At 37.2% G+C, this 1,115,574-nt stretch overlaps 15 protein-coding genes, 2 long non-coding RNA genes and 1 other non-coding gene across 60 annotated transcripts; 9 read left to right on the forward strand and 9 right to left on the reverse strand.

The window, feature by feature from the left end:
• Positions 1 to 16,094: 16,094 nt before the first annotated feature.
• Positions 16,095 to 18,525, reverse strand: tth (toothrin). Its single transcript, XM_067785426.1, has 2 exons — positions 17,731 to 18,525; positions 16,095 to 17,675 (listed from the first exon to the last, which is right to left on the reverse strand). Exons 1-2 carry the CDS (start codon positions 18,033 to 18,035, stop codon positions 16,790 to 16,792), a joined length of 1,191 nt encoding a protein of 396 aa, XP_067641527.1. The 5' UTR covers positions 18,036 to 18,525; the 3' UTR covers positions 16,095 to 16,789.
• Positions 18,526 to 45,716: 27,191 nt separating this feature from the next.
• Positions 45,717 to 100,415, reverse strand: AP-1gamma (adaptor protein complex 1, gamma subunit). 12 transcript variants are annotated; one of them, XM_067785435.1, is made up of 17 exons: positions 92,696 to 92,964; positions 84,640 to 85,056; positions 80,130 to 80,191; positions 75,995 to 76,136; positions 72,417 to 72,605; positions 70,099 to 70,337; positions 69,710 to 69,786; positions 64,863 to 64,880; positions 61,603 to 61,859; positions 61,151 to 61,535; positions 58,320 to 58,530; positions 54,900 to 55,038; positions 54,537 to 54,819; positions 54,043 to 54,480; positions 49,471 to 49,611; positions 46,529 to 46,636; positions 45,717 to 46,459 (listed from the first exon to the last, which is right to left on the reverse strand). In XM_067785435.1, the coding sequence occupies exons 2-17, from the start codon at positions 84,654 to 84,656 to the stop codon at positions 46,358 to 46,360; spliced, it is 2,808 nt and encodes a 935-aa protein (XP_067641536.1). In that variant the 5' UTR covers positions 84,657 to 85,056; positions 92,696 to 92,964; the 3' UTR covers positions 45,717 to 46,357. The 12 variants fall into 12 exon arrangements, with proteins under 12 accessions (XP_067641536.1, XP_067641531.1, XP_067641533.1 ...); XM_067785430.1 differs by having other exon boundaries at positions 84,640 to 85,066; XM_067785432.1 differs by having other exon boundaries at positions 84,640 to 85,066; positions 92,602 to 92,964.
• A 6,103-nt stretch (positions 100,416 to 106,518) lies between these two features.
• Positions 106,519 to 108,886, reverse strand: Arfrp1 (ADP-ribosylation factor related protein 1). Its single transcript, XM_067785446.1, has 4 exons — positions 108,682 to 108,886; positions 108,365 to 108,617; positions 108,138 to 108,309; positions 106,519 to 106,865 (listed from the first exon to the last, which is right to left on the reverse strand). Exons 1-4 carry the CDS (start codon positions 108,772 to 108,774, stop codon positions 106,781 to 106,783), a joined length of 603 nt encoding a protein of 200 aa, XP_067641547.1. The 5' UTR covers positions 108,775 to 108,886; the 3' UTR covers positions 106,519 to 106,780.
• A 1,212-nt stretch (positions 108,887 to 110,098) lies between these two features.
• On the reverse strand, positions 110,099 to 120,506 carry LOC137251218 (NECAP-like protein CG9132). The gene is made up of 5 exons (XM_067785427.1): positions 120,307 to 120,506; positions 114,225 to 114,430; positions 113,969 to 114,159; positions 113,569 to 113,783; positions 110,099 to 113,500 (listed from the first exon to the last, which is right to left on the reverse strand). The coding sequence occupies exons 1-5, from the start codon at positions 120,387 to 120,389 to the stop codon at positions 113,443 to 113,445; spliced, it is 753 nt and encodes a 250-aa protein (XP_067641528.1). The 5' UTR covers positions 120,390 to 120,506; the 3' UTR covers positions 110,099 to 113,442.
• Positions 120,507 to 121,665: 1,159 nt separating this feature from the next.
• On the forward strand, positions 121,666 to 123,880 carry LOC137251220 (transcription factor IIIA). The gene is made up of 3 exons (XM_067785441.1): positions 121,666 to 121,993; positions 122,052 to 122,347; positions 122,418 to 123,880. Exons 1-3 carry the CDS (start codon positions 121,811 to 121,813, stop codon positions 123,187 to 123,189), a joined length of 1,251 nt encoding a protein of 416 aa, XP_067641542.1. The 5' UTR covers positions 121,666 to 121,810; the 3' UTR covers positions 123,190 to 123,880.
• mRpL22 (mitochondrial ribosomal protein L22) lies at positions 123,720 to 124,815 on the reverse strand. 3 transcript variants are annotated; one of them, XM_067785444.1, is made up of 4 exons: positions 124,675 to 124,815; positions 124,395 to 124,618; positions 124,114 to 124,327; positions 123,720 to 124,050 (listed from the first exon to the last, which is right to left on the reverse strand). In XM_067785444.1, exons 2-4 carry the CDS (start codon positions 124,611 to 124,613, stop codon positions 123,830 to 123,832), a joined length of 654 nt encoding a protein of 217 aa, XP_067641545.1. In that variant the 5' UTR covers positions 124,614 to 124,618; positions 124,675 to 124,815; the 3' UTR covers positions 123,720 to 123,829. The 3 variants fall into 3 exon arrangements, with proteins under 3 accessions (XP_067641545.1, XP_067641546.1, XP_067641544.1); XM_067785445.1 differs by having other exon boundaries at positions 124,678 to 124,695; XM_067785443.1 differs by having other exon boundaries at positions 124,395 to 124,716.
• Positions 124,816 to 132,543: 7,728 nt separating this feature from the next.
• LOC137251221 (post-GPI attachment to proteins factor 2-like) lies at positions 132,544 to 147,171 on the forward strand. The gene is made up of 5 exons (XM_067785442.1): positions 132,544 to 133,331; positions 144,022 to 144,291; positions 144,439 to 144,712; positions 146,142 to 146,363; positions 146,441 to 147,171. Exons 1-5 carry the CDS (start codon positions 133,182 to 133,184, stop codon positions 146,602 to 146,604), a joined length of 1,080 nt encoding a protein of 359 aa, XP_067641543.1. The 5' UTR covers positions 132,544 to 133,181; the 3' UTR covers positions 146,605 to 147,171.
• A 101,619-nt stretch (positions 147,172 to 248,790) lies between these two features.
• Positions 248,791 to 734,883, forward strand: sd (TEA domain transcription factor 1 homolog scalloped). 23 transcript variants are annotated; one of them, XM_067785456.1, is made up of 13 exons: positions 248,791 to 249,099; positions 258,199 to 260,677; positions 270,408 to 270,684; positions 273,200 to 273,456; positions 648,032 to 648,168; positions 662,884 to 663,022; positions 713,218 to 713,348; positions 732,203 to 732,243; positions 732,305 to 732,497; positions 732,570 to 732,632; positions 734,169 to 734,338; positions 734,431 to 734,665; positions 734,745 to 734,883. In XM_067785456.1, the coding sequence occupies exons 4-13, from the start codon at positions 273,423 to 273,425 to the stop codon at positions 734,856 to 734,858; spliced, it is 1,257 nt and encodes a 418-aa protein (XP_067641557.1). In that variant the 5' UTR covers positions 248,791 to 249,099; positions 258,199 to 260,677; positions 270,408 to 270,684; positions 273,200 to 273,422; the 3' UTR covers positions 734,859 to 734,883. The 23 variants fall into 23 exon arrangements, with proteins under 23 accessions (XP_067641557.1, XP_067641572.1, XP_067641565.1 ...); XM_067785471.1 differs by lacking the exon at positions 270,408 to 270,684 and adding an exon at positions 476,507 to 476,606; XM_067785464.1 differs by lacking the exon at positions 270,408 to 270,684 and having other exon boundaries at positions 258,199 to 259,164; positions 260,465 to 260,677.
• Positions 734,884 to 753,735: 18,852 nt separating this feature from the next.
• Rala (Ras-like protein A) lies at positions 753,736 to 829,318 on the reverse strand. Of its 2 annotated transcripts, XR_010953187.1 has the most exons (6): positions 828,818 to 829,318; positions 774,409 to 774,720; positions 774,172 to 774,332; positions 764,297 to 764,471; positions 759,850 to 760,069; positions 753,736 to 754,596 (listed from the first exon to the last, which is right to left on the reverse strand). XR_010953187.1 is itself a non-coding variant. In XM_067785473.1 (5 exons), exons 2-5 carry the CDS (start codon positions 774,559 to 774,561, stop codon positions 754,492 to 754,494), a joined length of 594 nt encoding a protein of 197 aa, XP_067641574.1. In that variant the 5' UTR covers positions 774,562 to 774,720; positions 828,818 to 829,318; the 3' UTR covers positions 753,736 to 754,491. The 2 variants fall into 2 exon arrangements, 1 of the variants encoding a protein (XP_067641574.1); XM_067785473.1 differs by lacking the exon at positions 759,850 to 760,069.
• TRNAR-UCG (transfer RNA arginine (anticodon UCG)) lies at positions 796,748 to 796,820 on the forward strand. The gene has a single exon. It is a non-coding gene; the product is annotated as a tRNA-Arg (tRNA).
• Positions 829,319 to 878,685: 49,367 nt separating the features above from the next.
• LOC137251227 (uncharacterized) lies at positions 878,686 to 882,692 on the forward strand. The gene is made up of 6 exons (XM_067785475.1): positions 878,686 to 878,949; positions 879,205 to 879,546; positions 880,231 to 880,513; positions 881,468 to 881,706; positions 881,771 to 882,289; positions 882,394 to 882,692. Exons 1-6 carry the CDS (start codon positions 878,807 to 878,809, stop codon positions 882,494 to 882,496), a joined length of 1,629 nt encoding a protein of 542 aa, XP_067641576.1. The 5' UTR covers positions 878,686 to 878,806; the 3' UTR covers positions 882,497 to 882,692.
• sicily (NADH dehydrogenase (ubiquinone) complex I, assembly factor 6 homolog sicily) lies at positions 882,324 to 886,211 on the reverse strand. The gene is made up of 6 exons (XM_067785474.1): positions 885,981 to 886,211; positions 885,771 to 885,882; positions 885,582 to 885,701; positions 884,909 to 885,304; positions 882,665 to 882,768; positions 882,324 to 882,595 (listed from the first exon to the last, which is right to left on the reverse strand). Exons 1-6 carry the CDS (start codon positions 886,118 to 886,120, stop codon positions 882,514 to 882,516), a joined length of 954 nt encoding a protein of 317 aa, XP_067641575.1. The 5' UTR covers positions 886,121 to 886,211; the 3' UTR covers positions 882,324 to 882,513.
• A 4,369-nt stretch (positions 886,212 to 890,580) lies between these two features.
• Positions 890,581 to 909,967, reverse strand: Tat (Tyrosine aminotransferase). Of its 2 annotated transcripts, XM_067785477.1 has the most exons (5): positions 909,711 to 909,967; positions 909,032 to 909,280; positions 894,517 to 895,028; positions 894,147 to 894,440; positions 890,581 to 891,290 (listed from the first exon to the last, which is right to left on the reverse strand). In XM_067785477.1, the coding sequence occupies exons 2-5, from the start codon at positions 909,264 to 909,266 to the stop codon at positions 890,958 to 890,960; spliced, it is 1,374 nt and encodes a 457-aa protein (XP_067641578.1). In that variant the 5' UTR covers positions 909,267 to 909,280; positions 909,711 to 909,967; the 3' UTR covers positions 890,581 to 890,957. The 2 variants fall into 2 exon arrangements, with proteins under 2 accessions (XP_067641578.1, XP_067641577.1); XM_067785476.1 differs by having other exon boundaries at positions 909,032 to 909,967.
• An 18,231-nt stretch (positions 909,968 to 928,198) lies between these two features.
• On the reverse strand, positions 928,199 to 983,169 carry mud (mushroom body defect). Of its 4 annotated transcripts, none has more exons than XM_067785482.1 (13): positions 982,610 to 983,168; positions 982,357 to 982,498; positions 981,827 to 982,293; positions 981,405 to 981,486; positions 981,224 to 981,327; positions 979,298 to 979,405; positions 979,144 to 979,233; positions 974,399 to 979,075; positions 955,181 to 955,276; positions 952,574 to 952,893; positions 951,453 to 951,552; positions 950,484 to 950,753; positions 928,199 to 929,164 (listed from the first exon to the last, which is right to left on the reverse strand). In XM_067785482.1, exons 1-13 carry the CDS (start codon positions 982,646 to 982,648, stop codon positions 929,117 to 929,119), a joined length of 6,543 nt encoding a protein of 2,180 aa, XP_067641583.1. In that variant the 5' UTR covers positions 982,649 to 983,168; the 3' UTR covers positions 928,199 to 929,116. The 4 variants fall into 4 exon arrangements, with proteins under 4 accessions (XP_067641583.1, XP_067641580.1, XP_067641582.1 ...); XM_067785479.1 differs by lacking the exon at positions 928,199 to 929,164 and adding an exon at positions 941,406 to 943,652 and having other exon boundaries at positions 982,610 to 983,169; XM_067785481.1 differs by lacking the exons at positions 928,199 to 929,164; positions 981,827 to 982,293; positions 982,357 to 982,498; positions 982,610 to 983,168 and adding exons at positions 941,406 to 943,652; positions 981,541 to 981,661.
• Positions 983,170 to 984,414: 1,245 nt separating this feature from the next.
• LOC137249327 (uncharacterized) lies at positions 984,415 to 987,099 on the forward strand. Its single transcript, XR_010952346.1, has 2 exons — positions 984,415 to 984,580; positions 984,645 to 987,099. It is a non-coding gene; the product is annotated as an uncharacterized lncRNA (long non-coding RNA).
• Positions 987,100 to 989,682: 2,583 nt separating this feature from the next.
• LOC137251230 (uncharacterized) lies at positions 989,683 to 997,033 on the forward strand. 3 transcript variants are annotated; one of them, XR_010953189.1, is made up of 5 exons: positions 989,683 to 989,995; positions 990,390 to 990,563; positions 990,636 to 990,866; positions 995,971 to 996,151; positions 996,222 to 997,033. It is a non-coding gene; the product is annotated as an uncharacterized lncRNA (long non-coding RNA). The 3 variants fall into 3 exon arrangements; XR_010953190.1 differs by lacking the exon at positions 989,683 to 989,995 and adding an exon at positions 990,323 to 990,341; XR_010953188.1 differs by lacking the exon at positions 989,683 to 989,995 and having other exon boundaries at positions 990,213 to 990,563.
• Positions 997,034 to 999,885: 2,852 nt separating this feature from the next.
• On the forward strand, positions 999,886 to 1,001,129 carry LOC137249328 (tRNA methyltransferase 10 homolog A). Its single transcript, XM_067780690.1, has 2 exons — positions 999,886 to 1,000,855; positions 1,000,921 to 1,001,129. Exons 1-2 carry the CDS (start codon positions 1,000,006 to 1,000,008, stop codon positions 1,001,097 to 1,001,099), a joined length of 1,029 nt encoding a protein of 342 aa, XP_067636791.1. The 5' UTR covers positions 999,886 to 1,000,005; the 3' UTR covers positions 1,001,100 to 1,001,129.
• Positions 1,001,130 to 1,002,671: 1,542 nt separating this feature from the next.
• On the forward strand, positions 1,002,672 to 1,103,722 carry LOC137251234 (uncharacterized). The gene is made up of 4 exons (XM_067785494.1): positions 1,002,672 to 1,002,804; positions 1,017,184 to 1,017,642; positions 1,093,663 to 1,093,964; positions 1,094,618 to 1,103,722. The coding sequence occupies exons 2-4, from the start codon at positions 1,017,533 to 1,017,535 to the stop codon at positions 1,095,325 to 1,095,327; spliced, it is 1,122 nt and encodes a 373-aa protein (XP_067641595.1). The 5' UTR covers positions 1,002,672 to 1,002,804; positions 1,017,184 to 1,017,532; the 3' UTR covers positions 1,095,328 to 1,103,722.
• Positions 1,103,723 to 1,115,574: the final 11,852 nt, after the last annotated feature.

The raw sequence follows: 1,115,574 nt of genomic DNA on the forward strand, positions 1-1,115,574 counted from the left end.
TTTAAAATCAACGTACTTCTTTGCATATGCCGAATGCCGCACGCACACACAGAGATGTATACGTTGCACACTCGTTCATTACCGTTGTTGCACTAACAATATTCGAATTCTCGAACAGAAAATATTTTGTAAATTTAAAATTAGTACAAAATTGCTCAATTATTGCACGAATGTTTACATATCTCAATTGCGGTGGATTTTATTAGTTGGATTTTGCTTACGTTATGGAGGCAACATTTTCATCTTACTGCAAGATAGCAAGGGACATGATCCCGATACCACAAACCACATTCCTTCGGATTATGAAATAGTTAGAATAGCAACATCCCGGCTAAAAACGAAGGTGAATATTTGATAAAGAGCATGCGTCAACTTTATGGAAAATACGGGGTCGGACAAGCACATGCCTCCAGATTTTAATTTATTTACCGCAGACTCAGTAAGATTAATATTGCGTGTAAGTTTCTATCTAAAGTATTGTCCGAAAGCTTGAAGCCTATAGTCGACGAAATGATTAAACCTGATCAATACGATTTCAGACCTGGTAAATCTACTAGATCTTCACGATACGGCAAATCCTAGAAAATACACACCATAAGAAAATCGGCGGCCACCGTGGTGTGATGGTAGCGTGCTCCGCCTATCACACCGTATGCCCTGGGTTCAACTCCCGGGCAAAGCAACATCAAAGTTTTAGAAATAAGGTTTTTCAATTAGAAGAAAATTTTTCTAAGCGAAGTCGCCCCTCGGCAGTGTCTGGCAAGCGCTCCGAGTGTATTTCTGCCATGAAAAGCTCTCAGTGAAAACTCATCTGCCTTGCAAATGCCGTTCGGAGTCGGCATAAAACAAGTAGGTCCCGTCCCGCCGATTTATAGGGAAAAATCAAGAGGAGCACGACGCAAATTGGAAGAGAAGCTCGGCCTTAGATCTCTTCGGAGGTTATCGCGCCTTACATTTATTTTTTTTTTTTAAGAAAATCGGCCCGCACCATCTTTTTGTCGACTTCAAAGCAGCCTTTGACAACGCGAAGTTACTTGAATGCAAAGCTTATAGGAACTTGCAAAAACACGTTGAGCAATACCACCATCTCCATAAGAAATGTAAGGAACCTCTTCGAGCCATTCGAAACCAAACGGTGCTGCCAGATGCTGCAAAAGATAATTCTAGCAGAAAATTTAACTCCTCATACACAATCTATTAAGAAAGCGCACTCAACTGGTGCCGTCCACCCACCTCCAACTGCTGCTTACTACGATCCTTTGTCGCCAGTTGTTCGGCTGCCCTCTAGGTCGTTGATCCGATCATCCCACTGCCCGTATAATTTCCAAAACAGCCCACAACTACTCCTAGACTCTCGCTGCTGTTTTCCTAATATCTAAATCTAAACACTTAAACATTTTGTTTATAATCATTGGAGGATTGTGGGACCTCTTATTCAATACGTGACCGTAAATTGACTGAGTACTACCTCAGTCTTCGACAAAACTCACATCTTCACCGGATTGAGGCCCAGTGTTTAAGTATTTCGCAGATGCACTGATATTGTGGGACATGGTCATTATCACTAAAGAAAAAAAATTGGTTATCCCTTTGCCTTTAAGTTGAATATCCCAAATGGAACTTAGTACTTGTAGTAGTGTATTTTTCTTTTTAAGAAATCTTTAGAACGCAAGTCTTGGCAAATTTTCAAGTTTAAAAGATCACATATGTATGTGCTTTCCTTGGTTAACCTCTACCAATATCTTCCGCAGTAAAAGCGTATCTAAGGAATTATTGTCCCACTGCCAAATACCGACTAGTTTGTTGCACCGCTGCGAGCCGCTACGGGAGGCGCAACTGCAGTGGTGCTTCAGAAGCTGCAACTGCAGCACTTCTCGCAATTGCATTTCTAATTTACGATTAGCTTTTTAGATAATATTTTTGAAAAAAAAAACACACGCAATGACACCGAATTCCTCTGTACTGCCAACGTCCTCAGCTTTGGCGTCGACGCACCTCCTCTAAAAATAAGTCCAACGCCAAATGGTTTTACTTTGGCAATGTTGATCCAAAAACGCCACACGTACACAGCCAACAACAACAACGACGCACGGCAATTCTTTTGCGGCTCTGCCATACAAATGCATTTGTTGTTGATAATTTCGAGCATCTAATCGCGGTAGATGAAGTGCAGGAATGCAACAAATGCCGTGTACGCAATTCTTTCGAATGTTTAGGCGCCTTAAAATAGACACATTTTCTTCAAGTTTATTTATTTATTTTTTTTCAACCCAAAACAACAACGGTAAATGAGTGTCATCAGCTTTAATACCACCACCTCCGTTGTCGTGCCACTAATGCGGAATTCGTCATCTGCTGCCGACAATAACTCTTAAGAGGTGGCGTCGTCGCCATCGCCAAATATTGGGAACATCATAAATGTCGACAGTGCGACGACAGTGGAATTTACGTTCTAATTAAGTACCAATTTGGTAAAGTTCCCTAATAGCTGGAGTTTTAGAGCTGAGTGATACAGCTGTCAGATCTAGAAGCACGAAGTGGCTGAAGTCCTAGGAAGCTTCTAGTATTTGCCAAGAGGACGGAGTTATTTTATAACATAGGTTCTGCTTTTTGATAGGGTTTTTTCAATTTGGTCGTTGAAACAAACTTCTGGTAACACTACGGACTCATTCAGTCTATGTGAGGTTCTCATGGAACGGCCAGTGCAACCTAACCTTGGTAAAGTTTTTTTCTACTACTTCCATCAGGCAACGTATAAATGGATTAATTCTCTTATAGGGGGCTCATACGGGCCTTACTCTGGTCTCTACCAGACCCTACCATTCAATAGCTTCTTATAAATGAGCATGAACTACTCTTCATTTTTCGTTCACACTGTTACTGTTTCAACAAGCCTCCTATAAGATCTCTTTTTGATGACGATCACAGCAAATATTTTCAGGGCTATCAAAATCATGCGTGGAGATTTTATCTCCACAGTGAGATTTGATGGGGTTTTTCGTGCTGAGTCGGAAAATTCAGAGCCACCATGATAGAGTATCTCCAAACCTATTGAGGTTGATTGACTTCCCCGCAGCTCGAGGTTTCAACATAGAACAATACACCCAACAACTTTGTTCTTTTCTGAAACCAATCCAGTCGAATATAAGCTCGAGCGATTACCCTGCAACAGCCGAACATATGCACACGGATCTGTGCTGCAAAGAAATTGCATGCAGGGAAGATTTCCAAAAAGGAGCAGCTCACGAAACGTACTGCTGATGATTAATCTACTCAGCCCTGCTCAGTGACATCAGTATTTGACCTGACAATGTAACCAATTCTTGAATTAATAGTTCTCACTGACTACGTACCGCCGACGTAGACAGCAAAGATTTCGTTGTCCAGTCTCGGAAAATAAACACGCTGCCACTAAGACCACTCTGCGTATGAGCGCTGTATGAGAGGGAAGAGAGACACCTTCTAAGAAGAAAGAGTCAGACCGAATTCGGTGAATGTCAGGAGCTTTGGGTGGTGGCTCATAGGAACGAACAATGCCGAAATTCTATCGGAACTCTACCGGATCACGAATTTTTTTTTTACGCAGATTCCTACAGGAATAATAATGAAACATGAAATTCCGCTTATTTGAAACCTGCTGCTAATGTTCGAATCGCTAAACTGCTGAATAAATCACTCCAATGTTCATTCTTGCAAACTGTCTTTATTTAGATTACTTTGGGTGTAGTACTTCGCAATTATACTTCACAACCAATAGTGTGTTTAAATTAAAACTGATTACTTCTTACTCAGCTTGCGCTGCTTTTATACTCTCGGTTTCCTCGTTCACTCATTTCTCCTAAGGTATAGTAATTTCGCGAACTTCATGCTTGGTTACCAGCCATATACATGTATATTTGTAGTTTGTAGCCATAGGCGTGTGTATGTGTGAGTAACTACTGCGGCTGATGACTACATATTTGTATGTGTGAGATGATATCTCTTCATCGCCTTCTACATAAGAGTGGCTGCTTTATTGTTGTTGTGCATTTATTTAGTAGCAGCTTAGTGATGCTAATATTCGTCACAATAATAAAGAGCAATAAAGACATAACCCCCAAAGGTTTCGGGGAGTGTCTCGAAAACGAGCAGCTTCGTGGTACTAGGGCGACTATTTCGGATTCGATTTCATATCACCACGCCGAACCTTCCAGGTCATTCCCCTACTTTTGGTATGGAACTTGGTTTCCCAGAGTCTTATCTTCTTAATCTATTTGTATAGGTATGAGTAACCTGGCACTAATTAAGATAACGTTTTCTTCAGCAATTTATGTTTTCATGGTATTGTGTATGCTTAATAATCCCATAACATGTAAGTCTACCTAATGAAAACACGACAGTAGAAATATGTACTAAATACATGTATTTATGGATCGTGAGGACCATTTAATGGCGTCTAAGTTATTTTGCAATCTTATTTACATGAAAATGTTTTATTATTGTAAATATCTAATGCGATTCGAATGCTTTGAAAAAATTTGCAAGCGCATGCTTGAATTTGGGGTATTTTTCTTGACGATTTTTAAAAACGCATTTGAACGGATTTATGTATGTGAATGCATTTGATAATTTTGTCGGCACATTTTTGTATTTTATTTAGAACAAAGTCCCTTGGGGCATGCAATAGGCAATTAATGCATATTTGATCTAAATATTTGGTGATTTGGACGGCCGCCAGAGTGTATAGGTAGCGTGCTCCGTAAAGACCCTGGGTTCGATCCATGGGCATAGCAACATCAAAAATTTAGAAACAAGTTTTTTCAATTAGAAAAAGTTTTTCTCAGCGGGGTCGCCCCTCGTTAGATTCGAATTTATTTCTGCCATAAAAAGCTTCTCAGTGAAAACTCATCTGCCTTGCAGATGTTCGGAGTAGGCATAAAGGATGTAGGTCCCGTCCCGTCAATATGTAGGAAAAATTAAGAGGAGCACTACGGATATTAGAAGTGAAGCTCGGCCTAAAACCTCTATGGAGGTTATCGTGCTTTGTATTTATATTATTTTTTATGAACAAATTTTAGAGATGGCGATTTTTTTCCTAAACTAAGGCAAGGTGCAAACGAGGCTACGCGTCATAGACGCGTATTAGACGCTGCAGGCGAAATCTGTACGCTTTGACGCCGAACACATATACTTGAATGGAGAGCTGCACACGAGGCGTAAGCTGCATGAAAGCTTCATGTAGCAAAGCGTACAGCAATGTTGATCGCTGAGCGTACGTAGGTACGCTTGAAAAGGGAGGAAGAACAAGATGTTTGTTACATTTTTTTGTATGCAAATTTGTGTAATTAATAAGAAAATGTTGTTTGTGCGTGAAAGGTATATTACCAAAGCGAAAAAGAGTATTCAACACCACAAAAGCTTGGTTAGACATTGTTGAAACGATTAAAAGGTTAAAAAGTATTGCAAACTATAAATCAATTTTTTCTCTAGTCCGCGGTGGTGTAAAGTTGCCTTTCATAATGTACAAAGGCGCGGGGAGGCGAACAACTTTGAATACCTATTTTCCTTTGGGGACGCATACATATACATGAAGAAATTTAATATCTTTTTTTTTAATAATTGTTTGCTTGCGACGCTCGAAAGTAGCTTCGTGTGCAGATCTTGAGGCGTAGAGGAATCGTAGCTACATGTCAAATCTTGTACGCGTCTATGAAGCTACGCCTCGTGTGCATCTTGCCTAAGACCACGTTTACAAATGTACTAAGCTACATTAAATCGGTAATAGTTAATCTACACGTTCAAATATGTCCCATCCCTAGGAAATATTACTATCAAATTTTCACGTTCCTCTATTATTTTGTGCTTCCATTTTGAGACGACACCCTAGAGGTGGCTCTCTAAATCTCTAAAATTTGGTCATAATTAGGGATTATCGAAGGGGAATATTTAATTAATGATTAGGAGTTAAGTACGAAAATGAGGATAATCTCGTTATATAAAGCACAAAATAATAGAGAAACTAGAAAATTTTACAGCTAATAATCTAGTTCCAAGGGATGGGACATATATAAGCGCGTAGATTGGTTATAGATTAGTGTGGGTGTAAACGTGGTCTAAGCGTATTTTTATGAGCACGATACGTGTACGAGGCATGTGGGGTTCTTAATTTAAGAACATATGTGAGAAACAGAAGCGTATGCTATCTGACATTTTTTACAAGTACGATATAATGACGGGCCGGGTTGTCCTGGGAGTTTTTTTATGTGTTGTATATTCTTTAATTTATTTTAACTGGAAGATAATTCGAACTTTTAACAATTTGTTTGTTTCCGTATACAAAAACAGAAACTTTGTCCTGCCCGCATAATTCGAAAATATTTCATTTTCTTTCTATTTTCCGAGCCATGGTAAAACATATATGACAATACTTTATTTTTGCTTGGATTCGAACCTAAAAAAAACTGACGAAACTTTATCGGAACCTCAAAACATAAAAACAATTTCTATCATGAAAAAGCGAGACCACTATTCCCCAAAATTAGTGAGTTTGAAATGTTTTTGTTTATGTTTTACATTTTACTTTTAAATTAACACTTTTAACAATAAAAACAATGCAAATAAGACGCGAAAATTATTTCGGGCTCCAATGGTTAACTTTTTTCACAAGAAAGTTGATTTTAATTGTGTTTTTATGCATCAAATTTTCAAACTAAAAACAAAATTTTCATGTGTCAAAAAAAAATAACGGTCGAATGTCAAAAAAACCTATCGAAATACAAACTGGCTCGTTTGTTTTTAATGAAATAGATTGTATTTTCCTTGTATTTCGTTAGTTTTTTGAAATATAGTTTACACACTTACACCAGTACTAAAGCCGAATTAGGAGGAAGTGCGACAAAAAATTTAAGATAAAATACAACGAATACACGAAAATAAGGTAGTGTCATATAGGTATTAGTGTTTTATTGTATTTTGCGAAACCAACAAAATATTTTGATCTCGGGCCAGCAATACTGAGAGATAAAATAAATTTTATATAAAATAAATATAGCACAATTATATATGTATATAATGGAATGAAAGGAAAGTAAAAAAATATAAAAAGGAAAGATTTGAAAAATGTGGGTATAAACTGAAGTTAAATTAAAAAACATAACACAGCCAGTAGATACAAATTCCGGTCTTTGGCATTGGAGTAAACCACTATATGCTGTTAAAGCTACGCTCACTCGTAACTGTTGTGATCAGCTATGACCACCATATGTCACATGAACTTTTTTATTTTTTATTTTTGGTTTGTAACGGATTTTTAATAAAACACATATTAATATTTTATAAATTTTTTGTTTATATTCTACATACAATTTTGAAAACCAAAAATGTGCACTTCTTGTGTAGATTAGAAATTTGTGTACAATCTTAATACAAAATTTTACAATATTACAATTCTTGTTTGGTATAATTTTCATAAAAGCACATTTATTTGTATATATGTACATGTTTTTTGCTGATACAATTCTTTTTTTGACACTAAAAATACTTAATTAGCAATTTGTTTTTGTGAACTGACAGCCAGTTATTAAAAATTGTATATATGTGTGTAAGTTTTGCATTCCAAAATTCAGACAATTTCATATGAAGTGTAATTGATTTTGTATAACGTGAAAGTTTTGAAAAAATGAATTAATTAACAACATTGAAATGCCTCAGAGACGAGCATCAAGAGGCTTATTAACAGTTATTCAATAATTAAATAAAACTAATGGCTATTTTTTTTTATTTGTTTCCTTAAATAAATATGTTTTCAGAGCAACGAGTTTCACATTACATATGTATGTCTTTACTATCACTGTGAGTATGTTTTGCATTTTATTAAGCTATTATAAATGTGAATATTTTATATAAGCAATAAAATTGTTAAAATTGTGTCCACATATACAATGTCTCCATACTGTATGTACTTTGTCTATAGATTTGTACATACGAAAGTTAGTTGATGAATTAGAGACAAGGGGTTAAAATTTTCAGTTTAGTAATATTTCGTATTATTTTCTTATGTACATTGGAAATTTACAATTTTTTGGTCTTGTACTCATTTTAGTAAAAAAAGGAAAAATTGAACTGATTTTTGACGATGAATTATTCGAATATATCAAATTCTGTATACGCGGATAAAATTCGGATAATACGGATAAAACTCGGATAACTAATAGTATTCATTCATTGCCTTATCTGAACGATTTTAATATATTTTGGGTTGGAAATTTGTATATATGTCGGTGTATTTTGTAAAATCAATTTACTTTAACAAATTAAAAATTTGCTATGTACCTTGTTAAATATTTATATAAAATTGTGTGTTGATTTGTGTATATTGGAAATTAATTTTTTTGGCGGTATTGCGTCAAACCGCTGGCCCTCGGTTAATCCAAAATTGTTCAGTTAAGTACTAAAAATGAATCAGCAATCAAATAAAAAAAGTATTCAACTCAAATAAATAAAGAACTGAATAGAAATATGTATACTCCTTTTTTATTGATGAGCCAATCGGGTATAGCAATTCTCAAGTTTTCGGATAAAGTTCGGATACTTGAATAAAACCATTTTTGTATACACAGGTAAAATTCGGATATCTGGTAGTATTCCTTCATTGACTTATCCAAATGATTTTAATATATTTTAGGTTGAAAATATGTATAGATATCGGTGTATTTTGTAAAATCCGTGTATATGCTAACTACTTTGATAAATATGTAAAATTTCGTGTTAATTTAGACGTCGGTCTATCCAAATAATTCAATTAAGTATGTATTAAAAATTAATCATCAATGAAATCAATAAGTATTCAACTCAAATCAATTTAGTATTAAAGCAGAAATATATATAAAAAAATAAATAAATATAAGGCATCATAACCTGCGAAGAGATTTTAGACCGAGCTTCTCTTCCAATTTTCGTCGTGCTTCTTTTAATTTTTCTTACAAATTGGCGGGAGAGGACCTACTTGTTTTATTTATTTATAGGTATTATAATTGAGATCTTTTTATGGCCGAAATACACTCGGAGTGCTTGCCAAACACTGCCGAGGGGCGACCCCGCTTAGTAAAATTTAAAAACCTTGTTTCAAAAATTTTGATGTTGCATTGCTCGGGGAGTGAGCCCAGGATCCTCGGTGTGGTAGGCGGAGCACGCTACCATCACACAACGGCGGCCGCCATAAACTTCTTTTTAATTGGTGAGTGAAAGCCCCGTCACATAAGCGGGTTTTGATATAGATGCGTTTAACTCAATCTTATGCATTACGAGTAGATTCAGGGCCGGGCTAACAGGTAGGCAGAATAGGTAGTTGCCTAGGGCCCCCGATTTTAGGGGGCCCCGAAAAATGAAAAAGACTTCTAAAATTTTCTTACAAACATAAAATTCGAGAGAGTGAAAGAAAAATATAATCAGAACTGAAAATAAATTTTACTGAAATAAATAAAACTCAATTGCCTGCATTCAAAAGGCGACGACCGACAAACTGAGAATGCGATCTATGTTCCCTGTTCCGCGCATTGCCTTAATTTGGTTGGAGAGCATGCTGTGAAGTGCTGTTTTTATGCAGTAGATTTTTTCGCCATTATGCAGACTTTATAAAATTTTTTTTCGCTTCCACCTGTCGTTGTGGCGTATTAAAAAATAAAATAAACAATGAGAAAACTTTGAAGACATTGTCAATTACACGCTAGGAAGCACATACGAATGCGACGAATGCAGTTAACGATTCATTTGATATCATCTTAGAGGCTCTAGAAATAATTTCTGATGATGAATCACAAAATACTGATACTCGTTATGAGGCGACGTGTATCACGAATAAAATGCAACTCTATGGAACTCTATTTTGACTGCTATGCGTTTAGTGAGTTAGTCATTGCAAAGTGAAAAAGCAGATTTGCAAACGTGTGGTTTTTTGTACGGATTGTCAGAAGAGAGTTTAGTTTCTTTCCGTGAAAAGTTCAATAATTTCGAGGAAAAAACAAAACAATTATTACCTAGTGTAGGTTATACAGAAATCGTAAAACGTACTCGTTGTAGAATTTTCGCCTCGCGATGATTTTAGGACAAAAGGTTTCCTCGAAATCATGGACAATCTTCACAGTGAAATCAAACGACGTGCGAAGGTGTATATGGAAGTTTCAGAGAGATTTGCATTTCTCGTCAACTTTTCTCTAAGTGATGGTGTGACAAATTGGCGCCGGTTGGCAGAGAGAAGGAGCGACTGGCGCGCCTTGTTGGACGGCCATAACCGTTTAAACGGTTAAGCGCCAATTAAGTAAGTAAGAGGGAGACCTCCACGAAGCTATAAATAACTTAGTTCGTTTTTGTTCTAGAGATTTGGAAGGATTTTTCGTTGAAATGAAACAATTCCAAATTTACGTGAACTCCCGATACCTTGATGCACAAAAAACTCATAGTCATTTGTATAAGATTCTAACGAAAGATCAATTAGCCGATGTATTTCCTAGCACTAAAATAGCTCGTCGGATTTTTTTTACATTAACATTACATTCCTTCTCGCAATTAAAAAGAATCAAAGCTGCTGAAAGGGCTACAACGCGACTAGAGCGACTCGAGATGTTAGGTATACTCTGCACTGAGTCAGATTTATTGAACAAAATCGATACTGATGATATATTTGATGAATTTGCCGAACACAAATGTAGAAAACGGCATCTTTAAAATGTAGATAGTAATTTTATTGATATTATTACATTGTGACAATAAAATTTTTATGAAAGATATAAGTTTGTATTTTTTAATCGAAAAAAGAAGGGAACAGACGTGAAAAAGGGCCCCCCCAAAATTGATGGTTGCCCTGGGCCCCGTTGAGGATTAAGCGGGCCCTGAGTAGATTGCACGTATTGTTATGGAGAACGGTATATTGAGCGACACTGACGCCATCTGACATGAAAAAGTAGCCAACTTGCAAATTTTGTTGCAAGCAAAGCATAAGAAGAAGAATTTGAAATTTACTTTGGCTAAAAGTTTTGGCACACTTTGCAAAATTTTATTGTGCCGCGGCCTTTATTCATACATAGCAATTTTTATGTACCCGGATAAAATTAGGATAATTTAAAGTATTCATTCATTGACTTGTCTGAACGTTTTTAATACATTTTAGGTTTGAATTTTTGTACATATGTATTTGTCGGTGTATTTTGTAATTGATTTTCACTCGGTCAATCCAACAAATTCAATTAGGTAATAAAAACTAATTGGGTATTAAACTCAAATCAATTAAGTATCGAATTGGACACGTAAACTGCTCTTTGATTAATAAGTTATTCATATATAACAATTTTCATGTACCCAGATAAACTTCGTATAGTACGGATAATATGTGACCCGGTCTATGAAAAGGTGGCTTATGACTCAAAAAAGAAATTGCGAGAAACAAGTGTTAAAGATATACAATACATTTCTTCAGTTTCTTAGTAGTTTTTCTTTTGCATTATGAACAGTCATGCCCAAAAGGCAAAGCACAAACCAGTTTCTGACCGATATTTTGGCTCCATTGCCATCGAAAAAAATGCTATCAAAAAAATTTGAGGATGCTTCACCAGCCACCAAAGTGGCATCGAAGGAACCAAAGACTTCATCGTCTTTCATTTGTGCTCTTTTTTCTCTACATTTTTAGTACACTTCTAAGCAAGGACTTTCTAGTTTTCACCGCGTGAAAGAGCGTCTCAAAAACTATCGAAACCAGAAAAAAAGTGGAAAAATTTTTTGGAGTCATAAGCCACCTTTTCATAGACCGGGTCACATATTAGGATAAGAAGAAAAACTGATCAATATCCATTAATTCGATTATTTGAATGATGTGTTTTGTATATTTAAAAACAGTGCAGTTTTTAACAAATACATATCTGTTAAATTTGGATCAAAAAATGATGTGCTCTTGTTATTAACCACCGGGCTATGTACATAATAAATTTGTATGATTGATTAGTTTTATACAGCATAAGTATTTTTTTTTTTTTTTGTTTAATTCATGTTACTGTATACATGTAGATACTTATGATAAAAATTCTATAACAATAAAGGATAGATCATATTTATGTATGTATGTCCATACAACAAGATTTTTACAATACAACCGTATTGATTTGCATGTACAAAACAAAATACATTTACAAGTGTATGTATGTATAATATACTATTTTAATATATGTACATATGTAAGTCACGCACACTTATTTAAATATTCAACACTTAAGTATATGCATTAGTTGAAAAAAAAATCCAGTATTTTAAAATAAGCATTTTACAAAACAAAAAACCGGGTTACAAGAAACGAATGTAACTAATAACAAACTAAATGTCTTCTTCTTTCGATTATCTGCTATCAGAGTGCGTACGGATAACTCCCGGATAACATGAATACCTAACCTCTACCTATTGGATTACTATTACATACTCATAAACTCACTATATGGGACATTATACATACATTCGTATACCTCTTGGATAGAATACGGACATTAATAACTAAAAAAATTTACATGTTGATATACTGGTGAACAGCGGAACATTGCAAATTGATAAAAATCCAGTGGTACTAATCAGTTCTGTTGAACGCGCCTAAAAAAAAATATTTCACACCATTTGGATAATGAACATATAGTATTCATATGTACCTAATTGTGTATAAAAGAAATAGCAACGAAAAGGCAATACTGAGAGACTAATTACAAAAGCGTGCAGCAGGCAATCCATATAGCTGACTGGATTGAGGCATCTGCCTTTACACTAGTACGAAGTATGAATGTTAGAAATTTCGAGCTCAAATCTCAACTCCATAAAATCTAGCTGACAAAGACGAGAAATTCAGAAACATGTCCTAGTAGCCATCGCCATGTGCATGTTTTGTAATTTTTCTCTAATATCAATTAAAAAGATTTACTTACTTTGATTTTAACATTTTTTAAATCATGGATTGCTCAGCTGTCTTGCAAATTGGAAAATTCTTTTTCGAAATTAAAATTAGCATCATAGTATTCAAGGTGATAAAAAAACCTTAGTCAAAGTGTAAATGTACAAAGCAAGAACTAAGAAAGCAAATTCTTCACAGTGCATTTGATTAAATTGATTTTTACATATTTGGATAAATGCCGGATAAATGAAAGCTGTATCCCGATCATTTTTGCGGTGTTGAAAAGAAGAAAAAAAAAAACACATTTGTAGCTAAACATACATACATATGTATATCTACAAATTATATTTTTAAGAACTCACCATGCAAATGAATATTTGTAAAATATTTTTATACTTGAACGAAATTCATATAGCATACATGTATGTATGTATGTATGTCAGTATAGCTGTACATTCAGTTACTAACATCATTTTCAAACGCGTTTTTAAAAGATTGTTACAAATTTCATGTTTTAATCAAATAATTACAGTACATTTGTAAAAAGGAAAATAATAGTTTCAAATTAATTATTAAAAACTAAAACGAAAACAGAGATTTTTTACTGAAACTATTCACGTGTACGCGGATAAAACTCGGATAATACGGATAAAATTCGGATAATATGTATAAAACTCGGAAAACACGAATATCTGGTATAATCGATTAATTTGATTATCTAAATGGTTTAAAGATATTATTTTATGTTGGAAATATATGTCTATACGTATCCGTGTATTTTTAAATATCAAATTAATGTAGTTCTATAAAAAATCTGCTAAGCACTGCTCAATGGGTAAAAAAAAAATAACTCAATTTCTAAAACTTTGGCTGCTATAAGATATAAGGGCTGGGTCTCTGGTCTCTGTATTTCAACGGATCAAATTACGACAGTATGCGAAAATATAGATAATGCGTATAAGTGGCTAATATAAGTTTTTTTTTGAATTATTTATCTTTTTAATCGATTTGATTAAAAACAGCACCATGCACGTGAATTCGATATTGAAAATAAAATGTTTAAGGAAAACAAACATAATTTCCTTCAAGACGTGAACTAATTATATATTCGACTATCTTGCTGAGGGCCGATGAAGTACTTAGAATACGGATAAAGCACGACAGATATGGATTGGCGATAGATATTTATTAAGTTTGTTATCAGGACGATTTAGGGATAAAGAACGGATAACACGAATAATACAGCTATTTGCTTGATATTGATTCAGTTTCTTTTTATCTGGTTCATATGTGTTCGCTCTTCATAGTTTTTACGTTAAGAATTTGGTTTTATGCTTCTATCCGCATATCTTATATCCGGATAAAACGGATAATTAACGATGTTTTCGGTTAGCCGAACATATTTTACTATTATTATTCAGTTTGGAAATATTTTTAATTTCAAATTTTAACCCGTTAAATTTTTAATGTTCCAACAGCAAATTTTCCACAGTATTTTTTTCTGGGCGCTCCGTACAAAAATGTTCGGATATTTTTTTATATTGATATTGCCTTGTCTTTTTTTCATTCGGGACAAAAAAAATGATTTCCAGGCAGAAGGTTTTAACAAAAAAAAAATCTAGTTTATACGATTGCACTATACTGCAATATAAATTTTTTTCTGGGTATTAGACCAAACCATTCTTTAAGAGATCGGGTGAAAGTAAAATAGTTGAAGTTAAAGTTTGTCCCAAAATATATATGTCACCTGGAATCATGAAACGACCCTATTGTGCGAAAACAAGTTTTCGGGAAAAACGCGTTAAAGTTTTTGTTCAGCTTCATTCTGTGTAGCGGCTGGCCGTTGTGAACGATAAGCTACAAGCTTGAAACTTGGAATATAGTTCAGAATCCGATGACAATACAATAAGAAAAAAACTCCGATAGGTGGCGCATGGATCAAAAAATCGTATTTGTGGTCTATTTGACTTTCAATGCGATTATTTGTGAAAAAACAACGAAAGATAGAATCACTCAAAAAGTGGAGAACGGTATTTTCGCACAATATGGTAGTTTTATGATTCCGTGTCACATATATATATATATATACTAGAAGAGTACCCGACGTCGTTCGGGTATAAATAAAAGCCGTACTATATAGACTAATATATTAGACTAATCCCAACCCCCATTTGTATGGGAGATGCCACGCCCCTTTTTCGCTATCGCCAATTTTTCCCGAGGGGGTAGGGATTATTCTTATATACCTCCTCACCTAATTTCAGCTTTAATACTTTCAGATATATTGACAACGAAAAATTCCAGTTGTATGGGAGGTGCCACGTCCCCTTTTTCGTTATACCTAGTTTTTCTGGAGGGGGTAGGGATTGGTCTCATATAACCACTCACCTAATTTCAGTTGTCTAGCCTTAATACTTTCAGATATATTGACTACGAAAAATTCCAGTTGTATGGGAGGTGCCACGCCCCCTTGTCGAAAACTTTTTTTTATATAGCCTACCATAGATTGACGCACTCAAGGTATGCCATGGCAAAATTTCGTTCGATTCCATTCTGCGGTTTAGGCTGCAAGTCCAAACATACATACAGACATACTTTCACAAAGATATAGTAGATATATACACTTGCAAGGCGTAAGAAATAGATTCGCATGAAGCCTTATCGGTGAAGTCGCCGGTTTTAAACAAGTTCAATCTTTTAGATTTTCGAATTTTACTATTTATTCCAAAATTCACAGAAAATAGGATAAGGGCTACTAAGCGTACTAAAATAAAAGGTTCTAACTGAAGTCCAACAGACACTTTCCAAAATTAAAATTCAGAATTTACGAAATCGAATCAAATTTTTCGAAATTGAAAATACAAAAAAAATATTGCGCCCAAAAGAATTGAGAATGGTTGTTACCGGAACGTACCACCAACATCGATAACACTCTCCAAAATCTTCTAGGAGTGTATTTGTCGTTAATACAACAACAACAGAATAGTATTGGAACTTATATGTATAACGATAATTACTAAAAAATTATTTTTATCTGACCAACGTTTTAATTCTATCAAAAAGCGGCAAACGTTTATTTATAACAAATGGATTTTTTATATGTTCAAATCATAATATTTGAATGTCCTTATGTAGCGATTTTTTTATCCTGGCTGAGTTTCGAATTACGCATGGACCTTTCCAGCTTTTTAATATGCAGTATGTATGTTCACTACAACTACTGGTTCTTGGCCTACAACTCTCTATGGAGAAGACATTTCAGGCATGCATTTAATATTAATAAGATAATGATAAGAATTTTAATATTGCAAGTTGTAACCTTCATATAAAGAAATTATAGAATTCATATAAATTTAAACATTTGTGAAACGCTTACATTTTCTATTCGTTCTTACATAATAACCTACACGGTTATGGTATACATCATTTTAAAATTGATTTCAAATCGGTCTGTTCTTGCTCAAAATTTAAAATTTATGCTTTGGTATACATTTTAAATGCATGTGTCTGTCAAAAAAAAAAAGAACCTAATATATCCATACTAGTGTTTTAAAAACAAAAAAATTATTCATTTCATGCATCGTCCAACATTTTCGCGTAGAGCACTGAACTATACATATATTAACTATAGAAAGAGGGTTTTGTAGTACTACATATACTAAAATTATACTAGATACTTAGAGGAAAAACAATATAAAAGTGAATGTTTAAAACATTGTGTGCGAAATTGATTTGCTATGGAGCTTAAATAACCCAAAAACATAGTATATACTACTACATAAATCAATCGTCAATTCTTTATATATCCAACAATAAACAATTAGTAGATTTCCTTTTCGCTTTTACGCACAGCGTCCTTTGCTTCTTTAAGTTGTCAACTTCTTTACCTTTTTGTTAAAGGAACTTGCGATAGTTTCTTAAATCATCTTGATCATCATTCACACCACCCACACCCGAAAAATCACCGAATGCACCAACTAAAGCCGCAGCACTCTCAAAGGACGGTGGCTCATTATTCAAACTCGGACTGGGCGGATCACATACATTTGAATTATTCCCTTTGGTACGACGTCGTCCACGCTTAGCACCAGTTCCACGCGGCCGTCGTCCAGTAGCTGTGCTTGTTGTTGATGGTGTGGTTACTGTAGCTGTGCCTGCTGCAATATCACCAGCTAAGCTCGTAGTACTACCATCATTCATACCAAACGCGGACATCGATGCATCAGAGGTAATAGCAGCAGTAATTGCAGCTGCAGCGACAGCAACAGTAACTTTTGAGTTGCGTCCACGTCCACTACCACGACGTCGACCCGGACGTGATGGTGCATTTGTGCCAGCTTCTGTTTCAGCTCCTGCGGTGCTACGTTTATTAGCACGTCGTTTTCGTCGCTTTTTAGTACCATATCGTGGATCATAATCGAATTCATCATCAGCAGGTGATTTAGGATCTTCTAAGGCATCTAATTCGTGCATCTCAATATCATCGTAAAACCATTCTTTAGAGAGGTCTTCTTTGACAGTTTGTTGCGAGTGCGTTGGCTGCTGTTGTTGTTGCTGCTGTTGTACAACTAGTTGTTGACTATCTTTGCTGTCGGATGTGTCACCACCAACAGCGCCTAATGAGAGTGATTCCTCTAGTAGAGTACCATTGAAATCGGCATCAAGTAATGAGGTAGAACTAACGCCAATTAAAGGTGATGCTGTGCCGCCGGCATTTGAACTCATTGCGCCACTGGTCTCATAATCTTTGCGCAAAGCTTGAAATGGTCGATCAGGAAAACTACAAATATAAATAGGTGAACTTAATGTAACTGCCTAACTGATAATTGTCTTACCGATACATTTTATTCAAATATTGACGACGACTCTTACGCCAACGTTGTGCGGGATATGTATAAATTTGGCCTTGTCGAAAGCCTGGCATCCGTTGTTTTTTGTCAATGAACAAGTGTGAGTGGTTTTGCGCCACGCGCGTTTGTGGATCAAAAAATGGCAATCGGTGACGACGTTCCACGCACAAGCGTGTATTAAAATTAGCGCTGAACTCAATTGTTTCCTGATATGAAGCATCTTTGAAAAAATTTTCGATTTTGTCCAAATTTGGTGCCGAAACGATTTGTATATCTACGGCTGAGGACATGATTGCGGGATTGGGTGCGGTTTGTACCGTAAACAACCACCTTCAAGCTTCTAATAGCTTAACAATTTATCAAACATATACAGCCAAATTTAATTTGTCGGCATACGTTTTCCAAAGCCGCTCAGGTTGCAGTGGTGGCTACAGCCAATGGCAGCAACTGTTGATGTGTGAGCTGGCTGTTGCCGTGTCGTTGGTCTAAGCATTCGTTCTTATCTCTATAATTTTACTTAGTTTGCTGCATTCTTACCGTGCCGAATCACCGTATGCCTTTAATTTTGCTTATATTTATATTTTCCGAAACAACTTTATTTCCGCAAACATCTAATGGAGCTATTTGTTTAATTTCAAATTTTATTTATTTATAAAATAACTAATTTCGTAAAACAATTAATTTTATAATTTTTTTCAGCACTACTTTCTTCACTTCTAACCATTCTATTACCCGTTTTCCGTAAAATTTCCCCATTTATCTTTTGCTATGACATTTCTAATTATTATGTGACAACCCTTCAATAAACGCGAGTACTCCATAAATAGTGTAAGGAATATTCTTTGGGAGTATAGGAGTGTTCCAAAACTAATCTGTATTCATACAAAAAATGTGCTCCAATTAACATTGCAATGTCCTAGGAGAGGAGTAGGTGATCCCACTCTCGCTTTGTTTGTGAGTATTCCATAGAGTACATACCATTGTAAATTTTACCAAGTAGCGCAGCTAACAGCTGATCGGTGAAAATTCGCACATTCACACGCACAGTTCTCGACTCAGTTTCAAAAAAAAACTTTAGATTATTTAACTCAAATTTTAAAGTGAGATAATCATTACGAATTTATGTATATGGAATATATAAGGCGTTTTTGTTGTTATTAAAACAATAGTTTTATTTATATTAAAGCTTTTATCAGTTTTTTTTTTTAACTTTGAAAAAACTCCGAACACCATTCCTTCATTATATGACATTCGACTGCCTAGTCCACTGCCTTCCACTCTATTCGCAACATAACCTCTACTTAAGCTGCCAAACTATATAGTAAACAATGGTACATACGTGAGAGTACTTTCCAAAGTACTTTCACTGTAGTACTTAGTGATGGACGATATGGCGATTTTGAGCTATCAGCGAAAATAGATATGGCTATTTTTGAATATCGGCTATTTTTTATAGCTATAGCGATCGATTTATTTCAACAAGCGATTCCATACAGAAGAGCGATTTTGAGCTATCAGTGAATATAGGTATGGCTATTTTTTACAGCTATGGCTATTTTTTACAGCTATGGCGATCGCTTTAATTTATCTTTAATAAGCGAATCTGCAATTATTTGTATACTTGTATATAAAAAATGAATGTTTAACTCTTTTTACCAGAGTAGATTGAATGTTATACATTAATTTATACTAAATTAAATTTTATTAGAATATATGAACCAAAATTGGAATAAAAAGAAAAAAGTATGTACCTTTAATTGTAAACTAATATAATGTGAAATTCTAATTTTCTGAGATGTTATGATATATATTATTAACTGGCTGACGGCAATATGTTCAGACTCGTATTACACTCAATGAGATGAAACTAGCTGAAATAAATGTATATGCATCTTTGTTTTATAATTTTGTTAATTGAAAATGCTTTGATTTTTAAATGTAAGATGAATCAACCCGAAATAAATCTGTATATGTAACACCATAAAATCATGATTTATTTACTATATTATACTACACCGATGTATTCAGAAATACTCCGTATGAATTTATTCTGAAAGTTGTATTTGGCTGCAAAAATTTGTACTGTAAAGTGAATCAATTTTTAATTAAAAATACAGAGGAAAAATATAGCAAATTCTTCAAACTATTATAAAAATATTCTTTAGCAGAAAATTAGCCACCCACTGCAGTGCCCTAGAAATTAGCCGGAGAATTCAACCATATACAAACCATATGAGAAATCTTGAATTGCATTCTCCCAAAAACCTTAAATTTTGAGTTAATCTGTTTACAATAAGACGAGTGATATATGTTTCTATAATTCTTTTATTTTACCATCAAAAACACAAATTTTATAAAACTGTTAACGGCTACTGCCTAGAAGTATGAACTTACGAATAACACAGGCAATCAATCTTAGGCCAAGTCTAAAGACCCATGTCTATTTGGCGTCACATAGTGTAATTAAAAACAAAAAAATTCAGTCATTCCATTTCTTTTATACATTTCATGAAATTAAAGTTTAAACTTATATTGCTTGTTTAATATTTTGACAAATATTAATTATTTTATTATAAATACTTAAATATAAAATCAAAATATAACGAATTTTATATTTTATGATTGGCGTTTAAAAAGATAAGGATTTTAGGCTTTTCATCATCTAAGCGCATTCTTCTCTCGCTTAAAATAAGGCCGGCTTGAGAAAAAAGTCTTTCACAGGGAACCGATGTTCCTAAACACCCCAACTTTTCGCGAGCTATAGGAGATAGATTGGGATACTTGTAATTGTTTTTCTGCCACCATAAAAAAGGATCAACTTTTCGTGCAATTACAGTTTCTTCTATATACCTCTGCACTTCGATAATTGCTTTTGAATGAGTTGTGCCTTGCGGTCTCTTTGATCTTTGCGTTGATTATTTTTGAGTTCGATCTTTCGCTTGTCTGTAAAAATTACCCAAACCACGTGGCTGCTTTTCTAGCCGACTTCACAATGTCGTCGTTCTAGTTGTTGCACAAGTTTGCTTTGTTCCGTTCGCTGTTTCGGAAAGTAAAGCACACAGATGAGCAATGATGAACGATATCTCCCTATCGATGATTGCATCGCTGCTATTAGTATTAGAATTTCATGCTGAAGGAAAATCGCCAATCGCTATAATCGCTATTGGCGATATTCTGCCAGAGGTGATTGTCATTCAAAAGAATCGAATGAAGGAAAATAGCCAATCACTGATATATTTGGATTGCAATAGCTATAGCTATTAGCGATTTGTCAATAGCGGCGATGCAATCACCAATAGCGAAATATCGAGCCATCACTAGTAGTACTGCATAGAGCACCCACAGAGGATCATACGCCAAAGTACTAAAGAGGAATTGTGTTGTCGGAAAGAATTATCGGAGTGAATTTAATTTAAAATGAAAGTAAATGAAGAGGGGCAATACAACTTTTATATTTTATACTACGAATATTCTTATGTTATTTAGCATTTGCGTGAATAAAGAAACTAATATTTCTCTATGCTATAGTACGTATACATAAGACCAGTGCGCTGTTGCATTTTATCAGAGTTGCCATAGTAAAATTTTATCATCAGTTATTTGTATGCAATATTTTAATTTTGGCAACCCTGTTCGATCGTTATCGTGTTGTGATCACGGTCGTTAAAAAACGAGCGATGATCGGCTGATGGTGGTCCGCAAACGCATTGCAAAGGAGTATTGCATGGTTCAATTATGTACAGGTTGGCTCATCTCATCAGCTGTTTTTATTTATGTCATTGCATGGTCGAAGGGATTGTCAAAAGGAGATGGCAAACTCAAAATGAAACCAACACATTGGCAACATTTTACTTACACATACAAAAACTGCTAAGTTTTATGTTTCCATTCCATACCATTCGCAACAACACCAATACACAGATTTTGACAATTTGAACAGACATATTTTGCTGCTTTACAGATGAGCCAACCTGTATATAGTTGAACCATGGGAGTATTGTTAGCGTACTCCAACATGAAGAAAATGGAACACGAAATCCAACAATTTTTGCGGGGAAGTTGCATGAACCGATATACCGATAGATATGGATAATTTTGAATTTTGATTGTTTTTGCGTGAGTGATTTTCGATTCGAGAAATCTAGGTCCAATTTTTCAGTCCGAGTTAAACTACAGTTACAGTTAACTAGAGTTTACAAATGCATATTTTTTACGTTCACTATAGCAAATTTTTGTTTTGGTGTTGCTGTGTGTAAATGGAGTGTGCAACTCTCCACATACAATTTTTTGATTTTTTTTTAATTTTTTTATTCATTCAGAAATTTAAAAAAAGGCACGAAATATTCATTATTTTGTGTAAAAATCGAAAAACAATTATTAAAATGCAAAACAAATAGTAATTTTAAAATATATATTGCAGAGAAAAGAGTTTGTGGAAAGAAGAAAGACAACGCAAAGCGAGTTGCCGAGCACAAGCGACTCGGTGCCTGTCCACTTTTCTCTTCACCACCTCTTCTTCAAGTAATGACTTCCAGCAACAAAAGTATTTGTTTGTAAACAGCGACTTATTAGTTATTTAGTTAACATTGTGGAAGTTAAGATAACGTTTACATATGCCCTAATTTACAATAAATCCTCAATAGATAATGTATGCGTTTACATATGTTCCATACCTTGGAACTAGATTACGATTTGAAGTTTTATCGTTTCTCTTTTGTTTTTGCTTCCAATTATAATTGTATTGACTACTCTCTAGAGGTGGAACTTTTTCTATGGAAAAAAACCCATCTCTAAAATTTCATCATAATTACCGATTATCGAATTGGCAATTTATATGGGTAATCTAGTTAAATAATTAACGATTAGGAATTAAGTACGAAAATGAAGTAAACCCCTATATATGTAAACAGGGTGTAAGTATTAAAATGAATATAATCCCTTAAGATGTAAACTATGTCTAAGACCACGTTTGCATCTGTCTCAGAAATCACACTGACAAGATTGCGCATTGCGCATGTAAACAAAAGATCAGCTGTTTTTATAGAGAATTTTTACGTATTTTCCTTTAGCTCTTGTTTTTTTCTCTCTTTCTTTCATTCGCTCAAGCAGTCAAGCGTGACGTAGATGCGCAGAACGAACCCATTTTGAACTCGTAAATGCGCAATCTTCTGGGTGTGATTTGTGCATCTGTCTTAATAAACAATAAATCCACAATTGATAACCTAGGTGTTCACATATGTATGTCCCATTCCTAAGAACAAGATTATTAGCTTTAGAGTTTTCAAGTTTCTCATTTATTTCATGCTTCTATTCAAAAATTACACTCTGGAGGTGGTTCTTTGTATATGAGGAAAAGCCGTCCTCTCTAAAATTTCTTCATAGTTACCGATTTAATAAAATAAATAAAAGACCTAGTTTACGTATCAAGAGATTAACTTAATTTTTGTACTTAACTCCTACGCCCCGATTTTAGTGTGGTAACAACATTCTTCACCACGGTAACGAAATCATGTAGCAACTTTTACACCCTTTTGGTATTCTACCCGCTAAAGTAGCCGGATAATTTTTTACCCACAAAAGCAGGTGGTTACATCGAAACAACCACACAACAGCTGTTGTTTAGAAAAGGAAGAACTGAAAAATAAAGAATTGTAAGCGCAAATAAGTAAAGATAATAGTAAAAAAGTGTTGCCTCTTGCTATACAAATTTGTTTACATTATGTACTTTCAGCAATGTCAACCTAACGATCAGCGCCTCATACAAACTTTCTATCACAAACTTAAGGGGCTTGCGCAAATGTGATGTAAACAAATGTGTACGTGTGAGTTTTTGTCTCCTTCTTATACACCAACATGGCCTACTGATTAACTATATAGCCGTACTGCTCACTCTCATTCCTTTTCCTGGATCAGTGCTGACACTCTAACTATCAAAAAGTGTCATAAATGATAGTTTACTGTAGATATCAGGTTTGACTCTTATACTATCATAAATAACCATTGTTATATTCCGCCAAAAATGAAACAATGCTTTTTGCTTTTCATTTACTTTATTTCATTACGTTTTTAATTTTGTACGTGATAAAAGCATACGTGTTTCTTATTTGTTTAAAATAAATAGTTTTATAAGAATTCGAGTTCAGAATGTTCAATTTAAATTCAGAAAATAGCAAAACAGCAGAAGAGCGCTTTCCTCACGCGGAAACACATTTAAAAATGAATCATCACTAACCACTATTATTTTTCGCGTATCAATTTTTTGAGTGCGCCCCATACATTCCGACAGCTTTTGTATTTTTTAATATTATTTTCGATTTTTTTCTTTCAGCATGGAGCTTTGAAATGCTCTCTTTTTCATTTTTTAAACTTATTTTTTATATGGTTTTCGTCGGTTGAAAGTGGCGGAATTTAAAAAATAACAAAACAACCGTGATAATCATTTGATTGTCATATGACAGTCAGTAGTGACAACATGATTAAATCGGATAAACTGTTCTCGCATACATAAAATTCCATTGAGAATTATGTATCTGTCTCTCATGCATAATGGTATCTGCTGTATGTTCTTTTGTTCTGTACCAGGTGTCCGAAGCTTTCCCAGTTTGAGTCCTTTTTCATGATTATAGGCTGTCGTTGGGAACATGCGGACATGCGTGAGCGAACAAAGGAACATACATAAATTTGAGTATCAATGTTTACGTCATCGCAGGATCAGCATTGTCAATTACAAGTGTGAGTGTATTAGTAAAACTATCAGCGTTTCTTGTAGGGTAACCTCGTATCTACAAGTGAGACATTTTTGGTAAAGCAAACACGGTTGCCACAGCATGTATTCTTTTGGGCCCAAAATTCATCGAAAAAAGGACCAAATTTTTGTCTTATTTTTTAGTATAAAATACAAAATTTTAGGATGTTTCCATATAAAATTTTACTGAACATAGTGAAGATTTTCCTTTAATTCAAGCTGAACAAACGAAAATATGTGGATGCAACTAAAAATGGTACTATATTTTGACATATGATAAGTCTATGTCTTTCACCAACCAAACGTTGTGAACCAAGTTTTGATCACAAAGCTCTTGGTTCTAGCATTATGTTTGATTGCAATGCAATAATATGTATAGTGCAGTTAGGTTTTAGTAAGAAATTGTTCGAAATTTGCGTTCTGGTGTTGCCGAACTATGTATGTGGAAAACTCAGTAAATCATAAATGAAACTAGGCAATTTTGTTAGTGCTATTTTTATAGATGCTTTCTTTTTCCTTTAACGTTTAAACTTCATATCAGAGCCTAGATTCAGTAAGTGTGAGTTTTGATCCCGGGTCTCATGGTTCTGCTAGCACCTACGGGAATAATTTTTTACAAAACATTTCTTCCGAAATCAAATCACCTTTGTATTTGCTTCCTTCTGTCTTCGAGTTAAAATTTTCTTGTGCCAAGATACTTAGTTTTCAATTACCTTGCGTGGCTTAACACCACAATAGTCCTGGAATTCCTTGAACTCATTGAGCTGGGTGAGAAAGGTTTAAATATCAACGTGCCAAACCAGAAGTAATGCATAGAATTTACTTGTATAAGTTTTGAAAGTGTTAGTCTCACGGCAGAGTGCTCGCTATAAGCTATGCTAGGCGAGAAGCAATTTTTATTTTCATATATTTACATAGTGCTTGATAACAGATCGAAATATCTAGCCGTTATTAATATTATTATGAAACAAGAGTTTTTTTGATTAGTCGGTTATTTTATCAACAATTAACCGCAATGTGTTTGCCAACACTTTTCTTTTTAATGCCTGGCATAAATTATATCCTAGGTGAAATGTTATTGTTCTGGTACATTTTATTGACTGAGCAATTTTTTATGGTGAGAGTTCCATTGAAGTAAATTCAAAATTATATGGGAGCTAACGAAAGTGTGGCGAATTTTTTGGCAATATTGTGAATTTTTACCTGAGTGAAAAAGAAAGAAAAGTACCAATCGTGGCTACTGCCTAAAAAGGATAAAAAATTTAAGAAAAGGGACTAGCGGACCAAATGGGGATGGAAGGGACCATTTTTGGTCCAAATGGACCAAAATGGCAACAGTGGATGCGAAGAAAACTACCCTTCAAATTTCTCCACAGGCACTGGTGAGTTTTTCGGTGATGACCATAGTGTACAAGTACAAGTGTGTTGACTTATCTGTCAAGCATTCTGACAGGCACTCGCTGGATTCGGGATGACAGCGAATTCAAAATGGATACCATTACCGAATGCGCCGAATGATTGAAAAATTGAAAAGTCGAGACGATTGGTAGTCAAAAATGTTGTCGTTTAGACCAAAAATGCGACTCTAGACCTGAGATTTCCATCAGGTGAGCGAGGCTGTTTGTAGTTTTGACGTTTATCGCTTAGTGAACACACTTGTATAGGTACACTATGGTGATGACAGCGTTACCACTTGGGCCAGAATCGCGGATAAAAGAACTGTTAACGATATTCGGTTACATAATGTTCTGGGAACTATTTTACCGATAACTCTCAGAATCGAGGCGCTAATCGTTAATTGTATAACTAGATTTCCCATATAAATTTTTCCCCTCGATAATCGGTAATTATGAACAAATTTTAGAGATGCGACCTGTTTTCATAGAAAAAGTTCCACCTCTAATGACCGCGGTACATTGAAACTTTTCATACAGATGCGTTTAACACAAGCTTATGCATTCCAGTAATATCGCCACAATCAACCAAGATGTTGCGTTTATAAATATGAAGAAACTTCAGACTTGGCAATTGGAAGTTTATTTCCTCTTGCCCATTCACATACAAAGGACTGTTATAAACATTCTCCCTATATAACAAAAATACTTGCTAACATATTTTGTGTCGTATTCATTTGTTACATTGCAGTTTGCGAAAATGTTAGAAAAGTTACCACCGAGTGGGGCTGTGCCACCACCCTTAGCCAAGGCAAATGTCAAATTCTTATGCTTTGCTGGCAACAAAAGTTGCAAGTTGGCAACATTTTCATGTCAGATGGCGCCAGTGTCGCCCAATCTACCTTTCTGGCGTCCTGCTACATGGCCCATGCTGCGGAGGTCCCACCGATGGAGTGCAAAAGGCTAGTACAGGAGGAAGGGCGCAAACGGCGGTTGGTCATAGGCGCAGATGCAAATGCGCACCACAATGCGTGGGGAAGAGCAGATACGAACGAGAGAGGCGAATCTCTGTTTTGTTACATCCTGCAAACCAATTTGCAGATAGCCAACAGGGGAAATGTCCCTACATACATTGGTCCAACATCCAGCAATGTTCTGGATATTACATTGAGCTCCGAGCGTGATATATCAAGGTATGATTGGATGGTTCTTGATAGACCATCCTTCTCCGACCATGCGTATATCAGCTTCAACATCCCCCTAAAGAGGGTAGAGAAGGGAAAAACCTTTAAAAACCCTAGGTCAACGAACTGGACTAAATTTCAGAAACATGTGGAAACAAAACTGGGACAACCCAAAGAGGTTGCTAATGTAGAGGAACTGGAGGAGTCGAATGAATTCCTAACAAGGACGCTTATGACTGCGTATAACAAAGCTTGCCCTCTAAGAAGATTCAGAGGAAAAGCAAAGCCGCCATGGTGGAGCAATGAGCTGAGTCTTCTAAGAAGACAGTTAAAAGAAATGTTTAAGCTCGCAAAGACTGCGGAAAGCGATGCGTGTCGGGACGAGTACAGGGATCTACTGAGGATCTACAAGCGTGAAATTACCAGGGCGAAGAGAAACTCATGGAAAAGTTTCTGTACGGACATAGAGTGCTCCAGCGAAACAGCACGGTTGAAAAAAGTCCTAGCAAAGGGAAACATAGTCCAGGGACTAATAAAGAAAGAGAACGGGGAATGGTCACGTAATAGTGAGGAATCCCTTGAGGTGCTTCTCGACACACATTTCCCATCGGGAGACGGTTTAGAGGAGCCAGCAGACATCACTCACACTTCGATCACGGAGCTAGTAGTGCCGGGCTTGGTGACCGATACCAAGATCGAGTGGGCAGTGAAGACGTTTTCTAAGTTTAAATCGCCGGGCCCAGATGGTATATTCCCGGCCATGCTACAAGTCTCAAGTAGGGCGGTCGTAGAATGGCTTAAAATAATATTCGATGGGTGCATACGACTGAATCATGTACCGCACTCTTGGAGAACAGCTCGTGTAGCTTTTCTACCAAAGGCGGGGAAGATCGGTCACGTGTATCCCAAAGACTATAGACCCATTAGCTTAACATCATGTCTGCTCAAAACCTTTGAGAGGCTGATAGATGTGTACATAAAGTCCAACGTGGATGAAAAGCTGCTCTCCACAACACAGCATGCGTACACCAAAGGCAAGTCGGTAGACACCGCATTACATAGGGTGGTAATAAGCATAGAGAAATCCCTGGAATATAAGGAGTATGCTCTAGGAGTCTTCTTGGACATTGCCGGGGCTTTCAATAATGTTGCAAAATGGGCGATTATGGATGGTCTTAATTACATTAAAGTACATCCTGCCTTAATCAGATGGATCGGCTGCATGTTAAATTGCAGAAAGATTACATCACAATGGGGATTGTACTAGGCCACGAAATCAGTGGACAGGGGCACGCCGCAGGTAGGGGTGCTATAACCTCTGCTGTGGACGCTGGTCATCAACCAACTGCTCAGGCAATTCGATGAGGGACCCGTAAAACTTACGGCTTACGCAGATGACGTTGCAATTGTCATAAGTGGAAAGTGCCTTCCAACGATTAGTTCTTTGATGAATCGGGCGCTTCGCGATATTCATACCAGGGCATCTAATGTCGGATTGAAAGTCAATGCGGAGAAGACGGATATGGTCTTGTTTACAAAGAGGTACAATGTCCCAAATTGGACCAGGCCTAAGTTAGGAGGGGTGACCTTACAGGAGAAACCTTGCACAAAATATTTAGGAATCATCCTAGACAGTAAGCTGTCATGGAAGCTCAACGTGGAGGAGAGGGTCAAGAAGGCCTCAACGGCACTCTATGCATGTAAAAGAATGCTGGGGTGTACGTGGAGCCTATCGCGCTCTCTTTCTCATTGGGTTTTTACAGCGATTGTAAGCCCTATTCTATACTATGGAGTTCTTGTTTGGTGGAAAGCCATACAAAAAACAACATACCTCAAAAAATTAGAGGGGGTATGCAGACTATCGATGCTTAGCATTACGGGAGCCCTGAAAACAACCCCGACGGCTGCACTGTATGCCATTTTGCACATCCCACCTGTAGACCTGGCAGCAAAGAACAAAGCGTTAACGACCGCAACCAGGCTCGGTGCTTCGGGGCAGCTTGAGCGCCGACCATATGGCCATAGTAGTATAGCGTCATCAATCACAAGACGAACAGACTACATGATTCCCTATCTGCGCTTCGAGGGAGATCTTAAGGCCACAATAGAGGTGGACGGTTGGCGCAAGGGTGCGCAAATGGCGGACGAGGCGATACATGTGTACACCGATGGTTCCAAAGTAGTGGAAGAAGTAGGGTCTGCGGTATACTGCGCTGATCCGGAAATAAGCAGATCCTACAGGCTGCCGGATTACTGTGGCGTTTTCCAAGCGGAATTATTAGCCGTAACCAAAGCAGTATAAACCCTGGAAGAGAATAGCTTAAGCTGCAACCGTGTTAACTTTTATATTGACAGTCAAGCAGCAATTAAGGCAATAATCTCGCATAGCACAGCATCTAAATGCGTGTTAGAGTGTAAGCAGTCTCTGGAGAGAATCGGGACAGGAAGAAGCATACATCTATAATGGGTCCCAGGGCATATGGGAATAGATGGGAATGAAAAAGCGGACGAACTAGCTAAAAAGGGCGCATCCCTTGAAGCTTGCTCCGTAGATGTCCCAATTAGATTGGGCGAGATTAAGCGAAGTCGAGAGGTGCACATGATCGACCAAGCGGGAAAGGCGTGGGTTCAAGCGCGGGGCTGTAAAGTGTCGAAGATTATGTGTAGGTCTTACAACCTTATACTAACACAGTTGCTCCTATCATTAAAAATAGAGGACTGTAGACTCATGACGGGTATTCTGACTGGACACTGCCTGCTGGCGTCACATGCCTTTAAACTAGGCTTGGTCAGTGATAGCAGATGTAGGAAGTGCGGGTTGGAGGAGGAAACGATCGATCACGTTCTGTGCTCGTGCCCTGCACTTTTCAGGCTAAGACTCCAGCTATTAGGAGTGATACAGCTGTCAGATCTAGAAGCAGCAAGTGGCTTAAGTCCTAGGAAGCTTCTAGTATTTGCCAAGAGGACGGAGTTATTTTATAACTTATGTCCTGGTTTTTGATAGTGTTTTTCAGTTTGGTCGTTAAAACAAACTTCTGGTAACACTATGGACTCAATCAGTCTATGTGAGGTCCTCATGGACCGGCCAGTTCAATCTACCTACCTACCTTTCTCCATAAAAATACATGCAATCTACTCATAATGCATAAGATTGAGTTAAACGCATCTGTATGAAAAACTGCTTATGCGACGAAGCTTTAATTGGAAGCACAAAACAAAAGAGAAACGCTAAAACTTGCGTCTGTTTTCCAGGGATGGCACATATGTAAATGCGTGGATTATCTATTGACGATTAATTGTAGATTAAAGCATGTGCAAACGTGGTCTTACACATTAATCGACTTTTTTGAAACTTTTTTCAAGGAATACAACGTGAGTTTGTTTACTTATAACAAGTTTATCTTTTCACTTGAGTATTTAGCTACTAAAGGGCCCATTACTCATACTTAGCATAGACTTGACTTGACTTGAGAACTGTCACTTACAGTTCTGTTAAATGAACATTGCATGTTACCGATTACTCAAAACTTAGCAACACTTAACTTGACTTAGAAGTCTGTTGAATTTTGATTTTCTATTTTGATTGTTTCCATTTCTTTTTGACATTTTGTCATACAAATTGACATTTAAGTCAATAAGTGGAGTATAATCCTGGCTAAGTTGCCAAGTTTACGCCAAGTCAAGTCAAGTCTATGCTAAAGCTGCAGACATTGGTGCTTTATCGGTAACCGTATCGGTAACCTTATAACAGCTGATTCGACCAACCTTATGGGAATCAATGCAATCGATTATTGGTGCCGCTAAGGTCGTAACCGTATCGTAGCCAACCAATTGGTTTTTGGTTAACCGTCGTAACGATAAACAGCTGATTACGTTAGGGATACGACTACAGCGATACGACATACGGCACCAATGACTCCCGCTTAAGTATCAGTAATGGGCCCTTAATACTAATATTTTTCGCTTTGATAATCGGTAATTATCCTCGTGTTCCAATGAAACATAAACCAGATACGGGTAGAGATTTAACATTTTAACATATTTAAATCTCTATCCGTATCTGGTTAACGTTTCATTGGAACACGACGTATGAAAAAATTTTAGGGATGGCGACTTTTTGCCTAGTCCATGAACCATCTCCAGAGTGTCATCTCTTAATGGAAGCACGAAATAAAAGCGAAACGTAAAAATTTGAGGTGACACCCATGGCGGAACGATACAAGGTGGCAGCATTGTGACATACCTACAAATATAAATAAAAATTCCATGTACTTTGTTTTTGTAAATTCGATGGACAAACGTCAAAATCGTACTGCGCCGGAAGTTGATGTATCAAATCAAATAAAAAAGGTATATAATCAGCTGTCCCGTGCTGCCACTTTGTATCGTTCCGCCATGGTGACACCTTATGCGGCAGTTACCCACCGACGTGTGCCGTACGTACGGACGTTTGTCGTACGAAGTACGTTTGGCCGAACTCTCAAGCCCGTAGGAATCAATGTGTGTGTCTGTGTACATGTACACAACATATTTGTGTGTGTATTGTTTACAGATAAGCACTGTTGCCATTGACCATTTTGCATGTATGCTTATGGAAACATCAACTTTTTCCAATATAATTTTCGATATTGTAAAAGGCCGGAATACATATTAAATAATTATAAATAGATTACGTATTTATAAGCACTTTTACATAATTATTTCGAATTATTTTCACAATTTTTCAAACTTTAATTAGGTGTTTTTGCATAAAATTGCAAACGGTCAAAAATTAGCGCACAAAAGTTTACTAGGCAACTCTGTCTAGTGAGAGAGCGATCAGCTGACACGTTCTTACGGAAAAAATCAAAATTGTTTTGATTTCTACGTTCCGGGCTACGTACGTACGGGCGTTGCACGTCGGTGAGTTTTCGTTTACATTGCACACTCATAAGATAGGTCGTGTCAGCTGACACATTTTTGGTACGTACGTTCGTGAGTAACTGGCGCATTAGAGATGGTTAAAGGCATTGCAAATCTTACCAAGTGGCGCAACTAACAGCTGATCGGTGAAAATTCGCACGTTCACACGCACAGTTCTCGACTCAGTTTAAAAAAAAAACTTTAGATTATTTAGCTCAAATTTTAAAGTGAGATAATCCTTACGAATTTAGAACATATAAGGCGTTTTTGTTGTTATTAAAACAATATTTTTATTTATATTAAAGCTTTTATCATTTTTTTTTTAACTTTGAAAAAACTCCGAACACGATTCCTTCATTATATGTCATTCGACTGCCTATTTCACTGCCTTCCACTCTATTCGCAACATAACCTCAATTTAAGCTGCCAAACTATATAGTAAACAATGGTTATAGGTCTAGCAAAAAAAAATTGGCATCTATAAATTTTTTTCCTAAATACCGATTATCGAAGGGAAAAGTTTATTATAGGAATCCAGTTATTTACTCACCGATTAGGAGAAAAATTTGAGCTGTATTTCGATTCCATTTCCAATCGACTCAATCGTGCTTTTTTAAAGAAATGCGATTATTTTCTACTTAGTTTTCCTAAAGATAGCCTTAGCAAGAGGCCATTGCGAAGAAGAATGTCAAGTCAAAAAAATATTTTCATTGATTTCGATTAATGCGGCAGTTACCCACCGACGTGTGCCGTACGTACGGGCGTTTGTCGTACGAAGCACGTTTGACCGAACTCTCAAGCCCGTAGGAATCAATGTGTGCATCTGTGTACATGTACATAACATATTTGTGTGTGTATTGTTTACAACAAAGCACTGTTGCCATTGGCCAGTTTGCATGCATGCTTATGTAAACATCAACTTTTTCCAATTTAATTTTTGATATTGTAAAATGCCGGAATACATATTAAATAAGTATAAATAGATTACATATTTATAATCAGCACTTTTACATAATTATTTCGAATTGTTTTACAATTTTTCAAACTTTAATTAGGTGTTTTTGCATAAAATTGCAAACGGTCAAAAATTAGCGTACAAAAGTTTACTAGGCAACTCTGTCTAGTGAGAGAGCGATCAGCTGACACGTTCCTACGGAAAAAATCAAAATTGTTTTGATTTCTACGTTCCGGGCTACGTATGTACGGGCGTTGCACGTCGGTGAGTTTTCGTTTACATTGCACACTCATAAGATAGGTCGTGTCAGCTGACACGTTTTTGGTACGTACGTTCGTAACTGCCGCATAACTGACATATTTTTGTACAAGAACAATCAGCTGTTGGGATAACAACACCTGGTACTGAACTCCCTTTCTATTCCCATATATGTATATTTAAATTCAGCATCGCAAAACCGATATTTTGACTTCATTAAAAACAAATTTTTTTTGGAACTTGTTTTACTTCAAATATTATATCAACTAACGCCAGGTTTTTCAGAGCGAGTTTAAACTCTAGTTAAAGTTGACTAGAGTTTAACTTTGCCACTTTGTTCGATAACATAAAATTTTATTGCTCATCTCAGTTTAAGCGGCCTAAGGGCATAGTGTACCTATACAATTGTCAGCTAAGCGATAAACGTTAAAACTACAAACAGCATCGCTCACCTGATGCACATCTCAGGTCTAGAGTTGCATTTTTGGTACGCAAGAGTACTTCAAGCTGAGTTGCATTTGATAGTTTAATAAAACTTTGTAGTATTTACAGATGAAATAGCCTGCAACAATGCGGAAACATACGGAAAGCAGAATCTATTTAAATTAGAGTCAAAATATAAAGCGCCACAGGTGTAACATGGAAACATTTCACTTCTAAGGCTGTTTACACAAATGCATAAGGGCAAAAGCTGGAGACATTGGTGTTTTATCGGTAACCGTATCGGTAACCTTTTAACAGCTGATTCGACCAACCTTATGAGAATCAATGCAATCGATTATTGGTGCCGCTAAGGTCGTAACCGTATCGTAGCCAACCAATTGGGTTTTGGTTTACCGTCGTAACGATAAACAGCTGATTACTTTAGGGATACGGATACAGCGATACGACATACGGCAGCAATGACTCCGGCTAAAATTATATAAACGCTTTGGTCGCTTCAAAGCAAAGATAACGTACGGCGTTTCATTGTTTTTCGTCTGGCGTTGTCAAAGCGTAGGCATGCAACCAAAGCATTTATGTAAATTTTTCGATACTTCGCCCGACAGATGAATTAATGAATGTAACACAACCAAAGCGTCTGTGTGCAAACAAATCAAACTTCTATATGACACTACTTTATTTTCTATTCTTGTATTTTCTCTTATACTTTTTGTCGAGGGATCCAATAAGATTTCAGTACTGGTATAAGTGTGTGAATTATATTTAAAAAACTAACGAAATACAAGAAAAATACAACGTAGTTCATTAAAAACAAACAAGCCAGTTTGTATTTCGATAAGGTTTTTTGACATTAGGCTGTTTTTATTAATTTTTTCTGACAAATGAAAATTTTGTTTTTAGTTTCAAAATTTTGTGCATAAAAACATAACTAACTACTTCGTTTTTTAACGTCGTCGCGTCAAGTTCGTTTCCCCACAGCTCAACCGCGTGTTATAAAAGGACGTTATTCATGCGGTTGAGAACAAATTGGCGGATTGTGAGGGAATCGACATGACAAAAAATTAATTAAAACAGTTGAAAAACTTAAAATTTATCGTACTTGGAGTAAACCATTAAATCATTTAATCTGAATATAATTTATCTAAGAGGAAATACCTGGCGTGTGGAGACAAGTTCTCTGGCCAACAAACCCCAAACTTAAAAAAAAAAAAAAAACATAACTAAATTCAAAGTGTAAATTGTGTGTGCACATGAATTTTCAATAAGTGTACATTTTCAGTTTTTCATAGTTAAGGAATTGACCTCCAGATTCTTGTGTTACACAAATATAGTGAACTTGGGTACAGAAATTCAAATTAAAAAGTTTTTGACAATAATTTGAAAAACTCTACGTTTTCTCTGCTTTTTACACTTAAAGGAGTAACCCTCCACAATGAACTAAACTTTTAATGAAAATCAATAACTCTGAACTGAACACTTTTCGCCATGATATAAAATTAAAATGCTGTGGAACAGGAGCAACACTTTTGTGACTACATAAACCCTGTTTCAATCTTTTACGTCTCTGCACAGAACCCTAATTGACCGTTTTCAACCGAAACAGCAATGGCAACCCAGATTTTCCCGTTATGCTCACTTAAGCGAGTGCCTCTCAGAAAGAAGTCAACACACTTGTACTTGTACACTATGCCTAAGGGGCGTGTCGTTGGTCTGAGCATCCCTTCAAAAAACGCGAGTACTCCATAAATAATGTAAGGAATACTCCTTTGTGAGTATAGGAGTATTCCAAAACTAATCTGTATTCATACAAAAAATGTGCTCCAATTAACATTGCGATGTCCTAGGAGAGGAGTAGGTGATCCCACTCTCGCTTTGTTTGTGAGTATCCATAGAGTACATACGTGAGAGTACTTTCCAAAGTACTTTCACTGTAGTACTCCATGGAGCACCCACAGAGGATCATATGCCAAAGTACTAAAGAGGAATTGTGTCGGAAAGAATTATCGGAGTGAATTTAATTTAAAATGAAGGTAAATGAAGAGGGGCAATACAACTTTTATATTTTTTACTACGAATATTCTTATGTTATTTAGCATTTGCGTGAATAAAGAAACTAATACCCTGCAAAAATCGTTGGACCATGTGGTCCACTGGAGTACTTACCATTATACTCCACTGTAATGCAGCAATGGACCAACTCATGTTTCTATACGAGCACATTGTAAGCCGATCATTGCTCGTTTTTAACGATTGTAATCACTACACGATGTTTATTGGACTGTGGGTACTCCATGGATTACTCTGATGTAATGTGGAGCTGGAGTATATGGTCCAGTCCTAGGACATCGCAATGTTAATTGGACCATATTTTTTGTATGAATTGTGGTTAATTTTGGAGTACTCGGTTGGTCCATAGCGAGTACTCCATACATGCATGCATGGAGTGCTCGCGATTTTTCATGGTATTTCTCTATACTATAGTATGTATACATAAAACCACCCTTCAAAAACGCGAGTACTCCATAAATAATGTAAGGAATACTCCTTTGTGAGTATAGGAGTGTTCCAAAACTAATCTGTATTCATACAAAAAATGTGCTCCTGTTCCGTTCAGAAATTACTACGATTATGAGCTATTTCGCCATACACGCACGAACAGTTCGCGCAAATGTTCGCCAAAATTTAAAATATTTTGATTTTTGGCGAACATTTGCGCGAACTGGCAAACACCACCATACACGACAGAAAAGGTCGCAGAAACATGACATAACGGGAATGTTCGCGGAAATGTTCGTGTCGTGTATTTGGCGCTTAATTAAAAATCTTTCTTAATGTGGGTTTCTAAATATTTATAGTGTATATGTAACTGCATACTATCGCACAAACAAAGAGGCTTTTCAAATGATATTGGACACCTTTGAAGGACGCTTAACTCGCTCGAAAGTTCTGCCAGTCCTGCAACTAGCAGCTGCGTTACGATTTTTAGCTGAAAGACCCTATCAAAGATCAGTTAGCAAGGATTCTAGCATGAGTGTAGGTAGAAGCACGGTGTCAACGATTTTAGATGATGTGCTTCGTGAAGCCTTTCGCAATATCTGGATGTTTCTCCATAAATTCAGTCAAAATACTGTTTTGCATTGAATTGTTATGTTTTCCCCTATTAAGAATGAAAACATATGTAAATTTACATTTATATTTATAAAATAAACCTTTATTTACTTACATTTTTAGAAAATACTCAACTGCAAGAGAAATACGCCTAGAAAAAAATGAAATCCAACAGAATTTAACTGATTGGATTGTTTCCGATAGCAAAGTCGATATTATCGGATTCTGTGACACCTAAAACCATACATGTTAAATTTCAATTAGAATTAGCAATTGATGCAATTGGTTTATATTCTCTAATTCATTAAAAATTGTTAGAAATAGAATCAATTATTTATATTTATTTATATCATTATTCGTTCACTTCAATTATTCTTTGAAAAAAATTTATTTTTATCAAAGTAATTGATTCTAATTCAAGCTAATTAAATATCTAATTGCATTAGCAGAAGTCAATTAGATTTCTAATTGTAAAGGTAAACCAATTTTTTTTTGCTAATGGCAACTAATTGCAATTAGATTTACCATTAGAATAAAAATTTCAATTATCTAATGGGAATTAGGTGAACCTTTCTAATTGTTTAATGAATTAGAGAATTTCGCAAATGAAGGTTAATAAGCAATCATTAGCATTATCTAATCATTACTTAACATCTATGCCTAAAACCGACACTAATTCCAATTCGAACATTAAACCGATAACATTGGATTTCATGACACCAAAGTAATTTTTGTGTCGTTTTTAAATCCGATTCCGACAACAATTGGATTCCATGACAGCCCTGAGTGTTTAAAAACCACAACACAATTCCCTGTTCAGAAGAATGCAAGGCGAATTCAGTAGAGGTGGTGTTATCCCAACAGCTGATTGCTGCTGCTTGATAATTTTCCATACAAAGCCTTGTACAACAATATGTTAATCGAAATCAATGAAAATTTTCTTTTGACTTGACATTCTTCTGAACGGCGAATTGGTTGAATTCGCTTTGCCACCACCTGGTATGGATTCGCCTTGGAAGAATGTCAAGTCGAAAGAAAATTACCAATGATTTCGATTTACGAACATTTTGTTGTACAAAAGCGTTGCTTGTAAATTATCAAGAAGAAGAAATCAGCTAAGGTGATAACACTACCTCTAAATTCGCCTTGAGAAAAATCAATTAGTTGATGGGATAACACCACCTGGTACTGAATTCGCCTTGTCTAATTTCTCATTGATTTTGAAATATTTTACTTAAGGCGAATCCATACCAATTGGTGGCAAAGCGAATTCAACCAATTCGCCGTGTAGAAGAATGTCAAGTCAAAAGAAAATGTTAATTGATTCCGATTGACCAAGGCGAATTCAGTACCAGGTGCTGTTATCCCAACAGCTGATTGCTTCTTCTTGATTATTTTCCATACAACGTCTTCTACAACAACATGTCAGTTAATCGAAATCAACAACCATTTTCTTTTGACTTGACATTCTTCTGTACGGCGAATTGGTTGAATTCGCTTTGACACCACCTGGTATGGATTCGCCTTGCGATTAACATTTAAAGTGCAAGGCATTGTATTGAAAATAATCAAGAAGAAACAATCAGCTGTTAGGATAACAACACCTGGTACTGAATTCTCCTAGATTTTACTACTGGTTTTTGACAACTGAAATTTAAAGACACATTTTTTATTAAACTATTATTTCACGCATGACGCACAAAAATCAGACAGGTGAAGTCAGTAATACAACAACAAAAATTTCACGGCCCTCATAATACGGACATGAATTTTAGAGTAGTAGCTAGGGAAAATTAATGGTATGTACTATTTAGCAAATTTTTACAACCTTTGAAATGTTATGTAAGGAAAAAAGCCAAACTCGATAAATCTCCATATTGGAAAAGGGAGCATAAAAGAAAGAGGAGGATAAAACAGAGGAAAAGGGAAGAAAAAGAAGGAAGTTCGAGGGAAGTCGGGTTAGTCAAAGCTCTGATAATCCAACGTTTTTTTCTTGACATCAGCTAAATCTATAAGCTCTATTTTTATACCAGCCACCTCTTTATGCTCAATGAGCCTACATCAACGCTTGGTTTATAATAATAATAATAATAATAAACCCAACGGATTAATACTCTCCAAAGCCCGCGTTAAGCGTCGAGATCTAAAACTGCTCAGCTACAGAATAAAAATCATCAGCTGAGTATTATATACATAACAGTTGAAAATTATATATATTATATATATATAGTAAATTATTAAATAAGTTAACGATTTAGCATATAAAGATTTTAATTTTTTTATTTTTTATTTGTTACGAGTTAAGGTAGGATAGGACAGTTTTCCTTATAGTAAAAAGCGAATCCGTTATATCAAATGAATTCGAACATAGATAAATGTTGGGTCTTGGGACCGTTTACCGTCAATCCCGAGTTTTCGTATTACAAGCCTGCCAGATACTCATCCGCAACTTCATATTGTTCCAGATCGTAAATCAGCTCATTGACGTCAGAAATATATTTCTATATTCCTTGGTTGTGGACAATGTGGTAGTCTGAAAATCCAGCCATTCAATTGCGTTGCCTAAAACTGTTCCATTCCTTCCACAAAAGGAAAAACAAACCGCAGTCCTTATAATACTGCGTGTTACTTCTTATTTCAGAAAGGCATTAATGCAATGTTTGTTTATGATACTAAAAATATCAATGCTGCAAATAAGTCAAGAAGCAACACTTAAATTTATGATGGCGAGTATTGTCAAATACGAATCCATTGACTTCACCTGTCTGGTTTATTGCATCATGACGTTAACCCATAATTATATTAGTGGCCATGATTTCCATATATACCTTCAAAGTTCACCACTGTGTGATGTTATGTAAATTATACAATTGGCGGTCTTTATTAAAACAAAACTTTTATTGTGTTTTATATAAACTTAGAAGTGAAATGATAAAACATTTCGTTTCCATGTCATGATAATAATGTTTTTTTTTTTTTTAATAAAAGTAATAATAATAATGTTTATGTCTGTTGTATAATATTTTTCTTTGATGCATATATTATTTATTACATCTTTATGAAGTGTTATATTTATATAGCTATATATATTTTAAAGTATCTTACATACTTATTTGTATGTATGTATATACACATGTATGTAGTATGTATGTTTATGTGTATGTATACTAGACCGGGTCAAATTTTTTTCCATCAGGAGTATAGTAAAAACGTAATATCTAGTGTTTTTGAATTTTAGTAGAGATATCACGCTTAAATTATGAGAAATTAGCCTAAATAAACTTTTAGCTACTATATTATCATTTTTAACAAATTTCTTATGGGAAAATTTTTTTTCTTTACAGCTTTTTGTATTTAAATTTAAAAAGGATGAACCAAATCCTTCTACATCATCTGAATCTACTTTATCACATATACTTGAACACGATATTATTGTATTTGGTTTATCAAGTGAATTAAATAATCTGCATTTACCGTCTAGTCGTGACATTTTAAGATTAAATTTTTTTCAAGTGATCATGCTAAAATTCAAAGTAAAATGTTCTCGAATAAAAATTTAACTCCTCATGTAATTGATATATTGGTTTAAATTTGAAATAAATTGAATATTCAACTAATTGATAGAAGTAGTATTCTAAGAAAACTAAATGTTTTAATTGAAAAATATCACGAAAACATTAAACACAGAAAAAAGTTGAGGAATTTCAGCATTCGTACTATCAACAAATGAATTATTTTATATTGGAAAATGTAAATACAAGTTAAAAACAACGGAATGCTCGTGTGGTTTAATACCAAGCCATTTAAAAGAATTTATGATGGACCAACATAATGATAGAAAATTCACAATACCTGAATATATGGATGACATTGTAGAAGAAATACCTACAACAATACCAACAGTTAGTGATGATCCAACATACGAACCACTTGGAACAGATATGGAAACAGGTGAAGCACAAATTGCAAATGAAGCAGTTGCAGAAGTATTTCTTACAATGAAAGGAGGAAATTATACTCAACGATACGATGCTATATATTTTGCTATGATGTGTGACAGATTCGGTGTTTCAGATAGTTGCTTCATGTTTAGCAACAGCCTTTTTCGAAGATATAAATTTTCGAGATGTTCGTGGTGAACTTGTCATAATGGATAAATCTTAAGTTGCAGGAGAAAAAATTAAAGCTAGAGATGAAGTGCTTCGTAGACGATACATAGATTCCAACATTTCGATGGCAGAAAAAATGATTCATTAACTAGAGAGAAAATTAATGAGAAATTTCATACAAATATGGTAAAAGAACCCCATTTAGTTGTTCTAAAAGAGCCTAATGCTGATTTACTTGGATGTGTTAATTTGGGTGAAGAAGAAAACGCAAAACACAAATTAAAAAAATTATATGCAGCGATGGAGAACCAGCTAATACTGGAATAGAAAATGGTGTTATAAGACTTTTTGAATAGCATTTAAATAGACCACTGCGATGGTGTACATGTTTGCTTCATTTCAATGAATTACCATTTGGTCATTCACTCAGAGCATTAGATAAAACAGTCACGAGTGGACCAAGAGCAGCAAGTGGAAAAATATACAAGACATTCAAGACTGTCAGGTATGCATTTGTTAAAATTATTTTATAATATTTTTTCAACCAAATTAAAATAGGAAAATTATACTAATTTTAATTAAACTAAAAAATTTATTTTTGAGGTTGTAAGTGATTTTGAACCAATAGCATTGGAAAATATGCCTTGTATGATCAGTGATGAACAAGAACGAGAATTATCTACAGATGTTAAATATTTATATCAAATGGCCAAAGCAATTTCAAATGGTGCTGTTTAGTTGATTTAGCTAACATAAAACCAGGACTAGTTGTACATTCTCAATGGCTAACCAAAGCAAGCATGGTATTACGTCCTATTTACAACAACTAATACACCATCGGAAAATTTGAAAACTCTAGCAGTTTATATTGTTAGAATTTGTGTCAATGTATTTCAATGTAAAATACTATAATTCTGTTGTATACGGAAGTGTACTTTTATCAAAGTTTATTTGTTGGACACGATACCTACCACGTAATTTACTTAATATTGTAGATGGTGTAATCCAAAATAATTCATATTACGCTCATCTAGAAAAAATTTTTTTAACAATGTTATTTGATGATAGAAAAGCCATACGTGATAGAGCTATCAAGAAAATTATTCCTATCGAGAAAAATACTTGATCCAACTAAACTCAGAGTTTACAAAAAATATAATATCAATTTTAATGCTTCAGATTATACTGATATGATTGATCTGAATGACGATAATTTACTATCTGAACCGGCATTCACAAGAAATATTCCATACGATCACTTGGTACAATTCTTAGATTATGATGAGCCAACACTAGATGATCCTAATATTCCAATGCATATACAAGGAACAGAAAGATATGTACAGTTGCTAACATCTGTTTCCAAACGTGTTATAGAAAAAAAAACGTGACGGTGTTATGGTTGTTACAACAGAAAGTCGTGAAAACAACCACGAATGGAGAGCAAAACAGATTTTAAAAATAATAACATGACATTAGTTTTATTTTGAAAAATACGTTAAAATGGTCAATTTTAAGTAAAAAAATATTTTTGAAATAAATTAAATTAAAATTATAAACTTTGTTTTTTTGCTTATTACTTGAAAATACAGTTTTTTTTTGAAAATTTGTTTCTACTAAAACGAATTTGAAAAAAGAAAAACTGTCTGAATGAAAGTTGTTGGAAATGTTCTGAACTGACGTACGTACTTAAAATACATTTAAAGTAAGCCCAATATGATATTTTTCCTATAATTCTATCAGAAGCTATGACGGTTTTTTGGCCAAACCCTACATTCATATGGCAAAATATCTATTTTGCAAAAGTGGGGGACTCGAAATCGGACTTAGAGCTATGGTGTCTTCAGCAATTTTTCTTAGAATCATCTGTAGATTATGTTTTTCCTATACTCCTAATAAAAAAAAATCCATCCATACAATTTGACCCGCTCTAATGTATATGTATATTATCTAAATTTTCTCAACGTAAAGTTTTTATGCATTTTGCTCTTAATTGATTTTCGAAATTTATATCCCACACTGGAAGTCTATGCAGCAACTCGATTCGAAAATGAAATGGTTGATTTCGAATTTTTTTGTTCGCTTTATTCTTCCATTTGAAAACCAACTTTCGAATATTAAAAGTAGGCCAAGCCTTTTGTAATGAAAATCTTATATTCGATTTTTAAATTCATATGAAATCCAAGTGAGCTACCAGTTAAAGAATAGGGTCACTGCTGTTACATTTAAAACGCAATAATTTGATTTATACGTCCTTTTTTAAGTACATTATCGTTTTATTATTGTTGTAAGAACTTAAATGAGAAAATATAAACAATAATAAAATATTTAAAATAAGCGCAGTGGCTAAATATTGATTAAAATAATGACAAAATAAATTTAAGGGACGAAAGTGATATATCGACGGCTGTGTGGAATATCACCCCATCTCGGCGGTCAGTTCGAAAACGTGCTGTCTTTAAATTTGTTCGAAAAACATCCTATCTCAGAATTTTTTGATAACGCTTTGTCTGAGCTCAAACTTTATTAAAATACTGCCGAGATGGGGAGATTTTGAAACATTTTTGAAATGGCAGCCGAGATAGGGTGATATTCCACTCAGCAGTCTATAGGAATTTTATTAACAATACACAGTTTTGTATTCAAAATACAATCTTGAATAATTATTTTAAAAAATATTATAAATTTTTAGTTAGTTGTTAAGGTTCTCATATATAATTTTTTCATTGTAAAAGGTTTAATAAAAACAATTGCTGTTAAATATTTTTTAACAGATTTTTTTTTTTCAAAATTAAATTTTTTTAAATTTGTATCTTATAAAAACCAAATTTTGAACATATATCTACATAAATACGCTAAATAACAATAACACAACAGGCTTGCACATACAACAGTAATAGATACATTTCGCTTTCTCCTCTTTCTCTCTGATAGTTACCTGCTTTTTTTTTACTCAATTCACCACACAATAAATTCTGAAAAATAAGCTGAACACATTTAAACTAAAAAAGGAATACGAAAAAAAGCGCTAAGCCGACATAAATACAAAACACACAATTCATAGCCCTCGGAAAAACTCAAGTGCTTTAAAAGTTGATTCTGGTCGTTTTGTGTCGAATCCACATTCGAATTCGAAAAATTGTCTTCCTCGAAAAGTTATTCTCATGTTTTCGAAGTGTTCTCAGAGATTTTAGGAAAGGCTTTTTAATTAGAATCAAATTTTAGGTATTTATTAATAAAAAAAAATCCAAAACATATTTTGAAAAAAGGAATATCTATTTTCGAAAGTTTTCTGGACCTGCTTTTGAGTTTTAGATGCATAATATGCATAAAGTATTGAACGCACAAAAATCAGAGTACTTAATCTCTTATGGCTATGAAAGAAATTTTATAACAATCAAAAATTGACTGAATTTCAAAAACTTACATATCGACGGCTGGGTGAATATAATCAATCTTAGCTGCGATTTCAAAAACACTCTTTATCAGTATTCGTTTGAAAAAAGCCCTATATCAGCTTCTTATTATAATCAATAACACTGTGCAACAGCCGGCTGGGTATTGGACGAAACCCACTTTTTTGTAGAGATTGAGGCTTAAGTAGACAAAGTACTATCTCCGTTTTTCGAAGTTAGCCTCCAAAAAATAGATATCGGGTTTCGAAGTTCGAAATTCTACATTTCGAAATTTTATTATTTTTCTGACGCGTTCAGTAAGTCAAAAAAGTAAAAATGTGGTCGTGGTCCGCCTTTTTCTTTTATTTGAAACTTTTCGCTATGTTGTGTTAACAGTACAGTTTTGTAGTCCAATAAACATTATTGAATGTTTTTTTTTTTTGTTATTTATGGAGAAGTATTTTCGAAAATGTTTTTGATAATCCAAAAAAAGGGGCCAAAAAATCATTGTAAATATAGAGATTTCATCTGAACTAAAATTCATTCGGCTACAAAACTGGAAACCCAAAAAATTTCTAAAAATTCTAAGTACACCTTTTTATGAAGAAGCCTTTACGGAAAAATTCTAGTGTAATTTTCGAATTCTTTCGAAAACGCTTGCGAAATCGGCTTTTATAACTTCCGTTTAATTTAATCAGAAACTTCTTAAGTGTTCAGTTTCATAGAACAACGAAGAAAATCTGAAACACACTCAGCAAAAATTCAAAAAAATCAGTCCGAATTTTAAGTGAAAGTGTAAATTCAAGAAGTCTCTTGAAATTCAAACTAAAAATTTCGATTTCTTTATGAAGACTTAAAAACTTATCTGTTACATGTTTGAGTTTTTCCGATAACTGTTTGAAATTGCTTTTCGTTAATTTTGCTTCGAGTTTTGAAAAACATTTTGAGTTTACACTTTTGTAGCCCAGTACAAGTTACGAAGTTTGTGTTAAGATTTTTAAATGTTTGTCGAATTTTCCAATATTTTCGAAATTCGGTTTGCATAAATTTGTTTGCATAGCTTACGATTATCCGACTTTGACTCTTTTTGAGAACATGTTTGGGTATACCTTTCGAATTTTTTATGTGGAAGATAATCTGAACAGTGTTGGAAAAAAATGTCAAAAAGCATTGTGCATTCTGTGAAACTTCAAATCTGTACCTTGTTGAAAGCTGAGCTTGATTAAACCACATACTTAAATATTTATGTATGTTTATGAAGATTTTAAAACGTTTATGAAATTTTCAAACTCTTTTGAAATGAGGTTCATAGTTTTTGTTATGCAGTTACCTAAAAATGTTTCCAAAATTGCTTAAAATAAATAAAATAAAAAAAACTGCTTGACACATCCTACGCATGTTACATTTCAGTTTTCTCTCACGCTTTGTGTTTATGCTATGAACATGAATTTACACTTCAAATATATTACTAACATAATTTATTGTTTTAATCTTCCTTTTATATTTGCATATTTTGTTGTTCTTTGCCATACGCTAATAATTACATAATACAAGTTGCATATGCCTGTATGTATGTGATACTACGATGTATGTATGTATATATTTTACAAATTGTTTTTATGCAATGTGATTCGACATTTTTTCAACCTACAAAAGGAAATTGTATGTAATGTGTATTTATGTATGCATATCCTAAGCAAAACATTAGGAATTCAATTGCGTTGAGGGTGTGGCCGTGTGTGTAATTGAGTATATGAAAATATTTCAATAACACAGTGTTTTCTGATTGCTTCATTAATTTATGTATATTGCAAAATATAAATACTATTTATATATGTAATATATATTTGCATGTATTTGTGTATGTATATAATTTGTGTAATTTACGTAAGAACACATTATGCACACAGAAATAAAAAGGAGTCGAGTGTAGCGAACACAGGGAGGGTTATATGTATGTAATAGGCTGTCGCTCATTTACTCAATGAATTTTAAGTTAGGTAAAATTTTTGTTGTATTTTTTTTCATCTTAAACGCTCTATTAACATTTTACATGCCTATATACTGCAAATTTCATAATTTTTTCGTTACTCTTTTTTTTCATATTTTGATTTAATTTTATTCTGCTGAAGCATCAGGGAATCCAGTAACTTCTGTTTGCTCCACCACTGGTCGCCCATCGACAACATATGATATGCGTAACCTCATACGGAGGGTAGCCTGTAATTTGATCAAAATAACGTTTATATATGTCCATTTTTTATTTATTTTATTAAAATTATTACATACCCTGGACGTACTAACAACACGCATTTCTTGTGTTATAACACCATTTGGCGGCAAAAGCGATCCCGATGGTGATAGCATTTGTAGTGTAAATACTTTAGGAACTGCGGCCTGCGAGTTAAAAAAAATAAAAAGGTAATGAGTGAGAGAGCTAGGCATGGGGTTGGAGGTAGGATAGGGATACGGAAAGATAGTGATAAAAACTTCTTGAAAGTTTCTACGAACCTGAAACTGAAAGCGAGCTAAAACCGACATTCACGCCGAAACTGATACGGCAAGCATCAGAACCAAACTTTAACCCGATATCGATCAAAGAACCGATACTAGCCCGACAACAGCGAACAACAGTTAGTTGCCTGGGGCCTTCGTGCTCTGTCAACTGGCTTATAGGTTATTGAAAAGCTGTTTGGACTTAAAAGTGCCATAATAAAAGGTGAAACAATCGGCCAACAATCTGCGCATCACTTTCTTCGTAGCCCCGAATGATTCCGAATTCCACCCCTAAATGATTGGTTATACCCAGACCCCGAAATTAACAAAAAAAAAAAAAAAACTAAAATCGTCCCGAAAAACACCCGATATGGACCTTTATGTATCCACAAGCGATTTATAAGTAGTCCGAAAAAATAATCAAAATAGTCCCAAATTATTTGCAAAAAAATGCCGGACTGTTCCAAGATAGTTTAAAAATAGTCCCGAAGTAGCCTCGAACTTATCCCAAAATAGTCCCGAAAATATTCTGAAAATCTTCAGAACTCCCGAAATGTTGTTAAACCAATCCCAAATAGACCGCAGCTGATAACGAAAAGGTAACATCACACATAAACAATCCTGAAAACAATCTCGATATGATCCGGAAATACCCTCGAAATTATTCCTGAAGACCCGAAATAACCGTGAAATGAATCGGAAATAGAGCCAAATAGAGCTGAAAAGTATTTTGAAACGATAATTATAATTAAGTACAGATAGTCCCAAAATTATGAAAGAAGTTCCGATATGCTCCTTAAAACCAGACTTGTTAAATTTGAATTAGCATTAGTAATCAATTAATTAGATGCCTCTTTTAATGGCCAATGATTATTTCAATTGTTTTCCGAAAAAAGCAATTACTAATTGATTACCATTAGATAAAAATTAGTTTTGATTTTTTCGATTATTTTTGATTTTTTTTATTATTTTTCCGGTTTATTGAAAGAAAAATTTTCGTTTATTGCATGCACGGGATAATTTCTACATACAAGTACATTTTAGGATGCAATAGTAAAATCGTAAGCGCTTATTGAGGCGAATATATACAGCAACATATAGGGCGAATAGTATATGAGCGTTGATTCAAACATATTCTCCGGTAAGTATACACACATCTGCATATTTTACTGCACTCATTTTATAAAATAATGTGGATCGAAAACGGCGGTTTTCTAATTACCCAGACATTATGTAAAAAAATGTTGGATTCATCGGTTGGCGTCCAAAAGCTTTCATTTAGCAACGATCCTTTATGTTTTCATCCTTAAGACTAGCCAATTTTGTATATCCAAAATATATACATCCACTATTTTGGATTACGTTATGGCTATGCACTGATTATTTTGTACATACAAGTACATCGGTGGATGTAACGGTATATCGTGAGAGCTTATCTAGGCATATGGGTACATACATACCCACCTACAAATTATCTTGTCTATAGATATAACCACGTATGGTTTTACGACAAAAAAATATTCTCAAACAATATGTATAAGTAATTCTACTTAGGTTGATAGCTTCACTTCCAACTGGAGCAATCCTCTAAGTTGTCATTCATCATGATCAGTTGTCTAACCAAAAGTTGTTATATCCCAGATAAATTTATTAACATATGTCCATGTACATTAGATTGAAACTTGTTTTTTAATTTCTTATGATTACGGCTAGAATCTATAAAATATTATGGTTTGCAAAGTGAGCCATATTTTTAGTACTAACAATTAAAATTCCAAACACATTTGTTTGTCTATCATACAATATTTTTTTCGACATGGTTAGATATTTTCCAAGAATATATATACATTTTAAAAGTCTATAACAGCGGTCGGCTGTTAATACATGTCCTAAAAGACTTATCTTGACCTCAGTATTAATAATACGAAGGCGGAAAACAAAAGTTTTGAGTCGTTGAAAATATATTGACGAAGAAAAATGCTTATTTATGATATAGCTCTCTAAATGGGACGAAGAACACTCACATAGTGGCGATGATATATATGAAACGAATATTACTAAAATAAAGCGAACAATATGATAAACTTTGATTACAAAATAATCAGTGCATATCCATAACTTAATCTAAAATAGCGGATGTATTAATTTTGGATACAAAACAAAATTAGCTTGACTTAAGGATGAAACCATATATACTTATCTGAGGATATGTTTGAATCAACGCTCATATACTAATCACCCTATATATTGCATGTATATATTCGCCTCGGTAAGCGCTTTCGATTTACTATTGCATCCTAAAATGTATTTGTATGCATGAAACAGACGAGAATTTTTCTTTCAACAAAGCGGAAAAATAATAAAAAAAAATAAAAAACAATCATTACTTTTGATTATTTTTGATTTTTTTCTGATTTTTGATATTTTTTGATTATTTTTTTAATCAATTGAAAAGTAATCATTAAAAATAGAAAATAATCATTTAATGGCGTTTAAAGAAAATAATCAATGGAACGGCTAATCATTACCATTAATAGACATTATTTAACAGGTCTGCTTAAAACAAACCCGAAATGTCACGAAGTAAACTCACAATGATTCTGAGAAGATCCCCGAAAAAATCCGAAATGATACAGATAATACCAACATAGTTCCTTAAAAACGATCCCGAAACATCCCGAAGTTATAAAAACATTTCTGGGGAGATTTAATGCTATTTTCAATTTTCAACTCACTTGAAAGACGTATTGCTCCAATGTATTGGATGAATTATTTGTTGTTGTCATGTATATTTGCAAACAATCATTATTTCTAACCGGCACCAATTGCACCAGCAAGTCATTTTTATCCAACACTGTTAATGTGGGACCCTGAGGCTGGAAAGAGAAAAAATTAATTTCTTGCATTCACAATACGTCAAAATAATTTTTTTTTGGTATTGGACCATGATTCAATTACTAGATGTTTGGTCTGCAATGATGACAGATCTTTGACACTCCCAAATTGAAAAATCTGGACGGGTTGCTTTTACGAAGTAAGGAAAACGGGGTATATTTCAATCCCCTTCAGTGAAATTGTAGTAGACAAGTATTTTTGGTAGAATATTAGTAGTGATAATAAATTTGTAAATGCCAAAAGTTTTTGGGGAAATAATTCATTTTCTACGAAATATTTAGTGAATTGATAAAGTTATGTTGGTTGGAAATTACTTGAAAAATGCCGTACGTTAGAATTTTATTCAAAAATGCACTAACTCAAAATTTGTTTCCAAAACTCCCTACATGAGCATAAGTTCAATGCATTTTGTCATAAGAGGGAGTTAATGAGAAGCATTCTGAGATGAAGCGTTCTTCAATCTAACTCTAATATAGGGCAGTTTTGTGACAAATCCTGAATTGGGAAATTTTTGAAAAATATTTTTTTTTTAAATATTATTATTCATGCCACTGCTTTTATTTAGTCCTACCTCGTGCAGAGATCTCAGGCTGTGTATGTTGGTGGCAATAGGTCTAATTTTGTACCTGTACTCAGGGGTGTTCCGCAAGGTTCAATCCTGGGCCTTTTGTTGTTTCTGTTGTATGTTAATGACTTACCTAATGCGCTAAGGTATTGTAATGTTCATATTTATGCTGATGATGTTCAACTATATTGTAACGATTTTACTGTAATTCTGCTTATTTGCAAGCTTCTACTAACGTTCGTATCGCTAAACTATTGAATAAATAACTCTAATATTCAATAATGCAAAATGGCCTTATTTATATATTTCACTAACAGACGAGGCTCTGGCGACCCCAAGCTCCTCATGGAACTTGGGGTGGGGATGGAGGGGATGGTCTGAAGGTTTAATGTGGCCACATAAATCGTTCCCGAGATGGTCGGGCTAGCACCTTAATGGTGCTGTGGTACCGGAGCGTACCGGATCTGTATCCGGCAAAGGACCATCACATCGATAACACTCCCCAAAGTCTTCGGGGAGCAACCTTATCGCTACAACAACAACAACAACAACAACAACACTGATACTTCACAACCAATAGATTGATTAATTCAAACTGATTCTCGCGCCTCTACTGTTGCTGCTTTTATACTGTGCGGTTTCCTCGTTGACATATTTCTAGGCGCTTCCATTTCCAGAATTTACTAGTTAGTTATCAGCTATAAAATTACTCAGCTGTAACTACAGATGCATGATTTTACAGCTTCTCTCATACCCCATGCGCGTGTATTTGTGACCGACACTTGCACAACCATTGCATACTTTCGGGAGTATCTTAGATATATGCATGTGGTTGTGCGTTGCTTCTCCGCTGCGTGTACGTACATATGTGTAGACATAATGATTGAATTATTGATGTGCATACAAGTTACTGCTTAGCATCGGGTTAGAGATGATAGTATCCCTTATTGCTTCTAATATTCGTTACAATGTGTGCTGTCCTCTTGATCGTGTTGGCATGTGTATTAATGATACTAACTCTGGATTGACGAATGTAAGTGCATGGGGATCTGCGAATGGTTTACCACTTAATCCTGTCAAATTTAAATGTATTGTCATTCTCAGAAAAGCCTTCGATACACGAAACTTAGACAAGGTAATGCTAGACGGTGCAGTTATTGAATATGTTGATACCAAACCTTGGTTTGGCGGCCACCGTGGTGTGATGGTAGCGTGCTCCGCCTATCACACCGTATGCCCTGGGTTCAACTCCCGGGCAAAGCAACATCAAAATTTTAGAAATAAGATTTTTCAATTAGAAGAAAATTTTTCTAAGCGGGGTCGCCCCTCGGCAGTGTCTGGCAAGCGCTCCGATTGTATTTCTGCCATGAAAAGCTCTCAGTGAAAACTCATCTGCCTTGCAGATGCCGTTCGGAGTCGGCATAAAACATGTAGGTCCCGTCCGGCCAATTTGTAGGGAAAAATCAAGAGGAGCACGACGCAAATTGGAAGAGAAGCTCGGCCTTAGATCTCTTCGGAGGTTATCGCGCCTTACATTTATTTTTTTTTTTAAACCTTGGTTTGGTATTTAATCAAACTCTGACGTGGAATAATCATATCATTAGTACAGTAGGTAAAGTGTATGGAATGCTTCGTACACTATGGCTAACACATTATTTCACTCCTTTACACGTTAGACTTCGTCTTGCAAAAGCGTACTTAATACCTACGCTACTGTATGGCTGTAAGATTAATGCTAATTGTGACTCTGTATGTAAAACCAAGCTTAATTTTGTTTATAACAACATTGCCAGATACGTATTTAGGCTAAAACGACTTGACCATGTGTCTGTGTATGCCGTAAAGTTGTTAAATATTTCTTTTGAAAATTTGTTAAAATTCAGAACAGTGTTTTTCATACATAAGGTTATTCATACGAAGGAACCAAACTATTTATAACAGAGGCTTCAGTTTCTTCAATCGTCAAGGTCGGTACTGCTTATTTACACTAGACACAAAACTCTGACATCTAAACGTAAATTTTTATCAACGCGGCACGTCTTTGGAACTCACTTCCAGTTAGTTTAAGGCTTAATACTAATACACTGCAATTTAGAAATAAAGTGTTTAGTTTTTATAATGATTGTTAACCACTACAACTCTATTTTAATACCTTCTACATTATTGAATGAGAACTTTTATATATATATATATATTTTTTTTTTTCAAAATATCTGTACCTCATTTTCTTTCTCCTCTTTGTGTTCCATTTTATAATGTATCCCTATTTCTCATTTTCTTACTTCTCCCCTTTATTATGTTAAGTATTTTTAATTGTCAGAATACCTTATTGTATCATACGTGACTGGCACTGTTATATAATTTGTTTGAAAATTGTTGTGTTAGGATGAATATATTATGTTAATAAATAAATAAATAAAATAAATACATGATTTTGAACAGGCAGCCGACATGGGGTGATACGATACTCAGCAGCCGCAATGAATTGACAAAAACAAAAATAAAAGAAAATGGCTTATTGTCTTAGAACTTTATATTCCTACCTTGACTTTGACAGAAGAGTTAAGCTTTCGTGCGGTGCTGCTACACAAAGAGTATTCACCTTTTTATTCTGAAATCTCTTTTCCGTTAAGTATTCATGGAAGCATTCTGCATAAACCATTAATTTAGAATAATCGGAATAGGTTCATTTCCCAATATGCATAATATTCCAAATATAAACCGAATCTCCAAATTCTTAAATGGAGACGAATATTCCGAACATACGGAATTAATAGAACAGAAGGTCGACTTTTAATACGCGCCCAAAAATATCGAGAGAAGTGTCAAAAGACGCGTATGACCTCGATAACAATAATTCGAAGGCGGAAATAAAAATTTTAGCTCGTTCAAAAGATATTGACGAACAACCGAAAAATGACCCGGGTTGCGTTGGCGGCCTTCAACCGATCTTATAAAAAATTACCCTGGACCAATGAGATGGGATCAAAATTAAATGCGTGCAAAATCCCTTTGTACACAAAATCTATTTCAGTGCACAAAAGCATTACAACAACCACATGAAAATTGCCAACTTCAACTGCAAATATCTCCTGACAGAGATACAATTTTTCTTTTCCGCCTTAGGATTATTGTTCTCGAGGTCACCTCTCTCGATATTTTTGGACGCGTATTAGCAATAGTCTCCTGTTCTAGACTTTTACCTGAATAAGTTAACATGCCCAATGAGTACATTTCGTTATGGCATCTCCATTATTTACTAATCGACATTTTTACGTGAATCGATTTAATAGTCCAGGTTTTGACGTTGAACGATGAATTTTTAATTGGTTTCAGTTTCGTATGTTCATAGGTTTACGAAAGTGTACGATTCCTTGGTGTCCGTACTTTTCATAAAACCTATGTTCAACCACATTAATAGATCATGGCATAGTTAATAAATTCATCATAAAATTAAAATAAATGTTCTAAGGAATTATGCAGTTAAGTACTTATCGGGTATTTGTAAACTGACTGCCTCACACCACAGTTAACGGATGTCAATTCGATTTGGGAGCAAATGGCTGCAATTGTCAAAAAATGTGTCTGTCGAGCAAACCTCTTGTGCTTTAATCATGGTATTGGACCAAATCATTTTTTTAAGAAATGTAGCTAAGTGTAAAAAAGCAAATTCTTCCGTTTTTCGAAGTTGACATCCAAAGCATAGGTATTTGCTTTCGAAGCCAAATTTTTTGAAGAAAATTGGTTTGCTTTGGCATCTTTCTCAGAAGGTTTTGACTACACACTATTTTCAACATTAACCGTCCCGAAGTAATTGCGACATTTACTATTTCACATATATACTAACCACAGCAATATTATTTGGTGACGACGCTAAATCTAATGGATTAGCTACAGGCAACGCGCCAATTTGTGGTAAACTATTCGAACTCATCAATCCAGCAGCAATACCAATACCGCCACCAGTACCACTGCTACCACTTAACGACATTATGCTCGACAAATCATTGCCATTTGTCGCCGCTGTTGTTGGTAAAGCTGTCGTTGTGATAGCGCCACCACTCAAATCCAAACCAAGTACATTATTAATATTTGTTGTTGTATTGTTGGTGTTGGTGCTGGCTGCGGATATATCCAAGTCGAGTAAATCAAGTATGGCTTGATTTGACGACGTATCATTAGCATTTTTCGAATTTTTCTTTTGCACAGCCATTGAATTTGATAAATCGGTGGCTATTGGTGGCGAATTAAAATCGCTCCCACCAAGCAGATCGAGTAAAATATTCTTAAAGAAAATAATGTTAGTGTATTTTCTAATTATTTTAAATGCCATGTATTTACCGTGTTATCACCTAATGCACTTATATTGCTTTCTTTGCCGCCTAATTGTTCATCACCAATGCCTATACCATTCTCTATCAGATGCGGGCTATTGTCATCATATGAGCCACTACTTTCGCCATTTTGTGATGAAATGCGACTTATTTGCATTGGTGGCATTTTTTCTAATAAAGGTGGACGTAAATTTTTATAAGTTCCAAATAATTGTGTAAATTCAACGCCACGCTGCTGCAAATCCACATTCAAATGACTGCCGAAAGAGGTAATCAATGCTTGAATTTCTCTAAAACGTTATAAGTAAAATGGAAAAATATTAGATTTACTTAGTTCAGTTTAGCAATTTTTTTTTGATATTGCACTTACTCAACACAATTTTGTAGACGTGTGCTTAATTTAGCGAGTGATACTAAGGCGTATTGCTTACTGCATATTGATACTTGAGCAGAGGTTAAAAACTTATGATACATGGCGATTAGATCGCTTTCTGATGGACGTTCAAATTCTGTGAAGATTAAAAGGAAAACGATATACATTCATAACTGTAAACGTCAGTATCGAATTTTTATCTGGGTACTAAATCAAACCAATTATTGGGAAAAGATTGATTCATAAGAAAACAACTAATTTCACCTTTATTCGAAGTTAGACTTCGAAACAAAAACTTTGGCTTTCGATGTTCGAAATTGGACCCTACGTAATATATTTATTATATTTGTTGTATTTAAAAAATCTTTTTTCATTTGAAATGTATGATTTTTTTTGCTTTTTAAGCTTATGTAGCAGGTCTTCGAAAGAACTTAAAGCTAAACAAAAATGTGTCGGCGGATTTGGTAATGCAGCGTATGTCTTCCTATGCCTTTTGATGCGCTGATTTCGGATCCGTAAAAGAATTGACCTAACGGATCGAGGTTCGGCTTTAGCTTTGAAAAATGTCAAATATTTCACTGGTTACACATCAAATTCTTTGGGAAATTATCACACACACATTACTGGATCCACCATATTTTTGTTTGTGTGACTGTGTAATTAACACTTTTAACTTTATCTAAGATATACTTTTAGGCCCTTTATAATACCTGTTTTGTAAGCTTAAAAAAAAAAATTATAATAATCCAAGTCAAATAATAAAAGAAGGCAGACCACGCTTACACACATTTTAAACATTTTTTTTAAAACAATATTAGTATAAGGAAAGCTGCAATTTCGAACTTCGAAAGCTTATACTTTTATTAGAGGCTAACATCGAAAAATGGAAAAATTACCATTTTTCTAGAGGATCGTTCTCTTCAAAAATTGGTTTGGTCCGATACCTTTCCAAGTGCTGTACACTATTTTATTATTACAATGCCAGAAATCGCTATTTTTCGTTTCTATATATTTCAAGCACCATAAGGAAATTGAAGAAAGCAACTCCCTATCATGTGATATATTTTACCTGAGTGTAAATGAGAAAGCGTCATTTGGAAATGAGAATAGTGACTTTAAAAGGAGAAAGCGTAATTTGAAAATGCGAATAGTTAATTGAAAATGAGAAGTGTAATTTGAAAATAAGATTTGTAAATTGTAAATGAGATTAGTCAGTTGTAAATTAGAATGTGTCAAATGCAAATGCGAAAGTGTTATATGGAATTAAGAATAGTCAATTGTAAATGCGAAAGCGCCATTTGTAATTGAGAATAGTTAGTTGTAATTGAGAATAGTGAATTGCAAATGCGAAAGCGTAATCTGAAAATGAGATTAGTCAATTGTAAATGCGAAAGCGTCATATAGAAATGAGAACAGTCACTTGTAAATGAGCAAGCGTCATTTGAAAATTAGAAAGCGTCAATTGTAATTGAGAATAGTCACTTGTAAATGAGAACAGTCAATCGTAAATGCGAAAGCATTATATGTAAATGATAATAGTCATTTGTAAATGAGAAAGCATCAAATGGAAATGCGAAACCGTAATTTGTAATTGAGAATACGTAGTCAATTATAAATAGTAAGAATAAAATTTGTCAATTTTATGTAAACGTATAATGTAATGGTTCCCTTTCATTACCCATTTCCCAGTCAACCTCACCTATCCGTGGCGAATACTGTTTCATTAACAGCCGAGGCTCTGGTCTGATGAATCTAGGGGGTGCGAGGGCGGTAATGGCCTAGAAGGTTGGTCATACCAAGAATAGCGCTTGTTACTAGAACGTACCGCATCTGCATCCTGCAAAGGACCATCCATATCGATAACACTCCCCAAGACCTTCGCGGAGTGTCCTTATCGCTACAACAACAACAACTTGGACTTCTTTTAAAGAATTCATAAGTAGTCCGAAGTCCGAGGGACACAATGGGAATAATCAACAAAGCCGTACTAATACCTAGTGTTATTTTAGTGAAGTAAATAGTGGTTAAATACCATCCAAAAAGCTAACCACGTTTTTAAGTTATTTAAGCAATAAGTTTGGATCTGCTTTCTCATTTACAAGTGACTATTCTCATTTCCATATGACGCGTTCGCATTTTCAATTACAAATGACGCTCATTTGATGCTTTCTCATTTACAACTGACGTTTTCGAAATTACATCTGACGCTTTCTAATTTTCCAACGACGCTTTCTCATTTACAAGTGACTATTCGCATTTCCATGTGACGCTTTCGCATTTACAATTGACTAATCTCATTTCCAAATGACGCTTTCGCATTTACAATTCACTATTCTCATTTACAACTGACTATTCTCATTTACAAGTGACTATTCGCATTTCCATGTGACGCTTTCGCATTTACAATTGACTATTCTCATTTCCAAATTACGCTTTCGCATTTACAATTCACTATTCTCAATTATAACTCATTACTCTCAATTACAAATGACGCTTTCGCATTTACAATTGACTATTCTCATTTCTATATGACGCTTTCGCATTTATATCTGCTGCTTTCTCATTTACAACTGGAAATGGTGTAAACTTCAAGTCTTGTCTGAATATGGGTTAAAATAGAGGATCCTGCGGTGAACGACGACAAAACGAAGTACAGGCTGACATTACTGTTAACAAGTATGTATTCGAAACTGTGTACGACTTTCTACGTTGGCTAATTAGCCTTATCTGTTAAAATAATGTCAGCCTATAAATGACTCAGGGAGAGAGAGATAGAGAGAGAAGAAAAGATGATAGGGAGAGGGAGGAAAGAAAGAGGGGAGAAAAAACTAGAGGCAGAGAGAAAAGGGATAGAGACAGAAGAGCGATGGAAATACAGAGAAGGTGGGTAGAGAGAGAGAGAGAGAATGAGACACAGGAGAAATTAATTCATAAAAGAGCGAGAGAGGGCCAGAAGAGAGAAAAGGAGAAGCAAATGTTAACAACAGAAACAAAAATCTTATATTTATGGAAATTCTAAGAAAGAAAGAAATATTCTTAGGAGCCTCCTCTTTCACTTCATTGTTATTTGAAAATGATTCCAGGCAAGGAGTCCAAACTTTGACACAAAGGTAAGGTATTAGAGGTTGGTGACATGTAAAGTGCCTACATGAGGAAACAATCTTTCATGAGACAGAGAATAGAGGAAAAACCATCACTTGCTCGGCAAATTTATGGTTTTGGAAAATAACTTGTTACTGTTAGAAAATACGCTATTTTTAAGAGGTCGGTGACGGAAATCTATATAGCCTCTAATATTTTTCCATAACAACGGTTTTTTAGTCTTTTAGTTTAAATATATAGATATCAACCTCAATATACAAACAAAAACCTTAACTAAACCTCAGTATAATATATAATATATACTTTTTAACATACCATCTTCGTTGGGGCCGTACATAAAGAGATCACCATATTCACCGATGGCCCATACGGCTACTTGCAATAATGGCTGTTTATCTTCACAATGATTTGCAACTTGTAATGATTCCCAAAAACGATTTGTTATATATGTTTGCTCGGCAACAGGACTGCTCGACACCAGTTGAATGGTAGAGGACACAACATCATCGCGTACATAGTTACCAGCCTGTTAGATAAAAAAACTTGATAAAATTAAGTTGCAAATAATATTACGATAAAACTGTTATTCTTGAATGATATGCAAAGGTGCCAATTGAGATAAAAATCAAGCAGATAAATATTTTGGCTATGTATTTGGAAATTCTTGGCTGGACGTTCCTATCAAAATTAGTTTTTCTTATATTATGGGCGCACCGTCATATGGGTCAGTCTATGGGTCAGTCTTCTTCCGAGTTATGACTGCCAAAACGCTGGAACGACACTGTGCAACAGCTTTTTGGGAGCGCAATAATTCCAACTCTGTATAAAAGGCCGAGAGAAATATAGTACCCTCAAAATCGATTTGAATTATTTGGTTGAATTTCTTTGCTACGTCCATTTGAAACTGTCAATACTTTGCCTGAGTGATTTTAAAATAAGTGGAAAATAATGTTTAAATAATATCGGTTAAAATACGCAGCTCATTTTTATACCCAGCTGTACTTGTACACAAAAAAAATTATACTAGCTGCAGAACTTAACCGCACTGGAACAATATACTATAAAAACGTGCAATTACTGGCATATGCTGATGACATTGATATCATCGGCCTAAACACCCGCGCTGTTAGTTCTGCTTACTTCAAACTGGAAAAAGAAGCGGTAAAGATGGGTTTGATGGTGAATGAGGACAAAACGAAGTACCTGCTGTCATCGAGCAAAGAGTCAGCGCATACACGCCTTGGCAACCACGCTACTGTTGGCAGCCATAATTTCGAAATAGTAAAAGACTTCGTTTATTTGGGAACCAGCATCAACACTAGCAACAACATCAGCACTGAAATCCAGCGAAGAATCAAGCTTGCCAATAAATTCTACTTTGGACTAGGTAGGCAATTGAAAAGTAAAGTCCTCTCTCGGCGAACGAAAGTCATACTCTACAAGTCACTTATCGTACCGGTGTTCGAGAGAAAAGTTCTTCGAAAGATTTATGGACCTCTACGCGTTGGCGATAGCGAGTACCGAAGAAGATTTAATGATGAGCTGTACGAGCTATACGCAGACATCAACATAGTCCAGCGAATTAAAACGCAGCGGCTGCGCTGGCTAGGCCATGTTATGCGAATGAATAATGATGCTCCGGCCAAGAAAGTGTTTCTATCGGAACCCGCTTATGGAAGCAGAGGTAGAGGGCGGCCCCCACTCCGTTGGAAGGACCAGGTGGAAAACGATTTAAACTCCCTTGGTGTGACCAATTGGCGCCGGTTGGCGGAGCGAAGGAGCGACTGGCGCGCCTTGTTGGACGGCCATAACCGTTTAGACGGTTAAGCGCCAATTAAGTAAGTAAGTAAGTACTTGTACACAAGGTATTATAGCTTAGAGTGGATAACGGTTGGTTGTACAGGTATAAAGGAATGGAAATAGATATAGACTTCCATATATCAAAATCATCAGTATCGAAAAAAAAAATTGATTGAGCCATGTCCGTCCGTCTGTACGTTGAGTAAATATTGAGATATCTTCACCAAATTTGCTACACGTGCTTATATGGACCCAGAATATATTGGTATTGAAAATGAGCGAAATCGGATGATAACCACGCCCATTTTTATATATATAACATTTTGAAAAACACAAAAAAGGTGATTATGTTTCGAAAGCCATAGCTCGAAGAAAAATTAACGGATTGTAATAAAATTGGGTACACAAATTTTCCCTATAGCAGGAAATATTTCTAGAAAAAATGGACGACTTCGGTTAAAGACCACGCCCACTTTTATATAAACGATTTTTAAAAGGGTCGTAGACGAGATAATCAGCTATATCTTAGCGAAAAAGAGCTTTGTATCACTGAATTTTACTTTCTAAATTGAATTATAACATTAAACACATAAAACAAACAAAAACAGCATTTCAAGTGTACAGCTGGGAATGTAAAGTTCGGTTTCACCCGAACTTTGACTTCCTTACTTGTTATAAAGTAAAATTTTACAGGCAATAATTTTTTGAATATTTAATGCATCACCCGCCAATCTTAAGTATTTAAATAGCTCTTCTCCTAAATTCTCTTAAAACTGCATTTAAAGGTAGTTTGGGTAGGCAATTAATTGGCAGAAAATTTTGCTAGGGGTAGTCTCAAGAGATAATCTTTGTACAAATAACGTGGTTGTCCAGAGATTTCCTCTGTCGCCTAGAAGTATGCAACAGTTTTTCATATTTCATATAATGAAAATTCTTTTTGGTCAAACGCACATTTTTGTTAGCTGAAATCATCATATATAATAACTAATGCAATTTGTTAGGAAACAAAGGGTCAATACGAGAATTATTAAAAAATATGTTGCCTATTTCAATTTCTTGTTTTATCATGTTCATTGTTTCATTCTTACAGACATTTTTTGGGACATATTTTTTTTTTAAGATTTTAGTCCTCTATCAACCTCTTTCATATGTATCATTATGCCAAATTCAATACATGTAATACGTTCACGTATGTTACGCTTCGACCCTTATTTAATCAACAGTTCAAAAATTTCAAAATCCCTGCCTGATGAATTATCTGCTTTCAATTCCGATACAAATATCAAGAGGTCTGCAGAACAACCTCTGTTATTACAGTTTCAAATACTACAACTACAACTACTTACCGCGATTAGAACACTCAATTGTGTATCTAAATGCCATCGCGCATTCGGTGAATAACGTTCAGCTGCCAATATCATACCCGAACTACATTGCGCTTTAAATTCAGCATCCGCTTTCTCGAGGAACAACAGCAACTCTTTTGTCATTGTACGAATATTTTGTGCATTGATGAGAGCAAATGACAATTCCATAGCGCGACGTCTTATCGATACATCCGGATCTTTCAGGCACTCCAAAATTGTGGTACGATGACGTTGTACGGCTGAAGTATCAGCATGTACCGTACGCAGTAATGTATTCAATGCTACATAACGTATATTCTTATCAGAGTTAAGTAAAAAACGGCCGAGAATATTGACAGCCAACACACGAAGGCCGCCCTCCGAACTATGAAAAGAAATAAAAGAATGTAATAAAGAAAAATTAAAATGTTTATTTAAAAAAAAATAGATACCGTATATCCATAATGGAGAGTACAGTCTCGTAGAGTATAGTGTTGCCAACATTTTTACTTGTTTCTGTATTTGTGGCAACTTGCGCTAAAATATCGTTCATTGCTTCCGAAGCATCGACATCATTGTGACCGAGTATGCGCAGTAATCTTAGAATTTTTACTTGCAAAAATGGATCGCTTACACCGCTAACATCGTGCTCTGGCGAATAGCCGCCCAATATAAGATTTTTCAGTATGCGTACCAAATTTGGTACAATCTAAATGAAATGTGATGTAAAATTATTTTTTATAAGAATAATACTTTGATGTTTTATTATATTTATAACTTTTTTACATTTAACAGTGAAACGAAGAGTATATATAGATGGTGGAGAGAGAAAGAGAGAAGCGCGCAATAGGAAAGTTTTGCTAGATGTGAGAAGCGATGTATGTATGTGTGTATGAGTGTCGGATAGTAAAAAAGTGGGGTGTAATTTAAATGTTTGTGAGGTTGAGTGAGTGTCAAAACTGGCATTTTATGTTCTGGTGGAAAAACTTCAAATATCTTTATTTTTTGTGTTATAATGCAAAAATTAATATCACAGATTTAATAAAATATTTTCATAAATATATAGTAAAGTTTTTTTCAAAAATGGGGTATAGTACAGAAGTATCAACAGAGTCTACGCCAGACAAAAGTAAGACAATACTATTTATAAAAAGCACGATACGACAGCTTCAAACAATGCCTGATTCGCAACATTAAGCAAATAATTTAAAAATGGAAATAGTTTAATAACATAAAATAAAGAAATGTGATTGCATAAAAAAATATTTAACAAGCCTTTTGAAACAGTTGGCGTATTCACATAGGACTGGTTATCTGGTTAACAGGATAGTGGTTAAATTTTTTTTAAACCTATTATCATCATTATTAGGCGCTTAACCGCTTAGCCGATTTTGCGTGTTGCGTAGACAGCATGCCAATCATTCCTTTTAAGAGCTAACTGGCGCCGATTGGCAAACATCAAACGTGAATAACTTTTGCTCCACCTGCCGAATTCAGGTGTCCATGGAAATACTTGAGCTTTTTAATCCAGCCTTTAGCATTTTTCGTTGCACTACGTTCGTGTCCCTGCTCGGACGCCAGCTGACCGTCTTGGTATAAAAGTAGTGTTCTAGCCAGCGATACCGAAGGTTTCATGTTTAAGACGCCAATTAGAAACATAAAACGAGATTAAGTTTTGCTCCACCTGTTTCTCGCAAACTGAGTTCAGGTTTCATCTTCATATGCTGCTAAATTGGGATGTTGATAGGAATACTTTATGAGCTTTTTTATCCAGCCATTAACCTTTTTTCCTTGCCCTACGTTCATATAATTTTCATTGAAACATTAACCTTTCATGTCCCTGCTCGGACGTCAGTGTACTAGCCAGCCATGCTGGAGGTTCTATGTTCAAGCCACTGGAAAGGTAGCATAAAAAAAGTGTTCTAACAGATGTGTCCCTTTGCAGTGATATGGCAGACCTTTTAGTGTATTCTGCTTAAGCAGATACCGTTTGGAGTAGAAATAAAATATAACTGGACACCACAAATTAGAAAAGGAGCTAGGCCTTAGAGCTATTCAACGCTCGAAGATGTATGCAGTAGGCATTACGGGAAGGACCATACATCTTCCCGTAAACTTTTCTCTGTATTACTACAAGGACCGGTCCATGTACTTAAGAGATCTCATTCGAGCCACTAAAGTCATGCTATGACGCACATATACATGGCTTAGAAGGTTTAATGTGGACATATAAATAGTTCCCGAGATGGTCGGGCTAGTACTTTAATGGTGCTTTGTTACCGCAACGTAACGGATCTATATCCGGCAAAAGGCCGTCAACATCGATAACACTCCCCAAAATCTTCGGAGAGTGTCTTTGTCGTTAATACAACAACAAAAATGTTCTTTCATGGCGCGAACGACATTCCTCTCTCTCGCATCACAAAATCAACAGCTTGGTTCCTGGTTTTCTTGCCTTGCTCAGCTCGGCTACTCCTTTGAAACCAGTAACTATGTATTCTAAAATTGGTAACTTTTTTTGGAATCGGCTACTTTTTGGAATCAGTTCTTCTTTGGAGCCGTTTACTCTTTTGAAACAGCTTCCCGTTTTTGAAACCATTTGCTCTTTTAGAACCAGTCACAATTCTGAAATTGGCTACTTTTTTGGAATCGGCTAGTTTCATGGAACCGGTTATTTTTTTACCAGTTACTCTTGGAACCAATTCCGAAATTGGTTAATTTTTTTAATCTTCTTTGGAACCGGTTACTTCTTTAAAAACGGTTTCTTTTTGTAATCGGTTAGTTTATTGGAACGGGTTGGTCTTTTGGAACCAATTGAATTGAATTGAGCCAGTTACTATTCTGGATTCAGTTACTATTCTGAAACCAGTTATTTTTTTTTGAGTCGATTAGTTCTTTGGAACCGGTTACACTTTTGAAACCAGTTACTAGTCTGAAACTAGTTACTTCTTAGCAACCGGTTACACTTTTGGAAACAAGTTACTATTTTGAAACCAGTTATTTTTTGGGATCGGTTAGTTCTTTGAAAACGGTAACTTTTTTGGATCAGGCAACTTTTTTGTCAAACCCAAACAAATCGCATCCAACAAGCGATAAGTTCATTGTGTTATAGACTAAAAAATAAATTAAAAAAAAAAAAATATAAATTACATTAACAAGTGTTAGCGGTCGAATTATCGCCAAGCGGGTGAGTTTTACTAAGATTAATTAAGTAGTAACGAAAAAAAATTCGAATATTTTTAAACAAAAAACAAATGTACATACATATGTAACTTGTAACAACAAAACAATTAATGTGTAACACCAAATGCTTTTGGTTTCTAAGCTACCCAAAACTTAACTAAAGTGAGAGCCGACTGTTAATCATATCAGTGCAAAGGCAGAAACATGTCCTAGTAACCATCGCCGTTTGTAAACTTACAATTTTTCTCTAATATCAATAACAAAAACCATTGTATAAGCAATATGAGTAAAGCTCGCTAATTAAATACAAAAACATGTTTAGTTTGCTTAATTAACAGCCAACGCTAATATACCCAAAAAGTTTAAAACAATTTTATTAATTAATTAAAATTTGTATTTGTGGTTTTGTTGTTGTGCTAAGCAGGTGTTCTATGTTTATGTGGTTATATGTACTGTGTGTATATTTGTACTACATTCAATACAGTTGTGGTATAAATAAGTGTCTTACAACTTTTGTCAAAGTTTTTACCTCTCGATTTCCGCTATCCTGGCAAGCAAATTACAAAAAATTCGGTTTGGGTTTGTATTGTATGCGGGGTTTTTTTCAAAAAAGTTAGGAATAAAATATTACAAAAAAGGTTTAAATGATGTAGTTATGTTTGAAAATATGTGTTATATGCATGTATGTATATGTGTATATTTTATTTGCAAAAATAAAACAAGACAACTAGTGTTAAAAATATATATATATATATGTATGTATAAAGCGTAAATACAATTGGGCAATTCCCAGGAGTATCGTATTCATGTAAAATTTTAAGATTTGAGTTGTTTCCATTTCCATGGTTTCCGATATAAAATTTGATTAAAGCATAGCACATACGGCGAATAGGAGACATTGTGAATTGCCTAAATGTCAAGGCTGTGTAAATGCTTGGTTTTTATTACTTAAAAACATTACAGCTTTTATTTTTTTTTGGGGTTTTTCAAAAGTTAAAAATTTCATTTTCGACCCAATATTTAAGCACAGCCGTGACGCGCACACATCGAACAATAAAAGCAATTTCGGTGTAACCAACAAGAATAAAACTTTAAAAAAAAAAATACAAATAAATAAATATCACGCTTTTCGAGCTATATAAAAGTTTTTGAAAAATTTTATTTTTTCACATTGTGAATAACTCCAAAAAAGTTGACATGAGAGAACGTACTACAATCCTTTGCACGCGGCTTCATCCGCAAAAATAAATTTAAAAATTTATTTATGAGTTGTGCGTTGTCCCTTTTCAAAAACTTCAAGAATTTTTAAATTGAAAAGATCGCGGAAAAATCTCTTAAAAAAATTCAAAAATAATCTAGTTGTAGTCACTTAAGGTACAGAAAACGATTTCGAATTAGGCTCGAAAGGATCGCGAGAACAGTTTCCAAATGATCCGGTGATAGTTTCGAAATAATCCTAAAATAGTTTCGAAAAGATCACGAAATGGTTGCCAAACCATCTCGATATCGTATACTATTCCGAAGTGATCCCAAATGGTTCCGAATTCATCCAGACAACTTTCCAAAATTATCACGAATTGATCTCCAATGAAATAGTCCAGAATTGACCTCGAAACCAATGCCTAAACAATCTGAATATTATTATTATTATTATTATTAATAGGTCTGGAAGCACTGCGACCTTTGTGCAGATCTATTGTGCAAGACCTTTCAGCCTAATTTTGTATCTGGAGGCTCTTGATGTATCTAAGTACCTCTTCAGGCTTTTTACTCCATATCACATAGGGATTAAGAGTCCCACCACCTAGATGGGATAGTCTCTGCCTAGCTAGAGCGACGCATTCGCAGAGAATGTGAACCGGCGTTTTATCATCACAGAAACAACAATCTGAAGATAGTCATCGAATTAATTCTAAAACAATCCCGGATTGGGCGGAAAAAATCCAGAAACTGTTCCGAAATGCCCCGGAACACAATTTGGAGATGATATCGAAATTATTCTGAAATATTCCCGGGATGATTACGAAAGGATTTCGAACTAATCCGACAACGAATCCGAAATGATACCAAAATGACCCCGAACAAAATAACGAAATGGTCCCCAATGAAATAGCCCAGAATTGACCTCAAAATCAATGCCTAAACAATCTTGAAATAGTCCCGCAATTATTTTGAACACAGTCCCGAATTGGTCAGGAAAATTCCGATATGGTACCGAACTGATCCCGATAGAAATCCAGAAATGATATCAAAATTATCCCGATCAAAATCACTTAATGGTTTCCAATAATAGTCCTCGAAATAAATGTGTAAACAAGTGTCAGAATTATTTGCAAGTCCCGAATCGATCAAAAAAAAACCCCAAACGGTTTCGAAATGATCCCGAATACAATTTAGAAATGATTCCGCAAGGGTGCACGAATAATCGCAAATTAATATCGAAATGAGTCGGCACAAGTTCCCGATATGGACCCCAAATTACACCGACATGATCCGAAAAGAGTGGCAAAATGATTTTAAGAGGGTTCTAAAATGATATATTGTGATATTTTCAAGGAATCAGTTTTTTCGATTATTCAAAAACCTTACTAATTGTTTGTTGATTACGCCAAAATTACTGTTACGGCTGGAAATGTACGCACATATGTAGACTTGTTGTATTTACAATGGAATGTTGAAAATTTAATAAATGTTGAAATAAATAAACGCATATATGTAATACTCCTATATTGCTATGTATATTAGAAAATGCTCGCCATGAGTTTTGAATTCAAAATCAAAACAAGAAAGCCTACAAAATTGTATTATTACATATATGAATAAAAGCGAAATTAATAGCAAATGTGATTAGTTTTCGATGTTGATATTTGCAAAATAATTTTCGAAAATTATTATTATATTTTTTTTAGATTAAATAAAATGGTGTATGTTTCAATGCGGTGGGTATAGTTAAGGAATATTTCAAGAGTTAAAGCTTATTTCGCTATTTATGGTAGAAGTGGTTTTTCTTTTTCGTTTTATTTATATTCTTCATATAGCATGTCTATGTAGTATATGTATGAATTTGTATATGTATATATGTACATACAAATTTCATTATAGTACATAACATCGGCTATACTGCAACAAAACTTTCTCTCTTACTATTGTCCCTAGTGCATTTCACTGAACGCGCGTTTCTCTTGTCGGATTTTATAATACTAAAACGATGAGTTTAGATATTGATTGACCAATTGAAAATGCATTCAAATATCGTTAATCGATCGGTTTAAGACAAAAACTTAAAATTGAAAAGGCACCTTTTGCTGCATCACCGACGATATGTACGTAAACATTTCATTAAACATTTCAGATTTGATTGGTATGTATGTACATATGTATGAATATACTATCAGCACAAAAATTGTGTAACCCATGATTTAGTTTATTCTAATCAATGATAAATTAATAAAAATTAGAGTTACACCACTTTTGAGCGCGTAGCATCTTATTTTAGTATAACTGCTTAACAAATTTTTGACGTCCTATTTAATTTTTAATTTCAAAAAAATTTGGTAAAATTTGTCTCATGAAAAAAATGTATCTTCGAGTTAACTACGAATAAAATATGTATGTATGTAAGTTTTTTGAGCATACTTAGACCAATACTGACGAAATGTGAAAAAATTTAGGACCAGATACTTTTCGATGCTTTTTTAAAGTTCTTCGGGCCTCTTAATCTAATTTGGTTCTGGTTTTCGAGATATTCTTACATACGCCTCTACATAAGAGACTTCAAATTTGTAAAAAACTTGCTGTAGCAAACATTATTTGACAGACGTGCCTAAAAGTAGACTTCTAATTTGTTAAAAAAAAACTTGCTTGGAGAAAATATCGCAAACCTTATACACTTTAAAGAACAATATCTCAAGTCTCAAATAAAGTATGTATTTTTTGTAATAAAATTGAGTTTTTTGCGTTTTTGAATGTTTCAGGTATGAATACGTTTTGATGACATACAACTGGTTAAACCTACAAAATGCTACTGGGATATGTGCTACTACCAGCCCGAGTTGTTTATAAAATCAAGAATGTTTGGAGTCCCTATTTCCGATAATCTACACAGATTTATTATTTCGCGAATATCGCTGCATATAGGGCCAAACCCTTTTTACACAATTTGGGTGTCAAAACGAAAAACGCGGGTGAGCTCTACAGTGAACTTTTTCTTTTATTGGAGCATCAGAGCCGGTTTCGGAGGTATCGACCAAGTTGTGGACCCAGGTAAATCATAAATCTGTGTAAACAATACGGGTGTCAAACAAAATGCAGTGTATTTAATTGGATATCTTAATCGGTTTCGGAGATATCCCCGGAAATGGGACCAAGATAGATCCAAAATATAGATATCAAACAAAAATATCACTTGGTCGTCGCAACTGATTTCCGGAGATATGGCTTAAAATTTGGAACTAGATAGACCCTAAACCTGTTTTTACTATATTGCAATCAAACGAAATGTGCTAATATGAAAAACAGTGTTGGAAAGCTTATGCTTCACTATATTTAATTTTTAGAATTTCATCTCATATGTAGATCAGTGGTGTACTAGAAAGCTTCGGAAAAGTGTTTGACGTTCACCTACATATCGTACAAGTGCAGCGACAGTAATGCAGTAAAGCAAACAGTCAATCAGTTTTAGCTTGTACCTCGAGCAATAAACATCTCAAGCGTGAATTCTATGCTCAAACATTCTCCATGTAAACGCGTAACACTACAAAAATTGCATTTGTACTCCAAGCTCTGCCAGCATGATGTAGATCAATTTAAACCTAGGATCTGTCAATCTTTGTATAAAATGACAAGGTTAACTAAAACCTGTTTTTATAAAATATGTTGGTATCGAGTAAAGGTGCTAGTAAAGACTAAGCGGGATCTCATTTCGAAACCTCAATCAGATTTGCCGAGCAAAGTGTAGGAGTGTGCAAAGAATCTGTTTAGAAAGTAAGGCAGCAAGGCTTTCATAATGAAGTCTCAAACGTTCTTGGAGATACCAAATGTGAACTCAGGTAGAACCAAAATCTGCTTACAGAATATAGCTTTAAAATGGTATGTTCTAATTATGTCTAAATGTAACGACGTTCCCAGTGATGTCACATTGGCTTTAGTTTTTGAGATAAAAGTATTTGAAAATATGCTAAAGTATAGAAATTTTGTCAATAACTCCCTAAAATTTAAAGTTATGTTGCAAAAATTTACGAATAACATGATTATATAAACTATTTTCAAAAATACAAATCGGTTAATATAATTGTACCGCAATTTTTTCATAAGACAATTATTTTAAAAAAATATAAAATTCTGAACAGATAACTCTGTAATTATAAATTTGCTCACCTTCTTGAAATGCATTAAAGTATCGGCGCTATTTTCACACATTTCAGTGATAAGCGTTACGCCGGTAATTAATATGCCTATGAAATTTAAAATGAGAAAATTTAATACAAAATGATTTGGCAAATAAGAAGGCATTATACATATATGTACATATGCATGTGTGTAGGTATTTACTGAAACGGCAAATTTAACATTCTTTTAGCTTTGAAAAACTCATTAATTATTCGAAAGTTGGGTATAGCATGTCATTGCATGACTCAAAGTGAAGCCGAAAAGCCTTTACATTTGTTGGTTTGGCATACAATTTGCAATGCACTGAATACATACATACACACATTAAAGTACATATCGACAAATGCGTGTTAGCAATAGCTTGAGAAATAATATACCATGATTTTTCTCGCTTAGCAATGAACGTGTGGCCGGTAAGAAGATTTCCATCAGTTCTGGTACTCGTCGTATAACACGAAAGGCGCATAATGTTGCCTTCTTGCGTATGTAAGTATTGGGTGACTTCATTAGACGTTCAACTTCGCTAGCTAAATCACGTGCCATTTCGGGTGATGCTATGGCGCCCAGTGTGCACAGTGCCAAACCCACCACAAATTGTGTTGAGCTATTTAAGTCACTGACGAAGAAGAGAAGAAAAACACAAATATTAATATATAGTTATACAAACAGACAAAAGCAGTAATCATTTGTAACCGAGTTGTAAAAACCCTGTGATCGAAATACATAGTTGTTATGGAAGCTTAATATGGAGGAAAAGCCTCAGAAGGCTTCGCTTGTGTTGCACTGCTGTTAAGAGGCAATTGGCAAACCTTGATTGTATGATATGGTTGTCAAACCGATTCTCTGTTAGGGCGTTACTAGCCCGATGGACAGCACTAGACACCACTTGCACCGTCAAGAGTATGGAACCGCTGCAGCGTACAACACCTACACTGAAACTAAACTCGAAACCTGTAACTTTAAAATGGCCGCAGGTCGGGCGACAATTAAGCTTTGTTGGACATTTAATAAGTACCTAGACACACAGGTGGCTATGAAATCGCTTGACCTTACTCGTAGTGTAATCGAACTCCTTTTTGATTGAAACAATATCTATATCTCAGTTCCAGAGCATACGGATTATCTGGTAAGTGCGACGCTGATCTCACACTTGCGAACGGTGGAAAGGTGGTCGTTAAGCGAGCTTACAAAGGATTTTGGCTACTCGTTTCATATAGATTGCAACTTTGTGTTTAATTATATTTAAAATACAGTAAAAGCATAAAAACTCTATAAGTGCGAAACGGATTATAATATACCCAGCTTTGGGTTTTCATATCATCTAACATTTGAAAAATGTATTTGGCCAAATTACTCAGCAGTTAGGTAAATAAATCTCTAACTACTAACTAGGGGTACCTTGTTGATGGTGTGAGGGATTCACCGAACTCCATAAGGCCCGACAATGTGGTTACCTCTTTCCGCTTCATAGATGTGTGGAGGTATGGATGACCAAACCCAGTTTTGCAAACCGTGCTTTTGGATGATTATCAATCATCAAGTAAATATATTCCGTATTTTTAATATATCTGTCTTGTCGTATGATCAAGATTAATCACTGAAAAGTTTACGAAAAAAATGAGGGAGGAATACCAAAAACAGGGTCGCAATTCAGACAACATGAGATCGCTATAAGCGATGAGTGAAACTTTGAGAGCCCCAGCGTTTTAAGGGGCGCGGAAAATCTTGTCTGTCGTAAGAAGCGACTACAATTCACAGGTGAACCAGATTTAACCGCAAATCAACGTTAGGTGTGAATGTAGTGCGAAGTCAATGAGCTTGGTGAAGCAGCGGAAGATGTAGCCCCAAGAATAATAAGAAGTGGGAGAGTAAGATAGTCCTCTCTGAGTAGGGGTTAGCACTAGTAATGGTCCACGCTGGGGGCCGAGGTGATAAGTTGACCAGGAAAGTTGTGCTTTTCATGATTCAGTGGTAAAAGCTTTGGCCCGACAACCCCTACACACCACAATTGGTATAAGGAGTAAGAGGCTTAGGTCGGAATGAAGCAACAGCGATCGGCTGAAGGCCATTAGCTTGCAGAAGGGACCAAGATTCGTAAGACAGGAGAGCCGCGCCAACAATACATTTTTTCGAAAGCTGTAGAACACAGGGACCCCAATGACCAGAAAGCAACTCACTCGAAATCCGAGTCAGAATGAGGGGGGAAAATGGCGTACCAATGAAAGACAGCATCTATGTGGAAATGGATAATAAGCCAAAGGAGGTAACGTCAAGGTCTAGATTTTGTTAAAAAGGCCAAAGGGAGATAAGATTTTGAGTTCGGCTGAAAGTTATGTCTTATGCACTCAGCACATCAAAGTATAAAAATCCTACCTCAAAGCCTAATACCAACAAAAGGCGCCGCCAAACGCTGTAGACATCAAAAACGGTAACAAATAAAACAAAACAAAAAAAGTGGCACAAATACAAAAATATCGACCGCCAGCAAGCAGTTCAGCCAAGCAACAGCTGCCAACAAATCAAATCAAAAACTTTTACAGTCTTTTTTGTTGCTGATGGCAATGACTTTGCTAAACTATGCTGAATTCGCGTGTGAAGAAAAGTTCATTTCCGTCCCAAAAAAAAAAATTAAATAAAACAAGACAAAAAACTGAATTACGGGATACGATCATCTCTTCTCATATCTGCTACTTACTTTTTGAGGCAATTCGTTATCAGCAAATGCACATCTTGACGTTCGTCCAGCAATAGCATGGCACCCAGATAACCAATGCGTTTGTCAGTAAATCGTGTACTGGCTGTGAGCTTTAGGCATTCAAGTTGTCCAAAATGCGCTGGATAACCCAGCATGTGAATGTAAAGGAGCTTGGCTATGTTGCGGCATCTAAATAAACGGAAAATCAAACGAATAAATGTGTTTGTGTGTAGCAAATAAGATTTTTTGGTAAAATCTAGTTTACAGGGTTATTAAGAAAATATGTAATGTAAAGGGATTATTCTATTTTGAATTATTTATTTCCCTCGGAATATAATAGTTATTTTTTTACACTAATGATTTTGTATGGGGTATTTAACAAATATTATTTCTAAGTCGGGTTGCCACCTTAGTAATCCTATTATGTTTATGTGTTCGCAAGAATTATGGTAGACAGAAATTGTGACGCATTATAAAACTTTCTATATAGGTGTTTCTATTGGCGGTGTTTTACAATGTTGCCACCTATTTGAATTATTATTATTATTATATAAATATATATATTTTTTTCAATTGAAATAATAATATTTGATACCCGTTCCGAAGGTCTTTTGCACTGAATTCAAACAAAATAACTTTTATTCATTATATACATATCTATAACTTTCTCGGAATGGCTTTAGCCGATATTTTGTACATAGAGAGTGTTCTAAATTATAAAACTTGATTCGCAATTAAATTTTATATTCGAAAACATGAGAACAACTAAAAAATGTAAACTTTACAATGAATAACGACACTCTTCTGAATTACCAAAATGTTGCCACCTATTTGAAGTTTTTTAAAACTTAAATCAGATAGTGCAATATGACTGTCCAAACAAGTGCATTTTACGCGACATCTCTATAGGACCGAGATGAGCAATCTATTACACGCGTGTGAGAACTTTATTGAGCTTTCTCATATACAGCGTCCCACATACATTATAAAAGCTCGTTTACACGAAAACAACATTTCACTTGCCCAAACAATATTTTGGTCGAAGTCTGAACCAAAAGGTTGGTTGCTACTGTTTTAATCGCTGAACAGCTGTATATGTGTGAGCGTAGGGGTGTTTTCGTTCCATTTGTTTCCAACTTATGTATTTGGTCTAAAATTATAAGATGATTTTGTTTTATTTGATTGCAAAATAGTATTACTTATCGTATATTTTTACCAAAATAATCAATGTTCTTTAAGTGCTGGATTCACTGGGCAATTCCTGGCATAAAGGTTCGACGCCTGTTTGTGGAGTTCACTGAGGATCTGCTTGTGTTTTTTGGCTTCATACGGCTGAGTTCTCAGGTGCCGTATTTCCTCATAATGCTTACGGAGATGACTCCTTAAGCCCCTAGGCGGTGTTGGCTCATCAATTAGATACCTGTTGGGATGGCCAGGTTTCTGGGTATTCAACAGGAACTGTTTGGTTAGCATCTCATTTCTCTCTCTTATGGGGAGTATTCGCGCCTCATTATGTAGATGGTGCTCTGGGGACATAAGAAGACAGCCCGTTGCGATTCTGAGAGCAGTATTTTGGCAGGCCTGTAGCTTCTTCCAGTGAGTAGTTTTAAGGCTTGGCGACCATATAGGGGACGCGTAGCATTCAATCGGCTGGCCAATTGCTTTGTAATGCCAAAATAATATTTTTTTGAATGCTATTGTGTTCCTCAATATCTATAGTTATATTTAAAAACCCAAAGCTTTTTGGTATTAGACATTCTAAGCTTTTTCGGGTGTACCGAAGGTTTTACCACATTCGCATGCAATAGAAAAAATTTTGGATAGGGTGCCACCTAGGGTTGCCAGCTAATTTTATTATACTCATTTCTTTTCAGTACTACATATGACGAGCACAGCTTAACAAATAATTTTGATTATATATTGTATAAAGTTAATTCGCTACATACAAGGCTTTTTTCACTTACAGCAGCGAACAGAAAAATAGCTGTGACAATTTTTTTTTAAACTGGCAAATGAAATTCTTTTATTTTCGATAAAAGAAGGCTTCCATGAATTTTTTAACTAAAAACCATGCCAACCAATCTCGAAGACGTTTTCGGAAAAATTCAAAAAAACTTTTATGAAAATTTCTTACTTTTTATTTGAAGATCTCTGAATTTTTTTATATAATGCCCAATAAAATTTAGTCTAACAAAGTACAAGTTCTTTCAAAATTTTTATTGATTTTTGACACACATATGTACTTTCCCGAAGGGGAGTTTAAATTTTTTTTCCATATAATTTTTTTTTATAAGGTTGCCACCTGTTTGAAATTAAAAATATATAAAATATAGGTATCAAATGGACGGTGTTTTCAACAGTTTTCCAATAAAAATATTTCTGAATATGGTTGCCACGTAACTTTTACTTCTGACCAGACCAACTTAAATTTTAAAAATAATTTCGGAATAATATTTTTCGAACACTTTTCAGATTGACATCCGCATTAAAAAATTGTATTGAAAGTATTACATCAATGCAATACTTATTTAGTGGCTTTTAATTGTTCTCAATAACCCTGTATATTATGTATCCACATTAGGAATGCCAATTTTCTCGATTTTTATAATCCCGGGATTTTCGGTATATCGGTATTGCAGTCCCGGGATTCCGGGTTTAGTCCCGAAATTTAGCTGTTCTTTATTTTCTCATATTAACTTTAAAAAGGTGAATTAAGACTGCTTATGAAACTCCCCAGCTGCAGAATAGGTAATAAATAACAAGATTTTTAAAATAATTGTTTTTGTTTTATCGGCCTATTGATGAATTATTCCATGTTTTTATGATAGTTATTGTTTTTTTTTTAATTTTCTATAGTTGAAAAATTTGTTTTTTAATTTGGAATAGATATTTTCTATTATCTCGAATCCGAACCTGGGATTTTTAAAATATTTAATACGAATTCATTGAATTATTGTAAATTTTGAAAAAAGAATAATGCATTAAGTAATAATAATACTAAAAGCTAGAAAATAAGTAGGTACGCCCTAGGTACTAGTCATCACACTCCTCATCAATCTAGGGCGTTGATCAGACAATTAAATAAAAGCGTTGGGCGCGTGGTCTTATATATGCTATCAATAGAAATTTGACGCGTCCAACGCTTTTAATTGTCTGATCAACGCCCTAGATTGATGAGGAGTGTGATGATTAGTACCTAGGACCTACCTAATTATTTTCTAGCTTTTAGTATTATTATTTTTAGTTGCAGTTTTTTTGACAGATAGCTCATAGAAAATTATGTCAAAAAGCTGCAACTAAATTTAAAATCTATTTTATTTTGACTATGACTATGCGCCATAGAGTTTAAAACTGCATGTACGCGGAGTCGCGAAAACTCTTCAAAGCTCAAAAAAATTGCATAAAACATTTCATTCAGAATTTTCAGGAGGTTTCAAGTATGCTGGTCCTCTGAACCTCAAACTCCTGAAAATTCTAGATAGCGAGATTTTCGGGATTTTAAAGCGGCCCGAATCCCGGGATTGACATCCCCAATTCACATATATTTCTCTGAATGCATACATGTAAATTTAACTTACCGCCACACAGAATCCTCTTCGCGAAAAGTGCTGCGGATGTAGGCACATTCTTTGTTAACTACAGCTCGTTCCTCTGCCGCTGTCCTGGCGGCGCGTATTTGCCGTATGAGATCGCGCAGACGTGTGGGTGTCGGCATTCTTACTGCATTTGTGCATACGATAAAAGTAAAAAAATAAAAAAAAAAAAACAAAAATAAAAAATTTACCTTAAATAATATGTGTAAAAAGAATTCAAAAAAAGTCGTTCAATGTTCAACAAATACTTTCCAACTGTAGACCATTGAGTCCCTGTATTGTCGTTGTTGTCATATCTATTTGTGGGCGGTTAAGTACGAGTAGGTGGTAAATAGCGAGATCTAGTTATCAGGTCTTTCTTGGCCTCATTTGTATGCTCATATGCATTAATTTGTCTATTGTATGTTTGTGTGCATTGTAATATGTGGCTGTGGATGCGCCTTAAGTACGCTTCAGTCGGGTGGTAATGATTTATGAAATTCGCTTAACGTCTGAGAATGTGTTAATTGAAAACATTGTTGAAATTTCTATGCTATTTAAGATGTCATTCAATTAGATTTATATATAGACAAACATACAAATATAAATATACTGCAAAGTACATACATACATATTTGCATATGCCTTTTTGAAGAATCCAAGAAGTAGAAATATTGCATTGAGCACGAGGGTTAACGTGTATTTAGCACAAAAGCTTTATATACATACAATCTGAGCTTAATGGTGTGCCTTAATCAACCTGCATACATGTTAGCAAAGAGTTTGCAGCTTGTTTCTATCTTGACAGAGGTATATCCTCAAAATGTAACTGATCTTAACCCATTCACCCCTGAGTTTTTTTCGAAATCGGGCGGTGTTTTCATCACTACGACAGCTAATCCTGTAATATGACTAAAATATAAGATGTTTGGCATACCTGAATCCTTACCGTTATCCTGGGATATATAATCCCAATAACATTTATTAACATTTATGGGTGGGACGAATAAGTCCCAATAATACCAAAAGGGCCAAAATTTTTTACACATCTAAAGGTATAAACCAGTATTGGGATATTATTATCCCACACAAATGCATTATTGGGTTTATATGTCCCAATGCAGTTATAAATATAAAAAACTTACTTTTTTTATTATAATTTCTTTCCAATTTCGAAGGAATAATATTTATTCATACCTAAACTTTACAGCAAGCGGTATATTACGAATAAAAACGGTACCAGATAGACGTTTCACACTGAAATACAACGCGTTACTGATGAAATTTCCCGACATGTCTGTGCAAAATATTGCGTAACGGGAAATTTGATGTCAATAATGACGGAATGCGGTTACTGATCATCAAAGAAGGCTACAAGGTTTTTTTGGGCTTATTTCAATGCGTAATTGGATAAAAATTAAAAGTTATACACATATTTGAAGTTTGCTGGGACGTATTGTCCCAGTAGGGGCGAAAGGGTTAAGTTTGTCTAAATACATTAAAATATTTCCCAGTCGGACAAGTTTGCTGACAGCGTTTCAATGCCACGCCCACATTAGGAAATGTTTAAATTCGCTATATCTTCACAATTATTTGAAGGAGGTATCAAATATTTGGTATAGGGATTTTTGATCTGCAGCGGATAGTAGGAGTTTGAGTAAGAGTGGGAGGGTGAGAAGTAGGGCAAGAAACAAAGAGGGAATAACGGATGGACGGTAATAGAAAATGAAACGACTCAAGTATTTAAGAAAAAAAATGAGAAATTATTCCATCTACTCGATTTTTTGGAAAGAAACCAGGGGCCAGTTTCACAAAGAACAAGTCTTAGAATGCAAGTGAATTTGTACTGAGAAATTTGTTTCTGATGCAAAACATTAAGTTTTGTGAAAAGGGCCTAGAGCGGTCTTGATTCTAGAGGCCAGCAAAAGTCTTTCATTGCTTGGTTTAAATTTTTTCGAAGGATTACTAGACGTCCATATACGAAGTAGGTTGTATGCCTAGAGATGCTTACACCCCAACATGCTTATATCCACGTTCGCTCAACGGAGACAGCTAAATGAAATTGTCAATGGGGAAAAACAGTTTGCTTTGGCTGCATTCTTGAACATTGAAGGAGCTTTAGGGTGAAAATCCAAATTTTAGTTTGTCTCTTCTTATTGATCAGGGTATTTTTATCAAGGAAGCGGCATCCTAGGCTACTAATGGGCTTCCGAGAGTTGCGTGTTTGAAATGAGCGTTCATACATATTGGTACTTGCTCAATGTTAATCACTCCTATATTACAACAAAAAATGGAATAGATACAGTGACAGTCTTAGATAAAAACTATAGGACCTCTAGGATTGATAAGAGGGCTGGAAAGATCAGGGGCCCACTCAGGGATTTGAATGGCGTGTGCCCTGTCTTGGGAGGCCACTTAAATACGCAACCTCGAACATTCGAGGGCCCTAAGAAGCTATCAAGGACCATTATCATATTTGTAACACTCTCTAGACCTTTGGAGAGTGCTTTTGCGGTTAAAACAACAACAACAAATAGTACCGTTTGGTTGGTAACCTTTTTTCCGATAGCCAAGTGGCAGTTCGACCCCGCGGGTCTGCGGCTAATATCAAGTCTAATTGGTAAGTATAGGGAGTGGGCTATAAGTCTGGTGGTTCGACAGAGCGTTTTTTTGCTTTGAGAAAAATGAGACTCATGATTAGGGTGGAGGGTAGCTGCGAACTTCCAAGGGCGGAAGAAACGGTGGAGCATTTACTGTGCGATTGTTCAGCTCATTGGCGAAGTAAAATAAAGTTTCACGGAAAACCCTTTTTTGTTAGTCTCCTAGAAGTATGGGATGTTATAGTTTCTGAATTATTGAAACGGAACGTGATGGGTATGGGAACGGGACTCTTAAGAGCCATGTTAATGTTAATTCACGAGCTTTGGTATTAAAACGACGCATTGGCGCTAAATGGAGATAGACGTGCCTCGCCACTTCAACAAACCAACCAGCTCCTTGTTTTCTTAAAAAAATATTATATACTTAGTCCGAGCACCCTGTAACCCTTAACGAATATAGCACCTCAGTTTTTATTGTTAGTATTGTGACGAATATCAGCATCACGCAACAACAAAAACATGAAGCAGCCACTCTTATGTACAAGGCAACCAAGAGATACCTCACACACACAGATGTAGTCATCAGCCGAAGTAGTTACTCACACATACACACGCATATGGCTATGGGAGAGTCGTGGACTACACATATACATGTATAAAGCTGGTAACTAACCAAGCATGAGCTACAACTGTTCGCGAAATTAGTAGACCTTGGGAGGAATGGGTCAACGAGGAAACCGAGAGTATAAAAGCAGCTCAAGCTGAGTAATAACTAATCAGTTTTGATTAAAACATGCTGTTGGTTGTGAAGTATAATTGTGAAGTACTACTCCCAAAGTAATCTAAATAAAGACCAGTTTGCAATACTTAATATTGGAGTGATTTATTCAACAGTTTGCCAATTCGAACGTTGCAGAAGGTTTCAAATAAGCGGAATTCCCCAAAATACGTTACAGTATAAATAACTCAGATACATGAAACATACTAGAATTCTGATCGGGAAGTGACTTTCTCGCTACAACAACAACAATATAGACAAATCTTGGTTTGGTACATATCCATGCCTTACTAGTACATATCCATGTTTTATGATGGGTACTGAAATTACTTAAGCTTTGTACATTTTCTTTCGTTTCTTTCATTAGCCTATAAATGCCCAGTTATTCCTAAACGAATGAAGACATATTTCTCAGGGTTGCATTTTAAACTCTAAGTTATGGAAAATTCCTAACCTTTTCCCGGTACAAAAATCCGATGTTTAGTTGTTTCTATTTTGCAATAATTTGGGAAGTATTTATGCGATTTTTTGTTAACTTTAGTACAAGATCAAAGTTCTGGAAAGACGGGATGGGATGTTCGTGAGTGAATATTTAGTTCTCCCAGATCCCTAAGCACTTCTCCTTTCAACATCACTCAAATATCATACGATATAAGGCCCACCCTAATACACAATTTGCATTCGTTTTTTGTAGTATTGCATAGCACACTATTTGCTCTTTTTGTTAGTGTTATATATTTAGTGTGTTTTTTTCTACACCTACCTCGTTCGACGGCCTCTGTGAATGCTTGGCGTATTGTCGCCATATTAAAGGCTGGATTAAATCTGCAAATGTACAAGAAAATGGAGACAAGCGGAGCAGGCAAGCACCACAAAAAAAAACAAGATTATTATTAATTGTAACATGCAATGATGTGTGTCAAGAGTAGATAAAGAATGATTGATGATTGTTAAAGGGTTTAGTACTTAACTAAATAAATGTAATGATTTTCAAATTAAAATTCAATTCAATTTTAATAAAACGTAAACAACAATAACGAAAAATATGCAAAATAGCTATTTAACACTTGACTTACTACACTAAATGTAAGCTTGTTTTTGATTAGGTTAAGAAAATATATTTCATGCATATTGGAACAACTTTTCTTCATCCATTCATCGGCTTGGAAACCGGTTTCGAGAACGAGAGAACAAAAAAGGGCACTGAAGATAGCACAGCGCTGAAAACGTTTTTTCCAAATCAAATTTTACAAGGAGTGACGGAAAATCGTTCCAATACACAACGGTTAGTAAACTATTATTTTGAAACCGATTATTCTGGAGTAGGGCTGCTTATATCGATGTAATCAGATGCCCGAGTATTTAATCACCTTGGCGAGTAATATCGCAAAAATTAAACTGGTTCAAAGAATTTGATGTACGTTACGTTAGATGGAACTGACCGATCCGTGAGACCTCACATAGACTGAATGAGTCCGTATATGGTGTGACCAGAAGCTTCGATCAACGACGAAACTGAAATACCTATCAAAATTCCACACCTACTTATGTTGTAAAAGAACTCCGTCCTCTTGCAAATAAGTACTAAACGCTTTGTAGGACCTTTGATACTTGCTGCTTCTAAACCTGGCAGCTATGTCACTCTTCACAGCTAAATAGCCAATTAATGGTGACTTATAACCATAAAACCATAACCAGATAAAACAGCTGATCGAACCTACCTTATGGAAATCAATGTAATCGATTAATGGTGCCATACCATAACGCTAACGCCATAACCATACCATAACCAACCAATTGGTTTTTAGGTTTTCGCCATATCCATAACCTTAAAATATTTAAAATGGTGAATTTAATAACTTTTTGCAGATTTTATTCATTGTTTTGGATACGTTTTGACTAAGAGACTTATTTTTTGTGCAATATTTTTGTAATTTTTTGCGTTTTCTTCATTTTTATGAAATTTTCACGATTTTTAGGTTAAGGCACCATTAATCGATCACATTGGAGATGGATATGGATATGGGTATGGTTACGACTATGGCGTTAGGGTTAAGGAAGTTTAATTTGGCCTTAAAGTTTTAGCCTGGCGAGTGCAGAACAGGAGCACATTACGTGCTTGATCGCTTGCTCCTGCAACTGGCACTTCCTTATTTAAAAGACTGTGCCGCCAGAAGGCATTGTCCAGTCAGAATGCCCACCGAAAGTTATCGATATGGTACCAAAGGGTATTGATTTGTTATCAAAAAGTTATTGATTTATTATCGATTATTTATTTTAAAGTTACAAATTTTTTCGACGAGATATGGATTTGATATTGAAAAGTTATCGATTTATTATCGAATATTCACCGTAAACTTATCGATATTTTACAAAAAAAATTTACAAGTAATAGATTTGCTATTCAAAAAGTTATATGTTGTCGAAAAAGCTATAGAAAAGGTTATCGACATTTTATCGAAAAGGTATCGATTATTTACCGAAAAAGTATAGATATGGTATCAAAAAGTTATGACAAATTAATTATTTTGTGATCAAAGAGTTGCCGTTGTTTTCGATATGTTATCGGAAAAGTTATCGATTTGTTATCGAAATTTTATCGATTTGCTATCGACTTGTTATAAAAAGGCATCGATTTTTTATCTGAGTGTTACCAATTTGTTATGGGCGTGCTCCGATTTATTTTGAAGACTCGTCAGTTTGTTATGAAACTGATACCGATAAAACTTCACTATTAAATCGATTACACATCTGTAACCCGGCGTTTAAAAGCCGATAACTAACCGATAACTAGACCATCATAATTCGCTGTCGTTATTAAGGCGATAATAAAACAATAACTTGTTTTTTGTTACAGATAAGAAACTAACGAAGCTGTTCTTAAAAGGTCGGAATCATTTGCTTCTGTTAAAGTTGCCTCAATTTTAGTTTAACTTCACCTCCTTGGAAAATTCTAGTTAACTTAAAAACATCAGTTTCCGAGAGGTACACCTGTTTGTTTACTCGTAGAACTTCACGAGTACTTGGCACTTATGTCCTTTTTATTTCTCATACAGTTTTCCTACAGGAAAGGATTATGGGGCGTATGAGTAACTTTCCATTAAAGGTTTATGAACTTGAAATAAAATTTCCTACTTCAATTTTAATTGCAACTTTCTTTAAAAAAAATAAAAAACGTGTAGTTGTTTTTAAAAAAGATGTTCCGTTTTTTTTAAGTTTTCGGAATTAACTTCTTGGCGGAAGTTCAAAAACAAAATAAAGTAAATAAAGTCGATGGAAACAAGACCTGCTTTCGAGACACTTTATTGTAAATACAGATGGAAAATCATACAAAAACAAGTAAAAAAGTCTAAGTTCGGGTGAAACCGAATATTACATACTCAGCTGTGCTCTTGACCCACTGTTGTTGTTTGCTTTGTGTGGTTAATAGTGTTATAAGGCTGCACAATAATACATATATGCTTTTATTCTGAACTCATTTTCGTTCAAAAGAAGCAAAAAGGATACAGAGGCTACCACTAACGAACTTTAGCGCGTAAAAATGCAATTTAACAGTTGTAGCTATGAAAAAAATGTTTATGTCACATTTAGTTAGGATAGGATAGGATAGGTTAGGTGGTAGCTGCCCTGATAAGGATAGCTCACTTGGACAACACGAAGGTCCGTTGTGATACCACATACACCAAAAATAACGGTGACCTAGATCCAGCTACTTAGAGAATCGTTGGGTAGCAACGATAAAGCTCCGAATGATACCGATCTCAACTTTGGATATATCCTCGGGAGATCCAAGTGAGTCGCGACCGAAGTACTTTCGCCTAATTCTGGCAAAAGCTGGACAATCAAGCATAAAGTGATTTGGTGATTCCACCTCATCATCCTCCATACAGCTGCAGCAGGATGGAGTTTCCAGTATATTGAGACGTACCGCATGGATACCCATGGGACAGTGCCCTGTCAAAACCCCAATGACCATTGATAGGTGAGCCTTAGTGAACCCGATTATTTCAGCAGACCTCCTGCCATCCACTTTCGGCCAGAAAGATCTTGCTACCCTGCAAGACGTGGTATCCGCCCAACGTTTGCTGAGCTGATTCGAGGCCCAGCTATGGAGGAGCAATCCACAGGTGGCCAGCGGGATCCCGAAGTCCCTACAGCCATCTTCATCCGGTTCAGTTGTACCGATGCGGGCTAAGAGATCCGCTTGACAGTTACCCGGGATATCACTATGGCCCGGGACCCAGATAATCTTAATTGTAAAATAATTCGATGCAATCGCAAGCGAGGTCAGGCACTCCCAGACCACCCTCGATCGCACTGTAGTTGAGCTCAAGGCCTTGATAGCCGATTGGCTATCAGAGTAGATGTTAAATTCCCTAACCGTGGTAGCACTGGATAGCATTCCATCCACCGCATCCTTAATCGCATTTAGTTCAGATTGGGAGATTTTTGTTCAACTTTGGTATTAAAAGTATTTTGGAAAGAATAACAAAAAATGGGAGGGTCACAACCTTTTTAAAAATTTATTTAAGTTTTACTCTTACCTCAACGATACAACTACTGAGGTAGAATATCAGCCAAATGAAGCTAAATACCATATAGTTAGTGCAAACTTTGTTAAGATTAGACCTTTAGGAAAAATGGGCGTGGTCTTTAATCGATTTTGATTATCTTCACTCAGTCTATATAGTATGGCAAGGACGTCTTGTTAAACTTCCATATTTTCTTCTAAATGTGCGTGGTGCCACGCCCATATTCCCTATATTTTTGGAATTTATGTTTTGCGTCATGAAACCAATTCACCTTCCAAATTTCATTAGCTTAACGGTATTTGTTCTTGAATTATCTCGTTTTTTCTATTTTTCTAAATTTTCAATATCGAAAAAGTGGGCGTGGTTATCGTCCAATTTCGCTCATCAATACCAATCTAATCTTGGTCCAGGTGAGCCCGTATACTGTGAAGATATCTCAATATTTTGCTCAAGTTATCGTGTTAACGGACGGACATGGCTTAATCAAATTTTTTTTCGATACTGATGATTTTGACACATGGAAGCCTATATCTATCTCATTCTTTTATACCTGCACAACCAACCGTTATCCAATCAAATTTATAATACCCTGTGTACGAGTACAGCTGGGTATAAAAAAGCAATTAAATAAATGCATTAATCCAAAGTTCAGTTTTTAAAATGTTAGTAGTAGGAAAAGATAGATATTTAAAAGTGCAATAACTATATGCAAAAAAAAAAAAAACAAACAACAAAAATTACCCGTGCTCGGAATTCATTTTGAGCTGTGATTCACTGTTGCAGTTGATATTGTTTAATTGTTGTTTTAGTTTCTGTTTCTGTTTATATTACACTAGGTTATATGTATGTTTGTATGTAGTTGTTATTATTATTATAGCAGCCGTTTTGTTGTTGTTGCTCTTATTAATTATTTTCAGCCATAGGCACGCGCTAAGATCTGTCACTGCTATCCACTCCACAATCTTACTTTTACACACCACACAATACAACTCACCTCTCTAATACTCTGTTGCTCACAGTATCTCTCTTTGCGTGATGCAGAGATAGCGTTTGAGCTTTAATTGAACACACAGGCAAAGTTATTTACAGGCTTTTTTTATTTCAATTGATAATTGATATTCTCACTGTCTATTTCTGTTTTTTTTTATTTTACCATACCTACAAATATCTAGTAAACGTTGTTGCTGTTATTATAGTAGGTTGTCAACTGAATCTCAGTAGCAACTACATACAAACCAATGCGTAAGAACACACCTGGATTGCCAGTGCCACTATTGGAATTTTATTTATTCATATAACACAATAGGAGGGTTGCTGACAAAGAAATAAATCAGAAGTACAGATGTTTGCGTTCAAGCCCATGTAGATGGTATAAAGAGGGACGCCGTAGCTGTTTCCCAAAAAGGAGCCAGTTCCAATTAAATCGAACTGCAATATATCCCGAGCAGTCACTTGTCTCACTTGTTTTTTTCTTTTATATCGTCAGCTGAGTGGAAGATCAGATATAACTGTTTAAATATGGTCGGTCTTTAAATTTGTTCGAAGAACATGCTATTTTAGTTTTTTTAAGCTCCGAATTCATTTAAAAAATTCACATTTTTTTCAAAACCGCTCTCGGTAAAGTGGTAATTTTTGAATTAAATTTCAAAGCCCTAGCTACGTTCCAAGCTTTGTTCATATTGTGACGAATATTCACATCACTAAGTGATACTAGCATCCCTAATCCGATGCTAAGCAGCCACTTATATATGCGTAAACAAATCAATCATCATTTACACATGTACATAGAGGGCAGCAGAGAGATACTCACCATCAGCCGAAGTAGTACTCACATATACACACGCATATGCGAGACTATAAAATATAAATATGGGGTATTCCATCCCATTTCGACCAATTTTGAACCCGACCCCTTTAGAATTGGCTGAAAGTTTTTCTTTTTCTACCTTACGAAAGACGTTTTCCAAGCATGAAGTTCGCGAAGTTACTAGACCTTAGGAGAAATGGATGGACGAGGCAACAGAGTATAAAAGCAGCGAAAGCTGAGTTATCAGTTTTGATTTAAGCACGCTATTGGTTGTGAAGTATAAGTATTATTTTGAAATAGTAGTAGTCTAATAAAAACAATTTTGCATTATTGAATATTGGAGTTATTTATTCGACAATTTAGCGACTCGAACGTTTGCAGAAGGTTGGAAATAAGCGGAATTTCTCTAAATTCGTTACAACATCTTTTAAGAATTTAGCTGAGAAGCTTTTCAAAACAAAAAAAAACTCTCGCTTCCGGGAACCGCCTACGCTTAGAATTTTGTTTCTAATTGAAAATACTGTTTTCTAAAGATTTTTGATGTTTCTCGGACCTTTAACCGAGGGCCTTCAGTGTGGTAGGCGTAGGACGCTACCACCACATCGCGGCGGCCGCATCTGACTCACATACCAAACATTAATTAATGGTTATATCGAAATATAATTCTTAAAACAAACGCGAAACGATCTCACAATAAACGCAAACAGATAACGCAAAACAATCCCAAAAGTTGACTTTGACTGTTAAATCTTTCGGAAAAGGCCTCACCGCATTTCTGACCATGAGACAATCCACATCGAAGTGCCAACAACAAAGCTTTGTAAAATGAGAAGATATGCTACTGTTACATGTTGAGAATACTATAGTGCTGAAAATCTTTTAACTTTGCTACGAACATGCGATTTCAGCTTTATGTCAATTTCCGGAGTAGAAACTAAAACTAAAGCCCTGAACGAAGTTTTAACTGAGGCTATGCAAGCACTGACTTATATAAAGAGGACCCAAATACAGATAAGAAATAAGTGGTACGACCGAGAATTAACAAACCTGCATAAAAGAAAAATAGAATCTTATAAAACTGCTCGAAATACTGAATTTTGGGACGAATATAACGTCATTAAGAAAATATATAAAAGAACCATAATTTATAAAAAAAAAAGAAATACATGGAAGATAGAGTAAATAATAACAATAGCGATATGAAACGTATGTGGAAGTGTCTAAAAGACCTCGTCGAGCTTAATGATGTTAAAAACATATCACTAAAATTGTAATTAATATGATACGGCTAATGCCCTAAATAACTTTTTTATACAAAGTATTGTTGAAATTAATGATAGCATCGAAGAAATTGTAAATGGGGATGAAATAAGCGCAAATCACAGTAATCCATTTGAAACATTTAAATTTACTGACATTGTAGTGGACGATATTATTATTATTACAAAATCACTTAAAAACAAATATGGCGGCGACAAGCTTTTATCGGAGGGTGTCTTTAAAGATGCCATGATATATACTGCTAATTTCTACAAAGATATAATTAACGAGTCCTTAAGCAGCGGTATTGTACCTAGTTACTGGAAAATTTCTGCAATAATACCTGTGGAAAAAGTAAAAAATACAATGAAACCTGAGGAAGTACTTCCAATTAACACGTTACCTACAGATGAAAAGATTATGGAGACAGTGGTGAAGAATCAACTTGTGGCATACTTAGAGAAGCACAATGTGATTATCCCAGAACAATTGGGATTCAGGAAGAGCCATTCTTGTGAAACAGCGTTTAATATGGTAATTGCAGATTGGAAAGAAAACATAGCGGACAAAAAATTTACGGTGTCTGTCTTCTTGGACTTAAAACGGGCGTTTGTTTAAAATTGGTATAAGAGGAAAGGCGTTGGAATGGTTCCAGAGTTATTTGAGGGACAGAAAACAGAGAACGATAATTGGAAAGGAAGTTTCATCAGTGGTGGATGTTAACATTGGTTTACCACAAGGCTCGGTGCTTAAAATACGTATTTTTGCTGATGATGCATTAAGTGAAAAATATGCAGAATGAGCCATGCTGAAAGTACAAGAAGACCTGGATTCGCTATACAAATGGTTATGCCTTAGAAAACTGAACTTAAATGTCGAAAAAACTAAGTTCATGATATTTTGTAAAAACACTAATATCATAGGTAAAAATAGTTTAAATAATAATACGCTGAAGGTAAAAAAACAAATTTGTAGACAAAATTAAGTATTTAGGAGTTTTGATTGATGATAATCTAAATTTTGGAGAGCATATAACTTATCTGGAAAGGAAAATTGCACAGAAAATAGGCTTCACGTATAGAATATGTAAACACATCAGTCAAAGTCATAAAATATTGGTTTATCGTTCAATTATTGAACCACACTTAATTTATTGTCCTACTATTCTGCTATTAAGTAATGATATATATATTAAGAAACTTGAAGTACAGCAAAACAAGGCATGCCATTTATTTAAAATGTACTCCAAGAACGCCAAAAATTGTAGTGCCCAATAGATTAAACTGGCTTAGTATTGAACAGTCAGTCAGTTATTTCACATTGAAATTTTTACACCAACTTAGGTTAGGATTGTTACCGAATTACCTGAGTAGTAAAATACATTATAATCATGAAATGCACAATTATGGAACTAGAAATTGAAATAATATAAGATTGCCTAGAATAAGAACTGAGTTCGCCAAAAGGTCTCTAGAATATTTAGGGTATAAAATGTACAATGAGTTACCTTCTGAGTTAAAAGACTGTGAAAATATTAGTAAGTTCAAAGAAAAACTGTTTTTATATTGTACGTCCCTAAATGTGACATGAGTATTTATGTTAACCTTTTAATTTTAACCTAAACTAGGTCTTAAAGACCGTAATAATAAATAAAAAAAAAAAATTCTGCTTTATCTGGATCGGAAAGAAGATCTTGCTGTGAACGACGACAAAACGAAGTACCGACTCTAACCGAAGGATCGGCGTATTTTGTTTACCGGCTCAAAAACTAAAAGTCTGAGTTATGATAATCTTTAAAGAAATTCTTAGATAGGAAGTCTTAGAAAAAGAAAAAAAAACTTTTGAGTAGGGGCATTCAAACAGTGCAATAGGGAGTTCTCCGCAATTTATTGAGATATTCTTCTCCGAGTCGATTTGTAAATTCAAAACTTCAGCAGCAACCCTCGTACATGTAGGCACATATTGATAGGTAACTGGCATTTAAACTGGAGAGGTAGGAGACTTATTGGATTGACTGGGTGTGTGAGTGCATTCACTTAACTCCATTTCCATGATTCAATTACTTTGTAATCGTGTTGAATATATTGATTACATCGATGAATGTGGTAAGTTTGGAGCTAAGCTTGAACTGCTCAACAATCTGAACTATTATCTTTGGTCAAGTTGTGATTGTTAGTGATGGGGTTACAGACATTTTATGATTAATAAATATGCCGGCATTGATTGTTGCATGTACTATTTAAGGTCCAAGATCATGTATTAATTTGGATGAATACTAGAAAGCCTTGAATGAGAGTTAATGTTGGCGATTAATTTAATTACTTATGGCTATATCGGTATGTACCAGATACTCGAAAAGACCGTTCCTCGTTTCAGGCACAGTAGATATGACCCTAAATGATATATCAACGGGGGTATAATTTTTATTGTTTTTATAACTAGTAGAATGAACTGTTGCCACAACTTTTGGACCGTGTGATAGTTCAGATGCGTTGTAACTTTCTCTAATCATATGATATTAATTTTTAATAACATGAACTGATGATAGGCGAATAAAAATTGTTTGCACAACCTTATTAAGCTTATTTTTATTTTGGCCGAATTTTGTCATCCATTTTACTGAAAACTGTAATTGTTATAGAATTGTCCACTCAAATTTTCTTTTGTACTAACATAAAAAATGTACCCACTTTACCACCAACAACAAAAAGCGTCTACTTCTAGTTGTCATTGTTACCTGAGCAGCAGTTTTTAAAGCACAATTTAATATCTAATGTGTGGGCTGGTGGTAGTTTGCCCCGCACAATGAAGAAACTGGAATGATGGCATACAAATGCTCAGCAAACAGAAAACAACAGCAAAAAAAATGTTCATTAAATCGCTGTTCCTTCCCGAGTTGATTTTTTCCGTTTTGTTTGTATATTTCCTTTTTTTTTCTCATATGGCCAACATTAATGACTACAGACTTGGCCAAAACTAAAAAGACGAAATACACATTACAGCACAAGGCAAATGACAGCTTTGTAAACTGTGGTGGCTTGATAGATATTGACATGGTGAAACTTGCAGTGGGCGAAATGGGAGGAGCACCTAAGCGGTTGTAACCTCGGTGTAGGTAAACCGTAAAGTCCACCGTAAAGTCCCTATCGAATCCGTCTAGGCACAATGACAAAGTTTCCATCGCCTTTGGCGATAAAGTGCTGTCGGATGCGAAAAAATGCGCGAGCGCTTTCTGCCGAAAATATATAGTGCATTCTACGGTCGACAAAGATAGACGGAGGGCCAACAGACACGCACATAAACATAAATTCAGCGCGTCACCAATTACCATCACCGCCAAAGAGGTTGAGGATGCCATCAGTCATGCTAAACCATCCAAAGCAGTGGGCCCAGACGGCATAGCTATGCCGATACTTACTACTAGCCTAGGGAAAGAGGGTTTCAAATATTTAGCAAATGTCTTCAACTTGTCTCTTTCCACCTTTGTCATATCCGGAAAATAGAAAATGACGCGCTACTAAAGCCTGGGAAACCACCTAACATAGGAGAGTCATATCGCCCGATATCTCTCCTATCGCCAGTAGCCAAGACGCTTGAAGCCATTTTGCTCCCCTACTTCAAAGCAAATTTGCAGCTAGCCTGCCTTCAGCATGGCTTCAGAAAACTCCATAGACCACCACCGCGCTAATGCCATCAGCGCCCAGATAAATTGCGGTTTAAATCCAAACCCCCACCATAGAACAGTACCCGTTACGCTAGACCTATCAAAAGCTTTTGATACGGTCAACCATGGCACGTTACTGCAAGACCTGGAAGGGTCTACCCTTCCCCCATGTCTTAAAAGGTGGACCGCAAATTATCTGGGTGGTCGGCAGGCATCGGTGCAATTTAGAAATGAAACATCAAAACCAAGAAGAATTAAACAGGGGGTGCCACAGGGTGGTGTCCTACCCCACTTTTGTTTAATTTCTAATATCTAAGCTACCTCCGCCACCAGAAGGAGTTACTATCGTTTCCTACGCCGATGACTGCACAATAATGGCCACAGGCCCAGGAACAAAGATCGATGAGCTTTGCAACAGAATAAACGGCTACCTCCCTGATCTCTCCAGTTTTTTCGCCTCGCGAAACCTGGCATTATCACCGACTAAATCCTCCGCGACCTTATTTACAACATGGACGTCCCAAATGTCGACCATTTTGTACATCCACGTCGATGGCAATACGCTACCGACTGTCCTACACCCAAAATCTTGGGTGTGACGTTTGATCAGGATCTACATCTTGGTGACCACGCAGCCGCAATTGTCCAGAAAATCCACATCCGTAATAAAATCCTGTTGTTGTTGTAGCGATAAGGTTGCTCCCCGAAGGCTTTGGGGGGGTGTTATCGATGGGATGGTCCTTTGCGGGATACAGATCCGGTCCGCTCCGGTAACGCAGCACCATTAAGGTGCTAGCCCGACCATCTCGGGAACGATTTATATGGCCACATTAAACTTTCAGGCCATCCCTCCCTCCCCACCCCCCAGGTTCCATGAGGAGCTTGGGGTCGTAAGAGCATCATCTGTTAGTGAAATAGGATTCGCCACGGATAGGTGAGGTTGACAATTGGGTTTGGAGAAGCTATATATTACGCTGGCAATCTGAAAGGGTTGCGCTACACAACCCCTTGAATCTGGTATTTTAGTCGCCTCTTACGACAGGCATACCTACCCCTCTGACCCCATAACCCACTGGGGGTGCTTGGCCTGCTTGCGCTGCACAACCCATTGAATCACCTCCTTAGTTGGTAAAACCGGGATTGTTATTGTTGTTAGGGTGGGTTACGAATATTGACTATCCTTTGGCAGATATGGCGCGCCTATACTACACCCTCCTCTTACGAGGCCCACTGCCACGGGAAATCCCTTTTGGTTTACTTGAACCAGCGCGTCTGGGGATTTGTCTTAGGCCCGGTATGAGCGTCATATCTTTGAATACCATTTAACTGCTCCTGGCGGCGCCTACATGTACATATGTACATATATGAGCTCTGTACTCGCCTGTTATCTAGATACGCTCCTGCATTAACTTAATGAGAAAAATTCTTCTTGACTTAGTAGACATTTTTATGAACATTGATAAGATTCTGGGAAGACTGATAACTACAATTAGACAACTATCTCTGTAGCTTCACATATATTTATGCATTATATTTACATAATGCTACCATTAGTTAGGAGGCATATTGAAAACAAGTTAAGTGTTATGTGTCTTTATTTGAATTTAAAAGACAGTCTTGATGCAATAATTGTCTTTCTATGAGCAGTGCAAAAGCAATCCACCGTCCTTCCGGTGCAAGCGCAAAACCCAGAAAACTTAACGAGTAGGTGGTGGCTAACAATATTCATTAATCAGATTCCAGCCGCCAGCTAATCAAACGTCCCTGGCTAGTTATGCACTCAGTGCGCTAGCACACAATTGGATGAATAGCGGTAACGTTTTTCAAGACGGTACGCCACCTAATTTTTATCAAAAATTATCCAAAATCACACTGACAACTTTATAATATATGCAACACTTTTGCCTTACATATTTTTAGTTATATTGCACTTTTTATCCAAAATTCAAGTTTCAACTACGATTATTTTGACATCAAGGTTCTCGCAGCTGGATATAAACACGCACAAACACAAATCCAAACAAACGAAGCCGTGCAGTCAACGCGGAACTCCCCTTCTTTCTAACCTGTCTTCGTCTTCTCTACGCGTTTTTTACAACGCATCAATTTGCATTTCCTTCCTTGTCTTCACTGCGTTTTTTCCACACTTATTTTTACGACTGGAATGTAAGGTTTTTTGATAGTTTTCTGATTAATATAAAGTTGCAACGATTTTTCAACAAATTTGCACACAAAGAAGTGTGGGAAAAAAATAAAAATCAAACAAATAAATTGGATTTTCACAAAATAAAATCACTTTTTCGCAAAACCGATGAAAAAAGACCAACACAACTGACAGAACTTGTCAAGTGGAAAAGAACGAGGTTAAAAGGAAAGAATTAGCGATGACAGCAGAAAGGTGAAATGGTGGATTTCGGTTCAGGCAGGGTTGCAAAGTTTTTTTATTAAACCGCGGGATAAATATGAACCTCCAGGCTGAGGAGTGCTAAAAGGGATATTTTCATAAACGCTTTGATCACTTTATAGGGTAGAGCATGACAAGGCGACTTAACGAGGTGATCCATATGAATCAATTCGCTGTTACAATTGCATGTTAAATTTTTTATCGGGATCTGCACACTGACTATTGGAACGCTTTCTTTGTCCAAGGGCCAATTAATGGTGACCTATAACCATAAAACCATAATCAGATAAAACAGCTGATCGAACCTATCTTATGAAAATCAATGTAATCGATTAATGGTGCCAAACCATAACGCTAACGCCATAACCATATCATAGCCAACCAATTGGTTTTTGGTTTCTCACCATATCCATAACCTAAAAATATTTGAGTTGGTGAATTTAATAACTGTTTGTAAATTTTCTTCATTGTTTTTGGTACGTTATGACTAGGAGACTTATTTTTTGTGAAATATATTTGTAATTTTTTAATTATTTAAAAGAGTTTAATTGGCCCTTTAAGTGCAAATTAAACTTCCTTAACCCTAACGCCATAGTCGTAACCATACCCATATCCATAACCATCTCCAATGTCATCGATTAATGGTGCTTTAACCTAAAAATCGTGAAAATTTCATAAAAATGAAGAAAACGCCAAAAATTACAAACATATTCCACAAAAAATAAGTCTCTTAGTCATAACGTATCCAAAAGAACGATTAAAATATACAAAAAGTTATTAAATTCCCCAACTCAAATATTTTTAGGTTATGGACATGGCGAGAAACCAAAAACCAATTGGTTGGCTATATGGTTAGGGCGTAATCATTATGGTACGGCACTATTAATCGATTACATTGATTTCCATAAGGTAGGTTCGACCAGCTGTTTTATCTGGCTATGGTTTTATGGTTATAAGTCACCATTAATTGGACCTTTATGTAAGTCCATCTATGGCTAGAGCTGGGTAGTAATGATTACTTTAGGTAATCAATACCCGTCGATTCCCCATCACATGTACTTGAGGAAAGTGATCAATTCCTTTCCTCCACAGCAAATGAATTGATTACATTTCAATTCCTCAAAAAAAATACCAAAAGTAATTTTGTTTTTTGAGGCTCAAGTACAAACATTTTTTTGTTTGTAATTGAGGAAAAAAATACTTTGCTCAAATGTTATTTCTGCCCAAGTACTTTCGAAAGAAATTGCAAATGTAATTGAAATTATTCCAATTACATTACAAGGATTGTAAAAAGTACTTTCGAATTTCCCATTCCTCAAAGGAATTGCAGAAGTTATTGAAAAATTCTTAGTGTAAAAAATATTTTTGCGATTCAAACCGTGATTTTATGAGGCCATAGTAACTTCTTGGACCATAAGAAAATGTTTTTAAAACACCAGCACTGCCTTCAATGACTTGCAATTCATTTCTTCTCGGCCTATATGAGGAAGGTTATGGTAAGATTGTATAATCGTAGTTTGGATTTGCTGTTGAGGCCAATTGCTTTGTACGTGGCTAGCAACGTTTCTTCATCTTTTCCCCAAGTGCTACTGGCAAGCGACTTGAGGATTTTGGTACGGATTTGTACTTTAGATACAATTTCGATGGCATACGTCTTGAAGGTGAGAGTGTGATCAAATGTTACTCCTAAGATACTTTAATGGCTGACAATCGGTAGCGCAACACCATCGACGTGAACGTCCAATATTCCACGTCGCAAAACAGTGACCATGGATTTGGTCGGCCAGGTTCAGATAATTTGCAGTTTATCTTTTTATACAAAGGGGAAAGGGTTATTCTTCTATATCTTGGAGTATAGTACCGTGGTTGACTGTGTCAAAAGCTTTTGACAGTGCTGGTAGTGCTATGTATTTTGCGGAAGCCATGCTGATGAGTAGCTAGGCGAAGATTCGCACTAAACTGACGGAGCAGGAAGGTTTCCAATGTCTTCGCTATTGGCGAACGGAGAGATACCGGTCTTTATAACTCACCTTCGTTAGCCGGTTTCCCAGGCTTGAAACCGTGCGTCAGGTAGTTTTCTCCCTCAGCGCCAGGATGTTTTAGCATTTGCATGACTACTTCATTTGGACCTATTGATTTAGAAGGTTTGGCTTTTTTCATGGCTTCTTCAACCTCTGTAGGGTGATGGTAACGGGTCACACGTCGTGTTTGTGTCTATGTTCCCCTCATCCGGGGAATTAAAAATTCCGGGCATTAAAAATTGCCGGCAAAAACCGCTCACGCATGTCTTCGAGTCACCAGAGTTGTATCGCCAAAGGCGATGGGTAAATTACACAGTCCGACAACATTTAACCAACATTCAACCCAGATACCGGACTATGTATTTTCGTAGGATTGTGACGCTATGAATCGAAATCTGGCCTCAGGCCTCAGAGTTGCTCTATCAGCTCTGGTTTTCGAGATACCCTAACCTAAAAGTGCAAAAAACACCGGTTTTGCCCATATTTGAGGTTATGTAGTCTTGCAGATGTTTTCTTTCACCAAAATTAAAGGATGGCATCTTTAAGTACAAGTCTTCCTCTTTCAAATGGTGTTGTGTTTGCTCAAATATTTTTTCGCTGAGATATCGCATTTTGAAATTTTGTGGTGTGGTGGTGGTTTCCAGGGGTTAGACACTTTTAGGTTAGGATATCTCGAAAAACCAGTGCTGATAGAGAAATTTTGAGGCCAGATTTCGATTCATAGCATCAAAATTCTTCGAAAATATATCGTCCGGTTTCTGGCTCTGAGATGCTGTCGGCCTGTGTTATCATTGAGTTTTTTTTGGGTTAGATAAGGACTTTACAGATTTTTTTTTTTTAATTAATAAACATATATCAGTTGAGCTCCAATCATAGCGCTGAGCCTGGTGATATTGCAGCACAATGGGAATCAATGTATAGATCCCAATGTCCAATCCTTTGTCGGCATATTCGGATTCTGATTCTGCAGAAGCCGCAGTGTATCCTTCGACTTCATCACGCATGGTATCCATACTTTAACTTTTGGTACCGTGGGAATTTGCGCTTTATCCACCACTTCGAACTTCGCGTTCGTACCTTGGCTTTGGAGGTTTGGAACGAAAGTAATGGGGCAGAAATTACATTTGAGCAAAGTATTTTTTTTTTTTTTCAATTACAAAAAAAAATTTTTTGTACTTGAGCCCTAAAAAAACGAAATTACTTTTGGTATTTTTATTTTTTTGAGGAATTGAAATGTAATCAGTTCCTTTGCTGTGGAGGAAAGGAATTGATTACTTTTTCCAATTACTGAGGAATGTAATGGGTAATGTAATGGAATTGAATTTACCCAGCTCTGCTTATGGCGGAACCATACAAGGTAGCAGCACGGTGACATACATAAATACAAGTTCCATGTACTTTGTTTTTGTAAATTCGATGGACTAATGTCAAAATCGTACTGCGCCGGAAGTTGATGTATCAAATCAAATAAAAAAGTTTATAATCAGCTGTCCCATGCTACCACCTTGTATAGTTCCGCCATGAGTCCACCTTAAAAGCCCCGTCACATAAGAGTTTTTCATATAGATGCGTTTAACTCAATCTTATGCATTATGCGTAAATTGTACGTATTTTTATGGAGAACGGTAGATTGAGCGACATTGGCGATTCTGATTCCCAGAATCAGAGAATTTAAAGGCCCAGAACCAAGAAAACTAATTTATTTAATTTTTTAAAATATTACTTCTCAAGATTGGGGGAAAGTATTTTTAAGTCGAAAAGTCGCCTTTTACGACAGACTTTCCCTCCACGTTAGTAGTCTAGGTTATTAACCCACTGAGGATAGCCAAACCTTAAATCATTGCCACGTTTGCCGTGATCGTCATCAGAAAAAATAGTTTTCTGTGGCTTCTTACCTAGTTTACTCATTGGTATATCCTCAATAGATAGCCTGCGCGATTACATATGTGCCATCCCAAGGAACTAGATTATAAGTTTTCACGTTTATCTTTTATTTCGGGCTTCCAATTAGAAATGGCACCCAAGCGATGGTTCTAAGACTAGAAAACAAAATCTTCTCTAAAACTTGTTCATATTTACCGATTACCGAACTGAAAAACTTATATGGGAAATCTAATTAATTACCAATTAGAAGTTAATTACAATAATAAAGATAATCTCCTTATATACTAGGTCTAAGGCGTTACATAAATCCTGCAACCAAGCGAATGCCCTAACTCGCACATATGAATGTTGTTGGAAATTGCCAGCCTTGATTTTACTTGAAAATAAAGTGAGAAAGAAGCGGAATAGATGGGTGTGATGGTGAATGAGCACAAAACGAAGTACCTGCTGTCATCAAGCAAACAATCAGCACATTTTCGCCTTGGCAGCCACATCACTGTGTGCAGCCATAATTTCAAAATAGTTAAATAATTCGTTTATATGGGAACCAGCATTAACACAATTAACATCAGCTCTGAACTCCAGCTAAGAAACTCTTACCAATAAATGTTACTTTGGACTAGATATGCAATTAAAAAGTAAAGTCCTCTCTGAGCAAACGGAAATCATGCTCGTTCCCGTCCTGCTATATGAAACAGAAGCATGGAGTGTTCGAGGTAAAAAATCTGCGAAAGATTTATGGACCTCTGCGCGTTGGCGCAGCTAATTAAACACAGGGACTACGCTGTCTAGACCATGTTATGCGAATGGACGACGATGCTCTATTTTTTTATCGGAACTCGCCTATGGAAGGAGAGGAAGAGTGCGGCCCCCACTTCGCTGGAGGGACCAGGTAAACAACGATTTCAATTCCCATGCTGTGATCAATTGGCGCCAGTTAACCCATAGAAGAAACGAATGGCGCGCTTTGTTGGACGGCCATAATCGTAAAACAATTAGGTACGTAAGTAAGTCAAAAAGTGAAACATACACACAAGCATTTGTATCCAGTCGAAACAGGTGTAATCGGTTGAAAAGTGCGGAGTACCTCTTGTGAGGATTGGACTGCCCGTTCTTAAAATATATACATATCAACTCATTCAGAAAGTTATGAAAACATTACTTATTAAAATTTTTATTTTTTTTTATTTGGAAATTTAAAATAAGTTTAAACACAGATAATTGTTTATATTACTTATATTACTTAAACGAATTTTCAAAAATACAACTTCCAAAATAAAGTTTTTGCCTATATTTTTTTATAACTTTGTGAAAAGTTTTCCATCGTTCGTAATTTATTGAATGATGAAATCACTAAATTTTATAATAAATTTCAGCTGCATAGCAATTGATGCACGCGTTTTCGCGGAAATAGAAAAATGTTTAAATAAAATATAAAAAAAAAAAATTCGTACACAAATGTTTTCAACTACAGCAATTTATCAAAATCGTTTTACTACCGTAGTCCATTGTGAATTCACGATGCCCTAGTCAGATATCCCATAAACAAACTTTTTTGCGAGCTTCTTCGGAATCAAATAAAATGTTTTTTTTTTATGATTACCCAATGTAAACAAACGCAATTATGCAATTCACAAGGTATTTTATTGTGTTATAGAGTATATTTTTAAACACTACCTCTGTGAACACTGCAATGAGTTATATGTTGAATTTCAATACATTCGTAAGAACAGCCAGCAGAAAGAACCATTAAAAAATCTAACTTTATGCAGCCCCTAATACTTTTTTTGATATACATATATCCGTTTTTTAGTTGTTTTTTTATATTTTCGAAAATTTAAAAAATAATAGACTTATTTTGTTTTGTTGATTTTCCGACAGGGTGGGCGGAAAATCGTTCCAATAAACATCAAAAATTAATAATTTTTGTTTGATAATAACTTAGCTCATCCGATATACATAGGATGCCGGATTGTATTTTTTTTTTAATTTTATATGGAAATCAACAACAAAACACGCATGACAGGTTTAATATCATAGCACATATTTTGGATAGGATATGTGATGTATATTGGAACGATTTTCCGTCATCCCTTGCCAAATTTGGTTTCGGGACAAACCGGTCTCGGCGCTGTGCCATCATCAGTGTCGATTTTCGTTCTCTTGTACGGAAAATCGTTCCAATATACATCATTTATCCACCCTGTCGGAAAATCAACAAAACAAAATAAGTTGGATAGGATACCTTCTGAATTGCCTAAGTGTTTTAAATGAATTGAGTTTTCCTAAAATTTATCAGGCACAACCAAATAATTAAAAAAAAAAAACATTACAGCTTTACCTTGTACATGAAATGCAATAAAATATTTAAACAAACGAACAACAACAATATTAATGTACCTGCGATTATTTTCAGCCGGCAAGACACTCCAATCCGGCTCGTAATATGGATACATCGTTGTTCAACTAGTGCACTAAACTATGCAATTTTTTTTTTATTTATTTTTTTTTTGGATTCAATTACTTTCTTCGCTCTTATTCATAAGTACACAAATTTATTTATACACTTCACACCATTTACCAAAAAAATATGTCAGGTAAAAAGCCACGAGTTTATAATTCAATATCGCACAAACCGTTACTGATAAGCAGTTAAAACAATGATGACACGATAGTCCAATTTCTTATCTTTATACATATGTGAGGGTATTTCAATGTACATACATAGGCAAGTACATATGATTAAGGGTATGGAAGGTATGTCAATGCTACAGATTTTAAGACCCCTTCAGCAAAGTAAAAATTTATTGATGATTATATACAGATGCATACGCAGTTGTTGTAAACATTATAAGAAAATAACATTACAAAAAACAGTTAACGGTATCTAGTAAATAAAACGTATATTAAAGATGTGCGTTAATTAATATTACAAATATTTATCACTAATTTACTAGCTATATTTAAAAAATCGTTTTGGTCGTTTAAAATTGTATAGCACAGCTGTCGATTCATACCGTAAGCTATAGTGTCTAGTTTATACTGAAATAACGATAGACATATGTAACTCTCAAAATAAACTCCATAGCGTTTGAGTGTTGTGTGTATGTATTTATTTAAAAAACAAAAATGGTTTCTCCAATCTACTCAATAGGACATTACAGAAACTAGAGAGCTAATTCGTTAGACTATACCACGATAACATACAGCTCAGATAAAAAATAAAACATCGAAATCCAAAATGTTATTGTTTTCCCGACGTCTGCTAAAATGTATGCATCTCTCTTTTAAACCTAATTTCATTTTCTGTAATGACCGTTATATTTATCCTGTCGACAAATTAAACATGAACTCAATCCATCCGTTAAAATTACAGCGCCATCTGTAGTGTTCACAACCAAGTAACAGTTGGTTTTGACGTGCAATTTTTTATTTCCTGTTTCCCGTCACTGCATCGGTCTATATATATATATATTAAGTATATATATATTAAGTTCTTAAATTCTTCGACCAACCTTTCAAGTACTTTCTATGTTTTAAGCTTTTGCCTCTTGTTTCCATTTGCACAAAACTCATAATTTTTTAAACAAACTATCTTTTGATGTATATTGGAAGATTTTCCGTCATCCCTTGTCAAATTTGGTTTTGAGACAAACCGGTTTCGGCGTTGTGCCATCATCAGTGTCGATTTTCGTTCTGATCTGTTGTTGTCGTTTGTCTTGTATTTATAGTTCGTAGGTACATGAGCAGGTATTGTCAAAATTGATGCTTGTTTATATTTAGTTATGTGGGTTTATGCAAATGACGATTCCTATATACTTTAATATTAATTACTTTATTGATTATAATTGAGTTAGCATAAGAAATGTAAAGAATGATATTTCAAAATTTTCCTTGTAAAGAAGTCAGACGATTTTCAATAGACGAATTACACACAACGGTTTTCATTTTCTGTGAATAATTTGGATTTATACATTGGTAAAATCCTTACTCATAAATATTATCTCACATTTGGGGGCTCGTCCAACGTTGTGTGTTTTACTAAAGACGTATAAAGACGTAGAGAACGAATCACGTATCGTAGTTCCAAAAGTAATGCAGATGCAGATTATTCGAGGAGCACATGAAAGAAGTAATTTTTCAGTTGGGAAAACCTTGACATTGCTTGAAAATTCTTATTGGATCCCTGACTTGCGGAAAAAAGTAGAGAAGGTAATCGAAAGTTGTGTACCATGCCTTTTAGCTGAGAGAAAGATGGGGAAACCAGAAGGATTTTTGCATCCAATTGACAAAGGAAGTTCTCCCTTTCACACATATCATATTGACCACTTAGGACCACTGCCGTCAACAAAAAAATCCTACTGTTTTTGCAGTAATTGTTGCTTTTCCAGTATATGTCATAGTCGTCCAGGTGTTATTATTTTCCTTCTCGTTATTTCTTTTTGGTTCTCCATGCGTCCTTCTGAGCTTATCTACTAGTGCTTTTTTATATCCGTTGTTTGCAGCGATATTATATATGACCTCAAGTTCTCTCTTATATGCCTCTTGTGTAAGAGGTGTTGTTGTTGTTGCAGCGATAAGGTTACTCTCCGAAGGCTTTGGGAAGTGTTATTGTAAGGTAACCCTTATGTTTAAGTGTTATGTGATCCACGTATCTAGCATAAAATGACACGCCTAATTTGGACTTCATCTCCTGTATGTACTTTTCTTCCAGATTTGGCATGAACACTTCCATAAGAATTGCTGATGCGGGGCTTCCCATTGCAAGACCGTTTGTTTATATATTTTATTGTTGAATTGAAAATAGTTTTGACGTAAAGTAATTCTTAGCGTATTTGTGATTTGCATACTTTTCACTTTGTTTTTTTGTATTATGAACTATTTTTTTTTTTAGCATCCAATATATTTTGCCAACTGTATACATAGAACACATCTAACAAATTTTTGTTTTTTTAAAGTAATCCATAATTAATTAAACTTAATAAACTTGATAGGCATGGATGGATTGCTCTCAGAAGTGCATCCATTTTTTAAGAATTTATTAACACCACTTAATAAACTTGGTGGGCATGGATGGATTGCTCTAGTACTGCAACCATTTTTGTAAAGAATTAATCAGTGTTGAAGATCTGTGATTGACTTTCTTTTCAGGCGCGTGAAATTAGTTGGTCTTGCTGACAGGGCTAGAATGAATGGTTTGGGGTGAGTTAGAAGCCTCGTGTTGTATGAAACAGCATACTTTTTGTTTTCTTCAGCTATTGTTGGAACCCTTAGATCCCGGTGTAACTGGTTGTTAGTCACATAGTAGAGTGCGTTTACAATCATTCTAAGGGTTTTCGATTAGAATCTTTGGAGAATTTCTATGTTTGAGTTTGCTGCAGTTCCCCACAGTTGTATTCCATATGTCCAAATGAGTTTTATGATGGCTGAGTAAAGCAGGACATTCTTATCAACTGATAATTGTGAATTTTATGTTAATAAGCCAGTACAGATTTCTTGTTTGATACCAAGGGCTCTTCTTTTGTTGAATATGTGGGTCCTCCAAGTTAATTTTCTGTCGAGGTGCATACCAAGGTACTTTGTTTCGTCGCTTTGTGGTATATTAATATCGTTGAGTTTAACGGGTGGGTAAGTTTTACGTCTGGTACTAAACGTCACTTGCACAGATTTTGATTCATTGGATTTGATTCTCCATTCTTTCTGCCAATGGGTAATTTTATTTAAACTTCCTTGGAGCTTGAGTGAAGCCACGCTAGGGTTAGGATCAGCGGCCAGCGCTGCAGTATCATCAGCAAACGTGCCTATAGTGACGCTTTCTGTTATTGGGAGGTCATACGTGTAAAGTAGATAAAGTATTGGGCCCATTACACTGCCTTGCGGGACGCCTGCTTAGCACTCATAAAGGGCAGTCTGCTCCACACCTTGTTTAACGGAGAAATAACGATCTTTTAGATATGATTGTATAAATAAGATGTAGTTTATAGGGAGGGTTTATTTTGCTTTATAGAGAAGTCCGTCATGCCATACGCGATCAAAAGCTTGTGAAATATCTAGAAAAGCAGCTGTGCAGTATTTTTGCTTTTCAAAAGCGTCGTATATTTGCTCGGTGAGTTTTTGGACCTGCTCAATTGTTCTGTGCCCTCTTCTGAAGCCAAACTGGTGATTGGGTATGATTTTACGCTCTTCTATTATGGACAAGAGTCTTTTAAGGAAGAGAACTTCCATGACTTTTGAGACGATAGGCAGCAGACTAATAGGTCTGTAAGATGCAACTGTATCAGCTGGCTTTCCGGGTTTCAGAATCATTTTCATCTGCGAAACTTTCCACTGTGGGTGTATGAATTGAGTTTTTAGTACTGCATTAAACAATTGTGTCAAGAATTGTATGCCTTCGAGGGGTAAATTTTTTAGAATAGTGCCACTGATAAGGTCGTAGCCCGGAGCTTTTTTTGGCTTGAGTTTTGCAATTACGGGGTTTACCTCCGATATTGAGAATTTGTTTATGGGTGGGTCCATTTGGTATGGATGACCTAAGGTAGTTTCCACTTCCTTAGTTATTCTTAATGGGGGTTCAATATCATGCGGCGTGAATACTAGTTTTAGGTAGCGTGCGAAAGTATTTGCTTTTTCAACATCACTTTTTGGCCATTCGTTATTCTCCAAGCGTATAGGTGCATTTGAGATAATTGGCCTCTTAAGCTTGCTAGTCGCTTTCCAAAGGGAGTAATCAGTTGCAGTTGTTGCATCAATACTACTGAGGTATTGTTGAATTTCTCTGTTGCGCTCCATACTAAGGATGGATTTAAGATCATTAGTCAACCGTTTCTTGTCATCGGGATGCCGAGTTTGCTGCCACCTTTTCCGTGCGATGCGCTCTTCTTTAAGCTTGGCTTTTACTTCGTGGGTAACGCCCATGGTCTTTTGCCTGCTGAGGGTGGGAGTTGAGTTCCATGCAGCTTGTTGGATACACCTGTTAAAGTGTTCGACTGCTTCAGCCATATCTCTTCGTCGGTTTTCAGCGATAGTTTTAAGTCAATATTAGACGAGATCATAGATCGGATCCCAATTAGTCTTCCGATTATAGAGGCTACAATGATTAGTTGTGGGTGTGAGATTTTTATCAATTGTTACCAATATTGAGGAGTGGTCAGAAGACAATTCAAAGCACGATTTGCAAGTTATTTCTGAAGACGATATGCCTTTTACCACACAGAAATCGATCAAGTCGGGTAGTTTATTTTTATCTGAGGGCCAATATGTGGGTGTTCCAGTAGAGAATGGAGTTAGTTTGAGGCGGCTAATAGCCTGATATAGTTGCCTTCCTTTAGGGGTGATAAGGCGGGAGCCCCAGAAGGTGTATTTTGCGTTGTAATCACCGCCAACTAAGAATCGATTTCCAAGAGTTTTAAAGAAATATTCATACTCTTCCGCAGTGATAGCGTGTCTGGGTGGGCTATAGAGAGCTGAGAGCGTAATTGGGTCATTCGAGTCTTCGACAATAACATTAGTGGCTTGAATAGCATTCGTGCGATACGAGTTTGTATTACAATGCTTAATACTGCTCCTTATTAGAATACCTGATCCAGCATGTGCTTTGTTATCTGGGTGTTTTGTGTGATAAAACTTATATCTGGGGACTTCAAAGTAGCTTTTATCAGTGAAGTGGGTTTCAGATATGAGAAGTATGTCTATATTGTGGGTCTGGAGTAATGCCTTTACTTCAAGTAAATGCTTGGAAAGGCCATTGGCATTCCAGATAATGCTCTTTAAGGGGCCGGGGGTGAACAGTTTTTAGTAGTGAGGGTGATTATGAACTATTGTTGAGCTAACTATGTCCAACGTCTCCGATAGTGGTATTGATGGGTATAAATCTTTTATGTCAAAAGATACCAATTTGCTGTTCTGTGTTAGCTCTACGGTCTCAAGTTTTTCTATTAGTTCTGTTGTGTTAGCTATTGCATATTCGTTCCTTAGCTCCAGAGTATCTTTCAATATCGTTTTTAAATATTTGGACAGTTTGTAACATGGTACCGATTTAAAATTAATGATGGCCCTCATTGGCGTGTACGGCTTGTGAATTTTTGGTAGCGCAAGCAGTGGAGGAGCCGAAGGGTTCATTTGGACCAATCTATGTGCCATGTTAGAATCTACTATATTTGTTGCATTTTTTATAGCAACTTTGATTTGTTTTGGTGATGATGGCACAACGCCAAAACTGCTTTGTCTCAAACCCAAATTTCACAAGGAATGACGGAAAATCGTTCCAATATACATCATTTATCCACCCTGTCGGAAAATCATGAAACCAAAATAAGTCAAACTATCTTTTGTTCACAATTGATTTTGACAATCTCTCCTTTAAATCCATGCGCAACGCTCCCACGCTTCCATAACAAATTAACATATATTTAACAATGCGTTGAGAAAATGAAATCCAATTTATTATGTTGACAAATAAATCTGCCAGTTGCATAGTCCCCACATTGAGTTGAGATGAGCATTATGATCTTATGTTATCGACCAAAGTAGCAAAGTTAATATCTAGACAACTTTAACTGGAGTTTAAACTCGCACTGAAAACCCGGGCATAACAGGCAGACGAAAAAATGGCAATTAGATTATTGTAAGTAAGTAAGATTATTGTCTTCAGTTTGGACATATGTACTTCCTTTAATATACCGATTTTATCAAAAGTAGATTTCGCTGCTTGACCGTTAGCCTTATGCATACAACAATTATAAGGAACTCTCTCAATGAACCAAAACGTTCCAGTGATAATTGAGTGGGATACTAGAACTCACTGGATGATAGCATTAGCTATTTATTGATGGTCAGTTGCTGATACTGAAGTTGTAAACGTTCTGCATTTGCGTAGTGAATTTTTTTGTGTCGTTTAATTTGCCACCTGCTTATATGATTGTTAACATTTTCTTCAACGAACTGGCCACGTTGTCACTGTTGCCTAAATTTTCCACAGAACGTGATGCTCTGCGATAAAAAGCAACACTGCTGCAATAACTGTAGCTCGAACATACCAAGATTTTTTTTGTGCTATTTTTTTGGCCGACACTGTAACTACACACCTCTAGTGGCTCTACTTTGATATCAAAAGTGGTTTTTTAATTCTTATCAGAAATGTTCGAATATAGCTGAGTGAGTATGCACTTTTAGTTATATGTTCAAAAAACAACAAAAATTTTTTGATAGCGCTGAGTGGTAAGAAATACATATAGTTGCCTTATATTGTTTTGTTGATTTTCCGACGGTGGATAAATGTTGTATATTTTCGTTCGACACTGATGATGGCACAGCGTCGAAACCGGTTTGTCACAAAACCAAACTTGACAAGGGATGACGGAAAATCGTGCCAATATACAACCTATAGTTGCGTTCCAATGAAGCGTCATCAAGATACGGATAGAAATTTAACATGCAAATGCAACAACAACGCTGTAATCCTGATATCTATTTGGATAATGTGTCCAAATTTTTATTTTTTATAACCAAACTTATCTTTTGAGGAAGAAAATATTGCCATTTTTTTCTTGGTCTAATGTACACATAATAGAGCCATTCCGTGTCGATTCAAACTTTTTTATTCATAACATAGATAGAAATACTTATGTATGCACATTTTTTCTTATAAATTGTAAGGGTATAACAAAATTAAACCTGCAATTGTTAAAGAATGACCTTACATTTATGTATCTATATCACTTAAAAATATTACACCTTATTTTTATATAATTCTTCATATAGAAATTTTGTACATATAAAACTTACAATAATTACGCTTTCCTATTGCATGCAAAACTAATGAGAACCAATCATTATGCTTGCAATCAATCGTTCTCTCGAGGCGGACGTACCATAGAATGACGTTTGATTGCTTCAACCAACCATTTAATGCCCTCATCAACTCCTTCACTGCAAAAAACAGAAAAATAGAAAAATTTAGGCAAGAAAATTCGACTCCCTTAAGAGAAAGAACCGAATTCGCAGAATTTAAAATATTTAATTAAGAGTAAATGACACATTCCGTGCATACACAAACTACTATTTCAGGGGCGATTAAGATATTCCCCACGGTTTTAAGGAGTGGTATTTATGTTCAAAACCTTTTCCGCATATGGATTCAGTAAGATCCGGAAAACTTTTAAAATTAACCCGCCGATCTCGGGAACGGTTTAATATGACACCGTTCCACCATATAGGCCAATGCACCCACACAACCACCTTCTATAAGGAACTTGAGGTCCCTAGACCCTCGCCTGCTAATTATTTGTACGGATAAGTTCATTTTGTCACATCATTCCCCTCGTGAAGCTAAGGCTGACAATAGGATTGGATAAGCTGATCAGCTATATATAAGCTTGTATGAACTATAAATCAGTGAGCTGCAATTATTCATGTTTTAAGATTATTAGTGGACTAACCAAAAAATTAGTATTAGTGCGTACACAAACAAAGAATATCAAGCACTTATATCCACTAAAACACATTTACATAGTCATGCTTCGTAAAATGAATAACCGCTCATAAGCCACGAAGCAGTTCAGTACTCAATTGTCTTATTGAGCAAGAAAGTCAACTGTGTTATACGAAAACACTAATTTGAATCAGTATGACTAACAGTACAATAAAATGAATATAGTCATATCAGTCTTCTGACGCTAGCAACATAACGATGTACACGAAACTAAACTCAATACAGCGCTAAAGAAAACCCGACAATAAACGAAGTATACAGTGTATTACACACGAAACCAACATGCTACTGAGTTAAAGCGACTATGATTTCAGTTTATACTCAACAATGTCATATACATATGTATGGGACATATGTGTTGCGGGGCACTCGTATGTATTTTCTATTTTATGTGCTAGTCACTCATAGTATTTGTCTGTACTTCACTAAGTACACATTTAGACACAATTTTTTGGCTCATGACTAAGTGCACTAATTTTATTAGTACTCAAAGCAGACCTCTGGTATAAATATATATTTTCGTTCAAAGTACCCAAATCAATTGCATTTTCTAAGCAGTCGAAAATAATGTATCAACGTATCACCTTCCTCGCACTACTCTCTTGCCAGGCTCTTGAATGAGCCAAATCCTGTCCCAAAACTGTTGGGAGATGTCTTTATTGCTAATAAAACTTATTCTATCTGCTACACCACTTAATAATAATAAATACCCCGTTAGTGCCGATACTGGAATTGTTAGGCAATCGCGACGTCCTATAAGCGCCCCAGACTGTTGAAACACGGGCTTAATATCGCGTACACCCATAACATCTGGTAAATCCTGTTTATTGGCCAGAATAAGTAGTGGCACTCCTGAGAGTAATTCGTTTTTAATCATTTTATCTGCAAAAAAAACATGCATTATTAACATTTAGTTAAATTATTTAAACAAACCTACCAAAAATTTCCTTGGACTCATCCATTCGCTCACGGTCATTCGAGTCGATCACATAAATCACACCATGTGATTCTTGATAATATTTATCCCATAGGGATTGTAATTCTTGTTGGCCACCTAAATCCCAAAAATTCAAATGTACACCCGCCACATCGATTGTGCCAATATTTAGTCCCACTGTAGTTGTAATCTTTGCTGGATTCATGCCTTTGTAGTTTTTTGTAAATTTTGTTTTAGCCGCTTCTAAGTAAGTCTGTTATTGCAACGGAAGAAATTGTTGTTAAAGCATAAATATAAAACGATGAATGCAACTCAACTGTTTTTCCAGCATTGTCCAATCCTAATATGACCACACAATATTCCTCTTTTTGAGTGAGATATTTGTAGAATCCATGAAGAAGTGTATACATTGTTAGTGTTGGTAGCAGTATAAATTTCGTCAAATTGTGCAAACAAAGTGGAGTGAATTAAATTAATTAAAAATAAATAAAACAAAATATGCCAACCATTGCGATAACAGCTGATGCCACAGTTAAGGCCACGGCATAAGACATATTTCATATAGAAGCGTTTAAAGGGGTAATTAAACTTCCTTAAAACCCTAACGCCATAGTCGTAACCATACCCATATCCATAACCATCTCCAATGTGATCGATTAATGGTGCCTTAACCTAAAAATCGTGAAAATTTCATAAAAAAAAAGAAAACGCAAAAAGTTACAAACATATTCCACAAAGAATAAGTCTCTTAGTCATAACGTATCCATAACAATGAATAACGTATCCATAACTCAAATATTTTTAGGTTATGGATATGGCGAGAAACCAAAAACCAATTGGTTGGCTATGGTATGGTTATAGCGTTAGCATTATGATATCGCACCATTAATCGATTACATTGATTTCCATAAGGTAGGTTCAACTAGCTGTTTTCAAAATTTCGCGAAGCACTGTTATAAACATTCTCCCTATACAGCAAAAATACTTGCTAACATATTTTGTGTCGTATTCCATTGTTATATTGCAATTTTTAATTGCGAAAAATGTAAAAAAAATGACCAACCAGTGGGAAAAATAATTTCACTTGCAAAGTGTGCCAACACCTTTAACCAAAGCTAATTTTAAATTCTTCTTCTTATGCTTTGCTTGTAACAAAATTTGGGAGTTGGCTAGTTTTCAATATCAGATGGCACCAGTGTCGCTCATTGTACCGTTCTCCATAAAAATACGAGCAATCTACTAATAATGCATAAGCTGGGGCTTTTAACCAGCAAGAAGACTCATAGTGGTGAACTGTTCATATTCACTCCCATTGACCAATCTGCCAGGAACTAAAATACCAAATAAATTCAAGGGGTTGTGTAGCACAACCCTTTCAAGTTGCCAGCGCAATACAAAGCTTCTCCAAACCCAATTGTCAACCTCACCTATCCGTAGCGAATCCTGTTTCATTAACACCCAAGGCTCTGGCGACTACCCATGGCCCTCGGGGAGTGTCCTTATCGGTACCACAACAACATACCGAAATGGAATACTTAACTAAAACCGGATCAAACCCGGGATCGAAGTCGACCAAAATAAGAATCAAACCAGAAACGAAAGAAGGAAATAACCGAAACCGTAAAAAAAACGAAAACGAAGCGTAAACGTTAACTGGAATGGAAATTAGCTTATTTCAAAATCGATCGTAAGCTGTCCTTCATTTTCTATAAAATCGTATTAGAAAACTACAAATATGCGTTTGGAAAAGCATTTCCTTTTTTATTCAGTTAATTATGTAAATAAAAATAATAGATTTTTTATTCAATTTTATAATTAGTCTAAGCCGCTTTCCAATACATATATACATATATGCATTTAAAAATTCAATTAAAACAAGAAAGTTAATTTACATAATTATCAATTTCATAGAGTTCGAAATTTAATAATTCAAGCATTTCGAACTTGAACAATACAAGAAAAATTATACAATTTAAATTTAATTTTTTAATTATTTTTAAAACGAGTTTTACAAATATAACTATGAATTTATATAAACTATATTAATATCATTTGCAACACTTCGATTAGCTGTAATTAGCTAAAGTAGTTTGCTTTAATTTCATGTATGTATATATGTATGAAAAAGAAATATATATAAATATATACATTAATAAAATCTATAAAATATGCACTACACTAAGTAATTGCAAAAAACATTGAACAGTTTGTATATATATGTATGTATTAGGGCTGTAAACAGCATCCAGATTTTTTAACAATCCGGATTAACCGGATATTCGAGAAACCGGATAGCTAAGCAAAAAATCCGGCTATCCGATTCGGAAATGGGAAATCCGGATATCCGTATGTCCGGATACTGGAATATAATAGTTGAATATCTGCATATCAGAATTGAACGAAGCAAACATCGAAAAATTATTCACAAAATATGTTTGTAGATTATTGAATTAACGTTAAAAATTAAAAAGCTACAATTTTACATCATATTACATATTTCTCAATACGAGCCTTTTTTGTATTCACTGTTAATTGATTTAATTCCCCCAGAGTTTATTGTTATTAATGTTAAATAAACATATATGGTACTGGATATCCAAAAATACGGTTATTAACCGGATCGCCATAAATACGGATATCCGGAGTTGCACAAACGAATATTAACCGGATATCCATGGGTCCGGATTTTATCCGTGTTATCGGATATCCGGATATTCGAATATGCAGATAGTCTCAGCCCTAGATGTATAGATGTGTTCAATGAATGAATTTGAAAACAATTTACATAAATATTTCTGCTATGCTTGAAAAGTTTCACAAATTTAAGGGTTTTATAGTTTTTTCACCTTTCTTGAATAACAATTATAATTGAGAGTATCAAACAAACAAACAGCACAATGTTTTTATGAACATTAGCTGTGATATATGCATGTGCGCAAATATGAATGAGTTAAAATCAAAGTAACATAATTTCATAATTTCATTTGGTGTTTTTTTTTTTTTGCAAACAGAAAAAACACAAACCTTTTAATTTGCAAATACATATTAATATAATAACAAATATTTATGCAAAAGACAATGAGCGCTGGATAAAAAAAAAAAGAAAGAAAAACCAACAAAACAATACAATAATGGAATGTGTATTAGACTGGGTCGATTTATTAACCCATATCGCGCCATCGATTTTTCGATAGGATTTGAGCTCAGGAAAAAAAGTTCCACTACGCATACTCTAAAAAATCATTTTCGAGCTCGAAATTTAATTTTTTTTGACTTTTTTTCGACTTTGATTTTTAAGGTTTTTTTCATAACCTACTAAAAATGTTTCACTTGATTGTAAAATTTTCATGTATACCCTGTCCGAGCCAAAAATGTCCGCTAAAAACGTTGGCGATAACAGTTTTTTGAAAAAATATTTTGCTTTAATTAGCATGACCTACTTAAAAAAATTTTCATATGTATACCCTGCCCGCCCAAAAATGTTCGCTAAAAACGTTGTCGATAACAGTTTTTGAAAAAAAAAAAAAATATATATTTTTTGAAAAAAATTAAAGCAAGGTATACATGAAAATTTTACAATCAAATGAAAATTTTTTAGTAGGTCATGAAAAAAAACCTTAAAAATCAAAGTCGAAAAAAGTCAAAAAAAAGAAATTTCGCAGGCTCGAAAATGATTTTTTTGAGTATGCGTAGCGGAACTTTTTTTCCTGAGCCCAAATCCTATCGAAAAATCGATGGCACGATGTCGGTTAACTTTCGTCCATACAAATCGACCCACCCTAATGTGTATGAAATTTTTAGATATATGAAAAAATATATGAAAAAAGCTAAATACATACAAGAGTAATTGATGCAAATGATGTATGTATGTATGTGCACATCTATGTTAATCGGTACTCCCACAAGCTGTGTAGAAAAAAGCAACGCACATTAGTTTTCAACAGCAAAGTCTAATTTGTTGGCGCTCAAGTATTGCGTTCACGAAAAAGCTCGTCGTTTTTGCACGCAATTGTTTAATACGACATTTTTTCCAGCTATACAAATGTGTCTATGTCAATTGGTTTTATATCTCAATTCTACGTTGGAGTTGTTTTTATCTTCACAATTCGCAAGAGTCTTCTTTTTAGTTTGACGTGCTTGTAAGTACATTTCATTGTATTAATGCTGTTTAATTATGTAAAGAGTTAATGCTCGTATACATACGAAACTATTATTCAATTTTAATAAATTTATAAAAACGGGGTATGGGTCATACCGCTTCAGTTCAGACCCTATTTTTTCGAATGACTTTTGTCTTAGGACTTTCCGATTTCTTATACTTTATGAAAGGAATTATATTCGTAAATGTTTAATTCTTCAACGTAAAGAAGAAAATACATATATCTAAAATATTTCATATCCCTTTAACTTTGTATAAACAATTTTTCGTAACACAAAGAGAGAAGCAAAGATCTAATAAATAATATTGATACTTTTTCCTGCTGTATTAGGATATCAAATAAGTTGAGAAATTTAACCTTTATGTATTTCATATTTTTTCAAATTTTGATTGTAGTAAATGGTAGTTAAGATATTATAATTTTACTAATAAATTAAAACTTGTTCAATACATAGTTATTTTTCTTTTTACTTATGTATGTATATTACAACAAACAAGATTTACAAACACATTTTCCGTATTTTTGTTTTTTACTTTTACATTTCGCTACATATATATGTGACCATTATTTGATTTTTTATAGTTTTTTTTTTTTTAATTTCATAAATTTCGTTAAATTGTCATTTCTTCTGTATTTGTATGAATATTTATTTTTATATATATATTTTTATGTATTTATGCATTAAGTATGTAAATTCGCCCAAAATACTACTTATATATGTGTGTGAATGCAACAAATCATACGTAAGTCCTAATGCAATGCTGGCCGAAAGCTGTCTATTGTTTAATTTGCTATTCCTATAACTCTTTATTTGTTGTTATTGCAGAATTTTTCTGATTAGTTAAATGTTTTTTGCATGAATAAGTGTGTGTATGTCCTATGTGTATATGCATGTATATGTAATATGTTTAAACCTAATTAGAATTGCACCCAATTTGCATTTGTTGCATTCTGTTGTTGCTGCTGCTGTTGGCCGCTGAAATAAATACATTTTATTAAATTATATATATGTATATAGATGTAATGATATATAAAATTTAGTACCCGGCTGAAGCATAATCTGTCCATTCGGTACCTGTACCACCAACCGACGCCCTATGTGCAGGCGATGTACCCGGACTTTGTCGAACAGAACCACCACCGGCTCCTGAAGCTGGGGGTGGCGCGATTTTACCAATACCACCAGGTGGTGGTGGTAAAATACCAGTTGATGGTTTGGTTTTACCAGTGCGTGCAGTGCCTTCTGAACCGTCCTTTTTCTTAAATACACAAATGGTAAACATATATTAGTTTAATGAGGCATACAGAGCCTTTTATTTAGACACTAAAACAACTTCTTATTTTTAGTTGTTTCCCTAGTTTAGATATATAAAGCCTGAAGTGATGCACTGGGACCTGTTTCTACGAATTCGAATACATAATTTATTTTACATTTAATACATACTGTGATTCGCATATTGATTTTGATAGTTTCGCCATCCTTGAAACCCAAATCCAGTTGCTGCTTAGGTTCTGTTTTTTCTTTTTCGATTTGTTCTTGATTTTTCACCCATTTGAAGTGATCTTGCAACGCCACATTCAAATCAAATGAATCTGAACGATCGCCGAAGCCTAGGCCTAAAAAGGCGGACCGACCTAAAAGGAAAATATTATTTTAATAACTTTTTGGGTTCTCTCAAAATTATCTTTGCCCTAATTACCATTATCATCTTGCACACGTATTACGAAATATCGTGAACTGTCTGATACCGCTTCTATAGCCACACCAGGATATGTATCAATCGGACAATTGGCGAATAGCGCTCCAGAAGTCTTATCTTCAAGCTTTAGATTTACAGCTGTACCTTTGGCTACCAACCGCATACGCCCAGTCCATGTTGGTTCACCCAAATTCCAGTCAGCAGCTCTGAAATAATAATAAAAAATTCAAATATATTTTGAACATTTGAGAAGCAAATTGAATGATCTCCCATATATGCTGGTCAAACCAAATGGGGGATTCTTAATTTCGTATAACGATTTGAACTAAAAGCACGAATTGAAATGACTCATAAAAACGCTAACATGAGTGTAAGAGTTACATAGAGTTTCGTTATCTCGACCCCAAAAGGTAAATAAAATCGGAGACCAAACAGCTAGTTGATGAACCCTGCGCCTCAAAATTTGCAAAGTCTCTGTTGTAGATGAAATTGCAGGCCTGTCAAAACACAGCGCTCAGAACTGCCACGGGGTGTCTTATTATGTCACCTGAAAATCATCTACACAGCTAGGTGAGAATACTTCCGTAAAATGAGAGAAATGAAATGCTGAACAAACAATTTCAGTTAAATACCCAGAAACCTGGCATGCCAACTGGCATCTCATTGAGAAGGCCATGACTACCAGGAACTTAAAGAGTCGTCATCTCCGTAAGCACTTTGAATATCTGACATAACGCCAACAATGTTTTCAATTGCAATGTGGAGCCAACGCCTTCCATATCTCTTGGGTCACACCCTGTTTTAACTCAGGCACTCGTTAGAGGATATTGATAACAATCTGTTCCAGAGATGGTCGGGCTTGGTACCGGATCTGCATCCGGCAAAGAACCATCAACATCGATAACACCACCGTTCCCAAGGCAGTCGGCGTTCCCAAGGCAGTCGGTTCTATGTACCGGAGCGACTCGGGATTTTTCCCGACCAAGGACTGTCATTTCAGTGTGACCCCATTTAATTTGTTTCGTCCCTCACACAAATTGTCATCCTCCCAGCAGCTCCTTGCAGCAGGACTGCTACATATTCTCTTACTTCGGGAAGGTATCGAACCCAATCCGGGTCCGTATCCTGACCCCGGTCCTGAGAAATGGTTTTGCTGCATTTGCCAGAAAAGAATCTTTTTAGGACGGTCATACTCTGTTCAGTGTGTCTCGTGCAAGGGATGGTTGCATCGGACAGGTTGTTCTGGGCTTGATCCCAAAACCCGACGTCCACGTAACTTTTATAAATCTTTTGTGGCTCCTTGCTGCTCACGCCCAAGGGCGTCCCGTAGTTTACGCCTAAGCGCCCCCCCCCCCCCCCCCCCCCCACTACCTTCCAGCAGCCTCGCTGCTCAGCAAGCCACAACAAGTACCCGCTGCTGCTCGCGCCCCACGGCGCCAACAACTCAAACAGCTGATACCACTCATAACTACTACCTTCGTAGTAGAGCTAGTAGCAATGCTGAGCATCAGCCCCTGCTCCCGTCTTCTTCTCCCCCCCTCTTTTCTGGCAGCAATCGTGCAGGTCAGGGAAACATACTCTTAGTCCCTACCTCCGTTTGCACCGTCTGCCAGCACAGAATATATAGGATTGCGACATCCGCTCAATGCAGCTCCTGCCTTGGGTGGTGCCACTTTCCTAGATGTTCTGGTCTCCGCGACGGGTTTCATCGCGCCATGTTGCCAGGTCACAAACCCAAATCATCCGGGTACCCCAATGCTTGCCCAAGGGCGCCCAGTCTCAAGGCCACAACAGCAATTGCGTCCTGCCCTTCCACAACCTAAGCGTAGTCACCCGTCACTTACCCCTAGAGTGGCGGCGTCACCCCTCATGCACTTCAGAATTCTGCAGTTAAACTGTAATGGAATAACTGGGAAGATTACGGAGATAGTCGATTTCATGAAGCGGCACAACATCCGCATTGCTGCGATTCAAGAGACAAAACTCACACCAAGATCTGCATTGCAGACCTGCTCTGGGTATAATGTCCACAGGAAAGACCGCGAGAGCGGAAATGGAGACGGCCTCGCGTCTACTAAACACCACTCTGTGCAATATTATATATTTGATCCTGGCATCGACCGCAGGGACAATGTCTTAGAACGTTAAGGCCTATCTGTCCGGTCAGGCGATGCAAATCTAGAAATCATCAACATCTACATCCCTCCTGTCACCTGTTGCCCCAGTGGATACCGCCCTAATATCGAGGCCTTACTCACTGGCAACAATCGCATTATCTTAGGCGATTTCAAGGCCCATCACGACCTATGGCATTCAAACTTGCGGGCGGACAGTAGGGGTGAGATGTTGGCGGATCAAATAGAAGAAACGACGTTCTGCACAATAAACGGAGACGCCCCCACACGTATGGTAGGAAGCTGTCAATCGTGAGCGCAGAACTCGTAAACTGCGTCAACTGGCAGCCGATGGTAACATTGGCATCCGACCACCTGCCCATACCTATTTCGTTCGAGCGTACCGCCGACTTCATCGTCACCGAAAAACGCACTTTCATAAACTTCAAAAAAGGAAAGTGGGAAGAATATAAATCTGCAACAGACAGCAGCTTTGCTGCCCTCCCTATCCCGACTGATGCCCGCCAAGGGGAGCGTGCCTTCCGTAAGGTCATTGAATCCGCCTCGGCACATTTCATTCCCGCCGGGAGAATTCCCGAAATCCGGACCCACTTCCGGGCGGAGGCCGCGAGCTTAGCGAGGGAACGCGACCTTATAAGACAGCTTGATCCAGGCGACCCCCATATAAGGGATATAAACCAACGCATCAGATTGCTTGTGGACGAACACAAGCGGGCGAAATGGGAAGAGCACCTAAGAGGTTGTAACCTCTCTACCGGTGTAGGTAAACTTTGGTCCACCGTAAAGTCCCTATCGAATCCGACTAAGCACAAAGACAAAGTTTCCATCGCCTTTGGCGATAAGGTGCTGTCGGATGCGAAAAAATGCGCGAGCGCTTTCTGCCGGCAATATATAATGCATCCTACGGTCGACAAAGATAGACGGAGAGCCAATAGACACGCACATAAACACAAATTCAGCGCGTCACCAATCACCATCACCGCTAGAGAGGTTGAGGACGCCATTGGTCGCGCTAAACCATCCAAAGCAGTGGGCCCAGACGGCATAGCCATGCCGATGCTTAAAAACCTAGGGAAAGAGGGTTTCAAATATTTAGCGCATGTCTTCAACCTGTCTCTTTCCACCTTTGTCATACCCGAGAAATGGAAAATGGCCAAGGTGGTCCCGCTACTAAAGCCTGGGAAACCAGCTAACGTAGGTGAGTCATATCGTCCGATATCTCTCCTATCGCCAGTGGCAAAGACGCTTGAAGCCATTTTGCTCCCTTATTTCCAAGCACATTTGCAGCTAGCCCCTCATCAGCATGGCTTCAGAAAACTCCATAGCACTACCTCCGCGCTAAATGTCATTAGCACCCAGATAAATTGCGGTTTGAATCAATACCCCCACCACAGAACAGTACTCGTAGCGCTAGACCTATCAAAAGCCTTTGATACGGTCAACCATGGCTCGTTACTGCAAGACCTGGAAGGGTCTACCCTTCCCCCATGTCTTAAAAGGTGGACCGCAAATTATCTGGGTGGTCGGCAGGCATCGGTGCAATTCAGAAACGAAACATCAAAACCAAGGAGAATTAAACAAGGGGTGCCACAGGGTGGTGTCCTATCCCCACTTTTGTTTAATTTCTACATATCTAAGCTACCTTCACCACGGGAAGGAGTCACAATCGTTTCCTACGCCGATGACTGCACAATAATCGCCACAGGCCCAGAGATCGATGAGCTATGCAATAAAATAAACGGCTCTCTCCCTGATCTCTCCAGTTTTTTCGCCTCGCGAAACCTGGCATTGTCACCGACTAAATCTTCCGCGACCTTATTTACAACATGGACGCCCCAAATGTCGACCATATTGAACATCCACGTCGATGGCACTACTCTACCGACTGTCCTACACCCCAAAATCTTGAGTGTGACGTTTGATCAGGATCTACATTTTGGTGCGCACGCAACCGCAATTGTTCCGAGAATTCAGAGCCGTAATAAAATCCTCAAATCCCTTGCTGGCAGTACCTGGGGAAAAGATAGAGAAACGCTCATGACCACATACAAAGCAATTAGCCAGCCGATTACGTGCTACGCGTCGCCCATATGGTCGCCTAGCCTAAAAACTACCCAGTGGAAGAAACTACAGGCCTGCCAAAATACTGCTCTCAGAATCGCCACGGGCTGTCTTCTTATGTCCCCAGAACACCATCTGCATAATGAGGCGAGAATACTCCCCATCAGGGAGAGAAATGAGATGCTGACCAAACAGTTTCTGTTGAATACCCAGAAACCTGGGCATTCCAACAGACATCTGATTGACGAACCAGCACCGCCTAGGGGCCTAAGGAGTCATCTCCGTAAGCATTTTGAGGAAATACGGCACCTAAGAACCCAGCCGTATGAAGCGAAAAAACACAAGCAGGTCCTTGGTGAACTCCATAGACAGGCGTCGGACCTTTATGTCGGGAATTGCCCGGTGAATCCAGTACTTGAAGAAAAATATCCAGAACTCGCGGAAGAGTAACGCATACTCCCCAGGGAAACGTGTGTCACTCTTGCTCAACTTCGTTCTGGATACTGTAACAGGTTAAACTCTTACCTATCCAGAATCAACCCCGACATACAAAATGTATGCCCCGCTTGCAATGTGTCCCCACATGACACCAACCATCTCTTTAATTGTAATGTGGAACCAACGCCTCTAACACCCCTTTCCTTATGGTCCACCCCTGTTGAAACGGCAAGTTTCCTTGGACTCCCGTTAGAGGATATTGATGACAATTTGTGATCGGTCGCGGCTATTAGGTGGGGCGATCATTGCTACAACAACAACAACAACATAACACCACCAAGGCCTTCGGGGAGTGTCCTGATCGCTACAACAACAGCAAGAAAAACTGATCTATTGGGTGTGGAAGTATTGCTACAACAGCAAAATATTGATTTAGATGACAAAGATAACTACTAAAACGAGAGGTTTTTTTCCCCGTAGTTTTAAGACATCCTTTGGTTCAAATGGTCAGACGGTTAGCCATAAGACGGCCGCACGAAGGAAAAATATTTGATGGGTTGACAGCGCAATTTATAGCTTCTCCAACCCAACTTTTTACCTCACTTACCACTGGCGATTCTGATATATTTAGCAGGCGACGCTCTAGTGCCCACAAGTTCATCAACATGTCGGTGTCCTACTTTGTGTTTCTTGAAAATTGGAATAGCAACAGTACAGAACAACGGAACAAATTTGCTGATGTTTTTTTCGAAACATGAGAATAGCTCTGAAGGGGATGTCAGCTCAATTTATAGCTTCTCCAACCCAATTGTCATCCTCACTTACCTGTGGCAACTGTAACCCTCTTCGTGGGGGTGTGGAGAGGGTGTATGACCTACAAGGTTTAATGTGGCCATATAAATCGTTCCCGAGATGGTCTTGCTAGCACCTTAATGGTGCTGTGTTACCGGAGCGTACCGGATCTGTATCCGGCAAAGGGCCATCTCATCGATAACACTCCCCAAAGCCTTCGGGGAGCAACCTTATCGCTACAACAACAACACTACCAATTGCCCCGCTAATTAATTTGCCTATAGTAAAAGCCAATTGCTTTGAACTTGAAGCATGCAATTGCCGTTTAACCTTGTAACAAATGCCGTGCGCGTCTAAGGACACAATCAATGTGCAATGAAGACGCTTAATTGAATTACTTCACTTCACAGCAGCCATTCATTACACATAATTGTCAGCGATATGGTAGTTGGTGTATGATGGATTTCGTTGACGTGGTCCATTGTTGTATGTTGGTTGCAATTTTACCCAATTGTTTTATTTATCTATGTATGTCATCAAACTATGACAGTGGCAATGAAAAAATGAAATAATAGCAGTGAAGTATAGGATAGAAGAAACGAACAAATTTTCCACGAATACACTTTCCCACAATTGCCGCTTGATTTATTGCTTACCTGTAACCTCTGTTGCTGGCACGTGGTGGAATCTTGTAAATAAATACTTCTGGTTTAACAATCAGCACACTTTCGTATTCCATTTTTTCAAAAATTGACTAATAAATTTTGTCCAAATCACTTTTTCGACCAATTTTTCTGATTTTTTCTCTTTTAGTAAACTCCCCCTTTTTCCTCAGCCATCATTTGTTGGTTTTCTGTCAGATTTCATCGGGTGACGGTTGCAGTGTTGTATAGCGACAGTAACGGTGTTGATATGACATGATATTTAGTACAGTTTGTTGTCTTTTTGTCTTTGGTAAGTTTTTGAATTGTATAGCTTGATTGGAATGCTTAAATTTCAGAGAATACAGGCCAGGCCCCAAATTCCAACTTTCGCTAACGCGAAAACTCCATCACCAAAAATATCTAAAACAGTCTCAAGTGCGGAGAAATATACTATAGTATACATAATATGGTCTTAAGGAATAACCGCCTAAGTTCTATGTATAAGTATTGGAGTTAGGCTGTTATTCCTTGTAACCATATGGCAGCATGTATATATTATATATATTTTTATATATTTTTTGCGATGGGGTTTTAGCCTTAGCGAAGGTTGGAATTCGGGGGCAAGCTTTGCTCAGTGCTTCGGTTTGATATATGGATTTAACCCTTAGGCAAGTTGCACACGAGGTTACGCGTCATAGACGCGTACAAGATATTTCATATAGCTACAATTTCTCTACGCCTCAAGATCTGCACACGAAGCTACTTTCGAGCGTCGCTACAAAAAGCAGACAATTATTGAAAAAATTAAATTTCTTCAGCTATATCCGTCCCCGAAACCAAAGGAAAATGGGTATTAAACGTTGTTTGCATCCCCGTGCCTTTGTAAATTATGAAAGGCAATTTTAAACCACCGCGGACTAGAGAAAAGGGTGATTTCTAGTTTCCAACACTTTTTAGCCTTTTAAACGCTTCAACAATGTATAACCAAGCTGTTGTGGTGTTTAATACTCTTTTTCGCTTTGGTAATATATCTTTCACCTACTTTTATTAACTAAAGAAATATTTTTTAACTAATTACACAAATTTGCATACAAAAAAATGTAAAAAAACAACTTGTTCTTCCTTTTTTTCAAGCGTACGAACGCTCAGCGACCAACATTGTTGTACGCGTAGCTACATGAAACTTTCATGCTTTGTCGCTTTCATTCAGCTTACCCCTCGTATGCAGCTCTCCATTCAAATACATGTGTTCGGAATCAACGCTTACAAATTTCGCCTGCAGCTTCTATGACGCGTAGCTTTGTGTGCACCTTGCCTAAGTCCACCTTATCTCTTACTTTGGTATTCATTGTTCTGTTCACAGCACTGGTTTTATCTGTCAACATAGAAGGATCACTGCTGTCAATAATTTATTGACATTTCGCTTTCCCACGTGAAATCGTACTTTTATAGCGAGAAATTCCAATTTGTAAACAAAAAACTATGCGGACCAAATAGAAGGGCACTTTTACCAAGGATGACTCCTGGCCATAATGCCAACTCCGACAGCGATCTGGAAAGTGTCATTTCATTCAAAGATACAGTTAAGCCACGACGAAACAGCACAGGTCCTAAGTACTTTTGCAGCATTCAAGGTTGTGGGCAAAGCTTCAAACGCCTCGATCATTTGGATCGGCATGAATATCATCACACTGGAGTCGTAAATGAATAAGAAGGGCACAGAATATACTTGTTAATACTTGTTACTCCTTTTATAGAAAAAGCACATATGCATCTACGATGGTTGCGATAAAAACTATTCCATATTGACACATTTAAAGCGTCACTTCCGCACAACGCACGAACGTGTGGCAAAGCCGGAGAAAAATGTTACATGCCAAATACCAGGTTGTTTGAAAATGTTTCAAACAGAAACCAATATGCTGCGTCACATACGCCAAGTGCATGAGAAACCAAAAATCTATGCATGCACTTCCTGTGAAGAGAAATTTACGCAGAAATTAAAATTGCGCAGACATGAAATACAAAGGCACACAGGCGATTATCCTTATACGTAAGAGAAGCTAATGCATTTTATGTATAATATTTTCGAAATAATAGTTAATTTCCTTTTATTCATGCAGTTGCGATAAATGCTCCAGAGGTTTTTATCAACAATGGCAACACGATCGTCATGTACGAAGTTGTAAAGTATACATTTGTGCGGTGTGTACATTGCAGTTCGATAAATGGACAAATTATCAAAAACACTGTAAGGAGCAACAACACTTACGCAAGTATTACCAGTGTGAACATTGCGAGCGAGTGTATAGCAAGCCGAGTGATTTGAAAAAGCATATTGCTGCCAAGCATATGACAGAGGAAATGCAAATGGTTTACAAATGCGCTGTGTGTGAACGTTGTTATGCATATGAGCGAAATTTGAAACAACATATGCGCGTGGCACACGATGGTAAAAGATTTCAATGTAGTATGGAACAGTGCGAGCGTATATTTAGTAGCGCGCAAAATTTAAATAAGCATTTAAAGCGCGAACACCATGATGACAGCACAAAATGCGAGGTACCCAGCAACACACAAAAGAAGAAAAATGAGAAGAGTTCTGGGCGGCGTAAGAAACGTAAAGATGCTGGAAAATCAATTATGTCAAATTTAACAAAATTTAGTGGCTTAGTAGTAGATCGCGAATTTGACAAATTACTGAGGGAACGTGAGGACGTTGCAATAGAAATGGCTGGCAATGCGCTGGTGGAGGATCAAAGTGGTGAAAGTGACGATGGCGAAGCTGATACACCGTTGGCGAAATTTTTCAGAGTGGATGGAATTGCAGGTGATATAACGTCCACAACTGACGGAGTGGAGCCGCTGTTGACAGCAGTGTTGGTAGATATTTAATGGATTACATAAGACTTAAGTGTTGTTCATGTGGCTGCAAAATACCGCTGAACTATTGTTGTGGAAACCACTTTATTTTTTTTAGTTTAGCTTAGTTTATTCAGACTAGATACAAAGGCATTAAAAGATATTTAAACTATATAATAAACTTATAAACGTAATTAGATGCTATGGATGAGTCGCTATGAAAAAAGGCCCCATTTACTTATCAACGGACTTCGATAGTGCTAAGTGTTGGTGATGAGTGAGCGACGAAATACGATTTTCCTACCTATGGCATTTCAAACCATCATCTATTGCAAAATAATGACATTCCCCATTAAAGATATTGTGGAGTGATATCTTTACACAGGGGTTAAAGGGCTGAGATCCGACGGTTTGAGCGGTCAAACAATTTTACATGCAGCAGTGGGTCTAGTATCGGATACATACCCGGCAGAGGTCCCCCCTATCCGAAACACGTCCTAAATTTTCCGAGTGTTTTGGAGACTATAACAACAATAACAACGCCACAACGCTAAACAACATCATTTGCTAGGTTACGAAAACATATTTCTTTAATTGAAATTTTATTTATATTCTAATAATAAATACACTTTCTTTGAAAAATTGTTAACAACAAATCATACAAAGGTGTCTTTTAAAGTGAACTAGTGATTTTACGATTGCGCATTTGTTGGAACCATTTTTCCAGCTGCTGGTCAGGTGTTTGTGGTACGGGTAAGTAATAATTTTTAGGTGGCTCACCTTCTTCCAGGCGCACGAAATAGTGACAATGCTTGTATTCAACTTTACCCTGACGTCCACGGGCGTGACGACGTATGCCACGAAAATAACGTCCTTTTCCGACATTCGATTCAGCTAAAAGATATAAAAACAAGTTACTGCTGCTGCTCTTCAAACTTTTAAAACTGTATTATTTACCAATCCATAAATTGCTTTTATATTCGACATTATGATTACGCACAGCCATTTCTTGGGCTTCCAATATCACTTCCTTCACGTGTGTGGCACCTTTTTTCAATACGAAACTTAATTGCTTTACTGCTTCATCAACCGTCATGCCACGTACAAATGACGCTATATACCACATTTTATCTGGACTATATTTTATGTTACAGCGCATATGGCAAACATACTAAGAGCATACACATATAGATCTTATTCAGTTTCCTATTTGAATGATGGCTCATCTAACAACTTACCCCCTTTCTGGGCTCCTCATCTGGCGCTTGTGGTGGATGTACTACTTTATTATATTGTAGCCACTTCTGCGGTCCATGATGTCCTTGATTCCATTTGGAGTTTAGTGCATCCGATGTGTGAAAGTTATTACAAGCGGGTGGCAGCAGCTTAGACGATGTACGCAACAAATTACGTGGGGCTATGCTGAGACGCGCAAATTGGAGTGTCAATGAGCTCATGTTTTCTGATGAAGTAAAAGTTTTTAAGTTAAAAGTTTAAAAAATATCAAGTAAATATTACAACTTAACCACGCGAGTTCAATTTCCTAACAGCTGTCAAAATGAACAGCTGATGGGGCAGCAGTGCTAGTGCTGCAATTCGATGCTCTGATACAGGGTGAAGGCTTTCATTTATAAAGGCCAAAACAGAAGAGCGAAGTTTTACATTAGCGCCGCTAGCTTTGCTGGTGATTTTTATACTCAGCGTGCTTTACACACAGAGTATATTAACCTTGATTGGATAACGGTTGGTTGCACAGGTATAAAGGAATCGAGATAGATATAGACTTCCATATATCAAAATCATCATTATTGAAAAAAAATTTGATTGAGCCATGTCCGTCCGTCTGTTCGTTAACACGATATCTTGAGTAAATTTTGAGGTATCTTGATGAAATTTGGTATGTAGGTTCCTGGGCACTCATTTCAGATCTCTATTTAAAAAGAACGAAATCGGACTATAACCATGCCCACTTTTTCGATATCCAAAAATTCGAAAAACCGAAAAAGTGCGATAATTCATTACCAGAGACGTATAAAGCGATGAAACTCGGTAGGTGGGTTGACCTTATGACGCAGAATGGAAAATTAGTAAAACTTTGGACAATTAAAAGAAGGTAATTTAAGAGTTTTACAAGCTGTAATTTGGCAGTCGTTGAAGATATCATGATGAAATTTGACAGCAACGTTACTCTTATTACTATATATGTGCTTAATAAAAATTAGCAAAATCGGATGACGAACACGCCCACTTTAAAAAAATTTTTTTTTTAAGTCAAATTTTAACAAAAAATTTTATATCTTTACAGTATATCAGTAAATTATGTCAACATTCAACTCCATGGTGCAACAAAATACAAAATAAAAAAAAATTTCAAAATGGGCGTGGCTCCACCCTTTTTCATTTAATTTGTCTAGAATACTTTAATGCCATAACTCGAACAAAAATTTACCAATCCTTGTGAAATTTGGTAGGGGCATAGATTCTATGACGATAACTGTTTTTTGTCAAAATGGGCAAAATCGGTTGAAGCAACGCCCAGTTTTTATACACAGTCGACCGTCTGTCCTTCCGCTCGGCCGTTAACACGATAACTTGGGCAAAAATCGAGATATCTTTACTAAACTTAGTTCACGTACTTATCTGAACTACATTTATCTTGGTATTAAAAATGGGCGAAATCCGACTATGACCACCCCCACTTTTTCGATATCGAAAATTTCGAAAAATGAAAAAAATGCCATAATTTTATACCAAATACGAAAAAAGGGATGAAAAACGGTGATTGGATTGGTTTTTTGACGCAAAATATAACTCTAGAAAAAACTTTGTAAAATGGGTGTGAGACCTACCATATTAAGTAGAAGAAAATGAAAAAGTTCTGCAGGGCGAAATCAAAAGCCTTTGAAATCATGGCAGAAATACTGTTCGTGGTACTACATGTATAAATAAATTAGCGGTACCCGACAGATGATGTTCTGGGTCAACCTGGTCCACATTTCGGTCGATATCTCGAAAACGCCTTCACATATACAACTAAGGGCCACTCCCTTTTAAGACCCTCATTAATACCTTTAATTTGATACCACATTCTAGAGTCACCCCTGGTCCACCTTTATGGCGATATCCTGAAATTGCATTCACCTATAGAACAATGGCGCACTTTCTTTAAAATACTCTTTAATACCTTCCATTTAAAACCTATGTCATACAAACACATTCCAGGGTTACCCTATGTTCATTTTGCTAAATTGTGATTTTCCCTTATTTTGTCTCCAAAGCTCTCAGCTGAGTATGTAATGTTCGGTTAACCCCGAACTTAGCCTTCTTTACTTGTTTTTCTTGTGTTGGTACATGTGCACCTTTATCCATCTTGCAGCTGTTATTGTGGTTATAGCGGTGCCTCGCATCTTCCAATAGGTGCGATCACTCACAAATAGCCATCAATTTCCTTTAACGTCTTTGCCTCTAACGAGATTGCTTTCATCAACTGCGAGCTTAGGGTATTTGTCATTGACTCGTTCTCACCGTGCAATTAGTGGTATAGCAACTTGCCGACTTTTTGTTGATGTCCCTGATGGTCTTTTTATGCTTTTTTATTTTCAATAGGAGATGCGTAGCATGCAAGCGGCTAGTCAACTGCTTTATAAGTAGCTATGAGCATTTCTTTGCCCCAAGTGCTGCCAGCGAGGGACTTGAGAATTTCGTTACGGCTCTGAACCTTAGGTACGTTTTGATCGAACGTCACGCCCAGTATTTATGGTGGTAGGACAGTCGGTAGCATTATTCCATCGACATGGATGTTCCCATATAGGATTTGGGCGGCGACAGTGCAAAATTTTGCGATGAGAAAAAAACTGGAAATACTATGGAGATAGTCGTTATAGCAAAGCTCATCAATGGATTGGCCGGGACCTGTTGCCATTATAGTGCAGTCATTGGTAAGATACAATGGCAACTACTTCTGGTGGGGAAAGTAGCTTCGATATGTGAAAACTAAACAAAAGGGGAAGAACACCGCCCTGTCGCACCCCTGTTTAGTTTTTCTGGGTTTTGATGTTACGTTTCTGAGCTGCACCGATGCTTGCCAACCACACAAATAAATTGCAGTCCACCTTTCGAGGCTGGGAGAAAGGGTTGACCCTTTAAAGCCTTGCAGTTACTTATGTTAGCTGGTTTCGCAGAAACTAGAAAATACACACCCGCCATGCTAGGCGACTTTCAAGACAAATTGGGCAGTGGTAAGGGGTTGTTGTTGTTGTAGCGATAAGGACACTCACCGTAGGCCCTGGGGAGTGTTATAGATGTTGATGATCCTTTGCCGGATGCAGATCCGGCACGTTCCGGTAACAAGTACCAATAAGGTATTAGCCCAACCATCTCGGGAACCATTTGGTATGCCCACATGAAACCTTCTGGGCCATCCCGCCCTCCCGCCAGAGCTCTGACTGTTAAGGAAACAGGATTCGCAGCGGGTAGGTGAGGTTGAAAATTGGGTTGGAGAAGCTATATATTGCGCTGGCAATCCCTTGAAAGGGTACCGCTACACAACACCTTCAGTCAATTTGGTATTTTAGTCGCCTTTTACGACAGGCATACATGCCGCGGGTATATTCTAGGTAGGTACGCCTACCAGCATCGATAACACTCCCCAAAACTTTCGGGGCAAAATACGCTGGGAAATCGAGGCTTCAATCTAGCGAAGAATAACTCTTGCTAATAAATGCTAGTTTGGACTAAGTAGGAAGTTGAAAAGTAAAATCCTCTATCGGCATATAAAAATCATGCTCTACAAGTCACTTATCGTATCCGTTACAATATATGGTGCAGAAGCATGAACACTGACAACATCTAATGAGGCGACTCCGGAAGTGTTTGAGAGAAATTTTCTTCAAAAGATTTACAAGCCTCTACGCGTTGGCGAGTACCAAATACGATGTAATGATAAGCTATACGAGCTTTACGCAGACATCAAAATGTCCAACGGCTACGCTGGCTGGGCTATGCGAATGATATGTAATGTTCCGGCCAAGGAGGTATTCTTTTCGGAACGCGCCTACCGAAGCAGTGGAAGAGGGCGGTCCACAGTCTGCTGGAAGTACCAGGTGGAAAACGATTTAAATTCCCTTGCTGTTACCACTTGGTTATCCAGTTAGCCCAACGAATAAGCGACTTGTGTGCCTTGTTGGACGGCCAAATCCGTGTAAACGGTTAAGCGCCAGTTAAGGAAGAAAGTAAATGAGAATTGGCTTTAAAAATCTCAAATGTGAGAGCGTTAAAAGTTGGGAATTTCGCTACAGAGCTCTTAAAAAGAAGCGAATTGAGAAACAACTAATAACTATCCTTGGAGCGAAATAAAATGATCAAAAACAAAATTTTTTTTCGAGCGACATAAAAGACTTAAAAAATCACTTTATGAATGTTCTGGCCGGTAAGAAAACGAAAATTTTGTTTTCAAAATGAAATAAATAATTAAAAATAAATGTTATTTTCCGATCAAAACAAAAAACTTCAAAAATAATTATTATATTCTAAGCTATATAAAAAACTCAAAAAATAACTATTATTTTGCGATCGAAAAATAAAACTTAAAACATAATTAATTGTTTTTGTTTTATCGGCCTATTGATAAATTATTCAAGGTTCGATTCGAGTCAAGGCCAGAACAATATTTTTTTTTAATTATAATTATCGTTTTTATTTTTTTTATTTTTCTATAATTGAAAAATTGTATTTTGTTTTTGGAATAATAAGTAAAAAAATTTTCAGGGTGCTAAGCCTTCGAAATGAATCTATCTGCGCAGCTATAGCAGCTTGTCTGAAAAATTTTCTACTTACTATTCAAAAACAAAATACAATATTTCAATTATAGAAAAATTAAAAAAAAAAAAAACAAGTAAAGGTGTCTAAGTTCGGGTGTAACCGAACATTATATACTCAGCGTGAACTTCAATTGTACATTTGATTTCAGACAAATTACTTTTCTACATAACACGTGGCACCGCCCGTTTAAAAAAAAATGTCTCCCCATTTCCTCTTACAATAAAACTTGATAAGTGAAAGATCATTGATGCAAAACTATTTTTGCTAAGTTATAGCTTATTATTTCAGTCTACGACCCTTTCAAATTTGTTTTATATCTAAGTGGGCGTGGTCTTTAACCGATCCCGTCCATTTTTACTTGAAAGATTTTCTGTTATAAGCAAAATATGTCTACACAATTTCCTTACGATCCGGTAATTCTTCTTCCAATTATGGCTCACGAAATATAGAAAATTGCTTAGTCATAAAAGGGGCGGTGTCACGCCCATTTTTTAAAACTTGAAGTTTTTGTTATTTATTCTTTTAAATCCACTTGGGAAATGAAATACCATTGATATAAAGCTCTTTTGTGCAAAGATAGAGCTTATGTTATTCGTCCACGACCCATTTAAAAATCTTTTATATAAAAGTGGGCGTGGTCCTTAACCGATTTCGTAAATTTTTCTTCAAAACATTCCTTATAGTAAAGGCAACCTCTCTGCCAAATTTTTTTTTTCTTTTTTTTTCTCGGACGTTGTGGCAGCGCACTGCCCTCAAGTGGCCCGATGAAACCAGGCCAATCCTGTTTTTGTTTTTTTTTAATTCATACATACTTTATTTTTGTTTTTTGTATCCTAATTCCCATTTATGTGTTATTTATAATTTTTTTGTTACCGAGTCTTTGAGAGGCAGTGGCTTCTTAAGCGCCGAGATCTAAAACCGCTCAGTTACAGAGAAACTCATCAGCTGAGAAATATAGATTCACAAAATACAATAGATTAAAAGTATAAATATAACTTTTTAATTATTAAGAGAAGATAGAACCGTCTTTTTTTATGGCAAAGAACGAGTCCGAAACATAAATTATTCTCGAGTGAGAGTTATAATCTTCACACAAACATAGAAAAGGTTCGTGTAGTTGGAAATTGCTTCTGGATTGTTTAAGTATTATAGGTTTATAATGCCTTGAAACTCGGCATTGAACATTCAAGTTTACTTCGTTCAAAAGAAATGGGCTTGAAATCGAATTATTTAAAAGTCTGGCCATAAATAGTACACCTAGCATTTCTCTACGACTTGCAAGAGTAGGAAGATTTATTAGTTTTAATCGATTAGTGTAAGGAGGAAGATTATACGGAGAGTCCCATTGAAGATTTTTCAAGGCGAAAAGTAAAAACTGTTTTTGAATTGATTCTAGTCTATCCACATGAACTTGATAACGCGGATTCCAAATTATCGATCCATATTCTAATACCGGCCTCACCAATGATGTAAAAAAGGTTTTTGTAACGTAAGGATCACTAAACTCTTTTGCCCATCTTTTCACAAATGCTAAAACTCCTCTCGCTTTATTGACTGTGGCATTAATATGAGGGTTGAAACTATGTTTGCAACATCAACGCTTTCCAGAGTTTGACCATTAATTGTGTAGGAAGCCGGCTGTATGTTCCCACGTGAAAAACACATGGATTTACATTTTTCTATGTTGAGAGGCATAAAATTCGCATTACACCAAGTAACTAAACGATTTAAATCCACCTGGAGTACAGAACGTTCTTCAACCGACGCGTATGACTTAAAAAGTTTTACGTCGTCGGCATACATTAAAATTTTAGAATATTTTATAGTTGTGGAAACATCGTTTATAAAGATCAAAAACAGAATAGGACCGAGATGGCTGCCCTGAGGCACAACGGAGGGAACATCGATGACATTCGAACAAATGTTTTTAAAAATGACTCTTTGAGTTCTACCGCAAAGATAGGAGGAGATCCAGCGAGTTAGGCCAGATTGAAAACCAAGCAAATCGAGTTTATAAACAAGTAATGAGTGGCGTACTTTGTCGAATGATTTGCTGAAATCAGTGTATTATATAACGTCGGTATGATGATTGTTTCTAAACTTAACTAAGTGAGTTGTAAATTCAAGCAAATTGGTTGTGGTTGATTTAGCTCTACAAAAGCCATACTGAGAACTATCTATCAATGTAGAAATCGAAAATGTAAGGTGATTAGTAACGATTGCTTCGAAAAGCTTAGGGATAGCGGAGAGCTTTGCTATTCCACGATAGTTTTCAATAGACGACTTGCTTCCGTTTTTATAGAGTGGGATAAGAAAAGATTCCTTCCAAGCCGTCGGGAAAATGCCATTTTTTAAAGCGAGATTAAACAGATCAGTAAAGGGGCTGGTAAATGTATTCCGCACATTTTTTAAGAAAACATGTTGGGATCAAATTGGGACCATATTTGAAGGATTCTTTTAGGGTCTTTAGATGTAGTAGAACATCTTCAGGCAACAAATGTGGGGCATATATTGAGTTACTAGAATGGAGCTCATACGGATAATTTGTGGGTGATGAATCAACCACAGCAGAGTAATTAGAGTGAAAGAATTGAGCGAAGAAGTTTGCAATCTCCTGATCGTCGATGGATGACGGAAAATAGCGTACTGTGCATAATCAGAATGTAAACCGGTTCTCTTATATAATTTGAATAAACGTGATTTCTTATTTTTTAAAGCTTTTAAATCTTTAGTAAACCATACTTGCACTAGTTCAATGTACGAGCATGTGCGTTTGGGCACATGTTTTTCAAATAAAGTATAAATTGTTTTATTAAAATGTAAAACGTTTTGCTCTACATCCTCTTTATATCGAGGCCACGTTATCTCAGAAAGCTCTTTATTTAAATTGTTGAAATTAGTTTTGGAAAAATCAAAGCATCTGGTAGAGGCACGGGTTTTGTTAGTGCAGCCGACTTCGTTGCTTATGATTTCGTAAGTTATGATTAATATTTGTAAAATTGATTTTATCACAAGTGGGCGGTGTCACGCCCATTTAAAAATTTTTTTTTCTCAATATCAGTCCACATGTCAAATTTCAACAATCTAGGTGCATTATTTACTAAATAATTAGTTTTTTTGTGTTTTCCAAAATGTTATATATATAAAAAGTGGGCGTGGTTATCAGCCGATTTCGCTCATTTTCAATACCAATCTATTATGGGTCCAGATAAGCTCGTGTACTAAATTTGGTGAACATATCTCAATATTTACTCAAGTTATCGCGTTAACCGACGGACATGGCTCAATCAATTTTTTTTCGATATTGATGATTTTGATATATGGAAGTCTATATCTATCTCGATTCCTTTATACCTGTACAACCAACCGTTATCCAATCATAGTTAATATAATAATTAATTAATAATATGTATTTCTAAATAATTTTTAAATACTTTTTTGCGTGCACTGTCCATCACATGCTCGTCTCCAAATCAGCGCACAAATACAACGATATTATTTGCTTGTCAAAAATGGCGAAGAAAGTCATAAAAGGAATATCCTTAAATGACATAACAGCAGTTTTAGACATCCACAAAGCAACACGTTTTCCGCATATTGTGTAATACTGAAGCGGAGAGAAGTAATTCTAAGAAGAAATCGAATTAAAAAAAAAAATAAACATTAATTAAGCAAAGTATTTGAAGAAAATAAAATTGAAATGAAATGAAATAAAATAATAATACCTATAAAACATTATAAAATAAAGGTACAAAAGTGAAAGAGAAGCAAAAAGCTAACGGTATATGAGAATACTGAGTTCACACATACCAAAATTTCTTGGTGGTCGCCACCCACGCATTGATGAGTTGACAGTGAAACGACTAAACGACGGCTTTCCAATTTTGCTGGTGGCAACGTGTTTTTTGTGCGAAAAAATCGATATTGACGCAAATTATAAATAACTAGCAAAAATAAAAAAAAAATTGGAAAGGGCAAGGAAACGTGAAATTTTAGCATCAAGTTAAAGGCTAACGAATAATTTCGTGGTGGCAAAGAAAATAATTCAGAAATTGGGAGGGCAGTGAAGACATAGTGAAGCTGTGCTAATTATAAAGCAACATATGTACATACATACACACAAAATTACATATGTGCATTTGTATATAAAGGCTGTGTAAACTCTTTATTTTGCTTTTGATTATGAAATCCCTTAAAAACAAAAAATGACGGAATTTGTAAATTATGAGTCAAACGATGTGCAGGATTCAGGTGCGTTTGGCGAAAACAGTGGTGCCATCTTACGTAACACAATTAAATTACCAACATTACCGTTAGACGAGCAACCTAGGGAAACAACAAAGGATGAGCTGCTGGTGAGTATTTACTGCTATTTCGAAGGAAGACTTCATGTGATTGTAAGCCAGGGATATATGAATGCGAGAAAAATGTGCTTTTGGGAGGTAAACAAATTTAATTTTTCTTCTTTTGCTAATAAAAAAAATAATAATTCCGATATTAACTTGAAATTTTTTTTACATACATATACGTATATTGTAACGAATTTTGGTGAGCTCTTAATTATCCTGCACTTTTTGTAATCGTTCGAATCGCTGAACTCTCGAATAATTAATCAAATATTGAGTATGTATAACAAAATTTTCTTTTTTCTACAACACTTCTAAGGTACTAGTAATTCACTATTAAATGATTCGCGTACTTCACTTACAACGTTTTAAAATCAACTGATTGACTATTACTCAGCTTGCGCTGCTTTCTTACTCACAGTTGCCTCGTTCGCTTATTTCTCCTTGGGTCTCGACTTTTCACAAACAGCCATATCGAATAGTTGTTTATATATTTCTCGTTTTTGTATCTCATAATTGCTTATTTAGCTAATTACATGCATATGTATGAGTAATGTCATCTTCGCTCTCATTCGATGATTACATATGTGTGTGACTTTCTCTTTCTTCTTCTCTCTTAGCTGCTGATTACATGTATGTGAAATATTCTCTATGCTCTTAGCTTTGCTGTTTACATGTATGTGCGGCTGCTTGCCTTGCTGTTGTTGCACATTTATTTACTAACATGGAAATAAAATGGAATTGATCTCGTTAGGAAACTAGGCTTAAATTTTGGGTAGGGCCAGAGATGGGATTGCACTGGGTATTTACCATTTTTATGAGTAAATACCAGGAAAATACCCGGAATATTCCTCTTTTGTATTTATTTTGGGATATTTAAAAATCATTTGAATCTGTGAACAGCCTGGTAAAATAAACTTTAAAACACACACATCTACCATTTGAATGGAAGAAAAACATTCAATAAAATTTGTTCGATGGATACGCAAAGATGTCCTGATTAGAGGTAAACGCGATCAATTTATCGGCGGACACGGCGTCGGATCCGTAGTATACCGGCAGCGGCTGCGACGCTGACGTATTTACCACAAATAATTTGCTTAAATTTAAAACACTAATATTCAGAAAAGGTTTTTGTTTTGTTCTGGGCCAACACTTTTAAACTCGTCTTTGATGCGACTTCGTTAGAATATTTGTCGCTGCTTACTGTTAACGCCCAAAGGCTGCTTACGGTCGCATTTAAGAGCACCTCCGCTCTTTGAACGTCTTTTAATAGTCATGACTCTGGTGGCACAGCACCAATGCTGGCGTCTTCAGTGTTTACGACTGTCTTTAAGAGCTGAACTCCGAAGTTATAATAGGAACAATCCCTGCCGAGACTCTCCCCTTTTTTCCGCCAGAAGAATTCATGTGAGACATGATAGTAAGCTTCTGATCCCACACACCCTGTGCACCGTATGCCATTACAAAACTTATAGGACTGCGACGTCGACATCATTTTGTCGTGCCAAGCTATCGAGCTACGTAGCCTACAACTACTCGCCAAGACTACGCGAATCACCTAAGAAACTCCTTGAAACATCAGCTAATAATTGTTCGACCAAAGATGCCGCCTTCGAGATCATAATCTGTGTCTGAGTGGATATCATTGTGCGTGAAAATAGTATAATTCTCGGCGTCTCTAATTTCAATGCTTTTGCTAAAATTAAATGGAACCCGGAATATATACATTTTTCAAAATGTAGGACAAAATTTGCTTATCTGTGTTCGAAACATTGATTACAATGGCCTTCGTTAAACCAAAACGATATTTTTAAATGGAAGTAGGCAAACATTGCTCAGTTCCGAATGTTTTCCTTGGCATTATAGCATGAGTTCATTACGGATGACCGCGTAACTTTTGTTTTCCTACTAGTCCAACTATCCGCTAGGTTAGGGTAGTAGCAGACGCGGCCATTTGCTCGACTGTTTTGGAAAAGCTTAGGTTTAACTACTTTGAATCTTCTTTGGGGGTAGCCACGGCGTCACCTGGTAAATATATGTGCCTACATATTCATTTGTAACAGGGTTCCCAACATTTCGGTGATACATACACTTGGTTTTGGGCATACTTTAATCATGGGGACTCACTACAAGGAATTAGAAAAAAGCCGGAAGAGCATTAGGAGCAAGTTGCTTTTGAAAATAAAATTAATGGCTCCCAATGTTGGGCTTCATAGCTTGAAGTTGGTTTAGATTTTAATATCCTATAGAGATAAATTGCTTGGAGTCATTTTAGATAAAAAATTTTCCACTAAGCTTAGTTTGTTCTTTTAAAAAGGCTACCAGTGTTGGGCTACTTTCATGGAAGCAGTTTTTGATTATATTTTCATCGACATCATTAATTTATGACCAGTCATCTTTGTGGGCTACTTTGGCTATTTTGCCCATTGTGTAGCAAGTAACCCCTCTCATACATACATGCTTCGTAAAACTGCCCCCAACTGGTTGTACCAAGGGAGATAAAGTATTTCTTCACAACATTCTTTCTCATCTGTATTCTACAACCTAGTGGAGGTATGATGAGAGAATTGTAGAGCAGGATTTTTGTTTGTTCTGATGAACTAAACAAGTTTCGATTCACCGTTTTTTGCATCTCTCTATCCAATCTAGAGAAGGCAGAACATACGACGAAGCCAATAATATTCACCTCATCAGCATATGTCAGGATTTTTACGCTCTTATGAAAGATTGCACCATTCCGGCTTAGATATGCAAGTTTGAATCATTTACTTCACTGCAAGCTCAAAGAAATTGCTCCATAGGGATATACCTCGTCTGAAGCCACATCTGGTTCGAGGGCTAGAGGAGGTCATTCGCAATACTGACACAGCGGTTAGTGTGCTCAAAGTCATTTGGTATTTACCTATATAAGCGAACGGAGAGCTGCTGAAAGCTACTTTGAAGTCGATAAAGCAATAATGCCTATTTATATGAGCCTATTCTCAAGGTCTTGGTTTCTAGTTAAAATCTGGCCAATAAAGGACTTATCAGTCCAAATAATATTCAGTTTTAGATACAAAAATCTAACTCTTTAATTCGTTATTAACATATCAATCCCTTCAAGGCGCTTTACTATTCTTCAGGCTGGATATTGCCACTGCCACTTCGCCAAAAACGAGGGGAGGAACATATATTTACATCGTCAGGCGCGCTCAAGCTCGCATTATATCCGGAATGTGTCATAAAATAAATATAAATCATTTATTACTTACTTTTTATTGATTTGCCAGTTTTTTTTATTTTCATTATTTTTTGCACATTTTAATGGCGGCGGTTAAACTCAGGGCAACCATTGCGTATGAGTAACATTAACACAGCCAACTACAGATACACATACTATGTACTAGGGATGGAATGAATGTTCTCGAATGCGAATATATGACATGCAATTTACCGTAAATACCCAAAGAGGAAGTGTGAACGATAGGCTCCACGTGCATCCTAGTATCCTTTTGCATGCCTACAGGCGCCACGGAGGCTACCTTCGCCCTCTCTTCCGCTTGGAGTTTTTACGGAAATTTACTATTTCTAGGATTTTGAGTAGAAAAGTTGTCGAGCTGATAGGGCTATGGTTTTTCGAGTCTTTCTTCACCAGAATGTGGCAACCCTCAAAGATTGTCTTAAGCCGTTCTACAATCTTTCCACCTACCATTTGTAACATAGCAGGGAATATTCCATTTGGACCCGGCCGGATTTGTACGTAGCAAAAGTTTTTACTGCCTATTCAATTTTGGTATTTGTCACCAATCCTGATAATGCTCACTCCGTTTTTGGAGTGTAGATTTTGTTACACAATTATTCAGCATCATCTTCCGATGGCAACTGCTTGTTAAGAGCGTCTCAAGCGACCATTCAGTACTGTGTGACCCTTCCCCCTAGTCTGGAATGTAGCTCCCTTCGATAGGACTTACACGTATTGTGGCTTAGTTTTCCCATTGAATCTTCTCACAGGTCAAGATTTGCTATGCGCAGTTGTCAGAAACTTTGATAAAAAGTTGTCGGTTTCCTTCAGCTTCTTAGGTTACCCAAGCTTTCCTGCTGCACACTTGCGGATTTCGTACCAATCCGTTGCCTTAGGGGTTCTAATCTATCGGTTTTACCCCTTCCACATCCTTTTGAAAAGTATAGTGAAGCTAATATATACATGGTCTGACAAGGATGGCCTGTCAATGTGATACAAAGCACATTACCCGACTTTTGCGCAATATACGTAGGAACTTACTTACTTACTTAATTGGCGCTTAACCGTCTAAACGGTTATAGCCGTCCAACAAAGCGCGCCAGTTGCTCCGCCAACCGCCGCCAATTGGTCACACCAAGGGAGTTTAAATCGTTTTCCACCTGGTCCTTCCAACGGAGTGGGGGCCGCCCTCTACCTCTGCTTCCATAAGCGAGCTCCGATAGAAACACTTTCTTGGCGGGAGCATCATCTTTCATTCGCATAACATGGCCTAGCCAGCGCAGCCGTTGCGTTTTAATTCGCTGGACTATGTGGATGTCTGCGTATAGCTCGTACAGCTTTCGAAGAACTTTTCTCTCGAACACTCCCAAAGCCGCTTCATCTGCTGTTGTCATGGTCCATGTTTGTGCTCCATATAGCAGGACGGGTACGATAAGTGACTTGTAGAGTATGAGTTTCGTTCGCCGAGAGAGGACTTCACTTATCAATTGCCTACCTAGTCCAAAGTAGAATTTATTGGCAAGATTGATTGATTCTTCGCTGGATTTCAGTGCTGATGTTGTTGCTAGTGTTGATCCTGGTTCCCAAATAAACGAAGTCTTTTACTATTTCGAAATTAAGGCTGCCAGCAGTAGCGTGGTTGCCAAGGCGCGTATGCGCTGACTCTTTGCTCGATGACAGCAGGTACTTCGTTTTGTCATCATTCACCATCAAACCCATATTTACCGCTTCTTTTTCCAGTCTGGAGTAAGCAGAGATAACAGCGCGGGTGTTTAGGCCGATGATATCAATGTCATCAGCATATGCCAGTAATTGCACGCTTTTATAGAATATTTTCCAGTGCCGTTAAGTTCTGCAGCTAGTATAATATTCTCCAGCATCAAATTAAAGAAATCGCACGATAGGAGGTCACCCTGTCTGAAACCTCGTTTAGTTTCGAACGGCTCGGAGAATTCCTTCCCAATTCTGAGTGAGCTGATGGTGTTGCTCAACGTCGTTTTGCACAGCCGTATAAGATTTGCGGAGAAACCAAATTCAGACATAGCGGCATATAGGCAGATCCTTTTCGTGCTGTCGAAGGCTGCTTTAAAATCGACGAAGAGGTGATGTGTATCGGTTCTCTTTTCACGGGTTTTTTCCAAGATTTGGCGCATTGTGAGAATCGATTTACCAGGTATGAAGCCGCACTGATAAGGTCCAATCAGCCGGTTCACGGTGGGCTTCAATCTTTCGCACAATACACTTGAAAGGCCCTTATATGCGATATTAAGAAGGCTGATTCCACAATAGTTGGTGCATTTTGCAGTATCCCCCTTCTTGTGGACTGGGCAAAGAACACTTAGATTCCAATCGTCGGGCATGCGCTCGTCCGCCCATATTTTGCGAAGAAGCTGCTGCATGCGCCTTACCAACTCCTCGCCGCCGTACTTGAATAGCTCCGCAGCAATCCATCAGCGCCCACGGCCTTGTTGTTTTTCAATCTGGTTATTGCTATTCTAACTTCGTCATAATCGGGCGGGGGGACTTATATTCCATCATCATCGATTGCGGGATCGGGTTCGTCATCTCTGCGCGGTGAATCGCTGCCTGTATTTAGGAGAGCATAGAAGTGTTCCCTCCATAATCTAAGCACTCTCTGGACATCAGTCACAAGGTCTCCGTTTTCGTTCCTACAGGAGTTTGCCCCGGTTTTAAAACATTCCGTCTGTCGCCGTATTTTTTAGTAAAATTTTCGGGCGTTTTTCCTGGTGGCTAGCAGCTCAAGCTCTTCGCACTCACGCCATTCTGCTTCTGCTTTTTTCTTCCTGAAAAGGCGTCTCGATTCCCTTTTCAACTCACGATAGCGTACACACATCCCTCTTGTTGCGTTCGCTTTTAACGTAGCCCTGTAGACATCGTCTTTTCTTTCGGTTGCAACGCGGCATTCTTCATCGTACCAGTTGTTTTTTCGTGGCCGCCGGTAACCAATTTTTTCCTCGGCGGCAGTACGAAGTGCTTTGGAGATATGCTCCCACTGCTCCTGTATTCATTCAGGCTGAGTTGTGCTCTCAGAGAGCAGGTGTGAGGGTCGAGTTCCGAAATCATTGGCAGTCTGTTGTGATTGAAGCTTTTCGACGTCTAACTTTCCTTGTGTTTTTTGTTCCTTGGTTTTAGCCGCGCTGAGGTGGGTGCGTATTTTGGCTGCAACGAGATAATGGTCCGAGTCGATGTTAGGTCCTCGGATCGTGAGCACGACTTTTATATCATGACGAGGGCAGCGCTCGTATGTGCGTTCTAATTGTTCATAAAAGTGTCTTTCACATCATCGTCTTTCTCCTCTGTCGGCGCATGGGTGCAGATGAATGATATATTAAAAAAAATTTGCTTTTATTCGGATAGCGGCGAGATGCTCGGCTCGTCCACAGGAGTGAACGCCAGGATTTGGCGACAAAGTCTCTCTTCCACCACGAATCCGACGCCGAAACTGCGCTTATTCGTATGGCCACTCCAATAGATGTCACAATTTTTGATCTTCTTTCTTTATATTGCTTCGTCCAACGCATTTCTTGGATGGCGGTGATGTCAGATTTTGCTTCGACGAGGCCATCAACCAGCCGGGCATCTGCACCAATCCCATTCAGGGAGCGGACGTTCCAGGTGCATGCCCTCAATTCATTGTCCTTCAAACGTTTGCCATGGTCGTCATCAAGAGAGAGTGTATTTATCCGAGGCTTGTTGGTATATTTCATTGGAGTATGGTTTTACGTGGCGGGGGTGAAAATATTACTTGCACGTTTATATAGCGAGCCGCTTGCTCCAAGACAGACGCCCGCTTGCAGCCGCACCTAGAGGTGTACAGACGCTGCCGATGAGATTTCCCCGGCTAGCCCTTAAACTGGCTAAACGGATGTTTAGCGGCTACCCAGAGGATACTTGGCCGCAAGCGACCGGCAGTAGTGAGCTGCTTGAACCGCATGCAAAAGAATCGCTCTGGCCATTCCCAGGTAAATAGCGGTCAGAAGCTTTCCCCACTTTCGTGGACTTCTGCACACGGCTCCACCCTCCGTAGGAACGCTACCCATGTAATCCACCTATATCTTTCTATATATATATAAAGAAGTGTACATTTTGATTGTCACTCCATAACTCGAGAACGGCTCGACAGATTGCCATGAAATTTTTAGGAAAGATACAGGAAGGAGAGATGATGGTCAGTTGATTTTAAAATCCCAAGTCGGTTTAGCCATATATATATATAAATCAAATTCTGTGTGTGTATGTTCTATATGGAAACGTGTTTCCCACACATCAATCATCACAAAATTTTGGTTATGGGTTCCTTCGATCAACGGGAAGGTTTTAGGAGAAAAATAATTTCGATATATGAAAGTGCCGTGGCACCTCCCATACAAATGGAATCTTTGGTACTGCATACGTTTGAAGGTATACATGCCAGAACATTGAAATTCAATGAGGAGTTATATGAGGTCAATCCCTAACACCACCATGAAAAGGAGGAATTGGGAAAAAGGGGGCGTGGAACCTCCCATTCAAATGGAATCTTTGGTACTGAATAACTTTGAAGGTATACATGCCAGAGCATTGAAATTCAGTAAGGAGTTATTTGAGGTCAATTCTTAACACCACCAAGAAGATATGGAATTGGGAAGAAGGAGGCGTGGCACCTCCCATACAAATGGAATATATTATACTGCATATATCTGGATGTCGTAATGGTAGGATAATTAAAATTGGTAAGGAGCTATGTGACGTTAAGTCGTAAAACCTCCAGTAAAATGTGGAATGGGGAAAAACTATGGCTGCCGTACAAACTTAAGTTATTTTAACACCTGAAATTTGACTGCATTGTTGAGTTTAGCTGTTATGCCTTTCGGACGTTTAGTAATCTGCCGCTGTTAAAAAAATTGTTTAGCTTCAGTCTATCTACATCTTCTATAAAAATCAAATTCTGTGTGTGTGTTCCCTATGAAAACGTGTTTGATATACTTCGATCATCACCAAATTTTGGCCCGAGGTTCCTTCGATCAAGACGAAAGTTTTTCATATATCAGAATTAAGAATTTTAGATTTAAATGTTTTTGTTTTTTGGCTTTGCGAAAGAACTATCTTAGCTCCCAAAAATGATCATGTTAACAAAATCAATGATCGCTTTAAAATCAATTTCCTGGTGAAGTGACGAAATATAAATCGATCGACACAGTTACAGATGAAGATAAAATTGTGAATTATCCAAATGAATTTCTATACTCTTTAGAACCAAAAGGAATGCCTGCGCATATATCAACTTTGAAAATTGGCTCACCAGTCATGCTTCTTCGGAATGTAATCAAAGCAACAATCATCAGCGGTAAAAGCAATACAATAATATAAAATAAGATACAAGAATAAAATGTTTTAACAGAAAATTTCACCAAATATGCGTACAAAATTCACTTCAATTTACAGAACAACAAATTAAATTATAAACAAACAAAACAGAAAAAATAACGCAACATCCATTCGATCTCGGGCGTTACAACTTGCGCCTGGTAAAGCTAGTCTGAGTATAAAAATGAATGTTTGTATGTATGTCATCGAGTAACTCAAGAACTACTGGATTATTATCAAAATTGGTATATATATGTATTTTTCCACGGGGAAGGTTTGTATAATGAGTACTTTGATACCGGGTGACTATGGTCTCGAGATATAGGCCAAAACATGGACCCGGGTAACTCGAGGAAGTGTTTGTACAATATGAGTATCAAATGGAGCTGTTTATGAGTACTTTGACACTGGGTATTATTTGTACCCCTGGGTGACTAGGGTCTCGAGATATAGGCCAAAACGTGGACCCGGCACCCCTAGAATGTGTTTATACAATATGGATATCAAATGAAAGCTGCTGATGAGTGCTTTAGTACAGGGTAGTCTTCATACTTATTGGTGACTAGGGTCTCGAGATATACGCCAACAAGTGGACCCGGGCACCCCTAGAATGTGTGTGTATTCTGGATATGAAATGAAAGCTGTTGCTGAGAGCTCTAAAGTAATTTTCATTGTGATATTCGAATTAGTCGCGTCAACATAGCAAAACTGATAAATATGCATGCGAATTCGAAATAGAGACATGAATGAATAATACGCACATGCCCATTTACATACGTCCTACTCAATTTGCCTGAAATTTGGTATATAAATTTGCCTATATTCGTATTTACGATCCTTTTTTCCGGGAAGTTAACCAGAGACGGATTGGGATTAGAACTAGGACTGGGACAGAGACTCGGAGGGGGACTGGGATTGGGACTGGAACAAAATACATACCACCCTCTGGGACAAGCAATAAGGGATGAAGAAGAATGAGAAGAAGGTGAGAGAAGAGAAAAGAGAGAAGTAGAAGGATACTGCGAAAGAAATAGAATGAGACGAATATGGAGATAGATGAAGCGAAAAAGACGGAAGGAGGAGTGAATAAAAGGATCAGGAAAAAGTGAAGAGGGGTGGGGGAGGGCAGAGTTAGACGGAAAAAGCTTATTAAAGAATGCAGATAGGCCAAATTTAGGGCAGAACAACGTCTGCCAGGTCTGCTAGTTGTATATAACAAAAAAGGACTCACGTATACTGTTGGTATCGTCCCCTCCCAATATACTGTGATGAGCATTCGCATCCCTGCCTATAGTAAGCCCTTCCTGATCCTTTTGAGCTTCAATGGTGCGGCTATCAAGATATGGGCCATGTAGCAGGTTGTTAGAATAGGGGACGGTTCCTTTATCAGGGCATTTCGACCACCGCTAAGTCTAAAGTGCAGAGTTTAGATAATATACGGGAGTATAGGTATTTCATTACCATGACTGCAACCCTGCTTTCCGTCTTTGCGTAATAAACGTCGAATCCGCTTACGATGAGTCCGAAAACCTTTCTTCCAGATGAAAGGCCCCTGTATCAGCGCCACACCAAACGAAAAGCCCTGAAAAGTCTGAAACAGCTCGCTCGACACGAGGACAAGAGTTGTCATAAAAATTTACCAAGTTTGTGCGAATATGAAAGCAGGATGTCGTCATAATTCCTACATTCATTATAATATCGATGTATCCTAATAGAAAGGTCATAACCGAAGAGATTTGTTAAAAAGGACGTATCTCAGACATTTTGTTAATAAAGGCGTATCTCAGCAAAGCCACTAATGAAGTTTTAAGTAGGTAAAGATCGATTAAAAATGTTGTAGCTGAAAAAATAAATGTAGCTGTTATAAAGTTTCCAGAGAAAACACAACTTTAACCAGTGTGTCAAACCGTTCAAGCGTCTCCAATACACAAGTGGTACTTCTGATCTAGCTTTACCGTTTGGAGGCGGAAGACTGGAAAAAATCGTTTATTTGCTTTGTTAGGTCCGCCCTAATGTACATATAAGAATTAAGCACAACTTAACTTGCTTTTATTCTTATTTATTTCATTTCGTTAATGTCCCTTTTTTGCTTCCTTCCGCTGGTTACAGTATTGTACAACAAACATTACAACGACAACAAATACATCAATAACAACAACATCGACAGAGGCCACTGCCATAGAAAAGTCTTTAGCGTCATTGCCCTTAACGACGCCCTCATTGACGCCCGAAGCAGCGCTCCCAATAGCCGTACACTATTTTGCTAGCTTCCATAAGATTTGTGTGGTGACAGCACTCCTTCCATTGGTGACATTATTCACATGCTTTGTTACCGCATACGTCTTCCAATATGATGATGTGCACGAAACTCATTGCCGTGTAAGTATAAGTATTTTTTCTAGATCTTTTTACGAGTACCCATAAGTATTCTACATATATGTATAATGTGATTTATCATTAGTTAGCTAATGAGTTTTCAATTGTTTGTAATGTTTTGTTGTATTATTTTTTCATTCCACCCGACAGGTGTACAACATTGTACCTTCGATAAGTGCCATTACTGGCGTCAGTCCACAACGTTATTTCTGGCGTTTGAGTATTGCCTTACACATCGGCCCACGTTTGCCTATTGCATTTGTTTATAAGAATTTCTATCGTAGCATGGTGGTGAATTTGCAGCAGCGTCGACCGCATTTGGTGCCAAAGGCCGATTTAATGATAACCGTTATTTTGGTATTGAACATTATCGAGATATCATCATTGGGCGGCGTTACCTACATTTCGAATCGAGAGAATTATCGTAAGTGAAAGTAAATTAATTGAAAAAATTGAATTGGTAGTTAATTGCTTACCTTTGTATGGGGACGTATGTCGGCATATCGTTAGAAATAGTCCCGACAGTAACGTAATACAATCGCGAAGTGGTACCGTAGATAATCCCGTTATCGTAGCGAAATCACGGACGGATTATTACGATAAAAATGATATTGCAAATAATCTCGATATTAATATTTTCGGTTTAAGTTCCGAAATTATCTTGATATGGTACCGAAATAATTCCAAAAGCGATCCCGAAATAGTTTTGATATGGGGCTTAAAACAATATTGATTCTCAAATGATACCGAAATAATCTCGATACGAACCGTAGACAGTTTCGAAATGATCTCAAGCTTATACGAAGTTAGTTGCAAAATGCCGCCGAAAATAGTCCTCGAAAGAAGCCCCGAAAGCTATCCCATAATTATATAAAAGGAGTCCAGGTATGTTTCGAAGATAGTCCCAAAATTAACAGAATTTCTATAGTTTACGAAGGTAGTCCATAAATTATCCGAAAATGGTTCCGAAATAATACCCGAAGCAAATGCGTTGATAGTCTAGATCTAGAGATTATTATTTTCTTTAATTGGCGCTTAACCGCCTTGCCGTGCTGACACCATTTAGAAGCACCAAGGAAAGTCAAGTCTTCCCCCACCTTTCTCTTTCAACTAAGTGGAGCTCTCCTCATCCTCTGCTTTCAAACGTGGGCGTATTTGGGCTTGAACCGTTGTTCTATCCCTATATCTTAATATCGGATCTAAAGGTAGTCTCGAAATAATCTGAAACATTGGAAATTTTTCTCAAATTTGTTGACTCTCGATCTACTATACATAGCATATTGTTTGTTCTTTTTTTATGCAATTAGCATTGGTCTAGATTTAATAAACTAAGATTTGATTTAAAAAAATTTGTCATGAAGATTGGGAGGGTATCACCGATCATTTTTCCACAATTGCTTAGACCTCTATCTGCATGACTCAGATACATACATTGTGCACGTCAGGATATAGTCTGAGCGAATAGCCTAAATTTGCGGCTTACATTGAGCTCCTAAAAGAAAAACCCCCCTAAACCTTGCCGAATTCGAAATATCTGTGAACCAGTTAACCGCTCCACTGTACGAGATGAGTCCCTTTCCCAGTCATCTCTTAAGGGAATGCCTAAGGAGAAGCTTACATAGAACCGATAGTCATAGTGGCAGTGAGTGTGGGATTGGGGGTGTAAGAGATAGGTAGCGTTAGTGAGAGTTGGTGTGGAAGTGGAAGTAAGGGTGAGTCTACCCTATTTACAGGCTCCCCTTTTGGTTGTCTTGAAAAATATTTTCATCTATAATAAAAGAAAAAAGAAAAACTTGTTTTTTACCCATTCTTAGACATACACATGCTTATTTCTGTTTTCCATTTCTATTTAGCAATTCACGAGAAAATCTTTATAACATTTATGATTTGCTCACTCTGCTATATGTTGGCCACAATCAAATTACATGGAATTCTCTTCGATGATGAAAGCAAACTTTTGCCAACACAACGTCAATCAATTAAATGGAAGAAAATACTTTTTGTTACCTCAATTGTGAGCACCGTAGGTTTGTTGGTGTTCTTTGCCAAACATCGTTTCTACTGTCATGATTTGGGTGAGTTGATGATGTGGTGTGTGAAAAAAATACCAAAAATTTAAAATTTCCTTCCTTTTCTTACATCTTTTACATAGCTTTCAGTTGGTTTGCTTTCTTCGAATATGTGATCGCCATTGCGAATATGCTTTTCCATTTTACAATCATTTGGGATTTTCCATCACAATTTATGCTCATCGTACAGGGATCGCGTGATAAAATTGAAGAATTATTTAAGAGGCCGAATGTCAAAATGGATTAAAAACAAATTAATGGAATTAGCTTAGAAGTTAAATTAAAAGTAGTAATCGCATTTTCGCGTATTTGTTGTGATTTGCATGACAAACGGTAACATTGGTATTGGTTGTTGTTGGTGTTGCGTAGAAAAATCAATCGAATCTCAATTTAATTTAGTTGTGAAAGACGTTGGAGTAAACTCGAAACGCGCTTCCATTGTGACTTTCTTACTAACAAAACAGTTTATTTTTTATTAAATCGGAAAAAAAATTTTGTGATTTTTTTTATTTTCATTCAAGTTTTACTAAAAAAATAATTTTTTTTAAATTTTTTTCCCAAACAAAAATTTAACAGAAACAATTTTTTATTTCAAAATTTTACTAGAAATATAATTTTTTTTGTTTTTTTTATTAAAATTCAAATTTTATTAGACAAAAAATACTTGTATATTTTGTATTCAAAACTTTTTTTGTTGATTCCCATTTAAATCTTACTAGAAAAATTTTTTTTACACAGGTTCAAGCTTTTTAGAAAAAAATTTAAATTTTTTTATTCCTTTTGGATCATAAATTCCTTTTTAAACACTTCTTTATTTAACATCAAATTTCAAAGTATAACAACATTTTGATAAAATAACTTTTTTTCATTTCAATTAAAACTTGATTAGAAAATAATTTATTATTTAATTTTTTACTTAAATTTATATTTTATTGGAAAAAAGTTTATTCTTTTATTTAAATTCAAATTACTACACAACAAAAAAAAAATGTTGATAAATTGATAAATTCTTTTTATTCAAACTCACTTTTCTGGTAGTAAAATATTTTTGGTTTTAGTTTTTTTATTTCAATTACAATATTATTACAAAAATAACTTATTATTCAATTTTTTACTTAAACTTCAGTTTTATTAGAAAAAAGTTTTTTTTTTATTTAAATTCAAATTTTAATAGAATAAAAAAGTTTTGATAAAATTTTTCTTATTCAAACTCACATTACTGCTAGAAAAATATTTTTTTTTATTTTTTTGTTCATTTCAATTAAAATTTTATTGGTAGAATAATGTCTTATTAAATTTGTTTAATTCAAATTTAGTTTATTTTTTTATTTAAATTAAAGTTTTACTAGAAAGATATATGTTTTTAGTTGTCTTTCTTTAATAAAAATTTATCTAAAATATAATTTGTTTGATTACCAATAAAATTTGACTATAAAAATTATTTCATAAAATTTTGTCATCCAAATAATTTTTTTTAGAAAAAAATGTATGTTATTTTTATTCAAATACGAATTTTTTTTAGAAAAAAAATTTAAAAAAAATATTTTTTTTTTTTAAATTAAAATTTCACTAGTATACAAAACAACTTATAAATCTTTTTTCTATTCGAATTCTTATTTCTATTAAACTGATAATTACATATTTTTTTAAAATTTGTTTTGACAGTTTAAGTTAGTTTTTGTTTAGTTTGTACTTTAACCAAAAGTTCTTTTCCTTTTTTAATTAAAAATAATTTTTTTTACATGTTTCTTTTTTTTAAATATTATTTTTCTTGTTTTTGCTAAAAATTACAGTTTCTACACGTACAATACATACAAATTTAATGTGAAGGTGAAAGTCTCCTAAAAAGCGGACTGCGCAGGCAAATAGCAGCTAACCCATTTTAAAAATAAAAAAAATATTTATAAGAAATATTCTAAAAAAAAAACTTACTCTTTTAACATTTTATTTGTAATAAATATTTGTTTGTATGCTTAAAGCAGTTATTATTATTATTATTATTATTATTATTATCATACTCAGAAAAATGCATACCTTAAGCCACTGCCTTAAACACATTTGTTTTCATATGTTAGGTTAAGTTAAAGAGAACGGCCCGAGGGAATCTCACGTAAAAAAATGGACCCATAGTGTAATGGGACGATAACTCTGTCGTCTTCACAAATACTTGACTTTTTCTAGAACATACTCTACTTGCTGCTACTCCTAATAGCTCAGGGAACGATTACAATATATAATGCCTAATCGTTCCCTCCTGCAACTCGCACTTTCTGCATCTGCTATCACTAATTAGACCTAATTCATATGACGCTAAAAAGCTGTGCCCAATAAGAACATCCAATATGAGCCTAGATCCCTCTTTTTTGTTTGCTCATTTACAAATCTTCCCTCCGCTTTATTTCCACCAATTTGAGCTTTTGAGTTACAACCTTACCGTTAAGAGCATTATCCCCGATGCCCAGGGCATCAAGTTGCAGGTTATAGCAGGCTTTAGATCCATCTAATGATATGTTTGGTGCATCTTCATGACTTAAGCGCAATACGCTACTTTACCAACTTGCTTGAATTGACTTCTGTCACAAGTTCCAATAGCTTTGACGGTAAGGGTTACTGGCCTTAGGAAGAGCTGGGTCCTTTTTCAGGTGAGGGAAACAATGTTCGGGTTTATTACTTATGTGACACACACTGATACACCATTCCTTTTTAAATTTGATGCCCTTTGCATAATGTCACGAAGGATGTTGTCCAATTTGGGCCTTGCAATTATGACTAAGTCGCCAGCGGTTCGGCTGCGGACTAATGCGTTTCTTGGTATTTTTTTATTGCGTTCTGTAGAAAATGTATTCGATTCAATTAATTGTTTCAAATAACTTTGTTCAAAAGAAGTAATCTTTTCTATATTGGGTATAAATATACATTTGGCCTCCTCCACACTAGAGGTGGGTAGGCCAGTGCTAGACTGTCTTTCATAATCCTGGCAAGATGTGGGATTAGCAGGCTCCAGCGCTGGGTAGATGTAGTTCGCTCCCGGATGATTATAATTTTCTAAGGAGTTCATTGCACATTTCACTACCTTCTCCAAAAAGCGCTTGTTAGCCATATGTCAGTTCGATGAACTTCGTCTCACCTTGAATCGAATGGGTTCCTATGTTTGCGTGGGAAATGCACTGCCAGCATTTTGCTCTCTCTTGCATTCAGCTTGTGTAAGTTTTCGTCTCCGTTTTAAGTATATATCAGAGGTGCACAACTTTGAGTACAAACATTTTTTGAAGTAGTATGTGTGCGCAGTGAGAATTGTGAAAGAAAATTTGATCATAGATATTACTCATGGCATGTTTCGTGCCTGAAGTATAAGCGAACACTGATTCGCTGATAGCTCTGCTGAGTCTTAGTACTTGAGTTCACTCGGCATGTATAAGAAGGCCGAATAGATTTCCGGCGTTCGACGAGGCTTTTATGGACACCCCTGAAACCTCATGTTTACAGAAATAAATATAAATTTACCCTGCACAAAATGCGATTAGTCTAGGATGAATCCGGGATGAGTCGCAAAGGAATATGCGACTATAGCCAGTTCTGATCTCTTTATATGGGTTGGAGAGATACCTTTTGTTTGAGCATGTCCTATGGAGATACCAATCTTACCTGTTTGTGCCTGAACGGGTAGTGTCGGACTGGTCCCCTTTATACCTTTACGGGTACAGTCGAACATATCCTTTTTGTACTTTTGCACTTCCTCTTTGTACTCTTTTGGGTACTGTTCGACACTCCCTCTTTGTAACCCTACGGCTCTTGTCGGACAGATCCTTCTTCCACTCTCCGTTATTCCTTTACGGGTACTGTTCATCGCGTCCTCTTTGTACCCATGACTCACAAATGTATATGGTTGGCTCATCTCATCAGCTGATTTTATTTTTATCATTGCATGGTCGATGGGATTGCCAAAAGGAAATGGAAAACTCAAAATGAAACCAACACATTGACAGCATTTTCTTACCACACACAAAAACTGCTATGTTTTATGTTTTAATTTCATTCCATTCGCCTAATACCAATGCACAGATTTTGACAATTTCAACAGACATAATTTGTTGCTGTACAGATGAGCCAACCATATAGTTGAACCATGTTTGTACCCCTGCGGATACTGTCTTTGTTTTTACGGATTTTATAATTTTTTAAACTCTAATTCAATATTATTTGCTGTTTTTTTTTTCAATTGGCTACAAACATACACTTCAAACTGACTGATGCCAAATATACCCAAAAGGGAATAGAGGGGATCAATTATAGCCCAATGTGGACAAAAGATCAATCGCAGACCGCTCTCCTTAGGGATTAATCGCACGATTTTTTGCAGGGTAGTTTTTAAATATCATGAAAAATTAAACCAAATAAAACATAACGTTTTGGTAAAAATTAGTAAAACTTTAGCAGAGTCATAAGCAAAAACTATTTTATTTTAAACTCCTGAGTTTGAGGCAGAGTGCCTTATGCCGATCAAACCTATATTTCAGATGTAGTTTAGTAATTCGGTCGAAGTCTAAATGTTGAGATATTTGAGATTTGATCTTTTAGGGTCCTTATGTAAGGGATCTCAAACTTGAAGGGGTTAAAATTGTGCTGATCTCAATCGATGATTGGATTTCTTTTTAAAAATAGGAACGAGCAAAAATGTTGTTTGTTATTCTAACAGATGATCTCAATATTGATATTATATAAAAGAATTGCCGAAGTCTGAAATCAAAAACTGTTTTTTTATACTAAAAATTTTGATTTTAATTAATTTTAAGTTTGATTTAATTTAGTTGATTTTTTTTTAACGAAAAAAGGAATAAAGAGTAGTAAGTTAAACTTATTAATTATTTATTTTATATTTTACTAACGAAATTAATTCATTAGTCTGTAGATTTTGTTTTCATAAACTCTAATTCGAAAATTTTACAAAAACCAAGTACACGTAAAAGAACTACCGACTTACGCATAAACGAGGCCAGTGCGAATGCCACTGTACTTGTTCCATTTTATATCTTAAAAAAACTATGTTTTAAGATTTTTTTTTAGCAAATTGTATTAAAAGTTCTCACCTCAGATCATGTTCAACAAACTAAAAAGGTATTCATCTTCATCTGCCCAGAACCTAAAAACAATATTTTTAACGCACTTATATTATCTTAACTTGTATGTTTGTATGTATGTAACTCTCTTCTATACCAAATAGTAAAAAAAAAATGTTACTTATACGCATAGGTACCCGTACCCGTATCCGTTGTACGAATAAGTTTGCGTGTAATTAATTTGTTTTTATTAAAACAACATACTTATTTAATCAAAATTTTAACTACTAAAGCGATCGTTTCTACACGCTGTATAACAGCTGCATATATATATTTTTAATTTTAACTAAACTGAAAAAGAAAAAAAATATTTTTGAAGTACAACTTTTTAGCAACTCAATCTGTAAACTCGATAATTACCACTAATTAAATGTACTCAAACGAAAAAAAAAAAAATTTAAATAGATACATACATAAATAAGCCAAAAATACACATAAAGGTTAAACAAATAGTTGTTAAATAAGCAAAAATATGGCAAAATTAATATTAAAAAGGAAAATATGAAAAAATTAAATCTATAAAAAACCAAGGAGGATAAAGAAATATATAAAAATTAGTCAACATATCGTACAAGTTCTACAAACGAAAAATAATAGGCAGTAGAATGTATGTAGCGCCAGATTTAAGTCAAAACAAAAATAAATAAACAAAGAAAAGTAAATTAAAAAATTAGTTTCACACAGAGATTTAATGAAATAATTAGCCATATTTTCCATACTAAAGCGTTTATTGAACTCAATCCCCTCTACAAAATAAAAATTCTTACTTATTTCATTTCAAAAATCTTGTCAGTTTTGCTTACTTCTTAGGATCATATTGTCCCTGTCAAGAATGGTAATTTTTTTAACTTACAATTTTTTTTATATAAAAACCAACATATTTCTTAAAGGCAGCTAACAGACCCGTGAAAAGAGAATCGACACACATCACCTCTTCGTCGACTTGAAAGCCGCCTTCGACAGCACGAAAAGGAGCTGCCTATATGCCGCTATGTCTGAATTTGGTTTCCCCGCAAAACTTATACGGCTGTGCAAAATGACGTTGAGCAACACCATCAACTCAGTCAGAATTGGGAAGGACCTTTTCGAGCCGTTCGAAACTAAACGAGGTTTCAGACAGGGTGACCCCCTATCGTGGGATTTCTTTAATTTGATGCTCGAGAAATTTATACTAGCTGCAGAACTTAACCGCACTGGAACAATATTCTATAAAAGCGTGCAATTACTGGCATATGCTGATGACATTGGTATCATCGGCCTGAACACCCGCGCTGTTAGTTCTGCTTACTCCAAACTGGAAAAAGAAGCGGTAAAGATGGTGAATGAGGACAAAACGAAGTACCTGCTGTAATCGAGCAAAGAGTCAGCGCATACGCGCCTTGGCATCCACGCTAGTGTTGGCAGCCTTAATTTCGAAAGACTTCGTTTATTTGGGAACCAGCATCAACATTAGCAACAACATCAGCACTGAGATCCAGCGAAGAATCAATCTTGCTAATAGATGCTACTTTTGACTAGGTAGGCAATTGAAAAGTAAAGTCCTCTCTGGGCGAACGAAAATCATACTCTACAAGTTACTTATCGTACCCATCCTGCTATATGGGGAAGAAACATGGACCATGACAACAGCAGATGAAGTGGCTTTGGCAGTATTCGAGAGAAAAGTTCTTCGAAAGATTTATGGACCTCTACGCGTTGGCGATGGGGAGTACCGAAGAAGATTTAATGATGAGCTGTACGAGCTACATGCAGACATCACATAGTCCAGCGAATTAAAACGCAGTGGCTGCGCTGGCTAGGCCATGTTATGCGAATGAAAAATGATGCTCCGGCGAAGAAAGTGTTTCTATCGGAAACCGCCTATGGAAGCAGAGGTAGAGGGCGGCCCCCACTCCGTTGGAAGGACCAGTTGGAAAGCGATTTAAACTCCCTTGGTGGAACCAATTGGCGCCGGTTTGCGGAGCGAAGGAGCGACTGGCGCGCCTTGTTGGACGGCCATAACCGTTTAGACGGTTAAGCGCCAATTAAGTAAGTAAGTAAGCTAACAGATACGCGTTAGTGAAGCAAGGGGGAAAGGCACGTTTTTATTATTTCATTCAAAGTTTCAATGACTTCATAAAGCTTCTATGTGAACTTAGTATAAAAATGCAAACAAAGTACGTAGAAATCGTACAGTAGGAAATAGTCGTATTATTCCGTTACGCCTGTCAGGATCTGAGACATAATGGATTGGCCGTTTTTGTGAACATTTTTTCTTTTCTTAGTTTTATTAAATTTATTTGATATCTTGTTTTAATATCCGTTTTCACCATCTCTAGTTAACTTAGAAATAAACTGGAGTAAGGAAATCTTCCACTCGGCCCTCATAACTGCTCACCGATAGCAATCTTCGACCTGACGATGTGACAGCTGTTTATAGGGCCTCGCAGCGTACGAACGCGGCAACGTGCGGTATGTAAGAGCGTTATCCTGAGGCGAAGAAGGATGAGAGACTCGTATTCACAAGGAAAAAAGCCTGAGGCAGAACGGTGTGAGTGCGAGAAGCTTCAGATGCTGGTTGATAGGAATAATGCTCAAAAATTGTACCAAACAATCCGGCGGATGACAGAAGGTTCCAAGACCGGGGAAGATTCCTGCAGGAACGATAATGGCGACCTGATAACTGACGTATAGATCGTGCTTAAATTGTTGAGGGAGCACTTCTCCTCATTGCTATGTAGAGAGGGAGAAGACGAAACTTAAACCGATGATGGACAATATGTTCTGGCACCCGGCTATGACAAACTGAGAATGACAGTATCCCGGCTACATAATTACAAGGCTCCAGGTAATGACGGAATATCCTCCGAGCTATTTAAAAACAATATTTGGTCGTATGAGCGCATGCCTCCAGATTAGAACTTAAGTATATTCTGTCCAATCCACACGATTTGGGAACCAGAATTAACAGCAAAAACAATGTCAGCTTAGAAATCAAACGGATAATGACTTTTGACAACAAGTGTTACTTTGGACTCAGTAGGCAATTGAAAAGTAAGGTCCTCTCTCGACGAACAAAAATCAAACTCTACAAGCACGCTCAACATACCTGCCTTAATGTATGGCTCGGAATCATGGACGATGTCCAGAGAAGATGTCATGGATCTTGGATTGCTCGGGGGAAAATTTTTCCGTAAGATTTATCGCAGGAGGTATAATGATGAGCTGTATGCTTTACCGGATATGACGATAGTGTAGCGAATAAAAACCAAAAGGCTTGGCTGGCAAGGTCATGTTATGCGAATGGACGAAGGCGCTCCGGCCAAGGAAGTATTTTCGTCGACACCGCAGTTTGGAAGCAGAGGAAGGAGGTAATCTCCACTGACTTGGGAGAGGCAGTTGGACGAAGGCTTGAACCTCCTTGGTGCTCCCAATTAGCGTCAGTTATCGTGAAACAGGGATAGCTGGCGTGACTTGTTACGAAACGGTCAAATTGCTTAGACGGTTAGGCGCCAATTAATAATGATGATGATGAAAGCAACCCTGCGTTTGACATTTTTGTTTCCACCTACGCAGAGTGACCAACCCCCAGTTAAAACGATAATTCTTGTAGAAATCACAAAAATCTATTTTGAATACACGTACCGCATCAGTTAGCATGGGAGAAACGAGAATTTCGATAACATATAGACAAGTGACTAACTCTCCTGTCCATAGCAAAAAGGCAGTAAAGTCTAAATAGTGAAATCAGGGAAATATTTAGTGCGAATTTTACATAGATCTATGTTTCAAATAAATAAATAGTTCAATTTGGTAAACAACAAATATTCATGAATATGACCCATTAAATGACTTTGTGGAGAGCCATGTGATTCTGGTTCATAACTCTTTTCGGAGTGGGAAATTAGACATCATTCTTACAGAAAAATTTTATTATAATGTACATAACATTTCTATACATAACTTATTTTCAGCGATTAAAAGCAGTAATATTTATTTTATACTACTTTCTTGCCTTGGAAAATTGATTTACTGCTTTTTTGGTTAGGCATTTTTAATGATCACTTCTCAAATTAAGGCGTAAATTGGTGTCACAGAAATATATTGGCATCAAAATTCCTAAATTCCTATGGACGACAAAACTGAAGATGGTGAAAACGGCCCTAAGTCGGGATGGGGCATACATACAAACCTCAGAGTCTCTCAAGCGCATGGTATACCTTTAGGCATTTTCGTATATGAGTTCAGGTAAAACATAACCCAACTTTTTTCATATATTTAACTTAACTTTTAAACTCACTTAAAACTACAAAATGTGAAGACGAAAGCTAGAGTAATTTCGTTACTAATAAAATAAACTAGCATATTTATTAAAAATAGGCAAACAAAACTTGTGAAGCTGTATTAAGTATGCATACACTGGGAAAAATTTAACAAAATTGGAAATTATTATAAAGAAATCAGTGAAGTCAGACAAATCACAATTTATAAAGATATATATAATCTAATAAGTAATCCAACTAAATTAAGACCGCAAATTGCTGAATGAAAAAACAAATTTATGAAACGATTACACACTTAAATAAAGGGAAGTACCAAACAGTGAAAAATATTAAAAAGAAAAATAAGTATGCGCACGTTGTTAAGTTTAAAGGTAAAAAATAAAAGATGATTTCGATATTTATTGACTATTCAATTTTAGAAATGTAAAATTTTAGCAGCACCCATTTTATTCCTAAAGCGTATAAAGAGTGGTCTTGAAAAAGCATAATTTATTGTTAATTTACTATTAAATCAAATTAAAATCTAGTAAAACCTGAAACCAAAAACTACATCTCAAAAACACGTGATCAATTGACGCACTTTAAATTGAAGACACGTTTTAATTCAAAAACACTGTGCAACAGCCGGCTTGGTATTGGACCAAACCCACTTTTTTCTCTCTCTCTCCGTTTTTCGAAGTTAGCCTCCAAAAAATAGATATCGGCTTTCGAAGTTCGAAATTCTACATTTCGAAATTTTATTTTTTGGTAACGCGTTTAGTACGAGCAATTCCAGTGGAGAGTATGTGCAGACATGAAAGTAGTAGCCACTATCAGGGGACTATCCGACTTTTAACCTCGTAAAACAGCTCTTATACTAAATTTCGCCAAAAAAGAGTTCATTCCTTCAAATAAGGGAAAATAGCCGACCACGACCATATTTTTATTTTTTTAATTTGCTGAGCGCGTTAACAACAAAAATAAATAAAATTTCGAAATGTAGAATTTCGACCATCGAACGCCGGTATCTATTTTTGGAGGCCAACTTCGAAAAAGCAGATAGAACTTTGTCTACTTAAGCCTCAATCTCTACAAAAAAATGGGTTTGGACCCAGAAAAAAAGTGGATTTTGTCGCATAGTGTAATTGATATGTTTGAGTATGACGACCGTATGTTCTAAAATTAATACCAGTTTTTTTCAGTAGTTCTGTAGGCCATAGCGTATCAGCTTCGAATATTTACTTATTGAAGATTTAAAAATGTAATATTTTTTCCATCACCCTGTACAATTAGCAAAATTGGTTTCCTTTTTAAGCCTCCATCAGTTCCACTTTGTTGTAAAGGTATTAATTCCTGAATGGGTTATCATCGAATTAGTTTACATATAATCGTTAATTAAATAACTTGATTTTCCATATAAATGTTTCGTTTCGATAAAAACTAATTATGAACAAATTTTAGAAATGCCGTTTGCTTTTCATAGGAAAAACCACCTATAGAGTGTAATCTCTAATTGGCAGTACGAAGTAAAAGAGAAACGCGAAAATTTGACAGAAAATAATCTAGTTCTTGGAACATATGTAAACGCGCAGATTATCTATTGGAGATTTATTGTAGATTAGTGCATGTGTAAGCGTCGTCTAAGGCATCTTCATTTTAGCTTGTTCACAGCCGGTTCCATTTCATACAACTGATTTTAGATAAGTGACTTTTCGTAACGCTGTTTTTAAACTTACTAGATATATCTCTTTGGTCAACGTCTGCACCAGTTGAAAGATATATCTCTTTCACTTGAGTTGTTAATCGATCGACCAGGTAAAATCACACCACAAAATAATACTGAAATATAACTGAGAAGAACACCAAAAGTTCTTAAAAACTTTACCGGATGAGATTCTAATAGATCCTCGGAAAGCTCTAAAAACAGATCCTTAAATATATCGAAAAATTTCTGAAAGCATTTCTGAAAACATCGCGAAAAAATCTTAAAAAATCCAAAACAATCCCGAATTCGCTACGACATTGTTCTTTAAATAATTCGCAAATCACTTCAACAAGTTTTTGAAAACAATGCAGAAAGCAAACCGGAAAAATCCTGGAAATAATGTTGAGAATATCTCGAAAAATTCCAAAACAATATACGCGAAAGATCCTGAAAACATCCTTAAATAATTCTGAAAACATCTTGAAAAAGCTTCAAGAACAATAAAAAAAGCTTCCCGAAAAAATCTTGGAAATAAAATTAATCTCCATAAACAATACTGAAAAGTTCCTGAAGGTTATGCTAACAACGTTCTCTAGAAACTCTACCTCAAAAATCTCGAAAAATTTCATAAGAAAACTTCAAAAACAATACCGAAATTTATTCAGATATGGTTTCCAATGTTTTTATAAAACTGATATCCTATATTTGAACTATATTTTAAAAAATAAAATAAAATTAGGAACGAACTCACAATGCTTGAGTTCAAACAAGTGGAATATATTTGCATTGCAACTACCTGTAAAATAAGTTGACACTATTGTGAATTCCTACAAGTGAAGAATCTTTTTATTCCTCCATTGCTATACCTACCTGTCAAATAAGTTTGACAGGGAGAATTAACTGTCACGAATGGCCAGAGAATGGAAGAAAGGTTTGTTCGTTTACTCGCGGTAAAAAAACCGAATCGCCCTAAATCGCACATTTGTGTTTCAAACAACTTAAATTTGTCTATAGAAAATCAGGCTGCATATTAATATTTGTTTATAGAATAATAATAGAGAATATATGTGCAGCCAAATATGCAAACATTTTAAAATATGTAGACATATGTATATTGCACAAACATTTTTGAAAAAAAGTATAGAGCAAATGATTTAAGTAAACGAAGAGCGATTTAACAGGTGATCGTGGTTGCTGTGAACGTTTCTTTAAATATTCGCCACTTGCATTGTGAATTCACGATGGAAATGCCCAATTTCGATCTTTTTACAGGGTGCCGAATACATTTTTAGTTTTATTTTTTTAACTACTCAAAAGGTAAATGTTCAAACCTTTTCTTTTTTACGCCATACACTGTGATACGCTCTAATGTACACTCAGAAAAAAAATTTATTTTTTTAGTGCATGTATTTATTATTATCTATTTATATTTATAGAGTTAAACTATATCGAACTGTTTATTACTAACGTAATCACTCTCTCAAGTGATTCAGAAATGTGACTTAAGCGATAATTTATAATTATTAAATAAATTATAAAATTAAAAATTGCTTGAAATAAATGTTCATACATTTAAAGCAATACGGGCAATTCCCGATTAATTCATATAAAGAGACAACATTTGGTTAATTCGTTGTAGTTCTATAAATAGAACAAAAACAACAACAAATACCAAGTTTCTCTAAAAACCGCCTTACAAACAGGCATACCTTCAACACATAACTACATGTTAATTATGTGATGTGTGGAAGATAATATATGCGAAAGAAGGCAATTGGGAAAAACTTTACAACAATTAAGGCATGACGTAGCTGAATGCGTTTGTAACCATTTCAACTATCGCAGGAGTGCGGGTTCGACTCCCACTCCCGGGAGAAAAGGCTTTGAAGAGATTTACAAGGTATAATCGAAACAGCTGTCGCCTTGTCCGTCCTGATGTCGCGTTGTTTAAATTTTTCCCAAATTATTAAATAGATAATTTATAACACTGGCCGTGAAAAATGGAAAACTTTAAAGGAACGACTTATGCCTAGATTCACCTATCGTAGGGAAATTCTGTAACTTTTATATGAATTTGAATTAAAAATTATCTACTCAATGTAATTCGTTGGATCTAGCTTTTATCAATCGCTAAAATGTTAGAGAACATCACCAGAAGCATCGTTAATCTGAGATTATAAAGAGCCATAGCCGCCACATTGATGTAAGCGATAGAACTTCCAATTTTTGTAGTGGATTGCTAATCTTCAAATGTAAGAGCTGAAAAAATTTCAAAGCTCTGTCATAACTACCTTAAGTAGTTTTGACTAAAATAATAGGGGCGTGACTACATCTTTTTATAAGCAAAACTTGTTCTCTCTGTAAATTGGTTTATCACTTACGGCAAATTGGCGCCTATGGCTTGATAAATTGAGGACGAAATGTGCAATCGACAAGTAGCCATTCAAAATGATTTATTATATTGAGAATCCAAATTTGTATATAAATATATATTGTTTGTGTTTTTATAAATAATGTATAGAAAAATGGAGATGCGGTAATTAAATAAATAAAATAATAACTAACTTGTTAGAGCTAATATTTTCTCCACTTCCAAAAAAATACTCTTGTAATCAATATAATTAATTTCCATTTAATTCAATAAAATATTATTAAAATACATCATAAAACTGATTTATTTTGAATTATTTTTATTTCGATGAGACCTTATTAAGGGGCAAATTATGTATTTTTCTTGGGTGAACGAAAAATCATATGTAAGTATGAGTGACTTCTACGCAAAGTGTCACGGCGTTATCCATAATATGGCCATAAGTGATCAACTCGACATTCGAAACTAGTAAATTTTTACACGACTGGACTTTTCGTAACTATTTAACACTTGAGCGTGAGTGATTAAGAGCAAAAAAAAATTGGAGCAACATTATGGATAAAAATCACGTTGACTGAAAAGTTATAGTTATAAAGCACGTCACTCCTCAAAAATGGCAGCATCTAGCAACTGAAGTCCGGCATACTTTTTATCGCAGAGATTTCTGGTACATTCGGGCGCACAGCATGGATTTGTGTCGTACAAAAGCAGCCGAAGGTAGTCATTGGGCCGCTGTGAGTGTTACCTGGCGCCTCGTTAAGCACATGTGTAGACATAATTTCTTCTTTCCGATAGTATTTCGAACGAGAGTGAATCAGGCATTCGCAGACCACCTACAAAATGAGCATTGTTGAGCTCAGAGTTTGAGACACCGACAATAGTACAACTCCCATGAAACTACAGTTGCGCCTAAAATCACACTTTAATACCGCGAAACGGCAAATACATATAAACCAGCTGGCTGGGCAAAATACGATGAAAAACAATTAATAGCAATTCACTGAAGACGAAACTCTTCTCTCGATTGCTAGCTGAGTGTAAGGGGTTGCTACCATGACCGAAATCGCCCTCAGCTTGCAAGGCCGACGGGGTGCAACCATTTCTGGCTCTGGCCAGATGTGTGCGAACGCTGTTCATTAATGCCACACTTTCCTTTCAGGCCATAGATCGACAAATGATGTTCGGACGGATAAAACTCCGCCTTCCATCCTTTTATATAGCGTGCAGTTATATTGGCGTGCAGGCACTGAGCTGAGTTCTTACAGTTAATTTGAAGATGACCACCCCACTGAACAAAGCATCTACGGTCACGACTGACCCTGGAAGACTAACCATTACTAAAAGATTAACACCGATATCCGCAACTAAACACAACTGAGTATTTAAAAGAAATTGTTTGTTAAGCATTCAGTTTCCCTCCTTTATGCGGACTCCATATATAGATGATGTTCAGGTGACATAAGAAGACAACCCTTGGCAGTTATGAGCACGGCGTTTGACAGCGTCTCAGTGAAAACTCATCTGTGTCTCAGGTGGCGCTCGGAGTCGGGGTAAAACATGCGGGTCCCGTACCGCAAATTTGTAGGAAACATTAAAAACGATCACAATGCAGACTGGAGGAGAAGCTCGGCCTGAATTCTCTTCGGAGGTGTATCGCTCTTGCATTTATTTTTCATATCACTTTTTTAAGACTTCATGCCAAAAATACCTTTTCTTGTATTGAGAAAAGACAGTTGCTAGACTAGTTAAGATTGGTATTGATACTAGTTAAGTGGTAGCAGACAATTAGTCGGTTTGCTTGCTGAGTATTTACGTGCCTATAGAAACAAATATACATACGGATCCGTCTTCACATTCACATCATTTTTGCTAAGAGCTGATAAGTCGGTCCCCTTTTCCTTTTTGGTTTTGTATTATTCTCATTTCGTCTTATTCTTGCGATCTTGGCTTCCAATTAAATTATTCGAATCATCTGTGGAACTCCAGCGATCCATTCGCATCATCTGTTTTGTATGTTTGTATATTTTTTTTGCTATTTTTCCAATCTCTTTAAATGTATGTATCGCAAGCTATTTGGTGGGACCGTTCTTTGCCGGTCTCTATTGATGCTGCCGCGTCTGTTACGTACGTCGGTCGGTGACTGTTATGTTCGCGTCCACATGGTTTGCGACGACGCGATAACTTTGTTGAGGCTCCAAAATGCCGCCAATAAAGCGATAACCTATAAGTGTCTTTGTTGTTGCTCTCGCGCTTCGTTGACCTCTGCGTTGAGGCAGTGACTTCATTGTTTTCTTTTGCTCTTTTTTCTCACTTTTTTTAATACTAAACTTTTTCCTGGTTGTTGTTCTTCTTGCCTGTTTGTTAGCATTTCGCAAAAATAGTTCCCCTTTTCTTGATTTCTGTGCTAAAATTCTTGAAATGTTTGCGCGTCTTCGTTTCGAAATACCAAAGCTCTCTTCAATCCATGTTTCATGTTCATTTTCGAGTATTCGCAAATTGGAGGGATCTTTGGTTGGAGTTTGCCTGATCGGATTGGGGTTTGTTGTATAACTGGTTGAATCACTCGAATTTATGTATGAGAAAGGAAACTTACAAAGAAATATAAGAAAATATCTGAAATTTTTCAGTTAAGGATTCATCTGAAAATGAAATACTTGCGGGTACTTCATGTGTCTGGGTTATCGCAAAAAAGCTGCTTGTGAAGTTACCAGATTGAGAGATTATAAAGAACCTGAAGTACAAAGACAGGCTCCGAGTAAGCGGAGGAAAAGAACTTGAAGAGTTCGACACGGTCGACCAGGTTCGAAAGCCTAGAGAGGGGAGGCAAACTGTAAGTAGGCGGAGAAAACGAAACGAATAAGTTCGAAACGGTGAAGTCATTCTGAAATACGAATGAGAGGACGACTGGGAGAGCAAACATAACAGAGATTGTCAATTTAAGTATATGAAGTATTAAGGTTTATTCAGGGCGAACTAAACGCATAAAGCCTCTGGAATTGAGATATGCTGTTTAATACGGCGGAGTACGGATATCCACAAAGATGCTGTAATATCCTTTGTAGGACGTGATTCACTAATAAAGACCCGCATTACTACAGGGCAATTTCGACTTGGATTCTGTAGCAGATTATTTTGCTTATTACGTGGCCGAGGGAACACTCAGTAAGGACAACGACCAATAGAGGTTGCACAGTAGCTTTCCGCACTAAAAAAGGAGTTGAGGCCGGCCGATGTCGCAGAGTATTCCTATAGGGAAAATATTGGTGAGCGGCAGCAGTTGGGTGAAAGATCGCGGCAATAACTGAACAGCTGAGACGAACAAGGACCGTCATAGGCAGCGGGTAGGATAAGGACAGCTACAGTTGGACGTTGGTATGATAGCGGCTAGATAATTGTAGTCGAAACAACGAGGAGTGTCGGGACGATATGAGTTAGGCATCGTTTTGATAGCGAGCGGCACAAATTGAGTAGCGTCAATAAGGCGATGAAGCGCACGCATTATCGGCTAAGAAGGAATGGGTGCGTCGGATATAATGAAGTGATTGCGGAGATCAGTGTTTACCTTGTTGTTGTTGTTGTTGTTGTAGCAATGCTCGCCCCACCTAATAGCCGCGACCGATCACAAATTGTCATCAATATCCTCTAACGGGAGTCCAAGGAAACTTGCCGTTTCAACAGGGGTGGACCATAAGGAAAGGGGTGTTAGAGGCGTTGGTTCCACATTACAATTAAAGAGATGGTTGGTGTCATGTGGGGACACATTGCAAGCAGGGCATACATTTTGTATGTCGGGGTTGATTCTGGATAGGTAAGAGTTTAACCTGTTACAGTATCCAGAACGAAGTTGAGCAAGAGTGACACGCGTTTCCCTGGGGAGTATGCGTTCCTCTTCTGCGAGTTCTGGATATTTTTCTTCAAGTACTGGATTCACCGGGCAATTCCCGATATAAAGGTCCGACGCCTGTCTATGAAGTTCATCAAGGACCTGCTTGTGTTTTTCGCTTCATACGGCTGGGTTCTCAGGTGCCGTATTTCCTCAAAATGCTTACGGAGATGACACCATAGGCCCCTAGGCGGTGCTGGTTCGTCAATCAGATGTCTGTTGGGATGCCCAGGTTTCTGGGTATTCAACAGAAACTGTTTGGTCAGCATCTCATTTCTCTCCCTGATGGGGAGTTTCTCGCCTCATTATGCAGATGGTGTTCTGGGGACATAAGAAGACAGCCCGTGGCGATTCTGAGAGCAGTATTTTGGCAGGCCTGTAGTTTCTTCCAGTGGGTGGTTTTTAGGCTTGGCGACCATATGGGTGACGCGTAGCACGTAATCGGCTGGCTAATTGCTTTGTATGTGGTCAAGAGCGTTTCTTTATCTTTTCCCCAGGTACTGCCAGCAAGAGATTTAAGGATTTTATTACGGCTCTGAATTCTTGGAACAATTGCGGTTGCGTGCGCACCAAAATGTAGATCCTGATCAAACGTCACACCCAAGATTTTGGGGTGTAGGACAGTCGGTAGCGTAGTGCCATCGACGTGGATGTTCAATATGGTCGACATTTGGGGCGTCCATGTTGTAAATAAGGTCGCGGAAGATTTAGTCGGTGACAATGCCAGGTTTCGCCAGGCGAAAAAACTGGAGAGATCAGGGAGATAGCCGTTTATTTTATTGCATAGCTCATCGATCTTTGGGCCTGGGCCTGTGGCCATTATTGTGCAGTCATCGGCGTAGGAAACGATTGTGACTCCTTCCGGTGGTGAAGGTAGCTTAGATATGTAGAAATTAAACAAAAGCGGGGATAGGACACCACCCTGTGGCACCCCTTGTTTAATTCTCCTTTGTTTTGATGTTTCGTTTCTGAATTGCACCGATGCCTGCCGACCACCCAGATAATTTGCGGTCCACCTTTTAAGACATGGGGGAAGGGTAGACCCTTCCAGGTCTTGCAGTAACGAGTCATGGTACTGTTCTATGGTGGGGATATTGATTCAAACCGCAATTTATCTGGGTGCTAATGACATTTAGCGCGGAGGTAGTGCTATGGAGTTTTCTGAAGCCATGCTGATGAGGGGCTAGCTGCAAATGTGCTTGGAAATAAGGGAGCAAAATGGCTTCAAGCGTCTTTGCCACTGGCGATAGGAGAGATATCGGACGATATGACTCACCTACGTTAGCTGGTTTCCCAGGCTTTAGTAGCGGGACCACCTTGGCCATTTTCCATTTCTCGGGTATGACAAAGGTGGAAAGAGACAGGTTGAAGACATGCGCTAAATATTTGAAACCCTCTTTCCCTAGGTTTTTAAGCATCGGCATGGCTATGCCGTCTGGGCCCACTGCTTTGGATGGTTTAGCGCGACCAATGGCGTCCTCAACCTCTCTAGCGGTGATTGTAATTGGTGACGCGCTGAGTTTGTGTTTATGTGCGTGTCTATTGGCTCTCCGTCTATCTTTGTCGACCGTAGGATGCATTATATATTGTCGGCAGAAAGCGCTCGCGCATTTTTTCGCACCTGACAGCACCTTATCGCCAAAGGCGATGGAAACTTTGTCTTTGTGCTTAGTCGGATTCGATAGGGACTTTACGGTGGACCAAAGTTTACCTACACCGGTAGAGAGGTTACAACCTCTTAGGTGCTCTTCCCATTTCGCCCGCTTGTGTTCGTCCACAAGCAATCTGATGCGTTGGTTTATATCCCATATTTGGGGGTCGCCTGGATCAAGCTGTCTTATAAGGTCGCGTTCCCTTGCTAAGCTCGCGGCCTCCGCCGGGAAGTGGGGCCGGATTTCGGGAATTCTCCCGGCGGGAATGAAATGTGCCGAGGCGGATTCAATGACCTTACGGAAGGCACGCTCCCCTTGGCGGGCATCAGTCGGGATAGGGAGGGCCGCAAAGCTGCTGTCTGTTGCAGATTTATATTCTTCCCACTGGGGCAACAGGTGACAGGAGGGATGTAGATGTTGATGATTTCTAGATTTGCATCGCCTGACCGGACAGATAGGCCTTGACGTTCTAAGACATTGTCACTGCGGTCGATGCCAGGATCAAATATATGATATTGCACAGAGTGGTGTATAATAAACGCGAGGCCGCCTCCATTTCCGCTCTCGCGGTCTTTCCTGTGGACATTATAACCAGAGAAGGTCTGCAATGCAGATCTTGCTGTGAGTTTAGTCTCTTGAATCGCAGCAATGCGGATGTTGTGCCGCTTCATGAAATCGACTATCTCCGTAATCTTCCCAGTTAGTCCATTACAGTTGAACTGCAGAATTCTGAAGTGCATGTGGGGTGACGCCGCCACTCTAGGGGTAAGTGAGGGGTGACTACGCCTAGGTTGTGGAAGGCCAGGACGCAATTGCTGTTGTGGCCTTGGGACTGGGCGCCTTTGGGCAAGCATTGGGGTACCCGGATGATTTGGGTTTGCGACCTGGCAACATGGCGCGATAAAACCCGTCGAGGAGTTGCCGTCGCGGAGACCAGAACATCTAGGAAAGTGGCACCACCCAAGGCAGGAGCTGCATTGAGCGGATGTCGCAAACCTATATATTCTGTGCTGGCAGACGGTGCAAACGGAGGCAGGGACTAAGAGTCTGTTTCCCTGACCTGCACGATTGCTGCAAGAAAAGAGGGGGGGGAGAAGAAGACGGGGGCAGGGGCTGATGCTCAGCATTGCTACCAGCTCTACTACGAAGGTAGTAGTTATGAGTGGTATCAGCTGTTTGAGTTGTTGGCGCCGTGGGGCGCGAGCAGCAGCGGTTACTTGTTGTGGCTTGCTGAGCAGCGAAGCTGCTGGAAGGTAGTGGGGATACTCTTAGGCGTAGACTACGGGACGCCCTTGGGCGTGAGCAGCAAGGAGCCACAAAAGATTTATAAAAGTTACGTGGACGTCGGGTTTTGGGATCAAGCCCAGAACAACCTGTCCGATGCAACCATCCCTTGCACGAGACACACTGAACAGAGTATGACCGTCCTAAATAGATTCTTTTCTGGCAAATGCAGCAAAACCATTTCTCAGGACCGGTGTCAGGAGACGGACCCGGATTGGGTTCGATACCTTCCCGGAGTAAGAGAATATGTAGCAGTCCTGCTGCAAGGAGCTGCTGGGAGGATGACAATTTGTGGGAGGGACGAAACAAATTAAATGGGGTCACACTGAAATGACAGTCCTTGGTCGGGAAAAATCCCGAGTCGCTCCGGTACATAGAACCGACTGCCTTGGGAAGTGTTTACCTTCTAGTAGGGCTGTTCTGAAAAGAGGTCTTCGTCGATGATAGAGGCACGTTCGGCTAGGTGGTCTTCTACAAAGGGAACTCCGAAGAATAAAGTGCCAACAGCGAGTTAGTTATTTTTGTAAGCCGATCTTTGCAACACTTGGAAAGGGAAGCATTATCTTTCTGTTGCTGATGTATGAAAGTGTTGCTTTAGGCTCTGGTGAAGCAAAAGTGGGGCTTCCCAACAACCAAACAATAGGATATGCCTGGTAAAGGTCCTCGGGCACCATAGGTAAGAGCACTAGCTGCGAATCGTAAAATTAAAAATCAGAGATTAAATCGAAAACTTGTATACACTGCCGGGCTCAAACGTCAGAACAATCCGAATTTACATACAACCATCAGTGATTTTATCCCTCAGACAGTGAAACTGACACCAACAACAATAGCGAAAAGCTATTTCACTGCACTTGCATTCTTGGCGCGCTTGGCGCTCGGTTGAACTAGAAGAAACGTTTTTACTGAGTAGCTTTTCGAACTTTTATCAGCCCCTTAAAACCCATATTTGCCTGCCTAACGACGCGCTTTGCCCTCCATTAAATTCGCACGGTCACATTTATAGGAAGTTTTTTCGAGTTGTCTTTTTACAGTCTTTGGTAAGACGTTTATACCAACATGGGATAAATCTAATTTTGTGGTTTTGGGGAGTTTGAGGATTAGCAAGGAAACTCATTCACTTCATACATTTGCAAATCGGCCACCTTTTCATTTCTCAGTCCATTCGTATTTCTATATTCTCATTCAAACATTAAGCGGCCTATCTATAATCCTTTCAGTCCTCGATCCGTTGACCCATGCATTTACTTGCTCGTGCACCATATCATATACCATGATTCATAGCCCATCCTCCGCCCATATTCCGCTTACCGTTATTTAGCAACGTTGTCTGTCCATCCACCCTGCCTTCCCTTTGTTTCCATTTTAGTCCGTAAATTCGTCTGTATGTTCATCAGTATGCCTATCCCTACGTCAGACAAACCATACCGCCCACTTGTCTGTAAGGCCGTTCATTCTTACGTTAATTTATTATCCCATAGTCGGATCTTTCCCACCTTCGATGAGCCATCCCCAATAACTGCATGAAAGCCAAAAAAGGACTGTGTCGCAGGAAAGGTAGGACAAATTAGTAGGTTGGAAGGTAGGTAATTGTTAATAGTGAAAGTTTTATAGACACTAACCTCATCAACGTTTGAAATATAATTTCGGATATCTTTAACCCTCCGTACTTTCCTGAATGCCTATCGCACCTTACGTCATCATCACCATTAATTGGCACTTAACCGCCTGAGCGATTTTTTCCGCATGTTTCGCGATAGCTAACGCTAATTGGGAGCACCAAGGAAAGTCAAGTCTGCCTCCATAAGCCTTAATGGAGATTTTCCCTTCCTCTCCTTCCAAACTGCGCCCATTTGCATAACATGATTCCTTTCGTTCTCGGTAAATTGCAGCTGTGTTCTTGTTCCATTCGCTTTACCCCGCTGCGCTAGAGTTGAGTAATTTTGCTCTTAGTAAGCCTCAAGAGCGCTAGAACGTGTAGAGCGTGTGGCATAAGGGCCAACCTGTGCCTGGATATCTCGTCCAAGATATTTTGAGTCGGTAAGTCCATGATCATATCTACAATGTTCTACTGCAGAGTCCCGTGACAATCTCATGCCGGCTTCGGCATACCTCATAATCTTCGGATAGAAATATGCTCGCTGAATTTCGAAGATGTATGAATTTGCTCACGAAACAAGCAGGCCCGGCAGATAAAGATCAGCCCGAAAACTTACTTGCCTTCATTTTAAAGGCGCTCCTCCTCTTCTACACCTTTTTCAAATCAATAAATTGGAAAGTGTGGACTGAGTCCGCAGTGCTCGGGAGAGACCTGTAGACTAGTCCCATGGTTAATGTTACCTCCATTGTAAAGGCAGGGAGACGATGCTGCGTTTCTTCACAAAGACTTTAGATTAATCATATAGTATGGTTTCTTTAAAAATGGTGGAATGGCTGATTGCATTTTATTTAAAAATCAGGATTCCTCGAGTGCAATTATCGACATCGAAGCACGCCAGGAAGGTTTTCAGAACGCCTCTTTATTCGGTTGCCAAACTAATATACAAACCACCTATGTTGGGTGATCGTTTTTATCTGGAAGAAGCCTTCAGAGAAGAGCATACCCTCTGGATCGACGTGGTAAATGACCTGCTTTAGAACCTAAAGGGTAGACGCTGCTACCCATTCGAGCTAAGAGGTTTACGTTCCAAACAATTCTAATCAGGTAATCCCACCGCATTGTTGATCGCACCACAGTCGAACTTAGAGTAATAATTGCAGCTTAGCTATCCGAGTAGATGTTGAATACTCTAATCGTAGTAGCATTGTATATCATCCCATACACGGCATTCTTAATCGCGCCGTGCAAGGTACTTTAGTGATTGGGGAGAATGGACATGCGTCTTAGATCGTAATTTCAAAACAACAACCCGCCACTAATCGTTTCTTCCAGCTTGAACCTTTCTGTGAACTATTTAACCGATCCATGGCCAGTTAGCTCCTTCGCATTGCTCTCTCCTAGGAATTAAGTTGCTAAAGACCACATGGGGCAGTCGTCTGCCCACGTTCCTCTGTCTTACTTGAGGTAAAGTAGAAGTTGGAAAGGAGGTTGTTTTTATTTCAAACTGATGGCAAGCTTGGAGAAATATGTTGAAAGAGCAGTACCTAAATAAGCGAGCTTCAAATTATATCTTGCTACCTTTACACAAAGGATTATCTAAATAGCTGGTTTTGACATAGTAGCGGATATACCAGGGGATAAATATTTATGAAGTTTAGGTGGCAGTGTTTTACAAGAATATATTTTTTAGTACACGGCGCTAAATACGATAGGTTTCATACCCATAATAGCATATGTAATTTGAATAGCTTTTAATTCCTAATAGGTGGCAACCTTGCAATAACATCTGTTGTTGCTACTTCGACGTCAAAGATCTAGAAGTGTACTGTGTTACTTACAAACAAATATTCATTATAATGGCTTAAGTTAGTGGGATGTATACAGATAGATAATAATAAAAGGCGGCAACCCCGCAAGTATATTCCTGTTAAAATGCGAAATCAAATAAATTTCTTTTGATGCTCATACATACACATTTTATATTAATTATATTAAAAAAGTTGCAGGCGTTAAGCTAAGATACTGTGGCAAATATTAGCATCACTATGCTGTTAGTAAATAATCACAACAACAAAATCAGCCAGTAGCCACACTTGTTGACAAGTACACATTAAAGCAAGCAGCCACACTTATGTACAAGGCAACGAATAATATTCGATATTCATAACCAGCAGCTTGAAGCAGAGAGATTATCTAGCCGGCAGCTAAGAGCAGAAGTTGTTACTCACACATACACATGTTTGAGGAGAAATACGCGAACGAGGTAACAGCGAGTATAAAAGCAGCAAAAGCTGAGGAATAACTATTCAGTTTTGATTTAAATACGCTATTAGTTGTGAAGTACTACTCCCAAAGTAGTCTAAATAAAGACCACTTTGCAATACTGAATATTGGAGTTATTTATTCGACAGTTTAGCGATTCGAACGTTAGCAGAAGGTTTAAAATAAGCGGAAATTGCCAAAATTCGTAACAATATATATAAATTACTTTAAAACCCTCAGCTGTGTATATAATAACCACTTGTAATCGAACTTTAACATGTTTGCGTAACAAGTTGACTCATGAATTCCCTCAATTGTTTTGTTTTGCGGCAAACTAGAAACTCCACCTTGATATCCATTCCGCTCTCTATCATCTTTGGTGCTTAGTCTAATTGTTGTTATTATTTTGCTTTGATGAGTTCAATGAGAACATATTATTATTTTTTTGCTGATTTTTATGCCAAACCTATCAACAAGTTGGCGCTGTTATGCGTAAAAGAAAATAAAACAAACCCCGGTACAAGTACAAAAAGTTCACAACAAACGATGAATGCGAATAGCTTTTTATTGTTTGGAACTGGTTCTATGCTGTGCTTGCTGCGCGTCCCAAAATCGTGGTCGGGACGAAGAGGGTCGGATATCGGTTTCAATGCGGTGTACTGCATATGTTGATGCTGCTACTTACCGTACACGACGTAACGAGTAGCCTGATTAGGTTTTTATATCTTAAAACCCAGACGGGCGCTGATGGTACAGTAGTTCCATTCATTGGCGTCGTCCGATTCGTATTGCATCCACTCTAATGGTGATTGTTGTTGCGGCAGCCTCATGAATCACGCATCAAAACAAATTTCGTATGCATTGCATGCAACTGTTGCCAATGTGCGATTGCGTTGTGCTGTCTCTTGTATGTGGTGTGCTACTACATCAACCGCATCGTTGAGATTCTTTTGTGCCATTCCCCAGATTCCAAAACAGCAAACCGGCAAAGTAAGAGCTAAGAGCCTTGTAGTTATCAGCAGATTTCTGCAGACTTTCAATTCGCTTGAAAAAAATGTTGCAAGAAGGAGAAGTTGCAACAACATTTATACACACACGCACATGCACACTTGTTCTCGCGCATATGCCGCATTTGTGCACGACAACGTGAAATACCAACCAACGAGCAATACAAGCTCTTGCTGGGAGTGCTGAGTGTTGTTGGTGGCGGAGGCAGCGGTTGGTATCTGAGAAATTCTTTTTGCTGCGCGCCAAAAACTTGTTGGTTCGTTGTTTGTGGTGCGGAGTGGTGCGGTGCATTGAGTTTGCGAGCGAAGAATGTTACGAAGAAAACCGAAAGCCCAATGGCTGGAGGAGCAAAAAACTAGAGTGCAAAATGCGCAAACAAGCGAAGTAATTAAGGAAACGCTACTGAAAGGGGTGGAGTTTATGTGTACATAAACAGCGGCAGTTAGCACCAAGCGAATATTCAGACAGCGATAGGGTTGCCGCTTACTTCTATTTAGAGTTATTATTTTATTGATACTCAAACATGACATCAGAAGACTGAGCAAGCGTGATTCGGAGGCATCTATGCTGATTGTTCAATTGAAAAACCAATGGAAGGATGGCTAAATAGTACGAGGAACACTTCCAAGTTCTTCGAGACACAGGGAGAAACTGCATTACAGATGAATATGTACGGTAAGGTGCAGCCTATTACCTCTTATCATATCTTTCCATGATATAACTAAACACACACGACAGCGGATGCCGAAATCTTTCGAGTGGACCCATCGCTCGTTTGAAGTTTCCGAAAATACTAGAAGCGGGCGATTACGCTCTCAAAATTATAATTTCCGTGCTCCTTTTTGCTCACGAACTTTTAAGCTAGAGTTTCTCTCCCGTTTCGATGGGCCAGCGAAAGATAATTCTACCTCATTTGCTGGCTTCAAAATGCCCAGCAAATGGATAAAAGAGTGCTCCCCCCTCTGAATTTTTTCGAAAAATGCTCTAACGCTGCATTCATTAGAATTGAAAAAGAAAAGTTGAAATACCTATTATATTTAATAGTATTTGAGCCTAAGTAAAATTTTTTTTGTATGAGGTTTACTCGTATTTTACGGAACCTATACGGGTTTATAATTCCTTGATGAGGTTTCAATGGTATCTACCTCGACAAGGGAAGCTCACTTGGACAAAATGAAAGCCAGTTAAGATCACGTCACGTAGGCTACAGTTATTTAAATAATAGTTTTTATGATATAGGTTCGAATAATCGAATTCTTCAGAGATGCAAATAATCTGAGACCGCCATATTTTTTCCCAGTTCTGGCGAAAGCTGAAACGTGAAGCACTTCATCGATAGCCCTCCATGCAGCTGGAACAGTTGTTCAATATATTAAGATATGCTATATGACATACTATTAATTTGTGACCCGCTAAAACCTCGACCATCATTAGTGAACCCTATAACTTTGGAAGACCTGCCTTCTATCCAATTTTGGCCATAAGCGTCTTGTTACCATGAAAAATGAGGAGAGCGGCCGCCGTGGTGTGATGGTAGCGTGCTCCGCCCACCACACCGAAGATCCTGGGGTCACGGCCCGGGAAAAGCAACATCAAAATTTTAGAAACAAGGTTTTTCAATTAGAAGAAAATGTTTCTAAGCGGGATCGCCCCTCGGCAGCTTTGGCAAGCACTCCGAGTATATTTCTGCCATGAAAAGCTCTGAGTGAAAGCTTATCTGCCTGCAGATGCCGTTTGAAGTCGGCATAAAACAAGTAGGTCCTGTCCCGCCTATTTGTAGGAAAAATTAAAAGGAGCACGACGCAAATTGGTAGAGAAGTTCGGCCTAAAATCTCTTCGTAGGCTATCGCGCCTTACATATATTTTTTTTTATTTAAAATGAGGGTTCTGGTCCGCGACTCGAGGCCCATCTATACAGAAGCAGGACGCAGTTTACTAGCGGAACTTAGAATTATCTACAGCCATTTATATACGATTCAGTCATTTTTGCAGACTAATATTCTGGCATGAAAGTTTCCCGGAATATTGCCATGATACGGTACTAAAATGTTACCTTAATCTTAAAATAGTTTGACACAAATGCAAGCGAGGTCCGGTACTATTAAGCAGGCAGCGTGTATGGGGCTTCTGATAGATTACTCCTTTACCAACGTTCCGGTCAAACCTCAATCCATCAGTGTAAAAGTTGACTACTCCCTGCTAACTTTCTTTGCAAAGGAGTTCTCGAAGAAATGGCTGAGGTGAAACTTGACAACAAGAAGCTCTTTTACCACTACGAGCCAGATAAGAGAAGACAGTGGGACTTCCCTTATGTATTCATCGGAAAGCACTGTCGAAAGGCGCTTTTGTTTGCTGAGATAAAGAGGTTTAACAGAGCGTTTTAATCCTCCAATATCCTACTTAAGGGTCCCAAATTTCGCTACGTGATGCCCAGTTGATTAAGTGCCAATTTATGATGGTATAGATAGCCGACTATAACGGGTATCAAGTCATCTAAAGCCTTGATTACTGTTTCTCCCAAAGAAAGTGAAGTTCAAAAATTTTTTGTCTGAATTGCTTGTTAAAATTTGTCTGAAATGGCAACCCTGAAAAGTAGGCGGCTAATCTCATCGAATTCATTATTTTTGCTGGAAAACGTTGTCTACACTCTTCCACCCCCTACATCCACTAACAATTTTGTTTTTACCTTTGCTAGTGATGTAGCACAAAAAAAAAACAATGAAAAAACTTGAACACGTAACGTCAGGTGTAGTACGCGCGCGGTTGCTTCGCTGCCTACTACGCTGCTTGGCAATTCGCCGCAAAGCGTCGAACAGCTGAACTTTAGTGACGCTGCGTTATCAATGCAATCGCCTGAAACAGAGTTGCATGTGTGTGTTGGTGTATGTTTCTGTGTTTCATTTTGAGTCGCGTACTCGTGAATTCCTTGCCTCGTTACGGAATTTTGTTTGTGTTTTGCGGTTGCAAGAATTTTTCATTTTTCCATTTGACTTGGCCTTTGAAGCGCTTCAAGTCGCAACGCGTGGTTCATACATACTAACACATATGTACATATACACCTTAATTGGCAATGAAAATTCCAAGTGCGCTTTTGTCTTTCTCTTTGTGCAACAACAAAAAAAGATGGTTGCTTCATGCCGCGTTGGTAGCGTTCGTCAACGTTTTTAGCGTTCGTTCGTGTTTGTGCGCTTTGAGTTTCGTGAGTGTTTGAAGCAAGAAATAACAGAAGACTAAAAAAAAACGTTTATACATTAACAAGCAAATAAATAGCCAAATAATTATAATATAACAAAAGCAATAGTTGGTATATGAGGACCGCCTTTGTCCGTTCGCTCGCCTATTCGCTCGTTTTTTTTTTTTTTTAAGTGTTGGGGCGGCGCGTTTTTTGTTTCATTTCATACTCATTTTCTTTATTTTATTCTTTGTTGTTAATATAAACGCTATTTGAAACAAAAAGAAAAAAAGAAAAAAGGCAATTGAGTTGTGGTATTGGCGCGCATTTATTGTACCCTGCAGTGCAACAACAAAGTAGTCAGGAAGGAACTACTTTTCAACTAGTATTTTCTAAAGGAATGCGAACTATTCCGAAAAACAAACAATTTGATCATCTCAAAGCTGTGGATAGTTAGTTTTTCTTTAAGGAATTTTCATTGGGACTCTGCGTATAATCTTCCACTTTCTGCTAGTCGGTTAAAGCTCATCAATCTTCCAACTCTCGCTAGTCGTGAGAAATGCTAGGCATATTATTTATGGGTAAACTATTGAATGGACTAATTTTTAGCCCCTTTCTTTTGAACGAAGTAAACTTCAATGTCCTATCACGAGCGTCAAGACATTACAAACCTCTTCTTTTGAGGCAGTGCAGAACTAATTTCGAATTAAATGAACCTTTTCGGCGTTTGTGTCATGATTTTAACCCTTATTCGAATTTATTTGATATAACGGATTCACTTTTTAATATAAGGAAAACTGTCATATCTTATCTTAACTCGTAGCAAAAAAAAATTTAAATAAATCTTTATATGCTAAACGCGTTAACTTATTTAACACTTTACTATATGTATAATTTTCAACTCTCATGTATATAATACTCAGCTGATGATTTTTATTCTGTAGCTGAGTAGTTTTAGATCTCAACGCTTAACAAACCTCCGCCTATCAACAACTCGGCAAAAACAAAATCCGTGCGTCATGCGGATGCACCCCTCGTGTCAGTTGGGTGGCCTTTGGAGGGTATTAATTCGTTGGCTTTATTATTATTATTATAAAAACAAAATTTACTGTGAGTAATTTCGAAATTCTTCAAAAGAAATTAGGAAAAAAATCCCAAAAAATGTTTTTATCAATTACAAAATGCGTATTTCAAATGTTTTTTAAATAAAGCGCCCATGGTACGGAAGAAGTCTCAAAGTAGTACCAAAATGGTACTCAAATGACTCCTAAAAAACATCGAAATGGTCATAAATTTTTCCGACATGGTGAACGAAAATGTTCTAAAATAGTTCAAAAATGGTTCCGAAATGATTCTTCAATCGTTCCCGAAATAACTCCTTAAAAGTTCCTAAATAACCAAAAACGCTCTCCGAGCGAAATGGAACCTGGTCTATTTCGGGACCTTTCGATGCTATTTCCTGATTGATTTCAGGATTATTTGGAACGCTTTTGAAATTATTTTGAGACTCGCGTCATTACGGAATTATTTTTCGTTTCATAATCCGAAAAATAATTCCGTAATGACACCACTCTCAAAATAATTTCAAAACCGTTCCAAAATAATCCTGAAATGAATCAGGAAATAGCATCGAAAAGGTCCCGAAGTAGACCCAAGACCCAGATATCCGAATGAAAAGCTTCCGTTTATGTCGCAGAGTGGTGATAATATTATTCCAAGATGATGCCAAACTAATCCCAAAAGTGTCTCCCTTCACTTCACATCATCATTTAAATATCCGAACATCATGCTGAAAAATTTACAGGGCTATTCGTGCTCTGCTTACGAGGGTGTAAGGATGTGAGTGGGGTTAGGTTAGGAAAAGAGAAAACTTTTCAAAATAGAGGGCAACGAAAAGACCAAGGAAAAGGCTGAGAAATGAGAGAAATAGGCAAGGCGAAAGGGCGAGGCAGAAAGATAGAGAGAGAAGTATTAGAACAGAAAGGAGAACAGTTAAGGCTTTAGCATCTCGAACAAGTAGGATAGATCTTGAAAAAACATTTAATATTTTACAGCAGAACTAAGATATTTTATAAGATAGGTTCTGGTTTTTACGGTACAGTCCGATCGACCCACTAGTCTCAAATATCTCAACGCCACTGATTTATAAGTTGCATGGACATCGACTAAACCAACCCAGCGGGTAGTGACAATATTTTTTTTTTAGCATCCAATATATTTTGCTAACTGTATACATAGAATACATCTAACAAATTTTTGGTTTTTTAAAAGTGATTCATAATTAATTAAACTTAATAAACTTGATGGGCATGGATGGATTGCTCTTGTACTGCAACCATTTTTTTTTTTAAGAATTAATCAGTGTTGAATATCTGTGATTGACTTTCTTTTCAGGCGCGTGAAATATAATATGACAATATAATGTACGCCTTGTACGCCTTTTACAAAGCAAACTCAATTCGACGAGAGGGGGTTGCGCAGAGCATTTTGTTTTCAGTTTGATATTTCCGTCATCAGGGATCGAGTACTATACCTTTCGAATACACGCCAAAGATTTAACCAATATCCTTCATTGAATTATGTGCCCTGTTCCTTGTAAATACATTAGCTGGTTGTCTTAAATATTGGGTGAATATTAGGACTTGGCAGCTGTAAAAGAAGCTAGCTACGAGCTAATTCCAAGCTGGTTTCCAGCAAACCAACGTGCGCTTACTTACTTACTTAATTGGCGCTTAACCGTTTAAATGGTTATGGCCGAACCAACGTGCATTGCAATCTGTTTAGTTTCTTTGAAAAAATCTCGCTAATTGTAATGTGTTTAAAAGTAGAACCTTATGACTCCATATCAACATTCGGGGACAAGGATCGATACGTATTGGTGCTCGTCATAGCCTACCTATTAACTCTTAATTTCTACCAATCTATAGAGATCAATCTGCTATTTACGGCACTAATGTATACAAGAACAGCCTCTTGCTTCTCTGCGATAAGGGCTCAAATTTGCAGACGAATGGTGACCCTTCAAGGCATTTTTGTATGGTTATCAGTGTCTCTTTAATCCTATTTCTCAATTCGAATATCGGACGAGCAACTAATATATTTTTCTAGTATCTATAGGGAGATACTGCATAGACCAATATAGACTGTTTCCAGTCATCGGCGGTGATCTTTCCATTGATATCCCATTTATTCGACATTAGAAAAGTTACGTGGTCACTATACATATCATTATATGGTTCGGAAATCTTGAGACCACAGTAAACGCCTCTTAGATCCACTTTGCAGGCCCTTAGATTATTTCCTCTGATACCGATGGCTTATTGGCAGAGAAGTCATTCTTTCATCCTAACTAGTTCCCAAAACCTTGTTTAGCACGCAAGAGAGGCGCATTGCTCTTCCACTAAGTCGATGTAAGATATAATCACTTATATTTTGTGATTCTGCCTCGTAGCCAAAACCTTGTTTACCATGCTGCAGAGATCTGCTGGCCTTCCCCAAAGTCGACTAGTTGGACCACGGTTAACGGTCTTGCTGATACTGAAAGCCTCCCTTTGTGGCTTATAGTTAGCCTCGGGATCAATTCAAAGTTATATAATCAGCCTTTATGTGCACGCAGGGACTCGAATTAGTATACCTGGTCTGCTTAGCAGCGCGGGTCTGGGGAGGCTAGTCATATATATGTCTTTACCTTCCGCAGGTTCACCGTTATAGCTTTGTGAGAGAGTGGCTATCTCTGCCTCTTGTCATTATTTTCTACTTTGTGCACATGCTCGTCCTAAAAATCCTCCTTGTTGCACTAGCGGAACCTGTTGATCCTCTGCCACGTAGATGGGAGATTTAATCTCTAATTTCGGTTTAGGTTAATTGCGGTTCCTGGTCACACTGGGACATGACGGATGGTGTGATTTTTGGATCCTAGTTAGTCGGGGCTTAAACATTCCTAGAGGGAGTTATGAGGTAGCCTCTTCCTTTTGTGCAGTGATTAGTACCAGTATAGCCGATCTGTTTATTTACATTGTCCAAATTGGGGTTGTCTTGACTGTTTTCCTGTCTACGGTACGAAGTTAAGGGGTGCGATTGTTTCGGTTGCATATTGTTAGCTTTTCCTCTAGGTGTTTAGCCTAGGTACTGTTTCAGGCGGCTAAAAAAGTTTTTAGTTGGCTTTGGATTATAGATATACGCCGCCGATAAACGCAGCCGCCGCCGCCGATTTTGATCGTTTTTCGCACGCCGCCGCCGAATGTCAAAAATACCGACGTGGCGGCGCGGCGTCCGGCGCGTTACTATATTTTCTACTCGTTTAAGACTGTTTAGGCCATTTATTGTTCATGTCGAAAATTGTTCGGATATGGTCGAAAGTGGCATCAACGGATGCCCATCACTGCCAGTTATAAGAAACTAATTGCGAAATTTAACTCTTTATAACTATTCAAAAGTTATTTAAAATAACAGGCGCTTTCGATGTCAGCTTAACACGGACTTTCCATCATCCAATTCACCAAGTTATTAAAACAAAATACTAAAAGAAAAGTTATATAATAAATTTATATGCTCACTTTGCATTTTTGAAAAAATTAGTAATGAACAATTAATTCAAATAAAATGACCTAAGGCGAACATGTTTTTAAACTGTCCTCAAGAATAAGCGAAATCAGTGGCACAACACTCCTTTGAAATTATTTTTACCTCATACTTAAGTTGAGGATATATGTACTTATGAGAAGGGTTTGAAAAATTACTTGGGCTTACATTCAAAAATCTGTTGTTTATTTGCGAAACTATACAATAGCGTCTGAAATGTTAATTTTGATTTTCACACTTCATCCTTCAACACCCAAGTCTCCCGGTTTGACATTTCCTAAAGTTGGCGGCCCTATCCAAAACTAGTCTCTTGGAGTGAATCACATTGATTATAGCCTATCAACCAAGTTTAAATATCACCTGCACGTTACGGCTCCTTTTACAATTGTGAATACGTAGGCACATATACTATTTACCTGGTGAGGCTTTGTCCTACGCAAGAACACTCAAAGTGGTGAAGCAAAATCCCAAGACAGTGGAACTAATGACCCTGTGTGATATTACCCTAACGTAACGGACTTGTCTGAAAACTGAAGCTACGCGGTCATCCATAATGAGCTCCTATATCGTAAGGCCGGAAAACAGTAGTTAACAACTTTCAACTTAAAATCCGTCGACTTTCATTCTAAATTTGATTGAACGAAGACTATTGAAATCAATGTTGTGAACACAAACGTCTGCAATCTTTGGTCTACATTTTAAAAATTTTATCCAGGGTCCTTGTAAAATTTTAATTAGGTAGATGCGCCGAGGATTATACGGATTTTCACCCATGACGCAATGACAACCACTTAGACTGCTTATGCTTTCGAGGGCGGCATCTTTGGTCGAATAGTCACTCCCTAACGTTTCAAAGCTCGGCAGCATAGCGCGACAAAAGCATCCGTTGGAAAGTCTTTGGAGCTACACCTAGAGCTTCTAGGAAAGTGACGTCGACGTAGGTATGAGTTCGAAATCGCAGTCCTATAGCTTCTGTACTGACATATGGTGTGAGGCTCAGGAGGCGTGGTAGCGACTGGTGGTAGGGATTCCTACTCTTCGCACACTGGAAATTTTAGCTCTTAAAAACAGCCGAAAAAACTAGAGGCGCCCTGTGCCACGATAGTCATGAGTATTAATAGACCATTTATAGCAACCCTAAGTCGCCTTTATGCGTGACCGCCAAGGAGCGACAAATGATTTAAAGATATTGTGTTCGTGACGATTATTAGGAGTTAACCCTAGGTGAAACTACGCTTTGCACGAGATATACAGGCAAAAGTGTGACTATTTTATGTATCTCTATTTCTTTTCAGCAGACGCAGCAGTAGCAATTCCAAAGACCGGGGTTAGGTTCGAAGCCTCTCTGGAGCATGCGAACTAGGGACAATCCCTTCGCAAGGAGCTACTCCTGAAAATTTTTGAACGGTCTGCGAGATTTTGATACAAAAACCCCGGATCTTTCCGAAATTGCCAACACGTTGATTTCCTTCAATACATATAAACAAAAGCTTTCCTAAATATTATTTTTTTAAATAGAAAAATCAAGCTTTTGAAGTAAGAACACCGCCTACGCTGCCGCCGCCGATAAAGTGATCGGCGTAAACCTCTACTTCGGATACATCACTCAGAGCCTATGGGAATGTTTTTGTTAACCGAAGTTAAAATAATTTTGTTGAGCAGGGGTTGGCAGCTTAGTTTTAGTTTAGGTTTACAAATTTTTATTTTCAGACATCACGTGGTATTATGACATTCCCGCCAGACTGTATCTATACTTCAACAGATGCAGCTGTGCATGCAAGGAGCCACATGCCTAATTCCAATAGTTCCAGTGCTACATTGTAAACAAATTGGTTGTTAAAATTTTTGGCTAAACAAAATTTATTGCAGCGAATGTTGGTGCACTCTTGACTTCTGTGCCTCGGTGGTAACTTTTTCGCATGTTGTGACAATGCATTGGTGATAAAATTGTATTCGAAATGTTAGAATTTCTCACATAAAAACTGGATTAACCAAAGAACAAAGTGAATACGTATTCATATTCGTGCATGTGTGTATAAATTTACGTGTGTATGTGTGCATGTGCGCATAGAGAATTTGTTTTTGTGTGGCCATGCTAATGGCATTAACAATATTGCAACAGTTGTTGAATTCGCCGTAATTTTTCGATTTGTTTTGACTTGCTTTACGAATCACGCTGACGTTTATTGAAATGTCGAATACGCGCACACAAAGCCCATCGTTGATGTAAACAAACATTCATTCAAATTTTAAGCTCCGCTAGATTTGTCGATGATATTAGTTGACACAGTGGGCTACGTTGAGAGAGTTTAATTTTTGAGGTAAGTCTCTAGATATTTTACAAACTGCAATTTTGTTTAATATTACGTTTTAAAACTCATATGTTTATAAACTTAATTATGATAGAAGAAAAAATTAAAAATCGATAAAATAATAGTAGTAAGAACGAGTGGCACTACTAGGCGTATGAGTGATATTTATAATGAGCTGTACCTACCAGAGATCTGCTTTGAGTACTAATAAAATTAGTGCACTTAGTCATGAACCAAAAAATTGTGTCTAACAGCCTGATTCTAATGTGGTAACAACTTTCTTCACCACGGCAACTTTTTTCATGTGACAACTTTTGCACCCTTTTGGTATTCTGCCCACGAAAGTACCCGGATAATTGTTTACCCACTAAAATAGGTGGTAACATCGATGTAAGCACACAAAAGCTGTTGTTTAGAAAAAGGCAATACTTAAAAAATAAAAAAACAGAAATGTAGGCGCAAATAAGTAAACATAATAGTAAAAAAGTGTTGCCTCTTGCTATACATATTTGTTTATATTATGTACTTTCACAGTATATATTACAATATAGCTATGTGAAAACTTATGCATGTATGTACATATATACACATCGTCTCGTTTATTTGTTAACCTCGTATCTACGAGTGACACATTTTCGGTAAAGCCATGGCGGAACCATACAATGTGGCAGCATGGTGACATACCTACACACATAAATAAAAATTCCATGTAGTTTATTTTTGTAAATTCGATGGACAAATATCAAAATCGTACTGCACCGGAATTTGATGTATCAAATCAAATAAAAAAGTTTATATTCAGCTGTCCCATGCTGCCACTTTGTATCGTTCCGCCATGGGTAAAACGAAGAAAACAAACTTTTAAATTTCACCACACCCACTGCTGAGTTTTTCTGTGATGACAGCGTTACCACTTTGGCCAGAATCGCGAATAAAAGAACTGGTAACGATTTTCGGTTACATAATGTTCTGGGTACTATTTTACCGGTAACGCTCAGAATCGGAAATATGTACTTAGTCAAGTACAGACAAATACTATGAGTGATTAGCACATAAAATAGAAAATACATACGAGTGCCCCGCAACAAATATGTCTCATACATATATGACATTATTGAGTATAAATTGATGTCATAGTCGCTTTAACTCAGTAGTACGTTGATTTCGTGTGTAATACATTGTATACTCCGTATATCATCGGTTTTACTTTGGCGCTGTATTCAGTTTAGTTTCGTGTACATCGTTGTGTTACTAGCGTCAAAAGACTGTCATGACTTTACTCATTTTATTGCACTGTTAGTCTTACTTATTCCAAATAGTGTTTTCGTATACACATTTGCCTTTCTTGCTCAATAAGACAATTGAGTATTGAACTGCTTCGTGGCTTATGAGTGGTTATTCATTTTACGAAGCTTGACTATGTAAATGTGTGTTAGTGGATATAAGTGTTTGATATTCTTTGTTTGCATACGCACTAATACTCATTTTTTGGTTAGTCCACTAATAACCTTAAAAGATGAATAATTGCAGCTCAATGGTACCTACCATCAGGGAAAAGATGCTAACTACAAAATGTAGTGTGTGTATTATTAGCCTTGTTTTTTTTTTTTACATTTATATATATGTTCACTTAAGCTTTATATGGAGTGAGTAGCTTTATCTACACTTATAAAATTATTGAGCATAATATATCAGTGCGGCTTCAGACCTGGTAAATCTACCATCGACCAGATTTTCACAATGCGCCAAATCTTGGAAAAAACCCGTGAAAAGAGAATCGACACACATCACCTCTTCGTCGACTTTAAAGCCGCCTTCGACAGCACGAAAAGGAGCTGCCTATATGCCGCTATGTCTGAATTTGGTTTCCCCGCAAAACTTATACGGCTGTGCAAAATGACGTTGAGCAACACCATCAGCTCAGTCAGAATTGGGAAGGACCTCTCCGAGCCGTTCGAAACTAAACGAGGTTTCAGACAGGGTGACCCCCTATCGTGCGATTTCTTTAATTTGATGCTGGAGAAAATTATACTAGCTGCAGAACTTAACCGCACTGGAACAATATACTATAAAAGCGTGCAATTACTGGCATATGCTGATGACATTGATATCATCGGCCTAAACACCCGCGCTGTTAGTTCTGCTTACTCCAATCTGGAAAAAGAAGCGGTAAAGATGGGTTTGATGGTGAATGAGGACAAAACGAAGTACCTGCTGTCATCGAGCAAAGAGTCAGCGCATATGCGCCTTGGCCACCACGCTACTGTTGGCAGCCATAATTTCGAAATAGTAAAAGACTTCGTTTATTTGGGAACCAGCATCAACATTAGCAACAACATCAGCACTGAAATCCAGCGAAGAATCAATCTTGCCAATAAATGCTACTTTGGACTAGGTAGGCAATTGAAAAGTAAAGTCCTCTCTCGGCGAACGAAAATCATACTCTACAAGTCACTTATCGTACCCGTCCTGCTATATGGGGCAGAAGCATGGACCATGACAACAGCAGATGAAGCGGCTTTGGGAGTGTTCGAGAGAAAAGTTCTTCGAAAGATTTATGGACCTCTACGCGTTGGCGATGGCGAGTACAGAAGAAGATTTAATGATGAGCTGTACGAGCTATACGCAGACATCAACATAGTCCAGCGAATTAAAACGCAGCGGCTGCGCTGGCTAGGCCATGTTATGCGAATGAAAGATGATGCTCCGGCCAAGAAAGTGTTTCTATCGGAACCCGCCTATGGAAGTAGAGGTAGAGGGCGGCCCCCACTCCGTTGGAAGGACCAGGTGGAAAACGATTTAAACTCCCTTGGTGTGACCAATTGGCGCCGGTTGGCGGAGCGAAGGAGCGACTGGCGCGCCTTGTTGGACGGCCATAACCGTTTAGACGGTTAAGCGCCAATTAAGTAAGTAAGTAAGTAATATAAGTACCACTAAATTTCAGTACGCATTATACTCAGTGCGTTTGTCTCTCCATTATCTCTCTACACTATTCTCCACTTCTATGACCGAATATGGTGTGTGTCCACTACTCATAGCAACACACTCAGCGTGCCTAAAGCGTACTGATGATGAGGCTTAGCACCCTTCGAAATGGATCTATCTGCGCAGCTATGGCAGGTTGTCTGAAAAATTTTCTACTTACTATTCCAAAAACAAAATACAATTTTTCAAGTTTAGAAAAATTAAAAAATAACAATAATTATCATTAAAAAAAAATTATTGTTCTGGCCTTGAGCTGGATTCGAACCTTGAATGATTTATCAATAGGCCGATAAAAACAAAAACAATTGTCATACAATTTTTCTTTAAGGAAGCTTTATTTCTGCCCACAGCCCATTGTTTCAATCGCATAAATATATTTATGTATTCCACTGTCAGTTCTAGGCAACAGAATTCACTTGTTGTACTTCTGCTTACATATGTACGTTACAAACAAGCAAAGGTGATAACATACAAATGTGACTACCAGCCCCCTTTTATTTACATATACCAATAAAAAAAACCAAGAGAAGTCAACAATTCGCCGCAGTTGCGCACTTTAACTCATAATTCAGCTGAATAGCTTTATACCTTCTTAAATAGATGCCTTCTCGCTCACACCATAACTGTTTTAGTTGCTTTTTTGTACCGTTGCAGAACAAACACACATTTGTATGTAGCAATTGCTGCAAGCAAACTTTGTTTTCATTCGCACAGTTCACAATAGCTGACAACAATACTGAAATAATATAGCTATCTCATTCACACCGCACAAAAAAATTATGAATACATACTAAGAAAAAATATTTTAGTTATTTTCGCCGCGCATTCTTCAGCGCATTTTTCCGGCACATTTCTCTAAACATTCCACAAATATTTGTAGTAGAAATTTTGTGTGTATACAAGAATATGCCGTTAGACTAGTTGTAAATATTTTGAGCTAGATGTCGCTCTAAGACAAAAACAAAAATTTATTATGGTGGATGAGAATTTAGAGAGTGAGTGACAAAGAGAGAAGTTTATGTATAGGAATGAGAAGAGTGAGCGAGAGACTTTGTTTTGAGCATTTAAAATGAGTACAAGAGCATAAGTAAGTGGGTGGTTGAGTGAGTTGGCCAGCGTTTGAGTGTGTGAACTGTTGAGCTGAGCATGACTTAAGCAGTGAGTGCAAAACTAATGATATATGAGGGACGTGACTATTTCATATATTTCTATGCCGTTGTTGGTGTATTAGAAATTTATTAGCAAATCAAGCTCATTGTAGTAAATTAATTCAAGTAATTTGCTCATCACTTTTATGAGCTTTTGATTTTTATTTCTATTTATTTCTTCTTTGAGGGCTTTGGTAAATAATCATTATGTAGAGATACAATTTTTAGATACTCCTTAAAAAACCGCCTAACTTGAGCGCACACATATGTAAGTATGTATGAATGTTTTTAACGATATTTAAAAATAGTTAAACTTCAATAAATTTGTTTCTTCAACGCTGGGCTAGCTTATTGATGTGACATCATAACTTGCAGTTGAGATTTGTTGCAGCCACAATGTTCATTCCAATTTGTGTCTATAGGCCAGTTTGTGGTTAGTGCACTTAATTTTTCAAAACAAGAAACCACATTTCATATTTCAATATACATATACAGTTAAAACTCAGAAATTTTATTTCATAATCAAAAGTTTTTAATTTAAATTTTGAAATATTTTAAGTTTTAAAATAAAAATTTGTATTCTAAGTTAAGAAATTTCTTAAAAAATGTGGAAAAAGAGACTGGAATGCAGAAATTCCTGTTGAAATTCATATAATTGAATTTTTAATTTATACATTTTTTTAAACTCAGATGTTTAAATTTTAATGCAGAAATTTCAATATTTAAGTTGAAAATTTTATTTTAAATTTAAAAATTGTTCTTTTTTATTCAAAAAATGTAATTGCAAATTCAGGAATTTTAAATTCGAAAATTTTTATGTTTAGTTCAGAAAATTTATTTCAATTTCAGAAATTTGAGCTTTAAATTCAGAAATATTTAATTTGAATTCAAAAATTTTGATTTTTCATCACAAGATTTCAGAATTTTTTTCATGTTAAGTAAATGGAACTCAGAATTCACAGTACAAAATGCTAAAATTTAAGTTCACATTTAAAAATTTCAGTTTTAAATCCAGAAATTTTCATTTTTAATTCTAAATTAAAATTCAAAATTCAGAAACTTCAAAATTTTACTCAGAAATTTTAATTCTTAACGAAGGAATTTCAATTCTCAAGCCAAACGTGTTACTTTGTATTTAAATATTTTCTTTTTAAATTCAAAACTTTTCATTCCGAAACTTTCTTTTCAAATTTCAGTTATAAAATTAGAAATTTTAAATTCAAACTCAAAAATGTTCAATTTACAAATTAGAAATTTCAGAATTTCTTGTTAACAATTGTAAATTTAACTATAAATTCAGAGATCTGAATTCCAAAATCAGAAAATTTTGATGATTTCGAAAACAAGAACAAAACTAATTACTCAAACAAGAACTAAATCTAAAACATCGAAAAAAAAAATGTACAAAAAATGAACTTAAAGAGAAGTAAACATTTAATTAAAGTTAAACTTAAATTGAATCTAAAAATATATCTAAAGCTTGAAATAAAACTAACTCCAAAACTAAAACAGAAATATTTAAACTTAAATTAAGCCTTAACCTAAAACTAAAAAAACTAACTTTAAGCTAAAATAAAAAAAACTTTAATTTAATCTCAAACTAAAACTAAACCTAAATCTAAAAACAAACTTAAACTAAAATTAAAACTAAGGCTAAAACTCAACTTCAAACTAAATACAAAACTTAAATTCAAACTTAAAGTGAAACAAAATCTTAAACTAAATATTAGACTAAAACTAAGACTGAAACAAAACCTTAAAGTAAAACTAAAACTTAAACTAAAACCAAAACAAAAAATGCACCAAACTTTAAACTAAAACTAAAAATTACTTAAACTAAAGCTAACCTTAATTAAACTAAAAAAAAAACTAAAACTAAAACCAAAACCAAACTTTAAACTAAAACTTAAACTAAAACCAGAGCTAAAGCTTAAATTTAAACTGAAACTAAAATCAAAAATAAAATAAAATCAAATGAAATTGAAACTAAAACTTAAACCAAATTTTAAACTAAAAAAAACTTAAACTTAAACTTAAACTAAAAAAACTCAGATTTAAACTTAAACTAAAAATAAAACTAGAGTTAAAACTAAAATTTAAACTGGAACTAAAACTAAAAACAAAACCAAAATTAAATTTAAACTAAAAAAACAAAAACAAAAACTGAAACTAAAGCTAGAAATTGAAACTAAAACTAAAACTGTAACTTAAAACAAAAATAAAACTAAAATTTAAACTAAAATGAAAACTTAAACTAAAAAAAATTAAAACGAAAAAAAAGAAGAACAAAGATAAAAAACCAAAACCAAAGAGAAACCGAAAGAGTAATAACAACCAGTAAGGAAACCCAAGTTCGGGTGTAACCGAACATTACATACTCAGCTGCCAAATTACAGCTTGCAAAACTTTTAACTTACCTTCTTTTAAAAGTGGGCGGTGCCACGCCCATTGTCCAAATTTTTACTAAATTTCTCTTTTGCGTCATAAGCTCAACCCACCTACCAAGTTTCATCGCTTTATTCGTCTTTGATAATGAATTATCGCACTTTTTCGGTTTTTCGAAATTTTCAATATGGAAAAAGTGGGCGTGGTTATAGTCCTGTTTCGTTTATTTGAAATAGCGATCTGAGATACGTGCCCAGGAACTTACATACCAAATTTCTTTAAGATACCTCAAAATTTATACAATTTATCGGGTTCTTGGACAGACGGGCGGACGGACATGGCTAAATGAATTTCTTTCTTCGTCCAGATCATTTTGATATATAGAATATCTATCTCGATTAGTTTATGCCGTTGCGTGGTACCGTTATGCGAACAAAATTAATATACTTTGTGAGCTCTACTCAGCTGAGTATAAAAACAAAAAGAAGAGCAAAACTAAAACAATAAACTAAAATAATGGGCAAATATTCGTTGAGTTAAAAAACATTCACTTTTTCGAAAAATCGAAAGTCAAGGATCTTCTAAAAATCTACCTAAAAATATTTTCTAAGTTTTCATAAATACAAGTGGAGTAGTTTATTTTTTAAACTCGGTAATAGTAACACTTACAAGTAAAATGACTAGCAGCAAAAATGATTTCCAAAATTGCATCACTTTTTCTCCAAACACTTATGAATTATAAGAGAAAAACTATGGAAACGGAAAAAATTTAGAAAACTTAAAAAATTTTATTGGCAGTTTTGTGCAACTCTGAATCCTGTAAAAAATCGCATTTGTAAGTATGCATGTAACTAGTTCACAATATCAATAACTTATTCTGAATATAATTGATTCCTAATTGATACTTCTTGGAAGCGCAGTTGCATTACATAAATACGTTTGTATGTATGTATGTACTATTGCACTTAAGTTATGTGAGTTAGCTCCCCATTCATCACCTTCAACACCTGAGGAGGCGAAGACAGCAACACCAACTTCGATACTTATTTAGCTATATTGTTAAACACTTTACTGTAATTACTTACATAAAAACATGCAGACACACCTATATGAATAAACATATATACTATAGTATATGCATAAACACTTGCATCAATATTTTTCTTTCTTGGTCTACAGAAGAAGCATTGCTAAGATTTCTTCTTACACCTTTAATGTTTTGATGAGGTTTTGTGGTTGCTATTATTGTTGTTATTTTGTTGTTGTCGCTGCTGTCAATTCTTAGAATAGAACAAACAACTGCTATTGCTACCACTTTTTGTAGATTGCTAAAGTTGTCTGAAAACTGTTTCTGTTGCAGTTGTTTTTATTGTTGTTGGGCTTGGCCTTGCGTCAAGTGTGCCTTCCATCCATGCAATTTGTTGGCCAGGCCAATGGTCTGAGCCAAGCTCGATCAATCGCTTCATATGGAACAGCTGCACCCGCTTCTAAGCTCTTTATGACCCATTCTTGGTATTATGGCAAGGAAGTGTATAATGAATATACTGAGGTATCTACATATTTAGCAGCTTTACAACAACGACAACCACAACAACGAAAAAATAAGACTCGTGAAAACAAGAAAACATTTGTACGGTCCTCTTCTTTGCTCTTCGTCGTGTGAGGTTTGATTTCGTTTTTCATTGTTCAACATGGCAATCAATTGTTATTATTGTTATGCTCGTTGGTTGAATGTTACAATTGTTGTTGGTATTGATACAAATTTTCAATAAATACTGCATTATAGAGGCTTCATTTTATTGCTGCTGCTGAACTTACGGTGGCACTTTTCGTGGTAAAAGGCGAGGCAATATTATTACCATATTTGCCTAAATGAGCTTTGTCATAACGGAAACAGGTAGGCAAGATCTGAAAATAATAACTGAACCCACAATTTTCAAGAGAGCGAACAAGTGTGGGCATGAATGCGGAGACCCGTTGTATCAGTGGCAGAAGATAGTCGGACCCATAACCTTTAATCTTTATTTTTTTATATTTAATATTTATCTTTAAACTTCAATCTTTAATCTTTAAACTTAAATCTTTAATCCTAAATCTTTAGTCTTTAGTCTTTAATCCTAGGTAGGTAGGTAGGTGAAATGGCTGCGACCCTGGTCGCCCAAGTAGCTATTTAAAGCCGTTTTGATGCCATGTAACTCGTCTAAAAATGAATGAAAAAAAATGTTACGGTCAATGTATTACAACCAGCCAGAGTTGTTGATAAAATTAAGAATATTCAGGATTGCTATCACAGATAACCCTCTGAGGTCTTTTAGAAACGGGGTTCCAAGGAACCTTAGCCGGGCTCTAGCTAGAGCCGGGCATTTACACATAAAGTGTTCTACTGTCTCCCTGGCATTTGGATCTTTGCAGCTTCTGCAGGAGTCGTTATACGGAATGCCCATCCTTTTCGCATGCGTACCTACTGCCCAATGACCGGTGCAGACTCCTATCAATTTGCTTGTGTTAGCCTTGGATTTGTTCAGAACACTTCTCATCCTCTTTCCATCATAGTTTGCCCAAATGGATTTTGATATTGCACAGGTGGTGATGTTGTTCCACTTTGTTTGTGCTTTCTTCAACTAGAAGCTTTGGATATTCCCCTTGGCAACTGCTAAGGGTATGCCTACTTCGACGCTGGTTATTTCCTCGTTCATCTCCGATGATCCCCTGCGTGCTAGCTCGTCGGCCTTCTCGATACCCTCTATCCCCCTATGACCCGGGACCCAGATAACACGTAGTTCTAGATTGGTGGATAACTGGGATATGAGTCGCTTACAAGCCCGCACTAATTTTGAGTTAATGTGTGGCGAGGAAAGCGCTTTTATCGCTGCTCGGCTATCCGACAGGATGCAAACTTTACCAGCCACATTCAAGCCCTCCTTTGATTTGCAGGCTTGCCAAATCGCGAGGATTTCTGCTTGAAACACGCTGCAGTGCGATGGGAGTCTGAATGATGCAGACAAATCGAGGGACTCAGAAAAGACTCCATCACCCACTCCCGATTCCATCTTGGAGCCGTCAGTGTAGATTTCGATGTCGTCGACCCTTATGCCCGGGTTTCTCTTCCACGCGTTCCTGCTTGGAATGGCGGTATTACAACCGTACTCAAACTTCAGTTTGCGAGGGTAGTAATCTATCTCGGTACTACATGTACCATCCGGAAGTTTCTTTAGGATACTAATATGCCCTTGCTTAGTATCCTTCCAACACCCAGACTCCCTGAGTCTCAGTGCGGTTTGTGACGTTGTACAAAGTATATGCAAGTCGATCAGAAGCAGGTGCAAAATGGGGTCTAAATCAGCTGTGGGGCAAGTGCGTCCGGCCCCTATGGCACCAACGCACGCAGTGCGCTGGACCTTTTGCAGGCTGGTGAGATGGTAGCTCTTACTTAGAGCTTCCCACCAGACTATGGAACCATAGGTAAGCACCGGTCGCACCACCGCCTCGTACATCCATGCATGGTTTGAGTCCCCATTTCTTACCAAACATTGATTTGCAGGCATAGAAGGCGGTGCACGCCTTCCGTACCCGCTCTTCGATGCATACTTTCCAATTCAACTTGCAGTCAATTGTTAGTCCCAGATACTTAGTACTCGATGACAGGGTACAGGTGGCTTGTATTTCCTCGTGAAGAGAGGCATGTCCGTCTTGTTGGGATTTAACATAAGGTGGGATTTAACCTAGGGCCTGTGCCCACCTGCTGAGCTTAGCCAAGGCCATTCCCACGATTGCGCTCATTACGGAGGGGAAAGGACCAGAGACCAAGATCGCCAAGTCGTCGGCATACGCCACGATCGCTTCGGCTCTTACATTGTTAAACGCGCCTTCCACATCAACAAGCGCAGCCAGAGTGAACTGCTTGTGATGAAGAGACTTTTCCACCGTTCGAACTACCTCATGTAGCGCGGTTTCTGTGGATTTCCCTCTCAGGTACGCGTGCTGTGCCGTGGAAAGTTGAGCCTCGCCTAGAAGCTCCCGTATATGTATATCTAGTAGCCTTTCGAACGTTTTCAGAACAAAGGAAGTGAGACTGATTGGCCGAAAGTCTTTAGCTACTTCATGCCCCCTTCTGCCGGCCTTAGGGATGAAAACCACCCTTGTTTTCCTCCACAAGACCGGAATGTGATTGAGACGAATGCATGCCTCGAAGATCTCCTTTAGTTCCTTAACCTAAGATTTCTGAGTCTTCTGCAGCATAATAGGTAGAATTCCATCCACGCCCTGTGATTTATATGGAGAGAAGCTATCTATTGCCCACGCAATTTTCTTCCCCGCTTAAAGGTTGTCTATGAGGTCAACAGATACTTCCTGATTGCCATCTCTGTATCGCGTACTCCCTCCCCCGATCCATCCGGGAAGTGAGCATCAGAAGGATGTTTAGAGTCTCAGCCGCCGATCCTGCCCATGTTCCATCGGCGCGCTTGACAAATGTCTTGTTTGAATGACTCTTGGTGGGAATCTTTCCCAGCCTGGCTGAATCCTTCGTGGACTCAATCGACTCGCAGTGTTCTCGCCAGGAGCTTGATTTTGCTGTCTTTATGGCTTTCTTATACTCCCTCAGAACCGCCCTGTACTCCTGGAAATCGTTCCTGAAGTGACAATCGTTGAAGACCCTCCTCAGCTTTGACCTCAAGTCCCTCAGATTTTTGTCCCACCAAGGGGGGAAGGTCTTTTTTCTCCTCGAAATTGGACAGGCGACTTGAAAACTTTTCTCCAGAAACCGGACTCGGTCGTCAAGACTGTCTGTAGATTGAATAGGCGTCCTACTCCTATGGAGCCTATCACTGACTATCTTGTCAAATAGGCTTCTGAACGTCGGTTTAAGGTTTCTGTGCGGCTGACTTATTTCTTTTTCCCAGTCTATGTTGAAAAGGATCAACCGGTGATCCGACAGGGAGAGTTTTTCGACACCTCGCAGTTTCTAACCGTAAGCTCCCGGGAGTTAGATGTTAGTGTTATATCAAGGACTTCCTTCCACCCCGGGCAGTTCGTCGTACTCGGAAAACTAAAGGTGATAGAGTTGCCCTTGTTACATACGTAAAGGTTGTTAGCTATTATAAATTCAAACAGAGACCCACCCCGTTCGTTTATCTCGCTGCTCCCCCAAACCACGTGCCTTGCGTTGGCGTCGCAACCCATCACGACCGTCTCCTACCATGTGCGATACCTCCTCTGGAGGAGCGGGCCGATCGTGGGCCATATAAGCCGAGGCGACCATCATGCTTCGGCCGCTTCTTGACTCGACCTTGACCACAGCAACGTCGTAACTACTGAAATTAGGTAAAAAGAAAGCATTAATAGTATTCCTAACGAGGATACAAGCCCTCGGTTTACCTTATCCATGTGTGTAAAAAAGGTTATAGTTTCGGGTCTTTAGGTCCATAACCTTTGACCGCAAGACCCATGGTTCCTGTACTAGGCAGGCATCAATGTCCTCCTCCCTGAGGAGGACCAGCAGGTTATCCGAGGCGACTTTTGAGTGCTGCAGGTTAATTTGAGCCACCCTGATCATTGAGCTGAGACTCGCTGGTCGCCTTCCGGGGATTGATGACCCATCCTCACCCAGCTCCGCCAGGTATCTTCCCCCAGGAGTTTGGTGGCGTCGCCAGAAGATCGTCTTGAGAGAGAGTTCCCAGAACGCTCCCTTTCTCCCCCACCTTTTTATTATTTTTATTTACTTTGGGCATACAGTTCCCACGAGTTTGCATGGAATGGTTAGTCAGCCCCCGGTAGAGCCAGCATACCGGAGGTAAGGCACTTATACAACCGAACTTGCCCGGGCATCGGAGGGGAGCGTTCGCGATCAGCCTTTCAATATACACCCGCTGACCACACAGCCATCGGCACGGGTACCTCAACAGCTGGGTTTGGGTGTTGTTGGTGCCGCAATCCTCACATCTTCTGAACACGCCATCGACGCTGTAGGATATTGGGATCCCTCCGCAGAGGAGATTCCAACATGATACTTAAGCCCCTTCTCCACGACATGGCGACCAACATTGAAGGACCTTTAATCCTAAATCTTTAAATTTTATTTGGTTTTTAACTTAGATATTTAATCTTTATTCTTTAAGCTGTAAACTTTAACCTTTGGCATTTTAACTTTTGCTTTTAATCTTTATACTTTTGTCTTTAATCTGTTATCATTAATCTCCAATCTTTAATTTATATTTTATTTTTAGTCTTAAGGTTTTAATCTTTTATACTTAATTTTTAATTTTTAATATTTTATCTTTAATCTTTAATCTTCAATTACCCATTAGTCTTTTATCTTCAGTAAGAAATATTTAATCTTTAATTTTTATTCTTCGATCTTTCTTTTATCTCTATAAACCCAAATTTTTAATATGTAATCTTTAGTCTTTATTCTTTAACATTTTATCTTTGATTTTTAGTCTTTAGTATTTTATATTTAATCTATAATCTTCAATCTTTAGCCTCTAATCTTTATTTTTTAATCTTTAATCTTTTACCTTAAATCTTTAATCTTTCGTCTGTAATCTTCAATCTCTAATCTTTAATCTTCAATCCTTTAGTTTTAATAAAATAATTGAAATTTTGGATGTTGGAATGTCGACACGTTTGTGGGTATGCTATTTTTTATACGTCTTTGTAACTCAATCAGCCCAGACGGTTTTTTTTTGGCATGTAAGCCATTAACCTGAAGAGATCATCATCATAATTAATTTCCTTTTAGCCGCCTAAGCACCAAGGCGGTCAAGTCATAGTCCAACTGCCTTTCCCAGTTTAGTAAAGGGCTCCTACTTCCTCTTTTTCGAAAAGGCGATGTCGATTGAAATACTTTTAAAATCGGAGCATCTCTACCCATTCGCATAACTTGACCTGCCCTACGGTTTTATACGCTGCACTGTCTTCATATCTGCGTAAAGCTCCCTCATCATCCAAATACATTTTTCGATATTCGCCGTCGGCATCTTGGATCGGAGCATAAATCTACGGGAGAAATTTACTCCCGAGCACTCCAAGAGCTATCTCATCTTCTCTCGATACCGTCCATGATTACGAGTCTTACATCAAGGCAAGTATGATGAGGATTTGTAGAGTCTGAAGAGATCTTCTAGCTAAATATTTTTCCAAAATGGGAAAGGGGCGGGGTCCTCACTCCGAAATACTTCTGTACTATTTGGGGATATTGTCGGGACTATTTTGGCGTCGTTCGGCTTTATTTTGGCACCGTTTTGTAATTGCGTTTGGGACCATTTCGGCAGTGAATAGAGCTGTACTTCTATTCATGATGGTTTTTTTGGAATTTAAGGATTAATTCGGGATTGTTTTAGGGATGTTTTCGAGGATACTTTGAGGTTTTCTGTATTCATTGGCAATATTTTAAGGCAGTTGCGGGATCCTTTTTGGTACTCTTTCGCGATTGTTTCAAGATGATATCAGAACCTTTTTAAGATCATTTGGGGGCGATTACAGGACGATATTAGGATTATTTCGAGATAAGTTTAGCATAGTTTTCCAATTATTAGGTATTCTTTCGGGATAATTTGGGACCTTTTCTTAATTTCAACTTTTATTTTAGGTATAATTTTATGATTACTCCTAGATAGTTTCGGGATCGATACCAGTATCATTTTGAGATTATTCCATCGAAGTTCTTCAGGAGCCCGACTGAGTTTTATAAAGTGACATATCTTGATTTTTTTCTATTGGAGTATGAAGAAAGTGGGACTTCTAATTGCTAACTTAACTTTTATTCTAACCTAACCCTAAAATCTGATCATCTGAAGCATTTGCATATCTGGTATCTTTAGAGCAGTGTTTTGTAAAAAAAAAATTTAAATGATAAATGGAAAATATAATTTAGTTTTTTCTTGCCTTTCACTTTTACTGTTGTTGTTGTTGTAGCGATTAGTTTACTCCCCGAAGGCTTTGGGGAGTGTTATCGATGTGATGGTCCTTTGTCGGATACAGATCCGATACGCTCCGGTAACACAGCACCATTAAGGTGCTGGCCCGACCATCTCGGGAACGATTTATATGGCCACATTAAACCTTCAGGCCATCCCTCCCTCCCCACCCCCAAGTTCCATGAGGAGCTTGGGGTCGCCAGAGCCTCGTCTGTTAGTGAAACGGGATTCGCCGCTCGAAGGTGAGGTTGACAATTGGGTTCGAGAAGCTATATATTGCGCTACACAACCCCTTGAATCCCTTTCAGGGGATTTCACAAGTCTCCACCGAGTTTTTGGTGAAAGAGCAAATAAAAAGTATCGCTTGGACAGTGAGCGAGTATCCTAATGCCTGTATGGAGATGGTACGCTCGCCTATCAACTCGGAAGTTCTGTTTCAACTTTTACTCATTCCCTTTTGTAAGCGCTTGAAAGCCAAATTGTGGAAAATACCATTACTCACTGGCCCTAAAAATTAACGAAGGCGTTTATTGCAAAATGAACTCAAAATTACACCTAATCAATGAGCACTTCAAACTTATTTCTGCATAAGTATAAAAAGGTCAGTTTATGAAGACAAAAATGCGTTTGGCTGCTTTGGTGTGGCTGCTTGAGTTGAGCAATTGAGCGACAAAGACAATGTGCTCACTTTGCCACTCAAAAATAAACTACTCAATTGTTGACCTAAATGTGCATGAAAAATTTCTCACATGAGCCTGAGTAATTTTTTACAAATTAAGTCTCCTTTGCACGAGACTTTGAGTTTGCGCAACACAGCATTTCTTCTCTTTCACTCAAACGCTACTCAAAAATATCTCTTTCCGTTGAGTGACTTTGCAGAAAATTTTAATGAAAAACAATTACAACCTCTTAAACCTGTCCCATTGCTATCGACTCCATCCAACCCAGAATAAACTCACACTCCTACCCATATTAATTTCAAATCAAATTGACGACGGCACTTCGGTAATTTATGTATGCGCTTTCTTGTTGTAATTTGCCTTTTGGCTCATACAAGCGTGTGAACCGTGAGTAAACGTAAACTGCAGTGTTTGTGTAAGTATGTGTGCATGTGCTTGATTTTGTATGTATGTTAGTTGGCGCGTGAGGATATCCGCTCAAAGGACCTTTCAACGCCACGTCTTTATAAAATACGATAGCATTTATCACCTACTCACAAATTGCCGCCGCCCTCTTCTTCGCACAGTTTGCAGTGATACAGCTTAGAGAAAATTTCTTGTTTGTTATGTCCTTTGGATGGTGGGTCGGTCTTTGCTGTAGCTGTTGCTCTATGTTCTCGTGGAGTTTATATCTTGCTTGCGGGATGTTTTAGCTCGTTCGCTTGATTGTTTCGCTGTACGTGTGAGCTTTATTGAATTCAAGTCAGCTTTGTTATAACTGGTAGTGATTACACAGAGCGACTTTTAAATTATTTGAAAGGCATTTGACAAGGAATGTGATTTCCTAGCTAAGAAGTTTTCCATGTTAGAATTATACTCGACCGAGAAGCAACCACTATAGGGCGAATACCAACTTTTCTGAACCCACATAGCAAATTCGGCAGGGTCGGTATTAAACTGGGTCCACCTGCTAGCTTAGCGCCCCCACCTGTGCTCGTCTCAAAACTTCCCATTGCTATTAAAACCATTGACTACTCACCATCATACCGCCGTCCTTTCAGTTAATGCCTAACCCTGATACTGACCTCTGCTTTATTTTGTCTTTCGCAACCTCAGTTGTCCCACTACTTACGCAATCGCTAGGCTTAGCGGAGCCTACCAAAAAGCCAGACTACCTCCATCTCACTCTCTTTGTATGGAAAACTGCTGTCCTCCTCACAACTTAAGCCGTGTTTGTGTGAGTTTTTAGCACCTAAGCATTGTGTTTTTATTCTGTGGAGGCTTGAGAGACCTCTACCTGATCCTGTACTGAACAAGTGTTACCTCACCCTTCGAAAAAGAGTATGACAAAGAAAAGAATGTCTGATGTGCACAGAGTAAGACTACCAAGCCCAGCTTTAAATCATTTGATGCTACTAAAGTTCACTACTGGGTATATAAAGTTTACATCCAGTCGTACTTACTTTCTTACTTTTTTAGTTTTGTTGCTTTCATTTCTCTTGTTGCTTTAAGTCCACGCGCCGTCACTTCGGTCTTCACGTGCTATTCGTCCTGCGATGGCTTCCTCGCTTATTTATATTCACTTGGCTGTGCCTCTTCTTAGCCCACATTTATATGTGCGAACGTGACACAAACACTAGATTAATTTTTAAATGGTTTTTTATTGGTGTTCTTCGGGGAGAGCTTTTTTGTGTGTGACCGAGCGTGCGAGCAGAAGCAGTCGTGCAGAAGATGATGACTTTGGGTGTTGATGTTGATGTGAGGGCTGAAGGGACGTAAAGCGTCATACAAATGTAGCGCTGGCTAGTGGAATATATATTTGGCGTTATTTTACCTTCTGACTTTAAAGCATGCGAGGACGTCTGCAGAGGGTAACAGCTCAGAGATGGCAGGCATTTGTTTTCTACCAAAATCGTGATGTTGTCTGTGAGCATGAAACGGAGGCGTTTAAGCTCCTCTCGCCTGTTTCCTCTTTTGCCATTCACTGTCATCACTGGTGTATATTTGTTGTTGTTTCTCGTTGTCGACATCATTGTTGCTTGTAATTGTATGTAAGCGTGTGCTTTAAGTGCTCAAAGGCAACGGAAGTGTGCGGACTATGAGTGTAATTTGGAGCGGAAGTGAGAGTGCAAAAGTGGCATTAGTGAATATTTTGTGTGATGTGTTTTGGGACTGTAGACGCTTCGAGAGCATGAGTTAGATGATAAGTAATCATTTGTGCGAATGGCTAATAGCTTGTAGATAGCGTGTGTGATTTCTTGCGGGTTTGTGAAGAAGTAACCAACTTTTAAGACGTGGGAGAGGAGAATGGTGCTGATGTTAGCTTGCTGTGCGAGTGTGCTTAACTCTGAATTAGAGAAGCTCAAAATATTTTGGATACATGAGCTGAAGGAAACGTTTATAGAGATGATGACGCTGATGAGACTAAAGAGTAGTTTTGCTAGTTTGTTATAGATTTGTCACATAGAATTTGGGTTTAAACCTCACTGTGGGAATGTACGTGCCTTTTTTTATAATTTTAGAGACGAGTTGGAATAAACTTAGAACCAACTTTTAAGTCGCTTGGTTCTCGTTGGTTATTTCACAAGTCTCCACCGAGTTATTGCTGAAAGAGCCAATAAAAAGTATCGCTTGGACAATGAGCGAGTATTCCAAAGTCAGTATGGAGATGGTACGCTCGCCTATCAACTTGGAAGTTCTGTTTCAATTACAGAAATTTGTTTGCACCTTACCTAGTCGATTGTCGTCTTACCGCTGTTTCATTTAGCTTGCAACCCTGGGAGACGTAAACACACCTCAAGAGGTTTGTATACTTCTTCTGCGATTGCTATGTGAGTGTGAATAGTCTGCTGGTGTGGTCATCTTATCCAAGGGATGAGGTATCCGCGCCGAAGGATGAATGGCTAGCCGGTGGTTATTAAATTCCTGATCGCGGAAGGCCTTCTTCTTCTTTTTGCGATAAACAACTCCTCGAAGGTTCTGGGGAGTATTATCGATGTTGATGGTACTTTGCCTGATTTAGACCTGAAACGTTCCGGAACGGGTCAACAGTTCAGACAGAAGTACTTGCTCGCATCCCACCGAATCGGTCCAGTTCTGCGGCCTGTTTCACAAAACAAACAATTCTTGTAATACAAGTAAACTTCTTCAGAAAATATAAAAATCCTCAGAACAAAGGCACTTATATTACGAGACTTGTATTTTTGATAAACGGGCCCCTGATAGAAAACTGCAAAGTTCGTGGCAGGGCCTCCTTATCAGATTACTGTCTGATCTTCTTCGGTATGGAATGTGGTTCTGGTGGTTATCTTCGCTACAGCAGCTCGATAAGAACTTAATGCGACCAATTCGTTTGACTTGCAGCGCAAAAATGTAAGCCCTCTCCCGATCTCGGGATCTATGAGCATACCAATCCAGATATTTGGCTTACAAATGTGGACGGTGTCGGGAAGATGAATGGCTTTTGGAGTGTTCGAGAAAAAAAAAAAAGCTTCAGCGCCAAAATCGCCTAAGCGGGCGAGCTTAGGAAGATGGAGATGTGGGAGAAGGAATGGAAAAAGAATACGAAGAGAATTAGGAGAAGTAGAACATACGGTTTCTCCGGTTTTATATAAACTGACGCTCTTCCTGGACTATTTCAGGACTGTTTCGTGAACGTTTCGGGAATATTCATGATGATTAAACAATTTTGGTGAAATTTTGGAACAATTTCAGGACCACTTCTAGATTATTTTAGATATCATTTTGGGACAACTTCAGGATCGATTCGAGTCTATTCCGAAGTCATTCGGGGAGTTATAGAGCTATTCCGGAACCAATTAGGAACGACTTCAGGATCATCTCGGAATCAACTAAGGACAACTTCGAAATTATTTTGAGACTATTCCAATAATTTTGAAACCATTTTTGGACTGTCACAGGGTAACTTCGGAATTATTTTAGGTATCATTTCGGGACGTTTGGAGCAATTTAGAACAATTTCAGGATCCCATCGGTATAACTTTAGGTATCACTTTGGCACAAATTCAGGATCAATTTGAGTCTATTTTTAAACCATTACGGAAGGATTAGATAGCTATTTTGGGATCACGATACCATTTTTGGAACTATTTCGAGACGTTACCGGAACCAATTTGGAGTAATTTCAGGATCACTTCGGTGGTGTTACTTTAGGTATCACTTTAGAACAACCCTGGGATCGACTCGAAACTATTTCCAAACAACTTCGGGAAAGTCCTTTTAGGCTCACTCCGGGACTATTTTCGGAATTGCTTTTAAACTATTCCTGAACCAATTTGGATCGATTTTGGGATCACTTCGGGATTGGTTTGGTCAATATTTTGGCACAACTTTTTAAGCATTTTGAAACTTTTTTCGAAACAATTTTAGTACTGTAAAAGGATTTCCTGGGGACTATTTTAGGTCTCATTTCGGGACAACTTCTGAGTCACTGAAAGGTTAATGAACCGGTCTTAACGAAATTTTGACGGTAGGTGCTTTTAAAGCTATATGCGATTTTTTAAGAATAAGCAGAGCCATGCCTCTAAGTAATATGAATTAAATTTTTCCCAGACTTCGAGCCTCATTGAACAAGTTTATGAAATTTTGAGTATTTGGATATTTAGGATTTACTGTAAGTTCCGTTGTTTTAAAATGGAAGCAAGTTTTACAGATTCGGTGTGGGTTTTAAAAAGTTGGTTTGGTCTCCAACGATAACATTGTTTCCTCTTCAACCTTCTAGTTATACACATTTCCTACTGGGTATCCACTATAACCTACTGCACGACTAAAGAAACGGAACAACAACAACACAATCGCCAAAACTTGCTCAAAAGCAATAAAAATCGTTATTGGTGTTGTTTTTGTTGCTATTGCCATTGCAGCAGATAATCATACAAAACCCGAATGAGTAAAAGGGATTTTCTGGTATGCAGTTCAGCTTTGCTTAGCTTGAGTTGGCTTTAATGGCGGCATTGGTGGCAGAGCTTGGAAGGTGGATTACCGTTTTGTTTGTTACAACTTTACGGTTTTTATTGTTTTTGGCTTTGCTATGGTTTTCAGTACTGTTGTATGCTTTTTTCGTGTATTTCGTTTTGTTGTCTGTACATGATTTGGCTCAAATTTGTTTTGTTCTGTTGTTGTTGTGCTGTTGTCGTAACTTTACCGCCTTTCCGGTACAACAGAAGCATCGGCGTGTAAGGCTCGTACGGACATTTTGCCCGTAGAGCAGTCGGTTGCTGTTTATTCTTTGTGTGACTGTGTGTGTGTGTGTGAGTGTGCGTATATATTTTGTGTGTGTCGTCTAGTCTGCAGTGAGTAACCTTTAGCTGGTATTTATGCAAATCGCTTTGGTTGGTTGATATGTAATTTTCGGGTAGTAGGATTAAGTGGTAAGTCGAGCGGTTTGTGTCTTTTACTGGCCTAAATTAAAACGAAATTTTCACTTGATTTCAATGGATTGTGCAACTGTTAATATGTTTGTATGTTTCTGGCTTTTGTTTTAGCGAATTTGTGGTATTTTTGTGCGTCTTACATTGACTGTATTCATTGCAAAGTGTGAAGGAGCTCGATATGTTTTTCGAGTGTCTCGAGTGTTCTAGTCAGAATGGAGGTGTTTTTCAATTTGTTCAATGTTTAAACAGTTTTTGGTAAATGGCAACAAGTGCAAAATTGTTTTGAGGTTACTGATTTCTTGAGAATAAACTGATACGAAAATTGTTAAAGATCATTTTAAGTCACTTTAAATGAACTTCATCGATGTTGGAAAGAACAGATAAGGACATCCGAAGAAGTAGTTTTTTGAGGAGTTACATCTCATCGTACTAAGGTTCGGTGGGAGAGCTCTGGAAGAGACCAAGTAAACTACTCTTCCTGGCTTCTCTTCGCTCCTTCCTCGTTGACTCTTAAAGGATCGAAAAAAGAGAGTTCCGAGAGTTCGTACTCAGCCTCCTGCGATTATGTGGAAGTGGTCTAGAAGATACCTTGGAGTCTTCTTGCCCTTGGTTAGGTTAGGTTGAACTGGCCGGTCAATAAAGACCTCACATAGACTGAATATGTCCATAGTGTTATCAGAATTCCTGCTCTAACTCCTCCTACACTTTTCTAGATAACCCTAAATGTCCAAAAAAGTTGAATTTGAAGGGTTGGCATTCCATTCTCATAAGTTTGGGTGAAAGATCTCTGTAAGGCGACTTAGGAAACTATCCCGCCTGGCTCCTCTTGCTCCTCCCTCGATTACTCTTAAAAGACCGAAAAAATGATATTCCGAGGGGTTGCATCTCCTCCTTCGTTTATGTGGAAATATTCTGGCAAAATACCTAGGAACCTTTCCGAACTGTCTCCTTTTCGCATTATTCTCGGTGACTCTTAAAAAGGCCCCCATCGGGTTAGGGGGTTAGAATATACCCGCGGTCGGTATGCCTGTCAGGGGTTTTGTAGCGCAGCCCTTTCAGGTTGCCAGCGCAATACATAGCTTCTCCAAACTCAATTGTCAACCTAACTTATTCGTGGCGACCCCGAATTCCTCATGGATGTAGGGGGTGGGAGGGCGGTATGGCCTAGAAGGTCGCATGTGGTAATAACATATCGTTCCCGAGATCGGTCGGATCTGCATCCGGCAAAGGACCATCAACTCGATAACTTACTTACTTACTTAATTGGCGCTTAACCGTCTAAACGGTTATCGCCGCCCAACAAGGCGCGCCAGTCGCTCCTTCGCTCCGCCAACCGGCGCCAATTGGTCACACCAAGGGAGTTTAAATCGTTTTCCACCTGGTCCTTCCAACGGAGTGGGGGCCGCCCTCTACCTCTGCTTCCATAGGCGGGTTCCGATAGAAACACTTTCTTGGCCGGAGCATCATCTTTCATTCGCATAACATGGCCTAGCCAGCGCAGCCGCTGCGTTTTAATTCGCTGGACTATGTTGATGTCTGCGTATAGCTCGTACAGCTCATCATTAAATCTTCTTCGGTACTCGCCATCGCCAACGCGTAGAGGTCCATAAATCTTTCGAAGAACTTTTCTCTCGAACACTCCCAAAGCCGCTTCATCTGCTGTTGTCATGGTCCATGCTTCTGCCCCATATAGCAGGACGGGTACGATAAGTGACTTGTAGAGTATGATTTTCGTTCGCCGAGAGAGGACTTTACTTTTCAATTGCCTACCTAGTCCAAAGTAGCATTTATTGGCAAGATTGATTCTTCGCTGGATTTCAGTGCTGATGTTGTTGCTAATGTTGATGCTGGTTCCCAAATAAACGAAGTCTTTTACTATTTCGAAATTATGGCTGCCAACAGTAGCGTGGTTGTCAAGGCGCATATGCGCTGACTCTTTGCTCGATGACAGCAGGTACTTCGTTTTGTCCTCATTCACCATCAAACCCATCTTTACCGCTTCTTTTTCCAGCTTGGAGTAAGCAGAACTAACAGCGCGGGTGTTTAGGCCGATGATATCAATGTCATCAGCATATGCCAGTAATTGCACGCTTTTATAGTATATTGTTCCAGTGCGGTTAAGTTCTGCAGCTAGTATAATTTTCTCCAGCATCAAATTAAAGAAATCGCACGATAGGGGGTCACCCTGTCTGAAACCTCGTTTAGTTTCGAACGGCTCGGAGAGGTCCTTCCCAATTCTGACTGAGCTGATGGTGTTGCTCAACGTCATTTTGCACAGCCGTATAAGTTTTGCGGGGAAACCAAATTCAGACATAGCGGCATATAGGCAGCTCCTTTTCGTGCTGTCGAAGGCGGCTTTAAAGTCGACGAAGAGGTGATGTGTGTCGATTCTCTTTCCACGGGTTTTTTCCAAGACTTGGCGCATTGTGAAAATCTGGTCGATGGTAGATTTACCAGGTCTGAAGCCGCACTGATAAGGTCCAATCAGCCGGTTCACGGTGGGCTTCAATCTTTCGCACAATACACTTGAAAGGACCTTATATGCGATATTAAGAAGGCTGATTCCACGATAGTTGGTGCATTTTGCAGTATCCCCCTTCTTGTGGACTGGGCAAAGAACACTTAGATTCCAACCGTCGGGCATGCTTTCGTCCGCCCATATTTTGCTAAGAAGCTGCTGCATGCGCCTTACCAACTCCTCGCCGCCGAACTTGAATAGCTCCGCAGGCAATCCATCAGCGCCCACGGCCTTGTTGTTTTTCAATCTGGTTATTGCTATTCTAACTTCGTCATAATCGGGCGGGGGGACATATATTCCATCATCATCGATTGCGGGATCGGGTTCTTCATCTCTGCGCGGTGAATTGCTGCCTCCATTTAGGAGAGCAGAGAAGTGTTCCCTCCATAATCTAAGCACTCTCTGGACATCAGTTACAAGGTCGCCGTTTTCATTCCTACAGGAGTTTGCCCCGGTCTTAAAACCTTCCGTCTGTCGCCGTATTTTTTGGTAGAATTTTCGGGCGTTATTCCTGGTGGCTAGCAGCTCAAGCTCCTCGCACTCACGCCTTTCTGCTTCTGCTTTTTTCTTCCTGAAAAGGCGTCTCGCTTCCCTTTTCAACTCACGATAGCGTTCACACACTCCTCTTGTCGCGCTCGCTTTTAACGTAGCCCTATAGGCAGCGTCTTTTCTTTCGGTTGCAACGCGGCATTCTTCATCATACCAGCTGTTTTTTCGTGGCCGCCGGTAACCAATTTTTTCCTCGGCGGCAGTATGAAGTGCTTTGGAGATATGCTCCCACTGCTCCTGTATTCCTTCAGGATGAGTTGTGCCCTCAGAGAGCAGGTGTGAGAGTCGAGTTGCGAAATCATTGACAGTCTGTTGTGATTGAAGCTTTTCGACGTCTAGCTTTCCTTGTGTTTTTTGTTCCTTGTTTTTAGCCGCGTTGAGGCGGGTGCGTATTTTGGCTGCAACGAGATAATGGTCCGAATCGATGTTAGGTCCTCGGATCGTTCGCACATCTAAAACACTGGAGGCATGCCGTCCGTCTATCACAACGTGATCGATCTGATTGCGAGTATTTCGATCAGGAGACAGCCATGTAGCTTGATGTATCTTTTTATGCATGAACCTCGTGCTTGATATGACCATGTTTCGAGCACCGGCAAAGTCAATCAGCCTCAGTCCGTTAGGAGAAGTTTCATTGTGTAGGCTGAACTTTCCGACTGTAGGGCCAAAAACACCTTCTTTGCCCACCCTGGCGTTAAAGTCGCCAAGCACGACTTTTATATCATGACGGGGGCAGCGCTCGTATGTGCGTTCTAATTGTTCATAAAAAGTGTCTTTCACCTCATCGTCTTTCTCCTCTGTCGGCGCATGGGCGCAGATGAATGATATATTAAAAAATTTTGCTTTTATTCGAATAGCGGCGAGACGCTCGTCCACAGGCGTGAACGCCAGGACTTGGCGACAAAGTCTCTCTCCCACCACGAATCCGACGCCGAAATTGCGCTTATTCGCATGGCCACTCCAATATATGTCACAATTTTTGATCTTCTTTCTTCCTTGCTTCGTCCAAAGCATTTCTTGGATGGCGGTGATGTCAGATTTTGCTTTGACGAGGACATCAACCAGCCGGGCATCTGCACCAATCCCATTCAGGGAGCGGACGTTCCAGGTGCATGCCCTCAATTCATTGTCCTTCAAACGTTTGCCATGGTCGTCATCCATAGAGAGTGTATTTATCCGAGGCTTGTTGTTATATTTCATTGGAGTATGGTTTTACGTGGCGGGTCCCAAGCCCAGCGCACAACCCGCTCAGCGGGGGTGAAAATATTACTTGGCACGTTTATATAGCGAGCCGCTTGCTCCAAGACAGACGCCCGCTTGCAGCCGCACCTAGAGGTGTACAGACGCTGCCGATGAAATCTCCCCCGGCTAGCCCTTAAACCGATTATGTCAGAGTGGCCTAGCCAGGTTGTCGCCTTCTCACATTAGCTCACCGCTAAACGGGTGTTTAGCGGCTACCCAGAGGATACTTGGCCGCAAGCGACCGGCAGTAGTGAGCTGCTTGAACCGCATGCAAAAGAATCGCTCTGGCCATTCCCAGGTGAATGGCGGTCAGAAGCTTTCCCCACTTTCGTGGACTTCTACACACGGCCCCACCTTCAACTCGATAACATCGCTACATAATATCGCTACAATAACAACAACAACTCTTAAGAAGGTTATATGGAGGTGGTCCAGAGGAGACCTAAGAACCTAATCCTCCTGGATTACATATCTTTGCACATTCCTATATGGCTCTTAAAATACATTAAAAGTATTATTTGAAGGATTGCCATCTCAGCTTCCCGAGGTAATGTGGAACTCTTAAAGCATAGAAATAGTCGCAATTCGAGGCTTGGAATCTCATTCTCGCGAGGTTAAATGTAAGTGAACAAACCTAGGAACCACGTCCTCCTTCTTTTTATCACACCTTCCTGTCCGAGTTTCCGGTCGCACTGTTCACTTGCCTTTCTGAGTTTGAAATGATGTTAGTTGGAGAACTAATTTCTTTTTTATTTTAATTTGGGCAATGTTGGTTTCAGTTAAGTGAATATGCCATAGTGGTGTAGTCAGGTTGTCGCCTTCAGACATTAACTCACCAGACAATGCATTTTCGGTGGCTACTCAGCGGATAATTGGAAATCCTCAAACTGGACTTTAACGCGATTATCTCGGCGTGATCTTATCAGAATGCTTGCTACACACGTTAGATGATAACCGCACCGAAGTATTGTGGTAACCAGGAGGATATTTCGGACCAAACGGTTGGAATGGATGAGTGAGATTTGGAAACTCCTGCAAAATAATCACCCTATCTATCTACCCCGGTGAATGGCTTTCAAAAGTTTACCACACATGCGTTGACTTTTACACGCTGCGCCATCCTTAAATGCAAATAAAGGATGATGCTCCAGTCCAGAAGGTATTCTCATCGGCGCTCGCCTATGAAGGAATAAGAAGCAATAGGTGAAAAGTTTGGGTTCCCTTGCCCGTTTTCAATTGTTGCCAGGATAGCACAACATGGAAGAAAGTGGTAAAGTATCCATACAGTTTTCGATTTAAAATTTCCATTTTGATTTAAGACCCGTAAAGATTAGCTTAGATCGATGTGGTCAATAAGAGACATCATATAAACTAAACATTTTCACGCTAGCACCCTGCAGCATATTTGGCTCGTCCCACATCATTCGACAAATTTCCATCTTTCGGTGAACGTCGGTCCATAGGAACAGGTTTGATATATTAGAGCCACAGTCAGGTACTGTTTCGTCAGTTATTTTATGTTCTAAAAGGGAAACTGGGGCCGCAACCTTTAAGATTATCAACACCTCCATCAATTTTTGGCATTCTATCACGACATCATCTGAATAGGGTTTAGAACAGGAGAATGTGGCTAGAATTAAGACGAGGAAGTAATAAGGAAAGTTGTTGCATGTTTAATACAATAGTCAGACTAAAACCTGGTTACAGAGAGGACCTGTATACTCCTGCAGGAGGACTCTGTAATAGGGCGGTAGGTATGTATTTACCCAGATAACCAAGCAGTGCTCATAACGCTTAGCTCCCCATCATTTCGTCTTAGACCGTCATCAGCTTTCAACGGCACTCCAACCTGCATATGATTTCGTAAACATAACTCTTACAAGGATTCCTTGTCGCAAAAAAACTGAGCCCAACGAGAAGGCAGACGAAGTTCCAAAGGTAGGTACTGGTAGATTTTGCGGAGGCGGTCGAGATGCATCATCCACTCACATCAATGAAAGGTAACATTCAGAGAGTTTCCAGGAGATAGCGGTCTCCAATAGCGGTAGCGCGTCCTGAGAACATTAATATTATTCAGCTATTGAATGCTTTATTGCCAATTGAACCCAGTTTTATCGACGAACTTTGAACGGACGGTACTAAATATCATCAAGCACTCTTTTATATGTTAAATTTCTTGAATGCCATTTTAATATTTCCTTTGACACCCTGTATATATGTAAAGTATGTACGATAGCAACTTTTGTCTCTGTTATTTGGCACATATCCAAAGCAGCTCGATAAGGTCATGTCGTCATGATTTCTAATGATAGTTCACACCGTCATTGTTTCACTTAAATGCGCCGTTGAAAGCTTGGCTAGCTTACAAGATGGCAGGCCTGAAGGGCCTAAAGGGGATCACACACATAGTAAGTTAAAAAACAGTAGCGCACCGCCCAAACTACTAACAACAATTATAATAGTGCAAAGCGCTGAAGATATGCAAGGAGTTATGAAACTACTTGTAGATGTACGTGTGAGTTAGGTCATAGTGTGTAATATGTAATCGACGATTTTCCTCACTTCTTCTATTTGCTATGGAAAACGACAAAAAGCGCTATAACTTATGTCGTTCGAATAGCAAATAGTGAATTGAAGAATTGCAGCAAGAACTTTGCATAATAAAGAGAATACCACTAAGAAAAAGAAACTAAGGGCAATATTCATTGACTGGAAGTTTGTATTGTAACGAATTTACTGTAAATCCTCTTATTTGCAACCTTCTGCTAAGTTCGAATCACTAAACTGTTGAATAAATAACTCCACTTTTCACTAATGCAAAATGGCCTTTATTAAAGTTCTTCACAATATAACATATTTCACAATAACACTACTACTATTGACGCCAGGTGGTTTCTTAAATCAAACTGATTCTCGCCCCTCTACTGATGTCGCCTTTTATACTGTCTGGTTTCCTCGTTGCATACTTCTAGCCTTTTCCATTCCAGAACTTACTAGTTAGTTATCAGCTACAAAATCACCAGCCACAACTACGTTTATAGCTTCTCATATGCGCATGAGTAATACTTGCACAAATTATTGCCCTCTCTTGTGAGCACCTCAGATAAGATATATGCATGTGTTTGTGCGTTGCTTCTCCGCTGCGTGTACGTACATATGTGTAGACATAATGATTGAATTATTGATGTGCATCAAGTCACTGCTTAGCATCGGCTTTGAGATGATAGTATCCCTTAGTGCTACTAATATTCGTTACAGTATGTATCTCAGCAGTGTTCGGAGTTAATCATGATTTGGAGAATGAACTTAATTTCCACCACTTGTAACTTGAAGTTGTTGTTGCTGTAGAAGCAGTAGCTAATCGTGTTCAGTCCGTTTTTTAGGTTAGGTTGACTTTGCCGGTGCTCGAAACATGGTCATATCCAGCACGAGGTTCATGCATAAAAAGATACATCAAGCTACATGGCTGTCTCCTTATCGAAATACTCGCAATCAGATCGATCACGTTGTGATAGACGGACGGCATGCCTCCAGTGGTTTAGATGTGCGCACGATCCGAGGACCTAACATCGGCTCGGACCATTATCTCGTTGCACTGGAACAATATTCTATAAAAGCGTGCAATTACTGGCATATGCTGATGACATTGATATCATCGGCCTAAACACCCGCGCTTTTAGTTCTGCTTACTCCAAATTGGAAAAAGAAGCGATAAAGATGGGTTTGATGGTGAATGAGGACAAAACGAAGTACCTGCTGTCATCGAGCAAAGAGTTAGCGCATAAGCGCCTTGGCAACCACGCTACTGTTGGCAGCCATAATTTCAAAATAGTAAAAGACTTCGTTTATTTGGGAACCAGCATCAAACTAGCAACAACATCAGCACTGAAATCCAGCGAAGAATCAATCTTGCCAATAAATGCTACTTTGGACTAGGTAGGCAATTGAAAAGTAAAGTCCTCTCTCGGCGAAAGAAAATCATACTCTACAAGTCACTTATCGTACCCGTCCTGCTATATGGGGCAGAAGCATGGACCATGACAACAGCAGATGAAGCGGCTTTGGGAGTGTTCGAGAGAAAAGTTCTTCGAAAGATTTATGGACCTCTACGCGTTGGCGATGGCGAGTACCGAAGAAGATTTAATGATGAGCTGTACGAGCTATACGCCGACATCAACATAGTCCATCGACTTAAAATGCAGCGGCTGCGCTGGCTAGGCCATATTATACGAATGAAAGATGATGCTCCGGCCAAGAAAGTGTTTCTATCGGAACCCGGCTATGGAAGCAGAGGTAGAGGGCGGCCCCACTCCGTTGGAAGGACCAGGTGGAAAACGATTTAAACTCCCTTGATGTGACCAATTGGCGCCGGTTGGCGAAGGAGCGACTGGTGCGCCTTGTTGGACGGCCATAATGGTTTAGACGTTTAAGCGCCAATTAAGTAAGTTGGACTGACCGGTCGACATTGTTCATACCCGAACATGGGTCCATGCGTTTTCTGCTTGGTCGATCATGTGTCACAATGATTTGACATCAGTTGTCGCGAAAGGGGAACCACTTTTCTATCAAACGTCTAGGATCGCCTCGGTGGCTCAGCACCGATAAAATTTCAATGATAATGAGTTGCCCGAATAGCGTAAAGGCAGTGTTTGGGCCTTACTAACTGAAGGTCCCCATTCAATGTGACCGGACAATTAGCATATTAATACATTGGAAACGTTTTCACTAATGGGCTCGCCTTTGGCGGTATAAAAGCAACATAAATCCGAGGAGCATCACGGCCTCAAACTCCGCGGGATATATCGCTTGCTTTTAAATTTAAATTGGCGGCCACCGTGGTGTGATGGTAGTGTGCTCCGCCTACCACACCGTATGCCCTGGGTTCACACCCCGGGCAAAGCAACATCAAAATTTTAGAAATAAGGTTTTTCAATTAGAAGAAAATTTTTCTAACGGGGTCGCCCCTCGGCAGTGTTTGGCAAGCGCTCCGGGTGTATTTTTGCCATGAAAAGCTCTCAGTGAAAACTCATCTGCCTTGCAGATGCCGTTCGGAGTCGGCATAAAACATGTAGGTCACGTCCGGCCAATTTGTAGGGAAAAGCAAGAGGAGCACGACGCAAATTGGAAGAGAAGCTCGGCCTTAGATCTCTTCGGAGGTTATCGCGCCTTACATTTATTTTTTTTTTTTTTTAATTTACCACACTTTCACACAGTGCACCACACCCAATAATATTCAACACCACAAAAGATATTTCATAGTTCGAATAAAGCTCCAACCTATACATAAAGATGATCCGATGACAGTAAAGTCGCGCAAGGCGGCGGAGGTTGAAAAGGTTTGAAAGGCGCGCAATTTCAGCAGAAGTGAAATATATGAGGAGACGGAAGACAAAATAGCGCTACATCTATTAAAAACGCCATAAGCTACATTCTAGGCCATGCAAACGGATCTATGAATGACGTTGAGTGTTGAATAAAGTGTGGAAAGACGAAGGAAGTAAAGTTGCTACATTTTGAAGGCGAAGTAAAAAAAGAAAAAGACTAACAAAGTGGATTTTTATAACCGTTTCTGCTGCCAACACCGCTGCCCGCACGCCCACTGCTAGTATAGTCAGAACAGACTCATAAGAAGACCGAATCACAAAAACTAACTGACGGATAAACGTTTAAGATGACAACCTGAGCGGCAGTGGATAAAAGAAGGCACAAAGGATGAGCTGAGCATGTTAAGTGAGAGGGCTGAGAAAGATCTTAGCAGTGGATGAGACAGAGTGTGAAAGGGAGGGGAAAGAAAACTTTGGTTGGGCTGCGGCGCGCATTGTAGGTTGGCAGTGCTTTATGTGCTTCTTATCATTTATTGGTTTTGCAAGGCGACAAAAAAAAAAAGAAGAGCAATAACAAGTAAATGCCTTGAGTTAACGCCAAGTGAAAAAAATTAAATGAAAAGACAAATAAAAAGCAGACAATCAGACTTGAAGTTAGAAGCAAGCGTTATGAGGTTGCAGGAGTTGTGCGACTTGCAACTAAAGCGATGGATGCTCAAACCAGAATGGAGTATTTGCTATGCTCTGCACACACAAAGTGTGAAAGTCGCGATAAAGCAAGTCACAGAATGAACCTAGCAAGGGACGGAGATGGCGAAGTCAGGGGTAGACATTGGCTCTTGGTACGACAACGGAAGCGCTGATGGCGTTGTTTACATATCCACATATCAATGTTTGGTTGCCGCCTTTGGTTTTGTTTTTGCTGTTGGTGTTGTATTACAAATTATCATTTTGTTGTGGATATTAAGTTAATGGGTCGCATTTAGCACCATTTTCATGGGCGCGTTGTTTCTGGCATTGATCCAAGGCGTTATACCCGCTTTGTACAGTGTCGCAGTTTATTTGAGCTGCTTCGAAAAGGTTGGAAAGCTGGAAAAATATAACAATCGAAAGAATATATGGGTACCTGCCACTGTGTTTGATCCACTGTGGGATATTTCTGATACTATTTCGGTATCATTTGGGGAAAAACTTGGGACCATTTCCGGATTAAAGAGGCTTTATTACCGGCATAATTTCGGAACTTTTTCGATACCCCTTTTGTTTCATTTTGGTACTATTTCGGGGCCGTTTCGGGCTCACTTCAGGAATATGTCGGAATTTCTTAGAGATCATTTCGGAACTTATTCAACAAATTGTGAAAAAAATTACGGGATAGTGATTTCGGGGTTGTTTTCGGCATAATTTAAGAAATATTTCGGGATTGTTCTCGAAGTCAATTGTGCATTGTTTGGAGACCCTATTTTAATAATCTAGATAATCAGGTATTTCTTTCGGGAAAAATTCGGGACTATCTGCTTATCGTATCTTCATAACTTTTGCGCGGTACCGGCAAATTTTTTCTTCACGAGGACGTCGGGTCGATACCTGTGGGGGTATACGATGCCCTCCACGCAGAAAGTAATCTCATTTCGGCGGAGCAGTAATGCGTAATAACTAGGGACTAACTCTGTGACCGTCGCCGTGGTGTGGTGGTAGCGTGCTCCGCCTACCATACCGAAGATCCTGGTACAAACCCCGGACAAAGCAATATCAAAAATTTAGAATCAAATTTTTGAATTACATAAAAGTTTTCTAAGCGGGGTCGCCCCTCGGCAGTGATTTGGCAAACACTCTGAATGTATTTCTGCCATGAAAAGCTGCTCAGTGGAAAATCATCTGCCTTGCAGATGCCGTTCGGAGTCGGCTTAAAACAAGTAGGCCCCGTCCCGCCAATTTGTAGAAAAAATTAAAAGGAGCACTATGCAAATTACAAGAGAAACTCGGTCTAAAAACTCTTCGGAGGCTATCGCGCTTTCCATTTATTTATTTTAGCTCTATGTCGAAAGATTGTCTTTCCCCTAAGGCTGAGGGTCGGACGGGCTGCATCGGCAAAATGAAACAAAACGTCACTGATAGACTCGTACGTGACACCTCCCTGCAACTATTGTTCTCTCGTTTTGCTGTTCATCCCCTAACCTCTTTCATCGTATCTTAATTTCTAAATACTCTTACTCTTATTCTTACTCTTACTCTTACTCTTACTCTTACTCTTACTCTTACTCTTACTCTTACTCTTACTATTACTCTTACTCTTACTCTTACCCTTACTCTTACTATTACTCTTACTCTTACTCTTATTCTTACTCATATTCTTACTCTTACTCTTACTCTTAGTCTTACTTGTATTCTTACTCATATTCTTACTCTTACACTTAGTCTTACTTGTACTCTTACTCGTACTCTTACTATATCTCCTATTTTTACTCTTAATCTTACTCATATTCTTACTCTTACTCTTACTCTTACTCTTACTCGTTTTCTTACTATTATTCCTACTCTTACTCTTACGCTTATTCTTATGCTTTCTCTTACTCCTACTCTTGCTCTTACTCCTACTCTTACTCTCACTCTTACTCTCACTTTTACTCTTACTCTTAGTCTTACTATTATTCCTAATCTTAGTCTTTCTCTACCTCTTCCTCTTACTATTACTCTAACTCTTACACGTACTATTACTCGTACTTTTGCTATTACTCTTACTATTAATTTTACTCTTGCTCTTACTCTCTCTCCTCCCTCCGACGAAAGACATGAGCAATATGTTAGCCCTGTAAGTAACCCAGGACTGCATACAAACCTGCTCAGACTTCTGACTCACTAAGCGCATTCTTAATGGACAAAACTGTGTCTCCCAAAGACATCCCTTTAATACAAGTTAACCTAATTAAAAAAAGAAGAAATCAAATCTGCTAGCGTTGTTGCACAAAAAGGATTACTGTTATGCCAGATCAACCGTAGCGTGAAATGAACGCGAGTGTAGACGTATGTGCCCGAGTACACATACATACACACAGATCCCAGGCTAGGGTAAACTATAAAATTACGTGAATTGTATATGTTTGAGCCATTTCACGCTTGCTATTTATTACCTAAGTACCTTTTCATGATTCGACTGGATGTTATCGCTTTCGTTGAGCTTTCTTGCAATTAAGGGTATAATGAGTAAACAAGTATGTATGTAAGGACTCAAAGGATATGAAGAAGATAATAAAAGCTATTCAACATGTGAAGGAAAATGTATTTGTGAGCTTCGTGTGCGCTGAAAATGAGCAGGATTATTTAACAAATAAATATATGCACATATACGGAAATATGTATGTATGTGTAAATATGTAAATTTTTCCGTAAACTGATGAGCATAAATTGTGTAAATTCGCCAGGCGTTTAAAATCATCAATCAAGTCGAAGAAACTCGGCTATTATATAATGTGGAAAGTTTGTAATTGGTGTGTGGGTAGCGGGTTGACTTTCTTTTTGAAATTCTTTTCAATGTCAAATCGAAATATTCGTGAATTCTATATGAGCTCTTCTTTTTCATTTTCTCTTATAAATTCTGAAGGATACTTCTTTTATTTGATTAATTTTTTTTGCTTTTTCATTGCTTCGAATTTCAGTTTGTCTGCGGTATGTGACATACATTTTTATGTAAAGAAAGAGGGCTGCAACGATATGATTGATATGTGTCCAAATTGAAGACACTATTGATCCACTTCGACGTTATGGAGTCGAAATGAATAGAAGTTTGAATATAACTTAAAATAAGAATATGACGTCTACGACTGATATGTTCAAGTATAATTATGAGTATCTCCCCCACGCTGTGTAAATGATGTTTTGGCTACATAAGAAGACATCCCGTGGCAGTCCTGGGTCGGTGTTTTGACAAGCCTGTAGCTTCATCAAAAGTGTTTCTTTTAAGCTCGATAGCTATGAGTGTTACTGTGACTTTGCACCAAGTGCTGTCAGCGAGGGTCTTGAAGATTTTGTTACGGCTCTGAACTTTAGACACGATTGCGCTCGCAAAATGCAGGTTGTTTTCGACCGCCACAACCAGTCTTTTTTGGAGCCGGACAGTCCGTGTGGTAATGCCGTGGATGTCCAATATTGCCGACATTGGTAACGCCCACGTCGTTAATAATTTCGGTTATAGTGTCAAGTAACGCAAGGCGAAAAAACAGGGAAGACTAGGGAGATAGTTGTTAAGTTTACAGCATAGCTCATCAGTTGAAAGGCCCGAGCCTGTTCCCATAATTGTGCAGTCATCGGTGTAGGAAACAATGGTAACACCTTTAGATGGGAAGTGGAGTTTTGATATGTAAAAATTGAGCAAAAGTGTTGATAAGACATCAGTCTGCTGTATCCATTTTTTAATTATTTGTGTTTTTGGTGCCCCAGCGGGTTAGGGGATCAGAATATATCCGCTGCGACTAAAATACCAGATTCAAAGGGCTGAGTAGGGCAACCCTTTCTGGTTGCCAGGGTAATATATAGCTTCTCCAAACCCAATTGTCAACCTCACCTATCCGCGGCGAATCCTGTTTCACTAACATACGATGCTCTGGCGACACCAAGCTACTCATGGAACTTGTGGGTGGGGTGGGAGGGATGGCCTGAAGGTTTTATGTGGCCATATAAATCGTTTCCGTGGTGGTCGGGCTAGCAACTTAATGGTGCCGTGTTACCGGAGCGTACGGGATATGTAATCGGCAAAGGACCATCACATCGATAACGCTCCCCAAAGCCTTCGGGGAGAACCCTTATCGCTACAACAACAACAACAACATGACACCTTCAGGAACTGGAACCGGACCGATGCCTGCCGAGCGCACAAATAATTTGCAGTTCTGAGGTATGCGTTAACATGTGAATGATAACGAGATACGAATCTCCTCTGAAGCATCAACTTCTAGGTGTGTTTGTGGCCATTCTCCATCGAAAACTTTTTTGGGCTCCCTAGATGGGATTGTGAATATTGGCTTCAAAGACATTGCCAATATGCTTGGTTGCCTGAGGGGACAGTGACACTTTGAGAAATACCGACCTAGCCTCGGAAAAGAGTACCACCGAGAAGTCGGTCTTTGATGATTGGGGCAGCAAGGGGCAAACCTCTCGGTAAGGATAGACGGAGTATGGCTGTGGTTGACGTCCGCAATGCTTACGGTATACATGGATGCCGCTAGAAAGTACGAGAATCTCATCCAGGTTATATGCTAAACGTTTGTAGCCAGAAAGTATCCTTGAGCTTATAAGGTGCTCAAAATTGAGGGGCCCTCAGGGTAGATCCATCTGCTGATCCACGTTTTCAAGTGATATATTTTTTTTTAATGCAGTGTCCGGCTGTTCGATCTCTGACGTAGAAGGTGCTAAAGCCTCTTATCGTCTCTAACAAGTGGTTAAATCGATGCTAGGAGGAATTACAGCTCGTCCCAGAGAGGGACCGTATTAAAGCAGGTCTTTGGCGGTGAAAGTATCCATAAACATAGACGCTTCCCGCACCAATGTGGATGGTAAAACAAGTGTTGGCATCTCATCTTCGGATCGCTAAGGAGTGATGGCTTCGTCCCCGGTAGGACTGAGGAGGAGAGACTTTTAATCTCTAAAGCCAAAAACGTTCGCTTAGCTGTGCTGGAGATAATGTTCATTCGTCCTTTGCTCTGATCTGATCAATGCGGAGTAGTTATACTACTGATTCGGAGCCGTGAGTAAAGGGCAAGGGCAACAAAGTTTCTGCTTTAAGGACACCAAAATACATACATGGAATGCGGGTAGGTCGAAGTTCAGTGTATGTATCGGGACCACCGCCTGCGATTGTCAGCAAAATCGGCGCTGAGGTAAGCCGGCTTGGAGAACCATTACATCAGACATCAATGATAGAGGTTAGTGACCTTTTTATTTCCAACGACTATTTATTTTTCAGATGTCCCTCGTTTGTTCATGCAATTAGGAAGAAGGTTTTTGACCCGGCGCTTTTCTTAAGAACTGGATTCTCGGGTAACGGGCTAGAGTGTTCCTCCTGAACGCTCTCTTTTCCATCGCTCGCTTAAACTTTCGGAGAGTAGCGAAAGCCCGTGGTAGACACTTTGTGACCTTAGACTTTACAGTACGCGGCTCTTCAATAAGGCCTCTACATGGTAAGGTTAGGTGGATTTTTTCAAATTAGATTAGTAGAGCCAAGCCGGGCTCCTCGGTAAGCTTCTGTTTCTGTACGGTTTAGCCTCGAGTAAGCCAGCAAGGATTGGGCTGGGAGGCCTAGTGCATAAAAAGCGAGCATTTTCTCAGACCCGAGTTGCTCAGAAAAGATATTCATCTCTTGTTTATTTGTGTAGCAAATACAAACAAGCCATTTTTTAACTCAGAAATTTGAGGCTTGCCGGGTATCGAGGTCTTTCTGACCAGTTGTTGATTCGGAGCCGTTAGGGCTTATTAAAGTTCATATAATATAACTGGACAATCGGAGTCCATGCGTTGTGCCTTAATATCGTGAACAGCCCAAGATGTGTTAGCTAAAGGACGGCGTGGCGTAATATGCAGTCACTTTATGCTCGGCTATACAGTCTTTGCTTAACTTGCCTGTAATTTTATGGTTTAGCCCGCACCGGATTTTTGTAAAAACGGTCTAAGAGCCTATGCAAGTGAGCTGTTCCTTAGCTGGCAGCTGCCATTCAGCTTAACCCAAACTGGTATGGTGAACCAAAAGACTATCAGAAGTCATGGTGGCCATCGATCGATATGTATAATTGTTTGCATATCTTTGTGTGCAAGGACTTTTCTAATCGCGTCAATCGCTTGCTTACTTCGTTATCACTACATATTAATTTCCTTATAATTTATTAGGCTTTTGCTTATTGCGTGACATTTATCACAAAAGTTGCGTATACGCCACCGTCGCTATCAAATTCCTTCGCCAAAGCGCAGCCAAGTTTATGTGTGTCTGTATTAGTGTTAGTCGATTGCTGCTTCAATGTTAATTTCCCCATAAATATGTGTGCGTATCTATGTATGTTAATCGACCTTTAAATTTTATTGTGCATATTATCAATTTACTGTTATTTGTATGAGCTGCGACTGTGCTTTTACCAAACATTCATTGATTGTCTAATATTCGCGTGAGACCGAAAGATTTGTCAGCGACAAATGAAATGCGCTTAATTCAAAAGTTGAGTAATAAATTTTCTTAAATTATTAATTATCTAAAGTTAAACCTTATGCATGTTTTGAAACTAAGAAAACTAAGTGAAACGAGCTTAGAAGCTGAACAACTTTTTTATTTAATTTCTTTGTTAATAAAAAGTGGGGCCTCTTTTTTTTATTTTTTTCTTGTAAACCAAGCCATTTCTTGAGTTGTGCAAAAATTTCTTCTTAAAATATGCTAAAATTAGCAAACTGTTTATTGGACTGCAATAACAATAACTTGAAAATAATACTGTAACGAATTTAGTGCAATTCCTCTTATTTGCAACCTTCTACTAACGTTCGTATCGCTAAACTGTTAAATAAATAACTCCACTATTCAATAATGCAAAATGGCCTTTATTTAAGTACTTCACAATAACACTGATACTTCACGACCAATAGCTTGCTTAAACCAAACTGATTGTCGTGCTTCTACTATGGCTGCCTTTTATACTGTCTGGTTTCCTCGTTGCATACTTCTAGGCTTTTCTATTCCAGAACTTACTAGTTAGTTATCAGCTACAAAATCACCAGCCACAACTACGTTTATAGCTTCTCATATGCGCGTGTGTATGTGAGTAATACTTGCACAAATTATTGCCTTCTTTTGTGAGAATCTCAGATAAGATATATGCATGTGTTTGTGCGTCTCTTCTCCGCTGCTCATATGGACATATTTATTCATTTATTCATATTGAAGTCTAGGACAATCAGAACCTCCTTACATACTGTTTACACATGTATCTTAACTAATAAATATCAAATATTCAAATTATTTCATTCAATAGCAGTTTAAACCTAAATTTATTTAATAAAAAATCAATATCTACAGAATACAGCAAATTATACTCCCTCATTGCCCTAGCAATTGGAGAATTGGAAGCATAAGTCGTTCTAAATCTATCTAACCAGAAAAAATCGTGACATCGAAGGGTTCGCGATGGTACATTGAACCGTACACGTTCTAAAAGATAGGGCGAGTCAACCGTCCCATTGATGATATCATATAAAAATGTCAATGAAAGCATTGATCTCGTACTCACTAAAGATTTCAGGTTAATTAAAAGACACCTAGAAATGTATGTTGGAACAGGATCGTGAAAACGCAAACACCGGAGGGCAAATCGCAAAAATATTTTTTGAATACGCTCAAGTCGGTCTACATGGCAGGCATGGTACGGCCTCCAAATGAAAATAGGATATTCTAGTTTAGACCGCACTAGGGTTGTAAATAACAGTTTAAAGTATAAGGATCACTAAAATCCATACTGAAACGGCGAATAAACGCGAGTGTGGAATAAGACTACGCAATGACATAATTAATCTGACTGTGAAATAGAAACTTCGCATCAAAGACTACACCAAGATCTGATATTTCATCAACAACCCTCAGCGTAGAGTCCCCAATATGATAAGAACCAGGAAGAACATTTCGAGCTTTAGCAAAGGTATTACTAAAACATTTACTTATATTTAAAAGCAGACGATTCCGTCTACACCAGTCCATTACGTTATCAAGATCAGCTTGGAGCATAGTGGACTCAGATTTATTCGTGATTGATGCAAAAATCTTCAAGTCATCAGCATACAATAAGAATTCAGCATAACTGAAACAATGACGTATGCCATTAATAAAGATAACAAATAATAAGGGACCCAACAAACTCCCTTGGGGTACACCAGAAGTGGCAGTAAACGACCGCGAACAAATACCATCTACCACAACAACACAGCTACGATCTGCCAAGTAAGACCTCACCCAGGATAGCATACTAGAATGGAAGACCAAGCCAGCAAGTTTATATATTAGTAATGAATGGTTGACTTTGTCAAAAGCCTTCGAAAAATCGGTATAGATAGTATCAACTTGTGCCCTCCTATTAAATGAAGAAATACAAAATTCAGAAAATACTGCTAGATTAGTTACAGTTGATCTGCCAGGTATGAAACCATGCTGATTAGGTGAAATCAAGGTCTTTACTGCGAATAATATTTTATCTTTAACTACAATTTCAAACAATTTCGAAACAGTGGAAAGTTTAGAAATACGACGGTAGTTGGCAACATTGCTTTTATTACCACTCTTGAATATCGGGGTAATAGATGTTACTTTCAAGCGTTTATGAAGTCTCCATTCGTGAGAGATTTATTAAAAATTAATAAGATTGGATACGCAACTGTTGCAATATTTTTAAACAAAAAAGAACAGAACCCATCTACATCCATTTGCACTGACGACTTCATCACCGAAATGCCACAAATGACATCATCAAGAGTCAGGGACAATTGACCATTGACCATATGGGTAAACATAATGATTGATTTAATGATGCGCATACAAGTCACTGCTTAGCATCGACTTAGAGATGATAGTACCCCTTAGTGTTGCTAGTATTCGTCACAATACTTACCCTTGAAGGAAGGATAGGCAGTAACGTTGTTTCAAAGTTAGGGGCGTGGCAAGCTAATTCCTCCGAAACTAACTTTCCTCCTTACTTGAAATCTAGAGCTTGGGTATCCCATTACGTGGTTATGGGACAACCATTTTCCGTGTAAAAGACAACTGGCCAGGCTCCTTGAAAAAGCACCGCGGATAAAAACTAACAGAGCGTCGAGAAACAAGAGTTTACCGTACGAACATGAGCTAACTCGTATGCAAAATATAAACGGAAAAGCGTAGGACAAATAACGCGATATCAGCTTGTTTAATATCGATAAGGTCCTATTAGCCATACTATTCTGAAATCGAAATTGGTTCTTAACAACGCGGCTTCATATTAAATTTTTCTAAATATGCCATGTAACGAAGACCCACAATAAGATAATCGGTATATACGCTTCACCACTTTGTCGTCCTCGAAACACTTTTTCACAGCATCTAATGGCTTCTCTGAGCCATTTCTTCAACCTGGTGAAAATATGTATTTGAGTGAACTAGGGTAAGATAAAGAATTTGCAGCCATCAAAGAAGAAATCAGCGCACTTCAAGAGTGCTACATTTTGGCAACCTTTTGGCCATGCGTGATTCGCGTAAGAAATGCTTTCGAAGTCATTTCGGGATCGCTTCAATTTAAATTTGTTATTGTTCCGAGCAGGTACGCAAGTTTTTCGATATTATTTCAGAATTGCATACTTTCGGGATTTCTTCAGGATAGTAAAACAAATACTAGACTAGCTTATCTTCCTACTCCTTTTCTAATTGAAAAAAGTGCTTCGTTATAATTTCGTCACTTTAGAAGCATTACGAAACCGTCTTAGGTCCGTTTCAGTACTGTGTTAAGAAAACTTTCCAAAATTTTTCAGAGCAATTTTGGAGCTGTTTTGGGGATAATTCTCGGACTATTTGCGGATTTGTTTCGGAATATTTTCAAGAATGATCTTCGTGCTATTTCGGAAGTGTGTTTTGAACCATTTTGGGGATAGTTTCGGAAAAGTCGCAAAGATAATTTCGCTACCGATTCGGTATTGTTTCATAGATCGTTTCGGGACTGGTATAGTATTATTTTTAAGATATTTTAAGGACCTAAGAAACTATTTCGGAACCATTCGGTAATGCTTGCACCTTTGTTCGGAAGTATTTCGAGATAAACTTGGAATTATTTTTATACACAGCTGTACCTGCACACAGGGTATTATAACTTTAATTGGATAACGGTTGGTTGTACATGTATAAAGAAATCGAGATAGATATAGATATATATCAAAATCATCAGTATCGAAAAAAAATTTGATTAAGCCATGTCCGTCCGTTAATAAGATAGCTTGAGCAAATATTGAGATATCTTCACCAAATTATTGGGATGCGGACTTATCTGGACCCAAAATAGATTGGCATTAAAAATGAGCGAAATCGGACGAAACCACGCCCAATTTTTCAATATTGAAAATTTAGAAAACTGGAAAAAATGACATAATTCAAAAATGAGCGAAATCGGACGAAACCACGCCCAATTTTTCAATATTGAAAATTTAGAAAACTGGAAAAAATGACATAATTCAAAAAGAATACCGCTAAGCTAATAAAATTGGTTTTATGACGCAAAACATAAATTCCAAAAAATTTTGTAATATGGGCGTGGCACCACCCACATTTAGAAGAAGAAAAATTTGAAGTTTATATTGAAATTTGACAGAGACAGTGTAATTGCCAAATTATATAGACTGGGTGAAAATAATCAAAATCGGTTAAAGACTACGCCCAATTTTCTTAAAGGTCTAACGCCGTGGTGTGACGGTAGCGTACTCCTCCTACCACACCGAAGATTCTGTGTACACGTCCTAGTCAAAGCAACATCAAAATTTAGGAGCACGTTTTTTCTAAGCGGGGTCGCTCCTCGGCAGTATTTGACAAGCACTCCCAGTATATTTCTGCCATAAAAAGCTTCTCAGTGATTACAGTGATTTGTTTAACATGACATGGCAAAGACTCTTGTGACGGTTTTGAAGGTTTAGTGAAATATTTTGCCATATTCTGAAGAATAATAACAAATGAATGTTTTCAATAATAAATGTGATATTTTAATTAATTTTAAGCATTCGGCATTGATCGCCTTGTATGCTCATATGTATTGCATCAATATATGGCGAAAAAAAGTTTAATATTCCAAAATTCATATTTCGAAAACAACGAGTTTTCGCTAATAGGCATTTGGCCAAGTTGAAATATGAACTGTTCACTCAATATAGAAAAAGTTTAAACAAAAAAAAAAAAATTACTTTTTTGAGAAATAAATTTTTGAAAAAAGTCATAAATTTTTACTAACTACACAGGTTTACAGCCATAACGCACCAGATACGCCATTATGAAATCCCTATGAAAAATCACACCTGATTTCGAAAATCAAGGTTATTTTTATTTCTATGGTAACAAAAAAAAAAAAAAAAAAAATTTAGAGCGCGATAACCTCCGAAGAGATCTAAGGCCGAGCTTCTCTTCCAATTTGCGTCGTGCTCCTACTGATTTTACCTACAAAGTGGCCGAACGGGACCTACATGTTTTATGCCGACTCCGAACGGCATCTGCAAGGCAGATGAGTTTTCACTGAGAGCTTTTCATGGCAGAAATGCACCCGAAGCGCTTGCCAACCACTGCCGAGGGGCGACCCCGCTTAGAAAAATTTTCTTCTAATTGAAAAACCTTATTTCTAAAATTTCTTCGGTGTTGCTTTGCGCGGGGTGTGACCCCAGAGCACACGGTGTGGTAGGCGTCACCAGTAGGGTACTTAAGTATTAAATGGATATGTTTACTTGAATGCTTAAAACTTTTGTATTAGTCCATCGATTTTGTTGAATGGAAGCTTATTTTTTTTTTTTCTAATAAAACAGAGCTTTCAGAAAAAAAAAGCAAATCTGCCAAAAAATAAAAGTTTTCGAGATCCTTCCTCGCAAAATACAAATTTTTTTATATTTTTACAAAAAAAATGGAAAAAATCTGTAATTATTGTTCGTCATCTTTGATTCCGCAGAGTATGCACAGTTTATAGAAAATTGTATTACCTTTTAAAAGCTTCAAACCGTTTTGGATTGGTCAATTCGTTCTTCAGATATATATGATTAAGTGTACCCAATTTTTTTTTTTTTTTGGAAAAAATCGTTATTCGTAAATATATCAAAAACGTTACCATAGAATTAAAAATAACCTTGATTTTCGAAACCAGGGAGTGATTTTACATAGGAATTTCATAATGGCGTCTCTGGTGCAGAAAAAAATTGGAATTTGTGATCCAGTGCTACTAAAAAAAATTTTTTTTAAACTATATGCTATTGTTTATAAATTTATATAAAAGTAAAAGTAATAACCATCCCAAAGCAGGAAAACTTAACCAATCGGAAACCAAAGACTATAGACCAATAAGCCTCTCCTCCTTTATCCTTAAAACACTGGAGGGACTTATCGATCTACACATTACAAACAATGCCAATCTCTGGCAGATAGATGCAGCACAGCATGCATACCAAAAAGCAAATCAGTTGAAACTGCCTTTCATGAGCCAGTCAGTGGCATCGAGAACTCACTAAGCTGCAAGGAATACACGTTGGCAGCTTTCCTCGACATTGAGGGCGCTTTCAACAACGTGCAGACGGAGGCCATCTGCAAGGCTCTTACACGATATGGAACCCAAAGCTCTATAGTTGCATGGATCGATTATATGCTTAGGAGTAGAGTTGTCAACGCGACTTTAGGGACTGGTTCTATTGGCAAAATGACCACCAGAGGCACCCCCCAAGGCGGGGTGCTATCGCCACTTCTCTGGATACTGGTGGTCAACAAAATTCTTGAAATCTGTACGAGAAAGGGATGAAAGGTAGTTGCATACGCCGATGACTTAGTGATTCTGATGACATGCAAATTCTTACCAACCATCAGCGAACTCATGGAATCGGCGCTTTGCGACATTTCGCGATGGGCAGGGCAAAATGGGCTTGGGGTAAACCCAACAAAAACCGAACTTGCTCTGTTCACGACAAAGACAAAGATAACCTCCTTTAACTTACCGAGGCTAAACGGCACAATATTAAACCTATTTTCGGAAGCGAAATATCTTGGAATTATACTCGATTCCAAGTTAAGCTGGAGAAGCAACGTTGAGATGAGATCAAAGAAAGCTCTAGCAGCATACTACGCCTGCAAAAGGGTTTTTGGGCGGAACTGGGGACTGGCACCACATGCCATTCATGGCATGTACAGCACAGTCATTCGACCGATACTAACATATGGAGCTCTAGTCTGGTGGAAGGCGCTAGACAAAAAGAGTAATCAACAGAGGATCGGGAAGGTACAAGGGCTGGCATGCCTGGTAATGTCAGGCGCCGTGAGCAGTGCACCTCAGGAAGCGCTAAATGTCATCTATCACTTGACGCCTCTACAAGTGTTCGTGCAGGCATTAGCCGCTAGAGGAGCTCTACGACTAAAAGAATCCAACATGTGGAAAATAGCTAAGCACGGACACGCGACGATTCTGGACGATATGACGAAGGGGCAACTAAACGGAATAATAACCGACCTAACATGCAAAACAGACCACATCACAGGTGTTTTGGACTTCCAGGCTAAAAACATACGATATCCTTCAAGGGAGGAATTTGAAGTAGGCCTAGACAACGCCAGGAGCATCACAATATATACCGACGGCTCGAAATTGGAAAAGGGAACTGGAGCTGGGATGTACTCGACACATCTACAGCTAAACCAATCATTCCGACTTCCTGACGCATGCAGTGCGTTCCAAGCCGAGGTATATGCCATAGACAGAGCGGCAAAGCTGCTCCAAGATAGCGCGGTCTCCAACACCGACGTAACAATCTTTGTTGACAGCCCAGCCGCCTTAAGGGCATTAGAGTCCAATATGATAAAATCGGACATCGTGCGGAGGTGTAGAGCCTCTCTGGCTTCTATAAGTGATCTCAATGTCTCCCTTTGCTGGGTCCCTGGCCACAGCGGCATTGAAGGGAATGAACTCGCGGATGAGATGACTAGGAAAGGTTCCGACTTAGACATAAGTGAGGTGGACAGCTCCGTCCGACCGCCGATGAGTTGTCTCCTAGGGAGAATCGACGAATATGAGAACAGGGCAACGGACTTTCTATGGACCAACAGGGTTGACTGCGAAGTCCCAATGTCCATATGGGCATGACTGGATAGGAAGGGCACCAGCTTCCTTCTCAAACTGAACAAATCTGCGGTGAGGGCACTTACGGGTGTCATCACAGGTCATTGTGCTAACGCACCAATGCTCCGACGGTGGCGAATACCAACAAGCTCCCTCTGCAGAAGCTGTCAGGATGAGGAGGAAGAGGAGTCGATGTCCGGCGCTTCAAAGAAGAAGGCTCAGATTTCTGGGCTCACGCTTCTTCGATAGCCTGACAGAGGTTGGGAAGGTGGACGTCTCGCTTCTTCTTGGGTTCATCAGGGAAAGCAAGTGGTTCGTTGAGGGCATCTAGGAGGTAATGGGGCTAAACGAATTTGGCGCACCCTGTACTTACTGAGTGCACTCACAATGGACAAAAATGTCTCCGAGTGGAAGTGTGGGTATCGACCACGCACGTCCTCTTACTCTTACCTAACCTAAAAGTAATAACGAACATTTCAAAGAAAAAATCATGAGAATCGGTTAAAATTTGACAAAGTTATTGACAGTTGAAGAAATAGGTGAATAAAATATCGATTGCATCTTATCGAATTCAATTGCCGATAAATCCGAAAAAAAAATTTTTTTTGAGGCAAAAAAAAAAAACACGGTTTTCATTATTTTGACCAGCGAACAACATATTAAAATTTCATCGAAATCAAAAATCATGTCCTGCGCGGACCGGGTGTCTTGAAATGGAATGAGCCTATGGTATTTAACTACATTTGACTGATATGCTACCTCAGTAGTGGTATGGTTGAGCAAAGAACAAAACTTAAATAAATTTTGCAAATGGGTGTGACCCGCCCCTGAGTCGAACAAAAATCTCCAAATTTCCCCTTAACCGATTCCAATCGTGACCAGATTTTATATCGTCTTTTGAGTCCTCATAAATGAGTCTCAACTTTGACCCCTGTGCTACACCTTTCAGTCGTCTCCAATCAGGACCAAAACTTATGTGTGACGTTTTTGTCCTAGGCCTTACCATTTGAAGGGGTGAGACTGGAAAAAATCGGAAATGTTCGTTATAAAAAGCACCCTAATGTATACTATATACCTACCTATATTCTAGCAAGAATTATTTTGAGTTGAATTTGAAAAAAATAAAAAATGTTTTTTAATTGGATTGCCATTCAATTACACTATGCAACAAAATCAACTTTTTTCTGTGTATTGGACCAAACTCACTTTTTTGTAGAGATTGAGGCTTAAGTAGAAAAAGTACTATCTCCGTTTTTCGAAGTTAGCATCCAAAAAATATCGGATTTCGAAGTTCGAAATTCTACATTTCGAAATTTTATTTTTTTGTTAACGCGTTCAGCAAATTAAAAAAGTAAAAATGTGGTCGTGGTCCGCTCTTTTCCTTTATTTGAAGGACTGAATTCCTTTTTTTAAAAAATTTAGTATAACAGCTGTTATACGCGATGAAAGTCAGATAGTTCCGTGATAGTGGCTACTACTTCCATGTCTACACATACTCTCCACTGGAATTGCTCGTAATGTAATTTTTCAAAAAAAGAATTCAGCAATTCAAATACAAGGAAAAGGCGGACCACGACCACATTTTTACTTTTTTAATTTGCTGAACGCGTTAGCAAAGAAAATAAAATTTCGAAATGTAGAATTTCGACTTCGAAAGCCGATATTTATTTTTTGGAGACTGGCTTGAAAAACGGAGATAGTACTTTGTGTACTTAACCCCCAATCTCTACAAAAAAGTGGGTTTGGTCCAATACCCAGCCGGCTGTTGCACAGTGTTATTATTATATCACTTACTCTATTTATTTCTTTTTATATCCGCTTATATCCCGAAAAACCGCGAATGAAATTTTGTATATGGCTAATGTGCTACTTTCAGATATCTTTTACACATGTTCAGTTTTAGAACAATTTCTGAACCATTTGTATTTCTATTTACCTCTACATCAAATCCGGTTTGGTTTTTGGGACTCTTCCAGAACAGGAGCGGTATTGTTTTCGGGATCATTTCAGAGCTAATTTAGGGCACATTTCGGTACTATTTCATGATCATTTCGATATTTTTTCAGGACTTACCAAGGATCATTCCAGGAAGGTTTTCAGTACTATTTAAGAATAACTTTTAAATATTTCAGAAATGTTTTCAGAATTAGCCATAACTTAAGGACCCTTTTGTGATTTTGCTCAACATCATTTCAGAATTTTCTTGGGCAATTTTTTAGAATTTTTTGGGACCGTTTTGGGCCGCTACGTGATTACGTTCGGTAAGATTTTGAAACTATATCGAAATTATTCCGGGACCACTACGGACCATTTTCGGAGTGCATTTTGCGGACTAGTTCGGCATTATTTTGGGATTGTTTTTGGGATGGTTTCGGATGCATTTCTGAATAATTAATGATCATTTCGAGACCATTTCCATATTTTTCAAGTATCACTCTTGAGACTATATCAAAGTAACTTACTTTATGATTGCTTTCGAAATAATTTGAAACCCCTTTCGGTATTGTTAAAGGGATCATAACGGGACTATTTCGGAAAAATTCGAGACTGGTTTAAAGTTTGTTACGGGACTTTTTAAGGGATTATTTGGGATGGTTATAAGGAATTTTTCAGTACTATTACAGGATATGTTCACATAATTTCGGGATTGATTTTAGAATCAATCCAGTTCAATTTTAAGACCGTTTCGGGACTGTGTTCGAAAAATTTTCGAAACTTTTGGGGACAATTCCAAATTTTTCTGGATAAAATTATTATGGGGCTTTTTCAGGATAATTTGGGACTTTCTCAGGATAGATTCGGAGGAGTTTTTGGAACCAATTCGATACAATCTCGGTGTTGTTTTATGTATCCTATTGGGACTGTTTCAGCATAATTTTAGGATCGCATTCAAAATTATTTAAGAACCATTTCGGTAGTCTGAACTTTTCAAATAAACTTTCGGAATATGTTGTTGATTATTTCGGGACTGTTACTGGATCATTCCGGGGGTTACTACAGATTATGACTCTATAGAGATTATTTTTGTAATGTTAATAATGTTGTGGTAAATTTGTACAGTTTTTGTATCGAGGTTCAGGAAATTCTATGTTCTATTTTTCCTCCTGCGGACCGAGCGTCGCTCGGTGGGGTATTTGCTCAATCAGCTGCCAAAATTAAAACAGCAGTTATTTCTTAATTTATTTAATAATTTGGGAAAAATTTAAACAACGTGACATCAGGATGGACAAGGCGACAGCTGTTTCGCCTTGTCCGTCCTGATGTCACGTTGTTTAAATTTTTCCCAAATTATTAAATAAATTATAAAATTAAAAAATTGCTTCAAATAAATGTTTTCATACATTTAAAAAAAAAAGCAATATGGGCAATCCCCGATTATTAAAATCATACAAAGCAGTTATTTCTGTTCAAAGAGTAGTTTTCTCACTTCATTGCTATGAAAGGAAATATTTGACTGTAAATTCACAGTGTTCCGCGCAGAATAACTATTGATTGGGCCCCCGGTTTCGGATGGACCTGGGGTAATTTTTTAGCATTACATGAGATATGTAAATAAGGGTATCAAACGAAAAGTACTCAGCATTTCTATTGACATTTTTAAGAAGGGTTGCCACCTCACCTTCTTTTTTATATTTCTTTGTATATCCACTACCATCTCGGAAACGGCTTAACCGACTTGAATCATGAATTTGGTACATCGATATAGTATTGCATTTTAAGATTTTTCACCTAGGTGTTGCCACTGAGGATGTTTTAACAAGGTTGCCACATTTTTTAAGTTAAAATAATTACATGAGATATGCCAATATGAGGTATCAGTCTCTTACAAAATTGATCAACACCCAAAAAATCGCGGGTATGCGCAGCCGTTTTTATACTCAGTTGAGCAGAGCTCACAGAGTATATTAACTTTGATTGCATAGCGGTTGGTTGTACAGGTATAAAGGAATCGAGATTGATATAGACTTCCATATATCAAAATCATCAGTATCGAAAAAAAATTCGATTGATGATTTTCCGTCCGTCCGTCCGTCCGTCTGTCCGTTAACACGATAACTTGAGTAAATTTTGAGTTATCTTGATGAAATTTGGTATGTAGGTTCCTGGGCACTCATCTCAGATCGCTATTTAAAATGAACGATGTCGGACAATAACCACGCCCACTTTTTCGGTATCGAAAATTTCGAAAAATTGAAAAAGTGCGATAATTCATTACCAAATAGGCATTAAGCGATGAAACTTGGTAGGTGAGTTGAGCTTATGACGCAGAATAGAAAACTAGTAAAATTTTGGACAATGGGCGTGACACCGCCCACTTTTAAATGAAGGTAATTTAGAAGTTTTGCAAGCTGTAATTTGGCAGTCGTTGAAGATATCATGATGAAATTTGACAGGAACGTTACCCTTATTACTTTATGTCTGCTTAATAAAAATTAGCAAAATCGGAGAACGAACACGCCCACTTTTGAAAATTTTTTTTTTTAATTCAAATTTTAAAAGAAAAGTTAATATCTTTACAGCATATAAGTAAATTATGCCAACATTCAACTCCAGTAAGGATATGGTGCAACAAAATACAAAAAAAAAGAAAATTTCAAAATGGGCGTGGCTCCGCCCTTTTTCATTTAATTTGTCTAGGATGCTTTTAATGCCATAAGTCGAACAAAAATTAACCAATCCTTGTGAAATTTGGTAGAGGCTTAGCTCCTAGGACGATAACTGTTTTCTGTGAAAAAGGGCGAAATCGGTTGAAGCCACGCCCAGTTTTTATACACAGTCGACCGTCTGTCCTTCCGCTCGGCCGTTAACACGATAACTTGAGAAAAAATCGATATATCTTTACTAAACTCAGTTCACGTACTTATCTGAACTCACTTTGTATTGGTGTAAAAAATGGCCAAAATCCGACTATGACCACGCCCATTTTTTCGATATCGAAAATTACGAAAAATGAAAAAAAAAAAATGCCATAATTATATACCAAATACGAAAAAAGGAATGAAACATGGTAATTGTATTGTTCTATTGACGCAAAATATAACTTTAGAAAAAAACTTGGTAAAATGGGTGTGACACCTACCATATTAAGTAGAAGAAAATGAAAAATTTTGCAGGGCGAAATCAAAAGCCCTTGGAATCTTGGAATGAATACTGTACGTGATATTACACATATAAATGAATTAGCGGTACCCGACAGATGATGTTCTGGATCACCCTGGTCCACATTTTGGTTGATATCTCGAAAACGCCTTCACATATACAACAAAGGGCCACTCCCTTTTAAAATCCTCATTAATACCTTTAATTTGATACCCATATCGTACAAACTCATTCTAGAGTCACCCCTGGTCCACCTTTATGGCGATATCTCGAAAAGGCGTCCACCTATAGAACTAAGGTCCACGCCCTTTTAAAATACTCATTAACACCTTTCATTTGATACCCATATCGTACAAAAAAATTTTAGAGTCACCCCTGGCCCACCTTTATGGCGATATTTCGAAAAGGCATCCACCTATAGAACTAAGGCCCACTCCCTTTTAAAATACTCATTAACACCTTTCATTTGATACCCACATCGTATAAACAAATTCTAGAGTCACCCCTGGTCCACCTTTATGTCGATATCTCGAAAAGGCGTCCACCTATAGAACTAAGGCCCACGCCCTTTTAAAATACTCATTAACACCTTTCATTTGATACCCATATCGTACAAACAACTTCTAGAGTCACCCCTGTTCTACCTTTATGGAGATATCTCGAAAAGGCGTCCACCTATAGAACTAAGACCCACGCCCTTTTAAAATACTCATTAGCACCTTTCATTTGATACCCATATAGTACAAACGCATTCTAGAGTCACCCCAGGGCCACGTTTATGGCGATATCCCGAAAAGGCGTTCACCCATAGAACAAAGGCCCACTCCCTTTTAAAACACTTATTACACTTTTCGTTTGACACCCATATTGTACAAACGCATTCTAGAGTCACCCCTGGTCCACGTTTATGGCGATATCCCGAAAAGGCGTCCACCCATAGAACAAAGGCCCAATCCCTTTTAAAACACTTATTACACTTTTTGTTTGACACCCATATTGTACAAACGCATTCTAGAGTCAACCCAGGTCCACTTTTATAACGATATTCCGAAATGCGTCCACCTATAGAACTTAGGCCCACTCCCTTTTAAAATACTCATTAACACCTTTCATTTGATACCCATATAGTACAAACAAATTCTAGAGTCACCCCTGGTCAACGTTTATGGCGATATCTCGAAAAGGCGTCCACATATAGATCTAAGGCCCACGCCCTCTTAAAATACTCATTAACACCTTTCATTTGATACTCATATCGTACAAACAAATTCTAGAGTCACCCCTGGTCCATCTTTATGGCGATATCTCGAAAAGGCGTACATCTATAGAACTTAGGCCCACGCTCTTTTAAAATACTCATTAATACCTTTTATTTGATACCCATATCGTACAAAATAAATTCTAGAGTCACCCGTGGTCCACCTTTATGGCGATATCTCGAAAAGGCGTCCACCTATAGAACTTAGGCCCACTCCCTTTTAAAATTATCATTAACACATTTCATTTGATACCCATATCGTACAAACAAATTCTCGAGTCAGGCCTGGTCCACCTTTATGGCGATATCCCTAAATGGCGTCCATCTATAGATCTATGGCCCACTTCCTCTTAAAATACTCTTTAATACCTTCCATTTGATACACATGTCATACAAACACATTCCAGGGCTACCCTAGGTTCCTTTTACAACGTGGTAATTTCCCTTACTTTGTCTCCACAGCTCTCAACTGAGTATGTAATGTTCGGTTACACCCGAATTTAGCCTTCCTTACTTTTTGTTATTAAACTTTGAAACAAACACAAGCTTATGTATTGCCAAAAATTTACTAAAAAAATAAAAGATATATAGTTTTTGTTTGCAAGCTTTTTAAAAAATTTAATATTGAAAAGTAGTAGTATTACAAGTAGAATAAATCAGTTAAAACACGCGATATAAAAAATCTAACATATGAATTAAAAACACATTTACCTGTCCTAACAGAAAATGTAACTAGATTAAGGCTGCTCACTTAGCAAGTATTTAGGTTAGAAGGCTGTACATATTGCTTTTTAATCCAAAAATACATCGAACTGCACACAATTTTTATACAACTTTAGATGTGCGTATACTATTCAGTGGACATTTAGGAACGCCAGGGAGTATATTCGAAAAAATTGGAATATTATGAAAAATCGACTTTTGGCCAGCTAGATTGATCAAATACCCCACCGTGCGTCGTTTGATGTTACATATATTTCAACTCCTCATCTTTCAAATTCGTTGTTTTTTTTCTCATTTCAGTTTATTTTATTTGACTGTTTACTATCGCTAGGTTGAGTGCCAATTTTCACGGTGACTTCTGGCTTAACTTTTTAACTTAGACATAGTTTTGTATTCATACATATTTACATTTTACATAAATACATAACAATATGTACACACATAGAGTTTTTATTTTCTATGTAATGTACTTTTTATTAAAACAGGTTTTTACCTAATTTCTAACTTTAGTTGTTTTCTCTTCTCCTTTTTATTTGCACAAATGTTCTCGGGTGCTTCTTACACCGCTTTCAATATTTGACAGGTAAACTCTTCTCAAGCTGTGAAGCGAATATGTAAATACGTTCGCATCTCAACTTGTGAGCTTACTTCTCGGCTTTTTTAAGGCTTCACACATCTTCTTCAACCATTAATCAATCCATCTGCTAGTTTACTTTGTAATTATTTTGTATACATACTACTTCTGTTTTCATTTGTTCATTTCGCGGCTGCAGAATCGTCAAGGTCTAAACGCGGCTGTGGCTTAGAAACATCAACTGCGCGATATATAAAAGTTCTAAGCTCAATCGACAATCAATAGCCCTATGAAATATACCACGCTGTTGCGTTTATAATTTGAATTTGCAATATAATTTTCTACTGCTTCACCCGAATAACAATAAATTATACAAGAAACACTAAAACCAATTTGTTCCATTCTGTCTTCCACACGAATTCTTTGTTTGTTAAGCTAATCAAGTTGTTTTAATTTCTTATATAATTAATTTTTTTCTGCTGTTTCTGTGTGTATATGTTGTTGTTGCGCAAAACTACCTGTTTTTGCATATCTGCTTATTTGTTTAAACTAATCTGTATATTATTTTTTTCTGTCTTTTTATTTAACTTAACAGTCATTTGGTAGACTTCATGTCGTCTTGGAACATTGTTTATGTCAGTGACGTTGTCAGATTGAGACATAATTGAAATTCTATCGTACTTGTACTGAATATTGAACGATATGCGGTATTTAATACACAAAAACTGTATTCAGGAAGCATATGCATCAGGGTGTTTAAGTTTTGGATTTACAAACGTGCCTCGTTACGCACGAACAGATTTGGACAAAATATAGCACTCAGATAGCTGATAGTCTGGAAATATTTATTGTGGTCCGACGCCCCCTGGGAACAGTTACATCTTAATTTTTTTAATCAGTATAACTTTAAGAATATGGATCATTTCCGGACTATATGCGAATAGTTTCAGGGTTGTTTTCGGGATAGTATCAAGTACAATTTCCAAATCATTCAGAGATCTTTTCTGATAACTTCGGAATTATCTTTCGATAAATGCGGTTCTATTTCAGGAGAATTTCGGAATTATTTCGGGAACTTTGCGGGATATTTATGGGATTATTTTCAGCCTCTATCAGCATCACTACGCGACTGCTTTTAAATCATTTCGGTATTGTTTTTTGAATTATGGCGGATATAATTTGCAATGATTTCTTGACTTTTTTGGGATAGTTTTTGAATTGTTTCAGAACTATTTTGTAAATGACTCGATATCGTTTCCCACAATCTTGGGATGATTTCGGCCAGAATTTTCCTTCGTAATAGTTGTGGAACTACATATATCACGATAATTTGAGGTTGCCTCCATTACGGAACTGTTTCCCGCACATTTGTTCGGCTTGTTTTCAAGACTATTTCAGAACAGTTTCGGGATATTTTTCGGTATAACTTTGCAATTCTTTTAAGTTCAAACCGATACTATTTCGATATCGTTTCAGACCTATATCCAGATGGTTTCGAAATTAATTTGGAAAGTTTTCGTGACTATCGGGATATTGTTTCGGATTTATTTTGTAAATATCTCGGGGTAATTTCGGTGGAAGTTTTCTTTCGGGATAGTTTTGGAGCTACATATATTAGGATTATTTGGTTGTCTTCATGCCAGGACTGTTTCCGGAAAATTTGTTCGGGATTTTTGTTACAGAATAGTATCGGCATTGTTTTTGGTATGGATTTGGAATTATTTTAAGCATAGTTTCGGAATTTCTTTGAAATCCTTTTCTTTTTGTACTATGTGCAGATAATTTATAAACCATTTCCGCGTTGTTTCGGGGCTAATTTCGTGTCTATTTGGAAATGGTTTACGGGATATTTACAGCACTACTTCGGAATTGTGCTCGGGATCCTTTCAGTTTTTTTGGAGCACTTAAAAAGTTTTTTCGATTCTCTTTCGAATCGTTTCGGGATTGAGTTTCGGATTATTTCCCAAACATTTTGAAAATGTTTAAAAGATGGTGTTGAGATTATTTCGGAATAGTTTCGGAACATATTTTTTTTACTATTGATTTTCCGACGGGATCTATAACTGTTGCATATTGGAACAATTTTCCTCTATCCTTTTAACATATTCGTTTTGAAAACAAACCGGTCTGGGCACTTACAAAAGTGTTGAACAAATCCTAATGATTTGAGCTCACATTCTAACATCACGATACATTCGTTTTATAACGCATTTTTTAGGAATTTCTGGTTTCTGAGCATGGTGCCAAATCTGAAGTCTCAAACTCTTCGCGAAAGTTTTATGCATAATCTGTAAGCTCAGTAGGAGCGTCATCTAGTGTTTTTTAAAATTAATTATAAAAAACTTGTAAGCTAGAAACGGCCACTCTAATGCTCAGTTACACTTTAAGTAAGTGCTTTATGTGTATGCAAGTGTTTGCACTTCTATTTTACATATGTGACAAACATAACATACAAACATTTGGAAAAATTTCTTTGCGGCGTTATGTCATTAGTAAGTACCTTTTTATTTGTTATTCTTAACATCGGCACTATCGATGAATAATTCAGGAACTGCCTTGTAAATTAATCATTACCAGTTGTTATGCGTTTTTTTAATCTTTATAAAGGCACTGCCTTAAAATGCGTCCAGGCTGTTAGAACTTTATGGCGCGCTGTTTGCAAATATTTCCACATATATACCATGTATGCCATATACTTAAGTTTAACTTTAAAACCATATCACTTAAAACCCCAATCAAGAGGCGTGCGTTTTTTGTTCCAATATACTTTGTATCTCTTGCATGTTTAATTGCTGCACTGAGTTGAAATATGGCTATTGTGACTTCCTCATACTTCGCTGATTTAACGTAGGCTCACTCGCCAGCGATTGAGGCACCGGGACATCATCTTTCTTTCGCCTTTCTTCAAATTTACTGGGGAAACTTTAAAATATATATTTAATATAATATTATTCCGTCAACCAGCATGTCAAGCTCTTCAAACTCACGCTTTTCGGTCTCACGTTTTGTTTTCCCATGTACATGTTTCTCTCCATTCTATGATGCTTCTTTTAACAGCGCTGTGCGCCCCTAAGATGCGTACTACCGTCCTCGTTCGAACCTTATAATGTCCTCAACAACGATATCTAATGAAAAAATATGGTCGCACTGCTCTATTACTTTCTTCGGTCAGTGTTTGTCTCAAGGAACAGGTCTAACAGCCGTTAAATAAGACGCAGCGAATTCGGTTTCGGGTTTTTTATCACTCCCTGGAAAGAATCTCTATAATGGGTCCCAGGGCATATGTCAATAGATGGGAAAGAATAAGCGGATGAGCTAGCTAAAAAGAGGGCATTCCCCGAAGCTTGCTCCTTAATCGTCCCAATTAGATTGGGCGAAATTAAGAGAAAGCGAGAGCTGCACATGATCGACCAACCGGTAAAGGAGTGTACCCAAGCTCGGGGCTGTAAAGTGTGACTGTCTTGCAACGTTAGACTAACAAAGTTACTCCTATCATTAAAAAGGGAGGACTGTAGACTTATGAAGTGTATTCCGACTGGACACTGCCCTCGTGCATCACATGCCTTTCAATAAGTTTTGGTCAGTGATAGCAGATGTAGGAAGTGTATGTTAAATGAGAAAAGGATCGAACACGTTTTGTGCTTGCCAGGCTAAGACTCCCGCTATTAGTAGTGATACAGCTGTCGAGTGGCATAGGTCCTAGAAAGCTTTTAGTATTTCCCAAGAGTACGGAGTAATTTTATAACATAGGTCCTGGTTTTTGATATGATTATTCAGTTTGCTCTTTAAACAAACTTCTGGTAATGCTACGGAGTCATTCAGTCTATATGGGTGGTCCTCACGCACCGGCCAGTTCAACTTAATCTCATTTAAGGGTTTTATCGGTTTGTCTTACTTAGATCTGCCACAATCAGTAAAAGCAGCAGCATATTTTTCATGATGTGATAACTCATTACTATAGGTTTTCTAGGGCTACCACACTGAGAACCTTAACACCTCTTGCTTCCTAGAACCTTCTTCCATCTTCATCATGGAATATATCCCTTAGAAATCCCTCCTCAACTTAATATCAAGTTCCAAAGTACTTAATCAAAATAATATTAGAACTTTTGTCGAACATAAAGCTTCGTAATCGATTTGTTTAAGTATTCCTAAATTGTTCCATTCCACTTACAAGTCTCTAAGTGTACGAGAAGTGAACAAAACCATGCACCCAAGACAGCGAGTAATTGAGTCAGCGACTTCTTATTTTACATATGTACATACATAAATATTGTGAAGTGTGCCAAATGCGTTGCACGTAGCGCACAAGAAATTGCCCGCAACTTTTCAAGTTTGTTGTTGTTTTATTATTATTATTGTTCCACGTAATATTACGACGCTTAGCTCATTTTGCTTGATATTGCAACTCAGCAACATACGTATTTGATAATGTTGTAGTTGTTATTGCTATTTCTATTTTTCTATGCGGCAATAAATCGAGAGCAACACGTAAAGGCGATTGTGTGTACACAAATTGCAAAATCGTGCTCGAGACACAACATTGGCGCTGGCGCTACTGCACGTACACTGAGGAATGAATGAGTGGGTCGGCGAAGAGCGAATTGAGCACAGTGGTATCAGATCGGAATTTAGGTGCTTAATCCAATACAGATTTAATTATACTCAGTTGAGCAGAGCTCACAGCGTATATTAAGTTTGATTGGATAACGGTTGGTTGTACATATATAAAGGAATCGAGATAGATATAGACTTCCATATATCAAAATAATCAGGATAGAAAAAAAATTTGATTGAGCCATGTCCGTCCGTCCGTTAACACGATAACTTGAGTAAATTTTGAGGTATCTTGATGAATTTTGGTATGTAGGTTCCTGAGCACTCATCTCAGATCGCTATTAAAAATGAACGATATCGGAATATAACCACGCCCACTTTTTCGATATCGCAAATTTCGAAAAACCGAAAAAGTGCAATAATTCATTACAAAAGACAGATAAAGCGACGAAACTTGGTAGATGAGTTGAACTTATGACGCAGAATAGAAAATTAGTAAAATTTTGGACAATGGGCGTGGCACCGCCCACTTTTAAAAGAAGGTAATTTAAAATTTTGCAAGCTGTAATTTGGCAGTCGTTGAAGATGTCATGATGAAATTTGGCAGGAACGTTACTGCTATTACTATATATGTGCTAAATAAAAATTAGTAAAATTGGATGAAGAACACGCCCACTTTTTAAAAAAAGTTTTTTTTAAATTCAAATTTTAACAAAAAATTTAATATCTTTACAGTATATACATAAGTAAATTATGTCAACATTCAACTTCAGTAATGATATGGTGCAACAAAATACAAAAATAAAAGAAAATTTCAAAATGGGCGTGGCTCCCCCCTTTTTCATTTAATTTGTCTATGATACTTTTAACGCCATAAGTCGAACAAAAATTAACCAATCCTTTTGAAATTTGGTATGGGCATAGATTTTATGACGTTAACAGTTTTCTGTGAAAATGGGCGAAATCGGTTGATGCCACGCCCAGTGTTTATACACAGTCGTCCGTCTATCCTTCCGCATGGCCGTTAACACGATAACTTGAGCAAAAATCGACATATATTTAATGAACTTAGTTCACGTGCTTACTTGAACTCACTTTATCTTGGTATGAAAAATGAACACAATCCGACTATGACCACGCCCACTTTTTCGATATCGAAAATTACGAAAAATTATAAAAATGCCATAATTCTATACCAAATACGAAATAAGGGATGAAACATGGTAAGGTAATTGGATTGTTTTATTGACGCGAAATATAACTTTAGAAAAAACTTTATAAAATGGTTGTGACACCTACCATATTAAGTAGAAGAAAATGAAAAAGTTCTGCAGGGCGAAATAAAAAACCCTTAAAATCTTGGCAGGTATTACATACAATATAAATAAATTAGCGGTATCCAACAGATGATGTTCTGGGTCACCCTGGTCCACATTTTGGTCGATATCTGGAAAACGCCTTCCAATATACAACTTCCATCACTCCCTTTTAAAACTCTCATTAATAACTTTAATATGATACCCATATCGTACAAACTCATTCTAGAGTCACCCCTGGTCCACCTTTATGGCGATATCTCGAAAAGGCGTCCACCTATAGAACTAAGCCCCACGCCCTTTTAAAATACTCATTAACACCTTTCATTTGATGCGCATATTGTACAAACATATTCTAAAGTCACCCCTGGTCCACCTTTATGGCGATATCTCGAAACGGCGTCCACCTATGGAATTAAGGATTACTCCCTTTTAAAATACTCATTAACACCTCTCATTTGATACCCATATCGTACAAACGCATTCTAGAGTCAACCCTGGTCCACCTTTATGGCGATATTTCGAAACGGCATCCACCTATAGAACTAAGGCCCACTCCCTTTTAAACTACTCATTAACACCATTCGTTTGATGCCCATATTGTAAAAACAAATTCTAGGGTCACCCCTGGTCCACCTTTGTGGCGATATCTCGAAACGGCGTCCACCTATGGAATTAAGGATTACTCCCTTTTAAAATACTCATTAACGCCTCTCATTTGATACCCATATCGTACAAACACATTCTAGAGTCAACCCTGGTCCACCTTTATGCCGATATCTCGAAACGGCGTCCACCTATGGAACCAAGGCCCACTCCCTTTTAAAGTACTCATTAACCCCTTTCGTTTGATGCAACAAATTCTGCAAACAAATTCTAGGGTCACCCCTGGTCCACCTTTATGGCGATATCTCGAAACGGCGTCCACCTATGGAATTAAGGATTACTCCCTTTTAAAATACTCATTAACACCTCTCATTTGATACCCATACCGTACAAACACATTCTAGAGTAACCCCTGGTCCACCTTTGTGGCGATATCTCGAAACGGCGTCCACCTATGGAATTAAGGATTACTCCCTTTTAAAATACTCATTAACGCCTCTCATTTGATACCCATATCGTACAAACACATTCTAGAGTCAACCCTGGTCCACCTTTATGCCGATATCTCGAAACGGCGTCCACCTATAGAACCAAGGCCCACTCCCTTTTAAAGTACTCATTAACACCATTCGTTTGATGCCCATATTGTACAAACAAATTCTAGGGTCACCCCTGGTCCACCTTTGTGGCGATATCTCGAAACGGCGTCCACCTATGGAATTAAGGATTACTCCCTTTTAAAATACTCATTAAACCTCTCATTTGATACCCATACCGTACAAACACATTCTAGAGTAACCCCTGGTCCACCTTTATGGCGATATTTCGAAACGGCATCCACCTATAGAACTAAGGCCCACTCCCTTTTAGAACACTCATTAACCCCTTTCGTTTGATGCAACAAATTCTGCAAACAAATTCTAGGGTCACCCCTGGTCCACCTTTATGGCGATATCTCGAAACGGCGTCCACCTATGGAATTAAGGATTACTCCCTTTTAAAATACTCATTAACACCTCTCATTTGATACCCATACCGTACAAACACATTCTAGAGTAACCCCTGGTCCACCCTTATGGCGATATTTCGAAACGGCATCCACCTATAGAACTAAAGCCCACTCCCTTTTAAAATACTCATTAACCCCTTTCGTTTGATGCCCATATTGTGCAAACAAATTCTAGGGTCACCCCTGGTCCACCTTTATGGCGATATCTCGAAACGGCGTCCACCTATGGAACCAAGGATTACTCCCTTTTAAAATACTCATTAACACCTTTCTTTTGATACCCATATTGTATAAACAAATTCTAGAGTCACCCCTGGTCCACCTTTATGGCAATATCTCGAAACGGCGTCCACCTATGTAACTAAGGATTACTCCATTTTAAAATACTCATTAACACCTTTCATTTGATACCCATATCGAACAAACGTATTCTAGAGTCACCCCTGGTCCACCTTTATGGCGATATCTCGAAAAGGCGACCACCTATACAACAACCACCACTCCCTTTTAAAACCCTCATTAATACCTTTAATTTGATACCCATACCGTACAAACACATTCTAGAGTAACCCCTGATCCACCTTTATGGCGATATTTCGAAACGGCATCCATCTATAGAACTTAGGCCCACTCCCTTTTAAAATACTCATTAACACCATTCGTTTGATGCCCATATTGTACAAACAAATTCTAGGGTCACCCCTTGTCCACCTTTGTGGCGATATCTCGAAACGGCGTCCACCTATGGAATTAAGGATTACTCCCTTTTAAAATACTCATTAACACCTTTCATTTGATACCCATATCGTACAAACGCATTCTAGAGTCAACCCTGTTCCACCTTTATGGCGATATTTCGAAACGGCATCCACCTATAGAACTAAGGCCCAATCCCTTTTAAAACACTCATTAACCCCTTTCGTTTGATGCCCATATTGTGCAAACAAATTCTATGGTCACCCCTGGTCCACCTTTATGGCGATATCTCGAAACGGCGTCCACCTATGGAACCAAGGATTACTCCCTTTTAAAATACTCATTAACACCTTTCTTTTGATACCCATATTGTATAAACAAATTCTAGAGTCACCCCTGGCCCACCTTTATGGCAATATCTCGAAACGGCGTCCACCTATGTAACTAAGGATTACTCCATTTTAAAATACTCATTAACACCTTTCATTTGATACCCATATCGTACAAACGCATTCTAGAGTCACCCCTGGTCCACCTTTATGGCGATATCTCGAAAAGGCGACCACCTATACAACAACCACCACTCCCTTTTAAAACCCTTATTAATACCTTTAAGTTGATACCCATACCGTACAAACACATTCTAGAGTAACCCCTGGTCCACCTTTATGGCGATATTTCGAAACGGCATCCACCTATAGAACTAAGGCCCACTCCCTTTTAAAATACTCATTAACACCATTCGTTTGATGCCCATATTGTACAAACAAATTCTAGGGTCACCCCTGGTCCACCTTTGTGGCGATATCTCGAAACGGCGTCCACCTATGGAATTAAGGATTACTCCATTTTAAAATACTCATTAACACCTTTCAATTGATACCCATATCGTACAAACGCATTCTATAGTCAACCCTTATCCACCTTTAGGGCTATATCCCTAAATGGCGTCCATCTATAGAACTATGGCCCACTCCCTGATAAAATACTCTTTAATGCCTTTCATTTGATACACATGTCATAGAAACACATTCCAGGGTTTCCCTCGGTTCATTTTCTTACATGGTTATTTTCCCTTATGTTGTCACCATAGCTCTCAACTTAGTATGTAATGTTCGGTTACACCCGAACTTAACCTTCCTTATTTGTTTTTAGTTCGATTTGAATTTTTTAAGGTAAAGATTTTGGAAAACTTGTTTAAAAAATTTTGTGTTTATTTTGAAAGAAAAACAAGTAAGGAAGGCTAAGTTCGGGTGTAACCGAACATTACATACTCAGTTGAGCGCTTTAGAGACAAGATAATACTGTTTTCACACAGACGGCTTATTGAATAATAAAGGCAGCTTTCTACATTAAGACGCTTATTGAGCTCAATCTTCCCTACAAAATTCAAATCTATAATTATTTCATTAGTAGCTAATCGAATGCCTAATGAAGTCAAAAGCACAATGCAACTCTGTTGGCAGCGTTCCGCTTCTTAGTTTTTGGTGTGTTCAGTGCTTAAAAATGTCATTTGTCAAAGTAAATGTCATTGTCTGCATGGCGGAACGATACAAGGTGGCCGCATCGAACAGCTGATTATAACCTTTTTTATTTGATTTGATACATCAACTACCGGCGCAGTACGATTTTGACATTTGTCCATCGAATTTACAAGTACATGGAATTTTGTTTGTTTGTAGGTATGTCACCATGCTGCCACCTTGTATCGTTCCGCCATGATTGTCTCTCATATAGCTTTGTCATTTTATTCGCTTGACATTTCATCCTTCATACTAATCGAGCAGTTACTTCTGTGTGAAAGCAAAAAATTTACTATTTCATTAGAAGGTGAAATGATATCATTAAGTTTCTGTGTGAAAACAGTATAAGGGAAAATCACCATGTAGGAAAATTAGCCTAGGGTAACCCTGGAATGTGTTTGTATGACATGGGTATTTTAAAAGGGATTGGGCCGTTGTTCTATAGGTGGACGCCTTTTCAAGATATCGCCATAAACGGTGACCAGGGGTGACTCTAGAATGTGTTTGTACGATATGGGTACCAAATGAAAGGTGTTAATGAGTATTTTAAAAGGGAGTGGGCCTTAGTTCTATAGGTGAACGCCTTTTCGAGATATCGCCATAAAGGTGGACCAGGGGTGACTCTATAATGTGTTTGTACGATATGGGTATCAAATTAAAGGTTTTAATGGGGGTTTTTACAGGGAGTGGCCCTTAGTTGTATATGTGAAGGCGTTTTCGAGATATCGACCAAAATGTGGACCAGGGTAACCCAGATCATCATCTGTTGGGTACCGATAATTTATTTATATATGTAATACCACGATTCCAAGTGCTTTTGATTTCGCCCGGCAGAAGTTTTTCATTTTATTCTAATTAATATGGACACCTACCTACCACACACACCCATTTTACAAAGTTTTTTCTAAAGTTATATTTTGCGTCAAAACCCTAATCCAATCACCATGTTTCATCCCTTTTTCGTATTTGATATAGAATTATGACATTAGTTTCATTTTTCGAAATTTACGATATCGAAAAAGTTGGCGTGGTTATAGTTGCCCATTTTTAATACCAAGATAAAGTGAGTTCAAATAACTATGTGAACTAAGTTTAGTAAAGATATATCGATTTTTGGTCAAGTTGCCGTGTTAGTGGCCGAGCGGAAGGACATACTGTCGACTGTGTATAAAAACTGGGCGTGGCTTCAACCGATTTCGCCCATTTTCACAGAAACTGTAATCGTCATAGAAGCTATGCCCTTACCAAATTTCACAAGGAGTGGTAAATTTTTGTTCTACTTATGGCATTAAAAGTATTTTAGACAAATGAAATGAAAAAGGGCGGAGCCAGGCCCATTTTGAAATTGTCTTTTATTTTTGTATTTGTTTGCACTATATGATTACTGGAGTTGAATGTTGACATAATTTACTTATATACTGTAAAGAATTAAATTTTTTGTTAAAAATTTGACTTAAAAAAATGTTTTTTTTTTTTAAATTGGGTGTGTTCGTCATCCGATTTTGCTAATTTTTATTAAGCGTACATATAGTAATAGGAGTAACGTTCCTGCCAAATTTCATCATGATATCTAAAACGACTGCCAAATTACAGCTTGCAAAACTTTTAAATTACCTTCTTTTAAAAGTGGGCGATGTCACGCCCATTGTCCAAACCTTTACTAATTTTCTATTTTGCGTCATAAGGTCAACCCACCTACCAAGTTTCATCGCTTTAGCTGTCTCTGGTAATGAATATTCGCAATTTTTCGGTTTTTCAAAATTTTCCATATCGAAAAAGTGGGCGTGGTTATAATTCGATTTCGTTCATTTTAAATAGCGATCTCAGATGAGTGCCCAAGAACTTACATACCAAATTTCATTAAGGTACCTCAAAATTTACTCAAGTTATCGTGTTTACAGACAGACGGACGGACGGACGAACGGACATAGCTAAATGAATTTCTTTTTTCGCCCAGAACATTTTTATATATAGAAGTCTATATCTATCTCGATTAGCTTATGCCGTTACGGATTACCGTTATGCGAACAAAATTAATATACTCTAATTATAAAAAAATAAATAAATAAAAAAATTGTTTCACTGTTATATTTATTATTTTAGTTGTATACAATTTGAATAGAATTTAATTTAATTAAAATTTCTATTCAGAAGCTTTTTCTGACTTCTAACATTTTTGTGTGTACCGATTTTTTGTGGAAAGTGTGAAGAAATGAAAAAATTTGAGTCAATTGATCTACTGATGTTTTAAAATTTCTTTTTCCAAATACAAAAAAAAAAAAAACAGAATTTTAAAATAAAACAAAATAAATATTTTTCTCAGACTTCACAACAGGCATGACGTAGCTGAATGCGTTTACAACCATTTCAACTATTGTAGGGGTGCGAGTTCGACTCCCACTCCCGGGAGAAAAGGCTTTGAAGAGATTTACAAGGTATAATCGAAACAGCTGTCGCCTTGTCCGTCCTGATGTCACGTTGTTTAAATTTTTCCCAAATTATTAAATAAATTATAAAATTAAAAAATTGCTTCAAATAAATGTTTTCATACATTTAAAAAAAGCAATATGGGCAATCCCCGATTATTAAAAATCATATTTTTCTCAGCTTTATTTTTTTGCTTTCGGGTATGAGTTTTTATAAATCATAGAATTATAATTTAAGTAATTTTTTGAAAAATTCGGTTGGATGTTATTTCTCAAAATTTACAAATTAAATATTAATATTTCAAAAAAAAAAAAAAAAAAAAAAATTATATCTTTTTCACCAAATTTTATTCTTTTATTTTCTAAGTTGTATAGGTTTAAGTATTTTAGGTTTGGTTTTATATTCGAAAATTCAGTTCAATTTTTCAATTCTTGTTTGCTAAACAGTTTTTTTTTGCCCAAAGTGCGAAGAAATGTGAAATATTGAAATTAATTTGCAAAAACAACTTTTTCAAAAAAAAAAAAAAAAAAATTAAGAAGTATGGTGTGAAACATTTGTGAGTTTGTATTGAAAAACAAAAAAAAAATCATAACAAAAATTTTAAGTATGGTATGACCTTAAAAGGCCTCAAAAAATAAAACTAAACATTTTTTCTCTTATTTTAAAACTTCGGTTGCAGCTTTATTAAAAATCCACCTTAACCTCAAGGCACTGATGGGTTTACATTGAAAAACCAAAAAATCTCAATAAAAATTTTAAAATGTAAAAGTAAAAAAATTTCTTAATTTTTTTTATGATTTTGGGTGTTTTTTTATAATTTGGGGTATTAAAAATCAACGTTAACTATAATGCATTATATGGCACTAAAATTCTATGTTCTATAAAATTAAATACCAAAAGGAAAAAAGATGTTTTAAAAATTTTAAATTTTCTTGAGATTTTTTTATTTCAGTTTTAGAATTTTTTTAAACTTCAATATGTTTTTTAATATTGATTAATATTAATTAACAAGATGAGGAGAGTGAATAAATTAAGATTTTACTTTCTTTACAAAAAAAAAAAAAAAATTCAGCCCGATCAAATGCTTTTCTAAATGCAAACCTCTTCATTTCAGGAGCAAGTTAATGTTAATTTTATTAATAAACAAAAAAAAAAAAACATATACAATTTTTCTTGCAATTTTTTATTTCAGAATAAACTTATAGTTTTACATTTTTTTTTATTTTCTTATTTAAATATCGTTTTTAATATTGAAATTATTCTCATAATTTTTTCCATCTTAGGTGAAACATAAAACTGGGTTTACTTTACTTTTATTAGAAAAAGGAAAAAATTATAAATTATACAAGATGAGAAAAGTGAGTAAATGAAGATTTTTTTAATTCTTTCCATCAAAAAACAAAAAAAACTTAAACGAACGGAACATTTTAAATCGGGAACAAATGCTTTTCTACCTTGCAAAACCTTTCATCTCAGGAGCATTTTGATTACTACACAAAATAAAAAATTCTTTATTGTTTTTTAATAAAATAAGCGTTAACTGGCAAACAAAAAAATTAAGTTAAGTTGATTGAAAAACGAAATTATCAAAATAAATTTCATTTCGTTAGTTATCAATAAACTTTCGAAATGGTAATATGGCCAGAAAAAAATATGCCCGCTATGATTTTTTTTGTTAATCAACAAGACGAAATATTTTATGATAATTATTTTTTTCATAGTCAACGAAACGAAATATTTTTGTTTATATCGTTATGCAGGCCTGCTTCATCTAAAAAGGCAACTCGGATAAATGATGGATGTTATTATTGTTAAATTAAATTGACTTACAATTTCACACCACTGTGCAGCGTTTACAGAGCTACGTGAGCGGCAAATGTGGAGCTCAACAATGTGCCACGCTATTCTGGGTGCTTTGGGTAGCTCGATTGTTGGTAATGCTACTGTGTTGTGCTCCACGTTCATTGCATTATGCAGCTGTTGCTTTCGAATAACAACAATGTGTTGTATGAAATAAGCAAAGTGATTGTGGAGAAGATGACGTTTGTGTCAACACAAAAAAACTAGTCGAGAAATATGCTGAGTTCTAGAGGAAACAACTGAGTGAGTTTAATCAGCAAATCAGCTGATTAACAAATAAAACTGTTCATAAAATACACTCTCACTCAAAAATGAGCGCGCGCACTCTTGAGCACCACTCATTCACTTACCGTTATGGAGAGCAACTCCATTCGCGCCCCACACGTGGCTCCACAATTTTGTTCAATGGCGCGCTCGAACACAAACCAGTAAACTAAACAGAGAGCAATGCCGGTGTTGGATGAATGTGAGTGAGTGACTGAACAAGCATTCACAACTAAATAAATGTGTGCATATGTGCCCCCCACATCCAACATAACCACACACATACTTACTTGCGCATGTGTTGATTTTGGCGTTTGTGGCGCTGTGACGGTGTTTTGTGAATATTTTTGCTAAATGCCATTTGAGCCAATTTTGTGTTGGCAGTTTTGTTTATGCCGTCGTCATTAATGTCGCGTACCCGCCCGCAAACTCGTACGAAAGTGCTAAATTAATAGAAGTGTAGTAGCAGCAAATGGCAATAACAATAGACGATAGTGACAAATTGTGGCTAAGAATTGAAAATTTCCGTCGGTTTGTGAAAAAAAGTAACAATGATGATTACTGAAAAATAGGATATATGATTTTTGCACGCAGCGAAGACGCTAACATTGTTGAATAAAAAAAATTATGCAAAAGATAAAAAAAATGTATTCAAAATTGTTATTGAAACTATGAAATGCAAAATTTTAATTTGAAGGTTTGAAAAACTTTTTTTAGCAAAACCTTAAAATTTTATTTTATATTTTAAAATTATTTTAAAATACATTTTTTGAACATAAGAAAATTGTTAAAAAAGTGCTTTCTCCAATAATGTGCAATTTTGTGTAAGTGTTCTTCTGTATATTTCTTAAAAAAATTTTGCGTATTAAAAAAAAAAAAAAACTGTTGCCTTCTTCTTCATTTTTACACACCTTTCATAGCGGTAGCAACTGTTGCTCACTTTGGTCGTTATCTAAATGTTTGTTATTGGTGACGCGCGCGCTTTTTTGTGAATCGCAAACCGATTTCCGATAGGCAAGTAAAAATGTACAAAAAATAAAGTGATAATAAAAAAAATTTGAATAAAAAAAGAAAAAAAAACACATTTCAAATAAGAAATAGTTTGAAGTGTGCGACTCAAGTGCGAAAGTAAACAACAAAGCAGTTAAGACAAAAAAAAAAACAAATATAAGAAAAAAAGAGAGAAAAAACTAAATAAGTTATCACGCATAAAATGTGAATTTGAATTGACTAAAACGAATGTTATTACTAAAACAAACAAAGTACAGAACAAAATCTAAATACATATAGAAACACGAATAAGTGAAATTATTCTAAACAACAGTTTCAATTTAATCGACTTAAAATAATTATAATTTATCTATGTAACTTAAAAACACGTGTGTTTAACTTATTTTATTTTTAACATTTATTAACAAATAATTTTAGAAAAATTTTTAACTTGAAAATTATTTCCGTGATTTGTTTTTCTTTTTTAGGTAAAAAATACTTGAAAAATAATAATAAATAAAATTTAAGAATGTTAAAAATAATATTAAAAAAAAAAAAATTATTAAAAAGTTTGTTTCTATTTTCGAAAGTTAAAATTTTTTTTTCAACCAAACTTTAACTCAAGAAATTAAAAACAGAGTTTCAGTTTTAGTCAAATTTTTGTCATCTGGAGTTTTTAGACTTATTTCCGGCCGAGTTTTTGTCCAATTACTGGCCTCGTTGATGATAGCAGATGTAGGAAGAGCTAACTTCAGGAAGAAATGGTTGAGCAGGTATTGTTATCGTGTTCTGCGCTTGCGAGGTCAAGGCTTCAGCTACTAGGGGCGTCAGAGTTGCTAGACCTGAAGGCAGCTATTGAGCTTGGTTCTAGGAAACTTCTAGTATTTGCAAATGGGGACGTTGTTATTTTATAACATGAGTCCTGGTACCTAATTTGAGTTTTTTCTTTTTGGACGTCAAAAAAGCTCTGGTAACACTATAGACAAATATTCAGTCTGTGTGAGAATTGTTTGACGACCAAACGGAAGAATGCCAATCAGTTGCCAGGACTTATGTTGTGGAATAACTCCGTCCTCATAGCAAATACTAGAAGTTTTTCTAGGACTTTGCGTAATTGCTGCCTTGAGATCTGGCAACTCTGCCGCCCATAACAGATGGAGCCTTGACCTGGCGAGCGCAGGACACGAACATAGAGCGTGCTCAACCGTTTCTTCTTGCAACTTGCACTTCCTGCACCTGCTGTTACTGACGTAGCCTCACTTATAAGCATGCGACGCCAGAAGAAAGTGTTCAGTTGTATGCTCATCGTGAGCCTTAAATCTTCTGAGATATTAAACACTTTGTGAGTGTAATATTTAGGCTTTTCACATGATCTTAGAAATTTTGCAGCCTCGCGCTTCCTCCTTCCACGCCTTTCCTGCTTGATGGATAATATGCAATTCATGTCTCCTTTTAATCTCTCTCTAACGTATTGGGACGTCTATCGTCGATTTAGCTAGTGTTGCACCCTCCTTGCCAACTCATAGGCCTTTTCGCTACCTTCTATTCTTTTATGACCGGGAACCCAGTATATATGTATGATCTGGCCAGAGCGAAGTTTTTCCAGCGCTTCTTTGCTTTCCAGAACACTTTTGATGAAATATTGTGTGAGATTATTGGCTGAATCGCCGTTTGATTACACTGGTCGACGGCCAAAATTTACCAGAGACGCCGTTATGAAATTCGTATGTAAAACCACCCCCTGATTTCGAAAATCGAGTTAATTTTTGATTCTATGGTACCGTTTTTGAGATATTTGCAATTTACCGTTATTCGAAAAAACCAAAAAGATGGCTCTCTTTAATTACGTATATCTTACGAACGGATCAAGCAATTGCAAAAAATTTCTCAGAATCGGAAAGATAATAAAATTTGCTATAAGCGCATTATACATTATTTTTTGCTGAACCAGATAGTTTTCGAGATATTAGCTTATAATTTCAGATTTTTGTTTTTTTTATGAAAAAATATGAAAAAAATTACTTTTGCGAGGGCAGCATTCCAAAACCACAACTTTTTGTCCAGATATTTTTCCTTTACGTAAAGCTCTGTTTAATTAGAAAAAAGATAAGCTACCATCGAAGAAAAGCGATGAAAAACTGCGTAAGTTATAAGCGATCAAATAAAAATACCCAGGTTGCGCAATTTCAACGTATACCTCAAAACGTATGTATGGTATAAAGAAGAGTGAAATATCTAGCTATGTTCTGTTTCTATTTAGTTAAAAGTTCAATGTATGAACGAAATTACCCATATTTTTAACTTTTTTTAAATTTATTTTGTTTATACTATATTCTAACAATCTTTATTTGATTTTGCTATGTAGTCGAAATAATTATATGTTCTACTTTGACGCTTATTCAGTTTCGGATCGGTTTCTCTATTATAAGAAACCAGTAGTAATCACCCATCATTGCGACGTCCCAGAATCCTTGGTATCGATTCTCAATTAATTTCATTTGCTGATTAAACCTTTCGCCATGTTCGTCACTTTCGTCGCCAAGATTTGCCGGAAAAAAGCTCAAATGTGAGTGCAGAAAGTGAATTTTTAAGGACATATTTACGCCTGGAAAGAAAATATTAGTTGGGTAAATAAGTTATAGAATTTTGGGAAACTAATTTTAATAAGCCTTTAAGCCATTTTCGCATAATTTTTGATTAAGTCGTTCACTATCTGCTCGTAGTTAGGGCTTATGTGTCTACCGAGAAAAGAAGCAACGACCTTTTCAAAGGTTTCCCACGCTGCTGCCTCAACTGATGAGAGTAGTCTTTTGAATTGATTATTGTTGATCAACTTTTTTATTTGTGGTCCAACAAAAATACCTTCCTTTATCTTGGCTTGAGAAATATCTGGAAAAATTGTTTTCAAATAGTCGAATGCTCCGCCTTCTTTGTCCAAAGCCTTAACAAAGTTTTTAATGAGACCGAGCTTGATGTGTAAGGGTGGAAGATTGATTTTCTCTTTCTTGACAAGAGGGGTGTATTTGATGTTATCCGCACCAACGGTAAACTCGACTCTTTCCGGCCAATCCTTTCTGACGTAGTGGTCCTTACGAGCTCGGCTATCCCACTTGCAAAGGAAGCAGCAGTGCTTGGTGTAGCCACTTTGTAGACCGCATAGCATTGCAACGACTTTGAGATCAGAACATATTTTCCAATCATGCTCTTCATATTTGATGAATTTGAGTAGTTTTTGCATTTCCTCGTAGGTTTCCTTTGTATTTACTGCATGTACGGTCGGGATAGAAGGCTCTTTGTTACCAATATGCAATAATACAGCCTTCGAACTCAGTTTATTGCTGTCTATGAACAATGGCCAGACTTTTGAATCATATGTTTGACCAAACTCTTTGAATATACCAGGAATGTCGTTGCAGTAGCATATACTGTCTTTCTTGGTATAGTGTTTGGAAAATGGTTCGTGACGAGTTCTACAATATATCACCTTAACATCGGATGACACAAATTTAAATTGTTGCATACGAGAAGTGTGGATCTCGGCCTTTTCCTTGGATAGTTCCAAATCTCTTATCCAATCATTAAGTTGTGCTTGTGACAGAACGTTTCTCTCGTTTCCCATGCGAAATTCAGTACAACTTGATTCCCCGCACTCAGATATTACTGTTGACAATGGAACTGGATCCGCAACTGCCGTTGAATGTAGTACTGGTAATGTCACTGTAGGTACGCTGGCATAGGTTACTCTTCTTGATCTTCCAACGCCAAGTACTTTTGTTTGACAAATATAACACTCTATTGAATGGCAAGTAGGTTCTCTCCATATCATTGCTGTATCAAATTTTATTTGTTGTCCTGATTCCGACTGAATCAGTTCTACTGAACACGATGTACACAAAGTGTTCGGTGTCCATGGTTTTTCAGCGTTTTTAGGCTTTATGCAAACATCCCATTCTGTTTAAACACTGCAGCTACACCAAGACCAAGTAACCAGGGAAGCAGAGGAAGAGGTGAAAACGACTTAAATTCTCAATCTCATTTTCATACGAGTGCTGCGTACAGTATGGATTGCTAAAGTCTGTTATTCCTGTGGTTACATCTGTGTTGCGCTTCAATATCGGGGTGATATCCTGCCAAACAAAAAACTCTGGTAGTCCGTTGGAGCATCGCTGCAGTCAATCTTATATTTTTGCAACGTACTAGTGCCATATTCTCAACTTAGATTCTGCTGAAAATCTCCCTAGGCAGTCTTGTTAACCCTTTTAAAACTTGCACAAAGTCTGCATGATAAAGGTAGGAATCTCTTAGTCATATGAATACGGAATACTTCTTGAAATGAGTAAAGAGTCATTTGGATTTAGGGACGCTTAACTGCTTTCTTCCCCAACTTGTTTTACAACGGTTTCTTTCGTCGGGCTGCAATGCATTCGCTTTTCCGGATATTCGAATATTTGTTTGTTCAGAAAAATGTGACAATTTATGGAAAATTTATTCTCCTGGTTCTGTTAATACATATTTCATAACGACAACCAAGCTAAGATAATGGTGGGTACCTACATGCCAAAATTTAAAATAAATTAAAAAAGTTTTAATTGCCCTCATCAAAAAAAAAAAAAAAAAAAAATTTAATTACTTTCTTACGTTATTGGCGCTTAACCGTTTAAATAGTTATGGCCGTCCAACAAGGCGCGCCAATCGCTTCTTTTCTCTGTCAACCGGCGCCAATTGGTCACACCAAGGGAGTTTAAATCGTTTTCCACCTGGTCCTTCCAGCGGAGTGGGGGCCGCCATCTAGCTCTGCTTCCATAGGCGGGTTCCGATAGAAACACTTTCTTGGCCGGAGCGTCATCTTTCATTCGCATAACGTGGCCTAGCCAGCGCAGCCGCTGCATTTTAGTTCGCTGGCAAAATTAAATTAATAAATAAATAAAAAAATAGTTTAAAAAAGAATTATTTCCTTAAATTTTTACAAAAAATTTATCAATGCAGCTCTGCAACCCATAAAATTGTAGTAATATAAAGTGCAAGTTTCTAGTGTCTTAAAAATAATATAAACAAATGAAAACTCGAATATCGGGTACGACAGTTCTCTTCTAAATTTCAAAATCTTTCTATAAAAATAAAAAAAATTCAAAATCGCTTAAAAATGTTGCCCAGCGATTCAAAAACTGTCAAATCACATGCATTTATTTTTCAAATACGTGTGTTATTTCTTTCGAATCGAAATATATTGTAACGAATTTCGGGAAACTCCGCTTATTTTGCACTTTCTACTAACGTTCGTATCGCTAAATTGTTAAATAAATAACTCTAATATTCAATAATGTAAAATGGTCTTTATTAGACTACTTATTAAGTACTTCACAATAACACTTATACTTCGCAACCAATAGCGCGCTTAAATCAAACTGATTCTGCTTACTCAGCTTTTGCCCCTTTTATACTCTCCGCCGTGTCGCTCGCATATTTCTAGGCGTTTCTTCTTCCAGAATTTACTACTTGTTTGCCAGCTATAAACTCAGCAGCTATAAACTACAGATGCACGTTTATAGCTTCTCATATGCGCGTGTATATGTGAGTGACACCTCCACAGATGATTACATACTTTTGTGAGTATCTCTCTGCTGCTGCATGTACATATGTGTAGACATAATGATTTCTTTATGTAGATACAAGTGACTGCTTAGTATCGGCTTAGAGATGATAGTATCCCTTAGTGTTGTTAATATTCGTCACAATATAATAAAACCACTATACATTGGTCCCAATTCCATTTTTTTATAAACTATAAAATTAAACTAATGCAGCTAAGTAGTTGAAAGTTGACAAATCGATTGTTTCCATTTTAATTAAAATTTAAATAGATTCCACATCCAAATCAAATGAATATTCATTAACACTTTGCAAGTCGTCCTCATCTGAAACGTCATCGTTGTCATTGAAAGATATATTAGCGCAATCTTCATTAGAAATATGACTTGCTGGTTCTAACAGACTTATTACATCAGGTGGGAGAGCCTTATGTAGATTTTGAGATCTTCTCTTAGTAAGACAAAGGGTAGATAGCAATGGATGCGAAGGGTCCATAGCTCTATGGAAATCATCAAATATATTGTTAGTTCGACTGTTTTTTCGAGCGTGTGATAGCCTATCGTGCTTATAAAATTTATTTCGAGCTTCCGAAGCATTTTCTCCAAGACAGCCAACCGGAAGTGCAGAAGCGGAAATAATCTGAGAAACGTGCGCTAAAATTTTGTGAACGGTCGGAGACATTGGATACCATGGATACTTTTCCAAATACAGAAGCGCAGCTTTTCACAGAATAGTTAAAATTTTGAGGCACTAATATTATATTCACAGGAAATTGTTATTAAAATTGTATGAAAATGTTTAAGGAATTCTTTATCAAAGTCTAATATTGACGCAAACAAGTCACAATTCGAGAACGCTCTCCTACCCATGTTACCATCATTGGAACTTACACTTCCGTTTTGTTTCGGCTTGTCCACGTGCAGTCCCATTTCTTCCCATAATCTCTTTTGAGTTTTTGTTTGACGTTCTTTCACCATAGCGTTATCATTTGATTCTCTTACTTGCCATTTATTTACCCCGATCCTATAAGATGTTTTCAGCACAAAGTCCAGAAAACGGATCCACGCATGAAGGGGCTCACGCCATACTGCAGACTTCCAGGCCTTGGTTTGAAACATTCGGAATTCAGGTCAGTAGTTTTTATAAATTCCATGGGCTTTGCTCCACATATCGGACATGATTGACAGGAATTAGTCCCCGTCAATATATTCAAGACTTTTCTATCAATTAAAGTCGTATGCATTTCAAACTCGGCAGTAATAGTTCTTTTTATAAAGCACACAAATGGTTGCAAGTCTTCAATTTGTGTATCCAAATTAGCCTTTTCCTTTAAAATATGTTCCGTTGTTTCTTTGGCAAATTCTATTTTAAGGGGCCTGCAAAAGCTGATAGATTGCGGAGAACGGTTAATCCAAATTATTCGGCCAGTAGGATCGAGTAACTGTAATGGTATTACCGTTGTGACGAACAAAGATTGATCAAGCGATTTCGGTTCTTCTTCTAAGAAGCTCTGTTTATATATGCTTTGTCCAGTCGAACCGTCAAAACCAAAGCTGGCTATTAGTCTCACATTCCTAATGTCAGGAAATTGATCAAAAATGTCCTGTTGCATTGTAATTATGCGCTCAACAGTATGATTCAACAGACTGTAATGATACATAAGCGACAGTTTCCGAGACATGAATTCCAGAAGGTCTGCATTTTACTTTAGCCTCAATCAACTGCTTATAACTCGGATATATATCGCAATTTTTACTTTTATTTAGAAGTCTCGTGTTGTTATATGTTGTTTTGGTTAAACCATTTTCAAAGCTTCATTAGGAGTTATGGGAATGGGCTCTTGATACTCAAGCTTCTTTCTAACCTCACTAAATTTGCTAGGTGTAGTCAATGTCTCCTTTAACACAAGTGCCACGTCGTTACGTTTTGATTTCCTAGCTCCCATGCAGTTGCTTGGGTAAGCAGATCTGTATTATGCTCATGTTTTGCCAAAAGCTCAGCAGCTAATTTTCTTTTTAATCTAGTACCATCTTCAAGGAGGGCCGTCCCACCTTACTAGACTTCACACAATCTTTTTCTCCAATTTTTATTACCATATGCCGATAATGCCACTTCTGATGTTTACTCTTGAATCGTTCAATATCTCCCTTGAATTTTTAAAAAAATCTCTTAATATAGGTGTCAAAATTTGCAATTTGTTTGTTAATTTCTTGAATTTTCCGTTTTGTGAGACTTGCACTTATTTTTCCGAACACCCACTTTGAGATTGATTCTTTCTTTTTTCCATTTAATACCCAAATGTCGAACAATTCGGAATTGCTGAGATAGAAGTTCGCTGGGAAAATATCGAATTTTTTAAAAACGGCTATAATATTTTTGCACGGCTTTATTAAATACACTTTACTAAATAATATAGCGTCTTTACTTTTGTGAGGTATTGTGTAGTTATATAACTTTTTGTCTACGAAACAAAAAAATTACAAAATTTTTTTAACATAAAATACATTTCGCAAAGCACTTCAAAGCTACCCTAATACACTTAGAAACATGAAAAAACTTGTTAAAAGTAAATTCAACTTGCTTTTTCCTACGTCATCCACAAAAAGTACACTTTTTTCAATCAAGCTTAGGTTTTCCACTAATAAATAGTTTACAACAAAAAAAAAATGTGCAAAACTTAAATATTATTGTGTCGATACAGCTGATTTTGATGGCTTGTCAGAAACTAATGGTTGCCAGATGTATTGAATAAAACTGGGTTTTAGGTGCAATAGTATATGAACTATTGGAAACTACATGCCTTTTTTGAACACTTCAAAGTTTAAAAATTGAGTTTATGCCACAAAATTTTGGATTTGGGACCAATGTGTAATGAAGAAAAAAAAAATGTAAAATTTGTTCCCAATGTTTTAGAGCAACAAAACAATATTAATTTTATAATATATCACTATTTTATAATGTTTTTTAAGTTTTACAAATTTCATTTATAAAAAGTTAAAATATACAATTTAAAAATTAAAAATTAATAACCAAAATAAAAATTAAAAAAACCAAAAAAATTACGGCACAAGAACTAACAATTCAAAAGATAAAATAATACCAAAATATAAATACCAAATAATACAACAAAAAAAAAAAAATTATTTTTAAGAATGCTTAAGTTGCACGGATTGCCAAACAAATAGATTATCATTTATTAAACAAATATTTTTTCCAGGCATAAACACAAAAGACGCAGCTGAATAGAAAACTTATTTATGAGAAAACAATTATTTACTTAATAACAATAAAATAAACAAAGTACTATAAGCAAGGTACATGCGTAAGAGAAACAAATATTTGGTATGCAAAAAAAGAAAACATATTAAACGCGTGAAAAAATAAATCAACAAGTTGAAATAAGGCAATTATGCAAAATAAATAAAAAAATGTTGATCTTAAGGAAATATTGAAAAATTAAATAATGCAAAACAAACCACACTTTAGCATATGAATGATACAAAAATCCTGTATAAAAAAATGTGAACTAACAACGCGTAGTTAAAAAAAAAAAGATTCTTGGGAAAGAAGAGATAAAAGCAATGTGGCTGAAATTTACGTAACAGCTCAATTAATTGTGCAAAATGCATAAAAATTTGAAAGCGAACTGCTAGGAATAAAATGGCGCCTATATTTAAATAATAATTATGCGCGAAGAAAAAATAGAAAAAAAAATATATATATATATACATATAAAATTTATAAAATATTTATCTGTGAAGAAGGCGATTTAGCGACGGAGAATGCTTAAAGAAGATAATTGCCGTTTGTTGATGTAGTGATAATTTTAACAAAGTTCAAAAACAATAAAAGCAAAAAATAAAAAATATAATAAAAAGAAAATCTAAGAAAATGTATATAATAACAAGTAAGGAAGGCTAAGTTCGGGTGTAACCGAACATTACATACTCAGCTGAGAGCTTTGGAGACAAAATAAGGGAAAATCACCATTTAGCAAAATGAACCTAGGGTAACCCTGGAATGTGTTTGTATGACATGGGTTTTAAATGGAAGGTATTAAAGAGCATTTTAAAGGGAGTGCGTCATAGTTCTATAGGTGAACGAAATTTCTGGATATCGCCATAAAGGTGGACCAGGGGTGACTCTAGAATGTGTGTTGTACGATATGGGCATCAAATTAAAGGTATTAATGAGTGTTTTAAAAGGGAGTAGCCCTTAGTTGTATATGTGAAGGCGTTTTCGAGATATCGACCAAAATGTGGACCAGGGTGACCCAGAGCATCTTCTGTCGGGTACCGCTAATTTATTTATATATCTCATACCACGAACAGTATTCCTGCCAAGATTCCAAGGGATTTTGATTTCGCCCTGCAGAACTTTTTCATTTTCTTCTAATTAATATGGACACCTACCACACACACCCATTTTACAAAGTTTTTTCTAAAGTTATATTTTGCGTCAAAACCCCAATCCAATCACCATGTTTCATCCCTTTTTCGTATTTGATATAAAATTATGACATTAGTTTCATTTTTCGAAATTTACGATATCGAAAAAGTCAGCGTGGTCATAGTTGCCCATTTTTAATACCAAGATAAAGTGAGTTCAAATAACTATGTGAACTAAGTTTAGTGAAGATATATCGACTTTTTGGTCAAGTTATCGTGTTAGTGGCCGAGCGGAAGGACAGACGGTCTACTGTGTATAACAACTGGGCGTGGCTTCAACCGATTTCGCCCATTTTCACAGAAAACAGTTATCGTCGTAAAATCTATGCACCTACCAAATTTCACAGGGATTGGTCATTTTTTGTTCGACATATGGCCTTAAAAGTATTCTAGACGAATTAAATGAAAAAGGGCGGAGCCATGTCCGTTTTGAAATTTTCTTTTATTTTTGTATTTTGTTGCACCATATCATTAGTGGAGTTGAATGTTGGCATAATTTACTTATATACTGTAAAGATATTAAATTTTTTGTTAAAATTTGAGTTAAAAAAAGCACATTTAGCACACATGCAGTAATAGGAGTAACGTGCCTGCCAAATTTCATGATGACATCATCAACGACTGCGAAATTACAGTTTGCAAAACTTTTAAATTACCTTCTTTTAAAAGTGAGCGGTGCCACGCCCGTTGTCCAAAAATTTACTAATTTTCTATTTTGCGTCATAAGGTCAAAGCACCTACCAAGTTTCATCGCTTTATCCGTGTTTGGTAATGAATTATCCCACTTTTTCGGTTTTTCGAAATTTTCGATATCGAAAAAGTAGGCGTGGTTGTAGTCCGATTTCGTTCAAATTAAATAGCGATCTGAGATGAGCGTCCAGGAAGCTACACACCAAATTTCATCAAGATACCTTAAAATTTACTCAAGTTATCGTGTTTACGGACGGACGGACAGACGGACGGACATGGCTAAATGAATTTCTTTTTTCGCCCAGATCATTTTTATATATAGAAGTCTATATCTATCTCGATTAGTTTGTGCCGTTACGGATTACCATTATGCGAACATAGTTAATATACTCTTGTGAGCTCTGCTCAGCTGAGTATAAAAACAAAACAAAATGCCAAAAAAATTTACATAGTTAAGTAACGAAAACTTATTACAATTTATTTTAAATGAAAGAGTAAAAACGAAATTTCATTGAAGTGTCAAAAAGTGGTGCGCCAAATGTCCACAATTGTGAAAAAGTAAGTTAAAAAAAAACACAACAAAAAATATTGTTTGTGACAATTGGATGAGTTTTTATTTTTGTCAAGTGTTGTAAAAGCAAGGATTATAAAACTTTTTGCGGTAACCAGAAAATTATTCCGCTATAAATAGCAAATTAGTGTAAGTGCTTGATACACCTTTAAAAGCTTGGGCCTAAAATGAAATTTTTTCGTCCCGCCACGGTGTGGTGGTAGCGCGTTCGCTGAAAAACCTGGAGTCGAGTTCTGAGAAAAGCAATATTAAACAATTTAGAAAAAGTTTTGGTTTTGCAAACACTCCGAGTGTATTTCTGCCAATAGATGCTTCTCAGCGAAAATCCATCAGCCTTGAAGATTCCGTTCGTAATAGGCATAAAACATGTACTTCTCGTCCGTCTAGTCCTAGGCGAAGGTATTATCATCAGATCCCGACTTTGGAGGGATAGAACGTACGATTTGAATTCCCCTGGTGTAAGCAATTGACGCCAGTCATGTTGTTGTTGTAGCAATGCTTCGCCAATCCAATAGGTGAGACCGATCACAAATTGTCATCAATATCCTCTAACGGGAGTCCAAGGAAACTTGCTGTTTTAACGGGGGTGGACCATAATGAGAGGGGTGTTAGAGGCGTTGGTTCCACATTACAATTAAAGAGATGGTTGGTGTCATGTGGGGACAGACCCTTTCAGGTTTTGCAGTAACGTGCCATGGTTTACCGCATCAAAAGCTTTTGATAGATCTAGCGCAACAAGTACTGTTCTAAGGTGGGGGTTTTGATTTAAACGGCAATTTATCTGGCTGCTAATGGCATTTAGCGCGGTGGTGGTTCTATGAAGTTTTATAAAGCCATGCTGATGACAGGCTAGCTGCAAATTTGCTTTGAAGTAGTGGAGTAATATGGCTTCAAGTCATCCCAGCGGATTCTGAATCATTTTCCAACTGCTACTTCCACCGGAGTTGGGGCTACCCTTTCGGCCGGAGCGTCGTATTTCATTAGCATAACATGACCTACCCAGGGTAGCCGCTGTATTTTAAATCGGTGCACTATCTTGATGACTGCATTAAGCTCGTAGAGCTCATCCTTAAACCTACTTCAATACTCGCCCATGTACAGGACTATAAATCTTCCGGACAACTTTTTGTCCAACACTCCTAGAGACACCTCATTTTCTGTCAAAATTGTCCTTGATTCCGGATCATACATCAGAACAGGTTTGATAAGCAAGTTATTGAGCTTTATTTTTGTTTGTCCAGTAAGACTTTAGTTTTCAATCGCCTGCTAAGCCCATATTGGCACTTCTGGCAAGTGTTATCCTCTGCTTGATTTCTAAGCTGGCATTTTTTCGCTATTAACGCTGGTACCCAAGTAGACAAAGTCGAATTTATATCCGTGAACATTGACCTTGCTGCCAAGGCGCGAATGCACCAATTTTCTCTTCGATTACAGGAAGTGCTTCGACTTGTCCTCATTTATCTACTGCAAGACCCACTTTTTTGCCTCTTTTTCTAGTCCAAAAAGGGACGAAATTCACAGCGCGTTTGCTAAGGTTAATCATATCAATCCTTACGAAGGAGGTGGTATTGCTCAACTTCCTTTGGCAGATCCATCATAACTTTACAGAGAACTTAAATACAGACATAGCAGCATACAAGCACCTTTTTTTCGTGCTATCTAAATGCTGAGTTGATTCCTTTATCTTTAGTTTTCTCCAGGATTTGGCGCATTTTAAAGACTTGATCAATGCAGGATTAACCAGGTCTGAAGCCACACTGATAAGATCAAATCACTTCGTTGACTTTAGGCTTCAGTGTTTCGCACAGTACGCTAGATAGAACTTTATACGCTCTAATAGACTGGCTGGTTCCGGGAGCAAGCGGTTTGTGGAATTGGGTTCCTCGTGGATTGGGCAAAGTGCAACTAAATTCAAACCTGGAATTGGTGCATATTTTTTTGTCAGCTTTTTGCGTCCATGTTTAAAAACCTCGATGGGTAGTCTGTCGGTGTTAGTCGGAGCTTTCTTATCCTACACGCGGCATATTGCCATCCACACTTCGTCATTGTCAGGTGGCCGAACATGTCATCCATCATCTGCGATTGAGGTATTCACCCTCGACATCTAGAAATTATCGGAAGTGCTTCCTGGAAGAATCTGCCCCGATCTTGAAACTTACCGTAAAATTTTCGGGAATTGTTTCTACGTATCAGAATCTGAAACCTGTTGCACTCACTCTATTCTGGCTCCAGTTTGTTCTTCTAAATAGGCGTTTTTCTTTCTTCGTGTGATGCCACGCCGCAGTGGTACCAACAGTGGCGGTTTATAATGAGAAAGAAATATACTAATTTTCTTTTTGTCAGCGCGCGCACTTTTTTCGCTACCCAAACGCGTGCCCGTATCTTGGCTGCCACAAGGTAGTGATCAGAGTGAATATTTGGACCTCGTAGAATGTGCAGGACACTGGAACTATGTCTGCCGTTGATCACGACGCGGTCGACTTAGTTTCGTGTTTTGCGATCAGGTGACTTGATATCCTTTTTATGGATCCCTCTCCTGCAGCCTTAACCCGTTGGTAGATATTACTCCGTGCTTATCCACACTGGCGTTAAAGTCGCCCAACATGACTTCAACACCATGGCAGGGGGGAGGCATTGTAAGTTTCTAGTTTCCTATAAAATGAGTCCTCATCATTTTCGTCCGCATCGTCTTTTGTTGCAAACGCGCATATAGCGAAAGACCACGTCTTGATGCGAACAGCTCATTCACGGCAGCGAACGACAATACTTGGTGGCGAATTTTCTTTTTCATCACAAAACCAAAAACTTGGCTCCGAATAGCGCGTTTGTTCATATGACCATTTTACGAGTAGCAGACGCCGCAAGAGCCTATCGTCCTTCTATCTTACCCTGTTAATCTTACAGCCTGTGATGCGATGGTGTCGGTTTTTGCCTTGACGAGGACACCAACCAACAGCAACCAAGTTGGGACATTCCTGGTACATGCCCTCAAATCATGGTCCCTAAACTCATAGGCCGTTAAACGTTTGCTATGGTCTTCATCAGAATTAAGAGCCAAATTATGTATGACGCCGTAACACTTTGCGTTGCAGTCACACACACCATGTAGTTCAGGCATATCAGCGCCTTCGTGTTAAGCTCATCTTATTTATAGACTTCTTAGTTCAGTATTTGACTTTATCTTTAGCACAGTCCTCCCTCTTGTCCCTTATAAAATACTTTTTATAGTGCACAGAAAAGTAATATGGGAACAAATTCAAGGAAACTGTGATTTCCAGTTTGGAGTACCTTAAGGATATCCGCAGTCTATGTAATTCAAACTATGTGCACAATAACAACAACATTCGTAAGATACTTGAGCTTACGCCTAGGCAATCAAGTAGGTACACTGAGAATGTTGTTGAGGGACGTCAAATAAACTAATGAAGCAGAACAATAGCAATAAAATCAAGTATTTCAACTGCAAAACAAACATAAATATGTGACTTGAGAAAAAAATTAAATAAAACAAACAAATAAGTAAAAATTTACCTTTTTAACACGCTTATATTAGCTTCACTTGTGTGTATGCTTGTTTGTAACTCTCTAAACCAGGCGCATAAGGGGAGAGTTAGACCCACCTAACGGCAGTTATTGAAGACCCGTGGCAGTGCTTAAATAACTCGCTACAAAACGAGTTGTGCTTAATAGTGGAGACGCGAACCTCTGTGCTACGGTGCTATCAACATCAAATTTCTAAATGGATTGTAAATATTAAAACGGCATCATATTTGAGTGTTTCTTAGTTTTTTAAACAATATTTATTTTACTCAAAATCAATGCAATCGACATCATGAGGAATTGCGATTTTTTCCAATTTCATGTCTCAACATCAAACGATAGACAAATGCAAAAACCAATGAGTGATTACAACAAAAACAGAAAATAAAAAAAAAAAACAATTAAAATCTGTAACGCACGTGGGTGTACAGGTGCACGGTGGGGTATTTGATAAATCTAGCTGGCCAAAAGTCGATTTTTCAAAATATTCAATTTTTTAAATATACTTCCCGGCGTTCCTAGATGTCCAGTGAATAGTATACATACCCCAAAACCCATCTGCAACGTCAACGGAGCTAACCGCGCACATCTAAAGTTGTATAAAAATTGTGTGCAGTTCGATGTATTTTTGGATTAAAACGAAATATGTACACCCTTCTAACCTAAATACTTGCTCACTTGTTTAGCCATAATCAAATCTTGTTACATTTTCTTTTAGGACAGGTAAATGTGTTTTTAATTCATATGTTAGATTTTTTATACCGCGTGTTTTAACTGAGTTATTCTACTTGTAATACTACTACTTTTCAATATTAAATTTTTTAAAAAGCTTGCAAACAAAAACTATATATCTTTTGCTTTTTTAGTAATTTTTTGGCAATACATAAGTTTGTGCTTGTTTCAAAGTTTAATAACAAAAACGGCTGCACTTACCCGCGATTTTTTGAGTGGTGATCAATTTTGTAAGAGACTGATACCCCATATTGGCATATCTCATGTAATTCTTTTAACTTAAAAAAGGTGGCAACCTTGTGAAAACATCCTCAGTGGCAACAACTAGGTGGAAAGTCTTAAAATATAATACTATATCGATGTACTAAATTTGATTCAAATCGGTTAAGCGGTTTCCGAGATGATGGTGGATATAGAAAGAAATATAAAAAAGGTGAGGTGGCAACCTTAAGTGGCAACCCTTCTTGAAAATGTCAATAGAAATGCTTTTCGTTTGATACCCATATTGACATATCTCATGTAATGCCAAAAAATTACCCCGGATCCATCCGAAACCGGGGGCCTGATCCATAGTAATTCTGCGCGGAACACTGTGAATTTACTGTAAAATATTTCTTTTCATAACAATGAAGTGAGACAACAACTTTTTGAACAGAAATAACTGCTGTTTTAATTTTGGCCAGCTAGATTGATCAAATACCCCACCGTGAGGCGTTGAACATTTATGCAAACATACATACATAATTATTAGCTGGCGACATACAAATCACAAATGTATGTATGTTTGTTAGTTGGTTTGTCTGTCTGTATGAAAAATATTTTATGACAATTGTGTTCGGCGCTGACTTTTGTCATAATTGAATGCGACGTCTGTCATACTAAGTTGTGGGCGAGATAAGCGCCAACTAAATATATATGGGGCATTCCATGTCAATTTATCGTACCGGTGAATTTTAGGTCATCGATTTTTCTGAAACTTGTACTTCTTGAAGAAGGTATTATCATTATTTTTAAGTTCAGCCCTCGGGAAATCCAAAAATATATATATATTTGAAAAAGTTATAATTTCCTTGTTCAATAATTGTTATATTCTGCGTGCTTTGCACCCAGAATATATAAACTTTGATTGTATAACGGTAGGTTGTACAGGTATAAAGGAATCAACACAGGTATGGACTTCCGTATATCAAAATCATCAGTATCGAAATAACACGATAACTTGAGCGGGCTTATCTGGACCCAGAACCGATTGGTATTAAAAATGAGCGAAATCGGACGATAACCACGCCCAATTTTTCGATATCGAAAAGTTAGAAAAATGGAAAAATAAGATAATTCAAAAATGATTACCGCTAAGCTAATGAAATTTGGTGGGTTGATTGCTTTTATGACGCAAAATGTAAATTCGTGGCACCACCCACATTTAGAAGAAGAAAATTTGGAAGTTTAACAAGCCGTTAAAAGATATTACATTTAATTTTTTTCAGAGACGCTCTCCTTGCAAAATTATATGGACTGAGTGAAGATAACCAAAATTGGTTAACAACCATGCCCACTTTTAAATAAACAATTTTTTAATGGGTCGTGAATGAATAAAATAAGATATATCCTTGGAAAAAAGAGCTTTATATCAATGGTATTTAATTTCCCAAGTGGAATTGTAACAAGAAAAAGCAAAAAATTAGTTTTTTTGAAAATGGGCGTGGCACCGCCCTTTTTTGACCAAGCAATAGCTCGAAGAAAAATTAACGGATCGTAATAAGATTGGGTGCACATATTTTCCTTATAGCAGGAAATACTTTTAGTAAAAATGGACGGGATCGGTTAAGGACCACGCCCAATTTATATATAAAAGATTGTTTAAAACGGTCGTATACTAGAATAATATGCTATATCCTAGCGAAAAATAGTTTTGTATCAATGATATTTTACTTACAAGGTTTATTGTATGAGGAAATTGGGAAACATTGTTTATAATGGCCGCCCCCCACGCCCCTATTCCGATCAAGCATTACACAAATAAATGTCTTGTAACAAAATTCGAAAAAAGTAGTTTATCTGAAATGAATTGTACAATTGAAACTCACGCTGAGTATATAATGTTCTGTTATACCCGAACTTAGACACCCTTGTTTTTCATTAATTTTACAAAAATTCGATTGCAAATATAAATTTTATAAGTATGTAGGTATATTGAAAAATAAAAAGTTAAAAACAGATTTCAAAATTTGTATATGGGGTATTCCATCCCATTTCGACCCATTTTGAACCCGACCCCTTTAGAATTGACTTTTTCTAGCTTACGAAAGACGTTTTTCAGAATTTTTTCAAATTTTTTCATCCAACTCAAAAAAAGTTATGAATTTAAAAAAAAACACCGTTTTTGTTTTCAAAATGCTATTTGTTTTTAAATGTACTTTTCGGGAAAAATACAAACAAATTTTTAAAGTTTTTTTTTTAATTTTTGAGTTTTCCAGTTTTTCGAGATTTTTTGAATTTCGCCATTTATTTTTTTTCTCATAAAAAACTTCAATCAATTCTGCAATCATCCCCACTAATCCCGGAGTGGGCCGATTTTTTTTTATATTTTTTTTTATTTTTTTGAAAAATATTTTCAAAAATAAAAATTTTTTTTTTATCAATTTTATTTATATAACAAAAAAATGTAAGAAAATGATTTTTAAGTATTCTTTTCTTCATATATGTTACATTATTTTTAGAAAACTTACATGTTTACTGTGTCAGTCATTAATGCTGGTTATTTTAATCGTAGATTACCATAATATATAAAGAAAAGAATACTTAAAAATCATTTTCTTACATTTTTTTGTTATATAAATAAAACTGATAAAAAAAATTTTTATTTTTGAAAATTTTTTTTCAATTAAATAAAAAAAAATAAAAAAAAAAAATCGGCCTACTCCGGGATTAGTGGGGATGATTGCAGAATTGATTGAAGTTTTTTATAAAAAAAAAAAAAAGATGGCGAAATTCGAAAAATCTGGAAAACTGGAAAATTAAAAAAAAAAACTTAAAAAATTTTTTTATTTTTTCCGAAAAGTACATTTAAAAACAAATTAAAAAAAAAAAATCCCAAACGGTCAATTTTTGAAAAAGTTATAGCATTTTGAAAACAAAAACGGTGTTTTTTTTTAAATTCATAACTTTTTTTGAGTTGGATGAAAAAATTTGAAAAAATTCTGAAAAACGTTTTTCGTAAGCTAGAAAAAGAAGAAAAACTTTCAGCCAATTCTAAAGGGGTCGGGTTCAAAATTGGTCGAAATGGGATGGAATACCCCATATACATATATTTTAAGTTTTATATTTATTAATATTTTAAAAAATCCTAATACGATAATGTTAGGCATTATTTTGTTTTTTTTTTTTTTTTTGAATTTCTTAGTGTTTTATGCCATATAATCAGGAAAATTGTGAAATTTTTTTCAATTAATTTTTCATTTTTCAATTTTTTTTTTTTTGAGTTTTCATAGGCTATGTTAGGTTAGGTTCAAGTGGCTTCCGCCCACATTGGAGCGGCACACTTAGGCCTTTATAGGCCCATTAAACCACACGGATTTGTTCATACTCTCCTAATCATACCACTTCGCTGAGTTTATGAGCTAACTAAGCGTCGTGTATTGACCTCAGCTATATCAGTCAGATCTACGAGAAACATTTTGCCCATAAAACGTTGCCTTCTTCTACCGAGCGCTGGACATTCACAGAGTAGATTTATAACAGTTTCAGGCTCTTCTTCGTTGCCGCAGCTTCTACAATAATCATTAAATTGAGCGCCAATCCTTTTCGCATGCGGTCCAATACAAACATGACCCGTGAGAAGACCTACAACTAAGGAAAGCTCCCTCTTACGGAGGGTGAGAAGCTCTCGCGATCTCTTCTCATTCCATTCCAGCCATGTGAGTTTTGCCGTGTGGCATTTATCATGATGCTTCCACCTGGCTTCCGCTTCCATCAGTAGAGCCTCCTTTATCTTGAGCTTGCAGGTGGAGAGCGGCATGCCCAACCTCTTCCAGGATGGCGAAAGTGGAATGGAGGTACCCTTTCTTGCAAGCTCATCCGCCATCTCATTACCTGGTATACCCTTATGTCCCGGAACCCATACCAGATGCAGAGTAAACTGTTCAGCCATCACGTTAAGTGATCTGCGACAGCCTACTACAGTTTCAGAATTAGCTGTGACAGAGTCAAGGGCTTTCAGTGCTGCTTGACTGTCTGAGAAAATATAAATGTGCTTCTGAGAGACTGCCTTCTCCCTAAGGCAGACCACAGCGTCTTGTATGGTCGCAAGCTCTGCCTGAAATACGCTACAGTGATCCGGAAGGCGAAACGATCTTTGTATCTCCAATCGTTCCGAATAGACACCCCCTCCGACCCTATTATCCAGCTTAGATCCATCTGTGTAGATCTCAATGCTGTTAGTGGGCCAATCAGGGTGATTCACCCACTGTACCCTCTCAGGGAAACACCAGCTCTAGCTCCGTTTTATTTGGGTTCACGCCCAGACCATTATCAACGGTTCATGCTTCGACCCTTCTTAATTCCACCTGCATCATATCGCAGAGAGTTTGTGTTGAGTTTTCTTAAAAACTTTGGAAAATTTTCAGCGGGTTCTTGTATTCAATGAAGGGACTTGAATTTAAAAAATTTCTGTTTTTTGGAATATTTTTTTTCCAAATTTTTGTTGTTGAATTTTCTCAAAAATGCCTTACAAATGGGAGTTTTACGAAATTGGAGTTTTGAAGTCTTTTCTTGCAACCAACCGGTATATGAAAAAGGCTAGATATTTAAAAAAAACTATACATTTTTTATGAATTTTGAATACTTTATCATTTTATTCCGGTCAATCGAAATATATGTGGTTGGGAAAATTTTGGGATTTTTTTTGATAATATATTTTTTAAATATTTTTTTTTTTTGATAAGTTCTTCGAAGAATGAAAATAAAACTCCAAAATATTTAAATTTTTTTCTAGTAAATCGGTATATTCTGAAATCTCCCGATTTAGAAAAAATTATTAAAAAAATGATAAAAAAAAACTTATTCATTTATTTACTATGAAATTGGGCTTACAATTCATTATTCAGATCTAATATTTTGGGAATTAAAATAAATAATAATTTAGGAATATAAACAAATTTAAAGTCAATGTTTTAACTTTCCTTCAAATTGTATATAAAAAGGAATAAGTTAAACTCTTAATAAATTATTTTTTGTTTAATTTTTCCAATAAATTCAACAAAAAGTTCTTCGAAAAAATCCAAAATTTTCGGAAAATTAAAAAAAAAAGTTATAGAATTTTTTTTCAAAGTTTACAAAAAATTTGCAAATTTCAGGAAAATCCGTGATATAAAATCCATCAGTAGAATATGTCATGACATAGAATGCCTCATATGCACATGTATGTGTATGTACGTATGTTGACAGATATGTCGCATTGCCGAAGCTCATTGACGCACAGTCTGACAACAGTGAACGCCAAAACGTCAAAAGACCAGAGATGCAGCGCTAAAAGCGATAAGAGTCGAGTTGCGTTAGATATGAAAATATAAACAACACAACAACAAATAGAAAATAACCTGTTGTTACTGATTTGCGGTGATGATAGTGATGACAAAGAGCCCGATAAAAGCTGCGACCGATAGGCGGTGAAGATAAATAAATAAACATAAATACATACATACATATGTATGTTTTGGAATGGGTGAGTAATTCGCAGTAACCACCGAGTAAAAGAAATAAAATTATTCTGTTTTGGCCCAATTTTTTTTTGTTTGAAAAGGTTATTTTATACCCAGTTGCGCGCTAGTTGATTATAGAAAGCATGATAAACTAGCGCCACATTGGCATACTGCAAAAGTGTAGCTTAAAATGAACGAATTTTACTATTCCTGGCTTAATTGTTATCTCTCTGTTTCAAAGACTTGTCACCTAACATTTAATAGATACTTTTACTATTAAAAATGATGGCACAATTGCATAGTTAAGATTACTTCATCACAGTTTATTCAAAATGAGTTGAAATCAAACTGGTTCCATCTCTAGCTTTTAGCCGCCTCTTAGAAGGCTGGCTCATCTCCAGATTGGTTGCTAATAACAATCGCAAGATTTGTGTCATCTACACTGAAAGAAATGGTGCTAGTAAAATCAACAAACCGGTTCTGTTGTTCTTGACTTAACGGAGATTCGGTGAAATTGATCGAATTATGGTTAATTCGACCGAGTTCTTTGTCAAGCGAACAAATTAGTTTAGTCATTTCAACAGAAGAGAAATTGTCGTTCTTAAGTTAACAAAATTCTGTAAAATTGACAGATTCCTAATCAATCTAAATGTTTTTTTTTGTTAACACAACTGATCTCTCTGGTCATTTCAACAGCGAACAACAGTCAATACATGAGCAAATTTCCAAGAGAATTTTACGCTCACTGCGCTCTCTACTTTGTACTTATGTAGGCTGTGTACTATATGTATGCATATATTTATGTATGTTTATGGCGGTCGCCGTGGTGTGATGGTAGCGTGCTCCGCCTACCACTCCAAAGACCCAGGGTTCACACCCCAGGCAAAGCAACATAAAAATTTTAGAAATAAGGTTTTTCAATTAGAAGAAAATTATCTAAGCGGTGTCGCACCTCGGCACTGTCCGGCAAACACTCCGAGTGTATTTCTGCCATGAAAAGATCACACTGAAAACTCATCTGTCTTGCAAATGCCCCAACATAGGTACTTTCGTACAAAGCTGTCGCAACTACTTTTTTTGTTCATTTTTACTACTAAAACGGTCAATTACGAATCAACGATTTGTGCGCAGTTGATTCAACATTTTGTTGCGATGGATAAAAATTGACAGAAATTTCGATTGAATTGACCCGTATTTCGGATGATTTTACCAGTATTTTTCTTTCAGTGTAATTGTCAATAGTTTCTCTTTTTTATGTTGTACTGTTGGAGATGAAAGAGAGAGGAAGAGCTTCAGCTACTCCAGCACGCTTGATGTTTGCAGAGCCTGAGCACTAAGTGGGGCTACTGCATCTATTTCAAAGCCAGCAGCTCACTTGTAGATATCTCTCCAAATTCTGGTTATTTTCTTAGCTTGAGGACCGTTGAGCTTTAGACATACTAATTTAACTTTTTTCCTCTTAATGGAAGAAAACTACACTCGTAAGACTGTCCAAACCACAGACGAAGGCTGACCTTGCTTATAAAAACATTTGTAACTTTATTTTTCATGTAATTTGTACCCTAACCTAAACCCAGGACCTTTTGTATGAAAGGCCAGCATACTACGTTTATTCAATGGGTGCGACCACTCACAACCTATCATCAAAATCCTCTAACGGGAGTCTAAGGAAACAGGCAATTTGAAGGCAAGAGGTTGGTGTAATAGGCATAGGTCACTCTGGGGTAAAGAGACGCGTGGACATGCCTTAAAGAATTTAGGCTTTGTCGTGTGTGCGGTCCGATTGCCGCTGGAGTACCTGGTGTTGATGGGCTGGTATTTGCAACGAATGCGCCAGCCGCTTCTAAACCGTGAACTGCCGTCGGATAGTGAATTATTAGTGCTTCTCTAACTTTTCAATTCAATTAAAACCGATTTGAAACTAACAGCTGGCAAAAAATCAAAAGGAAATTTTCTGAAAATTTATTCTATTAAAAAGTACCAGATTTCCATCAGCCATAAGGCAAAGCAAAAAGCCGTCGGTTTCGGCAAGCTAAAATTTGAAATTTTAGTAAATTTTTTTTAACAGTTTTTTATTGATTGTAAGTTTGAGTGACGAGTAGGAGTAATATTTTGTAGTTATTAGTTTTATAGTTTTGACCAATTAAAATAGATCTCCTTGAAGAAGGCGCGATACCGTCGAAACGCCTATTTTTTGCATTATACATATTTATGGCCTAAAAACTCGCAACCCAACAAAAAACAATTTAAAAATTGAAGCAAGTGAAAAACAAACATTTAATTTTTTTACAAAAAAAAAATTTTTTTTTGAAATTATGTTTCAATTGTTTTTTTTTTTTGAAATTTTAAGGGAAAAAAGCGTGCAAGCTATAAAAATCTACAAAAAAAAATTGAACGTATATATATGAAAAAAATGTGAACATTTCAGAAGAAGCAGTTAATATATATAGAAGGAGTAGTTAATATATATATAAAATATATCGATCCCTGTTTTTAAAACCCACACAACTTGTAAGATTAAATTTTTTTTTGCAACAGGTATTAGAGTAAACTAAAATGATTGTAAAAAGTGGCATGAAAATGTTTTTTAAGTGCAAAAACTACAACAAAATAGAAATTTTCACATTTTCTTAATAAAGAAAAAAAAAAAAATTATATATAAACTCAAAATTGTTCGTTGAAAATAATCATAGAAGTGAGTGTGACAATATCATCCTTTCCTTATTACAACAACAACACATACAGCAGGCAGAGCAGCATCATGGATTGTGATTACTCGAAATTTCTTTATAAACGTAAGTGTACAAAAATAATAACAAATTTAAATAAAATATTGAAAAACACCATACGATTTTATGTATACATTTTTCAAGTTTTACAATTTTTCCAGTTCCGGAAAATTGTTAATATATACGAAATTTGCAGAACTTTTTCATCCTCCTCCCGAATACGAAAAAAATTAAGGTACCTTGTGTTTAATTAGCGAGCTTTGCTCATATTGCTTTATACAATGGTTTTTGTTATTGATAGTAGAGAAAAATTGTAAGCTTACAAACGGCGATGGTTACTAGAACATGTTTCTGAATTTCACTTCTTCATCAGCTAGCTTTTCGGGAGCTGAGCATTGAACTCGAATCTCCAACATTCATATCAGTGCAAAGGCAGATGCCTTTAGCTGCTCAGCAATATGAATGTCCCGTTGTTCGCTGTACAATTGGTCTCTAAGAGTCACTATACATGGTGATCAAAAGAAATAGAAAAAAGGTAACCCTTAGAGCAACTGTACAGCGAACAACGGGACATTCATCTGTCTTTGCACTGATATGAATGTTGGAGATTCGAGTTCAATGCTCAGCTCCCGAAAAGCTAGCTGATGAAGAAGTGAAATTCAGAAACATGTCCTAGTAACCATCGCCGTTTGTATACTTACAATTTTTCTCTAATATCAGCTAAGGTACCTTATTTACACTGGCTAGAAACCAAGGAAAATGGTCGAAAATTGTTTTATTTTAGAAGTTTTCTACTCGCAACATCAATATATATTTGGAAAAACTTTGCATTTTCTATACTCAAAACTCTGATTCAATCACAAAAGGTTAGCTCAGTTGACAAAATTGTTAACAACTGCCGCCTCCTTGCTCCCAAATCGAATTGAATTCCATTAGCTTTTTTGCCTTTGTGAGTGTGACGTGGAAGGAGGAAATGCTGTATACACTGACCGGGATATTAAGCCTCACTGCGAGACTCTCCTTCCAAGGAGGGCTACCCACTAAAACCTAACCTCGTACGGCAGCAAATAACCGTACCTGGCGTTTATCATTACTTCGGGTACGTGTGCGCACTACGTGAGCTCCATGGCTACTCTCACGCTAATGGGCTAGGCATCAGTCTTCTCGTTTACTGATAAGTATATGCCTCATATATGTGGTGACCGTATCCCATCTGTCTCTTCGGCAGGTCATGTTATTGATGACACTGCCCGGGGATAGGAGGCTAAGTACCTCTTCTACCTTCCTTCGCTGATGGGAGAAGTGCCCGCATTCGAAGAAGGTGTGGCGTACATTGTTTATTTTTCCACAGTACAGGCAGCTCGCGTTACCAACCTTGCCCATTCTCTGCAGGTATTTTCGGAAGTAACCATGTGCGGTTAGAAACTGGGTCAGTCTACCTCTCCGTGTGGTCGTTTCAACCATGGATTCAGTTCAGGGATTAGTTCTCTAGTCCACTCTCCTACAATGCTGTTGCTCCACAGTTCTTGCCAGCGTCGAATCGATTCTTCTCACGCCTGCTTGACAACAGCAGCTCTACTCGATAGCGATCTGTTGTCGTATATGGCTTTTCTTTCCTCGGCGAGAAAATATATCGGAATGGTTCCCGCAACGACCAGGACAGCTTCAGCCGAGATCGTGCGTTAAGCCGAAGCTATTCGCAGCGCCTTTCGGACGGAAGACAGCCATTAGCTACGTCGTTTCTTTATAAACTTATGAAAAATATTAGCAGTAGAAATTGGAGGCAAACAATTTACAATTGCCAAATAAGTATTGAATTGAATAGTTCCTTAGTATTTGTTATACCTTTCATGAAAATGAAATGTTATATCAACTTCGTCACGAATCTCAAAATTGTAAGTCCTCAAAGGAAAATAGATAGACCCACCAATAAGTATACCGAAATGATCAGGACGAAGAACTGAGTTGATTTAGCCATGTACGTCTGTCAGTGTGTCTGTTTGTATGCAAACTAGTCCCTCAATTTTTGCGATATCTTGATAAAATTTGGTGAGCGGATATACATAGGTGCCCGATTAGACATTTGTCGGAACCGGCCGGATCGGATCACATGGGCATGTATGTGTTACCTCTTCACATACTACATAAATTTACTTTACATAGTACCCATCGCACCGTGTATTTTAAATAAAAAATTAAGTAAATATTTATACAAATTATTGCCCTAATTTTTCCTGCTTTCAAAGAGCACTCGTGAAGGTAAGCAAAGCACAAAAACAGTTTTTTTTTTTAATAAATTACGAGAAAATTGCATCATTTCTTTAAAGAATAAAAAAATCAAGAAACAAAGTTTGAACTTAAATACATTTGAATGTGCGCCTTCCGCTATATATTTGAACTGGACGCTTTTGCTAACACCACTCATAGAACACATTACGCTATATTGGCGCCTTTTTGGTACAACTCTTACAAAAAAAGAAAAATAGTTTAAAAAATAAAAACCGGCAAGTTTTGTTTATGTTTTATGTTTTAAGAAAAAAGGTACAAGAATAATGTGCATGTGTGCTGCATAAATTTGAAAAATATATAAAAATGTATATTTATGGGGCATTCCGTGTCAAATTATGCTTATAAAGAGTTATGCATCGCTAATTTCGCTGAAATATTAACAATATTTCGTGAAAGGTTTCTATGTTTTTTTGTTATTATTTCCTTTCAGCCAATCAGGAGATAGGTAGTTAGGTAGGTGAAATGGCTGCGACCCTGGTCGCCGAAGTAGCTATTTAAAGGCGTTTTGATGCCATGTAACTCGTCTAAAACCCTACGGAATGTTACGGTCAATATATTACAACCAGCCAGAGTTGTTGATAAAATTAAGAATATTCGGGATTGCTATCACAGATAACCCTCTGAGGTCTTTTAGAAACGGGGTTCCAAGGAACCTTAGCCGGGCTCTGGCTAGAGCCGGGCATTTACACAAAAAGTGTGCTACTTACTCCCTGGAATTTGGATCTTTGTAGCTTCTGCAGTAGTCGTTATACGGAATGCCCATCTTTTCCGCATGCGTACCTACTGCCCAATGACCGGTGCAGACTGCTATCAGTTTGCGTGTGTTAGCCCTGGATTTGTTCAGAAGACTTCTCGTCCTCTTTCCATCATAGTTTGGCCAAATGGATTTTAATATTGCACAGGTAGTGATGTTATTCCACTTTGTTTGTGCTTTCTTCAAGTAAAAGCTTTGAATATTCCCCTTGGCTACTGCTAAGGGTATGCCTATTTCGACACTGGTTATTTCCGTGCTCGCTCGTCGGCCTTCTCGTTACCCTCTATCCCCTATGACCCGGGACCCAGATAACGCGTAGTTCTAGATTGGTGGATAACTGTGATATGAGTCGCTTATAAGCCCACACTAATTTTGAGTTAATGTGTGGCGAGGAAAGCGCCTTTATCGCTGCTTGGCTATCCGACAGGCTACCCCTCCAGTGATTTGCAGGCTTGCCAAACCGCGAGGATTTCTGCTTGAAACACGCTGCAGTGCGATGGGAGTCTGAATGATGCAGACAAATCTAGGGACTCAGAGAAGACTCCGGCCCCCACTCCCGATTCCATCTTGGAGCCGCCGGTGTAGATTTGGATGTCGTCGACCCTTATGCCCGGGTTTCTCTTCCACTCGTTCCTGCTTGGAATGGCCGTATTACAACCGTACTCAAACTTCAGTTTTCGAGGGTAGTAATCTGTCTCGGTACTACATGTACCATCCGGAAGTTTCTTTATGATACTACTATGCCCTTTCTGAGTATCCTCCCAACACCCAGACTACCTGAGTCTCAGTGTGGTTTGTGACGATGTACAAAGTATATGCAAGTCGATCTGAAGCAGGTGCTAAATAAGGTCTAAAGCAGCTGTGGGGCAAGTGCGTCCGGCCGCTATGGCACCAATTGGACGTTTTGCAGGCTGGTGAGATTGTAGCTCTTACTTAGAGCTTCCCACCAGACTATAGAATCATAGGTAAGCACCGGTCGCACCACCGCATCGGACATCCAAAGTACCATGCTTGGCTTGAGTCCCCATTTCTTACCAAACATTGATTTGCAGGCATAGAAGGCGATGCAGGCCTTCCATACCCGCTCTTCGATGCATACTTTCCAATTCAACTTGCATCAGGAGATAAGAATGTTTACATTTTTTTGTAGCCATCGAAAAAGTTCATATTTGTTTTTAAAGCTACTTTTTCCGGCATTTTAAAAAATTTTGGGATTTCTCTAATGACTTTTTTGTTTTGATCACGTTGTTTAATAAAATTGTTTGATTTTGGTATTCTTGAAATTTATTTATTTTTAATGAAATTTTCTAAAAAACAATATTCTAAACTTTTTCAAAAAATTATGGATTAAAAATTTGTTTTATAAAAAAGTCTAAACATATTTACAAAATAAAAAAAACGGCAAAAGTATTTGACTAAAAATTCGATTTTTTTTAAAGGAAGTCAAAACAATGACTTTTAGCATAATTAGATTTTGGCAAGATAATTTTTGTTAAAAAAAACGAACGCAAAACAGTAGAAGATGATTTGATTTAAAACTTTTTGCTTCTTAATTAAAACATTGATTTTAAGATTGTAAGTATCCTTGGATTTTTTTCGGTTAAATAATTTTTTGGGAAACTAAAAACAGGAAAACAGATCAAAAACAGTATACAGATTTTTTTTTAATTATTAAAACAAATACAACAAATTTTTTAAAATTCATTTCTCTCAATTGGCAGCAAAAAAATTTACAAGAAATCATTGAAAACTTAATAATACAGAGGTATCTAAAAATTTTGTTAACTTTATTGTCTTTTTATGAGGTTTTTAAAAAAATTAAGCAGATATTTTCTATTTAAAATTTTATAGTTTTTTTTATTGCAAATTGTTTTGCATTCATCGATTTAAACATTTGTGCATTTTTTTTCAAAACACCAATTAATTTCCACAAAAAAAAAAGGTCAACCACATACCGATTAAACCAAATTTAATAAAAAACAAATTCGAGAATTATTTATTCTTCTCTTATCTTTTTTTGGAAACAGATTGAAAAAAAAAAAACATGAAACACTTTTTCGAAGGGTATAAAAACATCATATATTATAAATAACGCTATGTTTTTATTAAACTTTAAAAGTTAAAAATAGTAAAATCAAATTTATAAAAAACAATAATTTTTTAATGTTTTTCAAAACCTGTATAAAATATATATATATATATATATATATTATATATATATATATATATATTTAGGAACAAAAATACCAGGACCAAGTTATTAAAGATACTTAAAAAAAAATAAAAAAAATTGTCAATTCATATCTATGAATTGGCGGGAAAAAATTACAAAAAAAAATCATTGCAAGCTTTTCTGCATAATACAAAAAGATGTCAAAATTTTGTTTGTTTTATGGTTTTTATGAGTTTTTTTTGCATCCCTCGATTTTAACAATAAAATTTAAAAAAAAAAAAAATATTTGTGCAATTTTTATCCGATTTTTTTTCAGAAGGCCAATTAATTTACCAAAAAAATAATACCTCAAGTCGGCCAATTTAATCACGCATTGATTAAGCCAAATTAAATGAAAAAGAAATTCAATTTTTTTTTTTTAAAAATTCATATCTTAAATAACTTTTCTGAAGGGTATCTATAACATGTCAATCTGTTTTTTGATGAATTTTCTAAAAAAAAATAATGAAAAAATTATTAAAAATATTATGTTTTATTTTTTATTTTAAAAGTTAAAAATAGTAAAATAAATATTATAAAGAAAAATTGTTTGTATGATTTTCTCTAAAACTGTATAAAAAATATATACTAAGCTTGTGGCCAGTACTGAGACAAATTTTACCGAGTTATTAAAGATAAAAATAATTTTTTTTTTGGAAGAAACAAATTATTAAAAAATATTTTTTTTCCTAAATCTCGAAATTTCTGAATTTGCAATTGATGGGAAAATTTTTGGAAAAATCATATAAACCTTATCTGTAGCTGGCGTATATTGGAACGATTTTCCGTCATACCTTGTCAAACTTGGTTTCGAGACAAACCGGTTTCGGCGTTGTGCCATCATCAGAGTCGATTTTCGATCTGTAGCCTTCGCTTTTTGCAATAAACGTTATTAAGACTAATTATGTGTATATGTTTTTTTAGAAAGATTATCAAAAACATTTACTTTCAAAAAAATTCAGGAGCCAAACGAATTTTACCAAGTTATTAAAGAAAATTTAATAAAAAAAATTTTATTTTTATTTTTGATTTAAAGGTGTGCCATTTTCACTTATTCAAAAAAAAAAAAAAAAAAAAAAAACAATAAAAAAGCCTTGTTTTTTTTTTTAAATAACAAAAAAACAAATCATTTTTTTAGTCCCAAAGATTCTGAGAAGTCCTCCTTTCCAACTGGTGGAAAAAATCATAGCAACCTGTTTCGAAGTGTATAATTCGATCGAAATCGATAATGCAAAGTCCAGCGTTAGTATGAGTTGCCATGGAATGCCCCTTATCTGCGTATAAGCAATCTTATTTAGATGCATGCGAGCACATTTGTTCCGTGGGCTCACACCTTTTTCTTAATATTTACGATTGCCACTAAATGGACCTCCTCTGCGCTACACCACGGTCAAACGTATATAAAATACAAATAAATTTATTCATCCCACATGCAGTCCTAATGTGTCTATGTGTATGTATGTATGTTATACATACAAAAAAATTTAATTCAACTGCGTGTCTCCGCCAGCGGCCGGCACAAATGTCTTAATAGCTCGCTTTTTGAGCAATTTTTTTTTTTTTGTTTTTTTTTTTTTTTGGCAAAACTTTTCTATATTACGAGCGTGTCGCGTCATTTATTCTTGTTACCTTTGTTGTTATATATTTTGACAAAAATGATGAATTTGCTGCCTTTGACGTGAATTTTGGTTGTGATTTTTTTTTGCTTTGTGTCATTTTACTGCTCAAACATCATCTTTCTTCCTTATTTCTTCTCACCTTTTTGGTTAATTTCGCGTGCAACTTGAGCACATACATGGATGCACATACATACATACAGATGCAGATATACATTCATATGTACATACATATTTGTTTATTTTTGTACGCCCACATTCTATGCACCTTTGAGTTATTTATATTTAGTGATTACCCTGAAAATATTTCTTTTCTTGTGTTCTAATTGAAAATTTTGTGGTGATCATATACAGTTGCATGGATATATGAATGCACATTAGACTGGGTAGATTTATTAACCGATATCTCGCCATCGATTTTTTGCTAGGATTTGGGCTCAGGAAAAAAAGTTCCACTACGCATACCCAAAAAAATAATTTTCCTAATCCTATCGAAAAATCGATGGCGCGAGGGGTTGTGTAGCGCAGCCTTTCAAGGGCTTGCCAGCGCAATATATGGCTTCTCCAACCCAATTGCCAACCTCACCTATCCGTGGCGAATCCTGTTTCATTAACAGCCGAAGCTCTGGCGACCCCGAACTCCTCATCGATCTAAGGAGCGGGAGGGCAGGATGACCTAGAAGGTCGCATGTGGTAATACCAAATCGTTCCTGAGGTGGTCGGGCTTGGTACCGGAACGTATCGGATCTGCATTCGGCAAAGGACCATCAACATCGATAACACTCCACAAGGCCTTCGGAGAGTGCCCCTATCGCTACAACAACAACAGCAGCAACAACAACAACCACAACAACACGAAATCCGCAGCAAAAGGCTGATCGGGTAACAGATTTTCTTTTTTTCGAAAGGAGTAAAGTGACCAGAAGTTTTTATTTCGAAACCATTTTCGAAAGGATTTGATGGCACAACGACAAATACAGAGAAAATTATTATTAAGGGACCTGGATTTTCATTTATTCATTTTTAATTTCGAAAGAAATTTGTATTTAGTTTGCAACGTATTTCATATTTTTATTTTGATACCATCTAATGCTATTAGACATAATAAGGCATATACCTATAGACGTTGTAAATTAAAACTGGAAAACAAGAAAATGATTTCCAATACATGAATTTGGTTTCTCTGAATTATTTTTACACAAAACATTTTGTTGTTGGATTCTCGTAGCAATAATTGTTGAAAACAGCATAAGCCGTTTTACAAATGTATGTAATATTAGATTGAGTCGAAAACATATGCAATATTAGACTGAGTCGAAAACATAATTAGCTAGATACCACCCGAAAATTAGAAGTTTAAATTAAGAGGACCTCGAAAATATAGCTGAAGTTATTTTTTTATTGTTTCTTCATATTTACTCATATTTACATATTTAGCGAATCCTGTTTACTAACCGGTTGTTGAACGTATGCATATCACATCGTTCACGCGACTAGTACCTTAATTATGTTATTTTCCGGAACGTATTTTAAAAATCGTATGCCAAGTTAAAGTAAAAAAAAAAAAACCTTAGAAAATTTATACGGAACCTCTCAAGATAAATTTCAAATAGTGCGGTCATTTGCGATTTTTTTTATTTTCTATAGAAAACAGACTCAGTCTAATGTATGCACACCCATCATTTCATGTACCTTTGTCATTTGTCTTAAATTTGTCAAATTAACAAATAAATCATGAAACATTTTCTTATGTTAAAAATCTTAGATCTTCGAAAATTGGTTTCGAAATTTTTATAGTGCTCGCTAGCAGGAATGAGACATGTATTATCTCGAAGATAAGCCATCTGAAGTGAGTTGGGAGGTTTAATTCGCTGGCTGAGGAAGCGCTAGAAAAATCCACAGTGAAGTAGAGGATCGTTCCATTTCAGCCGATGCGCTCACACATATGTACATTTATATACAACGAAGGTAGCGTTCTCAGGAGCTTGGGTAACTTCGAGGTATAAATTAAGAGCCATACGGCTCCTCGAAATAAGAAATTCATACTTAGATCCGTTTTCTTGCAGGGACAAAGAAAACAAAATAAAATTAGAAAAAAACAACGAGCTACTGAAAGGTTTAGTGGTCCTCTCATTCGTTCACTGTCGCAACAAGCTTCGAAAAATTAGCTGATAGTGTTTACGTAATATCACTAAATTACACTAGAGACTATCTTAGTCCCCTTAATAAAGTTAATCCAACAGAACGCAGAGTGCGTTAAGTTAGGTTTTCGTGGCTGCTCATTCCAACCGTAGCAAAAAGGTACAACTGAGTCAATTGCTTTACCCCCGATATGGGCTAAGTTGATTCCTTTTTAAGATGCGCAAGAAGTATAAAAAATTAGTTTGCTGGATGCTTCACATAGATCTTGCATTAAATTTCTCAGTCAAATTAGACCCAACCAACAAGTGCGCTATAACATTTCTCAACTACTTTAAAACAACCTGTTCAGTGGTCTCACTCGCTAGCCACCGGTAGCGCAGTTACAGGGGTACACCGTCGTCACCTGGAGCCCACAACATTTCTATGCTGCAGTGCTGAGCCAGTTCCTATAACAACTGTTTTTATTCGATTGCCACCTTTGATGCAGTATAAGTGCTAGGAAAGCTTAGATTGCAGCTTGACTGTGAAAGTAAATCGATATGGATGTAAGATTTTTAGACAGTGACTTCCTCATGTTTTCCCCCTGGGATATTATTTTAGCCCAAAAACGCTGCAATGGCTCAACAACTTATACTTATACTTTAGGAAAGCTTTTGATATTCGGAGTAGGTGCCACTGCCGACTTAGCAATTTAGTTTTGAGGCATCTCATGTAATTATCTCGGTTTGGTCTTCCAAACACTAGATCGCCTAAATGTAATGTGTTTCCAGGACAGAACATTGCTCATTCAATCCGCAGAAAAATTTACTGACTGTTGAATTCTAAAAATTTCGCAAATAGTTCGGGATTTGGTTGGGTTCTTTAAAATAATTTAAGATGGCACTTTGGGTCTAATAGTATGCTGTTGCGACCATTGCGGAGCTATTACACCAAAATATTTGGAGATAAACTTGAGGGATCACTTCGCGGTTGTTTTCGGGATCGGACCGGAATTTTACCAAGACTCTGAAATGTGCCAACATTTATGCGGAAAACAATCCCAAATACAATCCCGAGATGTGCCTAGAACAGTGTAGAAGTAATTCTTTAAATAGTACTGAAATACTAATTCAGTCAGCCTGAAGTGATTCCGACGTGATTTTTGACTTGTGTTTAAGTTAGGTTAGGTTGAGTTGGGGCTGCCCCGGTATGAATGAACTCGAACTTTAATAAATTCTACTTAAATCCGAGTAAACATAGGCCCAACTCATTTCTATTATTTCTCGAAAAGACGATACAGCCAACCATGAAGTGGCTCGAACTTCTGCAATTTTGGTACCGCATATACTTTCAATGGAATACCGACCCGTCAAAAACTCAAAGACTGAAGCTAAATGAGCCTTAGTATACTTCGGCAGATCGCCTGCTATCCATTTCCGGCGAGAATGGTTGAAGTTTCAGAAGCATACCAGATCAATATCCGGCAAGAAACCATCTTCTTTGATTATAATCTCCATTATTTTTGGCAGTCTCTTTAACGCTACACGAGAAAAAAACAAGGAGAAGCGTTCGCTTAGATTTTTGCATGTCTATATGTACAAAGTCGCACTATGGTAAGTAGAGGAACTTCAACCAAGCTAAGTGCTCCTCAGTAGAATTGTCTGATATATTGCTATGCCCCAGAACTTAGATGATCTAACAATATGAGGAAATCGCAAGCAAGTTCAGAGCTTTGATTGCAGCTTGGCTATACGAGTTGACTTTAAAATCTTTAACGGTAGTAGCACTAAATAACTTCCCACACAACGCATACCTAATCGGACAGATTGAAATTGCGGCTTACATCGAGCTCTTGATTGAAAAATAAAGCCGCGAACCTTGCTTTTCAACGTCGAGCTATCCATGCACTAGTAAACTGGTCCACTGCCCCACTTGACGCCCTCATCTCAATACTTTCAGAGGGACTGAAGGTGAAGCCCGCATATGCAGTAGATGTAGGCAAAAACTGCTAAATCTCTTTGCCCACCGGCACCATGTCTACAATGCTCTTTCCATTTCCAAATGTGACATTGTTATTAAAAATATTACAAAAATTACTTAAAAGTGAACATTCTGCGGGCCAGCATAGTCGCAATGCACACAGAACTTATCTTTTGAAAAAATAAAAAAAGTTGAATAAACAGAAAACGAATCGCAAGAAACAATCGAAGCAAAGTATTAAAGTTTTTAATGCCCAGCAAATACTACCTTAATGACTAGGCACACTTAGAGCCTTGCGAATAGATGGCACATTTCGGTTGAATCTTTCAACACCACCAGCGCGCGGGCCACCAAACCATCTCCATTGATTTGAATTTGCCTACTTTCCGATGCACACGTGCTACTTACTTACTTACACAGTATTTTCTCGATGGACAATTATCTTGGATTGCTGTTTTCTTTCAGAACCCGAGAAAGTTAATTAAATTTAGCGCTCAGTCAAGCAGTCAAGTAGTGAAACGTCAGCAAAGCGTCAAACATCGAACTATTGGAAAATATAAGAAAAGAAGCTGAAAATGCATCCAAAGACGCTTTAGACAAAACATTGCTGGCCACACAAGTTCTACAAATAAGTAAGCAGCAACAACAAGCAATCAATGCGGCGTGTAAGTTTCGATTTGGTTGATATTATGTAAGGCATTACTATGAGTCTTAAACATTTGGTTGTCTAGCTTGTCGAGAGTGTCCGACTACTTAGCTGTCTGACTGCCCTTACTTGCCTACTTACACTGACGACTTGTTAATGGCTGAAGGCTGGCGATTGATTGGCTAGGAGGCAAATGAGGCCATTGTGGCCCTAACGCTGCCGACGGCTTAACGATTATTTATTTGTCTCGATGTTTGTGTTGCCCGAACAGCGGGATGTTGTAGATATGAATGTGTTTGTGCCTTTGCTTATGTATGAGTGTATGGATATTAACTGTACTGGTAGTAGGTCAAGAGGTCGTCGCTGTCAATTGCTACAACTGCCGATTTGGAGCTCGAATGCGCTCTCGTGTAAAATACTTAACTTTTGTGTGTGTCGTATGTGAAATTCTAAATATCCACACTGTCCACTTTTTATACTCAGTTGAGCAGAGCTCACATATTATATTAACTTTGATTGGATAACGATTGGTTGTACAGGTATAGAGGAATCGAGATAGATATAGACTTCCATATATAAAAATCATCAGGATCGAAAAAAAATTTGATTGAGCCATGTCCGTCCGTCCGTCTGTCCATTAACACGATAACTTGAGTAAATTTTGAGGTGTCTTGATGAAATTTGGTATGCAGGTTCCTGAGCACTCGTCTCAGATCGCTATTTAAAATGAACAATATCGGACTATAACCACGCCCACTTTTTCGATATCGAAAATTTCGAAAAACCGAAAAAGTGCGATAATTCATTACCAAAGACGAATAAAGCGATGAAACTTGGTAGGTGAGTTGAACTTATGACACAGAATAGAAAATTAGTAAAATTTTGGACAATGGGCGTGGCACCGCCTACTTTTAAAAGAAGGTAATTTAAAAGTTTTACAAGCTGTAATTTGGTAGTCGTTGAAGATATCATGATGAAATTTGGAACGTTACAGCTATTACTATATGTATGCTTAATAAAAATTAGCAAAATCCGAGAACGATCACGGCCACTTTAAACAAATTTTTTTTTTTAAGTCAAATTTTAACAAAAAATTAAAATCTTTACAGTATATAAGTAAATTATGTCAACATTCAACTCCAGTAATGATATGGTGAAACAAAATGCAAAAATAAAAGAAAATTTCATAATGGGCGTGGCTCCGCCCTTTTTCATTTAATTTGTCTAGGATACTTTTAATGCCATAAGTCGAAGAAAAATTTACCAATCCTTGTGAAATTTGATAGGGGCTTAGATTTTGGGACGATAACTTATTCCTGTGAAAAAGGGCGAAATCGGTTGAAGCCACGCCCAGTTTTTATACACAGTCGACCGTCTGTCCTTCCGCTCGGCCGTTAACACGATAACTTGAGCAAAAATCGATATATCTTAACTACACTCAGTTCACGTACTGAACTCACTTTATATTGGTATAAAAAATGGCCGAAATCGGACTATGACCACGCCCACTTTTTTGATATCGAAAATTACGAAAAACGAAAAAATGCCATAATTCTATACCAAATACGAAAAAAGGGATGAAATATGGTAAGGTAATTGGATTGTTTTATTGACGCGAAATATAACTTTAGAAAAGACTTTATAAAATGGTTGTGACACCTACCATATTAAGTAGAATGAAATGAAAACTTCTGCAAGGCGAAATAAAAAACCCTTGAAATCTTGGCAGGAATACTGTTTGTGTTATTATATATATAAATAAATTGGCGGTATCCAACAGATGATGTTCTGGGTGCCCCCCTGGTCCACATTTTGGTCGATATCTGGAAAACGCCTTCACATATACAACTACCACCACTCCCTTTTAAAAACCTCATTAATACATTTAATTTGATACCCATATCGTACAAACACATTCTAGAGTCACCCCTGGTCCACCTTTATGGCGATATCTCGAAAAGGCGTCCACCTATAGAACTAAGCCGCACGTCCTTTCAAAATACTTATTAACACCTTTCATTTGATACCCATATCGTAGAAACATATTCTAGAGTCACCCCTGGTCCACCTTTATGGCAATATTTCGAAAAGGCGATCACCTATAGAACTAAGGCCCACTCCCTTTTAAAATACTTATTAATACCTTTCGTTTGATACCCATATTGTACAAACGCATTCTAGAGTCACCCCCGGTTCACCTTTATGGCGATATCTCGAAAAGGCGACCACCTATACAACTACCACCACTCCCTTTTAAAACCTTCATTAATACCTTTAATTTGATACCCATATCGTACAAACACATTCTAGAGTCACCCCTGGTCCACCTTTATGGCGCTATCTCGAAAAGGCGTCCACCTGTAGAACTAAACCCCACGCCCTTTTGAAATACTCATTAACACCTTTCGTTTGATACCCATATTGTACAAACGCATTCTAGAGTCACCCCTGTTCCACCTTTATGGCGATATCTCGGAAAGGCGTCCACCTATAGAACTAAGGCCCACTCCCTTTTAAAATGTTCATTAACCCTTTTCATTTGATACCCATATCGTACAAACAAATTCTAGGGTCACCCCTGGTCCACCTTTATGGCGATATCTCGAAACGGCGTACACCTGTGGAAATAAGGATCACTCCCTTTTAAAATACTCATTAACACCTTTCATTTGATACCCATATCGTACAAACAAATTCTAGAATCAACCCTGATCCACCTTTATGGCGATATCCCTAAATGGCGTCCACCTATAGAACTATGCCCCACTCCCTCCTAAAATACTCTTTAATACCTTTCATTTGATACACATGTCATACAAACACATTCCAGGCTTACCCTCGGTTCATTTTCCTACATGGTTATTTTCGCTTATGTTGCCACTATAGCTCTCAACTGAGTATGTAATGTTCGGTTACACCCGAACTTAACCTTCCTTACTTGTTTTCGTTAAATTATAAATATTTATTAACTTTTTGAAAGTATATAAATGTGTCTTCGGGCTGTGCTGAAGCTTTGTCGGCTCCTTATCGGTAACAACCGATAGTTATTGTTTTATTATCGGCTTATTATCGATAGCAAACTGCTTTCGTCGAATTATCCGTTTTGTTTTCAACTTACTGTCGGTCTCTTATCGGCTTTTTTAAGAACAGGTTGCAGCTGTGTGATCGATTCTTAAAGAAATCGATAACTTTGCGAAACGTTTTCGAAATTTTTATATAACAAATCTATAACTTATCGATGTTTTTGTGATAACACTTTAACACACATAAATTTTCGATAAATAATCAATAACTATCAATAATAAATATATAACTTTGCAAAAACACATCGATAAATAACCGATAAATATCGCTAGTTAATCGATAGCTTTTTGTTATCAAACCGATAACTTTTTGATAACAGATCCATAAAAAATCGAAAACTTTTCTATAATAAACCGATTATTCGTCACTAAAAAATCGATTAAATTAATTCTAGGACTAGTGTTATGTAATTTCCTTTATTCCAGCAACGCTCCCACAAGCCAACGGATACTGTAGAGCCTGTCTTAACTACTTGCAACACCGTCCACGATTCTGACCCATATCCTGGCTTTAGAGCGTAATGTTTGCTCGTTGCATGAAGATCCGTTAAAAAAACGTTGTGTTTCAACAAAATAGTACCACATAAGACTGCAGATCAAGTACAAAACGACTCTCTTACTAAAGCTCGCCTTCTTCGATGTGGTTCCAGTAGGACGAAAAGCAACGCGAATTGGACAGTGTCCTGTCGTAATTCTAATCGCCAAATATTAATGAACCTTAATATAAACAAAAACTTCACAAATCGCCAGCCATCCACCGCTGGTTCTAAAAATCTCGGTACACTCCTCACCTGCCATGAGATTCATTTCTCCAAAATCACACCACAAATTGACAGTGGTCCCTAAAATTCTACGTAGCCTGCCACGTATAGTTCACAAGCACATTTTTGGGCCTAGAGATCAACTTGATATACGTCCTTTGATCTATGTTGCTGGGCGAAGAGAAACGCGTAATAGTTGCCCGCGTTATTGCAATGGTGCGGGATCCAGGTCATCTTCAAATTAAAAGCGTTGAAAGCAATCGAAATCCCGGTACACTCGATCCCACCACTGTTAGTCTAACCGTTCAAACACTGGATGACATCCCAAATGCCGCATCCTCAACTGAAACGATTTCAACTTGAAAAACACTTCAGTGATCGGGTTCTTTGAACTTAAGGACTACAACGGGATGCTGAAAAAAGCAACCATCCAACTTCCATTCCAACTTCGACACATTTGTCAAGCAATTCAGCATTTGACCGGACCACTGCTCCAGATGCATTTGTATAGTTGTGTTGCAGCTCTTATAGGGACCAGTTGCCGAAACGCAGTAATTTGCTCTGATAGTAAAGTACCCCATAGAGAATTCCATTACAAAACTATTGCCGATTTCTGACGTAAGGTCCTAGTTCTAGTCGTTTCACCGCTATAGCGATACAAGGCCGCTGAGGTCTCACTCTGTCTTCTATGTTCAGTTTCCAGGACAGCTTTCTGTTCACTTAAATCTATAGATATTGAAATCTACCAGATAGTATGAGGGCTTTGCTTGGGTGTGCTCACTTGATCTTGACTGTGTTCGGACAACTCTGTATTTTTCCACAAACTTACATTTGACTAAGATTACCAGACCATCTGCGTATTTAACAGATCGGCAGCCACTGGCGTCACTAGAAGTTTGTTTACTACTACGTCACAGAGTTGAGGAAACAGTACAGGCCTTTTAATGTCTTAAAGTTATTGTCAAAAGACTCAAACGACATTAGGTTGACTTCGGAATGGAGCACGTGGTAAGAATTTTGTATTCGTGCAGTATGCTAATTGCATACCGGGACTTAAAGGGCTTGGAAGAGTTAACATACCACACAAGCTATTTCCCGCAAGGGAAAGGCATTCCTATATAGCCAACATCCGCTGACAGTACATGGAGAGTGCCCAGCGCAACTGGGACAACAGAAAATCGATTTTTAATGATTACGCTTCATGAAATAATCTGTTATTTACATGTTAATTATTGAGTATTTGTCTTTCGATATATTAAGGACAATACTGGAAAAAGCTACCTGCTCGATATTGTCCCATATGAGAGGAACATAAGGCTTGTAGCGGCTGTTAACAAATTCGTTTCTTTTTTAAAATAAAAACTCTGTACTCCCTGCAGCAGGAACGAAACGTCGAAACGCGTAGGAGCTTTTGACTTTCGCTGTCATGCCTATGAGTACGCACATGATTTGCAGTTGAAGTTAGCATGAAACCGGAACCAAAACTTGGACGTAAAATAGTGTGACGAATATTAGTGACACTAAGTGATACTCACATCAATAGTCCGATGCTAAGTAAATGAAGCCACAACAACAATAAAGCAGGCAGTCACTTGTATCTACATAAACGAATCAATCATTACGTCTACACATATGTACGTAAACGCAGCGGAGAAGAGACTCACAGACACATGCATATATCTTATCTGAGATGCTCCCAAAAGTAGGTAATTATCTGTGGAAGTGTCACTCACATATACACGCGGAAATGAGAAGCTATACACGTGTATCTGTAGTTATAATTTTATAGCAGTAACTAAGTAAATTCTGGAAACGCCTAGAAGTATGGAACGAGGAAATCGAAGAGTATAAAAAGCAGCAACAGTAGAGGCACGACAATCATTTTGATTTAAGCACGCTATCTGTCGAGCAATAGAAGTGTTATTGTAAAGTACTTTAATAAAGTCCGTTTTGCATTATTGAATACTGGAGTTATTTATTCAGCAGTGTAGTGATTCGAACGTTAGTAGAAGGTTGCAAATAAGAGGAATTGCACTAAATTCGTTACAATAGATTGAAACTAAGGTGGAAACCGGAACCGAAAACGAAAGGAGAAACTCCAATTTTATTAGATCTCAAATTTTGCTTGTTTATTTGTTTTAATTCCCTTTGTCGACCAGTACCAAATTACTCGCCCAATTTTTTGCTGTTTTGCATAAAAAGAAGTTTAATGAAATAAAAATATGGAATACAGCGAATTTATTGGCAGCAGCAAGTACCTGCAAAAGAAAAACCCGACTATAAGTAAACAATTAAAGCTGATCAAGCAAAAGCGCATGCGCATAAGATTGACAATGAGTGGCGCCAAAGTAAACATTTCTAGCTAAGCGCCAGTTTGTAACAAAAATTTGTATATCAATACATATCTGGGCATCAGTCAACACATCAATCCAACTAAGTAGTACGTATGCGGCTAATTAACTTTTCGAAAGCATATTCCATGAAGCAATGTCACAAAAAAGAAATCTAAGTGAATGGCGTAAATTTTGCGCAGAGAATTGGCAAAGAAATGCTAAAAGTGGATTGAAGACATAAATAAGTTATGTCGAAAATGAAATATGGCAATTCTTTGTAGCTCGCGCTCAAAAGATTTCATCAATCAGTTAGCGCACTCAATGCTGATTTTCATTTCCGACGAATTTCAAATGTGTTTTTGTTAATTTGAAAGTCAGCATTTCTATGAAGCATCTGTCATCATAATGATCTAATATTTTGGCGCCAGCAAATCTGCTGAATAATTTTTTGTTTTCAGTGAAATTCAACATAGAAAATACATTAATGAAGCACTATAAGGTTTTGGCTGAATTGCAATTGGGAGCATTTGATTAAATAACCCATGAATTCAAAGAAATTTCAGATCAACTTTGGTTATTGATTATGTTTTTTGTGTCAATGATATTTTGAAATGATGAGTTGATTACGCTATATGTGTAGGGAGGTATTAAGCTTTTGGTGACATTATACGAACTTATGGAGCTCCAAATCGCCGATCTGAGGGGACGTACTTATTTCATTAAAATGGAACATCCATATGTTTAGGCAAGACGGGCACGTACCGACAGCCTTTAGGAGCATTCGAACGACTATCAGTTTCAGTTTTGATTTTTTCTTTCTTTTTTCTCTTTGTTTTTACCTTTCTTTTCCTTTTTCTTCTCCCTTTTTATCCTTTTCTTTTCATCTTTCTCTTCATCAAAATCTCTTCGTAAGTTATCGCGGATTACATTTATTTATTTATTTATTTTTTTTAATTCGATCTTCCTTTTTTAATATTTTATTTTTATATTTATATTTCATTTTCGTTTTATTTTCCTTTTTCTGTGTGTTTCTGTTTCTTTTTCTTAAAATTTTTTTTATTTTTGTTTTCCTATTAACTTTATTTTTTTGTATTTATTTTTTATTTCCTTTTTCATTCTACTTTGTTTTTTCTTTATCTATATTCTTCTTTTTTTTCCCATTTTATTTATTTTTTTTCTTTTAATTTTCTTTTTTTTTAACATTTCCTTCTTTTCCCCTATTAGTTTTCATTTTCCACTTCCTTTCTCTTTCCCATTCCTTTTGCTGTTTCTTCTTATTTTCCTTTTTTCTTTCTATTTTCCTTTTATTTTTCCCTTTTCACTTCCTTTCTCCTTTCTGGCACCAAATGGGCGCACCAAGGGAGATCAAGTCTTCCTCCATCCGCCTTTCCCAAGTCAGTGGAGTTATTTTCCTTTCACTGCTTCCAAAGCAAGGCATTGCTTTGAAATACTTTTTTGGCGGGAGCGGCTCCCTCCATTCGCGTACCAAAACCTAGCCAGCAAAGCTTTTGGGTTTTTATTGGCTGCACTGTCTGCATGTCTACGTTAAGCTCATAAAGTTCATCATTATACCACCTTCGATATTCGCCATCGGCATAACGAACAGGACCATAAATCTTCCGGAGAATCAGTTCCAACTTTAAAAAGAGACGGAAATTTGCTTGAGAATTTTAAACATCTAAGAACGAAAATCAACACTTACTTGCCATTTAACTTTTTTGTATATTTGTTGTTGTTTAAAAGTTAATTAAATTTGTTTATGCGTTATCGATGCGTTGCCCACTTCCGCTTTGTTAGCCAAATAACACTTTTTTCCTATGGAAACTAGAAGAGAGAGAGAGAGAGTTTTGACCCGCAGTCACCGAGCAAATTGTAACAAATTTCATTGAAAAGGCGACAACAACAAATTTCCGTGTTTAATTCGCAATGGAATTTAGTTGCGTTCTCATCGATTTTAGACGCACTTTGCCCTCACATAAGTGCATAGATCGAGTGCATCCCAATTTTATTACACTCTTTGTATATTGTTAAGCGCTTTTGAGTGTACTTTTTTGTGTTGGTTATAGAAAAAAGAGAGCGTAAGCGGTGAATGAATAAGAATGTTGATTTTGCATGATATTGCGGTGCACGGACATAGTAAATGCTTGCGTACCAAACATCGTCTCGTACAAACCCGCCACTGTCGCGAATGATTTATTCTACACCACATCCGATCGGGCAGCCGGGGCTTGAATCCAGGTTCTTCGGTGCGACAGGTAGTAGCTTGCTACCACCACGTCTCGCGGCCCCGGATAAGGGTAGTGTTTCTAAGTTCCGTACATCTCACGTTTTGCCTGGCGGTGGTGTCAACTTTTAATTTCCCCGTCCAACTCGCCATTACGGGCGATATATTCGTAGACCAAAACCTAAGTGGAGCCCACGTACTCTCTTACACTAACATTTTTACGTTTGTATGTAGGTGTGACTTGATTTGAATTCAGTTTTAATTGAGTTTTATTGCAATTTTATTTACTTTTCGACATATCATGAGCATACAAAGAGTCATTTGATTAGCCTCACACCATACACTGACATCGGTTAGGGGCACATCGTGGGACTGCGGTAAAAGTTGATGATGATGGTCTTACGTAGATTTGCGCCTTGCTAAGCCAATGCTAATCTAATCCAATAATAAGCTTTTTTCATAGCTTTTGGCCAACATTAGCATAATATTTCTTTGTTTGCTTGTATATATTCTAGTATTTGGTAGATTTGTTGTATTTGCTTGCTGTTTTGGCACCTTTTAGACTTTTAACCATTTGTTGGCGTTTGGGATTTGCTATTTTCGTTTGACCGAGTGTGGCTTAGTTGATGGAGCTTTAGTGAATGACGGAATGATTGGATAATCATTGGTCAGGTACTTACATATATATATATATATATATATATATGTGAGTGTGTGGATGTTGAATCTACTCCAAGACCCTTTTCTCGTAAGTTCAATGAAAACCAATAGCAAAAAAAAAAATAAAATAAAGTTTGTAAATAAAAAAAAAAAAAAAATTCAATCGAAATTAGTCAGTACAAATACAAAGTATTTAATGCTAAATGATACAAAGAGCAGACAAGCCTCAAGTTAAATAATTGCTATTTGGTTAGAAATAAATTTTCGCCTCCAAATGGAATTTCCCAAGAGAAATCATGCGATCGATGTTCGTCCGTCAATATTTACTATTTAAATTAAATATTTATTCAACTTAGTACGGAGGGAGGACAAAGAAATGTATTCTCTAAATGAAAATTGCAGTTCTTTATGACCTTGTTGAAAGGAATTTACTGGAATTTTTTGCTGGTTCTTGGACTGCCTGTTTCCACGTTTACCAATGGATTATACCTTGAAGTCTTCACGACAGACATTTTATTGGCGTAACTGCTTAGCAACCATTTCTGGATCAGCACTATATCCACTCCCCTTCTGCATCTGACGGACGATCATAACCAAATATTAGATCCATCCATCACTTCGTCAGCGTTTTCTCTCCACAAAGTCAACAAGCTCTTTTCCTCTAACCCAACACTGAATATACGCCCAACTGTATGCAGGAGCTATCATGTGAAAGGGTGCGGATATCTACCAGTAGTTTCGTCCAGCTCTGGGGCCAGCTTTTGAGGAAACTCTCCCGATCGATATTGTGAAAAATCGCAAGGGCTCTGCATTAAGCGGAATTGGTGCCTTTCGTTAGTGATCCATTGATTCTTCTTTTCCTTGCATTTTCCATATGCGAACCGCAAGTATTTGTTTGCAGTACAGTACCATCTAAATATTATCTCTGGTCGCGGTGATGGCTCAATAGGTTAGTCATATTCTCTGCTTCTATTAATCACCCTCGGGTAATCCATCTATGTCGCTAAACGTTTTCTACGGAGCCTCACCACCCAGGTCCTTATTTTTCTGGAATTCAGACTCCTCTTTTTAACACTATTGGCATTCCGCGAATCAGTATGCCACCGCCCATTCTGCACAGAGTTACTAGAGAATTAAGGAAATTCGAGTTAACTCTGGAAGCTTATGACGCCGAAATTCAGCTTACTCGAATAAATGTTGTCCTAAGGACAGAAAATCGTACAATTTTTGGCGTACGCTCATGGTGCGTCTTGCGGTGAAGGGAGACAGAACAAAGTATTTGCTATAATCAAGGAAATAATTGGTGCATTCTCACCTTTGTAGCCACATCAGCGTTGACGAATAAAAATTCGAGAGCTTGAAGGACTTCTTTTATCTGGGAACCAGGATCAACAGCAAAAAAATATTACTCTAGAAATCGAACGGAGAATCCGTCTTGCCTAGAAGTGCTACTTTGGACATGTCGAAGAAAAACAACATTTTGTAAGTCGCTTATAACACCTGTCCTGATGTATGACTCGGACAAGTCTACGCTGCCAGGGGAAGATGTGAGGATCCTTAATCTTATCGAGAGAATAACCCTACGAAAGATTAAAGGCCCTTCCATAATCCCAACAACGATATAGAAGGAAATATATTGGCTGGCAGTCCACAGATATAAACATAGAGCAATGAATAAATGCCCAAAGACTATGCTGGCTGGTCTATCGGCACCAGTACTTAGAATCGGAGGAGTGGGGAGACGTCGACTGAGCTGGGAGAGGCAGGTGGAGAAGGATTTCATCTATCCTCGGTGCTTCCAATTGTTGTCAATTGTCGCGATCAAGGATTTGATGATGTGATTTTGTAAGAGTGACTTCAAGACTGCAGTAAAACACAGCGACGGCTACAAAGAAACCCTGACTGTCTGTAACATCATCAGCGTTTAGACCATAATCTCTCTTCGTAATATGCGCAATCATAGAGTCGATCACAGTTCTTGTCACAGGAACATTTAGCTGCCACAAAGTGTACCAATAAACCTGTGATGTTTAGTGCTATTAAACGCCCTATCCCGCAGTTATTTGCGCTATCTACTCATACTTGGGTCACACTTGCCGGTCACTAGATATCAGATAGATATTATATCACTGATATTGCTTTATATTGCCGCTGTTAATATTATGCTGTGATAAATGTTGTAACTCGATATGTGATTGTGATAATTGTCAACCGTGATTATAAAAAGCGATTTAGATCATATTGCTCTTCTATTACCGTTCACATCAAAGTCACTGATAAAAGCCGCTGCGATTGATAAATCACTGCAACAAATCACATACTCAAAAAACAGAAGTTTGCTATAACAAAAAACATTTTGGTTGTGTGAAGAGTCTAAGGAATTCTTTTTTGTACGACCCAGTCTAATATACATATGAAAGAAGTACATAAATCACGTGGCGACTTGAGCAAACGAATTGGGCCGTAAACACTTGTAGGTAATATTTTAAGCACTTGATAGAATTATTATTGTTAGAAACAAAATGTTTTTGTACTGTTAGTCAACTACTAGAAAAGCAACAAAGCTATAACAGGGAACAACAAAGAAAATAAAAACAAGTAAGGACGGGACTGTCTTCGGCTGTGCCGAAGACTTCATACCTTTCATGTATGGGGCTGAACAATAATCTTATCCCGTTCGTAATCTCCAAATAATTGGATGTATAAGATAAGAAATATATAGTTAACAGATGTACATGCCTAACGATTTTTAAGATAAATATAAACAAGTAAGGAAGGTTAAGTTCGGGTGTAACCGAACATTACATACTCAGTTGAGAGCTATGGTGAGAACATAAGGGAAAATAACCATGTAGGAAAATGAACCGAGGGAAACCCTGGAATGTGTTTGTATGACATGTGTATCAAATGAAAGGCATTAAAGAGTATTTTACGAGGGAGTGGGCCATAGTTCTATAGGTGGACGCCATTTAGGGATATAGCCATAAAGGTGGATCAGGGTTGACTCTGGAATGCGTTTGTACGATATTGGTATCAAATGAAAGGTGTTAATGAGTATTTTAAAAGGGAGTAATCCTTAGTTCCATAGGTGGACGCCGTTTCGAGATATCGCCACAAAGGTGGACCAGGGGTGACCCTAAAATTTTTTGTACAATATGGGCATCAAAAGAAAGGTGTTAATGAGTATTTTAAAAGGGAGTAATCCTTAGTTCCATAGGTGGACGCAGTTTCGAGATATCGCCATAAAGGTGGACCAGGGGAGAATTTGTTTGTACAATATGGATATCAAAAGAAAGGTGTTAATGAGTATTTTAAAAGGGAGTAATCCTTAGTTCCATAGGTGGACGCGGTTTCGAGATATCGCCATAAAGGTGGACCAGGGGTGACCCTAGAATTTTTTGTACAATATGGGCATCAAAAGAAAGGTGTTAATGAGTATTTTAAAAGGGAGTAATCCTTAGTTCCATAGGTGGACGCAGTTTCGAGATATCGCCATAAAGGTGGACCAGGGGAGAATTTGTTTGTACAATATGGATATCAAAAGAAAGGTGTTAATGAGTATTTTAAAAGGGAGTAATCCTTAGTTCCATAGGTGGACGCGGTTTCGAGATATCGCCATAAAGGTGGACCAGGGGTGACCCTAGAATTTTTTGTACAATATGGGCATCAAAAGAAAGGTGTTAATGAGTATTTTAAAAGGGAGTAATCCTTAGTTCCATAGGTGGACGCCGTTTCGAGATATCGCCACAAAGGTGGACCAGGGGTGACCCTAGAATTTGTTTGTACAATATGGGCATCAAACGAATGATGTTAATGAGTATTTTAAAAGGGAGTGGGCCTTAGTTCTATATGTGGATGGCGTTTCGAAATATCGCCATAAAGGTGGACCAGGGGTTACTCTAGAATGTGTTTGTACGATATGGGTATCAAATTAAAGGTATTAATGAGGGTTTTAAAAGGGAGTGGTGGTTGTTGTATAGGTGGTCGCCTTTTCGAGATATCGCCATAAAGGTGGGCCAGGAGTGACTCTAGAATGCGTTTGTACGATAGGGATATCAAAAGAAAGGTGTTAATGAGTATTTTAAAAGGGAGTAATCCTTAGTTCCATAGGTGGACGCCGTTTCGAGATATCGCCACAAAGGTGGACCAGGGGTGACCCTAGAATTTGTTTGTACAATATGGGCATCAAACGAATGATGTTAATGAGTATTTTAAAAGGGAGTGGGCCTTAGTTCTATATGTGGATGGCGTTTCGAAATATCGCCATAAAGGTGGACCAGGGGTTACTCTAGAATGTGTTTGTACGATATGGGTATCAAATTAAAGGTATTAATGAGGGTTTTAAAAGGGGGTGGTGGTTGTTGTATAGGTGGTCGCCTTTTCGAGATATCGCCATAAAGGTGGGCCAGGAGTGACTCTAGAATGCGTTTGTACGATATGGATATCAAAAGAAAGGTGTTAATGAGTATTTTAAAAGGGAGTAATCCTTAGTTCCATAGGTGGACGCAGTTTCGAGATATCGCCATAAAGGTGGACCAGGGGAGAATTTGTTTGTACAATATGGATATCAAAAGAAAGGTGTTAATGAGTATTTTAAAAGGGAGTAATCCTTAGTTCCATAGGTGGACGCCGTTTCGAGATATCGCCACAAAGGTGGACCAGGGGTGACCCTAGAATTTGTTTGTACAATATGGGCATCAAACGAATGATGTTAATGAGTATTTTAAAAGGGAGTGGGCCTTAGTTCTATATGTGGATGGCGTTTCGAAATATCGCCATAAAGGTGGACCAGGGGTTACTCTAGAATGTGTTTGTACGATATGGGTATCAAATTAAAGGTATTAATGAGGGTTTTAAAAGGGAGTGGTGGTTGTTGTATAGGTGGTCGCCTTTTCGAGATATCGCCATAAAGGTGGGCCAGGAGTGACTCTAGAATGCGTTTGTACGATATGGATATCAAAAGAAAGGTGTTAATGAGTATTTTAAAAGGGAGTAATCCTTAGTTCCATAGGTGGACGCCGTTTCGAGATATCGCCACAAAGGTGGACCAGGGGTGACCCTAGAATTTGTTTGTACAATATGGGCATCAAACGAATGATGTTAATGAGTATTTTAAAAGGGAGTGGGCCTTAGTTCTATATGTGGATGCCGTTTCGAAATATCGCCATAAAGGTGGACCAGGGGTTACTCTAGAATGTGTTTGTACGATATGGGTATCAAATTAAAGGTATTAATGAGGGTTTTAAAAGGGAGTGGTGGTTGTTGTATAGGTGGTCGGCTTTTCGAGATATCGCCATAAAGGTGGGCCAGGAGTGACTCTAGAATGCGTTTGTACGATATGGATATCAAAAGAAAGGTGTTAATGAGTATTTTAAAAGGGAGTAATCCTTAGTTCCATAGGTGGACGCGGTTTCGAGATATCGCTATAAAGGTGGACCAGGGGTGACCCTAGAATTTGTTTGTACAATACGGGCATCAAGCGAAAGGTGTTAATGAGTATTTTAAAAGGGAGTGGGCCTTAGTTCCATAGGTGGACGCCGTTTCGAAATATCGCCATAAAGGTGGACTAGGGGTGACTCTAGAATGTGTTTGTACGATATGGGCATCAAATTAGTGGTATTAATGAGGGTTTTAAAAGGGAGTGGTTGTTGTTGTATAGGTGGTCGCATTTTCGAGATATCGCCATAAAGGTGGACCAGGGGTGACCCTAGAATTTGTTTGTACAATATGGGTATCAAAGGAAAGGTATTAATGGGAGTTTTAAAAGGGAGTGGTGGTAGTTGTATATGTAAAGTCGTTTTCCAGATATCGACCAAACTGTGGACCAGGGTGACCCAGAACATCATCTGTTGGATACCGCTAATTTATTTATATATGTAGTACCTGCCAAGATTTTAAGGGTTTTTTATTTCGCCCTGCAGAACTTTTTCATTTGCTTCTACTTAATATGTTAGGTGTCACAACTATTTTATAAAGTTTTTTCTAAAGTTATATTTTGCGTCAATAGACCAATACAATTACCATGCTTCATCCCTTTTTTCGATATCGAAAATGTGGGCGTGGTCATAGTCGGATTTCGTTCATTTTTCATACCAAGACAAAGTGAGTTCAAGTAAGCACGTGAACTAAGTTCATTAAAGATATGTCGATTTTTGCTCAAGTTATCGTGTTAACGGCCATGCGGAAGGACAGACGGACGACTGTGTATAAAAACTAGGCGTGGCATCAACCGATTTCGCCCATTTTCACAGAAAACAGTTAGCGTCATAAAATCTATGCCCCTACCAAATTTCAAAAGGATTGGGTAGTTTTTGTTCGACTTATGGCGTTAAAAGTATCCTAGACATATTAAATGAAAAAGGGCGGAGCCACGCCCATTTTGATATTTTCTTTTATTTTTGTATTTTGTTGCACCATATCATTACTGGAGTTGATTGTTGACATAATTTACTTATATACTGTAAAGATATTAAATTTTTTGTTAAAATTTTACTTTAAAAAATTTTTTTTTTTTAAAGTGGGCGTGGTCCTTCTCCGATTTTGCTAATTTTTATTAAGCGTACATATAGTAATAGCAGCAACGTTCCTTCCAAATTTCATCAAGATATCTTCAACGACTGCCAAATTACAGCTTGCAAAAGTTTTAAATTACCTTCTTTTAAAAGTGGGCGGTGCCACGCCCATTGTCCAAAATTTTACTAGTTTTCTATTCTGCGTCATAAGGTCAACTCATCTACCAAGTTTCGTCGCTTTATCTGTCTTTTGTAATGAATTATCCGACTTTTTCGGTTTTTCGAAATTTTCGATATCGAAAAAATGGGCGTGGTTATAGTCCGATATCGTTCATTTTAAATAGCGATCTGAGATGAATGCGCAGGAACCTACATACCAAATTTCATCAAGATTCCTCAAAATTTACTGATCCTGATTATTTTGATATATGGAAGTCTATATCTATCTCGATTCCTTTATATATGTACAACCAACCGTTATCCAATCAAACTTAATATACTCTGTGAGCTCTGCTCAACTGGGTATAAAAATGGCAAAAAACCCCCTTGTCTGAACGATCGGTTGTATGGGATATATATTATATATAGCTCCGATCAAAGTGATTTTTTCAGGATATATTCTATGATATATAAGATTGCATATCACCGAGTTTCACGTTTATACTTTCTAAATTGCGGCAGGAATGACCAAAATTGTCTTAGCTGAACAATCGGTTGTATGGGAGATATATGATATAGTGGTCCGATCCTACCGGCTCCGACAAATGTCTAATATAATACAAAAATACATACTTGTACCAAATTTCATTGAGATATCTCAAAATTTGAGGGATTAGTTTGCGTTCAAACAGACAGACGGACATGGCTATATCAACTCAGTTCGTCGCCCTGATCAATTCGGTATACTTAATGGTGAGTCTATCTTCTATATTTCTCAACGTTACAAACATCGGACCAAAGTTAATATACCATTTCATGTTCATGAAAGGTATAATAAAAAAATGCTGATCCCCAGAAAGTGATTGCAAATTTAGAATAAATTTGAAAAATTATTAAGTTATATCAATTGAAAATACAAAAGTAACTGCCGACTGTTGATAATTGCGTCATTATTTCAGGAAAGAAAAACCACAAAGCACGCTTACTGACAAAAATAACAAAAACATACAAACAAAAACAATTGCCAAATTACTAACCGAAATGTTAAAAATTTTCGATAAGAACAATATTTTGCATTATTTTATGTTCAAACATTTTGTAGTAGATCGACTTTGTGTGATAAGCGTGAAACGTTAAGCAATTCACAACAAAAATAACAACAAAAAATGCAATAAAGAATTGGCGCGAAATAAAATCTGAATCACGTTTTCTAAAGCAAAATGCTGGCGCACAAAAAAATAATATTTTAAAGAAAAAGTAAGAAAACAGCAAAAAACTGTGTACAAATAAATGAATGGAAGTATTAGGTACATTTTGTTGTTGTTAGGCAGTCAACAATTGAATTTCCATACAATGCAGCATAACTCCATTGGTGTCAGAGTTTTGTTGTTGCAATGTGTTGAATGAACCGCTGGGATATCAAAGAAATATAACTCCGTGCACGTTTTTGGATGAAATCAGACTGTCAAACATAAAACCAAAAATAGAGAAAAAAAAGTTGTTGAGTTATTCAACCGAATAAGCTAAAATTAAGACAAAAATATTAAATGTGCTGATATTATAAAGACAGTTGTTAGGGAGAATATCTGATAGATTCTGATTGCGTTGAATATGGAGACTTTAGGAGACGATTACGTTGAATTGAATATGATTATGCTGAAATTCTTTACTGAAGAGAGCAATACTACTTCGTGAGTTGTAATTAAAAGGTCTAAATAGGATTTAACCGCCTTAAGTTTTCTGAAAGTGCTTTATACAACTGTAAACTGGTGATCTCAATTGGCTTCGGTTACCGCGAAACACTGACTGACTTCTTACGAAACGACCAATGTCGCTTACGCAGTTAATTGCCTATCAATGATGATGATGTGGAAGTGGATTTTTTTTAATGAAAAACTAATACCGACCATAGCTGAGTTATCTAAATTGCAGCAACCCCAGTGGGTTAGGGGGCTTAAAATATACCCGTGGCAGGTATGCTTGTCGTAAAAGGCGATTAAAATACCAAATTGAACCCTTTCAAGCGGTTTCCAGCGCAATATATAGCTTTTCCAATAAAACTGCCAACCTCACCTACCCGTGGTGAATCCTGTTTCTTTAACAGCCGAGGCACTGGCGTCCGCAAGTTCCTCATGGCGAGTGTTGCATCCTCCTTTGCCAACGCATAGGCATTTACGTTACCTTCTATCCCTTTATGACCGGCAACCCAGTATAGATGTATGGCCCGGCCTGAGCGAAGTTTTTCCAATGCTTCATTGCATTCCAGCACACTTCTTGATGAAGTACTGTGTGAGATTATTGCCTTAATCGCGCCTGACTATCATTTTATATATTGACCCGACTGCAGTTTAAGCACGCTTCCTCCTGAATTTCTGCTACATTCTTCACGAATGTAATTTCCGCCTAAAAGACCTCGCAGTAATCTGGCCACCTGTAGGATGTACTTATTTCTGGATCAACATAGTACACAGCAAACTCTACCCCTTCCATTAATTTGGAACCATCCATATACATGTGTATTGTATGTTCTAACAAATCTGCACACGGGAAACAACCCTCGGGCATAATTGTGGCCCCAAGATCCCTTTCGAAGCTCAGGCACGGGACCATATATACCGTTTGCACGATATTAGTTGGCGCTATACTGCTATGACCATAAGGCCTGCACTCAAGCTACCCCGAGGCCTTAAGCCTTGTTGCAGTTGCTAACGCGATGTTTTGGCGTCTGCAGGCGGGATGTGTAGAACGGCATGCAATGCTGCTGTCGGTTTAATTTTCAGGGCTCCCGTTATGTTAATCATAAATATATTAAAAAAGTTTGGATGAATGCAAGACAAACAAGTAAGGAAGGCTAAGTTCAGGTGTACTCGAACATTACATAGTCAGCTGCCAAATTACAGCTTGCAAAACTTTTAAATTAACTTCTTTTAAAAGTGGGCAGTGCCACGCCCATTGTCCAAAATATTACTAATTTTCTATTCTTTGTCATAAGGCCAACCCACCTACCAAGTTTCATCGCTTTATTCGTCTTTGATAATGAATTATCGAACTTTTTCTGTTTTTCGAAATTTTCGATATAGAAAAAGTGGGCGTTGTTATAGTCCGATTTCGTTTATTTTAAATAGCGATCTGAGATGAGTGCCCAGGAACTTACATACCAAATTTCATTAGATTTCATTAGAACAGTTTAGATTACCACAATTAAGGGATGTGGCCAACCTTTTCAAATGGGCGGTGACAGACCGCCAAGATACCTTAAAATTTACTCAAGTTATTGTGTTAACGGACAGACGGACGGACGGACGTTATGCGAACAAAATTAATATACTCTGTGAGATCTGTTCAGCTGAGTATAAAAATATAAGTAAAAACCGAAAATATAAAGATGTGGTTTTATCAGCCTATTGCAAAAGGATAATCAAGAAAAACGGTTTGCTAAGATGAAATAATTTTTTTGTGTGCAAATTAAGCCCCACCTTCAACGGCAATTCTCTGTGATGAGAATGGGGCGACATTTCAAAAACACATAAACTGAATTATTATTGCAATGTACACAGCTGGCTGCAGCCATCAACAATAGCAATGACAACAACAACAATAGCAATGACAACAACAACTTCGTAATATTCGACAGCTGTTACATAAGTGGCAAAACACTTGAAAATTAACAACATAAATTAATGAATTGCGAAAAAGATTTAAAGGCAAAAGAAAAATAGATTTGACTTGGCAGTTTTTGCGCGTAGCAAAAACAAAAAAAAATTGCAAAATAACTGATTTAATATGAAAAATTATAGCAAAGATTGTGACAAAAGTAAAGCGAAAAATCAAAAAAAGCTTACAACAGAAAAAAGTTTTGCTTATAACAACAACAACACAAACTAAAGCAATCCACCAATGATTTAACAGCAAATTGTGCAAAGTAATCATTAAAATCACATCAGACACAAAAACAAACAATGATGCCAACGAATCGCAACGCATGCTGTGTTTGTATTTAAACTTTAGGTGATACAACAACAACAAGTCATTGCAGCAAAGTTGGTTAATTATATATGAATTTCTAAGCTTTTTAACAAAGTGGTAGCCAATGGATCAGAAGACGTAATTTCTAAATATATTAGAAGGATGTCCATATGTTTATGTGCAGCTTATGGATTCCGAACCACTACGCCGATCTTATTAAAATTTGCAGGGTTGCTTCAAAGCATTCCGAAGAGTGTGTTCCTGTGAAGTTTATTCCCGGAAAGTGGACCAGGTACCGATCTATACGAACATATTCTATTCACGGGTTGATTTGCTTGAAATGTGGTATATTGGTAACTCGTTGACTAGATTAGTTCTTTCGATACTTTTTTTCCCAGACTGGGACTGAGATTGCGACTGGGACTGGGACTGGGGCTTGGACTGGGACTAGGACTTGAACTGTGACTGGCACTGATACTGGGACTGAGAATAACGGATGGAGTAGAATAAGATGAACTAGAAAGAAGGGAAAGGACAGAAGGAGAAAGAGACTCAGACAAAGATGAAGTTGGACGAATATAGGGAAATGGGGAAAGATGGCGTGGAAAAGAAGAGAGGGAAAATAATGAGAGGAAGAAAGACGCGCAAATAAAGAGAAAGGTAGAGGGAGGAGTGAATAAAGGGATAAGGGAAAGGGGGAGGGAGAGTAAAAGGTAAAAACCTCTTAAAATTTATGCAGATATACCAAAGTTAGAGCAGAGCAACGTCTGCTGGGTCTGCTGGTTACAGATAAAAGTGGAGGCGTCACAACCAATATGATTAAAAAAAAAACTAAATAATCATTTTTGTTGACCCATAGAATAATGGCGTTTTCTTTTCTGCAGAAAATGTTGCCCTCATGTTGCACTCTCAAATTCTAACTTTTGAACTAAGTCACCTGCCGCTATGCAAAATGGCTCTATTTGTAGGTTATTACACTCTTTTTCTTCTTCAGTGGATAATATTTTGTGAAAGGAACAAACAAACTTACGAGAGATCTGGGAAAGCGAGCAGGGCGGCACTATTTTCAGAAAAGAAAACGCTATAAGTGTTGTGCTAATTGAGGCTCGAAATAATTCAGTTCATAATTCGTGAATACCCTTTTTTATACGTAATTCAATTCGTAATTTATACGCCATCAAATTTGGCATCAGTAATCCAGAAAATGCTGCCGATAAATTTTCGATAAAAGTTTGAAAAGAATCAATTCTAGTTCTATTTCACAACATAATTTAGAGTAAACTACCCTCCAATAGGATTTTGAACTTAGAAAATATTATATGAGACTTGACACACATCAAAATGGAATTACGAATTACGAATGTGAAACTGAATTAAGGATTAGCATTGTCGTGTGGACATTGTGTCATTATTCAAAAAAAATCCATTAAACTAGAGGTATTTGCGTCCTTAGTGGTGTTAAAAGATAGGCTTGTATGATTTATTCACCTCTTAGAGAATCGCAATCTTAGCAGCAACTATAAACATCCTCGTGGAGAATATCTTTGTCGCTACTTCAATGGCGTAATGTTCTCTTTGGTGCACGAATGAAATCTGCGATATATGAAGAAACTTTTGCAGTGTGAGAGCGATGCGATCAGTGTTGACCAAGAAGGTCCAACGTAGTCATGTCAATCGTACCCGAGTTGGTCCGGATATTGTCCGGAACGTACCAGGTCTCTAACCGGCAAAAGTATATCAACATCTATAACACTCCCGAAAAATCAAATGGGGAGTATTTTTATTGCCAATAAAACAACAACAAACACCTGTGCTAGGCAGGGTTAGGATGGATAATCACTGCTTCAAATACTAGCTTCAAGTTGTTTAGCGGATCGGTGCCGTAGCAACGGCAGATATTGTAACGGGTACCTAAGGCAGGATGATGAGGTGCAATCACCAAATCAATTTATGCTTGATTGGCCAGCTTTTGCCAGAACTAGGCGAAAGTACTTCGGTCGCGACTCACTTGGATCTCCCGAGGATTTATCCAAAGTTGAGATCGGTATCATTCGGAGCTTTATCGTTGCTACCCAACAATTCTCGAAGTAGCTATATCTCCAAGTAGTTATATCTACGTCACCATTATTTTATTGTATGTGTTAACACAACGTACCTTCATGTTGTCGAAGTGAGCTTCCCTTATCAGTGCAGCTACCACCTAACCTAACCTAACCAACCTAAGGCAGATATAGGATATTTTCTCCGAAGAGTCGTATTTGTGCTAAACGAGATATTTACCTCTTGTCCTCGTGAAAGCTGGGCAGTTAAGTGTAGTAACATATCTGCGGTGCATTTGCAATATATCGGACCTCGCCACACATTTGCTTAGCTGAGTCAAGCCACACTTATTCATAGGCAGAACACAAGTGGACAACGGAACTTCGAGAAGTCCACGCATTCATTGCCAGGCATGTGATTATGCCCTGGCAACCAGATAATTTTTATCCCATCTCCCTTAAACCGATGAAGCTTGAATGCAAATGTAAACAAGTTCACCGTACGACTGTCCCAGCCGAAATAGAAGACGGCGCATAGTAGCGTGTATTGCTAGATATGAAGTCGAAGATGGATACGATGCTGATGTACCCATGACTCACAGAGAAATAAAAACGTGTACAAAGCCTGTAATATTAATCAACAGGGGCAAGCGGTTCTTTCTCTATTAGCGCGTATTTTCGCAACTCAACTACAAAAGATTATAGCTTTGAAGACAATAAATTTCTGTACTAATCCCTAAGATAACAAATCAACCAAAATACGACGAATAGTGTTTCTTTTTTGAACATGAAATAGGGATTAATATTCAAAAGCTATAAAAACGAAAAAAACATTCAAATTAACTAAAAATAAAAGCGTAAACAGCCTGTGTTAGACATCTTCAATGGAAATCAGTGTACGAGATACAAGAATGCTTCTTTTAAGTGAAATGAATGAAAGAATAATTGTATGACTGAATGAAAAAGGCGTGGGCGTCAGAGAATTGCAAACAAAAATATGAAAAGAGTTATTGTTGAATGAAGTAAACCAACTGTTGAATCAACCTTCAAACTAGAAAAAAATCAAGATTTGCTTATGTTCTGATTGCATAAAATAAATAAATGTAAGGCGCGATAACCTCCGAAGAGATCTAAGGCCGAGCTTCTATTCCAATTTGCGTCGTGCTCCTCTTGATTTTCCCTACAAATTGGCCGGACGGGACCTACATGTTTTATGCCGACTCCGAACGGCATCTGCAAGGCAGATGAGTTTTCACTGAGAGCTTTTCATGGCAGAAATACACCCGGAGCGCTTGCCAGACACTGCCGAGGGGCGACCCCGTTTAGAAAAATTTTCTTCTAATTGAAAAACCTTATTTCTAAAATTTTGATGTTGCTTTGCCCGGGGTTTGAACCCAAGGCATACGGTGTGGTAGGCGGAGCACATTACCATCACACCACGGCGGACGCCGCCTTATAACTAACAAATTAAAAACAATTAAATAGCTGACTTTAAAATATTTATAAAAGCGTCCCTACACATCGAAAAATCAAGCTCAATAGAAGATGAAGTCTTATTTAATTCGTTCAGGGCGCGTACAATTGGCGCATTCCTTCCATAATTGGTTCTAATATTGATACCATAAAACGGACAAACATTACGAAGATCCCTCCTTGGAACATTAACAAATTAATTTCCACAAGAAGGGCAGCGCAGTCTACATCTCCGTGGATAATGCCAAACAAGAAAATCAAGGAGAGAATAGATCTCCTGGCTTCCAGGGATTTAAAATTCAAAAGTAAGTAAACGGGCAGTATATGGAGGAAGAGGGTATGTAAACCTTAATGACCGTGAAGCATACTTAAGTAAAACTTTTTGAACTCGCTCAAGCCTGTTGATTGAGAATTGTTTTTTAAAGTATACGGGTCAGAAAACTCCGAACTATTACGCCGAATGAAGCCTAGAATGGCATAGGCCTTGGCAATTATGAATTCAATATGGTTCACGAACATAAATTTTGTATCAAAGACAACTCCAAGATATTTGATTTTATCAACAGTCTGCAACGTACTGTTAGCGATGCTATACGAACTGTTGAGATTTGAACCAGATTTCGAGTAGGTTACGTGGAAGCATTTATTTATATTTAATGAAAGATTAGATCTAATGCACCGGGAGTAAAATTCAACTTGAAGAGTAATCATATCGTTTGCGGAATTTACAACAGAGTAAAATTTGAGATCATCGGCGTACAACAGAAATCTAGCGTAAGAGAAGCATGAGCTAATGTCATTGATGAATAAGATAAAAAGTAATGTTCCTAAAATAGTAAATATCAAGTACATGCCTTCTGGAACAGTTGTATCTCATACTTGGTTATTTAGCTATATACATGTATATCTGTATTTTATGGTTTTCTTCTAGCTATTTAAGTGTGGCTGCTTGCATTAATGTGTACATGTACATAAGTGTGTTTGCTTCCTTTTTTGTTGTTGTGATTATTTACTAACATCATAGTGATGCTAATACTCGCCACAATATGAATAATTTCGCATATATTTCATCTCGCACAGTTTTTTAATTTCTGTCTCTTTTCTTTTATTTGCAGGTACGTAACCAATGCCATGTTTCTCAGGTATAGCTGTACTGTATGTATGTTCTGCATAAATATTTATATGAACGCTGATTGTTTTTAAATTGATGATTTTAATTAACAAAGCTAGGGGTGTTGGAACCTCTTGTATATGAGGGGAACCCTGTAACAAATGTGATGGCGTCACCATAATCATCGTTAGTCAATTTTGGCGGATGCGTAACAAGTCGCACCACCTATCCTTGTTCCGTCAAAACTGACGCCAAATGGAGGGCACCTAGGGATGTAAAGTATACCTTAAACTATCCCTCCCAAGTAAATGTAGATCGCCTCATCACTTTGCTTTCGAAGACGGGTGTCTGTAGAAAAACTCTCTGCCCGGGACACCTTCATTGTAATATGTTTTTGTTTGAACTTGGTTTAATTTCAGTCCTTCAGAGAATGCAAATTGTCCACCTGGTAGTGCGAAAATTTAAAAAGGACGATAAAACAATTAAGGATGTTTAAGTGCGGATCTAACTGAACATTATATACTCAGCGTGAGTTTTAATTGTACAGTTCATTTCAGATAAATTACTTTTTCGAATTCTGTTACAGGGAATTAATTTTTTATGAGGCTCTAGAAATGTCGTGCAATGCTTTATTAGAATAGGTGCGTGGCACCGCCGATTAAAAAAAAGAATTTCTCAATTTCTTTTTACAATAAAACTTGGTAAGTGAAATATCATTGATACAAAACTATTTTTAGCTAGGATATAGCATATTTTTCTAGTCTACGACCCTTTTAAACACCCTTTATACATAAAAGTGGGCGTGATCTTTAACCGATCCCGTATATTTTTACTAGAAATATTTCCTGCTATAAGAAAATATGTGCACCCGATCTTATCACGATCCGCTAATTTTTCTTTGAGTTATGGCTTCCGAAACAGAAAATTGTTTAGTAAAAAGAAGGGCGGTGGGAAGATTATTTTCAAAAACAATAATTTTTTGCTTTTTCTTGTTACAATTCCACTTGGGAAATGAAACATCATTGATATTAAGTTCTATTTTGCAAATATATCGTTTAGTTTCTTTAAAAATCTTTTATATAAAAGCGCGCGTGGTTTAATTTTTCTTCGAAGCATTCTTTATAGTAAAGGCAACCACTCTGTCGAATTTTTTTATGATAGCATATATCCTAGTACCTTTCACCCGGAGAATGAAAGCATCCATCCCAGAACCATCCCTGGGTGGACCTAAAATACAAATCTCAATGGAGGCAAAATATCTAGGGGTCACATTAGATAGAACCCTCACGTGAAATGCTCATTTGGATGCTATTCTAAACAAAGCAACAAGAGCTTTCTTCGCCTGTACGCGACTCTACAACAAAACATGGGGGATATCTCCAAAAATGGTATACTGGACATTTAATACTGTTGTAAGCCCAATAGTCACCAATGCTTCCCTAGTTTGGTGGAAGAAGGCCACGACAATAACAGCAACAGCAAAACTAAGCAAACTGCATCGACTAGTTTGCAGTGGCATAACGGGTGCGATGAGAATGTCCCCTGCTGCTGATGCACTTAATGCTTTAGTGGGAATACCTGCCTTCCCTATTCCGATAGAGAAAGAGGCAGCACTAGGCCCACTAAGCCTTCAAAATATTTCGGAGTTGAAGCCAGGAAACATTATAGGGCATACGAAAGCAATAAGAAAATTCATAGGAAATCCTACATTACAACTGCGTGATGTTATTCCCCTAGGCTCAGAATATCACGGAACTTTGAAGTGTCCATTGTGGACAGGACGCACTGCGAATAAGGGAATCTTTATAATGACCCTGACTCAGAGGTCTGATTCACTGATGAATCGAAATTCGATGACGAATAAATAATGTCTGCGGAGAGAATCATCCTCGAAGAGCATCTCCATTATGTCGAACAGCCAGGCGGTCCAGCGCGCCTTGCAATCCTACACAGTTACATCTAAGTTAGTGGATGACTGCATTGAAATCCTTAATGACTTGGGAGCCAAAAACAAGATTTTGTTAGGATGGGTTCCCTGATATCAGGGATTTGAAGTTAATGAACATGCAGATTACCTAGCATAGCAGGGTGCTATACCACCATCCTATGGTCCAGAGCTATTTTGTGGACTCACAAAATTACACACCAGGGAAACAATAAGTAACTGGGAAACTAACCAATTCATATGTCACGGGACAAGACAGACCAAACTTTTTATACTTCCGGCAACGCAAGTATCAGCCAAGCTCATTAATAATAATATGATAGGTTTAACGGTTTTTGATTAATGATTAATCATATTTGTAAAATTGATTTTATCACAAGTGGGCGGTGCCACGCCCATTTTCAAAAAGTTTTTCAAAATTTTATCAATAGTCTCAATATCAGTCCAACCGTTAAATTTCAATATCTAGGTGAATTATTTACTTAATAATCATTTTAAATAGCATTGGGAGATGAGTGCCAAGGAACCCACATACCGAATTTCAAAAATATATCTCAATATTTAGCTGAAGTTATCGTGTTAACGAACGGACAGACGGACGGACATGGCTAAATCAAATTTTTTTTCGTTACTGATGATTTTGATATATGGAAGTCTATATCTATCGCGATTCCTTTATACCTGTACAACCAACCGTTATCCAATCAAAGTTAATATACTCTGGGTGCAAAGCAGGTTGAGTATAAAAACATGTTACATATATATAGACAAACAGGAGTTAAAGAACCAACTCCATCATCTCAACGTTCAGCACCGCTTAAGAGCTTCCTTTATCGCATTTCTCAAGCTTTTAGCCAAACTTGAGACTTTTTTTAATGCAATTACATATAATTCTTTCCAGGAGGAAATTAATTTCAATACAGTTTCTAGTTATTTCTCTTTTATATTTTATTTTTACTTTGATTTAAAGTTTAGCTCATTTTACTTCTGCTTTCACAAATTTTGTGGTTATTTCGCGTTCGTATCTTATTTTGCTGTAATGAAACACTTGTTTTCCGCTGTTTGCGATAAGATAAAAATATTCAATTAGCAAAAGAAAAATGTGGAAAAAATGAAAAGATTACGTGGAAAATGAGTTAATTTTCGAGGCAGAGAAGAAGCAGAAAAAAAAAACAGAAATTTAAACCGGGTTTAAAATACGCACAATTTGTTGAATTGAAAATGTATAAACAGTGGTAAATATAAAATATTTTTACCTATAATCTGACTAAAGTTCTTGGGAAGTGTTGCTGTTGTTAGCAGAGATTGCTTTTAGGTTTTGGGAATGGGAAATCTCTCGTTTGATATGTTAGGTTAGGCTGGCCGGTCAATAAAGATCTCACATAGACTGAATGTGTCCACAGTCTTACCAGAATTTTCTTGTTGACCAAACGTAAGAACCCCAATCAGATGCCGGGACTTATGTTTGAGAATAACTCCGTCCTCTTGGCAAATACTAGAAGTTTTCAAGAAGCTCATAGCTTAATTGCGGCTTCGAGATCTAGCAACCATAACGCTCCTAATAGCTGAAGCGTTGACCTGGCGAGCGCAGGATATGAACACAGTACGTGCTCTATCGTTTCTTCTTGCAGCTCGCACTTTCTTCATGTGCTGTGACAAGGCCTAACTTATAAGCATGTGACGCCAAAAGGCAGAGTCCAGTTGGTATGCCCATCGTGAGTCTTAAGTCTTCTCTATTCAGAGATGTGCGCTGCTTTGTGAGTTTAATATCGCAGGATTTGAACATCATCTTACAAATTTTGAAGCCCCGTGCTTCTGTCCATGCTTTGCCTACTTCATAGATCATATACAACTCCTGTATTCTTTTGATTTTTACCAAACGTATTGGGACATCTATCGTCGATTCAGCGAATACTGCACCCTCGTTTGTCAACTCATCGGCCTTTCCTTAACTTCTAACACTTTATGATCGGGAACGCAGTAAAGATATATGTTCTGGCCTAAGCGCAGTTTTTCCAATGCTTCTTTGCATTCCGGGACACTTCTTGATGAAGTACTGTGTGATATTATTGACTTAATCGCCGCGTGACTATCAGCATATATATTTAAGCGTCTGCAGCTTAACCACGATTCCTCCAGAACGTTTCTGGACTGTTTGGGGATAATTTCGGTATAACTTTAAAATTTTTTTTTGATGATTCCGGCGGGATAGTTTGGGGATGTATTCTTTAGAATTATTTGCACCACTATTTGGGGATCGTTTCGGTATCATTTCGGCACTATTTCAGAACTGTTTAATATCTGTATGATGTAATTTTTTTTAGAGCCATTTCAAGATAATTTCGGAGTTATATTAGCGCATATTTCGACTGCTGGGTATCCTTTCAAAAACGCCTTATCTCAGGAAACTTTGTATAGCACCCTATTTCAGAATTTGTTTGAATAACGCCTTATCTCAGAAATCAGCTATCTCCTAACTTATTTCAAAAACTCTCTTTCTAAGCTGATATATAAATATATATAGATATTAGTTGGGGCGTTTACAGAAAAATTCTGAGATAGACCATTTTAGAACTGACCGTCCATTTCGGGATGCCTTCGGGAATATTTTGAAATCATTCTGGCAAAGTTTGGAAAAATTTTTTTATGAATAAGAAAAATAATCGGGCTTTTATAATAATCGGATTGTTATCGGTATGTTGTTGGTTTGTTACACAGGTTTTTTAACTTGTTATCGATTGCAACTATTTTCGAAGTGTAATCGGTTTATTAACGAAAATTTATCGATGAGTTAGCGCTAAATGGTGCTGTGACTCACACAGAGGAACACCCTGCACAACAGTCACGAGAGGCTGAAGGGGGCCTCGAATACTCTAAACCAAAAGGGCAAGGGGAGGACGACGACGTCAAGACGAAGGTGCTGGAGGGGGACAAACAGCCCAATGGTGCTGCGAGTCCTACAGATAAACCTCCAACACAGTAAAGTGGCGTCGAGCGAACTCCTCCTAACCCTTGAGGAGGGTTCGTTTGACGTGGCGCTGATCCAGGAGCCGTGGCTCTCATCGGGAGGAAAGGTTTCTGCACTTAGCGCGCGCGGGTTTGGCGTTTACTACGCGCAAACGGAAGGACGTATGCGAGCTGTAGTAATGGTAAGGAAATAGCTGCATTCATATATGCTGCCTAATTACACCACTGAGGATCTCGTAACGGTGGCCGTTGAGCAAAAGAATAAGCAGGCATTTATCCTGGCGTCCTGCTACATGGCCCATGCTGCGGAGGTCCCACCGATGGAGTGTAAAAGGCTAGTACAGGAGGAAGGGCGCAAAGGGCGGTTGGTCATAGGCGCAGATGCAAATGCGCACCACAATGCGTGGGGAAGAGCAGATTCGAACGAGAGAGGCGAATCTCTGTTTTGTTACATCCTGCAAACCAATTTGCAGATAGCCAACAGGGGAAATGTCCCTTAATACATTGGTCCAACATCCAGCAATGTTCTGGATATTACATTGAGCTCCGAGCGTGATATATCAAGGTATGATTGGATGGTTCTTGATAGACCATCCTTCTCCGACGATGCGTATATCAGCTTCAACATCCCCCTAAAGAGGGTAGAGAAGGGAGGAACCTTTAGAAACCCTAGGTCAACGAACTGGACTAAATTCCAGAAACATGTAGAAACAAAACTGGGACAACCCAAAGAGGTTGCTAATGTAGAGGAACTGGAGGAGTCGAATGAATTCCTAACAAGGACGCTTATGACTGCATATAACAAAGCTTGCCCTCTAAGATGATTCAGAGGAAAAGCAAAGCCGCCATGGTGGAGCAATGAGCTGAGTCTTCTAAGAAGACAGGTTAAAGAAATGTTTAAGCTCGCAAAGACCGCGGAAAGCGAAGCGTGTCGGGACGAGTACAGGGATCTACTGAGGATCTACAAGCGTGAAATTACCAGGGCGAAGAGAAACTCATGGAAAAGTTTCTGTACGGACATAGAGTGCTCCAGCGAAACAGCACGGTTGAAAAAAGTCCTAGGGAAACATAGTCCAGGGACTAATAAAGAAAGAGAACGGGGAATGGTCACGTAATAGTGAGGAATCCCTTGAGGTGCTTCTCCATACACATTTCCCATCGGGAGACGGTTTAGAGGAGCCAGCAGACATCACTCACACTCCGATCACGGAGCTAGTAGTGCCGGGCTTGGTGACCGATACCAAGATCGAGTGGGCAGTGAAGACGTTTTCTAAGTTTAAATCGCCGGGCCCAGATGGTATATTCCCGGCCATGCTACAAGTCTCAAGTAGGGCGGTCGTGGAATGGCTTAAAATAATATTCGATGGGTGCATACGACTAAATCATGTAAGGCGGGGAAGATCGGTCACATGTATTCCAAAGACTATAGACCCATTAGCTTAACATCATTTCTGCTCAAAACATTTGAGAGGCTGATAGATGTGTACATAAAGTCCAACGTGGATGAAAAGCTGCTCTCCACAACACAGCATGCGTACACCAAAGGCAAGTCCGTAGACACCGCATTGCATAGGGTGGTAATAAGCATATAGAAATCCCTGGAATATAAGGAGTATGCTCTAGGAGTCTTCTTGGACATTGCCGGGGCTTTCAATAATGTTACAAAATGGGCGATTATGGATGGTCTTAATTACATTAAAGTACATCCTGCCTTAATGAGATGGATCGGCTGCATGTTAAATTGCAGAAAGATTACATCACAATGGGGATTGTACGAGGCCACGAAATCAGTGGACAGGGGCACGCCGCAGGGAGGGGTGCTATCACCTCTGCTGTGGACGCTGGTCATCAACCAACTGCTCAGGCAATTCGATGAGGGACCCGTAAAACTTACGGCTTACGCAGATGACGTTGCAATTGTTATAAGTGGAAAGTGTCTTCCAACGATTAGTTCTTTGATGGATCGGTCGCTTCGCGATATTCATACCTGGGCATCTAATGTCGGGTTGAAATTCAATGCGGAGAAGACGGATATGGTCTTGGTTACAAAGAAGTACAAGGTCCCAAATTGGACCAGGCCTAAGTTAGGAGGGGTGACCTTACAGGAGAAACCTTGCACAAAATATTTAGGAATCATCCTAGACAGTAAGCTGTCATGGAAGCTCAACTTGGAGGAGCGGGTCAAGAAGGCCTCAACGGCACTCTACGCATGTAAAAGAATGCTGGGGTGTACGTGGGGCCTATCGCCCTCTCTTCCTCATTGGGTTTTACAGCGATTGTAAGCTCTATTCTATACTATGGAGTTCTTGTTTGGTGGAAAGCCACACAAAAAACAACATACCTCAAAAAATTAGAAGGGGTATGCAGACTACACTGTATGCCATTTTGTACATCCCACCTGTAGAGCTGGTAGCAAAGAACAAAGCGTTAACGACCGCAACCAGGTTCGGTGCTTCGGGGCAGCTTGAGCGCCGACCATATGGCCATAGTAGTATAGCGTCATCAATCACAAGAGGAACAGACTACATGATTCCCTATCTGCGCTTCGAGGGAGATCTTAAGGCCACAATAGAGGTGGACGGTTGGCGCAAGGGTGCGCAAATGGCGGACGAGGCGATACATGTGCACACCGATGGTTCCAAAGTAGTGGAAGGAGTAGGGTCTGCGGTATACTGCGCTGATCCTGAAATAAGCGGATCCTACAGGCTGCCGGATTACTGTAGCATTTTCCAAGCGGAAATATTAGCCGTAACCAAAGCAGTAGAAACCCTGGAAGAGAATAGCTTAAGCTGAAACCGTGTTAACTTTTATATTGACAGTCAAGCAGCAATTAAGGCAATAATCTCGCATAGCACAGCATCTAAATGCGTGTTAGAGTGTAAGCAGTCTCTGGAGAGAATCGGGACAGGGAGAAGCATACATCTATATTGGGTCCCAGGGCATATGGGAATAGATGGGAATGAAAAAGCGGACGAACTAGCTAAAAAGGGCGCATCCCTTGAAGCTTGCTCCGTAGATGTCCCAATTAGATTGGGCGAGATTAAGCGAAGGCGAGAGGTGCACTTGATCGACCAAGCGGGAAAGGCGTGGGTTCAAGCGCGGGGCTGTAAAGTGACGAATATTATGTGTAGGTCTTACAACCTTTGACTAACACAGTTGCTCCTATAATTAAAAAGAGAGGACTGTAGACTCATGACGGGTATTCTGACTGGACACTGCCTTCTGGCGTCACATGCCTTTAAACTAGGCTTGGTCAGTGATGGCAGATGTAGGAAGTGCGATCGAGCACGTTCTGTGCTCGTGCCCTGCACTTGCCAGGCTAAGACTCCAGCTATTAGGAGTGATACAGCTGTCAGATCTAGAAGCAGCAAGTGGCTTAAGTCCTAGGAAGCTTCTAGTATTTGCCAAGAGGACGGAGTTATTTTGTAACATAGGTCCAGGTTTTTGATAGGGTTTTTCAGTTTGGTCGTTAAAACAAACTTCTGGTAATACTACGGACTCAGTCAGTCTATGTGAGGTCCTCATGGACCGGCCAGTTCAACCTACCTACCTGCCTAGCGTTTTTTATCGAAAAATTTTGGATAAGTCAATGATTTGTTAAAGAACATTTATCGTATTTTATGGGAGAAAAAATCGATTTGTTATAGATTTGTTATGAGAAAGTTATTCATTTATTTTCGAAAGTTGTCGATATGTTATAGAAAAAAATAAATTTGTTATCGAAAAGTTATCGTATTGTTACTATAATCGATAACAAGTCGATAGGAAAGCGATAATTTTTCGATTGAACATCGACATTTTTTCAATAATCATCGAAGACATATTTATAGCCCTTCGATATCCCGTGTATACATTGTCGATAACCTGCATATGAAAACCGATTACAAATGGATAACTATTGATAACTCATCCGTAATGGTTGTAATCGATAAATAACCGTTAACAGTTCGACAAGAAAACCAGGCGAAGCCGTGTGGTTGCGATTTAGGTTTCTAATCATTATTTTCCTCTTCCCTACTTCGAATTTTCCTAGCCGCTCCGTTCCTTTTCTTTCCTTTCTTTCAAGTGCACGCACATACATAAATAATTCACAGTTATGTTATTCGTTTATAGCAACTCTATAGGCCAACATACTACATATGTACGTCTTAACAGAACGTGATTTATATATTTTCGGTAATCGATTGTGCTCGTTCACCGACCAATCCCTTTATTTTGCATGCAAAACGGTTGTTCTATGTGAGAAACCGAAACTAGCAGCACTGGTATTAAACAGTTATATGAAGACTGACCAGTAAATATGTGACTATATAATTTAAGATATCGATTGTGGGAACTGTTATATACCATCTCTGGTTGTTATATGTTTTCTCGTAAAAAGTAACGCCACATAAACCAAACCTGCATATCAGGCTGTTCAGGAGTTTCAGATATTAACGGAATACTTTACCGATATTTCACTAAGAAAAGTACAAAAATTCTGGAACGTCCAGCGAGCGGTGAAATGAAATGAGTATGGGCAGCTCGGAATCATTTTGTTTGGCTGGTTTGGATTCGATTGAACTGGCAATGAGATATTTTTATTTCTTGAAAGTGGATACGGATTTGTAAACTCAGTTAACATCTCCAATAATAGATCAACACATGTTCTTAAACGAAAATAAATTATTCAAATGAAATAAAAATTAACACAAATCGTTAAGTCAACGACTCAGGTCATATTTATTCAACCCAACCCGTAGAATTTCCGGATCATATAAAAATTGAACCACACCACACACATTATTTTAATTCATTTCAACTATGTAAGTGAAATCATAATTTTTGCACTGCATATGAATAACGAAGTGGCAGCTGAGCGCCCGGTTTGTAGCAACAAAGAGTAGGCGAGAAATGCAGCACACAAGCCACAGTTAAACTTACCAAGCGAAAGGGTCAAACTAACCGAGCAAAGAAGTGATGAAGGCGTGCATTGATTAAGACAAATAAATTTATATACAGCAAATTGGATGCTACCGAAGGAGGCGTTCTATGCATTTATTTGATAAAATATAGAAAATGAAGATATACAATACTAAATGAAGACACTTATTAATAATTACATATATATAAAGCACTATGGCGCAGAAAATTGCAATGGCCTGTAGGAATGCGAAATATTTTCAACTTGTACTGAATTTTTTGTTCGTTCGAAAATCGTACACTTAATTTTTTTTTCAAACGCGTGGTAAAAAAGGCGCGAAAACTAATATTTTTTTACTAGAGCTCGCCCTGCTATTGAAGTTAAACCACAATAGAAGAAACTTACCAGAAACAAATAATTTCATCCTTTGCCGAACTTTTATAAATAAATTTCTATAAATAATCGATAACTTTTTTAGTAAATCGATATCTTAAAAATAATCGATAACACGCCGATAACGATAACACTCCGACAACAAAAAATTATAACTTTTCGATAACAGATCGATATATTCTAGATAACAAAAAGAAGACTTGTCGATAAAAAACGGCAACTCGAAATATCGAGTCTATAATACGATAAAAAATCGTTAGCTCGTCTAACCACATCGACAACGCACTGAAAACTCGTCGATAATAAATGGATTCCTCCTTTCTCTCCCCTTCGTTTTTCTTTTCATTTTCCATCTGCTCTTTCCTTTCCTATTTATTTCTTTTTTCCTTTCTTTAACACTATGGACACATTCAGCCCGTGTGAGGTCTTCAGTGACCGGCCAGTTCAACCTTTCCTTTCCCTTATTTTCCTTTTTTCTTTCCCTTCCTTTCCTTGCTTGCAATCGTGGCGTTAACCATAAGCACGTTTTTATCATCCTCATTGTTCTTAAACTGTTCTTTTTTTTCTCTCCATCTTCTGTATAATGTTCTTTTGTTTCGAATTCTCTTTAATATATCATCGATTTGCTTTTCTGCCTTCCTTAATTTCCATTAACTGATTTGCTGTATAATTTCGCTCATATCAACTCTATCCCGTCCATTGTTCCCACATTATGCTACAGGATAGAGACCGCATCTCACATACCCGTACAAACCTCCATTTGTTGGGTAAAGTCCACAGATCTGGTATGATCAGCAAAAGTGGTGCTCTAAGAACAACGCATATCGTCTAACCATTCTTGACATACATCCATTGCATCTAGCTGGTTATCGAGCAGCGATAACGTCAGTTCTACGCTTAAGGGAGTTATCCTGTTGGAACAACAAGGCCACAGAACACTCTAGTATACTAAACAAATACAGTTTTCATCCTCCAGCAACTTTATGATAAACATTCCCACTATGGATGATTAAGAGGAGACCTATAGGTAACTTGGAGTAGGATTGGAGGTGTAGGACACTCAAAGGACCTTCAACTCTCCTTCAGACTACCCGATCGTAGTAGTGTCTTCCAGACAGAATTTTCAGACATCATGTAAGCCGCAGTTAGAACAGTTAGACAGCCAGGCTGCCATCAAATCTCATGGCTCCTACTCGTTCAATTCTGAACTAATACTAAACTGTCGCCGATACCTTAAAGAGATGGCCAATAGAACCATGTACACCTCACATGAGTCCCAGGACACAGGGACATCGAGGGGACCTACATTGCACACGAACTCGATATGCAGGGTACGATGAGGCAGATTCTTCCTGACCAAGAACGCTTAGGTATACCTGTTGGCATATGCAAGCTAATGCTGAAAGAGCACCTCTACCGTCAAGCCGACTAAAGACGGGTATAAATACCGGGGTGTCGGACATCGAAAAAAACTTGGCCAAAATGGAATCTTAGAAGATCCCTTCGCGTGTACAACCTAAGTAGGGATAAAATGTCCACACTTGTAGGGGAAGTAACTGACAATGCCTTTTAGGAAGGCATACAGAAGGGCTAGGGGCACCTTATGGTCATTGCTGCAGGAGTTGTTAAGAGGACGAAAGGAAGGAAATGGTGGTTCACCTCATCTTCAACTGCCCGGCGCTAAGAGGCCCAAGGCATTTGTAGATAATCTGAGCTAGGCTGTGGGTCACTACGTCAAGGACTTGGTAGCTTTGATCAAGATCCAAGAGCCAAGATAATTGTGTATTTTATTGGTATCACAACGGGCCCAATGTCATTGGCCTAAGTGTGTCCTCCGGCAGCCATCTGAAGCTAACCTTACATTCTTTATTACCCCATACTGTGAGAATATATTTTGAAATAGCGAAAAAATCTAAAAATCTAAGTAAGGTAGCCGAGTCAGGCAGTTTTGTCTCTCTAAGAACATACATATGTGCATACTTTGCTTCTTCCCAGTGTGTCTGCCAAAATGAATCAAACTGACCCTTTCTCTCTGACGATGAAATCTTTTGCAGCTCAAAGAAAACTATTTATCCAACGTCATAGTTCATGTTGAATCCATAGATGTAAAGCCCATTTTGTCTCCCTTCCGGAAGTTTGCCAACGCAACTTTACTTTAAACTAGCCCGGAAGACAATCGCGGACATCACTGCGAGGATAGTTTCAACAGGCAGACTTACGAAGTCTTATTGCCGAAATAGCTCGAATTTTGGTGAAGTCGGTGATTACGGTCAAGCAGAGTCACATAGCGAGTGTCAGTTACTTGCGAGTATTATTTTATATGGTTTTTAACTTATTTTCGAAAGCTTTCTTGAAAAGCTTATGGACGCTTTTAAATGATCTTAGAGATATTCTTATGGGGCGCCAAGGCTGTGTGTCTGACCTTATGGTAACTTGATTCCTCAACTCGCATAAATTTAACACAGCTCGCATTGTCACAAAGCTCCTCCGTAAAAGGAATTCTTTTGATAGTCACGTCCAAGACTTCAAAAGCGATAGCGGGATATGCCGTGGTTATCTTTAACAGTTAGGCTGAGCGCTAAGCATCAAAAATTCGATAGGAAAATATCGATGAAGTCCAGCACATACTTGGCCAGGAGCAGACTGAAAGTAGACAAGAGAGTTTAAAAGTCCCCTTCGGTGCAGATAAAACCACAAAATAGATCTTTGATTCGTCGCTATGTCTTATGTCCTAGCGCGCAGATGATGCTGATACTAAAGCCTTTGACCGCCGTTTACTCTGACTCTCCCATCTTGCTTTGAGGAATTCTTATATAAAAGAAAAGAAAAACTTAAAAGCTCCTGGATGTGTGTCGTCTGTGCCAATCCAAGTGAAAATTCTGCATCCATTTTCGATTGCTAAAATGCAAAAAGTTCTGAAAAATTTTCGACACCTGCTTCCGGACTATGAGTAAAAATCAAAATTCGCTTATTTTAACAGAAGTTGGTTGGGAAATAGCTAATCTCGGTGACAGCTTTAAGTCTCAATAATAATCATCAAATTTTGAGTCGAGAGCACTTTGTTCAAAAGGTTCTCCACTTACGGTTTATCTCCCAAAGTCGGAATGTTCTTCTCCCTTTAGCTCTCACTTAGTCTGTATTTACTTAACGTTGATGTTATGGGGTCTGTTAATTTCATAGCTTTGGAAATTTGTATCTTAAAAGTTATATTGGTCTCATTATTAAGTTTCCAGCACTACATCCAGTGAAATACAATTTTGTGTACTTATTATTAAGAATTCATGATCTTAACACGGGCTTATAATAATCGAGTATTCAATTATTATATTTTTCTACGAGAAAACTGAAAAGAAAGAAACATTTACTGCCATATTGCGATGGTACCATTTCGAAAACCGCCACCGTAACCAAAGGTTTCACCGAGATTCGAACCGCGAATCACACGGTGAAACTACAGTTGCCTTAACCACTCGGCTATCCTTCTGGTATTTGTGTGCATGCTTATTTCAGTTTATCTCATTTCTACACTAACAACACAATTGAGACATTCTGGCTCTATTAATTTGTGTGTTGTGGAGACAAACATAAATTTTGCAACTTTGTTTTCCATTGATAATCAGCATATATGTTTCCTACAGGGTTATACTACACATTTGTTAAGACGAATGTGAAAAATTCTTTATGAGAATAAATGTGACAAAACAATAACAAAAATTCTCTGGTGCATTGGATATTCAAGTTAATTTTTCATAATGATAGTCATACATCTTTTGCACAAACATACAAACTTATATATTCATGCAAAAATTAAATGACAATTTTCACAGCATTTAACGGCAGTCAAAGTGACCAGCTGTAAAAGAGAAAGAACACAGTTAAAATTAAACGGCTGAAATTATGAAAAATTATTTTGCAAACTAACGCGTACCAGAAATGATAATTAACTGTTAACTGTAGTAGTAGTAAGTGTAATAGTAGTAGTACTATGCATCACCCTGCAAAAAATTCGATTAGTCCAGGGTAAATCGGGCATGAGTCGCAAAGGAGTATGCGACCAATGCCAGTTTCGATCTTCTTTTTTTGAGTTGAACTGTTCCCTTTTGTTTGAGCATGTCCTATGAAGAGACTAATTGTTCCCATTTATGCCCGAAAGGGATCAATAGGACCAACCCTTTTGTAACCATATGGAACATAAGAAGAGTAGTACCTCTTCGGTTCTATAAGGACTCGAATAGGGCTTAGTCACATTTTTCATGGCAGAAACACAATCGAGGGGTTTGCCAAGCCACAAAATCTATTTGATGTAAGTTGTTCCGCCCGCTTTTAAAAATGGAATAAAAAAATATTCTCCGAAAATTTAACCCTAATTCCAGCGTAGTCGTTAAGTCCTAGTAATTTAGGTTCGGTATACGGCTCCGCATTTTTATAAATAATACGATTCAATCACCTGCAATCTTTTTATACTCAGCGTGCTTTGCACACAGAGTATATTAACTTTGATTGGATAACGGTTGGCTGTACAGGTGTGAAGGAATCGAGATAGATATAAACTTCCATATATACGCCCACTTTTTATATATATAAAATTTTGGAAAACACAAAAAACCTGATAATTTAGTAAATAATACACCGAGATTGTTGAAATTTGACATGTGGACTGATATTGAGATTCTTGAAAAAATTTGGAAACATTTTTTAAAATGGGCGTGGAATGCCCACTTTTGATAAAATCAATTTTACAAATATTATTTATTATAAATCCAACCTATCGTAACAAAATTCGGCAGAGAGGTTGCCTTTACTATAATGAATGCTTTGAAGAAAAATTAACGAAATCGGTTGAGGACCACGCCCACTTTTATATAAAAGATTTTTAAAAGGGTCGTGGACGAATAAAATAAGCTATATCTTTGCAAAAAAGAGCTTTATATCAATGGTTTTTCATTTCCCAAATGGATTTATAACAATAAATAGGTGGCACCGCCCCTTTTATGACTAAGCAAATTTCTGTGTTTCGGGAGCCATAACTCGAAGGAAAATTAACGGATCATAATAAAATTGGGTACACAAATTTTCCCTATAGCTTGAAATATTTCTAGGAAAAATGGACGAGAACGGTTAAAGACCACGCCCTGTTTTATATAAAAGATTTTTAAAAGGGTCGTAGACGAATAGAATAAGCTATATCTTAGCGAAAAAGACTTCGTGTAAAAAGAATTTTACTTTCTAAATTGAATTATAACATTAAATTGGAAAACACCAACATTTTTTATAACGGGTGTGGCACCGCCCACCGTTTTTTTTTAAACGGGCGGTGCCACGTGTTATGTAGAAAAGTAATTTATCTGAAATGAAATGTACAATTGAAGCTCACGCTGAGTATATAATGTTCGGTTACACCCAAACTTAGACACCTTTATTTGTTTATTTTACTTATTTTATTGCCGTTTTTTTAATATTTCTTAAAATGGGCTACTAGATATCAATCTGACTAATCACAATTGTACCCGAAAGGTTCTCAAGAGGATCAATTAAGTCCAAATGTAGACAAAAGAGATCAATCGGACACCAATCTCTTTAGGGATTTATCGCACGATTTTTTGCAGGGCAGTTATTGTGAAGCGATGGCGCTAAATCATTTGTATGGAAAAGTGACAGCTGAAGTTGGTGTGGTTAACGCGACTGGGAAAGTGCCATGTGTGTCTAATTAATCGCAATCATTATTATCATCGCTGTTTTGTTGTATTGGTCATAAATTCATTTTTAACACACTCCTTTTGCAGAAACTTATGCTTAATTTTATATGACGCTTTTTTATTATTAACAGAATGATCACCTGAACAATCTCCTACTGCGTATACCACGTCGTAAATTTTTGACTACAGATTCAACGGCGAGCGAAAATACACACTTTCATCGAGTCATTAACTTTATTAGAACTTTATATTCGATATTCAATAGGCTGATTCGGCTTTAATTAGAACGGTTCACAAAAACGCCATTCTAGAGGATTGGGCAGAGCGCACTTAAATTCCAATATGGATGCATGTGCTTGTGGGGCCATATTTGACATAGGATGCAAACAGCTCGACGATCTATTGTCGTTCTCATTTCATCGTATTTGAGTGGCGAAACGTCTATTCCGTAGTCAGAGTTTGGGGTATCGGGTATTGCATAGCTTAAACACGCTCTGTCCTTTGGTTACCAGATCGCTATTATCATTCCTGCAATGATTAACCCAGTCAAGGGGTTTTTCGTAATCTTCCGACTTTTCTAGTAATTTATGGACAATATTTCCATCGGCTAGCATCTGAATCACCTCTCTCTCACAACGTTTCTCCTTACGTTTACTTCTTCTAAGTAGGCGTCCTTCCATTGCACGAACATTTATAAATGTTCTCTCAGGTTTCTCATCATAGAGGTAAAAGTTACTGATTACACACAGAAGTAGTAGACGATTAATACTATGTAGAGTTTTTTCTTCCTGTTAGAGCTTCTTTGTAAATTTATTATAAAAATTGGAAAGTTTAGACACGCTCTTGTAAGGATGTATGCATGGTTTTCATATTGCCAGGTCTTAAGACTGACTGTTAGTTATTCCCGTTATGATGCGATATGCATCCAAGTTTTGATCTAACTGCTCGAAAGTGATGTTTTATGCGAGCAAATGAGATTATATCTCTTCACGTCATATGATACCACGCCATACGATAAAGTCACATGACAGCATATCGAATCAAATTTTGTGAAATTGGACTTTAAAAATTCTTTATAAGTCAAAGAGCACTTTCTAGATAAGATCGCAGGATTTTTCAGAACGGATTTGATCAAATTTCCCGAAGTTGGTATCTTACGCGAACTGATCAGATCATACTTCTTTATGTCATATGATACTTCATCAAATCATAGAGTTACATCACATCATATAGAATCACACCAAGTAAAATTAGATTGAATCAATTTACAATATGTCATAGATCATTTTATAGTTATCGCTGTATGATTTTACAAAATTGAGTTGACGTGATCAGGGAAGACAATTACACATCAACCACCGTGGTGTGATGGTAGCGTGCTCCGCCTACCACACCGTATGCCTTGGGTTCACACCCCGGGCAAAGCAACATCAAAATTTTAGAAATAAGGTTTTCAATTAGAAGAAAATTTTTCAAAGCGGGGTCGCCGGTATACCTTGTCATATACAGCATTTCAAATCAAATCATATCAAACTAGATTAAAACAATTCACAATAAATCTAGTTAGCGCCGCATGATTTAGCAAAACGGAGATGACGTGATCAGGTCATACCATAATACGTCAATTCAATTAGAATAAGGTCAGATCAAATGATGATTTAACAGCAGACGTTTGATATAATTGCATGAAAGTTACGTTTTAAACGAGTAGATCCGAACACACCTCTACATGTCATATAATATTATGTCGTATGATTAAGTCATATACCAGCATATCGAATCAGGTCAAGTCCACTTGTAACAATCTACAATAAATCAGAGTGCACTATACAGAGTGTGTAGCTTCAAATATAGGGACGAATGTGATGGAAGTGTTCTGTTGGAAACGTCTCTTGCAACTCCACACACATTTTTAATTTTCTGATCATTCCACTAAGGCATGTATTTTGCCTAACAAAATATTTTATCAGGTAATACCACACGCCTAACAAAAAATTATCACATTTCAATTGACGCACGTTTCTTTGGGGTTTTTTGTAAACATTTTCCAGAATACACGTAGTGCTTGAAAACGTAATCGTTGTCGCCTTAAAGGGCAATTCATTATTATCGTGAAACAACAAAGTAGCTATTTCTCTAACTTTTATCCATTTTCTGGAAATACCTGTGAGGTAAACATACTTTGTTTTACGTAAATAGGTAGAAAGAAAAAGTACTAGAAAAAAAAAGATTTTAACTGTCACGTACTGGAATTCTATCAACAAACAAGACTTCACTCGTTGTAACAATTTAAAATGCAAATATTTGTAATAACTTCTTTCTTAATTTTTTTTATTAATGGCATTGCACGCTTGAAGTATTTACAAACACACTCACTTACATATTTTATGACAGAAACATGCTAAGAAAATAATATTGCAATGGCGCAAAAAAAGTAAAATAAAGTAAAAGTTCATTTATATAAATAAAACTTAAAAAATGTAAACATTGTTATTGAAAAAAAAATAAGTATATAAGGTTTAATTGTTATCTAAAAAAGATTTAAAAAACAAACACAAGTAAGGAAGGCTAAGTTCGGGTGTAACCGAACATTACATACTCAGCTGAGAGCTTTGGAGACAAAATAAGGGAAAATTACCATTTAGCAAAATGAACCTAAGGTAACCCTGCAATGTGTTTTTATGACATGGGTTTCAAATGAAAGTTATTGAAAATTATTTTAAAAGGGTGTGGACCATAGTCCTATAGGTGGACGCCATTTCGAGATATCGTCATTAAGGTGGATCAGGTGTCACACTCATTTAACAAAGTTTTTCTAAAGTTATATTTTGCGTCAATAAACCAATCCAATTACCATGTTTCATCTCTTTTTTGTATTTGGTACAGAATTATGGCCTTTTTTCATTTTTCGTAATTTTCGATATCGAAAAAGTGGGCGAGGTCATAGTCGGATTTCTGCCATTTTTTATACCAAGATAAAGTGAGTACAGATAAGTACGTGAACTAAGTTTAGTAAAGATATATTTATTTTTGCTCACGTTATCGTGTTAACGGCCAAGAGGAAGAACAGAAGGTCGACTGTGTATAAAAACTGGGCGTGGCTACAACCGATTTCGACCTTTTTCACAGGAATAAGTTATCGTCCCAGAAACTAAGCCCTTACCAAATTTCACAAGGATTGGTAAATTTTTGTTCGACTTATGGCATTAAAAGTATTCTAGATGAATTAAATGAAAAAGGGCGGAGCCACCCCCATTTTGAAATTTTCTTTTATTTTTGTATTTTGTTGCACCATATCATTACTGGAGTTGAATGTTGACATAATTTACTTATATACTGTAAAGATATTAAATTTTTTGTTAAAATTTTACTCTAAAAAAAAATTTTTTTTAAAAGTGGACGTGTTCGTCATCCCATTTTGCTAATTTTTATTTAGCACACATATAGTAATAGGAGTAACGTGCCTGCCAAATTTCTTCGTGGTATCTTCAACGACTGCCAAATTACAGCTTGCAAAACTTTTAAATTACCTTCTTTTAAAAGTGGGCGGTGCCACGCCCATTGTCAAAAATTTTACTAGTTTTATTTTCTGCGTCATAAGGTCAACCCACCAACCAAGTTTCATCGCTTTATCCGTCTTTGGTAATGAATTATCGCACTTTTTCGGTTTTTCGAAATTTTCGATATCGAAAAAGTGGGCGTGTTTGTAGTCCGATTTCGTTCATTTTAAATAGCGATCTGAGATGAGCGCCCGGGAACCTACATACCAAATTTCATCAAGATACCTCAAAATTTACTCAAGTTATCGTGTTTACGGACGGACGGACATGGCTAAATGAATTTCTTTTTTCGCCCAGATCATTTTGTTATATAGAAGTCTATATCTATCTAGATTAGTTTATGCCGTTATGGATTACCGTTATGCGAACAAAGTTAATATACTCTGTGAGCTCTGCTCAGCTGAGTATAAAAATAAGTTTATAAGCTTTAATTGTTATCTAAAAAAAAATTTAAAGAAAAAACATACAAAAACAGGAAAAATATAAAAGAAATTGTAGAATACAACTTTTCCAGCCCACGCCGATATAAATTCTGAAAAACAGACGTATTTCAATAATTTTTCACAAAATATGTAAAAGCGTAAAAATCTGTTTTTGTATGCCAATTACGTAAGGAATTTTCAATTATTTCAATTCACATTTAACTGCTGTTTTTCTTTCTTTTACTTACGCAAATCTTTCGCACTTGACAATGAAATTGAATTACAGTTTGTTATTTGTTGCAAAAAAGTTATTCATTTATTTATAAATAAAATTATTTAATTACGAAGTACTCAACTAAGTATGTGTGTATGTTTGTATGCAAGTTTTAAATTTCTGGCAAGGTCGTGCGGTTGATTATGAGTTTTAAGTAGAATTTGTTGTTTAACGTTGACTCAACAGCTGATAACGAAAAGTGACTACAAAACTGATAAGTTTTGTATGAGTGGGAGGTGCCGTTTTTTGTTGGGCACCAAGTTCAATTTGAGATATTACAAGCAGTGGAATCATTTGGTAGACTTTGATTAAAATTATGTGGAATTGGTTTGCAAATAATTGAAAACAATACAAATAAATAAATGCATGCATACACATAAACTTAGAGGGACATTCCATGTCAACTCAGTCTTTTTTTTTGTAATAACTTTTTTAAGCGCATTGCGCCCTTTTTATTGTAACATTTTGTGATTAATTTTCTGAAGCTAAGAAATGCAAAATATACATTTAACAAATTGTAATTTCAAGTAATAAAAAAGCACGGATTTTAAGATTGTTCGTATATTCGAGTTTTTTTTTATAAAAATTAAAAAAAATTTAAATTTAGTATTCAAGGTTCGAAACGACCTCAAGGCCACAACAATAATTTTTTGTAATGAAAAACAATTTAAATTTAGAAAAAAATTTATATTTTTTTTTCAACTTTTTTCAACTTAAAACAATAAAATTTAATTGCTTTTTTGTTAATTTTTTTTCTCAGAAAAATCTAAAAAAAAAACTAAAAATTATATTTCACTAAAAGGCGGCCTTCATGTTTCTAAGTTCACGTAAAAAAATTAAGCTGGGATTTTAAGATTTGTTGGTATATTGAGTTTTTTTTAAAGATTTACAAAAAATTTAAATTGCTTTTTTTTCAGAATTTCATGTTAACTCCATATCTTAACTTAAAAAAAATTAATTGCTTATTGCGTTATTTATTTTTTCAGAAAATTTATAAAAAAAAACTTGTGGAAATAATATTTCGTTAACAGGTGGCTTAGAATTTCAACTAAAAAAAAGTACGCACGGCTTTTAAAGTTTGTTCGTATATACGAGTTTTTTTTATACCAATTTTCTTTTTAAGGATTTTCATTTTAAATCCATATTTGATCACATTTTAACTTAAAACAAGTAAGGAAAGCTAAGTTCGGGTGTAACCGAACATTACATACTCAGCTGAGAGCTTTGGAAACTTATGGCATCAAAAGTATTCTAGAACAATTAAATTAAAAAGGGCGGAGCCACGCCCAATTTGAAATTTTCTTTTATTTTTGTATTTTGTTGCACCATATCATTATTGGAGTTGAATGTTGGCATAATTTACTTATATACTGTAAAGATTTTAAATTTTTTGTTAGAATTTGACTTGAAAAAAAATTTTTTTTTTAAAGTGGGCGTGTTCGTCATCCGATTTTGCTAATTTTTGTTTGGCACACATATAGTAATAGGAGTAACGTGCCTACCGAATTTCATCATGATATCTTGAACGACTGACAAATTAAAGCTTGCAAAACTTTTAAACTATCTTCTTTTAAAAGTGGGCGGTGCCACACCCATTGTCCAAATGTTTACTAATTTTCTATTTTGCGTCATAAACTCAACGCACCTACCAAGTTTCATCGCTTTATCCGTCTTTGGTAATGAATTATCGAACTTTTTCGGTTTTTAGAAATTTTCGTGGGCGTGGTTGCAGTCCGATTTCGTTAATTTTAAACAGCGATCTGAGATGAGTGCCCAGGAAGCTGCATACCAAATTTCATCAAGATACCTCAAAATTTACTCAAGTTATCGTGTTTACAGGCGGACGGACAGACGGACGGACGGACGGACATGGCTAAATGAATTTCTTTTTTCACCCAGATCATTTTGATATATAGAAGTCTATATATATCTCGTTAGTTTATGCCGTTACGGATTACCGTTATGCGAACAAAGTTAATATACTCTGTGAGCTCTGCTCAGTTGAGTATTAAAATTGAATTGCTTGTTTCGTAATGTCTTCTTTTTTCCAGCAAACTCATAAAAAAAAACAAATAAAAATAGTATTTCGCTAAAAGTTTAGAATTTTTTAAATTTCACATTTTATAAAGAGCTAAAACATGATTTTTTCCTCAACGAATTTTTATTTTTTTTAAATGATAATTTGGTAGAAGTTTCAAATGTTTTTATAAATTTAAAACAGCTTTTAAAAAAATTCTTTTCAATTTTTGAATGATATAAAATTTAGATTTTGTTTAGTACTATAAATTTTAATCTATATTGTATTTTTTTTTAAGTTTTAGTCAATATATAAAAAAAAAATATATATATAAATACTCGATGCAAATTTAAAAAAAAAAAAATGGTAACTTTTAATATTTATAAAATTTAACGAATTTTGAAATATATTCTCCGAAATCACAAGTGCTAATCTTTTACTCGTATGGGGAAAAATTTAGTAAAAATAAAAAAATATTTTTTTTTTATATTTAAAAAAATTTTTTTTTTTTTTATATTTAACAATTCTTAAGACTATATTTCAATTGTGGACCAACAATTTTTAATACATTATTGTTGGCTTAATTTTTTTCCAGAAAACTTCTCAAACAAATAATTTTTTCAAAGAGCGGTTGTTCAATGTTTTTATTTTATAATTATTTTTCATTTCGGACGAAAAATATACCCAAAAGCTCATCAGAAAACGACAGAGCTAAAAAGTACCCATGACGGAACCATACAAGGCGGCAGTACGGTGACATACCTACAAATATAAATAAAAGTTCCATGTACTTTGTTTTTGTAAATTCGATGGACCAATGTCAAAATCGTCGGAAGTTGATGTATCAAATCAAATAAAAAAGTTCAAATCAGCTGTCCCATGTTGCCACTTTATATAGTTACGCCATGAAAGTGCCAGAGTCGATTGTCTACAAAAAAGTTTTATACATTTTTTTTTATTTAATATCGGAAATATTTTTCGAGGAGTACTTAATTAAAAAAAATTTTAAATTTTAATTTAAAAAAGATGTTCAAATTTTAGCTAAATCGGTAATGCAAAAGTTGATTTGACACAGAATGCCCCATAGGTGCACACTTACATGTGTACATATCAGTAAGACTATTATGAGGTACACGGAATATTTTTATTAACCTGATGATTTCATAAATTTATATTGATATAATAACAGTAATTTGAAGAGAATGTATCTATGGTAAGTTTCAGGCCGAGCTTCTTAAGTAGGGGATGTATTAAATTAAAATATTTCTCTCTATCAGCTCTTCTGAAAGACTTTCAATACGAATATTTATACTTACAAATATTAATTTGGTTACAATATATTACTTTAGCAAAATGGCACATCGCCGAAACCGATGCGTTTTCAAACAAAATTTACTAGGGACGAACAATTTTTGTTAAACGTAAGCTCGCTTAGCTGGACTGATTAGTTGGCCCTTGTTGGATATCTGTGATGTCTCCTGGAATATCACGTGGAATGATTGTACGACCGTAGGATGGAATGCGACCACACTATACACCATATTGTTCCAAATTTTATATGATAAGCTTACTTGAAAGGCTTAGCTAACTTGTGTTGTTGTTGCAACCGCAAAGACACTCTCAGAAGCTTTAGGGAAGGGTTACGGCTACAAACATTCCTTACTGTATATAAATCCAGTATGCGCCCGTAGTAACACCTTCATCGAATCTACGGGTCTATGGATTTTATTTTTCTCTGTCGACAGGTATGCCTCAACGCGGAAGTGTTTTAAGTCCCTCAACCCCTGGGCCGATGAGTTTTAGTTCTGTCATAGCTAATAAGGTCAGATAAGGCGGCAAGATTATCCATTTAGGAAAGCACTTCTTTCCATTTTAAGAGCTGTTATTGCAGATTATAACAATAAAAATTAATATTTTGAAGAAAATTAGATTAAACAGTTATCTTATTTTAAGTGGGCGCTAACCAATTAAAACGAGTTAGGTCGCATCAAAACAAAACGCGCCAGTCGCTTATCTCAACATTAACTGTATCCAATTAGAAACAACAACAGAAGATAAGTCTTTATCTGAGTTTGAGTTTTACATGGAAAGGTAGGGAGGGCTTGCCCCTGCTGTCACCGGTATATGGTTCCTTCGGTCTCGATTGTATCCTACAGTGTCCACATCAACAGAACAAAAGGTGGCTGCCGTCGATCTCGACGTGGTCTAATTGGTTTCGTGTGTTTTGATCGGGAAATAGCCAGCTAGCTTGATGGATATTTTTATATGGAAAACGTTACTGCCGACTGTCAATTTCGGGTCAGTCTGTGAAGCTTTGAGTTATCTGTGTCGAGGACCAACTACGTTTTCCTTGTGTACCACGGCAATAAGTGCACTATTTTGATGGTGTGGCGGGGGCAGTTCTCGTATGCTCTTTTAAATCGCTCAGAGAAGAAAATATGTATCAGCAGTTGTAGGTATAGATGAATGCTATGTGATTAAGATCGGGCGTAGGTGATGCGGTTCGTTTGCCGCCACAAATCCAACAAAACTGCTGTGCTCGTCTAGCTTTACCAGAGATATTTAGTCGACGCTTCAAGATTCGCACAGAGGCGTTTATCATAGGTAAGTAGCCCAAGACGATATTTGGACCTCGTAGTGGGCCCAGGTTCAGGCCACTCTGCTACGCTAGCCGTCAGTCACGACGAGATCTATTTGGTTTCTTGTTCTACGATCAAGACACAGCCAAGTAGCTTCATCTAACTATCTTTTTATGCTGAAGCTTGGTACTGTATGGTAATCTATACTCCGTCGCCGAGTGCCTTTCCCATCACAAAACCAGCACCCTCTCTTCAAACTGAAAACAGCCAAGTAGCCGAAATAGTACATTCCTCCAAATCGTTGCTCTGGTGTCATCACAAAAAGATCTTATACGAGGCTCGTTACACAGTTTCCCCATTTTTAACCTGGCGGTTCTAAGCTCAGTGGACATCCCGGTATTATAACACCCCTTACTAGAAGCAAGTCTTACCGCGAACATATTCTAAGCCTTGTAACCCTTAAACCGGCTGAGGACCGGCCGGACATAAATATCCCCGAGCCTAAGGTTGTATGACTAATGCAAGATGACATTAAGTTGATACACTCTATCTCTTTTGAGCTTTGAATATTGCTGAAACGCCCTACTAAAAACGTGACTAATCCTTTTATATTAATGTTTCCTACATCAAGAGTCATACTCTCTTATGGCGGCCGCCATTTTGCGGCGTCCGGCAAGATCGACGCGTTGACAATATTTTGCTGATTTTCCTGAAAGATTCTAGCTTTGATCGCTTCGTCTTCCTTTGAAACGCCTTTCAATTCTAAGCTCATAATTCATATAAGAGGTCACGTAAAACTCGATAGTCCACAGTTTATCCTTCACGAGCTTAATCACCAGCATGTTTTGAAGATTAAACCCAATTTGTAAATTATTTATCTAATAACAATCGGCTCCATCAAAAGTTCCGTTCGCAAAAAAGATTTACTCACATTTATTTTTCATTTGTTGGTATTATAAAAAACAAGTAAGTAAGCCTAAATTCGGTTGAAACCGAACATTGCATACCCAGCTCTTGTTGTTGTTTTGTGTGCTTAATAGTGTCACAAGGCTGCGCAATAATACATATACATATGGTTCTATCCTGAACTAATTTTTCTTCGAGTTATGGCTCTCGAAACATGGAAAAGTGCTTAGTCTTAAAAGGGGCGGTGCCATGCCCCTGTTTTAAATTTGAAGTTTTTCCTATTAATTGTTATAAATCCACTTGGGAAATGAAATACCATTGATATAAAGCTCTTTTTTGCAAAGATATAGCTTACTTTATTCGTCCACGACCCTTTTAAAAATCTTTTATATAAAAGTGGGCGTGGTCCTTAACCGATTTCGTTAATTTTTCTTCAAATCATTCCTCATAGTAAAGGCAACCTCGCTGCCGAATTTTGTTACGATAGGTTTAACGGTTTTTGATTTATGATTAATAATATTTGTAAAATTGATTTTCTCACAAGTGGGCGGTGCCACGCCCATATTAAAAAATTTTCAATTTTTTATCAAGTCTCAATATCAGTCCACACGTCAAACTTCAACCTTTTAGGTGTATTATTTACTAAATAATTAGGTTTTTTGTGTTTTCCAAAATGTTGGTTAATTACTGTTTCAAAAATTGCAACTTTAATGCCATTAGCGATAGAATCAATTTGCATGATTGGGATACTATATTTTCTGGGAAGAGTGTAAATGAATGCTTTGATCTTTTCAAAGTTAAAGTCAATGAAATTTGCTCCACTTTAATTCCTCGAGTGAAAAGGAAATGTTACAAAATACCTTGGTATACAAGAAAGTTGAAAAGACTTAAAAATTTAAGGAATAAGTTTTTTAAAAGGTATAAATTATCGAAGATGCGTCTTCATAAGGATAAATATTTATTATACTCAAGTAAGTTTAAATCTTTGAGTAAGAAACTTCATAAAGAGTATGTTGCTAAATTTGAAAGGAATATTAAGTTAAACCCTAAATCTTTTTGGCGTTACGTTAAGGCTAAAAAGTCGTGTGCAAGTATCCCATCTAAAGTTTCTTACAATGGAAAATCTGCGTATTCCCTCGGCGAAGCTGTCAACCTCTTTGCTGATTTTTTCGGGGCGAATTTTGAGACTGGGACGTTTCTCACCGAGGAACTAGATACGGAAAATGACACCCCTATTAATTTTGGTCAATTGTCCCTGACTCTTGAAGATGTCATTTGTGGCATCTCGGTGATCAAGTCGTCAGTGCAAATGGATGTAGATGGGTTCTGTTCTTTTTTGTTTAAAAATATTGCAGCAGTTGCGTATCCAATCTTATTAATTTTTAATAAATCTCTCATGAATGGAGATTTCATAAACGCTTGGAAGGTAACGTCTATTACCCCGATATTCAAGAGTGGTAATAAAAGTAATGTTGCCAACTACCGTCCTATTTCTAAACTTTCCACTGTCTCGAAATTGTTTGAAATTGTAGTTAAGGATAAAATATTCTTCGCAGTAAAGACCTTGATTTCACCTAATCAGCATGGATTTATGCCTGGCAGATCAACTGTAACTAATCTAGCAGTATTTTCTGAATACTGTATTTCTTCATTTAATAGGAGGGCGCAAGTTGATACTATCTATACCGATTTTTCGAAGGCTTTTGACAAAGTCAACCATTCATTACTAATATCTAAACTTGCTGGCTTCGGCTTCCATTCTAGTATGCTATCTTGGGTGAGATCTTACTTGGCAGATCGTAGCTGTGTTGTTGTGGTAGATGGTATTTCTTCGCGGTCGTTTACTGCCAATTCTGGTGTACCCCAAGGGAGCGTGTTGGGTCCCTTATTATTTGTTATCTTTATTAATGACATACGTCATTGTTTCAGTTATGCTGAATTCTTATTGTTTGCTGATGACTTGAAAATTTTTGCATCAATCACGACTCAATCTGAGTCCACTATGCTCCAAGCTGATCTTGATAACGTAATGGACTGGTGTAAACGGAATCGTCTGCTTTTAAATATAAGTAAATGTTTTAGTATTACCTTTGCTAAAACTCGAAATGTTCTTCCTGTTTCGTATCATATTGGGGACTCTACGCTGAGGGTTGTTGATGAAATATCAGATCTTGGTGTAGTCTTTGATGCGAAGTTTCTATTCCACAGTCAGATTAATTATGTCATTGCGAAGTCTTATTCCACACTTGCGTTCATTCGCCGTTTCAGTATGGATTTTAGTGATCCTTATACTCTAAAACTTTTATTTACAACCCTAGTGCGGTCTAAACTAGAATATGCTGTTTTCATTTGGAGGCCGTACCATGCCTGCCATATAGACCGACTTGAGCGTATTCAAAAAATATTTTTGCGATTTGCCCTCCGGTGTTTGCGTTTTCACGATCCTGTTCCAACATACATTTCTAGGTGTCTTTTAATTAACCTTAAATCTTTAGTGAGTAGAAGATCAATGCTTTCATTGACATTTTTATATGATATCATCAATGGGACGGTTGACTCGCCCTATCTTTTAGAACGTATACGGTTCAATGTACCATCGCGAACCCTTCGATGTCACGATTTTTTCTGGTTAGATAGATTTAGAACGACTTATGCTTCCAACTCTCCAATTGCTAGGGCAATGAGGGAGTTTAATTTGCTGTATTCTATAGATATTGATTTTGCATTAAATAAATTTAGGTTTAAACTGCTATTGAATGAAATTATTTGAATATTTTATATTTATTAGTTAAGATATATTAGTAAATAGTCTGTAAGGAGGTTCTGATTGTCCTAGACTATAATATGAATAAATAAATAAATAAATAAATAAATAAATAAATATAAAAAGTGGGCGTGGTTATCATCCGATTTCGCTCATTTTCAATACCAAACTTTTCTGGGTCCAGATAAGCACGTGTACCAAATATGGTGAAGATATCTCAATATTTACTCAAGTTATCGTGTTAACGAGTAGACGGACAGACGGAAGGACGGACGGACATGGCTCAATCAAATTTTTTTTTCGATACTGATGATTTTTATATATGGAAGTCTACATCTATCTGAATTCCCTTATACCTGTACAACCAACCCTAATCCAATCAAAATTATAATACCCTGTGTACAAGTACAGCTGGGTATAAAAAGAGTTTCTATAAGACTATTTTGCCCCATCAAACCGCGCTACCGATTGCCGCCTTAGATTTGTTTATTTGTTATTCTTTTTATTATTTTTTTGTCCGCCATTGAAAATAGTATTTTATGTTGAATGTTTCAGTTTTCGAATTCCGTCGAAAACATTTTTGCTGCATTTGCGACGCAGCTGTTGTTGTCTGTTTGTTGTTATTTGTTGCCTGCTGACTGGTTGGTTGTTTAGTTTTTAGTCGTCACAATGCCGCCATTTCTGCTACTTTTGGTTGACGGTCGCGCTTGCTTTTGTTTTGCCGCTTTCGTTGAGTTTTGAGTCCGCGCCCGCGTCGCATGATTGTCGTCTAAATGATAGCGCGAATAGCTGCCTGGCTGCTTATCGACCCTTGGCTCTAGTCGTTTGTGTGTTGGAGCTGTTGGAGCGGCAGTTGCTGTCGCTGTCGCGCACATTTTTCAACGTAGTGGAATTTGAAATATTTTTTACTTTAAAACAGAAAACATTCCATGCAACATCCGCCGCGTTAAGCTAAACGCGGTCTCGTTAAGCAGAACATATAGGAGTTGTTATTTTTGCGCGGGTGCACAGTGGGAAAAAGTGAAGGTAGAATGGCTCAATGTAAATTTATTTTACATATAATTCTCGTGTTGTTGTTGTTGTTGTTGTAGCGATAAGGTTGCTCCCCGAAGGCTTTGGGGAGTGTTATCGATGTGATGGTCCTTTGCCGGATACAGATGCGGTACGCTCCGGTAACACAGCACCATTAAGGTGCCGGCCCGACCATCTCGGGAACGATCTACGTGGCCCCCTTCAGGTCATCCCTCCCTCCACACCCCCAAGTTTCGTGAGGAGCTTGGGGTCGCCAGAGCCTCGTCTGTTAGTGAAACAGAATTCGCCGCGGATAATTCTCGTGTCACTTTGTTATCTGCAATGGAGTTCGAAACTGAGATGTGATTAGCATTTCGTACGTGGGTAGCCTTAGTCACAGGATAGGATACTTCTTTTTCTCGGCGATGGACCAGTGACCGATCGATAGAGAAAGATGGTATATGGGATTTGGCTGGCAGATGGAGATATTGTGATTATTAGAAGGCGCTTAGGGGGGGGGGGGGGGGGAGGGAGGGCGACAGAAAGAACGAAATAATGAGAAGAGAAGGAAAAAGTGCGAAGAACTCTCTACTTCACCATTGTATTGAAGGATTTCCTTTTTAGAATTGTTTTGAATCTAAGATGGGACAGGGTGTTTTTGAAACAAATTCCGAGACATTGCATAGCTCGACTCGTCAAGTGTGATCTCTTTGCTGGTGCAACTATCAGCGCAATCGATTGCCAGATTTTTAGTTACGAATCGTCAGCTCTTAAGATCTATGAGTAAAGTAGTCGTGAGAATTTTTCCCTGTGAGTTTCAAATGAAATGTGCTCTTATTATATTATTACCTGGGTGTCTCCCAAGAACTCCGTTCTCTGCCCTTTAACGACTAGTATTAATATAACATTTAAACATCACTGTCATATCGATACTCAGATCATCGATTTTAAAGAGTATGGAACTATGCTCACGAAGTATTTACTCTCATCGTGGAGATACCACCAAGCAGCAACTTGAAGGGAAGCGTCTTCTTGATGTGAGATATTTCTATGATGGGAGCATTAATGGTCTGCATTATACTAAACTGCCGTTTGTTTTACTTGTGTAGCAATGGCTCTGAAAGACATTTTATTTCTTTGTCAAATCTCCTGTGACGAATGCTTTGCCTAAAAATCTAATCGAATAAATGATAACTAACAAATCGAATTAATCAACTAACTATGTCGGCGATTAACTAACTAATCAACAAACTAAATTATCTAATCAAAAATACAAGGGACTAATAGGGTTACTACTGGACGCTAATTAGCCAACTTGCTAACTAACACAATAAATATCTAACTGATTAACTGATTTTCTAAATAATCTAACTATCTTTCTAAGTCACTCATTAACTAATCCATTGAATAATTTAACTGGATGCTTAAGTATATAACCTAACCCACAATTTAACTAGTCTAACTAATTAAATATTTATCTAATTGACTAGACAGGTGATTTACCACCTTACTAACCAATCAACCAACTAAATAACAAAAGACTAGGCAAATAACTCAACTAGCGAACTAAATAATTTCCCGACTAAGTTACTTAATAACTAAAACTGAATATCTAACTGACATACTAAGCTTAATAATAGCCTTGCTTACGAACTAATTAATTAATTGACTGCGTAATTCACTACCAAATCCACTGAACAATTTAACTGGGCCACTTACTAACTAATCATTCAAATAAATAGCTAACGACTAGCTACGTAAGTGAACTAACGAACTAAATAACTAAAATAACAAACTTATCAACTAATTTATACACTAAATATCAAACTAACTTACTGACTACATAAGTTACTAACTAACATCATTAGTAACTAAACATTAATGAATTAACTAACTTAACTAACTAACGCACGAACGAATTAAGTAATGCAACTTATTAACTCTTTGATTAACTAGTTAACTGACTAACTAACTAACCACCTTACTAACAAATCAAACGATTGATTAATTAACTAACTTAATAACCCAGGTAAGAACTAACGAACTAAATAATTAATAATAATAACTAACTAGCAGACTAATCAGACATCTTTCCAACTTACTCAATTAACTCATCAGACAACTAGCTAGCATATGTATCTAATTAAATAATGAATAATCTTACTAATTATGAGCCTATACCTTAACTAAGGCCAAGCTCTCGCCCAAAGGCATATCTCTTTTCGAGGGCTATATGTGTGTGTTGAGGGCTTTAGAATATTCCCGCGGCAAGGAGTGGCTCTCGTTAGAGGCAACTAAAATCGGTATACCCGAAGGTTTGATGCTATTACCAAAACGTATCGGGTTTTACGGTTACAATAACTGCAGCAACAAGGCCTCTAGCTGGTTAATATCACTCAAATCTGGAAAATTATCTATAATTGTATTTGTCATACCAGAACGAAAAATTGCACTGAAGAAGGCACAACGCCGAAGCCCTCCAACATCAATTCAAAATTGATATTAATTGTTTTTGAGCTCTTAATATTTTTATTTTCACTAAAAATTCGTACCTTCTTCCCCACTGTACAACTTCAGTTAAGCTCATTTGGATTGGTTGGATTTTGTCACACGGATTGTACGTTTCAATGGTGTTGTTAAGGTGCCAATTGTTGGATTGTGTGCTTCTGATGTTGAGGGCCCTACGAAGTTGCATTCACAGTGCTTTTAGAACTCCGATTCCCACAGCCTTCAGTGTTGCAACTTATTTATTTTTCGTATTTTTATATAAATTTCTGTTTCTTTAGTGTGAAAAAAGAAGTCGAAGTCATATATATGCTTGCTGGGCAAATAAGTTATTCACGGTTCATCGTCCCCTTAAAGTTTTCACCAAGAGTTAGATACAAGAACCAGGTTTATATTATCCAGATATATTCAAACAAATCTGCAGTTATGCATTAGAAGTTTGTCAAATGAAAGGCACCGGTATCTTACCCTTGAAAAACCCTTGGAAGACGGCCGTTGCCTAATTTAGGTTGAAAAGGTTAATTAACGTTTGAGTTCATCTAACGAAAGGTTACTCAGCTGGCTCACACGCTTTGGGAATGGATTTGGAATTCCCAATGACTAGACTTTAGAGTATCATTGCCCAAACTGATTGCCACTCCGCTATTATACTTTTTCATTCATAACACAGCTCGCTGCCTGTAGGGATAACTTGGAACCAAAGAGTAAGAGAAAACCAGATAATTTTAATTTTATGTTTTCGAGAAAACTAATTATTTAAGGAATGCCGCGTTGCATCGAGCAAATACTATGGCAGTATTGACTGAGTTGAGAGCAACGGACATGCAACTGCTGAAGGGGCGCCACGGGAAACAAGAAACGTGGTTAGTTTGAAAACGGCAGCCATTTTTCTACTGAAAGCACGCAAACCTCGTCAATGTTAATGCTTTTTGATGAGACAGCGTTAAAGAGGATCGCATGCTTTTCGCTGAAACCTTATTCGTCAAACAAACATATTTGTTGTAAGATGCCGATATATTTATGTAGCTTTGGTTGGCAACATTTGTCGATACTTTAGATTCACACCAGAGCTGTTGTTAGTATTAAGAGTACATTGCCAAATTTCAACTGATTTTAAAGAAAAACAGATTCCTAAGCTAGCCATTATTGCCAGCATGAAGTCAACTTGGGAATAAGATAAACTTGGGTGTCACTGTGATACGGTGGCATCCCGTCACTTTAGTCGTGTAACGTTCTAGGATGCTTACTGCAGTCCATTTTTTACTGAACTATCTGTTTTGTGTGATTTTCCCTTGAATATACTTCGTACGTCCTAAAAGTAGACAGGTCACCTGGCTGCTCCCTTTGGGCAATTACAAGTAATTATACCTTTGTCGCTGTGCTGCTTCAGCAGCATAACAAACACCAATCACACCTCTAAGTAGTTACCACCACATACGCTGTCAGTGTAAACGCAATCTGAATGAGAATGGTATGCACGGCACATTGCAATTGAAAGCTTGGAGACAATTCATTCGCGAAATAGTTCTTTCAGGTAGTAAGAGACTTCTCAAATAGTTAATCATGTCTGATGCTAGAGTACAAATTAGTTTCACTTAACAAAAAGGTGGCAAACTCTGATTTCATCAAGGAAAGCCTATAACTAAAAGCCACTTGTGGATAGTTCACTTACACCATCAATCAAAAGCCCTTCACAAAACCATTGCTGTTGGTGGCTTCGGCAATATGGTTTAGCAGCGGACTTGAAGTGAATGCAACCTACGTACCTTATTTATCGACAAGAGTCTTGTGTCCGCCGCCACCGTACCTTCGTGGAAATCACCTCGGGTTGTAAAATTAACAGTTTCAACTAAAATTTGTATATACATTTATATTTGTTGATATGCATCTCTATATGTATATAAATGGGAAAGTCTGTATGGGGTGTAGCACTACGCCTAAACTACACACCCGAATAAAGCGAAAATGTACACTGGTATTAGAGAAAATTGCAAAGTTTGCAAACGGCGATTACTACTAGGACATGTTTCTGAATTTCACTTCTTCATTAGCTAGCTTCTCGGGAGCTGAGTATTGAACTCGAAATCTCCAACATTCATATTTTAAACTAGTGTAAAGGCAGATGCCTTTAACCACTCAGCCATACGAAAGACCCGCAGCTCGCTTTGCCATTAGCTTTTTGTTCACATTCCTTTTATTCACCATTTAGGTACTTACTATTTCTATATTCTTTTTAATCCTAATTGTGTGGAATATTCATAGGCGCGCTCTTAAGCGCTCTTAAGCATGTCTCCCTAATTAAACACAGATAACGAAAATGTATAAAGTTATATATTTTACTCGCAGAATGGTAATATGCATGGGTTTTTCACAAAAAATGTCGGGAAGTGGACCAGGGGCCAATAAATAAAATAGTTTACTGTGCGATTTACTTGAAATTGTGTAAATTCCGTGCACATTATTTAAGAAATTTTTCTTTAAGAATGGAGAAAGTGCATGGGGGAAATAGAAAACTGTGGAAGCAAGAGAAGGGAGAGAGATGAAGAAAAACAAGTCGAGTTTGAGGAAAGAAAGTGGGAAAGAGGAGAGAAAAATCGAGAAAGTCAAAGGGAGCAAATAGGAAGGAAATACAAAGAAAAAACATGGGGAGAGGAGGAAGCTAAAAAATGCCTTTGTTACCTGGGTAGATTAGATACATCGCTGGAGCAAAATCTGCTAAGTATTTGCGTTTAATATAAAATGTTGTAATGCGCATTATCCTATTTTCTATTCTATTCATTGGTCTTTAATTTTTTGTTGCTATCAAAAACAGTGCTTACAAATCGTGTTTGAATATTTATGTACGTAAGCATTTAACAAAAAATTTCTGTTCGCCTCCATACCGTTAATTTTTACATTGTTTATTAATGCTTTGATTTATATTTTGAATGAAAAAATTTGTTATTCTTCACTTTGGCAAATTTTTTGATTAACTTTTTTAGTTGGGTTTGAATTTTTTTTTAAGATTAAAGTTTCTTGAAACTTATTAAAAAAAGATCTCCCTAAAGAAAGCGCGGTAGCGTCGTAACTCGTAGGAGGATAGGGGAAAATGTAATATTTTTGCTTTATATTTATCGCCGGAAAACCTTCTAACTGAAAACACAAAAAAAAAATATATTCAGAAGTTTAATTTGATACCGAACTATTTGTATGGTTTCTGGCTCGGACTTCAACGTCAACAGATTCAGATAGCAGTGACGCTAGCTAAGTTATGTTAGATTGAACTGGGCGGTTCATAAGAACCTCATGATCGAAGTGAACTACGAGACCGAAATAGTTTCGCTTTATTCGTGGAAATACTAGCCAGTAAAGCTTGCAGTGGCCCGGCGATTTCATTACATTATCCTTTATGCAACTACAGGAGGAGGGGGTTACCTGTATGCTAAGACATACCGTATGTAGTTTGATTGGAGAGTGGTACGTCTGAACTCCATTGATAGATGAACCCTTGATGAATCAAATAATATCAGCTAATCGCCTGCCATTTATTTCCGATCAGAATAATCTCGCTACCCTGTAAGTTATCCGCCCAGAGTGTGCTTAGTTCTCGAGACCCATTTGTTTAAGACCACACCACAGGCTGCCAGCGCAATTCCCATCCGTTTTTTTTTTTTATCCAAAGAGATGTTAAATTCTCAAATAGTACTAGTACTCTATAGATTTCTTTCCACCGCGCTCTGCAACGTCCGCAGAGAAGACGCTATTGTTACCGGGAAGCTTGTATTTGCGGGCTAACTTATAGTCCTGGTAAGAAACTCCAAATCAACCTTCGTTCCCGTCGCCCCACCCGTAAATCGGCAACTAGTCTACTGTCAACTGAACGGGGTGAACGCAGTCGCTCTGTCGACGCTGTGTCCAGCCGGGTGTTTAATGCCAACGTGAGTGTTGTTCCAAGAGCGGCTCTAAAATCAAACGTCATATCAGTTGTACTATCAAAGTGGTGATGGTTGTCGTGTCCAGTCTTTTTCAGCAGACCACATTAAGGAGATACGACTTGACTACAATCTTATAAAACCAGTGTACAAACCTTCGCGAAAGTCGCTTACTCATGCCTGTAATACACTTTTTTGGTCTATAAACTCAATAGCTATTCAAACAATCAGAAAGTTCTAGCGGTTCTCCCCCAACAGACAGGATCCTGACAACTCAATCTTATATCGCATAAGAAGCGGATTCCTTTTACCAGAATATTTTATCTTTTATAGAATATTTACTGCCAGAAGAGGTATACCTACCCAACCTTCGAGGTATCAGGAAAACACGTTCCCGCGGTAGTCGTGGTAGCAGCAAAACGTGCTAGTAAAGAAGCGTATCGAACTCAATCCGGCAAATGACTGTGAATATTTTTAATACTACATAAGCCTCTGAGGAGTTTTTTTTCGTTTAAAGGAATAACAATAACTAGACTCCTCCTTTACTAAATAAGATATTTCGATGGCCTAGGCAAGACACTGTTAAACGCCCCTTCGAACAGGCACCCAAAGCCATTTCCTCAATCTCATTTTCTTCTTCTCAAAAAATTTAAGCGAAATTAAAAAAAAAAATTTGCTGCTAAAGTCGTAACCGTTACGGTCCCTGTGACATACAAACAAAAAAAAAAAAACAAAAACATTGCGCGAATACTTAATCGTGGTTGCGAATGCGCTATAAACATTTGTATGTGTGTAACTTTACTTCTGTGTGCGAATGCATGAACGGCATACACTTTTTGCAACATATGCAACACTGCAACATTTTAACAACAACAAGAAGTATGCCAGCAACACTAACTGTAACTGCAACAGCTGCAATAGTTCGCATTGTAAATTTTTACTTGTTTTTGTTTTAGACTTTTTTGCTAGTCAATTTTTTTTCATAGTCCTTTGTTGCTATCTTTGTTGGTGTTTTTTTTTATTATCGTGTTTTGGTCGTTTGTTTATTGCACTATTTGCTTTTAGTTCATATGAATTAATTGTGCAAATTACAGTCAATTAAAATTGTTAGAGAGGGCCTTTAAGGCGGCAAATATCAAATTCTGGGCTTGTTAAATTGTTAAACTAATATATTATTTTATATTTATGTATGTGTACTTATGTATGTGGTCGTATCCTTTCAAATAAGTGTAACTACTTTACTTACATTTGTACATACATACATATATGAATGAATTCTAACCCTGCAAAAAATGCGATTAGTCTAGGCTGAGTCCGGGATGAGTCGCAAAGGAGTATGTGACTAATTCCAGTTTTGATCTCTTTGTATGCATTGAACTGTTCCCTTTTATTTGAGCATGTCCTATGAAGAGACTAGTTGTACCCACTTATACCCGAATGGGAACGATAGCATCAATCCCCCGTGTACCCATATGGGAACGAATGAAGACTAATCTCTTTTCTCATCAAAAAGTTTTAGTTTTGGTATGGTACGCGGTTGTGTACATTTTAAACGCAATAATTCAAATAAATCATAATCATTTTTATTTAACTCACTTCGTTGCCGCTTTTTATGTTTCTTAAAATGGGCTACATAGATTTTAACCTAACTACCAAATGTACCCAAAAGGCACTAGAGGGGATCAATTATGCCTCGATGTAGACAAAAGAGATCAATCGGAGACTGTTCTCTTTAGGCATTAGTCGCACTATTTTTTGCAGGGAAGTTTAAGCCACAAATGTAGGTATGTGCAGTTTACTTTTTTGAAAAATGCCTTATTGACTCATAATTATGGAACGCTTGAACTGACCTTTCCCAACGTGGTGTTATTGGCTATAATTCAAATTCAAAGTTTAGCGCTCGCAAGCATATTCTCAAAACAATAACTGGTGGAGGAACTAAGTTTCAGTATTCATTAGATCGAAACGTCTACACATACTCTATTTCTTATTACATTATCAGAAGAAGAGTCGCTGTAAGCTCCTACCATCCGCTAAGCGAACAGCAGTTCCAGCCTAAAATATCGTATTAGGACCCGCCGATTACGTAGATATTTGACAACGTGAAACAGCACAACATCCGCATAGCTGCGATACAAGAGACAAAGTTACTGGAAAATAGTCCAAAGATGTCCATAGAAAAGATCGTGCGAGAGGAAGTGAAGACAGCCTAGCATTTATCACACATCTTTCTGTGACCTACAGTCTATTTGTCCCTGCCATCTACCGCAGGGACAGCGTGCTGAAGCGTCAAGTAATATCTTTCCGATTAAATATGGAAATCATAAATATTTACATTTTCCTTGTCCCTTGCTGCCATAGTGGATACTGCTGTGATATCAGTGCTCGCACTGGCGACAATCTCATCGGTGAATTTAATACCCAGCACAATCTGTGGCATTCCAACCTGCAAGCTGGCAGCAGGGGTGAGATATTAAGGGGAAAAATAGTCGTCACAGCTGCGTATTGCACGGAAACGCTTCCCCATATGGAGATTGTTATATCTTGCCAGATATTATCATCGTCTCACTGTTGTGATCAGCCGAATTCAACACGTCGGAGTGCCGCACTTTCATCACCTTCAAAAAAGCAAAGTGGGCCAAATTTCTGACTACCCAATCCCGGCTGATATCCATCAAAGGGGAATGCCGGCTTGCTTAGATTTCACTGAAAGAATTTTGAAAATCCAGCCTTTCCTAAGGGGGCCGAAACCTTGCGAAGGAGCGTGACCTTGTCAGACAGAAAGATCACGGCGGCCTCCAAATCAGGAACATAAACTTTGGAGGAGATTGCCATGCCGATGATAAAAAAAAAACCTTGGGATTTAGTTACCTGGCGCTTGTCTTCGGCTTGTGTACTTGGCAAATTTGGGCAATATTGGACATTCACATCAATCTAATTACGCTACCAACTGTTTTGCACCGAAAATCACGGGTAGTGACATTCGATAATAATTTCATGTTGGCAAGCATGCAGGGTTATCTTCATTCCGAAGGCCGGCAGAAGCTCTCATGTATCACCTAAGGATTTCAGGCCAATCAGTATCTCGTCCTTTCTTCTTAAGACGTTTGAGCGGTAGATTGACCTGTACCTACGGGAAAGGATACCTCGGGGGTTATTGTCGGCTTCACAGCATGCGTACTGCAAGGGCAGATCGACGGAAACGGTTCTCCATTCGATTGTAAAGCAAATATAGGGGCCCCTAGAACGCAAAGAGTATGCTCTGGGTGCCTTTCTAGACATCGAGGGGGCTTTTAACAATGTCTTACCGGGGGCAATCGAAAGAGCTCTGGTGGGTTTAGGAGTCGAGGCAGCTCTGGTTTATTTATTATTTATTAGCAAACTTCTATGCGGCAGAATTGTCGCAGCGGAGTGGGGAGGGACCATAATTAAGACAAAGGTGTGCAGGGGCACGCCACAGGGGGGTGTCCTATCTCTTCTGCTCTGGGTTGTGGTAGTCAATGAGCTTCTTGTGGAGCTGAAAGCCAATGGTTGCCTATGCAGATGTCCTCGCTATCCTAGTCAGAGGCAAATTTCTCGGCACCCTGCGCTATGTTCTGCAGGGCTACCTGGATACTGTGGCTAGGTGGGCTGAATCACGTGGATTGGCGGTCAACCCGGGAAAACGGAATTGGTTCTTTTTACAAAGAGATACTAAATCGCCGATTTCAGAACTCCCTCGATTGGAGGGGTACCGTTGGTACTTTCTGATTGGGTTAAATATTTGGGAATTATTTTGGACAAGAAACTGTCCTGGAGACCCAATGTGGAAGATCGGGCCAGGAAGGCCGCCGTTGCCTTGTACTGCTGCAGAGGGGCTATCGGAAAGAGATGGGGACTCTCGCCAGGAGTAGTAAACTTTATGAGATGGTGGTCAAACCGATTCTGCTATATGGGGTGCTGGTCTGGTGGAATGCACTGGACACGGCGAGCACCTCCAAAATGTTAATGTCAGTGCAACGGATGGCGCTGATCGGTATCAGTGGCGCTCTCAGAACAACACCTACCTTGATACTGAACGTCATGCTGAACATATATCCAGTAGATATTGCAGGAAAGGAGGCCGCGGTCGTTGGTCAGGCTTCGTGATATGGGCTATGGGCTTTCTGACTTCGGACACTCTAGCCTTCTTACCAGTTTCGTCTTTATCCCGGACAGAACGGATTATTGTATGACGATAACTGCTCCTTGACCCCAGTCATTCCACCGAGAGAGGAGTGGGGAAGAGGAATTATCTGGGGCATGGGACCGGTTAACTTGTTAACGGATGGGTTGAAGCTGGACGGAAAGGTTGGTGGGGGGGGGGGGGGGGGGGTCTTTTGTCAAGAGTTAAATGATCACTGCATTGTATTCCAAGCGGAAGTTGCTGCGATTAAGGATGCGGTGGATGAAATGCTAGCCAGTGCTACTACGGTTAGGGAATTTAACATCTACTCTGATAGCCAAGCGGCTATCAAGGCTTTGAGCTCAACTACAGTGCTATCGAGGGTGGTCTGGGAGTGCCTGACCTCGCTTGCGATTGCATGGAATTATTTTACAATTAGGATTATCTGGATCCTGGGGCATAGTGATATCCCGGGTAACTGTCAAGCGGATCTCTTAGCCCGCATCGGTACAACTGAACCGGATGAAGATGGCTGTAGAGATTTCGAGATTCCGCTGCCACCTGTGCATTGTTCCTCCATAGCTGGGCCTCGAGTCATATCAGCAAACGTTGGGCGGACACCACGTCTTGCAGGGTAGCAAAATCTTTCTGGCCGAAAGTGGATGACAGGATGTCTGCTGAAATAATTGGGTTCACTAAGGCTCACCTACAAATGGTCATTGGGGTATTGACAGGGCACTGTCCCATGGGTATCCATGCGGTACGTCTTAATATACTGGAAACTCCATCCTGCCGCAGCTGTATGGAGGATGATGAGGTGGACTCACCAAATCACTTTATGCTTGATTGCCCAGCTTTTGCCAGAACTAGGCGAAAGTAATTCGGTCGCGACTCACTTGGATCTCCCGAGGATTTATCCAGAGTTGAGATCGATATCATTCGGAGCTTTATCGTTGCTACCCAACGATTCTCTAAGTAGCTAGATCTAAGTCGCCGTTATTTTTGGTGAATGTGGTGTCACAACGGACCTTCGTGTTGTCCAAGTGAGCTATCCTTATCAGGGCAGCTACCACCTAACCTAACCTAACCTAAGCATGCAGCCGGATATTACACCGGAAGTTCAGAGCAGTAAAAAATCCGCTAGTTCCCAGCTGTCAGCAACTCGGGAAAATACAAAGAAACGCTAATAGTTACCTATAAAGAAATTGGCCAGCCGCTTGTGTGATATACGCCTTCGCCGAACATAAAAGAAACACACTAGAAAAGCTGCAAGCCTGTCAAAGCACCGCAGTAAGAACTGCCATTGTGCCATCTACACAGTGTGGCGGAAAATCTCCCCATAAAGGAGAGAAAGGAAATGCTGTACAAACACTTTATGTTAATTACTCAGAAACCTGGACACCCGAATAAACATGCGATTGAGGAGACCCTGCTTTCCAAGGAAATAAGGAGGCAAAGACTTATGCCGATAAATGCCCCACAAACCCTGTCCTCAGGAAGAAGCACATCCTTCTGGTATAGCTTCGACAATGTCGTCATAAGCAATGTATTTTCTGCATGTAGTACGCCTCCACACGATACCCACCCTCTCTGAAATTGTAATGGGGAACTACTACTCGTACCCGCTGAATTCAACCCTGTTGAATCTGCAAGTTTCCTTAGATTGGACTTCTCTTAGGGGATATTGATGCCAATTTGTGAGTGACCGCACCTATTGAAGGTACGGCTTCACCAACAACAACAACCTATTTGTCCTGGGACGAAGAAGGCTACCGAAGGAAAAAAACGCGGGGGGATCAAGAGCGCATGGAAAACGTCAACTAAGAAAACAGTAAAGAAGTGTTAAGGCTGTGGCGGAACGATTGGAAAATGAACCACGAGGCAGATGGACAGCAAAACTTATCACAGATATCAAATAATGACACACTAAAAGTTGTACCGATATAACTACTACGTTACCCAAATACTTTAAGAACGCGGATACGGGCGCACCTACGGGCGACCTTCGACGTACTGTCTAAAGTGCGCTTACGGCGATGCAAAAGACTTGCGCTAAAGCTAGAGCACACTTAGAGCAAAATGTCGGGACTAGGTCGCAGGGAGTTCAGAAGTCGTGAAGTTTAATTTTGATTTCTATTTTTCGGCTCCAGTTCTGGTTTTGGTCCCGTATTGGAACCAGATTTCAGGCCCAGTCCGACAAGTTTCGGTTTCGCTTTCAGTTTCGACTTAGTTTTCGATTCCGGTTTCCTTCTGGTCAGTTTCGCTTTCATGTTTGGTCTCACTTTCTGCGTTTGGGTTGTGGATTTGGTTCAGGATCCGGTTTCTGTTTTGAAGGCTAATCCAACCTTGTTTTGTTTCGGTTCCGGTATCGATTAGGGTTCGCTTCTGTATCCTGTTACGTTCCCAGCTGAGGTTATGGTATAAGGTCCGTATTCTGTGCCGAGTGAAATTTCGGTTTCGGTTCCGGATTCTGCTCCGGATCTGGTTTTGGCTTCGGTTGGTTTGCTCCCTGTCTTGTCCTTTCATTCCTTTCTTTCCGTGCCGTCCATAGTGGTGACATTAAACAGAGGCATCGTAATCATCATCCACATCATTATTATTTTCCGAGCAAATTTGTTTACACATCAAAACTGGAAATATGGAATGCCGACGTTAAGAAATATGAAAGCGGTCCCAGAAAGGAAAACCATTCGAAAAGGGGGATGTTGAGATTCTAACCCGCAAAAGCAATTAGGAGAGACTCCTCCTTAACTAATGTTGCATACGTTTAGGAAAACTATAATTTTAAGAAATTGCTAGAGATGGTATATAGAGATTGCTTAGGATGCTGCAAATTGGCTTCAAATAAAAATTTCTCATCCAGAATATGAAAAATAACAGTACCAGATCCAAATAAAATCACTTTCATGTGGAATGTTAAAAATATAAATTAATTTCTATGGAGAGAAAAAATAAAAATCAAACCAAGGTGCATCCTATCCCCTTGGACACATACTATACCGGAAGCTTTTGATTTTCTGCCAACAAAGTGCCAAACCAATAAAAAGAAACAACAAATTGCAATAACAGCGACCATTTCGTTGATAATGTCCATTTGCTTTTGTGTGTGTGTGTGTTTGTTCTTGCTTCTGTGATGTTGTGTCTGTATTACCAATTGCAATTTCGAATTTCCTTTGTAGACAAAATGCGATTTCCCGCAGACGCAGCCTAAAATGCACAACAAACGCGACGTGTGGCGCTTATATTGGACCAAATGCACACATACATACATACACAATAATATAAATATATATATTTTTTGGGCACTTGCTGTGTTGTTCAATATGTATGTATGTAATTGCCCCCACTGGGGATATTCGTTGCTGTTCTTTGTTGCCTCTTTAGTCCCTGCTACTGCCACAACGAGCGATTGCAGGCACAGAGCAGCAGGCAATAGACTACAGAAAGCTGGGTCTATTTTTGGTTGATCATTTGAATCGGGCTATGTATGCAACAAAGCAAGCGCAATGGTGAATACAATGAAGCAACAACAAAAATAGATGAAGCGAGTGATTTGTAGCAAGTAGAGATGGCAAGCAGCAACGTTCAACGGCAGGAGGCTTTACAAAGTATAAATGGCCTGCGAATGTAGAAATCAAAAGAGTAGCATATGTATATTATGCTATCATTTAAATAAAGGGTGTCGTAATATGGAAAACGAATTTTCTAGCAACTGCAAATTTGAATATTCAAAGATTTTGTGGCAAACCTGAATTCAAAAGGTACCTGCCGATTATTCTGATGGTTGGCGACCAGCCTCTTAAGTTTCGACGATACTATGATTTCTGGTGGTTGTGCTTTGGTTGACTCTATCCAAAACTTTATCGTTAGTGCGCGGGCTTTGCTGAACTCTATAATCGCCAACTATGATGGTTGCTAATTACTTGCACCTATTTTTTTTTGCCAACCTCTTAACCCAGGACTATTTTCAGCCGATTTTATTCGCTAGCATTTTAACGAGGCCTTCCGGATGCCGGGACTACTCAGGCAGTAGACCACAGTTACACAACAAGGGGCAACAAGGGGCGATATTTAAAGTAGATAGTTGACCCTACTTTATCAGGCAGATGGTCGTACGATCAAGGCTTATCATTCAAAAGTTAACAATGATAAGGAGGGGTAAAGATGAATAATAAAAATAAAATACAATAGCATAAAATAAAATAAAATAAAATAAAATAAAATAAAATAAAACAAAATAAAATAAAATAAAATAAAATAAAGTAAAATAAAATAAAATAAAACAAAATAAAATAAAATAGAAATAAAATGAAAAAAAAAACACTAAAATAAAAAAATAAACAAAAAACAAAAAAATAAAACAATCTAAAGCAAAACATAAAATAAAATAAAATAAAAGAAAAATTAAAAAATTAAAAAAAATTAAGGAAAAAAATAATAAAATAAAATTATATAAAATAAAAAAAAAAACAAACGAAAAAAAAATAAAACAAACAAAAATAAAATAAAAAAATAAAATAAACTAAAATGAATGTAAATAAAATAAAATAAAAAAAATTTTATAAAATCAATTAAAATAAAATAAATAAAAATAAAAATAAACAAAATAACATAAAATAAAAAGAATGAAACAAAACAAAAGAAAAATAAAATAAAAAATAAAATAAAATAATATAAAAAAATTATGAAAAAAATAAAATAAAACAAGCTAAAACAAACGTAAATAAAGTGAAATAAAATAAAATAAAACAAACCGAAGTAAAAAAAATAAATATAAATAAAATAGAATAAAAAAAAAAAATAAAATAAAACAAACTAAAATAAACGTAAATATAGTAAAATAAAATCAAATAAACACAAATAAAATAAAATAAAATCAAATAAAAACAAAAATTTAAAAAATGTAAACAAAAATAAAAAGTTAAAAATAATAATAATAATATTAATAATAATATTAATAATAATAATAATAACAATAATAATAATAATAAATCATTCAAGGTTCGAATCGAGCTCAAGGCCAGAACAATAATTTTTTTTAATGATAATTATTGTTATTTTTTAATTTTTCTAAATTTGAAAAATTGTATTTTGTTTTTGGAATAGTAAGTAGAAAATTTTTCAGACAACCTGCCATAGCTGCGCAGATAGATCCATTTCGAAGGGTGCTAGGCCTTCATCATCAGTACGCAGGTTGTCTGAAAAATTTTCTACTTACTATTCCAAAAACAAAATGCAATTTTTCAAATTTAGAAAAATTAAAAAATAACAATAATTATCATTAAAAAAATTATTGTTCTGGCCTTGAGCTCGATTCGAACCTTGAATGATTTATCAATAGGCCGATAAAAACAAAAACAATTGTTAATAATAATAAATTTAATAAAACACAAAAGCGTTAAAGAAATTGAAATAAAAGAAACAAAAATAATATAAGATAAATAAAAATAAAAGAAGTAATAATAAAGTAAGATAAAATTAAAAAATTAAAAAGATTTCAACATAATAAAAATATAAGAAAATCAAATAAAATAATAATTATAACAAACAAATTATTCACCCAATTTTCAAGAAACAAACATATTTCGTAAGACAATTCTGAATTCAAACCCATCAGGTAAATTTGAAAAAAAAAAACAGAAACATTCAACACACACACGCGAACCATTGAAAATCAATGATTCAGAAATACCCACCGATTAATATCGCCAATATTGAGCTCGTAAATCAGCTAACACCCGTGCACTTTGCACAATTTTCCTCCACTCAAACGCTTTATTGGCTATTTTTATAACGTGATGCGCCGCTTCCTGCTTAACACAGCCGACGGACAAATAGCCAGCAGTACACTGCATATGAACTTTCCTATATACATATATGATTGTACATAGAACAGCGTTTATACACATAACATATTTACATACCCCCATATATTCATGAAAAAAGAGATTTCCTAACCAGAAACTGTGGATGAGCATGAAAAGTTGGCAAGTAAAAATTTAAAAGCAAGGAAAATGAATGGAAATTTGGTGTTTATGAGTATTTTTATGTTTATTTGCCTTTGAGTTTATGTGCGTATGTGTATGTGCGTGCATATAGAAACTCAGCAGAATTCGATAGAACGAAAGCGTTAAAGTGGTGTAAATTCAGAGAACGGATGAAGTGAGCTGCTGCGGCGGTTGCTGAAGGTGGAGAGTGCGAGCCGGTAAGTGGCTCAGGCTCTGGCGAGTGGTCAATTATACAACTACACTGCACATACACGAGTATGTGCATATATACGTACACACGAAACATATCTACGCACTCCACGTTGGTCGCTGCTGATCATTGTTTTCTTTATTATTGACTTTTCACCATTTGTTTTTATTACTTAAACGCAACGGTTTTTAACCTCAACCCGCTTTTTTGTTTGCGTGTAAATGTATATTGTTGTTATTGTTGTTGTGGCTAGTTGCGTTGCGGTCGGTCAGCCGACGAACTTTTGTTTTGGTGTTAAGCTTACAAAAACCGCACAGCTGCAACACAATTACAGTTGTAGACACTTAACCTCAAAAGCAACGCAGTGCAGTTGATTGTTGTTTTAGTTGTTGTTCTTGTTCTTAGTCGCTCCACTGTGTTCATTTATATAAGGGACGATGGCTAGTTGTTCTGTTTGTACATTTTGACCCACCAAATTTTAACACTTGAGAAAGCTTATTGATAGTTTCGAGATGATCCCGATGCAGTTCCGATATATTTCCTATATGATCTCGAATTGGTCCCTAAATAGTTCCGAAACTTTTACGAAATATTTCCAAACTGATAAACTATCAAGAAGTACCGGAAAAGCTTAAAAGTTATCTAGAAATGTATTTATAGTCCCAAAACGGTGACCAATACCGAGCTGTCCGTTCCAGTTTACCAATCCCGAAATGACAAACTAGATATGACAATCTCGATATGGTGTTGACACTATCCTGAACAGATTCCGAAAATGTACTGAAATAATCTTGAAAAAATGTACAAATGGTGCCAGGGTAATGAAGAGATAGTTCCGATATATTTCCGATATAATCTCGAAATGGTTCCTAAAAGAATTCCGAAAAACCAATTCCGAAATTTCCTATCCCGAAATGACCAGTATCGAAATTGCTTTAAAGTACCAAAATAATCCAAAAAAAAAAAAAAACTTTAAATGATCCCAGGATAATGGAGAAACAGTTCTGAAATCAGCCCGAAACTGTTACAAGTAACTGACCTCTATTGATTATTTATTAAAACGAGAAAATGTTCCTTATTGACTAAAAAATTATTTTTTCAAATAAAAAACAACTCGTTTTAATAAATTATCATGAACATATTTCGAAACAGTCCGAAAAAGTACCAAAGTAATCCAGAAAATACCTCGAAAAGATCCCCGGGTTATGAATAAATAGCGCCGAAATGGTTACATGCAACTAACTTCGGTGGGGATAAAATCATCGTGGTCCTAAAATGATTTATCAGAAACTCTCTAATCCCTAATCACCAATACCTTAATGACTTTCTCGAAATATTTTTGAAACTATTCTGAACGTATTCCGAAACTGTCCGAAAAAGTACCGAAATAATTCAGAAACAACCTCGAAATGTTCCCAGAGTAAAGAAGGATTGGTCTCGAATTCAGCCCGTAAAAGTTACAAGTTATTGTTCTCTGGGGAGTGTAGAACCTTATTCTCCCCTCTCCCTTTGAGAAAAGTATAGCCAGCAGATCCTTCTAGACTATTGTCTCTCTGTTTGTCAACATTTTTGTAAGTAAGTACAGCCGTTCTGGAGTGATTGAGTTACAAAGGTGATTAAGGAATAATTAAAAACTAACTGCAAGTTTTATGCACAATAGATCTACACAAAGGTCGCAGTGCTTCCAGGCATAATAATAACCGCAAGTTTTATTAGGCACTCTCTTGTCCTAAGAAATACAAAAATTAATATTAATCAAATATTTATTTATCACTCAGCACGGCTTTGTGCTGAGCTTGAGATCCATCTCGTGCAATTCATGCCCAATGGAAAGCATAGCAGTACCTTGAATCAAAACTCTCTACTCAGGGCACGGTTGCGTCTAAAGTTTCTATGACTGCGATTTAAGAGCAGGTATTTGGAATACCAAGCCTATTTAAGAAAATGTTCTGTAAAATTGTTTAATATCTTCGTGAATACAATGGCTGTCATCACCACCCAAAGAAGGTAGGAGCAAAAACGCGATATATGCTTTCATTTTGTTGGGGAAAAGTGACTGCGGCGACAAATTCAATGTTCATCCATCTTCCCGTTTATCTACGTGTATGAGACGACGATAGATGACACGGGTGCCATGAGAAAGGATGCCTCTCCATAATGACTTTAAATATTACCAGGAGCCGCCGGCTCAACACCTTTGCCTACCAATGGGCCTGTGGAGACAGGGCGTCCGTTCGCTACTCGCGTAGCTACCTCTTTCCTTGAGCGGTTTGTTTTTTTCGAGTTTGCGTGATGTCGTCTTTTGCTCTAGTCACTTAGGAAGACTACTAATTGCAGACTTCCGATTTGTTTATAGCCGTGTTTCAGTAGAGGCATTGTCGAGAGACCGTCGACGCGGCTTTCGATTGTACAGAAACTCTTGAAGCTGATTAAATGCCTAATATGGCGTGTTTATTCCTGCACAGGGTTTGCATCGTTCACATCCTGAGCTCGACCCTATTTGGTCCACCACCATTAAGGTATTTTGGAACTTTTTTTCGAATTCTTAATACAATTCGTATTATTTTCGCTCTCGGTCTCTCTCTTTCTCTCCATATTTATCACCATCACCATCGCTATTTTTTGCAACAACACAAAAAAACAACAATTAATTTGGCAAATGCAGCAAGCAGAGCTACTGACGAGAAGCTATCAGCTATTAAATGCTACTGTTCAGTAGTAGTTCCAAGTTAAAAGCACATACATACATGCATACATAGCTAATAAGCATTGAAAGGTGTTTGACTGATGTCCCGTAGGATTGTTGTAAACGGATTCAATCGAATCTATAATTGTCAAATTTACATCCATCAAATGAATTACGAGCCTTTTGTATGACATTCATTAATTATTTTGTTTTCCATTGGACACGAAGCTTTTAATATGGGAATATACAGGGTGGCTCATTTGGAATTTTTCCAGCATGATATGATATTTTGCAAGTGCGAGAGAAAGATAGTAGGCCAAAATGCTCCTGAAATGTTTAATTGTGACTGAATAGGCAAGAGTGTAGCCTTTTGTATAACTCAAATCAAAATCTTTCCTAAGTAGGTCGCATCCATTTCTTGATATATGTAAGTAGTTTGCATCAAGCAGTTCACTGTTGGGGTGTCCAGCGCGTAACAATGTCAAATTATTGGAGACAAAAAGCTGGCATGGCTTCGAATGTAATCACTTGTTGTTTTTGTGCTCAGGAACTTTAGCATCGCTTTGGCCGTGCCCGTGTCTGAAATGGAAATTAAGTTGGAAAAGGATAATGAGAATGGATTAAGGAAAATGTAGCAGCGTAATATACCCTTAATAGGGCCCTCAGAAAGAAGTGTGGACTGAGACCGTATATCAGCCATGGTATGTTCAACCAAGGTATTCTCTTGATACTAATGGTTATGATTTAGTCTGGAAAAAGACGGTAGACGAAAAGAACAATCAACTTAATTGTAATGTGGAACCAACGCCTCTAACACCCCTTTCCTTATGGTCCACCCCTGTTGAAACGGCAAGTTTCCTTGGACTCCCGTTAGAGGATATTGATGACAATTTGTGATCGGTCGCGGCTATTAGGTGGGGCGAGCATTGCTACAACAACAACAACAATCAACTTAAACCCCGAAGCTTTTACGGTGTGTTATCGATATTGAGGGTCCTTTTTCTGATATAGCCCAGGTATTTTATGGTTGCAAGCACCATTAAGGTACAAGCCTGACCAGTTTGAACCTTCTGGGCCAACCCGCCCCCACATTCTACTTCCATTAGGAACATGGGATCGATAGAGCCTCGGCTGCTAAAGAAACATAACTCACTATGGATAGGTGACGTGGACAATTGAAGTAGCTATAAATTGCGCTGGTAAACTTTTGAATCTTATGCGGGTATATTCTTAGCCACTTGACCCGCTGGGGGAGTTAAATGTCAACTTTCACTGAGGTGGTTCGCAGAAAGAGTCCGATATTTTAAATCAGCCGATATATATACGGTAATGAGCACGCAATGGACATAAGAAAATATATAGACGTAAATTAAGTGGTATAAAACTGGCCTTATGTCCTGTATGCACTTCGTTAGGCAGCTGTTGACTTCTGGGTGCAGAACAAAAGATAACCTGTTAGAGGTGAATAACAGGAGGCCTTAAAGAGGAGCAAGAATGTATTCGAAACTTTTCACTTTGAGGATTCCAATTTGGAATTCTTGCAGTATCTTACAGGAGAAAGTTTTTTCAAAAGAGAGTGATAGACGACAAATAGACAGGACAGTATAGTCTCAGAGACTAATCAAACGATTTTCATTGGCAACCACCGTTGGCAACTGCCAGGTAGGAGGAGTTAGGCTACGCTGGTATCTATAGCTCATCAAAGATGCCCTGTGTTGGGTCCCAAGACAGGAAAGGTTCCGAAACGGCTGTCTTTCGATCTTTTCCGCATACTCAAGTGCAAATGGGAAAGCAAGCGGTGTTTTTTGTTTAAAGTCTACCATTACAGACTTAAGGCGCATATCAACGTTTTTCTTTCTTGGGTTTCTGCACACCACAGTATTGAATTAAATACATTTTCTCATGGCTAGGAAAGGTTACGACATGCATGCCAGCTAGGCCCCATACGATCACCACCGAGTAATCTCCTGAGAAAAATTTAGGAGAATGCTATTAGGGCAACGAACTTGGGCAAACTTTAATGATTTTGCAATCCGAAGCACCTTAAGGCCTCGTTAAAAGAACGAGCTTCATTCTCAAGCTATACAAAGCGGCGATTAATTTGAATATCGAGAAGATCTCGTGCCTTAAGAGTATTTCAAGTTTGGAGCAAATTCCAGAAGTCGTAGGCTCTAATTTGTAGGCATAATTATACGACTCATCATTTCTGTGCCGATATTACATCACTGATGCCTTATCCTTGGATTCTTTTTATATAGGTAATTTTGTTGCTTCTCTCCTGTTTTCAGCGTAGAGCACCCTAATTTTGTTAGCGCTGCTGCTTCGGTGGAAAATACTTACATTCTATCCGCCGGAATAAAGCGAGTTGAACATGATTTGCGGTCGCTTTCACATTATAGTTTGGTTCAATTCGGTAAAAAAGGGAGCATAGCTTAAGGGGCTATGATTAGTTTGGCCAACAGAACTATGAGAAAATGACCGCAAAAGGACTTAAAATGGAATTATAGAGTTTCTTAGCAACAAAAAAATTACATAAATAAGCGAATGCCAAATAACGAACTGACTTTTGAGAACAATTCCGGCGGCATTAAGAAATAAAAAGAGAATTTATGACATCCCCTTAAAACAAGCTTCAAATTTAGGGGCGTACTTTTGAAAGTGTTTTTTAAACCAATCTAATATACATACAACACACTAACAAACAATAAGCGATTACGATTTGCTATACATCATAAATGCCAGTCTCTCGATAAGGCTGGATCCAACTCAACTTTAAAGGCATTGCGACTGTACACGCACGCTAAACAGAAGAAGAAGAATGAGTTAAAGAAGAATGAAATTAAAAAAGATATTAATAATAAATGACAGTGGACAGTGCAAGCAGACAGCAAGTGCAATGCTGGTGTTGCTGATGCAGTGAATTCGATGTGTCACCGCTATCGCCGCTGGTTGGTGTATATGAATATGCGAAAACAACAACAACGCTGCAAATGAATTGGAAATAAAAATCCAAGGGACGACAGTAGCTGCTGCGACAAGCGATGATCACTGAACATCGAGAAAATTAATTCCACAGGGCAAATTAAGCGTTTCGCGCTACTCATCAGCCGGCAGGTTTTTATACCTTTCATGAATATTTGTAACGTTGAGAAATATAGAAGATAGACTCACCATTAAGTATACCGAATTGATCAGGGCGACGAACTGAGTTGATATAGCTATGTCCGTCTGTCCGTCCGTCTGTCTGTTTGAACGCAAACTCGTCCCTCAAATTTTGATATATTTCAATGAAATTTTGCACAAGGATGTATTTTTGTATTATATTAGACATTTGTCGGATCCGGTAGGATCGGACCACTATGACATATATGTATCTCCCATACAACCGATCGTTCAGATAAGACGATTTTGGTTATTCCTGCCACAATTTAGAAAGTATAAACGTACAACTCGGTGATATATATTCTAATATATCATAGAAGATATCCTGAAAAAATCACTTTGATACGAGCTATATATAGTTATATCCCATACAACCGATCGTTCAGATAGAAAGATTTTTGGCCATTTCTCCCTTAATTTAGAAAGTATAAACGTGAAACTCGGTGATATATATTTTAATATATCATAGAAGATTTCCTGTAAAAATCATGTCGATCGGAGCTATATATAATATATATCCCATACAACCGATCGTTCAGATAAGGGGGTTTTTTGCCATTTTTTATATTTATCTTAAAATTGTTTAGGTATGTACATCTGTTCACTATATATTTCTTGTCTTATACAGCGCATTATTTGGAGATTACGAATGGGATGAGATTATTGTTCAGCTCCATTCATGAAAGGTAGGAAGTCTTCGGCACAGCCGGAGACAGTCCCGTCCTTACTTGTTTTTGTTTGTTTTTGCTGTTACTGCGGCCGGTGGCTACTAATTGTTTGGTGGGTTGGAGCTGGTGTCTATGGTTAAATGTGTGCGGGCTACTGGCTGTCAATTGTCGCCACTGTTGCAGCTACTCAAGTGGCAATTTAGTATAAGTGTACATTAGACTGTGTCGAAAAAATGTGCAGAAGGCCGTCCCTAAATTTGAAGATTTTTATCCTTGCACATATAGCCGAAATTATTAATATTTTTTATTGTAAATTGGTTGTTTATAGGTTGTTTTTAAAATTGATATATAATTTTTTGTGCAGTAATGACGCCTCCCCGCTGCCTTATCGGGCTACACTCATAAATTTATGAAATTGTCGTGTTATTATCGACCCTTGAATGGTTAAATGAAATTAAACTTAAAAGTATAAAGCAATGGCGGGAGGGGGTGGGGTGCAATATCCACTTCCATTCATCTTGTATCCTCCTAGCTACGCCCTTGGACTTATCAAGATATTGAACTGTAACCGATCTTTCAAATTCCGCCAATATTTTCATCAAATCTTACACTTTAAATTAGGAATTCCTCTGCTTACCCTCCAAGCTACGCCCTTGAACTTATTCAATTATTGTATTGTAATCGATTATTATAGCACAAAATGAAAAATCTCCCATTCATCTCTTCACCGCATATCTACGTGCCCAAGCAAAAAACATGTCTTTTGCTGGGAGATATGTTTATTTTTGAACTTTTCAATCTTTACTACGTCCTAACGGTATCAGTAGGCGCGCCCCTATTTGGGACGTTAGTAGTCGCGCGCTCTACTTATGTAGAACATCTTTAATAGAAGGTTTTCAAAGGAAATCTTTATAAGTGGAAAAATATTTTTCGGTAATAATAAAAAAGATTTTATTTTAAAACTAAAACAAATAAAACATAACCAATTTAGACACATTAGGAACCAAAAATCAGACTTCTTGTACATGACTAAAAAACACAAAATTTTACCTTATAATAATAAAAGACTCTTTTTTTTTATTCGGTCATGTATTCCACCTCCGATTCTTCATATTTAGCGCAGTCCGGACACAGGAGAACCTGATGATCAGGACAAATCTATTTGTTACATGTATAACATAATTTTTTTACATATTTATATATTGAGTGCTAAACGACTTATGTACATTTTAATATATAAAAAACATGTGTCACACAATTGAGGCCCATGGACTCCTAAACTACTGAACCGATTTTGAATTTGTTTTGCACCCCGTGTGTAGTTTGATCTAACTTGAAATATAGGATAGGTGACTGGGTGACTAGGGTCTCGAGATATAGGCCAAAACGTGGACCCGGGTACCCCTATAGTGTGTTTTTAGAATATGGATGTCAAATGAAAGCTGTGATGAGTGCTTTAGTAGAGGGTAATTTTCATACCCCTGGGTGACTAGGGTCTCGAGATATAGGCCAAAACGTGGACCCAGGTACCCCTAGAGTGTGTTTATATAATATGGACATCAAATGAAAGCTGTTGACGAGTGCTTTAGTAGAAGGTAATTTTCATACCCCTGGGTGACTAGGGTCTCGAGATGTAGGCCAAAACATGGGCCAGTGAATGCTTAGACAGTGTTTATACAATATGGATATCAAATGAAAGCTGTTGATTAGTGCTTTAGTACAGAGTAATATATTATCCAGAGACGGACTGGGACTGGGATTAGGACTAGGACTGGGACTGAGACTCGGAATGGGACTGGGACCTGGACTGGAATAAAATACATACCACCTTCTGGGACAGGCAATAAGGGATGCAGAAGAATGAGAAGAAATTGAGAGAAGAGAAAAGAGAAAAGAGAGAAGGATTAGGAGATTGAGAAAGAGATAGAATGAGACGAAGATGGAGATAGATGAAGCGAAAAATACGGAGGGAGGAGTGAATAAAAGGATTAGGAAAAAGTGAAGAGGGGGGGAGGGCAGAGTCAGACGGAAAAAGCTTATTAAAATGTATGCAGATTGGCCAAATTTAGGGCAGGACAACGTCTGCCGGGTCTTATAGTACATGTATAAAAAAATGTCAAACGAGCGTTCTATAATTGTAGAAATTAACTTTTCCCGTCAAATTTCTCCAAGATGCGCACGCATCGGTCGCCGCAATGACACTGAATAAGTTTATTGTCTAGTAATATAAGAGTAATACGACTGTGTGCGTGAGTGACATAAGGTAAGCGAGAATATTCAACGAAATGCACTAGCGGTCTACTATTGTAGAACGCGCACCTACTGGTGTGTTAAATAGTGCAAGATAAAACTTCACTTATAAACCCGACGTTTCGCCAAACTCCTTGGTATCCTCAGGGGCGGACATCTTTATTTAAAAACAATAACAATAACAAAGACAAATTTGTAAAAACAAGTTGGAACATAAACATTGTAAGATCATTTTTTGGGTCATGCAAGGACTGTTAAGGCCATTTAGAAATAATTGCTGAACTGTTCTGGGATAATTTCGGGACGCTTTGTAATAATATTTGGATCATTTCGAGACTATTTTGAAATCTTTTGGGATAATTTTTGATTTATTTTTGGGTTGTTTTAGGTACTTATATGAGATCATTTTGAGAAGGAGAACATTTCTGGACTATTTGCAAGTCTATTTCAGGATCGTCTTGGAACTATTGAGGGATTTTGACGAGAGCTTCTAAAAATCGTTATGTGATCTTTGGAGTCATTCCGAGGGCATTTGGAGATAGTTTTGGTATCATGTTAGCGAATATGTCGCAATCATTTCTGTAAAAATTTTCCAGAGTACGAAAATTTATGAGGCTGTTATTGTTATCGAACTTTTATATTAGGGTTATCGGTATGTTATTGAAAAGTTATTCCAATTTAATAATTTGGGGAAAATTTAAACAACGTGACATCAGGACGGACAATGCGACAGCTGTTTCGATTATACCTTGTAAATCTCTTCAAAGCCTTTTCTTTTATTGAAAAAATATCGATCGAAATAGTTATGGCAAAATTGTCGATTTGCTATTGATTTTTTCGAAAAATTATATACATGTTATCGAAAATATATTCCTACCCTCCAAACCACGCGTTTACTCTTATCAAATCATTGGATTGTTATATGTATTGGTCCGGAAAAGGTTTGCAGTAGTAAATTGTTTCCACCCATCCTAATATACATACATACATATTATTTTCTGTAAATGCATCTTTTCAAATGAATGCAGATTCATCTCAAATTTTTATTTTTTAATTTCATATAGCTCAGTCGTTTGTTCAGTTTCTTTTTGTTTTGCAGCCTTCGCTTTGGTAAAGTCACAGCGCCACTTTAACGTCCTCCTTGACAGTTTTTCCTGTGCATAAAGCTACTCAATTTGTTTGGCTCTCACCAGCCCAAGCAACGACCAGCAACGTCCAACTGTCTGCCAACCTCGGCAGGGGAGCATTCTTCTTGCTTCATCTTCATCTGTGCTTGTTGCAATTATTCTTATTTTTTCTCTTTGTTTCGTTTTTGTTTATAGTCTTTAGTTTGAATGTCTGATACATTTTCACTTTTAATTTTTATTTTCTTTTCTTTATTTTATTTAGACTAATTTAGTTTTGTTCTGATTAATTGGTTTTATTGTTGTGCATTAAACGCAATTCTTGTTATTTTCATTTTTATGGAAAAAATTTTTTTTGTTTCACGCAAATGTCACGATTGTCTTGTTTTCAATTAATTTTTCGAAAATATTTCTATCTTTGCGCGTCCAACGCCAATTTAGCGCTTGTCTGTATTTTCTTAAAAACTTTTGGCTTCTGTTGCAATCAAATTGTTTTTTTTAGTGTTGGTATCTCGTTTTAATATTTAATGTAACTTTAATATTTTATGTAAATATATATATATATACATGTATGTATGTATATATAAGAATAAATTATAAAGCAAATACGTATTTATGTTCAACAATAACTGCATATGGCAAAATTTTCATATAAAATACCATTAAATTAGTGTCATGTTGTGTAAATTGTTATACACCGAAAGAAACGAAGTTAGTAAAATTAACAAATCCGGCTTGTTATGCTTGAATTAACAGTAAAACTGATTATGGGCAATTCAACGGAGCTTTTTGTCAAGAGGATAAACTTCCATGGTCATTTCAACAGAAGTAAAACTATTGGTCCCAAGTTAACAACATTCTGTTAAAATGACAGATTCTCAAGCAATCTAACAGATTTTTCTGTTAAAAGAGAAATCTCTGTAATATCAACAGTCACTAATACATATCACACTCGTGGACAAAATTATTATTATTCCATACTCCATTAGGGGCTTAAGGATTCAACAAAAGTTTTCCAATTATCTCTATTTCGTGCTATTTGCCTTAATTCGTTAAACGATTTGCCAGTTTCCTAAAGAACCGTTCTCCTCCAAGTCATCTTTGGTCGGCCCCTGCATCGTGTCCCTTGAATTACTGGTTAAGGCAGCATGTGCAACGTCATCCTATGGATTTCGTAATGTGTAGCCTATCCAGCCATATTTACGCTTTCGTATTTCAATATGTACACTGGTTTGCTTGGTCAGCCTCCATAACTCTTTGTTCGATATCGTTCTAGGCCACCTTATCTGCATTATATTTCTCAAGCAGCGGTTAATGAAGGACTGTAGCTTGGCTTTAGTTTCAGCAGTTACGAGCCAAGTTTCCGAGCCGTTCAACAAAACAGACTTCACACATGCGTTAAAAACTTTTATTTTTCTTTCAGTTCGAAGGTTGTTGCGCGCCATACACCATGAAGTCTGGCAAAAGCTCCCCGGGCTTTTTGGATTCGAGAGTTTATATCTCTTTTTGCATCACCATCTACGGCGAGAATACTTCCCAAGTATGTAAAGCTTTCGGTATCTGCAACAGTTTGGCCATCAATTGTGAATTTTGCTGAGTTGTTACCTTTAATGCGCATATATTCGGTTTTTCTCATATTTATTTTCAACCCAAACTTTGACGACTGGTGATGCAGGTGGTCGAGTTTTGTCTGCATGTGCTGGTGTGTGTGTGATAGCACGACAATGTCATCTGCGTAATCCAAATCCTCAAGACTGGAGTTAAGTGCCCAGTTTATGCCCCTATTTCGCGAGTCGAATATTTCAAGCACCCAGTTCAGGACCACAATAAACAACAGTGGTGATAATATACATCCCTGTTTGACACCTGTAGTCGATTCAAATGCATTGCTTAGTTTCTCATTATGTAACACTCTGCATTTTGAATTTTCATAACTTTTCCTTATAATGTTAATAATTTTTTGAGGAACTCCAATTCTCTGCAAGCAAAGCCAGTTGCAGTCCTTTTTAATAGAATCAAAAGCTTTCTCATAGTCTACGAAAATTGCATACAACGTGCTGTTGTACTCAATGCATTGTTCTATGATTGCTCGCATAGCGTTAATGTTGTCAATAAAGGAGCGGTTAGGACGAAAACCAGACTGTTGCTTTCGTAGACGTTCGTTTAGAGGCTGAACAATGCGCTCCAATATAATCTTGTTGAAGACTTTGCTCACCACAGGGGCAAGCACAATGCCTCTCCAATTGTTGCAGTCAGTTAAATCACCTTTCTTTGGTATTTTTACGACTATGGACTCATTCCATTCTTCCGTGGACAAAATAATTAATAATAATTCATTCATTTAAAAAAAAAACTGTTTTATAATAAACAAAATGTTTCGTTGGTCAAAATAATAGGTGTATGAAACTTTTCCTAGAAATGAAAGTACACTGTTCAATTATAATTCCTTACTGCGCTGCTTTCTAAATCATTAGTATCTCCTCCATGTTTTGTATAGCTTTCCCTATTCTATTGGGCACGACTTTAGTTAATTTTTTGGCAGATTTCCAACGGAGTGCTATCCCATCCCAATCCTTCGTCTTCTGCGAAAATTAACCCTTGTTTTGAAATTAAAAGGATGACAATCTTATCCTAAGGCCTTTCTACAATCACTCAATTGGCTTGAGGTTAGGGGATTGACTTGGCCATTACATACATGTGACAATCACATTTCTGAACCACTCAGTTACCAACCGAAAAGTATGTTTTGTACTGTTATTTTGGTGATAACCTAATTTTAGTGGCATGTTTTTCCTCTCATATGTCAGCTAATATTTCGCAAAATATTCCTGTACTCCTCAGTAGCCATTGCGGCCTTTATTCAAAATAAAGGACCCACACCTTACCAAGAGAAACATCTCTCGACCAATATGTTTCCTCCTACATGCCTAATTGTCCTTTTGGTTTATTAAGAAGAAAAAGCTTTGCACTTCTGACCATGTACTGTGTTTTTGGAGTCGTTTCCACACAAATTAGTCTTCACTTCAACACTGAATAAAATGTTCCGCCATTTTTTCTTCAATGGGACCGCACCAATGCTGATTTTCAGTGGCAAAAGCTTGTTTCTTCCATATGTGTACCGTGGAGTACGGGGACAAACGGGAAAATACCCCACTCAGATTGATTTATCACCAATATAACGATACTTTTCGGTTGGTATATGAATGGTTCAGAAAAGGAATTATCACATGTATGCAATGGCCAGGTAAATCCCCTGACATCAACCCGATTGCGAACTTATGGAGTGACGTTTTCATTTCAAAAAAAGCGAGTTATTTAGGCAGAAGCCGAAGGATTAGGATGGCATAGCACTCCATTGGAAACTTGCCAAAAATTATATAAAGCCATCCCCAATATAAATGGCAAAGTTATACAAATCATGGATGAGATATCGGTAATTAAGAAAAGAGTGGAGTAAGGAATTATATTTCAATGCTGTACTTTGATTTCTAAGAACAGTTCCAAAAACCTATTATTTTAACCAACGCAATTTTTTTTATGAGACAGTTTTCTTTTAAATGGATGAATCATTTCCATATATTTGATATAAGTAACTAAAGCTATTAACATTAAAAACACAATGTGTTTTCATTTGGAAAATCATTTACTAATGGAGAACCAAAGCTGGGTACTCCTATTTCTTTGTCCATGAGTGTATATTAAGAATTTTCATTGATATTTGTAGTTAGTAAGCATACCAGGGCCACCGTGGTGTAATGGTAGCGTGCTACGCCTACCGCACCGAAAATTCTGGGATCAACATCTGGAAAAAGCAACATCGGAATACTTACAAAAAAGTTGTTTTCTTAACAGAGATGTTGATGTAATTTTGTTTGTTGATTTGGCTGTTAAAATGGTTAATTCAGCATTAACAATTTGTACGAAGTTGATTCAACCGCTAATTGTGATGGATAAATATTGATAGAAATAACGGTTAAAATAAACCGTAATTCGGTTGATTTTACTAGTTCTTTTCTTTCAGTATACTTATATTTTTATTATGATATTTCTTATCTTTAACCAACCGTATCTTCTTTCAAGTGAACTAATTTTGTCTTTTCTTCCTTTGTAGGTAAGTTCCTGAACATTTTCCTCAGCACTACCCATATAATCTCATGTATGTATGCATATTTAACGACCAATTGCTAAGATATCCTCCGTATCAAAATAATTTGAGATTATTGTAAAAAATAAGATTTGCTTTGCAGTAAATAGGTTTACCTCCATTGAACAGCATGGTTTCGTAAAAGGTCGTTCAGCGGAGTCAAACCTTGCAGTGTTTTCGGAATATTGCATCTCCGCGTTTCAAAACTGACGTCAAGTTGATACTGTATACACAGAATTTTCAAAGGCTTTTGACAAAGTAAGTCACAAAATTTTATTATCGAAACTTAGAAATCTAGGGTTTCACTCTACACTTTTTTAATTGGTTCGAATACTATCTCCCGGGTCGTAAGTATAAGGTCGTTTTTGATGGGTTCTCATCGGATTCGTTCATTTCGACGTCTGGAGTTCCTCAGGGTAGCATATTGGGTCCACCTCTTTTCATTGCCTTCATAAATGATATATCTAGTTGTTTCAAGTACAATAATTTTCTTTTATATGCTAATGATTTAAAGTTATATTCGTCAATTACAAGTTAAGGAGGACGTGTCCAATCTCCAATCTGATTTAGATAATGTCGCGATTTGGTGTAAACGGAATAAATTAAATTTAAATATTAAAAAAAGGCTCACATGTCTCCTACTCTAAGTCTCACTGTCTTCTGCCTACATCTTACAATATTGATGGGCTTCCGTTATCCACTTTAAGTGAAATTATCGATCTTGGTGTTGTATTCGACTCCAAATTTCTGTTTCAAAGCCATTTCAGTTACGTAATTGCATAGGCATATTCAGCACTTGCATTCATTAAACGTTTTGGATCTGATTTTTCTGATCCCTGCACTTTAAAATTGCTGTACACCTCGCATGTATGTTCCAAATTAGAATACGCTGTTTTTATCTGGAGACCACACTATGATTGTCGTATTAAGAGGCTTGAGCGAGTTCAAAAAGTTTTTGTTCGCTTTGCTTTGCGGTCCTTAAGCTTCAGAGACCCGATTCCTCCTTATAGGAGTCGTTGTTTGTTTATTATCTTAAAGTCCGTAGATACTAGACGGTTCATTCTGTCGCAACTAGTGCTCCGATTTTTAGAGCTTTGAAAGAATTTAATTCGCTTATGAATCCTGGAATCTTGATTTTTCCTCTACGAAAGATGTATTGCAACAAAGATTAAATGAATTTTTTTTTAGATAATTAGTTGTTAAGTTACAATAATAATGGTTGATATTTTTTTTTAGGTGCTCTTTCTTCTTGTAATCTATATGACATTTTTTTATATTTTCTAGATTAATAATACTAAAATAAATAAATAAATATTTAGTAGTTTACATAAGATTAAGTAAATGCACGTCAGGGATGTTTCGAAGCTTCGGTTCCGTTTCCAAAATGCCTGTGCTTCTGACTCATTTAGATATCTGATACCGATTTCGATGCCGATTGTTTGCGATCGCATCTTCAATGAATGTCAATTAGAAGAAAGGTTCTCTGAGGAAAAGTTTAATTTGATTCATCATAGAGTTTGCGCAACAAATTTATAGACACAGCGTTCTACAGGGTGAATATATATGCCCTCACATTGCGTTAATTGATAGTCAATGCCTACCCTAGTATCCTAGGTGATCTACCGAAATTATTTCAATTGAACGTCGCACATACATACATAAACTTCAAAGATACGAAGTGGGCTACTTTGAAGCATACAATCTCTTCCCATCTCGACTAAAAGGGACAAGGGGATTGGACCCTTTGCAGGATCATTGATTCGGTGTCGGCTTGTTTTACCTCCGCTAGAAGATTTCCAAATGTTCGATCAAATATTCCAGCGGATGAGGCACCATTTGAAAGAGAACATTTTCTCTTGAGACAATCGGCTCACGGCAACCCATATATCAGTGACATAAACATGCGCAACAAACAGCTTATCGATAAACACAAGCGGGCGAAATGGGAGGAAAATCTAAAGATCTGTAAGTGCTATGCGAATTTTGGTAAGTTATGGGCTACCGTAAAGCCCCTGCAAATCCGACGAAGTGTAACGACAAAATATCTATAGTCTTTTTTTGAAAAGGTGCCGCCGGAAGCGAAGAAATGTGTAATGCGTTCCTTAGTTGAAAATCTAAACGCAGACAATCGGGCGCACACATAAGCACCTCTTGCTGCGCTTGTCAAGGATTGCCAGCCACCAGTACGGCTGACGAATGTGTCAAAGGTCTTTGACAAGTCTAGCGCAACGAGTACTGTTCTGTGGTTGAGTTCTTTATTTAGTTTTTGGAAGCCGACACAGTCAACCGTGACACGTTATTGCCCCCTACATAGTGAGGCCAAAGAGTTCAAAATTAAAGAGCATAACTAAATGCGGAATAGACAGTTTTTGCTTAACTGTCACAAACCTCAAACGGGCCATAACCGTTTAAACGGTTAAGCGGCGATTAAATGAGTAAGTAAGTCACAAACCTCAAAACCCTAGCAAACAACTGCTTGATCTAGCTCCGCCTCCAAGAGGTTTAAGGGAGCATCTCCATAAGCACTTTGATAAGATTCGGCAACTACTAAAACAGCCGTCTGATGCAGAAGAGCATAAGGACATCCTGGGCAAAATCCATATAGAATCGGTAAACGATTTTTCAGGGCGCGCCCGGTTTACTCCCGTTGTCAATATACACTATCCTACTTTTGCAGAAGAAGAAATCAGACTAAGGAGGGAGTTACGAGTCACCCTGGCTCAACTTGGTTTTGGTTCCTATAACAGGTTAAAATCTTTCTTTTCCAGAATTAACCTTCATATACATAATGTATGTCTTGCGTGCGTTGTGTCCGCACCTGACACTAACTATCTTTTTCAATTGTAATGTGGAACCTTCGCCTTCCCTATAGTCCACCGCTGTTGAAACTGCTAGCTTCCTTGAACTTCCGTTGGGGTAATTTGATGACAATTTGTGAGTGGTCGGGTGCGGCTGGGCAAAAACAGCCATAACAACAACAACAACACGTTACTGCAAGACATAGAAGGGCCTGCTTTTCTGCTTGTCTTAAGTGGTAGACCGGAAATATTTTCGTATCGTCAGCAGCAGGGACGGAAAATAATAATAATTTTTTTTTCGGAGTCGAAAAAGTCCGGGTCAAAAAATTGCCCTAGGTGAAAATGTTTCAGTTCTCAGGTATCCCTATAGCAATTTCATGTCGAATCATGCATCCTTTTTATTTTTTCGAACTTTTTCCATAAAAGTCCACATAAAAAGTAAAATCTGTATTTTTATTTTTTGAGTCCGATAGAACTAGTTAAACTCGGACTTTTAACTTTCTAACTACTTCTATTGGACTCAGGTAATAAAAATCCGAAATTAATTTTTATCTTGATGCAAATATATTAAAAGTCCAAAATTAATAATTTTGTAAGGAATTACATATATTATAAAAAGAATAACAATTTCCGCCCCTGGTCAGCAGGCATCGATACATCAGGCATCGGAAACAAAAATCTAAACCAAGAAGAACTAAACAAGGGGTGGTGTGCTATATCGCAATTTTGTTTGATTTTAGGCATAGAAACGCTGCCAACCACCTATAAACCAATTGGCCAGCCGCTTATATGCTATACGTCCCCAGTATGGTCACCCAGCTTAAAAATAAAAACAAATTAGAGGAGGCTACAGACCTGTCAAAACACAGCGCTCAGAACTGCCACGGAATGACTCCATGAACATCATCTACACCTTGAAGCCGAGAAGTTCCCTCTAAAGGAGAGAAATGAATTTGAGAACAAGCAATTTCTGTTGTATTTAAGGAAGCCTGCGCATGCTTACAGACAACTAGTTGATGCTGATCCACCTTCCGGGATAATAAGGGAACATCTCCGTTAGGACTAAAAGATATCAGGCACGCGAGACTTAAGCCTTTTTTTTTACAGATTTGAAAGCGATTTATGTTAATTCACCCAAAAAATGTTTCAACTACTCCGAAAAATAATGGATTCGATTTCGACGAAGCCCTTAGACAGGGTGGATGTTTGATTAAGCGATCTCCAACACCATTTTGTACTGTTTTCTTTTTTAATACATTTAAAAGTTTATTTTTTTCTCTCAATAATTAAATTTAAATTTTGTTTTGTTTTTTTTTTTTTTTAAATAATTAATTTATTATTTTCATTCATTCTGTAAATTAGCGGTTAATCACGTAGACAATTTTGGGAGACGGTTTTATTTAGCTTGACTTGACAGGCTGGTTGGTTGACTGGCTGGTAATAATTTTGTAATTGAAATTTAAGTAACTTCCCGATAAGCTACAAGCCTGAAACTTGGAATATAGTTCACAAACCCTATGACAATGCAATAAGGATCGAGATATTCACAAAAATCGTATTTGTGGTCCGATTTGACTCATATTTGGAACACATACTACATACATGAAGAGAAACCGACATACGTAAAAAATCGCCGCTAGGTGGCGCAAAGATCGAGATATTCACAAAAATCGTATTTGTGGTACGATTTGACTCATATTTGGAACACATACTACATACATGAAGAGAAAGCGACATATGTAAAAAATCGCCGCTAGGTGGCGCAAAGATCGAGATATTCACAAAAATCGTATTTGTGGTCCGATTTGACTCATATTTGGAACACATACTACATACATGAAGAGAAAGCGACATATGAAAAAATCGCCGCTAGGTGGCGCAAAGATCGAGATATTCACAAAAATCGTATTTGTGGTCCGATTTGACTCATATTTGGAACACATACTACATACATGAAGAGAAAGCGACATATGAAAAAAATCGCCGCTAGGTGGCGCAAAGATCGAGATATTCAAAAAAATCGTATTTGTGATCCGATTTGGTCCATATTTGGATCACATAATACATACATGAATAGAAAGCGACCTATGATATCCGATTTGGCTCATATTTGGAACAAATATTACATACAGCCCGTAGAAGTGACATAAAAATATTTTGGAGTTGGAGGAGGGACAAGCATACGTGACACAGAGTCGAGTAAGGTCTTTGGAAGGATTATGTATTGAGGACTTAGATTGTAACAAATTGTCAGGAAAGAGTCCTTGTAATAATGAGTCACTAAATGAACTAAATAGAGAATTAATAGCCAATTAAATAACGACTAAAAACTTGAAAATAAAATATTAAAAAAAAAAAATTATTTAAGTTAAACAGTTTTATTGAAAACAATATTTACATGAAGTAATAATAATACTAAAAGCTAGAAAATAATTAGGTAGGTCCTAGGTACTAGTCCCCTCACTAGGGTAGGCACCTTGTCGTTGGTGTGAGGGCTTAGCCGAACTCCATAGCGCCCGACTATGAGGCGGAGCTGTTTAGGACTAACATCTACGCCGTTTCGCCTCATAGGAGGGCGGCGGGATGTCGGTGACCAAGAACTGCCAACCCCCTAATCCAGGGTGTTATGCGGACCGTGCCTATTGGACGATTTGCAGCCAGGGGATAAATTCGGCTGTATTCGAACGGAGCCTTCCCGATACCGGGCCATCTCGGGAAGTAGTTATGGCCTTACCGCAGTAAGGGGCGCTGCTGTGGCGGACGGTTCTTTCCCCATATATAATACTGGACCGCTGAGCCCGCCTTGTCGGGCAGGTGGTCGTACGACCAAGATGAACAACTCATTACCTGAATGTAATAAGGAGGATGTAAAGAGGAGGACTGAGTCGCAATCCAAGGACGACAAATACGAATTAAGCGATGCGTCGGACTCGGGGAGCGAGAGTAGTGCTGATTCAATGAACTCCGTGTTGGAGAAGCACACAAATGAAAACGGAGTAGAAGAGTGGAGAAGGGTACGGAGCAGAGGAAGTAAAAGAGCTCTCTCGCAGTACCGTGCAGCACTAAGAATTGTACAACGCTTGGGAGCAGTGGTCGACCCAACAGAAGTGGAGATCGAGCGCTTGGAATGGGCCCATGAAGCTGTAGAAGTAGGTCGAAGGCAGTTCAAAAGGTTTGCTGCGAGAAACCCTCGGTTCTGCAACCGGTACGAGGAGGAAGAAGCGTCGAATGGCAGAATGAAGGGGCAACGTTCGGCAGAAGGCGACAAGCCTGCTTTCAAGAGGCAGAAAGGACCCAGTCCTAGAGCCGCGAGGCAGGGCAGTCGCATAGACAAGACAAGTAGGCCCAAAGCTGTAAGACAGATGGGTTCCAATAGCGAGGTAGCAACTACCTCGAAAGCTGCCAGTCAGAGGGAAGTTCCAACTACGGAAGTAGGAGATAAGCCAAAGGGAGATAACGCTAAGACTCCGGCTTTCTCGGAGGCGCTAAAGGGAGTTAACGCGAAGACTCCGGTGTTCTCGGAGGTTCCAAAGGGAGATAACACTAAGAATCCTGCTTTTCCCGAGAAGATGAGTGATGTGGCAAAGCAGTCACTGACTGTGGCGCTGGTTGATCGTAGCAGTCCGTTCGGACAAATGACTACTGAAAGGTGGAGATCTGTGGAAAGGGAGCTTATTAGCTTAATGCTTAAGATGATGCGGGAACAACCAAGTAAGCCCCTTCCAACCTTTGATTCGAGGGGATGGTATAATGGTGTGAAGATGATAGCGTGCGACAACATCGCGAGCTTGCGGTGGCTGGAGGAAGTCGTTCCAAACCTCCAAAGGCAAGGCACGAACGCGCGGTTTGAGGTGGTGGATAAAGCGCAAATCCCCACGGTACCAAAAGTTAAGGTATGGATACCATGCGTGATGAAGTCGGAGGATACACTGCGACTTCTGCAGAAACAGAATCCGAACATACCGACACAGGATTGGAAGGTACTTACTGTATCTCGGCCTACCGAGGATGGTCAGTTCTACATCTTCCAAATAAACAAGCAGGCGGAGGATATTTTGTACACGCAGCTTGGCAAAATGTCCTTTGGCACTGGCAAAATTTACATGCGACTCAGGAAAAGAAGTCCCGAGGATAAAAATCCTAACACGCTGGAAGTGGGCGAAGTCGAAAAGGACCTCAGAAGCCTAAGGGAAAAAAGACAGGTGGAGGTCCCCGACGTCACCACGAGCGTGCTAGAAGAGGACCAACCGCTAAATGGTGCTGTGACTCGCACAGAGGAACACACGGCACAACATTCACGAGGGGCTGAAGGGGGCCTCGAATACTCTAAACCAAAAGGGCAAGAGGAGGACGACGACGTCAAGACGAAGGTGCTGGAGGGGGACAAACAGCCCAATGGTGCTGCGAGTCCTACAGATAAACCTCCAACACAGTAAAGTGGCGTCGAGCGAACTCCTCCTAACCCTTGAGGAGGGTTCGTTTGACGTGGCGCTGATCCAGGAGCCGTGGCTCTCATCGGGAGGAAAGGTTTCTGGACTTAGCGCGCGCGGGTTTGGCGTTTACTACGCACAAACGGAAGGACGGGTGCGAGCTGTAGTAATGGTAAGGAAACAGCTGCATTCATATATGCTGCCTAATTACACCACCGAGGATCTCGTAGCGGTGGCCGTTGAGCAAAAGAATAAGCAGGCATTTATCCTGGCGTCCTGCTACATGGCCCATGCTGCGGAGGTTCCACCGATGGAGTGCAAAAGGCTAGTACAGGAGGAAGGGCGCAAAGGGCGGTTGGTCATAGGCGCAGATGCAAATGCGCACCACAATGCGTGGGGAGGAGCAGATACGAACGAGAGAGGCGAATCTCTATTTTGTTACATCCTGCAAACCAATTTGCAGATAGCCAACAGGGGAAATGTTCCTACATACATTGGTCCAACATCCAGCAATGTTCTGGATATTACATTGAGCTCCGAGCGTGATATATCAAGGTATGATTGGATGGTTCTCGATAGACCATCCTTCTCCGACCATGCGTATATAAGCTTCAGCATCCCACTAAAGAGGGTAGAGAAGGGAGGAACCTTTAGAAACCCTAGGGCAACGAATTGGACTAAATTCCAGAAACATGTAGAAACGAAACTGGGACAACCCAAAGAGGTTGCTAATGTAGAGGAACTGGAGGAGTCGAATGAATTCCTAACAAGGACGCTTATGACTGCGTATAACAAAGCTTGCCCTCTAAGAAGATTCAGAGGAAAAGCAAAGCCGCCATGGTGGAGCAATGAGCTGAGTCTTCTAAGAAGACAGGTAAAAGAAATGTTTAAACTCGCAAAGACCGCGGAAAGCGAAGCGTGTCGGGACGAGTACAGGGATCTACTGAGGATCTACAAGCGTGAAATTACCAGGGCGAAGAGAAACTCATGGAGAAGTTTCTGTACGGACATAGAGTGCTCCAGTGAAACAGCACGGTTGAAAAAAGTCCTAGCAAAGGGAAACATAGTCCAGGGACTAATAAAGAAAGAGAACGGGGAATGGTCACGTGATAGTGAGGAATCCCTTGAGGTGCTTCTCGATACACATTTCCCATCGGGAGACGGTTTAGAAGAACCAGCAGACATCACTCACACTTCGATCACGGAGCTAGTGGTGCCGGGCTTGGTGACCGATACCAAGATCGAGTGGGCAGTGAAGACGTTTTCTAAGTTTAAATCGCCGGGCCCAGATGGTATATTCCCGGCCATGCTACAAGTCTCAAGTAGGGCGGTCGTGGAATGGCTTAAAATAATATTCGATGGGTGCATAAGACTAAATCATGTACCGCACTCTTGGAGAACTGCTCGTGTAGCTTTTCTACCAAAGGCGGGAAAGATCGGTCACGTGTATCCCAAAGACTATAGACCCATTAGCTTAACATCATTTCTGCTCAAAACCTTTGAGAGGCTGATAGATGTGTACATAAAGTCCAACGTGGATGAAAAGCTGCTCTCCACAACACAGCATGCGTACACCAAAGGCAAGTCGGTAGACACCGCATTGCATAGGGTGGTAATAAGCATAGAGAAATCCCTGGAATATAAGGAGTATACTCTAGGAGTCTTCTTGGACATTGCCGGGGCTTTCAATAATGTTGCAAAATGGGCGATTATGGATGGTCTTAATTACATTAAAGTACATCCTGCCTTAATCAGATGGATCGGCTGCATGTTAAATTGCAGAAAGATTACATCACAATGGGGATTGTACGAGGCCACGAAATCAGTGGACAGGGGCACGCCGCAGGGAGGGGTGCTATCACCTCTGCTGTGGACACTGGTCATCAACCAACTGCTCAGGCAATTCGATGAGGGACCCGTAAAACTTACGGCTTACGCAGATGACGTTGCAATTGTCATAAGTGGAAAATGCCTTCCAACGACTAGTTCTTTGATGGATCGGGCGCTTCGGGATATTCATACCTGGGCATCTAATGTCGGGCTGAAAGTCAATGCGGAGAAGACGGATATGGTCTTGTTTACAAAGAGGTACAAGGTCCCAAATTGGACCAGGCCTAAGTTAGGAGCGGTGACCTTACAGGAGAAACCTTGCACAAAATATCTAGGAATCATCCTAGACAGTAAGCTGTCATGGAAGCTCAACTTGGAGGAGAGGGTCAAGAAGGCCTCAACGGCACTCTATGCATGTAAAAGAATGCTGGGGTGTACGTGGGGCCTATCGCCCTCTCTTTCTCATTGGGTTTTTACAGCGATTGTAAGCCCTATTCTATACTATGGAGTTCTTGTTTGGTGGAAAGCCACACAAAAAACAACATACCTCAAAAAATTAGAGGGGGTATGCAGACTATCGATGCTTTGCATTACGGGAGCCCTGAAAACAACCCCGACGGCTGCACGGTATGCCATTCTGCACATTCCACCTGTAGACCTGGTAGCAAAGAACAAAGCGTTAACGACCGCAACCAGGCTCGATGCTTCGGGGCAGCTTGAGCGCCGACCATATGGCCATAGTAGTATAGCGTCCTCAGTCACAAGACAAACAGACTACATGATTCCCTACCTGCTCTTTGAGGGAGATCTTAAGGCCACAATAGAGGTGGACGGTTGGCGCAAGGGTGCGCAAATGGCGGACGAGGCGATACATGTGTACACCGATGGTTCCAAAATAGTGGAAGGAGTAGGGTCTGCGGTATACTGCGCTGATCCGGAATTAAGCAGATCCTACAGGCTGCCGGATTACTGTAGCGTTTTCCAAGCGGAAATATTAGCCGTAACCAAAGCAGTAGAAACCCTGGAAGAGAATAGCATAAGCTGCAACCGTGTTAACTTTTATATTGACAGTCAAGCAGCAATTAAGGCAATAATCTCGCATAGCACATCATCTAAATGCGTGTTAGAGTGTAAGCAGTCTCTGGAGAGAATCGGGACAGGGAGAAGCATACATCTATATTGGGTCCCAGGGCATATGGGAATAGATGGGAATGAAAAAGCGGACGAATTAGCTAAAAAGGGCGCATCCCTTGAAGCTTGCTCCGTAGACGTCCCAATTAGATTGGGCGAGATTAAGCGAATGCGAGAGGTGCACATGATCGACCAAGCAGAAAAGGCGTGGGTTCAAGCGCGGGGCTGTAAAGTGGCGAAGATTATGTGTAGGTCTTACAACCTTAGACTAACACAGTTGTTTCTATCATTAAAAAGAGAGGACTGTAGACTCATGACGGGTATTCTGACTGGACACTGCCTTCTGGCGTCACATGCCTTTAAATTAGGCTTGGTCAGTGATAGCAGGTGTAGGAAGTGCGGGTTGGAGGAGGAAACGATCGAGCACGTTCTGTGCTCGTGCCCTGCACTTGCCAGGCTAAGACTCCAGCTATTAGGAGTGATACAGCTGTCAGATCTAGAAGCAGCAAGTGGCTTAAGTCCTAGGAAGCTTCTAGTATTTTCCAAGAGGACGGAGTTATTTTGTAACATAGGTCCAGGTTTTTGATAGGGTTTTTCAGTTTGGTCGTTAAAACAAACTTCTGGTAATACTACGGACTCAATCAGTCTATGTGAGGTCCTCATGGACCGGCCAGTTCAACCTACCTACCTAGGTACTAGTCATCACACTCCTCATCAATCTAGGGCGTTGATCAGACAATTAAATAAAAGCGTTGGACGTATCAAATTTCTATTGATAGTCATATATAAGACCAACTGAACCTTAATCAGGTTATGCTATGCCTCACATTTTTAGAAATTTCACGCGCACAACGCTTTTATTTAATTGTCTGATCAACGCCCTAGATTGATAAGGTGTGTGATGAAAAGTACCTAGGACCTACCTAATTATTTTCTAGCTTTTAGTATTATTATTACTTCATGTAAGTATTGTTTTCAATAAAACTGTTTAACTTAAATAATTTTTTTTTTAAATTTTTTTTCACAATAACTGACGCCCATTGGGCGAATCAAGCTAATCTTTAAGACTTTTCTAACACTTCAGTGGTCACCCTTTACCTCTGCTACTACCAGACGGGCGTTGACAGGAATCATGGCGCAACGATAGAGTTGGCGTTCAGAGTGAAGCCGATTGCTAGTTTCTTTCATTTGATTTGACATTAAACTAGGTCAACTCATTCACAGCCAAGTTAGCTGCGTACAGGCTCAGCTTAAATCTTCTTGATAATAGAAAAGTTATAATAAATATTATGTGAATATAATTTAACCATGTATGTGGGGTGATATTGCCGTTGAATAGCGCGCAATCTAATCAATTCATTCATTTATTTTGCATTTTGTGCAATCCAATTTACTGCGCTTTGATTTACGCGAATACACGTAGGTGTGAATGTGTTAGCGCATGTGAGTGTATTCGTAGTTTCACGTGATTGTCAACAACTCAGCGGTGGGTCGCTTTTTGTCGCTTCAATTTTTATGCTACGCTGCAATAATATTTTTTTCATGCCGTTTGACTTTTTCCCACTTTCGTCACACATATATTTACATTTACATACATAGCTACTTGATTTGTTATAGTTTTACCATTCTTATTGCTGCTGTAAATAGAGACATGAGTACATGTAATAATACCTTGTAGGAAAAACTACCATATTTCTTTCGTTATAGGTGTATTCTCGACGAGGTATAGACGAGTTATTGATTTGTTATCGAAGTGTTGCAAATTTGCGATAACAAAAATTATCAACGAGTAACTGATTTTTTATCGACAAATTATAGTAGGTTTGTTATATATTTATTATCGAAGAGCTATCGCATTGTTCAAAAAGTTAGCGATGTTATCAAAAGTTACCGAAACCTACGAACAAGTTATCGAGTTGCTACTACAAAGATAAGATATCCATTTATAATCGAAAAGTTATCGAATATTTATCGAAAATTTATCGATATGCCAACAAAAAATTATCAACTTGTATTCAGAGAGTTGCACATTTGTTATCGGCGTGTTATTAATTTATTATTGAAAAATCGCCAAGTTGTTATCGAAAATATATCTATTTGTTATCTAAAATGTATCGATTTTTTATTTGTTATCGGAGTGTTACTAATTAGGTTAGGTTAGGTTGAACTGGCCTGTCCATGAGGACCTCACATAGACTGAAGGAGTCCGTAGTGTTACCAGAAGTTTGTTTTAACGACCAAACTGAAAAACTCTATCAAAAAACATTTGCCTCTTGGCAAATACTGGAAGCTTTCTAAGACCTATGCCACTTGATGCTTCTTGATCGGACAGCTGTATCACTGCTAATAGCTGGTGTCTTAGCTTGGTTAATGCAGGCCACGAGCACAAACCATGCTCGATCGTTTCCTCCTCCAACCCTCACTTCCTACGTCTGCTATCACTGACCAAGCCTAAATTAAAGGCATGTGATGCCAGAAGGCAGTGTCCAGTCAGAATACCCGTCATCAGTCTACAGTCTTCCCTTCTCAATGATAGAAGCAACTTCGTTAGTCTCAGGTTGTAAGACCTACACATAATCTACAACATTTTACAGCCCCGCACTTGAACCCACGCCTTTCCCGCTTGGTCGATCAGGTGCACCTCTCGCCTTCGCTTAATCTTGCCCAGTCTAATTGGGACATCTACGGGGTAAGCTTCAAAGGGATGCGCCCTTTTTAGCTAGTTCATCCACTTTTTAACCCCATTCCATTCCGATATGCCCTGGGATCCAATATAGATGTATGCTTCTCCCTGTCCCAATTCTTTACAGAGAATGCTTACACTCTTTCACACTTTTAGATGCTATGCGAGATTACTGCGAGATAACACGTTTGCAGTTTAATCAGTTCGTTAGCAGCGTGTCATCGATATGTGGTATGACCCATAAAACTTCAATATTAAATCGATGACACATTTGTACCTCGTCGATAACAATCCTATGAGAAAGCAATAAAAAGCCCATTACTCGGCGACAGCAAGCCGATAACAAACCGACAACTCGTTGATGATTTGGCTTTCCATACCAAGCCAGCGGTCGCCATGGTGTGGTAGCAACGTGTTCCGCCTACCATACTGAAGGACCCGGGTTCAAGCCCCAGATTAAGCAACATCAAAGAAAAAAGCTTTTTCAATAAGAAAAATGTTTTTATAAGCGGGGTCGCCCTTTGGCAGTGCAAGATACAAATTGGAGGAAAAGCTCGGCCTAAGTCTCTTTGGTGGTTAATCACGCCAAGTAGTTATTTTTTTTGTTTAATATAGGCATTGATTCCAAAAATAAACTGTCCAACTTTTCCACAAAAACTTGTTGAGACTTCGGATAAACGTCATAATTTTCCTATTGGGTATTCATCAATATACGAACTTCCCATATATTCCCATGTAGTGAATAATGCAGGTTGAAAATACCTTTTGACATGCCGCCACATTACCAATTTCAATTTTATTACTGTTATGCTTTTTATTTACTGCACCTTCCTATTCTGCTCAGGTTTATGTTTGTTGTACTTTTATCAAAGTCAGCAAAGCTTTAATGTTGAAATGGCGCTAATTTTAATAACTTTAATTTTACGGTAAGGACGAAGACTCCCGTGCAGTGCTTTGCATAATAAAATGACAAATTATTGCACGACAATAAAGATCTCACATATACTGCTTGTGCGCCCATACTCCTCACTTTTGTTTCGATCTATGGAAGATAGATTGATCAATGCTTACGTGCTTTTCTGCATCCGAGATGCCATACACATACAAGAAATTTGACATGTGCGAAGTAGGCGGAAGGGAATGGAAGTGGGGTGGGAGTTTGAATGGGACTGTGAGTAAGATTGGAAGTGCGAGTTAGAGTTTGAGTGAGGCTGAGAGTGGGAGTTTGAGTGAGGTTGGAAGTGGGAGTGAGAGTTTGAATATGAGAGGCAGGAGTGGGTGTGTCAGAGGAACTGGGAGTGGACGTCTGAGTGAGAGTTTGCGTGTGCGAAGGAGTAGGATAAGGAGGGGCAGTGGGAGTTGGAACGGGCGTGGGAGTGAGAAGTAAGAGGAGCTTAAGGAGATAAGGGGAATAAGCGAAGGGCAAGAATTTGAAAAAGAAATAAAAAATAGAAGAGATGAGTATGGGATAGAGAGTAGTAGCGAGAAGGGAAGGCCAATATTTTAATGCAGGCACACCGATTTTTGGTTAGGAAAACGTCTGTAGGGTACGCTACTACTTAATATACTTACACTTTCTATTTGAGGTATTCTCGCGACTTCGTCATATTCCTTGGGCTGTGAATTTTAGAGGCGATCAAAGTAAACTGAGGTCTTACTATGGGACAATCACATCAGCGATAAGATTTTGCCCTGCAGCGGGGTCTCTGGACACAACTTACGAATTGGGCACGGCCGTACACTGCTCAATGTTATTGGCTTCTATGTCACAACAACTTATACTATCCTCTTTCCTTTTTCACTCACAGAACTAAAATGGCTTGCAGTGTGAAATCAGTAGTCTTTGTAACACTGCCGGCCACGTTCATATCTATGAGTCTTCGAGCTTATCTACGGTGTTTTAATATGAGACATTCATTATGCAGGATGCATGTAAGGTATAACTGTATACAAATAGCATCCAAAGCGGGGCATTTTCCGATAGCAAGGAGGCTCGGTCCAATCGGTCACTATATAAAATGGGCCATACATTTGACGAGTCGATGTAGCGTTTATCTGATTTGGGTGCCGGGGCAGTGCCGCCGACTTAGCACGACGTGAATCGGCTCCTGATGTCGTAGGAGAGAAGGAGGTCTTTGCACCTCTGGGACTTGTCAATGGTCTTATGCCATCTTGGTCTTATCTCATCTCAATCTCTTAGCAAAGCTAACAAAAAGTGGAAGCAACTGCAGTTCGCTAGAGTTTAAAAGGGCATTTGGAAATAATAAGTAAGTTGAAAAGCTACCTTTAGCCTCTTTTAAGATAAATAAAAGACTTGTATTCAAATTACGCAGTTGAGTTACCCACCGTCTACTAGATGATTAGGGCGCACGCAGCACGGATGTGATTAGAACACAATACCTCATGTCGCGATTTCATTCTTCCAGGAGTGGAGCAGCTCCCCACTGTAGCCACCCGTGCGACTGTCCAGCGCATTATCGAAGTAGAATAAAGGTTATTAGAAAACTTTTTTGAGATCCTCTCAGAACTCAAATATGCTATACCTGATAATCTTTTTAACTGTAGGAGCTCAACAAGATGAGTATACATAGTGCGACAAGATTCCCGCCGCTGATTTTGAATACTCTTTGATCTTCTTACAAGAGTTTTTCATTACATAACCCACAAGCTGTAGTATCGAGCGCTATTAGCGCTATTTGGAGTCAAACAAGATTCATCACACCGACCAATCGAGTAGATTACAAATTTAAAAATTTCATAGATCTAGGCCGAGGAGTCATCTCTCTGCTGCTGAGATTGTAGTCGCTCTGCTTTTAAAGCTGTCATCTTTGTCCTCTCACACACTTTTAAAGCCACTGTATTAACATTTGACATAAATTTAGTTTACCCCACGAGCTCACTAGACCTTTGAACAGCTACATGAACCAACTTACATCTATCATCTGCTGCGTGTAGCATATTTACAAGCGTGAACAGTGATGGAAACTTTGATCATCCGCCACCTTCACCTGGTCGCTGTGGTTACGCATTCAACCATTGAATAATTTCTTTATTATTCCTTTTTTGCATATTTTCTTATTTTATTTTATGTAACTTTGATGGACAACAAATAATAAAGCAGGTAGAAAATTGTAAAAGAATTGCAACAAAAAAAAATTATAATAAATAAAAAAAAAAAAAGCGAAAAGAATTTACAATAAAATGAATGGATGAGTGACCATGTAAACCATGAGGCGGCTTGTATAGAGGGGAGGGGGAGCATGCATGATATACAAAGTGTGTATGTAGGTAAGTAGGATTTTGCCATTATACAAGCACTTGCTGGACATTTGCATATTTATGACTACACACAACTACTTATAAACATATTTAACGTGATTATTAGGGTGGGTCAAATAACAGGAAGATTTAAAAAAATTAGGTTTGTAATTCTATGTTCCAAAGTTTGTTCAAAACTTTCAAGGGTTCAAAGAAGTTCTGAAAATTTTTAAAAATTTGTTTCGAAAAGTCTAATCTAAATAGCACAGTTCTGTGCTTCATACCATTTTTGGAAATCCTTTTTCGAAAACCCTAATTTAAGCAGGTAAAAATGTGCTAACACCTTTCAAGAGTTTAAAATTTTTAGCATATTTCTGACTTAACATTATAAATCTACGCTCCAAATTGTATTAGTCTCTTTTAAAAGTTTAAAAAAGTTTCAAATTAAAATTTTTTTTTTTGTTTTGTTTTGAAAATTTAAAGTTTTCTTTATATTTTTTAAAATTTCAAATAAAATTCCTAAATTTTTCACACATTATTTTAATTAAACTTCTAATCTGCATTTCAAACTGAGTTCATATGTTTTAGAATTTCAAAAAATTTCAATTTTTTTTCAAAATTGTAATGTAAGCTGTATTATTTCATATGTTCCAAATCTCATTAATATTCTTAAAAGTAAAAAAATAGTAATTTTTCGAAAAGTTTTTGTCTAGGTTGAATTAATGTGCGTTCAAAACATTATTTATATCTTTTGAGAGTTCAAAAAAGTTTCGAAAATTAAAAAAAAAGTTTGGAAATTTTGGCTTCGAAAATTCAAGTTTAAGCAGCAAAAATTCGCGTTCAAAAATATACTGATACTTGAAAGATCTGCCATCCCAATTTTGTAAGTTTCCTTTAAGAGAGTTAAATAAAGCAAGTTTTCAAAATTCTCCAAATTGTGTTGTTTTAAAAATTTAAATTTTTGTTTATATATAATTATAATAATATAATTTTAAATTCAAAAAAATGCTCGAAAGTTGCGCTAAATAATTTTTTTTTTCGAAAATTCTAATCCGCGTTCCAATTTTTGTTCTATATTTTGAGAATTCAAAAAAGCTTGGGATATTTTTTTTGGCTTTTCAAAAAAAAAAAAATTCTAATGTAAGCAATAAACGTAAAAACTGTCCTTATATTAATAGTCAGACAATTTTTGCCTTCAAAAATTTCAAAATTTTTTTAAAATTATTTTTATTAAATTTGAGAGTTTAAAAACTTTTTGAAAATCAAATTTTTTTTTCAAAATTCTTATTTGTGGAGTGTAAATATAGATTCTAAATTTTGTTAAATTTTTTAAAAAAAGTTGCGAAATAAAAAAAAAAAAAAATTAAATATTATTTTCTAATCTAGTCTAAGCAGTATAGGTCTATGTTCCATACTGTGTTCATATCTTGCAAGAGTTGAAAAATTTAAAAAATTTTTAATTATAAATCAAAAACACAAAAAAGTTTTGTGGCCGACTAATTTCTAGCCCAACTATATGTAGCTTAGGAAAATTTTATATCATTAAACCGAAAAAAAATTAGGCAGCTCACAAGGTCTCCTATTTGTCGTATGTTTTATGCTTACATCAAATTTTAAATTGGACACCATAGAAACAATACAAATACAAATTTTCCCAATTGTGGCCCGCCTTAGTGTGATATAAATATTCCATTCTTATGTTCGTTCATTCTCATTCAGTATATTTGAGTGTATGAATTATTTGTACTTTGGCCAAGTCTTCAATACGGTTGCATTCCTACCATTTCTCTTAACATTTTTTCGACTCCAGAATTCCTTTTTAAAAATTTTTTTTAAATACCCGTTTTATTTGAACAATTTCAGTTCTGCTTTACATTTGCATTGCCCCCACATACATAAGTTTCTTTGACTACGTTTTCGTAGGGCTCTTTCTCTTTTACATACATATGTATATAATAATGTTGATTTATTTTGTGTCTCTAACTCTTGACCAACAGCAACATTGTTGTTATACTATTTATACCCAGCTGCAACCACTACTTAGTGCATAGGATGTGCGGCGCAAGCATTAAAGGATTGAGATAGACTTACGCTTCAATATATCAAAATTGTTAGTATCAGTGCTCTTCAAGAGGTGATTATGTTGTCATGGAGGCGTGCTGTTGCCTCTTCTATGAATAGTCGTGGTAAACATATCTCTCGAAACCTTCAGAGCAAAATAAAAGAGGGCAACCTTTCATTCTACGATCCCTTCCTAAAAGGTTAACATACCTTTTATAGATTCAATTGAGATCTAGTGCATCCATATCCAGCCAGTCTGCGTCCATATGTACTCAGTTGTTTTCTACATTCATTCTGGATCTAGTATTTTGGTCTAACTTCAGCTTTTGTACTTGCATATAGTTGCTAATTTATTGAATAACCCTTGTGCACCTTCCGTTGTCTTGGCTGCCTTAACCCACCTCATTTATTCATACATTCTGCAGAAGCTGTCAGGATGAGGATGAAGACGAGTCGATCTTCCGCTTTCTCTGCCGATGTCCGACGCTTCATAGAAGAAGGCACAGATTTTTGGGCTTATGGTTCTTCGATAGCCAGAGGCAGGGAAAGCAAGTGGTTCATTGAGGACGCACGCCCTCTTAACATAACCTAACCTACGTACTCTATTCCTTATTTACAGAACAGACAGCGCAGGAGTCTCATACCCGAGGAGTGTACCTCTGAACAGATTCAATACGAGCTTCCGCTCTATTTTGCGTCGTGCTCCTTTTAGTTTTCTATACAAATTGGCGGGCCGGTACCACCCTTTTATGCCGACTCTGAATGGCAGAAATAACTGCCAAGGGGCGACCCCTTTTTTGTAATTGAAAAAGTTTTTTTTTTAATTTTTGATGAAACTTTGCCCGGAGTTCAACTACTCAGCAGCCTCGGTGTGGTTAGTGGAGCACGCTACCATCACACCGCAAACTAACATGGGTCTGATGACAGTGGTGTACAACTCTAGCTTAATGTGTGACCTTAAATCCCACGTTTTGTCCGCGGCTGCTGTACAGGTGTAGAGAGCAGCTTTTCTGGATCTGTCCTCGACATGCATGATGAAGTACAATTTACTGTCTTAAATAACTCCGAAGTTAACTTCTTGTGATAGTTCAAGCCCTACCGCTATTTTGAGGCCGCTTCGACGGCACCAGCCTTCTACGAAGTTTAATTTACATTAACTATAGTGTCATATGGAATAGCCATCTTTCATACCATGAGTAATAGTACAGGCGATCCGGTATACGGAAAACTGTGCGTATCTTGATAGGTTAGATCTTAGCGGGTAGCCAATGGAAAAAAGAGGGAAGCCCTGCCGTCGAGAGTCTCACTGTGAGGCTTGCATATCCCGATCGATGCATAAAACATTTCTTCCTTCCACGAAACTAAAAAAAATAGCAGAACCGCTTACATACAAAGAATGTGTTTTCTGTAGTATACATATTCCAAGAGAATATAAAGGATTCTGTCTACATAAACTCCCCATAAGTTATCACATTTACCGTTCACACTAGCGTGCGTTACCAAGTCGTTTTGAAGACGCATATTTTACTGGCGTCGATGTTGTTGCTATAAGACGTTTTAAAAAACTAACCAGTACTTATGTTGCAGCTTATTTACAAAAGATTGCGGATCTTTTCGCTTATGCTATTAAGGCTTTATGATTTTATGTTATTTTTGTTGTTGTTGCAATTACTTCCATTTTATTGTCGTCGTTGGATAGCGCAGCCACTGCATTTTCTGGAAAATTTTGTAATTTATGCAAGACACCTCCGTCACACAAGCGCTTAGGCACCGTAGCAAATGTGCAACAAAAACAACAACAAATATGTGACAAACCACAAAAAATTGCACTAACAGAAACAACTACAACTATAACACTAACATCAGCTTGCCAACAAACGTTTTCTATCTCCTCTGCAGTCACTGACTTCACCAAAATAATGAAAGGCGCGACAAGTTTTTCATTAAAATCCACCGCCTTTTCAGTCTCCACATTCGGCGTCGCCATTGCTAGTGTTTTATTTCAACTTCAACTTCTTATTTTACTAACGTGCTCGTATTCATCGAGTGTTTACTTAGATACAGGACGTAGTGGGGTGGCCTTATTATAAAGATGGTACACCCTTCGTCTTTTATATTAAAGCATTATCTTTAACAGCTAACTGGGTACACCGCCTCGAACTAAAGCTCACAGCGATGAGCTGAGAGTCATGCTTCCCTCATGCGACGCTCTTAGAACAACACCTGCCTTGGCATCGAATGTAATGCTGAACATACATCCAGTACATATTGTGGGAAAGGCGACCGCGGCCCGGTCGTTGGTCTGGCCTCTAGCCTTCTGACCAGGTTCGATTTTATCCCTGAGAGGACGGACTATTATGTGCCGATAACTGCTTCCTGTGCAACCTTCACCCCAGTCATTCTGCCGAGAAAGGAATGAGGAAGGGAAATCATCTGAGGTGGGGGAGCAGTTAACTTAAGAATGGGTCGCAGTTGGACGGTAAGTTTGGTGGGGGAGTCTTTTTTCAAGAGCTAAATGTAAGCCGTAAATTTAAATTGGCTAATTACGGCAAAGTATTCCAAGCGAATTAAGGCTGCGGTGGATGAAATGCTATTCGGTGCTACTACGGTTAGGGAACTTAAGATCTACACTGATAGCCAAGTAGCTATTAAGGCCTTCAGTTCAACTGTAGTGCGATCTAGGGTGATCTGCGAGTGCCTGATTTCGCTTGCGATTGCATCGAATTATTTTATGATAAAGCCATAGCCGAGCCATAGTGATGTTCCGGCCGACTGTCAGCGGATCTCTTAGCCCACATCGGTACAATTGAATCAATGGTCATTGGGGTTTTGACAGGGCAATCCATGCGGTACATACCAATATACAGGAAATTTCAAACTGCTGCAGCTGTATGAAGGATGATGAGATGGAATCATAGAGTCACTTTAAGCTTCATTGCCCAGCTTTTGCCAGAAATAGGCGAACATATTTCGGTCGCTGCTTACTTGGATCTTCAGAGATTTACACAAGGTTGAGATCAGTCTCATTAGAAACTATATCGTTGCTTCACAACAATTCTCTAAGTAGCTACGGCTACGTCACTGTTATTTTATGTGGTATCACAATGGGCCTTCATGTTATCCAAGTGAGCTTTCCCCTACCAGGGCAGCTATCACCTATCCTAACCCAACCTAACATAGGAGTAGGATTTATAAACATATCGGTTTGCGGCAAAAAGACGGCGGTAAAAACGGAACTTAACTTTTTTCCCTTAAAACAAGGACTCAACGATTTAAGCAATAAAACAGGGACTCATCTTTTATTCCCATTAGAAGAAGACATACATTCAGATCATTTAATTAAAAGTGGACACATCATGCTATTCAACTAAGGGGGAGGGAGGATGCGCGTGCATATTAACTTTTATTGAGTGCCACCTTTTTCCATGCGTAAAGGATTACGATAAAGTTTTGAAGGATATGGAAGTGTATATTTTTAAACCATTTTGGGGCTACTTCGGCACCATTTCGTGAACATTTCGAGATGACTTCAGAATCATTTCGAGACTATATCGAAACCAGTTTGGAACAATTTCTCTAGAACTTCCGGTTTATTTTAGTTATCATTTCGGGACTATTTCAAACCCAATTCGGCACAGTTAAAGGCTTTCTTCAGAATCATTTGGAGACTAATTCGAGGGCAATTCGGAACAAATTTTAGGAACGCTTCGGGATTATTTAAGGTATCATATCACAAAAAGTTCAAAATCATTTCGAGATTATTTCGCCACAATTTGGTATAGTTCAAGCATCCTTCTGGGTACACTGTGGGACTATATTTGGAGTAATTTCGAAACTATTTCAGCACCAATTCGGTGGAATTTCAATTTTGGTACCGATATAGTCACGAAATAATCTTGAAGTCTTCCCGAAACTTTGACGAAACCGTGCCGAAGTAGTCTCAAAATAGTTTAAGAATATACGATATAGTTACATTGCCTTCAAAATTTTATCGAAGTCCGTTCATATGGATTGAAAAACTTAAAAAACAGCATTCTGAAATAGGGCGTTATTTTAAATTTTTCTGGGATGGGGCGTTTTCAAAAAGGCAGCCGAGATAGGATGAAATTTCAGCAGTCAATTTATAGAATTTTTAAACATTTTGGTTTTGTTACAAAACAATTTTAAGATCAAAATGAAAACGAAAAAAAAAAAATAAAAAACGGTATGGAAAATTGAGATGTTTCCAACTTAATGCAAGAAAGTTGAAAAATTGCTTAAAGCGAAGCATGGTTTAAAATTGAGCAACAGATTTTTTATCGTGTAAAAAATATTTGCTGTGAAGTTAAAGGAGCGAGGGGCATAAATTGCACTTGCGTTGACGTAGACGTCCATTTAAAAAAAAAAATATCGGCCCAGACAGGCCATTGTTTGCATTCTTCGCTTTCATAATTTTTTAAATATTTTATAAATACTAATACTAATGTAAATATGATGTTTTTATTGCGCGCTTGTATGTGTTGGTGCCTTTTAAACGCAGACATAAAGAAAATGGGCGAAAAGGATATGCAAAAAGCGTTGGTTTGACACATTCATAATGATATTTTGTTAGTGCAGGATTATTATTTACTTATTTTATTATTACATCTGTTTTTCACTTTATTCCGTTCACAAATTTGTTTCTCATTTTAATTTACGGAGTGTAAAATCCGCGTAATTAAGAAATGCCAAAGCGAAAGCGCCAAGTATGAAAGGATGATAAAAGAATTATATTAAATTTATTGAATATTCACTTTTTGCTGTATTTTAATGATTTATGTATATAATTTCGAAGAGATTTCTATTGTGACTAACAATCCTTAAATACACGGAGAGCTGCTTATCAAAGAGGATGAAATAGAGTAGAGTTAGATCTTGGAAGGTTATGATTGAAACAGAATCAATTCGAATTGAAGACATTAGCTGTGTTGGTTTTACACGTATATACATTAGGGTGTCCCTTATTTTCCAAAGTGTTCCGATTCTCGATCTCACCCCCAGAAGTATGCGAATAGCCTAAAAACTAGAATATACAAAGTTTTAGGTCAATCAAAAAAGGGTTAGAGGTGGCGCAAAGAGTTTAAAGTCCCGAAAAATTACGAATTTTTACAATTTCTTAAATTTGGTCAACCATACTTCATTTGTTATGGGCAAAAGGTAATTTACCGTTTTATTAGTAAGTTCTAGAGATATTTGACTTTCAAATAAATCTAAAACAAAAAAATTGGTCAAATAATAATAAAGTTATAAAATAAATTATGCCTTAAACACGGTGTCATTACTTCAAGAATATGTATATAATGAGTATATGTAAATGAGTTAGTTTAAATTTTTTTTATTATAAATTTGTTTGAAAATACATTTTTAAAACGTATACATTTATCTTGTGAAACTTTAGCTGACACGCACATATATAATATAATATTATTTCCTAGGATCTAATTAATGATGATTTATTATGTGATTCAAATTGATTTTTGTAATCAGTTACAACTTGTAAAAAATATTGTTTTTCTTGTTCGTCATTTGTAAGTATTATATTATATTCTTCCATAAGCTTTACTCCCCGTTATGCTGTGTCGTTAACTACTTTTATATTTATAACAATACCCGTAGCTTTTTTTAGGTTCCTGCATCCCCCCAGTATAGTGGATCTACCTCCAGAAATTGAGATGATGTCCCAAGGCCACCAAAAAAATCAATTGTATTTCCTGTTACAAAATCGTGTAGTTCTTTTTCTATGAATTTATTGATTTCACTGGGCCTTAGGTGTAACCTCTTTAAATTTTCTGTTTTCTTGTCGCAGTTGTCTATGCTTTTGGTTTTTTTCACAATCTTTTTCTTCATGGTACAAGAGACGTCATCATCGAACAATGCCAATGCAATACATTCTTCAGACATGTACCAAAGGTGGTTACAAAACTTTTTTATTGCAATGTCAGATATTTTTTTATTAACATTTCTGTATTTATAAATTTATTTAATAAAAGATAAGTCTTGAAGAGGTGCGCTATGAGGATTGGTACAGTAAAACCAAAGCTTAACATAGAATTGCTCCTTCTAAACAAGAGAATCATTACCTCTGAGCTGGGCAGCTCATCGTTAATAAGGTATACCAACAGAGGAACTCCCCAGGGGGGGGGGCGTTCTTTCTCCTCTACGGAACCTGACGGTGAACGCTCTGTTATCTATACTACAGCTCACCGGATGCCAAGTCATTGCATATGCCGACGACATAGCCTTGATAGTTACCGGCAAACACCTTCCGGTGCTTGGCGAACTCTTGCAAAATGCTCTTAATCTAACAAACACTTGGCCTATGCAATGCGGACTCAGCATCAGCAGTGAAAAAAGATGGTGCTTTTTACCCGCAAACGCAGTATACCGGAATTTACCCTCCCGTCCCTAAACGGGAAGGAAATCAAACTCTCTACCGAGGTTAAATATCTCGGAGTTATTCTAGACAGGAAGCTTGTCTGGAAGCGAAATGTGGGGGAACGATACAGGAAAGCCACAATGGCTCTCTACGCTTGTAAGTTGGCAGGCAATCGGAAAAAGGTGGGGTCTCCAGCCACGCATAGTCCATTGGATCTATACGGCAGTGGTGAGACCCATACTCTTCTAAGCCATCACCGTATGGTGGACGGCACTCGATATCGAATCTAACAAGAGTAAAGTAACGAGAGTGCAGAGGATGGCGGCAATGCTCGCCAGCGGTGCCTTTCCCTCCACTCCCACCAAAGCTCTTGAAACCATATTATTCCTTCTCCCAACTGATCTTTATGGTAGATACTGTGCCTCCTGCAACGCGGCAAGGCTCAACGCTATCGAACCATGGAGGGACTGCAGGTTCGGTCACACCGGGATACTGAAGCAAGTCCCCGAAACCTTCTTGAAATTGGACCATACAACATCGACCCCTTGCTGGGACAACAAATTTTCCACAAGAATCCCAGAGAGGAACGAGTGGGCAAACGGCGTGGAGCCGGCATCACACGAAATCTCGGTTTTTACAGATGGCTCTAAACTAAACAACAGAGTCGGCAGCGGAATATTCTCGGAGAAGCTCAACACTTGCAAATACCACCTGCGATCTCTTTTCACGGATCAGGCAAACGCCAGGTGGGCGAGGGAACCTACATGTAGTATATCCAAGCAAATCTGGCCTAAGCTGGATGAAAAGAGATCGCGATCGGTGATATTGTTAAACCGTATCTCTATAAGCCCACTAGTGGGCCTTCTTACAGGTCACTGTCTCATGGGCACTCACGGCGCCTATATGGGCCTGCAGAAAAATGTCTTCTGCCGCAGCTGTAGGGACGAGGAGGAGATAGAAAGCGTTGAGCACTATCTGTGCCACTGTCCCGCACTGTCAAAAACCAGGCACCAATGCCTCCACAGACACTCTTTTGGGTGCCTTGCGGAGCTTGAATCTATAAACCCAAACGACATCTTGCGTTTCGTTAGGCAAACGCGCTGGGGTCTAAACTTTCTTCTTCTTCGAAGGTAGGGTAACAGGAAATAGGGGCCCCCCGCGTGGTAGCACAACGGGCCACAACGGCCTACGTGAGTCTCCGCTCGGCCAGCGGAGGCAGCCACTCTTAACCTAACCTAACCTAACATAGAATTGTATAATAAACGCGCATATACTTGCTATCGAATTCTCTTCATACTCCGTTAGTTTAAACTGTTCACGAAATAAATAGATTTTTAAGCAATACAATGCCATAGACATCCACCGAGCATGATGAGTGGGCTTTGGTACACGAAACTTTATGCCATCACTTGCTCCTAGACATAAAGACGTTAATTCCAATAATTCCCTATAGTCATTTCTTACTATTTTCTTTTTCAACTATTCCTTAGAGGGTTTTTTAAAATACTATCTTTGCTATCGCTTAAAAGTAATTTCAATTCGTTATTTTGTAGCAAATCTTTAAAACTATTTTTGTCGATGTTTTTGCAATTTTCTCCTTTTATAATGCCTGTTTTAAACAGTTCATACAACGTATCAGCTACTTCCGAGCCTGTTGCAGCATATAATTTTGGAGCTCCTATTAACTGTTCGCCATTCCTGTAAGTAACAACAACTGGAAGTCGTTTCACCTTTTCACGACCTCTTACTTCTGGAAGTGGTTTTCGAACCCAATGCAAAGTGCCGCAATTTATCTATTTAAAAAAAAACTACTATTCAAAATTTTGTTCATTCAAGAGCAGTATAGTTTTAATAAGAAAACGTCAAAGAAATTTTATGTAGTTTTTTGCAAGTTTAAAATGTATATTTTCATTTCTTCATACTTTTTTTTTGACATATTTGTTGCAAGAACAAGTTGCAGTGCAGGCTTAAATTTATTGTGGCATCACGCATTTCGAAAGAAAATTTATAAAAAAATATATGTGTATACTTTTTTAAATAAATAAACTTCAAGTTTGGCTTCAAGGGATATATGTATTTGTGTATAAAAAAGTTTATTTGAGCGGTTTTTACATGAATACAACGATTCATTGATAAACACATTTGCACAGACTTAATTTACTTTTCATATTTGTTTGTCAAAAGCAATATATATTTTGCCCTGTAAATCTGTTATTGATCGACCGATTTTGAAGATTGTGGCCATTTTAGAAAAGTAAGAAAATACAGATCTTATTACGGTATGGAAAAGCAGTATGGAATATGGAAGCCTGAAACACGAAATTGTAAAAATTCGTAATTTTTCAGGATTTCAAGCTCTTTGCGCCACCTCAAATCTTTGTTGATTGGCGTAAAACTTTGTATATATTCATCTTTGAGCTATCCGCATATTTTTAGGGGGTGAGATCAAGAATCCAAACACCTTTTTTTTCCCCTCCATACAACGAAGGGCCACCCTAATATACATATGCACTTAAACTTTATGTGGACTGCTTAATGTGTAACTTTATCTAAACTTATGGAATTGTTGTGCAGATAGTTAGTACTGCAGTATGCATTATACTTAGTTGCGCCTGAAATGTAACTTGATTAGAAGTATACTAAAAATGTAGAGAAAAAGAGCACAAATGAAAGACGATGAAGCCTTTGGTTCCTTCGATGCCACTTTGGTGGCTGGTGAAGCATCCTTAGATTTTTTTCATAGCATTTTTTTCGATGGCAATGAAGCCAAAATATCTGTGAGAAACTAGTTTGTGCTTTGCCTTTTGGGCATGACTGTTCATAATGCATAAGAAAAACTACTAAGAAACTGAAGAAATGCATTGTTTATCTTTAACAGCTGTTTCTCGCAATTTCTTTTTTGAGTCATAAGCCACCTTTTCATAGACCAGGTCACATATATGTAGGAAAAAACACGGCTATTAAACGAATGTAGAGCGATTTATTTGAATGTTTGTACACATGCAGCTTTTTGCTACTAAAATTTTGATTTTTTTGTTAAGCGGGGAGTACCCTTTATTACAAATCACAAAAGAGGTAATCAGAAGCAAAAAAAATGATCCTAGTTGATATGCATATCGTTTAAAAGGTGGTCGTAATCTATTCTTATTAGATATGCAACTGACAACTGGTTTGAAACCAACAAAGTTATAGGCTCGTAATAGTCCAGAAGAAGGAATAACCGGGTTTTTACCCGTAACTCACGATTTTGGAGGTATTCCGTCTTGTATGAAGTAATTTTAAGATCTTCACGATCTACTAGGAAAATGGTATCACTTCAAGGTATTTTTTTGTGTCACATAGTGTTATCGGCTTATAATCGATATCGAAATTTTATCGTCGAGTTATCGAATTGGCATCGGCTAACTATCGACAACTCATCGGCTGCGTGGTTTATTATCGGCTTGCTAGTCTGTGGACAACAAATGTGTTTTCGATTTTACTGTAAAGTTTATACGATATCTGTTTCATAAAAAACGGATGAGTCCTCGTTGACAAATCGGTAACGAACCTTGATACTTCAATAATTGGAAACTTTCCGATGGGAATTAATTTTCGATAGCAAATCGATAACTTTTCTATAGTTTTCCGCTAACAAATGGATAACATGCTGTTAACAAATAAGTATCACTCCGATAACAGCCCAATAACTGTTTGATAATGAGTCAATAAATTTTGGTGCGCAAATCGATAGCTTTTAGATAAATAATATATAACACATCGACAACACTTCAGTAATCAGTATCTAGGTGCTTCTTCTGGCTTTGTACTACATATCACAAGGAGTTTAAGAGTCACGTCACCTAGGAAGGACAGTCTTGCCTTGTAAGAGCGATGTATTTGAAGGTAATGTGAACCGGAATTTCATCCTACAGCTTAAAAAAGATTTTTGTATCGGAGAGATTTAACCTACTGAGCTGATACCGTATACTGTAGTGTTCCGCAAAGTACCCAGTTAGAGTTCGCAGACCCTCTCTGTTTAAATTAGTAGGTTTAACTGATATTCATGTTGTTGTTGTTATAGCGATATCAAAATTATAACAACTCCTTTTCTTTCCTAATCTTGAATTGCCTTGCCTCGTCTTGCCTTGATTTGCTGTCTGATTTCGCTCAACTGCATCACCTATATTGTTCCCACATTGTACTTCACTCTTCACATTCTATATTCCCTCATACAGAACTCCAATCTCACACGCTAAGCCTACATTTACCCTGTAGCACATCATTTCCAAACATTTCGCTTGCGCTTACACTTACATACATTATAAATTCCCCCATACCCTGAGCAAAAAAAAAAAAATGTTACTCAGGGTGCGATGTACCTAATTTCATCCTCTGGTCCTATTTTTCTGATGTACTGGCCTCACATAGACCACACTGCGAAATAATATTTCTGCCGTTTAGCATGCAACCACCAACCAACTGTTTAGACGATTCAATGTGAGATCAATCAAACGCACGGCGTATGCCAATGATATTTCAGTCATTATAAGTGGCAAAAACATGCTAACGATCGACTCTCTGACGTATCAAGCGCAGCGGGACATAAATGTCTGCGAATATGACGTTGGTTTAACGGCCAACGCGAAAAAGATGGACTACCAAAATAATTAAAAATTCGCTGACCCTCAAAAAATCTCAGGGTACTCAGTCCAAGCACTACCGAGTATTCAAGGTTCGGTTCCAAGGCAACTAAGGGGTCTGCTAGTGTCTAAATCTGTTTTCGAATCCATTTTCGTAGCTTACCACTTTTATATTTTTAGTGAACCACAATAGCATCCCAGACACCCTGTAGACGCGCATACCACCATACGTAAAGTACAACAAGTGCATTTATTTTATATAAATATTTTTGGCATTCATATGCAACAAGCTGTGGCAGTTATTGCTGATTGTTATGAAGAGAAAAGATTGCAGTAATAAGAAAAAAATATTCAGCATACTTTATTTGAATTAAATGTGTAAAAAAAAAGAGGCAACTGCATACAGAACACACCCCACGGGCAGGCAAACACATACAAACATATTTTAGCCATAAGAGTGGGGTTGAAGTAAAAAATATATCTGCAATATGCATGAAATTGTTGAGTAGCCTTGCTTGCCTACCTACACACATACATACATACAGGTATATGCATATGTATTGGGCAGTCGGTTGGTTGGTTGCAACAAATCAAGTTAATTAAGATTTTTCACATTTCACTGCGAACGCAATGTAACGCATTCCAATCTGCAAAATCAAACTCGCCACTATCAGCCAAACGGTATGAGGATGCGCGCTGCTCTCCGCCATGATGCAGGATGACCAAATCTGCCGAACAACAGACCAAACGAGCAGTCGTAATGAAAAACTGAATAACTGCACGCATCAATTACGGGAATACAAATGCAAATATGTAACAGAAAAGCTTCAATCGCGTGAAAAATTCTCGCACGCCTGTATGGTCAGTATGTAAATATGTTAACAACACGCTCATATCCTAGCAATGCCACAATGCACAAAATGGATATTAATACCATTTACAGAAATATTTGCATTCTTTTCATATATATTTTTTTTTATAATAATTTTTCAGCTTTTATATGATTTTACATTCAACAATTCGACGTTCGCTTATAATAGTACAATACTCACACACTCATGCATACTTACAAAATACTCGCAAATTTTGCAAATTTTTTTGTCTTGATTAATAAATTAACTCTTGTAAATTTTTTTCATTACATTTATCATTTAAAATATGCATTCAGTTGAGTATTTGTTAATAAAGTTGCGCGTTTTCTGGCCATAATCAAAGAAGTAAGCCAACATTAACTGAGCTTACTTCAGTGGCCACAAGCAATAACAGCCCCAGTCCTATAATTTTTTAATGTGACTTAAGAGTTTATTACTTACGATGACAGAATAAAATTAAAAAAAAAACGCTTCTGTATGGTTTTATAATTTTGGATAAAAGTTAAAAAATATCTAAAAATAAATCCGAAAAATAAAATTAAAATGCGCCATCTCCAATTGTAAATGAGAAAGCGTCATTTGGAAATGAGAATAGTACTTTAAAATGAGAAAGCGTCATTTGAAAATGAGAATAGTTACTTGAAAATGAGAAAGTGTAATTTGAAAATAAGATTTGTAAATTCTAAATGAGATTAGTCAGTTGTAAATTAGAAGGCGTCAAATTTAAATACGAAAGCTTTATATGGAATTGAGAACGGTCAATTGCGAAATGCGAAAGCATCACTTCGATATGAGAATAGTCATTTACATATAACGATTTTGCATTTACAATTGACTATTCTCATTTACAAGTGACTATTCTCAATTACAATTTACGCCTTTGAACTTTCATTTAAAAGTGATTTTTCTCATTTCCATATGACGCATTCCCTTTTACAATTGACTAGTATTATTTCCAAAAGACGCTTTCGCATTTACAATTCACTGTTCTTATTTGCAACTCACTATTCTCAATTACAAATGAAGAATTCGCATTTTCGCTTGATGCTTTCTCATTTAACGGCGACTATTCTCATTTCAATATGATAATTTCGCATTTACATTTGACTATTCACATTTATATTTGACGCCTTCGAAATTACATCTGACGCTTTCTAATTTTCAAATGGCGTATTCTCATTTACAAGAGACTATTCAAATTTCCATGTGACGCTTTCGCATTTGCAATTGACTCATCTCATTTCCAAATGACGATTTCGCATTTACAACTCACTATTCTCATTTACAACTGACTATTCTCATTTAAAAGTGGCTATTCGAATTTCCATGTTACGCTTTCTCATTTACAACTGACCATTCTCAATTACAATTGACGCTTTCGAAATTTCATTTACAGTTTTCTCATTTATTTACAAGTGACTATTCTAATATCGAAGAGACGCTTTCGCATTTGCAATTGACTATTCCCATTTCCATATGAGGCGTTCGCATTTATATCTGACGCTTTCTCATTTACAACTGGAAATGGTGTAGATTTTTTGTTGTTCAACAAAACATTTTCCGTCATCCCTTGTCAAATCGCCGTGGCTCCTGCAAATGCTGCTAAAAGGGATCCCTATTCGCTCAGGGTGCAGGCCAAATGGCCAGTAGCCCGTGATTGTGGGATTGATCATAAAGATTTCTTTCCTTGATTTATTTAGTAGGTCCTCTGTTCTCCTACTGTCGTAAATCGGTCAGGTTTGCTTGTTTATATTGCAGGTGTCCGAAGAGAACCAGTTGGAGACTGCTAACTCCTTGAATCTGCTACATATATTCCTTTTGATTGGTGTAAGTGGGTGATGCATCCCGACCGTCTCTAAAGCCTCCATCAGCGCACCGCCCTTGCAAGTTCTTCTACCTTCTCGTTGCGCCCTCTATATTCCTGTGATCAGGTACCCATATAAGGATTATGTTTGACGGCATTAGACGAAGTTAAGCGCCATGAGCGCTGCTTAGCTATCTGAGTAAATGCCACCCCACGCCCTCAACCAAGTGCTCCGAAAGGAGCGTAGACGCCCTCTCTATACAGAGAGCTTGGAAGATACTAGCAAAATTAGGTAGACGGACTGACAGCGACACCTTAAGATGTTCGCAGAATACACCCGCTCCCACCACGCAGTCTATTTTGGAACCGTGGGTGTATATTGAAATTGCATGCTTGCTTTACAGCCTGTCGACCGTCCAGCCTCTTTTTGGTGGGAATTTAACCTTTCAAAGCTTAGTGATGACGTATGATAAACAGATGACAGAACCACACCGAGAAACCTCCCGAAGATGCTACTGTAGCCATACTGCCTCCAATTCCAACAATTAGACTCACCAAGTATAACTGCCGAATTTGCTGTAGATTCTCGTATGTGAAGGTCCAGACGTAGCTGACCTAGGCACACGTTTAGTGCGTCAATTGTACACGACCTTAGTGCACCTGCTACCTTCCGAGAAGTTAAGACAAATTCGGACTTATTATCGTTTATCAAATATATTTAAAGATCTAAATTTGACTAAATTAAAAAAAAAATTTAGATATTATAAAGTTTAATAAAATAAAATTTATTTACTTCGTATGTCAGTAAACCATTCCAAGTTTGATTTTTTTATCTTAGTCAAAAGTTAAAACTGCCTTTTAAACTTTAAATTGGGCATACATTTTAATAACATGCCATGCATACGGTACCTACTGCAACCATAATGCTCGAGAGCTAAGGTCACATCCATGGCGCGGAGCTGATCCGCAATGCTAAGAGCATAATTAATCCGTTGGATATTATTATTATTATTATCATCATTTTCTTCTTATAGTTATTAGGAGGCTCCCAGTAAGTTTTGGAGAGTTTTATTGCTGTTGATGGTCTTCTGTTGGACATTGATCAACTATGTTCCGGAAAACAGCACCATTAAGGTTTTAGCGAGACCACTTCGGGAGCGATTGGACATTTCCAATATCCTCTTTTGGTGAAGACCTTGTGGTCGCCAGAGCTCCGCCTGCTTAATAAACAGGATTTGCTTACCCAAAGTGTAGAGTGTAGGAGACAGGACATATAAGCGTCCATGCTCAACCCAACTCTTCCATATGTCCTGTTTCCTACTGTCTGGGTAACACTATCTGCTCATTAAGCTTCCAGGTGTATGAAGCCTTGCCTTATGCCTAAAAGATGTGAGCTTTCGTTGGGCTCCCTTCGAGGTCATATATACGTGCGAGGATGGAAACTGACGAGATCTGAAGATGGACAAATTTGTTTAAGGATATAAAGGAAGTAAGTAATCGGAACTAAAGATTTTTCAAATAAAGAGCATTAAAGAATATTTTATGAGGGAGTGGGCCATAGTTCTATAGGTGGACGCCATTTAGGGATATAGCCATAAACGTGGATCAGGGTTGACTCTAGAATGTGTTTGTACGATATGGGTGTCAAATTAAAGGTATTAATGAGGGTTTTAAAAGGGAGTGGTGGTTGTTGTATAGGTGGTCGCCTCTTCGAGATATCGCCATAAAGGTGGACCAGGGGTGACTCTAGACTTTATTAGTACGATATGGGTATCAAACGAAAGGAGTTAATGAGTATTTTAAAAGGGAGTGGGCCTTAGTTCTATAGGTGTTCGCCTTTTCGAGATATCGCCATAAAGATGGACCAGGGGTGACTCTAGACTTTGTTAGTACGATATGGGTATCAAATCAAAGGTGGTAATGAGTATTTTTAAAAGGGAGTGGGCCTTCGTTCAATAGGTGTTCGCCTTTTCGAGATATCGCCATAAAGGTGGACCAGGGGTGACTTTAGAATTTGTTTGTACAATATGGGCATCAAACGAATGGTGTTAATGAGTATTTTAAAAGGGAGTAATCCTTAGTTCGAGATATCGCCACAAAGGTGGAACAGGGGTGAACCTAGAATTTGTTTGTACAATATGGGCATCAAACGAATGGTGTTAATGAGTATTTTAAAAGGGAGTAATCCTTAGTTCGAGATATCGCCACAAAGGTGGAACAGGGGTGAACCTAGAATTTGTTTGTACAATATGGGCATCAAACGAATGGTGTTAATGAGTATTTTAAAAGGGAGTGGGCCTTAGTTCTAAAGGTGGATACCGTTTCGAAATATCGCAATAAAGGTGGACCAGGGTTGACTCTAGAATGTGTTTTTACGATATGGGTATCAAATTAAAGGTATTAATGAGGGTTTTAAAAGGGAGTGGTGGTTGTTGTATAGGTGGTCGCCTCTTCGAGATATCGCCATAAAAGTGGACCAGGGGTGACTCTAGAATGCGTGTGTACGATATGGGTATCAAATGAAAGGTGTTAATGAGTATTTTAAAAGGGAGTAATCCTTAGTTCTATAGGTGGACGCCGTTTCGAGATATCGCCATAAATGTGGGCCAGGGGTGACTCTAGAATTCGTTTGTGCAATATGGGTGTCAAACGAAAGGAGTTAATGAGTATTTTAAAAGGGAGTGGGCCTTCGTTCTATAGGTGTTCGCCTTTTCGAGATATCGCCATAAAGGTGGACCAGGGGTGAATCTAGACTTTGTGAGTACGATATGGGTATCAAATGAAAGGTGTTAATGAGTATTTTTAAAAGGGAGTGGGCCTTAGTTCTATAGGTGTTCGCCTTTTCGAGATATCGCCATAAAGGTGGACCAGGGGTGACTCTAGACTTTGTTAGTACGATATGGGTATCAAATGAAAGGTGTTAATGAGTATTTTTAAAAGGGAGTGGGCCTTCGTTCTATAGGTGTTCGCCTTTTCGAGATATCGCCATAAAGGTGGACCAGGGGTGAATCTAGACTTTGTTAGTACGATATGGGTATCAAATGAAAGGTGTTAATGAGTATTTTTAAAAGGGAGTGGGCCTTAGTTCTATAGGTGTTCGCCTTTTCGAGATATCGCCATAAAGGTGGACCAGGGGTGACTTTAGAATATGTTTGTACGATATGGGTATCAAATGAAAGGTGCTAATGAGTTTTTAAAAGGGAGAGGGCCTTAGTTCTATAGGTGGACGCCGTTTCGAAATATCGCCATAAAGGTGGACCAGGGGTGACTCTAGAATGTGTTTATACGATATGGGTATCAAATTAAAGGTATTAACGAGGGTTTTAAAAGGGAGTGGTGGTTGTTGTATAGGTGGTCGCATTTTCGAAATATCGCCATAAAGGTGGACCAGGGGTGACTCTAGAATTTGTTTGTACAATATGGGTATCAAAAGAAAGGTGTTAATGAGTATTTTAAAAGGGAGTAATCCTTAGTTCCATAGGAGGACGCCGTTTCGAGATATCGCCATAAGGGTGGGCCAGGGGTGACTCTAGAATTCGTTTGTGCAATATGGGTATCAAACGAAAGGAGTTAATGAGTATTTTAAAAGGGAGTGGGCCTTAGTTCCTTACGTGGACGCCTTTTCGAGATATCGCCATAAAGGTGGACCACGGGTGACTATAGAATGAGTTTGTACGATATGGGTATCAAATTAAAGGTATTAATGAGAGTTTTAAAAGGGAGTGGTGGTAGTTGTATATGTGAAGGCGTTTTCCAGATATCGACCAAAATGTGGACCAGGGTGACCCAGAACATCATCTGTTGGATACCGCAAATTTATTTATATATGTAATACCTGCCAAGATTTTAAGGGTTTTTTATTTCGCCCTGCAGAACTTTTTCATTTTCTTCTACTTAATATGGTAGGTGTCACAACCATTTTATAAAGTTTTTTCTAAAGTTATATTTCGCTTCAATAAAACAATCCAATTACCTTACCATGTTTCATCCCTTTTTTCGTATTTGGTATAGAATTATGGTATTTTTTTCATTTTTCGTAATTTTTGATATCGAAAAAGTGGGCGTGGTCATAGTCGGATTTCGTTCATTTTTCATACCAAGATAAAGTGAGTTCAAGTAAGCACGTGACCTAAGTTCATTAAAGATATGTCGATTTTTGCTCAAGTTATCGTGTTAACGGCCATACGGAAGGACAGACGGACGACTGTGTATAAAAACTGGGCGTGGCATCAACCGATTTTGCCCACTTTCACAGAAAAGAGTTAACGTCATAAAATCTATGCCCCTACCAAATTTCAAAAGGATTGGTTAATTTTGTTCGACTTATGGCGTTAAAAGTATCCTAGACAAATTAAATGAAAAAGGGCGGAGCCACGCCCATTTTGAAATTTTCTTTTATTTTTGTATTTTTGTTGCACTATAGCATTACTGGAGTTGAATGTTGACATAATTTACTTATATACTGTAAAGATATTAAATTTTTTGTGAAAATTTTACTTTAAAAAAAAATTTTTTTTAAAAGTGGGCGTGGTCCTTCTCCGATTTTGCTAATTTTTATTAAGCGTACATATAGTAATAGGAGTAACGTTCCTGCCAAATTTCATCATGATATCTTGAACGACTGCGAAATTACAGCTTGCAAAAATTTTAAATTACCTTCTTTTAAAAGTGGGCGGTGCCACGCCCATTGTCCAAAATTTTACTAATTTTCTATTCTGCGTCATAAGTTCAACTCATCTACCAAGTTTCGTCGCTTTATCTCTCTTTTGTAATGAATTATCGCAATTTTTCGGTTTTTCGAAATTTTCGATATCGAAAAAGTGGGCGTGCTTATAGTCCGATATCGTTCGTTTTAAATAGCGATCTGAGATGAGTGCTCAGGAACCTACATACCAAATTTCATCAAGATACCTCAAAATTTACTCAAGTTATCGTGTTAACGGACGGACGGACGGACGGACGGACATGGCTCAATCAAATTTTTTTTCGATCCTGATTATTTTGATATATGGAAGTCTATATCTATCTCGATTCCTTTAGATATGTACAACCAACCGTTATCCAATCAAACTTAATATACTCTGTGAGCTCTGCTCAACTGAGTATAAAAAAAATAAATTAATAAGGATAAAGAGATTCGCAGGATACTGCCTTTCCAACAGAGGAATGACAATAAAGAAGAATAAAAATGACAGTGAAGCAAGAATATGAAATACTGATAAATGAACAAACATAGTGATCTACTGAAAAGAAATAAACAACGAAGAGACTAGACAAAAAAAGCAGTATTTTAAATCCAGCAGCGTAATAAAGGGAAAATCAGCATAAAAGCAATGCAACCCGATGAAATAAAGCGAAATTCCACGCAGTCGATTTGTTTCAATCAATGCACAAAGTTGAAATGTTCACATCTGACACCGAATATGTATGTGTGTGTGTAATAGTTGCATGTGCATTTACCTATGTGTATTTGAGGCAACAAAGAAAAGAGAGAAGGATTTTGATTAAGGGAGGCAGTAAACAGATAGGCAATAGAACCTTTGTTTTGGGCCTTGATATACAAAAGCTCACCGTCGCAACTGAACATTATGTTCACATGTATGTAAGCTACATAAATGTAAGAGACAGCATATGTGAATAACGACAAGCAGGCATTGAGTAGCTTTAGCAATTACACTGGCGGCAACATCTCAATGCCAATTCAATGCAAATAAAATTGTAAATATTCAGCACTCACTTAAGTGAAATAGTAAAAATGTAACAGCTTAAATTGAGAGTAAAATGGCAAGCTACAGCGGCTGTACATGGCGTATGAGCAACGGAAAATATGTTTATCATAGATGTAAAGTGTGTTACCTCAATAGTAACGGTGTCTTACAAGATATGAAAGGAATGAAGCCTGCAAGGTCGTACGACTTTTACTACAGTGCCAATGTTAAGAAAGAGAAGGGCAGCTGCTACTTTGGAATTGTGGTTGGAAGAAGACTTTGCATCAAGTGGCGTCTTTCGCAAGCGTCTCATTCGTTGAAGGGTTTTCGACAGCACTTTAATACCGCCCATGTATTAATGCAGGAAAAGAACTACTTCTAGGCAACTTAGAAATAACATCGAACGTGCGCTGAAATCAAAGTATGCGTGGTAAATTGAAATTTTCGATATGCAAGGAAGGAGTTTTTGTTCCCGCTTTCGAAAATTGTAGTCTCCATGATTTAGCTTTCTTCAGTTGTAAGATCTAGCAAGCTATCCGGCAGGCAGTTTGAGCCTTAAGATGTAACCAAGCACTGTTGAGGTTTTAATCAGACTTTCCGCTGCCTACGGGGAAACTAAGCGACATCGTAAAGTGCATTTGAATGTAAATGTTACCAAAGGGAAAACGCACGCTTTCAATACATGCTCAACTGCAGATGATGAATCCGATACAGCGCTCCGTGGCAAGCAAATTGTTTTAACTATGACAAAGTAAGAATGGGAATAACCTATTGGAATGTACAGGGACTGACTTGGTAAAGGCATACAACCTACAATAGTCGGACGAGTACGTACCTATAGATTTGAAATTTCTACAGAAACAGTGCGATCCCGAAAAACGAGAAACGTGAAGGCCAATATCAAGACTATAGAGATGAGAGTGGGAAAGAGAGAGAGAGATAGAGATAAATAGAGAGAGACAAAGAGAGGGAGAGGAAGGTAAAGGGGAGATAGGAGACAGATTGAAAAGGTGTGTGTGAGATGGAGATGGATACTAAGCGGTTGTAATCCAGCTATATATGGAATTGGTAAAGGAAATGGATAGGGGGGCAGAGATTGAGGTGGGGATGGAGATGGAAATGGAGGTAGAAATAAACCAATTGCATGAAGGTCTAGATGGAGATAGAAATGGAGAGCCGGATGTAGGTGGAGGTAAAAATCGTGATCGAGAAGATGTAAACAAAAAAGTAGTTGGTGATGAAAGCGGAAGGGGAGGGGAATGTAGAAATTAGAATAGAGGTGTGAATAAATGTGTAGATAGAAACGAAGGCGAGGACTTGGATGTTGGAGCGGCAGTTGGTGACGGTAATAAATTGTTTTTGTTTTACTTAATGGCTGCCACAGAATCTCTTAAGTCTGCCAGCGATGCCCAAGCTTATGTTGTAATTGAGACCGAACATGGGCACACGTTGCAAACCAATCCCTTCCTTCATTCTTATATATTTCAAGCACTTAGTTACTTGATTGGCGCTTATCCGTTTAAAAGATTATGAACGTCCAACAAGGTGCGCCCATCGCTTCTTCTCTGGGTTAACTGGTGTGTCAATTGGTCACACCAAGGAAGTTTAAATCGTTTTTCACCTTGCGCTTCAAGCGGAATGGAGGCCGTCTCCTTCCTCTTCTTCCATAGGCGGGTTCCGATAAAATGCTTTCTTAGGCGGAGCGTCATCTTTTATTTTCATAACATGGCCTAGCCTGCGTAGCCTCTATGTTCTAATTCGCTGGACTGTGTTGATGTCTGCGTAGAGCTCGTATAGCTCATCATTAAACATTCTTCACGTCACCAGTCTGTCACATGTAATAATTAATTAAGCTAACATAGGTTGGGGTTGAGCGGTAGCTTCTCATGTAGGAGAAGCTTATCAGTACATAAAATAATCGCGACATCAGCTATAATTATTTGGAAATTTGCTTCGCTGCAATTTTAAATATGGCTGATAAAGACTCTGGAGAAACTCGAGTATGCAGTGACCGAAGTCCCTTTCTCCTAGTTATGGAAAATGCTGGCTAATCAAGCATGAATTGAATCGTCATCTCCCATGAAGCTTATGAATGGATTTTCCCATATATTTAGATACTCCATTGGACAGTTACCTATATGAAGCCTTATCTCAACACGCGGTAACAAACAACCACACAGCTGACTTTGCAAATACAAGAATATTGGACAAAGAGAAAAGAGAAAAAACGAGATACACCATAGAGAGCCTTCGAATACTTCAAAAAAGAGAACATACGATTAATAGAAGAGAAGACACTGACAATATTGCCGCTTCATATTTATTATGTTTATAACATTTATAGTGACAAGTTTACCACAAAAAACGATGGTATCGGTTTTTGATTTTGTTTTAATAGTTTAATGGTTTTCACATATTTTAATAAGCAAATCAACACATTTTTATGTAAGTAAGTGCAAAATTAACATTATTGTCAAGTGTGATTTTTGTTTTATGTGTAATCATGTTCACCGTCTCCTTACATATCTATATATATATGTATGTAAAAAATACACAAAACTTATTCATGATTTGTAATGTTCGCTTTCTTTTATTAAATAAATAGAGATATCTTAACTCCTGATGATGCCAAGGAAATTTGGCGAAACGTTGAGTTAAAAGGAGGAATAAGTCTCTTTTATTCGCACTATCAACAACTAGATCAGAAAAGCTTATACAAATTAAAAATTTGCATGCTTATCGCCAAGGTTAAATGAGCCTTAGTGAACCCAGCATTTCACCTGCCAACCACTTCTGGATAAAAAGATCAGGCCGCAAGTGGATGAGCCCACGAAGCGTTTGTTTAGCTTACTTGAGGTCATGGAATATTTTATTCTGCCTTCAACCTGCAATATCCTTATTATAATCTAGCACATAAATGTAAAAATAAAATTCACTAATTGTAAGCATTCTAACAAGGAATCTGATGCTAATATTTTATAATTATTTTCAAAAAATTTCAAAATATATTTTTGCAAATAGAATTTTTACACTCATTCCAAAACTGGAAAAATTTCAAATAATAATTTTTGCATTAGAGTAGTAAATTCCATGAATGTCATACCAGTGCATATATATATATATATACATATTAGGGCGGGTCGTTTTAAAAATCGCTCATTGCTCTGTGAAAATCATATTCTAGGGATCAAAATAAGAAACTTTGCCGAAGGAACCATACCTCTTAAACGAAATCTTATTTTGATCCCTAGAATATGATTTTCACAGAGCAATGGGCGATTTTTTTGCCTCCCCACAAATCGCCCCGCCCTAATACATATACATATTTGTGTGTATGAACAGTAAACGAACAACACTGACTTACGCGTACATACAGCGGCGAACATAAAAACAGGTATGACAATTTTCATAAAGTTTCGTTAAATTAAATTCTTCTTTTTTCATTTTCGATAATTAAAGTAAAAGCTTCTATGAATTTTGAAGCTAAAACTGTACAAAAAAGAAGTTTCCAAAAATATTCGGAAACACGAAAAAGCTAAAAAAAATTCAAATTTTTTATTTTGAGTTTCCTGAATAAATTTGAGCAAGCAGTTTCGTAGCCCCATCATTTTTCACTAACAGAGTATGAGTAAGAAGTCTCTTAAGACTTGCATTGATTTTTGGTAATTTTTTTCGGGTTGGATTTTATATAAGGTGCCACGATTTTCAAACTTTTGTTGATTTGTAGGGGTAGAGGGGGTCCTAAAAATCACCAAAATGGAATCCGCAGCTCTAGGAAACGAATTTTAAGTGCAGGACTTAAGTTGCAATTTTACTAAATTTGGAAATTAAAAAGCTTATATTTCATAAATTAAGAGTTTCCTAGAGTTGCGGATGATAATTTTGTGATTTTTGGGACCCCCTCCACCCCTCGAAAAAAAAGTTGGAAAATCAAAATATTCCCCGCAAACTCAAAAAAAGTGTTTGAAACTTTCGTTAATTATTTTTCAAATTTCTGATTTTTTTCGAAAACTTTTTGGAACTTTTTTGCATAGTACTAAAATTTATTGGGCTGCAAAACTACATACTAAAATCAAAAAATAAAAAAATTCTGAAACTCAAAATAAAATGTTCGAATTTTTCGTTTCTGTTTTTTGAAAATTTTAGAATCTTTTTCTAAAATCTTTTGGAGTTTGGTTTCATAGTTTTATTTATAAAATTCTTGGCAATCTTTTCATTAAATTATTGAAAATAAAAAAAGTAGAATTTAAATTTTAAGAAATTGCCACACCTATTTTCATGTTCGTTGCTGTATTTTAGTTGAAGCTTATCTATGCAAATCCGCAGCTGAGTTAGTCATTCTGCTGAAACAAAATCACTCATACGTCATGTTGCCAATTTACAGTTTCATTTCCACAGTCAACAAAAAACTAAATCACTGAAAACTATGTTTCGCTTGTAAAAAAAAAAATAAAAGAAAAACGCAAAAATTTGTTTAAGAATTTCACAGCAATATTTTGCAACACTAATTTACTATGCATTCCCGTAACGAGATATTTTGAAAACAAGGCATTTCACAACTCAACGCCAACACGAACAACAATAAAGGCGTCGTTTGTTGATGAAATACAGAATACTTTTATTTGTGTATGTATATATGTATGATGAGTGCTTATTTATTTTTGTTGGACATTTTTATAATTTTTTTTTTTTACTGTTACGCTTTCAAAAGTAACAACATCATTTTAACAAAATGCATTTCAAAGTTGAAAAAAGAAAGAACAAAAAACTGAAACTGCAAAAAGTGCAAGGGTGTTTTGCGATGAAGTCACCCTCATCCCCTAGTCACTTGTAAAAATGTAAAAAAAAGAAAGAACGACACAATTTTTACAGCTCCATTTTGCAGTTGTGGTGAATGAGTGAGTATGTGAAGGCGTAAGTGAATATGTTTGGCATTTAGTTGGGGCAGAACAGATACTAAAACAAAAACAAACGTTAATTACGGTTTAAAGCCAGCACTATATAACCAGATGCCAGCTTTAACAAAGTAAATTTATACTATTTTAAATGAATATAGCTGCAAATCTAGCCTTAATGGGATTTCACCGCCTACTTGCGGTGTGCCCAGTGCAACTCGAGTCAATTCAGAAGGAGCTGAGGTAATACCGTCTTTTACAGGGTGGGCGATCTTTCAGTTAATTCATGTTTAGCAGACCATATTACGGAAAAACGAAGAGAATTTATCTCGGTTTGCATGTCATTTAAACTCCAAAAAGCACATTCTGCCTCTGCTGGTTTTATTTTTTACAAATCGCCGATGAGTTAAATATTTGGGAGATTGATACCCAACTGCCACTTAAAAAATCCTTACATAGTAGTCATTATAGAGGCATAGGATAGATCCTCCACCTCGCTCCATTCAGTATTGTTTTGCGTCAGGATCATAACAGTGCTCAGTATGATTAGCAGAAACCAGCGGGCCGCTTCAAAAACAAATTTGCCTCTGTTGTTAGTCAGGGCAGTTCCCAAAACTACAGCTGTTACATTTAAATTTCCAGTGACGACCAGATTACCGGCTTGGTTATGCATAGCGTCTTCAAGTAATTTTAAATTTTATCCTGACCCTTAAATAAAACCATTTGTTACTCATACGTAGCCGTTTCGGTCAGCATAGCTTGCCACGTACATTTACAATCCAGATTCCGGTAGTGCCTATTTTCTCTGAATGCTAGTTACTCCTGACGTTGAAAGGTTCGTTTCGGCCGGAGCTGGACATGAATTTATTTTACGACCACGATCTAATTTTTGTGTTGTTTCCATCATTATTTACCTCTTCCTTTTTCCCTTCAAGATCGATTGAACATTTTTCTTATTAAGGTTCGTAGTATGAGTGGCCTTTTTGGTTACATGGTCTAAGCTTGACCTGCCGGTGTCTTCATGCTTACCTCAACAAACTTATTCTTTGCTTCCTGGGTCACTTTTATGTTTGTTGCAAAACATATTTTCCTGTTCGCCGCAGCAGTTGGAATACGGTTAAGCTCCATCTTCGCATATTTGTCAAGATTGTCCTGACTACTTATCATCATCGCTGCATCCGTCCCTTTTTTCCATCAACTGGCTATAAAGATAGAGTGGCACCTAGTGTTATATGGCGGCCGCCAGTTCAGGCTATTTGCACCTTTTCCGCCAATTTTGTTCTTGCGCATTTCGATCAGTGTAATATACATAAGTCAGTTCTTACGAGGGCATTTCGCTTACTTCACGTGAACTTAGCGAAGAACCCCAAAAAAGCCCTTAGAAAAGCGCTACAAACTTTTTCTCTTCGCACCTAATTAGCGCATAATTTGCGACAAAATAGCTATCTTTTAATTTTTTTATCCTCCTTTAAAACTTCATGTTTATGTCTTGAGCGCAACTGGTTATACAAATGCATAGAAATCAAGAAAAACATACAAAGCTACAAATAAGCGCAGTCGACTACTGCGTCCCAATCTTTGAACAATGTAAAATGTATGGCTGCAGGACCAAAATGAAAACGAAAATGGACAGTATTTGCAACATTAATTTCGACACTGCATATCAATTGCTGGTTTTGGTTGCGCGCCCCCAATTGGGTCTCTGTGATTGCTATATCTCTGCATGTCCCTTACGACGATAAACTGACTGCAAATGCAATGGAGCCCACTGACGACCCTTATGGACAACTGGCATGCATACACCGAAACAGAAAAAAAAAAATGTCTGTTGTTAGCAAAGCATTTGTAGATAGTACATACGTTTGTAGTTATGTTAGTATGTGTAAGTAAGTGAGTTCGTGAATGCTCATGTCGTAGCTGACAGCTGACGGTTGACTGAGGTCTACTTGTTTGAAGGATGTACGGCGTGACGGTTTGACTGCCAGCAGCATATCAATGTATATTCACATTGCCATGCCGCCGTTTTTCGCCTGCAGCCCACCACATTGCAGTTACCTTCAACCGAACAGCTACCGCTAACACCACGACATCCTTTCCCAACCGGACAAACTCAATCACTTACAATCAAAATTCCAGTCGAAATATTGCTCTACTACAAATGTTCTACATTCGTATGGAAACTGAATTTCACATGTTGCATATATCCTTTCGTAGGCATAACGTGTTGGTATATACATACATATATACTTCGATATGAGCAATTCGTAAAATGTTCCGAATCAGAGAAACAGTAAAACAGAGCATCAGAGCTCGCATGCCATTCTTTAGCAATATGAACAAAATTGTGCATTCCAATGTTTGCATGCGTTTACGCACACACACACACACACATATATTCAAATACAGTCGCTTGATCCTTTACACAACCCAGTTACTGCATTCAAACTTTCATGGATTTGCATTCAACTACCTCATCTCCTCTCCTCTACTCAGTCTGTCAGTTATTCATTGATTCATTTATTAACGTGCATTCATGTATTCATCTGACCAATTCATTTCGTTATCCATTTCATCAGTAGAGAATTTTTCTGAATTTTTATGGAAGATCTTTGTTATTATGTGTGGATGTAAACAAACGTACATATATGTAAGCACAACATTATTAAATTGATTTGTCACAAATATGCTTCTTTCTTTTAAAGCGGCTAATTGCAAATATGTATGGCTGTGGTCAAAACCAAAAATGTGACGGGCCGTAGCGGCTTTCTAGTGCTTCCCTTACAACAACCAACGTTTTCTGAGGTGAAGGCTTTATCCAACTCTTTGTCATGGCGCATCTCGGCCCCTGGCAAAGTGCTTGTACAAAGTCCCAATATCGAATCAAAAATGCCGATTTGGTTCTCGCTCCAAGTATTAGTACAACTCAACTATGGCCTTTTAAGGCCGTATGCAAATACTACGAGACAATCCAAACTGTTTTCACATATGTACATACATGATCATATTCTATGAAGCAGTGATGGCAATGGTGACTGTATTAATGCGGCACAGTTTTCATGCATCGTTTTATTCGTTCGACGTGTTATGGACGTGTTCAGTTTGTTATCGAAGTATTATAAATTTGCTATCTATAACAAGCGTTATCAATGAGTTATTGATTCTCATCGACGCGTTATTGGTTTTTAATCAAAAAGTTCTCGATTAATTATAGCTATGTTTACAAAAAGTTATCTGAAAATATCGATTTGCTATGGAAAAACGTTCAAATTGTTATCAAAAAGTTAACGATACCTTATCAAAAATTATCCATTTAGTACCGATAAGTTATCGAATGTCTTTCTTAAAATTATCGATGTATTATCAAAAACTTATCCAAAGAAAATACGCATGTAAATATATTTAGATTTAGTAACGTAAAGTTATCGATTTTCTATCTAGGGCAGGTTCGCCTTACGAAGCCGCTAATCTCTTTGGATAATTCTTCAAATCGAACTTTGATAGTGATTCTCAATCATCGTTTAATATAGTCTTTAATTTAAATAGCCCAATAAACTTTGGCAATCTGGTGCTCACTTTAGAAGATATAGTTGAAGGAGTGAATAACATTTAACCCTCTATAAAGCCTGATATGGACGTTTTATCGTCATATCTTTTTAAGAACTGTAGAGCTTTGGCTCTTCCTCTTATTCTCATTTTTAACAAATCCCTTGGAAGTGGAGTTTTTATTGATGGGTGGAAGTTTGCCTCAATTAGGCCCATTCATAAAAGCGGTAATAAAGCAAATGTAGCTAACTACCGTCCTATTGCAAAATTATCAACAACGTCGAAGGTGTTTGAATACATCGTTAAACAGAAGATGTATTTCTCCCTAAGTCACTTAATTCTCTGCAATGAACATGGCTTCGTGTCTGGTAGATCCACAGTTTCCAACCTGGCGGTTTTCTCTGATTACTGTGTGTCAGCTTTTAATGATCGGCTGCAAGTGGACACTATTTATACAGACTTCTCAAAAGCCTTTGACAAGGTTAGTCATTCAATTTTAATAGATAAATTAGCCAATGTCGGTTTTCATTCAACCTTCCTATTATGGATTAAATGTTATCTTTCGCTTCGCAAGTGTGTAGTCGTTATTGATGATTGTGGTCCGATCCCTTTATTGCCTCCTCAGGCGTTCCTCAGGGCAGTATCCTAGGTCCCCCCTTTTTGTTATTTTTATTAATTATATATCTTCTTGTTTTTTGTCCTCTGAGTTCCTTTTGTATGCGGATGATCTGAAAACCTTTTCAAAACTTTCGTGTATTTCTGATGCACATAGTCTTTAAAATGATCTGGACAATATAGCCAGTTGGTGCAGAATAAACCCCCTGCAACTCAATATTACTAAAGATTTTCACATAACTTTTTCAAAATGCCTTTCCTAATTCCCACATCATATGATATTAATAGATCTAAACTAGTTACGCAGTCTATAATACGAGATTTAGGAAAAATTTTTGACTCCAAGTTTATGTTTCATGATAGAATAAATCATGCAATTGCTAAATAATACGCAATGCTTGCCTTTATACGCCGTTGCAGTACTGATTTTACAGATCCATACACTCTAAAACTTCTTTTCACCTCGATGGTTCGTTCCACGTTAGAATACGCTGTGTTTATATGGAGAACATTTTACGATTGCCATATAAAGAGGCTAGAACGGGTGAAAAAGACCTTCATAAAATTTGCTCTGCACAGATTAAACTTTGAAAAGCCTATTCCGTCTTATAATGCTAGATGTCTCCTTATTAACCTGAAGACGTTGGATAACAGAAGAATCTTGCTCTCGCTTAGCTTTGTGTTTGAAATCATTCAATGCATAGTAGACGCTCCCACTCTTTTACAACGAATTAACTTCTTGGTTCCACAGAGGAACCTAAGAAGCAATGATTTGTTTTTTATGAGGACTGACTATGTATATTATGCTCCTCTCATCTGAACCGTACGAGAGTTTAATTTGTTCTCAAATTCTTTGAATATAGATTTCTAAATTGAAAAATCTAAATTCAAATTACAATTAAATGAATTTTTGACTTAAACAATTATTTTGTAATTATATTTATTTCATTATGTAGTTTGTAAGAAGCACTGTCTATATTTAAATAAATAAATAAATAAATATGTAAAATGGTGAAAATGGAAAAGTAATCGACACGTCATCACAAAGTTATCGATTTGCAATCGAAAAGTTATACCAAATTTCTCGAAAAATTATCAATTTGATATCGACAAATTATTTATTTCTCTTTGAAATTATACCAATTTGTTATCGGCGTGTTATCAATTTCCTATCAGCGACTCATCGGTTTGGTATGAAATTGATACCGATAAAACTTTAATTATACAGCACAATCTTAGTTTACCAAGAGAGGACATACCTTTCCCATTGCCTACTTAGTCCAAAGTAGAATTCATATGCAAGAATGATTATTCGCTGAATTTCTATACTGCCGTTGTTATTTGTGTTAATGCTGGTTTCCAAGTGAACGAAGTCCTTTACTATTTCGAAATTATGGCTGCAAACCGAAGCGTGGTTGGCGCAAATGCGCTTACTCTTTGCTTGATGATAACAGGTATTTCGTTTTGTACTCATTCCTCATCCAACTCATCTTTTCCGCTTCTTTGGCCAGTTTGAAGTAAGCACAAGTTGCGACGTCAATGTTCACGCAGCAGATTTCAATGTCATCAGCATTCGTCAGTAACTCCACGCTTTTATAGAACATTGCTTCGGAGCGGTTAAGTTCTGCAGCTAGCATACTTTATCCAGCATCAAATTAAAGAAGTCGTGCAATAGGGGGTCATAGACCGTCTGTCACCATGGTACAAACAATCTTACTAATTGTTTGTTATTTGGTGGAGAGCAACCCCGATTTGCTGAATTAACTTGCGTCGTTTCTTTCGGTTTATGGGATCCACAAAAAGGCAGGTCCGAGCTTACGTCTAGCTTAAACTGTGACCCTTTTCGAAAATCTCATATTCCATCAAAATTTCCCTATATCTCTCTCTCTCTTTTACTCTTCCTCTCCCTCTTCTTCTATTTCTTCTTCTCCTTTTAATTCTTCTTCCCCTCTCCTTCTTCTTCTCATTCCACCGCTCCTCCTCCTTCTCCTTCTTCTGCTCCTTCTCTTCTCTTTCTCCTTCTTCGAAAAAATTCACCGCTCACGGTTAACTTCAGCTCACACTGAAAAATCCGGGCCTAAGTAGACAATGTGAAAAGAAATCTGTTGTATTGTTCGTTCTAAACTTAATTGATTTGGTATTTCTACGCCATAAATGATTACATGATGTATGGAAATGAGCGTACATGGCGTATACGTAATTGCATTTGAACATAAATTGGCTGTTAATCATACGCCACGGCATATAGACCAATGTCTCAGTTAATGCCTAAGTGCGTACATGTAACGGTTTGCTTATGTGTGTATGTGAGGTTGGGTGCATGTTAGCAGGACAACAAAATGGAAAACGCGAAATGCAAATTCCAATGATAAACAAAAAAATGAAATTGCGAAACAATCGACAGATGACTAAAAATGCAATTGCCCAACGGACCGATACGCATCTTCATCCTCAACACCCCCAACTTCATATGCAACTGCAGCTTGTGGCAAAGTGAAAGCTTTGATTCGTGAGGCGAAACGAAGCGCTGAAAAATCCTCCAACAGCGAAAAAATTTGTATCAGAGTTGTGATGAGTAAAATACTACTTATTTCATTGTTATTGTAGATTTGTTGTAGTATTTTACTTCTGTTCTTGATTTCCCTCTTCTTGGTTTACAACGCTTTTTCTGTAAAATGTAATTCCTGCTGTAAATTTTTTTTTTGCACCAGCAAAAGTTACGACAAAAATAAATTCTATAGAAAGGACGCGAAAAAAACTTAAAAAAAAATTCCCTTTATTTTTATTTTTTGCGCTGTCATCTTGTTGTAGGCGTTGCATTTTAACATTTGTCATGTACGCTCAGTAGCTACTTTGTTGTTGCTTTCTCAAATGCAGTGATGAATGTTGCCAAATTGTGCTATTGAAACGCGTCTCAGTCAGGATATGCGTGAGTTGTGTTAGCGCCGTTCTTTTTTGTTTGATTAAACAACCGACAATTGCAGTTACAATGAACAAAAAAAAAAAAACAACAACAACGATACAGCACGAAATAAACAAATCAACGCGAAAACGCGTAACACAAATTGGCTTTTGATGGCAAAAATCCTTGCAATGTGCGTTTCATATTTCATGTCTTACATATGTGTGTGTGTGTTTATATGTGTATCTGTGTATATGCAGCTTATGTGCTGCGCTCGTATTTTGTGGTTAAAAGCAAAATATGGCATTTTGAAGTTGAGTGACTGAATGATGATGCTTTGCTTGATGACTAAGTACGGAACTGAACATTTTTTCTCTGGTTTTGAAGGGCATTATTTGTTTTTGTTAGTTTGTTTTTTTTCCACTTTCAATGTTGTTCATATTTGTGATAATCCTAGCATGACAATTTTTTGTCAGGCAAGATTTTTTTGTTACATCTACATGAGGGTAAGCCAAAAATCGAATTTTATTCGTATTTTTCATTTTCATTTATTTATTTGAGTCTATGGTTACAACGACCTTGTAGACTAGATAACAATATTGACTTAGAACTAAAGGCTTACTATCTTAAAATACATTTACAAACTAATGGTAATGAGATATGAGCTTTGATAAAAATAAGGATCTAGGCATCTCAAAATCTAAATCAAGATTATTAAAGATTTTATTACACTCAGTTAAAGCCCTCATTATGGGCGCAAAATTATAATAGTTGTATTTAGTTATTCTTATATGGAAGGGTAAGTTAGATCTTAACATCCTACTAGGTACATTAAAGTTTGGGAATCCGAGAAGATCCGCAGAATCAATGAAGCCACTATGAATGTCAAAAAAAACATAAGAGAATGAATAGTTCTTCTGCAAGCTAGGTCAATGTAAGATGGGATAGGCTCATTAAAATGAAGTGGCTGCAAAGCAAACCTAATGAAACACCTCTGTACTCTTTCCAATCTGAGGGGTTGTGTGAGGCATAGATCGGGTTCCAGATTATGGAAGCATACTCCAATTTAGACCGCACTAAGGAATTATAGAGCACCTTCCTTGTATAAGGATCTTTAAAATCTTTAGCATATCACCTTATAAAATCTAAGTTAGAGTAGACCTTAGGGAAAATGTAGTTGACATGGTTATCGAAAGAATAACCTAAGTCAAAAAGCACACCGAGATCCAGAAATTTAGTTGCTGCACTGAGTTCAGTAATTAAGAGTGAGTATGCAGAGGGAAATCGAATAATTGATTTCGAAAATGTCATATGGTAACATTTGTTGATATTGTAATGAATTTTGGGAAATTCCGCTTATTTGCAACCTTCTGCTAACGCTCGAATCACTAACCAGTTGAATAAATAACTCGAATATTCAATAATGCAATATGGCCTTTATTAAAATACTTCACAATAACACTTCTACTTCTCGACAGATAGCGTGCTTAAATCTATGACTGCTCAGATTGCGCTATTTTATACTTTTCGATTTCCTCGTTCCATACTTCTAGGTGTTTCTAGAATTTACTTAGTTACCAGCTGTAAAATTATATCTACAGATGCACGTGTATACCTTCTCATATGCGCGTGTATATGTGAGTGATACTTGCACAAATAATTGCCTACTTTTGGGAGTATCTCAGATATATGCATGTGTTTGTGCGTTGCTCTCCGCTGCTTGTATGGACATATGTGTAGACATAATGATTAATTTGGTTATGCGCATACAAGTCACTGCTCAGTATCGGCTTAGAGATGATAGTATCCCTTAGTATTGCTAGTATTCGTCGCAATATTAAAAGCCATATTGTTTCTTATACTCAACCCAGCAAGCTCATTTAGGTCGCATTGAAGAGCAAGAATATCGGATGGACACGAAATTGCAATAAAAAGCTTAAGATCATCAGCATATAATGAATGACTAAAATATTCGCCAATATCGTTTATAAATAACAAAAATAATATAGGAGCAAGAATAGTACCCTGAGGCACATCAAAAGTTGCCACGAAGGGGTAAGATCTGGTACCTTCGATTTCTACAAAGGAAATTCTTTTAGAGATATACGACTTAAGCCACATTAGAAAAGCAGAGTGAAAACCTAAATTTTGGAGTTTTTTCAGTAAGATATTATATTCGACAGTATCGAAAGCTTTTGCAAAATCTGTAAAAAATTGTCTCGACTTGATATCCATTTTTAAATGCTGAGACGCAGTGCTCTGAAAATGTTGCCAAATTAGTGACTGTTGATCGAACAGACACAAAACCATGTTGGTATGGGCTTAAAGTTCTTTTAATGGCAAAACATAATTTGTCTTTGACTACCTTTTCTAAGGTGGGTGGGGCCGTGTGTAGAAGTCCACGAAAGTGGGGAAAGCTTCTGACCGCCATTCACCTGGGAATGGCCAGAGCGATTCTTTTGCATGCGGTTCAAGCAGCTCACTACTGCCGGTCGCTTGCGGCCAAGTATCCTCTGGGTAGCCGCTAAACACCCGTTTAGCGGTGAGCTAATGTGAGAAGGCGACAACCTGGCTAGGCCACTCTGACATAATCGGTTTAAGGGCTAGCCGGGTGAGATTTCATCGGCAGCGTCTGTACACCTCTAGGTGCGGCTGCAAGCGGGCGTCTGTCTGGGAGCAAGCTGCTCGCTATATAAACGTGCCAAGTAATATTTTCACCCCCGCTGAGCGGGTTGTGCGCTGGGCTTGGGACCCGCCACGTAAAACCATACTCCAATGAAATATAACAACAAGCCTCGGATAAATACACTCTCTATTGATGACGACCATGGCAAACGTTTGAAGGACAATGAATTGAGGGCATGCACCTGGAACGTCCGCTCCCTGAATGGGATTGGTGCAGATGCCCGGCTGGTTGATGTCCTCGTCAAAGCAAAATCTGACATCACCGCCATCCAAGAAATGCGTTGGACGAAGCAAGGAAGAAAGAAGATCAAAAATTGTGACATATATTGGAGTGGCCATGCGAATAAGCGCAGTTTCGGCGTCGGATTCGTGGTGGGAGAGAGACTTTGTCGCCAAGTGCTGGCGTTCACGCCTGTGGACGAGCGTCTCGCCGCTATTCGAATAAAAGCAAAATTTTTTAATATATCATACATCTGCGCCCATGCGCCGACAGAGGAGAAAGACGATGAGGTGAAAGACACTTTTTATGAACAATTAGAACGCACATACGAGCGCTGCCCCCGTCATGATATAAAAGTCGTGCTTGGCGACTTTAACGCTAGGGTGGGCAAAGAAGGTGTTTTTGGCCCTACAGTCGGAAAGTTCAGCCTACACAATGAAACTTCTCCTAACGGACTGAGGCTGACTGACTTTGCCGGTGCTCGAAACATGGTCATATCAAGCACGAGGTTCAAGCATAAAAAGATACATCAAGCTACATGGCTGTCTCCTGATCGAAATACTCGCAATCAGATCGATCACGTTGTGATAGACGGACGGCGTGCCTCCAGTGTTTTAGATGTGCGAACGATCCGAGGACCTAACATCGATTCGGACCATTATCTCGTTGCGGCCAAAATACGCACCCGCCTCAACGCGGCTAAAAACAAGGAACAAAAAACACAAGGAAAGCTAGACGTCGGAAAGCTTCAATCACAACAGACTGCCAATGATTTCGCAACTCGACTCTCACACCTGCTCTCTGAGGGCACAACTCATCCTGAAGGAATACAGGAGCAGTGGGAGCATATCTCCAAAGCACTTCATACTGCCGCCGAGGAAAAAATTGGTTACCGGCGGCCACGAAAAAACAACTGGTATGATGAAGAATGCCGCGTTGCAACCGAAAGAAAAGACGCTGCCTACAGGGCTACGTTAAAAGCGAGCGCGACAAGAGGAGTGTGTGAACGCTATCGTGAGTTGAAAAGGGAAGCGAGACGCCTTTTCAGGAAGAAAAAAGCAGAAGCAGAAAGGCGTGAGTGCGAGGAGCTGAGCTGCTAGCCACCAGGAATAACGCCCGAAAATTCTACCAAAAAATACGGCGACAGACGGAAGGTTTTAAGACCGGGGCAAACTCCTGTAGGAATGAAAACGGCGACCTTGTAACTGATGTCCAGAGAGTGCTTAGATTATGGAGGGAACACTTCTCTGCTCTCCTAAATGGAGGCAGCAATTCACCGCGCAGAGATGAAGAACCCGATCCCGCAATCGATGATGATGGAATATATGTCCCCCCGCCCGATTATGACGAAGTTAGAATAGCAATAACCAGATTGAAAAACAACAAGGCCGTGGGCGCTGATGGATTGCCTGCGGAGCTATTCAAGTTCGGCGGCGAGGAGTTGGTAAGGCGCATGCAGCAGCTTCTTAGCAAAATATGGGCGGACGAAAGCATGCCCGACGGTTGGAATCTAAGTGTTCTTTGCCCAGTCCACAAGAAGGGGGATACTGCAAAATGCACCAACTATCGTGGAATCAGCCTTCTTAATATCGCATATAAGGTCCTTTCAAGTGTATTGTGCGAAAGATTGAAGCCCACCGTGAACCGGCTGATTGGACCTTATCAGTGCGGCTTCAGACCTGGTAAATCTACCATCGACCAGATTTTCACAATGCGCCAAATCTTGGAAAAAACCCGTGAAAAGAGAATCGACACACATCACCTCTTCGTCGACTTTAAAGCCGCCTTCGACAGCACGAAAAGGAGCTGCCTATATGCCGCTATGTCTGAATTTGGTTTCCCCGCAAAACTTATACGGCTGTGCAAAATGACGTTGAGCAACACCATCAGCTCAGTCAGAATTGGGAAGGACCTCTCCGAGCCGTTCGAAACTAAACGAGGTTTCAGACAGGGTGACCCCCTATCGTGCGATTTCTTTAATTTGATGCTGGAGAAAATTATACTAGCTGCAGAACTTAACCGCACTGGAACAATATACTATAAAAGCGTGCAATTACTGGCATATGCTGATGACATTGATATCATCGGCCTAAACACCCGCGCTGTTAGTTCTGCTTACTCCAAGCTGGAAAGAGAAGCGGTAAAGATGGGTTTGATGGTGAATGAGGACAAAACGAAGTACCTGCTGTCATCGAGCAAAGAGTCAGCGCATATGCGCCTTGGCAACCACGCTACTGTTGGCAGCCATAATTTCGAAATAGTAAAAGACTTCGTTTATTTGGGAACCAGCATCAACACTAGCAACACCATCAGCACTGAAATCCAGCGAAGAATCAATCTTGCCAATAAATGCTACTTTGGACTAGGTAGGCAATTGAAAAGTAAAGTCCTCTCTCGGCGAACGAAAATCATACTCTACAAGTCACTTATCGTACCCGTCCTGCTATATGGGGCAGAAGCATGGACCATGACAACAGCAGATGAAGCGGCTTTGGGAGTGTTTGAGAGAAAAGTTCTTCGAAAGATTTATGGACCTCTACGCGTTGGCGATGGCGAGTACCGAAGAAGATTTAATGATGAGCTGTACGAGCTATACGCAGACATCAACGTAGTCCAGCGAATTAAAACGCAGCGGCTGCGCTGGCTAGGCCATGTTATGCGAATGAAAGATGATGCTCCGGCCAAGAAAGTGTTTCTATCGGAACCCGCCTATGGAAGCAGAGGTAGAGGGCGGCCCCCACTCCGTTGGAAGGACCAGGTGGAAAACGATTTAAACTCCCTTGGTGTGACCAATTGGCGCCGGTTGGCGGAGCGAAGGAGCGACTGGCGCGCCTTGTTGGACGGCCATAACCGTTTAGACGGTTAAGCGCCAATTAAGTAAGTAAGTAAGCCTGTAATTTTTAACATCATTTTTATTTCCCGATTTAAAGGTTGGCGTGATAGGGAAAGATTAAGAATGAAACATAAAGACGCCGATAAAGACCAGCTGCATTTCTTTAGTAAGAAAGAAGTTAAGCCATGTAAATCTCGTTTGAATGATGATTTCAAGGCGGAGATGCCATTGATAACGCCAAGTTCAGTAACTGCAACTGCACCAAAGGCCACAAAATTAGCGGGGTTACAAATTGAGTGAATATCACTTTCGTTATCAATAACGTAATTCGATTTAAGGCAATCGGCAAAAAGATAAACTGAGTCTACCAAACTGCCAGAAGACTTCTCTTTATAACTCAAGCAGGATGGAATATTCGGGCACCCTTTTTTTGACCAAATGAAATTCCAGAATGCTTTAGGGTTTGACTTGATATCAGATTCGTAGCGATTGATATAGTTATTGTAAAAAAGCTTGTCAAATTCATTAAACTGACGCATGAAATTTAGGCATTGTTCGTTATGAATGATTAAGTTGGTGGCTTTAAATAATTTAAAATATTTATTCCTTTTATTTTCCAACCGCGTGAGTCCTTTTGTGTAACAAAGAGATTATTGTGCAGCACTACAAGAATGATATCAAATAAGACATGTACACCCACACAAAAAGCAACATACATCAAAAAAATCAGAGGGGGTAGGCAGACTATCGATGCTTAGCATTACGGGAGCTCTGAAAATAACCCGGACGGCTGCACTGTATGCCATTCTGTACATTCCGCCTGTAGACCTGGTAGCAAAGAACATAGCATTAACAACCGCAAACAGGTTCGGTGCCTCGGGGCAGCTTGAGCGCCGACCATATGGCCATAGAAGTATAGCGTAATCAATCACGCGCTTCGAGCGAGATCTTAAGGCCGCAATAGAGGTGGACGGTTGGCGCAAGAGTGCGCAAATGACGGACGAGGCGATACATGTGTACACCGATGGTTCCAAAGTAGTGGAATGAGTAGGGTCTGCGGTAGACTGTGCTGATCCGGAAATAAGCAGATCTTACAGGCTGCCGGATTACTGTATCGTTTTCCAAGCGGAAATATTAGCCGTAACCACAGCAGTAGAAACCCTGGAAGAGAATAGCTTAAACTGCAACCGTGTTAACTTTTATCATGACAGTCAAGCAGCGATTAAGGCAATAATCTCGCGTAGCACAGCATCTAAATGCGTGTTAGAGCGTAATCAGTCTCTGGAGAGAATCGGGACAGGGAGAAGCATACATCTATATTGGGTCCTAGGGCATATGGGTATGGATGGGAATGAAAAAGCAGACGAACTAGCTAAAAAGGGCGCATCTCTTGAAGCTTGCTCCGCAGACGTCCCAATTAGACTGGGCGAGATTAAGCGAAGGCGAGAGGTGCACATGATCGACCAAGCGGGGTCAAGCGCGGGGCTGTAAAGTGTCGAAGATTATGTGTAGGTCTTACAACCTTAGACTAACAAAGTTGCTTCTATCATTAAAAAGAGAGGACTGTAGACTCATGACGGGTATTCTGAATGGACGCTGCCTTCTGGCGTCACATGCCTTTAAATTAGGTTAGGTCAGTGATAGCAGATGTAGGAAGTGCGGGTTGGAGGAGGAGACTATCGAGCACGTTTTGTGCTCGTGCCCGGCACTTGCCAGGCTAAGACTCCAGTTATTAGGAGTGATACAGCTGTCAAATCTAGAAGCAGCAAGTGGCTTAAGTCCTAGGAAGCTTCTAGTATTTGCCAAGAAGACGAGATATTTTATAACATAGGTCCTGATTTTTGATAAGGTTTTTCAGTTTGGCCGTTAAAACAAACTTCTAGTAACACTACGGACTCAATCAGTCTATGTGAGGTTCTCATGGACCGGCCAGTTCAAACTAACCTCATTTTTAGCAAGAAAAAGCGAATTCCAGTCTGAATTCAATACTTCGAAATTCGCATTTGGATAGTCAAAAGGTCGACTATAATCATCAGAAGTATATACGAAATCAATAAATTTGAGCGATAACTGTAAAGTTACATGACGCATGTCCGACTTACAGATGGGAAAATTACATTCATATAACTGAAAATTCAAATTTTCATTAAAAAAAATAAGATCAATAATATTACCGAGAAGATTGAAAAAAGTATTAATTTGTGTAAAATTTAGACTAGATAAACTATCCAGGAAGTTGATTTCAGAGTTTACATTGGTAGGTGTTAAAATAACATAATTCAAGAGATTAGACCAAACAATTTTATTTAGGTTGAAATCACCTAAAATGCAGAAACTATTGTCAGAATTTTTTTCAAACAGATTATTAACATTGTGAACATGAACCGAATATAATGATTCAGGGCTACAGGGCGGTATATAAGATACGCAGATGAACAATTTTCCAAAAGATCCAAAGATACATACACAAAGCTGGTCAAGTAACGAATCTGGGTTGGCCAGCTGCGTAAAAGACGATCTAAACGTACGCCTTACCACAACCAAGACCCCCACCACCTCTTAAACAGCCAGTTTTGAATCCATCCCTATCTTTTCGATAAACTTGAAAGATTTTCGGGTCAAAAAATTCAGCATCGAAAAAATCCTTGTTTAGCCAAGTTTCTACAATAACATATACATCCAAATCACATCGAGATGTAGCCAGAAGAACTTCTTTGGTTTTGGTCCGCATACCGGAGATGTTTTGATAATATGTTTTCAAGCATGAGGTATCAGGTTCCAACATATTACATTGAGACCCGATCATTCCAGATTGACTATTAAGGCGCAAACTTGTAGAACACGAAAGGGTAGAACATTGATACCTGCTGGTCCTAGAGTAAGATCTAGAATTTTTTTAAAAAACACACAGGTTACGCCAAGCTTAAAATTTATCCTTTTTAGAGTATCAAGTGTGACATCCTTCTTAACCAATTTCCTTAAAACTACAATCACATAATCGAAACAAATTAAAATGTCGCGCTACCCTAGTAAAATAATTTGAAATATATTCAATAAATTCCGGTGACAAGCGCCATTAAGATACTAGCCCGACCATCTCGGGAACTATTTAATATGACCACAAAGAACCTTGATATTTCTAGTTTTTAGCTAAACCCAAGCATTTGCTGTAGTTGTTGGTTCATAATGTGTTATTTTTTTAGCAAAAGCCATGCAAAATTTAAGATTATAAAACTGCGTATGCACAATGCAATGATGGTAATAACTTAATTTTGTGTAGATTTGACTTTGGCTTTTATTGCTTGTTGTTAGAGATTTAAGGCAAGACACGTGAAACATACAGACCCTAAATGAACGCCGATTTACACACCTACAAAAAACGTTTATTAACACTTATGCATGTTTATACATATGTTCAAATTATTCATATATATACGTATGTATATATGCATTTACTCCATATCGTAGATTTTATAAATATTTATAACTAGCAGACCCCTCAGACGTTGTTCTGCCCTAAATTTGGTCTATCTGCATACATTTTAATAAGCTTTTTCCGTCTAACTCTGACCCCCCTTCCCCTCCTCACTTTTTCTTAATCTTTTATTCACTCCTCCCTCCGTCTTTTCGCTTCATCTGTCTTTATCTTCGTCTCACTCTATTTCTTTATCAGTCTCTGTCCCTCTTTTCTCTTCTCTCAAGTTTTTCCCATTCTTCTTCATCCCTTATTGCCAGGCAAATCGGATAGGACGTATGAAAATAGTTGTGTGGCTAGTATTAGTCCATGTCTTTATTTCGGCTTCGCATGCATATTTATCAGTTTTGTCAAGTCGATGCAACTAAATCGAATATCACAATGAAACTTACTTTAAAGCTCTCAGCAACAGCTTTCATTTGATATCCATATTGCACACACATTCTAGGGGTATCCGGGTCCAGGTTTTTGGTCTATATCTTCAGACATTAGTCACCCAGCGGCATAAAAATTACTCTGTACTAAAGCACTCATCAACAGCTTTCATTTGTTATCCATATTCCATAAACACATTCTAGGGATACCCACGTCCACGTTTTCGCTTATATCTCGAGACCCTAGTCACCCGCGGGTACGAAAAATACCCCGTATCAAATTACTCATAAACAACTTCCAACAACCCATATTGTACAAACATATCCCAGGATTACCCAGGTCCACGTTTTGATCTCAAGACCCTAGCCAGAACGGGATAAAAATTATCCTATATCTGTCTTCTGGTTCTAAACTACCCACCCGCCACCCAATTTTCAACCGAATATGTTCATCCAATCCTTCCTCTTCAATCTCTCTTTATGTATTGAAAAACAGCGTTGCGTATTTTTAAAGGTTTAAGCATTCAAAGGGACATAGGGACAGAAAAAACGACTTTGTTTTTCTCTATGTGTACATCCATACATACCTATAAACCTACGACCGAAGTTAAATAACTCAGTGAATGCTATATACATATGTACGTATGTGTCGCCTCATGCCTCACTCAAAAGCAATTAGCGCGCACAGTTGACAGCGAACAACACACACGCATTTTTTGGTAAAAATGTTACTTTAATTTAAACAATTTGGCTGATCAAGTAATTTTTTTTGATGCAGATTGAAGGTAAATATTTTAAAGTTTTACCCAAAAGTAGATTTTTTTAAATCCATCCATCCGTTAATGAGTTATAGCTGTGTAACCAAAAATTTTATGATTTTTTACTACATTTTGGAAATTTGCCACGCCGCTATAATATATACATTCAAATTATATTAACTGTACCATCTCACGTATCTAAGCTTTCAAATGCAAGAAAAACGTTTTAAAATCGTAGCATTCTGTGAAGTTATGTGCGTACATGGCATTTAGCGACTTTATTTTATAAGATTTATATATAGATAGATATAGATTGAGAGGATAATGTTGATTATTTTCATTCTCATTTTCAATCAACCTTTCATTCAGGCATACATATGTATGTACATATATATGAATTTATGTGTTTATAAGTGCTTACAATGAATCCACTCCATTCATTTATTCAGTTATTCACGCATTGAAATAATTGCCTTCACTAAACTTCAAATAATAATTGAGTGTCCTTCAATTAATGCGCTGTCGACCAGATTATGTAAATGCATGAGCATAAAGCAGGAAAGTCAGAGAGAAGAAAAATATATATTCGTATGAACATACACCTATTATACACATACAAATGCAGTTTTAATATAAAAGTTAAAACCATTAATTCAACAATAAAATCGTTATAAAATCTGTAGTGAATTTCAGTGTTGTAGATACACATATACGCTGGTGGCAAAAGTACTGGGACAGCTATATATATAATAGACTTGAAATAGAATCTGTTACTGTTTAGCATATTTATGGGCGCGATCATGTCAAATCCAAAGGAAAGACTTCAAAATCCCTAAGAGATCTTTAGCAATGTTTATTTCCATGAGCGACAGTAGAAAGAAGGGTTAAGTCAAAGTTGATCCGAATTTCTAATTGGACTAACCGTGTCGAATATTGCTATTCATTACCTCCTCCACGAAAGGATTCTTTTGGTTCTTCTTAAATTCTTTGCCAGTATTCAGTAAGAGTGATCTCGGACAAACAATATTTCGTATTTTATTTGGTTCACGGTTTCGTTGCAAATGAAACTCGTTAATTTGGTAGTTTAGCGCATATCTTTTCAGTCATACACCTTTGTAGAGTACAAAAGGTCAGTACAGTAGGCACACGAAATCGAAAGCAAAGTATGGATACGGTACTCATATCAAGTGTCACTCTACAAGTATCGGGTACTCGGTTTTGTAAAGTAAACCTCTTTGGTATTGCAAGGATTTCGAAAACTTTCCAAAATTCGAGAAGTTTTTCAAATTCTTCATGAAAATTTCGAAATTTTTTTTTTAGTAAACTTTTTGAGTTTACAGATTTGTATATTAAATTAGTGTAGCATAGCTAGGATAGCAGGAAAATTTGAGAAAATTTGAAGGCTTCATGAAAATTTTGAACTTTTCATTACAATTTTTAGAAAAGTTTTTGAATGTGCCGTTTTGTATAGTAAATAATTTTAATGTAACCAAATTTTTAATGAAATATCTTTCAAATTCTTCATGAAAATTTCGAAATATGTAGCAGAATTTTATACAATTTTTTTGGTAAAATAAAGAATAGCAAAGTTTTGGAAATTATATGAAAATTCGAAAAGGTTTTCTAAATATCCATCAAAATTTTGAAAATTGGAAACAATTTTAAAAAATTTTCATGAAAACTTCGAAACTTTTACTTAGAATTTTAGAAAGGCTCTTTAGTATGCCGCTTTATAGTATAATTTATTTTAGTAGAAACAAAGTTTTCGAAAAAATTTAGGAACTAGGAATATTTAAAAAAAAAACTACTTTTATTATAGCAAAGTTTTTGATAAAATTCAAAAATTCGAGTTTTTTAAAATCATCATGAAAATTTTTTGTCTATACGTTTTTGTATAGCAAGTAATTTTTGTATAACCAAGCTGTCAAAAATTTTGGAGGACTAGAATAATTTAAGAATAACCAAATTAAAAAAAAAAAAAAAATGCAAAATTGGAGAAGTTTTTAAAAATCGTAATGAAATTTTTGAAATTTATGTTTACTGTTTTTTAAAAATTTGAATATGCAGCTTTGCAGTATAATTTATTTTAGAATAATACAATTTTCGAAAAAATTTAATAATTAGAGATATTTTTAAAAATTTATTTCATGATAACAAAGTTAAAAAAATACTTAAAAAATTCCAGTTTTTTTTATGTGAAATGAAACTTTCGAAATTGCTTATTTTAGATTTTTAGAGAATTGTTTCGTACACAGTTTTGTATAATAACTAGTTTTAGTATAACATAGTTTTTGATAAAGTTGGAAAATTCGAAAAGTTTTAAAAAATCTTCATTGAAATTTTGCAAATTGGAGAGTTCTCAAAAATCTGAATGAAAATTTTGAAATTTATGTGCACTGTTTTTGAAACTTTTTTAGTATGCATGTTTGTGGTATAATTTATTTTAAAATAACAAAATTTTGGAAAAATTAAAAATTAGAGATATTTTTAAAAATTTATTTCATGACAGCAAAGTTTTAAAAAAGTTACAGTTTTTTAGAATCAAATGAAACTTTCAAAATTTGTTTTATTTTTAGAATTTTTGAGAATTGTTTGGTACACAGTTTTGTATAATAACTAGTTTTAGTAAAACATAGTTTTTGATAAAAGTTGGAAAATTGGAAAAGTTTTAAAAATCTTCATTGAAATTTTGCATATTGGAGAAAGTTTTTAAAAATCTTAATGAAAATTTTGAGAATTTTTTTTTAATTTTAGAAAAATTTTTGAAAATACAGTTTTGTATAGTAATTAACTTTAGTATAACCAAGTTCTCGATTGGAAAATTCGAGAAACTTTTAAAAGTACTCATGAAAATTTTTTTAGCTTTTCATTTGCAATTTTTGAGTATGCAGTCTTGTATAGTGAATAAGTTTAGTAACACCAAAAATTCGATAAAATTGGAAAGAAGTTTTTAAAGATCTTTATGAAAATTATGAAATTTATATATACAATTTTTAAAACTTATTCAAAATTTTGTCATGCAGCTTTACAGTATAATTTATTTCAGTATTAAAAGATATAAGTTTGAGGTTTCTCAAAACTCGCATTAGTTGTTTACAACTTTCGTTCAATATGTGTTTGAATACTCAAAGAGTTTTCTAAAATTTTAAATAAAAGTTATGAAATTGACATGAAAATTAAAAAAAGTCTCGAAATTTAAAAACCTTTCGAAAACTTTTTCGAAATAGGGGGTTAAGTTAGGTTAGATAGAACTGGCCGGTCCATGAGGACCGAAATTGGGGGACATTTGTATGTCTATTATTTATTTATTTTAAATTTCGAAAATAAAAAAGAGCAAATAATTAAACCCATGACTTTTATGCTATTTATGTACTCGCTAGTGTAAACAAATTTAATACATAAAAAAATCCTCAAACGCTGAAACGTTATATAAATTGATATTTTTTGCACACATTTATTTTAATATGAACAAATTTAAACTTTAACATATGGCATATCTACACACATAAACGGTACATACATACATAAATTACTACATATGCAAATATAGTTATGATATTTTTTCGTGTGTTTTATTGTAGTAGCGGTCAAAAGTTATGTTAAATTTTCAGAAGTTGCTGAGCTGCAAGTGGCCACTTTATCATTTCATTTAGTTAACACGTTGTTGTTTGTTGTTGTTTTTAATTCGTTCACTCATCTTTCCCTGTTATTCTCGTGTGCGGAGCTCCTTGTTTTTTCATATTTTTTCACATTATATTATAGCCAATTATAAATCAAAAAATTAATGCTACAGCAACAATGTGAATGCATGCAAAAATTGCACAGACGAGGAATTCCATACAAATTTAATGCAAATGAAAAATATTTGAAGCACTCAAATTGACTTCGTATTCGACAAAATTGTTGAGTTTGGATTTGCAGTTCATTTAGCCACACACACACACACATTTAAATAGATTGATACATACAAACATATACATATATCATGCGTACATAAATCTGACAGTTAATTAAAAAATGTAATAATTTATTTATCGGTAATTTTATGAGAAGTTGTGAGAAAGTGCGGGTGAACTTTAACTTGATCTTATTTATATTAAACTTTGCTGCTGAAAGTATAAAAATGCGAATAAAGTTAGTATAGTTTGATGTTAGGTTTTTTTTAAACCTTTTTCAATATTTTTCAAAATACGAGTATATTGTTATGTACCCTGAAAGAAAAAGACTGGTAAAATCAACCGAAAAACGGGTCAATTCAACAGAAATTTCTGTAAATTTTTTCCATCGCAACAAGATGTTGAATCAACCGCGCACAAATCGTTGATTCGTAATTGACCGTTTTAGTAGTCAAATGAAATAAAAAGTTGTTGCGATAGCGTTGAACGAAAGTACCTATGTTGCGGCATTTGCAATGCAGATGGGTTTTCACTGAGATATTTTCATGGCAGAAATACACTCGGAGTGCTTGCCGAACAGTCTCGAGGGGCGACCCCGCTTAGGAAAATTTTCTTCTAATTGAAAAACCCTATTTCTAAAATTTGTATGTTGCTTTGCCCGGGGTGTGAACCCAGGGTCTTCGCTGTGGTAGGCGGAGCACGCTACCATCACACAACGGCGGCCGACATATACATACGTAAATATGTGCATACATATAGTACACAGCATACATAAGTACGAAGTAGAGAGTGCAGTGAGCGTAAAATTCTCTTTGAAATTTGCTCATATATTGACTGTTGATCGCTGTTGAAATGACCAGTGAGATCAGTTGTGTTAACAAAAAAAATCAGTTTGATTGATTAGGAATCTGTAAATTTTACAGAATTTTGTTAACTTAAGGGCGACAATTTCTCTTCTGTTGAAATGACTAAACTAATTTGTTCGCTTGACAAAGAACTCGGTCGAATTAACCATAATTCGATCAATTTCACTGAATCTCCGTTAAGTCAAGAACAACATAACCGATTTGTTGATTTTACAACACCATTTCTTTCAGTGTAACCGAAGTGGGTAGCCTCTCCCCAGATAAAAACTCCAATGAACACATTAATAGTCCGTTCTGCTACTAGACTATCTAACGGTGACGACATTGGCTGACTTCGCTGAAACCAAAGATTTCGTATAAGACAAATATAGTTCTCGAATATTTCCTCCGGATTGTGAAATACTTGCCGATTGAAGTGTTCATGCCACGTTCATCAAGAGCTGGATAGCTGTGCATTGCGTAAAAATGACTTCTAATCTCATCCCCCTCACAGCAAACACAGCTAGGAATGGCTAGTAGGTATATTAAGGTTTAACACATGGACCTCCTTTGGCCAGTGCTCTTTTAATACTCCAATCACTGTGGATAAGCCAAACAGTCCCATCTCGCTTCGAGTCAACACTATTCTGAAAGACAGCGCTGGACCAAATTTATCAAGAAAAGTAGAAGAAGTTTCTAATGCAAGCCACTTTCCATTAATGTGGTACTTGCCAGGGAAGTCTTTATGCCCTGTCATCTACAGTTCGATGCGACTGTGAGTTCAAGCGGTTTATAAGCGCAATTCAGAGCTTCCGCAGCCCTAATGTCTGCCTCACCTACGCGAGGCGTGTCCTGTCACAAATATGAATATAAAATACACATATTTGCAGGCGACTACGGCAACTCCAAGTTCCCCATGGAACTAGGAGGTGGCGGGCGCGATGGCCTTGAAAGTTCAATTTGGTCACATTAAATCGTTAGCGAGATTATCGGGCTAGTACCTTAATCGCACTTGTTACCAGTACCCGATCTATGTCCGACAAGGGAACATCAGTATAAATGGGACTCTACGAAGCATCCGGGAAGTGTCTTTATCGGCACAACGACAACAACAACTGTGATAGAAGGCAATATAATGGGGTATCCAAAGACGCGTAGTTATATTAGCATTAAGAATTCAAGCACTACAGCCACTACACTATTTTGTACCAAAGTAGTACAACGCTGCCGAATAGCCTCCACAAAAAAGGAGATAGAACAAGCACAAGGGTCAGGTGAGCGCAGCTTTTGAACGAGCAGCTGATACATATTTTATTTGTTAACCTTTACAATGCTTATAGATACTTATCTGAAAACCATACGCTTGCCTACTCATACACATGTTTTCTCTTTGTATATGTCTACATAGCTCCTTATTCTAATTTACCAAAATTTAGGCCTTGAAAATTATATATATGTGAAATTATATATGTAAGTGCATGTGCACATATAAAAATATATGATGTACAAACATTCAATCCGTTTGCTGCCGGTTAGTCATCAAAATACACCAAGAGCGAGAGACGTCATGCGAAGAGGCAAGCAAACGCTAAAAAAAAATCAAGGCAACAGAATTAAATCAAAATTTGAACGATTCCAAGAATTCTTTCAAGTTTAGACCATAACAAAAAACACAACAACAGAACCGAAAAAAGAAAGCAACCAAAATAGTATGAGTAACTAAACAAATTCATAATGGACGCGTCACAATGAAATTTCTCATGCTCATCGTTGCAATCGATCAAAATTTTGCATTTGTAAATACAACAGAAATTCAGACTTAGCAGTTGAAACTTATTTCGGCCAGCACATTCGCATATAAGAATGTCGCGAGGCATTGTTATAAATATTCTGACTATTCTTTAGTTAAAATGCAGTTTTTAATTGTGCCTAATATTAGAAAAGTACCAAATAGTTGAAAAAATAATTACGCTTGCAAAGTCTGAAAGCAATAATGGCCAAAACATATATCAAAGTCGCGTTGTTGTTGTTGCTTTAGCGATAAAAATACTCTCTAAAGGTTTTGGGTAGTGTTATAGATATTGGTGGTACTTTGCCGGATATAGATTCGGTATATTCCGGTAACAAGCACCATTAAAGTACAAGCCCGACCATCTCGGGAATGATTAAATATAATCACATTGTACCTTCTAGGCCATCCCGACCCCACTCTCTAGTTCCATGAGGAACTTAGGGTCGCCAGAGCTTCGCTGCTAAAGAAACAGGATTCGCCACGGGTAGGTGAGGTTGACAGTTAGGTTGGAGAAGCTATAAATTGCGCTGCCAATCCCATGAATGGGCACAACTGCCGCGGGTTTATTTTAAGCCCCCTAGTCCTTTGGCGGTCAAATTCTTTTTCTTATGCTTTGCTTGCAACAATAGTTGGAAGTTGGCTACAGAAAGACTTATCCAAAAGCATCTCAAAACAATCTGCAAAAACATCTATCTTGAAAGAAGAGATGCATCTATCATGGTCAAATGTAAATTTTCTTATATCTTCTGCAGTTGTATCACTTGAGAAGCGGAATACAAAGATAGCTTTTCTTGGAGGAACAACTATAAGTTGTCTTCCAACCCTTATTTCCGCATTATTAGGGCTTGGTAAGTTATGAGTTGATGGAGCCATCAATGTTCTCATATCTTCTGAAACGCTGGGTCGTAACAGCTGAATTCCAAAAGTTATGGATGAAATAGGAGCAGATGAGGTCGAGGGCGTCATCGTTAACGCATTTGATTAACATCTGATTTAGACCTTGTGGTAGCCCTTGAAGTTTCTTGTTGAGTGCCTGGCGAATTGAAGATGGTCAATTCGTTGCCAAGGCTAGAGGTAGAGACAGGAATAGGTAAAGCAGAATATATTGAGTTCGAAGAAGAAACAGGAATAGGTACACTAGAAGTAGAAGAGGTTGAATTCGAGCCCAGGGCATCATCCGCAAACTTCCGCTTTTTTGCAGTTTGTTTCCCGTTTCTTGCCGGTGATATCTCTAAACATTTAAAATATTTAAATGCCGCTTCGTAAGTCTTAAATTTTTGATTGATGATCTCAAGCTCCTTACCGATTTCATGAAAACCGTTTCTTGCTGTTTTAAAGAGCCTGAAAAGATCCACCGCAGTAGACCGACACTTTGGACAGGACCAGCGAACCCCTTTTCCCCGCATTCAAAGCGTCAGCCACTCTTCCAGTCAAACCAGCACATTTCATATGCTCGAGATATTTGTCGCTCTCCATGCAAATACATGCAATCTATGCATCTGTTAGCTCACGATGCTGCATGAAAAATCATATGTGACGGGGCTTTAACAGCAGGTAGTGGAAGCCACAGCCAATAGGTGCACTGTGGTTAATTTTGTGCAAAACAGCAATAAATATATCAGCAATGAATATGACTTAACCATTTTAAACGGAAAGTTAATTGTGAAAAAGCTTTTTCTAAATTTTTTCAGTTTTTTCCTAAAATAATTTCTATCTTGCATTGGCAAATATTCGAATCTCAAATAAAATTAGTTTTACTCGTTGGCGAAGTTTTTTTGCAGCAAAATTTCATTGTATAACCCCATTGTGCAGCTAAGCTGGTTATGATCAGTCTCTCATTATAAATAACTTACTGTTCAGAAAGATATTAGAACTTACACACAAATACACATTCAAATTTATGATTTCGTTTTTATACCTTTCATGAACATGAAATGGTATATTAACTTTGGTCCGTTATTTGTAACGTTGAGAAATATAGAAGATAGACTCACCATTAAGTACACCGAATTGATCAGGTCGACGAACTGAGTTGAAATAGCCATGTCCGTCTGTCCGTCCGTCCGTCTATCTATTTGAACGCGAACTAGTCCCTCAAATTTTGAGATATCTCAATGAAATTTGGCACAAGGATGTATTTTTGTATTATATTAGACATTTTTCGGATGCGGTAGGATCAGACCACTATAACATATATATCCCATACAACCGATCGTTCAAATAGAAAGTTTGTTGGCCATTTATCCCTTAATTTAGAAGGTATAAACGTGACACTCGGTGATATATATTTTAATATATCATAAAAGATTTCATGAAAAAATCACTTTGATCGGAGCTATATATAATATATATCCCATTGTTTTTGTTTTGTTTAGTAATCGCTGCTATTCTTATGAACTTATACTTCCTTACGTAGCAGTTGCGTTGTATTGAAACAAGCAGCAGAGTATGAGTGGCAAAAATAGCAACATTTTGTAAGGAAAAAATATTAAATCAAGAAAAAGCTACAAAATCAACAATTAGAAAATCAGCCAAGAAAAGTATACAAACAACTCAGAAAAGAAAAACAATGCTTATAATTTTGCAAAAGAAATAAATGTTTCGGCTGGCTGTTTCATTGTTGTAGTTACTGAAATAAATATTGAAATCCAACAAATATTGGCTAGCAATGATGTAAATCTAAAGCATAGAGGGGGAAATAATAGCTAGAAAAACTATCAGACCGTAATACCAAAAAATATTTGGTTGCCACTAAACATCTTTTTCCTGAGGCTGACCAGAACTCAGTTAAAGACTGGCGTAGATACTTTGAATAACCTCATTGACACATACGGGTGCCTCCCCTCTTAAGTCGGAACTATATACCATTTTTGCTGGCAGCCGAACTTCATGTGGAAGAGATGCTGCGAACTACTGGGAGTCCTTTAGCCGAGTATGCCGGGAGTGCCTTCACTTGCTGCCGCGATTCTAGGTATTCGAGTTGGCCGAGCCAGAGTTTTTTTAAGAACCACGTGATCTTTGACAGTATCTTCAATCGCAGCCAATTTGTTCAGTGACTGTGATGAAACAGGGCTAGATGAGTAATATTATTTGATCCCATTCCAGACTGCTTGACTGTTCTTCTGATAGCCAAACAATGAAATGCGACAATCAATGGATCAATTAATTCATTACTTTTGTTTTTATCTTCTATTAGCTTACGACATTTAACAGCACAAATTAGGGACTCATCGATTCGAGGGCTTTTGCACAGCCGATTAGCAATTTGTTGAGACATGTAGCACTATGCAGCAGCTGTTTTTTTTTTTTAATATTATACCTTTTTTAGGATAAAGCTTAGTTATTGCCTCGCAACATTCTGCCGGCCCTAGTAGCTGGAGCTTCAGCTGGGCGCGAGCCCAGTACACGAGCAAAGAATGTGCTTAGCCGATTCTTCCTGCAGCCTGCACTTCCTAAATCTGCTGCTACTGGCGAGTCCTAATTTATAAGCATGTCACGCTAGATGGCAGTGTCCAGTTAGTATGCCCATCATGAGCCTTAAGAAGGCACTTTAGAGAAATAAATATCTTTGAAAGTTTAATATAGTAGGGCTTGCACATGATGTTTGAAATTTTACACACCCGCGCTCCTTTACGCTCCTCCCTTTGCTTGATGAATCATATTCAACTTCAGTATCCTTTTGATTTCTCCCAAGCGGATTGAGACGTCTAACTTTTTTGACTATTGCAGGGAAATATGTCGAAAGAAGATGCGATAGCTCTTGGAGTATACGAGAGAAAAGTTGACGGATGTCTTGAGTCCTTTCTAGTCCTAGTTATAAAAGGGAGATTGATGATGAGTTGTGTGTGCTCATATGCAAGTGCTCTCCTGGTTACGATTTTCGTTCAAGAACGTTCCGGATCAATATCCGCAAAGTACCATCAACATCGATAGCACTCCCCAAAACCTTCAGGGAGTGTTTTTATCGCTATAACAACAACAATACGAACGCAGTTTCTTGTATTCAGGGTTAAAAGATCACTGTATTGACCAGGGTTAGATACAGCTTCTTCGTGTGTAGGGAGATATGCAAGCAAGATGCACTATACTTGATAAAAATTAGATTAATGTTTACCTTTCATGTTTTTTTGGTAATAATAGTGGCAGCGGTTTGAAAAATAAACCGTTTCAACCGGTTGGATTTTCAGGATTGGATTTGAAATGAAGCGATATCAATCAGTTTCAGTTTCCGATTTGAAACGGATGAGCTGGCTAGAATATCGGTTTCGAAATTGAACGGTTGAACCGCTTTAACTGGATTCAGTTTTAGTTTAGGATTTGAAAGGGAAATAAAACGATCTCAGTCACTTAGAATATCGGTTTCGAATTTGAATGATTGAACCGTTCTTACCCGTTAAAGTTTCAGTTTACGATTTGAAAAATGAAACGGTATCATTCGCTTATAGTTCCAGTTTCGGTTTTGAACCATGAAACCGTTTTCACCAATTAATTTCTAAGTTTTGAGTTTGAAATGAAATAATATAAATTTACCGTTTTAATTCGGAAAAATTAAGCAACTGCGGTTGTGTGGTTTGGATTATGTGCTGAGAACTGAACCAGCTTTCAAAATTAAATCGTTCAAACAGTAATTTCGCCGCTTTAATGTTGACCACTCAAACAGTTCGAAAAAAATTGTTTGTTTGAAATGTTATTTCGTTTCACAATTTCATTTCAGACCAAGAGTTGCAAAGATCTGACCGCTTTCAACCGGGTAGAGATTGTTTTCTGGGTTCTTAAAAATTCAAAAGTTTCAAAGGGTTTTGATTTCGTTTAAAAATGAAACGTGTTCAAACGGTTATTGGTTTGAAAAGTTAAACGGCTTCAACAGTTACAGTTTCAACGTCTTTAGTTTCATCTATGGATTTCTGATTTATTTACCAGGTGAGGCTTTGTCCTTCGCAAGAACACTCAAAGTAGTGAAGCAAAAGCTTTCCGAAGACAGTCGAACTAATGACCGTGTGTGCTACTACCCTAACGTAGTGGATATTCGAACTAATTCTGAAAACTGAAGCTACGCGGTCATCCATAATGAGCTCTTATATCATAAGGGCGGAAAACAACAGTGAACATCTTTCAACTTAAAACCGGTCGACTTTGATTCTAAAATATCGTTTTGATTTAAGGAAGACTATTGAAATCAATGCTGTGAACACAAACGTCTGCAAACTTTGGTCTACATTTTCAAAATTTTATACAGTGTCCTTGTAAAATTTTAATCAAGCAGATGCGTCGAGGATTATACGATTTTCACCCATTACGCAATGACTTCTACTTAGATTGCTTATGATTTCGAAGGCGGCATCCTTGGCCGAATAGTCGCTCCCTAACGTTTCATGGCGTTTCTCTGGTGTAGCTCGGCAGCATAGCGCGACAAAAGCATCCGTTGGAAAGTCTTCGGGGCTACACCTAGAGCTTCTAGGAAAGTGAAGTCGACGAAGGTATGAGTTCGAAGTCACAGTCCAATAGCTTCTGTACTGGCATATGTTGTGAGGGTCAGGAGGCGTGGTAGCGACTGGTTGTAGCGATTGCTACTGTTCGCACATCGGGAATTTTAGCTCTTAAAAATAGCCGAAAACACTGGAGGCGCCCTGTGCCACGAGTGTCAAGAGTATTTATAGAGCATTAATAGCAACCGTAAGTCGCCTTTGTGCGTGACCGCCAAGGAGCCACAAATGATTTAAAGAAATTGTGTTCGCGACGATTATTAGGAGTTAACCCTAGGTGAAACTACGCTTTGCACGAGATATGCAGACAAAAGTGTGGCTATTTTATGTATATCTATTTATTTTCAGCAGACGCAGCAGTACCAATTCCAAAGACCGGGGTTAGGTTCGAAGCCTCTCAAGGAGCTACTCCTGAAAATTTTAGAACGGCCTGCGAGATCTTGAGGCAAAAACCCCGGATGTTTCCGAAATGGCTAACACGTTGATTTCCTTGAATACATACAAACAAAACCTTTCCTAAATATTATTTTTTTAAATAGAAAAATCAAGCTTTTTAAAGTAAGAACACCGGCGTACGCCGCCGCCGCCGGTATATAATAGAGCCTACGCCGCCGCCGCCGATATAGCGATCGGCGTAAACCTCTAACACACATGTATGCATGTATGTATATATGTATATTTCAACTTTTCTGATTTTCCAATGTTTCATATCAATTTTATTTTACATCGTCGAACTTATTTTTGGCGTCATTTCATTTCGTGCGTATGTGTGTATGTGTGTGTGTTAGTGCACACGCTTTCTTGTTGGCCTCGCGCCAAAACACAGCAAAACAATCTGCTCGTTTAAGAAATTTTTGCACAAATTTTTCTACGGGGAAAATTCTTTTTGCGAATCTCGCTACGTCAGCTTTGCGAGAAATTTTCTTAGTCGATTTTATTATTTCGCATTTAATTTTCATCTATTTATATTTCGTTTGGTTTCTGCTGTTGTTTTTTCTACCTCCTTTATATTGAGACGCTTTCATGTTAGTCTACAAGTTTATGTAGAAAATTTGGGAAATTTGCAATTGACTTTTGAGTAACTTCCAATGTAGCTAGAGTCTTGAAACATAATTTAGCCGGTGATAATGAAACATGTGCAAAAGTGTCCTTAGATGGCGCCCGGAGCGTGGTATTTAAAAAAACTCGTCCGAATTCGGAAATTTAGAGATCGATTTCAAAGTAGTTTCCCACTGTGCTGGAGACTTCAAACCTTGCACTCAGCTCAGGGCACTATGGCAATACAACAAAAGGAGCAAAAATTGTCCGCTTGGTGGAGCACGGGTCAAGATAATTGAAAAATTCTTAAAAGATTTGGAATCAATGACAGTTTAATACGTATCAAAAAAATGTCGCTAGGTAGTGCAGGGTTATAGATGTTAAGGAAAATCGTACTGCCCGAATGGAAGTTGCGATAAAGTTTTGAGAGACTACCCACTGAGCTAAAGCCTTAATACTTCAAGTTGAAAACTGATATGAGTGATATATCGCATGATATATGAACCACACGGAAAATCTTGCGATAAATTTTAAGAAACCTTTCATTGAACGTTAAGCATACAACCCCAGACATAATTCAGAGGACTACGACAATCTTGCAAAAGGGAAAGAGGTTTGATGAGTGGCGCATGGTTTGGTTATATCAGCCCAACACTTAGGCCACCAATGGACACATCATGAAGCAACCCTTACTGTACCAACTACCGCGGATCGAACCACTTTGTGAAGTCAAAACATTTATCAAACGCCCTTATTTCGGACTTGGAAACCTCCACAAGTTCATTGAAGAATGATTGACGGTGCTCTCCAACCTCCTTTCACTTAGTGCCGAACAATGGCACAGAAGATGATCTACGCTTTCCCCCTCCTCAATACAACAGCATTTACGGCATTAATAGTAAAATAGTAATATCTGGTGTCCTTCCTAGAATCGTGAGTACCTTGCAAATGGTGATCAGTGAGAAACCTTACCAGGGACGAAAGCCCTGACTTATTCAGGGTCAAAAGAGTGTTTCGCGTCTCGTACCACCAGAGCATATTTGTGCTAGCATGGAACTTAAACGAAGCCATGGGTATACCTACCGAATCGTTGTCGGGAAAGATGTGAGCGATCGAGCCTTCCTGGGCAGGTCATCTGCCCTAGCTCTGTAGTTGCTTTCAATACCCCGTGGTCAAGGTACTCAAATAAGATTGATGAACCATCTCGACGAGAGATCTGCGGCGTTCACTGATCAACTTTGTGTTATCGACATTTATAAAAGTCAACGACCTTTAGCGCGGCCAGCCAGTCCTAGAAAATTATTGTGATACTAGATTTCATCGCTGAAAACCAGGCTTTAGGCTCCAATCTGGCTAACATGCGTTTCAGCGTACCTTCCTGTAAGGAGCACCAGTTAATTTTTTTATTGTTGACATCGGCTGATCCCGACCTTTTTACCAAGTTATATGCATATTGTTGATTATTAAGTCTTTATTTGATTACAGGAAGTTTGAGGGAATATTCGTCGCATAATACGGCAAATATCGGCCACATAGGCAATCACCTTATAACCCTTCGTCACCCAAAATAGCGTAGAGAGGGCACCTCCTTGCGGAGTGCCTCTATTAACCAGCCTATGGAGCTCCGTATTAGTCCTTCTTCGAGTGAGCAGTTTGTGTATAAACTCAATTAAGCATGCGTCGATGTGCAGGCTCATTATGGCCAAAATGAATACCTCCGGAAGAACATTATTAAATGCACGTGTTATATGGAAGAGTACCATCAGTATGTATTGCTTGAGGTCGAGCAATAAATGACAGATATCAAGTTTAAAGAAGAAAATAAGATAGGCCTATAAGCCTGAAATCGTTCGATTATCCGAAGGCAAACAAAAAAAGAAGATACAGAAATTTAAACAGAGCAAGGCAGCCGATACTCATATGTATATGTGGTATGATGCTGCCCTTCGCAACATAGAGAGGTGGTGCGATACCAAAGGGTTGTCTAGCAATCCTAACAAAATTGTCATAGTACCTTTCACCCGGAGAAGGAAAGCATCCATCCCAGAAAAATCCCTGGGTGGTACAAAAATACAATTCTCAATGGAGGCTAAATACCTAGGGGTCACGCAAAGAATGGCAATGGCAAAACTAAGCAAACTGCATCGACTAGTTTGAATTGGCATAACGAGTGCGATGAGAATGGCCCCTGTTGATGCCCTCAGTCCTTTTGTGGGAATTCCTCCCTTCCCTATTCTGATAGAGAAAGAGGCATCACTAGGCGCACTAAGACTTCCAAATATTTCGGGTTTTAAGCCACATTACAATTGCGTGACGTAATGCCCCCTAAGCCTAGAATCTCACGGAACTTTGAAGTGTCCATTGTGGACAGGACCCACTGTCAAACAGGGAATCCCTATAATGACCCTGACTCAAAGGTCTGGTTCATGGCTGGATCTAATGGACCGATGACGGAAGAACGGGAGCTGGCATCTATGGGTCGAACTTGATGAAATAAATACCAATGGGATGCTACCCCACCATATTTCAGGCCGAAATCCATGCAATAGAAGTCTGTGGTAGAGAATGTCTGTGGAGAGGCTCAACATCGAAGAGCATCTACATTATGTCGCACAGCCAGGCGGTCCTGCGTGCTTGCAATCTTACATAGTTACATCTACTCTAGTGGATGACCTGGGAGCCAAAAACAAGGTTTTATTAGGATGGGTTCGCGGACATCAGGGACATGAAGGTAACGAACATGCAGATTACCTAGCAAATCAGGGTGCCATAGCAGCATTCTATGGTATAGAGCCCTTTTGTGGACTTGCAAACTGTTTATACTTTCGGCAACGATGTCACTTAAGTAAATTTAATCTATCCGATACCCAAATTTGCCATTTTTGTGAGCTGGATGATGTAACGCCGGTTCACATTCTTTGCGAATGCGTCGCTCTGGCCAGGCAGGGACTCTGCCATCTAGGTGGTGTGACTCGTAATCCCTACGTGATATAGAGTAAAAAGCCTGAAGAGGTACTTAGATACATCAAAAGCCTCCATATACAAAATTAGGCTGAAAGTTCATGCACAATAGATCTGCACATAGGTCGCAGTGCTTCCAGGCCTAGTAATAATAATAATAATAATAAATACTCATATATGTAAGTAAAAGTACAAATAAGCTGAAGTATATATAGATCAACAAGTTTTCCAAAATTTGCGCTATCTTCCCTTTTTTTTCTGGTGCAAATCTTCCACTAAATAAAGCTTCTGATTTTGGTAGGGAAGAGCTCAGCCGAAACAACCCTCATCAAACCCAAACACATGGTTTATTGTCTGATTATAATGAGAGAAGATGATGTGATCTGAACTCTTCCATCTGTTTGTCTGTCCATCATCCCGAGCATCATCCAGCGAAATTTGGCGCGTGGAGCCTTTACTCAGCGCTAGCAAATGTTGTTGTTTTTACTTGTTTATTCACGAGCAAACAATACAAGGTTGCTGCGTATATTTGGATTATTATTAAGTTTTTTTCTGCAGTATACACATACATACGTACTTACCAGTACATATTTACCAAAAAAGATACATGATTGTGTACCTGAGCATATAAACAAAATTTTGTTTTATTTTTGTAGGAGATGCGCCAACTTTCAATGCAAAATCGTGGGAGAGCTTGAAGTTTGTATATAGTTATGGATATATGAATGGACATACCACGTAGGAAAAAAATACCAAACTCGGCTGTTTCTATTGCATTCAGAAACACTGTTAGTTCATTACCAATTTATTTCATTTTAATCAACTGACCCATTTATTATGACGATGCTCTACAGCAAGAATATTGTAACGAATTTTTGGAAATTCCTCTTATTTGCAACCTTTTACTAACGTTCGAATCACTAAACCGTTGAATAAATAACTCCGCTATTCAATAATGCAAAATGGCCTTTATTCAAGTACTTCACAATAACACTACTACTTCTCGACAGATAGCGTGCTTAAATCAAACTTAATCCATGATTGCTAAGATTTCGCTCTTTTATACTCTTCGATTTCCTCGTTCCATACTTCTAGGCGTTTCTAGAATTCACTTAGTTACCAGCTATAATATTATAACTACAGATGCACGTGTATAGCTGTTCATATGCGCGTGTATGTGTGAGTGATACTTGCACAAATAATTGCCTACTTTTGGGAGTATCTCAGATATAAGCATGTGTTTGTGCGTTGCTCTCCGCTGCTTGTATGGACATATGTGTAGACATAATGATTAATTTGGTTATGTGCATACAAGTCACTGCTCAGTATCGGCTTAGTGATGATAGTATCCCTTAATGTTGCTAGTATTCGTCACAATATTAATTACCCCTCACTGCAGTTCCTTTCGATGGTTCCAACCTCGTGTTATATTTTAAAATTTTACTAATCGGTTCGTTGGTCGGATATATATTAAATATGAGAAGGTTCAATTAAAAATTTCCTAGCTACTTTTGAAATTGAACAGATCTAGTTCCAAACCAACCAGCTCCTCTTTATTACTCTCATTCTGGCCACGAAATTTTCGTAATTATTTATTACTTTTCCCGCAGGAAATGTTTGTTTGTATGAATTGGTTTTTAATATTTGGCTTGAGCGTATCTTTGGTTGCGTTGTAAGAACAAAAGGGCAAAAATTCATGGAATTCCTTAATTTGATATGAAATTGAAATGAAAATTGTACAAAAAATAAAGAAAGAGTAGAAAGAATACATGTAGGCTGAAGCTCATCATATACGAGAACAAAATATGAAATCTACATAAAGCAAAAGCAATAAGTAAATTTCAAAAAAAGAAAAAACGGGAATAAAAAAATCAAATACAGAAACTAATTGTACATTTGGGTCATTCCACGAAGGGATTAAGTTTTTGATTTGAATCATGGTTAGGTTAGGTTAGGTTGCAAGGGCTGAGCTGGACACTATGGTAACAGCTCACTACTTAGGCCACCAATGGGCCCATTGTAATACCCTATACTGTCTCAAAGAGGACCCCTACCCTGCCTAAAGCGGGTCTAACCACCTCGTGGAAATTACAAATTTTGCTAGAGCCTTTACTTCATAGCTAGAGACCTCAGCGAGGTCATGTAGAAAAGGCTTACCAAGGATGGCCAACCTACGCCTACTAAGCGCTGGACAATTACAGAGAAGGTACTGGACACTCTCTTCCTCTTCTGTACATATGCAGCTGCGACAATAGTCGAAGGTCTTTACCCCCATTCTAGCACCATGCGTGCCTATTAAGCAATGCCCTGTTAGAACCCTTATCCGGGACGATAGAACTGATTTGTTTAAAATCAGAAGCGCTTCTGTGCGCCCCTTGTCATATGAGGGCCAGGTTTGCCTGGATGTCTCACACAATGATATGGCTGACCATAGTCCATTTGCAATTCTTATAGTGCTTGTGTTCACACGAAGCCTGAAAGTGGCCATGGGTATACCTACCGAATCATTTCCCGGAAGGAAATATCGGCATACAACAAGTAAGTTCCGTCCCTCTAATTTTTATGAACCATTAAAAAGGAGCACGACGCAAATTGGAAGAGAAGCTCAGCCTAAAAATCTCTTCGGATATTATCGGACCTACCATTTATCTATTTTTATTTTTTTTATTAAAGTTTTTATTTCTCATAACTGTGACAGTCAAACAAAACTTTAGTCATAACCGTAAAATTAAACATAGATTATCATTAACATAGCCGTTACAATAACTATAACCTTTGCTTTAAACTATAACCGTTGCCTTGATCATATACCTTATTGGTCCCATAAGAATAATGGTAACCCTAGTCTGGGAATATTTATGAGCAAACTCAGTGAGATCTTTGCTGACGAAGTTAAATGCGGATTTATGTCGTAACTTGATCATAACAATTTCTGCGACTCTTTTATAACTGTGGCCAAGATCGGTAACAAATGGATAACTCTTTGATAAAAACCCAAAACATCCACAGGAAACCGATAACTTTTCGAAAATAAATCGATAGCATGCCGATAGCACTCCATTTACAAACCGATAATTGTAATATGAAATGTTGATCACTTTTTGATAACATAACGATAGTTTTTCGATAAATAATCATAATAAAATAGATAACTTTTCGATAAGACTGAAAACTTATAGAAAAATTTCTTAACTCATCGATAACATATTTATAGCACTTCGATCAGACGACTCATAACCCGTCTCTAAGTCGACGAAAGCATAACACTAACTCATAAATAAAAAACATACAACGCGCCCATATCCCGTCAAAAGTAAATCGATAACTCATCGATAACTAACCGTTAACACTTCGATAACATGCCGTACGGTTTCTGTTCTAGTTTCGATTTCTAGTTTTACCTTTCCGTACCCCGCAGTTTCTTTTCTCGTTTCGTTGAAAGTCGCGCTCGTTTGCTGCTTTGTGTCTCATTTCATTTCATTTAGATTCCTTTTCTTCCGATTCATTTCTTATTATTTCTTTGTTTGGGCTTATCTTAGCAACCATAACGATAATCGAAAGCGTCGGTTATTATCATCCACCTCATTAGCGACATTGTTATTATATTGATCCGTTGCCTCGTCCTGTTATTCTGCTTCATCTTCTTAACATTAACTTTTTTACCTTTGTAGTTTCACTATCTTCATTGCATATCAAAGATTTGTCTTCGTTAATTTGAGTTGTCTAATTTTCTATTCTGCTTTCTCGGGATTATTTAAAGAAGCAAAAAAGTGTGTGTTGCGGTAAATGAGGACAATACGAAGTACTGCTGTCATCCAAGTAGGAAACGCCGCATTCGCGCCTTGGCAGTCATGTCACTGTTGTCGGATATAAATTCGGGACTGGAAAGGATTTCGTCTATTTCGGAGCCAGCATTAACTGCAAAAACTATTACAAATCACACGTAGAATAACTCTTGCCAACAGTGCTATTTTAGACTGAGCAGGCAATTGAAAAGTAAAGTCCTTTCATGCTTGTCCTGATATATAACCCGGAGTAATGGACGGTGTAGAGAGAAGATGAGGTGACTCTTAGAGTATTCAAGAGAAAAGTTCTCTGAAAGATGTATGGTCCTGTCCATGATGGCGATGGCGAGTTTCGAAGGAAGTTTTACCCGGATGATAATGCAGCGGATAGAAGCCAAAAGGCTTCGTTGGCTAGGTCATGTTTTTCGAATGGACGTAGACACTCCAGTCAAGAAAGTATTTCAGACGACACCGCATATTGGAACCAGAGGAAAGGGAGACCTCCTCCGAGTTGGGAGAGACAGGTGGAGGAAGACTTGACATCGCTTGGTGTTCCGAAACGGCCAAAATCGTTTAGGTTACGCGCCAGTTAATGATGATTTTCTGTCTGATTTCGCTCATATCAAATCTACCGCGTATGTTGTTCCATAATTACACTCCAATTTAGGGACTACCGTACGCTTTCATTCTGGATTCCTCCATAAAAATTAAAGCTGCATTGCGGACAACAATTAACTTGATTCAACTTTCTTACAAAACGAAGCCTCTATCCAGAGTGTATCACTTAATAAATTCAACATAGCCAATAAAATTTTTAATATTTATTTCATTCTTCACATATAAACAAAAACATTCATACATGTATATATAATTAATATTCACATCACTGCTGCAGGACTCGCACAAGCTCATACACTCCTCCAACCGCAGTCACTTATTACTCACTCAACCCACGCATTGGCTGATGGACTCATCATCATCATTCACATCAAGCGACCATATCGCGTGCTCACTTCCATTGAAATTTAAGTCAAGCGCATTTAAAGCAATTTTTTGTTTGTTTGCTCCAATTGAGCATCGAGCATCAGTTGGCAGTGGCTAACAATCATCGTAGCCGGTAGCTATTAAATAAACCAGCCCGCGGAAGCGAAATGCTACGTTATGAGTATAGCAAACAATAACAGGGAGGCCAGACGAGCACAAAAAGTTACACGCGTCTGCACTTGAATGTGCCCTGAAGCTGACTTGTTGAGCTGACGTATTTCATTGGTGTCTCCTAGGTATGTGAGAAGCGCGTGGTGCGCTTTGGGTGGATGTGGGCGCGTTATGCCTATCACTTGCTTACAGTTACGTCCAGCTTTTGTCTGTAGAGCATTCAGTAGCCAGCCGTTAGGCGCCTTCATTCATTATAAATGAGCATGAAGCCGTGTATATATAAAATATTCTTGTACATGTATGTGGTTGTGTTTGCATGTGCGCGTGTGCTGAGTCGCTAATATAAAAATTTTTGCAAGAATTTCACTGCAAAATATTTTATTATATTTATATAATTTTTTTTTTTTTTTCAGAATTTTTCTCATAATTTTATTATTTTTAGTGTTTTTATTGTTGGCGTTTCTTTTTTTTGGTGGTTTGGTTATGATTTTTGGTGCATTTTAAAATTTTTCCTTTTTTTTCTTTTGCCATTTCTTCGACATCATAATGAAATATTTCAACGTTTTACGCGCTCGAAAGGATTTCGTCTATTTAATTTAAAAAAATTTTTTTTTCCTTTATAATAATGTATCTCTACATTTGGGTCATTCCATCTCAAATGTTTCCCGATTTGAACGAATTCGGATTGAAACTTTTCTTATTGGTATACCAAGTTATCTGGGCGACAGTTCAATTTGGTCTTAAAATTGATTGTAGGTAGAAATCTTGGAAGGAGTGGGTTGGAAGACTATTAGGTTCAACTTGGTCATATCAACTGGTCGGGCTATTACCCCAATGGAGATATTTTCCGGAACGTACCGGATCAATATCCAGCAAAGGACCACTAACATAACTACAACTCCCAAAAGCCTTCCGGAGTCTCTTTATTGCTACAATAATAAGAAGAAAACTTTCTTTTTTTCGATAACTTACCATCGACCACCCCCGAAAAATAATACAGTATGTGTCTCCCATTCCTCCGGATTCGTAACTGGTGTTGCCCATTGTCATACCGCCGCCTAGCTGTTGCTGTCCCAATACTCTTGGATGTTATTACGACAATTGGCTACCAGCTATCATACCTCCGCTCAATCAATAGATTTTCCTTGCTGCTTACATTACTCTTTAGTTGCCTTAACTGCTTGGCTACTTCCACGAACGCTTACACAGCTGTTAAAGAGATTTCCTTTGGTGGGATTCAAGGGCTTGTGTAATGCAACCTTTTAAAGGTGCTGCCGGCACAATTTCTCGCTGCTCCAACAAATTTGGCAAACTTGCCTCGCCACGGGTATTTAGCAGGCGAAGCTCCGGCGCCCACAAGTTCCTCATTGAAGGCGAAGGATGGATGATCTAGAAGATTCACTTACTTTAATGGTGATTTTTTCTATCGACATCGATAAAATTCCCCAAAAACTTTGCGGAAGTATTTTTATCGCTACAAAATGAAGAAGATCATCAATAATTCCACCGTAAGGGTGTGATCTCGGGCACCATCCGCCCTCAACAACTCCGTCCACCGCTTATTGATAAGCCAGACCGCTATCTTCTATTAGGCGATACTCTCTTGGTACGTAAGATTACTACCCTCATAGTACCTGAACCCTTTGTTGTATTTGAATGCCACCTTAGAACATAAATACTGAACTTCTCTTTCGTAAGAGTTGGTGGAAATTTGCTTTAGCCCTGGATTGACTGAGTACCGACTCAACCGTCTACGGAACCTACCACATGTCGTTGTTTCCCTTCTTCTCCTACACCTGATTACATCCCCAAAGTAATCTACAGTGCTTTCGGGTGATTTGGACCGAAGTCCATCACGCACAAACTAACGCCTTGACGTGAGATTATGTATTGAGATAAAACGATTGTGTCTCTGCGGCTGAAACTGAGTGATCTTCGACTGAGATTTCGATATCGTAGTCACAACAAATGCCATAGACAGAGCAACAAAGCTGCTGGAAGATAGTGTGGTCTTTGACACCGACGTAACAATATTTGTTGACAGCCAAGCCGTCTTAAGGGCATTAGAGTCCAACATGATAAAATCGGATATCGTGCGGAGCCTCTCTTGCCTCTATAAGTCATTTCAATGTCTGACTTTGCTGGTTTCCTGGGCACAGCGGTATTGAAGGGAATGAACTCGCAGATGAAATGGCTAGGAAAGGTTCCGATTTGGACATAAGTGGGGTGGACAGCTCCGTCCGACAACCGCTGAGTTATCTCCTGGGGAGACTCGAGAAATATTAGAACAGTGGTTGCTGTGTACCAAAAGGGTTGAATGCGAAGTCTCAAAATCCTTATGGCCATGCTTGGATAGGAAAGACAACAGCTTCCTTCCCAGGCTGAACAAATCTACGGGGAGGGTACTTACGGGTGTCATCACAGGTCATTGTGCTATCGCAAAAATGCTCCCACGGTGGCGACTACCAACAAGCTCCCTCTGCAAAAGTTGTGAGGATGAGGACGAAGAGGAGTCGATCTACCGCTTTCTCTGGCGATATCCGGTGCTTCAAAGAATAAGGCTCAGATTTGTGAGCTCATGGTTTTTCGACAGCCTGGCAGAGATTAGGAAGGTGGACGTCTCGCTTCTTCTTGGGTTCATCAGGGAAAGCAAGTGGTTCGTTGAGGACCACCAGGAGGTAATGGGGTTAAACGAATGTGGCGCCACCCTGCACTTACTGAGGCGCTCACAATGGACAAAAATGTCTCCGAGTGGAAGTGTGGGTAATACCCACGCACGTCCTCTTAACCTAACCTAACTTAACCTAACCTAACCTAACCTCTCTTAACCCAAACAAAAGCTGGTCAGCTTCCAACTTTCAATATAACTCCTTCGTCATACCCTGTGAAGAGCGATTTCTGCTCCTTAAAATTAACTCAATTTTTATACTCAGTTGAGCAGAGCTTACAGAGTATATTAACTTTGATTTGATAACGGTTGGTTGTACATATATAAAGGAATCGAGATAGATATAGACTTCCATATATCAAAATAATCAGGATCGAAAAAAAATTTGATTGAGCCATGTCCGTCCGTCCGTCCGTCCGTCCGTCTGTCCGTTAACACGATAACTTGAGTAAATTTTGAGGTATCTTCATGAAATTTGGTATGTAGGTTCCCGAGCACTCATCTCAGATCGCTATTTAAAATGAACGATATCGGACTATAACCACGCCCACTTTTTCGATATCGAAAATTTCGAAAAACCGAAAAAGTGCGATAATTCATTACAAAAGACAGATAAAGTGACGAAACTTGGTAGATGAGTTGAACTTATGACACAGAATAGAAAATTAGTAAAGTTTTGGACAATGGGCGTGGCACCGCCCACTTTTATAAGAAGGTAATTTAAAATTTTGCAAGCTGTAACTTGGCATTCGTTGAAGATATCATGATGAAATTTGGCAGGAACGTTACTCCTATTACTATATGTACGCCTAATAAAAATTAGCAAAATCGGAGAAGGACCACGCCCACTTTTAAAAAAAAATTTTTTTTAAAGTAAAATTTTAACAAAAAATTTAATATCTTTACAGTATATAAGTAAATTATGTCAACATTCAACTCCAACAATGATGTGGTGCAACAAAATACAAAAATAAAAGAAAATTTCAAAATGGGCGTGCCTCCGCCCTTTTTCATTTAATTTGTCTAGGAAACTTTTAACGCCATAAGTCGAATAAAAATTAACCAATCCTTTTGAAATTTGGTAGGGGCATAGATTTTATGACGTTAACTGTTTTCTGTGAAAAAGGGCGGAATCGGTTGATGCCACGCCCAGTTTTTATACACAGTCGTCTGTCCTTCCGCATGGCCGTTAACACGATAACTTGAGCAAAAATCGACATATCTTTAATGAACTTAATTCACGTGCTTACTTGAACTCACTTTATCATGGTGTGAAAAATGAACGAAATCCGACTATGTGGGCGTGGTCACTTTTTCGATATCGAAAATTACGAAAAATGAAAAAAATGCCATAATTCTATACCAAATACGAAAAAAGGGATGAAACATGGTAAGGTAATTGGATTGTTTTATTGACGCGAAATATAACTTTACATGGCAGGTATTACATATATAAATAAATTAGCGGTATCCAACAGATAATGTTCTGGGTCACTCTGGTCCACATTTTGGTCGATATCTGGAAAACGCCTTCACATATACAACTACCACTCCCTTTTAAAACTCTCATTAATGCCTTTAATTTGATACCCATATCGTACAAACTCATTCTAGAGTCACCCCTGGTCCACCTTCATGGCGATATCTAGAAAAGGCGTCCACCTATAGAACTAAGGCACACGCCCTTTTAAAATACTCATTAACACCTTTCATTTGATACCCATATCGTACAAACATATTCTAAAGTCACCCCTGGTCCACCTTTATGGCGATATATCGAAAAGGCGAACACCTATAGAACGAAGGCCCACTCCCTTTTAAAAATACTCATTAACACCTTTCATTTGATACCCATATCGTACAAACGCATTCTAGAGTCACCCCTGGTCCACCTTTATGGCGATATCTAGAAAAGGCGTCCACCTATAGAACTAAGGCACACGCCCTTTTAAAATACTCACTAACACCTTTCTTTTGATACCCATATTGTACAAACAAATTCTAAAGTCACCCCTGGTCCACCTTTATGGCGATATCTCGAAAAGGCGAACACCTATAGAACGAAGGCCCACTCCCTTTTAAAAAATACTCATTAACACCTTTCATTTGATACCCATATCGCACAAACAAAGTCTAGAGTCACCCCTGGTCCACCTTTATTGCGATACCTCGAAAAGGCGTCCACCTATAGAACTAAGGCCCACTCCCTTTTAAAATACTCATTAACTCCTTTCGTTTGATACCCATATTGCACAAACGAATTCTAGAGTCACCCCTGGCCCACCTTTATGGCGATATCTCGAAACGGCGTCCACCTATGGAGCTAAGGATTACTCCCTTTTAAAAAACTCATTAACACCTTTCTTTTGATACCCATATTGCACAAACGAATTCTAGAGTCACCCCTGGCCCACCTTTATGGCGATATCTCGAAACGGCGTCCACCTATGGAACTAAGGATTACTCCCTTTTAAAAAACTCATTAACACCTTTCATTTGATACCCATATCGTACAAACATATTCTCATTAACACCTTTCTTTTGATACCCATATTGTACAAACATATTCCAGAGTCACCCCTGGTCCACCTTTATGGCGATATATCGAAAAGGCGAACACCTATAGAACGAAGGCCCACTCCCTTTTAAAAATACTCATTAACACCTTTCATTTGATACCCATATCGCACAAACAAAGTCTAGAGTCACCCCTGGTCCACCTTTATTGCGACACCTCGAAAAGGCGTCCACCTATAGAACTAAGGCCCACTCTCTTTTAAAATACTCATTAACTCCTTTCGTTTGATACCCATATTGCTCAAACGAATTCTAGAGTCACTCCTGGCCCACCTTTATGGCGATATCTCGAAACGGCGTCCACCTATGGAACTAAGGATTACTTTCTTTTAAAATTCTCATTAACACCTTTCATTTGATACCCATATCGTACAAACGCATTCTAGAGTCACCCCTGGTCCACCTTTATGGCGATATCTCGAAACGGCGTCCACCTATGGAACTAAGGACTACTCCCTTTTAAAAAACTCATTAACACCTTTCTTTTGATACCCATATTGTACAAACATATTCCAGAGTCACCCCTGGTCCACCTTTGTGGCGATATTTCGAAACGGCGTCCACCTATAGAACTAAGGCCCAATCCCTTTTAAAATACTCATTAACACCTTTCGTTTGATGCCCATATTGTACAAACAAATTCTAGGGTCACCCCTGGTCCACCTTTATGGCGATATCTCGAAACGGCGTCCACCTATGGAACTAAGGATTACTTTCTTTTAAAATACTCATTAACACCTTTCATTTGATACCCATATCGCACAAACAAAGTCTAGAGTCACCCCTGGTCCACCTTTATTGCGATACCTCGAAAAGGCGTCCACCTATAGAACTAAGGCCCACTCCCTTTTAAAATTCTCATTAGCACCTTTCGTTTGATGCCCATATTGTACAAACAAATTCTAGAGTCACCCATGGTCCACCTTTATGGCGATATCTAGAAAAGGCGTCCACCTATAGAACTAAGGCACACGCCCTTTTAAAATACTCATTAACACCTTTCTTTTGATACCCATATTGTACAAACAAATTCTAAAGTCACCCCTGGTCCACCTTTATGGCGATATCTCGAAACGGCGTCCACCTATGGAACTAAGGATTACTTTCTTTTAAAATACTCATTAACACCTTTCATTTGATACCCATATCGCACAAACAAAGTCTAGAGTCACCCCTGGTCCACCTTTATTGCGATACCTCGAAAAGGCGTCCACCTATAGAACTAAGGCCCACTCCCTTTTAAAATTCTCATTAGCACCTTTCGTTTGATGCCCATATCGTACAAACGCATTCTAGAGTCACCCCTGGTCCACCTTTATGGCGATATCTAGAAAAGGCGTCCACCTATAGAACTAAGGCACACGCCCTTTTAAAATACTCATTAACACCTTTCTTTTGATACCCATATTGTACAAACAAATTCTAAAGTCACCCCTGGTCCACCTTTATGGCGATATCTCGAAAAGGCGAACACCTATAGAACGAAGGCCCACTCCCTTTTAAAAAATACTCATTAACACCTTTCATTTGATACCCATATCGCACAAACAAAGTCTAGAGTCACCCCTGGTCCACCTTTATTGCGATACCTCGAAAAGGCGTCCACCTATAGAACTAAGGCCCACTCCCTTTTAAAATTCTCATTAGCACCTTTCGTTTGATGCCCATATTGTACAAACAAATTCTAGGGTCACCCCTGGTCCACCTTTATGGCGATATCTCGAAACGGCGCCCACCTATGGAACTAAGGATTACTCCCTTTTAAAATACTCATTAACACCTTTCATTTGATACCCATATCGCACAAACAAAGTCTAGAGTCACCCCTGGTCCACCTTTATGGCGATATCTAGAAAAGGCGTCCACCTATAGAACTAAGGCACACGCCCTTTTAAAATACTCATTAACACCTTTCTTTTGATACCCATATTGTACAAACAAATTCTAAAGTCACCCCTGGTCCACCTTTATGGCGATATCTCGAAAAGGCGAACACCTATAGAACGAAGGCCCACTCCCTTTTAAAAAATACTCATTAACACCTTTCATTTGATACCCATATCGCACAAACAAAGTCTAGAGTCACCCCTGGTCCACCTTTATTGCGATACCTCGAAAAGGCGTCCACCTATAGAACTAAGGCCCACTCCCTTTTAAAATTCTCATTAGCACCTTTCGTTTGATGCCCATCATGTACAAACAAATTCTAGGGTCACCCCTGGTCCACCTTTATGGCGATATCTCGAAACGGCGCCCACCTATGGAACTAAGGATTACTCCCTTTTAAAATACTCATTAACACCTTTCATTTGATACCCATATCGCACAAACAAAGTCTAGAGTCACCCCTGGTCCACCTTTATGGCGATATCTAGAAAAGGCGTCCACCTATAGAACTAAGGCACACGCCCTTTTAAAATACTCATTAACACCTTTCTTTTGATACCCATATTGTACAAACAAATTCTAAAGTCACCCCTGGTCCACCTTTATGGCGATATCTCGAAAAGGCGAACACCTATAGAACGAAGGCCCACTCCCTTTTAAAAAATACTCATTAACACCTTTCATTTGATACCCATATCGCACAAACAAAGTCTAGAGTCACCCCTGGTCCACCTTTATTGCGATACCTCGAAAAGGCGTCCACCTATAGAACTAAGGCCCACTCCCTTTTAAAATTCTCATTAGCACCTTTCGTTTGATGCCCATATCGTACAAACGCATTCTAGAGTCACCCCTGGTCCACCTTTATGGCGATATCTAGAAAAGGCGTCCACCTATAGAACTAAGGCACACGCCCTTTTAAAATACTCATTAACACCTTTCTTTTGATACCCATATTGTACAAACAAATTCTAAAGTCACCCCTGGTCCACCTTTATGGCGATATCTCGAAAAGGCGAACACCTATAGAACGAAGGCCCACTCCCTTTTAAAAAATACTCATTAACACCTTTCATTTGATACCCATATCGCACAAACAAAGTCTAGAGTCACCCCTGGTCCACCTTTATTGCGATACCTCGAAAAGGCGTCCACCTATAGAACTAAGGCCCACTCCCTTTTAAAATTCTCATTAGCACCTTTCGTTTGATGCCCATATTGTACAAACAAATTCTAGGGTCACCCCTGGTCCACCTTTATGGCGATATCTCGAAACGGCGTCCACCTATGGAACTAAGGATTACTTTCTTTTAAAATACTCATTAACACCTTTCATTTGATACCCATATCGCACAAACAAAGTCTAGAGTCACCCCTGGTCCACCTTTATTGCGATACCTCGAAAAGGCGTCCACCTATAGAACTAAGGCCCACTCCCTTTTAAAATTCTCATTAGCACCTTTCGTTTGATGCCCATATCGTACAAACGCATTCTAGAGTCACCCCTGGTCCACCTTTATGGCGATATCTAGAAAAGGCGTCCACCTATAGAACTAAGGCACACGCCCTTTTAAAATACTCATTAACACCTTTCTTTTGATACCCATATTGTACAAACAAATTCTAAAGTCACCCCTGGTCCACCTTTATGGCGATATCTCGAAAAGGCGAACACCTATAGAACGAAGGCCCACTCCCTTTTAAAAAATACTCATTAACACCTTTCATTTGATACCCATATCGCACAAACAAAGTCTAGAGTCACCCCTGGTCCACCTTTATTGCGATACCTCGAAAAGGCGTCCACCTATAGAACTAAGGCCCACTCCCTTTTAAAATTCTCATTAGCACCTTTCGTTTGATGCCCATATTGTACAAACAAATTCTAGGGTCACCCCTGGTCCACCTTTATGGCGATATCTCGAAACGGCGCCCACCTATGGAACTAAGGATTACTCCCTTTTAAAATACTCATTAACACCTTCCATTTGATACCCATATCGTACAAATATATTCTAAAGTCACCCCTGGTCCACCTTTATGGCGATATCTCGAAAAGGCGAACACCTATAGAACGAAGGCCCACTCCCTTTTAAAAAATACTCATTAACACCTTTCATTTGATACCCATATCGCACAAACAAAGTCTAGAGTCACCCCTGGTCCACCTTTATTGCGATACCTCGAAAAGGCGTCCACCTATAGAACTAAGGCCCACTCCCTTTTAAAATACTCATTAACTCCTTTCGTTTGATACCCATATTGCACAAACGAATTCTAGAGTCACCCCTGGCCCACCTTTATGGCGATATCTCGAAACGGCGTCCACCTATGGAACTAAGGATTACTCCCTTTTAAAAAACTCATTAACACCTTTCTTTTGATACCCATATTGCACAAACGAATTCTAGAGTCACCCCTGGCCCACCTTTATGGCGATATCTCGAAACGGCGTCCACCTATGGAACTAAGGATTACTCCCTTTTAAAAAACTCATTAACACCTTTCATTTGATACCCATATCGTACAAACATATTCTCATTAACACCTTTCTTTTGATACCCATATTGTACAAACATATTCCAGAGTCACCCCTGGTCCACCTTTATGGCGATATCTCGAAACGGCGTCAACCTATGGAACTAAGGATTACTTTCTTTTAAAATACTCATTAACACCTTTCATTTGATACCCATATTGTACAAACATATTCTAAAGTCACCCCTGGTCCACCTTTATGGCGATATATCGAAAAGGCGAACACCTATAGAACGAAGGCCCACTCCCTTTTAAAAATACTCATTAACACCTTTCATTTGATACCCATATCGCACAAACAAAGTCTAAAGTCACCCCTGGTCCACCTTTATTGCGACACCTCGAAAAGGCGTCCACCTATAGAACTAAGGCCCACTCCCTTTTAAAATACTCATTAACTCCTTTCGTTTGATACCCATATTGCTCAAACGAATTCTAGAGTCACCCTTGGCCCACCTTTATGGCGATATCTCGAAAAGGCGAACACCTATAGAACGAAGGCCCACTCCCTTTTAAAATACTCATTAGCACCTTTCTTTTGATACCCATATTGTACAAACAAATTCTAGAGTCAACCACCTTTATGGCGATATCCCTGAATGGCGTCCACCTATAGAACTATGGCCCACTCCCTCATAAAATACTCTTTAATGCCTTTCATTTGATACCCATGTCATACAAACACATTCCAGGGTTTCCCTCGGTTCATTTTCTTACATGGTTATTTTCCCTTATGTTGTCACCATACCTCTCAACTGAGTATGTAATGTTCGGTTACACCCGAACTTAACCTTCCTTACTTGTTAATTCTTATTTCATTCTTCAGTGCTTCTTTTCACTGAAAAACAAAAAGAAAAACGAAAAATTGTATTATTATTATGCGCTTTTTGTCCATTGGCGTATGAAATATTTTTGGTTATTGCCACCCTACACCCCTTCCGCCAAGCCGCATAAAACTCCGTTACATCAGCCGGGTTTCCTACGAGTACACTTTATTCTGCTTCTGTACGAGTACTCCGAGCTTTGCCAAGTATCTTATTCCACGCTTTGTAGCACGTCAGTCATGCTGGAAACGTAATATTGTGGGAACTTTATAGCGAATGAAGTGTAGCGCCGAGGAATTCCGTTTGTGCTGCATATTTTTGTACTAAATTACAAACATACATAAATATGGAATATACTCTAATTTTTCATATAATTACAAATATTTATATAGTTCTTGAAAATACCTATAAAATAATGTCTTTATTAGGGATGTTTCGAAGTTTCTATTCCTATTCAAAAAGTCATTCGTATCTATTACGAATGCTACCGAGCTTCGATTTCGATATAGAAAGTCATACATAGATATTAGGGAAGGCATGCAGCTTCGATTTCTGAAAATTTTAGAATTTGTTAGGGATGTAACGGAGCTTCGATTTAGAATTCCAAAAGTGATTCGCATGTGATGGGGATGTTACAGAGGATTGATTTCGATTTCGAAAAGTCATTCGTTTTGTTTTGGCTATTGTTACTAAGCTTCGACTTCGAAAGGTCAAATATGTATGTTAGGAATATTATGCAGATTCGATTTCGAATTCAAAAAGCCATGCGCATGTGTTAGAGATGTAACAAAGCTTCAAATTCAAATTTGAGAACTCATACGTATGTGTAAGTGATTGTACAGAGCTTCGACTTCGATTTTGAAAAGTCAACCGTATTTGAAAGGGATGTTACGAAGCCCCGGCATAGATTTCGTAAAGTTAATCGCTTGACCTGGCTATTACACGAGGCTTCGATTTCGACTTAGAAAAGTCATACGCACATACTTGGGATATTACAAAATTGTGCTTTCTATTTCGAAAAGTCATGTGTAAGTATTAGGCATGGTACCAAGCTTTGATGTCAGCTTTGCAAGTCGTGCTTCCGTTTGATTTGGACTGCTGTCGAAAGTGTATATTTCTTTAGGGGGTTTCGCGGAAGTATTAAATGCTCAATGCACTGACCAGGATTTTGAAGACGTCCATTCTGTATGTTTGAAGTTCTACCTAATAAACATTAACTTCCCATGGCTCACGCAAGTTTTCGCACCTACTACTATTAATGATTCGCCTCCGCGTAGTGAAGACAATCTTTGTTCTTGCTGTCGCCAGCTGAAGAGTGCTGCTCATAGCCACGTTTAGTTAAGTCTATGCCAGCTGGAATTTTCGTGTTGTTTTAATAGTAGACATGCTCAACTGTAATATTCCAGAAATTGGCTCTTGCTCGGAGCCCCGGCTGATTCGCCTGGTATCTGCACCTTTCTTTGACCATGGGTACTCTTATATGTAAAATACTGATTTTTCATATAGGCCCCGAAGATATCTAGGAGTTTTTGTGATACCTTAAAAGGGCGTTCTAGTTCCTGGAGCATTTAGTAAATATGCCTCATTTAAAAGGCATTTACGACTTTTAACTTGAACGGTAACTCCATCAGTCTTGCGTAGTGGTAAGTTGTCTCGGCCATCTGGAGTGCATCGTTCACTTTTGCTATGGCATTTAGAGCATCAGCGCCTAACTTGCACACTGGGTGGAAACACGAAAAAGAGTGGGAGTCTTCTTTGTCCTTTTAAACCCCCTCCCGGAAATTCCGTCAGACTCTGGAGAGTGTCTAGTTTTTGTGACTCTTTGTTGACCCTCTAGGCAAATTGATCCCAAAATTGACTTGTGTAAAGGCAAATTGAAAGGGCTTCCGAAAAAGTCTTCTATTTGAAGGTCATAAATACAGTCTAGAGTATAAATTATATATAACGCCACGTATCAGGCTTTCTCTAGAGGATCAACATTTGTATAATATAAGAGTATTTGTATAATATGATAGTAAACGTCGAAATCTCCTTGTGAAATGTCGGCCGTTAACAGGTGAATGTGTTGTCAAATAAAATGTGGCCTTTAACAGCTGATTAAAAAAATTCTTAATTATTTTATTTATAATAATTCATTCGATATCTTTCTTATATTAACCCAGATATATGTTTATCTTTTATACCCTCGCTTCGACCACAAGCGGGTTAGGGGGCTTAGCATATACCAATGTCTCAAGAGGCGACTAAAATACCAAATTGATTCAAGGTGTTGTACAGCTTCTCCTACCCAATTCTCAAGCTCATATACTGGGGCTCTGGCGATGGCTTAGGGTGTTTCATTAGGTCATATTAAATCCTTTCCGAGATGGTCGGGCTAGTACCTTAATGGTGCTTGTTAGTGTAACGTGCCGGATCTGCATCTGGCGAAGGACCGCAAGCATCGATAACACTCCCCAAAACCTTTGGGGAATTTCCTTATCGCTACAACAACAACAACGGCAACCACCGATTTCGGTTTCGATTTCGAAAAACTTACTTCGCTAACACCGAACCAAAAACGCATCCAAATACACAATAACAAATATTTGCACATTCATTATAAATGTTTAAAGCAAAAAAATAACATAATTCTTAGTTTCCATTTCGATTTCATAATGTGGCCCTAGAATTTATTTTGGCTTCCACCTGCAGTTGTGTAACATACTAAAATAATATGTAATGAAATAACTTTGAAATCATAGCTCATAATGTAACCGCATTAAAATTTATACGAATTTACATACAATAATGCACACAACAAAAATAAATGAAGTCAGAAATATGTACGCGATTGTAGTTATTTGCAGTATTTTGTATCATTATTTTCCTCTTGCTCCACTGCATTAAATTAGTTCCATTTTGGTATTACAACCTTCAAATTTTATAAGATGTATTTATGCTTCAAGTTGTGTGTATTGAAAATATTCGTTTCGAAATCAGTTTTCTCAAAGGAAGGGATCTTAAATAAGTACGTTGTTTTATTAAAAACCCATCTATGGCACGCAAACATATTGTTACGGATATTAGCAACATTAAGGGTTACTGTCATCTCTAAGCGATACTAAGCAGTGACTTGTATGCACATCAACAAATGAATCATTATGTTTTCCCATATGCCCATACAAGCAGCGGAGAGAAAACGCACAAACACAAGCATATATCTGAGATGCTACCAAAAGTAGGCAAGTATCACTCACAAATACACGCGCATATGAGAAACTATAAACGTAGTAATTTTATAGCACATAACTAACTAGTAAATTCTAGAATAGAAAAGCCTAGAACTATGCAACGAGGAAACCAGACAGTATAAAAGGCAGCAGCAGTAGATGCGCGACAATCAGTTTGATTTAAGACGCTATCTGGGGAGCAATAGTAGTGTTATTCTGATGTACTTTAATAAAGGCCATTTTGCATTATCGAATAGTGGAGTTATTTATTCAACATTTTAGTGATTCGAACGTTAGCAGAAGGTTGCAAATAAGGGAATTGCAGTAAATTCGTTACAATATCCATACCAGTTGAAAAGACGGGTACCGGTGCGTATACGTAAAATTTTTTCTATTATATAGTACAAGCAGAACCCGTCAGACTTTGTTTTGCCCTAACTTTGGTCTGCATAACTGTTAAAAATTTTTACCTCTAACTCTCCTACTCCCCGTTTCCTTTTTCTTTTTATTTACTCTTCCCTCTGTTTTTCTCTTTTTCCGCATCTCTTTGCCTAATGCACCACAATTCCATTAAAAGACAACCCCAATTTTGGAACCGTCACTCACCCCAGTACCACCTTCGCATTACTTCAGGGTGGCGTTCCATATTTCTTATTTTTTAAGAGCCTACTGTTGTCCCTGCGCCTATTTTCCCGCTATTTGCTCTGAGTGTCGATTCAATCGCCACTGCTTCGCCGGCGCATTTCTCTGCGCTCCCTCTCAGCATCCATTAGGCGTGTCATGACTATAAATGCCATTTTCCTCACTGCAGTCCAGCATTCCTTCCTGTTGCACATTTTGTGATACTAAATTTATCATGGTAGGTTCTTCCCCAAAAACTCTATGCAAGGTGAGTCTTTACTTGTGAAAACGTGGCAGTGGAACATGACGTGTTCTATGTTTTCTAACTCCGTGGTACACCTTGGGCAAAGAGGATCTTACTCTATCCTACGCTTCCATAAATACTCTTTGAAACCGCCATGTCCACTCAGTATCTGCGTGAGATGGTAGTTCAGTTCGCCGCGCTTCCGCTCATTCCACTGAGCTACGTTCCAAACTAAAGTGAAGATTCGACGCCCATTTCTCTAGGCCTCCCACCGTCCTTGCCACTTGGTTGTTGTTTGTGTCTCTCCTGTATTAATAAATGCAACGCACCATTTAACAGGTAAATTTCGAACGATTTATTTAGTGAGGTTAGTCTATCTCCGTCTAACACTATCTCTTTCTCGGTCTATCTCTCCTTCCCTCTTTTCACTTCTCCCTAGTCTTCTCCATCCCTTATTCCCAGTCCCATTCCCAAACAGTCCCTGGTCCATTCCCCAAAAAAATGTGTTGTAAGGGGTAAGGCTACCTCTATACAAAATTTCAGATAAATCGAATCGTGAATAGAGTTTGTTCGAATAGATCGATCCCTAGTCCACTTCCCGGAAAGAAACTTGACTTTAAAGTATAATAACGAATATTTTGTTTGGAGGTATAGAAAAGTTTTTTTAGAGACTTTTTCAGGAAAGTTTTTAAATTACGCCGTAAGAACCATCCTTGTACTTCAAGGAATATTCTACCAAAAGAATTAGCGAAATCGGACCTTTAAAGCTCTCATCGACAGCTTTCGTTTGATATCCATATTATCTGCTGTTTACTGTATCGATGCAGAAATAAGTATACCTTACAGGCTGCCAGATTACTGCAGCGTCTGACTTGCGGAAATTCTACCCCTGAAGAAAGCAACAGATTGGCGTCAGACGGGCATTAAGGCAAAAATCCCATACAGCACTTCACCAAGAAGTGTTCTGAAATGCAAAGAAGCATACATCTATCTGGGACCCTGTCATAAAGGATTAGAAAGTAAAGAAAAGGCCGATAAGTTGACAAAGCAGTGTGCAACATTCGCTAAATCGACGATTAACATCACAATCCGTTTGGGAGGAATCAAAAGTCCATCAAGCAGGAACGACTTGGACAAAAGCGCGTGGCTGCAAAGCCTATGATATTAGATTTGGCGTATAGCGAAAACCTGGTCGATGGTGGATTTCAGGTCTGATGCCGCACTGATATTGTTCAATCAGCCGATTCACGATGGGTTTCAATGTTTCGCACAATACGCTTGACAGAACTTTAAATACGATATTAAAAGGGTGATTTCGCGATAGTTGGCACAGCTCGCAGGATCCCTCTTCTTGTCTCTCGTCGATTATGCACTTGTCCGACCATATTTTGCAAAGAAGGTGATGCATGCGCCATACCAACTCTTTGTCGTCGTATTTGAAATGCTCCGCAGGGAATCCATCAGCGCCCGCCTTGTTGTTTCAAATCAGTATACCTAAATATTTAAGAGATATATGAACGCGTCCAACATTTTGGAGATTCTTTAAAATTTTCAATTAATCTGTATTCGTTTCTCAAGTTTTTTTACTTCTGTTTTTTTTTTGTTTCTTTTTTTTTTTTTGTGTACTACGTGGTTTCTATCAAAACTTGCCCTATCACAGATTTCACTTTTGAAAATTTTGTCGCATAATGCACTTATGGTAAGATTTAGTAACTTTTGAAAAAAATTGCTATAGTCATGCATATAGCAAAAACAAAATCGATTTGCATCTAGAAAATATTATTTTCATGCCTTTTAGTCACTTTAAATGCATTTCACTTCATTCCACTTCCATAAAATTCACACAACTACATTGAATTCCTTGTCGAATTGCAGTTTCACATATGACAAGCTTAGCGTATAAAGTATGAGCTCCATAGTCGGTGGGTAGGTAGCAATGACTTGTAGATACGCTTTGCTCCCTTGCTTGGAGTTGGTCATATCTGCAACGAATGCTGCTGCGTTTTAAACTACCATTCTTCCTGCAGCATTTTGCCATTTATTTTGTCGTAGGCTACCATTCTTGTTGCCTTTGACCATCAGTCAAACAGAAGTCATAATATTCGGCGGACAATTTCACACCTTTTAAGAAATTTTAGGCTTATGAATATAATTCGTGTTTTTATACCCAGCTGTACTTGTATATAATTTTGATTGGATAACGGTTGGCTGTATAAGTGTAAAGGAATCGAGATAGATATATACTTCCAGGTATCAAAATCATCAGTACCGAAAAAAATTTGATTAAGCCATGTCCGTCCGTCCGTCCGTCTGTTCACCGTTAACACGATAACTTGAGCAAAAATTGAGATATCTTCACCAAATTCTGTATACGGGCTTATCTGAATCCATTTGGTATTGAAAATGAGCGAAACCACGCCCACTTTTCTGATATTGAAATTTTATAAAAAATGAGATAATTCAAAAACGAATACCGCTAAGCTAATGGAATTTGGTAGGTGGGTTGGTTTTATGTTGCAAACCATAAGTGCCAAAATATTTAGCAATATGGGCGTGGCAACATCCACATTAAAAAAAAAAAAATTTGGTGGTTCAGCAAGCCGTAAATCAAAAGCCGTTAAAGATATTACATTGAAATTTGGCAGTAGCAATAGTCTTGCCAAATTATATAAACTGAGTGAAGATAATAAAAATCGGTTAAAAACCACGCCCAATTTTCCTAAAGGTCAAACTTTAACAAATTTTGCAATAACTCTATGGTATTTATCTACATTTGACTGATATTCTACCACAGTATTGGTATGGTAGAGCTAAGAAACAAACTTAAACAAATTTTGAAAATGTTTTTAAGCCGCCGCTTTTTTATTACTATTTATTATTATATTTATTATTATACTTATTATTTTTATTACCCTTTCCAAAATACTTTTAATGCCATAAGTCGAACAACAATCTCCCAATCCGAACGAAATATGGCATAAACATTTTTTTCATACTTTCATCTGTTTGCTCTGAAAATGAGCGAATGTTCTGTTACATCTTTTGTTTTACAATAAACAGTAGGGAAATCCCCATATCTGAAGGAAAACTGCATTTTTTAAGGCTCACCGACATTAGTGGTACCCTCTATACCCTTTTTGCTTTATTTGAACGAAAATGAATTCAGAGTAGAACCATTTGGTAAATTCCTAATAACATACATCTTCTGCTAACGTTCGAATCGCTAAATTGTCAAATAAATTACTCCAATATTCAGTATTACAAAATGATCTTTATTAGCCTACTTTGGGAGTAGTACTTCACAATTATACTTCACTTCACAAGTAATAGCATGTTTAAATCAAACTGGTTAGTTATTCTTCAGCTTGCGCTGCTTTTACACTCTCTGTTGCCTCGTTCGCATATTTCTCCTAAGGTCTAGACATGGAACAGTTATATCGCATACTTGGTTATTTAGCAATATGCGTGTGTATGTGTGAGTAACAACTTCTGCTCTTAGCTGATGACTACATGTGTGTATGTGAGATATCTTTTCTCTTCGAGCTGATGGTTATGTGTGTGGAATATTCTTCGTTGCCTCGTACATAAGCGTGGCTGCTTGCTTTAATGTGTATATGTATATAAGTGTGACTGCTTGCTGTTTTTGTTGTTGTGATTATATACTAACAGCATAGTGATGATAATATTCGCCACAATATGTATTATTGCGCAGCCTTGTAACACAAATTAACCACACAAAGCAAACAACAACAGCATTTCAAGTGCACAGCTGGGTATATAATGTTCGGTTTCACCCGAACTTAGACTTTCTTACTCGTTTATGTTTAATTATAATGGGCATACTGGACAAAATTATTATACTCTTATTTAGTTTTTGTTTGCTGAATGTGATGCGGTTAAGTTTTATCAATATTTGGTTATTGCTTAACTTTTATCTCTCTATTATACCAACAAATTGGTTTTATTTTACAATTTCGGCCATTAACTAATTGAAGCTTTGATGAAGACAACTTCCTTTTACCTTTAAAGCTTATTTATTGCGTATAATAATCGATTTGGACCAATTTGCTTCGAAAAAAGCTCAAATAAAAGGAAATAGCTTTAAATTAATTTGGTATATATGAAATCGATTAACTGTGGTGGCGCCTTTAATCAAAGTTTTACACTAAACCACGAATAGTAGAATAAATTTGCTCTACAACTAATAATCGAGCAAATAATAAAAAAATTCGAAAATCTATAAAAAAAAGAAAAAACCTGGACTTTATTTTAAAATATAAATAAAAAAGTTTAGTTTATTGAAAAAAAAAATGGATTTTTGAAAAGGGATATGTCTTAACAAATGATAGCAGAGGTCATTATTATTATAACTAAGGGCCATTTTCTCGACTGCTTGCTAAAATGTAACTGTGCTTTAAAGGCAATTTTATTTTCTGCATTGCCCGTTCGATATATCCTTCGATAAATTTAATAGGCGGTCTAACGACTCGTTAAATTTTGGCGACTCGACAGCGCGATCTGCTTTGCTTACCTCCAAGAAACAGCTGATTGCCACGTGCCGTTTTTTTATTTCTTGTTTTACGTCACTTTGTTTGGATTTATATTAAAGACCCCATTACTGATACTTAGCATAGACTTGACTTGGCTTGAGAACTGTCACTTACAGTTCTATTAAATGAACATTGCATGTTACTGTTTAGTCAAAACTTAGCAACACTTAACTTGACTTAGAAGTCTGTTGAATTTTGATTTTCTATGTAAGTTCTAAGTGACGTTTACATTTTGAGATGGCATTTGTTTGTTTCTATTTCATTTTGACATTTTGTCATACAAATTGACATTTATTGTTTATGATGCCAGATTGTATGCGCTAAGTGGAGTATAATCAAGGCTAAGTTGCCAAGTTTACGCCAAGTCAAGTCAAGTCTATGCTAACTATCAGTAATGGGCCCTTAAGTTTTTTTAATTTTTCCACTAACTTTTCAAGAAATATTTCGCACGTTTTATCGTAAACTGATTCAACTCGAAATTTTAATTTTTTAGATTTTATGAGCCACGAAGGTAACTAGCTGACGAGATTACCCTGACATTTATGGAATACCCAAGAAGACTAAAATATTTAGTATTATAGTGGAACTCTATTGAAAAGTAAATCTTTGTATACTTTCTCCCAAAAAATTTAAATTTTGGGCTAATCTGTTTACAATAAAATGTGCAATTTCATTGTTTCTTCTTTTTACATTTACCTCTTATTACCTTTTGCCAAAGATGCACATGGTTTTTAAACAAAATATTTATTGTATGCAATTTTAAGCGGGGATTACCCTTATTGCTTTAAATGTAAGAAAACATTTATTTGAAGCAATTTTTTTAAATTTATAATTTATTTAATAATTTGGGAAAAAATTAAACAACGTGACATCAGGACGGACAAGGCGACAGCTGTTTCGATTAAATCTTGTAAATCTCTTCAAAGCTTTTTCTGCCGGGAGTAGGATTCGTAACCGCACTCCTACGATGGTTGAAATGTGACAAACGCATTCGGCCTCGTCATGCCTTAGTTGTTGTAAACCTTATCCCCATTGCCTTCAAATCCCACTCCCGGGAGAAAAAGCTTTGAAGAGATTTACAAGATATAATCGAAACAGCTGTCGCCTTGTCCGTCCTGATGTCACGTTATTTAAAAATTTCCCAAAATATTAAATAAATTACAAAATATTTACTGTTTACAATTAATTTTTACAGTCTCTTTTGCATTCATTGGCAACGCTGCCACACTTCTTCACTAATTTAACAAATACTTAACAGGGCGTTGAGAAGGTGTAATCGAATTTATCATGCCGATAACTTATCTGCCAGTTGCATAATCCCCACATTTACAGGTAGTCGAAAACCGACCCTACGTCACACTGACCAGTTTCCAAAATTTTTCTTTGTGTCTCGGTCTATTTAAGTCTACTCTTGAAAGCGCATCGCTCAAAAATCACTGCATAGAATTTAATGCAGCTTTTACCGTTGGGGCTTTAACTTAAAATTCATGGTATATTTTCAACCACTATCTGATAAGCATCTGGACCCGGGAATTCAAGCTTTACTTATCGTTGATGAACTATTATAGTCTGGTGTTGTTGTTGTTTTTGTATTAACGATAAAGACACTCCCCGAAGGTTTTGGGGAGAAGCTCGGAGGCATAGCGCGCCAAGTGTAATTTTTCAATGCAAATTGAAATTTTTCAATGACTGGAACGCCCCTGAGGCTTTCAATGGAGTTCTGCCTTTAGATATTGAATAGGGCAGCGTAGTTTTACACATGCACAAATGCATATCTGAAATGCTGTGAAAGCTTTGAAGATGTACAAACATAAATAATGATAGTCCTTTTTTTTTGTGCACAACCCATAACTGATGTCCAGAGAGTGCTTAGATTATGGAGGGAACACTTCCCTGCTCTCCTAAATGGAGGCAGCGATTCACCGCGCAGAGATGATGAACCCGATTCCGCAATCGATGATGATGGAATATATGTCCCCCCGCCCGATTGTGACGAAGTTAGAATATCAATAACAAGATTGAAAAACAACAAGGCCATGGGCGCTGATGGATTGCCTGCGGAGCTATTCAAGTATGGCGGCGAGGAGTTGGTAAGGCGCATGCAGCAGCTTCATAGCAAAATATGGGCGGATGAGTGCATGCCCGACGATTGGAATCTAAGTGTTCCTTGCCCAGTCCACAAGAAGGAGGATACTGCAAAATGCACCAACTATCGTGGAATCAGCCCACCGTGAACCGGCAGATTGGACCTTATCAGTGCGGCTTCAGACCTGGTAAATCTACGATCGACCAGATACTCACAATGCGCCAAATCTTGGAAAAAACTCGTGAAAAGAGAAACGACACACATCACCTCTTCGTCGACTTTAAAGCCGTCTTCGGCAGCACGAAAAGGAGCTGCCTATATGCCGCTATGCCTGAATTTGGTTTCCCCGCAAAACTTATACGGCTGTGCAAATGACGTTGAGCAACACCATCAGCTCAGTCAGAATTGGGAAGGACCTCTCGGAGCCGTTCGAAACTAAACGAGGTTTCAAACAGGGTGACCCCCTATCGTGCGATTTCTTTAATTTGATGCTGGAGAAAATTATACTAGCTGCAGAACTCAACCGCACTGTAACAATATTCTATAAAAACGTGCAATTACTGCCATATGCTGATGACATTGATATCATCGGCCTAAACACCCGCGCTGTTAGTTCTGATTAATCCAAACTGGAAAAAGCAGCGGTAAAGATGGGTTTGATGGTGAATGAGGACAAAACGAAGTACCTTCTGTCATCGAGCAAAGAGTTAGCGCATACGCACCTTGGCAACCACGCTACTGTTGGCAGCCATAATTTCGAAATAGTAAAAGACTTCGTTTATTTGGGAACCAGCATCAACACTAGCAACAATATCAGCACTGAAATTCAGCGAAGAATCAATCTTGCCAATAAATGCTACTTTGGACTAGCTAGGCAATTGAAAAGTAAAGTCCTATCTCGGCGAACGAAAATCATAGTCTACAAGTCACTTATCGTACCCGTCCTGTAATATGGGGCAGAAGCATGGACCATGACAACAGCAGATGAAGCGGCTCTGGGAGTGTTCGAGAGAAAAGTTCTTCGAAAGATTTATGGACCTCTACGCGTTGACGATGGGGAGTACCGAATAAGATTTAATGATGAGCTGTACGAGCTATACGCAGACATCAACATAGTTCAGCGAATTAAAACGCAGCGGCTGCGGTGCCTAGGCCATGTTATGTGAATGAAAGATGATGATATGGCCAAGAAAATGTTTTTATCGGAACCCGCCTATGGAAGCAGAGGTAGAGGGCGGCCCTCACTCCGTTGGAAAGACCAGGTGGAAAACGATTTAAACTCCCTTGGTGTGACCAATTGGCGCCGGTTGGCGGAGCAAAGGAGCGACTGGCGCGCCTTGTTGGACGGCCATAACCGTTTAGACGGTTAAGCGCCAATTAAGTAAGTAAGTAAGTTTTAATACTGATTTAAAATGATCCTTTCCTATCTCACACCTTCATATGGTAAACCTTGGTCAAAAATGTTGGTCCTGATTTGAGACAGTTGAAGAGTGTTTTGGGTCAAATGGGTCAAGTTAAGATTACTCTTAAGAGATCACGGTTGCCACTTTGGCCCATTTGGACTAAAAATGGTCCCTTCCATTGCCATTTGGTCCGCTGGTCCCTTTTTTTTATTTTTTGGTCCTTGTGGCAGTAGCCACGATTTTTGCACTTTTCTTTCTTTTTCACTGAGGTTAAAATTCACAACTCTGTCCACAACATTTGGCACATTTTCATTAACCCACATATAATTTTCAATTTAATTTCATGGAATTCTTACCACAAAAAATGGCTCAGTCAATAAAATGTAGCAGAACAATGACATTTCACCTAGGAGATATTTTAGGCGAGACATTAATAAGAAAAGTGCTGGATCTAAGGGCAAACACATCACACGGACTTATCAGAAATAAATCTTGTTTTAGTATCCAGATATTTCGATTGGTTGTCAAACACTTGCCACTGATGGAGCCATTACGATGTCCGTCGAGTTAAAATTTAAACTGAAAACTAAGTAAATAATGAAACTAATTGGTTTTATGTTTGGTTTGCTTGCCAGTCACTTAATTTATGTTCAAGCGTGCAGACAGATATTGAGATTTCATGAAGGAATACATAGAGAAAATTCTACTATGTAAACGTCGATATTTAGAACTTTCTAACACAGTTCAAAGTAGCTCAATGGGTTCAAGGAATTCCAGGAGTATTGTGGTGTTAAGGCACGCAGAATACCTGCAAACTAAGTGTCTTGGCATAAGAAATATTTTACCCATAAGTAATACAGGAATACTTCTCGAAAGCGGTAACTTTATAACCATTGAACAAATTTACTTTTATTATCAGATTTTGAAGCAAATATCAAAAAGATTGGATTTCGGAAGAAGTATTTTGTGTTTTATTCCCGTCCGTAGGTACAGAACTCCATAAACTTCAATAACAACACTGTTAACTAATTTCTAGTACCTACTTAAATGTAATCAGGTTCATTATAGCAAAGTTGAAACTTCTAAAATGTTCGATTTTTTAATCTGAAGCCTGGAAGTTTTTCAAAAATCCCACTTACTGAATCTAGGCTCTGGTATGAAATTTCAATTTTCAAAAGAAATAGTAAGCACCAATAAAAATAGTATTTCCAAAACTGCTTGGAAGAGAACAAAGTAATGCTGGGACTAATGCTTGATTTAAAGTAAAGTCTCCTATTCGCTATGTTTATTAAAATATATAGGAAACCATGGAAACATCCTGAAATATTATATTTGACAACGACTACGACACTGTTGTAGATTGCCGAATTGCTTGTATCACAATCACATAAATCAAAAATTTGGTATTTTTTCTGAGATTTAGACCTTTTTGTCGATGAATTTTATGTCCCAAATGAAAACATGGTGTGGCAACCGTGATAGGGACACAAAATAATTAAGTAAGTTTATGTGATTTCTAATGCCCAAAAGCAATAATACCATAGTTGGTGATATCACTCAAACTTTGGTCCCAATAAGAAAGAGATAAGAGGTGTCATACAGTAGGTCACGCTCAGATTTTTATATACTGCCTCTTCTTAAGGTAGTCTGAGTTTGGATCGCACCAGAATTTATATGCGATATCGCAAGCTAAACTCTGAACGATTTTGGGTACTAGAAATCGAAAAATAAAATCTCAATTTTAACACCTCTTAGCCGTCTCTAATCTGGTCCAAAATTTATGTGTGATTTTTTTGTCCTAGGTATTACGATCTGAAGGAGTGAGTTTAGAAAAAATCGGTTGTTTGATTCATAATGACCATCCTGATGTACATACATTTAAAGCTGTGATCTTTTGCAAACTTGTGACCAAAAGAAAATACATATTAAAATGCATTTTATATGCATACATTGAAAAGTATTGTTGTTGATGTTGTAGTTTGATGATTTACTTGCTAGATTGGATGAGAGTTTGGTTTTTTAATGATGTTAGTTTGATAAGAGATATGAATATTTACCATTATTAAATATTTAACTAATAAGGTCTCTGTATCTAGTGAATATAATTTTATTTGTTTAGTTTGTGTTAGTGAAATTCCGTTACTGTTGCACATTTTTGTTATTTTTATACTCAGCTGAGCAGAGCTGACAGAGTATATTAATTTTTTTTCGCATAACGGTACCCCGTAACGGCATAAACTAATCGAGAATAGACTTCTATATGTCAAAATGGTGTGGGCGAAAAAATAAATTCATTTAGCCATGTCCGTCCGTCCGTCCGTCTGTCCGTAAACACGATAACTTGAGTAAATTTTGAGGTATCTTAATGGTATGTAAGTTCCTGGGCACTCATCTCAGATCGCTATTTCAAATGAACGAAATCTGACTATAACCACGCCCACTTTTACGATATCGGAAATTTTGAAAAAACCGAAAAAGTGCGATAATTCATTACGAAAGACGGATAAAGTGATGAAACTTGGTAGGTGGGTTGATCTTAAGGCACTGAATAGAAAGTTAGTAAAATTTTGGACAATGGGCGTGACACCGCCCACTTTTGAAAGAAGGTAATTTAAAGTTTTTCAAGCTGTAATTTGGCAGCTGAGTATGTAATGTTTGGTTACACCCGATCTTAGCCTTCCTTATTTGTTTGTAATGCATTTTCTCATTCTCGTTCATTCCACCCTGGGGAGGTAAAAAAATCGCCCATTGCTCTGTGAAAATCATATTCTAGGGATCAAAATAAGAAACTTTGCCGAAGGAACCATACCTCTAAAACGAATTCTGATGTCCCCGCCTTTGGGTCGTAGGGACAAATTTTTTAAAATCCCACTTTGAAATGCCCATGATTTTTCTTTTTGGAGTTAATTTTTCTCTTTAGAAATTTATTTAGTCAAAACATATGTAAATGAAAAAATGAATTTAACTTAGTAATAGAAAAGAAAGTAAAAAAAATTATTAGAAATTAGCGTTTTTACAACCCCCTTTTAAAACCAAGGCATCACTGTGATGCATTTGCATCTCGTAAACATAGTTATGTGGGTTTTTTATTCAACCGTTTTAAAAAATGAAGGTATCACTCTGACACAATTGCAGATCGTAAAATTGCTTGTGTTGTTTTTTTTAAGCCACCACAAGACACAGCAGGTAGAATTGAAATTGCCCCTACCCAAAAGTTCGACTCAAAGGGGAGGACATCAGAATTCATTTTAGAGGTATGGTTCCTTCGGCAAAGTTTCTTATTTTGATCCCTAAAATATGATTTTCACAGAGCAATGAGCGATTTTTAAATCGATCCGCCCTAGTATGTATGTATAGGTAGTATAAACAAGTTTTTGATTCAGGCGCAAACCTTTAGCAATGTAGGAAATGAAGAAACCACCTCAATTGTATGAAAAATATAACTCGACAACATTAAACTAATTAAAATATAAATTTTTTTTCTTTTACTTACAGGTATGTATCAAGTTACTGCTAAAAAATTTATATATCGAATAATTTCGGTACCAATTGTTACCAGAAGTTATGACTCAATTAAACATTTTCCATCTGCTGGGTAAGAAAATTCTACTTATTGAATTCTAGACTAATTTAAAATTTGTGGGTTGACAAAAACTCACATACACTTTGTACATACTGGCACTAAGAAAAAAAATGCATGTTAGGATTTTAATAACACTCTACAATAACAATTGAATGCAAGATGCGAGAACCTCCGACAGGTATCCAGGTCGGGACCCATACGTTTTACGCTGACTCCGACCGACATCTGCAAGGCAGATGAGTTTTCACTAAGAAGATTTACATTCCAGAAATACACTCGGAATGCTTGGCCAACACAACAACAATTATGCCACAGAATAAACATGGACTTTTTCTCAAAGTTGGCATTGCACAGATACATTTTTCTGAACAAATATTCCGTCCGGCTCGTCTTGTTTCATCATCATCGTTAATTGGCGCTTGATCGCCTAAATGATTTTTGCCGTTTCGTTACAAGTTACGCTATTCGTGTTTAACGTGACAGTCAAGAAGCGAATGCGCAGGTTTTTTCTTGGATAGCTGCAGATAGTTCGTCTTGTCATCATTTATCGCAACACCCATTTTTTTTTTGCTTCTGTATCTAGTCCCGAGAAGACAGAACTCACAGCATTTTTTTCAGGCCAATAATATCAATATTGTGGCGAATATTAGCATTTCTAACATCACTATGCTGCTAGTAAATGAACACAAATATAGTAAGCCATTTACACACATTCAAGAAGGCAACGAAGAATATTCCACACATATAACCAGCAAGTTGAAGCAAAGAGATTATTTCACATACACATATGTAGTCAGCAGATAAGAGCGAAGAAGAAAGAGAAACAATCACACATCACGATCAGTGCGCGGACTTTTAAAGAGATTTGGTAGACGAAAAATGAAAATAGTGGTAGAAGTTGGTAGATTTTCTTTTTCCAAGAAAACAGTAGCTACAGTTTATATTTGTACAAAACAATTCCTAATTTATTGTACAACAATTCACGGAAATGACACTTTTAAAAAAACATGTAAACAAAACAAAAAAAATGTAAATATATATATACATAGCTTATTCCTATATGATACTTGTTTTTTCTTGTATTTCGAGCTTGAAATACTGACGAAAATTTACGCCTAATTACCACAACAATTGTCCAATGAACCAAAAATACTGCCACAAAATAACCGATTTCGGTATGTTATCGTTTACTTAAATTTTTTTTATTTTCGTTCAAAATCATTTCGTTCACAAAAAACTGATGAAAATAGCTCAGGAAAATATTTTTTCATAAACAAATTTATTTCTTGCCTGAATTTGTGCACAAATTTTTCAAAATTCGTTAGTTTGGTTAGTGTCACCTCTTAATGTTATTTGGGTGTGCTCGGCAAATAAATACGTTTACCTAATGATCGCAGTATTTGGTTTCAATGCGAACATATTGAAATGTTGGTAGATTTTTGGGCTTTGGTGGTAGAAGTGGTAGAAAATGGAAATGGGTCAAAAAGTTGGTAGATCTACCAATAAAGTGGTAAAGTCCGTGCACTGATCACGATATCAGCTAATAGCAGAAGCTGTTACGCGCACATGCACACGCATATAGCTTGAAGAAAACATAAACTACAGATATACATGTATATAGCTAAATAACCAGGTAAAAGATAAAACTGTTCCAGAATGCATGTTCGTAAAAAGTCTAGACCTTAGGAGAAACAGGTGAACGAGGTTAACTGAGAGTATAAAAGCAGCGCGGTGCAAGCATAATCAATCAGTTTGATTATAACATGCTTTAGTGAAGTACGCGATAATTGTGACGTACTACTCCCAAAGTAATCTAAATAAAGAACATTTTGTTATACTGAATATTTGAGTTACTTGTTCGACAATTCAGAGATTCAAACGTTAACAGAAGCTGCAAAATAATCAGCAATTTCCCAAAATTCGTGACAATACCATCAGCATTCGTCAGTAATTTTACGAGTTTATAATAGATTTACCATCATGGTTTAGTTCTGCTTCTAGAACTATCTTCCCCAGCCTTGTCTGAAGCTTCGTTTTGGCTTCGATTAACTCGGAAAGGTTCTTCCTAACTCTTACTTAGTTAGTGGTGTTTCTCAACCTTGTTTAGCAGAGCCGTATTGACTTAAATTCAGACAAAGCAGCATACAAGCAGCTTCTTTTTGCGCTTTCAAAGGCTACATTGAAGTTGACGAAAATATGCTGAGTGTGGATTCTCTTATCGTGAGTCTTCGCCAGAATCTGGGGCATTGTTTACTTTTAATTTTTATTTAAACCAGTCACAAGTCGTCCTTCGCTCATGTCTGCAGAATCTTGAAGACTTTAGTCTTTATTTCCTTTGGAATATTGCTCTTTATAAAATAAGTAATGTTTCATACTCGTGCTTGGAAATTCCTCCAATTCTCATTTCTCCACCTTTTCACATTTTTCCCGAAGGCATTAGGAAGTTCTAAAGTGTTGATGCAACATGTTGTTCACGATTCACCCCGCACTTTCATTTCTGCGATAAAAAAACTAAAGTTAGTGTTACTAGGGTGCCAAAGTTGTAACCCTTCAAGATTTTTTTCAATTTGACAAGTGGTCTTTGATCAGCCCCTAATCTTTCAGTGCAAATAACTCAGCAAAAATGATCTGAATGAAGTCTGTTAATTAGTACCATGATGACTCTGTTCCCGAAATATTATAATTTTGGTGTGTAATTTACTGAAACAGTTCAGGTTATGTTTTCTTCCTTACTTCCGGACTCCAATTTTCAAGCTTGTGTTAGTGAAATTTCCTTTAGCTGTCTTGCAGCCTCATTTTGTTTGACGAACGAGACGCCTTACGAACGATACCTGCGTTGGCGATAATGTCTGCCAATGGTCAAGCCTTACGTTATTCGACAAATGCACGAAAGCAATTGTCAAATATGCACTGACACTTCGTTTTCGTTTTCACAGCAGCTGTTCGTGATGGAGAATGCTGGGATAGGAGTCGGCTGTTAACGTTTTGATTATCGTTTTGCCTGTCGTACTGCTAACCGTGCCAAAAACACACAAACGACGATCGTTTTGAACACGATGGCGTCAAAGGTTATGAGGCTGTTAATCAAATTATACAGAGCCTTACTCTCAAAAGAAGCACTTTTTTCAAGCGTCAAAGTCGTAATATTTTCTTTGATTCTTTAAAAAATGCGCAGAAGCGCACATAACTTTATTACGCAAGCGCATAAAGACATAAACAATTTTTTGCCAGTAGAGTGATTTTCAATTGCTTTTATGAATCATAACATTGTATGATACGTATATTTATGTAAAATTGAGCCGTTTTTTTTTTTCGTAGAATGCAGCGTTGAACTTAAGCCGCTTGACTTGGTTTTATTGCAGCAGCAAACCACCAGCGCTGCACCAAAACGAGCATACAAAAGTTTTTGTAACAATATTTTGAAAACCCATTGACTGTTACTCGTACTCCAATAAAACGAAAAAAAGCGAGCAATAGAAAAAATTTGAGCAATAAAAAAATGTATACCACTCTAATGCAACGCCTCTTAAATTTATGGTATCGCACTCCAACCACCGCGGTGCACCGTTCGCTTGGTAACGCAGTTTTTCATGTAACGCATGCGCAGCTGCTTGTTGCATTTAAATGAGCGCCACTTTACTTAAGACATAAATGTAAGTTTTGTTTGCCTTTTGGCTGAGTTGCTGCTTAAGGCGCGGTTTTTTTGTAGTTCAACTCAGTTTGTAAGTTAAACTACGCTTAAACTTATTTTGCAGTTTTTCAGTATTTTTTTTTACTGAAGTTTAAGCTGAACCTAACGGCCCGAACACATACGGGTTTTTGATGCAGCATCGAATATACCCAACAAGCATCTGGGATTTACTATCATTAGAGCTCATGTTGGTAACTATCATACCTGTAAAATATCAATCATTGTTTCGTTTTACTATATTTTCATAATAGTTGCAAATATTTGCAAATACAGTGATTGCGATATTTATTATATCAAGCACCCCAAGCTTTTTACTTTGAATTTGATTTTTCTGTTAATAACTTAAATTTTAATATAGGTACTTTTATTTGAGTAAATTGTTTATCGTTAATTATTCTACCTTCTATTAATATAACATAAAATCTTTGCGATTAAAAATTATTTTCTACTTTTTGGTTTGGTTAGCTATAAAAGCGTAGTTTTTTAAGTTTTATCAATATTTTTAATTCTTAAATTTCATGTATTTTGTTTGTAGGTTTCAATATTTTCGAGTACGTTCAGATATCCGCCATTTGCTTGTACGTGAAGGACCTTGACTGTTTAACGGATTCATGCCTGCGCCCAAAGAAAATTTGGAATAAAAAATTCCTCAGCGCTTATTTTCCTATATTCCTATTTGACTCTAATGGGAAATCAAGTACAAAAGCTTTTGCAAATTAATGTAAAATTGATCCTGTGGAGATTGTTTGCTTTTGTGTTCGTCTCACTTTAGTTAAAATATGGTTATGGTCTTTTTCCCGAAGTGGTCACCTGGTCAAACAAAAATTTCCTAAATGGTCACTACACCAAATTTTGAAAAGCCCTAAAGTCAGATATTCCTTTGGCCACTTTAAATGAATCTTTTGACCAATTTAAATTGGCCTCATGACCCCTTTGAAGTCATCATAAGGTCAACTTATTTTATGTTATTTCTGTTTGTCGCCACATCATCAAGTTATTGCATTGGCGTCGGTCCTTGACACTGTACATGGTTTCAATTAAACTTATTGCTATTTGAAGTGTTCATAAGGACTCAATGTCTTTTGAGCTTCTCTCACCCCATGATCAAATTATTGCATTGTAATCCTTGATGAGTGTGAAAAGTTTCAGTTAATTTTATGGCCATTTGAAGTGGTCATAAGGTCCATTGACTTTATGTCCCCTGAGCTTATGTCCATTGAGCTTATGTAACCTCACCATCAAATTACTCCATTGATCTTTAATACGTGTGCAAAGTTTCAATTAACCTTATGGCCATTCTAAATAAGGTCAATTGACATTTTGGCACCTCACCCTCAAATTATTGCATTGCCATCGGTCCTTGATACGCGTGCAAAGTTATAGTTAATTTTATGGCCATTTAAAGTGGTCACAAGGCCAATTGACTTTATGTCTCTTGAGCTTATGTCACCTCACCATCAAAATAACTGCATTGTCTAGGATGAATCCGGGATGAGTCATAAAGGAGTATGCAACTAATGCCAGTTTTGATCTCTTTGTATGGGTTGAACTGTTTCCCTCTTGTTTGAGCATGTCCTATGAAGAGACTAATTGTACCCATTTATATCCGAACGGGAACGATAGGAACTTCGTACCCGTGTAGGAACAAGGGAACACCAATCCTTTTGGAATAAAAAAGTGTTACTTTTCATATGGTACGTCGATATGTACATTTTAAACGCAAAATTAAACTGGCAAACGAATATATATCTCATTCAAAAAAATTACGTAGATTTCAAACTGACTGATACCAATGCAGACAAAAAAGATCAATTATGGGCCACTCTCTTTCGAGATCAATCGCACGATTTTTTGCAGGGTTGTACGTACATACATACAAACATACAGCCCAAGATAATAAAAGCTAAGTTAAAATCAATGTTGCCGTACAAAAAGGCGGCCTTAAACCGTGACTGAAAATTGCTCTGCAGTTTAATTGGAGTTCAAATTTGACTAGAGTTAAAACAAACTTAGTTTAAGCTTAGCTTAACCGACTACTGAAAAACTGAGTCTAAGTTGAGCTTTTGTTTTTGCTCCGTTTCATATTATATTTCGTTACATAATGAAGACTTATGAGTACTTATTCACATACATATATACTTGCATATATTTCCATATATAAAATAATAATAAAAAATTCAAATATTACAAATGTTAATTTAAGATTTTTGTAATTTGGGAAATGCAAATTATATCTTAAGGTAAAAGTAGTTATAAGGGCAAAGTAATGAATAATATAAATATTATTAAGAAAAATATGAATATTATTTCTTGTTTAGAAAGGATTTTTCAAAATATTTTGTACCATCACGGAATGAAAGGGAGGGAGATCTAGAAGTTGCTGGGTCGTCATATTCCTTGCCGAAATGGTCGGGCTGGTAGCTTAAAGGTGCTCATCTCCGGAACTTACCGGATCAATGTCAGGCAAAAACCTATCGATATCGTTACCATTCCAAAAATCGTTTAAGAATATTATTATCGCTACAAGAAGAAGAATACCACTTTTACCAAGCAATCTCCGTATAAGACCAATTTCGAAATCAACATTCTGCTGCATTCTGCATAATTTGCATTTACTTATTGATTTTTTCATTAGTCTTATTTAAATTCATCTAAAATTGGTTCAATAATCGTTTGCTATCAGCAAATGTAATCAACACAAAAGACTTAAGACACAAACTTGCTCTTAAACGATATTCAAGCAATGCCTACAAACATACTGAACCTTGACTCAGTTTATCATCAAACAAGCAACAGCAACAGGTGAAAGGCAATCACTGCATGTGGTGAAGACAAATAGACAACGACAGAATACGAAATGTCAGCAAGAAGTCATTAATTGTAAAAAAATAAAAAAAAATAAAAGGAACTGAAGAAAATAAAATAAAATTAATTAAAAAAAAATTAAAAAGAAATAAAAATAAATATAAAATCGAAAATTATAATGAAAACCAAAAATAAGAATAAAATTGGGAATAAAAATCAAGCAAAAAATTAAATAATTTAAAACAAAGCAGAAACACACACGCGCGCACGAATTTACAACACACTCTTTTTACGTTTACTGCCACAGCATAGGAGCCGCGGGTTAAGCGCGTTGCTCGCAGCTATTGCTCGTTAAAGATAAATGAATTTTTAAACTTGACCATTGCTTTCTTTTAAATACGATTGGTTGAAAGGTGAGCATTTGAAGCAAGTAACACTGGCATACACTCATACATTTATCTGCAGCATAGCCAGCTTAGCTTAACATAATCGTACTAAACACGGAAATGCAGGCGTTTAATGTAGTTTAGAATGGTGCTGCATTTGAATGATTTTCACATGTTCAACGGGGGTAAAACATTATGACCACCTTCACTTATCTGCATACAGTGGTAGTAAATATGATGGTAAATATGATTTTCTATTATAGCAGGAAACTTTGACTGCCTTTGCATCTGGAGCTATGCACTTTTTATTTTGCTTCAGGTAATGGTCACATTTGAATTAGAAAGTTCTTACGAGTTGTTATTGTAGGAAACAGAACTCCATATATAGAAAGTACGAGTATGTATGGATGTTACTTGGCAGCACCAGATGCTATTCAATATGCGTTAACGTGAGTACATGACAAGGGAAGATTCAACCCGACGGTGTCAAACATGGATCTAATTGCATGATCAAAGGGCCCAACTTTGGGATCCGTGTGGCAAAACTTAACGCTTCGTAGCCGAATAATTGGTACCAAAGTAGCTTGTAATCAGGCGTTTCAATCTCATGGTCTTATCTTGTTATGATATGGAGTCTACCTAAGCTCCCACCATTTTAAGGATAATGACAACCGGTTGCAAGGCAACTCCACCTTGAATTCCATTACTATTCTTTTCCAAGCATAAATACTTTGCTACATCATGTTCTGACTCTTTGGTGCAATGCATCAGATACATGATACAATTCCACAATTTTTGATACATATTTAAGGGGATGTGAAGAACAAATTCTGAGCACCAGGAATAATAATAAACAAACCTATTCCACAACTGAGGGCCTGTGATTCAATTTGTGGAACAAGTTTTTCAATTAAAAGAAAATTTTTCTAAGTGGGGTCGTCCCTCGGCAGTGTTTGGCAAGCACTCTGAGTGTATTTCTGTAATGAAAAGCTTCTCAGTGAAAACTCATCTGCCTTGCAATTGCCGTTCAGAGTCAACTCAAAACACGTGGGTGCTGTTCTGCCAATTTGAAGGAAAAATTAAAAGGGGTATGACGCAAATTGGAAGCGAAGCTCGGCCTGAAATCTCTTCGGAGGTTATCGCGCCTTAGATTTATTTATTTATAAGTTATTATAGGATATTTATGCGGACGTGAGCATTGTTAAGTTCAATATTCAATAATCTAAGCCCAAGCGCAATTAGCAACGCCCTAACGAATTTGGGTGTAAATAACTCGCTAATGGGACTAATTGATCATATACTCAAGGCAAGAAAAAAACTTTCATCGTTGGAGATGTCTGATATATTACGCTATATCAGAAGGGGCGCACCTTAGTATGATATTCTTTCCCCGCTTCTAAGAAAACTTACGGTAAACTTATAAATTAGCTATTAAGAGATATAAGTTGGGAGCAGGGAAGTTTGTGGAATAAGCTGATGACCGAGCTCCCCCCAATGGAGACTCAGCGGCAATTTCGATAAAAACGGCACAAGATATCACCGTGGAAAATAACAGAATTAAATATTGTGCACCTTGGTATGACCAATAAGCCCAAAATTCCTAGGCGTAGTTTTGTACAAAAAGCTAAACTGGAAAGATAACGTCATTCATTGTCAGAAGAACGCGTACATTACATTTAAAACGGTGAAAATAGTCATTGGTAAACTCCAAAGATATGAAAAGGGACTTATACCGCGATCCATAATGCTGTAGAGGGTAGTCGTACGATAGCCTGAGCCTGAGCAATATGTCAAACCTAAATTTACTGGTATGATCAGAATAAGTGCTGCTCTAAGGACAACTTCAAGCAAAGCTCTTTAGATCATTCTCGATATCTCCCCCTTGGATTTAGCAGAGCACCGAGCAGCGTCAACTCCAGCATTTAAGAAAGACGTACAGTTTAATACTAAAACCATTGAACACTTTAGCATACTAAACTAGCATACTAAACAATTATTGGGTTATTCCACACAGCATAGACCACCGTGCAACAACAAAATTTGCGGACAGCAGGAATGACTGGGGTAAATCTAATCGGAGTGTCACTGCTGGCTGCATCATTTCCATATAAAATCATGGATTTAAGTAAAACGGTAGGTTTGGAGGAGGGTTCTATTCTTCTACTCTCCGCGTCTTAGATAGAAAACATTTTATTTTCAAGAAAAATTTTTTTTGGCGACAGCCATGCGTCTATCAAATCTCTTGGCTCTCATGGTCTCCATTCTGACCTAATATTATCTGAAGCCAATCTCGCGTGTGTACCTCACATGAGTAGCGGGATGCAGACGAACTTGCTAGGATGGTAACTTTGCACAGGCCTTACTATACAACTGTAATAAAGGAAAAGAAAGTAACAAAAAGGCGCATGAGTTGGCAAAGGAGAGTGCAGCACTCGCCGAATCGACTGTAAATATTCCAATAAGGAGTTGCATATGATCCATCAATCGTGGGGCTGCAACATTCTTAAGATAATGTGTTAGATAATTCAAAACCGAATACCGCTGAGTTAATAAAATTTGGTAGGTGGATTGATTTTACGACGTAAAACATAACTTACAAAAATCTAGGGAATATGGGCGTGGCATCACCCACATTAAGAGAAAGAAAACTTGGAAGTTTAACAAGCCGTAAATCAAAAGCCGATAAAGATATTACATTGAGATTTGGTATAAACACTATCACTGCCAAATTATATAAACTGTGTAAAGATAACCAAAATCTGTTAAGGACCACGCCCACTTTTCCTAAAGGTCTAAAGGTATTTAACAAAATTTGACTGATATTCTACCTCAGTAGTGGTATGGTTGAGCTAAGAACAAAATTTAAACCAATTTTGAAAATGGATGTGACCTGCCCCCTTTTTTGTTCCTCTCTCCAAAATACTTTTAATGCCATAAGTCGAAAAGAATCTCCCAATCCGAACGAAATTTGGCATACACATTTTTTTCATTGCTACGCCGGTTTGCTCTGAAATGAGCGAATGTTCTGTTGTATCTTTTGTTTTAAAATAAACAGTTTTTGTAGGGAAATCCCTAAATCTGGAGGAAAATTGCATTTTTTTCCCGCTCAAGCTCATTAGTAGTAGCCTCTGTATCCTTTCTGCTTCTTGGGAACGAAAATGAGTTCAGAATGGAATCATATTTGTTTTATTGCGTAGCCTTATCACTCTATTAACCACACAAAGCAAACAACAACAGAGTTTCAAGTGCACAGCTGGGTATGTAATGTTCGGCTTCACCCGAACTTAGACTTTCTTATTTGGTTATTTATGAATTTCCTTATAACTTTGGTCAAACTAACAATACGAGGAATTAAAAGCTCAATAAATTAAACAATAATACGAAAACAATAATTTTGACATAAATGGCTATTAAAATCCAATAAAAACGAGCCGATAATTGATCCATAAAAAAAATAATTACGTTGCTAACTTTGTTGTACAATTACTTATAGTAACAAACATTATCTACTTTTTTTTAACTTCCACGATGTTAGATAAACAAAGAAAAATATTAATAGCACAAAGAACAAGTAAGGAAGGCTAAGTTCGGGTGTAACCGAACATTACATACTCAGCTGAGAGCTTTGGAGACAAAATAAGGGAAAATCACCATGTAGGAAAATGAACCTAGGGTGACCCTAGAATGTGTTTGTATGACATGGGTTTCAAATGGAAGGTATTAAAGAGTATTTTAAAAGGGAGTAGGCCATAGATCTATAGGTGGACCATTTCGGGATATCGCCATAAAGGTGGACCCCGGGTGACTCTAAAAGTGTTTGTATGATATGGGAATCAAATGAAAGGTGTTAATGAGTATTTTAAAAGGGAGTGGGCCTTAGTTCTATAGGTGGACGCCTTTTCGAGATATCGCCATAAAAGTGGACCAGGGTTGACTCTATAATCTGTGTGTACAATATGGGTGTCAAATGAAAGGTGTTAATGAGGGTTTTAAAAGGGGTTGTTGTAGTTGTACATGTGAAGGCGTTTTCAAGATATCGACTAAAATGTGGACCATGGTGGCCCAGAACATAATCTGTCGGATATCGCTAATTTATTTATATATGTAATGCTACGAAGAGTATTCCTGCCAAGATTCCAAGGGCTTTTGATTTCGCCCTGCAGAACTTTTTCATTTTCTTCTACTTAATATGGTAGGTGTCACAAGCATTTTACAAAGTTTTTTCCAAAGTTATATTTTGCGTCAATAAACCAATCCCATTACCATGTTTCATCTCTTTTTTCATATTTTATATAGAATTATGGCATTTTTTTCATTTTTCGTAATTTTCGTCATAGTAGGATTTCGGCGATTTTTTATAGCAAGATAAAGTGTGTTCAGCTAAGTACGTGAACGTTTAGTAAAGATATATCGATTTTTGCTCAAGTTATCGTGTTAACGGCCGAGCGGAAGGACAGACAGTCGACTGTGTATAAAAACTGGGCGTGGCTTCAAACCGATTTCGCCCCTTTTTCACAGAAAACAGTTATCGTCATACGCCCCTACCAAATTTCACAAGGATTGGTAAATTTTTGTTCGACTTATGGCATTAGAAGTAGGTAGGTAGGTTGAACTGGTCGGTCCATGAGGACCTCACATAGACTGATTGAGTCCGTAGTGTTACCAGAAGTTTGTTTTAACGACCAAACTGAAAAACCCTATCAAAAACCAGGACCTATGTTATAAAATAACTCCGTCCTCTTGGCAAATACTAGAAGCTTCCTAGGACTTAAGCTACTTGCTGCTTCTAGATCTGACAGCTGTATCACTCTTAATAGCTGGAGTCATAGCCTGGCAAGTGCAGGGCACGAGCACAGAACGTGCTCGATCGTTTCCTCCTCCAACCCGCACTTCCTACACCTGCTATCACTGACCAAGCCTAATTTAAAGGCATGTGACGCCAGAAGGCAGTGTCCAGTCAGAATACCCGTCATGAGTCTACAGTCCTCTCTTTTTAATGATAGAAGCAACTGTGTTAGTCTAAGGTTATAAGACCTACACATAATCTTCGACACTTTACAGCCCCGCGCTTGAACCCACGCCTTTTCTGCTTGGTCGATCTCGTGCACCTCTCGCCTTCGCTTAATCTCGCCCAATCTAATTGGGACGTCTACGGAGCAAGCTTCAAGGGATGCGCCCTTTTTAGCTAATTCGTCCGCTTTTTCATTCCCATCTATTCCCATATGCCCTGGGACCCAATATAGATGTATGCTTCTCCCTGTCCCGATTCTCTCCAGAGACTGCTTACACTCTAACACGCATTTAGATGCTGTGCTATGCGAGATTATTGCCTTAATTGCTGCTTGACTGTCAATATAAAAGTTAACACGGTTGCAGCTTAAGCTATTCTCTTTCAGGGTTTCTACTGCTTTGGTTACGGCTAATATTTCCGCTTGGAAAACGCTACAGTAATCCGGCAGCCTGTAGGATCTGCTTAATTCTGGATCAGCGCAGTATACCGCAGACCCTACTCCTTCCACTATTTTGGAACCATCGGTGTACACATGTATCGCCTCGTCCGCCATTTGCGCACCCTTGCGCCAACCGTCCACCTCTATTGTGGCCTTAAGATCTCCCTCAAAGTGCAGGTAGGGAATCATGTAGTCTGTTCGTCTTGTGACTGAGGACGCTATACTACTATGACCACATGGTCGGCGCTCAAGCTGCCCCGAAGCATCGAGCCTGGTTGCGGTCATTAACGCTTTGTTCTTTGCTACCAGGTCTACAGGTGGAATGTGCAGAATGGCATACAGTGCAGCCGTCGGGGTTGTTTTCAGGGCTCCCGTAATGCAAAGCATCGATAGTCTGCATACCCCCTCTAATTTTTTGAGGTATGTTGTTTTTTGTGTGGCTTTCCACCAAACAAGAACTCCATAGTATAGAATAGGGCTTACAATCGCTGTAAAAACCCAATGAGAAAGAGAGGGCGATAGGCCCCACGTACACCCCAGCATTCTTTTACATGCATAGAGTGCCGTTGAGGCCTTCTTGACCCTCTCCTCCACGTTGAGCTTCCATGACAGCTTACTGTCTAGGATGATTCCTAGATATTTTGTGCAAGGTTTCTCCTGTAAGGTCACCGCTCCTAACTTAGCCCTGGTCCAATTTGGGACCTTGTACCTCTTTGTAAACAAGACCATATCCGTCTTCTCCGCATTGACTTTCAGCCCGACATTAGATGCCCAGGTATGAATATCCCGAAGCGCCCGATCCATCAAAGAACTAATCGTTGGAAGGCATTTTCCACTTGTGACAATTGCAACGTCATCTGCGTAAGCCGTAAGTTTTACGGGTCCCTCATCGAATTGCCTGAGCAGTTGGTTGATGACCAGTGTCCACAGCAGGGGTGATAGCACCCCTCCCTGCGGCGTGCCCCTGTCCACTGATTTCGTGGCCTCGTACAATCCCCATTGTGATGTAATCTTTCTGCAATTTAACATGCAGCCGATCTGATTAAGGCAGGATGTACTTTAATGTAATTAAGACCATCCATAATCGCCCATTTTGCAACATTATTGAAAGCCCCGGCAATGTCCAAGAAGACTCCTAGAGCATACTCCTTATATTCCAGGGATTTCTCTATGCTTATTACCACCCTATGCAATGCGGTGTCTACCGACTTGCCTTTGGTGTACGCATGCTGTGTTGTGGAGAGCAGCTTTTCATCCACGTTGGACTTTATGTACACATCTATCAGCCTCTCAAAGGTTTTGAGCAGAAATGATGTTAAGCTAATGGGTCTATAGTCTTTGGGATACACGTGACCGATCTTCCCCGCCTTTGGTAGAAAAGCTACACGAGCAGTTCTCCAAGAGTGCGGTACATGATTCAGTCTTATGCACCCATCGAATATTATGTTAAGCCATTCCACGACCGCCCTACTTGAGACTTGTAGCATGGCCGGGAATATACCATCTGGGCCCGGCGATTTAAACTTAGGAAACGTCTTCACTGCCCACTCGATCTTGGTATCGGTCACCAAGCCCGGCACCACTAGCTCCGTGATCGAAGTGTGAGTGATGTCTGCTGGTTCTTCTAAACCGTCTCCCGATGGGAAATGTGTATCGAGAAGCACCTCAAGGGATTCCTCACTATCACGTGACCATTCCCCGTTCTCTTTCTTTATTAGTCCCTGGACTATGTTTCCCTTTGCTAGGACTTTTTTCAACCGTGCTGTTTCACTGGCGCACTCTATGTCCGTACAGAAACTTTTCCATGAGTTTCTCTTCGCCCTGGTAATTTCACGCTTGTAGATCCTCCGCTTTCCGCGGTCTTTGCGAGTTTAAACATTTCTTTTACCTGTCTTCTTAGAAGACTCAGCTCATGGCTCCACCATGGCGGCTTTGCTTTTCCTCTGAATCTTCTTAGAGGGCAAGCTTTGTTATACGCAGTCATAAGCGTCCTTGTTAGGAATTCATTCGACTCCTCCAATTCCTCTACATTAGCAACCTCTTTGGGTTGTCCCAGTTTCGTTTCTACATGTTTCTGGAATTTAGTCCAATTCGTTGCCCTAGGGTTTCTAAAGGTTCCTCCCTTCTCTACCCTCTTTAGTGGGATGCTGAAGCTTATATACGCATGGTCGGAGAAGGATGGTCTATCGAGAACCATCCAATCATACCTTGATATATCACGCTCGGAGCTCAATGTAATATCCAGAACATTGCTGGATGTTGGACCAATGTATGTAGGAACATTTTCCCTGTTGGCTATCTGCAAATTGGTTTGCAGGATGTAACAAAATAGAGATTCGCCTCTCTCGTTCGTATCTGCTCCTCCCCACGCATTGTGGTGCGCATTTGCATCTGCGCCTATGACCAACCGCCCTTTGCGCCCTTCCTCCAGTACTAGCATTTTGCACTCCATCGGTGGAACCTCCGCAGCATGGGCCATGTAGCAGGACGCCAGGATAAATGCCTGCTTATTCTTTTGCTCAACGGCCACCGCTACGAGATCCTCGGTGGTGTAAATAGGCAGCATATATGAATGCAGCTGTTTCCTTACCATTACTACAGCTCGCACCCGTCCTTCCGTTTGTGCGTAGTAAACGCCAAACCCGCGCGCGCTAAGTCCAGAAACCTTTCCTCCCGATGAGAGCCACGGCTCCTGGATCAGCGCCACGTCAAACGAACCCTCCTCAAGGGTTAGGAGGAGTTCGCTCGACGCCACTTTACTGTGTTGGAGGTTTATCTGTAGGACTCGCAGCACCATTGGGCTGTTTGTCCCCCTCCAGCATCTTCGTCTTGACGTCGTCGTCCTCCTCTTGCCCTTTTGGTTTAGAGTATACGAGGCCCCCTTCAGCCCCTCGTGAATGTTGTGCCGTGTGTTCCTCTGTGCGAGTCACAGCACCATTTAGCGGTTGGTCCTCTTCTAGCACGTTCGTAGTGACGTCGGGGACCTCCACCTGTCTTTTTTCCCTTAGGCTTCTGAGGTCCTTTTCGACTTCGCCCACTTCCAGCGTGTTAGGATTTTTATCCTCGGGACTTCTTTTCCTGAGTCGCACGTAAATTTTGCCAGTGCCAAAGGACATTTTGCCAAGCTGCGTGTACAAAATATCCTCCGCCTGCTTGTTTATTTGGAAGATTTAGAACTGACCATCCTCGGTAGGCCGAGATACAGTAAGTACCTTCCAATCCTGTGTCGGTATGTTCGGATTCTGATTCTGCAGAAGTCGCAGTGTATCCTCCGACTTCATCACGCATGGTATCCATACCTTAACTTTTGGTACCGTGGGGATTTGCGCTTTATCCACCACCTCAAACCGCGCGTTCGTGCCTTGCCTTTGGAGGGTTGGAACGACTTCCTCCAGCCACCGCAAGCTCGCGATGTTGTCGCACGCTATCATCTTCACACCATTATACCATCCCCCCGAATCAAAGGTTGGAAGGGGCTTACTTGGTTGTTCCCGCATCATCTTAAGCATTAAGCTAATAAGCTCCCTTTCCACAGATCTCCACCTTTCAGTAGTCATTTGTCCGAACGGACTGCTACGATCAACCAGCGCCACAGTCAGTGACTGCTTTGCCACATCACTCATCTTCTCGGGAAAAGCAGGAGTCTTAGTGTTATCTCCCTTTGGAACCTCCGAGAACACCGGAGTCTTCGCGTTAACTCCCTTTAGCGCCTCCGAGAAAGCCGGAGTCTTAGCGTTATCTCCCTTTGGCTTATCTCCTACTTCCGTAGTTGGAACTTCCCTCTGACTGGCAGCTTTCGAGGTAGTTGCTACCTCGCTATTGGAACGCATCTGTCTTACAGCTTTGGGCCTACTTGTCTTGTCTATGCGACTGCCCTGCCTCGCGGCTCTAGGACTGGGTCCTTTCTGCCTCTTGAAAGCAGGCTTGTCGCCTTCTGCCGAACGTTGCCTCTTCATTCTGCCATTCGACGCTTCTTCCTCCTCGTACCGGTTGCAGAACCGAGGGTTTCTCGCAGCAAACCTTTTGAACTGCCTTCGACCTACCTCTACCGCTTCATGGGCCCATTGCAAGCGCTCGATCTCCACTTCTGTTGGGTCGACCACTGCTCCCAAGCGTTGTACAATTCTTAGTGCTGCACGGTACTGCGAGAGAGCTCTTTTACTTCCTCTGCTCCGTACCCTTCTCCACTCTTCTACTCCGTTTTCATTTGTGTGCTTCTCCAACACGGAGTTCATTGAATCAGCACTACTCTCGCTCCCCGAGTCCGACGCATCGCTTAATTCGTATTTGTCGTCCTTGGATTGCGACTCAGTCCTCCTCTTTACATCCTCCTTATTACATTCAGGTAATGAGTTGTTCATCTTGGTCGTACGACCACCTGCCCGACAAGGCGGGCTCAGCGGTCCAGTATTATATACGGGGAAAGAACCGTCCGCCACAGCAGCGCCCCTTACTGCGGTAAGGCCATAAATACTTCCCGAGATGGCCCGGAATCGGGAAGACTCCGTTCGAATACAGCCGAATTTATCCCCTGGCTGCAAATCGTCCAATAGGCACGGTCCGCATAACACCCTGGATTAGGGGGTTGGCAGTTCTTGGTCACCGACATCCCGCCGCCCTCCTATGAGGCGAAACGGCGTAGATGTCAGTCCTAAACAGCTCCGCCTCATAGTTGGGCGATATGGAGTTCGGCTAAGCCCTCACACCAACGACAAGGTGCCTACCCTAGTGAGGGTGGCATTAGAAGTATTCTCGACGAATTAAATGAAAAAGGGCGGATCCACGCCCATTTTTAAATTTTATTTTATTATTGTATTTTGTTGCATCATATCATTACGGGAGTTGAATATTGACATAATTTACTTTTATACTGTAAAGATATTAAATTTTTTGTTAAAATTTGAATTTACAAAAAAAATTTTTTTTTTAAAGTCGGCGTGTTCGTCATCCGATTTTGTTAATTTTTATTCAGCACACATATGGTAATAGGGGTAACGTTCCTGCCAAATTTCATTACGATATCTTCAACGACTGCCAAATTACAGCTTACAAAACTCTTAAATTACCTTCTTTTGAAAGTGGGTGGTGCCACGCCCATTGTCCAAAATTTTACTAGTTTTCTATTCTGCGTCATAAGATCAACTCACCTACCAAGTTTCATTGCTTTATCCGTCTTTGGTAATGAATTATCGCACTTTTTCTGTTTTTCGCAATTTTCGATATCGAAAAAGTGGGCGTGGTTGTAGTCCGATTTCGCTCATTTTAAATAGCAATCTGAGATGAGCGCCCATAAACCTACGTACCAAATTTCATCAAGATACCTCAAAATTTACTCAAGTTATCGTGTTTACGGACGGACGGACATGGCTAAATGAATTTATTTTTTCGCCCAGATCATTTTGATATAGAAGTATATATCTATCTCGATTAGTTTATGCCGTTACGTATACCGTTATGCGAACAAAGTTAATATACTCTGTGAGCTCTGCTCAGCTGAGTATAATAAACGATTAATCGAAAATAATAACAACAATATGAAGCAATAAGAAACAAATCATCGATCGCTTGTCCGACTGTCTGCCAGTCATATCTGAAAAGTGAACGATGCCCGCGAGGTGGGTGATTGAATCAAAAATATAATAAGCAAAGCAACAAAAGCAATAAAAACCAAAAAAAAAACAATGAAGCATGCAGCAACTAACACGAAAAATGTTGAGTTTTCCGTATACACAATGGCGCGCATGCGCAATACATGAACACACCATGCGACTACTTGAATTAACGGTTAAGTGAAAGAACCAAATGATTTGACTATAAGTATTACAGCTAGAGGCCATAGAGCAAATCGAAAGGTGGCAAACAAAGCTGAAAATGGTGTAGCAATGGAGGTTATGGTGGAGTGCAGTAAGAAGTGAATGGCAAGAGCACAACATTTGATGGCTGTTGAGGTTACTAACTATATACATTGTTGCTGTTATTGTTGGGGCAAATTATGGTTTGTCCATGCCAGCAGCAGCCTACAGTAGTTCAATATAGAGAAGCTGTCAAGTCGCAAAGGCGATACAACAACAATAACAACAAAAGAGAAAAGGCCAAACAATAGCGCCTGTTATCGGCGCACTTTGATTCTCATTTTTAAGTGGTGAACGTTATGCGCCTCATTTTTGTTGTGCTTGTTATTGTTAGCAGCAACAAAGTTGTTTTTTTCTTTTTAAAATTTTCTTGTTTTTTAAGATTTTTATACTCAATTGAGCAGAGCTCACAGAGTATATTAAGTTTGATTGGATAACGGTTGGTTGTACATATATAAAGGAATCGAGATAGATATAGACTTCCATATATCAAAATAATCAGGATCGAAAAAAAATTTGATTGAGCCATGTCCGTCCGTCCGTCCGTCCGTTAACACGATAACTTGAGTAAATTTTGAGGTATCTTGATGAAATTTGGTATGTAGATTCCTGAACACTCATCTCAGATCGCTATTTAAAATGAACGATATCGAACTATAACCACGCCCACTTTTTCGATATCGAAAATTTCGAAAAACCGAAAAAATGCGATAATTCATTGCCAAAGGCGGTTAAAGCGATGAAACTTGGCAGATGGGTTAACGTTATGACACAGAATAGAAAATTAGTAAGATTTTGGACAATGGGCGTGGCACCGCCCACTTTTACAAGAAGGTAATTTAAAAGTTTTGCAAGCTGTAATTTGGCAGTCGTTGAAGATATCATAATGAAATTTGGCAGGAACGCTACTACTATTACTATATATGTGCTAAATAAAAGTTAGCAAAATTGGATGAAGAACACGCCCAATTTTTAAAAAAATTTTTTTTTAAATTCAAATTTTAACAAAAAATTTAATATCTTTACCGTATATAAGTAAATTAAGTCAAAATTCAACTCCTGTAATGATATGATGCAACAAAATACAAAAATAAAAGAAAATTTCAAAATGGGCGTGGCTCCGCCCAGTTTCATTTAGTTTGTCTAGAATACTTTTAATGCCATAAGTCGAACAAAAATTTACCAATCCTTCTCAAATTTGGTAGGGACATAGATTCTATGACGGTAACTGTTCTCCGTGAAAATGGGCGAAATCGGTGGAAGCCACGCCCAGTTTTTATACACAGTCCACCGTCTTGTCTCTAACACAATAACTTGAGCAAACAACGATATATCTTTACTAAACTTAGCCCACCTACTTATCTGAACTCACTTTATCTTGGTATAAAAAATGGCCGAAATCCGACCATAACCACGCCCACTTTATCGATATCGAAAATTACGAAAAATGAAAAAAATGCCATAATTCTATACCAAATACGAAAAAAGGGATGAAACATGGTAACTGGATTGGTTTATTGACGCAAAATATAACTTTGGAAAAAACTTTGTAAAATGGGTGTGACACCTACCATATAAGGTAGAAGAAAATGAAAAAGTTCTACAAGGCGAAATCAACAGCCCTTGGAATCTTGGCAGGAATCCTGTTAGTGGTATTGCATATATAAATAAATTAGCAGTACCCGACAGATGATTTTCTGGATCACCTGGTCCACATTTTGGTCGATATCGCGAGAACACCTTCACATATACATCTAAGGGCCACTCGCTTTTAAAACCCTCATTAATACCTTTAATTTGATATCCATATCGTACAAACACATTCTAGAGTCACCCCTGGCCCACCCTAATGGCGATATCTCGAAAAGGCGTCCACCTATAGACCTAATGCCCACTCCCTCTTAAAATGCTCAGTAACACCTTTCGTTTGATACCCATATCGTACAAACATTCTAGAGTCACCTCTGGCCCACCCTAATGGCGATATCTCGAAAAGGCGTCCACCTATAGACCTAATGCCCACTCCCTCTTAAAATGCTCAGTAACACATTTCGTTTGATACCCATATCGTACAAACATTCTAGAGTCACCCCTGGCCCACCCTAATGGCGATATCTCGAAAAGGCGTCCACCTATAGACCTAATGCCCACTCCCTCTTAAAATGCTCAGTAACACCTTTCGTTTGATACCCATATCGTACAAACATTCTAGAGTCACCCTTGGTCCACCTTTATGGCGATATCTCGAAAAGGCGTCCACCTATAGAACTAAGGATTACTCCCTTTTAAAATACTCATTACCATCTTTCATTTGATACCCATATCATACAAATACATTCTAGAGTCACCCCTGGCCCACCCTAATGGCGACATTTCGAAAAGGCGTCCACCTATAGACCTATTGCCCACTCCCTCTTAAAATGCTCAGTAACACTTTTCGTTTGATACCCATATCGTACAAACAAATTCTAGAGTCAGCCCTGGTCCACCTTTATGGCGATATCCCTAAATGGCGTCCATCCATAGAACTATGGCCTACTCTCTCTTAAAATACTCTTTAATACCTTCCATTTGATACACATGTCATACAACCACATTCCAGGGTTCCCTAGGTTCATTTTCCTACATGGTGATTTTCCTTATTTTGTCTCCATAGCTCTCAACTGAGTATGTAATGTTCGGTTGCACCCGAACTTAGCCTTCCCTACTTGTTAAATTTCAGCTTAAAGTCTCATTGTCAGCCATGCATTTAGCTGTAACTTCTGCGCTGCTGCGCTTGGATTGACTTCTTGATGCAAAAGCGTGCCACCGCAATAAAATTGGGCGTAACAAAATTGAGTGCTGCCAACGTGCTAGTTACTTTGTTGTTGCTTGTATACTTTTCTTTTTGTATATATATATATATATTTTTTTTTAGGGTTTTGTGTTCATTTACAATACGTTACTATAATCGGTGCACAAAATATCCACATCGGCAATGCAGTAGCTGCTACTGTTCGGCTTAATGCTACATCATTTTGTGTATTTTCGAAGTCGAGAAAAAATATCGAATATAGCCAACGGTTATTATCCAGTTATCAGTAAATAATAGCTGTAATAATTTGGTGCTATAAATTATTTGAAAAATTAAATTATAACCCAGCGAATATTGGTAATAAATAAAGCTAGACAAATGTGGTGCTAAAATTTGTCTACAGTCTGTGAAGCCACCCTTTTTACGAAATACCGACCGGTCATAGGCGATATTTACCAAGTGATCATTAGCTCATTTACCAGCTCTGAGCTGTGTCTGTTTACGTCCAAAATTTGAGCCCCATCCGCATCAGACGAAGATAGTTCATTAAGAAAAACCTATCTACCATTAATTTTTCTCTGAACCACCTTGTCAAAACAGCATGTAACTTCAATTGCGCCTAAAAGCCTAATACAGTTGAACAGCGAAAGGGGTACAGGCGAGCTGATCAGCAACAAACAAGCATTAGATGATGACCATCCCCTGAATTCCAACCACCGCTAACGCTAAAACTCGATCGCCAATTATATCGCTCATTTACTTCAATAACACTTTACTTCAATACTGTTTTACATAGTATCTAGTGCGCAGAAAAGTATGCAACATTAAGTACCATATGGTAATGAGTAAAAATCAGGCCTATGTAAAGGTATTGGATATAGGCTGTTATTCCTGGTGACCATGTGATATTAAATGTTGCATACTTTTCTACGCGCTTGTTACGGTTTTAGATATTTTTGTCAATGGAGTTTTAGCGTTAGTGAAAGCTGGAATTTGAGGGCAGTATTCATTTGGGTTTCACTGAAAAGCCAAAGAAGCATTTAGAGGTGCTCATTTGCTATTTACACTTCGGCGGCCGTAAGGGAACGAGCGGAAGTTAATATATTTGAGGTATTCATAGCTACTGCTAGACAGATGAGTTGAAGAAGTACGGTCGCAGTGGGGAACATCCACAATTAGGCTAAGGATGTAGGTGCGGATGTATTTTGAGCTATTTTACCCTGCATCCTCCGGCTTAATAAGGCAGAGCCCGAGACCTTTATGCCCAGATGTGCCCTCACTTCGGCTTCGGTTCTGCCTGTAGGTTGCTCCATATGAATTAGAGCTGTGACTTTTGTGTAGATCTCTAACTACTGCAAATACTGCTATTAGCTAGCTATCCGAAAGCAGTGCCTTCGTGCTATGAATCACTTCCGCCTTACATAGACGACGAGGCGGCTGCATTTAAGGCTACATATTAAGGTGAGCAGGTGCTCGTTGCCCCTCTCCCCCTAAGCTCTAGTTTCTGCCATGAACTGATGCATCTACCTTTGAACCCTTAAGAGCACTTATTTTCCGTACACAGATTGATCTACTAAGCTCCGGCTGATACAACCCCACTTTGCATTGGCATCTTCCATATAATGCCGAAAAATGCATACAAGAGTTATCAGCAAAAGAGCAAGCGCTAGCCCATCCACCGTCACAATAAAGCAGCTGCTGTTACATCAATCTCCGCAACCGTTTAGTTATCAGCGACTCTCCTATTCCTCCGGCTCTTCTCATTGGTGTTATATATATATATCGAGCTTACTAGAGGATTCAATTTTCTATTTTTAATGCTAAAAAAAAAAATACGTATTTAGTCGTCGTGAAGCACATCTACGGGTCGACCAAGTAATTGCACACACTATTCAAGATCTGTTCATTGGGATGGAGAAGTTATGTATATGGATAGATTTTAAGCAATTTAGATGGGCGCTGTGATGGAAAGGTAGTATGCTGGCCTATCAAACAAAAATTACACCGGACCTGTTTTGTTACTTTTAATTATTATTCTAACTATTAATGCTGACCCGCCTTCGTACGCTGAGATTTGCGAAGTGCCTTAGAACAGCAAAAGAATACGCTGCTTGCTCCAACTGTACTATTTAAAGGATCAGGAATGTGGGGATATGCACCTCAAATGATGTAAGTAAACTGACTCTCTCACCTTTCGGTGCACATTGCGCTGAAGAGACTTCTACTATCATTTAGTTAATGACTGCTCTGCCTGGAGTCACAGCGTTTCTTTCCTGAAGACGACAAAGCGCCGTAACCGGTTTGCCTTCAAAGAAAAATTGCCGAGGAAAAATATCTCCAACTACTACCCTATCGGTAAAATCAGCAACAAACGACACCTCTCTTTTGCCTCTTCGGAAAAGCCATACTCTTGATGGTATTATGGCGAATCTTGATATCACTAGGCGGTTGCAAATAATCACAACAACAACAAATACAGTAAGCAGCCAAACTTATGTACATGCACACACATAACACAGCTCGAAGTTAAGAGATATCTCACACACACACATTTAGTCATCCGTAGAAGTGTTTACTCACACATACACACGCATATAGCTCAATTACCAAGCAGGAGATGCAACAGTTCTAGAAGGCGAAACGTCTAGATCTTAGTAGAAATATGCGGCAACAGAGAGTAAAAAAGCAGCGCAAGCTGCGGAATAACTAGTCAGTTTGTTTTAAACACGCTATTAGTTGCGAAGTGAGGTATAATTGTGAAGTATGATTGTACTACTCCCAAAGTAGTCTAATAAAGATCATTTTACAACACAGAATATTGGAATTATTTATTCGACAGTTTAGCGATTCGAACGTTAGCAGAAGGTTGCAAATAAGTGGAATTTCCTAAAATTCGTTACAGTATTATCTTTGGCTTATGCACTCACTTCATTCATCCTCTGTTTTCTGTTGTTTTCTATTGTTGTTATGTTGTCGATGCAGGTGGTTTGCCTCACGGCCCTGGTACTAGTTCACTTCTACCTTACATAAGAGGACTTTCTCGTCATACCGGCTGAAGAGGCTACTCCTCTTCAGCTCCCTTACGGATTTCATTGACTTTCTATTACCTTCCTCCTAGTGCCTTGATCTTCCCTGGCTTGTGACCCTTTTCCCCCTATTTCTTCCTCCTTATCTCTCATTTAAACTTCTGAAATATTTACTTTCTTCGTACAAACTTCAGCCGGACAAAGCGGGCCTATAATAGATATGGCAAAGAAAAACCATCTGACACAGTAGTGCCCTCTTGTTGTGGTAAAGGCATTGTTACTTCCGCAGTTGGATTTTATTGGGAAGTCTTTATTGAAATACAGCCGAACCTACCTGCAAATATTCAAATAGGCATGGTCTGCTTAACATCCTGTATTGTGGGGCTGGTTATTCTTGGTCACCAACATCGTGCTGCCTTCCCATGCTATGCGGCAAAACGCCATCGGCTGAGCTCTCCAACCATCGACATTGTGCCTTCCCTCTGAAGCAAGCCTCATCCAAACTTAAAACCTACTTCCTGATTTTTATGGTCAACTTAGACGAGGTGCACACGAGGCTACGCGCCATAGGCGCGTATTAGACGTTGCAGGCGAAATCTGTACGCTTTGATGTCGAATACATGTACTTAAATGGAGAGCTGCACACGGAGCGTATGCTGCGTGAAAGCGACAAAGCATGAGAGCTTCATGTAGCTAAGCGCACAGCAATGTTGGTCGCTAAGCGTACGTACGCTTGAAAAAAAGGAAGAACAAGATGTTTGTTAACATTTTTTTGTACGCAAATTTGTTTAATTAGTTAGAAAAGGTTATTTTAGTTAATAAAAATGCATGAAAGGTATATTACCAAAGCGAAAAAAGTATTAAATACCACAAAAGCTTGTCTAGACATTGTTGAAGCTATTAAAAGGCTAAAAAGTGTTGGAAACTATAAATCACTTTTTTCTCTGGTCTGCGGTGGTGTAAAGTTGCCTTTCATAATTTACAAAGGCACGGGGATGCCAAAAACTTTTAATACCTATTTTCCTTTGGTTTCGGGGCCGGATATACCTGAAGAAATTTAATTTCTTATTTTTTTTCAGTAATTGTTGGCTATTTGTAGCAACGCTCGAAAGTAGCTTCGTGTGCAGATCTTGAGGCGTAGAGATATCGCAGCTACATGTCATATCTTGTACGCATCTAAGAAGCTACGCCTCATGTGCCTCTTGCCTCAGAGTTCCCTTTTCATGGATTTTCATTAACGCGTTGCTCGCTTCAAAGCGAAGACAGCAGTAAGACATTTCATTGTTATCTTAAGGCGCTGTCAAGGCGTAGCAGCGCGGCCACAGCGTTTATGTTAGGCCATCTTAATAGAGACAAGCGATCATCAATGTTCCATTTTTGTATCATTGTTGTTGTTTATCTGTCATCCACCACCTCTAAACTTAGGTTTATTTGCCCTTTTCAATCGTCATACAAACTAACGGCATAATTATAACTTAAACTTTAGTGTAAGGGAAATCGACTTATCACCTTTACATTGTAATTGCTTTCTTTATGTTACTGATATTGTTATTGATATTGTTGTTGTTGCAAGCTATGCTATTTGCCTCTGCTGTTTTATGTTTTTACTTTTAATTTGGCTGCAAATCTGAAATTTCTTTGCAATTTTATTCTACAATAATTCCTGTTATTTTGTTATTTGTTTTTGTTGGCGTTAAGTTCTTGCTGGCATTAAAATAGTATCTTGCATTATTCGCCCCCTCTGCTCATCTACCACCTGTTACCCTTCATTCGCCCTTCTCTACATTGCTTTATATTCGTTTTGCTTGATTTCTTTGCTTGATTTGGTTTGCGTTTGATTTGCTGTGATTTCGATTTTTATGTCGATCTAAAGCCCGATTTGTTGTATGAAGGTATGTTAAAAAAAATAAATAAAACAACAGCTTAAGCACAAAAGAATAATAAACTTGATGTAAGTGCTGCATAATTTTATGTTGAGCTGCTTCGAAGAACGTAATTCGTTTTTGTTTCTTTCGCTGTGTTTTAAAGTGCTATTCTTATTATTGTTGTTGTTGCTATTGCTACCAGTTTCGCTGTTCTTGTTGTTGCTAACATACATAGCCATTACGCTATTTGATCGCTTTTTATGGCTTTGTTCCGCATGACTAAATACAAAAATTCTTATACGTAATGCAATTTTTCGTATCACTTTAGTATTTTTTTTTTTTTTTTTTTTTTTTTTTTTGCTTTTTTTATTTCATTTTAGCGTTATACAATTGTTCATTGCTATTCCACTTATTGCTTTGTTCAAGAAGCATACTTACATTGGCACTCAACTAGAAGGGTTGCTTTGTATAAACTTTGTAAACCCAACAGTTGCAGGTGTAAAAAAATAAAAGACTTAAGAAACGAACTTGGCGAATATATTCTTTGTAAAATGCACATTGTTCACATGCTACTAGTGCTACGTAATTTTTAAGTAGTTTTACTCTTTTTTTGTAAAGTATATAGTAAATATGTGGCTTTGATTTATTTTTTGTTGTTGCAGTTGGCTAACATATAATGGACTAGAAGGCCATACATACGAGGGCTGATCCAAAAGTAATGTAAAGCAATTATTAATAGATAATCATTTACCTATTAACGGGCCGCCGGGGTGTGATAGTAGCATGCTCCGCCTACCACACCGAATATCCCGGGTTCACGCCCAGCGAAAAGTTTTTTCAATTAGAAGAGAATTTTTCTAAGCGGGGTCGTCCCTTGGCGGTGTTTGGAGAGCACTCCGAGTGTATTTCTGCCATGCAAAGCTCTCTGTGGAAACTTATTTGCCGTTCGGAATCGGCATAAAACAAGTAGGTCCCGTCCAACCAACTTGTAGAAAAAATTAAAAAGGAGCACGACGCAAATTGGAAGAGAAGCTCGACCTAAAATCTCTTATCGCGCCTTACATTTATTTATTTATTTAATCATTTATCTTTGTATGTAGTCTCCCTTAGAAACAAATCTTGATTTCAACCTTCCAAAGAACCCAATGGGGCGCATTATGTCATAGTTAAATCGAGTTCAAAGAGGTTGAAACATTTCTCGTTTTTCCTTTTGCCCTTCGAATTTTCGTTCTTTACCCTGGAAATGTTGAAGCGTTTCTCCTTTTGCTCGTCAGTTATTATTCCCTGCACAGAACGCATGGATACTTATCTCAAACGCGAGTTCTCTTAAAGTAATTCTTTAATACTGCCTATTGAAGTTATGTTTAGTACCAGACAGTTTTCAAGGATAGTAATCTATTTCGGATCTTCATTTGCATGACGAAAGTAGATTAAAAATACTGCCGTGCAATAGCTTCCAGCAACCAGATGAACATTTTCAATTTAGTTAGCAATCTTATCTTGATCCCAGGCTCTTGGGTACTAAAATATAGGTGATTTACTGCAGTTTATCTTTGATAGTTCATAAAAAGGTGGCTTATATTTATTTGAGATGTGTGGTAAATCTGTCTTCTCCAGATATACGCTCAGAATCTCGCAGAATTTTGATGCGTCCATTGTGGACAGAACTTTTTGGTAATAAGGAAATCCATATACTAGCCCTGATTCAGATGCTGGTTCATGAATAGATCTAAATTTGATGACATAAAAATGGGAGCTGGCATCTTTGAGCCAAACTTCAAGAAATCGATACCAATGGGATGCTGCCCCATCAGATTGCAGGCAGAAATCCATACCGTTGCCTGAATTTACAAAGGAATACACTAGTGAAACCATAAGTAACTGTGAAACAATGTAGTTCAGACAACACTGAATTGAATGTCCAGAGCAAAGGCCAAATTTGGTATACTCACTGCAAGAAGAATATCAGCCAAACTCATTAATGCAAGCAGAGACGACTTACGAACTCTCACTGGGTACTATAAGATACATCGTAGTCTACGATACCATATATGTAAATAAGTTGAATTTATCGGATGAACAAATCGGTCGCTCTGCGAGTGCGTCGCTTTGGCAAGGCAGAGACTCCCCATTTAGGTGAGGTGACTCTTAATTCCTTGATATGGTGTAAAAGCCCAAAGAGGTGCTTAAACATATTAAAAGCCTCCTTATAATAATTAATTATAATAATAATAACAACCATCATCAACATCAATGTGTATTCCCAAACTAATCCCGAAACAGCCATGAAGTGATTTCAAAAATATTACGAAGAGTGCCTAAACTGAAATGAAATAATACCAAAACAGTTTTCGTCATTAAATCGTTCTGGAGTTATCCATAAAATAATTCTGAAAGCATTCAGGAAAAGTAGGCAATCGATCGCGCACCAGTTTTGAAATGATCCGATTACGTTCCTGAACAGTCCAGAGTACAGAAAATTTCTTAGACTTTCCGAAAAGTATATCATATATTTTTAAAATAGTGCTGAAGCAGTGAAGCGGTTTTATAATGATCTTGAAATTGTATTCCGGAACGTACCAGAAATTACCTTGAATAATTGCGAAATTACCGTGGAATAGCGCCGATTACATCTAGGAGCAGTATTGAAATGATGCCAGAATATTTACCGGTAAAATCCCGCAATATTCCCAAAAACAATCCCTTAATGATTCTGAAAAGATCCCAAGACAATTTTGATCCTAAAATAATTCTAGAATTATTCAGAAAAATTATTTGGAAGTATTTGGACATATATCGGAAGTCAGCCCGAAAAATTCCGGAACATACGTTCCAAACAACAATCTGGTTCGGAAATGATAGCAAAACAGTATCCAAAGAAGTTTCCAAGACTGTACGAAACTCAAAGATTGACAAATTTAACACAATGTTCTCGAATATCGCTGTCTAATATCTGTAATCTGTAGCGATAAGGAAACACTCCACAGGTTTAATGAAACCAGTAGGTTTGCTACCATAAAATAAATAAATGTAATGCGCGATAACCTCCGAAGAGATTTTAGGCAGAGATTCTCTTCCAATTAGCACCGTGGTCCATTTTAATTTTTCATACAAATTGGCGGCACTGGACCTACTTCTTTTATGCCGAATCTGAACGGCATCTGTAAGGCAGGTGAGTTTTCACTGAGAAGGTTTCCATGGCAAGAATACACTCCGAGTGCTTGCCAAACACTGCCGAGGGGTGACCCCGCATAGAAAAATTTTCTTCTAATTGAAAACCCTTATTTCTAAAATTTTGATGTTGCTTTGCCCGGGGCGTGAACCCAGGCCGTCGTCGAGCACGCTACCATCACACCACGGCGGCATAGGCTTGTCAACACACTCTTGTTAAAAGCCCATAACAGGTCGGCGGCCATAGTCCCTTCACGTATGCTTTTGGTCACTCTCAATATTAACTACATAGCATAATTTCCGGTGTTTTCCCCATCATAAAACCAGAACCGGCGGCTTCGAATTCTGGGAAACACCTTACACCTTCTGCTAACGTTCGAATCGCTGAACTGTCGAATAAATACCTCCAGTATTCGGTATTGCAAAATGGTATCTATTAGACTTATTTGGGAGTAATACTTCACAATTGCAATTATACTTCACTAATAGCGTGTTTGAATCAAACTGATTGACTCTCGCTTGCACCGCGCTGCTTTTATTCTCTCAGTTAGCCTCGTTCGCCTATTTCTGCTAAGGTCTAGACTTTTCACGAACATGCCTTCTGGAACAGTTGTATCTCATACTTGGTTATTTTGCTATACACATGTACTCGTATATCTGTAGTTGATGTTTTTGTACTAGCTATAAGCGTGTGTATGTGTGAATAACAGCCTCTGCTCTTATCTGATGATTACATATGTGTATGTGAAATAATGTCTTCGCTTCGAGCTGATGGTTATGTGTGTGAAATATTCTTCGTTGCCTTATACATAAGTGTGGCTGCTTGCTTGATTGTGTTGTTGTGATTATTTACTAACATCACATTGATGCTAATATTCGCCACAATACTTTCGGGCGGCTTTGTTAGAGTCATTCGACAGTTCAAGAACACGGATTGTTTTTAGTAAGCCATTGCACAAAATGTAATAGGCCGTTTAAATGTATTCCAAAATTTGTTTTTATTGTAAAATGTAAATTTGCACATAAAAATATTTGAAAATCAAATTATGCATAACATTCGAAAAGTTTTCGACAAACCCAAAAACAACCATTGTTTTATGTAATGCACATTTATTGATGTAGAAATTCATGTGTGCCTTTTGATGTAACTCAATGTACCGCCGACAGCTGATTGCTGTAGTGGTGAAAAAAATATTATTTTTTACTTTTAAACAAGCTTTGTTATGTATGAATGTTAGCATGTTAAGCAAATGTTAATATGTATATATGTATGTAGTATATTTGGGTTTAAAAAATAATCTCGTACAAAAGCGCATCAACGAAGCAGAACGAATTTAAATGCGCACAATCAGCGCAATCAAAACCAGTAGCAACAAAGCACTCAGCTACATAGTCAGGCAGTCAGCCAGTCAGCCAGCGGCTGGTTAACCTGTTGCGCCGGCGCAAAGATGGCCATATCTGCATTGTATTATTGTGCGATTGTCGACTTTGTATTGCTTCAATTATGATCATCGTCGTTGTGAGCGTAGTCAATGAAGCGAATGAAAAAAAAATATATGTAAAAACAAAAAAAAATAAGAAGCGCAAAAAGTACTCAATGGAAGTGATGAATACAAAGGGTTAATGCGCACAATTTTATATTAAAAGATTATATTTAATTCGATTTTTGTGTTGATCTGCTATTGGAACTGACGCAGCTAACAGATCTAGAAGCAGCAAGTAGCATAGATCCTTAAAATTTTCTAGTGTATACCAAGAGCACGGAGTTATGTTATGATATGGGTACTGCTTTTTGAAAGGGTTTTTCAGTTTCTCCGTTGAGCAATCTTCTGTACACATTCAGTCTGTATCCAGTCAGTTCAACATAATCTTGTATCGATCCTAAAAGAAATGATGGCACTTATTTAAGTTGTCTCTTTTTTTAAAACGAAACGCGTCGCACTTATACTAAATTCAGGTTCGCTTGATTGTCATAGCTAATACTTTGCACCGGGCGCTACTCACAGGAGGGCGCCAAATGGTCCGCAAAGCAGAACTTCCTGGATAATTTTTATTTTTATTATAACTGATTTCTGGAGAAAATTTTCCATAGTAAAAAATGCATGCATATATCCAGAACACTTGCGACAGGTTGTGGAATAATTGAAAGCATATGTCTTTTTTTCTCATGTTGAACGTTGCGATAGGAATTACTAAAAATGCTTTAACAAAGACTGTCAAACGTGAATCCGAAATACGAGACTCTCTGTGAAGAAGCAATAGAAAAACCGAAGTATCTTTGTGATAAATGGAATACTGACATAGTAAACCGTGTAAGATGGCGCCGCAAAATGCCCGGAGAATCGGCTAGAAATGTTGGTCTTTCCGCAGAATGTGAAATTTCTCGCGTCATGAAAAGTATTCTCGATCATCTCCAACAAAAGAAAACGTACTAGACTTACACGACTAAATTACCTTAATTTTATATTTGGATGTCTCTTAGAAGTTGGAAATTTCTTAAACAGGGATAATAACGACGAAATTGTATCGACTTGGGTGAATTTTATAATACAGATTTCGATGGAACAGAACTTCTTATCGAAATATGGAGAAGATGTTTTTCGAAACTTTACTATCTCAGTATTACTTATTTATTTTATTACTAATGTATTACAATCATATTATTATTAAATATATATTTGAGTCTACTCTCAAAATCTTTGTGGAAATGCCAAACCAAAGGATACAAACAAAATTTTTTTGCATACTTGACTTTTACAAATGCCCTATAAAAAATAAAAATAAAATAGATCGAAAATTTGGTATGCATTTTTTTAGTTCGGTTTTATAGTTTTTTTTTTTTAATTTGTACGATTTAACCATGCATGGTCATAATTTGCTCATACCAGCATTTAGCTTACTTCCGTTATTAGAGATGTTGGAGGTATTCGCAGCTCGACGAAACACCTAGTTCAACTGGGGAATATTAATTTTTGGAAGTTAAATTTTTCCGATACCTTTTTCCTTCACGTTGGCGTTAAGTGAGATATCCCGGCTTTGTTTTGATGACATGCAGAGAGCAGCGCACATATATATATTCCTGTTTATCATCAGCAGAACTAGGCGGCGTAGTCTTTTTCCCGTCCGTCCATGTATGGTTCTTATTTTTGTTGTACAAATCCCTCGCCTGGGTTAACGCCAGAGTAACGCGCATATCCTTCGGAAGTGTGAATTCTTCTTCGGTGATGTCTGCAAAGGCGGTAGCCTGAGTCTGAAGGAAATCACAGACTCTGCGTTCGTGTTGCTCTGTCTTCTTATCTACCTTGGAGGCGCAACAACATCAATTGTCTCTTGGTATGCCTCGGTGCTCAGACGTCTTAAGAAGATATTCCGTGGCAGTTCTAAGTGGGAAATTTGGCAGCTCTTCAGCTTTCTCCGTTGCAGCGACTTGAGGATTTTTATGTATCTTTGTGCATTGTAGGCAATTTCTGATGCATTTGTATTGAAGCAGAGACTGTGTTTGAACGTCACAACCAAAAGTTGTTGGGGTTCCGCCAAAAAAATATTTTTCCCCGGGCGCAAGAAGACCTCACTATGCCACTGACCCGTTGAGAGATGTTTTATCGTGTAGGTTGAATTTTTCGTATTAATACTAAAGTATTTTTCTTCTCTCCAAGGAAGTTAAAGTTCAATCCTTATTTAAATTAATGTTGTATTGAAAAATCGCGCATTTGTACGGAACGCAGTTAGACGTTAGTTCAGAGCAATGAAAGCCAGTACTCGGCGGCGAAAACTCTTTCCCATGACAAAACCAAAACCGCGCCTCCAAAATGCGCTTGCCTTCTTATGCCCACTACGGTAAATATCGCAAGGCCCTGTCGTTTTACCTTACCCAGTCCATCATGTTTTCTGAATAGCGTTGATATAAGTGTTTGCCTTGACGAGAGCAGAAACATTTGGAGCGCTGGCCATCAGATATGTTATTCGAGGCTTGTAAGATACACTTTTACTTGCTAGAGGTTTTAAGGTTGTGAGCTCGGTACCCGTTTTTAGAATTGAGATTTAAGCCCCTCTCACGATAGGCATGCCTCACTGTGAGTATATTTTAAGCCTCCCCAACCCGCTGAAATTTTAAATATGCGTGAAAAATTTTAAGTTATCTCCTAACTTATATTTTCTTACTTTAAAAACAGTAAAATATTGAGTTTAATTTGTCAACATCAAGAATAATAGTAAGTTCCAAACATTTGACTTGAAATTAGGAAGAGACTTAAAATTTTTTTTAATTTTTACACATTTGGACTGATCATAAATTTGACGCTACAGCCACGAACCAAAAATATATCACAGGTAAATTTTATCAAATTTCGGCAGTTAATTCTACTTTTTTTGCGACATTTTAAGGTGTGAACAATTTTTGTTTGCACACTGTTTTTTGGCAGAAAATCTGAAAGACCCTACGGAAGAAAAATTTCAAAAATCAACCTGAATTTTAAGAGATCCCTAAATTGTACTTTGTTAGACTAAAATTTATTGATTTACAAGCCTGCATTCTCAAAAAAAAAAAAAACACTCAGAGAACTCCAAATAAAAAGTTCGAAATTTATTTGAATTTTCCGATTTTTTCGCAAATTTTTTTCTACAACTCAGCGAAAACAGAAACATGTTGCCAACGTATCAGTTATCACTTGTGTGTTCTGAATTTGACCACTGGGAACTTTTTGCCGCTTTGAGCAAATACATACAACTGTTCATGAATTGTTGAGTGCTCACGTACTGAACGCACCATTGAGTAACTCTGACTGACTCCTGAAAATCAAAATTAGTTTGATTTCGACTGCGAGTCAACACGTGCACAAATGACTCGCAATTCAGACGCTTGGACTCCATACATAATTATTATTTCATTTCACATTTGACTCAACTCTACGTTCATAAAACAAAATATGCTCGTGTTCAACTGATGGAAACATGTTTGCAAAGCATTAATAAACAAGTAAGGAAGGCTAAGTTCGGGTGTAACCGAACATTACATACTCAGTTGAGAGCTATGGAGACAAAATAAGGAAAATCACCATGTAGGAAAATGAACCTAGGGTAACCTTGGAATGTGGTTGTATGACATGTGTATCAAATGGAAGGTATTAAAGAGTATTTTAAGAGAGAGTAGGCCATAGTTCTATGGATGGACGCCATTTAGGAATATCGCCATAAAGGTGGACCAGGGCTGACTCTAGAATTTGTTTGTACGATATGGGTATCAAATGAAAGGTGTTACTGAGCATTTTAAGAGGGAGTGGGCCTTAGGTCTATCAGTGGACGCCCTTTCGAGATATCGCCATTAAGGTGGACCAGGGGTGACTCTAGAATGTGTTTGTACGATATGGGTATCAAATGAAAGGTGGTAATGAGTATTTTAAAAGGGAATGGGCTTTAGTTCTATAGGTGAACGCCTTTTCGAGAAATCGCCATAAAGGTGGACCAGGGGTGACTCTAGAATATGTTTGTTCGATATGGGTATCAAAGGAAAGCTGTTAATGAGTATTTTGAAAAGGAGTGATCCTTAGTCCATAGGTGGCCGCCGTTTCGAGATATCGCCATAAAGGTGGACCAGGGGTGTCTCTAGAATGTGTTTGTACGATATGGGAATCAAATGAAAGGTGTTACTGAGCATTTTAAGAGGGAGTGGGCATTAGGTCTATAGGTGGACGCCTTTTCGAGATATTGCCATTAGGGTGGGCCAGGGGTGACTCTAGAATGTTTGTACGATATGGGTATAAAACGAAAAGTGTTACTGAGCATTTTAAGAGGGAGTGGGCAATAGGTCTATAGGTGGACGCCTTTTCGAAATGTCGCCATTAGGGTGGGCCAGGGGTGACTCTAGAATGTGTTTGTATGATATGGGTATCAAATGAAAGATGGTAATGAGTATCTTAAAAGGGAGTAATCCTTAGTTCTATAGGTGGACGCCTTTTCGATATATCGCCATAAAGGTGGACCAAGGGTGACTCTAGAATGTTTGTACGATATGGGTATCAAACGAAAGGTGTTACTGAGCATTTTAAGAGGGAGTGGGCATTAGGTCTATAAGAGGACGCCTTTTCGAGATATCGTCATTAGGGTGGGCCAGGGGTGACTCTAGAATGTGTTTGTACGATATGGGTATCAAACGAAAGGTGTTACTGAGCATTTTAAGAGGGAGTGGGCATTAGGTCTATAGGTGGACGTCTTTTCGAGATATCGCCATTAGTGTGGGCCAGGGGTGACTCTATAATGTTTGTGCGATATGGGTATCAAACGAAAGGTGTTACTGAGCATTTTAAGAGGAAGTGGGCATTAGGTCTATAGGTGGACGCCTTTTCGAGATATCGCCATTAGGGTGGGCCAGGGGTGACTCTAGAATGTGTTTGTACGATATGGGTATCAAATGAAAGGTGGTAATGAGTATTTTAAAAGGGAGTAATCTTTAGTTCTATATGTGGACGCCTTTTCGAGATATCGCCATAAAGGTGGACCAAGGGTGACTCTAGAATGTTTGTACGATATGGGTATCAAACGAAAGCTGTTACTGAGCATTTTAAGAGGGAGTGGGCATTAGGTCTATAGGTGGACGCCTCTTCAAGATATCGCCATAAAGGTGGACCAAGGGTGACTCTAGAATGTTTGTACGATATGGGTATCAAACGAAAGGTGTGACTGAGCATTTTAAGAGGGAGTGGGCATTAGGTCTATAGGTGGACGCCTTTTCGAGATATCGCCATTAGGGTGGGCCAGGGGGACTCTAGAATGTTTGTACGATATGGGTATCAAACGAAATGTGTTACTGAGCATTTTAAGAGGGAGTGGGCATTAGGTCTATAGGTGGCCTTTTCGAGACATCGCCAATAGGGTGGGCCAGGGGTGACTCTAGAATGTTTGTACGATATGGGTATCAAACGAAAGGTGTTACTGAGCATTTTAAGAGGGAGTGGACATTAGGTCTATAGGTGGACGCCTTTTCGAGATATCGCCATTAGGGTGGGCCAGAGGTGACTCTAGAATGTTTGTACGATATGGGTATCAAACGAAAGGTGTTACTGAGCATTTTAAGAGGGAGTGGGCATTAGGTCTATAGGTGGACGCCTTTTCGAGATATCGCCATTAGGGTGGGCCAGGGGTGACTCTAGAATGTGTTTGTACGATATGGATATCAAATTAAAGGTATTAATGAGGGTTTTAAAAGCGAGTGGCCCTTAGATGTATATGTGAAGGTGTTCTCGCGATATCGACCAAAATGTGGACCAGGTGATCCAGAAAATCATCTGTCGGGTACTGCTAATTTATTTATATATGCAATACCACTAACAGTATTCCTGCCAAGATTCCAAGGGCTGTTGATTTTGCCTTGTAGAACTTTTTCATTTTCTTCTACTTAATATGGTAGGTGTCACACCCATTTTACAAAATTTTTTCCAAAGTTATATTTTGCGTCAATAAACCAATCCAGTTACCATGTTTCATCCCTTTTTTCGTATTTGGTATAGAATTATGGCATTTTTTTCATTTTTCGTAATTTTCGATATCGATAAAGTGGGCGTGGTTATGGTCGGATTTCGGCTATTTTTTATACCGAGATAAAGTGAGTTCAGATAAGTAGGTGGGATAAGTTTAGTAAAGATATATCGGTTTTTGCTCAAGTTATTGTGTTAACAGCCGAGCGGAAGGACAGACGGTGGACTGTGTATAAAAACTGGGCGTGGCTTCCACCGATTTCGGCCATTTTCACAGAGAACAGTTACCGTCATAGAATCTATGTACCTACCAAATTTGAGAAGGATTGGTAAATTTTTGTTCGACTTATGGCATTAAAAGTATTCTAGACAAACTAAATGAAAATGGGCGGAGCCACGCCCATTTTGAAATTTTCTTTTATTTTTGTATTTTGTTGCATCATATCATTACAGGAGTTGAATTTTGACTTAATTTACTTATATACAGTAAAGATATTAAATTTTTTGTTAAAATTTGAATTTAAAAAATTTTTTTTTTAAAAAGTAGGCGTGTTCTTCATCCAATTTTGCTAATTTTTATTTGGCACATATATAGTAATAGTAGCAGCGTTCCTGCCAAATTTCATCATGATATCTTCAACGACTGCCAAATTACAGCTTGCAAAACTTTTAAATTACCTTCTTGTAAAAGTGGGCGGTGCCACGCCCATTGTCCAAAATCTTACTAATTTTCTATTCTGCGTCATAACGTCAACCCATCTGCCAAGTTTCATCGCTTTAATTGCCTTTGGCAATGAATTATCGCATTTTTTCGGTTTTTCGAAATTTTCGATATCGAAAAAGTGGGCGTGGTTATAGTCCGATATCGTTCATTTTAAATAGCGATCTGAGATGAGTGCCCAGGAATCTACATACCAAATTTCATCAAGATAGCTCAAAATTTACTCAAGTTATCGTGTTAACGGACGGACGGACGGACGGACGGACGGACATGGCTCAATCAAATTTTTTTTCGATCCTGATTATTTTGATATATGGAAGTCTATATCTATCTCGATTCCTTTATATATGTACAACCAACCGTTATCCAATCAAACTTAATATACTCTGTGAGCTCTGCTCAACTGAGTATAAAAATTTATGTTCGCTGAAATGGGCCATTGTTCAGCAGTCGAACACTATCGATCGATTGTTGTACCATTTATTTTGGGTGTTGTTTGTTATTAGAAGCCAAAACAAATCAAAGTGGTGTTGCCCTGGAATATGTTGCTACGTTAGTAACGAGGGTTTCAAAAACCCTACATTAGTTTTACTACAGAAATGTGCTTTTACCTAAAATATTTGTGATATATGGCGTTTGCTTTTCTAAAAGTAATGTCGCCCTGTTGTTGCTTTTCAGCTCTCTCGTGAGTTTGTGTGTTCCTTTCACACAATATTTTACACTGAATAAGAAAAGGGGTCTCATTACCTATAACAAGCGCCATTTTGCATAGCGTCAGGTGACCCAGCTCAAAAGTAAAAATTTAAGAGTGTAACATGAGGGTGGTATTTTATTTTTTTTTTTTTTTTCAGAAAAGAAAACACCATTAAATTCGTGGCAAGGTCCTTAAAGCTTGAAGCAAAATAAAAATTGATACACCCTTAACTCTACTTATTTCGTGCTTCACTTTGAGCAATACTTAACTCCTTCCATCCATTGGAACCCTTTTTTTAGCAAATAATTATCTCACAAAACACCGCCCATATAAATCGAGACTGACTGCATCTTAAGCGCCGCCAGACATGTGAGTGTGTGTGTGTGTGTGTGTCATGCGATCATATTTCATATATGGTATGTGTGGATATGTGCTGTGCGATTTATTGTAATCGATAGTTTTACCCATAAAAGGTGCGCCCACGCACAAAAGATCTGTAGAAATATGGTAATAACTCAGATTTCGTTTTTTTAATGTTTTGTTTTAGTTGGGATTTGGATTATAATTATATATTCTTCACACTTTCTTTGTAGAGTATTATGCAAAATCGTTCCTTCATTTGTCTGTTTTAGCGTTTTGAGTTTTCTTGAAAAAGTGTTTGCTTTGAATTTATCATTTGAGGTTTTTGTTGTTATGACGATTACTTTATTATTTTATTTGCAGTTTATATTTGTTACAATTTGTTTATCAATTTTTTTCTTGTTTTTGTGAATGCTTTTTTATGTTCTGTAGTTTTTTATTTCTTTCGACGCTTCTTTTTGTTGTTGTTACTTTTGTTTCTATTGTTCCTGGTTTGTTGTTTTGACAGTGTGTAGGTTTTGTTGTTTCCTACTCTTTTATTTAAGAGAAGGGTTAGGCTCAACAAAAATTGTCATGGTCAGAACATCGAGATGTAGCGAATTTGTTGTTTCATCTATCTGTTTTTTTGGCAAACTACTTTCGCTTTCCAGTTTTAAAAATTTGTTATGAAATTCGGTACCTAATCGGGATGTATTTTGCAATGCTGCTAATCTAAGTATTAGTGCTATTAACAGAATACCATGGAATATATCCCCAATACGATTGTTCAGATAGGGTGAGTATCAGGAGTGAGGAACTTATACTTAATCATATATCATACAATAGTTACATACTTTAACACGAACAAGGGCTCCGATCCGAAAACAAACAAAAGAATAGTTAAATGAAACGTGACTTGATGCTTCCAAGTCGCTACATTTCTTTCAGCTGCAGTAGGAGGGATTGTCGCGCATGTTCAATCGCATCAGATAGACTCAGATTCGACCTGTCCTCTTTAGCTGGGCAGAAGAAACTCGCTACCGTACAAGAGCTTACCAACATCTCGTCAGCTGACCTTTTATCGCTTTAGTATCAGGTGAAATATTCAATTGTAAGGTTGAACTAGCCGGTCCATAGACTGACTGAGTCCATAGTGTTACTTAAGGTTTACTTATCGACTAAACTGTAGAACAATATCAAATATCAGGATCTATGTTATAAAATAACTCCCTCCTCTTGACAAACACTAGAAATTTTCTAGATCATGTACTATTTGTTGCTTCTAGATCTGATTGCTTTGTCACTCCTAATACCTGGAGTTTAAGCCTTGCGAGCGCAGGACTTGGGCACAGTAGGTGCTCGATAATTTCCTAGCGCAAGCCGCATTTCCTACACTTGCTATCCCTAACAGAGCCTAAATTAAAGGTATGTGACACCAGAAAGCAGTGGTCAGTCAGAATCCCCATTATGAGCCTACAGTTCTCTCTTTTTAGTGACAAGAGTAACTTTGTTGGTACAAGGAAGTCCTGCACATGATCTTCGATAAAGACTACCGAGTTTATACCACGTCTTTTATGCTTGGTCATTCATGTGCAACTTTCGAATCCCTTTAATTATCGCTCTATCTAATTGGGACATCTACGGTGCAAACTGCGATGGTGATTAAGATCTGGAGATTTGAATTTGCATCCTAACTATCTGTTCGCATACGCTGGCAAAGAGTAAGGTTTCAGGCTCATTGCAACATACCGTGGTCTGCATAAAGTCCATAGCACGAAGCCTAATTGTAACTTGGAACACGACTGGCTTGCCTACAGTATCCACCGTTTATAGACTCAGTTCTGTATTTAATCACTCCTATAAGAATGGTCTATCACATGGATCTTAAATTTTTAGCAATGCTAAACGCTCCCAGTGCAATGTACCAGACAAATTCCCCGCAGAAAATTTTCGGCTTGACCACTGTTCTACGATCGGGGTGTTATTAGTCCTGCCATTGATATTAAGTTTCCAGTAAGTATCTAGTAAAGTACAATTCCGTATGTTTAATTCTAAAAGAAAAAAAACAATATGCCGCTTATCGTAGAATTTAAACGAAAATCTTCTATATATTTTAGTGATAAGAATAAAATCCGGTTTGGTATGGCAATCCCTTGAACCAATTTGGTATTTCAGTCGCCTCATACGACAGGCATACGTGCCGCGGGTATATTCTAACCCCTAACCCGCTGGGGTAGGCCGAGCTTCTCTTCTGATTCCGCGCTGCAAGGGAAATGAATTTTCACTGCCGCGCTGTTTTGCTATTTTTTTATTTTTTGTTTTTTTTTTTTTCATCAGCAAAATCACCTTCGACAGCATGTATGCCGTCTTTATGCTGCATTCAGTATTTCAGAGTATACCGACATTTTTATTCGAAACCCAAACTATCTGAACAGCAAACCTTTCGAAAACAGATCGACGGAATGTATTTGTATATGTTTAAGGTATCTAAAATGATAAGGAGTAGATATAACTAAAAGTTAATGTTGTGGGCTTCCTGGTTTTAAGAGCAACAAACAAATACGTAATTATGAAGCAATTTATATATCTGAGACGAAACTTCTGCTTTAGTACTCTCATTGCCCATAGGGGTTATTTCAGACTCATATTTGATTTGCCGTTCTTTCATTGTGTATGACTTGGCATTATTTAAATATTTGTTGTTATTGTTACTACCTTAAAAACCACAGGTATCTATTATTTAAGTGTATAATTCACGGCCACCGTGGTGTGATGGTAGCGTGCTCCGCCTATCACATCGTATGCTCTGGGTTCAACTCCCGGGCAAAGCAACATCAACAATTTTAGAAATAAGGTTTTTCAATTAGAAGAAAATTTTTCTAAGCGGGGTCGCCCCTTGGCAGTGTTTGGCAAGCGCTCCGGGTGTATTTTCTGCCATGAAAAGCTCTCAGTGAAAACTCATCTGCCTTGCAGATGCCGTTCGGAGTCGGCATAAAACATGTAGGTCCCGTCCAGCCAATTTGTAGGGAAAATCAAGAGGAGCACGACGCAAATTGGAAGAGAAGCTCGGCCTTAGATCTCTTCGGAGGTTATCGCGCCTTACATTTATTTTTTTTTTATTTTATTCACTTTTATTGTTGTTGTTGCAATTATTGCTGTTCTAGACACCATTATAATCATTTGCTCTTGTTGTTGTATCTTGGTAAAGCTTCACAAGCGGTTTTTACGATAATCACTTTACAAATTTACACCTGCATGACGGTTGAATGACTGCCTGCCCTTCACGTTCCACCATACTCCACTACAGCACTTGTGTGCTTCCACTTCAACCTCTTATGCCCCCGCTCCACCAAGGCAAAAATATCATTGTAGTGCATAGCGCTTCGTAATTATTATATTTACAATCTTGTCGCGCTCTATTGCAGCTCATTGTTATTGTTGTTGTTGCTGTTTGCTTTTATTGCTGTTGTTTTATTTACTGTTTTCTAAAAGTGTATTTGAATAAATTATTCTAAATCTACAAATATGGCAAAGTCTGTTATTTGAAACCATTTTTGGTATGTAAGCAGCGGAAAGTTATAATTAAACAAATAATAAACATATTTTCGTTGTATGTGTGTGGGAATATGTGTGTGCATTTGTATAGTTGTTATTAATCTTATTTATATACCTATTTAGAATAGTCGTATATGGTAGGTTAAATATACTAAAAATTACTCATGCATCTGTACATTATGGTTGAGATTTTTTATACCTTTCAGAAATCTGAAAAGGTAGGTCCAATAGCCGAACATTCTAAGTACTAGAGAAAGAAGCCATCAATAAATATTGCGAAATTTACGGAATGACCAGCTGCATCTATTTAGCAGTAACTCTCAATCCAGCGGCCCGTCTGTGACAGACGGTCTGTATCATTTTACGCTAAGTAGTTTCTCATGCGAGTTTTTCTAGAAAAAAAAAAAATGTCAGAACCTTTTTTATCCGCGGCTATTTCTGAAAAAAAAAAAAAAAAAAAATAGAACATCATAATCGTGGCCAAAAGTATAAAGATTTTTGTGAGGGGAGTCCGTATATGATCGCAAAGCCATACCGAAAAAAAATTCAGTAATCCTGAAATGGTCCAGAAATAGTCTCAGCTGTCACAGAGATTATCATAAAATTATACCAATATGTTCCCGAAACCGTTCCCAAAGTTCAAAATATTCACCCGACATAAAGCATGGTTGCCTCAAAGAGCCCCAAGTAGTCTCAAAAGAATCCCTACTGGCACTGCTTATTTTGCTCAAATTGCTTAGTCCTTATTATATGCGACCCAGATACTAAATGCATTGTATAAGACAATAATACTTAGAGTAATAACGATTTAGAAATAGTGTTCAGAGGGAGGGAGCGGGCGCGGTGGCATTAGGTGACGCAGCCCATATTTCCCAAATTAAAACCATTAGAAAACAAATTATAGGTAACTATTCACAGGGAGCTTAGGAGCTTGCTGGCACCTCCACACTTTTCAAAAAACTCCGGTCAATAGTTTTTTCAAATTGGTTTCCGTGTGAATTCCATCCTTATCCGTTTAGTCATTCTGTCGAGATTGAGTCACGAAATCTATAACACAATAATTAAAAAGCTTGTGTTACCTGGGGCCCTCTTCTCAAGTTTCATCTAAATCTGACGTAATTGAGTCACAAAATAAAAAACAAAATGTAAGGCGCAATAGCCTCCCAAGAAATTCTAGGCCGAGATTCTCTTACAATTTGCGTCGTGCTCCTTATATTTTTCCGTCAAATTGCCCGCAAGGAAGTTACATATTTTATGCGGTGTGGGTGACGGAGTACGCTACCACCACACCACGACGGCCGCCACCTCAAAAGCAGTTTTGAAATAATTGAGAAGCTTATTACTTCGACTCGTATGTCACCTTGCGGACCTTTTCTCCACTGTTTTTGTATTATTGTCTAGATGCTCTTAACTGCGCGTGAAGTTTCAGGTTTGTAACTCAAGATTCCTCTACCCTTCAGTATTATGTGTTAAAACCTCGATCCGCGCGCCTCCAAGCGGAGCATACTGGTAAATGGATTTTGCATGCCTAATCGGCTTCTGAAATTAGTTTAAAATGTCGGGCCTCTAGCTTTCCAGGTAGCTGGATAAAAGTCTATCAAAAGACTCCAAATCTCCTAGGTAATTTTTATCTCGCCCCGAGCGCCACCTATTGGACTGTGTCCAATAATCATATGCATTGTCATTAACTTTGAACGAACGATAAGCACGATTTTTCGAAATGTCTAGATCCGTACTTAGTGAAACTATTTGTTGAATTCGTTGAACACAGAATAATGTTTTAAGTTTCAGGTATCTAGTTTACCATTAAGTTACTTAAAACCCGCTCCTCAAAACTTCAAACCTCGTATGAATTACCTAGTTAAGTTACCTACCTAAGCCATCTAGCGGAATATTTTGCCTTTCATTGTATATTAAGTGTACTGAGCTAAGCGTAAGGTTTCTCGGTTAAAATGAGAAGTAACTTAAAAAATTCTGAGATAGAGAGTTCTTCAACCGTTTTATAGGATAGGGCGTTTTTGAGACGAATTTCGAAGTAGGGTATTTTTACTGTTTTTCTATACAAAAACTGTATACATATATGTATGCATATTTATCAAATGTTATGTGTTACATTCTATTTTCTCATTGATAAATAAATTAATTCTGCTTATTACTTGTCTCGGAAATTCTTGTGGGAATAACGATACCCGAGATTGAAACGAGAATTCGAGTTTTCGAGTCTCGAATATCTTCTCGTTTCTCGCGAGATTCGAGCTACCGAGTCGCGAAATTCTCGATTCGTGTGTGCGAGAAAAAATCATAATATATAATACTCTCAATTCAGCAAATAAGCTGAATGCCGAGAATCTCACGAGCCTTACGAGTATTTCGAGATTCGAGAATCTCGCGAGAAGGCGAGACCTGCGAGAAATCTCGTCTTGAACAAGTTCGAGAAATCGTAACCTCTATCAAAAATACTTCTCGGTATTTTATGATTTCATTCAACTTTTTTCTGTAATATATTTTTATCTAGTATTCCTACTACGATTTTTAGAGCATTTATGATTGTGAAAAATACGAATTATGCCCAACTTCTCAATGAACTAACAAAACTTTAAAGAAAAGTATAAACTTCTGTAGAAAAGTTAGTTTTCATTCCAAAAAATCGGTTTGTGGGTTATGTAGGGAAATATACATGGTATTTCTTGGCGGCCGCCATGGTGTGGTGGTAGCGTGCTCCGTCTACCACACCAAAAATCACGCCCAGTGTAAAGCAACATCAAAATTTTAAAAACAAGTTTTTCAATGCGAAGAAAGATTTTCTAAGCGAGGTCGCCCCTCGGCAGTGATTTGGCAAACACTCTGAGTATATTTCTGCCATGACAAGCTTCTCAGTAAAAACTCACATGCCTTGCAGATGCCATTCGGAGTCGGCGTAAAACATGTAGGTTCCCGCTAGGAAAAATTTAAAGGGGCATAACGCAAATTGGAAGAGAAGCTTAGCCTAACATCTTTTCGGCGGTTATCGCGCCTTAGATTTATTTGTTTTTTTTTTTTTTTTGTTTCTAAACAATCGGGATAAAGGATTTTTTATACATTTTGGTGCTTTGATGTGCTCGCTCTCACAAAAAATAATTAAAAAGCTAATAAAGCACATTGTCTACAAGTTGCTCCGCCTTTTCGTTACTTTCGTAACCCATCATGCCCGTACGCCCTTGTAAATAATACCTGTTTTTTCTGGCTTCCACTTAACTTTGTATGTTTTATTTGTAAAACAAAATCATTGACATGTTTACATATTGACTATATATTGGCCTGATCATTTAATCGGACATAATCAGTGCGCGCTATTTTTTGTTTTTTTAATAAAAAAGAACAATATTTATTAAGTAAATTTATTCAAAGATATCAATTCTTTATTTGCAAATAAATATTGGTCGATATATGTTAGCAAATCCTGACAACGAACAATATAATGTTACAACAACAAATACAAAAAAGTAAATATAGCAGAGATATATCTACATATATTCTATATAAAACAATATAGCAGCGAGCAGAAAAATAGCAGTGGCAAATATTAACAAATTTTCTCAATTACATTCTTCTTTCTTCATTTTCGAAATTAAAAGAAAAACTTGTAATAGTTTTATAACTGAAATTAGGCACACAACTCTCAAAAACGTTTTCGAAAAAATTCGAAAATACGAAAAAAATTAGCAAAATTTTCGAACTTTTTATTTCAAGTTCTCTGAATTTTTTTTGAGTATGCATTTTTATAGTGCAATAAATTTTAGTCTTACGAAAAGCGAGTTATAAGTCTCTTAAAATTCGCAAAAATTTTTTAAAATTCTTCTTCCGTAGGGTATTTTTGATTTTTCTCCATACAAAGTGTGAAAAATTTTTTTATATAAAAAAATCTAAAATTATTCTTCTACAAAGCTGCATGCCCAAAACTAAAAAAAGAGTTTAACTGATGAAATTTCAAAAAAAAAAAAAATCATTGCTTTTCTTCCGTTCGCTGCTGTATATGCGTACATGGTGTACAGTAAAAAAACAAAGAAAGATAGTAATCTAAAAGTAAACTTTTTTTCGAAATTTATATATTTTTTTGCGACGGAGAATGATACCATCGAAACGACAATGAAATACGTAATCTGGTGCTAACTAGAATACGCATATGTTTTCAATATACAACCTGTAGCCAGACCAACTAGCTCCCGCACAATTTTTAGCAATCAAATTAAAGTATTCACTATAACTAATATTTTACGAGAATAAAATTTCGAAATTTCGAACTAATATGTACCAGTCTCAGACTAGTTTCAAATAGAGCAAAAAGTTTTTGAGTATATTATGGTAGACGCAGGTTACGTTGATATACTTGCATCCCGTGGGTGAGATCATATTGTGACGAATATTAGTAACACTAAGGGATACTATCATCTCTAAGCCAATACTAAGCAGTGACTTTTATGCACATCAACAAATCAATCATTATGTCTATACATATGTCCATACAAGCAGCGGAGAGCAACGCACAAACACATGCATATATCTGAGATACTCCCAAAAGTAGGCAACCGCGCATGGGCTATGCGAGAAGCTATAATAATCGTGCATCTGTAGTTATAGCTGAGAAATTTATAGCTGGCAAACGAGTAGTAAATTCTAGAAATAGAGACGCCTAGAAGTATACGAACGAGACATTACATATTATAAAAGGAGTTAAAGCTGAGTAAGCAGTAATCACTTTGATTTAAGCACGCTATCTGTTAAGAAGTAGAAGTGTTATTGTGAAGTACTTTAATAAAGGCCATTTTGCATTATTGAATAGTGGAGTTATTTATTCAACAGTTTAGTGATTCGAACGTTAGTAGAACGTTGCAAATAAGCGGAATTTACCAAAATTCGTTACAATATGATTAGACAGCAAAAAGCAACGGTGTACTGCTTAATTTTCGACTTCGAGCACGCCAGTTCCCACCAAACTTTTGATTTATAACTGATACCACTTAAATATTTTTTCGGACTAGTTTGAAGACCGTCTGAAAAATTTAATTGTGTGGGTACTAGAGCTGAATCTATTGGTCGATTAGCAAAAGTTGCTTGGTAAAATAATCGTTTATCACTAATCGACTAGTCGTTTGCAAACGATTAGTAACAGATTCGTCTATTCGAATCGTTTTTTTTTTCTTCTTATTGTAAATTTTATTGGGTGCTCCGAATACCAAAGTAGCTTTGGAGTTATTGTGAGCCATCTGCAGCTCACATGTTTTCAATTTTGATTCTTTGGCATCCTAAGGAACCATAAAAGAAATTCCATACTCGGCCGAGTTTTAGGGAATTTATTTTACTGAAAATAATTTTTAATTTTTATGAAAAAACTTTTTATTCATCATTCCACTACAAAAAGCAGTTTTCTAAACTAAACTAAAACTAAACTAAACTAAAAAAAATAAATGTAAGGCGCGATAACCTCCGAAGAGATCTAAGGCCGAGCTTCTCTTCCAATTTGCGTCGTGCTCCTCTTGATTTTCCCTGCAAATTGGCCGGACGGGACCTACAATGTTTTATGCCGACTCCGAGCGGCATCTGCAAGACAGATGAGTTTTCAGTGAGAGCTTTTCATGGCAGAAATACACCCGGAACGCTTGCCAAACACTGCCGAGTACCGACCCCGCTTAGACACATTTTCTTCGAATTGAAAAACCTTATTTCTAAAATTTTAATGTTGCTTTGCCCGGGGTGTAAACCCAGGGCATACGGTGTGGTAGGCGGAGCACGCTACCATCACACCACGGTGGCCGCCCTTGTAGTTATAAGTCAAATTTCTGACTGGTTTGATATTTTCCACTTCAGGGTATACTTGTATGTAGGTATGTATCAATACATATATGTATGGAAATTATATGCGTTTCATTGTCCAGTTTCCTTTGATGACACATGATGGCCAGCGATTGTTTGCGGTTAATTTTTTATTAACTTTTTTTAACAGAGGGCTGCCGACAAAGAGTCAGTAGCGCTGACTAACAACTGATAAGCGTGCGCCCAAGCTTGCAAAAAAAGCAACAAATAAAGAGCTTGTACAAATATTAAAATAAAAAATTACCAAATGCTCTTGCTTGTGACCGCGTCACAACGAACTTTTTCATATAGGTGCGTTCAACACAATATTGATGACAGTATATAAACAGCACGTCAGACTTATCACATGAAACATATTTCGACTTACAAAATTTCACGAAGAACTGTTATAAACATTCTCAAAATACAAGAAAAATAATTGTTAACATGTTTTGTCTTCTCTTCTTTTGTTAAAATGCAGTTTTTAATTGCGAAAAACGTTGGAAAACTACCAAACAGTGGGGAAAGTATTTCACTTGCAAAATGTAAAAGCACTCTGAGTGATAAAACGATACGAGTACTGAGTGAGTAGTATCGAGACTTTTCCCAAAAATACTCGAGTATTTCGTACTCGATGTTTTATTCCAAGTACTGAGTAAAGTATCGATTCTTTTCCTCGAAACTTTTCTCCAACAAAATTATGAAAAGCTCCCAACTCCATAAAATTTCAATACATTTAAACCTGACATGCAATGGGTCTTTTTTGTTCTATTTTGAAATTCTGGTGGATGGAGTTAGCAGCTCTTGCTGCATATTCGACGATATATTGGTATTGAAAATGTCAGATTATATCCATGCACACGTTTAAAAATAGAAAAAGCAACAATGCTTTAACAAATACTGATAAAGTGGTGAAACTTGAAGTGTGAATTAACAAAAGAGATACGATTTGATATTTTGCAGTTATGTGGTCCTTGCTATTATTAAATAGATCCGATCAAAAGCGGTTAGGGGACATGCCTCTTTTAAAAAAAGGGGATTAACGTTTTAATCTTAACAAATCTCCAATATACATATATATGGTACATAACAGTACTACCAAATTAAAAAAAGGAAAATCGTTTTGATCACCTTTTATTTAGTTTATCACTGCACAAAACGTTTTATACCATAAAAATTACTGGACGCGATTAACCTCCTCGTGGATTTAGACCGGAATTCTCTTCCACAAATGGGTTATAAATGTTTCGGTGTCGTCCAATTTAAACTTTCTTACATGTTTTCTACTAAATTCAAAATTTTCATGTTCTCATTTTAAAAAAAGTTTCCTAACGTTTGTAAAAAATTTCGAAGTACTCACTTGGATCGAGTATACTTGATAGCTTTTACTGAGTATGAGTACTAGCAATGATACTTTGATCCGAGTTTTTTATATGAGTACCGGTATCGATACTTTTTCTAAAAGTTCTATCACTAAGCACTCATAGCCAAAGCAAATGTCAAATTCTACTTATGCTTTACATGCATCAAAAGTTAAAGATTGCCAACTTTCGTCGCTCGATCAGTCGTTCTCCTTAAAATTACGTGCAATCTACTAATGATGCGAAAGATTGCGTTGAACGCATCTATATGAAAAAGTTCATTGTGACGAGGCCATTAGATTGATAGCAAATAAATGCGGCTACAAGCCAAGTACATATTTAAATATGGTGAAATTCAATAATGAACGTAGATTTTAAAGATGAAAAGAATTTATTTATTATTAAAACGGGAAGAAATTGAATGATAGAAACGTATTACAAACCTTAAAAAAACACTGCGTCAATTTTCTGTTAGAAATGCCTGTTCCGAATACAGTTGCGAACACGAAAATTGTAGTGGCAATTTTTAGTAAATTGTATGTTCTTCTCATTGACAATTTAAGAAAAAATTCAAAAATTGCATCACTCTTTTGAAAATTTTTGTTTGTGTATAAAGTCTTATAGCCCATTTCTTGTAATAACGTACCAGTTGAAGGTCTCTCAAAATTTTGCAATGATTTTTAAAAATTTTTTTTACTTAGGTTGATGTTTGATTAACATTTTTCAATTAACCTTTCAGGAATGAATACAGAAACAACTCTTAGCGGATTGTTGTACAAACCCTGCAAAAAATGCGATTAGTCTATGATGAGTCCGGGATTAGTGGCAAAGAAGTATGCGACTAATTCCAGCTTTGATCTCTTTGTATGCGTTGAACTGTTCCCTCATGTTTTCGCATGTCCTATGAAGAGACTAATTGTACCCCTTTATACCCGAATGGGAACGACAGGACCAATCCCCTCTGTACTCATATGGGAACGAATGAAGATTACCCGTTTGTCTTATCAAAAATGTTAGTTTTCGTATGGTACGAGGTTATGTACATTTTAAACGCAATATTAAAACTTCTTACTTACTTACTTAATTGGCGCTTAACCGTCTAAACGGTTATGACCTTCCAACAAGGCGCGCTAGTCGCTCCTTCGCTCCGCCAACCGGCGCCAATTGGTCACACCAAGGGAGTTTAAACCGTTTTCCACCTGGTCCTTCCAACGGAGTGGGGGCCGCCCTCTACCTCTGCTTCCATAGGCGGGTTCCGACAGAACCACTTTCTTGGCCGGAGAATCATCTTTCATTCGCATAACATGGCCTAGCCAGCGCAGCCGTTGCATTTTAATTCGCTGGACTATGTTGATGTCTGCGTATAGCTCGTACAGCTCATCATTAAATCTTCTTCGGTACTCGCAATCGCCAACGCGTAGAGGTCCATAAATCTTTCGAAGAACTTTTCTCTCGAACACCCCCAAAGCCGCTTCATCTGCTGTTGTCATGGTCCATGCGTCTGCCCCATATAGCAGGACGGGTACGATAAGTGACTTGTAGAGTATGATTTTCGTTCGCCAAGAGAGGACTTTACTTTTCAATTGCCTAGCTAGTCCAAAGTAGCATTTATTGGCAAGATTGATTCATCGCTGGATTTCAGTGCTGATGTTGTTGCTAGTGTTGATGCTGATTGCCAAATAAACGAAGTCTTTTACTATTTCGGCTGCCAACAGTAGCGTGGTTGCCAGGGCGCGTATGCGCTGACTCTTTGCTCGATGACAGCAGATACTTCGTTTTGTCCTCATTCACCATCAAATTAAAACCTCTACATTGATGTACAAAAAATTATTAAGTCGCCAACTCATTCCAAGAGATATGGGTCGACGATAATTGAACATATGGTCTAAGTCATTTAGATCCGGTATAGGGCTTCGCATTTTTTTTTAATAATTCGAATCAATCACCCATAATCTTGTTTATTTAACACACTTCGTTGCCGCTTTTTTTTATTTTTATTTTTATTTTTTTTAAATAGATACATGTATTTCAATCTGACTAGTCCCAACTGTACCCAAAAGCGACTAGAAGGAATCAATTATGCCGTAATGTAGACAAAAGAGATCAATCGGAGACTGCTCTCATTAGGGATTAGTCGCACTATTTTTGCAGGGAATTTGGTGAAATTTTTTTCTGTTCTGTTGATAATTAGGCCCATTTGAACGGGGATGCTTGTGCAAAAAAACAAGCAAAAATTTACATACGTACATAAATTAATATTTATTTTTTGTATTCGTTTTATAAAAATGTAGTTTTATTCCTATGAGCCAGATTCGCTATTAATTTGTATAGCTGCCGGTTTCTGGTTGGGTTTTTCCCTAACTTTTTCTTATTTATTGGCTATTTTTCATTGTTTACTTCTACCTGCACTGAACGATAGTAAGCTTTTGTTTGCTTTTGTTGTTATAGTTTATAAATACACAATTTACTGTATTTTAAATTTCTTATTGTGTGATTATTTTTTTTACTGCGTGGTTGTTCTTATTTTTATACTCAGCTGAGCAGAGCTCACAGAGTATTTTAACTTTGTTCGCATAACGGTAATCCGTAATGGCATAAACTATTCGAAAAAGATATAGGCTTCTATATATCAAAATGATCTGGGCGAAAAGAGAAATTTATTTAGCCATGTCCGTCCGTCCGTCTGTAAACATGATAACTTGAGTAAATTTTGAGGTATCTTGATGAAATTTGGTACGTGGGGCACTCATCTCAGATCGCTATTTAAAATGAAAGAAATCGGACTATAACCACGTCCACTTTTTCGATATCGAAAATTTCGAAAAACCGAAAAAGTTCGATAATTCATTACCAAAGACGGATAACCTGATGAAACTTGGTTGGTGGGTTGACCTTATGACGCAGAATAGAAAATTAGTAAAATTTTTGACAGTGGGCGTGGGACCGCCCACTTTTAAAAGAAGGTAAGTTAAAAGTTTTGCAAGCTAATTTGGCAGCCGTTGAAGATAACATGATGAAGTTTGCCAGGAACGTTACTCCTATTCCTATATGTGTGCTAAATAAAAATTAGCTAACTCGGATGAAGAAAACGCCCACTTTTTAAAAAAAATTTTTTAAAGTCAAATTTTAAGAAAAAATTAAATATTTTTACAGTATATAAGTAAATTATATCAACATTCGACTCCAGTAATGATATGGTGCAACCAAATACAAAAATAAAAGAAATTTTCAAAAGGGGCGTGTTTCCGCCCTTTTTCATTTAATTTGCCTAGAATACTTTTAATGACATAAGTCGAACAAAAATTTACCAATCCATGTGAAATTTGGTTGGGGCATAGATTCTATGAAAATGGGCGAAATCGGCTGAAGCCACGCCCAGTTTTTATACACAGTCGACCATCTGTCCTTCCGTTCGGCCGTTAACACGATAACTTGAGCACAAATCGACATACTATCTTTACTAAACTTAGTTCACGTACTTATCTGAACTCCCTTTATCTTGGTATAAAAAATGACCGAAATCAGAAGATGACCACGCCCACTTTTTCAATATCGAAAATTACGAAAAATGAAAAAAATGCCATAATTCTATACAAAATATGAAAAAAGTTATGAAACATGGTAATTGGATTGGTTTATTGACGCAAAATATAACTTTAGAAAAAACTTTGAAAATGGGTGTAACACCTACCATATTAAGTAAAAGAAAATGAAAAAGTTCTGCAGGGCGAAATCAAAAGCCCTTAGAATAATGGCAGGAATACTGTTCGTGGTATTACATATATAAATAAATTAGCGGTACCCGACATATTATGTTCTGGGTCACCCTGGTCCACATTTTGGTCGATATCTCGAAAACGCCTTCACATATACAACTAAGGGCCACTCCCTTTTAATACCCTCATTAATACCTTTAATTTGATACCCATATCGTACAAACAAATTATAGTCACCCCTGGTCCACCTTTATAGCGATATCTCGAAAAGGCGTCCACCTATAGAACTAAGGCCCACTCCCTTTTAAAATACTCATTAACACCTTTAATTTGATACCCATATCGTACAAACAAATTATAGTCACCCCTGGTCCACCTTTATGGCGATATTTCGAAAAGACGTCCAGCTATAGAACTAAGGATCACTCCCTTTTAAAACACTCACTACCACCTGCCATTTGAAACCCATGTCATACAAACACATTCCAGGGTTACCCTAGGTTCATTTTCCTACATGGTGATTTTCTCTTATTTTGTCTCCAAAGCTCTCAGCTGAGTATGTATTGTTCGGTTACACCCGAACTTAGCCTTCCTTACTTGTTATTTTTAGGCTTTTCACGAATTAATTAACTGTCATTTTTTATTAATATCCTTGTGAGTGTAAAACAAGTATTTTATTTATTTTTTTCTCTTTAATTTTATTTTTATTACGTTTTATTCAATATTTTTTATTCTTTTTGATTTTTAATTTTAATGTTTTTTTTTTGCACTTACATTTTGTTTCTTCGCCCACAAATCAAAAATCAATTGCCATAACAAATTTGTTCCTGATGCTTGGCACCATAGAAAATATGTAGGAATGTATGTATGTACAATATGCGTATTTAAGCAATCTTTTTTAGCTATGAGCCATCTTACTTTTAGCCAAGATTAATTAGCTTTTGCCCACCATACAATGGCGGCTACTGTTAATATTATTCTTGTTGTTGTTGCCGTTTTAATTTTTTTTGTGACTACTTGCCTGGCGTGTGCTGTTGTGTATCGCTCACTTTGGTCACTATGCCACTTGTCCAAATGACGTCAATGCCATGAGATAAATGTGTTTTAACAATTTTTGTTTTTGTAGCGGTGTTTTTTTTTTTGGCAAATATTGATAGTGTTATGAGGCGCATGGCTTATACGAGATTTTAATATGAATAAACAAATTATATAACTAACACAATGCGACATACTTTTTGGAGGATGTCTGGAAGACCTGGGGCCCGTATTACAAAATAAACAAGTCTTGTAATACAACTGAAATTCTGAAAAGAAAAATTTTTAAAAACAAAGCCCCTTTTAGTGGAAGGCTCGTTAAACGGATCCCTAAACAATTAAGTCTCATCTTCGAGTTGCATACTCTATCCTATCTATTTGTTAGACGCGTTTGTTCCACATTGCAATTGAAAAGATGATTGCTGTCATATGGAGATACATCACATACAGGACAAACATTGTGTGCATATGGCGGAGATGACGCGTGTTTCTCCGGGAGATTCACTTTCTCATCTGTGAGTTTCGGGTATTGAACTCTGAGAAAGACATGAGATTTAGCCAGTCTACGTGGATGGGAATGGGGCAGTATATGCTCATCTCGTTTAAATAGCTAGATTTTTTTGTGCCGAGTTTCACATAGCGCTTGCGGAGATTAATAGAAATGTTCAGCATTTCGTTTCTCTCCTTTATGGGAAGTAATCCCGCCTCACTGTGTGGATGATGTTCAAGCGACTTAAGAATATGTACATCCCATATCTGGTGACACCTTCTATTAAGTTTTGGCGCCCTATAGGGCTATGGCTATGAGAGTATACTGCCACAAATAAGGGATGGCGTGGTGGTAGCGTGCTCCACCAATCACACCGAAGATCCTGGTTTCACGCCCCGGGCAAAACAACATCAAAATTTTAGAAACAAGTTTTTTCTATTACATACGAGAAAATTTTTCTAAGCGGGTTCGCCCCCTCGGCAGTGAATTGGCAAGCACTCCGAGTGTATTTCTGCCATGAAAAGCATCTCAGTGAAAATTCGCGAATTGAAAGAGAGGCCTAAAATCTTCTCGGAGGTTATCGCGCCTTACATTTATTAAGGAATTTCTAAGTAGCAGCCATCGAGCGATCTTCTTTATGGCTTTTAGTTCCACCTGAAAGACAATACAATGCGTCGCTGCAATGCCACTACAGCTCTATCATAATGAGATTGCAAGATGTATACTGGAACGATTTTACGTCATCCCTTGTCAAATATGGTTTCGATGGGATGATGGAAAATCGTTCCAATATACTAGAGATGTACGCCGCCGATTTGCGACGTTTTTCGCACGCCGCAGCCGAATGTCAAGAATATCGACGCGGCGGCGGCGGCGACGGCGTTCGGCGCGTTACTATATTTTCTAGTCTTTTAAGACTGTCTAGGCCATTTATTGTTCATCTCGGAAATTGGTGCGATATTGTCGAAAGGGGTATCAAGGAATGTGCATCACTGCCAGTTATAAAAATGCAACAGCGAAATTTAACACTTTCTAACCGTTCAAAAGTTATTTGAGAGAACAGGCGATTTCTATGCCAGCTTAACACGGATTTCGCATCACCGAATTCACCAAGTTATTAAAACAAAATACTTAAAGAAGAGTTCTATAATACAATTAAATGCTCACTTCGCATAATTTTTTCAAAAAATTTATAAAGAACAACCAATTTAAATAAAATCTCCCAAAATGTCGCACATATTTTCAAATTGTCCTCAAGTTGTTAAAAAACCAGGTCACCCGAAAAAGGTGCCAAATTTTATATCCCGATTGACTAAAAGAATAAGCGAAATCTGTGATGTCAAATCCTTAAGTAGGCTCCAGAAGTTTAAATTCTCCTTTGAAATGATTCGCAGCTCACACTTAAGTTGCATATACCTTCAACACGTATGAGAAGGGTTTGAAAAATCACTTTATTTTCTTAACTATAAAATAGCATCTGAAATCTTAATTTTGATTTTTACACTTCATCATTGAACCCCCACGTCTCCCGGTTCGACATTTCCTAAAGTTGGCGGCCCTATCCCCAACTAGTCCCTTGGAGTAAATCACATTGTATATAGCAGGCATGCTTAACCAACGAACCGATATCATTTCGTTACGATAATTAACGTTAATAAACGAAACAAAGTCATTTCATTTCGTTTATTAACGTTAAGAACGTCAAATTAACGAAATGATTTTGTTTCGTTTTCTGCCCTATCAAAACGAAATCAAATCGCTTAAGATGATTATTAATTTCAAACTATGCTGGCAAAGCTGATTGATGGCGGAGTCATTAAAGGTGAAAGCATTAGCCAAGCTGATTGCAACTTTTCTCATGAATTTTGACAGTACGAATATTTCTCAGAGTATTTTTGACATTACCACCAACGAATTACACAAACAAATTACATGGAGTTTGTGTGTATGTCCGCTCGCTGTTACCACCTTACGGCTTCACCATGGCTATAGCATTGCCAGCACAATTCAAATATAAAATATCACGTTTTTGTTAACGTTTTTAACGTTAACGAAAGCTTTTCGTTTCGGTTAAAAACGAGATACAATTTATCTTGATAATTTCTTTATCGATAATATTTCGAAGTGTTTCAACGGAAACGGTGGACATTTTTTGATAAACGATTAGCTTAACGTTAAGGTGCATCCCTGGTATATAGCTTATCAACCATTTTTAAATATGACCAACACCTGACGGATCCTGTTACAAATGTGAATACGTAGGCACATTTTTTAACAAGGTGTAGTGTATTACAGATTACAGTTACGTCTCATGTACAGTAGGCTAACCGTGTATGATTATGTTGCCATGTAGCATAGTGTATCTGACCCTTAAGTTATCACTTAGCTTACCGTGTGTACTAGCCCTAATGTAAAAGTATCGTAAAGTATCGGAATTTCGATAAGCGTATGTCGACAGTAATTAAGAAACGCGTCATTCGTTCATTCAAATAAAAACCTTTGAAAAGAGAAGTCGCGACTACAATTCTGCGGACAGGATCTAAATTTTTTTTTTTTTCTAAATGAGCCGTACATCGAAGGAAGACATGATTACCGTTCTAACTGGTCTTGGAGTTGATGTGCCGTCAACAGCAACTATATCCCAAATTCGCGAACTATCTAATGCAAGTGCGGCTTGTGGTGGTAACTCAACGCCAACTGATTCCATGTTAAAAGAAACTGGAAGCGTAGATAGAGAGAACGCCAACGAGGGCAATGAAAATTCTATTGATGCCAATCAAGATTCTACTGATGCCAATGGAAATCCTACTGATGCCGATGAATTTCGAAGTGGCTCTGATGTAACTACTTTACAATCAACTGCTAACCCTGATGCATCGCTCGTTCAACAAATTAATCGTCTTAAACATGAACGAGAGTTACTTCTGTTGCAACAGGAAGTTAGTAACCTTCGCATAGTGTCACAGCCAGCACCAATCATTCATCTGGATATGAACGCTATAGAGTCTATGGTTCAGCAGTTCAATGTGGACGATACCTACGATGTGCTAAAATTTGTAAAAGATATGGAGGATGCCTTCCAAATTCTACGCTTCGATGGCCGAGCACCCTTTTTGGGAATTCGCCGCTTGTTAAGTGGCACAGCTAAAGTATTTTTACGGACGATAAACGCACACACTTATGAGACTTTACGTGATGCACTAATTGAAGAGTTTGGTCGGAATTATTCGACAGATGAAGTGTATACTCAACTGCGGAACCGACGCCTGCGACCATTGCAGACAGTACACCGCTATGTCATAGAAATGCAGGAGATTGTTGCACGTGCTAAAATTGAGGAAAGTTAATTAATCGACCTTATTATAAATGGGATCGGCGATGTGTCTACAAGTGCTGCAATGCTCTATGGTGCTACCACCTTACGTGAATTGAAGACGTTGGTAGTTCGTTACGAGCGCTTACGTTCTTGTCAATCTGCTGTAATTCTGAGCCGTCTTCGTCTACCAGTGCACCTTCGGCTGACAGTTCGCTGTTTTAATTGTTCTCGCTTTGGGCACTATCAAAGTGCATGCCCAAAGCCGAAGCGCCTTGATGGCTCTTGTTTTCGTTGTGGCCGATTGGATCACGTGTATAAGAATTGCCCAGCTCGTCCTGCTGTCAATCAATCAGCTGCCAATCGAGGCGTAGGTCAAATTTATGAGGAGGATGCAGATGTTGTTGCTGTTGCTGAACAATGGGAGGCTTTGCAAATGGTAAGTGTTGCTTTCGGATACTTTAACCCTAAGTGTGCCAAGTTTAAAAGTGTTTTCACTCTTTTTGATTCCGGCAGCCGTAAATGTTTTGTTTAACGATCGGTTTTACCACAATTTTATGAGAATTCATTAACTAATACAATATACCGCGGCCTGGGAAACCGGGAACTTATGTCATATGGAAGAACCGAATGCATTATTAAACTTTGTAATAAACTATTCAAACAAGGGCTGATTGTATTACCAGATACATTTTTGTTCGTTCCTTTGCTTATCGGCCGCGATTTTTTTTAAAAAGGCAAATATTAAATTAGTTAAAATCAAACATTGTTATTCAATAAATAAACTTGAAAGTTTGTGTAACAAGAGCGTTGTTAATACTTCATTACAAGAAACGCAGAAATCTCTTGGCATACTTAGGTCAGCAGAAAACTCGGTTTGTGAGCTCGATGCCCCTATGACAATTAAAAATAGTGGTGACCTGGTTAAAGTAGACATCGGTGCTGTAACCAATAAGTTACTGAAAACCTCTATTTGTGATATATCGGATTATTTTTCTATGTCCCGATCAACTACATTTGTTTCAGTCCGCTATTAAATGTGCGTATGAAGAAACTGAGGTAAATACTTCCAGTTCTGATAAATATTGCATGAAAATAGAGGTTACTAAGAATATCCCTATATACCGCCGACCTCGCCGCCTTTCGCATCAGGAACGAATTGAAATCAAAGAAATTATTAACGACCTGTTATTGAGAAATATTATACGCCCCAGTAATTCTCCCCATGCTTCCGCAATCGTACCCATACGTAAAAAATCGGGTGAAATTAGAAAATGTGTCGACTATCGTCCTTTTAATAAGATAACGGTAAAAGATAATCATCTGTTATGGAATCACAGCTTTGATGGAGCAGTAAAGAAGGCAGTCGGCATGATCTGGGGGTGCTCTGTGGCTAGTCATGTCGGCTGGGCGGGGTCCTTGCCAACCTTACTGTTCCTGCGCCATAACAAGAAAAAAGTTCCTATCATGACTTTTAAAATTGTCACACAGCGCAGAACTAATTCAAAACGCTGGAAATTCAAAAGAAACGACATCCGGTCGAACCGGATGCCACGGACAGACCTGCCATTACCTGACGACTGTTTAGAAAATTTGGGTGTTTTACGTGACCTAATTGCTGCTGGGTTAGTTTTAGTATACATGGATGATATTTTGATAGCTTCTGTGGATTTTGAAACTCACTTACGCACTGTACTAAAGATAATTAAAAAACTTCATTCTTTCGGTCTTGAACTCAATTTAAAAAAATGTAAATTCGCGCAAACTGAGATAGAATACCTAGGGTTAAAAGCCAACTCTTCCGGAATTTCACCAAGCAATCGACATATTGAAGCAATTCAGCTATACCCGATGGCAAGAAGTCATAGGCAGTTACAAACATGTATTGGTTTATTCTCGTTCTTCCGTCGTTTTGTGACGGGCTTTTCAAAACTTGCTTACCCATTGGATCAACTTATTAAAAACGATACACCTTTTATACTTTTTGAAGAATGCCGCCAAGCCTTTCTTACGTTACGTCAAAAGCTCATAGAGCCACCTATTTTAGCCATATTTGATCCAGGGCGAGATACAGAATTACACTGCGATGCTAGCTCGAGGGGATTTGGTGCTGCGCTGCTGCAAAAACAAGATGATTAAAAATTTCACTCTATTGCTTTTTTTTCAAAGACTACGTCTGTATCGGGAAGTAAATTACACAGACACTTTCATACATATTTCGATCGTAGGCCATTTAAGATTGTAACTGACTGTGATGCATTGGCAAAAACATTAGCTAATGAAAATGGTTCAGCGAAAATTGCTCGCTCGGCACTTCAGTTGGAACAGTACAATTATACAATACAACACAGACCTGGAAAATCAATGACTCATGTGGATGCATTAAGTCGAATAGAGAATATTGGTGCTGTAAGTGACCTTGATATTGATTTTCAATTACGAATAGCACAGAGTCGTGACCCTGAAATTTGCCGCCTTAGATCCAAATTAGAGACTGAAGAAAGCAATGAATATGAGCTTCGAGACGAAGTTGTTTACCAAATATCGCCCTCGAATACTCGTCGATTATACGTGCCAAATGAAATGGTAAATGATGTTATCAGATATACACACGAAAAAATTGGACACTTAGGTATAGACAAGGGTTGTGCTGAAATAAAAAAGCACTACTGGTTTTTTGCATATGGTGTGAGGGTCAGGAGGCGTGGTAGTGACTGGTGGTCGGGATTGCTACTGTTCGCACATCGGGAATTGTAGCTCTTAAAAGCGGCCGAAAACACTGGGGGCGCCCTGTGCCACGAGTGTCAAGAGTATTAATAGACCGTAAGTCGCCCTTGTGCTTGACCGCCAAGGAGCCAAAAATAATTTAAAGAAATTGTGTTCGCGACGATTATTAGGATTTAACCCCAGGTGGAACTACGCTTTGCACGAGATATACGGACAAAAGTGTGACCATTTTATGTACCAATTCCAAGGACCGTGGTTAGGTTCGAAGCCTCTCTGGAGTAAGGGACAATCCCTCCGCAAGGAGCTACTCCTGAAAATTTTTGAACGATCTACGAGATTTTGAGGCAAAAACCCCGGATCTTTCCGAAATGACCAAAATGTTGATTCCGGAAATACATACAAACAAAACCTTTCCTAAAAATAATTTTTTTAATAGAAAAAGCAAAGTTTTTAAAGTAAGAACACCGGGGTACGTCGGCGCGCCGCCCACGCCGCCGCCGCCGATATATAATAGGGCCTACGCCGCCGCCTCCGATAAAGTGATTGGCGTAAACCTCTAAACCCTACTCAAGGTTAATAAATGTATTTATTAAGCTCTGGACCTACATATGTAGTTATTGTGTAGTAGAAAATGTGTAAGAAGGTTCTTTCAGAAATATCTTCTAATTAACTATCTAGACTCGTTGCCATAGAAGTCATGCTCTACGATGGTGCAATAACTCCAAGTCAGAACAAAAGACCCGGACCCCGGAAAGACTAAAATTTGTATCGGATGGAAATATGCAATTGGGATGGATATAGCAAAATTCAACGACCACTACTTTCCAATTATTGTACCACGAAATTGGACGTTGTACTCAAAAAGAAATATTCAAGGCGAGACTTCGTTAATGCGAGTTAGATATGAAACAGGTCTTACTACTTGGTGTTGTTAGTCGACACAGGTAAACAGTTGCTTCTAACCATATAAAATTACCACTTTGCTACAAAATAAAATAAATAAAATAACTAGAATTTTTTTAAGTCGGTTAGAATTAGTGTTGCAACGCCAACGAAATCAGTGAACGAAAATATATCATAAAAAAATAACAAATTTTAGCATTGTCGTCAGACATTCGGCATGCACTGTAAACAAATGTCTTTATTACTACAACTACAAATAACAAACGTACATATCTACATATTCCACACATAAATATAAGCAAAAGGGCAACAAATCATTTCTCTGCTACTTGCTAAACAACGAACACGATCATTTTGCTCGCATTAACTCTCCCACATGCGCACTTTCTCTATGTCTACTTCTGCCTAACAGCTATTTGTGGGCATTACTCATACAATTAAACTGCTCCCCAAATGTTTACCAACATATTGTATTTACTCTTTTAGTTATTCATTCTCTAGCCCAACTGTCTACGCTGTTAACGCGCGCACATTCTTCGTGGCATTCCTCGTGTACAGCTAATCGGAAAAATATTCAAAAAATGTTGAAGGTACTCTCTTTTGAGCATTCTCTCACACGCTGTTAGCTGAGCGCTCCACTGTTAACGCGCATATTTTACATTCCTAGCATTGGTGGAGCATAGCTGACAACAGCTGGTTATATCCCAAGTTGATCGCAATGTGCTGTACACTCATACTCTAGGGAATGACGAGAATTTGAAGAACTCGCTTGCAAAGTCTCCACGTAAAAATCTACAAAAATAAATAAATTTTGAGAGCATTCGGAGTACGTATTTATATATATAAGTGTGTAGTTTTGTGCAATGAAGAGTAGGTAGTGAAACCCGTTCGGCCACTCCTTCCCACCGCAACACCTGCGCGCTCTCATCTACCCACAAAAAGTAGTGTAGTCTGTGTGTACACGCGCGTTCAAGAGACGTTAAAGTGGCCCCAAACTGTTACCCCGCTCGCCCCATTACCTCTTTTCTTCTTTTGCATTTTCTTTTCACTATTGCTTGCTTTTTTTTTGTTCTTTGTTTTGGTTTGCTTTATTGGTCGTTTGATACAGATACCCCACTTGTTTCATTGCAGGGCCGTACTAAGGTTTCTAAAAGGGGAGACGTTCTCATTTCGAAAAATTTATTTCTATATTTTTGATGTTGCTTTGTCTGGGACTTGAACCCAGGATCTTCAGTGTGGTAGGCGGAATACGGTACCGCCATTACGCGGTGGCTGTCACCACGTTGGACTGAGAAATCAACTGAGAAGTCAAGTTCTCTCTCGACGAACAAAAATCACGCTTTACAAGTCTCTCATCACACCTTTCCTCATGTATGGCTGGAAAGCATCAATGGTTTCGAGAGAATATGGAATGACCCTTCGAGTTTTCGAGAGAAATGTTCTCCGGATGATTTGATTTCCTGTCCGTGATGCAAAGCTGTATATAGAAGTAGATTTATTGTTGAGCCGTATGAGCCTTAGGTCATATTACGAGAATAAAAAAGACGCTCCTGTCCGGGAAGTATTTCTATCGGCATCCGCTTTTGGTTTATTGAAAACAATACTTACATGAAATAATAATAATACGAAAAGCTAGAAAATAATTAGGTAGGTCCTAGGTACTAGTCATCACACTCCTTATCAATCTAGGGCGTTGATCAGACAATTAAATAAAAGCGTTGGGCGCGTGAAATTTCTAAAAATGTGAGGCGTAGCATAACCTGATTAAGGTTCAGTTGGTCTTATATATGACTATCAATAGAAATTTCAACGTCCTAGATTGATAAGGAGTGTAATGACTAGTACCTAGGACCTACCTAATTATTTTCTAGCTTTTCGTATTATTATTATTTCATGTAAGTATTGTTTTCAATAAAACCGTTTAACTTAAAAATTTTTTTTAATTTTTTTATTTTCAAGTTTTTAGTCTTTATTTAATTGCCTATTATTTCTCATTCCATTTAGTTCATTTAGTGACTCATTATTACAAGGACTCTTTCCTGACAATTTGTTACAACCTAAGTCCTCAATACATAATCCTTCCAAAGACTTTACTCAACTCTGCGCCACGTAGGCTTGTCCCTCCTCCAACTCCAAAATATTTTGATGTCACTTCTACTGGACTGTATGCAATATTTGTTCCAAATATGAGCCAAATCGGGCATCATAGGTCCTTTCTATTCATGTATGTATTATGTGTTCCAAATATGGACCAAATCAAATCGGACCACAAATATGATTTTTGTGAATATCTCGATCCTTGCGCCACCTAGCGGCGATTTTTTTTGATAAGTCGCTTTCTATTCTTGTATGTATTATGTGTTCCAAGCATGAGCCAAGTCGGACCACAAATACGATTTTTGTGAATATTTCGATCCTTGCGCCACCTAGCGGTGATTTTTTTTATAAGTCACTTTTTATTCTTGCATGTATTATGTGTTCCAAATATGAGCCAAATCGGACCACAAATGCGAATTTTGCGAATATCTCGATCCTTGCGCCACCTAGCGGCGATTTTTTTCTTATTATTGCATTGTCATCGGGTTCTGAACTATATTCCAAGCTTCAAGCTTGTAGCTTATCGGGAAGTTACTTAAATTTCAATTACAAGATTCGTTCACAACGGCCGTGCGGCCGTGCATGCGGCCTGCCTGTCAACTTAAGCTAAATAAAACCGTTTAAAAAAGGGTGGCCCCCACTAAGTTGGGCGAGGCATATAAACGAATATTTCGCCAACTCAACACGTCTACTATAAAGCAAGGTCTACAGAAATGGCTCTTCATTGCCTTGTCAAACTGAGAAAGGGGTCCCTTAGTGTAAAGATTTTTGTGCTTAGCACTTTTCTTGAGACCGAAGAAGTCTTTCAAAATCTGCTACCGGACAAAAGGCAATACTAGAACTGGTTTCGAGTCGATTTTGGTGAGAGTTCATTAGCAAACGGCTGAGTAGGACAAAGGTCACGGAAGAGTGGCGAAAGCAATGATTTAAAAAAAAAAAATGTAAGGCGCGATAACCTCCGAAGAGATCTAAGGCCGACCTTCTCTTCCAATTTGCGTCGTGCTCCTCTTGAGTTTTCCTACAAATTGGCCGGACGGGACCTACGTGTTTTATGCCGACTCCGAACGGCATCTGCAAGGCAGATGAGTTTTCACTGAGAGCTTTTCATGGCAGAAATACACCCGGAGCGCTTGCCAAACACTGTCGAGGGGCGACCCCGCTTAGAAAAATTTTCTTCTAATTGAAAAACCTTATTTCTAAAATTTTGATGTTGCTTTGCCCGGGGTGCGAACCCAGGGTCTTCGGTGTGGTAGGCGGAGCACGCTACCATCACACCACGGTGGCCGCCGGCAATGGCAATGGTTTAGATATATATATATATTTGGTACAGCCCCTACACTAGTACACTACACTGAATTTGGTTGTGAAAAGAGAATTTGGGGCTGCACTAGCCGCTTTCTCTCTGATTCTGGAAAGCTAAGCAAGCGCTTGCGAAGCTATCAAGGATTACCAAAGTTCATCCATCTATTGAAATTGGAGTATAAACAGTTCTCTAGCCAATGGAAGTTCATACGGTACGCCTTACTATCGTACACAACCCCAGCTGCGTTAGCCGTATGGAGGAAGATGAGATGGAATCAACAGTCAATTTTTGCTCTACTGTACAGTATTTTCAAGGACAAGGCATAAATATGTTGTTCCGGACGTATTCGACGCTCCGCAGTTAACATCCAAGGTCGAGATCTGCCTTATTAGCTAAATTATAGCCACTGAAGAATGTGGTCACCCAACAAACTAAAAAATGTTTGAGATGAGATGACCGAACCTTACCTAGTCTACTTTGAAACTAGTGTTTACTAGAAAGGATGAGTTTTATCGTTTGTGGTACAGCTCTCACATATCGTACAGTAGAGTTGCTATTGTGTATGAATCGTTTTAGCTAAGGAGGTGTGTCGTTCCTATCACGGGACAAGTACGCCAACACTCATATAAAAGCAGACTGGCGGTTAAGCCCCAACTAAGATAAAAGGGAATAATGGGGCCCAGCTTCCACTTGCATACGCCTCCTATATACGACCACATTTGATTTCTTCCCGCGCGGCCTCCAACAACCCACAAAAAGCATGTTCTCTGCTTGCGCTCTACAGTTGCTGATTGTTGCTTTTTTGTTGGCTGCTTGCTTTTATTGTTGCTGTATTTAGTTTTCAGTCTATTGTCGTGTCATTGGAGCTACTACTGGCCGTGTTTCGTTAGCTCTTTGGCTTGCTAGCTAGCTGGCTAGCAGTCTGTCTGTTGATTGTGCATATGAGTACGTTTTTTGGGCCCTAATCACCGCCGCTCACACAGCGCTGAGTTCAGTCTGTGAGTTTCTCTTGATTCTGCGCGTTGCGTGTGCTGCGGTTCGTTACGAAACGATTTATATATATTTATGTAGATTTTTGTGTTTTCTTTTTTGACGGATCGGCTACACTTTGCAGAGTTCATGAGATTTGAGATCTTTTTTTTTCTTTGGTGTTTAACTACTCAAAGTGTTCGGTGTAAATTTGTTCAGTAAATTTTGCGATTATTCCGCCTTGTGAACTAAACGAAGAAAATCAAACGTTTTCGGGTATAAACACCCAGGAGCGTTAGGTCTCCTATGAATTCTTCGTTTGCCATAGTTTAAAATTATATAAAACAAGAATTAAATAAAACATCGACACTTCCATAAAGTTTGTGAAGAATAAATGCTTTCTGTGAAACCCGTTTGCATCATTTCTAAAAGGGAAATCGTGTAGTGCTTCTAAGTGTGAGTAATTCTGTGTTTATAGTAAAAAAACATTAAAAAATGATAAATAAAATTTCTGCGAAAATCTGCTAAGTACACAAACACGCACATATGGATAATAAGATATGTTACCAAGGAAAAGAAAAACAATCAAACTCTCTTGATCTAGGTTACTTACTTCGTATACACATCACGTCGCGTCGCTGTTAATCAAACCAATCCCATATCCCATTGGAACCCATTTGGAACACAGCGATCGCGAAAAGCCCAAAAATGATATATCGTATCTTTTCTTTCGCCTCTAATAAAACACGCACACATACACTCAAAGCTTCTAAAGTGCTGGTGCGTACGTGCGTTCGTTTGGGGAGCGCTATACCACCACCCATTCCCCTTCTTCAGCTCCCATTTATCCCAACGCGCCCCTTTCCTTACTTGTGTCTCTTTCTCCATCCGATCGCATCGTAGCTAACAGGCACAGTCGCTAATTTTATTGTTGTCATCGGCACGGTTTGGTGTTGTTTCTTTGCTGTGTGTGGGGACTTAAGCTGACTGCGCTGTTTACGTCAGACCAACACATCAATATTTGTGTATATTAACGGTAGCGCAGCGCCGCCATAGTTGTCACACACATATGCATACATACATAAGTTGTTCATATAGTTAAAGAAGTGTTGTTGGTGGGGTTCTGGTTTGGTTTGTGACTGGGACGGGTTCTTTGGTTGTCGGCGACATGCCAAAAACAAAAAAATCGAGTATAAGTGATGGTTTATGCATTCAAAACAAAATAAAAATAAAAAAAACAACGTTTAAATATATATGTGTGTGTGTGTATGTGCCGAAAGGTGTATAATCACAGCTTAGCGACAGTAAAAATGTGAAAATAATTCAAATTGCAAAAGAACAGAAAAAAATAAAAATATCGGATTGGCATTAATGAATGAGTAGAAAATATTGAATGCAGGGAAAACAGAATGAATGAAGACAAAAGTTTTAAGAAATGCAAACTAAATATTAAAATGTAATCAAAATAAAAATTAATGAAAGGTTTGAAATTTAAAAACTTTAAATTTTAATTAAAATTGAAAATTAAATTTTTTTTATAATTATAGAAAATTTATAAATTTAAAATTTAAAGTAATATGTACTGAGAATATTGCAGAAAGTATTTGCATATATAAAATACTGCAAACCAAATAAAAATACCAAAAGAAAAATGCATGATTAGAAAATTGAATATTAAAAACTACAGTTTACAATTTAAAACACAAAATTAAAATGCAAAAGTATTTGAAATATGATATAAAACTGTTTATTCTAATTCAATTAAATATAACATTTACAATAACAATTGAAAGTTTAAAACATTTTTTAATATCCATATAGAAAAATTTTAAATAACAAAAACTTCAATATTGCCAACTAAATGCACACATTAAAAAAAAAGCAATATTAAAAATCTGGAAATTAAATACTTAAGGTTAAAATTTTAAACCACAAATTCAAAATTAGGTATTGAAATTAAAATATTATAGGTTAATTACAAAAACAAAAAACAAAGATATATTGAAGTTTTATAAATATAATTTAAATTTGAAAAATATTAACATATATTCAAAATACACAAGCAAATAAAAAATATGTAACAAAAATAACGAACAAAATTAGGATTTAAAAAATTTTCATTTGAAAAACATTTATACATATATAAATAATAATAATACGAATGAAAATAAAAAACTAAAATCAATTGTATAAAAAATAACGAACGAAATAAAAAAATTGATTTAAAAAACTTAAATTTAAATTTGAAAATTATTAATATATAATTATTTATATACAAAATATGGAAGTAATTACAAAAAATTACTTCGTAATTGAAAGTTAAGAAATAAAAACTGTCATTAAAATTAAAAAAAGATATTAAAGTTTATAAACACTGACGTATGTATATGAAAAACTAATAAAATTCAAAATTACTTTTAACGATACTAACAATTTTAAAAAACAAAGCTAAAGACAAAGTAACAAATAAAAAAAGTTTAAAAGCATTTTTGAGAGTAAAGCTAACTTTTTTAGAACCAACACTAACAACTTCCCTGTCCCCATACAAAACGCTTTGAGAATGCCCCACGCTCATTATTTTTTTGTATTGCTTAATTGAATAATATGAATATATATTATAAAATAATATTTTTATAAATAATTTGACATATATTTACCTTATTTTGGCTATTTTATTTTGTGAGTCAAATGTGACTCCTGAACCTAGGAAAAACAATTTTGTTTACCACGTTCAATGAGTCACATGTGAACATATAGGACCATAAGAAATAATTTAACTTTTCGAATCACAATAACGGTAAATTGATAAGTAAATGTCAAAAGCGTGTATTAATGTGCTTTTTTGTTTAATTGAAGTTAGAAGTATATACAAAAATTGAAGAAAATGAGAAAAAGGTATCAGAAAACAAATTTCGAAATTTTCTTTCATTTTCCTTAAGTTTAGGTCTTTTAATATACGCTCACATAGAATTCACAAATATATAACGACACGTTCATACCAAGAAAGCGTGTTTAAGTTGTATAAAGAAATGATTCACATGTGACTCATGAACTTATTTCAATACGCTCTTGTGAGTCACATATGACTCACTTGACAGGGAAGTTGTTAATAAAAAAGTGTATGATTTATATTAAGTTTTAAAAAATAAAAATGAAATAAATAAATACTTAAAATTCAAAAAATTAAAACTTATAGTGCAAAAACCAAATTTTAAAAAGATGATAATTATTTCAAAAGCATACAACTAAAATTAATACAAAAAAAAACATCTAAAATTTTAATTAAGATATAAATTTCCAAAAATTAAAATTTGTAAGTTAAAATGCAAAAATTTGAAAAGATATATTTAAACACATCAAAACAAAAACCTAAAATTAGAAAAAAATTTCAATAAAAAATAATCTTTAAAATTTAAAAAGGTTAAAATTTGAAAAAAACCTCTTAAAAACTTGAGAAAAATATCTGTACTCAAAAAAAAAACTTCTAAATAAGAAGTTAAAATTAAAGATATAGTTTAAATATTAAGCATTGAAAACTTAAAATGTTAAAAAATTTTATATTCTAAACTCAAATTAAAAAATGTTGTCATATTAAGTCAAAAGCCTGTAAGTAAAAGAATAAAATTTAAAAATATTTTTTTTTTTTAAGAATAAACATTTAGGAAAGAAATTCAAATTTAAAATTAAATATATATCAATTGTTTTTTTTTTTTAATTAATAAAAAAGGGAAGGTTTAACACACTGGAGATCGGGAACTAAAATTTATCTTTGTAATAATACTAAAAAATCAAATATTGAAATTTGAAGACAAAATAAATAAATAGTTCAAGATAAAAAGCTCAAATTAAAGTGCATATCAAAAAAAATGTATATAATTAATTGAAAAACAAAATTATTTTAAAGTAAGCCAAAAAAATTGGAAAATATATTTAATTAGGCATAATAATTGTTAAGGCTGTCTCAATTCGTCCATAAAAAATAATTTTTCATCGTTCAGAATGAAGCTAAATAAAACAGAAGCAGCAAAAAAACAATTTTGGAAATTTTTGTACAGGAAAATTCATTCAACTTCATTCTGAACGATAAAAAATTATGTTTTTTTGTTCCATTAAAGTTAAAAAAAAAATCATTGTTGATAAAAACACATTTCAATTGGAATTAATATGAACAGGAATTAAAAATTCAAAAATTTTAAAAGTTTATTACTTACAATTAAAGGTTAAAGATCAAATATTAAAGTCAAAGCTTTAAAATTTGAAAAGAAACAAATTTAAATTAAAGTAAATAAACAATTTGGAATTACAAAACAAATTATCAAATTTATGTATGTAAAATAAATTTAATATATATTAATACCACTTAAAAAACACAAAAAAAATGTTTAATCTAAACTATTATAAAAATTTGAAATAATTTGTTAAAATATGCCGAATTTAAAAAATAATTTAAAAAAAAATTTATTTAAAAAATATAATTATTAAGAACTTAAATAACTTATTTTCAGACAAATTGAAATCAATAATTTTTGAATAAATTGTAGTACCAAATAAAGGTTGCCATATTCGCTTGAATTTGTATAAACAAACCCAGTAAAATAAGTGCCAAGTGTTTACATGAATTACATTTTTAAAAATTTCATCACCAAAATAATAAAGAAATAAATAACACATAAAAATAAAAGAAACACAAAACAAGTTAATCGACAAATAAAAGCAAAATAAAGGCCCAAAAATTTTTAATTTTCTCAAAAAAGTAAAAGTTTAACGGCTCTCAAAAAAAAAAACAAAATAAAAAATCGTTTACCTTTTTCGTGCTGTTCGCTTTGCAATTCAATTGCATTTCGATTTTTGTGTTTTTGTTGAACGTTTCATTATAAACTGGCTGCATGAAAAACATAACCAGCTCGAGCACTTGTGGCAGTGGCCTGCTGCAGTTGCAAAATAATCTCAGTAACTCTGCTACAAATACATCGACAATTGTCGGCAGCAGTGGCAGCATTATTGACGACGAAGACGCCATCCTGCACGAATCAAAACATAAAGGTTTGTTGATTTCTTTTTGTATTTCATTTTCTACTTTTGCCTTTTATTGCCTGCCATAAAAGTGTCTTATTTTAAAACAATATTCGTTCGTATGTATGTTTGACTGTATGTAGATATGATGTACTACAAAGCATTAACGACGTCGTTTTCTATTGATTTAACTTTGTGCAATCGGACGCCTACTATGACTCCAAGATACAATCTCGCCAACGTCCAGTCAGATTTTCAGTTTACACTTTTTTATATTTGTGCCTTCGTCAATCTGTCCTTTTATGTTGTTGCTTCTTTATTTCATCTAGCCTCTATGGCCATTTTTAATTTGTCTACTTTTTGCAATTAACCAGACTCGCTAGATTTCTCTATTTTATTCTCGGCTGTCTGTAGTTGAACATCAGCCTTGTGTACGCCCACACAGCACTCCGTCTTGACTAAGTGAAGTCAAAAAAACAATGCACATTGAGTGCAGTCGATCCAAGTATAAAAGTGAACAAGAAGATCGACCTATTTTGCAAGGATGAAACCACCTTACTCTTCAAGGAAGCACACAAAATGGCCAATGATGTCGGAACTGTGATTTACTTTGAACAATGGTATAATCGAGAGGGAGAGAAATGAGATGCTAACCAAACAGTTCACAAACAGGCTTCGGCCCTTTATGCCAGGAATTGCCCGTTGAATCCAGTACTCAAAATACAGTACCCAAAACCTGCGGAGGAAGAACGCATACTCCCCAGGGAAATGCGAGTCACTCTTGCTCAACTTCGTTCTGGATACTGTAACAGGTTAAACACTTACCTATCCAGAATCAACCTCGACAAACAAAATGTATGGCCCGCTTTCAATGTGTCCCCACATGACACCAACCATCTCTTTAATTGTAATGTGGAACCAACGCCTCTAACACCCCTTTCATTATGGTCCACCCCTGTTGAAACAGCAGGTTTCCTTGGACTCCCGTTAGAGGATATTGATGACAATTTGTGATCGGTCGCACCTATTAGGTGGGGCGAAGCACTGCTACAACAACAACAACAACAACGAGGAAGTACAGTTCCCCCCAGCGGGTTAAGGAGCTTGTAATATTTCATTCCCGTAGTAAGAAGCGAATTAAATTTACTAACACAAAGGTTCTCAGCGAAGCGTACCGGATTCAGATTCGGTAAAGAACTGGTCATACTCGCTATACTCCCCTAAGCCCTCAGTGAGTATTTTTTCGCTTCGTCACACACCTGAAGAAACTCAGCTTTCATATGAATTAAAAATCTTGACAGCAATATGAATTATTATTATTTATTATTAAGCTTATATTAAATTTAGAAAAGGAGCATCTAAATCGAAAAGGGTTAAGTATGGGATGCCAAGTGGTGCGGTATTATCTTCTATCTATTGATCTTCTCAGCTTACATCTGGATGTCCACAGCTTCTTTGCCTCTTTTTAAAAAATAATTACATAAAAGCAAGGCGCGATAACCTCCCAAGAGATTGTAAACCGAGCTACTCTTCCAATTTTTGTCGTGCTTCTTTTTAATTTTTCCTACAAATTGGCTGGACCTACATGTTTTACGTCGCCTCCGAATGGCATCTGCAAGGCATATGAGTTTTTACTGCGAATCTTTTCATGGCAAAGATACACCCGGAGTGTGCCAAATCACTGCCCAGGGGGCGACCCCGCGTAGAAAAACTGTTTTCCAATTGAAAAAACTTGCTTCTAAATATTTTGATGTTGCTTTGCCCGGTGCTTGAACCGAGTGTTTTCAGAGGAGAGCCAAATTCAAGGACATTGTCTAGCATATACTCCCCTAAGTAGATCTCAAAACACCATTGGAGTACTGGCTTTTCGTAGGACACTTCCGCTCCATGGTAATGGCGCACCATATTTCTAGGTGTCAAAGGTCCAGCGGTGCTGTGTCAATTCTCGCTCATTAGGATGGTTTGATTGTGAAGAGAGAGGCGAGCAACTCTGGCCGCTCCAACATAGAAATCATTTACCAGCCAAAGTCAGATCCGGCTAGATATGATCATCTTTATGCCCTCAAAGGCGCCATCTTCGGTTGATTCACCAAAGGTGATTGTGAATTTCGCAAATCTATCTATCTATGCAAATCTCCTATTGATAATCAGCTGTTGGTTGTTTGTTATGCTGGTTTTTTAATATGCTTTTAGACGCAGGTGATGTTGAAAGTGGGGGTCGAATCATTGTATGCGCTATATATAGCAGCCGTTTGATCTGGGGTTATTTGCATATAAACGGTGTCATCTTTGATCGAATTCCACTCTTTAAGTATCGTAATTAGAGCTCAGTATTAACCTAAGATATACGTGGAACGTGATCTGCCTAGGGCAGACTTCAGTTAATAGAATTCAATTCCGAACTGTCTATTGTAATAGTTTTAACTCTTTCTCATAAATTCTGAATCTTGTCTCACTCTATGTATATGTCTATGCAATCCAACATAATTAAGTCAAATCTTTTAAAATTTTAATAGTTGTGGCTAGCCCCTTTTCAAAACCGCGTGTTTCCTAGGTCTAACTTTTAATACTTTCATAGAGAGTTTCTTGAGTGATCTGCTAACTTTGAATGATCTAGTGGGAAGTTTTTTGAATGTGCGTTGGTATTAAATATAAATCTTTGGCAAGTAGTGTAGGATTTTAGGGTGACTTCCAACCTAGCTCCGAGCTGCTGCGAACTTCCAAGGGCACTTTTCTATGGTACTTTGATCATACGATTACTTTACTGTACTAAAACTCAGTTTTACAGAGTTTGTTATAGGCGACTTCGGTGGGTATCTCAAAGGTTTGATGTGCAAGAAAAGAATAGTGTTTAATCAGTAACTTTGATTAAGAGGTTGTTGTTGTTGTTGTTTTATTAACGATATAGACACTCCCCGAATGTTTTGGGGAGTGTTATAAATGTTGATAGTCCTTTGACGGATATAGATCTGGTACGTTTCGGTAACAAAGCACCATTAAGGTACTAGCCCGCCTATCTCGGGAACGATTAATGTGACCACATTAAACCTTCTAAGCCATCCCCCCCCCCCACCTTCGTCACAAACCCCCTACTTTCATGGGTAACTTGAGGTCGCCAGAGCCTCGTCTGCTAAATATGTATGTGTATGCATATTTGTAGCAGGATTCCCATCGCGTACGTGAGGTTGACTATTGGGCTGCGGAGGTATTAGCCTTTAAAAGCGTGAAACTGAAAAAAGGGTAATGTGATTTTTCTAGCCTAATATAACTTATATTAAGGGCAAGTAAAACTACTGCTAGTAGATGCCAACAACTGTCTCATGATTGAGTTTTTAGCAAATAACCCGAAGGAATATGTGTCATCAATACAAGAATACAGGACTGATGTGATGTGATCCTTTTGGTGTGAAACTACCTCACATAATTGAGCAATTTATGCTGGAATATCTTAATTTAATCATTCCACAACTATTTGCATACGCCACTCATGTGCTCTATATATATTTCAGTACTTAGTCTAGTATAAAAAAAAATAAGTCTTAAAAAAAATTAAAATTTGTTAATCCTTTTATTGCCACCACTGTTGTAGCGGCGCTTTTTTCACGATTTCTTCAGAGTTTTTATTTTTTCTATTTCTCATTTTCCTTAGAGCTGACTTACTTTTTTCTAAAGTTTTTATCAGCTTTGGAATTGAATGAATTAATAAGTTCAGAGTCGTAATATTTTAGAGCCGGTTTTGAGCTACTCATTTACCCATAAAAAGTGTTCTTTTTTATGTGGTATATTAGTGTTGCACTCAAGGGCCGCATGGAGCTTCGTGAAACTCGTTAATCTACATTCCGCATTGGTAAACTGATTAAGCGGCAGCGTGAATATTTTGTGAATACGTCCTTGAAAAGGTACCATGCAAAAATGGAAAACACCATCCCATTTGAGTTGTTTTCTTAAGTGCTAATAGAAGTTCGTAGTACTTACACAGAGGAAATTTTAAGGATTCAATATTTAACCTGCTAAGAATCCACGCCGCCCTGATGCTGACCAGCGCCGGAATGCTTTATACAGATATCTAAGTTGTGTACCGCTGCTCAATGCTTCTTAATGTCTGTATATGTATGTTATTATGTGGTTAATAGGCTCGTCACAGTGCCCTTTCGTCAGACGCGTACAAATTTCTTTATTTTTATGCAAAACAGGTAAGCGCATGCGTGGCTATCTACGCATTTAATAGTGTGCTTAGGGAAGGCAAGCACATACATATTTACATATGAATAGGTGCATTGAAATATATACGTATATGTATGCCTGTAGACATGTTAATTTAGATATTTTAACATGAGCATTAGATTGGGACGCCCCCTACGAAAAAAAGTTTCAAAAGACAAATACCACCGAAATAAATTTTGATATGAAGACAAACATCTTTGCTAACCCTGTGAGGAAATCGGGAATGTAAGCCTCGTCTTTAAAAAGTAACGTAAACGAAAGAAACAAAACAAGGGTTTGTTATAAATATTGTTATGAATGTTAGCAACACTAAGGGGTACTGCCATCTCTATGCCGATGCTAAGCAGTGACGTGAATGCACATTAATCATTTTGTCTACACCTATGTACATACACGCAGCGGAGAAGAGATGCGCAAACACATGCAGATATCTTATCTGAGATGCTCCTAAAGGTATGCAATTGTGATTGTGGAAGTGTCGCTCACACATACAAGCGCATGGGGTATGAGAGAAGCTATAAAAATTATACATCTGTAGTTGTAGCTGAGAAATTTATAACTAACTAGTAACTTCTGGAATTAGAAAAGCCTAGAAATATGCAACGAGGAGGTCGGACAGTATAAAAGGGCGACAACAGTGGAGGCGAGAGATCAGTTTCATTTAATTCATTTAAATCATTGGTTATTAAGCAAGCTAGTTGCAAAGTATAAGTGTTATTGTGAAGTACTTTAATAAAGGCCATTTGCATTATTGAATAGTGGAGTTATTTATTCAACAGTTTAGTGATTCGAACCTTGGTAGAGGATTGCAAATAAGGGAAATTGCAAGTAAATTCGTTACAATATGTTATCGAACATTATAGAGGAGCTATCGATTTCGTATCAAAGTATTTTAATCATGCTATCAATGGTAAAGATTATCAATGAGTTACTGATTTTTCTCGACGAGTTATCGATTTTTTATTAAAAATTATCGATTAATTATCGAATAGTCACCGATTATTTAGCGAAAAGTTGTTGATGAGTTAAAAAAGAAAATTGTTAAAGGTTTTCTATCGAAAAGTTATCGATTTCGTAAAATTGTAATCGGAGTATTAACGATTTGTTATCGACATGTTATCGACGACTCATCGGTTTGTTATTAAACAGATACCGCTAAAACTACACTATAAAATCGATGACACATCTGTAAATTGGCTACGACAAGCTGACAAAAAACCAATAACAAGACAACAACAAACCGGTAGGTTAATTTAAATTGAAATAGCCGGATGAAAAAGACCTCACATAGACTGAATGTGGCCATAGTGTTACCAGAATTTGTTTGACGACCAAAAATTAAAAACCCTAACAATATACCAGGACATAAGTCTTATTATAACTACGTTATCCTGGCGACTACTAAATCTGGTAGCTGAAACCTTGGCCAGGCGAGCGCAGGGCACGAACACAGAATGTGCTCAACCTTTTCTTCTTGCAGCTCGCACTTCCCCCCTGCTGTTACTGACGAGGCCTAGCTTATATGCAAGTGACGCCAGAAGGCAGTGTCCGTGCCCATCATAAGCCTTAATACTTCTCTCTTTAGAGATATAAGCACCTTGGACATGAAATTGGGAAATTCGTAGCCCCGCGCTTCTGTCTACGCCTTTCCTGCTTGATGCATTATATGCAACTTCTGTATCCTTTTGATTTCTTCAAAACGGATTAGGACACCTACTCTCGACTCAACAGCTGATGCAGCCTCCTGTGCCAACGCATCGGCCTTTGCATTACCTGCTATCCATGTATACATTTATGGTCTTGCCGGAGCGAAGTCTCTCAGACGTTTCTTTGCATTCCAGGACACTGCTTGATGTAGTACTGTGTGAGATTAGTGCCTTGATCGCCTCCTGACCATCAATATATACATATGTATATGTATATTGACGCGACTGCAGCTAAATCACACTTCCTCCAGAATTTCTACCGCTTTCTTCACTGCAGACCCAACACCCACCGTGAACAACCGTATACAATAAACACAATTTCGGTTGTGTTTGCAAGTGTAAAAAAATCTGAGACCCACTCAATATTAACTTCAAATTCAGTTTTTTACACTTTTTTTTCGACCTAGCCTAATGTACGTTTGTTACAATTGCGCGTCAGGTTGTTGGTTTATGTTTTGGGTTATTTGTTTTTATACTTTTAATTTGATTGTTTCGTTTGATTTTTTTCCTTTTTTATTATGTTATCTCGCTCTTTTTTCTTGTTTTTTTTTTACCATCTGTTGCAAGCTGTTCTGCGTACAAGCTCAGCTTTGTTTAGCTTTTGTTGTAGCCTGTTCACCTTCTTTTTAAAGTTGTGGTTATGCTAGTCTTTGGTAAAACTCAAGTTTTCGAGAACCAGCTGCAGTTTTCATATACATCTAAATATATCTGTGTGTATTAGACTCATACCAGAAGCGCAAGCGCGCACTCGCGCTCTACTGTGATTTTAAAAATTTGTTTTTTTTTTGTAATTTTAACTGATCTGACTTTACCTTTGTTCCATTTTCTAGTTAGGTTTTCTTGTTAATACCAACAAATGCGCCGCGCGCCGACCGAAACAACGCTGAAGCTTCATTGAAACAGCGTCGTACTAAGTCTCGAGAAGTTGTTCCACAAGTTTAAGTCTGCTTGTTCGTTTGTTGCTTGTCTTGTGTGGTTTCTTTTTTTTGTATTTAATGTCTTGATGTGTACTTCGTGTTGTTTTTGCTTGTCTTTTTGTTGTTGTTTTCTCTTTTACTTTTGTTGTTCCTTTTTTTCTATAAAGCACACCTTCTTTGTTGCGTTGCTTTGTCCCCACATGCGCTTGATTCTGTGTCTTTCATACATGAAATTGTGTAGTTCGTGTGGTTGGTTCGTCGTTCAACATTCGATATTTCATTTATTTACTTATATCAAAGTATTTTCTTACTCGACTGGTTTCTTAGACGTCTTGCTTCTTCTAGTCGTATCCTCCCATCAGCATCGTCTGTGTTTCTGCGCATTCGTTGTGTTTTGTCTTAAAAGCTTGCCCTAAAGCATAAAAGGGTCTAATTTTTATTATTCCTTTTTGGTCCAGCTGCTTCATTGATATATTCGTTTGTTTTTTCTTTTTATTTCGTTTTTGTTTTTAAGTTTTGTGTCTTTAATTTTATTCAATAGCTCCTTTTTGTATTACCTGCTTTCGTTTTGTTCACTGCTTTATTTTTAATAACCGCTTTCTTTTTAAACTCCCTGTATTGATTTCTTTTATCACACTATTAATTTATAGTTTTGCATTTCTTCATGTCCTTTATATGTCTTTCCTTTCACTCCGTCTTATGTTGCACTTGTCGTTGGCTTTTAATTTGTGATTTTATTACTTTCAGTAATTTCGTACATCTTTAACCCAATTCTTTATTGCCCTAAGATATCGTTGTGATGTGCGCCCCTTTCACTTTAGTACCGTTCGTTTTTTTTTTTTTTTTTTATTGGACTGCTGCTTTAGTTGACGTTCATAAATACTACCAGCAGGTTAAAGCTTATTTCGTATTATTTCTTTATATGATGCCATTTTCTTTTTACTGGTTTTGGCAAGTGATTTTATGAAGTCTGTTCTGTTCTTAATATTGTGACGAATATTAGTGACACTAACTGATACTCACATCACTTGTCTGATACTAAGTAAATGAAGCCACAACAACAATAAAGCAGGCAGTCACTTGTATCGGCATAAACGAATCAATCATCACAAACACATGCATATATCTTATCTGAGATGCTCCCAAAAGTAGGCAATTATCTGTGGATGTGTCACTCACATATACACGCGCATATGAGGAGCTATGCACGTGCATCTGTATCTGCATAATTTTATAGCAGTAAGTAAGTAAATTCTGGAACCGCCTAGAAGTATTGAACGAGGAAATCGAAGAGTACAAAAGGGCGCAATCTGAGCAATCAGCAATCAGTTTGATTTAAGCAAGCTATCAGTTGCGAAGTATAAGTGTTATTGTGAAGTACTTTAATAAAGTCCATTTTGCATTATTAAATAGTGGAGTTATTTATTCAACAGTTTAGCGATTCCAACGTTAGTAGAAGTTTGCAATATTTTCAGGCAATATTAGTTATAAATTGAGTTAAATTTTTAGTAAAAATGTTTACCCGATATCAACTGCTGAGTAGAATATCACTAAATCTCGGCTACCGTTTCGGTAACCCCCAACATCATAAAAGTTTCTCTGAAGAATTCCCTACCTCAGGATTTGTTTCAAAACGCCCTTTCTCTCAATCATATTGATCCCATACTTGTTTTCGTGCCCTAAGCGGATGTCTGCAATGATTGTTTATAACCTTTTCCGAACTCGAACTCTGAAATACCTTTTTTCTCTGCGCCTTTCTTTACGATGTTGATAAGGGTTTGATGGTAAGCCACTAAGCGCCGTTTTGCACTATCTTCAAGTGCGTTGGTGGCGCTTTAAAAGGGATGGGAATAGGAAAATTAAACTTTTAAATGAGAATTTATGGATGTTGGATCATTTACAGTTTCCGCGAATCAATCACTTATTGAGTCATTATGTTTCAATAATATTTAGTAGGGGGTTAATGTGTTTTTAGTTGAAACTGTTCAATGTTTCGAATCGCTAACACGTTCTATCCGCCACCTTTTAGCGTAATCCATCACTGAGGTGTCCTAAGACGATTGTCTTACGAAACAAGAACTCTATTCAGTAAAGTAAGTCGCCCACCAGCATTTTTTTACACCTCCTTCTCTCCCTCTTTACTCAGCTACGTGTCATTAGTGGTGAGAGGTGCTTCCCGTTTCGAGCTTAGTTTGTAATTGACTATATTCTTTGTATATTTCTTCTGTATTTGTGTTTGTCACTGAACTCCTCTTAAACGACCGGACTGATTTTGATGAAATTTTGTGTGTGTTTTCAAGGGGTTGCTTAAAGGAACGTGAAAATGGGGCCGGCCTTTTCAAAATAATCTTATTTATGCTGCGATTCACCTGAAACTCGGTACAGGGGTAACTCTTTGACAAAGATAATATTTGAGAAACTTTTCATTCGAGGAAGTGGACGAGGGCCGACTTATTCTAAACAAAATAGTTCATAGCGCGATTTCCTTGAAATTTGGTGTAGGGGTACTTCCATTACTAACTCAATATTTGAGTAACTTTTCTTTAAAGGAATAGGACCATGGTCGACTTATTCCAAATAACCTAATTTATGGTGCGAATTACTTGAAATTCGGTACATGTGTACCTCTTTGACAAAAATAATAATTAAGAATCTTTTCATTCCGGGAAGTGCCCCAAGGGGGCGACCTATTTTAGATAAAATAGTGTAAATTTGGTAAAGCGGTAATTCCGTGACTAGTGCAATATTTGAGAAAATTTTCGTTCCGGGAAGAAGACCAGGGGCCGAACTGAGGGGAAAGAAAATGGGAGGAGAAGAGAGAAAAATGTTACATGTAAAAAGTAGAAGATACGCGGGAGATATAGGGAATAAATATGAAGAGAAGGGTGAAGATGCAAGAAGTTGCAATTTTTTTGCAGAAGCTACAATATGAAAAATGCCTCTGTTTACTGGTACAGTAATAACATCGCAGGGAGGAATATTACCGGGCAGGAGAACGCGAATGTTATCCATCTAAATCTTATTGATAAAAATGAAAGCCATTTTACCCAATTGCGCTAGTTTCATATAGTTTCGTAAAGGTTTATTCCAACAAAGAAATTGAAATCGGTCGGCCAGGTGAAGCAGGTATTCGATATTTGGTATAGAGTTTCCATATATGAGGAAATTGGGAGTGGGAGAGGGAGTTGTAGTGGCAGTGGGACTAGGACTGGAAGTGGGAATGTGAAATTTAACGGAAGTAGGAGTAGGCGTGGGTGTAAGAATGGGATTGAGAGTGTAAGTGGAATTGGGGAGTGGGGGCAGACAACTGGAATAAGGGATGGAGAAGAATTATAAGAAAAATTGAAGATATAGTAGAAGAGAATGGGATAGATAGTGAGGAAAGGAAGCGGGGCTCAATTTTTAAATGTTGGTAAACCAATTTTTGGGCAGAAAAAAGTCTGCGGAGTACTCTAGTAAAACTATCAATTGACTTGAATGATTTTTTATTTTTTTTTTTTTCTAAGCAGATCTGGCAAATGGCAAAAAATAGTGTTACTTTTATTGTTTAAACAATTTATTACTATACAGCTTTTATTGCTTTATAATTTTGTTCGTTTGCTTATCGCCTTTCACAAGTTTTATATATGTATGTACTATATACATATTTATGAATGAGACTTTCGGTTTTACTTGAGTTTTTCGGTCATTAAATAAACAGTAAAAATAATAATAATTATCCTACGGATGCAAAGAGGATCAGTCAAGCAGTACACGTAAGGGTATAAATGGAAGAAGCAAAAGGATCTGTCCGACACTACCGTTTCAGGCATAATTAGGTACAATTTTTTTTGCCATTTCCTCTCCGATTTATCCTAGAATAATCGCAATTTTTCTGCTGACTATTTACAAAATATAGGAAGGACTTAATGCCGTATAAGCCCAGGGAGACAGTTTTTACTTCAAAGCTCTCCACTACCTGGGCAGAAAATGGTGCTGATTTTGCCAAGGTCCCTTACTCTTTAGTATTATGGGGCTTCCAAGGAGATCATAGCAAGGCCATGAACAGCTTTTTGATACTTTCTACGGATTACCGAAATAGGTATTGAAAATGGTAAATCTCTCGACTACTCTGCTAGATATAACATGGTGTAAACTTAACATTATTTTCTGTAAATAATAGTTATTAATCACAATTTGAATCAGAAAAATCATACTACGTCCTCTAGTATATTTATGTGGTCATGCAAGGAGAAGCATTTTAAAATTATCGCGGGACTGTTCGAGAATACTTTTGCGAACATTTCAAGCCTTTTTTGTAGTAATGTTGCGGTAGTTGCGTGACTATTTTGAGATAATTTCAGGATTATTTTGGGTTTTCTCGGGATTTTCTTAGGTTTATTTCGAGATCATTCTTGGAAGGGTATTTGGGAACATTTTGGTTTTATTTGCACAACTACTTCGCGAGTTCGGGATCATTTCGGAACTATGTATTTCGGGATTATGCCGGGACAGGTTTGAGATGGTTATGGGATCATCCTGGAATCATTCCGGACACCTTTTGATAAAATTTCAGGATTATGATAGCGATTATTTCGGGACTATTTTGGAATCATTTAGCAGCATTCTGAAAAATTCATTTATGTGTACATGTTATTGGCATGTTATCGATAACAACAGTTATCGAAGAGTTATCGGCACATAATTGGGGAATAATCGACGTGTTACCCGGTTATTATCGAAAAGTTAACGATTTAGTGTTGAAAAAACATAGATCTTTTATTAAAAATTTATACATTTGCTATCGAAGAAATATCGATTGTTATCGAGAAATATTGTTTTGTTATCCAAAACATATCGATTAGTTATCGAAAAATTATTAATTTCTTATCAAAAATATATACATATATGTTTTTTTTCGAAAAATATCATTTTAATTCAAAATATTGGTTTCGGGAACTGTTTTTCTCCGATCTCTGTTTGTTACATGGCGCCTAATTTTAGTAATGATACCTAATTTTACTGCACAGCGACTATATAGATTTTTCTATCCAGGCAATATGGATAAAATTCCTCTTAAACTGTTGAATATATAACAACAATATTCAATAATGCAAAATGGTCTTTATTAGACTTCTTTCACAATAACACTTCTACTTCGACAGATAGCGTGCTTAAATCAAACTGATTACTGATTCTCAGCTTTACTTCCTTTTATACTCTGTGATTTCCTCGTTCGCATACTTCTAGGCCTTTCTAGAATTTAACTTAGTTACCAGCTATAACTACAGATGTGCGTGTATATGTGAGTGATACTTGCACAAATTATTGCCTACTTTTGTGAGCATCTCAGATAAGATATACGCATGTGTTTGTGCGTTTTCTCTCCGCTGCGTGTACGTACATATGTGTAGACATAATGATTGATTCGGTTATGTTGATACAAGTGACAGCTTGCTTTATTGTTGTTGTGGCTTTATTTACTTAGTATCAGATTAGTAATGTGAGTATCACTTAGTGTCACTAATATTCGTCACAATATTATACACATTCAACATCTAGCCTAATATCGAAAAATCTAGAGAGATCAATTACGGCACCTTCCAATTCGGACAACATAGAATAATCTAGGTAGATTCAGAACCACAGAACATTGCTCATAAATAGAAAACATACGGAATTACATATATATTATAAGGTATTATGGTGTACGTATAGACTTCCCAACTCTTTATGTCAAAGGGTGACGAAATATGGTAGGTAGAAGTCTGACTACTGCCGTGACGCAATCTATCCTTCGTAAACCTCATCTATGTGTATAATACTCTAGCCGATACTGATCGCTCTTTAACTCGCTCCTTGTAAACATTCTACATATTCATAAAAAAAATATATCTTACATAGTCAAGGTCATTACTGTACGATCACTGACGCTACAGAAATAAAATCCACCAGTCACATGCATTAAAAGCGAGTACTGCAGCAGTTTAATCGTAAAATGACGCACTGCATCGGCAAATAGTCTGCGGCGTTTTAAAAATGAAATCAAATAAAACAAGTAAGGACGGGACTTTCTTCGGCTGTGCCGAAGACATCATACCTTTCATGAATGGGGCTGAACAATAATCTTATCCCATTCGTAATCTCCAAATAATGCGCTGTATAAGATAGAAATATATAGTGAACAGATGTCCATACCTAAACGATTTTAAGATAAATATAAAAAAATGGCAAAAATCCCCCTTATCTGAACGATCGGTTGTATGGGATATATATTATATATAGCTCCGATCGACATGATTTTTACAGGAAATCTTCTATGATATATTAGAATATATATCACCAAGTTTCACGTTTTTATATTGGAAACTAAGGAAGAAATGACCAAAAATCTTTCTATCTGAACGATCGGTTGTATGGGATAGGTATATACTATATACATACAGCTCCGATCAAAGGGATTTCTTCAGTAAATCTTCTATGATATATTAGAATAAATATCACCAAGTTTCACGTTTTTATATTGGAAACTAAGGAAGAAATGACCAAAAATCTTTCTATCTGAACGATCGGTTGTATGGGATAGGTATATACTATATACATACAGCTCCGATCAAAGGGATTTCTTCAGTAAATCTTCTATGATATATTAGAATAAATATCACCAAGTTTAACGTTTTTATATTGGAAATTAAGGGAGAAACTGCCAAAAATATTTCTATCTGAACGATCGGTTGTATGGGATATATAATATATATAGCTCCGGTCAAAGTGATTTTTTCAGAAAATCTTCTATGATATATTAAAATATATATCACCGAGTTTCACGTTTATACTTTCTAAATTAAGGGAGAAATGGGCAAAAATCTTTCTATCTGAACGATCAGTTGTACGGGATATAACTATATATAGCTCCGATCAAAGTGATTTTTTCAGGATATTTTCTATGATATATTAGAATATATACCACCGAGTTTCACGTTTATACTCTGTAAATTGCGGCAGAAATGACCAAAATTATCTTATCTGAACGATCGGTTGTATGGGAGATATATGTTATAGTGGTCCGATCCTACCGGATCCGACAAATGTCTAATATAATACAAAAATACATCCTTGTGCCAAATTTCATTGAGATATCTCAAAATTTGAGGGACTAGTTTGCGTTCAAACAGACAAACGGACGGACGGACAGACGGACATGGCTATATAAACTCAGTTCGTCGCCCTGATCAATTCGGTATACTTAATGGTAAGTCTATCTTCTATATTTCTCAACGTTACAAACATCGGACCAAAGTTAATATACCATTTCATGTTCACGAAAGGTATAAAAAAGAAAGAATTCATTACGAAATTAAAAACTGACCCGCAACAACAAAGAAAGTCACAAATAAATTGATAATTGTAATGAAGCAAACAATCAGCAACATTATATAGACTAAAGTACCGACAAGCAAATATGTCAGAACAACAAAAACTTTGACTGTAATCGAAATCGCATACTATACGCTAGAACACTAGCATTTGTTATCAGTTGATAGCGACTGAGTGTCTCTGGGTGCATTTAAAGTATTACTGCGTCGGAAATTGATCTCATTGTATATGAACGTGTGCATTTATTTTTATTTATTTATTTATTATTTAGAGTCGACGACAAACTATGGTCGACTGTATAATATAAAAGATATATAAATATACAACTCAAAAGATAAAATTTAAGATATATCGAGATTTCAACAATGTTATATTACAAACAAAGAACCCCCCAGCGGGTTAGGGGGTCAGAATATACCCGCGGTAGGTATGCCTGTCGTAAGAGGCGACTAAAATGCCAGATTCTAGGGGCTGTGTAGCGCAACCCTTCAGGTTGCCAGCGCAATATATAGCTTCTCCAAACCCAATTGTCAACCTCACCTATCCGCGGCGAATCCTGTTTCACTAACAGACGAGGCTCTGGCGACCCCAAGCTCCTCAAGGAACTTGGGGTGGGGAGGGAGGGATGGCCTGAAGGTTTAACGTGGCCACATAAATCGTTCCCGAGATGGTCGGGCTAGCACCTTAATGGTGCTGTGTTACCGGAGCGTACCGGATCTATATCCGGCAAAGGACCATCACATCGATAACACTCCCCAAAGCCTTCGGGGAGCAACCTTATCGCTACAACAACAACAACAACAACAAACAAAGAAATATTAATGAACATTACTATTTAATTTCAGAATATACACTCAGAAAAAGCTTGAATGAAATGGCACTTAAGAATTTTTTTCCTCTTCGCATGGCCAAAATTTTTTCAAAATAAGGAAAAATTCCTCAATTTGAAGAATTTTTCCTCATTTTGAAAAAATTTGGACATGAGAATGAAGAAAAAATTTCTTAAGTGCCATTTCATTCCCATTTTTTTTCAATCGGGAGATATTTTTTTCTGAGTGTAATAATAATAAGAAATATGAGTAGAAATAAGATCTTATGCGGAAATCTTATACTGGCGGAATGCATCAGATTCCGCTCAGCATGAATTCGGAATGCAGTGGATTCCAATCTCCCTGTTGGAATGCAACAAGATTCCAATGTCATGGGAATCCGGCAGTGCTAAGAGTAGTGTAATGAGGATACGCCATCACAAGGCATAAAAAAGTAACATGACCTGTGTTGTTGGAATGCACCGGATTCCAATCAGCTCGATGTGGGGCCTTTCATATGTATGTTTCGTGCCTCATAGTATGGACTAAATGCGGTTTCTTTTATTGCAAATGCATCCTGAAATAGTTAAAATATCAATATTTCCTATTATATATAATATTCCCCATGAATGTTTTGCGGGTAGAATATACCCGAAGTAAGGCATACCTGTCTTAAAGGTGGCTAAAAATCTGGGTACACAATGCGCAGTGACACGGACTGTTCAAAGGTTGTAAGAATCGACATGTGTTAACTTGCGACACCCACTATAATTTAAAACAGTACCGCGAAAAACAGGTGCCAAAGTATTACATCGCGCATATACACCGATCCGTTTGTTCACGGGATTGGGCCATTGGTAATTTTTGTAGTGGCTGTGGTTTTCGCATACGTGGGGAGATTTTCACAGGGAACTACACAAGTTACTGGTATTGTAAGTTAAATGGTTTTTTTCTTCATATTTTTCCCAATGGAAGCTGCTTCATTTTCAAGGAAATCAATAGGAAAAATATCTTAACTAGTTTTGAGATATATGTTGAAATATGATGACTTAAGGTGAATAGGTACTTTGCGCAAGGGGGAACAATCGATAATTGTATCAGTAGATCGCTACTTACCTTGTATCTTGAGGTGTTCACACTATCACCAAGCTTTCTTTAAAAATTGTGCGATGGTGGGAGGATTATTGTTGCAATGTATGCGGACAATGGTCTTCGAAAAGGTTTGCCACAGCCGTTAATTGTGAGCGAAGTACGCAAGGTGGACCAATGATTCACTTGAGTCAATCTATATCGGCTTCAGAGTGGAATATCCCTCTATATCGGATGCCCATTCCAAAACTTATCTCAGAAAACTTTCAAAAACACCCCCAGTTTCAGAATTTGTTTACACAAAATGCCATATCTCAGTATTAAAAAACACCATCTCTTAGAATATCTTTCAAAAATGCCCTTTTTGAGCATAAATTAAATACATTCGACGTGAGATAGTGCATTTTCCAAAACCTCTTAGATATGACGTTTTTGAACAAAATCCTGAAATTTTCTCAGGTTGGACGCTTTCGAACTGGAAGCTAAAATGGGGTGATGTTCTACTCAGTGATCGGCGTGATATCTTGTATTTTTAACCGATAACTAGAAGACAATACTCGAAACACGAGTTCAACTCGTCTATCAACCAGGGCATGCCACTTCTTCAAGTTCTCTGTTTCATACGCCACGCATCAGTCAATAGAAACCAGTACATTTGTTAGGCGTTGAACATTTCAAGTACATTAAATCTAGTCTTCTAAGTCCCCGCTTAATCGAGATCAGGCAAATATCCTTAGTAGCTGGAGTCTTGATCTTACTAGCACTGGACACGAACACAACACGTGCCCCAGCGGGTTAGGGGGATTAAAATATATCTGCGGTAGTTATGCCTGTCGTAAGAGGCGACTAAACTACCAAATTGATTCAAGGTGTTGTGTAGCGGAACCCTCTCAAGGGGTTGCCAGCGTAATATATAGCTTCTCCAACCCAATTTTCAACCTCAGCCACCCGTGGCAAATCCTGTTTCATTAACAGCAGAGGCTCTGGCGACCCCGAACTCCTGATGGATCTAGAAGGTTGCATGTGGTCATACCCAACCGTTCCCGAGATGGTGCTTGTTACCGGAATGTACCGGATCTGTATCCGGCAAGGGACCATCAACATCGATAATACTCCCCAAGGCATTCGGGGAGTGTCAACAACAACAACACGTGCTTAACTGTTCTTCCTGCAGCCCGCACTGCCTACATCTGCTGTTACCGATGTAGCCTAACTTACAAGTACATATGTGACGCTAGAATACAGTACTAGTATATCCATCATTAGCCTCGAAACTTTTCTTATTAGAGATATGAGCAGCTTTGTAAATCTAATCACACGATTTGCACTTCATCTTAAAAATTTTGTAGCGCCACGATTTTTTTGCCTGTTGGATCATATGCAACTCCTTTCTCCCAAGCGGATTAGGACGTCTATTGTCGATACACAGAGTGCTGCACCCTACTCTGCAAACTCATCAACCTTATCTTTACCTTGCACACCTTCGTGACCGGGAACCCAGTATAGATATTTGGTCCGGTCTAAGAGAAGTCTCTCCAAATGATTGTTTGCATTCCAGTACACTTCTTGATGAAGTACAGCTTCAACTGAATGAAAACTCTCAATCGTAAGCACTGCAGCGATAGCACCCCACGTTATGCCCTCCACTCGGCGCAAAAAAAATTTGCATACGCGCATCGGTAGATCATTCTTTTCTTTTTGAAAAGTCTTTTGCATTTCATTTCGATTTCTACTTTAGTATATTTTTTCTTTTTAAATCATTTTTTTTGTGTATTTTCGCTTGGCCAGCACCATTCACTACCTTGCAAAAGTTGTCTACACCGGCCTGCAATAAATAAAGATTTATTACCGAGAGTGCGAAAAGATATTTTCAATATTGCGTTTATTACTGAGCCTACTCATATATGTATGGATGTGTGTATAGCCATACGTACTTGCACACACTCGCTGTTTGCGTGTCATTTCTTGTTTTTCGCCAACGTCAACCGCTTTGGTTGCATTAGAATTGACAGCGCTACTTTTCTTGGATTGAGTAAACGCACACAAACACTCGCACATATGTACAGTGGCTCACAGCTTATTTCATGCAGTTTGAATTCAAGAATGTAAATTGTTATACTGTAATGCGGCAGTTACCCACCGACGTGTACCGTACGTAAGGACGTTTGTCGTACGAAGCACGTTTGGCCGAACTTTCAAGCCCGTAGGAATCAATGTGTGCGTCTGTGTACATGTACATAAGATATTTGTGTGTGTATTGTTTACAGATAAGCACTGTTGCCATTGACCATTTTGCATGTATGCTTATGGAAACATCAACTTTTTCCAATTTAATTTTTGATATCGTAAAAGGCCGGAATACTATTAAATAAGTATAAATAGATTAAATATTTATAATCAGCACTTTTACATAATTATTTCGAATTATTTTCACAATTTTTCAAACTTTAATTAGGCGTTTTTGCATAAAATTGCAAACGGTCAAAAATTAGCCCACAAAAGTTCACTAGGCAACTCTGTCTAGTGAGAGAGCGATCAGCTGACATGTTCTTACGGAAAAAATCAAAATTGTTTTGATTTCTACGTTCCGGGCTACGTACGTACGGGCGTTGCACGTCGGTGAGTTTTCGTTTACATTGCACACTCATAAGATAGGTCGTGTCAGCTGACACGTTTTTTCTACGTACGTTCGTGAGTAACCACGGCTTAAAAAATTGTCACAGTTTTGAAAAATTTTTAATGTACATATATATTTAGTAAAATGCATGACTTATCTAAGTAGCTGAGCAGAATTCATGCAAATACATTCCTACTCACACGAAGGGATGAAATGCAGAAAAATAGCTGAAACAGTTAATTTAAGCCATGCTACAGTGCAAAGCATAGTTGAACGCTTCGTTCATGAAAATCCGATACAAAATAAAGGTCGAAATTCACCAAACAAAATTTTCAATGAACGTGAAGAACGTTTAATTGTTCGAAAAATAAAGGAAAATCTGAAGCTATCCGCCCCAAAGTTGGCAATAGAAGTTCAACAAGATGCGGGCAAATCATTTAGCGTCGAAACAGTGCGGCGCGTGCTACGTGAACATGACTTCAACGGCCGATTATCACGAAAGAAGCCCTTCACAAGCAAGAAAAATCAGCTTAGCCGAATTTCCTTCGCCAGGGAGCTAGAATTGAAAGATTTCGATTACTGGAGGACGGTAATTTTTTCTGACGAGTCAATATTCAATATTTTCGGCTCAGATGAAATGGCATACGTTTGGCGGAAACCCAATACCGAGTTCCATAAAAATAACGTCAAGCCTACTGTGAAACACGGTGGTGCCAGTGTAATGGTAGAGGCATGTATGTCAGCAGCTGGCGTCGGAAATTCGGTCTTTGTTGAGGGTATTATGGAAAAAACAATGTACCTCAGTATACTAAAAGATAACTTGGAATACGCCAAGATTTCCGTTTCTACCAGGACAATGATCCGAAACATAAGTCGGCGATCGTAAAGATATGGCTCATATGGAATTGCCCACATTTAGTGCAACCACCGGCTCAGTCACTCGGCATGTATGTGATCGAGAATTTGTAGTAAAGTAAGTGTCCCTAATTTCGTGGTACTAAGGATTTTTCTGAATACCTCTCTTGCGTTAAAACAAATGAAGGAAAACTAAAAAAGTAAATTTTTCCCATTTAGTTGATCAATTAAGATAAGTTTCCACCTACTTTCAAATAAAACTAGCAAATGTTTTAATTTATATACATCAAAATGTGTGAGTACCTCAAATGTACCTAATTTCGTGGTAAAGCGTCCCTAATTTCGTGGTATTTTGTTAAACTCTGATTTTATGGAAAAAATAGTTATGATTGGTTTCGAAAGGCAAATTCCTAAATATACTGAAATTCATATTCAGAAATTTAAAACTGTTTTTTATTTTATTTTTATTTTATTTATGAAAAGAAAGAGTTTCAAGACCAAAATAAATAAGTAAAAAAAATTTGTTTATGTACGTACTTTTCAAAAACTTTTTATTTTTATTTTCTTGTTGTTGTTTTCTTTTTGATTTTTCGTTTTTTTTATATTTTTTCATTAAATCTAATATTTCTTAGAACTTTAGACACTATTGATATGAAATAAGTAACATTAAATGAAAAAGGTTTAAAACAAAAATAAACAATAAAAAAAATGTATTCAATTGATGTAACTTGTTACTTTTCTAAAAATTACTTTTATTTATTATTACTAAAAATATTTTTTTTTTGTTATTTTTGGCTTTTATTTTTTTCATTAGTGACACCATTAAGCGCTTCTGTCAAATCTTCTTTTGTGTAACAAGCTTTTGTCATTTTTTCTATAAAATTAAGTTATTAACCCAATAATCAGCGAATAGAGATCGAATTAAGTTTGAAGCAGTTTTCTTAAATTTATTTGAAGAAATACGCGCATAAATAACTCCACTCGAAAAATGCGTGTTTTCCTACTGAAATGTAAATGCGCAGTATACCACGAAATTAGGGGCATGCACAAAATTTGGTGTACGTAAATTCGTGGTATCACTTTAAGCGGTAATTTGAGGTTTATATTAAATTTTTTTTTTCTATTATCAATATTCCTTCAAAACAATAGTACAGAAGTTGAAATCTTGATACATTTTTTTAAATTAAATGAAAAATTATTGAATAAACAAAAGTTCTATAATGCCTTTATTTCGTTAAAATGTAGTGCTTCGCAGAGCCTTTTGATTAAAATATTGACGAATAGATTAATAAAAGTGTAGCACGAAATTACATCAAAATCTTCCTCGGGGGTATATTTAATAATTAAAATACTTAAAAAATTGGGTTTCTTATGAAATGTTAAAGAAAATATGAAAAACATAAAGTATTATGTTATACATCACAAAAAAAGTGTGTCCCTAATTTCGTGGGTTAGAAATATCAAAAAAAAAAGTTAAAAAAATTATTGGAATGAGTTTTGCAGTAATAGAAACGCTTAAGAAATGTTCACTAAATACCAAAAAATTATCATCATACAAAAAAATTTACCGATACAATTTTTACAGGCTTAACAAAATACACTGGACTCCTTAACACTTTACTTGATATTTAATATTAGGTTTAATATTAAAAATTAGTAAAATTCCAATTATTATACCGTAAAAACCAATCTTTATGAAATTATGAAATTTTCAGTTTAAAGAAACACTCCCCCAATTCCTTGTTAGGAAGAAAAAATCGAAATGTCACGAAATAACGTACTACCATGAAATTAGGGACACTTACCTTATTTATTGGACACAAAAAACCGAACACACCACATAAGAAACAAAGACCAGCTGAAGAGCGTAATTTTGGAAAAGTGGAACAAAATCGGACCAGAAACTACGAAAAAGCTAATGGAATCACTGTCCCAAAGGCTGCAAGCTGTAATTAAGGCCAAGTGACTCCAAACAACGTACTGAATCGTTTTAACTTTACTAATTTTTTATATATTTTTATGAAAACAGTAGACTGCATGAAATAAGTTGTGATGTAAAATTTTGAATTATTTTAAGTTTTTAACTCTTATGTTGTTAAACTATAAGCAAAAAAATAAATGAAGTATTTTTTTTTTTAAATTACAATTTCGTAGCAAAAATATGGCGTTTAAATTTTCACAATATATGTTTCAGTTTTCCAAATAAAATATTCGAAAATTTAAAAGTGCATCTGTATGAAATAAGCTGTGAGCCACGGTATGTACATACATATATTCCGATGCACCAAGAGCAACCAATTGGGGAGCAGCAGCAGTACCAGCGCACCTGTATGAGTCATCAGCAGTCGATAGCAACAATGCTGCTATTATTATTTATTTGAACTTACGGCCATAGTGCGACAATAATAAAAATTAATTCTTTATGCAATGCATGCACGAAATCCACACGAAAACTACGACAATCTGGTGCCGAGAACCACCTTCCATATGTACTTTTACCGAAAAGCGTTGGGTACGTCGTCGTTTCTACGTGTGTTTGGATGGGATAAAAGGTAGTCAGCTAAAAACAAAAAAGACAAAACAACAACACGTACAATAACAAAACCAGTAAAACATTTGGTGAATGTTGTGCACAACAACAAATACTTACTATACTCGTTTCCAACTATAAATACACGTTTGAAATTCTCGAAAGTCTATTCTGCCTCTATGCGGCGACGTCAACGTGTCAGCGTTTTTTTATTTTGTCAGCTCTCATACTGAAAAAAAAAATAAACAGGTTTCTCGTTACTCCATACAGTCTCTTTCGCTTAAAATAAAATATATGCACACTATGTACATACATATATGTGCCGTTTAAGCAAAATAAACTAGAAACAAACAGCACCAGCAATCTATAAAATTACTGCAGTTGAATCACCTTTTTGCCCGCCTACCCGCACTATGTGTCATTAAATAAACAATTGCGGTATTCGCTCAGCTGATCAAAAATATTTGCTCTCTGCTCCATACATACAGTGATTTTACTTAACAGCAGCAGAGTGTTTCGCTGTTAATTTTACTGTTGTCTCTCTGCTGTTAACATACTCTCACACGCGATCGTCGTTTTCTCTCACGCTCTCGCGCTCTTATATGATATACCGAAAATCTTTGCAGCTCGGCTATGACAAAATATTGTTTACATTTATTTATAAAAGTTGTTGGGTTTTTTTTTATAATTCTATCTTCCTGTTGTGCTTTCTTCTGTGCTCTTTTATTGTATGTTTTGTTAATGTTGTTTTTTCAACTTATTTCGCATTTCTTCCGCATCGTCCCTGACGTATTATTAGCTTTAATACCCCGTCTCTGTAGGTAATCAGCAGACACAAAAAGTATACTTTGTAATTAAAATTTTAAATAAGGAATGTTTTATGTGCCAACAATCATAGACCATCTGTTTCGAAATTTCACTGTGAAACCGAATGCACATTGTTTTTATACCTTTCGTGAACATGTAATGGTATATTAACTTTGGTCCGATGTTTGTAACGTTGAGAAATATAGAAGATAGACTCACCATTAAGTATACCGAATTGATCAGGGCGACGAACTGAGTTGATATAGCCACGTCCGTCTGTCTGTTTGAACGCAAACTAGTCCCTCAAATTTTGAGATATCTCAGTGAAATTTGGTACAAGGATGTATTTTTTATTATATTAGACATTTGTCGGATCCGGTAGGATCGGACCACTATAACATATATCTCCCATACAACCGATCGTTCAGATAAGACGATTTTGGTCATTCCTGCCGCAATTTTAGAAAGTATAAACGTGAAACTCAGTGATATGTATTCTAATATATCATAGAAGATTTCCTGTTAAAATCATTTCGATCGGAGCTATATATAATATATATCCCATACAACCGATCGTTCAGATAGAACGATTTTTGGCAATTTATCCCTTAATTTCCAATATAAAAACGTTAAACTTGGTGATATTTATTTCAACATATCATAGAAGATTTCATGAAAAAATCATTTCGATCGGAGCTATATATAATATATATCCCATACAACCGATCGTTCAGATAGAAAGATTTTTGGCAATTTATACCTTAATTTCCAATATAAAAACGTTAAACTTGGTGATATTTATTCTAACATATCATAGAAGATTTCATGAAAAAATCATTTCGATCGGAGCTATATATAATATATATCCCATACAACCGATCGTTCAGATAGAAAGATTTTGGCCATTTCTCCCTTAATTTAGAAAGTATAAACGTGAAACTCAGTGATATATATTCTAATATATCAGAGAAGATTTCATGAAAAAATCATTTCGATCGGAGCTATATATAATATATATCCCATACAACCGATCGTTCAGATAGAAAGATTTTGGCCATTTCTCCCTTAATTTAGAAAGTATAAACGTGAAACTCAGTGATATATATTCAAATATATCAGAGAAGATTTTCTGAAAAAATCACTTTAATCGGAGCTATATGTATATAGTATATACATACATATAGCATACAACCGATCGTTCAGATAGAAAGATTGTTGGCCATTTCTCCCTTAATTTAGAAAGTATAAACGTGAAACTCAGTGATATGTATTCTAATATATCATAGAAGATTTCCTGTTAAAATCATTTCGATCGGAGCTATATATAACATATATCCCATACAACCGATCGTTCAGATAGGACGATTTTTGGCAATTTATCCCTTAATTTCCAATATAAAAACGTTAAACTTGGTGATATTTATTTCAACATATCATAGAAGATTTCATGAAAAAATCATTTCGATCGGAGCTATATATAATATATATCCCATACAACCGATCGTTCAGATAGAAAGATTTTTGGCAATTTATCCCTTAATTTCCAATATAAAAACGTTAAACTTGGTGATATTTATTCTAACATATCATAGAAGATTTCATGAAAAAATCATTTCGATCGGAGCTATATATAATATATATCCCATACAACCGATCGTTCAGATAAGGAGGTTTTTTGCCATTTTTTTATATTTATCTTAAAATCGTTTAGGTATGGACATCTGTTCACTATATATTGCTTATCTTATACATCCGATTATTTGGAGATTACTAACGGGATAAGATTATTGTTCATCCCCATTCATGAAAGGTATGAAGTATTCGGCACAGCCGAAGACAGTCCCATCCTTCCTTGTTTTTTTGTTTTTAGTTCTTTTAAAGTTGAGATGAGGCAAAAAGAATTAAAACAAAATTCGTTTACGCCAAAACACACATTAGCTAGAAATAATCTAGCACTACCCACTTGCGCTTTTGGCGGACGTAAATGAATTAACTAACGGAAATACGTTTATTGCCAAAAAAAATTTTTTTTTGTTTTTTTGTTTTTTATGCTTGTAAAATGTGTTAATAAGTATGTACCTAGTATCTTGTTAAAAGTGGTGTGACAGTCGATGAATTTTAACAGGTGGTAAAATATGTATTTTTAATTTTGTTGCTGGTTTTAATATATTTATTTAATTTTATTAACCAGTCAGAATATCATGAATTTTCAAATATTTTTTTGTGTTTGTTTGTTTAATTGTGTGTTCAATTTATACTTATTATTTAAGATTTTAAGATTTTGACAACAGCAGATGAAGCGGCTTTGGGAGTGTTCGAGAGAAAAGTTCTTCGAAAGATTTATGGACCTCTACCGATTGGCGATGGCGAGTACCGAAGAAAATTTAATGATGAGCTGTACGAGCTATACGCAGACATCAACATAGTCCAGCGAATTAAAACGCAGCGGCTGCGCTGCCTAGGCCATGTTATGCGAATGAAAGATGATGCTCCGGCCAAGAAAGTGTTTCTATCGGAACCCGCCTATGGAAGCAGAGGTAGAGGGCGGCCCCCACTGCGTTGGAAGGACCAGGTGGAAAATGATTTAAACTCCCTTGGTTTGACCAATTGGCGCCGGTTGGCGGAGCGAAGGAGCGACTGGCGCGCCTTGTTGGACGGCCATAACCGTTTAGACGGTTAAGCGCCAATTAAATAAGTAAGTAAGTAAGTATTTAAGATTTTATGAGTTTAACACCGGCTTATAATAATTGAATATTCAATTATTATGTTTTTCTAAGAGAAACTGAAAAGAAAGAAAGAAACATTTGCTGGCATATTGCGATGGTAACACTTCGAAAACCGCCACGTAATCATCATCAGGCAATTTCGTAATGTTATCAAAGGTCAGTCAGGCCAGTTTCTCTTAGAAAAACATAATAATTGAATATTAAATTATTATAAGCCAGTGTTATGCTCATATTTTATTTCTACTTTCTTCATGTATGCAGTTATTATATTGTATATTAACTCTGGCTCATTATACTAGTGTTGGGATAGATAGATAGATAATTAATTGAGGATCTCACATTGCGAACATTGGTCTATTGTGCCCTCAACTGCTTCACAGCACCTCATCCAAGCCGACCTCTCTGATGAACCCTAGCAGTTCACCTGGCTTAAGGGATTTGATGTGAGAATGCTCCATAGTGAGCCCATAAACTTAGCCCTACGTCTTGAGATTGCGTAACAATCTCCGCTGATCGATAACAAAATCGGCATGTGTTGTTCCACAGTATGCCCAGCTTCTGCATGTGGCTGTTCAGTCTACAGTCTCCTGTAAGAATAGCTGTTGGGATCCTTAGGATATCTTTCGAGAGGCTTTTTAATGCCCTATATCGAGTTGTGTTGTAGCCCCCTAACAGTAACTTAGATTGTCTCAGGCCTGGCATATTGCGCCAGTGTCCTTCCCTCTTTTCCCTTTCTTCTACTAGCAGATCCCTCTGATTTTCTGCGGGTCTACTGGCAGGAACGACTCAGTACCAGTAGGTCGTTTCGTTGCTACCTCTTTTGCCAGGCTGTCCGCCTGCTCATTACCCTCAACTCCGCTGTGGTCAGGAACCTAGGCCAACAGAAGTTCGTTGTGTGCTCCTAGTTGATTTAGCTTTTCAACACACTCAAGGACTAGTGCTGATTTTATTTCAGAAGCCGAGATCGCCTTGAGGGCGGCCTGACTGTCACTGAGTATGGCAATGGTTTCATTGGATTATTCGCGCTGAAGGTTCAGGTCAGCACACTGGCTTATATCGAACACTTTCGCTTGAAAAATGCTCGGGTATGCTCCCAGAGGTGTTGATATCTCGGCTCTGGGTCCAACGACTCCAGATCCAATCCCCTCTGGCGTCTTCGAGCCATCGGTATACCATACTATTCTATTTAGCTTTTGAATGTACTCAATTCCGCTTTCCTCTCACGTACCCTTGTCTCGCAGTTCAACTTTATACCTTTTCTGATAGACTATCTGCCCTCGGGAGTAGAGTTGGGAACTATCGAATGAAAACTATCAAGTTATTCGATAGTTCAGTCATTTTCATTCATTCGATTTAGTTATTTGAAATTCGTTCATTAATATTTTTTCGAATCGTTCTATTTAAATTTTTACTTAAAAATTGATTTTAACGCTTAGCATATTTAAACCTAATCAGCAATCGTTTTATGCGTGGTTAGGTTAGGTTAGACATACACTGAATATGTCCATAGTGTTAACAGAATTTGTTTGACGACCAGAACCCTGATCAAGTTCCAGGACATACATTAAAGAATAACTCCGTCCTCTTAGCAAATACTAGCAGTTTTCTAGGATCCAGCTTAACTGCTGCCTCGAGGTCTTTAAGCGTGGTAATTTTTTAAAATTTTTATCTGAGGAAGTGCTTTTAACTATTCAAATTGTGTAGATACATTTATAATGCGGCCTGGATTGAAAGAGATCATCCGGTAGGGAGTTTTTCGCCAAAAATGCTAAATGAAGTTAAATGCCATATATGCAAAGAAAATTTTAAATTTTCTGGAACACATCACATCAAGTTTAACACACCATCTTCACCATAAGCATCGATCTTCCTCAGAACAAAGGTAACTTCTGGAAAAATAGCGCCTATAATTTCTGAAGAGGAACGTAGTTCTATTTCTCTTTCGCCAACTACTGTAGTGAGTACAGCGAGCAGTTCCTTAATAGTATCTATCGAAAACATTTCCAATAGTAGATGTTTGAGAAGGACTGTTCAAACAAAATTATTTGTTACCATCACAGCTTGGAACAATTCAGATACAAATTAATTTTCACTTATCTTCTGTGCTATTGTTGTTGTTGTTGTAGCGGCATAAAATCTCCCCAAAGGATTGGGGGACTACTTACATATTGACCATATGAAGTGGTAAGACCAAAAAACTCAGTGGGTTGTGAACCAAAACGTTTTGCATATCATGCATGCGCTTTGCATAGTATGTCAAACAGGAATTTAAATTGAATATTTGCATTATTTACTTGAAGCAAAATTTCCATCAATTTGGTCACATTCAACATATTGTCTTATAAAGGTTTGTTCTTTAGCTATCCCGGGTGGTAACCAAAACAATCCAGAAATTGTTGTTTTGTATAGTAAATGTACTACAAAAAACATCGGTATTGGCCTCGGGCTAGCTAAAGAGCAGATCAAATGAATGAATGAATGAATAAAAAATTCATTCCATAGTTAACTAACTATCGGTAGTTGAATTCATTAGATAGTTCCCGACACTACCTTATACATAGTTATCTAACCTAATAGCGTTTTCTTTTCTGGCTATAGTGTTGCGCTTTTTGTACGCCACGCAAGGGTTGTTGTTATATAAAAGAGGATAAATACAATAAGAGCCGTCACTCGTTATTTTTTTGGCATTTACTCGATGTATACTGAGAGGTAGTCGCTATTTTTTTTTTTTGGGCGAGATGTTTATAAATATCTTCTATACATTTTCATGGGGTATTTGTGTTTATTTTTCCGACTGTATTTATTTAGTTATTTAATTCTTTTTCCAAAAAACACGTTTGCATAAAGTGACAACAGCACATGGATAAATGGGAGCCAATTCAAAAATGTCCCTTATAAAACAAAAGTAGCGACTACCTCACAAAAAATAACGAGTGACGGCTCTTATTATATTTATCCTCTTTGGTGGAACTCTCAATTCGCTCTTGAGTTCCGCATATACTCTGTTAATATGAGTGCAGATAACCTACCAGATTGCGCATTCACGAGTTCAAAATTGCTTCGTTCTGCGCTGCTACGTCACAGTTGACTGTTTGAGTGAATGAAAGAAAGAGAGAAAAAACAAGAGCTAAAGGAAGATGACGTAAGAATTACCCATAAAAAAGAGATGATCTAATGTTTACATGCACAATGCGCAATCTTCTTGTGTGATTTGTGATACGAGTGAATATGGTGAAATGAAATGTTCTTTGTATGCACTATAAACAAAGAGGATAAATATAAGAGCCGTCACTCGTTATTTTTTAGGCATTTACTCGATGTAAACTGTGAGGTAGTCGCTACTTTTGTTTTATGAGGGACAACTTTCTGGGGTAGGAGTAACACTATTAAGGCTTTACCATTTACTTAGGCAACAATTTTTTTCAGAAAAGAAAACGCTATAAGACAAAAGTTAACTGATCACTTGTACTAGCAGATACTTTATCAAATTTGAGTTGCCGTACTTTAATAAAAAAAAACAATCATATAAGGCAGTGCTTTTCAAACTTTTTGAGGTGGTAACCCTAAAATAGCTTCCAAAAAATCTGGCGACCCACCATGACCAATATAATTTTGTATTGGCCATGAATCTAACGCCAGGGGCATTGGTGACGGCATTCCCTCATGCATAATTTTTCCATTGCTAAATATTTAGCATAAAAAATGTCCTATTACCTATGTAATTAGCAAAAAGCCAATATTTCGAGAGGAGTGCCTACGAAGTTATCATTTTTATGACATAATAGTAGTGTCAGTGAACGAAAATACGACCAATCCAGTATATTAGATAAGGGATATGAAAATTAAAGCTTTTATAGACATTTATTGACATCGGACTATTTGTTACTACGCATTAGTTAAAGCCCCGTTACATAAGCAGTTTTTAATATAGATGCGTTTAACTCAATCGCATGCATTATGAGTAGATTGCACGTATTTTTATGGAGAACGGTAGATTGGGCGACACTGGCGCCATGTGACATAAAAAAGTAGTCAACTTGCAACTTTTGTTGCAAGCAAAGCATGAGAAGAAGAATTTGACATTTGATTTGGCTAAGGGTGCTGGCACACTTTGCAAGTGGAACTATTTTTCCCACTCGTTGGTAACTTTTCTAACATTTTTTGCAATTAAAAACTGTAATATAACAAATTAATACGGCACAAAATATGTTAGCAAGTATTTTTCTTGTATAGGGATAATTTTTTACCAGTGCTTCGTGAAATTTTGTATGTGAATGGGCAAGGCGAAATAAATTTTAATTGCCAAGTCTGAAGTTCCTTCATATTTACAAACGCAACTTCTTGGTTGATTATGGCGATGTTACTGGAATGAATATCTAAGCTTGTGCTAAACGCATCTATATGAAAAATTTCAATGTGCAGGTCTGCCTTTGATTTTATAGCTTTTAAACATTTCACTAAACTTGGTTGAACTGTTATATAAACCTTGAGTTTGATTGCTAGAGGGCCACGCAGAGTTACAGATATTTCTGAAAAAAGTCTTTCGCTGGGCCGAAATTACTATGGCCATAAATACTTAACACTTTTCAGTTTTAATATCATAAATGTAATAATTGAATAAGAATTGTTAAATAAACTGAAGATATTTATTAAGATATAGTCTATTCAAAAACATACCAGAAAATATTCGTACAGTCTTTGTTATATAATACTGTTACGAATATTAGCAAAACTAAGGGGTGCTGCTATCTCTAAGCCGATGCTAAGCAGTGACGTGAATTCACATCAATAATTCAATCATTATGTATCTACATAAACGAAACCATAATTGCGTCTACACATATGTACCATGTACGTATACGAGCAGCGGAGAGTCAATGCACAAACACATGCATATATCTGAGATACTCCTGAAAGTATGCAATGAGAAGCTATAAAATCGTGCAATTGTAGTTACACTGAGAAGTTTGAGAGCTGATGGACTAGAAGATTCTGGAAATGGAAGCGCCTAGAAGATGCAACGTTGAAATCAGAGAGTATAAAAGGCAGCAAATGTAGAGGCGCTGGAGTTCAGTTTGATTTGAGCCATCAATCAGTTTGGTTATTAAGCAAGCTATTCGTTGCACAGTTTGAGTGTTATTGTGAAGTACTTTAATAAAGGCAATTTTGCATTATTTCATATTGGAGTTATTTATTCAACAGTTTAGTGATTCGAACTTAGCAGAGGGTTGCAAATAAGAGGATTTGCAAGTAAATTCGTTACAATACGTACATAAAAAGATGAATACAAAGAAACTAAACAATTGCTACTAAAACGAAAACAGAGCGAACCAATTTAAAAACAAACGCGATTAGCTTACAAATATACATTTACAACAATTACAGAAAGTATCAAATTACTTGGGTTAAAAACAGAGCGGGCAAAAACAAAAGCACATGATGTAAAACGTCAAGTAACAATAAACTTAAAGTAAAACTTGAGCACACGAAAGGGGTAAAGCGTTTTCTTTTTGCCACTTTCAGCTTACGAGCCAATGCAATAAAGTTGTGTTTATAACAAAAAAAAAAAAAAAAAACACAAATTAAATTATAATTAAACCAAAAAAATTGTTAGAACACGTCCTGACAGCGCATTGACATAATGATGACAATTGTTTGAGTTGTACAAAATCGTGGCAAACATTTTACGTAAGATGTGAGTGTGAAGTTTTTGCGTCACCTGAGCGAACGGAACACACATGAAATGTGTTTATTGGCAATTAAGTCAGAAGTGTTCGAAACTCTTTGGGATCGTTGCACCTAGAACTAAGTATACAGCAGCGAACAGAAAAATAGCAGTGGCAATCTTTATCAAATTTCGTCAATTAAATACCTCCTTTTTTATTTTAGATATTTGAATTTTGTAACTGAAATTGTACAAAAAAATCTCAAAATCGTTTTCAAAAATAATTTGAAAATTCGAGAAAATTTTAATAAAATTTCGGACTGTTTTTTTTTTTTTTGAGCTCTCTGAATTTGTTTGCATATTTAAATGTAGCCCAATAAGTTTTAGTCTCACAAAGTTATATGTCTCTTAAAATTCGCACTGATTTTTTTTCGAGAGTGTTTCAGATTTTAAAGATTAAAATGCACAATTAAATGATGACTAGTACCTAGGCCCTCCCTAATTATTTTCTAGTTTTTAGTATTATTATTATTTAATATAAGTATTGTTTTCAATAAAACCGTTTAACTTAAAATATTTTTTTTATACCTTTTTATACTCAGTTGAGCAGAGCTCACATAGACTTCCATATATCAAAATAATCAGGATCGAAAAAAAATTTGATTGAGCCATGTCCGTCCGTCCATCCGTCCGTCCGTTAACACGATAACTTGAGTAAATTTTGAGGTATCTTGATGAAATTTGGTATGTAGATTCCTGAGCACTCATCTCAGATCGCTATTTAAAATGAACGATATCGGACTATAACCACGCCCACTTTTTCGATATCGAAAATTTCGAAAAGCCGAAAAAGTGCGATAATTCATTACAAAAGACAGATAAAGCGACGACACTTGGTAGATGAGTTGAACTTATGACGCAGAATAGAAAATTAGTAAAATTTTGGACAATGGGCGTGGCACCGCCCACTTTTAAAAGAAGGTAATTTAGAAGTTTTGCAAGCTGTAATTTGGCATTCGTTGAAGATATGATGAAATTTGGCAGGAACGTTTCTGCTATTACTATATGTACGCTCAATAAAAATTAGCAAAATCGGAGAAGGACCACGCCTACTTTAAAAAAAAATTTTTTTTTTAAGTAAAATTTTAACAAAAAATTTAATATCTTTACAGTATATAAGTAATTTATGTCAACATTCAACTCCAGTAATGATATGGTGCAACAAAATACAAAAATAAAAGAAAATTTCAAAATGGGCGTGGCTCCTCCCTTTTTCATTTAATTTTTCTAGGATACTTTTAACGCCATAATTCGAACAAAAACTAACCAATCCTTTTGAAATTTGGTAGGGGCATAGATTTTATAACGTTAACTGTTTTCTGTGAAAATGGGCGAAATCGGTTGATGCCACGCCCAGTTTTTATACACAGTCGGCCGTCTGTCCTTCCGCATGGCCGTTAACACGATAACTTGAGCAAAAATCGGCATATCTTTAATGAACTTAGTTCACGTGCTTACTTGAACTCACTTTATCTTGGTATGAAAAATGAACGAAATCCGACTATGACCACGCCCACTTTTTCGATATCGAAAATTACGAAAAATGAAAAAAATGCCATAATTCTATACCAAATACGAAAAAAGGGATGAAACATGGTAAGGTAATTGGATTGTTTTATTGACGCGCAATATAACTTTAGAAAAAACTTTATAAAATTGTTGTGACACCTACCATATTAAGTAGAAGAAAATGAAAAAGTTCTGCAGCGCGAAATAAAAAACCCTTCAAATCTTGGCAGGTATTACATATATAAATAAATTAGCGGTATCCAACAGATGATGTTCTGGGTCACCCTGGTCCACATTTTGGTCGATATCTGGAAAACGCCTTCACATATACAACTACCACCTCTCCCTTTTAAAACTCTCATTAATACCTTTAATTTGATACCCATATCGTACAAACTTATTCTAGAGTCACCCCTGGTCCACCTTTATGGCGATACCTCGAAAAGGCGTACACCTATAGAACTAAGGCCCACTCCCTTTTAAAATACTCATTAACACCTTTCTTTTGATACCCATATCGTACAAACGCATTCTAGAGTCACCCCTGGTCCACCTTTATGGCGATATCTCGAAAAGGCGACCACCTATACAACAACCACCACTCCCTTTTAAAACCCTCATTAATACCTATAATTTGATACCCATATCGTACAAACACATTCTAGGGTCACCCCTGGTCCACCTTTGTGGCGATATCTCGAAACGGCGTCCACCTATGGAACTAAGGATTACTCCCTTTTAAAATACTCATTAACACCTTTCATTTGATACCCATATCGTACAAACGCATTCTAGAGTCAACCCTGATCCACCTTTATGGCTATATCCCTAAATGGCGTCCACCTATAGAACTATGGCCCACTCCCTCATAAAATACTCTTTAATGCCTTTCATTTGATACACATGTCATACAAACATATTCCAGGTTTTCCCTCGGTTCATTTTCCTACATGGTTATTTTCCCTTATGTTGTCACCATAGCTCTCAACTGAGTATGTAATGTTCGGTTACACCCGAACTTAACCTTCCTTACTTGTTTATATTTATTTTACCTTTATGTTAAGTCGCTTTCATGTTTGTCCCCTCATTTCCATACGAATTTTTACCCACGGAAAAGTCTTTTTCGGTAACTTGCCGTTGAGCTAGACACTTGATACTTAGAGCATAGTTCAGAAATCCGCTAGGTGGCGCACGGATCGAGATATACAGACAATTTATTATAAAATGGAAATTTGGCGATCGACTTTTAACTAACTTCTCGGTGATCCAGAGACTTGAAACTTAGCACATAGTTTGTGAGTCGATGGCACTACAATTCGTGGAAAACAAAATGCCGCCAGGTGACAGACGAATCGAGATAAACGAAAATCCCTGAAAATCCGTGAAAAAACGCAGGGAATTTTGCGATCGATTTTTAAGTAACTTCCCGGTGAGCTAGAGACCTGAAACTTGGGCCGTGAGTCAGAACCCGTGACAATGCAATATTTTATCAAAAAAATTTCGCTAGGTGGCGCATGGATCGAGATATTGCGGTGACAATGCAATATTTTATCAAAAAAATTTCCCTAGGTGGCGCATGGATCGAGATATTAAGAAAATTAATTTTGATTTGGGAATCTTTCAATCCATTTTTAACAAACTTCCCGGTTACCAAGAAACTTGTAACTTAGCACATAATTTGCGAGTCGATAGCACTACAATTCGTGGAAAACAAAATGCCGACAGGTAGCAGACGAATCGAGATAAACGAAAATCCCTGAAAAAACACAGGGAATCTTGCGATCGATTTTTGAGTAACTTGCCGGTGAGCTAGAGACTTGGAACTTGGGCCGTGCGTCAGAACTCGGTGACAATGCAACATTTGATCAAAAAAATTCGCTAGTGAGCTAGAGACCTGAAACTTGGGCCGTGAGTCAGAACCCTGTGACAATGCAATATTTGATCAAAAAAATTTCGCTAGTTGGCGCATGGATCGAGATATTAAGAAAATTACTTTTGAGTTGGGAATATGGTGACAAGTACAAATCCCTGAAAAACGAGGGGGATCTTGCGATCGAATTTTGAATAACTTACCGGTGAGCTAGAGACTTGGAACTTGGAAATTTTTATACTCAGTTGAGCAGAGCTCACAGAGTATAATAACTTTGATTGGATAACGGTTGGTTGTACAGGTATAAAGGAATCGAGGTAGATATAGACTTCCATATATCAAAATCATCAGTTTCGAAAAAAAATTTGATTGAGCCATGTCCGTCCGTCCGTCCGTCCGTCCATTAACACGGTAACTTGAGTAAATTTTGAGGTATCTTGATGAAATTTGGTATGTAGGTTCCTGGGTACACATCTCAGATCGCTATTTAAAATGAACGAAATCGGACTATAACCACGCCCACTTTATCGATATCGAAAATTTCGAAAAACACAAAAAGTGCGATAAAATCGGATAAATCGATAAGATCGGATAAAGCGATGGAACTTGGTATGTGAGTTGAACTTATGACGGAGAATAGAAAATTAGTAAAATTTTGGACAACGGGCGTGGCACCGCCCACTTTTAAAAGAAGGTAATTTAAAAGTTTTGCAAGCTGTAATTTGGCAGACGTTGAAGATATCATTATCAAATTTGGCAGGAACGTTATTCCTATTACTATATTTATGCTTAATAAAAATAAACAAAATCAGAGAACGACCACGCCCACTTAAAAAAAAATTTTTTTAAGTAAAATTTTAACAAAAAATTTAATATCTTTACAGTATATAAGTAAATTATGTCAACATTCAACTCCAGTAATGATATGGTGCAACAAAATACAAAAATAAAAGAACATTTCAAAATGGGCGTGGCTCCGCCCTTTTTCTTTTAATTTGTCTAGGATACTTTTAATACCATAAGTCGAACAAAAATTTAACAATCCTTGATTCTAGGACGATAACTGTTTTCTGTGATAAAGGGCGGAATCGGTTGAAGCCACGCCCAGTTTTTATACACAGTCGACCGTCTGTCCTTCCGCTCGGCCCTTAACGCGATAACTTGAGCACAAATCGATATATCTTTACTAAACTCAGTTCACGTACTTACCTGAACTCACTTTGTATTGGTATAAAAAATGGCCGAAATCCGACTATGACCATGCCCCCTTTTTCGATATCAAAAATTACGACAAATGAAAAAATGCAATAATTCTATACCAAATACGAAAAAAGGGATGAAACATGGTAATTGGATTGGTTTATTGACGCAAAATATAACTTTAGAAAAAACTTTGTAAAATGGGTGTGACACCTTCCATATTAAGTAGAAGAAAATGAAAAAGTTCTGCAGGGCGAAATTAAAAGCCCTTGGAATCATGGCAGGAATACTGTTCGTGGTATTACATATAGAAATAAATTAGCGGTACCCGAAAGATGATGTTCTGGGTCACCCTGGTCCACATTTTAGTCGATATCTCGAAAACGTCTTCACATATACAACTACCACTACTCCCTTTTAAAACCCTCATTAATACCCTTAATTTGATACCCATACCGTACAAACACATTACAGAGTCACCCCTAGTCCGCCTTTATGGCTATATCTTGGAAAGGCGTCCACCCTAGAACTACGGCCCACTCCCTTTTAAAATACTCATTAGGACCTTTCGTTTGATATCCATATTGTACAAACGCATTCTAGAGTCAACCCTGGTCCACCCTTATAACGATATCCCGAAAAGGCGTCCACCTATAGAACTAAGGCCCACTTTCTTTTAAAATACTCATTATCACCTTTCATTTGATACCCATATCGTACAAACGCATTCTAGGGTCAACCCTGGTCCACCCTTATAACGATATCTCGAAAAGGCGTCCGCCTATAGATCTATGGATACCTTCCATTTGAAACCCAAGTCATACAAACACATTCCGGGGTTACCCTAGGTTCATTCTCCTATATGGTGATTTTACCTTTTTTTGTCTCCGTAGCTCTCAGCTGAATACGTAATGTTCGGTTACACCCGAACTTAGCCTTACTTGTTTTATCATCTTTTTATTTTTTATTTATTATTTTATTTTCAAGTTTTTATTTAACTGCCTATTATTTCTCATTCTATTTAGTGCCTCATTATTAAAAGGACTACTTCCTGACAATTTGTTACAATCTAACTCCTCAATACATTATCCTTCCAAAGACTTTACTCGACTCAGCGCCACGTATGCTTGTCCCTCCTCGAACAATTTTGAGCCTAAATACCCAACTGCGTGTTTAGCTTTGCTGCCTTGCATTTTGTGGACAGTGGAAGTAAAAATCGCCGTACCATAATTATTTTTTGAATATCTTGCTCCTTGCGGCACGTATCGGACATTTTATTCATAAAGCGATATGTGTAATATGTGTTCCAAGTATGATAAATCGAAACAAAAATACGATTATTTGAAATATATCGATCCACGCGCCACCTAGCATAGTTTTTTTTCTTTTCATTGCATTGTCATCGGGTTCTGAACTATATTCCAAGTTTCAAGTTTGTAGCTTAACGGAAAGTTACTTAAATTTCAAATACAAAATTCGTAAACAACGCTGCACAGGGTCAAGCTAAATAACACCGTTTTAAAAGGTTAACACACTTATCGGAAAAAAAAAATATCAAAAACCATATAAATTTTGAGAGGCCTATAACTTGTACTTTGTTAGACTAAAATTGGTTGGGCCACAAAACTGCATACTCAAACAAAATTCAGAGACCTTCAGAAAAAAGTTCGAAATTTTCGCAAAATTTTCTCGAATTTTCGAATTTTGTTCGAAAACGTTTTTGAGATTGGTTGGCATAGCTTCAGCTATAAATATCATAGAACTTTTTCCTTAAAATATCAAAAACTAAAAAAGGGGAAATTTAATTGACAAAAATTTCGATAAAAATTGCCAATGCTATTTTTGTGTTCCCTGCGCCTGTCACCGTTTGCAGTCCATCCCTTACGCTGGGTTTCTTCGAACGCGGTGCCGCTATATAGTGATAGAGTACGTTGTCAAAAATGTTGCAGTGTAAAAGTAATTACGTGGCAACTAAGAAGACGGTAAAGTTCACCGTAACGTTATGTAGCGGCAGGAAATAAAATATTACGGCCGTTATGACGGTAGAAAACATGATATAACAAGTAAGGAAGGTTAAGTTCGGGTGTAACCGAACATTACATACTCAGTTGAGAGCTATGGTGACAACATAAGGGAAAATAACCATGTAGGAAAATGAACCGAGGGAAAACCTGGAATATGTTTGTATGACATGTGTATCAAATGAAAGGCATTAAAGAGTATTTTATGAGGGAGTGGGCCATAGTTCTATAGGTGGACGCCATTTAGGGATATAGCCATAAAGGTGGATCAGGGTTGACTCTAGAATGCGTTTGTACGATATGGGTATCAAATGAAAGGTGTTAATGAGTATTTTAAAAGGGATTAATCCTTAGTTCCATAGGTGGACGCCGTTTCGAGATATCGCCACAAAGGTGGACCAGGGGTGACTCTAGAATGTGTTTGTATGATATGGGTATCAAAAGAAAGGTGTTAATGAGTATTTTAAAAGGTAGTGGGCCTTAGTTCTATAGGTGTACGCCTTTTCGAGGTATCGCAATAAAGGTGCACCAGGGGTGACTCTAGACTTTGTTTGTACGATATGGGTATCAAATGAAAGGTTTTAATGAGTATTTTAAAAGGGCGTGGGACTTAGTTCTATAGGTGGACGCCTTTTCGAGATATCGCCACAAAGGTGGACCAGGGGTGACTCAGAATAAGTTTGTACGATATGGGTATCAAATTAAAGGTATTAATGAGAGTTTTAAAAGTGAGTGGTGGTAGTTGTATATGTGAAGGCATTTTCCAGATATCGACCAAAATGTGGACCAATGTGACCCAGAACATCATCTGTTGGATACCGCTAATTTATTTACATATGTAGTACCTGCCAAGATTTTAAGGGTTTTTTATTTCGCGCTGCAGAACTTTTTTAATTTTCTTCTACTTAATATGGTAGGTGTCACAACAATTTTATAAAGTTTTTTCTAAAGTTATATTTCGCGTCAATAAAACAATCCAATTACCTTACCATGTTTCATCCCTTTTTTCGTATTTGGTATAGAATTATGGCATTTTTTTCATTTTTCGTAATTTTCGATATCGAAAAAGTGGGCGTGGTCGTAGTCGGATTTCGTTCATTTTTCATACCAAGATAAAGTGAGTTCAAGTAAGCACGTGAACTAAGTTCATTAAAGATATGCCGATTTTTGCTCAAGTTATCGTGTTAACGGCCATGCGGAAGGACAGACGGACGACTGTGTATAAAAACTGGGCGTGGCATCAACCGATTTCGCCCATTTTCACAGAAAACAGTTAACGTTATAAAATCTATGCCCCTACCAAATTTCAAAAGGATTGGTTAGTTTTGTTCGAATTATGGCGTTAAAAGTATCCTAGAAAAATTAAATGAAAAAGGACGGAGCCACGCCCATTTTGAAATTTTCTTTTATTTTTGTATTTTGTTGCACCATATCATTACTGGAGTTGAATGTTGACATAATTTACTTATATACTGTAAAGATATTAAATTTTTTGTTAAAATTTTACTTAAAAAAAAATTTTTTTTAAAAGTAGGCGTGATCCTTCTCCGATTTTGCTAATTTTTATTGAGCGTACATATAGTAATAGCAGAAACGTTCCTGCCAAATTTCATAATGATATCTTCAACGACTGCCAAATTACAGCTTGCAAAACTTCTAAATTACCTTCTTTTAAAAGTGGGCGGTGCCACGCCCATTGTCCAAAATTTTACTAATTTTCTATTCTGCGTCATAAGTTCAACTCATCTACCAAGTGTCGTCGCTTTATCTGTCTTTTGTAATGAATTATCGCACTTTTTCGGTTTTTCGAAATTTTCAATACCGAAAAAGTGGGCGTGGTTATAGTCCGATATCGTTCATTTTAAATAGCGATCTGAGATGAGTGCTCAGGAATCTACATACCAAATTTCATCAAGATACCTCAAAATTTACTCAAGTTATCGTGTTAACGGACGGACGGACGGACGGACGGACATGGCTCAATCAAATTTTTTTTCGATCCTGATTATTTTGATATATGGAAGTCTATATCTATCTCGATTCCTTTATATATGTACAACCAACCGTTATCCAATCAAACTTAATATACTCTGTGAGCTCTGCTCAACTGAGTATAAAAAGAAGGTAGTTCCACTCAAAATTTTTTTACGTATTTGGGGATTTTTGAAGTATCATAATGTTTGTTGTTTTGCTAGAAGCGTTGCCATACCGTTACTGTTTAAGGCGAAATTGTGGCTTTTCGGGATGGAAATTTCCTTCAGGATGAAAACGTAATGGTCATCTGAGACAATAATAATATGCTTTAGCACGATTTATGTGCATACATATCGATTGAGAATACAGTAAAACATGCAGTTTTATTGAAAATAGTAGATAATGACTCATACATTGGTTAATGATTCAAATCTTTATGGCAGCTTGACCCCTAGACGGAAAAAAATACACGAACAATCCTGTCGTTCTATCATGGCCCTGTTATTATGCCACTACAGTGGATATTTGTCAAGGTATGTTCAGCAAAAATGTACCTCCAAAGTCTGCAGTGAATGGTAGGTGTTTAATTTGTTACGTTTGTGGTACGCCACATCCATGTCAATGCTAAAAGGGCACAGAATGTGTATGGATTACCCCAAGGTGCCCCTGGTACAACGGGAAAAAGAACTCTCATAAAAAGTGGCTAACCTGCAGAGCTACAGGACAATGTTCTCCCTAAAAAATGGTTTAGAAATTCCCTCCTTAAGCGCTACACTTGAATTATACAATAAATATAGCCAATTTATCACCATTCAATTTCATAAAAATTGCGTTTAAGTATGCTAAACTCTTTAGAAAATGCGGTGCCGGTTTATAAGGACCTCCTTTTGTCAATTGACAAACGTGTATGTTTTGTCAACATGTTCTGAGCAAACGTACGGACACTTAGGAAGGCTATATTCCCTTGCTTTGTATACTTCAAACCAAGTTTCTTCCACCAAAGCAATTTTCGGGAGCTCCAAAAACTTATTAAAAACCTTTCGTATTAAAATATTTCAATGCGTGCGGCTCATTTTTTTAAATTTTTTTTTATTTAAAATAACTATGAAAGTAATTTAGTCGTATCCGTTAATATGAAATCCATCAAAATAAAAGAAATTCGTAACATTTTTCAATCTGGTAGCTTGTTTTTGGTGAAATTGTCATTTTCCCCGCAAATGTCAAATGGCTAACGTCACACTAAATGGAACTACCTCCATTTTTTGTATCATGGTAGAAACTCGTTCATCACCGTTTTTTGCTACAGCTATTGTCAAATAATTGAAATTATTTATAAAAAAAAAAACAATATTTTTGAATAATATTTTGTTTCTTGTACATTTATTTGAAGAAAAAAATAAAAAAAACTAAAAAATAAAACGCAAAAATGCAAAATTAAATTTTGCGAAACGTCTGCCGTAACTGGTTGTAGTTTCCGCTGAAAACTGTGCGTATACCGGAAGCTCTTTAGCGGTCGTAAGATAGCGGAAACGCTTTTAAAGGAAACTCGTCAATCGAACTTACGTCAGGCTATCACCAGATGTGCTTATCGAATCACTTCACGTGCAACTTTTTATTTGACCCTTCTAATTAGTTTACTTCGTTGTCAGATATTTGAAATCGTTGCCAAGTAATACTTTTTCTGTTTTTTACTGCTTTTTTTTTTGCTATATAGTCAAAAAGCTCTAAAATTATCAGCTCATCTGTCGTATAATTTGTTTGAATGCATTTATTCACATTATTTTAATTACACTTCTACAAAATTTTTGTCGCTTTTGCCAACAGATGTGATCTTTTTGGAAAAATTAATTGATTTTAAATTTAGTCGAAATGAAAACGAAATAAAAAGCAATGATAAGCAAAAAATTAGCTTAAAAAATATAATTTGATCACAAAATTAAAGGGAAAACGTTCGACAAAGTCAGGTGAGGTAAACGCGTCAAATGTGATAAGATGTTTTTAAGGGCGCGTGTAAAGCACAATGTACATTAGGGTGGGAAAAAAAAATATATGTACATATGTATATTCTAAAATATTAAAAAAAAAAGTTTTTTTTTTCTTTTGTATAGTGAAAATCTTATTCAGACCATCAAAAACATGATGAACAATATACCAAAAAAAAAAATCTACATTGAGTGGGGGATCAGATTTAACAGTGACTATAATGTTTTAGCAATATTCAGTACTTCAGCTTAGATTGAACTGGCCGAGCCGTGTGGACCTCACATAGACTGAATGAGTTCATAGTGTTACCAGAAGTTTGCTCAACGACTAAACTGAAATCTGCAAGAATTCTCGAAACAAAAAATTACCAAATATTTTTAATTAGATTTCTTGCCCTGAGATACGATTTGATCAAGCGAGACTATACCGCACTGCCCGCTGTTATTAATATGATAATTACTTTCTTCATAAAAATTAATTTAATTAATTTAATCCTTCTTTATTTCTCTTTTATTTTCAGGTGAGTAAATTAATGAAAATGATGGTGATAAAATAGTGCGACCTAATCTTTTGAGCAGCATTTGACAAGTAAACAAATTAAATATTAACAACATTTAATTAAATTTAAATTTGGTAAGCCCCAGGTTGGTAATTTGTGCAAATACTCTCGAAACGCAACTCAAAGAGTCACGGCTCGGGAAAATAATTTATATCTGTGTGGAATAGTTCTGAAAATAATCCATCAAGGATGCCAAAATAGTCTGGATATGATCCTTAAATCATTTTCGAAAACATCGTGAAATTGTAAGGAAATTATAACAAAAACAATTACGAAACGTTCTGGAAAAAGATCTGACGTGATGGGTTTAGTACTTAAAGAATCTGAAGATAGTGCTGAGTGCTATTAGCATAGAAATAGCTAATCCGCAGAAATTTTTCCGCAATAGCCCGAAAACCATTCCAAAATGATAATGTAGGTTAGATTAGATTTAACTGTCCAATAAGCACTCACATAGGCAAAATGTGTCCATACTAAATATTACCGTAAACTATCCATTAATGTTTCGAAATAGTCAAAACAATCCAAAGTGATCTTGAAAAAGCGCCGGTATAATTCTTAGACAATCATGAAATTTCTGGTATATAATCTTGATGGGAAAACAATGCGGAAATGATCCGGTGATCGTTTCGAAATGATTCCTGCAATAACCCAAAAATTTTGCGGAGATAGCGCGGAATTGACCTAGTGTTAATCTCGTAAAAATCTGCAGACATTCCAAAACTTATAACGGAATAATCTTTAGAATTAAAAGAAAACTATCTAAAAAACTGTTCCTAAAAATATTCCCAAAATATCCAGTAAACAATCCTGCAACAGTCTCTAAAATATTTTCAAGTAGCGTTGAAATAATCCAAAAAACTTTGTCGATACGATACAGAAATCATGCCGAAATAAAACGATGGTAATTTCGAAATAAAACCGAAAGCAATTTCAAAATGAGCCTCAGTTAGTTCCCAAACAATCCGGGAAACCCGAAAATTTCGAAATGATCCAGAGATGGTCCCAAAAGTATTCTGTTTTTAAACGATTTTATTTAGCTTGACCGGCCATTCAAATTTTTTTCTAAATTTAGCGGAAACAAATAGAGAAGGAAAAATAAAAACAAATGATTAATAATAATATTTCTGTGCTCACAAGTGTAAGTTAATAAAACTATTAATTAAGGTGAGTTTGGACAAATTTCAAACTCGTACTTGTTAGTTCAAAATTGCAAATACTTCAAAACGAAATACTCAAAAAATGTCTAAAAGCACTTAAGTAGAAATTTTGAAATTGTCGCTAAAATGTTCAAAAAGCCTTTGTTTGTCCTACAATTCGTTGAAATATTTCCTAAAATTACCGAAAAGAAATTAATGAAAAAATGCTCTTGTTAAAATGCTGCTGCTACTTTCCAGAGCACTGGTGTAAGATGTGTATTAAATTAAACCAACAAAAATACATGGTTACCTTGAACGAATCATTTTGGCCCTTTTACATGGAAGACTATCTCATCTAAAACTGCGATCTGGGTCATTATTCCAACTCCAACTCCAACGATTGCCATACCAGGCTGTTAACCCTCGTGCAATAACGAAAATAAAATGTTTCACAATCTAATATATAAAATTCTTCTGTCACGGTTTTAGAGGCTGAACTCCTCCGAAACGGCTGAACCGATTATCATGAAATTTTGTGAGCATATTGGGTAGGTCTGAGAATCGGCCAACGTCTACCTTTTTTTTCGCTACGTGTCTAGGGTTTTGAGATCAAAACGTGGACCCGGGTACCCCTAGAATGTGTTTATACAATATGGATATCAAATGAAAGCTGTTGATGAGTGCTATAGTACAGGATGATTTTCATACCCCTGGGTGACTAGGGTCTCGAGATATAGCCCAAAACGTGGACCCGGGTACCCCTAGAATGTGTTTATACAATATGGATATCAACTGAAAGCTGTTGATGAGTGCTATAGTACAGGATAATTTTCATACAACTGGGAGGCTAGGGTCTCGAGATATAGCCAAAAACGTGGACCCGGGTACCCCTAGAATGTGTTTGCACAATATAGATATCAAATGAAAGCTGTTGATGAGTGCTATAGTACAGGATAGTTTTCATACAACTGGGAGGCTAGGGTCTCGAGATATAGCCCAAAACGTGGACCCGGGTACCCCTAGAATGTGTTTATACAATATGGATATCAACTGAAAGCTGTTGATGAGTGCTATAGTACAGGATAATTTTCATACAACTGGGAGGCTAGGGTCTCGAGATATAGCCCAAAGCGTGGACCCGGGTACCCCTAGAATGTGTTTATACAATGTGGATATCAAATGAAAGCTGTTGATGAGTGCTATAGTACAGGATAATTTTCATACAACTGGGAGGCTAGGGTCTCGAGATATAGCCAAAAACGTGGACCCGGGTACCCCTAGAATGTGTTTGCACAATATGGATATCAAATGAAAGCTGTTGATGAGTGCTATAGTACAGGATAGTTTTCATACAACTGTGAGGCTAGGGTCTCGAGATTTAGCCCAAAACGTGTACCCGGGTACCCCTAGAATGTGTTTATACAGTATGGATATCAAATGAAAGCTGTTGATGAGTGCTATAGCACAGGATAATTCTCATACAACTGGGAGGCTAGGGTCTCGACATATAGCCCAAAGCGTGGACCCGGGTACCCCTAGAATGTGTTTATACAATGTGGATATCAAATGAAAGCTGTTGATGAGTGCTATAGTGCAGGATAATTTTCATACAACTGGGAGGCTAAGGTCTCGAGATATAGCCCAAAACGTGGACCCGGATACACGTAGAATGTGTTTTTATATTATGGGTATCAAATTGAAGCTGTTGATGTATGCTTTAGTACAGAGTAAGTTTTACGCCGCTGGGTGACTACGATCTCGAGATATAGGCCAAAACATGGACCCGGATACCCCTAAAATGTGTGTGTATTATGGATATCAAATGAAAGCTGTTGCCGAGAGCTCTAAAGTTCATTGTAATATTCGATTTAGTCGCATCAACCTGGCAAAACTGATAAATATGCATGCGAAGCCGAAATAAAGACAAGAATTAATAATACCCACATTCCTATTTACATACGTCCTATTCGATTTGCCTGAAATTTCGTATATACATTAGTACTTACGATGCTGTTTTCCAGGAAGTATACCAGAGACGGATTGGGACTGGGATTAGGACTAGGACTGGGACTGAGACTCGGAGTGGGACTGGGACTGAGACTCGGAATGGGACTGGAACAAAATACATACCACCCTCTGGGACTGGCACTAAGAGATGAAGAAGAAGGAGAAAAAGAAGGAGACTGAGAAAGAGATAGATGAGATGACGATGGAGATGAAGCGAAAAAGACGGAGGGAGGAGTGAATAAAAAGATTAGGAAAAAGTGTAGAGGGGTAGGGCAGAGTTAGACGGAAAAAGTTTATTAAAATGTATGCTGGTAGGCCAAATTTAGGGCAGAACAACGTCTGCCGGGTCTGATAGTATCTTATAACTTTAAAACAATTTTGATTGCCTTTGCAATAAAAACGGAACAACTCAAAAAAAGCGACAACCCACCGATTTAGAGCAGAACAAGAAGGAAGGGATCGAATCACAATTAACGCAACATTTTGTTGTCAATAGTGGCGTGCAAAAGCCATAGCACAAAGAAAAACAAGAAGAAGAAAAAATAACGTAGACGTTTGTAAAAAAGCCAAAGAAGAAAATAAGAAGAAGCATTAGCAAACAATAACACAATTTTATGATTGCAACAATTGCGTGCGCACCAAATATGAGCAATAAAAGCGAAGTGCAATCTCATCAACACATCCAACCAAACAAACAGACAGACATAATATTAAACCGACAACATGCAACAAAGCTTGCAATTATTTAGTGAATACTTACATATGTAGCAAACATATGGACACAGAAATTGTTGCACTTTATATTCATATACAGGGTGCCTTATAAAGTGCTTTTGAGAAGAGCTTTGTGGTAACAACGCAATAGAAAGCGAAATTATCTCGCTTTCTTATCGGATGGTTATCGACAGGTTACAGATACAAACCGATAACACGCCAATAAGAAATAGGCAACAATAACAAATCGATAACTTTCCAATATCAAATCTACAATAGAGCTGGATTTCGATTCGATCCTTAATCGATATTTTTTTTAGAAATGTAGAATCGATTTTTTTTAAATCGTTCTATTCTTTAGGCATCGAAGTTTTCATCACTATATATTTTACGGACCCTTGAGGAAATACATATTCTATAATTTTTGTTTATTGTGTTGGTGGCTTCGAGAGAAAGGAGAAAGATGAAGAAATTTCTTCGCACTTCTGGCAAGCAATATATTGAACATGTGTTTATCTATTTTGTGGTATGATATTGTGTTCAATACGAAATGAAAACTAATTAATACCATATTTTTAGATTCTAGTAAGCCAATTGAAAGTGACTCTGAAGAGGAATTCAATCTTATAAGTAATTCAATGATTCGCAGATCTGTTGTCTGGAAGTACTTTAGTCAAGTGCAGGGCGATTCCGCAAAATGCAAATCATGCGGAAAAAATGCAAAACAGGTGGAAATACAACCAATTTGTTAAATCACTTGAAGCGGTCACATCCAACGTTGATGGAAATGTCTTCATCAACAGCTCTTATAGAATCTTTTTTTGAACCTAATAACAAGAACATAAGGAAGTCGGAAGTCTCACTCTGTAGATGAGCGCACAAAACAACTGGATTGTGATTTGATTAGAATAATTGCCACAGATATGCAACCCTTTAGGATTGTCGAAAATAATGCATTCAGGTCTTTTACAAATTGCTTGGATCCCGGGTACGTTTTGCCTTCACGAGTAACATTAAGAAACACACTTTTAACAAATATATAAAATCAATACTTTTTATGACATAGACATCAGCAAACACGAAAACGGAAGTAGCAATTTTTATGAAATTTCGCCAATTAAATTCCGTATACCTCATTGATTAAAAAGCTGCAAAACATATACTGAGAACATGTTACCTTACGTATGTAATAAATACTTTCTTTTATATGACGCTGAACATTGATCGATTCTAATGCCGTAAACGAAGCGAGAACATTTATACATATTGTAATAATAAGTATTAAAGAAGAAAGTGTATTGGTTAATGTTCCCAAGGCTGGTTTCCATACATTTTGAAATAAAATATTTAAAAAAACGCAAAAAGTATGAGGTTTCGGAAAAGACTATACTAATTATCTCACTCCGATGAAAGGATCAAGTGAAGACCCATGTGGCATTCCTTGGCGCTTCCAATTTTGTCGGCAGGCAACGAAACGAGAGAGAAACTGTCCAGCTTTATTTGTCGGGAATGGTTAAGTACGTTAGCAAGTACACTGTTACAAAGAATAATCAAAATTTAAATAAACTTTGTTTGTTCGATTTAATCTAGAAAAAATCGATTTTTAAAAAATCTAATCGAATCCAGCTCTAATCTACAACCGTTGGATAGCATATCGATAACTGTTTTTTTTTTATGAAAAACCGATAACAAATGCAAAACTTTTCAATAGTCGATAACGTGACTATAGCACATCTGTCACTTTTCAATAAGAAATCAATAGTTTTTCGATAACAAATCAATAACTTTTCGATAACAAATCCCCAACATTCCGTTAATAAAAAGGTAACACTCCGATAACTAATCGATATTTCTTCATTATTAAATCGATTACTTTTTGTTAACATTCCCATAGCATTTCGATAAATAGCCGATAATTTTTCTACAGTAAATCCATAAGCTATCGATAACTTTTTAATCATATATCGATAACTTTTTGATAGATAATCGATGCATTTTCGATAATTTTCGATAACAGTCTTAACTTCTCTTTTTTTTTGGCATTTGTGCAGTGTTACTTTTAGATAGTTGGTTGTATTGACCTAAGCGAAATTAGTCTGTGAGGGGATATTATTATATTAAATTTTTTGTTAAAATTTTACTTAAAAAAAAAAATTTTTTTAAAAGTGGGCGTGGTCCTTCTCCGATTTTGCTAATTTTTATTAGGCGTACCAATAGTAATAGCAGTAACGTCCCTGCCAAATTTCATCATGATAACTTCAACGACTGACAAATTACAGCTTGCAAAAATTATAAATTACCTTCTTTTAAAAGTGGGCGGTGCCACGCCCATTGTCCAAAATTTTACTAATTTTCTATTCTGCGTCATAAATTCAACTCATCTACCAAGTTTCGTCGCTTTATCTGTCTTTGGTAATGAATTATCGCACTTTTCCGGTTTTACGAAATTTTCGATATCGAAAAAGTGGGCGTGGTTATAGTCCGATATCGTTCATTTTAAATAGCGATCTGAGATGAGTGCTCAGGAACCTACGTACCAAATTTCATCAAGTTACCTCAAAATTTACTCAAGTTATCGTGTTAACGGACGGACGGACGGACATGGCTCAATCAAATTTTTGGTCCTATTAAGGTGGCAGACACACTATAGCAAACAACAATATTATATATTAAATAATTTATACCTCATTTATTGGCAATTTAATACCGCAAAAAAAATTTAAAGCTGCGTCCGGTTCCGAGACACGGGAGTGTCTGCTAGCTTAAGACTCAAGCCAGCAGACACTTCGTGAAAACACGACCTACGACTTCCGAACGACTTGGGTAATTGATATTACATTTATTGGCAATTTAGTACCGCAAAAAAAAATTTAAAGCTGCGTCCGGTTCCGAGAAACGGGAGTGTCTGCTAGCTTAAAACTCAAGCCAGCAGACACTTCGTGAAAACACGACCTACGACTTCCGAACGACTTGGATAATTGATATTACATTTATTGGCAATTTAGTACCGCAAAAAAAAATTTAAAGCTGCGTCCGGTTCCGAGAAACGGGAGTGTCTGCTAGCTTAAGACTCAAGCCAGCAGACACTTCGTGAAAACACGACGTACGACTTCCGAACGACTTGGATAATTGATATTACATTTATTGGCAATTTAGTACCGCAAAAAAAATTTAAAGCTGCGTCCGGTTCCGAGAAACAGGAGTGTCTGCTAGCTTAAGACTCAAGCCAGCAGACACTTCGTGAAAACACGACCTACGACTTCCGAACGACTTGGATAATTGATATTACATTTATTGGCAATTTAGTACCGCAAAAAAAAATTTAAAGCTGCGTCCGGTTCCGAGAAACGGGAGTGTCTGCTAGCTTAAGACTCAAGCCAGCAGACACTTCGTGAAAACACGACGTACGACTTCCGAACGACTTGGATAATTGATATTACATTTATTGGCAATTTAGTACCGCAAAAAAAATTTAAAGCTGCGTCCGGTTCCGAGAAACGGGAGTGTCTGCTAGCTTAAGACTCAAGCCAGCAGACACTTCGTGAAAACACGACCTACGACTTCCGAACGACTTGGATAATTGATATTACATTTATTGGCAATTTAGTACCGCAAAAAAAAATTTAAAGCTGCGTCCGGTTCCGAGAAACGGGAGTGTCTGCTAGCTTAAGACTCAAGCCAGCAGACACTTCGTGAAAACACGACGTACGACTTCCGAACGACTTGGATAATTGATATTACATTTATTGGCAATTTAGTACCGCAAAAAAAATTTAAAGCTGCGTCCGGTTCCGAGAAACGGGAGTGTCTGCTAGCTTAAGACTCAAGCCAGCAGACACTTCGTGAAAACACGACCTACGACTTCCGAACGACTTGGATAATTGATATTACATTTATTGGCAATTTAGTACCGCAAAAAAAAATTTAAAGCTGCGTCCGGTTCCGAGAAACGGGAGTGTCTGCTAGCTTAAGACTCAAGCCAGCAGACACTTCGTGAAAACACGACGTACGACTTCCGAACGACTTGGATAATTGATATTACATTTATTGGCAATTTAGTACCGCAAAAAAAATTTAAAGCTGCGTCCGGTTCCGAGAAACGGGAGTGTCTGCTAGCTTAATACTCAAGCCAGCAGACACTTCGTGAAAACACGACCTACAACTTCCGAACGACTTGGATAATTGATATTACATTTATTGGCAATTTAGTACCGCAAAAAAAAAATTTTAAGCTGCGTCCGGTTCCGAGAAACGGGAGTATCTGCTAGCTTAAGACTCAAGCCAGCAGACACTTCGTGAAAACACGACCTACGACTTCCGAACGACTTGGATAATTGATATTACATTTATTGGCAATTTAATACCGCAAAAAAAATGTTAAGCTGCGTCCGGTTCCGAGAAACGGGAGTGTCTGCTAGCTTAAGACTCTAGTCAGCAGACACTTCTTGACAACACGACGTACAGCTCCCTAACGACTACAATAATTTATACCTTATTGATTGCCTAAATGTTTCGTTGTCCTGAAAAATATTTTCACTATACCAAAAGGAAAAATTAAATTTTATATTTTGCCGACCCTATTTTAAATTTTTGTTTGCGGTATTAAATTGCCAATAAATGTAATATCAATTATCCAAGTCGTTCGGAAGTCGTAGGTCGTGTTTTCACGAAGTGTCTGCTGGCTTGAGTCTTAAGCTAGCAGACACTCCCGTTTCTCGGAACCGGACGCATCTTTAAATTTTTTTTGCGGTATTAAATTGCCAATAAATGTAATATCAATTATCCAAGTCGTTCGGAAGTCGTAGGTCGTGTTTTCACGAAGTGTCTGCTGGCTTGAGTCTTAAGCTAGCAGACACTCCCGTTTCTCGGAACCGGACGCAGCTTAAAATTTTTTTTTTGCGGTACTAAATTGCCAATAAATGTAATATCAATTATCCAAGTCGTTCGGAAGTTGTAGGTCGTGTTTTCACGAAGTGTCTGCTGGCTTGAGTCTTAAGCTGTACTAAATTGCCAATAAATGTAATATCAATTATCCAAGTCGTTCGGAAGTCGTAGGTCGTGTTTTCACGAAGTGTCTGCTGGCTTGAGTCTTAAGCTAGCAGACACTCCCGTTTCTCGGAACCGGACGCAGCTTTAAATTTTTTTTTGTGGTACTAAATTGCCAATAAATGTAATATCAATTATCCAAGTCGTTCGGAAGTCGTAGGTCGTGTTTTCACGAAGTGTCTGCTGGCTTGAGTCTTAAACTAGCAGACACTCCCGTTTCTCGGAACCGGACGCAGCTTAAAATTTTTTTTTGCGGTACTAAATTGCCAATAAATGTAATATCAATTATCCAAGTCGTTCGGAAGTCGTAGGTCGTGTTTTCACGAAGTGTCTGCTGGCTTGAGTCTTAAGCTAGCAGACACTCCCGTTTCTCGGAACCGGACGCAGCTTTAAATTTTTTTTGCGGTATTAAATTGCCAATAAATGTAATATCTATTATCCAAGTCGTTCGGAAGTCGTAGGTCGTGTTTTCACGAAGTGTCTGCTGGCTTGAGTCTTAAGCTAGCAGACACTCCCGTTTCTCGAAACCGGACGCAGATTTAAATTTTTTTTGCGGCACTAAATTGCCAATAAATGTAATATCAATTATCCAAGTCGTTCGGAAGTCGTAGGTCGTGTTTTCACGAAGTGTCTGCTGGCTTGAGTCTTAAGCTAGCAGACACTCCCGTTTCTCGGAACCGGACGCAGCTTTAAATTTTTTTTTGCGGTACTAAATTGCCAATAAATGTAATATCAATTATCCAAGTCTTTCGGAAGTCGTAGGTCGTGTTTTCACGAAGTGTCTGCTGGCTTGAGTCTTAAGCTAGCAGACACTCCCGTTTCTCGAAACCGGACGCAGATTAAAATTTTTTTTGCGGTACTAAATTGCCAATAAATGTAATATCAATTATCCAAGTCGTTCGGAAGTCGTAGGTCGTGTTTTCACGAAGTGTCTGCTGGCTTGAGTCTTAAGCTAGCAGACACTCCCGTTTCTCGGAACCGGACGCAGCTTTAAATTTTTTTTTGCGGTATTAAATTGCCAATAAATGAGGTATAAATTATTTAATATATAATATTGTTGTTTGCTATAGTGTGTCTGCCACCTTAATAGGACCCAAATTTTTTTTCGATCCTGATTATTTTGATATATGGAAGTCTATATCTATCTCGATTCCTTTATATATGTACAACCAACCGTTATCCAATCAAACTTAATATACTCTGTGAGCTCTGCTCAACTGAGTATAACAAGTAAAGGTGCCTAAGTTCGGGTGTAACCGGACATTATATACTCAGCGTGAGCTTCAATTGCACATTTCATTTCAGATAAATTACTTGTCTACATAACACGTGACACCGCCCGTTTAAAAGAAAAATGTCTCCCCATTTCATCTTACAGTAAAACTTAATAAGTGAAAATCAGTGATTCAAAACTATTTCTTGCTAAATTATAGCTTATTATTATAGTCTACGACCCTTTTAAACTTGTTTTCTATCTAGGTTGCTGTGGTCTTTAGCCGATCCCGTCCATTTTTACTAGAAATATTTTCTGCTATAAGGAAAATATGTGTACACAATTTCATTACGACATGTTAATTTTTCCTTCAAGTTAGGGCTCCCGAAACATAGAAAATTGCTTAGTCATAAAAGGGGCGGTGCCACGCCCATTTTTTAAAATTTGAAGTTTTTCCTATTTATTGTTATAAATCCACATGGGAAATGAAATACCATTGATATAAAGCCCTTTTTTGCAAATATATATCTTATTTTATTCGTCCACGACCCTTTTAGAAATCTTTTATATAAAAGTGGGCGTGGTCCTTAACCGATTTTGTTAATTTTTCTTCAAAGCATTTTTTATAGTAAAGGAAACCTCTCTGCCGATTTTTGTTAATAATATTTGTAAAATTGATTTTATCACAAGTGAGCGGTGCCACGCCCATTTTAAACAATTTTTCAAATTTTTATCAAGACTCTCAATATAAGTCCACACGTCAAATTTTAACTTTCTATGTGTATTATTTACTAAATAATCAAGTTTTTTGTGTTTTCCAAAATGTTATATATATAAAAAGTGGGCGTGGTTATCACCCGATTTCGCTCATTTTCAATACCAATGTATTCTGGGTCCAGGAAGTTCGTGTACCAAATTTGGTGAAGATATCTCAATATTTACTCAAGTTATCGTATTAGCGGACAGACGGACCGACGGACGGACATGGCTCAATCAAATTTTTTTCGATACTGATGATTTTGATATATGGAAGTCTGTATCTATCTCGATTCTTTTATGCCTGTACAACCAACGGTTATCCAATCAAAGTTAATATACTCTATGTGCAAAGCACGCTGAGTATAAAAAAATAAAAAAAAAAAAACACAAAAGGAAGACGCAAATAAAACCTGCACTTTGCGTTGCCGGTCAAAAGTGGCCTCATATTGTTTGCACTAATGAGATATTTCCATTTCAAAACAAATGAATTGGGTAAATTATAGACTATGTATAGATGTAATCGTGTACTGAGTCCTTTGTTATTGTTTGGAGCTTCTGTTCAAACAGATATTGCAGCTTGAATCGCACCACTTTTGGGGTTATTTGCCACCGGACTCAACTTTTCGTATTGAGTGAAATGATGAGTTTATACTGAGAAACTTTTTATACCCGAAATAAAATTGACAGATTTGCAGCCTACTGTCATGCAAGATGTCGGGAGAAGTTGAGATGGCTGTTGTAGTATGCGAGAGGAGAAAGCTGTCCAGATGATTTATGTCTCTGTCCATAAAGACTATGGCGTATATCGAAATAAGTTCAATTATGGGCTGTATATGCTTTTCGCATGAGCATAGAGCAACGAAAAAAGGTCAAAGCTCAGAACGATAGAAGAGGTATCGGCTCAGAGAGTACTCCAATTGAAACCCGTGCTTCGTAGCAGAGGAAAAAGAATAGATCCACCGAATTGAGAAGCACATGCGTATACCAATTTCATTGACCTTAGTACTCTCAATTGGCGTCAGTTATCACGAGCCGGGTATCTAAGACGAGATTTGTCATACAACGTCAGTATTGATGATTGAATGTAGATGATTGATTTGTGGATCACTTTCGAGAGTTGATTGAAATGATAAATTTTTTTAAGGCCTACCCTACCCAACGGTGAATCCCATTTAAGATCATTGCCTAAGTTAGGTTCACTAAAATCGTGGAAGCATATTTGGCCACTGTTATGGTTTATTGGCGACCGTGAACAAGTCCACTGGATATTTGAGGACAACTTTCTTAGATATATGATTGTGTAAAATATTCATCCGCACCGTGAGAGAGACTCTCATTGTGAGTGCCCTCTTATTACACCAAGCGCCGAGCGGCTGAAGTGGACTTTAAAAAATGACAAAAAGCTTGAATATATTTGTTTCTAAAAAAGTGTGGCGATTAAACTTCAATCCATAAGCGAAGTAACACTCCGATAAGAAATCCATTACTTTTTAATAATAAATTGATAACATTTTGATAAAAAATCGCAAACTTTCCGATAATTTTTTTATAATATATCGATAAAATTTCGATAAAAAATCTATAACTTTCCTTTAACAAAACGATAACATTTTGACAACAAAAAAATAAGAAATCGATAACTTTTCAATAGCTAAGCGATAATATTTTGACAACCTATCGATACATTTTTAATAAGTAGTCGGTAACAAATCGTTAACATTTTGATAAGAAATGCACAACTTTCCGTTAAAAATGATAACTCTTTGATAGCAGAAAGATAACAAATCGCTAACTTTTCAATAACTAGCCGAGAATTTTTTGACAACATGTCGATACATTTTCAATAAGAAGTCGATAACAAATCGTTAGCTTTTTGATAATATGTCCATAAATTTTCTACAAAAAATCGATAATTTCTTCTGAACTAATAAATAACTTTTTTAAAACGTGTCGATCAATTTTCGATAGCTATTTGATAACATACAGATAAATTTTAAGTGAATTATCCATAACCTTTCCATATCGAAACGATAGCTTTTTGTTAGTATATCGATAAACTTTCGATAAAAGGTAGATAACAAACCGACACATTTCGTTAACTAATGACTAGCTTTTTGAAAACATATCGATATATTTTCGATAAATATTCGATAACTTTCCGATAACAAAACGAAAATTTTTGATTACATATCGCTAACTTTTCTTTAGCAAATCAAAAAATTTTCAATAAACAATCGATAACAAATCGAAAATTTTTTGATAAATTTTTTTCCAAATTAAAAAACAATTTCACAATTATAGAAAAATTAAAAAAACAATAAGTGTCATAAAAATTATTGTCATAGGCCTTCAGCTCCTGGAATTCTTAATGAATGAGCCGATAAAACAAAAACTACTTTTTTTTTATCAAATACCGTTTAATGATAATTGTAACCTGAAAAAGGTGTAGAACTTCCGTTAAACATGATGATGATGACAATTCTTGAGGGCAAAGTATTACTTCTACAACAACAGCAATATCTAAACAAGTTTTATCACAGAATTTGTCTTCCACCCTTTCCCATTTAGGTATCCCTGTTCCACACAAAACAAAAAATTCAGTTTACAATTTCACTTTAATAGTCAAGCAACTAAATGTCTTATGTGAATGTTATTGTAATATAATTACTGTTACTTGATATTGGTTAAGCATGCAACATACTACATGCCATGTAAGGCGAATGTTGCAAGGAAAGAAGATGCAAAGTGCAAGAATATTGATAGTAAAAAAACTTTGCTTATTTTCATTGCTTATTATTATTGTTATTCGTTTTTTATGAAGAAAATTTCTGCTTTTTTATTGCATGTCAATTTTAGTCATTGCAAACCAACATACAGCTCGAATTGAATTGGTTATTCTAATAACTTGAGCTTGTAAACATGCCACAATCAATGCGCAGTGAGCTCACCAGCCAACGGTACTTACCACAAGAAAGTTGCACAAATGGATTGAACAGAGTCGTCAATATTTAGTTGTTGTTTTTTTTTCTTCAATATTTGTTTTCGCAAACAACGCCAATTACAATGAACATGAAAAACATTTAAAGTTCAACTCTTGTAAAGATTTCTACAAACTGTGTTGTAACATTTAGTAATGGAATATGAGCCAATTTGGCAGACAACGATGACTCCAATGGATGGACGGGTAAATGTTATCGACAAGTATATGAAATGTGAATTTTTTTGTTCTTTTGTCAAAGGATCGAAGATGCAACACGCAAGGACTTGCAGAGTTATGAAGAGGCATGCAAACAAAGTTGTAGTGTAGTCATTTATTTCGTCATAAAACGTATTTAGTAATCTTAAAAATGGGATGTTAAACCAACTGCAGTCACATCTCATCGCCGGCTGTTTGTTCACGCTTTCTACGTAACCGGTTTTATTTTTTCGCTTTGCCAACTTGCCTTTTGGAGAGATGTCATTGCATTGATTGCCATTTAATTGACTGCAAATTAATACTCAATTTTAGTGTGGCACTTTGCCGATCGTCAACATTCAACTTCGCCGAAATAGGCTGTGGTTGGAGGACTGGCAATTTATAGGAATAACATTTTTTTTTGTACGGTGGGGTGACATAAAGTGAACGGACATAAAGTCAATTGGCCTTATGCCTATTTTAAATAGTCTTGCTATAGCGCGCCTTGTGTAACTATATTTTGAAATTGAGCTCTTCCTTTCTAGTTTTGTTCCTAATAAGCTGTTTCTAATAAATACTCTTGAAATTTCAAAAACAAAAATTGTTTCCTCTGTACCACACTTTCCTCTGCGTCCGAACCCATTTCGATTTGATATCGAAGTGTTATAAATTTCCAATCGATATCAAAGGTTACCAATTCGTTACGGATTTTTCATCAACGAGTTATCGATTTGTTATCTAAAAGTTATCGATTTGCAATCGAAAATTTTACGATTATTTATCGAAAAAATATCGATATGTTATCAAAACTTAGTATCGAAAACTTTTCGATTTTTCATCGAAAATCGATTGTTGTCAAAAAGTTATCGATATAGTATTGAAATATTATAGATTTAATATCGATATCGATTCGAGATATGTTATCAAAACTTATACACATTTATATAAAAGAAGTGCTTAAAAAAATTTTAGTTTTTTTTTCCCCTATTGCATTATCTCGGCCCTCTGAGCTATGTGTGTACTATGAAGTTCGTAGCTCAGCTATAGGTATCTCTAAAGTTAGTCAAACGAGCCTTATTTGCGAGGTGTGAGGAGGTTAAGTTACCATTTATTTGCAGGGTCCCATCAATCTAGGTCTCAAACTAAAAACGCCTCCACCCTAACCTAGAAGCGAAGCGCCGTCAGCCAGAGGCTAATATTTTTTCAGCGTCTGCTGCCGAGCCTGGTTGATGGATTTCAATCTATTATCAAATGAAATGGCCACGCCCGTAGGCTTACTTCCTCCGCGGGCTTACATTGTCATCATCACGTATTTTATTGTCAGGTCTTAAAATATTAGCAGTATCGTCGGAGCTCTTGACTGTTATTTTCAACCTCACGTTCACGGTACTTCTCAGAGCTCTGACTAATCTGTCTTCGATGTTGCTGCAGCGCCGCTGTTGAGTGTTCTCCTGGTCTCTTGGTCGCGCCGGTGTACAGAAAGCACGCAAAGAGCAGGATACATTTTTTTATAAAAATTCCTCAATTAAACTCTTCTTTTTATATTTTTATATTATTTTTTAATATTTTCAATAATTTAAGGAGAAATCTCTAAGAATTTTGTAACTAAAACTATGCCAAACAATGTCGAAAGCGTCTTTCCTACGTCAGTCATGAAGTTGTAGTTGCAAAGTGGTGTATTTGGTATTCCACTTTACAGGATATGTGGTCTCGACTGGGTCATCCCAAAATAAAAATGGCAATATCACATACACTCTTTTTCATAGTTTGTGAAACAAGAAGTATAATTTAATGAACTACAACTGTTTAAGCAGACAAAACTATATGAAAACGACTTAAGAGCTCAGAGGGGTGCTAATGAGAACTATATAGCTTCACAAGAACGACATGTCAATTTGAAAAATCGGATGTCAAGTAACCAAGTTACAGTTTGGGTCGAAAGACAGTCCTCGACTGTATGCACAAGGATAAAAGGCTTTTTTCCCTCAAATTTTGGGGTATTCTTTAGCTACTTTTCCTTCGACCGCGTCTAATGTTGCCATCATTTTTTACTCACGTGCAATCACACACACACACACACACACAACACAAAAACATATGTATAACAAAACTACAAAACACGTACTCGAAACGTAAACGCTATATCGTCACCGTTAAAATGTTGCATGGAATTTGAAAAATGCGTATCCCTCCATATCGCACGCACCCCTCCGCCACCATCAACATCCTTCCGTGTACACACAATGTTTACTTCCGTGCGTTGGCAATCACAGGACGCAAGAGCAAAGCAAAATTAAAATGCGAGTTATATAAAAATATGCTCGTACTATGAAAATCGCCCCAAGCAATAGCACAGCGGCGTACAGTGGGCAATTTGCCCTTGCTGGCGAAAAAGTATTTCAAATAAATATAAATTTAAGGCATACCTATTTAAAAAGAGACAGCATGTGGTCCGTGAACCTTTAAAGTTCATACGGCCACCTACGTCCGGCTAGCAAATATACACAGGCAGCGACTAACCTCAAGTTATTGAAAATATATGCCTCCTGCGTACAAAAACCAAATCCTGAGACGTTTCCAACATAACTTCATGTATAGTTTCGATCCCAATAAACTTACTTTCACTATCAAGGACATTGAGAACGAGAAATCAGGTATCTTCTTGTGGCAATAACAAGTTTTCTTTTGTTTGGGTCGAAAGACAGTCCTCAAGATCGTAACCGCCTTCTGTTGTTGTTGTTGTAGCGATAAGGACACTCCCCGAAGGTTGAAATATGGGTTGCGGAAGCTTTGAATTGCGCTTATTAACCCCTTGAATCCAATTGCGACCGCCTGTTCAAGGATTCTGGATTTATCAATAAAGATTCTGGATAAATCTTTTGTATCAACCCGTTATCATACGCAATCTTGCCACATATTTTCAGATTTCTTCTTCTTCTTTCCTTCCTTAACTCCAAATGGAGCATAGGGCCTCGACAACCGATTTGAATCTTATTCTATTTGGTGCTGTCCTCGTGACATCATTCCACGTGTAATCTGCATCTTCCAATTCTTTATCGACAGTTCTACGCCAGGTTTTCGCTGGCGCCCCGGGTCTTCTGCTTCCCTGCGGGTTCCACCGCAGTGCTTGCCTTGCTATATTGTCTGGAGGCCTCCTAATCGAGTGTCCAATCCACGACCACTTGCGTTTTGCAATTTCTGTGGCTGCTTTTGTTTGGCTTGTCCTTCGCCACAATTCTTCGTTTGTTATTGTTTCGGGCCATCGAATTTTCAGGATTCGGCATAGGCATTTATTAATAAAAACTTGCAGGCACTTTTTAATTAAGCATGAACTTTTCTACGTCTCACAAGCAAAAGAGCACTGATTTAACATTTGAATTAAATATTCGCAGTTTAGTTTTCAATGATATATGACTGGACCTCCATACTTCTGTCAGTTGGCCGAAAGCCGCTCTTGCTTTATTTATGCGGGATGTAATGTCCTCGTCCGCACCGCTTCTATTTGAGATAATACTGCCGAGGTAAACTGCGGATTCTACACATTCAATTTCGTTTCCATCGACAGTGAACATTGTTGGTCTTGCTGAAACATTATAACCGCATTTTATGATTTTTGTTTTGTCAGAGTTTACCAACAAAGATCTCCCTTCTTACCTTAAGAACACATCACATAGAGACTGGTTGCTGCTCTCAATCCATTTTAAGGGGCACCCAACTTCCATTCGATCGTCATGGACAGCCTTATCTCCTTATTGAAGCAATAAAAAGACTCCCCGAATCGTTTCAAGAGTTTTATCGATGTTGACAATCCTTTGCCGTATATTGATCAGGTACGTTCCGGAAAATAACACTATTGAGGTACTAGCCCGACTATTGCGGGATTGATTTTATATGACCATTTTGAACCATCTAAATCATGCAGTCAGATCCTCGGGTGCCAAATAAACAGTACTCGCCACGGGTGAGGTTGACAATTGGGTTTGAGGAGCTTGAAATTGCGCATTGAAATAATTGCGCTACACAATACCTTTAATCTCTGAACAGGTGGGAAGCTGCTTCAAGCCCTAGGCCTGTAGGCTTTCGGCACTAGCAACTATTTAATTGAAAATAAGTGTAATCAAATTTTAGATATTTAAAAAACATGGTCTAACTAGCCCCAGTAACGCCCCCACCCCCCGCCCCCTCTTCAAACTCAAGAAAATCTACGCATTTACCACCAACTATCACTCATTTTTAAAAGCAAACGGATTCGGAAAAAAAATTATTATTTTTTTTTTGCAAGTAAACTATTTTTTATTTTTTTTTATTTTGTGTTTTAGGAATGTGAAAAAAATGTTCTCAAACAGCCAAAATTACATTCATATTATTTTTCTGAATTTTTGTTTTAAATTTACCAATTTAAGAAAAAAATAATATTGTTTTTTTACGAACCTGAAAAAATACAAACAAAATGCGCTCGTATCATTTTTCTCTATTTTTGTTATTTTATGTTAAAAATAAAATTGTCTGGTATGATTTTTGGATTTTACGAATGTGAAAATTATTTTTCTTAAATATTGTCTGAATTTTGATTTTTTTCGAATTTCGATGTTTTCAAGAAAAACCATATATTTTTGTTTCTTTATATTTTCTTTCAACTAAGTGCGAAAAAAATTCCATTGAAAATATCTTATTTCGAGCCGCTAGTGAAAGCAAATCGACCACTGTGCCGCATATGTTTTTATCAAAGAGTAAAAGCAAAAGTAAGGTGGCCTCGTTGTTGTTGCTGTTGTTTCGCACTCATACAACTCATAGCACTGCATTTTGTCGTCCTGCCGCAAGGCTCTTTGAATCATGTTTGCACGCCGCATATACAAAAGACTCGAAGACAAGAACGACGGAAGGCATGACGCATTTACTTAAATTTCCTCGCGCTTTGAAAAGCGTTTGGTGTAGCAGTTCTTGTTGTTGTTTCTAAATATTTTTGTAAGTACTCTGTTGCATGCTGTTTGTTTGCTTGTTTGCTTTCATTGCATATTCCTCGTTGTCGTCCTTGCTGCAGGGGCATTTATTTGGGTATGACAATGGTGGGGTGTTTCTACTTTGCTCGCAAGCCACTTACTCGTTTATGGTTTAATGAATTCATAGGGATATGTGTGTATATATGTGTGCACGTTGCCTTACACATTTTCATATGCAGCTGCATTTATATTTTGTATGCAATTCGGCAATATTAAGAATTTTAGTGTGCTTTGATATTTACTTTTGTTCATAAGCGTTTATTGCGCATGCGCAAGTTATCAAACCAATTTTTTACGTGTATCCTTGACTGTGTACGTATGAAAGTTGTGTACGTATGTAAGTATGCATGCAAATAGTGAAAATTTAGCGTTTATGCACGCAGACTATGTGACATTTATGTAAGCGATATAAAAGAATTTGAATAATGTTTGTTATTGTAATATTTTAATGCGTATGTATGTAAATAGAATAATTTTAAGATGTTTGAAGTTCTTTTGAGATATTTTTGGAAATATTTTTTGAAGAAAGTATGCAATAAATTTGCCAGTAACCCCATACCTACATACATTTGTTCATCGTTAGCATTATGTTCGAGCAAACAAAGGCCTTGGAGGATACCTGACTGTCTCCTATTCAAAAACATTGAACCCTGATCAATTTGGGTCGTGATTAACACCACAAAACACAGTTGTGTCATTCTAGATACCCGCTTTCAACTAGGTTTAAATATACAATTGGACCACCATCTTATTGAAGTCAATACAGAAGAATGCGCTCAGCAGCGAATGGGACGTTCGCTTGGAAACAGACAGCTTTCCCTTTTTCACTTGGGTCATGCTTACACTTTTTGAGAGCAAAGATAAACCTAAATACTGGGATATAGTAGGTTAAATTCGGGAGAACCACCTCGACATGGGAAGCTCAATTACACAACATGAACGGTGACTCCCAGCGGGTCAGGGGGCTTAGAATATACCCGCGGCAGGTATGCCTGTAGACTGAAATACCAAATTGATTCAAGGGGTTGTGTAACGCAACCCTTTCAAGTTGCTGCTAGCGCAAAATTCAGCTTCTCCAACCCAATTGTCAACCTCACCTACGCGTGGCGAATCCTGTTACTTTAACAGCCGAGGCTCTGGCGACCCCAAGTTCCTCGCGGATCTAGGGGGTGGGAGGGCGGCATGGCCTTGAAGGTTTTATGTGGTCATACTAAATCGTTCCCGAGATGATCGTGATGGTGCCATAATAGTGCTTGTTACCGGAACGTTCCGGATCTGCATCCGGCGAAGGACCATCAACATCGATAACACTCCACAATGCCTTCGAGGAGTGTTCTCATCGCTACAACAACAACAACAACGTTGAAGTCATGTATGGCTATTCAGAGAACCGTTGCGTGGCACCGATATACATTGTGGGTTCGATCTCGATCTCAGATATTTCTATCGCAGATCCAATTGAGCCAAGCTCAAAATACTTTCACCTAGTTTTGCAAAAGCCAGACAATCAAACATGAAGTGTCTCAATGTTTCCACCTCGTCATCCTCAATGCAGCTTCAGCAAGAGGAGTTTACCAGTCTGATGGAACCTACCGCATGGAATCTCAATGGTCAGTGATCCACCCAAACCCCAATCACTATTTATAGTTGAGCCTTGATGAACCCAATAGCTTTTGCTATCCACTTGCGGCAAAAACGATCCCGCTACCCTACTACGCTACGCTAGCTAGTTTGATGCCCATCTAAAGAGGAACAGAAACCAGATGGCCAGGGATATTCCGTATTCCCTATAGTCATTTAAATTCGGTTCATTTGCACTCAAGCCAGTTATCTTGCTACGTTCCGGGACTCAGATGATAAAAAAATAAAAAAATCGAAGCAACCGCAAGCATGGTTATTCATCCCCATAACAATCGGAGTTTATGTGGAATGATTAAATGCATCAGGCAAATTAAACTTGCGTGTTATATCGATCTCCTGGCATAAAACCCTTCCTCTTACCTTCCCGTCTAACTTTGAATCAATTAACGACTCCTCTATTAATCCCTTTCCCCCATTCCTCTCTCGAGGGAATGACTGTTCTAAAGCTTACTTGCAATGAAGTCAAGGTTGGTAAGAATGCTGCAATGCCCTAGATGGGATAGCCCATAACCCATGTCACGAAGCCTGATCAGCGACTGACACCAACATTGGTATACTGACCCTAACACGTCACGATAATTGCGTCCCACCATACGGATAGAATGTTGACTAGGGTCGGCTTGACAAACATTCCAAAAGCCCAGTGTACTACTCTTGGCTAGAGTCACCAGCACTTACTGATTCCCAAGTACCAAATGAATTCCTACTAATCAAGGATGTTCTGAAAGCGGGCATCTTCTATCTCCTCGTAAAATGATTGGGGACGTAATAATCATTCCTTCACTCAACGATGAGAATGCCAATATACCGTCAAAAAAAGAGCTGGGTTTGCCGAAGGTTGAGGTAAACATCAGTCAATACAGCGTTAAGTAGAGGTCTCACAAACCCTCGCTAAAGAAATAAAACTACTTATCACCTAAGATAGAATACACGCGCACAAGGCTTGGTGTGTTGGGATGGTAGCAGCTTTTATTACCAGACGTTTCTCTTCCTCTTCTTCTTCTTATGGCGATAAACACACTCCCAGAAGGATTTGGAAAATGTTGTCGATGTTGATGGTCCTTTGCCAGATATTGATCCGGTACGTTCCGGTAACAAGCATCATTAAGGTATTAGGCCAACCATCTCGGGAACGATTTAATATGAGCAAATTGAAACTTCTGGGCCACCCCGCCCCTCTTTCTAGTTCTATAATAAGCTTAAGGTTGCCTGCTAAATATGTGTATGGTACATTCTTATTTGTTACAGGACTCACCTGAAGTTGGTGAGCTTTGAAAATGGGTTGGGGAAGTTGTTAAGCTATAGAGTTTTGTCTTGCTTCTGAGAAGAAGTTTATATTTAATTCTCTTATTTTTATACTCAGCTGAGCAGAGCTCACAGAGTATATTAATTTTGTTGGCATAACCGTACCCCGTAACTGCATAAACTAATCGAGATAGATATAGACTGCTATATATCAAAATGATCTGGGCGAAAAAAGAAATTCATTTAGCCATATCCGTACGTACGTCCGTCTGCCTGTCCGTAAATACGATATCTTGAGTAAATTTTGAGGTATCTTAATAAAATTTGGTACGTAAGTTCCTGGGCACTCATGTCAGATCGCTACATAAAATGAACGAAATCGGACTATAACTACGCCCACTTTTTCGATCTGTCTGGGCTTTGGTGCGGTTAAGACTGTAATTCTGTTGGAGTGTTTGTGTTTGTTCGTCGATCGATGTAACTCTCCATGGTTCTCCCGCATAACCGATGGTTCTAACTCCAGTCGCCGTCGTGCAGTATGGCCGTAAAAGAGCATATGAGTCAGTATTGAAAGGCGCTCAGCAGTTTTGGTCCGAATAGTCCCGTTTACTACATTTTCACAGCAATATATGTACATACATACATAGATATTCCTAAAAAAGATGTGCATATGCCACTCACCCTCCTTTTATCTTTATTTTGCTTTGATAAATCTATGATACTATCTGATCACTGAAACTTCAAAAAATACAGAAATTTCTACATACATACATAAACACATATATGTCCATTTCGACAACAATCATTACAACGCTGAGTGCATTCAACTTTTCCGAAAATTATTTGTTTGCTCGTGTGCGTGTGCCTAAACAAGGATATTACGAAACGAAAAGGACTACATAAAGCACTTGAACATGCGAACATATTTCTTCAGTTCCGGAAACTATGCGATATTGTAATTATGCAACGTACTTTTTATAATTGTCATAGTATGTGTGTTTGTTTATGTATGAGAATATGAAAACAGCCACCTTTTTCCTTAGTGAGCCAGTCTTAAATACTCGTAAGTTAAAAAAGAGTTCCAGCTTCATTTCACTCACCTCAAAATGCTTTCGACATTTTTTTCTATTTCCTTTTGTTAACGAATGTAAATATTTGAATTTGATTGCCAGCTATGCGCCAGCAGTTAGTTATTAAGTTAACAAAAATTCCATAATTTTAAGTTAGTTCTATCTATCTATGCACATACCAGCCACGCATAACTGTAAATGTACATATGTATGTATGTATATATGTATGTGTAATATATAGTCCTTTGGCCAGTACCTTTGCACCCCTTACAACGATAAAATTCCATTTCACAAATGTACCACATCAAAGTCAGCCAAGTGAAACACCAATACAATGCAACAACAACAACAGGGAGTGAGAGTCGTATGACGGATGGCAGGACTACCACCAACACAGGTATACTTACATTCAAAAATAAATATGTGACCATAAACCACCACCGCTCGAGTAGTATGTAACACGTTTACAGGGTTCGCCTGAGAGACGGCGAATAAGTAAAGTAGTGCTTACAGTAAGGTCATATAAAGGCTTCTGCGCTATGGGATAAAGCTTTCTGATGTCCAATTTGGACGAGATCGAGGTACTTTCGTTTAGTTCTAGAAAAGCGCAGCTGTTATTCATGAAGCGACTTGATCGCTTCGGCTTGTTATCTTCCATACACCAGCAGCAGAGCAGGTGTTTACGTACTGCATGGACCCTGCCCCTATTTCCTAGTAAAATTCTAGTCACCAAAGATATACTAGCTATCCTAAACCAAGTGAGATCGACTGAGTGCGTTCACCTATGGTCAGCACACTGGGTCTCGAAAATCCGTCCGTCAAGTGTTTACAAGCTGACAAATCAAGTACGAAGAGATCCGCATGATGATTGCCTGAAAATTTGCTTCGCCCGAAACTCCAAAGCATATTTATTCGAAATTAGTTTAAGGCGATTGACAGCGAGGTCAGACAGTCCCACACTAAGTCGTAAAAATTTCGTTCGGAGAAGGTTACAGTGATCGGGCAACGATATTTGCGGTTTATGTTAAACTTTTGCAGAAATCCTCCCCTCTACAAATTACTATTTATATCCATTAAAAAACATGCTCATCCTTCCGATGTACTAAATGAGTTCCTTACGCCATTCTTCTTTCGAAAGTACAGCAATCTGACTGGGTCAAAGTCGAAGATGGTACTAATGGTAGAGCTTTCATTGTTTTCTTTGCAGAGGTAACGTCTCGCTGAAGAGCGATTTAGCTTTAGAAGAACAAGGCTAGAGGTTATTTAAGTTTGTTGATGTTGTTAATGTAAGACCTTGAAGATTTTTTTTTGAGGACCCTTAAGTGGCCTGACGACGTAAAAACTCTTTTTCAAATACTATCTGTTCTTAATGCATTCTTCCTCCGAATATAGTTTGGTATGCACCATCATAGGGGTTCAAATATCGGTTGCTTTAAGGTTTTCACTACTTTAGTGGCCATCCTATGAGCCATGAATATAGAGATCGGTCAAAGATCATTTTATGATCTTTTGGAAAAACTTTTCTCGAATTCTGCTTCAACACCTTGGTGAGCGAGAGCTGTGAAAGTCATTCGAAAACAAAATAGGGCATTACAGATCGCACAAGTCTGAGACTGGCCTATTTTCAAAATAATGTGCTAAGGGATGACGGAAAGTCTTTCCAATATACTTACATCCTTCAAAGAACATATCTGTCACCTCCTTTACTCGCAATATTTCTTTTCTAAATAAGTAGATATTAGCTCTTAAGTAAGGTTGAACTGGCTGGTCCGTGAGGACTTCACAGAATGATTCCATAGTGCTATGTTTGCTCTTAAGTGAAAACTTCTTTCGAAGTCCTTTATAAGTTCGTTGTAGACTAAAGGCAATTTGGATCCTTTGCTTCTTCGTCGTCTCATTTTCTGATCTTCTGAATAACGCTTCAATTAAAATTAGTATCCTCTTTCTGCTCACATGCAACCTTCCCATCATTTATGCCTCACCCTGTATGTACGTTTGCGTGAGTTCTCGATAAGCTTGCAGCTTGATTTCCTTTATCGAAACACACTTTATTGCAATTTCTAATTGGAATCATTCGTAAAAATAGTATTATTAAGTGGAAAAGAATTTATGAGCAGCTGGATTTTTTTGTAAATTCCAGACGCACACACATATACACACGTCAGGTATATAACGGGCAGGTAAAGGGGCAATTGGAATTTTCCTATATGCTATTTGAGTTCGGGTGGCGTCGACTATTTGTTGATGGTGGTTCGACAGCTGAAACACGCCGAATGCTAATAAACCAAAAGAAAAAGTAATAATTGAAATAAATACGACATTGTGGACGCGGTGCGCCGAGGAGGTGGCTGAAGTAACAAACAATCCTGCCCTATGGCACTTCGCTACCGAGCACACAATACTTTCACAAAAATATGTTTTAGGCCAACGTAGCGTAGGGTGTAGAGTGCTGTTGTTGTTGTTGCTGCCGCTTATTTTAGTAAAGGTCACGACGGCGTCGGGTGGATTTCTCTTTGGTAATTTTTCAAAAAAAAAAACAAGAAATTACAACAAGACATATCACGCACACATACAAACACAAATAATAAACTGCGACATTTGTTTTAACCACCGTTCGTGGTTGTCGTTTTTTTGCTGTTGTTATTGTAGACATTCTCTAGATTCCTGAGATTCCATAGAGGACACGTTACATATACAAACGTACTCATGTTACACACATACACAAAACACACATATAAATGAAGAACAGAAGCGCATAAAATTAATGAGAATTATGATTATTAATTTCGTGCTACCAAGCGGCAAAAGCATTACTAGGTACATACATAGGGGTGGAAGGGGCGAGTCAACAACGGCAGAACACATTTATAGGAAATTAGAGACCGTGTAACACAGGAAGTATCTAACGTACCACGTTCTCTTTATTTTTCTTTTTCATTAACCACAAAAGTTAGCATATCCTTTTTTAGTGATAATCAAAGACTCTTAGCAAGAAAAGACTCGAAGCCTGAAAAGACTCGAAAGCTGAAATAACTCAATTCGCGAGTAACAGTTTTGAGTACTTTTTTAATTGTTTTTATTTTTATTATTATTTTCCATTCGTCTCTCATTCTAAGCACAAAAAATTCTAAATACCTTCAATGCACTCTAAACAATTTCCAAAACATAGCTCACACTCAAACAAAAATTTTTCTAAGTCATTCACTCCCAGCTTATATAAACATAATACATACATACATTGAAATTCATAATCTCGCACAAATACATTTACATTTAAGTTTTATCTTTGGCTTTATTGTAAAATCCTTCAACCGCACCGCAGGATCATATTGCTTTTTCAAATTTCCTTTTTACATAACATGTTCTCAATTTACTGCTCTAAGTCACACAGCGCCATAACAATGACTTGTCTTGTTCTGTGAAGTGATGCAGGGTTGCCAATTGACTATATATTATTTACTTTTCATTGAAGTGATAATGACCTTACTCGCCGGCGATTGATATCGCTTTGGTTGGCAGAAGCCACGAGGTTTGAGGAATAATACAACTTGGGACTGTGTAATCTCAGTCGCTGCGATTTTGATGCGTGATTAACTAAATATTGTGTCGAATTTTAGCATCACTATGCTGTTAGTAAATAAAGGCACAACAGCAATAAAGCAAGCTGCCACTCTTGGGTACATGAACAAATCAGTCATCATTTACACACATACATACAAGACAACGAAGAGGTATCTCACAAACACATGTAATCATCAGCCGAAGTAGTTACTCACACAGATACCCGCATATGGAAAGAAAAACATAATCTACAAATATACACGTATATAGATGGTAGCCAAGCAGGAGATACAAAAGTTCAAGTAGGTGAAACGTTTAGCCCTTAGGATAAATATGCGAACGAAGCAAGGGAGAGTATAAAAGCAGCGCAAGCTGAGTAATCAGTAAATAGTTTTGATTTAAACACGCTATTGGCTGTGAAGTATAATTATGGAGTACTACTCGCAAAGTATTCTAAATAAAGACCAGTTTGCATTACTAAATATTGGAGTGATTTATTCAACAGTTTAGCGATTCGAATATTAGCAGAAGTTTTCAAATAAGCGGAATTGCCTTAAATTCGATTCCTGAAGATGACTTCTAATTGAAGTCGAAATATCGATAAATAAAAAAACGACAATATATAAATATACAAATAAAAAGTTTTCTTTGTTTGTTATTTAATATTGTATGGCCTCGAGCTCGACAATTTACAAACATTTTTACAAACTAAAGGCCAAAAAACCAACAAGAGATATTAATTAAATTCGTTACAATATTCAGTCTTACAATAATCCAATTCAAAGCAGAACAATTAGCTGCGACAATCAGACCAATTCTAAATATTCTCGCGGAATTTTGTTCTCGCGGATTTTTTTATTCCCGCGGAAAAATTCCTCCAATTCTTTTCTCCTAGGGAGAAGAAAAATTGGGGAATAGGAATTTCGAATTTTCGAAGTCAGCTGTTTTGTCAACTGAAATTTCGTTGCGCATTTCTTATTTTGTTTAAAAAATTGAAAAGCTTAATTATTGTTGCGAATTTGTTTGAAATTAAGAAATAAGGTATAAACAATGCACACTATTGCATTTCATGTGGTATACACTGAAATGAGTAATGAATTGGTGCCACAGCAACATCAACAGAGGAGCATAAGAAGAAGACGGCGGGTTAACACAAATCCGCCTGAGTTACCTGCTTTCATTCTGCAAAGCAATTTTCTGGCGGCCACGTCGAGTTGAGTTCGCCTTTCGCCATATGCCAAAATCTAATTAAGCATTCTTTAAAAATCCTTGCGCAATTTCTGGATGGATGTATCAAATATACAAAGAGCTCTTCCGTTGCTTATGATATACTTTTCGACTTAAAATAAAGAATATTGTTGCTGTTGTTGTTGTATTAACAGTGAGAATATTGTGGTAGAATGTAAATACATATTTTAGCGCAAATTTGTACAAATAAGTTTTCTTTCTTAAAAGAACCAATTTCCTTTAACTATTTTGATGCATTCCCTTCAATTTAACTAGTGAAAAAACTCCTATGAAATGGCAAAGAAATCTCCCTCTCCCTCACATTCATAATACCTACTTTTCTGCCATAACCAGTTTCCGCTTTTTCGAACATTGTTCAGAATAGGAAGAAAGGGAGAAGTGAAAAAACTCTCAAGGAATTTTTATTTAGAATACGAGGAATGGGAGAAGGGAAAAAACTCGCACGGGATTTTCGTTTAGAATTGGGCTGAATATGAAGGAATAATTTCTTAGTTTGCGCTGCTATTCGCCACTAGGTGTCGCAGTAAAGTTGCACAAAGCAAAGGCGCCTAAGTACAACTCGGTACCCTCGGTGCTATTTAGCGGCAGCACAAACCACTGGCTTGTACTAAGGTTAATATTAAAACAGCTTATTGTTGCTCTCATGAGAGCTGTGATTTTTTATGTGATATCTTTTATTGCTAAGTGTGATTGCGAACGAAAGCGAATGTCGTCCAGTTATTCGATCAAGACGATTTCGGTGAAATTGTCGCTCTGACTTCGCAATATCTTTGACGAAATCATTCACTTCATTGGCGCTCTATGTTCTCTCATGAGAGCTGTGATAATAAATTTTTTTTTATGTGTGATTACGAACGGGAACGAATGTCGTTCAGTTAATGCATTAAGACGATCGTCGCCTTGGATTTTGAATCTCTGCGACAAAATCGCTTACTTGATTGGTGCTTAGCTGTTTAAACGGGCTTGGCCGTCCAACAAGTTGCGCCAGTCGCTTCTTCGTTGGTTACCTGCCATCAATTTGTTAATACCAAAGGAATTTATATAATTATTTTATGCATTTATGACATTTAAGTACTTATTTTATGTTCGAAAATTTAATAAGTGCAGATAAAGTTATGGCTTTAGCAGCCCATATTAAGTTTAAATGCATATATAAATACGCGTAAAAGAAACACAGCTGTTCTTTCACTAGACCACCGAAGTTAGTGCTCTAGAGCAAGACACGTCAGTGACCTTCGGGAAGTCTCCTTATAACTACAAAGAGAAGAAGATGGGCATAACGTCCGCAACTGCCATGGTCGGCCCAACCTCTTAGTGCCTCTTATCGATTTTGAACTTTATTGCATTTGGCTAACAATCAGAGCTAGTTCGAAGCTTTCCGAGTTGCTTTTTTCCCAATAGGTAACCTGCAACAAACTCCAACGATTCTTGCTTTTGTCCGTGTTGCCAGATTTCAAGTATCTATACTAATATCACAATCTAAAAAACTGTGAATACAGTGAACCAGAACAAAAATGCAATTAACGCCCTAGGCTGCTAGCAGCAGAAACAAACTTTAGTATTCGGATCATGAAGTCTGAATCTCCTTTCCTGTCAAGCATCTGTGCCTTGTGCAACACTGAGCAAACTGGCTTGAGACTTGAGAAAGCGCTCATAGTGAGATCTAAACACACCCAGTGAGTTGCTGGGATTTTTTGCCCTTAAAAAAGTTTCACAATGAAAGTAACTTAAGTTCGGGCAAGTAGTGGCAGATATACACGCTGTCAACCATGCCTACTCAATTTCTACCGGATTTTACCTCGAGCTCTAACACCAACTGATATTTTTTTCTGAAAAATTGCAACTTTCTGCCGATTTCACCTCAAACTCCAAAACCATCTCCTATTTTTTTTAATAAATACCAATGCCATCGCATGTTAATGGGATATTTTCCAAAAATTTACTTCATTTATAGGCGTACTTTTGTATGTGAAAAAAAATTTAGACAAAGAAAACTTACTCAATGCAGCTAAATTCTGTATTCTGTTGCAGTTTGAAAGGTGAGTTTCTGTATAATCCTGAATGCATTTACATTAGCTTCTAAAATAGAGTTTGAAGGGCGCCTCGCTGAATATAACAACGGCTATTTGCCATTAAGTTAAGACCGAGAATAAAGTCTTTGAATACACTGGAATCACGGTTGCCACACCATGTTTTCATTTGAGACCAAAATACATCGAAAAAAAGAACCAAATCTCAGAAAAACGGACCAAATTTTTGTTTTATTTGATTGTGATACAAGCAATTCACAAAAGTGTCGTAGTCGTTGTGAAATATAAAATTTCTAGATTTTTCCATGGTTTCCTATACAAAATTTTAATGAACTTAGCGAATAGGATACTTAATTCAAACTGCACAAACAAAAACGCTACTTTTAGGTATTATATTTTCAAATTTCTAGGATAAGTCTATGTCTTCACTAACTTTACGTTTTGAACGTAGTTTTGCTGATAAAGCTCTTAGTTCCAGCATTATGTTGTTAATTGGAAAGAAATAAAATATATAGCGCAGTTAGGTTTTAGTAAGAAAAGGCTAAAAAATTTGCGTTTTGGTGTAGCCGAACTGTGATCACACACAGTAAATCATAAATGGTGCTTACTTTTTCCCCTGAACGTTGAAATTTCATACCAAAGCCTAGATTTAGTAAGTGTGGTTTTTGAAAAACTCACATTCAGCCCCAGGATTCGGATTAAAAATCAAACGTCTTAAAAGTTTCAACTGTGCAATAACGGAACCTGATTACATTTAAGTAGGTACTAGAAATTAGTTAACAGCGTTGTTATTGAAGTTTATGGGGTTTTGTACCTACGAGAATAAAACACAAAACACTTCTTTCGAAATCAAAATATATCACGAAAAGTGTTTGATAACCGATCGAAATATCTGGATACTAAAAAAAAAGAATTTTGTCTGATAAATCAGTGTAATGTGTTTGCCCTTAGATCCATCACTTTTCTTATTAATGCCTCGCCTAAAATATCTCCTATGAAATGTAAATAGAAAATTATATGTGGGTTAAAGAAAGTGTGCGAAATATTGTGGGCAGAGTTGTGAATTTTAACCTTAGTGAAAAAGGAAGAAAAATACCAAAATCGTGGCTACTGCCTAAAGAGGACCAAAATTGAAAAAAAGGGACCAGCGGACCAAATGTGGTTGGAAGGGACCATTTTTGGTCCAAATATGCCAAAAGTGGCAACCGTGCTTGGAATCTCAAAACACTTTTTTATTCTGAAAATAATAACCGTCAAAAATATGCAATATCTGTACACTTTGCGGCACGAATCTCTGTAATATATAAGCTCTCAGTAAAATGTCGTTTGACATGATAGGTCTCGGCAAAACTAAAGGCCGACACCCAGCACAACTCCAACAACTTTGAAGATCTCACTTAAGGTACTTCTTTCCACAAATTTATTCAATTACAGAGGATATCTGAATGAGATATCAAAAATAGTCGAAACTTTTTGTGTTTATGAAAGATCTTCATTACACTGAAAGAAATGGTGCTAGTAAAATCAACAAATCGGTTCTGTTGTTCTTGACTTAACGGAGATTGGGTGAAATTGATCGAATTATGGTTAATTCGACCGAGTTCTTTGTCAAGCGAACTAATTATTTTAGTCATTTCAACAGAAGAGAAATTGTCGCTCTAAGTTAACAAAATTCTGTAAAATTGACAGATTCCTAATCAATCTAACTGATTTTTTGTTAACACAACTGATCTCACTGGTCATTTCAACAGCGATCAACAGTCAATACATGAGCAAATTTCAAAGAGAATTTTACGCTCACTGCGCTCTCTACTTTGTACTTATGTATGCTATGTACTATATGTATGCACATATGTACGTATGTATATGGCGGCCGCTGTGGTGTGATGGTAGCGTGCTCCGCCTACCACACCGAAGACCCTGGGTTCACACCCCGGGCAAAGCAACATAAAAATTTTAGAAATAAGGTTTTCCAATAAGAAGAAATTTTTCCTATACGGACTGTTCGGCAAGCACTCCGATTGTATTTCTGCCATGAAAAGATCTCAGTGAAAACTCACCTGCCTTGCAAATGCCGCAACATAGGTACTTTCGTACAAAGCTGTCGCAGCAACTTTTTTTGTTCATTTGACTACTAAAACGGTCAATTACGAATCAACGATTTGTGCGCAGTTGATTCAACATCTTGTTGCGATGGATAAAATTGACAGAAATTTCGGTTGAATGGACCCGTATTTCGCTTGATTTTATCAGTCTTTTTCTTTCAGTGTATAGATATAGTACTTTTCTCCAAGCCTAAGGCAAAGTTCTTGCCACAGCCATGAAGCTTTATGTTATAATGCGATTCTCGGACAAAATATTGGATCATGAGAGTGACAGCTAAAATAACTGAAAAAAGTTTACATCTGTATAATCCCAAAAAGCGGAGGTTAACATAATTGGCAACCCTATCAACAACAAATGAATTATCCTGGCTTGTCTTTGACTTTTGCCTTTACGTATTTTGCCCGCGCTCTTCCTCTCTTTCATGCTCTCGCTATCAAACTCACCCATTTTTAGACTTTTTTTTCTATATTTTATTTTTGTGTTATATTTTGAATTGACGCACAAACGCCTATTGCCGTTTGTCAGTTACGTCGTCGTATTCGTGCGTGGCGGTGGTGTTTGTGTAGTGAATTGCACAAAGGACGTGAAATGTGCGAGCGTTTGTTGTTTCTATAAATTGTGTTGTGTTTTTCTTGCAAATATATTAAGGCAACATTTTGAAAATAACTAAAAGTTATATTATTTACTGGACACAAGTAAATTCACCTTACAGCAAAAATTGTAGGAAATTTTAATGATTCGATTACATACATACCTAGATCTAGTTGCTATGTAGAATTAAAGTTCAAAGAATTGAAAATTTTATTTGAAAAATGCTTATGTTTTAAAATTGGTGCTTGTGCATTTAAATCGAATACTTGTGTCAACAAAATAAAGGAGCTCCAGCATACATCCGGCCCTTAGTTATTAATTTTACTTGGTTTAATTCTTTTTAATTTTCAAAATTTATTCAAAACCCGAAGAAAACGGCTGCAAAGTGGCGCCGTTATCAAAAAATATGGATTACCTCGAGGAATTTAGGGCGCTGTCTGGTGAGTTGTATACATTTTTTTACGTTTACACCTTAATTGATTTTCTTAATTTTGTTACAACCTTATGAATCTTTAATCTAAAGTCGTGTCTAACTTTTATCTTCGACGGCAGTTGGTGTTTTGTTGTAGGCCATCAATTACCGATAGTTACCCGGAAAGTTTGCCAAATTGCATACTTTTAGGCGCAAGAAAACGATTTATTACTGTTTAGAGGCTAACAATATCAGAAAACAAGTAAGAAAGTCTAAGTTCGGTTGAAACCGAACATTACATTCCCAGCTGTGCACTTGGAACGCTGTTGTTCGACTTATGGCATTAAAAGTATTTTGGAAAGAGTAACAAAACGGGTTACGCCCATTTTAAAAATTTGTTTAAATTTTGTTCTTAGAGCAACCATACCACTACTAAGGTAGAATATCAGTGAAATGTAGTTAAATACCATAGAGTTATTGCAAACTTTGTTAAGGTAAGACCTTTAGGAAACGTGGGCGTGGTCTATATAATTTGGCAAGGATAGTGTCTCTGCCAAATCGCAATGTAATATACTTAACGGCTTTTGATTTACAGCTTACTAAACTTCAAAATTTTCTTCTTCTAAATGTGGGTGATGCCACGCCCATATCCAACATTTTTTGGAATTTATGTTTTGCGTCAAAAAACTAATCCACCTACCAAACTTCATACGCATAGCAGTATTCGTTTTTGAATTATCTCATTTTTTTTATTTTTATAAATTTTCGATAACGAAAAAGTGGGCGTGGTTATTATCCTACCAGCTATAAAATTATCAGCTATAACATAACTAAAGATGCATGTTATAGCTTCTCATTTGCGCGTGTATATGTGAGTGATATTTCCACAGATAATTGCCTACTCTTGGGAGCATCTCAGATAAGATATATGCATGGTTTGTGCGTCTCCCTCCGCTGCGTGTACGTACATATGTGTAGACATAATGATTGATTCGTTTATGTAGATACAAGTGACTGCCTGCTTTCTTAGCATCAGACTAGTGATGTGAGTATCACTTAGTGTCACTAATATTCGTCACAATACTAATGATTTTGATATATGGAAGTCCATATCTATATCTATTCCTTTATACCTGTACAACCAACCGTTATCCAATCAAAGTTATAATACCCTGTGTATAAGTACAGCTGGGTATAAAAACAAATTAAAACTTGTCGTTGGGTTGCTGTGATGATCTGCTGATTAGATAAACCCTAAAGTGCAAAGGGCGCCAGTTTGATCACTTTACTCTGAAAGCGCTCGAAAAGTTTGCCGATGTCCTTTTGCAATATTCCTCAGTTCCGACAGAATTCAGCTGCTCTGAGTCGTTTACCTAATATCAGCTGGCTGTTGTTTTGCAGTCTTCCTCGGAACAATTCCTGTATTTGCTGTTGACTGAGATCCCCACTAGCTTACTACGTTATCTTACAGGAGCTTGTGGAAAACCAGTCGAAAACTACTCCTTGGTCTTTTGAATCTTCTGTGTATATTTGTTTTGATTGATACGAGTGGATGATGTGCCGCAGTAACATCCAAAAACCTTTCTCCTTTTGCAAGTTTGTACGTCTTCACGAAAAAGTCTGTGCGAAAAGAAGTACACATGGAGTTGATGTTTGAAAAGTTTTCTGACAGTCTCAGTATATGCATAACTCTTCTCATTGATCGCTTTCTCTCTGTCTCCAACCTAGTCACTATTTGATAGATACCTCATCTGTATAGTTCCTGTTGACATATCACGACTGCGCTTGATGGGTTAGGTTAAGTTAAGAGAGCGTGAATGCAAAAACGTTTCAAACTTCCACTCGAAGACATTTGTGTCCATTGCGAATACAGTTGGTGAGAGCTGAGTGCGGGGACATGCGCCCAATAAGATACTTCCTAAAAAATATACAAAAAACGACTTCCATTCCCATATCAACTAAAGTAGGTACGAAACATCAAAAATCTTTACCTCCATTAGACTATCGACTTCCCTTCGTCGCCTTCCTAGCCTTTTGGCCTAGCCATCTTCCATACATCGACACTGTGAATATTATAATGCTCGCAAGTTCTATTTCTCCGAATGTTTTCGTTTGAGAGAGAAGCTGGTTTTTTATATCCAAACATGGAAGAAAGTACCTTTATACCTCAAAAATTCGAAACGATTATCCATCAGAGAGCTGATTGTTGTGAGGCATCTGCCGCTTATATAGACTGAAATGTCATCTGCATATGCCGTAAATTTGACGGGTGCTCCGTCGAACCGCCTAAGCAATTGGTTGATAACCAGCGTCAACAGCATTGATGATAAAACTCCACACAGCGGGGTTCCTCTGTTTACAGATTTTGTTGCCTCGCATAGATTCCATTGCGATGTGATCATTTTACAGCTTAACATGGAACCGATCCAACTTGTTAAGGCTAGAAGAGCTTCTAACCAGTTGAGACTGTCCAAGATTGCTCATTTATTTGTAGGTAATCAGATCCCTTTTCTAGTTGAGTGGAAAATATTTTGTGAAAGGGACACGCATACTCACAGGGGAGCTGAGAAGAACCAACAGGGTGACATTATTTGAGAAAAGAAAATGCCATTATTAATCCTGTATTCGTTATGCATGTCCATGTCATACTACTTTGGTTTCGCATATTCAGATTACAAATCTTCGAATGCATTGGGTATGTGAGGTCACTAGAAGGGGTTCGCTTTAAATAAAGCTATTTTACACGGGAAGGTAGATAGGCTAGTTCCATCCCCGCCGCCCTCATGTCTAAAGAATCTACCCGCTATTGAACCACAGTCAATAATAATAAGAAAACTAGACACAAGTCGTCAATCTTTTTGAAGTTTTTTTTATTGAATTTGTTGCCAATCATGCGTAAAATCAATGAACATCTCTAACCCAAATGCGTTCTTTTGTAACGCTAAACACATTTTGATATGCAAACAATAACAACTAAAAGCTAAATCATGAAACATTATTTATTTATTTATTTTTCTATTTTTTTCTGATGATTTTTCAAAATGCTCTTGACATTCTCTACTGTAACCCTTTTCCTTTGATATGCAGATTTAATGGTCTTCGCTTCAAAAGCAAAAAAAAAAACAAAGAAAGTCACATCACATTATATATTGAGAAATCATTGAACAATAACAACAATACCAAAAAACAACAAGTGTCTACAAAAAAAAAAAGAATTGTTTAAGGACAATTTATGCCATGTAACGAAGGGCGGAAAACTAAAACACTCATTTGTCCATTACCGCGTCAATAAAAGCACTTTATTTCTGTTTTTTTTTTTCTTCGTAATGACACCACGACCAAAGGACGAACGGTGTGATGAGCTCGCTTAGAGTATTTAATAAAAATGGGAAATTGAATTGAAATGCGCACGAGTGAACATCATTCATTAAATTTATGATTTATCTATTCTTTGACAACTTTTTTTATTGCTGGAATGAAAAAGGAAAAAAAAAACAATTAAATGAACAGCCGCTAAAGGATGATTGAAGAAAACAGGAAAGTCGAAGGGACAATGCAGCTGCGCGAGACTTGGCTTTTAAGCTAATATTAAACTAGAGTTTCTGGGTATTTTTGAAGGCTCAGGAGAGAGAGAATTGAAAAAACTCATGAAATTATTAGTTGGACAGAGGACAATGAATGGATTTTCTCAGCTCACGAGAGAGGATTAGGTTGATTTGGCACTTTTGATCAGTTCGATATAATTTTGGTATCTTTTCTGAACACTTTTAAGACTGTTTCAAGAACGCTATAAAACCATTATTAAATTAAACAAGTAAGGAAGGCCAAGTTCCGGTGTAACCGAACATTACATACTCAGCTGCCAAATTACAGCTAGCAAAACTATTAAATTACCTTCTTTTAAAAGTTGGCGGTGCCACGCCCATTGTCCAAAATTTTACTGATTTTCTATTCTGCATCATAAGGTCAACCCACCTACCAAGTTTCATCGCTTTATCCGCCTTTGGTAATGAATTATCACTTTTTCGGTTTTTCGAAATTTTCGATATCGAGAAAGTGGGCGTGGTTATAGTTTGATTACGTTCATTTTAAATAGCGATCTGAGATGAGCGCCCAGGAACTTAGATACCAAATTTCATTAAGATACCTCAACATTTACTCAAGTTATCGTGTTTAAGGGCAGACGGACGGACGGACATGGCTAAATGAATTTCTTTTTTCGCCCAGATCATTTTGATATATAGAAGTCTATATCTATGTCGATTAGTTTATGCCGTTACGGAGTACCGTTATGCGAACAAAATTAATATACTCTGTGAGCTCTGCTCAGCTGAGTATAAAAAGGCGTGGGTACCAAGTAATTTGAAGTTCGATGTATAAACATACAGGAAACAAATGTTTTCAAATTAACTAGACCTCGTTCAGGGGTTGAGGCTAAGGTGCAAAAGACGGAACCTTATCCGAAACAAATAGTTTCGGACATTCTGCGAAGAGCTTCATCGGTTTCTTAACGGTAACAAGCGATACCGACAAGTTATTATTTTATTACCGGATTATTATTGATAGCGAATTCTTATCAACGACTTTTCGATTTGCTATCAGCTTGTCATCGTCTTCTTACCAATGGGTGGCACATGTATCATAGATTTTTTATTGAAGTTTTATCGGTATCTGCTTCGCAAGAACCGTTGAGTCTTGCTTTTTAATTGGCGCTTAGCCGGTTAGACGGTGATGGCAGTCCAACTAGGCGCGTCAGTCGCTTCTACGCTGAGTTACCTGGCACCAATTGGTCACACCAAGGGAACTTTAATTGTTTTCCATCTGGTCCTTCTAGCGGAGTGGAAGTGCTTCCATTGGCATAACATCGCGTAGCCGCTGCGTTTTAATTCGCTGGACTATGTTGATGTCTGCGTAAAGTTTGTACAAGCTCATCATTAAATCTTCTTTGGAACTTTTCGTGGGCGACGCGTAAAGGTCAATTAATCTTTTGAAGAAATTTCCTCTCAAAGACTCCCAGAGCCGCTTCATATAATGTTGTCATGGTCCATGATTCTGCACCAGGTATATAGCAGGAGAAGTATGATAAGTAGATGACATTATTGGTAAACCTGTGATAAGAAATTGACCACTTTTCGATAACAAACTGATACATTTTTGATAAAAAAATCGATAACTGTCCCATAACAAATCGATACATTTTTGATTACAAATCGATAAGCTTTTCAAAGCGAATTGCTAAATTTTGGATAACAAATCACCAACTTTCTGCAAGCAAATCGATAATTTTCGATAAAAAATCGATAATGCGACGATGAAAGATTAAACAAATACAAGGCACGATATACATCCTTCAATTCGCGTCATGTTCCTTTTAATTTTACGTACAAATTGGCGGGACGGCACTTACATATTTTTATATATAGTTGAGTTACCTGCATTCTGTCAAAATAAATGACTTGAAATATTTTATTGCATACTTTTCTGCGCAAAAAAAATTGACGCAAAATTGAAATCGAGGTTACATGCTCTTCAAAAGCATGCCGCTAAAGGGATTTCAATTTAAATATTTACATACCATATTTAGGTTGTTATTATTATTATTATCTCTCCACTACTACTACAACTTCACACATTTGCATAGAAAGTGACACAAACTGGTTTCGTAAAAGTGACAGCTGTCAGAGTACAACAATTGAAGCTGCGTAAGGTGATGGTGGTAGCGATAAGCAATAACGAATTTTTCCTCTTTTTTTATATTAATATAAAAAACAACAACATTAGCAAGCATTGACTTTCCCTTTATCTAGTTGTTGTTGGTGTTTGTATGTCTAGTGAGCGAAAGGCTGTAGAATGACCCACACCATGTGATGTGGTGCGCGCACCCTTCATAATCAACCCAAAATTCACCCCTTTTTAAGCACCGGCGTGTTTAGCAAATGCGTAAAATGAAAAAGGCACTTGAAATTTTATTTTTCAAGTGCATTTTTCTCGCATTTAGCAAACATATTTATGAAAATAATTTTTTTTTTTAAATAAACCAGAACATTTGCGTGGTGTATTCAAGTATGTATGTATGTATGCACATATGAAGGTAAATGCTCTATGGCTGAGTTTGCACTTTATGAGAATAAAATGAAATTATTTCGATATTAGGGGCTACTTTATATGGAAACTGTTGTTTTCTTTTCAAGTGTAAGTTCATTTGTGTTATATGTTTTTTTTTTTCATATTAAAATATTTTGCGCATGTATGCTCATTACCTATAATCTAAATTCATACAACCTCATAAACAACAGAAAAAATATTCTCAAAGATTTGAAGGTATATCAACTTTCTTTTTGTGCCTTTCGTGAAATTGAAAAGGGGTACTAAATTTGTCACGAATCTCAAAATTGTAAGTCCTTAAAAGAGCAGAGATACACCCACCAATAACTATATCGAAATGATCAGGATGACGATCTAAGTTGATTTAGCCATGTTCGTTTGTCTGTCTCTCTGTCCGCATCTCTGTTTGAACGAAAACTAGTACCTAAATTTGTATATATCTTGATGAAATTTGGTGAGCTAGTATATTTTGGTGTCCGATTAGGCATGTGTCGGAATCAACCGGATCGGACCATTATAGCATATACCTCCCATACAACCTATTTTTCAGATGAAAGGGTTTGCGCCATTTTTTGTCTCATTTTAACAGTAAAAAGCTTCAGGAGCAGCACCAGGTGCATATGTATTTGGCAAGCATCGTTGTTTGAAAAAATCGTTAAGATCGGCCGTATATATAGAAAATATCCCATACAATCGAATCTGAGAAAATCGCCGAGATCGGCTCTATATATACCATACAGCAGATTATTCAAATAAGAGGCTTTTCGTTATTTCTCTCTTTTTTATAACAGCTATAAATTTCACCTGATTCTTACATATATGGAATGCGATACTGTCTGAAAAATCGTGAGGATTAGATTTTGTCCGAAAAAATCGTCAAGATCGGTCGAATATTTAATATATCGCACATCTAGATCAGTAGGGAGCTAACTCAAAAATCTGAAATTTCGAAGATATGAATATCTACAGAAAACCCACTTCAATAATGACATTTCACCGAGTGAAGCCAAGTTTGACATCGTATACGCTAAACAGCACGCCTTTGGAGAGTATATTTGTTATAAGTGATCTGGGGCGTTCTTTTTGATCCAAAGCTGACTTTTAGTACGCATATTTCATCAATGGCAAGCAAAGCAACAGGTATACTCACTTTCGTGAAGGGATGGGCTAAGACGCTCTAAACATCGTTGGTCTTAGAGTATTGTTCGTGTGTCTGGTGCCCAGGGTATCAAAACTCTATAAAGCGTATTGAGTCGGTACAGAAGCAATTCATTATATTTGCACTACGTGGTCTTAACTGGGATTCAAGTGTGCATTTGCCACCATATAGAAATAGGCTTCTCCTTATTAATCTGCCAACTCTAAAAAATCGAAGAACTGTACTAGGGGTAATGTTCATTCATAAGCTCATTATGGGCGAGATTGACTCCTCTGATCTTGTTAGTCGACTAAATTTTGCTGTGCCTGGTAGAACGTCCAGGCACTTTGTGCCTTTTAATTTACCACTTTGCCGGCAAAATTTTGCCAAAAATAATCCAATGCGTAACTGGTGTTCGCACTACAACAACTTGTATAACTGCATTAGCTTTGAATGTTCGTTTACCGCGTTGCATAATTCAATACTCTCACGTCTGGCCTGATATTTTATACTTTCTTTCATATGCATGGTTGATTTTAATATATGCATCTGTATTTAATTATTTTTAATTGTAACATTAATTTATGTTAATATTATCTTAGTAGTTCACCGCTTTGTGTCTGTGTCGACTTTAATCAAAATATATAAAATAAAATAAAATAAATAAATAAAATACCTACCGAACCGCATACTCGATTTATTAATACCGCCATTTATCAACGAGAAAAGGCTTTGTAAAAATTTTAAATTGCATTGACGTATATGGGAGAGGCAGTCAGTTTTTCGCGTTTTCTGTTTTGATCTAGGTATGTGGTATGGTCCCATACAGCTCATTGCTCAGATTTTATTAATTTTTCAAAATTTCATCAGATTTATTGTACTGCTCCATTCATGAAAGGCATGAGGTCTTCGGCACAGCCGAAGACAGTCCGTCCTTACTTGTTGACTTTAAGCATGGCTCAACAGATTTAACGTTTTCTCGAACTCAACTCAAGCAATTATTTTCAAATTGAGAGGAAATTTAAAAGAGCATTTCGATTCCCTTTCGTTCACACGAAAGCCAATATTGAATTTTAGTTTGAGAATGCTGAGTTGGTTTGAGATTTGAAAATAAGACTAATTATCAAATGCTTATCAAACTGACATAAAACAAAAATGTTTATTGTGAAGTCGTTTGCATGAATATTTGTTTGTATTTATAAATGTTAATTCGTAATTAATACAAATTTTGGTATGTTAGGAATTTCTTCAAGAGTGAGTGGAACGAATTTTTGGGTTTACTCGTAAGTTTATTCATTCATATTCACATTTGTTTATGCTTATACGCAAACTTTGTGTCTCTTATTTGATGAAATCTGAATTTAAATTTTTAATTTACTCGCCATCATTATTACACACACATGTTCACGAGCATGTACCCTGCAATAAAATTATAAGCCAGACAAAATATGATACAACACTACAACTAAATTTTTCGTTTCCCTTTATGTACCAGTTACTTTTCGACCAGCTTTCTGATATTGAACCGGTTAACAAGTAGCCAAAAGGAAGGTAGCTTAGAACTGGTTTCGATAGAAGTGGTTGATTACAAGTTTAGAAGTAATGCACTGGGACATAGCTGCGACCACCAATAACAGCATCGCGAAAAAATAGACGTACAGCTGAAAGCCTTAGAATTAGGTATTGAGGTAGAACTAGTATTGCCGTCAAATCTAGCTCTAAGCAAGTCTTATTTCATGCATTGTGTGTACATGACAAAGTATCTGGTAGAAACCCGACACTCTCTACAAACTTTTAATTAAGTCATAGTTTTATGACATTGTGATGAAGTTAGCAATCGAATTGATTCCTTCTTACAAATTACAGACTATTTTTATTGCACTAGTAGCAGGTTTTGAATCCAAGCTAATCCTCAAATGTTACTATAAACTACATATCTTTTTGTTTGGATTACAATTAGTGCCAGCTGCTAATAAGAAGTAATTATTATCAAATTTTCGCTACTGGGATTGTATTTGTATTTATTGATATGGCTCTTATTTGAGTTCATTATATTAAATATTATTAGGTATTCGAACCAATAACAAAGTGACCCCAAAAATGTTCCAAATTGTCCCGAAACAATCCCGAAATTATTCTAAGGTTTTCCCGAAATGATACCTAAAATAATACCGAAGTAATCCTGAAGTGGCGGCCACCGTGGTTTGATGATAGCGTGCTCCGCCTACCACAACGTATGCCCTGCGTTCACACCCCGGGCAAAGCAACATCAAAATTTTAGAAATAAAGTTTTTCAATTAGAAGAACATTTTTCTAAGCGGGGTCGCCCCTCGGCAGTGTCTGGCAAGCGCTCCGAATGTATTTCTGCGATGAAAAGCTCTTAGTGAAAACTCATCTGCTTGCAGATGCCGCTCGGAGTCGGCATAAAACATGTATGTCCCGTCCGGCCAATTTGTGGGAAAAATCAAGAGGAGCACGACGCAAATTGGAAGAGAAACTCGGCCCTAGATCTCTTCGGAAGTTATCGCGCCTTACATTTATTTATTTTATAATCCTGAAGTTTTTCTAAATTGGTCCGGAAATAGTCTTGAAATGATTCCGAAATGATCCTGTAACAGTTCTTAAATGGTCTCGGAATAGTCCCAAAATAGTCAAGAAATATTTAAATGTAAGTTGTTATTAAATGTTATTTAAAATAGTCCCGAGGCGAACACGAAACGGTGCCAAAACTATCCGAAAATGGTCCCGAACAGTTAGAACGGGTCTCGAAATGTTTCTGAAGTTGTATCAAAGTGATCTTGAAACTGTTCCAAATTGGTTCGAAAGTAGGCTCAAAATAATTCCAAAAATAATCCCAAAGTGATCCTGTAATGATTCTGTAACTCTCTCGAAATAATATTAGAATAGACTCGAATTGAATCTGAAGCTGTCCTGAATTGATATCTAAAATATTCCCGAAATGATCCTTGTTCCAAATCGGCCTCGAAATAGTCTTGAAATAATACGAAAATATGTCCAAGTTAATTCTGAAGTTGTCCTGAAATTGCACCGATATTGATTCAAAATGAGTGCTCTGAAGTCATCCAGAAATGTTCACGAAACAGTCCCTAAATGTTCCCAAAATATTCTTAGAACAAACGATACAATTCCATGCGGTTCAAAATTCGATAGGAGTTCGGCTATCCATTACGCAGGGACAGAGGTGGCATTTAGCTCCATATTAATTAAAATGCACACCCATCTCCCCATTACTGAATATCATGATGTGTTCATCTTTGATTGAATGATTTGGTGCGTCCTCTTTTCATGGAAAAAATGATGAGTTCCTGTATTTGTACGTTGTACAAATGTGTCCTATTTTAATGGGAAAAAGGTTTAATTGCCCTATTTTAACGCACTTATAAATCCGTATGCTTCCCAGGGAGACGGGCGTTACTCTGACACAACTTCGATCTGGAAACCGAAAGCACCATAAGAGGTCAACTCTTCCTCCACCTGCCTCTCCCAACACAGTGGAGGTTTCTCCATACTCTGCCTCCAAACTACGCTGTCATCTGAAATACTTTCTTAGACGGAACGTTTTCCTCCATTCGCATAACATGACGTAGCCAGCGAAGCTTTTGGGTTTTTATTCGCTGCACTATTGTCATATCTGCGTAAGCTAATTTTGGACAATAGCTTATCATTATCTCTCGACACGCGCCGTTGACATCACGGACAGGACCATAAATTTTCTGGAGAGCTTTCCTCTCGAAAACTCCAAGAGCCATCTCATCTTCTCTCGACACCGCCCATGCGTCTGAGCCTTACATCAGTATAGGTATGATGAGCGACTTGTAGAGCGTGATTTTTGTTTGTCGAGACAGGCTTTACTTTTCAATTGACTACTCAGTCCAAAGTAATGCTTGTTGGCAAGAGTTTTTCTCCGTTTGATTTCTAGGCTGACATTAATTTTGCCAATAATGCTGGTTCCCAAGCAGACGAAATTTTTCACAGTCTCGAATTTATATCCTTCATCAGTGACGTGGCTACCGAATGGCTCGGAGAGGTTCTTCCCAATCCTTACGGAGCTGGTGATGCTGCTCAATACCATTTGGTAGAGCCTTATTAACTTTGCAGGTAACTTAAATTCAGACACAACAGCGTACAAGCAGTTGCTTTACGCGCCGTCAAATGTTACTTTAAAGTCGACGAAAAGATGGTGAGTGTCGATTGTCTTATCGCGAGTCTTCTCCGGGATCTGGCGCATCGTGAAGATCTGGTCGATAGCAGATTTACCAGGCCTAAAGCCCCACTGAAAAGGTCCAATCAGCTTGTTGACTATGGGCGTCAGTGTTTCGCACAGTAGCTTGATAGAACTTTATAAGCGATATTAAGCAGAGTGATTTCGCGGCAATTGGTGCGGTTTGCGGGATCACCTTTCTTAGAGATTGGACAGAGTCCGCTTAAGTTCCAATTTGCAAGCATGCGCTCATCCTAACATATTTTTTATAGGAGTTTATGCAATGCGCTTTATCAACCCTTCGCCTACGTGTTTTAACAGCTTAACGAATATTTCGTCATTACCACCTGGCATTACATACTCAGCTGAGAGCTTTGGAGACAAAATAAGGGAAAATCACCATGTAGTAAAATGAACCTAGGGCAACCCTGGAATGTTTTTGTATGACATGGGTACCAAATGGAATGTATTAAAGAGTATTTTAAAAGGGAGTGGGCCTTAGTTCTATAGGTGGACGCCTTTTCCAGATATCGCCATAAAGGTGGACCAGGGGTGACTCTAGAATGTGTTTGTACAATATGGGAATTAAATTAAAGGTATTAATGAGGGTTTTAAAAGGGAATGGCCCTTAGTTGTATATGTGAAGGCGTTTTCGATATAACGACCAAAATGTGGACCAGGGTGACCCAGAACATTATCTGTCGCGTACCGCTAATTTATTTATATATGTAATACCACGAACAGTATTCCTGCCAAAATTCCAAAGGCTTTTGATTTCGCCCTGCCGAACTTTTTCATTTTCTTCTACTTAATATGGTAGATGTCACAGCCATTTTACAAAGTTTTTTTCTAAAGTTATATTTTGCGTCAATAAACCAATCCAAATACCATGTTTCATCCGTTTTTTCGTATTTGGTATAGAATTATGGAATTTTTTTCATTTTTCGTAATTTTCAATATCGGAAAAGTGGGCGTGGTCATAGTCGGATTTCGGCCATTTTGCATACCAAGATAAATTGAGTTCAGATAAGTAGGTGAACTAAGTTTAGTAAAGATATATCGATTTTTGCTCAAGTTATCGTGTTAAGGGCCGAGCGGAAGGACAGACGGTCGACTGTGTATAAAAACTGGGCACGGCCTTAACCGGTTTCGCCCATTTTCACAGAAAACAGTTATCGTCATAGAATCTATGCCTCTACCAAATTTTACAAGGGTTGGTAAATTTTTGTTCGACTTATGGCTTTAAAAGTATCCTAGGCAAATTAAATGAAAAAGGGCGGAGCCACGCCCATTTTGAAATTTTCTTCTATTTTTGTAGTTTGTTGCACCAAATCATTACTGGAGTTGAATGTTGACATATTCTACTTATATACAGTAAATGTATTTAATTTTTTGTTAAAATTTGACTTAAAAAAATTTTTTTTAAAGTGGGCGTGCTCTTCATCCGATTTTGCTAATTTTTAGTTGGCATATATATAGTAATAGTAGTAACGTTCTTGCCACATTTCATCACGATATCTTCAACGACTACCACATTACAGCTTGCAAAACTTTTAAATTACCTTCTTTTAAAAGTGGGCGGTACCACGCCCATTGTCCAAAATTTTACTAATTTTCTGTTCTGCGCCATAAGGTCAACCCACCTACCAGTCTCATCGCTTTATCCGTCTTTGGTAATAAATTATCGCACTTTTTCGGTTTTTCGAAATTTTCGATATCGAAAAAGTGGGCGTGGTTATATTCCGATATCTTTCATTTTAAATAGCGATCTGAGATGAGTGCCCAGGAACCTACATACCAAATTTCATCAAGGTACCTCAAAATTTACTCAAGTTATCGTGTTAACCGACAGACGGACGGACGGATGGACGGACGGACGGATGGACGGACGGACATGGCTCAATCAAATTTTTTTTCGCTACTGATGATTTTGATATATGGAAGTCTATATCTATCTCGATCCCTTTATACCTGTACAACCAACCGTTATCCAATCAAAGTTATAATAATCTGTGTGCAAAGATAGTTTAGACTAGATACCGTGACATATTCTTAATATCACATAACAACTCCTCATAGATCCTATACTATCTATTTAGTATTTTCCTATCTATGTATATAGTAGTATATATATATATATATATATATATATTATATGTAGTATATATAAACGTAGTTTAAAATATATCATCTTAATTAATAAGCGTTGCATGACTTCAAACAGAAAACTTGAAAAAAATCTTCCATTCATTAATTCATTCACATAGACGAAACTCCATTAATGCCAGCCAAAGTGGGTGCGAGCACTCAAAGAAACTCGATCGACAATGGTTTTGCACACACAAATATCCTTCCGAGAATTACAGATAAACATCTAAACGGTTTCTTCATATTTTTCAATTTGACGTCGGTTCTGTTTCTAGTTTATTTATTTTTTTTAATTTTTGCTTTGCGGCAAAGTGTTTGAAGTGACATTGGCAGGTATTTTACGGTAATGACCCAAATCAAAGTTGAGAGTAAAATTATTTTCAAGGAATATCAAAAATAAATAACAAACAAGGAAAACCATGTGTGAATGCCTACTAACATATCAATATATCTGTACATACATACATATATGCAACATATATTATGCATGTATGTTTGTAAACCGAAAACCGAAATAGAACACATCTCACAAGGTGTAGTAAATAAGTAAGACAAAAATAAATAAGATAAAATTCACTTGCGTGGGGTCTAAGCATTTCAGTTTCAAAAAGTCTTTCTTAGTTTCATTCACAGCTTAGGTTTAGTTGAACTGGCCGGTCGATAAAGACCTCACATAGACTGAATGTATCCATAGTTTTACCAGAATTTTTTAGTTGATCAAACGTAAGAATCCCAATCAGGGACCAGGACTTATATTAGAGAACAAGTCCGACCCCTTGGCAAATACTAGAAGATTTCTAGGACCTAGCTTAATTGCTGTTTCGAGATCTGGCAACTCTGCCGCCTCTAATAACTGAAGCCTTGATCTGGCGAGCGCAGGACACGAACACAGAACTTGCTCAACCGTTTCGGCTCACACATCCTACATCTGCTGTTACTGACGAGGCCTAGCTTACAACCATTTGACGCCAGTTAGTATGCCCATCGTGAGCCTTAAGTCTTTCCTCTTCTGAGATATGAGCCACCTTGTGAGTCTAATATAATAGCATTTCCACATGATCTTAGAATTTTGGCAGCCCTGGGGTGGCTTTCCGTAATTCGATATCGATCAAGAACGAGTATAAAATAATCGTTTTCGCTTTCCGTAACACAAAATGTCGACGCATCGTATCGAACGTTCGATACCAAATTAGGTGTTGAATTGCCTTTTTGAAAGTTATAATTTTATGCTTTGGTGATTATTTATGGAATGATTTTTTCTTGAGAGATTAGGAAACAAACGCTATTTATAAAAGAAAATATTCTGGTAGTTCCAAAAAGCTTTCTAAACACTCTTTGAAATCTGCAAACGAAAGAGATCATACCAAGATACGTGAACTAAAATGGCATCATCGAGCGTTCGATATCGACTTGAAGTATCGAATTAACGAGTGTCGACTATCGAATTACGGAAAGCCACCCCTGTTCTTTTGTCCACGCCTTTCCTGCTTGATGGATAATATGCAAATCCTGTTTCCCTTTTGATTTCTCCCAAAGGAACTGGGATTTTTACCGTCAATTTAGCGAGTGCTACACCCTCCTTTGCCAACACATCGGTCTCTTCGTTACCCTTCTATCCCTTTATGTCCGAGAACCCAGTATAGTTGTATGGTCCGGTCTGAGCGAAGTTTTTCCAGTGCTTCGTTGCATTCCAGGACACTTCTTGATGAAGTACTGTGTGAGAATATTGCCTTCATCGTCGCCTGACTATCAACATACATATTGATGACTGCAGCTTAAGAAGGCTTCCTCCAAAATTTCTGCTGCAACCTGAATAATCTACTTATTTTTGAATCCACACAGTAAAAAGCAGATCGGACCCCTTTTGTTAATTTGGAATCATCGGTGTACACCTCAATAGTATGTTCTGCCATTTCTGCACCCTACCGACTCAATTCACAGTTTAGTTGATGGTAAAAAAAAGGTTAATGTCATGAACTTCTTACATTCAAAATTTTATTTATTATTTGTGTATCTTTTATCAACCAAAAAAAAAAACAAATGAGTTATTTAAAAAAATTGTGCGTAAATAATTTGTGAGTCATTAACCCGTACATGGGAAACGTGTTTGGCATTTCTAATGTGTCATCGCAAGAAATTTTTTTAAGAAGAGGAAGACCGTTTAAAACTAAAAATAATAAAATTAAAATATATAAATACTAGACTGGGTTGATTTATTAACCGATATCGCGCCATCGATTTTTCCATAGGATTTGGGCTCAGGAAAAAAAGTTCCACAACGCATACCCAAAAAAATAATTTTCGAGCCTGCGAAAAAAAATGGCGAAAGGGTCAATTTTTCGACCAAAACACTCCCCAAAACCCAAAAAAAATATATTTTTTTTAAAACTGTTATCGCCAACGTTTTTACAACGGGGGAGTGTTTTTGTCGAAAAATTTACCCTTTCGCCGTTTTTTTTTTCGCAGGCTCGAAAATTTTTTTTTTTGGTATGCGTAGCCGAACGTTTTTTTCCTGAACCCAAATCCTATCAAAAAATCGATGGCGCGATATCGGTTAACTTTCATCCATACAAATCGACCCAGGTTAATAAATACAGCTGTGAACAGAAAAAAATAGCATTCTTGAATTGAATTCCTTTTTATATTTTTCATATCTTAAGGAAAAATTTCTATGAATTTTGTAACAGAAACAATGAAACCCAATCTCAAACACTTTTTCAAAAAGACTCGAAAAAAAAATATTTACGAAAATTCCGAACTTTTTATTTATTTTTTTTTTTTTTGGTAAGGTGAAAAGGGCAAGTTTCAATGCAGAGTAAATAAAAACAAGAAAGACTTTTTGTGACTTGCGTTTCAATTTTGTTTACCAAGAGTGTACGGGCCGCCATGGCGTGGTGGTAGCGTGCTACGCCAACCACATCAAAGATCGTGGGTTTAACTCCCCGTCAAAGCAACATCGAAAATTTAGAAAATTTTTTTTAAATTAGAAACAAGTTTCTCTTAGCGGGGTGGCCCCTCGGCAGTGATTTGGCAAACGCTCCAACTGTATTTCAGCCATGAAAAGCTTCTCAGTGAAAATTCATCCGCTTTGCAAATGCCGTTCGGAGGCGGCATAAAACATGAACCCGTGCCGCCAATGCTGGTTTGGCATATTTGCAGTCTTCGGGATGGACATTATATAAGTTAAATTAAAAGGATTTGCTATTATGAAAATCAGGGTTTAGACAAGTTTCAATGAAAGCCAATACAGAGTAGGATAGGTTAGGTTGAACTGGCCGGACCTTACATGAACTGAATGAGGTCGTAGTGTTACAAGAAGTTTGTTTAGCGAGCAAACTGAGAAACCTTGCCAAAAACCAGGACCTATGTTAAAAAATAACGCCGCCCTCTTGGCAAATACTAGAAGCTTTCTAGGATCTATGCAAGGGATCAGAGCAAGACCACAAAACGTGCTGATCGTTTTCTCCTCCAACCCGCACTTCCTACATCTGCTATCACTGACCAAGCCTTACTTAAAGGCATGTGACGCCAAAATGCAGCGTCCAGTCAAATATTTATATCAGAATAAAAAAAATGTATTCACTTGTTCGTGAGTCGCACCCTTTGACTGAACAACAACAATGAAACCGTCAAATCACATTAGGAACGAATGCAATGAGCTGAGTCCTAGCACTTTTCAAATTGATTTATGTTTATGTGTTACATTTAAAAATTATTGCAAATTCATTTCACTTTGTTGTAGTACGAACGATAAACTGATAACAAAAAGCTTGCAACTAAATTAAATGCAAAACATTTCTATCGTCGCATATTCGCTGCTGTCTCCAGACTTCGTTTGTGGGTTTTTTATTTATATTTTCTAGAGCAAGCGCCACACATTCGGAAAATTGTGGAAAATGCAAAAAAAATAATTTATTCATTACAAAAACAGTATTCTTTTGTAAGTGAGGGGTAAAAGGAACCTCTAACTTGCAGACGCCTGAACAACAATTAAAGATGATTGTGACGATGTCTGTACTTGCTTTACATGCTTTTCAGTACTTAAACAACCGTTTGTTATTTTGCAACTTGGTTACAAAAAATAAGAAAGTACAAGTGCTCTTAGAGCTAGGAAGGTTAGCTACGAAGTGTGGACAGAGAGTGGTCAGTTAGTAAAGTGTTGAAGACCTTCATTGATCCGTTACGGGCTTGCTTACTAACCAATGTCCATTATTGCAACACGCTGTGACGTCGCGTCGTCGGTCACGCTGCAACTATGCCATGCATCATTGTCACACCGAGCGTTATTTATGTACATTTATATGCACACACACACACGCATATTGACATCAGGTCCTGCCACTTTAGTTTATTATGTGCGGAAATTTCGGAATTTGCACGTACAACACTGCCGGTTGGTTGCCAAGATGGCTTTTATATTGTGTGTGGCTGTGTAGGTGTAGGTGTACGGGGAGTAAGCATATGAATATCGAATGGTGATATCAAAATACTTGTGCAAAATAAAATAGTTAGATAAATATGAACAACGTTGTGTGCATTGCATTCAAGTGACCGAATGCATGCGAATTATCTGCGAACGTGTTTGGCATACAAAAAAAAAAAGAACAAAAAAAAAAGAGCAAAAAAAGTTTACGTCAAAGTCCGTCGTCAAAGGGAGCGTATGAATGAATGAATAAGTGCTTAGCGTGTTCTGTGTTAAGCGTTCTTGTGCTGGTGAGTGCACTTGTAATCGGTTTGCTAAGCGTTGCTTTTTGCGCTTTTATTTGCTAGCTGTAAATATTACGTGCATAAATTTGTTTGAATTTTATTTAAAATAGATAAAGTGCTTTTACATATGCACATATACATATTTACTAGCATACTTAAGTGGGAATGAATGCTATAAATTGAATTGGCTCAAAGCTGAATTATATTCTACATAACCATTAGATGTACACATAGCACTTTTCATTCCTAATTCACCCGTCGTATTTCGTCCCATTCGTCATTCGCCCCAATTATCTGCCGGATTACGTGAAATTCCGTACGATGTATCTCTTTCGAGGATAATTTGCTAACAATCTTGTTTTGAACTATACTAACCTCGATAGAATGAGTTTCGAATGCGAGATGTTGATACGTTAATTTGCGAATTACGAGGTGAATTACATCAAACCTCATTTAGGTGCCGTGCGAACATAATATAAGTTGTAAGTTTTATAGTTCTTACCAAAATAAAAATGGACCTAGTTCAAATTTTTAACGCTACCAATTTATTTTTTAGTAATGAATTACTACGAGCCTCATTGAAATGACGTGTGAACATCATATAAGTTCCAAATTGCGTTATCCTCACAAAACGGAAGGAAACACAGTTCAAATTAGGAAGACGAATAAGAGGAGGAAAACAAATATTAACAAAAATAAAAATAAAACTAGTAAGAGGAAAGCGAAGCTGTAGATACAAAAGAAGAAGTAGATATGAGTAAAATATTCAAGGAAGAAGAAACAACAGCTAACGAAGATGAAACGAGAGAGGGCAAAAATAATATTAAGATGGCATGAGGGACAGTAAAATAACAAAAAAAATAATAGGAATGTAGATAAAACGAGAGAATAAGAAATGGAAGCGTTTTCAAATGTAGGTAAATCAATCAACGTTTGTCGGGTCTGGTGATATTTTAAATTATAGTTCTCCAAAAATTGAAAGTGATTATCCGTTCGCATACGCAAGAATAGCACGATTGCGTTTTGGAATGCAGACCCTGTTTTACATTCAAATTGATGTTAATACATTTTTGGTAATAGGCAGAAACTTTTTAGGAGGGCCTTAATAGTTTGAAAACTAGGTAAGGAAGGCGCCCAACAGTAAGGAAACACCACAAATAGAAGTAGATGATTTGTATTGTAGAAGGAATAATCTGGCCTTAGCACGCCTGACAATTTCTAATCAAGATTAATGACAAGAAAGTGACTGTGAAAAAGCTTAACAGAATTGGAGGAACGGCCACTTGAACTCACAAACTATGCAAGAGGAACTCTTGCGGAAGTTTTCCTTTTTCAGGTTTTTTGTGGTATATATTTCCAAGAGAGAAATTCTTAACATGCTCTATCTTCAGACTCACTATCTGTATGTTTATACCGGCATCACTTGCGCCTATTTGAATATGTTAATGTCTTGAGAAGCCTCGCGCTACCGCGTCCATTTAACATATTTTGTATCTGTTGCAAATCAAAGTAAAAATTTCAAATATTGTCTGAAAGTTAAACAAATATAAAGGGTTTTGCACTTGCATTTGCATCTAAATTCATTGTAAGCGTAGTTTTTTTAGAATTTTTCATAAATAAAAGAAACAAAACTAATGAAAATATCTTCGCGCCCTAAAGCATTACTATGTAAATGCTTAGTATCTCTTATATTTGTAATCTTTATTCAATTTATGAATTTTTTTATTTCACTGGCTTTGTTGTGACTTGAATGAGTTTTGTAACCAAAATAAACACAGCAAAGTTTCATCAAAAGCCCGTGTAATAGGAAAAGTATTCAAGAAAAATTTCCTAGCAAAAAGATCAAAATTAAAGCAAGGCGTTTGCCACAGGCGATACAGAATTACACAAATATAAAATGTGAAATAATTTTATAAAGGGAAATGCGTTGGTCAAAAGCATGCAAAGGTGAAGATATATGTAAGTTATTATTATAAAATTATGAAAGTAGCCGTGCTAGGAGTAGGGGAGAAAAGTTTAAGGGAGAGGAAAGGGCAGGGGAAGAAAGAGACAGAGTGAGTGAGATGGAGCTTATTAGGAAGGGAAAGGAAGAGAGATGTTAAGATACAGATCGAGATATGAATAGAGATTAAGATAAAAAAAAGATCAAAATAAAGATAAAGATAAAGGTAGAGATAAATATAAAGATAAGAAGTAAGGAAGGTTAAGTTCGGGTGTAACCGAACATTACATACTCAGTTGAGAACTATTGTGGCAACATAAGGGAAAATAACCATGTAGGAAAATGAACCGAGGGTAACCCTGGAATGTGTTTGTATGACATGAAAGGTATCAAATGAAAGGTATTAAATAGTATTTTAAGAGGCAGTGGACCATAGTTCTATAGGTGGACGCCTTTTCGAGATAGCGCCATAAAGGTGGAGCAGGGGTGACTCTAGAATTTGTTTGTACGATATGGGTATCAAATCAAAGGTATTAAAGGGAGTGGTGGTAGTTGCATATGTGAAGGCGTTTTCCAGATATCGACCAAAATGTGGACCAGGGTGACCCAGAACATCATCTGTTGGATACCGCTAATTTATTTATATATATATTACCACGAACAGTATTCCTGCCAAGATTTCAAGGGTTTTTTATTTCGCCCTGCAGAACTTTTTCATTTCATTCTACTTAATATGGTAGATGTCACACCCATTTTACAAAGTTTTTTCTAAAGTTATATTTTGCGTCAATAAACTAATCCAAATACCATGTTTCATCCCTTTTTTCGTATTTGGTATAGAATTATGGCATTTTTTCGTTTTTTGTAATTTTCGATATCGAAAAAGTGGGCGTGGTCATAGTCCGATTTCGGCCATTTTTTATACCAAGATAAAGTGAGTTCAGATAAGTACGTGAACTGAGTTTAGTAAAGATATATCGATTTTTGCTCAAGTTATCGTGTTAACGGCCGAGCGGAAGGACAGACGGTCGACTGTTTATAAAAACTGGGCGCGGCTTCAACCAATTTCGTCCTTTTTCTCAGAAATAAGTTATCGTCCCAGAATCTAAGCCCCTATCAAATTTCACAAGGATTGGTAAATTTTTGTTCGACTTATGGCATTAAAAGTATCCTAGACAAATTAAATGAAAAAGGGCGGAGCCACGCCCATTTTGAAATTTTCTTTTATTTTTGCATTTTGTTTCACCGTATCATTACTGGAGTTGAATGTTGACATAATTTACTTATATACTGTAAAGATATTAAATTTTTTGTTAAAATTTTACTTAAAAAAAAAATTTTTTAAAAGTGGGCGTGGTCGTTCTCCGATTTTGCTAATTTTTATTAAGCATAAATATAGTAATAGGAGTAACGTTTCTGCCAAATTTCATCATGATATCTTCAACGACTGCCAAATTATAGCTTGTAAAACTTTTAAATTACCTTCTTTTTAAAGTGGGCGGCGCCACGCCCATTGTCCAAAATTTTACTAACTTTCTATTCTTCGTCATAAGTTCAACTCACCTACCAAGTTTCATCGCTTTATTCGTCTTTGGTAATGAATTATCGCATTTTTTCGGTTTTTCGAAATTTTCGATATCGAAAAAGTGGGCGTGGTTATAGTCCGATATTGTTCATTTTAAATAGCGATCTGAGATGAGTGCTCAGGAACCTACATACCAAATTTCATCAAGATACCTCAAAATTTACTCAAGTTATCGTGTTAACGGACAGACGGGCAGACGGACATGGCTCAATCAAATTTTTTTTCGATCCTGATGATTTTGATATATGGAAGTCTATATCTATCTCGATTCCTTTATACCTGTACAACCAACCGATATCCAATCAAAGTTAATATGCTCTGTGAGCTCTGCTCAACTGAGTATAAAAATAAAGACAAAGATAAAGATAAAGGTAAAGACAAAGATAGAAATGAAGACAGAGATGAAGATAGAGTTAGAAATAGAAATAGAGACAGATTCAGACGGAGATAAAGAAGACGCAGAACACATGATGTTTCACTGCCCTCGTTTTCACGGCAGATATAAAGATAGGGATAAAGATAGAGATAGAAGTAGAAGTAGAATAGAAATATAGAGATAGAGGTGATGCCAGAAAGATAGAGGAGAGCAAGGAGGATAGAGGAAAACGAGAGAAGAAGAAAATGGGAAAATTGTATCAAATTCACCTTGTATCTCCTTTAAACCACTTCTTCTTACGTACGCACACAAATAAATCGCCTTTGAAGAGTGATGCCACACCGTGGAAAAAAATGCATTTAGGCTAATGGTAAATGATAGTAGCAGGAGCTCGTAGACTAACCACCATTGACTGGCATCAGCTGCCGTCAGACAAAGTTGGCAAATTTTTGCGGCTACTGCTATGTCACACATCAATTACCAATGACGACTACAACAACAACAACAACAAAGAACAGTGAACGCTCATGCAGTGATGTCACAATCATTTTTGTGCTGCTTTTGCAGACTACCAAAAAAACTAAAAAAAAAGATGAGGCACAAAAACCTACGTGCTTCACTTAAAATGACCTGCTGGGTGGCAGTGATGCCGTGTTTACAGCGCACTAATCTCCTCACAGGCACAAACCCATACGCTCCTTCATACATGGATCATCCCGCGTCATTGTGTGGGTGTTTTGATGCTGGTCGGTCATTCATATTGTAGTTTAGACGCCCACCAGAAACATGCAGAATATGCCAAAATCACAAAAGGCAATAAACTGCATTCAAAATTGTGCACATTTTTCAAACAAACTGCATGAGCTAAGGTTTCGAGTAACTTTTTTCTCAAATTTTTTTTGCCACTCAAACATGTCTTCTTTTTTACGGTGCCTGTTTTTTTTGTGTAGTTGCTTATTTTAGCTATTTTTTATGTTTTTTTCTTCAATACAACCTCGGGCTATTGCGAAAACTTACTCCCACTTCGTCAGATGTCAGTTATCGTTACTCTCTATGCGAACGTTTTTTCGGTAAAAAATTCATGAAAAACACTTCGAAAAAAATGCAACACTGCTCAATAGCAGCAAGTGACTATGACTTACGCCAATTGGGTAGTAGTGAAGTGAAATAGTAGTAGCTGCCAATTAAAATGTCTCATTCAGTGTGGCATGTGTGAGCTTTGCTAAAAAAATTAAAGAGAAAGTAGTTAAAAAAGTTAACAGGAAGGTTAAGAAAAAGGATAAGATTGGGAGTAATAGTGAGAGTTATACTTGAATGAGAGAAAAAGGAGATGAGTGAGGGAAAAAGCGGAAAGATTTACGAAAGAACGAATGGATAGAGAAATAGAATGAGCCGATTAAGGTTAATTAGAAAATGCAGAGGGGAGAAGAAATAAGAGAGGAAGAGGGTTAGACAGGGATTGGCAAGTGGATAGATAGAGATGGTCAGAACAATGCGTTTGATCATATGGTATTTCTTGTTTGTATGAACGTTTTCAGGGTTAGACAGAGCTGTTCAAAATAAACCTGTGACAAGCCAAAGTTTTTTCAAACGGTTTTATGTAGCTTGACTTGACAGGCCAGCCGCACGGCCGTTGTGAACGAATTTTGTAATTGAAATTTAAGTAACTTCCCGATAAGCTACAAGCTTGAAACTTGGAATATAGTTCAGAACCCGATGACAATGCAATAATAAGAAATAAAAACTCCGATAGGTGGCGCATGGATCGAAATATTTCAAAAAATCGTAATTGTGGTCCGATTTGGTTCATATTTGGAACACATAATACATACAAGAATAGAAAGAGACCTATGTAAAAATCGCCGCTAGGTGGCGCAAGGATCGATATATTTAAAAAATATCGTATTTGTGGTCCGATTTGGCTCATATTTGGAACACATAATACATACATGAATAGAAAGCGAACAAATATTACATACAGTCCGGTAGAAGTGACATGAAAATATGTTGTAGTTCGAGGAGGAACAAGCATACGTGGCGCAGAGTCGAGTAAAGACTTTGGAAGGATTATGTATTGAGGACTTAGATTGTAACAACGTGTCAGGAAAGAGTCCGTGTAATAATGAGTCAATAAATGAACTAAGCAGACTGAGAAATAATAGAAAATTAAATAAAGACTAAAAACTAGAAAATAAAATAATTAAACAAAATTTTTAAGTTAAACGGTTTATGGAATACAATACTTACATGAAGTAATAATAATTTTGATGTATTAATTTTATAACATTTTTTTTTTTGTTGGGCCGAGTCATTGATGGGCAGTGGTTTGTAAAGCGTCGAGATCTAAAACTGCTCAGCTACAGAAGAAATATCATCAGCTGAGGGTAACCCTTAAATTAATAGAATATAGAAACAAACATATACAGCCTTAATGATTAAGAGAGATAAGGACAGTTTTTTTTGTAGAAAAAAGGGAGTCCGACATATCAAATGTGTTTGAGTGAGAGTTATAATCTTGACATAAACACCGGAAAGGTTCGTTAAGTTCGAAATTCGTTCTACATTTTTTTAAAAGAAGAGGTTTGAAGTGTCTCGTAGTGCGACAGGGAACACTAAAGTTCACTTCGTTCATAAGAAATGGGCTTGAAATCGATCCATTCAGTAGTTTTATCATAAATATTACGCCAAGCATTTCTCTACGACTAGCAAGAGTTGGAAGATTGATAAGTTTTAATCGATTAGTATAAGGTGGACGATTAAATGAAGAGTCCCATTGAAAATTCCTTAAGGCAAATAGTAAGAACTGTTTTTGTATTTATTCGAGCCTGTCAGTATGGACTTGTAAACGCAGCCGTACCCGTTTTTTTGTGCACGCCACTTCATATGTCAGAAAAGCATTAATGTAGTATTTTTTTTAAGACACTGAAAAAATCAACGCTACAGATAAGTCAAGAAGCAACACTTAAAATTATGAAGGCGAGTATTGTCAAATCTGGCTACATTTTGTAATATTGACTTCACCTGTATTTTAGATTTTCAAGACTATTTGTCCGTACATATGTACATACATGAAAAAAAACTGTACATACATTTTCTATAAAAACGCAAATTTATTTATGCGAAAAAAAAAAATACTTTTTTAAAAAGTAATACAATTGCTTAAGTTTACAAATTATTTTATTATATATTTTCTTCTTTAATTGCAGACGGTATCGTCGGACCCGGCACCATTACGTCGCCTTGGCCACCTATGAGTGCCGGCCCTCCTGGTGCGCTGGGGCCGGCGGACACAAATGGCAGTATGGTGGATAGTAAAAATTTGGATGTTGGCGATATGAGCGACGTAAGTAGAACCCGAATATTTATAAATAAACAAATTTACCATCATGTCAGGGCTGGGTATTGGCATTGTTTATTGAAGCTGATATCATACAGCTAGCGCCATGGTTGGTATCAACACAATGCTTTAGCGCAATTGCGCTGAGCGAATTTCTGGCGCTGCTCAGTAAAAGGAAGCAAATTTCTATATACGATTTAATCTGGTCTTAGCCGCTACCGGTGTCATTGGGTTGAAGCGTTGATAACTAAGCTTTTGAACTAGATCTATTGATATCGTTGCATATTAAGCTATTAAGCAACACCTTTCGATTATTGAATCTATTTGCTATTAGATGTTCCTGGCTTCATTTGCCCGTAGCAGTTGTTGGTGCGTTTTTTGCGCGCCTAGGTTGAATTTTAGCCAAGTGATGTTTTTTCAAGGAAGAGTTTTTACTATTGGAGTGTAACTGGCGCTACTGACGCCATTGCCATTAAGAAATAGTGTATCAGCGCTAGTGACGCCATTCTAGGTATCAGCGCAATGCCTATACCCCGTGAGAAGTGAGGTAGCTTTACTTGATTCTCATGTACTTAATCGGAAAAATCAGGGATTTTGCAATATTTTCTCGTTTTATTCCGAGAATATTTTTAGGCTCTGCTCTATAGTTATCTGAACCATGCTTTTCTAAATCTACAGTATCGCATTGTTGTTGTTGTTGTTATAGTGATAAGGACACTCCCCAAAGGTTTTGTGGAGTGCTACCGATGTTGACGGTCCTTTGCAGATCCGGTACGTTCCGGTAACAAGCACCATTAAGGTACTAACTAGTCGGAGCATCTCGAGAAAGTTTTATTATGATCACATGAAATCTTCTAGGCCATGTAGTAATACTACTACTTGCTACAGTCCTTGCTAGCTTTGACTTATATTTTAAATACTTACTCATATCAAGAGAGGAATAGAAGAACAGCTCATCGGAAGGAGATAATTGGTAAACTACTTCAACAATATGTCTGAGCTTAGAGCTTGGACATGTTTTGTCAAAAAGTAAACATTGTTAATAAGTTAAGCTTACTGTGTCGGTGCATAGTCTACACAACGGAGGTGGGCAACAAAACATTGGAACTAAATGGATGAGGTTTGAAATGTTCGGTGTGAAATTCAGAGCAACTAAGCAACCGCTTTGCTGGTGTTATATCTTATATGAGGAACAAATCACGTTTCATTTAATATTGCTGCCGAGTTTTATGTCAGCCAAACTTTCTTGCTTCACTTAGGCATAAATGTCTCTGAAGATTGTGGCACAGCTACAGAGGCTAAGGAGACAGTGATCGGAAAAGCAATTGGCCCCGACTGAACAGTCATGCGGATGTTAAAACACTTTGGCATTGATTTGTTTAGCTACCTGTTGTTGTTGTTGTTGTTGTAGCGATAAGGTTGCTCCCCGAAAGCTTTGGGGAGTGTTATCGATGTGATGGTCCTTTGCCGGATACAGATCCGGTACGCTCCGGTACCACAGCACCATTAAGGTGCTAGCCCGACCACCTCGGAAACGATTTATGTGGCCACATTAAACCTTCAGGCCATCCCCTCCCTCCCCACCCCCAAGTTCCATAAGGAGCTTGGGGTCGCCAGAGCCTCTTCTGTTAGTGAAACAGGATCCGCCGCGGATAGGTGTAGTTGACAATTGGGTTTGGAGAAGCTATATATTGCGCTGGCAACCTGAAGGTTTGCGCTACACACCCCTTGAATCTGGTATTTTAGCCGCCTCTTACGACAGGCATACCTACCGCGTGTATATTCTTACCCCCTTACCTAGTGCCTGTTTGTCACTATCCTCGTCTGTGATTCTTAAATTATAGGCTGGGGATATTAAATAATCGAGTTACAATAGATAAAATTCTTCGACTGTATTTGCCAGATCAAAAAAAAAAAAAATCAGAGAATCATTTAACATAAGCTTCAAATTTAGCGGCGGGGTTTAAAATATTGTACAGACATACCTACCCACCCTCGTGCGGTTAACTATAAAATGTCTAATACTCATAAAATTCATTTCGATTGCATATCAAATTAGAGAAAGGGTACTTAACTCAATTGTATTTAAAAACTCCATTTTGGTTGTTTAGGCGCGCAACCGCAAAACACAAAACACAAATTACAGAAACAACAAAAAAACATGGTTAAATGCAAAATTGAAAATGTAACTAACTAAATAAGCGGCGAAAAAGTTAATGTAACTAAAAACTGCAATTAATTTGTCATATGCAAGTGTGTAGGTGTGCCACAAACTAATAAATTTATGCATGTCAGTGTATGTGTGTTATGCATAAAAAACACAAATACAATACAATTACATATAAAATGCACAAGTTAATTTCAAATATGTCTGAAATTTCATTTGACCACAAATATGTTTGCAGTCAATTTCGGTTATCAATCAAATTGTAATTTTAGTATGAACGCCAAATGCCAAATACAAATGTAAACACAACCACCCCACACACACACATACCTATGTATATATATATACATATACATGAAAACAAGTGACAGTTTGGCATACGTATATGCAATAACGGTCAATTTATGGGTGTATGTGTGTGCGTGATTGCTATTAAAATTCAAGGAATGCATTTGTATACGTTTGCCAATGTATATGTGTGCGTGTGTTTGTTGTATGTGTATGTGTGACATTGGGCTACTTCAAACATTATTAACTTCATCAATGTAATTTGACACTCAGAGCTGCTGCTACCAACAGCAACAGTCGCTACAACAACAATAACCACACCATTAAATGAAACCAATATCCATATTCCACCATCACACATTCATACATACATACAACAACAATGCTACCGAATGACAATATTGTATTATATTACCGCTGTTACTGTCATAACTGAATGGTGTAACGATTTTGCCAACTCCTTCCATTAAAAAGGTGTGACCCTTGACCCCGCTACCAGAGTACGCATATGAAATTGCCACAGCAACACTAGCAATTGTCGCATATAAGAATTGAACTGACGGCTCTTTCATGCTGTTATTATTGTTGTTGCTGATAATGATGGTAAGACAGATATGTACATTAGACTGGGTCGATTTATTAACCGATATCGCGCCATCGATTTTTCTAAAGGATTTGGGTCTGCGAAATTTAATTTTTTTGACTTTTTGCGTCTTTGATTTTTAATGTTTTTTTCATGACCTACTAAAAAAATTTTCATTTGATTGTAAAATTTTCATGTATACCCTGCCCGACCCAAAAATGTCCCCTAAAAACGTTGGCGATAACAGTTTATAGAAAAAAAATGTCGCCAACGTTTTTGGCGGACACTTTTGGGTAGGACAGGGTATACTTATGATATTTTTTTTAGTAGGTCATGAAAAAGACCTTAAAAATCAAAGTCGAAAAGAAATCATAAAAATGAAATTTCGCAGCCTCAAATTATTTTGTTGGGTATTCGCAGTGGAACTTCGATGACGGGATATTGGTTAACTTTCGTCTATACAAATCGGCCCACCCTAATGTACATACATTATGATGGGTCGAATATAAAGTAGCAAACGACCGCCTTCAAATTTGGAGCTTATATTTAGAGGGTCTCCGAATTTTTTTATCTTTGCAAATACAATTGAAATTAACTTTTTATTGTGCCTTGGTTATTGACATCCGAATTTTTAAAGATGTGTCATCATCTTGAGCCTGAGAAGCTGTAAATTCTTTCTTTTGTCCACGCTTTCAAATAATTTTGCGCTAAACGAGTTATAGCCCCTTTACAGGATACTACTCGTTTCATCAAACTATAATAATGGTTTTTTGAAACCAATTGCAGTCATAAGGACATTAAAAGCTTTTGAAGACCTGATATATCGATCCTTGAAGTATGAAATCAAATAACCAACTACAATAAATGAGAAGTTAGTACAGAGCACTTGTGAGAAACTCACACGACTTATTGCGGCTATCCTTCAGCATCTGGGTCAGGTTGTCGTCAGTGCGTAAAGAAAATTAGCATGCATTGACTTGACTTGACTGGACTTGACTAAACTAGACTAGACTAGACTTGGCTTGACTGGACTGGACTTGACTTGACTTGATTTGACTTAAATCGACTTGTGTTGACTTGACTAGAATTTCGCGATAACTGGCGCCAGTTGGGATCACCAGGAAAGGTCAAGTCTTCCTCCACCTGCCTCTTCTCACTCAGTGGAGGTCTTCCAATTACTCTGCTTCCAAACAGCCCCCTAACCCGCTGCGTTAAGCTCTTACCGCTCATCATTATACCTCCTTTGATACTCATCGTTGGCATCAAGGACAGGACCATACATTTTCCGGAGAGTCTTTCTCTCGAACACTCCAAGACCCATCACATCTTCTCTCAACACCGTCCACGATTCCGAACCATACGCCAGGACAAATATAATAACCATATTCTAGACCGTGATTTTTACTCGTCGAAAGAGCGATCTAATTCCGGTAACAAACAAGTTGGACATATTCCATCTATGTGAGGTTTTTACGAAAAAGTCATTTCAACTTCACCTCACTTGACCTAGTCGATGTTAACATCCACGTATGCAATATGGCCCTTCTTGTGTCCCACCTCCTTTTCTACAGTCGTGTGTTTAAGTATAGGACGTGTCAGCATTTACGTATATGTACCGGGTTGTAATTATGTTCTTCCTTCATCTCAACTCATTAAAAATCATTGACAATTAATGCCACTTAAATTTGCGCTCGAATACACACTTTTTGTTACTGTTGTATTTGTTGTTAAGCGCTCATAACAACATATTGCTCTTGTTAACTGCTCCCCAATACATATTTGCTGGTTGTTAGCGTTCTGCGTTCGCTAAGTGATGTACAGTGGACTTAATGCCGCGCATATATAGTAAAAATGTTAATCCGACTTCACATTATTAAAGAACTGTGGCGGTTTACTAACTAGCCTTTTTACAATAGTCAATGAGAGTCATTTTACTTCGCGACACGATTCACATGTCATTCAATGATAAATGTCAAAATGAGTTTTATACTCTTTCTTACTTTGTTCTTTGTTCGAGCGGCCGTGACAAGCGCACGCATTCATCATAAATTTGTAAAAACTAAATCGCAAACACCGTGGTTCATCCGCGAATAAAATCAAGAAATATTTATATAAAGTTATACAGTGTGTTTCCTTGATTCGGCAGCGATAAAGCGTTTCATTAGAAACCATCATTTGTTGGAATAATTCTGCCGACAAAGAAGCCCACATTGGTGACCCCGACATATAACAAATACAATACAGTGAACAAGGTGCAAATACATATTCGCATTGCCCTCATCGTTTATCGACTCGGGAATGGAAGAAACTTACCAAAAACATTAAAGCATCGATATTTTCACAAAACCAAAAGTGAATTTAATCAGAAAAGTGCAATCAAAATCGTCTTTTTTGCAAAAGTCAAAAAATTAAAAACGCACAAATTTCACCAGCTGATTCACACATTACGTCACTTGTGCGCAACAAAATTAAATTGTTTGCAACACAAAAACATTATTATCCAAAAAATTGATTTGGGAAACGTGCCCGACAGAAGCCGAAGTGGAAGATAACCAGTATCTTGACGATTTCAACCAGAGCTTTCGGATGATATTCAAGATGGACGAATCGAACAATTCAAATGGACAATCAGCATCAAACGTAAGTACCGCTAGCAATTTTCCTTTACCTGAAATTAGTAGAATTACAATAAGGGCACCGACGTTCGTAAAAAATGAACCGGATTTATTTTTTATTCAAATGGAAGCTCAATTTACCAACGGTGGAATCACTAGAGATAACGCTAAATATAATCATGTCATTGCTGCACTCGATCCTCAATATTTGTCAATGGTTTCTGATTTGATTCGTAATCCGCCGGACGACGGCACAAAATATGAAACATTAAAAGCGCGTTTAATTAATGAATATACAGCATCTGATCAAAAGAAATTAAAAGTTTTGTTAACAGAAATCGAACTCGGTGATGACAAACCATCGCATTTATTGCGTAAAATGCGTGATTTAGCACGAAGTTCTATGAGTGATGAAGCATTAAAATCACTTTGGATCGATCGTCTGCCCGAAAATGTGAGAGCGGTTGTAGCCATTTCTAACGATAATTTGAACACATGCGCCACTCTGGCCGAAAAAGTAGTGGAATTAACTTCTTCGAAACAAATCTCCGAAATCAAAACGGAAATAAACCCTTCTTTGTCACAATTAAAAGCACAAATTGATGAACTCACAAAATCGTTTAATGACTTTAGGGCAAGTCGAAGTAAAAGTCCCAACCGAAACAACAACAGTAACAGACGTTCTCGATCTAAATCAAATAGAAAACATCCATATTGCCGTTATCATTACAAATTCGGGGCACTTGCTCGCAAATGTGAACAACCTTGCCGGTTCAAAAAACCTGAAGGCAGTTCAAACGACAATTTGGAAAACTAAAAACCACTTCGCCACCGACGGTACACGAAGTGGAATCAAATCTCACTCGCCGTCTCTTCGTCACTGATCAATCAAATCATCGTAAATTTTTAGTCGACACTGGCGCAGACTTATCAATTTTGCCAAAAAATTTATTCAATAAATTAAATAAACCAAATTCCTATAAACTTTTCGCCGCAAACGGCACACCCATAGAAACTTTCGGTAGCATTACTTGCAATGTCAATTTAGGACTAAGACGTGATTTCATTTGGACATTTTTGATAGCAAATGTGTCCAAACCCATTCTTGGCGCTGATTTTCTTGATGAATACGGATTGCTGGTTGATATAAAAAATAAACAATTGATCGATGTTCATACAAATTTACGAACTAAATGCAATTCTCATCTTACACACTATCAAAGAGTCTCTTCGGTTCATTGCAAATCTGATTTCAGCGAAATAATAAATGAACTTGTAGATCTCACTCTGCCTCCAACCTTCAATAAACGTGATAATTTGAAACCTAGTACGGTAAAACATCAAATTATTACAACGGGTCGTCCCACTTTTTCACGAGCACGTCGTTTAAACCCTGAAAAACTTAAACTAGCTAAAGTTGAGTTCGAAGCAATGCTAAAAGCGGGAATTTGTCAACCAAGTAAAAGTCCTTGGGCAAGCCCATTGCACATAGTACCCAAAAAAGGCGGCACATGGCGTTTTTGCAGTGATTATCGTGCTTTAAATGCCGTTACAATTCCTGATCGATATCCCTTACCTCACATCCAAGATGTAACACACATATTTGCAAACAAACAAATTTTTTCAAAAATCGATCTCGTTAGCGCACACAATCAAATCCCAATAGCAGAAGAAGACAAAGAGAAAACTGCAATCATTACACCCTTCGGCTTATTTGAATTCAATGTGATGACTTTTGGTCTCAGAAACGCATCTCAAACTTTTCAACGTTTCATGAACAGTATTTTTCACGATCTTGATTTCGTCGTTGTCTACATCGATGACATTTGCATAGCTTCAAATGACATGAGCGAACATCGAAAACATTTGAAAATTGTCTTACAACGTCTTAAAGAAAAAAACATTAAAATCAACCTTGCCAAATGCGAATTTGGACAACAAAAAATCACTTTTCTCAGTCACATCGTCACAAAAGATGGCATTTTACCAAAAACTGAAAAAGTTGATGTCATTAAAAATTTCAAAAAACCTGAAAAAGCACACGAACTCCGTAGTTTTTTGGCAATCCTTAACTCATATCGTCGCTTTCTACCGAATGCTGCTCAAATCCAAGGCAAACTTCAGCTGCTAATAAAAGGCAACAAAAAAAAAGATAATTCGCAAATTGCTTGGAACGACGATGCATCTTTAGCATTTGAAAAATGTAAAGCTGATATCGCCAACGCTGTCCTGTTAGCTCACCCAATTCCCAATACAACTTTGGCATTACACGTGGATGCTAGTAATCACGCAATAGGGGCAGCCCTTCACCAAATCAACAATGGTCAACTTCAACCATTAAGTTTCTATTCCAAACGATTAACCGATACCCAAAAGCGTTATAGCACCTATGATCGTGAACTTTTGGCAATCTTTCAGGCAATCAAACACAACAAATTTATGATCGACGGACGCAATTGCATTGTGTATACTGACCATAAACCATTAACATTTGCCTTTCGACAAAATCCCGACAAAGCTTCACCCAGACAAGCACGTCAACTTGATTTCATTGGTCAATTCACAACGGACATTCGTCACATTTCCGGCAAAGATAACGTTGTTGCAGACTTATTGTCGCGCATTGAAGAAATCAAAGTTAACGATATCAGCTTAGAACTTCTAGCAAATTCTCAAACAAACGACAACGAACTAAATGACATTCTGGAAGGAAAAATCCCATGTTCTTTAAATTTGAACAAAATTTATCTTCCTGGTTCTAATCTGCACGTTTATTGCGACACATCTTCTAAGCAAATCAGACCCTTTATCGTCGGTAACATGCGAAAGAGAATTTTCAATCTGGTGCACAACATCTCGCATCCTGGTAAAAGGGCTTCTGTCAATTTATTAACCGAACGTTATGTATGGCCAAACATCAAATCGGATGTCTCTAAATGGTCAAGTGAATGTGTTAATTGCCAAAAAAGCAAAGTTCACAAACATAACAAAACTGCTTTAGCTAATTTCAATGCACCTGACGGTCGTTTCAAACACATAAATATTGATATCATTGGACCTTTGCCGTTATCCAAGGGATTCCGTTATTGCTTAACATGCATTGATCGTTTCTCACGCTGGCCAGTTACAATCCCCATCGAAAACATGACAGCTGAAACGGTAGCCAATGCACTCATTCGTGGATGGATTTCACACTATGGCGTACCATTATATGTCACAACCGATCAAGGTCGACAATTCGAATCGAATGTATTCAAAGAATTGAATCGTCTTCTTGGTTGTAAACACATCCGTACCACTCCCTATCATCCACAAGCCAACGGCTTGATTGAACGTTTCCATAGAACTCTGAAGGCATCAATCATGTGTCATCAAAACGAAACTTGGTATGACGTGTTACCTTTAATCATGCTCGCATTAAGAACGACAATTAAAAATGATTTACAAGCTTGTCCAGCTGAATTGTTATACGGCACAACTTTAAGATTGCCGGGCGATTTTCTCGATGACAAAACTACTGATCTCTCGACAGATTTTGTTAAAAATCTAAAAAACGTCATGAACCAAATCAAAACCATTGTCACTTCGAATCACTCTGTGAACCATTGTTTCATTCAAAAAGAACTTTCGAATTGCACACATGTATTCCTACGTGATGATTCCGTTAGAGCACCATTTAAACAGCCATATGATGGCCCATTTGAAGTTGTTAAACGAAAAGAAAAAAATTTCGACATTCGGGTAAATGGAAGATTGGTAACGGTATCATGTGACCGTTTAAAAGCAGCTGTATCATATAAGGATAATAATGAAGCGAATACCAAAAATTTTATTGTAAAAAATAATGTTAAAGAAAACAATGAACCTCTTAGTCAAAAATTTGAACAGGCCAAAAAATCCAATAACGTTAACTGTGTACCCACAGAAGTTAGAACACGATCAGGAAGACTGATTAGAAAACCCAATCGTTTTGTAACTTTTTCAACGTGATCGGTGGATCACTGGTGGGGGAGTATGTGGCGGTTTACTAACTAGCCTTTTTACAATAGTCAATGAGAGTCATTTTACTTCGCGACACGATTCACATGTCATTCAATGATAAATGTCAAAATGAGTTTTATACTCTTTCTTACTTTGTTCTTTGTTCGAGCGGCCGTGACAAGCGCACGCATTCATCATAAATTTGTAAAAACTAAATCGCAAACACCGTGGTTCATCCGCGAATAAAATCAAGAAATATTTATATAAAGTTATACAGTGTGTTTCCTTTATTCGGCAGCGATAAAGCGTTTCATTAGAAACCATCATTTGTTGGAATAATTCTGCCGACAAAGAAGCCCACAGAACAACAAAATAAGAGAAGAGATTGATTCAAAGTAGAATTTGGAAACCAAATATGGTTGGTTGCCTCTATATTAAGTGATTGGTACATCGATGCCGGAGGGCATTACAGCTGCATTTGCGTCCGCATGTCTGATATATCTTTCACTTCAAGCAGTGATATACATATAAGACTGTTAAAAAACGACATGCACATTTTAATAGGTATCGCCGGACTCACTACAGAGTCAAAAAGGTTATAAAGCCAAAAACAAAAACTTGTATACACTTCTGTGTTTACAACCTAAAAATAAAACAAGAAGAAGGCTAAGTTCGGGTGTAGCCGAACATTTCATACTCAGCTGAGAGCTATGGAGACAAAATAAGGGAAATTCACCATGTAGGAAAATGAACCTAGGGTAACCCTGAAATGTGTTTGTACGATATGGGTACCAATAGAAAGGTGTTAATGATTGTTTAAAAGGGAGTGGACCTTAGTTCTATAGGTGGACGCCTTTTCGAGATATCGCCATAAAGGTAGACAGGGGTGACTCTATAACGTGTTTGTAAGATATGGGTATCAAATTGGTATTAATGAGGGTTTTTAAAGGGAGTAGCCCTTAGTGAAGGCGTTTTCGAGATATCGACCAAACTGTGGACCAGGGTGATCCAGAACATCATCTGTCAGGTACCGATAACTTATTTATATATATAATACCACGAACATTATTCCAAAATAAATAGCTGTTGGCTGTGGTGATACCATCTCAGAGAATACTTTTTTCCAACTCCACCTCAATTTGATATCCAATTTAGGCAATCAACTAGAGAAATTTTATCCAGCACAATCATATGGCATCTGAAAATCTCTCAAAGGTTAGATAATATTTTGAGAATGACGTTGGAGTTTAACTCAACTGTAATTTTTACAAAATTTCTCAAAGGTTGGATAGCGATTGGAGAATGATCAACAAGCTATATAGATAATGAAAAACCAATGCTGCTGTACAAAAAAGCCAACCCAAAAGACCGCCGTAAACAATGACTTAAAAATTGCTATGTAGTTTTACTAGATCGAATCAAACTAAGATTAAGCCTAGCTTAACCAGCTATGAAAAAACCGGGCCTAAGTTTGAACATTTTTATACTCAGCTGAGCAGAGCTCACAGAGTATATTAATTTTGTTCGCATAACGGTACCCCGTAACGGCATAAACTAATCGAGATAGATATAGACTTCTATATATCAAAATGATCTGGGCGAAAAAAGAAATTTATTTAGCCATGTCCGTCCGTCCGTAAGCACGATAACTTGAGTAAATTTTAAGGTATCCTAAGGAAATTTGGTACGTAAGTTCCTGGGCACTCATCTCAGATCGCTATTTAAAATGAACGAAATCGGACTATAACCACGCCCACTTTTCGATATCGAAAATTTCGAAAAACCGAAAAAGTGCGATAATTCATTACCAAAGGCGGGCAAAGCGATGAAACTTGGTAGGTGGGTTGAACTTATGACGCAGAATAGAAAATTACTAATTTTGGACAATGGGCGTAGCACCGCCCACTTTTAAAATAAGGGAATTTAAAAGTTTTGCAAGCTGTAACGTGGCAGTCGTTGAAGATATCATGATGAAATTTGGCAGGAACTTTACTCCTATTACTATATGTGCGCTAAATAAAAATTAGCAAACTCGAATGACGGATACGTCCACTTTTGAAAAAAACTCCAGTAATGATATGGTGCAACAAAATACAAAAATAAAGAAAATTTCAAAATGGGTGTGGCTCAGCCCTTTTTCATTTAATTTGTCTAGAATAATTTTAATGCCATAAGTCGAACAAAAATTTACCAATCTATAACTGTTTTCTGTGAAATTGGGCGAAATCAGTTGAAGCCACGCCCAGTTTTATACACAGTCGACCGTCTGTCCTTCCGCTCGGCCGTTAACAAGATTAAACAAGTAAGGACGGGACTGTCTTCGGCTATGCCGAAGACTTCATACCTTTCACGAATGGGGCTGAACAATAATCTTATCCCGTTCGTAATCTCCGAATAATCGGATGTATAAGATAAGAAATATCTGGTGAACAGATCTACATACCTAAACGATTTTTAAGATAAATATAAAATAAAAAATAGGTAAGTACTTTGTGTGAGGATGCAAAGTTTCAGGTTTTTTGTGGTCTGCGTATAAAAACTATGACTACGAATCACGTATTTCAACAATATATGACGTAAACGTAACTATTTGATGAAATTTTTTGAAATTTGAAGCTTATAGCCGTAAAAAAGGGGCAAAAAAATACAGTTTATATGGGGTATATAATATATGTACCACCGATCTCTATGATTTTTTCAGACAACAATATATGCTATATACGTAAGCATTTGGTGAAATTTGAAGCTTCTAGCTGTTAAAACGGGGCAGAAATTGCGCAAAGTTTCTTATCTGAACAATCGGTTGTATGAGATATATACTATATAAATCACCGATCTCAATGATTTTTTCAGGCAACAATATATACTATACACGTAAGCATTTGGTGAAATTTGAAGCTTCTAGCTGTTAAAATGGGGAAGAAATTGCACAAAGCTTCTTATCTGAACAATCGGTTGTATGAGATTGAATATTTGCAATATACGAAAGTATATGGTGAAGTTTGAAGCTTCAATCTGTTAAATTGAGTAAGATATTACAAAACTCCTCTTTTTCTGAAAAATTGGTTGTATGGAGGATATATGCTATAATGGTCCGATCCGGCCGGTTCCGACAAATGTCTAATCGGACACCCAAATACACCTGCTCACCAAATTTTATCAAGATATCTCAAAAATTGAGGGACTAGTTTGCATACAAACAGACAGACGGACAGACGGACAGACGGACATGGCTAAATCAACTCAGCTCTTCAACCTGATTATTTCGGTATACTTAATGGTGGGTCTATCTATTTTCCTTTAAGGACTTACAATTTTCGGTTTCGTGACGAAATTAATATACCATTTCATTTTCATGAAAGGTATAAAAATAAAATAAATGTAAGGCGCGATAACCTCCGAAGAGATCTAAGGCCGAGCTTCTCTTCCAATTTGCGTTGTGCTCCTCTTGATTTTCCCTACAAATTGGCCGGACGGGACCTACATGCTTACTCCGAACGGCATCTGCAAGGCAGATGAGTTTTCATTGAGAGCTTTACATGGCAGAAATACACCCGGAGCGCTTGCCAAACACTGCCGAGGGGCGACACCGCTTAGAAAAATTTTCTTCTAATTGAAAAACCATATTCCTAAAATTTTGATGTTGCTTTGCCCGGGGTGTGAACCCAGGGCATACGGTGTGGTAGGCGGAGCATGCTACCATCACACCACGGTGGCTGCCGTTAACACGATAACTTGAGCAAAAATCTTTACTAAACTTAGTTCACGTACTTACCTGAACTCATTTTAGCTTGGTATAAAAAATGGCCGAAATTCGACTATGCCCACGCCCACTTTTTTGATATCGAAAATTACGAAAAATTAAAAAAAATGCCATAATTCTATACCAAATACGAAAAAAGGGATGAAACATGGTAATTTGATTGGTTTATTGACGCAAAATATAACTTTAGAAAAAACTTTGTAAAATGGGTGTGACACCTACCATATTAAGTAGAAGAAAATGAAAAAGTTCTGCAGGTCGAAATCAAAAGCCCTTGGAATCTTGGCAGAAATAAACACCTGGTTTATAGCAGTAATGAAGCGTTATAAATGAAAAATAAATTATACATGTTGAATTTTATTTTCGTGAAAATACTTTAGTATTGAAATCTTACATTTAAGTCAAATTAGTTAGCCACACTTGAGTACGAGTTGAGAACTATAATTTTTCCAACATAAGTAACGGTAGTTTTTGCTTTATAAAAACTTCTTTTTGTTTTGCTTAGAACGCTATGATTCTCAAGTTGAGCCACTGTTCCGAAAGAACTTTTGAGATTGAAATATCTTAGTTATCAACGGCACTCAAGCCCAAATGCTTGTTGGGTATATTCGACGCCATTACGAACGAACGCAAACAACTGATAGGTTAACTTGAGATTAACACTGCCAGATCGGCCACTTAAACTCAGATTAATTTCTGTTAAAGGTGACTAAAAACTGCAGAATAAGTTTAAGCGGAGTTGAAGTTGTACTGAAAAATCGGGCCTTGGGCTAAAAAACTGGGAAATATTTTGACTCACCATAGTCAGAGCATGATCGTATACACAGTACGTATTACACATGTGTATTACACACTCTTAGTCCAAAGCAAGCACTTGCTTTATGAAAATAACAAGACCTGCGTGAAGTGTTGTAAGGAAAAGAGAGAACAATAGACGTAGTATTGAAAAACAATCCTCAAGCTCAATTCTGTTTCATTTAGTCTAAGCCAATAGCTTAAATTTAAATAAGACAAAAGAATATATAAATTGACCCACTGTGCCATGGCATAAGGGTAGAGAGATCGCACTTCTACACACTTATCCACTTGCAATTTTTATTATCCTTTCATTTTTATCTCTGGACAATTTTTCATTAACGTTGAAAAATTATATGAAGCACTAGGACACTTTTAAGCGCAAAAGTGAGCTACTGCCCGACTAAATCTTACGCTTTAATTACACAGCGCTGAACGGAATTCTAAGTTACACATTTTTACTTAAGTAAATTTAAGTCCTTCATTAATATATTTAACTAACATTTTTGTTGTTTAATTTCTTTTGCAGGATGAAAAAGATCTCTCCTCTGCCGATGCGGAAGGTGTGTGGAGCCCCGATATCGAACAGAGTTTTCAAGAGGCTCTCTCAATATATCCGCCATGTGGGCGACGGAAAATTATTCTATCCGATGAGGGTAAAATGTATGGTAAGTCAAGCAATATATGCAAATAATGTTATAGAAAAAAATTTGTTAGGGGAAAATTGTGAAATATTTAAACGTTTTTCAAATATTTTTTAAAGAACTACCTTAAAAACTTCGTTTGACAACAAAAATTGAATTGCCTCAAATAAAAATATTTATATACATATGTATATTATTATATGTACATATATTAATCTTCTCATCCGGAATCGCATTTGGCGGTGTGCAGATCCTACGGCTATATTTCTGCCATGGAAAACTTCTCAGCAAAAAGTCATCAGTCTTTCATTTACCTTAGCGAGAGCGCATTGAAAGTGTAGGGGTCCCGCTAATTTATACGAAGAACCGTAAATAGCCTAGAATGCCACTCGTCACTATTGTACAATTTCCAATTAAATCAAATTGAATTCCAATGCCGTTCATGGAAGCCTGTCTGTACTTAGAGTCGCACTATACTGAAGAAATTTAGCTATACTTACTACGGCATAGACCTCGACTTGGAAAGCACTTCAATAATGAACGGGCTCGGTTATAGTGTCTGACATGCCGCGATGTTAATGGAAGGATACTCTGTATTCCTGCTCTGCAAGCCAACAACTGATGTGATTTAGTAAATGCCGGACGTTAGCTTAGTTTCGTGCCGTTTAGTCTTATTCTTTCCATTCCATTCAATATTCTTTCTCATAATTGACTTATTTCCATGGGTTTTTTCAACTTAGTCTGAGAGTGCTTTTTGCAGTCAACCTATGCACCGAATACTGGTTTCTTTTCTTGCTTCAAAGCAATGTTTCATTAATGGAATTATTGAAATAATAAATTAGATTTAGATTTCTCTGTCCTCTAACAAAACTATCCCAAAAGCTACATACCTACTCCTTGACCAAAGTGAAAGCGGTACCATACGCATAGAAAATGTTAAGCCGTCTCACCCTACCTGGAACAGAAATGGAGTACAGAGTCAAAACATTATGCTAGTTGAGCATTCGACTATACTATGGACTTCGTTACCGCGAATTCAGTCGCATTTATGCTAGATCTGCACGCTGAAACACTGAAAATAGTGGACGCTTTTCTTGCAGCAGCCGTGGGAAGGACGAAGAGTTGGAATCACCGACTAACTTGATGCTTAGTTTTGCAGTTTTTAGCACGATTTCGCTTTGTTAGTATTCAGGGGGGAAATCGAGCGAAGGAACTGCCGGTACGAGCTCACGACAGATTAGCACAAATGTAATAAAACAAAGCGAATTAGTATATAATAATAGGACTGTATTTCAAAATAACTAGGTAGGTAAGGATATAGGTAGATCTATACAATAGCAAGTTTATCACACTAGGTTACCTGTAGGAGGTGATGATGGCTCGATACGCTGCTGTTGATGGTTATCAAAAGACTGCTAGTTCCAGCCAATCATCAGCTACTTCCAACCTAGCATGCAAATCCTCACCGGTGATTTTCCAATAATAGTGTCGCTTTGTGGCGAACGGTTGAATCGGGAGAACACCAGCGACTCCCAACTATTGCAAGCCCTTTGGCTTCAACAGTTAGCATATCACAGCACTTGTGAAAAGTGAGGTGGTTCTCATTGTGTACAAAACAAGTGTGATGTCTTATACGTTAACTACCAGACATCATGTCAAGATCATAGTACAGGTCTACAAGTAGGATATGTAGCAGCACGCACATACACAGCCACGCTCACCTGATAAAATGCTTGCTCTTGTTCGTTTTTTTTTTGTGGATGCTATTTGGCACTGTCGTACTTCTTAGGTCCAAGAAAAGTGAATTAGCTGCTAACGAAAACTGCGTAAAATTTTTATTGTAAAATTACAAAGAAATATACTTATTTACTTTCAAACGAGAACTTAATTAAATCTCTCTTTAAAATCCATATGTTTTGGACAATTTTAATTAACAAATTGTGATACTTTTTTACCGGGGACGATTGCTAAAACACGACCAAAACCGTCGGGGGAGGTATTATTAGACGCGTTTTTGCCTCGCTTCCAATAACTCGAATACTTTTTGGCCTTTGGACTATTGATAATAGGACAAAATGCGTCTTTTCATTTCTCTTTCCACATTTTTGGACGGGTTATTGCAGTCGACCTCGGTTTCAAATTGTTTTTCCCGGAGAACTTTTGAACGGGTAGAAAAAATTAACCCGTGTTTGTATTCTTAATACTGGTATAACTACGCGTCCTCAGATACCCAAATTCAAGACTTTTGTGTAATTTTCTGTAGAACCCATATAGGTGCACTACATTTTCATACTAAATTCGTTCAAAAAAATCTACCATCACAGCAACCCATATCTGATATTCCGCTCCTTTTTTTGTTTCCCTGCGTCGCTTTCTACGACAGCAACACCGGTAATTTTGACACTTCGTTCAGTGTCAAACGCATATTCCACGCAGGTTCCACTGAGTTCCACAATAGTTTGACACTGACCGAAGTGTCAAACTGCAGAGTGTTAGAAAGAGAAAGGAATTGTTTCCCTCTCATACATATCATACTTGTATACCTGTACTATGGTCAAGATGATCACTTTTTACCGTTTTGACAGTATGTTCAATATGGGGGCGCACGCGGGTGATAGAAAGGGAGACAGGATGAGACCACGATAGTTCTTTGAAAATCGGTTGATCGGTTCGATTTGTAATTTTCCAACCTGAAGATTACATACTTGTCTTATCCGCAATGGTGAGTCTTATCTATAGTTGTTTGTGGTATATAGCACTTAAGCTAAAAATAAGTAAAATTATAAAAAAATAGTTGAAAATAACATTCACTCTCCCACGGTGATAAAATTATCACCGAAATTTGTGCTGCAACTTTACTTTCCCCAAAAAACCTATCTTTCTATGTATCTGTCAAATCTTCCATTTCACAACGACAATCTGCCAATATTTGACAGTGTAAAATATCACAGCTCATTGGCTCGGTTAGCAAAGCATTAAATTTTATTATATTTCGACCATTCAACCAACTTAATTGGCACTTAAGTAAAATCGTCAACAAAAACCACAAAATGTACTTTAAAAAAATTTAAAACAAAAATTCATAAAGCAGCAGCCAAAAAAAATTGTAGCTCTCAATTGCATAGCGAACGACACAAAACGCGCGACAAACCACTTAAAAGCATTTATAATCTCGCTGCTGTCATAATCAACAATTAAATCAACCAACAGACAAAACGAACATATGAGTGTAAATTTTTTTTTTTTTTTGCAAATAATTTGCCAATTTTCCAGCACGTTCTGCGAATAATCATAAAATCTGCCAAGAAACGCAGCAAAGTAATGCAGAAAAGATCTTGAAGGAAAAAAGTGAAGGAAAAACTTAAAAAAAAACTAGTAAGGAAGGCTAAGTTCGGGTGTAACCGAACATTACCTACTCAGCTGAGAGCTTTGGAGACAAAATAAAGGAAAATCACCATGTAGGAAACTGAACCTAGGGTAACCCTGGAATGTGTTTTTATGACATGGGTATCAAATGAAAGGTGTTAATAAGTATTTTAAAAGGGAGTGGGCCTTAGTTCTATAGGAAGAGCCTTTTCGAGATATCGCCATAAAGGTGGACCAGGGGTAAATAGAATTGGTTTGTACGATATGGGTATCAAATGAAAGGTGTTAATAAGTATTTTAAAAGGGAATGGGCCTTAGTTCTATAGCAGGACGCCTTTTCGAGATATCGCCATAAAGGTGGACCAGGGGTGACTCTATAATGTGTTTGTACGATGTGGGTTTCAAATTAAAGGTATTAATTAGGGTTTTAAAAGGGAGTGGCCCTTAGTTGTATATATGAAGGCGTTTTCGAGATATCGACCATAATGTGGACCAGGGTGACCTAGAACATCATCTGTCGGGTACCGCTAATTTATTTATATACGTAATACCACGAACAGTATTCCTGTCCAAATTCCTAGGGCTTTTGATTTCGCCCAGCAGAACTTTTTCATTTTCTTCTACTTAATATGGTAGGTGTCACACCTATTTTACAAAGTTTTTTCTAAAGTTATATTTTGCGTCAATAAACCAATCCAATTACCCTCTTTCATCCCTTTTTTTGTATTTGGTATAGAATTATGGCATTTTTTTTTTTTCATTTTTCGTAACTTTCGATATCGAAAAAGTGGGCGTGGTCATGGTCGGATTTCGGCCATTTTTTATACCAATACAAAGTGAGTTCAGATAATTACGTGAACTGAGTTTAGTAAAGATATGTATATCGATTTTTGCTCAAGTTATCGTGTTAACTGTGTATAAAAACTGGGCGTGGCTTCAACCGATTTTCATAGAAAACAGTTATCATCATAGAATCTATGACCCTACCAAATTTCACAAGGATTGATACATTTTTGTTCGACTTATGGCATTAAAAGTATTCTAGACAAATAAAATGAAAAAGGGCGGAACCATGCCCATTTTGCAATTTTCTTTTATTTTTGTATTTTGTTGCACCGTATCATTATTGGCATTAAAGCAACATCAAAATTTTAGAAATAAGGTTTTTCAATTAGAAGAAAATTTTTCTAAGCGGGGTCGGCCCTCGGCAGTGCTTGGCAAGCGCTCCGAGTGTATTTCTGGCATGAAAAGCTCTCAGTGAAAACTCATCTGCCTTGTAGATGTCGTTCGGAGTCGGCATAAAACATGTAGGTCCCGTCCGGCCAATTTGTAGGGAAAATCAAGAGGAGCACGACGCAAATTGGAAGAGAAGCTCGGTCTTAGATCTCTTCGCAGGTTATCGCTCCTTACATTTAGTTATTTATTTATTATATCATTATTGGAGTTGAATGTTGACATAATCTACTCATATACTGTAAAGATATTCAATTTTTTGTTAAAATTTGACTTAAAAATTTTTTTTTTAAAGTGGGCGTGTTCTTCATTCCATTTTTCAAATTTTTATTTAGCGCACATATAGTAATAGGAGTAACGTTCCTGCTAAATTTCATCATGATATCTTCAACGACTGCCAAATTACAGCTTGCAAAGCTTTTAAATTACCTTCTTTTAAAAGTGGGCGGTGCCATTGTCCAAAATTTTACTAATTTTCTATTCTGCGTCATAAGTTCAACTCACCTACCAAGTTTCATCGCTTTATCCGTCTTTGGTAATGAATTATCGCATTTTTCGATTTTTCGAAATTTTCGATATCGAAAAAGTGGGCGTGGTTATAGTCCGATATCGTTCATTTTAAATAGCGATCCGAGATGAGTGCCCAGGAACCTACATAACAAATTTCTTCAAGATACCTCAAAATTTACTTAAGTTATTGTGTTAACGGACAGACGGACGGACGGACATGGCTGAATCAAATTTTTTTTTCGGTACTGATAATTTTGATATATGGAAGTGTATATCTATCTCGATTGCTTTATACCTGTACAACCAACCGTTATCCAATCAAAGTTAATATACTCTGTGTGCAAAGAACGCTGAGTATAAAAATGCGCTCTACTATTGCAAATCTTTGTTTAAGCAAAAATAAAGCGCAGTGATCTGTCAAATGTGGGAAGCATGTAGTGAGCTTTAATGCGATTACAGCATATTTCCTACTCTATAGATATGCGCGCATGTACACTGAAATATTTTTATGTTTTTTTTTTTTTTGTTTTCTGTTTTTATCTACAACACCTTCCGCCTACTCCCTAAATTGGTTCTTAGCTTACCTCACTATTTCACTGTGCAGATCAGTTCTCCCCGTTATGCTTGTTTGAACCCTTCTGCTAGCGCATATAACTGAATTTGTTTTATATTTATTATACATACAATGTATGTATATTCATATTTAGTCTTTAAATATACAGCAGCGAGTAAAATAAGGGCCGTGCCATTTTTTTCTAAATTTCACCAATTATCTAAGCTTTGGTGATTCGAAGGGTGAATAGTTTTTAACACGCTTATATTAACTTCACTTTTATTTGTGCTTGTTTGTAACTCTCTAAGCTAGGCGCACAAAGAAGAGTTAGATCCATCTAACGGCAATTATTGAAGACTCGCGGCACTGGTTAAATAACTCGCTACAAAACGAGTTGTGCTTAATAGCGGAGACACGAATCTCTGTGCTACGGTGCTATAAACATCAAACATCTAAGTGGATTGTAGATACTAAAACCGCACCATATTTACGTGTTTTTAAGTTGTTTTTTTTTTAACTACATATATTTTTATTATTTTATAATTATATTATTTAATATTTTAGTGGACTGTATGTTATTTTATATGTTTATTTTATTTATTTGTTTTTGTACTATAATAGAAGTCGCTATGCTGCGGGAACATGGGCTCTCAAAGAGAAGCTTCTTCATTTCGCCATTTTACCGCTAATGTAATCATTTAGGGTGAGCACTTGAGCTCTAACTTATTGGCTGCATTTTGAGCCACCGTATTTTGCTGTGAAAAACCCCGATTTGGGATAAAAGTTTTTAATTATGTCATTAGAATATTTCACTAACCAGTTGAGAATTACAAGCGTACTCAATGGTTAATCAAAACGAAAGAAAAATTGTTCATAGTTTAAGTCGCTTAACCATACTCGCCCGCTTAGACGGCATAGTGGTCTAAGTGAAACTTCCATACGAGCCAGTTATCCGGCACGAAGGGCCATAGTTTTTCACATTGCAGTCGCCTTGTACCCGAGGTATAAAAAGAAAACCGAAGAAAGTTAAAGTTTAAGTTTAAAAAATTGTGTTTTGTGTTAAATTTGTTTATATGTACAAATGTGTATGTGGTTGGGCAATATATGTGTGTGAATGTGTTAGTGTTAGTGCGTGCTGTGGTAGGTGGGTGGCATGGTAGCACCTGCCAGTGTGCCAATGATGTGGGTGGTCAGGGTCGCTTAGGTATCAGTTGAGCACTTTTTTTGATATTTCGAGAAATAACTTCTATGAATTTTGTAACTTAAACTATGCAAATAAATATCAAACACATTTTGGCACTTTTTATTTAAAGTTTTCCAATTTTTTTTTGGAGTATACAGTTTTATAGCCCAATCAATTTTAGTCTCACAAAGTGCAAGGTATAGATCTCTACAAATTCGCATAAAAACTGTTTAAGATTTTTGGTGAAATTTTTCTATGTGGAAGAAAATCTCAAATATTGCTAAGGATGGATGGCAAAAAAAATTGTCAAAAAAATAATTCAAGAAAATGTTTAAGTTAAACGGTTTTATTGAAAACAATACTTACATGAAGTAATAATAATACGAAAAGCTAGAAAATAATTAGATAGGTCGTAGGTACTAGTCATCACACTGCTTATCAATTTATGGTGTTGATCAGACAATTAAATAAAAGCGTTGGGCGCGTGAAATTTCTAAAAATGTGAGGCGTAGCATAACCTGATTAAGGTTCAGTTGGTTTTACTTATGACTATCAATAGAAATATGACGCGTCCAACGCTTTTATTTAATTGTCTGATCAACGCCATAGATTGATAAGGAGTGTGATGACTAGTACCTAGGACCTACCTAATTATTTTCTACCTTTTCGTATTATTATTACTTCATGTAAGTATTGTTTTCAATAAAACTGTTTAACTTAAAATTTTTTTTTTAATTATTTTATTTTCAAGTTTTTAGTCTTTATTTAATTGCCTATTATATCTCATTCTATTTAGTTCATTTAGTGACTCATTATTACAAGGACTATTTCCTGACAATTTGTTACAATCTAAGTCCTCAATACATAATCCTTCCAAAGACTTTACTCGACTCTGCGCCACGTATACTTGTCCCTCCTCCAACTCCAAAATATTTTGATGTCACTTCTACAGGACTGTATGCAATATTTGTTCCAAATATGAGCCAAATCGGGCATCACAGGTCGCTTTCTATTCATGTATGTATTATGTGTTCCAAATATGGACCAAATCAAATCGGACCACAAATACGATTTTTGTGAATATCTCGATCCTTGTGCCACCTAGCGGCGATTTTTTTTTTGATAGGTCGCTTTCTATTCTTGTATGTATTATTTGTTCCAAATATGAGCCAAATCGGGCCACAAATAAGATTTTTGTGAATATCTCGATCCATGCGCCACCTAGCGGCGATTTTTTTTTTACAGATCGATTTCTATTCTTGCATGTATTATGTGTTCCAAGCATGAGCCAAATCGGACCACGAATACGATTTTTGTGAATATCTCGATCCATGCGCCACCTTGCGGCGATTTTTTTTCACAGGTCGATTTCTATTCTTGCATGTATTATGTGTTCCAAATACGAGCCAAATCGGACCAATAATACGATTTTTGTGAATATCTCGATCCATGCGCCACCTAGCGGCGATTTTTTTCACAGGTCGATTTCTATCCTTGCATATATTATGTGTTCCAAATATGAGCCAAATCGGGTCACAAATACGATTTTTGTGAATATCTCGATCCATGCGCCACCTAGCGGCGATTTTTTTTCTTATTATTGCATTGTCATCGGGTTCTGAACCATATTCCAAGTTTCAAGCTTGTAGCTTATCGGGAAGTTACTTAAATTTCAGTTACAAGATTCGTTCACAACGGCCGTGCAGCCTGTCAACTCAAGCTGAATAAAACCGTTTAAAAACAACGCAAATTTTGAGAGACATATAACTTGTACTTTGCCAGACTAAAATTGATTGAGCTAAAAAACTTTATATCCAAATGCATAAGTTAAGAGAACTCCAGACACAACTTTTCGCAAATTTTTCCCAAATTTTCGAATTTTTCTAAAAACATTTTTTGATTGGTTTGCTTAGTCCCAGTTACAAATTTTATGGAAGTTTTATCGAAAAAAAGAGAAGTTAAATTGCCGAAGTTTGAAAACAGTTACCACTGCTATTTTTCTGTTCCCTACTGTATGTGTTCATATCTATATGCATATAAAACAAATTTACCAGCCATGCAATTTAAGACGCCCACGCGAATCATGTCTCAGCAATTTTGACCGAAGCGCGTTGGAAAAGATTTGTAAAGTCAACAGAAAAATAAATTTACTTAAAAAATCAAGACTATAAAATAAATATAAAGTACATACAAAAATAACAGCAGACATAAGCGCGAAATCGCAAACTAAATTCAAAATAGCAAAAAAACTCTAAAACGAGGTAGCAGCAACCATAGCCATAACTATAAAGATAACTTTAACTGTAGGCGAAACCTTAACAGTAACTGTAATCATTACCGTGAAATAAAATCATTACAACACCAACACCATATACGTTGCCGTACAAATAACCGAAACTGTAACTATTGTAATAGGCGTAACCAAAATCGTGCCCGTAATCCGAGAATAGCCGTAAATGTTTCTTTGTTTACACCAGAAATCAGATAAGTAACCGTAATAATAAGCGTATCCGTAACCGTAAGAGCAACCCTAACTGTGTCCGTATTCATAACCATTGGAGTAACCGTAACTGTAATCATAGCGTAACGGTAACTGTAATTATAACCATAGTCGTAACCGTAACATTTATCCTAACCATTGCCGTTACCATAACCGTTATGGTAATCGTAACCATAAATCTATAGCGGTAACTCTAAGGAAAAAAGTACGTATATTCTTTATTTTCGACTTTTTCTAAATCTTCACCTTCATTTACATTTTCAAGTCCGCATCTCTTCATAACTAACACCACCACGTAACTATTATTATCATTATAATTATCCTTTGTCTTTTCGTCAAAGTCCCTTTCTGTTTACTTACTTTCTCGCCTAATTGGCGGTTAACCATCAATACGGTTTTGTCGGTCTAACAAATCCCGTCAGTCGACTCTTTGTTGCGTTGCTTAGCGACTCGAAACACCAAGGGATCTGAAATCGCTTTCCACTTCGTCCTTTTTACGGAGTGGGGCCTTTATCTGTACCGGATCATCTTCTTGAATTCGCTATTATGGCCTAGTCAACGTATGATGGATTTTACGTGAGTCGCTGCCGCCTTCGAAATTGGTTCACGGCACACCAATGCAAACGGGTAAACCAAAGCTTTTATAAGCGCCCGCTGTTCAATTACCTTGCTCCCAATTGTTGGTGCGCTTGGGCATATCAACACATTGATATGGTTCGAGGCCTATATGAAACGCGTTCAATTCAACTACACATTCGAGTGTAAGATTCCTCCACATTTGGATATCAACTACAGTCGAAATGAAGATAGCGCGAAAGGCCTATGTAATTGAAGCAAACACCCTCCCTCAGCTCTGCAGCCCGATTTGGGTGGCTAAAGAGAAAATCCTTACGGCGCTGCCATAACGACTGGAACAATATACGTGCAAATCATGGAAACGTGGTGTTTATTAAGAAAGTCAGCACCTTTGTTAAGCCGAAAGAGTAGACGCCTAACTGTGGCTATTTTGCTCTACGTGTTTGCTTGCCGTGTTCTCGCTATCGTCCAATGCTGCCCAATTGTTGCTAGACTCAAGTCACTCTAGAAGTAGAAGTAGTCTTCGACAACATCCTAACTACCCCGCCCGTCATATACCAAAAAGCCCGACCACCTATTCATTTCGCTCCATAAACTCTTGGTTCGGAAACCTTTTGTTCTTCTAGCTCCTTAGACAGTTTTTTATTCAATGGCAATTTAGTACTCTTTTTTCAGTGGGGGTCTGTGTTTGGATGTATTCTTTCGTGCCTCTTCCCGGGACTTTCTTACCTGCATTGGATACAGTCCACCTCATAGCCGCTTTATGCATATCACACTCGCTGTCCGTCTATGTATTTACTTCAAACACTGTCTGATATATGTATACAGAGTGTGCCAACAGTTCATAATATTCTTATCGCACTTGTTGCCTCCTACGTTGTATATGAAAGCATGCACATGCCTTCAGTATATATTATATACTCTCTACGTGTTCAAGACATTCGTTCATTCATTAAAATCTGCTGCAATACAAAAAATTACAACAAAAAAAGTATTGAAATTATCAATTTAGTTGCAGATTTACGCTATTTAGTAGTGCTTTAAGGCAGACATTAAGAAGCGCTGCGCCCAACTTTTGCCAATGTAGCTACATAGATACGGATGTACGTACATATGTGGATCCACATCTGCCCAGTTGCAGATATTGTCATTCAGCTGCCGCTGCGCGTATTTCATAATACTCATGTACATATGCATGTATCTAAGAATTCATGTAGAAGTACTTATGAGTATGTGGATTATGGATATTTATCGTAACTGCCTGGTCTACTCGCCTCTCAAAATCGCAGACAAACTTTGCGATTGGGCACCCACACATTTCCTTTCGACTTCTTATATTTTCTTATTACTACGTTTTTTTTTATTCTCAGTGTTTTTAGCGGTTTCTTGCCTTTCACTATCTTCGCTTTTATGTCGCGAGTCGAGTCAGCGTCATTTTGATTATATCACACGAAAGTATTGGGTTACATTTTATAGACCTTTACTTGGCCACACATACACAGCACAAGCATTATAAGTTTCCTGATGTTGATTTTTTTCAGTTCGCAACATATGTACGTAAATAAAGCGACCGCCAAGTGTTGCCAATTGTATTCGACTTTGTGCCTAAACGGTGTACACTTTCATCTCCCCGTACACATCATCAGCTACGATAATAATCAGTATGTGGGTCATCAAGTTTAGCTGACCGTATATAATTTGGTCCAGTAATTCTTCAGCTTCACAATAAAGTTTTTTGCAAATTCATAGTTAAAGTTAGCTGGCAACTCTGCTCGAAATTTTTTTAAATTATCTTTAATACGTTTCGTTTGATATCCATTTCGGCGTATCTCACTAAATTTGTTTGAAAATTTCAAATAGGTGGCAACCTTATAAAAAGAGCGTGAAGGGACAATCCCTAAGGGAAGGAGTTTGAAGGTAGCGTACCTTTTACATATATATACATATCCAAAATGTGTTCCAAGCGGGCAAAGCAGTGGAGAGTTGGTAGCGAATGTATAGAGTAATGGCAACTCTACTCAATAGAACAGTTTCTTAGATAGTAAGGGTTATACAAAGAAAAATATATCATGCGGTTAGGTGGCAACCCCACTTCAAAACATCTTTGCTGAAATACGGCATACAAATTTCTTTAGTTTAATGGTATATCTCATATAAGTTCTAAAAAATTTCAAATAAACGGCAACCTTGTAAAAAGATTCTTAGTTGCAGAGCCTAGAGATATCTATAGACCAAACTTCATCCAACTAGGTTGAATAGTTTCTGTGATAGTGGCAGTTTTACAAATATAGAGGAATCACTGTTTTATAGTTATTAGACTTGGGCTGAAAGCTAGTCCTAGCGGCGTGAAGTCGTACTCAATAATAATGACGGTTAAGTAGGTACACTCACCAGGGACTAAGTTTTGACCTAATTGATTCAGTAACAAAAGTATACTTGTCTTTATTCTTATAGGAAAGTCAATTTCGTCCAGACATATTGGAAGTGACAAGATGCCAGGTCCTGTGTACATTTACCTCGCATGTAGTTTTGAAGTCTTTATCTAGAGGGATGTGGTTGGTCGTATTCGGCTCTGAAGGTATTTTAAATATATTGGAGTCCATAACAGGCTAATACTGAAGTGCTGCGTTACTTCATTACCAGATCTGCGAGATGAGAATATGTGTTGTCAGCATATTAATGGGAGGCTCCTAATTAATTCAATTCTAAAAACTTAAAATAAATACTTTAAAGTGATATTAGTGCATGAGAGTTCGATGATCCGTATCTCACTAAGATTCTTTACACATCGCTGGTCCGCCCAATACTGGAGTATTGCTCATGCGTTTGGTCCCCTGTTTCTCAAAATCATATAAAGCGTCTTGAGTAAGTTCAAAAGCAATTTTTGATATTCGCATTATGTGGCCTTAACTGGGACTCTACTCTCCACCTTCCACCATACAGAAATAGACTTCTTCTACACATCCATCGATGCATTGGTCATTTGGACATCGCTTTTTCAGTCACCAATCTGCAGCCACCAAGCGTCTTCTACGATTCATCAATAACCATCCATCGGTATATCGTATTCTTTGGCACAGTTCAATGGCCAAGTGTTCACCATCATTTAAAACCACAGTCTGTTCTAGATAGCACCCAACTTCTCACGATTTTTCCAGTAATTTTTGGTATTCTTCAATGAATTCACCATTCCCCGCACAGGGTACAATATGCAATTGGTTTCAAGAGAATGTGCATCAAAATGGCTTCAAGAGGGCTACTTGGGTTCTGTCTCTTCGGGCACGCAGCACAGCAACCTATCAACCCACACACTTCTCCTCTTCCTTTGAACCGCCTAATTAACCATCTACCGCTCATCCCGCAGTTATTCCGACTAGTCATAAAAATAGCTGCAAGGAGTTAACTTGTATACATTAGTAAACGAAGTGGGACCTCTGTTGGATTGCTACCCCAGCCTGCAAGGAAACCAGTCTTACAAAATGTCCGTGCAGATGTGGTCGTTTTTGGACCAGTTAGATCGTTAGATCCGTATTACTTACTAGTATCTTTTTGAAATTGCTTTAGCATTGAATAATAATTGTTTGGAAGCTTCTGTCATATAAGGAAGTCAAAAAGAAAAAAGGATGAAAAAACTGAAGATTAATACAAACAGCCAACAACAACTCCACATACTACATATGGGCAAATGTATGTTATCATGATTTATATGTCATACAGAAATTTGTAATTTTTCTCAGCACAACGCATTATACTTGCCCACCACATTCGTGTCCATTGGTTCATATGCAAAGACAAAACGTTTATGATTTGCCATATTTTATCTTTTTTTTTTTATTTGACTCTCTTTTTGGCGTTTATTAATGAAGTTTTTATTTAATCTGAGCGGTTGCTCACGCATTTACCGCTGAAGGTGGTCGAATTTAATAGAGCAAATGTAAAAATGTTTCTAGCTGACTTTCTGCTGAGGTGTACATACATACATGCAAACATTCATATAATCTAGCCTAGGTGCATGTGTGTGGGCTGATGGGCTGTTCATAATGATTTCCTTAGTGCGATTAGTTACTTAAGCTCATAGTGGTACTTAGATATGTGTATGTATGTATGTGCGTATGATCATATTTGTATTCAACAAATTCAGTAACGTCAGCAGCAACTTGCCAGAAGCAGCGCATACTCGCATCCATATATTGCAGTTTTGCTTATGTTTGACAATCATACTTTGTTAAGCCGAAAACACATTAAGTAGATTGCTTTTTGAGTGAATTATCTCGTTGTGACTTGCCATTTCCTCTTCAAATCGCAAAAAACTGCATAGGAGCAAATGTTAAAAAGAAAAAAATTTATATATTTTTATCTTTGCAAAACAAATGCAGTTTTGCATTTGCTTACTAGTAAATAACAATGCGAGACATCATCTCATGCTCTTATGAAACTTAATTAGTTAAGTGTGAACACTTCTTAATTTATCACTATTGCAGAAAGCTTAATTAGCACAAACATATTTGGAGTTATGAAAACTTCCATGTCCTACCCTGCCAAATGTACACATATGATGTAATTTTCTGGCTGCTAGAGTGCTAAAGAAATATGTACTAAATATTTCAAAATTTAGTTAGAGAAGTTTTAGTGGTTGCCCTTAAATTTAACGTGTAACTGTAACCGAAATTCTAACCGGAACTGTAAAAGTAACTGTAATCGCAAACGTAACTGTAACAGCAATCGTAACTGTGACTGTAACTATAATAAAAGTCCTAACTGTAACTCTAACCGTTATAATAACAGTAATAGTAAAGTATCCCTTATCGGAACTTAAACATAGCCGCAGTTATAAACAATTTCTCCCTATCTATAACTAAATATGTAACCATAACTTCCACCATAAACTTAACCGTGACTTTAAGCATGATTGTAACCGAATCTGTATAAATAACTCTAATGACTTAATAGGCATGATAGTCATCATTGTAACCGTAAGAGTCACCAAAACCGTCTAAGGTAAGGAAGCAGGAAAGGTTTTTGTACATCAAAAGCACCGCTCTATAATATGAGCTTGATTGATAAGTCAGTATCGGATGGATGCCCTAATAGAGAGACATATGTATGTCAAAGCAGTGGTTGCGGATCGAAGGGAGATATTTATACCAGCTTTGCGCTTGGGCAGGATGTACAGAGTATATATTCTGTGGACTCAAATGTTTGGCGTTATAGCTGAACCAGGAAATCTATGTCACGAGAGGGATGGCTAGTAGACATACAACTTTGTAGCACCAGTAAATGGGATTTCGTACAAAGAGGACACCTCGAGGCTTGCCGGAAAATATTGAATGCTGTTTAAGATCGGCGCTCGGAGCCAAGGGTGTCTTAAGCCAACTGGGTTCGAGTGAATTTACTCATAGATTGTTGAGCTATATAGCTATCTGAGCGAAGGGTAACATAAACAGTCTTTATATGACGGTTTTAAGTTTTTCTAGGTAATGCTGTGCAAGAAGCAATCACATACATATCATTATTTTGAAATTTTCAAACTTTCATTGAGAGAAAATTAAATCAAAATTAACCATGAAAAATGCATAAGAAATGTTTTTGCAAAACTTTTGCTAATTTTTGACAGAGAACAAGTCTCTTACTAGAAAAGTTTCTTAAACCGCTTGCCACATTTTCAATATAAATCAAACAAACAAACTCCGGAATCTAAGAACGAAAAGAAATTGCAAAAACAAATATTCACAAATACATATACGTTAACTCATCCCTTAACAAAAAAAAAAACAATCAGGACTCGAAACGGTTATGACTTTTAAATTAAAAGTCAAACTAAAATAGATATGCAATCATTTTTATCTTTCACATAAAATCATAAATCAATTTAAAAAAATAATAACAACAAAAAACTGAAAAAGCAAAAAATTTAAAACTGAAACTAAACAAACACAAAAAATAAATAAAAAAATTTGAACAAAATTTTTTTACATAAAAAAATAAAATAGCAATATAATAATATAAAATTGGAATTGAAAAAATTGACAAAGCAAAGCTAAGATGAAACAAATTTAAGCATTTGAAATAAAAAAGCTAAAACTGAATAAAACAAAAACTAAACAACCACCAAAAACTTAAAATGAGAAAAATATTTAAAAAAATTCAAAAGAAATTTATTTTATTTAAAAAAGATTACAATAAAGTAAGATGAAACTGAAAATAAAAAAAAACAATAAAATAAAAGGTTTTGAAAAAAAATTTAAATAATTAAAGTAAAAGTAAATTATTACATTCAAAATAACTAAAAGAAAAGAAAAAAGCAACGACAAAAATTTAAATATAAACTAACGAAATAAAAGAAATTAGAGCTAAACAAGTAAAACAAACTAAAACTAAATAAACACGGAAAATAAGAACAAAAAGTTTCCAAAGTAATAAAAAAATGATAAAAAAACGCGAATTAAAAAAAAAAAAAAAAAAAAAGTAAAATAAGTAGAGATTGAAGAATGAACGAAAATCAAAACCTAAACCAAAATTTTAAGCTTGCTTTTGATTTTAAAACATGAATTAATTTTTTTACTTTTACATTAAAGAAAAAAACCCAAAAACAAAAAACATAAAACTAAAATTAAAACAATCTAATCAATACAAAAATATAAAATAATACAAATTAAAATTAAAATTTAAATTTATGTTAAAGTTAAAACTAGAATTAAGATTAAATTACAGTTAATGTTAAAATTAAAATAAGAATTAAAATTAAAAATTAAATTAACATTTAATTAAAATTTGAATTGAAATTAAAATAAAACTAAACCTAAAGTTAAAGTCAGATTAACATTAAAGTTAAGATTATAAATCAAATTTAAATTTAAATTAAAATTATAACTTAGTTTAAAATTAGAATTAACAGTTACTTAAACTTAAATTAAAGTTCAAATTAAAATTAAAACTAAAGTTTAAGTTAAAAATAAAAGAGAAATTAAATATATACACAAAAATTAAAATAATTAATAATAATAAAAATTAAAAGTAAAGTTAAAATAAAAACAAAATTAAAATTAAAACGAAACTAAAATTCAAATTATGTAAACAAAAAATTTAACTAAAAAGGACCGAAAAACAACAAAATAAATAAGTAATAAAAATGTAAACAAAATGAATTTTATTTAATATCAAAAAAAAAAAAAAAAAACAAATTAAAGAAATAAAAAATACAGTGGAAAAAAATTTAAAACAGTATAAAAAACTTTTTATACTTGGGATACTAAAATTCGCAGAAAAAAATCCAAAATAAAAATAACACTGAAAATACTATGATCAATACAAAAAATTACAAACAGTGGCAAAACAAAAATAAAAAAGTATGATTTGGACTTAAAAATATGTAATTAAATTTTGTAAACTATTTCTTGCACTCAAAAAAAAAAGAAAGTGCTGAAATTTCATATAATTATTCCATAATTCTTAGCAATTTCGCCATGTTTAAATTTTAAATAGGGAAGTTCTTTCCTTTGGTTTTTTTTTGAATTTAAATTTCGAAAATAACAAATTCGATCCCTGATATGAACATACATACATATGTACAAGTATTCATATACGTATTACTGTGGTATATACACACACACCTTAACCGCAAAAGGAATGTCTACAATGCCTAAAACAAAAGTTATTGCTAAACGCGCGCACATGCCCGCGATAGAGTCCACCCACAAAGTCGGGAGCTACCTTAAATCAAACATCAAAGTTTGCGAAAACAAAAAACAAAAAAACAAGTAGTAGTTAAATAGAAGTCGACGACCTGAATAAGTGTGCTTTTGTATGTGTGTGTGTGTGTGTGTGTGTGCATGTGTTAGACGACGCTCAGTGCACGCAAACAATTACTTTGGCTCGTTTGAATGTGTACATATTTCATTTGTTACTCATACCACACGTATGTACCAAATACACACCCAGCCCCATACATCGCCTTCTTCTAGGAGTCTAAGATATGGGGCTACACAACCGACCACTGAAATATGGCAAAGACAAATATGCTGAAGTAAAATATGCGCATGTTGACTTGGCCTAAAAGTATATGCTAACTTAGATTCTAAATCTACGGGTATGTGTGTGTGTTTATGAGTGATTACACGCATGTATTGTGTTGGCACACGTGTATTTTCCGGTATTTATTTATACACTTTGAAGTACAAACGAGCATAAAGTGCAGATGTGTGTGTGTGTTTGTAGTTTTTCTCTTTACTTTGGCATGCTAACGGTAAATAAGGTAAACCCCTTAAATCTTTAGCAAGTGATCAGTGTAGGCAAAACTTAACGCAAGCAATATCTTAGCTTACCTTTAGCTTACTGGAGCACTTGGAAAATGCGGCAGCACAACAACAAATTCTATTTTGCAAAATATATTATTCGGCGACAATATTATAAATTCAGTTTTGCTTGAATGTGTTTGTAAAAGATAACAAAATACCAAACTAACATTATTATTAATTTTCCATTTTGTATGCCAAAAATTTCATAATAATAATAATAATCAGGGAAAAGGCGTAGCTGTGCATATCAACTGTGAAATGTAGGCACAAACATACACGCACCAAGTGATTCCTAATATTTGCTTAAAATTCTCGCTCTAAGCCCTGTGCAGAAGCGTTTGTTGCACATCCTGAATTTGCTTTGAACTTTGTCTGTGGAGCTTTCCTAGAAATTAATCAAATATTTTTATGTTGTAAATATATAGAGTTATGCATACTCATCAAATATTGTTAGGCACGCGCAGGTGTTTGAAATTTTTATTATATACACCTGCAAGATAAAAAATAGCAGCAAAAATGTTTTTGCAAATTTCATCAAAAAATATGTAAACTAACTTCGAAAAGTTTTCGAAAAAATCGAAAATTTGAAATTTGCAAAATTTGTCAATTATGTCCTTTTTCAACTATAGAGCAAAAGCTACGTACACCAATTGTGAAAATGTTATTCATAAAATTCAATAGTTTCAATATTCGAACTTTTTTTAAATAGCAGGTAAAATACCTTAGTTTTTTTTAGAATTTTAGTAAACTTTTAGTGCTTCAGTTTTTCAGTACAAGTTTGAAATCAAAAATAATATTTTTTTGGTTGCTGTCAGCCTATTCGTTAAGGATTCTTGTTTCGCATTCGAGCTCAAGGCCTATAACTATAGTTTTTGTAATAATTTTTTTTATTATATATAAATAAATCTATAGCAGGTTCTAAGAAAATGTCTTTCTTCTATTCTAAATTAAAATATCATTTTTCAATTATAGAAAAATTAAAAAAAAACACAAACATTATTTTTTTAAACCTTGAGCTCGAAACCGAAGCAAGAAACCATACAAAATAAAACATTTTAATTAGTTTGCATGGAAAAAAATCTACCAACCCCTTCGGAAAAACAGTTATGAAAAATCATTGATAAACGTAAATATAAAACAATAAAAAACTCTTTGTTGCTACTTTTTTACACACAGGTTTAAAAGTAATAAACTAAAAATAAATAAAATGTATCAAATATCGGTAAAATTTTATGTGTAGGCAGGCAATTTTTTATTTCTGAAAAGTCAAATTCGTAATCGTGAACATAGACAAAACGGCAGCCGCAGCATAACCGTGACCGTAACGATGAAAGTTACTCCTCACGTAACTATAATCATTGTCGTAGCTGTACTTGTTGTCGTATCCTTAATAACAAAGTTAGCGGTAAATGTTACCATAATCATTATCATAAACGTAACCGTAACTATTACCGTAACCATTTCATAACCGTAATCGGTAATCGTAGCAGTTAACAAACCGATTGCCGTAATCGTCACAATGCAGACCATAGCCGTAGCCGCAACCATAACTCCCAACATAGCAGTGCCCGTAAGCTTATTCATTTTTCTTTTTTTTTTTTTTTGCTGATAAAAGAACTTTTCGGGATTGTGTCATCTTCAGCACCAAGTTTCGAGAAGCAAAATCGTTCTTATATACTTAAGTAACATACCAGAGCTAATCGTTCGTAATAGTCATTATGACTGTTGTCTAACTCACATTACCCTCAGCCGTAACTGTAGCTGTACGCTTGAGCGCAGGAGTAAAATAGCGTTGTAATACCATTAACGATGAACGTTTTCATTTTCTACTCTACTTCGTTTTTGGTTTCGCCTTTGTCTCAGCATTGTCTTTTATCCTTCTTCTTATGCCACCTCTTCATCTCTTTCATATTCCTTTACTTAGAACGCCCCCCCCCCCCCCCGTGCTACATCTAGGACACCTAAGCCAACCATGAACACTAAGAACTCATTAAGTTCATGTGAGGTCGTCACGAACCGGCCAGTTCAAGCCAAGCTTGACATACCATTTTAACTAAATTATTTTTGAAAACACTTCTAGACTCTCCTAAAACTCCAACATTTATTTGTGACGTGTACTAACATTATTTAATATTTCAGTATTAAACGCCTAAAAGCATACTTTAAACCTCGTAACCATATTAAGTATTTGCATCTAAATAAGTATGTATGTATGAAATGGCTGGATATTTAAAAAAAAATGTTAAGGCCCTATTATTTTCCAAAAACATCCATTTACATAGAAACAAATGCAATAAATCTTCCTTTTGTTGTACAAAAAGTGTCAACCTATACAGAAATGGTGACATTTTAACGCCAATAAGTATGCAAATCCCTTTTCGGGCACAAACAAACGACAAATGTTAGGGAAGTCCAAGTTTGTTTAAATGTTTGTTTGTACAACTACAATATAATAGTTTTTCTCGGACAGACTATCCGCAAAGGAGTTTATATATTTGTAACAAATTTGCAAACACATACATATTTATATACATATATGAATTCAAATGTATCTACTACAATGGAGCTGAGTATTTAACACCACATACGGTTAAACAAACAATTTGCCTCAAATGCAAACAAATTTAGAATAAGACTAAAAATTATTCATGAGGAGGAAATTTGAAACAAAGTCATCGACATACAGATACACAAATACACACTCAAGTTTGTGTGTGTTTTTTATAGTTAAAGGAATATAGCAATGCCGGCCTTTGGCAAAAAAAAAACCAAAAAAAAAACAAGTAGAGGTAAACAAAACTCATAAACACTTGCCGTCTTCCAGTGAGTTTTACAACTCCGGCTCACGCTCAATTCACGCGGGAATGCTCTGGATCATTGAGAGACTTGAGAAGCAGATGTCGTGTAATTTTCGCACACGTGAAATGTGATAGGCAGATGCCGCAGCTGTTTTTCATTTAACTCATACGGCGAAAGGCTAAGCAGCGACATCTATTTTTGAAAAAGTAGGTTTATTAAAGGCAGCGTTGCCAAACTAAAAAGAAGTAATTAACAAATTATCTGGCTCAGAAATTGAACCAGACTTCTATCTGGATTTATCTGGCTGAACTCGTTGTTGTTGCATTTACATGCAAAATTCTTTATCTGGCTCAGGATTTTGCCACCGGATGATGGCAACTGTCGCTTAAATACTGAAAATAAAATAAAATAGAATTTCAAAAAAAAAAAAAATGCTCTTGAATAACAAAACAGTAAACAACCGGCTGACTTTTGTAATTTATGTCCTACAGGATATTGTTTTCTTGCCTAACATGAGCCGGTAAACAAAATACATACAAGCATTTGTATGCGGTACGGATATGTGTAAATGTGTGTGTGTGGGGCTTTTTTCACATATGTATGCATACGGTGACTATAAACGTAAGAAAAAACATAAAACTAAATTGATAATATTTTTCGCGGGAGTGGGATTTGAACCCGCACTCCTACGATTGTTGAAGTGTTACAAACGCATTCAGCCACGTCATGCCTTAGTTGCTGTAAACCTTATCCCAATTGCCTTCTTTGCATATTGAAAATGGTGCCAAATTTTTCAAATGATATCGATTGCTGAGTTCATTGTATCGTGTTTGCAGGTTCTATCAACTTAGCTCATCGAACTGTTGTCTTTAAATTTTACTGAAGAAATCCATATCCACCATAGCCTATCCCGACTTAAATTTCATAAATTTTTTCATGATTAGATAAAATTTTACTTAAAATATTCCTCAACCATGATCACGGCTAGAGCATTCTTTAAACAATTTCCTTAGAAAGAAAGTTTTCGTACTGGAAGCCAAGATATACGTAAAGCAGTTCAATGTGCTTGATAAGTTTTTATATAATAAATACATCTCCCGTTTCAAAGAAGAGTTAAAGCTAAATCCCAAGGCCTTTTGGAACTTTGTCCGTACAAAAAAAGGTTGCTCCAATATTCCAACCTCTGTCAATTTTAATGGCATTAGTTCAAACAGTTTAGTGGAAACAGTGAACCTTTTGCTGATTTTTTATACTCAGTTGAGCAGAGCTCACAGAGTATATTAAGTTTGATTGGATAACGGTTGGTTGTACATATATAAAGGAATCGAGATAGATATAGACTTCCATATATCAAAATAATCAGGATCGAAAAAAAATTTGATTGAGCCATGTCCGTCCGTCCGTCCGTCCGTCCGTCCGTTAACACGATAACTTGAGTAAATTTTGAGGTATCTTGATGAAATTTTGTATGCAGATTCCTGGGCACTCATCTCAGATCGCTATTTAAAATGAACGATATCGGACTATAACCACGCCCATTTTTTCGATATCGAAAATTTCGAAAAACCGAAAAAATGCGATAATTCATTGCCAAAGGCGGATAAAGCGATGAAACTTGGTAGATGGGTTGATGTTATGACGCAGAATAGAAAATTAGTAAGATTTTGGACAATGGGCGTGGCACCGCCCACTTTTACAAGAAGGTAATTTAAAAGTTTTGCAAGCTGTAATTTGGCAGTCGTTGAAGATATCATGATGAAATTTGGCAGGAACGTTACTACTATTACTATATATGTGCCAAAAAAAAATTAGCAAAATCGGATGAAGAACACGCCCACTTTTTAAAAAAAAATTTTTTTTAATTCAAATTTTAACAAAAAATTTAATATCTTTACTGTATATAAGTATATAAAGTCAGAATTCAACTCCAGTAATGATATGATGCAACAAAATACAAAAATAAAAGAAAATTTCAAAATGGGCGTGGCTCCGCCCATTTTCATTTAGTTTGTCTAGAATACTTTTAATGCCATAAGTCGAACAAAAATTTACCAATCCTTCTTAAATTTGGTAGAGGCATAGACTCTATGACGGTAACTGTTTTCTGTGAAAATGGGCGAAATCGGTGGAAGACACGCCCAGATTTTATACACAGTCCACCGTCTGGCCTTCATCTCGGCCGTTAACTCAATAACTTAAGCAAAAACCGATATATCTTTACTAAACTTAGTCCACGCACTTATCTGAACTCACTTTATCTTGGTAAAAAAAATGGCCGAAATCCGACCATAACCACTCCCACTTTATCTATATCGAAAATTACGAAAAATGAAAAAACTGCCATAATTCTATACCAAATACGAAAAAAGGGATGAAACATGGTAATTGGATTGGTTTATTGACGCAAAATATAACTTTGGAAAAAACTTTGTAAAATGGGTGTGACACCTACCATATTAAGTAGAAGAAAATGAAAAAGTTCTACAAGGCGAAATCAACAGCGTTTGGAATCTTGGCAGGAATACTGTTAGTGGTATTGCATATATAAATAAATTAGCAGTACCCGACAGATGATTTTCTGGATCACCTGGTCCACATTTTGGTCGATATCGCGAAAACGCCTTCACATATACATCTAAGGGCCACTCGCTTTTAAAACCCTTATTAATACCTTTAATTTGATATCCATATCGTACAAATACATTCTAGAGTCACCCCTGGCCCACCCTAATGGCGATATCTCGAAAAGCGTCCACCTATAGACCTAATGCCCACTCCCTCTTAAAATGCTCAGTAACACCTTTCGTTATTTACCCATATCGTACAAACATTCTAGAGTCACCCCTGGCCCACCCTAATGGCGATATCTCGAAAAGGCGTCCACCTATAGACCTAATGCCCACTCCCTCTTAAAATGCTCAGTAACACCTTTCGTTTGATATCCATATCGTACAAACATTCTAGAGTCACCCTTCGTCCACCTTTATGGCGATATCTCGAAAAGGCGTCAACCTATAGAACTAAGGATTACTCCCTTTTAAAATACTCATTACCACCTTTCATTTGATACCCATATCGTACAAACACATTCTAGAGTCACCCCTGGCCCACCCTAATGGCGATATCTCGAAAAGGCGTCCACCTATAGACCTAATGCCCACTCCCTCTTAAAATGCTCAGTAACACCTTTCGTTTGATACCCATATCGTACAAACATTCTAGAGTCACCCTTGGTCCACCTTTATGGCGATATCTCGAAAGGGCTTCCTTCCACCTATAGAACTAAGGATCACTCCCTTTGAAAATACTCATTAACACCTTTCATTTGATACCCATATCGTACAAACACATTCTAGAGTCACCCCTGGCCCACCCTAATGGCGATATTTCGAAAAGGCGTCCACCTATAGACCTAATGCCCACTCCCTTTTAAAATGCTCAGTAACACCTTTCGTTTGATACCCATATCGTACAAACATTCTAGAGTCACCCCTGGCCCACCCTAATGGCGACATCTCGAAAAGGCGTCCACCTATAGACCACTCCCTCTTAAAATGCTCAGTAACACCTTTCATTTGATCCCCATATCGTACAAACACATTCTAGAGTCGCCCCTGGTTCACCTTTATGGCGATATCTCGAAACGGCGTCCACCTATGGAACTAAGGATCACTCCCTTTGAAAAACTCATTAACACCTTTCATTTGATACCCATATCGTACAAACATATTTTAGAGTCACCCCTGGTCCACCTTTATGGCGATTTCTCGAAAAGGCGTTCACCTATAGAACTAAAGCCCATTCCCTTTTAAAATACTCATTACCACCTTTCATTTGATACCCATATCGTACAAACACATTCTAGAGTCACCCCTGGCCCACCTTAATGGCGATATCTCGAAAAGGCGTCCACCGATAGACCTAAGGCCCGCTCCCTCTTAAAATGCTTAGTAACACCTTTCATTTGATACCCATATCGTACAAACAAATTCTAGAGTCAGCCCTGGTCCACCTTTATGGCGACATCCCTAAATGGCGTCCATCCATAGAACTACCTACTCTCTCTTAAAATACTCTTTAATACCTTCCATTTGATACACATGTCATACAACCACATTCCAGGGTTACCCTAGGTTCATTTTCCTACATGGTGATTTTCCTTATTTTGTCTCCATAGCTCTCAACTGAGTATTTAATGTTCGGTCACACCCGAACTTAGCCTTCCTTACTTGTTCAAATCTAATTTTGTTGTTGACTCTAATATTTCTGATGTTAGGGTTGGTTCTGATACACCTAATTCCTTGGACTTTTGCTCATTATTGGTATCGGAATCAGATATTATTATTGGCATCTCGTCCCTACAATCTTCTTTAAAAAAAGGTACTGATGGGTTGTCTTCTTTTTTGGTTAAAAATTGTAGTAGTTCGCTATGCGTGCCGTTGTGCCATATCTTTAATGTGTCATTGTCCACTGGCGTTTTCATTGATCGATGGAAATTGGCTTCTATTACTCCAATTTTCAAGTCTGGAAATAAGAGCGAGGTAGCAAACTACAGGCCAATCTCTAAACTATCAACCTGTTCAAAACTGTTTGAAAAATTAGTAAAGGAGAAGTTGGCTTTTGCTATTAAAGGAATAATCGATCTATGTCAGCATGGGTTTGTTGCGTTTCGTTCAACAGTGACAAACTTAGCTGTTTTTTCTCAATATTGTGTTTCTGCTTTTAAGGATGGGTATCAAGTTGATACTATATATACAGATTTCTCTAAGGCGTTTGATACAGTGTCCCACAAAATACTTCTTCAGAAACTTGAATACATTGGTTTCCATTCAGCTTTTCTGTCATGGTTAAAGTCATACCTGACAAACCGAATTTTATTTGTTGAAATCGATAGTATGACGTGCTATGAGTTCTTGGCAACCTCTGGGGTGCCACAAGGTAGTATTCTCGGTCCAATCTTATTTGTTATCTTCATTAATGACGTCGGCTTATATTTAAAGCATTCAAATTATTTACCTTATGCTGATGATTTAAAACTGTTTAGGCGTATCACCTCTGTATCTGATGCATTGCTCCTACAGAGAGATTTGGATGCTCTTAATGTGTGGGCTTTTAATAATCATCTAAGACTTAACAGTAGCAAATGTTGGTATATCACGTTTTCTAGATCTACAAGTGCGCTACGTCAACATACTATATGGCTAATACATATATTGCCTCGGTCAAAGAATTTCGTGATCTTGGTGTTATTTTCGACTCTTCGTTCACTTTCGCTAACCATGTTAACTATCTTATACCAAAAGCGTATGCTAATTTAGCTTTTTTACGGCGTTATGCGAAGGATTTTAAGGACCCATACACTAGGAGTATATTGTATAATTCATTAGTGCGATCTAAATTAGAGTACGCCTCTATCATATGGAATCCCATTTACAGCACATACTCTGCTAGAATTGAAAGGGTTCAACGTAAATTCATTCGATTTGCCCTCCTACCCCTTCATTTTGTTAATCCCCTACCACCTTATATAAACAGGTGCATGCTTATAAATGATATGCCACTGCATGTCAGACGTTCAGTACAACATTTAATGTTTATTTACGATATTATCTCTGGTACTATTGATTGCTCAGCTCTGTTGGGGCAGTTAAATTTTCTAGTTCCTAGTAGATCTCTGCGCTCTCATAATATATTCTACGGTGAAGTTCTGAGAACCAATTATCTTAGCTTTGCCCCTCTCACAAGAGGTCTCGAAGAGTTTAATAAAATTTCTAGAATGCTAAATCTGGACTTTACAATGCCCAGGCCTTTGTTTAAGTTACGGATTGAGTCTTACTATCGAGAAAATTTATCTCATCCTTGAATTAATTTTAGTTATTTAGTTTTAAGTTAATTTGCAAACTTGTAAATCTAGTCAGTAAGGTTTCTGCCATTGACTCAATAAATATGAATATGAAAATGAATAATGATCTTCCAATTAGCCTCACAAACGAAACCGGAAAGATTTGAAATTGTGAACATTGCTAAGTACGCTCCCAAATTATTGGACAAATTCGATAGGTGGCGCTCAGTTTGAAATATAAAAGTAATAACGTTTTAAATTTTTATGGAGTTTATTCAAATTTACCGAGTGCTTGGAACATACATACAGTTGCGAACACGAAAATAGCAGTGACAATATATATAACTTTTCGCCAATTGAACTCTGTTTTATTAAAAAAAACAAAAACTTCCCTGGACTAACAAAAAATACGCAAATTCAAGAAAATTTTAAAAAATTTCTAATATTTTATTTAAAGTTTTCTGAATTTTTTTCCGTATGCAGTTCTGTAGCCCAATAAATTTTAGTCTCATAAAGTACAAGTTGTAAGCGTCTAAAAAATAATATTGGTTTATGGCATTTTTTAAAAAAAAACATGTTTCACACTTTCCTCCATATAAAAAGAAAGATTTGCGCACTTCGTAATGAAGGTAAGATTAGGTTGAACCGGCCGGTAGGTGAGGACCTCACATACACTGAATGAGTACATAGTGTTACCAATAGCTGGTTTAACGATAAAATTGGTAAACCTTCAAAAAACCCAGGACTTACTTTATAAAAAAAAACTCCGACCTCTTGGCAAATACAGTTCTAACACTGTAGCACTCCTAATAGCTAGAATCTATCCGTGCCTCCTACTCAAGCTAGGCATAAGGAAACATGTAACCCCTGAATTCATTGTTCAGTCATAATACCCGTCAGAAGCCTGAAATCCTCTCTTTTTAATGATAAGAGTAAATTTGTTAGTTTGAGGTTGTAAGACCTGCATATGATCTTCGACACTTTACAGCTTGGGTGCACTCCTTTCCTTCTAGGTTGATCGTTTGCAGCTGTCACCTTTCCTCTCGCCCAATCTTATTCCAACTTCTACGGATAAGCTTCGTGGCTTGCGTCCCTTTTAGCTAGGCCATCCACTTTTTCGTTCCCAAACATTCCAATATATCCAGGTACAAATATTTATGCTTCGCTCCAACCCGATTATTTCTAGGGACTAACTAAATCTAACACACTATTAGTTGTTCTGCTGTGAGAGATTATTGTCTTAATTGCTGCTTGGCTGTCGATATAAAAGATGATGCGGTTGCGGTTTAAGCTATTTTCTTCCAGTGATTCTACTGATTTGGTTACGGTGACAACTTCCGCCAGAAAAACACTACAGTGATCTGACAGCTTTTAGTTGTTTATTTCCGGATCAGCACAGTATACCGCAAACCCAACTTTTATTATTACTTTGGAACCATCGGTGCGTAAGTGTATCACCCCGTCTGCCATTTGGACACCCGTGCGACAACCATCCGTATGGAAGAAATTTTAAAATACTAATCGTAAAAAATAGTCAAAAATCAACTCGAATTTTGGGAGACCTATAACTTGTACCTTATTAAACTAAAATTGATTGGGCTGCAAACCGGCGTACCCAAAACAATTCATAAAATTGTATCGATTTTTAAAATTTTTTCGAAAACGTTTTTGATATCGGTTTGCATAGTTTCAATTATAGTACGATCGTCCCGTGGTCTGGAATTGCCTGACCTCGCACTATGTATGTATCAGAAAGCAGCGGAACGATAAACGGTAGAACAAGCAAAATCATAACAAGGACATGCTGCCTCACCTCTTTTTTGCTTTTTTTCATATTTTGTTTTGAAAAGTAATTAATTCTCGTTGCCGTCTCATGCAACACCAAACCGTGCCTCCCAGCTTTAGCTAGCCAATACACCAAGTTCTGTGAAATTCCTCAGTGTATGTATATTTTTTTAATGCTAACACAAATGTTTCTCTGTTTTTATGTATGAGTGAGTGACTTTTTTGTGAACTTTCCCCATACAAGGACTTAAAAAACAAAGAAAGAATTGGCGACCAGAGAAACAATAATATTTCAATGTAATTGTCTGACGCCTTCTGTTCTCTTATCCGTTTGTTTGCAACGCATGCAATATAAGATTAACAACAACAACAATAACAAAAACGTAAATACAAAAAAAAGTGCACATTAATATGTATTACTAGCAGACCAGGCAGACGTTGTTCTGCCCTAAATTTGGTATATCTGCATACATCTTAATAAGCTCTTTCCGTCTAACTCTGCCTCCCCCCTCTTATATTTTTCTTAATCTTTTATTCACTCCTCCCTCCGTCTTTTTCGATTCATCTATCTCTATTTCGTCTCACTCTATCTCTTTCTCAGTCTCCTTCTCCTACCCTCTTTTCTCTTCTCTCAAGTTCTTCTCATTCTCCTTCATCTCTTATTGCCATTCCCAGGGGGTGGTCCTAATCCCAGTCCCAGTCCGTCTCTGGTCTAGTTCCCGGAAAAAAGGATCGTAAATACTAATACAGGCAAATTAATACACCAAATTTCAGGCAAATCGAATAGGACGTACATAGGTACATATATAGGTATGTGGGTATTATTAATTCATGTCTTTATTTCGGCTTCGCATGCTTATTTATCAGTTTTGCCAGGTTGATGCTACTAAATCGAATATTACAATGGAAATTACTTTAAAGCTCTCAGCAATAGCTTTCATTTGATATCCATAATACACACACATTGTACAGGTATCCGGGTAGACGTTTTGACCTATATCTCAAGACCCTAGTCGCCAATAGGTATGAAAACTACCCTGTAGTACAGCACTCAGCAACAGCTTTCATTTGATATCCATGTTGCATAAACACATTCTAGGGGTGCCCTGGTCCACGTTTTGGCCTATATCTCGAGACCCTGGTCACCAATAGGTATGAAAACTACCCTGTAGTACAGCACACAGCAACAGCTTTCATTTGATATCCATATTGTATAAACACATTCTAGGGGTGCCCGGGTCCACGTTTTGGCCTATATCTCGAGACCCGAGTCACCCAGGGGTACGAAAAATACTCAGTATCAAAGTACTCATAAACAGATTCCATTTGATACCCATATTGTATAAACACATCCCAGGATTACGAGGTCCACATTTTGATCTCAAGAGGGATAAAAAGTATCGTATGTCCGTTTCCTGGTTATAAGCTACCTCTCCACCAATTTTCAGCCAAATTGGTTCACCCGTTCTTGAGTTATGCATAGTGTAACAAACACGACTTTCTTTCATATAGTATTTTTCTAAAAAAAATCATTACTCAAGAATGGCTAAGCACGGCCCCGTCTCATGAAATTTGTTTACCACAGCTGGCTTATATTGGTTGTTGTGGTTGAATTTTATTGTTGACGTTGCTACTATTTGATTTAACATTTATTGTAGTTGTTTTTCTTATTTCGGTTTTTGCTGTGGCTTTTGTTTCACGAGCAAGTAATGGTTGTCCTTTGTTTGTTTGTACAAATAGACAAGACGAACGGCAGTTGTTGTCAAAGTTCATTCCAAGCAAACTTATTACACACGTGCATAAGGAGAGACGGCGAATGAACTGGTAGCCGGCGAAATGAAGGATCATACGGATAGGCGCAAGCAGGCGAATGTGCACATGGGAGGACACAACAAAAATGCTTCGGACATTTGTGCAAGTGGCACGCCTAGGTGCGCTTTGAAAAAAGTTCGGCTTTTTTTCGGGGGGTTTTCTCCTGGAATCGCTCAACAGTGCGGTCCCGAGACGTACCAAGAAAAGTGTCTTACTTTTTCTACAGACCTCGAGGGGTAAGGTACGGTTATGTTATGTTGGTACCGCATTAAGATCGATTTCGACCCAATTCTAAGTTTTCTGGAGTTCCACGTGAGCCAACACCGAAATACTGTCGTTTTGTTCTACCACAAGCTGGATAGTGAAGCATGAAATGGTGGCTACCGCAACAACTACCATAAAAACAATACCTTAAAATATATGGGAGCGCTACGACGCCCTCTGGTACAAGCTGGTAGTAGACCGACTTGCGCGGGAACGGTTTTTCCCCTCGAACTATCGAGTATACGGATTTTATCTCTTATGATAATCATTTCTTACCGCGGGAATCTTCTAAAGCACTTACCCACCTCATCTTCCTTCATACCTCAGTCCTCCTTCGAGGGAATTACTTAAGGGCAGCTTGCACAAGGGGCTGCTATCAACATTCAATAGTCTGTTCTGCCTGGCACAAATTCGAAGCTGCTAAGTTAGCTGGAACGCCCCTCTACCAGTGGGACTGATACTTATATTTTGATAAATGTCCAGTGTTTTCTTTCTAGCTCTATCCCCACCTTTGGGCTTCCTTTCCAAAACAGTACCTAAATTGTTAACCCTCTCAGAAAGTACCAGTTGTTCTTCTGTAATAAACGAAATTCTGAAAATGGGGATCTTATGTCTCCTCGCTAAAGGAGAAATATTATGGTCAGGCTATTACCACCGACGGAAACGACATGAACAATAGCACGGGCGGAATCACAAGCAATCGGGAAAGTTCCGAACCCAGTCAGATGGATTTGAAGACCTCTTCCAGTGACGATCCCGTATTAGTCAGTCACTGGTCGGGTATAAAAAGTGACAAAAGTTGAAAGCTGTTCGGAAGAAGCCAGATGAGGGAGAAGACGATACAAGTTTGATTGGCCTTTGGATTTAATATAATGGGACAATGCAAATGCTACCATTCACAATAATTATGCGAGAGGTAGAAAGCTTCAGCTAATAAGAGAACCAGGTCTGGGTATGAGACCTCAAGCCAGATAAGTAAAGATCCCAGCGATGCTACCTTTACGTCAGCCAGAGCACTGATGTGGCCAAAACAGTTTGTAGCAACATTCTAGTTGCCACTGGTAAGGCTACCAGAAACAACGTCGAATCAGTTCTGGATAAGTAAAGAGATATTGAGGCCAGGATCTCTCAGACTATCATCTATAAATTGACTGCGATTCTGGTGGGTTACCTAGTCATGGCAGGGTTTTATGACCATAGCGCCAGGTACAAAATCAAGATGGTCTTTCTAGATTGTTCTTTTATTTCACATGCTCCTCCGTTATTCACAGTAGCTCCGTTATTCAATAATATTTAAATTACGTTATTTCTCGAAATGCTATTTTTTTTTTGTTTTCAAATGGCACCACGTCATGCACAAAATCCCTAGTAATTTGGTTTTTATATGGTACCACGCCAGTTTTTAAACTTCAATATGCGATCAATTATAAATTTACTCATTCCTGTTGAGAGTGCAAAACCTCCACCCTGACTGCAGGTCAGGGAAGCATTACATCTCCCAACTCCGCCAAAACGCCAGAAGGAAGCACAAAGACAAACTTGAGGCCAATTTAAATTTTCGGCTCAACCAAAAAAAGCCCGAAAATTACAGTTGAGCCGAGGATGACACTGCACAACCACTCCGACGAACTGACTAGAACAGAAAGTCATTTTGTACCCCTAAAATACGATGTGTCTAATGGCTGTCCTCCATCACTCGCTTCTGGCTACGGAAAATCGTACCGTTTTCCCTCGAAAGTATGGCGTCGTCTTTATTAAGGAACCCTGATTGTTGGTGCCGATAAGGTAAAAGGTCTCTGACGGCAATCTCATCAGAGTCAGTTAAACACATAACAGAAACACCTCGCCGAACGTCCATTCACCTGAAAGTATGCAACAACGATTGCTTTTTCTCTTCCGACTGAAGTAAGATATCTTCCATGAGACGAGATCGAACTATTATTTGAACCCCATTTTAAGGTATATTTGTAGGCTTGTTTATAAATTCCACATTCAATATTGTGGCAAATCTATACATATATCCATACCGCCTTCTTATAAAAACAATATTTGAGTTTATGGATATTCATGCTTTGTTCCTTCCTGCATATATTCATATGTACGTACGTTTGTATGTATTCATTTAATTCAAGTGTTTATTTAAGTGTTTTCATACATAAAACCGCATCGTTTCCCAACTATTAACTAACAATTGCTTTTCTATTACGTCCTTCCACCCCGAAATGTGCAAAACTCAGAAGAAGATATACAAAAGGCAGTGGAGGAAAGTTGTTAGTTCAATGAGTTCTCAGTCTAACTATAACTCAGAATTGTTGGCAGGCTGACAAAAGAGTTACCAAGTTTTCATAGAAAACAATTTAAAAGTATATAAACTTATATATACGTTCGTTGAATGTTTCTAAGCTATGCTAACCCAGTAGGAAATTCAATGACGCATTGATAACTGAGTTGTTTGCCTGTTTGTTGTGTTTGAGTTGACTGCGTGTATATTAGAATGACCACTGTATGTAAGGTAACAAAGTCAATCATCCTAATAATTCACTCAAAATTTCAGTATTCAACGACTTTTAGAGATGCGCGTAGAAACTTACAGTCAGACAGAAATCCTGGGGGCCTACTCTGTATTGCGATGCGAAAGAAAAAATACGCGAAATCGCAAAATCGGTACTCTGTATCTTGACATTCGCATGTATATTTTGACTTTCGCATTCACATTTTGCCCATTCGCAATTTTTCTCCCTTTTCGCATTGCCGGCACTCTGTAAAGCGAAAGCGAATGTCAAACAGCATTCATTTTCGCATTTTTCTTGCTACAAGTAATAGGCATTCGCATTGTTCAAATATGTAAGTATTGATTGATGATTTTATAAATTGATATCTTTATATTCATTTAAAAATATATAGGACAACTCAAAAAACAAAACAAACACAAAAGCAACAATTTGTAATCCTAGTGGACTTAAAATACATACATAAATCAACAACAATTAAATCGAAACCACTTTTTTATAAAGCATTTCTATTTGAAATCATGTCATTTTTTATTTGTTCTCTGATACAACTAGCAATATTTCCCATTCTATGATTTTCCACGTTTTCTGTATTTATCACGTTCACTTCTTCCAGTTCAATTTCTGAACTGGGAGGATTTCTTCATTTAAATCAATCCTTTCTTCATTTAAATCGTTCCATAATGCTACAGGACCCCTTTTTTAATTTTTCAACAAAAATTAATCGTTTGCCGAAATTGTAATCGCCTTGTTTCTTTTGTTCTCTTTCTTTGAGTTTGGTCAGTGATGCATACTCAAGCAAAAAATTAGCGAAAAATAAAAAAGCGACATTGTTAGCGATGCGATAGCGCTACAGAGTTCCAATTACCTTTCGCATCGCAATTTATTTTCGCATCGCACTGCCTTTCGCATCGCAATACAGAGTAGGCCCCCTGGATTAATTCGTTATTCAGTTTTCTTTCCCATTATTAAAAACTTTATCAAAACTCTTCATAAAAGCAAATAAAAACCGCTCCATTTCCTCTTCAAACCGCTGTATTGTACATTTTCCATTGTTCTAAGAACATATCAAAATTTCCCTACAGGCCATGACAGTTGCGCGTATTTACTCTCATACATAGCCTAACTTTTCATATTTGTTTGCTTTTGAATTTATTTACAAAACTTTTTCTTCACACCATTCCTTTGTATTCGCATATTTCTTTACTTGAATTGCCTTCCTGGTCTCTTAATTGCTTTTTGTTTTTCTTTGTCGCCAGCTTTTCACGCGCCCATTTTCATTCAACAACAACAAATAACAATATAAATGGAAACACCGTTGTAATTTTTTATAATGCACAAGTAAGGAAGGCTAAGTTCGGGTGTGAGCGAACATTACATACTCAGCTGCCAAATTACAGCTTGCAAAACTTTTAAATTACCTTCTTTTAAAAGTGGGCCGTGCCACGCCCATTGTCCAAAATTTTACTAATTTTCTATTCTGCGTCAAAAGGTCAACCCACCTGTCAAGTTGCATCGCTTTATCCGTCTTTGGTAATGAATTATCGCACTTTTTCTGTTTTTCGAAATTTTCGATATCGAAAAAGTAGGCGTGGTTATTATTAAGATACCTCAAAAATTACTCAAGTTATCGTGTTTACGGACAGACGGTCGTACGGACGGACATGACTAAATGAATTTCTTTATTCGCCCAGATCATTTTGATATATAGAAGTCTATATCTATCTCGATTAGTTTATGGCGTTACGGTGTACCGTTATGCGCACAAAATTAATATACTCTGTGAGCTCTGCTCAGCTGAGTATAAAAACGCATTGGGATTTGTTCAGTTTTTATTGAGACACCTAAACCACTTTGAGATTAAGGTGATCTGGGTCTGGAGCTCGTCAAGTGTCATGCGGATGGATACAGTTAAACATGATGCACTTAGAAGGATTCGGGGTATTCGTGGTTTCGCCGGCCACCTGAAGCCTGAACCTTCTGCATAAATAGACATCGCACCAGTTTAACATAGGTTGTGCGGACAGTACCTTCTTCTTTTTGCAATAAGGTGACTTCCTGAAGGTTTTGAGGAGTTTTATCGATGTTGATGATCCTTTGCCAGATATTAATCCGATACGGTGCGGAGGATAGCACAATTGAAGTACCTGACCATCTCGGGAACGTTGAACTTGAGGTCGCCAGAGCCTCGCCTGCTAAATAAACAGAATTCATCACAAGTGAGGCGAGGTTGGAGAAGCTATAAATTGTGCTGGCAATCACTTGAAAGGGTTGCGCTACCCAACCCATTGAATACCAAAATAGGCGGTATGTTGCCTATAGATGGCACCGCTAAACGTCAAACCTCTAATGCAGCATAACAAAGGTGACATAACCTCAAAAGTTCTCCAAAGTCAACGTCCCGTTGATGATTGGATATCTACAAGGCATCTGCACGTCACGTCGTCATCTTCAGCCTTCTAATGTTGAAATCAGAGCTCAATCGTTACCGGTAGAAATAAGATACCAATCTCACTCAGAAAACCGGAGGAGCATAACCCCTACGCCTTATATATAAAGACAGAGGAGCTCAAAGATAGACGCACCCCTTTATAGAGAACTTATTATATGCGGTGACCCTGTAAGCCTATTATTGGAGTGATCACTTTGACGCTCCTCACATATTTGGCGTAAGTAGGTTAGTAGGTGGAACGGCTGCTTCCCTGGTTGCTCAAATAGATATTATTTAGGTAGTCGAGATCTCTTCTGCTCAGCAGTTATCCTATCTTGCCAGCGATTAACGTGTCGTAAGGGGTAGGATTATTTGGAGTATAACGCCTCATTCTCTCCACCCTCAAACCTACACAGCAAAAGATCGCATACCAGCGCCCGCGCTTGGACTCCTTCGATGACGGTGTAAGATTACTGCGGACACATAGGGCCCTTACTCCAATATAGCGTAGAGAGGTGAGTCGGCTGCAGTCGGTGCCCTTAGATTTGCCACCCAGCTGATTAGCTAAGTGAAAAAACCACCGTCAAAAGTAAATTCCTTAAACCTTCGCCAGCGCCTTCAACAAGACTCTTTTGGGATTCTCCGCCACCCCACTGCTCTACTGAGGCCAGTTCGCTGTTTCCCAACTGCTACCCCCAGGCATCCTCCACCTCTTTTACTACCCTGTTATAGCGCCACTCGGCTGTAGCTTAACTACAGTCTTTCTGATAACCTCAACCAATTTGTACCATCCCTGGCCGCCTTCAGTTGCTCGGCTACTCTCTCGATCGTTTGTCGAAGTCTTGGCGACCACCTGTCAATCCATCGTAGGAGTCGTCTACGATATGGGCATGATACACCTACTCTACCTTCGCTTAGTTATAAGCCAGGCCAGACCTCTCTCCTGCACTTTACCGTTGGGAAAAGCTGGCTTATAACACCTCCACCCTTATAAACACTTGCCGCCACAGACATCCTTTTGTTGTAAAAATTTTTTAAGTAATTTAGCCACAACAATTACCAAACAAACTCCATCGCCCTTCTAAAATCGCCGAAAACAACAACGAAAGTTTACAAAAATTAGCAAATAAAATTTATAAATTTTTACGCAAATTGTCAACTATTTCACCACTTCAATGTGATTATGGCACCTTCTCAGCTGCAGTTCACTATCTGCCACGTATCCCCCTAAGTTCTTGCTCCAACAGCGCGCCCACTCTTTTAACGATTCTTAGCTTCCAATAACTGCTGCTGCTGTTGATGATGAATTTCAAAAATTTCGTATGTATGCGAATCTGTGCCAGTTCGTGGAAAGTTCAGCGTTTGTGAAATTGTATTTACCACATGCAACACCAATTCCGTAAATCCCACCAATACATCAACATCGAACAAATTGGTTTCCAAAGCTAACGGAGAAAAAAGTTGGCCACAAAATTTCTAACTTCTCAACTATGTGGCAGGGCATTTGCTGCATGCGAGTGTGTGTGTGTGTGTGAGTTTTGATTGAGTTCGGTCTTTGGTTAACAGCGGTAGTAGACAGCAAGCCAATAACAACAAAAACAGCAAAAGTGAAGCCATAAAATGATTTGTTAGGCGGTTATGTCAACAGCAACAACGTCATCAATGTCAAACATCGCATCACCAACACATCACACGAACAAACGGGTCGATTTTTCATCACGTGGCTTGTCAACTATCTCTGAAGCAGGCATGCTTAACGAACGAAACGATATCATTTCGTTACGATAATCAACGCTAATAAACGAAACGAAGTCACTTCGTTTCGTTTATTAACGTTAAGATCGTCAAATTAACGTTAATTTGTCGTTCTTAACGTTAATAAACGAAACGAAATGACTTCGTTTCGTTTATTAACGTTGATTATCGTAACGAAATGATATCGTTTCGTTCGTTAAGCATGCCTGCTCTGAAGCAACAACATCCGCCACACACACACAAGAAGACAGCGCTGCATACAGCTGCCTGCCTGTCGCCGGCAGTGTGGTTGGCAACGCACGCTTGATAATCACTGCATATGAAAATTTATGTATAAGCACACTTAAACACATGCACTCACACACGCACACTCGCTTCTTGTTTTGGTTTTGTGCTTTGCTGCAATCAAAAATTTTTGCGCTTATAATGTTGCAATTAAGAAAATAATGGCGGCCAATGATGCAGTGAAAGTTTACCACCATCAGTCAAGGCTCCATGCCGCGCATTATGACGACCGAAGCGCTGAGGTTTTGACACCATCAAGTTTTGCCTGTGCTGCCATACGATGGCAATACACATAAACATGCCTACATGTGTGTGTGCCCGTACGTTCAACTCATAGCTGCAATACCCTTTATGGCTGCTGTGTGGAAAACTTAAAAATATGCATTCGATTTTTTTGAAAAGTGCGGAAAATGTGTGAAATAATTTTAGCTGTAAAAGTGCGAAATGGAATAAATTTGCAATTTTGAAAAAGTATTTAGTGTTTTTTTTTTTTGCTGCTGCTGTTGTTTTAGCGGTAGAAGCGGTAAAGATGGGTTTGATGGTGAATGAGGACAAAACGAACTACCTGCTGTCATCGAGCAAAGAGTCAGCGCATATGCGCCTTGGCAACCACGCTACTGTTGGCAGCCATAATTTCGAAATAGTAAAAGACTTCGTTTATTTGGGAACCAGCATCAACACTAGCAACAACATCAGCACTGAAATCCAGCGAAGAATCAATCTTGCCAATAAATGCTACTTTGGACTAGGTAGGCAATTGAAAAGTAAAGTCCTCTCTCGGCGAACGAAAATCATACTCTACAAGTCACTTATCGTACCCGTCCTGCTATATGGGGCAGAAGCATGGACCATGACAACAGCAGATGAAGCGGCTTTGGGAGTGTTCGAGAGAAAAGTTCTTCGAAAGATTTATGGACCTCTACGCGTTGGCGATGGCGAGTACCGAAGAAGATTTAATGATGAGCTGTAGGAGCTATACGCAGACATCAACATAGTCCAGCGAATTAAAACGCAGCGGCTGCGCTGGCTAGGCCATGTTATGCGAATGAAAGATGATGCTCCGGCCAAGAAAGTGCGAAGAGCGAAGGAGCGACTGGCGCGTCTTGTTGGACGGCCATAACCGTTTAGACGGTTAAGCGCCAATTAAGTAAGTAAGTAAGTGCTGTTTTAGCAGCAAAAAAGTTGTTTAGTAGTTTTTCCCGTAAAAAACGCATTGGTTTAATTAATTTTTTTTTATCGCCGGGTAAAATTGACGCATATTGAAACGTCATCGTTTGGAAAAATTGGTTTGGAGATAAACCGGTTTCGGCGTTGTGCTATCTTCAGTGTCATTCTTCCTTCTGATCTGCTGTTGTTGTTTGCCTTATTTTTATATATCGTTGAATAGCTTTTTCAATGTGTATGTGAGTATTTAATGTAATGGGTACACTCAGAAACGGGTTTGGTTTTCACCGAACAATTTCCTGCTTTTGTTCGCTTATTTTCTTGTTATAGATACCGACGACCGTGATGTGATGGTAGCGTCTCGGCCAAAGCAACATAAACAAATTTAGTACAAATTTGTTTCAATAGAAAAATAATGTCTCAGAGGTGTTGCCCCTCGGCAGTGATTTGGCAAACACTCCGAGTGTATTTCTGCCCTGAGAAGCTTGTCAATGAAAATTCATGATGTTAGTAGTGGGCACAAAACAATACGTCCCGTCCCGGAAAAATTAAAAACGACAAGACGCAAATTGGAAGAAAAGCTCGGCTTAAAACCTCTTCGAAGGTTATCGCGCCAAATATAATTTTTATCTTCTAGTTTTTTTTGTTTTATAAATACAACACCAACGACACCAAGAGTTCGGAAGGAAGAATTGCACTGAAAATGGTACAACGCCGAAACCGGTTTATCTCCAAACTTTATTTAACAAGGGATGCCGGAAAATCCTTCAAAAATACATCAAATTTCTATCCTAAGTCAAAACAGTCCTCGATGTTTAAGAAAAAAATGTCTACAGCAATTTTTGAAGAGATGGGTCGGTCGATTGTGTTCAAACTTTCACATAAGTTGCGTATATCTCAAGCGGTGGTTTGCACATATGTTAGGTTGCGATCGCCGCACATGCTGTCGAAATATAGGCCAAAAAGTGGACCCGGGTACCCCTAGAATGTGTTTATAGAATATGGATATCAAATGAAAGCTTTTGATGAGTGCTTTAGTAGAGGGTAATTTTCATACCCCTGGGTGACTAGGGTCTCGAGATATAGGCCAAAACGTGGCCCGGAACGCCTAGACAGTGTTTTTACATTATGGGTATCAAATTGAAGCTGTTGATGTGTGCTTTAGTACAGAGTAAGTTTTACACCGCTGGGTGACTAGGGTCTCGAGATATAGGCCAAAAAATGGACCCGGATACACCTAGAATTTGTGTGTATTATGGATATTAAATGAAAGCTGTTGCTGAGAGCTTTAAAGTAATTTTCATTGTGATATTCGATTTAGTGGCATCAAACAGGCAAAACTGATAAATATGCATGCGAAGCCGAAATAATGAATAAATAAATAAATGAGAGGCGCGATAACCTCCGAACAGATCTAAGGCCGAGCTTCTCTTTCAATTTGCGTCGTGCTCCTCTTGATTTTCCCCACAAATTGGCCGGACGGGACCTACATGTTTTATGCCGACTCCGAGCGGCATCTGCAAGGCATATGAGTTTTCAGTGAGAGCTTTTCATGACAGAAATACATCCGGAGCGCTTGCCAAACACTTCCGAGGGGCGACCCCGCTTAGAAAAATTTTCTTCCAATTGAAAAACCTAATTTCTAAACTTTTGATGTTGCTTTGCCCGGAGTGTGAACCCAGGACATACGGTGTGGTAGGCGGAGGACGCTACCATCACACCACGGTGGCCGCCGAAATAATGACATAAATTAGTAATGCCCACATACCTATTTACATACGTCCTATTCGATTTTCCTGAAATTTGGTATATAAATTTGTTTATTATTAGTATTTACCATGCTTTTTTCCGGGGAGTAGACCAGAGACGGACTGGGACTGGGGTTAGGGCTGAGTCTGAGACAGACTGAGACTCGGAATGGGACTGAAACAAAATACATACCACCCTCTTGGACTGGCAATAAGGGATGAAGAAGAATGAGAAGAACTTGAGAGAAGAGAAAAGAGAGAAGGAAAAGGAGACTGAGAAAGAGATAGAATGAGACGAAGATGGAGATAGATGAAGCGAAAAAGACGGAGGGAGGAGTGAATAAAAAGATCAGGAAAAAGTGTAGAGGGGAGAGGGCAGAGTTAGACGGAAAAAGCTTATTAAAATGTATGCAGGTAGACTAAATTTAGGGCAGAACAACGTCTGCCGGGTCTGCTAGTTTAGTATAAAAGAACATGTAGCTTCAGTGAAAAACATGCATTAAACTCGTGAGGTGTTTTAGTAGGATGGCTAATATACAACAATCACCCTGTAGGGAAGTCAGTAGGAAAAAAAAACATTCTAGTTCAAAACTTGACCTAAAATACCAATTCTGCGTCATAAGGTCAACCCACCTACCAAGTTTCATCGCTTTATCCGTCCTTGGTAATGAATTATCCCAGTTTTTCGGTTTTTCGAAATTTTTTTATCGAAAAAATGGGCGTGGTTATAGCCCGATTTCGTTCATTTTAAATAGTGATCTGAGTTGAGTGCCCCGGAACGTACGTACCAAATTTCATCAAGATACTTCAAAATTTACTCAGGTTATCGTGTTTACGGACGGACGGACGGACATGGCTAAATGAATTTCGCCCAGATCATTTTGATATATAGAAGTCTATATCTATCTCGATTAGTTTATGCCGTTACACGGTACCGTTATGCGAACAAAATTAATATACTCTGTGAGCGCTATTAGGACTGAGGTCCCTAGTGTCAAATCGACAATTAAACAGTCTCTTAGTGTTAATCAGAATATTAATATAATTGCGACATTTTTCTGTTTTCATGAGCATTATCCTAATAAATTTTCCCATAACTAAATTACATACATACATACATACATACGTTTTTCTATAATTTTAAGTTATACATAATTCTTTATTCCGCATCTTCACACTTCTCTCTTCATCTCATCACACAATTCTGCTCACTTGTACTCAAGCTCACTAATTGAAACTGATTAACCCCTTTGAACTTTTTAGTATCTATACAATTATTTTTTATTTTATGTATTTATATTTTGTTTTAACTCTAGTTTTTGACAATTTTTTTGTTGTTTTTATTTTCTTCCCATTGAATTTGTGTTGCAGTGGCCCGCCTCACTATCGTTCACCTTAACCCCAAGAGACCACAATCAATTTAACACCACAACGATTCACATCAATTAGATGATGTTTATTATTGTTCTAGTTGTTGTTTTTTTTTTTTTTTTTGTCTGTGAGAGAAGGCGTTAAATGGCATCACACATAAATTGATTGGATTTGATAGGAATGATTTTAATGAATTTAAAGGATACCTGCAATGCACAAATGCGAGAGTGAGAAGGTATGAGCTGTTGTGATTTTGGAATTGGTTACAAATACATATGTACTGTTGCTATTGGTTGTACAGACTTTGAGATTAGAAAGTTTTTAGTATTTGCGAAGAAAATGCAGTTATTTTAGATCATAGAACATGGTTATATACGACCAACTCTTATATATTTGTATATCCAATGCACTAGCGTTGACACGTAGCGATTCGCCAAATAGTTGAAAGTCAATACCGTTATTAGAGAATGTGGTAACAAATTGAATCGCTGCCACTCAGTCCCACCTAACCGAACTATCTCGGAAACGCCTCTATCGATTTCCATGAAATTTGGTTTATAGTGTATTACAATTAAAAACTAGCTATATAGATGTTGCCACTGACGGTGCGTCCAAAAGTTTGCCACCTATAATTAAAAAGAAATTATGAGATATCGCAATATCAGTACCATAGGAAATGTATGTGGGCGTTGTATTTTAACAAAAATATTTCCGGGGTTGCCAGCTGCGGTGTCCTACTAACCTAATCACATTTATCAGCGTTGCCACTTGAGCTGAATTATAGATTTGTAGAGAGTTTACATCTCGAAGCTGTAAAATTTGCGAAACAAAGTTAAACCACGACGATATAGGATCCATCAGCCAGGTACTATGTACTATAACGTTAGTGGCTTGCCTCAATCAGAATAATATTTTCAAGTTGGAATTGCCCCCCGATCGAGGCTGTCAAGCCCGACTTTACGGTGTACTACATTTCGTAGTCCTAGCTGCTCGCAAGAGTTTGCTGTGCGTATGGGTTTTCAACTGAATATTTAGTTCAGTAGCCATCTTTACTAAGTGTAACCCCTCTTTCCTCTAAATCTTCCCACTACTATGCGAAAATAAATATTTTATTTATTTTCTTTTTCATTCCATTACGTACATTAAGCATCATATTACGTTTTGTCAACATTACTTCATCGCCAAGTAAAAATTGTCACTTTGTGTAGTGGTATAGTTTGTAGGTATATATATGTGTCTTGTCATTTACCATTATTATGAAAATGCAAAATCCAATTTACATGCTTGTCCAGTCGATTTATTTCAATATAGAAAGTGTCCATTGAAAGCTGCCGTCCACGCCCATACACATACACACTCATATTTTATTACAGGCCAAAGCATAACTTCAAAAAAGGAATATAACAAAATACAAATACTCAGCCAACAGACGCAACTAAATCCTAGTTTAAATCCTTTTTACTCCCATTCAATACAAGTACACAAACACAAACACAAAATGTGATTTCAGTGAGACTATTCATCAAACTTTCAGTGGGTGCTTCCAACAGACGATGAGGTCAATTTCTTCGCTTGAGCTGTTGGATGCTTTTTGGGAAGTTCATGTAAAACTCATCACGTCTGCACAGACGATTGTGTTTGAAGGATTTAATGTTCGAATGAAATATGTAACAATTCGGAGGGTGTAATGGAATTGAGCTTAGATGGAAAAAGATCTGAAACGAATGAAAATACAGAGCGGGCAGCGTACGGTTGGTTTGCACTATTTTTCTGAGAACTGTCATCTCAAAATAAAGCCGCAGCCATTTTAAACAAGCTAAGTTGAACGGATATTGACAAACTTTCTACAAATTCCGTAAAAATCTTAAGCAAATCAGTGAAGAAATTCCAAAAGGACTCTTGGATATATTTTTGTGCCAATATAGAAGGAAACTCGAAAGCTAACAGGCCACGCAGAGTCCTCTCAAAAATCACCGGTAAATGAAAAGTTCTACCGGGCACGCACTTTCTAGGCTGCATCACAGAACCACAAACTACCAGCTTTCCCATTAACAACACTCCATAAGGTAATTGATTTGATTTCCTCATGAGGTCGATTGGGCCAAATAATCGAATCCATTACAATCTCTGAGTCCTGGTAACATCTTTTCAGCAGAAAGACTCCTAGTGGAGTGGAGAACGGACCGATGGATCGAAATAGTTTCGAAATGATCTAGAAACAACCTCTAAATCATTCTCAATTTGTCCCGAGGATAATGCCGAAATTCTTCGGAAGTAGTCTGTTCAAAATGACCACACATTTATGTCGAAAACAATTCCCAGTGAACCCAGAATGACCACAAAACTTACTCAAACTATTGCAAAATAATTCCGAATTGATCCGGAGGTAGTCTTGAAATAATGCCGTGTCAGTTCGGAGACGCTCTTGAAAACAATCCCGAAATAGTCCCAAATTTATCTCGAAAGGCATGCCAGAATGATCAGGACAAAGTCCCCAAAATAGAGAATAGTTCCGAGTTGTTCCAGAAAAAATTCCCAAATTGTTCTGCAATAGTCCCGAAACGATCTCGAAAACAATCCTGAAAAAGTCCCGAAGTTATCTCGAAATGATTCCACGTAAACAATCCCGAAGTTTACCCGAAGTTATCTTCAAAATAATTCCAGAATAATCATGACAAATCGAAAAATAGTTCAAATCGTTAGTCCCAGAATAGTAAAAAAAATTATCCCGAAATAGCATCGAAATTATGCCTTTCATGTACTAAAATTATCCCGATATGGAACGTTGTGTTGAAGAGCCCTAACGAATTCAGCGTTGTTCCATACAAAGACTCTTCGGGGGAAACTGTTTTGTAGCAACACGTACCTCCTGATCCTTCTTGAGTGGTCGAAGGCGGTTGAAATCACTTAGCTCAACAAAAATTGGAGACTTCTGAAGGGTTTGTGGCAAATGGCACTCTCATCTTTTCCACAAGCTTTTGCATTTTTTATCGGATCCTGTATCAACTCAATTTCGGCTAAGCCATTGCGAATAAGATATAGAATAATACAAATGCAAAACGCTCGGAGTAGCCTAAAGGTAAACGCAACGAACTAAAAGCCCGAAGTCCAGAAAGTTGCAGAAACTTAAAAAGATTTTTCAAGTAGATAAAAATTATTTTAGTTAAGCTGAAACTTTTTTCCACTTAAAATTTGGACTGCAGCTGATACAACAAAAAGTTGCAGTCCTGCGCTACCAGCAAGTCCAACGAACTAAAAAGCTATAAATAAAATGAGTGAAAAGTCAGGAAAAGAAGCTGAAAAACTTTAGCTAGTTATTGAAGAAAAGTGAATTGAATGCGACCGCTAGTAAAGGTCGACGACGAAACAACAGTCCAATGCTGAAGCTCGAAGGCAACAGTAAAGCGAAGGGCGCGTGGCAAAAGAGTCATTGCCGTAGGATATTCGCATTGTACAGGCAGACAGCCAGCGAGCAACGTAGAAGTTACAGAAGACAATGCCACCATCTGACACGGAGGTTCCTTCATTTCATTTAACGCTGCTGCTGTCGCTTTCAATTTGTTTTTGTGTGTCGACACGACTAGTTGATAGCTGCGCTTGGTTCGTAGGGCAGGGAGGTAATGTATAGTTTGAAGCGCGCGAAGACATAAAATACAAAACAAGAAAATCTTGGTGAAGGCCAAATAGTACCAAATATTAGGGAGGGGGTAGAGCAAGGAGTTGAAAAACAATAAAAGGCAATAAGTTTGTGGAACAAATTACTATGTATGAAAAGCACAGAAGGGGGAGGAAACACAGAGCAAGCGGGCTGTATGCTTTTCGTAGAGTTCAACTTGAGTGAATGAAAATAATTTTATTCGGTTAGAAGTGAAACTATGCCAAGAATGTGCAATTAGTGAACGACGATGATGATGATGATGACTAGGAGGAAAAGTGTGAAGACGACGGAGCGAGAACAACAAAGTCAGAGCCAACGTCATGTTCAACGTAGACAATACCAAGCGTAAATTTATTTGAAGCGAGATGTTCGGCTGTGTCTAAGTCAGGGATTTCAAATAACTGCTATAAGTTAACATTTAAACTATAGCGTTTTGCAGTTTGGTCGTTAAAACAAACTTCTGGTAACATTACGGACTCACTCAGTCTATGTGAGGTCCTAATGGACCGGCCAGTTCAACATAACCTAACATTTAACCTAAAACGACCATAGTGAAAGAACGAAATAAAAACTCAAAAGTTGACTGTTATTTTCATAGTAAAATAAAAAACTCAAGAAATAACTGTTAATTTCCTAGTGAAATAATAAACTCAAAAAATAACTGTTATTTTCCTAGTGAAATAAAAAGCTTAAAAAATAACTTTTATTTTCCTAGTGAAATAAAAAACTCAAAAAATAACTGTTATTTTCCTAGTGAAACAAAAAACTCAAAAAATAACTTTTATTTTCCTAGTGAAATAAAAAACTCAAAAAATAACTGTTAATTTCCTAGTGAAATAATAAACTCAAAAAATAACTGTTATTTTCCTAGTGAAATAATAAACTCAAAAAATAACTGTTATTTTCCTAGTGAAATAACAAGCTTAAAAAATAACTTTTATTTTCATAGTAAAATAAAAAACTCAAGAAATAACTGTTAATTTCCTAGTGAAATAATAAACTCAAAAAATAACTGTTATTTTCCTAGTGAAATAACAAGCTTAAAAAATAACTTTTATTTTCCTAGTGAAACAAAAAACTCAAAAAATAACTGTTAATTTCCTAGTGAAATAATAAACTCAAAAAATAACTGTTATTTTCCTAGTGAAATAATAAACTCAAAAAATAACTGTTATTTTCCTAGTGAAATAACAAGCTTAAAAAATAACTTTTATTTTCATAGTAAAATAAAAAACTCAAGAAATAACTGTTAATTTCCTAGTGAAATAATAAACTCAAAAAATAACTGTTATTTTCCTAGTGAAATAACAAGCTTAAAAAATAACTTTTATTTTCCTAGTGAAATAAAAAACTCAAAAAATAACTATTATTTTCCTAGTGAAATAAAAAGCTCAAAAAATAACTGTTATTTTCCTAGTGAAATAAAAAGCTTAAAAAATAACTGTTATTTTCCTAGTGAAATAAAATCTCAAAAAATAATTTTTAAAACCCAATTTTTATATGAAAACTTATCGCTGTTACGATCCCTGGTTTTAGTTAAGTATTAGAACGAGCTTACAAAATTGCATGGAAATATATATTGTGAGCTCGAGGTCACAGCTCGACAATGAAGGAGGCGCGCTCCACTACGACGACGAGTGCGACGACAACAAAAGGAAGCAACTACAACAAAGTTTCTGTATGAGCTTTTGTGCGAAGGCATAGCAAATTAAAGTGAAAACAATAGCATTCAAGCGGAGCAATAGAAATTGGATGTGAGCTCGGCAAAGAGTACGCACAAGACAACGTACAACAAATGAAAGGCAACAGGAGTCAAAACAGCAATCAGCTATAGTGGTGCAGGAAGCGAAGGATGTAGAAAAGCATAATGTGCTCACCGCATGTCATTGTCGTTTTGTACTTACCTACATATATCTGGTTTTTCATTTGTCTGTCTCTCTGTCTGTCATTATTTTATTTATTATTATTTGAACGTTTCTTGTTGCGCTTTCATTTGTTGCTGTTAATGTTTTTGCTCTTCTTCTTCTTATTGTCTAACCGCTACCACTTCTTGTTCCCCACGAAATGTTTTGCTTCTTATTACTAGTCGTTAGCGAAATTGTGTAATATTATGAAGCTTTGAAGCTTCATTGCATGAAGTCTCCCTCCTCAAAAAATGTCCTGCCGTCGTTATCAAGCGATATTTTGTCTCTTTTGTTGCTTCAAATTAATTTTGATTAAATTTATATTTATGCCGCTAGCGCTTCGTATTAACTGAATGAGAATAGTGTATATGGAAGGAAGGGGAGAGGGGGGGGGGGGGGGGAATTGATTCGGGTACGGGTCAAAAACGCAAATTCAGCAGTTAAGTAAGGGTTTGTTATTTATTTAGGTTTTGGAGAGACTTTGCTAATTTTTTTTTGAGTTTAGGAACCGCCTCTGAGTTAACAGTCCTATTTATTATTAAGGGTAGAGGGAAGTGCGATCGATGTGGATTGTCGTTTGCCAGATATTGCTAGGAGATACTCCGACACTAGAGCGTTCTGGCATCAGCATAACTTTAAAGGAAACAACTTTTCTAATCCCGACGAAACTTCGAGTTGTTGCTCCTTCCTTGTTTGTTCTTGAAAAGTTATCTGAAGTTAAAGAAATCAAAGGACGCAAAAAAAATCGATGATGTATAATGAAAAAAGTGAGACGAAAAAAAAGGAGAGAAGAAAAATCATAGTATAAGAAACCGAGGGCGGAAACTAAATCGTACGTCCTGTCATCAATTTGTTACCGAAGTTTTATCGGTTCTTTATCGATGGAACATGGTTGTATCATCCAATTCCTATCGATGTGTTAGCGGTTTGTAATTGATTTTTTACAAGGTATATACGAGTTATCGATTTGTTCTCGAAGTATTATAAATATATTGCCATCGATAACAAGGGTTTCGATTAGTAATGCATTTTTATCGAAGGTTTATCGGTTTGTTTAGCACTTTATTGTGTATTTTAGCATTGATGATGTTTAGTTTTCATAAAAGCTAAAGTCCTGCAAGCCTAAAGGTTTAGTTGCGGATATTATGCCTCTCACTTCACCCTTTCTTCGTTTTACTACCGGAAAGTTATCGATTGCACACTGAAAATGCTGGCAATATGTAATTTATTGATTTGTTATCGACGTATTGCAAATGTGATATCGCATGTTATCTTTTTGATTACAAACAGTTGTCGATTGTTTATCGCAAAGTTATCGATCAATTATCGAAAAGTTGTCGACATGTCATCAAAAAATTATTCATTTGTTATCGAAAAGCTATGGTTTGTTAAAGGCGGGTTACCGATTTGTTATCGAAAATAAGTCGATTTGGTATCGAAAAGTTATCGATTTGTTGTGGAAATGTTTCTGATTTGTCATCTTCATGTTATAGATTTGCTGCCGATCTCTTTTAAAATAATTACCGATTTGTTATAAAAAAGTTGTCGGTATTTTACTGTAGTGTTATCAATTTGTTATCGGCGTGTTATAAATTTGCTATCGACGACTCTTCAGTTTGGTATAAAACAGTTACCGCTTAAACTTCAATATTAAATTGCACAACTGTAACCCGTTGGTTACAAATCGTTTAGAAACCAATTAGAAGCCTATAACGTGGGAATAACAAACCGATAGCAAGACGATAATTTCGCTTTTGATAATAAGCCGATAATAAAATTGTAACTTGACGGTATCGGCGTGTTACTGATAAGAAACCGGATGAAGCTCTTCTCGAATATACCGAAATATTTGTTTCTGGTAAGGTTACTTATTTTGAGGTTTAACTTCAATGCCAGGACGAGATGTAGTTTATTTAAAAAAAATAGTTTTCTAAATTTACACCTGTTTTTTTTACACATCAAGCTTCACGAGTCTTTGGTACTCACGCCTTTTTTCTACGTACTTGTTTCACTGAAAATGATTTTACAAGGTTGCCACCTATTTGAAATTTTTTAAAACATAATTGATACATTTCAATATGATTCAAATGATTTTACGGCGTATTTCAACAAAAGCGGTTGTAATTAGGACTGCCACCTTACATTGTTTTACATATACCTTCGAAAAGCCTCCACTCGGGAACGGCTTAACCGATTTGGATGGATTTTGATATATACATAGCGTATTTTCTTTTAAGACTTTTTGCTTATACTGACACTTATATTGTTTTCACAAGTTTAGGTGGTAACCTTGGTTTTTTTCTTATAACTTAAGGGGTGAATTATGTATAACGCAATGAGTAATTTTCCTCGGGTGAAACAAAATTTCTATAATATAAGAGCATTCGTTCACCTCAGTGAGTGACAGTAAACCTGAATGCCTTGCAATGAAATTATTGATAATATACAGTGGTGACTGTGAATGTGAGTACCTGCGGCGCAAGCATCACGGCGTCATATATAATCTGGCTCTAAATGAGAGAATCCAACAAAGACCGTACTTCTGCAGCAATACTTTTAGGTAACATAGGGTTGCCACCTAATTTTAATTAAATATTTGCACAGTTTTATTTATATATGAAGTCAAAAATAAAGCTTATATTTAAATATTTCCCTCATTTTCCTCTATATTTCTAGGCCGAAATGAACTCATCGCCCGTTACATCAAATTACGCACAGGCAAGACGAGAACACGGAAGCAAGTTAGTTCACACATACAGGTTTTGGCTAGACGAAAATTGCGTGAGATTCAGGCGAAAATAAAAGTTGTAAGTACTTAGCTATGAACTTTCGTTACTTTGTTTGTGTAATTTTATTTAAGAAAAAAAATATTTTTTGAAATTTATTTAACTTAAAAAAAAACTTCCTTTTTTTCAATTCATATATGTATGTATTTTATGTATTAGTTTTTGTTTTTCCTTAATATTTTGGCCGCTGCTTCAATCATCAACATCCATTTCATTTTTCTTTTTTTTTTACTTAATAATTATAGAACGTTATTGTGAATAATTTTTGCAAATTATGAAAAGCAAGGTTTATATGATAAAAGGGTACCCGAAAGTCGCTGCCCTACTCGAAAGTTGGTTTGCCTGTATTTAAAACTGGTCCTCCCTTCCCACTATCACACGCTATCCCATCCCCGTCTTTTCAATTTTCCATTTATTATTCCTGTCCTTTGCTTATTTTTCGTTTATCTCCATATATTTCTCATTCTTCTCCTCCCTCGCACTCCCACGTCCACGCCTACTCCCAATACCAATCCCACTCCCAACCCCACCCCAACTACCACTTCCACTCTCACACCCCCACCCACTAACCCATCCTTTCTACCTCGCCTACCTCAGTTTCCTTATCTATATAATGAAATAATTATATTTGGCGAAGTTGAATTTTTCCTAATAGGGGGCTTTGAAACGCTCAATTTTCCGAAATTCTGTACAGATTATTATATAGATATAAACTCAAAGTACTCAGTATAAGCCAAACAGACTCGGATTTTTGACAAGATAGATTGAGAGCTTTGGACAGCCTTATGACGCATACCTATTCATATTTATTTATAAGATTATGATTTAATTTAAGCTGAAATATGTATTTATTATTCCGTTGGACTAGCGAGCTTCGGACCAAAAGTTGCCCAAAATGTATCCGATTTCTAAAAGTTTTTTTCTGATTTTCTCATTGAAATACATTCTGATAGAGCCATAAAGTTCAGTTAGATCTATCTTCCTCCGTTCTTGTATTCATATCCCGAGGAAAGTGACACACGACGTCCAAACTGAGGTATCTCCCCTAGTACAAAGAACTTCTGAATACCTACGACCTTCCTATTTATCCAGATTGAACCTAAAGTACATCATATCTTCCTTTCCGAGGCCACTTTGCAATACCGCTGTAGTTAGTAGAAATCATAAAGGAATACATGAATGTCGGTAAGGGCCAGTTCGTGGATCGTTCGATCAAACAGCTCAAAGTAAAGTCTATATGCACCTTGGAATCCAGTCTACTTCAAAAACTTTTCTTCCATTATGTCTCATCTGATCTGCGGATATGATGCCTCTCACTTCCCCCTGTCTATCTTCTACTTTCATTCTTCTTAACTCATTTGTTGAACAGATAAGCAAGCTAAGCCAATCGAGGGATCAAACAAACTGCTTCCGGGCCAGTCGGGTAGCGGATCGTGCTAAACCGTAATCGGCAAAAGGTATTATAACACCACTAAACCCCAGAAGTGATTCAAGTGTGGTATATTAGCTGGTATATTTGTGTCATCGGCATTTATATTAGAATGCCATTGACCATCGTGTCACTTCAAGTCGGCAAGAATTATTCAGAGATCGGCTCTGAGTAACGCACTCATTAGGATTATCTTATGGGAAAAAAGTAATATGGGCTTTACACATATCTGTCATTTCGTTGCAGCATTGCCTTGCCAGCCAACTGATAACTGACATTCGATTGTATTGCTCATCTCACACGGTCTTTCCGACATTCGAATATATAGTCCCTTAAATCGATATTAAATTCGACTCATACGGTGTTTCCGATGAACGTTGTTGACAACTCAACTTGGGAGGTTCGAACTGACTTTGATGTATTCCTCTTGAATCACAGCAATTCGGAAGTTGAGCCACTTCATAAAGTCGGTTATAGTTATGATTTTTCCTGCTAATTCATGTTAAAGTGCGCCAAGGGGATAGCAGGATGAGTCAGACAGAGGGAGTCAAATAAGTATGAGTTTTTCTAGGTATAAGAGAGCTTAGTCGCAGGCTTTGTCACAGCCCTTTGGCTGTTTATCACAGGTCATTCATGTGCAGTTTCCGGGTTGGAACTGGTTTAACACCGTTTTTAAGTTCAGGGGTTAGAGCTGAGTAGCTTAAAGCTGTGTAAAGATTCGATGGCAACACTTCAGTTGTGCTTCCAAGTTGTCATTTTTACTGAGTGATCTAATCACCTGATTTCCCAAGCAGTGAGACTCAAAAAGGAAGTGAATAGGTATTATTCTAACTTTTCGGCAAAACGTCATGTTATTGTTGTGGTTGTATTAACGATAAAGGCATTCCTCGAAGACTTTAGGGACTCTTATTGACGTTGATGGTCCTTTGCCGGATATAGATCCGGTACGCTCCGGTAACAAAGCACAATTAAGGTACTAGCCCGACCATCTCGAGAACGATTTATATGACCACATTAAACTTTCAGGCATCCCTCCCTCAGCACCCCCTGGTTCCATGAGGAGCATGGGGTGCCAGAGCCTCGTTTGTTAACGAAAACGTCATCAGCTCCGCTACTAAACTCATTATGTTGAGTTAGATTTGGAAATGGCCATCCCGACAAGGGAAGCTTACTTGGACAACCTGAAGGTCCCCTGTGATAGCAAATAATATAAAGGTGCCGCAATTTGGAGAGCAGCTGCGTGGCAATGATGTAGTTTCGAACAAGACTGATCTCGACCCTGGATAGGTCCTTCGGAGATCCTAGCGAACCAAGATCGAAATACTTTTGCCTAGCTCTGGCAAAAGCTGTGGAGTAAAGCATTAAGTGTAGAGATGATTTCACCCAGTCATCCTCTATGCAGCTGCAACTTGGTTGAGACACGCCGCATGCACTCCCATTGCACAGAGTGCTTGCTATCCACTGGGATCCAAAAAGATCTCGCTACTCTCCAAAAGGTATTGTCCGATCAGCGTTTGTAAAACTGATTCCAGGCCCATCTGTAGAGGAGCAGACAACAAGTGGCCAGGGGTATCCCGTATTGTCATCTACGTGTATTCCGTTCAGTTGTACGCATGTGCGCTACCAGGTCTGCGTGACAGTTGGCAAGTATCTATGTCCCGGGCCTCAGATAATATTAATATTAAAATACTTCGACGCAACCGCAAGTGAGGTTAGGGTTTTAATAGCCGCTTGACCTGAGAAGTAGAACTTGAATTGTCTTATCGCAGTAGCACCGGACAACATCTCATTCACCGCATCACTTAGGAAACGACCGAGCACGTTTTGTGCTCATGCCTTGCGCTTGCCAGGCTTAGACTCCAGCTATTGCTATGCTTGCGTATAACTTTTATCAGTCTCGCATATTTTGGTAATATCATGCCGGCTCACAACGCTCTTTAAAATAAACTTTTTTTGAAAAAGGATATTTATAGTTTAACTTCTTGAGCAAGTGTCCTTATTTCCCTTTCCACAGCTGTGTGTGCGTGTATGTGATTAGAACCTATTTTGTGCATTTTCACTCCCACGCCCATTACAAAGTTCTCAGACTGAAAAGTGCAATCGTTGCGTAAATTTCTTTGATAGATATGTAACGATACACTAACACACACGCATATACAAACACACACAAACGCAACGTTTACATCTTTAACATTTATATAATCGTTTGTCCATTTCACTTTAAAAGTTCTTTTGTATTTGTCAACTAAAAGGCGAAACTTTATAAAAATTACTGTTTTTTGTTGTTCTTTTGTTGGTTTGTACCGTTTGAACGACTGCAAAGTTGTGTATTTGAACTAAATTTGTACTTTATACAATTATACTCAGCTGAGCAGAGCTCACAGAGTATATTAACTTTGTTCTAATAACGGCAATCCGTAAAGGCATAAACTAATCGAGATAGATATAGACTTCTATATATCAAAATGATCTGGGTGAAAAAAGAAATTTATTTAGCCATACCCGTCCGTCCGTCCGTCCGTAAACTCGATAACTTGAGTAAATTTTCAGGTATCTCGATGAAATTTGGTATTTAGGTTCCTGGGCACTCATCTCAGACCGCTATTTAAAATGAACGAAATCGGACTATAACCACCCCCACTTTTTCGATATCGAAAATTTCGAAAAATCCAAAAATGCGATAATTCATTACTAAAGACGGATAAAGCAATGAAACTCGGTAGGTGGGTTGACCTTATGACATAGAATAGAAAATTAGTAAAGTTTTGGACAATGGGCGTGGCACCGGCCACTTTTGAAAGAAGGTAATTTGAAAGTTTTGCAAGCCGTAATTTGACAGTCGTTAAAGATGACATGATGAAATTTGGCAGGAACGTTACTACTATTACTATATATGTGCTAAATAAAAATTAGCTAAATCGGATGAAGAAAACGCCTACTTTTAAAAAAAAAATTTTTTAAGTAAAATTTTAACAAAAAAATTCAATATCTTTACAGTATATGAGTAAATTATGTCAATAATGTGCAACAAAATACAAAAATAAAATAAAATTTCAAAATGGGCGTGGCTCCGCCCTTTTTCATTTAATTTGTCTAGAATACGTTTAATGCCATAAGTCGAATAAAAATTTACCAACCCTTTGGTAGGGGCTTACATTCTAGGACGGTAACTATTTCCTGTGAAAATGGGCGAAATCGGTTGAGGCCACGCCCAGTTTTTATACACAGTCGACCGTCTGTCCTTCCGCTCGGCCCTTAACACGATAACTTGAGCAAAAATCTTTATATCTTTACTAAACTTAGTTCACGTACTTATCTGAACTCACTTTATCTTGGCACAAAAAATGGGCGAAATCCGACTATGACCATAGCCACTTTTTCGATATCGAAAATTACGAAAACTGAGAAAAATTCCATAATTCTATACCAAATATAAAAAAGGGATGATACATTGTAATTCGATTAGGTGTGACACCTCCCATATTAAGTAGAATAAAATGAAAAAGTTCTACAGGGCAAAATCAAAAGCCCTCGGAGTCTTGACAGGAATACTGTTCGTGGTATTACATATATAAATAAATTAGCGGTGCCCGACAGATGATGTTCTGGGTCACCCTGTTCCACATTTTGGTCGATATCTCGAAAACGCCTTCACATATACAACTAAGGATCACTCCCTTTTAAAAACCTCATTAATACCTTTAATTTGATACCCATATCGTACAATCAAATTCTAGAGTCACCCCTGGTCCACCTCTATGGCGGTATCTGGAAAAGGCGTCCACCTATAGAACTAAGGCCTACTCCCTTTAAAAATACTTATTAGCACCTTTCATTTGATACACATATCGTATAATTTGTTTCTTTGTCATACAAACACATTCCAGGGTTACCCTAGGTTCATTTTCCTACATGGTGATTTTCCCTCATTTTGTCTCCAAAGCTCTCAGCTGAGTATTTAATGTTCGGGTACACCCGAACTTAGCCTTCCTTACTTGTTTGTTGTTGTTGTTTTTGTTTGTTGTGTGTTGCTTATGCAACAAGTCTCTGGTGCACGTGAGTACACTGCATCGTTTTGAGTGACTTCGTGGCATCGTAGCGTCAGTTGCCCACCTCATTACCGCTGCTCCCCCCCCCTCTCTCCCCCTTCACACGACGTTACTTTGTGCTTTTGTTCCAGTTTCCAGTTATTTTGTATCCTTTTCCTTATATAAAAAGTTTTTCTCATAAATATGTCTTCCATTACAATTTTCTTTTGATCTTTTTGCTTTTTTGTTTTGGTTCCTTTTCTCTTTAGCTTTGTTGCATCGCACTTTGTGCAGTGAAAATTCCATTGATATCGTTTTTAGTTTTTGTTTTTTTTTACTGACCGTTTGTGTGCTAGAAGTATTGAAATCAGAAATAACAAAACACAATGCGTAGTAGAAAGCATCAAAAAAAAAAAAACAAAACAACAAAAAATTAATTTACAAAAAAATATATTAAATTTGTTTTTTATTATTTTTCTAGCTTCCTTCTGCAGTTTTGTTCAAAACTTTATTTGATTTCAGCATTGGAGTTGGTTGCTTTTTTTTTGTGGTTGTTGTTTTTATTTTCTTTGATAGCAGCAGAAGCAGTGATACATGTAGGTATTGTTGTTGTTTCTACATACACAGCTACCGTAAACTTCTTTCTAACTTAATGCTCACATAGAAAGATAACGATTGATTCATTTAGGTCAGTTGTTGCGTCGATCTGTGCTTTTGCACTTTAGTTCCTCTAATCAATTGCTCTTTCGTCGATTCATTATTTCGTCCTCTTCTCCATTCATTATCCCTTCCACCCTATAAAAAAAAAACACCATTCTTGGCGTTATGAAAATTTAGAGGATATTTAGACCATCAGTCTATCAGTCCAGCGGCGTACAAATGGACAATTGATGACATTCAGAAGTAGTCCGACAAATCCTTTGTAAACTGCCGGGATTATCGTAACATACCCCATTAGCCACTTATAGCTCTGGTACCACTTTGATCTCGTACTGTACTAAATTAAACCCGCCATCGTCGTAGCGAGGGAAAGCGCCAATCCACAGACGAATAGGCTTTAGGGGGTGCGATTCTAAACGACATGAAATGAAAAGGTATCCAAATAATCGGCGGGCCGGGATGCGTCGTTGCCAAAACGTTGGATTGTGGCTCAGTTAATAGAATTAAAAATGACTCGTGTGTGGATAGCCGATGCTTCGATTTTAAAAAGGATCAGTGCATCAATAAATGGTAGACCTGTATCTCTCAACCAATGGATCGGTGATGATGATCAAAATACCGATGACTGATGATCAAAATACCGAATTGATCCGTGAACAAATGCGCCGATATAAGTGACTGGTAGATCGATGCCAAATAACCGATTGATTGACTTGCAACCTATTGATCGACGTCGATGCGATGTCGACGGATGCAACAGTTTCCTGGTACAATAAAAACTGCTAGGTAGAGAGTGGTGCTATTATGCTACAAAAAGGAATATTTTGGATTACAGACTTGCATTGCCGAAAACCGCAATTTCGATATTCATAATTCAGTATAAAACATGATAAACTATTTGAGAAGTTCGCGCACTTGCGGAAGGTGATTGTCGCGCGAATGAAATCAAGCAGTCTAGCAGCAAGAGGTCTGATACTACTTAAGGTATTTAGAGTTATATGCATTCATTTTTTTCTTGACTTCTTCGTCTTCTTATTCTTCGTCGTATTTTTGCTCTGCGTCATATACTTTCGTTTTTCCGCTTGGGAGCAATCAAAAAGAGGCAGGAGTAGCATATGATCAACCAAACAGCAAAGGCGTGAAGAGACTCGCGGAGCTGCAAATTATATGATCCATCAAGCAGGAAAGTTGTGGACAATTTCTAGGATCGTATGTAAAGCCTACGATATTCGACTCACAAAGTGGCTCATATCTCTGGAGAGAAGACTCAAGGCTCACGATGGGCATACTAACTGGACGCTGCCTGCTGACGTCACATGCTATAGACCTCATCTGTAACAGCAGGTGTAGGAAGTGCGAGCTGCGCGAAGAAATGGTTGAGCACGTTCTGTGTTCTTGTCCTGCGCTCGCCAGGTCAAGGCTTCAGTTATTAAGGGCGGCAGAGTTGCCAGAACTCGAGGCAACAACTAAGCTAGGTCCTAAAAAACTTCAAGTATGTGCCAAAAGGACGAAGTTATTCTATAACATAAGTCCTGGTACCTGATTGGGGTTCTTTCGTTTGGTCGTGAAGTAAATTCTGGTAACTTTGTGGACACATTCAGTATATGTGAGGTCTTTATTACCCGGTCAGTTTAACCTAACCTACTCTCCACATTCTCCTTCCATTCCTTTTCCACCTTCTTCGTTTATCTTTTTAATTGTTCGCTTCTTTCCATTCTTATTCTCTCCCGCTTATTATTTCTTTTTCTTATCTTCTACACTCTTCCCCTTCCAATATATCCCAATAGTCCTTTCCCTACCCATTCTCCTCCCGTTCCTTTCCTCTTCTTTCCCTTTAAATTTTCTTTTTCCTGTACTTTTCCCACTCGCCTCCTCCCTATCTCCTTCCTTTCTTTGGCATAATATACCAAGTATTGTTTTTATACTTAGCTGAGCAGAGCTCACAGAGTATATTAATTTTGTTAACGGTACCCCGTGACGGCATAAACTAATCGAGATAGATATAGAATTCTATATATCAAAATGATCTGGGCAAAAAAAGAAATTCATTTAGCCACGTCCGTCTGTCCGTAAACACGATAACATGAGTAAATTTTAAGGTATCTTTATGAAATTTGGTATGTAAGTTCCTGGGCACTCATCTCAGATCGCTATTTAAAATGAGCGAAATCGGACTATAACCACACCCACTTTTTCGGTATCGAAAATTTCGAAAACCCCAAAAAGTGCGATAATGCATTACCAAAGACTAAGGGCCACTCCCTTTTAAAATACTCATTACCACCTTTCATTTGATACCCATTTAAAATACTCTTTAAGACCTTCCATTTGATATCCATGTCATACAAACACATTCCAGGGTTACCCTAGGTTCATTTTCCTACATGGTGATTTTCCCTTATTTTGTCTCCAAAGCTCTCAGCTGAGTATGTAATGTTCGGTTACATCCGAACTTAGCCTTCCTTACTTGTTATATTTGTAACAGTTGCCGAGGTCTTGGTTTCTTCCAGGTGAAGGCGTAGCACTGTCACCTTTTCGAAAATTGCATACTAATTTATTTTCCTTCCCATCACTTCAGTTTTTTCGGTCCTGCCTCTACTCTTCCTCTCTCTATTTCTCTATCTTCCCTTTCATGTCCCTTTTCCGGTAAAAGTCTAGTTGAGGGGTCGACTGCTAATACGTTACCAAAAATATTGAGAGAGGTGTCAAAAGTCGCGTATTAACCTCGACAACAATAATCCGAGGGCGGAAAAGAAAAATTTTATCTCTGTCCGGAGATATTTGCAGTTGAAGTTGGCAATTTTCATGTGGTTGTTGTAATGTTGGGGTACCCACAAAAAAAATTGTGAATATAAGTGTTTTGCGCGGATATAATTTTCGTCTCCTAACCGGTGTTGGACCCACCAAGGGTAATTTTTTATAAGCGCGGCCGAAGGCCGCCAACCCAGAAATGTGTTCTGCACAAAAATACTATGGATACCACCCCCGGTTTCGGAAGGACCCGCGGGTCATTTTTCGGTTTTTTATTAATATCTTTTGAACGAGTTAAAATTTTTATTTCCCGCCTTTGTATTTTTAATGCTGATGTCAAGACGCGTCGTTTGACATCTCTCTCGATATTTTTGGTAGCGTATTAGCAGTCGACCCCTCAACTAGACTTTTACCCTTTTCCATTAATCTCCTTCAAGTATATGCTTAATATACTTAGCACTCATTTCCTGTGGGACGCACTTCTTCTATAGCACCTCTGTGTCACTGGAGCCGCCCACTCAGCATACACGCCACTGCTTAAGTTACTCCTCCAGCAGCAGCATCCAACGTCCACTACAACTTTTCTTCATTTACTTTACGCTTTGTTTTCCGACTCTCTCATGTTTGCCGCCGTTGGCATTTTATAGCGCACACACACATGCATAAACACATTATGTCAAAAGGTCAAAGGATTCAAAAACTAATAAACAAACAAACGGCAGCGGGACGTCAGGGAGTCAAAAGAAAAAAACATTTGTAAAACAACTAAAGGCAACAACAAAATGGCATAGAAAATAATGCAAAATAGTCACTCGTCATAGTCACACAGGAGAGCCGGCGGCCTAACAAAGAGAGCGCAACAAAAACAAAGTAGTTTGCAGGTAAAATTACTTTTTCGTAATTTAATGTAATGTAAGGTGCCTAGTTTTTTTGTGTTGTTGTTGCCGCTGTGCTTATCCTGAAACAAAAGGTACAAAGTTGGAATTTTTCAACAACTTTTGCATTTATAATGATGGCAGTAAGTAAAATGAAATTTACAACAAAAAAACTAAAAATACTGATTTTATGAAAAAAATTGTGCTTCTACAAAAAAACAAAAACAACATGAACTTTTTCACTCAAAATACTAAAAACAAAACGCACAAAGTAAAATTTTATAATGCTTCCTCTTCATATTTTTCGTCTTCTGCTCCTTATTCTTTTGCTCACATCTTTAACGTCATCATCTTTTTTGCGTTGCTAACTTAATTAAAAAAGTGTGTTTAATGGTCCATTTGCAAAGGCTTTGTAAAACAAAAAGGATCTTAAATGTGGGTTAAAGTGACCGAAGGATCGCCTCGCCGCTCACTTTGTTTATTTGTGTGTTTCTGTGTATTTGTGTATGTGTCAGTGAAGTGGAATTGCGCATAATGCGAAGCACAGAATGAGCACGAACACTTCAAAGAGATTGTATTAAAATCGGCCTCTTTTCCGACTGAAGATTTTCTTTTAGTGAGTTACTTCATGCACAATATTCCTATTTTGAAAAAAAAAAACTAAAATTAAATACACAAATGAAAATTTATTTTTTATTGAACTTAAGAAAATATTTCTCGTTCAATTTGGGTCAGGCGTAGAGCAGATTAAAAACTAATTGTCACTTACACACGAAAGGGACCCCACTTTATCAGGCTTCACTGGACCTCCAGGGCCTGTACCAAGGCAGATTGTTTCCTTTTGAGGAGTAAATGCTCCTAGAAAATGAGTGAAACAATATGTGTGACTTCAGGGAGACTGTACCCGTAACCATAACCATATGAGTAGCTGTTGCCACAACCGTAAGTGTAACCATAGGGGTAACTGTAAACGTAACCGTAGCCATAACCATAGGTGTAATCGTCACAGAAACTATATGGTATTACGAAAACGTAATCGTAGAAGTAACTTTTGCCGTAACCATAACCAAAAAAGTTACCGTAACAATGATAGTAACTGTAATCCTTGCCGTAACCAAGGGGGGAACCAAACGGTACCGTTACCATTGGAGAACCGTAACTGTAACCACTGGAGCACCCATAATTGTATTCCTAACCATCTGAATAACTGTTGCCGTAACCGTAACTGTAACAATAGGAGTAACAGTAAACGTAACCCTAGCCGTACTCATGGGTGTTTCTGTGACCGTAATCAGAGGAGTAACTGTAATCGTAACCGAAACCATATGAGTAACTGTAAACGAAAACGTCATACTAGACGTAACTTTTTCATTAGAGGCTTCTAACAGTTACCGTAACCAAGAAAGTAGCTGCAACCGTTACCGCAACCAAGAAAGTAACTGTACACTAATAATAGGAACAACCGTAGCCATAGCCATAATTATCATCATGGACCTTAAAGTGTCGCTAGGGTAACGGTGATCGTAATAATGACAGTAACAGTAAACATGACCTAACCGTGTCGGATCCATAACCACAACTGTTGCCTCAACAATAATTGAAACTGTAGTCATAGTCATAACCATAATAGAAACCTTAACTATCAACTTAACTCGTCGGATTTCTGTCAGAACCGAAGCGATAAACTTGGCAGCATTAATCTTGAAGACGTACCATCTTAATGCTTTTCGTTACCCGTTCGGTATCTGTTTCTTATCAGGATCTTTGAGGTGAAGGTGATGTAATCCATTTAGTAGCGTTTGGCTTCAGGCTTTTTGAAACAGTAATAACAGTTGAGTCAAGTATCCACAGTCCCGCCATCGATTTCTTGAAATCGTGTTAGTCTTGAATATTGTCAACCCGAACCTGACAGCAATATCAAGGATTAAATTCCCCGGCTACATCTGATGCTTGAAGCAGTTCTTTACTGCATCCAATAGGTGCGATCACCCATAAATTGCCATCGATATCCTCTATCGAAAGACGAAGCAAACTTGCAGTTTCAATAAGGTTGGATCAAAGAGATATGCATGAGTGTTAGAGGCGTTGGTTCCACATTACAATTGAAATTGGTTGGTGTTGATGATTGCTGTATATACATTGCGAATGACGGAGTACATTCTGAATAAGTAAAAGTTTAACCTATCACAGTAACCAGATCGAAGTTGTGCAAGAGTGACACGCATCTTCTTGGGGAGTTCCTTCGGGTATTGCGATCTCATAACGGGGCTCGCTGGGCATTTTTCCACATACAACTTTGCCAATTCAGCATGGATGATGCTGAGGGCCTTTTAATGCACATCTGGTTCAAATGGATGAGTTCTTGTGTGCCAGATTTCTTCAAAGTGCCTGCGGAGCTGACGCCTTATGTGCTTGGTAGCGTAATGCCATCGGCGTGATCGGTGATAGTGTCAAATTACGCGAGACGATTAGGAAGCCACCCTGTAGCATCTATTGTTAAATTTTTTCTTGGATTTAATGTTACGTTACTAAACTGGGCCGATGCCCGACGAAGGGTAAGACTTGCAGTATCGGCTCTTAGTCTGCCGCATTTTCTATTTTCGAGGGTACTTGCTTTGAAGTCTCCCACAGCAGTCAGACCATATAGAATTAGTTCTAGTTTGCCGCTGAGCATTTTAATAAGATACAAGGGAAGAAACCGAAACTGTATATTGTGGTATTAGGTACAGTAATACCGACGTGGCCTTGTCAGGTAACACGCCAGCTTCAAATGGCTGTAAAAGGTTCGCTGCAGCTAACGCAGATAACTTGTACTTTCCTTGGCAGCTGAAGAGCGGATGCTATCCAGTCTAGAAAGGGGCCGGTTGAGCATTTGTACAAGTTATCCCCATGTCCTTGAACGCATGCAGGAAAACTCTTTGTTCTCCAGAGATGACTTCACTTTGTGCACTAATTAATGTAGTCATGACCTTCATTGAGCAGAAGTTGAGATAAGGATGCTGAGCTGATGCAAGAAAGATTCTAAGAATCAACTACTTAAGATAACTACACATTCACGTATGTATATCCTTTTGCATCCATCACAAGACATAACTGCCTACAATTCAATTTAATTTCATTTCCAACCTCAGAAACCATTTTAATAAAATTTTCCTACACTAAAAAGAATATTTGTGGCTTCATCGTGAGCTACTTTAACTGGAGTGCATGCCATTCATGCCGCACACATCAAACTGTGGTTACCTCTACAATTTGGTATCACTTTGTGGTTACGACATAGAAGCGCACAAAGCTCCATGAAAACTACAAAAATAAAGGAGCACAAAAAGAAGTGTAGTAAAAAGAAAGAATTAACTAAAAGTAACCTCCACACGCACTAACTTACGTAAGTCCTTGCATTCTTTCTTGCATCATTGAAATCCCTGACAACGTGGGACGGAATACAATTATCGTAACAGCTAAGCACTCAACTTAACAAAATGACCCAGAAAACAATAAAGAATTTCGTTTAACAAAATAAAAATGTACGAATACAAAGTGAAGAAAACTCTCAAAAACGCACTACCGTACAGGACTGAAAGGACAAGAAAAAGTCGGACACACATAGAGACCTACATGTAATCAAGATGATATGTTATAGATACCACATGTGTCCTCTAGTGGACAGTTGAAATTTTTGTGGGTTCACAAAGGAATAGAAAAATTTTAATATTTTTAAAAGCCAAAGGAGAGTGGATTACATGTTTATAATGCCACTAACGGACTATTACTGCCATACATCGAAAATATAGTAAACTCGCTTAGAACATAGACATTTAGCGAACGTTTTGCAATACAGAATATCGAAGCATTATTGCAATCACGCATTCTGAAAACTTTTGGCGTTGACTGGTTGGTTGCTGTACCATCTGGCCGAAGAGACGGGACCGAAGGAACGCTCTAGACGCCAGTTTGGTGCACATTCTCCTGGTATCCATTACATAATGTACCCTTCGTAGAGGAAATCCATGACTGTCTGCTTAGAACCGTTCTCACTGTAGCACTAGCCAAACGATCAGTGTCCTGTAACAGTGGATGGCATCCTGAATATCTCCCTCGAAACTCGGTTTCTCTCCACTTCTCTCCACTGGCCTAACTACCAAGTTTGGTTGGTGATTTTTTAGGTGTCCGTAGATTACCAATTGCGAATTACGATTTTCTTGAGATTGGTAAAAATATCACTCTTTGTTGAAGGAAGTGACCGCTGAATCGAGACTGCCTCAGAGATGTCTAACCATGCGCCGGGCTTTACCCGTTCTTCCACCTTTTCATTGCCGTCAATGTTCTTATGACTGGGTACCCAAGTGAGTGCGATAGTCGCAAAGTTTGCTCCTTCTTATGCAATATCTCACCGTCGCTCTCCTGATTCTCTAACCCTCTCTTATAACCGGCCTTCTCTATACCTTGTAACTCTGCGACTTTTAGCTGTTCAGAGAAACCCCCTACACCAAAACCGCTTCCTATTTTGACCAGTCCTTGCATATTATGTCGGCTGAATACTCCGTTCTTGAGGGAATCCTCAACTTAATAACCTCTTCAAAGTTCAATGAGGGTGAAAGACGATTTGTTGTCGAGGAGAATTCTTAGGACCCCACTGTGGCTATATAGCTTTTCGCTCCAGCTTCTATACTCCTTAGTCTTACGACTGAGTTTGTAGCTGTCAGGCCTATGTGGAGGTCCATTGGACACGTCCTAAGTATTCCCGTTAGCCGGAGAAACATTCGCTGTATAGGGTTTAGTTTCTTAATGTTGTATTGCTTGTCCAGTGGTGGCTCTCTCACGTACGCTAGAATGGGCCTTATGACCACTGTGGAGGGCCACATCATATGCTTTGGACTTATGCAATATATACCTTCTGTAATTTTCTATCAATATGGACTTTCCAGTTTAGCTTGCTGTCTATTTCTTGTTGAGAGAGGGTGTTCACTGCGATTTACCGAAGGCAGTCGAAACCGAAGAGTGTTGTTTCTGTTGCTTAAGAGTGTTAATTCTGTGTTTAGGCCACTCGCTCCAGCCCAGGTGTGTAACCTGCTAGGTGCACCATGTATGATTTCGCTTAACGTTGATCGAAAAGGCCCCGAAACTGCGATAACTACGTCGTTTGCATATGCCACTACTTTCACGCCATTTCTATCGAGCCCAAGTAGTATCACGTGCACTACAACTGACAGTAGTGGGGGTAAACCCCGCCCTTAGATGTTCCTCTTCCCACGTTTCGGGTCGCTGATTGCCTCCATCTGCAAATGTGGTTATCATCCCCGGCTCTTTGAAGGGATTTGACAATAGCGCTGATTTCTATGTTGTTGAATGCACCCTCTATATGTAAGATGGCAGCAAGGGCTCGTGCACCAATAAGCTAATGAAGGGCAGTTTCCGTTGATCATAGTCATACTAGCTCTGTTGACCCTTTTCAGCCGAAGTATCATTGGGTCACCTAGCTTTTAAAGCATCGTCGAGCTGACTACATTGAAATCAGCCGATTTTAAAGGGTAATACTATTGCGAACTAATGAGAATCTTATCTTTTCGCTGTCAACTATCACATCCAGTAATCCGTCTAAGGGCTGAGAGCTCATGCAGACAGGTTCCTTTAATGGTGTGTGATCGCAACATGAGAAATGTGTATTATTGAGGGTATTCAGGGAGTACCCTTCCGAGCTCGGTCATACCTAGTCCTCTCCTCTTGTGAAGTGGTGTACTCCTCTTTCCGTAAAGAGGCTTATTAAAAATAAAAATTCCTAAACTATCAAAGAGTTGAATCATCAGCGCCAAATGGCACATTCGCATCACCACATCATTCATCAACTTACATCACTCATAGCAAAAAATATCATCGTCGCTCACGCTAAGCCAATAGATAACGCAAAATTTTCTTTCAGCGACATCTAAGCATGGCTTAAGTCAACTCCAAATGTATAAAATCTTTGGAAGTCACACACTCCTCATCGAACACCACCTTACTCCTTCACTTTATTATTTTTGCAGGAACCGAACAGTATAGCTGGCCATGTACATTCGCTGCATTTGTTGGGTGAAAAGGAGAAAGCATTACAGGCTATGAGCGGCATGACTAGCTCGCAAATTGTTTCTGCGCAAGCGGCTAAAAATCTTGCATATGCCGCTTCGGCGGCTGCACTCTCTGCGGCGGGCATGCATCATCGTACACATGCAACAGTGGGACTGCCAGGGCGACCACCACCACCAGCACTTTCAAGTACGTCATCGAGTACAGCGTCTCCGCCTACTTCTCTCGCAACATCTTCAGCGGCAGCGCACCTAGTTGGAACACATGTGCATGCGCACGCTCACCCGCATTCGTTACACCACCATCTACACCAAAACCACTTACACCACCCTCAACATCTCCATCACCACCCGCACCACTTAAGTCATCACCATCCTAGAACATATACCTCGTCCTCGCACTTGCCACCGCCAACGGCAGCGAGTACAACAGCATATCTGCAACAGCATCAAGCAGCAGTGGCAGCGGCGGCGGCAGCAGCAGCAACCACAACAACAACAGCAGCAGCGGTGGCAGCCGGTCTACCACATGCAGCACATACGCATTCGCATGCGCACACTCCACTTCATCATCCACCAATGTATCCGGGCGTAAGAAAATTTATGAAAAACAAATTTTACGCTTTTAACACAGCTACGGCCATAAAATTGTGCTCATCATAGTGACATAATAAATTTAAATTTAAGAAAATCGCTAACCCTCAAATTAGGCTACATTTTGTGTAACCCTATTCGTTGTAAATAAATCATTCTTTATTGTACGTTTCATCAAATAGTTGTAATAAAAAGGAATCACAATTTTTTTTTTGTTTAAGTTCAAAGAATAGTGGACAACCTTATCGCCAAAGATCTGTAAAAGTAAGACTTGGCTCTCATTTCTTCTGCAAGCTTGTTCGCATATTCTGCAAACAAAGTGGCAATCCAAATTTTCTAACAACTTGAATTAAAATCCAGCAACTGCTGCCAATAGGTTATAGATTTTGCTGAACCTCAATAAATTAAATGTACTCTTAAATCATTCACTACAGACAAAAGCAGGCTGTAATCTCTTCAGGGCTCTATTGCATCTCAATAGGTGTAGTCGGACTGGCGTTGGTTTCCCCATGGATAACTTTCCTCCTCCCACGTGAGTCTTTCAGCTGATTTTCGCGATTATACAACGCACACAGTTTATCTTATCGTTTAAATAAATTGCCTATTATATATTCACTTTTCTGATGATTCTATGGACTTGTAGGTAATTAATCGCCAATAAACCACTTGCTTTCCCATATGAATTTAAGTAAGCGCGAATGATCCTTCCTTAACTCTGCCATAAAGCCCTGAGCTTCGTCATCCTGACAGCTTCTGCAAAACGAGTTGTTGGTATGCGCAATAGTGGAAGCAGCGTTGCAACCTGGGACCTTGACAATTCGTACTCTCATCGTTCTGTGTTCTCGATTTCATTGTGTTCCTCGATTTCTTCAGGAGATAGCCCATTTATGCTCGTACGGTGCTGTCCGCCTCCTTTATATTCATTTCGGAAACATACTGGCCATCTCATTTGAAAGTTTATTCTCAACAGAAAGGTCACAGAGTTATAAAAACAGGGAGAAGAAGCAGAAGGACTGCAATTCCGTCAAGTTCCCGCAAAATGTTCGACCTACCGTGGAGCCGCAAAAGCCAATTCAATTTAACGGTCCACTAGTATCTGAACATTCTTTTTCTATGACGATATTTGAACCCTGATTCATACGATGAGAAGTCATCAGAAAGATAGAAGAATAGCAATAAAAATATACGAGTTCTATCTCAAGGACATATTTATCCGACCAAGATTTTCGTCAGAGAGTTCCTTAAAGGAGGAGGAAGAAAATGAATTAAATTTGTGTGAAGCTCAAAAAACTTCGGACCTTCAAAGCAGCAGACAATTGAACGTAATTACTCAGCAGTTTCTTAACACTCATTTTCCGAAACAAGCTTGACACGACGGATGCTTGCAATGGGGGCTCCTAACGAAAAACGCAGTTGACCTAGATATTTATAACATTCAGAGACTAGTTTAGAAATATAGAAGCAGCTGGACTTAACCTGACTTCCCTGCAAATATTATTACATCTAATTAAAGATGATCATCACCACTCAAAGTCTTTTCAAGTAGCTAGCAAACCTTTCCCTGGTGCACCCTTGTAGTCCGCGATCCAAATCACTCCTGTGGTGCACCGATAGGCCAATATGTATAGCGTTTGTCTGCAATATATTTTTCTAATAAACGCTTTTCAAAGATTTCCGGAGCAGTACGTTTTAGTATTAGCTTCCAGTTAGTTGAGGAAATTTAAATATATATATGTGTGTATATATGTGTTGTGTGTGTATGTATAAGAGCTATTCACAATCGCTAATGAATCATTCATAGGTTAAGGTCCATTCATAGCACATACACTCAGTTTCCTATTGGAAAGAAGATCATCGCTAGTGGCAAACCGTAGCCCGCTTCAAATCATTTCAACACTGCCTACGACGAAGGAAAGTCGTATACTGGAAATATTTCGTATGAAATTGATGAAAACGTTTTTCAGTTTTACACCTAAGTGGCTAATTATGTAACGCCCCGTGACGCTTTGTGTCTCACTCACTTCACATTAATCATAACGTAATACCAACTCTTTGAAGTGACTGTAGAGCGAATATTCTTATATTTCACGAATTTTGGTTTTCACGAGTAAAAGTGACTCCTTGCGTCGGGCTGTGTTATACGTAATTTGCCCCTAAAGATAACTTTGACACATAGTATGTAATCAACATACGTTTAGTATTTATATTTTTGAAAAGATCTACTCCCTTAAATAAAAAAAAAATTTAATCTCAAACGCTCTCATTAAAACTCGCATAATCCTCAAAATTGTTGGCGCTCTTCATATAAACCTTGCTTTTCGCTCTCACACATCGTGGTTCACATATAAATAATATCGTTTGTAATTTCATTTATGTTATTATTATTTATTGTTTAACATAAATGTTGTCAAATTATTTTTGTAAAATTTTTGCAAGTTTACTTAAATATTATTATTTTTTTTTTATTTCTTCGCAGCAATTCTGGCAGCCTGGTCTACAGCCGAGCACCTCACAAGAGTAAGTGATTTTAAAATATTCTTTCCATTTTGAACATTGAAATTATTTGCATTGACCGTAGTTTTTACGATTACAGCATTAAGCCATTCGCACAACCACCCTACCCCGCCGGCAAACCCTCAACCGCAGTATCTGGTGATATTGAAGCAGGACTTCCGCCAGCACAATTGCCATGGGAGGGTAGAGCGATAGCGACGCACAAATTCCGTTTGCTCGAATTTTCAGCATTCATGGAAATACAAAGAGAGGATATAGTGAGTATTTTTGTTGATTTCATGAAAAGGGCATCGAATTCTCAATGCTTTTTTTTTTGCTTTGTTTTGCAGTATCACCGGCACTTATTTGTACAACTTGGCGGCAAACCGTCTTTCTCCGATCCATTGCTCGAGGTAAGTACCTTCAAATATATGGATTTACGATAGGCATCTTATCGTTGGTCCAAGTGCTTAGCCAAGTTCCGAGCATATGGCTGACTGGCTTAGTTGCTTTCGCCTACGACTTTCCGTGATGGAAGGTCGACTACTAAGAAGATGTCAGGCAATCGTATCCGGCAAACTACTGCCCATATTCCCCTTAACCTTTGGGGAGTTTTTTTGCCTTTGCAACAACAACAAAGCGCTACAAGCGTTTAGTCCACCCAGCGGGTTAGGGGGTCAAAATATATCCGCGGTAGGTATGCCTGTCGTAAGAGGCGACTAAAATACCAGATTCAAGGTGCTGTGTAGCGCAACCCTTCAAGTTGCCAGCGCAATATATAGCTTCTCCAAACCCAATTGTCAACCTCACCAACCACGGCGAATTCTGTTTCACTAACAGACGAGGCTCTGGCGACCCCAATATCCTCATGGAACTTGGGGATGGGGGGGGGGATGGCTTGAAGGTTTAATGTGGCCACATAAATCGTTCCCGAGATGGTCGGGCTAGCACCTTAATGGTGCTGTGGTACCGGAGCGTACCTGATCTGTATCCGGTAAATGACCATCACATCGATAACACTCAACTAACAAAGCCTTCGGGAGCAACCTTATCGCTACAACAACAACAACAACAACAAGCGGTTAGTCGAATTTAGGGAGAAAATCTAGCAACGCGTCAGTAAGCTCGGTGAGGTAGCAACAGGCAAGTCCAAACAGAAGAAAAAATAATAAGGAAGGGCGCGAATATATGCATATGCGTACATATCATACAGCCTACCATTATACCTCCTACCATACTCGCCGGTATCACGAACAGGACCATCTTTCTTCCGCAGAACGTCTTTTGCGAACAATTCAAAGGCCCCCATACCTTCGTCTCTCACACCCTCCATGATTCCGAGCCATACATAAGAACAGGTAGGATGAGAGACATAGAATGTCAGTTTTGTTTGTTAAGAGAGGACTTCTAAATATAAGAATATCCTTGGAAATTGTCCGACTGATATCTTGGACCCTGAACATGGGTACCAGCAGAGACTTTTGGATTCCCATGGACAGCTTCTCTTTGCTTTTGGACAGGTGGGCATCGAGTCAGTTAAACGTACGCTTAGCACTACCTCTAGGAAAGTGTTTAGGTCCTTCCGGCCAGTTGTTGTCTTCAAACGGTCAATGAAACTATTATGGTTTACTAAAGTAAATATATCTATGGTAATTGGAGTTTTCACAGAGCACTACATATTAAGAGTCCTTGCCGTGTCTATCTTATCCAAGACTTTAATGTTGCCACTTACCAATCCGCTAATAAATGGCAGCTATTATTTCCGCTTTACTATACTCAACGTTTTAACTCTCTCAGTCTCTCTATCTGAATTAAATTGAATCTATATTATTTCTCTCCCTCTTTCTCTCTCTCTCAAATCTCATTCCCTTTCTGCCCTATACCATAAATAGAATTCCAGTAGCCAGGCTCGGTATTTATATAAATCTTATTATTGTTTCTCTTTTCAGACTGTTGACATCCGACAAATCTCCGATAAGTTTCCTGAGAAATCAGGTGGTCTTAAAGATCTCTATGAAAAAGGTCCACAGAATGCCTTCTACTTGGTTAAATGCTGGGCAGACTTGAATACCGAAATTACTGGTAGCGAGACGGGTGATTTTTATGGCGTTACAAGTCAGTAAGTATTAACGAGGTCAAAAGGTTAACCCCCATTCTTTTTAAGATTCCTTAAGAACAAAAAATATAAATATTTATTCAAAACTCTTTCAGATATGAGAGTAACGAAAATGTTGTGCTCGTCTGTTCGACAAAAGTCTGCTCGTTTGGCAAACAAGTCGTCGAGAAGGTGGAAACAGAATACTCACGTTTGGAGAATGGACGCTTCGTATATCGCATACATCGATCGCCGATGTGCGAATATATGATAAATTTCATACAGAAATTGAAGAACCTACCTGAACGATATATGATGAATAGCGTGTTGGAGAACTTTACAATATTGCAGGTGAATACGCGGTGAAATTTTGTGTGCATTATGCAGACCTCTGATATTTTTTCTCTCTCCTTCACTCGTTTCACAACAGGTGATGCAAGCGCGAGATACACAAGAGACCCTGCTCTGTATAGCGTACGTATTTGAGGTAGCGGCGCAAAATAGTGGCGCCACACACCACATATATCGATTGATAAAGGAATAGCATGAACTGCAACTGCCCAATCTTACCACACACAATGAATTCAATAGTACGAGCAGCAGTGGAGGCAGCGGCGGCGGAGGCGCGGGTAGTAACAGTCTTGTAGGAAGCATAGGAGGCGCTCAAAAGTGTGTTGGTGGTAGTGGTGGCGATAGTAGTCGTCATGTTAGTGGCGCGTTGGCGTCGTCGGCAATAAATGATGATAGCTCCATAAGCGGTAGCAATGTGCGAGGTTTGGCGCTCACCACAACAACACCAAAAGATACACATGACAATGTTGATAGCACCAGTGGTGGCAACAGCGCGAATAGCAATAGCCTGAATGCAGCGCGTTATTCAGGCAACGTCAGCGATTGTCAAAATGTGAATAGCAGCGGTGGTGCTAACAGCGCAACTGTTGTTACGCACATCAAACAATCACCCACATCGCCAAGTCCAATGAGCAGTAGCGCTGCGGATGGCACAACAATTGGTTTACAGCAGCAACATCTTCCACGACAATCAGACGAAGTGCTCTTCGGCAGCGCATCAACGTCCGCAATAGTTACCCATCATCCGCACTCAACAACAGCCGCAATCGAAATGCATCATCAGCAGCAGTCGACGCATACGCAGCAACAACAACATCATCAGCAACAGCAAGCACAACAGCAGCACCTGCATCACCACCACCATCTGCATCAGCAACAACAACAACATTTACAAAGACTTGGTAGCAGCTTAAGCAGTCTGAGCGCATCTGCTGTGGGTGACAGTGCTGCATCTGAAGCAGTTTCGAGCAGCCGTATTAGCGGTAGCAGTTTACACAGCGACAAACCGCCACCACCGCCATATAGCAGTAGTACAAAAGCATTTCATAGCAGCAGCTCATGTGTGGCTGGCAACAGCACAGGCGCGCTTAGCGACGATGCACTGCCGTCATCAGTAGCACCGTCATCCGCACGCTTATCGGCTTATGAACAATTTTTAAAACTTTCCGCGCAGGAATACGCATCGACAGCTGCAGATAATGGTGCGGTACTCAATTTGAGCGGTATTGGAAAAACGGCTGCCGACAACGATTTAATGTTGCGTCATGTTAATGTGGCAGCCGCCATGGCTGCAGTGGCAGTGGGAAATATTGGTGGTGTGGTTGAGAGTGGCGGTGTTGGTGTGAGTGATGGTTGTGAGCGTAATTAATTTGTTGTAAGAAATTTTGTTTGGAAATAAATTTGCGTTTGAATTGTTTGTAGGTAATAGCAGCGTTTTTGTGGTGGCAGGTGCAGGTACGAGTGCAGATGCGGTGCATTGTACATTTTTTATACGATTTTATATATATTTTTTTTTTACTTAAAGAGTTTATAACTTTTTGTTTTATATCGAAAGCGTATACAAATTTTAAATAAAAAAATGTTTAGTTTCCCCTTTTTATTTTTTTAGCTAAAAATTTTAGATAAGCCCAGTTTCAAAATTATATATTTGTTTTATTTTGATGCTACGTTTGTTTTTGTTTTTTGCAAATTTTTTTTTTTTTTATGTATACATATTTCAGAGAGTTTAATATTTTTATTAATCGAAAGAGTATAAAATAGTTGACGAAATATTTTACAAGATATTTTTTGTAAGGTTTATTTTTCTTTTTTATTTTAGAATTTTTTTTCAATTTTTTTTTTTTTTTTTTTTAACATAATATTTTGATTTTTTACCATTTTAAACATTTTTGAGGTGCAAAGTGTTAAAAGGATATTCACCCCTATTCTGCATTTCGACTTGGATTAGAATTTTTCGATCGTAGTTCCGTTTTTCTAAGTTGCAAATTTGTTGGCGGAAAAATATTTTATTTTTATTTTTTTTATTAATTTATAACTTAATTTTAACAAAAATGTAAGTAAAACTTGTTAATAAACGTAGAAGGCTTGATGATGATTATTTTTTATATGTTTCCAGGTCAAAAACAACATGTCGATGTCGAAGTCCTTGGACGTATTTGCCCCTCAAAAGTATCTAACACATACTTGAAAGCATCCATATTAAGTCGAAAGTTTTTTTTTGAACCTAAATAAGAAAATAAATTATAAAACTTTACCACTTTTAAGTTCAATTTCTTACAATTCGTCACTCATCTCCAACGGATTACACAAATTTCGCAATATTTGCCTTTCCATTCTCGCCTGGCCATTTTCGTATGCGTTGCTTTCCAACTCCACAAATAATGCCGCGGCTATTGATTCTGTTATAATAGACAGCTATAATTTGTGTCTGTTCGTTGGGTCCAGTTATATGCCAAAGCAAGCTGCCGGAGTAGAAGAAGGTGAAGCGAAAACGTAAACGATCCTTGCGGAAAGAATAAATAAATCTTCATAAAGTAATTTAGGACAGTGCAAACCGTTTTAACAAAACTTGGTGGCCACGGCAGGGAATTGGCCAAAAGAACGACAAAGACATAATTACAATTATGAAAGCACTTCACTCAAAAAAATATAACACGGCGGCAATATATTCAATTGCTTTTTTTGTACAAAATGGCGTGGATAATAAAATATAAACATTTTTCAGTGTTTTTTACAAATTTTCTTTAATTTATTTTGTTCCAAATGTTCACACATTCCGTACAAACAGCTGATTGCAAAAAATCATTTGCTCTTCCTCTTCTCGTTACGATTCCGTCGTAATGCAGTATACCCAACTTCGATTAAAGCGGCAGTTACCCACCGACGTGTGCCGTACGTACGGACGTTTGTCGTACGAAACACGTTTGACCGAACCCTCAAGCCCGTAGGAATCAATGTGTGCGTCTGTGTACATGTACATAAAATATTTGTGTGTGTATTGTTTACAGCAAAGCACTGTTGCCATTGACCAGTTTGCATTCATGCTTATGCAAACATCAACTTTTGGAATTACAATTTTTCATGGTGCAAATGGCAGAAACAAATACTGAATAAGAATTTCTAGTTCATTTATTTGTAACCTACAATTTTATAAATTAATTTTAGGATATTTCAACAAAATTTTAAACAATCTTTAGGCCTTTTTGTATAATAACTGCAAACGGTCAAAAATTAGCGCACAAACGTTTACGAGGCAACTCTGTCTAGTGAGAGAGCGATCAGCTGACACGTTCTTACGGAAAAAATCAAAATTGTTTTGGTTTCTACGTTCCGGGCTACGTACGTACGTGCGTTGAACGTCGGTGAGTTTTCGTTTACATTGCATACTCATAAGTTAGGTCGTGTCTGCTGACACGTTTTTTCTACGTACGTTCGTGGGTAACTACGGCTTAAAGTGGAGCGTAGAACGGGAACGTAATCTAAATGCAGAATAGGGTTGATTTCTTTTTGATGTTAGGCTTTAAGTTTTTCTCTTTTGATTTATAAGTTTTTTTCTAATTTTTTTTTGTAACCTAATTTTTATTTTATTACCTCTTTAAGTTTTTTTCATCTATCTGTCCCACTCCCACCTGTTATTAAGAAGCGCTGTCTGCCAAATATAAACACGCATTATTGTTGTACTATACACAAAGCACACACATGTACATTTATATGATCTCAAAGAAATGCAAGCAATCGTTTTTTTTTTTTCTTCTTTTAATAATTTTAATAAATTTCTTTATTTACTGTCGTATTTTTTTATATTTGCGAGAAACAATTGCAATACAAGTAAAAACAAATGCTACTAATGCAATACAATAAAGTAAAAGCAAAAGCAAAAATGTAATTTTAAAAAACAAAAAAATTTAAAATTTAAAAAATTTTAAATTAAGAAAACGTATATTTGTAAATGGTAATAATTAATTTTATTTTTATATTAAACAAATTTATAATGCAAAGCAGCAGTGTGAACCCAAACACGCCAATAGAGACCAACAATAATAAGAACTGCTTGTAAAAAGTGATGAAATTTAAGCTAAAAATAAAAAAAAAAATAAAATAAAAAAAGCTTAGTTTCTTTTTTTTAGTATTTTATAATATGTTTAAGAAGGAAAATGACCGCCGCTGCTGCTATATACATAGTTATATACATATTTATGTTAGTTAAATATGCCACCATTTATTTTTTTAAATTATGTTTAAAATAATTTTGCTTTTTTGCTTAGCTTAAGTAAATATTTAAATACAAATGATCTAACGAAGAAAATAACATGTAAAAAAAAATAGTTTTTGAAACATACTGACTTAAAATTATCATAGTAGCTGGTAATGTTTTATGTTTTTAATATAAGCATTAGGGTGGGGCGAAAAAAATAATTGTTAATTTGAAGGCGACGTTGTTCGGCAATAAAAAAAAATATTTTGTAAAACAGTTCCATATGTAGTAATTTGAGAGAAAAAAAATTTTTTGGTGACAAAATTTTATTAAAAAAAAAAATATTTCTATAAAACATTTTACAGCGACACACTGACTTTAAAAATGAATCAGTAGCTAACCAAATTTAAAGCAGCTTTTTTATATCTATTTTATGCCAATAATGAATTAACGCAACTGTATATAATTTTTTTCATTTTTGAGAGATGGAACAGATCACTTATGTATGCTGAGCATACAATTAGAAGTTACACTGAAAGAGATATTGCTAGTTGCTATTGCTGTTGTTCTTGACTTAGCGGAGATTCGGTGAAATTGATCGAATTATGGTTAATTCGACGGAGTTCTTTGTCAAGCGAACAAATTAGTTTAGTCATTTCAACAGAAGAGAAATTGTCGCTCTTAAGTTAACAAAATTCTGTAAATTGACAGATTCCTAATCAATCTAACTGATTTTTTTGTTAACACAACTGATCTCACTGGTCATTTCAACAGCGATCAACAGTCAATACATGGGCAAATTTCAAAGAGAATTTTACGCTCACTACGCTCTCTACTTTGTACTTATGTATGCTGTATACTATATGTATGCACATATTTACGTATGTATATGGCGGCCGCCCTGGTGTGATGGTAGCGTGCTCCGCCTACCACACCGGAGACACTGGGTTCATACCCCGAGCAAAGCAACACAAAAATTTTAGAAATAAGGTTTTTCAATTAGAAGAAAAATTTCCTAAGCAGGGTCGCTCTCGGCACTGTTCGGCTAGCACTCTGAATGTATTTCTGCCATAAAAAGATCTCAGTGAAAACTCATCTGCCTTGGAAATGCCGCAACATAGGTACTTTCGTACAAAGCTGTCGCAACAACTTTTTTTGTTCATTTGACTACTAAAACGGTCAATTACGAATCAAAGATTTGTGTGCAGTTGATTCAACATCTTGTTGCGATGATAAAAATTGATAGAAATTTCGGTTGAATTGACCCGTATTTCGGTTGATTTTACCAGTCTTTTTCTTTCAGTGTACACACATTTAAAACCAGCCAGTGATATCTCGGTGCTTAAAGTCCGATTCCGTAACGTCGAAGCTTTCGATTGATTAGGCTTCTAATTTCGAGAACAATTTCGATTGTTTGAAATCCTAGTTATTATGGAAAGTATCTGTAATAAGCGCCTATGTCGCAGTTAGCTATGGAGTGAACTTCGCACAAATTCTTGATCCTTTACTGCCCATTGCAACAGTCAAATCAACACACAAAATTTCATAATGCGTAAGCCGTAGCCATGTTAACTTAAAATTTATTACTGTCACCCTAAGAATACCAACGAAAGCTGTTAAAATAAAAGATTTTCATCAGCATTAGAATAACAGTGAAATCTCTTGATATAACAGTTATTTCTGTGGTCATAACAACAAAGTCGTGAACGCCGTTAGCGTTTCTGTTTAAAAGGGGCTGTTCAAGACAGAAACGTTGACTGTGTTAGTAAGAGTATTATGATCGTAGTGGTAGTGGTTTAGTCGTTAACTAACGAGCATTGAAACAAAACGAATGCGCGCATTGTTTGCTAACACTCAAAAAATACTTCGTAAATGCTATGAAAATTTTATTTTATTACATGAGAGTACCAAAGAATTTAAATGAAATATAATGCTAACATATCAAAGGTTAAAATTACTCGCTTGAGCTTTTGTTTGCAAAATATGTTATTTTGAAATACGTAAAGAGACAATAGTCTCCTCCGATTGTGTAAATCGAATCTGCACAATTGTGCTATAAAACGACGACTCCTACTTTAAAATTAACTGATGTATTTTTAAAATATTGACGGTTGGTCCCTGTTGAATTGACCAATGAAATTAGGTATTTTCCGGAGTCATTTTTACATAATAATATTAACTTGAGGCCATTAGATTCTCATCTGTTGGAATGACCCAGAAAACTAGTTCTCTTGACAAACTGGATTGAATTAACCATAATGCGATCAATTTTACCAAATTTGTTGATTCTTCTCGCATCGCACCTTTTGGTGTATAATAATGATAATTATCTATGTATATAAGTCAGCAGTCCCGCAGAGAGTAAGCATCGTCGAAGAAAGCGATATTGTCGTAAGCATACGTTTATTAAACATACGTTGTCCTCTCGTCAGTTAGATGGGAAACTTTTCTTAAATATAACTCTGAGGACATTGACCTTTACGTGGAAGAACACTTTCAGTGCTAACATGGACATTTTTAGTATTTTGCATTCCGTTTCCTGTATTTTTGGCAAGTTTTCCTCCGTACCTTTAAATCCGCTAGCAGATCGGCTTATATGTTTCCAGCATTATCACTTTGTATTTGCCAGATTAAAACCAGCGAACGAACTGTTCAGTGCGATGTTTTGCTGAATGCTTACAATATCGAACTCCATAGCGCCCGACTATGGAGTTGAGTGGTTTAGGGCCTGCATCTACGCCTTTTCGCTTCATAGGAGGACGCCAGGATGTCGGTGACCAAGAACTGCCAACCCCCTAATCCAGGGTGTTATGCGGACTGTGCCTATTGGATGATTTGTAGCAAGGGAATATATTCGCCTGTATTTGAACGGAGCCTCGAAAAGAAATGATGGCCTTACCACAGCAAGGGGCGCTGTTGTGGCGGACAGTTTTTATCCCCATTTTTAACATTAGACCGCTGAGCCCGCGGTATGGGCAGGTGATCGTAAGACCAAGATGAACTCAAAAACTGTAAAACAAAGTTAGAATGAGAAGGAAAAGGCGATGGCGTCGCAAGCCGGGGAAGAGGAAATCGAACGCGGATAGCGATGATAGTGTGCAGTCACTGCACTCGGTAAAGGAGCGGCATACTAGCCCAGACAAAGAACTAATGCTAGAACGGGAACAACGAGATAGGGAGCTTAAAAGAAGCCTCTCACAATATCGGGCTGCATTAAGAATTAGCGCTTGGGCCCAGCGGTTCACCCAACCAACGATGAGAGCGATCTCTTGGCATGGTCCCTTAGACATTGAAAGAATGTCGAAGACAGTTCACTGACGAAAACATTGCTACGAGCAACCCTCAATTTTGCAATCGCATCTATGAATTTAATGGTTCTAGAATGAAAACAGTCATTAGGGAGACTTCGCTCACGACAAACCATAGCTTTATACTGGGTCGAAAATCGACGGGAGATTTCTCAATTCGCTTGATGGAATTCAAAATGAAATAGGAGTTGGAGCTGCAAAATTTCTAAGGTCATGTACAAATCCGACTTACAAAGTTGCTCATATATCAAAAGAGAAAAGACTAAAGGCATAATAACTAGATGATGGGCATACCAACTAGACACTGCCGTCAGGAGTCACATGTTCAGAAGTGGTTGAGCACGTGTTGTGTTCGTGCCCTGCGCTCGCGTGGTCAAGACTCCAGCTACTAGCGGCGGCAGAGGTGCCAGATCTCAAAACAGCTATTAAGCTAGTGAGTGAGTGATTTGGTAGCATAAATCCTGGTGCCTAATTGGGGGTTTTCCGATTGGTTGTCAAACAAGTTCTGGTAACACTATAGACACATTACATATCACTGACCGGTGCTCTCAACCTAACACAGCAGTTCTTTGACGCTACTTTCTCGGTCAGTGTGCCAAGGTGTTAAATAAGTGCCGAAGTGTGAAAAAACTGAACACTGAAAGAAAAAGACTGGTAAATTCAACCGCAAATACGGGTCAATTCAACCGAAATTTCTGTCAATTTTTGTCCATCGCAACAAGATGTTGAATCAACTGCGCACAAATCGTTGATGCGTAATTGACCATTTTAGTAGTCAAATGAACGAAAAAAGTTGTTGCCACAGCTTTGTACGAAAGTACCTATGTTGCGGCATTTGCAACATGATGAGTTGTCACTGAGATCTTTTCATGGCAGAAATACACTCGGAGTGCTTGCCGAACAGTGCCGAGGGACGACTGCGCTTATGAAAATTTTCTTCTAATTGAAAACCCTTATTTCTAATATTTTTATGTTGCTTTGCCCGGGGTGTGAACCCATGATCTTCGGTGTGGTAGGCGGAGCACGCTACCATCACACCACGGCGCCGCCATATACATACGTAAATATGTGCATACATATAGTACATAGCATACATAAGTACAAGGTAGAGAGCGCAGTGAGCGTAAAATTCTCTTTGAAATTTGCTTATGTATTGACTGTTGATCGCCGTTGAAATGACCAGTGAGATCAGTTGTGTTAACAAAAAAATCAGTTAGATTGATTAGGAATCTGTCAATTTTACAGAATTGTGTTAACTTAAGAGCGACAATTTCTCTTCTGTTGAAATGACTAAACTAATTTGTTCGCTTGACAAAGAACTCGGTCGAATGAACCATAATTCGATCAATTTCACCGAATCTCTGTTAAGTCAAGAACAACAGAATCGATTTGTTGATTTTACTAGCACCATTTCTTTCAGTGAACATACTTCTTTTTTATAAAAATAACACTCATCAAATTAAACAAACATTGTTTTGTTTCACCCTTATATAACTGTATAACCAGAGACCGATGAAAAACTAAGATGGAAAAAACTTTGTGACAAATGAAAATGGAACTAGCTGTTCGTCCGGAAATTCTGGAACCGGAAGAAAAGTAATATAAAAATAAATTTTCCGGAAGAATAGGAAATAAAATATTCGTCAAGAGTTTTCATTCAATGACAATTTTCGGATGAATAAGGACAGCCAATGAAAATATAGCAATGATTTGCCTGAGTTTTGGTATATTTACCAAAAATTTCTACATTCAATTTTTTCAGTTAAAATGTGATCTTAATTTTTGCTCAAAATAAACGTTAAATTTGAACTTTATTTTGTTAAAAAAAAAAATACCTGGAAAATTTAATTTTCAGTTTTGAATAAGAAAATAAAAAATAAAAGTAAGAATTTAATACTTTCCAATTTTTCAATAAAAGGCATAGCCGTTACGGTCCCTGGCTATGAGTAAACATATTTGTATTTTTTATTTATACAATTTATTTTAGATTAAGTAAGTATATTTAATTTTAATTAATTTAATGTTGTAAGCAATATTAACGTTTTGCAATTATTTTTTCGCTTTTGTAATTATTTAGCAGTTTGCTTTTACATTTATTGCGCAATTTTTATACTAGTAAAGATTTAAAATCTTATTTGCTTCATTTTCACTAAAATAAAAAAAATTTAATTAATAAAAAATTTATTTTATTTATTATTATTATCTTTTTGGTTTTTTTTTTTTTAATTGTACCCGAAAAAACAACAACAAAAAATTTCTTAATATTCAATAAATTTAAAAATAAGAATAAGGTTTTGTATGTGTAATTTAAATTTAATTACGAAAAAATAAATAGTAATAATGTTCGTTGTAATTAATTGTTAAGAGCTATATGTGCGTAAATTTAGTAATTAAATTAAATTAAAAAAAATTATGATAATAACACAAAACAATAATAAACTGTTGTAAAATATTAATAAAAAAAATTTTAAGAAAAATATAAAATTTAAAAGCTAATTTTGCATGTTAAAATTATATAAGTTGAGAAAAGAGAAAAATTTAAATAAAATTTAATATGCATGCAAAGTTAAATGCATCATCCACCGTTACATGAAATGCGTACTATACTCAATTCAAATAATTTTAACACAAATAGAAACTTAATTGTATACCTTTAAAACAAGCAAAAAAATTATAAAAAAATTTACAAAAAGAAATATTCAAAATTTAAACCTAAAAACAAGATAATAATTAAAATCAACAACAAATAGTTGTAGTTGTATTTTAAAAACATATATTGTATATTAAGTAAATAATTGTAAAATATTTTTGCTGATATTAAGCAAGTTTTAGATAAAAAAAAATCGCTAAATTAAAGAAAAATAGATGCATAAAATCCAAAACGTTTGAAAGAAAATTTGTTAAATAAATTAAACAAAATAAAATTTAAGCGTAAAAATAAATCATATTAACATTAAAAAAAAAAACAATTTTTTTTCTACCAAAATGAAATAAAAGCAGCTAACAATTCGTAATTGGTTTTTCCCTAATATATATGTGACCCGGCCTATGAAAAGGTGGCTTATGACTCAAAAAAGAAATTTCGAGAAACAGCTGTTAAAGTTAACAATGCATTTCTTCAGTTTTTAGTAGTTTTCTTTTTTTTTTTTTTTTAGTCATAAGCCACCTTTTCATAGGCCGGGTCACATATACCTTTTTCAACCAATAATAGCCAACAAAAATGTCTACATTTCTTTTTGACTTATCTCTTTTTTGAATACCGTGGGCCATAAAGCAATGATTTGCTTTTGTAAATAAAAATAAAAATAGTTATTGCTATGTAGCATTTTTTTTAATAAAAGTTTAACATAACATTTGAATAAAGCAACAAAAAAATTAGATTGTACAAAACATCATAAAGATATTTTAGTTTCAAAACAAAAAAAAAAAATTGTTTAATCATTTTTGAAGCACAATATCCCATTCATATTCAGTTTAAAATATTATTATATAATAGTATTAATATTATTCAATAGGTAATTTAAAATTTCTTTTGTAACAACAAAAACACATTGGAAAAATATATATGAAAAATGTTCAAAAACTTAAACCTTTGTACTGTTGTTTAAATAGTTGATTCAAATTTGCTTGCGGCCGAAATGAAGTCTAGGCAGACTACATGTTAATGCGTATTATCTAGCTGATTCAAAATTTGTATTTTTTCTTCAATTAGCACTCAGGTGACTTTGGTTTGGTCGAGTTGAAGAAAGGATGCGTATCATCCCTCTTTTATCAAGTCCTTGAGTGAGTCTTTCCTAATACGGGCATCCGAACGTCTCCATTTCTATGCACAAAACTGCTGATGCGTATCCTCCTAGACGATTTTGACCGTTGGGCCCATCAAGGATCATCGATCACAAAAAAAATTTTTAAATTTTTCATTTTTACGTGCCGTGGGCAATGATATATAAATGTGCTAAGTAAACCTGGCAATAATATCAATCTGAATTACTAGTCAGTTCTTTGTGCGCGCATTTTATTTATTTATTTAATTCATTCTAAAAATCATTCAGTCTAAAAGTACATGCTTTGTTGTTGTTGTTGTTGTATTAACGATAAAGACACTCGCCGAAGGCTTTGGGGAGTGTTACCAATGTTGAAACACCAATGTTACCAATGTTTGCCGGATATAGATCCGGTGTGTTCCGGTAACAAAACACTATTAAGGTACTACTAGCTCCACCATCTCGGGAACGATTTATATGATCACATTAAACCTTCTAGGCCATCCCGCCCTCCGCACCCCCTAGTTCCATGAGGAACTTGCGGTCGCCAGAGCCTCGGCTGTCAATGAAACAGGATTCGCCACGGTTGGGGAGTTGACAATTGGGTTGGAGAAGCTATATATTGTGCTGGAAACCCCTTGAGAGGGTTGCGAACACAACCCCTTGAAATTGGATTTACCCAATTCAGACATGCCTTCGGTGTATGATAAATTCTTTGCGCTGACTATAATCTACTTCAATTCTTACATGTCGATAACTACATGCTTTCTTACAGACTAGTTAAAAATAGAAAACAATGCAAGCTTAAACTTATATAAGCTGTTATTAAAATTAATAACACTACTGAATCGATTTGCTATATGTATAGTCCTAGTTATAGGTTCATTCATAGCATAATTCGTTTTATGAGTTATTTTGATAAATAATCTATTATGCCGAAGATCGCGCAGTGGAATATATGGAATGAACAAAGTAGATAAATCAGAGCAATTCGTGCTAAATTTTATTACATTATAGGCAAGCATGAGTGAGATAAAAGTTCTTCTCTAGTGCAAAGCCTGAAGACCAAGCAATTTGTGACTACTGATGATGGGAGGCCGTCTGGCCAATGAAGCATACGTAAAGACATTTTGTAAAAATTTTTGGAACTTTATCAGTTTTATAGGAGTTAGATTCATACACACGATTCCATATTATTGAGCACTATTCAACACCACTTCTGACTGGATATATAAAGCGGCTTCAACGTCATAGGGTCCTTAAAATCACTAGTGTTACGTCTACTGAACCCAACCTTTGCAACAAATTTTGACACAACGAAATCAATGTGACTAGAAAAAGAGAGTTTGGAGTCAAATATTACACTCAAGTCTTTACTCTCTTGGCAACGATTAAGAGATTTAGCATTTAGTTTGTAGATAAAGTATGTGACAGTTGTCTTTATGGAATAAGACACAACACAGTATTTGTTTGAATTTAAAAATAAGTTATTGTCTGCGCACCATCCGGCAAGAGTCCAGATCAGAACCGTTAGAAATAAAATAAATAAATAAATGTAAGGCGCGATAACATCCGAAGAGATTTTAGGCCCAGCTTCTCTTCCAATTTATGTCGTGCTCCTTTTTTTTTATTTTTCCTACAAATTGGCGGGACGGGACCTACTTGTTTTATGCCGACTACGAACCGCATCTGCGAGGCAGATGAGTTTTCACTGAGAGCTTTACATAGCAGAAATAAACTCGGAGTGCTTGCCAAACACTGCCGAGGGGCGACTCCGCTTAGAAAAAGTTTCTTCTAATTGAAAAACCTTATTTCTAAAATTTTGATGTTCCTTTGCCCGGGGTGTGAACCCAGGACATTCGGTGTAGTAGGCGGAGCACGCTACCATCACACCACGGTGGCCGCCAATAGTTAGAAATAGTTTGACAAATACATAGTATTTTTTGTGAAATATATAGTTTTAGTGTTATATTTCAATCATTAAAGGGGAAGAGTGATGGGGAAACATATTGAGTAAAAGGTGCTGTCAGGAGAAAAAATTTGTTTTGAGTGAGGAAATTGTGCTAAGTCATAAAATAGCTGCTGGATTAACATACATGATTTATATATATCTTTTTTAAAGCTTCTATACTCAAAAGTATTGAAACTAAGGCATCCTCATTCACAGTTTTGAAAAAAAAAAGTTATTTCAAAAATTATTCAGTTTTTTCGTCTCCTGTAAAATTCGTAAAAAGTGACTTAGCACATTTTCACATTAAGCTAACGGTATACATTTTTTTTGGTTTTTCATTTGATTTAGCTTTTTTTCTGTTTTTGGCTAGGCTGCAAAACTGCATATTCAAAAAAAAATTAAAGAACTCTAAATAAAAGGCTCGAAATTTTCGTAAAATTTTTATTTCACTTTTCAAAGCTTCAATTACACCATTCATAGAAATTTTTTGTAAAAATATCGAAAAAAATGTGTTATATATAGAGAACAGATGTACATACATACGTAAGCGACAGCCTTGCAGATGTTTTCTTTCGCCAAATTTAAAGGATGGCAGCTTTAAATACAAGTATTCTTCTTTCAAATGGCGTTGAGGTTGCTCAAATACCATTTTTTTTTTCGATGAAATATCAAATTTTAATATTTTCATGTGCCATTTGAAAGAAGAAGACTTGTATTTAAGGATGCCATCCTTTAATTTTGATGAAAGAAAACATCTGCAAGGCTACATAACCTCAAATATGAGCAAAAACGGCGTTTTTTTGCACTTTTAGGTTAGGATATCTCGAAAACCAGAGCTGATAGAGCAATTTTTAGGCCAGACTTCGATTCATCGCATCAAAGTCCTTCGAAAATATATAGTCCGGTTTCTGGGTCTAAGATACTGTCGGCCTGTGTAATTGTTAAATAATGAGTACATGCGGTGGTAGTTTAACACATTTTTCTGTGGTGAGTTGTGAAAGTGTCCTACTACAATTGAAACGTGAAGCTTGTCTCATACTCTTTTTGGCGCATGCAAAATGTTTATATTCTACCGTCTTTGAAAAAGCCTCCAGTGATTTAAGAAAAAAATAATAAATATATATGTACATATGTATATATAATGATGTCACTTATTATCTATTTCTTACTTATGTATGTATGTTGTTATTGTGGTTAGGAACTACTTAAATACATTGTGCTATTTTAACATATAAGCGGATTTATAAATTTAATACATACATGGGCCGGTAGAAATGTGTGAGTGTACAGCAGCGAACGCGAAAATAGCAGTGTCAATTTTTATCAAATTTCGATAATACATGTTTGTTTTATAATTTAAGAAAAAAACATCTAAAAATTGTGTAACTGAATATGTGCAAAACAATCTGGGGACTTATTCTGTAACTCGATTCGAAAGGAAATCCGATTTTTTTCAAATTCAAAAGAAATTTCTTTCGAATCGAGGTGCCAAATAAGGCCCCTGAAAAAATTTTTCAAACAAAATCTAATCAATTTTGGTGTCATAAAAGTACAAGTTATAGGTCTCTCAACTTTGTATTGAGTTTTGGCGATTTTTTTCAAAATTGGTTTACGATTTTCCTCTACATAGAAAATAGTATTATGCGGCCTTCGTATGAAAGAAATTTAAAAACCCTTAAGAAAAAAATTTATAAATATCTATACGAATTTTGAGAGACCTAAAACTTGTACTTTGTTATGCCGATTTCACACAGAGGCTTAATGAAATAATTAGTCAAGTTTTCTACATTAAAACCCTAATTGAACGCAATCCTCCATACAAAATACAAATTCTTAATTATCTCAATTTGCTTTATTGAATGCCTAATCGAGTGAAAAATCCAGTCGGCTTTGCTTGGTGCTTCGAATTTTATTGTCAATGCAACAAATGACAATCAAAAATAAATTATTTTCAATAATTTAAGAAAAATAGAAAAAATTTAAAATTTAATTTTGACTGCATTTGCTGCAAAAGATAATATGGCTTTTTCGAAAATAGGCACATAACTGGTTAGGTGTAACATCTATGGGTAGTTGCGCAAGCATTTTATTTTGATTGTATTTTTAGTTAAGAAGGAGAAGGCTGCTTTCCATTTTAACTATTTTTTGTAAAAACGAAATATTTTTTTGGGGCTGCTGACAGATGTTCGCTTAATGAAGCAAAAGGTCCCGTATGAAAAGGGAAACTTAATTATTTCATCAAATAAAATTGTGATTCGATTAAGTTTCTGTGTGAAAACGGTATTAGACTTGAATTTATTGAGCTGCATACATACTCAAAAAAAAATCAGAACACTCTTAATAAAAATTTCGAAATGTTCGTAGTTTTCGAATTGTTTAGAACACATTTTGGAGTTTTTTTTACAAAGCGGCGAGTGCCCTTTATTGCTTTTAATGTAGGTACGAAAACAATTTTTAAAGCCATTTTATAAATTTATCGTTTCCCAAATTATTAAATAAATAAAAAATTGCTTAAAAACGTTGTTTCATACATAAAAAGCAATAAAAGACACTCCCCGCTTAATAATACAAATAAGACATCATTGGTTAATTTTTTGTATTTCTATAAATAGAACAAAGCAAGTCAGTTCTTAAAAATGAAGCGCCAACAATAAAAGCGTATCTTTGGTACAAGCTAACATACAAATTATGTACTATCCAAAGACTAAACTATGCAAAGTTAGCAATTGGGAAATATGGCACAACAGCAAAGTCATGGCTTTGGCTGAATGTGTTTGTAACAGTTCAACCATGGTAGAAGTGCGGGTTCGAGTCCCACTCCCGGGAGAAAAGGCTTTGAAGAGATATACAAGGTACAATCGAAACAGCTATCGTTTTTTCTGTTCTGATTTCACATTGTTTGCTGTTTTGGAGATTATTTTGCATGGTTTCAGTTACAAAACTTATTAAACTTTCTCTTAAATTATATATAGAATAAGAAAATATTTTAATGGACGAAATTAGATAAGAAGTTTGCACTTGTATTTTCTATTCACTGCTGTATATGTTGTACATAGTTAGGGGAACGGACCGGGTGCGATCCATTTGTGCAAACTTTCATAATTATGCAGAAAATAATTTTTAACCTTGGACGATTTTTTTTATTGGCCTCGCTTCTAGGTATTTTTATTTTTTTTACAAGTAGGTACTGGGCCCGTGTCGTGTTTTTACATTGCGATAGCACTGAAAGGATTGTGATAATACGTGAAATATAGACTGCAAGTACTTTATAGATTCATAATGTATTATTTTTATGAAAAGCTTGACAGATTCATATTTATCATTTGAGTTAAATTGATTTTTTATCCGTGATCGTATAGCACAACACGCGCCCTGGTTTAAGGTAACTGACAATCTCATTTAGGCCTAATTTCTGGATTTTTCAATGTTATAGAGCAATCCGTAACGCGCATAAACCAACGAAATGTACATAACTGTAAAAGCAACTCTGCAAGTACCTGCTGTCATCCAGCAAAGAGTCAGCCTACACAAACAACATCAACTCCGAAATTCAGCGAAAAATTACTTTTACGAATAAATGCTACTTTGGACTAGGTATGCAATTAAAAAGTCCTCTCTCAGCAAACGAAAATCATGCTCTACAAGTCACTTATCGTACCCGTCCTGCTATATGATGCAGAAGCATAGACCATGACAACATCAGATGAAGCGCCTCTGGGTGTGTTCAAGAGAAAAGTTCTTCGAAATATTAACAAAGCTCTACGCGTTGGGGAAAGCGAGTACCGAAGATGATTTAATAATGAGTTGTACGAGCTTTACGCATACATCAACATAATCCAGGGAATTAAAATGCAGCGGCTACGCTGGCTAGGCCATATTATGCGAATGAAAGATGAATATCCGGTTAAGAAAGTATTTTTATCGGAACCGGCCTATGGAAGCAGAGAAAGAGGGGGCCCCCACTCAGCTGGAAGGACCAGGCGAAAAACGATTTAAATTCTCTTGGTGTGACCAATTGGCTACAGTTTACTTAGTTAAGAAACGTGAATAAAGAGCGCAGAAATAAAAGATTGCGAAAAATGCAATTTACGTTCCGGAGGCACCCGATTTGAAGAACACTGTCTACTCTTTTTCAGCGCAATAATGAGAAAACGTAAATTTGTAATGAGAATTTGTTAATTGCACTGAAAAAAAATTTAATTATAATAAGAATTCAAAAATGTATAATGAGAAAACATAAACTGATAATAAGGAAACACAAATTTATAATGATAAAAGAGAAATTTCTAATAAGAAAATTTTGCTTATAGATTTTGAATGATATTCTCATAACAGGCTTATATTTCTCAATATCAATTACATTTTCTGATTATTAGTTAAAATTTACTGGACGAACAATATGTTTCTCTCAAGACGTTTGCTCAATAAAAAATCACTTTCTCACATTATGTTTTTATCAAATTTACGTGTTTTCATTACAATATTACATCTTCAATTTACTGGGTTTTGAATAGTTGTGCTTACTTTCAAAATGTTTATTTATATTCTTCGCTATTCAATAAATACCAAACGATTACACCACTTCGAACTTTTCCTGTTCTATTTTCAATCAATTTTCGAATAATCGACTGGATTTTGTTCGTATATTTACGACGAATTGCATTAAAGCAACGAGTGCTTGAACCTGGTAAATTTCTTCAAAGCTTGGCATTTTAAGGGAGTGAACAAGTTATATACAGCCCAATTCTAAATATTCCCTCGGAGTTTTCTTCTAGCGGATTTTTTTTATTCCCGCGGAAAAATTCCTCCAATTCTTTTCTCTTAGGGAGAACAATAATTGGGGAATAGGAATTTCGAACTCAGCTGTTTTGTCAGTTGAAATTTCTTATTTTGTTTAAAAAATTTAAAAGTTTAATTATTGTTGTAAACTTATTTGAAATTAAGAAATAAAATATAAACAATGCACAGTATTGTATTTCATATGGTATTCACTGAAATGAGTAATGAATTGGTGCCACAGCAACATCAACAGAGGAGATAAGAAGAAGAAGACGGTGGGATAACACAAATCCGCTGGAGTTGCCTGCTTGCATTCAGCAAAGCAGTTCTTCTAAGTCTTCTTAAAAAATCCTTGTGCAATTTCTGGATGGCTGCATCAAATATACCAAGAGCTCTTCCGTTGCTTATGATATACTTTTCGACCTAAAATAAAGAATATTGTGTAGATTGTACATATTTTAGCACAAATTTGTACAAATAAGTGTTCTTTCTTAAAAGAACCAATTTACTTTAAATATTTTGATGCATTCCCTTTAATTTAACAAGTGAAAAAACTCGTAAGAAATGGCAGAAAAATCTCCCTCACATTCATAATACCTACTTTTCTCTCATAACCGGTTTCCGCATTTTCGAACATTGTTCAGAGTAAGAGGAAAGGGAGAAGTGAAAAAACTCACAAGGAATTTTTATTTAGAACACGAGGAATGGGAGAAGGGAAAAAATTCGCAAGGAATTTTTGTTTAGAATTGGGCTGATGATGTTCCAAGATAAAACTACACCGACTCCCCAAAAAAGTGGTCTATAAATTTTAACAAATCCATTTATCGGCATGTATTTCGACGTGCTCAATCCGAGTCTGAGGTTAGTTAATCGAACTGCTCACACAAATTCGAATAAACTGGTAGAACGCTAAATATTACGAGTTCGTTCGTTCTCAGCACGCCGAATGCTATGGGTTGGGCGAAAATTGCTGGCCACTTTTATCTCATACGCCGGTTATTGTTACGTTGAAATGGGTTTCATTGCAATATGTTCTTAATAACATAATAAAGAAAATTCTGCAGCATTTAAAATAAGTTTTTCAGAATTGTTTTATTATTTTAGCACACTATATTTAGAAATTAAATTTAAAACAATTGCGTTCATTTTAACTTAAGCTACAATACAAAATTGAAAGTTTTTGTTTTTATTTGTTTGAAATTGGTAATGTACGACTTGTATGTATGTATGTTTATATAATAATATTATACATTTAATAATAATTATTTTTATAATAATAATAATAATAAGAGTCTGCAAGGTTTATGTTATAGTTTATTTTGGTTTTTTGTTTTTATTTCATTTTGTTCTTCAAATTAAATACAATACGTTGATGTGTTTATTTATTTATTAATTTTTTTTTTTTTTTTTTTGTTCTTACAAATGTTTTTAATGTAATTATGCATTATGCTTTTGCATAGATGTGAATTTTTTTGTTTTTGGTTTTTTGATTTAATACGAGTACAAATCTATGCATAAATTGAGTTGTATTTGCTTTTTTTTTGCTGCAAATAAATAATGCGCGCTGCGTTTACAATATTACGCAAAAACTTTTTATTTTTCAATGTTCTTGAATGTTTTATTTTTTATTTTTCGCGTTTTTTGTAATATCTTAATGCATAGATATATATGTAATATTGTTTAATTTATTCGTCGTCATTGTTATTGTTTATTATTTTAACGGCATATTTAGCTTGTGTTCATCAAGAGCGTCAGCGTCGGTTTTTCATCTTTGCAGTGTTCTATTCACGTTTTCTTTAACTTTTTTGAAGTTTTTCTTTTCATGAATATTACAGCAATTGGCAGCAATGAGATTTAGTTTTTGGCAGCTGTCGCACATCGGACTGACGTTGCTTCTTTCGCGATGAAATATCCCTGATTAGATCATAAAATACCTGAATTGAGAGAGATTTGAAAATGTTTATTAAAGCTTTACAAAATCTTTTTTTTTCGAAATTTTTACTGTGTTAAAGTGGCGCAAATGGAAATTAGTTTTGTGGAGGGAAAGCATGAATCATGAAATTCTATTCGTTTAAAGTACTATGTAAAAAAAATACTCATTAAAAAAAATAAAAAAGGGCCGTTATTTATCTGTACTACAAATTCAAGTTTTATTTACAAAAAATGTTTTATAGGATGGACAAACCTTAAAGTTTACTTGAGTCTCCTAATCAGTAGATTTTTAAAAAACAAATAATAACGTATATAACATGCATGTAGATACGGGTTTATAACATAATCCCGATCGAATATAAACATTATCTTAATAATTTCTTCAATTTTGAACTTCTGCGAGGTATCTGTTCTATTTTTACAAGATAGATTCTGTCTTGTCGGGATTTCGCTTTGTCGAAATATATTGTTGCCTCCATATTATCTTGTCGTGATTTTCTTATCCCCATTTCATCCAGTGTCTGGTTGAGTTGATGTGCACCCATCAGTACTAACTAACCAGTCACACGACGCTCGATATCAAAATAAGTAAAAGCCGGTTGAATCGTTTTTATTTTTGTATACATAATGTGTCTTTCTGTCCCGCTTCCTAGTTTTCTTCACTTTCGTTTTTTCTTCAACTACATATTTCTCTCCGTTTCCCTTTTTTCTCACACTTGCGTTTACTGTTCCTTTTTTTTTTTTTGTTTCTCTCCAACTCTTAGTTTTAATCTTCACCTCACTCTCGCCCGTTTTACTTTTTTCTAATTCACCCTCCAGCTTTCTTTGTGCCTCGCCCCAGAGACCCTCGCCTACTCCTTATGCCTATCTACTTCTTGCCCCCGTCTGCTTTCAACCCTTCTGTCTCTCTTCTTGTATCTTCCTCCCTCCCTCGCCCTGCCTTTCTTACTTTCATTCCTTTACCATCTTTTACATCCACAGCGAGAAGGACCTTTTTTGACCCATCGAACCTTTCGGTCTGTAAATTTAAGCCGTATCTTGTGACAGACAGCGGGATTATTCGATTCTCCTTATCATGCTAACTCACTTTCTCAGTCTTTCTCCCTATATCTCTACCTATCTTACTCACTCTCTCTTTCTTAGTCTCTTCCTCTATCTTACTCTCTTATCTTACTTTCTCTCCCTTACTTCCTCGTGCCTCATTTTTATCCCCTGCGCGTCCATTTCCTCGCTCTTTCTCACCACCTTTTTTCCGCCTTTCTCTTTCTTGCCCTCTCCCAGCCAATATACCGTTCCCTTTCCTTTATGCTCCCTTCAGCGCATAGTCTTCCCTTTGTTGTTGTCTTCTTTCTTCTATCCCTCTAGTTCCCCCTTACTCCTGCTTGCTTGGGCTAATCTACGACCTAACCAAGCTAGCGAGTATTCTTAGGAACCAAAAAAGAACTATTGGTAATAGCATGCAGCTTTGTGACGCAATGCGGCAATGGAACGAAGGATATGTGAGGCCGAAAGGCGTGATTGCGATGAGTTTGAGATGTTAATGCCTCTAGACTGGAAATTGAACAATACGATCAATAAGAAATTGTTTCAGAGTTAAAAATAAATAAATGTAAGGCGCGATAACCTCCGAAGAGATCTAAGGCCGAGCTTCTCTTCCAATTTGCGTCGTGCTCCTCTTGATTTTCCCTACAAATTGGCCGGACGGGACCTACATGTTTTATGCCGACTCCGAACGGCATCTGCAAGGCAGATGAGTTTTCACTGAGAGCTTTTCATGGCAGAAATACACCCGGAGCGCTTGCCAAACACTGCCGAGGGGCGACCCCGCTTAGAAAAATTGTCTTCTAATTTAAAAACCGTATTTCTAAAAATTTGATGTTGCTTTGCCCGGGGTGCGAACCCAGGGCATACGGTATGGTAGGCGGAGCACGCTACCATCACACCACAGTGGCCGCCAGAGTTAGTCATAAAATAATCGCAAACCAGTATCGAAGTGATGCCTACAATATTCTCGAAATAAATTTACAGATATCACAAATCGTTTTAAATGTTGCTCAAATTATCACGAAAGCCAGATCGCAATTACTCTGAAATAGTGCCGAAATAATATCGAAGGGAGGAATTCAGAAACTATCACGAAATAGTCTAAAATATCCTGGAATAATCCTAAGAGGAAAAAACTATTCCTAAATAGTCCGAGGATCATCTTTCAACAAATTTCCCGAAGTAACCTCGAAATAGACCTTCAAATGAAATAATTGCTTTCAAAATTCCAAGTTGGTTCAAAATAGCCTCGAAATAATAAAAAAATAATAAGGAAATTATTGGAAAACAGCCGCGGAATAGTTAAGAAAACAATTCAAAAACTATCCCGAAAAATCCCGAACTTGTTTTAAAATAGTCCTGAAATTATCTCGAAAACAAACTCAAAATAATTCTGACTTGACCAACTATACCCCCGTTTCTCCTTTTCCACAATTGCTAAGACCTCGATGAATGAATATGACTCGGATAGCAAATACTATTAGTCAGTGGTGCATAAAGTCAGCAGATATTCTAATACAAGCACAGCATTTTTTGTAGTAGTATGTGTACTTAAGAAGCGTTGTGAAGAAAATTTGAGGAAAGAATTTACTGATGAGATGTTTACTGCTAGAACTACAAGCAGAAACTTATTCACCGCTTGCTCTGTGAAATCTCAGTCGCTGCGCTCACATGACATGTAGGTGAACGCCGAACAGTTCTACGAAGCTCTTCACATCCTCTCTGGTCTAGGTTAGAGTGGCTGTCTCCGCTGTCCGAGCGGAGACTCACGTAGGCCGTTGTGGCCCGTTGTGCTACCACGCGGGGCCCCTTTTTCCTGTTACCCTACTTTCGAAGAAGAAGAAGAAGAAAGTTTAGACCCCAGTGAGGCTAAGCCAGCGCGTTTGCCTAATGAAACGCAACATGTCGTTTGGGTTTATAGATTCAAGCTCCGCAAGGCACCCAAAAGAGTGTCTGTGGAGGCATTGGTACCTGGTTCTTGAGAGTGCGGGACAGTGGCACAGATAGTGCTCAACGCTTTCTATCTCCTCCTCGTCCCTACAGATGCGGCAGAAGTCATTTGTCTGTAGGCCCATATAGGCACCGTGAGTGCCCATGAGACAGTGACCTGTAAGAAGGCCCACTAGTGGGCTTATAGAGATACGGTTTAACAATATCACCGATCGCGATCTCTTTTCATCCAGCTTAGGCCAGATCTGCTTGGATATGCTACATGTAGGTTCCCTCGCCCACCTGGCGTTTACATGATCGGTAAAAAGAGATCGCAGGTGGTATTTGCAAGTGTTTAGAAGAGGGCTGGCCCAACTAGCGGAGGTTATTGTTTGCAAGTTGGTGGTGCCTTCCCTAGCTAGCTCATCCGCGGCGCAGTTTCCTGTGCTGTCACAGTGGCCAGGAACCCATATTATGCTTAGGTTGCAATCTTCAGCTAGTTTGTTGAGGGTTTCTCTGCACTTCAATGCCACTAGTGACGAGGTTTTACTGCATTGCAGGGATTTTATGGCAGCTTGGCTGTCAGAGAAAATTGAAATAGAATTGGTTACCTGCAGGTTAGCAAGATAGCGGGCTCTTCCCAGATAGCTATGAGTTCAGCCTGAAAAACACTGCAGTGATCGGGTAGGCGAAAGCTCTCGCTTAGATTGAGCTTCTCCGAGAATATTCCGCTGCCGACTGTGTTGTTTAGTTTAGTCCATGTAAAAACGGAGATTTCGTGTGATCCCGGCTCCACGCCGTTTGCCCACTCGTTCCTCTCTGGGATTCTTGTGGAAAATTTGTTGTCCCAGCAAGGGGTCGATGTTGTATGGTCCAATTTCAAGAAGGTTTCGGGGACTTGCTTCAGGATCCGGGTGTGACCAAACCTGCAGTCCCTCCATGGTTCGATAGCGTTGAGCCTTGCCGCGTTGCAGGAGGCACAGTATATACCATAAAGATCAGTTGGGAGAAGGAATAATATGTTTTCAAGAGCTTTGGTCTAGGTCTAGGTCAAAGACTCGAGAGTTATTCCGTTTTAACTTTAACATGTCATCTTATATGGGTTGGTAGTTCGAAAACGCCCATTCTTAGAATTTGTTAGATAAAAACTCGCTCTTAAAATTTTTCTAAGATTTAATTAAGGCCCATTTTACACCACACAAGTCTTGAATCAAACTCTGTTGGCGTTCCCATTTGTGCTTTCTATTCGCGTTTACTTTTATCAATTTTTCTTGAAAGCAAGTGTGAAACAAAAAATGGCATTCAAGCAGAAAGAGGAAGAGATAGCAAGAAAAATTTAAACGATTTTACAGTACGCATGCTGTTGTACTCTTCCCCTCTCTTTTCACCGCCTTCGCCTGTGTGCGGAGGACTTGAAATCAAGAATTGTATGGTGTAAAAGGGGAATAAAGACCCATATCAAATTTGTTTCAAAAAGGACCTGTCTCAGAAATCTTCTGGAGAACGTCCCATCGAAGATCTTTTTTCATAAACGTCAAAATTTATTGAATTTATGCTGAGATAAGAAGGTTTTGAAACAAATTCTGACTTGGGCCGTTCTTCAGGCAAATTCTGGCCAGAGCCTTACAAAATAAAGTTCAGAGCTAAGGCGTTTTTGATACAAAGTTTATATGGAGCGTTTTTTAAAAGTTTGCTGAAAAATCGCAGTGGATATGGTATAACGTTAATAAGATATTTCTTAGAATAGGGGATAACATTACGCTTCTTAAAAGAAGCATTACCAACATAGGTTTGTCTTAACTTTTCAAAAGAAATTATTGTTTATATTTTAGTAAGAGTATAAAGTTTATATATAATTAAAGGATTAGTAGTGCATGCAACATTTTACGAAAACAGATAAAAGATATACTAATTAAAAAAAAATTAAATAAATAAACAAAACGTTAACAAGTTTTACTAAGCAAATTAGAAGAAATTAAAAAAATAATAATAAGCCAACTAAATATAAAAAGCATTTCAACACAAAAAAACTTACAACTATCTAGGCAAAAATTAGTTAAGTCAACTAAAACCAAATTTACAGAATTAGTATGAGCATGACTCAAAACTTTGTTTACTGTTAAAATTTATTAAGTAGGAAGGAAAGGGTACATACTACTACGACTAGATACTCCATTAATTTGTTAGATATTTTAATTCTGTACATCATTTTTAATTAGGCGGAAGATGGGTTTTTTTTAATTCGATGTAAATTTTTATTTTTTATTTTTTTGTTTCTTTACCATTTTATATTTCTTGTAAGAATTTTTTTTATTTAACTGTTTTTATTTGTTTTTGTTTTTAGACTGCTTATGCAACTATGTTGGTATGTATGTACAAATACGCCTAAAGTAGTGTACATTTGAGTCTCCGCTTCTTGCATCTGTCTTTAGCACGCCCGCTCGTCGCTTTTGAATCTTCAGTTTTGCGGGATCTTATTTCACGCATCAAATCAAAAAATACCTGCATGAGACGGAAAGAGAGCAGAGAGGAAAAAGAGAGAAAACAACGTTTATAGACAAAAGGATTCTATTTTGTTTTCAATTTTTTTTTTTTTTGAATTTTGGGCTACAGCAATAACAATTTAACAAAAAAAAACTGCTAAATAAAAAAGTAAATATTCGTCTACGCTACTGCAAAATAAAATTAAGAAAAATATATTACGTTCAAAGAAATTAACTGATATTCGCCAATTGATTGTGCATTGTGTTGAAAAAAGAAATTTAAAAAAATTCTTTAAGGGTGATTATTTTATTTGACAAAATATGTAATTGTGTGATATACTACTTTTGTTCATATATTTAGGGCCCCTATAATTAAACTATTCTTATAATATCAGTCTTCTTTTTACGAGGGGCAATACTTCCATTTTTGGGGTGGCAAATAAGTTCAAGGAGGTTAAGGAGGGTTATCATGCCCTGGGCGTTACTCACACTTACTTTTACTATAATTGATTTCTTAAAAATATATATAAAATCTAAGTAGTGCCAGAGTAGAATCATAAATCGACTGCCGGGGGGAATATCATCCTATTTCAGATGCCAGTTCAAAAACGCTCTATCTCAGAGTTCGCATATCAGGGCCCGTATCGCGTTATACGATCCGTGATCGAAATAAATTTTTGAAATCGCAATAGTTCTTAAATGGGCAATCGGATTAGGGAAATATGTGAAATAGTGGTTAGCAGTACTCATTAGATCCATAACCCATAATCATTTTTACGAATCCTTTGAAAGTTTCTCAAAATTCTCAATCACTCCGAGTGTATTTCTGAAATGAAAAGCTCTTAGTGAAAACTCATCTGCTTTGCAGATGCCGTTCGGAGTCGGCATAAAACAAGTCCCATCCCACTAATTTGTACGAAAAATCAAGAGGAGCACAACGCAAAGTGGAAGAGAACCTCGGCCTAAAATCTCTTCGGAGGTTATCGTGCCTTATTTTTTTTTTTTTTTTTTTAAGGGTCTGTTTTATCGTTTGAGTGAAATTGCTTTCGATACGTGATCGTATAACACGATTCGGGCCCAGATTTTTTTTCATAAACGGCCTATCTCATAACAAAATGAATAGAAAATATGCTCAAACGGAGCTTTTTTGAAACAAGTTCTGAAGTAGGGCGTCACATATATTAACGGTAGGGTTGCTTTTTATAATCTGACTACCTGTACCCCGACAATTTATCACAAGAAATTTATACCACGAACAATTCATTCTACGGACGATTGATATCCGAAAAATTCATACCACGCACGATTCATACCCAGACAAGTCATGTTTAGGATAAGTTATATCCATAAAATTTATCCCACAAAAAAATCATCTCAGGACATTTCATTCTACGGACGACTCATGCCCGGAAAATTCATTCCTAAGACAATTTATACCCGGACAGATTGTTCCCAGATAATTCGTCCTAAAACATTTTGTACTCAATTGTCTTGGATGAATTTTCTTTACGTTAAAAAACCCTCCTTATCTTTAAAAAGCCCAGTGATTTGTTTTCCAGAGTGCCTACAAAGGCGTAAACTTTTGCACCTAATTTCGATGTTCGATCTCCGTGTCGAACTTTTAGGTTGGATGTCTTTTGACGCCTCAACCTATTGTAACGAATTTAGTGCAATTCCTCTTATTTGCAACCTTGTACTAACGTTCGAATCACTAAACTGTTGAATAAACAACTCCACTATTCAATAATGCAAAATGGCCTTTATTAAAGTACTTCACAATAACACTTACACTTCGCAACTGATAGCTTGCTTAAATCAAACTGATTGTCGTGCCTCAACTGTTGCTGCCTTTTATACTGTTTGGTTTTCTCGTTGACATATTTCTAGGCGCTTCTATTTCTAGAATTTACTAGTTAGTTATCAGCTATAAAATTACCAACTATAACTAGTTTATAGCTTCTCATATGCACGTGTATATGTAAGTGATACTTGCACAAATGATTACATACTTTCGGGAGTATCTCAGATATATGCATGTGGTTGTTACACAAGGTTTATAAAGTCCAGCTTACTACTCTTAACATCGCTAACATTCAACTTAAACTTGATCAACGTAATTCTTGAAAACTATATCAGATGCGCCTCAAAATATGCAACAATCGGTATATCTTTTTTGCACTGTCAGACTCTTCTCTTTTTATATAGTAATATAGTAGACTCATAACTGAAAATTGCATACTTTTAGGATGACATTTCTTATTTTCGCATTTTTAGCATTTTGAACTTTTGCCGATAGTGACGTCCAGAGCCTCATACTATAAAAAACTTTGCACATTACAGAACGCTGGAACTGATTCGACCGCAGCCACATTCGATAATGCGCTATTAGGAGACAATTAATAGGAAGTATTTACCAATACGAATTGTTTAAAATAATTAAAAAATTGTTATTTCCTATAAGTCTAACACAAAAAGTGTACTTTTGTCTGTGTAAATGAAATTCGCACTACGCAAACGCAAACTAAAAGCAAGTGAATGAGTGAATAAATGTAAATTTTAAGTTAATTATTACAACACAAAAACAACAAATTAAGAACGCACATTGATTGGCAATATTATTTAAAAAAAAGGTAATTAAATAAAATTATATGCATATGAACTTATTATAATGGCTTTTTTAGCGTAAAAAAATGTTGACAAAAAGGAGCGAAATTGGCGAACATTAAGAGGAGTGTATGAGGTCAATCAACTGTTAAAAAACTGTTAATTGCAGTCATGTGAATAAATGGAACAAATTGGAAATCAAATGAAATATGTCAAAAAACCAACATCATCAAAGCAAAGGGAAAGAACGATTTTTCGCTTTAAAAAATGTATTCTCTTCATATGGAAAATTTGTCTAAAAACAAGGACATCTTCGTCATTATTAAAAATCAATGACGGAAAATCATTCTAATTTTTCATGTTGTGAAGATATTGGTTTTTCGAATGAAAGAACAATAGCTGAATGCCGTAGAGGAGCTTCTATAGCGACTAATTTACTCAAATTATATACCTGCACCAGCGAGTTAAAATATAGCAGCAAAAAAGTAATTATCAAATTTTATAAGTTATTTTTTTTGTTAATTAAAAAAAAAAAACTACCTTGAATGAATTGTGTAGGAAAAACCCAATTTCAAGAATATTTTAAAATAGTTCGACAAGTTTTAAAAATCTTCATGAAAATTTTAATTTTTTTTGTGCAAATTTTAAGAAAGTCTCAATATAAACAATTTTCAAAGAAGTTTAGAAATAACTCGAACAGACGGGAAGTTTTAAAAATCTTCCAAGTTTTTATTTACCATTTTGCAAAAACGTTTTCGAAAATTTGAGAAAGTTTCCAAACTTGTATTTGGAGCTTCATAGAAGTCTTTCAAACTTCGCATTGTTATTTGAAAATTTTGTTTTCGAAGATCGCTTTAGCCTTTCTTCTATATATATAAAAAACGAACAACGGGACATTCATATGGCTTAGCAGCTAAAGGCTTGCACTGATATGAATGTTGGAGATTCGAGTTCAACGCTCAGCTCCCGAAAAGCTAACTGATGAAGAAGTGAAATTCAGAAACATGTCCTAGTAACCATCGCCGTTTGTAAACTTACAATTTTTCTCTAATATCAATTACATAAAAAATTTAGTTTTATTTTTTTTAAATATAAAAAAAAATTTAAACCATCTTCGAAAAAAAATCAATCCAAACTTGTAGAAAGGTGTACTTTCTTCCACTAAAATGAACCAGCGGTTTTCTAAAATTGTAGTATTTAACATCTGCAATTTTTTATTAAAACTTTGAACAACTTCTCAAATTTGCGAAAACGTTTTCAAACTTTAAAAAAATTTTTTTCGAAAGTGTTTTCTAAATTAGTTCACCTAACTTACGTTTCACAATTCATTACAGTTGTTTTCAATTAACAATATTTAAAAAAAAAACAAGTAAGGAAGGCTAAGTTCGGGTGTAATCGAACATTTGAAATCGGGTTTGAAATAAGTTCATATAGTTTTCATTATGCATTACAGAGCAAAGAAAAAACAAACAACGGATAAAATTATTCTAATAATTTTTGCTGCTTTTTTTTTGGTCGCAGGTGTAAGTAAAAACTAAAAAAAACTTAAAAAACAATAATTTTAAGTGCTTCAAGGAGTAAATTCTTAATATCCGTATACATACACACATTAATTTTTGCGGTCACTCTCCGCCTTGCTTACCTTGTCGACGTTTTCGCGCGTCTTAGCTGAGGTCTCCACATAGGGCACCTGCCACTGTTGGGCCCGTGTCTGGCATTCATTCAGCGGCACTTTGCGTTTGTCACTTAAATCGCATTTGTTACCCACCAACAGGAACGGTATGCTTTCGTCATTCTTTACACGCAATATTTGTTCCCTGGAAGAATGAAATTCAAATTTAAAAAATGTCAATAAAATAATTTAATTTTGTTTAAAATAAATAGCCCAGAAAAATAAATTGAGGCAATTTCGATTTAAATTGAGTGGTATTCATACAACTCAATTTAGCTTACACGATAGTAATTTGATAGCTGGTTAGCTCATATCCACAGCAACAACACACCTTTGTTCAGACTGTCAAAATGTGCGAATGGAACGGAATGAAAACATAACACCTTCAAATTTTTGGGTGTTTTAAGAAATTTTGAGTTTGCCACCTTCTTTTGACAATCCCTACTCCAGTGAAATGAAAGAATCAAATCAGGTGATGAGATGAGCCAACCATATAGTTGAGCCACGCGTAACTGACGTTTAAATCTACTTAATAAACACACTTTACAAGGTTGCATTTGCAGTTTGAAACAATTTATTATGCAATTTTTTTTTTTAAATTGGCAATTTATTATTACAATTTATTATATGATAAAATGTGTAATAAATTGCCCAAATGGCATAAATTGCCAATTTGGTGTGTGTTTGTTAGGTTAGGTTAGGTTGGGTGATAGCTCCCCTGATAGGGGAAGCTCACTTGGACAACATGAAGGTCCGTTGTGATACCACATGCAATAAACTAAAATAACGGTGACGTAGATATAACTACTTAGAGAATCGTTGGGTAGCAACGATAAAGTTCCGAATGATCCCGATCTTAGCCTTGGATAGCTCCTCGGAAGATCCAAGTGAGTCGCGACCGAAATACTTTCACCTAGTTCTGGCAAAAGCTGGGCAATCAAGTATAACGTTATTTGGTGATTCCACCTCATCATCCTCCATACAGCTGCAGCAGGATGGAGTTTCCAATATATTGAGACGTACCACATGGATACCCATGGGACAGTGCCCTGTCAAACCCCAATGACCATTGATAGGTGAGCCTTAGTGAACCCAATTATTCCAGCAGACCTCCTGCCATCCACTTTCGGCCAGAAAGATCTTGCTACCCTGCAAGACGTAGTGTCCGCTCAACGTTTGCTGATCTGGCTCGAGGCCCAGCTATGGAGGAGCAATCCACAGGTGGCTAGCGGAATCCCGAAATCCCTACAGACATCTTCATCCGGTTTAGTTGTACCGATTCAAGGCCTTTATAGCCCCTTGGCTATCAGAGTAGATGTTAAATTCCCTAACCGTAATAGCATCGCATCGCATCCTTAATCGCAGCAACTTCCGCTTGGAATATACTGCAGTGATCAGCCAACTTAAACTTGCGGGTTACATTAAGCTACCGCGGCCTTCCTGGCCCTCTCTTCCACATTGGGTCTCCAGGACAGTTTGTTGTCCAGAACAATCCCCAAATATTTAACCCTGTCAGAAAGTACCAACGGTACCCCTCCAATCGAGAGAGTTCTGAAGTCGGGTAACTTATATATCCTTGTAAAACCAACAAATTCTGTTTTCCCCGGTTGACCGCCAATCCACACGATTCAGCCCACCTAGCCACAGTATCCAGGTAACCCTGCAGACCATCGCGCAGGGTGTCCAGAAATTTGCCTCTGACTATGATAGCGAGGTCATCTGCATAGGCAACCACCCTACAGCCATTGGCTTCCAGCTCCACAAGAAGCCTGTTGACCATCACAACCCAGAGCAGGGGAGATAGGACACCCCCCTGTGGCGTGCCTCTGCACACCTTCCTCTCAGTTATGGCCTCTCCCCACTCAGCTGCGACAATTCTGCTGCATAGAAGTTTGCTAATCAATTCAACCAGAGCCGCATCGACTCCTAAACCCACCAGAGCTCTTTTGATTGCCCCCGGTAAGACATTGTTAAAAGCCCCCTCGATGTCTAGAAAGGCACCCAGAGCATACTCTTTGTGTTCTATGGACCCCTCTATTTGCTTTACAATCGAATGGAGACCCGTTTCCGTCGATCTGCACTTGCAGTACGCATGCTGTGAAGCCGACAATAACCCCCGAGGTATCCTTTCCCGTAGGTACAGGCCAATCAACCGCTCAAACGTCTTAAGAAACGACGAGAGACTGATTGGCCTGAAATCCTTAGGTGATACATGAGAGCTTCTGCCGGCCTTCGGAATGAAGATGACCCTAACCGTGTGCCACGACTTCGGGATATAGTTAAGCCTGAGGCAGTTAGTGTATATGATGGCCAACCAGCGGCGGGAAATCCCTGTGTGTGTTTGTACATAGTATAAAATGTTGAACCCGAAATGTGAATAATTTTCCGGTCAGATTTGAAGAGGCACTTTAGAAAGGAAATTTGGATAAGCGATTGACACTCGCACTCCAACTCTCACACTCACTCTGACTCCCACTCCCAATCCTGCTCCCAAATTTGTAACGAAGTCGCCTCCTCACACAAATATCTTAACTTAATTAACTTAATTCGAAAAGAGATCGGTTTCGAAAAATCTTAAGCCAGAGCGTATCGATTGCGACAAAAAATCGGAACAAATTGTTTAGTAAGATAATACATAAAGCATGATTCATACGCTTTGAATGAACTTTACCTATTCAAATTCTTCAAAAACTTGAATTGACCAACAAAATAATTCTTTTGTAATCAAGTTGCAAAATTACCCTACTAATATTTGTAATAGAAAGCGGATATACTCACAATTTTTTTTATTCATGGATGAACTCTTTACCCTTCATTGCACCGTGTGTCTTTTCCGACTTTTTGTCTAAAGATTGCTCCCTCAACTTCATGTGTGCGTGTGTGTGATAGCAAAAACATAGAACATACATACATATGTACACCAAACGCATTTTTGTAATCAAACCGCCACTGAATTAGTGCTAACTGTGACTGACCCATGTGAATAACAAAAGTAAACACCAAAAAAAAATCTAGTGAATTGAATAGTAAAAAACCTAAATATTTGCAATTCTTGTTTGTACAACACAATTTTCTTATACTTGAAAAATTTCAAGTTTTTTTTTTTTGCTACTATATCGCAGCCAATTACGTACACAATGTGAACACAACAGCCGACTTGCCGGTGTCAGATCAAGCAAACATTAAAGCCAATTTGAGACAGCAACAGAAAAATGTTGCAAAAGCAACCGGCAATACAGTCGCACGGTTAGTACGCTTGTCAAAGCAAAAAAAAAAACAACAAATAGCAAATAATACAAAATCAGAAGAAAAAACTAGAAATTGCCTAGTCACCACAAACGGCGCAGCTGCAGCAGGAGGCAACCCCACCCCAATCACAAATTTGTATTTGGCATCTGTAAAAAGTTAGCTACAGGCAGTACAGCGGCGAAAAAAATAGCAGTTGGAATTTTTTCAAGTTTTAAGAAAAAACGTTTATGAATTTTATTACTGAAACCAAGCTCAAAAACGTTTTCGAACAAACTCGAAGATTTACAAAAGTTTCGAACTTTTTAGTCTAAAAAAGTAAAAGTTATAGGTATTTCAAAATTCGCGTTGATTTTAGCCTAAAATTGATTTGGCTGCAAACTGCGCACTCAAAAAAGTTCAGATAACTCAAAATAAATAGTTCGAAATTTTTGTAAAATTTAATCGAATTTTCAAATTTTTTCGAAAACGATTTTAACATTAAAACTGCGCAGTTTAGTTGCAAACTTCATAAAGGTTTTTATTTAAAACTCAAAATGAAAAATAAGAAAACATTATTTGCAAATTTTAACAGTTATTTTCTTCTTCTTTCGTTCGTATATGAAAAAAAAAAACTTAAATGGACTGTAAGTTGTTTTTAAAAAGCAAAGAATTTTAGCAATATCTACATTTTCGAAAAGAGTTCGGAGTTCATTCAAGAAGATTTGAATTTAATTTTTTATTTAGAATTTTAGAAAAGTTTAAAATGTCCTAGCATTCATTTAGAATTTTGTAAACCAATTAAAAAACCTTTTTAACAAAAATTGAAAGTTCGAAAAGTTTTGAAAAATATCCAAACACTTTCCAAAAAATTCTAAAATTTCAGAAGTTTTTAAAACCATCATGAAAATTTCTAAATTTTTATCATGGCTCAATTATATGGTTGGCTCATCTCATCAGCTGATTTTATTTATTTCATTGCATGTTCGATGGGATTGTCAAAAGGAGATAGCAAACTCAAAATGAAACCAACACATTGGCAACATTTTCTTACACATACAAAAACTGCTAAGTTTTATGTTTCCATTCCATACAATTCGCACCAACACCAATACACAGATTTTGACAATTTGAACAGACATATTTTGTTATTGTACAGATGAGCCAACCATATAGTTGAACCATGATTTTTATTTAGAATTTAAGAAATGTCTACCGAAGACAATTTCGAATACAGAAAAAATCTAATTTCAAGAAGATTTAAAAAAATATTCAAGAAAATTTATAAATTTTGTATCTAGTTTAGAAACCGATTTCGAAGGAATTTTCGAAATTATCGAGAAATTTTTAATAATTTCAAAGTTTTTATTTATATATATTTTTAGAAAATTCGCATTTATTTTTGAAATTTTTTTCCGATTGCTGTTCTAAATTTTCTTCTACGCAAAGTGGTAAAATGTATATTTTCTTGAAATTCTAAATCAAAATTTGGAAATTTTACTGAGTAATTTTAAATTTTCGAATTTTATCAAAAACGTTTTCGAAATCTGTTTAAATATCATTTTGTTTTACATTTGAATAAAATCTTTTTTCTAAGTTATCTTCAATGAAAACAAGAAAAAAAAAGTGATCAAAGCAAATATTTTTTGTTGCTTTTTTTCCTCGCAGGTGTAGATATGTCTATATGTACATGGAAACATGGCATTAACAACTTTTTAGTTTATCAACACGCACGTCGGATATTCAATTTTTACTGGTTTGTTTAGCAATTGTTGATTTTCGCTTTCCTTTTATTTGTTCATGCTGGTTTTTGGTCGAGGTGCGTTGAAAAGTGTTTAGTTTATGAAAAATCACACGGCTACATGAAAATTTCAATGAGAACTGGATGCGTCACAATAAAAATACTTGTTGTTAATATCGCCTTCAGCCTTAGATCTTTTCCGAAAGAAATAAAAAAGATTATTTCTAAAAAGACCCTTGGAGATCACAAATTACTCCGATATGATCCCTAAATGCCTCCAAATAACCACGAAGTAAAACTCAAATCATAAAGAAATAGCCCCGTAAGGACCCCGAAATAATCCCCAAGATCATCACGAAATTACCCCAAACTGCTCTCGAAATTACCACGAAGTGATCATCAATGGTCCTCAAATGATCAAGAAATGACCCCATAAGGACCATGAAATAATACCCAAAATCATAACGCTCGAATCATCCCGAACTTACCTCGGAGGGATCTCGAAATAGTATCTAAAATCATCCTGAAATGACACCGAAATAGTCCCGAAAGTCGTCCGTATGTGACAGCGAAATTACCACGAAACACCCCTGAAACAATCTCTAAGACCATTCCGAAATAGCCCACATTAATCCCTAAAACCATGCTGATATTACCCAAAATTGCTTTTAAAATCATACCGGAAGTTACTCCGAAATGATTCCGAAATCGCCATGATCGCCCAAAGAAGCGCATAGCAGTAAAATTTCTTTTTTGCTCTTGCTTCGCTACAAATAGTATATCGGTCGTACTATTTTTTCTGCTTTTCTTAATGACGACGTATCCCATAGCAGAGTCGGCGAAATACTTTTTATGCAGTGCTCTTCTCTATTTAGGTTCAGGGCCGGAACAGTAGCATAGCATATTTTTTTATTACTGCTGCTCTAGGGTAGCAAATGCACACACACTGGATAAAACCCCTTTAGTATGATATTTTTGTTTGAAATTTTTACTAGCAACAGTTATATGCAATCCTTGTTTTTTTTTCACCGTAGATTTTGGTCAATCTTCCTACTTTTGGTTTTTGCTTCTAAATCGAGAAGTTAAACTTTTTGATTGATATAACTTTCTTATAACGAATAAGTACATTAGCTGTATTTCGTTGCTAACTAGTACAATTAAAACACTAGCTAGCTTACCGAATTACATGGAAAGCAACAATAAAAAGTAATCGAGTTGAGTTGGCTAAGCGCTTTCAGTTGAAACCGCTTAGGTAATTGTCGACCTGATTGATAGTGTTGTATAGTGTTGCATATTCAAAAATAGGGCAATATTGTGAACGAGCGAATGAAATGACCATACGAATGTGCAGATAAACAAAAATAACAAAATAACAGCGTGGCGGCAGGGTGACATACATACAAACAAACACACGCATTTCATGTATTTTGTTTTTGTAATTCTCTGGTTGAGTGTCAAAAACATACTGCGCTAGAAGTAGAAATGTCATAGCAGCGAAAAAAAGTAACAATTAGCTGATAAGCCTCCACCATCTGTATGGTTTTGGCATAATGAAACTGTTTAGCTATTTGAAGCGTTTTCTTCAAGCTCGCTTGAAAAAAAATACACTTATTATTAAATTAATGTGGTTTTCTTTTATTCTCATCCCTAGACAGTGCTTGACCTTATTAGTGGCTTCCCTCACACTTCAGCGCAAATACAAAACACACACCCTTAAAACCATAAAACTGCTATTATTATAAATAACATTATCAAAGAGCAAAATTCCAAAGTCAAAGTCAGGATAAGAGTCCTTGTAGGCAGATTGAGTGACGTTGGCGTTTGTATCCTTAATGTCGGTATATCACGTAAACACATCGATTATTTCTTTAACTTTCGCATATAAGATGTGTTTAATGGTATCCAAATATGTACATATGTATGTATGCAAGCCATATTGATTCGCTACTCATATGTATGGCGTCAATTTGACGCGCCTCTCGGGTAAAGGTAAGTAAAGTAAACTTTGTTTTACACATTTTCCAACGCCCCATGGCGGGAAGTGGCAGGTGCTAGAGCTGCAAAAGTATCGATATAAATATCGATACATCGATACCAGGTTCGTGGTGCGATTATCGATGTTTTTTTCTAAATATCGAGTACTTTATTCCCCTTTCTTATTCCTTTTTCTAGCTGCAGAATTACCAGCGTCTAAAACTTTCGTAATACAAATAAAACATAAATAAATAAAATTACATACATTATGTCAGATTTGTGTTTATTTTAGATGAATACCCAACAAGTTGGTGGCTCTGAATATTGAAAAATTCTTACAAAAGTTCAATGTGAAAAGTACGTTATTTTTTCATATTATATACACATATATACATGTATTCGTATAGGTATCCAAAATCAGTAATACTTTTGCAATATGCCACTATGACAAAAGGTGTCGTAACTTTGTATATACCCTCGCTTCGCTGTATAAGCTACCATCGCGGACAACTTTGCTGAATGTGTTTTATGATCGTTTCGAAGTTATGAAGACAATATTACATATATATATACATGTATATATTATATTTACATAAATGTCTGATATATACCTGATATTGCTTTTAAATTGAGTAAGCGCTTTTCACTATAACAAAAAATTCGATATATATCGCGATATATCGATACCCTCCCTCTTAAATATCGAAAATTTCGAGTATGCCGAATATCGATACTTTTGCAGCTCTAGCAGGTGCGTCATATTCATACGTAATGAAACACTTTTTTAAGAACAATACTGTTCGTTATGTATGCAACTTTTTGAAATATATAGTAATGCTGCACCTTTCACGTTACAAGGGTAAAAATAGTAGAGCACGTGACGTATTTTACACCCTTCACGTTGCCTCAGCAAGTGGCATTTGGAACAGGGTAAGAGTAAGTCAATGGGTTTGAATGGAAGATTATATAAGGACGAAAGTTTTTTGAACAGGTTTTTTCATATGTTGTCGTATTTACATTCTTGTTATTTAATGAATTGTATAATTTATCCTACTAATCTTATTGGGGTTCGGTTTCTAATTGTGCATGTGTTGTTTTGTGCATTCGTTTTGTGGCAGACCTCCAAATATGTGGTGTGAGCAATGGATACTGATGTGCGTATTAGTTCATTCATTCATTAATTGACGGTTTGGAAAAACTCCATACTTTGCGATAACTCACGGCTGTTAAGAGCACTAAGCCCCTTTATCTCTCGTTTCCATTTATTATTTGATTTACATATGTGTCAAATGATGTGAAAATATACTGAGCCGTAAAAATCTAAGTCATACGTAAGAATCTTAACACTATGTCCACAGTGAAACTGAAATGGTTAATGTCAAAGAGTCAAAGAACACCTGGAAATGTTTAACAGATAGTTTCTTCAAGTCTGCAATCTCACGGGACATCCTTATATGCGACTGCTTTGTAGGTTTAAATTTTTTATAATGATACTCTTTGTTTAAGCACAAATTTTCCCTTGCCTCTGTTCCTTTACATAAAGGTAGTCCTTAAATTTTTGCATCATACTTTTATTTTCTTATTTTATTACTATCTGAACGAAAAAAAAGTGATAATTTTTTCAAAATGCAAATTATTTTTAATTCGATAGCAAGATTCCAAATTTCGCATGCATTTTTTAAATATCTCGATCTGTGCGCCATCTATTGGAACTTTCCCCGCTCGCCTTGCTATGTCATCGCGTTCTGAACTTTATTAGACTTTCGGAATTGTGTTCACAATTTTTCTTGGACTAAATCGGTATTATTTTAGGATTATTGCAGGACCGTTAAGGAACTATTTAAAGGCAGAATTTTGGAATATTTCGGAATGTTTTTCGGATTATTTTGAGACTATTTCGAAAAACCTTTACAATTGTTTTAAGAGTAATTTTGAGATAATTTCATGTTTTAAAGATCATTTCGGGAATATTTAAGGGTGACGTCGAAACGCTTTCTGGTCTATTTAGGAATTATTTTAAGAATTATAACGAAACTATTTGAAGATTATAAGTGATTAAGAGTTTGTTTCGGGACTGCTTCGGAATCAATTCGGAACTGTCTCCGTATCTTTCTATAAATATATCCGGAATATTTAAGGATAGTTTTTGTTATCATTGCGACTGTCTGGGGATAATATTGGGACTATTTGAAATTCTTTACGAGACCACATTGGATTTATTTTTAGGACTACGTAGGGATTATTTTTGGATTTTTTTGTCCCCACCTGTTAGTATTTTATTTTTTCGAATGATAATGGATCTGAGTTTCGAAGTAGATCAATAATACACATATGTACATACATACATCGAGTTCTAAGAAACTTTGAATTTCAACAAAATTTTTGCTTTATTTATTCTCTTTGAGCGGACGAGGCCACGGGTAAAGGTTAGGTAAACAAAAAAATAACCGAGTCGTAGACTGTTTAAGCCTATTTCAGTTTGAACTCAATACCACGCCAAAAGTGATAATAAAGCTAGGACACCACTTTCATTGGCAAAACAAATAACACATAACTCAATATATAAAAGACTTTCTCAAAAGACATCAGTTAGCACAGTGTCTATTGAGCAACAAGACAATGCAAAATGGTAGTGATCAGCTTAAATAGCAAAAACAACAACGACAATATACACACTCTCCAACGCATTTCACCAAATCTCCGAATAAAAGACATTAACAAAAGCCAGGTGCTTAAAATACGCAAACAGATACACAATTAAAAACATTAAAAACAAAAATACTGGATATCAGAAGCTGATGATTCTCGCGTACAAATTTTCAAGTGGCTGTACAAATCAGTTTTGTGTAAACAAAGTTTTTATAAATTCAAATTATCATGTAGCCGTCTCCACTTTTCCACTCACCTGAATTCTTGTGTTGCCTGGAAGCTTTCATCATCTGTGATCGAGAAGACACAGAGAAAACCCTCACCGCTGCGAAAATAATTATCTCTAATAGCAGCATAATCCTCCTGACCAGCTGTATCCAATATATCTATTTGTACTTCTTCGCCATCTAAAACGACCTGCAAACAAGTAAAGAAATATTTCTATTTAGTAAAAACCACTATGTACCACATACAAACAAACAAAATTGCAAACCTTTTTCCTATAACTATCTGCTTTGGTTGGTTCGTAGTCCTCCACGAATTCGTCATACATAAATTGTAGTGTTAATGCTGATTTACCAACACCACCACTGCCCACCATTATCACTTTGTGAAGCGCTGGTCCGACTGTTGGTTTTTTACTCATTTTGTTTGAAGTGATACTGTTGTAGTTGTTGTTGGAATTGGGTGTGCTGTAACTGCTTACTAAACTACCTTTGAATTTCCGTTGTTTGATTTATGTTTTTGTGCTACCAGTTGAGCTTTTATTAGAAAGGAAATGTATCTATTAATAGGATTTGTTAGCCTGCAAAGATACAAAAAAAAAAAAAAAACAACGTTTAAGAAAAGAAATTAATGAATTAGAAAAGCATGAGAAAATAACAAATGTTTATGTCCATTTTTCTATAGCTGCTGCACAAGGAAGTATAAAAAATAGCAACATTAGATTTTCAACAGTATAAGTAAATCATATGCATAAGCAAGTCAAAACATATCTGACAACTAGCTGGACAGGAAATTATTAAAGCTCCATGCTGCCGTCTAATGCGCATATCCTCGTCATTTGAAAACTTGTATCAACTGGATATGTACAATATGAAGGAAAGAGCGCGTGGTTTATATGTATATTTCTTCGCTGGATGCTTCTTTAGCAACTTATAAGCCAAAATGGAATTGTTGTGTACATTTGAAAATAAGGCCTGATATACCAACAAAACTTCTAAAAATTACGATAAAAACTCTTCACTTTTAGATGGCTTAGATTAGTTTGAACTGGCTGGTCAATAAAAACCTCTCATAGACTGAATGTGTCTATAGTGTTACCACAATGTCTTTGGCTACCATACGGAAAATCCCCAATCTGGCAGAAATACTTGTATTAAAAAGTATACTCCGTCCTCTTGGCAAATACTAGAAGCTTTCTAGTACCTAGCTTTTACTGGCTTATATAACTTCGTATACAAATCAACTTCAATATTAGCCGCCATAAGATTTATTGGAAAAACAGCCTTTAAATTATTATGGTTTGAGTTTTTTTATTTCGAACGGAAAATAACAGTTATTTTTTGAGTTTTTTAATTTCGCTCTGTAAATAACAGTTATTGTTTCGAGTTTTTTTAATTCGCTTGATAAATTTTAATCGTTTTGAGTTTTTTATTTCCTTCCTTCTTTATTCTTGATTTTCGCTCAGAAAATAAATTTTATTTAGTTAGTTTATTTCGCTCTGAAAATAATAGTTGTCTTTGAGTTTCCTTTTACACTCAGCACACAGAGTATATTAACATTAGCTGTGTTTTTTTTTTTCACATCTATATACGTTACCCCTTAAACTTTATATGGACTCCTAAGCGACAAACTTTAAATACACCTCTGAAATTGCTACGCATAAAATTAGTACTACTAAATTTCAATACGCATTATACTCAGATGTAACTGAAATATGTGTCCATGTTTCACCCTCTGCACTAATTCCATGTTTTCTATGCGCGTCCACTATCTATCACAACTGATTCAGCTATATGTTATACACAGAAATACAACAGAGGGTTGTGTCTCCGTTTTTCGGTACACCCTGTAGCTGTAGCTAGTTGTTTAACCACTGCCGCTAGATGGGTCTCCTAAGCATTATCTAAGCGAGGATAGGCGTTCTTTTCACGCGCAGTAGCTTGTAACGGTCTAAACTATTCGACATAAATATAGACTTCTGCATCAAAATGATCGGGTGAAAAAAGAAATTCATATTTGCATGACCGTCTGTGAACACCATAACTTGAGTAAATTTGGAATATCTTGTTGTAATTAGGTATATGCATTAGACTGGGTCGAGTTGTATGGACGAAAGTTAACCGATATCACGCCATCGATTTTTCGATAGGATTAGGGCTCAGGAAAAAAAGTTCCACTACGCATACCCAAAAAAATAATTTTCGAGCCTGCGAAATTTCATTCTTTTGACTTTTTTTCGCCTATGAAAAAAAAAAAATTCATACCCTATCCGACCCAAAAATGTCCGCTAAAAACGTTGTCGATAACAGTTTTTTGAACAAAAAAAAAAAACAGGGTATATATGAAAATTTTAGAATCAAATGAAAATTTTTTTAGTAGGTCATGCAAAAAACCTTAAAAATCGAAGTCGAAAAAAGTCAAAAAAAATTAAATTTCGCGGGATGGAAAAGTATTTTTTTAGGTATGCGTAGTGGAACTTTTTTTCCCAAATCCTATCGAAAAATCGATGGCGCGATATCGGTTAATAAATCGACCCAGTCTAATATGCATACCTATTTAATACGTGCAAAATCGGACGATAACCACGCCCACTTTTTATGTGTATAAAATTTTGGAAAAGAACATAACCATGAATATTCAGTAAATAATGCAGCTACAATAGTCAAATTTCATGTGTAGGTTGAAATGCTAATCATTAATTTAAATTTTTTAAATTTTCAAAAGGGCCGTGGCTCCCCCTACTTTTGACAAAAAACAGTTTTAAAATATATTGTTAATCTTAAATCAAAAATGGTTTAAGTTGTCATGCCAAAACTTGCGAACTGATTACATCTGTTATCGGTAAGGGGGCACGCCCACTTTTATATAAAAGATTTTTAAGGGGTTCTTAGGCGAATTTAATGGGCAATATAATTTTTTCGAAAAACATTATATCAATGCTATTTATTTCGCAAGTTATTTTTTACAAAAAAAAAAATTGAAAATAGGCGTGGCATCGCCCTCTGTCTTAACCAAGCATTTTTTCATTTTTTGTAGACACAACTCCAAGACCAGTTGATATATATCTTAATAAAATTCGTTACACATATTTTGCTTATAACAACAGTTTGAAAAAAACTAGACAAGATCGAAAAGGACCACGCCCCGTAGACGGTTATAATAAGTTAAGCTCTTATCACCTCTAACTGAAGTTTAAACTCGCACTAAAAAACCGAGCCTAAGACATCAAAAGCCATGAAACATGTTAAAAGGTGTTAAATCATACCATCTATTACGTAACAAATATGTCAAAAGCAACCTGATCGGTATATCGGTACCAGTTCATAAATATAAAACTGTACTCAGCACCAAATTGAGAGAAAGTATACAAAAACAAAAAAAAGGAATTAATAAGCAATAACTGTGCGAAGGAGACACATGCGAGCGCGTATCAATTTGCAGACAACCAATTTGGGACAAATACAACGACTTAAAAGGAAAGTGCATGTGCGATTATTTAATAAAATTAAGGTGTGTATGAAATGGGTCAAATTGTAAATAGAAAGAAACGAGTAAAAAATGCGAAAAACTTGGAATGGTGTTTGGGTATTAGTAGTAAATATTTCCGTAAGGTATGAATTTATGCTAAGCAATTGGTACTCCGCAAAAAGTTTTCAACTTAATGTTGCTGCTTGGGATTCAAGCAAGGCAGTGTTTAAATTGTTTTATTGTATATGTTTAAAAAAAAAATACAAGTCTCTTTTACATGAGGAAGTCTGACAGAAAATAATTATAACAAGGAAGGCTAAGTACGGGTGTAACCGAACATTACATACTCAGCTGAGAGCTTTGGAGACAAAATAAGGGAAAATAACCATGTAGGAAAATGAGCGTAGGGTAACCCTGGAATGTGTTTGTATGACATGTGTATCAAATGAAAGGTATTAAAGAGTATTTTATGAGGGAGTGGGCCATAGTTCTATAGGTGGTCGACTTTTCGAGATATCGCCATAAAGGTGGACCAGGGGTGACTCTATAATGTGTTTGTACGATATGGGTATCAAATGAAAGGTGTTGACGAGTATTTTAAAAGAGAGTGCGCCTTAGTTGTATATGTGAAAGCATTTTCGAGATATCGACCAAAATGTCGGGTACCGCTGTCGGTGACCGTTATACATGTAATACCACGAACAGTTTTCCTGCCATGATTCCAAGGGCTTTTGATTTCGCCCTGCAGAACTTTTTCAGTTTCTTCTACTTAATATGGTAGATGTCACACCCATTTTACAATCAAAACCATTTTTCATCCCTTTTTTCGTATTTGGCATAGAATTATGGCATTTTTATCATTTTTCGAAATTTTCGATATCGAAAAAGTGGGCGTGGTCATAGTCGGATTTCGCCCATTTTTATACTCAGTTGAGCAGAGCTCACAGAGTATATTAACTTTGATTGGATAACGGTTGGTTGTACAGGTATAAAGGAATCGAGATAGATATAGACTTCCATATATCAAAATCATCAGGATCGAAAAAAATTTGATTGAGCCATGTCCGTCCGTCCATCCGTCCGTCCGTCTGTCCGTTAACACGATAACTTGAGTAAATTTTGAGTTATCTTGATGAAATTCGGTATGTAGGTTCCTGAGCACTCATCTCAGATCACTATTTAAAATGAACAATATCGGACTATAACCACGCCCACTTTTTCGATATCGAAAATTTCGAAAAACCGAAAAAGTGCGATAATTCATTACCAAAGACAGATAAAGCGATGAAACTTGGTAGGTAAGTTGAACTGATGACGCTGAACAGAAAATTAGTAAAATTTTGAACAATGGGCGTGGCACCGCCCACTTTTAAAAGAAGGTAATTTAAAATTTTGCAAGCTGTAATTTGGCAGTCGTTGAAGATATCATGATGAAATTTGGCAGGAACGTTACTCCTATTACTATATGTATGCTTAATAAAAATTGGGTCACCATGGTCCACATTTTGGTCGATATCTGGGAAACGCCTTCACATATACAACTACCACCATTCCCTTTTAAAAGCCTCATTAATACCTTTAAATTGATACCCATATCGTACAAACACATTCTAGAGCCACCCCTGGTCCACCTTTATGGCGATATATCGAAAAGGCGTCCACCTATAGAACTACCACCGCTCCCTTTTAAAACCCTCATTAACACCTTTCGTTTGGTACCCATATCGTACAAACACATTCTAGAGTCACCCCTGGTCCATCTTTATGGCGATATCTCGAAAAGGCGTCCACCTAACTAAGCCCCACGCCCTTTTAAAATACTCATTAGCACCTTTCGTTTGATACCCATATTGTGCAAACGCATTCTAGAGTCACCCCTGGTCCACCTTTATGGCGATATCTCGAAAAGGCATCCACTTGTATAACTAAGGTCCACCCCTTTAAAAATTCTCATTAAGCCCTTTCATTTGATACCCGTATCGTACAAACAAATTCTAGGGTCACCCCTGGTCCACCTTTATGGCGATATCTCGAAACGGCGTCCACCTATGGAACTAAGGTACACTCCCTTTAAAAATTCTCATTAACCCCTTTCATTTGATACCCATATTGTACAAACGCGTTCTAGAGTCAGCCCTGGTCCACCTTTATGGCGATATCTCGAAAAGGCGTCCACTTGTAGAACTAAGGTCCACTCCCTTTAAAAATTCTCATTAACCCCTTTCATTTGATACCCGTATCGTACAAACAAATTCTAGGGTCACCCCTGGTCCACCTTTATGGCGATATCTCGAAACGGCGTCCACCTATGGAACTAAGGTCAACTCCCTTTAAAAATTCTCATTAACCCCTTTCATTTGATACCCATATCGTACAAACAAATTCTAGAGTCACCCCTGGTCCACCTTTATGCCGATATATCGAAAAGGCGACCACCTATACAACTACCACCACTTTTAAAACCCTCATTAATACCTTTAATTTGATACCCATATCGTACAAACACATTCTAGAGTCACCCCTGCTCCACCTTTATGGCGATATCTCGAAAAGGCGTTAAGCTATAGAGCTAAGCCCCACGCCCTTTTAAAATACTCATTAACACCTTTCGTTTGATACCCATATTGTACAAACGCATTCTAGAGTCACTCCTGGTCCACCTTTATGCCGATATCCCGAAAAGGCGACCACCTATACAACTACCACCACTCCCTTTTAAACCCCTCATTAATACCTTTAATTTGATACCCATATCGTACAAACAAATTCTAGAGTCAACCCTGATCCACCTTTATGGCGATATTCCTAAATGGCGTCCACCTATAGAACTATGGCCCACGCCCTCTTAAAATACTCTTTAATACCTTCCATTTGATACCCATGTCATACAAACACATTCCAGGATTACTCTCGGTTCATTTTCCTACATGGTTATTTTCCCTTAGCTTGTCACCATAGCTCTCAACAGAGTATGTAATCTTCGGTTACACCCGAACTTAACCTTCCTTACTTGTTATTACCAAGATAAAGTGAGTTCAGATAAGTACATGAACTAAGTTTAGTAAAGATACGTCGACAGACGGTCGACTGTGTACAAAAACTGGGCGTGGCTTCAACCCATGTATGCCCTTACCAAATTTCACAAGGATTGGTAAATTTTTGTTCAACTTATGGCATTAAAAGTATTCTAGACAAATTAAATGAAAAAGGGCGGAGCGACGCCCGTTTTGAAATTTTCTTTTACTTCTGTATTGTGTTGCACCATATCATTACTGGAGATGAATGTTGACATAATTTACTTATAAACTGTAAAGATATTCAATTTTTTGTTAAAATTTGACTTTTAAAAAGTGAGCGTGTTCGTCGTCCGATTTTGCCAATTTTTATTTAGCACATATATAGTAATAGTAGTAACGTTCTGCCAAATTTCATCATGATATCTTCAACGACTGGCAAATTACAGCTTGCAAAACTTTTAAATTACCTTCTTTTAAAAGTGGGCGGTGCCACGCCCATTGTCCAAAATGTTGCTAATTTCTATTCTGCGTCATAAAGTAAGCCCACCTACCAAATTTCATCGCTTTATCCGTCTTTGGTAATGAATTATCACATTTTTCGATTTTTCGAAATTTTCGATATCGAAAAAGTGGGCGTGGTTATTGTCCGATATCGTTCATTTTAAATAGCGATCTGAGATGAGTGCCCAGGAACCTACATACCAAATTACATCAAGATACCTCAAAATTTACTCAAATTATCGTGTTAACGGACAGACGGACATACGGACGGACGGACGGACATGGCTCAATTAAATTTTTTTTCGATACTAATAATTTTGATATATGGAAGTCTATATCTATCTCGATTCCTATACCTGTACAACCAACCGTTATCCAATCAAAGTTAATATACTCTGTGTGAAAAGAACGCTGAGTATAAAAAAATTATAAAAATTTTGCATTAAGTACTTTCAAAAAATACCAATATTTTACATGAAATATCTAAACAAAGCATTTTCAATTAAAACCACCAGCTGCAAACAGCCCCTATTCATCAATCCGACATATCTACAAGCATATTATGTAAGTAAACAAAAATCGATGACTGTATCCTAGCAACAGTGTCCGTAATTGATCCAAATCCATTATCTATATGAATGCATGAATTTATCTTGTGGCTCTTCGCTTGTAATGTTTAAATTGGCACGAGTGCGCGCAGACGCCACATGTAGCCGGCCGGCCGGCTAGTCAATGGACCACAGACCGGATTTGACGCAGCACAGCAGTGGAATGCTTTGTGTATATTTATATGTACGTATGTATGTATGTAATAAAAGCGAATTAAATTGAAATGAACACATGGATAAGCAGTAAAAGTTAAATATTTAAATTTTATGTTTTTCTCTACGCTTTTATAATACTTTTTTTGCGTTGTTGGCTCCACTAAAACGCAAAGTTGATGGCATCATTTTGCTTTTATGAGCAAAATGTTTAACGTAAATAATTATTTGCAATATTCATTTGCAAGTTTTTTCATTTCTAAAACGAGGTGCTTTAGTTATTTATGAAGTTATGCAAATGCATAGTTTTGAAATTTGTAAAAACTTTATTGAAAACTATGTGTAGAAAGAGAAATAAAGAAAATTTGACTGGCTTTAGTTGTTTAAAACCAAATGAAACGCAGTTTTTTTTTTTAAATAACAAAGAATTAAATTCAACCAGAACAACACAGAGTATCGGACTCCAGCATAACGCATAATATTCCGGTCCAGTTCAATTTCATGCTTTTTGTACTCAGTTTAGCAGAGCTCACAGAGTATATTAACTTTGATTGGATAACGGTTGGTTGTACAGGCAAAGAGGATAAATATAATAAGAGCCGTCACTCGTTATTTTTTAGGCATTTACTCGATGTAAACTGTGAGGTAGTCGCTACTTTTGTTTTATGAGGGACATTTTTGAATTGCCTTCCATTTATCCATGCGGTGTTGTCACTTTATGCAAACGTGTTTTTTGGAAAGAGAATTAAATAATTAATTAAATACAGTCGGAAAAAGAAACACAAATACCCCATGAAAATGTATAGTAGACATTTATAAACATGTCGCCCATAAAAAAAGGAGGGACTACCTCATAGTTTACATCAGGCATGCTTAACCAACGAACCGATATCATTTCGTTACGATAATTAACGTTAATAAACGAAACAAATTAATTTCGTTTCGTTTATTAACGTTAAAAACTTCAAGTTAACGAAATGATTTTGTTTCGCTTTCTGCCATATCAAAACGAAATCAGATCGTTTATGTTGATTATTAATTTCAAACTATGCTGGCAAAGCTGATTGATGGCGGAGTCATTAAAGGTGAAAGCATTAGCCAAGCTGATTGCAGCTTTTCTCATGAATTTTGACAGTAGGAACATTTCTCAGAGTATTTTTGACATTACAACCAACGAATTACACAAAAAAATTACATGGAGTTTGTGTGTGTATGTCCGCTCGCTGTTACCACCTTACGGCTTCACCATGGCTATAGCATTGCCAGCACAATTCAAACATAAAGTATCACGGTTTTGTTAACGTTTTTAACGTTAACGAAAGCTTTTCGTTTCGGTTAAAAACGAGTTACAATTTATCTTGATAATTTCTTTATCGATAATATTTCGAAGTGTTTCAACGGAAACGGTGGAAATTTTTTGATAAACGATTAGCTTAACGTTAAGGTGCATCCCTGGTTTACATCGAGTAAATGCCTAAAAAATAACGAGTGACGGCTCTTATTATATTTATCCTGTTTGGTACAGGTATAAAGGAATCGAGATAGATATAGACTTCCATATATCAAAATCATCAGTATCGAAAAAAAAATTTGATTGAGCCATGTCCGTCCGTCCGTCCGTCCGTCCGTTAACAAGATGACTTGAGTAAATTTTGAAGTATCTTGATGAAATTTGGTATGTAGGTTCCTGGGCACTCATCTTAAAATGAACGAAATCGGACCATAACCACGCCCACTTTTTCGAAATCGAAAATTTCGAAAACCCCAAAAAGTGCGATAATTCATTACCAAAGACGGATAAAGCGATGAAACTTGGTAGGTGAGTTGAACTTATGACGCAGAATAGAAAATTTGTAAAATTTTGGACAATAGGTGTGGCACCGCCCACTTTTAAAAGAAGGTAATTTAAAAGTTTTGTAAGCTGTAATTTGGCAGACGTTGAAGATATCATGATGAAATTTGGCAGGAACGTTACTCCTATTACTATATATATGCTTAATAAAAATTAGCAAAATCGGAGAACGACCACGCCCACTTTAAAAAAAAAAATTTTTTTTAAATTAAATTTTAACAAAAATTTTAATATCTTTGCAGTATATAAGTAAATTATGCCAACATTCAACTCCAGTAATGATATGGTGCAACAAAATACAAAAATAAAAGAAAATTTCAAAATGTGCGTGGTCCGCCCTTTTTCATTTAATTTGTCTAGGATACTTTTAATGCCATAAGTCGAACAAAAATATACCAATCCTTGTGACATTTGGTAGGTGCTTAGATTCTAGGACGATAACTATTTTCTGTGAAAAAGGGCGAAATCGGTTGAAGCCACGCCCAGTTTTTTTACACAGTTGACCGTCTGTCCTTCCGCTCGGCCGCTAAATTGGGCAAAAATTGATATATCTTTACTAAACTCAGTTCACGTACTTATCTGAACTCACTTTGTATTGGTATAAACAATGGCCGAAATCCGACTATGACCACGCCCACTTTTTCGATATCGAAAATTACGAAAAATTAAAAAAAATGCCATAATTCTATACCAAATACAAAAAAAGGGATGAAACGTGGTAATTGGATTGGTTTATTGACGCAAAATATAACTATAGAAAAAAACTTTGCAAAATGGGTGTGACACCTACCATATTAAGTAGAAGAAAATGAAAAAGTTCTGCAGGGCGAAATCAAAAGTCCTTGGAATCTTGGCAGGAATACTGTCCGTGGTATTACATATATAAATAAATTAGCGGTACGCGACAGATAATGTTCTGGGTCACCCTGGTCCACATTTTGGTCGATATCTCGAAAACACCTTCACATATACAACTACCACCAATCCGTTTTAAAACCCTTATTAATACCTTTAATTTGATACCCATATCGTAGAAACAAATTCTAGAGTCACCCCTGGTCCACCTTTATGGCGATATCTCGAAAAGGCGTCCACCAATAGAACTAAGGCCCACTCCCTTTTAAAATACTCAATAGCACCTTTCATTTGATACCCATATCGTACAAACAAATTCTAGAGTCACCCTTGGTCCACCTTTATGGCGATATCTGGAAAGGGCGTCCACCTATAGAACTAAGGCCCACTCCCTTTTAAAATACTCATTAACGCCTTTCATTTGATCCCATATCGTAGAAACAAATTCTAGAGTCACCCCTGGTCCACCTTTATGGAGATATCTCGAAAAGGCGTCCACCAATAGAACTAAGGCGCACTCCCTTTTAAAATACTCATTAGCACCTTTCATTTGCTACCCGTATCGTACAAACAAATTCTAGAGTCACCCTTGGTCCACCTTTATGGCGATATCTGGAAAAGGCGTCCACCTATAGAACTAAGGCCCACTCCCTTTTAAAATACTCATTAACGCCTTTCATTTGATACCCATATCGTACAAACAAATTCTAGAGTCAGCCCCGGTCCACCTTTATGGCGATATCCTTAAATGGCGTCCACCTATAGAACTATGGCCCACTCCATTTTAAAATAATCTTTAATACCTTCCATTTGATACACATGTCATACAAACACATTCCAGGGTTACCCTAGGTTCATTTTCCTACATGGTGATTTTCCCTTATTTTGTCTCCATAGCCCTCAACTGAGTATGTAATGTTCGGTTACACCCGAACTTAGCCTTCCTTACTTGTTAAGTTTTAAATCTGATTTTAAATTCGGCTGAGGCTGCTATACAAGTTTGGAACATAGTTTTGTTCTCGCGTTCTACTCAGAAAATGATTCTCGTTTACATTTATTTTTGTTTCCGGTTTAAATGCCATTTGCAGTGTTATACTCTTTACACACAGAGCGTTAATGAAATAATTAGTCAAGTTTTCTACATTAAAGCCTATACTGATAATCATGAAGTTAGGGAAGTATTTTCGGCGAAGAGAACAAATTTGTCGTGCCTCTCTAAGTGCCTTTTTGGGTGCTTCGCTAAGTTGACGTAAAGATGGCGAAGCTCTGTGTGAAAAGGAAAAACTAATTATTTTATTAAGCAAAATTGTTGTTCCATTAAGTTTATATGTTAAATTGATATTATTCCTATTAGAATTTTAATTATAACTACAGGTTCAGCTTTAGTTTCGGTAATAGATTATTTTGGTACGATTTCGGTTCGGGTTTAGATTCCACATATTCCGTTAATCCAATACACCATTTCGGAGCTATAAAGATTTAAAAAACGGCATTCGATCACGGATCGTATGTAACGATTCGGCCTCTGATTTTGGTTTCGGTTCGGTGCCTGTGTTGTAATTTATTTCCGCTCCAGTTCCGGTTTGTCTTCAAAATTCAGTCCCGCTTTCTTTTCTGTTTGTGTTTTGATTTCTGTTCAGGTCCGGTTTTCGGTGCCGGTTTGTCTTCGAAATTCAGTCCCGGTTTTGATTCCGGTTTTGGTTCCGTTTTAGCATTCCTTAGAGTCAAGCCGTCAGTGGCGGATTTGTCATCCATTTAACTTAACATCTACTTTTTTTATTTTATTTCCGCTTTTCCTTTTTCTTCTTTATACATTCTTAGGTTTGTTTCCTGATTCCTTTCATTTCCATAAACTGATTTGGTGTCTGATTGCGGTCTTATCAATACAGTCATGCATTCTAGCAAAGATATTTACTCATCAAAAATTTGAATGACAATCAAAAAAGTTTTCAAAGTGAAACTATGAGATACAAGAGCCATTGAGCTAGCACTCTAGGAAATCAGAAGTAAATAATACTTCTAGTACGCGTTTAGAAGTGTGAAGAGAGATTCAAATGCCGTAGTAGAAATTACGGTTTCCTATTCTTGCTGACCTGTGTAGATCCATGGCGGAGCCATGCAGGTGACGGCCGGAAATCAGCTGATTGGTACTTGTAAAATAAATAAATAAATGTAAGGCGCGATAACCTCCGAAGAGATTTTAGGCCGAGCTTCTCTTCCAATTAGCGTCGTGCTCCTTTGTAATTTTTCCTACAAATTGGCCGGACGGGACCTACTTATTTTATGCCGACTCCGAACGGCATCTGCGAGGCAGATGAGTTTGCACTGAGAGCTTTTCATGGCAGAAATACACTCGAAGTGCTTGCCAAACACTGCCGAGGGGCGACCCCGCTTGCAAAAATTTTCTTCTAATTGAAAAAGCTTACTTCTAAAATGTTGATGTTGCTTTGCCCGGGATGTGAACTCAGAGCATTCGGTGTGGTAGGCGGAGCACGATACCACCACACCACGGTGGCCGATTGGTACTTATTTAATATAATTTGACACTTACCCTCCGATGCAGTACGATTTTGCCTTGTTGCTACTTTGTATGGTTCCACCATGTGTACATCTAAACTAGTTTACGTCAAAATTAAAACTGTGGCTGTGTTGGTAAGGGTATAATCATCGTAGTGGTAGTGGTTTAGTCGTTGATTAACAAGCAACAAGACAAGACGTATGTCCGTAGCACTTAAGAAATAACGCTTTGATTGCTTGAGTCTAGCAAAAATTAAAACTAAATATATTGCTAACATTAAACAATTAAAACATTCGGTGCATGAGCCTCTTTCGATGTTGCTAATGTTGTTGTTGTTGTTGTTGTATTAACGATAAAGACCCGAAGTGTTATCGATGTTGATGGTCCTTCGCCGGATATAGATCCGGTACGTTCCGGTAACAAAGCACCATTAAGATACTAGCCCGTCCATCTCGGGAACGATTTATATGACCGAATTAAACCTTCAAGGCCATCCCTCCCTCCCCAACCCCTAGTTCCATGAGGAGCTTGGGGTTGGCAGAGCCTCGTCTGTTAATGAAACAGGATTCGCCGCGGGTAGGTGAGGTTGACAATTGGGTTGGAGAGGCTATATATTGCGGTATATATTACCCTTTGAGAGGGTTATGCTACACAACCCCTTGAATCCCTCGATGTTGCTACTCTCCTTGGTTAACGAACGACTACTAAACGAAAGAGAATAATAATATATATCAGGCATGCTTAACGAACGAAACGATATTATTAACGTTGATTATCGTAACGAAATGATATCGTTTCGTTCGTTAAGCATGCCTGATATATATGAAGTTAGAGTCACACACCAAGATTTTTGGCAAATTTTTCTCGAGATCTAAGGGTGCGCCATATCTCTTTACTTGTATCTCTACTTCTATCTATCTCTTACTGTTGTTGTTGTTGTTGTAGCGATACGGTTGCTCACCGAAGGCTTTGGGGAGTGTTATCGATGTGATGGTCCTTTGCCGGATACAGATCCGGTACGCTCCGGTACCACAGCACCATTAAGGTGCTAGCCCGACCACCTCGGGAACGATTTATGTGGCCACATTAAACCTTCAGGCCATTACCCCTCCCCACTCCCAAGTTCCATGAGGAGCTTGGGGTCGCCAGAGCCTCGTCTATTAGTGAAACAGGATGACTATTGGGTTCGGAGAAGCTATATATTGCGCTGGCAACCTGAAGGGTTGCGGTACACAACCCCTTGAATCTGGTATTTTAGTCGCCTCTTACGACAGGCATACCTACCGCGGGTATATTCTGATCCCCTAACCCGCTGGGGTGATCCATATCTTACTCATTATCGGTTGTTTTATCATTATTTTTATTACTTCTATCTCTTCGACTCGCTAATTAAATTGTATACCAAATTGTTTTTGGTACGGTCTTCTAGAATTTACTTGCTGCTTATGTATTTATATAGTTGCTTCAATTATCAAGTCATCTTCACTATAGATTTCAATGATATTTATAATTCTAACTAATTGTTCACCATTTTAGCTTTTCGTTACTTGTAGATATGGCCCGTGTTTAAAGGATCTCTCATAAGATTATTTTTTTATTTTTCATTTGCGCTGAATATATTTTTCTCCATATATGGTATTAGTTACAGAAAAATCTGACAAAACATATATAGCATCACAAATTTTTTGTTTTTGTGCGAAACATTGTCATTGGAAGCCGCATATATTTTAAATATGTGAAACTTGTTGTATTTGACATTAGAAACAAACAAGTACTTGTATTAGCTTTATTGGCGAAAGGAATGTGAAGGTGAGACTGCCTGATTTTAACTTTTCAAAAACTTTAAATCTATAATAAACCGGTACTCGTACTAGTACAAACGGTAAATAATCTTACTACAGTAAAAACATATGACAATGGTTTGAAAACACGATTCTAAACAAGAAATGCTTAATAATTAGAACAAAAATATAAACAAATTCAATTGTCGGTCGTCTGAATGAATGAAATGTCGAGGAAAGATTATCATCATCATCATATGGTACGTATAAGTAACAAATAGCTGGGGGTGGCACTGCTTTGGAAAACTGGGCCAAACATACAAACACACACTTTTGCCATGCATATAGAGGCAATATGATACATATGTATACTACATGTGAGTACTTATTGGCTAGCTGGTGACAATATCAGCACATGGCAGTCGCCAGCTAATTTTGTGGTGCCGATGATGGTCTCAAATCAACACCGCCCTCAACAATGTTAACAAAAACAAGTAAAGGTGTCTAAGTTCGGGTGTAACCGAACATTATATACTCAGCGTGAGCTTCTTTTGCTCATTTCATTTCAAATAAATTACTTTTAGACATAACACGGGGCACCGTCCGTTTAAAAAAAAAAATCTCCCCATTTCCTCTTACAATAAAACTTGATAAGTGAAATATCATTGATTCAAAACTATTTTTTGCTAAGTTATAGCCTATTATTTTCGTCTACGACCCTTTTAAAAATCTTTTATATAAAAGTGAGCGTGCTGTTTAACCGATCTCGTCCATTTTTTCTAGAAATATTTCCTGCTATAGGGAAAATTTGTGTACCAAATTTTATTACGATCCGTTAATTTTTCTTCGAGTTATGGCTCCCGAAATATAGAAAATTGCTTAGTCATAAAAGGGGCGGTGCCACACCCATTTTCAAAATTTTAGTATTTTCCAATTTAATGTTATAATTCAATTTAGAAAGTAAAATTCGACTGATACAAAGCTTTTTTTCGCTAAGATATAGCTTATTATTTTCGTCTACGACCCTTTTAAAAATCTTTTATATAAAAGTGGGCGTGGTCTTTAACCGATCTCGCCCATTTTTTCTGGAAATATTTCCTGTTATAGGGAAAATTTGTGTACCAAATTTTATTACGATCCGTTAATTTTCCTTCGAGTTATGGCTCCCGAAACATACAAAATTGCTTAGTCTTAAAAGGGGCGGTGCCACGCCCATTTTTTTAAATTTGAAGTCTTTCCTATTTATTGTTATAAATACACTTGAGAAATGGAATACCATTGATATAAAGCTCTTTTTGCAAAGATATAGCTTATTTTATTCGTCCACGGCCCTTTTAAAAATCTTTTATATAAAAGTTGGGCGTGGTCCTCAACCGATTTCGTAAATTTTTCTTCAAAGCATTCCTTATAGTAAAGGCAACCTCTCTGCCGAATTTTGTTACGATAGGTTTAACGATTTTTGATTTATGATTAATAATATTTGTAAAAGTGATTTTATCACAAGTGGGCGGTGCCACGCCCATTTTAAAAAATGTTCAAGAGTTTCAATATCAGTCCACACGTCAAATTTTAACATTCTAGGTGTATTATTTACTAAATAATCAGTGTGTTTTCCAAAATGTTATATATAAAAAAATGGGCGTGGTTATCATCCGATTTCGCTCATTTTCAATACCAATCTATTCTAGGTCCATATAAGCTCATGTACCAAATCTCAATATTTACTCAAGTTATCGTGTTAACGGACGGACGGACGGAAGGACATGGCTCAACCAAATTTTTTTCCATGCTGATTATTTTGATATATGGAAGTCTATATCTATCCCGATTCCTTTATACCTGTACAACCAACCGTTACCCAATCAAAGTTAATATACTCTGTGTGCAAAGCACTCTGAGTATAAAAATGTACATGTTGCTGCAAATATATATACATACAAATGATATAAGCACAACTATGTATGTACATATATACATATATAAATTTCTTTGGATGGGGGGATTAACTTGGAAATACAAATTGAGTGTCAGTCAACAAATGTTGCAAATTTAGCATGGCACAAATACTTGGTGTAAGAAAATATGGAAAACATATTTTTATTTGGTTTTTATTTTTGGTTTTTTTTATACTTTTTTTAGTTTTTACTATTTTTCTTATTATATTTTTTTTTGTTACTTTTGTTTATTTTACTTTTGCATTTTTTTTTTTTTTAATTTCTTTTGTATATTAGTTTATTTGATTTTTCCATTTAAACTTTATATATGATTTTCAGAGTGGTATCCAAAAGGTTTAATACAAACTCAATTTTTTTTGGGCTTTTTTACCTCCATTTTTTGTTTTTGTAATGCTCTGTAAAGACATTTTTTTCTTCATTTCTTAATATTTTTTTTCTTTTCTTCTATTAACTTTGTACTTTATTTTATTTTAATCTTTTTATTTTTTTTTTTACATGTGAGAAATTTAATGACTTAGACGCTATTTATAATATTTAATTCTTCTTGTACTTTTTTTTTTAAATGAACATCTTTATTTTTTCCCCATTGAACAACTTTTTTAATTTTTTTTTTTTTTTTGTGAAATTCATTTAAGTATTTTATTTGCTATTGTTGTCAAACATAAATATACCCATATTTTTATATTTTTTAATTTACGTTTTTTATTTTCCATTTTTTCTATTTTTCTGTTTTCGTGTCCTGCGCTTGCTAGGTCAAGGCGCCAGCTATTAGGGGTGGCAGAGTTGCCAGTTCTCGAGGAAGCAATTAAGCTAAGTCCTGGAAAACTTCTTGCATTTGCCAAGAGGACAGAGTTATTCTATGACATAAGTACTTAAGTCCTGCCACCTGACTTCCGTTTGATCGTCAAACAAATTCTGGTAACACTATGTACACATAGAGTCTTTTGTAAGGTCTTTATTGATCGGCCAGTTCAACCCACTTCTTGGTTTTTTTTAGCCAATACTCCGATTTTTCGATTAATTTTAAGTTTATTGTTTGAATTTTGTTTTATTTTTTAGATTTTTCTACTTTTATTAATTTTTTTATTTATTTTATATTTTTTTAATTTTTTTAATCTTTTTTTTTGTAATTTTTTTTTTTTTTTTTTTATTTAAAATTTTTTTATTTTTACGAAATATTTTTTGTTGAACTAATACTATTTTTTTTATTTCTCAACTTTATTAATAAAGAGATAAAAATATCCTATTAGCTTTTTACTTAATTTTTTTTCCTTAGTAGGTAACCTAATTTTATTTTTATGTCCGTCTGTCTGTTTGAATACAAACTGGTCCCAATTTTTGAGATATCTTGATAAAATTTGGTGATCGGGTATATTTGGGTGTCCGATTAGACATTTGTCGGAACCGGCCGGATCGGACCACTATAGCATATATCCCCCATACAACCGATTTTTCAGAAAATAGAATTTTTGCCATATATTCCTCAATTTATCAGATTGAAGCTTCAAACTTCACCATATGCTTTCGTATATTGCACATATTGTTGTCTGAAAAAATGGAGGAGTTCGGTCGTATATACATATACCAATTATTCCCCACAACCAATTGTTCAGATAAGAAGCCTTCCGTAATTACTGCCCCATTTTAACATTTTTGTTTGTTCTGCTTTTTATCTTTTTTTTTTATTTTCTATTTTTAAGTTTCATAATTTTTTTCACGTTTTTTTACTTTATTTTATTTCACTTTACCTAAATTTTATTATGTTTTTCTGATTAACTTTTTTATTTTATTTTTTTTTTTTTATTTTGATTTATTTATTTTTTTTTTTTTTCATTTTATACCGGTTTTCTATGCTAATTTGAACGGAAAATTATTGGAGGATACAATTTTTTCAATTTAAATAAAATTAACTTATTTGTTCTTTCCCAGTTATTTTTGGTTTTAGTCTGTTTTGGCTTTTTAGATATCCAAATTATTTCTTATTTGCGACTTTTCAATTTTTAAAATTCTTTATACTCTATTGTTGTTTTATTCTTGACATGTTTCTTTTTACTTTCTTTAATCGAACAGCTTTTTTCATTTTATTTTGTACACTTTTTATTTTTCATTTTAGGCCTAACCTTTTGTAATTTAACTTACTTACATAATTGGCGCTTAACCGTTTAAACGATGTTGGCCGTCTAACAGGGCGCGCCAGTCGCTTCTTCGCTGGGTTAACTGGCGTCACATCAAGGGAATTTAAATAGTTTTCCACCTCACCCACCCAGCGAATTGAGAGCCTCTCTCTTTCTCTGCTTCCATATGCGGATTCCCACAGAAATACTTTCTTAGCCGAGGCAGCGTAGCCGCTGCGTTAAAATTCTCTGGACTATGTTGATGTCTGCGTAAAGCTCGTACAGCTCATCATCTTCTTAGGTACTCGCCGTTGTCAACGCGTAGAGGTCCGTAAATCTTTCGAATAACTTGTCTTTCTTCATTTTTTAATCAGTTTGGTTCTTTATTTACATTGTTTTATAGCTTCTTTTCGCCTTAAGGTTTTTTTTAATTATTTCAATTTTTTGAGAATTTGTTTATGTTGTTTATTACGTTTTTCTTCGGCACCCATTACATGCACTTAAAACTGATGCTGTTATTATTACAAAAATATAACAACCATTTCTTAAATATTCCATCACAAAACTGAAAAACTCCAACAAATAGAAGAAACATTAAATAAATGCGTAAAGATAAAAGATATACAAAAAAGTCGCCCACAAAAAGACATTGCAAAATTTCTCGGATTTACTGCCAATCTTAAAGTGAAAATGAGTTCATGTGTAAATTAAAACAACACGGAGCGTAATAAACACAAAATTGTGTGAAATTCAAGTGAATAAAATTATTGTAAGCAAGCCAACTAATTCCAAAGAGAAAAATAACAAAAATTGTTAAAATAAAAACTCCAACCATGAAAAAGCTTAAATACATATACTACACAGTCACAGTATATACAATAACAGTAAGAAATAAATCATGAGAAAAAATGTAGTAGGTAAGTGAAATAAAAGAGTATCAAAAAAGATGATCCCTGAGACTAAACACACTGAAACGACCTTCTACCGTCTATTGTCAAGTTTGGTTTGAAGAAGGTGACACAACTGCGAACTGTTTGCCTCCATTGTCTTTCATTAAATATTTTAAACTATCTAAGCAGCCAAGGATGGAAAAAATAGCCATTTTCAGCTTGGAGGGTAATGGAGTTCAGCGTACGTCTTGAAGTCATATGGAAAATTGGAGTTACAGAGGCCTTTTTTTTCAAATCATTGATAAAACTGCCTAATGTAAGGATGTATTGAAAATGCGTTGTAAAGGAACCTTACTCAAAGGTGCCTTGATATTATTCCAAAATTATGAGGATTAAACTCCAACCTCGTCAAGTTGAAACGTTTTCTTTCTTTATCTACGTACACGGTTAAAAGTTTGAGCCTAAATATGAAACTTTTGTGTATTACATATATCACCAAATTTGATAAAAATTATATCGGTCTTCCTGAAAATGAGTGCACAGTTAGATTTCAATGTGAAACTAGAGAGGTTCTACACTTGCAGTTATAACAAAAAAGATTAATCTAGTGGTCGCTGACCTGCTTTCGAACCGGCCTGCCCATGGATTGTAGTAGCTTGCTCTACCTACTGAGCTATCACCACTGTGTAAGAAATAATGTCATAACACCTTATATGTATAACAAAATGTTTCGAAAAAGAATCTATAACTTGCAGTACTTTTCAGAAATAAAATTTTTTAGTTTTAAATTTTCAACACCGAGTTTAAACTCTTGGGGTTTGTTTTAAACCCAGTTGTTGTTGTTGTTGTTGTTGTAGCGATAAGGTTGCTCTCCGAAGGTTTTGGGGAGTGTTATCGATGTGATGGTCCTTTGCCGGATATAGATCCGGTACGCTCCGGTAACACAGCACCATTAAGGTGCCAGCCCGACCATCTCGGGAACGATTTATTTGGCCACATTAAACCTTCAGGCCATCCCTCCCTCCCCACCCCAAGTGCATTGAGGAGCTTGGGGTCGCCAGAGCCTCGTCTGTTAGTAAAACGGGATTCGCCGCGGATAGGTGAGGTTGACAATTGGGTTTGGAGAAGCTGTATATTGCGCTGGCAACCTGAAGGGTTGCGCTATACAGCCTCTTGAATCTGGTATTTTAGCCGCCTCTTACGACAGGCATACCTACCGCGGGTATATTCTGACCCCCTAACCCGCTGGGGGTATACCCAGTCGTGTATACACGTTTCTATTTTTAGATTTTTGAAACTTTTTGGTTTCTATTTTCAAATATTTTCAAATTTTTGAAATTTGTTTTATTTTTCTTTCAAAACTGTTTTAAGATTTTAAACTTATTGTTTGAATGAGTTTTGAATTGAAGATGAGTAAAATTAAGAACTACCGTAGTAAATTGAGAAGTTTTCAATTAATTACAAAATAGTTTCAGAAATGCCTTAAGAGCCGTATGTAGTTCTAAAGAAAAGCAAAAAACCCAAACAAAATGACACTCAAGAAATGCTTAAGAAGAATTTCATTGGCCAAATTTTCTCATGCAGTACGCAGTTTTTGAGAAATTTGTACCACTTTTTTCTAAAGGTTTTTAGGAACAAACTCATTCGGCAACTCTGGATTTGCTAAAATAATTGATTGTGCATTGTTTCTTAAGAAAAAAGTGAAATTACAGTAGGCAAACAAACGAAGAAAGTTATACAATTATTAAAATCATTTGAAATTCAATATTATATGTGTATTGCGCATGAATCAAAATGCGTCGTCAAACTTCAAAACTTCTTGGCTGCTCCTATTTCCATGCTAAATAAATACTTAAATCAAAATATTTCGTTTACTTAAGAGCTGCGTCTTTAAAATTAAGATTTAGGCTCAAATTTCTAATCAAGTATGTACATTGGGTCGGGTCGATTTGTATGGACGAAAGTTAACCGATATCGCGCCATCGATTTTTCGATAGGATTTGGGCTCAGGAAAAAAAGTTCACTAGGCATACCCAAAAAAATTATTTTGGAACCTGCAAAAAAAAATGGCGAAATAGTAAATTTTTCGACCAAAAAACTCCCCAAAACCCAAAAAATATATTTTTTTTTCAAAAACTGTTGTAAAAACGTTGGCGATAAGTTAAAAAAAAACATTTTTTGGGTTTTGGGGAGTGTTTTGGTCGAAAAATTGACCCTTACGCCATTTTTTTCGCAGGGTCGAAAATAATTTTTTTGGGTATGCGTAGTAGAACTTTTTTTCCTGAGACCAAATCCTATCGAAAAATCGATGGCGCGATATCGATTAATAAATCGACCCAGTCTAATGTACATATGTATGTAGGTTTTTTTCATGACCTACTAAAAAAAATTTCATATGTATAACGCCAACGTTTTTAGCGGACATTTTTGGGTCGGACAGGGTATACATGAAAATTTTACAATCAAATGAACATTTACATTTAGGTCATGAAAAAAACTTTAAAAATCAAAGTCGAAAAAAGTCAAAAAAAAAATAAATTTCGCAGTTTCGAAAATTATTCTTATGGGTATGCGTAGTGGAACTTTTTTTCTTGAGCACAAAACCTATCGAAAAATCAATGGCGCGATATCGGTTAACTTTCGTCCATACAAATCGACCCACCCTAATGTACATACATGCTCTATTCACGCATAATTTCCCACACCAAAATCACAAGGTATGCTATAAAACTGCTATAATACAATAAACCCACCACTTGCCATCTACAGGCACACAACAACAAAAAAGCTGTTCAACAAACACACAACACCAGCAAATGTGCTGTAGATTGATTTGACGTACTGCGCACGCTCACGACTACGTTAAGTGCGACATTGTGCCTTGTAAGATACAACGACCGTGTGGCCTAATGGATAAGGCGTCGGACTTCGGATCCGAAGATTGCAGGTTCGAGTCCTGTCACGGTCGGAAGTAAAATAGTTTTTTTTTTTAATTTTTTATATTTAAATTTATTCTGAAATTTCTAAATTTTTATATTTACAAAACTTTTTGTTTAATTATAGTAAAGATTTTAGTTTTTATTTTGTCGCTACAAAATTGCACTATGGAAGGACAAACTAATACCTAAAGATGTACTACAATGCCTACTATGCTACTAAAGATGCATTTCTAAAATTATATGCGAATGTTTTTTCGTCTTCAAATTTACACGTTTCTCTTTTATAATAGCTAGTGCGTAATGAATGATGTAACACATTTTTTCAGTGTTTTACTTGGTTTTATTCTTTTTATTTTTCGTTAATTATCTATTTATATTTATTTCTAAAGCCGTTTTCTCACATAAACTTTAAAATGTATCTTCACTTATTATTTTTTCACAAAAAGTACGGTAAAGTAAAATATTTTTTTCTCTATCTTAATTTTTTCCAAATTTCCTTTTGATTAATTTATATATATATATATTTTTTTTTTTCAATTTTAAATCCTTTTTTACTTCAAACCTTTTAAATCAATATTTTTTTTTATTTAATTTTTTTTTTTTCAATATATTTATTAATTTTTTTTTTATTATTTTTTTGAATTCGTCTAATCTTCCAATTAAATACTTTAATGACATTTACCTGTTTTATTCAAATAATTTTTTTGAAGTGGCGTGCACATAAATAGCCGCCTTCAGCTGTAATTTTTGTGATTTTGTTTTGTTCCTTTTTGCCCATTTGCAAGAAATATTAAGTCCTTTTGCTATCCAACGACATAAATATACAATATCATACTCCATATAAAAGTGGGGAAAAATAAACATTGATTCATTTGGCGACAACATAAATGTTGCAAACCCAGAATTTCACGTTTGCATTTTTTTGAATTTTTTTTACTTTAAATAGTAAAAGATTAGTTTTTTTTACAAAATTTTTCTCGAGGCCTCTTTGTACGAATGTTGTGTAGACGTAAAATTTAACATAAAAAATATCTATATTATACTATCGTTTACACTCTCGATGAATAATTTTACACGATTATTATTCACCTCGTTGCATTTCCTCCATTTACAGCGCAACCTAAAAAACTACTAGTGGCCTCTTCAACGAATGACAACGGAGTGGAGGGGTTTCATATGGAGCTAAACAAATTACCTGTAACAACAAAAACAATAATAGCATGCACGTGGTAACCTAAACTAAAAGCCATGGCAAAACGAAAACAAAATAACATTATTTGATTGTATTTTACCGCTAATTTGAGCTGAACAACTCGTTACAACAAAGTATAAAACCGCCAAGTTCCAATTTATGGGCTTAGTTCAAGTTATATTGTCGTCAATGTAAATTTACACAACAGTTCAATAGAATAGTTACAAAAATTAAATAAAAATGTTCCCAGAATTAAACAAGAATATATTTGTTGTTTCAGTTTTTCAACAAAAAAAAATATATATAACAACTCAGTCGAAATTCGTACCCAGTTGGATGTGACTGTACCTGAATTGAATGGGCTACAATAGTACACACTAAAAGTTAGTCTATCTTTTAAATCCCATTTATTTTTCGGAGCTTTTTTCAGCTTTGAAATTTCAATTGATTTCTATTTTATCTATGAAAACAAAATATATAAGCGAAAACTACTTATACCGTCACTTTAAATTTTATAACTATTATCTTGTGCATGAGTGTAGTTGCCAATGTACGCGAGTATAAAAAAGTATACAATGGAAGCGCGAAAAGTTTAAGAAATTTCCCAGACATAATGATAATGGTTGCAAACAAAGTTATTTTATCCACACATGATTTTCTAAGCGAGCAAGTACTACAGCAGAGGGCATTAAAATAAGATGGAAAAAAATCACTAGGGTACTATAAAAGTTGATAAAATTGTTTTGAATATGTATTTTTTTATTTTCAAATTCTTTATTTTTATTTTATTGTATTTTCTTTTTACGTTTTTTAATTTTTTGCCTTTACTTTTTATAACCTTTTTTTATTATTTATATTTTTTTATCTCTTCTTTCTCTTTGGTGTTGATTTATTTATTTTATTTTTTTTTTTTTACTTTTTTCTAATTTTTTATTTGTTTACGTTTTTCTTCCTCATTTTTATTTTTTAAATCAATCGAAAAAATTCCTTTTTGTTGATATCAAAATTTGCTGACAATTTTTTTTTTCTTTAGTAAAAAAAAATTATTTACCTTTTTTTATTTTACTTGCACCTAAAAAATGGTTTTTCACTTTATTTAAAATATTTTCCCCTTTAACATTTTTTTGTTCAATTTAATTATCTTTATATTTTTTAAATATATATGTATTTTTTTATTTTTTAAGTGTTATCATTCAATTCTTTTACAATAAGTTGATGTCTTTTTTTAAGTTGTTTTTAATATTTTTATTGTTCAATGCAATTGAAGCAATTTTAAAATTTTTGTGGGAAAATGAAACAACGCAGCATCAGGACGGACAAAGCGACAGCTGTTGCGATTAAAACTGGAAAATATCTTCTCATGGGTCCAATTTTCCCAAAATATTTAATGAGTCATTAATTTTGTTATTGGATTTAATCCATCTTCTACATATGTATTAATAAAATGTATTAAGATTCAGATGGACTTTTTAATAAAATTTTTCTTTATTAAAATATTATTCTTAAATTTTTTTATATATATATTTAAAAAAAATTATTTTTATTTTTTTTATTTTTTTATTTTTTTTACCAAGACACTCATAAACAAATTTTTTGTATTTCTTTATTTTTATATTTTTATTTTTTTTCATTTTCCATAGTCTATCCATCTCTAATTTGTTTTCTTTTTCTTGTGAGTCGTCATCAACGGCTACTACTTTTATGACCGCGTCTGTTCATTCAACCATAGTAGTGTATACAAATTAGGCTAAGTTTTAAGGGAAATGTGAAAAAAGAAAACACAAGAATATGGGAACAACGCATTTGATTTAGAGAAGGTTTTTCTGAGCCAACGTCAGCAAGCACCAACTGAGGCGACTAGCTAACTAGTTGAATGACTTGGTGAGTGGTAGGTGGTACTTAATAGAAGCTGTCACCCTAAGCTCCATCAACGTTTGTAATCATTATTTCTGTAGTTAAAAAGAAAACGGTGATATTTTTGATAAATCGCTGTACTGATAAATTCACGCATGACCTATTCCGAGTCTAATTAAAAAGGTAAACAAAACTAAAATAATTATTATCATTTAGTACAGACTACTCAGCAATTTTCTTGACATTTACTTGTACGTCTACTTGTACCAATTTTCTGTATGTTTTTACAATTGTTGCTATACACATTTGAGGTAGGAAGTGCACCTTCAGGTGGTCTTATTTGTTTGTTTGTGTGTATAAACACATCTTTTAGTTCACCTGCCTGTGGCAAGCCGAATCACTGCAACGTTGTATCAAATGCTCAATCTTCTTTAGATTACATCTATTTTTCCTCTTATTTACAGTTATTAAGTAGTATACGAAAATAATGCGATCTGGTTGGTTTGCCTTGGCAGTTTACATTAAATGTGTTGGTTAAAGTTCGTATTTTTATTTTAAATTAAGTAAAAACTGTGCACCCAGTTAGTGTTTGCCTCTTAAGACTTCAAAGCAATGGCAGGCGCAGACGTTTGGTGGGGCCTCGGAAAAATAAAGCATAATAGATAAAACTGCTATAGTTAGTTCGTTTTGTGCACATCTTCGTGCTGATTTGAAACGCACAGTTAATTATCATTTTAATACCTCTGATTGAGACTTTGAAGATACAATGTAAGGCAAAGTGTGGAAAAATGCAAACAAAAAAAAAACACTACGCAGAAATAAAAAAAAGAACAATCGACTTAACGTATTTAGCTCGCTGATATTTCACATGAGCAGCTGTTGTTCGAGTTATATTGTTTGTTTTTGGCTTTTTTATTTGTTTTCTTATTTGTTGTAAATAGTTAGATTTCACTTTTACGTTTTTTTTTCTGAAATTACCATGGCTCAATTATTTGGTTGGCTCATCTCATCAGCTGATTTTATTTTTTTCATTTCACTGGCAATCCCTATGCCAAGGCAAGGTCAAAACGAGATGGCAAACACAAAATGTAAGCAACACATTGCCAATTATTTATTATTTTTAAAATATTTTCACACCACTTAAAGTTATTTTTTTAGTAAATCCATATAATGGACGCATTATTTTCCCACAACATGTTTTCCCTCCATTCCATTCGCCTAGAACCAACACGCAGATTTTGACAATCTGAATAAAGGTATGTTGTTGCTGTAGAGATGAGCCAACCATATAGTTGAACCATGGAAATTACTATAGTGAATGTGTGGGTGTTCATTAATCGTTTTTAGACCAACAAAACAATTTGTTCATACTTTTTCCGAAATAATTTTTTCCGAAATTGAAGCCGATTTTTTTCGGAGCTAATAGACTTGTAAGGAAAGTTTTTTCTTTAGTTTGAAGACCAACCAGTTTCGGCACTCTGCCATCTCCACATTGTTCAAAATTTGAGTCTAAATTTAGAAACATTCATCGGTTTGCTTCAAACTTCTTTGAACTAAATTAGAGATTCCATAATTTACTAAGTTTAAAACTTAACTAGCCGCTAAATCTAAAAACTCAAAATTATTAAAAAAAGCGGCAAAGCTCATTGTTTGCATAGAATTAACTCTTGTTCTTGATATTGGAGAAAAAATTACAAAGCGAGTAGATGGCGATTCGAATGGCTGAGTGGATAGGTGCACCTGCCCTTACACCAGCAGGTGCACTCGATTTCAAAGTTCCCCACCCAAAAGGCTAGGTGATGAAGAAGCAAAATTCAGGAGCATGTCCAAGTAAGCATCTTCAAGTGCAATTTTTTAGTTTTTCTCTAATATCAATAAAAACAAAACCAAAAAGTTTAAAAAATTTAAAAACTCAAAACCAAAAATTTTAAAATTATTACTAAATATTTAAAAATATAAAATTTTCATTGTGAAAAGTGCTGCAAGTCATAAAATATTTTTCAAAATATTTTGTTATGATGAGTTTTTTTTAGTTCAAGGGGTAGAGCGCACGACCCTCTGATCTAGAGCCCATCGACTCGAAGACGGCCGACGGACCGCACAATTATTTTTAAATACAAGTGTATATTTCATTGGTTTAAAATTAAAACCAAGTTCTGCGCACTCATTTTGAAAAAAAAAACGGTATAAACTAAACTTGTAACCGAATTAAGTTTGGTCATACAGCAGTGAACAGAAAAATAGCAGTGACAATTTTTTTTAATCCTGTTTCATTTTAGATGGTTTTCCAAAAATAAATCTTTCATAAATTTTGAAACTGAAATCATGCCAACCAAACTCAAGAACTTTTTCGTTAAATTTGGAATTCTTTGAATTTTTTCAGTATGCAGTTTTGTAGCCTAAACAATTTTAGTCCAAAAAAGTTGATATTTACTTTTTGGAAGGGTGTTTCAGATTTTCTTCCATTAAATAAAAAGAAATGTTTTAAATTTTATATGGAGGATAATCTAAAACACCCTTCGGGAGAAAAACTGTCAAAAACGAATCTAACCTGTAATTTGTTAGACTAAATTCCAATTTCAGATACAAACTTAATCGAATAACAATTTCGTTTAATGAAATAATTAGGTTTTCCTGTACACACAGGGCCCTTTGCTTCATTAAGCGAACATCTGTAGGCAGCCCAAAAAATATTACGCTTTTACAAAAAATAGTTAAAATGGATAGCAGCCGCTTCCTCCTTAAATATTAAGGCAATCATAATAAAACGCATGCGCATCTATTCATAGTTGGTGCACCTAACCAAATATGTGCCTATTTTTGAAAATATTTTTTTTATTTTTTTGGTATTTTTCTATTTTTCGTAATTTATTTTTGATTGTCATTTGTTACATTGGCAATAAAATACAACCCATCAAGCAAAACGTATTACATTTTTGACTTCATTAGGCATTCAATATAGCAATAAAGAAATAATTAGAAATTTGTATTTTGTATGGAAGATTGAATTCAATTAGGGTTTCAATGTAGACAACTTGGCTAATTATTTCATTGAAACTCTGTGTGAAATTGGTATAAAATTTATTGAGCTACAAAACTGTATAATCAAAAAAATTCAGAGAACTCCAAATAAAATATTCTTGAGATTAGTTTGCATAGTTCAAGTTACGAAATTCATAGTCGTTTTTTTTTTAAATATCTAAAAAAAAAACAAAAAGATGTAATTGAGTCAATTGGATATATAAAATCTCATTTGTGCTTATGATGAATGGGCCAAGTTACATTTGTAAAACATAACTCGTGAATTCCAAATGACTGCTTCAATCTAAATATTTATCTTTTTTTTTAAACAAAAAACTTAATGAAAACTGTTTCCTATTTCAACCTTTCACCCGAGGTGCCTTTTTACCGGAATGACCAAACAGTAAGGCAAATGCCTAGAGAGGTGATTAAATAAATACCATATAGCGCCTAAAAGCTGGCTGCCACCGTGGTGGTTAGAAATAAGGTTTTTCATTTAGAAGAACATTTTTCTAAGCGGGGTCGCTCCTACACAGTGTTTGGAAGGCAGTGTATTTCTACCATGAAAAGCTCTCAGTGAAAACTCATCTGCCTTGCAGATGCCATCCAGAGTCGGCATAAAGAAAGTAGGTCCCGTCCCGCCAATTTTTAGGAAAAATTAAAAAAGGAGCACGACGCAAATTGGAAGAGAAGTTCGGCCCAAAAGCTCTTCGTATGTTATCCCGCCTTAAATTTATTATTAAATTAGGTATTTTATTGTTGGCTTTGATTTTTTAATATGACATGATATGACAACGTTATCATTGACAACAATGTCAATTAGCTTAAACGAATTTTCCTCTTCATTTTTCAATTGGTGTTCTTATTTATTAAACCGATAATTCAGTAAACTGTGGTATTTTTATTTGTATAATTATAACCAAAGTAAATAATTAATACTGCCCCTGCTATCTGGCATTGAAATTATAAGTATTTGAATGAGTTAGGAAACGATATATGTATGTACATACATAATTATTCTCACTCCATATCAAATGAATCATTCCACGATGTTTTATTTAAATAATTTAAAACTGAATGAATCATTGATTACGAATAAACACGTAACAGGTGATTTTTACACTACATACATATTCGTTAAGTACTTAATGAACTTACTTTTCACAATCGTATCAAATTATTTGCATATGTATGACTGTGTACTAATTTATATTTAGATACATTTTAAACATGAAAACAGATACGTGATCTCGCAAGGTGTGGAATCGCTTCACTCAGTCATAGCTTTGCGTCACGTGACTGTAAACTTTCATCGAAGAAATCCAATGATTAAAATTATATTGTAAAGATTTACATAATGCAATTGGATTCGCTTACCATGACTTTTAATGTATTTTATATTAAGATTGAACTGCAACAAAGTTTCAATACACAAAAAAAAATCAAGTGCAGTATAGTTTTCGGAGTAATGTCATAACTAATTTTGGTGTACTTTCAAATTTAGCACCAAAATAGTGCAATGTGTAAAAATTTAAGCAATATCCAAATTGGCTTTTACTATTATTATAATTAAAATTTCATTTTTAGAATAGGTTTTTCGAGCGCTTCTTGAGAATGAAATTCACACTATTTCGGTTTTTATATAGAACAGCACAATATAGCGTTTATTAGCTTCTGTTAAACGCAATGACTTAAATGCATATTTAAATTAAGAACAATTCATTTATTGAATTCAAACACTTAAAGCTAACAATTGGAAATTTCTGCATGATATTTCAAATATCAAGTAAAATGTGGTGATTTAAATGATAAGTACTTATTTATTTATTTATTTATTTCCTATTAGTAATTAATATATAATCTAATTAAAGTAATTTACATGCATCTATTCACTGCCCAAATGGAGTGAGAGATGGGTAGCAGACGAATGACACCAATGCAAGGATTTTACCAATTTTATCTGACGATGTTAACGTTTTAAAGTGCGAAGGCAACATCTGAACGGCGATGCACTCATTTGGTTGAGCGATCGTTACAGTATGAGCTTCGGCTACTTTTTGCGTACGTGGGAAGGCTTCCTAGTACCAGCGTAGAGTAATCGGGATGTATGCAATGCTATTGATGTTTCGAAAGTTTGCCCATCTTGCACTAGAATGGCGGTGTTCCACAGTAATTGTACAATTTGTATTTAAATTCCCTTATGTTACTAGATTTAACATCATTTTGTAATTCATTGTAGAATTTTAGTCATTTACAGTACAAATTACATTTGTCTGCTTCTTTTCTATAAGCAGGTAAAGTAAAATCATTTCTTCTTCTTGTATTTACGGAATGAACATTTCTTACATATTTTATTTTACTTTTCAAATAATCAGGCAAGTTGCCTTCTATTATGTTTCTAATAAACTTTATCGTATGATAAAACAGTACCTGTTTAATGCTTAGCCAATTTAGAGCGGCGAGCATATCTCTGATAGGTGTGTCATAGCGTTTCCTAAGAATAAATCGCATAGCTCGGTTCTGTTTTGCAGTTTGTAAATTTGGCTATCTCTCATAATGAAGAATAATGTTGGACAATATATGAAGTGAGGTTCGATTATCGATCTGTAAACCATTACCTTGTACCGTCTACTTAAGTACTTGCAGGTTCTTTGCATAAAATATATCTTTTTGGCTATTTTCTCAACCGCGTAATGGATGTGCTCACTAAAGTTGAGTTTATCATCGATTTTTATTCCTAAATACTTGATAGTATTGATTTCAACAATTGAACGAAAATCTGGTAAATGAAAATTGATGATTGATTAATGATTTAGCCGCGATAGCTTGGCTCGGATCGAGGACGTCGTAACTGATGCACGCAAGTACATTCACAAAGGGTTCACCGAGAGTGCGGGCGTTAGATAATTATATGAAATACAAACTTACGTAAAGTGTTTGGATACTTCCTTTTGATATGGTGCGGCTTGATGGTAACTTGGTCCAATCAGGTTAGAGGTGATGTGGTAGGTGTCTTTTGATGATACTGCTTGATTCCGGATCCAACGAAAAGAAAAAGAGAGCGATGTTGTACATGTCGACTGCAAGCACTGGATGGCAACTCCCAGTCTACTTGACAGCCAGGGTTGTATGAACGCAAGTCATAAAACTAGTGAGGTGAACGCAAGGCACAGATGGGGTGGTTAGGTGAACGCAAGTCACGGAGCCGTTTCATATTTAAGTGAGCGCAAGTCACTTAAACAGCTTCCTATAAATTTGTTTGATTTTATTAGGCCGTTATACCCCAGATACGGAAAATAATTAATGCTCTTACCCTTTTTGAAAAACGATTTTTTTTTTTTTTAAACTTATGTGAATCATATCTACAGCAGCGCACACGAAAATTGCAGTGGCAATATTGATCAAATGTCGGCACTTAAATTCTTCTTTTCTTTTTTATTTTCGATTATTTAAGAGAAAACCTTTCCATGAATTTTGTAACTGAAACTATGCAAACGAATGTCTAAAACATTTTTGAACAAAATTTCGAGGAGAGGGAGGTTACGAAAATTTCGAAATTTTAATTTTTTCTCAGTTTTCTGATTTTTTAGCACAATCAATTTAAGTTAAACAACGTTAAAATTATACCTAGATCTCTCGAAATTCGCATTGATTTTCAACAATTTTTTCCGAAGGGTGTTTGATATTTTTTTTTTATACGAAGGGCACACATCTTTATTTTTTATACGGAAGCAAATCTGAAACGTCCTTTGGAAAAAAAATTGTCAAAAATAAATACGAAGTATAAGAGAGCTATTACTAGTACTTTGTTAAACTAGAATTGTTTGGGCTTAAAAACTGCATATTCGAAAACATTCAAAAAACTCTAAATAAAAAGATCGAAATTTTCGAAAAAACTTCTAAATATTTTGACTTTTTCGAAAGCGTTTTTGAGATTGATTTGCAAAGTAACAAATTCAAAATTCATGGACGTTTTTTTTTCTTAAACTATCAAAAATAAAACAGAATAATTTAATTGACGAAATGTGATAAAAATTGCTACTGCTATTTTCGTGTTAGCTGTTTGTTGTACATCGAGCACAAATTCCTATTTTAGCGCATAATAATTATTTTTTTATATTCGGTAAAAAATTAACAAAGAAATATCTAAAAAAAAAAACTATTTAATGAGTTTAGCAAAAAAAAAATAAAAAATGTGGTGTTGAAAACTTTCAACGAAACAAAATTTTTTTTAGGGTTCAATATAAACAATAGTGGTTTTGCTGATTCTTGTTTGTATACATTTCATCCAACATGAATATACAGCACATGAAATGATTAATAAATTTAAAGCTGATGACGTCAGCATAAAACTGCAAATGTGCTGAATTTTGTTTATAAAATGTGGTAAGTTCGAATTTTATGAAAGTTTTAGATGCCTAGAGTAATCGTCGGCACATAAATTGCTAATAATGTTTTTATAACAAAGTAAAATTTACAATGTGTAAAGAAAAAATTAAAAAAATCGAAAGAACTTTTAAAATGAAATAGCATTGTGCACTTAACAATAATTTTTTATCAAAAAGAGAAACGAGCTAGGTTCTAAATATTTAAAGTTTTTTTTCACATGCCGTAATCGAGTTCTATTGTAGATATTTGGCACTTATGGAATTCGTGCAGTAACCACTAACTCCAATCAAGTCTGGGAGACTCCCGTATAACATTGTACACTTTCTTATTTTTTATTAAATTTTTAATTTTTTAGGATCTGTGAATGCTTTTCGAACACTTTTTTAAAGAATCAACCGCACTAACTCTGCCTATATTAATCTTTTAAGTATTTCCAAAAAATAAACAAACTTCGCAATAATTAATCAAAAAGAGCATACAAATTAATTATGCATATATTACAAAAAAAAAAAAAATTATAGTAATTTAGCAGGTGTTTGTTCAAAGAAGCATAACTAAATTTTCATTAGTTCAACCTTCAAATGTAGTAGAAACAAATATATTAAGTACTACCGACTTATGACTAATGTAAACTAAAGCTAATGGCTATATACTATGTATAACGGTATACCCATTGCATATGAATATGACATGTCAGCATTTAAATAAATAATAAAAACACAGAAAGGTTATTCACTTTCCCCCTTTTTAAGCTCAACTTGCTGCTACAAGAATTTACTTAAGACACAAAGTAGAGTGCCAACCACTATTTCCGTAGCGACAAGAACTCTTAGAAAAAGCAACTAAAGTAAAACAGAAATGTCTGATAAAGGGTGTCTCTCTTTCGAGCTGGGTTTAAAACATGTAAGTAAATAGCGCCTTGGTAACCACGCTACTGGGTGGCAGCCATAATTTCGAAATAGTAAAAGACTTCGTTTATTTGGGAACCAGCATTAACACTAACAACAACATAAGCTCTGATTTCCAGCGAAGAATCACTCTTGCCAATAAATGCTACTTTGGGCTAGGTAGGCAATTGAAAAGTACACTCAGAGAAAAACGCCGTTCTAAAATCCAGCACCACCGGACTCAATTCAAACTATCATGTTCTTACTTTTTTTTTCTTGAAAAACGAACGATATGCTCTCAAAACAACAACAACCTTGTTCTTGAACTGACAAACATTTTCTTGAAAAGAGAACGGCTGGTCTTAAAATATGAACAAATGTTCTATTAATGAGAACAATGTTCTTAAATTTTTCTTAAATTAAGTTCAAGAAAAAAGAAAAGATATAATTCGTGTGTACTACAATGTTGAATACAACATTTGGCACAAGCTATCAAGCAGTTGTAGCGGCCCAGCGGCTATGATGTTCCGGTTGCGATCGTGTGGCGCGGGTTCGATCACCGTCAAACTCTGAAGTTTTTAAAACAATTTGTTTATATTCTATTTTTTAACTCTTATTTTTCGTTGAGTTCCATTCACATATGTACAGGTAATTATTGTTATGAAATGTTCTAAATATAAGAGAAATATATTAAAAAATGCATATTATGCGTTTTTTCTAATCTTTTGGAATTTTAATAATTTTTTTTTTTCTTGTTATTAACATATTTTATTAATGACAAAAAAATTATTTATTAATACTTTTGTCAAGGAATGTTCTTAATTTTGAACTTGTTTCGTTCGTTTTAGAACGATTTTTTCTCTGAGTGTAAAGTCCTCTCTCGGCAAACGAAAATCATGCTCTACAAGCCACTTATCGTACCCGTCGTGTTATTTGGTGCAGAAGCATGGACCATGACAACATCAGATAAAGCGGCTCTGGGAGTGTTCGAAAGAAAAGTTCTTCGAATTATTTACGGACCCCTACATGTTGGCGCGGGTGAGTACTGAAAAATATTTGGTGATGGGCTGTACGAGCTATAAGCAGACATGAACATAGTCCAACAAATCAAAACGCAGCGGCTACGCTGGCTAGTCCATGTTATACGAATGAAAGATGACGCTCCGGCTAAGATTGTGTTTCTATCGGAACCCGCCTATGGAAGCAGAGGAAAAGGGCGGCCCACTCCGCTGGAAGAACCAGGTGGAAAACGATTTAAAATCCCTTCGTGTGACTAATTGGCAAAGCGAAGAAGTGACTGGCGCTCCTTGTTGGACGGTCATTACCGTTTAATCGGTTAAGCACCTATTTAGTAAGTAAATAGCCGCCAAAAAATAAGCTTCGATATTCACACAGTTAACATATTTCATTAATCCGATATAGCATTTCGGAGCTATTGTGATTTAAAAAACGGTATTCGATCACGGATCGTATGCTTTTTAAGACACCCTCTATGCATTCAAGAAATAGTACAAAACCGCGGGTTCGAATCGAGCTCAAGGCCTAACAATAATTTTTTATCATTATTATTGTTATGATAAATTTTTTCTTAATTGAAAAAATTTTTAAATTAGAATAGAAGAAAGAAAAAATTTTTTTAGACAACTGCCAAAGCTCGTTGTATAGATCCATTTCGGGAACTGCTAAATTCCTTCATCGGCAACGTTTAGGCGCCGCTGCTATAACCATTCAGCCACCACAGCGGTTTTTTGTTTGTCTTCATTAATCCTTCTTCTATTCTGGTTCGTGCCAATTGATATTCACAACACTGCGACATCTGTTGCAGAATAGCTGTGAAAATTGGACTTGTTTGTTGGCAATGCTGCCATAGTGTCATATTTTATTGACACTTTTTCCCCGTGCTCTGGGATGTATTAACAATTTTTGTTGTTATATCGGCCTACTGATTTTAAAATCGCGGGTTCGAATCGAGCTCAAGGCCTAACAATAATTTTTTATCATTATTATTGTTATGATAAATTTTTTCTTAATTGAAAAAATTTTTAAATTAGAATAGAAGAAAGAAAAAATTTTAGACAACTGCCAAAGCTCGTTGTATAGATCCATTTCGGGAACTGCTAAATTCCTTCATCGGCAACGTTTAGGCGCCGCTGCTATAACCATTCAGCCACCACAGCGGTTTTTTGTTTGTCTTCATTAATCCTTCTTCTATTCTGGTTCGTGCCAATTGATATTCACAACACTGCGACATCTGTTGCAGAATAGCTGTGAAAATTGGACTTGTTTGTTGGCAATGCTGCCATAGTGTCATATTTTATTGACACTTTTTCCCCGTGCTCTGGGATGTATTAACAATTTTTGTTGTTATATCGGCCTACTGATTTTAAAATCGCGGGTTCGAATCGAGCTCAAGGCCTAACAATAATTTTTTATCATTATTATTGTTATGATAAATTTTTTCTTAATTGAAAAAATTTTTAAATTAGAATAGAAGAAAGAAAAAATTTTAGACAACTGCCAAAGCTCGTTGTATAGATCCATTTCGGGAACTGCTAAATTCCTTCATCGGCAACGTTTAGGCGCCGCTGCTATAACCATTCAGCCACCACAGCGGTTTTTTGTTTGTCTTCATTAATCCTTCTTCTATTCTGGTTCGTGCCAATTGATATTCACAACACTGCGACATCTGTTGCAGAATAGCTGTGAAAATTGGACTTGTTTGTTGGCAATGCTGCCATAGTGTCATATTTTATTGACACTTTTTCCCCGTGCTCTGGGATGTATTAACAATTTTTGTTGTTATATCGGCCTACTGATTTTAAAATCGCGGGTTCGAATCGAGCTCAAGGCCTAACAATAATTTTTTATCATTATTATTGTTATGATAAATTTTTTCTTAATTGAAAAAATTTTTAAATTAGAATAGAAGAAAGAAAAAATTTTAGACAACTGCCAAAGCTCGTTGTATAGATCCATTTCGGGAACTGCTAAATTCCTTCATCGGCAACGTTTAGGCGCCGCTGCTATAACCATTCAGCCACCACAGCGGTTTTTTGTTTGTCTTCATTAATCCTTCTTCTATTCTGGTTCGTGATAATTGATATTCACAACACTGCGACATCTGTTGCAGAATAGCTGTGAAAATTGGACTTGTTTGTTGGCAATGCTGCCATAGTGTCATATTTTATTGACACTTTTTCCCCGTGCTCTGGGATGTATTAACAATTTTTGTTGTTATATCGGCCTACTGATTTTAAAATCGCGGGTTCGAATCGAGCTCAAGGCCTAACAATAATTTTTTATCATTATTATTGTTATGATAAATTTTTTCTTAATTGAAAAAATTTTTAAATTAGAATAGAAGAAAGAAAAAATTTTAGACAACTGCCAAAGCTCGTTGTATAGATCCATTTCGGGAACTGCTAAATTCCTTCATCGGCAACGTTTAGGCGCCGCTGCTATAACCATTCAGCCACCACAGCGGTTTTTTGTTTGTCTTCATTAATCCTTCTTCTATTCTGGTTCGTGCCAATTGATATTCACAACACTGCGACATCTGTTGCAGAATAGCTGTGAAAATTGGACTTGTTTGTTGGCAATGCTGCCATAGTGTCATATTTTATTGACACTTTTTCCCCGTGCTCTGGGATGTATTAACAATTTTTGTTGTTATATCGGCCTACTGATTTTAAAATCGCGGGTTCGAATCGAGCTCAAGGCCTAACAATAATTTTTTATCATTATTATTGTTATGATAAATTTTTTCTTAATTGAAAAAATTTTTAAATTAGAATAGAAGAAAGAAAAAATTTTAGACAACTGCCAAAGCTCGTTGTATAGATCCATTTCGGGAACTGCTAAATTCCTTCATCGGCAACGTTTAGGCGCCGCTGCTATAACCATTCAGCCACCACAGCGGTTTTTTGTTTGTCTTCATTAATCCTTCTTCTATTCTGGTTCGTGCCAATTGATATTCACAACACTGCGACATCTGTTGCAGAATAGCTGTGAAAATTGGACTTGTTTGTTGGCAATGCTGCCATAGTGTCATATTTTATTGACACTTTTTCCCCGTGCTCTGGGATGTATTAACAATTTTTGTTGTTATATCGGCCTACTGATTTTAAAATCGCGGGTTCGAATCGAGCTCAAGGCCTAACAATAATTTTTTATCATTATTATTGTTATGATAAATTTTTTCTTAATTGAAAAAATTTTTAAATTAGAATAGAAGAGGCCGATATAACAACAAAAAATTGTTAATACATCCCAGAGCACGGGGAAAAAGTGTCAATAAAATATGACACTATGGCAGCATTGCCAACAAACAAGTCCAATTTTCACAGCTATTCTGCAACAGATGTCGCAGTGTTGTGAATATCAATTGGCACGAACCAGAATAGAAGAAGGATTAATGAAGACAAACAAAAAACCGCTGTGGTGGCTGAATGGTTATAGCAGCGGCGCCTAAGCGTTGCCGATGAAGGAATTTAGCAGTTCCCGAAATGGATCTATACAACGAGCTTTGGCAGTTGTCTAAAATTTTTTCTTTCTTCTATTCTAATTTAAAAAAAAAAAAAAATTTTTTTCAATTAAGAAAAAATTTATCATAACAATAATAATGATAAAAAAATTATTGTTAGGCCTTGAGCTCGATTCGAACCCGCGATTTTAAAATCAGTAGGCCGATATAACAACAAAAATTGTTAATACATCCCAGAGCACGGGGAAAAAGTGTCAATAAAATATGACACTATGGCAGCATTGCCAACAAACAAGTCCAATTTTCACAGCTATTCTGCAACAGATGTCGCAGTGTTGTGAATATCAATTGGCACGAACCAGAATAGAAGAAGGATTAATGAAGACAAACAAAAAACCGCTGTGGTGGCTGAATGGTTATAGCAGCGGCGCCTAAACGTTGCCGATGAAGGAATTTAGCAGTTCCCGAAATGGATCTATACAACGAGCTTTGGCAGTTGTCTAAAATTTTTTCTTTCTTCTATTCTAATTTAAAAATTTTTTCAATTAAGAAAAAATTTATCATAACAATAATAATGATAAAAAATTATTGTTAGGCCTTGAGCTCGATTCGAACCCGCGATTTTAAAATCAGTAGGCCGATATAACAACAAAAATTGTTAATACATCCCAGAGCACGGGGAAAAAGTGTCAATAAAATATGACACTATGGCAGCATTGCCAACAAACAAGTCCAATTTTCACAGCTATTCTGCAACAGATGTCGCAGTGTTGTGAATATCAATTGGCACGAACCAGAATAGAAGAAGGATTAATGAAGACAAACAAAAAACCGCTGTGGTGGCTGAATGGTTATAGCAGCGGCGCCTAAACGTTGCCGATGAAGGAATTTAGCAGTTCCCGAAATGGATCTATACAACGAGCTTTGGCAGTTGTCTAAAATTTTTTCTTTCTTCTATTCTAATTTAAAAATTTTTTCAATTAAGAAAAAATTTATCATAACAATAATAATGATAAAAAATTATTGTTAGGCCTTGAGCTCGATTCGAACCCGCGATTTTAAAATCAGTAGGCCGATATAACAACAAAAATTGTTAATACATCCCAGAGCACGGGGAAAAAGTGTCAATAAAATATGACACTATGGCAGCATTGCCAACAAACAAGTCCAATTTTCACAGCTATTCTGCAACAGATGTCGCAGTGTTGTGAATATCAATTGGCACGAACCAGAATAGAAGAAGGATTAATGAAGACAAACAAAAAACCGCTGTGGTGGCTGAATGGTTATAGCAGCGGCGCCTAAACGTTGCCGATGAAGGAATTTAGCAGTTCCCGAAATGGATCTATACAACGAGCTTTGGCAGTTGTCTAAAATTTTTTCTTTCTTCTATTCTAATTTAAAAATTTTTTCAATTAAGAAAAAATTTATCATAACAATAATAATGATAAAAAATTATTGTTAGGCCTTGAGCTCGATTCGAACCCGCGATTTTAAAATCAGTAGGCCGATATAACAACAAAAATTGTTAATACATCCCAGAGCACGGGGAAAAAGTGTCAATAAAATATGACACTATGGCAGCATTGCCAACAAACAAGTCCAATTTTCACAGCTATTCTGCAACAGATGTCGCAGTGTTGTGAATATCAATTGGCACGAACCAGAATAGAAGATGGATTAATGAAGACAAACAAAAAACCGCTGTGGTGGCTGAATGGTTATAGCAGCGGCGCCTAAACGTTGCCGATGAAGGAATTTAGCAGTTCCCGAAATGGATCTATACAACGAGCTTTGGCAGTTGTCTAAAATTTTTTCTTTCTTCTATTCTAATTTAAAAATTTTTTCAATTAAGAAAAAATTTATCATAACAATAATGATAAAAAATTATTGTTAGGCCTTGAGCTCGATTCGAACCCGCGATTTTAAAATCAGTAGGCCGATATAACAACAAAAATTGTTAATACATCCCAGAGCACGGGGAAAAAGTGTCAATAAAATATGACACTATGGCAGCATTGCCAACAAACAAGTCCAATTTTCACAGCTATTCTGCAACAGATGTCGCAGTGTTGTGAATATCAATTGGCACGAACCAGAATAGAAGAAGGATTAATGAAGACAAACAAAAAACCGCTGTGGTGGCTGAATGGTTATAGCAGCGGCGCCTAAACGTTGCCGATGAAGGAATTTAGCAGTTCCCGAAATGGATCTATACAACGAGCTTTGGCAGTTGTCTAAAATTTTTTCTTTCTTCTATTCTAATTTAAAAATTTTTTCAATTAAGAAAAAATTTATCATAACAATAATAATGATAAAAAATTATTGTTAGGCCTTGAGCTCGATTCGAACCCGCGATTTTAAAATCAGTAGGCCGATATAACAACAAAAATTGTTAATACATCCCAGAGCACGGGGAAAAAGTGTCAATAAAATATGACACTATGGCAGCATTGCCAACAAACAAGTCCAATTTTCACAGCTATTCTGCAACAGATGTCGCAGTGTTGTGAATATCAATTGGCACGAACCAGAATAGAAGAAGGATTAATGAAGACAAACAAAAAACCGCTGTGGTGGCTGAATGGTTATAGCAGCGGCGCCTAAACGTTGCCGATGAAGGAATTTAGCAGTTCCCGAAATGGATCTATACAACGAGCTTTGGCAGTTGTCTAAAATTTTTTCTTTCTTCTATTCTAATTTAAAAATTTTTTCAATTAAGAAAAAATTTATCATAACAATAATAATGATAAAAAATTATTGTTAGGCCTTGAGCTCGATTCGAACCCGCGATTTTAAAATCAGTAGGCCGATATAACAACAAAAATTGATAGTACAAAACAATATATCATTAGAACATTTTCAACGAATGAAACTTCTACATGCACACATTCTCTGATTTAGTATTTAAGATGTATGTTTCCCAACTTCGCATAAAGTATTAACTAGTGCAAGCAAATTCTTTAGAGACGCACTCGAGTCACAAATGGAGCTGAGTAGAGCAGCGCCAATTGTTGCAGACAGTCAGAACGACGCGAATGCAGCATAAAATAAGGTGCAGAAATATGAATGATAAAACGAGCAAAATAATTTATACCTACAACCGATTGTATATTCGCATACAGTGGTGGGGAAAAAATTAGAACAGGTCATAGTAAAAAAACTTTGGGAGATATACTAAAAAACAAGAAGTCTAGGAAAATTTTTAAAATGATTTGAAAGTCAATATTTTTCTGAATATTCGATTCGAGAGCTAAATCGTACCTTCTATAAGTTTTTCTAACAAAGTAAGCTTTTTTATATAGTAGCTGTGTTTTTTTTACATCTATATACGTTTACGCTGAAACTTTATGTGGACTGCTAAGCGTTAAACTTTATCTACTCTTCTGAAATTGCTGCGCAGAAAATTAGTAATCCTAAATTTCAATACGCATTATACTCAGATGCACCTGAAATACATCTATGTGTCCGCAACCGATTCAGCTATAGCTTATACACTATGGCCAACAGAGGTTTGTGTCTCCGCTTTTCGGAACAACATGTTCTGTAGCTAGTTGCCGTTAGATGGGTCGCCTAAGCATTATCTAATTATAGAAGTGAGGATAAGTGTTTTACGCGCAAACGCGCAAACGTAGACGTATGTATGTACGTGTAAAACAAAACACGGCTAGTTGTTGTTGTTGTTGTTATAGCGATATGGATACTCCCCGTAGGCCTTGTGGAGTGTTATCGATGTGGATGGTCCTTTGCCGGATGCAGATCCGGTACGTTCCGGTACCAAGCCCGACCATCTCGGGAACGATTTGTTATGACCACATGCCACGTTCTAGGCCATCCCGCTCTCCAACCCCCTAGATCCATGAGGAGTTCGGGGTCGCCATAGCCTCGGCTGTTAATGAAAAGGGATTCGCCACGGATAGGCGACGTTGACAATTGGGTTTGGAGAAGCTATATATAGCGCTGGCAACCTGAAAGGGTTGCGCTACACAACCCCTTGAATCTCGCATTTTAGTCGCCTCTTACGACAGGCATGCCTACCTCGGGTATATTCTAACCCCAAAACCCGCTGGGAACTAGTATAAGGCAGTTGTGTAGCTATATTTTTGTCGATAGCTGTCTTTATACACGGTATTCACAATTCAACCCTGTCCAAACTGCCCCAAGTCGCTTGAAGCACATCAACATAAGCATATACGAAAATGCACTTACATACACACGCACATATGCCTGTCTTGTGCGGTTTACTGAACTTAATCTTTGCGGAAGTTGTGAGTTTTCCAGCAGCAACGCAATGCAGTCAGACGCCAAGAGCTGGTTAGACAGATAGCGCATGAAAGGCAAGCTGACGACTTTGGGAGCAAAAATGTAAAAACAAAAAAATATTTGATCTTAATATGTGTGCACAACATACACCTGCGAGTGAAAAAAAAGCAAAATTCAAAAGCAGAACTTGGTTAAAAATTAAACCAGAGAAATCTTCACTTGTAATTAAAAAATGTTAATTGTGCTGCCTGGTTCCGAGCCAAATTGCGTTGGATTACAGTCATGCGCTCTACTCATTAAGCTGTCAAATCTGTACAATGAAATATATCATCACTTTTATTTATAACAAAATGTTGGGAAAAAAGTCTTGCAGCACTTTTGATAAATGATTTTTTTTATTTTCAACAGTAAGTGTAAACTTTTTGATGTAAACTTTTTGGTTTTGTTTTAAAAAGAAGTAGCTACCAGTTCCTATTTTTAGATTTTCAAACTACTTTGTTATATTTTAAAATAATTTTGATATTTTAGACTAACGAAGAGATAACTCACACACAGATGTAGTCATCAGCCGAAGTTGTTACTCACACATGCACACGCATTTATGTAGCTCAATTACCAAGCAGGAGATACAGCAGTTCTAGAAGGTGAAACGCCTAGACTTTAGTAGAAATATGCGAATGAAGCAACGGAGGGTATAAAAGCAGCGCAAGCTGAGTAGTCAGTAATCAGTTTGATTTAAACACGCTATTAGTTGTGAAATAAAGTATAATTGTGAAGTACTCTCAAAGTAATCTAAATAAAGACTAGTTGGCAAAACTGAACATTGGAGTGATTTATTAGACAGTTTAGCGATTCGAACCTTAGCAGAAGGTTTCCAATAAGCGGAATTTCCTTACAATACGTTTGAAATTTCTCAATTTTTATTAAGAATTTTGGGAATTTTTTTTGTATGCACTATAAGTTAAAACTTCTCAAAATCTGCAATAATTGAAAAAAAATTATTAAAAAATGTTTAGATTCTTTTTTTTTTTTATATGTCAAAAATGATGCGACTTTCAAGGACTTCAAGCTTGTACTTTGTAAACTAAAAGGACTCGGAACCAATTCAAACAAAAAAATAAAGTGCTGTGGTAACACTTTTCGGAGTTATATTAAAACTAATTTTGTAGTAAACACTGTTGCTGGTTGTATTGGGTAATGGCAGATGTGAACAAGCGGTAGTGGTGTGGTGGTAACATTATCCACTTTTCACATACAACGTCCTGGGTTCAAGTTCCGGTAGAAGCAACATCCAATTTTTTATTATTATTGTAATTTAAATTATATATATATTTTCAGCACTTTTTGAAGATCAAAATCACACTATTTTGGTTTTTATATAGAACAACACAACAATGCGCGATTTTGAAACCAAAGTTTTCCTTAAACAAAAATTTTGAAATAAAAGATTTTCAAATAATTCTTCAATTTTTCCGAAAATGTTTTGGAAATTGGTTTACATAGATTTCGTTATACAATTAAAGGTTTTGTTAATAACCGAAAATAAAAAATAATATTTTTAATAATTTTTTCCTGCTATTTTTTTACTCACAGGTGTACCAATGTGCATACACAAATATTGCACAATATCTGGTTAGTTGCACTGCCAAGTATAATACTAAAAAGCTGCAAACATCAAAATTGAGTAATAAAATTCACGCGCTTAAATACATAGTACATAGAACGAGCAGCTTAGTAGCTTAGTTTGGGTGCTAAGAGCATCTTATTACCATGAGGCATTTGTATTTAAAATATCATTTCATTTGTAATTAGTTTATAGGGCATTTTCTCACTTTTTTAAATAAAGCCTTCACAGTAGACTTCAACGTGGCAAGGAATAAGTAAATGTTTAGCTCGCTTCCCGCAAAGTGACGCTAGCGCTTTTATTGCGGTCTGGAAATAACCGCTGTTATCGCTTACGCATATTACGAGTTAAATTTGAACTTGTTTTAATTTTTTGCTAAAATAACTGCATTCACTTGTTGAAAGAGCAGTAACAGATCTTTTCATCTTTAATTGACAAAATTCGGTGGTTGAGAGAGTGTTGGTTGATAAAACTAAATTTTAAGTTAAAACAACAGACTTCTTTAGTAAAACCAGCAGCAAAGCAAATGTCATCTTAAAATAGTTGCATCATCCAATTTATTAAAAATTGTTTTTTAGTAGGTCCAATTAGCTAAACCATGAAGTCCCAACAAATAGCGCAATAACTTAAATTGAAAATTGTTGTTCCGATCTCAGAAACTACCTATGAATACCATTTAGAAAATGGAGATATCACGATTTACAATATAAAGTAATCTTGCCCAAAATCATCTAAATAAAAATTCGAAGCGTATTCCCAAAGTGTGCACTTGGAATATGGAGATTTTTTAAGATAACACACGGGCATTGATTGGTGAGACTATGTTCGCATGCTTAGAATACTTCCAGGGGCAAAGATGACCGGGCAGAGGTCCTTGAATTTAATTTTTTTAATGAAGCTGCATGAACAAATGAAACTTTATTTGCGTTTTTCCCGACAAGTTAAAATTTTAAATTACATCTGTTTACAATAAAACAAGCGATGTGTTTATGTACTATATATGGGGTATTCCATCCCATTTCGACCAATTTTGAACCCGACCCCTTTAGAATTGGCTGAAAGTTGTTCTTCTTTTTCTAGCTTACGAAAGACGTTTTTCAGAATTTTTTCATCCAACTCAAAAAAAGTTATGAATTTTAAAAAAAACACCGTTTTTGTTTTCAAAATGCTATAACTTTTTCAAAAATTGACCGTTTGGGATCCTTTTTTTTAAATTTGTTTTTAAATGTACGTTTCGGAAAAAATACAAAAAAATTGTTAAATTTTTTTTTTTAATTTTTCAGTTTTTCGAGATTTTTCGAATTTCGCCATTTTTTTCTCATAAAAAACTTCAATCAATTCTGCAATCATCCCCTCTAATCCCGGAGTGGGCCGATTTTTTTTATAATTTTTTTTATTTAATTGAAAAAAAAATTTTCAAAAATAAAAAATTTTTTTTATAAATTTTATTTATATAACGAAAAAATGTAAGAAATTGATTTTTAAGTATTCTTTTCTTTATATATTATGGTAATCTACGATTTAATTAACCAGGATTAATGACTGACAGCGAAAGGGAGTCATTTTAATCGTAGATTACCATAATATATAAAGAAAAGAATACTTAAAAATCATTTTCTTACATTTTTTTGTTATATAAATAAAATTGATAAAAAATAATATTATTTTTGAAAATTTTTTTTTCAATTAAATAAAAAAAAAATATTTAAAAAAATCGGCCCACTCCGGGATTAGTGGGTATGATTGCAGAATTGATTGAAGTTCTTTATGAGAAAAAAAAAATGGCGAAATTCGAAAAAACTCGAAAAACTGAAAAAATAAAAAAAAAACTTTAAAAATTTTTTTGTATTTTTTCCGAAAAGTACATTGAAAGCAAATTTAAAAAAAAAAGATCCCAAACGGTAAATTTTTGAAAAAGTTATAGCATTTTGAAAACAAAAACGGTGTTTTTTTTAAATTCATAACTTTTTTTGAGTTGGATGAAAAAATTTGAAAAAATTCTGAAAAACGTCCTTCGTAAGAAAAACTGTCAGCCAATTCTAAAGGGGTCGGGTTCAAAATTGATCGAAATGGGATGGAATACCCCATATGTATATGAATGTATGTATGTATGAATACAAGAATGTACTGCGATATGCACTCTGACTTTGAAACCGTTATACCGGTATAACCGAATACCCGTTAATTTGCAGCTATCAATTAACATAGAGAAGCTATAGAGCAAATATTATATTTAGAACAAAAAAGGGGGTGCCTAAGGCCAAATATTTATCGCTTGACGCCACACTAACAAACTCAATTATCGCTATGGTAACAAAATTCTCAAATGACATGCCACAATAAAACGCGCCGCCGTTTATATATGTGATATATATGTGTGTTGTTTGTGATATTTTCGTTTTTATACGGTTTTTTGTTTATATTTATTTATTTATTTTTTTATTATTTTATTAATTGTTATTTTTTTTTATTTCATTGTTTTTTTTACAATTTTTTTTTTTATTTAGTGAGAGATGACATTTCACTTAATACTTTTCTAAGATTAAATAAGCTCAGAACCTGTTGACAATAATTGTTATTCAATTACTAACAGTTACAAAATAATTAAAACATTTCTTTTATCTTCATAACACCAACAATTAATATTCAATTTTGAAATAAATTATTTCATAAGTGAACTGATTTTGGTATTTTTTTTCTTTTATCTTAAAACTCTTTGCTTTCAAGCATTTTTGGGTTAAGAATTTTTTTTTTTTTTGTGATATCAATTAACTTTTTCAATTTTTGGTTTTAATTTAATGAAATTTTTTTTAACCTTTTGTTTATGCAGTGAGTATTTTTTAGATTTGTTTTGTTTAGTTGTTTTTGTGTGCCGGCCGGTGTACGCCGGTGTTCTTACTTTAAAAAGCTTGATTTTTCTATTTTGAAAATAATATTTAGGAAAGGTTTTATTTGTATGTATTTAAGGAAATCAACATTTTGGCCATTTCGGAAACATCCGGGGGTTTTGCCTCAAAAACTCGCAGATCGTTCAAAAACTTTCAGGAGTAGCTCTTTCGGAGGGATTGTTCCTCGTTCACTTACTCTAGGGACGCTTCGAACCTAACCCCGGTATTTGGATTTGGTACTGCTGCGTCTGCTGAAAAGAAATATAATAGATATATAAAATGGTCACACTTTTGTTTGTATATCTCGTGCAAAGCGTAGTTTCACCTAGGGATAACTCCTAATAATCGTCGCGAACACAATTTCTTTAAATCATTTGTGGCTTCTTGGCGGTCACGCATAAAGGCGACTTACGGTTGCTATTAATGGTATATTAATACTCATAACTCTCGTGGCACATGCCTCCAGTTTTTTCGGCTGTTTTTAAGATTAGATTAGATTAGATTATTTATTTATTACGGCCAGAAGCCTAATTCGTAAATTTGAAAATATTACAGTTTTTTATCTTATAGCTAAGGTTTTACAATATTCATATAATTTTGTTTTAAATACTGTTATTTGGTTGCAACTTTTTATATCCATAGGCAGATCATTGTAACTTTTCAGACCCTTGTAGAAAATGTTCTGTTGATCAATTTCAGTTCTAAAAAAGAGCAACACTTCCCGATGTGCGAACAGTAGCAATCCCGCCCACCGGTCGCTACCACGCCCCCTGACCCTCACACCATATGCCAGCACAGAAGCTATAATACTGCTACTTCGAACTCATACCTTCGTCGACTTCACTTTCCTAGAAGCTCTAGGTGTAGCTCTGAAGACTTTCTAACGGATGTTTTTGTCGCGCTATGCTGTCGAGCTACACCAGAGAAACACCTTGAAACGTTAGGAAGTGACTATTCGGCCAAGGATGCCGTCCTCGAAATTATAAGCAGTCTAAGTGGATGTCATTGCGTAACTCATGCGTGAAAATCGTATAATCCTCGGCGCTTCTACATAATTAAAATTTTACAAGGACCCTGGATAAAATTTTTAAAATGTAGACCAAATTTTGCAGACGATTGTGTTCACAACATTGATTTCAATAGTCTTCGTTAAATCAAAACGATATTTTAGAATGAAAGTCGACAGATTTTAAGTTGAAAGATGTTAACTGCTGTTTTCTGGCCTTATGATATAAGAGCTCATTATGGATGACCGCGCAAGTTTAGTTTTTAGACTAGGTCGACTGTCCACTACGTTAGGTTAGTAGCACACACGGTCATTAGTTCGACTGTCTTGGGAAAGCTTTTACTTCACCACTTTGAGTGTTCTTGCGAAGGACAAAGCCTTACCTGGTAAATATATGTGCCTACGTATTCACATTTGTAAAAGGAGCAGTAACGCGTAGGTTATATTTAACACGTTGGCTGCACGTTTTCGTGCGACACCCAGATGTTACCCTGAGGCCACGTCGCACATTTTCGTGCGACACCTAAATGTTACCCTGAGCCACGTCGCACATCTTCGTACATTTTAATATGGAATTTTACATGGAATTTGGATTCTCTGGCCTGTGGTGAACAGTTTGGTGTATTTCCCAAAGCCGCTGTGTATTTTTAATGGTATTTTTTTGGGTAATAAAAAAGTTGGAAATTAAAATTTTTTTTTATAAAAAGTTTTCCTTTTGTTATGGGTTCTGGAGACATGAAGTCCAACAAAGCATTTGAAATCTCCTGCCGAAACTTGGTTATTGAAATTTTTTTGTTTGTCGCCTTTTTATATATTATAAAGGCATTTACGACAGACATTCCAAGTAACAGTTCAAAAGTCACTTTGCGCTACCAGTTAACACCTCTTCTGAGAGTGGTGGCGTAGGAGGTAATTTGATCGAATATATCAACACCTAATTTGGCTTTATTGTAATTAATAACAGCAAGGGGTTTTCAATAGCTCGTTGCCTTCGCTTCCTGGTGGATTGTTGGTACTAGTGGATGGTTCATTACTGTCCACATTTGGATGGCTCGGCGTGGCTACAATGAAAGTCGACAGATTTTAAGTTGAAAGATGTTAACTGCTGTTTTCTGGCATTATGATATAAGAGCTCATTATGGATGACCGCGCAAGTTTAGTTTTTAGACTAGGTCGACTGTCCACTACGTTAGGTTAGTAGCACACACGGTCATTAGTTCGACTGTCTTGGGAAAGCTTTTACTTCACCACTTTGAGTGTTCTTGCGAAGGACAAAGCCTTACCTCGTAAATATATGTGCCTACGTATTCACATTTGTAAAAGGAGCAGTAACGCGTAGGTTATATTTAACACGTTGGCTGCACGTTTTCGTGCGACACCCAGATGTTACCCTGAGGCCACGTCGCACATTTTCGTGCGACACCTAAATGTTACCCTGAGCCACGTCGCACATCTTCGTACATTTTAATATGGAATTTTACATGAAATTTGGATTCTCTGGCCTGTGGTGAACAGTTTGGTGTATTTCCCAAAGCCGCTGTGTATTTTTAATGGTATTTTTTTGGGTAATAAAAAAGTTGGAAATTAAAATTTTTTTTATAAAAAGTTTTCCTTTTGTTATGGGTTCTGGAGACATGAAGTCCAACAAAGCATTTGAAATCTCCTGCCGAAACTTGGTTATTGAAATTTTTTTGTTTGTCGCCTTTTTATATATTATAAAGGCATTTACGACAGACATTCCAAGTAACAGTTCAAAAGTCACTTTGCGCTACCACTTAACACCTCTTCTGAGAGTGGTGGCGTAAGAGGTAATTTGATCGAATATATCAACACCTAATTTGGCTTTATTGTAATTAATAACAGCAAGGGGTTTTCAATAGCTCGTTGCCTTCGCTTCCTGGTGGATTGTTGGTACTAGTGGATGGTTCATTACTGTCCACATTTGGATGGCTCGGCGTGGCTACCATTACAGTGGAGTGTTTCGTCGAAAGAATCCTAACATCTTTGGTACGTTCCAATTTAACACAACCACTCCATTTTCCTCCTCACGGGCTACCATCTCGCCTCTTTTCATATTAGCTTTCATAACTTCAGCTGGACAATTCTTTTTGTTGGCCCAAAAGGGTGTCTATTTTTATTTATTTTTATTATTTTTGTTCTTTTTTGTTTCTTAGTGCCTAAAAATAAGTTTTTACTACTCCCGACTTTATTTTGGTCCCTAGTTTTGCAGTTATAACGGTTTTTTTGTGTCGCACATTTTCGTGCGACGTGGTCCCACAACATGTTTTATGTTCTCCCAGGCCATGTCGCATGAAAATGTGCGACACAAGAAACCGTTATAACTGCAAAATTAGGTACCAAAATAAAGTCGCGAGTAGTCAAAATTTATTTTTAGGCACTAAGAAACAAAAAGGAACAAAAATAAGTTGTTGGCCTCAGGTGACCAAAATTGTTAAATGACATTGCCACTGAACGATCAAAATTCGAAAATGGCTTTGGCAGCCAACGTGTTACACTTGGTTGGTAGGCTATAAACAATGTGATTCACCCAAAGGACTAGTTTTGGATAGGGCCGCCAACTCTAGGAAATGTCAAACCGGAAGACTTGGATGTTGAAGGATGAAGTGTGAAAATCAAAATTAACATTTGAGACGCTATTGTATAGTTTCGCAAATAAACAACAGATGTTTGAATGTAAGAATCATTTCAAAGGAGTGTTTATGCCTCTAGAACCTACTAAAGGATTTTGCATGACTGATTTCGCTATTCCTTCAGTCAATCGCAATGTAAATTTTTTTTAAATCGGCACCTTTTTTGGGAAATTTGCTTTTTTAACAACTTGAGGACAATTTGAAAACATTTTCGCCTTGAGTCATTTTATTTGCAATGATTTCATTATTAATTTTTTGAAAAAAATAAGCAAATTGAGCATATAAATTTGTTATAAAACTATTCTTTTAGTATTTTGTTTTCATAACTTAGTGGTTATAGGGTGATGCAAAGTCCGTGTTAAGCTGCATCGGAAGCGCCTGTTTTTTTAATAACTTATGAACAGTTAGAGTTAAATTTCGCAATTAGTTTCTTATAACTGGCAGTGATACGCATCGGTTGATACCACTTTCGACATATCCGACCAATTTTCGACATGAACAATAAATGGCCTAAACAATCATAAACGAGTAGAAAATAGAGTAACGCGCCGGTGTGCGAAAAACGGCTAAAATCGGCGGCGTTTATCTCTACTTCGGAGGGATATAAAAAGTAATTTTAGAGTCAAAGACGTTGTTTGCTGTATTTAGTAACGGCACATGTCAACAGCAGGCGGCAGTGTTGTGGTGGTAACGTAATCCGGAATCGCCTGGGTTCAAGGGGCTGACCGAAGCATAATCTACTTTAGGGGGTAAGAAAAACGCGAATCATCATTTAGATAATGTTTAGAATGCAATTACTGAAGACTCTCGGCAGTGGTTAAATAACTTGCAACAAAACAGGTTGTGATTAATAGCGGAGACAAGAACCTATGTTTATGGGATTCAAGGGGTTGTGTAGCGCAATATATAGCTTCTCCAACCCAATTGTCAACCTCACCTTCGAGCGGCGAATCCCGTTTCACTAACAGACGAGGCTCTGGCGACCCCAAGTTCCATGAGGAGCGGGGGGAGGGAGGGATGGCCTGAAGGTTTAATGTGGCCATATAAATCGTTCCCGAGATGGTCGGGCCAGCACCTTAATGGTGCTGTGTTACCGGAGCGTATCGGATCTGTATCCGACAAAGGACCATCACATCGATAACACTCCCCAAAGCCTTCGGGGAGTAACTAATCGCTACAACAACAACAACAACAACCTATGTTTATCACAGTGTATAGGTTAGCAGTCGGAATAGGTTAAGTGTATATGTACATACCTATAAAAAGAAACACAGCTATTAAATTGTTCCCGAAAAGAGCGGGCTATTACCTGAATGGTGCTTGGCTTGTTAACGGAAAGTACCGGATCTATATCCGGCAAAGGACGCCCCGCCCCCCCCCCCCCCCCACCAAAAAAAAAAAGTGCGTGAAGTGTCTTTATAACAACAACAACAAATTGTTTTCGTTTTGGACGCCAAACTGTCGTGAGAACAACAAACCTAAGCCCACCATTTGTTTCCATTTTTCGGTTTAATAAATAAGTTTAAGTTAACATTGATAAGGTGCTACACATATGGATAGCACGTTTGAAAATTGTTTAACATACATATTTTAAATACAAAACATCTAGTTTTGGTTTGATAATTCATTATTAAATCATCTAATTTAATTTCTTTTTGAGATTTTAATAGCTCCATAGAAAGTATGTAAATTTAGAGACGACGGTGAATAATTAAATAATCCTTTTTAGCTTCCCGTTAAAAAAGAAAAACGAGTTAAGTAGTGTATGTGGTGATTATTGTCAGTCGATACTTAATCTCGACTTCAGCGTTTATCCACGTTCTGACAGGCCGTTGAACCTTACTTCTCACAATAGCCATTTTTTGCCATCTTTGGCTCTTCCAAAGACCATAATGTTGTTTGTTGTTGCACCGATAAAGACACACCAGAAAGTTTAGGCGAGTAATATTGATATTGATGGTCGCTTACGAGATATGTATACCTATGTAGATCCGGTACGTTCCGCTGGCAAGCACTATTAAGATACTAGCGCAGAAACCTTGGTCATGCCAACAGACATGGAACTTAAGAAGTGGTAACCGTAACCACTATGAAGAAATCCGTCACTTAGGAACTCAGCCGTTTGAAAAAGAGAAGCATAGCAAGGGCTTCAGAAACATTCATAAAACGGCGTGGGACCACTATGCCAGGGATTGCGCAGTGCACCTCGTTCTTAGAGACAAATAGCCTAAGCTCGCAATTGAGAAAAGCAACCTCCCCAGGAAGACGGGCATCACTCTAGCTCAACTTCGATCTGAATACTGTAACGGGTTTACCTCTTACTTATCCAGAACCAAACCAGACATACTCAATGTCATGAACATACATTGTAATGTGTCTCCACAAGACACAAACCATCTTTTCAGTTGCAATGTGGAACCAACGTCTCGTAACACGCTTATCTCTCTGGTACTGCCCTATGGAATTTGTAAGTTTTTTCGGACTCCCGTTAGAGGTCACTGATGACAATTAGTGAGTTTGGGTACTGTTCTTCGAGTCCCTGCGAAAGAGGAACGCATACTCCCCAGGGAAACGCGAGTCACTCTAGCTCAACTTCGTTCTGGATACTGTACCAGGCTAAACTCTTACCTATCCAGAATCAACCCCGACATACAAAATGTATGCCCCGCTTGCAATGTGTCCCCATACGACACCAACCATCTCTTGAATTGTAATGTGGAAACAACGCCTCTAACACCCCTTTCATTATGGTCCTCCCCTGTTGAAACAACAAGTGACTACCGTTAGAGGATTTTGATGACAATTTGTGATCGGTCGCACCTTATAGGTGGGGCGAATCACTGCTACAACAACAACACCAACAACAACAACAACAACAACAACAATTAGTGAGTGGGGTAATTCTGTACGACAGCATGGCACTGCTTATACGCGTCCAAAAATATCGAGAGAGGTGTCAAAAGACGCGTTTTGATTGAAAATTTTATTTCTGTCAAAAGATATTTCCAAAAAACCGAAAAATGGCCCAGGAGCGCTCCGAAACCGGGGGTGGATCCATAGTATTTTTGTGCAGAACACCCTTCTGTGTTGGCTTTCTTCGTCCGCGCTTATAAAAAATTACCCTGGTTGGGTCCAACACCGGTTTGGAGACCAAAACTATATCCGCGCAAAACACTTTTACGCAGTTTTTCTTGTGGGTACCACAAAATCATCAAAATTACAACAACCACATGAAAATTTTCAATTTTGTTTGCAAATATCTCCGAAACAAAATAAAATTTTTAATTTTCGCTTTCGGATTCGTGATCCTGGGTACAAAGCGCGCCTTTTGACAACTCTCCCGATATTTTAGGAGGAGCTTTAGCAGTTGTGAGCTAAAGTAAAGAATTACCGATTTGCATTTTGGACATCACCAACCAACTCCCATTCAGCAGTCATAACATACGATACATTCTTCTATATGTTTGACATTGCTTGTTTTGTGATAAGTAAATTTCTTGTATGGGCGCAAGAGGCGTTTGTCGCCTTCCACACAAAATCCAATGCGTTATTGACAGACGTGCCATACTACGCCCTTTGCCTTATTTCTAATTCACCATAAATATTTCTTGTTTGAAACAACGCATTAATATCCCGTAATAGCTGCACACATAATTTAAGACAATTACCAATTTAATTTTTTAAAATATAACAATTCCAATGATAGATGCAAATCTTATCAGAGCAAGGAAAAAATGACTCTACATTTGTAACAGACGTTAAATTTACCTTGTTATCGGTTTGTGGCGTTGTGTTGAGTGTGTCCAGCAGTGTTTAATTGCTGAAACTTTGCACAATTTTAACTATAAAATAACGTTTTGCATGGAATGAAATTCTGTTTTCGCACCACTTTTTTGGCAATTTTAACTTGTTTGTGTGTCGATTTTTCTTTTTGCACAAATTTCTTGCCGTTTCTTGCTTCGCCCTTTTTGCGGGTTTGCTTTTGTCATCAATTTCTTTTGATTTTCACTCTCACTCACACCGATGATGCATCACAATTGGCCATACCCTTTTTCCCTTTTCAACTTTTTTCGTTGTTCGAACAATGGCAGGACGCAGAAAAAAGGGTATAAATTCCAATTAGAAGACACGCACGCAATTTGAACAAACTAGACAGGCATTTCTTAAACAAAATTTTACACTTTATTTTATGATTAACACGACAGGAAAAATTCAAATTCCGCAAAATTTACTTAACTCCAATCACCAACAATTTCTGACAATCAATGAGCAAGAAACATCAAAATTAGAATGAGTCAAATTGTGTTAGCAAGAGAGTTGGAAAGAGTCAAATATAATATGCTAGATCAGCAAAATATGCAAGGTGTGGATGTGGAAAAAAGTTTTCGACAATTTGAGAATCGTGCAGAAAATCTTTTTTTAAGTGCGTAGATTTATAGTTTACAAGTTATTTGGGTAATAGTGCCGTTCACGGTACCCACCGAAATTTGGGCCAAAATTTTCGAGTGAGGTATCAAAAGACGCGTATTCACGTCTAGATCAAGACTTTTTTTATCCGTTCAAAAGATATTAACGAAAAACCGAAAAAAGCCCCGGGTCCCTCCGAAACCGGGGGTGGGATCCATAGTATTACCCTGGTTGGCTACCGCCACAGTGACGCACAATTTCTTTTATGGGTATAAAACAACAACAACAACATTAAAATCGCCAACTTCAACTGCAAATATCTCCGGACAGAGATACATTTTTTCTTTTCCGCCTTCGGATTATTGTTCTCGAGATTAATACACGTCTTTTAAAACGTCACTCGAAAATCTTGGCCCAACTTTAGGGAGGGTACCGTAAACTGCACTACTACCGTTATTTGTTGTTAAAGTTTGCAAATTTATCAAATTTCTATAGCACTTTCCCTTACAATTTACACATATTTCAAAACTTTTATCCACATACATATCGATATAAATTGGCAACGATACACTTAAATTGCATTTGTGTATATTTCACATATCATTTTTGCATTGTTTTTACTTAATATAAATGTTTTTATTAAAACAATCGCGCTTTTGTATATTTTATTGATGACATTACAAAGCTGTGCTGCCACACCAACAAAAAAAAAACAACAAATATAAATATTACCTTACCACCTTTCAGTTAAAAAAGAAAAAGGAAACTATATATTTTTACGCACTGTACGTATATTTAATTGGCCCAATTAATTTCACGAATGGATCGTCGTGATTATTGCTAATTTTTTTCTCCATAAATACTCAAAAAAAAAGACGGTACCATGCAAAAGCAATCAGTGGTGCCGACAAAAAAAATTCTAAGTAGGGCCCCTTTCCGCGTAGGCGGCTTTCGGCCGCGCTTATAAAAAAATATACCTTAGCCGGCTTCGCGAACCACGGTATTTCTGAGTGGCCTTCGGCCGCGCTTATAAAAACTAACCCTTAGCCGGTCCAACACCGGCTTCGCGAACCGCAGTATTTCTGAGTAGAACACCTTTCCGCATAGGCGGCTTTGGCCGCGCTTATAAAAAATAACCGTTAGCCGGTCAAACACCGGCTTCGCGAACCACAGTATTTCTGAGCGGAAAACCTTTCCGTGTAGGTGGCCTTCGGCCGCTTATGAAAAATAACCCTTAGCGGGTCCAACACCGGCTTCGCGAACCACAGTATTTCTGAGTAGAACACCTTTCCGCGTAGGTGGCCATCGGCCGCGCTTATAAAAAATTACCCTTAGCCGGTCCAACACCGGCTTCGCGAACCACAGTACTTCTGAGTAGAACACCTTTACGCGTAAGCGGCTTTCGGCCGCGCTTATAAAAAATAACCCTTAGCCGGTCCAACACCGGCTTCGCGAACCGCAGTATTTCTGAATAGAACACCTTTCCGCGTAAGTGGCCTTCGGCCACGCTTATAAAAAATAACCCTTAGCCGGTCCAACACCGGCTTCGCAAACCACAGTATTTCTGAGTAGAACACCTTTTCGCGTAAGTGGCCTTCGGCCGCGCTTATAAAAAATAACCCTTAGCCGATCCAACACCGGCTTCGCGAACCACAGTATTTCTAAGTAGGACACCTTTCCTCGTAGGCAGCCTTCGGCCGCGCTTATAAAAAAAATTCTTAGCCGGTCCAACATCGGCTTCGCGAACCGCAGTATTTCTGAGTAGAACACCTTTTCGCGTAGGCGGCCTTCGGCCGCGCTTATAAAAAATAACCCTTAGCCGGTCCAACACCGGCTTCGCGAACCACAGTACTTCTGAGTAGAACACCTTTCCGCGTAAGCGGCTTTCGGGCGCGCTTATAAAAAATAACCCTTAGCCGGTCCAACACCGGCTTCGCGAACCACAGTATTTCTTAATAGAACACCTTTCCGCGTAGGCAGCTTTCGGCTGCGCTTATAAAAAATAACCGTTAGCCCGTCCAACACCGGCTTCGCGAACCACAGTATTTCTGAATAGAATACATTTCCGCGTAGGCGGCTTTTGGCCGCGCTTATAAGAAATAACCCTTAGTCGGTCCAAGACCGGCTTCGCGAACCACAGTACTTCTGAGTAGAACACCTTTCCGCGTAGGCGGCCTTCGGCCGCGCTTATAAAAAATAACCCTTAGCCGGTCCAACACAGTCTTCGCGAACCACAGTATTTCTAAGTAGGACACCTTTCCGCGTAGGCGGCCTTTGGCCGCCCTTATAAAAAATAACCCTTAGCCAGTCCAACACCGGATTCGCGAACCACAGTATTTCTGAATAGAACACCTTTCCGCGTAGGCGGTTTTCGGCCGCGCTTATAAAAAATAACCCTTAGCCGGTCCAACACCGGCTTCGCGAACCACAGTACTTCTGAGTAGAACACCTTTCCGCGTAAGCGCCTTTCGGCCGCGCTTATAAAAAATAACCCTTAGCCGGTCCAACACCGGCTTCGCGATCCGCAGTATTTCTGAATAGAACACCTTTCCGCGTAAGTGGCCTTCGGCCGCGCTTATAAAAATTAACCCTTAGCCGGTCCAACACCGGCTTCGCGAACCACAGTACTTCTGAGTAGAACACCTTTCCGCGTAAGCGGCTTTCGGCTGCGCTTATAAAAAATAACCCTTAGCCGGTCCAACACCGGCTTCGCGAACCACAGTACTTCTGAGTAGAACACCTTTCCGCGTAAGCGCCTTTCGGCCGCGCTTATAAAAAATAACCCTTAGCCGGTCCAACACCGGCTTCGCGAACCGCAGTATTTCTGAATAGAACACCTTTCCGCGTAAGTGGCCTTCGGCCGCGCTTATAAAAATTAACCCTTAGCCGGTCCAACACCGGCTTCGCAAACCACAGTATTTCTGAGTAGAACACCTTTTAGCGTAAGTGGCCTTCGGCCGCGCTTATAAAAAATAACCCTTAGCCGGTCCAACACCGGCTTCGCGAACCACAGTATTTCTTAATAGAACACCTTTCCGCGTAGGCGGCTTTCGGCCGCGCTTACAAAAAATAACCCTTAGCCGGTCCAACACCGGCTTCGCGAACCACAGTACTTCTGAGTAGAACACCTTTCCGCGTAAGCGCCTTTCGGCCGCGCTTATAAAAAATAACCCTTAGCCGGTCCAACACCGGCTTCGCGAACCGCAGTATTTCTGAATAGAACACCTTTCCGCGTAAGTGGCCTTCGGCCGCGCTTATAAAAATTAACCCTTAGCCGGTCCAACACCGGCTTCGCGAACCACAGTACTTCTGAGTAGAACACCTTTCCGCGTAGGCGGCCTTCGGCCGCGCTTATAAAAAATAACCCTTAGCCGGTCCAACACAGTCTTCGCGAACCACAGTATTTCTAAGTAGGACACCTTTCCGCGTAGGCGGCCTTTTGCCGCCCCTATAAAAAATAACCCTTAGCCAGTCCAACACCGGCTTCGCGAACCACAGTATTTCTGAATAGAACACCTTTCCGCGTAGGCGGTTTTCGGCAGCGCTTATAAAAAAAACTCTTAGGCGGTCCAACATCGGCTTCGCGAACCGCAGTATTTCTGAGAAGAACACCTTTCCGCGTAGGTGGCCTACGGCCGCGCTTATAAAAAATAACCCTTAGCCGGTCCAACACCGGCTTCGCGAACCACAGTACTTCTGAGTAGAACACCTTTCCGCGTAAGCGGCTTTCGGCTGCGCTTATAAAAAATAACCCTTAGCCGGTCCAACACCGGCTTCGCGAACCACAGTATTTCTTAAAAGAACACCTTTCCGCGTAGGCGGCTTTCGGCCGCGCTTACAAAAAATAACCCTTATCCGGTCCAACACCGGCTTCGCGAACCACAGTACTTCTGAGTAGAACACCTTTCCGCGTAAGCGCCTTTCGGCCGCGCTTATAAAAAATAACCCTTAGCCGGTCCAACACCGGCTTCGCGAACCGCAGTATTTCTGAATAGAACACCTTTCCGCGTAAGTGGCCTTCGGCCGCGCTTATAAAAATTAACCCTTAGCCGGTCCAACACCGGCTTCGCAAACCACAGTATTTCTGAGTAGAACACCTTTTAGCGTAAGTGGCCTTCGGCCGCGCTTATAAAAAATAACCCTTAGCCGGTCCAACACCGGCTTCGCGAACCACAGTATTTCTAAGTAGGACACCTTTCCGCATAGGCGGCCTTTGGCCGCCCTTATAAAAAATAACCCTTAGCCAGTCCAACACCGGCTTCGCGAACCACAGTATTTCTGAATAGAACACCTTTCCGCGTAGGCGGTTTTCGGCCGCGCTTATAAAAAATAACCCTTAGCCGGTCCAACACCAGCTTCGCGAACCACAGTACTTCTGAGTAGTACACCTTTCCGCGTAAGCGGCTTTCGGCCGCGCTTATAAAAAATAACCCATAGCCGTTCTAACACCGGCTTCGCGAACCGCAGTATTTCTGAGTAGACCACCTTTCTGCGTAGGCGGCCTTCGGCCGCGCTTATAAAAAATAACCCTTAGCCGGTCCAACACCGGCTTCGCGAACCACAGTATTTCTGAATTGAACACCTTTCCGCGTAGGCAGTTTTCGGCCGCGCTTATAAAAAATAACCCTTAGCCGGTCCAACACCGGCTTCGCGAACCACAGTACTTCTGAGTAGTACACCTTTCCGCGTACGCGGCTTTCGGCCGCGCTTATAAAAAATAACCTTTAGCCGGTCCAACACCGGATTCGCGAACCACAGTACCTTTGAGAAGAACACCTTTCCGCGAAAGCGGCCTTCGGCCGCGCTTATAAAAAATAACCCTTAGCCGGTCCAACACCGGCTTCGCGAAACGTAGTATTTCAGAGTAGAACACCTTTCATCGTAGGCGGCCTTTGGCCGCGCTTATAAAAAATATCCCTTAGCCGGTCCAGCACCGGCTTCTCGAACCGCAGTATTTCTGAGTAAAACACCTTTCCGCGTAGGCGGCCTTCAGCCGCGCTTATAAAAAATATCCCTTAGCCGGTCCAACACCGGCTTCGCGAACCACAGTAATTCTGAGTAGAACACCTTTCCGCGTAAGCGGCCGTCGGCCGCGCTTATAAAAAATAACCCTTAGCCGGTCCAACACCGGCTTCGTCAACCACAGTATTTCTGAGTAGAACACCTTTCCGCGTAGGCGGCCTTCGGCCGCGCGTTTAAAAAATAACCCTTAGCCGGTCCAACACCGGCTTCGCGAACCACAGTACTTCTGAGTAGAACACCTTTCCGCGTATGCGGCTTTCAGCCGCGCTTATAAAAAATAACCCTTAGCCGGTCCAACACCGGCTTCGCGAAACGCAGTATTTCAGAGTAGAACACCTTTCCTCGTAGGCGGCCTTCGGCCGCGCTTATAATAAATATCCCTTAGCCGGCCCAACACCGGCTTCTCGGACCGCAGTATTTCTGAGTATAACACCTTTCCGCGTAGGCGGCATTGCACACAGAGTATAATAACATTGATTGGATAACGGTTGGTTGTACAGGTATAAAGGAATCGAGATAGATATAGACTTCCATATATCAAAATCATCAGTATCGAAAAAAACTTGATTAATCCATGTCCGTCCGTCCGTCTGTCCATCCGTCCGTCTGCCCGTTAACGCGATAACTTGGGTAAATATTGAGATATCTTCACCAAATTTGGTACACGAGCTTATTTGGACACAGAATAGATTGATATTGAAAATGAGCGAAATCGGATGATAAGCACGCTCACTTTTTATATATTGTAACGAATTTACTTGCAAATCCTCTTATTTGCAACCTTCTGATAAGTTCGAATCACTAAACTGTTGAATAAATAACTCCAATATTTAATAATGCAAAATGGCCTTTATTAAAGTACTTCACAATAAATAACTCTACTATTGCCCGACAGATTGCGTGCTTAATCAAAACTGATTATTGCGCCTCTAGTGTTGTTGCCTTTTATACTCTCTGATTTCCTCGTTCGCATTTTCTAGGCGCTTCCATTTCCAGAATCTACTAGTTGGCCATCAGCTATCAAATTTCTCAGCTGTAACTACAGATGCACGATTTTATAGCTTCTCTCATTGCATATTTTCGGGAGTATCTCAGATATATGCACGTGGTTGTGCGTTGCTTCTTCGCTGCGTGTTCGTACATATGTGTAGACATAATGATTGATTCGTTTATGTAGATACAAGCAAAAATTGTTGAATATAAAGATATTGCATGTGCGAACTTCGGTGGAAAGCAGCGGAGCGTAACAAAATTCTAGCACACGCTCAGGTTTTAACGGATCAAAAATATAGGTCACTGAGTGCGTTTATACGTTATAAACGCAAAATTCATGTTTTTCGATTCACTATTTCAGATCTATTATTATTAAAAAAATGAATTTCGATCAGGGATCGTAAAACATAATACGGGCCCATCATACTCGCGATTACAAAGAAGCAGTGCTATGTGAGAGTTCGAGATCTCATTCGAAAAGAAAAATATGACCCCAATGTGTAGTTACTACACCTATGAAGTCTTGCGGTGGATGAACTCTTGAGAAAACTATCGGACAGTGTCTTCCTCTGTCAGGAATAGTCCTAATTGCAGAATCCTATTTGTATACCATGTTTACGCATGAATTAATCTATGATAGTCCACAAAAGTAAATCTACACGTTTACATTTATCCCATCCCAAGGAACTACACTTTTAAATCCCCAATCCGTCGGTCGACCAACTTGTTTACTCTTTTTTAAACGTTTCTCTTTTATTTCGTTCTTTCATCTATTCTAGGCCATACCCCGCTCCCACCACCTAGATCCATGAGGAGTTCGGGGTCGCCAGAGCCTCGGCTGTTAATGAAACAAGATTCGCCACGGGTAGGTGAGGTTGACAATTGGGTTGGAGAAGCTTATCACGCTTCCCAAGGCAGTCGGTTCTATGTACCGGAGCGACTCGGGATTTTTCCCGACCAAGGACTGTCATTTCAGTGTAACCCCATTTAATTTGTCCCTCCCACAAATTGTCATCCTCCCAGCAGCTCCTTGCAGCGGGACTGCTCTATATTTTCTTGCTCCGGGAAGGTATCGAATCCAATCCGGGTCCGTCTCCTGACCTCGGTCCTGAAAAATGGTTTTGCCGCGTCTACCGGAAAAGAATCTTTTTAGAACGGTCATACTCTTGTCAGTGTGTCTCGTGCAAGGGATGGTTGCATCGGACAGGTTGTTCTGGGTTAGATCCCAAATCTCGACGTCCACGTAACTTTTATTAATCTTTTGTGGCTCCTTGCTGTTCACGCCCAAGGGCGTCCCGTAGTCTACACCTTAGCGCCCCCCCCCCCCCCCCCAATACCATTCAGCAAGCCACAACAAGTACCTGCTGCTGCTCGCGCCCCACGGCACCACCAACTCATACGGCCGATCCCTCTCATACCTACAACCTCTGTAGTAGAGTCAAGAGCAATGCCGAGCACCAGCCCCTGCCTCCGTCTTCTTCCCCCCTCTTTTCCGGCAGCAATCGTGTAGGTCAGGGAAACAGACTCTTAGTCCCTATCTTCTTTTGCACCGTTTATCAGCACAGAATATATATGTTTGCGACATCCGCCCAATGCAGCCCCTGCCTTGAACGGTGCCACTTTCCTAGATGTTCTGACGGGTTTCATAGCGCCATGTTGCCAGGCCGCAAACCCAATTACACCGGGTACCCCAATGCTCACTCAGGGATGTCCAGTCCCAGAGCCACAACAGCAGTGGCGTCCTAGCCTTTTACATCCCAAGCGTAGTCACCGTTCACTTACTCCCAGAGTGACGACGTCTCCCCCGTTGCACTTCAGAATTCTGCAGTTAAACTGCATTGGATTAACTGGGAAGGTCACGGAGATAGTCGATTTCATGAAGCGGCACAACATCCGCATTGCTGTGACTCAAGAGACTAAACTCACAGCTCTGCGCTACAGACTTGTTCTGGGTATAATGTCCACAGAAAAGATCGCGAGAGCGGAAATGGAGGTGGCCTCTCGTTTATCATACACCACTCAGTGCAATATCATATATTTGATCCCGACATCGGCCGCAGGGACAGTGTCTTAGAACGTCAAGGCTTATCTGTCCTGTCAGGCGATGCAAAATTAGAAATCATCAACATCTAACATCATTTCCTGCCACTTGTTGCCCCAGTGGATACCGCCCTAATATCAGCGCCTTACTCACTGGCAATAATCGCATTGCCTTAGGCGATTTCAACGCCCATCACGCATTCAAACTTGCAGGCAGACAGTAGGGGTGAGATGTTGGCCAATCAAATAGAAGAAAAGACGTTCTGCACAACGCCCCAGACGTATGGTAGGAAGCTGTCACAGTTCGCCGGATATATCAGTCGTGAGCGCATGACTCGTAAATTGCGTCAACTGGCAGCCGATGGTAACATTGGCATCCGACCACCTGCCTATACTTATTTCGCTCGAGCGTACCGCCGACTTCATCGTCACAGAAGAATGCACTTTCATAAACTTTAAAAAGAGGAGCGTGCTTTCCGCAAGGTCATTGAATCCGGCTTGGCTCGCTTCATTCCCGCCTGTAGAACTCCCGAAATTTGGCCTCACTTTCCGGCGGAGGCCGCAAATTTAGTGAGAGAACGTGACCTTATGGGACAGCTCGATCCCGACGACCCCCAAATAAGGGATATAAACCAATGCATCAGATTGCTTGTGGATGAACACAAGCGGGCGAAATGGGAGGAGCACCTAAGCGGTTGTAACCTCTCTGCCGGTGTAGGTAATGACAAAATTTCCATCGCCTTTGGCGATAAAGTGCTGTCGGATGCGAAAAATGCGCGAGCGCTTTCTGCTGACAATATATAATGCATTCTACGGTCGATAAAGATAGACAGAGGGCCAAGAGACACGCACATAAAGACAAATTCAGCGCGTCTCCAATTACCATCACCGCCAAAGAGGTTGAGGATGCCATCGGTAATGCTAAACCATCCAAAGCAGTGGACCCAGATGGCATAGCCATGCCGATGCTTAAAAGCCTAGGGAAAGAGGGGTTCAAATATTTAGCACATGTCTTCAACCTGTCTCTTTCCACCTTTGTCATTCCCGAAAAATGGAATTTGGCCAAGGTGGTCCCGTTACTAAAGCCTGGGAAACCAACTAACATAGGAGAGTTATATCGCCCGATATCTCTCCTATCGCCAGTAGCCAGGACGCTTGAGGCCATTCTGCTCCTCTACTTCAAAGCAAATTTGCAGCTAGCCTGTTATCAGCATGGCTCTAGAAAACTCCATAGCATCACCGCCGCGCTAAATGCCATTAGCACCCAGATAAATTGCGGTTTAAATCAAAATCCCCACCATAGAACAGTTCTCGTTGCGCTAGACCTATCAAAAGCTTTTGATACGGACAACCATGGCACGTTACTGCAAGACCTGGAAGGATCTACCCTTCCCCCATGTCTTAAAAGGTCGACCGAAAATTATCTGGGTGGTCGGCAGGCATCGGTGCAATTTAGAAAGGAAACATCAAAACCAAGAAGGGTTAAACAAGGGGTGCCACAGTGTGGTGTCCTATCCCCACATTTGTTTAACTTCTACATATCAAAGCTACCTTCGCCACCAGAAGGAGTTACTATCGTTTCCTACGCCGATGACTGCACAATAATGGCCACAGGCCCAGGCCCAGGCCCACAGATCGATGAGCTTTGCAATGGAATAAACGGCTACCTCCCTGATCTCTCCAGTTTTTTTGCCTCGCGCAACCGGGCATTATCACTGACTAAATCCTCCGCGACCTTATTTGCAACATTGACGTCCCATTTTGAACATCCACGTCAATGTCACTACGCTGCCGCCCCAAAATCTTGGGTGTGACGTTTGATCAGGATCTACATTTTGGTGAGCATGCAGCCGCAATCGTACCGAAAATCCAGAGCCGTAATAAAATCCTCAAATCTCTTACTGACAGTACTTGGGGAAAAGACAAAGAAATGCTCATTACCACTTATAAAGCAATTGGCCAGCCGATTACATACTATGCGTCCCCTATATGGTCGCCAAGCCTAAAAACTACTCACTGGAAGAAGCTACAGGCCTGCCATAATACTGCTCTCAGAATCGCCACGGGCTGTCTTCTTATGTCCCCTGAACACCATCTACATAATGAGGCGAGAATACTCCCCATCATGGAGAGAAATGAGATGCTAACCAAACAGTTGCTGTTGAATACCCAGAAACCTGGGCATCCCAACAGGCATCTGATTGATGAGCCAACACCGCCCAGGCGCTTTAGGAGTCATTTCCGTAAGCATTATTAGGAAATACGGCATCTGAGAACTCAGCCGTATGAAGCCAAAAAACACAAGCAGGTCCTCAGTGAACTCCACAAACAGGCGTCGGACCTTTATGCCGGGAATTGCCCGGTGAATCCAGTACTCAAAGAACAGTACCCAAAACTTGCGGAAGAGGAACGCACACTCCTCAGGGAAACGCGAGTCACTCTAGCTCAACTTCGATCTGGATAATGTAACAGATTAAACTCTTACCTATCCAGAATCAACCCCGACATACTAAAAGTAATCCCTGCTTGCAATGTGTCCCCACATGACACCAATCATCTCTTTAATTGTAATGTGGAACCAACGCCTCTAACACCCCTCACATTATGATCCACCCCTGTTGAAACAGCAAGTTTCCTTGGACTCCCGTTAAAGGATATTGATGACAATTTGTGGTCGGTCGCACCTATTGGATGGGGGGAAGCACTGCTACAACAACAACAACAATAACATAAGCTATATATTGCGCTGGCAAACACCTTGAGAGGGGTTGTGCTACACAACCCCTTGAATCAAGTTGGTATTTTAGTCGCCTCTTCCGGCAGACATACCTACCGCGGTATATTCTAAACCCCCTAACCCGCTAGGGTGGTACATCGCGGTCATATCAGATTGACCCGAGATGGTCGGACTAGTATATTAATGTGCTAATTTCAGGATCATACCGGATAAATATCCGTCAAAGGACCATCAGTATCGATAAAACTCCCCAAAATATTCGGGAACAACGTTGGACAACTGTGTAATTGTGAGTTTTTATATCCAGCGTGCTTTGCACCCAGAGTATATTAACTTTGATTGGATAACGGTTCGTTGTACAGGTATAAGGGATAGATATAGACTTCCATATATCAAAATCATCAGTATCGAAAAAAAATTTTATTGAGCCATGTCCGTCCGTCCGTCCGTCTGTCCGTTAACACGATAACTTAAGTAAATATTGAGATATCTTCACCAAATTTGGTACACGAGCTTATCTGGACTCAGAATAGATTGGTATTGAAAATGCGCGAAATCGGATGATAACCACGCCGACTTTTATATATATAACATTTTGGAAAACACAAAAAACCTGTTTATTTTATAAATAATACACCTAGAATGTTGAAATTTGGCGTGTGGACTGATATTGTGACTCTTGATAAAAATTAGAAAAAATTTTGTTAAATGGGCGTGGCACCGCCCTCTTGTGATAAAATCAATTTTACAAATATTATTAATCATAAATCAAAAATCGTTAAACCTATCGTAACAAAATTCGGCAGAGGTTTTCTTTACTATAAGGAATGCTTTGAAGAAAAATTAACGAAATCGGTTAAGGACCACGCCCACTTTTATATAAAAGATTCTTAAAAGGGTCGTGGACGAATATAATAAGCTATATCTTTGCAAAAAAAAAGCTTTATATCAATGGTATTTCCCAAGTGGATTTATAACAGTAAACTTCAAATTTAAAAAAATGGGCGTGGCACCGCCCCTTTTGTGACTGAGCAATTTTCTACGTTTCGGGAGTCATAACTCGAAGAAAAATTAACGGATCGTAATGAAATTGTGTACACATATTTTCCTTATAGCAGAAACTATTTGTAGTAACAAGTAAGGGTGCCTAAGTTCGGGTGTAACCGAACATTATATACTCAGCGTGAGCTTCAATTGTACAGTTAATTTCAGATAAATTACTTTTCTATATAACACGTGGCACCGCCCATTAAAAAAAATGTCTCCCAATTTCCTCTTACAATAAATCTTGGTAAGTGAAATATCATTGACACAATATTATTTTTCGCTAAGATATAGTTGAAATTTGACTTTTAAAAATTTTTTTTTAAGTAGGCGTGTTCGTCATCCGATTTTGCTAATGTTCCTTTAGAACACATATAGTAATAGGAGTAACGTTCCTGCCAAATTTCATCATGATATCTTCAACGACTGCCAAATTACAGCTTGCAAAACTTTTAAGTTACCTTCTTTTAAAAGTGGGCGGTGCCACACCCATTGTTCAAAGTTTTACTAATTTTCTATTCTGCGTCATAAGGTCAACCCACCTACCAAGTGTCATCTTTTTATCCGCCTTTGGTAATGAATTATGGCACTTTTTCGGTTTTTCGAAATTTTCGATATCAAAAAAGTGGTGGTGGTTATAGTCCGATTTCGTTTATTTTAAATAGATTAGAGATGAGTGCCCAGGAACTTACATACCAAATTTCATTAAGATACCTCAAAATTTACTCAAGTTATCATGTTTACGGACAGACGGGCGGACATGGCTAAATGGACTTCTTTTTTCGCCCATATCATTTTGATATATAGAAGTCTATATCTATCTCGATTAGTTTATGCCGTTACGGGGTACCGTTATGCGAACAAAATTAATATACTCTGTGAGGTCTGCTCAACTGAGCATAAAAATCAATCTCAACCATTACGCAATAAAACCAGACAGGTAATCTCAGTAGTACAACAACAAAAATTTGATAATCCGGTCATGGATTTTAAAGTAGTTGGGAGGAACAATTTTTAGTACTACTTTACTTCTGCCCTACCTTAGCAATGTAATGTGCCGAAAGGAGTGGTCTCGACCAAAATATGTTAAGCAACATGATGCAATGAACCAGACAGGTGAAGTCCATATTACAAAATGGAGCCGCATTTGACAATACTCGCCCTGTTGTTGTTGTTGTATCAGTACTTCACTCCATCCAATAGGTGCGAGCAATCACAATTTGTATTCAATGTCCTCTAAAGGGCGTCCAAGGAAACTTGCTGTTTCAACAGGGGTGGACCATAATGAAAGGGGTGTTAGAGGCGTTAGTTCCACATTACAATTGAAGAGATGGTTGGTGTCATGTGGGGACACATTGCAAGCAGGACATACATTTTGTATGTCGGGGTTGATTCTGGATAGGTAAGAGTTTAAATTGTTACAGTACCCAGAAGTTGAGCTAGAGTGACGCGCGTTGGCCCGGGACCCAGATAATCTAAATTATAAAATAGTTCGATGCAATCGCAAGCGGGATCAGGAACTTCCAGACCACGCTCGATCGCACTGTAGTTTAACTCAAGGCCTTGATAGCCGCTTGGCTATCAGAGTAGATATTAAATTCCCTCACCGTAGTAGCACTGGATAGCATTTCATCCACCGCATCCTTAATCGCAGCAACTTCCGCTTGTAATACGCTGCAGTGATCAGCCAACTTAAACTTGCGGCTTACATTTAGCTCTTGACAAAATACCCATCCGCGAACAAGTTAACCGGTCCCCTGCCCCAGATGATTCCTCTTCCCCACTCCTCTCTCGGAGGAATAACTGGGGTGAATGTAGTATAGAGAACAGTTATCGGCATACAATAGTATGTCCTGTCCAGGATAAAGTCGAACCTGGTTAGTGTGTCCGAATTCAGAAAGCCCATAGCCCATATCACGAAGCTTGACCAAAGACCGGGTCGTGACCGCCTTTCCCGCAATACCTACTGAATGTATGTCCGCATGACATTTAGTACCAAGGTAGGTGTTGTTCTAAGAGCGCCACTGATACCGGTCAGCGCCGTCCGTTGCACTCACACTAACATTTTGGAGGTGCTCGCCTTGTCCAGTGATTTCCACCTTACACCAGAATTTGTTTGAACGCCATCTCAAAAAGCCAGTCTAGTACTCCTGGCGAGAGTCTCCATACCTTTCAGATAGCCCCCCCTGCATAAGTACAAAGCAACCGCGGCCTTCCTGACCCTATCTTCCACATTGGGTATCCAGGACAGTTTCTTGTCGAAAACAATTCCCAAATATTTAACGCTATCAGAAAGTACCAACGGTACCCCTCCAATCGAGGGAGTTCTGAAATCGGGCATCTTATATCTCCTTGTAAAAAGAACCAATTCCGTTTTTCCCGGGTTGACCGCCAGTCCACATGATTCAGCCCACATAGAGACAGTATTCAGGTAGCCCTGCAGAATATCGCGCAGAGTGCCCAGAAATTTGCCCCTGACTAGGATAGCGAGATAATCTGCATAGGCAACCACCGGACAGTCATTGGCTTCCAGCTCCACAAGAAGCTCGTTGACTGTCACAACCCAGAGCAGAGGAGATAGGACACCCCCCGTGGCGTGTCCCTGCACACCTTCTTCTCAATTATGGTCCTTTCTCACTCCGCTGCGACAGTTCTGCTGCAGAGAAGTTTGTTAATAAATTCAAAAAGAGCTCCTCGACTCCTAAACCAACCAGAACTCTTTCGATGGCCCTCGGAAAGACATTGTTAAATGCCCCCTCGATGTCTACGAAGGCACCCAGAGCAAACTCTTTGTGTTCTAGGGACCCCTCTATTTGCTTTACAATCGAATGGAGAGCCGTTTCCGTCGATCTGCCTTCACAATAGGCATGCTGCGAAGCCGAGAGTAACCCCTCGATAAATCCTTTCCCACTCAAACGTCTTAAGAAGAAACGAAGAGAGACTTATTGGCCTGAAATCCTTAGGTGATATATGAGAGCTTCTGCCGGCCTTCGGAATATAGATAACCCTAACCGTGTGCCAAGACTTCGGGATATAGCTAAGCCTGTTGTAGTTAGTGTAGATGATGGCCAACCAGCGGCAGGAAATCCCCAAAGACTTTAGAAATTGCGCAGGTATTATGCCATCCGGGCCCGGAGACTTATAGGGCTTGAACGAACTTATAGCCCAGGTTATTTGACTTTCCCGTAGTGAAATGCAGGCATGGCCAACGACCACAGATCATGCAGGCGAAGGTCCCTGCTCAACTGGGACATCGGGAAAATGATTGTCCAATAGAAGCTTTAGGGATTCCTCGCTAATCATCGACCAGTCCCCACCGTCATCTCTCACATACCGTAAAGGGGCGGAATTCCTAGAGAGTATTTTTCTAAGTCTCGCGGATTCATTTTAGCCTTCTACGTTTTCGCAGAAGCTTCTCCATGAAACTCGCTTGTCTATCCTTATTTCATATTTATAAATCCCCAGACTCACTTTATAGAGCTCCCAGTCCGAGGGTAGTTTACTCCTCCTGGCTCTGTTGAAGAGCCGCCTACTGAACGCTCTTAGGTCGACAAGAGAATCAGATAAGTCCCAATTAGTACTTTTAGGGTTCCTAAAATATATTGTAAGATGACCATCGTGGTCATCTTTATTCTTGCGTCGTAGTTGACGCAGGTTATCGCCCAAACGCTTTAACGCAGCTTAAGTAAGGCACACAATATAAATTGCGTAGACTTCTCGCACGCACACCGCTTTCAATACCAAAACAAGAAACTGATGAACTTTACTCTTTAAATATAGTCTTTTTAAAATTTTATTTGTTGAATATAAAAATGTTCACAAACTTAGAAATTTAATATATATATGAGCTGCTGAAAACTTTTGCTTCTTGACGAGTTGAATGCGCGAAATTAATTGGCGTCATTCAAAGTGACGTTTATGAAGGTAACCCTCATTGTGAGTGATTGGTGTGGTCAAAAAATTGACGTGGTTAATATTTAATGATTGATGTTATGGTCACTCAACACTTATCATAAGGGTTGCCTTACATCATCCCCCTTTGGAAAAGAAGAATTGGCCAAATTCTTCTGTCCCAAACGTGATGTATTTTATCTTAATAAAAGTTTAATACTGTTAAACTAAATTTAAATCTACATCTATGTTTAGATCTAAATTAAAAATGAAATTCTAAAGTCTAATTCTAAAGTAGGACTTAAATTTAATTTTTATAATTAAAAACAATTTTTTTTGTGTTTTAATTCTACTGTATGAATTAAGTTCTTAATTTTTAATGATTGTTTAAATTTATTTGATTTCATTGTCTTTTTTTCAGGTTTGGAAGAAAAACATTTTATTCCTAATTTAACAATAGAGATTAACTTTAAATAATCTTGAATTTAAAATTTAATTTAATTAATTTTTCTTATTCTATTTTTATGTACTATTTTTTTCTTTTTCGTTTCGTCATCAATTAACGTGACGTTTACGCCGTCAATACCTATTACGGTATACGGACCAATATAGATACTACTATGCTTGTCGCGGGGTTCTTTTTCAAGCAATACCTTGTCAAATACCTTGACAGATATTGGTTGTGAACTTTTGTTATATCCGGTTTGATTTTTTAATTTGTGTTCTGTAACTGTTTTATTCGCTATTTCGTGAGTTTTTTGAAAACGAAATTTAACTTCTTTCGAATAGTTTTCTATGTTATAAATCGGGTCTATTTTATCGGTTTGCAGTTCTTTTGGTAAATTAGCTGCTTTGCCAAAGACTAATTCATATGGTGAGAATTTATTATCGAATACTGTGTTTGTTGTTGTGTTATGAAGAAAAGTGAAATATTTCAAGTAAACATCCCAGTCGGAAAAATTGGGATTTAGAAAAGATCTTAAATATTCATTGAAAACTCTGTGATTTCGCTCTACTGTGCCAAGAGTTTCATGATGGTACGCTGTGGAAAATTTATGTTCTATTTTTAATAATTTTGTTAACTCTGAAAAAATTTCATTTTTGTATTCGGTACCTAAATCAGTTTTAATTGTTTTCATAATGCCATATATTAGTATGAAATTTTCGAAAATAGCTGATGCGACCGTTTTTGCACTTTTGTCAGGTATCGCAATCGTTACTAAGTATTTGCTGAGATCGCATATAATGGTGACAGCGAACTTGTTACCATTATCGGATTGAGGTAGAGGTCCTATAGTGTCAATGACAACAATGTCGAATGGCTTACATGGTGTTTCGGTTAGGACTAAATTTTCTTTTGTTTTTGGCTTAACCTTATTCAAAAGACATTTTTCGCAGTTTTTAACAAATTTCGCTATATCGCGCGTCATGCCTTTCCAATAATATTTGGTTCTGAGTTTTGCATAAACTTTTTTGCTACCGAAATGTCCTCCTAAAATTGGGTCGGTATGGTAAATTGTTATTAATTGTTGTTTTTTGTCCTCGTCTGTCACAGTTTCTACGGGTTCGGTTAGGACGATTTCTAAATGTTTTAAAATTTTATTCCCAGTGGTTTTCAGATCTGATATCGAAAAATATTTAAAAAGATTATCATTTTTTTTCAATTCAATTATATTAATATTGCGCTTGCCAGCTTCTTTTTGTAGCTTCAAAAGTAATTCATCTAAATGTATTATTTTGTTAGCACACGCAACCTTAATTAACTCAATCTTTTTGTGTTTTAGATGCGCATTTAATTCAAAATTCGTAATTTTACCACTTTTATCATAATTTATTTGGGATTTTACTCTGGGTATTTTCTTTGAAAATTTGTTTGAAAAATTATCATAAACTTGTAATTTTATGTTTTCTTTTACTTTTTCTTCTTTGAGTATTTCTTGTTGCATTAATTGTTCTTGTTTTGTCTGTGATCTTGTCTGTACTGCTAAAATTGATGTTCCTGAATTTTTTATTTCTTCTATTGTGATGCGAGAGAGTGCATCTGCTCCTACGTTCGTTTTACCTTTTATGTATTCAATAGTGAAGTTGTACTCTGCCAGTTCAAGTCTGATACGTGAAAGTTTTGAAGAGGGATCTTTCATATTGAACAAGTAAACTAATGGACGATGATCGGACTTGACTGTAAAGTGTGTGCCATATATGTATGGTCTGAACTGTTTTATTGCAAAAAATATAGCTAAAAGCTCTAACTCAATTATTGATTTCTTTTGTTCTGAATTATTAAATGATTTGGACGCGAAACAAATTGGTAAGTCAATGCCATCTTTATTTTGACTTAAAATGGCACCACAACCAATTTTTGAAGCGTCGACAGTAATTATAAATTCCTTTTTGAAGTCTGGGTATTGGAGAATTTGAGGAGAAATTAAAGATTTTCGAAGTTTTTCAAATGCTATATCACATGATTGATCCCATTTAAATTCCACTCTTTTCCTGCTACGTTTATTTAAAGGTGCTGCTATGGAAGCAAAATTTGGTATAAACCTTCTGTAATAATTGGCGAATGCCACGAATCGTCTTACTGCATCTTTATCGCAAGGTTTCGGATATTTTTTTATTGCAATTATTTTGGAATCGTCTGGAAGTAGACCTTTTGACGAACATTTGTGTCCTAGGAAAGTGACTTCTGAACGCATGAAGTTGCATTTTTCGGGATTGAGACGCAAATTAAATTTTTTGCATGTTTGAAAGACTTGTTCTAAATTTTTAAGATGGTGAGCTTCGCTACACCCAATGACTATAAGATCATCGACATATAAAAAGGCTTGGTTTGGAGAAATTCCTGAAAAGGCAATTGACATCATTCTTGAGAATGAATTCGGAGCTACGTTTAAACCAAATGGTAAAACTTTCCATCGAAAAGCACCACGATCAGTGCTGAATGAAGTGATGTCTCTAGAATCTTTATTTAATGGGATTTGGTGAAAACCTGAATACAGATCCAATGTAGAAAAATATTTGGCTCTGCCTAGATTATCAAGAATATCGTCTATTCGTGCAAGTGGGAATTTGTCTGCTATCAATTTTTTGTTTACGGCTCTAAAGTCAACACACATCCTGTAGGATTTCTGTCCATTTGGGTTTTTCTTTGGCACAAGTATCAATGGACTATTATAGTTGGAATAGCTGTGTTCTATAAGATCGTTTTGCAATAAATTATCAACTTGTTTATTAATTTCCTCTCTCTGACAGTATGGTAAACGGTAGTTTTTTATGTAAACAGGATTTGTATCTGTCAATCGTAATTTCTGTTCATAAAAGTTGTTAAGTGTCATACGATCGGTCTTTAGTGCAAAAATATCATCATATTTTAGACATAAATCGAGAAGTTTTGGTTTGGCATAATTTGGCATTTGTTTTTCTAAAATTGATTTTAATTCCTATGACCTTTTCGAATCTTTTGAAAGATCATTGATTTTATACACGTTATAGTTGGTGATTTCATCCGTAAGTATGTTACAATTTCTTACGTATTTTACCTCGTCAGTGACGTTTAATACCTTTATTATCGGATTGTTGGTGTCAACAATACACTTTGCGGTGAACACACCACTACAAATTTCTTGTGCGTCTATAAAAACTGGATGTTTAGATTTTTTCAGCTTAAATAAGCGATAAACTTCGCATCTAGGAGGAATTATCAATGTATTATCGGTTGTATTATGTAAAATTGAAATTTTATGAATATTTTTGCCAATGCCAATTGTTATGCTCTCGTTTGCATAGTCTATGATGCAATTGTATTTTTTCAAAAAGTCTTTGCCTAAAATACCATCTGACGGTATGTTGAATTTGTCATCTACTACATTTAAAGTATGTGGAATTGAAAAATTTGAATAAAAAAGTTCTGTTTTAATGGTACCCAATGTTGAAACTGTATCTGTCGTAACACCCGTTATATTTATAATATTGTTGTTATTTATAGAAACATTTTGTTTTAAACTTGAAAGTTTTATAATTGATATATCAGCCTGTGTATCTACTAAGAAAGTGCATGTTTTAAAAGAGTCATTACAATTCAGTTCGATAAAATCTGAGTAGTTCAGGTTTAAACAATAAATTGATTTATTTTGAAAAACGTTATTTAATTCAGATTCTGGTCCCCCAGTGTTCGCTCCTGAGGGCCGTTGGCGTTTAAAGTGCGTACACTAGCGTTATTTGTAGTATTTGAACGTCGGTTGTTGTTGTTACTGTTGTTATTGCTGTTGTTTCTGTTTACGGGCCTGCTATTATTTCGAAAATTATCATTATTTCGCGAGCCATAATTATTGTTGTTATTATGCCTATAATTGCTATTGTTGTTTCTGTTAAAATTGTTGTTGTACCTCGAAAAGTTGTTCCTATTATATTGATTTGACCTGAAGTTACCTCGAAAACTATTATTTTGCCTGTTATAACGTGATCTGAACGCTAGTACCTGCCTTTCACTTGTTTGGTTATTTTGTTCTACGATCATTTTCGCAACTACATCCTTAGAGTCAGTAAACGTAGTTGACGCTAAAATTGATTTTACTAGGTCTGAGCGAGTGTTAAGCCGACAAACGTTGACGGTTTGTTCGACTGCCATTTCGTGCGCTTTTTCCTGAGTCATTCCTTCTATAACTAATGATCGTTCTAAAGCATCGGAGAGTTCCTCAACACGTTTAGCGAATTCAGTATGATTATTATTAAAAACTTTTAACGATGCAATTTTTCCTGCAACAACTTTTGAGTTGTCAGGTTTTATTCTACCTTTTAATGCATCTTTTATTTGTTGAATTGTTGTTACTTCATTTGGAATTGCCTCACGCGCTTTCCCTTCTAGCTTGGATTTTATAAACGAAATGAAAGTATTTGTCAAATTTTCTTCCATCAAATCTTCTATCAAAACTATTTTATCTATAAAGGATGCAAGTGAAAGCGGATCGCCGCTGTAGTTTTCTCTAATTATGGACGCACACATAGTAATAAAAGTTTTCTTTTGCTCTGAAGTCGCCATTGTTGGTAGTTCTTCGCTAATTGTGTCTAAATTATTATTGTGGAGTGAATTGGAAAATCCAGGGAAATCCTCAAGAAAAGATACGTGACTTTTTTTAATAATACTAGCTTTGTAAGCTGAAGTTGTCGATGCGTCGGATAATTCTTCCTCAGTGTCAAAATCAGAACTTGATTCGCTTTCTTGTATTAATTCAGAAAGATCTTTGGGTATTTTTATATTGCAGTTAATTCTAGAAAAACATTTAGTGAGTTGTTCTCTGCACTTTGACAAACTCTCGATTATTGAACTAGGCTTATGTCGATTTTCAAAATATGAGTTTACTTGTATTATTATTTGGTTATAGCTTTTAATTAAAGCATCTTCGTATTCTATTGATTTTTTCGCTGAGATAGATCGGTTATTTAAAACTCGTTTAGTAACTTTAGTGAAATTAGAGCGTAAATTTTTGAAATTGGGATCAAAATCTGACATTTGACAACTGACATCTGAAAACTTTATTACATTTATTGAAAATGTTTACCTCCGTGGCAGAAAAAAAATGTTTCCTAAAAAAAAATTCGGAAAAATGTTAAGATTAACGCTGTAGGCACTGTTTATACAAGAATGAATTTGAAACTATTCATTCGCTCAGTAATTGTGGTTTGTAATTTAAAAAAAAATTTTTTTTTTTTTGTTTAAAAATCAGAGAATATTCGAAATATTCAAAATCGATGAGTTAATTGGTAAATGGTAAAGATTCGCATATTCGAAAGGCACTGTATTTAAGACTTATTTTGTAAATGCAAGTGAATGTTGAAATATTTTAACCGCACTGTATTCGTTTAATAATGCAAAGAGAAAAAAACTGTTGGGATATTTGAAAGACACTGTATATAATACACAGTTTGAAAAGAGTCGCAAATGTAAGATATGTTGAAATATTTGGAATACACTGTATTCGTGTGATGCTTCGAAGGAATTGTTAACTATTTGAATGGCACTGTATTTGTTGCAAAAAAATATGTAAATGTTTATGATATTCACTATGTTCAATTTCCGAAGAAATAATTAGAAAAAGGGAAAAGTAAGCTTTCACCGATAAAATAAATTTTCACCATTACCATTATGTGACTGTAACCTGTCTATATTGATATTTGAAGTCAATGAAAGATTTCAAAATTGATTAGCTTCGAATAATTATCGCAAAATTTTGGCGAAAAGGTTTGATATTTTTGGTATTATACATATAAAATTGATGTATAATTTGCGTTTCAAAAAGGTTCTTAAAAAAAATGTATAAATTTGAAAAAATATTTTTCCGATTGTATTTATTACGAAGCAGTGTTCGCATTTAAAATAAAAAATTCAAGTTCCATGTTAATGTTTGAAAAAGAAAGAATATAGTAATATATGCGTGATAATTTGCATGTGGTGGCCGTATATTTGAAATTACTATGCTTAATGTACATTTGAATTTTTCGAAATTTGAATGTTTATATTTCAATATAATAATTTTATGTATGTAAGTAATTTGAAAAATTCAATTTCTTAATTTAATTAGTTTAACATGTTATTGTCTTTAAAGTAGAAAAAGTATGTTGCTACATGCGTAGTAAACAAATGTTTAAGAAAAGTACGTTTATAATCAAAAGTGTCAAATTGTGTTGCTACATGCGTAGTAAACAAATGTTTAAGAAAAGTATGTTTATAATCAAAAGTGTCAAATTGTGTTGCTACATGCGAAGGCTACATGTGTATTACGAAAAATTGTTGCTAAGTTTATAGTATACATGTATATATATTGAGAAAGCCAAACTACCTACGTATGTACAAAGTTAAAATTTTATATACGTATATATTATGGTACTGTACCACCTTTTTTCTGCTTTGCTTGCTGCCTTTGCTTGTATACTGCTGAAATTCGTTGTTGGTGTTGTCTTCCGTTGCTGCCGTTACCAAGTGAATCTTTTCCTATTTGCCTCTCTCTTCCGCTATGCTTTTTTTTCTTTCTCGAATTTTTGTGGATGAGTAAATGGCTTGGGGTTATATTTAACCGCTATTAACGGTGCTCTGTAAAGGCGTCACAGGTGGTTGTGTTTTTAATATCACCGTTATGGCATGGTACAGCCGATTAAAAATTAAATTTTTGTTCATATATACATATGTATATGTATGTATGTTCCAGCCCATCACAACTTTCTAACACTTCTTTATATTTTCAAAAATGTATATATGTATATTTTCTTTTATATGTATTTTAAATGTAAATTTTTGGGTAAAAGTCCACTTTTCGTTGTAGTTTTGGTTTTTTTTTTTGAAATTTTATAATTTTTGTAGTTTTTCTTTTGATATATATATTTGTTTGTACTTTTTAGAAATTTTGTAATTTTTGTAGTGTTTGAAATTTTAAGATGATTTTTTTTTTTTGTAGTCTTTTTGTAATTTATAATGTTTTTGTAGTCTTTTTATGATTCTATGCTACTTCATGTAATTTTTGCAAAGTTTTTCTTTGTCTTTTATATTATTTTACGTATTTTTGCATTAGCACAACCACCACGCACTTTTTTCGTCCATAACCCCACGCACATATATATATATATTTTTTTTTAAAACCTTAAATTGATTTTGTACTGCAGGGAATTTTCTTCTTCCCCGGAGCCATCTTTTGCCGCAGGCATGGCCACGGTCGCCATGTAAGATGACCATCGTGGTCATCTTTATTCTTGCGTCGTAGTTGACGCAGGTTATCGCCCAAACGCTTTAACGCAGCTTAAGTAAGGCACACAATATAAATTGCGTAGACTTCTCGCACGCACACCGCTTTCAATACCAAAACAAGAAACTGATGAACTTTACTCTTTAAATATAGTCTTTTTAAAATTTTATTTGTTGAATATAAAAATGTTCACAAACTTAGAAATTTAATATATATATGAGCTGCTGAAAACTTTTGCTTCTTGACGAGTTGAATGCGCGAAATTAATTGGCGTCATTCAAAGTGACGTTTATGAAGGTAACCCTCATTGTGAGTGATTGGTGTGGTCAAAAAATTGACGTGGTTAATATTTAATGATTGATGTTATGGTCACTCAACACTTATCATAAGGGTTGCCTTACAATATTTTACCACGACGTTCTTCGTTCACCGAGAACTGAATATATTGGTGATCAGAGAAGGAGAGCTAGTTGAGAACCCTCCAGCCCGATATCCGATCTTCCAGTTCTCTACTAACTAGGGTGAGTCCCAGGACCTCCTCCCTTACCGCAGTAATAAAAGTCGGGTCTTTCCCCCTATGATATATACAAAGTCCCTCATCTACAATAAAAGTACATAAAGACTCCCCTCTAGTGTTGGTTTCCGAGCTTCCCCAGATGCTATGGTGGGCATTAGCATCGGCACCTATGATTACGCCAACACCTCTCCGCCTTGCTTCAGCGGTGATTTCGCCCAGTATCGTAGGTGGTGGTCCCGCTAGGTCCCCATGGGTCATGTACGCTGGGACCGCCCACATATGATTACTGCCTCGCTCGAGGCAGACCGTGGTTACGTCAGCATTGCTGAAATTAGAGGGAATAAAACCTTTAATATCCTTTTTAATAAGCACACAGGATCTAGGCCTATCTGCCTCCCCATGCACCAAGGTGTTGAATTTTGCCGTCCTTAATCCAGAAATCTTTAAACCCTTACTACTCAGCCACGGCTCCTGGACAAGGACTATATCCACTCCGCCTTTTTTAAGACAGAGCAACAAATTATCGGAAACCGCCTAGAGTGCTGAAGATTATTTTAACGGATTTCCATTATCACCACTCTTCTTCTGCACCCCATCCTTGGCGGATTCGCCCTCGGAGGCTAGGAGATCCTCCTCCCTAACAAACAGACGGTTTACACTGATGGCGGATCCTGCCATCGATGATTCGCTCTCGGAGGCTAGGAGTTCCTCCTCTGCCCTATTAGTCAGACGACCAACACTGATGACATATGCCGCCATCTGCGAGACATCAACAGTGTTTTCGCTGTCTGTATTAGCGGGGTCAGCAGCAACGACCATGGGCACTGACTCCCCTGCAGACGCCTCCCACTCCCGCACAGTCTCTGTGGGAGAGAAGCCATCTCGTCTGGAATCGGCGTGGTACATCTTGAGGAGCCCGCTTGAGACCATAGGAGATAACCCCCCTCATGTCAGAGAGATGACCGGTGGACTCTGCGTTTAGCATAATAAGCACTTGCAGACATGGCCCAACGGCCTCCTCTACTGTGAGGACCCTCGCATCAATTCCAGGATTTTCTCCGGCTGAGAAGGTTCGGCAAGCAACCACACTCGAGCCCTCGGTCTAAAGGGGAGATCCCTCCTTTCCACGGCCTCGAGCCTAGCTCCCCTTCAGACCTCCCCAACCAAAGAAATTATTAATTTAAAAATTCATTCCGACCGCTCGTCAGCACAAGTAATCACTCTAAATCCATGATGCCATACCGAGTATTCGAAGCCTGGCCCCGGACCTGGGCTCTCCATAACGGCGGTCATATAGGCCGCTGATATGGCGCTGGCGACCCACAGCCACTCTTCTCGGGAGATGACACTATCTTCCCTACTCCTATCGAAGACACCAAGGGTGATGAAGCCCGCTTGTTTAACGATTTCGTTAAACGCAAGTGCGTCCCCACCTCCTCGGGCCCTTTTGTTCGTTGAGGCATTCCTCTCATCCGACCTTTCCCGCTTCCTAGCCCCCAAACCCTGCTGCTCACCCCCATCGTTCGACACCGCTGTGTTATCGTCGCCAGCTACGACGCTCCTGGCCCACTCCAGCGTCCGGGCATGCTTCTCAGAAATCTGAGCTGCATCCCTTCCGCCGTAGCGCTCCAGGATCTTCTCGGCCAGGCGCCGATCACCCATAGCTTTCCTGCGCGGCGTCGATCGCCTTCCTTTCCTGGCAGGCTTCGAACCCAGGACTCCCCTTGGGAAAGCTCCTCGCGACAGGGCCTCCTTACTGGTGCTAGGCTGGTCCGTCGCATTCGCCGGACCTCTCCCTTTTCTCAGTAACTTTGTAAGTGGTAATGAGCCTCTCCTTATCTTTACCCCAAGTGCTGCTGGCAAGAAATTTGAGGATTTTATTACGGCTCTGGATTTTCGGTACAATTGCGGTTGCATGCTCTCCAAAATGTAGATCCTGATCGAACGTCACATCCAAGATTTTAGGGTGTAAGACAGTCGGTAGCGCAATGCCATCGACATGGATGTTCAACATGGCGCGTCCATGTTGGAAATAAGGTCGCCGATGATTTGTTCGGTGACAATGTCAGGTTTCGCGAGGCGAAGAAACTGGAGAGATCAGGGAGATAGCTGTTTATTTTGTTACAAAGCTCATCGATCTGTGGGCCTGTGCCTGTGGCCATTATTGTGCAGTCATAGGCGTAGGAAACGATAGTGACTCCTTCTGGTGGTGAAGGTAGCTTTGATATGTAGAAGTTAAACAGAAGTGGGGATAGGACACCACCCTGTGGCACCCCTTGTTTAATTCTTCTTGGTTTGGATGTTACGTTTCTGAATTTCACCGATGCTTGCCGACCAGACAGATATTTTGAGGTCCACCTTTTGAGACTTGGAGGAAGGGGAGACCCTTCCAGGTCTTGCAGTAACGTACCGTGGTTGACCGTATCAAAAGCTTTTGACAGGACTAGCGCAACGAGTACTATCCTATGGTGGGGGTTTTGATTTAATCCGCAATTTATCTGTGTGGTAATGGCATTTAGCGCGTTGGTAGCGCTATGTAATTTTCGGAAGCAATGCTGATGATTGGCAAGGTGTAAATTTGTATTAAAATAGGGAAGCAGAATGGCTTCAAGGGTATTGGCTACTGGCGATAAGAGAGATATCGGACGATAAGAATCTCCTATCTTTGCTGGTCTGCCATGCTTTAATAGTGGAACCATCCTGGTCATTTTCCATTTTTCGGGGATGGTGAAGGTGGCGTTGAAAAGATGCGCTAGCTGCATGGCTATGCCGTCTGGGCCTACTGCTTTAGATGGTTTAGCATAATGGCATCTTCAACCTCTTTGGCGGTGATGGTAATTGGGGACGCGCTGTATTTATGCTTGTGTGCGCGTCTGAATGCATTACATATTGTGGGCAAAAAGCGCTCGCTCATTTTTTCGCATCCGACAGCACTTCATCGCCAAAGGCTGTCTTAAGGTGACGTTCTCTCGCTAAATTTGCGGCTTCCGCCGGAAAACTAGCCCGCGTTTCCGGAATTCTTCCGGCGGGAATAAAACGAGCCGAGGCGGATTCGATGACCCCGCGGAAAGCACGCTCCCCTTGGCGGGCATCAGTCGGGATAGGTAGGGCAGCAAAGCGATTCTCAGTATAAGATTTCCAATCATCCCACGTTCTTTTCTTAAAATTGATGAAAGTGTTGTTCTCAGTGGTGACGAAGTCGGCAGATCGCTCGAGCGAAAGGAGTATGGGCAGGTGGTCAGATTCCAATGTTTCCACCGGCTGCCAGTTGACGCAGTTTACTAGCCCTGCGCTCACGATAGATAGATCTGACGAACTATGACAGCTTCCTACCATACGTGTGGGGGCGTCTCTAACATCGCACCCCTGCTATCCGCCTGTAGGTTAGAATGCCATAGATTGTGGTGGGAATTGAAATCGCTTAAGATATGGCGATTATCGCCAACTAAAAGTGCTCTGATGTCAGGCCAGCATCCACTGGGGCAATAGGTGACAGAAGGGATGTAGATGTTGATGATTTCTAGGTTTACATCGCCTGACCGGACAGATATGGCTTGACGTTCCAGGACACTGCCCTGCGGCCGATATCGCGATCAAACCGATTATATTGCACTAAGTGGGGTTATAAACGCGAAACCGCCTCCATTTCCGCTCTCGCGATCTTTTCTGTGGACATTATACCCGGAGCAGGTCTGCAGAGCAATGCGGATGTTATGCCGCTACACCAAACCAACTATCTCCGTGATCTTCCCAGTTAACCCATTACAATTTAACTGCAGAATTCTGAAGGGCAACGGGGGAGACGTCGTCACTCAGCGGGTAAGTGACGGGTGACTACGCCTGAGTTGAGGGAGGTCAGGACGCAATTGCTGTTGTGGCCCTGGGACTGGACGTCCCTGGGTAACCCGGTGTATTTGGGTTTGCGGACTGGCAGCATGGCGCGATGAAACCCGTGGGGGGCTTGGCGTACCTTAGACCAGAACATCTAGAAAAGTGGCACCGTCCAAGGCAGGAGCTGCATTGGGCAGATGTCGCAAACATATATATTCTGTGCTGGCAAACGGTGTAAAAGGTTGTAAGGACTAAGAGTCTGTTTCCCTGACCTACTCGAATGCTAGTGCACGTGACACACTGACAAGGGAGTGACCGTCCTAAAAAGATTCTTTTCCGGCAAAGGCAGCAAAACCATTTCTCTGGACCGGGCTCAGGTACAGGTCCCGGATTCGGTTTTATACCTTCCTGGAGCAGGAGAATGTGGCGCAATCCCGCTGCAAGGATCTGCTGGGAGGATGAAACTTTGTGGGAGGGACGCAACAAATTAAATGGGGTTACACTGAAATGACAGCCTTTGGGCGGGAAAAATCGGAAACCGGATGCCTTGCGAAGCGCCCTCATAAATTTAACTGTTGCTTTTTGACATATCTGCAGCATTATTTTTTTCAGTATCATAAGAAAATATTACATTAATTAAAAGTTATTACATTAAGTCCTTAAAGGAATAGAGATAGACCCAGCAATAAGTTTACCGAAATAATCAGGATGAAGAGCTGAGTTGATTTAGCCATGTCCGTCTGTCTTTTTGTACGCAAACTAGTCCCTCAATTTTTGAGATATCTTGATAAATTTTGGTGGGCGGGTATATTTAGGTGTCCGATTAGACATTTGTCGGAACCGGCCGGATTGGACCACTTTAGCATATATCCCCATACAACCGATTTTTCAGAAAAGAGGATTTTTGTCATATCTTCCTCAATTTATCAGATTGAAGCTTCAAACTTCACCATATGCTTTCGTATATTGTACATATTGTCTGAAGATCGGTCGTATATATAGCATATATCCCCCGCAACCGATTGTTCAGATAAGAAGCTGTTCGTAATTACTGTCCTCCTTTCACAGCTAGAGGCTTCACATTTCACCAAATTCTTACGTATATAGCATATATTATTGCCCGAAAAAATCATAGAGATCGGTGATATATATATTATATTCCCTATATAAACTGTCATTTCTGTCAGTCTTCTTAACGGCTGGAAGCTTCACATTTCTTCAAATACTTACGCTTACGTCATATATTGTTGAAATATGATCATCGTTTTTTCATACAGACCACAAAGAATGTGAATTTTTGTTTCCTCTTAAAAACTGCAGATCTGTTTTTATTTTATATGTATCGAAAATGTCGCTTATTAAATCACCAATCGTATGATAAAACATAGTATTTCAACCTTAGCGAAAAAGTTAAATCAGCATTGTTTATAGGATAAATTTAATTTTTTGTATTAGGTATAGAATGCTTGAATGTTGTACGAGACGGACGTGTCTTAGTTGAGCTCCCGTAATTTTTACTTTGTTGTGGTGTGTTCGTTTGGAAAATACTCGCGAGTTGTATTTACCGGTGCTTTGACCTTTGTTAATAAATTTAGTCGTCGATTGCTGCTGCCCACTGGTGTCTTTGGTGCATTTTCATGGATTCCGCTGGTAAGCGTAAACTCCAAACAGCTAGCAAAGAATCTCCAGCATCAAAAACTCTGAGGCTGGAGAGTAACGGATCCCTCTCTGATTCGATACTCGCTGCATTACAATCAACGCAAGAAAAAATTCTTTCGATGGAAGAGAGGTTTCGTGAGAGAATCAGTGGTATATACTCTCAATTGTCCGAAGAGATTGCTTCACTTGAGCGTAAGTTTACAGCTAAACTGCAGGAGAGCATCGAAGCCTTCGCTCAGCGCATTGATAAAGTTGAACGTAGGCTTGTAGTGGAATCAGAAACGGTGTGCACTTTGTCTGTCGAGTTAAAGGCAGTTAAAGAGGAATTGGCAAACATTAAGACTGAGAGGGTGAACAACAACAACAATCATTCGGCCGACGCTGTCATTTTTGGTCTACCTTTCGCCAGTGAAGAAAACTTATCTTGCATTTTTGAGCGCGTATGCAAATCTATTGAGTTCCCCCCTCCCCCTCTTCGCGACATCTTTCGCACCAAACATACAGTTGCACGACCCAACAGTGCTGTAATAGTTAAGTTCTGTTCACCATATGATCGCACTCGCACTCTTTCAGCCTTTTCCAACTATCGAAAGCAAAACAAAGCTGTTTCTCTTAAATTGGCTGGTTTCGACAGTAACAATAACTTTAGCATCTTCGAGAGCCTTTCTGCCGACAATAGAAAACTCTTACATGCTGCTCTTAAATACAAGAAAGCGAATAAGTTAAGCAGTGTGTTCTCCAGACGGGGAGTAATCTTCGTACGCATCTCAAGTAACAGCGAACCTGTCACCGTCACAAGCAACGACCACTTATGTAGCATTGTTGGTGCTTAGTTGTTTACATCTTTATTTATTCTATTATTTCGTATTTACGTATATACACACATACCCTGTTAACTATTTACGTTTATGCGTGTTGTTTGTTTTTCAATGTTTTCGCTTGTCTTTTAAGATGCAATTTGATCATTCAATTATGCTTAATGTGCTATGCAAACATGCTGATGGCTTAAAAGCTGTACATTTTAATGCTCGTAGCTTGAACAGTGAAAAGTTAGATTATGTTCGGAGTATTTTTGAACAATCTATTGTTGATATAATCTGCGTGTCGGAAACTTGGTTTCACCCTGTTATTCCGGACCAATTTTACTCCATTAAAAATTACAAGCTGTTCAGGAATGGTCGGTCGGGTAAAAAAGGAGCGGGTGTAGCTATATATTGTAGAGATTACCTAGATGTTAACATAGTAACTAAGTCTTCTTTAACTGAAATTGAGTTTCTCTCGTTAATCCTATATGATTCCTCAAAAGTGTTTGTGTCTCGTGTTTACAACCCAAATAAAAACTCTTCGTATCTCCCTTTCTTCGACGATCTTTCTTCCAAATTAACTGATTTTGATCATTTAGTTATTTGCAGGGATTTCAATATTAATTTATTAACTCCTGACGCCAATTCGGTAAATTTCGTAGACTCGGTCGCATCTACTGACATGCGCATTGTTAATAGCCAAATGCCTACTAGGTTTTCTTGTAATTCGCGTCCAAGTTTGTTAGACATCTTTATTGTCCCAACTTCTACCGCTGTGGTTCTATTTGATCAATTGTCTTTTGTTTCAGATCACGACTTAATATTTTGTACTTTAAATTTTAAATTGCAATATAATGATGTTGCAACCACTGATTTTTACTACCGTGATTACAATGCTATTAATTTAAACAGTCTGTTTTTCGATTTAAACCACTTCTCCTGGGAACGCTGCTGGCAATTAGTTACTGTTGATGACAAACTTAACTTTTTATCACAATCCCTACTTTACTTTTTTAATAAGCATGTTCCTCTTCGTAAACTTGTGTGCTCCTCGCGCTCTAGCCCTTGGATTTCACGCGAGGTCAAAGTGGCCATAAAAAATCGAAACCTCGCATATAACGTATGGAAAAGAAAACGTACTCGTGAAGACTGGATCGCCTATAAGCAGGCTCGGAACAAAGCTTCAACCTCTGTTCTACTGGCTAAAAAGAAATTTTACTGTGGCAAACTTAACACTGATTTGCCTCCCAAACAGTTATGGTCTAATTTAAAGCGGTTAGGCGTACGGCCATCCTCGGAAGCCTCTTGTTCTCTAGACCCTAACCTTCTCAATTATTTTTTTGTTTCATCCAGCTCCTCTGCTACCCCTTGTCCTCTAACTTTAGATTCCTTGGCCATATTATCATCCTTACCTAAGTTTCAATTCGTGTCGGTCGGGGAACTCGAAGTAGCTAAATGTGTTTATGGTATCAAATCAAACGCAATAGGTTCTGATGGCATTCCACTTAAATTTATTAAATTTATCCTACCTAATATCTTACGCTGCATCACTCACCTCATAAACCACTGTTTCACTACTTCGACTTTTCCTGCTGCATGGAAAGAAGCAATTGTTATCCCGCTCCCAAAGAAACATGGGGCTTCTGAGCCCTGTGAATTCAGACCCATAAGTATTCTGACTGGCCTGTCTAAGGTAGCTGAGCTACTTATGGCGAATCAAATTATAGCTTTTATTGAGAAAAATAATCTCCTCAGTCCATTTCAATCGGGTTTTAGAGAAGCTAACTCTTGCTCGACTGCTGTCACGAAAGTTGTCGATGACATTCGTCAGGAGTTTGACCAGGGTCACTTGACGCTTCTGTGTCTTTTGGATTTCTCCAAGGCATTTGACTCTGTCAACCATATCCTTCTCTGTGATAAGCTATATAAATGTTTCGGTTTTGATGAAAACGCAGTTAAGCTGGTAAAGAGCTATCTTAGCAACCGAACTCAAAAGGTTAAAGTCGGGAATAGTTTCTCTACAGCTGGGTTTACCAGGTCTGGAGTACCACAGGGCTTTGTCTTGGGTCCCCTTCTTTTCAGTATCTTTATAAATGACATTTTTAATGTCTGCTCTTTTGCTCTACGGCATGCTTATGCGGATGATGTGCCAAGCCATATCAGCCTGGTTCAGGATCTTACAGATAAGCTGAATGCGGACTTACGCTCGATTATGGAGTGGTCTAGGTCAAACCTTCTGTGCCTTAATGCTCTAAAATCATATGTTCTTCCAATCTATAAGGATAAGATCCAGTTTTCTGATATCCCACACCTTTATATCGGATCTCCAAGAATTCAGTTAGTCGATAAAGAACGAAATCTAGGCTTTGTAATCAACTCTAAGTTGTCCTGCGAAGACCACGTCAATCAAGTTGTGGGTAAAATCTATTATACATTGCGGTGCCTTAGGGTGTCATCAATTTTCGTACCTTCTGATACAAAGAAAAAGCTTATTCTGTGTCCTATTGTACCTTACATAACCTACTTTGAGGTCGTTTATAGCAATTTAGATGCTGTCTCCCTTCATAAACTCAATTTACACGGTTTAAAGAAATTTTCTCACTTATCTACGTTGAGAAACACAATTCTTGGATGTGACCTAATAAATTTTATCAAAGCGCGTAATTGCATTTTTATGTCTAAATTGCTAGTTTACAAAAAGCCGGGTTATTTGTACGATAAGCTTACGTTTTCCAAAAGCACACGCTCCTCTAATTTTATTCTTCCAAAGTTTAATTATTTAACCTCTTCCAGGCTTTTCTTTGTTAACTGCGTTAGGCTATGGAACTCCATTCCACAGTCTTTAAGGAACTCAATGAGAGAAAATAATTTTAAAAATCTTATATTTGACTATTTTAGTGATCAAACTGCATAACACAGTTTTTATAAATTTGTGTATCTTATATTTTTAATTTTTATATTAGTATTTTCATATAAATAAGTTTTATGTTTGTATTGCGCAATAAAAGATTTTAATACTAATGTACTAAAACTAACACCGTTTTTATAGATTTGTCTATCTCATATTTTTAATTTTTATATAAGTATTTTTATATACATAAGTTTTATGTTTGTATTGCGCAATAAAAGATTTTAATCTTAATGTACTAATGTACTAAAACTAACACCGTTTTTATAGATTTGTCTATCTCATATTTTTAATTTTTATATAAGTATTTTCATATACATAAGTTTTATGTTTGTATTGCGCAATAAAAGATTTTAATCTTAATGTGCTAATGTATTAAAACTAATAACTAATAAATGAAATAAATGTGATACCTTAATGTGTGATACATACTATCTCCAGTTTTATAAGATATATTTTTCTCGCACCAAAGTTTTAAATATAATAACTTCAAAATTTGTAAATTTTAATCAATCCTTCTATGAAACACAGAATTTCGTGACCAGATGCATTTGCATAAAGGTGCACAGTCGGCGCCAATTGGTCACACCAAGGGCTTTTATATCGTTTTCCACCTGGTCCTTTCAACGGAGTGGGGGCCGCCCTCTACCTCTGCTTCCATAGGCGGGTTCCGATAGAAACACTTTCTTGGCCGGAGCACCATATTTCATTCGCATAACATGGCCTAGCCAGCGCAGCAGCTGCGTTTTAATTCGCTGGACTATGTTGATGTCTGCGTATAGCTCGTACAACTCATCATTAAATCTTCTTAGGTACTCGCCATCGCCAACGCGTAGAGGTCCATAAATCTTTCGAAGAACTTTTCTCTCGAACACTCCCAAAGCCGCTTCATCTGCTGTTGTCATGGTCCATGCTTCTGCCCCATATAGCAGGACGGGTACGATAAGTGAGTAGTAAAGTATGATTTTCGTTCGCCGAGAGAGGACTTTACTTTTCAATTGCCTACCTAGTCCAAAGTAGCATTTATTGACAAGATTGATTCTTCGCTGGATTTCAGTGCTGATGTTGTTGCTCGTGTTGATGCTGGTTCCCAAATAAACGAGGTCTTTTACTATTTCGAAATTATGGCTGCCAACAGTAGCGTGGTTGCCAAGGCGCGTATGCGCTGACTCTTTGCTGGATGACAGCAGGTACTTCGTTTTGTCCTCATTCACCATCAAACCCATCTTTACCGCTTCTTTTTCCAGTTTGGAGTAAGCAGAACTAACAGCGCGGGTGTTTAGGCCGATGATATCAATGGCATAAGCATATGCCAGTAATTCCACGCTTTTATAGTATATTGTTCCAGTGCGGTTAAGCTCTGCAGCTAGTATAATTTTCTCCAGCATCAAATTAAAGAAATCGCACGATAGGGGGTCACCCTGTCTGAAACTTCGTTTAGTTTCGAACGGCTCCGAGAGGTCGTTCCCAATTATGACTGAGCTGATGGTGTTGCTCAACGTCATTTTGCATAGCCGTATAAGTTTTGCGGGGAAACCAAATTCAGATATAGCGGCATATAGGCAGCTCCAAGATTTGGCGCATTGTAAAAATCTGGTCGATGGTAGATTTACCAGGTCTGAAGCCGCACTGCTAAGGTCCAATCAGCCGGTTCACGGTGGGCTTCTATCTTTCGCACAATACACTTGAAAGGACCTTATATGCGATAGTAAGAAGGCTGATTCCACGATAGTTGGTGCATTTTGCAATATCCCCCTTCTTGTGGACTGGGCAAAGAACACTTAGATTCCAACCGTCGGGCATGGACTCGTCCGCTCATATTTTGCTAAGAAGCTGCTGCATGCGCATTACAAACTCCTCGCCGCCGCAGGCAATCCATCAGCGCCCATGGCCTTGTTGTTTTTCAATCTGGTTATTGCTATTCTAACTTCGTCATAATCGGGCGGGGGGACATATATTCCATCATCATCGATTGCGGGATCGGGTTCTTCATCTCTGCGCGGTGAATTGCTGCCTCCATTTAGGAGAGCAGAGAAGTATTCCCTCCATAATCTAAGCACTCTCTGGACATCAGTTACAATGCCGTCGTTTTCATTCCTACAGGAGTTTGCCCCGGCCTTAAAACCTTCCGTCTGTCGCCGTATTTTTTTGTAGAATTTTCGGGCGTTATTCCTGATGGCTAGCAGCTCAAGCTCCTAGCACTCACGACTTTCTGCTTCTGCTTTTTTCTTCCTGAAAAGGCGCCTCGCTTCCCTTTTCAACTCACGATAGCGTTCACACACTCCTCCTGTCGCGCTCGCTTTTAACGTAGCCCTGTAGGCAGCGTCTTTTCTTTCGGTTGCAACGCGGCATTCTTCATCGTACCAGTTGTTTTTTCGTGACCGCCGGTTGCCAATTTTTTCCTCGGCGGCAGTACGAAGTGCTTTGGAGATATACTCCCACTGCTCCTGTATTCCTTCAGGATGAGTTGTGCTCTCAGAGAGCAGGTGTGAGAGTCGAGTTGCGAAATCATTGGCAGTCTGTTGTGATTGAAGCTTTTCGACGTCTAGCTTTCCTTGTGTTTTTTGTTCCTTGGTTTTAGCCGCGTTGAGGTGGGAGCGTATTTTGGCTGCAACGAGATAATGGTCAGAGTCGATGTTAGGTCCTCGGTTCGTGCGCACATCTAAAACACTGGAGGCATGCCGTCCGTCTATCACAACGTGATCGATCTGATTGCGAGTATTTCGATCAGGAGACAGCCATGTAGCTTGATGTATCTTTTTATGCATGAACCTCGTGCTGGATATGACCATGCTTCGAGCACCGGCAAAGTTAATCAGCCTCAGTCCGTTAGGAGAAGTTTCATTGTGTAGGCTGAACTTTCCGACTGTAGGGCCAAAAACACCTTCTTTGCCCACCCTGGCGTTAAAGTCGCCAAGCACGACTTTTATATCATGACGGGGACATCGCTCGTATGTGCGTTCTAATTGTTCATAAAAAGTGTCTTTCACCCAGTGGCGGAGCTAGGGGGGGAGGGGGTCTATGGGGGCTAAAGCCCACCTCCTCCGTTCGAACTAAGTCATTACGTGCAAGGTTGAGGTATCATACGTGCGAGTTACGTGCATTTTGCACTTAACGGCATACTGAGGACACACGGTATGGTTTTAAATTTTTTATGCCAAAAATTTTCTACTGTGAATATTTTTACCGAATGCATCTGGCATTTTTTACAGAAATTGATTTTATCTCACTTTCTTATGGTTAGGAAGCTCTGAAAGTTGAAATAAATGGCATAGAGGGCTCCACTCGTTAAAACATACTCGTTAACAGCATATTTTCAGCCACGTCCTTACTTGTTATAATTCTATTTATATTTTTTAATAATAAAAATACGTTAAGTAAGCAGTAATTACTTTGTTCACCCAAATATAACAAAAAGCTTAACGCTGGCACATATGGCTCGTCTTGTCATCGAAACGACTTTCATCACTTTCATCGCTTTCTTCATTTTCGAAGTTATCTGCTGTTGCTGGCACTTGCTTTTTTATTAAATATCTGATAAAAAATTCTTTAGTGGCGTTTTATGCAAAATATTTTCTACGTTGTGTGAGTGTTGACTCTTGATAATCGATTAATGTTTTATTATCAGCTGATTACCAAGCTGCCACATCATCATAACGAAAAAAATAAAATAAAATTTCGATGTCATTTGATACAAACATTACAAATTTCACAATCCCAGTTGCCCAAATAGATTTGGAGCCAAAAAAGGGCAAACATTTTAAAGAGGGCCAAAAACGATTGAAGAAATTGTACTTGCTGCTAAAGTTTATAAAGAAGATCTCACCAGTCACAATGAGACAGTGCTGAAAAATGAGATTTTATTGTGGCATAACCATTGCAAAAGTGATCCATTCAAGAGTGCTCAAACAGCTACTGATGCCCCGAAAATCATTAAATCAGCACACTTGTCTTCATTTTTTCCAAACGTGACGACACTGTTGCAAATATTTGCGACTATCCCCGTGACATCAGCGACCGCAGAGCGTTCTTTTTCTGTTCTAAAGCGCTTGAAGACTTATTTGAGAGTCAACGTGTCTGAAAATCGACTGACTGGTCTGGCACTAGGGAACGTCCACAAAGAAATAGAAACGGACATTGAAGAAATAACCGATCTTTTCTGTAAATCGACGCCCCGACGACTCGAATCTTTGGATTGGTCGATAGAAAGGTTTTTATGACTATTTTTATATGGTTGTTATATCATTATCTCGAGTGTGCTGAATAAAACAAGAACTTCATTTCAGAAAATATTGCTCGTTTTGTCATGTCATTTTATATTCTGTATACATTTATTTAACACATCATGGAAAACAAAAACAAAATTCGAAAGTGAAAAAAATGCACCGCCCCCCCCCCTCCCCCAATTCCAAATCCTAGATCCGCCACTGCTTTCACCTCATCGTCTTTCTCTTCTGTCGGCGCATGGGCGCAGATGAATGATATATTTAAAAATTTTGCTTTTATCCGAATAGCGGCGAGACGCTCGTCCACAGGCGTGAACGCCAGCACTTGGCGACAAAGTCTCTCTCCCACCACGAATCCGACGCAGAAACTGTGCTTATTCGTATGGCCACTCCAATAGATGTCACAATTTTTTATCTTCTTTCTTCCTTGCTTCGTCCAACGCATTTCTTGTATGGCGGTGATGTCAGATTTTGCTTTATCGAGGACATCAACCAGCCGGGCATCTGCACCAATCCCATTCAGGGAGCGAACGTTCCAGGTGCATGCCCTCAATTCATTGTCCTTCAAACGTTTGCCATGGTCGTCATCAATAGAGAGCGTATTTATCCGAGGCTTGTTGTTATATTTCATTGGAGTTTGGTTTTACGTGGCGGGTCCCAAGCCCAGCGCACAACCCGCTCAGCGGGGGTGAAAATATTACTTGCACGTTTATATAGCGAGCCGCTTGCTCCAAGACAGACGCCCGCTTGAAGCCGCACCTAGAGGTGTACAGACGCTGCCGATGAGATCTCCCTCGGCTAGCCCTTAAACCGATTATGTCAGAGTGGCCTAGCCAGGTTGTCGCCTTCTCACATTAGCTCACCAGAGGATACTTGGCCGCAAGCGACCGGCAGTAGTGAGCTGCTTGAACCGCATGCAAAAGAATCGCTCTGGCCATTCTCAGGTGAATGGCGGTCAGAAGCTTTCCCCACTCTCGTGGACTTCTACACACGGCTCCACCCTCTGTTTTTGGACCCTATTCACTAATTTGCATTGTTGCGCCCACCGAAGGTGGATTTTTGCAAAGTTGTAACGTCTACACTCCATCCTTTTGGTTAAAGGATCTCTTCAGTTCAATTCCAACTATATTCTTATTGTTTAATATGGTTTTTGACTCAGATTGATAAATTACTTTGTTCACAAAGCGAAGTGGTCCGGTGAAAGGTGCTTTATTAGCTGTATTAGCTACAACGGTGATTAATTTTTCATCTAAACCGTCCAGGCATATCGCAGCTGAGATCACTATTTTCATCGAGACTAATGAACCAGAGCATTTATATGATCCTTTAACAAGTGATGCTACCAAATAATGCCGATTGTCGTCCTGCGCATTTATACGGGTCAGAACACAGTTAAGTACTACAATCAAGATTTCGAAATTGTGGAAATTCATTTTATTTAAGAAGTGTAAAGTAACTAAAGCTAGAAAAATTTTGTGGGCGCTATTTATATACAGTGGATAGGGATATAGAAACGTCTGGTTTTAAGCTTATCCCTTAGAGTTTAAATTTGGTTCTGAAAATTCAAAAATAAGGAACTTCATTTGTGAAAAGTACTGCAAATTATCGAATGTTTTTCAAAAAAAAATTTGTATTCATATTTATTAAATGATTTCTTATATAGTAGGTAGGAAAAATCTCTAGTTCAGACCTGGTGCATTTCTAGTACATTCGGAATCTCTACTAGTTCGCCTTCTATATCCTTTAAATGCTTCCAACTGGCGAATTTAACATGGCGATGTCCTAGTTGGTTCGCGTTACATTAACTTTTCTATAGCTCCCAACTAGATACATATTTCCACTATAGAACTACTACTACTATTTCGTTGTTTCCGACCGAAAAGAAATTCTAAATGCTGCTTCTAGCAAAGAGGATAAATAAGTAAGAGCCACCAGTCTGCTACGAGTGACGAGTAACTCGCTGGAAATCAAAAAAATTGATGTATAATGTTTTCTGTGAAGGACATTTTTAATTGCCTCGCATTTATCCATGCAGTGTAGGCACCTTATGCAAATGTTATTTTTGGAAAGAGAATTAATTAATTAATTAAATAAAGTTGGAAAAATAAATACAAATACCCCACGAAATGTATAGAAGACATTTATTTATTTATGCACATCTCGCCCAAAAAAAAAAAAAACCTTGGAGTACCCTAACGAATAACATTACGCAAAATAACGAGTGACGTCTCTTATTATATTTATCCTCTTTGCTTCTAGTACGATATTAGTCCATTTATTGGTACTTCCGATCAAGTGGGAAAGTTTGGGAAAAGAAATCATAATCATAGTTGAAGTTACTTACGTAGCAGTTTTCTTGTAGATATAATATTTCTCAAATTAAATAAAAATAAAAACCCAAACTGCCGATTTTATAACTGGGTAAAAACTTGTTAGTACCGAAGTTGTACTTATTTGGCAATTTAGGTCTAGTTCCGAACCAGAAATGTGTATAACTAGTTACTGATTGAAATTATTTCTGGGAACCGCCCACAATTTTTTTTATAACTTTACGTGTAGACTTCTCCAGTTTGAAATTGAAACCCAGTTATATGCACTCGCTTTTAGGAAGACCGTTATAATCTATATTTAAGCAAAATTTGGTTTGATCATATGTCCAAAATGCTTCAGATTTAGGCTCAAAGTTTTTACCGCGTGCCTGCAAAAATCTCAAACCACTTATTGATAAAAACAAGTGGCCGCCGTGGTGTGGTGGGAGCGTGCTTCGCATACCACACAGAAGGTCCTGAGTTCAAGTGCCGGCCAAAGCAAGATCAAAAATACATAACAAGTTTTTGGATTAAAAAAAAAAACAAAATATGTCCAGGGACGGTCGCCCTTCGGCAGTGATTTGGCATACACTCCAAGCGTATTTCTACTATGAAAACCTTTTCAGTGAAAATGCATCTTCCTTGCATCAACTTCCGTTTGGAATCGACATAAAACATGTACATATGTCCCGTCTGCCAATTTGTAGGGAAAATCAAAAGGGAGCAATACGCAAATTCGATGAGAAGTTCGGCCTAAATCTTCTCGAAGATAAATCGCGCCAAGCATTAATTAATTTGTTTTTCTTTTTAATTTTTTATGGTTAATGTTTCAAGCGTAATACAAACTCTAAATCAGTTAAACAAACAGCTTTTGCTCTACCAAAATAACAAATTCAAAGTTATGTTTATTCCAGCGCATATTTGTTTAAAATATTTTGCTATTCTTTTTCAAAGGAAAACTTAATTATACTTGATTGTCATTTCTATATTTGTACAGGTGAATTGTGGTATGTATGAAGTTCACATAGGTTAAATGATACGTGTACAATGTATTTAAGTGATACGTGTACAATATGACCGTATTTAAGTTATACGTGGAGTGTTGCCAGCAAAAAAAATTTCTTTGGGGCTAGGATCTAAAAAAGGACTAGAAAAAGCTAAATTTCTTCAAGAAAATCCAAAACGCGTTGCAAAAAGAGCTAAAAGTATATGTTTATTTTTCAATGTAAGTTTTCACATTTATTCAAATCAAACTTTAACACAGTTATAAAAAAGGTAGGTACAGTAAACTGACTTGCGCAACTTTTTTCACGAAAATAGGTGCAATCTAACTTTTAAACCAAATTTTTTTTGGTGTACAAAAAAGGTAAAGATTTAGGCTCAAAATTTTAACCGTTTATTTAAATTAGCTTAATTAAATACAAATGAGTTAAGCTAGTAATTTTTCTGTTTCTTGTTTATTAAATCACAAATCGTATGATAGAACATAGTATTTCAACCTTAACGAAAAAGTTAAAACAGCACTTTATTTTAAAAAGTATATAAGAAATTGAAAATTGTTTATAGGATAAATTAAATTTTTTTTATAGGTACATACTATCTCCAGTTTTATTAGATAAATTTTTCTCGCACCAAAGCTTTAAATATAATAACTACCAAATTTTTAAATTTTAATCAATTCTTCTATGAAACACAGAACTTTGTGATCAGATGCATTTGCATAAAGGTGCACAGTTTGGAAGGTGTCGTCTTCATCAACCGAAGTTATATCCACTGCACAAAGTTCTCCATTCAGGACGCCCGGTGCTCCAGGATCTCCATTACAAATTCCACCTATAGCACAATACATATTTTCTTCTCTTATTTCTTTTTGGTAAGACACACATCTCTCTGGTGCTAGTATAGTTACGGAATCTTTTAAGAGTTGAAAACAACTTGAGTCTGTTCTTGGACTCCATTCACTAATTTGCATTGTTGCGCCCACCGAAGGTGGATTTTTGCAAAGTTGTAATGTCGTCACTCCATCCTTTTCGGTAAAGGATCTCTTCAGTTCAATTGCAGCTATATTCTTATTGTTTAATTCGGTTTTTGACTCAGATTGATAAATTACTTTGTTCACAAAGCGAAGTGGTCCGGTGAAAGGTGCTTTATTAGCTGTATTAGCTACAACAGTGATTAATTTTTCATCTAAACCGTCCAGGCATATCGCAGCTGAGATCACTATTTTCATCGAGACTAATGAACCAGAGCATTTATATGATCCTCGAACAAGTAATGCTACCAAATAATGCCGATCGTCGTCCTGCGCATTTATACGGGTCAGGACACAGTTAAGTACTACAATCAAGATGGCGAAATTGTGGAAATTCATTTCAGTTAAGAAGTATAATGTAACTAAAGCCAGAAAAATTGTGTGGGCGCTATTTATATACAGTGGTGAAGCTTGATGAAATTTCCGGGTGCAAGTGCACGGTTAGAAATCCGAGCCTAAATTTTTAACCATTCATCGGGTTGAACACTTTTTGAAACATTTTGCTACTAAATTGGAAACCTCTCAATTCACTATTGTCATTTTTAATTTGATTCGATTTCAATTTAAAACTTGTTTAAACAATAAGTTTAAAATACTAAAATTGTTTTAAAACAACACCAAAAAAGTTTCAAAAAATACAAACTTGTAGTCACTTCTGGGTTTGAAACAAAAGCAAAAGGTTTCAAAAATCTAAAAATAGGAAAGGGATATAGAAACGTCTGGTTTTAAACTTATCCTTAGAGTTAAAATTTGGTTCTGAAAATTCAAAAATAAGAAACTTCATTTGTGAAAAGTGCTGCAAGTTATCGAATGTTTTTCAAAAAATTTTTTTTATTCATATAACGTGTTATGAAATGATTTCTTATATAGTAGATAGGAAAAATCACTAGTTCAGACCTGGTGCATTTCTAGTACATTCGGAATCTCTACTAGTTCGCCTTCTATATCTTTTACATGCTTCCAACTGGCGAATTTAACATGGTGATGTCCTAGTTAGTTCGCGTTCTCTATAGCTCCCAACTAGATACATATTTCCACTTTAGAACTAGTTGGTTTATTGGAACTATTTCGTTGGTTTCGACCGAAAAGAAATTCTAAATGCTGCTTCTAGTACGATATTAGTCCATTTATCGATACTTCCGAGCAAGTGGGAAAGTTTGGGGAAAGAAATCATAGTTGAAGTTACTTACGTAGCAGTTATCTTGTAGATATCATATTTCTCAAATTAAATAAAAATAAAAACCCAAACTGTCGATTTTATAACTGGGTAAAATCTTGTTAGTACCGAACTTGTACTTTTATTTGGCAATTTAGGTCTAGTTCTGAACCAGAAATGTGTATCACTAGTTACTGATTGAAATGGTTTCTCGGAACCGCCCACAATTTTTTTTTATAACTTTAAGTGTAGACTTCTCCAGTTTGAAATTGAAACCCAGTTCTCTATACACTCGCTTTCAGGAAGACCGTTATAATCTATATTTAAACAAAATTTGGTTTGATCATACGTCCAAAATGTTTCAGATTTAGGCTCAAAGTTTTTACCGTGTGCCTGCAAAAATCTCAAACCACTTATTGATAAAAAAGTCGCCGCCGTGGTGTGGTGGGAGCGTGCTTCGCATACCACACAGAAGGTCCTGAGTTCAAGTGCCGGCCAAAGCAAGATCAAAAATACATAACAAGCTTTTCAATTAAAAACAAGTAAGGAAGGTTAAGTTCGGGTGTAACCGAACATTACATACTCAGTTGAGAGTTATGGTGACAACATAAGGGAAAATAACCATGTAGGAAAATGAACCGGGGGTAACCCTGGAATGTGTTTGCATGACATGTGTATCAAATGAAAGGTATTAAAGTGTATTTTATGAGGGAGTGGGCCATAGTTCTATAGGTGGACGCCATTTAGGGATATCGCCATAAAGGTGGACCAGGTGTGACTCTAGAATGCGTTTGTAAAATATGGGTATCAAACGAAAGGTGTTAATGAGTATTTCAAAAGGGCATAGGCTTGGTTCTATAGGTGGACGCCTTTTCGAGATATCGCCATAAAGGTGAACCAGGGGTGACTCTAGACTTTGTTTGTACGATATGGGTATCAAATGAAAGGTGTTAATGCGTATTTTAAAAGGGCGTGGGCCTTAGTTCTATAGGTGGACGCCTCTTCGAGATATCGCCATAAAGGTGGACCAGGGGTGACTCTAGAATGCGTTTGTATAATATGGGTATCAAACGAAAAGTGTTAATGAGTATTTTAAAAGGGCGTGGGCCTTAGTTCTATAGGTGGACGCCTTTTCGAGATATCGCCATAAAGGTGGACCAGGGGTGACTCTAGAATTTGTTTGTACGATATGGGTATCAAATGAAAGGTGCTAATGCGTATTTTAAAAGGGCGTGGGCCTTAGTTCTATAGGTGGACGCCTTTTCGAGATATCGCCATAAAGGTGGACCAGGGGTGACTCTAGAATGCGTTTGTACAATATGGGTATCAAACGAAAGGTGTTAATGAGTATTTTAAAAGGGCGTGGGCCTTAGTTCTATAGGTGGACGCCTTTTCGAGATATCGCCATAAAGGTGGACCAGGGGTGACTCTAGAATGCGTTTGTACAATATGGGTATCAAACGAAAGGTGTTAATGAGTATTTCAAAACGGCATGGGCTTGGTTCTATAGGTGGACGCCTTTTCGAGATATCGCCATAAAGGTGGACCAGGGGTGACTCTAGAATATGTTTGTACGATATGGATATCAAATGAAAGGTGTTAATGAGTCTTTTTAAAAGGGAGTGGGTCTTAGTTCTATAGGGGTCGCCTTTTCGAGATATCGCCATAAAGGTGGACCAGGGGTTACTCTAGAATATGTTTGTACGATATGGGTATCAAATGAAAGGTGTTAATGGGTATTTAAAAAGGGTGTGGGGCTTAGTTCTATAGGTGGACGTCTTTTCGAGATATCGTAATAAAGGTGGACCAGGGGTGACTCTAGAATGTGTTTGTACGATTTGGGTATCAAATTAAAGGTATTAATGAGGCTTTTAAAAGGGAGTGTGGTAGTTGTATATGTGAAGGCGTTTTCCAGATATCGACCAAAATGTCGACCAGGGTGACCCAGAACATCATCTGTTGGATACCGCTAATTCATTTATATATATAATACCACGAACAGTATTTCTGCCATGATTCCAAGGGCTTTTCATTTCGCCCTGCAGAACTTTTTCATTTTATTCTACTTAATATGGTAGGTGTCACACCCATTTTACAAAGTTTTTTTCTAAAGTTATATTTTGCGTCAATAAACCAATCCAATTACCATGTTTCATCCCTTTTTTCGTATTTGGTATAGAATTATGGCATTTTTTTCATTTTTCGTAATTTTCGATATCGAAAAAGTGGGCGTGGTCTTAGTCGGATTTCGGCCATTTTGTATACCAATACAAAGTGAGTTCAGATAAGTACGTGAACTGAGTTTAGTAAAGATATATCGATTTTTGCTTAAATTATCATGTTAACGGCCGAGCGGAAGGACAGACGGCCGGCTGTGTATAAAAACTGGGCGTGGCTTCAACCGGTTTCGCCCTTTTTCACAGAAATCAGTTATCGTCCCAGAATCTAAACCTTTACCAAATTTTATAAGGATTGGTAAATGTTTGTTGGACTTATGGCATTAAAAGTATCCTAGAAAAATTAAATGAAAAAGGGCGGAGCCACGCCCATTTTGAAATTTTCTTTTATTTTTGCATTTTGTTGCACCATATCATTACTGGAGTTGAATGTTTACATAATTTACTTACATATATACTGTAAAGATATTAAATTTTTTGTGAAAATTTGACTTAAAAAAATTTTTTTTTTTAAAGAGGTCGTGGTCCTTCTCCGATTTTGCTCATTTTTATTAAGCATACATATAGTAATAGGAGTAACGTTCCTGCCGAATGATATCTTCAACGACTGCCAAATTACAGCTCGCAAAACTTTTAAATTACCTTCTTTTAAAAGTGAGCGGTGCCACGCCCTTTGTCCAAAATTTTACTAATTTTCTATTCTGCGTCATAAGTTCAACTCACCTACCAAGTTTCATCGCTTTATCCGTCTTTGGTAATGAATTATCGCACTTTTTCGGTTTTTCGAAATTTTCGATATCGAAAAAGTGGGCGTGGTTATAGTCCGATATTGTTAATTTGAAATAGCGATCTGAGATGAGTGCTCAGGAACCTACATACCAAATTTCATCAAGATACCTCAAAATTTACTCAAGTTATCATGTTAACGGACGGACGGACGGACGGACATGGCTCAATCAAATTTTTTTTTCGATCCTGATGATTTTGATATATGGAAGTCTATATCTATCTCGATTTCTGTATACCTGTACAACCAACCATTATCCAATCAAAGTTAATATACTCTGTGAGCTCTGCTCAACTGAGTATAAAAAAAAAACAAAATATGTCCAGGGGCGGTCGCCCTTCGGCAGTGATTTGGCATACACTCCAAGCGTATTTCTACTATGAAAACCTTTTCAGTGAAAATGCATCTTCCTTGCATCAACTTCCGTTTGGAATCGACATAAAACATGTACATATGTCCCGTCTGCCAATTTGTAGGGAAAATCAAAAGGGAGCAATACGCAAATTCGATGAGAAGTTCGGCCTAAATCTTCTCGAAGATAAATCGCGCCAAGCATTACTTAATTTGTTTTTCTTTTTAATTTTTTTATGCTTAATGCTTCAAGCGTAATACAAACTCTAAATCAGTTAAACAAACAGCTTTTGCTCTACCAAAATAACAAATACAAAGTTATGTTTATTCCAGCGCATATTTGTTTAAAATATTTTGCTATTCTTTTTCAAAGGAAAACTTAATTATACTTGATTGTTCATTTCTATATTTGTACAGTTGAATTGTAGTATGTATGAAGTTCACATTGGTTAAATGATACGTGTACAATGTATTTAAGTGATACGTGTACAATATGACCGTATTTAAGTTATACGTGGAGTGTTGCCAGCAAAAAAAATTTCTTTGGGGCTAGGATCTAAAAAAAGGGCTAGAAAAAGCTAAATTTCTTCAAGAAAATCCAAAACCCGTTGCAAAAAGAGCTAAAAGTATATGTTTATTTTTCAATGTAAGTTTTCACATTTATTTCAAAATCAAACCTTAACACAGTTATAAAAAAGGTAGCTACAGTAAACTAACAAAAAAAAAACAAGTAAGGAAGGCTAAGATCGGGTATAACCGAGCTTTGGAGACAAAATAAGAGAAAATCACCATGTAGGAAAGTGAACCTAGGGTTACCCTGGAATGTGTTTGTATGGCATGGGTATCAAATGGAAGTTATTAAAGAGTATTTTAAAAGGGAGTGGGCCATAGTTCTGTAGGTGGACCAAGGGTGACTCTAGAATGTGTTTGTAGGATATGGGTATCAAATGACAGGTGGTAATGAGTATTTTAAAAGGGAGTGATCCTTAGTTCTATAGGTGGGCGCCGCTTCGAGATATCGCCACAAAGGTGGGCCAGGGTGACTCTAGAATGTGTGTGTACGATATGGGTATCAAATGAAAGGTGGTAATGAGTATTTTAAAAGGGAGTGGGCCTTAGTTCTATAGGTGAACCCATTTTCGAGATATCGCCATAAAGGTGGATCAGGGGTGACTCTAGAATGTGTTTGTACGATATGGGTATCAAATGAAAGGTGTTAATAAGTATTTTAAAAGGGAGTGGGCCTTAGTTCTATAGGTGGACACCTTTTCGAGATATCGCCATAAAGGTGGGCCAGGGGTGACTCTATAATGTGTTTGTACGATATGGGTATCAAATTAAAGGTATTAATGAGGGTTTTAAAAGGGAGTGGCCCCCAGTTGTATGTTTGAAGGCATTTTCGAGATATCGACCAAAATGTGGACCAGGGTGGCTCAGAAGATCATCTCTCGGATACCGCTTATTTATTTATATATGTAATACCCCGAACAGTATTTCTGCCATGATTCCAAGGCCTTTTCATTTCGCCCTGCAGAACTTTTTCATTTTCTTCTACTTAATATGGTAGGTGACACATCCATTTTACAAAGTTTTTTTCTATAGATATATTTTGCGTCAATAAACAAACCCAATTACCATGTTTCATCCCTTTTTTCATATTTGGTATAGAATTATGGCAATTTTTCTTTTTTCGTAATTTTCGATATCGAAAAAGTGGGCGTGGTCATAGTCGGATTTCGGCAACTTTTTATACCAAGATAAAGTGAGTTCAGATAAGTACGTGAACTAAGTTTAGTGTAGATATATCGATTTTTGCTCGAGTTATCGTGTTAACGGTCGAGCGGAAGGACAGACGGTCGGCTGTGTATAAAAACCGGGCGTGGCTTCAACCGATTTCGCCCATTTTCACAGAAAAGTGTTCAATCTCGTCCATTTTTCCTAGAAATATTTCATGCTATAGAGAAAATATGTGTTCCCAATTTTATTAAGGTCCGTTAATTTTTCTTTGAGTTATGGCTCCCGAAACATAGAAAATTGCTTAGTCATAAAAGGGGCGGTGCCACACCCATTTTTTTAAATTTGAGTGTTTTCCCATTTATTGTTCTAAATCCACTTGGGAAATATATTTGTAAAATTGATTTTATCACAAGTGGGCGGTGCCACACCCATTTTAAACATTTTTTTCAAATTTTTATCAAGAGTCTCAATATCAGTCCACATGTCAAATTTCAGCATTCTAGGTGTATTATTTACTAAATAATCAGGTTTTTTGTATTTTCCAATTATTCCAATTGTTATATATATAAAAAGTGAGCGTGGTTATCATTCGATTTCGCTCATTTTCAATACCAATCGATTCTGGGTCCAGATAGGTTCGTGTACCAAATTTGGTGAAGATATCTCAATATTTACTCAAGTTATCGTGCTAACGGACGGACGGACGGACGAACATGACTCAATCAAATTTTTTTCGATACTGATGATTTTGATATATGGAAGTCTGTATCTATCTCGATTCCTTTATATATGTACAACCAACCGTTATACAAGCAAAGTTAATATACTCTGTATGCAAAGCACGCTGAGTATAAAAATGGGCGGGATCGGTTAAAGACCACAGCAACTTAGATATAAAACAAGTTTAAAAGGGTGGTAGCCTATAATAATAAGCTATAACTTAGCAAAAAATAGTTTTGAATCAATGATATTTCACTTATCCAGTTTTATTGTAAGAGGAAATGGGGAGAGATTTTTTTTTTAGACGGGCGGTGCCACGTGTTATGTAGAAACGTAATTTATCTGAAATGAAATGTGCAATTGAAGTTCACGCTGAGTATATAATGTTCGGTTACACCCGAACTTAGACACCTTTACTTGTTAAATGTACACTTTTTCCTCATATAATTTGTAGGAAAGAAAAAAGTACTTTTCGAAAAACACGCTTACTGAATAAGGCCCCAGCTCCGTAGTATTATATGTATCATAATTCGTTTGCCTACTGTACGTACGGAATTCCTTTTCTACCTGACATTTTCTATATTTTAATTGCTTTTTAAGAAATAAAACATTTTGCCTAATCAAATAAAAGATATTCGAACATTTTTGGAGTTTTAAATTTCTTCTAAATACCGAAAATGTGTGAAGCTGTACTCGAAAGGATACGCTTCGAGAAACAGGGAGCTAAACGCAAATATCAACTATTTAAAATAGAAAATATGACCGTTACATCACCACCGGCGCTAAAAGTCTACTACTGGGAATATTTCGATATTGATGAGTAAAAAAAACATGAAAAGATTTAAGCGATTTCACTTTATCTCGACTGCCAGCTAATGTTGAAAGAGGTTTTCGCGTTATTGGATGAACGCACTTGGCTTCAGCTCACTTGAAGAAGGGCCACCTCGGGATTCAGTCCAAAACTCGCTGCCTCACATAACTACATGAATTATGGCTTTTATGAACTGGCAGTCGAGATCGGTCAAACTTTCATTCAAACGTCAATTGGGTTATTAAATGTACTTCCTATTTGCAGACTCAATAGGGAAATCGATAAGGATAAGGATTATTTTCATCATGACATCGTTATGCCAATGCGCCAAATTAATTGTCGCCCATTGAAAATTATACTCTGGCTAAGAAATTTGTCTGATAACACTTTGACTTTACGTTTGAAACGTATACAACAATGCAATTGTGCGCCGCTGGAAACTCGTGTCGGCTTCAATCAATTTCGTCAATTATTTCATTGCCCTCATAGACGTCTCATAGAAATTTTACAGGAATCAATACATATGAAACAGCAAGATTTAGCAGCTATGCGGGTGGTTTTTTATTATTACCTATTTGGCGAACATACCCTAACTTATGAAGTGACGTAAGTGGAAAAATAGCACGGTCCAGTTTTTAAATGTCCCATTCAAACATTGCGTCGATATTTAGTTCACGGTCATCTATACGACAACAATTTAAGGCAACTTTTCAATTTTCGATTTTGGATTCACGACCCTGAGTCCAAAACATGTGTTTTGATACCGCAATTTTGCACTTGTATTAAAAGTCTTGTTGTTGTAGCGATAAGGTTTCTCCCCGAAGGCTTTGGGGAGTATTATCGATGTGATGGTCGTTTACCAGATACAGATCCGGTACGCTCCGGTAACACAGCACAATTAAGGTACTAGCTCGACCATCTCGGGAACGGTTTGTATGGCCACATTAAACCTTCAGGCCATCCCTCCCTCCCCACCCCCAAGTTCCATGAGGAGATTGGGGTCGCCAGAGTCTCGGCTTTTAATGAAACAGAATTCGCCACGGATAGGTGAGGTTGACAATTGGGTTTGGAGAAGTTATATATTGCGCTGGCAACCTGAAAAGATTGCGCTACCCAACCCCTTGAATCTGGTATTTTAGTCGCCTCTTACGACAGGCATACCTACCGCGGGTATATTCTAACCCCCTGACCCGCTGGAGGGGTCATGCTGTCCTATAGAATTACCAAAAGTCATTAACATGTTGGTCCTAAATGAGTTTTGAAAATCACATTTATGATTTAATTTTGCAGTAGCTCAGATGCACGAGTTATTCGATTAAATTTTAAAATCAATGTTAGCGGTTTGGATCCAAATGCCTGCATAATGACGCGTGAACTTATACCGGCTGATTTGAGAGAGCATCGACGTTTTGTGCAACCAATTTGGGTGCAGAATATAACGGGACAACATTTGAATTTCGTCTTTTCCACACGTGAACGAGGTTTGAAATTAATGAATCCGAATTTAACTGTGCCACGACTTAGCATTTGGCCTTTGATGGTAGAATATAGACCGAGCGATTTTACAAATGAGGTTTGTGTGATTTCTATTGTTTTTCTTTCTACCTAATATAATATAATTCGATTTTAAGAGTATTTTCACCAAAGGACCACTTCGGCTGTTCTTATATTCGGGAAAAGGAAGCCAATCGACTCTTCTAACTTTAGTTTTTCGAGTGCTTCTCCGTATATTCTAGTTACAGAAATTAAAGTATTCGAACGCATTAGGACTGTCGGGTGCACAAATACTTGAAATAGATCAAACTTAGATAATAAAATGAAAGTTCGATTATTTAAATGGGGATAATTTTAGAGTACCCAAAATAATCGAGTTTTCGAATGGGAATTACGTTCGCGTATCCTCGAAGTTACATGAGCCAATATTTCAATACCAAATAAACAAGAATCTGAGAATAATTTATTTAATAGATGTATCCAATAGATTGAAAACAGCGCCTATTTCAACACTCGCGCAAATAATTTGCTTTAATAAGTCCCTGCGGATGTTCTATTCGAAAAACGGAATACAATCGAGGATCCGAGCGAAAATTATTCGTATTCTGCTAGTATTTGTACAACTCAATTATTATTTTCATTAATTTGAATATCAAAAATAATTCGAATATCGAAAATGATGCGGTTATTCAAAGTATGTATATCGCATAAAGAGAACTTCAAAATGTTCGGTTATACAAAGGGGTTATTTAATATTCGAGTACCCACACTAACCGAGCTTAGCACTGGAAATTAAATTCGAATTTCTTCTTGATGGATTGTGTTTTAGATTGAGCAATTAATTGGTAATAATGTAACCAATTGAGGTTTAGCATTGTTGTTGTTTTTGTTGTAGCAGTGGAGGTTTCCACGGCAGTCGGTTCTATGTACCGGAGCGACTCGGGATTTTTCCCGACCAAGGACTGTCATTTCAGTGTAACCCCATTTAATTTGAGGTTGAGCATTCCTTTCCCTTAATTTTTCATATATGTAGCTCAAATTCAACTTGAATTTCGAAAATATGCGTACAAAATTTCTAGTCAAAGCCACAGGCTATCTCAATGACGTTAGCGCAGATCCCGAACTACCTATTGAGGATTATCAATGTGCCGACTTTCCATATGTCGTATACCCAAATAAGCTAGATTTTGATATGCAGTATTCTGAGAAACGTAGCTTAATGGTATCAATACATAACTACAATCAAAAATGTGTTGAGTTTCGTTGGCAAAAGTAAGTTCATACCTTTTGATGTGTATATATATTTACTTACTAGTGTGCTTCTATTTAATTAAAGCTACATCATTAGCGACTTATTCGAAGTTACATTTGATCCTAACAATTTTCGTCTCAAACCACATCATTCTAAATTATGCATTGTAAATTTGAGCGTTTTCGAACGTGCACTGTATTTTAAACGCATACCATTGGCATTGGAAGTGCATCGCGTATTCGATAAACCAACGAAAATTGCACAAGAACTACTTGAAGAAGTCGAATCCATTGATGATCCGAAATGGAAAGAACCCAGCTATATGGTTCATATATTTGTACAACTCAACTTGAAAGTGAATTTTAAGCCTGAAGAAATTATTAATATACGATGGGATCCGCCACCAACAAAACGCGAGCGCACATCAATAAAAAGTTCAGATAATACAATATTTGAAAAAATGTATTGGGATTATTTGTCGGAATCTGATTTTATGCGCACCAAGCAATTACCAGAGTTAAACGATGAGCTAAGTTATGAGGATGTTATACGTTTACATCCTGGTCCATTCCCGCTTGTAAAAACTTTAGAAATCCAGCGCAGGTATGGATGCGACTTAAGTTAAATTATTTCACAATTTAAAACTTTTTTCTCTTTTTTATTTCATACTCAATGATTTACACTTTAAATTAAATCTCTCACTGCAGTACCATATTGCGTATCATCAGTCAGCTTATAGCGGAGTCGCTTCGTGATTTGGCTAAGAATTGGCGTTTCATTCCAGCCGAATTTACCGAAGAGCAAATGTAAAGTATAGCTATTTAAATTTAATAGCGATTACGTAATTTATGCCAATACAACGACATTGGTAGCATGGTATCTCGTTGCAGACATTTTTGATCGGTTAATCTGTTGGAACAAAAAATAGATTATTTATTAAAAAAAAATAATAAATTGAAAATAAAATAGCTTTCCGACCTAAAACTTGCTTGACGCAACCTTTCCAAATAGCGTTCGACAGCGATGGATGGTAAAAATAACTTTCGCGCATCTCTTGGCACTTTATCCATAAGACTGCGGGCCTGTAAATACCAAATGTAGGAATATTGTTTATAACAATAGTTTTGAGATTTTTATTTTAAGTTCCTCAATGCAGGGCTTTCCTATTTTTAGTTGTGCTACTCATATATTCGAATTTGCTTAGCAAACAGTAAAATTCCGATATTCGAAATTTCGAACAATTAAAATATTTTGAACAACCATCGTGGTGTGGTGGTAGCCACTCGCCTACCACACCGAGGTCCAGGGTTCGTGTCCCCGGAGAAGAAAATCAAATGCTTTAGTTTCTGATTTTTATTTTAAGTTTAGTTTTGTGATTTTTATTGTAAGCTCCCCAATACAGAGCTTTCTTAGTTTTGGTAGTCATTCCACTCAGATGTTCGAATTTCCAAAATGTAATTAAAATTACATATTTAATTGCTTAACAAATAGTAAAATGTCGATATTCGAAAAATTGAACAATTCAAATATTTGGAGCGGCGGTTAAAGGTCCAGGGTTCAGAGCTTTAGAAAAACTGTTTATAATCGAGGTCGCCTCTCGGCAGTGTCTTTCTGCTATGATAAGCTTTTCAGCTAAAGTTCAACTCATTTCTGATGCCGCTCGGAGTCGGCATAAAACATGTAGGTCCCGCCCCGCCAATTTTGTAGGAAAAAAAGCACGTAGCATGACGCAAATTGGAAGAGAAGCTCGACTTATCTTTTATGTCGTCGGATATTAATGTTTACAATGTGCATTTTCGGATATTCAAACAAATAAGAGCGAAAAGGGACCTGCACATAAACACAGCAATTAGAAATAATATATAAGATTTGCCTTGCGTTCAAATGGAGGCTTCAATTGTATTTTTGAACTGGAAATACAGCATATATGTAATACATACATATATGCAGTAGAGTTAGGTTTTTCGAATACTTGTGATGATAAACATATTAAAGCATTCAGACATATGTCCTACTAAGTTGTTCGTTATCAGTTCCGGGAAGATTTTTGAATATTTGAAAACTGAAATTGATAAATTCTGAATTCTTGTATAAATTTAATTTTTAACCGGGGTTAAGACTATATAGATTGGTCGAATATCAAAATTATTGATATTAGGAATTTTAGATTATTCGAGTAGGTGATATGAGCAAATTTCTTAGTAGCCGCTCATATCTACTTTGTACTTTTAATTTTCTTAACGTAATTCCCGTATTCGAATTTCTATCCAAATTTTGTTTATCGCACAATACAAATAATTAATGTAAATTTAGTAATAATAGTTTTCCGTATATTTGTTATCAGTACAACACGCCTTTTTTGTTGTTGTTGTTGCTGTTGTTGTTGCGATAAGATTTCTCCCCGAAGGCTTTGGGGAGTGTTATCGATGTGATGGTCCTTTGCCGGATACAGCTCCGGTACGCTCCGATAACACAGCACCATTAAGGTGCTAGCCCAACCATATCGGGAACGATTTATATGGCCACATTAAACCTTCAGGCCATCCCTCCCTCCCCACCCCCAAGTTCCTTGAGGAGCTTGGTGTCGCCAGAGCTTCGTCTGTTAGTGAAACAGGATACGCCGCGGATAGGTGAGGTTGACAATTGGGTTTGGAGAAGCTATATATTGCGCTGGCAACCTGAAATGGTTGCGTTACACAGCCCCTTGAATCTGGTTCTTTAGTCGCCTCTTACGAATACGCCTTTCGAATATCGTTGTTGTTGTTGTAGCGATAAGGACACTCCCCGAAGGCCTTGGGGATTGTTATCGATGTTGATGGTCCTTCGCCGGATGCAGACCCGGTACGTTCCGGTACCAAGCCCGACCATATCGGGAACGTTTTGTTATGACCACAAGCAACCTTCTAGGCCATTCCGCCCTCCCACTCCCTAGATCCATGAGGAGTTCGGGGTCGCCAGATCCTCGGTTGTTATTGAAACAGGATTTGAATGGCTAGGTGAGGCTGACAATTGGCTGCGCTGGTAACCCCTTAAGAGGGTTGCGCTACACAACCCCTTGAATGCATTTGGTATTTTAGTCGCCTCTTACTACAGGCATACCTACCGCGGGTATATTCTAACCCCCTAACCCACTGGGGGGTTTCCAATATCGTCGATTATTACCTTGGGTACAGTATTTAAATTTCGGGATGTATATGTCTTATCAGCCTTACACATGTTTACCTTTTCCAAATGCTGATGAGCCACTGTTGCCACTTCAAATATACATTCCTCAACACCTTTATCACCCGTTTTTTCGCGCATAACACGCTCCTGGCTAACACCATGTTTTATTAACACTTCATGTGGTATGTTTAGAGCTTGGTTGCGTCCCTTATAAGGAATTGCTCGTAGCAGTGTTGTTATGCCTTGTGATTTACCCAAATGTGAAACTGCATGATCAACTTGTATATCCTTAATGCCATTCAATTCAACTAAAAGATGAAAAAGTGATGAGAATACCTGATCGGCATACTCTTCTAATTGTTTTACTGTAAGGAATGGTTGATTGCTGGGACGATCACGTGCTGTAACTAAACGTTTCAAATATATTTTACTTATTTTATTTGCGTTCACTGTCTGTAGTAGGAAGATGCAAGATGCAAGACGATTAATTACAAAACAATACAGTAAATTTATGTATCGATTTTCCTTTTTTATCACATTTCGTTATTGTTTTATTTGTCTAAAGAGTTGCCTGTCTTGCAATTAACATAGGCAAATAGATTTTCCCATATCAGGTTCTGTTCGGGATATGCATTGTTGAACTTTGAATAGAACGCATATTACGGACAGATAACATCCATTAAAATGTGATAAAATAGAAAAATATGCCCGAACTATGTAATATACAAACATTTTTTAATTCTCGCAAAACAGGATGATCCTCAACATAAGAAGTTTCACTTGCAAAGCATTTATCAACTGAATCATACCAAAATTTCAATTTTAATTTAGTTATATGTTCTTCAGATACCTGTAAGCAGAGAATAGACATTAGTTTAAATATAACACCAAAATTATCATTAAAGTTATTGCCTCTCACCTTGGCGCCACAATTGGCCACCTCAACGTTGAATGCCCGCAAAGCAAAAGCGTGACGCCTTTGTTCGCCATTCAAAAGCAATGTGCACAAGTAGTTCTCGTAATCATTTTTCCTGCAATAAGTGAGCTATTTGAACATAATTTTTGATTTACATAACACATACAGCGGCTGCATTATTTTGCAAATCCCTACCCTCAGATAAATACTCACTCCACTAAACTGATACAATAATTTGTACAGAAGGATTCATTTGTTGTTTTCTTTTCTACGCTGTGCGCCGCTCTGTGTTGTTGTGGAAAAGACTTTTGCAAACTTTTAGAATAAATAAAACGTTTAAACAAATACCGCATTATTAGTTGCAGCCTGAGAACCCTTTTTTGTTTTTGTTTACAAAATATTTTTTTAGGTTATAACTGATGCTGTCAAATTCCACAGCTGATGCGGAGATTGACGGAGGTAATAGTCTAGTTGTGGGGTCGACTCATCGCGGAACGATACAAGGTGGCAGCATGGGACAGCTGATCATACCCTTTTTTTATTTGATTTGATACATCAACTTTCGGCGTAGTACGATTTTGACATTTGTCCATCGAATTTACAAAAACAAAATACATGGAATTTTTATTTATGTTTGTAGGTATGTCACCATGCTGCCACCTTGTATCGCTCCGTCATGGGTCGACTGCTAATACGCTACCAAAAATATCGAGAGAGGTGTCAAACGACGCGTATTGTCATCAGTATTAATAATCCGAAGGCGGAAAATAAAAATATTAACTCGTTCAAAAGATATTAACGAAAAACCGAAAAAAGACCCGCGGGTACCTCCGAAACCGGGGGTTGGATCCATAGTATTTTTGCGCAGAACACCTTTCTGAGTTGGCAGCCGTCGGCCGCGCTTATAAAAAATAACCCTGGGCTACGCCATGCCAAATCCGGGTGTGTGGTATAACCGTGGCTACCGCCACGGTGATGCACAATTTTTGTTGTGGGTACAAACACAACAACAACCACATGGAAATCGCCAACTTCAACTGAAGATATCTCCGGACAGAGATAAAAATTTTCTTTTCCGCCTTCGGATTATTCTTCTCGAGATTAATACGCGTCTTTTGACACCTCACTCGATATTTTTGATAGCGAATTAGCAGTCGACCCCTCAACTAGACTATTACCAGTGACGGCAATGGCACACATACTTTAGCAGTTCAATTGTTTAAATTGATTGGGGAATTATGAGAGCCTAAACATGTTCTGGGGAGCTTTTGATAACGGAACCATGTATTGGGTAATAGTCTAGTTGAGGGGTCGACTGCTAATACGCTACCAAAATTATCGAGAAAGGTGTCAAACGACGCGTCTTGACATCAGTATTAATAATCAGAAGGTAGTATTTTTGCGCAGAACACCTTTCTGCGTTGGCGGCCTTCGGCCGCGCTTATAAAAAATAACCCTGGGCTACGCCATGCCAAGTCCGGGTGTGTGGTATAACCATGGCTACCGCCACGGGGATGCACACTTTTTTTTGGGGGTACAAACACAACAACCACCACATGAAAATCGCCAAATTCTTACTTGGTTGTTGTTGGTAGAGGAGTTTAACGGGCGTAATCAAAGTTGGCAAATCTCTTCTTAATACTTACAAAGCTGCATGGCCCGCATCGTGAGCAATGTGCTTAGAACTAGGTAGATGATAGCTGTGCTGAGGACTGGGTCGGCGACAGCGCTTATCAGGCAAGGTGAAACAACTAGAGAGGTCGCGAAGATAACCATTAATTTGGAACTTATGTATGTATGGATGGGCCTACCAAATCAGGTTAAGGGGTATCTCAGCGGTATTCACGTTCATGAAGATTAAATTAACCCTTTCGATTCGAAAAGCTTGTGAGGTAAACAGAAGTTATTAAAGGTGTTCAATCCTTAAAATGGGCAAAGCAAAAGCATTCTATCACATCAAGATGAAATTCGGGTAAAAAGGGGCGGTGGGAGGGGCTGGGACAAATACGTCCCATTAGTACTTTTGTATGGGACTTATTTGTTCCGATTAGTATTTTTGGATCTCTTACCTGAAATATAATTGCATTTGGCTTTTATAAGAAAATTAACTTTATTTCAAATTCAATGAATAATTTCGGTAAAGAATAAAAGAAAAAATAATAGAGAAGCAATACAGTATAAAAAGAGGGCGAAGCAATCCTTGCAGAGAGGAATTTCGCATTCTTCGCATATCGTCTTGGTTCTCCTCTCCTTATTTTGTTCCGCACAGCCTGTGCCACGCCTTCGATTAGGAATTGGAATAGGTAGGTGACCTGCGGCTAGTTTCCTTTTTCTCCCAGACATGTCACATCGACGAACAACTGCTCTCTTCTTCCCTTTAGCTATCATATTTGGCGCCAGAACTATTATGAATTCTATGAGTGGATTTTGTCTCCGTCCAAGTTGAGAACTGATTACCTAACAATTGCCAACTGACATCATCAACAATCGGTAAAAGGTTTGTTTTGACGAATAGTGTCTTACAGATGGCAAACGATTTTATGGCATAATTAGTATGCAACCAATTACGATTTTTTTTTCTCCGATATATGTAAGCTTTATGTTTTTGTAATTTGCTTTGGAGTTGGAGAAGGCTCAAAGTTATCGCTACTGCCTTCTGAAAAATCGGCATCCTCAACCTTGGAGGAGATTAATGTGGGGTTTTTTGTCGAATTTGCGTTGTTGTTGTTGTTGTTGTAGCAGTGCTTCGCCCCACCTAATAGGTGCGACCGATCACAAATTGTCATCAATATCGTCTAACGGGAGTCCTGCTGTTTCAACAGGGGTGGACCATAATGAAAGAGGTGTTAGAGGCGTTGGTTCCACATTACAATTAAAGAGATGGTTGGTGTCATGTGGGGACACATTGCAAGCGGGGCATACATTTTGTATGTCGGGGTTGATTCTGGATAGGTAAGAGTTTAGCCTGTTACAGTATCCAGAACGAAGTTGAGCTAGAGTGACTCGCGTTTCCCTGGTGAGTATGCGTTCCTCTTCCCCAAATTTTGTGTACTGTTCTTTGAGTACTGGATTCAGCGGGCAATTCCTGGGATAAAGGCCCGACGCCTGTTTGTGGAGTTCACTAAGGACCTGCTTCTGTTTTTTTGCTTCATACGGCTGAGTTCTCAGGTGCCGTATTTCCTCATAATGCTTACGGAGATGACTCCTTACGCCCCTAGGCGGTGTTGGCTCATCAATCAGATGTCTGTTCGGATGCCCAGGATTCTGGGTATTCAACAGGAACTGTTTGGTTAGCACCTAACCCCATTTAATTTGTCTAATTTGCGTCGTGCTCCTTTTTAATTTTTTTACAAATTGGCGTGACGGGACTTACATGTTTCATGCCTACTATGAACGGCAGCTGGAAGGCAACTGGGAAGCTGGATATGATAGAAACATATTCGGATTTCTTGCCAAATCACTGTCGAGGGGGTCACCCCGCTGAAACCAATTTTTGTCTTACCCAACAACTTTTTTCTAAATTTTGAAATTGCTTTTCTAGGCGCTTGAACCCAGGACCTTCGTTGTGGTAGGCGAAGCACGCTATCACCACACCACAGCGGTCGGTTGTAAAGATTCGAAGGGTAAAAAATGTATCGCAATGTAGCCGAGCTAGTATCAGAAGGTGTTAGTACCCAACCGTACCGGATTCATATCCGCCGAAACACTGCCCATAGCCGTATCACCCCGACCCCCTCCCCCTTTATTTGTGGGGCTGTTTTTCAGGTTTAACAACAACAGCATAAAAGGTCCCATAGCTATTATGTTGCTATCGTCCACATAAGAAATTATATGGTTACTCCTTCTGGTGAAGGAGAGATGATTCCCCTATTTATTGATTTTGGGTGCCAAAAAAGATTTTTAACAGGTCAAGCGCCGCATAACTTTTCGGAGGTGCGGTTTTTACGTTTATAGCATTTAGCGCGGTGGTTAGGTTGAACTGGCTTCTCCGAATGACCTCACATATATTGAATGAGTCCATAGTGTTATCGAGGTCGTATTCCTATGGTTTTATGGAAGGCTTGCCAATGATTGGCCAATGGAAGGTTTTCGGTATACTCTCACTGGTTAGCTAGTCTACCGGGCTGATCTTTAAGGCTACGCCTTTGGAATAGCTTTGTGAACTTTTGTAATCGTGATGGTGATGTGACACTAAGGCGAACCTTTGATGCCGTGAAACTCACATTTTCCCTGTCTTGAAGAGCAGCAAATAAGCGGTCTGTATATGCGTTGATGTCGTCTTATTTAGCTTTTTTAAAGAGAATGTGTTACGCCAGGAGGTTGTGAAATCGATTTATCCATTTTGATCGACAGGTATGGGTAGGTGGTCAGATGCAATTATTAGCATCGGTCACCAGTCAACGCATTTTATGAGTCTTTTGCTTACGATGTATGTGTTTGGCGAACTTCAAGAGTTTCCTAGGACTCGGCTTGGGGTATCTAAATTCACCCTGCAAAACATTCTATCATCAATTTAGGCCATAAGATCTTTTCCTCCTGGATGTTAGAAGTCATGGTGTATCGAAATCGTCTGACCTTGATGTTTTAAGATTACATGCAGAATAGAAGTTTATCAAAGCACTGTCTGCCCTTCCGGCCGGTGAAATCCGGATATTTGTCCCTTTTTCGGTACCAGATCTAGTATACCAGTACTACCCTGGAGATGGCCAGGCCCCTCCGCCCTGGAGGACGTGTAACTTTTTCGCTGGTCAATCTACGGCAAACCATAAAAGCCTTGTCCATCCCAACAAAACTCAATGACAAAATCAAAACCTATTTTCTTTAAATGTTTATTTAGCGATAAGTCCATTTACATCTGTCCATATATTTAAAAACTTAAAGAAGTTATATTTATTTCCTAAGTATTTCGAAATAAATTTTAAAGCTACGATCTTATTCTATGACTGAAAACTATGCAAATGCTTGACTAAAAATCGTCGGCTAAGTTTAAGATTAACCTGCCTGCACCTCGCCTACCAGTTTGCAAATGCCTCACCTCAGAAGTTTTTTTTAAACGATCTTCTAGAGTTTAGTAAGAGAACATCTTGTATAATTATAGACAGGGCAATTTCGAATCGGCAGCCAGTATGGGCTGATCTTCCACTCAGCCAATGGATTACAATCTCTTCCAATTAGTTTACATATTAAAATTTAGCTTGTGTTCAAAATCTCATTCTCTTTAATTCGATTTGGCACTTTGTAATGTGTCTCACAAAACTCTGACATACGCATGCATGCCTCCTTCAACATATCTTCAGGAACTGTTAAAATGATACGTATAAAATTGGGATATTCAAAACAGGATCCCGGCAAGCAAAATACGCTCTGTTCATTCACCAATTCCTGTACGAATTGTGTATCGGTTTTGAACTCTGGAAAATGTTCATTATCTATGCCCACCATCATGTACATAGCTCCTTCGGGCATAACTGGTTTGAGACCAGGCGTTTTCTTCAAGATGCCATAGGCCAAACGAGCATTCGACTGTAATTCGATAAAAAGAAAAGATGAGGATTAATTGGCTTTAAGTGGGTACATATACATATATATATGATCTTATAGCTAAAATGTGAATTCTGAATTCGAGCTCGCTAGTTCCCTTAGAAAACAACAACAAGCAGGGAGGAGGGAGGAGGTGCCCTTTGGCCCTGGGGAGTGTTATCGATGTTGATGGTCCTTTGCCGGATGCAGATCTGGTATGTTCCGTAACAAGCACGATAAATGTACTAGCCCGACCATCTCGAGAACGACTTGGTATGACCACATGAAACTTTCTAGGCCATCCTGCCCTCCCTCCCCCATCCATAAGGACAGATCCATAAAGAACTTGGGGTCGCCAGAGCCTCGGTTGTTAAAGAAACAAGATTCGCCACGGATAGGTGAGGATGATAATTGGGTTGGAGAAGCTATATATTGTGCTGGCAACCTATTGAAAAGGTTGCGATACACAACACCTTGAATAAATTTGGTATTTTGTTCGCCTCTTAGGACAGGCATATCTTCCGCGGGTATATTCTAAGCTCCCTAAACCGCTGCATCCCTTAAAGGATTCAAATGGAATACGCTTTGAGCACTTCATTGAAGAGAAGATCGGAACGATTTGTTCCTTGACCAAAATTGTTTAACAATTTAGCGCCAATTAAGAAGAAGAAAAACACCTTCGGAACGAATCTCGTTAAAAGTCTAGAACAAGGGTCAACTGCTAATACTCGTCCAATTTTGTCGCTGTCAGGAGAGATTTGCACTTGAAGTTGTCAATTTTCATGTGGTAGTTGTAATGTTGTTGTGCACTGAGAAAAATTTTGTGTTCAAAGGGATTTTTCGATTTTTCGTTAATATCTTTTGCATTTACTTTTATTTTCCGCCTTCGGATTATTAATATAGATGTCAAGCGGCGTCGTTTGACACCTCTCTCGATATTTTTGAGAGTGTATTAGCAGTCGACCTCTGTTCTAGACTATTACTCGAATCTCTAAATGGTTCACTGAAATGAGTTCTTATAGATGACTTCGAGTTTTTTCATCCCAGCCTAAAACTATTCCGTTAACGCTTTGGGCTAAAAAATCGTCGAGTGTATGTAAGATCAGGATAATTGTGGCATCAGTAGGTCCAGCTTAGTTGATGCTTTCATTAAGCACATGCAGGTACATTCAAGTTAGCTTGAACTGGATATTACGTACAAACCTTATATACATAGGCTGAATATACCGTCCGAGCTAACAAACTCCACTAGGATTAAGGGGGAACTTCTGAACTCTGACAAGCCATGTTCTTCACCCTTCTTCATCAACCAACCTTTAAAGCTCTTGTAGTAGGATGTCAGAATCGGATTCTTTTTTTTCGCTCGATGACTACTGTCACTAGTTCTTGAGTGCTGAAATTCGATAGAATACATGAGTATACATAAGTGTACTTGTACAAGATATCCTCTGGCGGCTATTTTATTAGAAAAATGCAGTGCCTATTGGTGTTTTTGGATTCTTACGCCGCAGAAGGAACAGCGCACGAGCCGACTTCACCAAACATGGGATCCATACTTTAGGACTTTTGGTATCATGGAAATCTGCGCTCCATTCTCCAGCTCAAACTGTGCGCTCGGTCTCTGTTTTCGGAGGTTTAGAACAACTTGCTCTATCTACCTCAAGGTCGATATACTGTTACACTCTGTCCCGATTCGTCTGACCACATCTTGATCATGAGGGTGAAAGTCCCCCTTTCTGCTCCGTCACGTCAATCTCCGAGCAAGTCGGAGTCTCTATGTACCCTCCTTTTTGGTCTTCATTTCGGATCGTCTCTGTTTTTTTTTTTTTTTTTGCCGATATTTGCAGATTATATTGCTACCTAACGTTCATTGAAAGTGAGAGGCGAAAGGCGTCATATCTATGGATAAACCACCGAGTTTGCCACCACTATCCTTTGCTGTATCGAAAAAAGTGTGAAGGTAGAAAGGTGAGAGGTTACTAGAGTTCAATTTCTTAGAAAACGTGTCGGAAGTTGTTGTTTTGACCCGACACTCGCGGGAACTGAAAATGAACATTGTTTAACTTTTCCTTTTTTTTTTTTGTGGGGAGTATAGCATTTCAGTTTATTCTGCTTTCCGCTAAAATGAAAAGACAAGCATCTATCAAAGCCATTTCCGAATATCCTCTTCAAGAGCTTGAGGGAGTTTTCCGCAGCATTTTCTCAATAGGAGGCGAGACTGTACACGCCTGACGTAAGTAGTATGAAGTGTATTAGGGACAACAGACTCTGCAATAGCCAGATTCGAGCCCCAGTAAGTCGAAAGGTCTAAAATTGTGCTGCACTAGGTTAGGATCTGACTAAAGTCCATCAATAAATCGTGGTCGAGACAGTCACGGCTAGTATCAAAATGTGCTAGGTGCGGAAGCAAAGATCTGTCCATATCCGTAACACTCCATAAGACTTCAGCAAGTGGATTTGCGGAAAAAATAACAACAAAAGTCGGTATGAGACACCGGAACGTTCGAGATTTATAATCGTGTTCTTAGTCCACAAGATAAATTTACATCCGAAACAACTCTTCAAGCTGAGGTACAGAACCACGTCTTCGCTAATTGCAGCAATGAACTAACTGACGAAAATACTTATAGTGGTAACATTGTCAGCCGCATCTACACTAGATGAATCCTGTTTGAAATAGGAAAGGCTCTGGCGAACCCAATTTTCTTATGGAAGAAGGAAGTGGGTGAGGGCTGGATAACCAAGAAGATTCGATGTGGTCATATCAAATTGTTTCCAAAACTAATTTATTTGAGAGCGAATGGAATTCGAGACTGAGCGTGCTATAAATCAATATGATGACAACATATGGTTACTTACGTGGAGCACATTAATCACACTGTCAAAGAAACTCTTAGGTGTTTTCTCCAACATATCCGGCAGAGCACCCTGTATAATTGTATTCGAGCCTAAAATACGACTGCACATACTTTTCAAGCCCAGGATGGCATCGGCCAAACGACCTCTACGATCATGAACTATTATCCAACCCATACGCCAACCGGGCACCAGAAAACGTTTTGTCGTACCACTACATGTGAGAACTGGTACATTCTTCGACAGACTACTAATCGATGTGAAGTGAGAGCCCGGAAACACAAAATGCTCGTAAATCTGTAAAGAAATTTAGAAGGGAAATTAGGAAATGCAATGAGTTCTAAATAACTCACTTTCAGAATTCAGAATTTACCTCATCCGCTATTATAGGCAAATAATTTCGTTCGCAAATACTCAAGATCTCTTTCAAATGTTTTTTATTGAAAACGCTGCCGCAGGGATTACTTGGATTATTGATAAGCAATGCACCCGTTTTCTCATCAATTAAGCTTTCCATTTGACGTAAATCGATCTCCCATTTACGTTCCGGCAACAAGTCATAGTAGCGTATTTCTATGTCTAACCCTTCGGCCAGTGTGTTGTACAGCGAAAACCCGGGTCGTGGTACAAGTAAGTTTTGTCCACTATCGCAGAGTACTAGTATACAATATTCCAAAGCCGCAGAGCAACCGCTGCACATTAATATATTTTCTACTTTTATCTCTTCTGAGCTCTGATGAGCGCTATATTTAGCGATAGCACGACGAGCTTCTTCATAGCCCTGCGAGTGCGCGTAGCCGTTGTATTTGCCGCTTTCAATGGAGCGTTTCACGGCCATCATGGTTTCGTCGGAGGCGCGTAAATTACCAAATGTTGTTGGATCACCTGTAAGAAAATAAAATAATACGGTTTATATAAGATATGACAAGCTCGACGCGTCATTATGATGTGAGGAGGGATGCTTCGAGCTGCTAGAAGGCGTATTCAGAAGACCTAATACAACGTAATCAGAGAAAAACCGAGGAATTATCATCCTAAATTATTTCAGCCTATGCTCTAAGCTCGAGTATCTTCATTTACATAACATAGCATGGCTTAGCCATCATAGTCGCTGTATTGAAGTGAAATGTAGCATCTTAGAGGGGTATCTCCGATGAGTGGTATATCCGATTTAATTACCTTTAAACAAATATCATTATAGGGCACAAAAGACTTTACCATTTCTTACAAAAATTTCGCATTTTTATAAATAAATATGTTTATTTAGTTACGACGCAAAAAGCAGCAAAACCTGTTACGACTTCTCCTGAAACAAACAGACAATAACATGTTACATTTATTCAACTATTAAATTTTTTATACTCAGCGTGCTTTGCACACAGAGTATATTAACTTTGATTGGATAACGGTTGGTTGTACAGGTATAACGGAATCGAGATAGATATACACTTCCATATATCAAAATCATCAGTATCAAAAAAAAATTTTATTGAGCCGTCCTTTCGTCCGTCTGTCCGTTAACACGATAACTTGAGTAAATATTGAGATATCTTCACCAAATTTAGTACACGAGCTTATCTGGACCCAGAATAGATTGGTATGGAAAATGAGCGAAATCGGATGATTACCACGCCCACTTTTTATATATATAACATTTTGGAAAACACAAAAAACCTGATTATTTAGTAAATAATACACCTAGAATGCTGAAATTTGACATGTGGACTGATTTTGAGACTCTTAATAAAAATTTGAAAAAAAATTTCAAAATGGGCATGGCACCGCCCACTTGTGATAAAATCAATTTTACAAATATTATTAATCATAAATCAAAAATCGTTAAACCTATCGTAACAAAATTCAGCAGACAGATTGCCTTTGCTATAAGGAATGCTTTGAAGAATTAAAGAAATCGGTTAAGGACCACGCCCACTTTTATATAAACCTTTTTTTACGATTTTTGTACAAATAAAATAAGCTATATCTTTGCAAAAAAGAGCTTTATATCAATGGTATTTCATTTCCCAAGTGGATTTATAACAAAAAATAGGAAAAACTTAAAATTTTAAAAAATGGGCGTGGCACCGCCTCTTTTATGACTAAGCAATTTTCTATGTTTCGGGAGCCATAACTCGAAGAAAAATTAACCCATCTTAATAAAATTGGGTACACAAATGTTCCCTCTAGCAAGAAATATTTCTAGAAAAAATGGACGAGATCGGTTAAAGACCACGCCAACTTTTATATAAAATATTTTTAAAAGGGTGTAGACGAAAATAATAAGCTATATCTTAGCGAAAAAGAGCTTTGTATAAATAGAATTTTACTTTCTAAATTGAATTATAACATTGAATGGGAAAATACTAAAATTTTTGAAAATGGGTGTGGCACCGCTCCTTTTATGACTAAGCAATTTTCTATTATTCGGGAGCCATAACTCGAAGAAAAATTCACATATCGTAATGAAATTGTGTACACATATTTTCAGCAGAAAATATTTCGGTTAAAGACCACGACAACTTAGCTATAAAACAGGTTTAAAAGGGTCGTAGACTAGAATAATAAGCTATAACTTAGCAAAAAATAGGTTTGAATCAATGATATTTCACTTATCAAGTTTTATTGTAGAGAAAATGGGGAGACATTTTTTTTGTAATGGGCGTGGCCACGTGTGATGTAGAAAAGTAATTTATCTGGAATGAAATGTACAATTGAAGCTCACGCTGAGTATATAATGTTCGGTTACACCCGAACTTAGACACCTTTACTTGTTATATTTATTTTTAGCTGCTGAACATTTTTATTAAACTAAAAAAATTGGTTAGCAGAGAGGAACCCATAAAGATGGACAGATTGTCATGATCTTTGGTTATCAGCGTAGAAGTGAAATTCTAAAACGCCTATGAGGATAGATATGGGGATCTGCCTTAGGTGGCGTTTCGTTAAAGGCTCTGACTAAGTTGCTTTGTAGACTTTCGGGGGCGACGAACGTTGGGTTCCAACCCAGAACAGCCTGAACGGTTCAACCATTTTTTACACGTGACACACTGGCAAGAGTATGATATGAGATAAATCCTTTTCCGACACATACAGCAGAACCACAGCCTGGGACCGTGGTTAGGGGGCTTAGAATATACCCGCGGCAGGTATGCTTGTCGTAAAAGGCGACGAAAATACTAAATTAATTTAAAGGGATGTGTAACGCAAGGTGTTACCAGCGCAAAATATAGCTTCTTCAACCCAATTGTCAACCTTACCTACCCGTGGCGAATCCTGTACTTTAATAGCCGATGCTCTGGCTACCACAAGTTCCTCATTTATCTTGGGGGTGGGAGGGCGTTATGGCTTTGAAGCTTTCGGTCTTGTGCCATAATGGTGCTTGTTACCGGAACGTACCGGATCTGCATCCGGCAAAGGAGCATAAACACCGATAACACTCCCCAAGGCCTTCGAGGAGTGTCCTTATCGCTACAACAACAACAACAACCAGGGTTACGTTCAATACCTTCCCGGAGCAGGAGGATATGGAGCAGTCCAGCTGCAGGGAGCTGTTCCGAGAATGACAATTTGTAGGAGGGACGCAACAAATTAAATGGCCTTACACTGAAATTACATCCCTTGGTCGGGAAAAAAATTCCGCTCCGGTACATTGAACCGGCTGCCGTGGGAAGCAGAAGAAGAAAGCACACTATAAAGAGAGACACGAGTCACCCTAGCCCAACTTCGTTTTGGATACCGTAACAGGTTAAACTCATTGTTGTCCAGAATTAACCCCGACATACCTAATGTATGTCCTACATGCGATGTGCCCCACATGACACCAACCATCTTTTCAATTGTACCTAATGTGGAACCACGCCTCTAAAACCGATCTTCCTATGGTCCGCCCCTGTTGAAACAGCCAGTTTCCTTGGACTCCCGTTAGAGGACTTTGATGACAATTTGTGAGTGGTTGTGCCCATTAAATGGGGCGAAGCACTGTTAACACAACAACAACAAAGTTGCTATAGTCAAAACGCCTTAGTCTTAACCAGATTTTTCCTTAATCATATTCATTGACATCGCTCTCTCACAAATCAAATACATGAACATAAATGTAAAATTCGGATTCGGATTGGGATATGAAATTTTCTAACAAAATTAGGGAGGCTCGAAATTCATTTCAGACCTATGCTCCCATGGACAATATTACTCAGTATGACCCATAAATTCAGAAACTGGATGTGCACCTGAAGTTTTTTGTTCCCCATTTTTCCCCATACAATTTGACCCGCCCTAATGTATGTCAATATTTTATGACGGGAATGCAAATTTCGAAAAATTTTCTAGATATATATGTATGTAGCTTTGAGGACTACTTAGTTAACAGCTTTGAAACTAACCGGTTCCGGCTGAACTCGCACATTGCCAACTAAGTACTTATTAGGTATTCTTAAAAGATCTAATATGCTAATCGTAAGAGATAGGATTGTAACAGATCGGATCGCAGTTATGTAATAGAACGAAGTCTTCGACGAGTGTCAAAACGCTGCCTACGGGCCCACGCTGCCTACGGGCAAACCAACACAGAGTGCACGGGAGCGGTATTGTGACGTAAAAAGAAGGAAGGAGGACGTATAATTAGAAGAAAGAAACGTGAGTAGAGCGACGTCTGTGTGAGAGGATTATGGCTAATAGGATTAATGGCCGAAAATTCTACCAAAAAAATCAGGCGGATGACTAAAAGCTTCCAGACCGGTTCAGATTCTTGCAGGCAAGCTTAAGTTGTGTAGGAAACACTTCTCCTCATTGCTTCATGGCGCGCTACCCACCGATCCGGCTGTATGTCGCATATACGGTTATTCGCGTATTATGCGAAAGAGTCACTTTAGACAGTAAAAGTCAAGTCGGCATTTACTGAGACCAGCGAAGCTGCCACCCTTGAAACTGTTATAATAACATTGTATGTACTCTTAGATATATCATACATCCCGTCTGCAGACTTAATGACCAAAAATATCGCGTTAGCTTAAGGCCTAAGGCGCAGTTTAAGTGCAGGCCGTATGGCCATAGCAGTATAGCGCGCCATCTAATATCGGGCCAATGGAGTATATGGTCTCGTGTCTGAGCTTCGAACGAGTTCTGGAGACCACAATTGAGCCGGACGGTTGGCGCCAGGCTGCTGAAATGGCGGAACATACTATGCACGTATATACCCGTAGTTCCAAATTAACGAAAGGGGTCGGCTCTGCTGTGTCGATCCAAAAATAATTAGATCCTACAGATTACTGCAGCGTCTTTCAGGCGGAAATTATAGCCGTCAAGAAAGCAGCAGCAATTCTGGATGGAGCGTGCTAAAGCTGCAGTCGCCTCAATATATATATTGATAGTCAGGCGGTGAGTAAAGCAATAATCTCACACAGTACTCTCTCAAGAAGAATCCTGGAATGCAAAGAAACATTGGAAAATTTTCGCTCAGGCCGGACCAAACATTTGTACTGTGTTCCCGGTCATAAAGGGATAATCTCACAAAGTACTCTCTCAAGAAAAGTCCTGGAATGCAAAGAAACATTGGAAAATTTTCGCTCAGGCTGGATCAAACATTTGTACTGGGCTCCCGGTCATAAAGGGATAGAAGGTAACGAAATGGTCGATGAGTTGTTAAAGGAGGGTGCAGCACTCGCTGATTCGACGGTAAACACCCCAATCCGCTTTGGGATAAATCAAAAGGAGATAGGAGTTGCATATGATACATCAAGCAGGAAAGGCATGGACAGGGGCGCGGGGCTGCAAAATTTCTAAGATCATGTGCAAATCCGACGATATTATACTCAAAATATGACTCATATCTCTGAAAAGAGAAGACCTACGGCTCCCTATGGGTATACTAACTGAACACTGCCTTCTGGTGTCACATGTTTTTAAGGTAGTCCTCGTCAGTAACAGTAGATGTAGACTTCCTACTGTAGGAAGAAACTGTTGAACACGTTCTGTGTTCGTGTCCTGCGCTCGCCAGGTCAGGGCGGTATATATTTTTAACTTTTTCCTCCCCTTTAGTGTCGCTTGACTGATACCTTTCCACTTTAGATTTTCTGTGCTGTGCTGCCTTGTCAACTAGTCAGGCAGCCTTGGTACGGTTCGAAAAAAGGTGTGGTCTGTACATTGCCCCTGTTAGCCTTCCCGAAGCACTAGATGCACTTATTGCCTTAGTGGCAGTTACATAGTTCAATCAAATGTTGTCAAAGATCATACCTAAGCAACAGCTCAGTATGCGAAAAATATATGACCTTAGGTTAGGTTAGGTTAAAGTGGATGCCTCCGCTGTCCGAGCGGAGACTCACGTAGGCCGTTGTGGCCCGTTGTGCTACCACGCGGGGCCCCTATTTCCTGTTACCCTTCTTTCGAAGGAGAAGAAAGTTTAGAGTGAGGCTAAACCAGCGCTAATGAAACGCAAGATGTTGTTTGGGTTTATAGATTCAAGCTCCGCAAGGCACCGAAAGGAGTATTTGTGGAGGCATTGGTACCTGGTTTTTGACAGCGCGAGACAGTGGCATAGATAGTGCTCTACGCTTTCTATCTCCTCCTCGTCCCTACAGCTGCGGCAGGAGTCATTTGATTGCAGGCCCATTATGTATGACCTTATTAACATATATATATAGTTGGAGCACCTCGCTATACCTGAATGATCAAAACCAATGCAGTAGATACTCACGAACGAATATTTTAATTAATACGCCCTATCTCCTCCGCTCTGATTGGTGAAACTATGAAGGCGTGTTTGCAAGATACATATTTCGACACATGTTTATAAGGTCGCCGTGATAGGCAGGTAGAGCCAGAGTTTTCCATGGCAGTGGTTTGAAAAACCCAAATTTATTGCTCGCATTAAAATTCTCAGCAAATAAATCATCTACTTTAACAGCTGCCGTTCGGAGTCGGAAAAAATGTAAAGGCTGCACAGCAAAGCGACACACTTAAGCAGGCTGGCCCCTTGTAAACAATTTCCCTTCTTTAAATATGTAAAAAGTGAAATCAATCACACTGTGTAATGTATTGCAGAACTTTTTCGATTTTAGCTGAACCAAGGCATGAAGTGTCGGTTCAGCCATTCCATGCATGTTCCGGTCAGAGTAAGGAATCTGCTAAAGAAGGGCTCAACACGTTTTATCCCCTACCTGTTGCCATCTATTGATACGAGCTTTTGTGGAGTTCTCTGACCAATTTGCGAAAAATTGTGTATCGAAATCGTAAACTTTGACATCGTTGCCGTACAAAAATTAGCATATTCGTTCGGAAGTGACACGAAAGCCGATTTAAAGGAATGCAATTAAAAATGTTCGGACCTTTACGCCTGCGTGGGTGTTTCATGTCCTCCAAGGGAAAAGCTGACATCACCAAAATAATGCTATGGACGAACTATGAAATAAATATCATTTACACGTGACATTTACTGGAGTGACCATGCAAGTCTGAGGACTTTTGTCCCCTCTAACGACAAGCATGCTTACCGCAGAAGTTTTCTATGCCCCTTAGCCCACTGAGGCCACTATCAAGCAGCAGATAAAATCTTCGCGCTAGGTGTATATATATATAGGCGTATGTATACAACAAAGAACACAAAGAAAAAGTACAACAAAAAGCAAAAGCAAAGAGTATAATATAAAGCATAATCAAAGATCTTGATTCAATCGCAACAGAATACCAAAGACTACGCAAATCATATCTCACACTTGCCCCCTGAGAGCACAATTCAACTCGACGGAGTGCCTGAAAACACCTCGTACGATGATAAATGCTATCTTGGAGCCGAAGGAAAGACGCTGTCTTCAAGCCGGTCGCATGCAGCATGAAGAGCTTGCCAACGCTGTCGCGAATTGAAGAACGAAATGAGTCGTGTTTTCGAAATGATAAAAAGCAGCGAAGGCATGATTGCGCAAATCTTTCAAGCCTACCTTGAGTTCCCGTAAGAACAATAACGGCCACCTGCCAAGATGATGGGGCCGACCATACTATCGCAGATCATGGAATTAAGGCTGCCCACCCGCCTATGACGGGGTACTAAACTCAATATCCAGATAAAAAAAAAAACAAAAAAAAAAATTAAAGAAAAAAAAACTTTTTTAAAAATAAGCTTTTATTATTTTGGTTAATAAAATTAACTAAAAAGTAAACAATAAATTGACTCTAAAGAAATATAACACTTTATAAGTTCATTGTAAGCTTAAACGATAATTAGGCTTTTTCGTCTGCGACAAAAAAATTCTATATTGTACATAATTATATATTTTTAACATTAAAACTTTACACCTAAATTATTAAATCTTACAGTTTATATCACAGTCCTAATTGTTCTAATAAAAAACGTGTTAAATTTTGATGGTATAATTAAGAACATTTAGGATCTCCTTTTCTTGCTATCGCAATGTAACACGCTTTTATTAGAACAATTAGGACTGTGATATAAACTGTAAGATTTAATAATTTAGGTGTAAAGTTTTAATGTTAAAAATATATAATTATGTACAATATAGAATTTTTTTGTCGCAGACGAAAAAGCCTAATTATCGTTTAAGCTTACAATGAACTTATAAAGTGTTATATTTCTTTAGAGTCAATTTATTGTTTACTTTTTAGTTAATTTTATTAACCAAAATAATAAAAGCTTATTTTTAAAAAAGTTTTTTTTTCTTTAATTTTATTTTTTACTTTTTAGTTCGTTTTATTAACAAGTAATAGAAGCTTGCTCTTATAAAAGCTTTAAATATAAGTATAGGGGGTGAAACAAAAACACATATATCAGTTACATCTGCGTATAATGCGTATTGGAATTTATTAGTACACATTTTATGCGCAGCAACTTCAGAGGTGTATTTAAAGTTTAAAGCATTGTAAATATAAGTATTGAAGTCATGAGCCTGGGCATTCGCGCAATTTTAGTGATGTAAATTGCATGGCGCCAGCGCCAATGCGGTGCCAGCTCAATGGTAGCTCATTGACGAAATTACTCCAAGCGAATTGTTGACGCTTCTTAGTAGTGAGTGCGTAGTACATTTTACTTGCGCTATTGAGTGAAACGACTTTTGTGTGTCAGGCACGAGTTTGGTGTTATTGGCGCTACTGGCAGTGATGACACTGAGCTGTTGACGGTAGCGCTGGTAGTTAAGATTTTGAATCAGAGAAAGAATTGATGACCCGTGTGAATTATTATGGCTTTGGCCGTGTAAATTATTATGGTGTATTTGTATATTTTAGATTTAATGCACAATTAATATTTGTGTGTTTGAGCGGCCAAATAATAACAGTAGTATTGCTAAAGTGCTGCTTAGTTGATGGAATGTCGCTAATTTCTTAGCGATGATCAGCAGATTGTCAATATTTCGTTCAACGGACGCGCGAAATTGCCACATCTGCTCAAATTTTCCAAAGATTTTCCATTCTTGATTTAACTTAAGCTGTTATGCCAATATTTTTCAGCCAGCTTTTTTCAAATAGGTAATTTTTCCAAAAGCAAAATAAATTACAGAAAAGATTACAGGGTTAAACAGCCTTAAAAATTCAGCTATGTTGGTTATACACAGAAATACAACAGAGGGTTGTGTCTCCGCTTTTCGCAAGCGATGAGATTCACCACGCGTGACACGTGATTCACCACGTCCAAAAATCACAATCCACGGATAGGTACCGGCGTGTTTGTATGGGACTTAGGCTGTTATGCCAAAGTAAATACAAATCTTTACCGATAACTGTGTTATCGATTAATTTATCGAATTCTAACAAAGTAATATTGCATTGTCATCGAAGTTATACATGTGTGCAAAATTTCAGCTCAATCGGACACCGGGAAGTGTATCAAATTTAACTTGCAAGATTCCATTACAGACAACAAAAGTGAAAGTAAATAAAAGCTTATAAAAAGCCACGACTTTGACGGATTACCCAAATATGGCGACTAGGAGTTGGCAAAGCCAAATCAAGAAAAAAGAGAGGACGTGCAAATAAAACATGTGAGGCATGTTGTCTGAAAGATTGAAGCAGATCACTGACCTTATCAGTGCGGTATCATTATTACCACATAAGCGACTTTGGCCGTTTTGTATCAAGTGACCTGACACTCTCAGTGGTGGTCTCCCACTTCCTATGTTTCCAAATGAAGGAGCGTCTTAGTTCCATCGAATCATTTTCCTCACTATCCCACCGCCGTGGTTGTTGTTGTTGTTGTATTGACGTTAAAGCCATTCCCCGATGTTTGTACTTTAGATACAATTTCGGTTATTTTAGAAACTAATTCATCAATTGAAGGGTCAGGTTCCGTTGCCATAATCGTCCAGTCGTCGGCATAGGAAATGATTGTAACTGCTTCTGGTGAGGCAGGAAATTTTGATATGTAGAAATTAAACAGAAGCGGGGATAGGACACCACCCTGTGGTACCCCCTGTTTAATTTTCCTAGGTTTTAAGATTTCGTTCCTTCATTGAACCGACGCTAGCCGACCATTCAGATAATTTGCGGTCCATCTTTTTAGACAAGGGGGAAGGTGTGAGCCTTCTATGTCTTTGAGTAGCGTGTCGTGGTTGACTGTGTCAAAAAGCTTTTGACAGGTCAGTGCCACGCACCGTCCTGTGATGGGGGTTTTCCTGTTTTAGTCCGTAATTAATCACAGTGTTTATGGCGTTTAGCGTGGTGATGGTGCTGTGCATTTGCGAAAGCCATGTTAGTGCGTCACTATGCAAATATTTGCCGTGAAATGAGGGAACAAGACGGTTGCCAATGTCCTCGCTACTGGTGAAAGGAGTGATATCGCCTTCCTTAGCTGGTTTCCCATGCTTTAGTATGTTAGTATCCTTGCCATTTTCCATTGTTTGGGAATGACAAAGGACTTCAGCGATAGGTTGAAAACGTGCATTAGGTAGTTTATTCCCTCGTCGCCAAGGCATTTTTAGCATTGGCATGGCTATTCCAATTGGACCTATTGATTTGGAGGGCTTGGCCTTGTGGATGGCTTCTTCAACCTCTGTGGGTGTGATGGTAATGGGTGGCACGTCGTGTTTATGTTTATATGTCCGTCTGTTTGCACGAGGTATTTTAGCATTGACATGGCTATTCCAACTGAACCTATTGATTTGGAGGGCTTGGCCTTGTGGATAGCTTTTTCAACCTCTGTGGGGGTGATGGTACGCACGACGTCTGGCTTTGTCTACAGAATAATGCATTATAAATTGTCGGCAAAAGGCGCTCGCGCATATCTTCGAATGTGATAAAGTTTTATCGCCGAAGGCTATGGATACTTCATCGTTGTGTTTAGTTGCATTGGAGAGGAATTTGACGGTTAACCACAATTTACCAACACCCGCAGAGAGGTTGCAGTTCTTTAGATGCTCCTCCCATTTGGAACGTTTGCGTTTATTTACCAGCCGCATAATATCCAAGTTAACTTTATGAGCATTTTTCAATTAGCAGAATTTGTTGTACCAATCTTATGTCAACTCTTCAACGATACTTTTCAAACTCACTTAGAAGGTTTAAAAATGTAAGGCGCGATAACCTCCGAAGAGATATTAGGCCGAGCTTAGGAGGTTTAGTCCCCTTAAAAAAGAAAAGAAAAGAAAAGAAAAGAAAAGAAAAGAAAAGAAAAGAAAGAAAAGATATTGCAACGGCTGAAGTCTCTCAATCGAAGCACACGCAAGAAAAACTGACATAAGCGGTTTTAAGCAACAAGGAATACTGATTCCACTCCTGATAGATAAACCTTAAAGTAAATATAGTTCATCGTACACCTTATAATAACGCCTTATTTTGGGCCTATTTATGCTACAAATAAGCTTTATCCCTTAGGGAAATAATTTGAACATAGGAACTGAAAATGAATTTTGGATGACAAATTACCAATCTATCTATACTTAAGGAATCTTTTGAAATATCTGAGTTTAAATATGAACCAAGGAATTTTAATTAAATGGGTTATTTGTATATGTGAAGGCGTTATCGATATATCGTCGAAAATGTGGACCAGGGTGACCCAGAACATCATCTGTCGGGTACCGCTAATTTATTTATATATGTAATACCACGAACAGTATTCCTGCCAAGATTCCAAGGGCTTTTGATTTCGCCCTGCAGAACTTTTTCATTTTATTCTACTTAATATGGAAGGTGTCACACCCATTTAACAAAGTTTTTTCTAAAGTTATATTTTGCGTCAATAAACCAACCCAATTACCATGTTTCATCACTTTTTTCGTATTTGGTATAGAATTATGGCATTTTTTTCATTTTTCGTAATTTTCGATATCGAATAAGTGGGCGTGGTCATGTCGGATTTCGACCATTTTTTACACCAATACAAAGTGAGTTCAGATAAGTACGTGAACTGAGTTTAGTAAAGATATATCGATTTTTGCTCAAGTTATCGTGTTAAGGGCCGAGCGGAAGGACAGACGGTCGATTGTGTATAAAAACTGGGCGTGTCTTCAACCGATTTCGCCCATTTCCACAGAAAACAGTTATCGTCATAGAATCTATGCCCCTACCAAATTTCACAAGGATTGGTTAATTTTTGTTCGACTTATGGCATTAAAAGTATTCTAGACAAATTAAATGAAAAAGGGCGGAGTTACGCCCATTTAAAATTTTCTTTTATCTTTGTATTTTGTTGCACCATATCATTACTGAAGTTAGATGTTGACATAATTTACTTATATACTGTAAAGATATTTAAGTTTTTGTTGTAATTTGACTTAAACAAATCTTTTTTTTTTTTTTAAGTGGGCGTGTTCGTCATCCGATTTTGCTAACTTTTATTTGGCACACATATAGGAATAGGAGTAACGCTCCTGCCAAATTTCATCATGATATCTTCAACGACTGCCAAAGTACGGCTTGAAAAACTTTCAAATTACCTTCTTTCAAAAGTGGGCGGTGCCACGCCCATTGTCCAAAATTTTACTAATTTTCTATTCTACGTCATAAGGTCAACCCACCTACCAAGTTTAATCGTTTTTTCCGTCTTTGGTAATGAATTAGCGCACTTTATGAGTTTTTCGAAATTTTCGATATCGAAAAAGTGGGCGGGGATATGGCCCGATTTCATTCATTTTAAATAGCGATCTGAGATGAGTGTCCAGGAACCTACGTACCAAATTTTACGGACGGACGGACGGACATGGCTAAATAAATTTCTTTTTTCGCCCAGATCATTTTGATATATAGAAGCAGGCATGCTTAACCAACGAAACGATATCATTTCGTTACGATAATCAACGTTAATAAACGAAACGAAGTCATTTCGTTTCGTTTATTAACGTTAAGATCGTCAAATTAACGAAATGATTTCGTTTCGTTTTCTGCCATATCAAAACGAAATCAAATCGTTTATGTTGATTATTAATTTCAAACTATGCTGGCAAAGCTGATTGATGGCGGAGTCATTAAAGGTGAAAGCATTATCCAAGCTGATTGCAACTTTTCTCATGAATTTTGACAGTACGAACATTTCTCAGAGTATTTTTGACATTGCCACCAACGAATTACACAAACAACTTACATAGAGTTTGTGTGTGTATGTGCGCTCGTTGTTGCCACCTTACGGCTTCACCATGGCTATAGCATTGCCAGCATAATTCAAACATAAAGTATCACGTTTTCGTTAACGTTTTTAACGTTAACGAAAGCTTTTCGTTTCGGTTAAAAACGAGATACAATTTATCTTGATAATTTCTTTATCGATAATATTTCGAAGTGTTTCAACGGAAACGGTGGAAATTTTTTGATAAACGATTAGCTTAACGTTAAGGTGCATCCCTGTATAGAAGTCTATATCTATCTCGATTAGTTTATGCCGTTACGGATTACCGTTATGCGAACAAAGTTAATATACTCTGTGAGCTCTGCTCAGCTGAGTATAAAAATTTTTAAGTTAAACGGTTTTGTTGAAAACAATACTTACATGAAGTAATAATAATACTAAAAGCTAGAAAATAATTAGGTAGGTCCGAGGTACTAGTCATCGCACTCCTCATCAATCTACGGCGTTCATCAGACAATTAAATAAAATAGTTGGTCGCTTGAAATTTCTAAAAATTTGAGGCGTAGCATAACCTTATTAAGGTTCAGTTGGTCTTATATATGCCTATCAATAGGAAATTGCCGCGTCCAACGCTTTTATTTAATTGTCTGATCAACGCCCTAGATTGATGAGGAGTGTGATGACTAGTACCTAGGACCTAACTAATTATTTTCTAGCTTTTAGTATTATTACTTCATGTAAGTATTGTTTTCAATAAAACCGTTTAACTTAAACATTTTTATTTTTAATTATTTTATTTTCAAGTTTTTAGTCTATATTTAATTGCCTATTATTTCTCATTCTATTTAGTTCATTTAGTGACTCAAAAACTTTACTCGACTCTGCGCCACGTATGCTTGTCTCTCCTCGAACTCGAAAATATTTTGATGTCACTTCTACCGGACTGTATGTAATATTTGTTCCAAATATGAGCCAAATCGGGCATCATAGATCGCTTTCTATTTTTGTATGTATTATGTGTTCCAAATATGAACGAAATCGGACCACAAATACGACTTTTTTTGAATATCTCGATCCTTGCGCCACCTGGCAGTGATTTTCTTTTTCATAGGTCGCTTTCTATTCTTGTATGTATAATGTGTTCCAAATATGAACCAAATCAGACCACAAATACGATTTTTTGCAATATATTTCGATCCATGCGCCACCTATCAGAGTTTTTTTCTTATTATTGCATTGACATCGGGTTCTGAACTATATTCCAAGTTTCAAGCTTGTAGCTTTTCGGGAAGTTACTTAAATTTTAATTACAAAATTCGTGCCGGCCGGCCGTCCACCATGTCAAGTCAAGCTAAATAAAACCGTTAAAAAAAAAAAACAAACTCACCTATAGATAGGGGTATCATCGGTTTCTCCGGATTTGGTTTGATTTGTAATGATTCAACAATAGCGCGAATGCGATTATTTGTTTTCTTCGCCAATTTCGAAGACTTGATATTCCAGCTCTTGCGAACATTTTGGATTCGCTTAACATCGCCAGTCGTATTATGATCTGTACCAGTTGGGCTGGTTTTTCTAATTCTTTTTACTAAAATATTATTATCTAAATCATTTGCCGGCATTATCACACTAAAAACTGCATATAATATTTAATTTTTTTGTTCGAAAATATTTTCAAAAAAAAATTTTTTTTTTTTTTTTTCAATATATCGTTTTTCTTTTTAATAAATTTTGTTTTACAACTAAATAATAATTGTAAACTGAACGATTTAATTTGCACGTAATTATTTTTGTTTAAGTAGTTTTATAATTTTAAAACATTTGTAAATACATTTTATGTTTTAAGCTTATTCGTTTCAAAGTAGGGATTTTTCATCAAATTTTAATTTACATTTCGTTTATGAAAATCAAAAAGATCAGTTCTTATAAATGGTAATATTTCTTTCAAAAGTTTTTTTTTTGACTTATATCGAAAGATCCGTTGGCATTATTTCTCATTATTGAATATGGGATTATGCACAAAATTATTTTCACATAATTCAAGTAGATCTAAAAAATTTTCTTACAAAGTTTGTCTATCAGTGTTTCATATCGAAATTCAAATTTGGAAATGCACGCCAACTTTTAAATTACATATTTAAAATTAATTATATTTCTCGAAATTTTAATTTCGATGTTTGATATTTTTCTAATTATGTATATAATTTCTGCTTTTTGAAATCTAAAAAAAGCCCGTGTTTCATTCAAATCTAAACTTTCCGCTTAGGTTGAAGTTCTCGTTTTGGTCTTTATTAGTTGTTAGTTAAATTCTTGCCTGATTTAAACTGATCTACTTGTTTGGTTAGTTTGTGCTTTTAAAGGAAAATTTTATTAAAATAAATACAAATTAAAATTTCCACTTTGGTTGTTGTACCGTAGTTAATAAGTTTGTTGGTGTGTGTGTGTGCTTGAATTGATATCGATATACTTATATATATTTATCCATACCTGTACCCGCTAAAAATATCGCATCCAATTGGTAATCTGCATATCTACAACAACAGCGCATTAATAATTCTGTTGACGCAGTTACACTATCCACACCAATACTATTAGACCTCTACAACCCAGCAGTTTAAATTTTAAAAGTTTGATTTCTCCAGAGCAGACCACTGTATCGGCTCCATGTTAATGGCCGCTTTACAATCATCTTTTTCATATACATTCCTGTAGGAACGAAAACGGCGACCTTGTAACTGATGTCCAGAGAGTGCTTAGATTATGGAGGGAATAATTATCTGCTCTTCTAAATGGAGGCAGCAATTCACCGCGCAGAGATGAAGAACCCGATCCCGCAATCGATGATGATGGAATATATGTCCCCCCGCCCGATTATGAGAATATCAATAACCAGATTGAAAAACAACAAGGCGTGGGCGCTGATGGATTGCCTGCGGAGCTATTCAAGTACGGCGGCAAGGAATTGGTAAAGCGCATGCAGCAACTTCTTAGCAAAATATGGGCGGAAGAGTGCATGCCCGACGTTTGGAATCTAAGTGTTCTTTGCCCAGTCCACAAGAAAGGGGATACTGCAAAATGCACCAACTATCGTGGAATCAGCCTTCTTAATATCGCATATAAGGTCATTTCAAGTGTATTGTGCCGCAAAACTTATACGGCTGTGCAAAATAACGTTGAGCAACACCATCAGCTCAGTCAGAATTGGGAAGGACCTCTCCGAGCCGTTCGAAACTAAACGAGGTTTCATACAGGGTGACCCCCTATCGTGCGATTTCTTTAATTTGATGCTGGAGAAAATTATACTAGCTGCAGAACTTAACCGCACTGGAACAATATACTATAAAAGCGTGCAATTACTGGCATTTGCTGATGACATTGATACCATCGGCCTAAACACCCGCGCTGTTAGTTCTGCTTACTCCAAACAAGAAAAAGAAGCGGTAAAGACGGGTTTGATGGTGAATGAGGACAAAACGAAGTACCTGCTGTCATCGAGCAAAGAGTCAGCGCATACGCGCCTTGGCAACCACGCTACTGTTGGCAGCCATAATTTCGAAATAGTAAAAGACTTCGTTTATTTGGGAACCAGCATCAACACTAGCAACAACGTCAGCACTGAAATGCAGCGAAGAATCAATCTTGCCAATAAATGCTACTTTGGACTAGGTAGGCAATTGAAAAGTAAAGTCCTCTCTCGGCGAACGAAAATCATACTTTACAAGTCACTTATCGTACCCGTCCTGCTATATGGGGCAGAAGCATGGACCATGACAACAGCAGATGAAGTGGCTTTGGGAGTGTTCGAGAGAAAAGTTCTTCGAAAGATTTATGGACCTCTACGCGTTGGCGATGGCGAGTACCGAAGAAGATTTAATGATGAGCTGTACGAGCTATACGCAGACATCAACATAGTCCAGCGAATTAAAACGCAGCGGCTGCGCTGACTAGGCCATGTTATGCGAATGAATGATGATGCTCCGGCCAAGAAAGTGTTTCTATCGGAACCCGCCTATGGAAGCAGAGGTAGAGGGCGGCCCCCACTCCGTTGGAAGGACCAGGTGGAAAACGATTTAAACTCCCTTGGTGTGACCAATTGGAGCCGGTTGGCGGAGCGAAAGAGCGACTGGCGCGCCTTGTTGGACAGCCATAGCCGTTTAGACGGTTAAATGCCAATTAAGTAAGTAAGTAATGTAGATGCGTTCAATGCAATCTTATGCATGATGAGTAGATTGAACTTATTTTTACGAAGAACGGCAGTTCGAGCGACACTAGCGTAATCTGGCATACAAGAGTTGGCAATCTTCAACTTTTGATACATGTAAAGCATAAGAAGAAGCATTCGACATTTGCTTTTCCCACTCTTTGGTATTTTGCCATCGTTTTACCAAAGAGAATAAATTAAAATCAAAGAGGATAAATATAATAAGAGCCACCAGTCTGCTACGAGTGGCGAGTAACGCGCTGGAAGTATGTCGAATGCTTTCTATGAAGGAGCTTTTTAATTGCCTGCCATTTATTCATGCGGTATAGTCACCTTATGCAATTGTAATTTTTGGAAAGAGAATTAACTAAATAATTAAATACAATCGTTAAAATAAACACAAATACACCACTACAATGTATAGAAGACATTTTATACACATCTCGCCTAAAAAAAAACAAACGACTATCTTTAATAATGATAAGATCGAGAGAAATATATAGAGCGAACTTGTTCGAGAAGAGATTTCTCGCGAGTCTCGCTTTCTCGTGAGATTCTCAAATCTCGATTGACTCGTAAGGCGTGTAAGGCCCGCGAGCTTCTCGACATTCAATTTAATCGATTCATCAATATAATCAACAAAAAATTCACAAGTAAAAAAAACCAAGGGTATAAATACTGTCCATACTGCAATTAAGTTTATGTCGAGAAGCTCGCGAGATTTACGAGTACTTCGAGATACGAGAATCTCGCGAGAAGTTGAGTTTTTGTTTTCTCGGATCTCGAAAATCTCGCTTGTGTTCGAGAAGAAATCGTAAGCTATAAAATACCAATTGAACGAGAGCGAGATCCTGACATGGGCACAATAGACACTGAAAGCATGTCGAAGGCAGTTTCAGAATCGGAGGATCAGCACTGCAAATAAAGAAACGGTCGGAGGATATGTGGCGTCTAGAGAAGGCCTCAGGACGACAACGATAATACGGTAAATGAAGGGGAGATTGAAAGGAACCTCGAAAATTTTAAGCTTGGCATGTAGTATTTGAATGTACGGGTACCCGATCAGCACAAAATGTTAAAAAGGAAATCGCTCTACACTACTGACCAACTACTTCAAACTTCTACTGGGTAAAGCTAAAACCTATTAGCCAAGTTAAGTTAATCGTTGTCGCTCGTATCGCGCTTGATTTGAATACTCGTCCGTTAGTGATACATATTTAAAATATGCCAATATTTACATTTCGATTTCGTATTTTAATACTCGTATGTTTTCATGTTATATTTTTATATACTACTAGGTATTTGCAAAAAAACCAGGAAAAAAAAAGTTTAACATGTAACAAAATACGATCAAGTGCGTGCGCATCAACAAACTCCAAGTTTAAAATGCTGTTTGTATAGTTTCTGATCTGATTGCAGCCCGCATTTGAAGCGTGGAGATAAAATTTCTTCCAACACCATCTTTAATCAAAACCTTTCAATAGATTTGTGTGTATGTGTGTTAGAGAGCTTCGATTTCAAGACGTCGGAACTTCCGATCGCTTTGGACGTTTGGAATCCGAGTTATAGCAAAAGTCAGTTTATTGAGATATGTTCGAGTTTGTAGTCCAGATTAACCATCGCTAAACTAGGATCTAGTGATATCACATCACATCTCATAAGATGAACTCTATAGGGCGGTGTCCAATCGACTCCGTCAAATAAACAAAAATGCGGTTAAGGTGGTGGCCTACGTGGATCATATAGTAATACTGTTATAGGGTATTAGCCTCGACGATAATGGAGGGATCTCTGAGGAGTTGGGCAGAGACCGCAGGACTCAGCGTTAGAGCTAATGATATTCATGACTAGGATGTTAATCCCAAGCTTTGAAGCTGTGTCTTTCTATTAGTGTCAAAGTGCTTCAGGCACGTAAGCTAAACGGGAAGCTAAATTGGCGCTGTAAGTTCTGCCTCCTCTGAAATGGATTAAAGGGCAAAAAGAAATTGGCATTGCGGTAAATGAGATTAAGAGAAAGTACTTGCATTCGCGCTTGGCAGCCTGTCAAAGTCATGGACCGTGTGGAGAGAAGTTGATATGGCTCTTTTATAGTCCTGTCTGTGATGCCGATGTTGAGTATCGAAGAAGGTATGATTATGAGCTGTCTGAGCTTTACGCGGATTAAGATTGGGCTTCCCCTTCATTTCGCGACGTGCTCCTTTTTTGTTTTTCCTACAAATTGTTTTATGCCGACCCCGAACGGCAGCTACAGCCAGATGAATTTTCACTGATAAGCTTTTCATGGCAGAAATACTCTTGGAGTGTTTGCCTGAGTGAGGATTTTTTTCCTAATTGACTCACACTCAGTTTGAAAGCTCAAGAAGGGAAAGATCTACACAGAGTTGGGAGAGGAAGGTGGAGGGAGACCTTTGGTGGTCCCAATTACCGCCAGCTACCTGGAAACAGGGATAGCTGGCGTGACTTGCTGATGAATGATGCTGATGATAAAATTGTTTGTGTAGTGGGAGTGGAAGAATTTGCAACACTTCTGGTCACGTCCGCATTTATGCGCCTTCCGAATTCAGCAAGGGTGTTTCAATGCGGGATCCGTTATTCAAAAGACATATAAAGTATTATTGGCTACAAATAATGGGTGTAACATGGTAGATACCTTCTTCTATTGTCGAGTGCTCTTCGGGTCAACCGACGACAATATCAAGGCTGGTTGGGTTGGTCAGTGAAGAGTGTGCCATGAATTTTGCTATGCGAATCAGGGCTCCATTGCTGTGGATGCCAGGGCATCACAACATAAAGATCGACGAGATGGGTCGATTAGTTAGCATGGCGTGGAGCGGGTCTTGATGTTGCAGAAGCTCCCGTGGGATTCAGTAAGGCTCCCATCTTCTATCAATGGCTTAGCGAGGCTAACAATAGGTGGAAGCTGTTCCTGTGTAGTTTCAATAGGCATGCGGCCATCATGCAACGAAGAATGATGAACATTAAGATGAAACAATTGGATATATTCCGAATAGTTGCGGTAGTCACCGCGTACTAGATAATGAGGGCTCATGCAGTATGGTTGGGATTGAAATTCAATACCTTACGCCGCAGCTGCAATCTTCCAACGGCAGAGGAAACGGGGAAGCACCTACTGAGCAACTGTTCAGCGCCCTTTTGAAACAAAATAAAATATATTTGAAACTCTTTCTCAGAAGCCTCCTAAAACATAAAGGCGTTAGGCGATGCTCTCAAATATATAAGCTCAACAGTTTCACGAGTGTGGCGGGATTTCCATCGGCGCTTTCTAACATTCATCACTCTAACGCAATTTTTTGTTATGAAAGACTAAAGCTTCCCATAACAATTAGACAAGGTCCGAAGTCAACAGCGCATTCGGCAAACATCAAATTTGTTTAGTCCTATCTAAGGAAATAGCAAAGTTAAGACCATCGTTATATAACAGGCGCTACTTGAGCCCGGTCTTTTCGACTGGGCGACATCATCCTTTCATTTATCTATATATGTATCGTTTACCCTGCTTCGACTTCCGATAAAGCAAATTCCTAAAATTCGATCTCGGTAAACTCATTTACGAAACATCTCTAATATTTACTTATATACAGCCGATTCGAAGAAATCAATGAAGTGCAACATTTTGAATCGTCACTATGTTCTAAGATATTGAAGCAGCGGAGATAGTTGGCTGCTTATTTGCTGTCATAGATGAATCTTTGATTGATATGCTGCTCTGGTGGAAGAAACTGAGCTCATTTGATTAGGTCCATGAACCAGCTGATATGCTTTATGTATTATTTTGCTACTTTTTAAAGGGCTGGCCTTACAATGCTGCGCCAAGTGTTGTGCTTGATGAGCGTTTAGGTGCTCCTTCCGAAAAGACAAGGCCTTGCAATTTGACCATTTCCACATAAAATGTATTTAAAGCAAGAGTCCAGATGGTAAAGCTTTTCTTCCTCCTTTTTCTACTGGCCCTTTGTAAAATTATATCATAGCTACGATTAAGCCTAGCCTCAAGATTCTTAAAAACACACTTCACAAATTGGTATCGGATTTACATATCGCACACATTTTTTATTAATAAAAACACTTAATTACTAAATTGATTTGCTTTAATTAGTTTTTTTATACCCAGCTGAGCAGAGCTCACAGAGTATATTAATTTTGTTCGCATAAGGGTAATCCGTAACGGCATAAACTAATGGAGATATATATACACTTCTATATATCAAAATTATCTGGGCCAAAAACGAAATTCATTTAGCCATGTCCGTCCGTCCGTCCGTCTGTCTGTCCGTAAACACGATAACTTTAGTAAATTTTGAGGTATCTTAATGAAATTTGGTATGTACGTTCCTGGGCACTCATCTCAGATCGCTATTTAAAATGAACGAAAGCGGACTATAACCACGCCCACTATTTCGATATCGAAAATTTCAAAAACCCGAAAAAGTGCGATAATTCATTACCAAAGACGGATAAAGCGATGAAACTTGGTAGGTGGGTTGATCTTATGACGCAGAATAGAAAATAAGTAAAATTTTGGACAATGGGCGTGGTACTGCCCACTTTTAAAAAAAGGTAATTTAAAAGTTTTCCAAGCTATAATTTGGTAGTCGTTGAAGATGTCATGATGAAATTTGGGAGGAACGTTGCTCCTATTACTATATATGTGGTAAAAAAAAATCAGCAAAATCAGATAACGAACACGCCCACTTAAAAAAAACATAAATTAAGTCAAATTTTAACAAAAAATGTAATATCTTTACACTACATAAGTAAATTATGTCAACATTCAACTCCAGTAATGATATGGTGAAACAAAATACAAAAATTGATGTTGTTTTTATTTTTATTTTCGGCCTTTCAAAAGTTATATCAAGAAGAGTTTCCGAGCTCTAGGCCACACATATATATTCATAATAAAAATGCAATTAATTATACCATATATGTTGTATTTATTTATTTTGTCGATATTTCGATTTCAATTAGAAGATGATTTCTAATTGAAATCGAAATATCGACAAAATAAATAAATACAACATATATGGTATAATTAATTGCATTTTTATTATTAATATATATGTGTGGCCTAGAGCTCTGAAATTCTTCTTGACAAAATACAAAAAATAAAAGCAAATTTCAAAATGGGCATCGCTCCGCCCTTTTTCATTTAATTTGTCTAGAATACTTTTAATGCCATAAGTCGAACAAAAATTTACCAGTCCTTGTGAAATTTGGTAAGGGAATAACTTCTATGCCGGTAACTGTTTTCTGTGAAAATGGGCGAAATCGGTTGAAGCCACGCCCAGTTTTTATACACAGTCGACCGTCTGTCCTTCCTCTTGGCCGTTAACATGATAACTTGAGGAAAGATCGATATATCTTTACTAAGCTTAGTTCACGTACTTATCTGAACTGACCTTATGTTGGTATTAAAAATGGGCGAAATCCGACTATGACCACGCCCACTTTTTCGATATCGAAAATTTCGAAAAATTAAAAAAACTCCATAATTCTATACGAAAAAAGGGATGAAACAGGGTGATTGGATTGGGTTTTTGACGCAAAATATAACTTTTCAAAAAACTTTGTAAAATGGGTGTGACACCCACCATTTTAAGTAGAAGAAAATGAAAAAGTTCTGCAGGGCGATATTAAGAGTTCTTGGAATTACGGAAGGAATACTGTTCGTGGTATTACATATATAAATAAATTAGCGGTACCCGACAGATGATGTTCTGGGTCACCCTGGTCCACATTTTGATCGATATCTCGAAAACGCCTTCACATATACAACTAAGGGCCACTCCCTTTTAAAACCCTCATTAATACCTTTAATTTTATACCCATATCGTACAAAAACGCATTCTAGAGTCACCCCTGGTCCACTTTTATGGCGATATCTGGAAAAGGCGTCCACCTATAGAACTAAGGCCCACTCCCTTTTAAAATAATCTTTAAAACCTTTCATTTGATACCCATATTGTACAAACACATTCTAGAGTCAACCCTGGTCCACCTTTATGGCGATATATCGAAAAGGCGTCCACCTATAGAACTAAGGCCACTCCTTTTTAAAACACTCATTAACACCTTTCATTTAATACCCATATCGTACAAACGCATTCTAGAGTCACCCCTGGTCCACCTTTATAGCGATATCTCGAAATGGAGTCCACCTATAGATCTGTGGGCCACTCCCTTCTAAAGTACTCTTTAATAACTTCCATTTGATACCCATGTCATACAAGCACATGCCAGGGTGACCCTAGATTAAGTTTCCTACATGGTGATTTTCCCTTATTTTGTCTCAAAAGATCTCAGCTGAGTATGTAATGTTCGGTTACACCCGAACTTAACCTTCCTTACTTGTTGTTTAATTTGATTTACAAACACTGCCGCTCGCCTGAATAGGTTCAAAGACTTGCACGTGGTGTATGATACACAATTACAGTATTTACATCAGCCTGATTACCAAATTAGGCTAGGTTGTACTGTTTGTTTGAAGTCCAAGAGAAAAAACCAAATTAAGCAGCAGGACTTATGTTATAAAATGGCTCCATTCTCTTTGAAAAATACCATAAATTGTTTAGGACGCAGCTGTCGCCCCTAGGAGCCGAAGCATTGACCTCGCGAAATGGACACAGAACGTGCTTAGCAGTATACCCCTGTATGCCACACTTCTTAATTTATTAGCATGTCACGCCAGAATACTGTCCAGAAGACCTAGACAGTGGTAAGGACATCACAATATATACACACGGATCCAAAATGGAAATAGGAACTGCAGCACCTTTAGGTAAATCAATCGTGCCGACTTTCTAACTTATGCAGTGTCTTCCAGGCGGAGGACAAAGAGCACAGTACGGTCCAAGGCACCAATGTGACGATATGAAAACCAGGCCGCGTTTAAGGTGTCGAGCATCGCTGGCGGCAATAAGACATCTCAATGTCGACCCTTGCGGTGTCTTTGAGCACGGCGTTATTGAAGGGAATAAATTTGCAGATGAGATGGAAATAAGCAAAGCGGACTCCTCCATACTACCACCGCTGGGTTATCTCCTGAGGAAAATTTATGGATATAATATTATGGTAACAGACTTGCTGTGGACCAAAAGTGTCATGTTCGGATTGAAAAAGAACTAGCTTCCTTCTCAAGCTAAAAAAAAATCTGTAGGAGTACTTACTTACTTAACCTAACCTCAAGTCTTATCTTTTTAGAGATATCAATAATTTTGTAAGGACTTTTCTCCTGTGAGACCACAAGGTATGTTAGTGGGATATGCTGACAAGGTGTGTTACCTTCGGGTAGTTTTGGAAGCTCCCTCCTACTTTTGTTAAGCTCTATACCAAACCCAATCCCCAAGTTTTTACCGCCTAATAAATTTTGCTATTTCACCAATCTTAGCTCCGTTATAGGAGTGTCGATGTTGTTTTCCAGCTCTTCCGCATCGTCTTGTGTAACTATTCCTCTTTCTTTTTTTATTAGTATCTGGACTTTTCCAATCTCACTGGAGCAATGAAGATTTTCCACACAAAAATTTCCATCCCTCGACTCTTACCCTGGGATTTCACGTTTGTAGATTTTCAGGAGATTCTTACTTATCCCAACACGCCTCGATTTCTTCAACATTTACCAATCTAAACATCTATATTTCCAGCCTTATAAAAAGACTAATCTCCTTGATCCACCACGGCTGCTTTGTTCTCGACTCAGTTTTCTTAGAGAGCAAACTCTATTATATGCAGTTTCCACTAAGTGGCATCTTCTTTCTGTTCTCCATGTTTTATTTCTACATATTAATATTTTTTGGTCTAGCCAAAGTTTATTAATGATCGCCTCTTCATCATTCCGTTAAGTGGGAAAATGAAGTTCCCTTCAGTCATAACTTGATACAACCTGCTCAAAACTCAATGCGATATCGAGCAAATTACTTCTTCTTGTAGCGATAAGGAGACTCCCCGAGGGTTTAAGGGAGTTTAAACGTTTGATGGTTATTTGCCGGATATTGATCCGATACGTTCCGGAAAACACACATAAGGTACTAGCCCAATCATCTCGGGAGCTATTTGTTATGACAACCCCCTCTGTCAATAAGAAACTTAAGGTCGTCTCAGCCTCAGCTACTTAATAAACCGGGTTTGCCATACGTAGGTGAGGTTCACAATTGGATATGAATTAGGCTGGCAACCCCTTGAAAGGGTTGTGCTACGCAACCCCTTGAATTTCGGAATGCTACCACTATTAGACGCTTGTAGATTACCCCAGGGTTTATAAATATTCTCTAAAATTTGATCAATATGTAGATGAAATCTATATATATAAAAAGAAAGGCTAAAATGTGTGTTAGTTGGTCGCCGGTCTTTGAAGAGATGTGTCGGTCGATTTTGTTCAAACTTTCATATAAGTTGCGTATACCTCACGCGGTGGTTTGTTTGCGATCGACGCATAGGGTCGCGAGATATAGGTCAAAACGTGGACCCGGATACCCCTAGAATGTGTGTGTAATATGCAGGGCCGCATTAACCCTCAACGGGGCCCTAAGAAACCATCAATTTGGGGGCCCTTTTTCACGTCCGTTCCCTTCTTTTTTCGATTAAAAAATACAAACTTTCATACAAATTTTATTGTGACAATGTAATAATATCAATAAAATTACTATCTACATTTTAAACATGTCGTTTTCTACATTTGTTTTCGGCAAGTTCATCTGTCATATCATCAATATCGATACCTAACATCTTGAGTCGCTCTTGTCGCGTTGCAGCTCTTTCAGCAGCTTTGCTTCTTTTTAATTGCGTGAAGGATAGTTCGGCAGAACAATTTGTGATCATTAATTTTAAAAAAATCCGAAGAGCTATTTCTTTGTTAGGAAATACATCGGCTAATTGATCTTCCATTAGAATCTTATACAAATGACTATGATTTTTTTGTGCATCAGTGTATCTGGATTTCACGTAACTTTGGAATTGTTTCATTTCAATGAAAAATTCTTCCAAATCCCTAGAATAAAAAATAACTAAGTTATTTATAGCTTCGTGGAGGTCTCCATCAGTTAGAGAAAAGTTGATGAGAAATACAAATCTCTCTGAAATTTCCATATACTTTCACTGTGAAGATTGTCGAGGATTTGGAGGAAACATTTTGTCCTAAAATCATCGCGAGGCGAAAATTCTATTTCTGGAGCCGTCATTAGGTTGTTTTTTTCTTACGATTTCTGTAAAACCTTCACCAGGTATTAATTGTTTTGTTTTTTCTTCGAAATCATTGAACTTTTCTCGGAATGAAACTAACTCTCTTCTAGCGAAGATTGTAGGTAGCTGATATGAAATTATATTAAAAGTCTATCGTCTTTTTTGTTTACTATGAACTTGCGGCATAGAAAATACATACACATATACATATGCACATATGTATATATGTTTGTTTTATAAATGCAAAATACAAATTATTCTACCTTTAAAAACAAAAATATTTTTCCAGTTTCAACATTAAATGTAAACAAAGCTTAAGCAAATTTGCCCCTCTAAATTCACCAACACATGCATAATATACATATGTATGCAGGTATACCCAACCATAGATGTTAAGTAATGATTAGATAATGCTAATGATTGCTAATTAACCTTCATTTGCGAAATTCTCTAATTCATTAAATAATTAGAATTAGTTCAACTAATTCCCATTAGATAATTGATATCTTATTCCAATGGTAAATCTAATTGCAATTAGTTGCCATTAGCAAAAAAATTGGTTTACCTTTACAATTAGAAATCTAATTGACTTCTGCTAATGCAATTAGATATTCAATTAGCTCGAATTAAAATCAATTATTTTGATAAAAATAATTTTTTTTCAAAGAATTATTGAAGTAAACGAATAATGTAAATAATATAAATAATTGATTCTAATTCGAGCTAATTGAATATCTAGTTGCATTAGCAGAAGTCAATTCGATTTCTAATTGTAAAGGTAACCCAATTTTTTTTGCTAATGACAACTAATTGCAATTAGATTTACCATTAGAATAAAAATTTCAATTATCTAATGGGAATTAGTTGAACTATTTCTAATTGTTTAATGAATTAGAGAATATAAACCAATTGCATCAATTGCTAATTCTAATTGGAATTTAACATGTATGTACCCAACACGCATTCGAGAATCGATACATTTCAAAAGTATTGGCTTCGATATTATTTAAAATTTTTTTTTTGTTCATAGGTTCGGCAAAAAAGACAAGTAAGGAGGTTTAAGTTCGGTTACAGTTGTGAGCGAGGGCAGGCATTCCCATACAACTTTTGAACGCAGCACAGTTGAATTTAGGATTTTAATAGCCGCTTGCCTATCGGAGTAGATGTTGAATTCTCTAACCGTAATATTCAACCATGCAAGCGATCAGATCTATCATTTCTGAAAAATTTTGGGGATATCATGTTGTCTGGAAATTGTCTTGTGGAAATTTTGTGGGGACTTCTAAACAAAAATTTAGAATTTCGTCTTGTTCCTATGAAATACCCTGCAAAAATAGTTGGATCATGTGGTTCACTTGTGTCATACTGGAGTGCTCCATGGATTGCTCTGATGTAATGCTGAGCTGGAGAATATGGTCCAGTCCTAGGACATCGACACGTTAATTGTGTCATACTGGCGTACTCCATGGATTACTCTGATGTAATGGTGAGCTGGGGTACGTGGCCCAGTTCTAAAATATCGCAATGTTAATTGGACCATATTTTTTGTATGAATTGTGGTTAATTTTGGAGGACTCGCTTGGTCCATAGCGATTACTCCATACATGCATGTATGAACATAATGGTCGATTTTTGCAGGGTATGAACGTAATGGGCGCCTTCCGAGAACATAGCTGTTGATCAATCATTTAGTGATCACCAGTGACCACTTTCTAAAAGCACCCTTAAGTATTTATAATCAACTCATACATACATCATACACTTTTTACGCTAGATGGACTCAACGGGATTTGATCGGCTAAGTGGCATTTTGACCTTTCGAAGTGCCGTTTTCTCAAGTAAACATTAATGTATATACTACGTTTCCATCAAACTCAAACTCTGCGTTTTCCAATTGTTACAGAAATATTTATCTCTTGACAGAAGTGAATATTTTGATTTTCGTTTTAGGATTATTGATACCGAGATTGAAACGCCTTTCGATATCCCTCCCAATATTAATAGACATGTTTAAGCAGTGATCGAAGCTGGCAAACACGAAATTTGGATGTGGTGGAAACGAAGTATTATAGTAGTAGTATTTGTGTTTATAAGGCAGATCAATTTCTAGATACACATAAGAAAGCGTGCTGATCCGGAAATAAACAGATCTTACAAGCTGCCAGATCACTGTATCGTTTTCCAAGTGGAAGTATTAGCCGTAACCAAAGCAGTAGAAACACTGGAAGAGAATAGCTTAAACCACAACCGTGTTAACTTTTATATTGACAGTCAAGCAGCAATTAAGGCAATAATCTCGCATAACATAGCATCTAAAAGTTTGTTAGAGTGTAAGCAGTCTCTGGAAGGAATCGGGACAGAGAGAAACATACATCTATATTGGGTCACAGGGCATATTGGAATAGATGGGAATGAAAAGCAGGCTAGCTAAAAAAGGGCGCATCCGCAGGTGTAGGAAGTGCGGGTTGGAGGAGGAAACGATCGAGCACGCTTTGTGCTCGTGTCCTGCGCTTGCCAGGCTAAGACTTCAGTTATTAGGAGTGATACAGCTGTCAGATCTATCGTGGCTTAAGTCCTAGAAAGCTTCTAGACCTTTTCCAGTTTAAGTTCAGAAAATTATAATTCAAGTTAAGAAAATTACAATTCAAGTTCAGAATTTCCAATTTAAATTCAGAAATTTACAATTCAAGTTCAGAATTTTCAATTCAAGTTCAGAAAATTACAATTCAAGTTCAGAAATTCCAATTTAAATTCAGAAATTTCCAATTCAAGTTCAGAAATTTCAAAATCAAGTCCAGAAAATTACAATTTAAATTCAGAAAATTACAATTCAAGTTCAGAAAATTACATTTCAAGTTCAGAAAATTACAGTTCGAATTCAGAAATTTATAAGTAGGGTGTTAATTTTCAAAAATTATTTTAATTAATTTATTTTATACTTATATGTTACTTGCGGAAGTTTTGATGCTTCGTTGACCATGTTGCCAAAATGGTGGCTTGGGTATAGTGTACCCCAAGTTTTCTTCAAGGTGTGTACATCCCGAACCTTGAAATCAAATGGAGGATAATTCTTTCCAACAAGTGTATGATGACGCTACGGCCAAGAAAGTACCTCAGGCGAAACAGCAGTTTGAAAGCAGTGGAAGGGAGAGACCTCCACAGAGTTGCGAAGTTGGAGGTATACTTGACCTCTCATGGTGCTCCTAATCTCCGTCAGTTACCGCGAAACGGGGAAATCTGTTGTTACGAAACTGCCAAAATCGCGATTAAGTGCCAATTCATGATGACTGATGATGATGGCGGATAAGTTGAGATATTTTGACATATGGCTCCAATATCTATGCAGACAGTACCTATACGTTACTTCCGAGAGTGTGGACGCTCCGTTGACTGTTTAAGTGGTCATATCTTCGTCATCACTGCTGTCATACTCAGTGCAGATCAATGGTTGTGACGCTAAGCATATAGCTGAATGGCATTGCAATGGCTTCTTATGAGCGAGAATTTTTTCTTCGCTATCTCGCAAAATCGATGTAAACGAGTTAAGATGTCCAAGGCTTCCTTAACACATAGATACCATCTTACATACATTTATTTCTATTGGATGAAAAAAAATACCCGACAAATTTTCTGAACTTGAATTGCAATTTTCTGAATTTAAATTGTAACTTTCTGAACTTGAGTTGGAAATTTCTGAATTTAAATTGGAATTTCTGACCTTGAATTGTAATTTTCTGAATTTGAAATGTAAATTTCTGAATTTAAATTGGAATTTCAGAACTTGAATTGTAATTTTCTGAACTTGAATTGAAAATTCTGAACTTGAATTGTAAATTTCTGAATTTAAATTGGAAATTCTGAAATTTAATTGTAATTTTCTGAACTTTAACTGGAAAAGGTGTAGTATTTGCCAAGAGAACGGAGTTATTTTATAACATAGATCCTGGTTTTTGACAGGTTTTTTCAGTTTGGTCGTTAAAATAAACTTCTGGTAAAACAACGGACTCACTCAGTCTATGTGAGGTCCTCATGTACCAGGCCAGTTCAACCTAACCTAAGAAAACGGGCCTTAATATATAATATACTAGCGGACCCCGTTGCACTTCGTAGCAACCAACCAAAAAAAGAAATGAAAGATTATAAATTTTTTTTATGAAATGAATGCATTGTATTACAAAATTATTAATGTCAATCCAAAACATTTGGATATACAATATTTTTAGTTTGCCCCTTGGAAGCGAGCACAAACAAACAATTTGGAGTTCCAACTCTTGAGCAAGCCACGTATAGCTGTCCATGTGAAAAGCACGGCTCCTACAAATTTAATCCGCATATTTGAAGCGTTTGTCCTTGTGCCTTATTGATGGACATGACAAATGATAGACGCACTGGGAATTGCAAACGCTTAAATTCAAATGGCATGTCTGTTGGAATCAGTGGAATACGTGGTATGAGTACAATTTAATTTTTCTCTGTTCCGGTCAATATTGTAGCTTCAATTAAATTCGGCATCAATTTTTTTACTACTAATCTTGTGTCATTGCACAGTTTTGGTGCATTTAAATTCCGCAGTAAAATAATTGATGAGCCAACCTTTAAATTCAAATAATGCGGTGGCATACCAGGTGGTTTCAATGAATTCAAAAATTCAATTGGATAATTCACTGCATCATCTGCATTCATTGCGCTATCAACAGATTTATATGATGTCACTGCAATCTCCCCAGCGGGTTAGGGGGTCAGAATATACCCGCGGTAGGTATGCCTGTCGTAAGAGGCGACTAAAATACCAGATTCAAGGGGTTGTGTAGCGCAACCCTTCAGGTTGCCAGCGCAATATATAGCTTCTCCAAACCCCATTGTTAACCTCACCTATCCGCGGCGAATCCTGTTTCACTAACAGACGAGGCTCTGGCGACCCCAAGCTCCTCATGGAAGTTGGGGATGGGGAGGGAAGGATGGCCTGAAGGTTTAACGTGGTCTTATAAATCGTTCCCAAGATGGTCGGGCTAGCACCTTAATGGTGCTGGGTTACCGGAGCGTACCGGATCTGTATCCGGCAAAGCACCATCACATCGATAACACTCTCCAAAGTCTTCGGGGAGCAACCTTATCGCTACATCAACAACAAGAACAACAACAACAACATGTCACTGCACCTGGCAATTTTTCTTGAATCTGATAATTGATTGCATTGACGTGTAAATTTTTTGGTGCCAGTATTGCGCGTTCTCTCAACCAACTGTGATTCCTGTAATTTTGAACAATATTTGGAAACACACTTTCAATGTTGTTGTTGTTGTTGTTGTTGTAGCGATAAGGTTGCTCCCCGAAGGCTTTGGGGGGTGTTATCGATGTGATGGTCCTTTGCCGGATACAAATCCGGTACGCTCCGGTACCATAGCACCATTAAGGTGCTAGCCCGACCATCTCGGGAACGATTTATGTGGCCACATTAAACCTTCAGGCCATTCCCTTCCTCCATACCCCCAAGTTCCATGAGGAGCTTGGGGTCGCCAGAGCCTCGTCTGTTAGTGAAACAGGATTCGCCGCGGATAGGTGAGGTTGACAATTGGGTTTGGAGAAGCTATATATTGCGCTGGCAACCTGAAAGGTTGCGCTACACAGCCCCTTGAATCTGGTATTTTAGTCGCCTCTTACGACAGGCATACCTACCGCGGGTATATTCGATCCCCTAACCCCTCAATCAACTCTTCTGTTGATTGGAGAATGGTACAGAAATTGTTCGGCAATGTAATCAATCCATTTGTATTATCGACTCGAACTTTTCCATTGCCAATATCTAACAATTGCTTCGAGAACCGATCTGCAGATTGGTCTTTGTGGAATTGAACGCGCATATTTATGTTCAATGCCAATTTTTGCACATGTCGCCACAGAAGAGAATACTTTAAACATGCGTTGATCTCATCTGCCGGTCTTGATCGTGGAACCACAGGCAATATTTGTCGAAAATCCCCTGACAATAATATTAATGCACCACCAAAAATTTCTTGATTCTGACGTAGATCTTGCATAGTACGGTGTAATGATTCCAGCGATTTTTTATGCATCATTGTACATTCATCCAATAGAATAATTGCTGCTTGCTGCAAAACTTTTTCCATCGCAGAATTTCTTGAAATATTGCACGTGGGATGCTCAATCACCTGTTAATTTGAAAATAATTACATTTTAATTAATATCGATTAAATTTTAAAGTGATCAATCAATAAATATAAGCATACCTGCACATTCAACGGCAATTTTAATGCAGAGTGCACTGTTCGTCCACCATCCAATAGAGTAGCAGCGATTCCCGACGAAGCAAGTGCCAATGCAATTTTTCGTTGCGATCGAATGGCTGCCAAAATGAGTGATATCACAAATGTTTTTCCCGTACCACACCAGGCGCATCCAAAAAATATAATCCACCGACTTCATTTTGTACCGCTTGGATGATGGTATCATAGACATGTTTTTGATGGCCCTTTAATTTAGGAACATTCAAATTCACAAATGTTTGCAATTCATTGGGATCATACTGTTGTTCACGTTGCAATTCGCGATCAAATAAATTATCCATTGGACCGAAATGTAAACTTTTTTTTCAAATTTTGATTTTTTCTAAAAAAAAAAATCATAACTCAAGAATGGCTAAACGATTTGGGATTTCAAAATCAACTAACCATCATCTCTCCTTCCTGTATCTTTCCTAAAAATTTCATGGCAATCTGTCGAGCCGTTCTCGAGTTATGGAGTGAAAATCAAAATGTACACTTCTTTTTATATACATATATAGATAAGTGACATGCATAATGTATGTACTGCTTGGAACGTGTCCCCACATGACACCAACCATTTTTTCAATTGCAACCAACGCCTTTAACACTCCTTTCTCTTTGGTCCAACCCTGTTGAAACTACAAGTTTACTTGGACTGCGGTTGGAGGATATTGATGACAATTTGTGAGTAGTCGCACCTATTGGATGGGGCGAAGCACTGCCACAACAACAACAACCAAAATTAGTGTTAAGAAAATTTTAAAATAAAAAGGTAGACTTAGGCCAGTTTCAAAAATTACGGCTCAATTAAGTTAATCCCTTAATTTGTTAAGAATCGGAAAAATATTTTATTTTTATTATTATTTATGCAATGAAATTTATTGATAAAATGCATATAAAAAGTTATACAATTAAATGTTACATATTAGTATATATAAGTAAACGTAGGTATGTAAGTAGGTACAATTCAATTTACATTTTCTTTTTTATCCCGCAGTTCTTTTTTACTCTGTAAATATGTAGATATGATTTTTTAGCACATATAGTAGAGCTGCAGCAAAAAGTAAGATAATAGCAAACATTAATCTATCTACAAATGTAAATTCTACGTAGTAGGTGCATATTATACAATACTTATTTTTTTTTATTTTTATTTTTTTTTTTTGTTTCTGTGCTATTAGATCATGTTTACAAAGTAAGTACTTGTTGATATCATATTCATAATAAATAAATAAAACCAGTATATACGTTAATTACAGCTGCAGCTCTACACAAATAATTTTCCTTAATGTATTCAAATCGACGACGTACATATATGTATGTATGTATATCTATAAATAACGCGTAAAAAGCGCTTTACGCTTTTCATTCTTGATTCACACATACACAAAGGCTCTCATGCATACACATCTTGTTTTAGAATAAAGTTTTCCAAAATTATTGAAATTATAAACAATAAGTACATAAACCGCCATCTTTAATAACAAAGTTGCAAACAACAGTAGCCAGTATAAGAAAAAACAAAAGAAAAAGAAATGTGTGTACACCGTGTTGGTCGTAAATATTTGCCATGATATTAGCAAATTACGTAAGTCTTTGTTTGTATTTTTTTTTTTTTTTTTTTTTGAAACTCCTTTGAAAAAGAAATAAATATGCAATATGCATATGAAAACTAATAAAATATGAACAATGTATATATATCAAAATTTGCCAAATATCGAATTATAAATATTTAAAATAATTAAAGGGACGTTTCTTCCACTTCAAAGTCAGTGGCTTGCAGCTTAAACCAGTTCTACTTTCGTTTAAAAATGTTACTCAGTCTGCGTTTGGGGGGCGAATTCTAAAAATAGAAAGAAAATATGTATAAATAAAAAACATATAATAAAATTCGTTATATCTACAAAAATTTATTTTTATTATTTTCTTTTTTTTTTTTTGTGTTATTTCACATACCGACGGACGGTGGGGTATTTTTAAAAAATTTTTTTGAAGTAAAATTTTAACAAAAAATTTAATATCTTTACAGTATATAAGTAAATTATGTCAACATTCAACTCCAGTAATGATATGATGCAACAAAATACAAAAATAAGAGAAAATTTCAAAATGGGCGTGGCTCCGCCCTTTTTCATTTAATTTATCTAGGATACTTTTAATGCCATAAGTCTAACAAAAATTTACCAATCCTTGGTAGGGGCATAGATCCTATGACGATAATTGTTTTCTGTGAAAATGGACGAAATTGGTTGAAGCCACGCCCAGTTTTTATACACAGTCGACCGTCCGACCTTCCGCTCGGCCGTTAACGCGATAACTTGAGCAAAAATCGATATATCTTTACTAAACTTAGTCCACGTACTTATCTGAACTCACTTTATCTTGGTATAAAAAATGGCGAAATCCGACTATAACCACGACCACTTTTCGATATCGAAAATTACGAAAAATGAAAAAAATGCCATAATTCTATACCAAATACGAAAAAAGGGATGAAACATGGTAATTGTGTTGGTTTATTGACGCAAAATATAACTTTAGAAAAAAACTTTGTAAAATGGGTGTGACACATACCATATTAAGTAGAAGAAAATGAAAAAGTTCTGCAGGGCGAAATAAAAAACCCTTGAAATCTTGGCAGGAATACTGTTCGTGGTCTTACATATGGGGTATTCCATCCCATTTCGACCAATTTTGAACCCGCCCCTTTAGAATTGGCTGAAGGTTTTTCTTCTTTTTCTAGCTTACGAAAGACGTTTTTCAGAAGTTTTTCAAACTTTTTCATCCAACTCAAAAAAAGTTATGAATTTTTAAAAAAACACCGTTTTTGTTTTCAAAATGCTATAACTTTTTCAAAAATAGACCGTTTGGGATCTTTTTTTTTTAAATTTGTTTTTAAATATACTTTTCGGAAAAAATTCAAAAAAATGTTTAAAGTTTTTTTTTTTGTAATTTTTCAGTTTTTCGAGATTTTTCGAATTTCGCCCTTTTTTTTTCTCATAAAAACCTTCAATCAATTCTGCAATCATCCCCTCTAATCCCGGAGTGGGAGTACATTTAAAAACAAATTTTTTTAAAAAAAAAGATCCCAAACGGTCAATTTTTGAAAAAGTTATAGCATTTTGAAAACAAAAACGGTGTTTTTTTTTTAAATTCATAACTTTTTTTGAGTTGGATGAAAAAATTTGAAAAACTTCTGAAAAACGTCTTTCGTAAGCTAGAAAAAGAAGAAAAACTTTCAGCCAATTCTAAAGGGGTCGGGTTCAAAATTGGTCGAAATGGGATGGAATACCCCATATATAAATAAATCAGCGGTATCCAACAGATGATGTTCTGGGTGACCCAGGTCTACATTTTGGTCGATATCTGGAAAACGCCTTCCCATATAGGTACAACTACCACCACTCCCTTTTAAAACCCTCATTAATACCTTTAATTTGATACCCATATCGTACAAACATATTCTAGCCACCCCTGGTCCACCTTTATGGTGATATCTCGAAAAGGCGACCACCTATATAACTAAGGCCCACTCCTTTTTAAAAGACTCATTAACACCTTTCATTTGATACCCATATCGTGCAAACAAAGTCTAGAATCACCCCTGGTCCACCTTTATGGCGATATCTCGTAAAGGCGTCCACCTATAGAACTAAGGCCCACTCCCTTTTAAAATACTCATTAACACTTTTCGGTTGATACCCATATTGTACAAACGCATTCTAGAGTCACCCCTGGTCCACCTTTATGGCGATATCTCGAAACGGCGTCCCCCAAGGGAACTAAGGATCACTCCCTCATTAACTCCTTTCATTTGATACCCATATCGTACAAACAAATTCTAGAATCAACCCTGATCCACCTTTATGGCGATATCCCTAAATGGCGTCCACCTATATAACTATGGCCCACTCCCTCATAAAATACTCTTTAATGCCTTTCATTTGATACACATGTCATACAAACACATTCCAGGGTTACCCTCGGTTCATTTTCCTACATGGTTATTTTCCCCTAAGTTGTCACCATAGTTCTCAACTGAGTATGTAATGTTCGGTTACACCCGAACTTAACCTTCCTTACTTGTTAATTCATATGTTAGATTTTTTATACCGCATATTTTAACTGAGTTATTCTACTTGTAATACTACTACTTTTCAATATTAAATTTTTTAAAAAACTTTGCAAACAAAAAGCTATATCTTCTTTTCATGGCATATCATGTCTGTAATTTTTTTGGCAATACATAAGCCTGTGTTTGTTTCAAAGTTTAATAACAAAAACGGCTGCGCATACCCGCGATTTTTTGAGTGGTGATCAATTGTGTAAGACTGATACCCTTATTAGCAAAAGGTGGCAACCTTGTGAAAACATCCTCAGTGGCAACACCTAGGTGAAGTCTTAAAATGTAATACTATATCGATGTACCAAATTTTATTCAAATCGGTTAAGACGTTTCCGAGATGATAGCGGATACACAAAGAAATATAAAAAAGGAGAGGTGGCAACCCTAAGTGGCAACCCTTATTAAAAATGTCAATAGAAATGCGGAGTAAAATACTTTTCGTTTGATACCCATATTGAATTATCGCATGTAATGCAAATATTTCCTTTCTTAGCAATGAAGTGAGACCACCACTTTTTGAACAGAAATAACTGCTGTTTTAATTTTGGCCAGCTAGATTGATCAAATACCTCACCGTACGACGTGCCATACGAAAATTAGCACATTCAATTTTTTTTTTTAACTTGAATTCCGATGGAGCGTCGATATATACTCCCAATCTTACTATCATTCCAATTCCTACTCCCACAACCTACCCTACTCCCACTAACACTCTCAGTTCCACTCCTAGTCCCACTCCTTCCAACTCTCTCACCTTAATTTCTTCGTATATGAAATGTCTATAGCACCGGCCGATTTTTATATTTGTTTTTACAAACGATCCCAAATATTGAGCTTGTCGAATAGGAGTCCCTCAACTTAATTTCAAGCAAATCGTACCATAAATACAAATTTTTCGAACGCGTTGGCCACGTGTTCATTTCCCCGAAAGAAGTTTCCTAAATATTAAGCAAGTGGTGCCTTTTCTCGGAATAAAGTTTCTTGAATGGTACCCCTGTACCGACCTTCAAGCCAATCGCACTATAAATCCAATTTTTTAGAATAGGTCGGCCCCTGGTCCATTCCGGTAAGGATAAGAAACCAAACGGACCCAACTGTGATCCCTAAGCATCCCCAAGTCTCCAAGAACACACACAAAATTTCATCAAAACCGATCCAATCATTTATAACTCAAACACACACGTACAGAAGAAATATATCTATATATGTAAAAAGAAGTGTACATTTTGATTGTCACTCCATAACTCGAGAACGGCTCGACAGATTGCCATGGAATTTTTAGCAAAAATACAGGAAGGAGAGATGATGGTTAGTTGATTTTGAAATCCCAAATCGGTTTAGCCATATATATATAAAAATCAAATTCTGTGTGTGTGCGTGTTCGCTATGGGAACGTATTTCCCACACATCAATCATCACCAAATTTTGGTTATGGGTTACTTCGACCAACGGGAAGGTTTTAGGCTAAAAATAATTTCGATATATAAAAGGGGCGTGGCACCTGCCATACAAATGGAATCTTTGGTACTACATACCTTTAAAGGTATACATGCCAGAACATTGAAATTCAGTAAGGAGTTATATGTGGTCAATCCCTAACACCACCAAGAAAATGCGGAATTTTGAGAAAGGGGGCGTGGCACCTCCCATACAAATGGAATCTTTAGTAATGCATAACTTTGAAGGTATACATGCCAGAACATTGAAATTCAGTAAGGAGTTATATGAGGTCAATCCCTAACACCACCAAGAAAAGGCGGAATTGGGAAAAAGGGGGCGTGGAACCTCCCATTCAAATGGAATTTTTGGTACTGCATAACTTTGAAGGTATACATGCCAGAACATTGAAATTCAGTAAGGAGTTATATGCGGTCAATTCCTAACACCACCAAGAAAATTTGGAATTGGGAAAAAGGGGGCGTGGAACCTCCCATACAAATGGAATCTTTGGTACTGCATACCTTTAAAGGTATACATGCCAGAACATTGAAATTCAGTAAGGAGTTATATGAGGTCAATCCCTAACACCACCAAGAAAATGCGGAATTTTGATAAAGGGGGCGTGGCACCTCCCATACAAATGTAATCTTTAGTAATGCATAACTTTGAAGGTATACATGCCAGAACATTGAAATTCAGTAAGGAGTTATATGAGGTCAATCCCTAACACCACCAAGAAAATGCGGAATTGGGAAAAAGGGGGCGTGGAACCTTCCATTCAAATGGAATTTTTGGTACTGCATAACTTTGAAGGTATACATGCCAGAACATTGAAATTCAGTAAAGAGTTATATGCGGTCAATTCCTAACACCACCAAGAAAATATGGAATTGGGAAAAAGGGGGCGTGGCACCTGCCATACAAATGGAATATATTATACTGCATATCTGGATGTCGTAATGGTAGGATAATTAAAATTGGTAAGGAGCTATGTGGCGTTAAGTCCTAAAACCTCCAGTAAAATGTGGAATGGGGAAAAACTACGACTGTCGTACAAACTTAAGTTATTTTAACACCTATAGTTTGACTGCATTGTTGAGTTTAGCTGTTATGCCTTTTGGACGTTTAGTAATCTGCCGCTGTTAAAAAAATTGTTTAGTTTCAGTCCATCTACATCTTCTATAAAAATCAAATTCTGTGTGTGTGTTCCCTATGAAAACGTGTTTGCTATACTTCGATCATCACCAAATTTTGGCTCGAGGTTCCTTCGATCAAGACGAAAGTTTTTCATATTTCAGAATTAAGAATTTTAAATTTAAATGTTTTTGTTTTTTGGCTATGCGAAAGAACTATCTTAGCTCCCAAAAATGATCATGTTAACAAAATCAATGATCGCTTTCAAAATCAATTTCCTGGTTAAGTGACGAAATATAAATCGATCGACACAGTTACAGATGAAGATAAAATTGTGAATTATCCAAATGAATTTCTATACTCCTTAGAACCAAAAGGAATGCCTGCGCATATATCAACTTTGAAAATCGGCTCACCAGTCAAGCTTCTTCGGAATGTAATCAAAGCAACAATCATCAGCGGTAAAAGCAATACAATAATATAAAATAAGATACAATAAGATACAAGAATAAAATGTTTAAACAGAAAATTTCACCAAATATGCGTACAAAATTCAATTCAATTTACAGAACAATAAATTAAATTATCAACAAAAACAGAAAAAATAACGCAACATCCATTCGAAAGAATTAGAACAGGTTGCCACGCATAGTATATTAAGGTTATTAGGGTTGTGCGAATTATCAATTTACTGAATATGCTGAGTTGCGATTAGTCAAACATATATACTTTCCGATTAATCACTGTCCGATTGATGAGAAATATTGATAGCTATGATTTGCTCTTTTTTTCTGCTTATTATTCAAGCTCTCTTAAGCCCTCGGCCTGCTGTTGTTCTTGTTGTAGCAGTGCTTCCCCCCATTCAATAGGTGCGACCGATCACAAATTGTCATCAATATCCTCTAACGGGAGTCTAAGAAAGCTTGTTGTTTCAACAGGGGTGGACCATAATGAGAGGGGCGTTAGAGGCGTTGGTTCCACATTACAATTAAAGAGATGGTTGGTGTCATGTGGGGACACATTGCAAGCAGTATATACATTTTGTATTTCGGGGTTGATTCTGGATAGGTAAGAGTTTAATCTGTTACATTATCCAGATCGAAGTTGAGCTAGAGTGACTCGCGTTTCCCTGGGGAGTGTGCGTTCCTCTTCCGCAAGTTTTGGGTACTGTTCTTTGAATACTGGATTCACCGGGAAATTCCTGGCATAAAGGTCCGACGCCTGTTTGTGGAGTTCACTGAGGACCTGCTTGTGTTTTTTGGCTTCATACGGCTGAGTTCTCAGATGCCGTATTTTCTCATAATGCTTACGGAGATGACTCCTTAAGCCCCTGGGCGGTGTTGGCTCATCAATCAGATGCCTGTTGGGATGCCCAGGTTTCTGGGTATTCAACAGCAACTGTTTGGTTAGCATCTCATTTCTCTCCATGATGGGGAGTATTCTCGCCTCATTATGTAGATGGTGTTATGGGGACATAAGAAAACAGCCCATGGCGGTTCTGAGAGCATTATTTTGGCAGGCCTTTAGCTTCTTCGAGTAGGTAGTTTTTAGGCTTGGCGACCACATAGGGGACGAGTAGCATGCAATCGCCTGGCCAATTACTTTGTAAGTAGTAATGAGCGTTTCTTTGTCTTTGCCCCAAGTACTGCCAGCAAGGGATTTGAGGATTTTATTACGGCTCTGGATTTTCGGTACAATTGCGGCTGTATGCTCACCAAAATTTAGATCCTGATCAAACGTCACACCCAAGATTTTGGGGTGTACGACAGTCGGTAGCGTAGTGCCATCGACGTGGATGTTCAAAATGGTCGACATTTGGGACGTCCATGTTGTAAATAAGGTCGTGGAGGATTTAGTCGGTGATAATGCCAGGTTTCGCGAGGCGAAAAAAGTGGAGAGATCAGGGAGGTAGCCGTTTATTCTGTTGCAAAGCTCATCGATCTGTGGGCCTGGGCCTGTGGCCATTATTGTGCAGTCATCGGCGTAGGAAACAATAGTAACTCCTTCTGATGGCGGAGGTAACTTTGATATCTAGAAGTTAAACAAAAGTGGGGATAGGACACCACCCTGTGGCACCCCTTGTTTAATTCTTCTTGGATTTGATGTTTTGTTTCTAAATTGCACCGATGCCTGCCGACCACACAGATAATTTGCGGTCCACCTTTTAAGACATGGGGCAAGGGTAGACCCTTCCAGGTCTTGCAGTAACGTGCCACGGTTGACCGTATCAAAAGCTTTTGATAAGTCTAGTGCAACGAGTACTGTTCTATGGTGGGGGTTTTGATTTAAGCCGCAATTCATCTGGGTGCTAATGGAATTTTGCGCGGTGGTGGTGCTATGTGGTTTTTTAAAGCCATGCTGATGACAGGCTAGCTGCAATTTTGCTTTGAAGTAGGGGAGCAAAATGGCTTCAATCGTCTTGGCTACAGGCGATATGACTCTCCTATGTTAGCTGGTTTCTCAGGCTTTAGTAGCGGGACCACCTTGGCCATTGTCCATTTTTCGGGAATGACAAAGGTGGAAAGAGACAGGTTGAAGACATGCGCTAAATATTTGAAACCCTCTTTCCCTAGGATTTTAAGCATCGGCATGGCTATGCCGTCTGGGCCCACTGCTTTGGATGGTTTAGCATGGCAGATGGCATCCTCAACCTCTTTGGCGGTGATGGTAATTGGAGACGCGCTGAATTTATGTTTATGTGCGTGTCTGTCGGCCCTCCGTCTATCTTTGTCGACCGTAGAATGCATTATATATTGTCGGCAAAAGGCGCTCGCGCATTTTTTCGCATCCGAAAGCAATTTATCGCCAAAGGCGATGGAAATTTTGTCATTGTGCTTAGACGGATTCGACAGGGACTTTACGGTGGACCAAAGCTTACCTACACCGGCAGATAGCTTGCTTACAACCGCTTAGGTGCTCCTCCCATTTCGCACGCTTGTGTTCATCCACAAGCAATCTGATGCGTTGGTTTATATCCCTTATTTGGGGGTCGCCGGGATCGAGCTGTGTTATAAGGTCACATTCTTCCGCAAAATTTGCGGCCTCCGCCGTAAAGTGAGGCTGAATTTCGGGAGTTCTACCGGCGGGAAGGAAGCGAGCCAAGGTGCATTCAATGACCTTGCGGAAAGCACGCTCCCCTTGGCGAGCATCAGTCGGGATAGGGAGGGCAGCAAAGTGGTTGTCTGTATGGGATTTGTATTCGTTCCACTTTCCTTTTTTAAAGTTTATGAAAGTGTGTTTTTCTGTGACGATGAAGTCGCTCGAGCGAAATAAGTATAGGCAGGTGGCCGGATGCCAATGTTACCATCGGCCTCGTTCTCCTCCATTCTCTTTCGGTCTTCCCTTCCCCCTGCGCTCATTTCGCACCTCCTGAGGTGAGTTACTTTTTTCGATTATGTTTAATCATTATAACCAGAGCTGCTTAACCCCTATACACTTGTAGCACTTTTGCTTTTGTTTTGCCCTGAATCATAGGCACAGATTCAAATTCACATTTTGAATATAAAAAAATGCTTGAATTTCTTATGAAAGTGCCAAGTTTACACCCGAACTTAGTTAGTTACACTAAGAATTTAACAACTAAAAATTATTCAAAAACATTATAGCACAGAAAAAAATTTGTAATATTGATTCATAAATAAAATAGATAATTGACAGCGGAGCTGAAATATATGGGGCATATGACCAATGAATGTAAGCAAAACTGTACTAAAAGAAGAGGAGCCTATTCTAACTTCATATGATATTAGTTAATTACCCTCAAGGGAAGTCAGTAACTAGTGATACAAAATTCTGGTTCAGAACTAGACCTAGAGTGACAAATAAGTATTAGTTCGTTAATAGCTCGGTTTTCAGTTATAAAATCGACGAAAAACTTCTACCAGCTTTAACGAGCTGCGGCTACATATGAGTATGCCTCTTTCTCAACACTATTCCACCAGTACGTAACTATCGGAAAAGTACCAAAAAGAAATTGGTATATGGTTAAGAACTAGTCAAAAGTTACTGCAGCGGGGACAATTTTCACCGCTTGGGACATCGCCATGTTAAATTCGACAGTTGAAAACATGTAAAAGAGATAAATGGCGAACTATTAGTGGTTCAGAATGCAGTAGAAATGCACTTATTTTGAACTAGAGATTCTCCTTACGGGGTAGTTTCTGTGACTTTTTATTTCAATTCGGTTTATTATTTTTCTTGGTTATGAGACAGTTTTTGACTGGAAGTGGGAGAAACCGTAAAGGAACCATGCATATCATTTACTTGTTAAACATTTTATTAAATTCAGGTGGTATTTCAGCACCTCAGTAGTAGAGCTGCAAAAGTATCGATATAAATATCGATACATCGAGTGCTAGGTGTATGGTACGATTATCGATGTTTTTTTCTAAATATCGAGTACTGTATTCCCATTTCTTATTCCTTTTTCTAGAGGCAGAATTACCAGCGTCTAAAACTTTGAAAAGACAAATAAAACATGAATAAATAAAATTACATACATTATGTCAGATTTGTGTTTATTTTAGATGAATACCTAACAAGTTGGTGGATCTGAATATTGAAAAATTCTTACAAAAGTTCAATGTGAAAAGTACGTTATTTTTTCATATTATATACACATATATACATGTATTCGTATATGTATCCATTTTGACAAAATCAGTAATACTTTTGCAATATGCCACTAAATGTTATAAAACTAGTGGTAATACGTCCAATTTGTTTCACCATCTAGAACGATCGCATACAACTGCAAATTTAGATTCACATAGGTCTCCAAATAAGATTGATTTTTATATGAAAAAAACCTATGAAAATCCACCATCACGTAAAAAGGCGTTTGACAGCACCCTACTAGGGTTTAGTCACCGCAGACGTTCGACCTTTTCCGATAGAGGATGACACAGGGTGTTGTAACTTTGTATATACCCTCGTTTCGCTGTATAAGCTACCATTGCGGACAACCTTGCAGAATGTGTGTTATGATAGTTTCGAAGTTATGAAGACAATATTAAATATATATACATGTATATATTGTATTTACAAAAATGTTTTATATATACCTGATATTGCTTTTAAATTGAGTAAGCGCTTTTCACTATAAAAAAATTCGATATATATCGCGATATATCGATACCCTCCCTCTTAAATATCGAGTAAGCCGAATATCGATACTTTTGCAGCTCTACTCAGTAGCACCTCTGTTAAGCAGCCCTCTAATTAAGTATTTCAAAAGTCTTCAAATTCAATTTCCAATGAACATTCGCGGAAATCTCTACATTCACTTTTAGTATGATTATTGAAACCCAAATTCCGACGACATATGTACATATATAGAAAACTTGAGGCTAGAGGTCAATGTAATTTTTCGCTACTTTCAGAATTAAATTTATTGGCTCGGGTATGTTGGTGATATAACTATTGACGTAATATTTTAAGCAAATATTTTGTAACTTGAAACCAAATATTCAACTTTTTTCGACCTAAAACAATTAAAATTTTTTAAATATAATTTTTTAAATGCAAAAAAAGTTTCAGTGCACATACAATTTTGTACATGTATTGTGATTCGCACTTCCATATAAAAAATTTTGAGCAGCACTGATTATAACAGTAAGAAGTCCACTAAGAACTGTGGGATAACTTTGGATATACTTCAGGAAACTTTCGAAATACGGGATAATCTCTGGCTCATTTCGGGACTATCTTAGGATCACTTCGGGATTTCAGGACACTTTCAAAAAAATGTTACGTTACGTTGTAAAGCGTATTGTTTTCGGAATCATTTGGAGCCTTTTTCAGGAGATTTTCGGTGTTGTTTTCGAGTTCATATATGAACTAAGTAGGGTCCATTCCGGGAGCATTTGTTGTTGTAGACGAGAACACTTCCAGACGGCTCAAAAACTGTTACAAATATGGGCATCCCTTTTACAGATATAAATCCCGTACGTTTCAATACCAGCTTCTACTAGTTGCACTGCCTCGGGAATAAGTCTGCGGATTTTATGGCATGTCTACAGCAGAAGGATTCTTAGCCCCTTTACCATCTGCGGTCTTCGTCATCATTTCGGGACTGTTTTCGGGGTTTTTTTCGGTTTAGTTTCCGGATCATTGCGAAACCATTTCTTAAAAACTTCGAAACTATTTGCATATATTTCAAAATCATTTCGGGGCTACCATCGGCTAGTTTATAGATCATAATTTAAGGAGGATAATTTAATAATAATTTAGGGAGCATTTCCGCGCTATGCTGTTTCGGGATTATGTGCGGGAGAATTTCGTGATTGTTCAAGAATTATTTATACTTCATAACTTTCTTTAGATGGTATTGAAAGTATTTCAAAATAATTTTTGGAACCATTTCAGCAAAATTTGGTACTATTTTGGGACAGATTCGGAATTGTTTTCGACATCATTCCAGAGGCCATTTCACAAATATTTAGGGATCATTTCGAGACTATTGCGGATCAACGAATTTCTTGTTTTGAATTTATATATGTCAAAATTACGTGCCTATTTTTTTTTTTTTTTTAAGTACTTCGCCTTATCGTCGTTCACCGGAAGACCGACTTTTTGTCCACTATAACAGCGATCGATACTCACATTTGGAGAAATGTTATTTTTGATATGTTAACATCTCTTGTTGACGTTATGAGGGAATCTAGAATGTAAGCATAGGGTAAATCAAAGAGTAAGCGTAGTATTTGGAAGAGGTACGTATGGAAGAATATTTAATGTAAGCCTAAGTGTAGTCACTACACCGTGGGAACAACGTACGTGGTAGTTAATATCAGCGATATAACGCAACAATGGCAAGGCAAGTAAAAGAATGGAAGCGAAAGGAAAAAAGAAAAGGAGGGGGCAGGAAAGGAAATATTAAAAATCAATTAATTAATCAATTTTTCATTGATGTGTTAACGGTTTGTTATCGATGGGTTATAGGCGTGTTATCCATTTTCGTTGTATACATTTTAAATCGGTAGAAAAGGTTGTCGATAAGCTAATTTCTGAATACGTTTTATCAGGTTGTTTTTCGAAAAGTTATCGATTTTTTACCGAAAAATTATTGGTTATTTATGGAAAAGTTATCGATGTTCTCAAAAAGTTTTCGATTTTCAATATCTTATCTATTTATCGGATCCGATAGCTCAAGGATAATAAGCCGATAATAAAACAATATCTTATCTGTATCTGTTGTTAGCTAAAGTAAGCCGACGAAGCTCAAGCATGAAATTATATCAAAGATGTTCAACAAACGAAACGATATCATTTCGCTTCGTTAAAAGCAAAATTAACTTAACGAGATGGTTTTACACATCGATCGTCACGAATGCTTTGTACTCAGGGCTTTTTACCGTAAATTTGGAAATACAAAAATGTATAAGCCATTAAATTTGTTTTCTATATTACACAAGCTATAAAGAAATTTCCCAATAAAAAGCGAGAGTTTTTTGTTTGCAATTTATTAATGAACACTAATCAATGTTTAGAAATAGTACATAGCAATTTGGCATTGAACAAATTGAAAAATTTCTAAGCGATAAAGAAATAGCGAGCGCTATGAAATTTCGCTCTCCTTACAAGAGCACAAAATCAATGCAATTAATTACATACATAAACGACATGAAAACAAAAATTTTCCATGATTCATACAAAAAATACAAACTGTTACACACAATTTCGCTTCCTCTTTTAATAAACTAAACTTAATTTACAAAAAACAAAAATTTTCATTTTTCAGACAATGACGTTAGACGATGCTGTAAATGAAATAACATCCAAATTGATGATTTGAAATCTCAAAACGAACATAACGGTACGGTATATGCCGGCTGCAGAAAAAAAGGTAACAATATGTCCTTTTCTTTTCTCAGGCGTACGAAAAAAAAGCTTTTCATTTAATAAAAGCTTTTTTCTATACATTAATTCGAGCTTATAATTACGTATATTGCGACAAAGTTAAATACAACAAAGCTATAAGTGGTCCAAATACTGCCAAAACGATGGTTAATTGTAATTGTTGATCCAGACGCATCCAAATACTTGACCATATGTGCAACACATCCGCTAGCGTAATCTTCGTTTCATTATCATCATAATTATAAATTTGATCATTTGCATTGAATGTTTTCACAAACAAAATAGGCGAGCTTATTGTTGTATTGGATGGCTTCAGGCGCGTCACCAACTCATGTTTGTTTGTCATTAATGTGTATGTAATGGAATGACGCTGCTGCTCCTCCAGCCGCTCTAGCCTAACAAATTCAGCTTGATTTGGTGATGTTGGTGTTGATATAACATCAAATGCAACATTTGTCACCGCAAAAGGTGCAGCGGATACAGTTTCGGCAGCCAATTTTTCAAAACATTTGTGACGTGCATCAAAAATTTCAAGTTCATCTACTGTAGAAGGCTCATCGGCTGCCTCATTCTTTAGACTCTGTTCTACGGGTAGCGTAATACTATCATTTTGGCTTGTTGTGCTGCTTTCATTACTCTCATCACTAATGTTTGCAGTGTCTATTTCACTTTTTTCATCATCAACTTTTATATTCTGCTTGGTTTTCTCATTCAAAGTCAACTGCGTATCATTCGAATTGTATGCATAATCTTCGGAAATATCGGTAAATTCATGGCTTTTCGTAGTTGGAGACAATGTTTGACATTCACCACTAGTCTCTTCAATAATAGCTGTTGTCGTTGTACCCGTTATTAGGTCACTAAAGTAATTCGATGTATATTCAGGTATGTCATAATCTTCTGGATATTCAGAGTTTTGCGCTAGAACTATTGTTGCATTCAAACGGAACGTACGACCAGTATTATTAGCTTCGCTTATGCGTGGACTATCAATATCCTGGCAACCAGCTTTCAAGCGCTGCTGTTCAGTGTCAATATCACGTCCACGATTGTAGTTTTCACGTCGTTGCTTATGCGCCTTCTTTCGCAGTTGTTCGCGTAGTTTGATGCGATTGGGTGTACGATGACTACTACCGCTAGCGTACAATGAGAGACGTGGGCCACGATCGCGTTTATGTCGACGTTGACGCGAACGACCACCACCACAACCGAAACCACTACTACGTCGTCCGTATGCATCGCTTGAACTGGCAGTTGTGGTAGTGGTGGCAGTTGCCGAAGTTGTGCCTGTCGTCGTACTGTCCGTTATACTGTACCTACGTACACCGGCATCCATTGTTATAGGACTATCTTTCTCTATTCGTACTGGTGTACCAACTGTGGATGGCGTTGTCTCTGATGAGATTGGACTTCGCCTTAAACGATGTCCAATTTGTAATCGTAACAATGAACTACGCCTCTTACGTGCTATTCGCTGTTGTTCCAACATTTTCAAATGTGACTGTGTTGAAGCGTGTTGTTCATGATGTATTGCTGATATATCGGCTAAAGATAGTGTTGATGGCGGTTTGGGCGTTTGCCTTTCGACTGTTAGCGAAAGTCTCGAAGTACCAGATAGTGACATTAATTGATTAAATAAACAACGACGATCGTAATGTGATTTACTTTTGCGTGGTGTTGAAGTGCATATAGCTTCGGGACTTTTTAAGTACATTGTTTCGAAATTTTTCTTCTGTACAGCTTTAAGTAGATCGCGTGGTAATTTTGCTGACTGTGCGACGACGAATTTTGTTTGATTTTTCATTTGAAGTAGAATGCGAAAAAAATTAGTATTAACTGTTTGAATTTTTAAGCTCACAAGAAAAGTTGGACGACTAAAACGAACAAAAACACATTCAAAAAACATTTTCGAAACAGTTTATCTCCAAATTACTGGTAGCATTATGGTAACGGCAACTAAAACGAATACAACACAACAATAATAAACAACCTTAACAAGAATTATCACAATGAACACTAAACAAGACGAACACACAGAAAAATATAACACGATACATATGAACTTAAAGTCGCGGGTGTGACAGTTTTACAAAAAATGTAAGCATTTAAACTACATAGAACTATATAGCTATTTTGCCTAAAAAAAAACTTTTCCAAAGAAATGTTGCCAATATCTATAAGCTATACACTCCAGAATCTACCGTGACGGATATGTTACATCATCATGTGCGCCAAAAGAAAATCTGAAATAAATCATACAAACATCCGCAGTATAGGCTTACTACACCTTTTCAAGTTTATAATGAGAAAATATAAGTTTATATTGAGAAATGTAACTTTATATTGAGAAATAAAATTTCATATTGAGAATATATCAGTTGATAATGAGAAATATAAATTAATATTAAGAAAATACAAATTTATAATGAGTGTAACTACATATTGAGAATATATAAATTAATATTGAGAAAACATAAATTGGTGGTGAGAACATACATATGTACAAAATTTTAATTGTGATGTGCCATTAGCAATCTGGTCTGCGAGCTAGGATTGCAGCTAGGGCCGCAGTGAGTCCGGAAAATGTGTTCTGAAATGCAAAGAAGCATTGGAAAATTTCTCTTAGGCCGGACCATACATCTTTACTGGGTTCCCGGTCATAAAGGGATAGAAGGCAACGAAAGGGCCGATGAATTGGCAAAGGAGGGTGCAATACTCACTGAGTCGGCGACAGATTTGCCACTCCGTTTGGGAGAAATCAAAAAGAGACAGGAGTTACATATGATCCATCAAGCAGGAACGGCGTGTACAAAAGCGCGGAGATGCAATATTATTAAGATCATGTGGCTCATATCTCTAAAGAGAGAAGACTTAAGGCTCACGATGGACATACTGAGTGGGCACTGCCTTCTGCCCTAACATGCTTATATGTTAAGCCTCGTCAGTAACTGCAAGTGTGGGAAGTATGAGCTGCAGGAAAAAACGGTTGACCACGTTCTGTGTTAATGTCCTGCGCTCGCCAGGTCAAGGCTCCAGCTATTATGGGCGGCAGATGTGCCAGATCTCGAGGCAGCAATTAAGCTGGGGCCTAGAAAACTGCTATGTAGTATTTGTCAAGAGGACGGAGTTATTGACATATGTCCTGTCACCTGATTGGGGTTCTTCCGTTTGGTCGTCAAACAAATTCTGGTAACACTATGGACACATTCAGTTTATGTGCGGTCTTTATTGATCGGCCAGTTCAGCCTAACCTAACCCAACCTCATTATTAATTTATATATTCTCATTATGAAATTACATTATCAATTTGTATTTTCTCAATACTAAATTATATTTCTCATTATGACTTTATATATTCTCAATATAATCTTACAGTTTCTCATTATAAACTTGAAAAGGTGTAGCCCTTCGTCAGCATGAAAAATATCCCCGAGCAATCAATATACATATGTATGTATGAAAGAAATGTGGATTTCAGAAATAATAAAAAAACATAATATATAATATGATTAAAATTAGGAGCCTTTGCTGCTGTATGCACAAGTTAATGTTTTTCTCCCTTATTTTTTGTTGAATTCCGATCATATAATTGAATAATCATTGTGGTATATCAAGAATTATCGGGTATGTCACTTTTTGTACCTTCATGTTTATACATACTTACAACTTTTATTTAAAATGTCTCCCCTTAATATTGTGAAGAATATTAGCATCACTAAGCTGTTAGTAAATAATCACGCAACAACAAAAACATGAAGCAGCCACTCTTATGTACATGTACACATTAAAGCTAGCAACACTTATGTAGAAGTCGACGAAGAGCTATCTCACATACAAATATACATGTATATAGCTGGTAACCAAGCATGAAGTTCGCGAAATTACTAGACCTTAGGAGAAATGGGTGAACGAGGAAACCGAGAGTATAAAAGCAGCGCAGTTTTGATTTGGTTGTGAAGTATAATTGTAAAGTACTACTCTGAAAGTAAGCTAAATAAAGACCAGTTTGCAATACTGAATATTGGAGTGATTTATTCAACAGTTTATCAATTCGAACGTTATCAGGTTTCAAATAAGCGGAATTTCCCTAAATTCGTTACAATATATTTGCTTCGGATCTACATCCAAAATCCGCCTTGAATGGGCGAATCCTAATCTCGCGTATTTGGAGTCCTTTTAGGCTTCTATTTAAACGGATATAATGCATGAAATAAGGCTCATATCGGACAATCATTGCAAAACGGGAAATACAAACATTTCAGACTCATAAATGATCTGATTCTGACTCTTTTGTGACTCCAAATGTTTGCTAGGAAAAAATCAAAAAATTAGTAAATCAAATCCATACAATTTCAAAATGATCGAGAGAGAACCAAATATGCACAAAATGATCGCAAAGATAATCCCGGAATGATCCAGAAATAGCCCAGAGTTAATCACTAAACTTTTCCGAATTGGCCCCGTAAAAAATACCTAAAATATCTAGGAATAGTACCTTAAACAATCCTGAAATTATCCCAAAGTTCCCCGAAAGCAATTACGAAATTATCCTAAAATGGTCCCCAATCAATCCTGAAATTATTCGAACATAACTCCTAAATTACCCGAAAATAATACCGAGGTGGTGTCTAAATCATCCCAAAATTATCGTAAAATTTTCCGAAAATAATGCCAAATTGATCACAGAATAGTTTCAAAATTACCCAAAAATAGTCCCGGACTGATGTCAAAAACAATTCAGAATTGACTCGAAAATTGTGCCGATAACAATCCTGAAATTATCCTGAGGTGGTATCCAAATTAAAGATAAATAAAACCGAAAATATATACGAAAAATCTCGAAGAGATCCCAAAACTACACCGATCTCGGAATAAATCCTGACTGTTAACTTTTCCGCCGTAGTGTGGTGGTAGCGTGCTCCTTATTTTCAAAAATTGTTTAGACCTCTATATGAAATAAACTGTATATCATTGGTAAAGCTCAATATTATTTAAGATATTAAGACTAAAAATTAAAAAATAGTTCTAAGTGAATTGTTGCAGGCAAGATTCTCTCTTTTTCAAGAAATGCAAACAGTAGATCCAGTAGATATTTGTGACTGAACAGACTTGGGTTGTATTGGAACGATATACTGGCTATATGTTTGTTTATAACGGTCACTGGCAACGGTTACTTTTTAATTATTTATTATACCTTTTAGTATGTTGATCTTGACCAATTATATTAAATCTTAAATATAAATAGAAATCTAACATTTTTATAAATTTAATGTTCTTGAAGTAATAATGTTTTGAAATGAAGTGCATGATTGGTATCAAATACTCCAAAACCTAAATATAAGCACATATTCACCCCAATTCTAAATATTTCCTCGGAATTACGTTCTCGCGTATTTTTTTTATTCCCATGACAAAATTCCTCTGCTTATTTTCTTCTAGGGAGAACCATAATTGGGGAAAAGGAATTTCGAATTTTCGAAGTCCGCTGTTTTGTCAAATTTTTGTTTAAGAAATTGAAAAGTTTAATTAATGTGGCGAATTTTTTTTTTAATTGAGAAATAAAATATAAACAAAGCACAGTAATGCATTTCATATGGTTTCAATGAGTAAAGAATTGGTGCCCCAGCAACATCAACAGAGAGCATAAGAAGAAGACTGCGTGATATAATACATATCCGCTGGAGTTGCCTGCTTCCATTCAGCAAGGCATTTTTCTGGCAACCGTGCCGAGTTCAACTCTTCTTTCGTCATGCGTCAAAATCTATTTAAGCTTTCTTTATCTCCCTAAAAAAAATACTTTCGCAATTTCTGGATAGCTTTGCATCAAATTTACTAAGACTACTTTACTAACAGCTTAGTTATAGTACTTTTCGACTTAAAATACAGAGTATTATGGTAGAATACAAATAACAATTTACTTGACCTATTTAGCTGGATTCCTTTCAATTTAACGAGAGCAACAATTCAGCAGCGAAATCTCCCTTTCAATAACATTCAAAATAACTACTTAATGTTTTTCCAATTTTTAACATAGCGGCCGCCATGGTGTGATGGTAGAGTGCTCCGCCTACCACACCGAAGATCCTGGCTTCACGCCCCGGGCAAAGCAACATCGAAATTCTAGAAACAAGTTTTTTCAATTAGAAGAAAATTTTTCTAAGCGGGGTCGCCCCTCGGCAGTGTTTAGCAAGTACTTCGAGTGTATTTCTGCCATGAAAAGCTTTTCAGTGAAAATTCATCTGCTTTGCAGATTCCGTTCGAAGTTGGCATAAAACAAGTAGGTCCCATTCTGCCAATTTGTAGGAAAAACTAAAAAGCAACACGGCGCAAATTGGAAGAGAAGCTCGGCCTAAAATCTCTTCGGAGGTTATCGCGCCTTACATTTTTTTTTTATTTCTAACATTGTTCAGAATAAGAAGAAAGAAAAGTATTAAACAGTTCCCAAGGATTTTTTATTCAGAATAAGCGGAAGTATTATTTTGAGGGTTTCTTGATCAATTTTCGTAAGCTTTTCACATTCTTCTAATGTTCGGATACTCAGGCAGCAATTTTTTGCGGAAACTGTTTTCGAAATATTTGACAAATTTGAAAACTTTTAAAAACTTTGCGAATTTTCCAATTTTTTGAAAACGGGTTTGAAATTGGTTAACATAGTCTTCGCTTACTTTTCATTAAATTTTTCCTTTAATTTAATATAATAAAAAAACAAGTAAAGGTGTCTAAGTTCGGATGTAACCGAACATAATATATACTCAGCGTGAGCTTCAATTGCACATTTCATTTCAGATAAATTACTTTTCTACATAACATGTGGCACCGCCCGTTTAAAAGAAAAAATTTCTCCCCATTTCCTCTTACAATAAAACTTGATAAGTGAAATATCATTGATTCAAAACTATTTTTTGCAAAGTTATAGATTATTATTCTAGTCTACGACTCTTTTAAAAATCTTTTATATAAAAGTGAGCGTGGTCTTTAACCGATCTCGTCCATTTTTAATAATATTTGTAAAATTGATTTTATCACAAGTGGGCGGTGCCACGCCCATTAAAAAAAATTTTTTTTTCAAATATTTATCAAGAGTCTCAATATCAGTCCACATGTCAAATTTCAACATTCTAGGTGTATTATTTACTAAATAATCAGGTTTTTTTATGTTTTCCAAAATGTTATATATATAAAAAGTGGGCGTGGTTATCATCCGATTTCACTCATTTTCAATACCAATCTATTCTGGGTGCAGATAAGCTCGTGTACCAAATTTGGTGAAGATATCTCAATATTTACTCAAGTTATCGTGTTAACGGACAGACGGACGGACGGACATGGCTCAATCAAATTTTTTTTCGACACTGATGATTTTGATATATGGAAGTCTATATCTATCTCGATTCCTTTATACCTGCACAACCAACCGTTATCCAATCAAAGTTAATATAATCTGTGTGCAAAGCACGCTGAGTATAATAAAATTCTGAAATCAGTAGCGAAATTAACACAACAGCTGAGGCACTTTCCTCAGTGTGCCAGCGTAATTGCGCAATAAAAAAAAATATTGACACCATGTTTTTAATTACCACTTAACTTTCTATTATCATTCTTTGCACTCAAAGCAAACTAACTGCTTAGCAAACCCGAAGAACAGTTTGGTCTTTATCGCTACAACAGTTTAAAAAAAATCCAATAATTCTTACAATATTTTAATGAAAATTCAAGGGAGTGCAAAATGTTATTTGAAAATAAAAAAGGGTATATCAAACATAATGTTATATACAAATATGTTATATGGTAAAACATAAATTACACATAAAACTATATGTGACCCGGTCTATGAAAAGGTGGCGCTCTTTCACGTGGTGAAAACTAGGAAGTCCTAGCCTGATTAGAAGTGTACTAAAAATGTAGAGAAAGAAGAGCACAAATGAAAGAAGATGAAGCCTTTGGTTCCTTCGATGCCACTTTGGGGGCTGGTGAAGCATCCTCAGATTTTTTTGATAGCATTTTTTTCGGTGGCAATGGAGCCAAAATATCGGTCAGAAACTGGTTTGTGCTTTGCCTTTTGGGCATGACTGTTCATAATGCAAAAGAAAAACTACTAAGAAACTTAAGAAATGCATTGTTTATCTTTAACAGCTGTTTCTCGCAATTTCTTTTTTGAGTCATAAGCCACCTTTTCATAGGCCGGGTCACATATATCTTCGACGGCGCAGTACGAGCTGCTAACTTCACTTTTTACTCAAAACGAATTTTGATACTGGTGGAATTGGAAACGATTTCTGCACATGGTGGCAAAACAAAAAAGTGTATGCTCCACGTAAAGAATCGCTAAAAACTGCTAGAAATAAAACTTGCTAACTTTAACAAAATAATGAAAAGCTGCTAACTTCAAATACTTTCAATACATTTTGAAATTTCAACGCCTCCGTTCATTTAAATTTTTCAGTCTACTGGGAAATTTTGTTAAATGGAGTCAGCACCTTTCACCGTGCCGTCGATGATATGCAAACCTACAATTAGTATTTAACATTTATAAAAGCTCAATTTTAAATTTAAATATTGAAAATATCGATAACAATATTAAATCGGGCCAATTGAAACTCACCTCATCTCTCGTATTGCTATTGCCCATGCTGAATTTTGACGCAAAGAAACCAAAACGTACGGGCGTCTTCGTTGAACAAGTATGATCATTTGCTTCTTTCAAAATTTCACGTGGCGGCTCAGAGCTGCCCAACGATAAACGACCTCCATGTTTACTAGGTGTAGGCGGACCTGGACGCTTATAATTCGTTATACCTGTTAGCTTTTTTCGCCCACCAGCTGTAGTGCTCAACAATGCGCTCATGCTGTCATCTAAACTATGAGGTCCATCCTAAGAGAATGAAATAATAATATTAACAAATAGAATATTAAACAAAGAATTTAAGCAAAATATGGTTTGTAGATAAAAAAAAAAAAACAATATTCAAATTTATGCAGACAACATGCCACAAATACCAACATCAAGTACAAGACAACAACATTTCTTAAACTAGACGACGCTTTAAACATAGAACAACAAATACAAACGGACAAACTTTACGCATACAAACAAATTTAAACGATATCCAAATGCATAAAACTTTCCAACTTTCATTTCACTCAATTGGCATTAAGTGCGTCAATTTATTGTGTTCAAATGTATCATCCCTTACAGTTTATATATGTATGTAATAAACATTTTTTAGCTTTTGTTTTAATTTGCAGTAATATCACAGAAATATAATTTTGTTTCATCAAATAGTTTTGTAAATGTAAAAATAAAATACATTTTAGTCAATATTTAATGTTTTTCGCTCTCTTTGTCTGCATGCTTATCCTATTTGCAATAATTTTGCATCGTCCTTGTGCAATTATTTGTTTTGATTTTGTTTTATCATTTGTAAGTTTTCGTTTTATAACAGTGCAAAATTCTGGATATGCTAGGATGGGTTACTTTTTTTGATGTTATCACTGTTGTTGTTGTTGTTTCACCCTCTGAGGGTTGTTTAGTGTCTTGAGTCGGCTTCGTACTTGTGCTGCAGGTGCTTACTTTCAATTCATCTTCGGCCAAACCATGATCATATTGAGCGGCATAGGTGCTTTTTAGGTGCGGTGGTAGCAAGGAATTTCGATATTGTAACTCTTCGGCGCTAAAAGTGATACAAACAAAATTTTTTTTAAGCGTATTATGTCTAACAAGTTATTTTTAAGTTTTGGTTTAACTAAACATACAAAATTATTAATATTATTAATCTAAGTCTAATATAATCAGTTATAAGGACCTGAAAAACTGTACCTAGGGGTAGTACAATTGGTAAATAGTGGCCAAATTATAGCAAAACAGTCCTGAAATGTAGCGGAGATGGTCATAAAATGATTCCAAAATATGTATTTCTGAAAAGGCCACGAAACAGTCTAAAAGTAATTCTTAAAAAATTGCGAAATAGTTTCGTAATTAATCCTAAAAGAATTAAGATATTGAAATAACCATAAGCCCTTCTGAAATAGTTCCAAAATAATCCCAAAAACAATCGCAACATCATACTTAAAACAGTTCAGAAATGGTTCCAAAGCAATCATGAAATAATCTGGGAATAGTCGCAAAATGTTCAGAAATTATCTCAAAAAAAAAAAACAAGATCCAGAAATTAGCGTAAAAAAATTCCCAAATAATCCCGACAAGACCTCGAAATAATCCGAAAATAGTTCCGAAATAGTTTCGAAGTGATCCCAAAATAGTCTCGACATAATCTTTAACACAATCCCAAAAATATTTTAAGATATTTCTAAAAGGCAACGTAAGAAAAACCGAAATTATCCAGAGATAATCTCCAAATGGTCATGAAATAATTCCAAAAACAGTTAACGCTTCATTGTAGTCTAACAAAGTATAAGATTGAATTCTCAATTTGTCCTTTACATATTTTTTTATTTTAGTTTAGATTTTATTCCACATGAAAAATAAAATTTTGCACACAAATAAAAATTTGAAATTTGCATGGCAGTTTTTAAAAGCCTTTTAAATTTTTGAATTTTGTCTAAAATGTTTTCGAAATTAGTAGATATATTTTTGTATACAAAGCATTAAAAGAAATAAAAATAACAATTGCTGCTATTTTATTGCTTGCAGGCAATTAATTATAAAATAGAAGTACAAGTAAAAAAACTTACCAAACATCGCGACACATAGACATGCGGCCAGTTTGCAAATCAGTCAGGTAAGTATTATTGAAAACTTCACCCTCCTCATCTTCCATGGCCAAATTGGAGCTTGTTGCTGCTGCATTTGGTACCGCTGATGATAAAGATCGTGGTAAAGAATTTGTTGCCAAGCTAGAACGTTTAAAACGACTGTCCACCATTCCACAATCTTGCAATTGTTTCAGTTTAGTATTTTGTATAGCTATTTGTTTTTGATATTCTAAAACACGATCATTTGTACGCATAATTTGCATTGATAGTTTATTGACATGTTGTTCGTATTTGGTATTCTGTATATGAAAGTATAAAAAAAAATTGTATTAGCCGTTCTATGTGCCGTTCTATATCAAACTGCAAATCTTAAAAGTCACATTTTCGAAAAAACATTCCAGTTGTTAATAAAAAAAAAATGTCCAAAGTTTTAATACATAATCTATAGTTTTCTAGCAATAAAAATTCAGAAGTGCTGTAAATTTAATTTCGAAATTTTAAGATTTGAATTTAAAAAAAAAATTACCCATAGGGTTGATGTAAATGCAATTTCGGAATTATAAGACGTGACTTTTCGAAAAAAAATTGTGCAATATTTAGGGTAAAAAAGTATGCAAAAATTTCAATCCGTACACTATAAAATTTTCTGGCAATAAAAGTTGTGGAGAATTTATTAAAATTTATTTCCAAACTTTAAACCCTAATTTTGGAAAAAAAGTTGCCAATTTTTAAAGGAAAATATGTAGTATGCAAAATTTCAATGCGTAAACAATAGTTTTCAGGCAACACAAGTTAAGCAAAACAGTAGTGAATTTCAGTTGAAACCCTCAAATCTTTTATTTTCAAAAAAAAAATACAAATTTTTACAAATGAAAAATAATGCAAAGTTTCAACACTTAATCTATAGTTTTCAAGCAATATATTGTATGTAGTTGGTTATAAACGTTATTTTGAAATTTGAATTTAAAAAAAATACCAGTTTTAAAAAAAAGTATATTTCGTCTCTTAGAATGCAAACCTGCTAAGTACAATTTTCGTTAGTGTTTTTTTTTTCTTTACGCAGTGGAACGAGGTACTACATCACATCTGCACACAGGGTTCTCGGTCTTTTTAAGTCCCAAAAGTTGAGGATCGTCGAATAATCCTCAACTTTTGGGACTTAAGCCCGGGATTATTGAAAATAGAGTCTAACATCCATTTATATAGATCTTTAAAAGTTTTTCCACAAATATCCCCCTTTTAAAAGCAAAAAAAGCTTTACACTGGGGGAGGGGGGACAAGAAAATATTTGCTGTAGGTTTATAACTGTTTTCTTGTTTTATTGCACAGAACCTCAATATAGGTTTCCTAAACTGGTTCTGGTTTTCGAGATATTCGTGTCTCAACACTTTTTCTGCTATATCACAGCCCGACAAAAAACCAAATCAATTTTGTAACCAGAAACCGGACTATACTTTCTCGACGAATCCGAGTCAAAACAGTCCCGTCACTTCAAGTTCTAGAGATATTTGAACCTAAAAGTGCAAAAACACCTTTTAGTTATATACATTTTAGGTCATGCCATTTCTTTATTCCTCTTTTTTCATATCTTTATTTCTATTTGTTTGTTTAATGGTGTGTTCAATTTATACTTATTATTTAAGAATTCATGAGCTTAACACCGGCTTATAATAATTGAATATTAAATTATTATGTTTTTCTAAGAGAAACTGAAAAGAAAGAAGGAAACATTTACTGGCATATTGCGATGGTACCATTTCGAAAGCCGCCACGAATTCATCATCAGGCAATTTCGTAATATTATCAAAGGTTTCGCCGAGATTCGAACCGCAAATGAAACTGCAGTTGCAGTGGTTAAGGCAAATGCAGTTTCACCGTGTGATTCACGGTTCGAATCTCGGTGAATCCTTTGATAACATTACGAAATTGCCTGATGATGAATTCGTGGCGGTTTTCGAAATGCTACCATCGCAATATGCCAGTAAATGTTTCCTTCTTTCTTTTCAGTTTCTCTTAGAAAAACATAATAATTTAATATTCAATTATTATAAGCCGGTGTTAAGCTCATGAATTCTTAAATAATAAGTATCTTTATTTGTCCTTAAAGTTCCACTCCTACTCTTCAAAATCGTGCTTTTAGAAAATCTTTTTTTTTATGCTTCTGAGGAATCGTTTATTGAATTTACTGAGTTCGGTAAATTCGTCAATGTGTTGCAAATTGCGTTAAAAACCATAAAGAAATCTATACAGCCTAAATTTCAAAACATGCGCGCGATCCCTGGATTTAACTTTCAGATCCTGAAAATCCTAGGAGGCAAAAAATCCAGAAAATCTTGATCCCTATTAATAGGCTTTAACAAATTAAGCGGACCTTAAGTTGGGTTTACTTCCAATGAAGAAATAAAATAGCTTGTAAAAGTTGTTTTATGCGACTTAGCTTAAAAAAAATACGATTTGAAAGATTTCAAAATTCTGTTTTTTAAATATTTTTACAGCAAACTGTTAGTTTTCAGGCCATAGTACTTTGATGGATTTGACATGGAATGCTCCTTATACATGATTATTGTGAACTCGTTTTATACATACCTGTGCCTTCAATACTTCCATCTCTGCGCGTAGGCTGGTAAGTTCGCGTTCTTGCTTGCCTTTCATTTTCGTTACTTCTTCGGTATAGAGCGTTTTCTAACGAGTTGACAATGCCGAATATGTAATTCGAAGTTTATGTGAGTGAGAAAGTTGACCAAAAGTGGTCAAGTGGCAAAATTGAAAAAAATAATAAAGGGCGCAAAATGAGAATACTTATTTGTGTTACAAAAAAAAACAATAAAGTGTGTGAAAAAGTCAATACGATCTTTCTAGACAAATATATCATAAATAATATCAATTTTAACATTTTTAATTTAACTAATATTTAAATGTTAATTCCAAAGAATCTGCTGTAGAAATATAAAAAAAAGTTGCGATTAATATGAAAAAATTTTTAATTTTAAAAATATAATTTTTCAAATTTTGAAAGTGGGGACATCACAGCTGTTAATTACACATTCAGTATTTTACATAAAACATATATTTGTGTTAAAATTAGAATAAAAAACTACTATAGTCAAGTTTTTTTTATTTACATATATGCATGTTTATATCTATTGAAAATTTTATAACAAAACTAAAAAAAACAATAAATTGCATGCAATTGCTTTACACTAAAATAAAAATGATATGCACATAGACATACCTACACACTCACATACAAGTTGTTAATTAGATTAAAGAATAAGCTAAACAAAAATTCTGTAACGTATAATACATAACAGATTTAATCTCGGACGACCCGTAAGTAACTTGCAATGGAATGCTACATATTTCGAATTTATCCTGCATCTCTCCCTTTCTCTCATTTTCAAAATACTGGTGGAGTATTGATTTTGAATGACAGCTCCATATCATTTTGACTCATGAAAATAGTGAGCGAAATCGCAAGTAATACTTGCGTTAATAATACAACAATGAAATATTTAAAACAGTTGTTGAATCGTTTTTTCCATTTTGTTCTGGTCCCATAGATTTCGAACCTGTGACATTGCGTCTGCGTTGTTTGTTAGTTCGTTTTTGTTTTTTGTAATTTAAGAAGAAAAGATGAAAAAGGAAAGAGAAAAACCAAAGTCAGAAAAAACGATTGAATTATTTAAACGAAACAAAAAAACACTAACTTAAACAAAAAAGTGCATGTGATGATGGATGCTGATGATGATGTGGAGTTGCCCGAAAGATATATGTAAAACATCAATGTGTTGAATTGTTTGTAGGAGTACGATTTTTATAGTTATATGTGGTGTTTTGTAGTTGTTTTTTAAAACAGTATTTAAAAATTGTAAATATATTTAAACCTTATTCTTTAAAGTGTACTTGCCGCTAAATGGCAATAGAAAAATATTATAAAACACAATAAATTCTTAAAAAAAATCAACACAAATGCTCCGTCTACTGCATTTCAAAAGAAAACTTAACCGGTACAAGGGCTCAAGGGCGTATCCAGCCTTTCACTTTTTTATTTCAGATTCATATATAGCGTATTTATAAGTATAAAAAGTAATGACGTCTAGGTAAAAGGGAGCCTGCTTTATAGACCCAGCTGTGGGCTCTAGCAGTCCCGTTAAAATTTTTATTTATTTATCAAGAGCTCCCTGGAAATGTGATCCCCCTAGTGAGTTTCAGATTCAACAAAATTGTATTTAGTTACAGAGATATATTTTAAATTGCTTTACTCATTCTCTGATTCGATGCTTATCGATATTTTCATATCTGGTGCGTATATGCACCTTATCAGTCTTATTGTTATTCAAAGTTATTTATCATTTTAATTACTTTATTAGTAAGAATAGGTAAGTATTATGTATGTGTATGTAGTTATTAATAAATTTATGTAAATAAATATTATTAAGCTCATAATTTAAAAAAAAGGTGAGGAACTAAAAACCGTTTATGTTGTTGATGTTTAACTTTCAGTTTTGTGTTCTTAGTTCGCGAAGGGTGTAAAGCTTTTTTTCTACAACTTTAAGCCAAATTTTTAAGAAAAATCATTTGATTATTTTTTATGTACACGTCGCATTCAAAATGTTTAAATTCTTTTAATTTTTTGTTTTTTTAGTTTAAGGAGTTTTTTTAGTACAATTTAAACTATTTTTGTTTTTTTTCTGTTTTTTGTTTGGTTTTATTTTTATGAAGTTTTTTATTTCACAAACAAAATTATTTATTTACTATTATTTTCTAAGCATAAATAGACCGTTTAGGTTTTCAAATGAGCTCGCACAGTTTTAACAGTTTTTTCCTAAATTATTGCAATGAAGCAATATTAATAATATGTAAGTTCCAGTGGATTATTAATTCAGGTACGTAAAATTTAGGTGAACTCGCAGCCAGCCAAAGTACATTCATTTGCTGCTGGGGATGGTTTCAGATTGAAACCGAAATATCGACCAATTTTATTTTATATAAGGCTCTTAACAATTATGTATTATTTTATTTTGCTATTTTGTTTTATTGAAGTTATGCTTCTTTTGGCGCGTTATGAAAAAATGATGTGAGTGAAGTTAAGACGTAACACAAAATTAACAGGTTGAGAGTGCAGTTCGTGTGGTTGTTCAATATGAACTGCACATACTATCTTTTTCCAGTCATTTTATTATTTTGTTGTATTTAAATATTTGCATTCAATTAAAAACTTATTTTTAATGATGCCAAACAAGTATAACTTCTGACACGCACCCTTTTTTATTTTTTTTTTTTTTTCATAAAAGAACATTAAATAGTCTCTTTTTTTATATAATGAGCCTAATGCATAAGAAGGGAGCATTTGCTCAGACTCAATTTTCCTTTTATGCATAGGTGCAAATATTCTCATATAATAATTTTTATTTTTATTTATTTTTTATTTCTAATATCTTATTAGTAGTCTTTTTATAATTTTGTTTTATTAAATTTTATTTATATTTGTTAAATTTTTTAATTTTTTTTTATTTTTTTCTTTTTTTTATACTTTTTATAATTTTATATTACTTAATTTTAAAATTTTTTTATTTATTTTTTATTTTTAATATCTTACTTTCATTCTTTTTACAATTTTGTTTTAATAAATTTAATTTTTTATTTACATATATTTTTTTTATTTCATTTCAGCCTCTTTTGCTTTTATTTTAATTTATCTTATTACTTCAATTTTTTATACTCAGTTGAGCAGAGCTCACAGAGTATATTAACTTTGATTGGATAACGGTTGGTTGTACAGGTATAAAGGAATCGAGATAGATATAGACTTCCATCTATCAAAATCATCAGGATCGAAAAAAAATTTGTTTCAGCCATGTCCGTCCGTCCGTCCGTCTGTCCGTTAACGCGATAACTTGAGTAAATTTTGAGGTATCTTGATGAAATTTGGTGTGCAGGTTCCTGAGCACTCATCTCAGATCGCTATATAAAATGAACAATATCGGACTATAACCACGCCCACTTTTTCGATATCGAAAATTTCGAAAAACCGAAAAAGTGCGATAATTCATTACCAAAGACGGATAAAGCGATGAAACTTGGTAGGTGAGTTGAACTGATGACGCTGAATAGAAAATTAGTAAAATTTTGGGCAATGGGCGTGGCACCGCCCACTTTTAAAAGAAGGTAATTTAAAATTTTTGCAAACTGTAATTTGGCAGTCGTGGAAGATATCATGATGAAATTTGGCAGGAACGTTACTCCTATTACTATATGTATGCTTAATAAAAATTAGCAAAATCAGAGAACGACCACGCCCACTTTAAAAAAAAAATTTTTTTTAAGTCAAATTTTAACAAAAAATTTAATATCTTTACAGTATATAAGTAAATTACATTCAACTCCATTAATGATATGGTGCAACAAAATTCAAAAATAAAAGATAATAATAATTTGTCTAGGATACTTTTAATGCCATAATTCGAACAAAAATTTACCAATCCTTGTGAAATTTGGTAGGGGCTTAGATTCTGGGACAATAACTTATGTCTGTGAAAAAGGGCGAAATCGGCTGAAGCCACGCCCAGTTTTTATATACAGTCGACCGTCTGTCCTTCTGCTCGGCCTTTAACACGATAACTTGAGCAAAAATCGATATATCTTTACCAAACTCAGTTCGCGTACCTACATGAACTCACTTTGTATTGGTATAAAAAATGGCCGAAACCCGACTATGACCACGCCCACTTTTTCGATATCGAAAATTACCAAAAACGAAAAAAATTCCATAATTCTATACCAAATACGAAAAAAGGGATGAAACATGGTATTTGGATTGGTTTATTGACGCAAAATATAACTTTAGAAAAAAACTTTGTAAAATGGGTGTGAAACCTATTAAGTAGAATGAAATGAAAAAGTTCTGCAGGGCGAAATAAAAAACCCTTGAAATCTTGGCAGGAATACTTACTGTTCGTGGTATTATATATATAAATAAATTAGCGGTATCCAACAGATGATGTTCTGGGTCACCCTGGTCCACATTTTGGTCGATATCAGGAAAACGCCTTCATATATACAACTACCACCACTCCCTTTTAAAAGCCTCATTAATACCTTTAATTTGATACCCATATCTTACAAACCCATTCTAGAGTCACCCCCGGTCCACCTTTATGGCGATATCTCGAAAAGTCGACCACCTATAGAACTAAGGCCCACTCCCTTTTAAAAAGACTCATTAACACCTTTCATTTGATACCTATATCGTACAAACACATTCTAGAGTCACCCCTGGTCCACCTTTATGGCGATATCTCGAAAAGGCGTCCACCTATAGAACTAAGCCCCACGCACTTTTGGAATACTCATTAACACCTTTTGTAATGTTTGCTATGTTAGCGTAGCGTTTTATTTAATTAACACAGAATTCGTTTTGCAAATATAAAAGTAAATTTCACAAAATCACGTGTATGTATTTTCACGCGCTTTTTCTCATCTGTGTCGTGTCTTGGAATGTCCTCGAACTTTTCTTGTTTTTCGTTCTTCTTTTTTGTCATTGCATCTTTCATGTTATATTTTCGGGTTGCCAGATTGTTTATATTATGACATCCCCTTTGTTTTAATTTAATTTTTTTTGTTTTTTTTTTTTCAGCCGATTACGTAGTCCTTTAGTTGTGTTGGCACTTTGCGTTCTCTACGTGGTCTCCGATTTGGTTGGTTATCTTGGTGATGATTTGCGGATATTGTTTGCTGGCGGATGTCACTTTCTTTAGCTTGAATGTTTCGTGTGCTATTTTCCTGGCTTGGTTGTGGTTCTGTTGGTTGGCTTGTTTGTATCGGCGGTTGATTAGTTTGTTCTGTTTCTTGCGATACTTTGCAGGGTTCTTCGTTCGGTGTTTGCGACGGTGATTGCGTCTCTTGATTTTCTTGTTGCGGTGAATCGATCGGTTTGTTATTTGGCGTCTGTTTTTAGATCTTTTTCTTCTTGTGTTCCTCTGTCGAAGTATTTTTTGTTCTTTATGCGTTGGTGTTTTATTTGATTCGGTACGTCCGGTATTACTTCCTGGTTTAGGTTTGCTGTGGGAATGTCGCATTTTAACCATCTGCAGAATAGGCGTTTTGCTGGACTGGAGCCGATTTTGTTTGGTGTGTTTCTCCAGATTAGTAACGATTTGTAAAAGTCTGAATTTGATGTCAAGGCTTTTTTCAATAGATGTTTTGCAATTTTTACGGCTGCTTCTGCTTTTCCGTTCGCTTGTTGGTGATGTGGACTGGAAGTGTGATGGTTGAATTCCCACTTTTCTGCGAATTTCTTGAATTCTGAGCTTGCGAAGTTGGTGCCGTTATCTGTGATGACTTTGGATGGTATGCCATGTCTGCTAAAATTCCTTCTGCATATGTTTACCGTTGTGGTGGCTGATAGATTATCTAGCTCGTCGATTTCGAAAAAGTCTGAGTAATGATCCACTGTTATTAAAAAGTATCTTGTCTTGTTGTTTATGGGCATCTCGAAGACATCCATGGAAATGATTTCGAATGGGCTATGCGGGATATCGGGAATTTTTAGTGGTTCTCGTTGCTGATGTCTTGCATATGTGTTGCATACTTCGCAGCTCTCTACTGTTCGTTTGATTTCGTCGGTGATACCTATTCAATATACGGTTTCCCTTGCCAGCTTTAATGTTGATTCGATGCCTAGATGCGGTTGGTGAAGTTTGTTCAATATTTCGCTTCTAATTTTGTGTGGTATTATGAGTCGGTTGCCTTTGAACACCAGTCCGTTATTGGTGACTAATTCGTCTCTTATTTTCCAATATTGTTTGATCGTGCCATCTATCTTTGTTTTGTCTTCGCTTCAACCGTCCTTTATTGTTTTTATTAGGGTTTGCATAAGGTTGTCTTCCTTTGTAGCTTGTTGTATTTTCTTCGTGGTTGTATCGCTGATGGGTTTGTCCTCAATGTCATTGACTTTGTTGAAACGTTCGAGTTCTCTGTCGATTTGGTATATTTCGACGCAACTTTGGGGATCTTCCGGTGCTCTGGACAGTGTGTCGGCCAGGTACATTTCTGTCCCTTTTTTATATTTGATTGTGAAGTTATATTTCTGTAGTTCTAGAATCATTTGTTGTAATCTTTTGGGGGTTTTTAAGAGTGGTTTCTTGAATATGTTGATTAATGGTGAGTGATCGGTCTCGATTGTAATATTTCGTCTTCCGTTGATGTATTGATGGAATCTCTTACATGCAAACAGAACATTTCTATCTATTTGTGCGTAGTTTTGTTGTGTTGATGTTAGCGTTTTTGACGCGTATATAATGGGGTCTCCATTTTGTAGCAACGCACTACCTAGCGCAAATGAGGACGCATCTGTTTGTATTACGATTGGTTTGTTCGTGTCGTAGTATTTCAGAACTGGTGTTTTTGTTATAATGGTTTTGAGCTTTGAAAATGCATCTTCCTGTTCGTTTTCCCATACGAAGTTGCTTTTCACGTGTGTGACTCTTCGTAGCGGCTCTGTTATCTCGGATAAATTCCTTATGAATTTGCTCAAATATGTTATTAGCCCCAGAAATCTTAGAGTACTTTTTTTGTCTTTGGGCCTACGCATTTGTTTTATGGCTGAAATTTTGTTCGGGTCCGGCTTTATTCCTTCGCTAGAGAGTATGTGTCCGAAGAATTTAATTTCGTTTTGACAAATTTTCGCTTTTTCTCGGTTGATTTTGAGATTTTCTTGCCGTAAAGGTTTGAAGAGTTGTTCTAGGTTTTTGTTGTGGTCGTTCGTTGCGATTTCCTTGTTCTCACCTTTGCTGAATATAAGGATGTTGTTTGCGATGCAGACAACCCCTTTCAGACCTGAAATTATTTGGTTTTGTCGCATTTGGAAGATTTCCATTGCAGGTTTTATACCGAATGGAACTCGCTTAAATTTGTATTTACCGTAAGGAGTCCAGAATGATGTTAATTTGCTGCTTTTTTCGTCCAATGGCAGTTGCCAGAATCCGTGCTTGGCGTCCAGTATCGAAAATATCTTTGCATCTGCTAATTCTGCTAAAATTTCCTCTACGGTTGGTAGTTGGTATTTTACGTCTTTAAGTGCTTTGTTAAGATGTTTCGGATCGATGCATATTCTCAGCTTGTTGTGTTTTTTTACCAATACTAGGTTGCTGGTCCATTCCGTAAAGTCTGGTTCTTTTTCGATAACTCCCATGGTTTCCATCTCGCATAGCGTTGATTTTAATTGTTCGCGCAAGGCAATCGGAATTCTTCTGGGCGGTTCGTTTTTGGGAGGGATGGCGTTGTCGATCTCGAGCGAGATGTTTCCTCTTAGTTTGCCTAGACCTTGAAATACGTCTTTGTAGGCTTCGATGATTTCGTGTGCTTCGGTTTCGCCTGTGTTTTTTGTTACGTTTTTGCATACCTCAATGAGGTTTAATAGCTGGCAGGTTTGTAGTGATAGCAGCGGACAATGGCCGCTTTTTATGACGTAGAATGATAGTTTGTGTTCAAATCAAGGGATTCAAGGGGTTGTGTAGCGCAATATATAGCTTCTCCAACCCAATTGTCAACCTCACCTTCGAGCGGCGAATCCCGTTTCACTAACAGACGAGGCTCTGGCGACCCCAAGCTCCTCATGGAACTTGGGTGTGTGGAGGGAGGGATGGCCTGAAGGTTTAATGTGGCCATATAAATCGTTCCCGAGATGGTCGAGCCAGCACCTTAATGGTGCTGTGTTACCGGAGCGTATCGGATCTGTATCCGACAAAGGACCATCACATCGATAACACTCCCCTAAGCCTTCGGGGAGTAACCTAATCGCTACAACAACAACAACAACAACATAGTTTGTGTTCGAAGTTCTTGTGTTTTATGTTGAGTTTTGTTTTGCCTATTGGTACGATTTGAGGTCCTTCTACTATTTTGAGCTTTGTTCTTGTTTTGGTTATTGTTGGAGAGGCTTCGATTTTGTTTAGATCTTTTATTCCGATGATGTTGCAGGTTGCGCCTGTGTCCAGTTGACATTTTGTGTAGTGGACTTTATTGTTGCTATTGATCATGTTTATTGGTACGTATAAGCCTTTTTCGTCTTTGTTTGTCTCGAATGTTTGTAGTACGAATTCTTCTTCGTCTTCTGATTCGGATGTTTCGCTAGTGTTGTCTGTTGCCTTGACTGCTTTGCTATTTTTATTGTATTTCACTGATTTTGATAAGCATACTTTTGCCCAGTGGCCTTTTTTTGTTGCAATTTTTGCAAATTGAGTTTCTCGCCCTGCATTATTGCAGGCTCTCGTGGTATTCCATACCGCAGTATCTGCAATTTTCCCGCCCGCATGGTTTTTTCTTTGTAGGTTCTTTTTTTTCCTTTTTTTGAATTTTGTTTATTTCCATAGGTTTGTTTTCCATGCTTTTCAGCTGTTTTTCTGTTGTTTCTTTCGATCTGCATATTTCGATGGCTTTTTCCAACGTGATGTTGCTGTCTAACCACAGTTTTTCTCTTAATTCGTGGTCTTTTATTGAGCAGATGATTTTATCGAGTAAAAGATCGTTTTGTAATTGACCGTATTGTGCGTTTTTGATGAGCCCCCTTAGCCTGTCGAAGTATTCGTCGTATGATTCATTCTGTCCTTGATTGGCCATATTGAATACTGCTCTTATGTAGCGTTTGTTGATTGTCGGAGTTAGGTGTTTTTCGACTTCGTTTAGGAGTAGGCTTGCGGTTGTTGTACTGCTTTCTATTATGGGCATGTTTGCGTATCTTTTGAAAACATCGTTCCCTAGTGCAGTTAGTAGGATAGCTTTCTTTGATTCCTCTCGCTGGTTACCTAGCCCTGTTGCAGTGAGATAGTTTTCCCACTGTTGTTTGAATTGTCGGGGATTTTCGCTTGTCTCCTTCCTTTATGTTTGCCGGTCCTGGAAGCGGAATTTGTGGCAGCACGCTTTGTGCAGGTACCACCTGCGATGATGAAGTTGCTTTTACTTCAGCCCGGAGTGCCGCAATTTGTTTCTTTAGTTCTTCCATCTCGGCCATGTTTAGTTTGTTCGGTGCGTAGGCTTCCGATTACCTGACACCATGTAATGTTTGCTATGTTAGCGTAGCGTTTTATTTAATTAACACAGAATTCGTTTTGCAAATATAAAAGTAAATTTCACAAAATCATGTGTATGTATTTTCACGCGCCTTTTCTCATCTGTGTCGTGTCTTGGAATGTCCTCGAACTTTTCTTGTTTTTCGTTCTTCTTTTCTGTCATTGCATCTTTCATGTTATATTTTCGGGTTGCCACAATACAACTACCAACACTCCCTTTTAAAATCCTCATTAATACCTTTAATTTGATACCCATATCGTACAAACACATTCTAGATTCACCCATGGTCCACCTTTATGGCGATATCTCGAAAAGGCGTCCACCTATAGAACTAAGGCCCACTCCCTTTTAAAATACTCATTAACACCTTTCGTTTGATACCCACATTGTACAAACACATTCTGGAGTCACCCCTGGTCGACCTTTATGGCGATATCCCGAAAAGGCGTCCACCTATATAACTAAGGCCCACTCCCTTTAAAATACTCATTAACACCTTTCGTTTGATAGCTATATTGTACAAACGCATTCTAGAGTCACCCCTGGTACACCTTTATGCCGATATCTCGAAAAGGCTACCACATATACAACTACCAACACTCCCTTTTAAAACCCTCATTAATACCTTTAATTTGATACCCATATCGTACATACGCATTCGAGAGTCACCCCTGTCTTTATGCCGATATCTCGAAAAGGCGACCACCTATACAACTACCACTACTCCCTTTTAAAACCCTCATTAATACCTTTAATTTGATACCCATATCGTACAAACACGTTCTAGAGTCACCCCTGGTCAACCTTAATGGCGATATCTCGAAAAGGCGTCCACCTATAGAACTAAACCCCACCCCCTTTTGAAATACTCATTAACACCTTTCGTTTGATACCCATATTGTACAAACGCATTCTAGAGTCACCCCTGGTCCACCTTTATGGTGATATCTCGAAACGGCGTCCACCTATGGAACTAAGGATCACTCCCTTTTAAAGTACTCATTAACACCTTTCATTTGATACCCATATCGTACAAATTCTAGAGTCAACCCTGATCCACCTTTATGGCGATATCCCTAAATGGCGTCCACCTATAGAACTATGGCCCACTCCCTGATAAAATACTCTTTAATACCTTTCATTTGATACACATGTCATACAAACACATTCCAGGATTACCCTCAGTTCATTTTCCTACATGGTTATTTTCCCTTATGTTGTCACCATAGCTCTCAACTGAGTATGTAATGTTCGGTTACACCCGAACTTAACCTTCCTTACTTGTTATTTTTCCGTTTGCTCCAATATTTATATTTATTTTATTTTTATATTCTTCACTTCCTTTTACTCTTTTTTTCTTTAATTTATTTAATCTTTTTTACTTTTATTCAAAAAGGTTCTTCTTTACTAATATAGATTTTTGATAGTTTATTTCTTTAAATTTTTTTTCTTGTTGTTGTTGTTGTAGCAGTGCTTCGCCCCATCCAATAGGTGCAACCGATCACAAATTGTCATCAATATCCCTTAACATAAGTCCAAAGAAACTAGCAATTTCAACAGGGTTGGACCAGAGTGAGAAGGGTGTTGGTTCCACTAGATATTGGGAAGATCATAAGCATATGTCTTAAGCCCAATACTATATTTGATTTTCGAAGGGTCTACTTTAATAGGTACACATACAAGGGTTACCCCCTTTATCCCCAAAATCTAAATCCCCAAATCAAAATCCCCAACACGAAATCCCCATTTGCCGCGATTTTAAACCTAATTTGAATTGAACACAGAAAAAGAATAGTTATGTTTATTCTATTTCCAAATTAACAATTCAATATTGATGATTTCACAAATATTTAGTGGGCACATTAAAGAAAATAAAGTGCAACGTAATAACTTATCAATACAATTAATATAGTATTTACGTAACAAAAAAATTCAAAATTCCTTGCATTGCAGATAAACACCGGAACATTTTTTTTAGTTTTTACAAATTATAAATACATATATATATACATACATATATTTTTATGTATAAATTACATTACAAAACCCTGCCAGCAGTTCTCTGATAATTTTATCGTCTATCACCAAGAAGTAACTAATTCGATACATTTTGCAGTTAATAAGGCGATAGAAATTCATTTGACAAATAAAACTTATACTTTAACGGAATTTTTTCTCCAAGAAAATATTTAGGCGATGGAGATCTGTAACGGTTTGAATTTTCCTTTTTTCAATTATTTTGAGAACTTTTGCAGTTTGCTTTCGTAGTTTCCTTCTATTCAATAGCTATATTAATGATATTATGCTAATTTTGCGATATTTTCTCATCCTCGCTTCACTACCAGATCTAGGTTTTTCATTTAAATTTTTCAATATTTTTTCACAGTATTTTTAATAACAAATTTAATTTAAAATTAAATAAATAGAAAATAAAATTTAAATCCGTGATCTGGCATTGAACCGACGACTTTTGCACGGTAGTTGAAGACCTAAGCCTCTGTGGCACTAATGTACATAAGAAGTTGTTGTCAAATTCGCAATATAACATTGACATGGTTAGAACAGAAACAAGATATGAAAACACAATGCAAATAGAACGTGTACCGTTAGGTTAGTCCCCATCATTTTACTTTATGTTTATATATTTTATCATACTTACATATATATAAGTGCGTCATGTTATACGCGTCAGAACTTTACTTTATGATTTAATTAAAATTTTTGTGATTTTGTGTTCGAGGTTTTTTGATATTTCCTCAAAAAAGGTTTGGGGATTTAGCCCCAAAAAAAGTGCGGGGATTTTGTGTTGGTGATTTTGGTTATGGGATTTTAAATTTGGGGATTATGTATTTGGGATTTATTTTTAGCTGGGGATTCAGTGTTTTGGGGATTTCTTTTTTGGGATTTAGGGGCACACCCGCACATACAAAGCTTTAATTGAAACTACCATGTGACTAGGGTGCAGGGGACGGGATGGTTGTTGTTGTTGTTGTAGCAGTGCTTCGCCCCATCCAATAGGTGTGACCGATCACAAATTGTCATCAATATCCTCTAACGGTAGTCCAGGGAAACTTGCTGTTTCAACTGGGTGGACCATCATGAGAAGGGTGTTAGAGGCGTTGGTTCCACATTACAATTAAAGAGATGGTTGGTGTCATGTGGGGACACATTACAAGCAGGACATATGTTTTGTATGTCGGGGTTGATTATGGATAGGTAAGAGTTTAACCTGTTACAGTATCCATATCGAAGTTGAGCTAGAGTGACTCGCGTTTCCCTAGGGGGAGGGCGTCCCTCTTCTGCTAGTTTTGGGTATTGTTCTTTGAGTACAGGATTCACCGGGCTATTCCTGGAATAGAGGTACGACGCCTGCTTGTGGTTTTTAGCTTCATACGGTTGTGTTCTCAGGTGCCGTATTTCATCATAATGCTTACGGAGATGACTCCTTAACAACAACTCCTTAAGCCCCTGGGCGGTGTTGGCTCATCAAGCAGATGTCTGTTGGGATGCCCAGGTTTCTGGGTATTCAACAGGAACTCCCTAATGGGGAGTATTCTCGTCTCATTATGTAGATCGTGTTCTGGGAACATAAGAGACAGCCCGTGGCAGTTCTGAGGGCGGTATTTTGGCAGGCCTGTATCTTCTTTCATTGAGTAGCCTTTAGGCTTGGCGACCATATCGGGGACGCGTAGCATGCAATCGGCTGCCAAATTGCTTTGTAAATGGTAATGAGCGTATCTTTATCTTTACCCCAAGTACTGCCGGCAAGAGATATGAGGATTTTATTACGGCTCTGGATTTTAGGTACAATTACGGTTGCATGCTCTCCAAACTGTTGAACATTTGCTGAGTTCATGTTGTAAATAAAGTCGCCGATGATAAATTAGTCGGTGATAATGTCAGGTTTCGCGAGGCGAAAAAATTTGAGAGATCAGGGAGGTAGCCGTTTATTTTGTTGCAAAGCTCATCGATCTGTGGGCCTGGGCCTGGGGGCATTATTGTGCAGTCATCATTTTTATACTCAGTTGAGCAGAGCTCACAGAGTATATTAAGTTTGATTGGATAACGGTTGGTTGTACATATATAAAGGAATCGAGATAGATATAGACTTCCATATATCAAAATAATCAGGATCGAAAAAAAATTTGATTGAGCCATGTCCGTCCGTCCGTCCGTCCGTCCGTCCGTCCGTCCGTTAACACGATAACTTGAGTAAATTTTGAGGTATCTTGATGAAATTTGGTATGTAGGTTCCTGAGAACTCATCTCAGATCGCTATTTAAAATGAACGATATCGGACTATAACCACGCCCACTTTTTCGATTTCGAAAATTTCGAAAAACCGAAAAAGTGCGATAACTCATTACAAAAGACAGATAAAGCGACGAAACTTGGTAGATGGGTTGACGTTATGACACAGAATAGAAAATTAGTAAGATTTTGGACAATGGGCGTGGCACCGCCCACTTTTACAAGAAGGTAATTTAAAAGTTTTGCAAGCTGTAATTTGGCAGTCGTTGAAGATATCATGATGAAATTTGGCAGGAACGTTACTACTATTACTCTATATGTGCTAAATAAAAATTAGCAAAATTGGATGAAGAACACGCCCACTTTTTAAAAAAAAATTTTTTTAATTCAAATTTTAACAAAAAATTTAATATCTTTACTGTATATAAGTAAATTAAGTCAAAATTCAACTCCAGTAATGATATGATGCAACAAAATACAAAAATAAAAGAAAATTTCAAAATGGGCGTGGCTCCGCCCATTTTCATTTAGTTTGTCTAGAATACTTTTATCGCCATAAGTCGAACAAAAATTTACCAATCCTTCTCAAATTTGGTAAGAGCATAGATTCTATGACGGTTACTGTTCTCTGTGAAAATGGGCGAAATCGGTGGAAGCCACGCCCAGTTTTTATACACAGTCCACCGTCTGTCCTTCCGCTCGGCCATTAACACAATAACTTGAGCAAAATCCGATATATCTTTACTAAACTTAGCCCACGTACTTACCTGAGCTCACTTTTTCTTGGTATAAAAAATGGGCGAAATCTGACCATAACCACGCCCACTTTATCGATATCGAAAATTACGACAAATGAAAAAAATGCCATAATTCTATACCAAATACGAAAAAAGTGATGAAACATGGTAACTGGATTGGTTTATTGACGCAAAATATAACTTTAGAAAAAACTTTGTAAAATGGGTGTGACACCTACCATATTAAGTAGAAGAAAATGAAAAAGTTCTACAAGGCGAAATCAACAGCCCTTGGAATCTTGGCAGGAATACTGTTAGTGGTATTGCATATATAAATAAATTAGCAGTACCCGACAGATGATTTTCTGGATCACCTGGTCCACATTTTGGTCGATATCGCGAGAACGCCTTCACATATACATCTAAGGGCCACTCGCTTTTAAAACACTCATTAATACCTTTAATTTGATATTCATATCGTACAAAAACATACCAGAGTCACCCCTGTCCCACCCTAATGGCGATATCTCGAAAAGGCGTCCACCTATAGACCTAATGCCCCCTCCCTCTTAAAATGCTCAGTAACACCTTTCGTTTGATACCCATATCGTACAAACATTCTAGAGTCACCCCTGGCCCACCCTAATGGCGATATCTCGAAAAGGCGTCCACCTATAGACCTAGTGTCCACTCCCTCTTAAAATGCTCAGTAACACCTTTCGTTTGATACCCATATCGTACAAACATTCTAGAGTCACCCCTGGCCCACCCTAATGGCGATATCTCGAAAAGGCGTCCACCTATAGACCTAATGCCCACTCCTTCTTAAAATGCTCAGTAACAGCTTTCGTTTGATACCCATATCGTACAAACATTCTAGAGTCATACCTGGCCCACCCTAATGGCGATATTTCGAAAAGGCGTCCACCTATAGAACTAAGGATTACTCCCTTTTAAAATACACATTACCACCTTTCATTTGATACCCATATCGTACAAACACATTCTAGAGTCACCCTGGCCCACCCTAATGGCGATATCTAGAAAAGGCGTCCACCTATAGACCTAATGTCCACTCCCTCTTAAAATGCTCAGTAACACCTTTCGTTTGATACCCATATCGTACAAACATTCTAGAGTCACCCCTGGCCCACCCTAATGGCGATATCTCGAAAAGGCGTCCACCTATAGACCTAATGTCCACTCCTTCTTAAAATGCTCAGTAACACCTTTCGTTTGATACCCATATCGTACAAACATTCTAGAGTCACCCCTGTCCCACCCTAATGGCGATATCTCGAAAAGGCGTCCACCTATAGACCTAACGCCCACTCCCTCTTAAAATGCTCAGTAACACCTTTCGTTTGATACCCATATCGTACAAACATTCTAGAGTCACACCTGGCCCACCCTAATGGCGATATCTCGAAAAGGCGTCCACCTATAGAACTAAGGATTACTCCCTTTTAAAATACTCATTACCACCTTTCATTTGATACCCATATCGTACAAACACATTCTGGAGTCACCCTGGCCCACCCTAATGGCGATATCTCGAAAAGGCGTCCACTTATAGACCTAATGCCCACTCCCTCTTAAAATGCTCAGTAACACCTTTCGTTTGATACCCATACCGTACAAACATTCTAGAGTCACCCTTGGTCCAGCTTTATGGCGATATCTCGAAAAGGCGTCCACCTATAGAACTAAGGATTACTCCCTTTTAAAATACTCATTACCACCTTTCATTTGATACCCATATCGTACAAACACATTCTAGAGTCACCCTGGCCCACCCTAATGGCGATATCTCGAAAAGGCGTCCACCTATAGACCTAATGCCCACTCCCTCTTAAAATGCTCAGTAACACCTTTCGTTTGATACCCATATCGTACAAACATTCTAGAGTCACCCTTGGTCCACCTTTATGGCGATATCTCAAAAAGGCGTCCACCTATAGAACTAAGGATTACTCCCTTTTAAAATACTCCTTACCACCTTTCATTTGATACCCATATCGTACAAACACATTCTAGAGTCACCCCTGGCCCACCCTAATGGCGATATCTCGAAAAGGCGTCCACCTATAGACCTAATGCCCACTCCCTCTTAAAATGCTCAGTAACACCTTTCGTTTGATACCCATATCGTACAAACATTCTAGAGTCACCCCTGGCCCACCCTAATGGCGATATCTCGAAAGGGCGTCCACCTATAGACCTAATGCCCACTCCCTCTTAAAATGCTCAGTAACACCTTTCGTTTGATGCACATATCGTACAAACACATTCTAGAGTCACCCCTGGCCCACCCTAATGACGATATCTCGAAAAGGCGTCCACCTATAGACCTCATGCCCACTCCCTCTTAAAATGCTCAGTAACACCTTTCGTTTGATACCCATACCGTACAAACATTCTAGAGTCACCCCTGGCCCACCCTAATGGCGATATCTCGAAAAGGCGTCCACCTATAGACCTAATGCCCACTCCCTCTTAAAATGCTCAGTAACACCTTTCATTTGATTCCCATATCGTACAAACACATTCTAGAGACACCCCTGGTCCACCTTTATGGCGATATCTCGAAACGGCGTCCACCTATGGAACTAAGGATCACTCCTTTTCAAAATACTCATTAACAGCTTTCATTTGATACCCATATCGTACAAACACATTATAGAATCACCCCTGGTCCACCTTAATGGGGACATCTCGAAAAGGCGTCCACCGATAGACCTAAGGCCCACTCCCTCTTAAAATGCTCAGTAACACCTTTCATTTGATACCCATATCGTACAAACAAATTCTAGAGTCAGCCCTGGTCTACCTTTATGGCGATATCCCTAAATGGCGTTCATCCATAGAACTATGGCCTACTCTCTCTTAAAATACTCTTTAATACCTTTCATTTGATACACATGTTATACAACCACATTCCAGGGTTACCCCAGATTGATTTTCCTTATTTTGTCTCCATAGCTCTCAACTGAGTATGTTATGTTCGGTTACACCCGAACTTAGCCTTCCTTACTTGTTAATTTATCCAGTTAATATATTTCCAATGCGTAATACATTTTCAGCGACGGGTTATTTAGTTCAACACAAAAAAATTTCGTACAAATTGTAGTCAGTATTTGAAAAGTTTCCAATTGACAAATCTTGCTTACATGACATAACCTAGAAAAATTATAAACAACACTTAGTTCAGGATGTCAAAATTGTGTTAACCTGGTAAATACATAACTTGTTTCTTTTTTTATTTGTTTTATTTTTCATTTTTTTTTTAAGAAAATTTATTTTATATGTTACATTTTTTCCACTTTAATTCTTTCTTTAATTTATCTGCAATTTAAAAATTCCGTATTCATTTCGTATTATTAACGAGTCGTTAGTTTTTTCTCGCCTCTAATCTATCATTAGTCATTCAATTTATATTAAATTCTCATTCTATGACTCTGTCTATTAAATAAAGGCTCTTGAAAAAAAGTCCAAATACCTACTTGTCCAACAGAATTTGAAGGTGTCTTGAAACATTCTGGGGTAAAGCATTTTCGAACTGGTAGTCAAGATAGGGTGATATTGGGATTCAAGGGGTTGTGTAGCGCAATATATAGCTTCTCCAACCCAATTGTCAACTTCACCTTCGAGCGGTGAATCCCGTTTCACTAACAGACGAGGCTCTGGCGACCCCAAGCTCCTCATGGAACTTGTGGGTGGGGAGGGAGGGATGGCCTGAAGGTTTAATGTGGCCATATAAATCGTTCCCGAGATGGTCGGGCCAGCACCTTAATGGTGCTGTGTTACCGGAACGTATCGGATCTGTATCCGACAAAGGACCATCACATCGATAACACTCCCCAAAGCCTTCGGGGAGTGGCCTAATCGCTATAACAACAACAACATAGGGTGATATTCCTTTCACCGTCGATATATTGACCTTTTGGAAACGTAGTCTGGAAACGTAGACAGTTCTGCCAGTAAACTCTATACATTTGATAAATAACAACGTGAAGATTTTTCTTATGTTCAAGCTTTTACTACATTTACAAATTTTGGTTGTTATATCGGCCTAAACAAAAATTGTTAATACATCCCAGAGCACGGGGAAAAAGTGTCAATAAAATATGACACTATGGCAGCATTGCCAAAAAACAAGTCCAATTTTCACAGCCATTCTGCAACAGATGTCGCAGTGTTGTGAATATCAATTGGCACGAACCATAATAGAAGTAGGATTAATGAAGACAAATAAAAACCGCTGTGATGGCTGAATGGTTATAGCAGCGGCGCCTAAACGTTGCCGATGAAGGAATTTAGCAGTTCCCGAAATGGATCTATACAACGAGCTTTGGCAGTTGTCTAAATTTTTTCTTTCTTCTATTCTAATTTAAAAATTTTTTCAATTAAGAATACATTTACAAATCTTATAAGTTACGATTTGTTTTGTTAATCCACGTACTAAATACATACATCCAACACCGAAAAATGTAAAAAACGAATCTTTTGAATTGCATTGGACGGACGACAAAACAATCAAAATTTTATATTTCTAAATACAATTAACAACAAACAATTGACAGGTGTGATGTCCCAACTGTTGGTAGTACCTAACGAGTACGAACAGATTTTCCACATAAATACTACAATTACAAATATACCATTTTACAACATTTTATAAAATATACAAACTATTCAAAGACCTAAATTTTTTTTATAAAATATTTGCTTTAGTTTGTCTACTTACCATTTTGTTTTTCATCTTCTCTAATTTGCCTTCCATTTCCAAACGATTATCTTTGATACGATCTTCGCTCATTTGAGTTTCTTCTTGAAGGCGTTGCTTAGACTCACGATATTTTGCTTGTAAAATTTGATTATCCACACGCAATTGAGCATTGGCTCTTTGTTCCGTTTCAGCTAATGCCTCGGCAACGCTCAAACGTTTACGCAATTGTTGCATTTCTTCATCATCTTCTTCATTACCATTACGTAGCTTATCACGTTCGCATCGTAATAATGCAATTTCTTCACTCTTAATGTCCAACTCTTTATGAAGTTGCTCCAATTGCGCTTCAAGTGTAAGTATACGTTCTTCATTTTCTGAACGCAAATTATCACTTTTTATTTCTAATTCTTTCAATTTTGCACAAGTATTTATGTGCTGATTTTCAATTTGTGCCTTCTCCTCCTTCAATGCGCACAAATCCATACCGAGATCACGCAATTGTTGTGCTAATGTTTCACATTTTTCTTGTGATATTTGTAGTGAGCAGGTTATTTTCGACAATTGGTCATTTATATTTGAATTGTGTTCTTGTAATTGTTCAACATTGAGTTGTAATTTTTCTGCAAGCGTCTCAAGTTCGTTAACGCGCGCCAGCGCTCTATCACGCTCATGTATAGCTTTCTCTAACTCAGCAGTGCGTTCGGCACTTATTGCGTTCTTCAGTTCGTTTAGCTGCGAATTGATGGCACCAATTTCGTGGTTTAAACGTACATTATTTGCCTCGGTTGTCTCCAACGAATAATTCAACTTTCGTATTTTCTCTTCATTCGATTGACGTATTTTCTCAAGTTTTGTTAATTTAGATTTGGCATCAGCTTCAGCGGCTTCTAATTGTTTTTTCTCTGTATCGTATGTGGCCTTCATTTGCTCCAGTTGATACACTTTGTTGATCAACTGTTGTTGATTGCGTTCAGTATTGGTGATGCGCTCTTGCAGGGTTAGCTTATCCTTTTCTAGTGTGCTTTTTTCGCGTTGCAATTTTTCAGTGACCTCCTTTGCAGCACTCAATAATTCATTTACCTTGTTATTTTCATGTTCCAACTTTGAACAACGTGCGAGTAGATCGCCTGTTTTAACAGATAATTTTTCAATACGTTTTTCTTTTACTTCTTGCATTTCATTTAATTTTTTATTTTCTGTCGCCATTTCATCTTTTTTACGCTCAAGCATTTCCAGTTGTGTGCGCAACAATTTCAGTTCGTTTTCTGTCTGGTCTAATTTACGTTCCAAAGTCTTAGAATTTTGCAGTATATTTTTAACCATCGACTCAGTTGAACTGTGCTGTTCACAAGTTTGAGTCAGCTGCTGACGCAACTTCTGCAATTGGTCAACAAGTGATTTCTTTTCCTCCCTCAAGGTATCACTGCCCTGTATTAAGCTTGTTACATTATCATTGGATCTTTGTAGTTCGCTTTTTAGCTCTCGTTTTTCCTGTTCCAAGCGTTGTATTGACATTGTAGAGTGCTGGTATTGCTCTTTCGCCACAGTACAATTATGCTCTAGCTGTTGAATCTGTGTTTCGTATTTGTCTTTGATATCTTTTAAAGAGTTGAGCTCTTTCCTCAAATGCTCTGTCACCGCATTGTGCTTACGTTCACCCAACAATTGTTGTTGTAGCTCGATAATTTCAGCATTGCGTTTAAGCAGTTGCGTATTCAATTTGTCATTTGCTTTTTCCAATACTTCAACTGCTCCTTGACGCTTTTGTTCGGTTTGATCGAGTTGTGCATGCAGCTGTGAAATACTATATAACAAACGCTTAAGCGCACATCTTAATTTGCTCAGCTGCGTATCTTTATTACTCTCTGGCAACTTAATAATTTCATCAAGATCAATTTTGTCCATTTGTTGCTCGCGCGATAAATTAATATGATTTTCTATTACTGTGTTAATCTGTTGTAGCTTTGTATCCAAATTTTCACGTTCTAAAGACTGCGCGGCTAGCATACGCGTCATCTCAGACAATTTTGTTTGCCAATTATCACGCTCGTAATCTTGCTCCTCTTGCAAACGTTGTAGCTCTGCATCTTTTGTTGAGATATCTGTTTGCAATTTTGCGGATAATTCTTTCGCTTGCCTTATTTGTGTATTAAGCTCAGCACAATTCTTTTCTAATACCTTTGATTGTTGATCCTTTTCACATATTGCAAGTTTTAGCTGATCAGCGGTTTGTTCAAGTGAAGCTAATAGCGTAGATTTTTCCTCTTGTTCACGTTGTATTTGTGTTTGAAATGATGTGACATCTTTGGATAAACGCTCTTTTTCATCGTTAGCTTTTTGTAAGTTTTCCTGCAGAGTAGCAATTTGTTGTATTTGTTTCAATTTTTCTCTTTCCAATGTATTAACTTGATCCTCTGAACGTTTAAGCACAGCCGTTTGACTTTCGTAAGCTGTTTTCAAACCACTTATAGTATGCGACTTTTCATTTAATATACTTTCAAGTTTTTGTTCAGTTTCAAATAAACGCGTTTCACTTGATTGCAATTTGTTGCTTAAATCACTTTTACTATTTGCTTCCTGTGTTAGCTGTGCATTTAATTCATTGAGTGCTTTATCAGCTTTTTCAACTTTTTCATTGATTTTCGCATGCTCGGCTTTGTATGTGTCGATGTCGTTAAGCAGATTTTTATTTTCGTTTACTACATTTTGCAATTGATCCTCGAGGGATTTGAGTTTCTCCGCACTAGCTTCACGCACCTGCTCATGTTCATTTTGTACCGCCTCCAAACGCTTTACACTCTCATTAAGCTTGCGCTTTACTGCGTTACTCTCTTTTAAGAGTGTTTGCAAATCGCGTTCCTTTACGCATAGCTCTTCTTTAGTAGCATTCAATTGCTCTTTCAATGTTTTTACTACATTTTCATGTTCAACTTCCAGCTCCATAATACGCACTGTATGTTCCTCTGTATTCACTTGCAAAGTATTTTGCATTTCCTCTGTGACTTGTTTCAAAGCTGCTTTCAAATTACCAACATCTTCTTCGTAGATTTTAATTTGGGCTTCTGCATTGTTTAACTTCAATTCACTTTGATCAAATAACGTTTTGTAATTGGCTTCTAAATCTTCTTTGGCTTGTATCAGATTTTTCATTTCTACTTCCATAATTTCCATTTTCGAAACTGTTTCAGTATGATTAGAGCTTACCAGTTCTAGTTTGCTATGAAGCTCTATTTTCTCTTGCTGCAAACGCTTCACATTTAAGACAACATCTGCTAGCCTTTCTGCCAAATTTACAGGCGACTCAGTTTGTTCATTACACAATAAAAGCCTCAAAGCATCGAATGTTTTAAGTGCTGCTTCCAGCTCTGCTTTAGATTCTTTCAACACCGTTTGCATTGAGTCATGTTCAGTTCTTAATTTGGTAAGTATTTCCTCGATCCTATCACGTTCTTCGCTAATTTCTTTTATACGTTCATCACGCGTGTTTATTGCCAATTCAGCATTATGTTTCTCTGTTTTGAATTCCGTTGTTAACGTATCAATACGTGTTTCCAATTCTGCATTTTTCTTGCGCACTTCAATTATTTCAGTGCCAAGTTTAGTCATTTCAAATTCTTTCACAGCAATTTTATTACGCATCGCTTCTAAATGATCGGCTGTTTCACGTCTGTCACGTTTGGTTGCCTCATGTTGCACCAATATTTTTTCATACTTTTCCTTGAGCATTTTTTCAGTTTTATCATGCGCTTCCAATTCATTTTGGTAGCCCTTAATACGTTCATTTAATGTACGCATCTCATCTGAATTTGCAAGCATAGCTTGTTGTAACGTTTGCAACTTAGTTTGCAGCGTTAATACTTCATCATTCAATGTTTTATTTTCATTTGTTAGCGCGCTATTACATTGTTCATGTCCTGTAATTTCGTTTTCTAATCTCTTAATCTGTGTTGTATGCTCTAGTCGTTGTGTAGCACACTTATGCTTATGTGTGTCATAATCATTTGCTAAACTTTCCAATTTAGCTACCAATTCAAATTTTTGTTCATTAATCTTTACAAGTTCTTGTTCACATCTTGCCATTTTTTCTTGCATTCGTTTCTTTTCTTTTTCTAAATCTACATTTGCATGATCCATATGCTTAACTTGTTCTTTAAGTATAATAATTTCTTTTTCGAAATCTCCTAATCTACGTCCAAGTTCATCATTGCGTCTATGTTTGGCTTGTAATTCGGCTTGCAAAGTTTTTACGCGCTCTTTTTCGTCTTTGTAAAGTAACCCAATGCGTTCTACATAGTCAACTAAATGATCTAAACAATCGCCTGGTGTAATTTCCATATTTTCCTCTTCTTTAGCAGTAATGCTGCTCATACTCGTAGCAATATTGTATTCTTGTGCATGTTTTATAGTAAATTTGCGTATTAAATCGGTCAGACGTTTGTTACTATTTTTTAAAGCATGCAATTCTTCGCGCAATTCAGCATTTTCATGTTCTTTCTCGCGTAGCTGTACATCAACAACAGAACGTGCAAGATTTTCTGGACTGGTCGAGCTGCCGCTAGCATCAGTTACAGGCGAGAAAGAAGCATCTAAATAGTCAGAACGTGAATTGTTGTTGCCCGTTGAACGCGTTTCATTTATAAATTGCTCAAGTTCGTGTTTACTTTCGGTTAAACATTTAATAGTGTAATCTTTTTGCTGTAATAAATACAAGAAGCGAAACGTCAATCTTCAGTATCAAATTACCAACTTTCGAAAAACTATACCTCCACATCAGCAGTAAGTTCGTCAACTTTAAAGTCCAGCTCTGTAATACGATCCATGCAAACCAATATTTGTTTTTCAGCAAAACGTAGCTAAAATGGTAAGAAATAATATTTTGCATAAAAATAAGAGCAAAATGTAGCAAACAATTTTTACCTTTTCTTGTACTAAAGACTTTTCTTCCATCAAATTTCCTAGAACTTCGTTTAGCTTTGCAATTTCTGCTTCCTTTTGTGCTACTTCTCTACACAGGCGGCGTTTCATCTATAAAAGGCATAAATTCAGGATTTATAAAAAAAAGCTACGCCGTTCCTTCCTCTTCATTTTGTAGAAATAAAGGTTTGTGGGAGAGTTTTATCGAACTACCATTAAGGACCTCCCGGGGTTGATAAGCTCAATATAAAGTTTTATAGCTTCAAAGCTTCCACAACATCTTGTCAACATCACCTACGCGAGGGGAATCCTGTTACAAATACAGTTGTATCATACACATGATCGGGCTAGTACCTTAATGGTGCTTTGTTACCGGAACGTACCGGATCTATATCCGACAAAGGACCATCAACATCGATAACACTCCCCCAAAGCCTTGGTTAATATAACAACAACATTAAGGACCTCACTGACAATCTTGGCAACCATTTAATATGACCACATTGAACCTCAAGACCATCCCGTCCCCTGCACCCTAGTTACATGGTGTAGTTTCAATGAAAGCCTTGTATGTGCACCTATTAAAGTACACCCTTCGAAAATCAAAGATAGTATTGGGCTTAAGACATTGCTTATGATCTTCCCAATGTCTACGGCTGGAGTATGGGCCACAGCCAGGTTGTAGAGTCAAATGTGTACACCGGATGCAGACGGGTTTCAGACAACAGCAAATAAATGGGGTTGCACTAGCTAAACTTCGTTCTGGATGCTGTAACAGGTTAAACTCTTACCAATCCAGAATCAACCCCGACATACATATTGTATGTCCTGCTTGTAATGTGTCCATACATGACACCAACCATCTTTTTAAATTCAATGTGGAACCAACACCCCTCTCACTCTGGTTGTTGTTGTTGTTGTTGTTGTAGCGATTAGGTTACTCCCCGAAGGCTTCGGGGAGTGTTATCGATGTGATGGTCCTTTGTCGGATACAGATCCGATACGCTCCGGTAACACAGCACCATTAAGGTGCTGGCCCGACCATCTCGGGAACGATTTATATGGCCACATTAAACCTTCAGGCCATCCCTCCCTCCCCACCCCCATGTTCCATGAGGAGCTTGGGGTCGCCAGAGCCTCGTCTGTTAGTGAAACGGGATTCGCCGCTCGAAGGTGAGGTTGACAATTGGGTTGGAGAAGCTATATATTGCGCTACACAACCCCTTGAATCCCCTCTCACTCTGGTCCTACCCTGTTGAAACTGAAAGTTTCCTTGGACTCATGTTAAAGGATATTGATGATAATTTGTGAGTGGTCGCACCTATTGGAGGGGGCGAAGCACTACTACAACAACAAAAACAACAGCAGCAACAGCAACAACAACAATCTTAAGGGGCAGTCTTTAGTTGTTGTAGCGATAAGGACACTCCCCGAAGGCTTTGGGGAGTGTTCTGGATGTTGACGGATCTTTGCCGGATGCAGATTCGGTACGTTGCGGTGACAAGCACCATTAAGGTACTAGCCCGACCATCTCGGGTACTATTTGGTATGATCACATGAAACCTTATAGGCCGTACCGCCCTCCCACCCCCTATATCCATGAGGAACTTGGGGCTCCAGAGCCTCAGTTAAGCTATATATTGCTCTGTCAACGCCTTGAAGGGGTCCAAGGGTTGAATCAATTTGGTATTTTAGTTGTTGTTGTTGTACCAGTGTTGGTATTTTAGTCACCTCTTACGATAGGAATACCTGCCGCTTTTATATTCTAAGCCCCCAACCCGCTGGGGGTAATATTCTTAACCATATTCAAAACAAAAATAAAAAATGTGAATCATTTTCACCTCGTCGAGTATAAAGGCTATATCTTCCCTGCATGATTTTGTCTCTTATCATACTCATAAGATGTAATTAATTATATAGATAGCTCACCTGCTCACTATCTTTATTTGGTGTGGTACTGTTTTCTGTATTTTGGGTAAGTATATCATTTTTTAAATCTTGTATAGTTTGTTGCAATTTTTTATGATCTTGATCTAAAATAAAAAAAAAGAAGAATACGAATAAAACATCGAGTATTAAATGTTTGGCAATTTTAAAGTCTTTGCCGTACTCAGTTTTTTAATTTTGTCCTCATTTTGCTTAATTTGCACTTCCAGCAGCCCTTTCTCGTAACGCTCGGTCTCCAATTGTGCCTGAAAAGGTTTTTGTTATTATAAGCAAAAAAAAGGTCTCGATTTCTATTAGACCTCATCCAAGCCGAGTTCTCTGAGAAAATCCAGAATGGTTCTCGACTTCAGAGAGTGCATGTAATTTCTATGATCCTAGGATCCCAAGTCTTCGTCTCGGGACAGCATCGCATTCCATCAGGATGTGTTCTGCAGTCTCATCTTCGCGATCACAGAATCGACAGAGGCTACTAGACGACGATATGCCCAATTTATGCATATGGCTATTTAGCCTGCAGTGTCCTGTGAGCACGCCTGTTAAAATCCTAAGGCTACCAAAAGAGGAAATCGCTTTTCTATTACTTACCCGCAAGTTATAGAGCTCCCGCGTTCGCTCCTCCAACATCGCTGATTTTGGTGTTGGCGGTACAATACGTGGACTACTATTGCCTGAAGCAAAACGCGAAGGTCGGCATGGCGAGTCCAGGCGTGAAAAAGTAGTTGAGGGAAAGTTAGGATTATTGCCAGTTGAAGTATTACCGCTTGATTGGCTATCACTTGCCGATGTAGATGAATTCGTATTCTTATGTGATGTACTTGCGATAGCTTGACGCAATTTGTCACGACTTATTGATTGACAGTCTATCAATTCGTTAAAGAAAGCCGCAATATAACGTTGATTATTTACAGATAATCTTTTACAAATATCATGAAAATTGGTTTCTGGATATTTTACACAAGAAAAATGCAACAAGAGCGAATAAACATATATGTACTCTGTTGAACTGATGATACTATCATCGTCAATATGTGGTGTGTAATCTGCATATTGTTCTGTAAATAGAGATAGTAAGTCTATATTGTTTGCTTTGATTTATTAGTAATTTATTTATTTACCCTTCAGGAAAGTTAGCAAATTTCCTTTGGCTTCTGTCTTTTGTAATAATTTATGATTGGTGCGAAAATTGTTATAGAATTCGTCAATATCTGTTTGTTCCAAGCTAAAATAGTTACCCGCCATGAATCCGCATTCTGTTACCTGAGTGTAAATAAAAGACCACATTAAAAGGATACAAACAAAACGTCCGCGATGTAGGATGTAAACAGCAGCTGCCACATAGATTTCATCTAATTTCACATCATTGCTTACCCAATGCATGAGCACCTTTTTCCAGTTACGCACATCCATTTTAGACAGCCAAATGCAAATGTACTTTTTGTTTTTAGCTTATTCCCTATCTATATTTTATTTTGCCGCCTTTGCGACTACCTGCGCAATTCACTTTGAATTTGTAATGTGTTAATTTTGATTTTGCTTATTTCTTCACAAAGCACAACAATAACAATCTGCAGAACGAACATACATTCACAAAACAATTTTTTGTTTTTTCAAATCCTCTCGTTGCAGGTTTTAAAATATTCCAATTTTGTCAAATATTTTTTTGCTGCGACGCTAAACAAATTTTCAAAATGTCACTCTTTTTTGTACACTGTCGGTCTCAGTTTGCCTCTTTTATGTTATAGTTACGCTTTTTATATAAAATGAATTAACAAAAAGACCTCCGAAAATTAGCGCAATCTATTATACGTGATAACATTTCGATAGTCGAATTTGTGGCGAGGAATTCTACCGTTCATAAATTTTTAATAGATTGAAGAAAAAACGGAACTGCCGTTAACTATCGTTTCGAATTATTTTTTTGACACTCACCTTGACGAAAAACGAGGCACGCTCGGCTATTTTGTTTATTCAGGGTGGAACATTCAGGGTTGCACTACAGAATGTGGTGAGATATATATTGTGGCGAATAATAGAGATTTCGACACATCACTATGCAGCTAGTCGAGTAAATGCTACTACACACGACCAAAAACTATAAATAAATAGTGTTACGAATATTAGCAAAACTAAGGGGTGCTGCCATCTCTAAGCCGATGCTAAACAGTGATATCATGCACATCCATATTTCAATCATTATGTATCTACATAAACGAATCAATAATTGCGTCTACACATATACGTATATGAGCAGCGGAGAAGCAATGCACAAACACATGCATATATCTTATCTGAATTGCTCACAAGAAAGGGCAATAATTTGTGCAAGTATTACTCAAATGAGAAGTTATAAACGTAGTTGTGGCTGACGATTTTGTAGCTAATAACTAACTAGCAAGTTCTGGAATGGAAAAGCCTAGAAGTATGCAATGAGAAATCAAAAAGTATAAAAGGCGCGACAGTAGAGACCAGGAGTGAGTTTCATTTGAGCTATCAATCAGTTTGGTTGTTAAGCAAGCTAGTTGCAAAGTATAAGTGTTATTGTGAAGTACTTTAATAAAGGCCATTATTCAATATTGGAGTTATTTATTCAACAGTTTAGTGATACGAACGTTAGCAGAGAATTGCAAATAAGGGGAATTGCAGTAAAATCGTTACAATAGGTAATTATATATGACAGCATGACACTGCTAATACGCGTCCAAAAATATCGAAGAGGTGTCACATGATGCGTCTTGGGATCAGTATTAATAATCCGAAAGCGGAAAATAAAAATTTTAACTCGATCAAAAGATATTAACGAAAATCCGAAAAATGAATCCTCCGAAACCGGGGTTGGTATCCATAGTATTATTGCGCAGAACACCTTTCTGCGTTGTCGGTTTTCGGACGCGCTTAAAAAAAATTACCCTAGGTGGGTCCAACAACGGTTTGGAGACCGCGCAAAACACTTATGTTCACAATTGTCGCTACAAAATGACTTACAAACGTATGACTGGGTACATTTGCCAATTTACGTGCCTACTGGGTTTGCCTGCCTTTTTATGTGTTTTATGTTTGCCTGTTTTTATACTCAGTTGAGCAGAGCCCAGAGAGTATATTAACATTGATTGGATAACGGTTGGTTGTACAGGTTGTTACGTGAGATGTGCATCAGCCTTTAGGTAGAACGGAAAAGTAAATGTTTCAAAACTGGCACATCCATGCGTGACAGATAAATACTCAAAAATTTGCGAACACACCATGCCTGCAAATGGCTGTCACAGCTAAGTTAGCGTTGCTCGATTTCCGGCCTTTCTAAAACAGGCAGCCGAACGAACAACACGCAAAAGAAAACGAAAGGTAAGAATGGGCAAACCTCATGTAAAAAGGTAGCTAATGCTAACAAACAAATTCTTTTATGCAGAAATATATACGTGCGTGCAATGAACCATCACCTGGCACCACGGAGAAAGAGGGCAATAAAAGGATTCACCCACTGCGGAGCAGAAAAATAAGGATTACGCCATCATTCGCAAGTTGCGGCATCACATCCACGCAGTGGCACAGCGGATAGGCATACTAAGGCATACGGCGGCGCATACCACAACCCCTGGACAGACAACGAGCGTCAGCATATTCACCAGCAACACCAGTGTCATTGGTCCAGCAACATTAAATACATATAAGTGCGCATTCAGGGCGCTGTCCGCCTAAGCAGAACAGTAAATAATGAGTAAGCCCAATCAACAAAACGGGTAAGTGTTCTGTTTCGTAGCATAGACAGCGCGCAGAGGTTGGCAAGTGAGAGAATCACGTACGACCAGTTTCTCAAGATTTGCGAATTTTGCGCTCAGCCGCTATAAGCGTTGGCAGAGGGCATGTGGCGCGCTGGCCATTGAATCTTTATATACATGCCATGAACGGGCACGCTCTAACAAATTTCGGCGAGAGCGAAGTGCACACACGCAGTTAGACACTTCCACCACCATCAATGCGACACACCGACACGAGCGAGCGATAGCAGATCGTAGTTAATAACTAGCTATAAGTACAAATAAGTATCGATTCATGCCAGTGGATTGCATGGGCTATGAGCATGCGTTTATAGGGTAAATAGCGCATACGTTCAAGCGCACATGCCACGCAATAATAAATAGCCCCTGAAATTCTCTGTCCGTTGTGAATTACAGATATATGTACCCATATGATTGCCTAGGAAAACATGCAAGAAATTAACATAGACTGCAAGCGCGCAGTAGTGTAGAAATAGGGCTCGGGCCAAAAGGGACTTATTGAGTGCGAACAAAGCGCACATTCCGCTAGCTCATAACTAGGCGTGAGGTAGTGCGATTATTAAACAAAGTAACAATAGCTCAATTTGCGTGTAAGTGGCTAAGAAAAATTCAATTCTTGTTCTGATCTATGTGTGTACGCGTGTGTATCTTGGCGCGATGTCTGTCCATGAACCGTATTGATAGCGCATAATTTGTGTGTATGATATACGCTGGGATCAGTAAAGGGATCTTGTTTTACTACTCTTCAAATGATTCATTGCCGATGGATATACACACGTATGTATATATGTGCATATGCTCAGGCGGACGAGCAATGAAATAAAACTGCCTGTCGGTACAGCGATTTGTACGGGTCAGTAGGTACGCTTATATCTATATACATGCGGATTGCTGAATGAATATTGTGTATTGATTCTCTTGAGTAAGTAATTATGTCACAGGTGGTCGCTTGCATTTGCATATCCATTTGATCGACATCATATCCAGTAATCAAAGTACCAGGTCTAGGCAGTATACCGGATGCGATAGTAAGCACAATTGTATCCATACATGTATATATATATGAACGTATCTATATATCTAGAATGTATTTAGTTGACAACGAGCCTGAAGCAAGGCGAACAAATGTAAACGTAGACTACAGAGCCGTGTGTGGAGGTTTCTTTTCTGGTTTTTTTTGATCACTCTCTTAGGATAACCATGGTTATATATATGTAGCTGATGATAAGCAGATATGCATATATGCATACGTACATGAACTCAACGTCATATTTAATAAGTAGTTAGCAGGCGTTAGTGAGCATAATTCCGTCCATATATATAGACACATTTATCTAACACAAACACAATACATCCAATGTGAAAATTGATGATTAACCTAGTTTTAAGACCAACCCATACAATCGCAGCGTGGACTGCAGAGTCCCATGTTGAAGTTTTTTTTTGAATTCACTCTTTATGAATGATTACCTGATAGCTCATGCACATATATGCCATATTTGTGCGCTTGCTTAACTTGACATTTAATAGATGACTAGTCTACCTGGGTAAGCGTAGTCGTACATACATACATGCGGGAACATTTGATTAATAGGAATTTGATTCCATTCAAGGTATAAGGGGTCAATGGACCCGGGTCGAGACAACCCCGTATGAGAGCGGGCCATGGGAATTCATATTGCAGTTTTTTTTCTATACTGAACAAACAACCAATCATAAACATAAATGCCTGTACGTAGGCATGTGCTAATATTGTAGCCAATGTACAATCAGTGTGTGTGTAATCACACTCAGGCCCATGTGTGCAGACATGGTTAGTTACTAAGAATGTAATATAATCCAAAGGATAGATTAATAACGAGCTTGATATGAGACAGCTCAGCTAAAGTAAGCGGAAGAAATTTAAATTTGAATGAGTTTTTTTTTTGAAGGAATTAATAGGAATAAAAAGTAACTTAGGATAAGGGTGGTAGTAGCGTTAGGGTGATAAGAGAGAGTAATGGAGCAATGTATTAGATAATAAGTTATACATGTTCTAGATAAGTGATACATATTAAAAGAAATGAATTTCTAAGTACAAACGAAGTGGTGTGTGATGATTGGGGGTGAAGTGGGTGATCGCCTCGGCTAGACAGACGGACGAATGGACGGGTGTTTGGCATTAGGGTCGACCAATACTGGCCACGGTCGACAATGGCAGGGAGGGTTAATGAAAGCAGAAGGGCCAATCTCGATTTCATGGAGATGAACTGCATCGACGATGAAGGCGCATCATGAGAGTGGACACTCGAGTTATAGGGTAGGTATTCCACCATCAACATAGCACAAGGGTACGAAATTTTTCTTTTTGTTGTCAACCTGTGGTTAATTGTCACCAGCATCGATCTACACAGACCCACCCCAATCCGGCGAGCTCAGTCGATAACGCAAGCGTACCCAGCGGATCGTCAGGCCATGGCATTTCTTTTTTTGAGATGCCCTTAGCCATAACCCAGGTAACCTCACTGGTAATAGGTAACACCGATAGTAGGTAAGGTAAGCGAACCAGGTCAGACGAGTAACAAGGTATAAAGGAATCGAGATAGATATAGACTTCCATATATCAAAATCATCAGTATCGAAAAAACTTTTGATTGAGCCATGTCCGTCCGTCCGTCCGTCCGTTAACACGATAACTTGAGTTAATTTTGAGGTATCTTGACGAAATTTGGTATGTAGGTTCCTGGGCACTCATCTCAGATCGCTATTTAAAATGAACGATATCGGACTATAACCACGCCCACTTTTTCGATATCGAACATTTCGAAAAATCGAAAAAGTGCGATAATTCATTACCAAAGACGGCTAAAGCGATGAAACTTGGTGGGTTGAACTTATGACGTAGAATAGAAAATAAGTAAAATTTTGGAAAATGGGCGTGGCACCGCCCACTTTTAAAAGAAGCTAATTTAGAAGTTTTGCAAGCTGTAATTTGGCAGTCGTTGAAGATATCATGATGAAATTTGGCAGGAATGTTACTTGTATTACTATATGTATGCTTTATAAAAATTAGCAAAATCGGAGAACGACCACGCCCACTTTAAAAAAAAAAATTTTTGTAAAGTGAAATTTTTACAAAAAATTTAATATCTTTACAGTATATAAGTAAATTATGCCATCATTCAACTCCAGTAATGATATGGTGCAACAAAATACAAAAACAAAAGAAAATTTCAAAATAGGCGTGGCTCCGCCCTTTTTCATTTGATTTGTCTAGGATACTTTTAATGCCATAAGTCGAACAAATATTTACCAATCCTTGTGAAATTTGGTAGGCGCTTAGATTCTAGGACAATAACTGTTTTCTGTGAAAAAGGCAAAATCGGTTGAAGCCACGCCCAGTTTTTATACACAGTAGATCGTCTGTCCTTCCGCTCGGCCGTTAACACGATAACTTGAGCAAAAATCGATATATCTTTACTAAACTCAGTTCACATAATTATCTGAACACACTTTGTATTGGTATAAAAAATGGCCGAAATCCGGCTATGACCACGCCTACTTTTTTGATCTCGAATATTACGAAAAATGAAAAAATGCCATAATTCTATACCAAATACGAAAAAAGGGATGAAACATGGTAATTGGATTGGTTTATTGACGCAAAATATAATGTTAGAGAAAAACTTAGTAAAATGGGTGTGACACCTACCATTATTAAGTAGAAGAAAATGAAAAAGTTCTGCAGGGCGAAATCGAAAGCCCTTGGAATCATGGCAGGGATACTGTTCGTGGTATTACATATATAAATAAATTATCGGTACCCGACAGATGATGTTCTAGGTCACCCTGGTCCACATTTGTGGCGATATATCGAAAAGGCGTCCACCTATAAAACTAAGGCCCATTCCCTTTTAAAATACTCACTAACACCTTTCATTTGATACCCATATCGTACAAACAAATTCTAGAGTAACCCCTGGTCCACCTTTATATCGATATTTCGAAAAGGCGTCCACCCATAGAACTAAGGCCCACTCCCTTTTTAAAATATTCATTAACAACTTTCGTTTGATACCCGTATTGTATAAACGCATTTTAGAGTCATCCCTGGTCCACCTCTATGGCGATATCTCGAAAAGGCGTCCACCTATAGAACTAAGGCCCACTCTTTTTTAAATACTCATTAACACTTTTCATTTGATACCCATATCGTACAAACAAATTCTAGAGTCACCCCTGGTCCACCTTTATATCGATATTTCGAAAAGGCGTCCACCCATAGAACTAAGGCCCACTCCCTTTTAAAATACTCATTAACACCTTTCATTTGATACCCATATCGTACAAACAAATTCTAGAGTAACCCCTGGTCCACCTTTATATTGATATTTCGAAAAGGCGTCCACCCATAGAACTAAGGCCCACTCCCTTTTAAAATATTCATTAACAACTTTCGTTTGATACCCATATTGTATAAACGCATTTTAGAGTCATCCCTGGTCCACCTCTATGGCGATATCTCGAAAAGGCGTCCACCCATAGAACTAAGGCCCACTCCCTTTTAAAATACTCATTAACACCTTTCATCAAAGAGGATAGATATACTATATATATCTATCCTCTTTGGTTCCAAGCAAATCATAAGAACCCTACAAGACGGAGGTAACCAGTTCACCCACACATTCAAAGCTTTTTTCGCTCTCCACTAACACATCGACGTTTCATGCTGTCATCGAAATGACAGTTCATTAATTATTCCGGAAAAATTGAAACGCAAAAAAAATATAAATTGTTTACAACGAAAAATATCTTGTGCTTTTAGTTGTGACATGTGACGGAAATTAAAAATTTTGTTGCAGAGAACACCTTTTTGCGTTGGCGACCTTCGCCCAAAATAGCATAAAGTTAATTTGAGTTGTGACATGTGACGGAAATTAAGAATATTGCTGCAGAGACCATCTTTTTGCGTTGGTGGCCTTCGCCCAAAATAATATTAAGGGTAAAGTTTTACAAGACGGTACACCACCTAATTTAAAAATATCAAATAATAATATAAACGGAGCTCGAAGCGCGCCTTTTGATTCCACGTTTGATAATTTTTGATAAAAATTGGGTGGTGCACCGTCTTTTAAATCGTTACCATATTAAGTTGTATAGAATCGACGGGATGGCCTACAAGGTTTTATGTCAACTAAACGCTCCCGATATGGTCGGGCTAGTACATTAATGGTTCCCGGAACGTACCCGATCTGCATCCGGCAAAGGACCACCAAAGTCCATAACGGGGAGTGTCCTTATCGCTACAACAACAACAACATTATTTACTTTCTGATTTTCATTCATACGTATGTGCATTTTTAAATAATAAAAAAAATGTTATATTATTCTAATAGATAGCATCTCCGCCGGGTTGCGATTCAGCTCAGAATATGCCAAAATCAAAGGAAATCTACAAAAACAAGGTACTTTACAAGCAACATGCTTTGGAATACGGTACCAAACTGGTTGGATGTATTTCCCTAAAAAAGGCTGGAACTACGCATCTTGGTTTGCCAGTATTTGCTTCGGTAATTTATATTGATTTGTAGTGATTAAAAATTGCAATAGTAGATAATGTAATGTGAATTAAAATTGAATAGGTAGCCGGAGCAAAAAAGGCAACTGATCGGCCTGCAACTGTTATTTATGTGGTGCCACCGGGAGCTGCTGCTGCTATCCTAGAAGCATTAGAAGCAGAAATGTCTTTGATTTTTTGCATCACCAAAGTTGTGCCATAACATGATAGGGTTCGCGTTAAGCACGCTCTCTTAAGGCAAAAAAAATCGCGTCTAGTCAGGCCCGATTGTCCAGGAATCATCGCACCAGAAAGGGTAAGTAAATTGGCTACCATATTAAATATATAAGCAACATGTATGAATTTTTTAGTGATAATTTGTCATGCTTTTGTTGATAATCAACTGAAGAATGCAAATACGACAGAGTTCGAAGTTCATGTGAAAACCAATTAATTTTTTTAATTAGCATTTGGAGAGAAAAATACATATGTATGTATGCATAGAACTGCATAGAAGGGGAGGAAAAATGAATTATTATCACTAGATTTGCAAGATTTTTGTCATTTCCCCTGCATCGCAGTTGTCATTACATTGCGTTAAGAGAGGACATCAACACCTTACTACCCACAGCCAGTTAAAATTATTGTAAATTTTGCTCTTTTCATCACTGTTTCAAAACGTGGAAAGTTATATATCGAGCATTCCATGGAGAATGGTGCATTTTAGCAGACTTTCGCATTGCCGGCATTATTAATATTCAATCCCTAGAAGGTTTAATGTAGTCATATCAATAGTTCCCGAGATAGTGGGGCTAGTACCACAATGGTGCTTGTTACCCGAACGTAGATAGATAGATCATTTATTGAGGATTGCACAGTGACTTGCACATCTCCTTCACAGCACCTCATCCTAGCCGACTTCCTTGATGAACCCCAGCAGTGTTCTTTGCTTGAGGGATTAAATGTGGGAATGCTCTGGCCATGGTGAGCCCATAAACTTAGCCCTACGTCTTGAAATTGCGCCGCAATCTAGAAGGATATGGTCCACCGTCTGCTGATCCATCACAAAATCGGTATGTGTTGTTCGATACTATACCCAGCTTTTGCATGTGACTGTTCAGTCTACAGTGTCTTGTAAGAATAGCCGTTGGGGTTCTTAGGTTATCTTTTTGAGAGGCCTATTAATGCCCTATATCGAGTTGTCCTGTAACCCCCTAACAGTAACTTAGATTGACTCAGGCCTGGCATATTGCGCCAGTGTTCTTCCCTATTTCCCTTTCTTCTACTAATAGATGCCCCTGTGGGCCAACTGGCAGGAACGGCTCGGGATCGATGGGTCATGCAGTTGCTGCCTCTCTTACCGTGTTGTCCGCCTGTTGTTGTTGTAGTAGCAGTGCTTCGCCCCATCCAATAGGTGCGACCGATCACAAATTGTCATCAATGTCCTCTAACGGGAGTCCAAAGAAACTTTCTGTTTCAACAGGGGTGGGCCATAATGAGAGGAGTGTTAGAGGCGTTGGTTGCACAATACAGTTAAAGAGATGGTTGGTGACATGTGGGGACACATTACAAGCAGGACAATGTTTTGTATGTCGGGGTTGATTGTGGATAGGTAAGAGTTTAACCTGTTACGTTATCCAGCTCGAAGTTGGGCTAGAGTGACTACTCTCGTTTCCCTAGGGAGAGTGCGTTCCTCCTCTGCTAGTTTTGTTCTTTGAGTACAGGAATCACCGGCATAGAGGTCCGACGCCTGTTTGTGGAGTTCACTGAAGACATGCTTGTGTTTTTTAGCTTCAAACGGCTGTGTTCTCAGGTGCCGTATTTCCTCATAATGTAATGAGGCCGTGAACAACAAGAGCCACAAAAGATTTATAAAAGTTACGAGGACGCTGGATTTTGGAATCTAGCCCAGAGCAACCTGTCCGATGCAACCATCCCTTGCACGTGAAACACTGACAAGAGTATTTATTTTTTTAATTTAATTTATTTATTATTACGGCTGTTTAGGCCCAAAACTTAAACTACTAAGTACAATTCATTGTTATAATCACTTATTTCTATTGAATATGCTGTTGGAATGCCATGTGATTCCGATCAGCATATTTACTAGCGTGACAGAGGGACGAGTCTGGGAGCCACTCATTAAAGGAAGGTTGAAAAGGACGCGTTTCCAATCCTCCAGTGCTCCCAGCTTAAGGCAACAAAATTTGGAACTTATATTTTTCAATTATATGTGTATTTTAAGCTTTCGGAATGTATTAGTCTCCGATCAATGAAGCTAAACATGTCCTTGGATGTTGGAAATTGAAAATAAGTGTATCCAATCACCCCTCAACTTTGTTTAGTAAAGACGCTGTCGGAATGCATGAAGATTCCGATTAGCACAGCTCAACATATAATGGGAGGTTGAAAAGGACGTGTTTCCAATCCCCCTTGCTCCAACTTTTATTTGGCCTTATTTTCGTTAATTTTGTTACACATTATATAATTTTATTGTTATATTTATGCTGTCGGAATGCGAATGATTCCGATCAGCAACAGTAAATACCAGCTGGAAATACCGAATTCCAGCGAGATTAGTTGTTGGAACTGTCTGGAGTTACAGGTGGCGACCGATTTTCTTTTCCTTAGGGCCGGATGCATTGTATTTTGCTGCTACCATTATTACCATTCCCTTTTCGCGCTCCAGTATCGGTATATCATGTAAAAAAATAAAAGAAAAAAAAACTATCTTATTGGAAGGGTTTTACAATGCTCCAATAAACTTTTTTTAAAAGTATTGAAGTTATTACTACTTTTTATGTGATTAGGAAGTTCATTGAAATATTTCAGGCCCTTATATATATGACCGTCATAAAAAGATTCTTTTCCGGCAAACGCAGCAAACCCATTTCTCAGTACTGGGGTCAGGAGAAGGACCCGGATTGGGGTCGATACCTTCCCGGAAGAGGAGAGTATGGCGCAGACCCGCTGCAAGGATCTGCTGGGGGGTTGACAATTTGTGGGAGAGACGCAACAAATTAAACATGGAGTCCGCCTGCTCATTGCCCTCCACTCCCCTGTGGCCTAGGACCCAGGCCAACAGTACTACGTTGTGTGCTCCTAATTGATTCAGCTTTTCTACGCACTGAAGAACAAGTGCTGACTTTATTTCGAACGCCGCAAGTGCCTTTAGTGGAACCTGACTGCCTGACTGAGTATGGCAATTGTTTCTTTGGGGTATCAGCGCTGAAGGTTCAGCTTAGCGCACTAACTTATGGCGATTACTTCCGCTCGAAAATGCTCGGATGTGCTTTTAGAGTTACTGATATTTTGGTTCTGGGTCCGAAAACTCTGGCTCCAATCCCCTCTGGCGTCTTCGAGCCATCTATGTACCTTCCGATCTTGAGCCTAGTAATACATTGCACCCGCCTATACCTATACAGCCGTACCAAGAGACGGAGCAGCCCATTACATATTGGCACAACCGGAGCACTGCTGGACATCCATCCTATATGAAAGCTATGCATTCAAAAGTGTTTGTACCAGTGGCTGGTGCACACCGAACTGGACCAATGTATGCTATATTGAGGCCTTCACAAATACCAAGCTATGTTTATGTAAATAATGTTACTGCTAATGTCAATTTGCACGGTTGAGCACATACAGTACCTACGTTTATACAAGGTGGAACACCACACTACCTACATGGCGATGTAGCCACCGATCAGGTGTTGTAAGAGATTAATTAAAATATGTTATTCATAAACACTGATTCTTATATTTTTATTATCATTAAACTGTAGACTAGACTCATGACGGGTATTCTTACTGGATACTGCCTTCTGGCGTCACATGCCTTTAAATTAGGCTTGGTCAGTGATAGCAGATGTAGGAAGTGCGAGTTGGAGGAGGAAACGATCGATTTCATTCTGTGCTCGTGCCCTGCGCTTGCCGGGCTAAGACTCCAGCTGACAGATGTCAGATCTAGAAGCAGCAAGTGGCTTAAGTTCTAGGAAGCCGCTAACCCGCTGGAGCCATGAGAAGCGTGGGTGCACTTTGGGTGTCCCAAGACAAGTTCCGTACCTGCTCCGAATAATTTGATAGATAGATAGATTAGATAGGGATCTGTTCTAGGTCCAACTCTTTGGAATGCGGTGTATGGCTGGGTGCTACAAAACCACCTTCCCGGAGGCACGGAAATTGTCGGCTATGCAGATGATATTGTCGTAGTAGCAGTGGCCAAGAAACTTGATCTGCTCCAAGCATTATGTAATGACGCCATGGGAAGAATAGAGGAATGGTTGACGAACACGGGGCTGGAGATGGCTAGCAATAAGACAGAAGTGGTTCTGATGAGCTCAAAGCGGACTGTGGATGAGTTGGTCCTAACCATAGGAGATTTTCAAATAAATTCAAAGCCCTCCTTGAAATATCTAGGAGTAATCATTGACTCAAAACTAACTTTTAGGGAGCACTTCAGGGCGGTGGGGGACAAAGTTTCTAGATTTAGTGGAACCCTAACGCGAATAATGCCCAACATCGGCGGCCCAAGCGAAGCTACCCGTCAGCGATTATCCAACGTAACCAGCTCTATAATATTATATGCAGCACCAGTATGGCACAGATCTAAAATGGTCCACCAAAAAGATATACTAGCAGCCTACCGCACTACTGCTATACGAATAGCATGTGCTGTTCCGACGACGCGATCCATGTTTTATCCAGGAAAATCCCAGTAGATCTACTCTCAGGTGAAATGGCCGATCTCTATGGCATTGGATTCAGCCGACCATCTGAAGATGCTAAGAAAACCGCAAGGTCACGAACAATAGTTAGGTGGCAAGAACGGCGGGAAGATTCGAGAAAAGAGCGCTGAACCTTCATGCTAGTCCGGAATATAGCGGAATGGTACGAGCGAAAACACGGCAAACTAAATTACCATCTCACACAGATATTGAGCGGGCACGGTGGCTTGAAGGAATATCTACATAAGCGTGGGATAGAGGAGGATCCTTTCTGTCCAAGCTGTCCGTCCGAATTGGAAGGCGCAGAACATGTAATATTTCACTGCCCTCGTTTTCACGGCGAAAGACTGTCTGTAAACAGAGTTTTTGGAGAGGAACCTTCCATTAGGAATTTAGTTCCACGAATTTTCGGACAAATAGATTGTTGGATTGCTGTGAGCAAGATGGCCTTTATAGTAATGACGAAATTGATGATGCATGCCGAAAGGGAGAGTAGAGAAATGCGCATACGAAGTAGTGGCGACTAAATCGCCTTTGAAGTTACTTTACCAGGTCCTGATTCTAGTTATCTGAAATTTCTCTTGTGCCTTTGGAAAAGAGCTATGTGTGGAGCCCTATTTATGGAACACTTTTCGGCTAATATTAAAAACTTTTAATCTATTCTTACTGATATGAGTTTCTTTTTCATTCTAGGTAATTTGATTTTGACGATGTGAGGATAGAAATATCCCAAATATTCCAGCTGTGGCTGTAAGAACATACATTTGCTCAAATTAGAAGAAAACTGCACGGTTGAGCACATCCAGTATCTACGTTTATACAAGGAGGAACACCATACTACTTTCACGGGGATGTAGCCACCGATCACGTTGTTGTAAGAGCTTATTTTAAATATGTTATTCATAAACACTGATTCTAATATTTTGTTTTGGTTTTTACTTTAGAGTCAACCTGTTATATAAGCGATGTCAGCTATGCCTGTAACTTAAGCGCCTTCAGATGTAATAGTTACCGCGGACGCGGTCACAGGAGTAGTTCACTACGTGGGGATTACACTAATCAAGGACTTTCAATATCGGAAGGATTTCCAGCACTATAACACACCAACAATATGTGCAATCACCCGAATAAATTGTACAACAAACGTTAACACCACATCATCAGCCAGCAACAACAACAACAAACGCAACAAGTTGAAACTTCTAAACAATTAATGACTAGTGAACCACCAACATATCCGCAATATGCGCAAACTTCAACACCAACATGTGTCGCCTACTTTGCAACACGGTGAAGATGGCCAAGGCCATTCTGATTCTAATACTGATAAAGGCGAACCATTGGCAAATTTAAAAACTCAAAAAGACAACGAAAAATGTTGATGATGGTATTAATTCTAGTACGGATAGTAAAGAATTTAAACCTAGGAAAAAAGCTAAACTTGATAAAAACTTAACCGAAGATGACAATGTTTCTAATTCTAATACTAAGGAAGATGAACCTTTGATAAATATGAAGCTTAAAACAGAGTTATCAAAAAATGGCGATGATGATAATGATGTTGATGCAAAGTCCAATGTTGAAAATGATGAAAATTATGAAACAGAATCTGAAAATAGTATGAGTGTGGATTATAACCTGAAGCAAAACTGTCATATCCTGTACGGCCAGAATTAGATGTTAAGAAAAGAGCCTACATAAAGAGGCTCAGTATATTTATGGAAAATTTATCATGAGACAATGCCCAATGTATGTATTTCAATTAAATTCAGCACATTGTTGGAAAAAGCATCTAAACTTTATGCATCATGTAGAGAAACCAGAACATTTACAATTTAAATATAACGAACGTGGTGCAAAATGTAAATTTTGTGTTATTCAAGCAGCTACACCAAGCTTCAACAAATTATTGGACCATGAGATTTCTCATATGCCTAATAGTCATTATTTAAAATGTAAATTATGCGATTGGAAGACGAAAATACATTCAAGTATGAATTTTTATTTACGTGTACAACACGCTGAAACAATTGATGTAACAACGAAAAGTTTAGAATTGAATGTTTGTCCATATTGTAATCACAATGGTATTTACGCAAACACTTAATACATCTTTTCTATGTTTAGAATGTGGTGAATAATTTAGAACAAATACAAGTTTACGTGTACACCACAAGATTTGAACGGAAATATCTTGAGGGTATGGTTACACCTATGTGGCATCTACAAGATATTTATAATTACTAGTATGGAATGAATCCGGATATGGAAGAAAACGGAGGTGACGAATCACCATGCTTCTTTGGATTCTGGTGATACTCCTGACATGCTTCCTAATTTCCCTACGTCTACCTACCAAACTAATATGACTGCAAACTGATGAGCAACACTACCAGCGCAGGAAAAATAAGAACTTCAAAACAAGGTTTCGGAAAGGGCACGACTATGAATAGACGTTAATGTATTTATATAGTTTATAAATATAAAAATTCATATATGTAAAGTTCGCTAGAGTAATAAGGCAATAATTTAAATTCTAAAAAAACATTGTATATATGAATAATTTATAATTAAATATTATCTGAACATAAAGGACGCGTTTCATTCATAGAAAAAGCGATTTGACAGAAGGTAACCGATACGGGTAACCGATAGACCAGTTACCCGTATTGTTGTTGTTGCATATGTTTTGGTTAGCGATAACGAAAACATAACTGATGAAGTAACTTAAAAATGTAAATAACATCGAGCGAGAAGGAATGTCGAAAACACAATAGGTAAGAGCGAGAAAGAGAGTCACACGTACACTATTTTGAGAGAGCACATGCGTTACCTTTTTCACGACAGCAATGTAAAAGTCATTAAGACGATAATTGGTGAACAAGTTATTGATGACGATTAAGTAATCGATTAGGGAACGGGTACCTGTCTTGTAGGGAAGAAGAATTTGACATTTGTTTTGGCTAAGGGTGTTGGCACACTTTGCAAGTGAAATTATTTTTCCCACTGGTTGGTAAATTTTCTAAAAATTTTCGCAATTAAAAACTGCAATATAACAATCGATTACGACACAAAATATGTTAGCAAGTATTTTTGTTGTATAGGGAGAATGTTTACAACAGTGCTTCGCGAAATTTTGTTTGTGAATCGGCAAGGCGTAATAAACTACAATTGCCAAGTCTGAAGTTCCTGCATATTTACAAACGCAACATCTTGGTTGATTGTGGCGATGTTATTGGAATGCATAAGCTTGTGTTAAACGCATCTATATGAAAAATGTCATTGTGCCGCCGCCTTAACCTTTTCAAGTTGCCAGCGCAATATATAGATAGCTTCTCTACACCCAATTGTGAAACTCACCTTCGAGCGGGATCTGTATCCGGCAAAGGACCATCACATCAATAACACTCTCCAAACCCTTCGGGGAGTAACTTTATCGCTACAACAACAACAGCAACAATGCGTTTTGATCACAGAACCACGAATCCGAAAGCGGAAATTAAAAATTTTGTTTCTGTTAAAAGGTTAGTGGCTTAAGGGGTTTCATCCTCAATCTTTTTGCTATCATCCGCTGAAGATAGCCCGCCGTGTTCGCCGCCAAAGTTTAAAAGTAGCCATCTGTCAGGCAGCTGATTGATAGGATATCACACTTGTTGTGTTCATAATAACACATTTTTTATTTGTTTAGAGTTTTTATCTGTTAAAAGTCGTCATTCGATACTTTGGCAAATTAATTGATGTTTTCTCTAGGTAATCACTGTTTTTTTGTAAGATACATTTATAAAAATTCCTTCTATATATTTTCGTTACGTATTTGTGTTTAATTGCATCAAATTAATTAATTAATTATCTTTCCAAAAATCGCCATTACGCAAAGTGACTATAAAGCATGAATATATAGAATGCAATTAACCAATACTTTCTTGAGAAAACATTCGGCACAAACTGGTAGGTTTATTGTTGCCAAAGTATCGAGTGACTGCTCTGAACAAATAAAAACTCTTTGCAAAAACAGAATGTAAGCAGATGAAACAACAAACAACTAGGCACAAATCACATGTCCACAGCAGGTTATACTTACAGCGCATTGCATGACAAAACAGTACATAGCATGTGAAACATAGACCTGATTATACTTTACGTAGTGTACATCAAAGAGGATAAATATAATAAGAGTGACGGATATCACTCGTTATTTTTTAAGCATTTACTCGATGTAAACTGAGAGGTAGTCGCTACTTTTGTTTTATGAGGGACATTTTTGAATTGCTTTCCATTTATCCATGCGGTGTTGTCACTTTATGCAAACATGATTTTTGGAAAGAGAATTAAATAATTAATTAAATACAGTTGGGAAAATAAACATAAATACCCCATGAAAATGTATAGAAGACATTTATAAACATCTCGCCCAAAAAAAAAGTAGCGACTACCTCACAGTTTACATCGAGTAAATGCCTAAAAAATAACGAGTGACGGCTCTTATTATATTTATTCTCTTTGGTGTACATAGACTATCGCTGATAGGGCAAACGCACACACACAAATATAGTTAGTATGCAAAATATACGCAAACACAAGCAAGTAATATGGTTTCTCAATCCACAGACAGCGCAACGCCAACGCCAAATAAAAAACTGTTTCGTCAAAGATGACCCCAAATTTTATTTCTGGTTGCGCCCCTGATTGGTGCCAACTCTCATAGTTCTGATCCGGATCGTTGCAATCATGTTTATCGCTCAGCTGATTTTGAAATACACATGGACGAATAAGATGACAACGAAAACGCTGGAAGATGTGTTGGATGCAGGAGCACCAGGAAAACCAAAGGGATCAAATCAAGCGGAAGGCGATATAAAACTACACAACGTACAAATGATTGAAAATAGAATACCTGGACCTGGAGAAACGCCTCCAAATCCTCTTAGTAAAAACCAATTAAAAAAGCTGAAAAGGTTGGAAAAATATGAAGAAATAAGGAAAGTACGACGACTGAAGGAGCGTGAAAAACAAAAAGAGAAGCGTCTTGAGGCACAAGCACAGGGATTACCTACACGCAGTGGGCCTTCACGTAAAGAACTCAAAAAGAGACAGCTCCAAAGCGCCGAACAGTTGACAGGGAAATTGTGCGTAGCGATCGATTTGGATTACGATGATTTAATGCACGATCGCGATGTTGCTAAATGTATTAAGCAATGCTTGCGTATTTATACAATAAACCGGCGGTCGAAATGCCCTGGACAACTACACATAACTGGTATCAAATCGAATGGAAGGATTCATACAAGTCTAAAACGTAATGATGGCTGGGAAAATTGGCATTTAAAATATCATTTCGATAGGACGCACATAGACGCTTTTCCTAAAGAGAGCATAGTTTATTTGACATGCGAATCGGATAATGTACTGGAACGTATTGACGAAGGCAATGTCTATGTTATTGGCGGTTTAGTGGATCATAATCATCACAAAGGTCTATGCCATACACGGGCTATCGCAAATGAATTGCATACAGCGCGTCTACCACTCAGTGAACATGTGAATATGAAGACACGTGCAGTGCTAAGCACATTTCATGGTAACTCAATATACAATTTTTTATAGCAATACAAGTTAGTTAAAATACTATTAAATCAATTTTAGTTTTCGAAATATTAATGCGCGTTTCCGAAGGAATGTCATGGACAGAAGCTATAATGCAAACATTGCCTGAACGTAAGGGCGCAAAGCCCAAAGAAAATTGTGTAACGCCTATTGAAAAACCTTTGACTCCGCATCAAGCGGAAAGCAATGGTTCTTCGAACATCTTGGAATCGTCCTAATAATAATTAATAAATTCACTGAATCAAAAATTGTATATTGTAGCTTTATTTAACCCTGCTAAGCCGATACATTTGTCAACGAATTTATAAAAACTTCGTTTGACGACCTGGCAATCATGCTAATCCCCCAAGATGACACCATAGGGAACGGTTATAACATTTAAAGTGCCTCCCAAAGAAAGGTATCGATCGATTCGACATTTATTTGTTTGCGCCTATGATCCAAAGAAAAGAGTTACCAGGACTGTCCCCACCATGAAATCAGAATGACAAGGAATGTGAATTAGGTCTTGCAATTGTAAAATTCAGCCTCTACTATATTGGAAACTTGTATGGAACTTTAATTTTAAAAAGTTTTATCAACCTTATGTATTTTTCATCAATGAGGGGGTATGTGTGCTCTGAACAATGTTGTTGTATTAACGATGAAGACACTTGTTGATGGTCCTTTGCCGGATATAGATCCGGTACGTTCTGGTATCAAAGCACCATTATAGTACTAGCCCGACTATCTCAGGAACGATTAATAATAGGAACAGCGGGTTAGGGGGTTATAATATACCCGCGGTGGGTATGCCTGTCGTAAGGGGCGACTAAAATACCGGATTCAAGGGGTTTGTGAAGCGAAGCCCTTTCAGGTTGCCAGCATAATACATAGCTTCTCCAAACCCAATTGCCAACCTCACCTATCCATGGCGAATCCGGTTTCATTAACAGCCTAGGCTCTGGCGAACCCGAACTCCTGATGGATCTAGGGGGTGACAAGGCGGATTGGTCTAGAAGGTCGCATGTGGTCATGGTCGGGCTGCATCCGGCAAAGGACCAACAACACGATAACACTCCACAAGGCCTTCGGCGAGTGTCCTTATCGCTACAACAACAACAACAGCAACCACATTAAACCTTCTAGCTCTTATATATCCGGCAAACATCAATAACACTCCTAAAAATCTTCTTAGTGTCTTTATCGCTACAATAAATGCTCAGAAACGTCTAAAAAAGTTGGAAGAGGTTTCAAAAGCCACATCTTATCTCGTTACCCTTATTTTGAAACAGAGAAAGGGAGGACCTGCATTGCATTGAGAGAGCTAATCCTTGAGGAAAATAATAAAATTTCTGTGGATAAGACAAGCGTGATAACTATTGCATAGACTCAAAATTACAAATAGGATGGATCACCTGATTTTTTATTGACTATCGCTGTCTCATTCTGTATCTATTTCTATCCCCGCTGAAGATAGCCGGCCCTATGCACCACTATATTGAACACCCTGTCAAAACGCTGCCAAAACGCTTAAATGCTGTCAGGCAGTTGACGGTTAAACTTGTTTTATCCACAATGCTTATATATACAAACTGAAGATATAGCGACAATGTAAACAGAGTAGTATGTTAAACACAAATGCTACCCTGTGGTGGCTTGCACGGAGATTTCTTCCCTCCCACACCATAACCCTTACGAATAGGAAACAAACACACATAACGCTAAATAAGCAAAACAAAACAACACGAAACAACAAAAAAAATCGCGCAAATGCGAAGATACATCAAAGCAAAAATGAGAAAACATTTCGACGATCGAAAAACGCCATGGTAAATTTTAGTTTTATTTCGAAATTCGAAGAGTGTGGTTGATGAAGAAGTGTAGATATCAAATATTTTGTTAGCGTGTGTGTTTTTTGTGTCCAAAACTTCATATAAAACGGTGAGTCAAAATCTAAACAATTACTATCTAAAATTGTATAAAATTAAGGTTGTTTGTATTTGGCCTGTGGAAAAACGTCGCAATTTGATGGAAAGTGTTTTCATTTTTGCTGGCGTACCTGATTACCTTGCTGTTGTACCGCTCTAGCGCCCCAAGTCGTTCCTAACATTTCCATTGCTCTTTTTTTGCAGGTTTCTTTTTCATGTGTAAATGCGCAAAAAGGGAATATAAATAAGTTCCACGCATATTCATATTCTTTATAATGAACTCCATTAACATTGTGTGAATATATTGTACATATATTAATGTATCTGGGCTTGAAGAAGCGAAAAATTGCAGCACGAATATTATAATTGCACAAAAATGGATGAACAAAGAGAACATAAGCATTTTTACATGTCTGCCAGTATGTGCATGCATGCAGGTCCTAATATTTTGCCTTGCATACAATTCCATGTAACCGCGATTGTATATCTGCATATCGCAATAGATAAATAGCTGTGAAAATGCACCCCAGCTGGTCTTGTAACATAATCATCCCAAGCCATGCCATTCACAAAAAATTCTCAACCGTTTCAAAGACTATGCCTTGAGGGTATGTACCTGAAAAGTCCGGTCACTTTCACTTATGCACAGAAAGCAAGATGAAAATTCCATGCGTTGTTGTTTTTGCGATAACGTTGCTCCCCGAAGGCTGTGGGGAGTGTTATCGATGTGATGGTCCTTTGCCAGATACAGATCCGGCACGCTCCGGTAATACAGCACCATTAAGGTGCTAGCCCGACCATCTCGGGAACGATTTACATGGCCATATTAAACCTTCAGGCAATACCTCCATCCCCACCCCAAGTTCCATGAGGAGCTGTATATTGGAGAAGCTGTATATTGCGTAGGCAACCTGAAGGATTGCGCTACACAGTCCCTTGAATCTGGTATTTTAGTCGCCTCTTACGACAGGCATACCTACTAGAGGTTTACGCCGATCACTTTATCGGCGGCGGCGGCGTAGGCTCTATTATATACCGGTGTTCTTACTTTAAAAAGCTTAATTTTTCTGTTTAAAAAAATAATATTTAGGGAGGGTTTTGTTTGTATGTATTTAAGGAAATCAAGGTTTTGGCCATTTCGGAAAGATTTGTTTGCATCAAAATCTCGCAGATCGTTCAAATATTTTCAGGAGTAGCTCCTTGCGGAGGGATTGTCCCTCGTTCACCTACTCCAGAGAGGCTTCGAACCTTACCCCGGTCTTTGGAATTGGTACTGCTGCGTCTGCTGAAAGGAAATAGAGATACATAAAATGGTCACACTTTTGTCTGTATATCTCGTGCAAAGCGTAGTTTCACCTGGGGTTAACTGCTATCTTTGGCGGTCACGCACAAAAGCGACTTACGGTTGCTATTAATGGTCTATTAATACTCATGACTCTCGTGGCACAGGGCGCCTCCAGTTTTTTCGGCTGTTTTTAAGAGCTACAATTGCCGATGTGCGAGCAGTAGCAATCTCGACCACCAGTCGCTACCACGCCTCCTGACCATCACACCATATGCCAGCACAGAAGCTATAGGACTGCGACTTTGAACTCATACCTTCCTCGACGTCACTTTCCTAGAAGCTCTAGGGAGTGACTATACGGCCAAGGATGCCGCCCTCCAAATCAAAAGCAGTCTAAGTGGATGTCTTTACGTAATGGGTGAAAATCGTATAATCCTCGGCGCATCTACATACATGAATAAAATCTTTAAAATGTAGACCAAAGTTTGCAGACGTTTGTGTTCACAACATTTATTTCAATAGCCTTCGTTAAATGAAAACGATATTTTAGAATGAAAGTCGACCGAATTAAATCGAAAGATGTTAACTGCTATTTTCCGGACCTCTCTGAAGTTGGCAAGACAACTTTTACGTGGAAAAAAATTACCTATTTGGAAAATTGCCGTGAATTTGCCGTAATTTATCCGTGAAACAAAAAAATTTGCCGTGGCCATATTTTAGAAAATACAGGGTGGCACGCCCGGTGCACCATAAAAAAAATTAGAAATTTTTTTTTTTCGAAGTTATAAAATATGCCACTTATCTACGGCAAATTTACGGCAAATTCGGGTGCAAGAATTATTTTTCTAGCTGGCCTCTAAGGTGGTTTTCTGAGGGTGGCACGCTAACTTCACGTGAAATTGGCGTGCCACCCTGTATTTTCTAAAACATGGCCGCGGCAAATTTTTTTGTTTCACGAATAATTCACGGCAAATTCACGTGCAAGAATTATTTTCCTAACTGGTGTCTAAGGTGGTTTTCGAAAAGTGGCACGCTAACTTCACGTGACGTTGGCGGTGCACCATAAAAAAAAGTAAAATTTTTTTTTTCCAAATTATATAATATGCCACTTATCTACGGCAAATTTACGGCAAATTCGTGTGCAAGAATTATTTTTCTAGCTGGCCTCTAAGGTGGTTTTCTGAGGGTGGCACGCTAACTTCACGTGAAGTTGGCGTGCCACCCTGTATTTTCTAAAATATGGCCACGGCAAATTTTTTTGTTTTACGGATAAATTACGGCAAATTCACGGCAATTTTCCCAAAAGGTATTTTTTTTCCACGTAAAAGTTGTCTTGCCAACTTCAGAGAGGTATTTTCCGGCCCTATGATATAAGAGCTCATTATGGATGACCGCGTAGCTTCAGTTTTCAGACTAGTTTGACTGTCCACTACGTTAGGGTAGTAGCACACACGTAGCTCAGGGTAGTAGCAGTTCGAATGTCTTGGGAAAGCTTTTGCTTCACCACTGAGTGTTCTGGCGAAGGGCAAAGCCCCACCTGGTAAATATATGTGCCTACGTACTAACATTTTTAAAAGGAGTCGTAACGTGTATTGGTTCTTAAACTTGGTTGATAAGCTATAATCAATGTGATTCACTCCAAGGAAGTGGTTTTGGATACGGCCGCCAACTTTAGGAAATGTTAAACCGGGAGACTTTGGTGTTGAAGGATGAAGTGTGAAAATCAAAATTAACATTTCAGACGTTTATTTTATAGTTTCGCATTTTAATTCATTGCTCATTATTAATTTTTTAAAAAAATATGCAGTGTGCATATTAATTTATAATATAACTTTACTTTTAGTGTTTTGTTTTAATAACTTGGTCAATTGGGTGATGCAAAGTCCGTGTTAAACTGACATCGAAAGCGCATGTTTTTTTAAATAAATTTTGAACAGTTAGAAAGAGTTAAATTTCGCAATTAGTTTCTTATAACTGGCAGTGATGCGCATCCGTTGATACCACCTTCGACCATATCCGATCAATTTTCGACATGAACAATAAATGGCCCAAATAGTCTTAAATGAGTAGAAAATATAGTAACGCACCGGACGCCGCCGCCGCGCCGATATTGTTGACATTCGGCGGCAGCGTGTGAAAAACGACAAAAATCGGCGGCGGCGTTTATCGGCGGCGTATATCTCTAATACCTACCGCGGGTATATTCTGACCCCCTTACCCGCTGGGGGAAAAATTTCTTGCGTCATGTACTACGGTGGTCATAAGGACGATGGCGCTATTAGCAACAACTGTCTTGACTTTGTGGTGGGACAGCGACTTCGAAGTTGTTGTTATTGTAGCGATAAGGATAATCCATGAAGGCCTTGATGGTCCTTTGCCGGATGCAGATCCGGTATGTTCCGGTAACAAGCACCATAAAGGGACGCGCCCGACCATCTCCGGAACGATTTGGTATGACCACATTTCAGGTTGGCAGCGCAATATAAAGCTTCTCCAAACCCAATTGTCAACCTCACCTATCCGCGGCGAATCCTGTTTCACTAACAACCGAGGCTCTGGCGACCCCAAGCTCCTCATGGAACTTGGGGGTGGGGAGGGAGGGATGGCCTGAAGGTTTAATGTGGCCATATAAATCGTTCCCGAGATGGTCGGTCCAACACCTTAATGGTGCTGTGTTACCGGAGCGTACCGGATCTGTATCCGGCAAACGACCATCACATCGATAACACTCCCCAAAGCCTTCGGGGAGGAACCTTATCGCTACAACAACAACAACAACAACTAAAAACCCAAATACGTCGCTGTCTGGGTCATGTAACCTGGCTTAACAAATTATTCTTATCGGCGCGTATTTGGAAGTAGGGGAAGAATTGAACTCTATTGTTCCTCCTACTTGGCGTCAGTTATCAGAAAATCAACTAGGCGGTTAAGCACCAATTAATGATGATACATATGTCGGCTTATTATGGGCGATTAATAGTCTACCTTTTGCTCTTTTATGTTGTCAACAGATAAGTCTTCCCAAAGCAGGAGGAACCCTGGAAGAGAATAGCTTAAGCTGCAACCGTGTTAACTTTTATATTGACAGTCAAGCAGCAATTAAGGCAATAACATCGCATATTACAGCATCTAAATGCGTGTTAGAGTGTAAGAAGTCTCTGGAGAGAAACGGGACAGGGAGAAGCATACATCTATATTGGGTTCCAGGGCATATGGGAATAGATGGGTATAAAAAAGCGGATAAACTAGCTAAAAAGGGTGCATCCCTTGAAGCTTGCTCTGTAGAGGTCCCAATTAGACTGGGTGAGATTAAGCGAAGGCGAGAGGTGCACATGATCGACCAAGCGGGAAAGGCGTGGGTTCAAGCGCGGGCTGTAAAGTCTTACAACCTTAGACTAACAAAGTTGCTTCTATCATTAAAAAGAGAGGACTGTAGACTCATGACGGGTATTCTGACTGGACACTGCCTTCTGGCGTCACATGCCTTTAAATTAAGCTTGATCAGTGATAGCATATGTAGGAAGTGCGAGTTGGAGGAGGAAACGATCGAGCACGTTCTGTTCTCGTGCCCTGCACGCTGTCAGATCTAGAAGTAGCAGGTGGCTTAAGTCCTAGGAAGCTTCTAGTATTTGCCAAGAGAACGGAGTTATTTTATAACATAGGTCCTGTTTTTTGATAGGGGTTTTCAGTTTGGTCGTTAAAACAAACTTCTGGTAACACTCCGGACTCAATCAGTCTATGTGAGGTCATCAGGGACCGGCCAGTTCAACCTAACCTAAGTCTACTCAAAGAACTTTAAAGGGTTTGTTAGTTTTAGTTTCCTAAAAAAGATTTAGAAGTCACCAACTAAGCGAGCTTTTGTTAGTACCGACGTATGTCTTCTATATGCATTCGCTGGACATTTTGCATATCATAATGTCCTTTAACTCTACAAGATTCACCTTCAACTTATAAATAAACGAAAGCTCGCCAGCGATTGCCTGAATTGTTTGGAAATGTTTGTTGCTATATAGGGCATTAATTGCTGACTAATGGTTGTATGTGTAGTTGTAAATGTTTAGCTTAGAAAATATGCATTTGTGTTTTAAAAAATCAATTCAGCGATAAAACAAATTAAGTATATACATACTTACGTATGCTGTTAGATTTAAATAAACAATAAAATTTATAAACAAATAAAACTGTCTTAAAGTTTTAGGCCCTACAGCGCAATACCCACAAACAGACAACAAAAATGAAGGCCAAACAACATTTATACATATATATTTGCACATATTTACATATCTACAAACACACTAATATTAAAAGCGAATCGTATGTCTCGTTTGCTATATTCAGCTCCAAATGTTCTTATGCATTTCATGAAAATTAAATGGTATATTAAGCTTGGTCTGATTTTCGAAAATTGAAAGTCCCTAAAGGAGAAGATATGTATAGACCCACCACTGAGTATACTGAAATGATCAGGATGATGAGTTGAGTTGATTAAAACACGTCTGTCTGTCTGTCCATTCGAACGCAAACTAGCCACTAAACTTTGAAGGTATTTTGATGAAATTTGGTATATTTTGATGTCCCACCGGACCAGATTTTTCAGGTAAGAGGGGTTTCATCAACACATCTACACGCTTGAAAACTGATTGTTCAAAAATTACGAATTTTTGAAATTCGCTCTAATCTATTTTTTATTTGAAATAATAGTTGTAAAGTAAAACGCAGAAATATTTTTAAATACTCAAGTTCGCTTTATTTAGGCGTGCTAAGATCGGAGTTTGCATTTAACGGTTAACCAGAAAAAGTAATTCGGTTTAACACCGGTAACAACCGATATCCAAAAACAATTTAGGGCTTTCTCAGTTATTTTTTCAAAATGCTATGTTGCTACCAACGCAAATTCAGTAACAGGTGTTGTTATCCCAACAGCTGATTGCTCCTTTTTTTTAATATTTTCCATACAGCCAAGGTGAATTCAGTACCAGGTGTTGTTATCCCAACAGCTGATTGCTTCTTCTTGATTATTTTCCATACAAAGCGTTGTACTACAACATGTCAGTTAATCGCAAGGCGAATCCATACCAGGTGGTGGAAAAGCGAATTCAACCAATTCGCCGTGCAGAAGAATGTCAAGTCAAAAGAAAATTTTCATTGATTTCGATTAACCGACATGTTGTAGTACAAGGCGCTGTATGGAAAATAATCAAGAAGAAGCAATCAGCTGTTCGGATAACACCACCTTACTGAATTCGCCTTGGTTAATAGGAATCAATGAAAGTTTTCTTTTGACTTGACGTTCTTCTGTACGGCGAATTGGTTGAATTCGCTTTGCCACCATCTGGTATAGATTCGCCTTGCCATACTGCAGTACTTTAATATGTCAGTTAATCGAAATCAATTAAATTTTTCTTTTGACATGACATTCTTCTGCACGTCGAATTGGTTGAATTCGCTTTGCCACCACCTGGTATGGATTCGCTTTGGTTGCTACCGAAATAGGGCTCGAGAATGGTATATACCTCGTCCGCCCTGTTAGAATTAACAAAAGGTAAACTTGGCATTAGGTTATTAAAAGGATCTGTAGATAATTGTTATTCCTCAAAATTTTGTAGTAATGTTGGAATCATTCCGGGAACTATTTGGAGATCATGCTAGGAATGTGTTATGGAACATTTCGGGATTATTTGCACGATTTTTAAAATAATCATCGGGACTATTTTGAGATCGTTTCGAAATCATCTTGGAATCGTTCCGGAGCCATTTCGAAATGATTACGAGACTATGTTAGCGACGATTTCAGGATCATTTTGCTACTCATTAGGTAGGAACCATGTAGCAGGGTTCGAAAAAATTCATTTATCAAAAGGAAAAAATGTCTGAATGTTATTATTGGCTTATTATTGGCATATTATTGGCTTGTTACGAATAACAACTGCTCTCGCAAAGCTGTCGTTATATTATCGGTGAACTATCGACGTTTTTTCGGTTTATTATAGAAAAATTATCTGATGAGCTATCGAAAATTTTCGATTTGTTATCGATGTATTATGGAAGTAGTAACGATTTGTTATCGAAATGTAACCAATTTTCGTGTTATCGACAAAATAATCGATTTGTTGTGTAAAAATATCTATTTGTTATCGAAAAAATACCGATTTGCTATCGAGAACATATCAATAGAAATACGTACATATAAATATTTCAAAAAATGATCTATACTTTTCGATAACAATTTCGTTAATAAATTGTAACTTTTCGATATGATATCAATAATTTTTCAATAATAAATCGATAGCTTTTTGATACTAAATCTAAATTTGATGTGCAGTTGTTTACGTGTTGTCCTCGTGATCAAACTGGCTTGTGCATAAGTAACTTAAACCACGATTTGAATCAAATATTTTCATGGGCTACTATGAATGGCTTACGTATAAACCCGAATAAGTGAAAAATGTATTGTTATTCATAGGAGGTCTTTTCTCACTAATGATTTAGAGAATGTAGTGTTTGACAATTCCGTTATAGAATACGTAGATACGGCGAAAAACTTGGTGTAATTTTTAACAAAACATTGACATGGAAAGACCATATTTTTAGAACGGTTGGTAAAGTGTATGGAATGCTTCGTACACTATGGTTAACACAGTATTTCACGCCTTTGCACATAAGACTACTTCTGGCTAAAGCGTACTTAATACCTACGCTACTCTATGGTTGTGTGATTTACTCAAACTGCGACTATGTGTGCAAGAACAAACAAAATGTTGTTTACAACATTATTGCTAGATATGCTTATGGGTTGAAAAGACTTGATCACGTATCACAACATGCTGAAAGGTTGCTAAACATTTCTTTCGAAAATCTTTTAAAAGTCAAAACACTGTCCTTCCTCCATAAATTGATACACACGAAGGAACCTGACTATCTATATAGTAAACTTATTTTTCTGCAATCATCAAGATCGGTGCTTCTTCTTACGCATATTAGATACCGCACGCTAACCTTTGAACGCCAATTCTTTGTTACTGCAATACGTCTATGGAACTCCCTACCTACAAGTCTTCGACTCTTAAGTAATGCTCTGCACTTCAAAAAAGAGCTAACATCATTTTTTAACGACTCTTAAACTGGATCTCAAATTTTTTTGTTAAAATGTTCATTTCTAAGTTCCTTTTCCTTTCTCTGTGTCTTCTTTCTGTATTTGTTAAATATTATTCGATCTATAATCAGCCCAAGGTTATCATCACTACTGCTGTCTTTTAATATTTATTAATTACTTTTCTTTAGTTTTAAGATTTACATCTACATACATAAATATTTAACTATTTTCTGTTATATTTAATTTGATTAATCTAATTTATTATTATAAATGTTCAATTTTTATAGCTCATGCTATTCATGACTAGCACTGTTAAATAATTTGTCAAAATTGTTGTGCTAGGAACAAATTTTCAAATAAATACATACATACATACAAGTCGAATTGATATTTGTTCGATACCACTTCGATATGTTTTCTACAGATATTTTCGATAAGAAATAATCAATATAATCGTAATATCTTATCGATAACGTTTGCCATCGCTAACAAATTTAGAATCCTTCGTTCATTGTGAATGATAACTAAGTGTGATATCTTCTGCAAAGACGTCAAAATTCCAAAGTGATTGGATCACCTGATTTGACTATCGCTGTCTCATTATATATCTCTTTCTATCACCCGCTGAAGATAGGCGCCGCTATATTGAACACCCTGTCAAAACGCTAAAAAGTAGCCATATTGAACATCCTGTCAGGCATTTGACAGATAAGATATCACACTTAGTTATCATTCACAATGCCTTCGTTATTTGGTTTTCGTTATACCCTTTATTAATATTTTTTTTTAATTAACGAAAACAAAAAGAAGAAAATAACTAATTTGCCAATTGTTTTTGCTGCGATCTTTTATTCGCAAGTGCAGGCTACGACTTTCAACTTCAGCTCCAATAGCAAATTTTAAAAATCCACTTCCGAATTCGCTTATCTCACTTCTGTAACATCCTTAGTTTGAATATTCAAAAAAACCGAAAACCCTTACCAAATGTCCGAGGTTTAAATGCCCGGACGAGTAGCATCAAAAACATTTTAGAATGTATTTTGTAAGTGCGATATCCACATTATAAAAAAACACTCAAGCAAAATTTCGCATATATTTCTTGTGTGAAAAATAGCAGCAGCAAAGTATTTTTGACATTTCCTCTATCTCTCTTCCTTATGAAGCGGCCCAACTTTCCTGCGAGACAAGAACGTCAGATTCAGCAATGCATTTAAAGAAAATTTGTTAAAATTGACATAATCGAATTGAAACTGCACTTAAGTTAAAGAGAATACACTAAACAAGAGAAAAAAACACATGTGCTCAAATAGATTTACAAATTCCATTCAAAAAACATATAACTACAGTCACTGCTGTCTCTGGTATTTAAACGACTGTGTTCTTACTGGGTCGTTGGAACTTGGACTCCTCTGTGCACTTTCGGTAAAAAATCTTTAGAAAAAGATAGCACAAAGCGTTTTCTAGAAAGTGGATGCTACTTGACAAACAAAATTTTGCTTGAGCGTTTTTTGTATGCAATTTTTCATTTCTTAAGCTGGGTTACCAAGAAATTAGACACGTCGCAATAACTCCTGATACTTTTTATTTTTATTGCATATTGACGGGTAGGGATTAGAGCTCTTGATAATCGACTATGCGATTAATCAACTAGTCGATAAGCAAAATTTGTGGTAAAATAATCGATTATTACTTATAGACTAGTTGTTTGCATTATATTAGTGACAAGTTCGACTATTCAAATTGGTTTTTTTTTTGTAATTTTTCTATGAGTTCTGCAATTCGTGAATACGTTGTGGAGTTATTGTAAGCCATATGCAGCTTACATATTTTGCACTCTGCTTCATTGGTATCGTCGGGAACTAGAAAAGAAATGCCATACCCAGCTACGTTTCTATTAACTCATTTTGAAGCAAGCAACTACATTTTTATACTCAGCTGAGCAGAGCTCACAGAGTATATTAATTTTGTTCGCATAACGTTAATCCGTAACGGCATAAACTAATCGAGATAGATATAGACTTCTATATATCAAAATGATCTGGCCGAAAAAAGAAATTCATTTAGCCATGTCCGTCCGTCCGTCCGTCTGTCCGTTAACACGATAACTTGAGTCAATTTTGAGCTATCTTGATGAAATTTGTTATGTAGGTTCCTGGGCACTCATCTCAGATTGCTATTTAAAATGAACGAAATCGGACTACAACCACGCCCACTTTTTCGATATCGAAAATTTCGAAACACCGAAAAAGCGCGATAATTCATTACCAAAGACGGATAAAGCGATGAAACTTGGTAAGTGGGCTGACCTTATGACGCAAAATAGAAAATTAGTAAAATTTTGGACAATGGGCGTGGCACCGCCCACTTGTAAAAGAAGGTAATTTAAAAGTTTTGCAAGCTGTAATTTGGCAGTCGTTGAAGATATCATAATGAAATTTGGCAGGAATGTTACTACTATTGCTATATGTGTGCTAAATAAAAATTATCAAAAAAAATTATGCGAACACGGCCACTTTTTAAAAAAAAGTTTTTTTAAGTCAAATTTTAACAAAAAATTTAATATCTTTACAGTATATAAGTAAATTATGTCAACATTGAACTCCAGTAAGGATATGGTGCAAAAAAATGACGATAACTGTTTTATGTGAAAATGGGCGAAGTCGGTTGAAGCCACGTCCAGTTTTTTTACACAGTCGACCGTCTGTCCTTCCGCTCGGCCGTTAACACGATAACTTGAGCAAAAATCGATATATCTTTTCTAAACTTAGTTCACGTACTTATCTGAACTCACTTTATCTTTGTATAAATGGCTGAAATCCGACTATGACCACGCCCACTTTTTCGATATCGAAAATTACGAAAAATGAAAAAAATGCCATAACTCTATACCAAATATGAAAAAGAGCATGAAGCTTGGCTTGGTTTATTGACGCAAAATATAACTTTAGAAAAAACTTTGTAAAATGGGTGTGACACCTACCATATTAAGTAGAAGAAAATGAAAAAGTGCTGCAGGGCGAAATCAAAAGCCCTTAGAATCTTGGCAGGAATACTGTTCGTGGTATTACATATATAAATAAATTAGCGGTACCCGACAGATGATTTCCTGGCTCACCCTGGTCCACACTTTGGTCGATATCTCGAAAACACCTTCAAATATACAACTAAGGGCCACTCCCTTTAATTTGATACCAATATCGTACAAACACATTCTAGAGTTACCCCTGGTCCACCTTTATGGCGATATCCCGAAATGGCGTCCACCTATATAACTAAGGCCCACTCCCTTTTAAAATACTCTTTAATACCTTCCATTTGATACCCATGTCATACAAACACATTCCAGGGTTACCCTAGGTTCATTTTCCTACATGGTGATTTTCCCTTATTTTGTCTCCAAAGCTCTCAGCTGAGTATGTAATGTTCGGTTACACCCGAACTTAGCCTTCCTTACTTGTTATGACACAAAATTGAATAAAATTTGTTTAATGATCAAAAGTTTAATTTATAAAACCGTCAGTATTCGAATAATGAAGTCGATTAGCCGAGTAATCGATTGCAAACAAGAGCCCTAGCAGGAATGCACCCCCACTTTTTTTGTGTTGAGGGCAATGACTTACACATACACATAGGTCACATTCTTGGCGAGTATGGGGGTGAAAGAAAATTCTAGATATACAAGTATGTATGTACGTATGATTAAGTATATTTGTAGCTTTCGTTTCGGGTTGACCTTAACTGTAAAACAATAATCGCTTACAAGATAAACTGCTAGTCGGAGTTTTTGTGATATTTTCAAGTCAATAAAACTCCTAATCTAAATATTTTTACTATAATTGTAAAAAAGAAAGTGTTAAGTGCGCTATATTGATTTCAAAATGTCTTCAATATATCGACTAAGAATCTTTAATTTTCTTTGTTTTCAGAGCTCATCATATGCACGTGTATGCCCCCAACCGAATATGAATCATTTCGATCCATTATTATTTACAGTTTTCGCAAAAATGGAAAACAATTTTAACCAAAATAATTTTTATAATTTTGCGTTTTTGGTAAAGTGCCAAAATTATTATTTTTGCCATTTTCTGCAATTTGTATATATGTCGCAGAAAACACGAGATTTCAGTCATGACTGCGAAACGGAATTTATAACAACAAATAATGATATCTTGTTTTGTCGAGTTATCGTGCGCGTCAGGCCGATGCGGTTTTTTAGCTGATGTCTTTTGGTAAACCAATGTAAATATTATGAATAAATAAGAATGACAAGAGTTCTTACTTTAAAAAGCTCGTTGATTTGTTATTTTCTTCGATTAAAAATTTACCACTTAGGTGGGCGATACCACACACTTCTTTTTCGGGTTTGTAATTAATGTCATTGACATACATAAATTCTCTTTTAAAAGCGAATTTATGTCATTTGACGTTAGTTTCATTGACACTATTACACGTCACCTTTTGAAAATTTAAGCGGTATTTTTGTAAAATTTTAAGTCTATTTGACAAATTTTGTTTTATTGTTATCTTTTTAATATATAATACCGAAAAGCATCGATCTTTATCGATTGCTATCGATTTTTTCGACTCCCAACAAACTTGTCTTCCTCCCAGCGATTTCATAGAGCATCAATTAAACTAAAATTTCAGATGCTGCTAGATATGTGTATTAGACTGGTTCGATTTATTAACCGATATCGTGCCATCGATTTTTCGATAGGATTTGGGCTCAGGAAAAAAAGTTCCACTACGCATACCCAAAAAAAATAATTTTCGAGCCTGCGAAAAAAAATGTCGAAAGGGTAAATTTTTTGACCAAAACACTCCCCAAAACCCAAAAAATATTTTTTTTTTTCAAAAAACTGTTATTGCCAACGTTTTTACAGTATGCGTGTGCAAATATTTACATACCTTACGAGTTCTTATACATACTGCGTATATGAGGTGGACTCCATGTAAACCTCTCGTTGGATTTTACACAACCTATTTTGCTTATTTTGTACAACTTTTTGAGACGATTCAAAGACTTTCTTGGTATTAATAGAAAAAAGAGGCAATTGGGAAATATGAATGTTTGAAATTTTCGGGACTTTTTTATTGTACAGTTTCTTGTTTTCAGTAACTTTCAGTAATACTTTTATCCTCGTTCACAGAACTCGATTAGCGACAGTGGATTCTCTAAGCAGTGCATTATTAGCAATGCTTCCGCTATTCACTATACCTATATACGTGTGGGCTAAGTGCAAATAAAAAATAAAATAATTTGTGCTGAGATGTAATGTGTAATAATACTCCCTGGAGAAGGCTTGAAAGCATCGAAAGGGTGGGAGGGAAAAGGAAAATGTTGGTTTATCTGCTCAATTATTAGTCGAAAGCTCCATGAAAGCAAACATTCTTTTTTTTTTCTTGATATTTTTTTAGGAGAAAATTTAATTTTTTTTTTGTAAATTTCTTCTTTAAAAATTATTTTTTGTTACGTAGAATATGAAATAAGAACAAAACAAAAAAAAAATTATCAAAGAAAAAAGAGAATTTATTTTTATTTATGGCAACGAAATACAATTTTTTATTGTTTCTTTACCACTTATTTTTCACTACAAGATAACGCTAAAACTTTGTTTCCGTACGAAATGTATTTTATTTTGGAATTTAAAAACCCATGGTTGAACTTTTTTGAATTAAGAAAAAAAAAAATTTATTTGTGACGATTTTTGTTTGTTTGAATTACTCCGAAAATTAGTAGAAAAACGACATACAATGTGCATACATTTTGAAAAAGTAGGAAAATTTTTCACAAAGCTAAAAAAAAAATCGAAACTGAAAAACATTCATATACCATTCGCCAAAAAGCTAAATTTTAAAAAATCTCTTAGGGATAAGTGTTTATGGAATGCCCCATATGTATGTATATGTATTTGTATATACATAAATAACATCCAAATATAATATATGTATACTAAGTCTTTTTTTTTGTGATTCTCATTGAATTTCATTGACTATTTTCAATTTCTTTTTAGACAAGAAAGCAACACAGCGCAACATTTAATTCGCCAACAGCCAATAGTTAGATCGCCAACTGATCGACGCAGTGCTACAATTTTTATGTAAAAGTATACTATAAATATACTGCTAATTACGATACATAAAGTGAAAAAAATAAAATAAAAAATTGAAACAAAAAATATCAAGTGCCATGATCGTGTGATCAATTATAATCAGATATGATATAATATATAAACGTAGTACATAATTTCGATGCATAGTGGGTCGTTTAAACTATTTATTTATGTTTGAGAATTTTCGGTTTAAACTGAAAAGTATTAAAAATACATCCTAAAATTCGTACTAAATTCAAAATAAATAAAAATGCAAACGATAAAAACGAAATTCGGTCAAATGATTAAAGTGTCAATGCCGTGGAGGACAATGTTGCAGAATGTGGCTGCGGCTGTTGTTTCCCTGGTGGTATTATCATGGTGAGTATATTTTAATATTTAGATATATTTTTTTTCTGTGCACTTAATTTTAACTATGAAACTATTGTCAAGGACAAACTAGCTCATTATAAAAATCATGGAGTGCGGGATAAAAAACTTTTTTATTTTTTATTTTAAAATATAACTCAATTCTGGCTCGTGACTACTGATAACACATTTTGAATGCCAAAACACAACTCTTGCGAAACATACCCCAAGTGTACAAATTGTAGGTGTGGTCAAGCATAAATGAACTGCATACTCATAATTTCTTATATACCTTCAAAATATGGAGTTAAGGTCCACAAACCCCTTTCAAGGCTGCGTCATGTTTTTCCTCACAAACTTGTTTACGGGCAGATAATATAACATGATTACAAATTCCCTTAGATTTTTTTGGAGAACTTGCTGTAATAATGACTCAATTACTAGAGATATATTCTCTAACAACAGCAGAGCTTTGATACATCCAAATTTAAAAATCAGGGCGTATTACGTGTTACGATCAGTGACTGAAAACCATTTTCACACAAGCGATAACTATGCAACTGTCAAACTTTTTCTAAAAATTATAATAAACTAACAGACCCGGCAGACGTTGTTCTGCCCTAAATTTGGTGTATCTGCATATATATTAATAAGCTTTTTCCGTCTAACTCTGCCCTCTCCCCTCTTCCTTTTTTCTTAATCCTTTTTTCACTCCTTCCTCCGTCTTTTTCGCTTCATCTATCTCTATCTTCGTCTCACTCTATATCTATCTCAGTCTCCTTCTCCTTCCATCTTTTCTCTTCTCTCAAGTTGTTCTCATTCTTCTTCATCCCTTATTGCCAGTCCCAGAGGGTGGTATGTATTTTGTTCCAGTCCCATTCCGAATCCCAGTCCCACTCTGAGCCTCAGTCCCAGTCCGTCTCTGGTCTACTTCCCGGAAAAAAAGGATCGTAAATACTAATATAGGCAAATTTATATACAAAATTTCAGGAAAATCGAATAGGACGTATGTAAATAGGTATGTGGGTATTATTAATTCATGTCTTTATTTCGGCTTCGCATGCAGGTTGATTCCACCAAATTGAAAATCACAATGAAAATTACGTTAAAGCGCTCAGCAATAGCTTTTATTTGATATTCATATTACACACACATTCTAGGGGTATCCGGGTCCACGTTTTGGCCTATATCTCGAGACCCTAGTTACCCAGGGGTATCAAAGTACTCATAAACAGCTTCCATTGGATAGCCATATGGTACAAACACATCCCAGGATTACCCAGATCCACGCTTTGATGTGAAGGCCATAGCTAGAACGGGATAAAAAGTATCCTATGTCCGTCTCCTGGTTCTAAGCTACCTCCCCACCAATTTTCGGCCAAATCGGTTCATCCGTTCTTGAGTTATAAATAGTGTAACTAATACCACTTTCTTTTATATATATAGATAAAATATTACGTATACGCAGTGGTGCACCTCTTTGCAGTTGGTATGGATATGTTTGTGCACGTGCTTATTTAACTTTACATACATATATGAAATATAAGCTATCCTATATTTCAAGTTAGACCAAACTACACACAGGGTGCAAAACAAATTCAAAATCGATTTAGTAGTTTAGGAGTCCATCGCGGACAAACATAGTGACATGTGGTTTTTATATATAAAGACCAGAGAACCCGGCAGACGTTGTCCTGCCCTAAATTTGGCCTATCTGCATACATTTTAATAAGCTTTTTCCGTCTGACTCTGCCCTCCCCCCCTTCTCTTTTTCCTAATCCTTTTATTCACTCCTCCCTCCGTCTTTTTCGCTTCATCTATCTCAATCTTCGTCTCATTCCATCTCTTTCTCAATCTCCTCTCTTTTCTCTTCTCTCAATTCCTTCTCATTCTTCTGCATCCCTTATTGCCTGTCCCAGAGGCTGGTATGTATTTTATTCCAGTCCCAGTCCCAGTCCCATTCCGTCTCTGGATAATATATTACTCTGTACTGAAGCACTCATCAACAGCTTTCATTTGATATCCATATTGTATAAACACTGTCTAGGCATTCACTGGCCGAAGTTTTGGCCTATATGTCGAGATCCTAGTCACCCAGGGGTATGAAATTTACCCTCTACTAAAGCACTCATCAACAGCTTTCATTTGTTATCCATATTTTATAAACACATTCAAGGGGTACTCGGGTCCACCTTTCGGCCTATATCTCGAGACCCTGTGCGTCGATCGCAACCAAACCTATGTAGTAATCACCGCGTGAGGTTTACGCAACTTGTGTGAAAGTTTGAACAAAATCGGCCGACGCATCTCTTCAAACACCGGAGACCAACTAACACACATTTTAGCCGTTCTTTTTATATATATAGATTTTTATTTTTGACACTTCACTATAATATTAAAACGAAATGCAGATTTTCGCTGCTTTTGAAATTCGGCTTAAAAATTGCACATGGAACAACTAAATACTCTCCTGAATTAAAAAAAATGTCATAGTACCTCTAAATCGCGGGCCCCCTCAAATGATAAATATGAACCTGTCAAGCTTTTCATAAAACCGATAATATATTATTGTGACGAATATTAGTGACACTAAGTGATACTCACATCACTAGTCTGATGCTAAGTAAATGAAGCCACAACAACAATAAAACAGGCAGTCACTTGTATCTACATAAACGAATCAATCATTATGTCTACACATATGTACGTACATGCAGCGGAGAGAGATGCACAAACACATGCATATATCTTATCTGAGATGTTGCCAAAAGTAGGCAATTATCTGTGGAAATATCACTCACATATACACGCGCATATGAGAAGTTATAAACGTAGTTATAGCTGGTAATTTTATAGCTGATAACTAACTAGTAAATTCTGAAAATAGAAGCGCATAGAAATATGTCAACGAGGAAACCACACAGTATAAAAGCAGCAACAAGTTGAGGCACGAAAAATGAGTTTGATTTAAGCAAGCTATCAGTTGCGAAGTATAAGTGTTATTTTCAAGTAGTCTAATAAAGACCATTTTTTGCATTATTCAATATTGGAGTTATTTATTCAACAGTTTAGTGATTCGAACGTTAGTAGAAGGTTGCAAATAAGAGGAATTTCAGTAAATTCGTTATGAATCTAATAAGTACTTGAAGCCTATATTTTACGTATTAACTCAATACCAATCACCATTTCAGTGCTATTGCGATTCAAAATATTTAATTCAATCACGGATCGTATAGCACCGTACGTGCCCAGGACGAGGTGCTTTTACGAAGCAAAGGAATCGGGGAATAATTGAATCTACTTCAGCGAAAATTGTAGTAGAAAAATATCTAAAGTAATATATTAGTAGTAATAGTAGTTTTGTAAATGCTAACAGGTTTTGGAAAAATTATTAATTTTTGATCAATATTTCGTAAAATGAAAAAAATAGTTCTATTGTTTTTGTCGTTATTTTACAATTTGTTTGAAGAACGCCGTTATTAAGAATTTTTATTCATAACCACAAAAACCGTCCGTTCTCAAATAGGGCGTTCATCAACCGAATTCTGAAACAAATCCTGAGTTTTTATACCTGAGCTAGGAATTTTGAGATAAAGCAAGTTCAAACTGGCAGTCGATATGATCTCACAAAATAAAAAATAGAAAAATGTCTGACTTTCTTAGAACTTCAAAATCATCAGGAATCGTAACAGCGTGCTAACATAAGTCGCACAAGCATGTGAACGTGAAAACGTAATAGCTTAACAGCTTTATTAAATTAACAGCTTTATTAATTAAACTAGCCTTTACCCGCGGCCCCGTCCGCAAGGAGAAAATGAAATATATATATAGGCTATTCACGTTATCTGTTTAAAATTTTTTTTCTGTCTAATGCATATTTTTATAATTGAGTAAAAAAAGAACTAAGTGAGCTGATAACCCAAACCTAGGATCCCAAATGATCTCGAAATTATCCAGAAAAAGCCACGAAATGACCCCGACGCTATCGCGGACGGATCCCGAAAACCATCCAGAAATGCCCGGGAAGGGTCTCCAAAATTTCCCGGAAGAGTCCCAAAAAAAACCCGAAATGGTAATGACACGATTCTAGACTTACCCAGAGAACCACACAGAAATGATCCCTGAAGAGTATCAAAATTATCCCGAAATAGTCCCGAAAAAGTTCCGAAATGACCCTGACGGATCTCAAAAACCATCCGGAAAGTATCCAGGAAGGGTCCCTAAATTATCCCGACATAGTCCAGAAAAAGTTCCGAATTTACCCCGAGGGCATCCACGACGGATCGTGAAAACCATACAGAAATGAATCCGGAAGGGTCGCAAAATGATTCCGAAATAGTCCGGAAATGATCCCGATGGGATCCCGCACTGATCCAGAAATTATCACGGAAGGGTCCCAAAACTATCCCGAAAAAGTAACAAAAAAATCCCGAAATTACTCCTACGGCATCCCGGGCGGATCCAGAAATGATCTCGGAAGAGTCCCCAAATGATCACAAAATGGTCCCGAAATAACCCTCATGGATCCGGCAAACCATCACGTAATTTATGCCGAAATAATACAGAAAATGTCACGAAATGACCCCTAAAGGGTCCCCAAATGATCCCGAAATAGTCCGTACAGATCCCGAAATCCATCCAGAAATAATACCGGAAGGTCCCCAAATGATCCCGTATTAGACCCGAAACAGTCCCGAAATGACCCCTACGGGATTCCGGACGGATCCGAAAACCATCCAGAAATAGTCCCTAAGAAGTCGCGAAATGTCTCTGACGGGATCTCAATCGGATCCCTAAGTGAGCCCGACGGGATCCCGCACAAATCCCGAAATCCATCCACGAATGATCTTGGCCCAAAGTCCTCAAATAATCCCGTATTAGTGGCGAAAAAATCTCGAAATGACCCCGACGGAATGCCGGACGGATCCAGAAAACCATTTAGAAATGATGCCTTAAGGTACCCCAAATGATCCCGAAAAAGTCCCGTAATGACCCCGACGGGATCCAGGTCTGATCCCGAAAAAAATCCAGAAATGATGCCGGAAAGGTTCCCAAATGATGCCCAAATAGTGCCGAAATGACCCTGAAGGGATCCGGGACTGATCCCGAAAACCATCCAGGAATGATGGCGAAAGGGTCCTCAAATGATCCCCTATTAGTGGCGAAAAAATCTCGGAATGACCCCGACGAGATCCCGGACGGATCCAGAAAACCATTTAGAAATGATGCCGGAAGGTACCCCAAATAATACCGAAAAAGTCCTGAAATGACCCCGACGGGATCCCGGACGAAACCCGAAAACCATCCAGAAACGATGCCGGAAGGGAACCCAAATGATCCCGAAAAAGTCCCGAAATGACCCCGAGGGGAGCCCGAACGGATACAAAAACCATCCAGAAATGATGCCGGAAAGGTCCTCAAATGATCACCTAATAGTCCCGAAATGACCCTGACGTGATCCCGGACGGATTCCGAAAACCACCCAGAAATGATGAGGAAAGGGTCCCCAAATGATCCCGTAATAGTCGAAAAAAGTCCCGAAATGACCCGACGGGATCCTGGACGGATCCCGAACACCATCTAGAAATGATGCCGGAAAGGTCCTCAAATGATGCCGTATTAGTCGAGAAAAAGTCCCGAAATGACCCCGACGGGATTCCGGACTGATCCCGAAAACTATCCAGAAATGATGCCGGAAAGGTCCTCAAATGATCCCTTAATAGTCCCGAAATGACCCTGAAGGGATCCCCGACGGATCCCGGAAACTATCCACAAATGCCGGAAAGGTTCCCAAATGATCCCCAAATAGTGGCGAAATGACCCTGATGGGATCCCGGACGGATCCCGAAAAATATCTGGAAATGATGGCGAAAGGCTCCCCAAAAGATCCCGTATTAGTGGAAAAAGTCTCGAAATGACCCCGACGGGATCCCGGACGTATCCAGAAAACCATCTAGAAATGATGCCGGAAGGTACCCCAAATGATCCCGAAAAAGTCCCGAAATGACCCCGACGGAATCGCGAACGGATACCGAAAACCATCCAGAAATGATGCCGGAAAGGTCCTCAAATGATCACTTAATAGTCCCGAAATTATCCCGGAATAGTCCCGAAAATGTCCCAAAATAACCCAACGGGATCCCGGACGGATCCCGAAAACTATGCAGAAATGATTCCGGAGGGGTCCCAAAACGATCCCGAAATAGTCCCGAAATGACCCCGGCGGGATTCTGGACGGATCCCGAAAACCATCCAGAAATGATGCCGAAAGGTACACCAAATTATCCCGAAATGATCTCGACGGGATCCCTAACGGATCCCGAAAACCATGCAGAAATGATGCCGGAAGGGACCCAAATGATCCCGAAAGAGTCCTGAAATGACCCTGACTGGATCCCGTACGGATCCCGAAAACCATCCAGAAATGATGCCGAAAGGAACACCAAATGATCCCGAAATAGTCCCGAAATGACCCCGACGGGATCCCGGACTGATCCCGAAAATTATCTAGAAATGATGCCGGAAAGGTCCTCAAATGATCCCTTAATAGTCCCGAAATCACCCCGACGGATCCGGGAAACTATCCAGAAATGACGCCGGAAAGGTTCCCAAATGATCCCCAAATAGTGCCGAAATGACCCTGACGCGATCCCGGACGGATCCCGAAAACCATCCAGAAATGATGCCGAAAAGTCCCCAAATCATCCCGTATTAGTCGAGAAAAAGTCCCGAAATGACCCCGACGGGATCCCGGACGGATCCCAAAAACCATCTAGAAATGATGCGGGAAAGGTCCTCAAATGATCCCGTATTGGTCGAGAAAAAGTCCCGGAATGACCCCGACGGGATCCCGGACGGATCCCGAAAACCATCCAGAAATGATGCCGAAAGGGTTCCCAAATGATCCCATATTAGTCGCGAAAAAGTCCCGATATGACCCCGACGGTATCCCGCACGGATCCCGAAAACCATCCAGAAATGATGCCGAAAGGGTCCCCAAATGATCCCGTATTAGTCGAGAAAAAGTCCCGAAATGACCCCGACCGGATCCCGGACTGATCCCGAAAACCATCCAGAAATTATGCCGGAAGAGCCCCCAAATGATCCCGAAATAGTCCCGAAATGTCCTCGTCGGTATCCCGGACGGATCCCGAAAATTATCCAGAAATGATGCCGGAAAGGTCCCCAAATGATCCCCTAATAGTCCCGCAATTACCCTGATGGGATCCCGAAAACCATCCGGAAATGATGCCAAAAGGGTTCCCAAATGATCCCGAAATAGACCGAAATGACCCCGTCCGGATCCCGAAAACTATCTAGAAATGATGCCGAAAGGGTCCCCAAATGATCTCGTATTAGTCGAGAAAAAGTCCCGGAATGACCGCGACAGGATCCCGGACGGATCCCGAAAACCATCCAGAAATTATGCCGGAAGAGCCCCCAAATGATCCCGATAAAGTTCTCAGATGACCCCGACATACTCCAGAGAAAGTTCCGAAATTGCTCCGAGGGGATCCACGATGGATCTCGAAAACCATACAGAAATGATTCCGGAAGGATCCCAAAATGATCCCGAAATAGTCCGGAAATGACCCAGATGGGATCCAGCACAGATCCAGAAATGATCCCGGAAGGGTCCAAAAACTATCCCGGAAAAGTTACAAAAAATCCCGAAATGGCTCCTACGGCATCCCGGAGGAATCCAGAAATGATCTCGGAAGGGTCCCCAAATGATCCCAAAATTGTTCCGAAATGACCCTGATGGATCCGGCAAACCATCAAGAAATTATGCCGGAAGGGTCCCCAAATGATCCCGAAATAATACAGAAAAAGTCACGAAACGACCCCTAGAGGATCCCCAAATGATCCCGTATTAGCCCCGAAAATGTCCCGAAATAACCCAGACGGGATCCCGGACAAATCCCGAAAACCATCCAGAAATGATGCCGGAAGGATCCCAAATGATTCCGAAAAAGACCCGCAATGATTCCGACGGGATCCCGAACGGATACCGAAAATCATCCAGAAGTGATACCGGAAAGGTCCTCAAATGATCACCTAATAGTCCCGAAATGACCCTTAAGGGATCCTAGACGGATCCCGTAAACCATCCAGAAATGATCCCGATATAGTCCCGAAGAAGCCCGGAAATGACCCTAACGGGATCTCGAACGCATCCCTAAATGACCCTGACGGGATCCCGGACAGATGCCGAAATCCATCCAGATATGATCTTGGGAGGGACCCCAAATGATTCCGAAAAAGTCCCGCAATGATTCCGACGGGATCCTGAACGGATACCGAAAACCATCCAGAAGTGATGTCGGAAAGGTCCTCAAATGATCACCTAATAGTCCCAAAATGACCCTGACGGCATCCCGGACTGATCCCGAAATCCATCCAGAAATGAATGGAAGGTCCCAAAATGATCCCGAAATAGTCTCGGAAAAGTCCGGAAATTACCCTGACGGGAAGACCATCCAGAAATGATGCCTAAAGGGACTCCAAATAACCCCGAAAAAGTCCCGTAATGATCCCGGAAATTTATTCCAAGAATTTATCTCGAAGGTACGCAAATGATCCCGAAAGTACGCCGACGGGATCCCGGACGGATCCCGAAAACCATCCAGAAATGATGCCGGAAGGGTCCCCAAATGATCGCGAAATAGTCCCGAAATGATTCCGGAATAGTCCCGAAAATGTCTCAAAATAACCCCGACGGGATCCCGGACGGATCCCGAAAACTATACAGAAATGATCCCGGAAGGGTCCCAAAATGATCCCGAAAAAGTCCCGAAATTACCCCGGGCGGGATCCCGGACCGATCCCGAAAACCATCCAGAAATGATCCCGGAAGGGTCCCAAAATGATCCCGAAAAAGTCCCGAAATTACCCCGACGGCATCCCGGACGGATCCCGAAAACCATCCAGAAGCCCGGAAGGGTCTCGATATGACCCTAACGGGATTACAAATAAGGTGAAGCTAATTATAAAACCATGTTAATAAGGCAGCAGGCGCGTTGGAGCGAATGAAAAGTTACAAAGAAACATACAGGTAAAGCTAATAAAAGCGTGCTAATAAAAACAATTGATGGAGGGCGGATGGCGGGAGGAGATGGAGAGCACCACCGATCGTTTTTCCAAAATTGTTTAGATCTCGATCTCTATGAGCCAGATACCAAAAATTATTGATTTAGGAGAACATTTATATTGAGTTATAACAATTTATAGATTTTACACCAGAGGGTGGAGAAAGGGGGAGGGGGACGTAGGGTGTCACTGCTCATTTTGTAAGCCCTCGACTTATTTGGCCCATTGAGTTTGTAATATTGGTGAACGTCAATATAGGTAAAGTTATAATGTGTAAAAATTAGTAAAAAGTATTTGTTCGAAGGGGTCGTGGGTCCCCTACCCCCCTTTCCATGTTCGAAAAAAATTTCGCTAGTAGACTATTGTCTGTGTCCAAAATTTCATCAAAATCCGTGTAGCCGTTCTGGCGTGATTCAGTCACAAAGACGAAAAAATGCAATAATTAAATTATAACTGTTCTTAGGGGGCGGGGACCTCCCCTCTTTTCAAAAAAATATAGCTAGTAGATCCTTTTAGACTATTGGCTATATGTGTGCGAAATTTCATCCAAATCGGTCCAGCCGTTCTTGCGTGATTGAGTCACAAAGAGAAAGGTCTGGACAAACATACAAACATCCAAACTTTCCCATTTATAATATCCCAGCCAGCATTTTTTGAAAATTTTGATAAAAAAATATTTAAATATCATACCCCCAGATGATTAAAAACGTTCAAATTTAAAAGCATTTTCTGTTCGAAAATTAACGTATCGTCGGGAGAAAAATGTACCATAAATGTGATCATTCTTGAATAATCATTTATGATTCCTATTTCGAAACGCTTTTTATTCATATTTGATATCATTGTAAAATTGAGCTTTAATAGTTTTAGAGTAATATTTGACTGCTTTTCACAGTCATTTTCTGATCATATTCGTGAATATATTTCAATCGTTTTGAATGCCATTGTAATGCATTTATTCTTCATATCTCATTCAAAATAGGATACTACATAATAATCTTATTTCATCAGGGGAAGAAAGCATGCGAAAGTGAGCTATTCGAACCACAGCTAACTCGCAAACAAACTTGACCGATATACGCCTGCGACTACAACATCCAACATTATCTACTATGATCGTCAATATCTTAAAATACAATACGGTACGGGATGTTGAAGACATATCCAGGTACATATGTATGTCAAGAGAGTTTCACTTACCTGGGGTTCAAATAGCTCACAGCCTTTGTATTGTCCAGCTATTATGTATTTTCCGGGAAGCCGAAGGCGGAGAAATGGTTGAGGAAATCTTCGGTCACGAGCAGCATTTACATTATTTCTTGTCTTGAAGAATAAATAATAAAATTTTTATATATTTTTTCTGAGCTTCATGATTGAAAAAATATGTGTATGTGAAAAAAATAAGATTTTCATTGAAAAGTAAAAATTTAACAAGTATAAAATTCATTATTCAGTCAACAAATATAGTCAGAAAAGGTTCAGAAAGCCGAATTAAAAATGATTATAAATTTTTGATCACCTAAAGTAAACACATTTAATTCAAATATAATTCCCGGGCAAAGCAACATCAAAATTTTAGAAATAAGGTTTTTAAATTAGAAGACAATTTTTCTAAGCGGGGTCGCCCCTCGGCAGTGTCTGGCAAGCGCTCCGAGTGTATTTCTGCCATGAAAAGCTCTCAGTGAAAACTCATCTGCCTTGCTGATGCCGTTCGGAGTCGGCATAAAACATGTAGGTCCCGTCCGGCCAATTTGTAGGGAAAAATCAAGAGGAGCACGACGCAAATTGGAAGAGAAGCTCGGCCTTAGATCTCTTCGGAGGTTATCGCGCCTTACATTTATTTTTTTTTTTTTTATAATTCCAAAATGTGATTGAAAAACTATATTCAGTTTTTGATCATCAAAGGTAAGCATATTTGGTTATTCCTTTTGTTGTTTTTTATGAAATATTAAAATTTAATCATCAAAGGACTTCAAAAATGATTCCAAAAAGTGATCGAAAAATAATTTTTAGTTTTTCATCATCAAAAGTATTCATATTTGATTATTTCTTTTGTTCAATTGTATGATAACTCATTATTTAGTCAGAAAGAGTAATCAAATTGTATTGATATGTAGGGAAATTCAAAACTGAATCACCTAAATGCTGAGTGGGATATATTAGATTAGATATTAGATTTAAACTAGCGTAAATGCGTATTATGTCAAATGTCATAGTTATTTTTGTAGTTGTAATCATAGTCGCAGCCATAATCGTCCCGGCGTAACGTAGAAACATATAAGCTCACAAACGTATTAGCGTACTTCTTATCCCATTATCACTTCTACCTCCACTCCTACTTTATTAATTTTCTGGTTTCATCGCTCTCTTAAATGTATTGAATGTAGCCAACGTTCGCAAAAATGTTTCTGAATCGAAATAAGTGAAATTAAAACGTTAATACTGACCGCATTTTGCAGTTTAGTTAGTTCCAACGTCAAATTAGGTGTAAAATACCAAATTGATTTAAGGGGCTGTGTATCACAACCCTTTCAAGGCGTTGCCAGCACAATATATAGCTTCTAGAACGCAATTGTCAACCTCACCTAACCGTGGCGAATCCTGTTTCATTAACAGCCGAGGCTCTCGCGACCCCAATTTCCTCATAGTTCTAGGGGGTGGGAGGGCGGTATGGCCTAGAAGGTTTCATCTAGTCATATCAAATCGTTCCAGAGATGGTTGGACTAGTACCTTAATGGTGCTTGTTACCGGAACATGGCGGATCTGCATCCGGCAAAAGACCATCAAAGCCTGTCGTAAGAGGCGACTAAAATACCAGATTCAAGGGGCTGTGTAGCGCAACCGTTCAGGTTGCCAGCGCAATATACAGCTTCTCCAAACCCAATTTTCCACCTCACCTATCCGCGGCGAATCCTGTTTCACTAACAGACGAGGCCCTGGCGACCCCAAGCTCCTCGTGGAACTTGGAGGTGGGGAGGGGGGGATGGTCTGAAGGTTTAATGCGGCCATATAAATCGTTCCCGAGATGGTCGGGCTAGCACCTTAATGGTGCTGTGTTACCGGAGCGTACCGGATCTATATCCGGCAAAGGACCATCACATCGATAACACTCCCCAAAGCCTTCGGGGAGCAACCTTATCGCTACAACAACAACAACAACAACGACCATCAACATCGGTAACACTACCAGGGCCTTCGGGGAGTGTCCTTATAGCTACAACAACAACAACGAAATCTTTTCAAAGCTCAAGATGGTGAATCAAATTAAAAACCGATTACATTTTTTGTTATGACTCGATTTGAAATTGAGCACACAGGTCGAGCTGTTCGATCACTGTCGCCACCCATAATTTTTACCAGAAATAAAAAAGAAAATTTTACAACAAAAAAATTGTCCAAAAATTTATTAAAAAAATACAAAAAAACATGTTCAAAGACCAATCACTCTAATGTGTACATAACACGTTCATATAAACTTAAGCAATTATAAGATATAGCCTGCTAAAAATATTTGCATATAATTTGTCCAATAAGCCAGCCGCATTGATCAACTTTTGATAGTAAACAAAGTAAAATTTCAAAATTTTTTTTTTTTAATTCTACATAAATAACAACATATAAATAAAGAATGTGACTTAAATATTCGGCACATATGAATATCAAAGGAATGTGAGAAACAAGCAAAAGAACGCGGCCTTACAGTGGGGCTTATGAGGAAATTTGTTTCAAAATTTAAATGCCTCAGATATGGATAAAGCATAAACAAATTTCATAAATTCTTATTTTAATGTTGTATATTTGCCAATATTAGAAAAAACTCCGAATATTAGATCGATGAGCTTTGCAACAAAATAAACGGCTACCTCCCTGATCTCTCCAGTTTTTTCTCCTCGCGAAACCTGACATTATCACCGACTAAATCATCGGCGACCTTATTTACAACATGGACGTCCCAAATGTCGACAATTTTGAACATCCACGTCAATGGCACTACGCTACCAACTGTCTTACACCCCAAAATCCTGGGTGTGACGTTGGATCAGGATCTACATTTTGGTGAGCATGCATGTACCGAAAATCCAGAGTCGTAATAAAATCCTCAAATCTCTTGCTGGCAGCACTTGAGATAAAGACAAAGAAACGCTCATTACCACTTACAAAGCAATTGGCCAGCCGATTGCATGCTACGCGTCCCCGATATGGTCGCCAAGCCTAAAGACTGCCCACTGGAAGCAGCTACAGGGCTGCCAAAATACTGTCCTCAGAACCGCCACGGGTTGTCTGCTTATGTCCCCAGAACACCATCTACATAATGAGGCGAGAATACTCCCCATTAGGGAGAGGAATGAAATGCTAACCAAACAGTTCCTGTTGAATACCCAGAAAACAGGGCATCCCAACAGACATCTGATTGATGAGCCAACACCGCCCAGGGGCTTAAGGAGTCATCCACGTGAGCATTATGAGGAAATACGGCACCTGAGAACACAGCCGTATGAAGCCAAAAATCACAAGCAGGTTCTCAGTGAACTCCACAAATTGGCCATGAATTGGCCGGTACCCTAAACTTGCAGTAGAGGAACGCACTTTCTCTAGGGAAACGCGAGTCACTCTAGCTCTACTTCGATCTGGATACTGTAACAGGTTAAACTCTTACCTATCCAGAATCAACCCCGACATACAAAACATATGTCCTGGTTGTAATGCGTCCCCACATGCACCAACCATCTTTTTAACTGTATTGTGGAACCAATGCCTCTAACACCCCCCTCATGTTCCACCCCTGTTGAAACAGCAAGTTTCCTTGGACTCCCGTTAGATATTGATGACAATTTGTGATCGGTCGCACCTATTGGATGGGGAAAAGCACTGCTACAACAACAACAATTTGAAAAAAACCAATTTGGTGTAATTGTACAGTATTACACTTTTCGGAATGATATGAAAATTAATTTTGGAATCAACGCTGTTGCTCGTCGTATTGAGTAACGGCGGATGTGAAAAACAAGCCACGGTGGTGTAGTGGTAGCGTGATCCGCCTTTCACATCGAACGTTCTAGGTTCAAGGGACCCCCAAAGATGCTATCGGGATATGTACTCCTCAGAGTAAAAAACAAAAGCAGACTTGCATATTTCATGAGATATTTTCTTTTTCATTTTCCTTAATAATAAGTCGGTAATTAATTGTATAACAAAAACTATGTAAGACAAGTAAGGAAGTCTAAGTTCGGGTGAAACCGAACATTACATACCCAGCTGTACACTTGAAATGCTGTTGTTGTTTGTTTTGTGTGCTTAATAGTGTTACAAGGCTGCGCAATAATACATACACATATGGTTCTATTCTGAACTAATTTTTCTTCGAGTTATGGCTCCCGAAACATAGAAAATTGTTTAGTCATAAAAGGGGCGGTGCCACTCCCATTTTTTTAAATTTGAAGTTTTTCCTATTGTTATAAATCCACTTGGGAAATGAAATACCATTGATATAAAGCTCTTTTTTGCAAAGATATATCTTATTTTATTCGTCCCCGACCATTTTAAAAATCTTTTATATAAAAGTTGGCGTGGTCCTTTACCGATTTCGTTAATTTTTTTTCAAAGCATTCCTTATAGTAAAGGCAACCTCTCTGCCGAATTTTGTTACGATAGGTTTAACGATTTTTGATGTATGATTAATAATATTTGTAAAATTGATTTTATCACAAGTGGGCGGTGCCACGCCCATTTTAAACATTTTTATTTTTTTTTCAAATTTTTATCAAGAGTCTCAATATCAGTCCACAGGTCAAATTTCAACATTCTAGGTATATTAGGTGTATTTTTTTTCAAGCGAGCTTGAAGAAAACGCTTCAACTAGCTAAACAGTTTCATTATGGAAAAACCATACAGATGGTGGAGGTTTGTCAGCTAATTGTTACTTTTTTTCGCTGCTATGACATTTCTACTTCTAGCGCAGTATGTTTTTGACACTCAACCAGAGAATTACAAAAACAAAATACATGAAATGCGTGTGTTTGTTTGTATGTATGTCACCCTGCCGCCCCGCTGTTTTTTTGTTATTTATCTGCACATTCGTATGTTCATTTCATTCGCTCGTTCACAATAGTGCCCTATTTTTGAATATGCAACACTATACAACACTATCAATCAGGTCGACAATTACCTAAGCGGTTTCAACTGAAAGCGCTTAGCCAACTCAACTCGATTACTTTTTATTGTTGCTTTCCATGCAATTCGGTAAGCTAGCTAGTGTTTTAGTTGTACTAGTTAGCAACGAAATACAGCTATTAATTACTAAATAATCAGGTGTTTGTGTTTTCCAAAATGGTATATATATGTATAAAAAGTGGGCGTGGTTATCATCCCATTTCGCTCATTTTCAATACCACTCTATTCTGGGTCCATTTAAGCTCGTGTACCAAATTTGGTGAAGATGTCTCAATATTTACTCAAGTTATCGTGTTAACGTACAGACGGACGGACGGACGGACATGGCTCAATCAATTTTTTTTCGATACTGATGATTCTGATATATGGAAGTCTATATCTATCTCGATTCCTTTATACCTGTACAACCAACCGTTATCCAATCAAAGCTATAATACCCTGTGTACAAGTACAGCTGGGTATAAAAATTTCAAAAACGTTTTGATATTTTGGAAAAATATAGAGATTGCAGCTTAGTTGCCCAATTCATTTCACTCTGCCAAAGTGCAAGTCTAAAGTTTCTTTAAATTCGATTGATTTCTGAAAACAAGTATCTCCAAGAATGTTATAGTTTTGTTCAATATTATTTCTTAAACCCCAGAAAATCCTGAAGATGTTTGAAAATTCTCTCGAAATTATGTCAATATAATGAGTCCAACAGTGCGAAATAGTCCCAAGGTGATCCTAAAAATAACCCCGTAATGATGCGAAGATAATTTTGAAAAGGTCGCGAAATAGCTCCGCTATGAAGATAAAATAATTCATGAAATAGACTTAAAATCAGAGGGTCTGAAATATATTTGATCTAGGTAAAATAGACTCAGACTTATTTCTTATGCCCAAAATTGCATACGTCGCGGAAATTGATGTATTTAAAAAAAGTTTTCGTTAAAATTTGAATAATTCGATCGATTTTCAATGATCAGTTCACGTACAAAATTGATGAACTTTATATTGATTTTCGCTTTAATACTCTGAGAAATTTGTGAACTACCCCAGTGTGCTCCGTTACCGCAACGGGAAGTGATACGCACAGACACCATTCCAAAGGTGAAAAATGATGAAGATTTGTCGTTTCGATTGTCTTCGCTTGATGTCGCTGACAAAAGTGCGTTTTATTTTTGGTTTATCTTATTTAAGACGCATAAATTGGGTCAAAGAACTGAATGTGTTCTCGCCGTATGTGTGTTTCAACTAATTCTTTCATTTGTATAAGTACAAAACTGTTGTCATCAAAAATAAAATTTAATAAAACCAAGAACTTTAAGTGGTTAAAAGTAACACAGTGATTAATGCGGCGAAAATTAACGGGTGCAATGTTAAGTGACACAAGTGAATAACATTTTGTTGGCGGGAGACTTTCGAGAGTAGGGGGCCAACAGATATATGCATGCACTTATACATACAATACAGAAACAAAGTGAAATTAATGGGTGGTTGTTTTGGCAACAATGTTTTCGTAAAGATGGTCATAAAAACTATTTATGTAAGTACTCTTTACATATTATATAGATGTGTACTTATGTATGTATGTACATATATGCAAATGGATATGAGACTCCCACACCGTATACGAAAAAAATCGCTTATTTTTATACTCAGCGGGCTTTGCACACAGAGTATATTAACTTTGATTGGATAACGGTTTGTTGCACAGGTATAAAGGAATCGAGATAGATATAGACTTCCATATATCAAAATCATCAGTATCGAAAAAAAATTTGGTTGAGCCATGTCCGTCCGTCCGTCCGTCCGTCTGTCCGTTAACACGATAACTTGAGTAAATATTGAGATATCTTCATCAAATTTGGTACACGAGCTTATCTGGACCCAGAATAGATTGGTGTTGAAAATTGGAGAAATCGGATGATAACCACGCCCACTTTTTATATATATAACATTTTGGAAAACACAAACAACACGATTATTTAGTAAATAATACACCTAGAATGTTGAAATTTGACGTGTGGACTGATATTAAGACTCTTGATAAAAATTTGAAAAAAATGTTTATAATGGGCGTGGCGCCGCCCACTTGTGATAAAATCAATTTTTCAAATATTATTAATCATAAATCAAAAATCGTTAAACCTATCGTAACAAAATTCGGCAGAGAGGTTGCCTTTACTATAAGGAATGCTTTGAAGAAAAATTAACGAAATCGGTTAAGGACCACGCCCACTTTTATATAAAAGATTTTTTAAAAGGGTCGTAGGCGAAAATAATAAGCTGTATCTTAGCGAAAAAAAGCTTTGTATCAATAGAATTTTACTTTCTAAATTGAATTATAACATTAAATTGGAAAACACTAAAATTTTTGAAAATGGGTGTGGCACCGCCCCTTTTATGACTAAGCAATTTTCTATGTTTCGGTACCAATAACTCGAAGAAAAATTTACATATCGTAATGAAATTGTGTACACATATTTTCCTTATAGCAGAAAATATTTCTAGTAAAAATGGACGGGATCGGTTAAAGACCACGGCAACTTAGCTATAAAACAAGTTTAAAAGAGTCGTAGACTAGAATAATAATCTATAACTTTGCAAAAAATAGTTTTGAATCAATGATATTTCACTTATCAAGTTTTATTGTAAGAGGAAATGGGAGATATTTTTCTTTTAAACGGGCGGTGCCACGTGTTAAGTAGAAAAGTAATTTATCTGTAATGACATGTGCAATTGAAGCTCACGCTGAGTATATAATGTTCGGTTACACCCGAACTTAGACACCTTTACTTGTTTTCTATAGGAATTATATAATTTATTATAAAAGTATTTTGACCTTCCACAAACCCAAATATTATGGGAGCTTTCTTAAAAATCTATATATTTCAAGTTATATGTACATATATACTACCGGAAAATGGGTGTAAATAAATTAACTTTGTTTAAAAGGTGTTTGTTTAGACATACTTACATACATCTACACTGCCGTCCATAGCAAAAAGGCAGTTAAGTGTTATAAGCAGAGCTTCTTAACCCCTATGCACTTGTAGGCACAGATACAAATTCACACTTTGAATATAAAAAAAAAATTTCATAGCATTCTCATATGCCCTCACATATAAATTCGATTGATGTGAAAGTGCCTGAACTTCGTATGAAATCGCAAAGAAAAGGCACTTCCATATGAAGCCAAGGCACTTCAGTATGATATTCAAATCTACACTAACAAATTGACAACAAAAAATTTTTAAAAAATATTGTAGCACAGAGAAAATTTTTAATTCACAATTTATTCATTAAACGGACCATCAAAACTCTTTAAACATTTAAAATAATTGTTTTGTTTTTCAATTTAAAAATGTTTCAGTGTATATATAATTTTGTATATGTATTATGATTTGCACTTCAATATAAAAATTTTTGAACAGCCCTGGTTATAAGTAAAGTGGGAGAAAATTTAGTTTTTATTTGGGAAAATAAGGATTTTCCAAGTAAACATCATATTTAAATTGTTTTATTTTTCAATATGAATTTTAATTGAGTATTGGTTTAGTTAATAAGTAAATTGTGGTCGCAGAATTTTATTGATACTAAAACTCCTAAAAGACATTAAGTGAATTTTACTGCCTTTTGGCTATGGACGGCAGTACAGTGAAACCTCCGTTGGGCGAACCCTCACCATCAGTCAACCTTTAACCACCAAAGAGAGGTGCCCGCTCGACCTTCTCTGTCAATATATAATAAGAGTTTGCACTTCTACCTTACAAACTGGCGTACATTTTTCAGTGCCCTAGAAATTAGCCGGAGAGTTCAACCATCCAAAATGACAATACAACGTCCGATTTCACTACGTAGTATAAAACAAAGTCGCTTTTTCTGTCCCTATGTCCCTTTGAATACTTAAACCTTTAAAACTACGCAACGGATTTTGATGCGTTTTTTTTTTTATAGATAGAGTGATTGAAGAGGAAGGTTTATATGTATAATAACATCCATTAAATAGTGGAGAAATACTGTTATTTTTGAAGTTTCTAATATGATGTATATATATATATATATAAGAAAGTGGTGTTAGTTATCTATATATTAATACGCTAACAAAATTTCCATACAATCAATTGACAGGCTGTTTCGCATAGTTAGCGTACGTAAAATCATATAAAAGTTATATGAATCGATTCGTATAGATCAGCCGCAGTGCATAGGCCCAGTTTTGTTAACAAATATTACTCTATTTGTTTATAATTAATAGAAACAGTTTTTTGTAAATTCGAAAATCTGTGCAAATATTGAAATTGCCATCTGTAGGACCCATTATGTTGCTCAAATTTTTTATCTACATATGTACATATTCGTACGCGGCAAACGGTGAGAGAACTACTGCTTCACTCATTTTCAGTTCGAATAACATATTGTTTCCTATTGTTGCCACTTACCTATATTGGTCTGTACCAAAATCCTTAAAAAATTGTTCTAAAATAATTGTTAGCGCACAAAAAAACTTTAAAGAGAAGTAATAACTTAACCGGCTTATTTTTTTGGACAAATTTTACTTACACGTATTGGGTCGTCTTTTTTCGTGAAATTTTCCCATTCAATCAAGTTGCATTTAAATAATAATAAACTAAGTTGAAATAAAAGATAATATAATAAAATAAAGTAACAAATATCAAAATAAATTAGCATAAAAGACAATATACAAATTTTATTGTAATATCTTTGTAGCAAATTTATTTATTTTTTGTTCAGTATAAGACGTGCTTATCTTTATTTAACATATTCTTTGGTTTTTATTTTAGTTGCTTTCAAAAAAACATGAAATCACAAATAAAGAGTCAACTTTTGTTCAAACTCACTAAATTTATTTATTTATAATAATTAATTGTAAATTTGACCCAAAATATTTTTTGCATTCCCAGATTTTATCCTCATTTTATATATAGTACGTCTTATACTGAACAAAAAATAAATAAATTTGCTACAAAAATATTACATTAAAATTTGTATATTGTCTTTTATGCTAATTTATTTTGATATTTCTTATTTTATTTTATTATATTATCTTTTTTTTCAACTTAGTTTATTATTATTTAAATGCAACTTGATTGTATCGGAAAATTTCACGTTGTATATGAAACGAAAAAAACGACCCAAAAACGTTTTCGATTTTAGGTCGAAATATTGCATAGGCCGTATATTACCCTACTATCTATATACTAATACGCATATGTTTATATTCGTACCAGCCAAATGGTGAGAGAACTACTGCCTCTCTCATTTTCAGTTCAAATAAAATATTGTTTCTCATTGTTGCCACTTACCTATATTGGACTGTACCAAAATCTTTAAAAAATTGTTCTAAAATAATTGTTAGTGCACAAAAAAACTTCAAAGAGAAGTAATAACTTAACCGGCCTAGTTTTTTGGACAAATTTTACTTACACGTAAATGTATATGTCTTTATTTAACATATTCTTTGGTTTTTATTTTAGTTGCTTTCAAAAAAACATGAAATCACAAATAATAAGTCAACTTTGTTCAAACTCACTAAATTTATTTATTTATTACAATTAAATGCAAATTTGACCCAAAATATTTTTTGCATTCCCAGATTTTATGCTCATTTTATATATAGAATGTCTTATGCTGAACAAAGAATAAATAAGTTTGCTACAAAGATATTACATTAAAATTTGTATATTGTCCTTTATGCTAATTTATTTTGATATTTCTTATTTTATTTTATTATATTATCTTTTATTTCAACTTAGTTTATTATTATTTAAATGCAACTTGATTGTATCGGAAAATTTCACGTTTGTATATTAAACGAAAAAAACGACCCAAAAACGTTTTCGATTTTAGGTCGAAATATTGCATAGGCAGTATATTACCTACTATATTTATTATTAGGCTAACTTTGTTGGATTATATGCCCATGAATCGGATGCTTAGATCCCATAATCCCAATTTGTTTATGTCGCTTAAAGTTATGAAATCAATTTTATTTTAGTAAATATGTTTGCGTGAATAATTTCAATGTTTTTGTTTGTTTTTCTTTTCTTTCTAATTTATTCTGCTTTGTTATATCTTAGTATTATATCGTTTACAGACGATATTTTATGGTAGATATGGTCATATATATTCATGAAATGGAGTGTTTACAAATTTAATATAAATTAATTACGTACATAGATCTGTATTGCAATCTCCACATTAAATATCCTAACATCATAACATGAACCTTCATATTCCCACAATGATAACATTAAAACCCGGAAAAAAGTCTAAGTGCACTTATTGCGTTTTTATATGGAACTGTTTATTCACTTCACTTAATTTTTTCGCACTTTAAGTACTTAATTTGTTTTCTTTCATTTAAATTTTTTTAATAAACTCTGCCTTCTTTCTCATTACATAATTTTTTTATATTTTTATTTTTTATGACGGTATTCTCTATTCTATTCGAAATTTTCGTTTTATGTGACACTTATTTACATACTACATATGTATTTATACAAAGTTAAAATCGGTAAAGCGCCAATTGCATACCTAACGGGTGGCGTAAAATAGGCTAAATTCATTTAGTACATTTCTTCGTTTTTAACTAAAAGTTCGTGTTTTTTGAATTATGACACTATTGAAGGGGAACCGAGCACACAAAACTAACTTCGGTAGCGCACCAACGGGGACCTCCCGGGTGGTGTGGAAAAACCTATTTTCCAATTTAATTTCAAGTAATTTCACCATAATTCTATGTCAATTTCTTTTGATTTTACATATTTTTTATATTTTTGTTTAAGGAGCTCCATACCAAAACATTATAATTACATTTGAAAATTTTGTAGAAAATTTAAGAAAATACAATCAAAAATTACAACGTCTTAATGAAAAATTTAAGTAAGTTAGACCAGTTTGCTATATTTCCACTCACTGCTTAACTATTAACGCATTATTGCACTACCCCCAACACTGGATGCATAGACTGGGTTGAAAAAAATACAAGTTGGTCGAATTTCGACCACAGGCGATATTAGTACTATTTATAACTCAAGAACGGATGACCAGATTTGGCTGAAAATTGGTGGAGGGGTAGCTTAGAACCAGGAGACAGACAGGGTACTTTTTACCCCGTTCTGGCTAGGGTCTTGAGATCAAAACCTGGGTAATCCTGGGATATGTTTGTACAATATGGGTATCAAATGGAAGCTGATTATGAGTACTTTGATAGGGGTATTTTTCGTACCCGTGGATGACTAGGGCCTCGAAATTTAGGCCTAAACGTGGACCTGGGTAATAGGGCTCTTGAAGAAAGTCGACTTATTCGACTAGTCGGTTAACCGACTAACCGGTTGTAACCGTTTGCACAGTTTTTAACCGAATATAGATACTCGGTTAACCGTCTAGCAGCGATTAACCGACTACTCGCTTTGCTGCGACTAGTCGACTTTTGGCACATAATCGGTTACCATTAACCGAATATTTCATTTGAAAATTTTCACAAATATCTATTTAGCAGGTGAGACTTTGTCCTTTGCAAGAACGCTCAAAGTGGTGAAGCAAAAGCTTTCCCAAGACAGTGGAAAAAATGACCGTGTGTGCTACTACCCTAACGAAGTGGACAGTCGAACTAGTCCGAAAACTGAAGCTACGCAGTCATCCATAATGAGCTCTTATATTATTAGGCCAGAAAACAGCAGTAAACATCATTAAACTAAAAAACGGTCGACTTTCATTCTAAAATATCGTTTTGATTTAACGAAGACTATTGAAATCAATTATGTGAACACAAACGTCTACAAACTCTGGTCTACATTTTAAAAATTTTATCCAGGGTCCTTGTAAAATTTTAAATATATAGATGCGCCGAGGATTATAAGATTTTCACCAATTACGCAATGACGGCATCCTTGGCCGAACTTCCTAACGTTTCAATTTGTTTCTCTGGTGTAGCTCGGCAAAAGCATCCGTTGGAAAGTCTTCGCAGCTACACCTAGAGCTTCTAGGAAAATGACGTCGACGAAGGTATGAGTTCGAAGTCGCTGTCCTATAGCTTCTGTGCTGGCATATGGTGTGAGGGTCAGAAGGCGTGGTAGAGACTGGTGGTCGGGATTGCTACTGTTCGCACATCGGGAATTTTAGCTCTTAAAAACAGCCGAAAAAACTGGAGGCGCCCTGTGCCAACGAGTTTCATGAGTATTAATATACCATTAATAGCAACCGTAAGTCAACTTTGGGCGTGGCCGCCAAGGAGCCACAAATGATTTAAAGAATTTGTGTTCGCGACGATTGTTAGGAGTTAACCCTAGGTGAAACTACGCTTTGCACGGGATATGCAGACAAAAGTGTGGCTATTTTATGTATCTCTATTTATTTTCAGCAGACGCAGCAGTACCAATTCCAAAGACCGGGGCTAGGTTCGAAGCCTCTCTGGAGCAGGGACAATACCTCCGCAAGGAGCTACTCCTGAAAATGTTTGAACAGTCTGCGAGATCTTGAGGCAAAAACCTCGGATCTTTCCGAAATGGCCAACACGTTGATTTCCTTAAATACATACAAGCAAACCCTTTCATAAATACTATTTTTTAAATCGAAAAATCAAGCTTTTTAAAGTAAGAAAAAGACTTCCTACATGTCTTAAGAGGCGTCCCTCAAGGCTCTATCCTGGGCCCTCTGTTATTTGTTCTGTATATCAATGACTTACCCGATGTCCTTAAGTATTGTAATGTTCATATCTACGCTGATGATGTGCATACTAAATCAAAATTTGATGTGCAGTTGTTTACGTGTTGTCCTCGTGATCAAACTAGCTTGTGCATAAGTAACTTAAACCACGATTTGAATCAAATATTTTCATGGGCTACTATGAATGGCTTACGTATAAACCCGAATAAGTGAAAAATGTATTGTTATTCATAGGAGGTCTTTTCTCACTAATGATTTAGAGAATGTAGTGTTTGACAATTCCGTTATAGAATACGTAGATACGGCGAAAAACATAGGTGTAAATTTTAACAAAACATTGACATGGAAAGACCATATTTTTAGAACGGTTGGAAAAGTGTATGGAATGCTTCGTACACTATGGTTAACACAGTATTTCACGCCTTTGCACATAAGACTACTTCTGGCTAAAGCGTACTTAATACCTACGCTACTCCATGGTTGTGTGATTTACTCAAACTGTGACTATCTGTGCAAGAACAAACTAAATGTTGTTTACAACAACATTGCTAGATATGTTTATGGGTTGAAAATACTTGACCACGCATCACAACATGCTGAAAGGTTTCTAAACATTTCTTTCGAAAATCTTTTAAAAGTCAAAACACTGTCCTTCCTCCATAAATTGATACACATGAAGGAACCTGACTATCTATATCGTAAGCTTATTTTTCTGCAATCATCAAGATCGGTGCTTCTTCTTACGCACATTAGATACCGCACGCTAACCTCTGAGCGCCAATTCTTTGTTACTGCAATACGTCTTTGGAACTCCCTACCTACAAGTATTCGACTCTTAAGTAATGCTCTGCACTTCAAAAAAGAGCTAACATCATTTTTTAACGACTTAAGCTGGATCTCAAATTTTTTTGTTAAAATGTTCATTTCTAAGTCCTTTTCCTTTCTCTGTGTCTTCTTTCTGTATTTGTTAAATACTATTCGATCTATAACCAGCCAAAGGTTATCATCACTACTGCTGTTTTTTAATATTTATTAATTACTTTTCTTTAGTTGTAAGATTTACATTTACATACATAAATATTTCACTATTATCCGTTATATTTAATTTAATTTGATTAATCTAATTTATTATTTATGTATGTTTGTTTAATGGTGTGTTCAGTTTATACTTATATTTAAGAATTCATGAGCTTAACACCGGCTTATAATAATTAAATTTCAATTATTATGTTTTTTCTAAGAGAAACTGAAAAGAAAGAAACATTTACTGGCATATTGCGATGGACCATTTCGAAAACCGCCAACGTAATCATCATCAGGCAATTTTGTAATGTTATCAAAGGTTTCACCGGGATTCGAGATTTATTATTATAAATGTTAAATTTTTATAGCTCATGCTATTCATGACTAGCACTGTTAAATAATTTGTCAATTGTGCTAGGAACAAATTTTCTAATAAATACATACATACATACACCGGCGTACGCCGGCGCGCTGCACACGCCGCCGCCGCCGATTAAGTGATCGGCGTAAACCTCTAGTATGAGCGTGTGTCAATCAGTGGCAAAGTACGTTGGAAAGGAAATTTTTTAAAGACATGAGGTGTATATAATTTCGTGTTCTTGCCGTTAACTATTGGGAAAAAGCTATGCTTACCATAGTAAAAAGACTTTTCACCATAAAAAATTGCTACCCATTCACATACTCTCTATGTATGAGATTTGAGCCTTTTAAGAATGTATTTTTATTTTACCAAATCCTTCCATACACCCATTTGCGAACTTGAACGTGAGTATTTTCTTTTGTCTAATATCTTTATTACTTCGCTTTTCGTAACAATTTAAATGATACGTTAAATAGTAATTTAAAACAGCTAATATATGCACATACATATGTATTTCACAAGCTATTCGTACTTTTTTGTTTGAAATGTACTCAATTAACAGCAGTGCGTGAACGTTTTGAAGAATTCAGAATAAGTAATTTGCCCTTGAGATTATTTCAGAACTCGGCACTCGTTCACGTTCATAAAAGGTGTGTGGGGTACTTATTGCGTTAAAAAGTTTTTACAGAGCAATGCATCCGGTACGTTTCGGTACCACACCCGATCATCTCGAGAACGATTTGTTATGACCATGAGCCATGAGGAGTACGGTTGTGCTACACAACCCCTTGAATCTGGTATTTTAGTCGCCCCTTATGACAGGCATACCTACCGCGGGTATATTCTGACCCCCTAACCCTCCTAGTCTCTGTTATCGGCATATTATGAAACCGAAAATCGTTATCAGTTCACAACAATGCGCAAGTGAGAATAAAATGAAAATGTGAACTAAATTTTATGTTAGAAATTATTAATATTGTTTAGAAATTCTTGCACATTAACATGGATACATTTTTTTTTTGTCATTTTGTTTAAACAAATATTTAGAAAATACGTGTAACAAGGTAATAACACCAGGTAGCGTTATTATCCACAATCCGAATACGAGAAGTTGCTTGTCATTTGCGTAACCGATTAAAAGGATGTTGCTATCAGATTAGATTAATGGTGTTACACTCTAGTAACCTTCGGAATAAAGCCGTAAACGAATAACGCTTTTTTCCAAAAAAGAAAAAATTGGGTCCACTTAATCATATATATCTCAAGAACCAATTGAGCAATTCCAAAACGGTTTGAAGCTTTTAAAAGGCTATAAAATTTGTTATAAACTGCGCATACAACGCTTTTTGCTAGGCCCTGCAGATTCAAATATAACGAACAATCATTACGGATTTTTTCCATTTTTTTTGTAAAAATATAAAAAAATTTGTACTTTGCGAGGGAGGATCTCGAAAACTTTTTATTTTTTTACATGTTTGTTTTTTTCTCCCTAAGCTCTGTATTATTACAAAAAAAAAGCTTTCATTGAACAAAATCGATGGACTAATACAAAAGTTATAAGCATTCATGAAAATATTCCCATTTAATACTCAAGTACCGTACTGGTACATACATATATGTTAGTATTCGTATATCAGTTAGTTCGCGAATATTAACCCCAGCGGGTTAGGGGATTAGAATATACCCGCCGTAGGTATGCCTGTCGTAAGAAGCGACTAAAATACCAGATTCAAGGGGCTGTGTAGCGCAACCCTTCAGGTTAAAATAAAATAAATGTAAGGCGCGATAACCTCCGAAGAGATCTAAGGCCGAGCTTCTCTTCCAATTTGCGTCGTGCTCCTCTTGATTTTCCCTACAAATTGGCCGGACGGGACCTACATGTTTTATGCCGACTCCGAACGGCATCTGCAAGGCAGATGAGTTTTCACTGAGAGCTTTTCATGGCAGAAGTACACCCGGAGCGCTTGCCAAACACTGCCGAGGGGCGACCCCGCTTAGAAAAATTTTCTTCTAATTTAAAAACCTTATTTCTAAAATTTTTGATGTTGCTTTGCCCGGGGTGCGAACCCAGGGCATACGGTGTGGTAGGCGGAGCACGCTACCATCACACCACGGTGGCCGCCAACCCTTCAGGTTGCCAGCGCAATATATAGCTTCTCCAAACCCAATTGTCAACCTCACATATCCGCGGCGAATCCTGTTTCAATAACAGACGAGGCTCTGGCGACCCAGAGCTCCTCATGGAACTTGGGCACGGGAGGGAGGGAATGGCCTGAAGGTTTAATGTGGCCACATAAATCGTTCCCGAGATGGTCGGGCTAGCACCTTAATGGTGCTGTGGTACTGGAGCGTACCGGATCTGTATCCGGCAAAGGACCATCACATCGATAACACTCCCCAAAGCCTTCGGGGAGCAACCTTATCGCTACAACAACAACAACATATGTACCAGTAGGGTACTTAAGTACTAAATGGCAGACATGTAAAGAAAAAGTACCAGTACAAGTACAAGTATCAGTACCTCAGTACTTCGAAAAATGATTACAAGTATAAGTATCAAGGTACTTGTACTTGAATTGTTGAAGTACAAGTAAAGTACTTGTAAGTACTCTCGAAGTACTTTGATAAGTATTGAACGGTTTTGAAGCGGACCAACCAGCACCCTTACGATCATCTAACTTTGACAAAATAGTTGAAGAAGAGTTTTACAGGTATTTTAATGATACATCAACAGATTTCAATATGCTTCAGAGTTATCCTCTTATGAAGGACCTATCACTCAAAATGAATACGCCCTCAGCTTCCTCCGACCCAGTAGAGCGTTTATTTTCCTTAGCAGGCATTGTTTATAGTCCTAGAAGGCAACTAATTACGGACTTTTCGTTTGAAAAGCTAGTACTAATGAAGGCAAACACAAAACTACTTCAATATTGTTAGCTGTTCTACAATTTATACTTATTGGATATGTAGTTTTACGTCTTGTTGCCTTCTAATATAAATTTTACTTATATTTTGATTTTCCATTTATGAATCAAACTGACATATTTTATCAGAAAAAGTACTTTCGTGTACTTGCAAGTATTTCGCAAGTATATCTACTTGTACTTTCGGATTCGAAGTACAAGTACTGTAGTACTAATACTTTGTACTTATTTTTGAAGTACTTGAGTACTTGTACTTATTTGGTACTAGTACAAGTATGTACTCAGTACTTTACAGGTCTGCTAAATGGATATACATATTTACTTGAATGTTTATAACATTTGTATTAGTCCATCGATTTTGTTGATTGAAAGCTTTTTTTTTTTACAATAAAACAGAGCTTAGAGAGAAAAAACCAAATCTGCAAAAAAATAAAAAGTTTTCGAGATCCTTCCTCGCAAAGTACAATTTTTTTATATTTTTACAAAAAAATGGAAAAAATCCGTAATAATTGTTCGTTATCTTTGAATCTGCAGGATCTAGCAAAAAGTGTTGTATGCACAGTTTATAGCAAGTTCTTGAGATATGTATGATTAAGTGTACCCAATTTTGTTTTTTTTTTTTTGGAAAAAACCGTTATTCGTAAATATCTCAAAAACGTTACCATAGAATTAAAAATAACCTTGATTTTCGAAATCGGGGGGTGATTTTACATAGGAATTTCATAATGGCGCCTATGGTGCAGAAAAAAAATTGGAATTTGTGATCCAGTGTAATAAGTGGGCGTAGTCAGCCAAATAATATTGTAACGAATTTAGTGAAATTCCTCCTATTTGCAGCTTGTGGTCAAAGATGCACTTGGATCTGTTTCGGATTATGCCAACTTATGCACAAAAGGAAAAAATATAGCATCATTCTTCCATCGATCAAATGTAGCCAAGTCTGCGCTTTCAACACGCCAAGTACAACTTGGCATTTAGGAAAATTGCTTAGTTCAGTCATGTGAAATTCGTTGGAATTCTAAGCTTCATATGTGTGAAATTTTACTATTGAACCGAAATGCTATATGTTTAGTTTTAACGGGCAGAACCATCACAAAACCGTGCGACGCGCTTAAGTTGGAGTTAAGCGAAACTGAATGGAGTGGGATGGCAACATTTGTGAAGCTCTTGCTGCTTTTCGAAAAGGCCAAAATTGTATTGTGCAGTGCAAAGTCGGTAACATTGCCTTTGGTCCGTCCGTTAATAAATCGCCTAATTGAAAATCATATGTGTCCTGCACTTAATGAACACACAAACGAAAATGTATTTAAAGAAAATGTTAAGAAATCTCTTTTGACACGATTTTTTCAACATTGCTAAGCGCTACCTGTGTATACCAGCCACTTCGGCTGAGTCCGAGCGAACGTTTTCTATTGCTGGGAACATTGTCTCACAACGTATAAGTTGTTTATTACCAAGAAATATAAATCTTCTTACTTTATTGCATCAAAACAGAGGTTATATGAAGGGGAATGAACTTATATAAATGTATATGTCGTTTTTATATATAACATTATTTCATATTTCATATTTATTTGTTTGTTTACTCCCTTAGCACATTAAGACGCTGAGTCTTTTTTTGTACGTTTTACATATAAATTACAGAGTTTACTGATATTAGAATATAAAATAACTTAAATTAGAAGAAACTTCACGAACGAGGCAGAGCGGGATGTAAGAGACATCCCTATGAAAAATGATTTGCAACTGCCGCCTTAAAGCATCTATATGATTTAATACATTTAATTGACATTGGCAATGAGTTCCATAGTCGCACAGCACTAACAAAGAACAATCTAGACCCCGGTAGAGATACAAATCGTGGTACTACAATATTATTAGTACGGGAAGATGTTACAAAGCTGAGTTTTTCATAAAGATAGCCGGGTTTCTGGTACCTAATAATTTTAAATAAAAAAAATTACGTTCCTAGTCTGAAGGTAATTTTCCAAGCTCCTTCCAAGAATATTTTTGTGTAGATGGAGATGTGATCAAACTTTCTCTTACCGTATATAAACCTCGCAGCATTATTCAGAGCTAGGTTTAATTTCCTATTGGATTCTGAGTCAAGATCTCCATATACAAGTTCGAAATATGTGATTTGTGGGACAACGAGAGCCTTTACTAGTTTAATTTTTGTGTTAACTGGAAGATAAGAACAGCCAAGCCACAACCTCCTAAGAACATAATATATTTTCGAGACAGCAAAATTAATGTGGTTTATGCAAATAAGCCGGGAGTTCATCCTAAACCCAAGATTAGTCACAGCCGGAAGAAAAGGTATTTTGGTTTCATCCAGTACTATAGATGCCAATTCATTTAAGTCATAGGAGTTGAAGGATATTGGCAGGACTTGTGTTTTTGCCGGATTTAGGCTAAGTCCATTCACCTTGGCCCAATTTGATATAGCTTTTAGGTCATCATTCATTCTACATACTAAATCTTCGCATAGCCCAATAGGACGCGAAAGGTAGATCTGAGTGTCATCCGCATACAAGTGTATAGAGGTATTTTGGCAACAGCTGACAATGTCATTTATAAAAATAGTAAATAAAATAGGGCCTATGATAGAACCTTGAGGCACACCAGAAGATACTACGCTCCGTTGCGAGATGTTATTGCCACACACAGTCTGCTGTAACCTATCTGAAAGATAACTCCTAATTAATTTTATAGACGTTGTGTCGAATCCAAAATAATGTTGTAATTTAAGTAATAAAATCTTATGGTTGACAGTGTCGAACGCTTTCGAAAAATCTAAGAGGGCTAAGATCATTACCATTTTATTTTCAAAAGCAGGACGGATATCATCTGTTACTTTAAGTAGTGCAGTGGAGCAGCTGTGCCCAGACCTAAAGCCAGATTGGTACTCAGATAAAAGGTTATACTTCTTTAGGCGCAACACTACTTGGCATGAGATTAACTTTTCAAAGACTTTCGACAGTGATTACAAGATACTGTTAGGTCTGTAATTTCCTGGGGAGTCATACGCATTTCCTTTTGCGGTCGGAGTGACATTTGATACTTTCCACTGTGAACTAAAGGTAGATGACGCTAAAAAAAAAATTAAAAATATGCGTAAGTGAGCAAAGCGCACAAGGCAGAGTTAGCTTTAAAAAGCGTAGATTAATACCGTCCACACCAACAGCGTTTGATTTGATGGCGTAAAGGCACCTAACTACATCCTCTTCGGTTACTGAATTAAAAGTAAACTCTACAGAACGATCGCATACGAGATCTTCATTTATTTCATACAATGACTCGTGTCCATGTGCCCTATTCATCCCGATAAAGTAACAGTTCATATCGTCTGCGTCAATCGTACATGTTACTCTGTCTTTTACGCCAACTCCTAGTGACTTAAGGTTTTTCCATAAGTTTTCAGTGGAAATACCATCAGCGAATTTGTTCTTAAAATATAACGATTTAGCTTGGCGAATTTTCGTCGTTGTTTTGTTTCGCAAACTACTATATGCGCTCCACCGTTCCCGAGTAGGATTACGCTTCCAGTACTTGTACGCTTTTTCTCGATCCTTAATGAGGTTTAAAATGGGTTTAGTGAACCACGGCTTTCTGCTATCGGTGATTCTTATACACCGAGTAGGTACATATTTTTCGAATAAGCTTGTAACCATTGTTGTGAAATAACTTATTTTTTCATCAACACTTGGGATAAAACCAGCAGAAAGTCCAATCTATTGAACTAGCTACACTTACTAAGGCAGGCATTTTTATATTCTTAAAATCACGAAAATTCAAGTTGGTCATTTGACGCGCCTTATTAAACATAATATCGTAACACAAAAATATCAATTCATGATTTGAAACACCTGCCAAAGGAAATTGATAAATGTGGTTTACTTTATCAACATCACTGACACCAAAAATGGATGGTTTGTTTTGATATGCAAAACGGGTAGCATATTTATTCACGATCGAAATGCCTACACTATTTAAGCTATTTTGTAGACTTTTGGATTTATTATCATCATTTAAAATATCAATGTTAAAATCTCCGCATACAATGAAATGAACATAATTAACACATAGTTCATTATTTTTGCAAATATTGATGTTAAGTCATTAGACTTATGCGGGTTGTAAATACAAGCAACAGTGCACTTATAAGTATTATCGCTGAATTCAACGAACATACATTCAACAACATCAGTACAAGTGGACACATGTAAAACTTTACACTTTAGCTTGGACTTAAAATAAATAGCTATACCGCCACCTCTGCACCCAGTAGACCTGTCATTTCTCAAGAGGTAAAAGTCGCAAAGAGCATACCCTGAATTCGGGATATCTGCTTTAAACCAGGTCTCAGTTACAAAAACCACATCTATTTCCGTTTTATTAAATATATGACTCAAATAGTCGAGTTTGGCCACCGTCAAACTGCGAGCATTAAAATGACAGATATTTAAACTTCGGTGATAATCGCATACTAATTTAAGTGCCACCCTAAGACTTTCCTTGTTAGTGTGTACGCTACTGTCATTGTCCAAACCGAGAGCAAATAAGAGATGCTTGTAACTTGGCAGTTTTTAAGGGAAGCTGTAGACTAAGGAAAGAGGTGAGAAGAATAGTAAAAGAAAGCACCGTAAATACATTTTTCTCTTGAAAATATACATAAATATAGTTTAAATAATAACACTAGATCTTTGCTCATGTAGCTGCTGCAATACAATCAATGGTTGTTGTATTATACACTCTCATGGCTTCAGCATTTGGATGCTTTCTCACCTAAACATGCCCATCTATTGAAAATGCGCTCACCAAGCGCTTTTGTTTTTTCAGCTGTGATGCGTGATACATAAGATTCCTGTTCCTTTTCGTCAAGCATTTATGCACGAAGAGCTTCCCATCACCTATAACACCAACATCGCGGAGAACAAGCTCTTTCCTCCCAGTTTTAAATACGCTGCTGATTGCTTTAAATCAGGCATCGGCAAATTTGAAATGCAGATGTGTTAGTGAGAGCGCTATAATCGCGCACATCACTTGATGCATCGGTTTGCTTAGTTCATTCGCTTATTAGCAAGCAACAAGACAAGAAAGTTCGTTATTATATTTTTAATGCGCACAATGGGAAGCAAAAGGTTTATACAATTAAATACATTGTATTTGCACAAAAGGGTTGGTCAACATTAAATATTTTTCGCTTGTGCGGATTGAAAAAACTAACAAACGATCTTAGCTTGTTGCTTGCCAATAACATTCGTCAACATAGCGAGCAATGCACATAATCGATGTTGCTGCGCCAAATGTTCAGCGACAACTAAACTAAAGAGAATAAGAATACGTGTGAATTTAGTTTGCACAATTGTGCCATTATTTGCCGATGTCTGCTTTAAATAGCAGTGAACGATCATAGGCAGAATTTAATTTGTAAATAATAGGGGAGTGATTATTGTTGGCTTTGTTTTTGCGCGTACGAAAAGCTGAGCGAATGGAAAGTGGAGTCAAATTTATGGTGGTGCACAGCTGTGAGAACATCGCTGTTAAGTTCTCGTCACTTTGCTGTGGTACGTCAAAGCATTAAGGACTATATGTTTTGGCATGATTTGTATTTTATGGAAATACAAATCTTATATATGCACATATTATTTTATATGTTTTATTAATTGAATTAGATTTTATATGTAAGGAAATGTATGCATAGATTAATAACTTTTAAATGAGGCGCAAGTTTTTAAGGTATACCTATCGTCGCACTATTCAAAAAGGGCCACCAGCTGCCACAACCCTCCTCCCCCCATTCATAAAACGCCCCTACATATGTATGCATATACAAACCAATATTTGTCAGACATTTGAAATTTGATTTCATATTTTTATATACAGAATTATCTACATTTTATTTCTGTGCTCCTAATACTTTTTCCTGAATACAAGGCTTTTTTTCGTGTCATTTGCGGCCTAGTTTTATATCCCCTTGCTCCTGCTGCTACAGATAACGTTTTAAAAGGTTATTATAAAATAATTAAAGTAAGAAAATCGGTACTAATATACCATATGTCACGAAGCAATCCTTAGGGTCTAGAGTAAGAAAAGCCGCGTTTGTAATTGTTTGTGACCTCGTTTACAATATTCCCAGCTCTTCAAATTATAATTGAAACGTGTATGAAGATAATACAGGGAGAAGAATGCGCTTTGTACGAAAATTAAATTAAGAAGGTAGGATATACTACATGTATATGTATATTTTGTCTCTTCCCCAAACTGGAAAAGGAAGTAGGATAGATATTCAAACAAATTGAGAAATGAAAAGAGAAATTTTTGCAAAAGTTATGACGAAAACTACCTTTGACTTCAAGATTTCCCTTTTGAAGTATTGTTACAGGTCAATGATATCTTATCCATTTAATTTTCATACTTCTTTTTAAACTATCACCATACAGGTAAATAAAATTATTTCTAAAGTTTCTTTTGCAAGACGTTCAACCAAAATTATAAGGCAATTGGTGGTGTCAGAGACTCGAAATGAGAAATGGACTCGTGTTTAACTGCTCAATAACATAAGGAATTGCTATAAATCAAATTTTGATCAAATGGGCGAAATTTAATAAGTTTTAATTCGTGGTCTTACTTTATTGCACAAAACAGTAAAGAAAATTTTCATTGAATTTCGTTCATAATTACTTACACGAAAATTCTGAGCTCCTGATATATTTTATTGAATATTTAAAAGAAACCAATCAAATTATTTGGCAAATATCACAGATACTACTTATACGTGCTGCCTTTGTAACTGAAATATACATTAACCGACTAATCCCTAGTTAGCGGTTAATCGACTAACCGTAAATGGGCGGTTAACCGAATAGTCTAAATGTTTTGACTACTCGAATACTGATAGTCGACTTTTAGTAGTCGACTAATGACATATTCGAATAATTCGGTTAATCGACTGGATATCCCTAGAAAGTGTTTATAAAATATGGATAACAAATGAAAGCTGTTGATGAGTGCTTTAGTACAGGGTAGTTTAGGGCAGAGTTAGACGGAAAAAGCAGATCGAAAAAGTCCTGGTCAAAAAATTGCCCTAGGTGAAAATGTTTGAGTTCCCAGGTATGCCTATAGCAATATCATGGCGAATCATGCATCCTTTTTATTTTTCGAACTTTTTACATAAAAGTCCACATATAAAAGTAAAAAATTTGTATTGAGTCCGATAGAACTAGTAAAATCCGGACTTTTATTTTTTAAGGCCAAAATAAAAGCCCGGCTTGATAACAAAGAAACGGCATATCCAAAATAAATTTTTTTTAACTAGTTCTATCGGATTCAGGTAATAAAAATGCGAAAATAATTTTTATCTTGATCCAAATATATTAAAAGTCCAAAATTAATAGATTTGCAAGGAATTATATTATAAAGGGAATAACAGTTTCCGCCCCTGGGAAAAAGCTTATTAAAATGTATGCAGATAGACCAAATTTACGTCTAACGGGTCTGCTAAACTATAATATAATAATAAATAAATGAATAATATTTTTAGGTATATCGCTAATTCCAGAAATCTTTAAAATTTGTATTTTAGTGAAGTCTTTACCTCACGAAAAATTTTTGTATTTGTTTTAATATGATTATTCTATGCAGTTAAATATAACAAGCAGTGTTTCCCTAATTCTTCATATAGAGAGAATCTATATTAAGGGCGTCTATATTTATAACCTGTGTTTGAAGTTTAAGGGACTTTGTAAGTTAAGAAACATTAGGACATTGGACTGTTGATTTCAAAACAGTCATATGTTTCCAAAGCCTCATGTTCTCTACTCATGTTGCGAAGCAGATTATAATTATTTTCTATATTGATTTTGCTCTTGTGGAATGCCGAGATATATCATTCGCCGGCGGGAAATTTTAAATTTGGTGAAAAATACGGCATGTCCTGGCACATACAGAACATTTGGCAACCCTACCTGTAATATTTATCGCGCCCTGTTTATGATTGGTTATCTATAAATCTTATAAAATAAAGTCGCTAAATGTCATTGTACGTCCATCACTTCACACAGAATGCTCCGATTTTATAAGAGTTTTTTGCATTTGCAAGCTTAGCTACGTGAGATGGACATTTTCAATATAATTTGAAGATATGTATTATAGAGACATGGAAAACTGCCAAAATGCAGTAAAAAATTATAAAACTTTTGTTTATACAGCTATAACTCAAAAACGGATGGATCTATGGGAATATTGCTTCTTTGCAGTAAAACTTTGAAATGTTTACCTTCGTTCTGCATAAAAAATATTTGATTCCTTTCTAATATGAGCAAAATTGTTTAAACAAAAGTATATTTTTTCCCAAAAAATGCAGTGTGTGTGTTTGTTCGCTGTGATCTGTACGAGCAAACTTGCTTTGAGTGGAAGATTCTGATCACATTATTCGTCACATACATACATTTTGAAAGCCAGCATTCACTAGCGCTTCATAAAACTTATGCAAATGTACCAAAGTTATGACAGAACAACGTCTGCCTGGTCTGCTGGTTTTATATAAACTAATGTTAAAGAAACTTAACAGATACTTTAGGACTTCAACCACAATAGACCAGATTTATCAATTCTGTTATTATCAAAAATGTAATTTGGTTATTAATTTGTGAAAAGCGTGTCAAAACAATCTATCTTTGCAATAAAACATATTGCTTACTTAACAGAAGGGAATTGAAAGATTATATTTATTACGCTAAAATATTTGTGGTCAAAATAAAATTACCTTACAGTCAGTTTAATTTAATTAATTGTTAAAATGTAATCAAGATAGAATTTGTTGTTTCGCTAAATTTGTGTATATGTAAATAAAAAATTTTGTGCACGTTAGGATGTCTCATATTTAAGCGATATTTTTTATTCGAATCTTAAAATCCACAACATCTTTTGAAAGAGAAGCTTTGATTTTAAAAAAGCAAATGCTATTAGGACACAACGCTAAGTATGAAGCGTCCGCCGTGGCGTGATGATTGCGTGCTTGCCAACTACACCATAGGTACTGGGTTCAGGTTCCGGGAAAAGCAACATCAAAATGCTTTATAAAAAAGTGTTTGAATTATAAAACAGTTTTTCTAAGCCGCATTGCCCCTCGATTGTGGTTTGGCAAACACTACGCGTATATTTTTGCAATGAAAAGCTTCTCAGCGAAAATTCATCTGCCTTGCATATGCAGTCGGAATAAATCTCCTCGGAGGTATATCGCGCCAAGTATTTTTCAAACCATCTACAATTTTAAATATTTAGATATCAGGGATATATGTAATTGTTATAAGCTTTATCGCATTAACGTTACTTCATAATAATTTTTATACTCAGTTGAGCAGAGCTCACAGAGTATATTAACTTTGATTGGATAACGGTTGGTTGTACAGGTATAAAGGAATCGAGATAGATATAGACTTCCATATATCAAAATCATCAGGATCGAAAAAAAAATTTGATTGGGCCATGTCTGGCCGTCCGTCCGTCTGTCCGTTAACACGATAACTTTGAGGTATCTTGATGAAATTTGGTATGTAGGTTCCTGAGCACTCATCTCAGATCGCTATTTAAAATGAACAATATAACCACCCCACTTTTTCGATATCGAAAATTTCGAAAAACCGAAAAAGTGCGATAATTCATTACCAAAGACGAATAAAGCGATGAAACTTGGTAGGTGAGTTGAACTTATGACGCAGAATAGAAAATTAGTAAAATTTTGGACAATGGGCGTGGCACCGCTCACTTTTAAAAGAAGGTAATTTAAAAGTTTTGCAAGCTGTAATTTGGCAGTCGTTGAAGATATCATGATGAAATTTGGCAGGAACGTTACTCCTATTACTATATGTATGCTTAATAAAAATTAGCAAAATCGGAGAACGACCACGCCCACTTTAAAACAATTTTTTTTTTTAATTCAAATTTTAACAAAAAATTTAATATCTTTACAGTATATAAGTAAATTATGTCAACATTCAACTTCAGTAATGATATGGTGAAACAAAATGCAAAAATAAAAGAAAATTTCAAAATGGGCGTGGCTCCGCCCTTTTTTATTTAATTTGTATAGGATACTTTTAATGCCATAAGTCGAACAAAAATTTACCAATCCTTGTGAAATTTGATAGGGTCTTATATTCTGGGACGATAACTTATTTCTGTGAAAAAGGGCGAAATCGGTTGAAGCCACGCCCAGTTTGTATACACAGTCGGCCGTCTGTCCTTCCGCTCGGCCGTTAACACGATAACTTGAGCAAAAATCGATATATCTTTACTAAACTCAGTTCACGTACTTATCTGAACTCACTTTTTATTGGTATAAAAAATGGCCGAAATCGGACTATGACCACTTTTTCGATATCGAAAATTACGAAAAACGAAAAAATGCCATAAATAAAATTAAAAAAAATGCCATAATTCTATACCAAATACGGAAAAAGGGATGAAACATGGTATTTGGATTAGTTTATTGACACAAAATATAACTTTAGAAAAACACTTTGTAAAATGGGTGTGACACCTACAATATTAAGTAGAATGAAATGAAAAAGTCCTGCAGGGCGAAATAAAAAACCCTTGAAATCTTGGCAGGAATACTGTTCGTGATATTATATATATAAATAAATTAGCGGTATCCAACAGATGATGTCCACTCCCTTTTAAAATACTCATTAATACCTTTCGTTTGATACCCATATTGTACAAACGCATTCTAGAGTCACCCCTGGTCCACCTTTATGCCGATATCTCGAAAAGGCGACTACCTATACAACTACCACCACTCCCTTTTAAAACCCTCATTAATACCTTTAATTTGATACCCATATTGTACAAACGCATTCTAGAGTCACCCCTGGTCCACCTTTATGGCGATATCTCGAAAAGGCGACCACCTATACAACTACCACCACTCCCTTTTAAAACCTTCATTAATACCTTTAATTTGATACCCATATCGTACAAACACATTCTAGAGTCACCCCTGGTCCACCTTTATGGCGCTATCTCGAAAAGGCGTCCACCTGTAGAACTAAACCCCACGCCCTTTTGAAATACTCATTAACACCTTTCGTTTGATACCCATATTGTACAAACACATTCTAGAGTCACCCCTGGTCCACCTTTATGGCAATATCCCTAAGTGGCGTCCACCTATAGAACTATGGCCCACTCCCTCTTAAAATACTCTTTAATACCTTTCATTTGATACACATGTCTTACAAACACATTCCAGGGTTACCCTCGGTTCATTTCCCTACATGGTTATTTTCCCTTATGTTGCCACCATAGCTCTCAACTGAGTATGTAATGTTCGGTTACACCCGAACTTAACCTTCCTTACTTGTTGAATGAAAAATTAAAAATTTTTGTTCAACAATAATTATTTGTCAACGTTTATTTTTTATGTTTCTTGATAATTATCATGATCAATAAATATTTTTTTTCGCTGAAATTTGAATGGATTTTAGTTTAGGTAGATATTATTTATTTCATTCTACAATGCTGGTAGAGAGGACTTTGCCCTTTCCCTACAAAGTACGTCGGCCACCTCTTCTTTGCCAAAGCTGAATCTTATTGGAAAGTCCATCTGAAACCAAGCATCCACCGGAGTGTCTCAAAATCACCACCAGCGGGGATATGAAAGAAAATTGCTGAGATAAATCTAAGAATCAGGAGTTCGGCATTCCTCAAAGAAGGTTAACATATTCTGGCGAGGATCTTTAAGTCTGTTTGGCATGGGCAAAACAAAGAAATGCCAGTTCCAAGCAGAGGTGGTCTAAAGGCCAATGCGTTAAAATGCATGATGCAGTTGTTGTTGTTGTTGTTGTAGCAGTGTTGTAGTGTGTGTGTGAATGATGCGGTCTTTTGCGGGTATAAAGGTCATTAAATTATTGTCGAAATTAATGAGAACAAAATATTTGGTACTACAGCCGGAGGAGGTTAATAGGCTTCTTCATGTCGCGTTCTATGGCTACTTGACTGTCTCCTGATCAAAAAGCCCGGAAACAAATCCATGACACATCTATCAATCAACGACAACATGACCGATATCGGGCGTATGTTCAGAAACCGCATTTTACATACTCTACGAGTTCCAAATATCAACTGGGGACAAAAAATTTCGGCATGACAAAATTTGGCGAATGACGGAAGATTTTCAAACTGATGTGCAGAGTATACTTAAGTTACGAAGGTTACACTTTCTAATTGCTAAGCATAAAGGGAGATAATGAGACCCATTCCACAATTCCATAAGACGGAAAATACCATCAGACTATAAACAAATAAAAATTGTAATATTCCGGTTGACAAGTAACACTAACCTAGGAGCCTTTGCACTACTAGCCAGTTTCTTCAAACATAAAAATAAGGAGTTGGCTAAGAACGTGCATTATCTTTTTTGCAAAATATGGTCGCACTATCGCATGCCTCCGTTTACGCATCTACACCAATAACCGCAGAATCAGTGTGCTCAGACCATGTAAAAGATTGATGCCCACAACACCCTTATCTAACAATTAAGAACAGGCGAAAAACTAAAGTTACCATTTCTATTGCCAACGAAAAAAATATTTATCGTTCATAATAATTATTAAGCAACCTAATGCCAATTTCACACAGAGGCTTAATGAAATAATTAGTCAAGTTTTCTACATTAAAGCCCTAATTGAACTCAATCTTCCATACAAAATACAAATTCTTAATTATCTCATTATTGCTTTATTGAATGCCTAATCGAGTGAAAAATCCAGTCCAGCCAAGTTGTTTCTAAAGTTATATTTTGCGTCAAAAAACCAATCCAATTGCAATGTCTCATCCCTTTTTCTTATTTGGTATAGAATTATAGCATTTTTTTTTCATTTTTTGAAATTTTCGATATCGAAAAAGTGGGCGTGGTCATAGTCGGATTTCGCCCATTTTTAATAGCAAGATAAAGTGAGTTCAGATAAATACGTGAGCTAAGTTTAGTAAAGATTTATCGATTTTTGCTCAAGTTATCGTGTTAACGGCCGAGCGGAGGGATAGACGGTCGACTCTGTATAAAAACTGGGCTTGGCTTCAACCGATTTTACCCATTTTCACAGAAAACAGTTATCGTCGTACAAGCTATGCCATTACCAAATTTCACAAGGATTGGTGAATTTTTGTTCGACTTATGGCATTAAAAGTATTCTAGACAAATTAAATGAAAAAGGGCAGATCCACGCCCATTTTAAAATTTTCTTTAGTTTTTGTATTTTGTTGCAACATATCATTACTGGAGTTTAATCTTGACGTAATTTACTTATATACTGTAAAGATATTACATTTTTCGTTAAAATTTGACTTTTAAATTTTTCTTTTACTTGTGCGTGTTCATCATCTGATTTTGATAGGAGTAACGATCCTGCCAAATTTCATCATGATATCTTCAACGACTGCCAAATTACAGCTTGCAAAACTAAATTACCTGGTATTAAAAGTGGGCGGTGTCACGCCCATTGTCCAAAATTTTACCATTTTTCTATTCTTCGTCATAAGGTCAACCCACCTGCCAAGTTTCATCGCTTTATGCTTCTTTGGTAATGAATTATCGCACTTTTTCGGTTTTTCTAAATTTTCGATATCGAAAAAGTGGGCGTGGTTTTAGTCCGATTTCGTTTATTTTAAATAGCGATCTGAGATGAGTGCCCAGGAACTTACATACCAAATTGAACGGACGGACATGGCTAAATTAACTTCTTTTTCCGCCCAAATCATTTTGATATATGGAAGTCTATATCTATCTCGATTAGTTTATGTCGTTACGGGGTACCGTTATGCGAACAAAGTTAATATACTCTATGAGCTCTTCTCAGCTGAGTATAAAAAGTATTTGTAGGTATTTTTGTTTGAAAATTATTACAAAGTACGTTTTTGATAAATTTTTGAATACGGGCAACGTTTTCAATTTCAAATTATTTTTAAATTTGGTCTCTGGGTATTGTAACAGGTTAAAGTCTTACCTATCCAGAATCAACCCCGACATACAAAATGTATGTCCTGCTTGCAATATGTCCCCACATGACACCAACCATCGCTTCAATTGCAATGTGGAACCAATGCCTCTAACACCCCTTTCACTATGGTCCACCACTGTTGAAACTGCAAGTTTCTTGGACTCCCGATATTGATGACAATTTGTGATCGGTCGCGCCTATTGGGTGGGGCGAAGCACTGGTACAACAACAGCACAAAACGTACTCGATTGTTTCCTCCTCCAACCAGCACTTCCTGCATCTGCTATCACTGACCAAGTCTCATTTAAAGTGATAGTGGTCAGTCAGAATCCCCGTCATGAGTCTAAGGTTGTAAGACCTACACATAATCCTCGACACTTTACAGCCCCGCGCTTTCACGGCTTTCCCACTTGGTCGATCATGTGCACCTATCTCCTCTTAACGGGCAACGTTTTCAATTTCAAATTATTGTTAAATTTGGTCTCTGCGAAATATTTTATGAGGTAAAGCAGTACGAATTGTAATTTCAACTAATCTAAGCTTAAATAAACAGGTTTGTAATATTGATATTTTAAGCATACAATTTAATAACGTCTAAAGTTGCACACCCACGCGTGAATGTACATTTTGATTCTTTTTAAACACCTATGTAATAAACGACTATGAATTAATGAATCATCAATACAACGGATGTTTTATTGGCTTTAACTCAATTTCAAATTCAATAGCTTTACGTTGTGCCAAGAAATTTTTGATTCGAAAGTAAGTTTTTAAAGGTTAAAATTGCATAAACAAATCCATCTATTGTGCATACATGTACGTTTTATAAAAATAGTATTTACGTGGACATTACATAAAACGGAAAGACGTCATTGCAATATATTTGAAACATTCTCAACAATTTTTTGTATGGGACAGTTATGGCTGCGTCACAATGAATTATCGCATGTTCATGAGTTTTGATGCAGAAGCGGACATTATCACAATCGAAGTTTGCGCTTGTAAAATAAAGAGAATTTTAAGAACAAGAAAAATACTTGCTAACATATTTTTTCAATTTTACCATTCATTTGTTAAAACGCTTTGCCTGCAACAAATGTTGATAGTTGGCTACTTTTGGCATATCAGATGGCGCTAGTGATGAATTTACTCATCTGTCTTGCAAAATCTAGGATTTTCTAAATAAACTTTCAACTTTCTCTGATTTCACTTTTTACCTTTTTCCTATAAACGGCAGTTTAGTTGTATAAGTTTTTCTTATTTCAGAGAAAAACTTATTGGACCCATTTGTATACACGAATTCCATTTTTCTCAATTTGGCAACTTTTACACTCGAAGGTTTCGGCAAAAATTTTACTGGTCTGCACTTTTTCTCTTTTCATTCGCCTGAATAAAAATATAGTGTAACGAATTTAGTGAAATTTCGCTTATTCCAAATCTTCTGCATCCGTTCGAATCGCTAAACTGTTGAATAAATAACTCCAATATTCAATAATGCAAAAATGGTCTTTATTAGACTACTTTAAAAGTACTTCACAATAACACTTATACTTCGCAACCAATAGCGTGCTTAAATCAAACTTTCGTACTCATCTTCTGCTGCTTTTATACTCTCTGTCCAAAAGTCTGGACGTTTCTTCTTCTACAATCCTCTACCTGGTCATCAGCCATACGCGCGTGTATTTGTAGTGTGTACCCAACAAACTGAAAACAAAAATCTCAAATGTTTGAGAAAAACATTGATTCTCAGTTTGATATTCAACATTATTTATCATTTGAAACAAAATATTTTCCCAAACGTCGATCTTCAACTTGAGAATAATTTGAGACATACTTGAAAATTTTTTTCTCTCAAATGTTTGAGAAAACATTAATTCTCAATTTGATATTCAGCATTATTAATCATTTGAAGCTAAATATTCTCTCAACTTTTTCTCAAACGTTGTTCTTCAACTTGAGAATGGTTTGAGATATACTTACATTTCGTTCCATTCTGGTTGAAAACCATCGATATCATGGAATATTTTCGTTAATAATAATGTGAATACTTTTTGCGCCAATGTGACTAAATTTTAAAGTACATAATAAGTATTCATGAAACCCAAAAATAAAATAAAACATAGTACAACATGATTATTTTACATCAATGCTATCGATAGTGCCGTCGATAATTCGTCGATCTCTAATTTGCATACTTTAGCTGGAAATGTAAACAAGCAATTTTATTGAGTGAAGTTGGACATAAAGTAAAAAAAATAAGGAAGTATTTATACATTTTAATAATATTAAGTGATATTGTACTACATTATGCATAAATCTAAACGAGTTAAAAGTGAAGTGAGGCAAATAATAAATTTGCTTACCGAAAGTAGCACAACAGTAGATTCCATTTCGTTCCTCTTTATTCTCGTTTAAAAAAAGTTGAGAATCCAAAAATTCTCAATTTGAAAATAAAGAAAAATTCCATATTAAAAATGAGCCTTTTAGCTTGAGAATGCTATCAACGGTTATTTGAAATGCATTTGAAAACTAACGTTTGAAATGTGAGAAATGACAGCTGTATCACTCCTAATAGGACACGAGCACAAATCTCAAAAGGTGGACCGTAAATTATCTGTCTGGTCGGCAAGCATCGGTACAATTCAGGAACATAACATCTAAACCCAGAAGAATTATACAAGGGGTGCCACAGGGTGGTGTCCTATCCCCGATTTTATTTAACTTATACATATCGAAACTACCTTCAACCAGGAGTCACTATTGTATCGTGCGCCGATGACTGCACAATAATGGCCACAATATTGGACACCCACATCTATGGCATTACGCTACCGACTGTCTTACACCCAAAAATTTTGGATGTGACGTTCGATCAGGATCTACATTTTGGAGTGCATGCAACCGCAATTGTACCTAAAATTCAGAGCCGTAATAAAATCCTCAAATCTCTTGCCGGCAGCACTTGAGATAAAGACAAAGAAACGCTCATTACCACTTACAAAGCAATTGCCTGGTCGATTACATGCTACGCGTCCCCGATATGGTCGCCAAGCCTAAAGGTAGAAAATACAGGCCTGCCAAAACACTGCCCTCACAGGCGCTACGGGCTGTCTTATGTCCCCAGAACGTCACCTACACGATGAGGTGAGAGTACTCCCCATTAGGGAGAGAAATGATATGCTGAACAAACAGTTTCTGTTGAATACCCAGAAACCTGAGCATCCCAACAGATATCTGAGTGATGAGGCTACACCTCGCAGGAGCTTAAGGAGTCATCGCGCATTATGAGGAAATACGGCACCTGAGAACACAGCCGTATGAAACAAAAAAGCATAAGCAGGTCCTCAGTGATATCCACAAACAAGCGCCGGAGCTCTATGCCAGGCATTGCCCGGCGTATCCAGTTCTTAAAGAAAAATACCCAGAACGCGCAGAAGAGGAACGCACTCTTCCTAGGGAAACGCGTGCCACTCTAGCTCAACATCTGGGTATTGTAACAGGTTAAACTCTTACCTATCCAGAATCAACCCCGACATACAAAATGTATGTCCTGCTTGCAATATGTCCCCACATGACATCAACCATCGCTTCAATTGCAATGTGGAACCAATGCCTCTCCCTCTCACTATGGTCCACCACTGTTGAAACTGCAAGTTTCCTTGGACTCCCGATATTGATGACAATTTGTGATCGGTCGCGCCTATTGGATGGGGCGAAGCACTGGTACAACAACAGCACAAAACGTGCTCGACCGTTTCCTCCTCCAACCAGCACTTCCTGCATCTGCTATCAGTTCAGTCAGAATCCCCGTCATGAGTCTAAGGTTGTAAGACCTACACGTAATCTTCGACACTTTACAGCCCCGTGCTTGGGTTCACGGCTTTCCCACTTGGTCGATCATGTGCACCTATCTCCTTCTCTTAATCTCGGCCAATCTAATTGGGATGACTATGAAGCAAACTTCGAGATATGCGCCATTTTTAGCTAGTTCATCAGCTTTTTCATTCCCATATATTCCTGTATATTGTTCTGGGACCCAATATTGATATATGCTTCTGCCTATTCCGATTCTTTACAGCGATTTCTTACACTCTAACACACTCTTAGATGCTGTGCTATGCGAGATTATTGCCTTAAGTGTTGCTTGGCTGTCAATATAATAGTTAATAAGGTGTTTCTACTGCTTTTGTTACGGCTAATACTTCCGCTTGGGAAACGCTACAGTGATCTGGCCTCTTGTAGGATCTGTTTGTTTCCGGATCAGCACAGCATACCGCAGGCCCTACCACAGTGGTAGGAATAAAAATATAACGAAAATAATAAATACATTTGCCAGTTGTTGCCATTTTAATACTTGAGAAGTTATTTGACCTTATGGCCACTTGAGAAAATAGAATTGACTTTATGGTCATATCACAAAAACAGAATGTCAGTATTGTTCGCTTTGTAACCATTTGAAGTTTGACATTGTAGCCACTTCATGTAGTAATAAGTTCAATTGACCTTGTGGCCATTTTGGTCATAATATCAATTGCCCAATGTCCTTATGTCATCCCTACAATAATATTAAAAGCTACTCGTCCTCCAAACATCGTAAAACTGAGATATGTGGCTAAGAGGTTTTGCTTTTGTGCGACCATCTCTAATTGGGTTGCGAAAACTCACGCGCCTGGGGTAATGTACTTGATCTTTCAAGCCTACCTCATAAGGTGTCTGGTTGTCTGAGGTTTTGATCTTGGATAGGAAAATCGTTTTGGGTTGATAAATCGCATTGTAGGATCGTAATTAGCTGGTTAAAATCGGCTAGAAGGACCAGTATGATAAACTGACGTAAGTCTTGCAGATTTTCCTTGGGATGCTCATCATTGGCCTTTGAATGCGCGTATAATTCGCAAGGGGGTTATGAAATATTTTAAAGACATCTAACCTTTAGGGGGTTTGTCATTTACACCATGACAAAAATACGTTTTCCCGGTATGAAATAACATCAAATTTTCTCATATCTTGCGCATATAAAGTCACAGTACCTGGACGACCGAGCTTTGCTCGGCAATCTTCAAGTATGCCGCATAACTTACTTTGTGCTACATGCCATCATTAATCAAACTCTACTTTTTTTTATATGCACATATATTATATATTTTTACTTACCAATATTTGATTTCCTTAATAAACATATCAAACACTAACCGCAAAATGTACTGGAATGAAAAATTTGAAATGGGTAATTCCAGCCTATAGTATAAGGGATTGTTATGACAATTAGTGAAATCGAGAACTAAGCTATTTAGGTCGAGTATCTCCATGCGCCGAATTATTAATTTCAAACATTTTTTTAGTTATACACTATGAAAGTCTCACAATTTTATTACATTCCAAAAACTTGTAAATTTCACGAATGACAACTATCAGTTAGTTTAATTAAATGTCAACTTACTTCCCTAAGCGCCATCTGTTGGTAAGTAGTTAAATGGTTAGATGTAGTTTTCAAATTGAACATATGCCTCTAGTGTTCAACGGTAGAAAATTACCTTGGTGAGATATCTTTTTGCTACGGTGAGAAATCTTTCTTATAGTAATCTGTGAGAAATTGCAATTATTCATTTCATATTTGCCAAAAATATGCATTTAAATATATTTTGCTAGAATTTGCCACGGTGCCTTGATATTGCATTTCAATTTTATTAGCGTGTATGAAATTTAGAAAATTAAGTCGAATCATGTGTAAGATTTTTTTACGAAGATTTTTGACTTTAATGTTCTCCTTTAAAGCTTTAATCGAATATGAGTAAGTAGCGTACTATTTCGTCTAACTACCCCAACCCTAAATGGTAACCCTGCTTAAAAATGTCCCAATTGTAATGAGGAGTGAAATACCTTTCGTTTGATACCCATATCGGCATCTCATGCATTTTTTTTTAATTTTGAATAAATGGCAACCCTAAATGACACCCCTACTCAAAAATGACCCTATTGTAATACGGAGTGAAATACCTTTCGTTTGATACCCATATCGGCATATCATGAAATTTTTAATTTCGAATAGGTGGCAACCCTAAATGGCAACCCCACTCAAAAATGTCCCTATTGTATTGCGGAGTGAAATACCTTTCGTTTGATACCCATATCGGCATATCATGAAATTTTTAATTTCGAATAGGTGGCAACCTTTTGAAACATTCTGAGTGGCAACACCTAGGTAGAAAGTCATAGAAGGTGATACATTATCTCTGTGCCAATTTCATTTAAATCGGTTGAGCCGTTCCCGAGATCGTTCGGCTATACAAACAAACAAGAATTGCTCGTTTAAAGTTATATTTTCATTTTTATAGCAGGTGCAAATTTTGAACTGATCACAAAGATTTTTTTATACAACATAGATCGTGATATTGGGTACGTTTATATGTTATTAACTCAAAAGTCGTGTTTTTTGAGTTTTGACACTATTGAAGTAAATGAGCGATATATAAAATGGTGTTAGTTACACTATTTATAACTCAAGAACGGATGAACCGATTTGGCAGAAAATTGGTGGAGAGATAGCTTAGAACCAGGAGACGGACATATGATACTTTTTATCTTTATTCTTGAGATCAAAACGTGGACCTGGGTAACCCTGGAATGTGTTTGTACAATATGGGTATCAAATGGAAGCTGTTTATGAGTATTTTAATACGGTGTATTTTTCGTAACCCTGGTTGACTAGGGTCTCGAGATATAGGCCAAAATATGGGCCCGTGTACCCCAAGACAGTGTTTATACATTATGGATATCAAATGAAAGCTGTTGATGAGTGCTTTAGTACAGGGTAGTTTTCATACCTATTGGTGACTAGGGTCTCGAGATATAGACCAAAACGTGGACCCGGGTACCCCTAGAATATGTTTATATAATATGGATATCAAATGAAAGCTGTTGATGAGTGCTTTAGTACAGGGTAGTTCTCATACCTATTGGTGACTAGGGTCTCGAGATATAGGCCAAAACGTGGACCAGGGCAACAATAGGATGTATTTTTACGTTATCGGTATCAAATTGAAGCTGTTGATTTGTGCTTTAGTACAGAGTAATTTTTATCCCGTTCTGGCTAGGGTCTTGAGATCTTGGTAATACTGGGATGTGTTTGTACAATGTGGGTATCAAATGTAAGCTGTTTATGAGTAATTTGATACGGGGTATTTATTTTTCGTGCCCCTGGGTGACTAGGGTCTCGAGATATAGGCCAAAACGTGGACCGGGATACCCCTAGAGTGTGTGTGTAATATGGATATCAAATGAAAGCATTGTGATATTCGATTTAGTCGCATCAACCTGGCAAAACTGATAAATATGCATACGAAGCCGAAATAAAGACATGAATTAATAATACCCACATACCTATTTACATACGTCTTATTCGTTTGCCTGAAATTTGGTATATAAATTTGCCTATATTAGCATTTACAATCTTTTTTTCCGGGAAGTAGACCAGAGATGGACTGGGACTGGGATTAGGACTAAAACTGGGACTGAGACTCGGAGTTGGACTGGAACAAAAAAAAACTACCCTCTGTGACTGACTAGTAAGGATGAGAAGAACTTGAGAAAAGAGATAAGAGGGAAGGAGATTGAGAAAGAGATAGAGTGAGACGAAGATAGAGATAGATGAAGCGAAAAAGAAGGAGGATGGAGTGAATAAAAGGATTAAGAAAAAGTGAAGAGGGGGAGGGCAGAGTTAGACGGAAAAAGCTTATTAAAATGTATGCATATATACCAAATTTAGGGCAGAACAACGTCTGCCGGGTCTGCTAGTTATTAGTATTTTTTTCATTTCCTTTTCTATGGAAATTGATTTTAAATATTAAGGGCTTCATTCCGTATTGCGAACGATAGCTCAGACGAACGAATCACCTCCAAACGATTTCGTCTAGCAATGGTATTCTTTATCATTTTCGTTCGGCCTTTACGTTTCTTACTTTATGTCAAACAGGAAGGAGAAAACAATTATTAAATGATAGGCTATCATCTAGCGATTCGTCTCTGAAGCGAAAGGAACGTTTCGTAATAGAGAATGAGGCTCTACATGGCACAAAAACTTCAATAAAGTCATGGCACACCAGAAGAGAGAACAGCTCTACCTTGTAGTGCTTTGATCAGGATTTACACAGTACTGATTTTGAAAAAGATAATGTTGTTTGCAGAAATTATGCCGAAAAATAAATGAAATTCTGGATAATGTGTACCTGCTATAATATTTAAGCTAATCTTGAAAATTTCGCTTATCGCTCAAGGTCATTAACAAAGCAACAATCACTTAACCGATTTCGACATTGAGTCAAATGAAAACCAGCTACAACAGAGTGCAGTCGCATTTCAAATTTATTGTGACTCAAATACGTTAGCTTTGGTTGCCTTCAATTCTAATTTATGTAAAATACTTAGCAATTTTAAACGCATATAACCTCACTTTTGTTATTATAGATGTGTGTACATAATAAAATTAACTTTTGTTAAATAGAAAATAAAAGCCTGCAAGAAATCAGTGAAGCGAATTAAACTTTTTCTTTTCTTTTAGTTAATGTTTAATTATTAGCCGTGTTTTTTTCACACGCGTTTACGTTTGCGCGTGAAAAAACGCCTATCCTCGCTTAGATAATCTTTGAGACCCATCTAGCGGCAGTGGTTAAATAACTACAGCTACAGCACAGGGTGTACCGAAAAGCGGAGACACAACCTTCTGATGGCCATAATGTATAACGTATAGCTGAATCAGTTGCGATGAATTGTGGACACGCACCATTTTAAGAGGTGATACATAGAATTAGTGTAGAGGGAAACATAGACACATATTTCAGTTACATCTGAGTACAATGCGTATTGAAATTTAGTAGTACTAATTTTATGCGCAGCAATTTCAGAGGTGTATTTAAAGTTTGACGCTTAGCCGTCCATTTAAAGTTTAAGCGTAAACGTCTATAGATGTAACAAGTAAAGGTGTCTAAGTTCGGTTGTAACCGAAGCTTCAATTGTACATTTCATTTTAGATAAATTACTTTCCTACATAACACGTGGCACCGTTCGTTTAAAAAAAAAATTCTCCCCATTTCCTCTTACAATAAAACTTGATAAGTGAAATATCATTGATTCAAAACTATTTTTTGCTAAGTTATAGCTTATTGTTCTAGTCTACGACCCTTCTAAACTTGTTTTATATCTAAGTTGCCGTGTCTTTAACAGCTCCCGTCCATTTTTACGAGAAATGTTTTCTGCTATAAGGAAAATATGTGTACCCAATTTTGTTACGATATGTTAATTTTTCTTCGAGTTATGGCTCCTGAAACATAGAAAATAGCTTAGTCATAAAAGGGGCGGTACCACACCCATTTTCAAAAATTTTAGTCTTTTCCAATTTAATTTTATAAGTCAATTTAGAAAGTAAAATTCTATTGATACAAATCTCTTTTTCGCTTAGCTTATTTTCGTCTACGACCCTTTTAAAAATCTTTTATATAAAAGTTGGCGTAGTGCTTAACTGATTTCGTTAATTTTTCTTCAAAGCATTCCTAATAGTAAAGGTAACCTCTCTGCCGAATCTTGTTACGATAGGTTTAATTGACTTATGATTAATAATATTTGTAAAATTGATTTTATCACAAGTGGGCGGTGCCACGCCCATTTTAAACAAATTTTTCTATTTTTATCACGACCGCAACCAGGCTTGGTGCTTCGGGGCAGCTTGAGCGCCGACCATATGGCCATAGTAGTATAGCGTCATCAATCACAAGAACAGACTACATGATTCCCTGTCTGCGCTTCGAGGGAGATCTGTAGGCCACAATAGAGGTGGACGGTTAGCGCAAGGGTGCGCAAATGGCGGACGAGGCGATACATGTGTACACCGATGGTTCCAACGTAGTGGAAGAGAATAGCTTAAGCTGCAACCGTGTTAACTTTTATATTGACAGTCAAGCAGCAATTAAGGCAATAATCTCGCATAGCACAGCATCTAAATGCGTGTTAGAGTGTAAGCAGTCTCTAGAGAGAATCGGGGCAGGGAGAAGCATACATCTATATTGGGTCCCAGGGCATATGGGAATAGATGGGAATGAAAAAGCGGACGAACTAGCTAAAAAGGGCGCATCCCTTGAAGCTTGCTCCGTAGATGTACCAATTAGATTGGGCGAGATTAAGCGAAGTCGAGAGGTGCACATGATCGACCAAGCGGGAAAGGCGTGGGTTCAAGCACGGGGCTGTAAAGTGTCGAAGATTATCTGTAGGTCTTACAACCTTAGACTAACACAGTTGCTCCTATCATTAAAAAGAGAGGACTGTAGACTCATGACGGGTATTCTGACTGGACACTGCCTTCTGGCGTCACATGCCTTTAAACTAGGCTTGGTCAGTGATAGCAGATGTAGGAAGTGCGGGTTGGAGGAGGAAACGATCGAGCACGTTCTGTGCTCGTGCCCTGCACTTGCCAGGCTAAGACTCCAGCTATTAGGAGTGATACAGCTGTCAGATCTAGAAGCAGCAAGTGGCTTAAGTCCTAGGAAGCTTCTAGTATTTGCCAAGAGGACGGAGTTATTTTATAACATAGGTCCTGGTTTTTGATAGGGGTTTTCAGTTTGGTCGTTAAAACAAACTTCTGGTAACACTACGGACTCAATCAGTCTATGCGAGGTCCTCATGGAACGGCCAGTTTAACCTGCCTACCTATCAAGAATCTCAATATCAGTCCACATGTCAAATTTCAACATTCTAGGTGTATTATTTACTAAATAATCAGGTTTTTTGTGTTTTCCAAAATGTGATATATGTATATAAAAAGTGGGCGTGGTTATCATCCAATTTCGCTCATTTTCAATACCAATCTATTCTGGATCCAGATAAGCACGTGTACCAAATTGGTGAAGATATCTCAATATTTACTCAAGTTATCGTGTTAAAGGACAGACGGACGGACGGACGGACGGACGGACGGACATGGCTCAATCAAATTTTTTTTCGACACTAATGATTTTGATATATGGAAGTCTATATCTATCTCGATTCCTTTATACCTGTACAACCAAGCGTTATCCAATCAAAGTTAAAATACTCTGTGTGCAAAGCACGGTGAGTATAAAAAAAAAAACGCAGCTACTATATTGTTAAAGTTTATTCGCACAACCCTGTATTTTTGCATGTTCTACACAAACGTTCATTTGAATGTTTACTGTTTTGTTATTGTTATTTGTACATATGTAGGCGCAATCGTGTGTTTATTTGCTATTATTGTTTTGCTGATAAGCGGTAAATAAACAATAAATAAAAGTGAAACGAGCCCCTCAAAAGTATTGCGTATTTTGCTTTACACATTTTATCACCTTTTCAGTTTAATAAATACTTAAACCTGTTTTGCATTATATTCACCAGTAATGGGCATAACAATACGATCTACATAATTATTAAATGTTTTGCGCAAAATTCAACCACGCACATAACTGCAAATCTTTGTTGCGGTTACCCTGTCCATGTAAATTTTTTAAAAATAAAAATTTAATTTTAATTTGTCAGAAAAAATAAAGAAAAACCGGTCGAATGCCAAAAAAAGCCTAACGAAAAAAACTGGCTCGTTTGTTTTTATTGAACTAGGTTGTATTTTTCTTGTATTTCGTAGGTTTTTTGGAATATATGTAGTTTATTTACATACTAGCACCAGTACTGAAACCGTATTAGGAGAGAAGGCGATAAAAAATTTAAGAAAAAATACAAGAGAATAAAGTAGTGTCATATACATAGGTATAGCGATTTTCGGTTACGTAATACAAAAAGATTTACCGGTAACGTTCGGAATAAGGCCATTAAAAGCGAATACTCATTTCACATAAGCTTATGGAACATAAAACTTAGGTGGGCAATTTACACGAAAAATTACAATTTAATAAGAGTGACAGTTGGGACTACATAATAAACCGCCTAGGTAAGTGGATGACTTCACTTTAGAGTTACTGACTGAACTATAAATTTTTTTTTTCATAGAATTTCAATTTCTAATTTAACGTAACTTGTATATTTAAGAAAGAAAAAATAAAAGGTCATTTTAGCTTGTGACGCGTTGGACAAGTTGCAAAGGAAGCACATAAATAAATTTTTTGATAAACCAAAAAAACTTTATAAAATAGGACTCCTAGAGGATTGTTTTATCTGCTTCCATTTTTCATGCCTTAAAAGACAATCATTTATTTCCAGGTTATTTTTTAGAGGAATGACCCATAGCCTTTCCCGAACGATTTCTTTAGTTTTAATTTTGGCAAGTACATGTTATTAGCAGTCCCTGGTTTATTCATAAACAATAGAGTTAATAACTAAATTTAAGTAAAAACTTTGAAAAACTAAAAACAAGAAAAGTAGGAAAGAAAACTAGTTTCGCTTGTTTCAACAAAGAACTAATTTGTTAAGATAAAACTTTTGTTTGATTTTGGTTATCGTTTGCCGCAATCTAAACGTCGTAATGTTTAGTATTTTAATAGATTTTGTATGAAACTGGTCTATACTATGTAATATGTATTGTTATTTATCATCAACATTTTCACTAGTTGGCGCTTAACCGACTAGGCTATTTTGGCCGTTGCATACCAAGTTAAGCCAGCTATCGCTATTTCGAAGTGTCCCTTTCCTCTCCTTATAATGGCATATCTGCAGCTAGAGCTTAAACTGTTAAGATTTATTACATCTCTTATTTTAACTCGCACTATAGTTTGAATTGACGTTTTATTTTTTCATATTAAAAAAAAAACTTAAAAGTCGGGCACCTGTACAGTTTCAATCTTACCTACTTATTTAATTTCATTCATTCATTTTTCATTCATTTTTATTCATTATTGTCTTGTGCAATCTTAAATTTATACAATTCATAAAACAGAAGTATACTTATGTATATAAAATTTGCAAAAGATAACAGTTAATGGTGTTTAGTGTCCAAATAACAGAACAGAGGTAACACCATTTCCTTAAGTAACTATATTTCTATGTTGAACATTGTGGGGTGCAATACAAAATCTATGTAATGAAGTAAAAATAGTTACAGAAGTTGAAGAATTAAACAAATTCCAATTTACAAGTGTCCTTACTACGAAAGAATTATACAGAGGTAGTGAAAGACAAAAAATATAATGAAAATACTAGTAATTAAATTAATTAATTATAAAAATTTTTAAAAGGGAAACACTTTACGTAACAGGCCGCAACAGAACTTCTATATCCTCATGATTCAAACAAAGGAGCCATAATTTCACCTCCTTCAAGAAAACGGATAGTCTCCTAATGCTTTGTATAGCTTCAGGAAGCTTATTGAAAAACATGCAGGACACTATTGTGTAGAAGTTGCGAAACGGGGTGGTACGAGAAGCAGGAACTACAACATTTGAATGTGAACTGCTTCTTAGCGTTTGTGGGGGTATATTGGACTACGTAGATAACCACACCTCATAAAAAATATTTTTAAAACTTTATAGAAATACAAGTGCCTCACAGGCAGAATATTTAACCGTTTAAAAAGGTTCATAGTGTGCGATAGGCGGTTCGCGTTACATATTCTTCTTATGAGACACTTCTGCAGAATTAAGAGCGGACGAGTTTTACTATTATACGCACTTCCCCAGCAACTTATACCATATTGTAGTTTAGATTGTACTAGTCCAAAATACACCATTTTCAGCACACTGCGTGAACATAATTTTTTAAGACGATAAAATGAGCGCAGTGTGAATAGCAGATATTGTTTCATAGTAGAGATATGGGACGACCAACTCAAATTTTTATCTATTATAACACCCAGGTACTTAAAATTGTATACTACTTCGATCTTAAAGCATTTTCCGTCGCAGTAAATTTTAAGGTGAATAACCAACTCGAGACCCCGGATCAATACAAGTATGAGTATAAAGTTCATACCGCATACAACTTGCAGAATGAAAAGTAACATCACTGCTTGGCACTTCCTTGCCTGAGAGGCTGAAATACATCAGCTTGGTCTTATTGCTAACAATCAGCTAATGAGAAGCGAACCATTGCCTTAGCAGGTGCACATCATGATTTATATCCGCAAAAAGATTGAATGCATTGTTTGTCGCATATGCAATAGCCAAGTCATCTGCAAAAGCAGTGACTTTTCCCAGGAAAGGTATTGAAAATATAGAATTTATATAAATTAAAAATAAAACTGGACCAAGGACTGAACCCTGAAGGACGTCCAACTGTTTAAACGGCGCTTAACCGTTTAAACGGTTTTGGCCGTCCAACAAGGCGCGCCAGTCGCTCCTTCCCTCTGCCAACCGGCGACAATTGGTCACACCAAGGGAGTTTAAATCATTTTCCACCTGGTCCTTCCAACGGAGTGGGGGCCGTCCTCTACCTCTATAGTCGGGGGATCCGATAGAAACACTTACTTGGCCGGAACGTCATCGTTCATTCGCATAACATGGCCTAGCCAGCGCAGCCGCTGCGTTTTAATTCGCTGGACTATGTTAATGTCTGCGTATAGCTCGTACAGCTCATCGTTAAATCTTCTTCGGTACTCGCCACCGCCAACGCGTAGAGGTCCATAAATCTTTCGAAGAACTTTTCTCTCGAACACTTCCAGAGCCGCTTCATCTGCTGTTGTCATGGTCCATGCTTCTGCACCATATAGCAGGACGGGTACGATAAGTGACTTGTAGAGTATGATTTTCGTTTGCCGAGAGAGGACTTTACTTTTCAATTGCCTTGTCCAAAGTATTCTTTATTGGCAAGAGTGATTCTTCGCTGGATTTCGGAGCTGATGTTATTGCTAGTGTTGCTGCTGGTTCCCAAATAAACGAAGTCTTTTACTATTTCGAATTTATGGCTGCCAACAGTAGCGTTGTTGCCAAGGCGCATATGCGCTGACTCTTTGCTCGATGACAGCAGGTACTTCGTTTTGTCCTCATTCACCATCAAGGGCGTATCCAGCCTTTCACAAAGGGGGCCAATTTATTTATTTTTTTTTTCATATTCAAATATAGCGTATTTATAAGTATAAAGAGTAATGGAGTCTAGGTAAAAGCGAAGCCTGTTTTATAGACCCAGCTGTGGGCTCTAGCAGTCCGTTAAAATTTTTATTTATATATCAAGAGCTCCCTAAAATATCGACCATGTCTAGGATTCGGTAATTCAAAATTTTGTTGAATTAGGTAGATTAATTTAATAGTCAGTACAAGGTGTAATTATTTTAGAAATGTGATCCTCCAAGCGAGTTTCAGATTCAAAAAATTTTATATTTCCACATACTTTATTTAGTTACAGAGATGTATTTTAAATTGCATTGGTCATTCTCTGAGTATTAGAAAAGCTGCTAAGTATAATTCTTCGAAGATTTATTGTAAATTCATCTAAAATTAGATATTTTAACTCCGTATCATTTTCCGCTACCAATTTTCTGTGAGCACTCAGCATACATACACCTTTTAAAAACAAAATGCAATAAATATATTTAAAAAAAAAATACTTTATTTACCATTAAGGCGAGATTCTGCCATTGTTGTTCTCAACCACGTCTTTACCCTCCTTAGAGTGCAGCAGGAGCGTTCCCCAGTTGCGGTTGTGCAGGGCATTGCAAGCAGAATTTCAAGTGCTTCTCTTATTTTTGGATGGAATGCAGTCTTCTTGAAGGAACATACAAGATCTGTTGGTCCCTGATTTTGGCAAGCCCTGCACCACAATTCCAGTTCATTATCAGTACCATATAAATTATAAAAAACTTTGGCATCGGCAAGTTTGCTTTCAATGTTTTTAAGACACATCTTTATCTTATTCAAAGTTATTTATCATTTTAGTTACTTTATTAGAAAGAATATGTGAGTATTATATATGTCTATGTAGTTATTAATAAATTTATGTAAATAAATATTATTAAGCTTATAATATCAAAAAAAAAAAGTGAGGAACTAAAAACCTTTTATGTTGTTGATGTTTAACTTTCAGTTTTGTGTTCTTAGTTCGCAAAGGGGAGGGCAACGGCCACCTTCCCCCTCCCCCCTGCATACGCCCTTGTTCACCATCAAACCCATCTTTACCTCTTCTTTTTCCAGTTTGGAGTAAGCAGAACTAACAGCGCGGGTGTTTAGGCCGATGATATCAATGTGTGATATCTTATCCGTCAACTGCCTGACAGAATGTTCAAGATGGCTACTTTTTAGCGTTTTGGCAGCGTTTGGAGAGGATGTTCAATAGAAAGTGATACAAATTTCACGTCTATTCAGAAGTTATCATACTTGTCTTATCCACAATGGCTTCAATTTGTGTGAAGTTTTTCAGCCACAATTAAAAATTATATTTTCGAACTAAACACATACATTTTTAAATCGATTACTGAGTGCGATGTCACTCTATCTCGACTGCCCTTTCGAAAACGCCCTATCTCAGAAAAGGTTTGAAGAGAGCCCTATTTTAGAATTTGTTCCAAAAATGCTCTATCTGAGCTCAAACTCAATATATTTTGACATTAGCTGCGACGTTTATGAAATACTCTGCGTTAGGGCGTTCTTCAACCGAATTCCGCGAAAAGGGCGTTTTGGAAAAAAAAATCAGAAACGGGGGCGCTATTCAAACGTTTTATGAAATAGTGCGCTTTCGAAAGGCAGCGTGATAGGATAATATTTCACTCAGCAGTCGAAAATCTAAAATTCATTCATGATACATTTGTTGTTTTACCCAAGTTTGGCAGTAAAAATATAAACTTGATAATCTTCAAAAAACTTCCGTCATCCATGAATTTAAAAATAAAAACTGCTTCTACCTTAAAATATCTTCTTATCAATAAATTATATGACATATGAATTGTAGGTTGCCATACCTGAAATATTCTAAAGATTGAAGATTTAATTAAGATTTAACTTAAATCTTCTGTGTGTGATTTAAGTTTTTGTAATAAAACTTGCAAGATTTGACGTTAAGTCCTTTCAAATGCCTAAACCTCGAATAAAGCTCAAGTGGAAATATGCTATAAATGAGGGTTTCGATAGAAATGTTTCTAAGCCGGAGCGTCTTCTTTCATTCGAGTTACAATCATTTCAACAATTGCGACTCCAATAAACGACTAGTCGACTAGTTGGCCGTATAATCGATTGTCTGCAAGAACCCTAATAAACATACATGCTACTAATATTTACAACAGTAAACAATTTTTCATATTACAATATATTAAAAAAAAAAAAATTTTTTAATTATCGCATTGCGCATCCGGCAACCACCATAAAAGCAAATATGACTACTAGAGACTAAATAAATGTCGTAGCACAATGAACCAAAAATATTTACATACAATTGTTGTTTTATGCACCAGAGTAAGGTGGAAAATAAATACGGTGGAGGTATTTTGGGGGAGGGATAAAAGACGCAGTGGGAAAATATGTGATTACAAACACAGCAAAAAGCATATGCGGACACCAAGTGGGTAAATAATAATGGACATCCTTATCTGGAAGTGTATGTGATAGGGCGCTTTCAGCTAATACAATTTTTCTTCATACGTTGCAAACATGTTTCCGTTAGCGGAGTGATAGAAAATTTGTTTTATAAACGGCGAGTTAAGCCAACTGCGCTTCAATTTTAAAGAAAAGGACTTACAAAAAATATATAACTATAACATTAAGACAAAAAATTCTATTTATAACCAACACTTTAAAATGTCAAAGAACGGTCAGACAGCAAGTTGAGCGAATGTAGCGAAAAAAGGTATACTCAGTTATTTGACGTGAAATCCCATGGTTTAATTATACAGGGTTACCCATGTAGCACAATGTCATCCTGTACTTTTCACCTTCCAAACTCCCACATTGCTCCTAAAAACTTAAGGCGTTACTTCTTTTTAAACTCCTTTCAGAATATTGAACAAAAATTTCAAAAACGTATTTAAAGTTTTACTTTTAAGAAAAAAGTACAAGTTGGGTACACTTATATACTTTTGATAGTTTATTTTGTTCTCATCCGTTTAAAAATAAGATATTTTTTTGCATTATTGTTTATATTTTTGTTTTATGTATTAACATTTGGTTTTTTTTTTTCAAATGCAAATTTTGCGTCCCCCTTAATAACACGATTACTTCAATGAATTCGGTGAATAAAAGATCTTTACGTTTGAAATTAAAGCGAAAATTATAAAATGACGCTCATGTACACTGGCCCCTGAGGACATCGATTTCCGATGAAGATGTGCCCTACGAAAAAGAGACCGAAGGCGCCAAATTGTATTTATGGGCAAAACGCCACGTATTTATTATTTGAAATTTGTACAATGCTTTGGGCATGTGTAGAAGCTAGTTGAAATAATGCCCAGAAGATGCGGAAGAGTGTATTTAGTATTTAACAGATGTGGGACGTTGAGATAAAGCTGCACAATACTAAGCTTCGGAGGTGGGCAATGAAAATGTTTTGCCAAGCTAGAGGTTTACGCCGATCACTTTATCGGCGGCGGCGGCGTGGGCGGCGCGCCGGCGTACGCCGGTTTTCTTACTTTAAAAAGCTTGATGTTTCTATTTAAAAAAAATAGTATTTAGGAAAGGTTTGTTTGTATGTATTTAAGGAAACAAACGTGTTGGACATTTCGGAAAGATCCGGGGTTTTTGCCTCAAGATCTCGCAGACCGTTCAAAAATTTTCAGGAGTAGCTCCTTGCGGAGGGATTGTCCCTCGTTCACTTACTCCAGAGAGGCTTCGGCGACTTACGGTTGCTATTAATGGTCTATTAATACTCATGACTCTCGCGGCACAGGGCGCCTCCAGTTCTTTCGGCTGTTTTTAAGAGCTACAATTCCCGATGTGCGAACAGCAGCAATCCCGACCACCAGTCGCTACCACGACTCCCGACCCTCACACGATATGCCAGCACAGAATCTATAGGACTGCGACTTCGAACTCATACCTTCGTCGACGTCATTTTCCTAGAAGCTGTAGGTGTAGCTCCGAAGACAGAGAAACACCTTAAAACGTTAGAGAGTGACCATTATGGATGACCGCGTAGCTTCAGTTGTCAGACTGGTTCGACTGTCCACCACGTTAGGGTAGTAGCACACACGGTCATTATTTCGACTGTCTTGGGAAAGCTTTTGCTTCACCACTTTGAGTGTTCTTGCGAAGGACAAAGCATCAACTGCTAAATACATATATGTGCCTACGTATTCACATTTGTAGAAGGAGCCGTAAAGTGTAGGTGATATTTAAACTTGGTTGATAGGCTATAATCAATGTGATTCACTCCAAGGGACTAGTTTTGGATAGAGCCGCCATCTTTATGTCAAACCGGGAGACTTGGGTGTTGAAGGATGAAGCGTGAAAATTAAAATTAACATTTCAGACGCTATTATATAGTTTCGCAAATAAACAACAGATTTTTTAATGTAAGCCCAAATGATTTTTCAAAACCTTCTCATACGTACATATATCCTCAACTTAAGTATGAGGTAAGAATCATTTCAAAGGAGTATTTATGCCCCTACAACCTACTAAAGGATTTTGCATCTTTCAGCCAATCGCAATATAAATTTTTTTTAAAAAATCGGCCCCTTTTTTGCTTTTTTTAACAACTTGAGGACAATTTGAAAACAATTTGAAACGCCTTGGGTAATTTTATTTGAATTCATTGTTCATTATTTTTTGGAAAAAATATGCAAAGTGAGCATATAAATTTATTATATAACTTTTCTTTTAATAACTTGGTGAATTGGGTGAGGCAAAGTCCGTCACATCGAAAACGTCTGTTTTTTTTTAAATATCTTTTGAACAGTTAGAAAGAGTTAAATTTCGCAATTAGTTTCTTATAACTGGCAGTGATGCGCATCCGTTGATACCACTTTCGATCATATCCGATCAATTTTCGACATGAGCAATAAATGGCCTAAACAGTTTTAAACGAGTAGAAATTATATCTACGCGCCGCCGCCGATATTTTTGACATACTACCCTAACGTTGTTGTTGTAGCAGAGCTTCGCCCCACCTAACAGCCGCGACCGATCACAAATTGTCATCAATATCCTCTAACGAGAGTCCAAGGAAACTTGCTGTTTCAACAGGGGGATATTAGGAAAGGGGTGTTAGAGGCGTTGGTTCCACATTACAATTAAAGAGATGGTTGGTGTCATGTGGGGACACATTGCAAGCGGGGCATACATTTTGTATGTCGGGGTTGAGTTTAACCTGTTACAGTATCCAGAACGAAGTTGAGCAAGAGTGACACGCGTTTCCCTGGGGAGTATGCGTTCCTCTTCCGCGAGTTTTGGATACTTTTCTTTAAATACTGGATTCACCGGGCAATTCCCGGCATAAAGGTGCGACGCCTGTTTGTGGAGTTCACCAAGGACCTGCTTGTGTTTTTTCGCTTCATACGGCTGGGTTCTCAGGTGCCGTATTTCCTCAAATTGCTTACGGAGATGACTCCTTAAGCCCCTAGGTGGTGCTGGTTCATCAATCAGATGTCTGTTGGGATGCTCAGGTTTCTGGGTATTCAACAGGAACTGTTTGGTCAGCATCTCATTTCTCTCCCTGATGGGGAGTATTCTCGCCTCATTATACAGATGGTGTTCTGGGGACATAAGAAGACAGCCCGTGGCAATTCTGAGAGCAGTATTTTGGCAGGCCTGTAGCTTCCTACAGTGGGTAATTTTTAGGCTTGGCGACCATATGGGTGACGCGTAGCACGTAATCGGCTGGCTAATTGCTTTGTATGTAGTCATGAGCGTTTCTTTATCTTTTCCCCAGGTACTGCCAGCAAGGGATTTGAGGATTTTGTTACGGCTCTGAATTCTCGGAACAATTGCGGCTGCGTGCTCACCAAAATGTAGATCCTGATCAAACGTCACACCCAAGATTTTTGGGTGTAGGACAGTCGGTAGCGTAGTGCCATCGACGTGCATGTTCAAAATGGTCGAGATTTGGGACGTCCATGTTGTAAGTAAGGTCGCGGAAGATTTAGTCGGTGATAATGCCAGGTTTCGCGAGGCGAAAAAACTGGAGAGATCAGGGAGGTAGCCGTTTATTTTATTGCATAGCTCATCGATCTTTGGGCCAGGGCCTGTGCCCATTATTGTGCAGTCATCGGCGTAGGAAACGATTGTGACTCCTTCCGGTGGTGAAGGTAGCTTAGCTATGTAGAAATTAAACAAAAGTGGGGATAGGACACCACCCTGTGGCACCCCTTGTTTAATTCTGCTTGGTTTTGATGTTTCGTTTCTAAATTGCACCGATGCCTGCCGACCACCCAGATAATTTGCGGTCCACCTTTTAAGACATGGGGGAAGGGTAGACCCTTCCAGGTCTTGCAGTAACGAGCCATGGTTGACCGTATCAAAAGCTTATGATAGGTCTAGCGCTACGATTACTGTTCTAAGGTGGGGGTATTGATTTAAACCGCAATTTATCTGGGTGCTAATGGCATTTAGCGCGGTGGTAGTGCTATGGAGTTTTCTGAAGCCATGCTGATGAGAGGCTAGCTGCAAATTTGCTTGGAAATAAGGGAGCAAAATGGCTTCAAGCGTCTTTGCTACTGGCGATAGGAGATATCGGACGATACGACTCTCCTATGTTAGCTGGTTTCCCAGGCTTTAGTAGCAGGACCACCTTGGCCATTTTCCATTTCTCGGGTATGACAAAGGGGGAAAGAGACAGATTGAAGACATGCGCTAAATATTTGAAACCCTCTTTCCCTAGGCTTTTAAGCATCGGCATGGCTATGCCGTCTGGGCCCACTGCTTTGGATGGCTTAGCGCGACCAATGGTGTCCTCAACCTCTTTAGCGGTGATGGTGATTGGTGACGCGCTGAATTTGTGTTTATGTGCGTGTCTGTTGGCCCTCCGTCTATCTTTGTCGACCGTAGAATGCATTATATATTGTCGGCAGAAAGCGCTCGCGCATTTTTTCGCATCCGACAGCACTTTGTCGCCAAAGGCGATGGAAACTTTGTCTTTGTGCTTAGTCGGATTCGATAGGGACTTTACGGTGGACCAAAGTTTACCCACACCGATAGAGAGGTTACAACCTCTTAGGTGCTCCTCCCATTTCGCCCGCTTGTGTTCATCCACAAGCAATCTGATGCGTTGGTTTATATCCCTTATTTGGGGGTCGCCTGGATCAAGCTGTCTTATAAGGTCACGTTCTCTCGCTAAGTTTGCGGCCTCCGCCGGGAAGTGGGGCCGGATTTCGGGAATTCTCCCGGCGGGAATGAAACGTGCCGAGGCGGATTCAGTGACCTTGCGGAAGGCATGCTCCCTTTGGCGGGCATCAGTCGGAATAGGGAGGGCAGCAAAGAGGTTGCCTGTAAAAGATTTATATTCTTCCCACTTTCCTTTTTTGAAAGTGCGTTTTTCGGTGACGATGAAGTCGGCGGTACGCTCGAGCGAAATAAGTATAGGCAGGTGGTCGAATGCCAATGTTACCATCGGCTGCCAGTTGACGCAGGTTACGAGTTCTGCGCTCACGATTGAGATATCTGGCGAACTGTGACAGCTTCCTACCATACGTGTGGGGGCGTCTCCGTTTATTGTGCAGAACGTCGTTTCTTCTATTTGATCCGCCAACATCTCACCCCTACTGTCCGCCCGCAAATTTGAATGCCATAGATCGTGATGGGCGTTGAAATCGCCTAAGATAATGCGATTGTTGCCAGGCTCTGATATTAGGGCGGTATCCACTGGGGCAACAGGTGGCAGGAGGGATGTAGATGTTGATGATTTCTAGGTTTGCATCGCCTGACCGGACAGATGTTCTAAGACATTGTCCCTGCGGTCGATGCCAGGATCAAATATATAATATTGCACACAGTGGTGTATGATAAACGCGATGCCGCCTCCATTTCCGCTCTCGCGGTCTTTTCTGTGGACATTATACCCAGAGCAGGTCTGCAATGCAGATCTTGCTGTGAGTTTAGTCTCTTGAATCGCAGCAATGCGGATGTTGTGCCGCTTCATGAAATCGACTATCTCCGTAATCTTCCCAGTTAGTCCATTACAGTTTAACTGCAGAATTCTGAAGTGCATAAGGGGAGACACCGCCACTCTGGGGGTAAGTGACAGGTGAATACGCCTGGGTTGTGGAAGGCCAGAACGCAAGGACGGCTTAGGCGTAGACTATGGGACGCCCTTGGGCGTGAACAGCAAGGAGCCACAACACATTTATAAAAGTTACGTGGACGTCGGGTTTTGGGATCAAGCCCAGAACAACCTGTCCGATGCAACCATCCCTTACACGAGACACACTGAACAGAGTATGACCGTCATAAAAAGATTCTTTTCCGGCAATTGCAGCAAAACCATTTCTCAGGACCGGGGTCAGGAGACGGACCCGGATTGGATTCGATACCTTCCCGGAGCAAGAGAATATGGAGCAGTCCTGTTTCAAGGAGCCGCTGGGAGGATGACAATTTGTGGGAGGGACGCAACAAATTAAATGGGGTTACACTGAAATGACAGTCCTTGGTCGGGAAAAATCCCGAGTCGCTCCGGTACATAGAACCGACTGCCTTGGGAAGCGAAAACTACCCTAACCGGCGGCGGCGGTGGCGTCTATCTCTAGTCCAAGCACAGAAAATCAAATTAGTTATGGAACAAATTTTGTGATTTGAAGATTCCTGATTGTTGGATGTAGGTGCCTATACGCAGTGGGCTTAGGCGCTACACTGACCAACTTGGTCATTTTTGCAACTCTTTAGCCGATTATTATGAACGTTTTGGTTTATTTTATCGTTTTCGTGAAAGATAGATACCTATGAAGAAGCCAAACAAACCGTGCTATATATGTACGTGATTGGCATAAACGTGTAATGTTATATGGAAGCATGAGATTATTAATACCAGTGCAGTCTGTTGGATGCTCTGTATCAAAGCCGGCCAAAAGTTGCACATTGTGCAATTGGAGTTCGTATTTTCACACCGACACTAACGATGTGTGATCACGATCGTTTGCTTTCGCTTGTCACTCACTAAAATCAACAGTGAATGCAAAAGGAAAAGTCCATGTTACTTTTTGGGCACATAATAAAAACAATATGCTGCAATGTTAAAGTGACTTTTAATACGGTTTAGTTAGTATGTATTAAGTTCCTTTGAACATACATATTGTAACGAATGTTAGCAGCACTGAGCGATGCTATCGTCTCTAAGCCGATGGTAAGCAGTGACGTGAATTCACATCCATAGATCAATCATTATGTATCTACATAAACAAAACAATAATTGCGTCTACACATATGTACCATGTACGTATACGAGCAGCGGAGAGTCAATGCACAAACACATGCATATATCTGAGATACTCCTATAAGTATGCAATGAGAAAAACTATAAAATTGTGCAATTGTAGTTACAGCTGAGAAGTTTAAGAGCTGCTGGACTAGTAGATTCTGGAAGCGCCTAGAAGATGCGAAGGTTGAAATCAAAGAGTATAAAAGGCGGCAATTGTAGAGGCGCTGGAATTCAGTTTGATTTGAGTTGTCAAGCAGTTTCGACTAAGACGCTATCTAGCGAGCAAGAGCAGTATTATTTTGAATAGTAGAGTTTCATTTGAGCTATCAATCAGTTTGGTTATTATACGTTGCACAGTTTGAGTGTTATTGTGAAGTACTTTAATAAAAGCCATTTTGCATTATTACAAATTGGAGTTATTTATTCAACAGTTTAGTGATTCGAACTTAGCAGAGGATTGCAAATAAGAGGATTTGCAAGTAAATTCGTTACAATTGGTGTCAGAAGAGGAATTGTTGAATAAATTCCGGAGGACAACAAGGACATGGCAAAGTTCAGTGAATTGAAGATCCAGCAACTGAAGAAGGAGTTGGAGAGCCATGGATTGAATACAAGCGGCGTTAAACTCGAACTTCAGGCACGGCTACGAGATGCAATGGAAGCAGAAGGAATTGATGTGGACGAGTATGTCTTTTATCCTGATGGGGACGAGACAACAACAGAAATTTAAGAGAAAAACGAAACATCGCAGACAGTTACGAGCACAGACTTGAACATGATATTGGCTGCAATAGCTGCTCAAACATCGACAGTAACATCAATGTCGTCGCAAATATCATCCCAACTAGAATCACAGGAGGTACGCATTTCAGAATTGACATCGCAAGTAACATCACAACTGGAAGAACAGAAGACACATATTGCAGAAATGTCGTCAGAAATAACATCGAAGATAGAAGCACAAGCTGGAATCGCAGGAGAACCGTATAACAGCGAAAATTGAAGCACAAGAGGCACGGATATCCGAAATGTCGGCGCAAATTTCAGCACAGATATCATCGCAGATCTCTGCTCAAGTGGAAGAGCAAGAAGGACGTATTTCCTCGAAGTTGGAGGCGCAAGATACAAAAATTTTACAGTTTGAAGAAAAAATCGAGGCCGAGGTGGATGCTTTGAGAGGACGTGTCGAGCAGTTGCAACTAAATCGCCCAGCAGTTTCAACGAGTAATCCAAAGGTAAAAACACCATCCTTTGAGGGTTCTGTTCCTTTCCAGGTCTTTAAGCTACAATTTGAGAAGACCGCAACAGTGAACAACTGGAATGCCGAAGATTGTTCGTAGCTTTAAAAGGACCAGCTGCGGAAATCTTACAGACCATCCCAGAGTACGAGCGGAACAACTACGAAACATTGATGAGCGCTTTAGAGAGACGTTACGGAAGCGATCATAGGAAACAGATATTCCAAATTGAGTTGCAAAACCGCTACCAAAAAGCAAATGAGACATTGCACGAGTTTGCTTCAGATATTGAAAGATTGGCTCATCTTGTAAACGCGGACGCACCCGTGGAATACACTGAAAGGGTAAAAATCTAGAGCTTCATAAATGGCATACGAGATGTGGAAACGAAGCGGGCTACATATGCGAATCCAAAACTAACATTTGCTGAAACGGTATCGCATGCACTGACTCAGGAAACATCCTACTTTTGAGTAAGCCAGCGTACAAAGCTCATCGCGTGGAAGTGGAAAGGCCAGATTGGGTAGACACAATTTTGGAAGCACTGAAGGGATAACAACAAAACAATGCCGGAGTTATGAAGTGTTTCAAGTGCGGTAACCCAAGTCACATTGCACGTCATTGCAGCACCGGTCATGGTAGTTCCAACTTGGCTGGTCGTAAACGCAAAGCTGGAGGAGATAAACAAGAGCGAGTCAAATGTAAAGATCGAGAACTTGCCCCAGCTTTTGAATGTCGTGTGATACCTATCTCGCAAACTGGAACGAAATCGAGCAGTCTTACCGTCAAAGGAAATGTGGATGGCAAGGAGCGTGTACTGACTGTAGATACGGGCGCATCTCATTCATTGATCCGATCTGATTTGGTCAACAGGAAAGTAAAGCCATTACCTGGAGCAAGATTGCGTACGATTACTGGCGAGTATAACCAAGTCCAGGGAGAAGTGGTATGTGAAGTCTTAATTGGGGAGGTCATGGTTCTACACAAATTCGTCGTGGCAGAGATCGTTGATGAAGTCATATTGGGAGTGGACTTCATGGTTGACCACGACATCAAGATCGATATGCAGAGAAGGGTGATGCGTTATGAGAACCAGGATATACCACTTAACTTCAAGTTGGAGAAAGGGTTCAGTAGTAATCGAGTAATGGTGGAGAAGACTCGACAAAGGCCACGAAAGTCAAAAGAAAAGGTTGATGGATCGAATGTACCAAATAAACCGAAATTAAAAGTACCTGCGAGAGAAACACTGGCACTGACAAAACCTAAAAGACGCAGGAAAACGAAGCAACGAATTTCCGAGAAAGAATGCGAGGGTAGTTTCAAGCCGGAGCGCACTACTGTTGTGAAACGTGGGAACGATACTGATTATGCGAAGCCAATCCGTCAAGCGCGGCCACCGTGGTGTGATGGTAGCGTGCTCCGCCTATCACACCGTATGCCCTGGGTTCAACTCCCGGGCAAAGCAACATCAAAATTTTAGAAATAAGATTTTTTAATTAGAAGAAAATTTTTCTAAGCGGGGTCGCCCCTCGGCAGTGTCTGGCAAGCGCTCCGATTGTATTCCTGCCATGAAAAGCTCTCAGTGACAACTCATCTGCCTTGCAGATGCCGTTCGGAGTCGGCATAAAACATGTAGGTCCCGTCCGGCCAATTTGTAGGGAAAAATCAAGAGGAGCACGACGCAAATTGGAAGAGAAGCTCGGCCTTAGATCTCTTCGGAGGTTATCGCGCCTTACATTTATTTTTTTTTTTATTTTTTAATCCGTCAAGCGCAAGCTCTACGAAGTAGTTCATTGGCCCAGCAACCGAGTGCGAGGGAACGGCCCAGGGTAATGAGTAGTAAGATGAAACACTGGAATGACAAGAACTTTAATTCGGAAGGTTTCTTGGCGGGAGATTTGGTACTGTTAAACAACCCTCACCGGCGGAAGGGTGTTCCAACCAAATTTCAGTGCAGTTGGGAAGGCCCGTACAAAGTTGTGAAGAAGATCAGTGACACCATCTACCGCATACAAACCATTGGGAAACCATGAAGTAGAAGAGTAGTACATTTGGAGATGCTGGCAGCGTTTATATCGAGAGATTTGTCTGATCGGGACGATCAGACTTAGGTGGAGGGCAGTGTAACGAATGTTAGCAGCATTGAGCGATGCTATCGTCTCTAAGCCGATGCTAAGCAGTGACGTGAATTCACATCCATAGGTCAATCATTATGTATCTACATAAACGAAACAATAATTGCGTCTACACATATGTACCATGTACGTATACGAGCAGCGGAGAGTCAATGCACAAACACATTCATATATCTGAGATACTCCTATAAGTATGCAATGAGAAAAACTATAAAATTGTGCAATTGTAGTTACAGATGAGAAGTTTGAGAGCTGCTGGACTAGTAGATTCTGGAAGCGCCTAGAAGATGCGAAGGTTGAAATCAAAGAGTATAAAAGGCAGCAATTGTAGAGGCGCTGGAATTCAGTTTGATTTGAGTTGTCAAGCAGTTTCGACTAAGACGCTATCTAGCGAGCAAGAGCAGTATTATTTTGAATAGTAGAGTTTCATTTGAGCTATCAATCAGTTTGGTTATTATTCGTTGCACAGTTTGAGTGTCATTGTGAAGTACTTTAATAAAGGCCATTTTGAATTATTACAAATTGGAGTTATTTATTCAACAGTTTAGTGATTCGAACTTAGCAGAGGATTGCAAATAAGAGGATTTGCAAATAAATTCGTTACAATATTAATATTGATAATTTAAATATTAATGGGTAATAATTAATAATAATTAATTAATTATTAATAAATATTGACAATTTAATATAAAGATATTTTTATACGTTCTACTTAGTTTTAATAATTTTCATAAATTTTGTTTTTTATTGAATAACTTTGTTTTGAAAATATATATTTCTATCTTTACATTTATTTTGTTTTATAGTTCTTTCTTAGTGGAAAAGTGAATTTTTTAAAGTAAATTTTGCATTGAATAAACACCATACCTTCTTTTATAAAAAAATTGTATCTGACTAGCTCGACCTCCGCGTTCTAAGTTATACGAATATAAGTAAATATAGTCAGGATTAGCTTGAAATCAAATAACCAAAGTCCTTTTTAATTTCAAACTTCACAGTCCACATTTTCTTTTAGCACACTGTGGGGAGTTGTCGCTCAATTTTTACACACACTTATGCAATTGTTTTAGTATTTGTGTGGCCGGCTCTGCTCTGTATTGTACACTTAGTATAAATAAATAAATTCAATTCTTGTGTTTAAATACAAAACAATTGTATTTTTGAGTTATAAAAGGAGTTGACCAACGCAATTCAACACATTGCCATCGAGCAATTTCTTCGGCTTTATTGCGTTAGTCCATAAAGAAGTTGCTGTTTATTCATATTCATATTCATGTTCATATCTTTATTAAGTCAATGGCAAAAGACCTTACTGACTAGATTTACAGTGTTATTATAAATTAACTTAAAACCAATTAACAATGATTTCATGGAACAGTTGTATTTGCTCGGTAGTAAAACTAAATCAGTAACTTAAACAAATGTATTGACATCGTAAAGTCAAGATCCAGACTTCTAGAGATCCGATTAAACTCTTCAAGTCCCCTAACGAGAGGTGCAATATTAAAGCGCCAAATACACGACACGAACATTTCCGCGAACATTCCGCAATCTTGTTCGCAGCTTTGGCCATACACCATACGAACTTTTGGCCGAACATTAGTTCTCTTTCAGACAGCGATGAATACGGACAACAATTGAGCTGCAGCAATATTGCTCGCTGTGGCAATTAAGCGTAAAAAAAATTTATACATTTCAATAAATTCACTCAGAAATTTTTTATTGTCCATTTTACTGTTCCGCGCATGTCTGTTCCGTTCAGAAATTACTACGATTATGAGCTATTTCGCCATACACTCACGAACAGTTCGCGCAAATGTTCGCCAAACATTAAAATATTTTGATTTTTGGCGAACATTTGCGCGAACTGGCAAACACCACCATACACGCCAGAAAAGGTCGCAGAAACATGACATAACGGGAATGTTCGCGGAAATGTTCGTGTCGTGTATTTGGCGCTTAAGATAATTAGATCTCCGAACTTCAATGTAAAATATTGTGGCGAATTTTCCCATCACTAATAAATGCACAACAACAAAAACATTAAAGCAAGCTACATAAACATATTAATCATCATTTGCCCACATACATACACGGCAACGGAGAGATAACTCACACACAATTGTAGTCATCAGCCGAAGTAGTACCCACATATGCACACGCATATTGCTAAAAGCCTTCCGCGATTTACAACCAGATTGACTGAATTTTTGTATGTGTGCGTGTCGGGTATTTGACGCTTGCCCCGCGACTATCAAATAAAAATCCATCAATCAACATTTGCATTGAGAAACCGTAGCGTTCGGACGTGAATATGTCGTCATCGGATGATGACTTTTTTTTACTTGCAACTACAGCAGTTTTATTAAATAATAAAAAAATTAATAAAAATTTTATTAAATAATAATAAAAGCTTTACATTCCATAAAGCTGGTAAACATTGATAACTTTCAATAAATTTTAATATGAATTGCTGTTCTTCCGCGCACTTGTTCATTTTGAATGTCGACACAAACTAAATACAACACTGCTGTTTTGTCAATCACACCCCGCGACTATCAAATAAGCAAGCGTCAAATAAAAAAATCAAAAATTTTTGATTTTCATCAACGTGTAGCCGACAACAAATACGTGTGTCACGAAGCCACCCGACTGCACTAACACACACAAAATTCAGTCAATCTGGTTGTAAATCGCAGGAGGCTCAAAAACTGGGCATTAAATTCATTACCTTCGTCAGATATGATATGATATTTTAAAACAATATTAGTAAGTTCAATCAATACCGTTTTGTAAAATTTTATTACCTTTTTGAAAACGGGATTAAATTCTTCCCCTTTTTCCTCTCCTCCTTAAAAACAACCAGGAGTACGGAGTGTCACATTTTAAAAAAGCTACATCCGGAACCTCTTGTAATTGAATCATGTTGAAATCCCAACTGTTGAGTAGATCAAAAATACTCAACGGTGTGTTCAGAATGTTATAACTCGCAGAGCTGTGCAGTAATGAATATACTTTTCAATTGACCAATTACAATTAAAAAATTTAGTTAACAAGTACACTTGCTTTTTACTTTTTTCAATTCTTGTTCAATTATTTAAAATACTTTCATTATTTTCAATTATTTAAATTTGATAATTCTGAGATGCAGAAATCCAAAAACAATAGTCCAATAGTCATACAATAATTACCTTGACCTCTAAAATGATTTTGAAAGTGGCATATTTCACTTTGGTCGTTATAAGAACTTCTGGTAACACTATGGACTCATTCAATCTATGTGAGGTGCTCATGGACCCGCCATGGCGCGCCAGTTAAACCTAACCAAACCTTTATGTAATTGCTTTTTTGCTTGTCGCGAATCGGTTCGCACTCACCGAAAAAATATCCGTTGTTGTTGTTGTTGTAGTGATTAGGACACTCCCCGAAAGCTTTGGGGAGTGTTATCGAGTTGATGGTCCTTTGCCGGATGCAGATCCGGTACGTTCCGGTACCAAGCCCGACCATCTCGGGAACGATTTGCTATGTTTTTGTACTTGTTTGACCGGGTTTGTCAGTTCTGATATTTTTCGGTCTCGAGCGAGAAAAAGGAAATAAAAATGTCACTCATAAGTTGGGTGTAAATAACATTTTTTGAGGTTTGCAGTGTTTTCTTGTCATGAAAAGCTTCTTTGCGAAAATTAACGTTCCTTGCAGAGTTGTTATAAAATATGTAGGGTCCCGTCAAACTCGAATAAAAACTCGCCCTAAATTTCCTTCGGAGGTGATTCGCGCCAATTATTACATTTTTTTTATACTCAGCTGAGCAGAGCTCACAGAGTATATTAATTTTGTTCGCATAACGGCACCCTGTAACAGCATAAAATAATCGAGAAAGATATAGACTTCTATATATCAAAATGATCTGGGCAAAAAAAGAAATTCATGTAGCCATGTCCGTCCGTCCGTAAACACGATAACTTAAGTAAATTCTGAGGTATCTTGATGAAATTTGGTATGTAAGTTCCTGGGCACTCATCTCAGATCGCTATTCAAAATGAATGAAATCGGACTATAATCACGCCCACTTTTTCGATATCGAAAATTTCGAAAAACCGAAAAAGTGCGATAATTCATTACCAAAGTTGATAAAGCGATAAAACTTGGTAGGTTGGCCTTATGACGCAGAATAGAAAATTAGCAAAATTTTGGATAATGGGCGTGGCAACGCCCACTTTTAAAAGAAGGTAATTTAAAGTTTTGCAAACTGTAATTTGTCAGTCGTTGAAAATATCATGATGAAATTTGGCAGGAACATTACTCCTATTACTATATGTGTGTTAAATAAAAATTAGCAAAATCGGATTACGAACTCTTTAAAAAAATTTTTTTTTTAAGTCAAATTATAACAAAAAATTTAATATCTTTACAGTATATAAGTAAATTAAGTCAACATTCAACTCCAGTAATGATATGGTGCAAAAAAAAATACAAAAATAAAAGAAAATTTCAAAATAGGCTTGGCTAGAATACTTTTAATGCCATAAGTCGAACAAAAATTTACCAACCTTGTGAAATTTGGTAGTGACATAGAATCTATGACGATAACTGGTTTCTGTGAAAATGAGCGAATTGGGTTGAAGCCACCCCCAGTTTTTATACACATGCGACCGTATGTCCTTTTGCACGGCCGTTAACACGATAACTTGAGAAAAAATCGATATATCTTTACTAAAGTTAGTTCACGTACTTATCTGAACTCACTTTATCTTGGTATTAAAAATGGGCGAAATGCGACTATGACCACGCCCACTTTTTCGATATCGAAAAATGAAAAAAATGCGATAATTCTATACCAAATACGAAAAAAGGGATGAAACATCGTGATTGGATTGGTTTTTTGAAGCAAAATATAACTTTAGAAAAAACTTTGTAAAATGGGTGTGACACCTACTATATTAAGTAGAAGAAAATGAAAAAGTTCTGCAGGGCGAAATCAAAAGCCCTAGGAATCATGGCAGGAATACTGTTCGTGATATTACATATATAAATAAATTAGCGATAACCGACAGATAATGTTCTGGGTCACCCTAGTCCACATTTTGGTCGATATCTCGAAAACGTCTACATATACAACTGAGATCCACTCCCTTTTAAAACCTCCATTATAATACCTTTCATTTGATATCCATGTCATACAAACACATTCCAGGGTTACTCTAGGTTCATTTTGCTAAATGGCGATTTTCCCTTATTTTGTCTCCAAAGCTCTCAGCTGAGTATGTAATGTTCGGTTACACCCGAACTTAGTCTTCCTTACTTGTTTATGTTAAAATAGTCCGCCAGAACAAAATTTCGGGGGTATATTAAGATAATGCAAACCAATTTCCCTAAATCCTGATTGTCATAAATGGGTTGAGAAAAAATCGATATATCTTTACTAAAGTTAGTTCACGTACTTATCTGAACTCACTTTATCTTGGTATTAAAAATGGGCGAAATTCGACTATGACCACGCCCACTTTTTCGATATCGAAAAATGAAAAAAATGCGATAATTCTATACCAAATACGAAAAAAGGGATGAAACATCGTGATTGGATTGGTTTTTTGAAGCAAAATATAACTTTAGAAAAAACTTTGTAAAATGGGTGTGACACCTACTATATTAAGTAGAAGAAAATGAAAAAGTTCTGCAGGGCGAAATCAAAAGCCCTTGGAATCATGGCAGGAATACTGTTCGTGATATTACATATATAAATAAATTAGCGATACCCGACAGATAATGTTCTGGGTCACCCTGGTCCACATTTTGGTCGATATCTCGAAAACGTCTTCACATATACAACTGAGATCCACTCCCTTTTAAAACCTCCATTATAATACCTTTCATTTGATATCCATGTCATACAAACACATTCCAGGGTTACTCTAGGTTCATTTTGCTAAATGGCGATTTTCCCTTATTTTGTCTCCAAAGCTGAGTATGTAATGTTCGGTTACACCCGAACTTAGTCTTCCTTACTTGTTTCTGTTAAAAAAGTCCGCCAGAACAAAATTTCGGGGGTATATTAAGATAATGCAAACCAATTTCCCTAAATCCTGATTGTCATAAATGGGTTGCATCAAATATAAATTTTCTCTTTTCTTTTATTTTTACCTTTTATAATCCTGAACTCAATTATGATTATCCAAATAACAAAAACACATTTTCTCTTTATAGGTTACGACTTCGTCCACTTGGCCTCTTTTTCCTGGCACTCTTCTTTTTCTGGCTATACAAAACACGTTGCAGTTTTGAGATTAAGCTCACAACAGAATCGAGACGAAAATTTAAAATAGTTAAAAAGAAAATAATGAATACCAAACAGAATTTTCCAGCACTGCATTTTGTATGTTTCGCGGCGGCATTTGCCAGTATAGCCATTGTGGGACATTATATGATTGGAATATTTGTACCCATAGCATTAGTCTTCAATATTCTTGCAATAAGTTTAGTCAGAAGTTTTGTGGTGATCAAAAGAAGTAAGTTATACATATACCTACTTACATACATATGTTCATATAGAGTAAAGAATACGAATTGACTCAGACCTGTAAGTTTTAAAAAATTAAGGCCCGATCTGATCCCTATAAAATCTGAAATGGTCCCGAAACAATTCCTAAACTGGCTCAAATATTTATTGGATCAATTATAGCAATATCATAACGCAAAGAAAACCCAGATAGTACCGAAACAGGCCGAAAATAAACACAAAAATAGTTTAAAAATGCTCCGCATATATTCTCAAAACTGTCCGAAAACAGTCCGAAAATTTTGAGAAGATAGTCCTGAAATGATTCAGAGATAATAAAATAAATATATGTAAAGCGCGATAACCTTCGACGAGATTTTAGGCCAAGCTTATCTTCCAATTTGCGTCGTGCTCCTTTTAATTTTTCCTACAAATTGGCGGGACGGGACCTACTTGTTTTATGTCAATTAGATTTCTAATTGTAAAGGTAAACCAATTTTTTTTGCTATAGGCAACTAATTGCAATTAGATTTACCATTAGGATGAATTAGAGAATTTCGCAAATGAAGGTTAATTAGCAATCATTAACATTATCTAATCGTTACTTAGCATCTATGATCTAAACAAACATTCACTTGTTTTTTTTTTTTCTTTTTTTTTCAGTAGTGCACACGGAAGCCGAACTAAAGGCTTGGAAAGCACCAAAAGATTTAGATACCAATTCCGACGACTCTATCTCTGAAGCAAACGGCAATAATGATGCCGATATCGAAGATGATGACGACGAGGAATTCGTACCAGAAATAAATAAAATAAATTTAGCAATATTAGAAAACGCTAGCGAAATCACATCACCCACAGAAGACTTGGAAGATGAAGAACATAGTGATGATATACCATCAGAACTTTTAATACCTGATTCAATACCAGAAATAAATGAGAACTCAACAGATGAAGATGATGAGCTAATACCAGTAATAGATGCACAAAAACCTGGTAGTTCTACTGCCGAACCAAAAATTCATTTTAGAAAAGGGCATTTTAAAAATGATCCAAATCAATCAGCATCATCATTATCCACTTCATCGTCTGAAGAAAGTTTATCCAAAGGTTTACATTTCCCCGATCATCACACAGTTGTCGATGGTGCTGCGTCAACAAAGCATATTGAAGCGAGAGACAGCGCAGCACTGGAACCGGCGGGAGTAGCGCATATGATCGTTGCAAATCAATTGCCAAATATAATAGGTGGTCTTGCGATAAAATGGTTAACAGGTGGTGGGGCGCCAACAACAACAAGTAAACCAAAAGAAACAGAACTGAATTCGGATTCGTCACAAGAGAGTGAATTTGAATTTTTAGATCATGAATAATGACAATGCCATAAAAAAACATGAGCGGCTATCAACATCAACACATAATACTTTATTTGATCCAAAGAAAATTATAAATACGAGTATAGTAATAATTTATCTATATTTCATAGGTCTACTATATAAATATGTAGTATTAAGTGGAACAGCACATTTAAACGAACAGAAAAAAAAACATGTTGATAATAATATGAACACACTAGGGGTGTGCATATTTACTAGGGCTGGGACTATCCGCATATTCGAATATCCGGATATTCATACGGATATCCGTTGACACGGATAAAACCCGGACGGCATGCATATCCGGTTAATATTTGTTTGTTAAACTATCCGGATATCCGGATTTATGAAGATCCGGGTAATAACGTATTTTTGGATATCCAGTGAAAGCGACAAATTGATGTACCATATATTTTTATTTAACATTAATAACAATATATTCGTGTGGTATTTAAATCAATTAACAGCGTTTTTTCACAATATAAACAAATGGCAATGTTCTTATTTTTACTTGTTTGTAAAATTGTAGCTTTTTAATTTTAGACGCTAATTTAATAATCTACAAACATATTTTGTGAATAATTTTTCGTTCAATTCTCATATGCAGATATTCAACTTTTACCCTGCAAAAATCGTTGGATCATGTGGTCCACTGGAGTACTTACCATTATACTCCACTGTAATGCAGCAATGGACCAACTCATGTTTCTACACGAACACATTTTAAGCCGATCATTGCTCGTTTTTAACGATTGTAATCACTACACGATGTTTATTGGACTGTGGGTACTCCATGGATTACTCTGATGTAATGCGGAGCTGGAGTATATGGTCCAGTCCTAGGACATCGCAATGTTAATTGGACCATATTTTTTGTATGAATTGTGGTTAATTTTTGAGTACTCGGTTGGTCCATTGCGATTTTCGCAGGGTATATACCAGTATACGGACATACGGATATCCGGATTTTCCGTTTACGTCTCCGGATAGCCGAACAGCGGATATCCGGTTTTCCCATTTATGAATCCGGATAGCCGAATTTTTTGCTTAGCTATTCGGTTATTTGAAAAATCCGATACTTAATTTTTTTCCTTGCATTCAATAAATCAGGCTTATTTGAGGAATTTCGTTAATGAGGTGTAACAGGATGTATTAAATATGAACATTTTTGTTTTTAACACGCTTATCTGAGCTTCACTTGTATATATGCTTGTTTGTAACTCTCTAAGGTAGGCGTGCAAAGGAGAGTTGGACCCATCTAGCGGCAATTAGCGGGGTGGTTAAATAACTCGCTACAAAACGAGTTGTGCTTAATAGTGGAAGCACGAACGGTGCTACGCACAGTGGTCGGTCTTATATCGAGTTGGTGGCCAAAAATACTTCCAGTAGAGATATCAACGTGAAACTTTGGTCACGGCTTACAAATATGTCAGAATTATTTCTTCATAAAATTTGTGCGGGTGATAGCTTCATACCGACCCCACAACCACCCACTTTCACCGCATGCATACAAAAAGTAAGTAGATGTGGGGGGAAAAGTGGTAAGATGTGTCTATCGGAAATACAATGTTTAATAGGATTAAATAAAAAAAATTAAAGTTATTAAAAGATCTTGCATACATAACAATAACAAAACTACAAACACACACAAAAGTTTACATTTGCATATCGTCCACATATAACATACGACAATAATAATTTATCAGGGTGACGCTATCAGAAAACTGTCGCAAAACGCAGTTAGTGGCGGAAAATGGCAGCTGATATTAACACTATAGAATCTTAAAACTTTGACTAATAATAAGATATGAGTCGCAACGTGAGGATCGGTGAGGAACCCAACTAAAACTTTAGCTGAAATTTAAATATTTGTGCAAATAAACACTAATAAAGGCACTGCTGAAATTTTAAATAACAAAAAAAAAAAAAAAACACAAGCTAAAGACACTAAAATTATTTCAAAATGGAGTAAATACCTTTGACATCAATATTCATATTTATTTATTTCGATACAATGATATTTTATGAATTTTTAAATAGCTTAGACTTGCACTTTATTTTTAACTTGGTCGCACTGCAAAAACCAACTAATACCATAACCTCAATTTTTCTTAAAGAGTACAGTTCGAATACAACAAAAAAAAACATACCTTTTAAAAGGCTGTTCTATTAAGAGGTACTAACGACACATTTGGTGACAAACTTTTCACTTTGATTTTTTATTTTTGGCCTATGGAACCGACCACTGTGCTACGGTGCAATCAACATCAAATATATAAGTGGATTGTATATACTAAAACTAAATATTTAAAAGCGTATTTTTTAGTTTAAACTATATTTTTATTATTCTATTATAACTGTTTTTAAATTAATTTTATAAAAAAATTATTTTCTACTTGTTTATTGATTCGGCTTAAGTTATAAATACACATTTTAATGTAATTTTACTTTTTACAAAATGAAAAAGATTTAGAAAATCAAAAAAACATCGGCAGATTTTATATTTGTTATAAAGATGAATTCATAAACTAACACTTTCCTTAATCTTTCTAAAAAAAAGAAACACATATTTATTGCTCCAATTAAAATGTCAAAACGCTTCTGCAAAAAAATAGGAAGCTTTTGACATATACATATGTTAAAAAAATAGGAAAACTATGACTGCTTTCAGCGAACACAACTGTTGAACGAAGCATGTTTGGAGCGTATCAACAATAATTGGGTTCGTTGAAAGCCCCATATGTTAAACAATTTTGAAAACGTTTTCAAAAAACTAGTAAACTCGAGAAGCTTTTGAAAACCTTCACCGAAATTTCCAAATTTTTATTTAGTATCTTTTTGAGGATGGAGTTTTAGTACAATTCTAAGGCAAATCCAAGGCGAGTTCAGTACAAGGTGGTGTTATCCCATCAGCTTCGTGTGCTTCTTGATCATTCCAAGCAACGCTTTGGTACAACAAGATTTCAGTTAATCAATTGATTTTCTTTTGACTTGATACGGCGAATTGGGTTGAATTCGATTTGCCATCACCTTGTATAGGTTCGCTTTGGGCCAAGTTACAAGGTCATAGCAATTCTTTGCAGAACAGAATGTCAAATCTAACGAAAATTTGCTTTGATTTCGTTTTGCTTATTTTACTGCTCCATCCAAGGCGTATCCATACCAGTTGGTGGCAAAGCGAATTCAACCAACTATCCGTGCAGAAGAATGTCAATCAAATTTTCATTGATTTCGATTAACTGACATGTTGTAGTACAAGGCGTTGTATAGAAAATAAGCAAGAACAAGCAATCAGCTGTTGGGATAACAACAGCCGGTACTGAATTCGCCGTGGCTCCATCGTAGAAACAAGCGGTCAGCTGATGAGATAGATGCTAACAGCTCAAACAAAATACAAATTTTGAAATTTTTTTATACGAAAAACAAAATTGATTTTTGTAAAAATAACTTTTTTTTAGATAAAAATTGCATTAGTATGAAGATTTCAAAAATCTGTTTTTGGTTTAATAGTCTGTTCAATTAATATAAACCATTTGAAAAGCCATTAAATTTAACCCTTTCGATCCGACTTTTGCAGAATGTATATGGAAACATAATTTTTGAATATTTAAAGTCGAAATAGGCCAGTAAATATGTGGCAGCATGATGATAGCGGTATTCTTTGTCTACAATGATATTTAAGGGTGGGACTGATGGGTCCCACCGCATGTATGCATAAAATTATTTTAGACAATAAAATAATTATTTATGCAGCTTTTTATTGAATTCAGTATAAAAAAGTAAAATATTTCATTTTGTACGTAAGTTCATACATAGCATTCCAAAATTATATGCACAGAGCACAAAATAATTTATAAATGAGCAGAAACAAAACAGTTTTTACAAAAAGCCAAATTACAAGCTTTGCAAATAATTTACGTTCTTTTCTAAATTTTCCTGTGAGCACATGTGGCACATCGACGCCTCGTAGTTCCTTGGATCGGCAAATGATCGCCAACGTTTTTCATATTCCTCAAGCTGCTTGATCGCCTTTACTGCCGACGAGATATTTTGTAGTCGGTAGTCTCTCTACCTTTTGCAACAAAGGACTCAGCAAGTTGTACTATAAAGTCCAGAAAACGAAGTTTTTTTCGATGCACCTCCGAGTGAGTAATACACGCATTTCCAGCACACATCATTAGAATGCGATAAAAGACTTTCTTCCACCATTTGGTTGACCTACGATCAATATAAATGCCATTACAAAAATGCATCCAATCACTATATCAACTTCAGCAGCATATGTACAAGCTATTCTTTGCCGCTTAGCCTTTGATTTAAGCATTATATTTATCCTCTCGTTTGTACACTGTGCAATATATTGTGACACAATTTTTGGAAAGATTTTACTAAATATATCATATGGTGTTGCAAGACATAAAATGCTCTCTGCGGTTTTGCAATTACGACTATTGGTGACCAATTTTCTTGGTAGGAAAGAGTCACTACGAGAGCCCCAAATAATAAATTCTGGACTTGAGACATTTGCTGTCTCTTGCTGATCGTTCAGGCTAAAATCCTTATCCGAGTAGCCTTTTTCTGAGTCACTTGAGTCAACTTCAGTGTCACTGTTACCTTCTGAGCGATCGTAAAGGCTATCGCTTCCACTACTAAAATCAGTACCTGACAGATTCTCGTTCTGTTGGTCTTCCAGGATATCTGCGAATTCATTTTCACTTAGTTTTGTGGCCATTTACAGTTCCTAAAAGAAATTAACATTAAACATATATAGGGTCGAAAACTATCTACTGGGACATTAATGTCCCATCAAAAAATACTGCAGGGACATAAGCGTCCCAAAGTAAATAAATATCCAAAATCTTTGGAAATAAACAATTAAATAGATATTTTGTAACTTACCATATTTTGTAACTTACCATAATCAAAACAATTATTTTAAGCACAAGAACGCAATTAGCACTAGTTTCTTTGAGCACTGTCGACAAATTAATGAGAAAAAACAAAAAAAAAATGCCTAAGAACGTGCATGTTTGTAAGAATAAAATGTAGATAACCCCATAAACTAATACTTGGGACTTCTTTGCACCACTTTAAGTAACTTATAAGAGATTTGGGACTTTTCGTGGGACAATAGTGTCCCTGGAGGGTCGAAAGGGTTAACTAAGATGATATTCTTTAAAACTTGAAAATCTCTTTTTTTACGAAATTGGTTCAAGTAGTTTTTGTTTTGAATTCAGTATAGTTTTTTTTTTTTTCAAATTAACGAACAAATATAACTTCTTCCAAAAAATAATTTTTGCTGCAATTTTTTTTGTACACAAATAACACAGTGCTACAAAAAAAAATATCTCAAGCACTTTTGAACCGACCTAGTGTTCGTCGTAGGTCTTGATGAGTAGATCAAGATACCGCGTTTCAAAATTTTCTAACACCCCGAAATTTTCAAGTTATTGTTGAAAAACTGTTTTTCTTGTACCTCGCGCATTGAAAAATTCGTTACTCCGTCATTTTTCCATCAATTTTTGACTGCTTACTAGTTTTGGAAAACTGAAAGATAGGGCTTCAAAAATATATGTATTTGTCTACACTTTTTTTTAGCAAATTTTTGTAGATTTTTTAAAAGTTATCTAAAATTTTCTCGTTTTTTTTAAATTTTTCAAAGTTTTACGGCTTTTTAATGTATCATTTCTTTAATGAAAAATTTTTTTTCTTAAAGAGATTGAGAGAATATTCTATCTCGAGTAAAAAAGTGCTGGTTGATCATATTCGGTTGAGAATTGTTGAAATGACAACACTTTTTGTGAACAAGAAAATTCTGCTCTCATCGTAGAATCGATATCGCGCCATGTCAGGATTGAATGTATGATTTCAGTATATCGCCGCCGTTGTTTTGAGCATTATCTATGCTTCGTTTAACCTTTTTTTTATGATTTAATTATGAAACAAAGATAAACAAATTATTTACTTTTATCATCAAATCATGTGTTAGGAAAAATTGATACGACCACGGTTTTTACAACGGTTTTTCTTGTTTGTGGAAATGAGATATACAGTGCTTTAATTGCTCTCTGAGACATTTGCCTATTTGCCTCTGTAAGATAAATGACAAGACGAAACATAGGATACTGTCATTTTGATAGAATCAAATCAGTCAGTGTACGTGTTGCTACAAGGTACTTTTTAACAATGTGTGATAAGCGTAATAAGTTTTGTTACGTCTGCGGGTTATTCGTTGATACGCAACATCGTGTACAATTAAAAACCAATGCATCTCTCACAGAGGCTTTCGCATCTTTCCTTAATCGCGTGTATAGTGAAAATGTTTGGTATAAACCAGAGTATGCTTGTGTGAAGTGCTCAAGCGCACTCAAAAAATGGAAAACTGGGAAATGAAACAAACAACCTTTACCATTCTCAACCCCAATGATATGGCATCGTCAACTTTTCCATAAGCCAGAAGATTGCTACTTCTGCAAAACAAATACTGTTGGTCATCACTACAAAACTCATGACCGTATACAATATGCTAATGTGTTAACTGTATCTCATCCAATCAAGGGAGAAATATCGACTATTCGTGATGCAATTTCCGAACCGCAAAATTCGTTAGAAGCTGATGATGAAGAAAACTCTGACGGCCTAGAAATCAACGACACAAACTCCATTTTCTGCATTCACATTTGGATTTATTTCCTGAAAATCTTGGACATTTCAGTGACGAACAGGCAGAACGGTTCCATCAGGAACTATTAGAGATCGAAAAACGCTTTGTCGGAAAAAGTCAGATCAGAATGCTGGCAAATTATTCCTGGTCTCTAAAACCCGATACTGACGATGTGGCTTATAAACGTAGAAGATCTAGTAAACATTTTTAACAGCTATCGAAATTCGAAGTTTTTTTTGTATTAAGTACATAAAATAAAACAAAATTTTATGTAAATATATTTGCAACTATTTATTTCTTTATTTTTTCTCTCCAACGTAGGAGCGAAATAAAATTACTCGAGAGATGATATAGATAAATAAAAAATATCAAAACTGTTTAAATAATTAAAGTCAATAATTGGAATTTTGTTATAACAAAAAATAATTGGTGGATTAAAAGAAACGATAAGAATGCTCAATACGATGGCAGCGATATACCGAAATCGTACAATTAATCCTGACCCGACGCGATATCGATTGTACAATGAGAGCAGAATTTTCTTGTTCACAAAAAGTCTTGTTATTTAAACAATTCTCAACCGAATCTGATCAACCAGCACTTTTTTTACTCGAGATAGAATATTCTCTCAACCTCTTTAAGAAAAACATTTTTCATTAAAGAAATGATACATTAAAAAGCCGTCAAACTTTGAAAAATTAAAAAAAAAACGAGAAAATTTTAGATAACTCCTAAAAAATGTCAAAAATTTGCTAAAAAAAGTGTTGACAAATATATATTTTTTTGAAGCCCTATCTTTCAGCTTTCCAAAACTGTTAAGCAGTCAAAAATTGATGGAAAAATGACGGAGTAACGAATTTTTGAATGCGCGAGGTACAAGAAAAACAGTTTTTTAACAATAACTTGAAAATTTCGGGGTGTTAGAAAATTTTGAAATAAGGCATCTTGATCTACTCATCAAGACCTACAACGGACACCAGGTCGCTATTAAAGTGTAAAATCAGTGTAGCACAGTGTAATTATTCAATTAAATTAAAAAATTTGAACTAAGCAAATAATGGTCAAAAACCCCTATTTCTACTGCTGTAAACATAATTGACCGGCTATCTTTTAATTATATTTTTTTTTTTTTGTTCAAGTTTTCGAAATCGATAAATGATGCTCATAAAAGTTACGTCACATTTATTTTGTAACGAAAATTAAAAATTTTTGTTTAAATTTTATAACAAAAAATATTGATAAAAACTGATATTTTACTTAAAAAAAGAACCACATACATTAAGCTGGGTCGATTTGTATGAACGAAAGTTAACCGATATCGCGCCATCGATTTTTCGATAAGATTTGTGCTCAAGAAAAAAAGTTCCTCTACGCATACCCAAAAAAATAATTTTCGAGCCTGTTGTAAAAACGTTGTCGATAACAGTTTTTTGAAAAAAAAAAATTTATTTTTGGGGTTTGGGGAGTGTTTTGGTCGAAAAATTTACCCTTTCGCTATTTTTTTTCGCAGGCTCGAAAATTATTTTTTTTTGTATGCGTAGTGGAACTCCTTTTTCCTGAGCTCAAATCCTATCGAAAAATCGATGGCGCGATATCGGTTAATAAATCGACTCAGTCTAACAAACATACAGTTTTATTTTTAAATTATTCCTATTAAATACTACTATTATGGTACATTTATATATATCTAAGACAAGTGTCTACAGAATATATCAAAACTAAAACAAATATATTGCGCTTATTTTTTTTAAGGTTATATTTCAGTAACTAAGACGTAAAAACGACGCCCTTGGAATATGAGCTGCAAAAAATTACCGATAGGTGCACCATTCGATATTTTCGATAATTTAAAAGTACTACCGTTACTTTCGAAACCATCTGATACTGTAGTGTATTAAATCCTGGCTAGCTTCAACTTCAAACAAAATCTGTGTAATAGTTGCCTTTTTACGAATTTGTACTACACTGTTATGTTACGGATAATATAATCCGATCCACAGTTTTGAGCAAAAATATACTTCAGAACTATCGATTATCGCCGCGAAAAACATCAGAACTATCGCATTAAGAGGCGGCAATATTCAGTGTCCATGCGGTGTTTACCACTGACACTTATATCATTGTGATGTGCTAAGAAGTGGCGATTACTTACCACTTCAGAGTGCATCCTTATCAGGGGATGGTCGTATATAGCTCAGATTTTAGGCATATTGATTTGGCTGCCAACTGTCGGCATGTACTATGTACTGCCGATTAGCAATAGTTCAGAGGTAGTAGTAGTGAATCCTGTAGTGCGAAGACGCCAATTTTTTTGTAGGTGCACTCACTGTGAACGGTTGGGTCTTTTGAGCTTATTTTTGTCTTGGGCCATTATAGTCCAAACCTGTTTGATAAGATGAAACATTTTGACGAAGGCTTGATACAAGTTATAATTGGATACTCTCTCTGCACCATTCCGAACCGACTTTATGGCTACTTTTGGGAAAGATGTATATCCGCTTTATGATACCTTTCATGAACATGAAATGGTACATTACCTTTGGTCCGATGTTTGTAACGTTGAGAAATATAGAAGATAGACTCACCATTGAGTATACCGAATTGATCAGGGCGACGAACTGAGTTGATATAGCCATGTCCGTCCGTCCGTCCGTTTGTCTGTTTGAACGCAAACTAGTCCCTCAAATTTTGAAGTATAAACGTGAAATTCGGTGATCTTTATTTTAATATATCATAGAAGATTTCATGAAAAAATTATTTCGATCGGAGCTATATATAATATATATCCCATACTACCGATCGTTCAGATAGAAAGATTTTTGGCCATTTCTCCCTTAGTTTCCAATATAAAAACGTGAAACTTGGTGATATATATTTTAATATAGCATAGAAGATTTCGCGACCGATCGTTCAGATAAGGGGGTTTTTTTGCCATTTTTTATTTTATATTTATCTTAAAAATCGTTTAGGTATGTACATCTGTTCACTATATATTTCTTATCTTATACATCCGATTATTTGGAGATTACGAACGGGATTGTTCAGCCCATTCATGAAAGGTATGAAGTCCCGTCCTTACTTGTTTTTGTCGTGCTTTTTTGCAATAGCTACTACTTACGAAGGCGATATTAACGAGCATGAGTGAGTTTGCAATTAATAGTAAACAAAAAAAAAACAAAAAAAAAAAAAAGTATGTATGAATTAAAAAAAAAAAAAAAACAAAAAAAAAACAGGATTAGCCTGGTTTCATCGGGCCACTTGAGGGCAGTGCGCTGCCACAACGTCCGAGAAAAAAAAAAAAAAAAAAAAGATAATATCCTTGAAGGTTTAGATGAATGTAACCGATGAGGCAGTCCTTTGCCGTACATGAATCAAAAAGGTGTTTGGCGTTGTCACCCAAAATGAAGAAAAGCTATACATTGATAGTGAAAATGTGACATCCGCCCTCCTTCAATTGTTTTTATTAGCACGCTTTTATTAGCTTTACCTGTATGTTTCTATGTAACTTTTCATTCGCTCCAATGCGCCTGTTGCCTTATCAACATGGTTTTATAATTAGCTTCACCTTATTTGTAATCCCGTAAGGGTCATATCGAGACCCTTCCGGGATCATTTCTGTATAGTTTTCGGGATCCGTCCGGGATCCCGTCGTGGTTATTTTGGAACATTTTCGGGACTATTCCGGGATCATTTCGGGACTTTCGCGATAATTTTCGGACCCGGCATCATTTCTGGATGGGTTTCGGGATCCGTCCGGCATCCCGTCGGGGTATTTTCGGGATCATTTGCGTAGCTTGGAGAGATAAATTCTTCATGGTTTCCGGGATCATTACGGGACTTTTTCGGGGTCATTTTGGGTCCCTTCCAGCATCATTTCGGGATGGTTTTCGGGATCCGTCCGCGATACCATCGTTGCCATTTCGGGGCTAATTTGGGGTATCTTCCGGCATCATTTCTGCATGGTTTTCGAGATCCGTCGGGGTCATTTCGGAACTTTTTCGGGATCATTTGGGGTCCCTTCCGGCATCCTGTCTGAATGGTTTTCGGTATTCGTCCGGATCCCGTCTGAGCCATTACGGGACTTTTTCTTGACTAATACGGTATCATTTGGGGACCCTTTCGGCATCATTTCTAGATGGCTTTCGGGATCCGTCCGGGAACACCTCAGGGTCATTTCGGGACTATTAGGGGATCATTTGAGGACCTTTCCGGTATCATTTCTGGATAGTTTTCGAGATCCGTCCGGGATTCCGTCGGGGTCATTTTGGGACTTTTTCGGGATCATTTGGGGTACCTTCCGGCATCATTTCTGGATGGTTTTCGGGATTCGTCCGGGATCCCGTCGGGGTCATTTCAGGAATTTTTCGGGATCATTTGTGGTACCTTCCGGCATCGTTTCTAAATGGTTTTGGGAATCCGTCCGGGATCCCGTCGGGGTCATTTTGGGACTTTTTCGCGACTAATACGGGATCATTTGGGGGCCCTTTCGGCATCATTTCTAGATGGCTTTCGGGATCCGTCCGGGAACACCTCAGGGTCATTTCGGGAATATTAGGGGATCATTTGAGGACCTTTCCGGTATCATTTCTGGATAGTTTTCGGGATCCGTCCGGGATTCCGCCGGGGTCATTTTGGGACTTTTTCGGGATCATTTGGGGTACCTTCCGGCATCATTTCTGGATGGTTTTCGGGATCCATCCGGGATCCCGTCAGGGTCATTTCTGGACTGTTGCGGGATAATTTGGGGACCTTTCCGGAATCATTTCTGTATAATTTTCGGGATCTGTTCGGGATCCCGTCGGGGTCATTTCGGGATCATTTGGGGTATATTCCGACATCATTTCTAGATGGTTGTCGGGATCCCGTCGGGTTCATTTCGGGACCTTTTCTCGACTAATGCGGGATCATTTGGGAACCCTTTCGGCATCATTTCTGGACGGTTTTCGGGATCCGTCCGGCATCCCGTCGGGGTCATTTTGGGACTTTTTCGGGATTATTTGGGGTACCTTCCGGCATCATTTCTGAATGGTTTTCGGGATCCCGTCAGGGTCATTTCTGGACTATTGCGGGATAATTTGGGGACCTTTCCGGAATCATTTCTGTATAATTTTCGGGATCCGCCCGGGGTCATTTCGGGACTTTTTCTTGACTAATACGGTATCATTTGGGGACCGTTTCGGCATCATTTCTAGATGGCTTTCGGGATCCGTCCGGGAACACCTCAGGGTCATTTCGGGACTATTAGGGGATCATTTGAGGACCTTTCCGGTATCATTTCTGGATAGTTTTCGGGATCCGTCCGGGATTCCGTCGGGGTCATTTTGGGACTTTTTCGGGATCATTTGGGGTACCTTCCGGCATCATTTCTGGATGGTTTTCGGGATCCATCCGGGATCCCGTCAGGGTCATTTCTGGACTATTGCGGGATAATTTGGGGACCTTTCCGGAATCATTTCTGTATAATTTTCGGGATCTGTCCGGGATCCCGTCGGGGTCATTTCGGGATCATTTGGGGTATATTCCGGCATCATTTCTAGATGGTTGTCGGGATCCCGTCGGGTTCATTTCGGGACCTTTTCTCGACTAATGCGGGATCATTTGGGAACCCTTTCGGCATCATTTCTGGACGGTTTTCGGGATCCGTCCGGCATCCCGTCGGGGTATTTTCGGGATCATCTGCGTACCTGTGAGAGATAAATTCTTGATGATTTCCGGGATCATTACGGGACTTTTTCGGGGTCATTTTGGGTCCCTTCGGGCATCATTTTTGGGTGGTTTTCGGGATTCCTCCGCGATCCCGTCGGGGTCATTTCGGGATGATTTGGGGTACATTCCGGCATCATTTCTAGATGGTTGTTGGGATCCGTCCGGGATCCCGTCGGGGTCATTTCGTGACTTTCTCGACTAATGCGGGATCATTTGGGAACGCTTTCGGCATCATTTCTGGATGGTTTTCGTGATCCCGTCAGGGTTATTTCGGGACTATTAGGGGAGCATTTGAGGACCTTTCCGGCATCATTTCTGGATGGGTTTCGGGATCCGTCCGGGGTCATTTCGGGATCATTTGGAGTACCTTCCGGCATCATTTCAAGATGGTTTTCGGGTTCCGTCCGGGATCGCGTCGGAGTCATTTCGGGACTTTTTCTCGACTAATACGGCATCATTTGGAGACCCTTTCGGCATCATTTCTGGATAGTTTTCGGGATCCCGTCAGGGTCATTTCGGACTATTAGGTGATCATTAGAAGACCTTTTCGGCATCATTTCTGGATGGTTTTCGGTATCCGTTCGGGATCCTGTCGAGGTCATTTCGGGACTTCTTCTGGATCATTTGGGGTCCCTTCCGGCATAACTTCTGGATGGTTCTCTTGATCGGTCCGGGATCCCGCCGGGGTCATTTCGGGAACATTTGGGGTATTTTCCGGCATCATTTCTAGATGGTTTTCTGGATCCGTCCGGGATCCCGTCGGGGTCATTTCGGGACTTTTTCTCGACTAATACGGGATAATTTGTGGACCCATTCGGCATCATTTCGCGACGTTTTCGGGACTATTTCGGGATCATTTGGGGTATTTTCCGGCATAATTTCTGCATGGTTTTCGGGATCGGTCAGGAATCCCGTCGGGGTTATTTCGGGACTTTTTCGGGGCTAATACGAGATTAAATGGGGGAGCCTTTCGGCATCATTTCTGGATGGTTTTTGGGATCCGTACGATATCCCTTCGGGGTCATTTCTGTACTTTTTCGGGACTATTTCGGGATCATTTGGGATATTTTCCGGTATCATTTCTGTATGGTTTTCGGGATACGTCCGGGATCCCGTCGCGGTCATTTCGGAACTAATTCGGGATTATTTGGGGTATTTTCGGGCATAATTTCTGGATGGTTTTCGGGATCGCTCAGGAATCCGGTCGCGATCATTTCGCTACTTTTTCGTTACGAATACGGGATTATTTGGGGAGGCTTTCGGCTTAATTTCTGGATGGTTTTCGGAATCCGTACGGGATCCCGTCAGAGTCATTTCGGGACTTTTTCGGGATCATTTAAGGATAGTTTTCGTCCGGGATCCCGTCAGGGTAATTTCTGGACTTTTCCGAGACTATTTCGGGATCATTTTGGGATCCTTCCAAGATCATTTCTGAATGGATTTCGGGATCCGTTCGAGATCCCGTCAGGGTCATATCGGGAATTCTTCGGGACTATTTCGGGATCATTTATGGACGGTTTTCGGGATCCGTCCGGTATCCCGTCGGGGTCATTTCGGAACTTTTTCAGGACTAATACGGGATCTGTACCAATTAGGGTAATTTCGGGACTATTTCGGGATCATTTGGGGACCCTTTAGGGGTAATTTCGTTACTTTTTCTGTATTATTTCGGGATCATTTGGGAACCCTACCGGCATTATTTCTTGATAGTTTGCCGGATCCATCAGGGTCATTTCGGGATCATTTGTGGACCCTCCCGAGATCATTTCTGGATCCGTGGTTGTTGTTGTTGTTGTTGTTGTTGTTGTTGTAGCGATAAGGTTACTCCCCGAAGGCTTTGGGGGTGATGTGATGGTCCTTTGTCGTATACAGATCCGGTACGCTCCGGTAACACAGCACCATTAAGGTGCTGGCCCGACCATCTCGGGAACGATTTATATGGCCCCATTAAACCTTCTGGCCATCCCTCCCCCCCACCCCCAAGTTCAATGAGGAGCTTGGGGTCACCAAAGCCTCGTCTGTTAGTGAAACGGGATTCGAAGCTCAAAGGTGACACCCTCCGCCCCCATCCTGGATGCCGTAAGAGTCATTTCGGGGTTTTTTTGTTACTTTTTCGGGATAGTTTTGGGGCCCTTCCGGGATAATTTATGGATCCGTGCGGGATTTCATTGTGGTCATTTTCGGACTATTTCGGGCCCTTCAGGAATCATTTCTGTATGGTTCTCGCGATCCGTCGTGGATCCCCTCGGGATCATTTCGGAACTTTTTTTAGACTATGTCGAAATAATCTAGGGAACCTTCCTGGATATTTTCTGGATGGTTTTTGAGATCCGTCCGGGAGCCCGTCAGGGTCATTTCGGAACTTTTTCGGGACTATTTCGGGATCATTTAGGTACCCTTCAGGAATCATTTCTGTGTAGTTCTCTGGATAAGTCTAGAATCGTGTCGTTGTCATTTCGGGTTTTTTTGGGGACTATTCCGGGAACTTTTGGAGACCCTTCCGGGGCATTTCTGGATGGTTTTCGGGATCCATCCGCGATAGTGTCGGGGTCATTTTGTGGCTTTTTCTGTATAATTGTAGGATCATTTGCAGGTTATCAGCTCATTTAGTTCTTTTTTTTACTCAATTACAAATATAAAATGCATTAGACAGAAAAAAATTTTTAAACAGATAACTTATAAGCAGGCAAACGTGAATAGCCCACATATTTCATTTTCTCCTTGCGGGCGGGGCCGCGGGTAAAGGCTAGTATATTATAAATGGGAAAGTGTGGTTGTTTGTATGTTTGTCCAGACGTTTGTCTTTGTGACTCAATCACGCAAGAACACCTGAACCGATTTGGATGAAATTTGGCACGCATTTAGCCAATAGTCTAGAAGGGAGGTCCCCGCGCCCTAGGAACAGTTATAATTTAATTATTGTATTTTTTCGTCTTTGTGACTGAATCACGCCAGAACGGCTACACGGATTTTGATGAAATTTGGGACACAGACAATAGTCTACTAGCGAAATTTTTTTCGAACTTGGAAAGGGGGTTGGCGTCCCACGACCCCTTCGAACAATTACTTTTTAATAATTTTTACACATTACAACTTTACGTATACTGGCCTTCACCAATATTACAGACTCAATGGGTCAAATAAGTCGAGGGCTTACAAAGCGAGAAGTGAAACCCTCCACCTGCCCCCTCTGTTGTAAAATCTATAAATTGTTATAACTCAATATAAATTTTCTCCTGAATCAATAGTTTTTGGTATCTGGCACATACAGATCGAGATCTAAACAATTTGGAAAAACGACCAGTGGTCATCTCCTTCTCCTCCCGCCATCCACCCTCCTTCAAATGTATTTATTAGCATGCTTTTATTAGCTTTACCTGTATGTTTCTATGTAACTCTTCATTCGCTCCAAAGCGCCTGCTGCCTTATTAACTTGGTTTTATAAATAGCTTCACCTTATTTGTAATCCCGTTAGGTTCATATCGAGACCCTTCCGTGATCATTTCTGGATGGTTTTCGGGATCCGTCCGGGATCCCGTCGGGGTCATTTCGGGATCATTTTGGGACCCATCCCGGATAATTTCTGTATAGTTTTCGGGATCCGTCCGGGATCCCGTCGGGGTTATTTTGGGACATTTTCGGGATAATTTCGGAACTATTTCGCGATCATTTGGGGACCCTTCCGTAATCATTTCTGGATGGGTTTCCGGATCCGTCGGGGTATTTTCGGGATAATTTGCGTACTTTTGAGAGATAAATTCTTTACGGTTTCCGGGATCACTACGGGACTTTTTCGGGGTCATTTTGGGTCCCTTCCGTTATCATTCCTGGATGGTTTTAGGGATCCGTCCGGGATCCTGTCGGGGTCATTTTGGAACTTTTGCGGGATCATTTAGGGTCTCTTCTGGCATCATTTCTGGATGGTTTTCGGAATCCGTCCGGGATCCCGTCGATGTCATTTCGGGACTATTTCGGCATCATTTGGGGTACCTTCCGGCATAACTTCTAGATGGTTTTCGGGATCCGTCCGGGATCCCGTCGGGGTCATTTCGGAACTTTTTCTCGACTAATACAGGATCATTTGGGGACCCTTTCGGCATCATTTTTGGATGGTTTTCGGGATCCGTCCGGGATCCCGTCGGGGTCATTTCGAGACTTTTTCGCGACTAATACGGGAGCATTTGGGGACCGTTTCGGCATCATTTCTGTATAGTTTTCGGGATCCTTCCGGGATCCCGTCACGGTTATTTTGGGACATTTTCGGGACTATTCCGGGATAATTTCGGAACTATTTCGCGATCATTTGGGGACCCTTCCCCTTCCGTGACCATTTCTGGATGGTTTTCGGGATCCGTCCGGGATCCCTTCAGGGTCGTTTCGGGACTATTTCTGGATCATTTTGGGGTATCCACCGGCATCATTTCTGGACGGTTTTCGTAATTCGTCTGGGATCCCGTCGTGGTCCTTTCAGGACTTTTTCGGGATCCGTCTGTGATCCCTACGGGGTCATTTCGGGATCATTTGGGGTACCTACCGGCATCATTTCTGGTTGGTTTTCGGGATCTGTCTGGGATCCCATCGGGGTCATTTCGGGACTTTTTCGGGGTCATTTGAGGTCCCTTCCGGCATCATTTCTGCATGGTTTTCTGGATCCGTCCGGGATCCCGTTGTTGTCATTTCGGGACTTTTTCGGGGTCATTTGGGGTTCCTTCCGGCATCATTTCTGGATAGTTTTAGGGATCCGTTCGGGATCGCGACGGAGTCATTTCGGGATCATTTGGGGTACTTACTAGGGATATTACGCCGCCGATAAACGCCGCCGCCGATTTTGGTCGTTTTTTGCACGCCGCCGCCGAATGTCAAAAATATCGGCGCGGCGTCCGGCGCGTTACTATATTTTCTGCTCGTTTAAAACTGTTTAGGCCATTTATTCTTCATGTCGAAAATTGGTCGGATATGGTCGAAAGTGGTATCAACGGATGCGCATCACTGCCAGTTATAAGAAACTAATTGCGAAATTTAACTCTTTATAACTATTCAAAAGTTATTTAAAATAACAGGCGCTTTCGATGTCAGCTTAAAACGGACTTTGCATCACCCAATTCAGCAAGTTATTAAAACAAAATACTAAAAGAAAAGTTATATAATAAATTTATATGCTCACTTTGCATTTTTAAAAAAATTAATAATGAGGAATTAATTCAAATAAAATGACACAAGGCGAACATGTTTTTAAATTGTCCTCAAGAATAAGCGAAATCAGTGATGCAAAATCCGTTAGTTTCTAGGGGCATAACACTCCTTTGAAATTATTCTTACCTCATACTTAAGTTGAGGATATATGTACTTATGAGAAGGGTTTGAAAAATCACTAAGTCTTGCATTCAAACATCTGTTGTTTATTTGCGAAACTATACAATAGCGTCTGAAATGTTAATTTGGATTTTCACACTTCATCCTTCAACACCCAAGTCTCCCGGTTTGACATTTCCTAAAGTTGGCGGCCCTATCCAAAACTAGTCCCTTGGAGTGAATCAAATTTATTATAGCCTATCAACCAAGTTTAAATATCACCTACACGTTACGGCTCCTTTTACAAATGTGAATACGTAGGCACATATATCTACCAGGTGAGGCTTTGTCCTTCGCAAGAACACTCAAAGTGGTGAAGCAAAAGCTTTCCCAAGACAGTGGAACTAATGACCGTGTGTGATACTACCCTAACGTAGTGGACAGTCGAACTTGTCTGAAAACTGAAGCTACGCCGTCATCCATAATGAGCTCCTATATCGTAAGGCCGGAAACAGTAGTTAACAACTTTCAACTTAAAATCCGTCGACTTTCATTCTAAATTTGATTTAACGAATACTATTGAGGTCAATGTTGTGAACACAAACGTCTGCAATCTTTGGTCTACATTTTAAAAATTTTATCCAGGGTCCTTGTAAAATTTTAATTAAGTAGATGCGCCGAGGATTATACGATTTTCACCCATGATGCAATGACATCCACTTAGACTGCTTATGATTTCGAGGGCGGCATCCGTGGCCGAATAGTCACTCCCTAACGTTTCAAGGTGTTTCTCTGGTGTAGCTCGGCAGCATAGCGCGACAAAAGCATCCGTTGGAAAGTCTTCGGAACTACGCCTAGATCTTCTACGAAAGTGACGTCGACGAAGGTATGAGTTCGAAGTCGCAGTCCTATAGCTTCTGTACTGGCATATGGTGTGAGGCTCAGGAGGTGTGGTAGCGACTGGTGGTAGGGATCCCTACCGTTCGCACATCAGGAATTATAGCTCTTAAAAACAGCCGAAAAAACTGGAGGCGCCCTGTGCCACGAGAGTCATGAGTATTAATAGACCATTAATAGCAACCCTAAGTCGCCTTTATACGTGACCACCAAGGAGCGACAAATGATTTAAAGAATTGTGTTCGCGACGATTATTAGGAGTTAACCCTAGGTGAAACTACGCTTTGCACGAGATATACAGGCAAAAGTGTGACTATTTTATGTATCTCTATTTCTTTTCAGCAGACGCAGCAGCACCAATTTCAAAGACCGGGATTAGGTTCGAAGCCTCTCTGGAGCAAGCGAACGATGGACAATCCCTTCGCAAGGAGCTACTCCTGAAAATTTTTGAACGGTCTTTTGATGCAAAAACCGAGGATCTTTCCTTAAATACATATAAACAAAACCTTTCTTAAATATTATTTTTTTAAATAGAAAAATCAGGCTTTTAAAGGAAGAACACCGGCGTATGCCGGCGCGCCGCCTACGCCGCCGCCGCCGATAAAGTGATCGGCGTAAACCTCTAGTACCTACCGGCATCATTTCTGGTTGGTTTTCGGGGTCCGTCCGGGATTCCGTCGGGGTCATTTCGGCCGCATTTCGGGATCATTTGGGGTAGGTACCGGCATCATTTCTGGATGGTTTTCGGGATCCGTACGGAATACCTTCAGGTTCTTTTCGGTCCGGGATCCCATCTGGTTCATTTCGGACCATTTGGGGTCCCTTCCGGCATCATTTCTGGAAGGTTTTCGGGATCCGTCCGGGATCTCGTCGGGGTCATTTCAGAACTTTTTCGGGATCATTTGGGGTACCTTCCGGCATCATTTCTAGATGGTTTTGGGTATCCGTCCGGGGTCATTTCGGGATCATTTGGGTACCTACCGGCATCATTTCTGGTTGGTTTTCGGCATCCGTCCGGAATCCCGTCGGGGTCATTTCGGGATCACTTGGGTACCTTCCGGCATTATGTCTAGATGGTTTTGGGTATCCGTCCGGGATCCCGTCGGGGTCATTTCGGGACTATTTCGGGATCACTTGGAGTACCTTCTGGCATCATGTCTAGATGGTTTTGGGTATCCGTCCGGGATCCCGTCGGGGCATTGTAAACTTTACCAAGTAGCGCAACTAACAGCTGATCGCTCAAAATTTGCACACACACACAAACATCACTAATGGCCATATTACGGAAATCTTAGGGAAATTGAAGTTAAATTTTTAAACAGATATAAAATGTTATAATTTTGGAATATATAGCATCTAGGGCACCTTAATTGCAGTAATTGAAAGAAAATGTTTGCTTATACTCAAGTATTTAATTATTTTTTCTAAATTTATCTTTAATATTGATGCAATGATTGAAGTTATATTAATCTAATGCAACTCTGCTCTTCCTACTGTTCTTCATTCCACTCCATTCGAGTGTTTCTTTTACTGAATTCGAGTGCCTCCCACTCTATTCGCAACATAACCCTAATATAAGCTGCCAAACTATATAGTAAACAATGGTTTGGGGTTATCAAAATGACTGTAACAACAAGAAAACAACCTTACGTTTTAATGAGCATTATGTACAAACCTTAAAAATA

Source organism: Eurosta solidaginis, chromosome 4 (genome assembly GCF_040869045.1).
Source record: "Eurosta solidaginis isolate ZX-2024a chromosome 4, ASM4086904v1, whole genome shotgun sequence".
Taxonomy (NCBI): Eukaryota; Metazoa; Arthropoda; class Insecta; order Diptera; family Tephritidae; genus Eurosta; species Eurosta solidaginis.

Bases quoted from the DNA above. Each gene is read 5' to 3' on its own strand.
- Arfrp1 (XM_067785446.1), bottom strand. From the start codon at position 108,774: ATGTATACACTTCTTCATGGATTCTACAAATATCTCACTCAAAAAGAG. The intron at 108,310-108,364 runs GTAGGTTTGTTT...TTTTTTTTGCAG, and splicing joins TGAGTCCAAGGAAATTTTTG to ATAAAATGATTAAAAACGAA. The intron at 106,866-108,137 runs GTATTTATTATT...TGTTTTTTGCAG, and splicing joins CCAGTATCGGCACTAACGGG to TGAAGGAGTTGATGAGGGCA.
- sicily (XM_067785474.1), bottom strand. From the start codon at position 886,120: ATGCGGTATTTGTTTAAACGTTTTATTTATTCTAAAAGTTTGCAAAAG. The intron at 885,305-885,581 runs GTTTGTATATTA...TTCCTACTACAG, and splicing joins TTTTGCGAGAATTAAAAAAT to ACAGTGAACGCAAATAAAAT. The intron at 882,769-884,908 runs GTAAACATGTGT...TGGTATTTACAG, and splicing joins CTCATCAGCATTTGGAAAAG to GCCCGCAGTCTTATGGATAA.
- LOC137249328 (XM_067780690.1), top strand. From the start codon at position 1,000,006: ATGTTTATCGCTCAGCTGATTTTGAAATACACATGGACGAATAAGATG. The intron at 1,000,856-1,000,920 runs GTAACTCAATAT...AATCAATTTTAG, and splicing joins AGTGCTAAGCACATTTCATG to TTTTCGAAATATTAATGCGC.
- mRpL22 (XM_067785444.1), bottom strand. From the start codon at position 124,613: ATGAGCTCATTGACACTCCAATTTGCGCGTCTCAGCATAGCCCCACGT. The intron at 124,328-124,394 runs GTAAGTTGTTAG...GTATGCTCTTAG, and splicing joins ATGAGGAGCCCAGAAAGGGG to TATGTTTGCCATATGCGCTG. The intron at 124,051-124,113 runs GTAAATAATACA...TATATCTTTTAG, and splicing joins TAAAAGCAATTTATGGATTG to CTGAATCGAATGTCGGAAAA.
- LOC137251227 (XM_067785475.1), top strand. From the start codon at position 878,807: ATGTGTGAAGCTGTACTCGAAAGGATACGCTTCGAGAAACAGGGAGCT. The intron at 881,707-881,770 runs GTAAGTTCATAC...ATTTAATTAAAG, and splicing joins GTTGAGTTTCGTTGGCAAAA to CTACATCATTAGCGACTTAT. The intron at 882,290-882,393 runs GTATGGATGCGA...CTCTCACTGCAG, and splicing joins ACTTTAGAAATCCAGCGCAG to TACCATATTGCGTATCATCA.
- sd (XM_067785447.1), top strand. From the start codon at position 547,042: ATGAAAAACATAACCAGCTCGAGCACTTGTGGCAGTGGCCTGCTGCAG. The intron at 663,023-713,217 runs GTAAGTCAAGCA...CTATATTTCTAG, and splicing joins CGATGAGGGTAAAATGTATG to GCCGAAATGAACTCATCGCC. The intron at 734,666-734,744 runs GTGAATACGCGG...GTTTCACAACAG, and splicing joins AGAACTTTACAATATTGCAG to GTGATGCAAGCGCGAGATAC.
- LOC137251220 (XM_067785441.1), top strand. From the start codon at position 121,811: ATGACTCCTGGCCATAATGCCAACTCCGACAGCGATCTGGAAAGTGTC. The intron at 121,994-122,051 runs GTAAATGAATAA...CTCCTTTTATAG, and splicing joins AATATCATCACACTGGAGTC to AAAAAGCACATATGCATCTA. The intron at 122,348-122,417 runs GTAAGAGAAGCT...TTATTCATGCAG, and splicing joins ACAGGCGATTATCCTTATAC to TTGCGATAAATGCTCCAGAG.
- LOC137251221 (XM_067785442.1), top strand. From the start codon at position 133,182: ATGACGGAATTTGTAAATTATGAGTCAAACGATGTGCAGGATTCAGGT. The intron at 133,332-144,021 runs GTGAGTATTTAC...CGCTGGTTACAG, and splicing joins CAACAAAGGATGAGCTGCTG to TATTGTACAACAAACATTAC. The intron at 146,364-146,440 runs GTGAGTTGATGA...TCTTTTACATAG, and splicing joins TTTCTACTGTCATGATTTGG to CTTTCAGTTGGTTTGCTTTC.
- mud (XM_067785479.1), bottom strand. From the start codon at position 982,648: ATGGATGTGCGTAACTGGAAAAAGGTGCTCATGCATTGG. The intron at 981,328-981,404 runs GTACGGCAAAGA...TTTTTATTTTAG, and splicing joins GGACAAAATTAAAAAACTGA to ATCAAGATCATAAAAAATTG. The intron at 943,653-950,483 runs GTGAGTTTCAAT...GTCGTCGCACAG, and splicing joins ATAGCAATACGAGAGATGAG to TCAGCAAAATTACCACGCGA.
- Rala (XM_067785473.1), bottom strand. From the start codon at position 774,561: ATGAGTAAAAAACCAACAGTCGGACCAGCGCTTCACAAAGTGATAATG. The intron at 774,333-774,408 runs GTTTGCAATTTT...ACTTGTTTGCAG, and splicing joins CAGATAGTTATAGGAAAAAG to GTCGTTTTAGATGGCGAAGA. The intron at 764,472-774,171 runs GTGAGTGGAAAA...TCATTCTTCCAG, and splicing joins CAGGCAACACAAGAATTCAG to GGAACAAATATTGCGTGTAA.
- LOC137251218 (XM_067785427.1), bottom strand. From the start codon at position 120,389: ATGGAATACGAAAGTGTGCTGATTGTTAAACCAGAAGTATTTATTTAC. The intron at 114,160-114,224 runs GTAATTAGGGCA...TTTTCCTTTTAG, and splicing joins ACGTGTGCAAGATGATAATG to GTCGGTCCGCCTTTTTAGGC. The intron at 113,501-113,568 runs GTACTAAATTTT...TATTTATTTCAG, and splicing joins ACAGATTATGCTTCAGCCGG to CGGCCAACAGCAGCAGCAAC.
- LOC137251234 (XM_067785494.1), top strand. From the start codon at position 1,017,533: ATGCAAACGATAAAAACGAAATTCGGTCAAATGATTAAAGTGTCAATG. The intron at 1,017,643-1,093,662 runs GTGAGTATATTT...TTCTCTTTATAG, and splicing joins TCCCTGGTGGTATTATCATG to GTTACGACTTCGTCCACTTG. The intron at 1,093,965-1,094,617 runs GTAAGTTATACA...TTTTTTTTTCAG, and splicing joins TTTTGTGGTGATCAAAAGAA to TAGTGCACACGGAAGCCGAA.
- tth (XM_067785426.1), bottom strand. From the start codon at position 18,035: ATGTCCTCAGCCGTAGATATACAAATCGTTTCGGCACCAAATTTGGAC. The intron at 17,676-17,730 runs GTAAGACAATTA...TTATATTTGTAG, and splicing joins TATTTGAATAAAATGTATCG to TTTTCCTGATCGACCATTTC.
- AP-1gamma (XM_067785428.1), bottom strand. From the start codon at position 99,394: ATGTATCCATATTACGAGCCGGATTGGAGTGTCTTGCCGGCTGAAAAT. The intron at 58,531-61,150 runs GTAAGTAGTTGT...TTTATCTAACAG, and splicing joins AATTGAGTGTTCTAATCGCG to GCTGGTAACTATGTACGCGA. The intron at 46,460-46,528 runs GTATGTAATAAT...ATCAAATTACAG, and splicing joins GTGTTGTTAGTACGTCCAGG to GCTACCCTCCGTATGAGGTT.
- Tat (XM_067785477.1), bottom strand. From the start codon at position 909,266: ATGCCGGCAAATGATTTAGATAATAATATTTTAGTAAAAAGAATTAGA. The intron at 894,441-894,516 runs GTAAATTCTGAA...ATTTCTTTACAG, and splicing joins TGCCTATAATAGCGGATGAG to ATTTACGAGCATTTTGTGTT. The intron at 891,291-894,146 runs GTAAGTAACCAT...ATCGAATTACAG, and splicing joins GTGTGATTAATGTGCTCCAC to TCGAATGCTCGTTTGGCCTA.